The 1,153,433-nt window shown below is 39.9% G+C and overlaps 2 protein-coding genes and 1 long non-coding RNA gene across 49 annotated transcripts; 1 reads left to right on the forward strand and 2 right to left on the reverse strand.

Annotated features, from left to right (window-relative positions):
• Nucleotides 1-198,734: 198,734 nt before the first annotated feature.
• LOC121830538 (uncharacterized) lies at nt 198,735-209,952 on the reverse strand. Its single transcript, XR_006073770.2, has 3 exons — nt 209,878-209,952; nt 208,567-208,662; nt 198,735-199,072 (listed from the first exon to the last, which is right to left on the reverse strand). It is a non-coding gene; the product is annotated as an uncharacterized LOC121830538 (long non-coding RNA).
• Nucleotides 209,953-283,128: 73,176 nt separating this feature from the next.
• Adgrl2 (adhesion G protein-coupled receptor L2) lies at nt 283,129-930,677 on the reverse strand. Of its 47 annotated transcripts, XM_076575175.1 has the most exons (25): nt 930,449-930,677; nt 794,433-794,521; nt 498,747-498,788; nt 431,650-431,822; nt 367,397-367,610; nt 341,275-341,384; nt 334,287-335,087; nt 321,350-321,643; nt 320,706-320,809; nt 319,621-319,806; nt 318,803-318,841; nt 315,842-316,025; nt 308,058-308,183; nt 307,562-307,767; nt 306,219-306,392; nt 305,018-305,224; nt 303,902-304,122; nt 302,616-302,682; nt 295,764-295,855; nt 294,899-294,943; nt 293,748-293,916; nt 291,070-291,198; nt 290,265-290,361; nt 288,552-288,680; nt 283,129-285,167 (listed from the first exon to the last, which is right to left on the reverse strand). In XM_076575175.1, the coding sequence occupies exons 4-25, from the start codon at nt 431,720-431,722 to the stop codon at nt 284,413-284,415; spliced, it is 4,422 nt and encodes a 1,473-aa protein (XP_076431290.1). In that variant the 5' UTR covers nt 431,723-431,822; nt 498,747-498,788; nt 794,433-794,521; nt 930,449-930,677; the 3' UTR covers nt 283,129-284,412. The 47 variants fall into 47 exon arrangements, with proteins under 47 accessions (XP_076431290.1, XP_076431291.1, XP_076431323.1 ...); XM_076575176.1 differs by lacking the exons at nt 794,433-794,521; nt 930,449-930,677 and adding an exon at nt 554,395-554,599; XM_076575208.1 differs by lacking the exons at nt 498,747-498,788; nt 794,433-794,521; nt 930,449-930,677 and adding exons at nt 287,683-287,734; nt 465,884-466,024 and having other exon boundaries at nt 290,298-290,361.
• On the forward strand, nt 465,580-488,055 carry LOC107402184 (uncharacterized). Its single transcript, XM_076575339.1, has 4 exons — nt 465,580-465,871; nt 465,959-466,661; nt 478,715-478,814; nt 482,608-488,055. Exons 1-4 carry the CDS (start codon nt 465,580-465,582, stop codon nt 482,668-482,670), a joined length of 1,158 nt encoding a protein of 385 aa, XP_076431454.1. The 3' UTR covers nt 482,671-488,055.
• Nucleotides 930,678-1,153,433: the final 222,756 nt, after the last annotated feature.

Here is a 1,153,433-nt window from a genome sequence, read left to right on the forward strand (position 1 = left end):
CTAAAGATCACACAGAAATAAGATGAGTTAGATTGAGCCTGGGGAACTAGTGAAATATCCCAGATTAAATATCTCTTATTGCTCTTACCTGTATTGTCAGATCCTATCTCTGCCTGTCCTTTTGCTGCAGCCAAAACCTATAAACGTTTAACTTCTTCAACAACAAAAGCTGATCAAAACAAGAATAGTTCAGTAGACACCAGGCATGAGTACTAGTCCAACTCTTATTCCTCTTAAGCATGCCTTATACCTGACTTAAAGTTATGCTAATAGAATCATTCCACTTGGTTGGCCTACGAAGACTTCCTGTGGCTTCCACTGTGGCCTCAGTGTTTCTACTGTACTCCCCAGAGAACACACCTCCTCTGTTCAACTTGGAGTTCAAACCAAGCATTTCTGTGTGAGAGTGTTCGGAGTCTATTTCTATCCATCTCTTCTTTAATCTTCATTACACTCCTACTTATTTCTATCCATTTCTCTTCTTTTAAAAGAGAGAAAACAAAGGTAAAATATACTCATTTTTCATCACATCTAAATATATAGCAATAGCATGGTGGGGAATGATTCAATTTGATGCATGATTAGAAGGTGCATTCCATCATGGCAGGGGAGGTATGATAGCAGGAATAGCTCTGGGCTGTGGTGGTAGAACATGAAGCCACTTGCTGATACTTCAATGACCAGGATGCAGAGAAATTAGTAGAAGAGAAACAAGTTACAAAGTTCAATCACCTCATCCTATTAACCTACCTTCTCTAGCTGGGTTCCAACATCCCCAAAGGCTCATGGCCTCAAAGAAAAAGGAAAAGAAAGAGAGGGAGAAAGACCACCACCAACAAAATTGTCCATCAATTACTCAAATACCTGAGAATGTGGTGGACATTTTATATCCAAACCACAATATCTACCCTTGGCCACTACAGACTTTTTACCATCTCATAATGAAAGACTACATTCAGTCCAACTTCATGCATCCCCCATCCTCTTGACAGTCCCAATTCTATTTGAAAGTCCATCCAAAGTGTCTTCTAAGGTAGGGGCAATATCTTACATATAAGTGCCTGTGAAATCTTGAGCAATTTATATAATTTCAACAGACAAAAGCACAAAGTAAGCATTTCTACTCCAGAGAGGAAGTATGGAGGCATGGCAAGGAAAGACAAATCAAAGGCGAACTGAAACACCAACTGAGCAAATAACAAACTGTACAGTCCATGGCCAGTATCTGAGCTCATGGTGTCATTGTCTGTGCTATGAAAGGCTTGGGTAGCCTTGAGGATTCAATCTGTTGCCTGTGCTGCATGTTCACTCTTTGGAGCTGGTTCTGTTTGGTACTGGCAGTATTCCTTGTCAAATGTCCCTAATTCCTGGCATTCTAATATCCTGCCTCTCCATTGAAATTCAGGCTTTAACTCAACACTTTTGCAGGGAATTTACCCTTTCTATACATGTCCAGCTTCAGTGGCTTTTTTCAACCTTGGTGCAAGTTTCCCTGGCTTCTCCACTCTTGTATGCCTGTACATGCAGCACCACATAGATGGTGCCCAGTTCTGCTGCCAGCTTTATATGTAGCCTGTCCCCACCTTCAACTCCATCTGTATCCTCTGTATGCCTTCAAGGCTGATGTGGAGAAATCACTTTCCTGGGCAGTCTTCTTTTAACAACATCTCCCAAAGGCTCTTTCCTATTAGCCACTCTCCTTTCAAATGAATTTGTCTTGTTACACCCTGGAGGTGTGCATGAGTGCGGTCTTGCCTAAAGGAACCTTTCCTATTTTCCCCAGTGCTAAGTTCATGGTTAGATTATTACAACTGAATTCAGTCTCACTCAAAATTTCAGGGCATGAGCAGGAAGTAACACAATGGCCTCCAGTCCAATTTCCAAGAAAACCCTTGTTCCCTTCATATGTTTGGGCCTCTGCTGAGTTTTCATAGGAATTCTGGTCTCCCATGCATTCACCAAATGTCCCATTAAGCTTTGTTTATGACATTCTGGGACTTCTCTAGCTCTCAATCCCAAACATTTCTTCATTCCTCCTACATACTAGTTTAGAAAACCTATAACCCACAAGGTAAGTTTTATCACATTGACTCACTTCTTGGAACCAACTTTCTGGCTTTGATTCTTTCCTTGTTGCTGACAAGAGAAACTTAGTGGATGAGTTATTCAGGCTCACAGTTTAAGAGCACCATCCTCATGATGGGGAGGACATCGTCACAAGAATGGTTTGCAGCTAAGGTGGAAGAGGCCACCTGTTTGCTCACTTCTAGGTGAAGCAGGAAGCGGAGAGAGCTGGAAAGGAGACAGACTATAAACCTCAAGGCTTGTTGCTAGGGACCCTCTTCCAAATAAGGCTTACCCTCCAAAGGGTCAGCATCACATCAAATCAGCATCACTGGATGAAAGCCAAGTATTCAAACACACAAACTGACCAGGTAGACACAGATGGAATGCTTACTGTGTTTTGAATCGCAGTGTCCTGCCTAAAGGCATGTTGAAAGTTGTACAATATGCACAATGTTAAAACATTGTTGGGAACCAGTTCAACAATATGAAGAAGTAGGGCTTTTAGGAGGTATTAACAAGTATGACATGAGGTCTTTACTTTCATGGATGAGATTGTTGCCCTTAAAAAAGTCACTGAAGGAAAACATATTTGTCTCTTTTGTCTTTTGGTTTTGTGAGGGCAAGCACTAGGCTACCAATTTAATGTCAGAGATCCCTCCCAATAGACTTAATCTACCAGGATTCTGCCCTTGAACATTCTAGCCTCCAGAATTATAAACAATGAATTTATCTTCTTTACTAATTATTATACCTAAGATATTGTATTATATAAATAGTAGCAGACTAAAACAGTGGCTTGTTTTGTTTTTACACGGAGTAACCAAGATTTGAAAGTAAGTCTTCTAGTTCCAAATGAATGTCTCTCCTGTTTATAACACTGAAAAGAGCCATTCAGACAGCCTAAACACTCTTTTAAAACAGAGGTGTTCCTTTTCCATTGGCAGATATAGGAAATTTTGTTTGAACAAAAACTCCCATGTTTTGTTCAGATAAATGTTATACTCGGCTGCAGAAGTACCAAGTCAAAAGAAACTCATGAGTCAGGCAGGCTGGCACACCTCACCCAGAATCTGTACTGTGAGATGGGAAGCACAATTAAATATTAAGGAAGATCTTGCTGAAGCTTAATAATAAATGAAAGAGTTAATTGACCTATGTAAAACTACAATGCACAAAGAAATAACAAAAGTATAAAAAAAAGTTTCTCTCTGCTTGTCTTCTACCCAACACAGTTCCCTCAGCAAGACATGTCATCCCAACACGGGCCCCATGCAAAGGCATTCTAATTAGTAATAGACCCTAGGCATCTCAATGTGGAAGACAGCATTCAAACGGTTTGTGATTATATAATATGCCATAGTTTTCTGCAAAAGAAAAGATAGAAAATGAAGAAATCTGCTTTTGAGCTCTTGCTTAATTATTCCCCCAGACTAATCAGGACAGAGAATATGATGCCACCTCTTTCTCTAACCTTTTGATCTATTTCCTACCAGGGTTTGTTTCATTTTCTCAAAACCACAAAAAGAATAAAACAAGGTGATCAAGGCTAAAGTCATCTCCTTTTCAGCCTCCTCAGACTTGACATACTTTTTTATCCTGAAGCCAAATCATGTAAGAATTCTGTTTAATAAATAACAGGTTACTACTGCTAATTGCCATGGAATTGCACAGCAAAAAGCTCTTCTTTTTAGGCTAAGTGGAATTTCTTTCCTTAAATTTATTGCAAAAGTTATATGCACTGATTACAATTAGCATTCTGGTTTCTGCTAAGATTCTATGCCCTCTAGATCACCAGACACAGGAATTCCAGAATTGGTACAGTTTATGAGACAAAAAAAAAAGTGTCAGTTCTGAGACAATACTCAGACTACACAGATCGTTGGAGGGTTTTTGGATATGACTGTGGGTAAGTGCTAACTGCAGAAGCATGAAGACCTGAGTGCTGATTCTCCATACCCATGTGAAATCTAAACATGGCAGCTCATACCACTAACACCAGGCTCCAGCTCTACAGAGGAAGAATGGAGACAGGTGTGACCTAGGGTCTTGCAGACCACTTATTCTAGCTGAATTTTGCAAGTCCTACTTCCAGAAAGAGACCTTGTCTCAAAACAAAACAGAACAAAAAGTGGAGAGCTATAGAGGAAGACACCTGAATTCAAGATCTGGCTCTCATATGTGCATGTACACATGTAATCCCCCCCACACACATACACGTATGTACATGTATATACCACACACAGCAACAACAACAAATATTACTAAAAATTCAATTCAAATCTAAGTAGATGGTGTGTTATATTATGGATATAAAACTTTTAAGTTCTCAAGTTTGCACATAAACATAATCACCTTAACTAGTGCAGAGGTTACCTAGAAAACTAACAGGTCAACAATATTATATCACTCTCTGTCTTTAACCAAGAATTTGTTTCTATACTCTTTACATTTTCATAGATGACATTACATGCTTATCAGAGGGGAAAAAATGAGTAATGATACTTTCTGGATCTGTATTGGGTGGACATTTTGAGACATAAAAGCAGCAACCATTGGCCCTAGTCTAGATAAAGGACAGGAGTGGACAATTGCCCCCTGTGCTTATCTTATTCAAGAAAGTACACTGTTTTCCTTATTCTGTCATCAGTGAGAAGCTGTCTTAGTTGTTTTTGTTTCATGAAGTATTTTATTCCGGAAATTTAATCTATGAAACATCTATGTTTCTCAAGTTACAGGATATTTTATAGTTTGAGTGGACCTTAGTGATCATGCTGAAAGAGACTGGACATAACTGATTCTGTATTTTTGTACCAACCACATCATTTTTTGAATCTCACAGTATATCAGAAGTTCTTCCTAAGCAAGAAAATAGAACGACCAATGAGAGAAAGAGAGGAGAGAGAGAGAGAGAGAGAGAGAGAGAGAGAGAGAGAGAGAGAGAGAGAGAGAGAGAGAGTTACCAGTGTCCCCTGTCAGATGCTGCACTAGATATTGATCTCTGCTCATACTCAGGTACTCACTTGAAACTGGGTGATAAGGGTGTATTCTCCACAGTTCAGACATAACAGATCAGAAGTGCATGTGCCCTGAACTCTGTATTCCAGATTGGAATTGGAAAGTGCCATAAGTCACATCAAGAAGAATTTAGAATCCTCTCACGATCCCTGCATGGCACAGCTCCTATCTATAATAACCAATCTGAATGTCGTTTTGCATCCCTGAGTTTGGTCAGAGTGTGGCCTCTTTATTTTCTTGAAAGATGAAACAAAGCATATACTGTGTCCATATGGCTCTCTGTTCTCCATCTTCACCATCAGAAAGTTCTCTCTCCATTTCTTAATTTACAACATTTACCTACATTATAAAACTGCCTTCTTTTTCACTTTCTATGATAATTTAATCCCATAGGTCTCGCCTTAGCTTCCTCAATTAACCTTTCCATATTGGCTCTTACATGTCCATCTTCAGAAAGACTCAGTTACTTCTACTTTTAAATAACTTTTACCAAGTGTGCTCAGTTAATTTAGAAATAACCTCTTCCTGGTAATTCTAAATGTCATTTTCTGAGTGATCTTGACCCATTCCAATCCTCTCCTGCTGTCGCTTCTGTGAGGATGAACCAGGTGGAAATAATTTCTGTTTTCCTCTCTTTGAACAGCCCTCCCACTTCGCATTTCTCAGGACTCTGTCCTTCGGTCTTTATTCCATGTCTCTCTTTCTGGGCCTCCCAGTGACATACATCTTGCCTCCAACCATTTCTTTTGTATGCATGTGTGCTGCTGTTCACAAAAAACAGACCTCTACATTTTGGGTTGTTTGTGCCATCATGGTGAGGACCCAAGTGTGTCATGTCAGTTGTCTTTCTGGGACAGCTATCCTACTACCGGCTTGGAAACATCCTTGCACACATCAGGACCCTTCACTAAATATTCAGTAGTATAGGGGGAAAGAGTAGAAAGGTTTTGCCAGTAGTTTTGTGTTTTGTTTCCATTTTTGTTTTGAAATACAGCCTGGAAGTTGGCTTCCATCATCTGAACCTGTTCCATACTGGCCATAATCCACTGTGATTGCACTTACCTAGAACAGATGTTGTGTGGTGAGGTGGAGATATACCAAACAAGACAGGGAGCTTAATTCCGATAACTTCACAGCTGTATCTTCCTTGACTCCATCTCAAGTCACTAGCTGTGGCCTGCAAGTCCTTCATTTACAGATCCTATGGGATACATAGGTATGGCTTTTTCATATTCCCTTGCAATCCAGCACTCCCAAGATTGACTTGATCTTTGATGTGTATGCTTTATGAAATTCAAGTGTCCTTGTACAGATGGAGAAAACAGCCTGAGCAGGCCGTCTGGATGGTTAGGCTCAGGGACCAGCAGAAAGCCAGTTCCACAATCTCCACTTGTCTACTATGCCTGGACAGCACAAGGCTACACTGCATTCTTTTTTCTCCTCCTTTCTCACCATGCCATGCTTTCTCCATACTTACTGCTTTCCACAGTCCCTTCTCAAGCTTTGTCTTTACTTAGCTCTTGTAAAGCATAACCTCCTCTCCTCAAAATATTGCTGCATCTATTTCATGAATTCCTTTGCATCATGCTAAATTTTCATAGTAGAGATTAGGTTGTTCTTCTCCATCTCTGATGCCCTTTGCCATCCCTTTGTTTTCAATTCTGCACAGCTTTTTTTATTTTTAACCTTCACCACTCTTTATTACTCTGTAACTCTTATTGCAGTATTTTTCTACAGGGACACTTAATGTTGACTCTCTCTTTCTCGATTTCATTATATACTCCCCTGACACCTGCGTCTTCAAAACACCAGTGTATCAACCTAAAATGGATATTTGTTTTAAAATGCTGTGATTGCAAGGACTTCAAAAAGCAGGCTGTATACTACCTCTGTAATCCTATTTCTCACAGCTTAACAATACAAAGAGAAGATACATTTTGTTTCTGCAAGTAAGATACATGTACAGTCCAAAGCATTCATTTATTCAAGGCCTATGTGGGAATGTATTGGTTATTGTCCAAAGGTTACCAATGTTAAAGAAAATGACTGTTCTAGTTTGAAAGAGGTAAGTACAAAGGAAGTGTAGTAGAAAAGAGAAACTCAAAACAATAGCCCAGAGTTGAGAAACTGATAGTTGATATTACACATTTAGGATAAAATAGTATGGACACCTTCACAAGCACCAATTTAAGGTATAGATATGAAGAACAAATGTTGTAGTCAATGAATCACTGTTCATAATACAACTGTGCATCAAATTCAAAGAAGAAAGAAAAGTTAAATGACTCTGGAGAAGAAAGGAGAGGCTTGATCATGAGTAACCTTGTATGTCATGCCCTACAATATTATTCCTGAACCTAAGGATAATAATGATCAGTGACCATTTCAAGGAATAAATTATCTGATCTGGCTTGAGGCTAGAAAATTAAAGCTGGTGGTGAAGAGGGATTTGAACTGGCCAAGTCATGTTATAAGAATGGGACAAGTATTAAGAGGAAATTAAGAAAAGCCTTCAGAGAGTGGGTCTGCCAGGCCTGTACAAAGAACAGAGGGGTGTACAGCAAGCAAGAGCTACTAGAAACAAAAAGAAATTGACAGGGCATTATAACTAGTCACACATTCTCTCAGAGGGTGAAGAACTCTGAGGAACCTCATCTGTATAGCTTGAAGGACATGACCAAACCTACAACTATCTTGTGCACTTGTAAAACTTAGTAAATAATGAGAGATGACACTGAGGTGGTGGTAATGAGGTGAATTTTGGACACATTATGACTGTCCAAATCATACACATGATGATTAATGTACAGAGAGAAGAAATCACTTGAACAAAAAAAAAAAACAAAACGAGTACCCAGATATGAAAAGTACTTATAGATTCTATTGACTTATAAGCCATCCATGAGTTACAAGGGATGGGATGGACTTCAAAATTCAAATATCACATTAAAATTAAATAAAATATGAAATTCAGTGAGTTACATTTAACAGCTACAATACTACTGGTATTTGTTCTTTTAATTTCCAGTTGGTGATGAATGCAGAAGCTGTTCAAACACACACACACACACACACACACACACACACACACACACACACACACACACACACACAGAGAGAGAGAGAGAGAGACAGAGACAGAGACAGAGAATGAGACAGAGAATGAGACAGAGAATGAGACAGAGAGAATGAGAGACAAGAACATGAAGGCCACATAGACCATTCTCCAAGGGCTGTGCCATGGTTAGAAGGACTGGTTCAGTACTGAAGGAATCAAATGAGAGAAGCCTTCTCCATCTGCTTCTCATGAAAGTCACCCCCTTTCTTCTTAGAACCATGTCACAATCAGAATGCTGCCACATCTCCACATCAACTTCATAACCAGCTGTAACATACCCTTGTGGTGATGAGCCTGTGTACACAACATAGTTTTCTGCAATGAAGCACTGAACACCATTAATCTAAATACTTCAAGAGGTTCATAGATTCCATATTCATTTCAGTACCACCTGTTTCTTCAGCAGAGGACTTGCACTCACTCATTCAAACATCATGCAACTGACGTTTATTATTTAGCATATGCCAGATAATCTATGGAACTGAACAGAACTGGCACAAATCCTGTCCTGGGGGGACTTGCATTCTAGTCATAGGACCAGTGGAGCCAAATGACAAATAGTGGAGTATGATGCACTGTTTGCATGGTAGCCAAATGAACAGCCTAAAAATCTAGGTGACCCATGTCAAGCCATTTTGATTACAGCTAGTTAACCTGTGTGTAGTTTCAGTTTTCTTTACTGTAAAGTGAGATTCGTGATATGGTAGAGTTCACAGTGTTGTTAAAAATATTGTTATCACAAATAAGTATGTTAGCATGTCTTCATTGCCTATATAATAAGTAATTTCTCATACAAAGTCCCATTAGGCTCTTTTTAAGCAGATACATAGTAAAGGTCTACATGAAGCAGGGAGAAGAGGAGGTCCTAGAATTTTAAATCAGGTAGCCAGGGAATTTCACAGGTAAAGTGAGATTTGAATAAAGAGTTAAAGCAAGTCTGATAACATATTACTATTTTGGTATCTTAAGAAAAAAAAATATTCCAGACAAAAGAAATTTTATGTATACCAGTTGTACTAGTTAAACTCCATGGCAGGGAGGTCAGGATGGCTGGGTTAAGGCACAGGGAGTGTAACAGGCACATTAGAGGAAAGCAGATGAGGATAGGGGACACGCAGCAAATGCTCTGGAGAACTGGGGGCCCAGGAGCAGTGGGCGCTTTGACTGCCATTTACAGAGATTCCTCTGGCTCCTATGCCACAGACAGTTTGAAATGGGGCAGAAACCATTAAAAAATATGAGATGGAAACCATCTAAGGCTTTGACCAGAAAGAGCTTGGAAGAGAATACAAAGGAAAACAAACAAAAGAGGAGGAGGAGGAGGAGAAAGTATGCTGTTTGACATACATTTGGACAGCAATGCCTGTAGGTTTTGACGTTAGATAAGATGATGTGAGGTCCTAGAGAGAGAGACGGGTCAGGGGTTATTTAACAATGTTAATCTAAGCCACTAGAAAAAGAGCAGGACAATTAGCTGACATGAGAATTATGACAGGAAGAGCAACTTGAGGAATGTGGCTTTGGATATATTAAGTGTGATGTGCCAATTGCACATTCAAGTTACGATGTGAGGTACACAGTTGAGTCTTCCTTTGAAAAGGATATTCCATCTGCAAACCTGCCTTTGGGAATTATCAGTGATAGAACCACAGTAAAGAGGATAATCAAGAAGAAAAGCACAGTTTAATATGTGTTGGGGGTAGGAAGGGCAAGTGGTATCTGCAGCTTGATTCCTACAGAGAATAAAGCCTACAGAAAACAGCCCCTGCCTCAGGAGTCAAGGAAGGAGATGTCAGGGAAACCAAAAAGAAACCAAGAGAATGTGTTATTTGGGAACCAAGTGCAAAAAGCATTTTAAGGAAGAGTGAATGACAAACTTCATCAACTGATAGCAAGACATCAGTTAACAAGAGGATGCAGGTTACTAGTTAGGGGTAGTAACATTGACCACTAGTCAAGTTAAAGGCTCAGCAGCATCATGAAAGTAAAATTTAGAAATATATTTAAAGTTATGTAGAGGGCTTCCTGGATGGCTCAGTGAGTAAAAGGTACTTGCTGCTAAGTCTGAAGATCTGAGTTCTGTCCCTGAGACCCACATGTAAGAAGGAGAGAACCAAGTCCCGCAAGTGGTTCTCGGACTTTCACATGCATACTGTGGCTTGTGCGGGAGTGCAAACATATGAGCACAGAAACACACACTCAGAAAACAAAATGTCTTTTTAAGGAGGTTTTTTAAAAGTTACATAGAATACAAGGAGATATTCACTGTGGTTTGGTCATGTAGAAAATAAATAACAAAGGAGGTACAGGTTTGGTTAAACGTTATGAGATTATATAATTGGAAATGCACACTGATCAACTGATTAGTTGCTTCTTTTGTCTTTTGAGACATGGCTTCACTAGTCCAGGCTAGCTTCTAACCTGCTATGCAGTCCAGGGTGACCTTGAAATTCTGATCCTTATCTTCATATCCTAGGTGTTAGGATTACAAACATGTGCCCAAACACCCAAGCATGGATGAATTTAAAAAGCTGTGAGGAGAGAGCAGTTAGGCATGAGTTTGATACCCTGGGGCAGTAGATATACAGAGGTGCATCCATTAACATCAGGAATACTGGATGTTCTGCAACAGGATGAGTGAGAAAGCAGCAAGCAGGCTGACTTCAATGCCCGTAAAACATCTGGTGCATACAGCTAGTAGATATTTGGAAATTCAGATCTGGGCTTTCTGAGATATGCCGGGGTTAGAGATATTATGTCGAGTTCAGCAGGAGGATGTGGGTGGAAATTAAAGTTGGAACAGTGGGCAGAATCCTCTGGGAGAGTGTCAAGTAAGAGTAAGAGCATTCTAGAAAAGAATCATGGGAAAGATCTACGCTTGGCAGGCTGCTCAGGCTGCGTCTAGAATACAGTCGCCTTGCCATCGCCTTACCATCTATTTCCTCAAGCTTATTAACCAATAAAAGCTGACAAGACCTAGCTTCTGAGCTTAAATCTCAAGGAAGCATTTGTGTCTAGGTTTTCCACTCCCAGCTCAGGTATCCTTCTTTTGATAATTTGTTTATGTGTTCCAGGAGTTGCAGATGATTTCAAAAGCCTGTTGATTTCAGTGTCTCTTCTATAAGTGCTGGCTGAAATGTCCGGTTTTATTTGAAGATCCCATTTTTTTTTTTAGTCCATTTTTCAGCTGTTTTGGTTTTCCAGTGAACATCAGCTTCATATCCTCAGACTATAACTTGAGCATTTGCTGTATGAAGAGGGTCTGATTATAAACAAGTATGGCTTCCATATCATGGTACATCAGGCATTTTTGCTGCTTCCTGTTTAAGTACCTAGAAATTTGTAGTTTTCTGATTTCCAATTCTCTGGATAAATTCCCTACCTCACATGGCACATAATTCCCCAAACCATTTTTATTTTTAGCAAGATACACAGAGTTTACAGCCTTGAATAAACCATGAAAGGGCCATTCCTTTTGACTGTGTGATTAAGTCCATCAATCTAGTTGGTTCCGTCAATCAATTCTATCTTATATCTGAGTTGAATGCTTATAGCCCAGTATAGTTTGAGTTGGAATACTTCTAGATTTTCATGGATGTATACTCCAGTGAGAAACCATCGTTCTTAATGGACTAGAAAATTAATTAAACTGCATTATACTTGAAAGTAGCCAGGGAAAATGGAAACTAGGGGTATGCAATCTGTGCCCCAATCATATATCTAAACTCTCCCTGAGTACTTTCAACTTAGGCCATCAGCATTTAATGTACAAATAACTTATTTTAAAATTGAGAAAGTAACAGTGTTGTAATTTTTATAATTTCCCCTTAGCAGAGTTTTATATATTGCCTTTAAAGCTTTAAGTAAAATACATTCTAAGGATTTCTGCACCTCACAAACTTTATAGAAATTTCTTGGCCAGTAACTGCTTGATATTGAGTATAATAACTACTGAATGAAGCAAGCAATAAAATCATTCTTACATGTATGCACCTGTACTACAAAGGTTTTTAGCTCCTGTTGTTAAGAATCTCAAAACTATCCTTTAAATACAAATTTGGGTTCTGGGTTGTTGCTAGTCCTCAGTATAAACAATCTCATGTTACTGAGTTAGCAGTGTTCACAATTCCTCATCCCCACCTGTGGATCATACCTGCAAGAAACTATTCTACTTGTAATACAGTCCACAGTATGTCCATTCACTTCCCATTACACAAAAGAACAACCCACAGACTCTTGTCCTTCCCATTATCATCTGTAAGAGTTCTAATCCTCAGTGCTATTGTTCTGGATTATATTTTTAATAATTTATTTATTTATTTATTTATTTATTTATTTATTTATTTTTATTTTATATACATTAGTGTTTACCTGCATGTATGTCTGTGTGAGGGTGTTGGGTCCTCTAGAACTGGAATTTCAGAGAGTTGTGAGCTGCCATGTGGGTGCTGGGAATTGAACCCTGATCCTCTGAAAGAGCAGTCAGTACTCTTAACTGCTGAGCCATCTCTCCAGACCCTGCATACTGTTTTTAAAAAAATTATTTATTTGTCATTTTTATTGAAAATAGATTATTCTTTCATACAGTACGTTCTGACCACAAATTTCTTCTCTCTCCACTCCTCCCAGCTCCCCCACCTTCCCTCTCTCCCATCCACCACCCCCTCTTTATCTTCTGTCAGAAAAGAATAGGCCTCCAAGAGACCAGGACAAAACACAATACAGTAAGGCAAGGCAGCAGCCTTCACACCAAGGCTAAAAATGCAACCCAACAGAAGGAAGAGTCGCAGGAGCAGGTGAAAGAGTCAAGGTGACCCCCACTCCAACAGTTAGGAGTCCCCCAAAGCCACCAAGCTAAGGGCCAGAACATATGCACAGAGGACCTGAGGCAGACTCCTATGGCCCCTTGCTTGTCACTACAGTCTCTGATAGCCCGTGTGAGTCCTGCTTTGTTGACTCAGTGGGCCATGTCGTCCGGGTGTCCTCCATCCTCTCGGTCTCCAATCTTTCTGCCCCCTGCTTCCCCAGGATTCCCTGAGTTCCAAGGGATGGGGCCCAGTGAAGACCTCTAATTTAGACTTTCTCTCCATTCATTATGTCTAGTTCCCATCTGTAGCTAGAGAGTTTCTCCAGCTACCACCAAGCTCTGACAGTCCCGCAGCCCACTTATAAAATAAACACACTGACTCTTATATTATTTAAACTGTTTGGCCTAATGGCTCAGGCTTCTAGCTATCTAGTTCTTATATCTTAAATTAACCCATTTCTATAAATCTATACCTTGCCACATGGCTCGTGGCTTACCAGTATCTTACATGTTGGTATTCATGGTGATGACTGGCAGTGTCTCCTGACTCAGTCTTCCACTTTCCAGAATTCTCTTCTCTGCTTGTCCCACTTATACTTCCTGCCTGGCTACTGGCCAATCAGCATTTTATTTATACAGAGCGATATCCACAGCACACCACTCTTCAGGACTCTCTCATGACAATTGGACAAAGCACCAATCTATAAATATAGCAGAATATCATTAGGAATCATTTCAGTTGTGTTTGGTTTGTTTGTTTGTTTGTTTTCTCTTTTTTTCCAGTCCTGTTTGGTTCTACCTTAGGTCTCTGGGCTATCCAGTGTCCATTCCTGGCCATTCAACAGTGTCAGGCATGGGATTCCTTTCTTGTAATGGACCTCAAGTTAAAGCAGAAATTGTTGGCCACTTCCACAACATCTGAGCCACCATTGCCCCAGCACATCTTTCAGATAGGACAGATTGTAGGTCAAAGGTCTTGTGGTTGGGTTTGTGTCCAAGTTTCTCTTTTGTTTCCTCTAGAGCACATTCCACACCAAAGAGACTAGAACTTAGGGGTGAAGGCTCTATGCCGGTACCAGCTTTACCTTTCCACATTCGATGTTCTGTGTGTATGTTGTCCTCAGCAATGGGGTACTGCTGTCAGTTTGCAGAGAACAACATCTGTCTTAGCATTAGCCTGGGTTGTTTGGGGATCTCCATGAAACTCCCTCAGCCAACAACTTAACTAAGTGCAGCCCAGTCTCTCCATTAGGCACCTTGCTTGGCTACAAGAGATGGCCAGTTCAGATTCTATGTCCCCCATTACTAAGAGTCCTCACTAGGGTCACCCTCATTGATTCCAGGAAGTTTTCCACTGCTTTAAGTTTCCACACTGCCCCCAAGGACCTCAATATAAAACCAGATACACTGAACCTGACAGAAGAGAGGGTAGGGAATAGCCTGGAACTCATTGGCACAGGAAACAGCTTCCTGAATATGCAGGCATTAAGATCAGCAATTAATAAATAGGACGTCATGAAACTCAATGCTTCTGTAAGACAAAGACACCATCAACCAGATGAAGGCGCAACCTAGAATGGGAAAAGATTTTTACCAACTCCACATCTAACTGAGAACTAATACTTAAAAATAGATAAAGAACTCAGAAAATTATACCACAAAAAAATTAATCCAATTTTAAAATGGGGTAGAGATTGAAACAGAGGAATCTCAAACGAGAAAAACTTAAAGAAATGTTCAACATCCTTAACCATCAAAAAAATACAAATCGCCTGGAGGTTATGGCACACACCTTTAATCCCAGCACTCAGGAGGCAGAGGCAGGCGGATCTCTGGGAGTTGGAGGCCAGCCTGGGCTACCAAGTGAGTCCCAGAAAAGGCGCAAAGCTACACAGAGAAACCCTGTCTCGAAAAACCAAAAAAAGAAAAAGAAAAAGAAAAAATAAATACAAATCATTCTGAATTCTCTGACCTTTGATAATTTTCTCTAAGAGACTTTATGAGAATGCTATTTGTTTTTGATCAGTTTTACCTAGTAACTGTTCTTTGATGTTTCGAAATAACCCTACTTAGCCAGTAGAGAAAATGTGCATTTAGACAGTCTACCTTATTTCATTCATGATGGAGTCTGCACAGCCATGTTTGACAGGCATGGGCTTCTGGAATAGAGCTGTGATTTCTGTCTACATACCCACAAGGTACAGGGAACCATGGCTAAGTTGATTAGTGCTGACCTCAGGCTCTATAAAAGACTCGAGATTTTCACACTGTTTTCAGGATCAGTGATTTCAACATTGTATGACCTGAAATTCTTTCCTGTTGAAATCCTTCTTTCTTTTCCAGAAAATTCTATTTCTACATCCATACCACATGACAGCATTCCCTCCCTTCACCAGAAGCTGTACACCCTTCTGATCCAGAGTTGGATGTCATAAGTCTCCACCTCAGTCTCCCCCTGTCCCTGTGGTTGCCTGATGAATATTGATGGGACACATATTTCTCTTAGTCATTTATAAGAGCTCAAGTAACAAATGAATTTTTCTACCCCTGCTGCTCTCTAAACTTTAGGAAGTATCAAGTGAACCATTAGCCATTTCATGATATTCAACTTGGGAGACCATGCTGGGAACAGTTGCAACTTAATGCCTTTTTAAATATACAGCTGTGGGCTGTGTCATATCCCATCCTATTTATTACATTTTCTGCCATATTTTCATTTTATTGTGCTATTAATTATTTATTATCATTATTTTACTATCAAATAATATTAATATGTTATTTCCATGGCTGCTTCTCATTTCTTTTTATAAAGCTTATATAGCACTAACAAAATCTTGGATCATGTCCTGAGAGGCCACCACGGTCTCTGAATTGCCCTATACCAACTTGTCATTATGGAATCCTTACTGGTGTCTGTTTGGGTATCACTTACATACATAACAGTGAACACTGAGTTACTTAGTAACTGCTTTTTCTTCTTTATTCTGTAAATTTTTCATAATATATAAAACTAGAGAACAAATAATGGTGTTCTCAATATGAAACAGTTTTCTGGGCAATATTAACAGGCCTTTATTCCTAGCAAAATATAAGTATTAGAGGAATTTTAATAACTCTGTATTAATTACTTTCCTATTTCAGCAATAAAACACCATGACCAAGGCAATTTACAAAAGAAGGCATTGCTTAATTGGGCTTATGGTTCCAGAGGGTTAGAGCTCATGATGGCTGAGCAAAGATATGGTGGCACGAACAGCTGAGAGATCACATCTCAAACTGAAAGCAGAAAAGAGAGGAACCACCAGGTATGATGGGACACTTCTTTTGTTTGTTTGTTTTTTGTTTTTTGAGACAGGGTTTCTCTGTGCAGCTTTGTTCCTTTCCTGGAACTCACTCTGTAGCCCAGGCTGGCCTTGAACTCACAGAGATCGGCCTGCCTCCGCCTCCTGAGTGCTGGGATTAAAGGCGTGGGCCACCCAGTGATGGGACGCTTTTAAAGCCTCAAAGCCCACCTCCAATGGCACACCTCCTCCACAAGGCCACACCTCCTAACCCTTCCCAAGCAGTTTCACTAACTGGTGGGTAAGCGTTCATAGATATGAGACTATGGGGGTCATTCTCACTGAAACCACTACAACCTCCAAGTTATTACTTATTAACATCCAAATAAGGTCAAACCATACAATATTTTTTTAGGTAGTAATGACATTATCACTAAATCTGAAGTAAAATTTCAAACTAAAACAAAGGAAATACAACTTTGTTAACAGGAAAGAACTTCATGGATTCTGAGCGGGAATGAGAAGAAGAATTTGGAAATTTATATCTTTCTGACTTGAAGTTGAAAATAACTGCCCTACAGAGGACTTGATTAACAGTGGTTCTTTCACTTTCATATTTTTGTCCTAACTTATCCTAAATGGTTATGTTAATTGTGGGGAAAATCACGCAAAACCTCAATGGTATGCCATGTTCCTGAGGATGACACTGTGTAAAACCCTACAGCCTGAAAGAACAGGGTCTCCCAGTTAATGCTCACTGAACAAACCAACAAACAGGAGGCAGATACATGGATTGCAGTAATCATTGTGAGGGTTGATATTGAGTGTCACCTTGACTGGATTCAGAATTACCTGCGAGATGCCTGTGGTCAGGACTTGGAGGGCATTTCCAGAGGGGTTTAATTGAGCAGGTAACAGCTATATTGTTATCAGAAAAAAAAATATGTAGCCATTTGCAACCTCTAACATAGCATTCTATTGAAATTATTTCTATACAAGAGTGCCAGTTCTTCTTGCATCTGATTGTTAAATTAAACCTTAACATACAACTGTTCAAATAAATATATATGGATCAAAGTAATCTTTTCTACCCTCTCTAGAAAAATAAGAAATGCAATGAAATCCATTTCCACTTTCACTTAACACATGCCAGAAATCTTTCTATCTCAATGTCTAGTGCCCTTTTGGCTGCAAATCGAGAACTACCAATACTAATTAGCAAATAAAAACACACATCTAATGGGGTTCCTAAAGGATATGCCTTAGTGTAATGCAGCACTTTGAATTATAACAGAGCAACCAAAGATAAAAGAACAGTATGTCAGCCTTGTAATTGATCATTTTGTCCCCTACCTTTCCTTACACAAAAGCCATGCTTGTAAAGTATTTGCTAAAGGCCATTTGATTTTCCTCAGATGTGAAAAACAGATCTAATTAAAAAGCACACTTAATTTATAATAAACCTCCTTTCTTAGTATGCTTTGTGTGTTTTTGAGAATATTTTTACTCAGATGTGGGTTTCAAATCTTTGAAATTCCATGTAATAAAAAGCCTTATGACAGTAGCAGTTCCATTAAAATTGTTCTAACATATCCTTTTATCTAATGTTAGGTTACTGCTATATGTATATTCAATATATGCATATATATGCATGTATGCATAAAGACAGATAAAATGTATAGAACCTCACTAAATTCCTATCACCAGAGGCTCATATATGTAAGCATCTCAGTTATAAATTTCACTGAAAATCAGTCACCATTTTCTAAACAAGAAATCTTAAAAGAAAATCCAAATTCCACAATACTACTATATTATTATCCTGGTTCCAGTTTATATACTTAAAGCTATATACTTACAAAGACAAGCATGATGGGTTCACATCTGTAATCCTTCCACTTTTGAGGATTAGGAAGGAAGATTGACATGAACTGGAGGCCAAACTCAAAAAAGAAAAGGAAAAAAAATTATTCATAGTACAAAACTGACCCTCTCAGAAAAACAGTATATAAACCAGCAGGGACTAGAAATCATAATAATTGATATTGAAAAACATGGTTACATGTTTTTTTAATTTTTCTCTTCTATTGGGAACTTCTAAGATGTAAGACATGTGCTATGTTAACAAACAGCAATAAGATGGAGCAGGGCACACACCAAGTACAAAGGTATATATACAAAGTATATCTATGATGCTAGCAGGACAGACAAAGCAAGTTTAACTAGAGGATCAGAAGGTCTTTAAAGAGCATCTGTTCATAAGGATCATGGACTGGTAACAGTTGGAAGTCATCACCAGGTTCAAGGGGATACAGCAAATCTAAATGAGGAAATGGAGAGATGGGGAAAGAACCAGATAACTTTAAACAGCACTCCATGGTACACCCACAAGAATGGAATGAAGGAACACATTTCGCGTCATCAGCATTTTTCCCTTCTCCATTGATAAGCTTTGTAGGAGCCAGAAAGAATGAGACCACCAATAAACTCTCTTATTTAGCAGGAGGGGGCAAATGGATCTGAAGAATACAAGATACTGAGTACAGAAGAAAGGGGACAGGATAGCCCATCATAGTACCAAGAAAGTAAGACAAGGGACATACACTACATCTAAGAGAAAGAAGTCAGTTATCAACCAAGCAGGCCAAACAAACGCATGAGAAGTCACCCTCCCTGTCAGCAGCAGGGAAGGACAGGAATGCAGCTCTACACAGTCTGAAGAGATCCTCAGTCTTTTAGAGATTGTGACTGAGGCAACTCAGGATTTGTGCTTTGATGTAGAAAATCAATTCAAGGGTACCCAACAGGAAGTAAAGTCAGAGATTTGCTAAAGATTTTCTAATAAAACTTTAAGTACAGGGGTTAAAATGAAGTCCCTATGAAGACATAACCAAATGTGGATGTGAGCTTCATTTCTCAAATGACATGCTTAACATAGATTTTAAGCAAGATGGTTAAGAAAAAAAGATGCTCATTCACCAGGGACAGATCCTGATCCCACTGCCAGGAGCCCCTTAAGCAGACCAAGCTACACAACTGTCTCCCACATTCAGAGGGCCTGCTCCAGTCCCATGCAGGCTCCACAGCTGTTGGTCTAATGCTATAGATATCCCTCTGTATAAATAAAATGCTGATTGGCCAGTAGCCAGGCAGGAAGTAGAGGCAGGGACAAGCAGAGAAGAGAATCCTGGGAACAGGAAGGCTGAGGCAGGGAGACGCTGTCAGCCACCGCCATGAGTACCAACCAACATGTAAGATACTGGTAAGCCACAAGCCATGTGGCAAGGTATAGATTTATAGAAATGGGTTAATTTAAGATATAAGAACTAGATAGCAAGAAGCCTGCTGTGGCCAGTACAGTTTGTAATCAATATAAGTCTTTGTGTGTTTACTTCGTTGGGTCTGAGCAGCTCTGGAACTGGCAGGTAAGAAAGATTTGTCCTGGCCGTGGGCCAGGCAGGACCAGAAAAAATCCAGCTACAGTCTAAAGTTCATGGGTTCCCACTGGCTTGGTTAGGTTGTCTCTGTAGATTTCCCCATCATGATCTTGATGCCCTTTGCTCATAGAATCCCTGTTCCCTCTCTTCGACTGGACTCCTGGAGCTTGGCCTGGTGCTTGGCTGTGGATCTCTGCATCTGCTTCCATCAGTTACTGGATGAAGGCTCTATGGTGACAGATAGGGTACTCACCAATCTGATTACAGGGGTAGGCCGGCTATGGTGGGACACCTTGCACAGCCTTCATGTAAGGGGGAGGGGCTTGGTCCTGCCTCCACTGAATGTACCAGGCTTTGCTGACTGCCCATGGGAGGTCTTGCCTTTTCAAAGGAGGGGATGGGTGGGTTGGGGGAGGGAAGTCTGGGGGTAGCAGGAGGAGGGATGAGAGTGGGATCTTTGGTTGGTGTGTAAAACAAATAAAAAAATTTTTTCTTAAGAAAAAAAGATGCTCAGGAAAAGCATACTCAAGGGTCATATGGGTTCCTCAGCAGAGAGCTGTAATCTAGTGTTTTAGCTGCCATATGTGCTATTTAGGTTACTCTCAAGTTAAATCTCAAAGGGAAGTTAAGAAACATTTTTTTTCATTTTTCTTTTCTTTTTAATAAGTAAGATTATAGGGTATGTCTGCTGATGCCTTGCATGGAGCTGTAATCTGATAATGTAAAATCAGGAGCCACCATGGTTGCACAAGGTTTCTGGTGAGATGGCTAGAAAATGCAGGTTTTCAGCAGAGGGAGAATGAGGTCTTTTGCAGTTTGCTAATTGTGGTGGAAATTCTTGCCTTTCAGCTTACTAGAGATGCTTCCACCAGGCTCCGGAGTGAGGAGCTCCTTCACTTTCTCATGCCTCCATAATCTTTTCTACCTTTCTATCCCACTTCAGTGCTTTCAGGGGGTTGGGGGTGGGGGGTTATAAGCAGGAACATAGTTACCAGAGTCATGGAAGGAATTCTGAATCAATAAGTAAGTGAAAGACAAGGAGTTAATCACAGTAGTAAAGTGTTATTTACCAAACACTGGAATAAGAAGGTTTTTTTGATAATAAATGTCTTCATTTCTTATAACCTACTAGTGGAGAAGTCATGATTATAATAATTTTTAATTTATAAAATCTACAATTTGCACGGGAACCTTCTCCTGTCTCTATTGTAAGCACACCTGTGTATTATCTCCGAGTCTCTGCCAAACAGTTCAGCCATCAAACACAAGAGAGAAGCACCTTCTGATAGTGCATCATCACCCTAGCCTTGAGGTTTTTCTGACCTGGGAAGATGCCATGGAAATCTGTGAACCCTTCCAGAAATTTCTGTAGTTCTTTGTCTCACTAGGGTCCCTAGAGATGATGAATCTACAGCCTCTAATGCTTCATGTGCCCAGACACCTTGTGCTAGATCTCCAAGTCTTCTCTACATGGAGCTGGCTAAGGATGTAATCCAGGCATATAGTTGTACAACACATATGGAATCCATTAGACAATTCTACTTGGACCTGGAAACTAATAACTCTACTTTTCTTCTAATGTAAAATGTTCATTGGGGTCCCACTTGTTTTCAAAGCTCTTTCCAGCCAGGTTACTTCCCACCCATTGTCGCATCATTTTGTCTTATCCAATTCCACTGATCTACAAAACTAATTTTATACTCTATTGCTCCAGCTTCACAGCTTTTCTCTGAGCTCCACCAGACATGACCTCAGCATCCTCCCTCCTAGGGTTTCTGGATGATAACAGCTAGCGTTTACAGCAAGGGTCATGGCCTGGACTAAGGATCAGGACCTGGTTTGTCTCATGGAATCTTCCCAATGGATCTATGAGGTAGGTACTATGATTAGCTTCATTTCATATCTAAGTAACAGGAGCTTGAGTGTTTTCTAACATTGGAACAACAGGAAATATCAAAGATAAGCTTAGGGCCAGAGAATTTAGTGTGCTTAACCATTACCCTCTGTTGCTTCTCACTGCTTTAAATAGAGATCTCTAGACTCCCCGACTTGAATTCTCCAGAGCATCTCTCAGAGCTTCTATTCCATTTCTCAGACAGGATTCCTATTCTTCCTTCTTTATTTCTTCTTCCCTTATCTGCTTGTTTGTTTGTAAACACTGGGTTTCAGGAAGTGATGTTCCAACATATGACACATTGGTTTGCTCAGTGCTTTACAGAGAATGATGTTGTGAGGGCTTCAGAAGGTCTCTCAGTGACCTTCTGCCCCCTGTCTCCTGCCTGTCAGTCTTCTCTGAAAGCTAGCCCTAGAAACCAGGTCTGGAGGAGGCAGGCTGGGTAGCACAGGGGAATAGGCATGCTGGGTAAAGGCTGATGCAACCGTGGAGCTATTTATAGCAGGACATTACATGACAGCTGCCAGTGAAAAGCAAGCCTTCCCAGGACCCACAGGGATCAACATGGCAGATCAAGATGACCTCTAAGTTCATTACAATGGCTGCTCTGTATCACTACCCTTGCAGAATTGGCTGTTTCCATCATGTTTCTGGTGTCATGACACATCCAAAAACTCATCTAAGAACAGAGCATACAAGTAAACTCTACTCCCCAGGAAAACCTCCAGTTTTTTCTTGTCTTAACTCATGAATAATTCTCCTCTTCTTTAAGCTGGATCCTAAAATGTGCTGTTCAAAATGACAGAAGACTCACTCCAAGATGCCCTACATTCACACCTATAGTGTACATTTTTGCTGTGCAATAAATGCTCTCTTCCCTTTTTTTTCTCTCTTGTGAGTTCTTACTCTGACAGTGAAAAGAACCTGAAAACACTGGGTAGAGGTTTAGGCTCAATCTCTTCCTGAGATCTTGCCAGCCCCCACATCTGGCAGCAATAGAAACCAGAGATGTGAATCTAACTTTCCCTTGCCTTTTTCTATATGAGCTGGACACAAAGGAATTTCTCTGATATTCCTTTGAATAGCATATAGCACACTCCTTCTAGAAGGTTCCTTCCTGGAAATAAGTAGTAGGATGTGGAAAGTCCAAGTATCTAGAAAGACTAGCCTTGCTGCATCTGCCACTTCAGTCTACTACCTCCTAAGCCGGCCAGTGCACTCATTCAATCACATGTACTACATCAAATCTTGTTCATCCAAACACATCTGCTACCAGATCTCACCATTCACCCAGTCATTCTCACTACCACCAGATCTCACCATTCACCCGGTCATTCTCACTACCACCAGATCTCACCATTCACCCGGTCATTCTCACTACCACCAGATCTCACCATTCACCCGGTCTGTCTCACTACCACCAGATCTCACCATTCACCCGGTCATTCTCACTACCACCAGATCTCACCATTCACCCGGTCATTCTCACTACCACCAGATCTCACCATCCACCCGGTCATTCTCACTACCACCAGATCTCACCATTCACCTGGTCATTCTCACTACCACCAGATCTCACCATTCACCCGGTCATTCTCACTACCACCAGATCTCACCATTTACCCGGTCATTCTCACTACCACCAGATCTCACCATTCACCCGGTCATTCTCACTACCACCACATCTCGCTGTTCATCCAACCATATTTTCTTCATCAGATCTCATGGTTCACTGAAACATGTTTTGCCCCAGCTGCTGTTCTTCATAAAAACAACAACCAAGCAAAAACCAGTGTTTCCTGAGTTAGAGGTATTTGTGTCTAATGTCTCCCTTGTCATGTAAGACTTTGGTCAGACAAATTTGTGAGAATTTTTTCTTGTTAATCCAATTCTTGTTAGAGAAATACTGCTGTGAACCTTAGTGAGGAAGAGGAAGGGATATACTCACAAAAAATATGATTTCCTTCTCTACCTTAAATAATATTAAAGTATTTGATGTTCATTGTCTCCAAATTCTGAACAGTTTCCCCAGAAATGCCAACTAGGGGGCAGATATCACTCTCAGACTTTCCAAAGCAAGGAAATCACAGGAAGTAACTCAATGCTCCATGCAGGCAAATGGCTGGTAAGCATGATGTGTGGCATGCTTCACTGATTCTAGTCTGGTAATCACCAATCAGACAAATAACAGATAACAAAATGTGCACAATCGAAGGACTCCATGCGTTATTGATCACGAAATTAAAACAAAAACCAGTTGAGTCCTAGAGTACTAAGGACTGGTTTCAATATGGAAAAAAAATCAAGCCATCTTTAGTAATAATTAAAGAATTCTGTGTGGAATTTGAGACCTGTAGGCAAAACTCATATTATTTGAGTTCTCAGTATAATAACGTTTTCACTATAATAATGTTTGAAATAGCAACTAACCAAACTCAGATGTGAGAATATGGCTCAAAAACAGAAGACAAAAGAAAATGTGCAGTGTTCTCCAGAGAAGACACCAAAATGCACCAGTTTCATTTCAGCAGGCATCTATTCTATATATTTTCTTTATATCCCTCATAATATATCCAAAAAGAGCCCCCCAGGAGGGCAACTAGGATGATTATGTGTGGTTCTTCAGGTTTACATTTCTGTCTTTTTCAGCTCTTATTTCAAACTTGGCATTAAATAATGGATTTCTGATCATTTCTTTATGTTTTATCGTATGTAATTGGGATAGGTACTCCTGAGACAATATTGGATAGCTAGCGTGACTATGAAGTTGGATACATGAATTTTGTAGCCAGCTTGACATTGATTTAAAATACATTTGGACTGATGAAAGGTGGTGTATTCAGTCCCTGAGACTGAAGCTCTCTGAGTCTCCACTGAACCGAATCTACCTGGGGAACTGCAGTGCTCCATGAACTTGCCTCAGCTTTGAGGTGACACTCGCCAGAAAGAGGCATGCTGGGTATCTATGACAGCCAGAGCCGGATTACCAGGAAGGCACATACCAATTAGGAATGAAGAAAGGAAGTGAATTTGGCCAGATGAGCCAGCCAAACCAAAACATCATTCAGCAATAATTTCAAGTCTCTTAATTGCTTTTTTCCTCAAATGCCTAATTATTTTTTAGTGTTTGAGTTTTCCTGGAAAGTTAGGTTTATCCTTATTCAAAACATTTCTGTCTTGCTACTTACAATATCAGATATATTTGTATAATACCATATGATTTAGTAAATATATCTACTAAGTGGCTGTTAGCCTATCATTTTATGAAATATCTTCTCCCTATAATGTTCCAAAATACAAAGTTTATCATGAAAGGGAAGGGCCCATTACCCCATGAATAGCTTGAGAAAGTAGTTTTAGTTCTAGCTGTTTTCTGGATTCTAAGATATGATGAGCATCTCGAATTCAGAAACAAGACAACGCCTAAGGTTTCAAGTATAGGACTGAATAGAGAGCTCTGTCTATAAAGTGCTTGATGTACAAACACAAGAACCTGAGTTCCTTCTCTAATACCTACATTAAAAAGCCAGGTGTGATGTTATGGGCTTATAAACATGGCACTGAGGAGCCAAGACAGGAAGACCCTTAGGGCTTACTAGCCAGCCAGCATCTGCTTGGTGAGTTCTAGTCCAATAGGACCCCATCTCAAAAAACAAAATGAGTAGATGGTAGCCAAAGCATGATAACTGCTTTCTGCCCTTCATACATTCCTATGAAATATGCACACATAGCCCCTCATACACACACATGTGCCTGCACACACACACACACCACCACCACCACCACCACCACCACCACCACCACCACCACCACCACCACCACCACCACCACCACCACTACCACCACCACCACAAGGTTTTAGATATAATGGCTTATGTCTGTAATCCTACCCCAGAGGCTGAGATCAGGGGCCTCATTAGTGCAAGGATAGCTTGGACAACACATCCTACTCTGTCTGAATAATTGCTAAGAAAACAAGTCTTTTGAGCCAAGAGTGGTGGCGAACATACATAATTCTAACCTTTGAAAGGCTGAGGCATAAGAACTAACATGAATTGGAGGCTAGCTTGGGTCACAGAGTAAGACCTTACCTCAAAACAACAAACAAGGAGACTTCTTCTGCAGCTATTTGTGTGGGAATACCCCAAATGGTTTGATCTGTTTTCATCTCCTTAATAAATAAGGTATTCTGGTCATTTCCTGTGTTTGGATTATATAATGAGTATTCCACAAAATAATACTAAGACAGCTAGCTTTGTTCTCCATGATACATGAACGTTTTCGTAAGCAGCAACCTTCAGAGTTGGCTGTTAGAATTTGTTCTGACAATCCCATTCCTTCATCTTCAGAAAGGCTCTCTTGCTGTGGGTCCTGATATTTGTCTCAGGACAGATTTTTCCAGTTACACAGACCTTATATTAAAATGAAACTGGAGGGGGGGAAATAGCTCACTTGAGCTGTCTTATTATCCAACAGATTCAAACCAGATCTAACATTGTGAGAAGGGATGAGAGGCAGTGGGAGACAAAGATAAAGCATGTGTACCGTTGGATGTGGGCTGCAGCCAGTGCTTTGCCAGCACCCTGTTATCTTGCATACACTCTCTTGGCCACTCTTACTTCTCTTGACTTTATTTCACCTAATGAACACACACACACACACACACACACACACACACACACACACATGCACGCACGCACGCACGCACGCATGCACGCACGCACACACGCACACACTTGCCAGTACTTAATTCATCCTGTCTGTTTGTGCCTTAAATACTTATATGGTCAAAGATTACACTCACGGGTCAGCATGCTATGTGATCGAAAGCTACCTACTCAGCCCACAGTGAATCTCAGCCACCTCCTACGTTACTCACAGGATAATACTGTCTATTTTTAAATGTTGCTTTTTTTTAAAGTATTTATTATTTTTTAAATATCTACATCCTTCTCAACAATCCAATCTTTTAAAAGTACTATATGTTTCTTTAAACTTGTGCTGGTCAATTTCTTTCTTAGAGAAGAAAAGCCCAAATGTCTTATTATCATTAAAGACCCAGTGGTACTTGATTCCAGTAGTGAAATAGCATCTATGTGTCTGTCTGTGTGTAATCTGTACTTCCTATGTTTCCTTCTCAAGGCTAATCACTTTTTCATAGATGCTAAAATGAAGACCTAAAGGAGATAATATGTTTCCATCTTGGATAGATGAAGGTTAACTGCTTATCTGCCAATGAAAGTCTACTCAATGGGAAGAGGGCAATTATGAGCACACAGGTGTGTTCTTCACATTGTTTATTAAGACAGGGTTTCTCATTGCCTTTCACTGAACTTGAACTTGAAGTCCATGGATTAAGCTAGACTGTCCACCAAGTCCCTCCTGTCCCTATCTCCCTAGTTCTGGCCTTACAGATATGTCACTATGCTTAGCATTTTCAACTGAGTGTTAGTAATAGAATGTGTGTCCTTATGTTTGTGTGTCAAGCATTTTACCAACTAAATCATCTCCTCTCCTCCAGAAAAATTGAAAGTTAACAAATAATGTTAGTTATAGTAGAAGAATGAAAAAAAGGCAACTTTTATACTAATGCCTTAGGAGCTAAAAGGACATATTTTAGTGACAGCAGTAAGCTAACAATGTGGTTATGCTTCTGCCTCAGCTCTGAAGGACCAGAAATCATGTATCACAAACCTCAAGTCTACTTAACAGGACATGCACAGCAACTATGCTGCTTTTTCTTGAAGCATGCTTTACAGTATGCCATATACATAATAGATGGCTATACATATCATTATATTTAAGAATACTGTAAATTATATTTCCTTTATGTCTAGGTAGTAATCACATGGCAAAGAACCAGCTTTGAGAAGTAGAAAAGGGATGATGGACCTCCCTTCATATGTATGTATGTATGTATGTATATATATATATATACATACACACACATACATATACATATATATATTTGAAAACTGCTGGCTCATACTGAAGTTGTCTTTTCAAATGTGAAGTGATACAAGATGTTATTATCACGATCATTAGCTTACCTTATTTATCTCACAGGTTTGCAGTGAGCAATAAAAGTAAATAAATAAAGGCTGGAGAATGGCTAAGCAGTTAAGAACACTTGCTGTTCTTGCAAAGATCAGGATTCAGACCCCTGCAGTCACATTGCAGCTCACAATGGCATGTAGCTCCCATACAAGAGGATCTGTCAACCTCTTCAAGCCGCCAAGGGCTCTTGAGTGCATGTGGTGCCCATATACTTATGCAGTCTCACAATATACATATAAATAAAACTAATGATATTTTTAAATGTAAATAAGTAACAAAAACATTAATGGCACTTTCCTTTTACTGAATATTGAGACAATAAATGTAAACCAAAAACACACCAACCATGAGCTCAGGAATTGCTAACAGAAGCTTACCAAGTGAGTAATACTAACACAAGACTGTAATCAAGAGGAATAAGACACATAGAATTAAAATTCCACAGATTATGAGTGGGAAAGCACAGAGATTTGTTTCCAATGATTTTGGGTGGGATCTAATATGATGGACATCAAGGATATCTATTTCTTAATTACTAATAAGAGGAATATTCTCTTCATACCTCTTTGTTTCCAAGGATGATGATAAGGTATTTGGTGATATAATTACACTTGTGCTGATTTTTGGGGAAAGAAAAGATTCTTCAAGCAAAGTTCTAAAAATTAATGAGTCCAGTGGTACACACCTGTGATCCTAACACTTGGAAGATGAAAACAGGATAATCAAGAGTTCAAGGACAGCCTTTACTACACAGTGTTTGAGGCCAGTCTGGGATACATGAGACCATCTGAACACGCCTCCTCCCTCAAAAAAAAAAATAAATAATAAAGTTCTAAATGAACAAGCTTGCTACATAAAACAGCCCAAATTAGAGTTAAGTAGAAAACATTTACAGAAGGAAATGTTTTCCTTTGGTCAACAAAGTCTAAGTTTTCAGTATTGCTGGTGTATATACAAGCTAGATGGAGGTTTTATCTGGGCTTGCATCACTGAATGCTAATGCTTGTGTTCTGCCCATGATACTGTGCCATCATTTGTATAGAGTTGAAATATTTTAAAAATTAAAATGTCATGGACAAGGTGATATTGAACATCCAAAATCCCTTCCTACCTTTCAAAATCCAGCTCAAGGCATTCAGTCTCCTTAACTCAAAAAAAGATGCAAACGTCCCCTTTGACCCAATTGTTATTAAATTAGAGTGAGAGCAACAGAGCCCCGAGAGTCAAAGGTCTGTCGGTTTCGATGACTTTCCCTCAGGTATATAATTGAAATGATTCTAGTTTGGTTGTTCAAGCTCTAAAGTGTCCTAGTGATGAGCGTGGTAAGATAAATAGAGGGATAGCTTACAAATATTTCCTTTTGCAATCTGGTATTGCATATGGATGCCTGGAATAAGTAATGTAAATGAGTCTCTTCTAATTTACATTTAAACAGGGGCTTAAGCAGGATCAAGGAGCACCACTCTGCCTTGAAACGACAGAGCATAAGAAGAGTGGCGGGGATTGTCATCAGCATTATAATTATTACTAAGTCCCCCCAAAAAGGCTCTTGTTAGAAATGGATCGCTCTGCAGGGGGATATTTGAGACTGGGGTGTCTGGGTAAAATATGAATTGAAGGCTAATGCCAAAAAAAAAAACTGAAATTACATTTTCAAAAGAGGATGTTACATTAAACAGTGATAAGCTGGGTAATTACAAGAATTTTCTGAATCTTCTAGCATAATTAATGACGTGGAACACCAAAGTTTGAAACTTGAAATCCATCTATTCTGAATTATGCTTTTACATTTACATATTATATTAGAATAAAAAATCAGTGTTGATGGCAAGATTAATAATTATAAACCAAACATGGATCAATTATTTGTTCATTGTGAATATTACAAAGGAAAACAAGAGTTACTTCTCATTTTAAGTGGGTTCTTGTTAACTGCAGGGCATTTACTAAAACTAATATTAATATTATCTTACTTAACTTTTCATATATAACAAGCTCTGGGTAAATAAACCCTGTATGAAAGCTGAAATGTAATTTATAATGAATTTGTGCTAATGGTATCTAATATGCCTAGTTTAAATGAAAGCTTTATTGAGAATAAATGTTGCTCATTTGCTTCAAAGGGAGTTACCAAACATGTGTAATTTGATAGTAATTTAAGGAGTAACACAATGTTAGCTAGTACAAGTGTAATTTAAATTTCCTTATGACAATGTAGTACATGGGTCCCATATTTTTCAAACAATGTTTACTAATTAAAAGGGGTGGGGTGAGCATTAAAAACATCTATACATGGAGTCTCCGAAGTTTCAAACATATAAATAATTCAGACTACGTACTATGGAAGGCAGAAAAATAATTCTATTAACTTTCTATCTTTCTAATTCTTGGGACCTAAGAATATGTAAGCAGGTTCCCTTAAAGGGGACTCTTCACAATGTTATGAATGGATGAGCCTTAAAAAGGACCCTAAGAAAGACACAGGGATCGCCCAGCGACAGAGAAATGCATGAGATTTACATGAGCAAACTGGGGGTGGGGGGGTGGTAATGGAGGGCAAGGGTCCAGGGAAAGAGAGCTTAGGGGAGCGGGGAGGTCCCAGCTGAATCAAAAACAGAATGGGAGAACAGGGAAAGAGACACCATGATAAATAAAGACCCCATAGGAATAGGAAGAAGCAGAGGGCTAGAGAGGTCCCCAGAAATCCACAAAGATACCTCTTCTATAGACTACTGGCAATGCTGACCTACTGCCTGAGCTGACCTACTCTGGTGATCAGACGGCCAAACACCCTAACTGTCATGATAGAACTCTCATCCAGTAACTGGTGGAAGCAGATGCGAGGATCCATGGCCAAACCCCAAGTGGACCTCCAGGAGTCCAACCAGCGAGAGAGAGGAGGGATTATATGAGCAAAAGGTATCAAGACCATGATTGGAAAAAGCACAGGGACAAATAGCCAAACTAGGGGAAACACATGAACTGTGAACCAATAGCTGAGGAGCCCCCACAGAACTGGACCAGGCCCTCTGGATAAGTGAGACAGTTGATGAGTTAAAACTGTTTAGGAGGCCCCCAGACAGTGGGACCAGGACCTATTCTTGGTGCATGAGCTAGCTTTTTGGAACCTAGAGCCTATTCTGAGACACTTTGCTCAACCTTGGTGCAGGGAGAAGAGGACAGGACCTGCCTCAACTGAATCTACCAGGCTGGGTTGACTCCCCAGGGGAGACCTTGCCTTGGAGGAGGTGGGAATAGGGGGTATATTGGGGGGGAAGGCTGGTGGGTGGGAGGAGGGAGGACAGGGGAATCCGTGGCTGATATGTAAAATTAAATTAATTATAAAATAAAAATATTTATTTTAACAAAAGCAAAAAAAAAAAAAAGGAGAGGGGATTACCTTCATGCAGGTGTGTACAGGCAAACTCCATGAGCTTTTTCAGGCAAGGATCATGTAGAAGGGTCTCTACGATGATTTGAGGTTCCAGGCTCGCAGCAACTGAATAATCATGCATAAGAATTGACAGCAAAAGGTGTGTGTATTCATGGGAGAAACAGGAAGTAGCAGTCAGGTGGTTCTGCAAGGGTGTAGTGGGTTCTAATGCAATGGCTCAGAAGCTCCAAATCCCTCTCCAGGATTCTCTCTTAAGAGCCCCAGGGCAGAGAATAGTGTGGCTCTTTACCCTGATCAACAGATGAGCTGTTCTATGACTTGGGACAATGTGCCCATGAATGGGTGGGACATTCCACAAAGCATGTTGCTTAATATTTGACCTCTGCCATTTAGTTTCCTATCTTGGGAGGAAATGCTTCCATGTACTGTTATCCCAGATTCACAAATGAAAAATAGAGAATTAAAGTTTAGGTGCTTTCTTCAGACTCATGCAACAAGAAAAATTGCTAAGTGAACCCTAAATTGTCTAACTCTGAAGTTTGTGCTCAAACTATAATAATTCTGGCCTCTTGTTACCAAAGCTATTTCAGAGTACAGAGTAACCCCAAATTTGCTGGATGACTAGCTCCATGGATACACATATGTAAAAATTCCACCCAGTAATTATGCACAGAGCCTGTAATCCAAAGGTGGCAGGTTGAGGGAAGGAAGAAATGAAGATGTGTACAAAATACAGCAGGGGTGATGTCTGTCTACTGATAGTGAGGGAGTAGATGTAAATAAAGAGGATGATGTGAAGCCACACACAAGAACTCGTACAGCACAGAGAAGCCAGGGCATCTTAGTGCTATGGTGCTACTGCATGACCTGTCCTGAGGCAGATTAAAACCCCAACAAGGAAGGAAAAACACAAACATAAATCCACCAGGAAATTATGATTAAACACACTCCTTTCCAAAGTTGAAATTTTTATTAGCTCCCTAAGAATCGTGTATCCTAAATTCTCTGTCTTTGCAAGAGAAAGTACAGATGGCATTTCCCAGGTTGACATTTTAGAGATTTGGGAATTAAAGATAAAAGAAACTAATTTTCTTTAAATCCTGGTACATTATCAAAATGATACATTAAATTTTTCATATTAAATTATTTAACTATTTAGCATATTATAAAATTAAACATGACAGTTCTGTTTTAAATAATTACAAAGCATAGAATTTGAATATTATTTAATAAGAGTGTTTCTCATCATCTGAAGTCAATCTGATCAACTTCATAATGCTACAAAGCCACGATTTAGAACACTATCAAAATGTATTAATACTCAGCTTTTTAAAGTATTTTTCCTTTGCTGTTGGATATATGACCAAATGCTGTGATGAATTTTCTAAACAGAATCTTGACACCACTCATTTGTATAATTGTTTTAGGGATTATTGAACATTCAAACATTTCAAGATTCTAGTTGTATGAAGAATTGGAGACATGGTTGAACTTACTGGATACTCTTAGATATCTTAGTGTGGCCTGTAATTAAATAAGAGAAGCATATATGACTCAAATCCTATTTTAACACAATTTATTATCATTCTGATGGAGTGAAAAGATTTTAAACATCTGAAGGATTTAGTCTTCTACTTAACATATGTATATTAAAAGCTGAAAGAAGGCTGAATATGATGCCATATGCTTTTAATCCCAGTATTCAGGAGGCAGAGGAAGGAAGGCATATATCTGTGAGCTTGAGGCCAGCCTGGTCTATATAGCAACTTACAGGCCAGCCACAGCTACACAGTTAGACACCATTTGAAAATACATTTTAAAATCTGAAAGGAGCTGTAAATCACTCTGGGGCTGAGACAAAAGGATGAGAGTTCAAGGCTAACCTTAGCTCTAAAGTGAGCTGGAGAATGAGTGGCTTCTTCTTCTTCTTCTTCTTCTTCTTCTTCTTCTTCTTCTTCTTCTTCTTCTTCTTCTTCTTCTTCTTCTTCTTCTTCTTCTCCTGCTCCTCCTTCTCATCCTTCTTTTTCTTTTTCTTGTTCGTCTATCTGAAAATAAAATGCTGAAATAATAAACTATTTGGTTGTATACTTGTTCACTTCACATCTGACTCAAAACTACTTCAAAATATTAATATTCATATTTTAATAAAATTATAGTAACGCCAGGTCTACTAGCAAATCAATTACTATGCCAGCAAGGATGAGACAGAGGGATCATGAATTTGAGACCAGACCAGACTGCATAGTAAATATGAAGTCTTGAAATAATAATAAAAACAGAGAAAAGGGTAATAGAAAGTAAGGAAAAGAAAGCAGACAATCTGGAGTAGCTCTTGGGCCAGTGTGCTCATGGGACACCATGATTCCCTTGCTGAACATTCTGAAGTAGCTTGTCTTACTCTTCCAAAGCCCCTTTCCTCCCACTCCAGAAAGCCTCTCATACCTCCTCGAATATCAACAACCACAGGCATCTCACAACCAGCAAACACCTCTCAAGGCTCACTTTAGACCTCCCAATCACCCAACTGTTTCAAATATGTTTTCATCTTGGAGACATGAGAATTTCTACCACTGAGCCTAAGGTTTCCTTTGCTGCCCAGAACCTAAACATTATATTAAAGCACATGTTAGCATTGATAAATTTCAAAATATCCTTATGGCCATACCAACAGCCCATGTTTTGATATTAGAGCTGTGTAAATGCTAATCATTGTTGAGGCAGATTCACTGTGCAGAAATAAGCATCCAGGGTCCCTCAGGACAGGAGTTCTTCAAGACCTAAATGGTGACTCAATAAGGTGATTATTCCATCATACTTTATTTTTAATGTCAAAATTAAGATATTTTAATAATCATTTTATAATCAAACATGTAAATGCATGCATAGTCACCATTCCAGTCTGATTTTGCATTTACTGTTTGTCTGTTCTGTTACTCCCTGTGATTGGACTTTAGTGTTTGTGACCCCTCCACAACTCATGCTAAAGTTAACTCTGAATACAGCAGTGCTAAGAAGTGGACCTTAGGGGTGATGAGGTCATGAGAACTATACCTTCTGCAATGGATTGATGCCATAAAAAGGGCCCCTGGGGCACATTTATCCTTTCCAACTCTTCTTCCACATGAGCACAGAGCATCTGCCCACTCTGGAGGATACAGCAGCAGAAGCCTCACCCCAGACCGCACACCAGCTTATCTTGAACTTCTGTGATACTTGTTTTAAGTATTCTGTGACAGTAGCAACTGTTGATGAAGGCAACTGGTTGACCATAATTACATTTGTAGAGATAGTTGATATGATTATAAGTTTAGATATAGAGAAATAACTATGGAGTTAGCACTCTCAATACTGTTATACTGCTGCTAGACAGACTCTGATTTCTGTTAAATCACATCACCCCTCCATATAAACTTACAAAGCATCATGAGTGAAATACAAGGAGAAGGATATTGCAATATAATCAGGGTGTAGGATACAGAACACTAAAGGCATGAAGGAGAAACGAAGTTTGAAATGTAGGCAAGTTATATCTCAAAGATTCAGTTCTCATCAAAGCCTAAACAAAACAATCATCCTCTCTTAGAAATATGCACCACAATGTAGGTCAATATTGGCATCAACACAAAGAGCAGAACCTATGTAAGAGGCTGCTGCAATGAGGACATTGGCAAGTTGTTTGAGAGTTGACATTAACAATGCTCAGGGTGACTCTCTGTCTAGGAAAATTTGGGTTGTCACCCTCATCAGAGAAGCTTCTTTATGTAGCAGATTACAATTAACATGAAGATTCACAACCAGTCAAAGCAAAAAAATAATAAGAGAGAGTAGAATATGCAGTGCTGAATGGAATATCTCCATCACACCCCCTCTTCCCAAGATTTGGAATCATTGCAGAAGAGGAGGCAAAGTGTCCAAGAGCCAGAGGCAGTGGATGGCAACACTGAACCAGTTTTACTTTTCCAGACACAGTGTCAATTGCACATGTGAACTCATAGCAGTTGTGTGAGCAAATACAAGAACTCCACAGGCTCAATACAGACAAAGTCCCAGCATGGAGAGGAGAGAGACAGAGGCACAAAGTCCATCCCTAACGAAGGAGATACTGGCAACTGATAGCTGCTAGGAGAGGCAGACTCAGTTTTCTTTAAGGATGGATACTTTAGTAGGTTGACTATGCTCCAGTGGAAGGCCAGCAGTATATGGGCAGTATAGATGGGACTGCATTGGTTAACAAGAAAGAGGACACAAATATTGGTGGGTAGAGAAGGAGGATCTGGGAGAAGGAGTTGGGAAAGCAGAGGAGTGTGGTCAAAATACACTGTTCAAAGTTCTCAAAGAATTAAGAAAACAAAACCAGAAAATTTACAATGTCCTATATATACTCTTATGCTTATATATGAAAAAACTTTTATAGCTATTTTTCTCAAGTTGGGGAAAGATATAAATAGTCATATAATGTTAACATAAATTATAAGGGCCAAAGAAAGGTATTTAAACTGTTCATATTTAACATTTTTTAATACAATATATTTTGGTTGTTGTTCCCTATCCCCCAATTTCTCCTATATCCATCCCATCTTCATGCCCAACACATTGTTAACAATAAATTTTGATCAATTATACTAGAAAAAAGAATTGTGTTCCTTTGCTTGACACAAAGTAATATTCACCTGTTTTCATGAGGAAGATGAGACCACAATATCTATAGCCCAAATACACAGTCACAGAACATGTTTGTACTATAAAAGTTGGCCAGGCAGGTACTTTATTTTTCTGCATTTTGTCATGTCTGCTTTATTTTTGTGCTTTTAGCTTTTCATGTGTGTGTTTAATTTTCTGTAGTGTTATATCATTTATAAATAGTATCTAATATTTGTCACTTTGGGCTTTGTTTTTCTTTGAAAGTAGTCTCCATGATACAGGTGAGCCTGGAATTGTCCTCATTTGCTTTCTACATAATGAGCCTCTGGTGTTGTTTGTATGATGTGTGTCTCTTGGGATCCCTAGTAGATCCTCCAGAGTGTTCTCTGTACTTCCTTCTAGGTGATAATCAAAAATCACACATAGGAACACTTTACTCTATCACTTGAATAAGTAGTTTCACCACTTATACATATGGTTGCTGGATAAATTTCAAGTAAACAATAAATTTATCTTTAGTGTGTCCCCTAAACGATATGAAGCAATATGTATGTCGGGTGTGGGGAGGGGTATGTTCAGAAATTCAAATACAGCACATACCTCTTCATGTTCCTTTTCTCTGAACCTGGGTCTCCAGCTCCTAAACTGTCTCTAAATCCTGTCTCTGTACTCAGCATCACAGCACCCATTACAGGTGGACACTCAGCCAATCCTCCACCCCAGAAGATAAGTTGCATATCAGCAGGAGCAGTTGTCTCGGGTGTTCACTACTTCACTCAAGCAGGAACTCAAAGGATATTGATTTTACAACCTAAAGGATCTTAAATATTTAAGATCTGAGCAGTCTGCCTACAACTTCACCTCCTAAATGGGTCTTAAATCCTTTCTCTACTTCTCTCACAACTGGTGTCCTAATCAAAAACTGCAGATTGTCACTGCTGTGTTCTCAGTAGCCTCCTTGTATCCAGCAGCACTTTTCTGATATTCACTCACTCAGCTGGCTCTAGTTATTGATCCACGGGAGGAGTTCAGACAAACTGCTCCCTCACTGAGATTCCACAGGAGGACCGCAGTGAGGATGTAAACCAGCGCCCTCTCCACAGCACTTCTACCCTTCTTTCCTTCTCTCCCTCTCACCTGCCACAGACACCATCAGGCCTATAACTTGTGTGCGTCACCTACCTCTTCAGGCCTCCATGCTAGTGCTGAAGAGGCACTTATCCCCAGGGCACTCCCTACCCCATGGCTACCATCTTTGCATTGCCTTCCAAAGGTCTGTGTCTGCTCTCGTTCTCTCCCTGCAATCTTCTATGGCCTTCATGGGCTGAGTCTCTCAGCAGTCATCTGTGCACAGTTGCATGATCGTATGGTCCATCTTACAACACCACTTCATTATTCTCCTGCTAGAATTTAAATACCTGAAAGCCAAGACAGCATGACATTTCTTTTTTGATTCATGGCCCAAGCATAGTACACTGCACAAATAGCCTTCGATAAATATTTGCTAAAGGAAGTAAATTCAGCTAAATTATCCAAATTAAACAGTTGAGTATATCTATTCTATTTAAGATTTCTAACTTGGGATGACTTATTGAAAGATGTATAATACCCAAGGTTCCTGATAAGATAGAGAAGAGATATCCATGGCTAAAAAGTGAAGGAGGAAATGATTTGTAAACAAACCACATCCAGTAATGACAGCTATTGTAAAATGAGTGTGATAATGGAGAACAGAAAGTGGTCATAATGGTGGGGAGGGATAACCAGAAGACAGCAACATTTAAAGAGCCAAGTCCTAAAGACTGTGGCTGTAGCACAAAGCCCTGGGTTCTGTCCCCAATGCTACATAAAACCACGCCTGTAATCCTAGCACTAGAAAGAAGGAGGGTGAAAGTTAATATGCTACCATTACAGGCACAGTGACTTTGAGACAACCTGAGATGCAGGAGACTCTGAGACAGTGTCCACTGAGTCACAGGCTTAAAATTGCTGAAACTCACAGTTAGGAGATGGTATGGAAAGGAAATACTAGACCCCAGTATTAAGATAATGGAGATAAATGGGCGGTGGTGGCACACGCCTTTGATCCCAGCACTCGGGAGGCAGAGCCAGGCAGATCTCTGCGAGTTCAAGGCCAGCCTGGGCTACAGAGTGAGTCCCAGGACAGGTACCAAAACTACACAGAGAAACCCTGTCATGAAAAACAAACAAACAAAAGATAATGGAGATAACTGAGTACAGTAACAGAATAACTAAGGAAGAAGGTCCAGAAGTACTGAGTTCCTCATGAAGACAGGCACAATATCAGGAGCTGGCTGGCTTAGGACATAGAGTCTGTCACCTAGAAACAGAGAACAGGGTCTCCCTGCCTAACCCCTTAAGAGTATATGAACAGAGTACACTTTTATGAAATAAATTTGATAAGGGACTTAAAAAAAGAAAACACCTACTAAATAATACATTTGGGTATTTTAGAACATTGTTATTAAGGTCTACCTCTCACATTTCTTGTCCACATTTCAAGGCATTTTTACAATCTTTCTTAAAATGGAATTATTTTACCATCTTAAAAATTCTTTAGAAATAAATAGGATGTATGATGATATTTTATTTGTACTGAAATGTGATTTTATTTGTATGTTAATAAATAAAGTTGCCTGGGGGTCAGAGCTAATAGCAAGCCAGCACAGAAGCTGGAGGGTGGTAGTGCACGCCTTTAATCCCAGCTCTTGGGAGGCAGAGCTAGGTGGATCTCTTGTGTGTTCAAGGATACAGCCAGCATGAAGACACATGCCTTTAATCTCAATACCAACCATAGAAGACCTGGAGGTCTGTACAGACTGGCAGTGATAAGGCGGTCATGTGGTTGGGTTTACAACCAATGAGAAGGCAGAACAGAAAGTCTTTATAAAGACAGACACACAGGAAGTAGCTCTCTTGGCTGAAGAGGACAGCTGCAGAGTGAAAGGTAAGGCTCTTAGCTCTGACCTCTTGGGCTTTCATCTTTGCATTGGTTCTGTATTTCTTATTGAATAAGACAGTTACTTCTACAAGGATGCATATAGGTAGTGTAAAAAGGAAAACGGAATGAAGAGGAAAGGAAATCAATGAAAACACCTTAGTGGGGAGTGAGAATCTCCTTCTTGGTGCTTAACAAGCTGTTACTTGTGGGGTGGCTTGTGACATGTCTCTTCTACATGGAAGAGCTAAGTGAGAAAAAGAGAAGTGTGGTGGTATTGTGTTCCCCAAAATATTGTGTACTCTAATAAACTTATCTGGGGTCAGAGAACAGAACAGCCACAACATTAAACTTAGAGGTTAGGCAGTGGTAGCACACGCCTTTAATCCTAGCATTCCAGAGGCAGAGATCCTCCTGGATCTCTATGAGTTCAAGGCCACACTGGAAACAGCCAAGCATGATGATTCATGCCTTTAATGCCAGGAAGTGATGGCAGAAAACAGAAAGGCATATAAGGCATGAAAACCAGGAACTAGGCTGGTTAAGCTTCTAGGCCTTTGAGCAACAGTTCAGCTGAGATTCATTCTGAAGACTCAGAGGGATCCAGTCTGAGGAAACAGGATCAGCTGAGAAACTGGCAAGGTGGGGTGGCTGTGGCTTGTTCTGCTTCTCTGATCTCCCAGCATTCACCCCAATACTTGGATTCAGGTTTGACTTCATTAATAAGACCTGTTAAGATTTGTGCTACAGAGAAGATTCCCCTAGTGACTGAGCAAAATTATCACCTTGACTTTGTTCCTTGACTCTTTGATGCACAAATATGCTATGTGTCAGGACCGTACAAGGAAGCTTTGAGAACTGGGATTGGTGTGTAGGCCTTGCACTCCCAGCTCTTCTACTACCCACCCAAGCCCTCAGCCCTGCTATTAAATATGAAATTTTCATATAAATGGAGAGACTTTGAACAAAACTTCATACATCATTCTGTTACTAGTGTTCCTGTTATGGAATTTCCACAACCACCCATGCCAACTCTAGGCACTAAGCATCCAAGGACATGACATGCTTGCCTCAAACCCCAAACCCTCACCGGATGGTACTAAAGAGAGAAAGTCCTTTTGTTGAGCTCCCAGGAAACTACCGATTCCTGAGACATTTTCAAATCATAGCCCTCAGACGCTGAGTTTTTTAAAGAAACAAACAGAAAAGACTCGTGACAGTTGTCATCTTCTTCCCTCTTCCTTCATTTCTCCACCACAGTCAGTTAACAAGTGTTGACAAAGTAAATTCACACTCTTCACCAACCTGGAATCTCATCTGAAAAAACAGAAGTTGAGCATACCGTAGTCTTCTCTTTTACACCATTTCTTTTACATATTAGACTAGTCCAAAACTGGAGACATTACTTCCATTTAAAAAAAAAAAAAACTTACATTAAAATAACTTCATGGAAACATATAACACAAAACAGGTGTATCAAGTGAAAGATGTTGAACAGAAAGAGAGAGCTATCATGTCCCCAAGGAGTCTGAGAATCAGTTCTAAGTACTATTAAAGAGAACCTTCCATCAAATCGCTGTTCAACTTAATTATGGTTTAAGCTGTGCACATGTGAAATTAATATTCAGGATCCTGGTGATTTAAAAAGCAGCAGTAGGCCACCATTTGAATTCACAGACTTGCAATCCATCTTGTCCCATGGAACAGCTAAGTACAACATGATACCAGTGCTCAAATTTCTGAAGAGAGAAAGCAATCGTCCTCTAATTTTTCAAAAATCATGGATATGTAACTTGAATACAAAAGGGTAGAAATTATGTTAATGCAAAGGAGCCATACATCCTTCCAGCTTCAAAAGAGGCAAAAATCCTCACTTACTTCTTTAAGTCTATAAAGGATGTCACTATCCACACAGCAATACCATATTCTTAGGTAGTCTCACGTCTGTCAGACCCATGCATGGCCAGAGATGGAGATCCCACATGAAGAATGAGCCAGAGCAAGGCTACATTGATTGATGCCCCCATTGATAACACCCCACTTTTACCCATGTTTGCTGTTTAACACTGTCCAATAAGAAAAGTCCCAGACCTTTAACATAAATCATCTTCTCCTATCATCTGTGTGGTCTAAAGCATCCCTGGAGTCTTGCTCAATGCTCCAGCATGTTTCCTGTGACTGCTTAACATAGGCCAATTGTTTCTGAAGATCCAACAAGCCTCTGGTGGGAGCCCTCACGTTTTCCTGGAAGCACTGGTATTCACACATTCTCCTCTATCTTGAATACTTGTGTGTGGAATCTCATTGACTTTCAACCTCTGCACATTGCTGTAGCCACTCTCAGAGAGAAGTGACGCGGCATAGAAGAAAGAGCTCGAGCTTTGAGGTCATGCTTATGCTCCATTACTCACTTGTGGCCTTAGTAAGGCACTTTGTACTGCAGCTGTTCTGTTGTTTTAACATCAGCAAATTTAGCTACATTTTACTTATAGGGTTGTGAGCAACAAGTGACGGAGGTAAAACTGTACAAAACTTCTCCTTCTAGGACAATTGTAGAAGATGTGTTAGTAAATCTGAGTCCTGAGACTCAATCGGCATGCACATCACCAAGGATGATGCCAAGAATCTGGAGGTGAGATACATGTTGGACCAACAACTCTGGAAAGGGTGACAGAGCACTGAATGAAGCTGCCTTTGTTACCAAAACACTGTCTGGCTGCTCCACCCTCATGAATTCAGTCATGAATCCTGGCTCACTGTCATGCTAACCAACACCTTATCCTTCCCTAATTTTGAACATTCTAGGCTCAAGCTTTCATGGATTTCTTACCGATACTGTTCTCCTGGCTCATCTCAGAACTTTCTCTACTTACATCTCACTTATAATGTCACTCTCCCAGAGAGCATTCAGAGACTATCCTTCCCTATAAGAAGCCCACTTTGCATTTTTTTCCAGTATCCATTCCTTTATTCTGAATAGATATCATGTACTATAGTGATCTTATCTTTCTGGTGTGTATTATATATTTAACTCCATGAGACTTTGTCTGGCTCTTAAATATAGTATTTTTGCAGGAATAAGTGACCACATTTTTCACAACTATCGAAATTTTTTAGCTCTTTGTGTTGCATTTCCAATTATATAAGCAAGAGGGCCTTGAAAAAAGACAGAGTAGAAAAGCGAATGCAAGTTTTATGCTCTGATGCCATTTCTCTTTTTCAGTGAAGACCAGGCTGGCTTTGAGTTTGCGATTTTCCTGCTTCTGCCTCCCTAGTGCTGAGATTACAACTTCTAGGTGGATGACCATATGCTTAATATATATTAATTATTTCTAGTGCTATTTTAAATATGAGGACTGGGGAGACCTCTCAGGGGTTAAGTGCTTGCTGTATAATAAGCCTAAGGACCTGACTTCACATCCTCAGTATCCATATAAAAAACTGCAAATAGAGGAAAAAGGTAGACTGCCCACAGCTTTGGTAGGTAGAGACTTGCTTACACATGTAAGGTCAAAGAAAAGCCTATTAATTCTGTTTAGGTGGGAGATTCATGTCATCTGATGCTCAGACTAAGTAAAAGGATGAAAATGTTGTCCAATAAAATCTATGGAGAGATTCCACCCTCAAACTCTTTCAAAGCCCACTGTTTTCGGTAATGGCATGTAAATATCAAAAGGTTATTTGGACACATGGGGGGCCCCAGGAAGGAATATAGTTAAGATCTCCTGAGTAAACTGGGAGGGGAGGAGAAGGGGAGGTAGGGGAAGTGGGACTGGTGTGTAAAATGAAAAAAAAAAAGTTTTCTATAAAATAAAATTTTAAAGTTTATTTGGTACTGGAGATGTGGCTTAGTTGGTAGAGTGCATATCTACCATGCATTAAGTCCTGGCCCAGTTTCATGCCCCAGCACCGGAACTGGTGTGGTGGTGCACAGTCGGAGTCTACTTAAAAAGGTAGAGCAGGAAATCAAGGTCATGCTCAGCTACCTAGACTTCAAAGCCAAGCCAACGCAGCCTGGGCTACTGGAGACACTGTCTCAAAAAAACTAATATTTAAATACGTCATCATCAGAGATAGTGAATTATTTAAGACTCTTCTGGAGAAATGGATACCATCATTTTTTCGATCAAGTATACACTAGTTGGATTACAACAATATGTAACTGATCGATCTCTGCATTTTTCTGTTGTGGTTGCTCTAATGTTTTTATTTTCCACGTCATACTTTGATTAATATGTGAACTTATTTTTGGTCAGAGGAATTGAACCCAGGACCTCATTCGTGCTAAGCACACCATACTACTGAACCATGGTCCCAGTTCCCTGCTGTGCTTCTGCATTGGGCTTCCAAGATTAAGATTCATTTCAATACCTGACTGGTACAATTTTTTAATAAGATTCTACTACAAATTCCGAGTTACACTGTGTCTCAATGTGTCTGTTTATAAAGATTTTTTTAATTTAAAAATGTTTGTGTTAATAGAAACTAAAAATAGCAAATGGTCCCATATTTATATCTCAGTAGTCAGAACACAAATAAACATTCTTGGTGAAAACACATCAGTGCTTCCAATTAAGGCAATATAATTGCATGCTTTGAAGCGGAACAATGGAAGAATCTGACAATCCATTGTATTAATATGAGGCACAGACTTGGGAGACATATAAAAAATAACATTTAATCTTTGTAAGGCATCTGCTTCAATATACTTTTTGCATAACATTTATATATTGTGTGTAAACACACACATTAGATAGATAAATAGATAGCTGGATAGATCAGCATATGTTAAAGAGCCACATGAAATCTGGGACAACTCACTAATTCACATTAGTAAGCCATTTCTCTGATAATGTTGCGAGTTCTATTGATTTCTACAGACTCATTGTTTTCAGGATGTTGCACTAAAGCTTTGTACACCAATACTAAGTCAACTCATTTACTTACCTTGCAAATCTCAAATGACCAAATGTCAGGGTAGAAGACAATGCCTCAAATAAACTCAAGGAGTAGAAAAGCCAAGAGTAGTGCTTTTTGTCCAATACATGTTTCTGTTTTATTTTCTCTATAAGATGGGATATATATATATATATATATATGTATATATATATATATATATATATGATAATATACAATCACAGGGGAAGACAAATAAAAGGAAAATCAATCATCGTCTCCATTTCTAAATACAACTAGTTTATCACACTGTTGGATCCCAAATTCTTCATTAGATTACTCCAGACTCCTATGTATTGCTCCCTCCTCTGTGTGTGTGTGTGTGTGTGTGTATGTGTGTGTGTGTGTGTATGTGTGTGTGTGTGTGTGTGTGTGTGTGTGTGTGTGTGTTGCTTACACCCATGCCCCATGCTTATGTATATAGAAGCCAGAGGTTAAAGTCAGATGTCATTTACTATCACTCTTGACTGGAGTCAGACTTTCTTTAGAAATCTAGCTCCTAAATAATGAGATATATTCTTCTTATTAATTATGAAAGCTTGGCCTTAGCTTGCTTCTAACTAGCTCTTACAACTTAAATTAACCCATTTATATTAATCTACATTCTTCCGTGTGGCTTGTTACCTCTCCTCCACAGTGTACATCCAACTTTCTCCATATCTTGCTGACTTAGTCCCAAATACCTCAGATTCTTCCTGAGTTCCACTCTTTCTCCCATGGAAGTCTGCCTATTCTCTCCTGCCTATCTTTTGGACGATCAGCTCTTTATTAAATCAATCAGAAGATACCTTAGACAGAGACTCATCTTCACAGTGTACAAAAATATTGTACAATAGTTGATCTCACTGTTTTGAGGCAGGGTCTCTAACTGAATCTTGAGCTCAGCAGTTTGCTAGACTGGCTAGCCAGTGAGCTCTATACCCAAGATCCTTTGGTCTCTATTCTCAATGTTAGGACTGTCATGAATAGCAGTTTATCTGATTGCTGGACCTCTGAAGTCTCAACACTTTTGAGCCATCTTTCAGCCCCAGTGCTGACTATTTTCAAGTTTCATTTTCCCATCTTCATTCTAAAATAACTTAAAGGAGCTGGGCCATGGTGGCTTTAATCCCAGCATTTGGGAGGCAGAGCTAGGCAGATTTCTGTGAGTTCGAGACCAGCCTGGTCTACAGGACGAGATCTAGGACAGGCACCAAAACAACATGGAGAAAACCTGTCTCAAAAATAAATAAATAAATAAATAAATAAATAAATAAATAAATAAATAAATAAATAAATAAATAAATAAATAACTTGAAGGAAAATAAGCATTACTTGCAAGTTTCTTTACTAAGATTCATGGTTTCAAGATTACTAACTCTGCCTGAAATCTTTTTTGATCAATATTTAAGCGACATTACATTTAGAGTGTTCTGACTAAGAAAGACTTAGATATAGAGTTTAAGAAAACCAAGAAAAGGTACAGTTAATGTCATCAATTAATGAATTAATAATTAATATTTAAATGATGGTGCCTATAAATGGTTGTTGTGATTTCTAGGGCTTTAGAAACTTATCTGGATGGTGTATTCTAGCCAAGGAAAATACAATATAGAGGAGCATCTCTAGTACATTTTAGCTTGTTTCTGGACATATATGGGGAGGGGGCATTAACAGCCCATTATGGACCAGCACAGAGAAGATATCACTGTTGCTTTAGACCCACCATAAACACAGCAGTTTCAGTTAAGATAGTTGTGTTGTGATTCTAATCTCCCAGCCTCTGTTGCAATTGCAGCATATTCTCTTCCTAATTTTTTTCTTTGATTTTTTAATTTTAAAATTATCTCTAGCTATTTTGTAATACATAAGACCAATTATCTCTACTATAAAAATCATTCTTCAGTAGAACTCAAATTCCTAAAATGCAAACATGCTACAGTCCTCCAGGATGAAGCAATTTTATGAAATGTAAAATGTTACTATATGAAATTCATTTATTCAAAATACATACTTTGTGGTGAAACTGTCATTGTTCAGAGTGGAGACTCTTTAGTAAAATGATTCAAAATGTACTGGATAAACATTTGGATGCTCTTTAAAAAGGTATGAGCTAAAGGCACATTATAATTGCTCCTTCCATCTAATATCATCTAATATCTTAACAGATACTAAGGTTCATGCCTTGCCTAAGAGGTAAAAATGTACCTTTCTTTTTCTTTTCTTTTTTTTTTTTTGAGTTTATAATTTAATTACAACTTTCTCTCTTCCTTTCCTCCCTTGGAACCCTCCCAGATACCCCTCCCCACTCTCCTTCAAATTCATGGTCCCTTTACTCACTCGTTTTTATTGCATGCATATTATGCTCCCCACACATGTGTTTTCAGGGCTGTTTGGCACTGGGGAAGACCATTTCTTCCTTTCCCAGCTTTACTCGGTTGTCTGTCTCTAACAACCATCTATAAACATTTGTTCTTATACCCATGGTAAACATATCCTTCACCTCTCATCAAGGAAACTTCTCTTAGCAACAGATGGAGACCAATTCAAAAAAACCATAACCAGTAAAAATGAAGAGTTGTGGAGTACAATGTGGCCTTTCAGAAGTTAAAAAACCTCTGTTTGGGGCTCTGTAAAATTAACAAAATAATTCTGTTGATCTCTGTAAATTCTGAGAGAAAGTTAGGGGTCACTATAAATTCTGACAGAAAGTGTGATAGGTTTTTGAGTCAGGTGTTTGAAAACTTTGACATTCCTAGACAAAATGATCTCAAACACTAAGATGGAGCTAAAGCAAGGCAGAAATAATCAGACATAAAATTTTAATTCATCCTTGTCTTAGAGCCTAAGGATACTGAGAGTTTTAACAAAAGACCACAAAAATAACATGCTGGAAATACACTCCAAAGAAGAAGAAAATAAACAAAGAACCTCAGATAGTTCAAGGCAGTGCACACGACTAACAGTATGTAGGGCCAGAAATAAAAGTCTAAAGAGAAACTAAAAAGCTTTGAGAATTGGCCTTTAGGATGGTGAATATGAGGAAGTGAAGAATTTCTAGTTAAAGCCTTTCAAGATCCAACAGATTATACTTTTGATGGTCAATAGTATCATCGTGACCTTGACTGCTGCTGTAGGAAATAGTCGGGCATTCAAATATGGCCATGTGCCTGCTCCTCGTCAGTCAGACACCAAGAATAATGATGGCCCAAGAATAGAGGTCCTTTGGCGATATTCTTTGTTCTCTGTGGGAGGAAAATCTCAGAAAGATTTTCTATTATGCCCCAAATAGCATTCTTTCTGGCAGTCCATAATAGGGGGAAAGGAAAGGAGATTATCAAATGAGGAGAAAAGTTTACCTAGGGAAAAATGTATAGAAAAACTTCAGAGTATTTCATATCAATGTTGTCTAGGATTCCGCTTCATCTGTTAACTCATTGGATCCTGAAAATACAGATAAGAAGCACACTTCTGTTTTATAGATAGGAATGCAAAAGGCCAACAGTGATAAGCCATTGCCCATGCCCTATGACTAACAGGAAGATTTTACTGGAAATCTGTGGACTGCAAAGACTCCAGAATCCAAAACATGATGCTTTCTATATATTATTTAAGACAATGAGGGATCATCTCTCATGAGTCTTACCTCTGCATCCCACAGCCTCAGGCAGACAGTACCCAGAATCCTCTGAGTTTCAGTGCTCACTGAAGGCAAACAGCCAATTTTTAGAATTTTATTAAGATCCTGGGTGTAAGGGACACACACCCTCAAGAGTGCTCTCAGCCCTTCTAGCAGTGGTTTTATAAAGGACTTGAAAGATAAAGTGTGGAAAAGATCCGAACTCTTCTTGAAGAGATGAGTCAAGACCACAGCAACTCAACACAAAATACTTCATGTAAATTTAAACACAGCCACTGCAAAAGGTCCAGTGCATGCCTTTCAAAGAATGTTCCATCAACATTCTTTCAAATAAGGATAAGCTCTGTGAAAGTAGAATTTTGTAGATTGTTTAATGCCAAGAGTTTAATAAAACGGAGACCATCAGCAAAAGAAGCAAAATGAAATGTCTCACATTCACTCATTTGGTGCATTTTTTTAAAGTTATGATAAGAAAATTACTCTATCCTCAAGGTGAATTAAAAGATCTGATAAAATTCATCTAAAATGACATAAATAATTTCTTTGTTTTTTTTACAAGATGAAAAATACATTGTCATGCAAAGCACCTTGTTCCATCGTTGTGTTAAAGGTATGATTATTTTAAACTCAGTTCTAAATATTCCATCCATCAAAACTAAAATGAGACACAATTTCTGAGGAAGTCTCAGTTTGAACTTGATGATATTAACCATTCACAATAGAAAGCCACTTGGATGTGGGGTTGGGGAGGAAATGTCCATTACCGACCATCACACCTTCATCCAAGCCTGAAGCCAGGGGACATAATGAGAAGTTGCTGACAGCTTCCAACTTCATGGCTGCCCCTGGGATGTGCTCACAAGTGGCAGGCAGAGGCTAGGAGCTGCTTTCCTTGTTCCAGAGGTCAAAATATAAGAAATATGTTCTTAAAATGTGACTTGAGTACATTATATCCTAGAAATATATCTAACAAATTTGATCTTGTAGTGTTGGCTACCTGTAATAGAACTATTTCTAACCAATAGTGTTGAGAGCACACTATGCCAGAATCTCTCAGTTTTTATTCTTTTACAAAATGTATCTCTCACATTCAGCTCTATTATCATCAGCCTAATAAAGTGTATGTGAGTATAAGGAGATATGACAGGCACTGCTGTGGGATGTTCTGTATGCTGAGAATGTGTTGCTCTGATTGGTTGATAAATAAAATGCTGATTGGCCAGTAACCAGGTAGGAAGTGTAGGCAGGATAAACAGACAAGGAGAATTCTGGGAAGTGGAAGGCTGAGTCAGTAGACACACAGCATGTAACGGCACACAGGTAAAGTCACAGAACACGTGGCAACATATAGATTAACAGGAATGGGCTGAGTTTAAATGTAAGAACTAGTCAGTGGTAGGCCTGAGCTAATGACCAAGCAGTTTTAATTAATATAAGCTTCTGAGCGATTATTTTATAAGTGGCTGTGGGATCTGTGGGGCTGCGCAGGACCAGAGAACACTTCAGCTACAAGGCACTATCCTGATTAATCCTCACAATAGTCCTTGAGGCTTGGGAAAAGGCTCAGTGGCTAAAGTGCTGACTATGCAACCATGAGGGCCTGAGTTTAGGTCCTCAGTGCTCAGTTATAAGCCAAACATGATGCCACACCTGTCTAACCTCAACAGTAGGGGAAGGAGACAAGCAGATTCCAGGGACTTGCTGCCAGGTGGTCTAGTCATAATAGTGAGCTCCAGGTTCAATGTGAGACCTTGTCTCAACAAACAAGGGGAAGACTGACTGAGGAAGACATCTGATGTTGGCCTCTAGACTCGATCCACATGTACACCCATAATTATCAATGATAGGAATTATTGAGACTTTTGATAGATCAATACGTAAACTGAGGCTCTGAGAAATTAAGGGCAAATCCAAGATCATTGGCAAAATCATGACAATTTTCCCTGTCAATAAATATATTTTTCTACATTGAGAGGAACCAAACCCTAAACTTTTCTGCTTGACTGTGAATTAGCAGTAGTATGTGTTTAAAATTAAATATACTAGAATAGAAGAGATAAAATGAAATGCTCTGATGGGCATTTTAGCTCAAGTCCTATGTTCTCATTCTCAGTCTCCATATAAATATTAATCAGAGTTATATACATAGTAAAGTAACTGTAATTACACACATTACATATTAGATAAGTAAATAATTGTTCTGTAGATAAAATGATTCCTTCAAGAGAAAATCTGGATGAGTGGAGTAAACTCTGTCAAAATCCTGAGCACACTGTGTCTATCACTTAGAGCCACCACTGGAAACAGTTCTCTGTTTCCATTAGGAAACAATTCCTTCAGTTCAGTTGTAACACTGAAAATTCTTGGTAAAATTACTATGCTGTTAGGAAATCATGGGAGGGATCGCATTAAATCATTATTAGACATTAGCCATTCTACAATCCTATTTAGCCAATTAACTAGAACTATCTACCAGGTTCTTGAATAACCAGATGGCCCAGAATACAAGCCAGGTGAGCTTGGTATTAAAGGACAGAGAGAGGAATGTTTGCATTTTTAGGTTCTCTATGCCTAAAATATACATGTGAGTTTACTGTGCCAGTTTCCTCCTGTGGTTGATGAAGATGACCATTGAATGCATTAATGCATATAACATTGGAATCATGCATAGTTCTTCACTCCCCACCACACTAATCACACTATGTAGTCAAGCTTTTCCATCACTTACACCCCCATGATAACACCAGACACTGCAGACCTGAAGGGCTGTTTCTCACAGTGCTAACACACACATGTGGCTCTTCAGAGCACAAATTTCTATCACCTTTGTTTCCTTCTATTATGTTTCTAACAATCAGGGGTGAGATGAGGTGGAAATGGCAGTGAAAGATATTTTTCATTTGCAAACAATAATTGCATTTTTGTGGGTAAACAAGCACCTCCATATCAAAGGCAGATCCAGGAGAGGTGCCAGGCATAATAGCACAGCCCATAAAGCAACAGCTCCTGGAACCTCAACCCTCCTATCACACACACTTCCCAGTAAACTCCTCTTGCTCTACCCTATACTTAAAGAGAGGATGGAAAATGTGGAAGGTAGTTATTTGGAAATGCATTATTTTTAAATGCCTCTTAATAACAATTTCAAGTTTGAGAGCTGAATATCTCAATGTAGCTTCATCTAAATTTGTCAGTATTTTTACCCATATAGCTGCACTCCAATGTCAAGAAGTAAAAGGTTGCAAATGGTCCTAGAGGATATTCCTCCTGACAACATTACTGAGGCCATGAAATTACTCATTGTGTTTACCCAAGTCTGATCAAACAAAATCAAATCACACTGTAAAGGCTTAAAAGGCTTTCTTCTGAGCGATTTACTAGGGAGAAAAACCAATGAGGCACAGGTTCCAGTGAGAGATCCTTTCTTAAAAAAAATAAGGAGGGTGACACTCTTGAGGAATAATACTCATGGTTACCCTCTGGCCTGCACATGCACAGGCACATGTGTACACACGTGCATACACACACACGTGCAGGCACACATGCACACACAGAGACATAAGAATTTTGCAATACTGTGTTCTTCTCAAAGCTAGAACTATTAAGACCTTCATATCTTTATCATCAATGCTTCCTTACAAAGGACCTCAGGCAAACGAACTCAGGAACTAGATTAAAGAAGAAAGAAAGGAAACGAATAATACATGAGAGTAAACAGATAGGATAAAATTTATAAATGTTTAGGGTTTCCATTAATAAAGGGAGTATCAAGTAAAATAAACAGAAGCTAATTTTAATCTCTAACTTTGTAATTATGTAAAGTAAAATGTGTTCGAGGACATAAATTAGCACAAGGCTTTTGGAAACAATTTAGTAGTGTGTTCCAAGAGTGTGAAAAAATAGTCTTTCTCTTTGAAGAAATTTGTCTAAATATGAAGGTCCACAACAGGTGATAAAAGTATCTGATAGCATCATTTTTTTCTGACATTGGAATGTCAGACATAATCTGATACCCAATAACAGGATTTGTGTGAAGGTGCATCAGTAATCATATTATAATGGGCTCAAGATTTAGGACTGAGACTGAACTAATAGGGACAACTCTTGAGGTTAGGAGAGAGGTGCATGTGTTTAAGATACTACTGTCCTTTAAACAAAAAATGAGTGTTTGTGGGGCTGAGGAGATGGCTCAGCAGTTCAGATCACTGCTGCTCTTCCAGAGGATCCAAATTCCATTCCCAGCACCCACATGGCACCTAACAACCATCTGTAAATCTAGTTCCAAGGGATATAATGCCCCCATCTAGACCACTTAGGGACCAGGCACACACATGATGCACATACATACATGCAGACAAAACACTCATACACATGGAATAAAATAAAGAGTAAAATTTTGTTTTAAGTTACACTTTTAAAGAAATATGAAATACACCTTTGAAGAAGAATAGTATAGAAAGTAGTATGTTAAAATGTTAGGTATTGCTAGTTACTTTTACTTCTGCTTGGCAAAACAGCAGACCAAAGAAACTTAAGGAAGGGTTTGGAATTTGGATTGGCTCATAGGTTTGGTGAGACAGTGTATCACGGCCTGGAAGGAAGAGACACGAGAGTATGGAGGCTGATCAAACTGTACCGACAGGAAGAAAGAAGCCATAGATATAGACAACAGAGACAGAGAGAGACAGATGGAGCCAAGTTACAAATCACAAGGCTCACCCTCAGTGGTCCACTTTTTCCAGTTTAAGTCTAACTCTTAAATATTATGTCACCTCCCCAATAACACCACCAGTTGACATTTAAAACAAGGTTTTTTAACTTAAAATTTTTGATTAAATTACTGACTTGTTCTGTGTACGTGTGCAGGAGTATTATGGAGGTGCACATGTGTGTTACAGGATGTCTGTGAAAGTCAGAGGACAGCTTGTGGGAGCGAGTTCCCTCCTTCCACCTGTGGGTCCCAGGGTCCCTGGTATCTAACTCAGCCTGCCATGCTTGCTAGTAATTCTTTATAGCCTCGAAGCCATCTCATTTGCCTGCTGTTTTACTTTTTTAAGAGCATATCTTTAAAAGGAAAGGCAATCATTTGAAAAAAATTAAAACAAAACAAACAATAGAGGTTATCTTCTTCCCAGAACTCATGGGAACATTAGAACTCCTCCTGAGAGGAAAGAAATCATCAGGAGAAGAAAGTTCCTAAGACGAGAAAGGCTGGTACATGTATACGAATAGTTCAGCCACAGAACAAAGGGAGGGAAAAAGTTTTAAGAAAATGTTATGATAAATGGTTCCTTTTAATAAAAAAAAAAAAAAAGAGGATGAGAGGGGAATCTGTAGTTGGTATGTAAAATGAATAAAAAAAAATCTTAAATTAAAAAAAAGGGAGAGAAATATCTGCCCTTGGCAACGAAGTGTCTTGGCAGGCTGACTCAGAGTCAACATAAGGTTATAGACAAGGAGAGAGGAGATGGCAGAGGAAGTCCCAGGTAGCTCCACAGTTAAGGAACTTTTGTTACACCAAAGGGAAAGCAACATAATACTTTATACATAGAAAATGAGAAGGGAATGAACAAGAAGCTTATTTTATAGAAAAAAGTAGGAGAAATAAGCACATGTTCATCTTGTTAGGCCTTCCTGGGATGACTTTAGAAGATGTTCAGTCTGTGGGAGTGTTTTTGTTACTTCAAATCTGAAAGACCGTGAATTGTTTTCCAGGCTCTCGGTGTACATTGGAAAGGAACCATGACCTGAGGTGGTGTTGTCTTTGGAGATTAAGAAAAATGCATTTCTGTGCTATCGTTTTTCTGATGCTCTCCAATTATAACCACTTGCAGACAGTTCCCTGTGGCCTTTGCAGCTTAGTGACTACTAAATAATTGGAGTTGAGATGTCAAATATTTCCCTAATGAGCTCAAGGTCCAAAGTAAACTCTGGACAGTAAGGTCAGGCAAGCTAGGCATTTCTGGTGATTCTGAAGATGAGAGAAAGAGGCTTTGCCTCCCATCACATGTGCATAATTCCTGAGCCAAAAAGGGAAAGAAAATGAACATAAAGGAGAAAGGACTATGTTTCTGTAGTAGATTAAGAGGATTACTGTTTTTAAAATTGTTATTTCTATCCCTTAGGTTTAGAAGTTCAGCCCCAGAATGGCCCTAGGCAGTTTGAATTCTATTCATAGGTAGTTCAATGTTCAGATGTTCAACACGGGAGAATGAAAGCTACTTTGGAAAGGAAAGTACTATAAGCCCTCTACAGAAAGTATGAGTGTGTTGGAGAGGCTCTCTCATTTTCGACAAAGGGGTATCTGTCACCTCTAAGCACAGAGGTAAATGCAGGTGTGAACTTACAAACACAGCCAAGCTTCATCCCCCAGCAGATGCCCTAGGTTGCTACATGCTTCATCATGCTTGGGAGAGTGAACCAGGAAGATCCACAAGTCCAGGCTGGATGACTTTGGCGGCTCTATACTTCTCTTCTAAATAACAGAGAATAAAATAAAGTTAGCTAAACCTGAACAAAGAATTGATGGTGCTTGGTACCCTAGAATTAAAGGTAATAATTTGGCGATTAGTGTCTATCATTATTGAAAAGGGGCCTGATTTACAGGTTTGGTTGAGTCTGCTTTTAAAAATTCCCCACAGTGGAGGGAAACAACTTCCTGCTGGTTGATAGGGTCTTTAACTCAAAGTGCCAGCATAGCAATACGGGCATTTAAAATCCACATATTATGTTAGAAATTTGTTCTTTCTGTCCCTCTTCACTGAAACACCAGTGGTAAGTGAGATAGTGGCACACTACTCTGTTCATCGTGTTTGTTAAACACCAGCTTCCCAGCCCTCCTAAACAGCACAGTGACTTAAGAACAACCTTTGCTTAGCTCTTTGTAGTGTAGACACGTTTCAGCTTGTCTCTTCCAGTGCTTTGGGGATTTTCCCAATGTAAATTCTTTTGGAACTCAGCTCTCTGACTGTACAGATGTACTGTAACTGACTCTGTTTATGATCCTGTATCCAGCTTGTCTTTAATGGGAGTAGACAGATTAGACACACTTCTAAGGGACCTATTGTGTATTATAAGAACTACATGCTTAATTGCAAAAAAGAAGAAAGAAAGGAAGAAAGAAAGAAAAGACCAACAACCCAGCTGCTTAATTTATGGATATCAACAACAGTGCCAGCAATTTCAACATGGAAAGTGGAGTGCTCATCATTCATAACATTGGCAAGATTTCCTTCTAAATTTCATACTGAACAAGAACCTCTTTGTTTTCCTCCAATTACTTTTTCAAACAAGTAAATTGAGTGCTGGTGGAAGGTGCTTGTTTTCCTAAGCAAAGTTTTCTGTTTCACTAAGGAACAGGTGCGACAGACTGAGTGCCATGCAAGGCATTACAGACTCAGTTAAATCCTACTAACATGCCCTTTCCTTGATCTAAATACGTCACTTCTGTGGCTAGAAAAGTTGAGACTCAGTGGCCTTTTGACATTATCTGTAAACTTAATGATGTGTTTTTTTTTTTTTTATTTTGAGAATCAGCTGGACCTAGAAATAACCAGATAGCTTCTCTAATGCATTACTTCATAACATTTTGACTTGTTTCTTCCTTTTCTTGGACAATGGCCATTACATATAATGGAACCTCTTCAACACCAGAGGATCAGAACCTTGTTAGTGTATGTTGCTGGTGTTGTGGGCAGAGCCCACATCAACAATACTTTACCTGACTTTGCTTTATTTTTCTGCAAACCCTCTTGGGGATGTTCTTTTAGCAGAATGAACCCTTTTAACACTTGGTAGTAATTCTCTGGCAGTGAAAAATCAGAAATAAAACTGTCTTTCCAAAGCATCATGGGAAGTCAGAGGCACTTTCTCATGAGGCCATCTTCACAGTCCAAAGATGTTTGAATCTTCTTGAGATGAAACTTCAGTGGAATGAGAAGTAATTTCATCTCAGACTTTAAAATTCTCTTGGGTGGGATCCAAAGGGATTTCTGTTAATTGTGAAAGTATTTTCAAAGGCAAATAGTCGATCTTCAAGTGTAATTTCAGTATATTGTAGAGAGATAATCTTTAGAAACTTGTAAGGAGGGCAAGTTTTGAGAAATACTAGTTCAGCAATAAACAACAGGAGAAAAAAACCCACATAGATGGGAAATGTTGCTTTAAAAAAAGTCAGTGCTCTAAGATTCATTAAACGGAGGCATTCCGATCTAAATCATTCCACCAGAGCACTGAGAATTCCCAAATGCAATAGATTTTTGGTTACTAATAATTGAGCCTGGACACATGCCCACAAATTAAAGATAACTTGCACCCGTATCCCATTACTAATTCTTTTAACAAGCCTTCCTCTGAGCAGTTTTCATTTTTTAACCTTTTGGTTACTGATATTACATTCACCAGAATAATTCCACAGAATACATTTCAGACTTATTTCAGGCTAAGTGCTTGGGATGCAGGTGTTTAGTGGAATATCCTGGTTGTAATTGATGCTTTCTTCTTAATGCCAATGTTGAGTATTCACATCTGGGTTGGCAATGAGAAGTTAATATATGTCTGCCTACATCAAGATTCTCTAAAATGACGATCTGATTGTATATGCAGAAACCTTTAGGAGTATATGCAGAAACTTTTAGGAGTTCCTGTTTACTCAGGTGGATAAGCCAAAATCTGGGATTTGCTTGATTTTGTATGAAAAGCCAACAACTTAGTAATGACATGTATCAATGACAGCATGTCAGTCCAAACCTGGTGGTGCAGGTCTGTAATCCCAGCTCTTTGGAAGGTTGATACAGGATTATCTAAAGTTCTAGACCTCCCTAGGTTACAGAGTGAGTCCAAGGCCAACTATGAAACTCTAGTGAGACCATTTCAAAACAAAAACTAACAAAAGTAGGCTGAAGAGGCAGCTTGGTGGTTCAGCCTTTGTGTGGGTTCAGCCTCTGCAGCAAGCAGGAGGAGTGAGGCACCTTGTCCCATCTTCTCCAGAGATGATGTATCCCAAGACTCAGAATAGATGCCTAAAACTCTTAGCACAGATAGCACAAAATCTATATACTGAACAAAATCTATATATTGCTTTTCTTTATATGTACACGCATATAACATTTTACTTATAAATTAGGTACAGTAAGATGTTAATGATAAATAACAAAACAGCAGTTATGACAATGCTCTATTATGAGTTATATGAATGCTGTCTTATTTTTTCTCCAAATATCTACCCATTCTTTTTATGAAGATGGAAAGAGAAACTCCTCAGCAAAATCATTTTGAAGCCTCTTCTTGGCATACCTGAATTGAGAGCATCACTTGCACTTTATGCTATTACTAAGAAAAATAAAGGTCACTAGAACACAAACGTGTTGTTGGAGTTTATCTAATGGCTGAAAGTGGCTGCTAAGCTAAGAACAGTAGGTAACACACGAAGTGGGGCAGAGCAGGATAGCACAGGATTTTGCAGCACCATGCAGAACAGTGTGCCATTTAGAATTTAGGAGCTGTTCGTTTCTCTCTATAATATATTTGTAGCATGATTGACCATGGTTAGTAGATTCCACAGGAAGCCGATATATGGGTAAATACAGACTGCAGAAGTGAAGGTATATTTTGGATCCAACGACACGTCGAACTTTGAAAATATACCACCAACTATGAATTATGAGACTTGTTATAGTTTTTCTAATAATTGACATGAAATTAAGCTACCACTTCTCAGATGATTTATTATTTTCTACGTGGTAATGGTAATAATGGTAACTAGCATCCCTCACAAAGTTAGGATAGAGATTAAATACTACCGTACGAGGGAAGGCATTTTAATGAAATAGACAACAGAATACTTAGGATTGTTGCTTATGTCAAAAGAAGATCTGATTGATGGGTACTAATTCAATGTCTAGGAGAGTTAACCTGGAAACATATTAGGAACATATCTCCCTTTTCACTTTCAGAGGGGCCTTGGGGAGCCTCTTCAGGCTATGATATTTATTTAACAAGTCTTTCCTGAATACTCAGCATCCCCCATTCTTTTGTTATCACTGTTTTCAGCATGATGACCCAGCCATTAAAAACTTTCACAAGTAGTGTTTAGATGCTAGTAAGGGGTGTGGGTGATAATGTAGATAATATAGATAATCATGCTGATAATGATTGCCAGGAAGAAAGATGGAAAGGGAGAAAGGGAGGGAAGGCGGGGGGGGGGGGGGGGGGGGGCAGAGAGAAGGGAAGATATCTCCAGTTTATTGATGTGTGGACTTACCCACATCTTCCTCTGTGCTGCCTAGGGGAGTCTGTGTTCTGTTTTGGGGAAGCTTATCACTGTTTCCTCTGCTTACTCACAGATTGTCACACACTATCAGGTCATTTGTCTTACAGTGGAGCCTCACTCCTTACTCCTCAGGGCCTCAGGAAATCTGCCATGCATCCAGAGTTTTCCAGAGGCAGACTTGTGAGTATCACTTTCAGGGAAAGAAGAGCCATCTTTTTCCAACTGGGTGATGCTAATTTGCCTTGACTGTGGTGCTAATTCCTCGGGCTCTCCTTTCTGAGGTTTTAAGACCTTTTTCATTGCAGTTTGGTTCAGGATGGTGGATGCTGCTATCATAGTCTAGGGAGAGAGGAAGGCTGCATGTTGCACACACTGAATACTGGGTAATAATGGGTGCTGAGCCTCCAGCACACAGAAGAAGGCAATGGCGACTACCTTGCATAAGGGAGATAGGATGACATGGTTTTGTCTGCCCAGGCCCCATGCTCTGTCCCTCAGGTTGGCTACATGAAGGATCCTATCTACATCCAATGGATGTATTACCTGTGACAGGTAGTAAAGGAAGAAGAATGAAGTGTACAGTCCTATCCCAGAGTTCCCAGCAAGAGCTATGGCAGACTAACTTCTCTGGTCTGCTCCTGGTGGGATGCTTCCTCACAGCCTCTTTCTAGGTCTATGGACATCTATCCCAGGGTCACTTGCTTCAGTCTGGAAAAAAATACGGTCTTTTACAAAGTCCTTACCTGCATTCTGTGGACTTAAGACCTCAACAAGCATTAAGGTCTAATTAATTTACTTATGTTCTATTCAACAAATGCTGCTCCTACATTTTCTAACATATCTCAAAAACAGATCACAACAGCTGACCACTTAGGCCAGTGGACTGTGAATTAAAAAGATGCACTGGTCAATTTGGTGGGGAATTTGTGTGGATTCTTGACCACTCCCCCTCTGCCTGGGTAATCCACAGACCACTGGCTTGTTGGGAGGCTGCGTGGATGCAGGCTGCCACTTATCACCAACTACAGTGACTACTTGGAAGGTGATTTTCCCCTGGCCTCTCTAGCTCATAAAACTAACACAAGAGGAACTTAAGCCAAATCTTACTTGACTTTCCTGACTAGGTGAGTTATCCACCCATTTACTGCCATGTTTCTCAAAGGACTTAACTTGGGTGGTGTAAGTTTCCTCGGGGAATCCTTGTACTGAGCCTGCATCTCTGGATTCCAGTGGGTGGGGTGGGAGTGACAAGATGTTTCTTCTCAGTGCATTTCAGTTGTAAGTATGTGCTTATATGTGCATGCAGTGCTGAGATCAAACCCACATGGGAGCCTGATGGTAGCGTATGACATAGGTCAGAGAACTCTACAGGAATACCTCTTATGTGAGAATGTTGTGTCTTTCTCTTTTTGTAAGGGCCACCAGGTTGGAACCTTGTCATCCAGTATGTGAAAGTAAGATGATAAAGATGAGATGAGTCTAGAGGGACTTGGTATATGGCTTGAGGGTAAGAACACTCGCTCTGCAAACATAAGAACCTGTGTTTAATCTCCAGTGCCCATGTAAATGGTTGGCCATGGCTTTATAGGTGATTCTGACCATGACATTGTGGAGCAAAGATGAGTGGATCCTGATAGATAAGCCAGTCTAGCTGAAATGAGACTCTAGGTCAGGAAGAGACCCTGTCTCCAAGGCCATAAGGAAGAGAACAATGGAGGAAGACATCCAACAACAGGCATGGGAACCCACACCCACATGCGTGTACCATACATACACACACCACACGCAACACAAACACACATAGATACATCAAAGACAATGAGAAGAGCCCTTTTGACTGATCTAGCTACTGAAGTAACTTAGCTACCTCATTATCAAAATCTGTCATGTAGAAAGCAGATTCTGCACGCACATTAGAAAGACTTCAAGGAGTCATGTGAGCTACTAAAATTAGCTACTGTAAGTAACTCTCTAGCATCATCTTCCTTGCTTACACAGGTCACTAACAAAAACTAACAGAGACCACCCATAACAGGAGCTGAAACTTGTGCTAGTTCAAACTTACTTGTGTGGGTAACATCCAAAGATTTCCAGGGCCCAGATTTCATAGAATTGTGAATTTATGCAAACCACCAGCATTTCGAGGTTAGTGGTGCAAGGAATAAACAGAGGAAGGCGAACAGATAATTCCAGCTGTGTAGCAATTTGGAACAAGTACTTCTATCTCAGATTAATAAAATGGAAATTGTGCTTCTAGAACTATGTTACTTCCTGTTAGTGCCAAATCTCTTTTGCATTTGTATGATCAAAAACTCATAATCCTATTGAATGCACACAAAATTGGGTAATAAACTTTTCCAAGTGTTATTGTCAGTGTCTGCTCACCAATACCAACACAGAGGGGAAGCAGTATGCATAGGAGCCATTACAATGTTTTAAGCTCTTGATTCTCCTCCATTTTTTTTTTCAGTGTTAAAATACATGTTCAAATTAAGCATTTAACAGTATTGGATAAAATAGGCACATATGAGCAAAATCATAATCTGATTAGCTATTTTATGTATAGGAAAAACAGAATTGTTGCCATTTTGTGATTTGTGTTTTAAGATCTGAAGAAAAGTTTGCCTATAGTTCTGCAAGAAAACTAATTTTGCTTTTGTTTTCTTTTGCAGTACTGTGTTTCTACTGTGAAGTGAAGGGGATTGGTATGCTGATATCACCAAGGACTGAGGATGAGGCTGCATTGGGGGTGGGGCGTGGGGGTGGGAGACAGAGAGATTCACAGGAACTGATAAGCCCACACTAATTTGTATTTGCTTCCTCATCCCCAGATTGCCATAAGACAGACCACAAAGAGAATCCCATAAGCTAGCAAACAGCACAAACATAAACTCTGTCAGTGAATTGAAAGGCAGCACCTTAGAGAAATCTCAAGAGTAACTGTTTTCATGAGAACATTAACTTGGTGCACGCACTGTCAAGGGTGTTCGTTTATGAAGCCTTACCATAACAGACTCAGACACTGTGAAGCAGAAGAAGCCAGAAGAGAGAGCAGGACCCTCCAAATTCTGGATTTCAAAATATTCATCTAGAAGAGATGGAAAGCCTGGTCCTTAAAAGGAGTGCATAGTTCTTCAATAATAAAACAGCCAACATTTTTCTCCTTTTAAATTTGCTCCTGGATTTGTAATTTAAGAAGTTCCCTCAACTTCTGAACCTGTATGTCAGGCAGTTGTGGAGTCCTACAGACTGGAAAGGCTTGGGGAGAGGTGAGATGTGGGGAATGGCATTCCGTATCACAACCCCCTACTCAACATTCCTGCATTAGGTATGTGCCAGTTGCCTACCACATGTTTATCATATAGATTATGCTTATACCTCTTAGACAATGACAGAAACCAGACATAATTCCTTTTCTGTCCTCACACTGGAGATGAAAGAAAATTTGTAATCGTTAAAGACAGGTACCTGTGCCACAAGAGCTTAGGTAATGCTGTGCAACACTCTGGTATTTAGAGAGTTCCATGCCAATCTTAGTTTAGTGACTTGATTCATTTAATTCTACCTCCAAATCTCTAGCATTCTGCATTTTAGAGACATAGACATAGTATTCTGTCCCCAGCACTGTTTTTCCTTTAATGCCAGCATAGAGAAAAGAAAGAAATTTAATCCATGAGGATGATCAATTTGCTAAAGGAAAGGGTTGAAATTTTTCTTACAATTAAAAAAAGCACATGAGTTTTCACCTTAAACAGAAGAGAAAGGGGCAAACAACACGGTGATATGGGCAGACACACAAAGAGGAGGGATAGAAAGAATGGAATGTCATATCTCCTGCAGTATTAAATTTTTAATCTCTTACCAGGGCAGGCAATTCCTCTCTGTCAGACAGTATCATCCCAATGCAACCACCCAATATCCTTCTGGCTCCCTGTGACCCACTAAGTTGCTCGGGGTCATATGCTCTCTTCCAGAAATCTGAGTCCACTGCACTGTGTGTTTCAAGGGTGAAGCAGAAGCTAGGTTATTCATTTCATGGCCCCCATTCCATCCCCTCCAAGGTTACAATCTCTCCCTTTTCTCTTCCTTAAAAAAGTATGACTTCCAACCACATGCACGTGGCACATAGACATAGCTGTAGGCAAAACAACCATATCCATAAAATAATAAAAAAGGGGAAAAATAAAATATGAATTCCAACACATGCTGGTAAAATCCATGACTGAAATATGCTTCATTAGAAGAGACAATAGAATCTCATGGTTTTATATGAATTTGAGTAAACAGAATGCCTCGGATATGAAAATATTCTGACATTTATCCCAAGGTTCTAAAATTCCCAAAGATTTTTTTCCGATAGGAAATTTTAAAGGGGGAGGGGAGGAAAGAGATTACTAAAAGTAACAGGAGACAGACTTCAACAATATTGAAAAAGACTACAGTTATGAAAGCTCTCCATCAGTATTGAGGAACCCTGCTGGTTTTAAGTGAAGCTCCTTACTCCAATGTGATGGTGGCACTCATACACAAGGGCCCAGAGAAAGTGATTAAATAATACTGTGTGTGCTCTAATGCATGTGCAAACATTTGGCTGAGAATATGTATGCTTTCCCACATTAGTGTGGGGCATTCCATAGGCCTACCATAAGGCTCCATTATGCGGAAGGATCCACTAGAGAACTCCCGTTATGTGGCAGAGCTGAAATATCTGCAGCTTTTATGCAGGCAATATTCCATTTTAAAATGTTTTCCAATCTGGCTCCGAACAACCCCCTCTGTGAACCAAATGTGTTCGTTACCAAATATTCTCCATGGTTTTCCTCCGAGGACCAAGGCAGCCTCCAGGTGTTAGTAATGGTCTATTCAGACAAAAGCCAGCAGTCACCCACTCTTAACCCAAGATATGCTTTCTCCTTTCTCTACTTTGCCTTCACAGCCTTCATCCATCTGCTAATTATATATTTGTAAATCTCTCCTTTTATCTCCCCAACAGATGCATGCTGTGATGAGAAATACCGGAGCACGAATTAGAAGCAACGATGGTTATCAGCCTCATAGAGGCGGATGGGCTTCCTCCCATCCCGCCCTGGAACACATGGAATGCCAGGGAATGGTTGGCTGGGGAACTCTTCCACAGTGTCACAAGCACTGGAAAAGAGAATGCAAGAGACTGATGAGCAAATCCTGGAGCAAAGCAATCTGCTACCTCCTGCCTCTCAGAGAGGGATGCCTGGCCTGGTGTGGTAAGTCCCAGGGCTTGAGAGGAGGTAAAGAGAACAGGATGTGAGGAGGCCAGGGCAGAAGGGCAAAGAGAGACTTAGAGGAGCATCACAGTCATTCCATTAGCAGAATATTCTCTTGAACTCAGCCCAGCTTCCATGTTGCTGAAAAGTCATCATTTTCTACAAAGATTGGTATAAAACATACAGAAAAGAGTAAGAAAAATGGAAAAAGAAACGAGGAGAGACAGTAGCTTGAAAATTGTGAGTCTGATTCCTGCTTTTGCCAGATGGAGTAAAACATTTAAAATCATGAGCAGGTATTTTGAAATTGGCCATTCAGACTTCTTACAGACAGGCCTGGTCCACAGTCCGGTCAGTGGGAGGTATACACGGACTAATAGCACTTAGGGACAATGGCCTTTCAATGGCCATCAGGTACCAGAGCTTCTAAATTGGCCAATTTCATGTGTCAGAAGGGCAAAAGATACACAATCACATAAAAAAGACACTTTAATCCAGTCATTATAAAGGAGGGACAGAACAGAGTGGTGGCTGTGTGTTTATGGGTGTATCTGTAATTTCAAAGAGGTTCATTCAGTCAGAAAGATTGTTTCCAGTCTACCAGAAAACACTTCAATAAGCTGGAATTACAACCCCCAAATCTGCCTTTAATTTTTTTTTTTCAGGTTAAAAACAAATACAGAGTTTTCCTTAGCAATAGTTCCTTTGCTGCCTAAACACCAAGGAATATGTTTCCTGTTAAAGCCAAATCTAAAGTTTGTTTATCTCCTAGTACACAAGCATGGTGACAGAACCGGGTTTCCATTTTCCCTTTTCACTCCCTTTTCTGCAGCTGATCACTGGCCTGAAATGATAAGCCTGGGTGTAGTAAGACTCCTAGGCAGGTGGATTTCTCTGAGTTTAAGGATAGCCCAGGGCTACCTAGTGAGAACCTGTTTCAAAACACAACCAGGAAAACAAAACCAGAAAAACCAACACAGGGATGAAAGGAGAGACGCTTTGTTTCCTTTCTCATCTTTTCCTCGCCTTCCAAGCTCCTCCTCTCCTATGACATCAGCTCCATCATTACCGTGTGCTCACATAATTTGTGCCTCGTGTCTTTGCAGCATCTGATTTTTTTTTGTTTACTGTGTATTAAGTGTGCAAATGACACTACAGAGGAAAAGTTGGGCAGAATGGTAGCTTAATAGGCTTAATTTTGACATTGCCACTGCTGGAAAACAGCATCCAGACATCTGATGTGACTGAGTGAGGGGGGTAGAAGACATCAGAATGTCCAGATATCAAATTAGAGGACAGGGCCATGCTCTTAAATCCTCAGCCCTCTCCATGCATTATGTGAATTGAGAATGCCAACAGGAAGTAAAGCTGTATGACAGTGAGACAATGATCCTATAACCTACCTCTTGCTTTACCTGGTAAAAAGTACAAGAGTACAAAGTATTGCTTTGGACACAACACTGTTTGTTGAGAAACATAAAACTTCCTTTGTTACACTGTATAATTATTTATTTTCAGTGCACTTAATTTGTGGAAATTCTTATGAATAAAAATAGTGTCCTGGAAGCTAGCTATGCAAATTTTAATGTACCACATATTAAAAATTAAGAGATTTAGCTTTGGTCCAGTGTCTGCAGAACATTGCAGTATTCTGGGAAATAATTTGTTCCTTACAGATCAAATCTAGATGTGGGAAGGCCACTAGAGAATCACTAAGATTTACTGCTTAAACTGCACTGCTAGAACAATTACCTCAATAATGTTTGTATCAAAGAGATTTCAGACAAAACACGTTAAATTCCAAAATAAATGTGTGTGACCCAGTGTTTCTTGATGTGTTTTCTGTTGCTGTGGTAAGTACCTCAAGAAAGCAGTTTTAGAAAGGAAGGGTTTATTTTGCCTTACAGTTCTGGGGTGCAGTCCATTGTGTCTGGGGTTCACAGTTGCAGGAGCTTAAAAGAGATCACATTAGACCCACAGTGAAGAAGCAGAGAGCAATGAAAGAACAGTAGTGCTCAGCTCACTTTCTGTTTTATACAGTTCAGGGTCTCTTGTGCAAGGAGTGGCCGCACCCACAATTACAATGGACCTCCTCATATCAATTGATGTAATCAATATGATCATCCGCACACATGCCCAGTGGCCCATCTCATGGGTAACTCTGGATTCTGTCAGGTTGACAATACTAACCCACACATTCTGTGCCTTCTCTAAATGGCTCTAAACTGGCAGTTTTTTTTTATAAATTAGCCTCCTCTTCTTCTAAAACCCGTGGTTACCTGTTTTCACCACTTCTGGGGACTCATGGAAGACACAAAGAGGTGATTCCATATGGAGAGTGAATAGCTTTCTGTTCAAGTTGATGGGGTAAGAAAATAAGCCTAGTTGCATCGGATGCTTAGCAATACAGGCTAGTTCCATCGACCAATCCTTTTTAGTTGTAATTTGGATACTTTGGGACAGTCCAATAGGAAGAGAAGCAAGCACTCCCCTAACACATGACTGAACTGTTAGTAAAAAGAGCACCTTAATGTGGCCAGGAGAGCAGGAATCCTTACAAATAAGTAAATACATTAAATTAAATAACTGAATGAATGAATGAATGAATGAATGAATGAATGAATGAATGAATAAATAAGTAAAGACTCCTCTAAAATCTGAAAAGCCAGGGCTCAAGACAGAATCATGGGCCCTTCTGTCACATATTTCTCTTTTAAATTTTTGTTTGTTATTTAGACAAGGAGACCCTCAAATTTTTGTTATCAGTCTTATAGCCAGAGTGGCATAGCTTCTTTGTATTGGGGAAAATACAAACAGCTATTAGATTCTGGAAGAAGTAAAAGAGGGAGGAACATGAGGAGATGTAGACAAGTATGACATGACACTGTCCCTTCTTACCAATCATAGTCCTGCTTAGCCAGCTAGAACCTCCTTTTCCATCCAGGGATGAACCAGCCCACAATGTGAAGAACAAGTAACACACAGATAACACACAAGTAACACCCAGTGTGGCAGCAGGAAGTCCACATAGATGCCCACTCCATTGCTCCAGGTAGTCTCCAGCATTTCTTTCCAGCTTGCCTCTTTCCACTCTCGCCTGTGGGATAAACACTGCTCTAATACATTATCTTTAATTGAAGGACAACTTGAGACAAGTTCTGTAATGTTGGGACATTCTTTGTGGCTAAAGCTAGCTTTGAAGAAAGTGCTGCTGAGATAGAATATCAGTGTTACACAACTTATGTTGGCTTGTTAAGGTCATGATGGAACACTAAGCAAGTGGTAAAAAGACTGCCTTCACACTGGATTGGGATGGAATAGGAGATGAACCTTCTGGAATGCCCTGGGTCCTATGGCTTTGCATGACAACAGGGCCCTGCCAGTCAGTCTCCTGATTGAATAACAACTGTGTCTCTTTCTCCAACTGCACATCAACCTACAGACACAGTGGCTTAACTCCTAGAGATGACAGCTGTTCTGGGCAGCAGGATGGCTCATCAGAATGTGCCTATAAGAGCAAGCACAGCTGGGCTGCCTTGTCAACAAGTCCTGATTTCCCTCCAGGGTCCTGTTCTCTACAGGTCTCTAGCTCTGGTTCCAGCTCAAATCTTACCAGCCCTCGCTAGCTAGTTCCCTGCTTACTCTCCTAGAAAGAAAGAGCTTTCAAAGACCCAAAACCTCACAACTGTGGCATCTGGAGCTTCTCTTCATTGATATGGTCCCTCCATGGCATGGCTTATGACTGACTAAGCCTGTCAGTTAATCTCTGATTCTCCATTCTCTCCACTGTGGAAGTCAGTGGTGACTAAAGACCAAGGCCTACACTCCTCAGTTCTTTCCCCCTTTGCTCTCAAGTTTCTCTGGCTGCTGGACCATCTCACCCACATCTCTTTCTATCACCCTGTTAACCACTACTGGAGAGTAAAGCAACTATCTCCTCATTATACTATTTTGTAAATCCAAATCAAGACCACAGGAGTAAGATGAAGGGAAAAAAAGAAAAGACAAAGGAAGGGAGAAAGGGAAGGAGGGAAGGAGGGAGGGAAGGAGGGAGGGAGGGAGGGAGGGAGGGAGAGAGGGAGGGAGGGAGAGAGGGAGGGAGGGAGGGAAGAAAACTGTTGATTCTCAGCCAAAGCTATTGTAGACAGGAAGAAACACAAAGGCTAGTTTGAAACAAAACATATCCCATCAGTCCATGGAAAAATGAAGTGCTCATCAAGTAGGCTGAAGGCTCTGAAGTCTGCCCCTGGAACCACAACTCTAAAAACTAAAATTGGTAAATCACCCTGCCGAGACTGGTGGTCAGAGACACAAACACGAACCTCTGTGAGAGATAAGGTAGTCTTGGACATTTGACCCTTCTTGGTTGGAAGGGCTTTGTTACAGGTTTAGTGCAAAAGTGGGTGAAAATACATTATTTGATAAACAATAGTGGATGGGCATCCATTTAAATGTGTAAATTACCTGAAACTTTAAGAATATTCACTGTCTGCCTTGTTAGATCCAGATGCCACCCTGTGCTTCGAGGCAAACTGTGAACTCTGTGACTTCTCTGAATCTGTTTTTAGCTCTCTGATTTTAGCGCTTTGATTTTTCTATTTATGATTTTCCAAGACAGAGAAGTGAGTTGATTTATTCCTTGATATGTTTTGAATAGGTTATGGAAAACGGATTTCAGCGGCTCCTTATTCATTTGAGGGTCTGTGACCTCTAAACTGCCTCAAGGCTGTCTCTTCAACCTCTCTTTGGGGGGGGGGGGGTTTCTCAACTACTTCAAGTTCTCAGGATCTCCATTCTTCAGATGAAGATTTCAAGGTTAGCATTTATAGGATGAGTCTCTATGCTGCCAAATACAAGTCTGCTTCTCTAGTGAACAGGTAATTCTGACAGATGAGCAAACACTGTGAGAAGAAAGATCTTCATCAGGAGTAGCTCAGGGCTCCCTCTGCACGTGTGACGTCCATGTGTAAAGTGCATGGCCGCTGGTATCGGCCTCCTCTAAGCTGAGTTTGCTCTCATTTTCTCAGAGCTCATCTGTACCTGTCAAGTACGGGTCCCATTCAACTCTGCTGTCACTCAAGGGATTTCCCACAGTCCCACAGGACTGACCTTTCTACTCCAAACACCATAGGCTCTACCTACCCACACGCATCCATTTTTGTTCTTTCATTTCTTCAAGAGACAATTATTTCTCTATTCTGCAGTAATTTCTTCAGAAAGGCCTTTTTTTTTTCATTTGAAAAGAGACTCTTTTCTTTCCCACTCTGGAAAAAGTGCTGAATTTTTATGTGTTTATGCTGAATGCAAGGCAGAATGAGTTACTAGAAGAGGTACAATTGAGCATCCACAAAATGATTGTCCTAGGTGGTGTTTTAAAAACAATTTCTCATTAGTGGGCTACAGAACCAAATGGCTATATTACTCCTGTATTCGTGGAGCCAAGCTTGTTTTAGTAAAAACCTGTAAAGAAATATCACCACATAATGCTTTCTTCAGAAATAACACCTAAACCTGAAATGAAATACCACTATCCACAGGAAAAAAATTATTATACAGGATGGTTGTGCAAGCAAGCAGAATATTTTGTTTTATAACTTGCATTGGAAAACATAATATAGAATTGTGTAATAGAATTGTTATCAGAAGTACGATCAGAAGTATGAATAAGCTTTCCATAACTACATAGCCTTGTTCAAGCTCTATTTCAATAGAAATTATTTTCCCAACCATGAAGTTCTAGTTCTTATTCTTACAGGCGTAAGAGAAAGCAACTAGAAGGCTATTTTGGCAAAACTCTTTAAATTTACTTTCTAATTGCATCATAACTAAATCATAATTACAGTAAATATACATGTGTTCTTTTGTAGTTTTGGGTTTTTTTTTTTAAGGAAAACATTAAGTTAGCAAAGTTGAAAAGCACTTACTAAATGTCTATTGTGCATCTAAGCACATCTACTATGTTATGAATGGAACCCATACTTGACAGGTACAGATGAGCTCTGAGAAAATGAGAGCATCCTCTAGGATGGTGATACCAGAGGCCATGCACTTTACACATGGACATCACACGTTATAAGCGTAGATGTGCTATATGTGTAAAAATCTCAAAAATAGAGGATTATCCAGTAAAAGCCCTAGCCAACAATGATCATTATATTACCTCCATTACTCAGATAAAATTAATAATAAATATTAGTGAGATGATATGGCTACTTCAGCACATGGGTACTTTGGCATCACTGCATGGCTTATACTAACAAAACTTAACTCATGGTCATGGAACTGTCTGGTTCCTCTGTCCCTGAGTATCAAGCAGTTTTCGCCAGCTTTCTATTTACAGACAAAAGCAGTTCTCATTGGTGACTGTGTGCCTTCCCATGGGTCTTGAAGGAATCCTTACTCATCTGAACAACATGGAAACAAAAGAAGGGTTTGGTAGAACGGGTACTTAAAGCTTAAGCCAAAAGAGTATGTGCACCACTGTGCTTGAATTACATTGGCTAGAACTCAGGCATAAGGCCTAGCCTAACCATGAAGGTTGACTGGACACACATTCTAGTGGGATTTCTAGTAAAAAAAAAAAAATAGGAAAACGATTTTAGTGTGTTGGCAACTCTGTGATAAGACAGTAGAAAAGAACATTCAATGGATCTAGAAAGTCAGATTGTGAGACTTGGTTAATACCACCAACTGGCATCATAAAAGATGTGAACTCTTCAAGGTATTTGAGGGATACTATTCTTGCATAAGTGAATTTAGTCATCAAGAAATAAAAAGGACAATTTTAGAGAGGCACACTAAAGTGGTCAATATATGAAATTAAGTTTCAAATTAAAATGTGCTGTAATATGTCTGCCTTGAACAAATGTATGACAAGCTGCATGTACTCAGTATCTACATTTTATAATTTGATAATGTAATATACACATAAATCCATATGCCACATATATGTAAATGTGCACACAAATTCTCATGGAATTATGCCATCAAGGTAAAAAATACTCAACATTTTTCCTGCCAGTGTGATGCCCATATATCCTTCACCCATTCCCCTGTCTCTAGGCAACACCCATCTGCTTTATGTTACTCTAGACTCGTGCTTCTGTCCTTGGATCTTATCAAAATAAAAACAATACTCCTTTCTGATGCTTTCTTTCACTCAGTACCATTATCTTTGGGTGTATCCATGCCCTTGCATGAATCAACAGCACCTTCCTTTCCATTGCAAACTTTGCACTATGCAAATATGTATAATTTTCTTGCCTATTTGTCTGTTGGTATACATTCAAGTTATACTCAGAGTTTTCTATGCACAAATAAGCCAGCTGTGAATACTTACAGACAGCTCCTTTTATGGGCATATGCTTTTATTTTGTTTGGATAAATATAATGCATAGGAATGGAATGAACAAATCAAAGCTTTGATTTGTTTTTGGCATTTTTGTGGCTTCATTTTGTTAATTTTTCCACTTTGTTTTATCTTACTTGAACTATCATACTTTTAAAAATATATGGTGGTTGCTATGAGCTTTTTGGCTTCTTCTCTGTCCCAGTACTGGGTATCAAACCCAAGGTCTTGCACTTTTAGGTAAGTACCCAGATATCACAATAATTAGCATTAAAGAATTTGAGCCAACCTTCAAATAATATACTACTTCAGCTATAGTGTTATGATCTTCATAAAAGTATATTTCCAATCCCTTCTTGAAATTTTTTCACCATTACCATAATTGGTAATACATTATATAAATACACATTAAATCACTGTTATTTTTACTTAACAATAATGTTTGATGTAATTAAATTATGAAAGAAAATTTTTGTTTTCCTCTAATTTGTTCATTTTTAAACTCTTCTTATCTCCTCTTCTAACATATTAATATTCTACTTAGAAACATTTCTTTAAAATGTTCTTCAGAGAGAGTTGCTCCTAGGGAAGACTTCCCTCCAATTTTTTGTGTCTGAGAAAGCATTGATTTTTTCCTCTCCTTTTAGAAGGTATTTAATCTAGACACAGAATTCTGGGATGACAGGTTTCTCTCTCTTCCCCTCCTCCCTCCCATTTGGCTTCTCTCTCTCTTTACCTCTAAGCTTTCTCAAGCTATCTTTCATTTGACTGCTTGCTTGCAGGCTTCTGATGAAAAGTTTGCTGTCATTGTCCTAGTTCTTTGTGGGCAATATCTCATTTCCCCTCCAATTACCTTCAAAGTTATCCCATGCTACTTCACATCCAGAAATCTTAGTATGAAATTCTTAAGTGTGGATTTTATGATACTTACCAGATTCTGGTGTTTTCTAATCTTGTTGGGCTCATTTGCTTTTAGTTTTTGATAATTTTGAAAACATCCAGCTGTTATTTCCTCTGCTCTGTTTTCTTCCAGGAGTCCAGTCATGCCAGCACTGCCCATTTACAATTGTCTTAGAACTCTGAATCCTCACTTCTTCTCTATTTCCCACCCTGACCCTCTGTACTTTGTGTTTTTGTCTGCATGGTCTGTTGGCCTCTCTTAAATGTCACTCATGCTTTTCTTTGCTGTGTCAAGTCTATGAATAAGCCCTCACCCTGAAGGCATTTTTTATCTATGATACTATGGCATTGATTTTTTTTGCATTTACACTTTGTTCTGTCTAGTCTCTCTGTATCAGTGACTTGTCTGATGTTTCACACAGACTTTTTTTTCATTATGGACTTTAATGTATAGTCATAATTACTTCAAAGTTTGGTCAAATAATTCTGACATCAGCGTCATAACTGAGTTCAATTTCTGTGGTTACTTTATTTCTGCAGATTATTCTTCCATGCCTAGAAAAAAAAAATGTTTCAAAGATTTCTGTTGGGATCCAGACATCTCACACAGGACAGCAGATATTGTTGTAAATATTTCTGTATTTGGATATGAACGTGTCTTTATTGACAGCCTATTAGTGAGGGACTTGTGTTAACTAAACTAATCAGACGCTGGGCTATTTGAGATTTGTGGCACTGGCTAGCCTCAGCTCACCACAGGTTTCTGATTCCTCTAGCGATGTTTCCAGTCTTGAGTATGAGATTGTTGCCTGAGGTGACTGAGTGCTTGCTTTCCCCTTGGTACTGTGTTTTCCCTGCACCACTCCTCAGAGAGGATCTGTTTCTTACAGCTCTCCCAGCTGTCCTCCACTTTCATTTTTATTCAACAGCTGTTAGTCTAGTGGTAGGGGAGAGAGATGGGACACTTGCTAAGATTTTAATTAAGCCTCAATCTTAGGTTAATATAGAGTCTGTGGGTCCAAAGGGGGTCTATTTATTCTTCATAACTGATTTCTCTCCCAGCTGTAATGCTGAGCCTGGAATTTCTTCTTATTCTTTCCTATGACTAGTGCCATCTCTAAAGCTCCCTTTCCTAAACTACAGCAGATTCACCAGTACTGTAAAACTACCAGGTTAATGTTGTTAATGCTATTAACACCACAACCAGCCACCCTTAAAGACCCAGCTCTTGAGCCAAAGGGAAAACAGGGAGGATGGCTGGAGAGGGAGTTCCTAGTTCCCCAGCACCACTGAGTACCACGAGGAAACACATTGGAGGGTTATAAGTAGCTGCCTGGAATAAACCGAGAAGACTACATTATCTGAAGTCCCCAAAGACTTCTGCCCCACCTTCATCAGCTTAATTAGCTGTCTTCTCTCCCTAACCTTGTTGTCAATATGTGTTACAAAAGAGCATTTTTGTGCAAGCACACAATGTTCTTGGAGCACCCTCCCCACCAAGTCCCACTCCCCTCCCATTACCACCCCTCTCCTGGTCCCCTTTTTCCTCAAATTGTTTCTCTTTTGCTTTCATGTGATCTGCACATCTCTGATCTTATGTATCCATAAAGTCTAAGACGTACACATAAGAGATTTTCTGAGGATGACTAATTCCTTTAATATCTCCACTTTTGCCCATTTTCCTGCAAACAACAAACTTGGTTCTTTATGATTGAAATCATTTCTGTTGTGTACATACACATCGTTTCCTTTAACCATTCCTCTGTTGATGGACACCTGGGTGGGTTCCATAACTTCATTGCTATAAACAGTGCTGCAATAGACATTGGTGAGCAGGTATCTCCAGGAACTAACTTTGAAGCTTTAGGTAAATACTCAGGAGTGGTCTAGCTGGGTCATGTGGAAGTTCTGTCTTTAGTTTTATGAGGACCCTAAACACTGACATTTGTAGTAGCTGGACTACATTTCTGTCCCACAAACAGTGTACAGGAGTTCCTTCTGATCCCATCCTTACCAGCACCTGTTCTCTTTCTCAAGGTACTTTTGACTAGGATTGCTTTCATACCTAAATCAGGCTAGCTTTTATGGCCACTGGCGGCATCTTCCTACTGGTTAGCTGTAGTGATATTTTATTTGTGCTGAAATGTGATATTTTATTTGTATGTTAATAAATAAAGTTGCCTGGAGATTGGAGGTCAAATAGCCATAAAACAGAAGTCAGGCAATGGTAGCATATGCCCTTAATCCAATCACATGGCAGGCAGAGTCTCTGTGTAGTCAAGGACACAGCCAAGCTTGCTGACATGAGCCTTTAATCCCAGTACCAACCATAGAGACCTGGAGGTCTGTATAGATAGGCAGTGATGAGGAAGTCATGTGGCTGGGCTTAGAGCCAATGAGAAGGCAGAACAGGAAGGCAATAAAAACACATGTTAGATGGGAAGAAGCTCTCTGTGGAAGCTATTGCTGGTGATAAGCTAAAGCCAATCATGGCTATTGCTCTGATCTCTTTGGCTATTACCTCTGTATTTGGCTCTGTTTCTTATTTAATAAGACCGTTTAGAATTTCATCTACAGTTAGCAAAGGCCCAGTTACTGTTGCTCTCTCAATTGACTCCTCATCCCATTTCCCACTGCAGTTCTGTCATTCTTGATAGTCATCAACCTGCAGTTTGCCCTTTTTATTTTTGGTGATGTTATGTCCAGATTTTTCTATTCCTAAGCAGAAATAGAAGCCAACTTGGTTACAGGAACAGAGCAGTAGCTTCTCTAGTCTGTCCTTCTGAGAAATGTTACTTCCTTGTTTTCTCACTTGACCGTTTTTTTAGCATGACATGTGCTGCCATTCTTACTATGGACTCTCTATAGACAGCATGCCTGTCTATGTGACTTATGATTTTTTCACACATTTTGAATAGATTATTTGGTGGTGTTTTGGTAAGGATGATCCATATGGAAATTACTGAAGTTCTGTGATTTTGTAGGTTTGTCACTTTGCCCTTTTTCCTTGAATGTATTTTGTGTTTTCACCTGTGTCCTCTCCCTCAATGTCTCTGATTGTATGTATACATATGGACCCTCACAGTGATCCCACAGCTCTCTGATTAGCTGTTTCCATTCTCTATCTTTGTCTTTGCTCTTCATGTTGGATAGTTTCTGCTGCTACATTTTAAAGTTCAGGGATCTTTTCTCCTGCAGTGTTCAGTCTGCCATTAATCTCAACCTAGTACATTTTTCATCTCAGATGTAATACTTTCTACCTCTAGGGAAAGTTTGACATGATTTTTAAAAACATTTTCCAAGTTCGAGGAAGATTTTGGTCTTCTTTAGCTTTTGAATTCTATGGGCTACAGTTACAATGACCATTTTAATGTCTATGTCTGTTAATTCTAACATGTTTTGTATCTGGGTTGGTTTCAATTGTTTCATTTTTTTCCTGTTCATAGATTCAATTTTTCTCCTTTTCATGACTAATAATTGTTAATAGCCTATCAGAAAGCACAAGTCGTGCCTTCTATGCTATGGGACATTTTCAGAGTCCCTTAAAGTTCCTCAGCTTCATTTAGGACTCTTAAGTGACTTGAAAACAATTAAATGCTTTTGTTTTAAGATTCAACTGCCTTAAGATTCATTAAGCTAGAATAAATTAGTAGTGTAGGCCTACTTCCCCTTTTCTCTTGGGAACGTATCACTCTGAGTATTTACATACTCTCTGAAGGTTTCATAGTTTCCGATCTGGCTGGGAAGAAGTAGGTAGGATTCTCATAAAAAATAGTATGATATATTTTATCCAATGATTGTTCCAACTGCAAAAGCAATTTTCATGTCTTGTTACTCCATTTTAGGAATTCATTCTTAAAACATTTTTGGGGTATACAAAATGAACTGCAATAATAGCTAATATAATCAGATATACTCATGGGTGTAATAGTGGCATGAATCCTATGGAGAAAACCAACAGCTTTCTAATCGGCTATAAGACTCATTTCATAGGAGGAAGTACATGCTTGGTCCTGCAAATCTGGCAAAGTACCCATGGTTGAGGTGCTCACAGGAGCATCTATTACTATTATTTTGCTACATGGAAATGGTATTAAATTCTCCTCTCAATACTTTTCTGTAGATGTAACCAACCGTCTTATTAAAATAAGAAACACAGAACCAATGTAAAAGAGAAAGCCGAGAGGTCAGATCTCAGAGCTAAAATCTTACCTCCTGCAGTGCTCCTAGCTTTCTTGAAAGAGAGCTACTTCCTGTGTGTCTGTCTTTAGTCTTTCTGTTCTGCCTTCTCATTGGTTGTAAACCCAAACACATGACTGCCTCATCACTGCCTGTAAGTACCGCCCTCCCGGTCTTAAAGGTTTATGTCTCCAATGCTGGCTGTATCCCTGAACACACAGAGACCTACCTAGCTCTTCTACCAAGTGCTGGGATTAAGGGTATGCGCTGCTGCTGCTGCTGCTGCCGCCCCCGCCGCCGCCCCCGCCACCGCCGCCGCCATCACCACCACCATGCTCTTGCTATGGCTCTAATAGCTCTGACCCCTGGGCAACTTTATTTATTAACATACAATTAAGATCACATTTCAGTACAAATAAAATACCACCATACTTTTCTGTCTAACCATAGATTCATGCAGCTCCCAGGCCTCATCAGAGCAATTTCTTCATGTTCTGGACAGTGGTTAATGCAGAAACTTACTACTGATCGAAACAAAGAGAATAAGTGATTCCAGGGTGACCAGCCACAAATGAGAACATCTATATCATGCTCTTTTCCCAAGGTTTTAGGACCATCACAGAAGAGGGTTAGAAAGATTGTCAGAGCAGAAAGGAGCAACACAGTGTGTTTTGGTGTAGGTGTAACCATCTTATTAAATAAGAAACACAGAGCCAATACAAAGATGAAAGCCCAAGAGGTCAGAGCAATAGCTAAGAGCTAAAAACCTTACCCTTCACTGCCGCTTCTGTCCTCCTCAGCAAGAGAGCTACTTCCTATTTGTTTGTCTTTTTTATAGACTTTCTGTTCTGCCTTCTCATTGGTTGTAAACCCAACCACATGACCTCCTCATCACTGCCTGTCTGTACGGACCTCCAGGTCTTCTATGGTTGGTGTTGAGATTAAAGGCGTGTGTCTCCATGCTGGCTGTATCCTTGAACACACAGAGATCCACCTAGCTCTGCCTCCCAAGAGCTGGGATTAAAGGCGTGCACCATCACCACCCAGCTTGTGCTATGGCTTGCTATTAGCTCTGACCCCAGGCAACTTTATTTATTAACATGCAAATAAAATCACATTTCAGTACAAATAAATAGCACCATATTTTGGCAATGACAGGAGAGAGCTTCTTCCTGTGTAACCTGTGTTTTTATTGCCTTTCTATTCTGCTTTCTCATTGGCTCTAAGCCCAGCCACATGACTTCCTTGTCACTGCCTGTCTATACGGACCTCCAGGTCTCTATGGTTGGTACTGGGATTAAAGGCTTGTGTCACCACCCTTGACTGTGTCCTTGACCACACAGAGATTCTGCCTGTCATGTGATCGGAATTAAGGGTGTGTGCTACCACCACCTGACTCTGCTTATGGCTCACTATGTGACCTCACTGTGTGACCTCTGATCTCCAGGCAAAATTTATTAACATACAAATAAAATCACATTTCAACACAATTAAAATATCACAACAAAAAGTCAGTTTTCTTTAAGGGTGTGACTCTAGCATATCAACCATGCTCCCTTAGAGACCTCACACCCAGGAATATATGAAGAGCTCAAATTGGAGTTGATAGGTTATTGAATTTTAAAAAGTAAACAAAAGGACAACATAAAATTAGTCTGGGTAGGAGGGGACATGAAAGGAGTTAAGGGAAGGAGATTGTGAATATGATCAAAATTCATCATATGAAATTCTCAAAGAATTAATAAAAATGTTTATAATCACTTCCTGAACAAATAAGTTCTGCATTAGAAATATTCATGTCAAGAAGAAATGATCAGATGAGTTAGTTTTAGCACTCGAGCAGGTGGTCATTTGTTGTTATTATTTGCCCTCAGCCTCTCTGCCTCCTTTTATGGCTTATGTCAGAATCCTTGGAGGAATGGGTTCTTCTGGTTTTTCATACAGTTCACTTGGGACGTCACTCCTGGCTCAGATAGGGACATCTATCTGAAAAGGGACATCTCAATGCAGTTTGATTCTGCATTTGTCTTATCATGAATAAGATTAGGCAAATCTTCATATACTTAAGAACCATTTGTATTTTCCTTTCAGTGGGCTGTCAGTTCATATCCTTGGTCCATTTTTCTATGGGGACCTTTGACTCTCTCTCTTGTTTCTCAGCCTCTTTATGCAGTTAGGAGATGAATCTGTTTGTTTGGTGTTCCAGTTGGATGGATTATTTGTTTGCCCATTGAGTTTTCCCCTTGATTCAAGAATTCTTTTCTCAGCAGAAAATATTTACTTTTAGGTTGAAAACATCTTCCATTTAGTAGATTTTTGAAATTGAACAAATTTAGTGGATTTTTTTTATCAGGGTTGGGATTTTGCTGATAATTCAGACATAAAGGTTTTCCCCAGTGTTTCTTTCAAGTATTTTCATTGTTTTATTCATATGATGTCTTACAAATGAATGTCTTGCATTTATTAATGATCTCACAGGATGGATAGGGGTGCATCATTTATTATAATTACATGATTTACTACTTTTACCTGATGGTGCTGCACTATACTGTAGATCACAGGCTTTCTTCATTTCCATTAGGAGATATATATATCAGGGGATCATTCTGTCTCTGCCTCCCCAATGCTGGGAGTATAAGCATGGGCCATTACACCTGGTTTTCTATATGGGTGCTGAGAAAGGGACACAGGTCCCCATGCTTATACAGCCACCATTCTACCAACTGAGCCACCTTCTAGCCCTTATTGTAGGCCACTTTGCTAAAGTTCTTAAACATTTTCTGATTTGCTTTGTAGTTTACAAAATATTTTCTACATCTTTCCATACTCTTGATTTTCTAAGTACTAAGTACATTTTGGACAAGTAACATAATGTTTAAATACTTATCTCCTTACTCATAAAATAGAAATATATTTTGCTCTATATTCAAAAGTACACACACACACACACACACACACACACACACACACAACTAAAATGCCTACTACAAAGCCCACCATGTGATGTGGTCAATACTGATAACATGATGTCATTCCCTTCTCCTTCATCCTTGTTCTGATCTATGTATTAGTTACTTTAGCACCTCTTATGTAGATAATTCGTGTTACCTTTCCTCCTTTCACTTCTTACTTTCTTTCAGCATTTTATTGATTTTTTTGCCTTTAATATATATGCCACTTGCTTCAACATTCTACCCCAAGTAGTTTTCCTACTTCAGACATTTTGTATTTTACTGAAACTATCAGCTTTGCTTTTTAGGTAGGTAGGTATCACCTCAAAAGAGCATAATAAATTAAGTACAAGTATAAACACAGAGGCAGGCCCTACTCCCTAGACACCAGAACTATAACCTGTTTTCCCTTCTATTCTATAGTGCCCCCCTGCAATGAGACACATGACTGATGTATATGGAGAACCTCTTCCCAAGAGAAAGGTGTCTTAAAGTGCCCTCATATCTGCCATGTCCCCACCCTCACACTGTGCTCCATGCCATACTCTCTGAAATCATCTCCTGACATGAACCACTTTTCAAAGCTCCACATTGTTAGGTGTTTGCTGTTTTACCAGAAAGAAGGATGGAGGTTTTGTGAACATTCTCTCCTGTAATCTTTGACAACACCTTGAAACAGAACGGACTTGTTTACAAGCAAGGAAGGTAAAATGTAAACAGCCAGCTCATGTTCCAACAATTGCTAAGTGGCAGGTGCACATTTTGAATGCATCCTACATGAGTCCAAACGGAGGATTTTATATCTACAACAGCTTAGATGGTGGGCACCGAAGTAGGTATCCATGTCATAGGACACATTTGGGCAAAACAGAATCAAAACAGAATGAGAGAATGACTGGAGAAACAGCCCATCAAAAAACCTCAGGCAAACACTCCAAGGTAAATTAGAACAAATACTCCAAAGAGACAAGAGTTCCAGTTGTAATTGAAAATGCCCTCTGGATCCATCACATAACTTACGAGGGTATCTTTCTCTAAGTTTTGAAATGGGGAAATGTCAGCTTTGTTTTCATTTATTTTTAAATTCAAGATGGGCAAATATTGACCCTTAAACCATCTCCACTGACAGAGCTGCAATATCCCCTTGAACTCCTTTTATTATACGAGCAAAATGAATTCCTATTGTCTCTCGTTTGTTCTTACTCCTGCCTTAAAAAAAAAATTAAAAAAACAACAACTCTTTTTAAATTAGTAATTTTCACTACCTCATACAATCTTCTAAATTACTTTTTAGAGTGCTGGCTATTAATATTTTAGGTAGCTTTGATGTTTTACTTTATAGTCTTCAATTTTATTTTACATTTCACAGGTTCCTAGTTGCAAATAATCCTACAGGCAATTTTCTCACGCTGCAGCTACTCCTTGAAAGATATGCTAATATGGCAAGGCACTTGTGATACTGGGGGTTAAGTTAATCACCCAAAATGAGTTGTATTACTGTCAGTGGTGTATAAAGACATCCCATAGCGAGTTACAAGGAAGGCTAGCTTTAAAGCTGCTTTTCAAAATACACCCAAAGCTGGAGATGAACAAAAATAAGCGCTTATTTCAAAGTCTATTGAGCTCAAGAATCAAACATTTGTTATTTCTGGTCTCAGAGTTACCCAGTATAAATAAAAGGATTCATATTCTTTACAAAATTTAATTACCAGGAAAACTCGTACTGCTCTCACACTCTGGGTCTGGGTAAAACGGACCCAGCATAACAGTGTCTGTCTTCATATTTATCGGCCACAAAGGAAGAAATCACTATTTTGTTCTCTGTTTGGCGGACCCCCATGCTGAATCTGAAGACTTTGAGAGCAAATTGCCTTGCTCTGCCTGCTCAGGGAAAGTGACATTCACAATCTAAAAGTGACTTTTGCAAGGGTTCAGGAGGTATGTGTCAACTGTGGATATGATCATCTTCTTTTGCAAGGTTCCCCTAAGTCATAGATTATGTAAGTAAATTGGGGGCCAGCTCATTTTATATTCTTCCTGTCTTAGAAATCCAAGTCACTTACAGACTGTTTTATATCAACCTCATGGACAATGAAGATATCATCTCATTTTCTAGAGTATGATTTGTGACACTCCTGGCCATTTCTTTTCAGAGAGGGAATTAGCATAGCTCACCTCTACTATACTCAGCTACACAGCCACCCACAGCAGCTGCAGATTCAAGGCAATCTTCTACAGCTAAGTAGACCATTGCCAGCCCCAATTCTTATTGGTGGCATCATATGTGTTGCCTTAATGCTTTTCAGTATGGGCAGCAGATTAAAGACTTTCCAGAGACTTAATCCTTTCTGTCAGAGGGGTACTTCTCAACAGACTGGCTCTTCAGAGGCAAACTGAGGTAGATTTCAGAACTGAGTTTTAAATAGCTGCCTATCTGAACTTGGGATGATTGAGATTTCTCTTTTCTGTCTTGCAAAAAATATTGAAATAAGATTTAGCTACAATGCCTGGGATATGCATTTTTATGAGAGAAGAAATATATTGTGAAAAGTGTATTACTTCACTTGAACAGATCAAGAGAGCAAGAAAGAATAAAGGTTTACCAGGAACATAGTATTTATTTGCCATGCATATTTGATGTGAGTTCATTAAATACGCAATAGAAGTGTCAACATAAAGTGTTGTTTAGATCAAGCTATGAAAACAAACTGCCCTGATGCTAACACTGGAACATGCTAAGCTGTGGTTAAACATAAGCCTTATTTACTATATGATGAAGAAATACTTTGTGGACTACTTTTAAACAGCCATCTACTTAGCCTAATTAAATTTGTTCTTTATTTGTAAAGTCTGATGAATCAAATACTGTAACAGCATGGAGGGCACTTTCACTTTCTGTCTATTCACAGTTTCACGGATTTTTCTTCTCTCCCCTCTTGACTTGAAGTGGTAATTTTCAGCAGTTTACACCTAACTTGAGAGCAGTTTCTCAGTCTCCCTGGGTCATTGCCAAAGCTAAAGTCATCGAGGAAGCAGAACCTGTTGGTGCTTTTTAAGGAACACACTCACTAGATGTGGAGTGTATCTGAGGGTAGCCGAACATGAAAACCCACTCACAGGTAGGATGGGGACCTTAACCAAAGAAAGGAGGCTCATTAGGGTCCGTTCTTGGAATTGAAACTTAAACAAGTATTTCAGATTAAAATGCAAGTACCTCTAGCAAACATGGATGGCTGTGTAGCCTTCCTGGCACAATGCCTTTGTGATTTTCATTAACATAATGCAAAGGTATGGAGGAAGGAGATGGTTATCACCCTTGTGTCTCACGCAATATGCCAGAAAGCTAAACCTACAGTTATTAATACTGACCCCTCCTTTACTGGCAGTCTTACGGCAATATTGGTAGAACAAATGTAACGTCGGAGTTTTAAAACATAAACTTTTACTTTCTAAATGATTTCTGCCACAGTTATGACCTTAGTCAGAATGGATGAAATAAAAACAACAAACACAAATGTTACCATCAGGATCTATGAACATTCTGCTAACACAAAGAAAGCACTGGGATTTCTTCAAACTCATTTCTAAAATGCTCAACCCCATAGTCAAAGGCCATCTCTATGATGAAAATTATTTATGTAAAGTAGATTTCTCAGATATTTTAACCTTAATGTTGTACTTTCAGTTATTTGTTGTTTTGTGATTTCCAAAGCACCTGTTGATTGAATTGTTGACGTACAGTCCGAGACACTGATTCCTTTAATTATTTAAAGCTAGTATGTATTCTTGTTGTATCTTGATCTGCTTGCTCAGCCGTTTAAGATGAAAGGTTCAAATAAATATACATTTTTAAACTCTCAAGATTAGAAAGAAATAGGTATAAACTCTAAAGTTGATTCTTTATGATACGAAGGGAAAGCTAATTTCTCTATAAATGATACTTAATCTTTCTTTAGTAGTAGCTCTCAAGGCAATATTTAGGGATGAATACCAGAAGAACAAATTCCAGGTTTAAAATGTGTGGATAGGGAGTAGACTCATGAAACTACATGGATTCATTATTTTCTACTCTACTTTAAATATTTTCTACAAACTTTCAGTTGGTGTCTGAACTAAGTCAAAGTCACATCAAAATCTTCCTGTCAGCTTTGGACTCTAACAAATGGAGATTAAAATGTGAATATTCTCTCTCTAGAACCACCCCCCCCCACACACACACACATTTTCATCATCACGGCCAAATAACAAAGCATCACAGAACTTCTTGGAGGTTTCAACTGGGCCATGCATTGTAGCTTTGCTAGCAAACAAGCATGCTAGGCACACGTAATAACCATGACAGATTCTTCACACGGTGTCTCTTTAGGACATTCTGCTGCTCAAGAGCTAATCTGATTAGTGAAGCTAAAAACTGGCTACATTGTTGCCAAAATAAGTAGTTTCTGGTAAAATTGCTTTTTCTTCATAGTTGTTGTTCTAGTAAATATAGAAATTTTTTTCAATAATGGGAAATTGATCAAATATAGAATTACCAAGCTATGTAAAGACTGAAAGATGCTGAAGTATTTACTCATATTTCACCATGATCTCCACCTGTGATATAACAACTTCTGATTTGAAACATTCCCACTGGGTTGACACTGAGAGGCTCATAGGACTCCAGAGGCTAATGAGCTTACAAGGCTCAGGAAACTCATGAAAGTTACAAGACTCACAAAATCCCTCTCCTAGGTTATAAACACAGTGAAACAATTGCTGGGGACAGTTTCACTGTGTGGGTCTGACTGTCCTAGAACTTGCTATGTGGAGAGGTTGGCTTTGAACTACTGGACATCTGCCTGCCCCTGTCTGCTGGGTGCTGGGATTAAAGGCATGTGCCACTACACCTTGCTCTTCCCTGCTGCACTTTCAGACAGACCACTCTTATGACTTTGAAAAAGTCCTGTATCTTGGTAATTTTTATTATGAAGTCTTCTCTTTATTTTGAAGTTTCAAGTTGTTATATATATATGTTTGGCTGTCTTCTGGTCAGTGTTAAATAAATGCATCTTAACCAGGGGTCACATGGACACATTATCTCTGAAAAAAATGTCCATTTCCTCTTAGATACTAATATAAAAGTCTCCTAAGTCTCCAAAACACAAAATCAGTAGATAATTAGAAAATTCAACTTTGGGAACTGAAGAGATGGCTTAGAACGCTCTAAGAGTACTCACTTGCTGTTCTTGTGAAGGGCCAAGGTTTGATTCCCTCCACACACATCACAACTGTCTGTAGTTCTAGTTCTAATTCATCTGATATCTTCTTCTGCATACATGTTGGCAAAATACCCCTATGCATAAAATAAAAGTAAATAAATATTTTTTAAAAAATAAACTTTTCTCTTAATATTTTCTGTATCTAACACCAGCTTCCTATTCTTTTTTTTTTTCATTTTTCTCTATTAGGAAATTTTTTACTCACTCTACATACCACTCACAGATCCCCCTCCTCCCTCCTTCCACCCCTCAACCCACCCTCCCAAGCCACCCCACATCCCCACATCCCCCAAATGAAGGTCTCCCATGGGGAGTCAGCAGATCCAGGCACACTGAGCCTAGGCAGGTTCAATCCCCTCCCCACTGCACCAAGGCTGCACAAGGTGTCACACCACAAGCACCAGGCTCCCAAAAGCCTGTCCATGCACTGGGGACAGATCTCGATCCCCCTGCCTGGGTGCCCCCCAAACAGTTCAAACCAAACAACCATCTTCCACATCCAGGGGGCCTGGCTTGAGGTTAGAGTCTCCTGTTTACCTGGATGAAAGAAAGCAATACTGTTCTAATCCAACTCACCCAGTCTTCCCTACTTCCTGCTACATCCTCCCCACAAAAATTGTGTGATGGATCTTAAATCAAGTCTGACCATGTATGCTTCCACTTAAAATTTCCCCATAGTTCATTATTACCCACAGCCTCTTAGCATGGGGCACAAGGCTCATTATGAACTTCTCCATATCCACTGTCATCTTCATAGTTTATCCTTACTGCCTGATATTGATTGTGTTTTACAATATTGTTATATAAATAGCTCAAACCACACTTCAATCTTTAAGCTTTGTAATTCATCTCTGCTATTGCTTTGATTGCTTTCTCTGCTTGATATATTTTTTCCGGCTTTTCAACTTCAAGATTCATCCTTCAATATTCAGTACAGAGGTTTTCACAATAAATCTCCAAGCAAATCTTAAAGGACTTTCTCCACATATCATATTATGCTTACCACTAACCACAATAAAACTAAATTATAATTTTGTCTGAATCCCACTCTTAAATATCAGCGACTCAAGGATATAATCTTTACTTTAGCGCACTACAATACACTTAAAGATGATTTCTTCATAACATCCGATTTCTGCTTAGACCAACTGAGTATGTGGTGGCATCGTTCACTGAAACAAAACATAGAACAATCTGAAAGTATCTGATGCCAGATCATGCATCTGAAGATGCCATGTCACAACTAGAATGAAATATCTGGGAGATAGATCTGTAGTAGGAGTTGAGTCAGACATTCAGTAAAGATCTGGGCTCCAGGTCAAGGTTGAGAAGTCATATTCATCTAAATGGTAATAGGCCAATAAGGAAATTCAAATTGTTTCCTGCTTACTTTTATGCTGAGAGCTAATTATTTATGCCTTCTGCTTTAATCAGATTTGCTTCTATAGAAAATCATTTTAATTAGCTCAAATACTTAAGAATCTGGATGCCTACAACATCTCTTGGTCTGGATTAAGTAATAGAGGTTTGAATCCAACTACTAGACTGTGGGGTTATTGTGTTTACAATGAGAATTACTCACATGGAGCTCTTACACAATCATTAAAAAAAACACATGAACAAAAGGTTGACTTAAATGTTGTCAAGCTCTGAAAGACAGACCACTGAAGAACAATTGTTGCTCTGTGGTATATGTGGACAACACCAGTGGTTATGATAAAGTATCATGTGAAAGTGCAGGGGACCACACAATTATCTGGCTGGGTAACAAAAATTTTCAGGTTGTAAACTAGCTGTGTATTTCCTTCCATAGACACAATGCTGGGCATTGATAGCAGACTTTCACCCCCACTTATTCTTTAATAGTCATCATGTGGTTCTAGAAGTGTACTATGTCATCACAGTTTTGTTTACAATGATTATGGAAACAAGGAAAACATGTAAACCTTGTTCTCACAGAACTTCTAATCCAGTGAGAAAGACAAGTGATGGAATAAATAAAAATAATGTGTGTTCAATCACAGTAAGTATTACAACTCAAAATTAAGCACCAGCATGAAATGTGGGGGGACTGAAAAAGGGGCCATTAATTTCAAATAAGGTAGACTTCAACAGAAAATGGAAGGAAGTTTGGGATTAGGCACTGTGAATAACCAGAGGAAAAAAGTTCTAGGAAAAAGCCAAGACTATGAAGTGAGGAAATTCCTACGGCATTCTAGGAACAATCAAGTGATTGAGGTCAAGAGTGAAGAAAGCCAGAAGAATGTGCTCCAGCCGTGAAGAGACCAGTTGGAGTGTTTTATCAGCCATTGAAGGGGGTTGAGCACAAGAGCAGAGTGATAGGACCCATGTTTGTACTTCTCAAGTGGGAAGGTGGCTTCCATGCTGAGAGTAGAACACAGGAGCACATACATGGGAGCAGAGACCGGGAAAGGGACGCACAGCAGTTGAGGCCAGAACAGTGGGGACTTAGGCTAGATGGAAGCAGAAGGCATAACAAGAGGAGATCTAGCGTGTGTTTTATAAGTGAAATCCATAACATTTGATAATAGCACAAATACAAATTACAAGCAAAAGCAAGTGTACAGGTGTAGTGATATATTGTGTTCCCCAAAATATTGTGCACCCTAATAAACTTATCTGGGATCAGAGAACAGAACAACCACGAGATAAACATAGAGGCCAGAAAATGGTGGCGCACACACCTTTAATCCTAGCATTCTGGAGGCAGAGATCCATCCGGATCTCTGAGTTCAAAGCCACACTGGAAACAGCCAGGCATGGTGACTCACACCTTTAATCCCAGGAAGTGATGGCAGAAAGCAGAAAGGTATATAAGGTGTGAGGACCAGGAACTAGAGCCTGTTAAGCTTTTAGGCTTTTGGCCAGCAGTTAAGCTGAAATCCATTCGAATGAGGACACAGAGGCTTCCAGTTTGAGGAAACAAGATCACCTGAGGAATTGGTGAGGTGAGCTTAGCTGTGGCCTGTTCTGTCTTTCTGATCTTTCAGCATTCACCCCAATACCTGGCTTCAGGTTTGCTTTTATTAATAAGACCTTTTAAGATTCTTGCTACATACAGGAATAACAATAATGTTTTTATAAAACCTGTTTATAATGATGTAATAATTGTTAATAACCATGTTGAGCAGTAAGAGGTTTTAACTGAGACAGTAGGGAATCCATTTTAGTGGAGCCTACTTCAGGAGCCTGTTAAACATTCCAGTAGAGGAGGTGGGTGAACAAGTAGATAAGAGTCTGGATTTTAAGATGCTATCATTATATGGGTACTGTGTAGTTACTTTTCTGCTTCTATGGCAAAAGCAATCTAAAAAGGAAAACATTTTACTCTGGTTCAGTTTGTTGGAGAGTCCATTCATTACTGTGGGGATGTCAAGGAACTTGAATAGGCTGGTCGCAGTCAGAAGAAAGAGAACAATAAATACCTGTGTTCATTATGCAACAGAACCACTACCTCATGACCTCAACTGGAAAAATGTGCTATGGGTGCTTTCATTCTGTGTGTGCATCAATGCTATGGGTCCTTTCGTTCTGTGTGTACATCCATCCATGCTATGAGTCCTTTCGTTCTGTGTGTGCATCCATGCTTCACAGGTCATCACTGCAAAACACATGTCTCAAAGGAAGGCCGAGCAAGCATTTTTAAGTACTTTGTCTAAAACAGAAAATTAACTTCTTGCACATGTTTTTCCTCAGCCAGCTCCTGAACACCATGTAAAAAGGCACCATGCCTGTCTAAACATCCATCTTGCAGGAGGTGTCCTCAATGTAGTGTTTTTTATGCCCTTTGTATTGGAAAATAGTAGTTAATTTTTGAAGTATGATATTATGCATTGTTATGCTGCATGTATGTATACACAAACATATTCTACATGGTACTATATTAATTGAAAATTAATCATTTTAATAGATTAGTTTATAATTCAAAAAAATGATTCTGTAGACATTCATATTCCAGACAATATGTTGTGTCATTGGCTGCCTAAGATGGACAGACGTAGGCAACAGAGAATATAGAATTACAGAATTTTGAGGGCCAAATCACTCTTAGCCCAGATTTCCAGTAGGTTAAAAAAGAATTTCACCCCAAAAGAACATCAGATCTAGAAGAAAGAAGCAGTGGAAAAACCAAAGACCCAGATTTCACATAAGTCATGCATTTTTCACTGTAGCAAACCTGTCGCGCGCGCACGCGCGCACACACACACACACACACACACACACACACACACACACACGCATGCACACACACATGCACACATATATGACATATATATAATATATATACACATATATACATATATAATTGGATAAGAGGTAACACATGCTAAATTTATTAGATGCTTCATTGAAATGATAGTAAAAAATATGATTTAATAGAAGTGTAACAGCTGACAGTCCAACTAAGCGCAAGCCAAAAAGTTCATTGTGGTAGTAAAACTTCTAGCTATAAGAAGTCTGTCTATTTTATAAAATGCTTTACCATCAGTTTTGCAATAAACATTTGCCAGTAGAACTGTTGGAACAAAGAGGTGTACCATATGGCCACCGAAGCCGCCGGTGCCACCAGGATGCATGAAGAGGTGTTGGAGAGGCAGGAAAGAAGGAGAAGCAGAGATTTTTCTGTTGTGCTTTGGTTTGGTTTGGGGGTTTTGTTTTGTTTTGTTTTGGTTTTGCTTTTGCTTTTGCTTTTGTTTGCTTGCTTGCTTTCTTAGTTACTTTGATTTTTTTTTCCTTATGTGGGGGGTGTGGCAGGGATTAGGGGAGGATTTGGAGGGAATGGGAGGTGAACAGAATTGGGATGCATAATGTGAAACTCCCAAAGAGCAAATAAAGAAGTTAACTTAAAAAATAGATGAATAGTTAAATTTAAAAATCTAATAGTTAAATCTTTAAAAAAAAAATAGCACATCCTCAGAAAGGATGTGAGTTGTTTTAGCTTGGCTGAGAAAGGCATGAAAAAATATTTGTCAGAGCTCAGTTTCTAGGCCCACTCATCCTCATAACTGCCAATCAACCCCACTGGGCTGGTGATTAGCTACTGGGAACTTGAATAGCAAAGCACATTTGGCCCCCAACAAGAAAAAGCTAGCCTTTGAAAACTGCTAACTACTGTTGCTATATCTTCTGGTGTTTAAGAAGCACATTTTCAGAAATCTGGATGTCTTTTCTTGATCAAAACTATCATGGATTTGATAAAACTTGTTGAATTACATTAAATGAGTTTTAATCTGTTTGGTGGGACAAAGTGATTCCTCCCATGTTCCAGATGGGTCTGTTCAGACTGACCACGGCAGAGTAAGCGGCAGAGGATCGATCCTAACACACACAGTGTTAGGGAGGCTGCTCTTAACATGGCTGTCTCTACCCAGAGCAGGTCTGGGAGCCCAGAAAGGACCAAACGAGGCCTACATGATCACAGAGAAGGAAGAGCAGCAAAGCATGTGCTCAAATCCAGCACCCAAGGGTCCATCTCCCACCTGCGAATTACAAGGACAATTCACCAGGAGACGCATCTATGACTTTCAAACTTAGCCAGTCGTAGTTATTATTGCCAAATACAATTCTGAATAACTTTACATTTGATATCTGACTGAATCCTATCAGCATCCTGAAGTATTATTATTCAGTCTATGTATGTAGAAAGTGGAGCTCCAAGAAATGAACTCTTTGACCCCCCTAACCACTCCCAACCAGAGTAGCTATTAAGAAGTTGTATCTAATCCCAGCATAGTTTTAATGCCCCAGTTGATCCATTGCCAGCAGGATATCTGGGTACTTATGTGTCAAGGATCTCAGTACTTCTTGTTTCTCCTGTCCAGGGCATGAAATACTAGTTGAAGAAGTTAGAATTTAGAATCTATACATATCTAACATGCTTCAGAGCTCTTATGTTCCCTCATGTACATGTTGTGGCTAGTTGTGATTTCCACATTGCAAAACAAAAACATTGACATAAGAAATGAATAACTCACTTATGAAATGGTGCTAATGGTTGTTTCAAAATAATAAATGACACCAAAAAAAATAAAGTAATATGTCCAACAAACAGCAGAGTCTCAGTGACAAACCAACATAATAATAATATCTTGCAAATAGTATTTATATATATAATAGACTTTTAATGTCTGACTTAGCTCTCCTAGAAATGAAACTGGTATTAATGTTATCTTCCTCTTTATGGATAACAAAAGGAAAGAAGAGAGACATGAATTTATCAAAAATGAACAAACCAACATTTCCAAAGCTAGTTTTTCAAAACTCAAAATCAATTGGTCTGACCAATGTCCTGTTCTTCCTGTGGGCCACTGTCAATAGTCACGAAGTGATTTGAATAGGTGTTGTTGTAATTAAATATTAAACACACCTTTTAAAGAACCATATTTGGCAATAATGATTAAATGATGTGATTAAAGAGAGAGCAGCTGTGACATTTTTAGAGATGGCGATGTGGGGACCCTTATGACTGGTGCAGAATTACTGGATGGAATGTCACACAATAAGAAGACAGGTATTAGTCCACTGAGAACAAAGGTGTTATGGGAAAGAAGGGGTATTCATTTGGGGAAATGAGATTTTTAAAACTGGCTTAGACAACTTAATTTTTCAATTCCTTGAGTTTTATAGTGAAGATTTAAGTAAGTTATAATATCCAGTGTTCTAAAGTTTTGAAGAATGAAATTACTTTTAAATTCCTTCACTAGACACAAAAGATTGAAAGATTGTCATGAATTAATTCCTTTTTTTTCTTTTTTTTTCTTCAGTGTTGGAGACTGAACTCAAGGGACTGACTGTCATAACAGGCAAGTGCTCCACTACTGAGCTATGTCCCCAGCCTGGATTAAAATCTTTAATGACATCTAACAAACCTCACCAGGAAATTTAATACCACTGAAACTGAAATTTTCTGCTACTGAATACATGAACAAATTTTAAACTTTCCTTTCTTTTATGGAAATGATACATTTTAATAATAAAGTATTTTGCCTTGCGTGGGCAAGGAAGAAAAGTGTTTCCATGCTACTGGCCCAAGTGAGAAAAGTATTAGAGTTGTGAGTAGTCACTAGGCCTAGTGTTGGGGGTGGGTGTCTAATAACACAGGAGAGAAATACATGAAGAATGACTGCTCTGTGGACAGGTCCCCGGAATGTTTCCTGAATTATGTCAGATTCTCAGGCATCTGCACAGAGACTTCAGAAAAAGAAGAACACTACCAGGATAAATATAGTTTTTTTTCCAGAATAAATATAGTTTTAAGTACAGTTTTTATACATCACAAGATCCTAGAACATTAGAGATTGAATATCTAAAATAGTAATTTTGTTTTCAACATGGGTATCCAAAATATGCACATCCTTGCCCTTTCAGGTTTAGAGTCAGGCCTATAGAATCCCATTCAAGGTCATCATCTTTCTAACATGTTTGATTGTATGTCATTTCAGCAATCAAAATATACATAAGTAAACCATGAGAGTTCAAGAAAACCTGGTATTTTGCTTTGTTTGCTGTGCTAATTTCTGATAAATCTAAAGAAGGAATGATAAAATAGATTATTGGAACAAAAAGATAGGTGTCATGTAGCCCAGGCTGGCCTCAGTTTCTGTAACTGAAGATGGACTTTAACTTCTGATTCTCCTGTTTTTGACTCCCAAGTGTTGGGACTGTAGATTTATGTCATTGGACCCGGCTTATGTGGTGCTGGAGATAAACCCAGAGCTTCTGGTATATCAGACACTCTATAAACTTAGCTTCAGCCACTGAAATAATACTTTTCACAACCAAAACAAAAGCAATTCTTGGCGAAGCAAAAGTACCTGGCCAGGAACATTTCATTGGCATTAGGACATAGTCATGAGCTGATTGTATGAGTTGCTTCTCATGGGACTTACCCCTCCACTGATGGTGTTTCATGAGATAAAAATGAACATTCATTCCCAATCTACTTATCTGAGTTTTCAATAATTGAAAATTGTCAGAAGCAATCAGAAGATAATGACACAAAGGAGTTCCAGAAAACTCCAGACACATATGTAAGTGGAAAGGATCTGGCACAGAAAAACAACAGGCTGCTCCCAACCTCACCACTGCAGGGGTTACTCTCCTGGCAGAGATTCTCAGCCTTCCACGCTCCCTTGCTGGAATCCTTTCCAGTCGGCTAGGACAATGCTCCTAGCTGAAGACAGGCATGCCATTAGCGCTGCTTTGAAATGATTTGGCTCTCACTTTCATTAAATACACTCTGACCTGAGACAGCAGATGTGAGAAAGTTCATCATAATTCTGGGCACTATCCCAAATCACTGGGAAAGAAAATAGTTGAAAACAAGCACGTTTATTCTGCATATTTTTCTCCAATTACAATTATAAAACAATAATATTAAGAGGCCTTTTCCAACTCGTGGTTAATCTATTCCTTTCATGAAACAAAACACTACCTGTCTCTATAGAACGGTAGTGTGTAAAGGAGGAGATGTGACAAGTGACAGGCGGGGAGCTGCCTTCGTTCACCCACACTTACCCTGTATGGGCAGGCAGACTGGGTGGTGGGCTGTAGAAAGCCCAGACCAGGGGAGTCACAGCACCAGACTCTCCAGCAGTCAGGCCAGGCCACTGAGTTTCAGCACACGTGCTCTTCATGGCTCTCTTCCCAGAGAAAGACTGGAGTGACTGAGGGGGAAAGCCGGAGGTGTGCTGGACATTTTATATCCAGGACCTTTTCTAGCCAGAAATTCGAGAATGGCATTAAAAAGAACCTGATCCAATGTGTCTTAAACTACAGGAAAAAAAAAATACATTGTTTCAGCTTCCCATCTAGCAGACAACATATATGGCATTTTTTTTAGGAAGGCATCACTCTAACCAGAGCAAGAGAGCAGCAAGTGACTGATAATAATTAACGTATCTTTTCCATTATAGCTGCTGACAATATTACCGATAGACACGCCATGGGTAACATTACCTAACAAAGGGTGTGCTGCTGCAAGTGTTTTGTTCTGTGAGTATTTCCCTGCTTGGATTCCCTCATCTGAACCAGCCACTCTTCCTCCTCCCACTCAATGATGAAACTGCTTCTAGTGCCGTTTGCCTTTTCAAAGACTTAGTATTTTTAAGTGTGTGTGTGTGTGTGTGTGTGTGTGTGTGTGTGTGTGTGTGTGTGTGTCAGAGAGGGAGGGAGGGAGGTGAGGGCAAGTACCAGAAGAGTCCAGAACACGGCACTGGATCCAGAACTGAAGTTACAGTGTTGGGAGCCATCTGATGATGGTACTGGGAACTTGATTGGGGTCCTCCATAAGAACGGTTTGCACTCTTAACTGCTGAGTCATTCCTCCAGCCCCAAGAAAGAGGAAGGACCTCACCTACATTGTTTTGAGATATGTTATGTAGGTGAGGTCCTACATAGGTGCTATCTATGTAGCCCGGACGGACCTTCTAGGGCATTTTCAAAGGTTACTTGTACATTTAGGGACACATTCATTTGTTCCTTTGGTTCTTTGTTTGTTTGTTTTTTTGGTTTTTGTTGTTGTTGTTGTTTTTCATTTTTCTTTATTAAGAAATTCTCTACTCATTCCACATGCTATCAACAGACCCTCCTCCTCCCTCCTCCCATCCCCCAGCCCTCTTTCCCAAGCCACCCCACATCCCCACATCCCCCAAATTGAGGTCTCCCATGGGGAGTCAGCAGAGCCCAGCACACTGAGCCTAGGCAGGTCCAAGCCCCTTCCCACTGCACCAAGGCTGTGCAAGGTGTGACACCTTGCTCCTTTGTTTCTTTTGAAACAGGTTCTCATGTCACACAGGCTACTCTCAAACTTGCTACACATCCCAGGATAGCCTTGAACTCCTCGTCTTCCAGTATATGCTATTCCTGTGCTGGGATGATAGGTATGCACACAGCACCAGGATAGGACCACATTTTCATAGAGAAGCACTGTATTTGTCTGCAGATATTCACATTCAGAATTTTGAGACAAGACAGATGTAACTCAAGTAAAATTATCACCCAGTACCAGTGTAGACTTCAGCCGAGCTAGGGATTAAGTGAGTCTAAATTATTATGAATCCACATTTTTTTATGAGGGAATATCAACTCTGTACTCTTTGGAAATTTAGTTCTTCATGTACATCTAATTCTCAAGAGGAAACTCACGCATCACAGTGTATTTCCTAAATTAATCCAATTATAATGATTTCTATATTTAACGATGAGCCACAAATGTTTTTAATCACACTGTGTCCCCTTGGTGCAGCTTACACACTACCATGGCTTGCCTGCTAAGAACAGCATGGAGATGTCCTTGCACTCTAAGGGGATACCTGGCATGCCAAGAACACACCCTCAGAGCTCAAGCACTTTCTGAAAGGGCAGAAGCCACAGATTTGGAACCAAACAAAAGTCTAGTTCATTAGTGTTGTCTTTGGCTTTCACTGTGCAGTCAAACTGGATAATTCCAATAAAAAGTATCTACCTTGGGGCCTAAAATTATACTCTTAAAATTAACAGGATAATTACCTGTTCTGCTTTTTTTTTTTTCTCTCTTGCTCTGAAGACACAGCTTTCTCCTTATGGCTTCGGGGAAGAAATACTGGGAACTTAATAGAGGAAGAGAAAAGAAACAGTATCAGGCTTGGAATCTCCCTTTGTCCACAGTCTGTTTTCAAAGCTTTGGATCCTAGGATTGAAATGCCACTCACAATAGCAGAAGTCTTTCTCTTAAAAAGAAAACATATGGCTTTCCCATTATAATTTATACTTGTGTATGAGTGCAATTAACGATGAATTGTCATCCAGAGGAAGGTGGAAATACAGTGTTAGATCATCGTGAGATGCTTAGCAGGGGAAATTTAACAATGACAGAGGAGTTGGGATGAGTTGTGCATGCTCAGTGGACTGTTGGCCTTATAAACTCCTGGCTTTTTGAGGAAAATTGTTAACAGTGCATGTGTTTGCCATATCAATATACCACGAATTGAGAGCTTAATACACAGAAATAGACCAGCTTCAATCAGTGGAGTCTAAAGTCCCAAAATCACATTTGCAGAGAGCTGGTTCCTTCTGGCAACTGTGAGAGGAACTGTGCTCTGTGCCTCTCTCCCAGCTTCCGATGGTCTCAAGTTCCCCTCGGCTTATGGATGGTGTGTTCTCTGAGATTTCACGTTGTCTGGCACTTCAACATTTGTCTACTCTTCCCTTTCTTATAAGGATGCCAGACATATTAAATTGAGGTCTACTTTAACGCTCTTTGCTAGACCATCTATAAAGACCACTTTTACAAATGTGGTCATGATTAGAGACACTTCTTGTTAGTACTTCAACTTGTTGTGGAAGTCTCTCGATTAAACCTGTAAAAGGGATTAAACTGTTTTCAAAGGTAACTAATCCTATTTAAAGAGAAGTATGTTCATTAATAACAAAAAACTCTACAATGCAACATCACCTGTCATTAAGTGAGTAGCATGTGATTAAATCAGTGATTTTCAACTACTTAAGAGTTGGGAAAGTGAGGTAAGCAGGTTAGAATGAAAGGGAGAAAGAAGAATCACTAACTTCTCCCAAATGTGAGCAACAAAGTAAGATTTAATAGAAGCCCTCATTTCTAAAATGTTGTGTTAAGCATTATAATTTTTTAATTAGAATGTGAAAAAATAATTATTTGCCATATTAAATATAAAAAGTAAAAGCTTCTAAAGTTTTGCTGACTGGCAGAAAAGATAAAAATATTTCATGCCCTCCTTTACCTTCCACACCCTGCCTTCAGTATGGGTTAAAGGAAATCTGTCAGATCAAGGTCATGTCTGTTAGCATGATGGCAATCTACTAATACTGCATAGTCTGTGTTGCGCACCCTTGCTTAGGGACAGTGGGAAGAGAATAACCACAATGCAATCCAGCAGCATCAGTCTGATCTCGTTAGAACAGGAGAACATCCCTGGATTCAGTCACTAAAACAGAAACATGTACAGAGATCTGACTCTATAGGAAAGCAGGAACCACAGCAATGTTTTGCTCAGTACAATCCTTGCTAGGGATACTTTATCAGTTTGGCCCAACTTCAAATGCAAACTTGGATAAAGTCTTTCAAAAATTACCCCACAAACCCCTTCACAACTGTTCCTCAGGTAAATATAATTAACTTGCCCTGCATGTGCATCTCAGCACTAGTGGAAATGACCCTGCTGCTTAAAACATCTACGGAGAATAATAAAGAGTTATGTCTTATATTGACTACAGGAGTAATTGAGTATGTGTGGTACATCTGTATGTATATGTTTGTGTGTGTGCATGTATGAGTAGGTGCATGTAGCTGTATGTGCATAAATGTGCCAGAGTTTGACATCTAGCACCTTCTCAGTTTCTCCCCACACTTGTTTGTGAGACAGGGCTTCTCACTGAAGCCGGAGCTCACTGATTTGGCGGTGATCACTCGGCCATACTAGCTGTGCCGAAAGCTCCAAGGAACCACTAAGATTCCTGCTTGTCTTTCTGTTCTCTGCTGTTTTCTCTTTGATCAACTCTTTTAATAATCACAAATAAAATTACATGGGTGACAGTGTTGAATGTTTAGAAGTAGAATGGGAATATATTTCATTTATTAGTTACTGCTATCAGATAATCAGATAAGAATCCACCCAGATTCCTATTTCCAAAGTTACATACCCCCATTCTGATTCATTTAAAGCTCGTATTTTGGTATCTAGAAGAGTACAGAGGGTTCTATGATAAACAAAAGGGGAAGAAATGCAAATAGACATATTGCTTGACTAGTTATAATAGTGATTATTTTGGTCCAACACAGAACAACATAGGTTCTTTAGGTAAAATGCTGTTTGATTTTCTAGTTCACACCAAGTAACCTGACATTACAAAAATATTTTTGTTTGCTTATTCTTCTATTTCTTCAACATTATTTTTCAACTATTTCAGTCAAACACAAATGCTCTGTTTGAGTCAAATTTTCAGAATCTTTGTGGAATTTTCAGGAGCAAATATGTCCCCTGTTCCCTAAATGTCTCAGCTGTAGGTGTTTGTTACTGACTAAAATGACTAGGAATGGCCTATGGTGTGATCTAAGGGAATACTTGTCACACTGAGCTTTACAGGTTATCAACACTTTGAAAAGATGCCATGGTGTAAAGCTGTAGGAGAAGGGGGTCTACTGCAGAGTGACAGGAGCAAGGATGTACCTTGCAGCAGAGTGTGAGACTCAGAGCATTCTGCAGAGAAAGGTGTATGAGCACAAGAAATCTAAGGACAAGGGACAATTTCCACAGGGAAAGTGAGATAATTTTCATAATTTGTCTTAGAGCTGGTCGGCCTCAACCCTTATTTCCCTGATACTCCACAAATTACCACTTAGCTTATGTTCAATAAGTGCTAATTTCATCAGGCAACAGTGACTTACAGATGCACAGTTGTGTTCTGTAGATGGAAATCAACTCCTTTTAGCTTAACAACAGCTAAGTTTTATACTATGCAATCTAAGAAGACAGATATTATCCTGGCAAATGTTTATTAGTCAGCACTCCAGAAAAGCATGAACAACAAACAAAATCCTGATCTTCAATATATGACATTGCCCATGTTAAAGAGGTATCCATCATAACTGCTACCCAGCTACCAAACATGTTAGGGTTTTCAGGATATTGGGTCCCAGCTTCAGCATTCCATCAGCCCAAATATTGTTCTACTACTACAGAAGTTTCCTGCAACCAGGTTAGTCTACACTGGTACTTAAAGTCAATGGCACAACACTTAAAAGTCATTTTTTTAGGTCCAATTATATTCCAGATTGTACTATAATCATCTTTAACTACAATCCCCCTTAGCATGGGAACCATCAGGTCCACCTTTAGATCCCATGCACAGCTCTCCAGATTATGCCTGTTTCTGCCTTTTATGCTCATGAGTAGCTTTGTTTCAAAGTCAGTGATTAAAAATTAAATAGGAGATGTCTAATATTTCTTAATGACTTCTCATAGAATGCCTAGGAACATGTTGGTAGTTACTGAAGACTTGTTGACTCATATGGAGTTCATGTGTTGAATTCTTCAAGTATTATGCAACTAGGGAAGCTATAGATACTATGGACCCTTTTATTTCATTTTGTTATTTTTCGGTTTGGGGGAAGTTTTTGTCTATGAAATATTAAATAGCCATGAAAGTAAAAATGAAATAAAATTAATGCGTCATGAATAGGAACTCCAGTAAAAGCACAAACAAAAAGAAACAAACAAAAACTATATACATGACTAGGCACTGTAGTTCATGTCATCAATCTCAGAACCCTGGAGGCTGTGCTGTGAGGAATGGCATACATTTCAGGCTAGCTTGTGCTAGACAGTGAATAACAGGCCATCCTGGGCTACAGATCGACAGTCTGAAGCAAGAAACAAAATATGCATACTAAGTCATGTTTTGGAAGGTTAAAATACTTAAGCTAACATATAAATATCTCCTTCAAACATCAGTCAGTGAGAAGAAACTGAGATTATTTTACTGTACATGGACCTCTGAAACCGGGTGTTGGCCCTGGCAGTGGTAATGAGATTTCAATGTAAAGCTCTCCTTCATGTCTCGTTTGTTTGAGTGATTAACAGCAGAAGAAATTCTGGTTTGCACAGACAATGGTTTCATTTTTAACCTTTTTGTTTTCAATCCTACACATCTTCAATTACACCCAGACATTCAGAGGAGTAGGACAATATTTTTGTTGTTTGCAATTTGCATAATCAGCAATATTTCAGAATCACACATTGATAAAATTTTCTCAGTGAGTCTTTGTTGATTATGTGAACATGTATGATTATGTCAGGTTATTAAATAATATCATTAAAGCATCCCATGTGTCTCAATGCCTACCTCCATCTCGTATTCACTCAGTTTCATCAGAATCAAATTTACTCCATTTTCCATATTGAATTCAAACCTTAAGTTTGGTTTTTATTGCTAACATTTTATATGCAGTTGTAAATGAGATTAACATCACAGGCCAGCATTGCATATTGAGTTCTTTCAGCTTATTAAAAATGTCAGCAAGAGACGAAAGCAAGAACAACCAAGCTTTCAGTGAGATTTTGTTAATGGTGCTATTACCATGAGGGAAATTTTTTCCTTGTATCATCTGAAAGATTTGTAGCAAGACTTGGTCTTGGCAGAACCAACTAACCTCAACTAAAAAGCGAATTCTGGAACCCCAATGTGAAACCACAAACACTACTAAAAATTCTCCATTATAAAGAATACACCTTAAGCATTGGCAATACTCAGCATAAAAATTGAGCACTGTTTTGAAAGATGCTCATTAATCCCCTTTACAGCAAGTGGTTGTCTATACAGCACACCACAATTGTCTAAACTTATTTTGGCAACTTTTCTTATGGGAATCAAAATGCCTGGATATTTTTTACAGTCATTACTTGCTCAATGCTAATTTCAGCTCTCCACATCTTTGGAAACTCATTTGATGTCTTGTTCTAAAAATTAACATAAAGCTTAAACATTTGTTGTCTTCCTTATATTTAAATGGTTTTACTCAGCATGCTGGTCAGTTTTAATCGTCCACTTGAAGCAGCCTACAATCACTTGGAAAGAAACTCTAAGCAAGGAACTATCCGGCTCTAAGCAAGGAAATATTCACATTGGCCATACATGTGAAAGCTGTGCATTATAATGAGTATGTTTTATTATTGATTATCTAAATCATGTTAGGCAAGTCTATTAAGGGTTCTCTTGATTATGAATCAAAGTAGAAATATCCAGTCCATTGTGGATGACACCATTATATGTACTGGGCACTGGCCAGTGTAAAAGAAGCCCAGAGTAAGCAGGCAAGCTGGCTGTATTGGTTTCTCTCTGCTCTTGACTGTGGATGTGATATGTGAGCTTTTCTGCTCGAGTTCTGATTTGACTTCCCCCATACCATGCACTGTAACCTGGAGTTGTAAGTCAAATAAACCCTTTCCTCACATGTATTGCTTTTGGTCAGGGTTTTATCACAGCAACAGAAATGATTCCTGTACACCCAGTAAATGTGTGTGTGTGTGTGTGTGTGTGTGTGTGTGTGTGTGTGTGTGTGTGTCCATCTGTGTGTGTGTATGCGTGTGTATATCCCTGTGTGTATGCATCCCATATGTGTGTGTTTGTGTGTCTGTGTCTCCATCTGTGTGTTTCTGTGTGTATTTCCCCATGTGTGTTTGTCCATGTGTGTATGTGTGTGACTGTGTGTGTATGCATGAATGGGTATGTGTGTGTCTGGGTGTGAGTATGTGTGTCCCCATGTGTTTACTGATACAGTCATATCTTACAAAAACTAACAACTTGTTGTGATATATGGTATTCAGACATGGAAACAGTCGAATTTCAATAGTTCCATCTTTTAAAATAAGCAATGACTCATGGTAGCCCTTTACTCATTTGCATAGTACCTACAGCAATAGCAGGCAGTGTGGATTCACTGCTTGCTCACCTACCAGGACCGTCACAAACCCATAGCACTGGGGCAAATGACCATTTTCCTGAGAGCTTGTGTATCCCTTTTACTTACAACACCATCGTTTCAAACCACACTATACATTTTCTTGACAGATTTACATTTTTAAATACACTTCTCCAAGAATATTGAATGGCTCAGATTGCACTCACAGATGTGGAGAGTCTTAATTTTATGGTGAAGATTTTCTTTCATAACTTCAGATTTGGTCAGCGTTCACAGAGAAGTGAACTTTGCAGAAGTTAATTTGATAAACACAATGAGGACATTGTGTAGATTGCTCTGTGTTTGGTACTGATACAACATCACTTATGTCATCTGATCTTCATAGAATTTCTGATATCTACCATGAAATTTTATTTCCTCATGCAACTTCCTGTTTTTAATTAATGATCCATCTCCAGTTTAAGCAGCAATTATTTCGCCACGATTTTAAAGACTACACTTATGCATATGTTTAATTTAGGTAAATGACATCTGACACTATTTTTCTTACCATGTGGTCATGGTACTGTGCATGGACTTCACTTATTACTGCACAATTGTCTAACAAGGCGTGATAAGAACTGGAGCTGAGCAGATGTGCCCAAGCCCTGCCTGGCATCTAACTAACTCATACAATGAACTGGTGAGCTCACTTCTATAGTTTTATAAGAGCAGACATGTGCAGGCTTGAAGTCAAATAAAGACCAGAGCAAAACCCCCATCTTCCCAATCAATTACACATTTGTAGGAAGGTTGTGTGTATGTGTAAACAAATAAAAGGAGCCACAGTTGGAATTCTGCATGGAAGCAAGGAAACATGGGACACAGAAAGTACTTCGTAGTCTCAAATGGGCCAGAAGTTGGCAAGCAGCACATTTTCTGTTTGCTTTTGTTGGCTTTGGGGAGGTTTGGTATTGTTTCATTTGGGTTACAGCTTATGAAATAAATGAACTACATTTCAAATACTGAATTAAATGTGAAGCTCTAGAAATACCTCATAGAATCCTAAGGTTTCACAGAAAGCATGTTCAGAGTACACAGCAATCCAACAAATATCCACCTATCATAAGATATGATCAGCCTGTTTGGCTCTTCTTCCTCGCTGAAATTACTTTCTGGTAAGGATGGAGGGGAGAGGAGGGAGGAAGAGAGAAGTGAAGGCAGCAAGGAGATGAAGGCAGATGGAGATGAAAAGGAGAAAAATAAGAAGGGAAGAGCTGCATCTGGAGCCAGTGTGGAGGGAGCCAGTGTTTACATAGATCTCAACTCCACTAACTCCCAGGTTATTCCTCTCACCCAGGTCTTCCCTTGACAAAGTCTCTGCATGTGATCCCCCTTCACACTATAGGTTCTCCTGATTCATAGCAGCTTGTAGGTTACACTGTCCTCCACCACAAACAGTCCCATACCAAAACCTTTATGATATGTGTGTCTTGGTGAATTGTAAGGAGGTTATCCTTTAGTTACTTGAATTCATCAACATCAATAGCAAATAAGACTTTTTTCTTTAACTTTCTGAACCTGTGACTACAGAGTATAGAGCAAAGATGAGATTGTGAGCAACTACTGTGTGTAAGTAAGCACTTAAAAAGACTGGAACAAACTTTTATCTGGTGTCTATTTTAGACCTTGTGTCAAACACATTTTGTATATCACAACTCTTATTTTTGACCTTGCTAAGAGACAGAAGACAATCTTCTTTCTCCAAATCAGATGACTGGGTCCTAAAACTTAAATAGCTAAAGATCAAATTATTGGCCATCTTCCAAGCTCTAAGCTAAGTGTAGATGTCCCCTCAAAGTTATTCATATATCCTCTATTGTAACGTATCTAATCAATTCATTGTTCAGACAGTAAAATTTATTTCTTCATTGGTTTATTATTCTATGCTATAGTTTTCTAAGATACGATTCTATTAATTTCATACTCTCATCTACCTAGTACAGTAGGAAGAAAAGAGAACCACAACTCTCAGATAGCTGATGAATTTTAAGCATCTTTTAAAAGTCAACTTGTAAAAATCCTTCAATTAGAACAACAGCCTTGACTGCACAAGAAACTTTTATCTGTACCTGCACATGACCAGAAAAGGTTCTCAACATTTTTCAGCTTCTTTGAATATCCAATTGAAAGCAGCTAGGCAATGCTGAGAAGGTAAAGAAGCCATAGATTAGCAGAACCTCTCATTCCTGGGTCAGCATAGGAACATACATGGGTACCCCAGGAAAGGGCTGGCTACATCTGATCTTTTGTGTATGGACATGGGTGCATGCACATACACACAACACTGCTGTGTTTCTCTCCCTTGCTAAGCTTTCTTGACTGCAAGGTCCTCTCCTTGCTTTGTTTTTGAAGAGCTTCCTAACCAACCTCTCCAAAATAGAGCATCACCAAGTTTAGCCAAATGATTCCAATACTCCTCATTATCCACACACAGCTAGCATTCTAAGATACCATGAGTCACCTTTTTTTTTTTTTTCATGTATGTAGTTTGCCAGGATTGTTCACAGTACTTCCTGTTAGGTAGACACAGACCACTGGAAATGAATCAGCCTAGGGAGTCAGGTTTCAGAGTTGTGCATACACCCCTGCCTCACCTTTAGTTCAAATGGTAGTCTGATGATACTCTGAATTTTGGGAAAGATTTGGTCCAAATCCCTCTCTTTGCAGCTGTCTCATTTCAGTACAGAGAGTGATGCCATAAACAGAGTTGCCCAGTAAAGAAGCAACCATTAGTTTCAGGCAGAACTAAGATATGCAAAAACCTGACTGCTTCCTCTTCCTGCACAGCTCAGTGCTTGTGGCATGCCACCCACAAGGCTGCCAGCCAATTTCACCGTGAATACAAATGTCAGCACCCTGATATGTGTGAGCACTTGTATCAGGAAACCACTGGTAGCTATTGGTGCAGATGCGTTCTGTGTCTCATTTGATAAAATGATTGCATCTTTCCTTTATTAATCTATGATGGATATTCTTCACGTTCATATTACTTTGGCATGAGACACTCATGCTGTTTTATGGAAAAAATCCATACTTTAGAATAGACTATTATACATTCTTGATATAACCAATGTCACTTCACATAATGAATGTGTTAATAAAATACCCAGAATGATTGCTTTTCTCCCCCACTGTCTGCACACCCTACTTGAGCCTGCACACAGCACTACAATACAATGATTATTATTACATTCTATTGTCAAAATATATTGGTGGCTTAACAACCAATGATGAGCAAATCTCAATGGGGTTTGAATTGGAAGCTCTTTAGTCCAAAAGAAAAGGAGGAAAAAAAAAACTTTACTAAAGTAGACATTTTAGAAACTCCTGAGTGCCTTTGTCTCTGCTGTTAGAGAAATTCTATTATGCAACTTTATATATCCTGGCATGTGTGGTTAGGATTTTAGCCCAGGCTATGAATTGTTAGCTAAATATGTGGCTCTCTCCAAGCCCCCACAGTTTGAATTCATGATTCAATCAACAATCCTAACACAGAATCTAGCCTTTAATATTTTGGGAGAATCCTTCTCCTTCCCCCCACCCCCCCCACCCCCGGCACACAAACCAATGTTTTTTGGCTAGGATCCCAGCATTTTATGGTCTGTGTTTCATACCTGTAACAATTTTTTTCCCTTCCAACTTTTAATATTGTCTTCCTTAAATCCTGTGGTGGGAAATTTATGTTGTTTTTCATAAACTTTAATTCACCTTCAAGAAGAAATTTTCTCTGGTAATTATTGTCTATGAAACAGGAATGGGAAATTACCTTCCTAAGGAGTTTAATCCAGGCAGGACAGTCTTACCCAGTTTCTGGGTCAATTATCAAATAACCATGTGTTCTTCATATCTGACACTGTGAAAATGCAACCACAGAATAGGAGCTTATTAATAAACTCAAACCATCACATTGTCTATCTTCACATCTGCTTAAGCACAAAGTACTTTAAATAATGTTATGTTTTGTTTTTTGGGGGGGGTAACAAGGGCAGAGGATAGAGGTGAGGGGATGAGGAGATGAGTGGGATCTGAATGCATGATATGAAATCCATAAACAGTCAATAAAAAGTTAAAAAAAAAAGTGTAGTTAAAAATACAATGTGCTGAATGCTGACATTTATTGAAGGGTGAGAAAAGCCATCTTTAAGATTCATTTTTATTATTTTTTAATCATGTATGTTGTGCATGCACACGCACATACACACAAGCACATGTAAATGCAGGTGCATGAAGACTCAGAAGGCATCAGATCACCTGGAGCTGGAGTTAAAGGCAGCTGTGAATCTGCCAACATGGGTTCTGAAAATTAAACTTGGGTCCTTTATAAAAGCAATATGTTCTTTTAACTGCAGAACCATTTCTGCTGCACCCAGAGGAAAGCAATTTTGAGAGACTCGACCAATGTGAACGAGGGAGGCTTTTTTGTGTCGTTTGTGTTGTGTTGTATTGTTTTATCGTCAAGGCCATTCTGTTTTCTTAGCCAAATGCTCCCCAACCTCCTACCTGGGTTTAGGAGGTGTAGGACACAACTGATCCCAGTTGTCTGTATTCTGAAAGAGGAGACAGAGCAAGAGTGAGTGACCACTTTTCCCTGTGCAAGTGTCAATCTAACCCATCACTCTGTTTTCAGCCCTGCAGCTGGTCTAATCACATACTCACTGTGTAGTACATGAAATGAGACATTTGGAGGGGTAAAACTGAAGCAGGAATGAGAGTCATCACATGACCCATCAGAAGGTGATCCAAAGTCCTCCACACCTAGCTCAGTTGTCCTCATTCCTTTGTGTCACAAGGAAGCTGCAAAGCAAACTGGATCCTTTTCCCTGTACCTTCTCCTGTGAGCATCTCTTGCATGCTTCTCTTATCTGGCCTAAGTCTCTCACTCACTGTGTTGCTTTCTTTTCTGTTACTGAGATAAACTATCCTGAAGAAGATGAGTGGTAGCTCAGAGGAGAAAGGGTCGGTCTATTTGGCTTACAGTTCCAGAGAGCTAGAGTCCATTAGTGGTGAGGAAGACATGGAATGGGTACATGAGCAGGAAGCTGGTTGGTCACATTATATCTCTACACAGGAAGGAAAGAGAGGGAGAGGGAGAGAGGGAGAGAGAGAGAGAGAGAGAGAGAGAGAGAGAGAGAGAGAGAGAAGTGGGGCTAGACTATACAACATCAAAGCCCACTCCCAATGATTTCCATCACTCAGCAAATCTCGACCTCCAGAATGTTCCAAAACCTTTGTCCTACTTTTATTTAATTTTTTTTCTTTTTTCATTCTCCGCAATGTTTTTCTCCTGTTTACTAGTTTGGTTTTGAATTTTTCTCTTCCTTTCACCAGGTTTTGAATGTAAAATTTAGAAATGTGTGTTTAATCATCTGATGGCCTTGTGTTTATTATCTTTATCTTTCTGCAAAATGAACTGGGTTTCTATATTAGCCTGGTTCATTTTGATTAGCCAATTTCCCCATTTTTATTATATGTCTTTTTTTGCATAAAATACAGCCCTTACACCTAGTATGAACGCAGCACTAAATAAACAGATAGATCTTTCCGTGTTATATATGTAAGCAAACCTGTCCAGAAAACACAAACCCTATTAATAGTATCGGATTACTTTAAGAAATTGTCTTCTCCATAAACAACCAACTTTCCAGGCATGATTTTGTCTGCAAATTCACTTCCAATTGAAGACAGTCTTGGCACAAGAATCACACAGAAAAAAACTGAGTGCAACCAACTTCCTCATGGAAAACTAGCTGTTAAGCCTCTTCAAGAGTGGGAGAATATGATTGGAAGCTACTCTCTGGAAATTACTCAGAGATGCAAAGCCACTGGAGCCTTCCAGGGAACATATGACACATCTATCAGAAAGCTGTGTCCCTGAGCCTCAAGGCTGCTCTCCCCTCCAAAAGCCAGGGCATGATGTCTGTCTCCTGGACTGTCTACTGTAGTGTATAGTCTCACATGATCTTCCAAAGCACTAGACTATTTGAGTTCCAGTCTGGAGAGTTTGTGTTTTCAACTGAAGCAAACTATTCTTGCAAAAATTGTATCTTAGTATACAAACAAACCAGGTTATACTTAGAAATATATGTGTGTGTGTGTGTATATATATATATGTATATGTATATATATATATATATATATATATATATATATATATATATGCATGTAACAGCAATTACTAAGTGCTAAGTGAAGAGGACATGAATTTGAAAGAAACCAAGAAGGGGTTTATGGGAGGGTTTGGAAGGAGAAATGAGGTAATTGAATTATAATCTCAAAAATAAAAGAAAATCTCATATATTAAATTTACTGGTAATAAAATTAATGTTTATTAATGTTAAAGTCCTACAGTATGCTATATTATAAGATATTAGAAGCTTCTTCGCTATTATTTCCAAATAGGTAAGTTTTTAAAATTTACCTTCATTTTATTTATTTATTGCCTTTTGTACTTTGATTTTTCTTAGCTTTAAGTCACCTTTCAAACAGCAAGCACTGTTTTCATTTGCTCGCCCGTTTGGTATGACTCTTCTGTCTCTTATCTAGTTATGCTCTTTCCTTTGTCCTTACTCAGGCCCTGGCCCAGCTTATACATTCCCTTGGCTTTCAATGGGAGGCAGAGCTGTCCTCTCTCTCCATCCACGTGCCTCCTGTTGCAGAAATCATGGCATCCTGCACTCTTCCAGCCCTTCCTCTTCTGCTTGGCATCTTCCTCTCTCAGTGCTCAGCCCTGGCTTCATTGCAGTTGGAGCAACCTCAGGATAACTGCTCAGAGACTTGCTTGAACACCCCTTTCATAAGTGGTTTTTACTCTCACTTTGTGACAAGAAATAGAACACTGAATAAGGCAGAAACAAGAACTGGGACCAGTGAAGCTCTCAGCCTTCCCCACCTCAGGAAGGAGTATAATGTAGACAGAGTTCAGAATCTAGCCCAGGCATAAAAATCACCTGTGGTCTGCTAGCCTTGTCCTCATAAATGTCAGAGGCCTGATCTTGCTTCTTCCTTAGGGTGAATGTACATTTACATACCAGAGCCCCACCAGCAGCAGTTTGGAAACCAAACATGAAAGTAATTTACTGCTTTCTCAGGTTGGCCTAAAAAACTAATAATCCTCTAAGATGGGAAGGTAGAAACAGCAGACAAAAGGATCGAAGTCAGCATGGGGTAATTTTTTATTTGTTTGTTTGTTTGGCTCATTAAAGTCTTTTCTCATTACCCATATTACCAAACCATGATTAGGTTACCAGCCACTCTCAAGATGCTTTGGCAACTCCCAGAGTCTGGACTCAGGTGTTCCTGAGTTGATGCCACAGCCCTGCTGCTAGCCAAATGACACATCATGAATTATTTAGTCTCTACAAACAGCCATCTTGTCATCTGCAAAATTCTAGAATAATGTCTTTCTGAAGCTGATTTTGAGGGCTAAGGGCGGCGGTGGGGGGTGGGGGGGTAGGGGATAAATAACACAAAATGCAAAGCATAAAAATTGATACACTGTGAGAACTTTATGCTGATAGACGTTAACATCAAAAGCAACCATGGCATCAATGTCAATCTCTCTTGTGATTTGGAGATGGACAAGAATTAAGTATCAGTGAAAAGACCTGAGTCCCCAAAGGTGGGATGTTCCAGGAGAGAGAGACTGCATTCTGACTGGCAACCCTAGTGGTGGCAGTGCAATTGTTTCTCTCTTTAAAGGATTGTGTAAAACAATGAAGATCATGAAGAGAAGCCAAATACGTCAGGGATTTCTAAATGGAATTTTTCAAAAAACTTATCATCTTTTATAGCAGTTAAGACTGTGAATCTTATTACTTGTGAAAATTAAACTTCCCATTCATTACCTACCTACCTACACACACACACATACGCACACACACACACACACACACACACACACACACACACACACACACACTTGCATGGGGAGGCATTGGTAAACGTCAGTAAACTGAAATTTGACAATATTTTCAATACTGCACACATTACTGTTTATATCATCATTGCAATGAGGTTACTCAGTCTTCACTGAGCAGTTATTTGGTGTATGCCCTTGTGGGCATATGTACATATGTATAGCGTGCAAGTGTGTGCTTATGCATGTTCACATGTGTGTGATGATGTTTTAATTGTGCTGAAATGTGATTTTATTTGTGTGTTAATAAATAAAGTTGGCCTGGAGATCAGAGGTCATAACGAGCCAGGGACAACAGTCAGGCAGTGGTAGCCCACGCCCTTAATCCGATCACATGGCAGGCAGAGCCTCTGTGGTCAAGGACACAGCCAAGCGTGGTGACCCTTGAGTCTTTAATCCCAGTACCAGCCATAGAGACCAGGAGGTCTGTATAGACAGGCATTGACGAGGAAGTCATGTGGCTGGGTTTAGAGCCAATGAGAAGGCAGAACAGAAAGGCAATAAAACACAAGACATACAGGAAGGAGGTCTCTCAGGGGAAGACGACAGTGAGTGGTAAACTAAAGGTAGTTGTGGCTCTTGCTCTGATCTCTTAGGCTTTATCTCTGTATTTGGCTCTGTGTTTCTTATTTACTAAGACCATTTAGAAATTTGTCTGCACGTATGTGCAGGTGCAGGAGTGTGCATGTTAGAGAGATCCAGGCTGAGGTTGATGTTCAGTGCCTTCTTCAATCACTCTCCACTGTATTTACTGAGATAAATTATCTCCCTGAACCCTGAGGTCTCCCACAGCTCACTTTAGGGATCTCTGCTGTATGTCCTGATAGTAGGTTTAACAAGCAGGCTACTGTAGCAGCCTGAATTTACATGGGTGCTGGAAATTCAAAAACTGGTTCCCAAGCTTTATCCACTGAGTGTCATCTCCCTGTCTCCAAATATCTACCTTTTAATTAGTATTTCTCCTATTACAGATACATATGCTTTTACCTTATAGATTTCATATGAATATATAATTCAAGTATCAATCTCAGAAAATGTAGAGTAGATAATATTTGCCTTCCTTATAACTGAATCTGTGGTTCTTTCATCTCAATACTGAAGTATTCTAGCACTTTAGTTAAAATGTGTATGTTTGAGGCCCACCCCCAGATTGGCTTGATTCCACAAGCTGGGATGGAGCCTTGTAAGGTACAGCTTAATGGATGTCCCTGGGATCCCAAACAGGTGTGCACTGACGCTCACCCAGAACAACGCGGAATTAAGTCAATAGCTGACCATGTTTGATTCGGCCCCACCACAAATCCTCAACAAATAGCAGAAATGATCGCAGTTCTCTTCAATTTTCACAACCATTTACATACATCTTTTACAACCAATATATAAAAGTGCCCCAGGGAAAAAACACACAGATATGCTTTTTTATATTTTCTCCATTCTGAGAGCATGCTCTCTCTCTTCTTAGAATTCTAGAAAAAAAGATATCAAGACAATAAAATATGCAAAACACTAAAGATTGGTATTAGATAAATCAAGTTTCACCTTGTTTTGTTTTGTTTTTTGTTGTTTTTGTTGTTGTTGTTGTTGTTGTTATTGTTGTTTTACAGACAAGCTGATTTCTTTTTTCAAAAGGATGCACTTGATTAGCTGGTCTTCATACATTAATTGTGTATTTACCTGGCATTACTTGCTATGAAGTCTGTTGAAACAGATATAATTAGGGTAAAAGTAGTAAGAACATGACCAGTGAAAAATCCATCAGAAAAACACCATCTCCGGACATAGTGTGAATTCGATGTACATATATAAAAATATCTGCTTTCTCTTTGTACCAATCAGTCTTTATCAAATACCCAACACATGCTAAGAGATTGGTAAATTTATTTTTAAAAACTGATTTGTTGTGTAAGTCAAAATATATCCACATAGGCTAACAGAATGACTGTGTGTGCATGCACATGCGCACGTGTTGGTGCATTTCTGTGTCTCTGTGGGTATGTACATGTGAGTACAAGTGCTGGCAGATGCCAGAGGCCTTGGATACCATCCCTGGAGCTAGAGTTACAAGCAGCTGTGATCTGTCCAATATGGGAATTACAACTCAGGTTCTCTGCAAAAGCAGTTTGCACTCTTAACTGCTGAGCCGTCTCTCTCCAGGCCCGGAGTAACCTGCACAGGCTCTTCAAGAGCACAGTCTTTGAACTCACTGAACACAGAGGTGCAGAATTAAAATGATAACAAAATTACTACTGATGCCTTCAAAGTCTACCCAGCCTTTTCTAAGCCTCCGTGTTCTTCTGTTTAACTTGCAAAGACTACCATTTGCTGTCATGTGTTTTGGACCTGATTGTACTGAGTTTAATAACCCCTTTTGAAGAGACAGACTCAAAGTCATTGACATTTTCTAATAGTCCCCTCATGCATTCAAATGAACAGCAGTCATCTTTGAAACAAAATATCTTGTTTTTCCAGAGATAGAATCTAGCTAAGTAGCTAAAGTTGGCAAGGAATTCACTATGTAGCCGAGGCTGGCTTGAAAATCAAGATACAGGTGTACCTCGCCAAGCCTGGCTAAGACTAATATTAATTCCAAAACATTGAGACACACTGAAAAAATTAATTATCTTTTAGTAATTATGCAATGAAAAAAATATTATTCTGTGGATGATGTTGGGCAAGTTATGCCATTTCTCTGAATGTTAAAGTGTTCGGTTTGCTTAGATGGCTCATGGCAGATTGCATGAATCGCCTACTGAGAAGCATGAGGATCTGGGTTTGATATCCAGCACCTTATAGTATCTCATCCGAGAATCGATATGTAAGAATTCACTAAGGTAATGGCTGTAAAACAGCAAATGCAAAATCTGGCACTAGTGATCAATAAGTGGTAGTTGTTTGATGAACTAACGAGAATTGTTCCATTCGTGTATATTATGTGTATTCTGTGTCCTCTCTTCTGCTGGTCTGCTAATTCTCTGGTAGTAGGAACTAGGCCATTTTGTTAATTATCATCCACCTGCTACAGTATTTGCTTAATAACATCCCGTGTGTGTGTGTGTGTGTGTGTGTGTGTGTGTGTGTGTGATAATCAGAAATTAGCATATTGATGGATACAAATCAAATTCCTCTTGATCAGAAAGTATCAGTAATGTCTTAGCAAAGAACATAACGTAAAATGTTGCAAGCACTAGAACAAATGCCCTCTAAGAGACAGATGACAGAAGTAACAGCATTCAAGCTGCATCTTGGTGCTGCTGATGTGCCAAGGCTGGGAAAAGCACTTTCTCTGTATTAGTTCACATGAACATGTCAAGGAATCTCAGACAAAGGGTGACTCCCTGTTACTCTTACTGCGTAAAGAAGAGAACTGGGGATGAGAGAGGTTAAGTGACTTCACAAGGTCACACAGGCAGTAAGTGCAGCAGAAAAAAGACTTGGAACAAGCATGCTGGTTCAAAAATCTGTGTCCCTAACAACACATGCCTGTGTCCCGAAGCTATGGCAGATTAAATGTGAGAAAGAACAAGATTTGGGGTCAAAGGAAAAGAACAGACTTAAATGTATATTCTCTCTCTCTCTCTCTCTCTCTCTCTCTCTCTCTCTCTCTCTCTCTCTCTCTCTCTCTCTCTCTCTCTCTCCATCTTATCTAAAGCTAGTGTGTGGGCTGGCTTTCTCCCGGAAGAACAAGTTTGTGCAGAAAAGCACCTTAATTGCTCGCCATGCTGTTCAAGCAGAGATGTGCATGCATCATTACGGAGGAAGGCACTTTGTTGCATTTTGAAGCACTTGACAATCAGGGATGCCAAATTTAACAGCAAGTGCTAAATTTCCTGGGCTTTCACTTTCTTCACCTGTAACAACATGCCTTCTAAACCGCTTCATAGGTAGGGACTGGGATCTCGGGTTGTCATTGGTTGTTATTATTTCATTTTTATTTCCCTGTGGTTTTTAATAGAAATGGGATCAGAGTTTCTCTAATTTTCAGTCTTTATTTCCAACTTACGAAATATTTTAATGACTTGGAAAAGAAATGCCAGTTATTGGCTTAATTGTGATCTTTCTACTGGTTTTAGCAGCTGTTCTCTATGAGAGGCTTTGCAGGACAATTCGACCCTGTCACAACACCTCAGTGTGCCTTTCCAGTGTTCAGAATGGGCACAGACAATACATGGACTGTAGATGTGGCTGAGTTTCAAGAAAACTTCATTGACAAACAGGTGGAGAACCAAAGTTGATCCCAGGGCTGTAATTTGCTGGCCTCTGGGTTCTACGAATGCTCACAATTTTACAAGTCATGAAGCAATTCCACTTAAATGTCACTTTAATTCAGCAGAGATAAACATATTGGATTATACCAGCCGTCTTGCATGTGGGTAAAACCAAGCCCAAAGAAGTTAAATGGGCAAAGACTGATCGAACAGAGGGATGTGCAGAAGTCACACAGCAGAGAAGCACGAGGTGCCGGTTCCAAGTTCCTCATCCTCTCTTCTGCATTTCGGGGCTGCTTGCTACACAAGGCCAGGGCTCTTCTTGCACTAATTAAAAATAGGGTCCAAATATTTTTCATTTAATTGAGTTGAAGCTAGAGATAATTAGTTCCAATAACAGTAACTTTGAGAGAATGAAAAGCTGGATTGACTAAAATACTTTGAAAACACAGAATGCTGAGCTGGCCTTCGACATCTTGTTACAGGAATAAAGAGGAAGGCTGGGGAATGCGTGGCGGTCTGACACCTCAAGACATAAGCATATAATTAACAGCTAGATTGGGTTCGGAGCCCTTTTTCATCAGTTTTGTGCTTAATCTGTGTCTTGTCATTATGAAATTAAAATCCAACTGGTATGTTTACATGGTAACTCACTCATGACACACTGACTTCAGAAGTTACAGTGTTGTATATCATTAACCTCAAGACTATGACATTTGCTTGAATTATTTGTTGTTGTAAATTATATTTGTTCATTATATATCTGGAAGGTTATATTAAATTTACTTGTCAACTGATTCAGCCAACGCATTTTTAAATGAACTAACATGGAATTGAGGGGAAAATGCCACATATATATATACATATACATACATATATATATACATACATATATATATATGATTGTACAAATAAAAATGGTAATTATAACAGAATCTTTTAAGGATAACATGCATCCTACAGTATTATTCTACTCTGTGGACTTGTCTTCTTTTAATTTTTGCCACCACTCTCTCTTGAGACTATACAAACAGGAAACATTGGTTACCTCTGAAGAACATTTTCCTGGAAAATTTAAAGTGGAATTTACTTTTTAATTTTAATTCATAAGTGAGATTCAAAAAAATAATCCACGAAATTTACCCTGGATTCCTGGGGGAGGGGGCAGGGGGTAGAGAGAGGATAATTTCTTTGAAGGGCTTGGGTTTGATTTAATTTTTTTAATCTAATTATTTTGAAGAGAGAAATGTTGCAGTTTTGTGGCCAGCAGTAATTAGAAAACATCACTTGGCACATAAAATCAACCATCACAACAGAGATGACAGAGAGCAGGGCAGATAGCAGTGTCCAGATTTCAGAGCAGAAACTTACTACCTACACAAGCCATCAAAAGGACACCTGTCCCTCTGAGGCCCAAGTTCCTCCTTAGCACCCACTTCAAACAATGGCCATGAATTTAAATGAGTATACAAGAAGGGGATGCTCCCAACAGATCCTTCCTGTCTACAGTTACTATACGCTATGAAATATGATTTAAATTTATTGCTATTACTAGAATTATTGAAGAGAATCTGCAGACAAGATATGGTCACATGTCCCAGTAAGTAAAGAAAGCTGAATATGTAGTGGGATTGAATAATCAATATTATATTAAATGCCATCCTAAGAAGGGAGGAGGATACATGGAAGATAGAACAGGAAAAGTACGTTTTCTAGATAATCATGTTGATTTGCACTATGTGTCATTGTCATGAACTTGGAGGGAATCAGAAGCAGGGCAGAGGGTAAGGATAAAGGATTACTGTATAAGGAGAGTATTTAAAGCCTTCTGTCTAGAAGGACATTCACTGTTGGAATATACAGCCAAACTTGATAATCTCAAGAGAACTGTAACTAAGGTAAATTTAATGTTTCTGTTGGAGTGTTAATTTGTCCCCCACAAGCTCGTGTGTTTGGTCCCTACCTGGTAGCACTCCTTTGGGAGACTGTAATGTTTAGGGGGCGGGGCTTTGATAGAGGAAATAAGGTGCTGGCATTCAAGCCTTGAGGATAATAGCTCCATTCTGCTCACAGCCTAAGGCCCTGCTTCCTACTCTGCAGAGTTCTGAGAACGTGAGAATTCTAGACACATGATCTCTCCACCAAAAAGCAGCATGCTGTCATGCCCTCCCCACCATGATGGAGAGTATCAAACTGGGAAGGCAAAGAACCCACCTTCCCTCAAGTCTATTTGTGTCAGGTATTTGGTCAAAGAGATTAGAAAACATGGGCTTCTCTAACAAATCAAAAGCAATTCATTGTAGAAGCTGGGGAAAGATTTAAAACTAATTCATCACCCATATCCATATATATTCTCTATCCAGTAAGTCGGTAAGTCTTGTTGGTTTATTATCATTAGAATTAACCGTAAACTGAACCCTGTTCACTGCCTCCATTGCTAAGGTCCTAATCCAGGTCACTATTATCTCTCTACGTGCACTATTCCACCAAAGCCTGCTTGGGCTCTCCTCCCAGTCTTACCTCCAGGCAGAGTTGCCTAAACACAATAAGCACACTGGTTTAAATAAGCCATCTCTTCTGAAGACCATGCAGTGACAACCTGTTCTGCCCAGACAGCAAAAGCCATTTTTCTTAAGGTGTCCAACAAGATGTTACACAGTCAGGTTTCAGTTATCTGAGCCGTCCATTCCTACTAGACCACCTTTAGCTCCTTGCTGCTCTTTGAAAGCACCCAGCCTGCTCCTTTTCCAGGATCCTTGCACCTCCTCTTCCTCAACCTTGAACATTCCTGCAGATGCAATGAGGCTTCTTTTTCCCTGTCTTTAGGCTTTTACCTTCTCAACAAAGCCTTTTCTGAACAGCCAGTGATGCCTACAATCAATCTCTCTCCCTACACCCAAAATGCTTCTTTCTCCACATCAATTAATACCAATTATCTTATAGTTGCAGATAGAATGACCTTGCCTTTGGAATATAAGCTACTAAGTAGAGATTTATCCCTCTTCTGAACAGTGCTAAACCCCTAGTTTCCAGCGCAATGTACTTGGCACAGCTTTGGAACATACTATGCATTTGTTAAATGAATTCTAACAAAACTAAGACACTCTGAAAGAAAAGAGCTCATACCCAGGACATAATAGTCCATGAATTTGTAATGAATCATTCTCACATCATTCCACCCCCACCCAACCTCCAGGTGCCTATCACATAAACACACCTTGGTCTCCAAGGAAATACTTGGCTTTGGCAATCTGTGACTAAAACACAAAGCCTAAGGGGTCACTTCACTGGCTCCTACACAGAGTACTGTGTTCTCCTCTACCATCTACCATTCCCAGCATGACTTGTCCACATCAGTCCTGCTCTACCTCCATCTCCATGGTGACGAGTGGTTTACAATGATAGGTCCCTTTGTAGCTCTTCTCCCTCTCTGAAAACCATCAAGGGATAAGCACTTGATGGTATGCAAACAAGCACCATGGTAAATGGCCAAATGACAAGCTTGAATGCCAGGTCTCACATTTCCGGTAGCAGGCCTATTTTTTACATAAGGGAAGAAAAGTTTTATAATCCGAATGCATTCTTTTTCAGACGCCTGCTGCCCGAGTGAACACTGTGTACACAAATGACTCCTTGTGTGGGATGTGTGCTCTCCAGTTGTCAGAGGTGCTCAGAACAGTTGCTGCCTCACTCCTACCCCAGCCCTGTCAGCACTCCCACCATCCTCAGCCCATACTTCGGTCTCCTGGCCAGATGGCCTTCATTACAGGGAGAAATTCTCTGGACAGGTGCTTCTCCTGCCTGGAAATACCATCCTGAAACTCAAGGCCAAGATAATCTTCTGTGTGTGGTAGTGATGCATTTAATTGTATGTGTGATCTAGGAAGCTTGCACTCTGCTGCTGGGTTTCGTGACACCCACTTGTTTGCCCTTTGCTCTTAGAAAAGTGCATCCAGGTCCAAGGAAATTGCATTTTTATCATCTCAATTTTATTCCTGTCAAGCCAGAAAGAGGAGTAACTTTATTAGACCACCCAAACTGGTTGTCCCAAGAACAGTGCCAAAATGGAAAACATAAAATAAAACAAACAAACAAACAAACAAACAAAAACATTTTACTATATAAGTTCTGGAATATTCTATCACCAAGTAAGTTGATATCACCTTTAGGTAAGATGTCAGTGAGAACATGGATATCTTCTAACTTGGCAAGCAGATTTCCATTTCAAAACTTAAATCTCCCTCCTCCTTCTCCAGTTAAGTTTTTGTTAGTTCCCTAGGCTGGGGTTAGTTGCTGTCTGTCTAAATGTATCTCCTAATCCTATCGCTGAGGAACTGTGTTGCACTGTGTGCAAAACAACCAATTGCCATGGGGGGGATCAAACTGATGCTCAGCTCATTGATCCAAGAAGAAATGACGGGGGGGAGGGAGGTGAGTGGGAATGCGTTCTTGGCAGGAAGTAACACTCCACGCATCAAAGAATGCAAAAATTCTTTCCGTAGCACACATTAGAGATAATCAGGGTGCATTCTGTAGTCAAGCAAAGTCAAGACTGAACCTCACAGAACTCACACAACCTTTCCTCTCTCACTGTGTAAATGTGAAAGTAACAATAAATCTTGCTGACAATGACTTCCACGACTGTTGGCAGGGATTCAGCAGTGGTTTGAAGACTATTGCGAGCCATGCGTGCCTGGAAGCCAACACCCATTAACTATCTCCCTAGTTTCCCCTGTGACTTATAGAATGTGTTATTTTTCCCCAGTGAGTAACCCTTCCAAATGTTGAATTAGTAATATTAGCACCAAATACCACTAATTTGTCAGCTGGGTGGTGTTTTTCCATAGCGCTTGTGATGGAGTCCGATTACACCTTTTGCTACCCAGCCAAGCCAAGATGAAAATCTGAAGACATTTTATTTATATAATTCTGCCAGGCTTTACGAAAACACATTAAAAACAGTCACAGAGGTGACTTAGTCCCAGTTCAAAATATTCACACAGACTGCAAATAGAATCCTGACATTTCAACCTAAGCCTCCAATAAAGTTGGCATTTTGGCAAAACCAGCACTATTTTGGAATTTCATAAACTAAATTAAAGTTTTAATTCATTCAGCAGCATTTATATATGAAATTCCCATGTTTGCACAGAGTTGAGAATTAAGTTGGTGGCCTGGGTTGAGCTCCTCCAGAGTTTTATGGATGAGCAGGGTTGAGGATTGGAGAGGATGCCCAGAAGTGAGGGGTCCGGAAAGGCCCCCAACTGCTTCCATCTGATACCGCTGCCCAGCACAAGAGGTAGAGGCACAGCGAAGGTTCCCAGTGACCAGCTGTGGTGTCAGCTGCTGTGTGCAAAGTGTGGAATGTGTAGCTGCTTGCTTGCTTACATCTGAAAGCACAGACGCTGCCAGAGTCCTCATTCAGAAATGGAGTTGGCATCAGTGTTGAGGCCTGAGTGGCTTCCTCGGGAACAGGGCTTTGAACTTCAACTTATCAAGAGATCCCACCTTCATTAAGGAGTCACGCACTGTCCTTAATGGAATTCCAAGAGCCAGCGGTCATGCGACCTTTTTCGGTGTCCACACACACCATAGAAGACAATAAGCCAGGAAGGGAAGCAGATGTGGGGACTGGAAGGGACCATGAGCTGTAGACTGTCTAGTGTCTCCATGGTCCATACAAATGCTTGCATTTTCCTCATTATCTTAAGTTCGTTCCTAAATTGGGGGAAATAATAAGGGATAGTAAACATTGTTCAGCATATTTAATCTTCTCTTTCCCCTATACTAATGTGTAAAAGTTAAGGAAATCATGTGTCTTACTGTCCAAATCAGGATAGTTATGAAAGAGCGAGTGGGTATGGTTAAGAACACATGGGGATGGGGGCTGTAACTCAATACTAGCCTGGCTTTCCTCCTACCCAAATGAGAGCTGCAGTCTTTGGGGAGAGAAAAACTGGGTGAGGTGCAAAAGTGGCTGAATTCTTTGCTCTCTGACAAAGAGCACTGGTTCCCATGCAGAGTTCTGCATATTGTTGGGCAAGGGATCAGCACATAGTTTGCTAAGTTCAAATGTTGGTTTAGTGTAAAAGTCAGCACAACTGTGAGTATTCCTGTTGTTTGCCCCTCCCAACTCTATCTTCTGGCCACTCAGCATACTCCAACTTCAGCTTTGAGAACAGACTTGTAGCTGGGCACAGTGGTGCACACCTCTAACCCTTGCATTCTGGAGGTGGAGAAAGGCTGATTTCTGAGAGTTTAAATGGTCTACATATCATGTTTTAGGCCAGCCAGGACAATATAAATGAAACCCGGTCTCAAGAAGAAAAAGACAAAGAGAACAGACTTATGATCTACAGGCTTGGGAAGTAGGAAGATAAAATGCTACAAATATAGGCTGTGGGCCAGGATTATACTTCCTCACTCTCCTAACAAGCCCAGTAAGTGACTTGACCTCTGTGAGCTTCAGTTTCCACTTCTGGACATGGTAACAAGAGAACGTCCTCACCAAGAAGTAAATGAGATAAATTCATGCTTTTAAATGTTTCCACAGGAGCTGGTCCTTAGACTCCAGCTGGTAAATAATGATGGTCTCTAATAATATACTTTTCAGCATTAGTCTTGGGAGGACAGGCCCGAAATCTTTACGTTGCCCTGGGTTTCTTCTGTCCATTGTCAGCAGCCTTTTCGGCATCCTGAAGTTCGTTGTTGAGATGATTTGGTTTTATGGAAGAAGACAGCATTTTACAAGTAACCAAGAGCTGCCTGTTGAACACCTTCTTGTACTTCACCTCCTCACTGCTAGATGACAAATTAGCAGGTCAGTCATAAAGACAAGCATCAAAAGGTCTTTGCAGGTTCAAGTCCATTCAGCCCCCTTCTCTGTATAGTTAAGGGACAAAATGAACACACAAACACACGTATCTCCATGATTCCCTGCTGGCATTTTTACATGTGTGATATTTCTTTGTGTGATGATTTAGAAAGCGCCCTAAGGTAGGTTTTGATCCAGCAGGCTGGGTGTAGAAAGGAAGGAGGAAGGACCTTGCAGGGGCTTTTCTCTTTGAAGAGGGTAAGGAATGTGTTAACTATGGAAACTCTATACAGTTTTTCACGGGTGAGGTTTCAGCTGGCCACTTGGCTCTGGCCCATATGCCAGAAAGCCAGAGAGCCTAACAAATAGATCTTCTTCCACCTGACAGCTTACACCTTGGATGCCTTCAGCAAAGTGCTTAGGAGTGGTGACAACGTCCACAGACAGTTCCTCACTGTTCTCCCATCTCCTCTTTTAAAAGTGCTGGGTCCAAACATAAAGTGGAAATAATAGATCTTTCTTCAATGAGCCAAGCTCCCGGGTGACGAAAATTCAAAAGAATAAAGGTATGTTAAGGTTGTTGAACAATTATTTCCCAACTAGACGGGGAGTGGCTTTTACATGAGTGCAAACAGCATACTCTCTTTCCATTTTTCAGCAGCAGCATGCGTCCATGAGGTGTTACAGGCCTTCCATGCTGTATTCTTCCCAAAGAGATAATGACGGAAATGTATAGGACAAATATGTCAAACATTATAGCAGCTGGGTAGTACTTTCCCAGGCAACCTCAACTCATATCTTCAGAGTTCTTGTGTGTGTGTGTGTGTGTGTGTGTGTGTGTGTGTGTGTGTTGTGTAAGTGTGCAAATACACACGGAGGCAAGAATTCAGCCACAGGTGTTGTCTCCCTTGGGTTTTTAAGACAGGGTTCCTATTCTGTCTGGAGCTTGTCCAAGCAGGCAAGTTGTCCAGCAGCCCTCAGGAATCTCCTGTTTCCACCATCACCAGCAATGGCATGACAAGCAGCTGCCACCATGTCATCTTTCTTCACATGGCTTCTGGGGATTAAATTCCTCCCTATCACACTTTGCCAGCAGAGCCATCGTCCCACCTTGTTCCTGAACAACTTTAAGAACTTTTTCAATAAAAAAAATTCAATAGAATCCAAAAATGGAAGAGAGCAGATGCTTTTATAGAGGAAATGTGAGTTAAGTGTACAACTGGAGGCATCTGAGCCTTGGTGGGTCAAATCCATAGTAGAATAAATCCTGGGGAAAATCTCTCCAACATAGCCACTTACAACATGGAGTAAGGCATTGTCAATAGAGACCTGAGAGACTGGCCTCAGCTCTGAAAACGGGCTATGTGCTCTTCTAATAATCCCATTCAATTGTCAGAACTAATGTTAGATGAAATTTTCATGTGGATGTTACACAAGATTCAAATTTATTGTGGTATTTGTTTGCAAGTAATTCTCTACACAAAGTAACGGGTTATTTGAGAATAATTTTAGATAATATATGGAAACAGAGGAGGGTACTTTACCAAAAATGTTAACTACTTCTTTTATTCCCTTGGGAGTCTTTTTTGCCAGTTACTAAGTTAGAATATCCAAGTGAGTCATTGTCAAGAAAGATACTTTTGCAAGGGAGGAAGCCAGACAGAAAAGAAATAACTAAGAGGTACTAAAGTAACTACTGCAAAAGACTTGAGAGGCCATAATGGTGGTACACAGGACACTGATGCAAGAGAATCATGAGTTTGAGGCCAGCATGAATGACAAAGCAAGACCCTGGGTGAGAAGGACCTACTACTGTTGCCACACTTGGTAGACACAGTTAACTTGCCTTCTAAATGTTTACTTTTATACCCACAGACAAGTGGACGAAGACCACCAGCCTTGGTCAGAGAAGCTTCTTTTCTCAGTGGACAACAACTGTTAATACAGCGGCTCTTATCTGATCAAAGCCCCCAAAAGATTGACTATTGAGAGCTCATCCTAAATGGAGCATCTGTATTGCCCCTTCCACAGTCCAGGGACCATCATGGAAGGAGGATGGACAGGAAGCAAGAGGAATCCAGTAAAACTCTTATCTCTGGACATGGCATGCTGTTGCAGTCATGGACGCACAGCACCTATAGTTATCTGCACCAGAACACTCCAAGAGTCTGCAACAGCTGGGTGCATTGTGGGTAAGGTTAAACAAGGCAGGAGGAAGTGTGTCTGGCCCAAGGCAGTGAGCAATGAATGCCCTGGGCTCATGAATTCACATTACTTGGAAACAGCACAAACCTCTTGGTGATTTTGGTTGAAAATTAGCAGTGAAACAATTCCAGGAGGTTTGTAGTCTATTTCAAAAGTACAGCTAAATGGGGATAAGTGTAAGGGTGGCACAGACTTGGAAATCATCAAGTGATGATTGTTCTCAGATAAATTTAACAAACCAGCCTGGCAAAGTAGAGAGGCCTTGCAAAGTGCGCTTGCAGCCACCGATTGACAGGGGGGTTCAGACTGTGTGAGAAAGTCAGAGAAGCCCCTGGGTTGCCACAGAGAAATCACCCGGAGAGATTAGAAGCCACCTTGGTCCTCAGAGAGCACTAAAGATAGAAGAGGCAGAGCCGGGTCTGTCAAGAGAGGAGGTAGTGTTTCAAGAAGGAGGGACAGGAGTGAAGACTCTAGAGAGAAGCTCTGAGGAAGAATTGGCAAGTGGAGCCTGCAGGGAGAGGAAACCATGTGGTGGGAGTAAAGATTCTTAGAGCAGAGAATGCAAAGGAATTGAGGAGCCAGGGTCCAAAGGATCAATTCTGTACATATGTCTTATGGAAGGAATGAAATCATAGAGCTTGAGACCATACTTCAGGGAGCAGCAAGGTGACAGGAACGTCACTGAGCAAAGGAGAGAGCTGTGCAGAGGTCAGTGTTCTGTCAGCAATAGTGTGGGGGGCCATTGGCAAACTGAGGTCAAACTTGGGGACTTTCATAGCAAAAGGTAAAAGATTGATCTGGACTAGACAAGAGGACAAGAGTGTCTTTTCCACCTTCTGACCAGTGAGAGGGGATGGGGTGGATAGGGGAATAGAGGGGCCACGGGGAATCTGTGTGGGAGACTATGGAGAGACTATGGGAGCTGTGGGGACTCTGTGAGGAAGACTATGGAGAAGCTGTGGGGACTCTGTGAGGGAGGCTGTGATGACTGTGGGGACTCTGTGAAGGGGGCTGTGGTGATTCTGTGAGAGAATCTGGGGAAGACTGTGGGGATATGTGAGGGAGGCTGTGGGGAACATTCAGAAATAAAGTCAGGACAATGGAATATTTTTCTAAAGATGTAATAGATAAGTGGAAAGAACCAAGAGTCTAGTGGAGGGACTGCCTGTGGGGCTAAAGTCCATGAGCCTCACATTCATGGTGAAGTGTAATGCCATTTAAAAGGTGGACAGAATCTAAGTAGGAACTTTGGAACCAGGACCTTGGGGGAGATCATTGAGGTTAAATGACTCATGGGCTGGGTCTTTCGTTGTTGTTTGTTTGTTTTTTGTTTTTTAGAAGAAAAAGATTGGCTGGAGCTAGGACATCCCATATCTCCACGCAAGAGCCTGTGTCACCTTGGGTCTATGCACACTCCTTCCCAGCAAGAGGAGCCCAGAGTAGACACAGCTGCCAGTCCAAGACAGAGCTGAGTCTCTTAACTAATTATTGTTGTGGTGATGAAACACTAGGACCAAAGCCACTTGGGGAGGAAAAGGTTTATTTGGCTTACACTTCCATATCATTGTTCATCATCAAAGGACAGGAACTCAAACAGGACAGGAAACTGGAGGCAGGAGCTGATGCAGAGGCAATAGAGGAATGCCTTTTATCGGCTTGTTTCCCATAGCTTGCTCAGCCTGCTTACTTGTAGAACCCAGGACCACCAGCACAGGGGTGGTCCCAACCCACAATGGGCTATGCCCTTCCCTGTGAATCACTAATTAAGAAAATGCCATACAATCTTGCCTGCAGCCTGATTTTATGGAGACATTTCTCAACTGAGGCTCTCTCCTCTTTGATGACACTAGCATGTGTCAAATTAATATAAAACTAACTAGGACACTGGGTAACTTTTGTTCTTTAAAAATGACCTAGTCTGTGCTAGTCAGTTATAAAAAGAGAAAAAAAAATGAGTCAGAACATAAAGTTAATTCTAGCCCGGATTACAGTGTGGTAGAAAACAGGAGAATTGGGCGCCAAGAGTCCTTGGGAAACTGGTATAAACAAGGAAGAATGTGACGTGAATTTGAGCAGAGGACTAAGAGGGAGGGACAGGTCATTTAAGCCCCTTCTTGCCGTGAAGATGGAAATAGAAAGCAGGAGAAGACCCTTCCCCTCAAGAGCATTCAAAGTTGTCACCACATTCCAAAACAGGTTCACTGTACTGAATAGCACGAGAAACTCACAGGACTGAAATGTGGAGCAGTCTTCTTAGTTCTCGAAACTCCAGAAGGATGAGTACATGAAAGAGATGGCTACTACTCAAAGTGATGCATAGCAGGAGCCAAAACTTCACAAGAATCTACCCTACCCTGCTGCTGACAGCCTGTTCCCTTCCACTCTTCAGAACAGGAATCTCCTTCTGCCATGGCTCTCTCAACCAATTGCCTTCTTCCAAAAAAGGCAAGAATTTTGCACAAATATTCAACTTGTTTTGGTTTTAAATCATCCAAGTGTTTGCAGCCAGTTCCACAGTCCACCAGGAGCATGGGAGGAGAAGAGATTAATGACACTCTCTAAAGAAAACAAGTCTGAGTACTGTTTCATCCGGATGACAGTGGTCTTGGATGCTGTTAGGTGAGGAAGGAAATTCACCATGATGAAAATGAAAAGAAATATTCCAAGACAAAAGGAAAGGTCAAGGGCCATCCTATCATTTTTTACTCCTTGGGGTCTCTGTTGAGCAAGAAAAAAATAAAAATACATATGATAGTTGTGTCTTACATCTCCTTGTCCCATTTAGGTTTCTCCTTTTCCACTTCTAGCTTAGAAAGAATAAGTATAACCAAAGGAGTTCCAGTGTCAGCCCTTGGCAGTGAGTGCCCATTGAGTCCCTGGCTGGTGAGTATCCATTGAGTCCTTGGCTGATGAGTGTCCATTGAGTCCCTGGCTGGTGAGTATCCATTGAGTCCTTGGCTAATGAGTGCCCATTGAGCCCTTGGCTGATGAGTGTCCATTGAGTCCTTGGCTAATGAGTACCCATTGAGCCCTTGGCTGATGAGTGTCCATTGAGTCCTTGCTGGTGAGTGTCCATTGAGTCTTTGGCTGGTGAGTGTCCATTGAGTACCTGGCTGGTGAGTGTCCATTGAGTCCTTGGCTAATGAGTATCCATTGAGCCCTTGGCTGATGAGTGCCCATTGAGTCCTGGCTGGTGAGTGTCCATTGAGTCCTTGGCTAGTGAGACCCAGCTGTCTCATCCTAGCTTTGGTACCAGCAGAGGGATGAAGAGAAGCATGGCCCTGGATGTCAGCATGGGATTAAACAAACACCTGGTTCTGTCTGCTTCATGTGGAACCACATTCGGAAGGGAGCCTAGACAAAGCTTTTCTACTTTAAATTACAGGAACGCATAGTGGATGTCTGATGATCACAAAGAGTGATTGGAGGGTGAAAAGCATTGGAAATCATTTCCTGTCATAATCCCCTCACATCGCTTTGCATCTCTAATATAGATCGCCTGGGAAATAATTTTAAAGCATTTAAAGTACCTCCCATGTTATATTATGAGCTATTGGGTTTCTAGGGCTTGAAAGAGCAATGAGACTGCAGCTTCAAGAACTAATAGCAAAGCATAAAAACGCTGGAGTCTAACAGAACACAGCTGATTAGAGGCCAAAGCCAGGGATGCAGGCATTCCTACACACCCAGCCCAATGCTGAGAGAGCCACCTCTGTAAGGGGGAGCAGCCGTTTCTTCCTGCATGTGTTGTGCTCCACATCTTTGTCTTCTATTTTCTTTGTTCCTGTTGGCTTACTAATTAGCTGTGATTTTTTTTTAATTCTCCTTATAGTAGGTTAATTTTGTCTAACTCACCAGCAGGGGTTTTGTAATACATAATTCACAGAGCAATGTCAATGATTAAAATTCCTTCATTAACACAGCACCTTAAAGATAATAAATATGAAGCATTTAGTTCCCAATCTGTGGGTACAGAAAGCTTCCTCTCGTGTGTGGGGGAAACGAAAAAGCTTGCTCAGATGATGGGCACTGGAGTAAAAAAAAAAAATTAAAAAGGCTGGAGCCTGAGTTCTAAGCTGGTGCAAAGACAAACAAATCAAAAAGTACTGATTTTAAGCCCTTTAATTCTGCAGGGGTGTTTAGAGAAAGAATTATAGAAATTACACAGTCAGGGGATTCCTTGGCTGCCTTTTTGAAGAGCCATTTTGTGGTGTCAAGGCTAGCCCTCTCAACTGAGGGTGTGCATCTCCTGCACAGAAGGTCCCTGTGTGGTGGAAGCTGCCCTAGCTTCCACATGCCCCTTCTCAATTCTGTCCAACAGTTTTAACTGCTTTGACTGTGCAAGAAGAGCAGTGCAGTAATTAGATACAGAGGATGAAATTTCATTTAGAGAAATTTTAATAACTCCTAGAACGTCTGTCCCTCTGAACCCTGTCTTTCCACCTACTCACATGTGATCTTATATTTCACTTCAAGTGCAAACCTTTTTTGCCTCCATGTACTCAATCCCACACTAAAATAATAATAATAATAATAATCACAAGTGTCTTGGCAACAGTAGCCAAGAAAACTGAATCTGAATCAGATCACTAAATGTGATTGTGCTCAGAGCCTTTTCTCTCAGTAGAGTGAGTGTGTGTGTGTGTGTGTGTGTGTGTGTGTGTTTCTTCCTTTCTCTTCTCCAAAGATGAATCAGACTATTTTGGATTGTATATTTTTGAAGGAATGAATATATATATATATATATATATATATATACATATATATGGCAGTAATTACATATAGAACTAGTTAATTTAGAATATTCTTCATCAGTAAAGATATAAGTCAATACCAACTTTGCACACAGAAAGCTTAAAGTTCAAAGACACATAAGTGGAATTAAAAACCACAAAATTTCCACCCTGTCCAAAGGTTATGGCTCAGATTTAACAAGAGGCCTCGACATAATGCATTTTCTACTCTCAGCTCTGGTTCTAATAGTTTTGTCTCCAGAACCAAAACACAGCATCAGACTTAGCCCTCAATTGGCATTTTGAGCTTAAGAGACATGGAGCAGGGTTACCGAAGTGGTCTCTCAATACGTCATCCATTCCAGTAAATAGCCTGTCCCCTCAGAAGCAGGTCAGCAGCAGGCCAGTCAGAGGAAATGCTCATGGGCTTGTCCCTGCTCTAATCCGCCTGTGGCTAATTTCAAATATTTTCTATTTTTAGTGGATGGTAGCTCCCATTGCTCTCATAAGCTCAAATAATTACTCCCATTTTTTAAAAAAATGTGAGCAGCACATGGTCCTAGGAAAGCCAGCCACTGTGCAAGCTACTCAAACTAATACTGAATATTGTCAGGCCAAAGTTGCTACTGGTCAACTGGCACGCAGGAAAGTAGTAATGAATGTTTCTATTTTTAAAAATGGTAGAGAAGCTTTAATTTCACACATATAAACCAAAAAGAATTGATTTTTTTTCCTTGTTTCCACTTGCAGATTAAAGTCTGGGTACCTTGCCAAGCTTGGTCAACTGATTTCCATTAAAGATAACTGATGAGCTGGGTGCAGAAGTACTAGGACCCCAAACTACTGGGCAGCAAATACATATGACTCAAATAACTCGTGTATGTTATATGAATGCATTTGAATCACAGTGTGAGGATCTGAACTCATGGTGTCCAAGTGCTACATAAAAGAGTGTGGGAAAGTGATGCAGGGGCATTGACTCAGTGGATAAAGAACTGGTCACATTAGTATCAGGCACCACACACTGAATCCCCTGAACCCATGCAAAGCCAGATGTGCTTTCACACATCTGTAATCCTTGCACACTTGCAGAGAGATGGGAGGCTGAAGCTAAAGAACCCAGGAAAATTCAGAAGCTCTGGGATGAGTTGGCTTATAGTACAAAACCTTTAACAACAAAAGACCCTGCCATAGACAAGGTTAAAGGGAGGAGCAACACCTGAGGTTGCTCTCCGAAATTCATAGGCACACTGGTGCTACATACACCACACACACACCACACACACACACACACACACACACACACACACACACACACACACTCGCTCACATTATACACACACATATAAACAGTTAATTGGCAAAGCTAAAGAGAAGCTTTTTATGCAAAAAATCAATGTCCTCTCCTGGCATTTTTCACTTTTCTCAGGGTGTTCATGACTATTTCCAGACTGACTATGCATCAATCAAGTATTCAGAACATCAAGTGACTAGTTTACTTGATCTTGATGTGAGGTCTCCAGTTAGGTGCCTATATATACAGGCCTCTAAGGTACAAAGTCATATTTTCATTGACCCTTCATTCTGTTGTGTCTCTATGATGCTTCAAGATTATAGTGAGGACTTTATATTTCATTTTGACATTGGAAATGGGGTTTAAATCAAAGTAGAACATAATGAGGTAAAAGGTTCACCCTGTTGCATGTATTGACAAGAAATCTCACTGAGACAAAACAAGGAGTGTAGAAGTCCTGTCCTAGAGAAAGAGGGTACTGGTTTCACTAGAAGGAAACGAGCAATGCTTATAGACAGGGGCTACACTCAGATATTAGGAAAGCAGAGTCAAAAAAAAATTTGTAGGTGGAATGATCAAGTCCACTGAAATGTAAGCTGCATTGTGACTCCTATGTGCCTGGACAACAGTGATTCATCCCCAGCCCTACACAGAGCCTGGAGTGTAACCTCTCTCTGATGCAGTTTCCAAGAGTCTCTTACCAGAGAACTAGAAGGATGGATGAAGCTGCCGTTTATAGAGCAAGGAGAACATTTTCAGACGCTTTCCTAGAGAGAAACATGAAATGAGCAGTTCAACTCTACAAGTGCCAAGTTTGAAATGTCTACTAGATATTCAGGTTCAGAGCCCACATGGACAGCATGCCTGTAAGTACAGACACCAGAGAAAGTGGGTGGGGAAATGAACTTGACACTTGTTAGAAAATAGATAAAATTTAAAACGTGGGGGGGAGGGGGGGGGCAGATGAGACCATCCAGGCTGTGAGGATCAAGGTTAGGAAATGAAGAACAACAGTAAAATGATTAAGTGAGAGGGAGACCAAGGAAGTTGCCTCGGAAGCATGAAGAAGAAGAATCTTGAACAGAATAGTGAAGTCAATGCATCATGTGCTGTTCATGAAGCCATCAGGGGACCATATGCAAGTTCACCATGGGAGTCTACAGCACAGAGGTGAAGGGTGAGTCTGGCCAGAGCAGTGCTGGTACATCCCTGTGAATTAACAAAGGAAGTAGGTAACACTACCACATAGAACAGCAGAGTGCAAGCAGACAACCCATGGACACATGTGGATGAGGAAACCAACATTCTACTCCAAATCTATTTCAAAAAGCATCTTACATCTCTCATGTTATTCACACTTTACTGAAAGTGTGTGCCTGGAGAGATAGTTAAACAAACTTAAATTCACATAAAAATTTGAAATAACAAATAATAAAATAGAAAACCATCTGGGATAAATATGTTCATTAGAAGATTAGATATGGTAGTAAAATGTTTAACAAAACATCAAGCTGTAATAAATAGGTGGGTAACATGATTTATTTAGAACTGGCACATTGTGCACAATTAAAATGTTCAGTAGAAAGATTATGTGCTTAAGTATTCAAGAGTATGAGGTGGTATCATAAAATGTCATGGACTATGTGATATAACATTTTATGGCTATAAAACAGTGTCTGGGAAGATGGCTCAGTAGGTAAGGTGCTTACCATGTATGCATGAGGACCTGAGTTCAGATCCTCAGAATGCTCCTAAAACTGGATGTGGTGGCATACAACTGCAATCCAAGTGCTCCCGAAATGAGATGGGAGGCATAGACAAAATTCCCCAGTAGTTCCTGAGCCAGCTAGCTTGGAGAACACATCCACAAATAATAAGAGACCTTGTCTCAAACAAGATGGAAGGTAAGGATGGACACCCAGGGTTGTCCTCTGACCTCCATACATGTACTGTGACACTCACACACATAAGCACACACACACACACACACACACACATCCTATACACACATGAGGAGGAAGTAAACAGAGCAGAAATTGCAGATTTATATGACAGTATGTATTGTTTGAAATCATATAAGTCTGATAAATGGGTGCATTCATTTGTATTTGAAGTGAGATATTATAGGAGCATGCCAAAATGTCAGTAGAGTTTTCCTACCCATGAAGATTCTCTTTAATTTTCTCTTTTTATTTGTTACATTGAATTTCTTAACTTTTCTCAAATATCACTATATTGCTTAAAAATGAAAAATAAATATACTTTTAATTATAACAAAGAATTTATTGAGTATATGTTAGTGTATATATAGTATAGACAGCATAATATGAAATTTCACAAATGTTAAGATTTAATTCCTGGTCAAGGAACCACCTGATCTCCACATATCCATTTGACAATGGAATGGGGTAGAGTCTGCAAAGATGAGACTAATGAGACCTGCCTTTGCACTGTAGTGGGTATTCATTCCACCTATGACCTTGGGGTACCAGCCCCTAGGGTATGGCCTCTTGGCTAGCTTAAGACCGTGGGAGCACATACACAGAGTCTCTCTCTCTCTCTCTCTCTCTCTCTCTCTCTCTCTCTCTCTCTCTCTCTCTCTCAGATGTTGGAGACTGAAGCTGGCTGGCAGTGTGAAGTACTGTGGAACTAGTTCCAGGACTCTGTGACTAAATCTGCCTTATCCAGTATTAGTGAGTCCCCCCCCCCATGTAATGCTTTAATAAATCGTTATTTATCAGTAATCCATGTATTTTCTTCATTATCTGGCGCCCAACATGGGGCACAAACCCCTGACCCTGAGATTAAGAGTTTTATGCTCTACTGACTGAGCTAGCTGGGCCACATCCTAGGGGCTGGTACCCCAAGGCCAATGGTGAAATGAATACCCACTATACTGCACCTACATCAAATCTGATAAGAACATTCTATACTCATCTCTTTTGGACTACCTCAATATTCTAAATTCCAAGAGTCTTATCTGTTTTCTCTCTTTCTTATGAACATATCACTAAAAAAAAAAAAAATTATTTTGCAGGAGCCGGAGAGGTGGTTCATGGGTTAAGAGTGAGCACAGTTTTCCAAAGGACCAGAGTTATGTTCCCAGCACTCATATCAGGCAATTTACAACCACTTGTAACTAATAACTCCAAGGGATCTTATACTCTACAGTGCACTCATTTGCACAAACCCACCCCAACAAAACACATAATTAAAGAAAAATAATTATTCAAGTAATTGTACAAAAACAAATTATGAGAAATTTTAGAGAAAATAAGAGGGAGGGGGAAGGAAGGAGGGAAGAAGGGAGGGAGGGAGGAAGGGAGGGGGGAGGGAGGGAGGGGGAGAGAGAGAAAGAATGAGTGAATAATGAATAAGTAGCTTGTAGGTTATATGTATGTTCAAGGATGTGTGGTGTGTGTGCATATGTCTGTGGAGGCCAGAGATAGACATTAGATACCTTCCTCTATTACTGTCAACCTTTTTATTTTGAAATAGTATCTCTAAATGAGCCTGAAGCTTGCCACTTCATCTGGACAGGTCAGTGAGGTCCAGGATCCACCTGTTTCCCTGGCACTAGGTTATAGGTGAACACCAGTACACTCAACTTCATGCACTTAAGATCCAAACCTGGGTTCCCATGCTTGTGCAGCAAGCAGTTTGTGCACTGATCTATCTTGCCAGGCCCTAAAGAAAAGATTTTTTAAGACATTTGATATGGGCTGGAGAGTTGACTCAGTAGTTAAGAGCATTTATTGCTTTTACAGAGGACCTGAGTTCAATTCCCAGCAACCAAACAGTGACTCATAAAGGTCTGCAAATCCAGTTCCAGGGGATATTATTCTCTTTTCTGAACTCCACGGGCATCAGGTACACACAGTACACACAGCACTCATATACATTAAATAAAACTATGTTTTAAAATAATTCAACAACTTTAAAGGAGAGGGGTAAAGCATCCATCCTCTGAGCCCTATGATGCCAACAAATAGTGCTAAGTATCAGCTCACTCCAGGCTCAAACAGATTTTCTAACTTTCATGCATAACGGAATCTGATTCCCTCATTTCTCCAAATTACCCACTATTCTAATGGGGCTAATGGATTGTTTTCCTTACAACAAAGGCCTATTATAAGCTATTAACAGAATCAATTTTAAACAAATGCATAGCTGGTTCTTTGTCTTTTAGTTGTGTGATTTGATGAGCACAAAAAGAGGCTGAAAAACAGAGAGAATGCTGTTGCTCCTGCAGTATTTCATTATGTTTAAAGCTACATTATCAATGCTGTGTTAAGTCCCTATAGATTCCACTTCCTATATATTTGATATATTTTTTAATTTTATATGTGTGTAGGGGGTACACACTATGTGGATTGTAGGGATGTTGATGCCTGTGTGGGTGCCCAAACTTCTGGAAGCCAGAAAACAGTGTCAGGTGCCTTCCTCAATCTCTCTCCACCTTTTTTTTTCCAAAGAGGGTTTCTCATTGAACCTGGAGCCCAACAATTTGGCTTTGCTAGATAGCCAATGAGTTCCAGCAACCTGTCTCCAGTGTTTTACATGGCTGCTAGGGATCCTGACATAATGTGAATGGTTGATTAGCATTCCACTGAACAAATTCGCTAGAATCTGTTTAAGAAATCCCATACTGAGCATGTAGATAATTTTGACTTTCCCTCCTCTGAGAACAAAGCTACCCAAAATATCCTTGCAGATATAAATTTGTACAAGACTGGTTATATAATCAGTCTACATAGCATCACATACTGCTAAAACTATAAAAATGTATGTAAACATTAATTGTCTTCCCCCAAAGTGGTTTCTTCTAAATATCTAATTTCTTTGTTAGAAGAGAAACTAACGTTTTTCTGGCAATTGTGGTAGATGTGGGCTATCAAGATGGCTTGGCAGGTAAAGATGATTGCCTCCAAGCCTAAGGACCTGAGTTCAATCTCTGAGATTTCACAGAGTGGACAAGAGAATCAACTCTCATATTTTGTCACCTTGGCACAGGGTATACACACACAGAGACACACAGACACACGGACACACACACACACACACACACACACACACACACACACAAATAATAATAATTTTATGAAATGTATAACAGGTTATAGTAGGTAACTTTGTAGCAACAAACCTTTACACTAATCTTGTTGAATGCATTCATCCCATCCATTATTACAAAAAATGATAATGAGAGTGAGTCCAGTAGGTTAAAATAACTTTCTCAAGATCACACAGCTAGGAGACTAAAGAAAAAAAGAAGGAAGGAAGGAAGGAAGGAAGGAAGGAAGGAAGGAAGGAAGGAAGGAAGGAAGGAAGGAAGGAAGGAAGGAAGGAAGGAAGGGAAAAAATTAACCTTGAGGCTGAATCCAAGACTTAAGAGAAGTTAGTTGTAAGCTTACATTCTTCATTTTGCTCCTTTCAGAGTAGTGAAAACTTAGCTTGATAAGAAGCACACAATGGATTAAGAAAATGTGGTACATATACACAATGGAGTACTACTCAACAGAGAAAAACAATGTCAGCATGAAATTTGCAGGCAAATGGATGGAACTAGAAAATATCATCCTGAGTAAGGTAACCCAAACCCAGAAGGACAAACATGGTATGTACTCACTCATAAGTGGATTCTAAATATAAAGCAAAGAACATTCAGACTGCAACCCACAGAACCAGGGAGACTATATGGCAGGGGGACCCTAGGATGACTGTGGCTTAGAATAATTTTGGTTTTACTCAAAACAAACAAACAAACAAACAAGCACACAATCAAATGACAAATGCCCGAATAAAATGTCCTCTTTGAAAAAATAGTTTTGCTGTTTGTTCATTTATTTGGAATTAAATTTCCTGGTCCCTTCATTATTTTTGTTCTTCCTTTGGTTTTCCCCTTCCTCTGAAGAATCTATGTCATTTCTCCACTTCTCTCTGACTATGCACTTGCTGTGTCTCCATGACACAGCCGTGGTCCTCATTGTCTGCCCGAGATGAATGGTATCCACATCACATTCCAGACAACCTTGGCATTCTGATTGGCCACACTGCCTATTGAGCACAGTGTTGCTGGAATGCACACTCCCCACATTTCTTGGCACTGAAGAATCCTACTGGTGGGGAACAAAGATTTTACACATCACAGCAAAGATTAAATGTGATGAGAGAAAATTTATGGTTCTCACCATCTACGGCTCCTTCCTTTGGGTGTTTGCTAGGCATGACATTAAGATGGACAGCTAAACTTGGCCAGATTACTACTGCAATGTCCAGAACAAAAGCTTTCTCTTTATGAAATCAGAGAGAATGAAGGTTAAGGAAAAATTTAACTCTAAAAAGAGGACAAACAGATCCGCTCATGTTTTTTAATTGATACAATTATTCATGATAAGTTTTGTTATCAAAACGTGAGAAGCTTCTAACTATTAATAAACTTTTTTTCCTCTTCGGCACTTGTCTTTTTTGTATAGTTTGTATTTCTCTGCTTGTGTTCTTGAATGAAGATGTTTTCTTGGGATGCTTTATCCACTTTCCCTTGCCTTAGATTACAAATCTAACCAAACATACCTAAAGGTCTCTTGCCAAACTTCCCTTCTAGCTCCAAAGTTAATATTGGCTATTCACTATCCCAAAGATATTCTAGCTCTTTAAAGTTATGAGATTTATTGGGCATGACACCCCCTGAGTATGGCTTTCTAGATGAAGGAGATTATTTCCCTGAAGAGCAGATCCTTTGTCAGACATACCTCATGACTTAGTAGTCACCTTCTGAACATTGTTTCATCAGTTATATATCATGGAAAGATTTGGGTCGATTTCCTCTGTTGTTTGGTGCTGGCATTTATTTGTCTGTGTATCTGTCACTTAGTGAATATGTCGCTTATGATTAGCTTGCAGCAGTTGGGGTATGTGTGTTTATGTTTAACTCAAATGTGCCCACTACTATGCATTAATACCAATTTGGAGGTATGCTACCGAGTTATCTCAGCAATGGCCGCATTCTCTGAGCTGCTTATATGGCAGCGTTTTAATGCACCGTCATCCAAATAGTCTACCAGCCTTGTTATCATGACAAGCTCAAGACCAAGACCATCTAGAAACCAATTGACACTGCTGAGAGCCACCCCTTTCAGAGCGCACCATACCCACATTTATGTGTTCATTTGAATAGCTTTTCACACTGTCCCAGACAGGCTGTAAAGAAATGAAGAATCTTTATCAGTTCTCAACTGGCAGATCCATGTGACCAAAAGGAGTCTTTTGCCAGCAATGAATACCAGAACCACTAAAGAACTTGGAATGTTTATCAGTCTTCTATAGTTATTGACAGAATACATTCAATTGTCCTAAATATGCCATAACTATGCCCCAGTGTCATAGTGTTCTTTATTGCCATGCACATTTTGACCTGTGTAATTTTCTTCATCACCAACCACAGGGTTAATGATACAGACCATGTGTATCTCATTGGACAGCGGGGTGGTAGGAACCAGTTTTAGTTCCCAGAGACTAGTCCCAAGGTATAAGTCAGTGTGGTCATTCCTCTCAGAGAACTGAAGTGCCATGCTTTTGGATAACAATTTCTTTTTCTCTTTTTTCTTTTTTTTTTTTTTTTTTTTTTTTTTTTGGTTTTTCGAGACAGGGTTTCTCTGTGTAGCTTTGCGCCTTTCCTGGAACTCACTTGGTAGCCCAGGCTGGCCTCGAACTCACAAAGATCCGCCTGCCTCTGCCTCCCGAGTGCTGGGATTAAAGGCGTGCGCCACCACCGCCCGGCTCTTTTTTCTTTATTTTTTTCTCGGGGTAGAGGGAGAGTGTTTCCCAAGGTTTGTTTTGTTTTTTGTATCTTAGCCTGGTCAAATTTCCTATGAAGCAGATTTGACTATTTACATACTAGATGACCCAAATATGAAAACTATATATACACAAATACATGGCTTACAAAAATATTGGAATAGTGTTAAATCTATACTTTTAATTAGATAGTTATTCTTCCAAGAAAAAAATAATCCAATCAAAAGAAGCTGTTACCTCAGATTAGAAAGCAATAGCACTTTTCTTTCAGCAGAGAGATAAATCTTACTCTCTTCCTTTGAGTACATTGTTCTGACCAACTCTCTGGTATTTGCCTGTCATTCCCAACACACACACCTAACACTGTGGTCAGAACCATCCTTCAACTGTGGCTCCCTATCTCATTCTAGTAGTCCAGTCCCCCTGGGTGGCTGCCTGGGTTATAGTTCAGCAGGTGTCCTAAGGCCTCTGCTCCAGGGTTTCTAATCTAGTCAACAAGGATTTGAGTGATGAAAGAGTGTCCCATATCAATGGTAAGTCACACTAGATAGTAGGATCAACTGGTCCGAGACCCCCAGCTCTGTACTGCCTAAAAGTTAAAAATGCCTCCCCTACTTTACCTTCAAAAGATGGACACCAATGGAGGATGAGACTGAAAAATCAGGGGTAAGTGTAGCACAGATGTTTGTTTTCTCCTACAGTATAAATCCCTGGAATATTAGTTAAGAAGAGACTAAAATTGCCTTAAAAACAGCTGGTCTTTATATATACAAATGTTAATAGTGTTATCAACTTTGTGCCTATTTGCTGTCAACTGCATACCTATTTTGAAGGTTGTTTAGTTTACTTGGGGATCAAACCCAATGTTATGAAAAAAATTCACCTCTGAGCCACACACACGCACACTCATTGTCCTGTGCATACTTTTTTTCAACAGGTATTTTCAATACTTTTACCTTTAGTAAGTTTGCCTTACAGTTACTGATTTATGAAAGCTTTACACATATATCAAATTTCACAAAGTTGGCAAGGTGATAGTATGAAAAAATATATGAGCAACATACATCACAAGGTGATTAGAGCAATGATAAAATGATTAGTGCTTATGAGGGTTTCCTGTGCAAAAGATGCTGTTTCTTGGTGCTTGTGGATCAATTTTGTAACTCCCCGGAGGGAGCTATATTATCATCTTCATTAAACTAAGGGAAGAGTGGGTGGGTAACTTATCAGAGGCTATAGTAAGCAAATGTGGTGGTGTGAAAAGAGTGACCTCCATACGCTCACAGATTTGAATGCTTGGTTATTAGGGAGTGGTACTCCTTGACAGGCATTAGGGAGTATGGCCTAGCTGGAGAGGTATAGCATTATTGGAGGAAATGTGTCACTGGGTATGGATTTTTGGGGTTTCAAATGCTCAAGCCAGGCCCAGTGTTTCTCTCTATCTCTCTTCCTACTGCCTGCTAATCCAGATGTAGAAATCTCAGCTACCTATCCAGCATCATGTCTGCCTGCCTACACCATGCTTCCCTCCATGCTGATACTGGACTAAACCTCTGTAACTGTAAGCCAACCAATTAAATATTTTCCTTTATAAGAGCTGCCATGGTCATGTTGTCTCTTCATGGCAACAGAACATTAACTAAGACAGAAGTTGGTACCAAGGACTGGGGAATTGCTGTGACAGGCTTAACCACGCTTTTTGGTGGTAGAATGTGGCTGGGGCTTTGGATTAGGAAAGCAGTTGAACACTCTGGACTCACTGAGTCATACCAGTAGGACCATGGAAGACAGTGGTGTTGAGAGCAATGTTGATTATGACAGCCCAGCTCAATAGTTCTCAGAGGAGAAGAATATTAGCAAGTGGCTTAGAGATCATTCTTGTGATATTTTGGTAAAGAATGTGGCTCCTTTTTGCCCCTGTCTGAAAAGTCTGCCTCAGGCTAAACTGAAGATTGATGGCAATGGCAAAGGAGATTGCAAAACAACCTGGTCCTGACTGTGTCACCTGGCCATAAGTGGCTGGTCTTATGCAGATAAATAATGAAAAGGAGCAAGCTGGGCAAGAAAAAACACAAAATGTACAGTTTGAGAAGAAGAGGGGCTACAAGAAGAGTAATGGGGCCACGTCCTGTGCTCAAGGAGAAAAAACAGATTAAAGCAAAAGCTTGATTCTAAATGGAATAAAGGGAGTGGTGACCTCATGGCAAGATCCCACCCAGCTAAGCTTCCAACTTGCTATGAAAAGGAAGGGTGACACACGCCTTTAATCCTAGCACTCGGAAGGCAGAGGCAGATGATTTCTGAGTTTGAAGTCAGCCTGGTCTACAATGGGAGTTCTAGGACAGCCACGCTTAGGCAGTGAAGGAAACCATTGAAAACAGAAAGCTGGTGAAAATGTACTTGAACAAGAGGCCCCAGCAAACAAAAGAACTTGGCAGCTTCAGCTATATGGTCCTGGCTTTAGAGCCAAATATACAGGAAAGGGGTTTTAGAATCTCCCTCCATGGCTAAGGACAGCCACTAAGGCCCACGAATGTCAGGAGTGTCCCTGACTAGAGGCCCAGAGAGGCCATTGTGTGAAGCTGTGAAAATGGAGCCTGGATTTCATTGGAGACCCCAGGATTTTGGAGATGTCAGAGTCCTGGGATACCCTTCAAGAAGAGCTGCTAACAGGGAGTGGAACCAGCCTAAGAGACAGAAGTGTTTTGTAGTCAACAAGCTGAAAGGAGTTGGAGATCTGAAGAATGCTTTGATGTCAGACATGGAGATGCAGGATTTGAAGTGTTCACTGCTGGTTTTAGATCTTGCTTTGTGCCAGTATTTCCTCACTATGCTCTCTTTCCTCCCTTTTCGAATGGTAATGTATATTCTGTGCCACTGTATGTTGGAAGTGTATCATCTGCTTTTTGATTTTGGTTTTATGGGGATTACAGTTAAGAGATTGCCATGAGTCTCAGAAAAGACTTTGAACTTTGGACTTTCAAAAAGTATTGAGACTGTTATAGACTATGGAGACTTCTGAAGTTGGACTGAGTGAATTTTTGCATTATGATATGACTACAAACTTATGGAGGACAGGGAATGGAATGTTGTGGATTTGAATAAGAATGCCCCCCTTAGGCTCATAGATTTGAATGTTTAGTCATTAGAGAATGGCAATACCTAACCGAGATTAGGAGCTAGGAAGCGTGGTCTTGTTGGAGTAAGGTATGGCCTTATTGGAGGAAATATGTCACTGGGCAGCAGCTTTGCAGTTTCAAATGCTTAAGCCAGGCCCAGTGTCTCTTTCTCTTCCTGCTGCCTACCAGTGCAGATGTAGAACTCTCAGTTACCTGTCCAGTACCATGTCTGCCTACGTGCTACCACACTTTCCTCCATACTGATAATGAACTAAACCTCTGAAACTGTAAGCCAATCCCAGTTAAATGTTTTCCTTTATAGGAGTTGCCGTGGTCATGGTGTCTCTTCACTGCGTTAGAACAGTGACGAAGACATGAAGGGAGAACATTGCTTGGGTCTTGGCCATCTCTCTATACCCCAAGGTGGTTTCCAAATTAGTAGAGGTAAAAATCTTGTTAGAAGTTTAAAAGAGTTCAAGTATAGAATCTGGAGATTACTGGAAGAAATAAAAATATCATCTCCTACTCCAAAATGAGTGTAATTTTTTTTATAAGGGGGCATGTTATGTAAATCCACAGCCCATGTGCAGGCTGTACTGGTAAACCGTTTGAGGTTGCCTGAGTGTGGCCACAGTGACTATTGATTAATGGCCTCTGACACCCAGAATCCTCAGCTGCCTTTCCTCACTATGCTAAGAGACCAAGTCTCCAAGTCTCTGTAAGATTCGGATTCCCATCTTTAATTTTCTACTTCCTCTTCTGTAACTGAGAGTCACATAGCAACTACTTCCAAGCATAGTTATGGAAATTTAATGAAACAGTATGTGGCCAGAGTTTCTCACGACATTTGGCAAAGAGCCAGGCAAATAATAACCACTCAAATTAACATTATCTACCTTGGTTTGATGCAGGACGATATATTTTGCCCAGCAGTCAATGAGCAGTTATGAGAAACACTGCCAGGTATGGTAACATAAACCTGTAATCTCAGTTCTTGGGAGGTAGAGGCAGGAGGACTGTGAGCTCATAGGCTAGCTTGGAAAGAAAGAAAACCAGAAAGGAAGGAAGGAAGGAAGGAAGGAAGGAAGGAAGGAAGGAAGGAAGGAAGGAAGGAAGGAAGGAAGGAAGGAAGGTCCTCTTCCTGTAAGTGGCCTGAGCTGATCTGGGAAGATGGTACAATACTCTCTTGACGCAGAAAACCCTACAAAATCATGCAAATCAAAAGGTTTAAATCTTCCTGTTCACTTTAATAACACCTGTGAAACAGACTGGGCTGTCAAAGATATTCATACCAGAGAAGCCACCAATTATCTGAGAGATGTCTCTTTAAAGAAGCTATGTGTGTCCTTCTAGTGGTATAATGTGGAGTCTAGGTCCACACTGATGGCCAAAAAAAGAGTGCTGATTTTTTTGCTGCACATGCTTAGAAATGTAGCAGTAATGCTGAACTTCAGTGTTTAGATGTAGATTCTCTAGTTGTTGAACACATCCAGGTGAACAAAGCACCTGAGATACACCAACAAACTCATGGAGCTCATGGTTAGATTAACCCCTACAAGCACTCACCTAGTCACACTGAGATGATCCTCAATGAAAAGGAACAAATGGTTTCAAAGCCCAAAGAGGAGATTGCACAGGAAAAAAAAGATATCCCAGAAGAAAGTGAAGAAACAAAAACTTACGGCATAGGAATAAATTCACCATAAAATACAGATAAAAGTAAAAAAAAAAAGATAGGAAGGAAGGAGGAAAAAAGGAAGGGAGGAAGCAAGGAAGAAAGAAAGAAAGAAAGAGAGAGAGAGAGAAAGAGAAAGAAAGAAAGAAAGAAAGAAAGAAAGAAAGAAAGAAAGAAAGAAAGAAAGAAAGAAGAAGAAGGGAAGGAAGAAAGAAAATGAATTAAGAGGGAGAAGAAAAAAGTTTTACATACCAAATTTCACAAAGTTGACAAGAAAAAATATTATGGGAAAATATATCAGCAACATATATCACAAGTTGCTTAGAATAGTTAGCACTACTATTATTAGGAAGCAAGTGGGCAGTCTGATTGTTTCCCTCTTGCCCCACTCACCATACACAACTTGGGCATTATGAGTTGAAGAACTGGTCTAGCCTGGAAGCACTAGTCCAACTCTGAGTTAGAAGCATGTTCCTCTGATTGTCTCAGAAGTCAAGAAAGTCACCTCCCTTCCACCTCCTACTACATCCTGTAATCCATAACGGATCAAGATGCAGCCCCCTCCCAAATGCCTCATCAAAGTGTATCAGGTAATGTATATATAAACTGCCTTAAAAAGAGAGAAAAAAAAGAAAAGAAAGAAACTCATTATTGTGATCTGCTGGATAGCTTGTTTTAGGTCCTGGTCATTGATCATTCCTCTGTTCTCTGGAAAGTAGAAGCAAAATGATGGACAGTAACAAAGGGAGAGAAAAGGAGCCATTAAATCATATCCAAAAAGAAACAAATGTAAGAAGATTTGACAGCAACAATTTGTGAGCCAACAGGGAGGCTTACTACGGGGAAGTGCAGTGAATCAAAATGATCAAATGATTTTATTAGTTTGGTTTTATTAGTTAGATCTATTACCTTTGTTTTTTCATGATCAGGGAAAAAACAAAGTAATTATCATCCGTTTATCAAGACAGGGCCTCATGGAACTCTTATGCCGCTGGTTCTCTGATTCCGCACTGCCGAGCTGTGTCTGGTGCCCTTTGCCGGGAGCTCTTTGCCTCCCACTCACCCTCTTCCTTAAGTAGGGTACTGGAATGCATCTCACAACTCTCAGAAAACTGCTTCACAACATGGAGAGAAAAGTACACTGTGTGGCTATTGTATTTAAAAAGCATTGAAGATGGACACTGCTCAAAGCTGAGAGAGGGGAAAAAAATCTTAATTTATCTTCAAGGCCCAGCCTGTAAGCATGGTGCTGCAGTCACAGCAGATATCCGCCTCACATCACTGCCCTCCTCGGCAAGCCCCTGAACTTTACCTGCTGTAATCACATTCTCTGTGGGAGGGAGGGGATTCGGCTACCAGGAAAGCTAATTCTTGGGCCTGCCCTAAGTGAAGACGAACAGTCATTATAAACCATTCCAGATTACAGACAGGCCCTCTGCCATGGAAACTGCTGTAGACAGGACCGAGACAATTACCAATGAAAGGAATATTGTTATTTTAAGAAATCTAACATTTTAATACATATGTGAAAAATGAGGAGTGAATAATAAACGGGGTACAGTTTTAAAAGCTGATGATAAAGATGAGCTAGATGTGGAACCCTGCTGTCATGTTTGTGTTTACCCTGAATGAACGCCATTCAGATGACTCAGAGGAAGAAAAGTGATGGTGTCGGCTGCCATTTTTCTCCTTAATCAGGAGCTGTTCTTTGACTGGAAGGTGCTTTAGGAAGGTCTTGGGGTGGGGTGGCAGGGGACTTAGCAGAAGCTTACTAGTTTGGGAGGTATGCAGACAGGAACGCCTTGAGTTCCAACGCTCCCATTATCATCACAAACAGTGTTGCTGCACATTTAAATAATAAAATATTCACCTTGCCGATGCTAAACTCCATCTTCTACTCAGTCCTGTTTCAATGTGGAATTCCTTGTAGGATTCCCAGGTATTAGAATTGCCTTTAAGTATCGCTTTTTACCAGGCCACAGCCCTGCTTTGAACTGGAATAATGATTGATGGTAACTGAGGGCTTCTTATTTGCTGGGGACTAGTGTCACCCTTGCCTTAGAGCCAACAAACTCTCCAGACACAGAGGCACAACTAATCCAAACACACCCTCCAGGAAGTGCACTGTGTTCACATCCAGGAGACCAAACACCAAAGGCCCTACTCTTTTGACTTGCTAGCTAGTCTTTCTTTACATACTGTGAACAGACAGACCCAAGTGACATTATTAGCAAGCACCTGTAAAGACTGACACTCGTGATTGTAGAGCCTAGAGACCCTGTACCCTTCAAACCGTGCTTAGTCTCTTTTCTGTTCCATCATTCCTTCAAGTAAGTTTCTAAGTCAGGGAGAGAAATGCCTAAAGACAGGAGAAGTTTTAGAAAATCAGCCTCAATTATACATCTGTAGCCCCATATGCACTTCACTTAGGAGGCAATGGGCTGACTACTGATGACATTTCAGTGGCAAAAAAAAATTATATTATGGAAAGAGCTCCCTTTCAACATCACATTTTCCTACCAGCTGCAGGCTCCCAAGTCAGGGTGATGTCGTGGTTGATAATAGGAGCTGTACAGTCAAAGTACATCAAGAGACAATTCTCTAGGGCACTGACTTTGTTCTGAACTATCTGTTCAAGGGTGGTTAAGTAGCAAACAACTTTGGAAGATGTGATGATTCATTTTGATAGTCAAGTGTAATCAATGATGAGGCAGATAGTGGGGGACTGGAGAGATGGGTCTGTGGTGAAGAGCACATATGCTCTTTTAAAGGACCAGAATCCAGTTCTCAGCACCCATGCCAGGAAGCTCAGCTCACAGCCACCCATGACTCTAGCTTCAGGGGATCAGATGTCTCTTGATTCCAAGGAATTCATGTGCACACACATACCTACCTACACACACACAGAGAGAGAGAGAGAGAGAGAGAGAGAGAGAGAGAGAGAGAGAGAGAGAGAGAGGCAGGAGAGAGACAGAAAGACAAATACTATTTTAAAGTGAGACTAGATTCGTAAAGCGCGCTCCTGGATGTATCTGTGAGGGCATTGCCACTGGAGACAGTAGGTATGTGTGTAGGAAGAAGTGGACATGGGGTGGGGGTGTTAACAACCATCCTACAGACACAAGGTCCAAACAGAACACAATCAGAAGAGGCAGGAAGACAGCCGGCACAGGCTGGCTCTAGCACTCTGCTTCTTGGCTTCTATGAGCTAAGGGACAGCAATTTTCTACCACTTTTTTCCCTAAGATGTTCTGCCTAACCCTGGAGCCAGCCAGCAGAAACTGAAACCAGGAAACAAAATCAATCCTTCCCAATAAAATTGTTTCTTTCGGCTGTTCTGTCACAGTGCTGGGGAAAGTAACATTCCAGACCAAGAAAGCTGCCATCATATCACTTGTTAAGAGAGCTCGGGGTTTTGACTATAGATTGATGCTCACAGTGTGCGCAGGTGGCATGTGGTCTTCTTCACACCATAGAGAAGAACCGAGGTTCAGAAAAATACTGAGAATTATGGCTTCTTTGATGAATGTAGCAATCTTAAATTTCTGACCTAGGAATCTCAAGTTTCTCCCAGCATCTACTAAACTGTAGCAGGATCAATTATGAGTTTACAAGACAGCTAAGATTTTAGACACCTCAAGCTGCTGACTAGAATCACTTTGGTGTTCTGGTTCTGTTGTTGACAAAGTATGTGCTACTAGTAAATTTATTTATATTGTAAGCCACCTCAAAAGGAGGCCAGCCTTTAAAGTTTAAGGGTTGAATATAATTCATTTAACATGCATGCACAAAGTGAGTACTCAATAAATGTACCCAGTGTGAATCTTGTATAATAAAGATTCTTTAGAATGAAGAACTAAATCCTAGTCCAATTCTGTATGGCCTCAAAAGTCAATAAGCTCATTCTGGAAGGAAAAAAAAAAAGTCAATCAGCTCATTCAGAAACAATCCATCCTATGTAGAAAAGTCCCCAAAAAAAGTTGGAATGAGATTCCACATTCCTCACAGTTTTATGGGAGAATGGGGAGGAGAAAAAAAAATCCTGATCCAGACCTGAGAAGAAATTCAAATTTAAAAAAAAATGGCCACTGGATACCTCAACAAAACTACATGAGAAACAAAAGTGAAGAGTAAGAAGAAGAGGGGGAGGCGGGGGAGGGGGTAGAAGGGGAGGGGGAGGAGGGAGAGTAGTCAATTAGAATAGCATTGTCTTTCTCACTTGAAAACAATGTTGAGCAAGTGACCATCCACATTATAACTCAGGGGTTTTGATCATTCCAACTGTAGAAGGGCCCCATAACAGCTTGACCATACAGCTGCCATGACAGGCTTAGAGGCCCAGACACAGCTTCCGGCAGACTCCGCCCAGTGGGGCCTACATCTAAGGGGAAATACGTGAGGCCCAGACACAGCTTCTGGCAGACAACATCTGGACCCAGGAAGAGCCATAAGCCAACCCAATCCAGTGGGACCTGCATCTAAGAGGAAATATCTGACATTCCAAACATACCCTATACTCCTAGACGATGTCAGCCAATCAGGGTCCTGAACCCTGGAAATCACCCCAGCCTCTGCTATGGTAAAAACTCCACCCTGCCTGGGCTCTGGGCTCTCTGCTCTCACCTGCTGTGTGGGACAGACAGACCAAGTTCAGAGCTTGAAGATAAAAAAGGCTCTTTGCTTTTACATGCTGGACTCGGTCTCTATGGTGGTCTTTTGGGGGGTCCCTGCGATCTGAGCTTAACACAACCATATCCTAATGCCTCTTTTGCAGTCTGGTTGCAGGCAGGAGGACTGTGGAAGTGAACATAGACTCTTCAAGAGAATTGGCCCCAAAGTGGCTCTCCACTGGACAAGACTGTCATCTTATATCCCATTGGCTGGCACTCACGTTTATCACTCAATGCCTTGCATCACACAAAGGGACATAGGAAAATAAACAAGAATTATCAGATGAGAAGCCAGCAATCCTTCCTGTAATGAAAAGAATTTAATCATAAAGAAAGTAGAGACTTTCTATGGAATCTTTTATGAGATTTAAAAATAATGTTCTGTATTCTAGAACCTTCCAAGAAAATTTACTTATTGTAGTGTAATATAGTATAATCTGACCAAGATCTAGATATATTTTTTTCTCTTTCAAGCAAAGTTAGGAGATTTCCTATTTTCAACAGTATTCTCCTTTATTTTATCAGAGCAGCAACATTCAACAAGCTGGGGAAATGCAGAAATGTTATTTAAAACTTATTTGATCCATTGCCCTACAAACAGGAAGGTCCACACCTACACCATTCCATTTTCATGAAAACACTTTTTTAAAGATGTGAAATGGAGAGTCCGGTGAGCTTTTGTATGCCCGACATCCCTCCAGGCCAGGAAATTCTTTCTTGTCCCTAATTTAAATTTGTTATCCTATAGCTTAAGCTCAGTTCCTTTTGGATTTCTCTTAGATACAGAAAACAGATGTTCTTTCATCCTTGCTCTATTATGCATTCCCACATTTCTACTTTTAGCTTTATCCTCAGCAAACTGAAGAATCCCAGAACCTCTTTCCACAGGTCCTAAACCGAAACCATGCCATGAGATGCACTGTTTTCCTTAGAAATCACTCCAACTTTCTTGCATTCCAGTCAAGTTATCCAGAAGGAGATCCTCATAATATAGCCCAGTTTGATAAGTACCTGTTCAGAAAGCAGCATGTGTAGAAAAATAATAGTAAATCTATTTTCCAAGAAAATTCTTTTCTGTCAACATTAAAAATGTTTATCCCTGGCTTTTCCTTACCTTGCCTGTTGCTTCTTTTACATTTGTCATCCTCTTAGGAGGAAACCTTGGCTTACAGTGCAAGTTCCCAGTTACGTAACCATAGACTCTTCTTACCACACCCCAATGGAAGAAAGAAGTGTTTTCTTCATAAATGCTGGAAATCTTTCATGTGTTCACAGCTGAGACACTTGGACTCTTGCAATTCAAGTAGTTCCTTCATGTTTTGCAAAAATGCATGTTCTTCACAGCAGCTTTGGGAAACTTGAGGGTAACTTGCCTGTCATTGTACAGAAGTCATAGCAAAGGCAGGGCCTGCCTCGAATTACCTGATTTTTGAATTTAAGTGTCATAAGAGGGAGTAATTTTTGCTTTTGGATTGACTGCCTCAGAAACCCAACACAAATGCATATCTTCATCCTCAACAGTAGCAAGATGACATGCGATTATATCAATATAAAGTATCTGGTCTGAAGAGGATCTATTGAGTTATTAAAGGAGGGTGATGAAATGTAACTGCAGTGTCTAGAGAGTGACTGTCATTTAATTATATCACAAAATATTGGCCACAATCATGTGTCAATAAGAATATGATTGTGTATTCTTGACAAAGAAGATGATGTTCTTGATGTACAGTAAAAAAAAAAAGTGTGTGTGAGAAAAGAAAGCCTCTTCATTTATGCAATTATTTGTGGAGTATAACAGAGCTCACCAAAGCTCAGCCACAGCACTCACATGATCATGGGAAGAAAATGCCCATGTGCAAACACACAACCTCTCTTAATAAAGGTAAAATATTTCTGACTATATGTACCTTTTTAATTTTTTCATTACTCCCAATTTTTGGTGTGTTTTCAGAAAAGCTTGTTAAGGAGCAATTAAATTTTAATTCCAGAACTTGGGAGGTAGGATATCTGTGATTTATAAGTGAGCATTGTCGACATAGTGAATTCCAGGCCAGCTAGGCCTAGATAGTGAGGCTTTGTTGAGAGAGGGGTAGGGAGGCTCCTGAGGATATATCTGAGGTTGTCCTATAGCTTCCACAAGCACACCATGCACACACTCCTGTATGTTCACCTGCATACATACATACTTGCACATAAATGTAGAACTACATCTACACACATACATATACATATTGACACAAACAGAAACATACAAGCATGAGATAAATGTCCATAGATTTGATTTTCAATAAAAAGAAAAAACATTTGAGTTTCACAAAAGGTTTATTTTAGGCCCATACCCTTTGCTTGGACAGGAAGATGAGCACTTGTAATCAAAAGTTCAATCTTTGACTTAGGAGCTTGGCCTTAACAGCAATACTGGGGGCCACAAGAATACCAAGCCATACATTTGCTGTACTTCTGCACCTACAGTGTTTGATGCATTGAAAGCTGCTTCCACTTCCCTTTCTGTTGACTGTAGTTGGATATTGCCATGAAATTTTGAGTTACTTGCTTCTTGGAGGTGATAGAATATCATTTACAACTGATATTGAGATGAAACGTTTGCAGTGAAAGACAGATTAGGAAAAACATCATTCAGGTACCAATGGTGCTGCATTTGCTTATGGTAGCTCAACAGTGAGTGTCCATGGGAGGCAGTTAGGAACCTTCCTGGTACCTGGGAATCTTCAGCTAGTAGAAACATTAGTATCTGAAAACACATACTACATTTGCTAATTAAGTGATATCATCACAAGTTCTCCCTCTAAATAATTGTCTTTGATGGACTCTGTCCTCTCTGAGCCAGATCAAATTACAGTCTCTTTTCAGTTAATCAAAGTTTAGCCTGGCTTCTGTTGAAAGGAGAATAGTATCTGTTGAAAGAAGAACAGTACCTGCCAAAAGCCTGCCATTTAGTAGATTTATTCAAAGTGCTATTTTATTTTTCATTTCTGTCTCTGAAAATTCAGGGAAAAGGGAAGGAAAATACAAAAGGCCAAAGATACCTTACTATAGAAAGGAAAACATTCTATCCACACAATATGTAGCATGAGTCTGCATAAATAATTAGCTACCAAAAAGCAACCTCACAGCTGACATGAGAATTGACTGTACTTTTCACTTCAGATAACGGAACCAGTCACTGTCTTGAAGATTCATAAGGCAAACCATCTCTTGCATGCATTTTGCTGGGAGTGGGTGGGAGATACATACATTTTATTTTATACATACATACATATATATATACATATACATATGTATATATATACACTATATATATGCATACACACACACATATATATATATATATATATATATATATATATATATATATATATATATATGTATGTATAGTAGGGGGCAACTGTTCCTGCTTTGACCTTGAAGCACTCTTCCCTAGTGAGGCAGCTGGTAACTGCCATGCCTACCTATGACCTGCCCCTGGGGCATGGCTGAGACTGGAGCCCTTAAGACCTAAGATCCTTACATGCCAGCCTTCTTGGCTCTTCATGATCCTGGATGCTGGATTGCAGACCAAGTCAGAGCTCTCCAGAGAACCACACTGGACTGTACCTCACCTCTCCCAGATCCTGTAACTGAACCTTTTACTGGTTGAACGTCACCCTGAAATAAAACTCCTTTTAACTACCAAATAAACTACATGGAGTTGCCTTGTTAAATGTATTCCTCCACCAGTTTCTATTTTGAATCCATGCCTTGATCAAATAAGGAAATACCCCATATACTAATAAGTAATGGACACATCTAAGACTAATAGCCCCTGGGAAAACCTTGGATTTCTTACGGAAAGGGAGAGAGCAGGCTCAGTAGAGTTCACTGGATTTGTAAAATGGGGTTATATCCTCTCAAAATCACTGATATTCTGTAGATCCAAAGTCTGATTCCTGCTTTGGTTCATTAGCTAAGAAGTCCACAAATAAACATAAAAACCACATGTGAAGGTTAGAGTTGGGCTTTGTGATTAGAGAGAGAAGGGAGAAAAGGAGGATGAAGGACAGGGAGGGAGGAGGGGGAGAAGGAGGAGAAGGACGAGGACAAGGGGGAGGAGGAGGGAAGAGAGAAAAAGAAAATGGAATACTATTACCAAATATCCAATCCTTAATTTAAATTGCTGTTTGAATCATTTTTTTTCTTGGTCTTCTTTTTCAAATTAAGAAACAGAAACACAAAGTTTTGCCCAGCCCATCAGCAGATCCATGGCCTAAGGAAGTCCCTGGTGTTTCTCCACATTCCCACTCTCCTTGAAAGGTAGAAGAGGCCAGGCTGAAGGCAGTCTTAGATCTTTGCGTCTTGGCTTACATGGTGTAAGAGAGAGCTTAGGCTGGATGAAAGGTCACTGTTAATTCATAGTGGTGCTAATGTTTTCCATTCAACGTGTATGATACAGGCCGATGGCTCCTGAACTTCCTGATTTCTGCTCTAACGCCACGTGCTTTGCTCAGGATTCCCAGTGGGAGATGTAGAAAAGAGACTCTTCATGCTTCTTCTAAAAGCTGAGGGATAATGACTCAGTGAGAGTCACTTACAAAGTTCCTGGGGCCCTTGGAGGCAGCCTCATCTTTCAATTCACAGCAGGATGGCAGACAAAAGTTTATCAGGAAGAAAGAAAGATAGGGAAAAAAACCTTAGGGTTAAGTGGAACTCAAAAGAAATTCAAATATGCTAAAATAAAGTTTTCTCTTGGGTTTTAATTTTGGTCTTTGATTTGCATTCTTCTTTAAAAATATTAAATAATGTTTTCAATAAGGCCATCCTTTTGTTGCTCTCGTTTAAGCCGAAACCTCTGACTTGGGGGCATTGTTAATAAAGTTAAATATTATGCTTACATTGTTAGCTTAATACTAAGTGGGAAGGGGTGGCTTTGTAATTGTATGATTTTTCTCACTCAAGCCATTTCTTTTAATAAGTCAGTTTAAAAATTCAGCAGATAATGTTAGGGCACTTCCTAGAGGAACTGCTCATCCCCAAAGAGGCATAGCCAACTCAATTCACTTAAAACTGAGCAGTTAATGAATTCTGTTCATTGGGTTTATCCTTAATAACTGGTTAAATACCACCTGAAATGTGTGTTAACTCGGTGGACAGTGTCTAAGCTTTCCTAAACGCTGCATGTCCATTTACAAATAGCATCTGAAAATAGAACCAATCCACTGCACGCAAATAAAATTCAGGGTAGGTAGTTGAATTTAGTTGCACTACATTTAGCAACCTAGCATTAATAAAAATGTTCTAATATTTATGTGGAATTTTTAAGATTTATGGCTTTGCAATTTTTTTTTTATTTTTTCAGGTTTATTTTCAATTATTTGTATGTCTGTCTGTGCAGAGGTAGGTGCCAGCAGAAGCCAGAACAGGAGGTTGGGTCCTGTGGAGCTGTAGTTACAGGCTGTTGTAAGTGGTCAAACAAGGGTGTTGGGGATCAAACTGAGCTCCTGTGGATGAGCAGTATTCACTCTTTAATACTGAGCCATCTCTCCGACCCCATCTTTGCAATTTTCTAATCGTTCTCTCTCTTCTTCAAACAGAACACACAAGAATCTCCTAATGTCTTCTTGCCCTGGGAGCTAGTCTGAAGTCTTGGACTAGTTCTACTACAGGGTGCTATCTATTCAGATTGCTTTCATGAGACATAGATATAAATTAAGTAATAGGAGTCACTGGCTAATCAGATAAAGGTGCTTGCTACCATGCCTGATGACCTGAGTTCAACCCCCGGACCCACACTGTAAAAGGAGAGAACTAAGTTTCACACGTTGTCCCCTCAACACAGAAACACACACACACATAAAAAAAAAAAAATTCTTTTTTTTAAAGAAAAAAAAGTGAGAGGTTGCCAGGCAGTGGTGGTACATGTCTTTAATCCCAGCACTCAGGATGCAGAGGCAGGAGGATCTCTGTGAGTTCCAGGCCAGCCTGGTCTACGAAGTGAGTTCTAGGACGGTCAAAGCTACACAGAGAGACCCTGTCTCAAAAAACTAAAACTAAAATAAATAAATAAAATGGAAAAATAAAAAAGTGAGAGTTCACAAAATAGATTTAATAGATTATAAAAACAATGTTTAGAAATATACAGGGTTTATGTGTAATATTACATGGGTATAATTATAATATCATATATAGAGTATTATATAGATGTAATATCTAGATACTAGAAAGTAAAATATCTTGATACTAAAAGGTAAAACAATCCTAGCAAATTTATATCTGTAGAAATTATGTTTTCTAAAGAGGAGGGGATTACTAGTCACCTATCTGCATACATTCCTTTATTAACAATATGGTAGGACTAAGTTGGGCAGACACCCTCAGATAGTTACTTATTTTAAATTCTAAGTCATAGGAGGAAGGCAAAGGCAACTGATGTACTTGCCAATCTCACGTCTTCTTGCTAGAAGAGGATGTGAAAGGATTAACAGGCTCCTTGTCATCTTGATGAAAGATACAGACAATGGAAATCCAAGGTGGTCCTACAGAAAACTGCTATGCATTGAGGTATGCATCTTTGAATCAGCTTTAAATCACTAAACTCGGGAATGTTGTGAAAAACAGCCAAATTCTACTTAATTTACATTAGGGAGAGGAAAATGGTGCAGTAGTTATTCAAGATACTTACAAGTGGGAAATTGTGTATGGCAAATGTATCAAGCAGGGTCATGACAAACTTAACTGTGATTTGTATGTGTCTATCTATTCCAAAGAAGGAAAATGACCATACTTTATTCAATGAACTCCTTTGCAAAAAGCTTTTTAAACATAATTTCAATTACATACAGAGTCGCTTTCAACAACTAGAATTAAGGAAGAGTCTTTTCTACTTATCAATTCAGATCAACACTTACTTGTATCGGTAGAGTAATTACAAGGAAAAAACAGGGTTATTAATTTCTCCACCTCCCTCATTATAGCTGCACTCAGATCAAGACCATAAGTGAAACAGACAAGATTTTAGTGTAAGTTCCAGTCTGGGATAGAGGTCAATGGTTGAGTATGTGTTTAGCATGCACAAGACCTTGAGTGCCATAACAAGTACCAAAAACAAATAAATGAAGAGAAACAGGTAGGTTTCCATGATGTTCCCCAAAATCTTTCATTGAAATGCACTATCTTATGAAAAAGGCAAAGGTTGTTAATAATACTCTTATTAGCATCATCATTATTCATAGTTTATATTTCCCTTTTAAATTTTATTGGCTATTGAACTAAAGAATGAGAAGTGAGACAGAGAAGAGATGTATGAATGGGACAAAAGAATAGTTCTGAAAAAATTGACAGATGAGTAACATGATCTACTGATAAAAGAATTATGCCCCCAGAACTCTGAATTTAAGGTTTATATTTTAAGTGCTATGACTACGAAAAAATACTATTAACTATATATGTTGATGTCATTTTCAATGGCGTGTAAATGAGAGAAAGTAGAGCCACAGAACTTTGATGGAATTCCTGAACTTAACACTAAGTAGAATGTGTGTGTGAATGAGTATCTGTGTATGTGTCCGTTAACGTGTGTGTGTGTGTGTGTGTGTGTGTGTGTGTGTGTGTGTGTGTAGGTTGCGTGAGATTGATTTATTTTCTTGGAAGTAGATTTGCTTTTTAAAACTGCTTAACTTATAACTGTAAAATAACAATTAATAGTTAATAATGCAAACATAATTTATAGAAAACTAAAATATGTATATGCACATTTTTCTTGAGTCCTTGGAAAGTAAAAACTAAGGCTAGAGAAATTGCTCAGTGGTTAAGGTATTTGTCCAGAGAGCCTGAGGATGGGAGTTCAGATTCCAGCTACCCATACAAATGCTGACGAGCGAGTGGCACACTTGTACTCCCAAAGCTGAAAGCGGCATCAACAGAGCACCCCCTGAGCAGGCTAGCTAGATAGCATGGCTGAGTGGGCAAACTCGACGTTCAGCAAGAGATCCTGCCTTGGGAAACAAAGACTGAGAGTGACTGTAAGAGGCACCTGATGTCAGCTTCTGACTGTCATACACTCCTGCACACACAGGCACCCACACATGCTAACCAATAATTTACATAATAAGTTGATAATACTCATCAATTGTAATGTTTAGCTTAATTTAAATATTAAATCAAACCATGTTTTCCAATGTAGTGTTACTACCTTAATTATCAATTTAAAACTTTTATTTCTTAAGCAAATGATCCAGTAACACTAAGCTAATTAAATTATAAATGTTTAGACTGGTATGTCAAAGGTAATGAAGGAACTAGAATTAGTCGATAAACAAGTGCATACATCTATTTCATACTTTGAGAGCTTGACCTTGTACAAGCTTTAAATACTAGATGACCTGAGAGTCTATAAACTGCTAAAACACAGAGACACAACTCTTCTCAGTGCTCTCAAGCAAAATGAGTTTTCTCCATATAAGAGCCTGGCAAATTAGCAATCATTAAGCACTTTATTTGTGCTAAGCACTACTCATACAGAAATAATATCATTCACAGGTTCTATTAGAAAATTCCACTATATTCATTAAATACTATATTATCTTATTTAATTCTTATACAACTTTATGAATGAGATTACACTGATCTGTATATTTCAGCATAAAGTATTATATGATTAGATCATCACTATATGATACAGTATACAGTGAGAATCAGATGGGCATGGACACCAACAGCACAGGATCTGTGCCACTGTCAGAGCACACATGGAGCTTTACTACAGTTGTTGCTCTAGTGATCTACTTTTTTTCAAGCTTTGCATGACCATCAGCCATCATGGAGCAGTGGTGACCAGAGAGTATTTGACTTTATAGTCATGCCAATAAAGCAAGCAATATTCTATGGTTCTATGGTGATAGAACAGAGCTGTTAACAACCCATAATATAAGGAAGGGAGGGGAGAAATGTCTACCAGTTCCCTAACTTTAAGTCTACCCACCATGTCTTCTTACCTCTCAGCTGCTTACAGTCTTGGAAGCTTATTCAGCATTTGAACATCAAAGACTTGCTTCACACCCTCTCTGTTGGGTTTTATGACACAAATCCCAGTGGATCACAGTTCTTCCATTTTCCTCTACCACCGGTTTCTTTTGTTTGTGATTGCTGGTGGGTCTGAAGTTCCCCTCTACCTGATTCTCTATCTCGGACTCATTCCCTGTACTTGTGGAGACCCGACATCAGTCCTCACCTTGCACTAGATCTTCAACTCTTATGAACACTAAATCCTCACCAACTTAGTGGACCTGAGCAAATCACAGCTTCTCAGATTCATTTAACTCTTACACTTAGGGGGATTTGAAATCATACTTACATGCACAATCTTGTAGATAGCTGTTTCCCACATGAGGGAAGATAATTTGATGGCAAGCATTGCCTTATGTAACAAAATGCTAGGTATGCATTTAATTTGTGTAGGACAGTGGAATGTCAAATATATTCATGGAGGTGCATAAGTACAAGTCTACATGGCATGTGGAGACAATCAGTCAACATTGGATGTCTTCCTCGATCTCTCCGCACCTTACTTTTTGAGACAAGGCTCTCACTGAACCGGAATCCACTGATTTGACTTGACCTGCTGGCTAGCAAGTCCCAGAGATGAGCTCTCACATCCCTAGCACTGTGGTTGTACAAGCATGACACTATATGCAGATTTTCACACAAAGGCTACCAGTCCAAATCTAGGTCCTTATGTCTGTACAGTGAGGACTGATTGAACATATCCCCAGACATACACATTCAATACTCCCAGGGCAGCTCATTTATACAATTGACTTTCAAATAATTTCTAACTTCAGTGTGGAAGAAACCATGAAGTTATATTATCACTCAGACTATACTATTTTTGGATTAAGTTTACATTGGCTCTAAATAATTGGTGGGGGGAGGAAAAAAATCCTTTCAAAAAATAAGGTCAGACATCAAAATACTGCACATTTGGATCCTGCTGAAATAGTGGGCACAGAGTGCACATTAGATTAACTTAAATGACAAGGAATATCTAAAGGAGAAATTGACAATATTCACCAGTGGTAGAGGTGAATTTAGAAACAGAAAATCATGAAAGACAAATTTTTGGAACCTTTCTTAAAGTGTTTTTCAAAGATCACGAATCCCATGTGTAGCCCACAAAAAAAGGATAAATGATCAAGTAATTTCCTGCCAGGGGGTCAAGATGTGCATTAGTACAGTAATCATTCTGAAAAATCTTGCAATAAGGAAAATATTACATTTGTTTACACAAATGTTTCCCTAACTATTTGACCTTTGACTAATCCCATCTTTTTTAATCCCTTTAACTCCTTTCATATGGGAATATTTAGGGAAACTTTGCAATACAGCAGGGTTACCCACCTTTTTCTGTAAAAGCTAAGCAGGAAACACTTTAGATTTGGCAGGTCACACGGTCACTAGCAGCTATTCACCTCAGTGTGCAAATAATCTAAACAGAGTAGCCTTAAGAAGGGGATGTGATGGGATCCAAATCATTGTTTAAAAAAACACAGCAGACCAGAGTTAGCCTGTGAGCCATAGTTGCTGACCCTGCAATGGGGGCATAATTCTCCCAGAAACAGAAGCTGAAAATTCACCACTCTTTTTTTTTCCCCCAAGAAGTATTGCCTTCAAGTTTCTTCAAGGAGCAACACCCATGAGAAGTGTCTTTGAATTTTATTATGACATAAAAAGACCTCAACAGACTCGGTTCTAGCTTCATCAGTGAGGAAGGAGACACCAAGTGCTAAAATGACTGTAGCTTACAGCTTGAAACAAATATTGCCTCAGGTTTACTATTTGACTTAGGATACAGATATACATTTTAAAGTATTGTTGCTCCCTCAGAGATACAAATAGTTATGCTGGATGTGCATTTCAGAAACAGGATGTTTCAGTATTAATTACTGGTCTTATTCATAGTCAGAAAGCAGAGTGATGAATATTCAATCTTAGCTCACTTTCCCCTTTTGATTAAGTCTAATATCTCAGCTCATGGGATGATACTGCCCACATTTAGGCTGCCTTCCTACCTCCATTAACCTGATCTGGATAATCCTTCACAGACACTTGTTTCCATGGTGGTTCCAAATCCCGTAGAATTGACAATCAAGAGTTGCCATAATGGCACATCTATTTATTAAATGTGTTACAGTGTTGAAAAGATGGTATTTATCCACTTCATTTTAAGTAGTAATTATGCAAGCTATAGTATTATATTCTCATAAAATGATAAAGTATTCTATTCAGGTATCTAAATTTAAGGGATAAATTAAAATTACCTCCTCACATGTATCTTGTGATATTCATTCCAACAAAGTTCTCATTAAGACAATTTCATCACCTTAGGGAGATACCCTCAGGTGATTAAAACGTAAGTGATAGGAACACAGTATTTTCCCCACTACAGTTCGTTCCCTTCTCTCATTATCTTGTTTAGAAACTCATATGCCTTGTCAAATTAGCAAAAATATTAGCAAGTATTACAGTCCTGGTTCCCAACATTAGTTTTGATCATTTAGCTCATTTCTTCATTTCTCTGGAGGCTCAAAAGACCTTTGGCAATTCTGTTAAATGATCTCTTATTTTCCTCAGTAAATGTCATTTCCTTAATCTAGTAATTAATAAGAAACAAAGTCCCCTTTGCTCAATGAGTGTCTTTCTCCACTTGTTTTTTGTGCTATAGTCCTGCCATTTACATTTTATTTTTTGCCAAAAAATGAGGTTATTTTTGCTGCTAACATTTAATTAGATTGCTTGATCTTTGGTTAGATTTTGTGGGTTTCCATTATCCTACCTACAAGACCAACCCAAATGCTTCTTAAAATTTAATATCTTTATTAACTCATTGAGAATTTCATACTTTCATCCAATGCATTTAAATCATATTCACCTCTACTCCTCTAAGATCCATCCCCAAGCCTCCACCTCCACTTAATTTTATGTTGTCTTGTCTTTTCTTTTTTTTCTTTCAATAGCCCATGGAATTCAATCTGTGCTGTCCATATACTCATGAGTGTGGATCTACGCTGGACGTTGGTGGACTTACTCTGGGCCACACTGGAAGAAAGCTGACTCTTCTTACAGCAGCCTTCAGTAGTTGGTGGCTCCACAGCTAGCAGTGGAGGCTCATATGCCTTCCTATTTCCATGCTGGAGTGCTAGCTGGATTGACCTGGTATGGGACTGTACAGCTGGATTGACCTGGTATGGGATTGTACAGCTGGATTGACCTGGTATGGGATTGTACAGCTGGTTGACCTGGTATGGGATTGTACAGACAACCACTGCTGTTGTGATCTCATGCAGTCTAACTCTTTAATGGAGGTTGATATCTTTTGAAATGACAAAGTGACAAACTCACTTGGATATGACCCTGACTACTGAATTACTACTACTATGGTCACAGGGAAATATACAGACCAAACAAGAATCCTCAATTTTTCACAGAAATCAAATTTCTTATGAACTACTTAGGCTACAAGTTTGTAGTGAATAATCATGATTTCACGAAGACAAAACTCAATAAACAGAAGATTTTCTTGATTACTCAAAATTTAGGCATAATTGATGATAGACTAAAGTCATCCACGACTGATTTTTAAGCATTTCTTTTCCATAGAATTCAGTGTTTCAATGAACTGTTCTTTGTCCAGAGAATGTTGTCAATGGAGGCCTTTCCTTCTATGGCTCACATGCACCATTCTGTGGCCAGTTCTCTCCCTGTCCTTTCACCCCTGTCTCCACTACACTGTAGCTGTTTCACAGTAGGACACAAGCATGGTTAAGTTATTGACTGCTGTTTAAATAGCCCATTCTGGCTCAAAAGCATTGACTGTGGCCTACTTGCCAGGCATTGTTTGTACACTAGAGAAGAAGCAGGTAGTCCTTACTCTCATGGCCTTATAGTTAGAAAAGAAACACAATGAAGAAACATGTAGGCACTGTAAAAGAAAGAAGGAAAAAGAAAAAAAGAAACAGCACTACAACTGAGCCTGTGGAAGTAGGGGACCAGCTATGTGTATCCCTCCTACTAAGAGGGGATGTGAACTTGCCCTGTTCAGAAACCTAATAAGGCCAGTATAGCAAAAGGCCTTGACCTCAAGTGATAGAAGATCAGTATTCACCTACTCTGTATCTTCCCTCAAAGTCAGTCCATTAATGGCCTGTTTCTTAACAGTATACAATAGGGTACTATAAACATCAGCTTTGAAATCAGCTGTCAACTCTTTGAGGATGATTACCAAACTTTACATATCTTGTGTCACTACACAAAACCAAGAAGTGCCTTGCCTTGTATGTATATTTGACAAGTGTCAGCCCAAATGTAATACCTGTGCCAATGTAACCCTTCCTAATTATAGACCATTCCATTAATCATTTACCCATAGCTTTACCTCCCCATTAACTCACAACAAAATTGCAAGTCTTTCCCTTTAATAATAAATAATCCTCTCTACCTTACCTCTACTTCCCCCACAGAGATGGCTCCTTTAGGTTACTCCATGAACATTTCTTTAAAGTTTTTGTTGTATCTATGTATGGGGTGTGTGTGTGTGTGTGTGTTCATACACAAATACTCATGTCAGTGTACACAGGGAAGTCAGAGGGCAATTTGAGAATTGTTATTGTCCTTGTGGTTTTTAAGGACCAAACTCATGTCATTTGACTTGACAACAAACACACTTACCTGCTGAGCCATCTCGCTGGGTCTCACAGGAATTTCTTGAGAGAACTTCTTTCCATTAAAAGGCGTTCCTAACTTCTTACATTTCATTGCAATGGAAATTTACTTCTAAAATTAGTTTTTATTTAGTTTTATGTATGAGTGATTTGCTTCCATGTATGTCCCTGCACTGCTCTCCTGCCTAGTGCCCACGGAGGCCAGAAGATGTTCAACACCCTGGAACTGAATGTACAGATGGATGTGAGCATCATGTGGGTACTGAGCACTGGACCCAGCCTCTCTGCAAAAGCAGCCAGTGCTCTTAGCTCCAGAGCCATCTCTCAAGCTCCCGGAACCTTGCTTTTTTGTTTCAGTTTCTAGTTTTCTACTTTAACAAACACAGTTGTGGTATGTTTGGATTTTAGAGTTAAATTTGAATAAAGGAATTCTCTACTCATCCAGCAAACTTTCCCAGCTCCCTAAGGAATGTAACCCAGAATTCTATACACACTGTTTCTTTCTGTATGCACCTAAAATGGGGGTTAATTTATAAATCAGTCACAAAAAGAAATTAACCACAACGACTAATAATAAAACAGAATATTGTGCTGATATAGTGTGTACCCTAATACCCTAATACATTTACCAGAAGTTCAGCTAACAGAACAAGCCACCAGATTAAACATAAAGGCCAGGCAGTGGTAGCACACACCTTTAATCCTAGCACTCAGGAGACAGAGATCTGTCTGGATCTCTGTGAGTTCAAAGCCACCCTGGACTCAATCTAGGAGAGAAACAGAGCCAGGAGTGGTGGCACACACCTTTAACCCCAGTACTGGGAAGCACACACGCCTTTAATCCCAGGAAGTGATGACTGGGTGGAGAAAGGAATATAAAGCGTGAGGAGACAGGAACTAAAGGCTTTTCAAATGAGGAAGCCCTCTTGCCTAGAGGCCTTTTGGCTAGGCTGTTTTGGCTGAAGCCTTGAGGTTGGGAACTCAGAGACATTCAAACAGAGGATTCATGGAATTGGTGATATGAGACGTGGCCATGGCTTGTTTCTTTGTCTCTCTGATCTTTTAGCACTTACCCCAATATCTGGCTCTGGGTTTTTATGATAAGACCTTTAGAAATTCGTGCAACAGCATAATCTCAGCAATACATTGTAATGGAAGATGCTTAAAACTTGTGAACTGTTCATTTCTGGAATTTTCCTTCTAATATTTTCAGATCAGTATCAACTACAGGCAGCAGACACCATGGCAAGTATAACCAAGGCAAAGGGAAGGGAACACCTGTGTATTTCCAAGCAGGAGCCACCTTGCCCACTCTCCCTGTGGTTCAGATACTCCTGGATGACATTCGGGTAAGAGCACCATCTGCCCAGTGGGTGACTGTGGGGATTAAAAGCCCCTATGGGTGAGGTCCCAGGAAGGTTAGTGAAGTCACTTTGCCCCTCGCCTGTGTCCACATTCCCTTATCATGCTTAGTCTTCTGCATCTTTCTCTATCTAAAATTATTCCTTTTTTGGGTTTCAGGCCACCATTTTGTCTTCATTTCTCTTTTCTCGTTCTCTCTGCAACAGCTCCATCTGGGTCCTTCTGCTGCAGTCTCTACTGAGTGTCAGTATTTACCAGAACTCTCCTTTCGATATATAACTGTTACTTACCCATCACCTGAGAAATAAGGCACACCAAATCTTTATCCCTAGCCTCATGTTCTGGTTTGCTTTATTGTTTCTGTGACAAATACCATGACCAAAAACAGTGCAGGGGGTGGGGTGGGGGGCAGGGGAGGGAAGCAAGGCCAGGAACTCAAGCAGGGACCAGGATGGTGCTTACAGGCTTATCTCCCCTGAGATGTTCAAATAGCTTTCTTATACAGCCCATGCCCATATGTCTAGACACAGTACTGTCCACAGTGGGCTAGGCTTTCCTATACCAATTACAAATTAAGAAAATGCCCTGCTGGCCAATCTGATGAAAGCAACTCTCCAACTGAATTCCCCTTACCTGGTGACCCTAAGTTTGTATCAAGTTGTCAGCTGGTGCTGACGCTAAAGATCTTCATTTCCATTGTAGACCTCTCTTCAACAGATTTCAAAGTGACTTCCCTTCTCTCTACAGCAAGGCCCTCTAAATCAACCCCACTCCCCCTGAAATCAGCCTCTCTCTTCTCCCCTGCACCTGCTCTGAGCCTCTCCCTGTAGGCATTGCTACTGCAGGTTCCCCAGGCAGACTAAACGGGTTCTTCACAGCTCTGCTTTCCATTTCCTTCAACCACCAATATTCATTCCTCTGGCCACCTTCCAGGCCTCCCCAGACAGTTCCTTCCTGTCTTTGGCCACCCCAATCACTTCAGCCGCCTGAGTGACCACCCGTCTTAGAAACACTGGAAGCTCATGTCAGTCCTTCCAGGCTCACAAAGATGCAGTCCATCTAGATACAGCGGCCAAGAAGAGCTTTTAAAACACAAGCCTAATAGTGCCATTGCCCTGCTTACAACCCCATGATGACTCCCCCAAGCTTTGGAGACACAGTTCAAATGCATCAGTTTAGTTAGAGACCCTGTGCCTGAGCTAGCTCACTGCCCTTAACAGCTCCCTTCTCACCCATTCAGGAGGCTGCCAGGGCCCTATAAAATCTACTGTGCAAACCCTCCCAGCGTGGAATGAGGCATGGCTGCTTCTTGGGATGGCAAATGCGTCTGGTACACCATCTTGCTCTCTACAGAAGAATGTCTTCTAAGTAGAATGCTTGCTCTGCCCAAGGTAGCTCACAGTAGGGGATCTTCCCACCCTGTTCATATCCCAGGCTCTCCCGATGCTTTCTGGTGCCCTCAGCCAGCACCTGAGTTTTTCCAAGCCTGGGAGGAACATGGACTTTTCTCTGTGCTGTGCTGGAGTTTAAACTCAGGGCCTTGGGGATGTTTAAATCGTGCTCTGCCACTACAAAATTGTCTCTAGGAACTGAACTGATTCCTATGGTCCATCCATGGCGAATACTTACTGCTCCCCAAGCAGTTCAAGCCACTCTACACCCATGTCACTGTCCCCTTCACTTTGCTATACACCTGCTAGCCCCTACTGGCCCAGAGTCCATTGCGTAACACAAGCACCTATTGGCTTACTCAGGCCATCACTCTGGGTTTCAATTCTAGAAAGCTTTTAGTGACTCACCCTCTTAGCTTTTTAATTAGAGACTTCTCGCCTGTCTTCTTGATCCTTTCTTACAAATCTAGCTCAGTGTCTATTGTTTGAAAGTTACATTATTTCTCCTTCTATTCTAGTAGAGTCCATCCCAGAGGTCAGGAAAATGTCATCTTTGTATCCCAGTGCCTAGGAAAGTGCTTAGCATAGCATGAATGCCTAACATAGTGGCTTTTCAACGAACCAAATGAACAAATTAATTCTACAGTCCTGAAACAAACTGCATAAATGTCATTTTGAAACACTTTTAGATGCTATAGAAATAGCATTTGACAATAATACATAAAGTTAGCTCCAAATATGTGTTGATATTAGTATTCTTAAACTAGACATAGCCCGAAATATCTCTAAGAACCACATGGTAGCATTCCCCTTTTAACTTACACTTATAATGTATTGACTCCTTAAAAATTGAAATCAATGCCCATCTATTTCCTTCTCTAAAAGGCCTGTATGATGAGGCAGGGAGTCTCAGCAGAGGTTGCCCACCAGCAGAATTATGTTGTATATTTGATGTGGATAGATTCCCATCAGGGAATAAAATAAGATGCCCTCATTCTTCCTCACTGTGCATTTGTGAGGCTCTTAGGAAGGAATATTCGCATTGCAACTTTCTGAGTAAGTTAGCTCCCGTAGTGTTTTTAATTGTGCCATTTATACCTGACACCATTATCCCTATGACTAAACACTATATTGCTGAACATAGATAGTTATGGATATATTATTAAAACTGGGAGAGATGAATGTATGGAATACCAAATGCTAATATTATTTTCCTGATTTAGCACTTTGTAATTCTAAGCTTCAATACACACACGTACACACACACGCGCGCACACACACACACACACACACACACACACACGCACGCACACGCACATACACACACACAACTTATATTTAAATCACTGGCAATGAGTCATGTTAGTAACAGCCAGCATTTACCGAGTGTTTACTACATGGTCTAAGAATTTTACCTACATTAATTAAATACATTTCAGTATTTAGACTGCACAACAATACTGAGGGAAAAGTGTCCCACCACCACCCACTTCCTTCTTCCAATGAAGAAACAGGCACAGAACGGTAAATAGCCCAAGGTCACACAGTCAGTGAATGATGGGACTTTCCTGAAAATCCAGTCACTCCACTAGGACAGGGGCTCTGTTATTAATCTCTCTGAAGTCTTATATTCATGTATGTCTCAATATAAAACAAAAACTTGCATGGCTCTACCAAGAAAAATGCTTTAAAATACAAAACTGTTCAATTTTGCCTTTCTTATAAATAGAAGGAAGTACATGTACTAATGAATTCCATATAACTCGAATATACATACATTTCATGAAAGTTATGCATTTATCTCATATCTCTCCCACCAAGTAGGGCTCAACCTCATACAGGCAACACATGGAAGAATGGTGCCGAGTGATAATCTGGCAGTTATAGGGTCTTTTGATCAATAGGTTTCTAGAACTAGGTGAAACACCATGATAAACACTTTGTATGCAGTGGTCCATTTAACCCTCATTTATAGGTAGTTGAAACAACGCTCTCCTTTCTGTTGGTATTTAGAGCAGGGATTTTTCCGAAGGTCACATGACAGTGATTCAAACACTAGCATGTGCTTGCAACATCAAGGTTAAGTTAAACTCCTTTAAAGGAGTATTCTGACTGCTGGGAGACCATGCACAGGTACTGACTGGCCACAGCGTACTCGAGCTTGTGAAACTCACGTCCGTACTAGTCTTAGGTTCTATGTGTGTACGTCTAGACAATCAACACTGTCAATTGTGTGGGTATTAACATGGGAGGAAAACAGGTCACAAATAAGACTTTGCTCTGAATACTAGGCTCTACTGCCATTTTAATTTACTTTTCAATTGTTAATGAAAATCTTGGAGAGAGCATAATGCAGTCCTGACCTTGATAAGAAGGCATAAAGTAAGTCCCCGGAGAGACTTGCAGGGCATCCCTCTTCTGCATCTGTGTATGCCGTGCCACATGTTCCTAACCATCAAAGGGCCTGCCAGAATCTTAGGAACACAAACAAAAGTGCTGGAGTAGCTGATTGCCAACTGTATCATTTGAGCCAGCCATGGAGGGGTCCCATTTGATCCCAGCACTTTTGAGGCAGGAGTGGGCAGATCTCTGTAAGTTCGAGGCCATCCTGGTCTACAAAATGAGTAAAAGGTCAGCCTTGTCTCAAAAGTAAATGAATAAATAAAACAAAAGCAATGGAAAAGTATAATTTAAAACATATCCTTAAAAAAATCTGTCAGGTGGCTGTGGGGCACACCTTTAATCTCAGTACTAGGGAGGAAGAGCCAGGTGGATCTCTGAGTTGGAGGCCAGCCTGGTCTATAGAGCAAGAGCCAGGACATGCACCAAAGCTACACAGAGAGACCCTGTCTCAAAAAACCAAAACAAAAAAACAAAAAAAAAAAACCTTTAAAATGTTCCTTTTTAATGCTGTAACAAAATCAGAAACATAATGACTGATTGTAATGAGTAAAATATAAATTTATACTTAACAAAAGTAGAACTGGAAAGAATAGAAGTTGTCGTCTAGTCCAGGATCTCACAACAGGAGCTACACTGTGAATATTTATTGAATAAATGAATGAGGTTGACATTTACACCTCAGGCTGCCTTCCACTAAATGGTAACATTACTATGAACGATGCTATAATTAGTATAAAGAAATATCTAGTTAAAACCTGCAAATACTAGAATTGAAAAACTGGCAATTTTCGAGGCTAGTGAGACTCAGTCATTAAGATCACTGGCTGCTCTTCTAGAGGACCCTGGTTCAGTTCACAGCACCCATGTGGCAGCTCACAATCATCTACATTACAGAGGATCTGACCAGCTCTTCTGAACTTAGCAAGCACCAGGCACACACATGGTGCACATATGTATGTGCAGGCGAAATAAATGTATATAATAAAAATCTACAACTGACAATTCAGCATCCTAAAACAAGCTAAATACACATTAGGCGTGTGATTGGCACCTCTCTAGCTAAATAATAGACCTATTTGCAAGTAACTTTAGTTGGTACCTTCCACTAAGTCCAGAGTTCAAATCCTACAGTATTTCCTTCAGTCTTTGAGTTCCAAGAGAAGTCTCAGGCACAAAAACATGTTAGCATCAGACTCTTGCCATTTAGAATCTGATTCACTCAACAATTCTGTCATTTTTCTAAAAGTAAGAATAAAAGAAGTTTAATTTCATTACTAAGCTGCCGAGACACCACTGAGCATGCCATTCAACTCAGCTGCAGTTCTCTGAACTGGACGGCAGCTCATTAGTTCTTCTCTTTGTTATGGAATGCTGCGATCTCTAGTTATTTGGCCAGATTTTACAAGCCAGAATACATGTTTTTCTTAATGTAGAATGACTCTAAGTCAGTCTGACCAGAAACAAGTAATGATGCTAACCTGAATAATTAGGGTCAGTCTTCATTATTGGAACAAGGGCAGCCTATTCAGAACTCTGTTATAGCATGACCAATATCATCACTCTTTGTTCTTTGTTTTTGTATTGATCTAATTAAACATCACACATCGAGACATGAGTTAATGGTATGTTGACCCCATTTATAATTATTTCCTTCATATATATATATATATATATATATATATATATACACACACACACACACACACAATATACACACACATACAGCCTATGCTACAAGTATGCTATCTTCCAAATTCTCTTAAAAACAACTTGAAAATTTAGTTTATAAATCAAAGACAGACTCAAAAGAAACAATCATACAGTTGTCTCAAATACAGCCTCCTTATTAATATGTCAAAAAATTACACGGAGTTAATTGACCTAAAGTAATGACACTGCAGGGAGAAAATATATTACTAGTCAAAGTGCCCTTTTATATATCCTTGGTAGTCTCCTATACAGACTAATATTGATACAAATTAATTTCCTAGTTCTGAAAAGTACTAATTTGAAGCAACTTGGCCTGATTTCCAGAACTAAATGTATGCCCTTGAACCATGTTTTGGATCCATTTGCAATATCCATCCTAAACACTGGAAATCCTAGTTTATCCTGGCTCTGATTCAACCTTCCAACATTTCCTTTCTGTTTACTTTGGTCTTTTGGAAGAGGTCCAAGTTTGTCTCAGTCTTTGAAAACAGATGAATGAAACTGAAATTACATTTACTGTTCTTTTGGCTCTTGTATTTGTTCTCAAAGACAAATCTAATTCCTCTAGTAATTTTCATAAAGAAAAATTACTAAATTAATTTATTTTAGCACTCACTAAAATACAGATTATGTATAGCTAATATAACCTCACTCCCATTTTTTATTAAAAAAAAAAAAAGAAAATCCTTACTATGGGACAGATTACTGTTTTCCCAGGTATGAGAATAAAAAGCTTTACATAATGTTAAGCATTTTGGAATAACCTAAGTTAGACTCTTTTAGAGCTGAAGTACTTGAAGCCTGGGAGAGCTAAGGGCTTGTGTGAAAGTCCCATGGAGAGTCTGGGACTGCTGCTGAGCATAGTTTGTTTCTGCTCTCCTCCGACTTCTGTGGTTGCCTGTAGAGCTCAGGTTATTCAACTCATGACTTGATTTTCTAAGTTTCCGATGAGTGGTTGAAAAGTCAACTCTTTCTCCCACTCTGTTACTGGGCATTGACATTATCTAGATCTCTCTCAAAAAAAGAAACAGGAACAAATAAATGTCAGGGATAATTGTAAGTCAACATAAAGAAAGCATGAAGACATGTCTTGAGAAAACACAGTTAGGTGGTAGGGCTGTAAAAGCTGTAGAAGATACCAGCCCAAGAGACTGACAGAACACTCCCTGAAGCTACATGTCCAGTATATACCTCTTAACTCCTCAAAGGTTTGCATGCACACAGGCAACAGAACCCTCACTCAGCTGAAAGGTATCTATGAATTTTTAGTAGTCTAGCCAAATGCTTCAATTCAAATACCCAACATGTCAAGCATTGTCTTATAAAGATATAAAATAGCTTGAGAGGTGCTGCACACAAAGCAAAATAATGTTATTATAATGATCTGCTTAGGCCCTATATTCTTCCTGATTATTTGTTTATAAAGGTATCCAGGCATCAACAGAAGACGGAGCTGTAAATATGTACCTAGCCTAATATGAGGACTATGTTTCAAAAAACTCATGAATGAATCATTTCTTTTTTGTAAGCCATAATCTTATTTTAAAATGCATAGCAAGCTTTCTATTTAAGGGCACTCTGCAGTAACTCTTACAAAGGATAATTCAAAATAATCACCGTATTCTGTTCACAAAAATGCAGAGGACAGAAGCTGCCTAGACCAGCAGGTGGGTTCTCACAGGTACCCAGCATTGGGGCAGATTGAGTGCCCTAAGTCAGGAATTCACAATTAATAGGGCATTTGTGCCAGGTCTGGGTATGGCAAGACTTTAAACCACATGGACAGCATTATACACAAAATAACAGGACCCAGATCCCATCACAAATGACTTTGTTACCCAAAACACTATTCTCACTCAAAAGGAACTAACAGTTTATTTTGACCCAAGTATGGGTGACCATGCCTGTAAAGAGGGATTCAGATTGCCCCCAAAATGGCATGTTCACCATAGAAGTGAATTTTTACTCATAAACTTTTGATAGAACAAATAATAGCTATAATTCAAGAAGCTTACCATGTATGGTGGTGAGGACAGCTCATAGGTTGTTTCTAAGAAGGCAGGGAGGGAAAAAAAACACTTTTATATGTTGCAAATGCTCACAATATTCTCAGCTTTGGGATTGCAGAAGTCATCGGTCTGCTAAGACTTTATTCCATAGGTTTTACCTAACAGTCAAAAGAGATGTCAAATACAGAGATGGATGATAAATTGATATTTAAAAAACTGAGGACAGTCCAGGTTAATTTTTCTTTTAATGACAACTCTCTACAAGCAGGAAGTTCTAATCAGGTACTTTTTGTTCCCCCAGAGTTTTCAACATAGTGTGGCTTTTTTTTTCTTTTAAGGGAACTTCAGTTCACAGATTAAAAAATCTCTTACACAAGCAATTCTGTGCATGTGAGTTTTGAAACCTTGGAAGAAGTGAGTTTACAAGAAAGCCTGATAATAAAAGAATAACAGGCAGCAAACACAACCAACTCCTTCCTAAGCTTGTCTTTAAAGGGGATTGGACAGATAAAGTATTAATTATTAGAAGTGGATGCTCAGCCCTGGAAGATTTTATTTGTTTAGTTCAAGTCTTCTTTTAAAGATGGAAAGTGCTCTAACCCATTTTTGTGTTGACTTGTGTGAACCTAGAGAAAAGGAACTGGTTTCACGAAAGAAAGGAGAACCATGTGTTCCTGTGCAAGCCTTGAATAAACAAGAGAGCAAGAACTGCATATCTCAAGGAGATGACCTGAATGAGGCTGAACTATGGCCCCTTACCCCCAACAGAGGAAGAAAGTAACAAAGAGCATTCTGGCTGAGGAAGCATGCAGGGCTGGGAGAAAGCGCTTCCGGAAAAGCGCTAGTCATCTGAGCTTGACAATCGAAGTTCCATCTTTGGACCCCACATGATAAAGTGAATGCAGCGGCATGAGTCTGTAACTCCAGCTTTCCTATAGAGACATGAGAGCCAAAGATAGGAGACTTGCCTACAAGGCTAGGAGACAGCTAGCCTGGAGTATACAGTTCAGCAGCATATACCAAATGATTTCATCTCAAAATAAGATCAAAGAGAGAACTAACTGACGAAAGTTGTCCTCCAACCCCCACAAATGTACCAGGGCACCTGTGTGCCCAAACTCCCACATATTTATCATGTGCACCCACAGAAGTAATTAAATGAATGAATTACTACTCAAGTAAAACATGCAGAAAGATGGTTCCTTCAGATAGCATTCATTTTCCCAGTGAAGAGAGGAAATATCATCAGAGGAGATAGCGAGTATTAAGGACAGTGAAGTACTGATCTACAGAATAGGACGATATAAAATAACTGTGAAATGACATGTAGAGAATTGTTTCCCACTGGTCTGTCACATCGCGGAATAAACACTGTTCAAAAAGGACATACACTATTCTCACAAGTTGATATTGATGAGTCCACACTGGGACCCACTGGCCACCACATTGTCTCAGTGAAGTAGCGAATCATGCTGTGGTTCAGAGGCAAACAAAGCTTGCCTTTCTCTATGCATAAAACATTTATTCCTTTGCCAAACTTCAAAATATCATTTGCTCATTTCCAGAGTGCTGATTCCCAGTCTCCAGAATTCTTTAATGATGAAATCACTGAAAATGCCCAGCAACCTCATCTTTGAGCACTCTCAAGATCCCTCAGTGTATTTCCCTCAGTTTCTGTTCAGCTAGTCTGACTTGCATAACACATATGGAGTGACCTCCGCACTTCCATATTGCTTATTTCAGACTTCTTGTCTTACAGTGTTGATGTATTTATGAGAACCTCTGAGACCAAATGAAGCATTTTCCCTCTTGATCCCATTTCAACCCTACTCCATGCAAAGCATACTTTACTTTCTCAAATATTTTTAATTCAAAAATAAATGCATACATGCAAAGAGAAATAACCAATGTATAGAGATTGGTCCATGTGTGAGTAGGTTATGTTTTGATAGGGATAGGATTTTATATACATCAGCTTTTTTAAGCATCAGATTTGATATGTATATTTTTTTACATACATGAAATAGAATTGGATGTATACGTGTAACTGCAGAACCTCAGGGACAGCACTAGAGTTTTAGCATCACAAGCAGGACTTGATAAGGTCCTTCACTCAATGCTTACTTCCTTTACAGGTATAAAAATTAGTGCTGGAGAGATAGATCTGTAGTTAAGAGCAGCTACTTCTCTTTCAGAGGACCTAGGTTCAGTTCCCCACACCCACAGAGTAGCCCCCAAACATGTTTATTTCCAGTTCTGGGGGATCCAATGTCCCTCTTCTGACCTCACTGGACACCAGAAATACATGTAGTATACATACATACAGGCAAAACACACACATAAAAATAAAACTAAATAAATATTTTTAAAAAGAAATGAAAAGGTGCTTCTATTCTCTAAGGCTTGGTGTCTCTCTGCTTGTAAAATAATCCCTCCCTTGAAGTTATATTTAGGAGGGACCAGTGTTCATACAGTTCTGTCACATAGTAGGTTCCTGGTGAGTTACTCTTATTTGTATTACTCTCTTCATAAGTCTTTTTTTCCCCTGCAGTGCCAGACATTTTTAATAACAACAATAAATAAATGCCTGCTGAGTTAGATATTGCTATGATTTGATCTTGTTAATAGTAATGAGTAAATTGGTGGGTTTGATGCTTTCAAATCTAAAAAGAAGCCATCTTTTGATGGAGCCTTGCAACATCTGCAGTACAGCCACAATAGGTAAGATGTTTTTAAACTCACACATCAGCTCAAATACCAAAGCAGTTTCTATCACAGGCATACACAAAGCTTCAGGCTGTGGTGTCCCAGCACACAAATCTGTATAGATGCAGGCTACCTGCAAACACAGTCCAACTGCCAACCTTGTATCTGTCTTGTCCTCTCTTCCCTCCCTTCCTCCCTCCTTCCCTCCCTCCCTCCCTTCTTGCTGCTCCTCTTTCTTTCCCCTTTCCTTCTCTCCCTCTCTCCTGCCCCCTCTCCTCTCTCCTTCTCATCTCTCTTTCACTCTCTTTCTCTCTGTCTCCCTTTCCCTTGCTCTCTCCTATCCCTATCTTGATTGGCCCATCTCTCCATGTGCAGTACTGTAATGTATATATGTACATTGCTCTTACAACAATCAGACATACCTTGGGAGACCTTATTATCGACTTGGCTGGTTTTCTCTCCACTTTTCTAAATGCCACAGAGAGCAAAGTCTAATGACAGTTAAGCAATTTCTTGCCATCGTGCCTTCTACTTTTTCATCAATAACATTTTGCTAAAACAAACACATAATAGAAATGGATCTAGCTCATGTCACCCAAGCTGATTGGGGTGGAATTTCAAGGCCAGGAAAACAAAGCAGAGATTACTGGCTTGATGACTAGAAGAATCAAAGTTACATGAGATTGGGAAGAATTGTCTCCTCATTGATTCCTGAAGTAAATCATTCTCCTAGCCCTTTTACATGTTGACAGGTTAATGGAAAGAAATAGGCTTATTTCTTTGTTTGAGTGATATTCAATTTAATCACATTTCAGTGGTAAGTAAAGACAGTGAAGGATGAAAACCAAAACTGTAGGGCAACGTAGAGGGTGGAGCTGCACTTTGGAAAAGGCAGCCCTTCCCTCTTCGGGGGAATGGGTTACAGTACACAACTGATTAAAGATCATTGTCGTGTGTATTTCATTTGTCTTCTGTTTCATAATGGGATGGGCCAATAAATATGCTTATCTTATCACTGGCAGAAACTGGGGAATTCACAGCTGCCATTTGTGTTGAATTATAATAGTAATTATAGCTATTTTAAGTATGGTGTTACACTGTTTTTTAAATGCAACTGAAAAGATTGCATTGGAGTGAATTTCAGAATATGCGATTTTTAGTTATCTGACCTTGAGAGAAAAATATTTGACTTTCTGAATCTTCATTTTCTCGTCAGTAAGATGGGGAAAGCAGTCAAATTTCCCTTGCAGGTTTTAGCAAGATTTAAAGATGCAGTTCTTGAAAAGCAGCTACAACTTAGCTGGGCCTGAAGAACAACCAGTTCTAACTGGGGAAGACAAAGTCTGTGCTACCCTTGAAATGAGAAAGATGCCCAATAAATGTGTTTTTATACTAAGGTGCTGAGTCAGTAATGAAGCCTATGGATCATGGCAGGAAGGAATGAGGATTCAGAAAGTAAAAGGACAACAGCAGTCTTTGTCCACTGCATCCTAGGCAGGGCCCCATATGACCATGGACACTAAAAGTCCATTGGGGTTGTTATTTTCCTTTTTTTAATAAAAGTCTGGAGCTGTGTAAGATTAGAAAATGTGCTTAATCTTCACTAGGGGTTGTCATATTTGATTTAAACAGGAAATTCAGGATTGAATTTTTGACACCATTGCATCAATCAGCACAAAAGAGCGGGGTTTCATCCAGTCAATCGTCTCTGCATTCTGACACACACTGTCCGGAATTCCCTTCCAAGAACTGTGTCCCAGTCCTGGATGCCCAAACAATCAAGAAAATTATTAGATTCCAAAACCAAAACATATATTTGATTGTGAACACTCTGAAGTGGCATCACTTTTCAAATCCGGCCTTTGACAATTTCAGTTGCCCCACTACTGAGAGGTACAATTTTATAAAATATTGCAAGCCAAGGACACTACTTAGAGCCCACATGTTTGAGCTCAAGAGCTACTCCAGTCTTCATAATCTGGAAAACAAGAACAAATACCATGACTAAAAATGAATCACCATATGTATTATCCACAAGCTAAAATAAGTTTTAAACAGGTTAAAAAAACCAGCAAAACCCATTAGCTCTATAAAATTAAAGCATAAAGAGGCTCGGAAAAATTAAGCTTTACGCACTTTGATGCATGAGAATATAAGCAGAGTAGAACAGTATGCCTGCTAGGGAAGCAAACCTTTTCGAACAGCTCTAAACTTACAAACCGTGGACATTTAAGTGACACTCTGACAATATTAGAGTCTTTCTAGTTGAGCGTGCAAATCACTAAATTGTGTATATAATGGATGATTGCATGAGCATAATTAGAGGCTATGCTTGCAATTCATATTGGCATGCTTGATCAACATGCTGGCATTTCATTGAAAATAGATTATGCACATATACAAATTAAAAAATGGTTCATACTATGTATTTTCATATCTATGATTTATATTTCTGATGCAGTAAAATAGTTGATTGTATATTCTTTGAAAATAATCTTGTTTTCTGCATTATTGTGTTCCACAATACTTTGTGCTATTGGACCATGCATATATTACTTATCAGTTTGGTTATATCTAGGTGTCATCTGGTTGTACCATAGAGTACTACTGTGCAGAAGGAGATGGTTTTCTTGCCTTTTAAGCTTCATGTATGCCCTTTTCAGTAACATCATTAAGTCTCCAAGCATTCAGATCCCAAATGAAGCTTTTTCAGAAGAAACAGGACAGCTAAGTGTAGTGGCTCACACAATTAACTCCAGCACTTAGGAGTCAGAGACAGGTAGACATCTGAGTTCAAGGCCTTCCTGTTCTACATAATGAAACTAAGAAGGAAGAGGAAGAGGAGGAGGAGGAAGAGGAGGAGGAGAAGGAGGAGGAGGAGGAGGAGGAGGAGGAGGAGGAGGAGGAGAAGAAGAAGAAGAAGAAGAAGAAGAAGAAGAAGAAGAAGAAGAAGAAGAAGAAGAAGAAGACCACCAATCCAGCAAATTCTGACAATCATAGTTTACATGTCCATTTTCTGAAGGTGGCCTGAGGTTAATTACATGTCAGATTTATATAGAGGCCAATAAGATCAAGCAGAGTTCAAATATCACTGTTGTCTATAACTTTTGCAATCATCTCATAAAAGGAATAAACATTGGCACCTTCTCTTTACTCATTCAACAACCTTCCCATAGATTTCAATGCAGCCCTTGTCAGGACTCAACATGACATCCTAACTCTTGACTGGACCTTTTTATTTGAATGTCTTCCCCGTATTTGATAAATCATCAACTCTTTTTTCCTACATCTTTCCTCCTTTCCTAACTTTCCCATTCTCAGTCACTCTTGAGACTTTTCTCATTGATAGACACTTATTTGATCATCCAGTCCTTTCCTTTCTGTTAATTTTCCATTTCCTTTGTCTCTTCCTTTCCAACATTACTTCCCACCTATCATCTCTGAACCTTTAAATACATCAGATCTACAGCAAAGAAATCTCAATGCTCTGCATCCTCTCTACAATCATCCAAACACCACACTGTGATTCATTCCAAACTCTGTCTTTGTTATGCATTGGCATTTCCCACTGATTAACATAAAAAGAACCATCACCAACCTCAAACCTTATTCAGGCAAGTAACCCTAATTAAACTCTGTGGGACACACACACACATACACACACACTGAAAGTAGAAGGGCTACTTAGAAAGAATGGGCTCAACAGGGGTGAGAAAGTAATAAAGAGAATAATGTGGGAGAATACAATAAAATATATCCAAATATCAAATTGTCAAAGTATAGATAAAAAATTTAAAAAGTCATATCCAGTCATCAATATGAAGTTACAATGTTTCCATATGGAAAGCAATCAGATAGGGATGTGTTCTGGATAATTTCATAATGTGAATTCTAGCCAGAGAAATTTAAACTCCTAAGACATTAGCTAATGTGTCCAAGATTCCATGATTAGTGAATCTGATATTTAGACATAAGAAATGGATTAGAAGGGGACACCCTGGTAGTTTCTAATGGCAGTGTCCATTTGTTTCCTACAACACTGTGCCAGTCAGTTTTCTGACACTGACAAAATGCTCAAGATGAACAACTTACAGGAAGGGAAAAAAGGAACAGAAATGTGATGTTAGCAGCCAAACTTTTACTGGTACCACAAATACATATAGGCCCTCTTCTTGTAAGGCAGCAGAAGAGAAAAAGCAAGGTGGAGTGGTTTGGAAGCAACAAGGCAAAAATGTGAGAAGACTGGGTGAAGAGCATGAGTTCCTAAGAGCCAGTGTTCCCACAATAGCTGAGAGAGGTACTAATGGGTCACTTTCCGTTGAGAATTTTTACCTCTGTATTTGCTCTTCATTTCACTAGCTAATGATTCTGAGAATGTAGTTTAGTGGTAGAACACTTGCCTAGGTCAGGACTCAATCACTAGCATAGTTAAATAAATAGCGGATGATGCTGACACTGATTGTGCATGCCTATAATCCCAACCTTGGGAGGTGGAGGAAGGAGGATCAAGAGTTCTGGTCCAGACTCAGCTATATAGTAAGTTTGAGGCCTGGCTAGGCCACATGCAGCCTCATATTTAAAAAAAGAAAAAAATTTAAAATGTTAAAAGTAAACAAGCAGTATTATCTACTGGCATCATTGCAGCAATAGCTTACCAAATTAATGAGAGTTAGCATGTAAAAAATTAAGCAAAATGTTATATATGATAAATGAGGCCTTCATAACATAAAAGAAAAAAGTTCTTTCATACTCTTTCCTATGGAGAGACATTCAAATAGAATAAAGCCAACAACTAATTACTTTTCTTTCTAGATTTTTTTTTAATTCCTACATCTTGGTACCAGACAAGGAAGTGACTCAGTTACTTTAATTATGGACAGAAGGGTAGATATAAAATTTTCATTTCAAAAACCTATTTAGAGATATAATTTATTTCAAAACCAAAGCCCATCATATTGATTGAAGCTTTAGGAAATCCAAAGTAAAAATAAAAGTAGATTGCAGCCATTTCTGGTTTCTGTTGTAAGGATTTGGCAGCAGTTGAAAGGTTTGGACCCTTTTCATGTGGCATGCCGTGAGATACCAAATCCTGAACGGGCTTCTCTGCCTTCTCCACATTCATCACCAAGATGCTGGTGGGCAATGAGCTAGAGCCAGTTCAAGGACCTAGAGCTCTCACACAAATTCTCTCCTTGCACACGTTAGGTTTCTTGGGTTGTAAATATTGAGATTCTGATTAGCCTCCAACTATAACAATTCACAGGAACCATCTTGCAGAATCAAAATGGAAATGAGGCAGTATTCTCACCTTAAGAGACAGCTCAGTATCAGATGAGGGATTGTTAGTCAACTTCAGGCGCCATGACCACAGATCTGCTTGGACTGTCTCTTCCAGATACTTCACAGGATGGCGGGGCCTCAAGCGCTTCCTTTGTTCCTCAAATGCTTGCCTCTACATAAATTCTCCGAAGAGGAAAGTAATCCCCCTGCCCCAGGAAAACTATCTGTTGTTTAATGAAGGGCATTCAACAGCCTTATTTTATGGCCCACCAAGACTCCTCAGAGAGTAGAGAAGTCAGCCTTCAGAAAAGTGGAGGCTTCTTAAAAGGGGACCTCTGGGAAGTCAAGAAACCAAAGGATGAGTTGGTATAATAGGAGCCACTGTAGGACTGTAATTTTGCTATTTGGGCATATGTTAAAAGATTTAAGTCCATTTTCCCTGGAAAGCAGAGAGGGGTGGAATGTATCTATTATGGTTTTCAAGTGCCTGTGGAATTACTAAAGTTGCCTATTTGTTCTCTGCAGTGGAATGGAAGCAGACCTCTGGCTTGGTTAAACTAAAATGCAAGTAAATCAGCTCCTCATTAGGTAAAATTACACTGTGATGAAGTGGATAAAATAAGAGATAATGGGCTGATGTTGGGGACTAGGATAGGGTGAGGACAATGGGAAGAACAGGGGTGGAAATCAGGGAGAGAATATGAGCAGAGTGCAAGGGTATTAACGTAAACACAGAGTCAAGGTGGCATCCATTATTTTATTATGTATGGGAAACAGCTGAAAAGAAAAAAAAATTAAGTTCTGGTAGTTCCTCAATAAGTTGAGCATAGAGTTGCCACGCTGCCCAGCAGGCCCACTTCCGGGTACATGGATGCTTCCTCAGCCACACTTGGATCTCTACAGTCTCTGTGACCTGCTGGGTCCCATGACAACCTTACATTGGCTTCACTGAGGGACTGATGCATACTCTTCCCTCCTTGTGGTTTCATTTGCATTTTCCAAGTGACTAATGATGCTGAGCATGGTATCAAGTGTGAGCTGGGCATCTTCGGACCTTTGGAGAACTACCAGTTTTGGTGCTGTACCTATGTCTAGTTTTTGCTTTGTCCTGTTTTTGTTCACCTTGTTGTTAGTTTGTAGGGGTTTTTTCATGTATTCTGTGTGCTAAAATCTTACCAGACACATTACTTGAAAACAAACAATAGATAAGTAAACAGGTTATGGTTTCCCCCTAATGTTTACAATCCAGAGCCTGTAGGTGTACTGTGTGTTATGTAGGGCAAGCTTTCCTTTGTAGGTTAGGAAACTGAGACTCAGAGAGTCACCCATGGACACAGATGCTCAGAATTAAAAATAAAATCTACCACTTAGATTTTCTAATGTATGATAAAGACATAAGTTTTTATTACTCCCCTCGATGTTTTGCATCCTAGATGATTTGGACATGCCTTGACAGGATCCTATCTTCTATTTTTTCATTTTGTTACCTAAGTCTTGTGATTTAAGATGACTGTAGACCCCCAACATGCAATTTCAAGCTGAAGTGACCCAGCACATGAAGTTACCACCCTGTAAAGTCTGTCAGCACAGTCTTAGCTTCCAAATGGATGGTTCTTATCAATGGGTACTTTTCTTTCAAACAGGGCAAAAGAAGTCTTTTCAGATATATTTAAACATGGATTTTACCACCTGTACATGGATTTTTCTACTTACAAGTTTAAAGAACACACAAGAAAAATGAAAAATCTGTTGAAACTTCTTTACCTGTGGAATCCAGCCCTCTTAAGCTACCTTTTTTCACACAGCCATAGAGAAAAGACACGACAGGACACTAACTCTGTCGCAAAAGCAGTAGTGACCTAGCCTTTCTCAAATGGTTCCAAGGATTTTTCTTGCAAGCCACTGACACCTAATATTCTCTGGTAGTCCTTCCTCAGATTGTCCTGATCACTTTTGGAGGAAATGCAAGAGTTTGCCCTCATCCAGTCATGCCAGTGAGGACAGCATTTGAGCTCACACATGCACACTTGCTGACTGACACCTGTCTTACAGCTGCCATCCGGTCAGCAACTGTGCAGCACCCTGGGTGCAGCTTCCTCCTAAATCAGCTGTGTTTATAGAGGATGGAATGTACACAACATAACCAGGGATGTGAATTTAAGTTTTAGCATTTAAAGTGGATATGAAGAAGTCTCTTTTCCATTTTATCATCAAATTTACCAAAGGAGAGGACTAGAGTGGGAAGAGGATATGAAATGGGGGGAGCATACAATCTCTACCAAGGAGATGGAAGTAGTACATCTTGAAGTAGTACCTTGATACAGAGGAGGGGTCAGAACCATGAGAAAACCTCTCGGAGCTCCTCATCTCTTGTATCAGTAATGTTCTCTGGGACTTCCTGTGGGCCTCACATTTATCCTTCCGACCTAGCTAAGCTTATGCCTTCTACCTTCTCTGCTTTCCTTGGGAAGTCTGGTGTGACTGTGTAAATCAAGCATTCATTAACTAGGAATTCAGGAATCATTGTTTTTATTCTCATAAATCTAAAACGATATATTTAAAAAGCAAAGGTCAGAGTATATATTCACTTTCATGGGAGAAACTTACATTTCCTTACAAAAAGTTTCAAAATGCCTCCAACTAAGCAATCTGTCAGTCGGTCATCTATGATGAAGAATTAGTAACAGCCTAAGTAACTTTTTCTTTTTTTTTTTTGTTTTTGTTTTTGTTTTGTTTTGTTTTGTTTTTCGAGACAGGGTTTCTCTTGTGTAGCTTTGCGCCTTTCCTGGGACTCACTTGGTAGCCCAGGCTGGCCTCGAACTCACAGAGATCCGCCTGGCTCTGCCTCCCGAGTGCTGGGATTAAAGGCGTGCATCACCACCGCCCGGCACCTAAGTAACTTTTATCCACATGCTTTTGAGTTCTTCTTATAAACTTTTTAGTTGTAAAAATATTCCTTCCAATCTGGGAATGGATTTATTCTGAAGCTACTGATGCCCTCAGACAAATTCATTTTTCCAAAAATAAAAAGCAGAAAATAAAACCAGTAAGTAGACAAGGATTGCCAGAACACCCTACCCCCTACTACCCACCACCACACACACACACACACACACACACACACACACACACACACACACACACACTGCATCCCTGGAGCAGGGTTGGCATCTCTTCCTATTTTGCAGTCCTCCCTGCCTCCCTGCTCTGTTTCTGTCACATGTCACTCACATGTTCAGCATTCCTCCTCCCCCCCCCCTTTTTTTGCTGCCCTGGCATCTTCCTAAAATGTTATATACACAGGTGTTTAATCTTTGCTTCTCTACAAAAGCATCTGGCTCTTGCTTTCTCAAAGTCTCTTTCCAAAGACCAAGGAAAGGTCATGGTTGGACTCAGCAACTTGTCATAAAGTGTTTGACCAGATCACTCTTCACCCCCGGGCCTCACTAAAAGGACTATTCTGCAATACTGTTGAAAAGCAAGAAGCCACTTCCATGTCATCTCTAAGCAGGAACCAGTTGACAGATGGAGGGAAAGGACAGGCATGGAGGCATGGCACTTAGGAGGAGGATGATCTATCCCAGAAAACTTAGTGATGGCCACATGCTCAACCAGCATTGAAGAATGCATCTGTACTAGAGTGATCTGTGAAAGGTCGTGTCCAGGGGGCACCAACAAGTAAGCACTTTGAGTTGGCGTTAAATATTGATGCAAGTGCGTCTGAGCAACTTCACCTATGCAGTGAAACCTGCAGAGTTGAATGACAAGAAGTATGTAGTCTCGGAAACCCACTAACACGTGCAATGGAATGTCAAGACTAAGCTCTAGGCCTATGACTAGGACGCCAGTCCTAACATATTCTTCTCTGCGACTTTGCTTAGGTACAAATCAAAGAGTTGAATGAGCTTGTTTTAAATGGGAAAGGTTGAAGGCTAAGATCCCAGACTCTTGAATTCAAGGGCACTTCAGTTCTGGGATTTGCAACCTTGTCATCTATGATAATCAACCTCAGATTTTCATCTGGGAAACAGGAATAATAATTTTACTAACTTAAGCAACTATGTACAAATGTTTGATATGACTCAACAATACAGTCATCAATACAAAAGTATATTTTTATTTTTAGTTCTAAAAAAGTTTTCATTTGCTCAAATCTGCATCCTCATTCAAAAGCATTGTCATGGGTGACAGATAAATATATGGTAAAGCACTTCAGAAACTATAGATGTAGCGTTAAGGGGAAATAACACCCTATATGTTTCACCCTAATTGTTTTTAGTTGTCATAAGTCAATATACTCAGGACTCGGGAGATGGTTCAGTGGCTATAATGCTTGACCAGAGCTCAGCACCCACATAAATGGCAGGTAGACATGTTGGCCCACTCACAGTCCTAGCATTGAGAGACCCTGCCACAACGAATAAGGTAGAAAGTCACCAAGGAAAACCCCCAGTTTCAACCTTGGGCCTCCCACTAATGTGCACAAATGTACACACACACACACAAAACCTGTGCATATACACATACACACCATATATATATATATATATATACATATATATATTTTATACAATATATATGGATGTATATATATGGATATATATAAACCTGTGCATATACACATACACACCATATATATATATTTTATACAATATATATGTATATATGGATGTATATATATAAACCTGTGCATATACACATACACACCATATATATATATTTTATACAATATATATATATATATGGATGTATATATATGGATATATATCTGAAAAAATTCCCCATAAGGAAAAAATATTTATCATAATGGGATTTTTTTTTCTTTTCCAACTTGTTATTTTTTTAAAATTATGTGTAGCTGTGTGTATCTGCATATTGTTATGTGCATGTGAGTGCCCTGCCCACAGAGGCTAGAGGTATTGGACCCCTGGAACTGGGGTTATAGGTGTTGTGAGCCACCTGATGTTGGTGCTGGGAACCAAACTTGAGTCCTCTGGAAGAGCAGCAAGTGCTCTTAACAGCTGAGGCATTTCTCCAACCCCCCGAGTTAAGTATTTGGTATTAAAATATTCTCAGATTCCCCTCAAAAGTCATTAGAGGAAATTTAAGAGAATATATCCCGAGCAGGCAAGAAGGGTTAGCACATAGAGGTACTTCCAACTAAGCCTGACAGCCTGTTTTGATCCCCAGATCCCATCCTGTAGACTCCAAAGAACTGTCCTCATCATCCACTTACAGCCATTTGCAAGGATCTACATTCACACATACAAGTACACATTCTTTTTTTTTTTTTAAATAGTTTTTAGATTTGGAAAAACCTGAAAATGAGTAAGTGAGAATAATGCCTCCTTCATATTTCCATGAACATGAGTACAAATATCAGAAATGACTATTAAAAACTAGTGTTATTGATTGCTTCCCATAAATATGGCTAATTACATTGAACCTCAGCATTTTGGGCTGCAATGGGCATTGCTTTTCATTAGAATGTATTTAACATGCATCCAAATGTTAAATCACAGATAAAATGGACCCAAACCAAATGAATACTGTTTGAATTTTGGGAAACACACTGACGCAATATGTACAACAGCGAAAATACAACTACAGAGTCGTCACGCCACTCATTTTTACCCCCTTTTCCTAAAACTTGAGTTCCTTTTTGCAATTTTCCTTGGGCTATGATGTATTTCCCTCCTTACTTATTGAGGCTAGTATTAGACATACACAAAATGGTCTGTTTAAGAAACTAGAAATGAAACCAAGCATCTTTGTGAAGTTGGCCATGTCAATAAATTGCCAAGTTTTTTGTACTGGACAATATGTTGTTGTTGTTGTTGTTTAACCAACTCCCTCAATTATTAAAAAGTGCAAAATATGTTTCATTAATAATTGAATATTGTCAAGACAGTTCAAAGTGATCGGTTTTTTAGTTTCATTAAATTTTGTTTTCTTGATGGTCCTGTTGATGAAAGTATTTTTAAAAAAGAAGAAGCTGTTAAAGTGAGTGAGACCTAAGAAATTTTTTAAATCACTGAGGTACCACTTCACAAAAATGATGCTGCCCTGTCAGTTAAACTGTCTTCCCTCTGTGGGCATGCCTCCACTTTGCAGGGGAGATATACATATTGGCATGTATTAAAATAGTCTGAATCAAATTATCATCTAGTTGAGATGGGGATGTAGCTAGGGGACGTCTCAATGACTCAAAATTCCTCAGAGAGGAGCTGCAGTGTCAAACTTGTGATGTGGTGTCAAGATGAAATATGCTTTGAATTTTATTAATAGTATAGAGACATTCCACCGTTCTTCAAGTGCCACGCCAGAACCAGGCAAGTGTTGCCAATAGCAGTGGATGGAGATCCACACTCTGTAAACTCTTGCCACCAAGTACCTATAAAATGTTTATATCTGTAATTGTCAAATTATGTTAATTGACTACTGAAAAACCACTAGTAAGTTGAAGTGTTCAAAAAGTATATTTCTCAGACTCTCTTGGGGACTCTTCAAGCTAGGCACTCAGGGGACCTTTTTCCCTTTACCGCATACCTTGAAAGCACAGTGCCTTAAAATACAATCTTGGTCTTAATTTCATTTTGAAATACTTTATCAGGGAAGCAACCTCATTTAAATACCTGATGAGACATATATAAGGTAGCAAGAATTTTACCTTCCAGTAGGTTTTGTTTTTTAGCTCAGTTGCACTAATATGTGTTAGGAATATTTACTTAATGTGAAGTTTATACACACTGTACAAAATATTTCAAGCACAGCTCAGCAACCTCAGCTACGTGTAGGTGTTAACAATAAATCAGGCACAATTGTGACTCAAGAAGAAAATGAAATAAAATATTGGTTCCTAGGAGAGATTTATTTTTCCTTACCTCCTTCTCTCAGGTCAAAATAAATAGAGATTTTTCTGAATGTCATTACAACTTCAATGACTTCTCAATTTTTATGTGAGACTATTCTACTTTCAGGACTATAGATAACAATCCTTGAGTTGCAAAATTCTGACCATATTCTATTAAAATCATTTTTCCACTTTTCTGTTAAACTGTATTTAATCCTTTGTGTCAATGTGCTGGGGAAGATAGTAAAGATATATCTGAACTTTGCCTTAAACTTCTTTAATCTTTTTTTAAGCTCTCATTCATGTAACACGGCTTCAGCAATCTGATTTCAACACCTCATCTCCCAGGGGAAAAATGCTAAGATTTCCAAGTTCAGAGACCAGTGGGAAACTGGTTCTCCTCCACTAAAAGGTGTTTCGTTCCAACCACAGCTTCTCCACAGTGCCTCCTCCAGGCCTTTCAAGTCCTTTGAATTCCAATGGTTAGCAAAGAGGCCTTTTGTAGTTGCTAGAGAGCCCTAAAGCTGAGGGGACTGGTAATGACATCAGGCACAGATGGGCTCAGAGGATTTTTATGTGGTGTAGGGGAGAAAAAAATCAGACCTCTCACAAGGGTGGCATATACTACCAAGAACACACTTGCCCAAAGCCTTTGTTCTTCAAGTTGGCCATAAGCACAGCTTCACAACCATTTTCAATTCTGCTTCATCGTCAAGGTTGTTAATGAGGTAGGATCAGCTGTGGAACAGACTGACTGATGATGAGTGTTCTGCTGTGTCCCTTAGCTTCCACTAGACACATGGAAAGATAAATACCTCCAGAAATGTTGCTTACAGGTCTGAGATTCTGTTCCGGGTTTTTGACTTTTCTCTCCGTTCCAAGAGTCCTCTCTAAGGAAAAGGAGTTCCAAGCTGTTCTTCCTGCAAGGAATGAACTCCATTGTTCCCCATTTCTTGCTGTTTCCACTCAGTGCCCATTATCACAGCTAAAATGAAAGTTCCTGTTATCTCCCGCCCCTTTGGCACACTTGGAATATTTTTTGCAGAAGTAATCGTGTGTTCCAATGGTGATGATATTCCGAAGCACATGGATATCTGCTGACAGATGGAGGGCAAGTCCAAGCTCTCTAGGCCTGAACTGACAATTAAAGCATCCAGCCCAGATTGACGATGATTGCTGTCTATCAGGTATCCAAAGCTGACAGGGACAGTCAGTCCATGCTATGGCACAAAACTAAGTCACACTGAACCATATGCTTGATAAAGAGCTTTTCATGTCTACGGGAAGCTTCAGCAATAAGTTTCTTTGTACCAGACAAAGCTAGATAGAGAGTGATGAACTATATCCAGTTCATATGATGAAAATGGTTCAATGTGATTTTAAAAGCTGTAACCTCCACCCCAGAACAAACACAAACAGTACTGTTGAACTTTTAAAATAATATATTAAATTGTAATATATGTAATAGTAAGCTATTGATCACCTTCCAGGGTTGTTAAATTAAAGGAATATTGTGATACAATGGTAAATACAATCAGTACCCTTGATATCTTTATATGAGGTTGTTCCTTTTTATGTTTTTTCCTGAAAATTTTCTATGCAATGAAGTGTAGTGGGTAGCCATTCCAGCTTTGATCTGGAAGTTCCAACCTCCATTGAGGCTTTGACAACTGTCACGCCTATAAGGCAGGGCCAAGGGAGGACCCTGGAGACCCGAGATCTGGATGGGCCAGCTCTCTCTCTCTGTTCTGGGACCCTGGATGGTGGAGATTGACTGAGCAGAGCTCCAAGCTCCAGAGAACACCGCTGGACTGCGATACACCTTCCCCAGAACCTGCAACCTACCTATCCCTTCATTTGTAAGTTACCCACCAAATAAGTCTTCCTTTTAACTATGTAGAGTGGCCTTAATAATTTCACCAATAATGAAGAAAGTTTATTACTTCTACAATTGCTTCTACATGAAGGGAATCTACAAAGCATCAAAAGTTTAGGTGCCAGAGGACAATTTGCAGGAGTCAGTTCTCACCTTCCACCGTGTAGGTTCTGGGGCTCAAATCCAGGTCATCAGACCAACAGGAAGTGCCTTGTCCCTGTTTGCTGTGATAAACACTATGACTAATAGCAATGTGGAGAGGAAAGGGTCTATGTGGATTACACACATCAGCCAGTCAGTCAGTCAGTCAGTCACTGAAGTCCATCACTGAGGAAAGTCAGGACAGGAACTCAAGAGCAGTAGCAGAGACAGGGACAATGCAGTAAAGCTGCTTACTGGCTTGCTTTCTATAGATTGCTCAAATTAACTTTTTTGACTGAAAATAGTGGGCTGATGGCTTCTGTTGTGCAATGGAACACCAGCTAAAAGCTCACGCCTCTCAATAGTAGACTGGCACTTAATAGAGGGATGTGAAGAAGAAAGGGATGCTGAGATGAAGTCATATATACACAGCCAAGAAGAATGGACAGCTGAATTCAAAAACCGTCAACAATTTCCAGAACTTAAAATCCTGAATCATGACATGACACTAGTGGAATTCAGGTGTTTCTGGTACATGGACTGCTCTCACCCAATGTGAGTTGAACTGTTGACCTTATATACATCCTACTTCACAAATGAGTCTGTCAGATACACTAAGCCTATAGGCTGAAGATGATGCCCCAACACTGCGGAGAAACCTCAGGTGACTGTCCAGACCGCTGGCTGTTTCTGTCAACTCACAAATTTTTTGGAAGTTGCTTGCATGCACTTCCTGTTTTTATTTTTGTTAGCTAATATTATTTCCTTCTTGGGACTTTGAGGGAATTGAAGGTTAGTTAGTTATAGTTGAAGATTAATTAGGATAGAAAGTGAATTAGATACATTTTGGACTTACCAAAATAGGATAGATAAGGGAATTATTTTCTCTAATTTGTCAAATACAAATGGACTAGACATCGTTTAGGTATTTGTTACTTGTATATATTATGTATAGTTATTGTACTTTTGTATATAGTTTTTCTTTTGTTAGTTATAACCTTTTGCCTTTTTTTATTAAAATAGAAAAGGGGAAATATGGTAGTATTTTATTTGTACTGAAATGTGATTTTCATTGTATGTTAATAAATAAATTTGCCTGGGGGTCAGAGCTATTAGAGCCATAGCAAGAGCGTGGTGGTGGTGGCAGTGGCGCATGCCTTTAATCCCAGCACTTGATAGAAGAGCTAGGTAGATCTCTGTGTGTTCAGGGATACAGCCAGCATTGGAGACATACGCCTTTAAGACCTGGAGGACTGTACTTACAGGCAGTGACGAGGCAGTCATGTGTTTGGGTTTACAAACAATAAGAAGGCAGAACAGAAAGACTACTTAATGATAGACACACAGGAAGTAGGTCTCTTTCGGGAAGCTAGGAGCACCGCAGGAAGGGTAAGATTTTAGCTCTGAGCTCTGACCTCTTGGCTTTCTCTTTTACATTGGTTCTGTGTTTCTTATTTTAATAAGACGGTTGGTTACATCTACAAATAGCGATGTGGAGAGGAAAGGGTCTATGTGGATTACACACGTCAGTCAGTCAGTCAGTCAGTCACTGAAGTCCATCACTGAGGAAAGTCAGAACAAGAACTCAAGCAGTAGCAGAGACAAGAACAATGGGGTAAAGCTGCTTACTGGCTTGCTTTCCATAGATTGCTCAAATTAACTTTTTTGATTGAAAATAGATTGTTTCCTCATACAATATATCCTGATCATAGTTTCCCCTCCTTCCACTCCTCCCAGTTCCTCCTCTCCTCCCGTCCCCTCCAGATATACTCTCTTTCTTTCTCATTAGAAAAGAACAGGCTTCTAAGAGATAACCATCAAACATGACAAAATAAAATATAATAAGATGAATCAAAAAACTTTCATAATAAAGTTGGACCAGGCAACCCAAGAGGAGGGAAAGAGTCCTAAGAGCAGGTATAAGAGTCAGAGACCCACTCGTTCTCATAGTCAGGAGTCCCATAAAAATACTAAGTGAATAGCTATACTATATATGCAGAGGTCCTGGTGCAGACCCATGTAGGCCCTGTGCTTGCTGCTTCATTCTCTGTGAGCTCATATGCACCTTGTGTACCTGATTCAGAAGGCCTTGTTCTCCTGGTGACCTCCATCTCTTTGGCTCTGACAATCATTACAAACCCTGTCCCCCCACTTCTTCAGGATTCCCTGAGCTCTGAGGGCAGGGATTTCATGGAGACTTCCAATTTAGTCTTTCTCTCCACATAATGTCTAGCTGTGGGTCTCTGAATCTGTTCTCATCTGCTACTGGAGGAAGCCTCTCTGATGATGACTGGATAAGGCACTGATCTAAGAGTATAACAGAATATCATTAGGAATCAATCATTTTATTGTTGGCCTTTTTAGTTGTTTATTTGTTTTGCTTTTGTTTGTTGTTTTGTTTTGTTTTGTTTTGTTTTGTTTTGTTTTGTTTTATACTGATCATGTTAGGTTCTATCCTAAGTCTCTGGGTTATCCAGTCTCTGGTCCCTGGTCGTCTAGGCATGGGCTCTCGGTTGTGCCATGCACCTCAAATTAAACCAGACATTGGCTGGCTACTCCCACAAGTTCTGTGCCACCATTGTGTAGACCAGTTTCTAAGCGGTCTTATTAAATAAAGAACATGGAGCCAAATATAGGGATGAAAGCCTTAGAGATCAGGGAAATAGTGAGAGCCACCAACCACCTTACCTCACCAGCTCTACAGCTTCCAAAATGTCACAACTTCCTGTCCACCCAGGCTTTTATTGCCTTGCTGTTCTGCCCTCTCATTGACTCTTAGCCCAGCTACCTCACTTAGTTGTCACTTCCTATCTATACAGACTTCCAGGTCTCTATGGTTGGTACTGGGATTAAAGGTGTGTATAACCACACTTGGCTGTTCCCTAGTGTGACCGTGAACACACAGAAACCCTGCCTGCCAAGTGATCGGATTAAGGGTGTGTGCTACCACTGCCTGACTTTTGTGTTTACTTAAAATGGCTTGCTATTTCCTCTGATCTCCAGGAAAACTTTATTTACTAACATACAAATAAAATAACACCACATTTCAGTACAAATAAAATATCACCACACCATTGCCTTAGCATATTTTACAGGCAGGAGAGATTGTAGGTCAAAGGTTGGTGTCCATAGTTCTCTTTTAGTAATCTGTAGAGAACCCTCTCTGTACCAAAGAGGCTAGCACATAGGGGTAAAGGCTCTGTGTAGACACCAGCTTGACTTCTCCATGTTCAATGGCTTGTGTGGATGTTGTCCTCAGCAATGGGGCCCGGCTGACAGTTTATGGAGAGCAACCCTTTGTTTCTGCATCAGCCTTGGCTGTTTGGGGATTTCCATGGGATGCCCACCCCACCCCCCCCCCCGGACCACCTGCCCAAGGGTGGCATCACCTACCATGAACTGGGCACTCCCACATCAATCAAGAAAATACTCCTACAAGCTTGCCTACAGACTCTCTGGCAGAGAAAATTCCTCAGTTAAGGTAACCTCTTCCCAGAAGACTCTAGCCTCAGTCTAGTTGATCAAAAGCAAACAAACAAAGCAAAACCAAAACATCTAACCAGCATATACTTTTATCCACTAAGCCATTTTCCTATGCCTAAGTATCTGTTTATTAATATTATGTAATATGTAATATGTAATTATGTAATATATGTAATATGTAATATTATGGAAAATGAGTTGTGGTATACATGGGAATTTCTTGTTACCTTTGTCTGTAACTTTTTTGGATATTTCATCTTTACAGGTACTAGAGTTTGCCAGCAGCTTACTTCCTCTGGAATCCTGACTTTATCTTACATATGCTAACATATGAAGGTGCTCCACTGCCACAGTCCACGTTACTACTGGTCAGTCTAACTTGTTCTCTTAAGTCCTTTGGAGTTAGGCAGAATCACATTGCTTTTTCTGACCAAGGAAACACAACCAGTGATGTGCACAGTTTTCAATATTTCAGGACGATAGTGCAATTTCAGCAGCCATTGTCAGATATTTAGTACAGTATCTTTCCTCCACCTGAGTGGCACTAGATACACAACTGAACTAGAACCTGGCATGACCCCATCCCTGAGTAACTACCATGACCTCTTCACTGCTTTGTTAGGAGGGAAATAGGCCTTGATACATTGAGCCAATCAAAACTCCAGACTGTTATTACAGAATAGCTTGACTATCCCAGAAGATCACCTGATTACAGATACCAGTTAATCAAAGTAAAATTTTCAGAAAACAAAAAAACTGCTACAGAAAATTCATTCCATGAGGAACACATGTTTATCACAAGGTATTTATGATAATGGTATAAAATGGTATTTTAGATAAAATAGAAATAAATAGGGGGAAGAGATTGGATGGAAACTTATGTATTGACATTTACCACCAAAAAATTAAGGAAGAAATCAAATTATCCTTTTTATTTTAAAAAAGAAATAGGAATAGAGTTTTCTCCATGTTGGGCTTTCTGCCAGTTTAGAACTTTTGAATTTTTGAAATATTTCTCTAGATTTGTAGGTATAGAGAGTCCCTCCAGATTCCAATAGGGAAATCCTTTTCGTTGTGCTAAGTCTTGGACTTCACAGGTAGATTTAGTGTTAAGTTCCCTGTGTCTGGAGATACCTCAAGACTGTGATCTCTTCTCAAAGTGCTCTCAGCACTGGCTCTTCTTTCCATAATGAGAAAGGACTACTAAAGTAGCTAACATTAAAAAAAAAGTTTCCATTAAAGAAAAAAATAGTAATAAAATCCTGAAAATATCCAGAAATAAAGCTATGAGAAGACTCATTTTTCAATAACATAATTTTAAAAGAAAAGCAAATTAACGATCCTTATAAACATGTTAGTTAGGTATTCCTTCCACTCTGACTTACATAAAGAGGGGAAAATGCAGAGAAATAAAATAGCGATGCTTTTAAGCAGGTATCAGGTCTCCACGATGTGCTGGATAAAAAGCTGCTCTGGGCATCAAGACAGAACAGGTCCCTCCTTTCCCCTTTTGAGCTCAGATCAAGCAGAAGGCATCAGCATCTTAGGACTGAAGCTTCAGCCAGGCATCACTCACAGCAAAGCTCCAGTGTTGTCTTCGACCTCGAGTTCTGAAGTCAGACTTGGTGGAGCTGAAGAGCTAGTCCAGCAGGTAAGAAATCTTACTGTGCATGCATTAGGGCCTGAGTTCAGATGCCCAGAACCCATCACGTTAAAGCTGGACATGGTCACATGAGCTTCTAAAACTAGTACTGGACAGAGAAGAGACGAGAGAGTCATGGGGGCTTACTGACCAGCCAGCCACCTTATCTGAAAAAGAAAAATGGGAGAGCTCCACATGCAGTGAGAGGTCTCTGGACTCCATGTGTGCATACATGTGCACCTATGTGTACTCATGTGCATTCACTACACACAAAGGAAGAAAAGGAGGGGTTCGGGGAGGGAGAAAGAAACAAAGAAAGACATGGAGAAGGGGAGAAGGGGAGCGAGAGAGGCAGGAGGGCAAGCGGCTTCTCTCTCCCTCTTTTTTGTTTTGGTTGGACTAAAGACGTGCACCACCACCTGGCTCGAGAAGCATCTCTTAACACACTCTTTGTTTCTGTGCCACCAACCAGAGGTGCCAGCCAGTGCCCACTGGGGAGGGTCTTCTCTCCTGTAATCCTTTTGGGAATGTTGAGAATACATTCACAGACCTGTCCAGGGACACATCTCTTACTTGATTCCTGATCCCGCCCAGTTGACAACCAAGATTAATCATTATAGAGGGATTTTTTTAATAAAGCACTAAGCTTTTTAAAATTTTATTTTCCTATTTACTTATTCATTGTTTTTACAACAGTCTTTTAGAAAGGAATGTGGTATCCTGTTCTCTGTCTCAAGTGCAGCCACTCCTGAGACAATGGCTTGAGGCCCACAGGTGTGGGTAGGCTTAGTAACCATTTTAAATCAGATACATGTTGATGTTAGCCTCTGCTTCTTGTTGGGGACCGTGCCGCTGCCACCAGCATCCTCCATGAACATCAGCTGCAGCTTCCTAGGCTTTCCAACATGAACTGAAGACCAATGGCTCTCTGAAAATCTCCCAGGTCTTCAGCATCTGATGGCGCTGCAGAGTTGTCCAGTTTCCTAGCCCGAGCAGCTGCTGAGTTCTCAGCAATGTCAATGGGAAGACAGCCATCGCTGGGCCACTCAGCCCCTATTGCACAACCCCAGCAATGCACTCTTCTCCCTTATGTGTATGCATTACTCCAGCTCTGTTTCTCTAAGGACACTGACTAATGTGTACAGCAAAGGCTGAAGCAAAAGGGGCCACAGCCTCTGACCTATTTTCTACAGGAGTACATTTTTATTTGCATGTCTTATATGTATGCATACTTACGCTACTCATTACTCTACTAATGTCAGCAATCCTCTTATTTGAATGATATGGTACATTGTCTTGTTTGCCCCTATCACAGCAGATTCATCACTATGTTTACTTGACACAGAGGAAGAAACTGAGAAACTGTACTCTTATCTTTCAGATTAATTCTTCCATATTAGCATGGCTAGTGTTGGGAGAAAGTTGAGAATGGAATAGAAAGTTTTCCCCCCAAGGGAGAGGAAAGCTTTACGATGGGGCTGAGTATTAAGAACCGATACCTTCTAAAGACATGGGATTCCTACAGCTATATAGAATTACAAATATAAAAATTTTATGTAGATTTATAGAGGTTAATTGTGTTTACATGATATGATTGTAGGAATGTGGCTCATATTTATTACCTAAAATAATTATTAATAAAGTACAGCAAGGGAGAATATGAACTGATGAACCAGGACAATAGAAAGAAAATGTAGACAAAATATTCAAAAGCTTAAACCTTTACAATATAATTTCTTTTCTTTAGCACCTTAAACTCCTTAAAAATAACCAAATGGTATTTTCCTTCTCCTGAAAAATCCATTTAGAATTGAATACATAACACCCAGAACTCCCACTGAGTCCATCGCTTCTTTTGAAAACTGCCTCCTGTACTTTAAATAGTCAGGTCTCCATGCTACAGTTGGGTTTATAATCTTCAACAACACACTTCTCATTATTTACAGGAAAATCATTCTCCACAGTGAAGCCTCTCCCTCTGATCCTCACTTCTGTAGCACTTAGGTCCAGAGCCTCGGCGTCCTCGCCACAGAGGCTCACAGAATGACATTGACTCCACAGCTAGAGACCATGCATGAGGCTGGGGAGCTGTACTCAGCACTGCAGAGAGTCTGCTCTGGGCAGCGAGGCACAGAAGGCAGCAGGGCCTGGAAAGGGCCAGGCACCCAGCATGGCGGATGAGAATACAAGGACGTTCTACAAAGGCTGCTGCAGATTTCTAGATATTCAAGGATTCAAAGCATCAGGATATGGCCTGGTGAGTAGGAGATGCAAATGTTGCTGCTCCCTGTCCCTTTGGTATCTGACATGATCTGGACCCTGTCAAACATTCTGACAAAGAAAAACCACTGGGTAGCCAGTTGGGATTATGTTCATAATGAGAATGTGATGTGTTTAAGTGCTTCAAATAACTGTACACTTTGGTTATCCTGAGAGCTAATTCTATGTATTAACCTGCCTGGGCCAACAGATGCCTGGGGAGGCTGCTTCTGGAAGGTGCTTTTGGATGACATTAACCTTAGTACCTTAGGTCAAACAAGCTGTGTTCAAAGAAAGTCAAATTGAAATATCGTGAATTTCTCAATTTAGACTTAGCTTGTATTATTAATTTCTCAGCTTCTTATAAACCCCCAGAGAGTTACTTAGGCAATAGCATTTCTAAATGAGCGTGACCAGAAGAAGAATTAAACTATTCAAGCATTATGGGGAGGGATAATTGTGTTTAAATTCCTATACATTATTCACAATGTTGTTCACGATGATCAGAGGCCACAAATATATAGGCTGCTGTGACCAAGCTCAAGAAATCTTGAATTTAAGATCAGCCTTAACAAAACAGAAATGGGTCTAGAGAGATAGTTCAATGGGTGACGTGTTGGAAGCATAAGAACACAGACCTGAGTGTGGATCTCTAGTATCCACAACAGAAGCCAGATAGGGTGATGCTTGTCTGTAACCTCAGTGCTAGGAAGTGGGTAGAGACAGATGAGGACTGTTAGACTGCTGAGCAACTAGTCTATCCAAACGGCAAACTTCAGGTTTGGTTAGAAACCCTGTCTCAAAATGATAATAAGTATGTGGAGAGGAACATACATAAGATATCCAAGTCGAACACACACATCCCACACCACATAAGAGACAAATCCAATATGTAAAACACCACATAAGACACACCAGGCACACATTACTGAAAATTGTAGCTGTTACTAACATAAAGCATGCATTAGTGATGCCAGTATTTATCAGGTATATTTATCAAAAATTTCATTTGAGGAAATAGGAAGGTTTTGTTTTGTTTTTAAAACATGGAGGCACAAGAAGACCATTCCAACAGTATTACACAGCCCAGTGTTTAGTAACAGAGACAATTCTCAATAACTGAAACAAGTGTCAGAAATGTCATGCACTGAATGAAGGGGTCACTATGGCAAGGCCCCCTCCAGGTACCTAAATGTCCCAGACAGTGGCTCTACCAGAATATCAGAAATAAGAGTGACCCAACACGCAATCTGAAAACAATTCTCCAAAGGATTTTTGTTCAGTGATTCCATAGATTCTACCAGTTGCTAGACCTAAAGACGTCAAGAGGTCACAAAAACAAATAATATATAACCCATCAGAACCAAAGAAACCAAGGCAAGGTTTCTCATAGTTTCAACAAAAGAGAAGATAATCTTTGCCTGCTCAGACAAATGAATCCTTCACTGCAATGATTGGTCCTGTTGTTGGAACCTCAAGTGAGAGTCTGTACAAATTGCATAAGTTCCTGTAACAGCTTAAGTAGGTTCTTAAAGGCTTATGAGTTCTCTGAATTTATAATTTTTTAGAATTTTTCTCTATGCTTACTCAGTATCTCTCAACTCTCAACCTCATAGTCTTCTTGACCAGTTCAACTCCATTCAAATCAACCCCAAGTGACTTTTATCTTTGGAAATGGCAAATGAGACTGAAAACTTCATACACCCTAGAAGCAAAAATCAGTTTTCATTCTCATATTTATTTTTCTCATTTAATAATTTTAACAACATTGTTTGATTTGTTTTTACTTTATTGACTTATGACCCTTTTGGTCCACCTATGGTGAATTTTATGATTCTTAATCTTTAAAAGCTAGTGTTTCATACAAAAGTCGCTAACACAATACATAAGAGGAAAGTTGAAAGATGATTGAGTCTGAGGGGAATTTTATTCTCCTACTTACTTTCCCTGCCATAAGAACAAGATCAAACAAATTTAAGGTAGGAAAAAGGAACTAGGTTTAGAATCAAAGAATAAAATTCCAATTTGACCATTCATTGGCTCCATAAATATAGAATCCTCAAATCAATGTTAGAGCAACAGAGATAATGGAAGAGCCTTGTGTACAGTATGTAAAAGAGCAAGCACAGAATGAGACTGTAGAAAGCGGTGGGACCAGACTATGACTTCCCACCACTCTCTCTGTTTTCTGTATTACTAGTCTCTTATTAACACAGGTTAATCTCATTCAGTCCCCTAGCAACTACAGAAAGCCAATGACAACTCTCATAAAAATATCTATCTACCTATTGGGTTTTTTTTTTGTTGTTGTTTTTCGTTTTTTTTTTTGTTTTGTTTTTTCTTTTTTTTTTTTTTTTTTTTTTTTTTTTTGATTTTTCGAGACAGGGTTTCTCTGTGTAGCTTTGTGCCTTTCCTGGAACTCACTCTGTAGACCAGGCTGGCCTCGAACTCACAGAGATCTGCCTGCCTCTGCCTCCTGAGTGCTGGGATTAAAGGCGTGCACCACCACCGCCCAGCTACATATTGTTTTATTGAACCAAAAAACTATGTCCCTGGGCATGATAAAAGGGAACTTGCAGGCGAAGTCAAGGCGATAGAGTGGATGGGATTCTATTATGACTGTTCAGTAATCATGGAGGTTGGCTATAGCTCCTCAAGCAGGTAACACTAGCACTAGGGAGACTGAGGCAGGGGGAGTATGCATTGAAGCCATCCTGGGCTACATAGCTAATTGGAGATTAGCATGGGCTACTTATGGCAAGTTTCCCAATTTTTCAACAACATGTTAGTGGCTCAAACCACTAACAAATTGTTATCATATAGCTCTGGGAGTCAGAAGTCCAAAAATGAGTTCCCACTGGGTGCTAACAAGGTTGAGTCCTTTCTGCCTGTTTCCCTGAAGAGTTTATTTGATGGCTTTCTTCACACTCCAGAGGCTGCTAATAGTCTTTGGTCTACCACCCACTTCTCCATCAAAGCTGACCACACAGATGCGTTTCTCACATCTCATTGCTATGACACTGCCTTACCCATATTTAGACCTTAGTGATTAAGTTCAAATCACCTAGATAACGCAGGCTAATCGGATAAGCTTAGAGAATGCCAATTAGAGCTTGATTCCATCTGCTACCATAATCCTTCTTTGCTATGGAACTTAACATGTTCATAAGTTCCAAGGGACAAAACAGGGACATCTTTGAAGGAGAGGTATTCTATCTACTATACAGATGTTAAAAGAGAGTATACTGGAGTACCTAGTGGGCCTGACGTAGCCAATGTGTGTCTGAAAAAATTGAAGAATCAGATACTGGCAATGTCAGACATAAGAAAGATTCCCACTCAACAAACCTTGCTGGTTTTGAATGAGAAAGAACCCAGGACTGAAGGCATGGTGAAGGAAGCCTGTGAACCTGGGAAGGACCCTCACCAGCAGCCTATGAGGAATGCGGACTTTAGTCCCAGAGACTCAAGGACCTGAGTTCTGTCAGCAACTGAAGACCCAAGAGGAACCCAGCCTGACCAACACGATTTTAACCCAACAAAACATGAGTTTGACTTGAAACTGACATCACTCTAAGATAATAACTATGTGTTGTTTTAAGCAGCTAAATTAGCTACGTTTGTGGTTATTTATGACATCAATAGAAAGATAGCAGAGCCAACAGTCTGTGTTGCCTAGTAGGTTCTACCGACCTGTCTTAGGGATTCTGAATCAGCAGGCTGCTCATGGTTTAATCCCTCAACAAGTTCCCATGAGGCACCATATTAGTATATAATATGATTGCTTAGGCCTGTGATGTCTTCCTCTAGTCATGAGTTTCTTTGGCGACATGCTGATCCTTCTAATTTCTACCGTCTCCCTTCAGAGCATATATTCTTCTACTTAATAAATATATATTAATCACCCACTATAGCACACATTTTGCTGCATATTGGAGAACTAAATAGAGATTTATTTCTATTTATTTCTATTTAGCCCACAATTCTTCAAATTTCCTGTGACTCACTATACAGTGGGAGAAAATAAAATATATTTTTTCTAATTTCACAAATTAGTTGCCTTAGTTTCCCTAACAAATACCATGAACTCAGTGGCTTACAAATAAAAGAAATTTATTTCTTGTGCTGGCAAGATGTCTCAGCACATAAAACCCCTTGCCCCAGAGCCAGATGGCCTAAGTTTTATCCCTGGGGCCCATGTGGCAAAGGAGAGAACCAGCTCCTAAGGTTGCCCTTTGACTTCCACTCATGTGCCTTGGCATGCACAAGAGTGCACACTTGCTCACACACACAAATAGTTCATCAATTAACTGTAATAGCATATTTTAAAAGAAATGTACTCCTCAGGGTACTGAAGCTGGAAGTCTAACACCAAGGGACCCACAAAATCAAGTTTGGTTGGTTTTCTCACTTGGACATATTGCCAGCTTTTCATTGGTTTTCACATGGCAGACAGGATGAGACCATTCTTTAGACCCCTCTATAAAAGCATGAATTGTGTTCATATGGACTGTATCCCGAGAACCTAGTTGTCTCCCCAAAGTCCCATCTCCTAATCCCATCACACTTGATTTTATCAGTGGATTTGATGAGATGGAGGGAGGTGAAGAGAGTTGGATCCCCAGGACTTGCTTTCCAGCCAGCACATCCTACTTGGCACGCTCCAGGCCAGTGAGAGATTCTGTCTCAAAAACAAGATGGACAGGTTCTGAGGAGCAACACCCAAGGTTGACTTCGGATTGCCACGTGCATGTGCACACCTGTGCACTTGAAAACCTGTACAGATTTGTGTACCCTCGGTCACACATAAAAACAGATGCATCAAAAATATAAATAAACAAAGATTATTTGTAAAATAAATGAATAAGTAAAATAAAATCAGACTTACTCAAATGTGAAACTCAGAGGAAAGGGGCAACTCTCCCATTGTTCTTCCTGAAACACATGTGCTAGTCAGCACACACTCTGCCATGGCTTGAAATTTCTGAATGGGAAAGTGACTGTATCAAGAAAAATATGAACATCATAGTGGGGAGCCAGCAGACCCTGGTCAGTCACTGGTCCTCAGATGACTACATATGCACTCTGTATGATACATAGGGATACATATGTGATACATACTGATGTGGATCACATCAGTGACATTCTTACCTTAATCTAGTGATGAAAATCTAATACAAAGAGTAGGAAAAACATACAAATGTTTCTAATACATTAGGACATTCTACAAATAACTGACCTTTATTTCAGAAAAGTGTCAAAGGTCATGAAAGACTAATGATTGAGGACCTGCCTTTAAGTGGAGGAGACATGGAAGGAATAAGAACAGAGGCTGTGAAGATTTCAGGGTTAGATCTTAGAACAGGAAACAAAAAATACATGGAAAAACCCCTGGTATTTGAATAGTCTTGAACTTAAAGTAGTTTGCATTTAACACTAGATTGCTTTTCTGTTACTGTGTTAAAAATACTCATCAAAACCAACTGGGGGAGAAAAAGGTTTACTTTTACTTAGAGGTTATAGTCCATTATCAAAGGAAGTCGGGGTGGGAACTCAGGCAGAATTTCCTGGAGGCAGGAACTGGAGCAGAGACAATAGAGGAGTGCTATTTACTGACCTGATTTCCTGTCTTTTATAGACTGATTTCTTATCCAACCCAGAACCACTTGCCCTGTAGAGGCACCACCTACCATGGGCTACCCCCCCACACACACACACACATTAATCATTAATAAAGAAAATGCCCTTCAGACTTACCTACAGGCCAGTCTGATGGAAACAATTCCTCAGTTGAAGTTTCTTTTTCCCAGTGATAAGGTAACAAAAACTCACCATCACAATGATATTGTAGCCTTCACTCTAAAAGGAGTGGGACCTGGGAGAATGGAGCCCATTCATGAAGTAGACTACAGTCTCATGCAGTAGCCAACTTTATTCAGAGCATCAGGCAATTCATACCGTAGGGGTTAAAAAGAGTCACACAAGTAAAGTATCCAATGACAAGGGCAAGCTGAATGTGGCAGGCAAGTGGGAGGTGGTGGGCAAGGCCGCATATGACAAAAACATGTTTTCCTGTAGAGCCATATAAATAAATAACAATAACTAATTGTAATGAATAATCCGAAGAAAACTCACTCCTGTCTGGTCCACCTGGAAGGACCAGGAACACACATTCCAGGAACAATTCCATGTTTTTAAAGAAACTGAGGTCAAAAGACTCTTGTCTTGTTTTCTTGGAGTTTTCTCACAAGCACTCAGAAATCTCCTCACAGGATTCCATTCTTGGGCCATGTTCTGACAGCCATGTAAAGTTTCTGGATTTGTTAATTGCACTGTGATAATGTAAGATTTTAGGGGAAGTGGAATGAAATGAGCTGCTGTCATGGTTTGTGCACATGACCTTATGCAGCTAGTAGGTTCATTTACAAACAAATCAAAACTCACTCCCTGTAATGCCACCATGGAAGTTCAAGGAGTGGGGAGGCTGAGGCGGGAGGATTTCTCTGAGTTCAAGGCCAGTCTGGAGTACATAGTGAATTGCAGAGCAGCCTGGGTTACAGCGTGAAACCCTATCTCAAAGAAAGAAGGAAGGGATTCGGGGAGAAGGCAAGAAGGGAGGGAGGAAGGCGGAATAAATATCTTTAAAACCATCGTATTTAGAGCGAGACTTCCAGGTCGGCCTCTGTTGAGTGGTTCTCACTTGATTGTCCTAGTCATGTCTGGGTGTCTAAAAATCTTCTCTCCAAAGTAGCCAATCAGAGACAAGTAGGAAGCCCAGTGCACAGTTTGGATTGAGTGGAGTTGGGGAAGCTGGGAACTGAATTGAGACAGGCCTGCTAATTTCACTCAGACCACCTGCCTAGCTTGGATACAAGCCAGTGACCTAAACATGATGGGCTATTACCAGCCCTCTGCTGGCATTCTGAAATGACTGCAGAGGAGACACATTGGGAAATGCCAAGAGCTGCATGCGGCGTAGGAACAACAGAGGAGAGATGATTTTTCAGGAGTATTCTGAAACACCTTACACACACACACACACACACACACACACACACACACACACACACTTATATCACACACATTTCATAAGCACACAATCATCAGGAGCTCTGCTATGTGAATTAACAGGACTAGTCACCCAAAATAAACTTTTTCTTAATAAGTTGTGACAATGTACAGCATTATCAATGGGTCGGGTGGAGGTCCTCTAAAGCAGACCCTTTCATCACATTTCCTAGGGCATTAGAATGGAAACTTTTAAATACAACAATTACTTTCTAGTTGGTTCTTTTCCTGTCAAGCATGCACGCAACTGCTTTGTGTTTTGTTCTGAGACCATTCATAATATAATGAGTGATAGAGGAAAAAGAAAAGCACTATGATCCTGTCACCCACAATGGAACAAATACATTTATTAACAGGAATTCCCCCCAAAGTCTTAGGAGCTTCACAAAGTCTGTTTTATTTCTTTCCTCTGTCTTTTTTTTTTTTGTGCATTCATACTATTATAAAGTGAAATGTCTCTCTCTTTTATTTTAAATTATTGTTATTGTTCCCTGTGTATGAACCAGTGACTCACACTGTGTCAGATGATAATACACCAGCAAATTTGATATTTAATGGATATAATAGTTGTAATAAAGAAATTAAATCAGATGTCATATGCAGAACGTACATTCTTCTTTGTCACTAACAATAAACTGAATTATAGCAGGCTAGATACTACAAATCGAGTTGTTGGAATTGAAAGTGGCTCTTCTCAGATGAACAGAAGAGGCTCTGGAGGCATCCAAGGAATTGGCCACGCCACGTGATGCACTTCTCTGGTGCAGTTCTCTTTCTCAGTCTTTCAGCTTCATTCGCCAGAACGATCGACTCCAAACTCCGCCCCGAAGAACATCACACTGCTACCTCTGGCTGTACCATACCCTAGAAACCAGGGCCACAATTTTACCTTTCCTTTATTGAAAATGTTTGTTTCTTTACGTAATACATCCCTCTACTCCTACCACCTCCTCCGCACCTCCCCTCCCATTCAGATCCACCTCCTTTCTACCTCTCATTAGAAAAGAAACAGGCTTCTATAGGATAATAATAAGATGAAGTAAAACAAAAACCAAGACAAGGGAACTGGCAAAGCAAACAAAAGAGCTCAAGAGAAGGCACAAGAAATGGAGATCCCATGAAAATACTAAACTGGAAGCTGTAATATTGATACAAAGGACCTGTAGGGTAAAAAGTGGAAGAAAAAAACATAAATAAAATAAAATTAAAATTAAAAAGGTAAAAAACAAACAACAACAAAAACAAGAGCCCTGACATGCATTACAAGACAAGGAACCTCCAGTGGTACTACTGAATCCATCTTCTCTTGGTCATCTTCTGCTGGGCATCCAGCTTATCCTTAAAGTAGTTTGTTTCCCCAGTGAGTCTCACTTGGATGAAACTAAATTCCTATTTGCCAGTGGTCATCAGTTGGAGAATTCATCTGGGTTAGGAGTAGGGGCATGTGTCCACTTCTCCTTTTAGCTCCAGGGCCCCAACTGCTACAGAGCCATGCCAGCAGGGCCACAATTTTAATATGCATATAATTTCACATACTGATGAATGAGTCCACCATGGGTAAACAGCAGGGAGGGCAAGACGGAAAACTCATTTGTCCATTTTCCCACTTGGAGGCGGTTACTTTTTAAATTACTGATATTGGACACTGTAGGAGTGCCCTTTTTCATATACCCTAAAGCACTCCACTGGCCCCAGGAGTCACCAAGGCTAGTGGGTTTTAATAGTTATAGATCTTAAATGGAGGGTTAGAAAGTGTTTCTTTTCATTACAATTACAACAAGGAATTAACCCCAAGGGTATCCACTTAATTTCATAATATATAGACTGGAACACTAATGTGGCTCTTCTACAGTGTAATAAAGAGGCAACAGGCCCTTCTCTCCCCGGGGTGGGTTTCTGTAAAATGTATGTCACACACACACACACACACACACACACACACACACACACACACACACACACTAAATGAAGATGATTTGAAGTTAACAAGCTCCATAATGTGACCAGCTCTGGTGCCTGGTGTGAGCAGCCCTTTATAGACAGTGAGCCTGGTGTGAACCAGCGTTCACAGGCAGCAAGGCCTGCTGCTCCTCCTTGCAGTGGGAGCTCACTCCCAGCACTTGTCTTTGAATCGCTCCACTGACACAGGAAAACAGAAAGTGAGAGAAGGAAAGACCATTTACAATTAAATCCAGAAAGTCACCAGGATGACAGAGAGGCATAGAGTGGGACTTGTTAATTGCCTCAGCACTGAGATGAGACCAGTAGTGCATGCTGGCCAAGTCTGGTCATGTGAACTTAATTCTGCACTCTGTCAGCGACCTCAGCTCAGTTGTGGGAACTCACTTCATGCTGACAGGAACCTGGGGCAATACCAGGGTTAAGGTTGCCATCTCCAGGCTCCAAGTGTCTGAAGCCACTTCCTGGCAAAGATTTGATATCCGTGGTTCCTCCCGTTAGCCCTGGCCATTAAAGGCGTTTTTATTTCCCAGGGCTTTCATGATGTCGGATGAAGGTCTGCAGGACAGACGAGAGGAAGGACACGATTTCAGAAACAAAGCTTCAGAAAGAACCGGTCTAGGGACATCAGGAGAGGCAAATGGCAATTCAATAAAGCACAACCCTTCCAGGAGAAGGTTGTTCCCGTATATTAGACATTTCCAACATCGTTGTAACATTTGACCTGCTCCAGGCCTCCCGCCAGCCATACCCTGGGACTCATTTCTTCCTTGCTGCTGAAAGTGTCAGCGAGGTAGAAATCTGAAGACTTCCCAGTCAACTGGGGGGAAACTAATGATCCAAAGAGAAGAAATAGCCAGTCACCCAACTCATTTGTTCACATCTATCATGCAGATCACTTTTCCAGAGCCAGATAAGGTTATATATAAAAGCCACAAAAGAACTCTGGCTTCAATGAAAAGTGCCCTTTTATAAATCAAAGTCCCTAGCTTCCCTCCTGCGATAGGAAGCAGTGGCTTGAAGCAGATGTCAAGAGGGCTGCAGCAGAGCACCAGAGATGGGGAGTCTCTAGGGAGGACCATGGCAGACACATAGCACAAGAGAGAGCTGGGAAAGTTCAGAGTCTTCTTTGACTGGCTCAAAGCTACAGAAACCATTTCTAGAAGAGTTCAGTATTGTTCTCAAGGCCCAAGTAACACAAAGGGAAGGGACAAAGGACAGAATGAGGAATCTATCAGAAACCAGTAGGGCAACCATGTATGTGGTTTAGCATGACCCTCTAATCAGCCAAGCAGCCATGTCTTTATAAGTGCAGTCCAGGGGCCCTCCAGGAAAAATGCCCAAGAAATGAATATGTGGATCACTGACCATACTGCCTCCTCCCTTCCTCACTAATCTTCATAGAATAGTGTGTCTCTGCATGCTCAGATCCATGAGCATACAAAACTTTGACTCATTAGAAATTGTGCTTATTTCAAAATAACTCCTAAAGACTCCTTGCCCAGTGACTTTGTTTTTTCTAGACTCATGGCCTGTGGGAACTTGAGGACTTGAAGTATTTAAAAGATATATATACCCACTTGTTTTAGTTTCTCTAAGCATGGCACACCCATATCTGCTCTTGCTTTTAACAACTATAATTAAAAAGAATAAGCTCACCTGTGTATTTCGTTCTTTAAATCTTTTTGTGCTGAAAACTGTCAATGCTTCTTATTTTATTTATTTATTAAATAGAAAATGAGTACAAAACAATCCTCTAATTATAATTACATGCAATATACACCTTACAATGTTGATTTTCTGAATCTTCCCTTGGCACTATCAAATCAAATCATATTAAATATCAGCCTATCCAATAACAAGCAATTTAATTTCACAACCAACCCAGAGAATATCTAAATTTAGTATACCAGACAATTTGTCTCTGTTGGGTTATTTTGAGATATTTTAGCTAAACTAATCTACAATAGCAATTTTCACATTGTTCAAGTAACAAATGACTTCAGCTTGCTGGTATTTTATCACTATGAGGGGCTCAAATATGTTCATATCAAATCATACCGGGTAAAATGTCTCAAATATCTACTACTGTTTATTTTGTTTATATACTGTTTGCTTTTTAAGCCTTCTTAGACACCTTAATCTTTTTGATATCTGATAAAACATCACACTATTTGATATGCTTAATTTCACTTTGTTATGAGTTAACTGAAATTCTGCCAAAACTTAATTTAATATTTCTTGAATGATATAAACACGACATTACATAAATAGAATAGACAAAACCATGAGTCACCCATTACTTTCCTCTATGATAGAAGCCGTTTCAAAAAATGGGATTCACACACATGCATACAGGTCCTCAAAAAGGCCCTGAATCTTTTTAGATGTCAACATTGCTACCAGAGGAGAATAAAAGGCATTTTTTTTCTAACTCTGCATGGCCGTAAAATAAAAATTAATCCTCTAACAATTGTTTGAAATGTTGCCAACATGTACCATGCTAGCCAATAACCCTGAAGACAGTGGTCCAAAACCAAAAGTATCCATTTCTGTCATAAAACCATTTCTTCTTTCACAGTTCTCGTCTTGTCAATGGAACAAATAATTTTCTAAGGCTGCAATATTTTTGCTGTCATTGTTTGTTTGATGTTTGTTTTGGGGTCTTTGTGGAGTTATTCACTACCCTTTATTTCTCCTTGATAATCATTCCCATTGTATATAGTTTTGTGTTAGGTTAGAACTTTCTTATTTAGACAAAAGGGGGAGATGTGGTGGACAGCTGTTTGAGCCATGCCCTGAAGCATCGGCCCTAGTGATTCAGCTGTAGCTATTACACCCACCTATGACCTTGAGGTACCAGCCTCTGGGGCGGGGCCACCGAGGACCCTTAAGACCTAGAATGCCCTCTCTTCTTGGCTATCTCGTGGTTCTGGATCCTAAGATCTTGGACCAAGCTGTTCAGCATGGGACATAGCTCAACTTTCCTGGACCCTATGATAAATCTCCCATGATTGTGAGTTTACCCCCAAATAAATTCCTTTGATCATTAAATAGACTCCGTGGATTAATCCAAATATTATTCCATGGTTTTGTTTTATTTTTCTAAAGAGGCACTCTTTCATCATTCCGTCTTTTTCCCCGCTTTGACACAAGTCAAATACTATCAGGCTCATGCTTGGACGTGACAGACAGACCCTTAGATAAGAGTCTGGGTCTCTGAGCTGAAAGGAGAGGATAAGTAGTCATAATGAAGAAATGGAATTAAAATCTCTGAAGTCACCTAAACAGTGAATGAAGATGGAGAAAACATGAGAGAAGCATGGTCTGTGGGAAGGGCAAAGTTCTGGGCCAAGGCTGTCCCACATTTTAACTCTATAGATATTTCAAAGAGTATGGTAAGCAACTCTGATATTATTCCTGACAGTTCAAGGTTGGAAAACCAGCTATCAATTTTATTAGAGTTGTGGTTATCAGGGACCTTGATGAGAAAGCTTCAGGGAGGGCTGAGGGTGAAAACACGGTTAGCCTGTCTGCAAAAGAGAAACAAGTTAGAACAAAAGATGTTAAGGAAATCCCAGTGAAAAGGAGCAGAAGATACTGATGTTGTACCTGGGGAGGGTTTTAGTGTGTAGGTGATGGGGTGGAGGTGTGTGCCTCTGTGTGTGTGTGTGTGTGTGTGCGCGCGCGCGCGCTTTATGCACGCACATGTGTATAAGTGTGCTTGCCTTTGTGCTCAGTGAGGTTCAAGGAGGATGTCCTGGGCCTGCTCTATCACTCTGCACCATATTCCCTGGAGACAGGATTTCTTACTAACCTGGGGTTGAGCTGTTGTCAAGCAAGCCCTAGAGATCCTCCTGTCTCTGCATCCAATAGTATTGGGGTAACAGGCACGTGACCATGGTTGATATTTTACATGGGTGCTGAGGATTTGAACTCAGGCCTCATGCTTTTGTAGCAAATGCTCCTCTCCGCTGAGCTATCTGTTCAGCTCAAGTGTTAATAAAAGCATTTATTCATTTCTTGTGCATGTTGTGTGCGTGTGTGCCTTTGTACACGTACACATGCCACCTGCATGCAGTAGCCTGAGGTCAGAAGAAACTCAGATCCCCTGGAACTGTAATTATTGATGGTTGTGTGCTAGCATGGGGGTGATCAGAACCAAACCCAGTTTCCCCGCAAGAACAGTAAGTACTCCGAACTTCTGAGCCACCTCTCCAGCTCCTCCAGTACTTTTTTCATGATAGAAAACAAAGAGTGTACTTGGTTATCAATGTGACTGATGTACAAGAATGAAACTGTGGCTTTGCAGGCAAACGAGGGGAGGAGATCCAGTAGAGACCAGTGTAGGAGTTCATCATTAGTGCTGGCTGAAGGCAGAGGGGGCGAGGAGGCAGACAGCCTCTTTCGATCTGTGGAACAGCTGCCACTGCTCAGAAAGTGTCCGTGACCCTAAGTCTAAGGTGCTTCCTGGCAGACAGAATCTTCTGCAGCCCTCCTTGGCTCTCTTTTAAGCATCACACACTGTGTTAACTGGCTCCAGTATTTATCTCCCAAGAAACAACGCAGACCTGGCTGCTTCTTCTTCTTCTTCTTTTTTTTTTTTTTTTTTTTTTTTTTTGGTCAGGCTATAACCTTAATTCCCCAAATAGAAAATAGAGACCCCAGAGAAGGAGCTCCATGTATAAAAGTTAAATGAATAAATAATGAAAGTTCTAAAAAAAACCAGATCTTTTCTAGACTCCAGATGCTTTAACATGTGCCATTACCACTATCAAGTACTTCTTTTCCTACAAAAACATAAAAATAAATAAGCAAAATAGAGAGGGGGGGGAGAGAGGGGGAGAAAAGGAAGGAAGGAAGGAAGGAAGGAAGGAAGGAAGGAAGGAAGGAAGGAAGGAAGGAAGGAAGGAAGGAAGGAAGGAAGGAAGGCATGGTGACAAAGTCTGTAGGTAGTTGGGTCTGCAGTAGTTGGTTCTTGAGAGTTTGGTGATAATCAGCTGGCAGCCCTCGGCACGCTACAAGCTGCAAACTGAGACCGTTAAAGATGAGCAGGAATTGCCAATACAAAGGATTCCCACTCATCCTGCTGAGGCTCTGCACTGTGTGGACAAATGTTGGTGCAGAGAAAGGATCATTGGTTTAACAAACACCCAAGACTCAAAACCATTAAAAAGGAAGAGAATTATCCTTGGATGTTTGCCTAGCACATGATATTTGTCTTCTATAATTTTTGCTATTTTCTACCAAATCACTTCAGAGTTCAGTTAATATTGCTGTGCTGGTTTTCCACAGGGCTGTAAAGTGAACCTCGGAGAGATTAAGCGCTCTCCACAAGGGCAGTTATCTGCAGCTGCTGAGCAAAGGCTCACGATGATCACGCTGCCTGCTTTTCTTAGCCTGACTAAGCTGACTAGCCTTCCGAGGGAATGAAGGGTTGGAGAGGTGTGAGAAGCACACTGGGCACTACAGATAATTTTGATTTCACTTCTTTGTGCTGACTTGTACTGATCTGCACCAAGAATATTTATTAAAGTAAAAATAGTTCATTCATGAATATAAACCCTGCTATCATGCTTATGCCTTGGTTGAGTTACATCAAAAAACAACTGGACATTGTCCAGTGGCCTTAGATTTAACCCCTTGTTATACCAGTAAAACAGAAGGAACCCACGCTTACATCTTGGAATCCTTTCAGGTTATCTTTCGAAGGTAAACTGGTCATCACTGCCAAACGGAAAGAAAGCAGTGAAAGGAACTTGGGAACTGAGAAAATAGAGCTATTCTCCTGGGAAGGGAGGTGGAGAAGGAGAGAGAAAGAGAGAAAAAGAGAAAGCTCGGTGGACTGCAACAGGGCGTTACCCTCTTGCGCCAATCTTCTGATTTTTTAGTAGTGTGGGAAGTTTTGTTTTAAAAGCTGGTCATTCTTTTAAGATTGTGTTCCCAATTGAGAAATAACATTCCATTCTTCTCTGTCTCCAGTGTAGGAGAATTTCACACCCTGGTTCCAAACCACATAGTAAAATAAAAACATTCTGCATGGGGTGTAGAATGACTCTCATAATCTCCTTCGGACCATGCAAAGATTTTTGCAAAAATGAGTATAAAGCGATATTGTTTGATTAGGTCCCTCAGATGAGATCAGCACTAAGCAGCAGAAGAGGGGAATAGATCATCTTACCCGTGAGCTGTGAGCCCTGGCTCCCTCCCTCCTCCCGTCTTTCTTTGCTTTTTTGCCAATGTAGACCTTTGAAAACAACTGGGCTAGGTCTTGTCGCTAACAATGCCATCCTCCAGCTGGTGTAGAGAAGCAGCTCACTTAATAACTAATTCCTGTCTCTGTCTCTCCCTTACTCTGATCCAGTCAACTGTTGGCCCTTAGCCTGGATACATTTCATTTTTCACACACAATCCAAACAAGGTTGAAAAATCTTGAAGACAACACTATACCTGTTAAGCAATACTTTAAAAATAGAAATAAATATATTTCAAATTAAAAGCAAATTCAAGTTTATTTCCTATAGGATAAGAATGACATATACATTTGATGCATGTGGGTTTGTTTTAAAAATTCACTGTTGAATGAAAAGTAAACCATGGAATAGCATAACCAGATGCTTATATATAGAGATAAAATAATTTTAAAATAACATAAAACTTTTACTTTTTTTGGTTTTCTACACTTTCTATATAATTAAAATACCTACTTATTTAATTCTTCATTTAAGAGCTTCTGTAATGTTAAAATACCTATAGTCCTAGTTTTTCCTTCTCCCCTTTAGATACTTCTTACATCTTGGAACAGACATTTGTGGATATATAATATATATATATATATATATATATATATATATATATATATATATATATATATATATATTTGGATTAGGCCAAGTTTCTCCTCTCTGAGTCAGTTGATAAGGCAGGGATTTAGAAAGCAAAAGCATTATATAATCAGAATTTTATTAAACTGTCTGGGATTTTATAGATCATCTGTTGAAACCCTGCATTTTATAATCGAGAAACTGAGAAGGATAAAGTTAGAAAAATATTGAGAGCTGATGTGTGGGTGGAACTGATGGCTGTGATGGGAGTTGAATGAAATTTTCACATTGGTAATTATTTCAGAGTGCTCTGAACCTGGCAAGAACAGATCTAGCTGAGAGTACAACCCTGTCTTCCCAATTCCTTCTCTTCCCCACTGAATTTTCTGAGGCTTTGCAGCTCCCACCATCAAAATGCTCGCATCTCTGGGGAATCTATGCAGCCAAGGTTACCAAGCTCAGAGATAGTGCTATGGTACTTACTGGAACTCTACATTCTTGGGAGAACTCATGCAATGGATATGTTGACCCCATTCAGCTTCCCTTCCAGTATCCAGGCTGTGGAGTCCCTTGCTTAGTCAAGGGACTCCCCTTATCCTGTCCCTCATCTTTGGTCACAACAGCCCCAGCCCAGGCACACCTATCTTGAACATGGTATCCTGCACGTTGATGGTTGATGGTGGACATAAGAACCTAGAAATCCCAGTGGATGCCCTCCAGACCCCAATCCACAACTGTGATAGGACCCATGTTCAGTGCGTGTTTGTGAATGGTAGGCAGAACTTCCTGTTCTTCATAATACTGTTGCCTTTTAAACAATGCCGAGATCACTACAGATGCCAAATAAGAGATTGTGAATTGGATCGAGAGTAAGTCCACATAGGTTCCCATGAAAATACTCCAAGGGAATGTACATACTGATTTAAGTATTTATAAGGGTGTAAGGGTAAATAAGCAGGCACTGAAGACAAGAAGTCTTTTTTTTTTTTTTTGATTCAGTGTGATTTTATTCTATAGAGGAAAGTTTGGATGCACAATGTCTCCCATAGGCTCATGTGTTTGAACATGTGGCCTAGCTGAATAACATGAGCTCCAGGCTCAGTGAGAGATCCTGCCTCAGAAAATATAAGAAAAAATGGATGAGGGCACCCCAAGGCTTCCACTTATCTCTGTGCCGACAGATACACACACTCACACAAGCATATCTCGTACACATGCCTGTACACATACACACAAAATACAGTTTACATTTATTTTATTTTATGTGTGTGAGTGTTTTTCCTGCATGGATGTATGTGCCCCACATGGGTACCTGGTGCCCAAGGAGGCAAAAAGAGGCCATCAGATCTCCTGTAACTAGAGCTACAGACAGTTATCAACCACCATGTTGGTGCTGGGACCTGAACCCAGGTTCTCTCTAAGAGCAGCCAGTGCTCTTAACCACTGATCCACCTTTCCAGCTTCCAAAAATATTTTAAGAATCCATGTATGGACCAGTAAGTAACCTGTTGGAAAAAGAGAAATGATTCACAGTTCATCTAAACAAAGCAGTATTATCAGACAACGTTTTATTACCTGGAGGTGAAGCAGGATGTGCGCACGAGGGGCCGGCAACAGTACTTCAGGTAGAGTGGTCAGTCCCAGGTCATCAGCAGACAACCCTGGCATTCCCTGCAGTGCAGAGTAAACACTGAGCCTTGGGACACTAAGAAAGAGTGAGTGTTGCTTCTCTGTGGCCTAGAAACATTCTCCACTGTTGTCTCCATCTCATTACCACCACACACACCAAAATCATGAGCTGAATGGAGCAAGTCAGAAAGGTAATGAAAGAAAGACATGAAGTCTTACATGCTCTAAGCACTTGGCAAAACTGGAAGCAGAAAATTACTTCTGTTTTTCTTCTCAATCTGTGTAGTGACCAGGCAGGAAGTCACAGGGACCAAGCCATGACAGTCATAAACCTTTATGGGTCATTTGCATAGAACCAGCTTTCTCCTGCATTTGTATGTGGCAGCTTACATGTAACCCTTAGTCAGCAGTTTACAGTCTTTTACCCAGTTACCCCTAGTTTTCTTCACATGTTGAAGGCCCCGGCCCTAGTGTATTTATGTGTACATGTGTCACATAAATTAGAAACATACTTTAAAGGAATTGTTTGGCATTGTAAAGATGTGATTGCTAATGTAACTGGTAAGCCTCTTCGACCTTTCTGACTTGCTCCATTCAGCTCATGATTTTGGTGTGTGTGGTGGTAATGAGATGGAGACAACAGTGGAGAATGTTTCTAGGCCAAGATGGCCAAGAACTCCCTTCACAGTGAAGTACTGATCCCCCTACCTCTGGTTTCCACCTATTTCTGCAGACCTGAGTCACCATGCCAAGTTTAGAAGGAGCTGGAAACAGGACCCAGTGTTTCACGAAGGCCAAGCAAGATCTCTACCAACTGAGCTACAGCCCAGTGTCTCAGCTTGCTTTGAAATTAGTCTTGGTGTTTGCTCTCAGCCACAATTGCACTTAGGTGTATGTCTTACATGTTGTAGTGACCCTGATTTTTCATTTGGACATTTAATTATCAGTGGCCTTATTTATCCTGGAGGTACTGTCCCTCCTAGGGTTAATTAATTCTTAGAGATAATAAGAGAAGGCTACATTTCATATGCAAACCAACCAGTCCAGAGCCCCAATTACTTCCTTTCTTAGCCACTATGATACTTCTCTAACTGTCCTGGGGCCAAAGCAGGATGAAAGAGGAAGTCCCTACATCTCAAGAAAGTCCCTACATATTGGAGGCCACTGAAGTTATTTAAACTAGTCAGTCATGGGTCCTTTGCCCATTCTTCCTCATGGAAACAACAATAATGACTCTTAGTAACATTTTTTCTTTACCTCTCCTGTCAGATAGCCAACCCTGGTGCCTCCTTTTCTGGTCCTGTGTTATGGTATATGCCCTCTTCTCAGGAACTGTGAATAAACAACCACCTTTTCATTAACAATCATCTTTTGACTTATTGATCTCATGATTGTCTAATAGAAATAAAAACTGCATTTCAAAGCAGTTATCTCATTTGACTTTTATGGCATGCTTACAAAGTTGAGTTCATTTCTTCTTCTTCTTCTTCTTCTTCTTCTTCTTCTTCTTCTTCCTCCTCCTCCTCCTCCTCCTCCTTCTCCTCTTCTTCTTTTTCTTATTCTCTTCTTCTTCAACAAAAAATTAACTCATCCATTTCAAACACATTTTTTAAAAAACAATGTGCTGTAAGATAAAAAATAACTTATCTAGTATAATAGACAGACTAGGGTTCAAATCCTTCCTGATATAAGTCCAACCTCAAGAATCCCAATTCTTCTATATGTGAAGTTCTCAGCTGTGGTAGTTTGAATGTAATTAGAACCCCAAAGCTCATAGGGAGTGGCATTATTGGGAGGTGTGGCTTTGTTGGATTAGGTATGGCCTTGTTGCAGGAAGTGTGTCGCTTTTGGGGTGGGCTTTGAGGTCTCATAAATGCTTAAATCATGCCCAGTATCCTAGGTACCTTCCTGTTGCCTTCAAATCAAGATGTAGGACTCTCAGCTCCTTCTCCAAAACTATGTCTGCCTGCATACTGCCATGCCCTGTCATGATAATAATGGAATAAACCTCTGAACTGTAAGCCACCCCAAGTAAATGTTTTTCTTTATAAGACTTGCAATGGTCATGGTGTCTCTTCACAGCAATAGAAACTCTAACTAAAACAAAGACCTACTGACCAAGACTCCTGTGGGTCAAGATGTTCTCTGGAGACATCCACTCACCAGGGGTGAATCGTTAATCCTTCCAGATTGTACCGTGTGATTTTTACATCTCAAATTACAGCATCTATGGGCTTCAGACAGCCATAGAAAGAACAAAGGAACTCATCTGTAGCCATAACTATCATTGCCTATAAGTGACATATTACATCCATTTTCAGACCATGAGCCAGAGGCTTCATCTAATCTAGCTGCAAGGCAGATCATAAAATATAATAGAGTAAACTGACATCCAATGGGGACTATTGCACCAATACTTCCACCAGTTTTGAGCTTTCCCCCTAAGGAAATGACCTTACATACTGCCAGCATAGTTGAAGGTACACAATGCAGTCATGGCTATTGTGTTAAAAAGAATCAGTTATGTTCATTCCCTTTTGACTGCATGGATACTCCAAGAGTCTAATCTGCCATTAGACTGCCATCCTTTCTAGCTATGCAGAACATCAACATATATTTACTGGTAGAATGTCTTCTTTGATTATTTATACTTTAAAATAAAAATGACTAAAATTGGAGTCTACTTTGTTTACATAATCACTTTTGGGGGCTAGAGATATTTCTCAGAGGTTAGAGCACTGGCTGCTCTTCTAGGGGACCCGTGTTTGATTCCCAGCACCCACATAGTGACTAATAACCATCTGTAACCTCCAGCACCAGGAGATCCAATGACTTCTTTTGGCCTCTGCAGGCAATGTGTAGAAATACCAGTAGGTATTACACAGACATACCAGTAGGCAAAATACCATATGAATGGTGTATGCTAGTAGGAAAAACACACATTATATAATAATCACTTTTGGCTCTAGCTAAAGGTTTGATTTGCTTTCATTGGCAATCGTTTTGATGCTTTAATATTTATTTCCTACATGCAAAACCATGCAAGAATATCTGTCTCAATTCAAATACTGCTAAGTCTGAAGAAAATTAGACTGTTCTTAGGTACCAAAGAAATTACATCAACCTGCCTTTCCTCCTTTGAGCCACTTTATTTCTATTTCTAATGGCTGCTTCTTTCTCCTCTACTGAGTGTGTCTTTCAAAAGCTCCTTAAGAGACGATTAAATTGGTACAAATTGCATGACTCCACATAATTTTCCAATTGAGCTGCCTTTGGGGATACAACTACTCGGGCAAAATATGGCTGCTAGGGTCAGTGACAACCTAAGATTTACCAAAACATATAACAGGATACACTGTGTCTGTGTCTGTGTGTAATAGCCCAGGCTTGCCTTGAATTCCTGGTGTGGCTGAGGCTGACCTTGACCTCCTGATCCTCCTTCTTCTACTTCCTAAGCTCTGTAATTTCAGAAGTGTGTCACATGACCAGCTGTACACTGTGGTGGCTTGAACAGTGCCCAAAGGGAATGACACTATTAGGAGTTGTAGCCTTGTTGGAGGAAGTGTGTCACTGTAGGGGTGGGCTTTCAGGTCTTTTTCTCAAGCTTCACTCAGAATGACAGTCAGTTGACGTCCTGTTACCTCTGAGTCAAGATGTAGGACTTCCAGCTCCAGGTAGCACATCTACCTGCACACTGCCATGCTCCCTGCCATGATGATAATGGACTGAACCTCTGAAACTATAAGCAAGGCACCTCAATTAAATGTTTTCTTTAGAAGAGTTGCCGAGGTCATGGTGTCCCTTTACAGCAATGAAAACCCTAACTAAAACATATATTCTCTAACTCACCTCTCAGCTTCCCTTCAAAGAGAGCTTTGGGTGTGACAATGACTCGACATTTCAAAGATTACTCTTTAAAAGCAATGAGAATGTTTAAGTGAATAGAGCTAACTTGTTACTTTCAGATTAACGTTGTCTTAGTAGTTTGGAAACTATGAATGTACTGAACCATTGGGTTGTTTAATCTAGGCCTAGTTAACAAGTTGCAGAAGACAAAGAAATAGATATGAAAAACATGTCTTCTAGGCAATTTTATCTCTGTCAGTCATAGAACTTCCATAAAATGATATGTACAACCTTTTACTGATTTTTTTTCTTATTTGTTGCAATGTTGGAATTTTCTAGTTTATATCTTGAATGAGTCTAGAAATGGGATCATTACCATGAACTAAAAAGAAATGCAACTTAGGGTATGTTCTCAACCATCCACTGAACTCAGCAGAGAAGCACAGTATTATAAATTAAAACAAGAAGGAAACATAATCAATTATGAGCAGAGAGCATGACCAGTCTGCAGGTAGCATCAATGACATCTGAATAGCATAACCTTTGTAGAGTCCCATTCAAACTATGCTTGCTCAATGCTGCAAAGCTTGAGTCAGATTCCCTAACTACAGTGCTGGTACATTGTCCATTCCAGCTCCCTCTTAACTGAGAGCAGAAGATGAGGGAAAGTTAAAGGGAAGTGAGTTCCTGCAAACAAACAGCAGGACCTCTGTGTTGGACACATGCTAATTTTTCTGCTAAGATCTAAAAAGTATAATTAATTGCATATTCTGCATCTGAGATCCCAAAGACAACAAGAGAGCCAGCCAGACCTCCCTGGGCATAACAAAATATTTAACTGGAGTGTGTTATTCATTCAAAATTTTGTTTTCTATTGTTTATAATAATAGCCCATCTGACCATCAACAGATTCAAAAGGATGTGAGTCCAAATGGCCAGGGTAAGTATTCTAATTAAGAATCAAGATTTAGGAGTCATCCAGTCAATTACTTAGCCCTCAGCACAAACAAATCCAATGAATTCAAAACTATATAGAGATCTTAATCACCAATCCATCCATCACAGTTAGGTTTGGGATCCTGTGAGCAACAAATATGATGTTCCAACTGCCAGGATGTGACAAGTTGGCAGGAAAATAAAAGGCAGTCATGATACTGAGTATTATAGGTGGCCAGGTGTCAGGTCCCAAGCCTTCACACAATTGAAAATGATTAGAGAATATTCCCCTTGATAAAGGTTCAGGGCACAAGATGCTGTTGAGCCCAGAAAAGGCAACTTTTCAACTACAGCTAAGGGAAGGTTAGAGGGGCCTAAGTAATAGAAAATAGCCAAGACCGATTTTGAAGCTTCCAATCAAATATAACAAAGTGCATTCTTTTTTCCTGGGGATTGTGGCCAGGTGAGGGACCAGCTTATGAAGGCAATCTCTGTGTGACATGATTTATACGGAGGCCCACACAACGGCACACAATGGCATACCAGACAAACTACATGGCTTTCTAAATGAGATGGTTGCAAGATGAGAAGTAAACAAGATCATACATATGAAGGAACAAATCACAGCCTTCTCCAGTCACACGTTCAATGTTTAATCTCTAAATTATCACAACCAGAGAAATCAACATTTCTATGACTGTGGGATGAGTGACACATGGTTTAGTGTTCTTCCCTCCAGGGAGTCTACTTTCCCCAAGAGGCCATGCAAAGAGGCTCATTCGGTCTTTTTTCTGGTATGAGATCATTGACAATGCCAGCTTTGATGTTTATTATCTCCATACAACAAAATTAGAAATATGACCCCCCAAAAAAAGAGGAGGAGAAAAAAATTGAAGGTGGAACAGACTATCCTAACATGTTCTTATGAAAGAAGTTCTGTTCTAATGAATTTTTTTTCTTCTGCTGAAGCCAGGGATGACATTCAATATGCAAAACAGCCAATACGGCCTAAACACAGACCAGTCAAAATGCATTAAACAACCCCAATCACATAGTGCACACTGGTACAGCCCAGGTAAGGGCTATGACTTCTAAACAATAGAGACCCTGTCTCCATTTTGAACAGAGGGAACTGCAAAGAGCTAGGTGTGTTTTACAGAATCAGATGGAAAAAAATACTGTGAAAGTTCCCTTTGTCTCTGTCATCCTTCCTGTGGCTTCATGTTACAGTGATTTCCAGACTCCTGGCAATCATCTTTTCCCTGTTAGACTCAACATCTATGTGCAAGAGTGATCCCCCAAAATAACACTCTGGACACAGATTTGGCCAAAGGAAGACAGTCAGTCCAGTTCAGTCTGTACTTGACCAAAGGATGACTTCTTTAAGTCCTCCAGGCTCCACAGGCACAGATGTGTATATCTAGGAGTTTCTCTGCATGGACTGGTACAGGAACTGGCAGTCCTCAGCAGGTGTTCCACCTTCATGGAATCTTTGTTTCTTCTCCCTCCTGCCTATAGGTCTAACTGGAACAGAAGGCCAAGGCTTGTCACAGAGTCGCAGCTGATGAGAGTCTACTTTCCAGGCCACTGATGTAAAGAAGCTCTGAAAAGGAAACACACAGGAGGCCTGGCCTCTATGACACTTCACTAGCCTCTCCCATGCCAACAGAACCAACAATTCAGCAATGGCAATCTCTGCTAGTATTTTCATTGTTGTTGCAGAAAAACATAGATTTCATCGTTTCCATAGTATCAGTTGTCAAGAGTCCTTAAGGGAGAGGCATCTGGCAGTATATCGAAGGCTGGCCCCAAATTTCTTTCATTTATTTTTATTTTTTTTATCTTTTCCTCAGCTTCACAAGTGCTGGGACTCCAGTCATACAGCACTACTCCTGGTGAGGACAATTCCTGACATTCACTGAAACACTCCTCCTCCGAGGCCTTCCTAAAACAACACTTGGGTAGAGTTTCCTCTCAGTGTCCATGGGTAACCGGCCCCACTACACTCTGTGATGTGCAAATCAGCAACTGTTCAAGTGTATTACACACAACGGAATAATGTTTACATGTGGTCTGTACTCACCCACCTGTTGGCTTTAAGCCACTGCTACATTGCTCATAACTCGGAATACAATGTACATATTATGTAAAGAGTGTTTGTGATGTATTGCTTTGTAAATAATGACAAGGAAAAATGTTTAGAGCAGATTTAGTTTTTAAAAATGATCTGCAGATGGTTAAATACGCAGCAGATAGGGAAACTTAGGTCCTGAGAAGTGGCAGTGTACACATTGAGGAATTGGTAGATACTATTCTCTAATGCAGTCATCTGGCCACCTCCAAATAAAGACATGCAAATCCATACAGAGCTAGATACAGTGGAGTGGTGGCAACCAATAAGTAGCCTTGGCATCTTGGATCACTTTCCTACCTTCCACAGGTTTCAGAAACTCATCTGTGGTATAATGACAATAACACTCTGTTGCAGAGTTCTGGGGCATAGTAAATGGTACATGTAAAGGTCCTTAGAGTGGTATATATGGTAAACATTCCACAACTGGTAGCAAATGGGATCTGTCTCCAAAATGCAGACAAAACGGTCCTTTGATTCTGACAACTAAGTTTACTAATCACCAGAGCTTCTCAGATTTTTTTTCTAATTAAATTTTTTTTTCATTTTACATACCAACCACAGTTCCCCCTCCCTCCCCTTCTCCCACTCTCCTTCACTTCCTCCACCCCACTCTCCCCCCCCACCCCATCCCCACCCCCACCCCCACCCCCCACCCCCCACCCCCGCCATCCACTCCACAGAGAGGTAAGACTTTCCTTGGGGAGTAAACAAAGTCTGGCAATCCAAGTTGAGGCAGGACCAAGCCACTCCCCCCTGCACTAAGGCTGAGCAAGGGATCCCTCCATAGGGAATGGTCTCCAAAAAGCCAGTTCATGCACCAGTGATAAATTCTGTGCTGTCATCTATAGCATAAGAAGGAAAGAAATACAGTGCCTACTATCTGAAAGCTTGCAATTAGTTTGATGAGACAGACTGAAGGCACACTAGCCCACTTGACCATGTATGTGGTTCTGGCAGGACTTGCCTTTCTCTCCAATTCCCTCTGTATAGACGAATTGCTAAATGGTCTTATTAATAAAAAACTCAGGGCCAGATATTGAGGTTAAAATCGAGAGACCAGAAAAGCAGAAAGAAGCCAGCCACGTTCTCACCCCTTGGAGATCCTCAGCCAGAGAGACCTACTTCCTGTACACCCATGCCTTTATGCTTTTCTGTTCTGCCATCTTGTTTCTTCTCAGGTATATCACTTCCTCTTCCTGCCCAGCTCTGTCACTTCCTGTCTGTCTGTACAGACCTCCAGACCTTTGTGGTTAGTGCTGGGATTAAAAGCACCTACCACCACACCTGTCTCTGTTCCCAGTGTGACCTTGAACTCACAGAGATCCAGATGGATCCCTGCTCACTGAAGGCCTATGAATTGCATTGTCATTGGAGAAAGGTCACATGCCCCCTATTTGTTTGAGCACAAGCATGGAGTCATTGTTTTCAGGGCACTAATCTTTTTTTCTGTTGCTTATGAAACCCTTCCCAGCATACCATAACACACAGCTGATGCTTTGAGATCTCCCACATCTTCCTTCTAGCCTTTGTTTTAAGCTATTTCATCTATCCATTCCTATTTCAACAGTCTCCTACATACATGTTGATGTCTAATTCTTAAATACCCTTCGATGCACCACTTATAAGAGACTCGGAGAATGTTCCTGAGTTAAACAGATGTGTGGTAAGAAGAGGAGGTTGCTATTTGAGTATCAGCTCACCTCAAATGCACAGCATCCCAATTATTTATTTGTTTATTTATTTATTTATTTATTTATTTTGATTCTTCGAGACAGGTTTTCTCTGTATAGCTTTCTGCCTTTTCTGGAACTCCCTCTATAGCCCAGGCTGGCCTTGAACTCACAGAGATCCGCCTGCCTCTGCCTCCTGAGTGCTGAGATTAAAGGCATGCACCACCACAGCCCAGCCCCAATTTTTTTTTTTTTTTTTGGTTTTTCAAGATAGGGTTTCTCTGTGTAGCTTTGTGCCTTTCCTGGAACTCGCTTTGGAGACCAGGCTGGCCTCGAACTCACAGACATCCGCCTGCCTCTGCCTTCTGAGTGTTGGGATTAAAGGCATACGCCACCACCGCCCAGCCCCCAATTCTTTCACTAGTGACAATGTAACCATCTCCATGCAGAGTTCTAGTAAAGACTATGGCCCAGCCTTCTCCTGTCAAAGATTTCCAAGCAGTCTGGATTCGTAGCTTCTCCATTTCCAGGCCCAGGAACTTACCCCATTTGAGGCTCTGTAACCTTGCCTTCCTCTCTTTCTCCCTCAGTTCCTTCATACTGCATTGGAAAATTACCAATAGTTATACTGTTAGGGTCCAAGAGAAGACCCCAAGAAAGACCAACGTCACATACACAATTTAGCAAGAGCGTTTGTTGTTTCCCACGGGTTGGGGTGGCAAATCGCAACCCTGAAGGGAGGTTGCAAACTCCTTGTAAGCAGAGTTAGGGGAATTCCATGGAGGAGGGATTAATCTGGTGCTGATTGGTGGAGGAAAGATTAGTCTGGAAGATGATTGATTGGAGGCTGTAGTGGTTAGAGGCTTGTTGATGGGAAGGTAGAAAAAGCTATCTTTAGCAAGCAGAAGGCTGGGGGGCATCTGCTGATTGGTTGCCCCTGAGTTGTGGTCTTCCCAAGAACCAGTTGCTCAGCTCCAGCCAGTCCTGGTAAACTGAAACAAAGGCCTGGTCCCTGTAAGGGCTACTAGAAACCTGTCATAGCTCTGGTCTGACTCCCCAGTCCTCTCATTCGCCCCTTGAGTAGTGCAACATCTCAAATCCTTGAGATGCTTTTTTTCCCCCAAATTTATAGGCTTGTAAGGTTTCCATTCTTTGGGGCCCTCAATCAGGTGTGACCCGTGGAGAGATAGCTCCATGAAGTATAGAAATGGTCGCTATTTCCCCCATAGGTTTCTATCTGGGGCCTATCTCTATCATGTCTAGGGCAAACATAAAAATGGGTGACTTCTTGCAATTTAGTGTCAGATACCTTAATCCAACCACAAAGCACCTCCAAATCAAAATCTAGATCAAGAAACCAGGTCCTTAAAGGGGCTGCATGTGAAGTGTGGGTCAAGAACTTTCCTGAGCCAGCATTGATGATTTTCCATATGAAATTAAAGGCAATCAATTCTCCAGTATCCTGCTTGTCCATAGTCTGAGCCAAGTCCTAACAGCAGGTGTTGCATTAGGCCATACTGCCCAGTGGTCAGTGTTATCAGCAATCAGGGTAGAGTCATTGCATTGTTTCATATCTTCTTTGGAGACCCTGGAAGTCATTGCTAGGAGCTGGAGTCTCTGTTACAACATACATTTTATTAAACATTTTAAATGCCATATTCTGCAGATCTCTGGAGTATTTGAGGACTGTCTATCTACTAGGTATCTCTGAACAGACAAACTTTATTGCTTGCTTTAAGCTTAATTTTAAAAACATATACAGGGGACTAAATAAGGCTTATGCCTATAAATAATACATTAGTACTTAACATGACTATAATTAAAGAACTTTGATCATTTATAAGATGACTGATTATTTACTTGTGCTCCTTAACAGTCTACAATAAGTTAGCAGCTTTCATACGACCAGGACTTTCCTTCCCTTCCTGTCAGGTTCAGCCTTAAAAATAATGATTTTGAATTGAAGCTCTTCTAGTAACAAAATAAAACCTTTTAACCACAGATAATGGGCTCAATAAAGAAACCAGAGCCGTTTTGTGGATGAAAATGGAACAGGTTTGCTCCAAGTTGCTAAGGCTGTCTCTTGAGAAGGCGAGGAATAGGGACAGGGGAAATATCCCCAAAGCCATATAGAAACTGGAGAAAGGGGGCATATGAGTTGAGGTGTGGCCTGTGAGCAGGAACTGAGGAAACCTGTCAGCCAACATTGTCCTTGGTAAGCGATGGGGACACCTGCTCAAATGCTCATCCCTGGGAAAAGGGCCCTCTCAGGGGACTAGAAACTATTATAGAATGTGTTCCCATTTATCTAAATTCTCTGAAAGTTTGGTATTAAATATTTGTCAAAGACATAGGTACTTAGGTATAAATCTCTAAGTCAGCTTTTATTAATCTGAACAGACCTTTATAACCTTACATTTTTATCACCATATAAAGTGTATTCTAACCAAAGTTGAATCACATATACAGTATGTTGTAACAAATCTCTTATATTTCTATCATCATACAACAGTCAGTGCTACTGTTCTTGGTCTGATGGCAACTGTAACGTGAATCTTAAAAGGTCTTATTAGTCAACTCAAACCCAGAGCCAGGTATTGGGGTGAACGCTGAAAGATCAGAGAAACAGAAGAACAAGCCACAGCCATGTCACCTTGACAATTCCTCAGCTGATCCTGTTTCCTCAAACTGGAAGCCTCTGCGTCTTCATATGGAATGAATCTCAGCTGAACTGCTGCTAAAAGCCTAAAAGCTTAACGAGGCTCTAGTTCCTGGTCCTCATACCTTATATACCTTTATGCTTCCTGCCATCACTTCCTGGGATTAAAGGCGTGTGTCACCATGCCTGGCTGTTTCCAGTGTGGCTTTGAACTCACAGAGATCCAGTCGGATCTCTGCCTTTGGAATGCTAAGATTAAAGGTGCATGTGCCACCATTTTCTGGCCTTTATACCTAGTGGCTGTTCTGTTCTCTGACCCCAGATAAGTTTATTGGGGAACACAATATCACCACAGGCAACTATTCCTTATACCAAATATAAAATTAGAGCCATATTTTTCTGAAATGGCTTCTTTAGAAGTATTGCTTTTTGCAGGCCAAAGTTCCCCATTTGTTTTGCTTTTATCTTATAAGCATTCTTCCCTATTCATAAACATTATAGGAGCATTTAGACTGCAGTTTTCATTTACAGACCATAGACATGTTGTTGACAATTTTTAAGAAATAGGTTTTGACTTTTCTACAAAACTCTGAATAGTTAAGAGCTTTAATCTTGTCATTTCATAGGAAGCCAATCACATGGAACCCTGTAACCTGGACAGCTGTGACATGATGTTTAATTATTAGCCTGTATTTTTTAATTATACATTATAATTTTTAATAAGTCTGACATAGACACAGTCCCCTCTTTCCTTTAAAGATTATGACCCCATTCCCAATATAAACATTTTGCAGTGGAGAATCACCAGCTTTATTTTGTTTTTAAGTGAAGAAAAATCAACCAGAATTAACATAACATGGTCAAATCTCATACCTGCGCTGGCCTTCTACAACTTACTATATACCCTCAGTTTCCAATCTCTGCTCTTCTGGTTCAGCCACACATTCTTATTTTAGACAACTTCCTCTTTCCTTTCTCTTCTCGTCATTATTCCAGTGTCCTGCCTTCTTTATTTCCCAGACAACATGAAATCTTTTACCAAAGTCCTTCTTGTGGTTTCCTTCAGTAGTCTAGAATATCATATGGCTTTAATATTTTAATCAAGAGTAGAAACGTACATATACCATAACAAAAATAACTCTAAATTTACATAAACACATAGAAACCTGTACCAACCTGAAACATCTAAGACTCGCAGTAGTGTGGTGATATTTTCTTTGTGCTGAAATGTGGTGATATTTTATCTGTGCTTTAATAAAGCTTGCCTGGAGATCAGAGGAAATAGCAAGCCATTTTAAGTAAACATAGAAGTCAAGCCGTGGCAGCACACGCCCTTAATCCCGATCACTTGGCAGGCAAGGTCTCTGTGTGTTCAAGGTCACATTAGGGAACAGAGCCAAGTGTGGTGACACACACCTTTAATCCCAGTACCAACCATAGAGACCTGGAGGTCTGTACAGACAGGCAGTGACAAGGAAGTGAGATAACTGTGCTAAGATAGCCAATAAGAGTTCAGAACAGCAAGGCAATAAAAGCCTGGGTAGACAGGAAGTCATGACATTTGGAAGCTGCAGAATTGGTGAGGTAAGATTGGCTGGTGGTTATTCCTATTTCCCTGATCTCCAAGGCTTTCACCCCTATGTTTGGCTCTGTGTTTTGTATTTCATAAGACCATTTAGAAATTCATCTACACAGTAGTTTTTTTTCTTACCCTAACCAATGATAATTTGTAACCACTCCTCTAAAAATGACAAATATTTATAACCCATTGGGTCAGAATGAAAAAAAATCATGTATTTTTCTGTGGAAACAAAAGCACAATTTTTCTTAGGCAATGTCAGGACAGGAAGGGGTTAAAGGGAAGTAACTGGCAGCAAGGACCTTGGTCCATAGTGAAGAATTTGGCTCAGGAAGGAAGAGAAGGGGGATTGCCACAGCTACACAGGCAGCCTGTGGGCACAGAGTGCCTACCTGGTAGTCAGTATCCTGAAAAAAAGATGACTGTCAGCTTCCCCGGCTGTTGCAACAATTAACCCCAGTTTTTCTATCTGGAGTTTGAAGTCCTGCCCCAGTGTCCCACTGCTTGCTAGCCATCACAAGACGGTCACCACAGCTTAGCAAATTTAGGAAGTGACTCAAGTGTTATATAGTGAGCAGACAAAAAACAAAAGGAGACAACAGAGACCACAATGTACCAATACGGTGCACAAAAAAAGAGAAACCAGGAAGGGGTTTGTCTCCCTGGGGAGATCTGTTCTGCAACAGGAGTGACCTATGTTCCCACTCACACAAAGGGACCCTCTGTCCCAGTTCAACCAGGGGGACCCTCTGCCCCAATTCAACCGAAGGGACCCAGTCCCTCTCAAGTGAGTCCGGGATGACTCCCAGCCCACAAGGCGAAGGTGCCTCTAGCATAGTCAAGTTTCCACGAGGAAGAAACACAGAACAAGGAGCAGAAATACAGAAGATGGAACAGAACAGTGACAGTCAGTCAGAACAATGACAGACCAAAACAAAGAGCACTCACACTTAACACTGGCCAGCCGGGTTTTCAATGCTCACATGTCAGGGGGTCTTGAAGGGGCTTCCCGGCCAATGCACCAATTGTTAGGGTCCGAGAGAAAACCCCAAGAAAGACCAACAGTCACATACACAATTTAGCAAGAGCATTTATTGTTTCCCACGGGTTGGGGTGGCAAATTGCTACCCTGAAGGGAGGTTGCAAGCTCCTTTTAAGCAGAGTTAGAGGAATTCCATGAAGGAGGGATTAATCTGGTGCTGATTGGTGGAGGAAAGATTAGTCTGGAAGCTGACTGGTTGGAGGCTGTGGTAGTGGGAGGCTGTGGACTTGTTGACCGGAGGGTAAGAAAAGCTATCTTTAGCTAGCAAAAGGCTGGGGGTGGGGGGTGGGGGTGCTGAGTCAGCAGAAGACTGTGGGGCACCTGCTGATTGGCTGCCCCTGAGTTGTGGACTTCCTGAAAACCACTTGCTCAGTTCCAGCCAGTTCAGGTAAACTGAGACTAAGGCCTGGTCCCTGGCAGGGATATTAGAAACTTGTGAAAGCTCTGGTCTGGCTCCCCGGCCCTCTCAGTACCTACATATTCTCTCTTCAGTGGCTTGTAGTATATCCTTCATTCTCAAATCCCCTAACTTCTCAATATTTTAAGGAACTGGTTAATATTTAAAGGTAAGCTTCTAGTTTCTCTTTCAAGAAGCCTAGGGACTGCAAAGTGAAAACCTGGCTTTTCACTACAATTGTCTCTGAAATTAGCTTCAAGAACAAATTTTGGATTTCAGAACATGAATATTTCATCCTTTGTACTTGTCTGGGTTATGCCTCCCCTTGAAACAATGGCTGCCATGACTCAACAGGAGAGGTCTGGGGTGCTGCTGAGTGTATACAGAAGGAAAGTACAGAGGAGATTTGAAATACAGTCTGCCTTCTTGGCCTCGTTTTTTTTTTTTTTTTTTTTTTTTTTTTTTTTTAATTTTCATTCTTAATTCCAAAAGACCAGAAAGCGAAATGGCACTGAACACACCTGCTCTCTAACTTGCCTTTACTATCCAATGGCCTAGAGCTCATAGCAGGAATACAAAAGTGGGGACATCCCCAAACAGAAAAGCTGCATCATCACCCTGATACACAGGGTGAGTGAATATCCCAACTTCAGCAGAAAGAGGGCTTCCCACTGTGTGCAGTAAATAAGGCTATTCTTCAGAGGAGTGAGGACAGTGGGGGAGGCTGATGTGAAGAGCAGAAGCCAAGGGTATTTTAAAAATCTATATGACTTCCTGAGGGCCACCATCAAAGAGTACTCCGGTGGAGTTTTTAATAGCAGCCCTACATAATAAAAGCCACTGTTCCCAAGTTCTGCAATGTGCTAACTGTTATCCTCCCGTTTTCTTATTTGTTGTTCTGTGTGGAATGGTTATCACAAGCCAATTTCCTCTTGATGACCCTGAGGCTCACTCACTTTCTTAAAACCAAAAAGTTGCAGAGGTGGAAAGCAAATCCAATCGCTTCCTCACTATGGAATATAAGCTTTATTTATAGTCTTTGTTCTTACAAGGAACACTGATTCCTTCCCTTTTTCTAAAATCCATCCCAATCTTGACTCTATGAGCTTAAAAACATTTGCTCAAAAATATCCACAGACTGCTGATGTCACTAACAAACACAGGCTTCACTGTCCACTGCACGTGGCATTGCTTGCCTACCTTATGCCTTATCAAGCCATCTAATCTTCATTCCAGTATTGTTCATCTGTCCTCTGAAGTTTCCTCTATGTTGGGGAGGAGCATATATGTATATGAGGTGGATATGCACATGTGTATGTATGTGTTTGCACACACACACACACACACACACACACACACACACACATCTCTCTGACAGAGGCCAGAGGAAGATGTCTGCTGTCTTCCACTGTCATGCACTGCCATGCTCCTTTGTTGGCAGGGTCTCTCACTATTCCTAAAGCACGCTCCAATGATCCTCCTGTCTCCCCAGCCTTCAGGGTTGGGTTCACAGGCATGTGAGAGACTACACTTGGCTTTTTGTGTAATTGTTGGGATCTGAACTCTGGCCTTCATGCTTGCACAAGTGTTGATAAGTGTCCCTTCAGTTTTGAAGACACTTGCACTCTTCACAAGATGCCTCCTGGGGTCTGCTGATTTAGTAGTTACTGCTTATTCTCTGAAGATGTCTTCTTATATTACTTTCCAAATCCATTCCAGTTAACTGTCTCAAATTCACAATGGCCAAGATAGTTCCACCTAAGAACATTCTTCCAAAGAAAGGGCTGGTACTTGGGTCAAATCTCACCACCATTCTTGGCCAAGTACCCTCTCAACTGACTTTATGCAGCCTTGATATGAGGGCTTTTGCCTTGTCTTGTTGTATCTTATTTTGTCCTATTTGACTGTTTTCTCTTGGAGGCCTGTTCTTTTCTGAAGAGGAAGCAAGAGGGGGTTGGGTCTGGGGGTGAGGAGAAGTGGGGGTGGTAGAGTAGAGGGAAGGGAAACTGTGGTCAGAATGTATTTCTTTCAATAGAAAGAAAAAGAAAGTTACATATTAATGAGTGATAATTAACTTTTGCTACATAATAATCCCCAAACAGGATGGCTTACAGCAGTATTTATTTTTTTAGCTTACAATGTTGTAGGTCAGCAGTTTGGATTGGACATAGCTGAGAATTTCCCATTTCACCTGGACTCAGTGCTTCTGTGGTCACTGCTTGTTTAGCTGGAAACTGGCTCTTCTAAAATGACTTTAGCTAGATGACTGCCTAGACATGTACATGGAATAATTGAGCAGAATCTCAGTTTTATCCTTAGAACTCATCATGTGCTATAATTTCTGACACATTCTATTAACTCAAACAAATTCTAAAGCCAACCAACAATTCAAGATTGTATAAAAGGATCCTGTCTTTTTAATGAGAAATGCTTATTATATTACAGAATAACACAAATATAGCAGAAATTCAAACAACTGCAGTCATGTTTGTAACAAGCCCACCAAAGTATCTAAAACTAAAATTAGTCAGAAAACAAACAAACAAAAAACCATTCATGTCTATTCATTTAGCCATTTCTAAAGAATCACAGTCGCTTGCTAAAATGAGATGAACTTTTAATAAAATGAATTCAGTTTGTCGAACATTCTTCAAACAAATGATCCTCAGCATTGAGCTACTCATGAAACTTCATGGACAAATGAGAAAATCATTGTCAATAAGAAGCTTGTGTCCTAATAGAAAAAAATAAACAGATGAATATATGTAATTATAGATATAGGGGTACCTATGATGTTCCAGAGGTAGACTGCATAACATATGAGTATGTGGAATACTGGGGGATGTTTGATCTCTAAGACCCCCAAAAGAATGAGAAATGTGGACAGATAACATTGAATCAATAGGTCTCAGACTTTTTGCTTCACTGACAGATCTGGGTTGCCATGAATGATATATTTGATACTAGTGATTAATGACAACGGTATATTTGATACTAGGGACTATACCATTAAAATGATTCTGCCCACCAATCTCCTTTTATTATGTGTATGTTTTTGTCTTTTTTGTCTAGCCAAATATTAAATATTAGTCGGTGTTGCTTGCTTTCTGTCTTTAAACCTCCCCACCACTCAATCTGTTTTTCACATCTACATTCCTCTATTGTTAGCACTTAGCATCCCAGGACTTACTTGTTCACAATATGGAGATGTGGCTCCCACTCTATTTGACTCAAGCAATTAAGTGCTCATCCAATATTCGAAGTCTCAATACTAATTAAATATTCATTCATGCAATGATTTATCAAGGACTAGCTACAGTTTAGAAGTATTATATAATTGTTAACAAGATAATAAAAAGCCTCTGTTTTCTTCACTCTACATCTATGGAAAGAGACTGATATGAAAGCAAGAAATACAAAGATGACTTTCAATTATGGTTAATACCCAGTAAACAACAATATATTATAATATGAGGACAACACAAGAAGTATCTAACTAGTCACCTGACAGATGAACAGCTTAACCCCAAATGAGTTGGAGAGTTCCAGGGGAAGGACTCTACACAGAGATTATGTATGCTGTGGGTATGCTGAAGCCCAGCACACTGAAAGAGCAGGAAGATGGTCAATGAGGCCATATCTGGCTGAGTAAACAGCAAAATCATTAGTAGCAGGGCATAAAGGATAGAAAATATCTAATCTTCAGAACTGGACTGCCTTTCATCATAAAGATATGTTTCTCTAAAATGTGTCCTATTTGGAATGGACAAAACATCAAACTTAGCCTGGACACACACACACTGTTCAATTTATTTGCAGTTTGTCATTCTGAGGGCACCAGGATTCTCAGCCCAAAAATTCACTGTCAATTCTGACTAATCCCAGTTTCTTGGGTATTTCCTCAAAATAAATCTGGCTGAACTTTGATTAGTAGTTAGGATTTAAATAGATCCTTAGGAGAAAAAAAAATATGTTTAACAGGGCAGACAACATCTCCCAGGGAACTGAATGAAGGGTAGTAGAGGTATACAGATAGACTCTGATTTTGTTCAATTTTATCTTCCCTTGAAGTTGGACAATTGGAAAAGGCACTGCCTGCTATCCCAGCCCTTGCAGCCTGAGGTTTGACTGACTCCTAGGACATCTAAGGATTCCAGCAACCCCTCATCTGTGTTAACGCTCCAAAAATCTTTCTGTATTTGCAATCTTCTGTTTTAACTTTTCTTGAAATTAGAACTTAGAACAAACGTGCTTCACATGCAGTGAAAATATTTGGCTGCTGCTGCATGCAAAATGAAGCTGAAAAATCAAAGCTATAAAAACAAAAATAGAAACCTTAAAATCCTGGTTGGGGGTGTAGCTCAGCTGTAGCGTACTTGCTTAGTATGTGCATCCAGATCTCTAGTCACACACACACACACACACACACACACACACACACACACACACACACACACATGCACATACACAAACCTAGTCACACTTACCCACACATGCATACACATATGGAGAGGAAGAGGTAGGTAGAGACAGAGAGAGAATGCATTCCACACTCAAGAGGCTTGGACATGAGTTAGAAATGGTAATGTGTGTATGGAAAGCAAATCTGGAAGTAGGACCCAACCTTCTTTTCAGGGTACTTGGAGTTTCTCAATGTATATCTCAGTCTGTCTTTGAACTTTGATCCTTCTGATTTAGCCTCCTCAGTGTTGGAGTTGTAAAGCTGTGTCAGCCTGCCTGGCTTTCAAAGTTCAGGCTTCCCCGAGGCTCACATATCTGGCATTGCTGTAGTTGTTTTTCTTATTGTTCTGGTCCTGTAGACTGTTTAGCAAATAATTAATTTAAAACCATTGTTCTCTGTCCCCACTTACCTTGGGTTGCCCCTTCACAAGCTAGCAGAAAGTCACTTTGTCCTGAGCTGAGGGCCACTGTGTGACATGTAGCTCAGGTCTTTGTATTCAGCATCATTTTTTGCCACACTTACTCTGCATGTGACCCTATGGTCCATACTGTTCAATTCATCTGGATTTAAAGAAACCTGTCCAAACTCCCAGGTCAAACGTTTGCAGGTCCCTCTTATTCCCCAGAGGTCACTCTTTCCGTGAGAGTGATGCAGCTTATTATCAATGATCAGAGTTGAAAGTGTGGCGTAGAATTGAAACACCTTCCATTTTAGGAGCTGAGCTCCCGCCCTAGGTCTTGTTATTTTAAACCTTCAGCTAAAAGTTGCCTGGAGGTGACTGAGTTTTCTTAGTCCCTGGGGAAGCTGCTGTGCATGGCTCTTCACAGTGCTTTTTCAGAGAGTTGCCAAGTTCGTTTTTTGCAACCTAAGTGATTATGAGTTTAAATGCATGCCAGGGGCCATTCAAATTAGAGGAAGGAATGAAAGCTTGAAACAGAAAGCTTAAAAAGGAATAGACAGACACACGTGGAAACAAAGAAACAAAATCTAAAACAAAATTTGGGTTCTTACCTGCTCCAGTTCACCCCCTCCTTAAGGGGACCAAAGCTTGGGTTCTAATCTCACTGTAAGTGAAGTCCCACAGCAAGCTGGGAGCCGCTTCCAGCCCCAGTTCTGAGATTGTATGCACCTAGGACATGGCTGGTACCCAGACCCAACATCTCCCATCATCCCCCGCCTGGAGCTTAGCTAAAGCCTAGCTAGCCAGCAGAACAGCACAGGAAGTAAGTCATGCTCTGTTTTTCAAATGAACTAATGGCGATGCATTGATTTATACAGTCAATTATAAGTGTGAGCAACAGCCAAACAGGCACGTTACTTCAGGAAAGAGGAAAAAAAAAAATCCTCAGGTCACTGAAGTGGCAATTAGCATGTATTGTGAAGAGAATGAGGAGAAGAGGAGAGACGAGAAAGGGCTGATGAGGCAAATTGCCTTTAATTATCTTTAAACAGTTTCTCCTCTTCTTCTGATGCCATAAGACCCCCTGCAGCTCCAAAATAAAATAAGCCTGAGTTTTGTTTCCCTCTTGTAAATAGGAAGGCAATAGCCACTGTGGAAACATGTTCTTAATCAAAGGTATTAAACTCCTGGTTGCTCTTCGTTTGAAATTGCCTGGGCTCATTATTACCATGGGGAAGAGAAGTCTAGTCACCATTCATCTCACATCTTGGTAAATTAAAATATTAATTACAAAATATGTTATTTTTGTCTTATATCTTAAGCTATTAGTTACTGTAGTTGGAGAAAAGAGCACCTTCCTTCATCCCGTGCTGAAGCTGGTCTCCTAACAAATCACTCCGAGTGTCTCTATCATTCTTGGAAATCAAATCAGGACATAATATGAATTTTTTGAGAGCCATATGAATAAAGTAGATAGCAATGTCATTACAAATTCCCATACATATATTTGTCTCAGAGATAAGTGTGCAATTACAGCGGCTGAATTCAAATGCTAGGGTCATGTGACCCCTTACGATTGGCCCTTTGCTGTGCCAGGGGCCTGTGGCCAATGCTGGGCAGAGCTGGAAAGGGAAGAAAGAGTGTTGCCTGTTCCCTTTCATTTCTGCCTCACAATGCAGCAATCGATCTTATGCCCATAGACACAAATACTCAATCTCTGGGAAAAAAAGGCAAACAAAGGCACAGAATAGGCATTAGAGCCCACTAAACCCTCATTGTCTGCTTCTTCAAAGACCCAAATCACCAGCAAAGTATTGAGACTACAAAAGAAAAGGCAGGTTGCTAGCCAACAAACCCATGAAGCAGATGATGACATAGTACCATGGTACCTGCAGTCAACGCAGAATGATCAAAAGTTGAGTGCCTTCTGCAGGTGAGTGATCTACATTAACTGCCAAGAGTATCCAAAAGCCACATTCCCGTTGCAAAATATTCCTACTTTGCTTGCTACTTGCGTGAGGCTTGAAATACGTGCTCCCTTGTAACCATCAAGGTTCTTGGTAAGTAAGTCACTACTTTCAGAATGAGCTGGAAAATTGAAACATAGTACTAACACCCTCCCCCTGAACTTCACCAAAAAAGACCTACTTTGTCCACCTTTGTGCATACCTTTCCATTAATTCCACATAGCACCAGAACGCTAGCAAAATAGTTTTTTTGTTTTCATTTTTAAATGATTTTTTTATTTTTATGTTATATGTGTTGGTGTTTTGCCTGCCTTCATGTCTGTGTAAGGGTGTCAGATTCCCTGGAACTGAAACTACAGACAGTTTTGAGCTGCCATGTGGGTGCTGGGAATCGAACCCAGGTCCTCTGGAAGAACAGCCAGTGCTCTTAACCACTGAGCCATCTCTCTAGCTCCACAAAATAGTTTTCATTCTTTTATACACATGTGCATTTATCCCTAGCCGCTTAAGGAGTGGCTCAGGTCTCTCCACTCTACAGTCACTGGAAGGGTGCAGGTCGTGGAACTTGGCAAGGCTCCACTTCCCAGCTCAATAATCTAAAAGAACTGACTTAAGTTCCTATGCATAAGATCTTGATATGAAAAAATAGGTCACTGCAATGCCTCCTCAGAATGCCAGCGACCAGCAGAAAGTGTTGCCTGGATGCTATAGTAAAGGGTCTGCCATCCTATGATTTTACTGGGTAGAATAGGATCTCTGCAAGGTGTTCTATAGAGCAATTCCCAAGCCAGGTAAGCTTGGAAATGTTATCTCCTCAGACCTGTGCTTGCAAATGCACAGTGTACTTTAGCATATAAAAGTCTCCTCTGAACCCCAGCAGAGAAACCTGTTTTAATATATTTAACATGAAGCACCCTTAGGGATTAGTGTTCTAAAGAACTCCCTACAGGAACTTGAAGAGCCTGAATGGAGTAGAGAGAACACTGGTGCATTTAATGCCATGGGCTTTACTATAAATGTTATAGTGCAGAAAAGTGATGTAGAAAGATTACATTCTTCAGAACCAAAACCTCTTTTGATTTAGAGCTCAAATTAAGAGACTCGAGTCACCAGGGAAAGCAGCCTTGAACACATGGCTTAGCTCTCATATTTCAGTTTCGAACTAAATGTGCATGTGTGTGTGTGAAGGAAATGTGAGGCTCAGCCTTATTCATCCTTGAACTTCTAACATCTCAGAGCCCAAAACTCTTATTAAATCCAAGATGTTTGTAGAATGAGAAAATGAAGGCCCAATTTAGAAGCAAACATCACAGAATAGCCCAGTGAATTTACCCCTTACTTAATTCCATATTTAATCCTGTAATCCTTTGAAGGGAGGCCAACTGATCTTCCTGGAAGCAGACATTGGCACTAAGGGAAGAGTGTGAGAGCTACCTTTGAAGATGGGTCTACCTGTGAAAAAGGAAGTGGGGGAGAAAGACTGAGGAGAGAGGGAGGCAGCCAGCAGTAGAGAGCTGAGGAACAGTCATCCAACTCAATGGGGACCTCAACACAAAGACGGCAGATGTTCGCCCTCTCAGTTCCCACCACACTCTGTTACTGTTTGGGTTTGCCGGGAAGGTCATGGTATGGCAGCCACAAGGCTGAAGTAGCTCTCTACAACGCTCTACCTTGAGACACCATTCTATCCACAAAGTTGAACAAGACTTTCTTTTCTTTTTCCTTTTTTCTTTTATCCTTCCTCTTCTTTCTTTCTTGGAATATATTCATTGTACATAGTGATAGGTTTCATAAAGACAAGGTTATATACTTTTAACCATATTCATTCCCATACCCTCCCCTTTCTCCCTCTTCTCCATCCTTCTAGCCCTCTCCCCTCTCCAGACTGTCAGACTCCTGCCCTCATGTCATACAAGATATGTGTGTGTGTGATTTTATGCATTTATATAAAATATAGACACCACAAATGAGAGATATGTGACACTTTTCTGTCTGGTTCTGGCTTATTTAATGTAATACAATATTTCTAGATGCATCCCCCTTCCAGCAGTTGATATAACTTTGTTTATGACAGAATAAAATTCCAAAATTACAAATATTTGCTATATTATCGTTATCCATTCACCTGCCAATGCTCATCTAGATTAGTTCTATAAGCTATTGTGAATAGTGCAGCAATAAATGTGGATGTGAAAGTATCTCTGTGGAATTTGACTCAGAGTCCTTTAGCTACATACCCAGGAGTGGAATAGCTGGACTGTATGATAGTCCTGTTTTTAAAGAATTGGCCTGAGAAATCTTTTCCTGAAGCAAGATCCATCAGCATAGCTTTATGGTTGCTGCTGTGAGCCTCTTCCATGCAACAAACTCATTAGTAAAGCAATACACAGGGCTTAGAGTGTAAACGTGGAGAAATGTGTAGGTTGACAGGGAAGAACCAAGCAACAAAGTACTCTTTCTCGGCCATCCTTCCTCTGCGAAATTCAACCTCAACCTCATACTTCTTCCTTTCAGGTCTCATGTTTTCCATAATGTACTTACCTGTTAATTCTATTATCCCGTTCATAGCCCAGTAAAATGTTAGTTGCTGCTCTCTTTACTTGATGTGGGATTTATCTTTCCTGTGTCATCCTCCAACTGGTTTTGTTCTGTATTGCTTCTGTTTATTTACAGATGGCCTCATGACTGATATGGACCTGATAGCAGCAGGTGGATAGTGTTTCATACTTGCCTACTCTCCCCTTTTGTGAATCACTCCCCACAACTTAACACTCGACAAAAGAGTACTGGCCAATAGATCAATCCAATAAATAGACTTAGTTTCAGCTAGAGGACTGAATCTATGTTCTGTGGACTGAATGTTCCAAAAGGACCCTTCCAATAAGCTTGTCTGATATACACATGTATATCTGTGTAGATACATGTCTGCTTCCAGTATTGGCTTTTACTGACCCTCCTTCTGTCAGCTGTAAGGTGTCAAGGAGGGGAAATGGAGACTCAGTGGACATTTCTGCAATCTTAGTCAGGTCTGTCCCACCCCTGTTCTCCAAACTTTAGTTTTACAATTGAACACAAATTGTGCACAGGCACAATTTGCCAGCAGTTTCCCTCCCAATAAGATGGCCAGCATCTGCTCCACAGACAGGGGCTCAGAGGTTCTCCTCCCACTTGCTTCAGAAACCAGAGTAAATAATAGACCCTCTTTTCTGATTTCTTTCTCTCTGCCACTCCTTCAGGAAGTGGTAAAGTCCATGCTAAATCCTTAAACCAGAGTTTAAGGATACTTCTGCTATTTTGGTCTACAGACAACCTCTCTCCAAGGATCATCTTTCCATTACACTCTATATAGAATGAAACAACATGCTTCAAGGAGAAAGGAAAAGGCTGGGTTGACTCGGTTTCCTTTCTTGCTTGTTTGTTTTTGAGACAGGGTGTGGCCATGTAGTCCAGGCTAGCTCAAACTTGATCTTCTTTATCATCTTCCTAAGGAGTGAGTCACTTCCCATGGTCGTCACTGTGCTCACCTCCATAATTTCTTTTTAAAAATGATTTCACTTTTATACCTCTGCCTCAATTTAGTGTATAAAATGACATTGGCTTCTAACCTAATGAAGTTTTATCTACTCATTCAAATTTGCTTATCGTTTCCTTCATTTTAGCTAAAATGATCATTTGGCCTGTCTATAATGTTCACAGTTTTTAAAACAAGCAAATGTTTTCATGAAAATGTCTTTGAGTGTTTATCATTAAAATTGGTTCTCAGGTTGGAGAGATGGCTCAGAGGTTAAGAGCACTGACTGCTCTTCCAGAGGTCCTGAGTTCAATTCCCAGCAACCACATGGTGGCTCACAACCATCTGTAACGAGATCTGGTGCCCTCTCCTGGCCTGCAGTCATACGTGCTGTATAAATAATAAATAAATAAATCTTTAATAAAATAAAATAATAAAATTGGTTCTCATTATATTTCATAAGTCTATCCATTAGCAATCTCCTTTGTATCCTAATGCTAACTAAGAAGAGCACCAGAAAGTAAGTATTTGGTTGATTAGCCAGGTGTGGTGACACATGCCCACAATTCCAGCAATCTTGAAGCTGAGATAGGAGGATTGAACGTTCTAGGAGAGATAAAGCTGCCTAGTGAAATCCTGTCTAAAAAAAAAATGATTTTTCTGATGTTCATGATGAATATATGGGGTGAAAGGGCAACTCAGGAGTAAAAGTCTACTTTTAGGGCTAGCTTCCCCAGGCTCTGATGACCCTCGTCCCATTATCCAAAAGACATTTGTCCCACAGCCCTGTCTGATGTACAAATCTTCAATAAATAAGACTTGCAAAGGCTTGAATTAAGTCTGTCACTTCTCAGATTTGATTCTGACTCCTTGCAAAATCTCTTTGGCAAAACCAAGTGTACCATTTGGCCACCTACATACCAAATCATCTCTTTTATAAACTGATGGGCTGTTTTCTTATTTCAAATACAATATCACTATAATTTCTAAGCATTTTCAAATCATGGCTAGAGAATTTTCTTTCTCACCTTGTCTCCTGTTGATATGAATTCAGCCAGGACTCCCTGTGTTCTAAGTATCATGATAATTATTAACAATACAAATTGCAGGCCTTTGCACTAACAATCCTACCATTTGTGGTTGGCCACGACTAAGCAGAAAATGGGATATAGAAAGTTATACCAAGTTGGTCAGTACCCAAGACTTAAAAAACAATCACAGGAAGGTTACTCAGCTAGCATAGGAAGAACCAAAGCGGCTTAGAAGCCAAACCCTCAGCAATCATACTAGGAGGTTGTTATGGTTTAAACTGAGCCATGCCCAAATAAGGTCAAACTCAAGCCTTCAGTACAGCAGAATTGGGTCTAATTTGGTAACAAGGCCTTAATAGAACTAACGGATTCAAATGAAGTTATTAGAGTGGAATTTCATCTAGTGTGGCCAGTGTCACCACCAATATCTCCACAGAGAAAAGACAACATGAAGTCACGTAGGAAAAAAAGCCTTATGAAGATGGAGGGCTAGAAAGTCACATTTACAAGCCCAGCAATGCCAGAGCCTCCAGAAAACCACCAGAACCTGGGAAAAGCGAGGGTGCTTTCTCAAGTGTGGTTCATTCAGAGGGGCCAAGCCCTGAAGACACCTGTGTCTTGGACGTCTGGCCTACTGAGTCCCCAAGCGTGTTGTGAAGACGATGGAGCTGGGCCCGCTCCTGGGTTCTTCCTGCAGCAGATCAGCCTGTCCTCTGCTGGTCCACAGGCTGTGGAATCCCTAGTGCGTCCTCCGTGAAAAGGTTCTGGGCTTGGTATGTTCCACACACCACCTGATAAGTCATAAACACTTAGCTTCCTCCACAGCCAGCAGCTTGGAGCATCAAAGCTTATGTCCCAATACCACATCAAAAGTCAGGAAGCGCTAGCTGAAAGGAGACACCCGGATGGACTCGGGAGGCGAGCCATGGGCTGTCTCAAGAATGCTCTGAAAATAAATATCAATGGGCTTTCACTTGAGTCCCGGAATGCCCTTTCCTGTTCCATATCTACCCCAGCCAGAAATATAAGGTGCTGTGTCCATTTAGTCTAAGGGTTGTCAGCAGCCACGGGACAAGAGGGAGGAAGTGTAGCTCTCGGGCCACAAAGAGCCAGGTGGTATTCCTCTTTGCAAAAACAGTGACAGCACGCACCCCAAAAACAATTTCTCTTGAGAATGTGCTCCAAGCAGTGGCTTCAGTTCCTCTTTGAAACAGCCTCACAACTGCAGAAGGCATTTTTAACAGGCTTCCTTCCATAAGGTCCATCTTCATGTATGTCTTGCCAGACACTTGAATGGAGGAAAGTAACCAATTCACTCGAGTTAAGTGTGGCTGTGCAAGAGGGCTTCAGGGTACCTCAACCGAATGGAGCTGAGAGGGGGACTGGAAAGGAAGAGCCACTTGCTACAGGCCTGAGTGCTCCTTGGAGGTGGATACGCTGCATTAATGAAAGGAACTACCTCATGGAAACAAAACAAAGCATAACCAATAATGAACCAAAATCAAATCCTGGGGATCCTTAGTCTAGTTGCTGAGCCAGTAGTATCACGTTTCACATTCTTTTTCAATCTTATTTCAGATATAAATATGTTTTCTTTTTTCTTGTCCATCTATTTATTTATGGTTTTCAATATATCCCCGCTGCAGTTTCCTCCCCCTCCACTCCCAGTTCCCCCTCCCTCTCCCTCAGATCCACTCCTCCTCCATTTCCCATCAGAAAAGAGCAGGTCTCCCAGAGATATCCACCAAACATGGCATAACAAGATACAATAAGACTAGGCACATTCATATCAGGGCTGGGCAAGGCAACCCAATAGGAGGAAAAAGGGTCCTCAGAGCAGGCAAAAGTGTCAGAGACACCCCACTCCCACTGTTAGAAGTCACCCACACAAAAAACGCACCAAGCTAACAGCCATACATCTGATCAGAGGACCTGATGCAGACCGCTTCCGTCTCTGTGAGCCCCTATGAGCCCTGCCTAGTTGATTCTGTAGGTAGTGTTCTCCTGGTGTCCTGGACCCCTCACTTCTTTAAGCAGACGGAGCTCTGCTTTGAAAGGCTGGGCCGAGGGGAAAGGGCAACAGGATCAAACTAGACTGAAGCTAAAGAGAATTAACGATGGCTTTCTTGCTCACTAAGTATCAAATTCCAACAATACCAAAAAGCAGTGAGCTTTGTTCCAGCTGCACTACAATATTTACTCATAGTCACTGAATTCTCTTTCCCCAGTTCTCCTAAAAGGAGCTGTCCCTAGCTCCTTCTCAGGAAAGCACCCAGCTTTGTGAGGCACTTGCCTCCCCCCTTTTTGTTTTGTTTTTTGTTTTTTACACTTGACCTTAGCCAAAAGGCCGAGAAGCGATTGTTGTTTTTTGTTTTTTGAGACAGGGTTTCTCTGTGTAGCATTGTTACCTTTCCTGGAACTCATTCTGTAGCCCAGGCTGGCCTTGAACTCACAGAGATCCGCCTGCCTCTGCCTCCTGAGTGCTGGGATTAAAGGCGTGCACCACCACTACATGGCTCTTGCCTGTAGTGGGTAGCCATTCCAGCTTTGATCTGGAAGTTCCCAGCCCCATTGAGGCTTCGGTAACTGTCACACCTACAAGGCGGGGCCAAGAGAGGACCCTGAAGATCCAGATGCGCTGCCTGAACGCTGGAGGTAGACCGAGCAGAGTTCTCCAGAGAGCACCACCAGACTGCACTATGTCTTTCCCAGACCCTGCAACCTACCTATCCCTTCATTTTTAAGTTACGCCACTAAATAATCCTCCCTTTTAACTACTTGCCTCCACTTTTTTGTGGTTTATGGTCAGATTTCTTTGAAGGTGGCATCTGCACCTATCTTTCCAGGTCTCAGTCCAGAGCACACACACCATTAATTATTCTCTAATGAATGACTAGCATACATCTGAGCTACCAAAACACCAGCAGCACCAAATTTAGTGTTTTGGGAGGCCATTTCTTCTACTGGAAGCAATACTGGTGTTTCTCCTGTCTGGGATTGTTAAGAACACAACTGGACTTAGCTCTCTACTTTTTGCAGTTCTGGGTGTCAAATCCAGGCTTTTGCATGGTAGCCAGGTACTCCACCACTAGTCATACCCATGGTTCAAGTCTCCTTTCTTGTCTTATATTCTTCTATAACTCTTATTTAGGTACAGCTATGGCTTGGAACACAGGAAATAGCTAAACTAGGCAAGCGACTTCCATATTATTAAACAGGTTTACAGAACAGGCACTGAGACTTTACAGTGCTTTATATGTACAGATGTTGCTACTCAACGCTTTTAAGACTGTGTTTATGCAAACTGCATGCTTGACACAATTTCTAGTCTTTATTTAAAGTTGTTCTTTATAAAACACAATAAACTCTTTTATAATTACAGTAGCTTCACTAATAATAGTTTGTTTTAGGAATTCAAAACATTTCATTGGCATTCCCATGTACCTATTTAACACCCTGCTCACCTAGGGATTTTGAGACTGCATCCTCCCCTGCACCCCCCCCTTGGAGGGTGAAAAGGGAATCCCAGTCAAGGATTGAGCTTAAAAAAGCAGTGCTTCAGACTACTCAGAACTGAACATGTGGATTTTAGCAGAAGACTGAAGCATCTTGGCTTTCATCCAAAACTGATTTTGTGAGGGAAATTGTGCAATATCTCCACTAATGAGAAGACTATGCCCAAGCTGCAGACTTTATAGTCCAATATTTTATTGCTAGAACTCAAAATAGATGAGGCATTGGGACTATATTCTAGAATGTCAGTGAAGTAGCTAATTACTGTCTGATCATGTCATCAACCCAAAATGAAATTATAGCAAATGTCTAAGAAAACAAAATGATGATTCAGTCTTTGAGAAAGACAGGTAGAATTTGGATTGGGAAGTCTGAAAACAGAATTGATCAGATTCTGGGTATTAGAAGAAACATGTATAGTAAGCAAAAATATGTGTCCCAGTGTTCCCATTTCAAAACACCCACCCCACCTGGGAACCAGAAGTGAGTCTCCAAGAAGCACAGCTAGAACTGTGTCATATCCTCCCCATCAGCATCAGAAGTTCTTCAAGGGGAGAAATGTATGCTCTGATTTGTAGTCCTACATGCTGAAATGGGAGCGTGGAAAGAGACCAATTGGGGGACCAGTCCATGAGACTCTAACTCACCATGTAAGCTCCAACTGCTCCTCCCTTGGACTTCACTTTTCCTCAATGAAAAGAATAAAAGTAAGAGCAACAGTATTTACCTGGTAGCTGTGAAGATTTGAAATCATGAAGGAAAAGCAGCTAACATGTTTCCTGGTAAATACCAGATGTTCAATGGAAGGCAGCTATTATTACAGCTAGAATATTAAATTACATTTGCCATCAGCATAGACTTGCAGAAAATGAGATTCAGTTGTATTTATGCCCAAAAGCAATTTGTCCCCTATTAAAAAGATTTCAAATGTCAGCAAACAAAAGGGGAGAAAAGTCCTATTTTTTTATGTAACAGAAAATGATACATAAAAGCTAAGTGGCTGAAAGGTTAAAACTACATTAAAATTAATAAATCAATTGCCAAGTGCAAGCTGTTGATATTCTGTTCTCTCCACTTTTGTTCTGTTTTACCCAAAGAAAAACATAGTAAAACCAGGAACTAGGAGGAGGAGAGACTAATCCGTGGAAGAGAAGAAATCTATAAAGAAGTGAATGAAGGTACTAGAGTGAGCAGAGTTTATTAAAATAATTAAAAATAATTTTGCAGGAAAAAAAATGAGAGGGAAGAAGTTATTTAAATGTTATGATTCCTATATATCTTATATTTTCCTATACCTAAATCATCACGATATTAGATAAAATATGAAAACATTTTAAACATTTTTTGTATAAGCACAGCATTAAGAAGTCTATAAAAATAAAAGCAAACTAATAGGACCCTTGAGCAAAGTTCAATCCAAACTTGGCTTTTGCCTTGAGAGGTTTTGTTGAACTTGGAAGTCTTAGGTTCCATCTTGACAGATATAGTAGAGTTATTGGACAGTAGATTCTATCTAAGGTTGTCCCAAGTATAGTGCCGAGTAGAAGATACTTAAATTGGATGAATATGAAAACTCTCCACCTTTAATGTTAGGAGAAACCAAGAAATAAAACATTCTGTATGATAGTCATGATCAGTAAAGATGTTTTAAGACATAATCTTGATTCTAGATTAATGAGAGAAGAAATACCTCCAGACAGTAAATACAAGTGGCCCATAGACAGTTGAGTGACTAAATATGTGCTCTTTATATGACATAAAGTTCAAAAGGAGGTAATTTCATTGAATATAATGTTTCAGTGTCAGTGGTGTAAGTGCCGGAAGAAATAGGAGTCTTCTTTATAGGAATTAAAATTTAAGTCTGTCCTTGGATAATATTATGGAATGTATAAGGAAAATATGCCACCCACTGTGGAAAAAAATCACAAAATACATCAAAAGAGAAGATACTATGAATGAGAATCAGGAAAAACAACATAAATAAAATATACCCAAAAGAACCTCATAAGCTCAGAGCCATACACAGAATGTGAAATGAACAACATCGATCCGTGTAAATTTCAAAAGCATGAAAATAAAATCATTGTAATCGCTCAGGTACAAGAATGAACAAACATATTGCAAAAAGAACCAAACTAGAACTCATATAAATTGAAAAATACAATTATTTAAGTTAAAAGAATCAATAGAATGGATAATAATGCCGAGAAAATAAATTAGTGAGTGAGAAGTTAAATGTTTAAAAACTATGGCATGCCCTTAAAGGGGACGTGATGTAGAAAATATACTCAGAAATAAAATTGAGACAAACTGTTCTCATTTCATTCTCTTGTTCTGACAAAATACTTGGCCCAAAGAAATTCACACAAGGAAAGGATTTGTTTGGCTCATATTTCCAGGTCATAGCCATCTCTAAGGGAAGTCAGGACAGGAACTTGAAGGCAGCATCCGTGGAGGGACACTGGCTGATGGCTTGCTCATACACAGGCTCAAGCCTATCCAGCCTAGGATCCCCTACTTAGGGAGTGGTGACCGCTCACAACGGGCTTAACTCTGCTATACCAATTAACAATCAAGACAATCTCCTACAGGCATGCTTATCAGCCAGTTTAACTTAGACAATTCATCAATGAAGCTTTCTCTAAGATCAGGCCGGGCTGTGTTAAGCTGAAAGCTAAACATCCCATCAGAAGTTGTGAATGGGTTAAAATAAGAAAACAGAAAAGAGTCAATAAATACACAAAAGATGGGATACTTCAAAATCAATGAAGCAATACCAATAATCAGATATGAAAGCCTCCAAATTCTTCAAAGATGTAATTATAAAGAAAGCACACCTGGAGAACTGAAAATGAAACTAGAAGGTACAGAGATTTTTAAGGAGTTTGAATAGCTTGAAGACAGCCAAAGAAAAGTAAAGATTCACTTACAAAGAATAAAGATGATTAAAATGATGGTTGATGTCTCTATATCACTAACCAGAAGCAAGAGACAGAGAAACAATGTTTCACATCTTCAGAGAAAATAACTTTCTGTGTAAAATTTTATATCCTTGAGACAAAGAAACAAACTTTGAAGAACTGGGTTTGGGGAAGTCAGTTATGCTCTCTGAAAACCAAAACACTAAGGTTTTTGGCCTAATGTGTATCTTCACTGAAGGAAATGATACAGTATCTCGGCAAATACTCTATTTGTCATCTCCATAAGTTCTTCCTAAAAGTGTGTCTGGACTCTCTGCATCTGATTAGCATGGTTCATCCATCTGAGTATCACTGCTCATCAACTGTGAAAAATTTAGAAGGAAATAATCCAATAGTCAAGAACAAACTGAGAACACCTATTGTTAAATATGTAAGTACTGACAGCATAAAATTGTCAACTGCAGACTAACGTTGAATTGAGTCCTGTGGTGTGTGTGTGTGTGTCTGTGTCTGTGTGTGTGTGTGTGTGTGTCTGTGTCTGTGTGTGTGTGTGGTATGTGGGACTGTTATTTTGGGGGGTGCACATGTGGGGATGTAGATGTGTTTGCATTTGTGTAAATAAAATTGCATCTTTATTCTTTCAGAACCTCAGGTTCAATGTCACGTTTGGAGCTGGCTAGCTAGCAAGCTCTATTCATGTGCTCTTTCCCTGAATCCTGTCTATTGCTAGGATTACAAATCTGCCTCCATACCTATCCTTTCTTTACATGGATGCTGAGAATTTGAACTCATCTCACAGCTGAGAGATGGTGCATTACCAAATGAGTTTCCCTCCTACTTGAACTGAGCATGTTTTCATTTCCCCTTTTTGTTAGATTAAGTGTGTAACTGAGGACCACATGCATGCTAGATGATTACCGGGGCACTGAACTACATCTCCAGCTTCTTGTTAGGCATTTCTTGTGTGTCTCTTCAACTCCTCTTGACCAGGGCTGTGAATCCAGGGACAGCTGTGGCTGTCCCTTACACAAGATGTCAAATCAACTTCACCAAGTCACACAGCAGCCACCTGACAACACTACTCGTTTCCACCTGAAGGATGTGACACTTACGTAACCCTTAAGTACAGAGTACAAAGTAGTTAATGTCCCCAAGAGAGAATAGGAGTTTTGGGCAAGTGATCATGGGAAAACAGTAAATAATGCCTCAGTTTGGAAATCCTTTGATGAGGCTTAAACTAAGGTGCTAGCAGGTTGTACTCTGAACCTGAGGAGAACCGATAGTGCTTATCCATCTTCCCTACTTTACCTCACCTTTCTTCAGATACATAAACTACTTGCTTGTAAACTTTTCTTCAGGTTCTGTTTCTTGGTGCTCAGAATAATGCAATAAATATAATTCGTGATAATGGGTAATTGATTAAATGAAGGTAATGCATCAAAGAATAAACAAGGTATTAAATATTCTAAAACAAAAGGAGATAAGTTGGTGTATTGATCAGGACTCTTTTGAGAAATAGAATCTTTTTTATATTGTATTATATTAATTATGTTTACTATGTTATATATTCATAAAAAATATGGAACATGTAAGATTAGCTTGCATGGTTATTGAGGCTGAGAAATGCTATGATGTGTCATTTCCTAGACACTTGTATGATTCAGTCTGACTCAAGGACCCAAGAATAAGAGAAGCCAGTGGACGGTGCAGACTACAGTTCAGAGGGAGATGAAAAGATGAGGTATCCTGGCTCAAGTGGGGAGACAGGAAGCAGAAATGGGTTTTGTTTCTCCTCCTTGATTCCGTTAAGGCCTTGTTGGATAGGATGATGCCCAGCCACACTAGGGCAGAGGGCAACCTACTTTATTGAGTCCATCTGTTCAAAAACTGGAGCTGTCCAGAAACACTCTCAAAGATACACTCAGAAACAGTGTTTTGATTGTGGTACCCCAGGAGTCCACTCAAAACATGTAAAAGAAACCATCTAAGTTGAGGAGCTGATAAGAGTTTAAGCTCTCTAAAGCCCTTTTACTGTATGAGCAATGAGCAAAATATGAAAAACTTTAGATTTAGTTAAGTGTGCATGTTAAAATATTTATGAAATCATGGAATTATTAGAGTTATAAAGCATACAATTTCCAAAGAAGGTAGAAAGAGGAGTGGAAGGAGGGGTCGGAGATTCATCCAATGCAAAAGAGAAGAGAAATGGAAAGCTCAGACATGGAAGAGCAATTCAAACAATCCAACATTAATTAGACAAACTCTCACAGAAGAGAAAAATGTCAGTACAATACAATCCACTCACAAGGAAGAGTTTTGTCTAAAACATGAAAACAGAGAACTAGTCGGATAAAATGTGAAACAAGACGACTGAGTAGGAAACGGGTGATGGCCATGGATTCACCATGCTGGTTTCCGATCTCAACACTCGATTGCTTTCCATGATGTCACCCTGTTACTGAAGAAAGACAAGTATCTTGTTCATCTTTACGTTATCCAACACCCAGCATAGTAACAAGGCAGCATCTACTGAATTCATGAAATCAAAACTGTATAAGTGTGCTATCCATCAGAAACTTGCTCAGTCTTCTCAAGGAAGCAATGATATTTCACATAATTTATGAAGACTTATTTGTTCTGGTATTCCTATCATAATAATTGGCTTTATTTCTCCCTAGAGAATAGCCTCAAGGCATAACTCAACCTATAAACTATCTGGATGTGAGGTCATGTGTGAGGTGACAAGTATGCCCATGAAAGATGGTTTTGCTTCCTTCCCGTACTTATTCTGCATGTATTTATTTACCTGATCAGTGTCAGATGTGGTGAGGCACAGAGGACACATTGAAAATTAGATAAACATAATCCTTAACAGTTTGGAGATTACAGGATCGTTGTTGGAAGGCAAATCTGCAATCAAAGGTATTTTGATAAATGTATCATGCATGCATTTTTAATACACTTTAAATTTTATTTCCTTTAGATTATATTTCTTTTAGGAAATTCCTAGACTGAAAAATAAAATTTCAGTTTGTCTTCACTCTATTAACTGGATGACCCTGGGCTCATAATTCAGTCAGTCAGATCCTTTGCTGCTGAGAAGTTCAAGTTTCTTATCTTAGAATTTGAAAATAATCCTTACCTCTCATTGTGACCATTACCTAAGATCATATGCCAGGTATGGCGATGTTTAATAAATGTCAGTTTCCTAAGAATCAAACTGTTACTCCCATTCCCAAAGTTAATATGGACCATATCCCATTTGTAAATATTAACCATTATTCATGTCAGGCATCAAGTTTCAGAGAAAGGGAGCTGTCTAGATGTAGCAAGACCACTATTTATTGAAAGCAGGTTTTGGTGAACGAATTAGACATGTGATGTATGCATACCTGTTCATATATCGTATCTGTTACATAGTTGTTGGACTGTCAGTTATGCTTTGAATAATCTACTGGTATTTTCTTGCAACGTAATCATATTATACTCTGTATTGTTAACTCAAATAATTTAGGGCAATGCCCTCCACCCCACCCCCTCCAACACACAAAGGCATTTGACCTACAGAAGACTTACAAACTACTGTTTTGACCAATTGTCTCCAACTCTCTCTTTCCATAGCAGATATAGAAATGTGTTATTGGACATGCTGCATAAAATTAAGATTTGGAAATTAATGGAGACCTGGTTGTCACAGGATACAACTATGCCTCATGGGCTATTAAAAAGGATTAATATATGTCTCAGTGGGCCAACAAAGAGAAAGGCCGTGATTGTGCATAACAACGAAGAATTAATTTGACCCACCACAGCAGCAGAAAAGGTTGGTCCAACTTACTACACGATGACTGTGAGAATAAGTTAAAGGGTTTCACTCATTAGATCCTAAAAACGGTGTTTTTAAAAAGTGGCAAAAGCCCATAATTTACTAGAATGAGCCACATATTTGGTCTCGCTGCACTGGTTCAACTTTTCACTGGTGAGTGGTACCATACCTTTCATTCACCATGCCAATGTGCTCTAAGTTGGCTGCATGGAAGGAGCATTGAACAAAGCCTTCGGGGAAAATACTAAACTCCTAAGGATGCTGGGTTGAAAGATGCTTTGTAAATGTAAGAGTTTAATATTAATTATCATTATTCAAATGTTCATTTCCCCACATTTCCCACTTTAGGCAAACAATACAGAATGTCATTTCTGCCTTCTGAAACACAAACTAAGGATGCTGGAAATGTGGCAGAGCTTTGACTCTCTCCTCCTCTGTATTCAGGGCCACATAGGAATAGATGATTTCCTTCTGCTCAGTAGCTATGAGATGAGCCATTAAATCTCTCAGATAGTTTGCATGTTTTAGTTCTTCAATGAAACATTTTAAAATCAGTTTCTTTTTTTTATTGTTCCTTTTAAAATACTCCTTTCCTAGCTTCATCTGTAACACGCATAATTTCTTCTTATAACCTAAGTATTGCCAGTCAAGTAATGGACATTTCTAGAATCCACACATGATAGAATAGGTTGCAGAAAATATTTTAAAACCATAAAAATGTATTCCTCTTATAAAATTAAAATCATTAATTATTTTGATATAAATGAATGGAAATAGCTAAATTATCAGTTCATCAGAGACTGTTTTAAAATTCCATTCCAAACTACTTCAAACACTACAGAAAAGTAAGTATCCATCTAGAGTTTATCTAGTTACATAAGTACTGCCCACACCATAGGGAATCACTCTTGTGGTAGGTGGGAGGAAGGGAGCCTGGGAGATTTTGGAAAAGGCTGAGGTATCTGTTTAGAGATTCTTCCAGTGACCTTGGATTTTTGTCTCTGCCACACTAACACAAATTCACACATTTGTCCATTCATGGGGAAGGGAGGAACTATATTTCTGTTTATTATGTGCTAGATTCTTGATATATTTATTTTAGTTAAGCTTTACAAGAACCTAAAAAAGCAGATAATTATTAGCTGCATTTCACAAATGCCTGAAGTCACGTGAATAGTATGTGATAAATTTTACATGCAAACCTAACAGTATGTAAATCTAAGCTCTTTGCAGCATTTTCATTCATTTATTCATTCATTCACTTACTTTATTAAATGTTGTATGTGTTCCCCATCATTTACTGGGAATACAAATACTTCTTTTCATGTCTGTGTCTACACATTTCTCTCTCTCTCTCTCTCTCTCTCTCTCTCTCTCTCTCTCTCTCTCTCTCTCTCTCTCTGTGTGTGTGTGTGTGTGTGTGTGTGTGTGTGTGTGTGTGTGTTTTGGTGAGATCAACCTCAGGTGTCATTTCTGAGACACCATCCACCTTATTGTTGAGACAGGGTTTCTCATTGGCCTGAAACTCACCAATTAAGCTAGGCTGGCTGGCCTTGGAGCCCCAGAAAACTGCCTGTTTCTGCCTCCCTAGCACTGAGATTTGTATACTTAAATAAATACTACTCACAATCACAGGAAATCACTTCTGTGGGAACTGGGAAGAAGGAAGCATGGGAGATTTCAGAAAAGGATAATTATCTGTTATAGATTCTTTCAGTGACCTTGGGTTTCTGTCTCTGCCATGCTAACACAAATGCACACATTTGTGCATCCAAATATGCACCAGCATGCCTGGCTTTTGAAATATGAGTTCTAGGATCCAAGCTCAGGTCATCACACTTGCAAAGTAAGCACTTTTGAGACTGAGTCTTCTCCCCAGTCAAAATGAAAATGTTCCTGCAATGCAGTCACTGTCTTGGGGACTCAAGAAGTCCATCCTGCAAAGGAAGCCTAGAGAAGGCAGAGATGTCTACACTTCTCCAAGGTAAGGAGGGCGATTGGCTCGTTCTTTTTGCCACACTAATAATTCTGAATTCCATGCTCAGACAAGTGCTACTGTGGGACTAATTTTATTTTTATTCTCATACACATCTCCCTCTTCTACGAATATCTACTAATTTAAGGAAGACAGACATTTAAGAGCTTTCTTATGTTCCTTCCACCCACTTACTCCAATTGTAAAAAATAAACAGTTTGGCCTTCTCATAAAGAAGGTGTGCACTCACTGTGTGGGCAGTGTAGGGCTCCCTGGTCTTGATGCCAGTCACCTTGGGGGTTATCAAGACATATGGCAGTACTGGGGGAGACACTTGCAATGATCAGCACTTCTCTTTCTAGGCTCGCCACACTTCCCAGCTACTCCTGAGCTGTTTCCTGTCTGGATCCGCGTGTCATCTGGGGTAGCTCACTGGACTTCCTTTTCTTCCCCAGGACCTGAACATTGGCAGGTGATGGTGAGGGAGAATGAGGGTAACATTCCCCGATCGCCGTATCCTGAACATAACTGGAGAACCCTGAACATAACTGGAGATTGGATGAGGCCCCCGATGGACTGGCAAGAGCTGGCACCCGTTTCTGGTCACTTCTAGAAGCAGCTGTAACATGCTCTTCAACTGTCCTGACTGCCATCCCCGAGCGGGTCTCCCAGGGGCCCGGTCTTCAACAGGTTTCACAGAGAGTACTGCCAACCACTGCACTTGTAGGTGGACTAGGCTAGGGCAATGCGCTTGGTTCTGGGCTGTGCAGCAGGGCATACAGAATGAGCTCTTTGTCATTTCTACTCTTTGTGAATCTCTGCTGCTGGACAGATGAAGAATGGCGAGCTACAGACGGACGTAACAAATTACCCATAAAATATATTCATAATCATCTGATAACCAAAAATGGGAGTCAGGCCACTGATCACATTAAAGTTCTGTTGCCTTGGCAAAGACTTAAATTAACCTTGAAAAACACCCATAATCCTTTGGTACCTCACAGAAAGACTGCATTTCCTGTCCAGCACCATGGCTGCTTTCCTGCTTCTTTCCCCGCTCTCCTCTCTCCTCCTGCCTCAGCTACTGCCTTTTGCTCTGTCACTCAGCCTTTTTCTGTCAATGAATGCTTTCTTCAGAATTCTGTCCCCATCCTGGAAGTTATGAAAGGGCTTCTATCGTCAGCACCCCATCATGGCTTCATATGCTAAAAAATGCCTGTAGATTCCTGACTGAAAGGAACCCTTTCTCAGAATTAAACAATATCTAGCAACAAAATGAGCCTCCAACATCATTTCCTTTTATTGCTCTCTAAAAATCAAGGGAAATAAACAATCTCCTGCAATGAATTTTTGTGTCAAAAGATAAGAACATGGCCCAACTAATCAATCACACAGCCAGCCTTTTCCCTGTTTCTTTCAAGCCATGTTTCTTCATGCCAACTTTTCTTCTACTTTCTTTGGAAGGGTGGAAATTAGCGACTGCCAAGCACAGATACTGTTTCAGGCTCTGGGAGCAAATTTCCTTGTGCCACACACACACATCATATTTAAAAGATATATATATATATATATATATATATATATATATATATATATATATATATGATATGTACTTATTATATTATTCATATTATGTATATAATATATATATTACTTATCTCCTAAACTTTGTGAATGAACTCATTATCTGTCTAATCCCTTATTTTTTTAAAAGCAGAATTGGAATGAACTATTTTATGCCCCTAAATAACTTGAAATCCCGACAATGCAGTCCTCAGCAGTCTCAGCATGCCCATGGGTGTGAGCTGCATTTATAAGATTGAGCTTATTTTACATATTCAGTATCAGGTACATTTCAGCATTTTGATATTTTCTACCCTGGCTTGAAAAAGCTATTTATTACCACAAAGTCACCTCACCAGTAAATATTTATAGGCAGTTTTATTTCCAGTTTAGGATTTGAGTATCGTATCTTACGATACCTACAAAAGGCATTGTTGATTTGCTATTTTAGCTTTTGATAGAGAACATGTTTATGGCCTGGTGGTGGGAGGTTTCTTCTTTAATAATTTACAAAATTACCTGCAGTAAAAATTTTCACCTGTTCTTTGTTTCCTTCGTGGCACAAAATTGGAATTACATATAAAAGCCTTTCCTCCAGGAGATTTATATCTACCAGAGACAGAAAATCTCCACTTAAATTTTTATGAAACATCAAAATTACAGGCGGGCTTTAGCAAAACAATAGAAAGGAGCCTTCATTGGGTGGAGAGTATTTCCAGTATTTGAAGACATCATTCCTTATCTCCCATTTAATCCTGATTTTCCTGCCAAGTTTCCTTTTCCGGTTCTATCGATCCCCTTGTGTGGACATGCAGTGTGCTCATTTGTCTTTCCGTCGCAGAAGGTTCCGAGTCCCAACCACAGGGGCTAACTCTAGCCACAGGACCTGCTTCTCAAACACTTGTGCTTTTCCAATTCAATTAGACATTGTTCCACTTCAGATTGATGTCCAGTCTCTTTCTTTTCCCTAGGACTGACCACACCGTGTTTGAAGAGGGTGATGTGTAGACCACCTGGTGGTCCCAAGTGAGAAACACAAAGCAAATCAGAGACAGAGAAACCCAAAGGCTGCCCTTCATAGCAATTTGGATTTTAAATTTCTCTTTATTGGATTATGTTTTAATAAAGGGTTTATGTAACATCCGCAGAACCGTTATCAATTAATTACCCATGGAAATTTAAGGCATGTTATACAGTGGTAGTTATTATACCCAGGGCATTAGACATATGCTACATAAAAGATGCAGTCACCTTGAAATTATGCTGGAAAGGCTGCCTTGTTCCTATAGAAGATTATACATTCTAGTATGAAAATTGAGTTAAAAACCCATCAGGATATGAAGGTAGCTTGTTCCCATTGGTTTAAGGTAGGCTTACATGTGCTTACAGTTTGCTCAATAGAATTTCAAAGCACTGCACTCAGTATTTGAACAATTTTAGTCCTTTATCCCCACCTGCTTCTGTGGACAGAGGCTGTGTGTTGCAGAGAGCAAGCAAGCCTCACACTTGGGACACTGGTTGTTCTCATGCATCCATACAGAGGGACTCATGGATACTGACTCTGGTCTTGGCTGTATCCTGACAGCTTGAGAACATGATCACCTGGATCCGGTGTCCAGAGAGGACTAAGGGGAATGACAGGCCAAGGGCAGCATGTCCCCAAGGTCTGACATACAGCAATAAGAAGAAGGGAAGCCTCCAGCTCCAGGATGATGGCATCACCCTAAGTGAATAGCAGGCGAATAGAACAAGTTCAAGTAAGAGAGGAAGGAAAAGGGTGCCCTGAATCCAGGCGCAGCAGAGATTTTCAGCTCCAAATAACATTGTTCCTCTGAGGATGAAAACTTGTTGCTCATGGGGGAGTTTACATATCATCATCATCGTGTGTGTTATTTCTAAAGTCATCAGAATAAAAATCACACCCCACCCCTGTCAGCTGGAAGAACTCAGGGAGTTGTGTAAGGCATTTTTAAAACTATAATCTAAAGAATCAGAAAAATCAAAGTTATTACTTTAGGACATTATACTACATTGATTTTTAGAAAAAAATTACCTCCATAGTTACAGTTTAATTTAAAAATACCAGAAACCCATTTAACTAGTCATTAAACTAATTTGCGCAAAATCTAACTTTAAAAAAAAAATCCTCCCAATATTTCACTACCTTGAAAACAAAATAAAAGATGAATTCATTCATCCATTAGCCTTCATTTCTGATGTGTGTGTTCCTGGGGAGTTACTAAAGAGGAAATTGAAACAGAGGACCCAGACATTGTCCTTAGTCAGTGAATGCAAGACCAGGAAGAGATACTCTGTGAACTTTCCAGGTTAAAAGTGACCTGCCAGGAAACCATACCAAGGCTGTGAACATCTACAAGTGCCTAAGTCTACGAGAAAAAACAAACAAACCAAAAACTGGGAAAAGAAGGGTGCTAAGCACTGATTGGCAGACATTACAGTGTCACAAGACAAGAAAAGTGATGCCCTAGGGCGGAGATGCCAGGGTCCCTGCCCAGTTCCCAAAACTGCTTATGAAAGGCAACTGTACTTCAGGTTGGACTTAGGTTCAAATATCCAAGGGTGATTAGGACTTGGAGGAAGCCCTTCTTCACATGCCTGGGAACCAAACTTTTCTCTGAAGTACTCAGTAGCTCTAATACGAATATTAACAATTCTGTGGAACTGAAAGTGTCATAGATTTTTGCCTGACAAGCTTTTCATCAAGGCCTAATTTCCCCTGTTGCAGTTTTGGTCATTCATTGCTGTCAAAAAGTAGCTTCAATGAAAATTCAGCTAAGTACTTATGACCAGCTTTGAAATGAACTATAGCTGATGTATGAAATGTGAAAGATCATCACATGAGAATGGAAATAATCTGCTGAACTTGGTGACTTGATGATGAAGACTCAGAACTGCAGTTACACAGTCCGATCTGTTGTCACGTGACAATAAATCTCTGGTGATTAACAGTGCACTCAAATGTCTTGGAAACGTGAAGGTACCTGGGAGTCAAGAAGACAAGGATTATCATCATTATCTTATCACTCACAATGGTTTGATTTACCAAGACAAGTTTGATAATGCTGTCTGTAATCCTAAATCCTAATGTTTGGGCCTTAGAGAGATAAAGAATACCTAGAGAGATATGTAGATTGTAGAGAACTGCGTGCCCCGCCTCAAAGATGGCGCTGGCTTCCGCCTTCCACCCTCCCGACAGTGAGTGCTCTCTGTGATAAACAACTCCTTAATTGGCTAAGGCTGAGGATTTGGCTTGCTTCTGCACACCTGGACCTATCCGCAGTACCCACGTGGCAGATTGGGGTTGGCTGCCCAGAAGCTATTTAGGTTGTGGGTTGGCTTTCCCCAGGGTCTGAAGTCAGAAGATTGTTCAAGGTTCCTGAATAAACTGCTGAAAGAAGAGCTCAGTGTTGTGTCTTCCTTGCTGGTCGAGGCGGACGCGACAGTAGATGATTGATAATAGATAGCTACATAAGTGATAGACAATAGATCCATAGTATACAGGTCATCAAGCAGATGATAGCAGATAGATGACAGAAAACAGATGATAGAGATGAATATATGATAGATAGATAGATAGATAGATAGATAGATAGATAGATAGATAGATAGATACATACATACATACATACATACATTACATACATACATATATACACACACACATACATACATACACACACACATACATACATACATACATACATACATACATAAATGATAGTTGTTTAATTAGACAGTTAATTAAACATGTGATTGTGGAGCTGGAAATAGCCCATGAAGACATCTGGAAACAGGACCCCTGAATGGTGTGGTAACATGGCTCAATTCACCTATACTGAAGTCAAGGAAGTAAGGGTAATAAATTAAAATGTAAACTGGAAAGGCTGGCATCCAAAGGAAGAAGGAACAAAAGTTCTGACATCCAAGGGAGGAGAAGGGTGTCTCAGGCACAGAGACAGAGGGAGTACGCCGTCATTTTTATTTGATGCACTATTCAGTTCCCCTGACTGTTGAATGTGGTCACCTCTGCTTTGATAGAGCTTCCTCACTCACTGACTCTAGCAACACCTCACAGGCAGTGCCAGGAAGCTGACTTCACCAAATCTTTAGGCACAGCTCAGTCAATCCTGACAACCTAAAAACAGCCTTCATAATATTGAAGAACATACCCTGTCCAAACTTTTTCAAGTGTCAATTTTAAACTATAAAATTTTGATCAGACTCCCTAAAAACTGTTTAGCTTGAGAAAACAAAGATTCTCCACCAGCTGATTTAATTTGCATCTTGTCTTGGATACGAATGGCTTGTCATTTCTTGCCAGTTGTCCAGCACAGAAAGACCAGGAATTGCCAAAAGAACTGAGTATGTGATTGTGTGCTGATGGTGATCTGGAGAGTGGTTGAGACACCCTGATCTCTGACACATAACATGCATTTGGAAGGTGAAGAAAAGATTAATGCTTATCCTAAGATGGAAATTAGAGGAAATCAGAAATGAAGCACAGATTAACAGACAATTGCTGGGGATGTCTTTCTGTATGCTGTGAATGAGTGTTGCTCTGATTTGGTTGATAAATAAAACAGTGATTGGCCAGTAGCTTGGTCCCCTGGAAGAGCAGCAAGTGCTCTTAACCTCTGAGTCATTTCTATAGGCTTGGAAGTGAATTCTTGATTCTCCTGTCTCAGTTTCCTGGGTGCTTAGCTAAGTCACAGGAGTTCACTGCCACATCTAACCAAAGTCAAATATGGGAAGTAAATTCAAACCAATTAAAGATGAGCATGCAGCTCTTTTAAAATATTACATAGGAGGGCTGGGAAGGTGGTTCAGGTGGTAAAGCCCTTACCTGGAAGATGTAAGGACCTGACTTCGAACTGTAGAATCCAAGTAAAAGGCTGCCCACTGTATTGGTTCATGCGTGCAGTCCCATCACCAGGTGTATGGGAGTATGAGGGATTGGGAAGTGTGGTGGAGAGAAGATTATGTTTTGCTGGCCATCCAGGCTAGCCTGATTGGTGACTTACAGGACAATAGAGACTCAGTCTCATAGGAGATAGATGGTCTCTCTGAGGATGCCATCCCAGGTTGACCTCTACATACACACCCTTATGCTATGTGTTTATATTATAATCTGAGTAGTTGTTAGGACAGAAAGAGTAACTACCACTAGAAACCTGTGAATGTGAACTAACATTTTTTATGACTTGATGAAGACATTTCAAATCCCCTGTGGCATGTTTTTATATGGTCATTGTATCAGATTTTTTGGCTGCCACACAAAGTAGCGCAAACCCATTGGCTTAAAACAACAGAAACTTATTTCCTCATAGGATGTTAGGAGGTCCACAATTCTCTTGAAGATTCCAGGGAGGCTCCTGCTGTCTTTACTAGCTTCTGGTAGATCCAAGCTATTTGTCTGAGATTTGATTTCAGTATGTAGGCCAGGTCAACCTTAAATTGTCTCAACTTCTCAAATGCTGGCACAGGCCTGTGCCAACACACCCCTCTTGGCTTGTCCTCGGCTGTCATCACATGGCCTACTCCTTTTTGTGCGTCTCTGATCTGTGTGTGTCTTTTCAAATACTTTACTTTGCTGTTGTGGTTTGATTGTGAGACATCTCTTCACTTATCCATTTGAACACCTGGTCCTAGCCTGCACTACTCTAGGAGGGTGTAGACTCTTGGAGAGGTGACACCCTATGACAGAGGTAGATGACAAGTGATAGACCTTGAAGGTTATACCAACTTTTGGTTCTGGCTTACTGCATCAGCTTTCTGCCTGCTGTGATTTGGACAAGCAGACTGCCACCTCATGTTCCCACCACTGCCGTCAACATTGTTTCCACAACCTTGTCTTCCCCACCATGATGAGCTGTAGCCTTGAGACAGTTGCCAAAGTAAGTCCATTCTCCCTTATGTCTGGTATTTCCGTCAGGAGGAGTTATAAAGAGAGTGATGCACTCACACTGGCTGTTGTTGGATTTCAGCCCACTTGGCTATTCCAGGGTGAGCTCAATGAAGATTTTTAAATAACATCTGCAAAAGCTCTTTTTCCAAGTTAAGTCACACTCCCAGGTTCTTGTGGTGAGGCTGGAGACATACCTTCAGAAGAGATATTATTGATCCCACTGAATTCACCCAGCCATGCTGTTCACTCATACAGAGATCATCATTGATTGGTCATTGGTTCAGTATAGGGACTGAAGCTTTCTGAGTCATTGACTCATTGTAAGGTCCCAATCACAGTGACCTTCTGACTAGAAGACAAATCTCTGGGAAAGATGACCCTTCACATATTCTTTTCTTTGTCTTGTTGAAGAAGACCTAATGTCAAATTGTTGGGGCATCAATTACTCTGGCTTCTTTTGGCTCAGGTTCTATGTAGATATTTTACCAAGTGTCTTAGATACTTTTTTATTGCCATGAGAAAATACTAAGGTAACTAAGTAAGACTAAGGTAACTTATATAAGAAAACATTTAATTTGGGACTCACCTTACTCTAGTAAGATTAGAATCCATAACTATCCTGGACAGCCTGGCAGCAGGCAGGCAGGCAGACATGATGCGTGAGCAGTAGATGAGAGCTTACATCTCTGATCCACAAGCATGAGGCAGAGGGTGGGGAAGGGAGAGAACTCAGTAACTGGGAATGGCTTTTGAAACCTCAAAGCCTACCCCCAAGCAACAGACCTCCTCCAACAAGGCCACACCACCTAATACTTCTCAAACAATTCCACCAATTAGATACAGTCAAATATATGAGCCTATCAGAGGCATCCTCATTTAAACCACCACACCAAATACACACACTTCTCATGAGGCTGTCATTAACAGTGGTGAACATGATGCTGTTAGGTCCCTTCTCCTATTCCCCTCTCTGCCTTGAAAACAACTTTCTCCTACTAGGATGAAGCAACAGTGTTGTAAGAGTTTCGTTTCTTAGAAGTCTGGAGTTTAGTCAGAAATCAGCAGGCCCCATTATTTGAGTTCTTTTCCATCATTATCACGATCACCTCATCTTCAAATAATGGACAAGCCTTGAGAGGAAGACCTATTTATTAAACCTATTAGTTTGAAGTTGGGAGTTTTTATGAGTCCAAAATCAACGTTTGTAAGTGTATTCTTCAACTCCAGAAGACATGGCTGCTTTTTTCCTGGCATCTTGTTTCACTTTTGACAGCAGCCTTTATTTTTAAGAACAAATGCATTAGACAGAAGCAGAGGAGGAGTCTGTATCTGTCATGATAAGGAAGATTTACTCTTTTCACTTTTATCCTGTTCCCTTGGCCAGTCTTTATCAAGCTGGCAGGCCAGTGAACTATCCAATCTAAGAATGAATCTCCATATTAGCATGTGTCCATATCCTCAAGTGAGAGGGTAGCAACCCTGATTCTGCTGAGAGCCAACAACAAAGGTCTCAACACTGAGCCCCTTCCTAGCCTCACCCAGATAGCTGGCCCCTCCTCCCCAGTTAGTGCCAATTCATATCTTTTTGCTCTAGTGCAACTACAACTGTTATACTTCTTGAGTTCTGGGATTTTCCTAGGTGAATTGCTGAATCAGTGGGATTGATGATAACCCCTGAATTTGTAAACATCTAATCAGAAGCTTGTGGATGAAAAAAGAATGGTTCTGTGGAAGACTAGGATCTTTACCTGTGGAACTTAAGTCACTTCCACACAGTTGGTGTCAAAGGCCACAACAGCGTGGAATTGATGCTTCCTTGACTGTATTTCATAGGTGCCTATTGTTGCCTGAATCTTGGTGTTTTTAGTTAATACAAACTAAATAAGTAAAAGCCACAAATTTACTATCATAATTTTGGAAGTTAGGATTCTAAAATTGGCTAAGTATCATCCTAGCTGAAAGTTTTCCTGTGTCCCGCCTGGCCAGCAGTCAGGACAAATCTCTCATACTCATATTTGTTGGTCCTGCAGCTGCTCAGACCCAAGTAAACACACAGAGGCTTATATTATTTAGGAACTGTATGGTCATTAGCTCAAGCTTATTACTGACCAGCTCTTTCACTTAAATTAACCCATAATTCTTACTTATGTTTAGCCATGTGGCTTGGTAACTTTTCTCCGTTCTGCCTTGTCATCTTGCTTCCTCTGTGTCTGGCTGGTAGCTCCTTACTCAACCTTCCCCTTCCCAGAATTCTCCTTGTCTGCTTATCCCACCTATACTTCCTGTCTGGCTACTGGCCAATCAGTGTTTTGTTTATCAACCAATCATAGCAACACATTCACAGCATACAGCACAACATCACCCATTATATCATGTTCCTTATAGAGGCTGTAAGAAGAAATATTTTTCCTCCCCCTATTCTTTTTTTTAGCTGCTCTTCAGTGAAGATGCCTCAGAATGCCATCATGTACCCTCTCTTCCCTCTGACATCATCATCTTTGTATGCTTACATTGTATGGAGACCGGAGGACTACATGCAGGGGTTGTTCTCCACCAAATGGATGCAGACATTTGAACTCAGAGCTGCAGACTTGCTGGGTAAACACTCTTGCCCTCTGAGCCTTCTTACCTGCTGTCTACTTATAAGGCTCTTGTCGTTATCTAGAGAGTTTCCCTCCTCAAGGTCCTTGGGTCCATCACATTATTTCATCAGTGAAAATATTCCCAGGTTTAGGGGTTGGAATAGAGGCTTGTTGGGAACCGTTACTCTGCCTACCACAAACAGCCTTATCAATGGAAGACTCAAAAGGAGTTGCCTCTATGAGGTTCTTGTTCAAAGCTGAATTTGCATTTTTGAAATCCTTTCAAAAGAACCAAGTATATTTTGCTAAATGTAATTGCTTTCTGTCTACATAGTCCTTTCGTGTTAAAATTTAATTATTATTACCCTTAGGGTTGCCTTTCTTTAATTTTTTTCCTTTTTATTTCCTCTTACATACCTATTATTATTAACCCAGATCTCTTACATTCAAAGTTTATATCTGAGAATGGAGAATAGGATTCTAAATTCTATTGCTAACTTCATTATTTTCTTTCTTAAAATGGCTTCTGATCTTAATGCCCTCATTTTTTTTTTTTTTTGCATTAACAATACAGCAGCTTAACAAGCAGATGAATGGGTGAGTAGAAGAACTGGCTGTGTGAGTTACAAGTTGGTGACTGCAGCTATCTGCTTGCATGTTACTGGAGAAGGCAGTCTCCCTAAAGCGCAGTTTCTTTGTCTATCTCAGGGAAATAACAACAATACTAGTTTTGTTACAGTATGCTAACTATATTTCTATAATGATAAACCTTACAAGAGTGGACCTGGAATGAAGTCGGCCTTCTTCACCGTCATCACCACTGTTCACCTGAAGTCAGGCCTATTTGCTTTCATAAGAAGCAATTGACACAAGGTCAAGATGTCATCTGTGTAACACGAATTGTTAGAAGATCTTATCACTCAAAACAAACCTGGAGCCAGGTATTATGGTGAATGCTGGAAGATCAGAGAAGCAGAACAAGCCACAGCCACCTCACCTTGCCAGTTCCTCAGCTGATCCTGTTTCCTCAAACTGGAAGCCTCTGAGTCCTCATCCAGAATGAATCTCAGCTGAACTGCTTCTCGAAAGCCTGAAGCTTAACCAGCCTAGTTCCTGGTTTTCACACCTTATATACCTTTCTGCTTTCTGTCCTCACTTCCTGAGATTAAAGGCTCACTTCTTGGGATTAAAGGTGTGAGTCAACATGCCTGGCTATTTCCAATGTGGCCTTGAATTCACAGAAATCCATGCCTCCAGAAGGCTAGGATTAAAGGTGTGAGTGCCACCATTTTCTAGACTCTGTATCTAGTTCTGTTCTCTGACCCCAGATAAGTTTATTAGGGTGCACAATATTTTGGGGAACACAGTATCACCACACATCTATTCTACTCTAAAGCTCCAATGTCTTGGAAAAGTAAGTCAGATGCCAGTTGTGAGTGTTAAAAATGACTGTTCTTTATTATTTAGTCTTTCTCTTTGTTTTTGTATTTGGAAGAAAGTCTCATGAGGCCCTTGAACTGTCTATATAGCTGACCATGACCTGGAGACCCTGATGTCCAGCCTCTATATTCCAACTGCTAGTTTTACAGCTGTCCTCATCATATGCAAGTTGTTTGGGGTCTTTTGAGTGCTGGGTAGCCCAGGCTGTCCTAGAACTCACAATCTTCTTACCTCTGCCCAAGTACTATGATTGTAGAAATGTGCCACTCTATGCCCAGATAATACCTACCAACTAGTTTTTGTAACCTATGCAAGCAAGTAGTCTTTAGTGGTGAAATAGGAGAGAGGAAGCGTTTCTCCCGATCTTCGCTCATTTCTTTGAAGTGCAGCAGTTCATTCTACTCTGCAGCCAGTATCGTTTCCTCTTACTTATCTGGAATCCCTACTAGAAAAGAAGCAGTGTTGGTCCTACTGATCCTGTTTCCCCAGTATCTGCAGAACAGGACATGCACATGCATCTCTTGCTAATATTTAAACTAATAAATGTTTTGATTGTTTGTTTCTTCATTTGACCTTTTTCTTGACCTCAATTGTTATTTCTCCTCTCTGAACTACAGTAATAATTTAAGGGCTAGTCCAATGATTTACTGAGAGTATGCTGCAGTTTTCATGAGGTTTTTGCCAACCGGGGGACTGGGTGGGCCTTGCCAAAGCTAAGAAAGCACGTTACCAGTGAGCTACAGCCTAATCCTTATTTCTGGTAAGGTGTGCCTGACCACTCCACCACGCTTGCTTTAAGTGTGCTTTAAAATTCTTCCAATTATTTTACCTATCTAGAGCTTACTTTACGTTAGATTTTTTTTCACCATTTTTTTTTATCTCTATTAAATATGCACTGAAATTTCCCCATTCCGGGCAAGTAGTGTATCACATTCTTGCTATGTGCTGTGTGTTTGATACTGTAGGCAGTGGAGAGATACCCTTTGTCCTGCTCACCCTTTTCCAGATTCTGTACACTTCACAAAACCTTGAGAAACATCAGTTAATAGTTTTTATCATTTTGACTGAAATGTTCAACAAAATGTCTTCTTTTAAACAACATTACAGATTGGTAGACTGCATTGATCATACGAATTTCAAATATAACCTCCTGTTTGTACTTTGCAACTCTAAAATGTGTGAGGTGTCTGTTGCAGGGCAACCAGTGGCATTCTAGGGTCATGTGTTATAGAACTTTGCCTCAAGTTTTTGGATTCCTCAATGTTTCCTACAGTAACCTCTCCAAGGAATGAAGGAATGAGTAGGGTTGGGTTTTTAGAGCAAATGGCAAACTGTGCTAATGGGAGTCAGTGGGGAATTTAATTATTCTCCCAATTTCTAAAGTCAATGATGTGTCACACTAATACATTTTTTTCCTTTGCCTTTGCTTCATGCTAGTAACTGAAAGTGAAACGATGTCCTGGTCGCCGGTGTGTCTGCAAAGGTGTCTGAAACAGCATCTCTTTAGTGACTTTAGTGAAGATGTTCTTTCTCCTATTGCTATTTGAAGTTGAGCTCTGATTCCAAAGTTGTCATAGAATTCATCATTAAATTTGGATAGTTTTCCTCCTAGATGATTTCTATTCTGCATGGTTGATGGTTCTTACCAGTCTCCTAAGGACATTATATTTTGTTAACATATTCAATTAATTTTACTGACATTCTCAAAATCTTTGAAATTTCTGAAAATAACAAGATTTTTTTCCTTTTACATAGAATGTTTCCATTCCTAGCGTGAAAAGAAAAAAGATCTGGAAATAAAACAGCTACAATTTTACAACAGGTACATCTCAACCTACCTTCGGGCCACATCTCAATAAAGCTAATTACAGGCTGAAATACTATGGCTAGAGGACATGTCTAAGACACTTAACCCATGAACCATCCTATTTTTCAAACAGAGGGTGCTGTAGGGCATCAGTTTTGTTTTGTTTGTCCTTGGAATGTCATGGTTAACTGGAAGCTGGGGCTACCAGCACCTCACAAGACTATTCTAGCCCCCAAAATGATTAACATAAAAAGTTGAGATACAGCTTCTACTGAATGCATACAGATTTCACTTCATGTAATACCAATAAATTTGCAGGTCAAACCATTAGGAATGGGTACCAGGTGTCCTATGACTGGGGAAGGTAACAAGAACGGGAGTTAATCAAGAAAGAGTAAAAATTCCTGGGTGTTTCCTGATGGATGGACCAGAGTCAGTGCTTCTGCCTCACTTACCAAGACCCACAGAGTGGGAGGAGTCAACAGCGGAGGCCTCCCACTGTGTGAGCCTTCTCAGCACACAATATCCTAAGTAAAGCTCAGTGATAAACCTCTAAAGCAATGGAAATCTGCAAAAATGAAAAGTTCCCTTGAATTTGAAATCTTATAAAGTTGATAGCATTGACTGTAAAACCTTGTTTAAAACCAGGGCATTTTTATATGGAAAAGAGAGAAAAGGAGATGAAAGAAAGACTAGGAATGTCAGAAAAAGAGGGAGAGAGGAAACTAACCCAGAGATACTTGAATTAAATGAAATGCACTCTGGCCTTTTGGATTGCATCAGTTTCTTTTCCTTAATGTTTATCTCAGTTTACTTTCTGTTTGACTAAATATAAAGTGTAAATGAAAAGTCAATTTCACAGAAAATTATTCTACGCAGAAACGTTCATTCTGTCAGATTCCCTACAATAGATTTTAGTCAGCCACACAAGGTCATTTACTTGTTAAAAAAAGAAATAGAGGGCAGATGTGTTAGTACATGCCTTTAATCCCAGCACTTGGGAGTCAAAGGCAGGTGATCTCTGTAAGTTCAAGGCAAGCCTGGTCTACATAGCAAGTTCGAGATTAGCTAGGGCTACACAGTAAGACACTAGCTCAAAAAAATTAATTTTTTTGTTTCTTTTTGATAAAAAGTGCCTAAAAATGAATCTGAACTTTACTTTTCCTTAATATTTATTTTATTAGTGATATCTATGTATTCATTTGTGTCATTAACTTCTCCAGACATATTGACTATATGTGTCCGGGATGACGCGAGAGCTCCACTGCTGTTCAAGCAGGAAGAGAAGCGGGGAATTGGTCCTTTTGGGGGCAGACTGACTTCCTAGCACGGAACGCTACCAGGGCCTGAGGTAGTCAATAAAAAATGAATTTTGGCATCATAGTTGGTTTGAGTTATTGTGGAATTGAGGCATTTTTTTTGTCTGTTTCCTCTTTTGTTTGGCTGCTTTGTACCAGTTTGGTCCAGCTCTTTGAGTTTAGTTCAGTAACTTGAAATTTTGACGGTGACAATTGAGTAAAAGTAGTTTAAAAGGAAGAGCACTGAACACTCAGGAATGGGGAGTCCAGAACTATCCCTGGGTCTTTCAGCTCTGCTGCCCAGGCTTGAGTGGCTGTGGGAAGGCAAGTTGAGGCCTCTGTGCTATTTCATTCCCTGTCAGTAAAGGAGGGATGAGACTGTCTTCCTTGATAAAAAGGACAGTGGGTAACGAGTGTGAAAAACTGTGTTAATCCATCACCTCCACTGTCCACAGAGAGGGTGGAGAGGATGAAAGTCCGTACATGTACCCATTCGAGGTGTTTGGCTTTCAAGAGAGAAGGGACACAAGTCACTTTTCACCACCGGCCTCACCAAACTGTAGATATGGTCTTCGGGGGTTCCAGGAAGAGGTGAACTTTCCGTTGAAAACTGTGGGTGTTGCCTACTATCACCTGTGTTATTATCGCTAAACATGAGACTGCTAAGCTTGCCAAAGCTTTAAGTTAAGAGAAACATGAATAAGCCAGACTCTGAAAGACAATTATCACTTGTTCACTCTCAGAAGAAACCTTAGGCATAGATCTATAAGCACATACATCATACATGCATACATATATACATAATACATTATGAATACATACACACATACACACATACATATATACATACATACATACATACATATGTATGCATATATACAAATACTGTGTTGGTTTGAATAGGAATGGCCCCCATAGACTCATAGATTTGAATACTTACTTGGTCACCAGGGAGTGGCACCGTTAGGAGGTCTGGCCTTGTGGGAGGAAGTGTGTCACAGGGGGGTGGGCTTTGAGGTTTCAAACGTTAAGCCAGCCCTGGTTAAATGTTTTCCTTTTTAAAAGTTACCATGGTCATGGTGTCTCCTCACAGCAACAGAAACCCTAACTAAGACACACACACACACACACACACACACACACACACACACACACACATGCACACATGCACACATGCACATACATACATACTCAGGACATGGAATGGAAAAGGGACCGTGAAAGGGAGGCAGAGGTTTAAAGGGATGAGGACTGGGGAACAGAGAGAGTATGTAGTCTGTGTGACATGAGAGCGAAAGCAGGGGCAGCTTGGGGGACCAAAAAAGAAGGACCAAACAAGGGGACCAGTAGGAGGGAGACAACAAGAGAGAGGGGGAGACAAATAAAATATAAATATAATTGTATCTATGTCTGTGTGTGAACATGTCACAATAGTAACTATCCCTTTGAATCATAACTAGTAATTAATAATAACAAACCGAGTTTTTTTTTTGGTTTTTTTTTTTTTTTTTTGGTTTTTCGAGACAGGGTTTCTCTGTGTAGCTTTGTGCCTTTCCTGGAACTCACTTGGTAGCCCAGGCTGGCCTCGAACTCACAGAGATCCGCCTGCCTCTGCCTCCCAAATGCTGGGATTAAAGGCGTGTGCCACCACCGCCGCCCAGGTAACAAACCGAGTTTTACAAAGATGTGGAAATCAAACCCTGACATGATCATCAGCGTTCCTTACTGATAACGATAGTAATTTGACCAAGGGGGCAGAATGACTCTATTCATCAAAGAGCTACATGTCTTTGTGAAACTCATTCCAGCCTGACCAGGCTTGGTTTCCTACCTGACAGAAAAGACGTTGCCGAGGAAGTCATCATTTCCTGTCGGTTTGGAATCTCCACATCCTAACCTTTGCCTCAACTTTGTCAGAAATGGAGATCTGAACTAGGAATGGTGGTACACACCCTAATCCAAGCACTTGGGAGGTAAGAATTAAGAGTATCGTGAATTCAAAATCACCTTTAGCCCTGCAAAAACTTCAAAGCCAGCATGGCCTATAGGAGACAGCGTCTCAAACTTCAAAGCCAGCATGGCCTATAGGAAACAGCGTCTCAAACTTCAAAGCCAGCATGGCCTATAGGAGACAGCGTCTCAAACTTCAAAGCCAGCGTGGCCTATAGGAGACAGTCTCTCAAACTTCAAAGCCAGCGTGGCCTATAGGAGACAGCGTCTCAAACAAACAAATTATAAAGAATGGTAATACAACTAGGGGACTGCATTTTGCTGGACCCTCTGCTGCTATCTTGCAGTAAGCTCTGTAGGTTCTGGAAGCCCAGGGTTTGTGCTGGGGACACTGTTAATTCCTACCTGAGGAATGAGGACGCTGAGCGCACACCTGAGTTACTCTCTGTGCTCCAGTAAGCGATAGAATGTCAAAGATCTCAGTGCGTGACTCTGAACACTGAAAATGGCACACTCAATCTTACCATTCTCCCCACTGTTTTATTAGCATTACCTGTTGAGAGAAAAGTGATTAAGCAGTGAGTGTTATCTTTACTTGCAGAGTTAGAGGAAACAGTGCATGCTGGTGGAACAGTGTCTGCTCTATGATTAGTGAGCGCCTTGGAGGGCAGAGCATTGGAAAAGGACAGCAGCCTAAGGCAGCATGAAGGGACACCCACCACCTCCCTGATGAGATAGGAGCGCTGATCAAGTTTCATCCTGTTGCTGTGACAAATATCTTGACCAACAGCAACTTAGGGGAGGGAAGGGTTTATTTGACTTGGACTTCCAGGTCATAGTCCTTGATTGAGGAACAGAAGCAGGGACTTGAATCATCAACCACAAAGGTGGTTTGCTCACAGGCTCACACGTAGCTAGCTTCCTTCTACAGTCCAGGGCAACCTACATAGGGATGGTGAGCCCCACAGTGGCCCTCATGACTCTCAGGGTTCAAACTCTACACCATGAAACACAAATAATATGAGCCAAGATCTTGCCAATAAACCTCAGCCTGATTCCTGGTACCCGTTCTCTAAGATGGTCCCATTACAACACTTAATTCATCTTGCATTTAACACCATTGTGTTGTACTTCTGCTTTTCATGGTGAGTAGAACACAGTCAGTTCCTACCTTCTGTGCGCCTGCATTGCAGACCACATGATATTACTATGATCAAATAGAACCATCCAGCCTGGGGGAGAAGAGAGCAAAATTAAGCAGAGTCTCCATGGGCGTTATGTTGTGTTTTGAATTCAGCATCTGTGGTTTTTGAAGACTGAACAATAAGCAAGTCAGAATAAAGGAGAATCAATATCACACACACTGGATTGTGATGGGTCTTGTAGAGAAAGAGAAAATGAAGGAGATCTTTGATGGCCGGGTAGGGGAAGGGATTTGGCAAAGCTGTGCAGGGGGGACACAGTACACACGGGGAGGAGAAAAGATGAGGTGGGCAATTAGAAGAAAATTAAGGTGTCTTTAGACTGAAGGAGAGCAGGAACTGAATGAAGGGCGTAAAATTGAATGAGATTAGTGAAGGAGAGGAAAGAGGCGTAGAAACCAGGCTGCTGAGGATAAACAGAATGGCTGGACCAGGGAGTGAGAGAGACCTTTGTGCTTTGTTCACACTGCCCGTCTATGCAGGCTATTTCCTCTCCTGCTGAGTTGAAAGGATGGATACTCAAGTTTCTCCTTTTCTTCAACTTTCTTGGATGTTATGAAACACCAAATTCCTGTGATTAGTGTTTTTGTCATTTGAACTTTTGATTAGACTCGAAACATTGCCTAAAATTCTTCAACTTGGTCGCAATGATGTGGGAGGGACCGTTAACTTACCTGGCCGGACGAGACTCTTTGGCGAACTGTTCACAAAGATTTGAATGTTTGTCATTTAGCCATTCAAAAACGTGCTTCTCATTGCTTTGCAGGCATTAAATATTTTTGGCAGGATGTTTAAAATCTGAATAAACAAATTAAGCTCTTACAAATGTTAATGACCAGGACAACCAATGCATTTCAGACATCATGGTCAACTCTGTGAGGATACTGTTTATAATGTGCAATCCCACATTTTTACATTTAATTTACTTCTATATCTGAGACAGAGTCTCTTATGCCCAGGTTGGCATAGCATTGAACTCCTGATCATCTTGCCTCTATTTCCCAAAGTGCTGGGATTACAGGCAAACACGCCATATTCGGACCTTCTTTTAAAATATTACTGTGGGTGAGCATAGAAACATGTGTGCTATGGTACATGTGTTGAGGTCAAAGGACAACTCGAAGCACTAGCTCTCAATCTAGTGTGGGTTCAGTGGATCAAACTTAGGTCTACAGGCTTGCGCGACAAGCCCCTTTATCCTCTCAGCCATCTTGCTGGCCCCCCCAACACCTGGCATTTAAAACTAAATTTATAAGAGAAAATGTCTTCAATGTCTTTTCTCCCTCCTCGACATACAGTTACCAGTTACATCCTGTAAATCCTTTTCCTATTATCTCTCAAGAAAATCCTCCACTTCCTCCCCCTCCTCTTTTGCTTATTATCTGAACCATCTCAAGGTCTCAGGACTATGGTTCTCACTTCCAGCAGTCACTGATCACTAGAGTGAGAAAGCATATACAGTTCCATCACACATCTGTGTCTCACTGTCCAGAAGAAATGCCAACATTAAAGCCGAGTCTTCATGGTCGCTACGCAGTCTGACTTTCACCTCCTCAATGGTACTTCAGTCCCTCTGTATCTCCTCACTTCTTTTAGCCACTGTGTCATAATGAGGGTTCTTAGAAGTGGAGAATAATAGGTCCTTTTTTTCATAACATTATGTGTGTGTGCCTGTGTGTGTGTATGTGTATGTGTGTGTGTGTCCCCATGTTTGTGAGGTATGTGCATATGGGTATACATGTGCACTTACACATGTGTATGTCCATGTAGAGGTGAGACTTCAAGGCAAGCATTTTTGCCTTTTACTCTTTATCTTATTTTTGAGCCAGTGTCTCTCACTGAACCCAAAGTTACAGGGATCTGAGTGCCTCCCTTCTGCAGTGATGGAATCATAGATGAATGCTGCCATGCCCCACAAAAGAGGCTCCTGCCAATCTGAACTCATATCCTCACATTTGTGTGGCAGGCACTGTACTGACTGAGCTATTGCCCCAGCTGCAACATATTACTGAAGGGTTACTTGTCTAGCAAACAGCCAGAATTATCTCTATGAGTATTGTTATTATGGCATCTTTAAATATTTGCACATCTTCAGAATTATTTAATACATGCATGTGTATGTGTGCATTTCTTTATTTCCCTAATTCTCAGCTTCCCTCTCTGCTGCTGTGTGAGGCTTTATTTGCTGTGGTGTCTCCTTTGGCCTGTTCTGCATTGTGCAGTTCACATGTTCCTCATTTCATCTGTTCCACACAAACCCCAGGAGAAGAACCGCCCTTCACAGACACCAGAGAGAGAGAGCTCTTCTGGTGAGGCAAATAACTTGCCCTATTCACTTGATCTCGTAACAAATCAAGTGCGTGTGTAAGTGGACCCCATGAACATTAGAAGAATATGTCAGCTGAGCTCATGAAAGCCAGTTTTATCAAAAAGTTTAATCTATTTAAAACATGCTTTGGTAAAGCTGGCTTGTATAAAGTCTGGGCTTGGAACCTCAGCTCTGAAGGGGTCTTTGAGAAGGGTTTGGAGCAAATCTTCTACCCTAAAACAGAACCACCTGAGACAGAAGGGAATCTCTTCTGTTTTAAATAGATCACAAAAAGATTTTTCAAACCACCTTTCATAACCCACTGCAAAATTGGTATCCTACCAAAACACCTCCAGTGTAATGTAAATCATCCTGTGATGTCTACTTCCTATTTTTCTTTCTTCTACAAAATTGGAACCAGTAGTTCCCTTTGATACTATAATAATCCCACTTTCACAGTCTTCAACATATTTTTGCCTCAGATTATAAACTCCCCAGCTTCTTTGAGGTTGCTGTGTATTCTTGACAATCTAATTCTCTCTGTGTTTGCACTAAACCTGCTTATAAGCTTCTCACACAACCTCGTGAAGGCTAAAACAGAGCAAAGCAGGGGCTGCTATTGATGACCTTTGTACAAACCATAGCTCAGGAAGGTTAGCCATTCTGCTATGCTGTTGGAGCCACTATTTTTAAATAACCAGATATTCATGGTTATATTTACATGAGTATGTAGTGATTGTATTTGAACACTGTAGCTAGAGTTTTCCTGCCTTGCCCACAGTCAGGACAAATCTTTGTCACCCGCCAGTCCCACAGCCTCTCAGACCCAACCAAGTAAACACAGAGACTTATATTGCATACAAACTGTATGACTGTGGCATGCTTGTTGCTTGTTCTTATATCTTAAATTAACCCATTTCTATAAATCTATACCTAGCCACATGGCTGGTGGCTTACCGGAGTCTTTACATGCTGCTTGTCCTGGCGGTGGCTGCAGTGTCTCTCCCCGCTTCTTCCTGTTTCCCCAATTCTCCTCTCTCTTTGTCCTGCCTATACTTCCTGCCTGGTCACTGGCCATCAGTGTTTTATTTATATAGAACGATATCCACAGCAGAACATTTTTATTATAAATTGATTATTTCATGATTTTTTAATTATTTCTATGTATATATTTTTATATTTTTGTAATCAAATTATGTTTGCATAAGGCCTTATTTACTTGAAAATGGTGTTTCTATACCCAGACCTCTTTATTCAGACTTTTAACTTATGAAAAAAACCTACTTTTCATATTTAAGCTTTGAATGCTCATGATTTTGTTTTGTTTTCTTGTTTTTGTTTGTTTTTTTGCTTCTCCTGTGACACTCTGCCCCCCTCCACAGAAAGTCAAAATGTTTTCACAGTGTTATGATATTTTTGTTCCTGTTAATCACTTCTCATAGAAGCAATGGTGTACCTTATAAACAAAACTAATTTTAGTTGATCTCTGGGTCTATTTTACATTAGTTATAAATGGGTTAAAATGAACTTTAATTAAATAATTGATATATTATACTAAAGAACTAAGAATGCCCAAACTACTTTTTTAAAATTGTAGCAAAATATACATGAGATAAAATAACTCATTTAACTATGCTTAATCATGTGGTTTGGTGCTTAAGAAAAGCCACATCATTGTGCAAAACCTTCACCATCATTCATCTCTAGAACTTCACTCATCTTCTCAAAGTGAAGAAACAATGTGTGATAGAAGAGAAGCCTGACATTTTCTTTCTCTTACTCTACAGTGCTTGGTCATGGCTTTGTGGCTCTTTCCATTTTGACAATAGAGCATATGATTGTCATTGGCCCCTTTCATTACTCTTCCTAGAGGTAGCCTCTTGAGCTGGTTGGAAAGTTACTACAAATAGTTTCCTCTCCAAATCTCAGTAACTAATATATGTTCCGGGAGGCAGTTCTCTTCTGTACTGAGACAAGACCAGGCAATTCTAGGACCTTTGTTGTTTCAGGTTGGTAAGACTCATGAAAAGGAAGTGGTCAGGATAGAACAAAGCCTATACTTGTCCTACCTTGTGTCTGAGAACAGTGTGTAAACTATCGACATGCATCATTTCAAATGCAGGGTTGTTAGGCAGCTATCTTCTCCAGCTGGAAATGCTTCCTCCAGGAGGGAATTTTGGGAGGCTCCAGTTACTATGGAAACTCATCAAAAGGCCTCTCTGGAGAATTCTGCAAGGGGCAAATAATTGAGAGGTGGGGACAGGACAGTCCTAACCCATGCTTTTTGGTGATGCAGTTGTCTTTCAGTTACCCAAACTCCTGTGAGTAGCTCAGCACACATGTTTCTCTACATGACCCCAGTAACCTCATTGTTCATCAAGGTCGATGTGTGGATGCAATCATTTCTCCTATGGATTTCCTATCTCTAGGTGCATAGGCTTTTGTTCACATCTTCCCAGGAAGAATCATACAACCAATTTGCACTCTTTTTTTACTGAATGAATTTAGAAAAAGAAATAACAATGAGTGTAAGTTTAGTATTCAGAAATGCATACAACACAAGGCATAGATATTGGATGTTGGCCTTCTGGGTGATGCAACTGGTTTAGAAATACATATTTAGGCAATGGAAACTTTACTGGTGTGTGTGTGTGTGTGTGTGTGTGTGTGTGTGTGTGTGTGTACGTGCGTGTGTGCGCACGCGTGCGTGCATGCACACGCACAAGGAAGTGGTGTTGCTGCAGAGAAAAGAAACTTAAGGGACTCCTCAAGTTAAGAGCTGTATTCTATGGAATTTAAAACCTTAAATAAAAAATGTATATTTACATTGGGGCAAAATCCTTAAAACTCACAACTGCCCTTAAGAGATCATGATGCAAAGAAGTCAAGAGTCCTCAGAGAAAGCAGGCAGCTTAGACAGACAAGCTACAGGAAAGGCATTCCTGGAATGAGATGTCCAGCCCAGCATCTGGACTATGGGCTGGAGACAGCGGGATTGGGCAGGGAAGGCAGCTTGGTGTAGTCTTCTAGGTGGTACAGGGTCAGATTACAGAGAGCTCTGAAAGTCAGGACTGCAGATTTGAAAAGTTGTCCATAAAACAGGATGTCAAAGGAAAAGAGAGAGCAGAGCCTTGGGAAAGACAATATCTGGAGTTCCTTTCCGTGACTGTGTGGGGGTGGAGAATGAAGGGGCTTTCTGCAGGAAAGGCAGCTGTGCTGCAGTGTATACCCAAGGCAGCTTGATGGGACTGGGAGACCGGGAGGATTGAAGATGGGTGAGTAGAAAATAACCTGTTCAAAGAGCAGGTGTCTTTCAAATAGTAGGTGCTTTATGGGCTCAGTGTTCCTTTACTTTTTTTTCCATGAAAAGGGCATCAACTTGAATTGGTGAGTTGTCGAGTGCAAGTAACAAGGAGGAGGAAGAGCAGGGGACCCCGTTTCATCTGAGGTCTTCTTCTTATGAGTCTCACTCTCTGAACACACCCTCCCCTGTATCCCAGGCCAGCTCACTCCGCCATGGTTATTACTGATTCAGGTGTGAAGCATCCAAATACTTGTAATATTTTAAAAGTAAAGCCAGACTAGGCCAGAGGGATAGTCTTTGCACATGCCTCCAGCAGAATGCAGAAATGGAAACTTAAGACTCGGGACTGACAACCATGATAAGCTTGTTGGTGTTGACGTGAAGGCACCACACTGACCGTCTTTGTAAAGATGTCTTTGGAAGACATTAACATTTAAATTTGTGAACTTAAGGACAGATACGACTGCCCTCCATAGCTTAGCTGTTCTTAACCCATCACTTGAAGGTCTGAATAGAACACACTTCAAACTTCTCAGCCTCATAGGCTGTAGGCATAGATGGGAGCATTGGCTGTCCCTACGTCCCCAGGGACTTCAGACTTACCACCTTCCCTAACCTGATGAACAACCCCCCACAACAGACACACAGAGACACAGACAGACAAACGCACACAGAGATGCACGCACATAGACACACAGACACACAGATACACACACAGACACACACACACACACACAGAAACACACACACACACATACACACACACACACACACACACAACCCCTAGTGGTTCTGCTTCTCTGGAGACCCCTGACTAACACAGCAAATATTAAGTATTAATTTTCCTAGGAAAATCCTTGCCTTATGTGCACTGTTCATTTAGGGCAAAGCTTATACGGCTTCTCTGATGATCAAACTAGATTCTAGGATAAAAAGGCCTCTAAGCGTTAGTGGGTGATAAAAAGCCTCGGGGATACTGTACTTCATTTCAAACACTTTCGCTTCATGAAAGTGAATCTTTCTTACAATATCCTGTTCAACACTGGTCCAGGAACACTGAAACTGCACCAACTTGCTACTGATAAACATTCATATTTACAGCTAACCAATATTATTTAGTACCGGTTGCATTTTTCAGGAAGAAAGGAGCTTTACCTTGCTGTATAAATGTCATTCTTAAATCTTCCAAACTCTGTCTCTGTTCTTCATGCTCTTCACACCCTCGCCTTTCTCATCTGCTCTCAATTGCACTGTTTGTGTGTTCCTCGGTGTTAAGTCAGGATCAGGATAATTGAATTTCACTTGAAGTTCAGAGACAAAGTGATTAAATTTGAACCTAAATCTTTCTGAAATCGGCACCTCTCTTGTTTTTCAGAGAGGAGAAATTTTACTTGCATTTTAGTAGAGATATAATTATCTTGTTCAAGAGACTAGATCTTTTGAGAAACAATGCAATATTATCTTGGGGAAAGAGAAGGTAATCAGAAATTCAAAGCAGGTTTTTCTTACAATTATTTTATGTATTCAGGAAGTAATTGAACTTTCCTCGTGTGCAGACATTTGCCATAACCAAATGATAGGCCTTCTAAGGAAGTGGTTCTCTACCTCCCTCAGCATAAAAGCAAAGTAGAGAAAAATCTAATGCTTCTATGAAGCACAATGGGAGAAGACAAAGCGGTATGGGTGGCAAAGGCTGCTACAACCAGGGCTGGCCCTGGGATTGTATTGACAGAGTGCTTGTCTAGCATGCATGGAGTCCTACACTTAGTCCCCAGCATCACATACACTGGGCATGGAGGAGCCTATCTGCCATGTAGCATTGGGAGTTCAAGGCAGAAGTACCAGAGTCTGCCCATCATCCTCTGCTACCTGAGGCCTGTAGTCACCCAGCCATGACAGCTGCGATTTGTTTCCTCCTGAATTGACAGAGGTGACCTTAGGACTCTCCAGATATGGGGCCACCTTCCCATGAGTCACACACAGCACTTGGAAAGGGTGATCTCAAGCCAGAACTGGGCATGGTGGATATATGTACCGGGATTTTCAAATCCAGTTTTTCCAACAGCAATTCAATTCACCCCCTAAACTGAAAAGCCATTCTACTTCCTATATGCTTCAACTTTAATTTGACTGCTCCCTCATCCTCCACCCCAAGTTGATGAGGGAATCTGAATGCAGAACTCAAAGTCACATTCCAACAGAGGCTGAGACTCAGTGCCAGAGTGACAGCCATCCCTATTCTCAGTAAGAACAAGGAGCAAGTGCTAATTAAAATTATAAGCTAGAGAGAGCAGGCATTGAGAAGAAGAAGCCGACCCTAGCCAATAATTCCAGAGATAAATCATACTTGATTTGCTAACATATAGATGTGTCCAGGAACTATGATGTACAAATGTCTTGAATACAGTTCCAATCAACCTGCAGAACAGTAATCAGGGAGGCATATAATGAGAACAGGCTCGTGATGATGAACAACAGGCAACATCGGGTCACCTTGAAACAGAGCAGGACACAGAAGCCCAAACCATGACTGATCTAAACAGGCAGCTTCTTCTTCTGAAATTCGCTCTCTCAGGTTTTGGACTTTCCAGAAAAAAACAAAACAAAACAACCAATGATGTTTAGAGTTTCCTAGTTAGTTGAACTGTCATCTTGACACAGTTTATAGTTACCTGAGAGGGGAGACTCGGTTAAGGGGTTGTGCAGGTCAGACTGGCCTGGGCGTGTCTTTGGGTGGTTGTCTTGATTGTTTATTGATGTAGGAGGCTAGAGCTCATTGTGGGTGGCCCCATTACCTGGGTCTGTACAAGAAAGACAGCTACGCATGAACCTGCAAGCAAGCCAGCATGCAGTGGCCCTCCACACATTGTGCTTCAAGTTCCTGCTCCAACTTCCCTCAGTGAGGGACTGTGACCTGTAATGTAAGCCAAGGAAATCCTTGAGTGAAGCATGGGGTATCCTGGCCAAGTTTCACAGAGCCTCCTGCTCATCCTGTCCTCTGTGTCCTTTAGTCTCTTGAAGGGCTTCTGACCCTGGTGCCTATTCAGACAGTTCATTTCCAAACTGCCGGTTTGCAACTGGCAGTCAGTGACAGAAAACTACAGGCATATAACTGCAAGAATCTGAACTGGTTACATTCTCTCACCATCCACAGGCCTTCAGCACTTCGTGGGGTCAACAGCAGCAGGAAGGTGGGTCATCACAGGAGAATAACAAGAGTAGGATAAAGCAAAGTTTCGAACCTGGACACCTTGTCACTGCATCATCAGTGCACTCGCCTTTATGAAAAGAACAAATTCGGTACACTCAAGAGACTGATGTATTCCACAAGGAAGCAAGGACACGGGAAGATAGCTACATTTAGTCGGACTACTCCATCATGTCTCCAGGACTCACAGCTGTGCCTGGAGAAGCCCTCACTCCTCTCAATCTTTGCATTATTTCTGATCCTTCTGTATGCACTCTCGTTCCTGAACCAGACTCTTTTAACTTGGTGCATCCTCTGTTGGCAAAGATGTCTCTTCAAAGTCTTAGACCAATATCTCTTTTTCACTATTCGCCTCTCTGTTGTATATGTCAGTTCATAGAAAGAAATACAAGTAAAGTTCTGAGGATAGGGGACCTACTGGCAAGGGTATACCCTGCACATGAACACCAGTGGTTTGTATAGTATCTTTTAGTTCCTGCAATGAACTTCTGCATGTCTAGCATGTTCATTAGCATTCCAGGGAATCTGCTCTGTTCCTTAGTGTGCTCTTGGAAGCTACAGCTCTTCCCTGAACATAACAAATACTTAATTAATTTATTAAGTATTACAGTTCATGTCTACACATTAATTAAACATCACATCACACTGTCTTTTAGGCTTTCAAATAAGATAACACTGGACCAGACTCCCAGCACCATCATTTTCCAGCTCTCTGGATGAAAACTGAGTAATTAACTTGTTAAAATTTTAGGCTGACCACTTTAAAATAGCACAGGAAAAAAGGAATCCAAGGCTAGGTAAGTAATATACATTAATACCATCAGTGGAGCTTTATACAGGAAAGAAAAGGCAGGAACCACAGTTGCACACTCTTGCATGAGTGAATTTCATGAACAGAATGTTGATAAACCACATACAAGGTATTGTATTGCAATTTCTGCTATACTCATTGTAGGCAAGAATAAACTACAGTGCTAGAAGTCAGGTACTGCTGTATTTGGAGTTGCAATTGATAAGACACAGGAGGCTTGTGGTTCTGCATCTGTTTCTTGATGTAGGAACTACATTTATTATGTTCATCTTGAGAAAAATCAAGAAGTATTAACTATGGTGCTTCATTTTATCAACTTGATTGGATTGTACTCAAAGCACATCTCTGGATATGTCTGTGGGGGGTGCTCCCAGAGAGGACTGTCTTGATTGTGGGGAGCTCCATCATATAGTCTGAAGGTCCTTGATGGTATGAAGGGACAAAAAAGTGGCCAGCTTGTGCAAACATCTACTGTGTCTTCCTGTCAGCCACTATGATGGGAATTGGTAGGGCCTGCCATACTCTTCCTGCTAGGATGTTCTGAAACCCTCCTGGACCATGATCTAAAAGAAAAACTCTCTTCCCTGAAATAATTTTCTTAAGAATTTCATCAGAGTGCTGGGAAAGTAAAATGTTCACTGCCTTTTTAATTGGAATCTGTCATCAATAATAAACAATGAAGGGTATTCATTTCCTTACACGAGTTAGTATTAAATAAAGTAATGCTAATAGGGCGCCCAGCCTGCCTCGATCTTTCTCTGTGTCTGATCCCTTGTCTGCCACTTTCATCCTGGCCCAGACTCTCTTCACCAGCTGTGCCCTTTGTTTGTAATGATGTCTCTCCAGAGTCTTGGACCACAGAAGCTGGCGTGAGAGAACTTGCTCAGCACTAGTATTACTTCTCTTTTTTGTTGTTATTGTAACCTGGGTGTGATGCAGCAGTTCCTGTCTCTACAATTTGAAAGCACTAGAGCACCCTTTCGGGTTGACTCAACCTGTCTCCCAGACTTTTGTTCCACTATGGTTTTCCCCTGTAGATCACCCAGTGTCTCATCCTATCTGTCTGCTTTTCGTGTACTCGTCCACCTACTTGAAACACCCCTCTGCTCCGGTGTCATCCAGCCCACTCCTGCACAGCTTCCAAAACCCAGATCCAGCACTGTCTCCTCAATAACCCTTCCTCGGGACTCTATCAGTCAACCACTCTCCTTTTCTCATAATAGGTAAGGCTTTGTGTTATTGGGTTGTAAATATCTTTTAAAACCAGGTGCTTCTTCTCAACACTGGACAGACAAAGGCAGGAGGGTCAAGAGTTCAAGCTCAGCCTGGGCTGCATAAGGAGACCCCGTCTAAGCAAGCAAGCAAGCAAACAAACAAACACTCTTGTTTCTGTTTCTGGACATGCCACTTCCCTGGTAATAAAGTTCTTAGACTTTCTGTTGACTCACGTTTTCAACTTCTCCAAGTTATTCCTGCTCATTAAGCCTATTTTTCACTAATTCAATACAAACAATATCTGTTACAGACTTGGTATGAGAATTAGAATTTTAAAAACAAATGAGACAATGCTCTCCATAAAGAGTTTGGCCAAAAGTTGGTGATAAATGAATGTTCATTACCGTAGCTCGGGCAGGGTAAAGGCTTCCTTTGCTCTGTGCTCCACCCCAATGGTATCCATTCAGCTAAGGCTAACTACTGAGAGAAATGACATAATATCTGCATCCAGGGACCTGTCTACTGCTTTGCAGGGAAGAATGAGAAGGCGAAAGAAAAGAAGATGTGGATGGAGATGAAAAGCTGGGCATGGATTTTGTAAATTAGCTAAATTAAACTTTCAGGAGTCCCAGAGGCTTACTCCCCTTTTCTTTCCATAACAGATTGCTGCACAGAGCTGAGGAACCCATTGGGCCACATGCAGAAAAGCATTTCTCACAGATCAGAGCCTGCTGGCTCCAGGCCCACTGCTTATAGGATGCTCCTGAAAAAATTTCCTGGCCACATGGCTGGAGGAAGATAATACCAATCCAACTGAAGTCTTGATGGCTGATTATTTTTCTCAAACTTAAAGTCACGAGGTATTTATGCTGCTTACAATATCTTCCTAATGAAAGAGGCTGCTATCGATTGACTGCCTATCTGGTGGCGGATGGTGCTGAGGCTCTTTACATATATTACTGCTAATCCTTGGGCCAACCCTGGGCAAGGTAGGCTGATTCCAATTTTCCGGAGGAGGAAACAATTTAGGAGAGGTTAAGTAAGAGAGAAGAGGCTTAAGACCATGTCTGTGAGAATCCGAAGCTGCACAGATCCTAATACCTCTGCTTCATTAGATGGTTGACACGAATATCTTAGCATACAAATGAACACTAACATTGAGTAAATATATAAGAAATGGATAACTGTTCAAAGGTTTGCTGTTTTGTCTTTATGTATGTTAAAACATGTGATAAATGTTACATGCTATAATTATTGTATTAGATAATCAACTATGAGGCTATAGTTTACATGGTTAAATTAACTCCTTCAGCAAAAGCCCTGGCACTGGGTAGGTAGCCAAAAAGTCCATTTCTTCAGGATCAAATGCTTGCATGTAGATTTGTCTTAGAGGCCCAAACTGGTGGCAAATGCCCCCCCAAAAGCAACATGTGGCACATCCATTCCCTCCTTGGAGTGAGTCAAAATTGTGGAGAAATTTGAGTGGAGACCAATGTATGAGGTGGCCCCAATCTCACCAGTCCGTTGTGTTTGTCGTTAGAATCTCAGTGTTTTACTAAATTTTACATGAACTGATTAAAATAATTAAAATAAATGCTCCATGAATTACAGTAAAATAAGTCACTCAGGTGACCCTTCTAAAAGGACCTGTAGGGACAGGATGGTAAATTTCAAAAGTTGCTCCAGATATGGGGAAGATGACTGGAAGGTGTAAGAATCATGAAAATGTCACTTTGTATGTCACCGGAGGACACTGCATCTGGGGAGTATCGCAGCTGGGGCAAGCTATTTCCCATCATTCTTTGCACTCTGGAATTTTCCCACAGTCTACAGAGCTTCCAAACTTTAAGGTGCTCTCTCCTCTCATGGCACTCGAATTGCTTCCGGGTAAAAAGGCAGCTACAATAGAAGGTTAAAAAGGAGGGAGAGAGATGAATCTGTTTTTATAGGAGTAGAAGTAAGAGAAATTTAATATGAGCCATTTTATATATCAAAAGAAATAACAAAAGTATGAGGATGAGGTTGGTTTTTTATTTTTATTTTTATTTTTTTTACTTGTGTTTAATGTAGTCCAGGCTGCCCTTGAATATCATTCCCTTGTCTTAGCCTCCTAGGTACTGGGATTACAGAAATGAGCTGCTTGGCTAATGCATAAGATTTTTGAAAAAAAGAAAAAACAAGATTATGGAGGCAGAAAAGAACAAAGGCAGGAAAAATACTTATACATGAATAAGAAAGGCTAAATCATAAAATGAAAAGATGATACCTAAAAAGTATAGTATTAACTAAAATGGCCGTAAAAGTAAAGTAATAAAAAAATCAGGAGACAAGAGAAAAAACCAAAAATTTGGAAAGGTCTAGATGGGAAGAAAGGGAGGGAGGGAGGCAGCGGGAACAGGGACAGAGGTTAATGGCATCCACTGGCCATCCAGCAGCCGGCAGGACTGGCCAGAACCTGCTGCCTTCTTGGACTGGAGCCCAGGAAGTAAATCCTCTGCTCCCGCTGGACCTTTTCTTCATTTCGGAAGAAGCCGAGGCCAACCATGTAAGGTGCATGAGACCTGGTTGCAGACTGGCTGCGGCAGAGTTCTTGGGGGTGGGCGTTCAGTAGGGTCGGTCATCCTGTTGCCCACGCAGAAGGGAACAGAGCTTAAGGAAGCACAAATCTAGTTCCGATTCCTGCCCACGGGGGCACCACCCTCAAGACTTGAGAGAGACAGTGGGAATTACTGCAAGGAACCAAGGGGTTCTAGTGCAACCCGGTGACAGCCGCCAGCCTACTGCCCGCCAGCCCGCTGCCCGTCAGCCCGCTGCCCGCCAGCCCGCTGCCCGCCTGCCCGCTGCCCGCCTGCCCGCTGCCCGCCTGCCCGCTGCCCGCCTGCCTACTGCCCAGCGTGTGGGAGGGCCTGGTTTTCAGGGGATAGGAAGTGTCACAAAGGGCCACAGGGCAGGGCCCTATAAACAATCTTATTTTAGTGAAAATTTCATTTGTTTGGGGCAAAATTTTATGTCTCTGTTCAGACAATGAAAAGATAAAGAGATGACAATATATGAAAACCCCAAATGCTGAAACACACTTGAAAAATTTAAATAACATGTTAAAAGAGTACAGGAAACTGAGCTACTGTGTGTGTGTGTGTGTGTGTGTGTGTGTGTGTGTGTGTGTGTGTGTGTGTGTGTGTGTTTAACACAGCTTTTGCTGTTGGTTTGTTTGGTCTTTGCTTATTTTTCCACTTAGTTGTATGGGAAATAAAAATAAAATCTTCAACATTTCAGTTTTTGTTTGTTTGTTTGTGTGTGTGTGTGTGTGTGTGTGTGTGTGTGTGTGTGTGTGTGTGAATGTTGGCTCCACTTCAAACTGATTAAACAGTATTATTTTATTAGTTAGGTGAGGACCAAAAATTGGATGCTGGGAATCAATGTTGGTATTTTTCTTCCATGACAGCTTCTTCCTGGTGAACTTCCTGATTAAGTTATAGACAAAGGGACCAGGAACCAAGTTATAGACCAGGAACCAAGATGGTCAGTATCACATTGGACTTCCACATGGCTAATGGATGTGCTTCTGGGAAGCGGGTTTTTTTGTTTGTTCCTTTTTTTTAGCTGAATAGATTATCTTTACAAGGAGTTTGTACCTCAGAATCTATCTCCACTTCATTTTCTTTTCCATCTCTATAGATAAATTCTTAAGCAACAGAAACACCCCTCTCTGGCTGAAAGCAGAGGTCATGTCAATGCAGTGCTGGGGTTGGCTGAGGCATCTTCTTAGAACTCCAAGCAAATTCCTGTCGGTCAAATGCTCAGACACAGTCAGAGAACATCTGTCATGGCCACTGCCACTTGTCAGCTGGGTGGCCTTGAGAACATTATTTTTCTTTTTTGTAAAAGTGGGAAGTAAAAACTCTCCTCAGAGGACCGTGGGGAGGATTGAGTGAAAAAAAGCACAGGGTTTAGGACGGAGCTTGCCCGTTCTTTCAGTAACTATTAAAAGGTAGATGTGGCAAATGTATTCCTGCTTCCATGTGCAAACAGTGAATGCGACAAAATGATTCAGTCTATCTTTCAATAATTAGACAGCCGTTCTTTTCTCTCTCTTACTCATTACAGGTTAAAATGACTTAGTGTCACCCAGCCCTATGTTTGGGTGTAAAAAGCCAACTATTTATTATGATTGATACTTCATCAGAAAACCACCAATGACTCTTTATTCTGATCAATGCCCTCTGACACCTGTCATTATTGCTCCTTTTCCTTCTACACGGTCGTTTTCAGCCCTTTCATGAGAGCAGCAAAAAGTCAGTCTTTTTTTGCCTAATAAAGTCAAACGAGAAAGCCATGTGGCTGGGAATGCTAAAATGCTCTTTTCAGAAGCCGAGTTCTGACTCATGATTTAAAAATGCTTGTGGAAAACTGCATAGATTGATCATTCATCATTGGTCTCTTAGGCTCACAGCTCTGGCTTGCTTAAGGATAACTATGCCTTTTAAATATTTCCACAAGACCTTTGTCCTTCAGCTTCAGTAGTGCGTGTGTGTATGTGAATTTGTGCATGTGTGTGCATGCATGTTTGTGTGTGTGTGTTTGCTCCAGCAAATGAAGATTATGGTAAGCTCACCTGCACCACATTCCCTACTTATTAGTTCTGACTTCAAACACTCACTCACCAGTAACACTAAACCGGTATACATAATGACATTTCACAACCTATTCAGAAAAACCTCACCTAGAAACAACAGGCTTTTAAAATTAAATCTGCCTGTCAAGACTTCTGAGAAACAGCATGCATGTCATCAGGACAGGGAGGAGGATGCTAGAGAAGCCTTATTTTGAGATGGAAGGAGAATTATTGGAAAATACTCACAGCATATTTAACTGGCCTAGCTAGTTACTTGTGAACTTCGAAGTTGTTGTTAATGTTTGTTTTTGTTTTTGACAGAGAGATGCCCCTCTGGACTTGCAAGCTCTGGTCAGTAACCACAGTACCTTCAGATGAACTTGGGTGACTACCAGCTGCTAAGGCTCAATGCCTTTGCAAGGAGGCACAAGTCATGTGTGCAAAACAATGTTGCTCAAGGATGCTCAGCCTTCACATTCACACTTACCAATTGGTGGTGGTCTGAGCTAGCCTTGTCTCTATGGTCCTTAGGAGATTCAATTATGACCCAACAGAAAGTTCCCACTCAAAAAGACAGTGAAGAACATCGTGGTGTATCTCAGCCTATTCCCAGCCACCTAACCTTTTGTGCTCAAACTCTTTAAGGTCCCAAACCAAGGAGCAGGAAGCACCTGGTAGACAGTCTCACCAAAAACATCTTAATTTTATTATATTGGCTGGGAAGCAATTCTCATTTATTTATTTGAAGCCAGTAACTTTTCCTACTGAAGTTTGAAGGAAAGTCATTGAAGGAAAGGGGATGATCTGGAACTGTTTCCTTTGTGAAATGCGGTGGGGAGCATCATCCTTGGAGAAAACTTCAGGGTCATGAAGAAAAGCTGGCTTCAGCTCAGAAATCCAAATGGGATGCATCCTTTCATGGTTTTGTTTTGTTATTGTTGGTCTTTTTTTTTTTAACTTAAGAGTCTAATGAATAAAAATTTTAGAGCTCAAATATTTGGACCCATCCCACCCCATGAACAGAGTAAAATTCAGTTGCCTGAGTTTCAAGCTTGAATTGAGGAAAACATAGATCATCCACTGCTGTACTCAACTGAATCTACTCACAGGAGAAGGGCATGTGAGGTTTTCTTTTGAGAACAAGTAGGGGATTTGTCCATTTCTAGTCTTTTGGGGGAGATCGCAATGATGATTTTCTGCCAAACAATCCCTGTTTTTACTGGCTACCATTCTACCTCCAATGAATGTAGATGAGTTGGAACTGGCATTTCATTTAACTAACTTGTATCAGCTTCCACATAACTGACTATAAAAGCATACAAAATGAACATGAACACAGAGATGTATAAACTACTTTAGCAAAGAGAACAGGAGACTTGATTTTCTTTATTATTTTTAAAGAAAGGGTAACCCTAGATGAACTTATATCAAGCATATGTAAGATAAATGGACAACAGAATTCTTATTGCCAGAAAAAGAGGGGAGTTGTCCCAGGTAGAGGAATGGCAAAGCAACTTTAAAAGCTCCTCAAGATAAAGAACCAGGCATGTAAGAACTGTGGATCTAGGAGTAGTTTCGGCAGACTCAAAGCAAGTAGACAAATAATAAATCCATCAGAAGTTAAGAGATAAATCAAATTTAAAAAGTCAGGGACTAAAGCCATGTCTCAGTGGATAAAATGACTGATGCACAAGCGTGAGGACCCGAATTTGGAAGCTAGCAGATAGTGGCATGTGCCTATAACCACTGTGCTGGAGACAGAGACAGGAAGATCCTGTTAACTCTGGCTAGCCAGACTCTCCAAAGTGGTGTGCTCCAGGTTCAGGGAGAGACTCTCAAAAACAGGGTGAAGAAATTGAGGAAGATGCCTTGAAGTTAAATTCTGATAGACACTTGTGCCCAAATAGACAAGTTCACCCACATACACACTCACAAAGATTGCCAATAGACTCATAATTTTAACTTTAAGAATTAATTTGTGCTGGGAGGTATCCCATATTGGATTAAAAGCAGCCTATACACATTCCTTTTAGTTTGTTTAAAAAACAATTGTTATTTTGGCAGCAAAGATGAATGGATTTCCAAATTGTATTGCTTGAGGGTAAAGACTAGTAAAAAAATGATTTTTGCAGAGAGATCACTAACCATTTAGAGCCCAAGTACTTGTCCCCATCATTTCAGAGCTCTGAGAACTGACAGGAGAGAAAGAAATGGAGCTAACTGAACAGCCAGCACAGCCTTTTCTTTTTTAGTTTGAAAAATTCATGGCTAAAGCAGGCTGATACTGTCTAATGTATACAAAGAGGTACGTACCTTACAATACCTCAGAGGTTAAGACTAAAAACAAACAAACAAACAAAAACACGGCGACAATGCTGAAATGACAATTCCTGCTTCTATGACATCTTCTTCCAGAAAGGAGTTTGACAAACTCTGGGCCTTTAGCCTATCAATTATAGGAGCTCTTTCTCAGAAGACTGTGAAACCTGGATGCTGAGCTTTTTAAGGAGTCAGTTTCCACTTGGTTACTGATAAACGTCTGCACGGCTCCTCTTCAAGTATTATTTAGGATTTGCTCTGCCCTCCAGGAGATATGTGAACACAAACTTTAAATTATTTCTCCCGAGGCTGGAGAGATGGCACAGAAGTTGAGATATTCTTACAGAGGACACTGGTTCAGTTCCCAGCACCTACATCTGCCTATAACAACAGTTCCAGGGGATCTGAGATTCTTCTGTGGCCTCTGAGGGCATTGGGCATGCATGTGGTACAGACACACATGCAGATAAAACACGCACATAAAATAAAAATAAACAAATCTAATAAATATTTTAAAGTAAAGAAATTATTACCCTTTGAAAATTCCAGTCACATCTAATTGTGTCCAACATTGTCTGACTGAGAAGCATGTGAGGTAGAGTTTAGTGGATGGCTACTGCACAGACCAGAAAGATCTATCTGTAGAGAAGTGTGCACTCAGAGTAAGAATTTTCCTTCCTAACAGACCTTGCCACCCAGAGCAGCCTATTCTTCGTGGTCTGGAAACTGGGAATGTGTGTTTCAGATCTTCTCCTCTACATGCAACTGAGAAATCCACTGAAGGAAAAAAAAAATCAGGTGTGGTTTTCTGCCCAAATTTAATGGTAGAATTATAATTCTTCATTTATTTTATAGAATTTTAGTTCCTACTGCAACTCATTTTGCAGATTTTGTGTCATAATGAGAGATAACTATAATATGAGTCTATTCTCTCCACTGCAAATGATAAGCAGGCTACCTTGCCGCATTCTTTCACGTCACTGTGGATTACAGCCTGAGATTTCCTGAGGGGAAGGTGGGATGGTACTGGGAAGGACCGCTTTGGTCGCGCCTACTGCTTAACATACATAAAAGTGCACATTGCTACTTGAAAAAATTCACATTTATTTACTGTCAAACCGTGTTAAATTTTACACTGGATATTAGTGATGGGCTCATTATTAACAGGTTTACACAAAGGGCTTGAAAGAAGAGCAGAGCTTGGCTGAAACAATTTACATGTCATTAGAACTTTACCATAAAATAAATTAATTACTAAATATAGGCAGAAGGAATATGGAAGAGTAATATTTCTGTTTTATTTTATTTTTTATTTTTTAAAAAAGAATAGGCACCTTTTGTTCACTAGAAAGCTTGTGAGAAGTGCCCAGTGCCCCCGTTGCCCTCTGTTCAAGAATAAACAGAGGGATGACCCAAGACCTCCAGATTTCCCCACATTTGTGCAAGGCATGGCAGGACCGACTTCAAGGACTTTTCTCCCCATAGCACACACTCTTTTGGCAATAAGGAATTTCAATGTAGGAAAAGGACTAACCGGTCAGAGCGGAACACTGTCTATGGTGGAGAGGAAGCAAAACGGGGTAGAACTTACCGTGACGGGAGTAAGAAAACACATTTCCTAGTGTGCAACCAAGAGCTCGTCACAACATTTTCTCCAAACTCTTTTAAAATTATTTTAATGACAATTATATCTTAGTTGGACACAAATGTATTTATTTTACCCTAGCAATAGAACAAAATATAATTTCTTTAGCCATTTCTTTTTTTTTTTTCATGAGAATAGTTCATTGTACAGTTGAGGAAACATGAAATAAGGCCTGTGGCTTGATTGCTACTGGTTAAACATGTTTTCAATTGTTGCCTTAATGTAAAAGGTTTGCAGGAAGTGCAAACGGGTGCAGAATCTCTCTCCTGCTTTTCCAAGTCTTGTCAGGAAAAGTAAGATACAGTCGATTTGTCCCACAGGATCTTACAGCCTACGTCTTGTATATAATACAATGCAGGCCTAAAAAAACGGTGCTGGCCCTATTTACAGACTTAGTTCACCAACTGCCGCAAGTGACATGGCCGGAAGGGTCTCTTGTTGGTTTCACAATCTCTCTACACAGCAGCAGAAACGTAAAATACCTGGTTGGCATCTCTTTTTCTTTGTAACAAATAATTCAATTTAGTATACTCTGTGTATATACAAAGTTTTCTTACGGTTTATAAAAATTCACAGAACTACGAGGTTCAGTCTATTTTGTTTTCCTACAGTGGAGAACCACGGGTCATCAGAGCCGACTTTTCGGACAGAGTTGGAGGGAGCTGCAGGGCCGGCTGGCAGAGTCTTTATCAATTAATACTTGCGTGTGGCCCTAGGTATGGCTGGACTATTAAAGACTCGTTACCAGCTGCATCTGTCCTTCCCTGACGTCCCCCTCCGGGATGCACCCTTCTTTGTTAATGGGGATGATGTAACCATCACTATTGCCTCTGCTGATCTGGTAGCACATCTGGAGCTGGCGGCCAGCTCCAAGATTTGGCATGCTTTTATAGTAAATGTCCTCGTTCTCACTCCTCCTGGAGGGAGACAGGTCCTCTGCCATGTCGGGGCTGCTCTCCGGGTAGGGAGAGTCTCTTAGGTTGGGCATGCTCGTGTACAGAGAGTCTCTGTTGGGGGACTGGAGGTGGTCGTCGGCCTCGGCCGTCAGCTGGGAGACGTAGCTGTCGGTTGCCTCTGGCTTCACTTTTTTCTGGGGTTGGTACAGGAGCGAGTGAGTCCGCTGCGGGATGAGCGGTGCCTCCAGTTCTTTGTGGCGGAACTCCAGCGCTGGGTTGTCACCATGCATCAAAGATGAGGCGTCAGCCACAATCGCGTCATCTTCGCTGCTGCTGCCACCGATCACGGGTTTCACGGGGAGCTTGAGCTCCAGGTTGTGGGCTTTGCTGCCACCCCGCAGGTTGTTATGCACTAACTCTGAAATGATCATTTTCTCAAACGCCGTGTCATTCAGACTTAGTCCACAGTCCACGACCTGCACCCCGTCGTGGTAGTCCCCCTTGCGCAGTGAGTAGCTGTTGTTGAAGTTACCATTTAGCGGTAGAGTATCCATGGCACTTGTGTCCCTGGCATTGTTCAGTGAATGTCCTGCAACAGAAAAGTGTGCGGTTACCATTACTGCCTCCGGGCCTTCCTAAAGAAACTGCACTTGTCATATACAAAACGTTTTAATGTCGTTCAGGACAAAGTTGAATTTGAAACCTAACACTTGAAAAGTGCCAGGCCTTCCCGCATTCCCAACGGTAAACAGTTGCAACCCTTAGATGACAGGAAGAAGTGTCAAAAAAAAATAATACTGTTTTCCAGGGAGGGAAAATGGCATCCGTAATATTACTTGATCAATTTGGGGGACACAGTAGTTCATCAATCAGGTTTTGGTCCAATTTCGACACGTTTACAAACAAGACTTCACTCCATGCCCTTGCATAGTTAATGCAAAGCAATTCATTAGTGACGTTTACATTTTAAAGTACAAGACCATGGTTCATAAAATAAAATCAACAGAATTTGTCCTAAACAACACTAAATTAAAAGGAATAAGTCACATACAGAAACCAAAAAGGCAATGTACAACAAAAGCCCACATAACTGGCAAGCAACTTTTAAACAACGGTCTAACATTTCCTTTTTCTGGAGATGAAATTAAATGAAACAAAACAACAACAACAACAAAAAGGAATGAAAAAATGGACAGATACAAAGAATTCATGTTGAACAGAGTCAGGCATCTCTCACACTGACAGGACCAGGGTCCACAAGCACCATCCAACACCACGACAGACAGCAGGTGGAAAGACTCACTCTGGACAACTCACATTATGTCTGTCTGCTCAGGCTATCTGGCCTAAGAGTAGCTGATATATAAAAGAAAGTAAAATGATTTATTGTAACATGATGAAGAATTTCTAAGCTTCTCAGCAACTTAGTCAGAGCAAGGGTTCAACAAATTAGATTCCCAGCAAAGCAGCCTCGACTTTTCATTGAGTACTTCTTGTTATTTTGAGTTGTGTTTGCCACTTAATATGTCTAATGACAATGGCCTTAGGCTTCAGAAGGTCCGAGTTGGCCTGCAGCCCTGCAGACTGCATCAGTCACAGTGACAGTACCAAATGAACCAGCAGAGACTACTGTACGAGACTGGCCCAAAGACACCATGGGTATGGAGGTCAAATGCAGAAATGTTAGCGATTTCCTAAGTATGGGTCACAGAAATCAAACCAAGAATAGATATTAACTATGGAATGGGAGAAGGTGTCAATCTTAGCTAATAGATATTTTTTTTTATTCCTAAAAGAATGAGAGATTGGATAAATCTGCTTGTGATATGAAAAGAGATTCAAGAGGAAAGAAAACAATGGGAACATGCTGTACTTGAATCAGAATTATATTTCCAACAGACACATAAACATGTAAACTAAGACATCACAGTGATTGTCAAGCAAATGGGAAAAGTCAGAGAAAATTAAATGGTCTGCACGATGGGAAATTAGGATCTTCAACCTCAAAATCCTAAACGGGATGGGTGGGGGGAATAATCACCAGTCTACAGAGAGGTCTGAAAAGAAAATTAAAAAAAAAAAATCAACAAAAGAATGGCATGATGTTACTGAAATGAAACTGGCCACTGTGAGGCTGCTGCATCGTATGCAAGGCTTGGAGAAGGTCAGGAAAGCTTTCATTTTTGGAAAAAGAGGAGAAATGCTCTCTTTATTATGCTCACTCCACTCTTAAAGCTGCAGATATCTTAGAAAACTCATTGTTCTTCAAAGAGAAAAGTCTCTGCATCATACAAACTTCATGACCAACAACTGACAGCCGATGGAGGAGTCAGCATTAGCCCATGTGAGGATACTGAAAGGAGGGCTTGTGTCTGTCATTCCTTCTTTTACAAAGAATGAAATCATTTCTTCATTACAAAAACTGTCAATTCCATTTGTGTCACACTCCGTGTGCTAAGAAAATGAAGTTGTGATTGTTATCTATAAGGCTTTCTTTTGCTTCCTTGATTAGGGTCCCTCAAGTAAGTGCCTATGTGCCACTCCTGCCTTCGATTATTGTTAGAAAACACTGGGCACTTTAAAGTTGTCACATGGCAAGGACACTAGCGTCTGTTTCCTCTGCAATGAGATTCAATCTTCTCACTTTCTTTCCTTTTTATCATTGCTTCCTAAGTATAAAATAATATATGCTGGGTATAATTCAAAAGGTGTTTTCTATGATATACTGCAGATTTAAGACCTCTCTGGTTTTGAAGAGGCATCTTTTTCTGCCCATGTTCAGGTAATTCACTTGAAGACTTTTTGCATAGCCTGTAGCAAGATTACTGTGGGAATGCAGAAATGATAAGTCAATTATTAAGCATTTTGGCTGACAGTACTTCAGGCTTTCGAGAGCAAATTATTTCAGCATTGCACAGACTTCAGTGTGGACAGCATTTGCTACAGACCTCTAGGACTAATGAAAGCCAGTATACAGAGATGCACTGTTGGAATTTGGTAACATTTTAGTTGCAAATTGTGAACCACTTGCCCGCTGAGTCTACTTCATGACTGCTAGGTATGTTTTAATTGTGCCCGTTAAAAATCATGCTGAAAAAATTTACATTTGATAGGCAAAGTTAAGTTTGACTCCCATACTTGTCTCTCTGTAGGTTGCTAGAGGAGAGCATAAGGAAAGTAAGAGAACAAGAGAATGAAAAGAGAAGCTGCAGTTACGTTAAAAAGGAATCGCAAGAAGAACAAAAACAACAGACAAACTGGAACAAAATTCTCTGTTTAATTTAATTGAAATTGTTATTCACAAGTATTATATGCTAGTTTTAACCATATGTTAAAATTTACCAAAAGCTTAAAAAATACTATTGAATATGTTTTTAATAAGCTAGTAAATATAGTCAACAGGATAGGTCAGTGAAAACCTCCCCCTCCCTCAATTAAAAGCCATGGGCACAGACTGACTTAATCACCCCTGTATCCCCAAAGTTCCTTACAAAAAAAGGAAAACTACATAAAGCTGCACTATACTATAGCTTGATTATATTGATAATGCTGGATGTAGTTCTCTACACCTGGACATCCAAATTATCTTTAGCTAGTTCATTCCAGAAGCAAAATTTGTCACCAAGGTTTAGAGTCAACTGAACAATATATTATATAGATAGGATACCTCTAAATGATATAAATCTTGAAGATGGGCTCTCGGACCATGTGATGTCAGTCCTGTAATAATATATTAAGATTTATGCCACCTGTGTCAAAAACATGGATAATTACTGCAAATCTATCACGACTGAACTCTTACTATAATATAGTGCAGTTTTAGAAGCCTGGCACGGGCAATACCTTACTTTTTAATTTGAGAAACTACAGATGTAAGAATAATAAATATATAGCACCGAGTAATTTTAGAAATAGGATCAGAGCTCTGTTTAGCAGCAAAGAAAGGTAGTTTTATTCGTAAGGATAAGCACACCTGGTGAGTTAAACACAGGAGCTGAAGGGGCATTACATACAACTGTTTCAGCGAGCAATGTGTTATAGGGGTTGTTAGTGCCGTGGGGTCGAAGAAGAGGGTTTGTTAGTAGGTAATTGCCAGTCATTCCTAAAGCAAAGAAACAGAAAAAGAGTCCATCAGTGTGCTTATTTCAGTGTTACAGTTGCAGTAGTTTTAGTGAATTCATCAGGGCAGTGGGCAGGCTGGCAACGGAAGGTCTGCGGGAATGTTCCTGCCTCTATTTGAACTAGTGATTTGAAGGGGAAAGGGGAGGGGGAGTTCAGTTCCAGGAATTCGCAGGTGCTTTCTAAGTCCCCCAAGTAAACACCTGCTGAGAGTGACATTTACTAATTTATACAAAATCACTGTTAAACAAAAATGGCAATTAAATGCATGGAGATCAACATTATGCTTCAGGATGCTGCTGCTTAATATTAAAGCCCTAACCACCACGGCCCAGCAGAGGGACTCGCAAACTTTCAGACTTACAGGTGTGGGACCGTCCCTCATGAAAACATCTGTGTTGATACTGACTTCCACACAAGCAGGGGGGAAGCTGCTTCCACAGACATGTAAGAAGAATGACAAACCGCGGAGCTGCACTTATTAAAGGCACAGGCACGCATGCTGGGGTGCGAGGGGGTGGGTGAATGATTAGACCAGGACGGGAGCGTTGGTTCTGCAATCTCATCTGCCAGGTTTCAGAAGGGAGTCTGTGAGTAACTTTCCTATGTGACAACCATGTCAACAGACTTAGGGCAACACCGGGGCCATGCTGAGGCAGGGGCGTCACTCACTCTGCTAAAGCACAAACCTCTACTTATCAATCATGTTTCCCACCACTCATGAAATTTGACTAAAATGAGGTTAAAATTCAGGCTGCTATGGATGTCACACAGACACCCTTCTCATTTCACAGCCGAACTATGTCATGACAGTTGTACATAGCATAAATCATTAAATCAAAACTGAAAGCGTCTTTCCACGGACTGGTACAACACCACAAATTTTCCATGCTTGACTGAAATATACTAAAGCTTTTATTTGGAAGTACCTGTGGCTTTGTGTTTATGCCTTAATCTTGCTAAGCTCCTACATTTCTGACCTTTATCGTTTAGGAACTAAAATAATTTTTTGTAATACATTTCAGTTTTATTACAAAACTTACACAACACATGGAACTGTATGGGGGAAGTTGGCTTATGTGCTTCCATGCATTTTAATTTACTACAAATATTTTACTACTTAATATTTACTTTAAAAATATGAAATTAGGAACGTGATGAAAATTATGTAAATTTTCAATGTGAATTTGGCGCTGTTTTACACTAATAGCTACTGTAATTCTAGCAAAGTCTGAGGAAGATGACTTTCACAGATGTCTTAGAAAGGACAGGTATGTACTAACAAGTGAAACCTTTTGATCTGTAACTAGGTATGTTTTCAAAAATTAATTTTTCCACCCATGTTCTGTTATCATGGAGTTTAAAATTATATTTTCTTCCATTATATTATGGAAATAATAGAAATCTATACATACTTTGATGAATGATGTTAAAAGTTGACCCCCAAAGTTTAATAACTGGTGATTTAAACCCACGACAGGTAAGTCCAGCGTCTTCTCTACAGTTAGTCTAGGCTCACACAAAGCACAAACTGTACGCTGTACCCTCAATTCCCCTAATAACTGACCTTGGTTAAGGGTAGAAGTGCTATTGATGTCACCTGAGATAAAAGAAGATTCAGACTGTTTCCTCACGGTGTCATTCCACATCCTCCTTATACGACTCTATTGACAGGAGACAGCAAGAGAAGCACATTACCTCATCAACACATTGATCATCTTAACTCGTTAGTATAGTTAGTATACTTAACTCGTTAGTATAGTTGTCTGGGCTTTTTAAGAATGTGTTTTGTTGTTGGTCCAAAGACGAGGACACCAATACTGCCTTGTTCCTACTAAGCACTATTTAATCTTTAATCTAACGCACTTTGGGTGGGTTTGTTTGTTTGTTTATTTATTTACTTGAGGCAGGTTTTGTGTAGCCCAGACTGGCCTCAACTAGCTCTGTAGCCAGGGACGGCCATGAATCTTCTGCCCCCATGTCCCTAGGGCCTGGATTACAGGCACATATCACCACATCTAGCTTTAATCTCCCACTCTTATGAGTTGTTTTATTGCCTGGTTTAAAGTGGAGACAAAGAATTATTAAATGAATGTGATGAATGCCTACTAAAAGCACTGTTCTAGATGACCTGAGAATATGAATTGTGACAAACTTCTTAAAGTGCACTCCTCAAAAAGGATGTTCACATCTACACAACACGTTGAGTACATATTTAAGAAGAAACTGAAATCAAAATCCAAAATAACGAGTGAGTCCTTACTACCTAGATCACTACAAGGAGGAGACAATTAGTGCATCTTAAACAGAACATGTCTCCGCAGGCTTTCTCTAAACAAGGTTAATTAAGATGCTGTCGAGCTCTTTGTTACCTGTGTGCCAGAGGAGTAGCGCGCACTGGTGCGGGTGGTTGACGCCTTCACAGAGCTGTGGGGGCTCTCGGTCGGGAGGCCACCACAGCAGTACCAGTGTCTGAAGCACTTGCCATATTCTTTTCGTACCTGGATTGAAGAAATCCAAGACCAGGGGATTAGTGCGGGCACACTGGTTTCTCCTGTTCTCTCCAGCTAAATGACCAGTGAAGACAACGGGGGAAAATTAAACTTCTAAAGAGAAAACAGGTTGAACTTGACTCAAGTGCAACGTAAGTTGTGGAAATATTAGTCACTAAGTAACCTGTTTGTCCGCAGGCTGGCTGGTGGTGGCTTTACTATTTCACTAGAGATGCTTTGGAGTTTGCTACTATTGTGCGTATTCTGGTTATTAATACAAAGTGATATAGTAAAGGTTTCTTCCAAGTACTTAGTAACTATCTCTTGGCAAAATAATTAGACAGAGAAATTAGCATCTTTGATGCTTGGTTGTACATGATCAATTTGGAAGTCCATCACTGACTGACCTTTTATAAGCTTAGCCTTCCTAGGTAGTCAATACATAAACCTCCGGATTGCACAAACAAGGCATCTTTGGCACGAAAACAAACCGAATGAAAAGCACTTTCGTGCATTTGCCTGTACTAAGGAGGGAATATTTTCCCTGATTTTTTTGCTATGTCTACTTTGGCACCTGTGGAGTCTAAGGTGTTGGTTCACTCCATTAGCACACAATAGCACTATTTATGTAGTTTCTATTCACATTAATGAGTTATCCATGCAATTTCCTTTATTCCCTGAAGTCGAGGTATATGGTAGACACAAAAATACCAGCCTAAAAGAAAGTTTGGCTTAACCTTTAAAACGTGAAATCCAAGCAACTGAAATCGGCCCCTCATGAACACTGAGTATATAGAAGTGGGGGGAGTGGCAGGTGTGGGAAGGGGCTGCTAGCTGGTCTATAGCTACACTGGTGTATAAACATGGCCTTTGTACATTAAAGCTAGACTTTTAAATTAAAATAGACGAGAAAAGAACTGCAGACAAAGAAAATCTTTCCCAGTAGATTATACAATACTTGAGACCATTCCCATCTCATATTTCTGTTACCTGCCTACAAAGGCCCCAACTGACACTCCTTCCAAAATTAGATAATTAATGTCACAAGAAGACCTTCTAAGCCAAGCATACCTGCACTGTCATCTTCTCTGTTTTATTAAGTGTCACATATTAGAACAAACATGAACGGCATTGTGCTTTCAAAGCACTTCTTGGGCCCAACTGGGCTCATTCAAGCATTAAAAATGAAGCTTTCATTTTAGTTTTTCAACTTAACCATCTTATGTTATATTCTTAACAATCTATCATGGCAACTCCCATGAAGAGACATGGAAGACTGAGTAGAACATATTCAGAAGGTAGGATGTACGATGCTTTTAAAATGTAGCTGTTAATGTAAGAAGCCAGTGGAAATTCCATGCTCAAGGAATACACACAGCTTTCTGAAGAAGCAGTCTCCTAAACCTTCTGCTGTCAAAGCTGGTGGACATGACCTCTGAGAAATGATCAAGATGTGACCATATGCTTGATGCAGGATGCTCACTTACACAAGACACACAGAGAAGTGGCAGTGGTTACCAAGGACATCCCTGTACAATGTTTAAAATGTTAAAGTACGTTGTTATTAAAACACAAGCTATCTTAGGGAAAATTCTACACATGTAACAGTCATTAGTAGCTCTGAAAAGCTGTATAACCAAGACAATGGCAATCAAAAATGGTATTTTATCCAAATAACACCCTCTGGTGTTGGTTTTGCCTAATGCCTATATTGCTGTGACTGTACATTATCTGTCAGTATTTCACGTTCCACTGTCATTATCTCAAAATTACAGCTTATTCAAAGCCGATGGAAGCAACAACACTATCATCTTGTCAGGGCTGAAAACTTAATAGTTTTCACTTTCACAATTCTCTTTCTCTGTTCAATTTAGTGACCAGCTAGAAATAACAGAATCAAAGACTACATTAGACATGCAGGCAGGGAAGGGTGATTCCTTGTGAAAGGCACATAAATTCTAAACTTAAACGGCAGCTAAGTTGTTTTCTTGGTTCCTTGGCTACAGATTCAAGGTTTTCATCTTCAACTTTCATTTTCAAATTTATTTTTGCTGACTCTATTCCACATACATGAAATCAGGACAAAATAATCAGAGGTAAAACACTAAATGACAGTTGTTTTAGATCTTTCAAAATCACTCACAAGGTAACATTAATATTAATCTTTTGCATGTCTGGAGCTTTAAAAATTAATGCTATTTGTCCTTGGATTCATTTTCATTTTGGACTAGTGTATTCCTATGAGTGAGCTAAGACTAAATTTAACCTTGTATTTTTCCTAAGCTTGTAACTGTACATAGATATTTCACAAACTCTCCCACCAAAGAAGGGGCTCTTGCACAAGCATCTAGCTTGCTGTTGTCCCAAACTGAGATTCAGAAGGTGGCTGGTGCTATGCAACTCGGCATGGGCGCTTACATTTCCAGACAGGTATTAAAGAAAATTACAATATGACACTGTTTCTGAACAAGCCAGCTGTCAGGAGAAATCTTCTCTAGCCCCATTCTCAAGTCAAAGGCCAAGTGAACGAAGGCTCTCCCCAGGTGTCCTTCACTTACTTTCTTTTGAAGAGCACAGTGGAAGATGAAAATGAACAGTCCCTGGAAAGCATTAAAGGTGGTGAAGAGATATGCCATCACAACAGTCTCCTCATTAACAAAAAGAAACCCAAAGGACCAGGTGAGGCCCAGGAGACACAGTAGGGCAAACGCGCCAAGCACCCAAGACCTGAAAAAATAAAGTGGATTTCTTTTTTAACAGGTTCAAGGAGGGGAGCAACATTTATCTCATTTAGTAACGACTCAGTAGTAGAGGTTGACTTGCTCTATGTTCACTCAAATTCAACAGCATTTTGGCTTTAACCTTCCATTGATTAAGAAAGAACAACATTTAGTACTGCAGCCTCCAGTGAGTACAGCAACAGCGGGTATGGCCTTTTCTCGCTCCAGAATGAACAGGCATCAAAACTATATTAAAATGCAAGGTGTAAAATATCCCCCGTGGCTTTATTGTCTTTCGTGTGAATTTTAGTGAAAGAAATTAAGGAGTCCTTAATTAGTTTACTCCTATATTTTTATTCCTGTGGTGTACTCATACGATACTAGATAATGTGACACACACAGAAAGGTTAAATGGCAGATAATCACAGAGAGCCTAAACTTCAGAGTCTAATAAACTAGACTGAGGCGAGCCTACGAAATTACAATGAAAGTATGAAGAAGCCTAGCTGAAATGAGTTAAAAACCAAACCAAACAAAACACAAGAACAAGTTGAAAATAAAATATTCTGGCAGAGATTTCATCATGAAAAGCTTAAGGAGAAAAGAACTGCAGGAAACGGGGCGGAATGAGAAGGGTTTAGAGTCAGTGCATTCCATGTCTAACTAATGATCTTACTTGATAAATGGCTTATTATCTTCATAGCTAGAAAGCATTATAAGCAGAAAAGAGAAACAAAATTATTAGGCAGAATTAAAATAGAAAGTAATAAGAAATCATTTATATATTTTATAAATTAGTCAAAATTAAGAAAGTCAAAATGCAGAGGCAAGCAATTAAAAAAATAAAGGCATATCATAGTTTAAGGATACTACAGCAAAGTAGATACTCCAAAATAACTATAAAAATTAAGAGCAATTCATGATACTGACGGATTTGCAAAAAAATATAAATCATGCTATAAGTTCGTTAATGTAGGGTTCTACCTTACCCAGGTAAGTCCGTATTATAGTAGCCATCACAAACACGGTAATTACTGGTGTAGGTGAGAAGACAGAGAGAGGAAAGGGAAGAAAAGAGAGAGACGCTAGCGATTAGCTCTCTCTCTTACCATGCAACATGCAATGAAGCTGGCACTAACCTATTTAAAACATCTAATTAAAAAAATATTACCCTTACTATAATCTGCCATTTTTAACATTAAAAATATTATTTTCACAATCCTGGCATATCCAACTTTAATAACTCCTTGAATTCTACATTAAGACTCGCATTTTAAAAATAAGTCTGAAAATGCTTCCATAGCTGATTTAATGAATCAACAGCTATCAATTTTGGGTTAATTAGATAGCATTTTCACTAATAGAATAGTGCAGATTTTATTCAGCATTGAGATAAAGTAAACACTTGTTTAATTAGCATGAGAACAACAGATAATCTTCAAGATAACAATAGTAATAGAGTACATTCTCTTAGGAAAACAGGATTAGGAGGAGAAACTGCTCAGAATCCTTAAATCAAAAAGTCATTTAACAAAACAAACTTAATATAATCATATCAGCCATGCAAACAGGACCATCATTTGGAATTGCATTTTAAATTCAAATGAAATCACTATAGTGCTATGAAATTTCCATGAAGCCACAGAAACAATTTCTCCACTCTAGATCAAGTCAGAAATTATCTACTTCTTGACCAATGCCCGCAACATGGTAATGGAAATTCAACCTCGATCAGTAAAATTTCATTCAGAATCCCTTCTACAGCTGCCAGAAGGCAGAAACGCCTGTGTTCCCTGTGGAGAATATCTTTTACTGAGCTCGTCAAGTATAACAGTTCAAATACAAAATACTTACTTAATGTTTTCCAACCTGCTAGAATCTGGTTTCAAAGTGTTTGAATGTTTCACCATTTTGCACAGCGTGATCACCAGGAAAATAATATTTAGCTGTTTTAATGAAGAAAGAAAGAATCGGATCACTATGAACAATGAATAAAATACATTTTGCAAATTCAGTTAATGAGTGCACCCAGTTCAGTACCCACAGCATATGGACACTGTATACAGCGAGTCAATTTTCATTTATGTATACAGTGATGGGTTCAGTCTGTGTGGAAAACACCCTGGCTATTATGATCGATCTAACAGATCATTTGACATGGAATTGCAAGCTCATTAAGCCAGTATCATGTGGTAATGATTACATTAATTAAAAAAACCTAAATTAGTTTCTCTAGCTAAGTGAAGTCGAAGGCCTAAAAGCCACCTAATAGAGACCCTGAAAAGATTCTGAGAAGCACATTTGCATCAAGAATCTGCAGTGGAAGAATTGCTGAGTTCTAAAGACCTGGCTGAGAGCCTACCTCTTGATGGTTACCAACTAAACCAGAAAAATGATGTTTGCACAATCTACATCTAAGGTAACCGAGAAGAGCCAATTAAATAACATACATGAAACAGTTCAAACTAATAAGAAGGTAACGTTTTTACTGTCTGCATACTTTCCATCTAACTAACGTTAAAAGCCATGTGTCCTTTCTTTCCTTGTTCACACTTGCAAGAACTTGGTCAATTCCAAGCGAATGAGTCCTACTAAGTATTCAGCTGTGTGAGGACTTTAGGGGCAATTAAAAGCAAACCAGGGAGGTTGGAATTTGATGTGGAAGTGCTGGATTCCCTAGAGGTCAGATGGGTAGACAAAGAAGAAAGTGGAGGCATTTTGACTGAGGAGAGGTAAAGGCTGGTAAATTCAGCAGCTTCTAGTCACAGGCTGATAGTTGGAGGGGAGCACTCCTCTGTTTATGCCCTAAAACTAGAGCTAAGTGAGACTACCCCTGAACCCTTTTTGTGGTATTTCATCCTTCATTCAGAACAGAACCTATCTGTTCATGGTTTTTTTGAGAATTCAGCATAACTTGGGTCTTCTGGTCCTTGTGGAAGACTCAGAAAGCATATACTGTATGAGGAGATGTACTCTGCTTCTGGGTGAGAGATAATCAACTATGTTATCATATGACTCTTTTCACCCAGTCACAGTGACGCACAAGCAAATGACCCCACACTAATTCATTATTTCTTCTGATTTTATAATCATGAAGCATGATACAGGCCAATATATTAAAAATTTCCAGCTATCCCTATTAATGAGTTTGGGAGCAAGGCAAATACTTTAAGCTGTGTAACATTTTTTTTTTTTTTTTGCCTGATACATCTTATTATTTCGCTTAGATGTAAAATTTCCTCCTTTAAGGGATAAAATGAGATTAATGGGCATAACCTACACATGTTGACAGATGGTCTACCTTTCTATGATAGTTACTTAAGGGCAAAACAGATATTTGTTTAACTTCTTAATTAAAAGAGTTATCAGGCAAAAGAGAAAACCATAGGAACATTTCTTGCTTTATTTTTACAGGATTACTCCAGCTGGTTTAGAGACATGCTTTCATTCACAGAGATGAGACACATCACATATTTCACCGAACAGATATTTTCTTGACTGGCTTGTGCTGCACTAAGATGTGTTTATCATGCTGTGGACACTTAAGACACAGCCTTAATTTCTCTGCCTCTGAGAAATTAGAATTTTCTGTGGTAATGGAGTAAGCACTGATAACTTTCTAAAGAATCATGGTAAAGAGTATTTTTACCATTTTTCCAATGAGAAGGCAAAAATCAACAGTGTCATCAGTTTGTTCTTTTATACATTGGCCGCCTTTACTAGTCACATTAAGGGATGACTGGGAGGCAGCAGAGCACCCCAGCAAGTCCAGGCTCTACTTCGATTCTCAGTCTACATTAGTCGGGGTAGGAGCTACTGAAAGATACTCTATGTAAATATACTAAATACAACAGTCCAAAAGCAAGGAAAACAAAAGAATGGACTCCAACTCTTGGGTGAGATGGCCTTCTTTACAGAAGTAGATAAAAATCTTTCAATCCTCTATTTTTGAATGCCCTGAATGTAGAGTATTTGTTTGTTCGTTCATTCATTCTTTCTTTTTTCTTTTTTTTTGTTCATTTGTTTTACTTATTTTTTTATTTTTATTTTTTTGATACAGGATCTGATTATGTAGCTTCGGCTGGCTATAGCTCACTGTGTAGACTATATAGACCAGGCAGGTGATTAATTCACAGGGATCTGCTTGCCTTTGCCTCCCAAGTACTGGGATTAAACATGCATGTACCACAGCTATCTAGTTTAGAGTATTTCAAGAAGACTCAAAAGAGAATCACCTTAAAGATACACTACACTCCATGAAAAATTATGATGGAAAAAATAATAAAATGCTCAACGGGCTTTTATATTCAAATTGTTTTTCAAGTGTCTATGAATTTTCCACTTTAAAGAAATGGAAAAAGATAATGATAGCTAATGACATACTGTCATAAAACTTTCAGTTAACTCATACACAATACTTTAGCCTCCGAAGAAAAATTACTTGAAAACACAGAAATAATGGAGCAAGGGTATATTTAGTAGGACAAAAATGCTGTCGTTTCTAAACAAAGTAATTATAAAAGAAGGCTTATAAGGAGTACTCAAGGCACAAGATGGCAAAAAATGTCAATCTGAGAGTTTTCTCCATGCTTATTAAATATTAAAATTTCACTGATATATATTATTTTCAGTGAACCAGAGAAATAGAAAAAATGTTTGTGACATAGATACTGAAAAATTAAATATGCTACCATCAACATACACAGTGAACTTCCTCCTGGAATGGAACAGAATGTTGACTAAAGCATAAAGGATGTTTTATAGTTCTCACTTACCTAATGTTTAAATATTTTAACACTAAATTTCAGTTTCATACAATAAATGTTGTTACTATATTTTTTTCAGGAGGCAATACACTCGACAAAAAAAATTATGATTTTGTATGTTAGAATGTTTTATCATACTTCCACTCCCATTTTCTCCTCTACTTCGTCCTTCCTCTTTTAAAATGGAACAGTGGGGCCCAAATCCAGACCCAGAAAGGCAGGTAAGAGCAGCTTCAGTCAAACCTACGGTCCAGAACAGTCACCTTAGACAACAGGCTGCCTTCAAATAAATGACTGTCTACAAAAGTGAGTTCCTTTCTGGGTGTTTTTAAAGACATACATGACTTCCTAGTCTATACTACTGTATTTCTGTTTTGTCTGTTTTTAAATAACAGAATAGGTGATTTCATTTACTTTAACTTTTTTCCTTCCTTATTTTTAGTGTCTTCTCTAGGCTTTAAAAAACTAAAGAAATCCCAACAACCAGGCAGCCCCCTATTTCTCACTGAAATGCAGACAGAGACACAGGAAGTGGTGACCACCCCCACAACCCAGCCCTTCTGCTGTCACTTCCTGTCTGATGACAACACCCCCACCTCCTAGTCTTTGTTGTCCCCCCCAACACAAATACTACTACTAAATACTAATGTGTTTAAACAGAAGGCGATATGTTAAAAGATTTATCAGTGGGTAAGGAAAAGGGCTAGGCTACATATACATGCAAAGCTTTGTCTAAATTCAAATACTCACATAAATCAGTACATTTAGATTATTAAATAGCACTGAATTAGGTATGTATATTAACCCAGCAGCCTAAATACACAGGGTGATAATTTATTTGGAGGGAGGAATTCATTCAGGAATTATTCCTACATTAACTCTATACTGTGGGCTTATATATGCATGTGGGCACATACAAGTTAAACATACAGATACTTTGTTATTTCTTAATAGAACTTTATATAAAAGTTGGGAGCAGAACCAGAAGGGGGTAAAAAAATTCTACTCAGCAAATAAATAAATAAATAAATAAATAAATAAATAAATAAATAACCAAACTGGGATATTCTTCCAATGACTAATAATATCAAATCATAAATGCATAAATTATTACATTTAAATAATACTTTGCTAAGCTTATGGCACTACGGCGTTAAGCATCACCTAGGTTGCTAGGCATGACCATACAAAAGGGCTTTTAAGAAGGGAAAGTTCCCAGGGATTAGAGGAAAGCCCAGCTTGCTTTATGGTCATCAGCTTGCTCCATTGAATCACATCTGTCTGGGCTTAGCAGCTTTAAATTCATTCCACAGCTTGCAGAGCTGACATGGATATGATAAGACAGAAGAACAGAAACAGCGCTCTGAAATAACCCGGCTGAACTGCACATGTTCTGACCCTTTTTGTCCTCCCTAGAGCTTTTGCTACCTGGCAAATGCAAGTCTAAAACCGCACTTGTGTCTCCAGATCTTTGCTGTTAGCCAAGCAGAAACCGATTTCCCCTGGACGAGCAGCCAGAGAGGTGTTCTCTGAAGAAGACTTCTAAGTGAGTGTGTGAGCTGAACTCTTACTGAACTGAATTAATTATTAATGATGCAGATGGAGCTGTCCAAATGATAAGAACAGCTCCTGACGTGTCATGATCCAAGCCTTCATTAAACCATTTCAGGCATACTAATGGTTTCCCCTGCTCATTACTAACTGGCACTTTTCTCATAGATATAATAAGTCCAGTGCCTGTAGGCAAGACATTCTATAGAAAGGCATTAAGTAGGAAGTTATATCTCCCACAGCCTCTTACTTTTCTTCATAGAATATTACAAAGGTATACCTATTTAAAACTATTAAGTTAAAATGACTTCAACTCAGTCATAATTCAAAATACATTTTCTTGGAATAGCAAGTAATGTTTTGTTATAAGAATATTCCTTACAGGGACAGTATATAAAATAATCTGTGTTATTGAGATTCATGTTAGAATTACATTTTAAATGTCTTGTATCACCACAGTATTTACTTAGGTGAGTGTGTTTTTAACATATATATGCTATACAATCGTATTTCTCAATTTAGGTTAGACATTGTATTTCAAGGTATTGTTTTGCATTTTCTCTGTGCTGTAATGATTAGAGGGCAAAGCAATCCTAGAATCTCAAGGAGATCTGCATGCAACTATTACCTACTAGTTTCTTTTGTTTTTAGGTTGGGATGTGACCTAGAGCCTTCCATAGTTTAGCCTGAAGGCAGAGTATAAATGAGACTGATAAATAGTGGGCTCGCATTATAAACAGGTGAAGGGCCAAAATATCCTTTACCCATTTCTTTCTGAGTACACATTAACTTGTTTTTCAAGCAAAAATGTTTTTTTAATGTATTAGTTAGCTAACCTTTAAAGATAAAATTCTCAGTCAACAGAAGTAAGCATGTGACATTTTTATTCCCAAACACCCTAACACAACCTTTACATTTAATTCAAAGTACAAATGTTTTTGCTTTAGGAGGTTCTAAAGAAGCCAATGTCTTTAAGGATAGTAACTCTACATGGCCGCCATTAGTCACTGCATTCTAGAATAAACTGAGGATGTGGTCTCATACACTCAGGGGCAGAACTGTGGTCATTGCCTAGAGAGAATAATCTGATGAGAAATCACCATCTCAGGAACACTGACAATATTCCAGTGGTTTATACAGGCATTCATCTTAAGTGTTCATTTTGCTTTGTTAAAGTAGCTATGTGAAATAACTATAGCAAGAATTAAAATGTACACACTATGTTTTGGTGTTTTCAGTTTGTTCAGCAACAATGTTTTTAAATTAATTATTTGTGTGAGATTGATGTTAGGTGTCCTTCTCAATCATGCTACCTTATGTATGAAGAAAGGCTGCATACTGAGGTGAAGGACAATTCGACTGGTCTGCCTTGCGCGGTGTACCAGGGATCTTACTGTCTGTCTCCCCAGCTCTGGGGTTAGAGATTCTCCTGGCCACACTTGGATTCCTTTTCTCATGGTTACAAGTCTTCATGCTTACATAGCAAGGGCTTTACTGATTGAACATGAGCTTTTCTTTCTGAATTTTATGAAACACTAGTTAACATTAAAACACCCTGTAAAGTTTCTTTAGGAAAAAAATTGGAAAAAGAATTAATAGCAACAAAATATTTAAAATAGCAACAGCTACTGTGTTTAAAGACATTAATTCTGGATAGATGATATTTAAACTTGTGGGTTTTTTTTCAAGCTTCTAAAGGCTATTAATACTCGTTTCTGCATTGTACTGTAACTAGGTCAAAGTTTTAAACTATAAAATCCTAATATTGCATTTCCAATATGATTACAGATAATATAAGAGGTTTTAAAAATACCTTAATGTTACTACAGTTGACTTATTTAAATTTCACTTAAGAATAGTTACTGATTTTTAAAAAGTATATTAGGTCTTCAAAAGGAATCCTTATTTCTAATGAATTTAAAATTCATTTACTAACCTTTTTGTTAATCTAAGCTTTATAAAGATTTTTGATCTAAAAGAATTTAAGGTATGGACATTCGCTTAAAAATACTAAATTACTATTAGACTAAAACAAAAAATAATGTTCATTTGCCTTTCTAAAACAGTCAAACAATTTTTAACATGGTGGATGCGTGGTTTTTTTTTTCCATGTCATTTGTTTATTTGTTATTATTATGCTGTTCCGGCACACTGATATAGAAATAGCACAGGGTACGTTTCAGAGAGGTGGTTTTTCAGGCATAGTTAATTAGCCAGTGTACAACTTTCAATAATGATAACAGTCTAAATACGCAACACAGAATGGTCCTGTTAACAGACGTGTTTACACATCTTCAACTGCATAATTAGCAATGGAGGGGCATACCTTTGTTTGGGTGCCACTGTTACAGTAGCAGTTCAAAAGGCTGTGAGAGTTAAGTCTGCTTACCAGAATAATGAAGGTGACAGGCCCAATGAAGCTCCATATGAAATAGTTATCAACGTGAAGCCAGCAACTATTTGGGAAGGAGAGCAAATGTATTAAGTAGCTTTCCTGGATCTTTACATAAAGCAGAGAAACAAACCACAAAAATTCAGCCAAGAAACTATCCCTCCATGTGCCTTTGAAAATTCATTAATCATGGGCAAGAAGAATTGTAATAATTCTGAATTGGCTCTGACCCAACAAAGTTTAGCAGTTGGTTTACTTCGACCTGCAGCAGGTTTCATTTTAGGCACAGTATTGGATAGAAGTTTTTATAGGGAAAACTGGATTTCTCACCCTAACCCTGATGCCCTAGGACCTTCAACTTCCTTAGAAATGATCCCAAACAATATTCCACATTGCATCATCATTCTAAAGTTTTGTATGTAATCTTCAAAATTTGTCTTTCAGATTGATCAGAATTAAATTGCTTCACAGAATTTAAAGAAAATATTCAGAAGGCATTATTAGGAATGGACAAATACTGGGAGAAAAAGAAAAGCATACAACTTCCACAGCATTAAAGTATATGATGCGCAAACTCATTAAGATAAACTTTAGCTAGTGGTTCATATTTCATACAATAAGGAATCCTCACTGAATTTCTTTTGTTTATCTCATCATCAATAAAGTCATAGGTTTCTTGACTATAAACAAATCTTAACTAATTTTATCAGAGGAAAAAGTAAAGAGCTGGAAGTCAAACTCATGCCTTTAGCCAATGAAATCATTAGAGAAGTGCTATAGCTTCACTCTGTCTCTGTTAATATCTGTATCTTTTAAGAACAAGAAAGGGTGACTCATTTTAATCCTCACAAGTTCCCAGGAAATATTATCAAAGTAAAACATAAGGGATAGAATGTATCCCATATCATAATAATGCAGGAGAATCAACTGCACAGGGAGGCGTGGAAGCACTGGCTTAAGTCAGACACATTAAGTTCAGGAGAATTCGTTACTTAATATCTTTCTGAGGCCAAAAAGTTATTTACTTTTTCAATTTGTTTCAGGTCAATCTTTTGTGTTAAAAAAGAAAGTCCATAATTTAGAATCTGCCTCACCAGAGAACAAATCCTTTGAACCCAGAGAATTACAGAAGACTTGATTGTAATTTGTGCACGGCATGCCCATTCTCTCCCCAATAAAGCTTTCAGATGCTATTTTAGTCTGTCAGGGACCCTCACTGACAGCTAACAGGCTTTAAAAAATTATTCACTTGAAAAACACTCAGGTCGCTTGCAATTACTTACGCCTTTTCTGTCCCATAGCTCTTATAGTCAATAGCAGCCGAAACACCAACCACTGTGGCAGGGAACAAGTATCCGGCAACATAATAATATTTCTTCCTTGAATATTCGCTCTCGAAAACTTCAACTAACATTAAGTAGAGCTGAACACCTTCTAGGAACATCCAAGAAAAAGCTGCTAGAAAGAAAAAGTGCAAAAGCCCTGCGAATACAGGGCATGCAATCTGTGAAGGGAAAGAAGAAAAACAGGATATCTGTGAGTACAAAGCATCCACTCTCAAATGATAAACAGTCACTGGCAGAATCACTAGTGGTGTTTAAATACCTCATCATCAGTATTTCACACACACACACACACACACACACACACACACACACACACACACACCACATGTGTGCAAGCACACACATTTTCCCATAAATGGACACAAGCTAAAGGCCTGTTAAAATATCAAGAGCACAATGTTTGAAAAACCCACCACCAAGTGTGACAAACTTCCTCACTAAGCAATTACTATTATAGTGAAATTAAGTATCACTAAAATTCACTTCTCAAACTCCCTACAGTTACTCTAATGCCCCCACCCGTGGGTGTCTGCTTCACAAGTCTGCAGAACAGTTGAATGCAGACACATTATCTTTAGCTATAACAGAACTTTAAAAGCTTGTTTTAATGACAAATATCTTCACTCTAATTATGTAGGATTAATTCCTTTTTGTTTCTGGGTCAGATGAATGCAGGGTGATGCATTGATGAATTATGCTCTGTGTGTGACACTGAGGCCTTGTGATGATGAATAAATGCTTTACGCGTGAAGAAAAGACTGTTGGTCAGAATGCCTACATAAGCAAAGTAGGAATTTGGAAAGTGCCATCTTTTTATTACAGGGTCCTCTGCAGTCTTCTACTGTATAACAAGCCAGAAAAAAATGTGCTTGTACTTTATTTTGAATACATTCATAATAACATTACTGAGTGAACTGTCTTATAATTTATCACAAGTTATCCTTCACTGTGACCATCAATTGCATCAAACAACAAGGCCAAATCCCCATGTCAGCATCACATCTGCACTCATAGCTAGTAGACCTAAGGTCAGCCAACTCAACAGGTACTTACCGAGTAGCCTGTCTTATCAATGCCTATGAGAAAAATAAATTCAGCAATGAAAAGGTTGATACAAAGGTTCTTATGGATGGTATTGCGGTCACTCTGTAAACCTCGGAAGAAACAGAAGGTGAAGATGCAGATAGCCAGGCAGACGAGGGAGACGACGATGCCCACCCAGGTGATGACTTTCAGCAGCAGCTCATGAACTCCGTTATACTGGAAAAGAGAAAGTGTGAAGAACGTCAGCATTCCACATTACCAAGAGGAATGCAGCTTCTACCCAAGTCTTTGATGAAGAATATTCAGGTGTTCAAACGAGGGATCACAGATAAAAATGCTGACTGTGTAATGGAGTTAAAGATTGTATTACTGGATTTACTACTTTAAAAGGATTTAACAAAGAGGGAGATTTTATATAGAAAATGATGCAAGAGGCCAAATTTTTTAAAACAACTATTAAAACAATTATCTTAAAAATGTAGACAAAATATTTCCATGACATGAAGACTAATTATGATGAAAATAATTAGCATTTTAATGATTGTGCAGCTAATGCATAATCCAACTTTTAAGTTTTCCTTTGCTCTTTTGGTTTCTACATGCTTACACAGACAAGCATGATACACGAAGAAGTTTTGTACTGTTCTTTTTGTAGAATGAGCAGAGTCTGGGGTGAAAACCAGAGTCTTTCTCAGGCTAGCCAAACACTACCATTGAGCCACATCCCTGGCCCCATGCTATGTACTGAATATTTTTTATTATCTACTACCACCCTCTTTAACACGAGGAAAAACTATGTAGTCACATTCCAGAAGGTTTCCTGATTTTTTTTCAAAGTCTGTAGTTGTATATAATGTGCCAACTGTTAAGGCAGCATTGTGAGAAGGGATTCCACAATTCAGTGTTGGACTGGCATCCTACATCTGGGAGCCTGAGTGCTCTTAAGCTCCCAATGCTTTCCTTCTTAAAACCCTTGATTGCCTCTGAAAAACATCTTTCCACAAAGGTGGGCAGGAACTTAGCACAAGTTTGTAATGTGAGAAAGTACCAAGACTTCTGAGCATATACGGACAGGGTAGGAACAATTAGGGACCTGCATTACTTTGTTTGCTTTTTAGTTACGATAAGCACCCAAAGATGGACTGTTACACAAGCTGTTTTGAATCTCTGAGGTCTTTCCCTGAGACTAATTAGAAGTGAAAATACTTACTGAAATTTCCCTGTGGGCCATGAGAATAGCAAAATTGGTTAGGTGGCTGCATGCACATGTTGTGCGAGTTTTATTAGTGTCAACCAGCTTGCAGCCCTGGGTAGACCAATATCCCATCATGGTTCTCTCTGAGTAGTTCCAGAAGGAGCAGTTTGCATTGAAATAATTGTCAGGCTGGGAAATAAAATGACAAGATAAAATTAGGATTTTACACTCAAAGATGGCAATAGCAATTGTTTAATATGTGTAAAAGGTAATTTAGATTAAACTTTGCATGTTTCAGACAATAAAGTTTTTCATCAGCAAAATTGTAGACTATGTTATACAAGGCACATATCTAGCTTAAAGGGGGCTTTATAGTCCGAAACACTCTAACATGTACTCTAAATTACCAGAGATCCATTTCACACAATTACAATTTCCATCTTATGATTTTACCTACTGATGAGTACATTAGACTCTTTCCCCCTTTTCTGATAAGATTAAGGTTGTGAATTTGTTCTAAGAAAATCCTTTAGGGACCAAGTGTCTTAAAAAACAACTATGTTTAATTTGGTGTCCTTTTTATGATCACTTGTTAGTGACAGCTTAGATACACTTGAAACACAGTTGACACCATAAGGCTCTTAAGAGCAAATCAAATACAGTAGATATTAGACAGGCTCTACAACCACACAACCTATTCTTGTCTGTGCTGGACACTTGGTTATCCCCAGGCATTCATTCACTCTACTGTGACAGCCCATCTTCCAACAAAGCAGGAGCCTGTGCTGGGAGGTACCACAGACAAGGCAACCTCCTCAGTTCTGAATTTTTAAATGCAATATTTGATAAAAGCTGAGCTAAATACGATTAATTTTAGTATGTATGTGTGCATGTATTTGTGTGTATGTGCTTACATGCTTGTGTGCACGTGTGCAGATGCATGTGTGTACATGAGCCCAACATAACTAATTAAAAAATAATGACTAGCCATACTACAAAATTAGAGTCTTAAGAGTTAATATTCAGATACCCTGCTGCTAAGGTAAGAGTTAATTTTCATCCAAAAACAAATTAGAGTCATTTACATTTTCTTGTTGATTACTGAATTAGCTTTCATTAAGAATACACTTAAGTTCTAATAATCACTGAACCAGGCTCATTTAATTTTATGTTCACAGACTTAAATAAACTTGTGTCTCTGACCCAGTCCAACATATAAAATTCAAATGAAAAGGTCTTCTCCTTCCCACCCGCCCACCCACCCACCCTCTGCTTCCTGCATCCTCGGTGTGCCAGCCTGGCTTTCCTTTCTGGGAGGGTTAACCCTCCCGTGACTTCATTAGCATACGTTAGCTTACATCAATGTGTGGCAGCGTGAAGAGCACCGGGTCTGTCAAGTACACCCGGCTGGACTCCTTGTTGATGGAGACAGAAATGACGTGCGAGTTCACTGCGATGGTGCTGTTGCGACCCGTGAAGTCTGCGCCCAGCTTGATGGTCGCATTCTCAGTACTCAAGAACTGCCCCAGACTACGGTAAATGATGAATACCAGCTTTGCCAGCCCTAGGGAGGAAGAAATGGTCATAGGATTCACAACAAATCACTTTGGATGAGAAAGCAAATGGCAAAACAAGAACACAGTGAGAAAATTCAAGGGACTCTTTAGGTGGATCTAAATCAAGTCCACTGGGAAAGTAATGCATTATTTCCAATGCTAAGCCATTTCCGCTGTACTAAGGAGAGATTTTCAAGATAGAACAGGTTCAACTCCACAGTTTTGGTTTAAAGAGGGAAAAGTAAGGTGGGAAGGCAAGAGAAGACAAGGGAGAAGCAGGGCTGTCTGTCCCTCTCACCGTTCCTGCTGTTCTGCTTGACGGTGTTTGCGGAGAGCTGGATGGAGCTGCCGGCCCCCTTGATGCCCAGAGGGAATTTAAAGTCTTGGACCTGCCCTTCCGTGCTGAGTACAGCAACTTCCAGAGCTGGACGAAACAAAGAAAAAAGGGAGGGGGGGGTTAGTCTTTAAACTACAATAGACAAAAGAGAATCCCAAAGGAATTACAGCTTTCTTTTTTCTATTTGCAAAACTTTATTCATTTGGAGCTTTTGTATTATGTGACTTTTCGGTGACCATCCCTTAGTGGAAAGCGAGTACATATCTGAATGCCTTCATGGCACAGGCACATCTCTTTCTAGGTAGAAGAGATTTTAATAGGACATGTAATGCAAAGTTTGTAGTTACACATTTTTCTAATTTCTACAAGCAGTGAGAATGGTAGAGAATATTAATGAGAAACTGTCGGCAGACAGATGTAATCTCACTCCCTTCTTTGATACAAAAATACTCATACCCCTGCACTCTCATTACTCAAATACTATTTTACATTTTGTTTTTTTGTAAATATGAAAATACGGGCATTCAGGGATTCTTAAAAGTAATTCAGCCTCAAATCAAAGCACTCAACTGCAAGTTTACAGTGGTGCCTGTGCATCTCTTAGACCCCCATCAGTGCAGACACAGGCCATTGCTCTTACTGACTCACACTGGAAAAGATCAAGCAGCAGGTAAGTAGATGGTCTCCCTGCTTATATTGATTCTTTGTGAGGAGCAAGGTATCCAGTGTGGAAACATGACTGACTCAAGCGTTTCTCCAAAGACAACACCCAGCACAAAGGCCCAGAGTGGCCAGTGGCGGCAGACACATGAGAATCATGAGTTCAAAGTCATCATCAGCTACATAGAACATCCCAACCCAGCCTAGCTCTATGAGACCCTGCCAACAAAACAAAATAAAGCAAAACACTCACACCCTCCCCCCCTCTGATATATAATTATCTCCTCCTCACACTGAATGGGTCTATAATTACTAATTATTCCTATTAAAAGCAAATAAAACAACAAAAAAAAATCTGAATTTCATGCAAATTCAGATGTTCCAGGCACGCATGTAAGAATTAGCTAACTTCACTTATGTTATATTTACTTTTTAGCTTAAAAATTATGTTCAAAGAAAAGAAAAACTGATATGAACTTTCTAAAGTAATGGGATTATTACTACACATGCCTAGTGATTTTTAAAGAAATGAAGCAATGGATATGAAATAATCAACTTTATAAAAGTAAATGTGCATCAGCCAGCAAACATTGTAACAGAGAATAGAAACATTCCAGAAATATTAAACCTGACGGAAAGAAACTTTCAAAACCTCAATAGTTTCTGACCTCAATGTACCAATTCGTAGTTTAATATACACTTAATTTTAAATAAATTTATATCTTCTCTTTCAGGAAACAGGATATCGATATGAGCTAACCACTTCACAAGCTTCTCACTGATTAAAGTGTTACAAAAACTATCCTTAGTAAAATATGCTATATGCCACATTTTAAATATAATAGCCTAAAGAAATCAACAAGTGTAACTAGGTAGTTAATTAGAGAACCGTATTATAATTAATCAAACTTTAAAAATTAAATATTATTAGCAGAAAAAGTTCAGTACATTTCAACTTGCTTGATGAAAAATAAAAAACAGAACTTTACAACACAGTAGGAATAAAGGAACAGCTCCCTGAGCTGGAGGTTTTCCTCTCAGAACGGTGGTTTGTGTCCATGCAAACGTCCAGGATGATGAAAACACCCTTTAAAGAAGAAGGACACTTACTGGTGTGTTTTAACTTATTATTATCTTAGAATGCTATGTAACAATAAAAAAAAATCAAAGGAAATGTAAACTGTGAGGGTATAACAACTCATTACTCACAGTAAGTGTAATTAAGAAATAGGCCATTGTGTAATTCTCTTTAATTTGAAGAACTCTGGTACTTGTTATAATACCGATCTATGAGTGAAATATAATTCTAATAAAAATTCAAGCAAGACTTTATGACTGTATAGGACTTGAAAAACTGATTTTAAAATCCATATGCATGAGATGTACACAAAGGCAGCTAAGGAAATTCCTCAAGGAGAAATTTTGAAAGGCTCAAAAGCTCCTAGCATCACTAAAAACAAGACAGTCCTGCACAAAAGCAGGTCATACTAGATCCTGCTGCCATGCTGACACTTGTAGAACCTTGTTGGATCACAAGAGATGGGGAAGAGAGCACATCATGTGTTGACAGAAGTGCAGAGAGAACCAGTTCACTCACATGGAAAAAGCCGCATAAGTTGCTTCAACCACAAAACACAATGAAACATAAACTTTAGAAAGACTACAGCCCAATGTAAAACCACAAAGATGAATACCTTACAAATTTACAAAGTTATAAAATGTGGGATCATTATAAAATCACAGTAGAGATGGTTTTTATAAAGCAGGAAGCCAAGAGTAAAATGTCTTAGGTATCAAAAACTCCAACCCTAAAATTAAAGACTAATCAATTAATTGTACATCATTATCATGTAAAATAACAGCTTCAAAATAGTTAAAAAGGAAAGGAAAGCAGTTTTTAAACTACATAATCCTCAATAAATTAGTGGTGAGAACACACACAGAATGCAAAGAAATAGATAAAAAGGGAAATGTTGGGAACAACAAATTCACAGATAAAAATAAAACAGGTGAATGAAAAGAAAACAAAAGAAATGCTTCAACACCTAAGGAAACTACAAATAAAAGCAGGAATGCGATCAATCCAAACTGATTAACAAAAGTTATGTCAAAATGAAGTGTTAGTTTGTGGTGGTGCAGTGTTTTTACCAGTGAGGACAGAAATTGGAAAAATTAGGCAGAGGAAAAACTGGAAAATATTTAGTAAAATGGATTAGTATAGTATGTCCTTTAAAAACTTTCTTGTAAGATACATACACACATGCCTAGAAACACATTGAACAAGAAGACCCACAAAAATTTTTTGTCTACCTTTCCTTGTCAAAATATGGGAATTCACTGAAATGCCTTTCAGGGTAAACTGTGGTATATTTTCAGATCAGATGAATGAACAGAGATGCACCTGACAGTAGATATACTCACGAGAATCCTAACTGGGAGGGAAAAAAATCATCTAATGGCATGCATTTATGGCATGAAATCATTAGTGCCATTGATATAAATATAGTACACATGTGCAACCTGATTACTAAAATTGTAAAAATTAATTTTAAGCGGTGGTTGAGTCTTAGAGTTTGAGGTCAGCTTAGACAAACCATCTCCATAAAGACCCCAGAATAAAGGTAAAAATTTACATAACAGCTAAAAATAAATGAAGGTGATAGTTATTCCCTACTTGATCTTGTCTATCATGGAGAAGGTCTGTCATCAACTTTACTACTGAGGGAACATCTGTACTGTCTGTGTGATTTAGCTAAAGTGAATATATTATAATATCACCATGCAGCACTGCTGGATGCTTATGCTGGTCACTATGGCACATACCTTAGTCAATAGATAGCTCAAAACGCACATACTTAATTCACTGGAGAGTCATCCAGAGTCTCACTCATCACAGCTTTATATTTCCCCCTCACTGGCTGCAGTGAGATGCAGGAGAGCCTCTGGGGAAGATGTTGATGGGGGCCAAGGGACCTGCCAAGTCCTAGGTCAGTCTAGGCTCAGGGGAGAAGACAATATAATATAGATAGTAACCGATCCAAGCCCAGGTTCCTGTCCACACAGCAGGATAGAAGAATAACCTCTGTTGTAAATCATATTTTGACCTTTTTTTTTTTTTTTTTACAGCCATAATACAACTAAGTCTAAAGTGACAGTATGAGCGGTGGGGGGCATGGTGGGGGTGGTGGTGAGGAGCGGTTATATTGTCTACTAAGGCTATTCTGAAAATAAATAAAAGGAGATTTTATAATAGATGGGTTGGGCTTATCTTACCTAAGTTATCCAATTAGCCTTAATGTCAGAAGGAAGGACAATGAACAGTACATGTACCACAGTGTTACTCAACAGAAAGTTCCTCGTGGGGAATGGAGGGTGGGGAGGTGGAGTTGGGGGGTCAAACTTGGCCTGCTCAAGCTACTAGATCTAATTAGTGTATCAAACAGAGTTGAATGATGACCTGGAGATGAAATCAGCCAAATATAAAATGTAGAAAAGTCTACAGGATCTATCATCCTCCTTATTTCTCTATTAAAACAATAAGTTTTTTTTAATGCACTCTTTTAATGAAAGGAAATTAAACCATCATATGGAATATAAAGACTGATTTTATATCTACTTTCAGATAAAGCATTCATAAGAATAAAAGTGTATGAATATTATCTTCTGAATATATTTTCTTAATTTTAAAAAGGATACTGACGATTACACATTAATAATGATAGGACACTCTTATTTGCTGTAAAATAACTCGATGCTGAGAAGTGCAAGCAAGATAAGATTAGGCAGATGATGCTGAGACTAGGTACCTGAAACTTTCACAACCAAAATGAGAAATTTTTGCTATTCCCAAACAGCACAAAAATGGAAAGTCACTTACTGGGGGAAACATTCAGTGTATAGATTTCTGGCCTAAGACATACACTAGGCACACATAAAGAGTCCTATTGCTTATCAATCAAAAAGCAACTGAACTAGAGAAAAATAAATTAACAGATACTTTAAAAAAAGATGCATGAATGGGCCACAAATGCATGCAAATAATCCATCAATTAAATGTTACTTACTGGGCATGGTGGTACATATCTCTAATCCCAGCACTCAGGAGGTTGAGGCGGAAGGACAGAGTTTAAGAACTAGACAAGGAGATCATGTCTCCATCATATTAAGTAAACATATGTTACTTAGTAATCATAGAAATGCAAAACTAACCGCAAAATAAAGAGACTGAGTATTGGAAAGATGGAGAACTACTCACTGCTGCTAGAGACCAAGTGAAAATGAGAGCTACCATGTGGTACCAACTCAAAGAGTGAGAAATGTGACTAGATACACAGAATTGGGAGTAGATCCTTAAAACGGAGTCATACTGAACAACATGACTGGACTACAGATATCAGTCTGGACAGAGGGATCTCAAAACTAACTCAACATAAAAGAAGCAAGATTAAAAAAAGAAGGCAAGTCAAAGTCAGGAGCCAAGTACAGTGACAGGAAGCAGTGGCTTCCTGGGCTGGAGGTGGGAGGAGACTGCCCTTTGAAGATAAAAATGTGGTCTACGCTGATGATTACATGGAGAACATTTGTTCAAAATTCATGAGACTCACATTCAAAACACACACCCCTGAATACAAATTAGACCTCAAAGTTTACTGCAGATGCTGTCCTCATACAATTACACCATTTTTATGGGATCATATATCATATGAGTAAAATCACATTATGAAGGTAAAACTAACTGCTAAGAAGAAAACCAAATTGTTTTAATAATTGAAGATAGAGCCATCCTTTAAGTTTAGATAAGCACTTCAAAAGAATAAGGAAATAGTAGGCTATTTTCAGAGTATGTTTAAAGACAAGTTCTAGGAAAAACAGAATGTTTCCTTCGTGCTTAAAACAGCACATATTTCTTTTTTGCAAAAAAAAGATTATGAATTAGAAATAAAAATAAATAACTATTTTAAAATGCTTAAGGTGACTTCTATGCTGATAACATTGGGGTAATAAGTATAAAGATGCAATAAATTCCAAGCATGGGTTAGTAATATCAGTAAAATGTATATACACTGTATCCTAAATGAATATTCACAACATCTTTAAGCTTAACATTTCAATAGAACAATCCTTCCGAAAACAGAAAGATATATTAAGAAAAGGATGATTTACAGACATTTAATTTTCAGTTTGTCTTGAACTGGGACAGAAAATATCTGGGATATAGAAATGGGTTTGCATCCCTAACTCCATGTATATCAGGGGTAGTGGGGTGTTCTGTAATCCCAGGAAGGTGGAGCCAGGAGATTCCAAAACGATCTGAGAAACAGAAACGTGTTCTATGGTCACTCAAGGTTTAAAAGATCATAGGATTTAACATGGCCCTTCAAATTTTCATGCACAATTGAAGTGGAGGGAAAAAATTTTAGTTGTTTTTTGTCTGTTTGTTTGTTTTGATTAACATTAGAAAATTTGGGAAACAAATTAAAGTTACAAAATATCATGCCATAAGTCTTTCTCGGATGCATTCAGTAAGAGGATGGGGTCCACACCACTTCTGTGCTTAGGGGTATGCCACTGGACACAAGTGAGTTGTGTTCAATGTGTATGAATCAGCAGGAACTACCATGAGATCATAGAGGCATTGGGGTTTTATTCATTTCTTTCTGTGACTAAACTGTGTGAACACATTTTCTTTTAAAGAACCAGATACCTAAGATTATGGTGGGTGCATCATTTTGGCTTCATTTATACACTGATATTATCGAGTGATTTATATTTCTATACCTCAGAACAAATTATTTCACTTCATTTGAAATTTTTACATACATGGAATAAGCTTAAGTTTTTCAATTCAGGTGCCATGTTTGACTCATGTCATCCTTTTTCCCCCGTTCCTCAGTCGTTAATATGACCGTCATGATCTGGCAGTAAGACATGGCATCACCTCCACAGAACGTCATCCATGTTGCCCTAAAGGAGTCAGCATGGCTTTTGGAGGAGGAGTGAGAGGTCTGGTTCTTTTCATGTTTTTTTTTTTCTTTTTTACTCATAATCAGGAACCTTTCATTTTAGTAAGCTATTAGTAAACTTCAACTGAGGTTTTTCAGATGAAGCCTTCAACCTCACCAATTAAGTGTCAATTCTAAGAGGGAGAAATTTAAATATCAATTTTTTACTCTCCCACCAAATATTGTCAACAATAGATTTCTGACCCTCATTGGCAGTATTTTAACTCCTAGCTTACCTTCCAAAACTACTGATATCCATTTGACAACATAGAAATAAGGCTATTTTATGCTAAAAAATATGTTCTTCACTGACAGTATCTTTTAGCGGGAGGAGGGAGAGAGAGTCTCCCACAGGCCAGCTGACCTTCAACCTGGACCTCGTGGCTCCAGCTCCCTGGGATTACAGAACGCACCATTATTCCTGGTTTACATGGTGCCAGAGATTCAAAGCCCTGGCTTCCTGTGTGCTAGGTGAACAGCTCACCAACTGAGCTCCGTCCTTCACTGTTTTGTTTTGTGAACCTCCCTCTAAATCTATAGCCTAGAGTGGTCTTGGACTCATAGCAATCTTCCTGCCTCAACCTACGAAATGCTGATATTACACGTACGAAGCACTAACACCAGCTATTAAACATATCATTTCCCTACAGGAGGTTGTGTTTAACGTTCACAGTCCACTCAAGCCTTACGAGCTAAAATAGTTGACTGGAAGAACACATAAAGTGATTAAAATTCATTAGGAATTGTTTTAAAAATGGAAAAGCATTTGCCACCTTCTCATAAGAAGTACTTTCATTACTCAAGCAATCTATATTATAGCATTTAAGTGCTCTTATTTTTTCCTTTTAATGATTTTTCAATTGAAAAACCCACAGATACTCATAAAAACAACTTTTATAAGATATAGGCAGATTTCAGCTTAAGCATTAATTTTTATTAAATATGATCAATAATTTCTTTTCCTGAAAATAAGTAACTCAGCAAAAGAGAAATCTAATGCTGGGAGACGATAAATTCAGAATGTAAACCTTACTCTCCTTCACACCTGTCTTCCAAATCAAGTGTGAGCACAGACACACTCACCAATGTTCTCTGTGGGCATCGAGACCCTGGTTGGTTCCAAGAGATTGTCTGCTAGGACAAATGCCCCTTCTTCCAATGTATCCAGTAACATCGTGGCTGTGTGTGCCTGCTCAGAAGAATTCATGTGTTTCCAGGAATCCAAAGCCTCGGGTCTCAGGAGGTTGTCCACTGTGTCAACAATTGCCTGCATCCATTAGAAAATGACTGTTAGTTCTGACTGCTTCCAGAGTACAGGGGATCGTTAACTGCTGACTAGCGACAACTGTGATGTTCACCTGACATGATGATTTACTTTTGTTTCATGACTCAGGCAACTCTAAGTATGGACAACTACTTCAAAACATCACTACGTGGATATTAGTGAACAGCTGCTTGACTTTAGAGAGTCTGTAAGAAAGGTGGTTTGTTTTCATTTCTCTAATCACACTGCAATTGTTGAAGGGGACATGGAACGCCCAGCAGCAGCTCTGAGTCTAATTTACTTGACTTACATGTATGGTCATTCAGAGCTACTATAGTCACCCTATTTATAACTTCAGAATTTAAACGTAAGGCTAAAAAACACTAATGTTACTGGAGTAGGTGAGTATCTAACAGAAATTTCAGTCATAGTATTTTTTGAACGCGAACTCATATAAGTTAGACTGCTCGACAGACACTATTTATTATTACTTGGGTATAAGGGTAGCTTTAAAGTTTATGTTACCTGCCTACATTTTCACCCTTCCCATTACCTATACAGCCAAAAGATAGATGTATGTATGTACGTACGTACATACGTACGTACGTGTACACACACACACACACACACACACACACACACACACACACACATTAACTTCTAAGGACTGGGTCTGCTTTTAAAGGAATGAGGAAAACAAGCAAAATACTGGAAGGCTACACTGATGATTTAAGGAGAATGGAAATACATACGTGTTACAACTGAGCTGCAAATATTCCTAAGTGTGGGCTTAATTTATCCCCGTGCAAAAGAGCATTAAATAACAATATAACCCAGTAGGCTGGTCCACTGGAGGCAAGCTCTAGTGCTCACATTTGCTGTACTTAGGCTGGGGTGTGCTGTGCCACGGATAGCTGGACAGCTGACGTCACTCCGTGTGTTTACTGTTCCACATGCCTACACATGATGTGCCATTAGGCCCATGTATACATTGTTCTGATCTACTGGTAACTGCTGAGGAAAAGGACACACTATATATGAAAAACAACAATGAACTGCTAGTTTGAGGATCTGTACTGAAATGAGCAAGGGGAAAAGTTGTCCAAGGTTATTGTCAGAGTGAGATTAATTAGCTTAATCCATCTTATACCCTCGTTCCATCTGCCTTGTGAGCCACCATGACCTCCCTGGCAGGTGGAAGGTACTTCCAAGTGTTGTTAAAGGCTTTTTTCCCTTTCTACTGGGAGATGGAATGGTCCAGAAGGCTCACACGGATACTTCTTCAGCCAATAACTAGAGTGGAACAGAAATTGGTCTGCTGAGGCCAGATTCATTAGTCACCAAGAAATACAGACTGGAGCCTCTAATCTAAGTTACAAATGAATCCTCTGTAGCCAAGTAGAAACTTGCTTCATTTGCATAGAGTAAGTCAGTTTCTGATTTGTAATCTAAGGAGGCTTATTAGTCTTGTCTGAACAGAGAAACTCATTTGAAACACACTGAAGTGACACTGGTCAGAAATTAAGGTCATATTGAGATGTATCATGTGTACACATTCCTCCTGATGACACACTTACATTAATTTGAAATTCTCCTTATTTATTACCATTTGCATTTTTTAGGTGGGATCAAGATAACCATCAGCCTAGTCATATTCCTGAAGCAGTCTTTTCTTGCCAGTCTACCCTTGGCTCACTGAGTTATGTTTTGGACAACATACTGATCACTGCATTCCACACATTAGTATCTTAAGGTAAACTTGAACTTGAGTGTGAATTATTCCATAGATCTCTATTAGTTGCATCCTTAATCAGATTCTTAGGGGTCTTTAGAACATTACTATCTGAAAAACGGATTTCTCTCTGCCTTTTATTGTAAAGGGGTCAGGTCCAAAGGTGTCATTTACTAACTAGTGAGATGCTGTTCTTTGTGCCCATCCCTGACCTTGCCCACCAAGTTGATGAGGTTTCAGTTTCTAAGTAAATTCTCATTTGCAAAACCACAGAAGTTCTTTGGTTTGTCCCCTCACTATGTGACTTTGTCCTTCGAGGTTAGGTTTGCCAGGTAATGGCCAACTCCCTCTCCCCAACAGGAAGGGACTTCTAAACTACAGAGCAAACCAAAATACAACAGAGCTACTTTGGCTTCCTCCAGTGGAGATCCTCAGCATGCTGCCTATCATTTCAATACACTAGGAAGAAATACTGGTCCTAGCACAAAAGTGCCTCACTGCTCCTATCATGAAAAGATCTCCCACCTATCACATACTGGAATCACCATAACAGTGTTCGTATCTCATGTCTGGACACCCATACTCAGCACCCTACTTCCAGAAGCAAATTCCCGAAAGGCCAAGACAAATCCTAATTTATTGAACAGTATACCCCAGAGATCAGAAAGCGGTGACTTTGACATGCACATATATTATGCCCATACAGTCTTTGATATGATAAACTGCCGAGAATATATCATAGCTGTCTCAGGTTGTTGAATCCAGAGATGACAAGAGAAAACAAAGGGACTACTATGTGCTTGCTTCCAATTCAGAGGATGATCATTAAATTCTTGTATTTTTTTTTTCATAAATGGGAAAACAGTAAAAAAAAAAATCAGTAAAATATTACTGGCTTATCCTGAGAAAAGCCAGCACTTTTGTACAGCTGATATGGGGCACATTATATAATTATCAAAGACTGAAAATTCTGAGTCATGCAGCAAGATGGTGTAAGCGTGGCAGGCAGCCGTGGGAGGGGGAGAGCGGGGCAGCATGGGAAAGATACCTTAAGGTAAGCCCTGCATGTCTTCTCTCGTTTTTGGAGCTTTTAAGTAAAAGAAGAGAAAATCAGAGGTTAGATTTTATCTGCTGAAAAAAATGAGGAAAGAAGAAATCCTCAAAAATTAAGTTGGCGTTGTTCCTGACTGTCAAGTGGACTAGCTACAGATCTCCTCTGGGCATCTGGGCAACTTCTGTCCCAGCCAATGCTGTCTCCTTACAGTTTTCAGCTCTGTTTTCTTAAGGGTCATTTTTTTTTTATTTTTATAAGAGAAAACATATACAAACACCATTGTTAAAAATAATAGTCCACTTATCTATGGCTAATTCTGGACTTGAACATCTGAACATGGATGTAATATAAACATAACACAGTAAGTAGCACTTAGACATCTTAGAAAGAAAAACCTGGTGGTATGATCAGCATTCTCCTGACAATGGATACATCCTTCTCCCCAAGGCTGCCCCTAATACCACTGTGTGTCACACCTCTGTTTCAAGCATTGACAGCTGCATGTTTTCACACAATTCATTAATCATGTATCACAGAATCACTCTAGCTACAAATGCTAATTCTACAGCGAGAGCATTGACCACATTTAGACGGATCAAGTCACCATTAAGTAAAATCTGTAATAAATGGTGTCATTTAGAACTTTAAGGGGCAGGAGAACATTGCTCCTTTCTCAGTAATTCTTCCTGAGAAATGAGCAAACAGGGAAGTTAGTTCTCTAAGTGTGTGTCTGGGCAGCTGGCAGCCAAGTTTTGAAGGGCAGAGAGCCGCCACACACACAGACCCATGTCCTTCAGTGGCAGAGATCCTACCTTGTTGTAACTCCGCCCGGCGGAATCCTTCTCACTAGGTTTCAGCTCCTGCAGCTGAGCATCGAGGATGTCCACCAGCTGCTCCATCAGTCTCACCGAGGAGCTCACATCCCCGGCAAACACGGACCCCTTGGTGTGCTTAGCCAGTTCATTGGCTAGACTTGCAGCATTTTCTCCACTTCTGATCTGGAACGACAATTTGTATTATCTCAGTAAAACTCTCGTTCTGCCTGTGGCTTTCAGTTCTCTTTAAGCACCTCTGTTGTGGTCAGGGGAAAAATTGCAAATATGTCAAAATCTGCAACTAATTGAGACCAATAACTTTCTCTTCATCTTAAGAAGATTAAAGGCTTTTAGATCCTTAACACACAAAAGAAATACTTAACCAGACACACACACACACACACACACACACAAAAAAAAAAAAAACAAAGGGGAAGGAGGGGACATTTTTAAATTTTGTTTTTCAGTTGGCTCTCTTTTTCCTCTAACCACTTTGTTGTTATTTTAAATTTTTTAATTTATTCCAATGATGCTGATTTTACATCAGACAACGAATAGTTCTGGTCACCTATTGTATGTATGTATTTCAAAACAGGTAGATGGAGGAAAAATCAAAGGGTCCAATATTACAGTGCAAAAATCAAGAGAGTGCCGTCCAGGCCTTTTGAAGGTCATTTTCACACACTGTTGTAACCCTATGTGATACAAACATCTGTTTGCATTCTGTGGGTTCACTTGCAAACTTAATGATACTTGATTTATTGGGCCAATACACTATTTGTCTTAGGAACATCAAAAGAACCAGAACAAACTAAATGTGAATGAAATTAAACAAGTATGCATTTGTTAAACAGCTTAACACAGAACACAGCATACCCCCAAACAAACTTAACATTCAATGACTAGTACACAGACAAAACTATGCTTTAAAAGGAAAACAAAAACCAAAAAAAAAAAAAAATCAAAAAACTTTTATGCAGAACAAAGGACCACAGAGCCTGGTTTAACATAGAAAACTACATTATTTATGTTAGAACTTCAAGCCCTCAATCAACATATCACATCAAAACATTCCAACCCACCTTCTGAGCCAGCTGATTCACCCAGTGAGAGGTGCAGTTGCTGAGATCAGGGCCCTTAGGGTTCCATGTTCCTGTGGAAGCCATGCAGAGATACGAGGCCGTTCCTGTAACGCATGCAGGAAACAAGGGTGAAACCAAAGCCGTATTTTAGGGAACTGGGAAATTGGCACTAATGATCCTAGACAGTGTGTTAAATTTTGAATAAATGCTAATAGAAGGAGCTGGCAATAACCAACAAAAAAGTAGCATGCAATGCAAAAGATTATAAACAATAAGCATAAAGTCAGCATAGAAACATCAGACATTTAGGGGGAAAAAAAAACTCTTGATATTCGTGAGACTCATCCAAAGTGATGGTTATAATGAGAAAGACAGCTGTAGGGGAGCCTCACTAGAGGCCTGGGACAAAAATCTCAGGTTTGACATAGGTAATGTGAGAGGTAATTCTGTGCCTGATCTTAAGTGACTTTGATAGTTTAAAACCCTTACGCTGTGTAGAGAAACTGTATTTGTAATGTAACAAAATAAGGAAATTGGCTATTGCAAATATCTCCCTCTACGGAAACTGCTTCAGTGTCATTTAGAAGGCACTCATTAAACTACACATGCATACATTACAGGGTATAATACATGGCAGGAGATACCTCTTGTCCCCTTGGGACAGGGTCGTTCAACCATCATTCCCCTTTGTGTCTGAGGCCACTTTATCCCCTTCGTTTCTAATGCCTCGCAGAATCTCTCTGGCAGGGGAAAAATATTTGTTACAGGAGGAATTTTGGTTGTAGAAACTGCTGGAGGTGGCTTTGTCCCTCTGCTTCCTTCCTGAGGTCCAGCTACTGTGGTGCTCACGGAGCCTCTCTGTGAAGTAGTGCTTGTGGTTGACACTGTGGTTTTGAACAGCTCAGCTGAAGAAGTTATTGTCACAGCTGTGGTAGGCACTATGAAAAAAAGATGAGTGTATTAATCTCAAACACACCCTCATGCTCACCTTCAGTCACTTGTATGTGAATGTGTGCATGCATACACACACCCCTTCACCCATCCATATATTCCAAATAAACAAATAGAATTATGGTAGGGAAGGAGAAGAAGAAAAAAATCACTTCCATTACAATTTATTCATAAGGGGAAAAGATGACCATTTAAGCTTAATGGTAGCTCAGCTCTCAGTGAAATATGACCACATGATTTAAGTGCAATCTCTCCATAAAGCGCTAAACAAATGAAGGCAGTGCAGGAAAATTCTATTATACAAACATACTTTATCAACAAATGCAAAAGATCAAGGGGGGAAAAAAACCTCTGACAATTATGGATAATTAGGAAGATAAAAAGATTTGAAGTCATCCACTCCATGTCCTGCAGGAAAACAAACACTGACATCTTTCCAGCCAGCGGCCGTTCTTGCTTGAGGGATTTTTAAGCATGCCTGATCACATCCAAACAGAAGAGAAGTTTGGCACGCTTACGCTGGTCTGGGTTTGGCATCTTTCCTTTGCAAGGTGGGGATGAAAGGGCAGAGCTCACCATGTAGTTTCGTATCCAGACAGGGGTTAGAACAGATCATGAATTCAAAAATCAAGCTGTCATTATCTCACTGACCCTTACAGAGAATGTAAAAGAACTGTAGTTACACATTTCAAAAAACAAAAAAAAAAAATTATTTTAAGAAAAGTTTTCTTTTTCTTCTTTTTCAGTCTGCCAACATTGCTATCAAAGAGTTAAATCAGCTAGATTTTTTTTTTTTTTTTTTTTTTTTTTTTTTTTTTCCGGGTTTCCTGAATCAAGTTTTTTTTTTTTTTTTTTTTTCTTTTTTTTTTTGTGATATATATTTTTTATTTTACAATACCATTCAGTTCTACATATCAGCCATGGGTTCCCCTATTCTCCCCCCTCCCACGCCCTCCCCTTACCCCCAGCCCACCCTCCATTCCCATCTCCTCCAGGACAAGTCCTCCCCCGAGGACTGTGATCGACTTGGTAGACTCAGTCCAGGGAGGTCCAGTCCCTTCCTCCCAGACTGAGCCAAGTGTCCCTGCATAAGTTCCTGGTTTCAAATAGCCAACTCATGGAATGAGCACAGGCCTTGGTCCCACTGCCTAGATGCCTCCCAAACTGATCAAGCCAATCAACTGCCTCACCTATTCAGAGGGCCTGATCCAGCTGGGAGCCCCTCAGTCTTTGGTTCATAGTTCATGTGTTTCCATTCATTTGGCTATTTTTTTTCAATAATTGAGTAAAACTGAAATTTATTATATGCCACAGTCGTCCTACGGACCTCCATGCTATATATATATAGCCTCTATGGTTCTATGGGTTGTGGTCTGATTGTTCATTTTATATCTAGAATCCACCAATGAGTGAGTACATACCATAACTGTCTTTCTGGGTTTGGGTTACCTCACTCAGGATGATATTTTCTAGTTCCATCCATTTGCCTGCAAATTTCATGCTTTCATTGTTTTTCTCTGCTGAGTAGTACTCCATTGTGTATATGTACCACATTTTTTTCATCCATTCTTCCGTTGATGGGCATCTAGGTTGTTTCCAGGTTCTGGCTATTACAAATAGTGCTGCTATGAACATAGCTGAGCATGTATTTTTATGGTATGTATCAGCATTCTTTGGGTATATGCCCAAGAGTGGGATGGCTGGGTCTTGAGGTAGTTCGATTCCTAATTTTCTGAGAAACCGCCATACTGATTTCCATAGTGGTTGTACAAGTTTACATTCCCACCAACAGTGGAGGAGTGTTCCCTTTGCTCCACATCCTCTCCAACATTGGTTGTCATTGGTGTTTTTGATCTTAGCCATTCTAACAGGTGTAAGGTGGTATCTCAGAGTCGTTTTGATTTGCATTTCTCTGATGATTAAGGATGTTGAGCATTTCTTTAAATGTCTTTCAGCCATTTGTAGTTCTTGTTTTGTGAATTCTCTGTTTAGCTCTTTAGCCCATTTTTTAATTGGACTGTTCAGTGCTTTGATGTCTAGTTTCTTGAGTTCTTTATATATTGTGGAGATCAATCCTCTGTCAGATGTGGGGTTGGTGAAGATCTTTTCCCAATCTGTTGGCTGTCTTTTTGTCTTATTGACTGTGTCTTTTGCCCTGCAAAAGCTTCTCAGTTTTGAGAGGTCCCATTTATTAATGGTTGTGCTCAGGGTCTGTGCTGTCGGTGTTTTATTTAGGAAATGGTCTCCAGTGCCAATGCGTTCAAGAGTGCTTCCTATCTTCTTTTCTATTAAGTTTAGTGTAACTGGATTTATGTTTAGGTCTTTGATCCACTTGGACTTGAGTTTTGTGCATGGTGACAGATATGGATCTATTTGTAATCTTTTACATATTGACATCCAGTTATGCCAGCACCATTTGTTGAAGATACTTTCTTTGTTCCATTGTATAGTTTTGGCTCCTTTGTCAAAAACCAGGTGTTCATATGTGCATGGATTAATGTCAGGGTCTTCAATTCGATTCCATTGGTCCGTATGTCGGTTTTTATACCAGTACCAAGCTGTTTTTATTACTATAGCTCTATAGTAGAGTTTGAGGTCCGGGATGGTGATGCCTCCAAGGGTTGCTTTATCGTATAGGATTCTTTTAGCTATCCTGGGTCTTTTGTTTTTCCATATAAAGTTGAGTATTTTTCTTTCCAAGTCTGTGAAGAATTGTGTTGGGATTTTGATGGGGATTGCATTGAATCTGTAGATTGCTTTTGGTAAGATTGCCATTTTTACTATGTTAATCCTACCTATCCATGAGCATGGGAGATCCTTCCATTTTCTGATATCTTCTTCAATTTCTTTCTTTAGAGATTTAAAGTTCTTATCAAAAAGGTCTTTCACTTGTTTAGTTAGTGTTATCCCAAGGTATTTTATATTATTTGTGGCTATTGTAAAGGGTGATGTTTCTCTGACTTCTTTCTCAGCCCTTTTATCATTTGTGTATAGGAGGGCTACTGATTTTTTTGAGTTGATCTTGTATCCTGCCACTTTACTGAAGGAGTTTATCAGCTGTAGAAGTTCCCTGGTAGAGTTTTTGGGGTCACTTATGTATACTATCATATCATCTGCAAATAGTGAAAGTTTGACTTCTTCCTTGCCAATTTGTATCCCTTTGATCTCCTTTTGTTGTCTTATTGCTCTAGCTAGAACTTCTAGTACTATATTGAATAAATATGGGGAGAGTGGACAGCCTTGTCTTGTTCCTGAATTTAGTGGTATTGCTTTGAGTTTCTCTCCATTTAATTTGATGTTTGCTGTTGGCTTGCTATAAATTGCTTTTATTATGTTTAGAAATGTTCCTTGTATTCCTATTCTTTCTAAGACCTTTATCATGAAGGGGTGTTGGATTTTGTCAAAGGCTTTTTCAGCATCTAGGGAGATGATCATGTGGTTTTTTTCTTTCAGTTTGTTTATATGGTGTATTACATTGACTGATTTCCGTATGTTGAACCATCCTTGCATCCCTGGGATGAATCCTACTTGGTCGTGATGGATGATTGTTTTGATGTATTCTTGGATTCGGTTTGCCAATATTTTGTTGAGTATTTTTGCATCAATGTTCATGAGGGAGATTGGTCTGTAGTTCTCTTTCTTTGTTGCATCTTTGTGTGGTTTGGGTATCAGGGTAATTGTAGCCTCATAAAAAGAGTTTGGTAGTGTTCCTTCTGTTTCTATTGTGTGGAACACTTTGAAGAGGATTGGTATTAGTTCTTCTTTGAAAGTCAGGTAGAATTCTGCACTGAAACCATCTGGTCCTGGGCTTTTTTTAGTTGGGAGACTTTTGATGACTGTTTCTATTTCTTTAGGGGTTATTGGTCTATTTAAATGGTTTATCTGGTCTTGATTTAATTTTGGTATTTGGTATTTATCCAGAAAATTGTCCATTTCTTCCTGGTTTTCCATTTTTGTGGAGTACAGGTTTTTGAAGTATGATCTGATGATTCTCTGGATTTCCTCATTGTCTGTTGTTATGTCTCCCTTTTCATTTCTGATTTTGTGAATTTGGGTGTTCTCTCTTTGCCTTTTGGTTAATTTGGCTAGTGGTTTGTCTATCTTGTTGATTTTTTCAAAGAACCAACTCTTTGTTTCATTGATTTTTTGTATTGTTCTCTTGTTTTCTATTTCGTTGATTTCAGCCCTCAATTTGATTATTTCCTGGCGTCTATTTCTCCTGGGTGAGTTTGTTTCTTTTTGTTCTAGAGCTTTCAGTTGTGCTGTTAATTCATTGGTATGGGATTGCTCCATCTTCTTTATGTGTGCATTTAGAGCTATGAATTTTCCTCTTAGCACTGCTTTCATAGTGTCCCATAAGTTTGGGTATGTTGTACTTTCATTTTCATTGAATTCTAGGAACTCTTTAATTTCTGTCTTTATTTCTTCCTTGACCCATTGATGTTTCAGGTGGGTATTATTCAGTTTCCATGAGTTTGTGGGTTTTCTATAATTTTTGTTGTTATTGAGTTCTAACTTTAAGGCTTGGTGGTCTGATAAAATACAGGAGGTTATTCCAATTTTTTTGTATCTGTTGAGATTTGTTTTGTGTCCAAGCATGTGGTCAATTTTTGAGAAGGTTCCATGGGGTGCTGAGAAGAAGGTATATTCTTTTGTGTTAGGGTGGAATATTCTGTATATATCTATTAGGTCCATTTGAGTCATAACATCTGTTAGGTCCTTTATTTCTTTGTTAAGTTTCAGTCTGGTAGATCTATCTTTTGGTGAGAGTGGTGTGTTAAAATCTCCCACTACTAATGTGTGGGGTTTGATGTGCGTTTTAAACTTTAGTAGTGTTTCTTTTATGAATGTGGGTGCTTTTGTATTTGGAGCATAAATGTTTAGAATCGAGACTTCATCTTGGTGGATTTTTCCTGTGATGAATATGTAATGTCCATCCTGGTCTCTTTTGATTGATTTTAGTTTGAAGTCTATTTTATTAGATATTAGGATAGCTACACCAGCTTGTTTCTTAGGTCCATTTGCTTGGAAAACCTTTTCCCAGCCCTTTACTCGGAGGTAGTGTCTGTCTTTGGAGTTAAGGTGTGTTTCTTGTATGCAGCATATGGATGGGTCCTGTTTTCTAATCCATTCTGTTAGTCTGTGTCTTTTTATAGGTGAGTTGAGACCATTGATATTGATGGATATTAATGACCAGTGATTGTTAATTCCTGTTATTTTTTTGGTTGTGTTGTGTTGTCCTTCTGTGGTGTATGTTGGTGTAGGATTATCTATTGCTTGAGTTTTCATGGATGTGTTTAGCTTCTTTGGGTTGAATTTTCCCTTCTAGTGCTTTCTGTAGGGCTGGGTTTGTGGACAGGTATTGATTAAATCTGGTTTTATCCTGGAATATTTTGTTTACTCCGCCTATGGTGATTAAGAGTTTTGCTGGGTATAATAGTCTGGGTTGGCATCCATGGTCTCTTAGTGTCTGCATGAGGTTTGTCCATGATCTTCTATCTTTCATAGTCTCTATTGAGTAGTCTGGTGTTATTCTGATGGGTTTGCCTTTATATGTTACTTGGTCCTTTTCCTTTGCAGCTCTTAATATTTTTTCTTTATTCTGTGTGTTTAGTGTTTTGATTATTATGTGGCGAGGGGACTTTTTTTTTGGATCCAGCCTATTCGGTGTTCTGTAAGCTTCTTGTATCTTCATAGGTATTTCTTTCTTTAGGTTAGGAAAGTTTTCTTCTATGATTTTGTTGAATATATTTTCTGTGCCTTTGAGTTGGTATTCTTCTCCTTCTTCTATCCCTATTATTCTTAGGTTTGGTCTTTTCATGGTGTCCCAAATTTCCTGGACGTTTTGTGTTAGGACTTTTTTGTCTTTATTGTTTTCTTTGACTGACGAATCTATTTTCTCTATCGTGTCTTCAGTGTCAGAGATTCTCTGTTCCATCTCTTGCAATCGGTTGGTTATGCTTGTTTCTGTAGTTCCTGTTCGTTTTGTCAGGATTTCTATTTCCAGCATTCCCTCAGCATGTGTTTTCTTTATTGTCTCAAATTCATTTTTCAGATCTTGGAATGTTTCTTTCATCTGTTTAATTGCTTTTTCTTGGCTTTCTTTGATTTCTTCCCATTTTTTGTTCGTTTTTTCTTCCATTTCTTTAAGGGAGTTTTTTATTTCCTCTTTAATGGAGTTTTTCATTTCCTCTTTAAGGGAAGTTTTTATTTCCTCTTTAAGGGAGTTTTTTATTTCCTCTTTAAGGAAAGTTTTTATTTCCTCTTTAAGGTAGTTTTTCAATTCCTCTTTAAGGAAAGTTTTTATTTCCTCATTGAGGGAATGTTTTATTTCTTCTTTAAGGGCCTCTATCATCTTCTTAATGTCATTTTTAGGGTTGATTTCTTCTGTTTCTTCTGTCATGGTATGTTTAGGTCTTGCAGGTGTAGAATCACTAGGTTCTGATGTTGCCATATAGGTCTTTATGTTGTTGCCTGTATTTTTGCACTGGCGCCTACTCATCTCTTCCTCTGTGAGGTGCAGGTGGTGTCTGTGTCTGAGAGTGCCTCTCTTGTTCTAATTTTTAGTCTTGGTTTAGTAGGGGTTCTTGGTTAAATTGGTGCTTTTGGGCTATTTCTTCAGGGGCAGCTGATTTCGATCGGTGAATTATATACTTATGATTCTGGTGATCTGGTTTGGTGTCTGGGTAGCGCCTTCTTCTGTGTTCTCAGGTCACTTTTTGTTCATTTGTCAACTCCTCAGCTGATCTTGTTTCTTCAGACTTTAAACTGTAGGCATCTGAATCCTCTCCCAGATGGGTTTCAGCTGAGCAGGGTAGTCTCACCAACACCTCCAAGTTGTTGGGTTTCACAGGATCAGCAGCTGGGCCCTGGGTTGTCCTCAGACGGAGTGTTCAGATTCGTTCTGGTTCTGACCCACGGAGATAGCTTCTTCCCCAGATGTTGGGGTTAGGGGCGTCCCTGTTCCAAGCTGTGTCTGCTTGTCTCCGTCCCTGGGCCTGTTTACCTCTGCGGTCCGCCGCCGCCGGGCCTGTATGTCCCTGTCAGCTGCCGCTGGGTGTGTCTGCCTCTGGGGGCCGCCACCGGGCCTGAATGTCCCTGTCGGCCGCTGCACGTCTACCTCAGCGGGCTGCCGCTGGGCCCGTCTTCCTCCACAGGCCGCCGCCACAGGCCTACCTGCGTCTGCTTGTCTTTGCCGCCGGGCCTGTCTACCTCTGTGGACCGCCGCTGGGCCTGAATGTCTCTGCCGGGCCTGAATATCTCTGTCGGCTGCCGCCGCTGGGCCCGTCTACCTCAGCGGGCTGCTGCTGGGCCCGTCTACCTCCGCGGGCAGCCGCCGCAGGCCTACCTGCGTCTGCTTGTCTCTGCCGCCGGGCCTGTCTACCTCTGTGGGCCGCCGCTGGGCCTGAATGTCTCTGCCGGCTACCGCCGGGCCTGAATGTCCCTGTTGGCCGCTGCCGCCGGGCCCGTTTACCTCAGCAGGCCGCTGCTGGGCCCGTCTACCTCTGTGGGCCGCCGCTGGGCCTGAGTGTCTCTGCCAGCTGCCGCCGGGTCTGAATATCCCGGTCGGCTGCCGCCGCTGGGCCCGTCTACCTCCACGGGCCCCCGCCACAGGCCTACCTGCGTCTGCTTGTCTCCACCGCCGGGCCTGTCTACCTCTGTGGACCGCCGCTGGGCCTGAATCTTTTTTTTTTTTTTTTTTTTTTTTTTTTTTTGGTTTTTTTTGAGACAGGGTTTCTCTGTGTAGCTTTGCGCCTTTCCTGGAGCTCACTTGGTAGCCCAGGCTGGCCTCGAACTCACAAAGATCCGCCTGGCTCTGCCTCCCGAGTGCTGGGATTAAAGGCGTGCGCCACCACGCCCGGCAAATCAGCTAGATTTTAAAACAACAGTATCCAACTGTTGTCTCCATTAATAATTAAGCATTGAAAAATGTGTTAGCAAAAATTTACTATCATTTAAAATCTGTCAAAAATATCCAAAAGTTTTATTCTTATTTATAGATACTACAAATTTATTCTTAAAATCCTATGAATATGGCACCCTATATTTAAAATATACAAGTAAGTTATTCTTATATTATTAAAAATATTAACATTGATATGCTCAAATGAAAATATCTTAGTGAGATCCATTACTATATACAGTGAACAAATATCAATTAAAAACCATTGATTTTATATTTTACCTATACAAGAAACAAACTGCAACACTGAGTATTAAAACATACATTCAAAATCACTATTATTTTTAACATTTTAGGCTGTGCCCTACAAATACTTATGTAATTCTTAACAGTTGAGAGAGCATGCTAAGTTAAGGATAAAGGGTGTATCTATTTCTGGGGTTTCAGGTGTGACAAACTTCTAGTTATCGTTAAATACACGACACTTTGGTTCTTCCTCCCTCCTCCCATCTGAATGGGAAAATCTTAAGCATGTGTTTTATTTCTAGGTTAAAATGATTGGTCGTATGAGAGGCGTCTATGCACATCAGTCAAATAACATGCCTAGCCAGCTGCTGTGGAAAACTACTTAAACCTGTCTATCTTTGTCTCTGGAAGTTCCCTCCTGACATCTTGTTAAACCTGTGTAATTTTCTTTTGATTACAATGCAGCTAGGCTTTTGGTGCTTTCTCAATTAACATTTGTCAAAGCATCACAATCTTTAGCAAAAGTGTCAAATGTGCTGCCGAAGCAAGTCATGAAGAGAGAGCAGGGAACCAGAGGAAACTGAGAAAAGGGCAGAATGAAATGGTTTGGAGTTACACTACCTTACACATCCCCTGACACTATACTAATCAGTACACACGGAATCACTCAGATATGTATTAATACCACAATTACTGAGTGTTAGCTATGCTTTGGCAAAGAATAAGGCAATATTAATAGTACAATCTCACTGGACTTGTGTAGCATGGTACAGGGATGAAGCCATGTATTTCTTGTCAATATACTAAACTATAGGGTGTGACTAGAATGTGTGGGATTTTTGAAGACTGAAATTTACTGATACTTCAAGGCATAAGTTTTTATATTTTATTATTGAAGATGTGTTTCTAAAAATCATCATCTCTTTCCATGAATGGAGAGAAATGTCAGTGGGGCATCAGGCAATACATACGCTGGCATTTATCCAGCATTCATAGCCAAATGTCATGACGACCAACAGTCTGGATCAATAGATCAACTCTTACTACTGCTCCATGAAGCAGGCACAAATTATCTTCTCACACACTTTCTGAAAATCTGGCCATGGAGAAGTCAGGTGACTGATTTAAGGTCACCTGGTTATCCTCTTCAATGTTTGGCCTTACCTTTCTAGGTAAGAGGTTGTTCAAAGACTGAGAAAGGACAGAGTCCTACAAAGCAATCTGCCCTTATTCTGGAATATGAGAAGGTGAAGTTGCATCATGAACATGGCAAAAGGTTCAAACTTTGAAAACATTTTCTGATGAGCAGCACAAAACAGAATTGTAATATAAATACCAATTCTTTTTACAAGATTCTGTTTATCAAAGCATCCTAGCAAACATCCAGTTAGACGGACTTAGTACTCTGCCTACCATGTATCATTTGAGTGACATCTAAGAGTCAGTGCTGATGAACACATTGGCCTGGTACCCAGGAAGACTTTAATGAGTAGAAATCTATTCTGCCTCCCATTTCTATCAGTGGAAAGGTATTTAGAAAATGTAACATATTGAATATTTTAGAAACATAACAAAACTGGCTCCTTTGCTAAAACATATTTTTTTTGTTACAGAATTATCAGACTTCTCATAGTCAAGACAAACAAATCTTCAGGAAATGCCCTACACTGACCTAAAGATATACTATTTCATTGTTAATATTTGGAATATTAGATCTGTAGGAAGATTAAGAAATGTCAAGTTCTATGGACAAACTGAAGAGTTAAAATAGAACCAGAAAGGGTTTTTGAGACCTGCTCTAGAGAAAGGGAAGGAGGGAAGACTGGAAGTGGTTGAAGACAACAAAGAAAATGACTCACAGGGGGAACAAAACCTAAATATTCACATGGTTTAAAAAAGATCACGAGACCTAAATAATACACTTGTGCCATCCGAAACTAGAAAGGCTTGATCTAAAACTGAGAAGAGTGTTAGAAGTGATGGGCTAGCACGGTGGCAACGCACAGGGAAAGACCAGGTGACTTCGCAGCACTCTTGACTCCTTTGGCCACATACAATCCAGAGCCCATAAAACTGCTTTCCATTTTTAAAACTTGTTTTGTTTGTTTTATACAGCGTAGGCTGTTCTTCAATTCTGTAGGCTCTTCTTCCCAGGAACCCAGTCCATTAAGACTTAAGAATTTTAACGGTACAAGTCAGTTGCTGGTTTCCTGGTTTACAGAAAGCAAAGACTCAATTCTTCTGGTTGTTCTGTCCCCTAGCCTTATCCATTTCTTGAATCTTGCTTCTGGTAAGCTGAATGTGCCTTATTGGTTTGACCTAAATCTATTGGCCAGGATAGTTGTGTGAGACCCCACCTCTAGGCATATATAGAATACACACCTCAGAAGAGAAAGACGAGTCTCTAGAAGCCAAAGAAGATACATTATAAGGAGAGAGAATGAGAATATGGGTCAAACAGCAGCACGAAAAATTTAGGTCAGGTAAAATGTTTTATTACTTAGGGTTTAATAAGGGGTCAATATGAATTTTTATGTTCTGGGAATATGAAAGAATGGCTAACTATTTGGAAAGATAAAACACTGTCATGGGAAGGCTCACTTGCTGCGTGTCTCATTTTCAAACTAGTAAGGACTCTTTCTGAAAAACACCTAAATTACCAAAGCCTTCTTGACTAAAATTGCACACAAAATGTACAAGCAGATAGATCACAAGTGGGAAAGCCATTGTTACCGCTTCTCATAGTTAATGAGATGCTTTAAGACAAGAAGGTGAGTCACTGTGTTATGCAAATGGAACCTGTACTCAATGAATTCATCTATACACCACACACCATTCTCAACCCTTCCACTATAGCCTCATTAGGAATTAGTAGTTGTCAAGGTATCGCCCCCCCCCACGTCTCCTTTTTTCCTAGTGAGGGGGGAAGATTTACTGCCACCCAAAACAAGTGTAACAGTTGTCAAGGTGGAGCAGCTTACAAAAAAGGTGAACCAGGGATCAATACAGTTTTAGCCAATGCCTGAAGCTTGCCAGTGCCTTAAGTCTTTCTTATGTGAGGCTGGAAGGATGAGACAGAAGCACTGTAGTACCTTTTAGAAAAATTAGGATGCACGAAGCATCCCAAACAGCTAGCCTCTAGAGCAAACAGACATCACATACTTTAAAACAAATGATTCTAAGAGGCTATCAGTAAAGATTTATGCTGTTAAAGGAGATTTCGCTCCTGAAAATTTAACAACAGATTTTACAGCCGCATTTTTAAACCAAGGCTCTCCAGGCATACATGATTCATCAGTATGCCGTCAATGATCTTTCTTTACAAGTAAAACTCAACACACATTTTGGTACTCTATGAAGACTCGAATTTGAAATTCAATCATAAAAGCTCTGATTTCCCCTTTTAAGGTACTGACCATGTGACAATATTTAGAACTTATTAATAACACATTTAAAGAGAAGTGTTTGTGTGTTAATGAGTGTGGATATCTCTAACAGTAGTGCTTTAGCAGATGGGTGTGTTTTACCTTGGTGAAAAGGTTAATATCATCATTTCACAAACTTTTCAGTTTTCAAATTTTTGAATAACTTCTAAATTTAAAAACTCCAATTTACTCAGTGAAGGAAATACTCATTTATACCTTACACCTACAAACATTATTCATTTGAAAAGACACCATTAGTACATATGATAATCATTAACGAGTTACTCTTTTACCCTGAGTATGAGGTAATCTCTTTTTAAATAAAATATTAATGTAATTACACCCAGAATCTATTTCTCATATAAATGAAATAATTGATAAATCAAATTATATTTCTAAAAATTTAACACTACTTTCCAAAACAATGTTCTTCTTGAACATATCTTCAGCAGATGCAAGTCAAGAAAATGCTAGCAGAGTTACCACAGATCATTTGGACTCACTTAAAACACATAGCCTGTATGTTCCAAGTGGAATTACAGAAATACAGACAAAACTGCCATGAGTTTATCAGGAAATGAAAATGTGTAATTTGTATATGATGGAAGAGGAAGAAGTTTGAAGATTCCCTCACCTACCCAGAGCACAGCTGTCAAAACTCCAGAACACATAACTCTGGCCTTGCATGTCAATCCCAGCCATTCTCTTGGGACATCCTAAAACACATTTCCCTTAATCACCTGTGCCAAGAGTAAAGGCCTGAGAATACAGTGTAATCAGCTCGGAATACAGGTAAGGAAGAAAAGCATTAATGGGTTTGGAGGAGTTACTGTATGTTTAGCAATAAAATACTAAATCAAGCAATGCTATCATTTCTTGACATCAACATGTAAATGAACAAATTGATTAAAAGAAAATATGCAAAACAGGGCTGGATATACCAGATCATTCTTTGTGATTTAACAATGAGAAGAAGAAAAGCTATTGGGAAAAATTCAGAAGTCCCTTGAAAATAAGTAGTACAAATGATGGAGGGCTAACATCAAACATTCTTACCTTGGGCAGGGTCAGGTGGACCAAACTCCAGAGAATACCGTAAAATAAAGTTATTATTCCATACGTAGAGCTGGTTGTCTCTGGGATTGTAATCCACTGCAGCAATGTACTGATACTGGTTGGGGAAAGGGACATCCACATATTCTCCCCGGCTTAACCGCGTGTTGTAAATGTAATCAATTGTGTTCTTGCCTGCTTCACTTTCGTTGTCTTGGTACACTGACCTCACCACGTAGAGAACTCCGCATATCATGAAAGCATTGGATGCTGCACGCTTGTCATATACCGTCTCCCATGTTGCTTCGAATCGAAGAGTGTATGGATTTAGCTGGCTAATCACTATCATTCCATTGTTCTGCTCGGTAGCATAAATGACCCATAAGCCATTTTCATCCACTGCCAGGTCAATATCAGTCTTCCCTCCCCATCTGTAAGGTGATGTATCATGGTAGTTGGCATAGTTGATTATGGCCTCACCACTCTTAATTCTAGTCCTCAAGTCAAATTTCACAATATTTCTTGTTCTTTCTTTGTTAAAGAAGACAGCTCCATCATATACCACAAATCCAGTACCATCTACTCGGTTTGGAAGTTTGTATGTTGTTGTCTGGCGGCTGTTTTGAAAATCTTCTAAAGAAGCATATTCTATTAAAGTATCGGTGCGGTAAGGAGTCCAGGGCATAAAATAAATTTTATCTGCAGCCTGAAGAGGGTCCTTGCACCAAGCACCTGCCTTTTGCTCAGCTTCATATATACATGGTGAGTCCACAATTGCTTTCAAGGTCCCAGGACACACAAAAACTAACAGTCACAGAAAAAAAGACAAGAAGTGAACAGTTTTAAAAAAAGGACAAAGGTAATCACACATATTATTAATTACATATCAAAAGAGGAAAATCCATTTTGTTTAGCATTAAGCTTTTAGAAGTTTATATTTTTACGTGCTAGCCTTGTTTTCCAAAGATTTTCTAATCAAGTTTCCAGCGTACATAATAGCTGGCATTTATTTTCACAAATACAAACCTACATTTGGGATCACTCATAACTAAGATAAAATTTAGATTTCTGACTTGTGATTTTACTTAATAATTTGGTAATGCATGCGTCAAATCTTGGAACCTGTGCTTAAGAGTGGATAAGTATTTTATTCCAACCCAAACATTATGACTTCTAACCCTCATACACCTTTAACACCTCCCACAAAATAAGGCTAATGAAGCAGAAAACTCAATGCAAAGACTCATTTTGAACTTTTTATAGAAGTTACAGGTGCTTCAAGTTGGAGAATATAAATTTTAGGAAAATGCAATCGGGAGTAGAGAAAAGTCAACACAGGGGAAGCATGATGAGATGACCAGGAGACCCTGTAACCATGGCATGCTACGGAGAGGGTTCTGGAAGCCAGGCAAGATGACACTTCAATAACAAGAAAATATCCAAGGGTGTCAGAGAAAGAGATAGAGGGTAGAAAAGAAACAGAAAGGGTAGCGCCCCTTCGCCGACTTCAGAATTTACCCCATCGCCAGATTAGCAGCCATACAATTTCATTGTGAGCAGCTGACGCCTTTATGAGGTGCATTATGAGGTCCTGCTGATCATTTTAATACAGGAGCGTTGCAGGGGAGGGGAGGGAGGAGGGTCACATCCATAAGGCACATAACAGGGAGCTGGGGTTGAGACTGTGCACATTATTTACCTTTTTGCTCCACTTCTATTTTAAGCATCGGAAGGAAAATAAAAAAAAAGTGCAAGGAAAAAAGAAAAAAGATTAAAAATAAATTGACTATTAGTCTAAGATTGAATTCGTAATAGATGCTAAATATAGGAAGAATAAGGAAGTTGTACTACTTTGGATAAAGAGAAACACACAGGAGAACCTAGCAGGAGAGAGATTCTAAAGTTACATAAAAGAACACGGATCAATCATTTTAGAAGATTAAGGAGGCAAGACAAATAAGTTGGCATGCTGCTTCACTTAGTGTGCCTGAATAAATAATGAAACTCTTCACTAATGCAAGCTAAACATACTCTTGCCTTGCCAAAGCCAAGCGGCCTTCTGACCAAGTTTTCCTTTATATATGTACACTACAGACATAAAAGCATGCACAGCTGTGTCATCTCCATTTGGTCTGTGTGAGCTTAATTATCAGGCTGACTGTAATGATATCAGCATGGCAGGAAAATATATGTATAAGACTGACAACAAAACAACTTTGGAGTTTAAGCCAAATTTAATAACTATTGAGATGACTAGATTTCCCCAAAGATATTTAGATGACAAGTAACTACACAGTCATGCATCTCAGTATATTTCAATTATTGTTCTATTATTTCCTATTTTTAGAAAAATCCATCTTAACCATTTAGCAAAATGCCCCCTTTCCAGGAATATATAAATCTCCCTTCACCCAATAGGGGGTTTGAAGGGGTAGATAATGCCCATTACGTATTAGCAAATTTACTTTTTTAAGATTGCATATAGTTTACATTACAAAATTCTAATTTAATTTTCTATATCATATATAATATGCATTATCAAACTTGTAATATTAAGTCTATTAAAAAAAAGTAAGCAAAATACATACAAGGGAAAAGCAAGCACAGGTGGCAGGGAGGAAAAGGAAGAAAGAATCATGGTTAGCTCATTATGACATTGTCTTGACCATCATTTATTAACATATAAAGCAAGCCAGCATGCAACAACTGTCACACCCAGCATTCACATCCAATGTCTCCCTCCACAGACCTCGTGAAAGGGGAGGGCTTTCACAGGGCAGACCTGGCCCGGGCAGGACATGAGAGGAAGTGTAGGGAGAAACCCTAAGTGGGTTAGCACCAGGGAAGGTGCAACATGATTCTAGTTGACAGGTAGTCTCCTCCAACGAGGGCACACACAGTGCAACTCTGAGATTCAGTGCAGCCTCTCAAGTATGTTGCCTGAGTATTAAAAAACAACTCCACTGATGCTGTGTTTCCTCTTCTTCCCTTTCAAAATGCACCACAGTGTGCGACTACTGATTATTCAGAGTGTAGTTGCACATTTTATTACAATCTCAGCTTGATTACATATTTTTTAGAAGTATAATTATTCGTCAAGATAAAACAGTGACCTTCTGGAACTCCTTTGAGAGAAACATCACACAAATATTTAAAAAAATTTTTTTTGCCATAGCAACAGCATATAATTTCTAAATTAAGCTATAACCTGCTTAACCAACATGGTCTGTTTAAGCACTTTCAGGAAACACACTTGTTCTGATTGGTGTGCTTCTGACTGTGTAAGGGAAAACAGGACAAGTGCAGTGTGCTGTTTGGGAAGCAACACTTGTTCTGTAGCACTTGGACCTAAGATCACTCCTCCATCAGGAGCACATTGTACCTGCTCAGAATCAATAATGGACAGGCATGGTGGAGAAGGAGGGGAAGAGAGAGCATTAGTGTGGAGGACGTTCAGACTGCATTTACAGACAGCTGCATTGTTCCTTAAGGAAACAATGATTTTACTCACATAAAGCAATTAGGTGTAAAGGAGAGGATTAATACTTCTTATAATGCTTACTTATTACAAGAGAACTTTAAAGCAGTTCAATAAAAAAATTAAGGAAATGTATTTTGTATTGTCCATTCAGTGAAGATGACTGAATTATTTTTATTTGAGGGGGTAAAATTACAGTGCAGTCACTGAGCAAAACATAAACAGAAATTACTTCATTTGTTAATGATTTAAACCATATCATGTAAATAAAAAGTAAATGGGTATTAATTTTATACAATTTATAATTCCAATGAAAACTGAGAAAATACATCCAAAGTCAAAAATTTTCTAAAATAAAATCTTTGATGATTGATGGATGAATCCTTCAAAGAAAAAAAACTCCATATAAAGATTTTTATGAAATCAAAAAGGCAGATATCTATCAGATCAGCCAAAATTCTATCTACCAGAAGAATATAAAAATACAGTAAAATTAACAATGATCTGGATTCATAATCATATGCCTATATAAGCAATTTGTCTTAAGATATTCAATGAATTTATAAGGATATACTTAATATTCTATGAACCAAACATACATGTACACACCCACCAACATCAGCAGAGGACTCCAAGGATTTACAAGACAGAAAACAGACCCAAATTGACTACAGCCTACATACTCTGTATCTGAAGTGACACACTATTTCATTTGAAATAATCTCACATTTATTCATTGATGGCAATTTAATTAATCAACATGAATACAATTTATTCATCAAATGAGAGAACTTTTAGGTAACATTAGGATAAAATCCTTACATACTGTGGCAATTTGAAATAAGTAGGCACAAGATTGAAAAAGTCATGCCTGCTTATAGGATGTGAACTCCAGTCTGAATAATCCCCTTTCCTCCAAGGTCCCTAATGACTTTTTAATGTTCACTTGCATGCTGTGATACCTACATTCCGTACACAATAAAGCATGCCCTGCGTGTGTGTATGTGTGATTTTGATACAGAAGTTACCTGGACAAATGTAAAAGGGCACATACAATGTACCTGCCTGTTTGCAAAAGAAACCAAAGAGTGGCATTTCTAAGTTCTCTACCGAATGAATTTATTGCCATTTTCCTGAAGTCATGGAAAGTCTTTGAAATCGTTGAGAACAGGACGGAGCACTTTGGAGTCTATGAGGTTCCTGAAGTATTTGTTATAGATGGAGATTGGCATTAAGCCAAGTGGTAAGGCATGTATGATAAACTATATATGATGGTGACATCTAAATAATGTGAGAAAGGGGTAAGTAAATGCTACAGAAAAGCAAATAAATTGTTAAAACAAGGAATAGTGAAAGCTGGACCTTTAAAATAAAAGTGAATGTGAGGACAGGCTATCACAGACAGGAGCATAAGGGAAGCGAAGAGGGGAGAATGGGGAGCAATGAGGATATGCAAGGCTAGAATAACCTAAGAATGCTCTGCATGACATTTTCACATGGGCTGCAACCATGTGGCTTATAGTGTGTCACTGCTGTACGGTATATAGGAATGATAACCACTTCTATTCTTCAAAAAGGAAAACAGTCATAGACTTATTTCTGCCTCTTGCAAACTCTAGAAAGGCAACAGGAAATTAATTACTGGGTTTACTTTTTATTTTGAAGGACAAAAACTAAATAAAAAAAAAAGAACAAATACTTCTCTGAGTACAGCTATTTGCAAGTTTAGTGCACAATATACAATACTTCTGGAGAACTGAAAAAGTAAAATTTTGAAAGTTAGACGTTCCAGAAGATATCCACATTTTCCTTTCTTAAACAGCGCAAGAAATTACTTAAGAGTCTGAAAGTAATATTTGCTTAACACTGTTCTTGGTGTCTTAGACTAGGTTACAGGGACGGGGTTGCAGAAAGACAATTCTTGACAGCTCTGACTGATTCCACTGTTTGGGAGTGGATGCTGTATTCCTTGTCTAATTTGAGGACAGAAACCAGGCTGAATTCAAGGGAGAGGGACTTCGTGGAACAAAAATTTTGGTTAGCTCAAAAGAATGCAATGTTCCTCGAGTGGCACAGGAGAGATTAAGTAAAGCCATCGCACTACACAGGAGCAACGCTTTAACAGATCGGCTCACTCGGGGGCTTCCAATCCTACAAATGGTACAGAAGATACTGAAAACACAAAGCGCATCCACCGTTTCACGGAACACAGGAACACAGAGCGGGCACGAGAAGAGAAAGATAATCTGTGTTTGGCCTTTAACTGACACCACACACACACACACACACACACACACACACACACACACACACACACACACAATTTATCAAAATTGTGGCAGAGAGGACAGAGAGTCTCTTCACGGCATATGCTACAATGTGTTATCATCTTTTTGGATCTGCCTTATTTATCAGAATTTGGCCTTTCGGTATTTCTATGTTGAGATGGGGTCTCCCTATGTTGCCCAAGACGGCCTCAATCATCCTGATGCCTCTGCCTACAAGGAGCTGGGATTATGGTCACACATATACAACAGCATCTAGCTCCAACTGTTTGGGATTTTTTTGGTTGTTGGTGTTTAGGCTTAAAGTATAGAAAAATTTCTGAAATCAGTGAAAGTACTGATCTAACACTCTCACTTCAAATGCCTCTGCACTATTGTGATATTAATTTTTCATTCAACTTTAAAAACAGCAGAAGAAGAAAAAGCACTTCTGAACTAGCTTGTGACAATTAGGCAATGCATGCGAATGTTTAGGTTGTCTAAACTACTAAGGTATCTTCTCCCCTATCCAATGTATGAAATATAATCGTCGAGAAGTACGCACTCTGTTACTGGAGGGAAAATGCTGGCACCTATTTATAAAATTTCCAATTGGATTTTAAGTACTCCTGCAAGATTTTAAACATGATGCTATCAGTTTAAAAGTAGAAACAGGTACAAGACTTCATTTTTTTGTCTGTACTCTTGGCTTTGTTTTAAGCAAGAAGATTTCCTCACCGAATCTGTTTAAAAAAAAAAACAAAAAAAAAAACCCTTCCTTCCAGGACATGGAAGAAAGGGGACAGCTCTTGCCTCAGTTTCGGCTCTGGTAGCTTTTCCCAAGCATTCACGTTACCACGACAGCAGGTAGCCATTCAAATCCTTCACGATTAAACTGAAGTCAATTCCTTTTTCAGAAAACTGTGAGCCAAACCAATTTGTCAGCAACTGGTATTGGGCAAAAGTACAGATTTCTATCTGCCCTATTGAATAGCTAATTCAAGTTTGTTTTCTGGAAAAACACTAGCCTTAAAAGCCAAACACTTAAGAACACAGACAGACACTTGGCCAGCATCACACTATGGCTTCCTTCCACACTTCATGAAGCTAATTGGAGTCCCGAGTCTGGGAGCGCTTTGCATGCATAATGGTTTTGTAGGCCATAAACATACGCTTCTTTCACATGTGTAGTCTTTCAGCTCCAACAAGGAAGGCTGGAGAAAGGAGAAAACACAAACTTCATACTTACTGTAAGGGACACATTCATATTGAACTTCAAGGTACTTGTAAGTTCCGGGACATGGATCAGGAAATACATCTGACCCAGTAACTACTACACACTGCGTTCGATTGTTGCACCTGGAAAACAGAACCAATCAAGCCTGTGAAACAATGTACTTCTTTTCTACTTGAGGAATATAGTGATATACTATAGAACATATTTGTGAACCAAAAAATGCAGGTGAAATTAGATGGCGTTATAAAACTCCTATTTTCTTTGTTTTGAATTTCTGTATCAAGGGTCACACTAAAATGTAAGTAGAAGTGAAAAGAAGATAGTTGACAGTCTTCAAATACACTGTTACGTTTTAATTTTCATCATATCCAATAGGTCCAGGGAGACAGACCAACCAGGCCACTTGGTAACATATTTAAGAATTAAAAATTACAACCAGAAAAAGGTACAATCAAACACAGGGTGATAAACTGAACAGCTAAGCGGGAAGTTGTCACAGCATACCCAAACACATGTCGACCCAGATTTTAGCCTCGACATCCAGTTTGTGCTATATGTTCCACCACAAGCACTGTCTACACTCAGGACTATGAGGCACGTGTAGCCCTTCCCACCCTGCACGGAGAGGCCTGCATACATGACAGGGGCATGAGAGGCACCCAGCAGAGCGCCGGGAACATAGTGAATGTCTAAGCACTGTTGCCGCTTTTCACAGAAGCCGTGCTTCTGTCTGTGATGTGACTGTGTACCCAGTTCTACACCGGGATGTTCTGAAAGTTAATATTAAAAACAATCCTATGAACACAATCCCTAAAATGTCCTACATATTACTCTGCGGAAGTATTCACTGTTGTTCTCGTCATTAAGTCATCAGGGATACTGGAATTAAGCAGTAACTGGTATTCCAGGCAGGATGATGCCTGAGTTACATAAATGGGCCCAGATGTTCTTCTCTTAAGCTTTGTAAAGGCAAGAACTATTTCTTTTATAATTTGATTTGATTACAGCCCAGTGGAATGGAATGTTTGCAGGGGTTTCATTACACTTCTTGATAGTATATACATTAAGAAGGCAAAGCAAGCAGAACCAGGGCATTATTATAAAATTTATTCAACAATTTGAATACCAAATATTCTATGGTGCATAAAATAACCGAAGTATAAAATAGCACTGTAAAGCAGTCTGAGGAAAGTAGACTAGCTCCCAGCACAAAGAACCCCGGGATGGTGGGAAGCAGTCACATTAATGAGGGAGACATGTTAAGTTACCCACACTGGTATCACTGCAACTCAAAACCCTGGAGAGCTGTCCTGAAGAGAAGCAAAGCATGAAAGGTCTACAAGATTAAATGGCTACATTTTTTTTTAAATTCAAGACATATTACAGTGAGCTTCAGTGACTCCACAATATTGAATAAATTGTAACTAAGATTGCAATAATACGTTGTAAACATTAAAACAGTTAACTTTGATCTCAGTCTCTGAGACATATAGTATTTTTTAACACATCCTGTCCCATAAATTTCAAGACCTTGGATGACATAAATGTTACATCTCTTACAACACGATGTTTTGTTTTGCTCTTTCGTTTTTTTTCCCCACTCATTTGAAGAAACTGCCTATGGTTCACCACTCAATAAAATGAATTATTTTATCACGAATCATAGAAATAATTTTGTATTAAAAAATTTAAAACAGAGGGTAGATTTGCTATTTCTCAATGTGTCAATATCAAATGTTTCAACTCCTCTAGAAACACAATTCTGACCTTTCATTTTTCTCTTTCCTGCTATAGCAGTAAGAAATGTCAGTGTTCCCTAAACCTCACTTGATCTTCTGGGAATCCTCAGCTCTACTCTAGTCCCCATAAAAACTCCTCTGACATCCTCTTTTGTACTTATTCATATCTACAGGGGTCATCCTTATGCTTCATGCTCTCATTTCTCAGAAAGCAAGAAAGGTAAACTTCTACATGTTAAACTTATCTTTCATACTCTCCACTGTATATATTTCATAATCACTCAAACATATTCTGCGATTTATTTTCTAAGGGCCTGAAATGTACTTGTAGGAATCCCATAAAATAACAATTCAGGGAGTAAACGAACTTTACATATAGCACTACTTCCCCTTTTTACTGAGGGTTTCTTTCACATCACTAAATTAGAAGAAGCAGAAAGCGAGTTTGTATTGAGGCCGAAATGCATTAAGAATGTGAGGGTTTGGAAAGAAAGTGAAAGCACATATAGTTAAAAAGTCTTGTGATTTATATAATTTTGTGAAAAATAAAAAATATAGTGACGCTGGAGAGATGCCTGCGGGTTAAGATTGCTTCAGGCTCTTCCAGAGCCCTGAGCTCTATTCCCAGAACCCACTTCAGGTGATTCATGACCACTTGTAACTCCAGCCCCAGAGGACTGGACAACTGCTCTTGGAGTGCGTGTGAGTGCGCGCGCGCGCACACACACACACACACACACACACACACACACACACACACACACACACACACTGTCTTAAAAATGAATATATGAAGACTGGGTGTTTAGCTCAATGGGATCCAGCATACTTAAATCTGTACAAGGTTTGGTGTTCAGTCTGCAGCACAGAAAGGGGGGAAGGGGAGCAGGGAAGAAAAAGAGATTGAGAAAAGTTAGAGTTTTGGATTTTAGACTAATTCAATGGAGTCACTAAGAAGTGGAACTTAATTGTGAACAGGATAATATAGTCATAGTTGTGGTCACCAGCATCTTTATTCAGAGACAAATGAAAGCTTTTGGAGGTTCAAATGCAGCCCCAGTTGGGCTCAAGAGAAAAATACCCAGTATGAGTTCTCAATATGAGAAAAAATCTGGCAGTTCATTAACCTGTGTGCTGTGGGGAACACCATAAAACTGGAAATTGCTATAATTGAAAAAATCAAGAATGAGAAAGCAATTACTTAGCCACAAAAGAAAAGCAAATTCCTACCAAGGGCTCAGTCAGCTTTCAATGTTCATTGCCATGGAAATAACAAGGCAGCATAAGCCAAGAAATGAATTTAATTCTGGAGTCTGGGTCCACATAGGGCGGAGATCGAGCTTGACTCTCCCTTTCCCCACATAAAGACCTGTCTGTATGAGTAAAGTTGTTGCTGCATAAACAATTAAAAGATTGATATATTTTGGTAACACCTTGTGGATTTTCAATGTTAATAACCCAGATAGTAATCACAAAATGAATATAAGTAAGACAAAGATATAAGAGAAAATGGGTTTCCTATAAAATAGACACTGGATTAATATTTGAAGAACTTTAAATACTGTTTATCACACAGAAATGGATTCTGGACATACTTTAAACATTTCAATTCCAAATAATGGCACTTGGGCTGTTCTGTAGTGATGAAGATACAGGGATACTAAAGACAGTTAAAGCAGCGGCTATCAGAACTTGGCCCTTAGAACAGGATCAATATCAAACGAGAGCTTGTAGGAAAGGAAAATGGTCACAGCCCACCCAGAAGGAGGGGAATCCAGTGCTGGGGAGACCCCAGCGTAGTTTTAAATACCAGGAAAGTGTGTCTCATTGCTCTGAACTCCACTGAAACAAAACATGGTAAGTTTAAATATTTCAGAAAAATATAAAAGATCATAGAAACAAGACAGAAAATAAATAGTATGATCTATTCAGGCATGTAATTACAGCTTGCAATGCCAATCTATCCTGCTTGGTCCTGGAGTCAAATGTTTCTGTTGTGCCTATTTTGAGCAGGCCTTACAATTATTTATTGGTGAATCACAGTAAATAAAACATCTAAGTACTTGCATACTGTTGTTTGAATCTTAGATGGTCTTTTAAAAAACAAAACAAAACAAAACAAAACAAAACAAAAAAATCCTGAGCCAGATATTGGGGTAATTGCTAAAAGATCAGAGAGACAGAACAGCCAGCCATTAGTTCTTACCTCTATGAAACCCTCAGCCTAAAGAGAGTGAGTTCCTGTTCCTCCGGCCTTATATACCTTTATCTGCCCTGCCATATTACTTCCTGGGATTAAAGGTATGTGTGCTTCCCAAGCAAAGGCATGAGATCTCAAGTGCTGGGATTAAAGGTGTGTGCCACCACTGCTGGCTCTGTTTCTCTCCTATACTGGATCAATCTCATGTAGCCCAGTATGGTCTTGAACACACAAAAGATCCAGATGGATCTCTGTCTCCCAAGTGATAGGATTAAAGGTGTATGACACCACTGCCTGCTCTCTATGTCTAATCTAGTGACTGGTCCTATGACCCTCAGGCAAGTTTATTAAGGTACATAATATATCACCACAGCATATGACTCATATAAACCTATTTTATAGGCAGGAAAAAAGGAATATCCTTTTCCTAAAAGTTTGTTTCATAATTGAAATTCTTTTCATTCATTAAATGTGAAATTAAGATTTTTGACAATCTATAAAAATAGGCTGTATTCCACAGACAGATGTAATTTAAAACAAAAAAAAAATTAAATCCATTGCTATTGTCTCAGTATTTTGTCTGACCTAATCAATCAAATAAATATGGTGCCTAAATCCTGAGAAGGTATAAATGTAACTATCTAGAGTGGACTCATGAGGGAATAATGTCTACTAAACTTAGGAGTATAGAAACACTGTGCATAGTGCCATGAAAATAATACAGATGTGCTTAAACACCCCTTCCAACATTCAAAATAGTTACTTATATTCTTCATTACGTTAAATTACTCTGATATATCACCTTGGTCTAGGGTAGGGTTCAGGGGTAGAGTTCCTCCTCGGATTATGTGAAGCCATGGATTTAATCCGCAGCATAGCAACACCAAAACTAAATAAAAAACCCAGCCTGTTTATTATTTTTGTATTGTTTCTAATCACAAACATCTGACTAAAATATTAAGAGGTTTTTCTACATATATATATATATATATATATATATATATATATATATATATATATAGAGAGAGAGAGAGAGAGAGAGAGAGAACATCATACCAAACCAGAAATTTCCACATGAAATTAAAACAAATCCAATAATAAATGCTTCAAAACATCACCACATGCAAATAAGAAAGAGGGTCATTATATTAATGACCGACATTAATATTGAAAATTTTACATCTTATTCCTAGAGCCATCAATCACATCAAGAAAATACTAAATCCCGCTTTACACGTTATAAATGGGTTTAAACACGGCAAAACACCATATGTTAGACTGTATTTAAAAGCCCACTATTATCATCTTTCCATGCTAACCTGAGGGAGTGGATGAAAGAAATGCAGCCAAGTGCTCGCCTTTATAACCTGGATAAAACACCAGTCCGTCTGCAGATGTCTCCAGTGACTGCCACACCCTCCCCTTTACAGTATACAGTGAACTATTTTTCTCAAAAAAAACCCCAAATATTGCGACTATTTGAATCACTAATATCAATATATTTCATGATCAGCAGAAATTGGAGCAAATATTAGAACTTGGTGTCACTGCTCAGGCTTATACCCAATAGATAAGAGAAAAACAAAAAACAAAACTACACAATATTCCAATGAACAACTCACAAATTTCTTCACCATCACAACCTGTAGGTGGGTTACAAAGGGTTTTAAACTATGTATTTGATCCCCTATATGTAGTCAATGTTGGTATTAATTTTTAGGATATCCATAGTGCTTTCAAAATTAAAATAAACTGCCTCTAGAAAATATATGTAAATGATGAAAAAGTATTTTATGAAAGAATATTCATTTTCATACTGGAATACCAAAATTACTTAGAATATGTCAGGTGCAGCTTGCAACAGTTCTGAAATCTCAGCTGTCAAGGCTGAGGCAGGAGAATTTTAAGTTCAAGGGCTGCTTGGTCTTCTCTGACTGACCTTCAGAAAACTTCATACACAAAGTAACAATGATTAATTGGAGAAACACGGTCTTTTTATTTGGGAGAAACAAAGTATTTACTGGTTCCTAAGCTACTGACCGTAATTGTATTGAAAAGGAATATAGCAGAGTACTAACTCTGTCCTAACTTGGGAAGATAAGTGCCAAAATAACATGCTTGGACATGATGAAGTACTGGGTACTGACTTCCTGCTTGCAGTCTGTGAATCAATAAACATTGCATTAACCAGTTTAACTTTCTCATTTAGAAAAAGCATTACCTTCCCTAGAAGTTCGTGGAAAGGTTCAACTGGATAAGGAAGATGAACTTTGTGCAATGTCTGGATAACCGGGAATTCCCCGCACCATGAAAATCCCTGGGAACAATGCCCTGGTAGAAAACAGACACAGATCTGCACCCCCAGAGACAGAGCGCATGCTCTCCTTCTCCACTGCACTCCCTGCGCTGTGTGTATTCTTTCTTGTGTATAACCTCTAGAAGCAGGCTAAACTTATCCATGCAAACTTGTTTCCTTTCCAACTCTAATCTTGAATTGTACAATTCCCGACAAATTGCTTTCACTCTGCTTCTGATTATCTTATGCTCATTATTACACTTTACCAAGTGAAAGTATGGAGATGAGATTCCACGTGTAATCTATTGTGAGAGGTGTTTTAATCAATAGTCTTGTTCTGCTGATTAAGCAGAGGCTTCTGTTTTGGCAAGATAACATTAGCTTCTCCAGTCATGCTCCAAAAACCATTGGGAATCTTCCCCAGATCATTAGATATGCTACAATAAAGCTTTGGTGCATTTTCTTTTCTTCCTTAAATTACTTCTTCACTGTCCCATCGTTCCCCATCACCAATGGCACCGCATTATTACTGCAGCTCCCCTGGAACTTGCACTCAAGCTATGTCTCCAGGCCATAGGATGCCATTTTCAATTGAAGCTTCTACTTGAAAATATAAATTAAGAAAATTTCATTATCTCCTGCCAGGGGCCATTATTCACCACAGTTCTAAGGAAGATTAAAAATGCAAAATCTACCAACTTGAACAAATACTCCAACATGCAACAGAGAAGCTCAGTACTATCAAGACAGAAACTAAATTCAAGTTTGCTTAAATTTGAAACATACTGCAGAATTAGTCCTATTCTTTACTGAGTGTATGTTCAGTGAAGATGGTTTCCACAATTTCCTTCTCTAATTGGCATCTGCTATTTTTAAACTTCAATTACAACAAACTAACAAAAATGGGCTTGTTGTTTCTACACTCCTCTCCTGCTAGTTACCTCCGATCTTAAAATGTTCATTTTTAGAAGAAATACAGCTTTCAGAGTGTTAAGGTACTAAGAATGTAACCCGTGTTCATAGGACCAAATATAAACAGAACAGTCAGGATGGGAGCCTGGCACATCCCAAGCCACATTTGTGATGAACTGTATATTCAAATAGGCAAAACACCTACAGCTGAATCTTCTATCAAGGATCTAATTAACAGAGTAGGAATGACATTCATTCCTGAGCTGCAAGTAACAATAAGAAATAATGTCAGTTGGCACACTTCATTCCATTCAAGCACATAAGCTGAACGCATTTATAGGCCTTGCAAGCAAACAGGAGGAGATGAGGGACAACAAACTGAAAATACACGAGAGAGAGAGAGAGAGAGAGAGAGAGAGAGAGAGAGAGAGAGAGAGAGAGAGAGAGAGAGAAGAGGACTTGCCAGCTTCTAAGACTCATTGGAGGTATACATATGACAAGCATATAAGTACATGTTTCTGAATGACAGAAATGACTAATAGCTAACATTACTATATCAGTTTGTAGATAAGTATGGTTAACAAAAAATACACAGCAGACACTCATGTCTGCTTCAGTCGGCTGTTCCTGATCTGATAGAATTATGTCAGTTAGGACAAAGTTCTATATCATGAAAGAAAACAATACACAATAGATAGGTTACTTATTTATGCGGGGAAATACCTTTAATTTACAATCATTCTCATACATGCTAACACCTAAATGATCTGGTTCTATTATTCTTACACTTGTCCCTCTCAATACAGACAGAGAATAAAATATTCCACATACAGCATCTTATCCCAGAAGCCGGTGAGAGCCAACGCAAAGAAATGTGTGCAAATAAAGTACTCAAGTCAAGCAAGACAGGGAGACAGATCACCCCAAGACTCAGGTGACAGTCATCTCTGGGGTCAGGAGGGAAAACTGCTGAGCGCTCAATCAAGCACCTCTCTTTTCTCACTAAAGTTTATAGTGAAATGTCCTCTGATCATCTAAACTTTCACATTGCTAGGGGAGCAGGTCCTGCTTTCTTATTAATGATGAAGTGAGAGCTTAAATAACTGCTAGGTAAACATGACATTAAAAAGTTAGAAGAGATGTTCTATAGGAGAGTCCCATTTGTCACATGACCATGTTCTCATAATTCATTTAGTAACTTCGGTTATTTAGAAGAGTTCCACCAAACAGAACTTATTACCTTAGGCATGTTAGGCTATTGCTTGCATGAATTATAGAGTATTGCCTTATTTAGTGCATTCCAAAATCATTTTTGAGAGTTGCTACTGCATCAGAACCTAAAGCTAAAACCAAATGCTAGCCATGCATGGACAAATAAATTGGAAGAACTAAACAATTCAAATTGTATTCTGCTCAATCTCCTATATATTAGTGTTATCAAATATACTAATATCTAATATACTACTGATTTTTTTCAGGGTTGTAGTGATTAAAACTTTGAAACTGGTGTAGTAGGAACAATTGTAGAAAAAATCTAACACTGCATATATAACCATAAAAATGAGTGTATTTTTATGCTAGGAATACATAAATTTTATTTGACTGTTGAAGAATGTTGTGTGGAAGGAAAGTAGAAGCATCCTCCGGAGTAGTTCTGGGTCAGTCAACCAACGTCTGACAAAAAAAAAATCCTATTGAATTCATTGCTATGAAGCTATCATTCTATTTTTTGTAGATGTTCAAAAAGGAATATCATGAACAGCAACACCATTCATGATCAGTTTGTATCTCAGTAAACTTCTGTGCCAGGAAATATAACCACAACATATATGGATCTTAAAGCATATAAATGATTTGTTTCTTGTAGACTGCTAAAATTATCTTAAAATTCCACATTAATTATTAAAATAAGCATCTTGAAGTAGTGATGCTGTGAAAAAAACAACTTTTTATGTTTTAGAAACCACTGAAACTCCTTGCAGTTTTTACTGGACCTTGGGGTCAGTTTAATGCAAATGAGGTTTGACTCACTCTGAGCCTTATTAATCCAGTACGAAATCTCTTGTTTGCAGAAATGCACATTCAACACAAATGCACTTGCTTTTATTAGCAAAACCAGAGGTATTTATTTACAAAGCACGCCACTGAGACTGTTCCATTCATAGGGTCATGAGGTCTAACTACTTAATGAAAAGAATAAGATCATTTAAGCGGGGACAAAAACTATACATTAAAAAATATATATTTCAAAAGTATTGCTTTGCATCTAAAGGCCCCAAGCTCTCAACTTTTAGTAATTCAAAAAACACCACCTGTAAAAATTAAGAGTAATTATTTATAAAAATGTTAACCTATTAAAGTTTGCACTTGCATAAGCTGTCACAATTTTAACAAGGGAAATGGGAAATCACTATGGGATGCCCTAGTTAGATTAAATTAGCAGCAAACTTGTTACTAGACTGTATAAAAGACACAGCATAACAAGACATGACCTTGCAGAGCCACAGAGCCAATCTGTGATGTCTTTCTCTCCTGTACCTCTTGCTAATTATCTGCAAAGTTACAGACCCTTTTGTCGTGGGTTATTTTTCTTCAAATTGTGAGGGGATTTTAGTTTCTAAATATTTAATTAGTTTTGTTATGATGTGAGAATTGTACATGCCAAGCGCTTCGATTTCCATACTCTACTCTGTCTAATTATCCTCAGATTTAGATTGGTCATCCCAAATCTTTCTCCTTTGTAATTATTTACTTCTGAAAGATCATTCAGTGAAGAAATATTTTCACCCTTATGGCTCTTCTTTGCCACAAATGGCTCTGCTGGTCTGTTAATTACCCGCTCAGAGGATTAGAGCTTGAAATAAAGCAAAGGAACTGTAACTGGAAGGAGTTTTGGAGGGCAAGACTGAGCCAGAGATGCATGTGGTGCTCTTTGAAAGTCACGTTAAGGATTACTCCCTAGGTTTGAATACGGTTTTGATAAACAGGAAAATTACACCATGGAGATTTTTTTCCCTGATTCTTTATGTTACATAGGTTGTCATTTAGTCAGTATTATAATGAACAAAGGACAAATTCCCAGTCTAATTGATAACTAATATAAATAGTTTGTGCTTCTACAGATCTCATTTAGATTAAACACTGCAACAAATGTTGATAAGCATCCCATACAAGTCAAATTGAATGCTCAGAAATAAAATGTTAAGATTTTTAAAGGTGTGGCTAATTAAAAAAACTTTTACAGCTGTGCAAAACTTAAAAAATACAATTCTGTTAAAGTATTTAATCAACTGAGTAGAAGTCTCTCATATCTTATTAAAATGCTTGTATTTTATTAAGTGGCCAGAAAATGCCATTGGTCATTATTCAAGTTCAGTTCTAGATCATTTCCAAAAGTGCCTTTTCTTCCCCGAAATTATCAAAACACACGTTTGTTAATACTTTTATGTTACAACTAGTCCTTTATTTCCTGCCACTTCTAAGGTGTTTGGAAGTAAATAGATCTCATGGTTTACAAAAGAATGTATAAAAACATCTAGTGTTCTGAAAAAAAGGATGAAAAGTTCTGAATGAGCAACTTAATGTCTAAATATGAACTGAGTTAATAAATCGGGGTTGCAGGACATATATTGTGTACATGCTTCTGTGAAGGTTGCACCAAGGGAAAACACTTTACTTTCAATACAGCCTGTTAGGAGACTAACTCAAAGGCCACAGATCTCTCTCTACTCAATTTAGCTTTGCACCCTATAAGAGCCGTGATGTCCCTGATCTCTTACATTGGCTTTTTGAAAGCAGGAGAAATTCATGCTATGCTTTCATCAACTGAGAATCTGCTCTTGTGATCAAATTATATCCCACCTCCCCCGAAGCAATCACATAGACAGTGCATGAATATAGATTGTTTTTTTCACAATATAAAGATGTTAGCAACTGTGCCTTCATGACATTCGATTTCTATGCTCTACTTTAATTATCTTCAGATTTAGATTGGTCATCTCAATTTTTTTTCCTTTCTAAGTATTTGCTTATGAAAGATCATTCAAAAATATTTTCACCCTTATCGCTCCCCTTTGCCACAAATGACAATGCTAGTCTGTTAATTACAGGTCCAAGAAAAAGTTATAGATCTATCAAATAGATATCAAGTTAGAGTCAGATCTGAACAACAAAACAGCCCTGTCAAGACAGTTTTACTTAGAAAAAAAAAAGTCTATTTAACGGTACTTAAACGTAAGAGGTGAAACCAGGTAGGGTGCTCGGTTCAGCCCCAAGCCCCAGGAGCCTGCCCGCCCTTTGCCTTCCTTCCCCTAACCCTCACTTACTATTCAATCTGGGGGCTGCCAAGAAGTCATTTTTTAAATTGCTGGGCTAATATAATCCCTCATGAATACAGATAAAACACCCAAGATCAAGAGAATGTGATTAAGTTACTAAAACCACACCCTAAATCCAAACAAAAAAGACCTCCTCTATAGTGCAGCTCAGAACTGATTTCCAACAAAAGGAGAACAAAGAAAATCTCTATAGGAGCTGCCTTTTCATGTAGACCTGCAGATTCTTGATCATCTCAGTGGTCAGAAACAGCTAGACACTAGGGCACTACTAACTACATAAAGCTTGCTGCATGGCCATGCTGGAACTCTTTCCTCCCTGTCTGAAGAAGGTTCCCTTTAAGGGCTTTAGGTCTCTGAAGTGGAACACTCTGAGCTTCTGGTACCAAGTTTCTCCAGTTCCCAGTGGTACCTCTATGTGGCCTAAGAAGGTTCCTATAACCAAGGGCCAAGCATGAATGGAGAAAGCCAGTGGAAATCATGTTGACCCTAAGTATTAAGTTCTTCCCTTCCCTGGAATTAGAACTCAAAGAGATCTTTCTCTGTTTTCTTTACCTTTGTCTACAAATGTCTGTGCATTTAGTTGTCCATTACTTACATTCTGCTTTGTGCTGAATGTCCCATACTTTATTTTAGTTAGTACTCAATTTGTCAATGTCTAGAATCAAAGTGCAAATTTCATATCTACTTATCTAATAGTATTTATCTCTTAAATACTCAGCATTTTGTTTTGTTTTATTATATGACTTTAGTGGTTACTAGAGCTTAAGTTTTACCTTCCTGGTAGATGTTAGACTTCTTGTAAATTCCTGCAATGCTCAGAACTACTTTTATGAAGAACAGTCACTGAATGAGTGCTTTCTTTTCTTTTCTTTTGAGACAGGGTTTCTCCATGTAATTTTGGTGCCTGTCCTGGATCTCACTCTGTAGACCAGGCTGGCTTCAAACTCAGACAGATCTGCCTGGCTCTATCTACCTCCCGAGTGCTGGGATTAAAGGCGTGTGCCACCACCGCCCAGCAAATGAGTGCTTTCTAAACTGGACTTCTTATTCTATGTTTCATCTTTTTGTTTGCTAAGGATTGAATAACCTTAAATGGCTTATGATGCATGTCAGTCATCTCCTTTAAAAAAATAAAAGCTGCAGAAATTTTGGTGGGCATAGATGTTTATCTGAAGATTAAAAACAACAAAGGCCAAAGCTGGAAACACAGACCCCTGGGGTGCTGGAAGTAGTCAGCTGAGCCTGGAGGATGGCCCCAAACGACCCTTAACATGCTCATCTGAGTATAAACATCAAATCCTTGAGAGACAATATAAAGAGATCAGTACTTTGTGATTCACACTCAAATTTAATGGAGTCTCATCTGACTGATAAATAGATGACAAATTTCACTGGCTCACCTCTGATAAATCAGAAGTAATCTTTAATCATGACAAAATATTCATAATCTAATCCTTTTATCAAATTGACTACCACCGCAGGAGTCTCGTGTGTTTGCACAATTAAAAACCCTGTGTTAGCTGCATATAATAAGGCATCACATTTGATGCAAATCCTTTCCTATTGAAATAAGTGCCAAGCTGACAGCAGGAAGTAGCTGATAAGAAAGCAACAAGGCATTGCTGATGGCATTCTCGATAACTGAACACAACTCATAAGCATTCAGTCTACAGCCTATTACCCAAAGAGCTCTTTTTAAAAAGTATGGATCAAGGGAAGCTTGCTTCTGTTGCTTCTCAGTCATAAGAGGACAGACACATCATCTTTAAAAGATGATAGATGGTAGATAGATAGATAGATAGATAGATAGATAGATAGATAGATAGATAGATAGATGATAGAACAAATCTGCAATTACATATAGTAATACCCTGAAATAACCATGTACAAACAATATCTATGTAGAGAAAAACTAACAAGGTGTATGTGGAATTGTGTATTACTATTCTCTGCTGTAAAACAATGAACTCTGCTGGAATCAGAGTTAATACAAGCCTCTCAGTGAGCCCTAGTATTCATTTCAACGGAGATATTACAAGCCTCTGCACAATGACTGCATGCTTTTAAGAATATAAGGAAGTGGGGGGTGTGATTTGAAAGACCCTTGCTCCATGGCCAAAGGGCAAGAAAGGAAATTGTAATGCTGCAAAGAAGGTGGTAGATGAAGATGCTGAGGTGCAGAAAGCAGAAAGGATGAAAGGAAGAGTGGACCTCAGTGTCCCCTCAACCTACAGGGTCTTTTCCATGAGTTTACTCTGGCTGTTTCCTTTTCTCCATTCATGTTTGGAAGTGTTGCATCATGCGGGAGATTTGGTGCACCTGCTCTGTGTTAGCAAACAGCTGAGTGGTTGGCTACAGTTTTAAGAACATCTGAGCAATGGGCTATACACACGACAGCACCTTTTCTAAACTGAACCCCACAAACACCAGTGTGGACTCTTGCAAATGTCTATTTTTGCCAGCTATTCATGGACGCCTTTAGCTGACACAAGAAGGGGTGTGGTACATCAGAGCTTAGTAAGCATTTGATAGTGCATCCTAATGAAGCTTAGACAAAGACAGACTCTTCCTTAGTCAAACCTGGCTCCAAGAGCCCTTTAATACAATAGAAATGAAAAGCTCCACGATTTATAACATGTACAAATAACATAGATACGTCTTTTATGACAATGAAGGCAGAGGCTTCCATTTGATAATGTATTCCTAGCCTGAATTAGCTTTCTTTCAGTACCTTGTGTAGAAGGTGGAGTTCACAGGGACCTTGAGAGCATGAAGTACCACTAACTTCATGTACAGGCTGGGATGCAAACAGAAGGCCATATGTTGTGAAGTACCCGACATAGCACCTTTGAAAGCTAACTGCCACACATCTAGAACTGGAGAAGCACCTTAATGACCGGCTGAAAAGTCATCTTTATCACTTCATGTTAGAGACATATGGCAGGCCTTATCATACTGTACACACGCAACTCAACCCTACTACTCAATTGTAGGAGTTTCGTACTTACAAAAGTGGTAATTAAATATGATATCCAGATGGAACAAGTATTCTAGGTGATAAATTTTATAGGTATTAGTTTCCAGAACATATTTATTTAAAAAAATAAACTCCATGATAGCTAAAACAGTACACTCACATACATTATGTATTTTATGATAGAAAATGTGGTCAATTTATTAAGCATAGTGGATACATCATTATTAAGAAAAAGAAACATTGGGAGACCTTGCTCTTAACATTGACCCTTAACCATTTCCATTTCAACAATGTTATCAATGCCAAAATGCCATTACAATGAGTAACACTCTTGAATCTTTGTAGCCTCAGCAGGGCAAAATCTACTAGGTTCAGTCAGGAAATTTTTTATTTGTTTTGAGACAGGGTTTCTCTGTGTAGTTTTGGTGCCTGTTCTGGATCTCGCTCTGTAGACCAAGCTGGTCTCGAACTCATGGAGATCCACCTGGCACTGCTTCCCAGGTGCTGGAATTACTTAAGGAAGACACAAAGTCAAAATACTATCACTAAAGTGCTGTGGATATTGCTCTATATATAAATAAAACACTGATGGCCAGTGACCAGGCAGGAAGTAGGTTGCCAGGCAGGAAGTAGGTGGGACAAGGAGAGAGGAGAATTCTGGGAAGCGGGAGGCTGAGAAGAGAGACTGCAGCGGCTGTGGGATTGGCGGGTGACAAAGATTTGTCCTGACTGTGGGCAAGGCCGGAAAACTCTAGCAACACTAAAGAGAAGAGATAACATGACAAGGATGAAAAAGCCATTTTTAGACTTGAACTGGGCAATTTCCTTTTTATCTTCTGTTTTGAAATGCTTAGTTTTAAAACTTAACTGCCATACTTAAAACCCGCATAACCAATATCCTTGTAGGATGTTTTATATTTAATATCAGCACTGTCCACTGGTTGAGCAACACAGGAAGTGAAATCGGAGGTAGAGATCTCTAAGAAGCTTACTGGGAGACTTCTCAACTCCACCAGGGAAGCCAAGATGGAAGCAGCTTTGGGCAGAGTGAGAGCTGAACTCCTGGAAGATGAAATCATCTGTCTGGGTGAGGAGTTGGGGAGCTACTGTGAAGGATAGTAAGGCTCAGCCTTGTCTCTGTCCTCTGCCACTAAATAACAGCTGCCTCTGAAGGGGAAGGATTATGTCCCCCAAATCCTAGGCAGGTCTTGTGAGGGGATCAGCTGTAAATCCTCCCACAGGGCAACTCTGGGCACCAGGCAAAGAAGAAAAAATGCAGAGCCGCCCAGTCCCTCCGTAAATATGACAGGACACAAGTCTATGAACCATTTTCAGTACATCTCATTTTCAGGGTTTTTATTTTATTTTATCTTCTTGTATACACTGACATGTCAATCCTGTTTACTAAGTGATAGTCAATGGGTTTCCTATGGAGCAATGAACCTTAACAGGCAGCTTTTAATTGGCCCACATAGGAAACCACACTACTATTAATTCCTCAGATACAGCATAAAATAAAACCATCGCTTCTCAAACTCTAGAGCAATTAGACCTCTCGGCTATTTGGCTAACTCTACTTCATGATACCCAATGCAGTTAATTATATTTTTTGATGTTAATAGTCTCTGTCAGTCTTAAGCATAACTTTGCTTTGATGAATATTTAAATTATATTTGAATAAAAAATAATCTTGGTTACATTTCACATTCAGTAATCATTGCGGCTTAATAATGGTCTATTCATCAAGGGTTGAAATAAATGGAAGTGTACACACAAATGTCTTGAGTTGTCATGTATTAGTTATGACAGTAAGCCATCACCCTTTACACACCTGTTTATATCTCCTTAAAACTTGTAATCGTCTTTATGACCAGCTTTAGACAACACATATGTGATTCCATAAATTAACGATGCAGTGATCTTAGGGCTAGATCAGGATATAATTTAATGTGTAGAGCTAGCTCATCAAATAACAAAATATGCTTTTAAAAGTCAGTATACATTTTCTTCTCTTGTCTGGATTTATGGTTCTAGCAAGTTCCAAAGGTAATGAGGAGCATGGAAACTCATCTTTTGAACAATCTCTTGATTAGAGATTATATTGAAACCAGTACTAAAGACATGTAACTCAAAACACATTTCTTGACACATAGGCTATTAGAGCATAATAGCAGACGCGGGTGATGGTATTATCTCCAAAAGGGTACAAGAGGGGTGGGTGGAGAATGGGAAAACAATGTCTAACAATCTCATTTGCTTAAAATTTACTTCTCATTTAGTTTAGAGCTCACTGATTTCCACCCCTATTAAAGTATGAAGTTTTAAATTAAGTATTTGGCATCAACTGTAGAAATGGGTTATTCTATCTCAACACTTATTGAATGAATAAACATTTTACTTCCATTTAATTAATGTCCTTTAAATAAATTGAATGATTGGTTTTTTTTAATTTTCCGCTTCCTCTCCCAAACTCTGCACGGCAGGCACATTTATGATTTTACCTATTGCATTTGGCGGGTGCCCTATGTACTCTGTGCTCCAACCAGGAACAGTCAGGGGTAATCTATGAAAGCTGAACAACACTAACGTCTCACATATTTGGTGACTGACAGAATTTTGCACAAATCTTGCTGGATACACTATGAATACTATTCCCATTCTCCTTCTCCCCTGTATTAGGTGCCATGGGAAACATTTAAATTGTGGTATGGCCTGCACATTTATGCCAGGATTACTATAAAGTATGTAATGAGTAACATGAATATTTCCCACAGGCCATTTCTTCACCAGAACAGCCCCAAACTTCAAATGACATCAAAATACTACAACAAATCCAGACTGAAATACCACAAACTGAGCTTCCATTAACAAGATCTCCAAATGAACGCAGTTGCTTTTCAGTCACAAAGAAGGGAAGTGAAACAGACAGGTCAGAAAATGGAATCAAACCCGAAAGAGAAAGGTTTAAATGTGGAACACTCTGCAGTGTCCAAGAGGAGCATGACCTCCTCCGAAGCACGCTCCTCCCACCATGATATTTTAGCTCCCATCAGGACAAAAGTAATGGAGATAGGTGAGTTTGGTTGGACTGGAACCTTGACAATGGAGACTTAAAATCTTCCTCTCAGGTATCTGTCACAGTAATAAATCTAACACGTGTGGGCAGTGTGTTAAGTAAGTCCTAAAACTATATCCTTTGGTGGTATATGTTCAGAGATATCTTATGTTTACTAGTTATATACTATGCTTGATTGGTTTATATGGAATAGACCAATATTAAGGGGCAACAGAATCTCTTCTTCGATTTTTTTTGTAAAGAGATTTCTCCTAGAAATATGTGAAACAGATATTATTAGCTCTAAAATTAATTGCAGAACAGCAATCGGCACTAAACAATTTAAATTGCTATAATATATTTAAAGGAGGGAAGAGTAAGGTAAGAAGAATGGCTCGTTAAAATCTGCAAGACAGCTAAATATGTATTAGTAAAACGCCACAGGAAAACTCATTTCTCACACTAACTTTCCTCAGCCAATGAGCAAGCTAGAACATTAATACTGCTGTGGTTTTGCTCTTACTATTACAGTCTGTATGTTAACAATTCTAGGATATAATTTCTAGAAAATAAGGGAAGCCATGACTTTTGATGGCTTAAAATGCTTTAAAATAAATAAAGAGCTAGCTTTCTCTATTTATAAAAATTCATCAATAAATGCAGAGTGTTAAACTGCTAATCAGAAAATGCAATACAGATCCAGAATGGGGTGGTTGTGGTGGTGGACATCTTGAGTGCCCTCACTCGGGCAGGTGAGGCAGGTGGATCTCTGTGAATTCAAGGCCAGCATGTCCACAGAACGCTCCAGACAAACAAAGGCTACCCAGGAAAACCCTTTCTCAAAACAACAACAACAAATGAACCAACCAAAACCAAAATGACAATAACAAAGGAATAAGGGCTTTCTCTATCATATATGTATGTGTGTTCAAACTTTGAATGATAGACTCATTAAATGTACAATGGTAAAAGCAATGTGAAAGTATCAATTTACTTGGAATAATATCAGAATAATTTATAGTAAACTCCAAAGTGCTAATGTATACCTGCATTGCATTCCTGATTATAAATAAAGTTTTACAACACAGTGGTGAGAACTGGTAGAAAAGCTTATTCCACTCCACTTCAGCAGTATGGGTCTACGGGGCAGGGGGCAGAGAGTAACCAAACAAGACAGAAGAAAAGGTCAAATGTGAACCTGAATTAGTGACTACAAAACAAACCTTACTGTTTATTTTTCTCTCTTTTTTTCCTTTGGTTTTTTCGAGACATGGTTTCTTTGTGTAGCCCTGGATGTCCTGGAACTCACTCTGTAGTCCAGGCTGGCCTCAAACTCACAGAGATCTGCCTGCCTCTGCTTCCCAAGTGCTGGGATTAAAGGTGTGCACCACCACACCCAGCAATCTCACTGTTCTTTACAACTAGCATTAAACGTCTATTCTGTGTGCTTACTTGATCTGGTTACCAGAAGGTAAAATTTATTGCAAGCTTTTTTATTCATTACCATTTCAGATTAAAGGCTCATTTAAAAGCCATGGTGGGTGGTGGCACACCTCTAATTCCCTCATTCAGGAGACTCAGGGAGTTATGGCCCACCCTCTAAGAAAACACCTAGTTTCGTTGATCTTCATCCTCTCTGTCCAAGACCAAAAAGTAAATGTAAAGTTGTAAAGTATTCATGCAAGTCCTCAAGTCATACAAAAAGCAGTAACACATTGTCTTCAGAGAAAAATGACAGTCCATGATCCAAACAAGGGACACAGTATGAACGGGGTAAACCTTATACATGAGAAAGTGTCTGCAGAAACAAGATTATGGACAGGTGCCCTCCTCTGATGTCATCTAGTGAGAGAAGGGCTGGCCTCACAAACGTCCGTTTTACGGGAGACCCCCAGGTCCCTGCAGTAACAGCCCTCTGACACAACCCTCGCTTCTTCTTCCTCCATCTAGGTGGGGCCGTAAGGGACAGTTAGACAGCTTGTGTTATAAGTTATTTTATAATGTATTAGTCTTTCACACACAGCAACTGTGAATGTTTAATATGGCTCATTTTGGGATTCTGTATTGTTTTGCCAATAATCTCCCCTTTCTGTAAGGAGCTCTTCATTTTGCATGTTGATCAGTAAGCCACATGCAAAGCATGTGTTAATTAGAGCTGTAGTGGTTATCTGTTATTGTACTAAGATTCAAGAATCTATAGCAGCAACTCTCAGACCTATAGTTAAATTCCAAGTAGCTGTCTATAAACAAAGTCAGCCAAGAGCAAGAGAATTCGTGAAACCCACCGCCAAGACCCAGAAAATAAACTCAGTATATTTTGCACAGAAATGACAAGTCAGGAGCTTCTGAGTTATTTATTTTTCCTCATATGCATTTCATCCTAATGGATAAATGGTTGATAAACCTGGCACCACAGATAGATGAAAGCACTTGGGATAAGCAGCCTATGGGACACTGAATGCAGTTTCTCAGAAGCTGCAGGCTTGGATCCTGTGGGAAAGTATGAGTATACCAAATAACCCAAGCAAGCATTTACATTGACGACAGACCATACCAACTCCCCAATCCCACAAAACATCTATTCAGAAGAAAACACACAGTGAGCTAAGTTCACTACTATGAAAATACGACTAGCATGGAAGAGAGACCTCAAGGTCTGAGAAAGGTAAGTATAAAGTTTATTGTTGTCTTAAAGAGATATCAGTAATTGTATACTAATTAAATTAAAAAAAAACTTCCTAGAGCTCTGACGTGGACACGGGGCCTCTTTACGAAGACTGATTGATCAATATAAAGGCTGAGAGGTTTTTATGTCAAGGAGACTACACACCAACAGAAATCTATAATCATGAAGTCTGCCAGAACCATGGTTGCATTTTAATGGATTCTTCTGGCTAACGTCTGAGCTTTGATACTCACCACGTCTTATAGTAATGTTCTGTATGTGGTGTGTGTGTGTGTGTGTGTGTGTGTGTGTGTGCGCGTGCACGCGTGCGTGCACACGCACTCACGTGCAAGAGAAAGAGAAAGCCTACATGTATTTTCCTTTGTTTAAATAGTTCATATACAATTGATATCTATTAGTATATTTGCAAATAAGCCAGTTTATCCATTTTAAATAACAGAATGGAGCTTCAAAGTTACTGAAAACTGAAATTTCATATCCAGGTGTGATGACTCAGAGCTTATAATTCTAGCACTTGGGCGGGAGTGGGGAGACAGTAAAACTGAGGACTGGAGACTAGCCAGGTGTACACAGCCAAACTCTGTCCTAGAAAAACAAAACAACAACAAAAAGATGTAAAAACACATTTCACTAAGGAATTAATCATTCAAGACATAATTGGTGGTTTTAGCCTCTGTGCCAAGTAGCTCTACCTTTCTCAGAGGCTCATCATACTTAAAACGGGAAGAAAAGGACATCATATCATTAGTTTTAAGAACACATAGGAAGAATACGCATGCAGCAATGGAACCAAATATGGTGTCCACAAGGAAAGCTTCTGATTCACCAAGTGCAGTGGAGGCAGAGGGCCCCCTTCCCACCTTGTGTTGATAACCTGGTGTTCAACAATACTATTTAAAGAGACACCTCAGCCTAATGCTACTCCAACAGAGGGTGCCTGGCAATTGCTCTGGCAGGCAGCAGAGTGAGAACACAGAACAATCTTCCTACCAGGCGCACCTGAGTTTCCGGTGCCCAGCAGGCTGCACCCAAGTGTCATAGAGATTCAGACCCTCCAACAAAACTGTAATTTGCTTATTAACCAAAGCTTCAGAGTGGAGCAGAAATCTCTTTGTTACTTACTTGAAAGAGTTCTAACTGTTTTATGTGAAGGTGTCCCCACAATTATTTTCAAAGATTGTTATAAAGCCACCATTATCTGTAACAGTGACTGTCCAATAATTTATTCAAGTATAAATAAATCTTTTCAAGGAAAGAATTTAATTCAACTTTTTTAGGATGAACTACTGAGAATATTTTAAAGACAAGCATACAAATTAAATATTTCTCATATTTACTAATACAGGTACTGTTCACTCTTCTAAATGATCAAGAAAATAGAAAACAGAGTAACAATAATTTCACTTCCACAATCTGGAATGGAAACCCAGTGACCTGATTCTTAACTGATGAGGTGGTAATGGTGGAAAACAGGAACGAAGGCTCTGGCATGCAAAGCAAACACAACAGTTTGTGTCCCTCACCTTATGCAGAAAGGTAGCTTTGCAATTCAATGAAGAATTTCTAGTGTATCTATTTGAGCTTTCCAAAAAGAAATTTTCTATGTTAAAAAAAACAAAAATGCCTCTCTTTGGTACACCATTCAAAGATTCACTTTTTGAGAGCTCATAGATAGAAAAATTCACCAAACTACTTGAGGCTTTGTGTTTCCAGAGTCAACTGGTTGTATGTGCACAATAATTACTCATTGAGAATCCAGCTGCAAAAACACTGCCTCCCTGGTTTTCTTATGGTTCTTCCAACTACACCAGTCAAATATGACAGACTTCCTGATGATTTACATCTTGACATACAATGAATAGGGTACTTACAAGCTTCCACTATGAAAATGTTTTTGAAATCATCTCAATCTTGTCTTCCCCTTTTCAATAGTGTTTATGTTCAAACTGTCACTCTGCTGATTAAATAATTGTAAGCCACAAGTACACGGCTGTTTAAAAATGGGGCTTCAGCTGCTCTTTTTGGAATTATTCCTTTATTGATGCCAATACCCCATATACCTTTTCAAGATCTGATAATAGTGGTAGACAGGTCAACAACATCCATTCCCCAAATTTAAATTTTTTTCAGTATCTAAATCCTTTCGAAGTATAGCAGCAACAAGAAAGGAGTCCTCGTGTACTCAGAACCAATGGCAACAACTTCATATGGTATCTTGTATGCTTTTTACATCTCTAGTGAAGTTCACCTGTACAAGAACAGTAAGTTTGACACATGTAGTAGGTATTTGCTATGCACTAAATATGTGCATGTGTGTGCACGTCTGGCAAGCAAGGAACAGCAGCATTTCGCTGCCTTTCACTGCTTTATCAGTATAGTGAAAACAGGTAATCATTCATAACAAGTTCTTCACTTTCTGTTCCTGCCGGGCCTGCTTCCAGATGTCTTATGACTATTGTTGAACAAGTGGATCAACAAGAGAAATGGAGAAATGATTAGTTACTAATGTGTCATAATATATGCAGGGCACAGACAGTTCCCCTAACTTGAAACAACATGTGCAAAATGTCCTCTGTGTTTAGGGTTTCTCAGCTGAAAGAACTTGAAGCAAAGATGTTTCAGATTATTTTTATGAGTATGGAAGGCTTGCCTATTATACATAGTAAGTTGTTGGGGAGATAAGACACAAGTAAAGACTCAGAATTCATTGTTTTACGTGTACCTTAGACATAGTCAGGAGGTAACCTCACAGTATTTTCAGCAAAAGTATGCTTTGACTGCGATTCTGTCACACAGAATTCCATATGGTAGCATTTTCTGTTTGTGGTACCATGGGTATCACTATGCTATGATTCAGATTTTCTATTTTGGACGCTGAACTTGGAGAACCCCATATTGGTACCACTATGCTACGACCCAGACTTGCTCTTATAGATACTGAACTCACAGAACCTTTTTTACCAAATGAAGCAGAACACTAAACAGTAGATCTGTTCAGTGATTAGATTTGCAATCTTACACATCTCGTTTGCAATTCAGGCTTAAGCAAAAGTATCTTTGTCAAGCACTATTAATGCAACCGAGATGGTGTCGGTGTCTCAGAGTCTCAATGCTAATTCCTTAAGAACTGAAGTTAGACCACTTCTATGGAACTTTTAAAACTTTGGCGATGTTCTCTGGTGTCTCAAAAAGATCTAGCAAGCCAGTATTCACATTTGAAAATCTGCCTATAAAGACTGTCAGTTCAAATATACTGATACCTTCCATCCCAATCTCTCCTCTTAAGAATACATACTCTTATTACAGTGTGGACAATTGAGGAGGAGTGTTGGCATTTCTTTCCTTCATCCCTCATATCCTTTTCATATCCTCATATCACATGTTTGCACGGTGTCTGTACTGACCACCCCCACACAGAATGCATGTTATTCTCCTGGGTGACCTGCTAATCAAGTCAGAATCTCATTATGATACTGTGTCCCAGAGGAAGGGACACAGGAGAGAGTGGGGAAACAATGACTATTAAGTTCAAGGGTTTTTCTTCCACAAAATTTAAAAGTAAAAATAAAGCTAAATTATGTGACCCGTAGGTGTCCATTAGGCATACTTACTACTTTCTAAATACTGGAAGCCTCTGGTCAAAGCAGTGCTGGAATGGAGGTGCTGCTGATCTAGTTGGTCACAATGACAACAAATCACTGAGCTGCCATCAACTCCAAAGTGTTAAAAACACAATGCCAAGAGTTAGGTGCCTTGTGTCCAACATAGGCTGGCCTTGGCCTACGATGCTCAGTTCAGGATTTTCTTTAGCCTCACCATAGTGCAAAAGTATACATGTTTGAAAAACTCAAATTTTGGTCTTTTCCTGGACTAGAGATATACAAATCCTCCCTCACAATGACCATCAACATACCTCAGCTCCCATCTAGCTGTGTGGTTACAATGGTAAACAGCCTCCATAAGACATGTATCTGAGTTGAACATGTTTAAGTTTAGAATGGATTTACTGGGGCACATGACCCTGCTACGTTGAAGAGAATCTACCTACTTTCTGTCATTAATCAACTGGGACTTAGTAGGAGGATGAATTAAAACTCCTCAAATTCAGTGAGGCAGATGCTCTCAGATTACACTCCAATGCAGGTATTGAGGTATTCTGTCACATCTAAGTAAATACCTACTTTATACTCAGCTCTTGTAGACTGAATTACAATTCTCTAATGTAGTTAAAGATGGATCTAAAATGATGTGCACACTTAACACAAATCATGATGCATTGGACACTCAGTGGCATCACATTTTATATTGCCTTGAACTTTAATTTTCCAAATTGTGGGCAAAAAGTATTTATTCAGTTACAAATTGTGAAGAAAATATATTTTTGCCTTTTACCTTATACTTGGAATCATCTTGAGCAATGCATAAAGTAATGAAGGGAAAGGACTTGTTGAATTACAGAAAGGACCCCTATTAGACTTAGACTATGTTTACCTGAACTGTCTATGTACTGTTTGAAGAGGACAGATGTCCTCATTCAGAAATGTATCTCATTTTCAGCCAATTTTATACATGAACACACTGCTCCAAACCCATAACCTTCCCTGCAGCCACGGTTGGGTAAAGGTAAAGCTGTTCCCCTGGACATCGGAGATCATTTAGCTGTTTGGAAGGATTTCATCTACAGTTCCATGAGGACACATGGGACCACACTTAGCTAGATGCTTCTGAACTTGCATCTATCCTTTTTCTGTTGTTGCTTTTAAGGTTAAGGACCGAGAACACAGAACAAAACCCAGTTACATGTTGGGAACATTTACAAATGACATAACTGAAAAGATAGTTTCCATCCTAAATGTACAAGAATTCTCAAAACTAAACAAGAAGCCTGAGTTATGGCGGGGGGCGGGGGAGTATCTAAGAACTAACAGACACTATCTCAGGGAACACAAACAGAAAGCAGAGAGCACATGGGAATAAGTCCCACACTGCACATCATTAAGGAATTACAAATTGAAACAAGGAGATGCTTAAAAATGGCTAAGATTCAAACACTGTCAACACTAAATGCCAGAGTAAGTGTGGGGTAAGAATTCTGACCACTCTCTGGTTGTAGGGGAGCAAAATGGTAAAGCAGCTGCTTTGGAAGACAGTTTGTACACATACATAGACCTCCCACCCACCCCTTTAGAAATGTGAGTGAGGGGAAGACTGGCAGGGGACAGAACTTCTCCATGAAGTCCAGAACAGCCTAAAACTCACAATCCTCCTGCCTCAGCCTACTAAGCACCAGGATTTATAGGTAAGCCACATCAAACCCAAATGGAGGTTTCTTATAAATTTGCATGAATTTTTATTATACATTCGAGTAGTTGCACTCCTGGGCATTTACCAACATAAGCTGAAAACACAACTCCACACCAGAATCTACACACACACACACACACACACACACACACACACACACACACACACACAGAGTCGGGTTACATGGAAACATTGCACTTTCCACTCAATTTTGATGTGACCTTATACTGCTGTAAAAAACTCATTTAAAACAACATAAGGATAAGGAGCAATTACTGACTAAGTTCCAAATACATAACATTCTTTATGATTATAGGAAATACTTCAAATTTCTGAAGTCCTGAGACATAAGCTTACATTTGAAATCTTCCTTCTTTTTATTTTATGGTCTATAAAATGAAGGTATGTGTTCTAGATTCCTATATATTCTGTCATTTATAGTAAGATGATATGTAGATTTAAACATTGCAGAAAACATAATGCAATGCAGATATTAACATTAGTGAGTAAAAATCTAACAGTAATTCACAAGCTTGGCTGTGGGTAGCATCTGTTCACTTTGGAAAGACACTAACTTTAACCTTTGGCTACAGTAGCTAAAACAGGACATGTGTACACACGTATCTACCTTTGAGTCATGATTTTGAAGGCATCAGGGAGGTAGCAGTCTGTGTTCTCCATCTGAAAGGGGTCTGCATCACAGATCTTGTCGTCTGTCCGACCATAGTTAGCACTCTCAATCATGATGACATCACTGCCTGGACATCGCAGGTCTATAGAATAACCTTCACAGGATAGTTCTCGTCTAACTAACCCGAATGGTAAGGCTGCTCTGCTGAAACCTAAAAGTGAAGAAGATTAAAACAGAAAGTTAAGGTTGAACTCAAGTATTAAATAGATTATGTCAATAAGGCATTTTCAAGAGACATGTTTTACTACAGTCAAGAGGTGTCAGGATTTCATGTATTTATTCTTAATTAATTTATTCTTAATTCTCATTCTAAAGGTTACTATGAGGTACTTTTATGCATCTTTATCTGGACTCATCATCCTTATAAGACATCTTAAAATTACCTTTAAAAGTCATTTTCTCTATAGTCTAATATAAACACAACTAAATGTCTTGTGTTGGTTCAAATAAAAATGACAAATTTAACTGACTTCATGAACACTTGTCAGTTTTATATGTATCTAAACATCTAATCAAGGACGAATTGTCACAAGTGTAAAGACAACTCTTCCATACTCCATCCTTCTGTCCCATTGTTAATGTACACATATTAATTATTGGCAGAATCATTACTGTAACACTACTTTATATTAGAAGGTCTTCCTAAAATAACTATGAGAGTTATGACAATAATACATACAAGGGCACAATAACATTTTTAATTTATAGACACTGTTTTTAAAAGTGACGTCACTGACAGGAGACAGCACTGAGCCAACCCATTTCAATAAAGACCATCAAAGAGAGAAAGTTTTTTATGTTACACAATCTATAAAATGAAGTAGACTGTCTATCGCATTAGCTTTTCTACCTGTAAGACACAAGAAATGCTTACGTGCTGTATGAATTACATATGATACAACAGGTGCATGCGCTAGAAAAGAATCATGAGTGGAACCTACGTCGAGAATTTTAAGGTTTTTTTAAATTATTATTATTAATGCATGATGTATGCACTATGGGCACATGAGCGGATGTCAGAGGACAACTTTCTGTAGTTGGTTCTTTCCTTCTACGTTACGTGTGTTCTAGAGTTTAACTCAGGTCATTAGGCTTGTGTGGCAAACACCTTTCTCCACTGATCCACCTGTCCGGGCAAATCTAAGCCAGAATCCCAAACAGAGATTCCACGAATTACACTAGAGCACAGGCCGGTGGTCAGACACAGAGAAAGTGGAGGAGAGAAGACAATGATGGAGGAAGACAAGCGGCTCTAGATGCACCAGTGCGGGGAGCTACCTGGGGATGAGTCACCATAGCAACAGTCTCTCAGGCGCTGGAGTCCCGTTTCCACTTCCTTGCTCGCCACCATGGACAACATCCCTATAACAACTTTAATGTTTCATATTTGTTTGTTTTGGAGACAGGGTCTCACGCTAGCTCTACCTGGTCTGTAACTTGTTATGCAGGCAAGACTAGCCTCGAACTCAGAGATCACAGGCGTCTGCTTCCAAACTTGAGTGGTAGGGTTAAAGGTGTGAACCACCATGCTGTTTTACTATCTTATCTCTGTTGTTTTACTTCCTCTGCATCCTGTGGTCCACCCCCTATAGTTCAATTACAGGAAAAACCCCAACAAAGGAAGAAGAAACTGCTTCAGGTTATAAACTCCAGCCCAGAGTGTTGGGTGTGTCTGGATAAGTACACACTGGTGACCCCTTCTCTGTCTCTGCTGCACAATGCCCTCACTACTTCAAAGCCTTCTAAGGTGCCTCATCCTATAAAAGGGTTCCTGTACCACATACTCATATATCAGCACAAAAGCATTCCTCTAGACTCCAGAGGGAAGAAAATAATTAGATATTCTACAATAATTAGATAACCTACAAGCATTTCAGGAAGTACGACAATCCCCAAATCTGGGGAGGTCCCCCTAAAGTCCATGATAATATGAGAACACTGGACATAAGGAGGTGTGTGCAATTAACAAGGATGGACATAAAGCTTGGCGACTCAGGGTACAATCGTTACCTGGACAAATGTATAAAAGGTATTTCTTCCCCTACAAGGTCTGATACATTTGACCCCTTTTCTGATCCTGTATTTTAAAAGCAACTTAACTAATACTGCTACATTTGTCTTATTTAAAAATATTTGTATGGCTTCACAAGCTCTTATTTATTTCTGGGGAAAGCAACGAGCAAATTCAAACAAGTGACATCAATAAAATTTTAGAGTGTAACCTACATTAAAGGCTGAGGTGATTTGCAATTATAATTCCATAATAGAGCAGAATAAATCATATTATTAGAAAATCTTAGGAATATTAGAACATGCTATTAAAAGACTGGCTTGGAGCATAGTTCAAACTAGGTACTATTTTATTTAAAAAAAAAACCCAAACCCAGAATTGATTACAAAGTTCTGTGATTTCTAAGCTGTGCCTTTTAATTTTGGTTTTTGTCAGTGTGCAGGAGTCTGAGTATGGATCTAAGTGAATTTTCTTCTGCTTGTGAAAGCTACCCAAGGAACAATATAGCCCAGTGTCTTGCTGTTTTGTTAACACAGAGGAAATTTCACAGCCTACATCACAGTCACCCAAAATGGTCAAGTAAGGGAAGGAATGATCAGCATTCTTTAATTATTTAGGGGATGTCTAGTATGGAATCCACAGCAAGAAGCAGATCAGGGTTCTTGTGTTTCCACTGCAAAGAACTCAGGAGTTTGCTACAGCAACTACTGTTTACCTAAAGTTACAATGTCTGTTGTTTCAGATCATAAATCATCTCTTTGCCGAATTCTGGTTCTTTCCTGTTTTCTTTGAACTTTTGTCTTTACCAACATGCTCACTGGTCACACATGATGCTCATCTTTAACACATATCTACCTGCTAGACTCTGATAAGGTTCTTAGTTACAATTCCATTGCCCTGTATCTGTATGGCTTCAATGAATGGTACAGAATCATAATGAAAAGGATACTTGTAGAATTGTACATACACAGTCTAATACAAAGCAGATAATGAATAGATTCATCCATACGAAAAGAACAATAGGCACTTAAATCTTTGTGTATGGGGGGGTGGGGGATCTTAAAAACTTGAGCCAAAACTCTATTTTCCTAAGTTCTCACTTCCTTTTCTGAACAAATAAAATTAGTTAAAAATTGTGTGAGATTTTCCCAGGTTATGAGTCTAAACAATCCTTCTAAACATATGCATGATGTTTTGTTGTATGATATTTTGTTTGTGCTCTGACAATTAAAGCTTTCCTGGAGATCAGCAGGCAGAGCGAGCCACTAGTTAACCATAGAGGCCAGGCAGTGGTGGCACACACCTTTAATCCCAGCACTTGGAAGGAGGAAGCATGAAGATCAGGCGTTCAAGGCCACCCTGGGCTACAGGATATTGAACCAGTCTAAGAGAGAAACAGAGCCAGGTAGTGATGGGGCACACCTTTAATCACAGCACTATGGAATATAAGATGGGTGGAGACAGGATCTTGACCCCCATTCAATCAGAGAATTCATAGAGGTAAAAAGTCTCTAGTGGCTGCTGCTCTGCTTCTCTGATGTCTAGGCAAACTTTATTTGTCAGAACACAAACAAAATATCATACAACAATGTTTCAATTTTTTTCCTAGGGACCCCCAATCAATAAAGCATCCGCTCTACTTCTCTGAGCTGTGGACATCAGGCATTGGATGCAGTGTGGAGGGACAATGCAGATGATAAGGAACTGTCCAGAAAATTCTCAAAAGTGTCTTATAAACTAGACAGAGTTCCTTTGTCACAGGACAGCTCCTCTCTGGATTAGCTATTTTAACCAAAGACTTATGGGGCAGGAGAAAACACAGAGATGTCAATTACAGAAAACTTCATACACATTTTTAAGAAAAAGGTGATCTGTGCCTCCTTCAGTCACCCCACATTGCTTCCATGAAAACTTGAGTGAATGTTAACCTCTTGATACTTGACATATAAGGTCACAAGAAGTCAGAACATCTTCAGTAAAACTCAGGGTTTTCACTAAGGAAAACCAACGAATGACAAAAAACATATTCCTGGCAAAACCACACGCAGTGACTCCTTGTTCTTCCTGAGTTACAGACAGCAATCGCCATGGGTGTGGCTGTCATTTCTTAACGCCACTTCTTCCTTTACATGACTTTTATTCACAAGTGGCCATCCTAGAATACGTATCACTGAATGGGATCACGCCAGAAGAGTCACCGGTAACATCTTCTAAGAGGGCACAGCTTGCAGCTCTACTCCAGACCCAGGGAGTCAGGATCTCGGAGCAGAGGAAACGGAGACGTGTGTATTTGTTGAGGAAAACACTCATTTACTTCCACCAGTGATAGAGTGAAGATGTGCCAAGACCGTCTCTGAGGTCTTTTAAAAATAGTTTTATTTCTCTACTGAGACTGTGTATTTGTTAACTCTCTGTCATCATAATTCCTCTTAATTCTCTAATATGGTTTTATTCTAATCTTTGAACATATCCATAATAGCTGCTTTGAAATGTTTACCAGCTAAATCTATCATCTGGGCCTCTATCTAAGGCGGCTTCTGCTAGATGTGTTTTCTCCTGAGTATGGGTCAACCTTCTTGTTTGCATATCTCATAAAACTGTTGTTGAAAACTGTGCTTTTTAGACAACATCCTGCTGGCAACTCTGACTTTAGCTTTTCTTCCCCGAGCTGCTGGCGCTGCGGCACTGTCTTCAGGGCCTGGCACAGATCCACAGCTCTGACTCCTCCTGACTGCACAGTCACCTGGTCTCTGCCCCGTGCTCTAGTTTCCAGCCTGGATTCATACAGATCACCCATCTCTGTGTGCAGCTCTATGGTCAACCAAAGACTGAGCACAATTGCACAGAAGCTAGGAGCCCTTGGGAGTGTCTCCACACTCGGCTGGTCTGAGCGGGAGAAGACATCACTGAGGCCTTCTGAAGTTAGCCTTGGGGACTCCTTCCTGCCAAGTCCTCGCCCCTCCTCTCCTGTCTTATCACTCTTCCTAGCTGGACAAGCAAGCATGGAAAAGACACAGCTCCCATTGTTTCCAGGATCTGCCTACCGGACATTTGAGAATGCATGCCTGCACTGTCCTCTCAACTGAAACCCCCATCAAATGAAGCTAGGGAGCTAGGAGGCACCCCCATGGGCACTTTCAGTGACAATAGCACTGGACTATCGTTTCCATCCTCAACTCCAAAGCCCGTCAAGTCCACCTGGCAGCAAAGCCACAGCTTAATAGGAACAGTGTTGCCCTGCAAAAATGCTACCATGGTGGAGTGAGGAGAGATGGGTAAGTGGGGGCTTAATGCTGGAGGGCTGTGGGTCCTACTGTTCCTGGTGGAAGTTCAGTAAATTTTCACAAACAAATGCTCACCATTGCCTGTCTGTCTGGCTTTGGTTCATTTCCACAGTCCCAAATAGCCACTGCCGAGAATTTTATCTCACCACTGTCAGAAACCCCTCTGAAGATATTTCAAATGTTTAGTGGCTAACGATCCTTCAAAAACCCTTATTGATGGGAACTATTAAGGTCACTGTTTTACAGAGGAATAAATAGAGGCTATGGAAGATTTAAGTTTCCCATGGTTCCACATGCTGGACGGATGTTCTGACAAGGTGCTTTCCTGACTCTCCACATCATGACAGCCATCAGCAGTAGGTCTCGCTACGGAGGGTGTAGTTATGGTGTGCTGTGTGCTGTCAGTCTTGGGGGAGAACAGGAGGAGAAAAGAAAACTGCGCATGATGGTCAAGTACTCTGTTAAATGGCCACACGATCAACATCACAAAATCCCTAAATTAAAGCCTTGTAACCACATGTTCACTGCATGTATTCCTAGCTGTACTTGCAATCTATTTTTATTTCAATGCCCCCCCCTCAAAAAAGCATTCCAACTGGCAAAGTGTAATCCAATCCATCTTGCAATGCTGACAATTGAAGAAAGAACTTGTGGGAGGATTCTGTGAGGGGGAAAATCAATACTGCATCTTGGTGCGGCGCAAATGTGGATACTGCCAAAGAGTGGCGCTCGGAGTGAAATGAACTGCTTTGCTCTGGTTCTCCTCTCGGAACAAATGATTCTACAAAGACAGTTTCTTCCCCCCAAGCTATAAAATGTCAAGCAATAACTCTCCCTGCTCTAGGCTAGTGATTGGAGTAAATACCTCTGGGCAACAGGTGCAGGGACTTGGGTCTGAAATCATCTGCATTTAGGAGGCAGCTCCCGGTAACAGACGCACTGCTAGGATGGTAACCTGCAAGGTCAGAACTGGAATGCCACCACTGCTGTCACATCCTTCATAAGCATCTTTGCAAGATAATACGGTGCTTTGTCAACAAACAGCACATTGTTGGACTTGAAGCCTGTGGTAATAGCCACTTGGCCATTCTACCTTATCTCCATTCAGGCTTGTACACATTGCTGTAGGAATCGTCCCTATAAAACGGGTTCTTATTAACTAGAATATAAAAACCTCGCCTTCCCTGGTACTGCTAGTCTCAACTATTCTGAATTAACCCCTGTCATGGAGGGTACTGCTCATGCTGTCTTCAGGTCCTGGTGAGAACAGCGGCTTTTGATTATTCGGGACCTCCATGGAACTGGAGCTGTGACTTCTAGCTGCACTGAGACATTAACTCGGGCCACCACTTATTACTAGTGCTGGCCTATGAAATCTCGGAATTACTTCCATTTATATATGCTAATGAGGACTCTTCCTGCAATGAAAGAGTGCTAAGAGCAAGTCTCAAAGAGAAATTAGTTCACTAATAGTTCAACAGTTCCGTTTACCTCTGCATATTCATGGTGTCAATGAAACACAATTTTTAAAATCTCAAGTGCGTAAGAAAACTCTTTATGTTTAAAGGTAAGATGTTAGAGACATGATTTCCGGTCGGTTTGTGGGAGCTTGATGCTCTTCACTTTCTTGACGACTCCAATGTTTAAAATAACTTTATCAGCGCTGATGAGATGGCTCATTGATAAAGGTACTTGCTGAGAAGCCTGAAGACCTGAGTTCAAACTCTGGGACCCACTCGTCAGAAAGAGAAACCTGACTCATAAAAATTATCCTCTACACCCGTAAGCTATCCTTTGACCTCCAAGGCATGCTCTCTCTCTCTCTCTCTCTCTCTCTCTCTCTCTCTCTCTCTCTCTCTCTCTCTCTCTCTCTCTCACACACACACACACACACACACACACACAAACAGATATGAATACATATGCATTAAAAAGGAGTATCTATTTAAACTAAGACACCAAGGTTTCTGTGTCTACTGATATACAATTCCTTTGAGGTGTATGTGGTGAGAGGCTTAAACTATGACTTGTGGATAGTATGAAACCTTTCACCTATGGCCTTGTTTTAATACTAACAATAAGGAGAACAAAAGGATACAACTCCCATTGCCCAGCATAGGGACACTGGTCTAGAAAATGCAGGAGTCTGTATGTAAAGATTGTGTGAAACCCAAAACAAAAAGACAGTATTCTTACAACAGAAAACATTCCTTGCATTTAGAATAATGTGACTACACCACTCAATACAGAGAGGCACAACATGCTTTAGCTTCTTAAATCATTTTTGTTTCTTTTTCGACATAGGGTTTCTCTGTGTAGTCCTAGATGTCCTAGAACTTATAGACCAGGCTGGCCTTGAACTCACAAAGATCTGCCTGCCTCGGCATCCTGAAAGCGGGGATTAAAGGAATGTACTGGTTACCACAACCGGCTTTGGTTTCTTAAATCTTACTACACTTATTTAATTCAATGTGTGTGTGTGTGTGTGTGTGTGTGTGTGTGTGTGTGTGTCCATGTGCACACACACATGCACACACCTGTAGCCAGAAGACAAGCCATGGGAGTCAGTTCTCTTCTCCTGCCATGTGTGCCCATGGATGGAACTCTGGTCATCAAGCTTGGCTGGCATCAAGCATCTTTACCCACGGAGCCACCTGCCCATGCTCTGCCTTAGCTTTCCATGTCATTTGGGTTTAGAATCAGTCACTTATTTTAGAGTAAAAAAAAGTTCACTTGATGTTTAAAAATTATAAAGTATTTCAAAAAAGCTTACTTTTTAAAAATATTTATAGTAACTTAAATAAAATCAATTTAAATCCAAAAATCCTATAGTTTTCTTTGGAAATATATTGTTTAAAAACTTAAAAGTAAGTCGGGTGTGGTGGCACACGCTTTTAATCCCAGCACTTGGGGGCAGAGGCAGGCAGATCTCTGTGAGGCCAGCCTGTCTACAGATCGAGTTCCAGAGCAGCCAGGGCTACACAGAGAAACCATGTCTCGAAAACAAAAACAAAATTTAAATTAAATAAATTTATAATGAAAAACTGAAAAAAATATAATTACATAAACTACATGGGGCAAAAATTCTGACATTTGTGAAGTTTCACTAATCCTGGTGAACCTCCAATGTCAAAGTGTGGGAACCCCTCCAGCTGTTAGGTTAAAAACTAACACTTCGAAAATCTTCTCCATATTCTGAGAAAAGAACTCATTATGAGTCCTACAAAACATCTGGGATTAAAGTACTTATTAGAACGAAATTGATCTCTCTCTCTCTCTTAAAAACTTCCAAATTATCCACCACTGAGTAATAATTCACAAGTGTCATTAAAACACAGCAGTCTGCGTTATAAAACATGACAGGTTTAATCCTGCACTTTAAAGGAAAAACTCCCAGCAAGGATGTCTACAAAAATAACATAAGCCACAGGAAGAGGTGTTTTTAAGAGTCTCAGCATGCAACCATAACTTCTCCAAAGTTCACAAAGACAGACTTCCTTAATTCCAGTCTGCTTCAGAAACCTTGCCAATGGATTTCATATTTCATATTCAGACTCTCAGTATTGTGGAGTTACCCATAGCCTGTAGCTTGGTTGGTAGATTCCTTTTTCAGCATACAGGAAGCTCTGCATCCACCACCCCAGGACCTCATATTTAGGTACTATGGTGTATGCCTGTAACCCCAGCAATGGAGGAGACAGAAGAATCGGAAGTTCAAAGCCATGCTCAGCTGCACATTCAATCTGAGGTCAGCCCGGGCTACCTGAAACCCTGTCTCAAAAACAAAGGAAAAAGAATTCAAACAAACAAAAACAATCCAAGGCTTCCCTGACAACAGAAAGGAAAGGCTGGCCTCAGGCTTAGATATTCACACTGCACCTACTGTGTCCTACTGCTCCTGTGGACAAAGGAATACACCTGAATCAACATGATGATGGACCTGTGTCTGGTTAACTGACACGGAGGGAGGTATCTCCTTGGGGAAGAGGGTCTTCACCTAACTCACCCTCTGAAAACTAAGCCTGTTGAAGGAACAGCAGCTGGAGATCAAAGTCAGTCAACTCTTGTGGTCATTAATTACACAAAAGCAAAACAAAGAGCAGGGAACCACTTGTTTCTTTTCAAGAAAATAAAGTATTCTTCCCAATATTTCTGTTTCCAGCTAGCTAAAAGTTTCTAAAGAGTTAGCATCAGTAAGGAAATCTTCCTAAGCCGTCACTTTGTACAACTAAGTCAAAGTTCTCAAGAGTATCTGTATAATTCATGTACTGTCAACAAAGAAACTAGAAAATAATTACAGAATAAGGAATGAAAAACAATTTATTATCTCAGGTAGGGGCTGCCACCTCTCACCAATGAATAGAATCAATTTCACAATTCCCTCTTCTATCCCTTTGTTATCAGAATTCCATTAATTCTCCCACCCAGACTTGAAGAACTATTTGTTCTTAAAAGCAATGAAATAAGAAGAATAGAGAAATGTGAAATTTACTCCTGCATCCAGTATGGTCCCCCCCCCCAGCCAAGCAGACTAAACAAGACCCCATTCCTTTCCTGTAACTTCATTAGAGTCCATTTCAACTACACTTCCAACAAGACTCACAGACCAAAGGGAACACAGATTTGGAGGGCTACTCTATCATTCTCCTGTTGTACTTAAATATAAACAATATGTTTTTCTAAAATGCAGAAAAAAGGCAGAAAGCTACTAGTCACAATCTCATTACTTAAAAGGTAGACTGAGCATGGTTCTCAGTGAGGACAGCACCACACTCGAATTAGGACTTCTATATTAATCAACTTTTATTAGGCAACAGTAAACTCTCAAGTGTAAAGAGGCTCCACCTTGGTCAGGGAAGGCCAATTAGTGGGGATTCCAGAATCAGCATTAACAACTCTGAAACTCCAGTGAAACCACCCACTCTTTTCTCTGCATGTTAACAGGGAATCCTAAGGTGACTGCAGTCAACCAGTGCTGACTCAAACAGGACTCCTGAAAGAGTCCTGTTTGAAAAAGGCCAGCAGCTTCCCAAGGAAATGAATCCAGTTGGAATCCTGCCTTTCAGTTACCCATTCCAATCATCTGTCACTGACAAAAATACCAGCCATCAATTTCTTTTTCCAGTAAAGGATGAAGCAGTTTCACCCTTTCATCTTACACACCTTTATTACTATTTTTTTTTTTTTACCACAAGGTCTCATGTATTCTAGGCTGTTCTCGAACTCACTGTGTGGCAGTGGCTGCTCTTGAACTTACCATCTTCCCGTGCCCACCTCCTGGAATTACACACTTGGATCACCATGACCAGTTTATCTCTAAGTTCCTTTTAAAAGTGACACTGTTTTCCCTAAAATCACAAAGGAGTATCTTGAAATTTTACCTTAAAAAAACAAAACAAATAAACTAATACTACTGAAGACAACCGAGAAGCTGCTTCTGCCCGGAGGAAGAGTTTCCAACAGGATTCTAAGAGGGGAGCAGGGAAACGCCTGCTTACATCTGGCCTCTCCTAAAAAAAATGAACTGCTGAGACCCAGAAAGTGTGGAAAGATTTCCTTTTATGTCCTCAAAACAGTGTTTAGAGTTTGGTTGTTGATGCTACATACAAAGAAGTTTAAGACATGCGCAGTCACTTCCCATGCGTAGGCCTCGGTTGGACTGAAGGTAATGTTCGCATCACCAACAGATGGAAAAATTCCTCAAGGGTGGTAGGAACTTGTGGGGAAAATGCACCAAACCAGTAACATGACAGACACACACATATGTAAGACACTCCCTGAGCACTGTAACTACTGCGCTATTATTCTCAATGATACTTCTAAACTAATTAAAAACTCCAAGACACCTCAACAAGTGAAGAGGAATGCATCAGTCAGTCTCATCCCATCATACAAAAGCAAGAGTTGGCTGCAGTGAAACTCACTGCTTTGTGTGCTAATAAAAAACAAAACCAAGCATGTATTATAATTTTGACCTCATTAAAAAAAATCAAGTAGAAACAAGTATTTCTTTCCTGGTCACTCACTTTTTCTTGTTGTATTTGTGTCCTTGGAACGTGCTAATTTCTCCCTTAGCTCACTCTGGACTAAGTTAAATAAATTAACAAACTTGCTAGAGGCAACACCTTTACTTCCACACCCGAAGGAAGCCCACACAGTGTACAAGTCCCTCTAGAAGCCAAAGATGGTACTGTACTTTAGACAGAATTCCAGCCCATGATGAGACACAGGTATTGTTTCTTAAAGGGCTGAAGAAGAAGAGTTACGGTATCAACAGATAAAGGACACAGACATTGAAAAAAAAAAAAAGGTTTTGTGTTTTAGTCCTGTCAACCAGTAAAGAAAGAGGTAAAACATGATACGTCTTTACAAATGAACGTCAATGACTTCTCATAATTCCCCAAATGTTACACAAATCAAATACAAATCTGACTTACACAATAGCTAATCCACCACTCAGGAAACTGACAGAGGAGAATTGCTCCAATTTCAAGGTTACCCTGAGGTACCCAGCTAGCTAGGGCTATGTATTAAGATCCTATCTCAAAATTCAAGAAAACAACTACCTTAATTTTGGCACACACACACACACACAAAATTGTGTTTAATATTTTCTAATGTTTAACACAAAAACAACAGGATTTAATGACATGTTGAAATGATACACAATTTGAATTTCAGTATTCTATTACAAAATTTTAATTCTGTCCATAAAATGTTTGCATATTCATTTCCCTCATTATATAAAAACATGTAACACCATCAATTATTGTAGTGGGTAGCCATTCCAGCTTGGACCTGGAAGTTCCAACCCCCATTGAGACTCTGGCAACTGTCACGCCTACGAGGCGGGGCCAAGGGAGGCGTCTGGAGACCCGAGACCTGGATGGGCGAGCGCTCTCTCTGTTCCTGGACCCTAGATGGTGGAGGTTGACTGAGCAGAGCTCCAGAGAACACTGCTGGACTGGACTGCGATACACCTTCCCCAGACCCCCGCAATCTACCTATTCCTTCATTTGTAAATCACCCACTAAATAAATCTTCCTTTTAACTACGTGGAGTGGCCTTAATAATTTCACCAATATCTGGCACCCAAGGTGGGGTGCCATTTGTAGCTAGTGTTTTCCTGCCTTGCCCACAGTCAGGACAAATCTTTGTCACCCGCCAGTCCCACAGCCACTCAGACCCAACCAAGTAAACACAGAGACTTATATAGCTTACAAACTGTATGGCCTTGGCAGGCTTCTTGCTAACTGTTCTTATATCTTAAATTAACCCATTTCTATAAATCTATACCTTGCCACGTGGCTGGTGGCTTACCGGCGTCTTTACATGCTGCTTCTCCTGGTGGTGGCTGCAGTGTCTCTCCCTCCTTCTTCCTGTTTCCCCAATTTTCCTCTCTCCTTGTCCCGCCTATACTTCCTGTCTAGTCACTGGCCATCAGTGTTTTATTTATATAGAGTGATATCCACAGCAATTATACTTTTCAACATAAAAAGCCAAAAAAAATTTTTGGGGTTACTCATTAAATGCATTAGGAAAATCATAGGAGTGGTCAAGTCTCAGTAGATACTTGATATCAATTTGTCTTGATAACTGATATTAATTGATGTTTGATAATGAATACAGATAGACTAAAAATAATAAAACATAAGGACTGAGGTTGAAGTTTCTCACAAAGCTAAATTAGAAAGAACAAGATCTACTCATCAAGGGGGGAGTATTGGAAGAATGATCAGCTGGGTCAGTGCATATTAAAATGTCCCCCTTCTGATGTATTCATTTAATGATCTGTACAGGTGGAATGGAAGGGTTTGCTTCTAAACTGTGTTAACTATTTCAGGTCAACAATAACAACTTCTGAACAAGAAGTTACTTGGTTTAGAATCTTTATCTATTAAAAATACAGCACCAGTATTTCAGTACCTCCATTTGAAAACCAGGCATGATATTGAATTAATTAAGGGTTAGTACACAGACTGATGGTTTAAGATGTAGTTTACCTGAAAGTATTACTCAAGTTGAAAATCATCATAAATTAAGATCAGCAACTACAAATGTTTACTATTGTAATTCTCATTCCACACCCCACACACTTACATTTGTGAAGCTATGTTATTATTAAGTTCTAGTTACCAATGACAAACTAACATATGGTGAATCTGCTTTTGAAATTGCAATGAAATTCTATTTATGAAATACAAGCTGCCATCTTCTGCCAACAGTTGAACAACTGTCTCTTGGTGTGGAGTGCTTTACATAGACATGGATTGGGAAAATCCAAACACTAAACACTGAACCAAGAATACCAGGTCAAATAGTTTATAGGAAAGTGCCTACAAGTGAGAGTATTGTTTTATTTTATTTGTCTGTGGTTGTGTTTATTTTTTTTAATTTGTTTGTCTCGTGAGATTGGGTCTCACTGTGTACCCTTGACTGGCCTGCCAAGCTGGCCTTGAAGAGATCTGTCTGCCTCTGCCTCCTCAGTGTGAAATTAATGGCACCATCACCACACAGGGCAAGAGAATCCATTTTAAATTAGGTCAAGGGAAGCAGGGCTGGGGATGTCACTTTCTGTCCAAATGCTGGCCAAGGCCTAGGCAAGACTGTGGATTAGATGCCCTCTGGTAAACATCAACATCCCCCAAAGCCCAGAAAATGAAGCAAATATGAGAAGCAAATAAAAATAAATACTGTATTTAATGGTCAAGAACAAAAAGAATTTTTAAAAAAAATCAAATTTGGTTGCATTTTCTCCTATCAAATTACCAAAGATCTGGATGTTTATTATAGTAATTGGGTTCATAATTTAAGTGCTTCACATTGAGTCATTTTTAATGTTGGAGATATATCAATCCATTTTTTGCTGCTTTTATTTCATGAATAGGAATTGAATGCAATTAAGATCACATTTACCCACATTTTCATTATGTTTATGCTATACTTCAGCTATTTCTGAGATCATGAACTCATACAATCTTTCTGAAAAGATCCTTACCAAATCCCATTTATGATAATATATTCTAAAAACAATCTAACAATCTGACAGTAATTTGGACAAAAGGAGACAGTGGAAATTTTAATACTACGTAATATCCCACAATATGAGAGTGATTTAGAGGATCTTGATAAAGAGAATGGTTTCCTCCTTGAAAATACCATAATATTAAATAACATGATAAAAAATATTGTGGAGTCTGATCAGTTTGGAGGTAGACTCTGGAAAAGTAGGAGCTAAGGCCATCATCTGCTACACTGCGGATCTGCAGCCTGTCTGAGCTGAGTGAAATTTTGTCAAGAAAACCAAACAAAATTATGATTACACTGAGTGATTTGGGATTGAGTGATATATATATGTGTGTGTGTGTGTGTGTGTGTGTGTGTGTGTGTGTGTATATATATATACATATATATACATATATATATATATATATATATATATATATATATATATATATATGCTAGAGATGCCTCACAGGAGTGCTTGCTGCTCCTTCAATGGTCCTGAGTTCCTGGTATCCACTTTGGGGAGTTCACAATCAACCATAACTCCAGCTCTAAGAGATCCAACACCCTCTTCTGGCCTCCATAGACACCCACACACATGTGCCAGATACACAGAGAAACACACACATATACATAAATGAATAGCAAAATGCATCTTTCAAAAAAGCATTACAAATTTACTACAGTATACATATGCATGGCAAGAAGGGGAGGTTTGGGAACTCCTTTCTGACATAACAGAAACCAGTCCATTACACCAAGGGTTCCCAGTCATCAAAATGTGCAGGAAACCTTGCCACCAACCCCTAGGGACCAAGTTACAGTGAGTGGATGAACAAAGAGCACAGAGCCCAGGATGATAAGGGAGTACTGTCCCCTTTATGGGACTAACCCAACAATAGAACATTTCCTATGCTCAGACCTGAAGTGAAAGTCCCATTACTTTCTTCTTTGTGGCTGACAGCCTCCATATCCTACACAGCAGATGCCAGTGTATAAGTGGAGACCCATGTGGCTTCTCCAAAAACTGGTGTCTCTCACCCTACCTGGAATGCATTTGCCCTGGGTGACCTGTGCCCAGATTTATATCACAGGGAAATCATTTGCTTAAGCAAAATGATTTCTGTAGCTCTCATGGTATTTTCCTCATTCCCAGCTCACTCCCAGCTGTCTCCTTGCTGTCTGTTTCTATCTACATTTCCCTACTACATCCCACAGTTGGCAATGTTCTGCTGTGTTAAAGTTTATATTCTGCAAGGTGGCTGAGAAAATTACTTGTCTGTAGATTAATTACAAATATAAAAGAGAGAAGCAAAAAGAGTTTTGTCGGTACTGGAATGATACTGTAAAAAAGCTACAATTTGTTTATTCCATTAAATTCTCTTAAATGACAGACTCGCACTACAGAGTTGTCTTATTTTAAAATTTGATTCACACATCCTTATCTTTATAACTTCACAGCATTCTCTCCAGTTGCAATTCCCTGCATGCTCAGCTTTTTTGAATCCTCTCTCATCTAGGGTGTAGGAGTTCCCTCTACTTCAAACCTTCCCTAGACAACAGAAAATTGCCAGGAGACTTACCAAAAGACCGAAGGCAGAGATATAGTATGTTTTGCACATACACCAATTAGGTGCACAAGAATCCCAAACCACACTAACAATGTTAAGCTCTTCAAAGAGAAGTCATCTGCTACCAAAGAAGAGAGACAGATCTAGGGGAAGAGATGACTGATGTCTTTGTAGAAGCCGACACAGCAAGTCTCACTGAAAAGACAAACACAGCCAGGATACCCTTAGTCCTCTGGTAGCCAGCACTGCAGAATCATCCACCTTTTGCCGAGATGTTCTTGCAGACTCCCCAGTGACATGAATGCAATTCTTAGTTCTGCAACTGTATACTGCAAGCCTGGAGGCTAAATTAAGTTGTAGAGAAGCATCTACTTGACACCACAGGATGGCACTTTTGCAGGTATCCTTTTGGGGGCTCTACAACCTAGCTGTTGGGGGCACATTCACCATGGCAGTCTTGATCTTCTCTGCTGGGTGCACTATTAGGAACTCTTTAATCATATCACTCTTTAATGCTGCTTTGCAGATGTACTGTCTGACACAGCTCACCTGAATCTGAGCTAGGTTTCCAATGCTTGCTAGCTGAATGATGTTGCTTACCAACTTAAGGATCTGTTCTCCAGTTTCCCCACCTATCATATGGGAGTAACAAAGGTCTTACACCTCTTCTTCAGGTTTTGCAAACAATAAATAAATTATATGTAAGGATTAAAATGTAACAACTGCCGAGTGTTTGATTGTGCCAGCACATTAGTGGGGGGGGGGGGCAATGTGTCAGCTGGCAATTCTGCCTTCATTAGTACAGTTTTTAAAAGGTTTAGATCCCATGTCCAGCTATCCAAGGAAACAGACTAATTGGTAAATTATACAGCAGATATAACTGACTACATGTAAATAGTTTGTGTATGATGAAATCATAATTGCAAGCAATTAGAATTAAGCTAATCCCTGTTAGCCCAATTTCTTTCCTCGTTCTTCTTAAAGCTACACTGGTAGCCAAGTCAGGAAAGCAGCATCTCTCACAAAGACTGAACACATTCTAGATACACTGCATATTATCTCAATTCTCATGAGGACCCTGGAACAATTCAAGCCAGGAATAACATCCAAGCTACTTGCTGGACTCTTCACTCTTTCCTTTTTCTGACTGGAATTGGAAAAATTTCTCCGAGGGCTGTCCTCTGTGTTCTCTGTGTCACAGCCAAGCAGTACTGCCTCTTTCCCAAACAGGGTCAACAGCATACCCCCAGGTCCCCCAGACTTACCTCATGTCCCTCTAAAAAGTGTGAAATATTCTCTGGCTTCAGGATTTATTTATTTACTTATTTATTTATTTAACCATGGATGTATTAGGTATGGCAATCATCAAACATGACAAAAACTCAATACAAAACTCATTTTTACAGCTCAGAACACGAGGCTAAGAAGTACTTAAGTTCAAAGCTGAGAGACTGACGCTGATGCTCCTCCCACATCAGCATACATGTAGAGTCCGATTAGGAGCACTTTTCTGTTTCTGGTCCATTTCACCAGCATACTGCTAATCTCATTTACCAGGCAAATCACCGTAATCCTCACACAAACTGATCAAAATCGTTCCTATGGAGATGGAGAATGGACTTGGTGGTTAACAGAGCATAGTGCTCTTGCAGAGGTCTGGAGTTTGGTTCTTAGCAACAACGTCAGGTGGCTTACGACTGTCAGAAACACCTCAAGTCTCATGCACAGACACACACATACATAATTAGAAATACAGTCATTCTTTAAAACATATCTCTAGGCACTGAAACTAAATATATTAACTGCACATTAAAAATGTGATTGTTTTGATGCAACTAAGACTGTCTTATAAGCCCTTTTATTTCTATTTCTCCTACACAGTAATGCTTTAGAATAATACACAATGGGAATTTTCTTTAGAAATCATACATGAAAAAATTTCAAAGCAGTTTAACAGCCAGTAAACATTTTAATGATGAAAACACCATGGCATGTAATGCTGTTGCCATTGTTCTGAGCATTGGTTGCAGCATGTCTTAGTTATCCATGCCAGATGATCATATTTCAAGACCTCTACTGTCTCCCAAGGAACAAAAGAAAAGCTTCTAAGCCTTTAGTCTATTGCTTGGGTCACCTGGATTGTCTGTATAAGACACTAATCGTCTTTCTAAAATGCTATTTTATTATTTGGGGGCACGTAAGTTTGCCTATACACTTTACACGTAAGGAAGAACAGAATTCTGTGTGGTATGGTCTCTGTGAACTGAAAGGAGATTCCTATATAGCAAGCTGTGAGGAGCTTCCCTAGGACACAACACTTTAGGGGAACAAGGAAATATTATTTTCTGGAGCTGGAAAAAGCTGTGTATATTTTCCTACAGCTGTTGTCGCGGTACCTGCATGCCTACATCTCAAGCTCCTTGTTCACTGTTTGGCTGAAGCAAAATAATCACACCCTGAGCTGGGTGAGATAGCGTGCAACTGGAACCCAGTGTGCAACTGGAATCTGTGGCAGACAGAGGCAGAAGAATCAGGAGGTCAAGGCCATCCTTAGCTACCCAGTGAATTCAAGGTCATTCTGAGCTACATGAGACCTTGTATCAAAAACAGAATAATGATAATAGTAATCGCATGAATTTCTAAATATTCTTACTTTTAAAAAAAATATTCAATGTATACATTAATTGATCTGCAAAAGTAAGAGAAATAACAATGTCAAAAGTTTTTGTCAGTAATGGGAAATTATATAACTATCTTTAATAGAGAATCTTACAATCTTCTCAGGTATAATGAAGAATTTCTTCGTGTTAGCTATTTTCCTGGTGCTTATCACGCTATGGCTTGAATTTGTGTGTTTTCAGAATAGAGATGGAAAAGAAAACATGAATGAGTAGTATAGAGATGGTTTCAATTATGTTCAAAATCCTCTAGCAAAGTAATTACTTCATAAATACACATTAATGAGCCAATGTAACCCATCATGTCCAAACACTATAGCATCAAATTTTAATTCTTCAAAACAATTCCATTATAACCTTTTAGCTCAATTTCCTCTCACTGAACAGCTCTTACTTGCTACTTCGAGGACTGCTTTTAAGGTATGGGAGAACAAGTGTTTGTTTGTTTTATTTTGTTCATAAAACAAGGTCTTCTGACTCGTCATCCTGGGATCCTGAGACTCTGCCCTGTAGATCCTTTCTAGCTTGCTATTAATTGTTCAAACCTTTATTAAGGAATCATCATGTTCTAAGCAGGGTATAATCTGCTAAAATAGACTTGCCCATTTCTACTTTTAAACAGCTTCTTAAAAATACACAGTGGGAGTACATCACACAGTGAAACAAAGGCGAATGAAACCAAAGATGGACAAAGAAAATGATCCTGATTTGCAAGAGAGTGATCAGGAAGAGTAATATTTTAAAAATCCAATTATCAAGAATAAATAATATGAAATAGGGAAGATTCTGAATAGAACTTCAGCAACTAAAGATCACATCAAAGTGGCCATCTATGCTTTCACTCTATCATTTAACTAAATTTTTTTCATTTAAAAATACTATAAAGGATCTGGAGAGATGGCCCAGTCAGTACAGTGATTGCCTTGCAAAAGCAGAAAGACCAGAATTGGATCACACAATCAATGAAAAAAAGAGCCAGTCAGGATGGTAATTCCACCATTAGAAAGAGGCCCTGCCTCAAAAAAAATGTTGACAGCTCCTAAGGAACCACCCCAATGCCGTCCTCTAAGGGCCTGTACACACATGCACCAGCATTCACACATGTACCTGTACACACATGCACCTTCATTCACATGTATTCATCCAAAATAATACAAATAAATCTAAAATCTATGTGATATGTAAATAGAAAATACCACCAGTCAAAACATTTTTCTCACAGTTCTGCTAACAAGGCAAATCCCAATATATGTTGGTCTCATTTTAATAATGTAACATTTCACATAAATGAACTTAGATGCTTGGCAAACGTATACAAAATTGCTCCAACACCTTTATCAAAATGCAAAATAAGCTGTGAAAACCTCCAAAACATAATCAGTGAGCTACAGAAACACCGCCAGCACCTAAGGCTTCCTTACTGTTTATCAAGACACATTTCTGACTCACTTGGTACCATCATTTCACTGCTGGCCATCTCAGATTCTCTGGTAATTTACCTGTCATTTCCACAGCGCTTCTCACCTTCCTTACCACAAGCACTCTACCCATGATTCTTTCAGCCTTAACGGCCTGAGGGTCTGGTAGGTGTGTCTAGGCATCGAGATCGATTCCCAATTCTTAGAGACAGCATGGAGGACTCTGCTGAACCATCTATCCACATCCAAAGCATGCAAGAGTCAAATCCCTGCATTCACTACCTCAAATGAATGAACTCAGACCTGTCTTTAAAGACTATACTCTTAAGAAAAATTCAAACCACAGAGGCCAGTGAGACTGTACAGCATATACAGACTCTTGCCCCGAAAACTTGATGATTGAGTTAAGTCTCCAGAAACTATGTAAAGATGGAAGGAGAGATTTGGCCCCAATGCTCTTGTCCTCTGACCTACAACACTGTGGCACACATGTGCATGCACACACACACACACACCATGCACATTTATAGTATAATTTTTCACTATTTTAAAAGAATACACTCCAAAATCGCAAGCTTACTTCTCGGCATCACAGTCTGAGAAGTCACCTGCTTCCTATAATCACAAGGTTTTTCAACTAAGGTCTAACTTGCCACACTTAGCATTTAGGAATAATTCCAATATATACAGTACTACTGCTGCAGAGTATCAAATCCTACATCTTTCTCTTACCTTTTCAGCCCCCAAAGATTCTGCATGTGGCGCAGTCTATTAACAAGTAATACTACCTAAGAAAGAGTGGAACATGTACGCTCTCATCTGGACATGCTGTGCTGGGAAAGACTTGATCATGAAGCTTTTACTTGCATTTTTATAAACTATTCTCCACTACAAATGGACTTCTTATATGAAAACACTATAAATTTACTATGTTCACAATTGGTATCAATTCCATGAACATTTATAATTGTTTTTAATAGACGATTGTGACTTAAAAATATTGTCAAAGTTGCAATGTACCACGTAAAAGGTGCTGACTTTGCCCACATTGGAACCCAGGAGGGAAACGCAGGCTTCCTCTCCCTGACTTAGGTAATGCAAACACTGCTGCCCGCCCATCAGACACTCGGGGGGCTGCCTCAGCAACCGCTCTGAATACACAGCGTGCACATTCCATCAAGGTTCTAAGGCTGCTAGCAACACTCATCCGTCTCTTCTGGTTAAAGTGTAGATTCTTCTTAAATAATATTTCATATTGGGTATGAACTTAATAGTCATATGAAGCCACAACCGAATAATTTTTAATTGTCTATCTTGAGCTAATTACATAGGTGGGCTACATCTTAATATTTCCAGACTTCAGGCCTAAGTGCATCTTTCTGAGAAAGTGTGCCACATTCCTGGAATTTCAGAGCTATGGTCTTTTAATCCATTACCAGTTTTCTACCAAGGGACAGCCCTCTTGTTTTCCTTACATTAATTATATATGGAATCTTCAGGCTGAAATTCTGACAGCAGGAATGTAAACGAGCTAAGCAGAACTATTTTTAATTAAAAAGAATACATGCAAACATATCATTTTAATAGAAATTCAATAAATGCTTAAAATTATTTTTATTTGGAAGGTTTTGTTCCTTAAATAAGCAGCACATTAGTTAAGAAGCATGCCACATTTGATTATTAATTAATGCTGAATAAGTAGTTCACTTAAAGCTCTTTCTGTAGAAGTAATGAGCATTGGAAGATTTTGAGGAAGAGAAATCACAGACAACACAAATTATCTAACGGTGAGAAGGAGTAAGCTGACCTTTTGTTTCTAGCAAAAATGTTATCTGATTATAACCAAATTTAAAAGACTATAATTTGTGAAACATGTAATGATGGAGGTGACTACAAAGAAACAACCCATCTATGCTGCATCCAAAATGATAGACAGAGATGCAAACTAGTTAATAATACTGCTCCCAACAAAAAGATAAAATTCATTTGGAACCTCTGCTTTGGAGATGCCCAAGGGGCCTGTTGTTATTGCGTTATTAGTAAGTACTGAGTAACATCACCCAGTGTAAGCCTCGTTTCATCTAAGTTAACTGTTTCCTATGTGACCTGTGCACATTCTCACAGAACTGTAGGTGAAGGCTCCTCTGACCCTGTTTGAGACACCATGAGTGTGGGATTGTTTCCATGTCCACCTGAACAATAGTTACAGGGCATTCACATTTGGAAGAGATAGATTTTTGTGGAAATCTCAATCCTTAATTAAATCACAGAAAGAGTTTTTGAAGTAGTAAATAATAAATCACAATGAATCCTCAAACTGGTTGTCAAGGAAACTACTTTGCTCCTGGTGTAATTGCTGTTGTGCCCATTTGCCCTCTCTGACACCAAGCCTCATCATGCATTCTGGTGAGAGACTGAGAAAGCAGCTTTTCTATTCCTCTCAGGCAATCATGTAACATGCATTGAGCTTGACTGAACAGGGCCATGCGACCATACAAATGCTGAATTCAAGGCCTTTCCTTCTCTGTCTGGAGGCAGTAATTAACTAGAAAGCAGTACATTGCTAGCAAGGCTCAGCTAAGAAATGCAACCAAGGTGTCTTGGCAGCCCTTAGCAGCTGTGTTTACAGGATGTTTTTACTAACTTAATAATTTATTATCAGAAGACTTATTCGTGAACCCGCGATCCCCAATGTTTTAAAAGTTAAGTCAATGTTCTTTAGATTTCTCTGAAAACAGACCCACTAGGGTTGATAAAGCCGTATGTGAAATGGAAGTAAAAGGGCAAAATTAGTGCCAAGCAGACTTGGCCAGCTCAACACGGTCTTTCCTTTACCGTCCCCTCTGCTTCCATCGAATTACGTTGATCATCCTTCAAGTAAGAATGGCATGCAAATAAAATCCTGAGAGTAACTGGCAGCTCTATGCTGTGAATTCCATACGTTGCACTGTTTTCTGTTGCTTGTATTTCCTTGACTAGGATGACCATAGGAGAGACCTATGAGTCTACAGACATAATTCCACTGATTTTCAAAAGACTGATAAGTTCCCTTTGTGCTCTTAATCTGGAACATGTTTAAGTTCACTCAACTGGTAACTTCTCACTACTTACTTCAACCATTTCTAAGAGGTAACAGCAATATCAGAAAATTAAATTTGTATCCAACAAACAGACACTGAAAAGTTAAAATTATCTTCATCAAAACAATGTCCTTGATTCGGTGCTCTCCTTTTGGACATGCATACCAACCAGGCTTCTCTAGCAGGTCTGATCTCTCACCTGTTCAGATGGTAAATAACACTGGAGCCGAAGAGTTTCCTAATGGTGTGTGAAAACACACAGGTAATGTGTTTATCTCTTTCCAATGCATGTTTAGTCTGAAAATATTGGATTGACTTCAGTATTTATTTATTCATTTATTTTACGTGTGTTGGTGTTTTGCCTTGCATGTTTGTGTGAGGGTGTCCTATCCCCTGGAACTGGAGTTACAGACAGTTTTGAGCTGCCAGGTCGGTATTGGGAATTGAACCCAGAACCTCTGGAAGTGCAACACCATACATGGCTATTTTTTCTATTTCCCATATAAAAATAAAATTAAAGAGCGATCTATGGTATAATTTTGAAACAGTGAGTTAAACAACTTAGTATTATGTTAAGAAAGTTTATTTTAGAAAACCAAATTCTGTCTGTGTGTAACTCTGGGTAAAAAGGGCAAAGATTCTTTAAAGCCATGAGTCAACATGGGATGCTTGTGAGTTGGGCTGTGGAGAAAGCAGTTTTATCTGAAAACAGAAAAAGGATTTAACAGTCTAAGACCTGTGTGATATAAAAGGTAGCAACTGAAGATTTTTTTAAACATCTATGGCAATTTGTTTGCCTTGTCTTGGTTTATTTTTTTCCCTAGAGAATGTGAGTGTATGTGTGCATGCATGCCTAGCGTGGAGGGGGGGGGTACTTGTACACGCATGGGTATGTGTATGTAATAGGCCTCCCAAAACCTAGCACACTCTCATATGGCCACATGATTCTCCTGTCTTTGTCCAACTAGGACTGTGTTGTAGACATCTGCCATTATGCCCAATGTTATATCAATTCTGAACTTGTTTGAACATACTATTCACCTTAGTTTTTAGAAAGCAAAGAAGATATACATGTTGCTTGTCACAACACACAGTAATAATTATGAGACATTAAAGGAAAAAACAAGGTTAAGTTGGATAGTCCAACTCATGTAAGCAAAGTATACTATGGTATCAGTATCAGAGGGGTGTGCAGGGGATTTCATCGGGGTCCTAACTGCCACTGGGTCATAGGAATCTCATGCTTTACATTTCATGATGAAGGATCTCTTTCCTGGTTTTATTTGAAATAACTGAATTCACTCATTCTTTGTAGAACCAGCAACTACACGGCATCTTGAAAATAACAATAGTAGAAAGGAATTTATATTTCTTCAAAATGTTATGGTCTAAATTTGGTTATCTGCACATCAGACTGAAAGGAAACAGATCACATCATTCCTATTGGCTGGTGCTAATTTAATATGTAAACTGAATATTGCTATCTGTTTTCCTCGACTAATAAAAAAATGCTGAAAAACCAATATTTCTTGATACTCTAGCAGTACTCAATAGTTCAGGATGTTGTGTTTTTCTCTGCTGAAACTGACATGAGAAATGCATCACACTGTAGGTACACTCCATTTGGAGCAAAGTGATATGCCCTATGAAATCTTTTCTTTCCCAAAGAAACAAACTCTACCTTAACTTGGAAAGTTAATTATGTGCTTCGGTTTCACAAACCAACTGCTGTTGCCAGCTGCATTCTAAATACGAGTAAACAGAGACAGTTTGAGCTGTCAACAAAAGACATAATTAAGTAGGAAAGACACTGTCAATAAAACATGGCCACATGTAAAACTCTGGGAAGCAAACAGGGCCAACCACATTTGGATTACACAGTATAGTCAATACATTCTTAACCACTAAATAATAGGGTTCAGAAAGAACAATCTGGAAGGAGAAAGGTCTTCAAACATGAATGTGGAAAAACAAGATACTGTACAAGAGAAGATTAAAACAAATTGTTCCCTGCCTTTCTCGGGCTAGGATTCCACAGGAGAATAAAGAGGCACGTAAAACAATATGCATGCCTATTTTCCCAACTCTACTAATTTCTTGAAGCATCCAAGAGTTCTCCCATCACATGCAGTGGGTATTCGGGTCTTAATTATCTGCTGGAATTGGCTGAGATGCTTATGAGGAATCTTATAAACTATGAACACGCACTGCACATTTTTCAGTTGGAAAGACGTCAAGAGTAAAGAAGGCAAGCACTCAGCCCTTCCCTCCGGCTCTCCTAATCAGAAGTTTGCATGAATGTTTACAGTGATTCTAATTATGTCATTACCCATCTAAGTAGTCCTATTTGGACACACTGTGAAGAACCCATTTTATTCTTATCCTTTTTTTTTTTTAGATAAAATTAACATTTCCTGGGAACAACAAAAGAACCTGAACTGTGTGTGATGTTTTTGTTATAAGTAGTATGTTCAGCACAAAAAAGAAAAAAATCTTAAATAAATCTATACAAAGATGTTGTCTCTTGGTTGCAGTGAAAACAGAACTAAAAACTACATGAATTAGGGGGGAAAGTCACATCACCATTTCTCCATCTTCACATTTTACACACACACACACACACACACACACACACACACACACACATTCAGGAAACTAGTTACAAATTTTACCTAAGCTAAAGGCTTTTCATAAGGCATTTCTAAGAAGCAAAGCAAACAGAGTTTGTTTAAATGGAAGGAAGGGGAGAGATGTGCTAGTCTGTTATGCACAGGAAAAACACATATACAACAATGGACTATGCACCCCAGGAGGGCTGGACCGCTTTCAGAGGCAAATTTGGGGAAGATAGGAAGAGGAAAGTCTGAAATCTGGAAAATCTGAGACTTCCAGGAAAGCAAAAACACTGACTAGTACCGACCCATACAAGGAACACACAAAGCTATTGTAGAATGAAAAATTAAAATAAGATTAACAGGACTGAAGCTGTGAAGGAAAACACGACTTTGGATGGAGAGCAGAGTCACCACCAGCAGGGAAAAGAATCTCAGAAGTCAATTTTGTTTTCTTTCCTTCAGGTCCTACAGGTAACAACATGAAAACCAGTGATCCGGCCTTAAATAACCCACACATTAACAAAGGATTCACATGCACAGGGCTCAAGAATTCATGCCTTACTTTGAGGTTTTTATCAATCTTTTTTTAAGTGTTAGATCAGCGAATATTCATATGATGAACTAACATTATGATTTCATTTTTCAACATGCAAACCTGTTCATACCCTATTGTGTGACGTGAGTACACTGATATTCAACAGATACAAGGGATGTGCCCCAGGTCCATCTCCACCACGTGAGACTGAAGATGCCACCATCCTGGGTTTAGGTGGAGAGTGAGGACAGCAAGAAAATTAAGATATCTTAAATGACTTTCTAACAAGGCAGTCTTAGGAAAGAACTTCAGGCTGACAATCTCCAATTTTCTGTGCAAAACAGAAAGGACAGTTGGGGATTCTTGACTCGTAGGAAGACCGATGAAGTATCCCTGTGTGAAAAACAACCCTTTCTGAAGCAGGAGAGGCAGGAGAACACTGCACAGCCCAGAGTCACTCTTACAATGGAGACACAGAAGGACTTCCCATCAGACAATGAGGGAACTAGAACTGGCATCATTCTCACCCTCCAGCTTCACACTGCTGCTGCCTTGACTCCCAACCAGGTTAGACTGCACCTGTAAACATGAGCCAACGTCAGTCACCTCCTCCTCCTAGGAGTGGCTGGCGCAGGGCTTTTGTGGGTTTGTTTTTCCAAGCAATAGGGAAAGAACCTGGCATCTCCCCAGCTCCTCTCATCGATGCATTTCTGTCCCTTCATTCCTGCTCCCAGGCCGGTCCAGCGCAGCAGTGTCCGAGCCAATCTATTACCTCAGTTGCAAGCATTTCGGCAGACTGGAGTGCAAGTTCAAGGGAAGACATGATGGGAGCCTCAGGTTTGGCCTTCATTTCTGTGAGTCTAACAGAGCTCCTTGAGGATCCACCTAAGGTCCTTTTAAACGGTTTGGGGGAAGTGCTCTATCTTCTTTAGAAGTACTAACTTTTCATCTAAACTAATTCAACAATAATTCAGCAGGACCAAAATACTACTATAGTACCTAATAGGTCCCTATTTAAGAAAAAAAGAATCAATGTGTTTAAGAATAGGCCCATAAAGCATATAATATAGCCTAGTATTTATTGCACATTTCCCATGATGCCACTTATTCTAGCCTTTAGACTCCTAGCTGGCACTGAGATATCTTATTGTTATAAAAGAGTTGAAAAGAACAACTTGGTAATTTAAAAAGATACATAATGGCACCTCTCTGACACTATACACTTTTAACTCTTCTTCTGAAGACAAACGGGTTGGATAGTGACTACTTGCTTTGTGTTCATATTATCACAGCAAAGTAAGGAATAAATGTCCTCCTTTGCTGGGAACCTTTCCGTGTGAGAATTCCAGGGCCAGAAGTGAACTGGCAAACTGATGACTACCATGTAAAAACCATTCTGCTTCATTATTTTCAGCTGTAAAAATTAATTTAAAAGATGAAATGCATGTTCTATTTAGTAGATACAATAAATCTTCAGAAACTACTTTCTACAGTTAAGGAAGAAATCCATCAAAAGACAAAGGCATTTATCAATTGTCATGATTTTTTCAACATCAATTCAGATATTTCCCAACATATTTTGCAAACATAAAATTTAGAACACATATACATAGCACGTTTAATTTCACAGGTAGAATTTTTTAATGTTTTTGAAATGCTTTCCAAAACCTCGTGCCATACTAAAAAAGTTAAGACACTTGTTTATGAATAATTGTACGAATTCAATTCACAAATGGGAACACGATCTTTGTTATAATGATTTCTTTGCATCTGTAATGTGGATTTCACAGCAGGACAAGAAGCTGTGAACCCACACTGGGCCATTGAGGAGAGGAGTGAACATCATGGCAAGGTACAAACACAGGCTTCTACATAAGAGGTTTGTTTACCCGGAAACCCACAGCTTCAGAATCTCTCCCAAATTTGATCAGGTAAGAACAAAGCTCCAAGGTAATCATAGCACCATTCTAAAGACTAAAAATTTGGTTTATCCAATAAAACTACATAGTATTTTACTACTGCAAGTAAAGGGAAGATTAAGATTTTATAGGAAACATTTCCACTCATTTTAAATATATAAGTGTATACACACACACACACACACACACACACACACACACACACACACACAGATGTAAAGGTATTTTTCTTCCTTCCAATTAAGATCAAAGTTCTGGTGTCAAGCCTAACTCATGATTAACATACCTGGTAAACATTTTTAATGATTTTAATTGCTATTAGGCAAATGAGCCACACTCAATAACTTCTAAAGGCAATATAACTATATAGCTAACTATAAATGCTTGTAGCAAAAGTAAATAAATAAATAATAAATCAGTGAGCTCTGGCTCACTTCTCCAAAATACCAGTGGTCCCTCACCTCCATTTCCCTCTCCTGAACAATCCAAGGGTTTTAAAGAAAATAAACAAACAAAAAAAAAGTACTGCCCTGCACTTATACCCTGCATAAGTTTATGGTTTCAATAAATGCGGCTCTAAAAACAGATACGACATATGCCAGGTAGTCAATTTACCTCTAGTTCATGGAGGCTGTAGTGGACTCATGTGACTCCTAGAATATCTGCCACGTGGACTGCTTCAATTAGTCAGATTTTCACAGAACTACTAAAAGGTAAGCATTATGAGGGAAAGGATGGCAGTTGTTCATCTATCTGTTGTGGCCTCCTGATGCAAACCCTTTGTCCTGACAGTAGCAAACAGCTGCCAGGAAATGAGCCCCCTTCCCCAGGCTGACTCCCATTATTCCAAGCTTGTTTGACAAGGTCGCTCGCTGCGGGGATTTGTGGGGGAAAGAACACGCAGCCTGCAGAGTTAAGAGTTTAAACCACAGACAACCCAGATATTTGTATTTTGGTAGGGTGTGTAAATAAAGAAGAATTATTTGCTCATTGGGCAAATAGACATTTTACCTTTAACAATTTCAGAAACCTAAAATTCTAAGTATATATATATAATTTTCCATAGTCCTCTTTTCTTTGAATAGCAGCTATACAAAATACTGAATTGCAAGATAACATTGAAAAGCACACACTAATGAACAACAGACTGTGGCCCTTCACTGCCTTATAAGGAGAGGGCTCCTATCAAGTGCAGAAGCGCTGGGGAACCCTGAGGCTGTGGTAGGTACACAGCTTTCCTTCACTTCAAGTTTCATCAAGAACTTAATTTGTAATTAATTTCATTAGAAGGAAGATGCAGGGGACTCCAAGGTCAAAAATTCCAAATTCAATTCTGTCTTGATTTACTGTTAAAGTGGTGTAAACGTTATAAAAGTGTGTTACCCATAATCCACCAATGGTCCACTAGATGAAACTGACTCTATGAAGCAAGGCTCATCTTGAATTTTCAGGTTCACTTACGATCTTTGAAAGGACATAAGTCTACACACATGAAGACAATCTCAATAAGTTCTTCCCTTACAGAGGTATAAAGCGAGAGTGGAATGGCCAGTTTTCCATGCCTAATATGGACAGGAGGCAACAGGAATCATGTCTTTGTGGTTTTGAAAGTTCAAAGCATGAATAACAAAATAACTCTTTTACACAGTCTTAGGACAATCTACCCTTAATGTCACCTGGAAATCTAGAGTTTAATAGTTATTGACAGATAATTCACAGTGATTTCAATTTTTTAACCTCTACATAAAACTAAAGAATTTATACATTTCCTCCTAGCCTTCATATACAACCAGCAGAAGGAATATGAATCAAAAGTAAATTTTAATGCTTGACTCATGCATCACTAAAATAAAACATTATTTTCTGTAACGTTGGGGTTTCAAGGTCTTCACTGTTAAGAATTTGGTGTGTCCATATGGAAGGAAGAAGACAAAAGATAATTATCTCATAGGACCTCATTCTCTACTCAAATATTAGCATTATATTCACAGAATGTACTGGCCAAACTTCCCACAAACCAAATACTTAATAAAATGTATCAGTTCTGGTCTCATGTGAAAGAAATTCCAATTCTAAAACTATTTTGACTGCATTAGCTGGGTAAGTGTCAGAGTCCTTGGAAGAGACCCTGACTCTCATTTCAGACATACACTCATACCTACTACTTAACAATATTTTCATAAAATGAGATCTTTTCCCACACTTTAGTCAGAATTACAATACTGTTAAAGCATTTATAGGACCCCATATTTAGAGATTTAAAAGTAGGTACAATGATTGAATTCCGTTTGAATTATCCACTAATAACAAATAGTTACATAATAAAATAAGAGGACACTAATGTTAATCCTGGATGACAGACAGCTGTCAATCAGAGATTCCAACACTCTAGTGGCTCCCTAACTGGAGCTCACTCAGGACAGATTGTCAGCTTCATTTCTATTCAGAGGCAGCCAATCACCAGGACTCATTTACATCTCTCCATTTTCCTTACAGCATGTTAACAGCAGGCGGTCCACCCATACCATCTTTGAAATAGGTAGGTGGCTCAAAATGCCTTCATATTTCAGACAAGAACTCGAATTAAAAATAAACTGGCACTTCCGTGTCATCATTTTCTCTACAAGATGCTAACAGAGAATAAACACAGCCCTGACTTGCTCCTGGTTTAAGCGACGGACTGCACAGCAGCCTCCCTGCAGAAATCTGTACCCTTTAATCCCCCATGCTCTCTAAAGAGTTGAGCATCACTTAAGCTCACACAGTAAAGAACAAGCAAGAAACTTTAAGTGCTTCTGATATTTCTTTATAACTTTCTTTTTGCTTAGAACAAATCACTCACAATAACATTAAAACACATCACAAGAGGAAGAACACATTGGGGTTATGCCGGTCCCCTATGGCAAGCAGAAGAGATACAGACACGCATGAGAATACCCGGTCCTATTGACAAAGGTACAAACTTAATGGCATAAAATAAGAGACTTCCCAAACGTGCATGCCTCCAAGACCAGTGACACCCAGCAGGCCAGTGAGCACCAGTGTTCAGTGGGGTTAGTCCTCACGTGATAAATATCAATGCATAAGTGTTACAGGCAGCAGTCAAACCATCAATCGACATTACAGGGGATTTAAAAGCAAAGCAGAGGGTTAAAATCACCCAGGTTTAAAAACTGAGAACCTTTTCTTGGAAGTAAAATGACGCTATTCTTGCCAGGTTTATAGACGAACATCAGAATTCATAAGGAACTGTGGTTCCTACAGCCACAGAAACAAACTGTAGTGTGTGTGTTTTGCTCTGTTTTAAGTTTTCATTACTTGTGGTCTTGTACATTTCCATGAAGACAGAAATGGTGAGAACAAACCAGTTTACATCTTCATCTTCAACAGAGGGTGATGAACTGAATTTCCTAACAATGACTGTGCACGCTGTCATCATCCAGAGACAAATTAGTACTTACAGCTGAATCAAAAGTAAAGCCTATGAATTTACAGGATTTTCGTTTATCAGCAACAGCCACTTACACTGACTTCTGACTAAATAAATATATCTTCAAAAATATATTATTTATTAGTGCTTTGAGTAGGTAGTATCTTTATAACTAAATTAAAAGGCAAAAAATTTACAACATAGTTTTATTCAAATAATAAAAGCCAGCCTATTAAAATTTTCACAAACAGTAAAATAGAAAACCACAAAAAATGTTTTTTATGTTATACTATCACATAAACAAAATACTGATAAATCCATTTCTATATACTGGCAATCAAAATTAAAAATTTGGTCATTTCATTATATTCCTTGTCTGCAAAAATAATATCATTAGAGTAAAATGTAGTTCAGTGCTAGAGCATTTTTGTCTAATATGTAGTAGGTCTAGGGTTTCATCCACCCCTTGCATCACAAAACAAAACATCAGAAACCAAACCAAACAAAAAAGAACTTTCATTAAGGTAACAATTATATCATAATTGATATGAAATTTTAAAATGTGGTTTACATTCCTGTCTACATTTTTTGGAAGGGGTTCGAGACAGGGTTTCTCTGTGTGGTTTTGGTGCCTGTCCTGGATCTCCCTCTGTAGACCAGGCTGGCCTGGAACTCACAGAGATCCTCCAGGCTCTGCCTCCCGAGTACTAGGATTAAAGGCATGCGCCACCACCGCCCGGCCCTGTCTACATTTTTATGTTTGCTTTATTTTAAAATAGCTTTTGCTATTTAAAATGTCACCTTCTGAAGTCTTTTATCTACCAGTATATACAGAAATGTTTCCAGAAAAGATAGATACCAACATTTGGTTTTACTTTGATAGCATTTTAAAAGTTGTGTGTAGAAAAAGATCACTGGTTATTCCTGGCTATGATACTGCATAAGTAACACTCAATAAAATTTAGGGTGTAGATGGAGTAGGAAAGATAGCTCAATGGTTAAGAGCACTGGATACTTTTACTAAAAACCCAGGTTTGGTTCCTAGCACCCAACTGGCTGCTTGAAACCATCTGTAACTGCCATTCCAGAGATCTAGTGCCCCCTGTGGTTCCCACGGGCACTGAATGCACTCAGTGTACTTACATGCAAGCAAAACACTCTTACACACATACATTTTATAAATTAAAGTTTTGAAAAGATGGAAGAAAGGACTGAAGAGATGACTCAGTGGTTAAGAGTGCTTGTGTCCAACTGGGAGGACTGGAATTTCCCTTTGAGCACTCGCGTAACAAGCTGGCCTGCCCACAAGTGCAGGCAACTCTGGATCCTGGGAATCCTATGGCCTCTTCTTTCCTTCGGAGTCATACCCCCTTCATGGGGGCACAGGCGTTGGAGACATGCGTATATGTGCACAACCCCCTTCCCCACAAAGAAAGAAAATTTATCCTTTTTTAAAAAAAGATTTAAGGAATTCAAGTTTTCAATTTAGGATAATTCCAATAATTAGGAGTATGTGAAAGCTTTTCTACAAATCTGTGGTTTTAACAAATGTAGAGTTAGGCCCACCCCTAATCTATCTATGATAAATGCTCCCCATATTTTATTCTCTTTCTACAGTGAGCATGAATAGGGTTTATGAACAGACACCTGCACCAGTGTGGATGAAATTAGCTCTGAGTACAAGGCTGCCACAGGCTAAGGCCTTAATTCCACACAGACCTCATGGGTGCTGTTAAATTTTTCACTGTTTCATATGGAAGTATAGTCTTCTTGTTTAATTTTGATATGAAAGAATATTGTACTGTTTAAGGTATAATTACCATACATTAAAATACAGATTCAAAGACCAGCAAGGCTTCATACTATAGAGACTTGAACATTTAAAGAAATACAAAAGAATCAGAAATTACCCTTGACTTCACAAAGAGTAAATCTAATCTTTATAAAGAAAGTTAACATGTAAATATGTAAATAGACAGGAAGTGACCATATCAGCATACGGGCATATGTATACTTTATAATCTTATATCATTTCACGAATTTCCGATAATCCAATGACTTTAATATTTTGACTCCTATTCACCCTTTCTCTAAAACTATGGTGAGGATTTATAAGTAGTTATAAACTGATAGACTAAAATATTCAATCTATACATACGTGTCACTATTTAATTATATATAATGTTTTATCTCCGCTTGGGATCTTTCATGGCTGTGAATCAATGTAGATGGTAGTTAATTCATTACTAGTAGAAGGATTGGCCAATGCTAGGTAGATTTCTTGAAAGGGGAAAAAATAGAAGCATCAGCAGTATAGTCTAAAAAAGAAAGCCAGGACTTCCGAGGGTTTTTGTTTGTTTGTTTGTTTTTGTTTGTTTTCGTATACTTTTAAAATCAGAAAGCTCTGATCAGGCAACATCAGAGTTTTCTCATTTCTGATGTTTGAGAAATGAAAGGACTTTCAGGGCAGGAAGACAAGGCCTTCGCCCCCAACAGCACAGAAAGACAGGAAGGGAGGGAGGGAGAAGGGAAAGGAAGAAAGAAAGTGGTTACTCCAACCAGCCGCAGATGGGCTACATCCCCAGCCTGGCTCATTTCGAAGTCAAGTCATAACTTGACTAGCGGCCACTTCCTTCTCTGTCTCTATCCACTTGTTGGCATCTGACTTCACTGCGTCCCCGAAGACCTCTCTGTCCCTGCACGTGCTCTGCCACCTCCAACCCTCTTCTTTCTCAATGCTCTCTCCTTGTAGCAGCCATAAGGCCAATGGTCTCACCAGCAAGAACAACGGCCCGATCCTGGAAGCTGTTGGGATAAATGTACAAGGGACAAGTGAAGGCCACCTCATCTCCTTTGTTTGTTTTGACCCAGTTTCCCACAGGCAGTGACTTATAGCTTACTGTCAAGAATTAGATGACCAATGTGCTAGTCAGTTCTCCACCAAAAGACTTCTTGAACCTCTGATCTGGTCAAATATCTATTTAATTTATACAGCCCAGCTCATCATTTAGTACACACTGATGATGATACTTTTAAAAACTGGTTTAAACAAAGACAGGACTACTGGCCTCATGAAGACAATATTTTAATGCAAATAAAAGGAGTCCCTTCAACCCCAAAACCATAAAACATGTATTTTTTAAATGCTAGTAAAGAAATAAAGATAAGGTCTAGATGTGAATGTTTTAATTTGGCAGGTGGTATGTCAGAGAAAGAAAAAAAAACATCAGTCAAAGAAAAAAATCACAAAAAGAATAGAACCACTTATGAATATAATGTTTATATATAAAGGACTTTAGTTGTATAGACCAGTACCTGAAGTCCAGGGACACCCCAGACAGCCTGCACAGCAGGTGGGAGAGAAAATCCAACTGCAAGATACCACAGGGCTTAGAAAGACAAAAGCCACACTACTGTTCAGTAAGGGGATGCAATCCAATTTATGCTTTATCAAGTTCTTCTTAGCTGTGTAAAATGAGCACAGACAGCAGGGACAAGGATGAAAGTGACCTGTGTGCATCACCTTTGTGCAATTTCATGGATGCATGTCTCCCCTCACATTTAAAATAACTTGTACCAAAGCAAGAAATGTTTTTTTTCCCCACAATATCAACAGTATGTGCCATAATACTCAGAACATACAAGTGGTACAGATGATCATTATCAATTAAACATCTAAGATGTATAAAAATAAAGCCAGTAATATTTAACTCTCTCTCTCTCTCTCTCTCCCTCTCTCTCTCCCTCCCTCCCTCCCTCCCTCCCTCCCTCCCTCTGTCTCTCTCTGTCTCTCTCTCTCTGTCTCTCTCTCTCTCTCTCACACACACACACACACACACACACACACACACCTATCAAAAATAGAGTCTTTGTATCATGAAGTAGATTGCAATGGTACAATTTTGTATTTGTGTTAATTACAATTTTATTATCTGGGGAGGACTGCTCAGCTCTTACTTACATTGTCAATTACACTAACAGCTCTGAAATTATAAGAACCACACAGCTAGGTAGAAGGTAAAGTTATCTGTATAACAAAGAAATACCAACTTGGGGCTAGGGATGGACCTTAGTGGCAGAGTGCTTACCCAGAAAGTGTGAGGTTCAATCACAGGAAGGGGGAGGGGTCAAGTAATAATCTAACATAGATAAATAAATCTAAGCTCTTCATAGACTTACAAGGTAATCCTAGAATGTTATCTCAAATGAAGCATAGATATCATACGGAGATTTAAAATGGAATTACTTACTCTTGAGTTTGCAATTAAGTATTTAGATGTATTTAGTGACTGTAGCTTGTATTGCAAGCCCAAGTTAGCAAATTAGCTCCCTATCGCTTCCTCTTAATCTGTCAATCTGAGGTCAGTAGATAAGAATAAAGGAGGGGTAATCGGACACTGGTTTGCACCTAACTGAAGAGTTGCTCTCAAATACAGAATTAAATAGAAAACTCACCATGGCTCTCAATGTGTTTTCTCTCACGCAGCAGCACCACTCACTGCCTCTTGCCCTGAACCTTTCTCTAACTGAGATCTACCAAAGAGCGGCAAGGCCTTGAGCACACAGCAAAGGAAGTCAAATGCCCCACAGATAAAATTCAGTTTGTTTTCATAGGTACCCTAAACAACACCCCATTCTTCATATGGAGTTCATTAATAAGACCCCTTGTCCAACAGGATAGCAGACATAATACATGCAGTCTAATTCCATTATTTTTAGAAAGTATATATTATAAAACACAGAGAATTAAGCAATTACTAAAGAACAATAAAAATAATTATTCCTGCCCCAAATCAAACAAGATGCATAAAAGTTTTTAAAAGTAACTACTATTTTACATTTTTATATTGTATATAGATCTCAAATTATTCTCCACCCAGAAATACAATGCTGTTCTTAACTATACAAATTGTCACCTTAGAAAACAATTTATATTCCAGTAAAAAAATTTTTAAAAAGCATTTATTTGCCACTTATGCGTGCTTAGAGCTTGCCCTTGGCTAATGGTTGCTGAGAATCATAAACCGATCCCTAGGATATACAGACAGGTCATGGATTTGATGAACATGTAAATACACCAGGCTCATCTATTGAAATTAGGAGTCTGCTGTGTGTAACAAACACAATCAATTTAATAAGCTATAAACGTCAGTCTTAACTGGACAATGAAAGATTCACTTGCATTTCACAAAACACAAACCCACGGTAAAAATGTCGTATTATATAAAGCACAGTTTGAGAAAAAAGTTCCTGTTGTAGAAAACACGTTCAACTTTTCTGTTTTGGTTTGCTTCGAAGATAGCGTCTCAACTCTATAGCCCAAGATGATCTGGAATTAATTCATAGCAAGCCTCCTGTCTCAGCCTTTCAAGTGCTGGGATTACAGAAGTGAACTACTACGCCTAGCTTCAAGTAAGTTTTGACTACCACAAAAACAACTAAAATTTTAATCACCTTTTACCATTTAATTTCTATTTGTGTCATTTATACACTTTTTAACCGGTGTACTTACTTCTGCATATTCAAAGAAATCTGAACAAAGTCAAAGCTGCATTTACCGTGAGTCCATAGTTGCATTATGCTAATACAAGTCATAACTATTCTGTGAAGCAGCATTAGAAACATAAGGACTTGACAGGCCCCTCTCAGCATGGGGCTCCTGGGGAAAGCCAAGGCCCTGAAGCTGTGACACCATGAAGGAGGGACTGAGCTTGATGACATCACATGGTGGGGGTTACAGCTCGGAGAAGCCTCTCCTGGGACTCACAGCAATTCCTGCCAGGACCTAGAGGAGGAGAATCTCTCAGTGGGTGACCTGCCCAGGAGTGGGGCCTGACCCACAAAGGTGAAGCACACGGGTGGGTGGCAGCGCGTCTCTCCTGTTTTCGTATCAACAAAGTGACTCAGAAGTCAGTCCACTTGGAGGATGAAATGTGGTTTGAGGGGTTCTCAACCCGTGGGTCAAGAGCCCTCTGGCAAACCCATCTCCAAAACTATTTACATTGCGATTTGGAAACAGTAGCAAAATTAGTTATGAAGTAACAACAAAAATGATTTTATGGTTGGGGGGGTCACCATAACATGGGGAACTATATTAAAGGGTCGCTGAATTAGGAAGGTTGAGAACCACTGGTTTAAATAATCTTGGCCAGCTTATTCCTGCATTTTCAGCCCTTTTTTCTTAATTTATAGTAGAGGGGAAAATCACTATATGACGGCTATAGGCACAAATTTAAATTCTCTTTAAATTTCACAATCTGTGTTGAATAGTTTAATTAAATTATTTCAAATAAACTTTTAAATGTGATATAAGTCCTAAAGAGAGTCTAAAGCAGACTGATAAGTCTTCGTGGGTCCTGTCCTATATGGAGCCTGTGGGATACACCACGAAGTTGACTAATAGAAGTCACTTCATTCCCAAGTGTTTCTCAGAAGAATACATTATTGGCTCAAAATGAGTAGTACTAGCTCACATTTCAGAAAAATTAGGAGGACCCAGAATCTGGTTTCATTTCTAGAGTGAACAGTTCCAGAGCTGTCTGATCTGGGGAAACCATTCTCTACATGGAGAAACAATAAACAGATAAATAGATAACCTTGTAAATAGCACATGTGAGAGCATTCTATACCCCCAAACATTACATGCAAAGGAATAAAATTTGTTTAAATACTTCCACTTTCAATATTTTTAAGACTTCTACTATTACATAATACTTGATTCTAAACTTGTATCATGTCAGTATTCACAACTTAACTCGTGGTTGTCATCAAAACATTAAAAATCTGCCCAGCACTCAGGAGGCAGAGCCAGGTGGATCTCTGTAAGTTCAAGACCAGTCTGGTCTACAGAGCGAGATTCAGGAAAGGCGCAAAGCTACACAGAGAAACCCTGTCTCAAAGAAAAAAAATTAAAAATCTGACAATAAAATTTCAAACATGGCTCACTCATGTTGGCTAGTGTCAAAGCTAACAGGAAACAGTTCAATTACAGGGCATTTCAGGAGAAGAAAATATGGTAACAGTTGAAGAAACACAGAAGGAGAGCTGAAAGGTCAGAGCCCTGGAGCTAACTTGCTGTCTTTTTGGGAGAAAGGCCTGACTGCTCAAGTGGAAGAGGAAAATGAGGAAACACAGAGTTAACACTGAGGGAAGATTCAAGGTATGCAGATCAGGACACTGGGGACATGACTCTTCCAAGACAATCAAATGAAGAAAATGAGGAAATCCTACTTTCCCACTTCCTTGGAAATATTCAGTGACTGAAATTTCCATGATAAAAAGATGTAAATGAAGACACTGATCACACTGAGCAGAACCAAATAATCACAGAATTATATATAAAAATAAAGTTTCCATTAACAGAACCTACTTGCCAGTTGATTCTCTGGAACACAAGGCAGCTATAATCATTTGAAAGAGAGAAAAAAAAAAGAGGCTTGTGTAATGAACTCCCTGCATGATGCAGGAGTAAACCCTGGATATTTTTAGATGGAAAGAGGACCTCACCAAATCTATATGCATTTGCCCAGAGACGTGAAACCTCATGTCATCCTTGTCCCATCCACCCCCATCTAAGTCTCCATATCTGCAAGCCCAATAGCTCACACCAGCACCTCATTGACAGTTAAGATACACCGAATCAAACCATCAGATACATACAATTACTACTTAGGGACAGCGATGATTGTTTCCATAACATTATGGTCCCCTAAAGATGCGATGTAAACAGTAGATGATAAAACTCAAACACTCAAAATGTTTAAAATCAAACATACTTTGCACAAATCTCGGGGTTATTTACAGTAATAAAAACTTGAATTTTGACATTTTTAGTTCTACTTACAAAGTAGATGCTACTTATGTGAGAAAACTCTAATTTTTAATGTTAGTCCCATCAACATTTAAGATGGCTGGAAGAATAAAATATCTACTCTCTTCAGAGTAATTTAATCTTGGTCCTAAAGAACTGCAAGCATCTGAGGAGTGATTTAATACTTGTGACACATAATTCAATACATTTGGGTCAAATGTATTGACTTCTAATCTTTTCAGACAACTCCATTATTTTTGTTCGTAACACTAAATATATACAACTCAACTACCAGGTTTTTTGTATGGGAAAACATGCTCATCTATTCTGCAGCAGGCTCTCACTATATGATACCTCGTTTCTTGGTTTTAATTGGCCCAATATAAACAATTAAATTTCAATTTATACTAAATCAAATTTAAACAACAGCAAGAGGCTGAGGTTCCCGCCCATCTGCTGCTGTGCTGCCCGAGCCAGCACAACCCACTTGTAGCATCTTAGGGACCCTCCCAGCCGGAAGCCAGCGAGTGCCCTGTGGGTCTCATCGTCCTCTCTCCTCTGCCAGTGAAGGATCTGGGCTAGTGAATCAAAAAGATTGACAAAGTGGTTTAAAGAACTTTCTTCAAATTTCCAGAGATCCTTTCTGCATGTATCCCATAAAGCCTGCTAGCCAGAGGGTAGTGGCAAAAATCTGTAACGGAGACACTTGGGAGGTCAAGATCTTCCTAGACCAAGAGTTTGAAGCTGGCCTGAGGTACATGGTGGTGATAGCCTGCCTGTGAAGGACAAGAAGATGGACAGATGGACAGACAGATAGACGGATAGGTAAGCTGACAGTCCTTAAACACTACCCTATACCTAAGAGATACACAGGCAAAGGGTGTAACCAAGCAACCCTCCAGTTCCATCCACTGTTAGTTGCCATGACTTGGGTATCTCTAATGTTTAGAGGACGGTATGAGAACTGACGTGAGACATCCTCAATTCCTATATAATAAGTCTTAACGTTAGTTAGTCTATAGATGAAAGATCAATAACTTAGGAACCATGGAATCTAATTTCTAATTCACGTTCTTATATCAGCTAGCTACAGCTACTAATCACAAAGCCATCACCTAACTTTGCTGCACAGAAGATGGTTCATAAGGTGAAGTGCCTTCTGGCTTCACACAATCTGTACACACTGTCACCTGAGACAGAAGTATAAACACACCACACACCACCTTCTCTGCCCTCTAGTGCTGTGGCTTCATTCTTAGAAACCACTCGAGTATCTATTTCCAGGGTTAGAGATGTAGGTCAGTGGTACAATGCTTACCTAGTGTGCTCAATGTTCTGGGATGGACTAATGGATACATTTTCAAATTTTATTTTCTCTTCTGTCCTGTACATCTTAGTCTGTTTTATTAATTTCTTATTATCTATGATATTCTGATAATCTCATATTGTAATCCAATGTTTCCTCTTACGCTTCAAATTTGGAAGATTTTACCTTTTGTGCAAGTAAAATAAAATTAGAAGATAAACATTTTTAAATCAGTTATTGTTTGCCATAATCAGTGACCAGAAAAGGATCAACAGACTCATGTTGAAGCAGAACAACTAAGCTGAAATTTTCTGAAACACTGGAAGTGCTTGGGGGTCTAAATCAAGCACTTCCCATGTCTATCACACTGTGAAGGGTATTGGGAAGTGCTACTGACAGGATCAATAGAATATGATTTTTTCTGTCTATAACATCACCAAGCTACACCTTTAACCTAGAACCCTCCAAGACATTCTGACAGTTCTTATCAAGTGGTAGATGAGTTCCTTAACTTGATTTAATACCCAAATCATTAACTCATTTGCATAAGTAGCTGTGTGATAAAACACTCTGATAGTTAATCATCCAACTAAAATGGCAGTAAAATGTTCACATATCCTAATATTAATGAAGATGTGTAATGAGAATTAACAACACAAGGCAAAGACAGCTAGTTGGTAGACAACCCCACCCTCAGTGAACCAGAATGAACTTGGTGTCTGAGAAAAATGAAAACGGTGGTGGATAAGAAGCATGCTGACAGAAAGGGGACTGGAAAGCAGAGCCCACCCTCCCAGATCTGCTGTCTTTGTTTAGAGGCGGCACAGGATCTGGCTCCTTTCCAATCTAATTTCTTAATGTTTTAGATCCAAGAACTTAAACCATGTTTACTAACGATGCTCCAGTTACAGCAAGTACCTATATACAGTCTGTTTCCCCCAAGCACCTCCTTTGTTCTGCTATCATGGCAAACAATAAACTCACACATCATAGGAGTATGAACATTTGAGACAGGTTGTGCACATTTAAGAGGTTAAGGTACACTTCAGAAAAAATTTTCAGAGTCTTCTTGTGTCGTTTGGTCTTGAAAATACAGAAATCAACCAAGTAGTTTTTCCATGGGGGAGGGGGTGACCATTTGAAATGTTGCAAGAAATATAAATATCTAGAACTCAAAAATTCAAGTACTTTTTTGTTTGCTTTTTAGGTTCTATAGTCTTTGGATTTTGCTTAAAGTCAACAAAGTTCTTAAAAGAATTTTATGTTTTAAAAAAACCTCAAGTATTAAATTCTGAAGGAGAAAAGCAAGTTGACTTACTGAAATCACATGAGTTGTATTGGAATTTTGAGAGTTGTATTTGTGTCGATACACTAAGCCCTTCAAAAATGAAGATGGAAAATAGTTCTGTTGACACAATGACCCTTCTCTATGCAAACTAGAGGTAAGGGACAGAAAACGAAACAGATAATGACGTGTACGAAAAAGCCATAGTGAAACCCATTAGGAGATTCACATGCTAACCTAAGAAGTTAATTTGAGGGAAAAACCATTTAATTATAATCATGGCAAATGTTTTTAAACAAGAGGATGCCCAAAGTATTAAAATATCATTCACTTGGTGACTAATTTTTCTTTCCTTGCATTCTCAAGCCACATCCGTTAAATCCAACCTTTCTACATGAATTTGCTTGTTTTTTGTCTTTCATTGGTGGCATCTTTTTTTATCCTTCTGACTAATTATCACAAATAATCTGGTGTTCAAACATGAACACTGAGCTCTAGACAACTAATTACATGAAGATATACATCAAAATTTTATTTATTCACACAAATGTTTCCCGGCATGTCAAAAAATAAATAGTACATGTTATATAACTATAAACTCAAGGGATAAACTTTTAAAACTCCAAAGCAGACTAAAAATAAGCCAAGCAATGGAGAATCCTCACTTTTCCTAAACTAGACAGCAGTATACTTCTGACCTGGAAAACTAATAACGAATGTATTTACCATAATTTCCTGTGTTTCAAATGCTACATTTTACAGATGACTTTGTTCCTCTCTTTTCTTCCTTCATTTGCTCTCATTTTTATGGCACAGTCTCTGACGTAAACCCTTACTTTAGAGAATTAAAGAAATAAGAACACTAGCCAGGCATGCTTACATCACAGCCGGGGGGGGGGGGGGGGGCGCAGGGGGGGCACAGAGGAAGGTAGATCTCTGTGAGCTTGAGGCCAGCCTGATCTACATAGAGAGTTCCAGGACAGCCAAGACTACATAAAAAAACATAAATAGATCATACATAGAAAAAAAAAGAAATGAAAGAAAAGAAAATAAAACTGAAAAGAAATTAAATAAAAACACTAAATCAGACACTGCCTGGCTCTGGCTGCTCCAGCTGAGTCTGTGAAGGTGTAACCTTAGGCAGAAAGCAAAGACCAGATACAAGAGCAGATTATGTTTTGGTTCTAAGCATTTCTGGAACAAATTTCATTCTTTCCCAAAGAAGTCCTTTATGTAGAAAACACAGAAAGTAATATTCACTCTCTGTATTTTTAGTTCTTCATACCAACCAGAACAAGTCCTGTTACTAAAACCTCAATGAATGCAGGCCTTGCTGAATGAAATAATTGATGACTTTATCAGTAAATCACACCAGGGCTCAGGAACCAATTTATGTCCCATGTGCCACCATATCTGCCTGGCCCCTGCTATACACAGAATTTCCACATTCAGCACTACTATAAGCCAGCAGTGTGACTGATCAGGGAATAAAATAAGGAACATCAACGTCTAAGACGTCATGTTTATTCAGGAGGTGAGGTGGTCAGAAGGTTGCCTCTACCTTCCTTCCAGACTCACCACCACTGATCATTGTAGTCATTTTTATCTTTGTGTGTCCTCGTTTCTCTAGCCCAGTGATTCATTCATTTTACTTTTCTATTTGAGACAAAATGCATTCCTGTGCATTTTTAAGGATCATTCTAAAAATATAACAGCGATCTTGTAGTTGACAGCACTAAGAGTGATGATTAATTGCAGAGTAAATACACACAAAAATTCCATAATTGGCTATATCTGTTATCTTTATCACCTATGATGAAGCTGTCACAGTGGGTTTCTGTCTTACTCTCTGGTGGCACTGCTGATCAAAGGAGCTAACTCTCGATCGACAAATAGGTTTTTACATTATTTTTCTCCACTTACCCAGAACATTTTTAAGTTATTTAATAAGAAATTCGTATTTTCAAATTACAAGATAATTTCTGAACTGTATGTCTACTATTAGGAACAAAAACCTTCCTGCATACAAGTCCTCAGTAGATGGTGAATACATGAGAAGAAACTCATATTATGTGAAAGCTGCCACCAGAGAGAACCATCTGTGAGCTGATAAAGGATTTCTAACATTGCGTCTATGCGGTGCCAAAATATCTAGTCGATGCAATTAAAAAAGAAAGTTAAATAAGACGTCTGGCACCAGAGACAAAAGCATATGCTGAATGCTGTCTCTTCCATTTCCCAACATGCTGTCTGGGGCTGTGCAGACCTAGCCTAAGCACGACCCATGTGCGTACATGCATGGACCTTTACAACTGTCTGGGGCTGTGTGGACCTAGCCTGAGCAGGACCTTTACAATCACTTCCTTATTTTTAAACCAGGGTGGTCAATTGCCATCGTATCGGCATCTAGAAGCACTCCAAAAGTGGAAATAAAAGGAACTGTGCCTGAGCTGACAAGTTGATAAAGGCATTTGCAGCCGAATCTGTCAATCTGAGTTCAATCCGTGGGACCCACAGGGCAGAAGAAGAGAATCCACTGCGGCTTGAAGTGTTCTGACCTCTGTGGTGCATGTGAGGGTGCACACACACAGGACAGAGAGATGATAGACAGATGGATATAATATAAAAGTGAATAGTCCTTATTATACAAATTTACAAGCAATGTGAATTTTGTGTCAGTTCTGGGGATGAACGTATCTCTACAGTCATTTACACAATATTGATTTACTCTGTCTATGTCTCCTAAATATGGGTTCATCTCCTCAGCTACAAAATTGACAAAATACTCTGAACTGCATAGATCATTTGGGAATATGACCCAGGGCAATAAATATAAAACATGTAGCCCAGTGCCTGAGATCCTGAGGAGTTCAATATGGGGTCACTGTGGCTGTAGATTTATCCGAAAGTACTAAGTAGAGAGAAAAGCTAAAACGTCATTTCTGCATACTCACATCTATTATTTAATCAAAGCAAGACTTCCAGTAAACACGTTATAAATTATGGGATATTAAAGCTTTGGGAATATTTTTAATTCTGAAATTGATTATACCACTGACAAGCTTATCTCTGCAAATCATTGTAATAACTTATACTTTACCAGTATTAACTTCATTAAATTGACTCCACAAAGATCTTATCGGTTTTTTTTCTCTCCTTTCCCAAATTTGCTTTTGAATCAGGGTCTCTCATGCGGCCCAGGTTGGCCTTGCGCATGCTATGGAGCCAAGTATGGTACTGACCTCCTGCCACCGGGTCCCGAATGGATTCCAGGTGTCAGCCATCACATCCAGTTAACACAATACTGAGGATTGGACCCAACACGGCTGACTAGATAAGCCCCCCACCTGGGGTGTACCTCCATTTTCTCTTTTCTGGTCTCCCATGTCTGAATTTGGAGAGTTCATCATCCACCTTGATGGCTGGCACTTACGCCTCAGCGTTCCAGACACAAAGCATTATAGTCACGAGCACTGCGTTTATCCAAACTCAACCACTCTCAGTACAGACTTTTCTGAGGTGACAAACTTAGCCTGAGCATGAGAACCCATGAGCAACAAGACACACATAACCCTGGCAATAAGTGGGCTTCCTTGGAAAGCAGCTCGGCCACATTACTGAAACCATGCCTGCTGCTTCCTTACACTAAAAGAGCTGTAAAGCCTACGAGTTCCTCAAGAATTCTAATTGGGAAACAACAGGCAGTTCTGTGGTTAGAGCAAATCCCACGATGCTACCAGCTGTGGTAAGAACAAAACTGAGAGACAAGAAATTTGAGAGTCAGACAACGGAGCAGAACAGGGGGAGAAAGCCCACTCGGAGACAGGAAGCAGGTACAGAGGGGATTTCTAAACCAGATAACTGAGCATCTAAGCAAACTCTGAGATCCACCTGCTACTCCAGGGTTGGTGGCCAAGTAGGACATGGCTGCCTTCTGCTTCACCTTGCAAACCTTACACAAGTAACCTCCGCTCCACGGTCTCTCTTCTCAACCAACAATAGATTTGAATGAATCATTCTTTCCCTCGCCAGTCATGTTCCAAATCTCATTGCCACTAAAGTCTCAGCAATTCATACCTCTTTATCTGTTATCACGGCAATTTTCCTTTTGTCTCTCATTCTTCTTCACATAAGCTGCAGCAATTGTCTTACTCAAGAAATAGAGTCAGAAGGCATACAGGGCCAGAGCACAGGATGAACCCAGTTCACAGGTAGGTTTTATTTACCCCCTTGGTGTCTGAATTTTTTTTAATTAATTGCAATATTTTGAAATATGAAGAGAGAATAGTCAAATCAAAGATCTGACTTTTCTGCAGGGGGTTGAAGCTGAGGAGAGGGGATCAGCTCAGCTGATAATGTGTTAAAAAATGTTGTTATTCAATATTCTTCCTGCTTTCAATAGTGAACCTCACCCCCCAAAAGTAAATACTTCCAGAAGAAACACCTATAACCATCTTTGAAGCTATCTGATGACGGTCACCTACGTGCTGAACTCATAATTCTTCCTTCCACATGACATACAAAGAAAGCCCTTTGTGACCTGGCTGCAGCATCATCCTGTGCATCTCGTATCACTCCCTACCTTGAAACACACAATGACTTCAAATGTAGACACAATCTACATTTTTACTGGTCATATTTGCCACCCTGCATCCCTCCTCTAGGATACCTTTCTCATTCTTTCTTTTTTCCAGATGAGCAATTCTTGTCCATTCAGACAACTCTGCTACACAACCTTAGCTGGTTGTTCTTGGAAAACAGCTCTCTCTAATACCCTGATTAATAAGATCCATAAATGTTAGAACCATGTCTAGCACAGGACAGTCTGGCCACAGGGCAGAAATCAAATCATTACTGCTTAATAAATAGTTGATTTTTAAACATCAATTCTATTTTTAATTTTTTTGTGTTACATTTATTTATTTATTTTGTCTTTGTGCATGCATGTGTGTGTATATATGTGTATGAGAGCACACATGCCACTGTGCATGTGCATGCGTGTGTGTGTGTGCGCGTGCGCAGCACAGGTGTGTGCATGATTGCAAGTCAGAGAAAAACTTGATAGGAGTCTGTTTTTTCCATCTATCGTGAGTTCCAAGGATTTAACTAAGGTCATCAGGCTGGGCAATACGTGCCTTTCCAAACGAAACCATCTCCCAGGCCCGACATGAACAATTTTAAACAGAAGGAATTTTGAAGTTTTATAATGGAAGTAAAACACAGGATCAAGCTTGACAATTTTCACAAATTCACAAAGATGATACATGTGAATTAAAATATGATGTATCAGACAGAGAGATGGCTCAGTGGTTAAGATTGCTGACCGCTCTTGACGAGGATGAGGGATCCATGTCTTCCTCTAAATTCTCCAGGCACCCATACTTGTGGCATAAACTTACTTATGCAGAAACATGCTCATACACATAAATAAAAATAAAGCACTTTTTAAAAGAAGATTAATCACTGTGCCCAAACTGGCTCCACAGATAAAGTTACTTACTGCCAAGACTAAAGACATGAGTTCCATCCTGGAACCCACATGGTAAAAGAGAAGAACCAACTCCTGCAAATTGTCCTCTGTGACATGTAAACACACACACACACACACACACACACACACACACACACACACACAAATAAATAAATAAATAATAAATATTTAAACTGTCAGTAACCCACTGGACTTATTAGCACCACATCTTACTCATTCTGAAATTAACCATTTGTTGTCCCCATGAGAAATGTACCTGAATACAATTTCACTGCCTGAGTGGTCAGTGAAAGCACACAGAGACTAAATCAATACAAATGACAGTAGAGTCTGGGTGCGAGCTGGCAGGATAAGTGCTGGGAAACTCCCATTTACCGCTGTGTGGTGACGTCAGAGGCGAGAACAACTCTCAAGGCTGAGAGAAGTAACAAGAAGCGGCGTTCAGTTTCATATTCTCAACTCTTAGCACTTCATTACCTTCCCATAACACAAAGATTAGAAAAATGAAAGCAGAAATAAAATTTTTAATGGGAAATACATCAAGAAAATTCACTGCCCACGGGATAAGCAAAAGATAGAACATAAACTCTTCTAGAAAAAATATTTACATTAGTCAAGAAAGCACAATTAACCAAACTAATTAAAGGATCATTCTGTGAGCCAAGTTGTTTAATTTCAAGAATAGTAACACTGTTACAAGTGCTTCAAGCATAAATTAATTTGAACAGTTCTGAGCAACCGACTGTGATATAAATTCAAACAGAATAAAAATTTTAAATTCTACTTTCAAATATCATAGTACTATATCACACAAAAAAATCAGAAAATATCAGTAAGAAACTCAAAACAATTACATTATGCAGTAATTTTTTTCCAGTAAGATTTTCCAGTAAAAAAAAAACCACGAAGAAGCAAGATTCATCTTCAATATTCCTTCATTAACGCTTGGGTTGCTTTCATGTTTTTGCAATCCTTGAAATTTTCACTAGTTATCCAAATAGTTTGTAAATCAAAGTATTTTTAAAGACTCAAACATAAAGCCTAATTAAGCAGTCTAGTTTTCTTTAAACACCAACTCCCACTATTTCACTCTCAATGGTATCTCAAGGCCAACAAAACACTGACGACTTCTCAGCACATTAGCGGTAAAACCCCTGAAAGCCACAATCCTCACACAGATGGGTCTGTTCTTCTGTCCTCTTAGCAGCCTCTGCCTCAGAAACACCTGCACCCCTGCACTATCCTGCAAGGCATTCCTAAAAACACCTGGGCAAGCCGTTTAGGAAAAGAACGAGACACTGGACGAGATGAGGGATAATTGGGGGGGGGGGGCAAAATACATATTCCTGGCACTCTCTCAACACTTGTGTGGAACCAAGCTCCAAGCCGGCACCTGGTGAAGGGAACTAGTAGATGTGATGATTCCAATTTACACATTCAGCACAACGTTCTGTCTGCCTGTCAATTCGAAGCAGTTTTCTATTCAGTGATAACAGATACCCCAAAAGAATGCAGTGTGGAAATGCTGACGAGAATTCTGTGCGCTAGCTAGACCCTCTCTTCTGGACCAGCTGCCTTGGCCGTCCCAACTCTTGAGTAGATTGACAGCTCTTTACTTCTACTACGCTGAGGGGGTAGGGAGACACAACGGATTTTTACATGTTAGATGTAATGTATTCGTCTTTTCAAATAAATACTGATAACATTTTTTCTTAAGCAAAGTTAAATACTATTCAATAACTTTCCTTAAAAATTCTGTGGGTATATAGTACAAAACAGTTCTCACTCATGAAAGTTTATATTTACAGTAAACAGAGAACATGTCAATATATTTTCTAAGTTGACAGAGACAACGAGCAAATAAGAAACTAGCTGTCTGAAACCTGGGACTTATACAGGGACACTTGGCTCAATCTGGGAGGAGGGGACTGGACCTGCCTGGACTGGGTCTACCAGGTTGATCTCAGTCCTTGGGGGAGGCCTTGCTCTGGAGGAGGTGGAAATAGGGGGTGAGCTGGGGGGAAGGGGAGGAGGGCAGGAAGGGGAGAACAAGGGAATCTGTGGCTGTTATGTAGAACTGAATAGTATTGTAAAATAAAATAAAATAAAATAAAAAGGAAAAAAGAAACAAGAGAGAAAGACATAACAATAAATGAGGTGTGCATCTGCAAATGCTGAATAAAAGAGAAAAAGCTGAAAGCTACAGAGGGACCACTTTACTTCTTTTTTTATCTGTTCTTTTGACAGTTTTACATATGCATGCAATACTCTGATAACTGCCCCCACACTCTCTCGTCACTCCATTCCACACTTATCCCTCTTCTCCTTAATGGTCCCTTTTTTGGATCAACAACTTGTGGGTTGGTTTTGTGACACATTTAGTCCAATCAGGGCATCTGTGAGACCACTAGCCTGAACAAGACATTGGAGCCTGGTGAGGCCATCAGTGTGTACTAAAGTCCCAGGCCCTCCATGACTCTATATGATCATATTTTTAAGGAATATTATAAACACATAATTAAGTTAGAGGTTTTTTTCAGGAAACTATAAATCCCAGGAAACTTTTACATTCTTCTTATACTTACATGACAAACTAATCAACTGTACTTACAAACTGTTAGTATTTATTTTCACATACAGACCATTCTCCCTAGAATTACTATATCCCTTTCCTTCCAGATAGATAGGTAATTATCTATCATTTGTTAGAACAATGATATAACAACTCTCTGATGCTTGTCCTATGAAAAAAGCAATCTATTCTTTAGCTGCTTTCAATGGTTTCAAAAACTTTCATTTTTAGAATGGATGACTTTCTGAAATAAATAAATACCATTGAGATATGATAGTGATTTTTTTTAATCTAGGAGGAAACACGGTTATAAAGTTAAAGATAATAACAGACCAACAGACATGAGAGCAGGAAAACTCACTTCTGAAACCTAAATCCATGTTCAATGCATCCTTGGAAACCTGGCTTCTAAGCAAACCTGTGAGTTATACTGTACAGGATGTAGGCTAGGATTCTTAGCAGTGGGACAGAAAACAGCACCTTTGACCCCCACCATCCCTCTTCAAGGTCACTAAACATAAAATATATCCAGTATGTACCATGTATCAACCTAGCAGAGTCTGTGATATTTTAAATCAAACAGAAACAGTCCAAGACAGCAACGTAACCCAAACATCCACTTACTAATGTTGAGAGAATAAGGAAGTCTGACGCCAACAACACAGGCTGCACACAACACGGATTGACATTTCATATGTAAAATAGCATGTTGTGAAAGTTCCTCCAGCAAAACCTAGTCTCTTCTCACAAACTACAACTAAGTATGACTAGCAGCAAGGTCACTAAGAAGATACTAATTTTAAAGCTAGATATTTTTCAGATAGGCCGTATAAATCTGTGTAAAATATCATAACAAAATGCCATTACTTGTTAAAATGACAAAAATGCCTACTTCCTAAAAGGAGCAAATCACGGGACAAGATCATGAGAATTTTCAAAGGACTAGAGGCAATCATTGATCAGCATGCCTACAATGATGTCGTTAAAGTTACTTCCAAAGCCTCATCTCAAACCATAGGAAGCACACAGCTGAATTCAGTCACTGGACTTCTGTGAAGTTCCATGTTTAGGGAGAAGCAGCCAATGTCAGCTGACTCAGTTTCCAGAAGGTTACTGTCACCTAGATAATGTAAAGAACTAGAGGAATGGAAACACTGAGCTGAGTAACCAGTTTGCGACAATTATGTTTTCAATACTCAGGTGTGAAGCCTAGTGACAGCTTCCGCAAGCTCCACACTCCTTAGGCCTCACATTTGTGCATTCAACACCCATACTGCTTGTAGGTGCTCACTAGTGAAACTCCAGCCCCGTGAATGAAACACATTTAAAACCTTACCTGGCTGCTAAATCTGCTTGAATGTGTTTTACAATCAACTAAAACACATGAGTACATTAATCTTAGCACTATTACAAATAAACACATGAATAAAAGATTGTCAGTGGCCTCACGGAACTCACTGGAACATATAAAAGGATGCAAAATGGTCTATAAAAACAGGCTTGCTGGGGAAAGGTGCCTGCAAATCACTCTATCCAATAAAGGCATGCTCTCACTTCCACTGGTCAGTTCCGATGTTCATTAGCTACTCCTGGACTGTGCTCTACTACACTCACTTATGTTACCATATGAATCCAGAGGATCTGTGCTTGTGTTCTTTTTTTAAAGCTTCCAAAAGAAACCAGTTTTCAAAAGTAACCCCCACCAAAATTTAGCACAAAAAGTAACTAGCACTGTTTTTAAGGGGACATTATCTTGTGATTTGTTTGGCTTGTTTTTATGTTTTCTTTGAGACAGGATCTTAAGCAGCCCAGGCTATCTTCAAATTTCCAATCATCCTGACTCTACCTCGAGGTTGCTGAGATCACGGTATACGCCACTATACCAGACAGAAAATACTAACTAGTGATACAATCGATGATGTTAACACACAACAGATACTCAAAACCTAAAAGTGTGGGAAGAGGACGGAGGACAGAGAGGCGTTATCTGAATACTAGGTACTAGAACAGAAACGCTAGCTCAAAACTTTGTTTGCTAGCATAGAAAGCCTTCCAACTTACCCTAATGAACACTTAAAACCATCCTGTGGTGCTGGCAGATACTTGTTATATTGTGCTACAACACATATATTAGTAAGCAACAAACTAGCATCTACCAGTAGCCACATCACAGAGTAGCTCTGCACCAGCTGAAGGTTGTGGGGAGTGAGAAGAATGTTTGGGAAGGGTGTGTGAGAACCTGAGCCAATCTTCTAGCTGTGGCACAATGTCAACCATTTGGTGTGTCCTTAAACTGCTTCGGCATGGCAGATCTGTAAATGATCTCTGATCTATACCCAACTGAAATGCATTCCAAAATAGAAGTTAAAGAAGCCAGCCATTCAAGCTACATATGGGGACTTCTCTTCTATAACTGTCTTTAAAACTTTAAAACCAAGGCCTTAAAAGTGGAAAGTAAGCATACATAGTATCCACTGTGACAAATGTACATTTGTCTTCTCTTGAGAGTCTTGCTACAATATTAAAATGTGACCTGAAGACACAGGTATATACTAGGTTTTTTTTTGTTTGTTTGTTTGTTTTTTTATGAAATCAGCCTTCTAAAGATGAGAGTAATTTAAGCTTAGTTTAATTATTTTGAACAAAAGTGATTAGAAATATTTGTTCACACCTTGTCACGGGGTTTTGAATTTTACAGTATTACACTTTTGACTTGCCTTATCAGTTTAACAAAGGTACTTGAAATCACACAATTCTTACATTTGCTTTAGCTACAAATCCCTGCAGGACACTAAACTAAAATCTACTCATGAACATTATCAATAATTAGGGCCACAAATTAAGCCAAATACAAAGTGAATTCAAATGATCAAATGCTGTCACTTAAATGGTTCCAGTCTTCCCTTTGTTTAACATTTCTGAATGTGACTACGTGTATTTCGCTCTCCTAGTGTGTGCATTTAGCATTTTTAGTTCAAACAGAGATGAGACCAAGTGGCAAAGATTGACCATCTTGCACACTGGGGTCACACCTATCCCCAGTATTTTTTAATCACTAAAGATTTTCCACTCAATCTTCACCATCAATTAACAGCACTGTTGAAAGAGGAGAGTGACAGCTGTCAGGGGCTAGCCTTCAAGTAAACAGACAGGATTGCAGGATCCACAGCAGCGGCCTCTAATGGGACAAAAGCAAGAGCCTCTGAGAGCTGTTCAGGGTGGACTACTTGCTGAAACTCTGAAACAGAGCCTGGATTAAGCAAGCTTCCTGTGGCAAGCCGAATAAGGAGGAAGAATGACACCCAACGCCCAAACCTGCGGGGATTGGGGAGCCCTGACTTTAAATATTTGACGATGATAATCACTGAGAAATGAAAACTAACTATAATCACCACAGGCTTTCAGAATACCAACAGTCTACCATCTCATCAATCAATGTGTACTGACTGAGGAAACTTACTTGCTTCTCACTGAAAACTTTCTGAAGATGTTTGGAAGTTACAGAATCAACACAGTTGTATTATTTTGTTATAAAACAATGTCAATTTTAATATAGCTTTGGTTCTTTGCTTTGTTTTATTTGAGGGGAAGGGGATGAGACAGAATCTCATCTATGTAGCTCAGGTGAGCCTCAAATTAGCCCAGAATGGTCTGAACTTGTGATTTCCCCGTCTCAGTCTTTGCAAGTGGTGGAGTTACAGATGTGTGGCTACTTTGCCCAGCTCTTAAGAAAGCTTTTCATCTGCCATGGTATTAAACAAAGAAAATCTTGAATGAATTCTCTCTTTGGTAATAAGCATTAAATTAAACAATAGTGTAGTATATATCTTGAAGTATATTTTCTTCTGGAATGATACCTCGCAAGGTAGGAATGTCAGTCAACCACCTGAAGCCAAATATACCATTCTATGGGGAAAAAGCTGGGCTCAGCCATCAAACCTCGATGAAGGGACACCCCTTTCTGGGTCTTAGTTTCTGCATCTGCTACATAAAAGATTCTACAGTACTACTTCTCCAAGCTGCCATCCCAGGTCTCAAATTCCTTAACTCTACCAAACAACGAAAACAAAAATACCTAAGGTACCTATATACAACTGTATATACAACTGTTTTTATTTCAAATTTGCTGTTTACTCCAATTCTGGCTTTCAAGGGCTCAAGACATACTTAATTTGCAATTTTATTCTCATAAAATTAAATATTATCAGTAACCTGTTTTTGTCCTTGAAAGACAGGCAAAAGGATTATATCCTCTGCTGTAAAGAAATATCGTATCTGCTGTAAAAGGAACAATAGAACATCTTTGATTACATGTATTACCAAGTGACATTATGACATGACCCTGAGGAGCACACAAAACATCCTTACACCACTTTTTCTGACCAGTCAACACGGAGGTACACCACGCCTACAATCTTCTGGCCTCAACATGCCACAGAATTAACCGAAGTGAAATGATGACTGCTGAAATTGATGTATACTGACTTTGAAAAAAGATTAATAGAAAATAACACAAAATAAACTTTCCCCAAATGAGTTAGGACAAAGAGCCATATTTCACATTACATGACTGCTTGTTAACTGTTACTTTAAATAATAAAACAATGTATTAAGATGATATTAAAATAATGTATCTGTGTAGGGTAAAATAAAAGTAGGGCAGACCAACAGGGAATAGAGGGAGATATTAAGAAGAGGGCAGGCTGCATGGTTGTTCAGGGATTTTTTTTTTCCAAAGCAAATCATCAGATAAAAGGTCATCTCCAAGCATACAAAACGGGATTAAAACATAACAAAATATAACAAGGCTCCCTGCATCCTGAGGCACCTCAATTCTTTCCTTAATAAGGGTCATAAAGCTGAACATGGTGCTGCTTCTGTATTTCAGCCACGTTCTCTCAGTTAAAAACAAATGACTTGCAATGACTGAAATCACTATCATGCAAATTCTGATTTTCTGAACATTTTAATAAGCACAACTCCAGGATACACATCTCCTCTCAGAGACTATCAAAGTCTGTGCGACCAGGGAACTCGTCAAACACGATCCACGCCCCAGACACTGAGTCAGAATCCAGGTCTTTAGATGCTCGAACGGCTCACAGCCATATGCACTAACTTCCGACGCACACTGTGCTGGTTCTGACTTTTAAGGTTCAGCATGACATCTCTCTATTTCTCCCCCAGGAAGAAGACCTCGGTGAGAGAACAGTCCTTTCTAAGTCTTAGTGTCTTCACCTGTTAAGTGAAAAATTCTACACTACTAATCTCCAATCTGCCTTTCCAAGTCATTGCCTCCTTCCTATCTAGTTCCCCATCTGAATCACCTAAGACTCCCACCTCCACAGCACTCTAATATTTAAAAAAAATAAATAAATAGTGGGTCTCAAAATACCATGGGCTCTGTATGCCACCAGCAATGCCCTCCTGAAATCTCTAGCTTCAGTTAAAACAACTGGATCTAAGATCAGGCCATGAGCCTCCTGCTTTAGATCTTCACATAGCTTGACTATCTCTTATCTAAAATACTGGGGTCCAGAATTATTCCTGGTTTCAGAGTCTTTCTGACTTGAGACCATTTTCCAAGACTTTCAGGCAAAAACTGCAGACAACAACAAAAACAGCACATGGCCTCAAATGTCCGGACTTCAGAGCAATTTGTCTGAATTTTTAGATGAGGGAATGATCAACCTGTACTACAAAGAAAAGAATAAAAACCAAAGACAGAAGTGAGAACTCATGATTAGGCCATAGATATACAATCAAATAGAAATAGAGGATTACAAAGGAACAATTCGGAAGCACCTTATAAATATGCAGTGAAACAAAAGGAAATTTTACTTGGCTCTCCTTTACAGACCAATCCCTTATACAAAACACAACCTGCATTATCCGAACTCTGCTCACTACCACCTCTCTTAACAATCTATCTACGCATCTACTTCATAAAGACAAATCTAGATTTTTAACATGCCATGCAAAACAAAAAATAAAACAAAACAAAAAGACAAAAACTCTTCAAAGCAGGGGTATATGATTGGAATAAAAAAAGGCGGTATGTTCATCCAAGAGCTTGATCTGTGCCAATGGTCTCTCTGATTTACTTTTCTGTCTTGTTTTTAACTATTACCGTAACAATCTGGTCCTATCCTGATTTTACAACAACTTTACCCACACAGACAATTGGGTTAATATTTATTTGCTTCATTTTTAAATTAACTAACTACAGAATTTAGGGACTAAAGATGTAGCTCAAGGCTAGAACACTTGCCTAGCATGAATAAAGCCCTCAGCACTGACAAATTTCAATTAAAAATATTTAAGAGTTATGGGAAACTACAAGTGAGGGAATATTTAAGACATGGATATAAGGGGTCTTAGTATAAAAATGAAAGGAATCCAAAAAGAAAATAGCTATAAATCAAAAGGGGTGTGTGTGTGAAATAAACCAAATTTAACAAAATCAGGATTGCTATTCAACCTCTAATTAGTGTTCTATTACAAAATCTTATTTTAAATTCTCATTGGAACTCCAAGTGATATAAATATTAAACTACCAGGCACACTAGAAAATACTTTTCAAAATAAAAATGGCATAAGACCATTACCATTAATGAATGGTAATCATCAGAACTAGTCAAGTAGTCAAGTGGCTAACAAAAAAAAAAAAAAAAAAAAAAAAAAACCACAACTTAACCAGTGAACAAATAAGTACACAGAAAATGTTTCTATCCACACAAGTCATCCCCAGATAAGAAGTATACAATGAAAGCTTGTGTTGTATTCTACATCACTGCTAATAAGGCATAGAGACACTAACACTCTCATGTCCTGGTTATCAACAGGAACCCTCTTAAAAAAGGTGATTATGTGCCTCCATCTCAGACTAGTCAGAATTCTAGGATTCTAGCCTCACAAAATAACTCAGCCCCAAAGAAGTATTTCCTATGAAGGTAGTTAGCTAGTTTATACCTGAAAAAAATTAAGAACAAATATCTGGTAAATAAAGGTGAAGGACAAATGTTTTTAAATGTATACATAATACATTCCATAACAGCCACTTAAAGCCGTTATCACGATAAGAGATGCAAAGGAAGAATTTATCTTTGTTTCATACACAATTTTGTATTTATCTGTAACATCACTATGTACATTGTAGAAAATTTTTTTAAAAAAGATGTATTTTAGGAAACTAATATGAAAGGTTCAAAGTATGAGCAACGTTACCTTGTTATCTTAATTCCTTTTAATTCTCTATCTTTTCTAGTGAAGATGTGTTGCATTCACACTCGGAGTAAAAGGGAGATACTTTTAAGGAAAATAAGCTCTCAAGGCAAGCACACTGTCAGACATGAAAGTCAAACTGAGGAGAGTTCCCGGCGGATAAGAAGAGATTATAAATGTTGTTTGTGCTTCCTGGAGCGCAGATACGGAATTCCCTTCTCAGCTTTGCATTTTAGCCACGAGATCCCAAGGCCGGGACTAGGTATTCTCTTGGAATCACTTCTGTCAAGTTGACAAAAGGAATTGAGAGACAGGGTTGAAAGATGTCAGGAGATATTCACTAATCCACACTGATGTCTAATACATGTAGCCTGCATGGTTGTCATATGTCATTCTCTGTCACGCAGAGGAGGTGAAAAGAAATAAAGAGTGCCACAGGGTATTGAGCATATGTTTCAGTGAGACACTCCCTTAGTAATAGGGAAGATAAATCAGGTTTCCAAGGCATACCAGGTCCTCATTAATAGTTATGTTCAATCATCCGTATTATTATTTCTCTGATATTGCAGCCCAACTATACGGTAGATTTTTAAAATAAAAAATAAAAACTCACATGATTTCAAAAATAAAGAATGTGTCTCCTCAAATTGAAACAAATGAATGGCAAATAATTAACAGAATTAAAGGCCTGAAAAATTCCAGTGCTTTCAGCGCTTCCTGTGTTTTTAATTAAGCTACCTTTAATATATTATTGACTGTGGCCAATGTAGCAGTAAAAGTGATGAGTCTCATTTGCATATAAAATCAATATTTCTAAAATGTACTTTACTTGGAGAAAATCATAACATGTATTTATAAATATTTGATACAGATTTTTCCATCCAAAATTTAAAGCTTGAAAAGTACCTCATTGCCAAGAACACAGTGATGGTGAGTTTTTTGGGTCAGCTGTTGTGAGAGACACACTAACTTATGATACTCTTTCACCAGTCGTGAAAAGACCACTTAGGGAATCAAGAGCTATAGTTATCAATCCCTTTCCCATGCCAGGGAAGTAAAAGACGATAGATTGCAAAGTCAGAATTAAATAGAAAGTCAGAATTAAAAGTTAAAAAAAAAAATTAGAACCCAGTTCTTGAATTTAGTCTCTAATTAAAAAATAACGTACATTAGCAGCGAAAACCTGTAAACAAAATGACCTCTATGGGGTTAGGAAGAGGCTAATGCTCCTGCAGCACCCACTGTGGGTGGCTCACAACAGCCTGGAACTCCAACAGTTCCGGCTTCTAGTGGCACCGGCAGTGACATGCAGAGCCCCCCTGTAGACAGACAAACATACACCTAATTAAAAATAAAAGACATCTGCCAGGCATAGTGGTGCACGCCTTTAACCCCAGCACTCAGGAGCAGAGATACAATCTCCTAGCTGGTGACCAGCTTCGTCTACAGAGTGAGTTCCAGGACAACCAGGGCTATGTAGAAAAACCCTGCCTCAAAAGCAGAAAATAAAAATAAAATAAATCTTTTTAAAAATGACCCATGTATACGACACAGAAACATTTCCAAAGCATGTGTGTATATCCTATTATTTTAATTTATGCAACTTTCACATTCAGAACAAATATATCTTCAGCTAGAAACTAAGTAATTCTATACTATACATCATGCTCAAATATGATGCCATCCTATACAATTTATAAGGGGCATTAATCTTACATTTTTAAACCCTATTCTACATCATTACCCATGGAGAAGGTTGCCACAGTCAAATTATGTTACACTTGCAAGGCACAATAAGGAATATTTAAGGTGTCCTAAGAGGAGAGGAAGTTAAGAGCTTGCTTTCTTAAAGAGTAAAATGGCATTGTCTGCACTAAAAATATAAATACAAAAAAAGTCAATGCTTTGTTTTGAATGGATGCTAATTTACCCAATCTCTGAGTTTAAACAATGAGGTTACATTAGCTATGCAGCCAGCACAGGCAGAATTCCTATTAATTTAATGGGAGTTATGACTTCCATTAAGTTTAATAGGAGTCATACAGCCAAATCCCCATGTACCTTGCTGGAAATTCACGTCCTAGACATCAACTAATCAAACACACTGAAATGAACAAAAGTAGGCGATCTCGCTGGGCTCTGAAATCTAGTATGGCTTCTGTGAGTCAGCTAGCTCAGGAGGGCCGTACGCATTCCCAGGAAGAAAACGAAACAGGTACCACTGTGAAGACACCAGCCCCAAGCCCGGGAGTGCGACTAAGCCATGCTCACCCAGCTGCTAATTCTATCTTTGCAATTCAGTGTGAATATTTCTTTTCTCTTCTTAGTTCACTGCCAAAATAGGTTAAATAAACAAAAAAAAAAAAAAAACCTTTCCCAGAGTCTATGGCTACACTCAATGAGCCTGACCAAGATTAAAAAATAAACATGAATAAATGAAATAAAATAATCTGAAAATGCAAACATAAATCCCAAGAAGGCAAATGGTTTTTACCACCTTCTGAATCATCGTGAATAAAATCACATTTTTTTTTCAAAAGTAATTCTCAAAAACTTACAATCCAGACTGGGATCGTAAGTTAGTGATAGTGACTGCCTCGCCTCTGTAAAGACCTGGTTATCACACTATTATCCAAAAGCTCCTGTTCCCTCCCCACTACTACAATTATGTCTTCGAGAATCACACCCTCCTGTGATGGAGGCAGACTGGCTGATTACAGGAAACCAGATAACAGCAGGCAGGGACATTCCCTGATCCTGGGAGGCTGACATGTTACGTGTGTGTGCATGTGTGTACGCAGGCTTATGTGGTGCGTATTTATTATATGACTGTGGACGCAGGGAAAGTGATTCTGGCGGCCTGAACTGTTCTGCTCCCCCTTCAGGTCAGCAGCGCAGTACAATCACTTCTGGCACCAAACTCAGACCGTTCTGAAAGAAGCATCTGTATACCACGGAACCTTCCTAAGTCATATCTAATTGCATCCCTGCCTTTGTTCCACAGCTACACATTAAAAACAGTAGTAAAATAACATTAGTGAAAAAGTTACATGAAAATTGTGCCATTTCCAAACTGGCTTGATACTATTTCCAGTACGTTCTCAGATTTTTCCGGATTTCTACAAAATTGTGGATTTCGGTTTGCCATTTGCATCTGTTACGACATTTGTCTTGGAAATCGGGGTAAGCAACAATGTCCTCTGAGTTAATTAACTAGAATTCAGAGTTGTGAGGTCTAATGATACATTCGTGGCATAAAGAACTCGGCCTAAAACTGACATTCCTGGCGTTGCTGAAGAACTGCCATTATCTGTAAGCTGTCACCCGAGTGAGCCTTCGTGGGTCCGACTTATGCTTGCCAGGGCTCCATTAGATGGCATAATTTAATTCTCTAGGACACAAAAATTCAATTTACTTTCCTACTTACTGATACATGATTCCACAGTGGGTTACTGTGCTTATAAAACTTGGCCAAAATAATCAAAGCACACCAGGTTCTCAACAGAACCGACTTGTGAAAGGCAAGGTTAGCTCTATAGAAATATAAATCAATTCTATGGAAAAATTTACAAAGCATTTCAAAATATGGTCTCCATATTATCACTGTTTGTACAGAGACCCTACACAATCTCCAAAATTGCACAGGAGACTCAAGAACAGAGCAGTGCATTGTTTTGGGGAAAAAAAAATCACACGGTGAACTAATGGACCAACAGAATACAAGTAGCTAAATTTTCATATCATTATTTTTATCATCTTAAAACATTTCAAATGAGTACTGAATTTGCTTTCAGGTGTGCACAGGAAGAGATGAGGGCATAGCTCAGTGACAGAGTATTCCCACAGCAAGCAAAGGTCCTGGGTTCTAGCCCAGCACTTAAAAAAAATCTGGAAGATTTTGCACAAGAAATATGTCATAGTGATGAGATTTGTCTAAGCACCGAATAGATACCTCATAGACTTTGAGATACACCTCTCACATGGGTACTAATACAGAGCAAATTCAAAACCACGTTAAGCCTCCACACTTATCCGAAGGAAAAAGCACATACACAGGAGAAATAAAAGCACTGAAGGATGGAGAGATGGCCCAGGAGCTTCTGTGATGCACCAGGTTGGAGGGTTTGCTTTTTTTTTCCCCTAATCTTTAGTGGTATGAAAACTCTTACCTCTGGGTTTTACTGAAAGGGTAAAGAACTGGCAAAACTGGTTCAGTACTGGAAAGAATCCAACCCTGGGTGGGCTTGGCAGGTGGGTTTTAGTCTGTGGCAAACCTCGAGGTGCAGCAATGCCATGGCCTGCTGAACCCCAATGCATTCTTGAGTCTCCATTCCCAGCAAGGGAACACAAGCCCCTGAAGGAGAGGCCTACTGTGCGCATCTCTCAATCTCAGGCACCCATTCAGGTTTAACACCCAATAATGCGCACAGAGGGAGGAAACCCCATTAGGTTTGTGAGTGTTTGTGAGTTCTTTGGAACTACTACAAATATTTCTACAAATAGTCATCTCTCATCACTCATCTCTGCAAAGGCAACAGTGGGGGGATGACTACATATCCTCGGTAAGAGTGCTTGCTCTGGAATTTTAGGACATGAGTTCAAATCCCAGAATCCACATAAAAAGCTAGGTGTGGCATTGTGGGGGCAGAGACAAATGGATTGCTGGGGCTTAATGACAGCAGCCAACTCCAAGGTCAGTTAAACACCTTCTATGTAGGGAATGAGTCCTCAGTGTGTGACAGAACAGGGCTACCTACATCATCTTTTGGCCTCCATACACCTGAAAAACCACATGCGCCAGCACACAAATATATACACACATACAGACAGACAGACAGACACACACACTTTTAATTGAAAAAAGTAAACTTAGTTAAAAAGGGGACGGAGGGAGGGAGGGAGGGAGGGAGGGGGAGGGAGGGAGGGAGGGAGAGAGAGAGAGAGAGAGAGAGAGAGAGAGAGAGAGAGAGAGAGAGAGAGAGAGAGAGAGAGAGAGAAATCATGTAAGCAGCAGCTTAATGGCTGAGAATTTAAATTTCTATCTTCTGTCCCCTGCCCTTTACACCTAACTTTGATTGGTTTCTCAACAGGTGTTCGCAGGTCATTATCTGGCTTCTGGTAATAAAGGCGGACAGTGTCACGCACAACTCTTCCAAGACAACCTCACGTTCCGCCACGAGACTTTCTAGCAGTGTGCGCTCACTGTGGCTCCTCTTAAAGGCGGCAGTGTGAGTCCCTCCCTGGCTCTTTTCTTGACAGTAGGAGGGAATTCTTTCAAAAGCAACATGTCCCTGGCCTGATGGGGCAAAAATGAAATTTCTCTTAAGAGCGGATATGAATCCTGACCTGAGAGGTGACACACGAAATAAAACCACAGCATCTCATGAAAAAGCCTCTGCACGCGGCCCCCCTCAGAGCGAAGCGACTGTGCTGGCAAAGTGGTCTCTGTCTTGATTGGAAAATTTTTCATTATTGGACTAATGAGCCATTGGTCCACACCTGGAATCTTTTTCAATGTATAAAAACACTCAAATATAACAGCAGGAATTCAGACAGTGTTTTCCCAAAAAAGCAGATGCAAAATTATAGACCATACATATGATTTTCACAGCAATCCATGCCTGAGATTCATATTATTAAACTCAGTTTCTGCCTGTTTATCATTATAGTACTAGTTATTCAGACATATTACACTTTTAGATTTCCCATCTTCAATTCTAAAGCAAATAACTATGTTGTCTTCAAATTAAGTATTAGCCTGTGTGTAACTTTCAAGTGAATATGTATGTTCCAAATATGAAATATTTTCAAATAATCCCGAATATGTTAATCGTTTAAATTATATTAAGTTGTATTCATTAATCGGATGTAGAAAACAGGGAGAGCAGGCAGAAAAATAAAACACAACTTTAAAACAAGTAGTTTAAACAAACTCCTTCTGACAAAATGAAAATGCTTAATTTGTCAAAGTCCCTCACAAAGACAATGGACAATGGCTTCTCCACACTTGATAATGTGCCATTCCCCTATCACTTCATTACTATGTAAAACTGGGGCATTGAAAAGTACTAATAAAACCAATTTTATAAGTCCAGTGCTTTATTTGCTGAGACTAAAAGAATCCATTGTATATGCAAGTATTTCTAAAAGGTTTCTTAAGTTAGTATATTGTCTTGTTAAGTTTAAATATTGTCATGATATACTAGGTACAACATTGTCACACGTTACCACTGTGTTCATTTCAGGCCTGATCTAAAAAGCACCTGCATGACCATTTATTTTTAGGTGACTAATACTGAAGACCATAAATAATGGGTATCAGAAAAATCCATTTAGAAATTAATAAATGATAGCTCCCGTTATTTAGAATAAAAAATCTATAAGTGCACATTTAGTTCTTTGAAAATTATGTCTGTTCTAAAAACTTTACTCACAATTATTTTTAAATTTAAACATTTTGTAAGGAATGGGGTTATGGCTCAGTGTCAGAAATTCTGTCATTCTTGAAAATAGGGAAAGTTGATATCTTTCTGAAAATTTTCACACTGCAAAGTGTGGATGTATATTCATAAATAAGATGCATTTTATTCCAGATGTTGCAGAAATATGACTTAGAAGCAAATTAACAACTGCAACTTCTAAAACAGAGTTTAAAAAAAAACTAAAGTGAAAAAAGTCGTAACAAAAGAATTCAAGTTTTCTGGAATAAAGGCAACCAATACATGTAAAATACATGCCAAAAGACTGCTGAAAATTATTATAATGATATCAAATAAGGCATCTAGAATGTTCTTTACCAGAGAACAGTGTAAGGGAAATAATTTAGCCACTACAAAATAAATTCAACACTTACTTTTAAAATAACAAAATAAGAATGTAGCCACTTTAACACAAAGAAGATTACATCCTTCGTGTTCTCTTGGGTTTCAGAAAGAAAATGTGAACTGTGTCTTACCTTCTGTATTCGGTGAGAAACTGATTATAATGATAAACCACAGACTTCGCATTCTGCAACCAGAAGACACCATTATTGATCCCTTTAAATATTTTCTTTGTATTCCTTAATGAATCTAGTTATAAATGCCCAGCTTCATCGAACCCAGCAGTCTGCATCATTGATCTTCATATCTGAAAAAACAAACAAATCCATCACTTACTTTAAGACTCTGGTATGTCGTCACTGCAAATGCAGAATTAACAACCCTCTGCCCTTCCCTCCATTTCATAAGTATAAAATACATTCTGATTGCATATCCAGGAAGGTAACTGCTCCTACACATATAGTATCTGAGGCATTCTGAAAAAAAGAAGCTCCCCCAAATGCATAGACAATCACATTCATAAGTATGTATATATATATATATATATATATACATATATATATATATATATATTCTAGTAATGATGCTCTCTTAGGAAAGCATGAATGCTTAAAAAAATCACTTGAGATAATACATCCATCTCTCCATGGCATTAACCTTTTGATCACAGAAGTAGCTTTGGAATACATAACACCTCTAAATAAATGTATAAACACATGTGCATTTATTGATCACAGTAAAGGTAATATAATTTAATATTTTCCTCAGTTGTCTTGCAAGAGAGATTGCAGATCTGATGAACTCATTTTTTTTTAAACAAAGGTAAATAGTTGTTAACATATGGGTGTATGTTCATTTACAGCACATGCACTTAAAATACCATCTTCAACCATTACTTCTCTGCTAATTACTCATAGAAGAAGCAGTTAGTTATTGTCTCAAAACTACTTCATTTTAATGCTTTAGGTTTCCTGCCATGGCTTTTCTTTGAGTAAGGTATAAGTTAAGATCAAAGTAAAATTACCGAGTCTACTCGACCCAAAGAAATACCCAAAGATCCTGAGCACTGTATCTTCAAGGGCTTTGGGGGTTTCTTTTCTTTTCTTTTTGAAGAAGCATCTAAGTCTAGGTTATTCTGAAATTCATGATCTTCCTGCCCCAGCCTGAGCACTGGCATTAAAGGTGTGTGTTACAAGACTGAGTCACATGGCTTTTTAAAAATAACTGATACATGGTTGATCCTAATAACTGATATAGGTTTTGATCATCCCGGATGGGCCCATCTTCCAAAACTAGAGAGAGAACAAAAGAATGAGTGTGGTTTCAAAGTATCATCAGCTCCTAGGATCACATGAAAATAGATCATCTGAAGTCTTCCAGACAACTGGTTTACCTCCTTATAGAGTAGTATAAGGAGTCACAGAGCCTTATAACACACATGAAATCAAGACAGTTCCCAAATACACTTGAACTTCCTGGTACAGCCCCCCATGATAAGGAAACCACTGCTCTCTTAATGGTCCCCTCACAAGCTGGAACCATGGAATTGTGTAGTGTTTGCTGTGGGGCAAGGGGCAGGACCAGGGATTGAACCCAAGGCCTAATCTGCACTAAGCGAGCACTACACCACTGAGCTACCAACCCTAACCTTAAATAAAGAGTTCTATAAAGTGGGGACACGAAGAAATTTCTACTTTTTGCCTCTCTCAGGTTGTGTACATGACTCAAGACAAATTCTTAGTAATTTGCATTCTATCACTAAAACATGAAAAATAACAGCAAACCAAAATTTCCCTGCTAATCAAGTATTCTGTCACATCATCTGAATGACTCATATCTGTTAGAAGCTCCATGTACCACATTCTATTAGCAGTTCCCTCTATTCCGTTAGACATCACTATGCTAGAACTTCAATGGAAAAGCGGTCAGATTCTAAATGGTTTGAAACATAACATTCATCAAACTACAAAGGGATTATCACAGCTGTCAGCAACAAATATACCAAAAAGCACGTAAGAAACAAATTACTCTGAATCTACTCTCTAGAATTTGCATATAAAAACCTACAAAAATCTCAGATGAAAAGCTATCAAGACATTTGTATTATAAGAAATTGGTTTTCTCTTGCCTACAGGTTAAGGGATAAAACTATGTCTGTATACCTATACACATTTCAGCCCATATTTTAGCTCTGTGAATACACTGAAGACATTCTAGGTATGGTCATGATGAAGGGAGCAGTGGGGATCATGCAGCTCTAAGAACACTCCATAGAAGCTTCTCTATCAAAAGAAATAAAACAGAAACAAGAGGCAGCATGTTTCTTCCTCCTCTGAATGCAAACAACACAGGAAGCAGGAAGGCATCCAAACTTAATCTGATGGAGCCAGGACACATCTTCACATGCAGAACTAACCAGCTCTCTGATAATCTTTCCCAGGGTTAGTCAAAGGACAATCAAAGAAATCTGTAGTCTATACTCACATGGCAAAGTTCCCAATCTCAACACTGAAAGTTATTCGACATTAGACGGATTAAACAGCTAGTGCTCTGACACGCAACTAACTCATCAATGAACACTTTCTCACCCATTTCAATCTCTTCAGTCACCTGACCAGGCCGTTGAGAATGATTTCAATATGTGAATGATAAGCATTCATTGCTACAATTAAAACTGAGGCAGTCTTTGGACGGCTCCATGAGCAAGCAAAGAATTTTGCCTCTCCAAGTTTTCCTTGCACTGGATTCTCTCCTCTCTCGGCGAGCTTTCCACACAGGCAGCTTGCCCACTGTACCACTCTTACCCGTTTCCAGTTTCTTAGAGCGATCCAAGATCCGTCTGTCTTTGGTCACCCACTATTTGAAAGAGTCCTTGTTTGTGGGAAGAAAAGGAAGGAAGAAATCAAGGACTGATGTCTGCCTTGTAAGAAACAGCTGCCAAGATAGGCGAGCCTGTGTGGGGGAGAGGGAAAGGCAAGGGAAACCGCACAACCAAGACCTCTCTTGTGGTCTTTGGCCAGCACTACTACTTCAGAAACAGATTTTACACACTGAAATTCCATGTACTCTTCTTAAGGCTTGAGAATGTGAAACACACGTTACAATGCACAGTCCACTTGACTTGGGGACTCTGTGTAAATGTCTGTTTCTGGCAAAAAGAAAATTCTGGAATGTATAAAGTCATGGCTTCTTTTATGCAAATAAAGATGGAGCTCATTTGCCTGTGCAGTAAGTAAAAAGAATATCAAATTTATTTTTTTCTCATTCTACAACCTATAACGAATCACTTTCACATCAAATAAAATTATTTCCAGAAGTTCATACTTTGAGTGCAATTTTTGAAAACTAAGTCAGAAGATTTTACTGCTGTGATCCAAATTAAAAACAACCCTTCATTGAACAAATGTTAATGAAAGCTGAAATACTTACAAACCACAATCAGCTAAGAATAGAATGAATAAATAAATACAGTGAGAGGAATCCAAGAAAGCTTTGCTCCTAACATGAGCTGGAGCCGAAGGAAACTCACACACATACATGAGGCTACCAGACCAGCCCTTCAAACCACCTGCAAGGACCCTACAAAGCCTGGCACGCTGGCGCACACCTATAATCTGAACAATCTGGAGCCTGAAGCAGGAAGGTCACAGTTCAAGGCTCATCTGGCTTACAAAAATAGAAAGAAAAAAAAATGAAACAAAAAAAAATGCTACAACTTTAAAAAAAAATAGAGGGAGCAGGTATTTCCTACAAAGCAAAATAAAACTTAGAACAAACACAGAAATGGGCTACTGAATATCCTCCCAACAAACAAAAGATTACTTTCAATAATACCTCAGATTAACTACTTATTTGTATTTAGATTTTTAGAAAATCTTTGTCCAAACACATCAAAAAGCTTAGCATGGCAAGGAGGAAGAATGGGCAGAGCAGCACCATCTAACAGTTTATGTCTTAGTAAAACTGGAGACAGCACAGTACCCCTTAGACTAGCTCTAATTACAATCTTCAACAAATCCAGGCTTCGGACGGACAACCTCCTATGCTTCTGTCTCATTCTCAAAACAAGAAGATTCCAGCTACTTTATCCTAATCTTGCTTCTGTGAACCACAGCCATCGTCTACAAACCTCAGTCGTGACCTCTTTAGATCTGCACATCCTATTACTCAGCCACGTAAAAAGTCAATTAATGCATCCCTTACTAGGAAGCCTTCCCCGGCTGGGGAGTGACTTCCAGGAATATGCCTCAGCACTGTGTACATCCCAACAGCCCTGGACATTTCAGACTAGGCTGTGGTCTTTCAGACCGGTAACCTGCTTTTGTGTTTACTAGCTGCAATAAACATTCCTGTGCCTTCAACTGCCAGCGAGATTACTTCAAAGGGGAACACCAATGACCAGTTCTCAGTCAGTTCATTATGCTGCATGGGCAGGAAATCATATTTACCCTGATGATGTGACATATATTGACCAAGTACAGAAGATAGGAGGCTGAATCACTGACAAGCATCATGTAGCCGATAGAACTTAACATCAATGATAATTCAAAGAAAAGGAAATTGAACTAAAATTTGCTAAAACTGATGAACAAAATGTGAGTTTTCTACCAAAAGCAAGGTTACTACAAAGCACCATTTAAGCTGATTTCCTCTCGTGGACATGGGACTGCGTAGAACTTTGGGTATTAAATACAAAGAGAAGCCTTCAGACAGCAAGGAGGGGAAGAACCATCTCAGCCTGAGACCAAAGTCACCGTCCTTGATACTGCACACACACCGACACTGCAGAAATGAAGCACCATGCTCTGGGTAAGTGTTTCACATTCATATACGTCAACTCGAAATGAAAACCAAGTATGGCTTCACACAATAACTCTTCCTGATTTCTTTCTCACTATAAAATTGTAATCATTATCAGAAGGGGTTTCCCAGCTCTAAAATAGGGAGGGGGGCAGCCTTTCCATATTTTACTAACATAAATGCATAAGAGGAAGAAACGAGTCTCCTTCCCTTCCTCAACCCCAGTAAGTTACAAAATTTGTATTAACTTAGCTAAAACTCGGTCAGGGTTTCAGTTTTCAGAAGTGTTCTCGGTTCCATCCATTACAGGCAGGCTAGACTCGGCCCTCCTTGCTCAGACCTGAGACAACACCAACAGCCCTGGGAGTTTTCCCACCAACAGTTGCCCTGAGTGAACCTTCCAAATCACTAATCAGAGATGCCTTCTCAGTACCAGACACTTCTTTGGGTTTTGAGGTTTATTTCCTTCCCTTCTCAAGGACAGCATTGGGGGTGGCGGTGGCTGAGACCTTAAAGCCACGTGGCCAACCAGTCGTCCCCAGCCACTCTGGCTCCCTCTGTCAATCCTTGCAGACACTGTTAGGAAGATACCAGCAGTGCTTCTTGAACACTCTATGCTAAGGGCCCCTTAAGACTCACAACTGGTCTTACCCTTGACTGAAACGTCTTCGTTGTGAAGGAACAAATCCTCCTCTGGGGCTCAGAGGAGCAGAAAGAGTTGGAGAATTCTACTTGCATTTGCTTTACACTAACATCTAGGAGTCTTGCTGAGCTGGCAAAAGAGGCTGGAGCTGTGGGCATCAGGGCACAGTCAGGGCAGGCTGCCATCCTCCTCATTAAAACCCATCCAGTTGAAATGACAAAAACAAATAGCTGTCATTTTCAAACCAGTATGGGGGACAACTTATGACAGCACAGGAAACTTACAACTTCAGAACCAAGCAAAAGGGGGCTATGGAGAGGAACAGCCACAGAACAGGCAAAATTACCGCACTGTGTATATTGGAAAGCTGACAAATTCCTCAAATTTATATTTGAAAAAAAAAAATGTTACCAGTATATTTTGTACCTACTATTAGAAAACATTTGGAGTATGACAACACAGAAGGTACCGAGTTCAAGTTGGGTTTGTTGTTTGTTTGTTTGCTTTCTTGCTTGCTTATTTTCACCATTTGGGTAAAGGAAAAGCTATTATGACTGAATGGCTGATTGACTGGCTGATTTAGGGTTTTTGAAATAGGAGCTCATGTAGGTCAGATTCGCGAGTAGCTGAGGGTATCCTTGAATTCCTTATCTTCCTCCCTCCACCTTCCAAAATCTGGGACTACAGGGGAATGTCACCACGCCTTATCCAGAAAAACTAATTTTATTTATGTATTTATTCATAATTTATTTACAGATGGTGTGCATACATGCATGGTCACACGTATGTGTGCCAATATACCCACACATAAGGACACAGGCCCAAGGTTGATGTTTGGTATCTTCTTCATCGCTCTTCACATTATTTACAGAAGTAAGGTCCTTCACTGAACCTTTGAGCTTGTTTATAGCTAACTCACCTATTGTGGCTAGTCTAGATAGCCAGCCTGCTCCAGGACCCTGAGTCTCTCTCTACCTCAAGGGTGCTGGAATTAAAAGCATCCACATCACATGTGGTCCACAGGGTTTGTTTTGTTGGTTGGTTGGTTTTGGTTGTTTCTTGTCTTTTTAGCTGAATACCCAAGTATGGATACCAGCACTAGGTGTTGGACTTGAACGAAGCCCAATCAGTAATCCTTGTCAGAATGCAAGCTTGGAGCTACAAGGCTCCTTCATTAAGTTCTCTGAACTTACTCAAGCTGATTAGACGGAGGAGCAAAGATGCCCATCAAGGCTAAAGGGGTGCTGAGGACCCCTGACCACTATCCACCAACCCACTCAGGTCCTTACTAACAGTTTCTGGTTGCCTTGAACTAAGAGTAAGTGAAAAAAAAAACATCTCATCCAAAGGCAGATCACATTCTAGGTCAAAAACAACTCATCTGAATACATAGCTATAAATGCCTAGCAAAATAAATAAATTAATTAAGTTAAACAGACAAACTAAATCATTTAAAGTGAGAGGCGTACAGGCTGCTCCAGGGCAGCGAGGAGACAGCGGGCCGGGAAACACACCCATGGGCCAAAGTCATGAGTGCTGCTAACAAAGTTGATCACATAAACCCACTTCATGTGTCCTAATACAATTTACTTTAGAATGAAAAGTGTAAACAGAGTCATTTTGTGATTATGAAAGTGTTGAAAAAAATCAGAAGAATAATGAGTTGATTTTCAAAATGTTTACATGAGCAAAACTAACATCCCTCAGGTAATGATAACTATGAATTAACTTAATTTTTAGTATTTCCAGTTGAGCTACCTTAATTTTACCCATTTATATTGCTATTTAAAGCACTAACAATTACATGTTATAAATTAACAAATTATTCTAGACTGATAAATCTCATGAATCAAACTACCTGAGAAGTTGCCTCTAAGTAAGAAAAACAAACACAAACATTAGCAATGTGTACATCTTAATTATCATAGAAGGAATCAATATTCAAATTCCCTCTTGATCTGAGTATACAACAACTGAACGAAATAATAATGACCCAGGGTTGCTATATGTTACAACAACTAGGAGGTGATGAGTTATTCTGGAAAAAAGCATGCAAATGATCTTTAAAAATATAAAAAATTGACTTAAAAATATTTATCAAGAGCCCAGCACGGTAGTTCTTGAAGGTAACTTTAGCACTCAGGAAGACTACTACAAATTCAAAGACAGCTTGGGCTACATTGTCTCAAACAGCAAACAAATGAACCAAAGAGAAAATAGAGCATAAAGCTGAAGAAAAAGTTGACATACAGCACCACAGGTTTGCAATAAACCAGTATACAATGCAATTCCCTCAGCAGCTGTCATTTTACATAGCATCATATAAGTCCATACTTCTTTTAATTGAATTGGGTCGTATTAGCATGCTACCTAGTTCTCACTGGCTAATGAGTTATGGGTAGGCCTTTCTGTTCTTGGATTCGGAAATCAATGTTTTTATCTTATTTACTTTACATACTAGTTAGTCTTGTGTTAGGTTCTAAAGGGATTGTTTGGAAAGACGAAAATATGATGAAGTTAAAATTCTAAGGAGAATTAAAATGTCCTAGAAAAATGTCAAATAGAGAACATACAAAACAATTACTTAAATTATCAAAACTTAATAGTAACCAATTTATTTAATATCAAAATCGGAGAGAGTAAAAAGTTTCTGCATGGCTATCTCCTCGAGATGTCTTAGATCAGCTGACAGCAGCTTTCTGAGTTGCTCACGGCTGAGATCAAGAGCACACTTAACCTGCCTACTGAGAGTTGGGACCCTTCACAAACATCTGGGTCTCAAGTTCAGCAACTGCACAGGCATGTAGGAAAGTCCATAAACCTACAACTGTGAAGTTGTCTGATTTTCCCACTTACAGACGTTGGTGCTGATGTCACTGTAAGTAATATCAAGGAAAACATTCATGGGCTTCCAGGGTGGCTAAATTCCTATTGGACTGGCAGCCACTGTACATTTATTCTACTCACATATCAACATGACAGGAGAGACTTCAGGAAAGGACAGGCCCTGAGGTCACCACACCCCCCTGCCACGTGTATCTACTGATGTCTACAAAAAAACTCAAAATGTTTTTTCTTAATTTGTAGAGAAAAGAAAACATATCAATTATTTCTAAATAATTAAATCTACTGGCTGTGTTAAAAGATTCTGTTTGAGTCCTTATAAATGAACAGAACAGACTGTCCTCTTCCAAAATCAGAGTTAATTCTAAGAAAGAATCTTAGGATAGCCTTGGCTAAGGAGGGAGAACCTATCTTAAAAGTTTAATGCAATGTCAGAGAGGAATTTGTCATACAAATTTTTAAATTTTGTTGAAAATTCAAAACATTAAATTTTATAGGTTAGTGCTGCCCCACTCAGAGTTGGAGGAAGCCTAAGGATTTCAGAAAAGTGATTTTTCCAAACAAAAATGTAATTTCACAATTCCTAGTGAAATTTCAGATGACACTAAGAAAACCATAAAACAGTGATGTTTTCACAAAAAGCAAAATAAGGTTACAAAAACTTATTCAATGTTTAAGTAACTTTACAAGACTTCATTTGGTAACTAATTAATTCGTGTGTGTGTGTGTGTGTGTGTGTGTGTGTGTATTAATGATTTTTCAAACATTTTAATTTAAAGAGCTTTGGGGGAAGAGACGGGTTGTGTCATTACATACAAGAAAAGAGGAAAAGCATATGCTTGACTGACACCTGCAATCCCAACTTTTGTATGCTGGAACAAGGCCAGCCTGGGCTACAGGGTGAGAGCCGGCCACAGGGTTGGGGGCGGAGCATAGTGGTCGCCTTATAACCTCAGCGGGAAGATCAGACATACAAGGCCAGCCTGGACCATGCAATGAGACCCCATCTCCAGAAACCAAACAGCTGATGTGAAAAGGTAAGAACCCATGGCAGCCAGTGACTCTTTAGCTCTCCTGAGTTTAAAGTTATGAACTGTTTCATTATATTTGGAAAGAGTAAAACCACCAAGTTACGTGCACAGACTCTGAGGGAGTCAGAGCAGGGATCAGATAACATCGTTTATGAAGGACCAGGTAGGTAATAGTTTAGGAGTCAACAGACTCTGTCACCACTACACAACTAGGCCACTGAGTGGTAAGGATGATCACATGACTATCAGTGTCTACCTGCATTACCAGTGCCCTCCCTCAGTCTGCCATTTTCAGAAAATTAATCTGAACATTCAGGTACAGGTAAATGAACCATGCTGATGAGAAAAACAAAACAAAACACCATTATACCAACAAGAACAGACAGATGTGTCTATCACCATACAAGCAGATCCATAAGTAACCCTCACAGTGTTGGGGAGGCTTAAAAGAGAGCACAGGACTTTACCCTGGCTGCTGATCTTACTACGTTGTCTGGCATGGGAAAATGCAAAAGCCATCAAAAGAGCAACAGGAGCCTCAAAAGTAAAGAGGTTCGGAGAAAACCCCAGGTACTCCACCCTGAATGTGATGGAAATGGCTTTTTGGGAAAGTGGCCTCCTACACATAGAGTCTTGGCGCTCCTGACCCTCATGAGAGACACGAGATCTGTCCCAGTCACACCTGTGTTAAGTAGGAAATTGCTAAGCTCGGTTTGATGACTTTCTTCGAGAAAGCTAAAAATTGCACTAGGGTGAATAACTAACCTTACTCCATATAACTATGAAGTACTAATTACTATATACGCTGTTAGTTGAAAAGAATTATTTTCAAAGTTCTTTATTCCTATATCCACAACCAACCCTTGTTTTTAACAGCAAATGTGCCTTTCTGCAATGTAATGCCCACTAAAATGCAACAAACCATAACACACAACTCATAAATGTAACATCTTAAACTACAACAGATATCACATTAAAGAAAACGAAGACTAAACTTTTCTACCAATATTATACACATAAGACAAAGAAGAGAGAAGGTTACAAATTTTTAATAAGAACATTATATTATGGTAGTAGTAATCTAGGTGTTTTACTGGAAGTAAAGTGGATTACTGTAAATGAAATTTTAAAATGTCTTTTCCATTTTACAGATAACACAAAATGACTTTTTTTCATGTCTCTGGCGATAAGGATAAATTTGCCACGCATTTAAATGGTGCCTTCGCTCTTCCCACCCAGGCTCATGAATTAATAATTCAGTGCCATTAATACAAGAAGATAAATGATAAAAAGGTTAAGGCGCATGGGCCAACCATATACACACACTTCTTTTAGCACAGTTAATACGTCCCTACCAATTATAGCTAAAACTTTTAAACAGTTTCCAATAGCGTTCTTACGATCTAAGTACAGCTTATACACACACGATTTCACAGGATACATTCCTAATAAATCTCCTGCTGGCCCCAAACAATCATTCTAGGGGATTAAAACGCAACAACTGTTAGCATTAGTAATGCCGAGCACACTGTGTATTAAAGAAACCCCTTGCCACTGTCAGTCTCCGGAAAACCTTCCAGACGGACGATCTGATTAAGAACGAATCCGACCTGTACCTTTCGATTGCTAACTTACTCTAACAAAGGAATAAATTATCAGGAAATAGTAATAGAGAAAAACTCCGTGTTTACAATGAACTACCAGACGCGGTTTGAACCTAGCCTTCCTAAATGTGAAATAGATAAACACTACTGATACCATCTCAATCTAAAATTTTAAAGCCAAAACTGCTCTGAAGCCTTGTTTAGAGTTTGAGAAAGATACAGCTGTGTTTTGTGATTTATGGAGTTGGGTTGGTTTGGTTTTTCTAATGTTTTTAATCCCAAATACATGTATCATTGTCTCAATGTGGTTGTTTTAAATGTTTATTTATTTATTGGCAATAGGGAACCGACTAAGGCCTGCAAGGAAGGAGGAGACGTACTGGCAAAAAAGACAAACTGAAAAATTAAAATTAAAATTACATTTGTAAAATATCCAAACCAATCTAACCTCAAAAATACTTCATCTAGTACTCTACTTGCTCAAATTTATTCCTTCAATAATTGTGAATAGGGCGGGGGGGATCTGTGTGGTTGGTATGTAAAATGAATAGAAATTGTCTTAATAATAATAATAATAATAATAAATTCAAAAGAAGAATTGTGAATATGCCTGTCACAGTGATGTTACTCCAAATGTTTTATCCATATAAGGTCTCTTTTCCTTTTTACCTAACCATATTCTATACAGACCTGATAGAGTTATGCTAAGACAGTCAATCAGATGACCAGGAATAAATCCCTCTTCTCCAGTCTCCTGCCACCACTCTGAGTCAGGTACTGGGTAGCTGTTACTGGGTCATCTTATGTCAACTAAACTCTTTGAGCTACTTTTTTAAGCTCTTGATGAAAATTGTCAATGTTCTTCAGCCTAAGTCCCCTGACAGTAAAATAGGCCTGGTGGTGTAGGCCTGTGATCCCGCTATCTTGGGAGACGAAGGCAGGGTAGCAGGTTCAGCATCACTCTGGTTTACAGAGGAAGTTCCCGATGAGCCTGTATAATTTAAAGGCCCCGTCTCAAAACAAGCAAAGAGAGGTTGAGCTCAAGGCTGGAGTGCTTGCCTAGCAGGGGTCAGGCCCAAGCTCAATCTGCAGCACCCACACCCACACCAAAAGATTTCTGAATGCACAGTTTGTGGGGGGCTAAGGTGGGCACCACAAGCAACACAAGGATGCCAACAAAGACAATGAAAGGGGCCGACAACACAGGAGTGATTCTACCATCCCTGTGAAGGGGATGAAGGCAAGCACTCCCGGGAAGCGCGACTTTTGCTTTTGGCTGTAATCTTGATTGTGAAGTAGCGAGCAGATGCGTAATAGTAAATATACAACAAAAAACCAACTATGGAGAAAGCATCATTTTTAATTCATTTCTCCTTCTCACATCCAAATGTGAAAATGGCCCGCCTTTCTATGCTCTCCAGTTTGTGAAAATCTAGTAGTACGTCATTTTATGTTCTCAGGCCATGCTAGTCTTGCTTGCCGTGTATGTCTGGACCACTTTGACACACTCACACTCTTACTTCCGACTGCAACCCCTCTGCCACTTGTTCTTTGCCTGGAGAATTTCTTCTGCCCCCTGCCCCCATTTAGGTTTATGACTTGATTTTCTCTAACTGGAGCCCTGGTGAAACCTCCAATACACACCTGGAAACAAGGCTGTTTTTAACCATGGTACAGTGCACTCACCATTATCAAAAAGTATCTGAAGAATCACTTCAGAAAATCAGGAGCTAATTGAAAACAGACCTGGTAACTTTCTCATCCATCACTTCATCAAGTGCCAGGCACCGTTCAGAAGGCAACAAGCAAAAGCATAGGAACCAAGGCTGAAGGGAAGACAAGAAGTCAGGAAGGAGAGCGGGAGGGAGCAGAGCAAACTGAAGCATGGCACGCGCATGATCAGAAGGTGGATTAAGGAAGTCAGTGGGATTCCAACACTGAAGGGCAGAACAGAGACAAATTTCATTCTAAATTAGAAACAAATTTACAGGAAGATTTCAAAAAGGGGATGTTTTTTCCAGCCAGGGCTATTTTTCAATTGAATACTCAAGAGTACGCATTAATAAAATAGCAATGAGTATTTTGTCAGAAAGATGAACTTATTGATATGATACAAATTATCTTATTTGCAGCATCTACAGGAGTCAAACAAAGCCCTCCAGTGAAAAATTTAAAACCACTGGGTCTCAAAGCATAGAGGCACCAAATTATGACTGAAACAAAGCCTACAGCTCCACTCCAAATCAGCAAAATAGTCCCTGAGCAAATTAGTTAGAATAGTAAGTCTCTAAACACACAGAAGCACACATACACACACACACATGCACATACACATGCATGTATATGCACATGTACATGTACTCATACACAAACCCTCATAATTTAAAACAATTTAGAATGAAGTATGTGAAAATATATGAAGCTGCTAATATTGAATCTTCTAATTTTGCATTTAGATAAAACCTGAAAATTGTGTAATGAACAGATTAGACATCTGTGTTGCAAAGTACACCCCCCAAAAATTTTTTTTATTACAAGTGTTTTAAAGTAAGCTGCCATTTCCACATATTTAATATGTGGAAAAAATAACTGCTCCTGCCAGTAAACTACCCCCTTAACACCAAAATATCATTGAACAGAGGTAATATATATGTTTAAAACAAAAACAAAGCCATTTTATCTCCATTCTAAATAAAAATGTGAGCCTGGAATTTGGGTCAATGGCATGGTGTTTGCCTAGCATGAACAAGGCCTCAGAGTCAATTCAAACCTATATTGAAGCATGAAAAAAAAATTAAATGTTCACATTTTTCTTACAAATGCTAGAACAATCAGTAATCCAGCTCAATAACAACTCGTGGGTCATCTCACTTCTACAGGACTGAGAGGTAACCTCAATGTGAGGATGCACCCCAGCCTCCTGTGAGGAACCCACCATGTGTCTTGTCTCTAATGCACAATGTTGCTTTTTAGTCTATGATTCATAGAGACTACGGAAAAAAAAATGGCTACTCTGAAATCATACCAGCATTTGCAAACTAATTATCCATAATACATAAATTCAACATTGACAATAAGCCTAAGCAACTCATTTACAAAGAGACACACAGGTATTAAATATGAAATTTAACAGGTTTTAATAATTAGACTCTGTAAATAGTGTGATATGTATGTCTGTCCTAATTTGGTTAAGAAGCGTTTCTCATGAAACACTCCTCAAACTAAATACAAGGAATTTATTCTGGCATTTCACTAAATTAAAATCCTGAAATCCTACAGCCTTATGTACAAATTTAGATTTTATTAATACTTTAAATCAAACCATAGTTATTATTCAGTTTCATCTAATGCAATTTACAGTAGACTTCTGCTGCGAAAGCAAGAACACAATGAGACCCTAATCAGATTTTAATATAAAGGCATTGTGGAAGGCAGGGAACCACCCTCCTGCCCTCCCCTCCCAAAAAATCCTGTCATTTCACAATTAAAAGATAAAGATCACCCACTGATGATGTATGAGCATCCACTGAAGAAGAGCTGTGAACAAATGGCCCTTAGCATTCCAGAACATGTTCTGATGCCAAAAACGTGACCACCTGTGTTAGTGTCTCATGTAAAAATGAAACGCCTTTGTCTCAGAGGCTGCTGGATGACTCGGTGGTAACAAGGTTTGGTAACAGTCCACGCACAGATTTATTAAAATATTATGAAAACATTTCTTGAAATATTTTACCTTACAAACATGAAAAATCTCCTTTTTAAAACTGTTATTGTTTTTAGTTTCCACAACCCACTAAAGACAATGACATTCACACTTCAACACCAACAAGGATGCAGTTAACTCCTTTACTTCATGCTGATTACCTTGAATCTTGTCCCCAGCATGACCGATCCTTTCAGAAGGAAAAAGAAACAAGTCCACATCCGAGACCCTCAGACATGAATCCCTTTGGCTCCCTTTGCAAGACGTTAATAGGTAGGAGGATCCGAACGCTGGGAACCATATGGGGCCAGGTATGCTGGAGCTATGACTGAGGTGGGGAGAATCTACTTTTGTACATCTATATGGTAACTCCATCAGGCATCATATCACGAAGGGGAAAGGTTACAGTATTACCTTTTGTACTTACAAGAAAGGATAAGCAACGTGTTCTGGCATTTTCAGATAGAGAGAGACACCAACACTTCCTGTTCTCAGTATTAAGACCTTCATTTTGACATGGTACTTACTGATTTATCATCTAAGCTACCAAAACTAGAAAAACCTATAATAAAAAGGGAGGGAGGCAGGGAGAAGAAAGAAAGGAAAGGAGGACAGAAGGAAGGGAGGAGAGACAGACAGAGACAGAGAGAGACACAGAGAAAATATGAATAGGGGGACTCAGCCTCAAACAGAAATGAGAAAAGAAGAAAAGGGGAATCTGGCCAAAACAAGAATGAAAGACAAAAACGGTTTCCAAAAGACATAGACCACCTGAAGACTGGAACCACCATTCGCCAGCTTAAATCTACATCAATGACAGCTATGGAAAGCATTGACTGAGGGCAAACTGAATTCGAAACTCTGCCCTATTAGTCTGCATCACAAGACACCCTCCACTCTCTAGAAGCAAGACACCTTTGAGTGAGTCCAGAACACCCAAGATCACATGCCTATTCTACTGTTATCACTCCCGTATCCGTGAGAATCCTGAGCTACTTAGGTTGTAAGCTTAATTATCATCATGGGACTCAAAGTCCTCATCTATCTACTCAAAGTACACTGAAGGAGTTGAAATAACAGAGGATGTGGCAAAAGTTCAAATGTGCCCCAATCTAGAAACAAAACTCAGGTTGGGATATGGCTCAATGGTACAGCTTTAGTCTAGCAAGGGTGAGGCTTGCTTAAGTGTAGATCCCAAGCATCTCCTGCCAAAAGGAGACCCTGAGAGCCCATTGTGACTGAGTCTACTGTGAGCCCACCCATCACCGATGGACTGAGCACAGATGGGCTGCTGTTTAATTAACATATTACAAAGGACCACCAATTAAACCTAACACCACTGCCATCTAGCATTGGGCTTGATCTTCTATTTCTGTTGGTTTTGAGGCAACTCATATAATACCATCCAGACTGTCCTGGAACTCATGGTAATCCTTCTGCCTCTTCCTACGAAGTGCTGAGAGTACAGGCATAAAGGACCTTTGAAATTCTACTAAATATTTTTCACTCTTATAGAGAATAAAAGTTAGTAGGGGTATTTTCTACTTTTTAATTTTTATATTTAATTAATTGTATTTAATTCAACAAATATATAACATCAGGAATTTATGATAAGAAAAGAGAAAGATTAACTCAGGAAAGACCAACTGCAATGAATAAAAAAAAGAAAAAAATCTTCAGGGGCAGAGAGATTTCTAAACTACCTGGAAAGGGACAGAATGGTAACAAAGAAAACCTATGAATACTGACAATTAAGCTGGTTGTTTACAGAGCTCTTACAACAGTAGGAAGATTAGAACAATGACAAATATCTCAATGTATCTATCCAGGATAAAGTAAACATTTCGTTTGAAATAGATTATAATAGCTGGCTATCGAGGCTCTCATTAATTAATTAATTAATTAATTAATTAATTAATTAATGGAAAGCCTAAACCTTGTAGCTAGAAAACTATACGACTCATTTTATACGAGGAACTGAAAAACACTACTTAAGCACACAGCAGCTCACCCCCAAAACACTTATAGGGATAGATATAAAAGATAGAAAAAAATCTATTTTTGCACAAATATCACATGAAAAATACACATACTGCGATTGGGGATATAACTCAAGCGTAGAGCGCTTGCCTAGCATGCACAAGTCCTGGATTTCAGTCTCAAGCATCTCAATAAATAAGTACTCGTGCATGTTAGCTTAAAGCAAACTGGGGCAGTGAGCATTTAGTTATGCTCCTCAAGAATTACGAGAAACAGGAAAAGTCCTCTCCCTTGTGAAGGGGGTGTGGCTAGAACCTTGGTCCTAGGCTTTGATTCCTCACTCCTCCTTTACTTACTGGATTACACTCAACCATTACAACGTCTGTCCGTCATCACTGCCTCTCACCAGGACTGTCATCCACAGCTTCTAATTAGGTCTCCATCCCGGCCACTATTTCATCACTCTATTTCATGGCTACACAATGTCCGGAAACTAGCAACTCAATGTAATACTCTCTCAACTGAAAACACAAACGGTTATGCTCTTCTCCATCTTCACTGCGCAAGCTCTTAACAGACACATCCCAAAGCAACAGCCCAGCTCCGCCCCCTTCCACTCTCAGACACATTCCTCGAAGGCCCCAAGCCTTTCTCCTCTTGCACAGCCTGTACCCTGCAGTGCTCTCTCGCACAGCCCTGAAATCGACTCCTTTCCACACCACTCTTTTGAATGCACTCTTCTTCGCTGTTTCCACGGCTTTCCCTCTACACCTCATTCGGTCACGTCTCCACAGTGTGCAAAGCTCCCGTTTCTTGCGCAAACCTCGCATGGTTAGTCCCTTTCTCCAGGAGGGGCCTTAATAAACGTCCATGCACCTAAAACAAACAAGACTAAAGCCGCAGATGAATACTAAACTAGATGAAATGTGCTCACCAGGGGGCTTGCTCTTGGAAAGGTTAAAACACGGCATTTTAAAAGACAGCGTTGGAGACTGGTACAAGCAAATGCATATTTTTGGTCTGGTAATTTGGGCCAACTTGGTACCAGAAATTCTGTCAAATATTTGAACCCACATGTGTGGCCACAATAACCTCTGTGGTATTACAGGGAACCAAAAATAACATCCTGAAGGTGAAATCCAAGGCACTGCAAATACTGTGGATTATTAAAGTAAACCCCAGCTCTTGCCTGCCACTAACACAGGGACCCCACTGAAGACAGTCTCTGAGCCAGGCGAGGGTAACCTACTTTCACAAATTGTACCCAGGCAGGAACCAGATCTTTTTCAAAAGACACTTTAAGTATACATTGTATTGTAAAAAGCCTCTGAAAATACCTCTTATAACACCAAAACTTCCTAGTTGTGGACACATTAACACAGTTTCTTGAAACTGGAAGAGAAAAGTCATTGAAAAAAAATGGCAAACGCTTTATCATTCCATATCTTGCAGCCTGAGAAAACTAAGCTACATAAGACAGAGGGTGGTTGACATGGCTGCCGAGTGTTAGGATTTACTCACTGTTATGACCACCATGGAACCCTACTACTTCTGTATACGTGAAAAGTCAGCTGAGGTAGCAGTAAAATTAAGTCTTACATGTGAAACAATTTCAAAGATGGAAAGGTCTGCCTTTCAGGTAAACAAGCAAACTGAGTATCTGTTCTAGATTTTCAAAGACAGAGGTACGTTTCTGGTTTTATTAGAACTATGAATGGTTATTTGCTCTTTTTTGTTGAATCTGTAAAATCTACATGTGTTAAACCAAAATCACTCTGCTCTGGGTTGGTTATAGTCACCATCTGGGGTGTTCAGCCATCATCCAAACTTGAAGTTTGGATACAGTGAACTTCTAACCTCTGCTAAATCTGGAGCTGTTGGAAAGTGCAACCATGACTGGTCCCCTAAAAGCTGTCTCTAGTGTCCTGCAACAGTGACTTCAAAATCCTTACTTTGGCTTTTTAACACCTATATTTCACTTTGAGCTTTGTGCCAGGAGCTGAACCCGGGCCTTCAAGCATACTAAGCACATCTGACCGACTTTAAAAAAAAATGAAACTATATGTTAAAATGATGAAAAATATTAAATCTTTCATAAGTACTTGGTATTAAAAGTGCCAATTTCACAAAGGATGAACTTTCAGAGATGAATGAACCTAAAGACTTGGCAAGGCCTGGGCATTCTCCAAAGTTACTGTACAAAAGAGGGCTAATGAAAATGGTAACTATTAGCTCAAACTATATCCTGCTTTGTGGGATTCTTCCCAGCATTTTCAGTTTGAATCTCTGGATCTTCAATTATTGATTCATTACAGGTCGCTATCCAAAGCTCTGTGCTCAGAATTCCATACGCTTTTTAAATCTTTGCAATTTTCTTCTTATGAAGTAAATATAAATTAAGGACAACAAAATGCAGTTACCACATAATTTTACCAAGGTCGTAGAATCCAACAGAAAGTGAGACATGAGAAAAAAAAAATTGAGATGTGGATCTTACAAATACACTAATTTATAGATAGTCGAGCCTGTCTGCATTCAAAGACTAAGATGATCAACCATGTTAAGTCTCAGCCAGAGCATTTAAATATTTCATTTATCATAAACTGGGATAGAATGACCAAAATAAATCAACTGAGGTGCATACTTCCACATGCCAACCCTCTTAAATAAACTAGCTTCCCTGTGCCTTTCAAACCACTCCACTACTCACAGGAACTGAAGGTGGCAATACATACACAACACTCAATGTCCCTAAAGAGCTCCAATGGAAACGTTTACTATTTCTTTTCAGGAAAAAGAAAAGATGTGATACCAAGTTTTACTTTGCATGCTGACAAAGGCCATCCATAGTTTACAATGAGTAATCATCATAGTTAGCATTAAGGGGAACCTTTCACAATGGTACCAGACATGGAGGGGGGTGGAGTACCAAGTTTTCCTGTACTAACCAGGGAGGGCTTGAGTACATCTGGAGTCACACGCGACCACTGTGCATTTCACCTACACAAACCTGTTACGCCTGCTAGTAGTCACTAAAAGCACATTTCACTCTTGGAGCGGGGAGGGGTCAGATAGCAGAAATTACTTTGGAGTGAATGGAAATATATTTTCTTTAAAAATATTAATTTTTTTTATTCATGTATGTGTGCAAGGTTGGTAAGTTTCTGTGCACCACATGCGTCCAGGTGCCCACAGAGCCCAGAGGCATGGGGTCTCCTTCAACTGGAGCCACAGGCTGTTCTGATGAGGGTGCTGAGAACAGGTAGAAACCAAAGCCAGGTCCTCGCAAGAGCAGCAAGCACTTAACCTCTGAGCCATTTCTCTAACCCCCAGAAAATAATTGTTGAGGAAGAAAAAAACATTAACAATTCAGTGGGATGTGAAAATATCAATCTATCAAAAAGCAATTTCGATAAAAACTACTCTATGTGAGGACATTCTCAAAGTATTAAATAATATGTAAAATGCTTAAAAGTGATCAGAACAGTGCCAATGTTCTGATGATAATGGAGCAGTTTTATAAGTGTGCAGAAATTACAAGTTATTCTTTACAAACAGGCAACATTGCTTTAACAAGATTACATTAACAGATCAAACTGTGTTTCCAATTTATTTTTAATTCAACACTAACATCATGGTGATATGACTTCAATATTCCTGGAATTTTCCTTCTGATTGTCACAGAATTAACATGCAACAGTGAGAAAGAGACCTTGGTGCATTGACCCATTTTCAGAACTGTTTTCTGTTTGCTTGCTTTGGCTTTTTACAATAGGGTTCTCACTCTTCATGCTAATTCTCCAGCCTCATCATTCTTAAACTTCTACAAATATTTAAACAATAGTTGTAATATAGACTATTTAATTGATCATTGTTTTAAACAGATCAAATTCTTATTCTTTAGGCTTTCAAGAATATTCAAAGTATTGAAAAATCAATCCCAAGTATTTTGAAAACTGCAGTATCTGAAAGTGAGTTCTGGGTCAGTGAAAAGGATGAGGGCCAGGGCACTTGCTGCCATGCTGGGTAGCCTGAATTTGATTTCCAGAACCCCCATTGTGTAAGAAAAGAATCCACTCTTGAAGGTTATCGACCTCTACATTTGTGCCAAGGCACATACAAGCCCCCACCCCCAATACATACACACACACACACACACACACACACACACACATGTTACATATGTAAAAAAAATAGTAGACGTAATAGGATACTTAAGCTTTGTTCTTGGAAATTTTTAAATGTTAATGGCAACTGAAACAAATTAAATCTACTCTCATTTAATGGTTTCAATTACAGGTTCCTAGAATAAAATTTTACATAAACTAAATCCAAATATTTCATCATAAATCTATGCAATATAATAAAATATGAAACATGCCTTTACAAGAACAGTAATAAACAATTTCTTTGCAATGGATTCAGAGTTCATCAGTTTCTAAGCCACCAAATGGGCACAGGAGAGGGCTACTCTATTAAAGCAACAAAGCATAAACAGTATACTTGGCCAACGTGTTCATTAATAATTTTGTTACCCCATTTATATGAATTCTGTGTCATCAGAATTCTACAAAATACTTTATAGGCATTAATCAGGACTAAATCTTTATGGAGGTTATAATCAGAGAAAAGTGGTTTTAGAATATATTGCTAATATCGTAATGTGCTGCAGCTGTTAGCCCAAACCCCAGATGTGAAGGAAAGACTGTCTTCAAATAATTTAAATTGCAATTCAAATAATTTCAACGGGACAGGTATTAATGCTTCACACTGGTTTGTTACTACGAATAGATCACAACAGCTTTGTCATGAAGCCCACACAGGTCCTAAAACGACTGCACAAGGATTTTCTTTGAATCTACATTAATCTTTTACTGGGGGACCTGGCATAGATAATAGAACCCTCTGCACTGATTTATATTTTGTCAAAATAAAAATGCCTTCCGAAATCAAGCCTGACTTAAGGAGCAATAGGTACAAATAGTTCTTTGAAACCATCACATAAAATTCAGTGATTAAAGAATTTTACTGAGTTTTATTCTTCTTTCTTAAACATGGAAATCAAAAACAGTAGGCTTACCAATCATATTTACATTAAAATATTTCAACCACACAGACATTAGAGTCAGACATAAAGCATCAGCTTTTATATTTTGAGTTTTTTATATTTCCTCAAGGGTGTGTTCGATTTGATATAAAGGCAAAACTAAAATGCTTCAATGAATGGGGGAAAGTGTGAAATTTTGAATTTTATTTTCTTCAAAATAATTGTAGAAATTTAATATTCTATGACCTTAATCCATTGGCTATTTTGTTAAGGTTTGGATGGGCAGTATCATGTGAATGCCACAAAAATCTATCAAAGTATACATAATAAAAAAAAATGTTCTTTAAACCTTTGTTAGACTTAAATTTGAAGACATCTGTGAGGCAGACAAGGAATTCTTTTGAAACAAATAATTAGAAAAATTTTACTATTTTATCTTTAAAATAAAAGTGTTAATGTCTAAAGCCTATGGACATGAGAGAATTTAAACACATTTTAAATATTTTTTTCTTTTTTCTCATTTAGGTATGAAAACATCCAGATTCATAACTTTTCATTCCTAGTTCCAAATATCCACAAACAAGCTATGATTACTATTTAGAGTTTATGTTCTCTGCCTTCATTCAAAGTACTTGATATAATATTTGACTCATGATTTAAGAAAGATCAAAGACACACTTTTTAAAATGAACATCTTCCATTTTTATAACCCCTTTATTAAGAAAGTTACTTTGACAGTATACTCATTACTTATTTGTTATTCATAAATATAGTCTATTCATAATAGATCTTGCTTTTTTAAAAAAAAAATCAGTCTGCTCAAATGAACATGGGACCAATGCATACATATTTACTCTTAAATCATAAATTTACAAGTGGGCATGAGACATTACATCATGAATTTATATTCTTCAAGATTATATGATAAGATTATCTGACAACTTACAGAGACTGCCAAGGCTGTTTCTAATTGAAAAGGACTATCAATGCCTCCCATAACCATTCCCAATACTGCAAGCAACCAGCAGTATTTTTACAAGAACATTTGAAAACATTTTGCAATGGACTCAGATTTCACTAACCTAGGGGTGAGGGGAGTATCACTGAAATAAATGTTCTACTTTTAAATTTAAGACAATACAAGTAGCACTTACCCTAGCTGTACCTTTCCAATAACATCACAGAAGTTATGCACTTTGTGACAGCCCCTGCGTCTCGCCTCACAGTTCTTCTGGAATGAATTCTGCAGTAACCCTTACCTTGCTGAGAAGGAAGCTGAGGCATGAGCCGGGAGAGGGTAATGAACTGTACTATCAGGCTCCACTTCCCAGTGCCTACCCACTGGGATAAGAAATGTCCCCGCATAGCATTATTTAAGACAATGACACAAACTTGGCAATAAGGAATGCCTATCAATAATGCTATTGAAAAGGAGTATGCGGATGCTTGTGTGAAGCACAGCACCGTAATCCTGTTGAAGAATAATTGCTGTTGCTAACAGTTTTACCCTGTTATGAAAATGCTCCGAAGAGCTGTAGCACAGACTTGTTGAGATAACACAGAGTGTAACACTTACACAAAAGCCCAGGTCAGTGCCAAGAATCTCTCTATTAAACCATTTTTCTCACCTGCAGGGTTACTCTGTATAACAGTAATGATCTGACTCCGCACATTAGGTAAAGATTAGCTAATGGAATAATATATTCAATACAGTGAATTTCATTAAGAATCAAAGCCCTTTAAAATACAAAATAAGTATGTTTGTCACACCAATTTGGCAAAGGGAAAGAGACTATTACATCTCTCTTCAAGAATACATAAGTGGATAACCCTTTTTCATATACCTCCACCAAGCAAATTTTCAAATATTACTTCATCAAAAAAGTAGATGCTGGCATTTTCAATAGAATTTGATACTGTTAAATTTACTACCAAAAAGCAGTATGCAGGCAATGTGAAACAAATGAAAATGACCTGTGTACTTACTGCCCTAATTGTCAAAATGCCCGTATCCAGAACTCAAACAGTTCAGAATGTCTTGGACATTCCGTTGGCACAGTTCATGAAAAGAACAGCTTTCAATCAAGCACTGCCTGTCCTGCTTACATTCACATTTTTCCAAGGAATCAACAGTTCCCTCATCCCTTTCTGCAAGGTCCTTCCTGATGGCCGCTTGTTTAAGTGTCACTGACTAATCTGCTCACTGTGACAAGTAGAAGACTTTAACCTGAAGGGATCATTCTTTGTTTCTGAAACAAGAACACATTCATCTAACTTAGTCTATTGACTAAGTGCACAGGAGAGCGATACAATTTGCTACTTTGTGTTTATTGGTCATTTAATAATATTTTATACATCTTGGGAAAGTTCCTAAAACCTTATCATCTCTTCCTTAGTGAACACAGGTCTAGAGACTTTCCAAATGTGTTCTCTCCTAGAGGTTCAGTCAAAATAATATAAAACCTCAAAATGAATCAATCTGATGTGCTGATGACTTTTCTAATATTTTTACTAATTAGGGCACACTTGTAGTCTATGAATACAGGAAATGATAAACATTGAACTATTAAATTTCACCGGTATTTGGCCACCCTTAAAATACCTCACATTCTAACCACCATTTGCTCACACACAAAAGTAAATTGAAAGTCTTTAATATAATTTTCAAGGGTAAATTATCAATGCAATGTGCCCTGACTATTTTATCTCATATACAAGCTCCCTCTGCAGGTAATAACAAGAGTTAGCAAACATATTTGTAATAGCTAAATACTACTACCTACCCTGTTCTCTCATTTGAGTAAAATGATGTTTCCTGAAAATTTGTGTTTGACAAATAATTACCTTATTCTCCACCCTGGTTAAGAAGGTAGCCTGGCCTGGCAGCATGCCCACACTTATCAGTCACCCTCGGGCTCTTCACATTATTGGGGTGTGGGGACAAAAACAAAACGTGTTTACACTTAACCAGCTGAAGGCCAAGTGCCCAGCACATGCTTCATTCACCTTCTGAAGGCAGAGCAGGCAGTCAAAGGAGGTGCCTTGACATCAACTGACGGGAAAAGAAAAAAACTGTTTTAAATGAATACACCGCACATTTTATCTTAATCTTTCTCTCGGGAACTCCAAAACCGAGGAGAGTATTTATTTTTTTAAACAAATTTTTATTAATTTAACATAAAAATGAAAATTTGAAAGACCATTATCTACACTGTAAATGCCATTACCTCTTTTGTTATATTTGTTTCAGAATTGTTTTTACTCTATCTTTAACCAAGACCCACTTTTGCCAACTGTCCATCTGCCGGGTTGATATACATTAGGGTGCCCGCAACAGGAAAGGGTGAAGACCAGTCTCAAATTCTGGGGGACAATGTGTAAACCCAAAAGTAGCTTAAAGGCAGTGGTTGATGCCATCGATTCTATGATTTCTCCTTTCCAACACCCACACCACCCCTTTATAATATGTAAATAATGAATAGAAACAAGCCAAATCTAATTTGATTTGCCTTACATTAATTGATAACCTTATAAAAACTGTTTTCTTTTTAACTTGTTTCTTTTGGCTTGGTTTGATTTTCTGATACAGGGACTCCCTGTAAAACACAGACCGGTCTCCAACTCATGACCATTCTTCTGCCTCAGCCTCCTGTGTGCTGGGATAACATTCTTGTACCACCACACCCTACAAAAGTGATGCTTAAAAACAAAACTGTTAATGAGCAAATGAAAATTATAGGATGTGGGTGTGGTTCAGAGACAGATCACTTGTCTACCATGCACAGGGCTCCAGATTTTACCTCAGCACTGCAAAACTAACAAAAATGTAAACATGGATTAATTTTCATACTAATTACAGAAACAAAAATTCTATGTCACTAGACTTTTTTACCCCAAGGAAACAAAGAAAATAAGGCAAAGGAATTTTAAAATATAATAACAATATGAAAGCTGCCTTTTGTGTGCCTTGTGGGTACCACAGCACTCACAACAGAAAAAGCAAAGGGTATTAACATTCCTCTTTATTTGTCTATTGAAGTAAACAGAGAAGGCACAACTATCCAGGCATTATCTTCCCCATGACAGAGATGCCTAGGGCATTGTAACTCTAGTCTATGATTTCTGTTCATTGATGCATCTGAAACTACATGAAGCAGGTTTGTACTGTATCCATCTTTTTAAATATGGAAAACCAGCCATGGAGGATGTTCAGCCTATCTGTCTCCGGTGTACCCCTGTCAGTTCACAGGAAGCCTTCAGCAAGCTCTGTGAAAACATGAGCAACTATAGAATACAGGAGCATAAACACAAAACAGAACCCAAGGCTGCTCCCAACAGCCACAGAAAGCAGGAGACTCGAGGAACTAAGACAACTTTAAGAATCCCAAAATTAGGAATACAAGGAAGGAGTTGGGAACGGAACACAAAGGGAGAAGCTTGCTTAGCAGCAAGTATAAGGCCTAGCCTCAATTCCTAGCACTGGGGGAAGGGTGGAAATAGGTGGAGAAAGGGATGTGTAAGAAATGTAATTTCGAATCAATAACCACAGCACCAAACACTAAAAGACAGAGGCTTTTAATGCAGGAGAATAAAATTTCCCTGTGGAAGGTATGTGTGGAGCGAGGAAATAAAAAGGAGAAAAATAAATGTTGCTTTTAAGCGAAGACAGAAAAATCATTTTTAACACTTCTTTTCTATGTGAGTGGAAGCTGAGAACTGATTACGTAATGGTATTCGACAGAAAATAAACACCAAGTATTGAGTTTATCAACATTTTATAACAGTTCACCCATTTTATGGAAAAGCAGTGATCCACAGCACTTCAGTTTTTCTTTAAATAATTAAAATTAATTAAATTTAGAAATGAGCATTTTTAAAACATAACAAACCTCTCTTTTGCACTCTCTATAAATAAACAGGGTAGCTCTGGTCTACAAAAGATAACATCAGTCAGAACCAACATCACCTAGTCTGTCCTCCAGCCAGCGGTTGCTTTGACAGGAACTGGGGTTAGATTATTCTGCCATCTAATCTGAGTAGTAATCAGTTCGAGATGTAGACTGACGCAACACAACCAGGGGAAGGATACTAACAGTGGGCAGCATGGACAGTGTATGGTCCAAAGGCTGAGAACAGAGTGGAGTTTGAGAGTAGAACAGAGCTGAACTCGCCACATCATTTCAAAAGAGATGCCATAATCATACCTGGTTCGCATTTTAAACTTTCATTCATTTTTAGCACATGACTGTCTAAAAATACCAATGTGTCAGAATGCTCAGAATATAAACTGTTTGCTCATGTGGATATGGCTGGCAAAGAAAAGGGGTTAAAGAGTGTACTTTGACAGCTAAACCTGCCTTTTTATTAGGACCACTCCGGCGCATCTTTTTGCCACTACTGTGCTAAAAATTTCATTGTGCGAATCAGAAAAAGACAGGGGCTCTGTATGCTTTTGTTCTGACAAATTAATATTGGTTTGATTTGATGGGCTGTCTTACCAGCTTCTGCCATCCTTCACAGGCAAAAATTAACAGTTCACTTTTATGTCCTTTTCTTTTTACTACATTTGATTAAAAAAAACCAAGGTGATTTAACATATTCTAAAATAGAACTAAGACTTGGTCATGTATTTCAGGGTACTCCTCCAGCCTGATTTTCAACCCTACATTTCTAATTTTATAAATTATTGGATCTAACTCTTTTAAAAGGCTTCTAGGGGTTTGGATTTTTTTGTCTTTAACACACATACACACAAACACACACACACACACACACACACACACACACACACACACACACACACACTGCCCACCCAGCTGTAAGTGGGCTTCTTTTAAGGAAACTAAAATTCAGAATTCAGAGACTGGGGTGCAATATCACGTATGCCCTTTAATGTTTATAAGATGCTCCTCACAGATTTGGGAGAGAAAAACATCCACGGCAGGACAGACTGGGACCCGTTGTCGTCCCCTACTTTCTTGTCCTGCACTGATTAATGCTTTGCTCTGCAGAGGGAGACATTACATCCGGGCTAAGACAGACCTAAATTTTACCCTCAGGCAGAAATCTGATTTAAACATCTCTATTTAAAGTGACATTTGTCCTCCTCCTTTCAACTGGTTTCCCTAGAAATTCCAGGGAGTTGACTTCATGACCTAAAAACAGCCTGGTGGCTTTGGAGCAGCTCTGTGACTATCCCTGCACTGGGGTAAAGCTGAGTGCCAGAATGAATCAAGGTGGCCATAAAACAGGTGCCCAGATATCTGCAGCAATGAAGTCTGCACCACTTTACTGCGCTAAGAATTGAAGATCGAGGATTCCGTACAACTCTAGTGCTGGTGACAAAAAAAAAGAAATCTTAAAACGTGTTCTTGTGGATGTTAACTGGCTGCCCTCTCTGAAGAGGGAAGTGTCTTCAGATTCCTGAAATCAGGTGTAGCATTTCACAGTGCTGATCCCAAATACCAACTGATCAAAAATTCTAGAAAAGCAACCTCTGTAACAAATAATACCACCCAAGAGTACAGTCTCCTGTGCATTATGTAACAACTGCCATGAAAATAAAAAAATGGAAAGAGAAAAGAAAAAGGGAAACATAATAGTAGTAATAATAATAAATCACCCAGTAAGCAAACACACGCACATTACAACAGGAGCCAACACCCTCACACTGCGAAGCTTGGCGACTTCTGATATTATTAAGCAATTTCAACAATGCTGGCAAGTTCCTACTAACCAAGGTAATCTAATTTCTGTTGCTTTTCAATCTAAATTGATTTTTTTTTCTTTTAGCTGTTCTGGTAATTGAACAAATTTATACAAGTGTGATGGGATTTTACTTACCACCACACAATGCATAAAATCCTCTATGAAGACAAACAGTATAGCTTCATAGAGCTGTATTTTTGTTGTAATTAAACAAATGGTATCTGGATTTGCTTTGTGCTTTCCAGACATTTCCAGAGTGTCTGCCGTAACTGCACTGTGTTTGAAGGTATTAGGAGTTTGGTTCCTTAAACTTATTCTTTCCAGGTAGTATTTGCTTGTCAAATGTAAGAAATTTTCTACAGGGGACAGGGCTGGAGAGAATAATAAGCTTTCCAAAACTTATTGAATTAAAATTTATTTTAGAAGTACTCAAACTATTGCTTGCAATTAGTCTATCAGACCAATGACCTAAAAATATTGATTTTTAAAAGGTATTTTTAGCTGATTGGACCTTCCTATTCTTACGGCCCACGGCTTGCCTAAAAATAACTACTTACATCAAAATTACTAAGGAAGTTTTCTAGTTTGTAACACACGCTTAAGGAAACCTACACAGCAGACTCAAGTGCCTGACTGCAGTCTGATGGGTGCTAATTACTCCTTGCTTGTGACCACACCAGGTCAGTATACTAAGTGTTATGACTCACAGTACCTAATTCCAGTAATTAACTATCTATCTGTATATTAAACAAATCATTTCCTTAAGCTGTTTCTTAAAGCATTTTTAAAAAGAGAGAAAGAGAAAGTCACTACTTTACCCAATCTTTGAGAACATCTCATGCAACTGAAGAGTTTAGAGAATAGTCCATCTATTTTTCTGATAAGATCACTCTAATTATAGTAATCTAATGATTAAGTACTTTTTTAACCTTTAATCAAGAATTATTTGCAGAGGTGAGCACTTGGGTAGGCCTGGAAAGCTTAGTGTTATGTAACAAAGAGGCTAACCAACCTATGATTTTCCTCTAGCTTTCAAGTAGAATGTTTTCATCTTTGTTCCAAATAGTTCCAAAACAGTTATGGATTGAGGCAATGTGAACTTGTAAGCACAAGAGCTGAGCTGACCAACATATCAAGAAGAATCCAGGTCCTTTTTACACCCAGCTACAAAAGTTGCTATTTTTAGTAGTTCATCGAAACCTTCAACTTAAATAGGCATACTTGTACATAACCTCCCTCCACAAATATGCACCTTATTTCTAGCACATATTACCTTGAAAATGACTGTGTTTTTGTTTTACAAAGATCTACTCTGCTCAAGAGTAGGCAGGTGTCAAATGAGCCCCTGGCCTTTCCAGACTCCAAAGCGGATACAAAGAATCAAGATCCCAGGGTACAAGCCTCTTGCAGGGAAAGTTCTAAAAATAACACTTGGCAGGATGCTCAGTTCTTCCATTCTTAAAATTGTATTTGATTCTTAAGCAAAACTCGCCTAACCTGAGTTCTAGTTATCAACACTTAGGCAAGTGGTAAACGTTTTCGTTAAAATGAAAACGGAGTGTTCATAGGTGGGTACAGGTGTGTGAAGCCCACATACTGCAATAAATCTCTAATGCTGTCTCTAGTGCATACTACATCTGTTAACAAACTATCGTTTAAATAATTTTTCACAAAAGTTAGGTCAAATAAATATTTTTATAGAAAACAGGGCTGTAACATTTTATGACTTGGGTTTGCAGATCGCCTGTTCCTCTGACCTTCACATCTCTGTCAGTTTTCTCATAACCTATATGACTTAAGGACACTAAAACACACTCTAAAAATTTTAAGAAAACACACACAGAGAGCTTCAGTACTGATCAAACAAAGCCCTGACCCTAAGTAAACCTTGGTTTTAAAGCTCCCCAACCTCTGCATGTTTTGAGAAACATCCAGAAGCCTTGTATTTCAGCTGATTGTGGAAACCGCAGCAGTAAAAACTCCAAGTGCTCATCTTAAATTAGGACTCACAGCGCTGCGTGTGAGATCTATGTATTTATATTATTTTTTATGGCATTCGGAAGTTCTGTTGGTTGCTTTGATGTTACTCCGCTAATAAAACAGGGCGAAAAGCCTGGAAAACAAAAGTTATTTATTGGAAATTCTCATGTCAAAACTTGAAGTAATTGGTTTGTTCTAGCCCACATGATTCAATATTCTGAATTCCCTAACTACCTGCTCCCAGGGCTATCTGCATTTCTAAATTCGGTTTCTGTTGCCAACACATACCAACCTAGTGATTGAAAATGGCAGCTGAAGTGCTTCAGCTGCACGTTAATTTTTCTCTAAGTAGCCCAATTTCGTCGTCTAAATTCTAAGAAATCTCATTTTCACTGCATTTTACACCTTTGGAGATTTGTCAAATTCAGGATCATATAAAATGAAGAACAATATTTTCAAGGCAATTTTTGGATGATCACTAATAGCTCTCAAGGATGGTGTGTTTTCTTCCTAACACTTAGCACTCAAAGCAGAGGAGTTAAGCACAACTGGAGCACAGGAGTCACAATTACAATCAATTACACCCCCCCCACACACACACACCCCAATACTACAGTACTTCTTTGGCTAGTGAACAAAGCAGATGAACAGCTATCATAAAATGATCGCAGGGTGACGCTCTCCATTGGAAAGGCATTAAAAAAAAAACTCATCTTGATCTGAAAACAATTACCACCCCATTAAACAAAAGACTAAAATATTTAGGCAATTAATGGTGAGTTTTTCCGCTCTGAAACTGCTACATTAGAATTCATTTCCACTATTAAAATAGAAGCTAGGAGTCCCAACCCTGAGTAAATAATCCTTCCTCCAAGGTAGGAAGGTCAATTCCTGGCCAAAAGCAAACATCACAGGTAAACCAAAAAGAAAAAAGAAAAGGAAGAAGAAAAAGAAAGGAGGAAGGAAGGAAAGCAAGCAAGCAAGCTTGCAATTTTCAACCATTCTCTGTTGATCTTTAAAAATCAGTTTTAAAAAACTAAAGTGAAATAAATACAAGTAATTTTCCTCAGGAAAAAAAAAATAGTTCTCCCTTGACCTCTCTGCCCTCCACAAATGCCCCACAGACCAGTTTCTTATTTCTTTCTTCACTCAAGCTCTAGGTTGCTAAAAGAAATTCAGACAACATAGTGTTCTACAGATGCTGGAAAAAACTGAATCAAACAAACGCCGTGTTTTTCTTGAAAAACAACTTTACGCTAAACAAAAAAAGTGTCTAGTGTTTGACAAAAATTTAAAGATGAAAACAAAATGGCATCTAAACACAACTACCTCTATTTAAATAAAAGTCATAAAATTTGAGTCTCTGTCACTTAGAAACCTTTCCAAACTGATACTTGTATCAGAAGTTGTGTTAATAAAGCTCACATGGGCTTTTAATTTTCAACAAGCTCTACTTCCTTTTATTCCCTATTAGTTTAGCAAGTATATAAAAGTTTCCGATGTGTGTCTTATCACAAAATAGCTATTGTTGTATAGACTAATTGGAAGCCCTTCTAATTGTAATAACAGAGCAAAGTGTGTCTTAGAAAAGCTTTGGGTTAGACAGTAAAGCTTTCTCAGTGTTCCACTAAGGGCACCCCAAAAGAAACGCAACGGAGACTATCCTAAAACAAAAGGTCACCGTTTTGCCTAAGAACAAACCATTTATCAATAGAAAATAATTGTCTTGCCATCTGCAAGCGCTGCAGAGCACCAGACAATGTTTCTTAGCTCACATAATTACGGAACAGGGAAAGTTGGGCAGCACAGCCTGGATGCTCCTTCCAGCCTGCACCCTTTACAATTCCCATTGCCCTTTGGGCCTGGGCTTGGACGCAAAAGGAAGACAGGCTGCAGTTTTCTCAATTGAGCTGAAGCTAAGAACCCTTTGATATGCTAATCACCCCCTTCAAACGGTAAGAATTCACACTTGCATTAATTCAAACAATTTGTGCAGCATGTGAAATGGCACCTCTTTCAGAGCGGGGCAACAAAAGGAACGCAGCAGCAGAGCATGCGTTCCTCGGGATTCCATCACGCACCAGCTTACTGGACGGCGGAGGGGAGAGACAAAGTTCGAAAACACACCTGAACTTAAACAGATTTTTTTTTTCTTTTAGAAGGAGTATCTCAGGAATTTCTAGTAAGCAGCAAAGCACACTACATTTATAGTTACCTTTGGCTAGGCTCAAGACAGTTCTATCCATCCTGGATGCTGTCACGGTCACCCCCAAAAACTTCTGTATTTCTGTGGACGAATTAGTGATTCTTTAGCGCCCGTTTCTTAAGGTTTACCCACCACAGACCCTGACTTAGCAAGCGAACTCCCAACAGTCAATCATTGACCAAACGGGCGTGCCTTTCTTCAAGGTTGGAACTAGACAGGAGGTAGGCAGCGTCAACTCGGAGGGCAGGCTCAAGACTTAGACCAGAGGGAGAAATGAATGAACCAACCACTGGGGAACGACGCCTCTGGAAAGAAGGAGCGAGCAGGGGAGCCCAGAACCGGGAAAATGCCGAAGAAAAAGCAGCGAGGGGCGGGAGGGGGCGGGGGGGGGGGCGCTCCTTGGAAACCTGGCCTTTGTAAGGGCAACCATCTGGTTGCCGCTGAGGCTCAGGCGCGCCCAGGCTGCCTGGAGAAGCTGCTAAGCAGCCTGACACCTTTCATGAAGCAGGAGGAAAACATTTCCTCCGTCTGAATATGAGACAGCACGGTTTGTATCTGGAGGAACGGAATCGAGGGGCCGGGAAAGGGGGAAAGAGGAAAGGAGGGAGGGGGAGGAGTCCCCGCACGCCAGGGAAGGGCTATGATGGGCAGCGCAGGACGTTGCTTTTGGAGGACAGGCCGGACCAAGGGCTATAAACACCCAGGAAGACGCACGTGCCTCGGCCTCTGCTCAGAGACAGCCCCGCACTCGCTAAAGCCTCCAGCAATTTCTTTTTCTAATCCAAACCCTGCAGTTCAGCGAAGAGGAGAAAAAAACTTTGCTGGTCCCAAGTGCAGGAGTCCTGCACACTCAGGGACGCCTTCTCGCTCCGGGTCGCCCTTGTCCCTGTAGTGTGGCGGAGGGTCTCGGATCCACGAGCCCACGCCCGCGACCCCAAGAGTCTCCCTCCCCTCGCGCTCCTCCCACGACTTCTTCTCCCTGCTGCTTTCAACCTGGGGCTCGCACACGACCCAGCAGGCTCCCCACCCCAGAGGCAGCCCGGGAGCCCACGCCCCTTAACTTCTCCTGCAGGCCCAGCGCGGCCCGCTGCTGCCCTCTCACTGCCGGTCCGGGAGCTTCTCTGCCCTGGCCCCGGCCCGCCGAGTCCCCCGACCCCGCTACCCTCCCGCCCCGTCGCCGGGCTTCCCCGGCCCCAGCAGCAGGCGCCCCTAATCGCTGCCAGCCTCAAAACCGGCGCGGCCACATCTGGCTGTGCTTTTCTCTCATCCTCGCCTCTCCGCACCACCTGACCAACGACAAGAAACGACGGCCCGCAACAACTCATCTAAGCCCTCCCCCACCGTCCCCTTCCCGGGGACTCGCTCCCAGGGACAACCCGCGGACGAGTCCCTGCCGAGCCTGAGGCCCAACACCTGGGGCAGGACAGCCAGGCCGAAAACGCACTTCACAGCCCCCCTCCCCAGCCCCGCTGCGTAAAGAACCAAGGGCACCTTCTGCTCCCCAAGCTTCTTTACGAAATGCCCCCCCAAAATGCAAGATCAGACTGGAGCTGCCTCGCCAGCCCGCACCCCCCGCCCGCCTTCTCGGTCCCCAGCAGCCAGCCTGATTCCCGAGAGCGTGACAATAGCCGCACGCGGCCCGGCGAGCGGGCTGCACCGCACAGAGTTCTGCGGATCGATGTCGGCGGGAAGGGCTGCGCACGAGTGGCCAGCGCGGGTCTGACCCGGCGACACGGCCACCTCCGAGGCGTCAGCCCCATCACGGGGAGCCCAGCAAACAGGTCTCCGAAGTCGGGCACAGGGGCACATTGTTGGCGCTTACCTCCGTGTGCGCCCCGGGGGCGGGGAGGGCCAATCTGGTGCGGGGGAGCCGTGCGGGGACACCGGCGCTAGAGAGGGGCCGCGGCGACCGGCACGGGGTGCTCCTGCTGCTCGAGCGCGCGCGGGGAGGCGGCAGCCGCGGCTGGCGGGCCGGACACGGCGCCGCGCGGCTCCTCGGCGTGTCCTCCGGCTCGAGTCTCCACCGCCGTCAGCCGCCCGCCGAGTCCAGCCAAGCAGCCCAGCGGCCCGGGCGGCTGCCGGGGGCTTAAGTCAACATCTTCCCGCAGTTTCCCACACGCCGCTCCGCGACCCAGGGGGGGGCTTTGCCCACACGCGCGCGCCTACCGCCGCACGCTCCCTTCGGAGCCAAAAAAGCAAAATTCAAAACCAAGAGATGCGTGGAGACGAGGAGAGCGAGCGAGGCTGGCGGAGGTGCGCCGACTCGGGAGTCTCCTGGCAGCGGCGGGGGGGACGGGCGCCGCCGGGGAGCGAGGCCAAGTCCGTCAGTCGGTCGGGAGAAGCCCGGAGTGCGCGGGCAGCGGCGGCAGGACCTGCATCCGGCGCACGCGCCGCCCCTGCGGCCTGGGGCACGACTCAGCCGCCGGCCCTTCCTCACATGTCGGGTCTCCTGGCTCGGGGGGTAAGGGGGCTCTGCGGACGGAGGAGACGAGGAACTCGGGATCGGGGAAAGCGACGGGAGGCGCAGGGAAGAGCCGCGCCGCCGATGCACAGCCGCCGAGGGAGGCTGGTCCCCCTCAACAATCACCAAGAATCCTCCGGTAAGCTCCCGATGGCGCTCGGGCACCTCTGCGTGCGTGTGCGTGTGAGTGTGTGTGTGTGCGTGTGTGAGAGTGTGTGAGCGCGGAGAGAGTGAGAGCTAGAGGAGAGCAAGGAGAGCAGGGAGCCAGAGACGGGGAGCCCGAAGTCCTGACACGGACTCAGCTAGGGCTGAACTGGAGTCACCTCCTGCCTCCTCCTCCTCCTCCTCCTCAGTCCCCACCCCCCGCCCCCCCACCCCAGGACTGCTAATCATATAAACATATGAGCACGGACCGCGGCGCAGCATCCGTCTCTCCCTCCCGCGTTTGCCAGCCAAGGGGCTTGTGCAAACTCCAAAGAAGACAGGCAGCTGAGTACAAAACGCGGAGCAGATAATCTAGAACTCATTGCGCCCAATGGCCATTTTCCACTCCATTGGAGCAGCTGCGGCAGCGGGGCGCCCGAGCGCAGGGCAGAAGGAGGAGGAGGAGGAGCGAAGGGGACACTTACAGGAGATCTAGCCTTTCGGGTGGCGGTGGCGACGGCCGAGCAGCCGCCCCAAGACTGGCCGGCCCGGGCTCGGCCCGGTGGGGCGGCCGCAGGGCTCTCCGGGAGGCGCTGGTGGCGGTGGCGGCAGGGGACGCGCGCGCACGGCCGCGGAACGCGCCCCAGAGGCGCCCGCGCAGGCTCGCGCCCCTCCCCTCTCCTCCCCCTGGCGATCGGCTGGCGCCCCCCCCCCCCCAGCCAGGTCGAGGGGTTCGGTATCCAGCCTTCGCCCTCTGCACCCCGCCCCCCCCCCCCAACTCCACTCTCGGCGAGCCCGCTGCACGCTCTAAAGCCCGCGCGCACACACGCACTTTCCAAACATCGCTTTTATTTTGGGATCCCGGTGTGGGGGATCCGGGAGAGCTTGGTGTTCTGGCCACCGGGGGCCGGGCACTGGGGCCGCTGGGGCCTGCAGCTCGGGACCCCGCTCCCTATTTCCCTCTTCCCCTCCAGGCCCAGGAGCTCACTCCTTGCCAGGACTGCGCCCGGACGCTCTGGAAGCGTCTTTTACCCACCCCGTCTCCAGGTTTTCTCTGCTCCGCGCGCCCCGAGCCGGAGGCCCCGAAACTTTTAGTTTCCGCAGCCCTCCTTTTGTGTGACTGCTCGCAGGAGAAAGGAGGTCTGTTCGCCGCGTCTGCCTCCGTCCGGCTGCGGCGCGCAGGGGACGCTCCAGGGCTAATGCGTCTTTGATACCTGAGATTTCCGGCGCGCTCGTTAACGAAAGTTACATTTTTTTTTAATTGCGATGACTTTTTCTTTGTAGTTACATAGAGCTAGCTAAACTTTGACTTTATTGACTATATTTCACAAGAGCGTTCTGTTTGTTTTTTATTAAACTCACCAGGATATGCAACGGAAGGGAAGGAGACTGCCAGGCTTTGCTTGCTAGAACATTCATAGTCCTCTTAGGTCTGTCTCCCGTTTCCATATATTGAAACAGCATAAGCTCTTGTCCTCTCGAAACACTTCCTTGTCCCTCTCGGCTGACAGTGTCAGCAAACGACAGAAACAAGCTGAAAGGACCAGACCACAACAATATACTGCTAGGAGAAAATAAATAAAAATAAACGTTTAAAAACTGGGTAAGCGTCTTCTGCCCAGGAGGTAAATATCAAATCTGGATTTTTTTTTAATTACAAGATTTCTGAGCAGAAAGAAGTAAGTTTTCCATTGTATTCATAAACTACTGAGTTAATGAATTCAGCCATTTGCCTTTGAGAAACTGATTCTCCCAGATTTGAAACCTCTAAAAAACAGGATGAAACTTGAGCTTGTTTGCTTTCAGAAACAATATGTACTTTTTGTTACTGCGGGTATGCTGCAGTCACCACACTTCGGAAATCATTCCAAACAATGTTATTAAAATGTCAACAGGAGATTGCTCTGAAGACTCGAAGATTCTGAATAACAATTAGCATTTGCATTTTGTCACACAGCCAAATATTTGCAGCAGTAAAGTCATTCAAATACTGGTCAATTTCGTTCTTGACTGTAGAAAATCTGAAGTTAAATGTGCGTATATCCAAATCACATTATCATTCTCATATTCAAAGAAGGTTCTTCTATGACCCCGTTTCTTCTACTGGATGTAGGGTACTGATAAAATGAGCAATCTAGAGTGCTTTGCTTTACAGTACAGATACTCTTCACTTGGAAATTCTTAGATAAATCAGTTGAAATATCTTCCATGCGGAGTTAAAGTAGTCTGGAAAACACACACCTATGCAGAGCTCATGCAAAACATGAGTGTGCTTACATTTTCCCACTAGTCAAAGCTGTACAAGGAGCGAGAAAAGTTAAGTCCGCCTACCCTAGTACAGTGGGTGAAAAGAAGGCAGACCGATGATTCTCAGACATCAAAGACCATTAATATCACATTCTCCTTTTTCAAAAAAAAATTATTTGTGAGTGTAAAACACAGTATGTCAATCTACTAATAATTTGCATTTGCCAAAAAAAATAGCTCTTTCTTTTGTTCAGCTTTGAAGGTTTTCATTCATCTGGCCTGATTCACAGGAAGCCCCAGTGAGTGCACAGACCCGTCTAATCCTATTTTCTTTGGGGAAGCAAAACTTAGCCTGAAGTTTTTATTTAGTGAGCTTAGTAAGTAATCAATAGACATTTTTGCCTGAATTAAGCTGGCCATATGTTGGCTCATTTATTTAATTCTCTCAGAAAGAATCTCTGAAAGAAACCACTGTCTACATTTCATATGTCTGATACTCTTTGTTGCTCAGGACATAAAGTAAGTTACTCTCCACTACACTTCTAAGGCGACAGCATCACACCACACACACACACACACTTAAAAGTTTGCCAAAAGTGAGTTAAAACTCTAGGGAACATAAAATGACCCATAAAAAATTTCCAATCTTGATTCAATAGGGTGTATATTCTCTACAGCTCAAAGGTTCAGAAAATGTTCATCCTAAGAATGTATACTTGCTATGCCAAAACACACACACACACACACACACACACACACACACACACACACACACACACACACATCTATAGTGATATCACTTCTCCAAGATATCTTAAATATTAATAACTTTTAATTCTTATTTAAATATCATAATAGTTCAACTTTCTGGGTATATATACAAGAAAGAATTGGCAGAGCCATCAATTCAATTTAAATGTTGAAGATTAAGCTGTTAGTCACAGCCCTGACGTTGAAAAGGAACAGTTATGTGATACACTCCACAGAGCCTGGCCGCATGCAGAAAGCATAGCTTACCTGACACTTCATGACAATTTAAGACACCATCTCCAGCAATACAGGTGTTATGGTAGTAGGGGAAAAAACATGAACGAGTTGCTAAATAGTGTCTACAGATATGCTCAATGTCGGGGGAACTGGAATATGTTACTCGTTCCTAAAATCCAATGGACTGGACACAACCACTCAATTGATATTATTATTTAAGTAATGGCAAAATCTTTGACTTCTTCATCATACTTGCTAATTGTTTTTTTTTTAATAGATTCTACAAAGGACAAAAGAAACACCCATTTCCATTTGTTTTATGTTAAATCAACATCTAACCACTCATGGTGATTTCATTCAAAGAAGACAGAAGGAACTCATTAGTTTATGTGGTTAGAGAGATTGGTGGGCTTCAAACATTTTTACCATACATGTTTTCCCAACTGTAGAAACGCATGTTTTTAATTTAAGCAACTTCAAGAAACTAGAAATTATTTCATTCAATAGGCTCATGTATTTCTGATACTGAAATCATGTTAATTTTCAAAGCTGTTTGCCATCCATGTATATTTGTTTACGAAGAAAATGATCAGGTATTTGTCAGAATACAGTCTGAATAGTGACAGTTTAGGTAACAAGTTAATGGAGAACAATGAAGATGGACACAGTGGCCGAGTGCTGGGATTGGTCTAAGCTAGTAACCCCAGCTGGTAGCTTCTTCGTTCCCCTGCTGGGGCAAACTTGAATATGAATAAACAAGGTCTACAAGAGGCTACACAGGGCTGCCATGGAGAGGAGGTGCTGGGACGTGCCAGCCTGAAGACTGAACTAAAGCAGTGAAGAGAACTCTCTCAGAGGAGAGGCTGGGTCTGTCATAAAGAATGCATTCCTAGCCGGGCCAAAGTATCTCTGTGAGTTTGAGGCCAGCCTGGTCTACAGAAGTTAGTTCTGGGACAGGCTCCAAAACTACACAGAGAAACCTGCCTCAAAAAAAAAATTACCTGAGAAATTGAAAAAAGTATGGAATAAACTGAGCATTTTTAATCTCAGCATTTGGGATCAGAGACAGGTAGATCCTTGTGAGTTCGAGGCCAGCCTGGTCTATAGAGTTCAGGACAACCAGAGCTACATAGTTGACCTACATAGCTACCATGTCTCAAAAACAAACAACAAACAACAAACAAAAAGTATGTAAAATGACTCCACATTTTAGTTCAAAACTAGGAACAAAATTAGTTAGTTAGATTATATCCTAAATTGAACTTAGTCCTCTTTTCTTGAGTTTCTCTTTTCTTTTCTACAATTTGATGTTGGGTGGGGAAATGGTTCCCTGCTCTGGAAAGCCCTCTGGCAGAATGCTCTAGAGCAGCTCAAACAGTGTGAGTCACAAATTTAACTAGAACTGGTCAAAGTTGCTAGCTTTGGCTTTTTTTTTTTTTAATCTTTCTTTCTTTCTTTTTTTTCTTTTTTATTTTTTGCTTTGCCATGCATGGAGGGAGCTAAAATGAAATCAAAACTCATTTTCCATGAGACCAGAAACATATGAAAACACTTGGCAAAGCCAGTAAGTTTTTAATTATTCTCTCAGCTCTCTAGGCTCAGTAAATTTTGTCCAAGAAGGCCAAACCTTACCTAAAATGAGGCAATACAGTCTCAAAATTCAGGATAGTGAAAAGCAGGATATAAATATGATTATGGTGTACTATACTTAATGATATTATTTAGAATATATAATCATATGAATTTTAAGACTATCATTTTATAATTAATACTTTTAAAAAATATCCACCCATATAAGAGGCTTCATGAGTTTTTCTATACACATCGTCTTTAAATATGCATAACTATCTGTAAAGGATTATAAAATTTTTATACCATTACAATTATGATACTTGAAAGCAAGCAAATTAAAAATGATATCCCTTATAATCATTGTTCCACTGAGTTTCTCACAAGTCAAAGTCTTTCTTTTCTATAGACTGTTCCCATAACTCTTGCTAATCTCTGCACCGTAAGGATTTTCCCTAATTGGGTCTATAGATTTTCCTCTATCAGTGCTTCTGCCAAACCAAGACAGAGAAGTGAACTGTTTCCCCAAACGCTCTGTCCCAACAACTCGTCATTGTCCTGTTCATGATTCATATCCCTGAGCACTTTTCCTTATTAATGTGTGTGTTTAGAAATGAACCTTTTTCCATTCTTTTTAATGCATGTGAACCTTACCACTGTCAACCATGAAGGTGAAATTTCTTTAAGTTTCTTTAAAAATTGTTGAAATTCAACCAAGATACCAGACTCCGTGTGTGCCATTCCTGGTAAATCATCATACATACATCACTTGAGTGCAGAACAAAAGCAAAGAGATGTTAACGGTGGCGGCGGCTCCATGCTGAACAGCAGCCTCACAGAATCCTCACAATGGGATTTTCCATGGCTCCGGGAATATGACTTTGCCATTCATATCGCAGTCCACTGCAGTATGACCGAACTTGCTAAAGGCTCTAAGAGTCAGAATGCAAACTCACAGATGCCCCCTGTGAGTTCTAGAAAGTCAAAAATATTATTGCATCATTTTCTGATGTTTTCAGATTAAAACTAAGTTCTCATAGCTGTACAACATAAAAGTTGTAATAAATAGTCTTAATATTTTTAAATAAATAAAAAAGTATTTAATTTTTGAAAATACTTCATGATTTAAAATTGTAAAACATGAGGCTTTTTATTTTCACTCTGATCCTCTGATTACTTCCATTGGCTTTTTACTGACATTTCCCATTGTTTTATTTTCTTATTAATATAACTATGTTATTTTTCAATTCTATTTTTTTTTTTTTTGAGACAGGATCTCACGTAGCCCAGGCCAGCCTCTAACTGGATGTATAACTGAGGATAGCCACAAACTTCGACGCCTTCTGCTTCCGGCTGCTATCCTTAGGAATTCCGTATGTGCACCGCCATGCCCAGTTCCTGCCGTGCTGGGCATGGAACCCGAGGCTTCACGGAGGCCACCGGGCAAGCACTCTCCCAGCTGAGCCGCAATGCCAGCACCATTTTTTGAAGATACTTATTTGTTTTATATATTTTGGTAAAAATAAATTTGAGCATGTGAGAACCAGAGTAGCAATTTACAAAGTAAAATGCTGTATGGATTCTTGATAATATCATCTAGTTTCTTGATAAGATATTACAATGTCCCCCTTTCCACAATAATTTAAATCATTCCATTGAGTTTTCGCCTCATTGTAAATCCTCGAGGTTCATCACCTAGGCCCTACACTACACAATGACATCATCAGCACATGCTTTTGTGATACATAAAAATACATTAGAATGGAATTAATTTTTCTCTGGAACTAATATTCAAATTTAGAATCCTAGTAAAACTGTTTGTATCTCAAGAGTACTGAACTGGTATGGTAAGGATGAGATTTTGTTGTGTGAATATTTTTAAGTATTTTGATTTTAAAAATCACAAAATATTTTTTGCTTTAGGTTAAAAATAAAACACTATTATAACCCGTGAAGCCACTATGCATTAAAAGGACACTGCTGCACTATTGCCCAGATCACTGTTCTTGGGATGCTTTTGTGTGTTTCTCTGAATTATCTACCCTCTAATTCAGTTGTCCTTCCTACTGAAATCACAGATCGCAACAGAACTAAAACGGATTATTAGTGTGCCAAGAGTCTCCCCACCTTCACTATGGAGATATAATTATGGCACCAGTTTAATTACTACTATGTCTTTAATACTTGAATTAATGGCCCAAATGCAAACCATGTATTTTAAATTGTTCAGACAATATAGAATGCACTGCAAGAAAACCTAATTTCCTGTTTGTTATCTAATGGTAATTGAAACACAACAATTCATTATGATGCTGGGTTGTTGTTGTATGTGAACTGACAAGTCTCCACGATAAAGGTGATAGATATAATGAGAAGCTTTTTAAAAATAAAATCAGAGAGAAATTGAATACAAACACCAGCTATAAAATGTAAATGGACAAGCAACCCAAGATGGAGACTTGTTTTTAAATAATATGAAACCCAAGAAGACTATTATTTCTTGGGATGCTTTTGTGTGTTTGTCTGCATATAGTCATACAGTAAACAAACCTTTATGTAGTCAAATTAAGAATCTGAGAAATACCTGAAATAATGAATCTTGACATTTTCATGCCATTGGTTAATGCATACTTTCTCTCTAGTGCCCTATTGTAAAGTGACTTTAAAGTTTATGAACATAAGTACACACATATATGCATATGCATATGTATACCAAGCTATTTTATGCAGGTATGGATTTGAGATCAGAAGGATGGCATATGCTTATGTACAGAAATAAACTATGTAATGTCAAAAAATAGATACTGAATTAAATATTTAGAAAACTATCTTAAACTCTTGAACAAATTAATAGGTTTTCAAAATCAGTTATAAAATATTGTCCCTTAAAACGGAAGCAAGTTTATCTTTGCTTAAATTTTCCAGTTAATGAAAGAAATGTTTAAATACTCTATAGTGAGATTATTAACGTCTACAAAACTGAAACAGATGCGTGTCTTAATATACCATTAAATTTATGATATACATAGAACCCTTACATAAAGCTGACGGAAGGCTGGTGCCTCTAATTGCTCTAGATTTATAATAACCTGATCTGGTTTTCCTAAGTACTGGAACCCTTTAAACAAAATTAGAAAGCAGTTGTGCCTTGTGTGATTAAAGATGCAATTCCCGTTGGGGTAATGAGAAAAGTTAGAACATGTTTCTTTCTTTATGGATGTTTCTATAATAAACAAGACTGCCATACATTATATATTTTTGTTACTATGATTTCCTTGTTTTTAATTATAAAATAAACCAATTGAATTTCAGTGGAGGCTCCAATTGAAACTGTGCCAAAATTGAGCTGAAGAATGTGCACTGAACTTCATAAAAATCCTTAAAATTCTTCCCAGGGTTTGGGGGTCTTAATGTACAAATATTAGTTCATGAGTTTCTAGAGCTAAATATCCTTCTGATTTAGACTGTGCCGAAGAAAGTTTTGCAGGCCTGATACACTTTCAACCTACACGATGACATGGAGAAAACTGTTCATGAGTAATGACTGCTAGATTCATATAAATTACAAACAGAAAAAAAAATCCAATCTATTTTATCTCTTATGCAAATAACATTTACAGCACTGTTTGAAAGTTCACTTGGTGAATTGCAGTGTACATCTCCTAAGCTCCAAATATATAAGAACACTTTGTTTTAAATAATGTGAACACTATTTCCTTTTTTTAAGAAAAAAGAAATAAATCAGAAAATGTTAATACAAATATCAATATAAACACATCTGTATATATTTGTGCATATAGAAAAAAAGTGCATGCAAAAGTATTAATTCATTAAAAGTTTATCTCTCATAAAACCTTTATTAGCCCTTGAAGTCTTTGCCACTTCATATAAAATGATTTATCTTTTGAATAACAAGGTTCCATTAATCTGTTTGACAAAGGAATTTTTAAATCATTTAAATAATTTATTGGGATGAATTATTTAAATTCTGTAAAATATATAAGTGAACATGTGTATGTGTACATCCATATCTATATTTTTTGTTCTAGCACAATATCGCTGAGAAAACACAGGGCAGTATGCAGATGCACTGTCCTTGACACCACCAGTCTGGCTGGCTGTGGCTGCCACTGAGGAGGTCTTTGATCACCCACTGTTGGCACAGGGCCCCTGTTAGGGGCCATTTGGGCTCCATTTGGCAGCACATGGTGATTTCATGTCAGAGAAACTTACACATTATTTTCTATATTCATTTTCAATTTTTGCATTTTTGTTGAAATTGTAGGCTGACATAATTTTCAACATGTAAGGATAATAAAGGCAATTATTGGGCCGTCGTAGGAAACTGCTTTCCTCAGTGTGCTGGGGGAGGCGCTACTGGAGAGTGGCAAACACACCCCCTCCCCAGAGAAAGAAGTGGTCGGTGTAAACAGATAGGCCAGGAGGAGAGGTAGGGGCGGACACCAGCCAACCCTGTGAACAGCACACAAAGCCAAGGGATGTAAGGATTCCCATAATATGCTCAACAGGCATGCTGTTCAGGAAGTTTCACTGTCCACTGTGTCTTCACCGTCATTCATGCAATTTTCCTCAACTAAATGTGTGTGTGTGTGTGTGTGTGTGTGTGTGTGTGTGTGTGTGTGTGTGTATTTTAACTTTCACAAATAAGACAAACAATTAATAATCCCACAAATTTGTCAAGGTTACAAAACAGCGCAGCTTCTTATCACTTTTAATTTCAAACATGCAAGAAAGTTAGCTTTTATTTAAGTCTCTCCTCTGCTAAACGTATTTTGTTTGTTGTTTGTTTGTTTGTTTGTTTTTGTTTTTGCTTTTGCTTTTTGCCTGCTGGTCCTTGCTTTGGGAAACTCCATTCTGCTAGTTTGTATTTATTTGTTTTACTATTTTTCCTCTAGGGCACTCCTCTCGCCGCTGTCCTAGTTTAGGGTGAGTTCATTTAGTTCTCATTTCCATTGTGTGGCGCAAGCCTCTCCACACATTCTTCTGGGTTTCACTTGCCAGAGAGGTCTTCATTTTACACGTAAAGTTGTATTGCATTTTTGTGCCGTTTGGTACACTTGCAAGAGCCTGCCTCTCGCTTCCGTAAAGCCCACCTGTAACACTCGCTGCTTCACACGTGTTATCTGCTGTGCTCAAAGCTTGAAAACGAGTCAGGAAAAGCCAGGAAGCTGAGACAATGGTAAAAAGGCTTTGACATAACAAAGTAGGACTGACATCTTGGGAGACAATACTCTAAAGAAGACTTAAGTTTTAAAGTCTAAGTTTTTAAATTAAGAAGAAGAAAAAAGAGACAGTAGTTAAAAAAAAAAATGTCCTGGAGGTCCTCGGCCAGCACCACCCTCTGGCCCAAATCCTGGGATAGAACCCAGAGCCCCTCCATGTGCGGGGCCAGCTTCTTCCACTGAGCCATATCCTCAGCCAGCTCACACTTTGGAGACTTGACTGTAAACTCTACATGACATAGGAAGTAGTAGGATTACATACTACTCAGAATAGAACAGTGGGTACCAACCGCTGAGGTAATTTGGACACACTTCACCTGTTCTCGGAAGCCTTCCGAAGAACAGTGGCTTCCGCAGTACTCAGCAGCTGCAGTTGCTCATGAAGTAAATGGAGTCAGGATGCTATCATTGTGGATTTACCACCATACACTTCCGGTCAGCATCAAGGTTACTTGGTCCGGATGTGACAGCACCACTTTAGCCGACATAGATATTAGAAGTAAAATAACCTAGAAATCTTGCAAGAATATGTTTATCACCATACATGATAAGTATACATACCATGGTTACTTATTAACAAATGGAGTAAGTTTATTTAAATAGCCTGTTTTAGTCAGTTTGTTGTTGTGAGCTATTTGTAAATTTTCACATATTGGTGATTGCAGTTAAAATCTGAGTGATTTCCAAAACTTAATTTAATGAAAATGTTGTATGTTTTTTTTAGTAAAGACAATCACAAATAATGGCAATTTGTTGAAGGGGTTTTCTAGTTCTTCTATAAATGATCTTATTGTTTATATACAGGTGTGTGTGTGTGTGTGTGTGTGTGTGTGTGTGTGTGTATATGTGTGTGTGTTGAGATGATGAAAGTCACACCACTAAGACTATTTATTGGCATTTGTACCCCGAGTTCAGCAAAGTTGAAATAGTGGTGGCCTTGCCTCTTTGTATAGAACAACCGTTCTCCCTTGTACCCTTCCTGTCCCAATCACCTGACAGAGGAGAACCTCAGACACTGCAGTCAATGGAACTTTATGTTTTTAATCTCAGCACCCAGGTTTTATTTGAAGGCAAAATGTCTTTGACAAATTATACATTATGCTAAAGAGCATCATACTTCCATCTTAGCTCACTATGACTCACTAAGTTGTCAAAGCCCAAACCTTACTTCTGTGAGCCAGAAACACATTTTAACCATTCTTTCGTCCTGCTAAACCACCAGAAATTTTATTAATGTTATCTTAAAGAGCAAATTTACTAACAGAAATTTCCAGAGAAGTAGACATCGTGCTATCACTTTACATGTTGGTTTTGTTTCTGTCTGTGCTTTTACATTATAGCTGTTCTATGAAATCCTCTTGGAATACAGTGGGATATTGGTTCATCATGTCAAGAAAACCATTGTGTCTTGATGATTGGAAGTTTGGGGTCTTCAAGAATCATCACAATGACCATTTGTTAACATAGTCTGCTCCACATCTCTGTCTATGTTGGTTTAATTTGTTCTGTACTCCAAGAGCTCCTTAGATTGCCCTTTTAAATTATCAGCTGTAAGGGCAGCTTTCCTCAGATGTTACAAACTGCTAAACCATAACAAGTCTTGCCAACAAATGCAATTTGTTTGCCCCATAAATATAGGATCACACAGTCTTTTGGTTTTTAATCTATTATTTGTCAACTAAAAAATGAGATTTGGGAGCTGGGAATGTAGCTCAAGGATAGAGCACTGATCTATCATGTGTTAGGTCTTAGGGTTTTTTGGGGGGGTGCGATTAAGAGATTATGTATTTCTAGCTTCTGGGGCTTGAGGCAAAGGTACCTGGGAACATGGGATATTCTTAACCTCACGCCAGCCTTGAGCATGGGAGATTTGTTTTGGTAAACATATGTGCAAGCATGGATTGACAGCGTTCTCCACAAATCCTATTGCCTCCTCCAGAGCTAGCAAAGCGTCTCCTGCCATGAGTCACCCAGTGTCTGCTATTGTTTCATGTTCTCTCAGGATGGCATTAAAGAAAATAGAAGTGCATCTTGACCCATGTGTCTGTCCTGTGGAAAGTCGGAAGTCAGAGCAACGGGGCTGTGTGGGAGCTAGGGAGAAGGTAAGATGCTTGCGGTCAGACGTGAGAACCTGAGCTGATCTCACAGAATGCATGTGAAGGCTAGCATAACAGCCTGTATTTGTAATCCCAGTGCCGGAGAGGTCGAGACCAAAGGATCCCTGCATCGTCTTGCTAGCCTGCCAGTTCAGCCGAATTGACAAGCTCTACATTGATGAACCACTGTCTCAAACTGTAAGGTGGAGAACAGTTCAGAGTACTGACATTGACCTTTGGCCTCTATTCACAGGTACACACACACACACACACACACACACACACACACACGCACGCACACACGTCTACATAAGCACACACATGTACACATCTTCACATACATATGAAAATATATGTACACATATAAACGCACAATGACTTGACTTGTCACCCACTTTCCTCTTATCTATTTCCTTTTTTCTTCCAGGAACTTTTGGGCATCTTAGCTTTAAGCTTCACTGGACACTACTCTATATTCTGAGCAAACATATGAACCACATGTCCCTGTATAAGACATGAAGGAATGTACTAAGTAGCAGTACAGGTGCTTTCTTGTCTTCAAAGGGTCCGTGTGATGCTAACGTACTTGTTCCTCACAGTTCATACCATGCAACTTTCTGCTTACCAAGTTCATAGTCTTCGGCTTTCTCTGCTCCTGGCTGGCTGTTACCCCCACACCCATCCCCTTTAATGTCTTCCCATAAGCTTTGTTTTCATTCCTGGGCCCGTTCAGTTGCCCTCTGTGTTTATCAGAAGCAAATGCCATTTTTTCATTATTTTTGCATCATGTCGTACCACATAATTATGTTTCACCAAGGAAGGACACATGAAAGAAATCAGACCCTTCCAACAAACAAAACAAAAGCAAACAACTTCTAAGGATTTTCACAAACTGCAAAGTTTAGTAGCCATCGCTCAACAAATGAGTAAGACTCATGGCAGAAACAGCTAAACACAAAATGTTTCAAGGCAAACAAGCTAAGCTTTAACTTAAAACCATGAGTAATTGATAGCCCCCACATGCTGAAATTCTGTTTTTCAAAGGAGAATATTTACTTAGAACCCAGACAATCCACAGAATCTGAATTAAGAATCATTTTCAACATCCCAATTCAGGATGTTTCCTGCACGCATCACTGATGTTACTCCCAATTTTATTTTATACTATGTATTTCCCAGACAAATTTCTAGTATGACTACAGGTTATCTCATGGAATGTTACTGCTTCAAGTATAAATTGGAAAATATGATCGTAAATTACTGCACAAGATGAGAGCCATCTATATGAGTTAACATGTTCACATATATGAAATACTCTCATTTTAAAGGAAGTGTAAGTTATATTGTTTCATATATATATATATATATATATATATATATATATATATATATATATATAATTTGATGATCCTGAAGATTGAGCAGAGAATCACATATAATAGGTGAACTCTTCCCTGCTGAGTCAAATCATGCATTGCTGGCCCACAAAATATCTCTTATAATATTTTGAAATACTGGGTAATATGTAATTTCTAAAAATTAATATTTTGTGGTCCTGTTGGAATACTACTCTCTTCAAACAGTTTCACCAACTTTCAATTAACTGTTCTTTTCTTTCATTTTGTTTCAGAGCACATGAATACCTGCCAACTGTTTTGCTAAAGAATTACCCAGCAGCTTCACTATTAAAACTTTATTAGAACAATTATCCTGTTAATTGGGTAGAGCCCATTAAGTGGAAATCATTACAAATATCTTCCTGTTTGGAAACTGATATTGGTATCAATGACTCTTTTAGCCAAGTCTAAAGTAAACTGACCAAGAGTGATGGCTCATACCTGAATCCCAGGATTCAGGAAGCTTAGGCAGGAAGATAAAGGAGTGTTCAAGACCTGCCTGGTCTACACAGTTAGTTCAAGGCAAGCCTAGATAGCGTCAATGCACAAAACTCTTACTGAGCAACTGTATTTTGAATTTATATTCAAAAAACGATTATAAAACAGGGCACAGCAAAGCCTATCTGTAATTCTCTAGCATCTGCAGAGATACAGGAAGTGGAAACAGAAAACCTGAAGGCCAGGCTGGTCTACAGAGGCAAGAAACTAGAGGGCTAGCCTGTTCTACAGGGTGCTGAGAAACAGGAGAGGAGGATCAAATAAGGAGGATTGTGAGGACCAACACCCACGGTTATTCTCAGCTATCCACCCTTCTCGTGTGTGTGTGTGTGTGTGTGTGTGTGTGTGTGTGTGTGTGTGTGTGTGTGTGTGTGTGTGTGGTTTGTCTGTCTATCTCTGTCTCTCTCTCTCTCTCTCTCTCACACACACACACACACACACACACACACACACACACACACACACACGAGTTTATTTTTTAACTTATCAAGACCCTGTCTCAAAAGAAATATTTCTTTCTTGTCATCAGATAAGGCTCTTTTTTTTTGTTGTTGTTTTATTTTGTATTTGGGTTTGTTTGTTTTATTTTGTTTTCCAAGACAGGGCTTCTCTGTGTAGGCCTGGATGTCCTGGAACATACTTTGTAGTCCAGGCTGGCCTCAAACTCACAGAGATCCTTCTGCCTCTGCCTCCCATGTGCTGGGATTAAAGGTGTGCGCCACCACAGCCATGGCCAGACAAGGCTCTTATAAATGACACTAGTAAAATTAGACTTTCATTAATTAGTGTTTATTTTCTACTTATTTCTATTTTCTATTTCTATTTTTAACTAATTTGTATTAATCCAACAAATTGAAATATAAAAGATAGTCAATTCTTAAAATTGAATGAGTGATTTAATCAATTGCTTACTCTATATTAATACAAAGAAAAGAAAGAAACACATTTTCCTTTGTTTATAGCCCTCAACAAAATGTATATTTTAAAAAGTAAAATTTCTTCTCTTGATGCTTAATAAAAACCTGATGAATCTACACCTGGCTGAATCCTTTATATTCACTTCTTACTTAACTTCTACAGTTCAGTTCAATCAGGACTTGGTAAATACCACTTGAAATCACTTTGCTCTGCAGAAGTTTTAAAAACATGACCACCGAGTTGTTTGGTTCATCCTTTCAAAGAAGCCACAGATGCTGTTTTTCAAAATAAAACTAACTGGAAGATTAATCAGTTTTGCTCACTAACACTGAGCGGGATCTATGGAAAACAATCTGAAAATAGTCTCATAATATGAAATGCAGGCTCACTTACCTTTGCTTAATGTTAATTTTAGGCTTTTATTCGTTCCTGTGTTTGTTGAAGTTCATCTTACTATGTAGCCCAGGCTGCCCTGGAACTTGCTCCAACTCTGCAGTGCTGGGAATAAAGGTATTCACCATCATAGCATCATGCCCAACTCTAAGATAGATTGATGCTCTCTCTGTCTCTCTCTGTCTCTCTGTCTCTGTCTCTGTCTCTGTCTCTCTCTCTCTCTGTGTCTCTCTCTCTGTCTCTCCCTCTGTCTCTCCCTCTATCTCTCTCTGTCTCTGTCTGTCTGTCTGTCTCTCTCTCTCTCTCTCTCTCTCTCTCTCTGTCTCTCTCTCTCTCTGTGTGTGTGTGTGTGTGTGTGTGTGTAGGGGGTGGTTCCAAGAGCCTTGTACTTGCTGTGTGTTCTAACCCTGAACTAAGTGTGCCTTTCAGCTTTCCAAGAGCAACACAAAAGGAAAGGCTCTTAAAAGATTGTCGATACTGAGCAAAAGCATAGTGAGACCAGAAAGAACTCGCCGAATCCAAAGCTGGCCAGTTCCTCGTCCCTCATACCTGGCCCTGACTCCCTAACGTCTTCTTCTGCCCTCTCCTCCCAGCATCAAGCAACGACAATCCAGTGTCACCACTCCCGCAGAGATGGCCTTCCTTCACAACTCTGATGCCCCAGCCAGGACAACTACTCAAAGGAGAGTTCAACCTTTTTAAAACTAAATCTGCTCAGGAACCAGCCACTTTCTACCAAACCCTCATTCTGATAAAAATTCTTATGAGGAATTCTCACAGTCTCTGATAAGTCTTGGAAGAGGATAATGAAAACTCGCCTATGGAGTGCTTCAGGTTTCCACCGTCAGTTCCAGTGACTTTATAGGGTAGCTGATAAAGCTGCATCATTCATGGATAACCTTCTCTTCCAGACAAAGCCATCAACTCAGGAGAGAAAGATCTCAGGCCATCTGGGTATAACCAAAATATATTACTAGTTAACAACTGGATTCCAAATGCAGAAACAGTTTTTGGTTAAGTTTTGAAAGTCTAGCCATGCTTTGTAGATACAAAATGAATTTTGGCATTATAATCAGTGCCCTCCACCTTTAATCCCAGCACTCGGGAGGGAGGTAGAGGCAGGGGAATCTCTGTGGATTCTGTAGCCAGTCTGGTCTACAGAGCAAGTTCTAGGACAGCCAAGTGTACACACAAAGAAATCCTGTCTCCAAAAGTGAAAAAGCAAACAAACAAACAAATAAAAAAAAAAAGAAAGAACTAAAAAAAAGGGGGTCGGGGAGAAAGTAAAAACAAAAACAAACAAACAAAAAACAACAACAACAACAAAAAAAAACCAGTGTCCTCACTGATTGGATTTCTTGGGCTACTTGGCAACACGTCTTCATGGAGTTTGCACTGCGTGTGTCCAGCGGGTTTAACTGAGGTAGGAGTGGGTGGCAGGTCAAGGGAGGGACATTAGCCAGGTACCACCTAGACATCTGATGCTGGGCAGACATTTAAAGGTCCCTTTATGTCAGGGCCGGTCTTCGTGTTCTGGGGGCTCACTGATGGTTTAGGGCCTGCATCTGTTCTCAGCTGCGGATGCCCAAGCCCAAGCAGACCAGTTACTAAACATTTTCTTGTTTCCTCTGCTTTAGTCTTCCTCCAGGGAGGCAGGAGTGTTGGGATATAAAAGGAGAGACCAGCATGGGGCCCCTGGCTCAGCTCTGCCTGCTCTTTCTAATCCTGCTATGGGAGGTGTTCTTGCCTGGAGGCTTGCGTGTAGGTCTGGGAGAGAGCCGTGTGTTTCCCATCATCACATCACATGGAAATGTGTAGACTGTAAGTATAAGTTCTTCAGAATAGGGAGCTAGAGTTTTAAGGAGCACATTTTTCAGCCTTGGCAGTTCAGTCTTCGGCAGCTGCGTTGCCCAGAGGGAACCAGACGCAGAGAAAAATCAAGCCAGGTATGTTGGGCCTGCTTGCACCTGCTTCTGCTACACCTCGCTGCCTGGATCCAAGTCCTGTACACTGGGCTAGGATAATGTGGAAATGGCAGGTGTTCGTGGGTATCTGCCTGCCCATCAGCCCTATGAAAAATGGGGAAAGTTATGTGGCATAGGAAAATGAACTTGCCCGACCAGAAACAAAATATAAGAAACTGCATCTTTGAGACTCTGTGTCAGCGTACATTCTGTCCTGGTACATGTCTCCTTTCAGTTCTCAGAGAAGCTTTTCTTCCAAAAGCAGCCTTACATAGCAGCCTCATCTATTGATTAAAAACGAGTTCTTTTGCTGTCATTCAGGCAAGAGAGCACCAGCCTTGCTGCATCCTCATCCCTTGTACAGCTCCTTCAGCATCTTCAGGAGGCTTGATCTGCTCTTCAGAGATGGAAACACGTTGACCTACAAAATGCTGTACCCTCAGCCCCACTCTGTGCTCTTCACCTTGGTAAATAATTCATTCAACAAACATACTGTGTAGCTATGGAGTGCTAGACTCAATAGACTCGAGGAATACAAAGCTAAATAAATACTGTCTGCCATCAAGAAGATGGGAGGGAGGAAGAAAACAAGAAAAAAGAAAACAGCCACTAATATGACAGCATCTATAGCTTAGGTTTTCACACCTGTGAGAGGAAGGAATGATCGTCCCTTTAACAGGTGAGAAGAGTCAAGTCTGAAAGTAAGGGTGCATTGGCATGCATCTTTTGAGAAATGCAAAGAGAAGTAAAACAACACCTGGTTTCAGGAATGCCAAAACAGAGGATGCAGCCTGCAATTTGGTATAAATCGGCAAGAGTGTAAACATGTTTCAATATGGAGTAGAATTTAAAATTCAAATCACTTCAATAAAAAGGGAAAGCTCCACAGAGACCTACAGGTTAAACTATTAAAATGATCACCATCATAATACCACCCTACACATCTATTATCTCTGTCCATTTTCCCAGGCTCCATGAGGTACAAGGGTAGGCATTCGGATTTCCACTCCACTGAAGTAGAAGCAACCCTCTAGGCTATTCCTAGAGAATGATATGGTGTGGATGAAATTTACCTGCCTAAGAAGGGAGTGGGTGCTATCTAACAGTTATAATGAGCTATGATGTTATCCCCAATGAGCTGTGTATGAGACCTTAGGCAAGTCAATTAACCTTTTCTGGCTACAATTTGCTCATCTGTAAAAATAAAGGCTCCAGATCTTTCATTCCCAAGGGCTTTTCAGTTGGGAGATGATGTATCAGCACCTTGTCAGAAGGGCTCTCAGCTGAGTGTGTGGATTGGTTAGCCTCCGAATCAACTTCCCATCCCAATACTTCCTATTGTTTCAAGCGCTGTGTCAATATCAAAGCTAGAGAGAAACGTCTTGATTTCCTGGGTGTAGATTTTGGTCACATAAACAATTTAATTTGTAGGTGTTCTGTTGGAAACTCCACCTCAGCACCCCCACTCCCTCTCCAAACTCTGCCCCTCAGAAAGGCTGCCAAGCAGCAGCTAGGCTGCTCAAGACCACACCTACAGGGTATTTAAGCTCCGGACTATAGACCTGCCATGTGCTTTCTCCTGCTCCCTCCCCTGCCTCATTTCTGGGGAGCTTGAGAGCCACCTGAGAGTGCTTTACTCATTAAACCTGGACTTTTAATTTGGCTTGATCTGGCTTATTTCATCAGCAGAGAAACCCACAACAGGGGATTCAAAATACTAATCAGTAGGTGTGTGTGCTTGTGCTTGTATGTGGGAGACCAGAGATCATCCTCGAGTTTCACCTTGTTTGTTGAGATAGGGTCTTTCTCTGACCTGAGACTCATCAATAATAGCCTGGCTCCCTGCAAGTCCCAGGGCTCTATCTGCCTGTCCCAGCTTCCTCAGCTCTGGAAATGAGTGCCTGCCACCCTCCCTGGCTCTGTTTCATAGGCTAAAATGAGCAGACTCAGGACCTCATGCTTGCTGGCAAACACTTTACAACTGAGGTATTAATAGAAGGACTATTAATTGATTTTTTAGTCCTCTATTTTAATTATGATTAGGCCAGGCAGATTGGAAGGTTGGTGAATAGGCCTTACTAGTTGGAAGTGATGAGCCTACATATACATCTAATGACCCATGGATGGAGAGACACTGAAGGAAATTCTAGGTGAATGTAAAGGACAAGCCCAGACATGATAGGAATTTGGGATTGTGCTGCAGCCTTTCTGGCCAGGAGAGGTAGGAGGATTCTTTTCTCCTACGGACCACAAAATTGACAGAGCAGCAGCACATCTTGGCATTGGGGATTTTAATCTCCAGGTATCTGCAGAAACTTGAATTCCTTGGAAAGCAAAACACTGACAATTTCTTGACCAGCCTTGCCGATAATTTCATTTCCCAGAAGACAGAGTAAGCATTAAGGAGACTCCTACTCGGGACCCAATTCTGACAGAAACCAGTAGGTAAAGTGGAAATGATTGGAACCTTGGGGGAAAGCAGCCATGCAGTCTCAGAGTTTGATTTAAACAGTGTTCTGCCTATGCAAACACAAATGGTTCTAATGAGCAGGAAAACGGGAAGGAAACTAAAGAAACCAGCATGCCACACGGGGACTCGCTGACAGGCTCTGAATCTCAAGCAGCATGTGTAAGAGGGGGGCACATCAGGAAGCAGGAGTGGATGAAGGCAGCGTGGACCAATAAGCACTCAGCAAGACTAAAGCACAGAATGAGCAGGGGCTCCTGAAAGATGCTGGAAAGAAGCAAGAATGCTGTTCCTTGGCATGGAATCAGGGAGAACAGCAACAAAGGAATAGGCCCAGATTATGAAGCTGAAGACAAATTCATTCATGAGAAGAAAAATAAAGAAAGCAATTCTTCCGTATTTCTTCCCTTTGGTTCATTCATGTCTCAGCTCACATGTCACCTCCATGGAGAAGACCTGGACCACCTCCTGGGAAACAGTTCTCCATGGCATCTTTTACCCTTTGACTTCTCAGTCTCCTAATTGCTGGTGCTGTTATTTTACACACTGAAATGTTTTTGTTCTGAATTGGTAAAGGGACTTGGCTGTTTTCACTGATGCATATCTAGGACCTTGCATGTACCAAGCACTACTCAATAGATATGACCCCAGTGTATGGAGTCAAGACCACTAGACTAGCTTTCTGAAAAGAGAAATATGTGAAAGCATTGTACAGTTTACTAAGAACATAGACATTATTGACATGCTAGCAAGTACTTATGTCCTCTAATTACCGTACGAACTCCATGACTCTTGCATTATTACTGAGTTTCTTCCCCATAAGCATTCAACTACAAAAGTGCACAGCTAACACGTGAGCCAAGAGAGTTGGGGACAGGGTCTCAGCACAGAACTTAGGCTGTGCCTGAGGAGCTGTCCTAGCTTTCATCATGTCCAAATTATGGGGTGGGAGGTTTCATTGGTTACCTTCATCAAATCTGGATTTTCATGAAGTACAGGAAAAAATATTCATTATGTTAGAAGAGAAAAAAGGCAGAGCCTGAGAATTTAGATCTAAGACAGCAGTGTTGTTTTAGGGGGAACAGCTAAATTACATTTATAAACATAAAAGATTTTTGTGATCACTTATAAAAAATTATTAGTAGGAAAAAATTATTCCACTAAAAAAGAATGATCTATTTTTTTTATTATTTTATGTATCATTTCCTGGAAGAGTTAGTAAACAATTATCTTTTTAATAGGTGCAGACGTGTAGATTTTGGCAAGACATTTGAAGTCTTTCTAACCTTGTGAGCCAGAGAAAAAAGTTCAGGCTTAGGGATAGTTTCCTAGTGTGTTTTCATACCTAGTTGTATAACTGCACCCAGCATCAGTGTTAATGAATCGGTGTCCACCTAGAGAAATGCTGCAGACCGACACCACAAGGCCTTTGTCCATCACCTTGTCTGATGTGAACATTTGTCTGTGACTGAGATAAAGCATGAGACAGGCATGCCTGTCAAATCTGGGTTACATGAGAAAAGATGATGCATTCGATTATAAAATCAGGACGTAAATGTTCTCGACAACTGAAAGATGCATAAAATTTAATAATATATAATTTGGTTAGAGTAATTGTGTGGGCCTGCCTTGGGACTAAAACACCAACTGCCTAAATTTGGTTTGAAGTCTATGTGACTTAGCAACAGTCCTCCTGGGGGAAGAAAAGGAGCCTCACCTGGCAGTGAGCCACTGGTGCGGTGGTTGCAAACAACAACAAAACAGTAGCTGAGACTTTGTGATAAATTTAGCACGTTCATAAAGTAATGGAGGGTGGAGTTAGTCCAGCTCCCTTCTCTGTTGTTGAGACTGCCATGCTCAGTTCTGGGAGCAGCATTTAAAGGAAGGTACCAATGGAAGATTGAAAAACTCCAGGATCCAGCAGACAGAATAGAGGGACTTAACTGTCCCCTGTGAAAAAAGACTGGAAGAGTTGGGAATTTTTATCCTGAAAAACAACTGTACTTGATCATCTTGATGTAAATACTGAAATGATTTTAACCACTGTTGAGGATTACTGTATTCTAGATGCTGTGTTAACCATTTTGCATTAATTAATGCTAACAACAAACCTGGAAAGTAAGTTCAGAATTATTTCTATAATCCAGGATATGAAACAGGAACCAAGAGATTTCAGGTGATAAATGCTCTCAGACATAAAATTTAAATTTGAACCCAGTGCCTACTCAGTCCATAAATCAGATTTTTCCCCACCATATGCAAACTAGTCATTATATAACATAGGCCCTAGGTGGTAAGGTATATGTGTATACATGTGTTTATATATATATATATGATAAAGTTATGTGAGATATTAAAAATAATATACATCCAAAAGGACTGGACATAGATGTATAAAGTTTAAACAACAGTTACACTTGGGTACTGAGAAAAATCTTTTGATTTCACAAATCTTTGCTAAGCTTATCTTGAATTTGTAAAACTCCCACCTGTATTTTTTGAATTAAAAAAAAACAATTACTATGTCAAAGAGGAATTAGCCTTATTTTAAATACCCAAAAAAGTTGAATTGATACACCTAAAAGCATAAGACATTTTTTCAGTGTGAAAACAGAACCACTTGTACTTCAAATTTTTTAAAGAGTTGATTTTTTAAGTTAATTTCTTTTTTGAGGCAGAGCCTCATGTAACCCATATTCACCTTATACTTGCTATAAAGCCAAAGATGGCCGTGAAATTCTTACCCTCCTGCTTTGCCTGTGAATGTGGGATTACAGGTGTGTGCCACACTCCCTTTATGAAATGCTAGGGATTGAACCAAGGCTTCATGCATGCAACACTGGTGTTCTACCCGCTGAGCCACACCCCCGGTTCAAGAGGCAATGTCTTGATAACATAAATAGTGAGTTCCCTTTGCAGGAGACGCTGACAAAAGTCTGAAGGCACTACCTCATCATTCGATTCAGTCCACATTATAATTTATGAAGTTTAGAATGTTCAAAATATGAGCCAGGGTAAACTAAGCCAAAGAGTAATTGGTAAATATTTCATTTTGCATGGAGACCTTTCAGACTGCAAATAGATTTAGTAAAATATTTCTCTATTGAATACAGGAGACACTCGGAATAGGGAGAACACAGCACAGGTAATTCTTCACTTCTAGAGCAGTCTATGTGCACAGCACTCAGGGATGTCCAAGAGTGGACTTAAAGCCACCATTTTTACTTGCTCGTCCAAGTCCCAGGGAGCCCCTGGCTACTAAGATCTGAGTGCAAATGGTCCCTCTAGAAGGTGACATTTGGGTATGACCTTGACTCCTATGTACCACTTTTGCCTCTATGCATGCTCCTATGCACTGCCACCCCACCTCCTTAGTTTTAAAATGGGCAAACAGATAAGCATATTTATTTATGTATTGTTATGGATACTGAACCCAGAGTCTCACAAATAATAGGCAAACACTCAGCCACCGAGCCCCACTTTAAAAGAACAAACTAGTATTTCTATTATTTAAGTCAAAAGCTCTATAAAGATGCCCTCATTTTAAAACACTTTCCTAGATTGTATAACACTTAAAATACTAGGCACAAAACAAATGCTTATTGACTTAATCAGTTTGGCAGATAGATACAACAAGCTTTTGTTTTCAAATCTAAGGATGGTCAACAGGACTGCCTTTGATTTTAGACAGAATGAAGTTGAGTTTATCTCTTATTGTATTGTTAGTCTTTTTTTAGAATGCTGTTCTTCTACCTTGAGTAGATACTAAGACCTATTCCTCATCTTATTAAACCAGGTATCACAGCTTTTGAGTGCCTGTGATTCTAGCACATAAGGCAGAGGCAGGAGGTCAGAGTTCAAGGTCAACTTAGACAAATCAAGTTCCAGGCCAGCCTGGGATAAATGAGAACCTATCTCAACATCAGCCAATCAATTACCCCGAAGTTTTGATTCACAACTCTAGTTGGAAACCACAGACAACAGACTGCAGCTGGGTAAACAGTGCAGAGCTGATTTTTGCTGCCAAGCAGCTCATGATCCAGGGAGTTTGCTAGAAAATTATGAATGCTTTTATCAGAATGAAGTGCTGAGGCTTACTAGAATACTCCAGGCATGAAAAATAAACCCTAAACTAAGGCAGTCATCTTAGAAGGGGAAGAGAAAGAAGGCCTTGGGAAGATACAATGTAGGGAGGGTGGACATGGCCAGACGATTGACTAGTGAATACTCCACAGATAATGTTTTCCTTTGCACACGCTACAGACTGTAGTCTAAACAGTAGGTATTTATCCTCTCCTAGGTTTTAAGGTTAGAAGTCCTAAGTGAAAATGCTAGCCTTGCTAATTCTCCAGAGGCTCTCTCTTGGGTTTTAGGTAGCCTTTTCCTTGTATGTTCCATAGTCCTCCTCTTTGTGTGTCTGTGTCTTCAATTCTTATCTATCTATCTGTTTGTCTGTCTATATTTATGACACTTGGGATTGAACTAAAGCCATGATAGGCACACACTCTCATTTTCTTTTTAAAAAGTGTGTGCATGCATATATATATATATATATATATATATATATATATATATATGCATATGTATCTATATCTTTAAGTACATGAGTGTTTTGTATGCATGTACATAAGTGTACTCTGTGAGTGCAGTGTCCATGGAGGCCATAGAGGGAATAGGATCCCCTAGAACAGGTGGTTGTGAGCCACTATATGGGTGCTGAGAACTGAACCCCCTAGGTCCTTCTGCAAGAGTAGGAAATGCTGTTAACCACTGAATCATCTCACCAGATCCACCTCTTCTTTCAAAAAATGACTTACTGTACACTGCGTGTGTGTGTGTGTGTGTGTGTGTGTGTGTGTGTGTGTGTGTGTGTGTATCTGTGTCTGTGCCTCTGTGTATATGCATGTGTGCGTGTGTGCAGGTGCCTTGGGTATGTGATTTGAAGCCTTCTTTCTTACTTTGATCTGCCTCTGGAAAAATTAAAGGAAAGTGCTACAAACTGGTCAAATGTGGGCTTTCAAAGTACTTACCCAGTGTGATGGCTAGCCTCAATTGTCAACATGATGAGATCTAGAATTACCTGGGAGAAAGGCCACTGGACACGCCTGTTAATCTTGACTGAAATAACTGAAGTGTGGAGACTTGCCTACCATCCCCTGGAATGGCTGGAATCTCAGACTATAACCTTGGAGAAAGGGAGCTAAGCAGCAATGTGTGTTCATCTTTCTCTGGTCCCTTAATGTGGATGCCATGTGAGCCACCAGCCTCCTGTCTGTGCCTCCATACTCCCTGCCATCTGCCATGTCCTCCCTGTATCCCTGTGACTGTAAGCCAAATAGACTCTGTCTCCTGTAAGCTGCTTTTGTCAGGGCACTTTATCACAAGAACAGGGAAATTACCCCTAGACACCCATAAACACCCCCATCCTTCCTTCTGTGGTGGGAAGAGATCACAAGCCTTACTTTCTTCCTGACTTCTAAGACTCCAGCACTCAGGGAGCCCATCTCACGATTGGCTTTTGTTCATGTGAATGCAGTTATCAGGACCATTGCAAGTTACAAAGACTCCACTCAAATCAGCAAATTAACTGGTTTGTAGATCTTTGGAAACTTAATAACTGGGATTAAGGCTTAGAATCTGCCTGTTCTTGGATCTGTCAGCTAATACAGTCTCCCATGTCCTGAGTCTGTCCCATATTTCCAGATCTAAAATTTACGAAGACCAGCTATGAATGGTTCAGCTAGTACAATAGTCAATACAGTTTCATGGGTTGTTGTCGTCGGTCGTTGTCGTCTCCTCCCCCTCCTCCTCCCCCTCCCCCTCCTCCTCCGTCCCCTTTTCTGCTTTCTTTTCGTTTTTGAGACAGAGCTATCCTAGAACCCACAATGTATCCAAGGATGACTAGTTTATGATCCTCTTATTCCCACCACTAGAGTACTGGGGTTACAGGTCTATGGTACCATAACCAGTCCATGAGGTGCTGGGGATCAAACCTGGAGCTTTGTGCGTGTTAGGCAAGCACTCTACCTTGTAGCCACATCCTCAGCCCCACTATTGTTAATGTAATGTCTTAGTTTCTTGGTAAGCTCAATAGAAAAGTGGTATTTAGTTGTTGTTGTTGTTGTTGTTGTTGTTGTTGTTGTAGGGTTTTGCTCTGGTAGCACCCATTCTACAAGAACTCTCCGGATTCAGTCTCCTGAACACTGGAGTCTCAGGCCTATGGGCAACTACACCCCACCCCACCCAGAGACGACTTCCTTTTGTTTCAAAGAGGTACAATTTAGGGACAAATTTGAACTATATATTTCCCAGTATATAGTTGGGACTATAACTTAAGGCCATGACCACTCTGGACAGACAGTGTGGGCCACTGAGCTTTGTCCTCTGGGCTTCAAGGTCTTGTATTAAGACTCAAGTTGTTGTTCGTGCCCCGTATGAGGTTGGAGTTTCATGTTGGTGGGCATGGCTGCTCTCCTCATCACAGCAAGCCATATTTACCCCACTCTGTGTCCTCAAGGTTAAAGGTGTTTCAGTACTCAGCAACCTTCTGGGAGAAAACTTAGTTCCTAAATCAATACAGTGAGATGTAGTGGATATCTGTTCTACCTATGACCTTGAAGTACCAGCCTCCGGGGCGTGGCCTCCAGGCTACCCTTAAGACCAGAGAGGCACATAGGGCGCTCTCCTCTCTCCCTCGTGGGCTGGATGGTGTGGATGGATTCAGGAGGCAGAACAGTGTGGAACAGGACCTCAGCCTTCCAGGACCCTGTGACAATTCTCCTATTCTGTTCAGTGAGTTTTCTTTTCTAATAAACTCCTTTTACCCTTTAAGCAGACTCCCATGGATTACTCATTATAGTGAGAAGATCTGATGAAACCCTACGTTCATGAAAGATGAAAACTTAAAGTCAGTAAAAGAAAGTGGGAATGTTTCTAACTCAGTGTAAGGTGTGTACAAAACACTTCTCATTTGATAGTGAAATATCTGAAGTCTTCCCTTTAAAAGTCAGGACGAGACAGGTAGGGTGTTCACTGTTTTAGCACAGTACTGGACTAGTGTCAACACAAGGAACACAGGGAGGGGCGTATGCAGAGACTGAGAAAAGCCAATTGAACAGAAAGGAGAGCAACTTCTTTATATGGGGAATACCAGAGAAAATGGAAGTTATGAAAATTAATGAAAACAGGTTTAGTAGATACAAATTATTAGAGAGTTACATTTGAAGGCTAAGAAGAAAACATTAGAAACTATCATCTTAAAAAGTAAAGAATCTGAAAGATATAACTGAAAAAAAAACAGTTGTAAGAAGTAGAAGTAAGTTTAATAGATATACATAAAAAATAAAACCCTTCTGAAAAAACATTATAATGCTTGGTCATGGTGGTAGATGGCGATGATTTCGGCATCGTGGTTGCTGGAGTCAGGATGATCATGAGTTTGCATGTGGCTCTATAGTAAGCCCTTAACTCAAGAAAGAAGCAAAGAAGGGAAGAGAGGAAGGTAGGAAAGAAGGGGAAGGGGAAAAGGGAGGGGAAAGCAGGGAGGACGGAGTTATGGAAAGCCTCCTACTTGGAAAAGAGAGCATGTAGACAGATTGAAGCAATCCAGATCCTATAAGGACTATTTTTCTTCATCTGAAACTGTAGATTCTACCATTCCAGTCAAATTGATTTTTTTAATTTGACTGCTGTGTGTGTGTGTGTGTGTGTGTGTGTGTGTGTGTGTGTGTGTGTGTGTACAAGTCAGAGTACAACTTCTGAGAGTTTGTTTTCTCCTTTCTATTATGTGGGTCCCAGGAATGGATTTGGGCTGCTAGGCTTAGGAGCAAGTCCCCTTTTCTACTGAGCCCTCTTGCCTTTCTCGATCTGTTTTTGGGTCTACAAAAGAAGACAGGGACAAGCTCTTTCTGAAATCTGTTTATAAGAGAGAAAGACACAGTAGCCAAAGTGCCCCTGAGAAGGAGACAGGCTACTCACCAGAGAGCTCAAAAAGTTCTGATAAAGCTACAATAACAGCAGTGTGACATCGGCAGAGGGGCAGACAGACTCACCAAGAGAACCAAACGTTAGCTGGAAAAGGTGTGGACATTGATTTACACAAGGATAGCTTCAATACATCACTGGGAAAGAAGAACGAACTATTCCAAACACAGCACCAAGTCTATAATTTCCTATTTTTCAAAATGTATTTCTACCTCAGACATGAAAGTTGACTTCTAATGGATTAGATTCTCAGATACAAAAAGCATAATGCTAAAACACTTAGAAGACTTAGGCACAGTTTCTGAACTCAGAAGTGCAAGGCAGAAGTAGAAAAGGAACGCATGCAGAGTAAAAGTAAAAGAATTAAGAACTCTGAGCCAAGCAGCCCTGAAGGGACAAAATAAATAAATAAACCTCAAGAAACTAAAAATATACATTTGCCACTTGACTAAAAAAAACTAACAGATTAGTGCATTTGTAGTCACCTACAAATCAACCAGTCGAGGGCCTTTCAAGTTTAAAAGAGGAACCAGAAAACTTGTTGCCAATAAAGACAAAAAGAGACAACCACATCAGTAATCAAGGGATAGAAAATTAAAGTCATGAAGAACTTTCATTATCTAATCAGTAATTTCATTAAAAAAAAAAAAAAAAAAAAAAAAAAACTACCTTTAACCACCTGACAGTATTATGTGCTCACTGGGGTCCCAAACACTTAAACGCCAACCTTTGTGCTCCTGATAGGACCTGGACCTTGGCCTATGTGGCCTATGTGACAGCCATGAGGTACCAATGAAGTTGGAATCCTTGTACCTGGAGAGCTGGAAGTTTCATGTTCAGCAGCTGTGGCAGAGCAGGGGCCCTCAGCTTCACAGTGGTGGCCTTTCAGACAAGGTGGCCTTGTTACATAGGGACTCTACTATGTCTTTCTTTTAACACTGTCCCTTAGGGATATTTCATGTTACTGGGATATCCATTAGCATATCCCAGTGTAACAAGCAAAAAATGTTGTGGGTATCACTAAATAGTCTCTGGAGGGGGAAAAATCATTCCAGGACTAGAATCACGGTCCTAGAATGATTTTTGCATATATTCATATACGTGTCTTTGACTGTTCGTGAAATGACTATATATCACAGTCAACAGCAGAAGGGAAATACTGGAAACAGTGCAATGCTTGGAACGTAATGGAGTAGTATATGACAGTGTACATGTCTTTGCGACGTAAAGGGTGGAAAATTCATTGTTGTGTGAAGTAATTATAGACAATCGTGTTTGTCTATGTTACAAAGTGTGCAAAATGAACAATTAAATATGCTGAGGTATAAACACATGGAATCAAGATATCTGGGGGGAACAGCAAATGATTATATTGCTTTGGATAAGCAAGAAATAAAACAGAGGGAGGGGTTCCAGATCACGTTCAGCTATGATTGAAGGAGAGGATTAAGGAACTGTTATTAAAAGACACAGAGAGGAAGTCAGAGATCATTGTAATTCCTTGTTTTGTTTTTTTACCCTGACACTGGCTGGCAAACCATGTGTGTATGGTGATATGAATGTGTGGGTGCAGGTGCAGGTGTACGTGTGTCACGGTCCGTGGACAAATCTTGGCAGTTTATTCTCTTGCTCCATCATGGGCTCTGTGAACGGAAATTGTGTCACCAGGCTAGAAAGGGGAGTTCTTTGACCTGCTGAGCCATCTTGCCAGCAACCCCCCCCCATTTTATAATTACTTAGTATTTTTATGGTCCAAGTACACAAGTATTTTAGCTATATGATCTATATGATGCAGTTCAATGCAGTTGTTAACAGACTAGAAATGCATTTGTGTAGATTTAATGGGTTATTTGTATATTTGAGCAACTGCAAAGTGATTATAAATTATTTCAGAAGCTAATTTAGGGCAGAGCATGGGGAAGTTACAACAGCCAGTTGTTAGCCAGCCTGACCGCAGAAGCAATGGCTAACATCTGGGCAGTGGTATGCACCATTTTAATCCTAGCACTCGGGAGGCAGAGGCAGACAGAGCTCTGAGTTTGAGGCCAGTCTGATCTATAGAGGGAGTTCCATGACAGCCAGGGCCACACAGTGAAACCCTGTCTAGAAAAAAACAAAACAAAACAAAAAGCAATGACTTAAGAGCTTTCCTGGCTGACCACATTTAAAACAGGAGTTTAAAAACAAAATAGGATAATCTAATAACAGTCATCAATGCACAGAGAAAAAATGTTTTAAAGAGCCCATCAATTACTGTTTTGCTAATTAGGAAGAATATTTTTTCCAGTGAAATGAACCAAAGAGTTGTGTGAAACCAGAATCCCCAGAGATCTATAATGGAAAAGATGAGGTGAACAAAATTTTAATGGAAATTGAGAGAAGTGTCCTTCTCATTGCTGTTTCCAAACTCTCAGACATAATCAACCCGTTGGCTGCTTATTGATGCGCTATTATATTTTTTTAACTTGCCATCCTCTTGCCTCAGCTTCCAAAGTGTTAGGATTACAGATGGCTGCCACCATGTCCAACCAGAACTTTCCAACCTCAAAAATACTTTCACACTTGTGTGATGTACTGCAAGCCAGTGAGTTCCTAGTGGTATTTCCGCTGCCTCTCAATTTTACTAGTTATTTTTGATACTAAGCATTCTTCAGTCTGCTATGGTGAGCAGGTTTTCACACAAGGACTCCTGGGGCTGGATGCACTTGCTTTGTGTACAGGATGCCCCAGGCTTGATCCTCCACTCCACACAAGTGAAAGTAAAACTGCAAAGATTTCCATGGTCTTTCACTCTTAGTCCTTGTAAAGGCTCGGCATAGAACCCAGGCCTTTACACAGGATCACTCAAGTATTCTGAGTAACCCCCAACCTGACAATGGTTTCCACATGAGAAAACTGCACAGTGGGTGTAGGTGGAATTGGTTACTCTTGAATGTTGGTCTGCTGTTCTTGTGGGTTGAAGTGTTTCATCTTCTGGTACAACCTCTCTGTCTTGTGAGCATTTGTTGTTATCATTAAAAAGTGAAGTACCACACTGTCATGGCCTAAACACCAATGTGAAATCACAGACTATGCCTGAATTCAGAGCACACATTTGTATCAGAATTAAATGGTTTTTAAAAGAACAGTTTTCTATCCCTTTAGGTACTTTAAAAATATATTATACTTAATTAATATTCACTTATATTTTACTTTATCTTGGAGGTGGGTGGGATATACAAAAATTTTATAAATATATATATTTATTTTTGTCATTCTAGTTGTAAGTTTTGCATAGAGAAATATTTCTCAATTATATGTTTATATACTTATTTAATATCAAACATGTTCTTTTGAATAGTTTATTATTCAAGTAATGTTTTTCTTCTGTTAGAAAAATAATTACATTTATTACAGGAAATTCAGAAAATGAAGAATGGAAACTATTTATTGAGTTATATTCCCAAAGGCCTGTGGACTCTGAGACATTCCCCCAGATCCACATGATATCTCCCCTCTTTTTCATTTTACCCAGCATGCCACATATCTAGTATACATTCTCTGCCTGCCTTTTCACAGGTTCCAATGTTTGACTATTTCACAGTGATATTTTTCTTCAATGAAAATGTTCTTGTTTTCATAGTTAATGCTCCAGACACTCAGAACAGACATCACAGTATGTAGTACCAAGTTTCTGAGAACCATTTCTGGTGACCTTTCTTATTCAGTAAGATTCCTCTGTTCATTATTTAGATTGTAAGGAGGTTATACTCAAGACTATAACCAAATGATTTGCTGTGTTGTAAAAACAAGAAGACAATGAAGCCACACATTTAAATAAAATCCTGCAGTACCTACCCTGCCTCATGGAAGTTGTGATATATAGTTTAGAAAATAAACATTTTAAAATTCACAGAAACTTCAAAGCCCTGGTCAGACATAAATTTCAATCAGTTTTTCTGTAACAGTAAAAATCCAAAGGCTCTCATTCACCAACTCTCAGTATGTGTGACGGGTACACAGTCTGCACACAGAACGCAAAACACATCTATTTCAGCCTCAATGTATATTTTAAAATAAATTACCCCAGGAAACAAAATGTTGAATACATTGTATTCAACTATGATCCAACAAAGGCAGCAAAAGCTCCTCTTCCCTTCAGAGAGCCAGCATCGTATTAGGTGAGAACTTTGAAATACTCAAGAGACTTGAAAGCCACAGAATTATCACACGGCTCCCCAGAGTTAGAGGGCAGCACGCCACCTTCATCACGACAGTGCAACTTTTCTGCCTTGCTTTTGCTTGGGACTTTCAAATGTAGGAAGAGTTCTTTACTTACCATTCTGGGAAAGATGAAATTTATCATTGTATCGTAAATACCCTGGAAAGCAAAGAAAATATTATTATTTATTATACCTTCATCTACAGAGGTCCTGACTGTCAATTGACTGCATCAGCAGCAAATCAAAAGGACCCAGCTCACAGGGCCAAATGCTCTTGAACACAGATGACTCGGGACAGGGCTACCTCGGGATTGAGTGCTTATGGTGATGTGCACTTTCAGATGCATAATGCGGCATTTTATTTTCTCAAAATAAATGCTATAGGGTTAAGAGAATATAGTTGACATGTATTTTTTTCACTCTGCCATTTCGCTCAATTACATGAATATAGAAGTGACAGAGATACTTAAAATTCTTTAAGGGAAAACTTGGGGTATATTCCAGTTTTCTGCAATGAACATAATGACCATTCTTTCTGTTCAACAATAAATAAAATTTCTAACTGAAAACTCAAATGTAGAACCTGAGAAATGAAAAGTGAAGTCCCATGTCCTTTTCAATTGCTTGCTGTTTTCTATTGATTAATCTTAAAGTCCTCAATATATCACAGGATAAAAATTAGAGCAAATTTCTATTCTCTAAAGTGCCCCCAAACACATGTATTCCCTGAAACACCAGAGGTCAAACTCAGGGCCTTGCATGCCGGGCAAGTGCTTTGCCCATGAGTATGTTTCCAGCCCACATGTTGGGTCTCAAATTTACTATGTTCTTTGAAGTTTCTAATAAACATTTACTTTCAGTTTTTTGCATTTAATACAAAATAATTTCTCTTCGTGTTAATAGATATAAACATATCAGAATATGAGAAAATATGCTGTCACATCCTGATGAGGTTAGTAAATTTTCTGTTTCTTGTCTTTCTTAAGTACCATAAACATATTTTAAGGAAAATATATCATGTTTCTTCTGTCTTTTGAAATTACACAGTGGCTAAAGGGAATGGAAGTGACCTCAGAAGAAAAAAGGGAATTTGTTAGAATATGCTGGAGACCCATACTTCAGATTCTAAACTGTTTATCTAGAGAAGCAGTCATTGCAACAAAACTATTCTTAATGTACATTTAAAATGGTTTTTCCTTAAATCATAATCTTTCTGTAAATAAGAACTAAGATTTCAAATGTAGATTCTACTGTTTATAGTTTTAAAAGACAATTGGCTAGAAAATAAAATTAGATTTGATAGGTGTCTGTCTGATTAATATTTTCAAAAACAAACACCTTTTTGTCTTTATTGTAAACATTGTATTAGAACTGTTTTGGATTCATAGAACCTTTGCTTCCTTAATTATTGTTTTACATTTTATGCTTCACAAGACATCTATTTCTATTAGGTATTTTATTTTTTTTTTAATAAACATTTGGATTCTGTCACAACTCACAAATTTTCCTGATAAAAATATTCCTTTAAAAAAATCTTGCCACATGCCAGACTTTGTTGACTCCCCAAGGCAGACCTTACCCCCTCTGAGGAGTGGATGGGGGGTGGAGGGTGAGGTGAGGGGAGAGCTGGAGAAGGGAAAGAAGGGGGAACTGTGGTTGGTATGAAAAATGAAAAAAATTAAATAAAAATTCTTACCATTTGTATCCAATCATTAGTGTTCATAATCCAATTCAAAATTTCTATTTATTGAGTTGTTCACTGAAAACTTTCAACATCCCCCAAACTTATATTTAGAAAGGTAAATTGTATTATATGTGTTTCTTATTCACACGGGATTATTAATGGAAGTTTTTTATATCACTATTCATATTTATAGTTTCTAAACTGCTATTTTTAAAGCATTTTTAGGCATAAGCTCCTGAAGAGGGCAGCACGCTCTAGATATCATTAAATTCTAAGCTCGCAAGTGACAGCTTTGGGTTTACTGCACTTTTTATTTTTTGGAACTAGAAGGGAGGAACTGGGTCTATTTCATAGATATCTGCTCCCACGATACAATGAACCAGAGGAAATTCTAAGCAGTTGCCCACCAAGGTCAAAACCGCATTTGATTATTCAAAAAGAACATTCAAATCAGCTACCCACGGCAATGTGTTTCGGGAAGGGACAACAAAATGCTAGTGAGGAGAATTTGCGTTTGGAATATGTTTTATCTTAGTGCTGTGGATAACTTCTCCTATTGGCAAAGTGTTCACTGCCAAGCCTACTAAAGGGTTAGATTTAATTATCTCACTTCTTGCACATTTCATCTCAATTGCTATGGCAACATTCACTTGCCTCAGCAGCCATGCACACTTTAATCAGATGCTTCCTCCCCATTTTTCTATGAACCCAAACTGTATAGTCAAATTTACAACCAAGTCCTGATGAATCTGATAACACGACTTACAGTTTAATGGGTGTCTGGCCTTTACCCACACATACAAATATTCCCAGAGAGGTTTAAAGCTGTAAGACAACTGTAGTACTTGATGTTTGAACTTTCATACTCAGTTGATTTATTTTATTTTACTATCAGTGACCCTTTTTATTCTTTTCTTTTACTAGTCTGTAATCTCTAGCCCATCACCACTCTGGAGAAGGAAAGGATAAGAAAAAGGAACAGTTTCCAGCATTCAAATGTCAACCCTCCTTAAGAGCCTGATGGATTACTTACTTCTTATTGGAATACAGTTTGGATGCCATGTCAAAGAGCCCTCCTTTATTTCTTGAATACCAGTATGTGAGAAAAGGAAATAATTAAAGACAGTACAATCTGATACAGGATGCAAAATGCAGATTCAAATAGATGGCTAAACATGAAAAAACTTCAGGCATGTTTCCAGGTAGTGTGATAGTCTTAATGAGAAGGAACAGCACAACATATTAAGCTGTGTGTTTCACTTGGATGACTGTGTACCAGCAACATTATCATGCAAATCACTGGCATTTTACAGTCATATTTTAGCATGCCTTTTTCAACATCACTTAGTAGTGGCTAGTAAAACTTCTGTTAGTGGAGGCAGCCAAAAAGATGCTTGCTGTAGCTGAGTTCCCAAATCTGAAGTTTGAACATCAGTTTCTAATGGCATCTTACATATTACAGATGACTACAGCAGTCAAAACTTGAACATAAAAGACCATTTAAAAATTGTTCTTATGTACTTTTAGCTTTAATTGAGCTCCATATTAGCAGGTTATCAAAATGTCATTATTGAGAAATTGAATTCTCATTAATGATAAAGTTCAGAAGCTAGATAACCCCAGGAGAAGCTAAAGGAAGAGCAGGTGTTAATTACAAAGAGAAACCTATAGGTCAAGATAAGTGCAGATGCTGTCTTCAGATATTTGCAAGACTTCTTATGTAGGGCACATGGAGAGTGTCTAGCACACTGACAAATGGGAGAGCCAGAGAAGTGGACTGCAGCTCTGTAGAGAGAAAAATCTAAAACAATGAGCACTGCTTAAATAATACTCTAAGCCATAAAACACTACGTTCCCTGTCTTAGGCATTTTCCAGAACTATTCACATGTGAACTCAATTTTCTCTTGCTTGAATTCTGGGAGAACATTTTAGAAAACATGTTAGAGCCACTCCAGGCCTTAAGATCAGGAGATATAATGAGTCACTTCTTAGTGGATTTTTCTGTATGTCTAGGAAACCTAGTCATGATGCTCAAATAGCACATTCAACCGCACACTGAAAATCCTGGGCTGGACAAACAGGGACTTAGTGGAGAGTTCTCAAAAGCCTCCAAGGCGACATGCAAATTGGTTCAAAGTGGCTTCCTTTCAAGAACCTTTGGAGTCACCAGGGGATGAGGAGAGGTGAAGATTGAGTTCTCCTTTTGGTCTTGGCTTTTCCAGCTGGGGTGCTATCACATGTGGCCTCTCCTACTGCTTACGTTAGACTTCCTCTCTGGATGAAAGGAAAATTTTTGGCATGATCCTCAAACTCTACATTCACTTAAGAAACAATAATTGCTCAATTAAGAGAAGCAGGAGCTTTTCTTCTCTGTCCAAAGAAATTAAAAGATGAAGAGAAAATTACACATCTCATGGGAATGCTCATCTTCGACATGATTGCTGACTAAGATAAAGGGAAGTTGTGGCTAATTTAGAGATTATAAATATAAAGAAGTTGCTGATTCTTGACTCAAAATAATGCCTACATTTCATGTAACATTAGATCGATAAAGTTCCAGTTTATATTAGTTGTAAGTAGTATTTTCATTAAATTTGGTTTTGAAGTTTCCTAGGGTAGCCCATCTTCAAATCACACTAATGGAAGGGACTCCGGGAAGGGTTTGTGTAACATGTAACCTTAATGTGCTCCAGTGCTGTGCTGGAGTGGGTGACCTCTGAAGAATGGCTGTCCACCAGATGTATGGCACGTTACCTACAGAGCTGATATTGCAACTGCCAGGAAGTTAACTTTTATTTTTACTATAAAAAAATACAGACTGCTGTATACTTATTAATTATTTACCTCCTTTGTCCTTCCCTGTCCATTCTCATCAAACCTTTGCATTAGGGTGTCCTGGTGAAATTTCTCCTACTGGGATGTTGTTACCAAATGGCCCTGAAACTTGCCTCCAAAAGGCCCACCCATAAAAGCTTTTACAAGCCAACCCCATTTGGTTGGCTGTGATCCAGCTGTCTCTGCTGAACACAAACATCAGCTACAGAGAAGCAAAAACTTCCATGGCACCCTGGAGGAACTTTTTGATTCCCCAAATGTCACCACGAACTCACGAATATTTCCTTGTGTCACAAAGACCCCGAGAAAAGGACTGCATCTGTGCAATGCTTGTTCCCATTTGCAAACCTGGTCCCCAACCCCAGACCAAAGACTGTCTTCAATAAACAAGTATTTATTTGATGCCTATCACATCTAAACTTTAAGGATCCAGAAAAGGACAGTCAGGAGCTAATTTTAATGATGATATTTGTTACGCGAAAGAAGAATGACGTATTGCTTGCGTATTATAAAACTGAAGATACTCTAGGAAATAACATTAACATAAAAATGAAAATTCAGTGTCTTTTGTTTTTTCTCCGTTTCACATCACAAAATCTTTTCATATCATTCAACAATGTTACCTCACTGAAGTAATTTCAGCAACAAGTGAAAAGCACAAATTTTGTAACATTGTCCAATGTGGCACCCTCCCATCTCTCATGTGGACTTCTTGCCTGTAAAATATTAAGGCCTCTATGATGCATCAGAGCCCTGATGGTGAGCTGACTGAACATAGAAAAAGCCTGGATTGGGTTTGCAATGTGCACTGTGCAGCAGTACTGATAATAATAAACATTTAGAAAGTGTTCATTCAATGCATAATGAATGAGTAGTTACTAAAATGAATGCAATGGTGTGGCCCAAATTCAAGAAGTGTTTAGCAAGAACAGTGTCATTTGAAATGATCTTAATTTCATGAAGTTATGGGGCTTTTCACTGGCAGGAGAGATTTGAATAGTGGGTGGAAGGAGGCAGAATTAAGAGCATCAGCAGATTGCTTAGGATACCTCCAAATTAGTGAAAAGATGTAATTCTGCAGATGGAGGATTGAACTCAAAACCTTGTGCGTGCTATATGGTGGCTCTGCCACTGAGCTATGCCGCCAACTCAGTTTCTCCTTGATGAGGCTGCAAGTTTGTCGTTTTGTGTGGTTTAGATGAAGGAATATTGTAGAAAACTGTCTCTCAAAGCTGATTTCAATCTGCAACCCTCCCCACCTAGTTAAAATGAAGACTCTATTTAGTAGGTTTGCATTAGGAATGCAATTACCCACTTTTAGCAAGTTCCCAGGTGGCATTAGCACTGAGGCCACACTTGGAATGGGAGGGAATACTATGGAGATGCTGAAAGCCAGGCAGCATCCTTCAGACTTGAGAATGACTCTGCCTTGTCTGGCAGTCAAGATGAAAACCATGCTCCTGGGAGAGAAGTCTGCTAACCCCAGAAAAGCCCCTGAGGAAGAGGGGATGTGAATACAGGAGATCCAGCTGGGAGGCTGTCTCTGTTTCCGCTGCAGTGTTCAGTTTGGTGCCCAGCTCCTGCTGATACACTGGCTTGTATATTCGGTCAGTCGAAAGCAGGCTCTCAGTGGAGTGACTGTGGACCTAGTGACTTTGAAAACAAGTGAAGTTTAGGGGCAAACATAGGAATCCATAAATGCTTTTTAAAATTTCTTTTTAAGATTTATTTATTATGCATACAACATGTATGACTGCAGGCCAGAAGAGGGCACCAGATCTCATTACAGATGGTTGTGAGTCACCATGTGGTTGCTGGGAATTGAACTCAGGACCTCTGGAAGAGCAGTCAGTGTTCTTAACCTCTGAGCCATCTCTCCAGCCCCCATAAATGCTTTTTTCCTCGCTCTCTACCTGGAAAAATGCATCCTTTCCTAAAAATGCTGAGACATTACCTCTTCTGTTTCTACCCTAGGTAGCTGTAATTATGTCCTTCTATGCATTGCTCAAATTCTGAAACCACTATATCATAACGATGACAATAATAACAATTAGCAAGATGGTACAACTTGTGTTTGGAATGCTCGTTAGTACTGTGAGGCAAATTGCTAAAAAAAAATTATAATTAAATCTGTGTACCGATACTGTGGAAAATGTGGCTAAAAATTGTCTTCATTTATACAGATGAGTATAAAAATAAAGGGAAACTCGTTTGTGAATTTTGTGCCTGGTACATACTAAGCAAATATATTTATCAGAAAAATGATCAAATGTATTCTACCACATCACAGATTCCTTGTGCATTTTTTACTTGACTTTTTTTCCCTTTTTTACTTAGTTCCTTTTCTCCAGTAATTATAACTATGACTAACAATTAGTGTTTTCTGTGCCTTGGGTACCACTGTAAGCAATTTGAATGTGTTGTTCATTTAATGCTCATAATAATTCTATAATTTAAGGTGTTATTATTATATATGAGGGAAATGAGGCATAAAGAGGATAAATAATATGTCTAAGTTTCCATATCTATGGCAGGAGAGTTAGGACCCATTAAATTGTGTTACTGATGATCATCCAACCTATCTTTAAAAATGTAGACTTGTGGCTGCTTTTTAAAATAAACAGCTTCAAACCACAGTATCAATGAAACAATAATTTCAGGGGCCAACAAGATGTTGGTAAAGCACTTGGTGTGTAAATCTCACCATGAGTTTGATTCCTATGACCCACAAAAAGATGGAAGGAGGTTGATAACACCACAAAATCGTCCTATGACTGCCAAACATGTGTGTATCCAGATATATACATCCTACACACAAACAATAAGTGAAAAAAATGTTTAAGTTCATTTTTCTCATGTGTTAGGAAAATGTCCATGAAGGTTCAAGAGACTTCCTGTTATCCTTTGGGTCCTATGGGCACACCACCATAACCTCTAGCTAACCCTGCAGTAGAGTCTCTTCTAAGAACTGTCAAATAGTCCAGGTCCTTATAGTCCTTACATCTCTCTAGCTATCTCCAAATCCCTGTCAGGGCAACTCAGTTCCAGAACAGAATAAAGAGTATTCTCCAACATGGAATGGCATATTGAAAAGATAGTCTCCTTTATGAATTTTTGCCTTAAGTGAAAGACAATCTCTCTGATACTTTTGTAGTAACAGGAGCCTTCTAAGGATCACACACAGAACTCAGCTTAACCTGATTTTTAAAAGTGTCTCACTTATTTTTATAGTGTATGCACTGGTGTTTTCCCACATACATGCCTGTGAACCACATGTGTGCCTGGTGTCCACACAGGCTGTGAATGCTGTGAAAGGGCATCAGATCCCCTACAGATTGTTGTGAGCCACTGTGTGGGTGCTGGGAGCTGAACTCAGGTTCTCCGAAAGAACAGCCAGTGTTCTTAACTACTGAGCCATTTCCCAGGCCTTTTGATCTAAAATTTTAAGATGTAAATCCAAGCTGGCAAACTAGATTTTTAAGTCTCTGAAACTGTGGGTTTTTTTTTTTTTTTTTGTGTGTGTGTGTGTGTGTGTGTGTGTGTGTGTGTGTGTGTGTGTGTGTTTGGGGTTTGGCTTTAAGGAAGATTGCTCTCTGTAAGCATACTATCACACTGCTGAGCCCAGGAGCTTAACCGGATTGATTGTTCAACCTTGCTCCGTGAGTTCATATGTTCTAATTTTGGCTGCGTTTGTCTCACAGCCAAGCACTGGTACCACTGAATGTAGCGAGTGACACTTTCAGCTCTACCATAGGCTCCTTCTTCCTGGCTTGTGTGTGCTACAGTTCACTTGAAAAATTTATACAGCCAAGGAACCTCTTATTTACCAGGTCCCATGTTATTCGTCATGCTACAAGGGTGTTGGTGTGACACTGTACTGTCCAGACTGTCTCTGAATTCCAGGCTTAGGCGATTCTGTTCCCACAGTTCCCTAAGTGCTGGGATTACAGGCATGAGCCGTCTCACCGGGTGTGGATTTAACACTTCTAAAAAGTATGAATTTTTTTGTAAGATGCTTGTTGTTTGGGGGGTTGTCTTTAATTTTTTTATTTTACATTTATTTATGCATTGTCTGCTGGGGCATGCATATCATAGAGTTCATACCAATTGCAGAAGAAAACTGGATGGGGTAGTTCTCGTCTTCTACCATGGGGTATCAGGGATCGAACTCAGGTCATCTGGCTTGGTGGCAAGCTCCTTTAGCAGCTGACCCCTCTCATGGGGCCTTGTTTTTAGGTTCTCCTTTTGCTTTCTCATCAAATTCAGTTTGTTTAGTTTTGGTGGGAATTTGTGACAGCGAGTCATTGCTCTAGATCCTATCAGGTAGCACGTTACTCGTGATAGTAACATTTATCCTGTGATTAAAGTAGTGACTGTAAAATGACTCCTTCTTTCTTATTTTATGAGTATTTTCAGAGCAGTCCGTTAAGTTGTATTTATTTATGATAGCATGAGCTCATGAATGTTTATTTCATTTAATGAATTGTAATCTGCTGTGCCAGAACATTCCAATCCTCCTGAATGAGAAGCCACTCCCAAAGAAGCTGTCATCATATAACTGAAGACAGTGAGGCGGAGGGATTAGGATTCCAGAGTTCAGCTCTTCATGTGGGGACTTACTGACAGAGCGTAAGGGGCAGCAAGATCAGGTGGTTGTTGACATTTGGGTTGCAAGGAGGCACATACATATTGTTTTGGACAAACTTGATTTCATTTAAGTCATAACATACTTGGGTTATCTTAAGCTAAAAGTCCCATTAGAGTCAGGTCAATGTCTAGCACCAGAGTGCAGCTGTGAAGGTCCCCACACAAGCCTAGTAATGGCCCCATCTACTTGCCGTTCACCATGAAACCATGAGGAACAAAACTGACTAGGGTTACCCTTGGAGAGTCATGGTGGCTAACCTTCATGATGGGTGCAATTGTGTCAAGTTGAATCTGTATATCTCTTATTGTTGTTACACATTTGGATCTTCAAATTATCTCAGATATGGTCATAGTATTTTTAATCTGACTTTTTTCTGTAACATGTTTCTGGCACTGTGCAAGAACATCTGTGCTTTTATATAAGAAGATATTCTAGGCTAGGTTTTTTTTTCCCCCTTGGTTTTTCAAGACAGGGTTTCTCTGTGTAACTCTGGCTGTCCTGGAACTCACTTTGTAGACCAGGTTGGCCTTGAACTCACAGATATCTTCCTTGCTCTTCCTCCTGAATGCTGGAATTAAAGGCATGCACCACTTTTGCCTGGTGTATTTTATTTTTTCAAGCCCCATTCCAGAATCAGATCTTTCTCCAAGGATTCTCCATGTTTTTCGGTTAAGAATGGTGGCTAGAAACCAAGATGTGGGAGGAAATTGTACCCAATGTGCAAGGGCAGTTATCTTAGGACCCAGAAATAAGGGACACATGGCATTAAAAAATCTATCTATCCACATACTCAGATCTACATTTATTTCTTATGTGTTTATGAAACATTGAGAATTTAATTTCCAAACTAGTCTTATGGGGGCCTACATGGCCTCTATTTTCATTTTTATTGCTACTTTCTCTGACAATGGGAGTCCATCTTCCATTATGTTTAATATAGTTCCTTATTTGGCCAATCACCTTGAGTTGAGGCAACTTATCTTTTGCTACTGAACACTCCCACCCCGACCACAATGGTTCCTTCACCCTATCAGAAGTTAAGAGTCCCCTCAGATTCTGGATCCCATCCCACACCACCTGCGGATGCCCACCTTCATACTGTCCACACCACCTGCGGATGCCCACCTTCCTCCTGTCCACACCGCCTGTGGATGCCCACCTTCCTCCTGTCCACACCACCTGTGGATGCCCACCTTCCTCCTGTCCACACCACCTGTGGATGCCCACCTTCCTCCTGTCCACACCACCTGCGGATGCCCACCTTCCTCCTGTCCCACACCACCTGCGGATGCCCACCTTCCTCCTGTCCACACTGCCTGCAGATGCCCACCTTCCCACTGTCCACACCACCTGCGGATGCCCACCTTCATACTGTCCACACCATCTGCGGATGCCCACCTTCCTCCTGTCCACACCGCCTGCGGATGCCCACCTTCCTCCTGTCCACACCGCCTGTGGATGCCCACCTTCCTACTGTCCCACACCACCTGCGGATGCCCACCTTCCTCCTGTCCACACCGCCTGCGGATGCCCACCTTCCTACTGTCTACACCGCCTGCGGATGCCCACCTTCCTCCTGTCCCACACCGCCTGCGGATGCCCACCTTCCTCCTGTCCCACACCGCCTACGGATGCCCACCTTCCTCCTGTCCCACACCGCCTGCGGATGCCCACCTTCCTCCTGTCCACACCGCCTGCGGATGCCCACCTTCCTCCTGTCCACACCGCCTGTGGATGCCCACCTTCCTCCTGTCCCACACCGCCTGCGGATGCCCACCTTCCTCCTGTCCCACACCGCCTGCGGATGCCCACCTTCCTCCTGTCCACACCACCTGCGGATGCCCACCTTCCTACTGTCCACACCGCCTGCGGATGCCCACCTTCCTCCTGTCCCACACCGCCTGCGGATGCCCACCTTCCTCCTGTCCCACACCGCTTGTGGATGCCCACCTTCCTCCTGTCCACACCACCTGTGGGTGCCCACCTTCCTCCTGTCCACACCACCTGTGGATGCCCACCTTCCTCCTGTCCACACCACCTGCAGATGCCCACCTTCCTACTGTCCACACCACCTGCAGATGCCCACCTTCCTACTGTCCACACCACCTGCAGATGCCCACCTTCCTCCTGTCCACACCGCCTGCGGATGCCTATGCTATTTTCCCATCCCCATCTCCTGAGTTAGGGCTGACTTGTTCAAGACAGAAACGGATGAACTGAAGGGAAGGGGAAAGGGAAAGGAAGATGAAAAAAAGAGAACAAAGAACAAGACATATTTTTAAAATCAATTCTCCACAATGTGAATTCTAAAGTTATGACAAATTATTATATTCAATTGAAAATTTTCTTTTTTAATCTGAGAAACTAAAAATAAAATAACTCTCTTTTAACTAGACTTCACATATGTGACTGATGTTTATTGAGTGCCTACTCTGTGGTAGTATAACACATTTTAGTAAAAATCCAATTAATTGCAGTTATCAATTAATCAATATATTTTACTTAGTGACTTTTCAGGGAAATTGGCCAATTATAAGAAACCACATTGCAACTGACGATTTATTCAAAATAAGGTCACTCCTGAAGTCGGCATGGATTTTGCTCTAATTCTTGTGACATATTATTCTATGCAATGAGAAATCATAGAATTATGAAGCTTGGAAAGAATATTAACTCAATCACAATTGGAACATTATGGGCTGACTGTGGATGTCTTAGAATCTTTACAACAAACACAGCTTTATACTGTTAAGATAAAACATTTTACCCCCCAAACATGTAGATTATAGCTTATTCATTTAATGACTATTAAAGAGTTACCTATTTCAAATGCTGATCAAGAAAATTGAATTCTAGCTGGGCATGGTGGGTTGTAGCTGTAATTCAAGCACTTGGAGGTGGAGGCAGAAGAATCAAGAGTTCAAGATCAGCCTCAACTACAATTGAGTTTAGAGCAGCTTGGGTGATCTGGGACACTGTCTTAAAGGAAATCTACTAAGACAAATGATGAGGTTACTGCCTCATAATGGGGAAAGACAATAAATGGAATGCTATAATGTTAAAAATGCTAAAAAGCAGGGCTGTAGAGATGGCTCAGTGGTTAGTAGCACATGCCTGAGTTTGACTCCTAGTTCTGTAGTGTGGCTCACAACTGCCTGCAACTCAAGATCCCAGGTTCTAATGCCTCTGGCTTCCATGGATGCCTGTCTGACATGTAATACCCCCACATGAAAACAAACATGTGCACATAATTGAAAATAAATTTTGAAAATGAGCAATGCAGGGCTGGAGAGAAGGTTCAGCAGTTAAGAGCACTGGCTGCTCTTCCAGAGGACCTGAGTTCAATTCCCAGCAACTACATAGTGGCTCACAACCATCTACAGTGGGATGTGATGTCCTCTTCTGGCATGTGGGTATGCGTACAGATTGAATACTCATACACATGAAATAAATAAATAAATCTTTAAAAATGAATAATGCTAAGAAAAGGTCTAGGGGCCGGGCGGTGGTGGCGCACGCCTTTAATCCCAGCACTCGGGAGGCAGAGCCAGGTGGATCTCTGTGAGTTCGAGGCCAGCCTGGGCTACCAAGTGAGTCCCAGGAAAGGCGCAAAGCTACACAGAGAAACCCTGTCTCGAAAAACCAAAAAAACAAAACAAAAAAAAAAAAAAAAAAGAAAAGGTCTAGGGAATAGAGCATGAAGAGATGAAGGAGCTGTTTTAGAAAGGTGGTTAGTTTAATTTGGTTTTCTTGTAATTGTTACTCCCACAGGAGTTTCTACTAAAAAAAATGATCATATTTGTTTGTTGTATTCCTTTAATATACTTGGCTCATTTTTTTTTTTTTTGAGGCAAACTAGCAGCTGTCAAAACCATACTGTGGACCAGAGACATGTCTCATTGCTGGAGAATTTACTGTTCTATCAGAGGACTGGAGTTCGAATCACAGCACCCATATTAGGTAGCTCACAGGCAGCTACAATTCTAGCTACAAAGGACCCGACAACACACAGACCTGCACACACACACATCACATGCACACAAGCGCCCATACAGCACACAAATACAATAAATCTGAAAAATACCGCGTAAGGGCAGGGCAGCTGCAATCGAAATGGAAAAGTGAAGAAAGAAGAGTGGGAAGAAGTGCCTTGGGCAAGCAGTCTGCACAGATTCACAGCTTTGAAAGGAAAATTTTATATTGCTTGCTTATTAATGTAAAATTTCTTTATTTAAAGAAGCATTTTGTGGTAGTTGAATTGTGAATCGAACAGCATGCTGGGAGCTCATCTATCTTGGAAGAAGATAGACAAACAAAAACATAATGAAATGAAAAAGAAAGAAACCCTGCCACTCCTAGACTATTTTTTCAGATACCCAGGCTTCACTCCTAGACTATTTTTCAGCTACCCAGGCTTCACTCACTTAAAAACTATCTTTGTTTCCATAATTTAAGTTTTCAATTTTGTTCAGAAAGTTTTCTGCTGTTCTTAAGTAAAGGTCACATTACTTCTGAGCCTAAAAGTTGTCTGTCAGGCCCAATGATAGAACCATGAATTTAAAGAATTGCTATTACTACTTAAAAAGTAAGGAAGTGGACATGGCTAAACTCCAGAACGGCTGGGTAAATATGAGTCATTCATTGTTTCATATATAAAAGAAAATTCATCAGATATAAAATTTTGAGACAGGTCTTGAGCCCCTCCGAATTTTTGATATGAAATTTTGAGACAGTCTTCTTTTTGGTGAAGTGTGACAATTTGCCTCTGTCTAAAGTCACCATTTAGAAGCAAGCTCCCCAGACTTACACATGCACAGTGCTCAGAAGGGGAGTCTATTCCTTTGAGTTTCTGGATGTACACATGTCCTTTCTCTCTTCTCTTTCTCGCCACCCCCACCCCCATGAACACACGTGCACACACCTGCATATAAATACAATATTAAAAGAAAACCAATTTTTAGTCAAACAGACTTTTTATTATTACAATTTCTTTCACTGACCATACTGCACTGTCCCTTTTTGATCCTGCAGAAGCTGCAGTAATCCCCTCAAGTGACAACACCTCAGGAAAGAAGAGTGGAGACATGGGTACCATGTTTTCCCTTTTTGCTATGTGTTCCCTAAATAGCATATACAAAAAGCAGTCACATCTTTTGGTTTTTTTGTTTGTTTGCTTGCTTTGTGGTTTTTTGTTGTTGGGTTGTTTTTTGTTTTTTGGTTTTTTTTGTTTTGTTTTGTTTTGTTTTTTGGTTTTTTGAGACAGGGTTTCTCTGTGTAGCTTTGTGCCTTTCCTAGAACTCACTTGGTAGCCCAGGCTGGCCTCAAACTCACAGAGATCCGCCTGGCTCTGCCTCCCAAATGCTGGGATTAAAGACGAGCACCACCGCCCAGCCTGCGGTTATTTATTTATTTATTTATTTATTTATTTATTTATTTTTGAGGCAGGGTTTCTCTGTGTGCCTTGGCTGTCTTGGAATTCACTCTGTAGACCAGGCTGGTCTCAATTCACCTGCCTCTGCCTCCCAAGTGCTGGGACTAACAGGAGTGTACCACCACTGCCTAGCCACAGTCACATCTTAGTAATTTAAAACTTCATGTGTTCAAACATAGAATTTTATAGAAAAAAATCATGGGACTTTTAACGTTTTTTCATAGATTTATTTTTTCTTGTGTGTGTGTGTGTGTGTGTGTGTGTGTGTGTGTATGTGTGTGAGAGAGAGAGAGAGAGAGACAGAGAGACAGAGAGACACAGAGACACAGAGAGAGACAGAGAGAGAGGCTGGAGACGGAGTTCACAGTCTTGTACATGTCAGGTGAGTACTATATCACTGAGTTAGACCCTAGCACTAGATTTTTACTTCTTAAATAAATGATCAAGACTGATTTTTCACTGGAATACTGATTTTCACAGAAAAGAGTAAGCAGAATATTATAGAAGCATCTAAATTATGAGGGAAAATTTACCCAATAGTGCTGTTTTGTTAATTACACACCTTGACTTTAAACAGCACGTTAATTTACAGGAAAACGCCTTTCACAACATACATTCTTTCTATGTTCAGTTTCAAAATCTTCTATAGAATATATATTAAACAGTTTTGAGAGGCTTATTTCTCTAGCTCATTGCCTTTGAAATATTTGGCATCCTGTACCTTTAGTATGAATACATTGTTCTTTTACAATATGCCAATTCAGCATAACTGTAATTCACACATATTTGCAAAAGTATATATCCAATGGTAAGAAACTAAAATATGTTATTTTATAAATAAAAACCAAGGGCTGGAGAGATGGCTCAGTCAGGAAAGTGCTTGCCACACAGCATGAGGACCTGAATTGGAATCCTCTGGACGGCTGTAAGAGCAAGGAGTAGTGTGTCTGTAACCCTGGAGCTGAGGAGGAGGAGACAGGAGACCCCAAAGGCTCACTGGCCAGCCAGTATGACCAATTGGGGAGCTCTAGTCTTACTTCAAAACCATCTCAAAACTAAAGTAGAAAGCAGCAGAGGAAGACAGCTGACATCAACCCCTGACCTCTACATGCTCCTTTGCTGGCATCCATTCGTGCATACCCTTAAACATATACTCATATATACGATACACACAAACAAAATTAAAGCTATGAAAATCAAAATGAAAATATTTCCAAAAAAATAATTACTACATATATATAGTTGAACTGTAGTTTTATTTATATCTATACAGCCAAAAATTACATTGTAGGCTGGAGATGTGGTTCAGTAGTAAAGTGCTTACCTAGCATGTGCAAAACACTGTGTTTGATCCCAGCCCTGGAAAAAAAATTAAAGCTACCTTTTACTTTATACCTGGGTCTACTAAAACAAACAAACAAACAAACAAACAAACAAACAAACAAACAGCTCTGCTACTCCGATTCCATGCTTATTTTGCCATTAAATCTCTCTCTGCATTCATGAGCCTCAGAAGTCATTCCTCTTGCCTCAAGCCATTTTTGAGGTAAACAAAGTCACAGAGAATTTCTTCAAACCTCACATATAAACTGTAAAATAATTTGACCTCCTGGAGGTGGCCATACAGAACTGCAGTACAGAGACCCCCAGGCTGAGCTGGGGTGTGCAAACAGGAACATCCCAGACACCACAGCAGAGCCCGACACTGGCTGAAGTGGTGGTGCTTGCCAAGCTACAAGCTACCTCCTCCCCGACCCCACATAAGTAAGTCCTCCAGTAGAATTTGTGGGTTTGGGCTATATAGTTATATCCAAAGAAGGAAACGTGGTATCTTCCAGAGCATCACTGTGAGGATGAAATGAAGCTGCCATGGAAGAACGACATGGTCTGAGTGGGTACCACAGGCTAAGCTCTGTTTCGAGTGTTACTCATGACTCATGGCTGTGGAAGACAGACCGGAGCACAGGAATTTGCCATTTCTGTAGGTGACAACTCTCAGCCCTGCTATGCTTTAATCCAGCAGTACTGACTCTCCCCTTTTGTAAGTGAACAAACTTAGCGACCTGGCTGACGGAGACCCTTTCTCCCCCCAACATATATTTGATGAGAATGTATGTTGGTGCTAAAGAAAGAATAATATCTTTCCAAAAAGTATCCAACTGCTTACTTCTTCAGAGATACATATTAAGAAAAATAATATCTTTAAGTGGGGGCTGGAGAGATGGTTCAGGAATTAAGAGCCCTGACTTCTTTTGCAGAAGAACAGACTTCAGTTCCCAGCATATAGAGCAGGTGGCTCACAACAACCTGTAACTCTACCTTTATGGGATCTGATGCCCACTTCTGGCCCCACTGGTACCTACCTACACACACACACACACACACACACACACACACACACACACACACACACACACAGTTCATAAATAAAATTAAAAATAATCAATGTTAAAATACTTGCACTTGTATTTTTTAAGTTTTATTGTGATATCAAAGTTAACTTCTCTTGTTCTTATAAAGGGATCTTCTCTTCCTAATTTCTTGCTGAATGTTTCCTTCCCAGTGAGGGAGGATTACCGGATTACCAGGGAAGTGTTTATCATTACCAAGACAGAAGACTTTAGTATTCCCTACTTTCTGCAATGATTCCAACTCTGAAATGGTGGCTTGATTTGCAGTCATTCATCCTTGTTTTTTGGTTTGTTTGTTTGTTTGTTTTCTGCCCACTCTGCCCTAAATGATGAAGTCCCTGGAGTTCCTTGGTTCTCAAATTATTTCCTGCTTTGAAACAAACTAGGTACAAGGGCCACTAAGGATAAAATTTAAAGACCTAAGATATATAACAGCAATCAGGGACTTTATGAACATATCATTCAGATATAACTGCATGTGGTTCTATTTGAGCTGGAACCAGAGACCAATTAGAGAATTACAGCAGGAGACAGAGCAACCTAAGTAGGGGCGTCTGCTTGTTCTAGTCTGCTCTCGCCTGTTTTCACCAGCATCTCAGGTTCTCAGGTAGTAGGTTGTGGCCCAGCTGCTGTGTTGAATTTTTTTTCTTTGATAGATTCTAGTGAGTTAGGTATATTGAGACATGTTCACTTGGAGCTTGTTTGGTGCACTGTAGTAAGGGAAGAGAGAAGATCTCTAGCCCTGGAGTAGAGTCAACAAATATGCCATGCAGCACACACTGAATTTGTAATGAAGCACCCTAACACATGTGCTTATGTCTTGCATAGTTACATATACATAGCACACACAATAATACTATTTTTAAATTAAAAAATAACACCCACAGCAGTAGCATTTTATCTTAGTTTTCTCCTAGACACACAAGGTATAGAGTTGATGCAGCTTGGCTCAGGAGTTACCGTCTGTTCAAAGTCAGACTCCACCTGTGTTTAATACTGCTTCAACTTCGCGTAAGTCATCTCATTCTAACCATCGCTTGTGCATTTGGCAAATGAGTGTATTAGATTCTCCCCCTCACAGTTCAGGAGGACCTGGCACAGGAAAATGAAAAGACTGTTGTAACATCCCCAAACATGCCCAAGGTTCCACTGGACACTCATTCCTCAGAGGCTTGTGAACATATCATTTAACACAGAGAAACACCAGTGATTTTATGTGCTCATAGGCTGCACCAACACCTATCAGTAACTTAGGTTCATATCCTTAAAAGTGATTCATCACACTCTTAGTCTGTATCTGATTCCTACTTAATTTCCCAGAAATATACTTCACTTCCCACTTCCCGGCATTTATACACCATTCCAGTTTTCCCACACCGAATACAATTCGTCACTATCCAGGCCAGACCTTGTCTTTTCCTCTCCTTCAGTGTGGTCATGCACCTCATTGTTCTTCATTATCACTCTGTGATATCTGCTCTATTACCAAAATAGACCTCACGGGCTAACAGAGAGCAGATAAGTTGGGCACTTTTTAGAGTACACATAAATCTTCCCAAAGCTTAAAGCGCTTGAACTAGGAACACACACAAAAACAAATTAAGGGCCTAGGAATGCAGCTCAATAGTAGAGCACTGGCCTAGCACACATAAGGCCCTAGGTTTAGTACCCAGTATCTCAAAAAAGGAAAGCTAAGAAAAAAATGAGCCAAATGAATGATTGCCAAACAGATGAAAATGAACAGATGTAGATAGATAGGTAGATAATAGATAGACAGACAGACAGACAGATAGACATGGAGACAGATAGAAAGCTGATATAGGGGCTGCTCACTGCTTTATATATGGTCACAACAGAAATTTGTATGTGGACATCATACATAGGGGAACTTTGTGCTGGAGAAAAGGTGAACTGTGCATTGTAAGTCACAGCAGGTTAATGGAAGACAGCCTGGATTTATTTCTTTTCTTCCTGTGTTTATGATACAGCTACATTTTCCCCGCGCTTTCCTTCTTTATTTCCTAGTAAGTCCCTACAGCACATCCTGTAAAGTAGTCATTTGCATTTCCCTCTCCTCTTTAAATAACGTTGAGTAAGAAGCAAGAGAGAGGAGCCAGAGGAGGAAAAGCCGACTGTAACTTTAAGTAACTCCTGAGGATGGTCCGCTCAGGTCCTTTGTGACTGTCCCAGCACAGAGAAGCTTTCCTGTCTGTTCTTGCACAGGCCAGTTTATCAGCAGCAGTCACTGCTGCTTGCTGCCCTCTCTCTCAAGTCACCAAACATAGACACACACCCCCCTTCATTCATTCTCGTCCTTCTTTACTTCTTTACCCTGATCTAATCCCAAGTCTCCTCCAAGGAGCCTCAGTTTCAAACCCATTCACTAGGCTGAAAGTACTTCAATCTTTGTATTTCCTTTTATTCCTTACAAGGCTAGCTTTCTTTCCAAACTCACTTCTTCCAGTTTGTCCCTTGACTTCCTTTCTGCTGATGTCACTGTTTGGCAAAGATGGGGTCTGTTATTTTAGTTCTCTGAGGCCTTTCCTGCTCCGTTTGGAAGATTGTTTCTAGATTCATCAGAAGAGGTTAAATGTTAGCACTGATCTGGCCAAAACATTCCAGTGGTGACTCTACATTCTATATTTGATAAGTGAGCAACAACTCAGATTTGAGCTCATGGGAAAGCAATGATTCAGTGACTTGAAAACCAAAAATGTTTTGTTTTTTAAACTGTATGGTGGCTTGTATCTGTAATCTGCTGTCACTTGGCAGGCTGAGGCAGGAGGGTCTTAAGTCAAAGGTAAAACTAGACTAACTACATAGCAAGTTCCAGGCCAGCCTCAAAAACATAAGATTCTTGTTCACGAATAAATCCTTGCTAAGAGTGACTGTATAACCAATAACTGAGCACAAAAAGGGTAGGTTTTTTGAATGAGATTATAGCGCTGTGTACCCATTGATTCATTCATTCATGTATACTTCCTTGATTCCTGCTGGATGGGATAATAACAACTCTAACAGGAAAACACCTATTTTCTGGAGTGTTAATTTGAGGACTAAGTTTTTGTTTGTTACAGTTACAAATTGTTTGGGCATTTTGATTTGGGAAGCAGTCTTGTATAGTTTAGGCCAGGGCTGACCTAGAACTCTCTGCATAGCCCAGACCTTATGGTGTTCCCAAGTGCTGGGGTTATAGGCATGTACCATCATGCCTAACCTATGGCAATTTTTTGCTCCATTTCTAAGTCTTCGTGTGATGCCAAGTGAAGGCAAAATACAAGTAAAACCACAAACGCTTGATTTGAAATGTTGGATTGAATTCTATTTTCCTCAAAGTGGTTTCAAGTATGATAGAAAAGAGCTGGATTTGAAAAACCAAGTGCTTTCTTTTCTTCCTTTCGTTTTCCATTTCTTCCGTCAGTGGGACAAAGATCTTTTTATGTGAAGAAGAAAGAGCTGGGGAGATAGCTCAGTGCGTAGAGTGCTTCTGTGCAAGCATGAAGACCTGAGATCAGATCCCAGAACACACATAAAAGCCTAATGTGGCCGGACATGTCTCTAACCCCAGTGCAGGGGGAGGAAGAGAACCGGGGAGTTCACTGGCCAGGCAGCCTAGGCAAAACAGTGAGTTCCAGGTTCAGAGAGAGACCTACGTTGTTTTTTTTTTTTTTTTTTGTTTTTTAAAGTGGAAAATTATGGGGAAAAAATAGTTGACATCAAACCTCTGATCTCTATGCAGGCAAGTGCACCTGCACACATATCTACATAACGCACAATGAAAAAAAAAACAGATACTAAGGAAATCACAAAAAGAAGAGAAAGCTATCCATGCATTGGACACTAAGCATTAATAAAAGAAATTGTGGTTCTTAGTATATGCAAGTAACTAAACCAAGGTTGAAGTTTTTTTTTTTTTTTTTTTTTTTATGTTCAAACACCTCCAGGGGGAACATATTCCCAGTTTAAAAGAGAGAAGAAGCTGAACAAGTGAACACAGCTAACAGGTGAAGGAAGGGCTGGGCCGAAGCATGAGTCCCCTGCATTAAAATACGTACCATTGCCTTCTAAAGACTTGTCATGGAGTAAATACATGGCAGTCAACCCAGACTGGTTGTGCAAACACCAGTAAAATATATACCACGTTGGCGGCTAGCTTATGTTTTATATATTTCCTAGATAATAAGATATTTGAAAACAAATTAAATTTTTATGAAAATCCTGGGCAAAGTTTACATTTTCCTTTTGTGTGCTCAATTTTTTGATAAAATTTTAATATTTATATTTTATATTACAGTAGGAAAAAGCATCTCTTCTTTGATTTCAAAGCCAAGAAAATTTTAGCATTTTGAGGACTGGCTCTGACATGAAAGATATTCAAATAATCACGACACTGATAACACTAATTTGATTGAATATTGCTGTTCTCTTGGTTAGAAATATTGAAAAGTTGTCTTTGCTTGATGGTTTGGTTTTTTTTTTTTTTAACTTAGAAAAATACAATCTCCAAGGGGAATTCAGTCAGGGACTCTTATTGTGGGTTTTAAAGAAAATGTTGGTAAGTCTATGTGCACTTTACATATATTTTTAAATTTAAATGCAAAAGCTTCCATGTTTTGTAAGAAATAAAGATAACATTTTGTAAGGTTTAATTAAACATATGGAAGTATGATGTTTTTATCTGATTAGTGCTATGTAAAGCTGATCTTAGACTATGGAGGCTAAATGTACAGACATCATCTCAATGAAATAAGTTTCAGTATCTCAGGGGTTTGCAATCAAAATATTAGATATGATGCCCAGTAGTCTGTTTTCTAAAAGTACAATGACTCCATAGTCAAAGGAAGGCATACAATTACTTTTCCTAGTGCAGCATTTCCTTTTAATTAACCTTTCCCTACCACTTAACCCCGCCCCCCCCCCCCCCACACACACACACACTTTAGTCATTTCCTGTATCTACTCTGGCCTTATTCTTCACCTTCACTTCAGCTTGATTCTCTTTACCTTTGTTCCAGAACCTAACATTCCCCTCTCACCCTCTTTTCCCACATTCCTTCCTTCCTCCCTTCCTTCTTTCCCACTGTGAATGCTCTTATCTCATCTTCACCTGAGTCTAACCTCTGCCCCACAGTGCACAGAGAAGATGGAAGACTGTCCCATATCCTAGCAACGCAACACTCTGGTTTAGGTGGGTTTTTCCCTGCATATGAAACGTATTTTTTTTTCCTTTTTGTGGTAACAGAATCCTTTCACCAGGTCTTTCTTCCTCCTGTTCCACAATCCATCACTCTACCTTTCCACACTCAGCATGCATGTTCTGACCTCCTCCTCTATTACCATGGAGGGCTCGGCCTCTTTCATCCCCTCTGCTACATTGCCTGCGTTTCTTCTTTCAAAAGCTCTTTGGTTCTCTTCATAGCAGCCAATCCTCTTGATATCCCATCGAGGGAGAAAAGGAGAAAGCCCACCAAACGGCTTAACTTTCATACAGTAAATGGGAATGTTGGCTGGAGCTGAGAGGCCGTCTGTGCAGCAGGACAGTCCGTGGGCACTATGGGAGCACAAAACCTTTGAGTCATGTCTGTGTTTGTCTGGATTCCGGATCTGCGTCTGAATAACGTGTGCTTGTCTGAACCCTGTTAGGATTATTCAGTACAGTTACTCAAGCCAGAAGGTATTGAAGTTCTAACAGAAATGCTGCCAAGCTGGAGAGTTTGACTTAAGTCACAGATACAACAAAAAGGAATAAAAAATGCTTTAAAGCTGTGGTGTGTTAATAGCCACTACCTAGAAGGTAATAACTTGCCATCTCAGATACAGCTACTAAATAAACTAAAAGTTATGTCAAGGCTTTTCTGTCCTGGCTCAAATAACCCTTTCAAGATGGATAAAGTTTATCTAGTGGGAATGTTCTTTAACAGTGAAAAATATGGAATTGACATCTTGTCAGAGAAATATGGACTTTCATTAAAGTGATGTCACCTCAATATTAATGGTTTAGAGGAATAAATACCCCTTTCCCAGATGTAGGCTAACAACTGCCTTATCTAACGTTAACCTTCTTTGGTTGTAGAAGTTATTTCCCTCGAAGAACTCAACTTCCAGAGATATGTATGTGACCACACAGCTAAAGCCATGGCTCTCAGCATGAGGCCCTCTGCAGAAGGGTGGAGGTGGGAGTGGCCACAGGTAGTGGAAGGCATCTGGCATTGTTAAATCTATTGCCATTTAAGGGAAAGAATCCAGGCATGCTCCTGCACCCACATTCCTGGGACAGGATCAAGAGAGGATGTTGCCTTGTCAGCAAAGCTGAGAAGCCCCACTTAGAACCTTTGTAGCACCTTGGAGTCCTGCCAAAAGTGCTAGGTAGAGTGACTCTGACCTTGGGTTCACTGCGCTGAAGTGGTATCTCTGTGTCATTTTATACACATTGTCTACCCTCCAACATTTAAGTTAATACAACCAACTGATTTTCCACTTTTGTAGCCTCTCCTAGGGCAAAGCTGGAGAAGGAAAGAGAACCTAAGAATAACAGTTTAACAGACTTTACGATGGCTCCTTCTCTTTGCCCCAGGCAAGAACCTTTTCTCCACTAAACTGATGGTTTTGTGTCAAAAGCACAGGAAATGACTTGGTAGACTCGGTCAAACCATTATGAATCTTTTGAGCAGCTGGTCGTAGTAGTGCAGTATGTCCTTAATCTGAGCACTGGGGAGGCAGAGCCAGGCAGATCTCTGTGAGTTGAAGGCCAGTCTGGGCTATATAGTAAAGAATATTAGAGCACCATTAGGTGCCAGTGGTGTTGTAGATGTGTTTACATGGGTGACCATATATATATATATATATATATATGGGTAAATATATACATGGGTATATATATATATATATGGGTAAACATATATATGTATATATGTATGCACAAATACACACACAAACATCACATATATATTTGGTTTTTCAAGACAGAGTTTCTCCATGTAGCTCTGGCTGTCCTAGAACTCATTCTGTAGACCACCAGGCTGGCCTCAAACTCGGATCCACCTGCCTCTGCCTCCCAAGTGCAGGGATTAAAGACTTCTATCACTACACCCCACACTTGGCTGTGTGATTATATTTGAAGCTTTTCAACATACCCATCCTTTTTTTCTTGTGACAGATGAGGAAACGTGAGACACCAGGTAATTAGATAACACACCCAGTGCCATGCAGCCCATGATAGAACTAGGGGCCATTTCACCAAGGTTGCACTCTTAGCAGCTCAGCTTGCCATAGGATAACTGAGCTAATTAAGTCACCTCTTGTTGTCTGGTGGTGTGGTTTTGTTTTGTTTTGTTTTCTGTCTGCCAGGCTTGCTTTACTGCATTGGTCCATGAATAAATGCTTTGTCTACAGGTGCTAGCACAAAAGCCTTTTCTATGAAAGCTCTTTCCCTTGGCCTGATTATTCCAAAGCAGAAGCACCTGTGTTATCAGAAGGGCATTAGGTCCCTGGGGCAGCAGGCTTAAGAAAGCACCCAGTGGAATGAGCGTCATCCTCAGTAGCCCGAGCCCTGCCGGCTACAACCCTATAACTAGGTTAATTGTTATGATGGTGGCATTCAGAGCAATGATCTCTGAGGTCACGAGGCCAAGGGTTTCTGGTAAAGAGCCCAGAGTTCAGGGTGGAAGGTGGGGCCCAAACAACAAGAGGAAAATGAGGTCAGCCACACGAGCGTTAGAACACCAGGCTGTACCAGAAAAACAAAGGTAGAGAAGCCGCACACTGTCAGGAGCACTGCAGAATGGAGGCAGCCACGGGGCTGAGTGAGTGGTGGGGGAAGAACAGTGTACTGCGCTGGGTGGATCTCTTCTGCAGGGCATCCTAACTACCATAGCAACCGTTATGTATCAAAGCTGTTCTTTCTTGTAACTCCTGGCAGTAAACACCATAAGTGCCATGCTTTAGTCTGTACTCAGATGGGGCTCCTTCTACATTTCTCTGGAAAGGCGGTGGGTTTCCGTTTTGCTCTTCTGGTGACATTCTTATGTTGTGCTGTCCCTATGGATCAAGAGTTAGGGCGAGAGTTCAGAATCTCTTCACAGCAGCACAGAGTGACTCTGGTAACTGTGTGAAAGATGAGCACTAGCTCTGAGAACCCACCAGGGCCCCAGCTGAGAATCGGAACTCTGGGACTGGTTCTCTCCTGCTGCATTGCTTATCAGTAAGCTTGGCATTCAGTCCTGACCTAAATCCAGACCTGTGGCACCCTAAAGCCACAATTGGGCAATGTTGATACATTTTCTGCATTGCAGGATACATGAGTTTGTTTGCCTTATGACTTCATTATTTATTTAAATTTACTTCTAAGACTGTTGTGGTCTATCTTTCCAGACTGTTTGAGATTTTTGAATTCTAAAAGGGGTTTTAGTCTGTTCCCAAGTCCCTAGTTCTATCTAGTATATCAAAGGCTTATTTGATGATTGTGACAAAAACTATTCTATAGGGTAGGTATATCTTGCTTGTCTTGTGGAATTTAGATGCCTTCTGGTTTTTGTAACTATAAATAAAAATGCACACATATTGTTTTGATTTTAATCATGGTCAGATTTTAAAAAGTTTTCATTTCCAGGATAACTGTGGTAGCTGGCTCCTTGGTCAGCTTTTCTTTGTATATTCAGACCATAGTGGTGGCATTTTGAGCAAATGGAAAAGATAAATGTATTCTCTGACCTTGAAAGGTGTAAATATATTAAAGAAAATTGGCCCATAAGACCATGTCCTCTCTTCACGTTTCAGATTTATAAATGAGGACAGCTCAGCTCCATCAGGGTGACAGAACTTCACAGGTGGATCCCCAACGAGGGGTAAGACTCTAAGTTGAGAACAAAACTTTAAAAATCAATCCGTGGAGCAAGGATGTTGGTGGATTTCAGCTACCATCCCTGGATTTATTCACGGTTTCCTGTTCCTCTCCTGGCCCTGCCCCCTGGTGAGCACTGTTCAGCAGAGCCGACCACAGTGTGGAAGCAAGTATCAATCAAAGACGACTAGGCACAGAGATCTGGGTCTGAGGGAAAACCAGGGTTAAAGACAGAATGTGAGCCTGGTGTGCTGCTGCGTGCCTCTAGTTCCAGCACTTGGATGGGTGGGTACAGACACTGTCCTTGAGGCCAGCCTGGCTGAGTGCCTCTAGTTCCAGCACTTGGTTGGGTGGGTACAGACACTGTCCTTGAGGCCAGCCTGGCTGAGTGCCTCTAGTTCCAGCACTTGGTTGGGTGGGTACAGACACTGTCCTTGAGGCCAGCCTGGCTGAGTGCCTCTAGTTCCAGCACTTGGTTGGGTGGGTACAGACACTGTCCTTGAGGCCAGCCTGGCTACATAACTAGTTGTAGCATGGCCCAAGCTATACAGTCTCAGATAACAAGCAGGACCTATGGATTCATTCAGCAGAATCAGAAGGAAGGAAGGAATGACAGAAGTCCAGCAAGCAGGAGGGTTAGAGAAGTATGACCTTATTTCTCTACTTTACTGGTGGGCAGACACTGTAGCGGGAATCCCTTATAATATCAAAGGAAGTTGCCTTTTCTACTTGCCTCTCATAACCACTCTTCTTAAATACCTCCATGAACTACTGTCTAAGTCCAGTATGTATCCCTGGCTGAGCTGGAACACTCTGTGTAGACCAGGCTGGCCTCCAATGCACAAAGACCCGCCCACCTCTGTGTCTGGAGCACTAGTCCACCTGACGGTGGCAATCACCTCATTCCTGAGTTGACTCTTGCTGCTGTGCCTCTTAGGGAAGGTTTCTTACACCTCTCTAAACCTCAGTTTCTTCATGATTAGAGATCTGATGAGACAGCATGACCTTGTATACCACAGCAAGTGTTGCAAAGAAGGAAATCATCAGTACAAGGTAACTATGCTTGGTTTTCCCCAGTACCAGAACTCCTTGCTTTCACATGATCAAGTTAAAAGCAGAGAAAAATAATTAATAAATTGAATATTTTATGTAAGAGAGTAAAATAAATATCCTAAGATAGATCATGATAGTTCACTTTATTTCAGTTTGTTAACTTGTGTTTTAATTCAATTATTCTAGCATTCTCTGCTGGCAAATTCTGTTACTTTTCATATGCATGAAGCTTTATATCTTTCATCTATCTATCTATCTATCTATCTATCTATCTATCTATCTATCTATCTATCTATCTATCTATCTATCTGCCTACCTGTCTATTTTGTTTGTTTGTTTGTTTTGAGACAGGGTTTCTCTATGTAGCCCTGGCTGTCCTGGGACTTGCTCTGCAGACCAGGCTGGCTTCAGAGACCCACCTGCCTCTGCCTCCTGAGTGTTGGGATTAAAGGCATATGCTGCCACCACCACCCAGCTACATCTTTTTATTTACTATCTTCAAAAGGTCCAAAACTCCCAAGTGTTATCTTCTCAATACAGATTTATGACAATCACAGCTGTTGCTGTAGTTCATTGCCTCATTGTTTTGGGATTTTGGTGAAGAAATTGAGCTTCAACAATATGTGAATAACTGTTTCTATTACCACTTTCTTGGTCATCATTACATCTTTAAGGTTATGTTGGCATATAAATGATACACAATTAACATGATGTATTTATTAATAATGATATCAGCTAAATTTTAAGAGCAGTTGAGTTAAAGAAGCCCGCCTCCTCTCAAGCATTTCTCTGACAAGGATAATTTCACCTATATTTGTTGTCAAGCTATTTATCTGATGGATTTCTTACAGCTGGCATACCTAGAAATTTGAGGGGATACATCAAAGAGTGCTGCGGGGGTGTATCGCATCTTGTGTTCTCTTAACAATAGTTGGCAGCAGGCAGCATTCCTTTCCTCTGCGTTGACTCTGACCTGCTCCAAGGTTAAAATAAAGAATATGTGATCCACTGCTCGCTTCATTCTGAAAGTATGGATTTCTCACAGTCAATGAAAACTGCATGTCCCTTGACTGTGTAAACAGCAATGAGTTGGCTACTGAGAAAATCAAGAGAGACAAGCTAGTGATACTCTAGTGTCTCTAGAGAGCATATTAGCATCAGACTACAAATACTTTGATCAGGGCATCTTCTTCTAGACCATCAGCACCTCAGGGCTCTCTCTCTCTCTCTCTCTCTCTCTCTCTCTCTCTCTCTCTCTCTCTCTTTCTCTCTCTCTCTCTCTCCCCCCCTCTCTCTCTTCTGTCCCTTGTCTCAAGGGGCTGTACACAGTGTTAGATACCAGTAAGTGATCTTTAATGAAGGAACCAGCTGTAAGGTATATAAATACCCCCCCCTTCTTGGAGAAAATACATTTGTTGCTTAGTCAATAGTGATAAATGGTTTGAAAAGTCACTGAGCAAAACTCAGAATCAAAGCAAACCCAGGACACCTAGGCCATGCTGCCTCAGGCTAAAACAAAGCACTATCAACATGCAAAGAGCTGGCAGTGGAGCTCAGTGGTACAGGATTTGCTAGGCATGCACAGGATCCTAGGTCCAGTGAAAATCAATCAATAAATAAGCAAATAAAAATGCAGACTAGAGCATTTGTGAAAGAAGATTATAACTGGACACACACACACACACACACACACACACATACAAACACACAACTGCAGATCATAAAGCAATTAAAATGGATATGAGCACAATATATCTGCTGCCGTAAGAATTATAGTGTATTTGAAATATTAAGATAGTTAAAAAAGAGCCACTAATTCATGGTATTTGTTTTGAAATGTTTATTTTTGAAGGATGTAAATTTTAAATCAAATTTTTGAAGAAGGAAGTCAGTGTGATGGCACACAACTTTAGCCCCAGCACTCAGGAAGCAGAGACAGGCAGAACTCTGAGTTGAAGGCAAGCCTGGTCTACAGAACAAGTTCCAAGGTAGCAATGGCTACACAGAGGAACCCTGCCCCAAAACAAAACAAAACAAAATAATTTCTTCTTTGGAAGAAGGCAAGAGATATCATGTGGAAAATGTTCTTCAATAAAGATACTTAAAAAAAATTATATGCATGTGTGTGTGTCTCTGCGCATATATGTGCATATGAATGGGTTGCCTACAAAGGCTAGAAGAGCATATTGGATCCCCTGAAGCTAGAGTTATAGGTGGTTTTGAGTCACCCATGTCTGTTCTGGGAGTCAAACTCTGGTCCTCTGCAAGAGCCCCCAAGTGCTTTTAACTGCTGAGCATTCTCTCTAGCTCCATTGGAAAGTATTTTTCTTGAATGCATGTAACATAGAAACACTTAAACAAGAAAACATGATTTAGTTTATGTGCCAATGTTCTAAGAGTGTATTAAACATAACACATGGGTTCATTTCTGTAAATAATAACCTTGAGTCTTACTAGGAGGGAGGCTGACTCAGATAATAACTTCCTAAAGTCAAATTGTTGTACTTGCCCACACAGGCCTTCTTAGTCATTGTTCGCAGCGTAACCACCTGTGAGTGAGATGTTGAGGAAGTCACAATAAATAGACTGTCTTACTGCATCTTGGGGAAATGCACTTATAATTTTGCCCTACCCAAATCGTGGAAGGGTGATTGTGACAGCTTAGATGGGGTTTCCTTGGAAATCACAGGTTCTCTCTCTATACCTCAGGAGAAAGAGAGAAACAAGCCAACCACCATAAGGAGGAAAAACAACAGAAGCCTTCAGTTATCTAAATCCTCCGAGTAGGAGGGACTTGCAGCATTCAAACTACACTTTTCAGGCTGGTGGCTTTTTCCTTTCTTGAAACACGCATCACTGTATGTTAACTAAATAAATAATACTTTACACATTTTCAACTAGAATAGGTGCTATTATAACTAGGAAATTAGAAATTTGCATACAAATCTTTCTAACATCAATTATAGTTGATAGTTCAGCCTCTGTAGACATGGTGGAAGCTTTCTAGAAAATGAGATAGAAAGAAAGCAGTTGGTTAAAGTGGTGTCAAATGCATAAAAAGTATGTGCTGCCGGGCGGTGGTGGCGCACGCCTTTAATCCCAGCACTCGGGAGGCAGAGCCAGGCGGATCTCTGTGAGTTCGAGGCCAGCCTGGGCTACCAAGTGAGTTCCAGGAAAGGCACAAAGCTACACAGAGAAACCCTGTCTCGAAAAACCAAAAAAAATAAAAATAAAAATAAATAAAAATAAAAAGGTATGTGCTACCATGGAATTCTTCAGTCACATTTTATGACATATTATGGATCCTCTAGCTAGAAAAGTAGTTTGGAGATCACAGAGCTGGGCAACTGCTTGAGTCTGTGTTGACAGTCATGGTTCTGTAGGATCTCAGAATTAAAGAGTATATGAGTAGATGTGACATCTTTATCTGGGTGCTCAATGAAGTGAAAGATGAGCCCCATCAGTCATTAAGGAAGGTTTTCATTTGATTTGTGTTTCCACAACTTGGAGACAAATCTGAACAATAGAAGCAATGCCACCTAACATGGCCATTCCTGAGCATCCATCAAATCCTACAGGGACTGGAGAATGTGCTCAGGCTGCTTCTCATTAACAATGGAGAAGGCTTGATTTAAACTGTATAGTGTTCAAGTGTTCACAGGTGTGATTTGAGTAAGTTCTTTCTGTGGTGTGTGTGTGTGTGTGTGTGTGTGTGTGTGTGTAGTTTTTCAAGACAGGGATTCTCCAGTAACAGTTTTGGCTGTCCTGGAACTTGCTTTGTAAACCAGGCTGGCCTGGAACTCACAGAAATTCACCTGCTTCTGCCTTCCCAGTGTTGGGATTAAATGCATGCGCCATCACACCTTTAAAACAAATTCTCTTTAAAAACAAATACTAAACAAGATTAGGAATATCAACCCCAGAAATTAAATGAGAAAGAGAAAATGGCTTAGCTTTCCCTCTAACAAAATTTGATTACAACAGAATCATGGTATATCAAAGGTAAAAAGGGGGGAAATGGGCATATCATCAAGTCACTCATTCAGATTAATCATTTTGCTATCTTAGTTCTTTTTGTTTGCTTTAGACAGTGTCTCATGAAGCAAGGGCTGGCTACAAATTCACCATGTAGCTAAGGGTGACCTTGAACTTCAGTTTCCCTAGCCTCCAAGCTGCAGGCCCACAGCACCATGCCTGGCTTGTGCAACGCGAGGCAGGCACACTCGGGCTTTGTGCATGTTAGGCAAGGCCTCTGTCACCCGAGCAACATCCCTAGCTCCACTCCATCATTTTGCCGCCTATAGAATGAACAAATAATGAGTTATCTCAGAAATGCCTGAAATGCGGCATTGCAAGAGGCGGTTCTTTTTAATTAATTTTTTAAAAGTCAGATATTTGGGGGTGAAAAGATACTGTAAAAAAAGTAACAACTAAAATTTCTACATACAGATGCCTAGTAAAAAATAACTGCAAAGAGGAGGTCTTATATTTAGAACAAAAACATCAAATTTGGGGAGGGGGTGTAGTTCTTAAAATTGCTTCTGTAGAATCAAAGATGCCTGGCATAGACAAATAGCAAAACACCTAAACTGAAAAGTAAACAAAGAAAATCTTAGCATTAGAATTAACACTGCTGTGTTTAGAGTCCCCTGTTTACCACAATAATTAAAAAGCAGTAATGACTGGACGATTATTTAAATTATATATTCCTAGGTCATTGAATTACTGCTACACAGTAGAAAGACCTTTCTGGCTCCCTTTGTACACCAGTGTCTAACAAATGCAGGCCTTTTAGAGGAAGTTATAATCCTTGTATATCTTTGAAAGATATACGTCAGTGAGGAGTTCATATTTGAACTCATGATCCTTCACTGCCATCAAGGTATTTTGGACTGGAGGCAGAGGAGTGATACCCATGCTAAAAGCAAGTGGACCTGAGTCACTTTCTCTAGTGAACTTGAAAAGGGAACACAGATTATTAAGTGCTATAAAGTCCAGACTTGTGCTGAAGAAGAAAGCGAGTAGGAAAAGCCAGAGGCACCCAGAAGGAAACTGAGTGGCAGGAAGTACAAGAGGAGAAGGCCGATTTCAAGGGAAGTGAGCAGATGCTCTAGAGGGGTTGGCCCCACAAAGTGTCCTGGATAAGATCTGTCTAGAGGGGTTGGGGATTTAGCTCAGTGGTAGAGCGCTCGCCTAGCAAGTGCAAGGCCCTGGGTTTGGTCCTCAGCTCCGAATTAAAAAGAAGGGGGGGGGGGAAGCACTTATTTTATTTTATTTTATTTTATTTTATTTTATTTTATTTTATTTTATTTTATTTTATTTTTTTGCCGGGTGGTGGTGGCGGCGGCGGCGGCGGTGGCGGCGGTGGCGGCGGCGGCGGCGGCGGCAGCACACACCTTTAATCCCAGCACTCGGGAGGTAGAGCCAGGTGGATCTTTGTGAGTTCGAGGCCAGCCTGGTCTACAGTGCGAGATCCAGGAAAGGTGCAAAGTTACACAGAGAAACCCTGTCTCGAAAAACAAAACAAAACAAAACAAGATCTGTCTGGAGTTCCTATCTTCATTTCTCTGAACCTTGAGATTTCCTCTTTTGAGGGCAGTGTTGAGGTGCTGGGATAAACTCTGGAGTCTTGTGCATGCTCAGTCAGTGTTCTACCGCTAAGCTACACCACTAGTCCCTCTAGTGTTTGCATAACAATGTAAGTTGTGCCTAGGTACTAGATTTATGAGTTCAATTTAGGACACGGAGTAAAGGTAAGACTGTGATGAAGGAGGGAGAATTACAAATCGCGGATAGATACTACTTTCATAAAATGTATACGTGTATATGTTCTCGGGATTGAAACCAGGGCCTCATACATGTTAGGCAAGAGCTCTACCACTGTGCCATACCCGCCTAGCGTCATCTCACTTTGTGTTTCGAGACAGGGTCTTATATAGTTGCTCAGACAGGCTTTGAACTAACTGCAGCCTAAGTAGGTCTGATTTTCCTTCCTCAGCCTCCCATGGGCTGTTTATATCTCAAGAAGCAATAATGAGATAAAAGATGTCCAATAACTTCTATAGGTCACATGATTTTTTTTTAGTAGACTAGAATCTGATTCCAAGTATACAATTGCATTTTGTTTAGTCAAAACTTTAGTTTTGAGACATTCAGCCAAAATTCAAAGCTACAAGTTTCTTAGTGTATAGAAATTGTTCTTTTTTTTGCCTAAATAGGCATGATTTGACACAACTTGTACTTTCAAGAGGAATAAGTTAAAATAAATCTGTAATGAGATATCAACCTCTGTCTACAACACTACAGATAAATCAAAAGTCTCAGAGTTGATGAGGGTTTAAAGAAATGAGTTCATCTCATGCTTGCCTGTCTGAAATTTGAAGGGAAACACATCAATATGCACTCAACAAATACTTATTGAATGTATCCCAGATGTCAGATACTGTTCCAGGTTCTAATATTCAGCAGTAAATAAAATCCTGGCCAGAATGCTCAAGAATACCACATCCTTTGAACAGAGTAGTTGTCTTTCTCAGACGTACATTGCATTCTTGTAACAGAACACCACTCTGTCATTAGGCATGGTGCTCTTACATTGCCAGGTGAAAGGAAGGAGTGGCTAAGGAGTCTCTACAGTGGGTTTCTTCCCATGATGAACACACAAAGGAAGTGTAACTCAGTGTTTCAGCAGGTACTCGGCATGTGAGAGGCTCTGGACTCAATTCACCGAACCAAAAACCCAAAAGAACTGAAATTAGTATTAGCACCATCAGCAACACTGACCACAGCCCAGGACAGTTATCTCTGTATGCTAGCATTTTAGATACCTTTTCTTTTCTTATTTGTCATAATTTGTATTTTTGAAGACAGGCTTTTGTATAACCCTTGTTGTCCTCAAACTCACTAGGTGGCTTTGTAGCCAGGGATGACCCAGGAAGAGCACCGTGGCAGGATTATCGTTGTACATGTTTGATGCCAACAGTGTCTAGAATATGATTATTTCTTTTTGTCTTCAGCTGAGTCCATTGCAGAGAAAATGCATGGACTTAAATTTAGTTCCATCTATTGTCTTATAAACTTTCCTTTGAAAAGTACAGGCTGGGTGTGGTGGTTGGTGAGGAATTAAAGAGCACCTCTAACTGTGGCACTCAGGAAGCAGAGGCAGGAGGGTTAGACTTTCAAGGTCAGCCTGGGCTACTTAGGGAGAACCATCAGCAGTCTGTTAGCCTGGCATACGGAGGAAGACTTTCCCTGACAGCCACCAAAAACAGTGTTTGTATATAAACATTAATTCAGTTACAGGGCATAGGTGCCTAACCAAAACTTATGGCAGTGCATCATGAAGACCCATCTATCTTTCCACAATGCCTCTCTATTCATTTTAACCAAGGAAGAACAAAGCAACAGCAAAATTGTGTGTTACATGATGTGAACCATATAACAAGAAGTTCAACCACCATTCCAATAGTTGTTAACACCTCAAGTTTGGAGTGTTTAGAGGAATGTCTGTTGTATTGATCACTTTTTGGCATCTAGATGTCCCTGGAGTGGAAAAATGGAGTGACTCTCCCAAACTCATTGCCCAAGCTATGAACTCAAGTGGATTTGCTCCAAAAATCAAACTCTAGAACTGTATATACAATCACGTTTATTTTACTCAAATTAAAATTTTCCAAAATAAAAATTCACAATGTTTCTTTAGCCATCCATATTGGGCACATTTCAAGCAACAATAGCATTGAATGACTAATGGCTACAGTACTGGGAGATTCAAGTTACATATAACTGTTCTCAGCACAGAAAATTCTCGTAGATCATTTGGAGGATCCCACATGACTGACCATTAATTGAAGGACTTGGAACTCAGCTCAGGTCAGTAAGAACCAGGCCCATGACTTTGGGAATGTAATGGGCAGATGTTCTCATGGCTGTTGAAATTATAGAGAGCAGAGACAATTGGAGCATTGTTTCTTCCTTAGGGAATATCACATGAGTACAAGATGGGAGAGAAAGACTATTGGCCACAGTGACTGAAGGTTGTAACTGGAAGCTAGCGTATTTCCTTCTTGCTCAAGATAACATGGATCAGTTCTGTGGTTCGGATGTACAACTGAGGGAATATTGACAGAATTTAACATTCATAAATTGAAAAGAAGTTTGGTGGTTTATCCATTTGATACCTCCTGCAAGTCACAAACATGACTCTGAGGATAAAAAGCAGGTTCTGAGTCAAATTTTGACTGGAGTTCAAAGATGAGAGTCATATAGAATTATACAGACAAATGTGTGCTCTTGTCTGTCAGCAAAAATAAATAGTATAAATTTGACTTAGTTTACTTTCTGAAATGCTATAATCAGATCAGTGAGAGGAGTTTATTATTACTGGCAGTCTCTTAGAATCGTGTAATGTGATATATATTTATACTGGTATATAAAACATGGAGGACATTTCCCCCACATTCATTGAGTGCTTAAGTTCACTAGATTTCCTTTATTGGTGTGCAGGTATTGAAGAATGTTTTATTATATGCTTAAAGTGTCTTTTGGTTGATTTTGGTGAAGCTTATTTTCATCTAATGACTGCACTAAATAGCCCTTTATTTTGAGTAGTAGTCATTAATCTATTTATGTTTCGGGGAATGAACCAAAGCATGCTAAGTAAGTGCTTTACTGAGCTATGTCCTGTCTTTTTGAATTTGGACAGGGTCTCACTAAGTTGCTGAAATTGGCTTGAACTCACACTTCCCCGGTCTTAAAGTTGTGATCCTCCTGCCTCAGCCTCTCGGGTAACTGGAGTTACAGATTTGTATTCTCTTGCTCAGATTAGAGTAGTACTCTGTATGACATCACCTAAAGAAATTTAAACATAACTAAAATTGTGGAGTATCATATTTAATTCCCTTTTCTTTTCATTTGTTGCTTGTGCCCAATTTTATATCTACTATGAACTATTTTGATGGTCAGGGAAACACTTAAATGATTTAGAGTTAATGAGTGGACCAAATGTAAAGAACCAGTTTGCTGGCATGAAATAAATCCTGCTTTCCTTCCAATGGAAGCCTTTCCAAGGACGTTTTCCAAGCGTATGTCGTGCAGAAAGGAGAACCATGGCCCCTAAGCTGAGTTGAGTTCTCTGCTTTCACTCTGATGGTCTCAGCAGCAGTGCGAGCTGCATACATGGTTATGATATTTCCATAATAAAGCACAGTTAACAAAAAAAGAGAAATGCCAAGAAAATAGATTTGTTTCTGCAGATGGCAGGGGAAGGGATAGAGTACCTGGATGTGTTTCATGACGCAGTTCACAAAATCCTGTTTTCTCTGTGCTCAGTCTTTCACAGGCCAGAAGGTAGAAGATTGCCCGTTTACAGGAAGACTCCCTCAGGAATCAGTGGGAGATGTTCAAACACACTCAGAGTCAATGTGCTGACAATGATCAGGGAAAAAAAAAGATGAACCCCATGAGCATCTGGGCTGTGTACAAAGAGCCATCACGTCTCAGACTCAGGGAGTGATATATGACCCACCTGGAAAAGCGCATTTAGCTTGGATAAGCTTGATTCCAGAAGAGCAGGGACAGTTGGAGAGAGTTAAGAGAAAACTCTTTTGAATGATGAGGTGACTGGGGAGGTGAGGTTGGGAAAGGGGCTTGGGAGGAAAGATTAAAGCAACTGACTAAGGAACTTTTAAGATTTGACATGATAAGAGCCAACAAATATTTGAGAATAGCAAATACCAAAGAGACATTATTTGGAGTGGTAAAAACTATAGCAAGAAAGCAATCCTGCAAATGCTAACATTCTGGTAATATAAGGGGAAGAGAAGGGAACGGAAAAAAAGTCTAGTAACTCTGGAATATTCTCTTGAGAGTATAAGAAGCTTTAATTCATATCCCATTTGTTACAAAATACAAAGAAAACCCTGGGTGTTGGGAAAAAAGACTATTATAAGGGATGGGTGGTGGATTATGTTACTGGAGACATTCTCTCCTGCTTAGTATTTCTATAAATCTATTAAATACGAAACACTAATTTATGTTGAACCTTGCAGTACAGTGAGGTTTAAAGCAAACTTTGAAAGAGCCCATTATTTCACAGTTTGCCCTTGGATCCCTGACTGTCACAGGGGAGAAGACAGTTTTTAATCTGCTGTTTTCCAAAAACAATTCAATTAAAAATAATAAAAAAAAAATCTGAAATCCTGCCCATAAGGGTTAATAGCTACAGAGGTGTCCAACCGATATTCAATCACAAAACCTCAAATGCTCTCTTCATTAAGCCTCTGGTGTCAGTTTTCTTCCCCTAGCTAAGCCAAGATAATTGTTTTGGGGCTAATTTCTGAGGCCATTTAATAACACCTCCTGCTAGACTTTCCATGTAAACTCAGCAAGTAGATGCATCCGGAGTAATAGAAAAATACTTGTGCTCATTTTATCGCTCACATTCATACTTTTCTTTACGAAAGAGAACTTGCTGTTAGGAAGTGCCTACTGCCATCCTGACTATGCTGGGCAAGATCGGATTAGGAGACAGGGCTGATAATGCAAGAAGGGCCAGGTTCTCCATCCGGATTTGCATGCAAAATCCTTGAGTTCAGATTTTTATAGATAATGAAGTGGATACAAACCATTTCAAGTTTTTTTTGTTTTTGTTTTTTTTTTTTTTTTTTTTTTTTCAGTCAGCAAAATAATGGCCAGGGCACCCAAAAGCTGCTGTGATGCACTTTGACACTGCGTCATTCATATATACAGGCTTTGTGTTTTTTCTTCTTTCAAAGAATTCTTCTTAATGCTACATTTTTCACAGCTTTTGCTCTACAGATTATGACTAAAGTGTGAACATGAACTGCAAAAGCGGTCACTACACTTTTAGTTTTGTTAAGGGGCAAATTTTGCACTATGTTTCCTTAAGAAAACATTGCCCATCTTTTGGAAGAACTGCCATTCTTTCAGCTTGAAGGAAAAGCAACACACATCCTCCGAACTCTTGGCAGGGCCAGGGAGGCATGCTTTTATAATCAACTAACCACAAAATTAAAATTATGTAGATTGATCTATAATTATTCTTTTGTGTAATCTGTGATGACATGTAAGGGTAAAGGTATGTTTTTGAAAAGCTGGCCTCTAGAGAACATATGTTTTCAGGTTTGCAAATCCACCTTTCTCAGCAATAGTCAATGATTCTAACAGAAACAGTCAAGAGAAATGCTCTGTCGGGCAGCATATAAAATGCATTCTCCCCCTTCTGTGACTGTCATCTTAGTTCCATATATTGTCCTGTGAAATTCCCATTTGTGTCAATGGAGAATCCAGGCACTGGGAAGAGGAAACCCAAAACTCTCACAACAGTGACAGAAATCTCCAAGCGAAGCAAGAATGCAAACCAAGTATGTGCTTTAAATCTGAGGTATTGTGGCGATCCATTATCCTGCGAGTGCAGTTGAAGTTCAGGCCTGTGTGCTCATTTGTACCCAGGGATGACTAACACACGTGGGATATTCCCTTTGGTATGGTTAATAATTTTAGTCAAAATAGGAAGCGTACCTACAGTTCACCTCATGCCAAATCAAACAAGATTAGTCACATGAACTATGCCTCACTGATAGATGAATTCTGATGGGGAAATGTCAAAACATGACACACAGCATTTGATTTGTAGTTGGCCTGCAGGGAGCCATGGTGTGGCTCTCTCCAAAGGAGAGAAAAACTCAGCCAGGGGTCCAGGGGTTCCTGGAAACTACTACAGAAAGTCATACATAACTGGCTTCCAACTGTCATGTAAAAGGACTTTCTCTTGGAGTATCTGAACACACTAAAGTGTCCTCAGAGCATCCGTTTTCAGCCTCCACTTGGGGAAGTCATGATAATTCAGAGTGACAGCCAGAAATGGAGGCAGAAGAATGGCAAGGACCAATGGTGGAAAAGAACCAAGACCCACACTTATTGTAAGGGCACAAAGTCCTTCCACAGGCTTCTACAATCACTTGTAAGTCATATCTGGTGCAGGCTTCACAACAGTTCTGTGAGATAATTCTGCTTTCCCTATTTCAAAAGGAAGACAGAGAATCCTGGTGTGTGTGTGTGTGTGTGTGTGTGTGTGTGTGTGTGTGTGTGTGTGTGTGTATGCTGATACTAAGTGCCTTCCTTAGTAGATCCCTACCTTATTTTTTGTTGAGACAGGGTCTCACTGAAACTGAAGTTTGCTGTTCTTCTAGACTGACTGACCAGTTGACCTGTGAGTTCTAGAATTCCCTGTCTCTGCCTACCCCCTGGATAGGAATGATAGACACATTGTGTCTGCCTTTTACATGAGGAGCTGAGGTTGGAACTTGGGTCCTCATGCTCAAATTGTAAGAACAATTCACCTGCCCTGTGTTTTTGAAAAATCAAATGGTATGTTATGGAGTTGGACTTTGAGCATTCTCGATGACTTCACATACTGCCCTTCTCTTCACTCTTTCTCATTAATACCACAAAATGTACCTTACCTTCTATATATGCTTTTGGGGATAGATATTGATTTTCTTGTGTGTTTTTATCCTGTAATGCTGCTTTGGGTGGTTTTAGGCCAGATTCGTATAGGTTTTAGATTCTAATTTTGTTGGTGGGGTTGGATGGCTCTTTTGTATGATCGTGATATATCGCAGTTGGTTGTACTGTACCTAGTTTTTACTGAGGTATTTGTTTTATTCTCCCTGAGTGCCAACCACATAAGAATGAGTAAAAAAGAGGTTCTTTAGTTTGTTGCTGGGTTATAAAATTCAGACTTGAGCTAATAACATCAAGAAGGATAAAACCGCCCAACGAACGCAGACCTCATCTGTTAGGTCCTGTGCTGGATGGTTTGTGAACAGAAGCTAATTCAGTACTCAAGAGGTGTAGACTCATGTTATTGTGACCCATTGCACAGTGGCCCTAAATGCCCGAGGAACTCAGTAAGATTGTACAAAGTCTGATCTGATATAGATCTATTCCCCTTGGTTTTTCTCCTCCCCATGCTCCCTGCCATGTTTAGGAATTGGGTGACTTTATTTAAAGTTACAAATGAACCTTTCTTCCTGCTGGAGACTAAGTGAAAGGCATCGGAAGATAATTGTCTAAGCATCTGTCTTCCCTTCTCATGCTTGTATCTTCTGACTAGACAGCTGACAACGATCTTGAACCTCTGGTCCTCCTTTTTCTGCCTCCAGAGTGCTGGATTTGCAGATGTGTTCCATTACATCCAGTTTATGCCGTGTTGGGGCTGAACTCAGGGCCCTGGGCAGCACACTAGGTAAACACTCTGTCAGCTGAGCCCAGCCTCAGCTTCTCTGCTCCATTTCCCTATGAAATACTAAATACTGCAGTGCCTTGAGGCTCCAGAGTGGGAACTCCATCTGTTCCCAAGTCGTCACTGCAAGCTGAGTGGTACCCATGAGAACAGCACCTTGTTTTTCCTGTTCTTGTCAGCCTCCAAACCTCAGCTATTGGCGAAAGCAAGCTCTCCTGATGTGCATAGTGGGCCAAAGAGCTCTAGTTCCTTTGGCTTCTGTTTCTCAGCAGGTCCTGTGCTCTTGGTCTCATAAAACGCTAATAAAAAGAATAAACAGAGAGCTAAGGCATACTCATCTTGAGCACTCAAAAGTGAGATGTGTCTGCAGATCTGGGTATGTCTGTCTCATTCTTCCAAAGGTAAATTGTGGGGAATACCACAGACATCGTGCCAGGCTGAATGCTTAGGACACTCTTCCTCAGTAGATGACAAATTAATTCAAACACAGTCAGGAGAAAAGCCTCCTTTCAAAACTCCCAGCCAAATGACAAGATTCCAGAAGGATGGTTTTAAAGTATTGAAAGATGATGTTAAGAAAAAATAAAAGAAGGTTGGGCCAGTGAGGTAGCTCAGAGGCCTAAGGAGCTTGTTGCTGAGCCTAAGGACCTGAATTTGGTCCCAGGACACACGTGGTGAAAGGGGAACATAGACTCCTGAAAGCTGTCCATTGATACCCTCACATGAGCCGCGGTGTATGTGCAGACACACACACACACACACACACACACACACACACACACACACACACACAGAGAGAGAGACAGAGAGAGAGACAGAGAGAGACAGAGAGTAAATGAAAAAAAATTAAAAGAAAATAAAGGTTAAAAGATACACATGTACAAACAAAATTTTCATAGTAATGAAGTATATTATTTGAACCGTAGTCTGTCTTATTGGGATCTGATTTAGGCTGTCCAAGCAAGTACATACCACCTCACTCAGGAGTGTATACACATCTCTTAAGAACAAGAATGAAAAAAGGAAAACCCCATCTGTTTGTGAATAAATGTGATATTTTTTTCTCTGCTTTTCATTTGTTTGCTTTTTGAATGGTCTCCTTGGTCAAATGTTTATAGGACTTATTTTATAGAAGAAAAATTAAATGATATTTTTCTAAATCAGCTTATTTTAGAAAATAAACCTGGTCAGAAGCAACCAAAGCAAGGAGTCATAAAAATTCACAAATAATGTCACAGCTTCAGTTGCCTAAGTTTTTGTAAATCCAGCGGAGAGGGAGAGAAAACCAAACAGAACAGAAAGGAGGCCTGAGCAAAGCGGTTAGAAACTGGGAACGAGAAGCCTTGCACCACAGGAAAAGAAACAACAGAAATTACAGCTGTTCTTTCACTGGAAAGAAACAAAGACTTCAGGATCGATTTAAATAGAAGCAACTATGAAAGAAGAAAGGACACATGCCCAAACCTGTGTTTGGAGGGAGGTGGAGTGGCTACCTGCCACAGTTACGTAAAGTGTTTCTAATGCCACAGCATTATTTTTGAAATAGTCAAGTATGAAAGACATTTCTCAGAATTTTCTCCTCTGAGTCAGTAAGTGATTTGTCACATTCATTAACTTTTAGTACAGAGTTAGTTTTCTAAACCCTCATTATTCCCCTTTAGACTTTTGATTCATTGTGTATAAAAATATACCAAAATGATGCTGATTGTTTAATCTTAGTTTTAAATTTCTAGGAAAACTTCTTTCTTTAGTATTAAACATACTCAGGGGCATTCTCCCTTCCATTAAGTTTATTTAATGTGAAATGACCAGCAACTATCGTGTGTGTGTGTGTGTGTGTGTGTGTGTGTGTGTGTGTGTGTGTGTGTGAGAGAGAGAGAGAGAGAGAGAGAGAGAGAGAGAGAGAGAGAGAAAGAGAGAGAGAAACACAGAGACAGAGACAGAGGCAGAGACACACAGAGAAGCAAATGTATTTGTTCATGTGTGTGCATAAATAGTGTTTAGTCAATATTTCTAAGCAAAGATATGTGTAGATGTATTTATTGTTCAGAAGTTTGATGACACTTAATAATGGTGGCATAATAATAAGGTAAACATTTATTCCAGGTTGTCTGGTACAATTCAATTTATGTCTCACTTTAGCACAATTATTAGTAGTATCTGTTTTCACTCTTAAAAGTATCTAAGTCTAACCAAAAAATTACATAGTTGCATTAACCTAATATTAAGGCACCATGAGAGCCAAAGATCTAAAGTGTTTGTGACAAACCCACTAGAATTTCTACATATTTCCGAACTGTGAAGCTGTGGGCAATTACTTGTCTACTCTGAGACCCATTTGCCATCAGATCACATGGCTAATAGTAGTTATTGAGATAGAGCTATTGAGACAACATCAATGCAATGGTATTATGTCTGAGTAGGCACACAAATGGGGGATACTGTGACTACTCTGTAAGATTGCTATTCATTTATTCAAGGTGATGGATTTATGCTTAGTGATCAGCATTTTGGTAGGTCCTAAGAAAATACCCACTAACTGCACCCATCTCAGTTGCCTCCAGCCCCACCATCCACCAAAGGGAGCCGGTCATAAACGTCAGACATCACCTGCTTATCCCGTCTGGCTTCACACTCATGCTGCTCTGTGATGTTGTATCAGGCCCTTCTGCTGCACAGCAAGCTTTCTTTCCCACAAGTCATCTCCCTGGGGGTTGAACTGTATTTTGGATCTCTGAACTGTAAGGCAGCCTCAGTTAAAGGTTTTCCTTTATAAGAGTTGCTGTGGTCATGGTGTCTCTTCACAGCAATAGAAACACCAGCTAAGACAGGTGTCATTTTGATGCTGTCCACCATCTTTTAGGGTCACAGTGGTTTGGAACTCGCTAAGCATGCTAGGATAGCTGGCCAGCAAGCTCCTTGGATATACCTGTCTCCATCTCCCCAGAACTGGTACTTCATGATATACCAGACAGCTGACACTGGGGAGTAAATTCAGATCCCCATGCTTACGTGACAAGCACTTTGCCAGATGAGCATCAACCAGCCCTGGGCGTACTATTTAGTGCTTCTGAGCCTCAGTCTCTCGTTTGTAAAATGGGGATATTCTTTTACTTACCAGATCAGAACTTTACATATTAAATGTGATGATATCTGGAAGACCTACAAGCTATGGAACATGAATTCATCCCATGCTACTTATCTCATTACTTCTTGGTGTCAGCTAAAATGGTTAATGATATTGGGTCCAAGTTGCACTAATGAAGACTAATTTGAATTTTTTCCTATAGAAACAAGAAGTCATAATATACATTAACTAGATGACACCTGGCTTACCCCATCAAAATTTTGGTGAAACACATTATGGAATCTCATTCAACTATCCAGGTTTATTAGTGATCTTTCCTACCTGGGCATACATGTTTTTGGAATCCAGTTACCATAGGAACCATATGGTTCTCTTTAGACTTTAGAAAAAGCCTTAGTAATATGGAAACAGAAATGGCATTCCCAGGTCCAGGATCCATTCAGCCAGACATTTTGTCAACCCAGCTCTGCACTTAGGTGTTTCTCCCTATCCTCTCAAATGTATTCTCTAGGAAGTACTGTAGGCAGCACATATACTACAGCCATTTATCACTTCTCTAGGATACACAAAGCCCAGTCCCCCCCCCACCAAAAACATTTAAAACCCTATAAATTCCAGCACTCAGAAGCTGAGGCAGGAGGATTACTGTAAGTTGGTGGCTAGTGTAGGGCACCTAAGTGAGTTCTAGATTCTGTATGTCTCCCTCCTAAAAGAGTGCTCTGAAAAAGCTTGCTTTCTCTGTCGCTTCACTCCCAGAAAACCACTGAAAAACTTGATTTCCATTCTTTCTCTCCCTCATGCTTGGAATTTCTAGAGTAGGTTTGCAATGTCAAGGCAGCAGACTCCTGGGTATCCTTAGACCATATTGGGGGCAGGGGGTTGCAAACTAAAATCTATTTTCAAAATAAAACTAAGACAGTATTTGCCTTTTTCAAAGTGTTGACATTTGTACTGAACAGGAAGTTTGACATACAAAGCTGCAGACACCTGAGCTATGGCAAGGCCATGGCACCAAGCATGTCGTAGTAGTGTAGTCAGCATTTGCCCAACTTCCGTCTACTTGTAGAAAAACAAAAACAACAATGTAAAACATACAGTAAATTAAAAACCACTGACTTCCATTAAGAATGTCTTTTATGAATGATGAAAACTCTCATCAAATCCAAATCTCTGAATATGTATCATTAATGTTATTTATGATAAAAGGGAAATGGATCCAAAATACAGTTCAACCCCCAGGGAGATGACTAGTGGGAAAGAGAGCTTGCTGTGCAGCAGAAGGGCCTGAGTTCAAATCCCCAACAGCTAAGTAAAACAGAAGAGAATGGCTACACATGCTTTTAATCCCAGCACATGGGAGCAGACAGGCAGATCCCAGAGCTTGCTGCCAGCCAGCGTAGCTAAATCACATAGCTTTAGTTTCAGAGAGAGACCCTGTCTCAAATCAATAAGGCCAAAAGCGATAAAGGAAGTCACTTCATATCTGCATCTGCCTCTGGTCCTGGCAAGTACATGGACAAGGGCATACCCACATACTTATGTACATGCATTATACACGCACACATGTACACATGTGTGCAGTTCGACTTTGTGCAGCAGTCTGTCTCGCCGAAAACACTTGTGAACTGTTAATGTCAGGGACTGAACAAGATGCTCCTCCCATGAATTCCATTTCTACTTCAGGAGCAGCTGACAGGCACAGCATGGTAGACCTGTGTGCTTTGCAGAGTCATGCCATAGCAAATGAATAGACGAGCCAGTCACTTCAAGGAAGACACCCAGTGAGATATTGCCAACAATAAAACGAAAATGTCCTGATAAAAATCATAACCTAATGAAAGATGTGAATCTGTCCTGCTAGCCTGATCGTTTTCCAAGTCGTCGAGATGGACTTTTCTGATAAGCTCAGGACTGACGTTCACAGAGGTGCTCTTTGCTACACATGCTTTATGAAATATGGTGGCATTTGGGAAATCCCTGTATGTCAGTGAAACGGTATTTTCCAAGTGAACACTTCATGATGCCTCCGAATCCTGCATATAATCTGTGGGGAAATTGTCATTTCAAATGTAAGATTTACCAATGCATTTTACTACAAGTAAGTTTTAGCTTAAAATTTTTATCTGTATGAGAGTATGACCATACGTAAACATAAAATGTGGGTGTTTTTGGAGGCGAGAAGAGGGCCTTGGATCTCCTAGGGATGGAGTTATTGGCAGTTTGGATCCATCTGAGGGTGCTGGGAATTGAACTCCAGTCCTCTGCAGGAGCAGCAAAAGCTTTTAATGGCTGAGTCATCTCTCCAGCTCCTACAACAGACTTTTAAAACTTCCCTAACATGTTTCAGATCCCAGCTTGCTGTGAGCCTCTACTGCAGACGGTTCTTTATTGAACAGAGAATTATGTTTACTTGAAGAGATCATTAGAATATCCTTTCCTTTCCCTGGGCACAGCTCTTCTCTTCATATGCTTCAAACACAGCACTGGTATAGAAGGGGATAGGAGAACTTAGCTGACCTCTCTCAACTCAAGTATCAAACATATTCACAGAATATTTAAATAATGTCACTTTTCTGGCTGATTTTTCTATTTTTAAAATATCTTTATTTTTCTTAAAATTGTGTCTTATGGGGCTGGCAAGATGGCACAGCAGGTAAAGCCTTTGCCACCTGAAATTCAAGCTTAATGACTTGAATTTGATCCCTAGAACTCAAGTGAAGATAGAGGAAAACAACTCCACAAGGTTGTCCTCTGACCTCCACATGAATGCCTCAGCACATGCACACACGGTCACAGTATATTAAAAACATTTTATCATGTGTCACACAACATGGCTTTGTTGTGAGTCTTTTTCATTGGATTAGCAATGGCACATGCATGTATAATAGTAAGTTAAAATTTATAATGGATCGTATGAAATGGGTTTATTGTGACTCTTTTTAGTTGAATTAGTAATTATATATTTAATTTTTTCAGTTTTAATTTCTAATGTGATTAATATTTATGGAAATAACCCACATAAACAGAAGCTCTTAGAATCCTCAATACTTTTTTAATTTGTAAGATAGGAGCTCATAGTCCAGGCTAGCCTCTTACTTACTGGTGAGAATGACCTTAATCTTCTCACGCTCTTCTTTCTGTCCCCTGAGATAGCTCCACACCACACACCTAGTGCACACCATGTTGGGAGTCTAACCCAGGGTTCATACATGCTGGGCAAGCACTCACTGTATCCCCAGACCCTTCCATAACTATGGGAAATGGAAAGCTTGATACTCACTGCTTCAGGAGGAGGCTCCTTTTATCCTTCTATTCAAGATGCCTGGTTCTGAGTTGCTTCACAGATGTTTATTTAGCAACTAGTAGGTGAAGAAAAGCTGAAATTCTACATAATCCCTGAAAAATCTGATACTGTAGCAGAAAATATCTTGATATAAAATAAACTGTGCATCAATTAAGATGCAAAGTACAAAAAAAAAGTTCCCAGCCCTATTCTTGCTTCATAATGCTTGACTTTAAAACAGACAAGGACCATTTGGCCATCATTCATTAACTAAATCTACAAAGTTCACGGAGAAAACACTGCTAGTTACACCATGATGTTAGATACCTTGCATCAAGGGAACCGGTTTGTTTCTCCTAAATCCCACGTTGTGACAGTCGCATCTTTAAGCTTCCTTGTTTTAAGTATCAATTTGTAAATCTTACAATTTGCTTGAGAAAGAGTTAAGCTCAGCCTGATGGAGCCAGCCTGTAATCTTCATTATTTAGGAAGATGGAGGCAAGAAGATCAAAAGTTCAAAGTCTACCTAAACTTCAGAGAAAGTTCAAGGTCATCCTGGGTAACACAAACTGAGGGCTGGCACATATGAGACCAAGTACTCCAAAGGAGAAAACAAAAGAAGTTTTTGAAATTTTGTTTGACTTTCTACTCTTCAGGCATCAAGATAAAGTCCAGGGCCTCACGTGTGGTAGGCAAACTTGATACACTACCAGCCCATTAACTACTTTAAAATATTCCACCATGGTTGTATTTTATGATTTCAATACCTATTCATTCCACTTTCCTATAACAAAATTTTGAGTCCATCTTAGCTTCAGAGGGAGATGGAGAAGAAACACTGAGAGAAGAAATAATGAGGTGTTGAGGCAAAGGAGCAGAGAAACTGAGCTCCAGGTAGCTTAAGCCACCCCCCAAATTCTCAGGAAATAAGAAGCATGTTAAATGGTGGTTTGTCTTTTAAATTAAACCCTGTGGTGTTTTCTTCCTTCCCTTGCTATTGCTATTCTGCCTCCTTCAAGCCAAATTAACCGTCTTTAAAGAGAGTGGCTGAGTGATTCCTTTGTACAGGGAAGGTTGTCTGAAACCATGTTACATATGCAGTGTAGTTGTTAGAACTGAATAGAGAGGTAACAAGTCTCATCTAACCGAGAAAGGTTCACCTTTGATTCCTGCTGATGGAGTTAATGAACCCAAGATCTGACCTATTACCCCATAAGTTGCATCCTATCCAAACTACTGAGAATCTTCTCCTCATCTGAACTCTAACCAGTGATGAATCACTGCTTTATTGGCAGAATTAAACAATTTTGGAGAATATAAAATACTTAGGTCTCTTTCTGTTGATAGTATTGAGATTAAATAAAATTTAGAATGTAGACAGAAAAAAACAGCAACAACAAAGTGAAAAAAAAAACCGTACAAACACACAAACAATCTGGATCCTACAGTTACGTTGTATGACTCTATTCCAGTGAGTGACCTCCAAGGGTCAGCTGTTTCTCTTCCCAGTCCTCTTGGAGAATCACAAGCTCATCTACTGAGAACAAACAACAGTTTTCTGCAAGGCTAGGGAATTTTTAATGACAATTTTGATCTCTAAGACTCTCAGAGTTTGATGTAAAGTGTGTGCAGGCTCAACCCTCACCCCCAACCTCTGCAAAAAAATATTTAAGTGAAATTCAGAAATATAATGAGGCCATATGATAGACATCTATTTAAGGGATGTATTCCAATTTTTGTGTTTCAAAATATTAAGCAGTTCTCCAACTTACAGTCTAGTATATAATTTGAAATGTAAACAAAAGCATTCACAATTTTCCTTTCTTCTAACATATCAAGGAGAATAAACATGGGCTAAAGCCTTTCCGCCCTCATCCCTATCTGTACATTGGTTAAACAATCAGCGCTTCTGCAGATGCATGCAGGAAAATCAGGAGCACTCCTGCTTCCCCCATCCACCCAGCCATGCTGTTCTGGCAGCACACACACATAATGGAAACAAAATTGCTTTAAATAATCAAAATACACAAGGCACTTTTTTCTCCCCTGAGTGATTGGAAATAACCCTGACAAATGCTTGCATTTGGTAAATTATGAGCTAGCCAAGTTACGTTTGCATAAATATAATGAAAAACATTTTTTAAAAAATTTAGTGAGCATATAAAGCAAAGCATTCTCTTGGTAATGAATTTCTTTGACAGAAAAACCAACAACCATGCAGGGCAACTTTATGAAGGTGCCTCCCTGTGTGCTTAGGAGGGGAGGAAGAGGGGGACCAGAGAGAGAAAGATAGACAGACAGACAGATGGGGCAAAGAGAGGGAGATAGAGAATGAGGGAGAGCGGAGAGGAGGAAGAGGGACATGAAGAGGAGGAAGATTACACACACACATTATATACACAAACAGAACTGTGCAGCATTGTATAAACGACAGGAAGTCTTACAACTAAGTAGAGATAGAGAAGGAGCCTAGACACAGGAACACCCCCCACCCCCCCCACCCCCCACCCCGTGTTTTGGAAAGAACATAAAGACTGTGCGATGCAACAATGTTGACATGGCATGCAGATCATTCATATTCCTCAGACATAACTCTCTGATAACACTGAGATTACCTAGCACATAAACACATAATTATATTCTCTTCCAACCATCTAGACACCACACCTCAGCTGCACATGTAAGCAAGCCTCTGTGTATAGGTGAAGCCAATTTGTGCATGGCTAATAAAAATGTATTTGAATAGAGAGAAAATAATTTCCTTCTCCCAGGTAATATGGTGCGATTTGCTATCTGACTGCTATGAATACACAGAGCATCAAATATGTGGATGCCAAAGAAAACAGATATTTTCAGAATAAAAGGCCAAAAGAAGACAGACATACATTTAGAATTTTCTAGATTCACATATTCTTAAGCTAGGCACAATAAGCTAGGAAGCTGAGCACTGATTTTACTGCCTGAATAGGCAGACATCACTGAGAATTTTGTAGCCTTTAACAGTCACCAGGTCTGGGGGACACACCTTGACACCAAAGGGATACTATCAAATTCTTTCCCAAACAGGCTAGTCATGTGACACAAGAATTTGTACCTTAGGCCTATACCAAAGAGAGGCCACATCCTAAAAGATAAAGTGGACCAGGAACAAATGGGTGGAGTAGAGGTGATTTTCTTAGGGGAAAATTCCCCTGATTCCAAAGCATGAATTGTAGGAAGTACCTGCCTATCATTTACAGCCTGAGTCACTGAACATCATCTGCTTGTCCCCATTAACTGCCACCCACCTTCAGTCAGAAGAGCGAGTGTGAGCCAGTGGGAAACCAAGACAACAGCTCTGGGTGGAGAAATGGGGCAGGGACCAAGTTGCCGGCTATGGCCTCCCTCTGCAGCTGCCTGTCCTCTTCTCCTCCCCTCTCTTAGAGTGAGCTCCCAGAAAGCACACTGCTGCTCCAGTTCCAGCTTTCAGAGTGGGGAGAGACCACAGGCAAGTCGTGCTTCCAGCACCTGCCTTCTCTTCCCAGGAAAGAAACTGGCCTTCACTGAGTCTCTCCCGAAAGTCACCAGTGACTAAGCCATTATGACATCTGTCTGTGTCTCCTGCTTGCCTGATGATCAGGCCTTCTTTCCAGAAACTGCCCATCCCTACCCTTTTCCTTCCCCGGACAGGGTTTTTTTCCTTTTGAACGTACAAGAGCAACTGCACTCACCAACCTCTCCCATTCTATACATGGAATCTAAGTTGCATTCTCCCCCATGCCAATCTTGTCTACTCTTTGGGCCACTGACCTGGATATGGGGTTTGAACTGTACTCTGCTTTTTCTCCAGAAAGATAGGTACTAGTACCTCCCAAAACAATGCTGTCCAAACTGAATCATCTTCTCTCCCATGTTTCCATTCTCTCATCTTTCCTTTATTTTACCCAAAGGTCTTACTATGTAGCTCCAACCAGCCTATAATTTGATCTATAGATCAGGATGGCCTCAGATTCAGGGAGGTCTACCTGCCTCAGCTTCTTGAGTGTTGGAGTGAAGGGTATGCACCACCAAGCTCAGCCTCTTTCCTGTTTTTTAAATAAATCATCTCCAAGCTTTAAAAGCTAGAACCAGATATGACAACTCCCCTGTCTCTTTCCACACTTATTTGCAAATCATCAATTCCCTCTCTGAGGGAATTCCACCATTTTCAGCCTCTTCTTCAGCTTTCTCTCTCAACAGCCTCTATAATGCTCTTCAAGGCCTTTCTTCATCCAAACAGATTCACATATTGTTGCAGTAAAAAGCTTTGTGAAATGCAGTTTTGTTTGTGTTTATATGCATTTCCATAGCTAAATGCATTTGCTCTAGACATCTGCTTTGCTCTAGACATACTTTGTGCTTTCCCAAGGAAATGTCTTTTCTGTTAACCTCTCACTGCCTCTCCTAGGTGTCAACATCGAGTGTTGGGGTCTAAGAGGTTTGACTTCCCATAGAGAAGAGGACACACAAGAAAGGCCTGCTGTCTTTACCCTTAGATACCTGCAATGTGGCAATTCTCCATACAAATTGATGCTGAAGACTTTTTGATTTTAGATTACAGTCATTGCATTGTTTAAAGATCTTTAATATTCCCTTTACCAGGCCAACAGGGCCCTGAGAGTCAGGATCTGGAAAAGGTTTGGAAGCACACAATGAAGATCAGTGGGGACAAAAAAGAGATACCCAGAAGCAGCCAGTAGTTTCTCAGTGTCTTGGTTCAGACTTATAATCCTAGCACTTGAGAAGTTGAAGTAGGAGCATCAGAAGTTCAAGGTCAGCCTTGGACACTTAACAAGCTGGAGGCCAATGTGATGTACATAAGACCTTGCAAGAAGCAGCCAGTACCAGACCAGCAGCACTCTGATACAATGTTGTCCTCTGCTCTTTTGCCTACCGTCTACAATCATCCACCCACCCACCCAGCAGTCCCTCCCTCAGTCTCATAATATTCTCTGCCCCAGTTATGCCGTGTTCAAGCCTGTCACACCCAGAGGATGCCCTGGGCCCACTAGCATACATTTAAATGAATGCTGTCCTCTGCTCCTATCTTTAGGCAGGCAAACCGGAACAGCTAGCTAAGTGTCTGAATGTACTTGTCCTAAAAGGTTGATAGTCATTCCAGACATGGAGAGCAGAAGGCAGGCATTTGGAGCCTGCTCTCTCTCTGAAGTGGTGGATGGGTGTGTTCTCAGGCTGTGGCTGTGTGGTTCACGGTGTCCCACCCTGGGGGCTGGGAGTCAACAGGAATCTGAGGCAGGTAAGGAGGAAGTCACACTGCTAAAGGGAGGCCAGGGCCAGCTGCACTCAGGCCTTTCCCTGTAGCTGGGTAAGTACCTTCAGTACCTGCAGCCGGCCAAAGGTGAGCAGGAGGAAGGGGGACAAGGTCGGGCTTCCCTGAAGACAAAGCCTCTGTCCCTTGCTTCCTTTAAAGATTTCTTCCCCACACCCCCTTCCTTGATGGAGGTGACAGAGGGCCAGCTGATAAAAGCTCTCTGGGCACTGGCACTGGAAGATGTAAAAGTGTAAGGCATTCCTTAGCTGATTGCAAGTCTGCAAAAGGGAACCTCTAAGAAAAACTTTGCAATTCTTCTTTCTCCCTCCTTTTCCCCACCCAATTTAATTTTAAGTTTTTTTTCAGTTCATTTGCAGTTTCTTCTCTCCTGCAGGAAGGCAGAGTCATTTTAATGACTGTGTGATGTCCACCTTCCCCCAGTTCCCAGGAGATGACCTCATCAGTGTCCTCACTAAGATCAAAGGCATCCTGACAACTCTCCTCACCCCCACCTCAGACTTTCTTCGTCATGATCCCCCTCTACTCCCCTCTCTGGGCACAACAAGAACATGACAAACTACATCGCAGCTACCTTGGCTCATTGGTCTCTCCCCAAGTTCAAGTTGAGCCCCATTAGTGATACACCTCCCTGCTAATTGTTCTGGAATTGCTGGATATTTTGTCTCCTTAAAAATGAAGTCATACTGCTTCTTCTTTTTTTTTTTTTTTGGCCAGGTTTGGTAGGACAGGCCTGTATTCTCAGCTTCTCAGGAGACTGGAAGGATTGGAAGTTCAAAGTCAGCCCAGGCCTGGCAATTTAATAAGCGCCTGTCTCAAAACAAAAGCAAAAAGATAAGAGGACACCATAAACTGGCATGAAATGTCCTTATGTAACCCCGTATAATGAAAATCCGTAACTAGGGTCTGGGAGGTGGTTCAGCAGATCGCAGCACTTGCTGCTCAAGGGTGAGGAGGAGGGGGCTCTGATCCTGAACATTCCTCTACATGTGGCTGCCCATAATCCCCTCACTCACAGGGCATAGCTAGGAGATTCCTGGAACAAGATCAGTGCTTGACTAGCTGGAACTGGAAAGCTCTGGGTCCAGTGAGGGACCCTGCCTTCATAAGCAAAATGGAGAGTGACTAGGAAAGACACCCAATGTCAACTTAGGGCTTCTACATGCATGCACACACAAAAGCATGTATGCCCACACAACATGTGCACCCACATGCAAGTGAACATGCATATACACATTCACACACATCACATGTGCACACACACCAAAGCTCCCATAAAATGTCACAAGAGGAATGGGGACATAGTTTAGTGACAGATACCAGCCCCCACAAAAAACAAAAATAGTTAACAATTAAAATTGAGGGGCAATTAAAAAAAACATACATATACTACTAACTACTTTGGGTCCATATTTTGCTTTCTGATAACGGATGTCTGATCATGATAAACTCACAAAGATCAGTTGTTTAAATCCTGGGTATTAGCAACTCATAGCTCTGGAAAACTAGTATTTCAGATTCTGTCTGCCACAGGTTAGCTAATAAGAAAAGTCTCATATCCATCTACAGGCAGTGCCTAATTTTGTTTCTTGAGATATGACTATTGTTTAAGACATAGGCTTTTGGGAAATGATATTAACAACTTTCTCTTCAGTTTATTCCCCATCAAACTTTTGGGCTTTCTGAATGGACTAGTTCACATGCTTTTCATAATTTAGCTTAAATCTTAAAATGGAGGCAGCTCCCTCTGTCTTAAACAAAAACAGGACTAAAACATTGGCAGAAAATGAGTCAGTCTCCCTGGGGGTTCTTGAAAACTGACTTATGGAAGGCCACAGCTTCTTTTGTATGAGGCAGGCTTTCCCAGGTGGTAATGCTGACTGTGTTTCCTGAGTTGTGTTTTCCCTCAAACAGAAGTTCTGGTGCAGGGACTGTGTCTACCTTGCTTACCCTCTTGTGCTGTGGACTGTATGGCAGAAAAAGTGCATCATAAACACTGAAACAGTGTTGGTGCGACGAAATGAAACTTGTGCCCTAAAATGGTGTTTCCCTACACCATTTTCTGAAGGGAGTATCATATACCCTTGGGGCTGTAGTGTAGATAGAGTGTCCCTGTAGGATGTGTTCAAGATGCTTAGGAATTTGGTTCAATCGCATGTCTGCCAAGATTCAGAGGGCAAAGAGTGGAGACTCAGAGCTCTGGTTTAGTGGAATCAAACACTTACACACCAAAGTCAGCCAGTTTTTGGCCTGAAGCCTCTGGACCTGGCTGAGGCTGGCCACAATAGACTGGATTCTGTAGACAAGGCGACAGTCCAGTTGTCATCAGCAACTTGTTTCTCCTAGAGCTAAATTATACATTCATATTTTTTGAATGTAGTTTCACCACTTATGAAGCATGATCAGGTTATGTGAATTGTTGACTACAAGCGCTGCGAACCTGGTTTAAATGCTACAGGTCAAATAGTGATAAATCAGTGTCGCGGTGACATTTATTGTACCCGCCTCCTTTTTTTTTTACAAATACCCAAACATTTTATTTTAATCGAAAAGAAAACAAGGTATGTCACTGAGGAAAATATCATACACATTTTTGTGCTTCTTATTTAAAGCAAGGAGAAACATCTGAAATCTGTTTGCTAACTGCGGTATGATGGGAACGAGCCTGCAGGCATTATGCTGTCCCCTGTCTGCTTGCCAGTTCTGCTTAGTCCCAACGTATTAATGAACAAGTGCAAGTATTTGAAGAATCAGCATTTCCGCATTTGCATGCAAACTCTCATGCTGGGTAATTATACACAGAGCTGGCACTCAAATTAATTAAAGCTGATTTCTCTGTGACTGCAAACTGGTCATATGTCCCTGCTTTGCCTTCCTATGAAGTCATCACTCTACATTCAATGTGACACTTCTGTCCCTGGTATTCTCAGGCATGTTAATGTTTGACAATTGTGAATCCGGCAATATTTTGGAGAGCAGCTGACAATAGCTGGGTGGCTTTCTGCTTTGCTCCCCCCTTTTATGGTATAAAGATAAAGAACAGCTTCTGAACGCTTGCTTTGTAATTATCTCAAATAATAACGCAGACAAATTACACATATTGTTCCAGCGGGTTCCCTCCCTTCTTGGATGACTCCACCCACTTGATTAGAGCTTACAAACAATTCATCAAACTTAAAAATTTTGTTTATTTGATGTTAACAAACAATTAGCCTTGATGGGCTTAGTCTTAATTTTGAAAAGGCTATAACAAATGGTGTTTTACTTTCAGAGCCCTGGCTCACACTATTCAAGATCGGGGAGATTAGGGGAGAGAGAAGCAGTGATGACTGCTAGATTTGATTAAGACTTTCTGAGTCCTCATCAAATAGAACAGAATTGAAACGGAGACTCTTATTTGCCGAAGAGATCCCTGAACATTAACTCCTAGGACAGAAGGCTTTCCTAGGCTCTTCTGCAATCAAACCACCTTCTCTGGTTTCTTGCTTCCTCCGAAGGAACTCCTTCTGCGACAATTCTTTTGAAAAGACATCCTCAGAGTAATTAAGATATCGTTATGATTCTCGTTCATAAATTTAAATCTCTGGGTGTGGGTAGTTAGCAAACATCCTCCGACAGGGCCCCTGGAGAGGAGCCATTTTGACATATCTCCCTGAAGTCACTCCCCACCACTCAGGTACCATTCACCCTCCTCCTCATTTCTCTGCATCCCATTAGCCAGGAACAGCACAGACAGCTCCTGCCTGGGCTGGCTGTCTCTTTTGTAGAGCAAGCACCACACAGTTCTGTCCCTCCAGTTCACGATGCTGAACCACACTGCCAAGTTTGTCCTAGTAATCTACATTTGAAAGGCAAGATCTGGGAGGAAATCTATAATGTGTCTCTAAGCTCAAAACAAGAACTGAATTGGCCTTACCTTATCAGAAATCCTGGATCCGCACAGAATAGCACGTCCTAGCTCCTTTCAAAACTGAGACAGGTGGTCCAAGAGAGGGAGTCCTGAGCCCTTCCAGGAGAGGCTCCTGACCAGACCAGTCACAACACAATGACTGGGATCCTCCGAAGCCTGCCTCTCTGGCCCATCATGAATTTCCTACGCAGACAGGTGTCATATTGGCATGGATTTCGTTGCCAAGTACATTTTAAGAGATGGGCGTGGCTGCCACCCCACAGCCAGTTCCGCTTGTCTTTAAACTCTCTTAACCCTCTGCTTTCAATATTTCGCCCAGGCACCCGGTGACTTCATGAAGTACCCACGCACAGGGCTCAGCTCACTGAGGTGTGGGAACAGTATCGAGAGTTAAGTAGCACAGTCATTGTCGTACACAATGCTCGTAGCTCCTGGCAAATACCTATTTGCTGAATCAGGATTGGGCTGCGGGAAGCTGGACTGGGCAGTTCGACGGCTTTCTGTTTGTTTCCTTTTTACAAACCATCCTCTTCTAATTAACCAGTTAGCAAAAAGGAGATTCTTCTTTTGATATTTATTCTTTAACACGAAAGCTTTCATCATAAAGGATTACTCCATTTCAATCTTTTTTTTTTTAATTACAGCAAACGTTTACAAAACAAAAGGCAGAGACCTAATAATTACAATTAAGTCATTGCATATCTTATTCATTTTGCTCTTAAATTAGTGTATGGCAAATCAAACATATATGACAGTTAGGATTAAAACATGTTCAGTAGGCTATTCATTACTCCTTTTTAAGAGAAAAGACGTGGTCTGTAAACTTCCTGGAGAAAATCAGTAATTTTCTCTCTCTCCTCCCTCCCTCCCCCCCATCACTTACAACTTGAATAGTAGATGGGTGGCAAATCACTCAATAAATGAGTTAAAATTTTTGATCAGAGTATTAAAAATGTTTGTTATCTGCATATCTATCTTATAGACATTTATGTAAATAGAATTTAGGATATGTCACAATCCAATGTATTATCTGTTAATATAAGTATACTATAAGCAAATCTATGTTTAAAAATAAGGGACTCAGTGACTGTGAAGGGCCTGACACTGGCCTATGCTTTGAACCTGTGTTGTCAATGGACTCAGAGGTGAGAGTTTAACGTCCTCAAACATCTTGATTCCTTGGTGACATTTAAATCAAGCAAACTTACAATTTTAAAACTCATTTAATCTTAAATATCAAAATTTCAACCAATATGCCTCTTAAAGTAGGGGTTTCTGCCAGATGCTGGTGGTGCACACCTTTGCCTGCAGAGAGGCAGGCAAATCTCTGTGAGTTCGAGGCCAGCCTACTCTACAGAGTGAGTTCCAGAATAGCCTGAGCCGTTACATAGAGAAAGCCTGTCTCCAAAAAAAGGAGGTATTTCTTCTATCATATTGCATTTGCTTCAAGTTGTCCTATATATACCACAAAACTGACACCTAATGATGCTCAGTTAGTATCTGAGAAGCAATACATGTTTATGATCACACAAGTGGAAACTGTAAGTGGTGGAGATGAACTTACCTGTAACCTACTGTGGTTCCCCTGTGTATTGAAAAGACACAAGCTATGCATATAGGTGCACATGGGAATCATTTCCTAAGCAAAGGGAATCCAAATCACTCTGAAAAGAGCACACAACTAGCAGGTTACTCATTCTTATTTTATTGATTTTAAAGATCTATCGTTTATCTATCTATCTATCTATCTATCTATCTATCTATCTATCTATCTAATCTATATGATGTGTGCATGTGTATGTGTGTGCATGCTACACGTGTGCAGGTACCCATGGAGGTAAGAAGGTGTCAGATACCCAGAGCTGGAGTTACAGGCAGTTGTAACCTGCTTGATGTGAGTGCTGGGAACTGAACTCCAGTCCTCTATGAGAGAAGCAGACAGAGGTGACTACTGGACCATCTCTCTAGCACTCACTCTCATTTTAAATAAAGCTCTTCATTAGCTTTAACCATTACATTTCTCAATAATCTATTCTTTAGTATGAGTCTTTTTTTTTTTTCTGAAAATCTTCGTAGGATAAATTTAATCCCTCTTCCACATGAAAGTTATTCAACTATTTGAAAATGGCTATCATTTTCCCCAAACTCTTCCTTTTTCCAGATGGAACGTTCCTTTAATCATTATAATATGATATGGCTTTTAAGGCCTATCATCATGTTGGATGGATTCCAGTTTGTCCGTGTCTCTCCGAAACGTGGCAGTCAGATCTGAATGTATTACTTGAAATGTGGTCTAATTATGCAAAATACAAGCGTACTGCAGTTGCTCAGGACTCTATTTCAAGTCATTTATAGAGGCAGGAAATGCACTCCAAAGAGGGGGTGGCATCCTGATCATATTCTTGGTTCTTGAACTTTCACAAAACCAAAATGTCTGTCTTTTGCAGACAGAACTCGGCTTAATCAAATCTCTTAGGTCTTGTTCTTGTTGGAATTAATGTTTTGAGTGGAAAAATTTAGTTGTATTCCCTTCCATACTAGAGTTCATCTTTGGCACTGGTCCAGTGTTCTAATTACTTGTGAAGCCTGACTTGACTATCCAATATGTTTGTTACCGTATTTTATTGTGTATCATTCATTAAAAGGCATCTGAGTTGTTTCTATATGTCAGACTGTGTGCTGGTCTCTGATGATACCAAGAACAAGAAGATGAGGCCTTGTCCTGGCATAACTTTACACATAGCAAGGAACCTGCTGATGTACTCAATGCCTTAGATGCTGTCTTCCAAACGACTGGCATAAAAAAGAAAAAGAAAGTGGCTGTATGTATCTCAACGCTCTCCCCAGGTTGATGAGAGATAGTTGTTTGGCTCTAAGCCAGTAAGAGAAGAATGACTTTATTAAGTGTTTTTATCAAGGATGCTTAAGAAGCAAGTAAGTGACATGATAGCATTTATTAAACACCGCATCCTGATGACATAAATATTTTAACACTTGCTTACAGTTGAAAACTGAGGTTCAGAAAATTTTCAGAACTTTCACAGATGTACTTGGACAATATGTTTTAGAACTGCTATGTGAACTTCTAAGCATCTACTCCAAAGTCTATTCCCAATCACTCTCAAGGAAGTGATTCTGACATGTTGGAAACATCGATCTTATTATAATCTCATTCTAACTTAGCTTCAAGGAATGTGTATTTTGATCAAGTGACTTGCCAGATCCAGGTCCACACTCTTCAGAACAAGGCAAGATTTCTGAAGCGGGGTCACCTGTCACATTAAGGCTATTTTGTTCTTTTTTGTTTTTTTTGTTTTTTTTTTTTTTTTTTTGGAGACAGGGTTTCTCTGTGTAGCTTTGGAGCCTGTCCTGGAACTCACTCTGTATCCCAGGCTGGCCTCGAACTCACAGAGATCCACATGCCTCTGCCTCCCGAGTGCTGGGATTAAAGGCGTGCACCACTACCGCCTGGCTGGCTATTTTGTTTATTTATTTATTTATTTATTTAATTTATTTATTAATTCATTCATTCATTCATCATCTATCTATCAATCATCTATCTATCATCTATCTATCTATCATCTATCATCTATCTATCTATCTATCTATCTATCTATCTATCTATCTATCATCTATCTATTTATTTATTTTTGAGTAAAACCAAAACTTGTTCTAAGCCACATGGTATGTACCCACTCATAAGTGGATTCTAGATATAAAGCAAAGAACAATCAGATTGCAACCCACAGAATCAGGGAGGTTATATGGCAGGGGGGGACCCTAGGATGACTGTGGCTATTTTGTTCTTAATGGACCCGTACTAATGTGTAATAGCCAACACTATTTTTTCAAAATGTCTTCTTTTACTTTATGAATTCTGTGTAAATTTTCTTAGAGAACGATGTTAGGCTCAGAACCTACCCCGCAATCTTGCTAAATCCCGCTCGGCATTGACTGAGTTTTCCTCACTCTAGCCTGCTTTCTTTGCTATCACAAACACAAGAAGCAGAGCCGCTCACTGGAAACTCCTCTTTAGAGAAGGAACCAGAACTCACTTCTATCCTCGTTTCAGCTTCTTGGGGTTCATTTACTGTAACTGGATTTATTGGAAGGAAAGTAAAAATTGAATTTGTTTTGCAAAAAGCCTTACATATAAAACGCATCTCAAAAATACTCCCTGACAAACATCTACCTACCAGGCGCAGGGTGGGGCTAGGGGCCGTACAATGGTGTACCAGGAAGTAAAACACAGTTGTGGGACACTTTGGGTCCAGGGCTGGGGAAGTAAGTCAATTGGTCAAACGCCTGTCTAGCACGCAGGACATCCTGGCTTTGATCCCTCGCAGCTTCTGTGATCCCAGCATTCAGGAGATGGAGGAAGAAGGATTAGAAATTAAATATCACCCAAATGAGCTCAAAGTTAGCCAGGGCTACATGAAACCTTATCTTGGACATGAAAAACAAAATCCCAAACAATTACAATTTACAAGTCTAAATTACATTTGATAATAAAAGCATCCAGGAGCTTTTTCCTGGATGATGTGGGGACCCAGCAGTGTTATGCTAATTTACTGCAGCTGGAAGACCATCCTCACTGAAAAATTGAAAAACCAAATTCTGATCAGTTACTTGCAGAAGGGCAATTATGGAAGCTGGTCTGGTTTCATTATCCAAGATGAGTGAGAGTAAAATGCAAAGCTGAAGCATAAACGATGCAAGGCATATTAGGTTTGAGGGTTCTTTTTGTTTTAATTATCTGAGTTTTCATTAGTAAGTGCTTTGAAATATATGATCCTGTTGTTGAGGTGGCTGTTTCAAGAAAAAAAATAATAGTTTGTTTTCTACTATATTTTACTGTTAGCTAATAGCTAACCTTATATAATTGTGTGCTGGGTAGTACACTGCTAAACATTTTCCATACGTTTTGTTATTTATTATTAGTTTCAACTCTATGATAGGAGACCTTTATATGCTTTCCTTTAAACAAAAAAGAAAATGGAGGCAGAAAGAAACTGAGCAATTTGTCCACTTCACACTGATAACAAACAATTGAGCCAGGACTGAAATCCAGGCAGAGTGTGAACACACACCTCTCTTCATTTACCTTACAACCACTGTACGCTTTTTAATATATACCTTTTATTTTTAAGTGTTCTTCTATGACCTATACGCTCATGAAAGGAGATGCATCTTTCTAATTTATTTTATAGAGTTAAATAAACATTCTTTAATGTCTTATCCAAGTTGAGTACAAAATGTATGGTTTCCGTTAGGATTCAGCTCAAGAGAGTCAACTTGATTTCATCAGACAAGACACATTCGTCGCCTCTGTTTCCCTGCATAGATGCCCATCTGTGCCCATAACAAACACTGCACCTGTTTGTTTACATGCCTCCTTATCACTAAGCCCTAAAACACTCAGGCCCTAAAGGACATTTGTGGAATGAATCGATAACTGAGGCCAGTTCTTATCATTTCTTTATCATTTTTTGACATATAATTTTCCCTGCCAGGTACCAATTTGTCTCCTGCTGGGGTGAGGCAGAACACTGCCTTCTCTAGACTGAATTAATGTTCTCACTGTTTACCAAACTAAAAAGGTAAAGACATAGATTCATAGACCCTCTGCTCAAGGAAGGAACTGTGTGTGTGTGTGTGTGTGTGTGTGTGTGTGTGTGTGTGTGTGTGTGTGTGTGCGTGTGTGTAGGCCTGGCTAGAGTTGAACTCCCTATGCATCCAAGGATAACCTTGAACGTCTGGTTTTCCTAGCTTCACCTCCAGAGTGCCCCCATTTACCCAGTTTCTGCAGTGCTGGGGATTGAACCCAGGGCTTCCTCCATGCCATGCATCGCCAATCCACAAGGCATATTTGTGAAAGCAAATGAGCTTAAAAGTCTGAACCTACGATCTTCATATTGATTGCCCTCACTTTGTCTCATTGCCTGGGATAGATGAGGCTTGACACTATTCTTCCTCAAATTTCGATTGTTAAGTCATTGGACCTATAGTTCAAACAGGATAGAAAGCCATAATGCTACCACTGCAACATAAACCTGAGGAGAAGACAGTCAAGAGCAAGCTGGTGCATTAACAGGATATTGCTGTTTCTTCCTCACTTTGGTCATCAGGTCTTCATTAAATAAAGGACATAGGGCAGGCGGGAAGCTGCAGACAGGCTCCCAGGAGGCTGCAGTGGAAAAAGCACATCGCGCGTAGCAACTAGAACTAAGTTTACTCAGGAGAGAAGAGTGGGAGGCAGCCTGAGGCTCATCACCACCCATACTGGACTCTGAGGGTATGTGAGCTCTTAGACACTGGAGACATCAGGACAGCAATGGGTCCTTGGGCAGGGGAAATGATGTGCTAGCCTGGGTTCACTTAGTATTAACACTTAGTGATTAAAACAAAAAACGAGCAACGAATTTTAGGCTTACCTTTTCGTGGAATGGCCTTTTAAAAATCCTCTTACACCAGAGGTTCAAATACCAAATGCCTAAAAAGGCCAAGTGAGTTAAGAATAATGAATAGGAGACTGGGCTCTGGCAACAGGGTTCTGGTACCCCACAGGCATGAGGATCTGGGCCTGAATCTGCCCAATGCTGCTACCATTTTCAACTTTCTATACAATCATATATCCAAGCTTTGAATGGGATAATTTTTAAAATATTGATATCTAATTTAACACTTTGTTAAATATACTAGCAAGACGTTTCTTGTGATCATTCTTCAATGCCTTATTTAACTTTCTAGTCTATAAGAGTACTGGACAATCCTTTTACAATTTACTTAAAAGATTATGAGAAGCGTCAAGAAAATCACACTGGGTAAGACAGTTTATAAATCAACCCTATTATCATTAACTCCATCAATTTTCATTCACCCAACCATTCTGTGTCTGCCTTATCCTGCTCTGCCTTTGTTTTTGTCCTGCAATAATCAGAAAAGGAGCGCAGCATACAATGACCTGTTATTCAAGGAACTGGTCCAACATTGCTGGGTACAGACTGGTTGGCAATTTCGCTATCCCACATAATTTAATCTATTTGAGTAATTGGATCTTTGCTTGGCAGTAGGATGAATATAAACACTTTCAAAATACATTATTTAATTTGGTTTTAAATATGCTTATATATGTAAGGCTGGGAGAAAGTGGCTTGAAAATATGAAAGCCACCTTGCTCCAGTCTAAATAACTCTTGCTAACTGAAAGCCTTAAAAATAAAATAGAGTAGACATTATCCAAGTATATTGGTATGTATAATCAAAATAGTCTTTATTTTTAAATTATTGTTTCTTTTCTCTACAGTAAAGATTCTCATGCACTTACAGGAGTTTTGGCTAATGCTTTGTTTAGCCTTATTCAATCTCTGTGCTAAACAAACTAAACAGAGCTGAGCCCGGGGAACACTGGGATGGGTGCTAGAATCAAGTATAACCACCAGATAAAGGGCATGGCAGCCTTGGGATTGAAGTGGCAGAGAGCTTTCACTGAGAGCCAGGAAACAAGATTTATCTCATCTTTCTCCCATGAGGTTGGTGTGACCCTGCCAAATGGCTGTCTCACAAGTTTTCTGTACTTGGGCCGTGTGAGTGGACAGGACTGAGTGCTTTCACAGAAATACTTGGACACTCCACAGCTTGTGCACTCTTTTAAGAAAGCAAAAATCTCACGAGAGTCTCCTAACTGTTGCCTTGATGCTGGTCAGAACTTCTTCAGAAGCAGTTTCCTAACAGTCGGGTCTCATCTAAGCACTTCTGAAAGGACTTCATTTCATCAGCTGTGGTGGAGGCTTCCATGGCAGGCGACTCAATAAGGTTCAGATTAAACTTGGGAAACAAATCCTTTGAAGTAGCATTCTGAATGCCCCGAGCAGCAAGAGTAAAATGAGTCACATGCTTTTTGAAATATTTTACTGTATGTCTTAAGGACTCTAGCAGGAAAGGTAGGCTTGCTGGGAAAGGGGAACAGAAGAAAATGTACAGAGAAAAGGCAAATCTAGAAAGAAGAGAAGCAGGTTGCCAGCTCTGCAATTTTTAGCTGGGGATACTAAAGAAACAACAACACCCAAACAAAGAAAGCCAGGAGCCTCTGGACAGATAGCTAAAACAACTCCCTTTATATTCTAGAAATCCACCCTATACACACACACCCACACACACTCCCGGCCACCACAGCGCGCGCACACACACACACACACACACACACACACACACCCACACTCCCCGCCACCACAGCGCGCGCGCGCACACACACACACACACACACACACACACACACACACACTCCCGGCCACCACAGCGCGCACACACACACACACACACACACACACACTCCCCGCCACCACAGCGCGCGCACACACACACACACACACACACACACACACACACACACACACTCCCCGCCACCACAGCGCGCACATGCCCGAGCGCGCGCGCACACACACACACACACACACACACACACACACACGCGCACACACACACACACACACACACACCCACACTCCCCGCCACCACAGCGCGCGCACACACACACACACACACACACACCGGGTGCACGTGCTCCCTTAGTGGTGAGGTGTGGGTAGATGCCAACATTTACACTGTGAATGAGGCTTCAAGCAAACAATTCTGGAAATAGTGAAAGGGTGGAGAGGCCGGCTTCCATGATCGATAGTGTGGATCCCAGCTAGAGAGAAGGAGAAATAATTTGCTCCTGTTATCAATTATGTCCCCTTTTCTTTATCCTTTCTGCCTTGTGAGCGAGTTAGAGGGAAGGACTGTCATTGAGGAGGAATGGAAGAAATGCGGAAGTCAGAGTTGCAAGCTACTGGAAGGAGACGGGTCTTATCATGATTTTAAAAATCCTGTGAGGACTACCCTCAAGAAAGTTTCCTAATCGCAATCTGGTAAATGAGCAATTACCATCTGTGAGATTAGATTACTTAAAAATGCTAATTTATCCCAGGCTTCCAACACATTTTTTTTCCTTCCTTTTTTGACCTCCTCTATCATTCCACCCAAAGCCATTTCTAAAGTTTTGTTGCTCCCTGCTCACCCACACAGACAGTTAGTTCCCTCTGCCTGCGGTGGCGTGTGGCAGTAGAGCAAAGGAGGTAGAATGAAGTGTGGCTTTTGTCACGTAGCCCAAATGTCACCATCTCTGCTGTCCACCCGTCCATTTGTATCTCAAGATGAGATGTTAAAAAAAAAAAAAAAAAATGGGGTCTTACAGAATATTTTCTTCCTCAACCAAAAGCCCTGGAATTTCGGAAGGAGACAGACAGTGTGTTATATATTTCTGAAATCTAGAGGTATGTTAAATATAGCTGGTGCTTAATAATCTATGTTCAATAAGAGGACAGTCTCTAGAAAATCTAGCATTCTCTTGGATAGTCATTCGACAGGGCTAGAGGTCAGAGACAGGGAAAGAATTGGGAAATAAACCCTAAGGAGTCCAGGCAGGCAAAAGTGCAAACTCTCCAAAGTTAAACTTACTGTAAGAGGAAGCCGGGCAAAGGCTACTGTGTGACTGAGGCCATGAGATCACACAGACCACTGTGCTAAAAGTTACATTTGAAAACGTTCTGTGTAAAGCTGTGGTTTTTAGCAGGAGTTATAGACTTGCTTTTTGGAGGGGGGAATCCCAGGAATGCTCCTCACCCTTTCCTGAGAAAAATAGACATTCACGTTGAGTAGGCAGATTTACATCTTAGGCAAACTTATATTCCAGGTTAAGAACCTTCATCAAGATGAAGCCTTTGAATGGTGAGCTTCAAGGTGCAAAAGAGGCCTTTCAAGGAAGTTTCTGTTCAGGTTCAGAACAATAGGCATCTATCCAGCATACTTGAGAATTCCATCCATTCCACAGGGTTGCATTGAAAGAAAGAGTCTCATAGGGTGCCACCTCCTCTCTGTGGAGGTTACAGAATGTTCAAGAACACCCCACAGAGAAGAAGGATCACACAACTGGATTATGGTCCCACCCTCAGCTCTCATGTCCAGAGAGGGGCACACAGTAGGTTCACAGCACACATTAAATACAGCAGAAGGATGAAGCCTGGGCCTTGAAGCTTCAGCTCCATGCTAAACACATTTAAAGAGACGTCGCTGTTACTAATCAACCTCTGCTTCTGCAAAATGCTTTGTCCTACATCTCAAATGTAAGCCCCTGTGATTCCCTGAGACTCAGAGGTGGGGCAGTACTAGAAGGGAAGTTGTTCTTTCTCTCACTGTTTTTGATTTAATTAATGTTTGGTGTGTGTGTGTGTGTGTGTGTGTGTGTGTGTGTGTACACATTTTTGTGCAGTGCACGTGCCTATGCACATTCAGGTCAAGGGAGACCTCAGGGGTTCTGTTCTATCCCCTAGACACAGGCTTTCTCACACTGAACCCCGAGCTCTGTCTTTTCGGATAGCCTGGCAGGCAGCAAGCCCCAGCAACGCCCCTGTCTCTGCTTCTCTCACATCTCCATTGAGGCCCTCCCCAAGCACATCAGCTTGGGTTACAGGCACACAGTCACACCTTTGTGTGGGTGCTGGGTGTCAGAACTCAGCTCTGAGGCTGTGCCTAGCTTTTTCTGGCCTTTTTCCCCCCTAGAGAAGATCTTTCTGTGTAGCCCTGGCTGACCTGGAACTCACTTTGTACACCAGGCTGGCCTTGAACTCCAACAAGATTCACCTGCCTTTGCAGGGATTAAAGGTGTGCACCACCACCCCTGCTCATGCCTGGCTTTTTATGTGGGTGCTGGAGTCCCCAACTTGGCTGCTTAAACCAACCCAGTGAGACATCTTCCCTACTGAGCCCATCCCCTTTCTGCTCCTTCATCTCCCTTCCCCTGGCGACAGCTTTCTTCCTCTAATAGTTTCCTTATTGCAATGGCAGAAAGAAATGTGTATATGTGTATATGTATATATATATATATATATATATATATATATATAACTGAGCCAACCAGGATCTGGACTGTTGCTTTTTAAAATGCTTTTGTAGCCAAACAGATGTATTTCTAAATTTTACTTGCGTTCATTCACTGGCTTCTCCACTATATTTAGGATCTATTGCTCATTTTCTTATCATTTTCGATTTCATTGCCTTTGTTTTACATTGGAGGAACCGGAGGTCAAATGTAATCCAGACTGTTCTGCTAAAAACACGTGAAAGCCAGAGAGAAACTGTACCGTGAACAGTATGAATCATCTGTTTTTTCAAAACAGGAATGTAAACAAGTGTTCTGCGGAGCCCCACCTGCCTGGCTGCTGTTGTGGGGCTGTGTGTATCTGGAGGAAAACAATTCCTCCTTCTCAAGGCTGAACTAAAATTAGGCTCCACCTGCAAGATGTTAATGAGACGTACACAGCTGCATTCCGGAAACAAGTTACTCAGATTGCTTTTGGAATGCTCTGTTGTCAACGCAAACTTGTTAGCTCTTTGCCTAATTCTCAAAATGTAGTATTAATTTTAATGGTAATTATTAGCACAATAACCAACTGATAAGTAATCTCAAAATAGATCCAATATTATCAGATTTGAAATATATTCTGATTTTTTTTAACCCACACATCCTGTCTAGTTTAACCCCTTACTCCCCGCTGCTTTCTTTCCTCCCTGCGTTTACTTTCATTCAGGGACAGGGGAGCATGGGAAGTCACTGGAATGGGGCCCAGACTGTCCTGCCTTAGTGGGGCTCCTTGCAGGAGAAGATGGGAAGCACATGCTTTCCTTGCCCTTGATCCCTTCTGTGGATTCTGGAGCTTTCTTCGGAACAGAAGATTCAAATAGGAACCAAATCCCATCAGGCTTGGGTCCAGCTTTTTCTGCAGATTTAAGATAGGGAGGCAGCCTGTGAATTCTTGCCAGAGAAGGCAAGTCACTGTTCCTACGGAGGGCAAGCCTTCCCAGCTCTACTCTGTGGGCCAAAGTGTCCATTCTTGACCCACCCCCACCCCCACTCTTCTTGATTCATTTCAGCGCTTGCCCTCAGAGGGAATGATTTGCTACAGTTTAATTATTTACTAAAATATAATGTGTTAAAAATCTCCAGTAGGTGAGCTTCAGAGACAAATTGGGTAAGATGCTCCCCAGCACGAGGAACTCACATCGGAAAGTGGGGAGTGTGGGGTTGGGGTGTGTGATCCCAGGTTGAGGAAGGTGGAGGCAAATGGATCCGGGGGGGGGGGTGGGGGGGAGGGGCTCCCTGCCCAGCTAGCCTAGCTTACTTGGCAAATTTCAGGCCAGACTATGTCTCAATAAATGAAGTAGATGGGCACCAAAGGGGAGAGGTACACAAGTCATCCTCTGCTTTCTACACGCATGTAAACCCCACCACCACCAGGAACCACACACATACACACACACACACACACACACACACACACACACACACACACACACACCTAACTTTCAAAGAAGCTGTAATTGGGGGAAGGAGAATCTCCCCTTCATATAAATCCAGCCTCAAAAAAAAAAATCTGCAAACCCCCTTTTATCGTTTCTTTTATTGCAACATCTTTAGTCTTGAAGGGAGCAGGACAAGTCGGCGGTGCTTCTGATGTGATCTGTTCCCAGTGTCACAGGTGTCATCGTATAGATTCTTAGCGTTTTTTTATACCTGCCTCTTTCTAAAAGCTCTCTGAGACTCTTTTTTAAAATCGGCTAGAAGTCAAATAGGCTCAATTAGGTCCCGAGCGGCAAATTCAGTCTCTGTTAGAGATTAAACAATGGAGAAAATAGCGAGGCTAACGAGAAGGCTGCTTTTCATTACCCTATCTGATTTCATTAGCCTAATTCACGCTTATTAATTATTGGTCTGATGAAATCATCAATTCGGGCATGCCAGGCTCGTGACGGCTACGTTTGGGGAATATTCTGTCTTTCTCAGGCCCTTCCTATAGTGCGGAGATAATATCCTATTTTACTTCCCTTTCAGTGAGCTGTCCGACTCCATAACTGCACCTCCTATGAAGCCCGCATCCCGGGAATAAACACGGGGCTTACCACACAACCCTGCTTTACATTGTCCACAGAGAAATAGAAAAAGAGCCGTGAGTTTTCATTCCTAGAGAGTGAACTCCTGTGTGTTTGGACAATGCAGGTCATTATAGACCGGCTGCCCCCTGAGATTGGGCAATTCTCGCTCATGTTCTAACAAAGGGCTGCGGATCTGGCCGGGGTGGGAGTGGACTGGGCCACTCAGATAAGTTTCATTCACTGGCGGAGCCCAAGGGAACAGCACGCGGAGCAGCGCGGCGGCAGCTCCTGGTGTAACTTTACACTATTTTTTTTCCCTTTAAGTCGTTACTGATCCCTTGGGTTTCCATGTTTGGGGGAGGGGTAGCATTAGAGAAAAGCAGTGTGAAATTGACTGACAGCCTCCTTATAAATAAGATCGCACAGACCACCTCAGAGGATGAAAAGACAGTTATGCCCTCGATGGTTCCCAAGAACCATATAACAAGGCTCCCACTGCGATTTTCAGTTTTAATTTTATTGTTTGGTCTGTGTCTAATGGCAGCAAACAAATTCTCATCTAGGTTAAAATTCAGTTGTTAGCTTGATGTTTCTTCTTGTCTACATACTTACTAGGGAATGTTGTTTGTTTAGACTTGAGCTTCTCTTTCTGAAACAAAGTCCATTCCTTCTAGAGTACTAAGAATAATCAGGAAAAACAAGAAACCTTGGGTATCAGAGGTTGCCTAAGATTACAGTGTGTCTCGAGTGAGTCTCCCAAACAATGTGCAAGACACTGATTGGGGTTTTCTAGTTTTTAATTCTCAGGGCAGTTCTTTGAAATCTTATTTTGTTGTTGTTGTGTTTTCGTTGCTGTTATTGCTGTTATTGTTCAGGTCCTTGGGGGTTGAAAGGTAGGGCCATGGACATTCCACAAAAATGTTCTACCACTGAGTTATAGTCTCACCCCTTTTTATACTTAAAAAACAAACATGCTGATTTACTACATTGCAGAGAGAGTGGCTGGTACTGAAGTACTAGAAGAACCATTAGTCGTTCTACTTTTGAGACAAGGCCACCAGAAGTATCCAGGCCGGCTTTGAACTGGAGTCTGTACCGTAAGCAGGTTTTGAGCTTGGGACCCTCAGAATCCAGGTTTCCAAGTATCTAGAACTGCAGTCCTGTACAGCCATGCCCAGCTCTGCAGTTTGCTATCAAAAATAAGGGAACTAGGGCGAGGAAACGGCCAAGCTCTTCATGGAACTTGGTTTTCATTCTAGAAGATCCATGATATTTCCTTTATCTTCCTACCAGCCTGGAAAGGTGGAGGAGGTAGGCATTGTCATCAGCAAGGACAACGCAGACCCACGGCAGCCACTCCACCCTCCTCATCCCTTTGGGTTCTTCATTATCGCCAGTCCATCTTTCATCTCAATCCTTACGACTCTGGAAATTGGCCTGACCTCTTACCCTCTCCCTTTTATGAAAACACTAACTCTTCTCACACCTCCTTTTGCCTCACACGCCATCCTGTCCACCCACTGGCCCCTCCTTGAGTTTCCCTCCTTTCTAATTCCTCCTACAAACAGCCATTTGGAAGCAATTTCCAGGTCTACCTCCTTCCTTGTACATCTGTCTTTGGTAATTTAGAGGTTAGGGACTGTGTGTTTTCTACTTGTCATGTTTATGCCTCACACTCTGTGGGTACCTAATAAATGCTGAATAATAGCAGCTTTATGATGGTGCAGAACCAGAAACACGGGTTCTCATATTTAGTATTTCATCACCAGCGAGTCACATTTATTCACTGTCAGCCCGAGGCTAGGCACTCACTGGAGTTCGTTACTGGAGCCATGAACCTACCTTTGCATACCAGCTTTTCTCTCTTGTTTTCTTGACAAAAGAAAAAAAAATCAACCACCACTGGCCTTCTCATTAAGTTTCCGGCATCCCAAAGACAGAGGAAAACTGAGATTTGGAGCTTCTGAATGAGAAGTCAGAGTCCATGACAAAACTATACAAAAGAGTCAGTTTGCTCCTGTGTGTACATGTCCCTGGCTTTCCTTTAAGATAGCATGCACAGAAAGAAAGAATTAGGCTACCTGAAATTTTTATTTTCTATAAATAACAAAATACCTCTGTGTTTATGCTATGCCTCAACTAGCAGAGGAATGTATTATTAAGCTTGAAAATTTTAAGTTAAGTTGAAAAATGCATTTGCTTGTAAAATCAATATATTTGATTCAAGGGGACTTTAGAGATGGCTCAGTGGGTACTCTTCTTGCCCACGACCTGAGTTTGATTCCCAGCACACAGCCTCCTATAACTCCAGCTCCAGGAGTGTCTAGGCTAGATGCCTCTAGCCTCCGTGGATAGCTGTTCTCACACTGAGTACTCCTTATTCCACATACACAAAATTAAATCAACCTTCAATAAATTGATGTAAACTAGCAGTGGTTGTTCCTGTTTTTCAGACTTCCTTCAATAGATATTTCAATTCTGTTTCTTTCACTTACCTGTGTAGAAAGAATATATATATATATATATATATATATATATATATATATATATATATATATATATATATATATATATCCCACTTGCAAATTGGGACCTACTAATTCAGGAGGTAACCCATTGCAGTATTATTGATTTTTTATTGTTGTTTGCAATTATTAATTCAGTAAATACTTATCAAGCGCTACAACATTCTTTGCCTTATGCTAAACATTGGAGGGTGCTATTCAGAGTGGAGGAAGAGATATAAACAAGCTATTGAAGAAATATGGTGTAATATAATGGATATAATTACAAATCCTACAGGAAGATAAATTCTTCTTTGTGCCTGAGAAGACTACATATGGGAGGTGACATTTCAGCTGTGTCTTGAAGATAAATGGTTGTTCTCTGTCAGAAGGTGGGAAATACATCACATAGGATGAGGAAAGCAGGTCCAAAGCAGAACTTCAGCAAAAGCATGGTGAACAGCGAGTTAGTTATACAAAGGGTGCGATAAGGACTGGGGGAAGTCAACTTTGAATTCTCTGATGACCACATCCCTTGTATATTCCTTTAGGGAAATTAAATTACGTTTTATGGGCATCAGGAAAAAAAATTAAGCAGCAGGACAATATGACTCTTTTTATTCCCAGGAAAGAGTTCAACATAAAGAGTGGGTTAGGAATATTCCAGTCTGTGGGTAAGAGGGAATTAAGCGGCCATTATACTAGTCAAGGGCTGAGGCAGTGTGGGGCTTGGTTTAGGTGGCACAGATCAAGACCGGTGAAAGAGGACATGATGAGAGGTGCGGAGGACTTCTAGGTGGGAGTCAAGGAGTCCCACATTTCAAATCCTGTTGATGGTTTAAGATCAAAGTAAATCCGAAATATTGTTGTTATAGCAAACGAAACACCTTCATTGTCTATGAAATCACTTTCCATCTAAAACTCTGCAAGTGCTGGCCAAATAACAGAGCAAAAACCAAGAACAAAGGAAACAAAGGGAAAACCACAGGGACCAGAAACTTCTGCTTCTTTCTTTTGTAAGGAGTTAAATCTCTTTGTTAAGAGTGTGACAGAGTGCTAGAGATGAGCCTGATATGTGTAAGTTTTCAATAATGTTAGTTTTCAAATAGCTAATAATGTTAGTTTTCAAATAGCTGATCATCTTTGTTTCAGCTCATTGGCAATTTGACTTTCAGTTTTTCAATACGACTGCTTGAAAATACTTAGGAAGCTGTATTATCAAGTAGAAATAGTTCTAAGATTAGTCGAGCAAAAGTTTTCCCCAGACTGGTGCAGAAGGCTCTTATTACACATGCAGTCACTAAACAGGGGGGTGGTGTGTTTTCTTGGTGTGTCACAGACCACTTGATTTCTCCTTGCTGTTTCTTCTGCCCTTTGGTTTCCGGGTCTCTTGCAGTTGTGGAGATCTGGGAGAGGATCGGTTTGCATGAGCTTATGGCACTGGCCTGAGATTCATGACAGAATAGAGAATGACAAAAGAAGAGGAAGAAGAAAAGAAAGGACATGGCCTCAAGCACATTCCCCTTCCTTCCCTTTCATTTTACTTCTTCCTATGAAACATCTCCCTGGAAGGATCTTCTATATACAGTGGAGGATGCTTTTGATATGTAGATCAAGCAAAACGGTAAATACATGGCCTTGTCTTTCAAGGGTTCCTTATTCTACAATGTGCCTGTGGTGGTGGTGTCTTTGATTTTTCACGAGAGTTTGTTCTCTTAACTCAGTATCTTCCATTGCCCCTTACCACAAAAATTCCTTCCTAAAACCTGCATTCAGCATTTAATCCATCAAGCTGCGGCTCATTTTTCTCCTCCTTCCTTCTGGAAGATTGAGTGACTAAGTCTTTGCTTTGATTTTCTCCCTGACTTTAAGGGTTCTCGCTTTCCTAATTGCTACAGTCTGCTCTCTCTTTTTGCCTAGGAATAAACAAAAACAGAAACAACTGAAGACACACAGGACTTTCTCACTCCAGTGTCACTGATGCAGGTTAAGTCTGGCCCTCTGGATCCTGATCTTTCACCATGTGACCTCAGTTTCAAGATGGGCTTTATGGTGAATGCTCAGGCCCTCAGAGTTACAATTCTGTTGCAGGTCACACCATGACTTCCATGGCGTCAGGTTAGAGAGCAGGGTCTCTCGTGATGATTCTCAAGGTCATTCGACCCCCGAGTTTGAGCACTGCCTTCTGAACTTATATTTTTCAGTGCCTGTATTCAGGTGAGTAATGACTGTGTCAATCCAGTTAGTGCCAGTTAGAGCAGCTTTGTCTTGAGCGTAGACGGTCATCATACCATTGATTTCTCTTGTTTTAATACTGCAAGGAATCTGTTTCCTCTGATACTTTTGGACTTGTTAAAAATAATATTCTAAAAATAGAGAATATGGGAAAATGTCCAAAGTTGCCCATTAAAGAAAAAGAAAGGCAGAAGAGAAAATGTAGAAGCATTGTCATTTTATCATAGATATTAAAAATTGAAAAAGGAAATGGTGTTGTTCAACTTTGGTTCTGATTCTTTCTTGGCCTTCCTTAGTTTCCCATAACAGAAAGATATGGAAGTAATGATTAAAGGGTTTTTTTGTTTTGTTTTGTTTTGTTTTTTGTTTTTCAAATCAGGGTTTCTCTGTGAGTTCGTATCAAACTTAGGTCACCAGGTTTGCAAGGCTTGGCCCTTCCTTGTTGAGCCATCTCACTGACTCAGTATGTGATTTTTATTCCCTGTTGATTACTTCACAAAGATGACATACTGAACATTTTCTTACAGACACATGAATTCTACTGTTAGAATAGAAGAGTGTGAGAGCGATATAATCATCCTGGATGAAAAGGAGTTTCACTGGGCCTTGAAATATGAATATGATTTTGAAAGGTAGATAAGACTGAGGATAAATGTTAGACACTGTAAACTCACATGGGAAGCTGTGGGCAGCCATGCATGTCTGGTCACAGCACACTCTGTGGAGGCTGAGGGAGGCTGAGGGAGGCTGAGGGAGGCTGAGGGAGGCTGAGGGAGGCTGAGGGAGGCTGAGGGAGGCTGAGGTGGCAGGGGTTGACAACTCAAGGACAACTAAGGTTGCACAGCAAATCGGAGCCAGCTTGGACTACAGAGGGAGAATCTGCCTGAAAATAACAGAAGAATAGAAGAAATACATGCCACGGCATTAGGAGTTTCCTCTGGTTAAGAATGCCTTTGCTCTAGCCAGGCATGGTGGTGCATGCCTTTAATCTTAGCATAGAGACAGGCAGATCTCTGTGAGTTCGAGGTCAACCTGGTCTACAAAAAAAGAATTCCAGGACAGTAAGGGCTATACAGAGAAACCCTTCTCAAGAACCAAAAAGAAAAAAAAAAAGAAGAATGCCTTTGCTCTCACGGACATGTAAAATGGACAAATTTCATTAAAAACTAGGAATACATAGCTGAGAAGGAAATTCAAAATGATGAATATTCTTTGTTTCAATGCCAGAAATAAGATATTTTCCTCTTCATTATGCGAAATAAATAAGGTTGAAAGCTGGAAATTTCAAAAATTATTTTATTCAATGAAGCAAGTAAATACATTCTAAGGGTCTAGATCTAGTGTGCTCTTTCCCTGAAGCTGGATGGAGCCAGTTCACAGTCTCAACTGCTGCATCCTATGGGTGGCCTGGAAGTTCAGTGCCAGCAATAAAACATGTAATCAGCTCTCACATGTTTTTAGATATTCCCAATTCACTTTGATCATGACTAACAAGGAAACGGCCATTTCACTTACAATCTGTAAATTCTCCGGGGGAAACTTCACCCAATGCTCAGCACAGTACTTCACATTTTATTTTTAAAATATAGAATGATACTATCTGCAGTATATTTATCCTTAAAACATTAGTCAGTTTTCCATGATGTAATCTTGGTTCAATGTCCACTGGTTTTTAATTGCCATTTCCCACAAGTCTGAGCTGCTTTTAAAAAACGCATATATTTTAGATTACATCTCATCTAAGTTCAATGAAAAATGGTAACTTTTCCCTGCAGTTTTCAAAATCGCTTTGGGCTGTGTCGCCTGAGGCATCACTGTCCTTTGTGTGGCTGAATTTTGCTGGGCACAAGGAAAAATACTCATTATGGCAAAGAAGATACTGAGCAAAATTTCTCGATGCCAAGTGTTTTTGAGCTAGCAAAGATGTCCTTAAATATGTATCAGTTCCTATCAGAGGACACAGTCAGCCTGAGTTGGAAGGATCCAGGCTGCAGTCGCCATCCTGGAGAGCAACCTGTGAGGGCTTGTTGAAAGCAGGCAATGATTTAGAGAGGGAAATTTCAGAGATGACAGCTGTTTAAATCTAATCAAAAACTCTTTTCTACACCAGGAGACAGTCAGTCTTCCATTTGCTCTAATATGTGTCTTAGGAATCTGTAGGGTTTTAGAAGGCTGCGGGAGGCTTCGAAAGCAACACTGGAGAGCCCAGTTTAAAGATAAGGCCTGATGCTGCCACCGCCAGCAGATTCAAATGGAGCAAGAGTGGGTACAAAAGGCTGGGTGTGATCTAACACAAGATGCTAAATAATATGTCCAAAACATCGTCTTTTTAACTTAGGCTGCCTTGAAATTTAATTTTTTTCATTGTTTTGTTTTTTGAGACAGGGTCTTAATGATATAGCCCTGCCTGGTCTAGAACTGACTATGCATACCAGGCTGGCATCAAATTCACAGAGATTTGCTTACCTCTTGCAAACCCCCAAGTGCTGGGGATTAAAGGGGCATCACCAAACCTGGCTTTAAAAAAATGCATTATTTAAATCTCCATGTGTATGCCACACACACACACACACACACACACACACACACACATACACACAATGATAACTATTAGTACACTTACAGGCCTGCCGCTCTCAAAGTGTGATCTATAGACTCTTATCACCTAAGAAACAGTACAAACTTCAGCTGGAAGGGAGTAGTAGTACATACTTTTAATCCTAGCACTTGGGAAGCAGAGGCAGGGGGAGCTAGCCTGGTCTATACAGTAGGTTCTGGGACACCCAGCACTACATAGTAAGATGCTGTCTTAAAAAAAAAATCTGAAACTCATGCTCCCATCTGCATTATAACAGATCCCTGTATAACTGTGATATACAGTAAGGGCACACAGACTTGAAAAGATACAAAGCTCTCTCCTTAAAACTTGTACATCTTTAGTTAAAAACCATGTGGAGTTGCCCTCATATCTAAGGCAGCTTAGATATGGGGCCTAAAGGTAACAATCGCCACAAAGTCCCTGCTGAAAAGTCCTGGAGGCCGCTTCCCAGGCTAGCTGGGGCCTCTTCCCAGAGCTGGTCCTGAAGGGCGCGGCTGTCGGGAAGGGGACGGTGACACCCAGGAGGGAATGTAGGAGTGTAGGAGGTCAGTGCTGGCCCTAATCTAGAGCCTGTATTGCCCAGAGCTTGCAATGTCAAGAAGTGTGGCTGATTAAAACCAACCTGGAACCATAATGATGATGTTTTCATGAAATCATTTGGTTACCTCGTGTTTCTTCCATCTCTCTTCCCACTGCCCCCGGCTGGCAGGATAAAGATGCTGGCTCAGCTGCTCTGTCCTTCCTCATCACCCACTTTCTCTGTCCCCACTCACACAACTGCTACTGTTTCACCAGGAGAGTTCTGTTCCTTCCAGACTGGCATCCCCAGGGGATTTGGGGCCCCGTGCAGGTGTCCGGCAGTGACACAGGGCAGTGTACTTCCCTGGACACACTGGCATGGCTCCCACTGCCATGGTGCACGTTCTCCAATCAGACTGTGAGCAGGGAACAGTCTCGAGTTGGAACTTTTCCTCAAGGTAAGTCAGACCCAATGGCCCTGGGCACACTTCCAGTTAAAGAGAAAACACATGGGGAATTTAGAACAGAGTTCCCTGTGCCCTGGAAAAGAGGAAGGTGAAAAATGAGCCAAGTTCAGATCAATTGCTGAGGAACATTTGGAAATTCTTTAAAGGCAATGGTAGTCAGCCATCCATTTATTAAAAGGTCTTTTAAACCATCCATCTCACCTAGTTTGAAGACTCTAGAAACAAACAAGTCTCTAAATGCCACACTTCATTGTATGCTGTTTGCTGGACCGAAGCTAACTCTCCTCCTGTCTTTAGAGAAACAGAATCCTCCTTGCCCGACACAGGTGTCTGGACTGTTTGAAACACTCCGAGCATCCTGCACAGCACCTCATCAATCTAATTAAAGATTTGGATAATCACATGTTTTGTGTTTATCTCTCCAGCTATAAGCCTCAAGAGAACAGGGCCACATCCCATTAGGAGGCAGATGGAGCAAGCATGTTTACTAGACGGACGTACATTTAGTCACCTAAGTATATACTCCAAAGTCTTATAAAAAGCCTATCCACCCAAATGAGCAGGAATGAGCTCCTTACATAGATCTGGTTTCTCTCTAGACACAATTCAGGTGGATATGTTTGTCTGTTTTCCCTCCAAAACCAAACCAAACCAAACCAAAGCCCTGTTAAGTAGTGAGAGGGAAGGTAGGGAAGATAGATGGTAAAGAAAGGATGAACAGTGATAATTTGACTGGCAGTTTCATGGTGCAAGAAGACAGAAGAACACAGACGAAATAACTAAAATACCATAGCAAGGTGGAGCCAGGAGCAGATGCTGTAGAGAGCAATTTGATACTCTCACAATTAATGCCAGTAACTAGAAATCTCAGTTAAAATGAATCTGTAAGAGCTGCTTATGAGGAATAGCAAGGAGAATTTACATTAGAAACAAGTTACCTAAAACTGGGTCTGTGGTCTGGAGGCAATAATGATACCTGGTAGCAATAATGATACCCACCCTAATGTACTTCATCAATTATGAAACACCTTTTCATTTTGTTGTGTTCTGAGACAGAGTTTCTCTGTGGAGCCTTGGCTGTCCTGGAATTCATTCTGTAGCCCAGACTGGCCTCCAACTCAGAGATCCCCCTGCCTCTGCCTCCTGAGTGCTGGCATTAAAGGTGTGCGCCACCATGCCAGGCTTGTTGTTGTTGTTGCTTGAAGCACATTTGAATACTTTACCTGGCTTGGTTTTTGTAACCGAAAAGAGAGAGAGAGGCTGTAACAACCAGGAAGATTTGCTGTGAAAGAACACTTCATTCCATGGTGAAAGCCGACAAATTCAGTGTCACCAAAGTACTTTCTCACTGAATACTATCATAAATATACAGATTTGACTTTTAAAGATTATTTTTGGAGGGAGAACCATTTTGCTAGGATTCCCAAAAGTCTTGTAACCTAATGTTTCTTCTTGAATAATGGTTTATTAGAAGTTAGACAGTGTGTTTCAATCAGCTCATCAGAATCCTACAGTAGAGTTGGAGAGTTGCCTTGGAGGACTAATGGCCTTGCTCCAACCCTGAGGACCTGAGTTCAATCCCCAGATCTCACCGGGTGGAAGGAAAGAACAGACTTTCCAAGTTGTCCTTTGACCTCCACGTGGGTGCCACAGCCACAGGCGCCTACCTCTGCATGCACAATAAACGATTAGATGTGAGAAAAATTAAATCCTACAGTAGAGCTTCATAAATAATATACAGCAGACCTTATAAATATGCAGTAGATGCAAATTTTATTATTTATCATATTTGAAAAGGAGATCTGTCCTAGACATTAACTTATAATTTTACATTCCTTATTCCTTTGTATTTCTACAGTGTTCTTTCCTTAATGCTGAGCTTTACAAAAAGAAAAAACCCCACTTATTTTAAAGGATAGTAGGAATGCAATGTTTACAATAAATTTTCAAATGTGCTGATATCTAGAGGTGCATTTACTTTTTATTCAAATAGAGAATAAGTGCAAACAGTTGCAAAGAGTCAAGTATGTCAGAGGCGGCAGGACTTGTTGACAGACAAAGGACAGTTGCAGGGAAGTTGTTCCCTCAATAGCCACTGGGACGCGGCTGCGTTAAACTGTCTATCCGTAAAAAGTTCTTTTTATGGTTCCTTCTACAAGAGATCAAAATTAAATCTATGCTGGAACATAATTAGAGAATTAATGGCCAAAGCCAGTGCATAAAGGGAGAGATTTCCAGAAAAGTGTGATGCGCAGCTTTTAATGATTGCACTTTCAAAACAAACCTAAGTTATATCACCGATTGTTCCCTTGTCATGTGAGAGAGGTCACACTAAATAACTCCTCTCTGACTGTATCCACCTCACAACCTCCACCCAGCCGGGGACAGGTTTGGCCTCTTCGATTTTCAGTCTGGTGATGACAGCAAAGCCCATTCTTTGTTGCTCTTACAATGTCTCTTGGTCTCAACAGGGCATCCAAGGCCCAACTAGCCAATCACCTCCTGCTAATGTTATAAAGAAGCAAACAGGAATCTGTGCATTTTGGTTTCACTGTGACAGGAGTGGTGGTTTCTCCTCTTTCATTTCTGCTTCCACATTTTCTTCTCAGATCCCTGATTCTGAGGACTTGGGTTATCTGCAAGGCCACACTGTACTAGGTACCTTCTAAAAACGCAAATGTGCTTTCTGTCATGGTTACAGGTGTGTTGTCTGTCCCTGTTTGTGAAGGGATTATAGGGTGGCTGACCATCAAGCGCATGTGGGCTAGCTGAGCTGAGAATGATGCTCCAGGCCTCTGGGGTGAACCAACGAGAAAGGAGTTTCTAAACACTCTCCTTGGAAACGAAGAGTGAGCGCTGTGGACTTCAAGCAGGGTGTCAGAAGTCTTATTCACGGGTCATCATCACAGGAACATTAGACTGCTGTGTTTGCATCAGGTGTCCTTGGGGAGAGAAAGGCAATAAGGGTCTGTGACTTTAGCAAGCCCTCCTTTTAGGTACTTTTCTTTTATCGGAGTGAAGAGTTGCCGAGGGGCGCACAGTACGTAGCCCACAAAAACTACATTCTTAGCCCTAACAGACTTTATAAACACCTGTTTCACTATGCATCCCTTTAGCATCTGGCCTCTTTCTGCACTCTAAGTACCACATGGAGCTGTCCTATTGTTTCTGAGGAGTGAATGTTTTTCACTTTACCGAATGTTGTGACATGCAGTAGCTGCCTTGCCTTGAGAATCTGTTTCAAAATTGATTTAAAAGGATGCATTACATCTTGGCTGGGCATGCACGTGCCTAGACCCTTGTACTTATTTGTTCGGTTGTTTAGAGAAGATTTTCTACAGCTTTGTTTAGCGCAGCCATTCAGCTTTAGTGGGGAGACATTATTTTTTTGTTAGCAAGGGAAGACAGGGCCAAACACGTGAGATCATCCATAGGAGACCTTCTCTTTCAGTTCTGCTGACTTGGCTTTTAAGGAGCAGAAGGACAGTTGCCTGGAACCACCTACAGAATCCTGGGAGTTATTGACATGAACTTAGTTCTCTGCAGGCTCCTGAAGGAGTTAGTCATGGCCATGACATGCTAGAAAAGGAAGGTGCCTTGGCCATCTTTATGGAAAGGCTCAACCCGCTAATGCTGCAGTCTCTCATTTGGAGATTTGTGATTTCTTCCCTTTTTTTTGTTTTTTTGAGACAGGGTTTCTCTATGTAACAGTCCTGGCTGTCCTGGAACTTGCTTTGTAGACCAGGCTGGCCTCGAACTCACAGAGATCCACATGAAGTATTTGATTTTTTTTTTCCGAGACAAGGTTTCTCTGTGTAGTTTTGTTCCTTTCCTGGATCTCACTCTGTAGATCAGGCTGGCCTCAAATTCACAGAGATCCGCCTGCCTCTGCCTCCCGAGTGCTGGGATTAAAGGTGTGAGCCACCACCGCCCGGCGAGATTTGTGATTTCTAACAACAAAGGATCTCATACAGAGACACAGTGGGAATCACAAAGTGTACCTCTCAACATGAATACTGATTCTGTTGTGCAGACTAAGAGCCATGGATACTATACCTCTGCCTCATTCATTTTCATATTGTATCTGCAGGAGTAAGTTCAGAAGTGGGTACAATAAAGCAATCAAATACATATAAAATAAGTTAATATGGCCTAAAATGTACTCAGATTAAATCCATTTCAGACTGAAGACACAGCCAGAAACATATAATCAACAAATTAGATGAACTTATCAAAGTCATAATATTGACAGATACTCTGAGGCTAGGGGGTGTAAAGAGAGGAGATAATGTGGCCCTGCCATTCAGGGGCAAACACAAAAGTCGTTTCTGAAAGTGTCTCAGTTATCTGTGCCCTGGTGTCGTTTCTCAGACGGTGGAGACAGTACAGCTCTTTTTCCTACTCTCTGGTAAGCAAGGCAATCAATGAGACATTTCTTGAATCCATGCCTGGTTAGGGAAACTCTTGAGAATTGAAAGAATTTGATTCACAAAAAGGTTTAGTAGCATTCACAGAACGCGTGTTCTAATTACTACATGCTGTTTGTGGAAAAAGCAGTGCTGATTATTTCAGAGGGAAGCATGCCAGCCCTGCCACAGCAGAGTGAAATGGGGATCGTGGGCTTCTAGACTGGGACTTAAAAAAAAAAAAAAACAGCAAACCTTCCTTAGGATGGTGAAACACATGCATGCATGCATGCAGATTTGAAAGTGTCCAGAAATTATGAAAACATGGCAACATATTTATTAAAATCTGGGGTGGATTTTGGTGTACTATGTATTTTAGAAATCTAAGATATAATGAAAGATAGAAAGTATAGGTGTATGTTCATTTTTTTTAACTTTATAAATACTGTGTATATACCTGAGTCTATGTGCATTGTGTGCTTGAGCATGTGCCTGTGTGTGTGTGTGTGTGTGTGTGTGTGTGTGTGTGTGTGTGTGTGTGTATGTGACATCAGGTACTCTCCATCACTGTTTGGCTTAGGACCTTGACACTGATTCTCTGGTTGAACTGGAGCTGGCTGTGTTTTGGTTAAGCTGACTAACCAAAAAATTCCAGAGATCCACCTGACTCAGCTTCCTCTCTCTCCAAGGAGGGGTCACGGAGCCTCCAGGCCACTTCCTGCTTTCACATGTGTGTGAGATCCAACAAAGGTCTTCATGCTTACATAGCAAGACTCCTGTCTGCTGAAATATCATCTCCCAGCCCTAATAAATATTTCTTTAGGGATTGGTTATATAGCTGCTTGTTGGACATTGTATAACATAAAGTTTTTTTCCAGATATAAACAACATGGAAAGAACAACATAAAAGAAAAAGCTAAGTCAAAAGAAATGATCATCAGTATGCAGACTTTCGTTTGCAGCTGAAATGCTTTAAACAAGCAACAAGAGTGGAGAGCAGCAGGAAATAGTTTTCCCATGATCCTTCTTGCTTTATAAACATGGATAGCACAAAGCAAGATTGGCACCCTTCCTTCTCCCTCAAGAGTCTAAACCACACAGAACAACATTTATCATATTTATTTACCACTGTAGAAAGACACATTCCACAAATCATATGAAGAGAAGACTACAGACATAAGGAGCTGATTCTTAAAGCATATATTCTCTTCGCACAGCAAGCATCGAAACTTGATTTTAATGATTAGTGTGGCCAGCAAATGTCCGGAGCCTACAAACGGACATGTTGTCACAGAAACAAATGCCACAAGGCCACCACCTGCTCAAGCCCTTGCAAGAACTCAGGTGTAATTAACAAGACAATAGAATTACATTTATCACTTAGTTGAAGAACTGTACTAGGAACCATTACCAGATGGAACAGAAGTAATTTTGCTCTTATTTCTTGAAGTGTTGAACAAGATGGTACCCACAATATTCTTTCACTTATACTCTGTCATAATGAAATAGTGCACCCCAGTAAGTATTCAAAATTATATTCAGACTATAAGAAGATGGGCAGCAAAGTGTGTGTGTGGGAGGGATGGAGAATAGAGAGAGCACACTTGAATAGAATGTGGGAAATATCCAGCCATACATATGATTGCCTGAACTCGATGTTTTTCAAGTGTGTGTGTGTGTGTGTGTGTGTGTGTGTGTTACTGTTATTAATTACATCAGACAATTGGTATGAACTTGGACCATCTCTAGCCAACTGGCCTGTAAAGTCAGCCTATGAACAAGCAGCTGTAACTGTATAGTTTTAGATGAACTGATCACTGAGATGAGGGCACAAATCAGTGACATTAGTTGCCACACATAGGCTACTTGAGACAACAGTTTTAAAAACAATGTTTATTTATGGAGTTCTGTATTTTTAATTTATTAATTCATGTGCACCATGTGGGTATGGGTGCCCACAGAGGCTAGAGGTTATCTGAGGCCCTAGACCTAGAGTTACAGAAAGATGTGAGCTGCTTGATGTGGGTATAGGGAACTGAACTTGGGTCTTCTTCTAGAATGGTATGTACTATTAATATTTGCTTCATCTTTTCAGTCCTGAGATAATATTTAAAAATTCTAACTATGTGTTTGATTACCACCTTTTTTTGAAAAGGATGCCATTGGCTGAAAACATCTCGCTCTGCCTGTTGTATTCCCCTTAATTTAAATATGATTTAGATACTTTACCTTAGGAATGGTCTAAGGATTCTTTACCTTCATCATCCTTAAAGCTTTTAATATCTAAGAATGTTACTATAGTACATTCCCTAGTCCAGCAAAAACATGTAATGCTAAATAAGCATGATGTACAAGGTGACGGCCAAGGCCTTGGAGCAGTATTTGACTTCCATTGTCCTTTTTTTCACCCTGCTGTGCTCTTTCCATTGCTTCACAAACAATAGCACTACTGTTGATTTCATGTTAGTTTCCCAAGGACACGATAAAGAATGTTTTAGTAATGCCATATACACTTAATATACTTCAAAGTACTTTATTTTTTAATCCATTGCAATAAAGAAGGTAACAAGATGGTCTTGAGATTTGTAGGTGTGGTAGAATCAGACACTGGTTAAGGGTTTGGTGTGATGACTCTGTGGGTAAAGGCACTTTCAACCTGAGTTAGATCCCTGGGATCTTCCCTGGATAAAGAGAACTACTCAGTTGTTCTCCAGCTTTCACAGGTGCACCATGGCATGTACACACCCTGGACTGAGTAGACCTGCACACACACACACACACACACACACACACACACACACACACACACACACAGAGAGAGAGAGAGAGAGAGAGAGAGAGAGAGAGAGAATAATTATATATATACATATATATATGTATGTATATAAATGGCACAATAATGCTATGTGAAATATTTAAATAGAGGAAAAATTTAATTTTTATGACTGTAAAACCTTATTTATAATGTATTAATAGCTTCAGAAAGCCTTCCCATAATCCCACAACTTCACCTTGAGCTCTGCTTGCAATAGTAAATCATAACTGGGTATTTATCTCCTTTTTATACTAGACCTGCATTCTTTCCAAGATTCAACCATGTTTTAATCCATCATTAAATCATACCATGTTTGACCCAAAGTAGACTCCAAAATGATCTTTGATCAAATTAATATTGATCATAACTTTAAAGAGTTCTCTCTGTTTGATCATTAATATTCTTTATTTGATCATTACCAGATTTTATTTTCTTTTAAATTTTTTGTTTGACATTTTTCAAAGCCCTGCCCCTCCTCCCTATTCCAATAAAATCTGGACAGCCACTTCATGGGAAGGCCTGGAGGCTCTATGTGTTTTCCTCACAGGACATCTTTCTCCAGCAACCAAGGAAAAGCCAGTTTAAAACCCGGAGGTGGCTGTGGCTCGCAAGGCATCTGCTTCCTTTCAGAGGTGTTGCTGTCAGTGAGGGGACACCACCAATAAAGGTAAGGTTACAGGTTTTATTAGCTTGACATAGGGAAAACCTACTTCAGTGTCAGAGACTGTGTCTTCAACCTCAGTGAGCTGTCTTAGGTCACAAAGTGTATGCATTACTCAGAACAGACTATTAACTGTTGGGAAAACAAATAAGTGTGTGGGGGTATAATATACAAGAGTCGGAACAGTTTTCACTTTTACAATACTGACACAAACCAATCAAAGAATATTAACTTAAAACCAGCATTTGTCATGTCCCCTGAGGCTTATGAGTCTTCCTTCTACAGCTCCAAAATGCGCAGACTTAGCAGGAAAGGTCAATACTGTTAGAGACTATATCTAGTTCATTGCTGGAAACTCCACTTGGTAATCACCTCTTCAAGGGGAGCTATGTAGCTAGAGAGATGACTTAATGGATAAAGTGTTTGTTGTGCAATCATGTGGTCCAGGATTTGAATCAACAATGTTCATGTAAAAACATGGCATGGCTGCATGGCTGTAGCCCTGTAGGTGCGGAAGAGCAAAGGGGATCCTTGGAGTTCATTTGCCTGCTAGACTGGCTAATTGGTTAGCACCTAGTCCAATGCAATAAAGTGGAGCATGATCTAAGCAGACACATCAGTCTCTGGTCTCCATGCTTGCATGCTCACATGCACATGTACATGTACTCATAATCACATGTATGTACCCATACATCACACACACACACACACACACACACACACACACACACGCATGCACACACACACACACACACACACAGAGAGAGAGAGAGAGAGAGAGAGAGAGAGAGAGAGAGAGAGAAGTCAATCTGAAAACCCTTATAGTGATTATAGTAAGCATATGAGTGTGACTTAGATTGTATCTGTATATTGACATAATGGCGTATAATAAATTAATGGAGATACTTTTCAGGAAAGTGAAAGGGACATTGCAGAGGTGGGAGGCAATAGAGAGGGGGAATAGCAAGGTATAAGCAATTTGAAGGGAGAAATGGTAAAAGTTGGGGTGGGATCGCTAATTAGGGAAGGAGGGGAAAGATAAATACAGAAGGAGGAGGTAAAATAACAGTAGGGGAGTCTGAAAAAGTCATAAGGAATCATACTATTAACTGTCTACCTCTACCTACAAATGTGTATATATATATCAGTGTATAAAGACACATAGTTTAAATGAAATGTTCTCATTTGGCATGACAGTGCTCCTCCTAAGCCATAGATCAACTATCAAAAAACCCTAAAACCAGGCATGAGAAGCCCTGTTTTGAGTTGTTGGTCAGGATTGTCCAAGAAGCTCCCAAAACATTGCATGCTATTGCTGTTGCCCTTGGCTGTCCTCCAGACCTTGAAGGTAAGTCCTTATTTCTGAAGACACTATGAACTGCAGCCACAGGGCCCAGGCAGCTTCTATCTGGAATCTGACATAAAAGCCACCTCCATGAGGCCTAGCTTCCATGGTACCAGAAGATGCCACGGAAGCTTCCAAAGGATGGAGTCAACCAATAGTCTTACAAGGCTATGATGCCTGTGAACCACATCAAGGACCACCATGGTACAATATAACCCTAAGGGTGCAGCAGTGGCATGCACACCCTGGTGTAACCAACAGCTCTTTAACTAACTGGACTTAAGATCTGCTCAACAAGAGGAAATACCTTCCTGGTATTGAAAACCCAGCCAACTACCCAGGGCTAGTGAAATCATGGATTGTAGAGAAGAACCTATGACTGCTACTTACTAAACCAGCACAATCACCAACTACATCCTAAACATTTGTTCTTATACCCACAGATGACTGTAGTCATCATCTGTCATCAAGGAAGCTTTACTTTGCAACAGACGGAGAGCAGTGTAGAAAACCATAACTGATCAAAATGTAGAGTTGTGGGGCCCACTCCCAACTAATACAGCTACAACACAGCTCCCACACTTAAGGCCCAGGAATCATTGCAGAAGAGGGGGTGGGAAGATAAGTAGCCACCTCATAGAGGTGGCTTTTATGTCAGATTCCTGATAGAGGCTGCCTGGGCCCTGTGGCTGCAGTTCATAGTGTCTTCAGAAATAAGGACTTGCCTTCCAGAGGACCTGGAAGTTTACTGTGAGATCAAGTTTCCTAGACATGTCGGAAGCTACATCCATGAAGTTTCGACAACATGGCTACCTAAATATGACCTGAACAAGGACAACATGAATAGACATGCTAACATGGAAGGCAGAAAGCCCAAGAGGACTCAGTTCCACACACAAAAAACTATAGCTTGCTAAGGAATACTAAGTGTGAAATAAATAGTCTCTCCCAGGAAAGAGCACACCAATTAGTTACCAATACTAAACTGTCAGCCCAGAAAACAGACATACAAGTAACACACACACACACACACACACACACACACACACTACCACCACTACCAAAAACAATAATTAAAGATAAAGTGACCATGAATTTGAAAGAGAGCATCAGGCAAGAGGTTAGAGGGAGGAAAGTGAATGGAAAAATGATGTAATTATATCATAACCTCAAAAAATAAAAATGGTTTTTGTTTTAAGAAACATGTTTTCCTGCACACAAGCAACATTTCATTATATGTGACACTCTGCTTTTCCTGATAAATACTGCTTCACAGCTCACTGGTTAATGCCCCAAAAGAGCCATTTAGAAATATTTTTATATGTTCTAATATGCTAAATTCACGTTCACAGAATGGGATTAGAAAGTAGAGAACCAATGAGACACACTGACAGATAATGGCACTTGTGAATGCCATCCACAAGCCACACTGTCCTCGTGAAGTGATCCTTACGAGGTATCCTTCAGTGGCAGAGTGTTCCACACAGACATTGCCCATCCTGTGGTCCACACATTAAGTCAGTGTGTTTACTGGGAAGACGGACATCAACAAGTAGTTATCTCTACTAGCTTCTCAGATGAGAACAGAAGCCAGCTTTTAGAAGAAAAAATACAGAAAGAAGGGTATCTTCTACCAAATTTCTGCATAATCATTCTTTTCTAAGTTCATTTTTTTTCATTTCTGTTGCCTTTACTATTTGGGGGTAAATGAAACAAATGATCATTGTTGATTTCTTGAAAATGTACCAGAGGGATGTGGGAGGATGGCTCTGTTGGTAAAGTACCTGCTGTACAAGCATGAAGGCCTGAGTTTGGATACTCAGTACCCATGTGAAAGCCCAGTGTAGTGGCACAAACTTATAACCCCAGAGCAGGTTTGGGGGCAAAGACAACTGGATCCCAGGACCTCATTGACCTGAGGTGACAGTCTGGCAAAATCAGTCATGTCCAGGTTCAGTGAGGGATTTTCTTAAAGAAATAAGGTACAAAGTGATGAAGCAAGACACCCAAAGTAAACTAAACTCTGGCCTCTGCCTACATGTTTATGTACACACATATCCCACATACATGTGAACACACACTCTACATACTTGTGGACACATAGATAACTAGGATGCATTTGATGCCATAAGTTACATATTAGCAAATAAATAAAAAGACATCATTTTAAATACAAACAGATAATAAAACATGGATAAATATCACAGAATAGACTGCAGGATTTGTGGTCAGACCAAGCTAGTGCTAAGAGTGCAGGGAGCAGAAGTGTAGCCTCTTGTATGGTGTTTTAGCTGGCCAGGTTCACTAGATTATCATGTGCCCCACGTCTTAGCCTGTTTGAAGTGCTATAGCAAAATTCCTTACACGGAGTAGTTCATAAACAGCAGTCACTTACTTTTCATAGTAGAGGCGATTGGGAAATCCAAGATGAAAGCGCCAACAGGCTTGGTGTATGATGGAGACTCACTCTGCTCTTTAGAGATGGTGTGGTTAGTGTGTCCTCATATGGGCAAGGGGGCAAACAAACACTTGTGGCTCTTTTACAAGGGCAATAATGCCATTCTTGAGGGCTTTACTCTCTGGCTTAATTGCCTTCTCAAAGGTAATGGTCACACTGGGAACTAGGTTTCGATCTACGAGTTCTGCAGGGCCACAAACCCTCAAACCACAGCCCTGTGCAATAAAACCAGGCTGGGTCACTGGTTTATGTTAGAGCCTTGAATTATATTCTTTCCCTAATAAATGTCGTGAAGCTCTCTGAACAGTTTAAAATAACATAGGCTGAGTGGCCCAGCCAGATATCAGCATGCTGCTTTGCAGTCCCTGTGGCTGAAGAGGATTCATGGGTTATGATTCCTAAGCTCTTTCAAAAAGATGTTGCAGTAGATACTGCTGTACAGTGGAAAGACTGCCTAACTATGCTTGAAAGCCAAATATCTAGTAGACAGCGGATTATCCTAGGCACAGTGTTTAGAGGTAAGGCGGTGTCTCTTACTGCTGGAGTCAGAAAGACCCAATAACTTGCCAGATAACAAAGCTAGTGAGAAGCACACAGGGATCTGAACTTCAGCCCATCTAGATTTAACATCTGAGCTAGATGATCTGATCCTGACTTCGGCCACTCATGACCTCTAATGAACATGGACTTCCTGAGTTCAGTGAGGTAGACATCTATGTTTATGTTTTTAAAATGGGGAGAAGGCCTATTTCACAGAATTAACCAAGTGTTTGAGGCAGAATAATTTAAAGTGCTCAGTGTTGCATCCTTCCTCCACAGACCTGCCTCAGGTAAGTAGCCTCTCTGTTGGGCTCTGAGCTAGGCATTCCAGACAGATTTCCCTTCCCACCAGACACTGGAGACCAAGTGAAAGAGAGACAGTAGTCACTTACTGTGGGAATGCATTTGGACACTTTTCTCAATGTGTAGAAGACATGAAAAGGGGCCACTCTGTTTGACGGGTGTGGCTGCTTGTGAAGAAGACACTGATCCACCCACTCAGCCTTTCCCAGTTGCGTCCAGTGGCTTGGAACCACCTCCTTTGAACTCTGAAGACAGTCAGGGTGATCTCTGCGGCGACTTTCAAACATAGTGTCTTAATTCTTGCAGTAAATACAGATGTGTACACAAGATGCCCACATGTGACAAGAGGCGCTGAAGACATGTCCATTCAGGCCAGGGGAGGTGACAGTTGTGCTTTCATGGAAGAAGAGAAGCAAAGGTCAAGAGCCAGGGTCACAAGAAGGCAGCCTCTTACCTCCATGGGCAGAATTTCAGGAGGCTGAGATCACTGCTGAGGAGGAAGGAAAGGAATGAAATGCGTGTGGAGATGTTTCCAGAGGAGAGGTGAGACGTGAGAAAGACAGGAAAGGAGGAAGGAAGAACTCTGGGCAATGTGAGTAACCAGACTGGACTCTAACTCGGAGTATAAAGGAGCAGAGAGTAGGAGAGCTGAGCCTGGAAACCAGATACAATGAAGGACTCTTCCAAGCAGCAAGGGCTGTGGACTCAGACCTGTGGGCTGAATTCCTGGTGGGACACTCATCCGATCTGGGAACAGGGGCAAATGATGTAACCTCTCTGAGCCTCAGTGTCCTTTGCTTGAAAACGGCAATACTAAGTGTAATGAGCAGAACGGCATTTATTGAGCAACCTTAAATATTAAGAGCCGGATGCCGGAGAGGTAGATAGACCCACCTGATGAGTCACATGTCACAGTTGATAAGATAGGGACTGGAAGGAATCCGGGAGTTCTGGTTCTGGAACCTCCCTCCTTATAATGATGTTCCCCTTTCTACCCCGGAGTGTGCTGAGAATCAAGTCATGGCTGTCACCTGCCTCACCCTAACATTAGCACGGAACAGGAGGAGACCATGGGAAGAGGAAGAGGTTGTGGCCAAACCCTGGAAGCTCTCCATTCCCAGAAGCTCTGACACTTATATTTAGTTCACTGGAACATGTGGGGATGCAATAGGCCCATGGCATAATCAGAACTGTGACTTAGAAGATTCATCTTTTAACAAGGAGCAGCTTAAAAGGGCTGGCAATGAGTGGAGACCAATTAGACTTTTACTGTGGCTGTCGTTAAATGAACCCCAGAAAGCAAAGTGGGAGTGGAGGAGGAAAGGAGGAAACAGATAGAAAGGCTTGCCAGCCTGCTGCGGACAGTGGAGCCGGCAGGAGATGAGTCAAGGGGTTGAGGCTGGGTGACTGGGAACACAGCTTGATGCCGTTAATGTTGCCGAAAACCCAAGGAAAAAGCTGGACCTTCAGGGGACAAAGGGTGAGTGCATGTGTTACAGGCTGAATTTGAGGTGACGGCATGTCACTCAGGTGGAAGCATTTGGCAGATGGTAAGCTTTACAGAGCGTCAACACCATGTGTAATAGGTACATGGGAGTCTGAACACTTCTTCAGAACATCTTTACTAAATAAGTATTTTGAGTCTCCAGACACATATTCACAAATTCTCTGCACACACTTCCCTCTCAACGTTATGAACGACATGCTTCAATAATTATAGATTTAGGGTAATTTCCTTTTTTGCCTCAGTGTTCCTGGAGGTGTTTGGTATCTCCTGCTGCTGGAACCTCTGCCCCTTTTTCGTGTAAGGAGGCAGACCGAGTGTTCTAAATAAAATGATCCCCTATGGCTCCATCTGCAAACGAAATTCTCCCCTTTGCCAGGTCTGTTGAGAGTGTACCTAGAAGAAAGGGACTGGAAGACTTGTTATTTTATAAACTTTAACCTCTAGGCACAAAGGACTCCACATAAGGTTTGGATGCAGCATTGTTTGCAAAGATGAAGATAACCGAAAGCCTCATCAGGTGGAAAGACACAACACATTCCCTAGGCAAGGAAAGTAAATGAATCCCCTGTGCACCAAATAAGGGGGACACCAGGTGGGTAGTACACACTTTTAATCCCAGCAAAGGCAGAGTAAAGGCAGGCAGATCTTTGAGAGTTTTAAGCTAGCCTGGTCCACACAATGAGTTCCAGGCTAGCCAGTAGTATACAGTGAGACCCTGTGTCAAAAAATAAAAAGTTGCAAGAAAGACATCTTGAAGAAAAATACCTTATTACCAGTGAAATAGGCTGGGTAGGTAGCTAAGGTAGATAAAGGGCTAAATGCTGTCTCAGCATGACCTGAGCTAGAGTCTACAGAGTTTACTTAAAGTCCACATAGTAGCAGCACACTTGTATAATTTCAGTGTTTCTGTGTCAGGTGGCAGGGACAGGAGGCTCCCCAGAAGCTTGGAGGGCAGCTATCCTGTCACAGGCAGCAGAAAACGACAAAGGACTCCTGCCTCAAACATGCTAGAAGCCAAGGGTCTACTCCTAAGGTTGCTCTCTGATTACCACATGTGTGCTATGGCAAATGAATACCTGCACTCACATGAACTCACACACACGCATGTAGACACATGCATGATCACACAATGCACCTGCTCACATGTACACACAAAAGCATTTTTTAAAATCTTGAAAATATATCCATATATGTATATAATGCATCCATATATTTGACATTGAATCTGAATGAATAAGCCTCTATCTGAATAACTTGGATAAGCCTCAACACACTACCAATTTCTAGTAGTTACAGAGAACAGAGCACAACACTGGACAACACCGAGGGAATGCAGTCAATACAATCCAGACTGAAGGATCTGCTCATAACAAATAATCCATTTTAGTTAACAAATTGTAATGGTAGAAAATAGAGAAAAAACAAGAAGGAGACTATGACTTGAAGAGACAAGACAACTACCCAAACTAAACTATATTATCTAAGGATGTCCATAGAGCGATAGAGAAGAGCAGGAGAGGGCTGTGTTGAGAGGAGGATCGGGAGACCGTTAGCCAGAGCACACCAGCACACAAACCACCAAGCTGCATGCTTACAGTGTGTGATTTTGTGTAGACATGCCCCATTAACATTAAAAAGCTGAAAGTTTATAAGGAAAACCAAGCTTTTTTTAAAATTGCTATTAGTGTGGTCCTATGTATGAGACAAAATAAAATAGTAAAATTATATGGTTTATATATTTTTAAGTTGTCCAAAAAGTCTAGAAGGTATCTGCAGGTATCCACTGACAGTGTAACATGAAACAGAAACAGAATGGGTTTTCATTTCAGTCAGTGTTCTTCTTCATGACTTTATCCTTTTACAATACTATGTTCATATGCTGCTTCTCTAACTAAATGTGAGTTGGTGTAGTGGAAGGTCTAGACTGGAGATAAAGATGCCACTTATTGGGGCTGAAGAGATGGCTCATTGGTAAAGTGCTTGTCCTGAGAGTGTGAGGACCTGAGCTTGGATCCCCAGGGCCACACAAAGCTGGGTGAAGAGACGGGTGCCTGCAATCTCTGAGCCTCTGGTGAGATAGGAGGTTGAGACTGAAGAATACTGGGGAATTCACAGACAAGCTAGCTTAATGTACACAGAGGCAATAACAAGAGGCCCTCTCTCAAACACGGTGGCGGCAAGGGAGGACATTCCAGATGTGAGTCATTGCATGTGCCTGCACTATACACCAATGCATCACAAACACAATACATCACACACAGAGACACCCCCCACCCCCCGCACAAAGAAAAGTACTTAATAACCAAGCCAGTAAATGGACTACCATGGATATCGTGTTGAGAGACACAATTATAAAAATAGGACCATGAATCAGCTTATGGACTGAGTTTGTTTAGCTGGTTTCCTGTCGGATTCCCAAAGAGCAAAGATCCTTTTTATTATTTGATACAACCTCTGATTCATATGTCTAGGCTCTAAAATAGCCTGACAAGATATGTATTTGCCAGATTCAGGAAACTTATGAAAGACTAAGATGAGAATCTCTGGTTTACGACAGGAACACACTGTGATTTTTGAAAGGATGCCGAAACACAATGAACTAACGCTCAAATGTAAAGAATCTCCTGTTCCAAGGGATAATTGGGTTCATGAGTAGCAAACCCCACAGTCCCTTGGAAAACCAGTATTGTTCTGGCATCCTTAATGCTACAAGCTTGTTTTGGATCTTTTAATTTTTTTTTCTCCACAGAGTAACATCTTTATTGCATTATTTTGTGTACATTTTCAGTGAATCTTGCTTATGAAAACACTGTTCTATGCAAGCATTATGGTTTTATTAAGCTTATCAACCAATGGAATACTTGGTCTGCGGGTAGAAGTGTATGAGTCTGTTTGCATGGCTCTGCAATGCATCTTTAGTTTTGGAGCTGTTTGCAACAGATTCTTGATTTGATATGCAGATACTAATGGAGATGATGGGAACTGTAACAGTTTGATTTTCTTGTAGGTGGTAATGAACTCTAAACTGAAATGAAGAAAGAAAGGGCGGGGGGAACCCACAGTGTGCATCTTTGCTTTCCACGATCAACAATTTCCAAGCTATTTAGCAAATATAGGACAGCTGCTTTATTGAGCTAAAAAAAAAAAAAGACTAAAAATGTACTGGTAGCACTTTGGACTCTATTCTGATCTCCCTTCAACAGCACACAGCTTGGATTTTTCTGTAATTTTAATGAAAATGTGGCAGGGCACACCCCTCTCATTTAAATCACGCACCGTCAGTGGTTTCTGCTCTGCAAACCGAACACTTCTTGGGACACATGCCAGGTACAAGATGGGAGGGGCATCCTGAAAATAGAACGCAGAGGTGGGGGCGGGAAACTGGACAAATCCCTGGGAAATGGCCCAGATGTTAACGTAGGATTAAGGTAGCATTAGAGTCTAACTGGGGCTTAACAAGATTCAGAATGGGGTAAGAAGTACAACCTTGACGCCTGTTGAGTGCTGAGAAGTTGGGGATTTTATACCCTTTAACTTACTCCTACGTGGCTTCTTCAGGTTATCAATGAACAAAGCCCACCTTCCACCTCCCACCTTTGTTTTCCAAGCAAGGATCAATCCTTCATTATCAATCAGTACTTGTGAAGGGCTGGAGTGAAGAACCAGAAGAGGGAGCAGAGAGATGGGGGGAGGGAGAAAGAAAGAGGGGAGAGAGAATATGGTATAATCTGCTGTTTTGTAGAATTCATATGAACATGACAATTACATTTCTGTTGAGAGAAGTGGGTTCTGTATTCCTGTAAGGAATGCACACTATGTTCTTATCATCAAATGTGCTACAATATTTAAGTGAGAGCTGGGATAAAGCGTGCTGTTGGGAGATGGTTGCCCAGCATTCAGGAAGGTAGACCTGAGCTCCATTTGCAGCACCTTGGAGTACTTCATTGTAGTATGCTGGGTGTGATGGCACATGCCTGTAATCTCAGAAGGTTTCACTGTTGACTCAGCCTCACATCATACTGCAGTCTCTCTATTTCCCAGGCCAGAATCCGGCCTCTTGAACAGGAAGTGATGCTTTTCTACTTGGGTGCAGTGGTTGAGAATAGGCTCTGGACTCAGATTTTGGTTTGACTCACAGCTCCTTATCGTGACCTCAGGCAAATTGATTTAATGCTTTTAAGTCTGTTTTCTCTAAAACGGAGATCTTGATAAACCTCCCTCCAGGGGGATGTGGCAAGGAGTAAATAACGCAAGACTTTACGATTAGCACTGTGTCCAGACTCAGAAAGGGTTAACAGGTTTTAAAAATACAGCTCTTGAAAAATGAAGAAAAATCCCTTCCAGTGTAGTGAAGTTAAATTAAGAAGATAGTCTTAAGACAGAAGTGGAAATTAAATACTTAGTTGGGACTAGTGTGGGGAGTAAGGAATGCCCAGGGAAGGCTAAGGCCTCCAGCCCAGAAATAACTTTGCACACACGAAGAGATTTCCTGTAGGATAAGTTAACAGATCTCTCTAAATGTAAACCCTTGAGGGTAGCAGAAGCAAGGTGATCCTGTTTCTGGGTGACTCACTCTGCTGCAAATTCTTTTCATCAAATATCTAACCTGAGATCTTCATAGAAAGAAGTTGGAATGGAATTTCTTAGTTCACTTTGAGACAGGGTAGTTTCTGAAAAAGTTGGGCAGGTGGAATGTACCTTCAGAGCCTTTGAATTAACCCATGGGGGACTCAGGGCCCTAGGAAAGAGAGAACATTCCAGAAGAGGGAGGAGAAGTCTTGGAAACAAGAGGCAGTTCCAAGATAAACTTCCTGAATTCTGCAGCATAATTTGGATTACTAACTTCCCACTGTCAATAGAAATGGTCAGTCTTTGAAGCTGGTGGGGTGGGGCTGATGCCAGAGCTGGAGTATGGTCCAGACAAACTCTGCAATATGTCACAGGCCCTGTGGTCCAAGGGACATTTGCTCTTTTCTGCCGGCAGAGTCAACAGCCCAGTGAGTGTAGAGATAGTTTCTTACAGTGAAGTCAGCTTACATTCCCATCAGAATTACTGCTTTATTTTCATTTTATTTTGAGACAGGGTCTCATTTAGCATAGGCTGATCTCGAACTCTGTATGTAGCTAGCCCTGAACTCCTGAACACCCTGCTGAGTTGTGACTACAGGCACCATACTTGGCTTATGTTGTGCTGGGGAGCAAGCCCAGGGCTTGCTTTTTGTATCCTAAGCAAGCACTCTACCAATTGAGCTAAATCCCCAATCAAAATCACTACTTTAGATAGTTCTTTTTCCCCCCAAACACTTTCAAGCAGTGGTGCCTAAGAATGCCTGTTCCCTGCCATTACTAAACAGGTTGGATAGGATGGAAACTTAAGCTTATAGCAATCTCTTTATGTGAGCTGTGTCCTAGGGACTTTGCACAGCCCCCAGCCGGCCTATCCTTCAAGAAAGAGGAATTTCTCTCTTTGGAGCCTTATAATTAACTCTTCAGTCCCCTGTATCTATCTAGTGCAATCACATTTTAACTGTAATTATCCAGGACATCTGGGCATGATCTTGAGCCCAGCACACAGGGAGAAAAATGGTGAGCCTTTCCTCTGTCTTGATACAATAAACACAAAGGATTTATACAGCATTAAGTTCTGACATGTAAGCCCGATGTGTAGCAAGGAGCTGTGGCTGAGGAGTGGGTGGCAGAAGTCAGAAGTCCTCAGTGGAGGCCTTCAAGCTGTCTGACTCCCAGCTGTGACCCCTGGAGATCTATAATACAAAAGGTGTTGTCTTCTTGGGTAGATACCTCTCTAATGCTTCAAATTTGCACGATCCTGTCATCCCTGACATGAAGGTAGTTCTAAGTTCGGTGCTCAATTAGAAGCCCCAGCTCCTTGGTTCTGATCTCATTGCAGGCTCTAGGATATAACTAGCATTTGTTATGAAATCCTCCTCTTTCAGGCTGTCTTTAAAAGCTGAAATCCCTAAATACTAGCTTATCAAGGGCTTCAATCACCCCTCCATTGGGTTTCTTTTGCATCCAGGCACCCACTGACCCACACTGGAATAGGTAGAAGTTACATGAAAAGGAAGCAGGCATAAAGTTAAGTCAAAGCTGAACTGCAGATCAGTGGTTGCAATTTTACCCCAAAGCAAGGCTGTGCCCCTCGAAGGACTAAGATTTATTGGTTGCAACACATGAAGATGTAAAATGCACAGTTATCGCTTTCGCCAGAATGTGTCCTGGCACCAGCCTGGGGAAACTGCATGGAATAGCAAGTTTGGGCTGTCATCCTGCGATAAGTCAGAATTCCGAGGCAGTACCCCGGCATGCTGTCTTGTGAGGAGTGAACCTTGGAATAGTATTCATAATGACTAATTTGATTATTATGGTTTAGATGCTTTCATGTTTAAATGAGACAAACTCTTATGACATTCAAATTTGGCATTTAAATAGGATGTACACTCAAATTGCTTTATAAAGTTTAGTTTATTTTTATTTTTTGTGTATATGTGTATATTAATGTGTGCACGTGTGCACGTGTGCATGTACGTGTGTGTGTGTGTGTGTGTGTGTGTGTGTGTGTGTGTGTGTGTGTGTGTGTGCGTGCTTATCAGGCCTGTAGAAGCCAGAAGAGGGCATCATATCTCCTGGAGCTTGAGCAATGGGTATTGTGAGCGTCCATGTTAGGTACTGGGACCCGAACTTGGATCCTCTGCAAGAGCAGCACATATTCTTAATGTCTGAACCATCCTTCCAGCCCCTAATTATATTCATTTTAAATGCAATTATTTTGTTCCTTTTATTCTTGGTATACTATAAAATAATGGAAAAAATTGTATGCTGAAAAGAATATGGATATTTAGTATATAAAGATCTTACTTGAACTTTTTTGATTATGCTGGAATTCCTTTAAGTATGATGCTCCATTATGTATTGTTTATCATCTTCATCATTCTCATCATCATCACCATTGACAGGGTTGTACACAGCCCGTGCTAGCCTTGAGTTCACTGTTAGGAGCTGAGTCTGACCCTGCACTTCTGGTCTTGTGGCCTTCTTCTCCTGTGTGCTGAGATTACAGACCCTTGCTTTATCTGCAGCTGAAGGTCAAACCTAGGGCTTTTGTGTGTGGACAAGCACTCTACCCAATGAACTACATCCCAGTTCTGTTTGCTCGATTGAGTTGCTGCTTCCTTTTGGAAGAAGCAATTCTTACCTTACAAGATTTTTATGGTGGAGTGTATCGGGCTTGTAAGTGTATTGAAATAATACTATATTCGTAGACTGACTTAATAATGATGACCTCCATTTGAGAGTTTGTTTTTCTTGTTTTTTGCTCTTTTTTTTTTTTGAGACGGGGTTTCTCTGTGTAGCCCTGGCTACCCTGGAACTCAATCCATAGACCAGGCTGGCCTCAAACTCAGAGATCCACCCACCTCTGCCTCCCAAAGTGCTGGGATTAAAGGTATGCATCACCACCAGCAGACAGGACTATTTTCATATATGGATTTGCATTTTGTTCTCTGCCCCATCCTGTAAAACTGGTAATGCTGTTTTAGCTCCATATAGTAGATAAGAAAACTGAGACCCAGTGACGCTGGGGAGACACAGGCTGCACCAGACATCTTCTCAAAGACCATTCCTAAGAACCTATTCCCTAATGGACAAACCAGGAAATGCTCTATCAGCCTTGGAACAGACCATCTGACTGACCTCAGGGGCTTGGAGGAAGATCGGGCTGATCTCTGGGCCTGTGGCTATGCCTCTGTGCTGTTCTGGTTGGTATGAATCCGTCCTATAGTGGAGGTCTACCCTTTCACCTCATTTCCTTCTGTAACACACTGCCTTTCAGAGCAGGTTTTAGCTGCTTTGCTACCTGAACACTGCTGGTTCTGAGAACTTCTAAGCAGTAATCAATGTAAACAAGCGTTTTCTTCCTTTGTTTTGTTTTCTTTTCAGAGAGGACCTTATGTAGCCCAGGCTAGCCTCAAACTCACTATGCAGCCAAGGATGATCTTGAATTTATGATCTTCCTGCCTCTACCTTCTCACTGCTAAGATTATAGGCATGCATCATTCCACCCAGGTCTATGGTTATGTTTCTTGCTAGGGACTAAACCCAAGACTTTTAGTGTGTTAGGGAAGCGCTACTGACCTACATCCACAAACCTGAAATAACATTTGTATCCCTTAGATCAACTTATTTATTTACTTTTAAAAATAAAAACCAAGCGCTGTTTGGCCTTGTGGTTCTCCTACTTTGCAGATGTGGGTCCCTTGGCATAGTAACTTTGGAGAATGAACTGGCAGTGTATTAAAATTATAGTATCTAAAGAAAGGAACCTGTACGTGACTAAAGGGACATATGGTAGGGTACTCAATGCATAGTTTTCATTAAAGGGAGAAATACAGAGAAAGGGGGGACATTGAAAGGCAAGTTCCTCAGGAAGAATGACTTCACATCAGGACAATGAGAGGAAGTAGAGACAGTCAAGGCTGCCTTGGAAAGAAAGTTGGTACCTACTGTGAGGTTGTTAAAATGACATTTTCAGGATGGATAGGTGGCTAAGCAGTTATGAGCTCTTAACTACTTCTGCAGAGGACCTAGGTTCAGTCTCCATCATTTGCATGTGGCACCTCACATCTGCCTGTAACTGTAGCTCCAGGGGATTTAATGTGTTATTCTGGCTTCCATGGATACTTCATGTACATGGTTCACATATAGACAAGCAAGCATCCATACATACACACAAATAAAAAGTAAATTACAAAGAAAGAATGGACCGAGGCTTGAGAAATGACTCCACAGTCAAGAGTCCTGTTATCCTTGCAAAGGGACCTTGTCCCGTTCCTAGCACTCATGGTGGTCTACAACTGTTTGTAAGTTCAGTTCCATGAGATCTGATGCCCTCTTCTGACTGATGTAGGCACTATGCATGCATGCAGTGTACATAAATACATACAGACAAAACATTCATACACACAAAATATGTATGTCAAAAGAATAATTTAAAATATTTAAAACAAAAAAACCAATGTTTTGGGGGATGTAAATGTAGCACAACTGGTAGGGTGCTTGCTTTGGGTTCAATTCCTAACAACCCTCCCCTCTCCCAAATACATCTCTCTCCATTAAGCCCTTTTATAGACTTTTATTTGTTCATTCAGGTATAAAAATGTCTAGACAACTTCTAGCAGGCACATGCAGAATGAATAACACTGATCCCCTGCCCACCTCCTCCCCTGGAGTGGTGGTCACAACTGGAAACTTTAGAACTGTAATGTTGAATGTTTTATAGGAATGCATTCATGTATTCAAAGAGAGAGAGCAAAAGCTGCCCAATGACTCAGCAGGTGAAGGTACTCTCTTCACAAGGCTGGCAACCATAATTCTATCTCTGGACCTCCGCAAAAGTAGCAGTGAGAACTAACTCCACAAAGTTATCCTCCAGCTCCACATGTGCAACATGAAGCATATTCCCACACATGTCCATCACACACTGATAAAACCAAGATTCTTGAAAGTATCCATTTGGGGGCTGGAGAGATGGCGCAGTGGTTAAGAACACCAGTTGCTCTTCCAGAGGATCCAGGTTCAGTTCCCAGCACCCACATGACAGCTCACAACTGTCTGTAGCTCCAGTTTCAGAGGACCTGACACCCATGGCAAAACATCAATGCACATAAGAAAATAGAAGTAAATAATTTTTTAAAAAGAAAGAAAGCAGGCTCCCATTTGATAAGCATGCTGGAAATAAAGGTCAGCAAATGAGAACAAGAGGTCTAAACAGACTTAGGCTTCTCTGCTGCCCATTTTTATTTTATTTTTGTATTTTTGAGACAGAATATTGTTGTGGAGGCCATACTGGAATGCAGTTCCTGTGCCCTTGCCTCAGCCTCATGTGTACAGAAATTGCAGGGATGGATATTTTCACTTGTTCCTTGTTAATATATTTTTAATATTTAGAGCTAGTTTAGAGTGACAGCAAGACAGAATAGGATAGATAGATTCAGCCTGCCCTACCTCCACACACATGTGGCTTCCCGCCATCAACAGCCTGTGTGAGTGCATTACACTGGCTACAACTGTTGAACCTTGACACACACTGCTACTCAGTCTGCAGTCTATATCAGGGTCATGCTCAGTGCAGTCTGATTTTGTACAAATGTATAATGATAATATGGTATAGGATGTCTTTTCATATGGCCATTTGCCATCTGTATTCCTAGATTTTGACCTTTGATGAAGCATGTAAGCCAAGTTTTTTTGTCCTGCCCTGTTCCACAGCTGCTTCCAAATAATCACTCAAAGGTTTATATTAATTACAAATGTTTGGCTGGTAGCTCAGGCTTCTTACTAACTAGCTCTTACACTTAAATTAACTCATAATTCTTGTCTGTGTTTAGCCATGTGGTTAGTGGCTTGTTAGCTCATTTTTTTTTTCTTTACATGTCTTGCTTCTCCAGCAGCTGGCTGGCATCTGCCTGACTCCACCGCCCTCGTCCCTTCCTTAGTTTGGTTGTCCTGTCCAGACTTCCTGCCTGGTTACCAGTCAATCAGCTTTATTATTAACAATGAGAACAACACACAGTCACAGCATACAGAAGGACATCCCACAGCAGAAGTGCTTTTTGTTTGTACATTTTAAGCATTCTGTGTTTGTCAGCTTCCCATTGCTATGACAAAATACCAGAGGAAAACAGCTCTCTACCAGTTAAGCATTTATAAGTAATATAAACTGTTGAGTGATTACTTGGAAGCAACTGTGGAACAGGGAAACTCAGCTTACACGCTTCATCAAGGAAGGTCAAAATTTAGGTATACAGATGGCAAATAGCCATATGAAAAGACATTCCACATCATTTAAAAGGGGGCAAAGACTTATGAGGGCTCTTGTTTTTAAAGGTTTCTGTCCATGGACAACTGGGCCTATTGATGTTGGGATGTTTTGAGGCAGAACATCATGGTGGCTAGGGTGGTAAAGGAGTCTGTTCACTTCTTGGCAGGTAAGACACCCAGACAAAGAGGAAAGGATCAGAGACAAAATACTCTACAATCTCACTCGCCTGGAGAGCTGCTTCATCTAACTAGGCCCCACTTCTGAGTGACACATTAAGCTATAGCCTCATGCTTGATTAACCCATTGAAGAGAGAGGGTCTGATCCAGTCACCTCTCAATACCTCTGGACACTGCTGTTCTAGGGACCAAGGATATGACACATAAGCCTTTGAAGGATGCTGTGGATATTGCTCTGTATAAATAAAATGCTGATTGGCCAGTAGCTAGGCAGGAAGTATAGGCGGGACAAGCAGAGAAGAGAATTCTGAGAACAAGAAGGCTGAGTCAGGAGATGCTGCCAGCCACCGCCATGAGTACCAACATGTAAGATACTGGTAAGCCACGAGCCATGTGGAAAAGTATAGATTAATAGAAATGGGTTAATTTAAGGTAGAAGAACTAGATAAGAAGAAGCCTGCCACAGCCATACAGTTTTTAAGCAATAGAAGTCTCTGTGTGTTTACTCGGTTGGGTAAGTGGCTGCAGGACTGGTGGGTGAGAGATTTGTCCTGACCATGGGCTAGGCAGGACCGGAGAAAACTTCAGCTACAGAAGGACACCCGAGGTTCATACCTAGCAGATTTTGGATATAGCCAGTATCTGCTGCAGAACAGAAATATCTAATTACAATCAGATCTGGCTGGTCAACCCTTTCTTCTGTAGATTAAATCTCCCTCTCTCTTGTTTTGTATCTAAAAAGAAAAACTCACTAAACTCAATGCCATCAAGTTTTCTCTCACACTTTCTTTTAGTTTGACAGTTTTCTATTGTCCATGTAGCGCTGTCATCTATTGTGACTGCTGGTAGGTCTCCCTGTAGAAAATGTTCATTGTTGTTTGGGGTTGATTGTTTGGTTTTACACAAGGATGTTCAATTGTCTCAACATGAGTTGTTGGAAGACTATGCCCAATACCTCCCAGCCCATGACATTGTCTTTGTCAGGGATCTGTTGATCTTTGTGGGTCTAGTTCTGGGCATTCTTATTGGTCTCACTTGTGGTGGTATTGTGTTCCCAAAATATTGTGTACCCTAATAAATTTATCTGGGGTCAGAGACAGAACAGCTACTAGATACAAAGGCTAGAAAATGGTGGCACTCACACCTTTAATCCTAGAATTCCAGAGGTAGAAATCCCTCTGGATCTCTGTGAGTTCAAGGCCACATTGGAAACAGCCAGGCATGGTGACTCACGCCTTTAATCCCAAAAAGTGAGCCTTTAATCCCAGGGAGTGATGGCAGAAAGCAGAAAGGTATATAAAGCATGAAGATCAGAAACTAGAAGCTTTTAGCTGGTTAAAGTTTCAGGCTTTGGAGCAGCAGTTCATCTGAGACTCATTCTGGATGAGAACTCAGAGGCTTCCAGTCTGAGGAAACAGGATCAGCTGAGGAATTGACAAGATGAGGTGGCTGTGCCTGTTCTATCTCTCTGATCTTCCAGCGTTCACCCCAATACCTGGCTCAGGTTTGGTTTTATTCATAAGACCTTTAAGATTCCTGCGACACTCACTGATAGATTTGCCTGTTGTTTTACTCGCACCGCATGGTCTGGATTTGCTTTGTGATATGTTTTAAAGTCAGGAACTGTCAGTTCTCCACTCTGCTCCTGTCCCTCACTCCTGATGGTTGGTTCCCTTACTTGTCTCTGTGCAGCAGCGAGGACCAGAGGTGACACTAAAGAGCAACCGTGCAGGAGACTTGTGTTTGAGCACAATGGAAAAACTTCGGGTTTCTTGTCACTATGTACAGTGTTAGCTATAGCTTTAAAAATAGTTATTTTTCATTAAGGCAAGGAAGGCCTTTTTAAAATTCATATTTAAATTCTTTTTAGTCATAACACAGTGTTAGGTTCTATTGGATGCTTTTTATACATCAGTGGATATGATTGCATGATCTTTCTTCTTGAGCCAGCTTGTGTGATATATTACACTAATTGATTCTTGAATGATGAATGGGTCCTGAGGACCCAGGATACATCCCACTTGGTCATGTATACAACACTTTTTATAGATTATAAGATTTGACTTGCTAATGTTTTGTTGAAGATTTTGGCAACAACGTTCATGACAGATATTGGTCTACAGCTCTGTCTTGCTTTCATTTATTCCTTCCTCTCTCCTCTTCCAGCCCTTTCTGCTCCTGCTCTTCATCTTCCTCCTTCTCCTCTTCCTCCTTTCTCCTCTTTCTCCTCCTTTTATAATATTACTTTGTGGAAAATTAACCTTCAAGAACAAAATATGTACTTTGGCTCAATTCCACCTTACTTGCTTGGGAGAAATACCTTAACACAGCATGAGCAGAATGGCACTTCTTCCTCTAGGTTGTTCCCACGTAGGCTAGATCACTGATCCCTGTTTCACAATAACTGACAAGTCAGCAAAAATGCCTAAGAAATCCTTACTGAATCAGTTTTGTTCTAATTTTTTTCAGTGCTCGTGTTTCAAAACCTTTGAAATTAAAAGCAAAGAGAAAGATAAGGTGCAGAGTGTGGAATGAACAATGGTAAGATCCAAGAACCAGAGCATACTAATGGACATTTGACACACAATAAAAATGGAGTTTGGAATTTGAAGTGTCCTGTCTGAAGACACTCAGGAGGAGAGGGGATGTCTGTAGATGTGCTCAGGGGCTTCTGTTTATCAGAAAGCTTAGTGATGGTTTCTTTTGAGTCAGAATATACCTATTCTGTTTCCCTCTGGGATGCTAGAAAGTAACCATGGACTAATGATGAGGCAGTGAGAGAGGAAGTGTGCAGCCATGTCTACAGCAGTGAGAGAGGAAGTGTGCAGGTGTGTCTACAGCAGTGAGAGAGGAAGTGTGCAGCCATGTCTACAGCAGTGAGAGAGGAAGTGTGCAGCCATGTCTACAGCAGTGAGAGAGGAAGTGTGCAGGTGTGTCTACAGCAGTGAGAGAGGAAGTGTGCAGGTGTGTGTACAGCAGTGAGAGAGGAAGTGTGCAGGCGTGTCTACAGCAGTGAGAGAGGAAGTGTGCAGGCATGTGTACAGCAGTGAGAGAGGAAGTGTGCAGGTGTGTCTACAGCAGTGAGAGGAAGTGTGCAGCCGTGTGTACAGCAGTGAGAGAGGAAGTGTGCAGGCGTGTCTACAGCAGTGAGAGAGGAAGTGTGCAGGTGTGTCTACAGCAGTGAGAGAGGAAGTGTGCAGGTGTGTCTACAGCAGTGAGAGAGGAAGTGTGCAGGTGTGTCTACAGCAGTGAGAGAGGAAGTGTGCAGGTGTGTCTACAGCAGTGAGAGAGGAAGTGTGCAGGCGTGTCTACAGCAGTGAGAGAGGAAGTGTGCAGGTGTGTGTACAGCAGTGAGAGAGGAAGTGTGCAGGTGTGTGTACAGCAGTGAGAGAGGAAGTGTGCAGGTGTGTCTACAGCAGTGAGAGAGGAAGTGTGCAGCCATGTCTACAGCAGTGAGAGAGGAAGTGTGCAAGTGTGTCTACAGCAGTGAGAGAGGAAGTGTGCAGGTGTGTCTACAGCAGTGAGAGAGGAAGTGTGCAGGTGTGTGTACAGCAGTGAGAGAGGAAGTGTGCAGGCGTGTCTACAGCAGTGAGAGAGGAAGTGTGCAGGCATGTGTACAGCAGTGAGAGAGGAAGTGTGCAGGTGTGTCTACAGCAGTGAGAGGAAGTGTGCAGCCGTGTGTACAGCAGTGAGAGAGGAAGTGTGCAGGCGTGTCTACAGCAGTGAGAGAGGAAGTGTGCAGGTGTGTCTACAGCAGTGAGAGAGGAAGTGTGCAGGTGTGTCTACAGCAGTGAGAGAGGAAGTGTGCAAGTGTGTCTACAGCAGTGAGAGAGGAAGTGTGCAGGTGTGTCTACAGCAGTGAGAGAGGAAGTGTGCAGGCGTGTCTACAGCAGTGAGAGAGGAAGTGTGCAGGTGTGTGTACAGCAGTGAGAGAGGAAGTGTGCAGGTGTGTGTACAGCAGTGAGAGAGGAAGTGTGCAGGCATGTCTACAGCAGTGAGAGAGGAAGTGTGCAGGCGTGTCTACAGCAGTGAGAGAGGAAGTGTGCAGCCATGTCTACGGGTCTGAGTCTAAATCAAGTCCCCAGTTGGGGACACTGCTGTGAGAGCATTAGAATCTTGGGGGCCAGGTCCTAGCTGGAGGAAGTAGGTCACCGGGGTGGGTAATTAGTTCAATATTATCTTCGGCTTTCTGTTCAAGCTCTGTGCTTCCCAGCTTGGCTATCATGTGAGGAATCAGCTGGAGGCTTCAGCCCCCACAAACATGAGGCACTCTGCTCTATTTTTTCTTGCAATGAAAGACAGAAAGCCACTCAAACTGTGAGCCCAGACAGATCTTCCCTCCCTTAAGTTGCTCTGTCAGAGGTAAGGGAAGCGCCTAACATGGGGGGGGGGGCATTTAGCTTATTGTAGCACAAATTGTTCTGCACAGTTATTTTATTAAAACTTTATTTCCCAGTTAGTATTTCTCAATAGAATTGCCATATGCTCAGTGCTGTAATTATTCAGCCCTGTGTTTTTGCTGTCTCTCTGGGAAAATGAAAAAAAGAAAGAAAGATGAGAACATGTAAGAATTAAAAGATTTAGATTTTTTAAAAATTGGAACTTTAGCCAGGAGGTAATAGCACACACCTTTACTCCTAGCACTTGGGAGGCAGAGGCAAGCAGATCTCTGTGAGTTTGAGGCCAGCCTGGTCTACAAAATGAGTTCTAGGACAGCCAGGGCTATTGAAACCCTATTTAAAAACAACAACAACAACAACAAAAATTAGAATTTTATATACTTATGTCTCAAAATTAATTTTCCAGGGAACATTTAAGCATTATGCAGGTGAATATGCAACCTCATATAATGTGCCGCACCAGATCAACAAACTATACATCCACTGAGTATCCTGCATGTTTACTTGTAAGTTAGTAAGTTCATAATTACAATCAGAAATGCCTATAATTCCTCTCTCAAATTCTGCCACAGAAAAGAGGCTCAGTTTCAATATAATGGTTCATACGTGGACCATATATTTTATTTAAGCAGAAATGGTCCATATTTTCTAAAATCTTATTCACTTATTAAAGATGATTATTGTTTCTAAGGAGAAAATAAAACACACCAGCACTTTATAATAATAAATACAAATTATGTTTCACATAGCATCTGGACCACCGACCCTATTCGGATGGGAATGTCAGCAAAGGATGCTCTCAGTGTCGGTGGGAGCTCTGTTTGATCACAGCGGCTTCCTCACATGTGCTGTATAGAGGGAGAAGCCCTGGGAATCAGACAAACGAGCTCCAGATCATTTTCTGTGACTCGCTAGCTGTGGAACTCAGGTCTTCAGAAACTGAAGGTTACAAGGCAGAAGTGGTGATGGGCATCTGATACTGGAAGGGAGAGCGAGGAGGACTGGGGGTTCCAGACCACCCTCAGCTGCTTAGCCTCTTCAGAGCCATCCCGAGACACATGAAACCCTGTCTGAAAAGTCTAAAACATGGGGACTGGAGAGATGGCTCCATGATTAAGAGCGCTCGTTCCTCCAGAGGACCGGAGTTCTGCTCCCAGAACCCACGCCAGGCAGCTCACAATAGCTGCCACTCCAGTTCTACGAGATCCAATACCTTCCGGCTCTTGTGGGCACTGGCCCAAATGAGGCAGACGTTCACACAGACACAAGCACATACATGTAAAACTAGTAAATAAATAAGTGATTGAAAAAAAAAAAAAAAAGCCCAAACATGGCTATTGACATGGCTCATGGGTAAGAGTGCGTGTTACTAGGCCCGAGTACCCACATGGTGGAAGAAAAGAACTGACTCTGAATTTACTTTCTGGCTTCCACATGCACGGTGAGGCAAGTAATCCCTCCAAAATAAAAATAGACACATTACAAATAAGTGGGTCTGAAATGTTTTTAGAAAGCAAAAACAACACAAAAAGGGAGCAAATGAAAAGAAATCGCAGACTATAATTCTTATCAAGGGTTCTGTTTTATTCATAGCAATGGAAATCACCACTGACTTACTTCAGAGGTAAGCAACCTTTACAGAAGCCCCCAGCATGGCGTCTGCCCTGGTGTGCACTCAGGATTCGGAATGTCTCCTCTCCACGTGCAGTGCAGTCAGTGAGGTGTTTGTTACTTGCTTTCAAAACACGGAAAAGTATTACAAGTGGCTTAAGAAGGTGTACGATACATAGTGCACGCTTTGAAGGGGGTTTAATCTGTTTTCTGGCCTCACTTGAGCACACATTTTCTTTAGTCTCTGGAGAACATAAATTAATGGTTCTGAAGAACTCAGTTTGGGGAAAACTGGGCCAGGAAATGGGGAAGTATGGGTAATGGCTTTAAAGCTCCAGAGAACAGGGGGAAAACTAAGAAAAAAAATTAGGGACAGCTTTTGTAGCCATCCATTCCCATCAGAATTCCCTCCCTTTTCCAATTAGAGGCTGAGTCCCTCAGAGGAAGGCTTCAGACTTTCCCATCAAAGTCCCCCTAAAGCAAGGGACAGTGAGCGACGATTTCACCATGAAAGCCCCCAAGAATCTCCCATGTTACTCCAAAAGACATCTGTTTGCTTAAAGATAAAAATAAAAAATTTTAATTATTGAAAAGTAAATGACGTGTCCCACGTACTTGTGCGCCCATGCATGCATATACAGACCTTTTTTTCTGATCAAACTTATGTTTCTGAAAGATGTGCTACTTTAAAAAGAGTTTATTAGTGTGTGTGTGTGTGTGTGTGTGTGTGTGTGTGTGTGTGTGTGCTCGTGCATGCAAGCACTTGCTCATGAATATGTGTACATATGCTTCAGCAGATGTATGGATGTCAGATTACAACTCCAGGACTTGTCTCTCTCCAACATTAGATCCAGGGATTGAACCTAGGCCATCAGGTTCACAGAGAAAGATTTTTGCTCACTGAGCCCTCTCACTGGCCCATGATGTTTCTTGTGATGTTTATAAAACATATAAAGCCAATTCCTTAATGTAGTGTCAGGCAGCCAAAAAAGTAGTCCATGTAGTAAGGCTGTATGCTAAACAGTCAACATGTGTTAACTGCCTATGTTAGTCTAGGTATTGAGTTAGAGACTGGTCTAAGAGGGAGAGAAGCTGTGCCTTTAGGAATTCTTAGATCTTTTATTCTATGAATGTGTTTCAGACTGGATCGTGAGTATGAAGAGCAGAGAAGAGATACAGTCAATCAACTTATGAAATGGTACCTCAGTTGCAGCACCAAGTGACATGTGAGGAAGATGTGACAGAAATAAATACTTGAATTGGAGCATCAGGGAGGCTCACTAGAAATGAACCATTCTGGTTGAAATCCATAGCTAGAGTATGATTTTTGTATGTATCTTAAAAATTTGTATATTGAAATCCTAAATCCAAAGTGATGGTATTAGGAAGCGGGGCATTTGGGGATGTCATTAGAGGTCAGGGCTTTTAACCAATGAGATCAGCATTCTTACAGAAATGGTTCAAAGAGCTTCCTTAACAATTGCTGCCATTTGAGGACACTACTCTAAGGTTCCATGCAAAGGGCCCTTGTTAAACACCAAATCTACTGCACTATTATTTTGGATCTGCCATGGTTCCTGCTATGATGATAATGGACTCAACCTCTGAACTGTAAGCCAGCTCTAGTGAAATGTTTTCCTTTATAAGAGTTGTGATGGTCATGATGTCTCTTCACAGCAACAGAAACCCTAACTAAGACACACATCTTTGGTGCTAGAGGTTGACACCAAACCTTTTGTACACTATGTGCATGCTCTATTTCAGAACTGGTCAAAACTGCCTATGTGAATCTCATTGCAAAGAGTAGTAAGTGGTGGTTTTAAGTGGAGAAATTTTATGGTATGATTAAGAACTAAAGATCATCATGTGTTACCTTATGGAAGACAGTCTGTTGGAAAGCAACCTACCAGGAAGTGATTTTGTTGGTTTGAGCAAGAGAAAATGGCTGATTGGGTTGAGCTCCAGTTCCCTTCTCCCTGGTACACTGTGGTGCAAAGGTCATAGCAGGGGAGGTGATAAGAGAGGTTGATTGATAAGACATTTTGGAAGTAGAGCCAACAGGATGATACAATACATTGGTCTTGAGGATGGAGTGTAGTCTAAGATGACAATTCAGTTTTACCTAGAACAACTGAATATACAGTTGTTCTATTCAACTGAAATAAAGATGTGCACGTTTGGCAGAGAAGTCAGCATCTCTCATTTGAGTATATTGGATTTAAAATGTCTGTCAGATATCCAAGTAGGATGTACAAAGTATGTGATGGTTCCATTTAAAGGAAATATTCACAAGACCATATCTCTATTTAAGCCGAACAAGAATCCACAAAGATGTAGTCTACACAAAACTTTCTGTTTCTCCTTTTATATTGAGACTACAGAGTTCAGGACACTCTTTGTCTAACCACAAAAGGTTTGGAAAAGCATGGAGAATGGTATAGACTAATAAACCTCAATGGCTGTATGTCCTTAAGCATTCACAGGCAGATAAGTAAGTGAAAAGCTTATACAAACATTGTCAAATAGATTTTGATATGAAAGAAGTTTATTATAGCCACCTCAGTCATTTTAACACCAGGTGCTCAAAATTTCCCCAAGATTTTCCATCTCCTTAGAGTAAAGGATATGTCTAATGTGGCTCATGAAATCCAGTCCCTGCTCATCTTGCCACTCCTTAAGAGCCTCTGAACAAAGTTCACTTCACTCAGTCCACAATGGCCTCTTTGCTCGCTCTCAGACACTCCAAGCTATCCACTCAGAGCCTTTTCCATTGTTTCTTCCCTCTTTCTGGGATAGTGTCTTCTTCTTCCTCTGTATAGCTTCTCTCATTTAAAAAAATTATTTGTTTATTTTGTGTGTGTGTGTATGTGTGTGTGTGTGTGTGTATCAGAGAACAACTTGAAAGCATTTGTCCTTTCCTTCCACCGTGTTTGTTCTGGGCATTGAACTCAAGTCCTTAGGATTGACAGCAAGCACCTGTCCCTACCAAGTCATCTTGCCAGCTCTGCTTCATAATTTTTTTTATCATTACTTGAGCTCAGTTGATATTTGTTTGCATGTTGTTGTTTGTCTCCCTTGCTAGCTTATAAACATCGACATGCTAGAGGCTTTACTTGGTCTTTTCTGTCTAGTGCTGTATCACCAGATTCTAGAATATTACTTGATATTTAAGAGGTGCTTGGCAAAGACCTAGCTGAATAAGCCAGGGAATGATTCTTTTTAAATTTATATGCTTCACAATAATTATTTCATGAGTAGGTAAAACATGCTAGGATAAGATGTCTCAGCACCACGAATGTTACTGCTTGGATTCAAAGACCAAAGGAGGCCAGAGGTGGGAATCAGTATCAAGGAAATCTCTCAAAATAGCACATGTCCTCGTGTAGGGGAAAGGGTTTCATGTACATTGCAGTAGGCATGCTTGTAGTGAGACAAGGACAATAATTTCCTCTGTAGACCTTCAAGACTTGAGTTCAGGTAAGTAGAAAAGTCAATGACCTGGTTGTCAGAATTGAGGTGTAGACCAATGTTATTCAATCCTGCAGTATGTCAGAAGCAAGCAGGGAACATTTAAAATTCCTTGTGTTCAGTCCATTTCTCAATGCAAAAAAAATCAGAATATCCTTCGAGAGGACCCAAGTATCATTGAGTAATTCCAAGATATGGGCAATTAAAATTTTTTACTACATTTATTTTATTATCTATCTATCATCTATCTATCTATCTATCTATCTATCTATCTATCTATCTATCTATCTATCTATCTATCTATCTATCTATCTATCTCTGTGAGTACCACACACACATGCTATGGTACATGCATGCCATTGTATACACATGGAAGTCAAAGGACAACTTACAGAAGTAGATTCTGTCTCTGCATTGTGCAAATCTTGTCAGCCTTGGTGACACTGGTGACCCATCACACTGGCCCAATTCTTTTTTTTAGGAATTTTATCTCCAGAAAAATGAGGATGAGCTATAGGAAATTTATGCTTATAATGTTTTACATTTATAAATCACAAAATTATGAATGTATCAACAATTATTGAATTTAAATTAACGATAAAACAAGCATTTTAAAATTCTGTATTCTTTTTTGTTCAGATGACATTTTTCCTCATTTTGTGTTATATTATATTAATGTATTATATGTCTTTTTAAAATTTTATTTACTTTATTAAGAAATTTTCTACTCACTCCTCATGTTATCCACAGACACCCCCCCCTCTTCCCACTCCCAGCCCTCTTTCCCAAGCCACCCTGCATCCCTATATCCCCCAAATCAAGGTCTCCAATGGGGAGTAAGCAAAGCCCAGCTCACTGAGCCTAGGCAGGTCCAAGGCCCTTCCTACTACACCAAGGCTGTGCAAGGTGTCACACCACAGGCACCGACACTGGCCCAATTTTGAAAAGATTGACAGTCAATATATTCAGTTTTGTGTTTCAAAAATGTGGTCCCTAGACTGACAGCTCTGACATGGTCAGACAATGTGTTAGACATCTAGATCAAATCACCAGCTCCATGCCAGCTGACTGAGTCAATACCTACATTTGAATAAGATCCAGGGGGGTTGTGTGCACTTTATAGTAGAAGACACACCAATGCAGACCACAGGGCAGTGCTGGGCAAGAGAGAAGGGCATTTGTCTTAAACACCCAGAGCTGGGTCAGAGAACAGTAAATTTGCTATGATCTCTAACTCTGATGAGGATTAGATCCAGAGCTGGGAATGGGGACAGGGAGGCTGTACAAATGGACAACATGTGGCCTTGACTCTAGTGGGAGAACAGTTAATGGAACAGGGGAACATACATCATTTAAATGTCATGTATGGCAACTTGTAGGAGACAGGATTGCAAGAGCAAGTTAGCCCTAGACTGTAAATTATCCCAGACAGTGATAGAACAGGTGGGTGACGTGCTTAAATCTGTATTTGGGGTTTTGGCAAGGTAGAAATTCTCAATACACTCTAAAAAGGGGTTCAGGCGGAGACGCTTCAGTGGGTAAAAGCACCTGCACTGAAAGAGGTCCCAGGAACCCAAGTGAAAGCCCGAGAACAGTGGTACACATCTGTAGTTCCAACACTCCATGGCAAGCAGGGAGGCAGAGACGGCAGAATCCACCAAAAGCTCACAGAGCATCTGTCCTGGAGTATGCAGCCTGGCAGAAATAATAAGAGAGGCTCTGCCTCAGCGAGAGGGAAAGTGAGAATCAACACCCCGAACTCTTTGTCTGCTCCACACGTGTGTGATAGCACACACACACACACACATACACACACACACACACACACACACACACACACACCTCCACTCCTACACACGCATACATAAATATCTTTAAAAAACAATAATAATGTGAAGATAGTTGCAAGAATGAGAAAAATTGGGGTTTTTCTTGGTTCTTTGAAATTAATGTATGTGGATCTATAAGTCTCTAATATTAGGTTGTGTTGCTTATTTTTTAATCACTGAAATATTTAAAATACCATTTAAAATTAGGAGAACACACAGAAGCAAGGCCTTTAGACAGTGCTTTGTTTGGTTAGCTTGGCTAAGGTTCTGTTAAATTCTTTTCCTTAGAAATACAAATTTTATTTCCATACCAATAGCAAAACTGACTTCCTTTGCCACTTCATAAAACTATTCTTACAATTATGAACTTTGGAGTTATAAAGCACTTTACATATTGTAAAGAACTGGTATATTTGAAAGTTCCTTTAAGCTGCTAATCACATCTTATACATACTTCACGTGTATGCCAGCTCCTTTCAGATATATGGTATGAAGTTTGCTGTGAAGAGTTACGAATCTAGCAAAGCTGCTTAGAAAGAAACTTGAAGCCCAAGATGTATGATTTGCAATAGAAATCATCTGTTTTCTTATTGTGAAGGTATTCTACCATAGCAGTCTGAATTCTGAAAATTACATGAGCTACTACATGCAAATTCTAAAGTCAATGAAGTGGAGTCAGAGTCTGAGCTTATGGCTGGCTGTTCTGGGCTTAGAGTAGTCTCTCTCTCTCTCTCTCTCTCTCTCTCTCTCTCTCTCTCTCTCTCTCTCTCTCTCTCTCTCTCCAGAGATAGAGATAGAAGTAGAGACTTACCGCTTAAATGAATGAATAGTTATAGCAGAGAAGTCTGTCTTCCTCAAATCTGCTTCTTTGTCTAGGATTGCTCAAGGCAGAAGGAGTTGCCAAGTTTGGGAAGGATGGGAAGTCTGATTCCCAAACCTCTGTTTTCCTTTCCTCACTGCTCTCTTTTGTCCACCTCTCCTAGTAGATGTGTAGATGTCACCCAACAAACATTCAGTGTGTCATTTGTGTGGAGTGCTGTGGGATGGTCTGTATGTCAAATTGCTCTGATTGGTCAATAAATAAAACACTGATTGGCCAGTGGCTAGGCAGGAAGTATAGGCGGGACTAACAGAGAGGAGAAAAGAAAGAACAGGAAGACAGAAGGAGTCACTTGTGGTGGTAATCTAATTGTACTGAAATATTATTTTGATTGTATGTTAATAAATAAAGTTGTCTGGGGGTCAGAGCTATTAGAGCCATAGCAAGAGTGTGGCGGTGGTGGCACACGCCTTTAATCCCATAAGATCTCTGTGTGTTCAGGGATACAGCCAGCATTGGAGACATATGCCTTTAAGACCTAGGGGGCTGTACATTCAGACAGTGACGAGGCAGTCATGTGTTTGGGTTTACAACCAATGAGAAGGCAGAACAACATACTTTAAAAATACGAACCGACAGGAAGTAGGTCTCTTTTCGCGAAGCTGGGACAGCAGGAGGAAGGGTGAGATTTTAGCTCTGAGCTCTGACTTCTCGGCTTTCTCTTTTACATTGTTTCTGTGTTTCTTATTTAATAAGACGGTTGGTTACATCTAAATCTGGCGCCCAACGTGACAAGAATCCATTAAAAACTGCTTGGCTTGGCGGTAGGTCCGCTTTCCCGCAAGGGCGGCAGGCGGCCCGCGGCGGCGGCGGCGGTGGCGGCGGCGGCAGCGGCGGCACACGGCGGCCGGCGGCGATCGGCTTCTTAGTCCGAGCTGCTGGCGTCCTAGTCCGGGTAGCAACTTCTAGCCCGGGCCTAGGTCTGTGAGCAGCTTGCCTAAAGCCGGTGCTACAAACAACTCAGACCTGCCCTGCCGAACAGGGCCCTGCCTGTAAAGCCAACGCACGTGGTCGGAGCTTAAGGAAGCCAGACCCAAGCCTTGACTCGGCACAAGAGGGAACACGTGGCTGCATTTAAGCTTTAGCCGGCTACGCTTTCTTGTGCGTTCTCTCTTTCCTCTCTCTCTCTCTCTCTCTCTCTCTCTCTCTCTCTCTCTCTCTCTCTGGATTTACACCTGGGACACTAGGTGGCTGCTTTGAAAATCCCCTCGGATTTCTACTGTTCTACGCAGATTTGGTAAGTCATAATATATCAGATATTTTAAAGGAAACTATCTAAAAGAGAATTTTTTTCCACATTAAAAAACAAATGGGTTTTATGTGTACATTGGAAGAAAATTGGTTTTTGTTCGAAATTTTAGGCAGTCTGGCAATGGAACAACTATATAATATTAGTATTGGTGGAATTATGCACCTCATCACTATAATAATCCACATTTTAATATTTAAAAAGATAGTCAATTTAAGTGCCAGGATAACAGCGTTAGAAGAACTTGTTAAACCTGTAAAAATTCAGACAGAAGAAATTAACAGTGAAGTTGTTTCAAGTCGGGATCATAAGGTTGCAGAAAGAAAGCCTGTTTTCACACAGTCACCCTTAATTTATCCTGTAACAGTACAGCAGATGCCTGATCAAATGGCTACACAAAATACTTGGGCTCCAATTGAAATGTTGGATTTAAAAAGGTTTAAGGAGGCAATAGTATCTTATGGCATGCATTCCCCATATGTAAAGCAAATGTTAAACACTTGGTCAACATATAATAGGATAGTACCACAGGACTGGCGGGACCTCGCACAAGGTGTTCTGGAACCCAGCCAGAGACTTCAATTTCTGACTTGGTTTAAGGAGGAGGCTAAAAACATAGAAAAACAATGGAGGGATAAAGGAGTACAAGTTTGCCAGGATCAGCTTATGGGCGAAGGCCAATATGCTTCAGCACAAGCACAATGTTTATATGATGTCCAAACCCTAATTTTATGTAGAACGGCAGCCTTGAATGCATGGGACAAAGTTGAGGAACCAGGAAAAAAATCTGAGTCATTTACAAAGGTGAAGCAAGGCCCAAAAGAGTCTTTTACAGATTTTTTACAAAGACTGGCTTCAGCAGTAAAGAGAACGGTCTCGGATTCAGAAGCTGGTAAGGCAATAATTGAATCTTTGGCCTTTGAGAATGCGAATGCAGCATGCAAAAGAATAATCAGGCCATTAAGGGCAAGATCTGCACCTATGGAAGATTGGATTAGAGAAACAATTAATGTTGAAGCTGATGAGCATGATGATACATGGGTAGGAGAAGTAATTTCAAAAGGTTTGAGGAGTGTTAGATGTTTTGGATGTGGAAAGCAAGGACATTTGAAAAGGGACTGTAGACAGGTCATTTCCAGAAACAATGTTTCTTCAAGGAACAATGGCAACAGAATGCCCCTTCCTTCTGGAGTATGCAGAAGGTGTGGTAAGGGAAAACACTGGACCAACGAATGTAGATCAACAAAGGACAGACAGGGTAATCCTTTGCCTCAGTCTTTGGGAAACTCCCAGAGGGGCCTCAGGCAGGCCCCCAGTGCAAATCCAGTTCAAACCTTTCCGGCAGCCATAGAGGAAATGCCTGCTCTGGAGAGCGATTAAATAACCAAATGCCTATTGGAATAAATCATGCTGGTCAGAATGATGAAACAGAGAGAATAGAAAATTCAGGAGAAAACATAAAGAAAATTTTTTGGCAAACTTCTATTAATGAACAAAGACCAAAATTAACGATAAAAATAAATGGTGTTTTGTTGTCTGGTCTGGTAGACACAGGTGCGGACGTTACCATAATTGCACCAGAATTTTGGCATCCAACTTGGCCTCTTCAGGAGGTAAACGTTCAACTGTTAGGAATTGGGACATTATCTCAGGTGAAACAGAGTGCAAGATGGCTCGAATGTATAGGTCCAGAAGGACAGAGAGGAAAATTAAAACCATATGTGGCTAACATAACTATGAACCTGTGGGGTCGAGACTTGTTGCAACAATGGAATACTCAGATTAACATCCCTCCAATCTCAGAAACAAATCATAAACTAGCACATGTTACTGAGAGAAATATTAGAAGATATTGTTCTAATGAGTGGTCACCAGCCATCCATATTATACAAGAACAGGGCACAATAACTGATGATCTTCCAAAGACACCAACAGCTCTACCTTTAAAATGGTTAACAGACAAGCCTGTATGGGTCCAGCAATGGCCTTTAACAACAGAGAAACTCCAGGCTTTAGAAGAGCTGGTAGAAGAACAGTTAAATGCTCAGCATATTGAAGAATCAACCAGCCCTTGGAATTCTCCTGTATTTGTTATTAAAAAGAAATCTGGTAAATGGAGAATGGTAACAGACCTTAGGGCAATTAACAAAGTAATTCAGCCAATGGGTTCTCTACAATCTGGGATGCCTTTGCCTACTCTGTTACCAAAAGGATGGCCTCTCATAGTTATTGATTTAAAAGACTGTTTCTTTTCAATACCCTTACAAGAAAAAGACAGAGAAAGATTTGCTTTTACAGTGCCTACTTATAATAATTCTCAACCGGTTAAAAGATTTCAATGGAGGGTCCTCCCACAGGGAATGTTGAATAGCCCAACTCTGTGCCAATATTTTGTACAACAGCCATTGGAAGTGATACGTAAAAAATTTCCTAAATCTATAATTTATCATTATATGGACGATATTTTACTAGCTGACTCAAATGCAGATACTTTAGAAATAATGTTTGAAGAAGTAAAGAAAATTTTGCCTCGCTGGGGATTACAAATTGCTCCTGAAAAGATACAAAGAGGAGATTCTATTAATTATTTAGGATATAAAATAGAGCTACAAAAAATTAGACCCCAAAAGGTGCAAATTCGGAGAGATAGACTACAGACTCTTAATGACTTTCAAAGATTATTTGGAGATATTTCTCATCTACGAACTATTGTTGGGGTAAAAAATGATGAACTGACTAATTTGTTCAAAACCTTAGAAGGTGACAAGGACTTAAATAGTCCAAGAGAATTATCACCTGAAGCTGAGAAAGAATTAGCCTTGGTAGAAAAGAAAGTGCATGAAGGACACGTGAATCGTATTGATCCAAAGCTGGATTGCATTTTGGTTATCTTACCTTCTAGGCGTTCTCCTACTGGAATATTAATGCAGAGGGAAGATATTATATTGGAATGGATATTTTTACCAAATAAACCAAATAAAAAATTAAAAACTTATGTGGAAAAAATCTCTGACTTGATTTACAAAGGAAAAATGAGACTTCGTCAATTAGCAGGCATAGACCCAGCAGAAATTGTCGTACCATTAACTAAGGAGGACATTGAAAAATTATGGACAGAAAGTGAACCTTGGCAAAGAGCTTGCAGTAATTTTTTGGGAGAAATTAACAGCAAATATCCCAAAAGCAATAGAATTGATCTTATAAAGAGAGCTGATTGGATCTTGCCTCGAATTGTACGGCAAAAACCCATATCTGGAGTTCGTACATTTTATACAGATGCCAACAAAGAAGGAAAGGCAGGTTACAAATCAGAAAATTTAAGTAAAGTGGTTCAAAGTCCGTATAATTCAGTGCAAAAATCAGAATTGTATGCTATTCTGTTGGTATTAATGGATTTTTCAGAACCTCTCAACATAGTAACTGACTCTCAGTATGCTGAAAGAGTGGTGTTACATATTGAGACTGCAGAATTTATCCCTGATGCTTCAGAATTAACTTCACTATTTATTCAATTACAAGATACAATTAGGAAAAGGAATCATCCTTTATATATAACTCACATTCGATCCCATACTGGTCTGCCAGGCCCTCTAGCACAAGGCAATGATGAGATTGATAAATTATTGATAGGAAATGTGCTGGAGGCCTCAGAATTTCATAAAAAACATCACGTCAATAGTAAAGGTTTAAAAAAGGATTTTTCCATAACCTGGCAACAAGCCAAAGAAATAGTAAAGAAATGTCCTACTTGTTCCTTCTACAATCAGACGCCATTACCAGCAGGATGTAACCCAAAGGGTACTCAGAGAAATGAAATCTGGCAGATGGACGTGTTTCACTTTGCAGAATTTGGAAAATTGAAATATGTACACCACACTATCGATACTTATTCAGGATTTCAATGGGCAACTGCTTTGAGTTCTGAAAAAGCTGATTCTGTAATCACTCATTTGCTAGAATTTATGGCCATCATGGGTATACCTGCACAAATCAAAACTGACAATGCTCCATCATATGTCTCTGTTAAAATGAAACAGTTTTTTGCTTATTACAATATAAAGCATATTACAGGCATACCACATAATCCTACAGGTCAAGCAGTTATTGAAAGATCAAACAGAACTCTAAAGGATATGCTAAATAAACAGAAATGGGTAACAAAACCCCCCAGAAATAGACTGCATAATGCTCTTCTAACTTTGAATTTTCTGAATGCCAATGAGAAAGGAACAACAGCTGCAGAGAGACATTGGATAATAGAAAAAACTACAGAATTAAATCAGCCTATATACTTTAAGGATGTGCTGACCTCAGAATGGAAACCAGGGTATGTATTACATTGGGGACGTGGTTTTGCTTTTGTTTCTACAGGAGAAGATAAGCTGTGGGTACCGTCAAAATTGATAAAGGTTTGATTTGAACAAGAGAGACCTCTTAATTGAGGAGGTGATAGTTCATCAACCAGCATGAACATCCAATTTAAACTAACTTGTATCAATAACACATGCCTTTTCATTTAATCAGATAATAACTTGTCAAAAGGAAACATCCCCAAAATTAGTCTTGGGGAAAGGTTTTTGTTTTTGTCTTTTAGGAGAATGAAGGTTAAGGAATCTGAAGAACACTGGACAAATGAGACAACTGAAGAAAAGGGACAAATCATCTATCCCAAGAAACAGAGTGAAACGGTGTATGGGTATATATTATCTAAAAAAATTTTATGTCTTCCTAAATGTTTGTTTCTGCTTTTCTCTAAAGATTTAACACTCTTGGTTTTCTAATAGTCCCAGTTCAATTAAAATTTAAAGCTGACTTTGGAGTTGGAGAATGGCTCTCTCCTTCTTTAAAATCAAGCATGTTGTTAAAAGGAAAATGCAAACTCCCTGTATCATGCCATAATAAGAGCCATCTTCTGCTATGGTACAGGACAAAAGCAAAATTAATTAAGGGACTATTCTATTACTAATCTCAACTCTTTGATTCTATTCTGATTCTTTAAACTTTTCTCAAAGTATAAATTTTATATCAAAATTTACAAGATTAATATATATATATATACATTTTAAACTTTGTTAAGATATGAATGGTCACATAGAGTACTAACTAATTCTAGAAAAAAGGCTAGCTGCATATATATGTTTTTGTGTTCGAGTCTCTTATCAGTTTTCTGCAGGAAATCATGGCCAGGCCTAACATCAACTGAAGTCTCCAGAAAGAAGATGGGGCCCCACAACAACAACAATTCCACGTGGACAATAATAATATCATTAAGCTGACAAACATCATCCATAGATCAGCTTTGAACTACAAGGTGCTCAGAGCAAATTTGAGATGACTAGCTGAGATGATCCAGTCTCAAAGACTACTTGAATAAGGACTTGAGATAAACCCTGAACTTTGGCATTATACACAGACTGGATAGTGAAGGATATAGTTACCTCTCTTAGAATTTGACAATTAACCTAAAATTTTTCTTTCAGGATAAAGAAAACTTCGCCCATACCCAGCAGGAAGCAATTTTAAGAATACGACGCCCACATTCCCATAGAGGTGGTGTGGGGCAGGTGGTTTTTTGGTCTTTTTAATGGGTTTTGGGTCTGGGATAATTTTCAGTATTTAGGGGGGTTGGTTACAAGTTATTGTCAAGGGTTAGGAAAAAGGCTAAGCAAAGGAGATTAGATTTAAGGTTCTTGTTTAAAAAAAAAAAGAGAGAAAGAAAGAAAAGAAAAAGACAATTACTAGTTTTAAATACTTTACATTGGATTGAATTGTTTTATATTGTACACAAATTTGAAACTGATATTGTTAGAAAATGCTATATGTATATTTCTAATTGTATTTATTCCATCCATTTAACAATGTAATGCAAATTTCTGATCCTTGAATGTTATTATTATCAACTATTAGGATATAAAGAAATGAAAGCTAGTAGTTAGACATTATCATAGAACTTGTAGTCATATTAGATATGTTTTAAAAATTGAGCAGAGATGTTTTAGACAGGTCATCTTCAAACCCTTCAGAGATCTACAGAATATGGCATTTAAAATGTTTTAATAACTTAGAAAATTTTTCTTTTTTGAGACATGTCGGCTCCTGGCAGTACCAATCTACTTTAGAGAAAATATGGGCATTGAAGAAACTGCATATGGAGTCAACTTTCATTCTGGCAAAAGTTAGCCACTGGACAACAAAGTATCCTCGAATCAACAGGACAAAATGGACAGACAGATCACGAAACAAGGGACTACTGATTCTTGCCAAAACAAGTGTGGTTATGGCTTTATCAAAAGGCATCTTCTGAGGCCAGGACAATATGGCCCCATCCCTGAAGTGGCCTTCGCATCCGGAAAAGGTACAGTGCCCTTTTCTTCGAAGGCAGCTTAACAGGCAGAGGGCCGATGGATTCTGTTGTACAATGGAACAGCAGCTGAAAGCTCATGCCTCTCAAAAGTAGACTGGCATTTAATAGAGGGATGTGGAAAAGAAGGGGATGCTGAGATGAAGCCATATATACACAGCCAAGAAGAATGGACAGCTGAATTAAAAAACTGTCAACAATTTCCAGAATTTAAAATCCTGAATCATGACAGGACACTAGTGGAATTCAGGTGTTTCTGGTACGTGGACTGCTCTCACCCAATGTGAGGTTGAACTGTTGACCTTGTGTACATCCTACTTCACAAATGAGTCTGTCAGATACACTAAGCCTATAGGCTGAAGATGATGCCCCAACACTGCGGAGAAACCTCAGGTGACTGCCCAGGCAGCTGGCTGTTTCTGTCAACTCACAAAATTTTTTGGAAGTTGCTTGCATGCACTTCCTGTTTTTATTTTTGTTAGCTACTATTATTCCCTTCTTGGGTCTCTGAGGGAGTTGAAGATTAGTTAGTTATGGTTGAAGATTAGTTAGTTATAGTTGAAAATTAATTAGGATAGAAAGTGCATTAGATACATCTTGGATTTACCAAAATAGGATAGATAATGGAATTGTTTTCTCTGATTTGTCAAATACCTGTTTAGGTATTTATTACTTGTATATATTGTATATAGTTATTGTACTTTTGTATATAGTTTTTCTTTTGTTAGTTATAACCTTTTGCTTTCTTTTTCTTTTTATTAAAATAGAAAAGGGGAAATGTGGTGGTAATCTAATTGTACTGAAATATTATTTTGATTGTATGTTAATAAATAAAGTTGTCTGGGGGTCAGAGCTATTAGAGCCATAGCAAGAGTGTGGCGGTGGTGGCACACGCCTTTAATCCCATAAGATCTCTGTGTGTTCAGGGATACAGCCAGCATTGGAGACATATGCCTTTAAGACCTAGGGGGCTGTACATTCAGACAGTGACGAGGCAGTCATGTGTTTGGGTTTACAACCAATGAGAAGGCAGAACAACATACTTTAAAAATACGAACCGACAGGAAGTAGGTCTCTTTTCGCGAAGCTGGGACAGCAGGAGGAAGGGTGAGATTTTAGCTCTGAGCTCTGACTTCTCGGCTTTCTCTTTTACATTGTTTCTGTGTTTCTTATTTAATAAGATGGTTGGTTACATCTAAAGTCACTGCCAGCTGCCACCAGGACAAGCAGCATGTGAAGAAGCCGGTAAGCCACAAGCCACGTGGCAAGGTATAGATTTATGGAAATGGATTAATTTAAGCTATAAAAACAGTTAGCAAGAAGCCTGTCACGGCCATACAGTTTGTAAGCAATATAAGCCTCTGTGTTTACTTGGTTGGGTCTGAGCAGCTGTGGGACTGGTACGTGACAAAGATTTTTCCTGACTGTGGGCAAGGCAGGAAAACTCTAGCTACAGTGGAACCCCCCACCTTCCCAGCAGGGGTTGGGGTGGTGGCTCAGTGGATAAAGTGCCTACCACACAAACACGAGGACCCAGGTTTGGGTCCCCAACACTGACATACAGATGATCCAGCCAATGGGTGAGCTCTGGGTTTATGGAGAAACCCTGTCTGGAAGGTCAGGTTATATGAGTATTCTGAGTCTCCCAAGGTCAACCTCTCACTTCTATATGTGTGTGCACAGGTGAATGCACCCACATACATTTGCATATAGTACACACACACACACACACACACACACACACACACACACATGCAAGATCTGTGTGTAAAGTTTACTACTAGTAAATTGTATTGAAGGCATTTTTCAGGTATGAATTATTATATGAGCATGTGTGTATATAGGTATGTATATGAATGTATATATGTGACAATTTTCTAAAAATGTTCTTCCTGTCCTGCAGTAAGAAGCATACTTTATATTATGACTCAAAGGATTAATAAAAAGAATATATACATATATGTGTATGTATGCATTTGTTATCTATTGTCTGTTATGTTCCAAGGCTACTTCTGTTCTATTTGATAGGGAAACAGCAGTGGGCGTAGAATTTACATTCCCAACACAGAGCTTAACTTTACCTAACAGTGTTACACAGCCTAATATATTCTATTTCAATCTAATCTTTTCTATATTTCAATAAGCTATTCTTCCTAGTTTAGAGAAATACTGCTTATGACCCACTAAACATTTAACAATATGCCTCAGGGTTCCAACCATTAATTCAAAAATATCGCCTTAGATAGTGTCAGATCTGATTCTATGAGTTATGGGGATGCATTTGTTAATCCCTGCAGGCATTCAGTATGATATATTTAATACCAGAGAAAACACACAGAGTTGGTATCTGCATGTGGGTACCATTTTCCTCCTTGAAGTTTATGTGATTCAACCTTTATGTTTATTACCAATTATTTTCAAAACATTCTTAATATCTTCTCCAACTAGAAATCAATAAATGAAGCTTTGACCATATGTTTAAACTGTCAAGTCCTCTAAGAGAAGTGTGTGTGCTAATGGTCACTCTTGCATGGTACATACTACTGGTAGATCCTCTCTACCTGGGAGATACAAGGCTGACTTTGTCCTGGAAGCTTGCAGACTTGAGAAAGATATACAGTCTCTGATCTGAGTCCTACTTTCTAAATGCAAGATTCTAAATAACCCTAGAGCCTTACCTAAGAGAATTCACATTATTTCTTTGAGAAACAAAGAAATTTAATATAACATCTGAATATTTGTGAAGTAATGCACCATTATAGTTTTCACCTAAAAATGTGTTCTCATATCCGAGATTCTGACACATTGCCATTTGATGGAGTTGGAAGTGGGAACGTCTTGTTTTCTCTGTGTCTGTTGCCTTGACAGGGCCTGGAGAGACCAAGACTGAAGTACTGAGTGAAGGAAGGAAGAATTCCCTTCAACTTGCCTAGGCTGAAAGCTGATTCCATGGAGGAACTAGCAGATATACAGTCCACTCATGAGTCCATGTTCTTGCTTGTCTATAAAATGGGACGATAATACCAGGATTTAAAAAAATATAGTATAGATGACATATTGTTACTCCATAGGTATAACAAGTGCTTATATCAATCAATATTCCTCAAGAGGAGGCAGCTAGTTGTCATAAGAGAAGTCATAGAACATTAGAAGAAAAATACAAGGTATCAAATGTTTCCTTCCTTTTATCTCTTTCTCTCTCTTCTTTCTATCCGTCCCTCCCTCCTTCTCTCCCTCCTTCTTTCCCTCCCTCCATCTCTCCCTCCCTCCCTCCCTCCCTCCCTCCCTCCATTCATTCCTTCCTTCCATCTTGTTTTTGAAGATAGCATCTTATGTAGCCCAAGACAGTCTCAAGTTCTTGAAGTTGCTACATAGTCATAGATGACTTTGAACTTCCCTTCCTCATGCCTCTGCTACCCAAGTGCTGGTGTTATGGGCATCTCTTCCACATTCAGTTCCTGATTTTTTTTTAAAAATATTGTGTTTATTCACTTACTTATTTAGGTCTATGAGTATTCTGCCTACATGTTTATCTATGTATCGTTTATGTGCTTAGTGCCTGCTGAAGCCAGAAGAGTGAATTGAATCCCAGAGAACTGGAGTTCCAGATGGTTGTGAGCCACCACGTGGGAGCTGAGAACAGAACTGGGGTCCTCTAGAAGATCAGCAAGTGCTTTTAACTGCTAAACCATCTCTCCAGCCCTATATTTTTCTTTGTTTCTTTGAGATAGGATCTTACTAAGAAGCCAGGGCTGATCTCGAACCCACATTCAAGCTGGTCTTAGAGCAGTGATGTTCTTGCTTCAGCCTCCAGAGTTCTGTGGTTGTTTCACCACCCTTGGTTAGTTATTGGTAATTGATTGTTTACACATTCTCTCAGGTGTATACATCCAAGCCTTTAAGAGTCTACACACAGGGGTAGTGATTATGTCCCCATGCTACCGTATTCATAATTCTCTGGAAAACACCCTCAGAGTAAATTTTCTTACCTTACAGTCACTTTATATGACCAACGTCAACTATAGTCAATATTATTTATCCAGTGTAGTGTCTACTTGGCTCCCCAGGTGTCGATTATAATGAAATTTAGTGGTTTTAGAAGTCCTTAAAATATTAAGACATTTGAAAAAATATGTCTGATGGCTGACCTGAACACAAGGATGCAGGGGAAACTCTAGAAATTCTGTATCCATAGGGCCCAATGTGATCATGAGACAAGAAGACAAACCATTGGTGGTAATTCTCAATGGGCCAATGATGGCTCCCTGTACCTCAGTGCTTAACAAAGTCACCACTATGGGCTAGCACCAGGGTATGAACTTATGTTGAGCTGAGCCAAGGGAACGTGTGATGGTCTAGAGTCTTGATAGTGGTATTGATACCTGTCAATTGTTGAGCCCTGCCACACAGGCAACTCTTAAGACGTGACAGGGCATGATCAAAATTGAGAGTCTAGACCATAGCAGAGTTGCTTCTGGGATCTGTCATAGCTCCGTGTTCTGAATCTTTTTCACTCCAAGAAGGTTGAACTTGCAGTTCCAACTGAGTTCCCCCTCTGTCTGGACATGCTGAAGTGACCACTCACTACTCAGTCTGTCTCAATTCAAAACAAGATAGTTACATGATCTTGGAAAAGGATGTGTAATCTTTTGAGCTTCAGAGTCTTCACAGGGCGAGTGGAGGTGTTTATTATGTATGCTAGTAAGCTTGTTGTAGGAGTCCGTAAAATAGTGAACATAAAGTGCTGAGTGGAACTGGAACACACAGCAGACTTTCAGTAATTGATGGATATTATTATCGCCTTTATGCATAAAACTTTCCCAGCTTACCTCAGTGACCACATCAGGGCCTAGAAGCCCAGCTCAATAGAGGCCTGCCTCTCTTGGATGTACTCAAGAGGTGGCACTAAGTAGCTACTCTGGAGTAGGGAACCTTTAATAAGGTGTCTACAGTACAGATTATGGGGAGAGAGAAAGTCATTAAGGGCACCAAGCTGGTTGGATAAATTGGATACATACATTGAGTATTTTTTTAATGGTCATGTGCTTTTATTCTTACATGTACTTTGGGAATATGCTTTTAGTTTGCATGACTTCTGAACCCATTACCCATTTCTAGAATAATAATAATAATAGTAATAATAGTAATAGCTAACATTTACTGAAAATTACTAAGGGTGCTACAAAAACCTTTGAAGTAGGATGTGTATCTGGCTTGGTATGGTAATGGATAAAGTGTTGCAGAAGGAAGAGTGGAGCTGTCCCCTCCCCTTATTCCTGACTTAGCTCTCTCCACCTACCCACCACCCCTTCCCCTCAACATTCCGCCGTTCGCAGCTCTGTAAGTCATCATTAAAGTGTGTGACTGCCAATTTTCTCTTCCTACTGGTAAAGTATAGGTACAAATGCTTTCATTCACACATCAGCAAATATTTATAAATGGTTGTTCTGAGGCACTGGTCAAAGGATTGAGGTAGAACATTCCTGCATGAACCACCTGGTCCAGAAACTTAGAGTTCCCAGGTCCCCTCCCACGGTCAATCAGAGTCTTGTAGCTAAGCACCTTCTTCCTCTGCCAGATTTTACATATTTTTTGCTGTTGTTTTAATTTGTCTGTCTCCCACACAGTGTGTGTGTGTGTGTGTGTGTGTGTGTGTGTGTGTGTGTGTGTGTGTGAATGTACGTGTCTTGGTACAGGTGTGGCTGTCAGAGGAGAATTTGTAGAAGTAGGTTTTCTCCTTCCACCATGTGGGTCCCAGGGATCAAGTTCAGGTCCTCAGCCTTGATGGAAGGTGTACTTACCCGCTGAACCATCTGGCCAGCCCACTTGCGCTGTTTCTCAGCTCATATCAAGTGCCGTTGCTCATTAAAGCAATGGTTTTCTGCAGGAAGTCTACCTTGCTTATGAACATTGCTTGCTGTCTTTGGCAGTTGGCAGCGAAACATGGATGAGGTGGAGTCCTGTCGGGAAGTTCTTTGGAGCACCCAGCTTTGTAATAGCGTTTAGTCTCTGTGTGTTTTGAGTCTCAGGTTCCCCAAGCCTAACAGGATTTCTGACCATTTAGGGGGCGTGTCACTTGGATTGTTAACTCTGCCAGAGAAGAAAAATACAGCAGTGATTGCCACCAGCTAGTCACTCTTCAAAGGCAAGTGGAAGAATGAAATTCCTTGCTGACAGATTTTTAAACAAAGAACTTTTATCTACATAGACACCACAGCTCAGCATGTACAAGTGGGGACGCTCTTTCTAAGAAGGGTTTGTTTAAAGGATGTCTTTATGGTTTGAATGTGGAATGCCCCCTCAAAGCTCATTTATTTGAACAGTTAGTCCCCACTGTGTTGTTCTGTTTGGGGAAGACTTGGAACCATTGGAACTGAGGGTAGCTATAGGAGAGAGGGACTGGAATACTCGAAGGTGGTGTATCTATTTCTGGTTCTGGCTTGTGTTCTCAGTTTCTGTGTTTTCCATGATGGGAGAAGGCTCAGTGTAAGCTCCTGCCATGCCAGCTGCTCTCCCTAGCGGACTGGAGTCCCCTGAACTGGTACATCCTTCCTACCTCACACTGCTTCAGGCATAGAGGTCAGGAAGGCTGCCCAATGGTTGGCTACCATCAAGAGGTTTGGGCAGCTAGAGGAGCTGGTGTTTTAGTGCAGATCGTTCCACATTGGTGGTTATGTGTTTCACTTTTTAGTTAATAGCACTCCAAGGAATGCAACTATAATATAAGGAAGAGGTGCAATGTCAGTCTGCTGTTGGAGCACACTGGGAACGTCTCCTCAGAAAGAGTAAGATAGGATGAGAATTGGCTTTTTCTAAAAAATGAAATGAAGCTCAACTCTCAGGAAATAGATCTGACAGCTCTGAAGTTTGTTTCCCTAGGTAAAATATTTCCATTGATGGCTGCTCCATTCCTTCAGGGCTAGTGGACACTGACACAAGACTGATTGGACAGTGTGTTTATTATGATGATGTCCTATTCACCAACCCTAAGAGGGAATTCTGAGGAAAAAGAACACCTACTAAATTTCTTGGTCATGCTGGAGACTAATTTTTTCCCTCTCAGGAAGTGTGTAAGTATTTTCATAACCAAAATGTATTTTTTAATGTTATCATTATTATTACTATTACTATTTTATTTTATGTTTTGGTTTTTTGAGACAGGGTTTCTCTGTGTAGCTCTGACTATCATGGAACTCACTCGGTAGACCAGGCTGACCTCAAACTCACAGAGATCAGCCTGCCTTTGCCTCCTGAGTGCTGGGATTAAGGTCAAGTGCCACTACCCCCTGGCTCCAAAATGAATTTTTATAAATAGGGACAATGCAATAGTAGAGAGAGTGCCTGAGCTGGCTTACCCCACTGATCAGATCAGTGAATTCCCTAACTGTCATCATAGAGCCACTATCCAGTAACTGATGGAAGCAGATGCAGAGATCCACAGCCAAGCTCCAGGCCGAGCTCCAGGAGTCCAGTCAAAATCTACAGAGACAACCAACCCAAACTGGTAGGAACTCATTAAGTTTAGACCAACAGCTATGGAGCCTCCATGGGACTGGGCTAGGCCCTCTGCATAAGTGAGACAGTTGTGTAGCTTGGTCTGTTTAAGGGGCCCCCTGGCAGTAGGATCAGGGTCCATCCTTGATGCATGAGCTGGCTTTTTGGAGTCTACTATCTATGGTGGGACACCATGCACAGCCTTGAGGCTTGGCCCTGCCTCTACTGAATGTACCAGGCTCTGCTGACTCCCCAAGGGAGGCCTTACCCTCTTGTAGGAGAAATGGAGAGTAGGTGGAGGAGGGAGGCTGGAGGGGTGGGAGGAGGGAAGAGGGGGATCTGTGATTGGTATGTAAAGTGAATAAAATATTCTTAATAAAAAAATAAATAAATAGGGGCAATGAAGTTCATAGGAGGAAGGGAAGGACGGAAGAGAGAAAGAGAGGGAGAGAGGGTGAGGAGCAAGAGTGACGAAATTACAAGGAAGCAGTGGAGGGAGCACGTGCTGCGTCTCGCCAGCACTTCTACGGTCTTTCTATGTCCGGGTTGGATTTGCCGTATTCAGGCAATGTAATCCAGCGAAGGATGTTTGAACATGTGGGGGTGAGGCAACGTCTCACTTGTTCCATTCTGGCCTCCAACTTGAGCTTGCTACATAGCCAAAGATAACCTTGAACTTCTGATCTGCCTCTACCTTCCAAGCGCTTCCATAACAGGTGTACGCCACCATGTCTGCCTACAGTGCTGGGGACTATGCATGCCAGGCACGCACTTCACCAACGCAGCTACGCCCCAGCCGTGAGTCATCTTTTCCCTCTAACTCTCTCAGTTGTCTGTTTCTTTATCCTTTAAAGAATGACAAGTGTGTTTCGTGTCATAGTGTAAAGATGACTAGTGTATTATAGAGAAAAAAAAATGTCTTGAACTTCCCCCAAAACCCCAATCAAAGTGTTTCTACTATTGTCATTTCCAAAGAATATTCTTAGCTTCCCAGAATCTAGCTAAACTGGGAGCCTAATGATGGATACAAAGTAACAGTGTTACAAAGAAATGCCTCAATTTTCTCATTCAGTTTTTTCTATGTATGGAATTAGATCTCCTGGTTTAGAGGCATTAAACAACTTTCGAGGATTACCCAGTTTTGATGATGAGTCTCTGCTCCCCCCCATCACTTATTTGTGTCATGGATAATTCTGTATTAAACTTCAACAACAATTTTTTTCTACTAATTTCTCTGCTAAAATTGGCATGCCCAATCTGTGATCAGTGCATCTACCAATCTTACAACTTTTACAATTAGTTAGCTGTATTAGTTTCTCAGAATTACCAAAATAAATACTACAACTGGAAATTTATTCCCTTGAAATTCTGTGTGCTGGCAATTCCAAGACCAGGGAGGAGATAGGTCTGAGCAGGCTCCCCTGGTGTCCCCGGGAGGGCCTCTTTGGTACCTTTGCTTAGCTCCTGTCTGCAGTGTGTAATCCTTGTTATTCTTTGCTTTAAAAGTGTGTCTCTCAAATCTCTGCTTCTCTTCTCATCTGCCCAATCTACATTCCTGGGGGAGGGGAGCTTTGTGTTTCCAATGTCCCTCCTTAAAAGGACATAACCCATTAGACACAGAGCCCACTCTAATCAAAGACCCTGTTTTAACTTGATTTTAGTTGCAAAGAACTTGTTTCCAAACAGTTTTATCCTTGGGTCCTGGGGTCAGGATTTATCATGGTTTTGAATCTTAGATGTCCTCCACAGGCATATGCTTTGAACACCTGTATCCTAGCTGTTGGCAACATTTGGGGAATCTGTAGAACCCAGTGGAGGTGGCACCTGACTAACAGAAATAGGCCACTTGAGGTGAATTTGAATGTTCCTTCACATGCCCACCTGCCCAGCCTCTGCTTCCTGATCTGCCGTTGTTCGCTGCCATGGTTGGAGCCGTTCTGTCATGTCTTCCTGCTACGAAGGACCAAACTGTCGTAAAGTCATGAGCACAGTAGATCATTCCCTCTTTTTACTGTCAGGTGTAATTATGGCCCAAATAATGCAAATTAACTAACTCAGGACCTGTGCATACCTTTTTTGAGGAATGCAAGTCAACCTACTGGTGACTTCTGGTGTCACAATCAACGTGGCTGAAAATAGCCTCTTTGCAAATGGACTATATTTCTGTCACCAGTACCAATGAATTTTGAAATTTCCCAATCAAAGAAATAGATGCTTTTAAATTCTATAATACTTATTGTATTACTTACTTTTCTATTGCTGTGATAAAACATCATGATCAAGGCAACTTATAAAAGGGAGCGTTTATTTGAAACAAAATTCTAAAGGGATAACAGTCTACCTCTGTCACTGTCATGGGGGGGAAGCATGGCAGCAAGCAAGCACTACACGTGGTGGCAGGAACAGCTAAGGGCTCACATCTCAACCAGCAAGCAGGAAACAGAGAGAAGAAACTGGAATGGTATATGGCTTTTGAGAGGATAAAACTGGCCCCTAGTGAAGGACTTCCTTCAGCTAGTCCACACAACCCAGTCCTCCCCAGCCCAGTCACAAACTGGGGAGCAAGCATTCAAATGGCCAAGCATGTGGGGGACATTTTATCCAAACCATCACACTTAGGCTGCGTAATCACACACGCATCCCTTTGTGTGTCCACTGAAGGAGCCATGTTCTCTTGCTGCCTGTTGTTCTAACTTAGCTCTTGTTGACATCTTCAGCTCCAAGTTGCTCTCATTGACTCAGATGTTGACCTGAGATAGTTCCTGCCTATTTGAGGCATAACCAAAGATGAAGCACCATGTCAGTGTTAAGCCTGCAGAAAGGAAGAACTTTGGTTCTACGTCAGACCCAGCTCCGATTCCAAATCAGACTCCTCTGCCTTCTAAACAGATCATCACTAATGTTCCTTCAAGTGGAAAGAGGCTGAAGAGGTTTAGGATAAAATGACTGCCACCTACCTTGGCCCCTAACTGGCCAGAAGCACTTATAGTCCCTTTAAATTCTGCCCTATCCATATTGATTAAATGATTTGAATCATGAATGCAAAATGAAATAGCATGTCAGAAACATTACAAAACCAGCAAGGATGTTGTCAACGATCATTAAATAACTTGGAAAAAACATGTGTTCTTTAATGTGCATTGAAAATGCAGATTCAGGAGGACATGGGATGCCAGAGTTTGTGTGAGTACGAACACACTAGATCAGTGCAACCAGACAGTGTCAAGTTGTCATTTCTCACAGCTCCTCTTTGGTTGTGGCTTATTTTACACAGCAAACACTTATTTGGTGTGAAATAAGGAGGTAAAATCTCCTATCCATACAAATGTTATTTCTTCTCTGTGTGTAGTGCATATGTGTGTGTGTTTGTGTTTGTGTGTTTGTGTGTGTGTGTGTGTGTGTGTATACCTAAGATATGGCTATCAGGCTTCTTACTTGCTTGCTTTTCATCTTATTTTCTGAAACAAGGCGTCTATCTGAAAGTGAAGCTCCTGGATTTGACTATACTGAATGGCCAATGAGCTCCAGGGATCTGCCTGTCTCAGCTGCCTCACTCTCCAGCTCTGTTTAAACTGATTGGCTTTTACGTTTGGAACTATGGATCCAATGCAGGACTTCATGCTTGCATGGCAGCTTCTTAACTGGATGAGAGATCTTCCTAGTCTCCTTTCTATTTTTTAATTTATATTCCCCATACTAGAAATGGGATTTGGAGGGGAAATGGCAATTGAGTGGGAAGGCTTTTGTCTTCAGGTATAATCACTCATTTTTGCAAGTCGTAGAGGGAAAAATATAAATGCACAATAAATTACACTTAGGAGCAGAGGACGAAGTGAGGGAGTGAACAGAGCTATATTTCTGAACTAGATTCCAGCCTGACTTTGCTCTTTCATTAGTTTAGGCTAAAGATTATTAACTCTCTATTGCTGCAGCTGAAAAATATCACACAGACTCAGAAGCTTAAAACACAGAGACATCTTTTTTTTTTTTTCACACAATTCTACAAGTCAAGAATCTGGAAAGCATCTCACAAGGCTGTGATCAGACCATCATTTAGGCTATCAGCTAGAACAGGTTAGAATTCTGCCTACACTCCCAGGCAGACAATGGTGTGACAACAAAGCTCCATCTTGGAATGCAGCTCGCCATACAGACTGGAGTAGGTCTTCATACTGGAGCAGACTTCAAGGATTACTCTGTGGATGAGAAGGGAAGTGAGCTTTGCCTCATGCCTAGTCCACTCTCTCCCTCAGCTTTCTTGGACGAAGCTACTGCTTTTGATGGCCAGGAGAGAAAAGATCTTAGCTTCTAGAAGACAGGAAGCCTTGTACCTCCTCATGTGCAGTGCAGTCACCACGGCTTAGAGGCACCCAGTGTAACACTCACGCCTAACTTGTGTGCAGAGACCAATGCACTGCTTGTGAGCGGAGTCCTGGCCTTCCTCTCTTCATTGTTCCATGGCTGGTTCTGGCACTGGTCTCACCAGAAAAGAAAGCCTTTGCTGGTCCAGACGCTCACAAACTCTCCTTTCCTGATTGCCCCAGTGGAGGGCAGTTCCACCCTACCCTGAACTTATATATTTAAACATCTACTTAGAAATATTACCAGACTAATCAGGAAATGCTTGTTTTTAATTTCTCTTTCATAGTTTTGGGTCTTTCTGTTCAATGAAACTTGCCTTATTTGAGGGTAGAACACTTCCCTCATATCAATGTAAAGCCATACTGGGGGTATCGGGTGTGTGTTGTTCAGTTTCATTAATCATTTGAACCTTTAAGATAGAGACAGAACAAACGCTTCACTTCCGTCAGGACACTAAGGTGGATTCAAAAGTCAGTATATTACAGTGGAATGTTCATAGGTTTCAATATCCATGGGCATGCTACTTACTTCTTTGCTCTATCCATGACTTACTTTCTCTCATACAATATGGCTCTATGTTTTTATTCATTTATTTATAAACTTTATGTGTATGGGTCTTTTGCCTGCATATATACCTGCACACCACATGCATGCAGTGCCCTTGGAAGTCTGAAGATAACACTGGATCCCCTGAAAACTGGGGTTATAGATGGTTGTGAGCTGTCATGTGAGTGTTGGGAATTGAACTCAGGTTTTCTGGAAGAGCAGTCAGTGTCCTTAACCCCGAACCATCTCTCCAGCCCTTGTAATATTGTTCTTTAAATTGTTTGCTTTACCTGGCCTCAATCTAAGTAACACAATCCATGGAAACACATAAATCATATTCAAATTATATAGTTTACATTTTAATAAATTTTTATTTATTGTGTGTGTGTGTGTGTGTGTGTGTGTGTGTGTGTGTGTGTGTGTGTACATAGGCCCAGGTCAGAGGACAACTTTTAGACGTGATTTTTCTTTTTCCACTATGTGGGTCCCAGGGGTTGAATTCAGCTTGTCAGTCTTGGGAACAAGAACTTTTACCTGCTGAGCCATCTCCCCAGACCCACTTTCCAGTTTATGAGTTTTGCATGAAAGCTCATAGAACTGAGTTGAAGTGTTGTTGCTTACATACTACTTAGAAGTGTTTTCTCTTCCAATAATAAAGCTCAAATAACTTTTGGGAAGTACAAAGAATTTCTCAGACCTTGGTCCTGAATCCCACATACAGGTAAAGATGATCATAATGGTGATAGTGGCCACTAAAGTTTATTGTGAGTACTCTGTATTAGGGATATATATATATATGTATATATATATATATATATATATATATACACATATATACGTGTGTGTAATATATGTACATAGGTAATATACATATATCCACTTACTAAATCAGGAAAACTATCATATACTTTAAGAGAGAAGTTATGTAACCTGCTGAAATCTTAGGCCTGGATAGCAAATGCAGGATTTTAACTCAGACTCTCTGGCTCCACTCTGCTCTTTAATTACTCCATACCTTGCTTCTTGGGTTTAATTTGGGATTATAAAGATTAAAAGAAAAATAAATTGCAACACACACAGCTCATGTCCTGTGTAATGCCAGGTCTAATGTATGGAAACAGTTCAATAGAATTTAATGATCCTTCTAGAAGATATGTTGGTATATTTTATGTCACCCTTTTGCAGCCATCACAGAATGGTGTCATGGAATGCCAGTCTTTCAAACTCAGGCTAGACCGGAGCGAGGCTTCTCACTTAGATAACTGAAAACCCAGAAGATATCTGACAATCTTGCTGTTGTGGAATGGAAGTCCAGCTAATGTGAGGAACTTTACATGGTAACTCACAATGACCTTGATGAAAGTTTGCAGGTCGTGAAGACCAATTAGTTGCTATGGTGTCAATGAGTGCAAATTGCTGTAGGTTGTTGGTGAACAGGGAAATCTCTGCTGGGTCAGTGCCCAGGGCAATGAGGTACTAAAGCCTCTGCAGGGGGCTAGAAGCAGACACCTTTAAAAAGCCACAGCTATGCTGAGCTTTGGGGGTCCACTCATAAACAGCAGTATGTTCCTCCTGCTTCTCCGGCCTGGGTGTGTAAATCAAGGTATTAATCTCAGCCTCTACCTCCCTGTGTGGCCCACATTAATTTTATTTTAGGACTGATTTTCTTTGCAGGTAGAGAAGCAAGAGATTTAACACAGAATTGCTTATATTGCACAACTTTTGATTATCAGTGCAACTTTGGGATATAACTAACAATCTTCATTTTAAAGCATTTTATTTAAAGTTAACAGAGATGAAGACAGTTAAATAGTGTGTCTGTTAAAACATGGAAAACATTTGTTCAACCTTTAAGAATAAAAAGAATACACAATTCTAAAAACGAATCCAGATATTGCCACTTGTTACAGTAATGATTAAAATAAAACTGTCCAACTTAATGATGCACGTACTGTCAAAATAAACAGAGTTCACTAAGGTAATTAAAATTATTTTTATTCCATTAATAACATAAAGTGTCATGGCTGAGGATGATTGTCACAGATGTCTGCAGAGAGCATAGGACAGAGCAGACACCTTGTCTCTGAAAAAACATAACTGTATCCCACAATTGCAGAATGTTTTATTCATATGGTGTTTATGTCTGGATGTGTCCAAGCTATTTGCTAGGTGAACAGTCACACTTGATAGATCCAGGAGGGAATTTCTTGGTACAATGAACAAAAAGAGCTATTTTGTTCTTGTGCTCCAACCTCAGACCAAGAGGAGGAGGAAAAAGCTGTCATAAAAATATGGTCACCTTCCTGTCTTTAAAACAGTGCTAGTGCCTGGGGAAGGATTTTCAGAACGAAAAAAAATTGGTGACATTACACAGGAAACTCTCTGCTCTTCACCTTGTAATAGTCAATCTTATTTAGACAGTGTTCTCTGAGTGGGCTGGAAACTGTACTGTGCGAGATGGCTAGGGATTCAGGGCCGCAAATGCACAGAACCATTACATATGACAGAGACCTGGGTCCTCTACTGAAACTTTACTGCTTAGCTCTGTTCCTGGATGCTTTGACAAGTACCATAATCCAAACTACCTATGATAAAAATAAATCACTGCTCCCTACTTAATGATCTCTTGCTTTCTCTGCTTTCCCCGTGCTGAGAAGGGGAAGATATATTCCTTATAATTGGAAAGGGAAAAGGCAACATAAGCTTTTACAATAAAGCTTTTTGTTATGGAGCTGTAAAGTTTCAGCAATTGAAAATAAAAGAGACTATAACCAAATGGAAGGTGTATCTCTAACCAGGGTGCTGCCCTGGGGTGTTGATCTGTCTACATTCAAGGGTAATGTTAGGTCACCGTCAGTAATAAGAGTAAGTAGAATTTTCTGTTGTTCATTTAGTTCCAATGACCCCTAGAAAGGGCTACTTACTGAAGTGTGTTTGTTTGTGGAGATAATTCCATGGGGGATATTTTAGATTATGCTACAGGAATGGTACTTGCAATGGGAAAAAAAAAATCACCATTTAAAGAAACATTGACATCACATCCAAATTCTGTTACCTTCCTGGTACCAAGACACAGCCAAGTTTGTGCTTGAAAAGGAAAAGGTTCTCTGTGTGGATTGAGCATCTCATATCAATGACATCATTGTAAATTCATGGTTGTTCACATCCCAGATGGAGAGCAAGCACTCCAAAGCAAAACAGGAAATGAGAAACTATTACCAAAAGCCATGAAAGAAACTAGCTCTGCTGGCAAGTTGAGACTCTGCAATGAATAACCCAAATGGAGGATACACTTGAGTGGCCGTGACTCCCACCTTTCCAAGGGTCATAGCATCTGTCGTTCCAGGGACTTGCCCATGGAAACCAAGCTCTGAAAACTGGGACAGGGTATTAATGAGTCGACAGCCTCAGGTGTAAAATGAATGGCCACCAGTTCAAAATACTTGATTAGCAACTTTACACAATGGAGCATTTGAGGAAATGGTCTTCATAGACCATATAAAACTATGCTATTTTTTTTTAAACTCTGGAGAAACTGAACCCAAATAAATTACCAATGACTAGAAATAGCCTGACATTACAAAATTCTGGCTAAAACAGGACAGCTCAGAGGGTTAGACCTGCCTTTTGTTGCTTTCACCTACTACTAGGCTTATTGGGAGTCTATGCTTGATGCCTGGTGAAGAGAAGAGGTGTGGGCTTTATGCCTTATTTTCCTTTTCTAGATCACTACAATTCAGCTTTGAAAGCTTCTTTTGGGGAGCTTGTGAGAGCTCCAGTGTCCTTACAAATTTACCTGTGGTAACTTTGCAGGTAATACACTGGATAAGATGGCCTGCCTTTAAACACTCAGAGATTTCAAGATGACTCATTTAGAAGACTATGGTATCACTGAATAGGGTTGACTCTTCAGATCTTGATACAAGGCAAGAGAGGGGCAGAAAGAGATTCAGGTGTGCAGTGGGGCAAGGAATAGAGATTGGTATGTATGGTTTTTAGCTGTTTGTTTTGAAGCCTTCAATCAGCTGAATTCATGTGAACACAAGAACTCTCTCTGAGATGCTATTTTTGGATATGGGGGGGGAGTGCTTGAAAACACACATGTGACTGCTAATCTATCATTAATTTGCAGAGTTTAAGATTACCTAGAAGACACATTTCTTGGAATGTTTATAAGGGCATTTCCAGGAACTTCTGTGGAGAGAAAATATACCCTGAACATGAGAAACACCATCCCATGGACTGGAGTCCTGGACGATATAAAATTTAGGAGGAAATAAGCTGAGTATGGCACACATCTATGTCTGCTTCCTGACAGATGCCATGTGACCACCCTCAAGCTCCTGCCACCATGACTTCATGCTGGACTGTGTCTCGTTTTCAGTGAGCCAGAACACAGCTTTCCTTCCTTCCAGCTGCCTTTGTCAGGCATTTTGTGACCACAGCTGTATATCCTGAATTACTTTTTCCTAAACAACCTGCCCACCTAGATTTGGCTTCCATTCTTAATCTTAAGTACTCTGTAGTTACCCAAATATTCAACACTTAGACGGCGCTATAATCTGAGTGTGTTTCCCACATTCCGTGTGTGGTGTGCTTAATCTTCAATCCAACTGTGAGAAACCCTGCAGTCACAGGGCTTTGTCCCCATTGGGGAGTTAGCATCACGTGTCTAAGTCCATTGAGAAAAGGATGGTATTTAGCAGCAGATCCTAAAACACCCACTTCTGTTCCAAGATTCTTGCCAAGTCAAGTGCACAATGAAAGTGGCCTGATAGCAGATGTTTGCATAAAAGCTGTCTCTAGGCCCATTGATTTCCTCTGGAGCATTCTGGGAACTGGGGCAACTACCATCACTCAGAAGCTATTTTGTCTCTGGCCAGCCTGGTAAGGTGTCCTTGTCTTGGAATTCTGGTCAAACAAAGATGAAACAAGCTGAGTTAATCATTCCACTGTCCCTGTGAGCTCCCCTAAAGCTGCTCTTGCTGTGGTTATTGGGTAGGGAAGTGAGCACGGTGGAGAAGAAAGTGCTCTTGGCTCAGCACTGGATGGTGCATCACTGAGAAAGCAGGACTGCTGGAACTCTGGCTCAGAAACACTGGGAGAGTGGTGCCTCTTGTCCAGTCTAGGAAGGTCTAGTGTAGAGCACAGGACAGCCTCGGCCCGGTCTGTGGCTGTGACATCTCTTCACATTCGATCTGGCTCCTCCTTAGACTCTCTCTCCTGCTGGCTACCCTATTGGTGAGTCTCAATAAGCCTTCTCCACTGCCCTAGTACAACTTGACTGTGGGAGCACACATCACAGCAGTGGCTTTGCTAGGAAAGCCCTCAGTTCCTCAGGAAGCTGAGACAGGGGGTCAAGAGTTTGATGCCAGAATGGGCAGCAGAGTAAGACTGTCTCTGAGCAAGGTCAGTGCTTGATTGTGCATTCATTCTCTGTCTCTGTCTCTGTCTCTCTGTCTCTCTCTCTCTCTGTCTCTCTTCCCTCTCCTTTTTGTCCAGTCACTCTACAGTGGGAAGAAGAGACTTATTAAGTCACACAAAGAGTCCGTTGCAAGAGCCTGTTGATTGACATGCATTTTAACAAGTGACACACCCTTTGGGCCACATTTATGGATGCTTGTGATAGATTAAATCAGGAAAGTAAGGCTTACAGAACCTAGAGGGCCTGGATCCTGTCCAGTTAAAGAGAAAACATTACTTTGCCTATTTATCTCCTTCACAAATACGGACTAGGGAAGAGTAAGGAAGTTGCAAGGAGTTTAGAAATATTCTGCCAATAACAATCAGCATGTTGAACCAGTGTGAGTGTTCTGGGAGGAAGTGCCAGAGGCGGTGATGGGTCTGGTTTTATTTAGCACATTTAATAATGATCTGGAAGGGGGAAACACATTAAAATCACAGATTATCCTAAATTGACAGGTGGTGTAAACACAAATGAGGCAAACAAAAGGATATAAAGAATTTAGAACAGAAATGAGATTCCATCAGGGAAAAGAAAAAAAAGAACGTCCTCACATCTGTGCAAGTATCCGAAATCAGCAATGGAAATTGTTTTAAAAGTCATTTAGCTCAGAAAACATTCATAGGCTTTGCCCACATTTATAAGTGCTAACCCCCCCCACACTCATAGTTATTTTTATTCAGTTAGATTAAATTGCTTATTCCTATCACTTCAAAACACAGATCTGATCTTGCCACTCCTCTGCTTGAAGGGTCTCATTTTCTTAGAAATTCAGATTAAGCTCATTGGTCCTGGAGGAAACCTTCCTCCACTTCTCCCTTACCCTTCGAAATCTCTGATATATCTGCCTGCTCCTCTCTCCTCCATGCTTCCAGGCCTACTCACTTGCAAATCCTTAACTGCATCCCACCTTGTTGCTAATGTTACCATGCTTGTCTCTTTCCTGTCTAGTCTCCGAGGGACCTTCAACACTCAGTTCCGGCCCCACCTCCTTCCTAGCTTTACTGGACAAAATCCAACCCCAGCTCTGAGTTCACTTTGGTACCGTGTTTGTCATTGCACCCATCAGCCATTTTAACAATGACAGTGTGCAGATTTATTTAGTGAGCAAATCATTGTGTTCCAGACTCTCCCTGTGTGATGACGCATTTTACACGAATTATCTTTGTAACTGTGACAACCATCTCAGGATGTAGCACTAATGATCTTCATGCAAAGGAAATGGTAAATCCATGTTAAGTTCAGTAACCTGTCCATGACTGAGCAGCTGGTGAGTGGTAGGGCTAGCATGCAAATTCCTTTCAAAATCTGTACTTTTAAGATTATGCTATTATCATAATACATTTCCTTGCCTCCCTCCTGGATTGTATAAACTTCTTGAGGACAGGGACCATGTTGTGATCAACTAGCACCTAGAGTTCCTTGCATGGTACACACAGCTTCATAATACTATCAACAAAGATAATTAATACTTAATGTGTGCTAATCATGCATCTCTAGCAGCCATCCCAGCAGGTGTGAGGTGATAGCTCATTGTGGCTTGATTTGCATTTCTCCAATGGGTAGTTATTACCCATACAACTATTAGCCATTTGTATATCTTTTTTTTTTTGAGAAATATCTATTCAAGTTCTGAGCCCATTTTAAAATTGAATTATTAGTCTGTATGCACAGGCATGCATGTGACTATTGATTGTCCTCATGAGTTTGCAGAGGTCATTTTGCAGTCATCTGACAGAAAATAAGTTTACACCTTTAGGGATCCCAACATAGTACTTGAGAGAGACCAGTTAGATGAGATGGACAGCATTGACTCCCTGATTGTTGTTAGATCCATCTGCTTTGTCTGAGCCATTCTGAATCCTTCTAAGTATTAGTTTCACAAGTTCTCATGTTTATGGCACAGGTCATCTTCAGTTTCTCTTATTTGTTGGTATCTCTTATTTTGACTTTTAACTGCTATTCTCTATCAAGGTAGAAAGATCAGCAAAATCCAGACCCAGGGCAGTGCCTATGAGACATAATGTGCTCTGTTTGGTTAGGGTTTGACTGTGTCCCCCTGTACCTGGAAGTTGGTTCTCAATGTGGTGTTGGTAGAAGGTGATAAGCCTACTGGTGAGTTACTACTGTTTTTCCCCTCACATCTGTCTTGCTATGAGATTATCTCTTAGCAAGTTCTTATCAATGTGCCATCTACCATTAAGACATCACAAGAGGCTGAGTTAATAGGGCCGACTTTTATTAGATTTTCAGGCTTCTAAACTATGAATCAAACAACCCCCTTTTTTTTCTTAGTAAGTTACCTAGCCTCAGGTATTTTATGATAGTAACAGAAAACAGTTTTACACATTACAGAAGACATGTTAGTCTGGATTTGAAAGAAGCCTTTCAACACAGTTATGCTGCAGAGTCACTTATTTCTCTATATTTTCATTTTCTTACCCACACACTGGCTTTTTGGCTATAGGCCATGGGCCAACTGCATCACCATCACCAGGGAGATGTTTCATAAATTTGATTTCTGTGTCCCATTCACAAGGATTCTAATTCTGCCACTAGACTGGGTGTTTTTTAGTGAGTACAAGATGTGACATATTACCCTGGCACACTTTTTAGAAGCTTAGGAGAATGAGCTTTGTTAAAATTGATCATTCATATGTAACAAGGCCTATAAGGTGAGGGATTGTGTGTAATGGGCTAGGTGAGTGGGTTTTGTATTTATTACACTCACAAATGAGGTCTGTGCTGTTAGGAATGTTTTATAGCAAAAAGTAATAGCTGCATTATTTAAAAGCTTTAACAGTTCAAAAACTTTCCCCAGACATTATTTTATTCCATATTCACTAGAGCAACTTCTTTTTACAAATGAGAGAATGAAGACCTTCATGCATATATATTTTATTATATATATTTATTACAAATATATATTTATATTATATGTAAAATACATATAAAATATTAGTGTGAACCAGGAGCACAGGCACAGTTTGAGTTCTGTTTATCAATGATAGCCATGTAGCCTATGATTGTTACAGTGGGGTGTGATGGTTAACATTCATTGTCACCTTTATTAAACTCAGAATTGCCCAGGAAACACTCCTCTGGGTACATCTTTGAGTGTGACTCCAGAGAGGTTTAACTGAAGAGTGAAAACTCACAGAGAACATGAGTGGCTCCATGCCATTGACTGGGGTCCTGGGCTGATTCAGAAGACCAAAAGTGAGCTGAGTGCAGTCATTCATCGTCTCTGCTTCCTGACTGCAGATGCAAGACCAGCCACCTCCACTCCTCCCACCAAGATATACCTGCCTCAATGGGCCCTGTCCTCAGACTGTGATTTGGGCTCCAGTTGCTCTTGTCACAGTTCCAGGAACAGTAACTACTCCAGTGGAACTTCTGGTTTTTATGGAAGGACAGAAACAGCTCATTTCCATAAAATGCAAGAATCTTAAAGTTAGTAGTGTAAGATCCTTGAGTGCCAAATCTCTGAAAGACATGGGTAGCATAAGGCTCTGTTGAGCCTCTAGCAATTTCTAGAAACCCTGAACACTTCATTAGGCTTGTTAGAAGAAAATGGTTTGAACTGGCTTGTAATTGGTGGCATTATAGTAGTTCTGAGTCATTGAGGATCTCAATCTAGAATATTGTCTCTAAAACACTGAGGATCTCAGTCTAGAATATTTACCAACTTCTCAGCCACTCCTTCAAAGGGTGACAGAGCAGATTCCTTCCAACCTGCCTTAGTAGACAATATCACAAAAAGTTCAGTTGCGGAACCCCTGAAGTCTTGGTCCTTTCTGCAATTCTGCCTTTTAACCACTTCTGTCACTCAGTCCTATTGACTGTCTGTCCAAACATATCCCTAGTTTCCCCATGTCTCTCCACCTTCCCTGATACCACCTTGAATTAGAAAATCAGCTTTGGTGTAAACTGTAGCAGCCTCCCAACTTGTCTGCCTGATTCTTTTCTTGGCCCTGCAATCCATTCTGCCCTCTCAACAGAGGTCTCTTAAGATGGAAAGTCTTTGTACTCTAGATTATAACTTTGTAATGGATTCAGCTTTGATTTGGAATCAAATCTAACCCTCAGTGTAGCCTTTGGCCCTCCAGGTTCTCACAGTTCCTCTGAGCCCATCTCCTCCTGTTGAGTAAGTTTGTGTTAGTAACATTGCATTCATGTTGGTCCCTGATGTGCAGCATGCTCTTCTTCCATTGGTCACTTTGTTCTTAATTTTCCCACTGCCTGGAAGTCACTTCTCCCTACACTGTTAGGTATAGTTGTCCTCTTCACTCAGATGTTACCTTGTCTGTCTTGAGGTGTCACCAGTCCCCCTATGAGAAATCTGAAATAAACCCTGTCACTAGCCTGCTTGTTTTAAGGACACCTCTTGTGGTGTAAGGCTGGGTTAGATGGTCCTGCACCCCAGATGTGGCCTGCATTCTAATGGGGATTCTACTCCCCTTCAGGGCATGGGAGCTGTTGGCTGACACTAAAGGTCCAAGATTTGGTGGAAGCTGTCACAGGCACAGTCTTCGTCTCCAATGAAGATGCTTCACTAATTAGCATAGCGAATGCCAGAAGCGGATATTTATTGGTGAAATTAGTACCTTGTTAATTAGCATGATGGACACCAGAGATGGACTGTCATTAGAGATGTAAAGAGGGATATCTGAGAGGTATAGCTCCTTCAACCTAGCAGGAAGAAGATAAACACAATGAGAAAACCTTCAGGTCTGAAGTTGAACAGAGTGATCTTTTTTTTTTTTTCGTATGTTTGTTTGTTTTATTGTTGTTTAATTTTTTTTTATTTTGACACAGGGTTTCTCTGTGTATCCCTGGCTGTCCTAGAACTTACTACTAGGTAGACCAGGCTGACCTGGAACTCAAACTCACAGAGATCCGCCTGCCTCTGCCTCCCAAGTGCTGGGATTAAAGGCATGTGCCACCATGTCCAATCTGAAAGAGTAATCCTTAAATCTACCACGCTGAGACACCAGCTTACAAGATGTTTTCCCCTTCTTTTCATGTGTATATGTGGGGGGGGGTGTTCAAAAGAACTCAGACTCTTGTATGTGGGTGCATGTAAGTGAGTACCTGTGCAACCTATGCATCTGGATGTGTATGTACATATGTGTACATGAGTGTGGGAGGCTGAAGTTGATACCAGGGATCAACCTGATCACTCTTCCACATTATTTTTTGAAGCATGGTCTGATCTCTTATCAAACCCTAAGCTCACCAATATGGCTAGTCTCTCTACCAACGGGCTCTAGGGAGCCCCCTTATACGCCTAGAATTACAAGTGAGCCACCATACCCACCTGACGTTTACATGCTTTTAGGGATTTAAACATCACAAGGCAAGTGCTTTAGGCCCTGATCCAGCTCCCCAGTCCTGGAACTCTTTTGCTTGTCTGATGCTGAGCACCAGGGCTTCGAAGTCTGCTACTTAACATTGTCTCTTCGGTCTTGGATGAAGATGGTTGTGGGAACAAATACTAAAAGGGCATAGAGGACCACACCTCCGTCACAGAGCAGGTTTTACCAGCAGTCTTACATTTAGTAGCCAATAAATTTCATTTCATGAAGTCTGTGTGTGAGAGTCTATGGTGAGTCCTGATTTCATTTATAATCTTACAGCAAAGGTGTAGGGGGGAAAATCCTTCTCAAAGCTTGTGTATTATCTTTTGGTTGTGAGCCTAGCCTTTAACGGCTGAGCCATCTCTCCAGCCCATGTATTATCCCCTGAGGAGACACATGCATGCCAAAAGAGTTTAGCTTTAGTTTATAAAAATGAATGAAGTTCATTTGTATATTTATCTACTTACTTAGTACTGCCTACTACCTGCCTTCTAATGTAAACCTCCTGAGAGTAGAGGTATGAGGTGATCTCTTTCTAGAGCTAAAACTGGAACCTGGGATCTGAAAAGCAAGGAAAATGTAACAGAGTTGTGTTTTTCAGAGCCACCCATCTTAGAAAACTGGGCCTGAGATATAGTATGAAGATCTACTATGAGGAAAAATGTAGTGATAAAATGAGATGGACTTAGGGTTAAATGAGACACAGACCTCGAAATAATATTCATGAACATCGTAAAGCTGTGTACGTGTGTTCCCTAAATTGCCTGTCAGCACCTTCCTAGAGCTCAGACTGGAACCTGGGATCTGAAAGGCAATGGAAAACGTAATAGAGTTGTGTTTTTCAGAGCCACTCATCTTGGAAAACTGAGCCTGGGGTATACTATTAAGATATACTGTGGTGGTATGGAAATCTAACCTTGTTTTAACAAGTATTTCCCAAATTCTTTGAGCATGGGACAGTTTATTTCTGTGACATTTGCTACCAAAGCCTCAAAAGACACTTGAGGGTGTGGGTATATGACAGCTGTGGATAGGGAGTTGGCAAAGCAAACCCCTGCTTTCATTATCCTGGGTGGTCTGGGGTAGGAGCCACTCTCCTCTTCCGGTTTGCCTCCTGCATATAGAACCTCTACAGCTAGCTCTGATGAGCGAAGAAGCATCTCTGGGCTGGTCTTCCCTTCTGACCCACCCTTTACCCAGAGTAAGGAGGCTGAGTCTTCTGGAAGCAAGAGCGCTGGGAGCTCCAAGGTGTACTCAAGCACTGCAAATCGTGTATGGACGTGCTACTCGGTGTAGCAGAAAAAAATGAGCCCGTGAGAGCTGCCGCAAAGTGGAACTCACTTTCTACACCCCTTTAAGGGTCAGATGGTGCTCACACATGCACATGCTTCCTTGCCTCTTCCTTTGAGAATTATTATGATGGTGTTTCACTTTAGTAAGGTTCATGAGTTTATGGCCTTCAAAATGCCCTTGAGAATAAACTCCAGGGACTCAGAGTGGGGAAAAGAAACGGGACTATTAACAGGCTTCTGTTTCTCTCTTCTTTCTATGACACTCCAATGGAGACATCAGATTTACTTGCATTTTCAAACCGTGGAAGGGTTTATGGAAGATGGCTATTGTCTTTCTCTTCCTGACTTGGTTAACTAGACATTAAACCATGTCATAAAGTTTGGTAAATAGATTCAAGTGAGAGATTCCTGAAATACTGCGTTCACAAATGCATACAATTACATAGCTGAATGTCGGGACAACAGAAGGGCTATGGAGCACATGCGAACATGAGGGATGAATGGCAAACAGAGAGAGCTTTCTCTCATGCTCTGAATTGCAGGTGAACTATTCTTCCAACTTGGGGTGCTTTGACTTCCCGCTGTGCTGGTGTTAATTGCTATTCATCCTGCCATTTACAGTTTAGATGACATTTACTTTGGTAAGCCTTCCCTGAGCCCTGGGTCTGGTGTAGATTAGGAAATAGGTCCAGGTGCTTCCAGTATGGCTTCCATAGACATCTTGCATACTTACTTATCTGCCATGTGCCTCTAGATTATAAACTCTATTGTGGTCCCATTATCATAATGATATACATAAGTCCCCAGAGCCTGACACATCAGTTTCTGGGACATAGAAGCTCAATGTGCATTTCTATCTTGGGTAGTTGATGTAGTTTGGGTTTCACTTAGAGTGCAACCATCCTTGATATCCTGTGTTGCATTTGGGAAGGCTCACAACAGTATATCTCTTATACATAACTCTTGACAGTCACTGGAGAAAGTGGAATTGGCCCCAAGGTAATTAAACCAGAATTCAACAAAAAGCTTAGCTTATAGCTTATGGAACTTTGAGAGAAAGAAGTTAAGACAGGCAGTTTCTGAAGCAAATCTTGGGCTCTGAAAATTCCTAGCAGTGACTCCTGCTGGAGTGGAGCTTTGGGTTAACAAGTCCGCTGGATGATCAAGAGGCACCATTGTTTAGAAGGCTTGATTTGTCAGTACATACAGTTGTTTGCTCTGAGCTTTCCTAGTCACATGATTGCAGTGGCCAAGAACTGCATGTGAAAACCACAGACCAGTACACAAATAAATGAGAAGACCTAAGTTATAAACACATGAGCACATGCATCCAAAGTGGCTTCTCTTGAGACCTTTATTTGTGTTTATGTTTGCACAGCTATGTAACATGAAGAATACAGTGTATACATATGAGTGTGTGTTTGTGAGAGGTATAGATGAAAGGAGAGAGGAAGGATTGTGGGAGGGAAAATAAAGAAAATGAAGACACAAGTAGAGAAAGAAGAAATCAAATGTATAACCAAATTCTTGGTACTTGGTGTAAATAAATCAAGCTTTAAAAGCAAATATGTAGTTGATTCATATAAGCTAAACCTAGCTGTCTGTGCAATGATTATTTCTTATTCTCCCACTGTGTTTGCTCTCAGTCCATACACACACACACACACACACACACACACACACACACACACACACACACTCACACACTTTGGATCAGTTACTTACTATGACCTTCGCTAATCACTAAATAATTAGCTAAAACAATTTGCTGATGACCAATGTTTGGATGTCCTTTGCAGAAAGATCAAATGAAATGGAAGAGTTTAGAACTCTCAGTGTGATGAGTCGGCTTGCTCTATGGCAGATAAAGCCCTACATCTATGCAGGGAATAGGGGGATGACAGAGTTTTGAAAGTCAAATCCCAGAATGCTCGATTTGAGTTCCGCATCAACTGTCTTCACTTCATTCTAAAAACAGCCGCTCGAGCAGTTGGAGAGGTACAAAGAGAGAACGGAGAGACAGGGCACTCATGACAAGCTATAAGCCTTGATGCTTAAACCGGGGTAGGGGGAGAAACAGTGCTGTGTAGGACTTGTTTCAAAAAGTGGCAACTGGTGTTTTCATTTGTGAAAGTGTTCGCGCTTAGCCATTAATAAAGGGATTGGGTTACACGGAGCTCCTGCAGCCCTTACAGAACTTCAGTCTTCAGATTTCTCTTGTTTCATTTCATTCCACTTAACAGCTCAGAGCTGATTTTATTCAAATATGTATAAGGTCTCAAATGGAAAACATTTTGGTAATTTGCATGGCTTTTTTCAAGCCTGTAAAATCTAATCTCCACAGACAATAGAAACAGACTGTAATCTTGGAAATAAGAGACAAAAATGATTGGTGTAAGTCAGTTTTTGAGATGTCATGTTTCTGTGGAGGCAACTCAAATCAGTGTGGTGTCCTATTCCCAAAAATGGAGTTTGTGATGCAAATCCACCAGTTTCAAGTTCAGTAAGAGACCTCATCTCAAAAAATAAGGTGGAGAGCTTAGCAGATGATACTCGGTGTTGACCCATTGTGTCCACACTCATGCACACTTGTGCACACACGTACACAAGAATAGAACAATCTAAAAATAAATGAAAGGAGTGATGATGGAAGATGGTGCACTTCCAGAAAAATTGTGCATCTCCTCCTGAGCCACACAGGGTTCTCAAAGCACTTTCTCAACTCCTGTCTTCTACAGGGAGGGAGTAGGTCTGATAAAGAAGGCGCTCAGATTGTTCAATTACTTGGGGAGTTTACTGAACCTCCTTTCCTCTTAGTGTCTTTGGGATGCTTGCTAGATCCCTTGCTCTCCCAGAATCCTTGATCTCCACCGGCTACTGTAATCATAGTAGTGGGCTTTAACTGCCTTGTGTTGGGACCATCTGTTCTTCTCCCCTGAGTAATGGAGTTTGTCACTGGGCACACGTAAATCACAGAGAGGAGAGTTTTCTCCTTTCTTGACTTCACAAACACCAAGCACATTTAGAATTCAGAGTTGTCATCAAACAGTTCCCAGTCTTCATGGGCAGGGCAGATGCAGAGGGGTTTGTAGCCTCGGGGAAGGGCTGTTATGTTGACCTTAGCTGCTTCTGTGCTGTCCTTGTCTGTGACTTTAAATCACATCCTTGGGCTAAGTGACTAGGGGGTATTGAACATTACCTATGAAGAGCGAAGACCCGTGCTTCAGTTTCATCGTAAAACCCCCATCTTGGAATTTGAAATGAGATTATATACAAGTGCCATGTTACTGAAAGAAGATGAAAGACATAAAAGTGGAAGAAATTACCACATCTTTCTCAAGGAGTATGGGTGTCATGTGAATATCTCTATATCCTGCTCCCTGTGTTGTGACTTATAAATGGGGTTCTTTTTCAGCATTTCTCTATTCCTTTCTAAGGCCAAGAATGCCAAGTCCCTTAATTAGTGCCAGCCATGCTTGGCTGAACCATCATGGGCTGTGTGCATTGAAAGACGTTGGACTTGTTACCTTGACCGTAAGCATAGGTAGTTCTGATTTTAGCACTCTAAGCCATATGTTCCAGCAAACACACGACAGATTTTCACTTCTAACACTTGTTTAGAAAGCTCGGCTGTGGGAAGAAGTTGCTTATAGGCAACTGCAGTCTTTTTTCTCTGACACTTCTGGTGGTCTTCCACATTTCTTTGCTTTTCTCAGGAATGCAGGTACCATACTGCTTGTCTGTAGGCTATGCTCTGACTGGGGGATTTCAAGTGGTGTAGCCCTGAACTTGAGGGGGGCTGCAGATTTTGCTGCAAGAAAAAATTGACCTGGAGAAATATGCTTGTCAATTAAAGGTCAAGAACAATAAGGCTAAACCAATTTAATATTAGTGTTTAAACTTAATAAATGAGACCTCCTGGATGTGTGGAAAGGGCAAAGGACTTGTCTTTGGTAGAGTGATCTTGCTGTTTTTCTTCTCTTGAGGGTGATGTGACAAGAGGCAGGAGTATTTTAAAATACTCTTGCTCATTCTTGTTCATACTAGAGATGTTTTCTCATTTCTCTGACAACATATTTTACCATGGGATAGTCTACATGTGAAGTTACTCAGGATGTTTGGAGTTGATTAATGTTGGGGGTTGAACAACCATGGGTAAAGTATAAGAAAACAACTTTTTGTTTGTTTTGTTTTGATTCTTGTTTTTCGAGGCAGGGTTTCTCTGTGTAGCCCTGTCTGTCCTGGAACTCACTCTGTAGACCAGGCTGCCCTCGAACATACAGAGATCTGCCTGACTCTGCCTCCTGGGTGCTGGGATTAAAATCATGAGCCACCATCCAGCCAGAAAACAAATTTTAAAGCTAGTAGTTGCTGATTCTATCTCCCTGTGTTATAATGTTGCCACCCTATTGGTCAGCCTGTAGGATGACATGGCTTTAGTCTTGAGAGAGACTTACTGCGTTGCAATGCATCTTAATTACTAGAAACACTGCCGTCCCCCACCCCTCTTTTAAAAGATTTAGACCTTGAACCTGAATACTTGAGGGAAGTGGATTTATGAGACTGAAGGAAAAGTGACCCCAGGATAGTAGAGTTTGTTGGGTTTAGGTTACAGGAGGAAACCTGATCCAGGCACACTAGCTCACCCCTTTAGTCCCCACATTCCGAGAGGCAGAGCCAGTCTGGTCTATATAGTGAGTTCTAGGACAGCCAGGGGCACGTAGAGAGACACTGTCTCAAAAAACAAAAAGACACATTAAAAAGGACACAGTAGATCTGCAGAAAACGGGCAAGCATGTTAGGACAAAGGGAGTTTTTTTTCTTTTTTCTTTTTTCTTTTTAGAACATTCCAACAGGTAGGAAAAGCTACTGAAATTTGAGCAAGAGAGGGGCTAATCCAGCCCTGGCACATTACCCTAGCCCCCGGAGGCCTGGCTTTGGGGCCCTACTCCTACAACACAAAGACATCAGAGCAGAGGCAGGACCTGAAGTCTTGACTTCCTTCCTTCACTCATCCTCAGACTCTACCACCAAGTGCGGACAGACAGACGGACCCAGCCTTCCTCAGTTTGCCTCTAGTCATGGCTGCATATTTCATGCTGCTGTTTTCTGCTGTGTGGGTGATAACTTTTAATCTTTCAGATCAGCTGTTAATTAAAAAAAATAAAACAAAAACAATGAACACAGGGTGACTGCCTTAAGTCCACAGATAGGCAGGCCTTCGAACACAGCCATTCAGGTTTCTAGGCAGGGCAGTGCCTGGGGACTGTGGCTGACTCTTCCACTGCTCAGTTTTCTGAGACAAGTGACTCTTACTCTCCATAGCCTCTCTCCAAAGTTGTCTGTCTTTCTTGTCCTCTTTGCAAGTTGTCTTTCTGGTCTTTTTTTTTTTTTTTTTTTTTTTTATTGAGGTTCTTCTTGACACTGATTTCTGTTAATTTAACTTCTTTTTTTTCTTCTCTTCTCTTTCCTCTCCTTCCTTTTCTTTCTTTTTTTAATTTTTTGAGACAAAGGCTCATGTAACCCCAGTTGACATTGAACTTTTTAAGTAGCTGAGGATAACCTTGACCTCCTAATCTTCCCGGCCCCACCTCCTGAGAACGGGGATTACAGACATATGCCACTACACAGGGGTCAGTTTTAAACTTTTCTTGCTCCTCCTTTGTTTTCTCCTAAGAAGCATGAGTAGCCCTGGGCAGAAATAAAATAGCCTCAGTCAGACTTTTCCTCCTACAAGGACTTGAGGGAAAGGCTGTATGAGGATGTGCTTACAGGATTCTAAGTGCTTTCAAACCTTCTGTGAAATTCTTTCTGTGGCATGCAATTCCTGAGGGCTGTGCACCAAATTGATAAACTCAGTGCTAAAGTGAACTGTCTCCTGCAGTCCCCACGAGCCTCTCGAGTGTCAAAACCCGATTGTGCTCCAGTGCGATGGCTGTCCCACAGAAGAAAAGAAACCCTTGAACGCACTATTGACAGCATAAGCAAATTAAAAGACTCAGCAAAGTTAATATTCTCACATTATAACAACATCTCCTATAAATTATTAAAGCCCACACAATTTATTACCCATGTTAGGAGGTGAAAAAAAAGCAAGTTGAATCATGAGCTGTGCTACTTAATGATTTATTTTTTTGTTCTTCGATGTGTTGAGCTTTATAAATCACCCTGTTCTACTCCGCACTGCACCAGAGAAAAGCATTCACCAGTCACCCCTTCTCCCACTGACGATCACCTATGCAGGGCCTGATAGAGCCTCATTATTTTAGCATCTATCAGCAGCCTCCCTCTCTGTTTGGGCCTGGCCGCTCCTTCTCATTACTATAATGCTTCAGCATGGCTGGAATGACCATGATTTAAGTCATTAGATGATAGATCTAAGCCTTTCCAGAAATAAATATTAACCTCATTATTTAGGCAGGGTGGCAGACAGACTTCTTGTATTCTGTCACAAGCTTTCTAAGTAAATAAAAATTTACTTAGGAATCCCATGCTTTAAAGTCTGGTCTGCCAACTTAACTAAGAGCTAGCCTGATTACATTTCATGTTTTAAAACATATATATATATATATATATATATATATATATATATATATATATATATATATATATCCCTCCACTCTGAGGAACTCATTTTTATCTCTGGTGCCACCACTGACTTGGGCAAGTCAGTTAGCTCTCGGAAACACATTTCCTAATATATTCCTGGAGCATGATGTATTTGATAATGCCTGAAATCCCCTCTAGATCTAAGATTCTGAGAGGAGAGGACATAACTGCACATTAGGCAGCAATTTGTGCTCCTGATGAGGAGAGAGAAGAGATTTACCTAGCCAACTCTGTCCCTGCTATACCCTAGTTCAAGAGACCTGGGATCCTCCGTAGACCAACCTGTCCCTTCATGTCTGTGCTGGCCCAGAGAGCAGGAGAAGGATTTCAAAGGAAAATGAGCCATATTTTAGAGGGAAGAATAGAGATAGGTTAAAACCATAGGGATTGTTCTAGAAGTCATACACAGATGTGAAAACTCTGGAAACTTCTGTTGGGTTGGCTTACAATTCAAGGTCTCTAGCGGCTATTTAGTCTGAGGTCTGTAAGTGTTTGTACATATACCCTTTGCAAGGAGTCTTTCATCTCAATATGTTTCTATCTCAGCCTGAATTTCCCTGGAGAATAAATACTCATCTGGGCTGTAGAACCGCCACTTGCATGTCAGATTTTGAAAATAGTGTCACGTTAGATCACTGTCCTAAAGTTAGCAGAAAAATAAACACTCAAGCACAAACTAAGAAGGCATGTAAATACAAGTTGTTTTAATACAGTTTCTCTTGTAAAGGCAATTTGATACACATACTTCTTGGGAATTAAAATAATAGACATCAATAATGCATGGACTACACATTTAATTTGCTTCACAGAAGTAAACAAACAAAGTGTACTTTTCCTTTGGAGCCTCAGAACTTGAAGAACATAGTTTGACCTTTAAAAATTACTTCATTTGGTATAGTATATTATTAAATACATGGATGAATACATGTATTCATTTAATCCATTTTACATTTTGTGTGTGTGTGTGTGTGTGTGTGTGTGTGTGTGTGTGTGTGTGCCGCGCGCGCACTATGCTATGGCACAAGTGTGGAGGCCATAAGGCAGCATGACAGAGTTTGGTCTCTCCTTCCACCATGTGGGTTCAGGAAATTGGAGCCGGTAGTCAGGGTCATCAGTAAGTCCCTTCACCCACTAAACCATTAGCTTGTGCTTGATAAACACATTAGCATTCTAATCTTTGAATATCACTTGAGTGGAATTTGTTTTTGTCTTTTCACATAGAGATCAATCCATTTTTAAGCACATCATTTATGCTTAACGAGCCTCAGTTTTCTCATCTGAAAAACTGAGATAGTAATTTTTACCTGCTTCATAAGACTGACACACAGCTAAAATGTGTTTAAAACAATGAAGGTACATGGAAAAATAAATTATAATGTTGGTTTTGATTACATGAATGACTAAATTCTCAGTTTTTCTTTCAACAAGAAAGGTGGAATTTCACTCATCTACTATAAAAGCTCCCCCAGGTAATGTTCACACATTCATGGCTTCCTCTTGCTGATAGAAGGGAGGAGACTGTGGAGTGGGTACAGTGTAGAAGGTGTGTTCTTTCACGTTCCACCTGCGGGACACAGAGGCCAAGGCTTTCTTGATGGGTTAAATTCACTATTGGGTTTCAGCTACATGCCAGGAGCTTGTGCATACTGCCAGATGGATAGGTGTGACAAGGTCTCACTAAATAAAGGAAAATACTCTTCCTATGTAAATATTCTTCCCCTAAAAAGAGTGGTAGGTTTGGTAAGAAGGGACAGGGCACACTTGGGAAAGTTAAGTTCAGACATTGGTTCCCCAAGACCTTTGTATAGTCAGACATTGGACTTATTGTAGACATTGTGGGATAATGCCCCTGGGAAGAACAAAAGCATCAGCAGCTTTTGATAGCATGGAAGGTCCACTTGGCTGATTAGATTGAATCATTGAACCTTATGCTGCCCTAGATATACAATGAAAGACATAAGCACCCTCCTAAGAGGGGAGGCGTTTAGATGAGATCTTTAAGGCTTAGGTATTGTGTCTCATGAATGAACATGAAAGCCTGAATGCATAAATAGTCATTCATTCTGTCAACAACATTAATTGAAAACTCAGGGGTGCATAAAGCCCCACTTGGGTTTATTGAGTAAGCCACAAAAATATCTTTACATCTGTATGCAAATACTTCACAACTGTGAGACCGATGAGTGAGTGCTAGGGATGTGAAGAGGCTGTTAGATGGCGACACACACTTCCGCTGTGAATTTCCACCTACTCTTTGCCTGACCACTTATGTGTCATAATTTTCTGTAATACATGTCTTTAAAGGTATTACAGCACTTGTAAATACTAAAATGTGTTCTAGCATCTTGAACAAAATGCTTCCAACTGAATTGCAAACCTTAGCAGTGAAAGCTAGTGGAGTATTAGAATGCTTGCCACAGACAGGTTTGCATATGGATATTTCTTGGCGTTCTGAAAAAGCCACAGGCTTTGAATAAATTTATTATTTGCAGGGTGTACAAATCTCAAGTATTGTCTGAGTTTACACAGTCTTTTTCTTGTGGTGAGTATGTCTCTGCCCCCACAGAAGCACATTACCACACTCTGAAAAGAAAGACTGCCACCAGTTGGATCCTCTCAGGGGCACATACTCTAAGGCTCTGCTGTCCTTCTTGAGCCTAGCTGGGTGATTTGGGTAAATCACCTAAACTTGCTGAGTTCAGTTGACTCTGTTCTGCCCTACCATGCTGCTCTTTCTTCTGAGCCTCAATGGTGCCTGTTGTAGCACCTGGATAAGGACTGATTTCTGCACCCCCCCCCCCCCCCCCGGGACTGTGCTTAGTATGCAAACAAAGGAACCAAGAGTTGCTGCAAAGTGACTTCCCTAAGCAGCCTTCAGAGAGAGGTGGAGAAGTGGATTGCAGACAAAGACCCTGGGGTTTTGCTCTGGCTTAGTTTGTAACCAGTTTTGCTGGTTCAATCCATAGCAGAAGAAAAGAAGGAAAAAGAGAAGAAGGAACAGCAGAATGAGGGGAAGGAGAAGGAGGAAGAGAAGGACAAGGAGGAGGAGGAAGTGGAGGAGAGATCTTGAAGATGTGAGAATTTTCTCTTCCTATATCACTCTATATTTTCTATCAGTGAATCCTGAAAGTGGATAAAAAGTACTTGAATCCTTGTCCTAGAGCAAGCTCCTTGGAGATCTAGTCAAATCATTTAGTCTTCTCTTGTGCCAAGTGAAAAACCCAGGGCCTGCTGTGCCAAGTACATGGTCCTTGTGAGAATCAAATCAGGTCACATGTGTATTGGTGCTTTGAAAATTGGGAAAGAGTCAATGAATTCACATATTTTTATTCAAGACAATTGTTGTTGCAATTGTGTGTTTCAAACTTTAATCCATTCATCTAGAATGCTTATAAATAATGTTCTGTAGCAGTGAGCGAAAGAGAAAAAATATCAGAGCATAGTAACATAAGTTATTGACAAGAGTAGAGAATTAGAACCACAGGATGAAGAGAAGTGACTGCCAACAGCACGTAGCACCCACACTGCCCTCTCCCCACATGACAGGTGTCAAAGACAAAGGATCAGGAGAGGGAAGCCTGGCTTTTCCTCATTGTCTCATGCTCCCTTCCGAAGAATGGATTCCCAGCTTTCTTTGTACGGAAAGTACCTTTCCATTCAACTTGAAATTCACAGGGCAGAATTGTGTTTACATATTTTTAGAGCTCTTTCAAAAGTGAATCCTACTATTTAAACATTCAGAAATGTAAGTCAAACACAGACAGACAGAAGAAGGACAGATAGAGGGAAGGTTTTTAAGAAGTGGCAGTTGAGGGTTGGGGAGATAGTTTAGTAAGTAAAGTGTTAGCGGCTCTAAGGACCTGAGTTTGATCCTCCAGAACTTGTGTGTAAAAATCCTGGTGTGATGAAGTGTGCTTGTAATCACAACAGTGGGAATGTGGGGAGATGGGCATCGCTGGGCTGGGTCGCACTGCGCACTGACCACCGCGCAGGCTGTGAGGCAATCCAGGACCCTGGCCCACTGTTCTGTTTTGCCTCATCTTGTGTTAGGCTGACAGTGCCAGAGGAAGAACACCAGAAGTTGACCTCTAGCCTCCATGTGTACACACCCACACCCACGCACGCTCCCACACACCAAACTGCAGCGAACACTGAAATCCTTGCTATCACCTGAAGCAAACTCAGGGCAGGGAACTGAGACTCTGAATCCTGTGTGTCACCTCTCAGATTCAAACAAAAGTGTGTCAGAACATTTTCATCAACATGAAAGTTGTCCCACCAGAGGCAGGGAAAAAAAAAAAAAAGAGATGAATCTAAGGAGCCGAGACATGAAGTGGGGAGAAAAGGATCCGGTGCTGTCGCCTGCTTTGTGCTCCTGTAACACAACAGCACAGTGGACCTTGTGTGGTGGAAAGTGAGTTCACCAAGTAGGAATCAGGTCCTCAGGAAAGAGCAGCATGGCTCAGTGTTGCCCGTTCTCTTACCCTTTCATGGCCTTCCACTTCCTGCCAGGAGATGATGTAATAAGAAGGGCTCACAGGATTACTGGCACCTGCCCGGTGGCCTTCCCTCCTTGGGAACTGTCCACAGCATTCTGTGGCAGCAGCTCCAGAGGACTACGACAGTCAAAGGACGGAGTTTGGTAATACATTTAAGTGTCCCAAAGACAGGAAAGCGGATGCCAAAACACTGCCTTCTCATTAAGAACTCATGTAACTTCATTTTGCCAATTTATGAATTGACTGAAGAGACAAGCACTTCACTTCAGTCTGTTACCCTGTGAGTGTCTTAGATATGAATTGATTATGATCACAGTTACCCCGGTACTGGATTTACCACAGAGCGTGTGACTCACTGCCATGTGGAAACGATGATCTCCTGGAACTGTTAATGATTTCAGTGAGATTTCCTAATTACTCAGATACTATTGCATAAAATAAGGTTTACCCTTACAGTCACAACTTAGGTCCATTGAAGAGAGATGTGAGAGATGTAATATTGAGCACATGGATCACAGTCTTGCAGCTCTCTAAATGGTATCACTCAAATTCTTACTGGGAGTTTGCAATTAAGAAACACCCACTAAGTTAATTCCCATGAAGGCTTTTGCTGATCTTCGTTTAGATATCAATTGACTTGCCTTGTGATACTCAATTGCATTTCTCAGTGGTAAGCTGGCTAGGTAGTCATGTTTTCCTGCTCCCATGATACTTAGGAGACTGCCAGTACAGCATGTGACTCTTCATTACAGGTAACTGGAGAGGTGTCTGTCACCTGTCCTAGACTACGAGTTCCCTGAAGGCAGTGGCCACCATTTGATTTTTTTATTCTTAGTATCTGTCACAGGCCCAGACATTTGTTCCATATTCAATAAAGTTTTGGTGATTGAATCAAATAGTCACAATATATTGTGTTTATATTAAATATTTCTGCTAGTTCATTTAACAATTTTTTATTTTTTTGTACTTATTTTTAAAAGAACTGTTTTGTGTATATGCATTTATGCATATGTATATGTGTGTGTGGGGTCTGTGTGTGCATGTTTGTAAACATGTATGTGTGGAGGCCAGAGGTCGATGTTCTTTACCTTACATTTTGAGGCAGGGTCTCTCACTGAACTTGGAGCTAACCACATTGATTGTCCTGTTCCTGTAACTCCAATGCCCAGCTTTGTATGTGAGTTCTGGCAATTGGACTCCAGTCCTCATCATGTGAGGCAGGCACATTATGGTACCACCTGAACCATCTCCCAGATCCAAGAAGGATTTATAATGCAGAAGGGCTTTGATCACATTTGGGTTGAAAAGAACTGAATCCTTCAAAGTCATTATCTTCCAAAGGCTGACTGTTACTGCATGCCTTATTGATTTTAAAATTTTCTTTCCGAAAACCAGCATTTACTAATATTTCTAATCACCCAGATATTAAAATGACCGAGGGATACACATGGATAGGTGAGGGCCACTTCCCCCGATGTATGCCACTTCCTCCGGACTTAGGATGTGTTCAAGCCAATCCACGGGTTTTAAATAGAAAAAGGAGTAGGATAAATGTTTTTAAAAACCCTAACTGCCAAAAAGTTCTGTAATATAATCCAAAATAAATATACCAACTTAACTTTCATTTATAAAAAAGAGCCTAGCAGGTTTAAAAAATCATCAGCAGAATGAATATGGAGCAGAATGACAACCTGATTTATGTAAAGCTTTGGCGTCCACTGTCTTAGTTAATGTTTGATGGAGTGCTTCCATCCACGATTCTTCAGGGAACAAAAAGAAGAGTTTTATTAACTATTTTCAAAAGAGAATGAGGCCATGACCCTTCTCCAGATGTTTTCCTCGTCATATAATTGTGATGTTTCTTCCAAATCCCCCTAGTTGCCCAATTCCTATTTCATCGTCTATTGAGCAGTGATTTATACAGACAAAGAAGGAGGGGAGCCAGGCAGTTGATAGGGACCAGCCATTTCGCGTGAAGATCCAATATAGAAAATCATAGGTTGTAAGTGATGCTAAACATTCAAAAGTAGGAACCAAGGAGATGGCTTCATTGGTAAGGTCTTTGCAGTACAACCGTGGAGACCTGAGTTCCGATCCCCGGCACCTGTGTGAGAAGCCAGGCGTGGGGACAGGTATCTGCAATGTCAGCAGTGGGGAGGCAGAGGTAGGGAGAAATCTGGAACTTGTTGGATCAGTGTGGGAGCTTCAGCTTAAGCGAGAGACCCTGTCTCAAAATATAAGGTGGAGAGTCATAGGGAAGACACCTGGTTTTTACTTTTGGCCTCCACATATACACACACATGCCTACACATCTATCTACCCAATATGCCAAATTATGGATGCATTGAGAAAGCTATGCTTAAGTACAACGACAGACAAGTTAGTGATCCACAATAAATAAAATTCAAATAACTAAGCTAGCACTCACTAAATGTCTACTATTCACCAGGGACATTTCTAAATCCTCCAGTAATGGCTTAATTTTTAAATCTTTTCTTATAGTTATAGTGTATGTATAGAACAAAATGATGGTTTTCATTGTGCCTTTTTTTTTTCTTGCTGTGGCCTCATGAGGCATTTGTATACATCACATTTTATAGATTCGATATTGAACGGATACAGACATCTTGGTACCTTGTAGAAGTTCACACTATCAACAAGGAGTAGAAAGGGATGGATCCTCAATCAGTTGGACCTGTAAATGCTACAAATCTACTGAACAGTAAGCAGCAGATACAATGAAAACCTTGATATGGTTTCTATCTGATACATACCTGTGTTTCCTGCAAGTGCTCCCTAACCTGCCATCAGGTTCTGTCCACTGGAAAAGTGTTGGTTCTAGTTTGACAAATTGACTAGGAAAAGTGGTAACAATGCCCACTATGGATATACCCAAGACGAACAGGAATCATTCTGCCTTCTTGTTGGCATCAGTAACTTATTTGCATGTGCACACGTGTGCATGTTACCTGTGCATGGCTGTGTGTGTGTGTGTGTGTGTGTGTGTGTGTGTGTGTGTGTGTGTGTGTTTGAACATTTATTTCACTCCCATCTGTCACAAGTGATTGAAAATGCCTTCGGGCAATGAACACAAGTTTAATTTGGGTAAAAGCGTTACCGCAGGGGAAGAATAAGCAAGGACCCATCCCTAAGCTATTAAGAGACTAACAGCCCACAGCTGTCCTCTCTTTTGAGAAGGGAAGTTGGATTGCATGGGACACTCTCTAAACCAGGCAGCAGGCTGGCAATGGTTTGCTGGAATAAGGGCATGGCATTCCTTCCTCCCTGCACCCCACTGCCCTATTGCAAGGGAGCGTTTAACTCTTTGATCTAGCTCCCAGAGTTTCTGCAAAGTCCACACACCCTTGCTTCACTTCCTCTCCCAGGCCTCCCCTTCCCTTCCCTCTACTCCCCAATGCCGCCCAAATCAGTCATTTTTCTGAGAATTCTTTTCTTAGGCTTTGCTTCTAGAAAACTGGAACCAAGATGGATGTCACTAGCATTGTTCCTAGAAAGCAAAGGCCAAGTTGGAGATTCTGGAGGTGTTAGCAGTAAGGCTCAGCTACTGGTGGAAGTCTCCACATTTATAGTATTGTTGATGACTGGCATTTGATAGCAATTGGACTGTCAAAGCCAGAGGTCAGCACACTAAACCACACAGGCTCAGTTCAACACTTTACTACAAATAAAGTTCCATTACAACACATTTGATCACGTATTTTCAGACAGAATTCTGGAGATTCAGATTTCTGTACTGGAGACAGAGTCAGATCGTCTATACAGCCTTAAGTGTTACATGATACTGCTTTGTGGAGAATTTAAGATGACTGCTGCCTAACTCCCCTCCCTGTAGTTAGTGGGTTCTCATCTGAATAAGAAGAGATACCATAGAAGATGTGATTTTCTTGGCTTTCAGAGCTATGGAGAAATTGGAACTTGGAAGACTGTGATTGGTTGGTTCTTGCTAAATACTGAACTGTTGAAGAAATAAGATGAGAAGCTCTGCTATTTACCTATGTTCTGTGGGTGGGATTATCACATTGTGCAGCTTCATGTTCCTATGGGTCAGGATTCCAGAGAAGCCTTAGGTAGACCCTAAGCTCTAGAGTCTCTCACTAAACTAAAGTCAGGGTGCCATTTAAGGCTCCAGTCTTATCACCTGAGAAGAGGTTGATGTCTTACTCTTGATTGTGGTGATGGTTAAGTGAGTACGCACAATTAATTCCATCCCAGGAATCAAAGGGTAGAAACAGGGAAAATTCATCTCAATACTCCATTCAGTAGTCCATCTCTCCAACTCTAGGTTTTATGAATCTAGAAATTCTAGTTTCCAAAAAAGCCTCTTTGGAAACTTCTAGCTACGTCTGTTGCCTGCATAGCTTGAACTGCTCTTGCCAGTAGATAGACTGGTACAATGTGATTATACTGGCAGAGTAACTGACCTCATTACTAGGGAGAGGCAGAAATGCTACTACTTGACAAGAGGTCTAGGAGCAATGTGCATGTCACTTGGAGTTGGGATGTGTTGGGCTCTATCTAGGTGTGTTGATGCCTTGTTCAAGTAGAAGGAGTAATCTGCAATCTGACTGGACTCAGGCACTCACATTCCTGGGAAATGAAAATCTGGCACTCTACCAGGCTCTGCAGATGTATCAGTCTTATAATGGTTCATCTTCATGTCAACCTAACCGGATTTGGAATAATTTAGGAGACACACCTCTGGGATATGTTGCTGTGGGATATTTGTACACTGTGTAAAGTTGTATTGCTGTGATTGGTGCAATAAAAAGCTGAATGGCCAATAGCTAGTCAGGAGAGGATGGGCAGGATTTCCAGAAAGAGAAAGGAAGAGGAGAAAGAATCTAGGTCCACACTGAAGATACTGAAGAGGTTGGATATATAGCACAGAGTTAACTGAGCCATGTAGAAGAACCCAGATTAATAAAAGCACGTTAATTTAAGTTATAAGAGCTAGTGGGACAAGCCTGAGCTAAGGCAGAGCTTTCATAATTCATAATAAGTCTCCCTGTCATTATTTGTGAGCTGGCAGCCCAAAGAAAAATCTGACTACAAAGTGTCTATGAGGATGTTTCTAGAAGTCTTTGACTGAGAAGGAAAGAACAATCCTAAATATGGGTACCATTCTTTGGACTGACTAAATGGTATTCAGATCTCTGCTTACTGACTGCCACTGTAGCAGTGTGGTTCATTGATCCCTTCCCAAAGATTTGCCAAGACACCTGAGAATTATCCTTCAGGATAAGAGGAGCCAACCTCGGGGGGCAGTTTTTGTTCTACCATACCCACAGCAGACCAAAGCATGGCTGAATTTTAGCCTGGACCACATCCTCCCTCTGTTCTTTTCTGGTCTGTTCTTATTTTCAGAAAGCACTCTCTTGACACATCATGCCTAAAAGAACCACAGTGTCTGGGCCCACTTCTCAGGACTCACACTGAGGTACTATTTCGTGCTGTGAATTATAGCAGGTCATGTTTTGTCTGCCAACATCTTTGATCCACACCTGATAGTTTGCCTTTGAAGGGCTATGTGCACTCTGTGTGTGAGTTGCCGACTGTTGTTTGTTTGTGTTTTGCTGTTGTTGTTTTGCCTCTAACACCTCTTTGATTTATTGCCATAGCATAGGCTTTTGCTCATTTTCACTTCTCAAGATCGTTCTAACTGATCGAAATTACTCTAGTCTTGTCACTCTCCAAGACATCTGGTGTCCTAATGCCAGCTATTTTATTTTTCTTAACAAACAAAACGAGGTTCCTATCATCTTATCCTTTGATTAAACATCTTGGTGATTTCCCATAGCTTCCTGGATGAAGTCTCCACTCTCCACATAATATACAAGACACTATGTATTGGATTGTAGTTTCAGGTGGAATTATGGTATGATTTTCCTCTTACCACAGAGCCTATGTATAAGCTTCTTATCTCCCAGATAATAAATGTTGTGCTGGGAGTCTACACCATTACTTCTGCCTGGCAAAGGTCTGTAAGTGCTCTTACTTATCCTATATTACATAGCTTATTTATTATATTTTTTCGATGAAACCATTATTTACCAACCAAACACTTCTTTTCAAACCTCCTCCCTGGGTTTCCTAGCACTAAGAACACACCTGTGTTATGACATCTGTCATATTTCATTACTGTTTATCAACATGTCTTTCTTGCCTACATGACTCAGAATGTCACAAAGCCAAGTAACACATCACGAAGCCTCCAGTGCGGATCAGATGGCTTCTCACAATACTGCAAAGTGTGCATACAAAGGTTTTGAGTGAAGAACTTCATAGCCCAACAAACTGGTCACCTGTACCCCCATTCCTGCCTTCTGTCATGTTCCCTGCCCTGTTGGTTGGGAGGTTTTGAAACTGATGAATCCTTAGACAACCTGCTGCTTATGTTGATCTTAGGACTGGCCATTCCCATGGCACATGATTGAATAGGCTTATCAACTGCTTCCTGTACATTCACACTCATTCTCTCAGTGATTTGCAACAGAGGCAAAGAAATATGCTTACATGTGACATTACCAGGGGATGTTTGGTTAGGAGACACATGTGTCATCTCATTTCATCTCTCCTTAGGAAAGAAAAAAGAGCTAGTGTACAGATGTATAAAAATTCCATCTGTTTTATAACTTATTTGCACTGCTATTTGGATGCCACTTTGACAGGTCCTTGTTTCTGATTCATCTTGACCAGCGGTTCTCAATCTGTGGGTCACAATCCCTCTGTGATCCCATATCAGATATCCTGCATATCAGATATTTTATTATAATTCATATCAGTAGCAAAATTACAATTATGAAGTAGCAACAAAAATAATTTTATGGTTGGTGGTCACCACAACATGAGGAACTGTATTAAAGGGCCACAGCATAATGAGGAAGGTTGAGAACCAGTAATCTAGACTTACCTATAAGCAGAACAATGTGAGTCTTTGAAACTTTTCAACTTCCTTCAAAGAAAAACAAAGCCTTTAAAAAATATTTTTAATGCTGTATTGTAGATCTAACTTCATAAAGTTAAATAAACACACATGAGAAAAATCCCTGGTATATTATTAGAAAATGCGTTTGTGATCCGTGATTCAACCAGGAGGCAAAAGAGGATAATGAGTGTTTCCACATTAAAGGAGAGCCAATGGTTACTGTGGTATAAAACCTGAGTATGAGAATCTGACCCGATAATATTTGTTTCTATCCTCCGGAATCACATTTGAAATCACGAATCAGCCTTAGCTCTGCTGTCTCCCATCTCCTGTCTCTGTCTTTTCTGACTTCAAAGGAAGCAGGCCTGGAGAGGGAAGGCATACAATAAGACTGGTCCAACCACCTCTGTGACTCAAACGGGCAAAGGTTACAGATGTATTTTCCTTTTCTGCACTGGAGTTTATACCCTCAGTTATCTCCAGGAAAACCCCTTGCCCAGGCTAATGCAAACATGTAGATTATACTAACATTGCATAAAATTGAAAGAAAATATTAATAATAATCCATAATGGTATAGCACTATGGAATAATATTTATTATTATTGACTTTGGTGACAGAATAAAAAGGTAAGTCACTTTAGAGATGTAAATTTTGAGGTTAGAGATGTGTTGATGATAGGCTGACTTGTTCTGTTCTTGTACCAGTTTATATTCTGAATGTGGTCATTAGAAAGAGCACAGTCTTCCCTCATCTGCTGAAGCACATTATTCTCCTTTAAGTGTGTTTATGAATGTGCATGTGCATATGTGTGCAAATTAATTATTTCAATCCAAGTTTGAAATCAGGGGTTGTTATACTAAAGCCCAGAGGAATGAATTAGCTTGACCAGGTCATGAAAAGACCCTCTGTGAAGCACTAACCTGGAACCACTGCTGGACATTTCATTCTCAACATTCAGAATGAAAAGACAAGCACTATAATCCCATGGCACCTCTGAAAATGATATCAGGAAATGTTCTCTCAGAGTCAGCTACTGGTCAAGACTTACACCAAGTTGAACAAAGTCAGGAAGGATCTAAGATTTAGAAAGGCTGAAAGTGAACAGAAGACCTTTAGCCCCTTCTGCTGCAGTACATAATATTTCCTGTTTGCCAGACATGTACATATTGAACTATCTCCGAAAGAGAAGCACATATAAACCTCCATGTTCCGGGCTAAGTCTCCAGTCCTTTTTGTTTCGTGGAAGTGTCTCAACACAATTAACACTGAGTGAAAGTGACAGCAAGAAGAATAAAACATCCCCAATAGACCTGTCTGCAAAAAGCTGTCTGATTAAACTTCTTAAACCAGTCGGGCACTGGGGAAGTGGAAAGGCAGGGGATCTCTGTGAGTTCAAGGCCAGCCTGGTGTATTTATGTATAGTGAGTTCCAGGCCAGTCATGGCTACATAGTGAGACCCACTCTCAAAAAAAGATTTAAATAAACAAATAAATTCTTCAAATGTTTGGTGTCCTCTTATGCAAGACAATTAAGCATAATAGATATGTTTTAGCGAAGGTTAGCTTGCTACTTGAAATGTCTCTGGTAAAGCTGGAAAGTGATGCAGCAGGTAAAGGCACTTGCCACCAAGACTGTTGGCCTGACTTCTATCTTTGATTCCTCACCATAGGAGGAGAGAACTGATTTGATTGTCCTCTGACCTCCACATGCCTGTACATACACACAAAATAAATTAATAACATGATATAAATTCAGGTAAGTAAAAAATAAATGTATTTGATAAAGGCATTTTTCCCTAATAAGAGCACAACTAGCCTAGAGGATTTACAGCTTAACAACCAATTCAAAAAGGAGTAACATGATCTGGAAAAAAAAAAAAAAAGGCATTTTAGTTTGGGCTACTTCTGTTCCCAAATACAGAAAACTGGTAAGTAGCATACAGTTATTTTCACCATTCCTAAAAGAATTTGAATTATAAACAAAAGAGTTTTGAAATGAATTCTTTAGTGAGCCCTCAGGGTTCACATGCTTTCATTTTTTGCCAGCTCCTGAGGTCCAATTCCCAGCACCCCAAAAGCACAGAAAGAGGAACCAGAACACGAACTTTGCTTCCAGGTAACACTAGGGTTTCTTTTCCTTTTTTGTTTTGTTTTTCAAGACCAGTTTCTCTGTGTAGTCCTGGCTGTCCTGGAACTCTTTCTGTAGACCAGGCTGGCCTTGAACTCAGAGATCAGCATGCCTCTGCCTCCCAAGTGCTGGAACTAAGAGGGTTTCCAAGAGGCAGTGATGGGGAGGACATTTCATCAGGCAAATCCTGGAAATCGCCAGTGTCACACTCATTTTCTGCTAATCCATGTTTAACCTGCAGCTCAGAAACCAGCTCCCCTTTGGTCCTGCCTTCACATTTCTATAGCCAACTGTACCGTGTTGAAATTTATATGACAGGCGGTTTCAACACTTTTGTTTAGTTAAATGCAAGAGCATCACTTTAAAAGAAAAGCCCTATTGCCAAAAAATATAAACAGCCCGGACTTTGATTAATATAAATATTTTAGAACCAGAACATTCTGTTACATCTTATAAAAACAGTCCTGATGGGCTGATGGGAAAGCAGAAGCACTTTTGCACATGAGATGAACTCAACAAAATACAGCTGCAGAGCAAAATTTTAAGTCAATATGAATTGTTTGTCTTTTCAGAGGGCTGTGGACTTTACTCGAATGGAGTTATGTTGAGCACTTCGTGTTTCATTAGTAAAAATGAAAGATTTTTTAATAGATTTATTTCTGAAGCAGCCAATTTAAATTTCAAAGTCTTCTAATTTAAAAAGATGCCATTAAAACGACTCCCCCTGCCAATGTTAGGGTTATTTACTAATAAGCCGCTGGACAAGAGATGTGTGAAATGAATAGATGAGAAACATTGACAGCAAAGACTTGGAAGGGTGATGTTAGTTTATTAAGTCCTCGTTTGTCATGAATGGCCCCACTGCACATAGAAAAGCAATCCTTCTACCTTAAAAGATTAATTCTGGAGGCGGTACCCCGAGGTCAAAGAACACGGGAGCGTGTGCCTAATCTCGAAGAAATCAGGCTATTTCTCACAGCAATTAAGCAGAGGTCTGAGTTTCACCCATGGTGTATTTAAACACAGGATACAATTAAGCCCCAAAGTATTAATATCTTTGCTTTGCAAAATTGCCCAGGAAATAGATTTTGCCCTCTCTCAAATGAACAGCAAGTCAAATTAAGGGAATAACTCGATTCGTAGCTAAGTTGCTTGAAGTAAGAGTGCTGCATTCTTTTCTAATTGCAAATGACTCATAGACATCAGTATAGTTTTTTTCTTTCTTTCTTTATGTTACAATAGGCTGAGTGTTATATGCTTTCCAGTTCCTCTTATCTAAATAGTGAATCTCAGAAGCTTTCTTGAAAATGTATTGTTTTCATGTTGTAATTAAATAGACAACTCATTGTGTGTTAAAAAATCAACTCATTATAAAAATCTGAGGACTTATAATTTACCACCAAGACATATTTTAGCTGGGGAGCTTAGCAACGGATGTGTAGAGGAAAAAAAAAACTGCAACTCATAAGCAATCAAGTGATCAGAAGGTTTTTCTTAGAGTTATTTTCCTCATATGCTTATCTCAAGCAATGAGCTAATGCTCTAGAGAGAATTATTACAGCTTTAAAACATTGCCTCACAAAGACAAAATAAAAAGCTAAATATAAAACCAGCTAAACAGCTTTTATTTGTTGTACATCATATCCCTAAAGGCAAAAAATTTTAGTAGTACATAAGTTGTATTAAATAAACTACCACTTTTTTTCAGTTCTTTAAAAAAAAAAAATCCCTCCTAGAATTAAAAGATTTTTGCCCCTTTTCCAATTTTTTGTTATTTCTCTTTTGTCTACATATCAGATTAACTTTCCATTTCATTGCCAAATCAAATTCTCTTTGTCTTTTTTTTCAAGGGAAGGCAGGGAGGGAAGTTGGTCTTGGAATAGGAAGAGATAAATCAATAGCTTTTGTTTATATAGCTGAATCAATAATTTCTTTTCATATAGGACTTGGTAGCAAGACAATATTTGTTACATAGCATTAGGAAATTCAAGGAGAAATGTGTAACTCATGATTCACAGACTTCCTTATAAAATAATAAACCTGAAGGAGTAAAGCAAATACAATGTATGAAATATATGTGCATGAGAGGGTACATGTGTGTGCACAGTTGTCTTTCCACACTCTGCCACGCTCATGTTTGCTCTTGTATTTCTACCTAACACTCACTATTGCTTTTAACAACTGAGAACAGAGGTAAAGTGCATAAGCCAATGGTCTTTGAACCCATACTATGGATAGTTTAGGTTGTGTGTGTTGTATGTGTGGTGTGTAAGTTGTGAATGCATCCGAGTATGCAACTTGGTAAGCCTGTGCCTGTGCACAGATGCCAGAGATGTCTTCCTCTGTGGTTCTACACCTCATTCCTCTGAGGCAGGTTGTCTCACAAATTGAAAGCTTGTTGTTTTGGCCAGGCTGCCTGACTAACAATCTCCCAGGATCCACCTGCTTCTCTCCCCTCCAATGTTGGTATGACCCCCTACAATCATGTTTAGCTCTTTTTATGTTTTCTTAAACATCAGTTATGGGAATTTGAACTCAGAACCTCATATTTGCACAATAAACACTCTTACTCACTAAACTATCTCCCTAACTTTAGCTTGGGCCCTTTGGAATGTGTGTAGGCTATATGAGGATGTATGGAAATTTGAGTCCCACAAAGAATTGTTTTTATAAGACCAATGACTTTAATATACTTCTCCCTGACATCACTGGCAACTTGGTCTATTCTGTAACCTTTAAAAGTGCAGTATATCCCAAAATGAGTTACTTATTAAACAAACGTTCTTTTTCTAGTGAAACTGACCTTTAAACGATTATTTCTCAGCATCCACAACAAAGAGAATCTCACCTGTCACCTTTACACTTTTGATGCGCTACAGTGCGTGGATCCACAACCTTTTCATAACATGGAAGGAACCTGGTACACAACATGGAATTACAAAATGCTAACGAGCACTTTTTATTTTTAAGGGGAAGTCTTATTACACTGTTAACTTGCTGTGACGTGCAGAAGCTATGCAAAAGGGTAGAAATAAATTGCTGTTTTCATCGAACTACGACAATTTTAGGCAATACAACTCCAAAGCAATGGGGGTAGTCATTTAGCTGCTAAGAGCAATTTCTGCAGGTTTCTCCATGTAACTTTTAAAGTATGTAGATGTGGATCCCTATAGGTGTGGGTACATGTGAGCATGGGTGGGCATGGTGTGATAATAAAGCTGCATTTGATTTAAAAAATGCTGTCCCCATATTCCGGAATCTACACAGCGTTTGTAGACAGTCTGAGCTAAACCTCTACCCACTTAACCTTGTGACTCTTTAGCTGTGTAAAAGGTAGAGCTTTGATTATGTTTTTAACTGTGCTTCAGAAATAGACATCTTTGTAAAGATGTGATAAGTCCATGTCTTAGTTATTCTTACTTAAATGGTGATGGCAATTGTAAACTTTATTTAGGAACCAAATCAATCTAGCACATATTTAGACACTTTACATTTGAAAGGACTGTGCTACCCAGAGTCCCACTGCCCTGATCATTGGTGGATAACCTAGTTTATACTTCTGTAGAGCTGTGGAACCAGACAGAAAGTTCATTAGCCTAAATATTTTCATTCTTAGAAAAAAGAAGAAAATTCTATTCTTGAAAAATCCCAATAAAAAAGTTTTACCTGAAAATATGGTAACATGCCTAGAGTCCACACTTCACACATAAGATTATAAACAGGGCACAAATATCTGCTTATGTTCAAGAATAAACATTTGTTCTTGCAGATCTGATGTTTAAAAGATAGATAGATAGATAGATAGATAGATAGATAGATAGATAGATAGATAGATAGATAGATAGATGATAGATAGAGAGTACATAATAGATAGGTGGATATGCTGTTTTGAAAGTGTTAGGCTCCAGAATGCTAAGACCTAATGATCTATGAAACAATCTCTCCCCTTTTCTCTTATAAAATATGTGTACTGAAATAGATTAGAAATATCTGAGAATTCTGTTAAATGATGAAAAATACCTATTTTTCAAATAATATTTACTTAAGAGAGTTTTCTTTTTGGACTCTTATGTGATCATATTTTCTAAAACATGGGGACAGGGCAGCCACAAGGCTCCTAGGAAAAACCAAAATTAATAATCTTTTGGGGGAAAACGGGCTCTAAAAAAGAAAAATGAAGTATGTCTTGTTTGTCTTCCTACAGTTTAATTTAGAAAGAGGTAAACCAGTTACTTTATTGAAATGTAATCACAAAGAAAAACACCCAGGCTTAAGACTGCACAGGCTTGTTGTCAAGACTTCCGGGGTCTCATTCATTAATTTTGGTGGCTGCTGACAAACAGAGGAAAATCTGCAGCTATGCTGAATAAAATAATCATCAAGGGCTTCAATGTCTGTAAACTATTTAAATTCCTGACATTGAGTATTTATAGTAAGTGATGAGCTTTTGACATTCACCATATTTCAGCCAGCCCTCAGCTGCCACGTAGATACAAACTGAGAGACTGAGCGGGGATCTTCATACCCTTGGCTCTCCTGGTCATCCGGAGCTGTCTTGACCGTGACACAACCAGACACCCCGGTGTTACTGACAGTCTCTCAACTGCCCACTCACTGTCTGGTTCCCCCCCCCCCCCCTGAACAATAGTTCGGATCCAGGACACCCTCTGCCCTGCCAGAGGCAGCCCTGTGGGATAGTTTTCTTTATCCTCTAGTTATCACCGTGATCTCAAATCAGCACGGGCTTGCATTCTCGGGCTTCAAGAGCCTACTCTGCCTATGAGCAGAGCCAACATTTCGGCCACAGATGTGACCAGTTAACTGTACAAGCAAAGAGGATAAATCCACGTAACAATACTTCATTCAGCGAGGGAATCTGCAGTGGATTACAGTTTCTCTCTGGTTAAGTCTGGTCCTAATTTACTGCTTTTATTCACTTTTCAACCACAAACGAGCCCCTTATGAGGCATTCACTAGGCAGAATTGACAACTCTTTTTATCTACTTGAAAAATATTTTTGGATAATAATTTATGGTTACAAAATATTTTAAGCAGTTCGAACACTTATATTCATTCTTTCAATGCTTAAGCGTGCAGTATCCTCCATAAAAAAAAAAGAAGAAAGAAAAAAGGACCACTAGAAAATTTAGTAATTTTACACACAGCGTTTGTAACAACAGAGTGGTTTGGCCACATAGGAACACGGATTTTAAAGAAGAACTCCATGTATTTCACGGAGAGTCTCTTAAACACTTTCCTAAGCTCTTAAGTCACATCTCCAGAGAGCAGCAGAATCCAGAATGGTGGCTCCAGGCTGTGAGGATGAGTGAAAAAATAATTTTGTCAAGCATTGTACTTTATTTATGGGTTAATGTTGAAATGGCATATTTTGAACACCCTTTAGAGGGGAAAGCTGCTGCTCTCTGAGGACACAAGCAGAAGTTCAATTACTGTTCATACTTCACACACGAAACTAGAAGTCAGAGACCGACTGGGACTTTCATTTATTTATTTATTTTTATGATAAAAATTTTTCTCTGAATGGGGTCCTGAATTGATGCTGTCATTTAAACAATTTATCTGCAGGTGCCCATTACTATTGGGAGTGAGGTATTTCTCCAGACGGAGCACCAGTTCTCTAGAACTGTTTGGAAAACTGCTCCCCAGGATCTGTGTGTAATAAATAGCAAGTGCCAGGACCAGGGTTGTTTGTAAAGAACGTTTTCTGGTTTTGCCAACCAGTGACCTTGTGACTACAGTGGAACCCAAGCAAATGAGAAGGAATGCATTTTATAAACAGAGACAAGGATGTAGTGTGGTTGGTGTCCTTTGAGATGAAAATGTTGCTTTTGTATTGCTTTAGATCTTTAAACCATGGGTACACAAAGCTCTGCAAGTTTTTTCCTGGCAGAATTTGAGCATTCCAGACTCCTTTCTCCTATTTCTTTCTTCTGTTCTGTTCTTCTAAAGCAGTATATAGTAATTATGCATAGTAAAGTTTCCATTGGACATTTCCATACATGTATATGAAGCATTTCCATCGTATTCACCTCCCATTACCCACTTCGCTTCTCTCCTACTCTGGCTGATCTCTTCAGTCCTCCCAGGTAGCTCCCAGGTAGCTCTCATGGTGAGCGTGTGTGTGTGTGTGTGTGTGTGTGTGTGTGTGTGTGTGTGTGTATGTGGTGTGTGTGTGTGTGTGTGTGTGTGGTGTGTGTGTGTGTGTGTATGTGGTGTGTGTGTATGTGGTGTGTGTGTGTGTGAGTGTGTGTGTGTGTGTGTGTGGTGTGTGTGTGTGTGTGTGTGTGTGAGAGTGTGTGTGTGTGTGAGTGTGTGTGTGTGTGTGTGTGTGTGTGTGTGTGTGTGTGTGTGTCTGCTGGTGATTTTCATTAGGGTACTTACAAGAGCGAAGGTGGGGTTTGTTTATAGGATCCTGGTACCTTAGGAGTGGGGATACCACTGAAGAAAATGCTAAGCTCCTTGATAGGAAGGAGGTCTTTCTCTTGTAGAATGGACCTTCATAGGCAGACACTCAGATGAGGTTAGACACTCATCTTTTTCCCTCATCAGCCTACATACTGTTTTAAGCTAACTTTTAGGGAAAGCACCTTTAGCAATAAGAAGAAAAGACATTGCTTTAACAAGAAGAGCTAGACAGAATTCTCTACATGTCTGTTCAAGTACCATATGTAAATCATATTTAAAAATCAGATTATGCATATGTTAAAAGGGTGAGAACTACATAAATGTGCAACAGGAAAGTAAACTATCATTTTGGTTATATAAGTAATTATTCCTTCTTTATAGACTACAATTCTATTTGATTTTCATCATAAAAATGGGTGCGTTTGTTGACTGTTTATTATTACTGTTGGTTTGCAATTCTGTTGAAAACAATTCTTAATATCATTCTTGTCATTTTAGAATGTGTCACCTTCTGCCTTTAATCTGGTAGAAAGATTTCATTGCCTCCATGATGTGTTAATGAAAATATAAAAGGAAAGGTTAGGGAGGAAATAAATTAGTCCAGAGCAGCATCGGATTCAGATGACACTTAATGTAATTCTTAAAACTTTCATGTTAAAATTGTTTCATTAGCAATATTGCAACTAATTTCTGCTACTTATTACAAATATATTAAAACACAGACAAGAGTAACTTTAGTAACTAGTGACAGAGGTTGGGGATTGTGACAATTCAGTGAGCTAGCTTTGTTACCAGGCAGAAGTCAGCTCTCATCTGCAGCTGTGTGTCAGTGGGAACAAGATTTCTTTGCAGAGAGTTGGTACTTTCTCTTTGCTTCCCAATCATGGTCCTTAACTTTTACACCAGACTCCAGGTACCCTGATGTTAACTTGTTTTCTTTCTCTCCCTGCTAATCACTATGTGTAAAGTAAGAATGTCGGAGGAGGGAAGGGGGGTCATTTAACAGTGAATGACCTCATTCCATAGCTATCACAAAGTTATCCAGGCTAAATAACTTATTTTCTAAATCACTGTAAAACATCAAGGTTCTAATGGCCCTAAAAATATAATGTCCCTTGTCATATATTTCCTGAAGGGAAAGTTAGAGCTAGGCTTTGGATTCATGTGAAGCAGGAGATTAATATAGTTTGAAAAGAGAATGAAAACTTGATAAGCAATTAATCCACCCAGCACACTATTCTAATGGTTCGTCCCTTTTATTAAGTTTTTTTAAAATCCAGATTTATTCAAAAGAAAATTAAATAAAACATAAAAGGAAATCTTTCTATAGCACATTTCTTACGAGTGAAGCACCCATACATTGAGGTAGGAATAACTGGGCATTTAAATAATTTAAAAAGAAAATTGCAACAAGTTGAACAGAAGCAACTGAAAGTTTCCACCCCCATCCCAGCACCTTGAAGAAGTGGAGAAAGGAAAGATTTGAAATGGGAAGTAGAATATGTGAAGGGGCTAATTTCCTAACTGGACAATCCTGTGTGTGACAATCCAGGGTTTGGGAAATGACAGTTTCCTTTCATAAATGCTGGTTTATGGAGGTTTAAATTTAAAAGTAGAAACTATTCAAAGGTACCACTGAGGTCCTACAGGCTTAACTGCAGAACAGAACCCATCTTGCTGGTGTGTCTGCTAGTCAATGTTATCAAGAAGTATAACCAAACAATAGAAAAAACAAAACAACAAAAACAAAAACAAAAACAGACCAGAAAGCCATGCTGTCTGAGATCATGGTGCAAATAAAGACACATGTTTGATGAACATGGGCAACTCACAGATTTCAGATCTCAACAGTCCAAGGGTTTAAGAGCATTCACTGGGTGGTGGTAGCACACAACTTTAATTCCAGTACTCAGGAGGCAGAGGCAGGCAGATCTCTGAGTTGGAGGCCAGCCTGGTCTACAGAGCAAGGCTACACAGAGAAACAAACCCTTCTTGAAAAAACTAAACAAAACTAAAAAAAAAAAAAAAAAAACAACATTCATCTCTGTGGCCAGTGGGACCAAGCACAGACTCACACAGAACATCAGATAAAAGGATCATGACTTTTCCAAACCAGTAGAGTCTCTTGCAGCAATGTTGTGCAGAGTCTGGATCAAGTGGCAAAAAGGGAGAAATCAATGCAAGTTTGAAGAAGAGAATGGACATGGTTAGTCACATAATCGGAGAGCTAGTACTGGATAAAATGCAGACTTCTTGGAAGGCTATCGAGTGAAGATACTGCAAGGGTAGTCCTTATAGGAAAATGATAGTCTTGTCAGAAGGACAAGCCTGAGATGCAACAAGATCAAGTCTACAGCCAAGATGTGGACTGGGACTCATATCTTGCCTTTCTGTTTCTTAGAGAGGAAGAACGGGAGGCTGAAGAGATGCTTAGTGGTATAAAGAGAAGCTTGAGTCATCAAATAAGGATGATAACTCTGTGTGTGTGTGCATGCTCTCTCTCTCTCTCTCTCTCTCTCTCTCTCTCTCTCTCTCTCTCTCTCTCTCTCTCTCTCACACACACACACACACACACACACACCTAAATTAATTGCTTGGTAAACACATATCCTTCACCCAAATTATTGGGTTAATCACTGACACTGACACTGGTTGCCAAGGTCCCAAGCTGCAGAGCACACGCTCAGGTGCTGAGTGGAAGCACCTGAAATGTGGGTGAGTCCAATTAAACATTCCATCAACGTTTTTGGCACCTAGCAAAGACAGGACCAGATTCAATCTGCCGTACACCCGGTAACCCGGATAAGGACTGCGTGCCCATCATCTCAATGGAGGTTGTCTGTGATTTGCTTATTGCCAAGTAACCCAATTTTAGAATAGCACAAATTTTAATTATATGTTTCATTTAACTGGCACCTGTCCTTGGAGGCTGTCATTAAATTCTAACAAGCTATGATGTGGGAACTATTATTATGTATGATTTATAGAGAGGCAAAAATAAATAAGGAGAGAAGGAAAAGATGAAGAAGAAAGCAGGAATTTGGCCTGGGAGGCTGGTGTCCCAAGCTGTGGGAGTGAAGGCCTGGAGAGTCCACTGGTCACACTGCACTGCATCAGGTGTCTGGAAAGCTCTGGGAAGAGACATCAGAGCCTCACATTTCTGGTGCTTACGTGTGATTTTACTCAAGTCCCCCTTGCCCATCATTTCATGTTGTGGGTGGAACACTCTCTTCCTGAGCAATGTGATCTCCTGAATAAGATGCTTGACACTGAATGTGTGAGTGTGTGTGTGTGTGTGTGTGTGTGTGTATGTGGTGTGTGTTTGTGTGTGCATGTGTGTGTTTGATAAAATATCTCATGTAGTCTGTGCTGCCCTAAACCTTGCTGAAGATGACCTTGAACTCCTGATCTTCCAGCCTTTATCTCCAAAGTGTTGTAATTGTAAGTTTGTGCTACCATACCCCTCCCTCCTACCTTTTTTTTTTTCTGATACAGGTTTTCATTATGTGGCCCAGGCTGAGCTGAAGGTCACCATGTAACCCAGTATGGCCCTAAACTCACAGCAATCCTCCTGCCTCCGTCTTTAAAGCATGGATTAGAGATATGAGGCATCATAGGAAAATCCCACCAGTAGTCCAGTTCAGTGAATACTGAACTACCCTAGTGCTCTGGTTCTGTTCCGACGGGGAAAGGCAAGTCTGGAGTGAAGAGGGCCGGTGGAGCTGAGACCCACAAGCAAGGCTAAGAGCGGAAGTGAGGTGGACACATGTCGGCCCTGGAGCATGGTGTTCGCACTTTTCTGTTTAATACATTTTCATATGTCCATAATAAAAAAAGAAAATCAGTTTAAAGATGCATTTGGGAAAATGATTCATTCTGTGCAATAAAATTTGGCCATCAATGCTGAACCAGAACTTCTTCTGTTAATTATTTCATATTCCTATGCTTCTATTGGAGATCCTACTGTAGCTACAACAGTTTCTCACAAAAAGAGGAACTGAAAAAAAAAATCTGTATGTTTTTCCTAGTCTCTGCCTTTACAAGGTTTTATTTTATTTTATTTTTTATAAGAGTCTTAGGTTTCTAGAGTAAGCACCAAATGTACTTCCCATTTAGAAAATCTAGCTCAAACTGAAATAATTAGCCCTTGCTCCTGATTTTAATGGAAATGTAACTTAACTCCTTCCTTACCATAGAGCCCTGTTCAGTCCTGCCGTGAACAGTTGTTTACATGAAATTATTAGTAGACTGTTTCTGGCAAAGAAACAAGCAAAATTTGTCCTAAAACAAAGGCAAAATGATAATAAAAAACACCGCCTTTTAACCTCTCCAGAAATTTAAATAAAAATATATGAGGGAAGTCACATTAATAAAGCGTGTTCGGCTTGGGAGAATACTTTACATTCATGTGTACAACCTCAGACAGGGTTGTGACCCTCCTTGAATGACTACAGTGCCTGCAGCTTCCCTACCTGCATCCAGGAGGATGTGAAATGATTTTATAATTAGAAATGTTAATAGAATTGACAGAAAGAAGAAAACACACTGGTACTGAGAAGCGCTGGGTATCAGTGCCTATAAAACCAGAGATATTGAATGGGTTGGCTTTTATTCCTCTAGGTGCATAAAAAAGAAGCAACCAAAGAGAGCTAAATATAACCCAAAGTGAGCTGCGTGCATGCCTGAGAGGGGAAATGTGAGGGTCAGCCTGGACTCGGCAGCAGCAGGTGTGTACAAAGGGATGTACCGCAAGCCTTATTTGCGCAATAGATATTGGAAGCTGCATGCTGACGAGGAAAAGATCTAATTCACATTAAAACTTTTTACCCCTGGCTAAATGGTTTTGCAAGGGCCTTAATGTTCATTTTCATACTGCCACCCCCCAAATTTCCTGTTGAACGACATTTTAGGAAGCTATTGCTGTTCAGGGTGTCGCTGCTGCCAGAGATGTCGCACGATCACTCCAAAGTAAATCTAGTTGCCTCCCCACCACGCGGCCTGAGAAAATTTCATCCACAGAGCTGATTCAGGGACTTCTTTGGATCTGCTACTGGCAGCATAATACGGGATGAATGAAAAAAAATAAAGCCCTCAGCAGCTGAATGCCCTTAAAGAGCACTTGGGAACTTTATTGGGTGCCAAATAAAGTGGCCTCCAGTGTCAGCTGCGGGAAACGCATTGTACTGGGCTCGGCAGTCTGTCCCGGTCGCCTATTCATTTCTGGGGAAATTTTCAGGTACTGAATTTTAATCCATGATGCCCAATTATAATTTGGGACCCTTTTACACCAGAGACCGGGCTTCACCCCATATGGCAATTAAGTCAGAACCGCTTAATACACGGTTTTAATTTCCAGAAAGCAGGTGCTGCTGCTGGTCAGTCACCAATCCTTGATTTTCCTTCTTTCTGTGGCTTAAGCAATTTTTATTTTCATACCCCAGCGAAACCCCTTCCTCTAAGCATTCAATTCATGCTAGATGGTTTCCAGCCTAACCCTGTAGAACTTCCCACAAACATCTTTTCAAAGTATTTAATCTTAAAAACAAACAAACAAAAAATTACTTTGTAGGTGTTTGTTTGTTCGCCATTGTGCAGTAACTTACTTCATTTTTTAAAACGTAAGTGAAGAAAGGAATGGTTACAGTATGCTTAGAATTATGAGGTGAATTCCCCAGGAATAATGACCTTTTACTAATTCAGTTGTCGACATATTCCCCCTCCCCCGACAAACACACTCAAATTTATTAAAAACTGACAAACAAAACCTGAACAAAAAATATTCCCAAATTCTTTGTCACTTTGAAACGGTAATCTTGAGACACATTCTCATCTATGACCCTCTCTTCCTGGGCAGTAGCCACATCCCCTTCATGCATCAGCTTCCCTTTTCTTGGATTTCTCCTCTTAGGTTCAACATCCACAAGTCATGTATCTAGAGGTGAGCTGTCTGGTAGAATAAAACATGAATGCTATTTCCTCAAATACTCAGTGTTTCTAACTGACAGGCCTTCTGTTTTTCAGGGTCTTTTCATAGATTTAAGATGTGTGTTTATGCTGACATCTATACCTGGGTTTGTTCCATGGACTTGTGTTCCATTCTTCAAGTCAGTGGCTATAGTTTCATGACTCAGTTTCATCAAAAATCTCAAAAGCTTCATCCCAGCATCACAATCTCCCTTCTAGTCCAACTGTACAAAGAATCCAGCCTCAAAAGACCCACTGAGTAGGCATAGGATTGCTGGACTATTACAGACATCTTTAACAATTTAAAAACTATTGTTTGATTTTCTTTAGAGATGGGCAATAGAGAAACAATCTTACAATATGGCAAACCCAAACCCGAAGGTGATGAATACACAGAAAATGTTGTGTAAGTCAAATCTTGTCTAGAAAGAATTCCTTCTATACACGTGCAGAAATGGAACCAGCTTTTGGTTGTTTTGAGACAAGGTCTCATTTAGAGCATGTTGGCCTTAAACTCCTCATGTAGCTGAGCTTGACGTTGCCATCCTGTTCATAGTATTGCCTTTACCTCTCAAGTGCTGAGATGAAAAATCTGTGTCATCAAGCCCTATACCCGGCTAGGTGGTAGAAAATTATCTCCCCTAGATAATTTTCTATCGCTGCTGGTGCATGCCTTTAATCCCAATACTTGGGAGGCAGAGGCAGGAGAATTTATGAGTTCAAGGCCAACCTGGTCTACAGAAGAAGTTCCAGGACAGCCAGAGCTACACAGAGAAATTCTGTCTTAAAAAACTATGACAACAACAACAAAACCCAAACAAACAAACAAAAAATCAAAAATGAAAAAGAAAAAAATTCATCATGTCTCTAATATATTTTGTTTAAAACAGAGCCAGTTGAGAAAGATTTAGGAGGCAGATCTTTGTGCTGTGGGAGAGAGCATCTTTGGGACTGTTGACATCCACCGCTGTTTCCTTTGCTGTATTTTAGTTATGAAATTTTGTTATTGCTCTAATGTGTGTTAGTGTGGCTCAGCTGAAACCTGCTCTAGTCATGAACCTCCAATACACTATTGATACTGTGTTATATTCATTTTCATATGCTAGGGATATAGCTGAGTGACAAAATGCTTGCCTAGTGGTCCAGGGCTCAATCTCTAGCATTAACAACAAGTATTTTCAAGAGAAAAATTGTGAAGCAATATATTCCAGAAAAAGTGTCTAGAAATTCATGGTTGTTACTTTTGTTTTGAAAAGTAAAAATAGTGAAGGCATACAGACCTGCCACACTACAGTTTAATACAAATGTCTATTGTAGAATGAAAGTTGGCTGCGAACTTCATAGCTCCTGATTCTGTTGTGTATCTTTACAAGGCCTGTGTCTCTGTCAGCCTCTGGCACCCTGAGGAGAGGTCCAGCAGATCTTGGTTACCAGTGTGTGCCTGGTTCTTAAACATTATAAAGATCCAGTAAATAGAGGTATATTGGTTAAAATGAGTGATAAACACTGCAGTAGATTCATTTAAACTATGGGTCTAACCACATTAGAATGTGGGTTTAAAAAATTCCTTACCCTCAAAGTAAAAATAACAGAAATAAAAATGAGAAGGACTAAATTGAACTGGTCTTTAATAGCCTTGTCAGAGCCAATAAATGCCTCACCAATTACTCTATTATCTGATGCCTCGTTGCTCCTGTTAACCGGTCTATTTGAAGTCAATGTTCATTTCGTTCTATAATTTTTCAATTTGTTTTTAAGTCTTTATGCCTTCAATTGCTTTCCAATAGCTGTTTCTTACCTGCCATTTATCCTTTGTTGGATGACTTCTTAAAAGCAAGCTAACAGTGAACTTCATCTATCAGCAGACGCCTTGAAAAGCTTGTTGAAAAGTACAAGAAAAGGCAGTAAAGGACTGGGGGTGGGAGAGAGATGTGGTGTAAAAGAGTTAAAATAAGCAGAATTTTTGATTCACTTAGCACATAATTATTGAATGCTTCCTCTGGGCTGGACACTGCACATAAAGTCTAGAGGACTCAAAGCCAGGAAAATTATGACATATTCACAGAACAGAGAGAAGTAAGGATTATCAAAACTCCACCCCTCCAATTCAGTTTAAACTCTAGAATGATATGATGCTTCTGGAGTTATAATTTGATGTGTAAATTATTTATTCTATCTATTATGTATTATATATATGTGTGTGTCTGTATATATGATGTATGTATGTGCTCATCTTTTTTTTTTTTTTTTTTTTAAATTTTTTTTTTGGTTTTTCGAGACAGGGTTTCTCTGTGTAGCTTTGCGCCTTTCCTGGGACTCACTTGGTAGTCCAGGCTGGCCTCGAACTCACAGAGATCCACCTGGCTCTGCCTCCCGAGTGCTGGGATTAAAGGCGTGCGCCACCACCGCCCGGCCTGTGCTCATCTTTTTTATCTTGACAAATTTGCAAAGTTTCCTGGAATTCTTCAGTCAGGACATATAATTTAACATGATTCTGTCACCTAAAAGTAAATGTAATTTTAGTTACCTGAAGTCAAGGTAATTATTGTTCACAAGTCAAGAACGTTTTTTGACCCTGGCTTGATAAACTATGCCCTCTATAGCCACCCTAACTTCTTTATTTCATAATTTTTGTTATTGTTACTGACAATACTATTCATTACTATTTTGGTCTTTTGTGTTTTTTTTGTTTGTTTGTTTGTTTTGTTTTGTTTTGTTTTTGTTTTGAGACAGGGTTTCTCTGTGTAGCTTTGAAGCCTTTCCTGGAACTCACTCTGTAGCCCAGGCTGTCCTCTAATTTAGAGAGATCTGCCTGCTTCTGCCTCCCAAGTGCTGGGATTGAAGGCGTGTGCTATTTTGATGTTACTATTACTATTTTGATGTTCAGTGTTAATCCCAGGACTAGTACACACTAAGCACACTCTTTACCACCTTAGCCCTATTATCATTTTTGTTTTGTTTTGTTTTGTTTTTCGAGACAAGGTTTCTCTCTGTAGCTTTGTGCCTTTCTTGGAACTCACTCTGTAGCCCAGGTTGGCCTCGAACTCACAGAGATTCACCTGCCTCTGCCTCCTGAGTGTTGAGATTAAAGGCATGCGCCACCAACGCCCAGCCTATTATCATATTTTTAAATAACGTTTTGTTTTAGACACCTATAAGTCTTCTCTCTCCTATAGCTTAGTGAAGGTTTTGGGCCCCAACAGCAGATTTGAACAGAATTAAACTGTCTACAAATCTGCAAATATTTATCTGGCTATGTACAAAACTCATATGCTGACTTCTTGTCTAGACAACCTTTGGTAATTTGTGCTAAGTAAAATGATAATTTGGATGAGAACAAAATGATTGATAACCAGGAAAAATTTTTAATATCTCCTTCTGGATATGATTTTTGCCCTATATTTGAATATGATGTGAATATTATTCTGGGAATTTTTATCTAATAAAAGTAATATTCTCTGCTCTGAAGGATATTAAAGATCTGAATCAGTAGAGTGAAGGTCTGTGTAACTTTGCAGCAGTGTTCCTTTGTTCCATATCTGTAAGTGCAGACAGGAAAAAACTAGGGTGTCTAACTTTTCTAGTCATGTATTTTATGCTGGGAACATGGAGTTTCCTTAGAATGTAACATATTTCAGTGATTATCCTGTCGTGGTTTCAATCTGGCTTAAATGATTCTGATTTCCTGATGTCCATGACCTTATACAGTCTTATCCTATACAGAATATGGTTGACTGCATAGTCAATAGGTCATTACAGAAATTACAGAGGGTGAATTTTGATAGCAGGTCATCAAAGACAGTGTGACTTTAATCCTGCCTCCAAGGAGTCAGCCGTTGTGTTGAGAGGGACACTTGGGCAGCTCTTTGGAAAGGTCTCCATAGAAAGACAAAGCTTTCTCTCCACAGCTGAAGCATACCCGAGCCTTCCTGCAATGTGCCCATGAAGTAACGATTCTGGAAGCCAATCTTTTGCCCTAATAAACATCTGACATACTGGTGTCAGTCTCCTACAAGACCTTGTGGAGGGAACACCCAGTGAAGCCACTCCTCACCTCCTGACGCACAGAATCTATGAACTAATGTGGTCAGCAATCTTAAACATTCAGTTTTAGGATAATGCAGCAGATGATAGGAAGAGAAGGGAGTAAGAACTGAACCCAAAGCCCTTCTCAGTCTAAGCCTGTATACCGCTAGTGTTCGATTCCAGACGAAGCTTCCCATGACTGACTGCTTCTGCCTTTGGCTCCAGGAAGATTCTTTAATTATGTGGCTTAGCTTCATCTGTAGTGTTGATATTTTTTCTGTGTCTCAGAATTATGACTCTATTGAGATGAATAAAAAAATTAAAATCCTGGCATATAATAATTGCTAACAACAACAAAAATTCCTAATAATAAAAAAACTCATGGAATAGCCAAAGAGATGGCTCCATGGGTGAAGTAACTTGCTATCAAGCCTGAGGACCTGACTTGGATTCTCAGGACCTACATGATGGAGGAGAAAACCAAGTCTCTTTATCTCTCTTCTATCTCTGTCTCTCTCTCACACATACACACACACTAAATAAATTGTAAGTAAATGTCAGAATTTTGCAGAAGAATTCTTTGGTGTTAAATATTATTAGAATTGACTTCAAGCATTGACCTAAGCATGTTTTAGATGTTTTCTTTCAATCTAACCAAATCTAAAGTAGATTTTAAAAGGACTCCTATTCTATATCCAAAAAGTATATGCCACACAGAAAAGTTAACTTGGCTATGACAAATGGTGAAAATCAAATCCAGAATGACAAATGGCACATTGTCTTTCACACATAGAATCTAGATTTTTTTAAAGACAAAAATGTGAAAGTGAGAGAAGACTATTTTAGGAGGAGGAAGATAACCCCAGTGAGGGACGAGCTAAAGAGAAAGTGAGAAAAACAGAGAGGTGAACAGGATCAAAGTCCATTATGTATGGACTTGAGAATTTCATCATGTAACTCCTTATATATGCAACTAGTATATATGAATACAAATTTTTTAAAAATCAAAAGAAAGAAAGTCATTAACAAGAGAAAATGGGATAAGTCAATTAGGAAGTAATGAACATTACAGGTTCCAAGATGGCCAATAGCAAGGAAAGAAGAGGCTATTGCTGACTTGTTTTAAAAAGCTTGGTACCTGTCATCTCTACAACAGTATACATTAACAACCCAGGGCGGGAACAGGCTATGACTCAGCTAAAAACTACAGGCGCTGACCTCGCTACAACTTACACAATAAATAAAACGACAGGTGTAGTTTCTGATCTTATTTGCTAGAGCCTAAATCCTAGCTATCTTTCTTTTCTTGGCAAAAATGAAAGATAAACTGGAAAATTCCATGATCCTTGCAGATTGCTTGAGTTAGCCAGCCCTCCTTTAATTCGTGGGATTATTGGACAAACCCAGTGCCCATTCAGAAAACACTCCTGAAATCTGCTCAGGATTACCAATATTGTCAGCAAAACCTGTTTCAAATTTATTGCTTTTAGTCAGGTTAAATAATAAAAGGGTCCATTTGTCCCACCACATGTACATACACAATTTCAGCTTTCATCATACCCTACAAGTTTAATCCAGTGATTTATGCATTTCTAGCTCATATTCAAGGATTCTGTTGAAAAAAATCACCCAGACAGACAGAAGAACTGGTGGGATTAATAGGATGTGTGCCAGGTTCAAAGCCTGCGAATTCTTTCCTGAGTAAGAAAAAACAACCTCAACATCGTAACCATCCTTCTGGGGTCTGATCATGTTAATGACTTTTGCCAAAGAAAACGGCTGAGGTCGAGAAAGTTCAGAGATGAGGACCATGACTCTAGACACACACTGCATGGAAGAGAAGCCATTGCCGCTGGCAGATTTTCCTATTTAAAGTGTAGACGACACCATCCTGGTTTTCTTGGAGGAAATCTGCCCTCTGTGTAAGTCATTGTACTAATGGTTAAATTCGAAGTTTCAGAACTTTTTATTTTCTTTCTGAATCCATTATATCTCACCCAACAGCACAGCTTGCTGTAAAAAAGCAGGAACAACTATCAGGTGAGCTGACTTTAAAGACACTTTTCTGGAGTGCAGCGCTTTGCTTCAGCACCGTCAGAGAGTGAGATCCCAGACAGGGAACAAACACTCTGCTTAGTGATTGTGGATGGCTTTAAACTCCTAAACACATCTAGTTTACGTCTCTCTAAACGAAAGTATCGGAATGGGTGTGGAAAAGATCTTTCAGGTCCACTCTGTTAGTATTTTGCTTCAAGGACATACAGACCTTTACATATATCAACAACTTGTTTCTTTGTTTAAGGAATAAACCCATTCCATCAGCTTCCTCTAAGAGCCTGAAAAGACATCTTGTTGAGCATATTTTGCCACTTCGCTGAACTCAATAGTTATTTCAAAGTATTTTCAACTCTCATTTTGTCATAGCACTAGTGTTTTTAATGCCTTGGCCATGTTGTATTTTGTGTTTGTTAACTTTAAAAGACAGTTTTAAAATTTTAATTATATGCATATGTTTATATGCACATGAGTGTAGTTGTCCATGGAAGCCAGAAGAGGCAATGAGATCTCCTGGAACTGGAGTTACAGATGGTTCGTGAGTCACCTCTGGATGCTTGTCCGGGGTGCTGGGATCTGAACTCAGATTCTCTGCAACAGCGCTCTCTCTCTCTCTCTCTCTCTCTCTCTCTCTCTCTGGGTTTTTTGTTTGCTTGTTTTGTTTTGGAGACAAAATTTTATATAGCCTTGGTGTAGACCTGGTTAGCCTTAACCTTCTGTATACTTGTTCCCCACATTATTAGTAATGTTTAAAAAGATTAGCATTTGGCTTATTTTTAAATACTATAGACTTAAGAACACTAGTGTGTGTTGCATTTAAATACACTGAGATGTATTTGGCTGGTTTACAAAAATTCAGCTGCTCAGGTGATATTTAATTTAAATTTACTTGTGTCAAATTTATGATTTATGAATATAACCAAAATTCTTTCAGAGTAGATGTAAATTTCTTCACACTGAAAAATCAGGAATTATTTTCAGAATATATAACATGTTACCAGGGCATAATTTTATGATTGTATGAAAAAGCAAACTATTTTCTGGATAATACTTAGCCTAATAGAATGGCCTGTTAGGATTTAAAAAAAAAGACAATTTTTTTCTGTTCTGTTTTTCTTGGGGTCCTTGCAGAAAGGTCCATGCTTGCTTAGAACACAGGGAAGCTCAGCAAAGTCTCCTTGGCAGTAGTTAGTATTATATTTTTATTTTAAAATGAACTCATTTAGCTATGCTGGCCATTGAAACCAGGGCTCCGCGCCACTCATTACAACCTCAGCCCTAGTGTTGTGTTATTTCAACCGTTGCTGCCACGATGACTCTACTTCCTCTACTTCCACGCAAGCCTACCTTGGGAAATAGAAAGGAAAGCAGGAGGGGCGGGGGGAAAGAGAGGATGCACAAGCTTCAACAGATCTGCATTTTCAAAATCAACAGACCCATGTTTTCTTAATTTGCCAGCACATGACTTACTATGGCGATGTACATTTTATCCTTATTATTCAAGCTACAGAACTGCTAAGTTGTCACTTTATCTGTTTCTAGTGTCTCTCGTGATTCTACACTAGTCTAAGCTACAGACACAGCCTTTGGGCTCATGTTTTTGTTAGTATTGGATCCCAGGGAGCAGTGCCATTACTGTTGCCGCCAGCTGCGGGACTGCCAGAAGTCATCTCAAGCAACATGATGGCATCCAGGATATAGGGGTGCGATAGCGTATTTTCAAAGTGCATACAACATTCTAGTATCTTTTATCCCTAGTAGCCCTCTTCGTATAATATATTTTTTGCTTGTTTGAGTTTATGTTACACAAAATCTTACAGGCATCTCCAACCCTGTGACACTGTGGCATGATGTCATTGCCTGCAACTTAATGCTGGAGAGCCATGCAATTGAATTATGAGAGAGAGAGAGAGAAAGAGAGAGAGAGAGAGAGAGAGAGAGAGAGAGAGAGAGAGAGAGAGAGAGAGAGAGATCTCATAATACATCAGTATTCACAGGTGTCCTAGGGTACATGGATAGTAGGCAGGGGTGTATGCTTGCTAGAACATAAGTCTTTTTTTATTCCTTTTATTTCTGTAGTTCCCTATCTCAATCTAGTCTTTTTCAAGCTCCTGTTTCATGTAGCTCCATGCAGAAGAGCCTTAGTAGCCTAAATTCCTCCATCTCCAATCTGTTCTACACTGTCTGTCAATCACATCACCTTCCAAGGTACTCCACTGCACACAAATCAAGTTTGAGGCACATCTCCTTCTAATCAATAGACCCTTATAGATTGTTTTAGTCTACCTAAATCACTTCCCAGAAAATATCTTGTCATCTTGTTGCTAAAGGGAAAACATCAGATGAGATTTCTATCGAGGCCATTGAAGTAGAAAGGCAGATGTACGCTTCTGAGGCACTAGTGGACCTCATCTCCAGGTAGTTCTTACATGATATGGGAGAACTTTTTTTTTTCAAGTCAGAGACATGCACAACAGGGGCATTTGGACTGGGAGTGGCCTTGAATCCAGGCAAGTGGCTGAAGGAAGTGCGGGCTGCCAGGGTGTGTCAACACTACAGAAAGGCTGCGCTGCCTCAAAGGTTCCGCAGATCAGTCAAGCCAGCCCCATGCTAAAACACGAGTCAACCGACAGCAAATGTGGCTGCTAATGGCTCCTTCAGAAACAACCCAGCACATTTATCATCCACACCCCAGAGATGGTTGCGCTGTAATGAGAGAGTTAATGTCTGCTAAACAGCCGTTCCTCACATTCTGTCCTGTTCTCTCGCCGAGGGGAACTCGGGCAAAATTTGTGTTTATATTTTGCACTTTGTTGCTAACTCAATATTGTCCACTGTGTCACTGTATTTGATCATCACAATGGCACTGGGGAAGAACCAGGATGTCCCTGGATTGCCTTCAGGAAACTGACTCAGCTGCAGCCGTCTGTGTTTAGACAGTGGCAATCTTGAGTTATATTTTTAAACATAGTCAGAAGATTCCGGAGCCCACCTTCTTTTTTATCATATCATGCAAAAATAAGTCATTTATATCTACCAATTTGCTTTCTTGATATTTGAAATGAATGTTTGGTTTTGAAAAGGAATGAATTTTGATCTGGGTAATGTCTGGGTAGTCAAGACATTTCTCAGTTGCAGAAGAAGGTGGGATGCAGCTTTCTGTGTGATGCTACATTATGTCAGGTTTATTCTCTGCTTGAAATAGCAAGGGCATGATGAAGGGCATTCTCTTTAGAAATTTCGTTAGAACTAGACATGCAGATGAGAGTCAGCTGAGCCTTTTGAGATCAATAATCTTTGAGGATACACGATTGCTTTTTAAATATACCTTTGATAGTTCTAGGGTCTGGATCTTGGCTATAGAACATGCTAGGTAGACACTCTAGCTCTGAGCTACATCTTCAGTTCAGAGAACATGTTCTCTGCTGTGTGGGGCAGCCTCTACAACGGCTCCTAGGGATCCCCTTTTGAGGCTAACTCCCTTGAGTATGGGTTGGATCTAGTGACTTGCTTCTAATGAATAGAAAATAGCCAAAGAAGAGATGCCATATAGATTAGGCTACAGAAAACATGAGGCTTTCTTGATTGTTCACAATGGATGCTTGCTGCCATTCTCAGGGCTAGTCTATGGAGCATCAGCTTGCATGGAAATGAATGAGAAACTCAATCCTCAGGCAGCAGTTCTCAACCTGTAGGTCAGGACCCCTTTTTGGGGGGTCAAACAACCCTTTCACAGGGGTATGTAAGGCCATCAGAAAACACAGATATTTGCATCATTATTTATAACAGCAAAATTATAATCGTGAAGTAGCAATGAAAATAGTTTTATGGTTGGGGTCACCACAACATGAGGAATTGTACTAAAGGTCACAGCATTAGGAAGGGTGAGAACCACTGCTCTAACACAACAACTCCTGAGGAGCTGAGTGTTGCCAATTTCTATTTGTGTGAGCTTGGGTGAGAATCCTCCAGGATGACCCCAAGGTGGCTGCCGGTCTGGTTGTCACAGATGTCAACAGGGTGAAAGCCTGGCTCATTGTCCTCTGTTTGGCTGCACCAAAATTCCTGCCCTGCAGAAACTGAGGTCACATACCTCATTCTGGGGTAATTCACTTCACAACTGCAGAACCCACACATCGACTTCAATTGTTTTTTCCTGCTTTTCATGGACATAATACTGTCTACTATCTGTGCTCAATTTTAGAAATGGATTTGATGTTAATTAGCTATGGAAACTGAAGAGCCACTAAGATCATTGCTTTGGAGTTAGACATATTGGAGCCGTCCCTAGATTTAACCATTTATTGGTTTGAGGCACCGGGAAGTGATGTAATTAGTCTCTGTTCCTCTATTTACTCCTCTGTGAAAGGAAGGGTCTACCTACCTCCACTGACACTCCCCACAGGTGTTTGCCTGTCCCTTTGTGTCTTATTGAGATTGATGAAATAAAACAAAAATCTTTAGGAAGTGCAAATATGTAGGAAATGTTTGCTGTTATAACTTATGTATTATGGTCTAATAATTTTTAACCTTCTTGCTATGAGTGTCCACACTCTTCCCCTGACACACCATCAATCAGTCAATCAATCAATCATTAATCAGTCTTAAGTACACACAGCCAGCACACCATTCAGGAGGCAGAGGTAGGCCAGCCTCAAGTCTGGTCTGGCTTACATAAGAAGTTCCAGAACAGTGCTTCCTAGTGATAGCTTTCCTAAAAAAAAAAAAAGGAAAGAAAAGCAAAGGAAAAAAATCATAATGATTAAAGCCAAGCACTAGAACAATGTCACAGAATTACAATAAAAACAAGTCCAAAATATTTTACAAGACATAAAATAATTTAATTACATGACAGTAACTGATTTGTGATGCTTAAAATGGAAGCCACATTACAATGGTCTTCACTAGGTGTTTCTGAAATCCTGTGGGGGCCATCAGCCTATTTCCTCTGTCACATTTCTGAAAAGATAATTGCAGGAAATACTGCAACCATTTCACATTCATGGGTCATACTGAGATATCCTTAGAGACATTGTCAGATATACACAGCATATCACAGCACCAGATACAACATGGTGCCCACCTGCCTGTGAGCATTTACAAATCAAAATGAAAAAGGTTAGCTTTGCTTTGCAAGTAAAAGAATAAAAAAAAGTTTGTTGGATGGGCAAATGAAGGTTTTTCAAGATTCCTGTCTGTGTAAAATATCAGCAAAATGATACTAATAGCTACAAGGATTTTTCTTTAATAACATTTAATGTACTGTCCATTAACTCCTTGGGCTTAGAGACTAAACAAGGCATCCAAAGTAGGAAATGCAAATCTGTGTACACTTTTCTAAAGAGTAAATAGGAAAACCATTTGGGAATAGTCACAGAATATTGCTATAAAATTTTTCTTTAAAGTGAAATTTTTATGAAGTTCATTTTTTAAACAATGAAAAGGAACTTAGTGGAATGTTAAGTGATAGTACTGGGAAACAGTTGAAAACAGAGGTTCTGCAAATGGTATTTTCCAGCTGAGATCATATAATGGAACACTTTGGGCTGAGGGGAAAGAAGTACAATGGATTTATTTTTATTAGAAGAGATACTTACAAAGACTCGTAGAAAACGGTTCTCATTTTTGAGAAGGTTAACATCGCCATCTTGCTCGTTAGAGTATTACACATACAGGATCTAGCTGGAATCATTTAAGAGACTTCCTTGGAATGAAAAACGTGTGTTGGTAAATCAACGTGCACTTGCCAGTGGACATTCAGAAAGAGGAATGACTGCTGCGTTTAGCTGAATCACCTTTCTTACATATGCTTCAAAAAGGCTTCAAAAATTAAAATTAATGTCTATTTTAACTGTATACTTCCCCCATGGGCCCTTTTGTGTTCAATTAGTTCCTCCCTCTACTATGTAGCCCTTATCTTCTGTTTGTTATTTATAAAATTGTCCTGTTATTTGCAACCAAAAATGTATATTGATCTTGTGAATGTCGATTTATCCGTGCAGAAGCCCTTGTTCTTGTATCTTAACAGTGAAAATGAACACACACACACACACACACACACACACACACACACACCCCACACACATGTTTCTTTAAGAAACATTTCAATCAGAGGGACTTTCCTGTAAGTGATGCACATGTATGAATCTTGTGCACTGAACAGAAAGAGAAGAAATTCTGACTGAGCAGGGGAGACGAAAACCAAGCAGAAGCTTGTTCTTTCGATAACAGTGCCTTCTTCTCTTATAAAAACACTAGGCCAGGGCGAGGTTATCATCTCATGAAAACCTACAACCAAAGTGACGTCAGTGTGCAATGAGAATTTTTATTGAATTTAAACCGAATGGGGAAAATAATGGCAGGAAACAGAATGATTTTAAAAATAAACCCTATGAATGATAATATTTACGGGACAAATTTATTTCTTATGGGTCAAGTATCCTCTTAGGAATGGCTGTTATAGCGGCAAACAAAGTCAACAAAACCCTTCTCCTGGGGTTTCTATTTTTGGGTAAGGGCCACTCTGAGGAAGAGAAGGGGAAAATAAATAAAATGGTTACAATGTATCAGAAGGGTGAGGTCACCTGAGCGGGGGTGAGCTGACAGGGTGAGGGTGGGCGGGCTGATAGAAGGAGGGTGGGCATGACACAGACGGTGTAAGAGAGGAGACAAAGTAGGTCTCCTTGAAAAAGCTGTATTTGAGCAAAGATGTGATTGAGATGAAATTTTCCCTACAAATGGGAAAAAGGCTTTTGTAGCAGAAGGGAGTTTCAATGAGATCCTTAGACTAGTGTGGGGTTCCTCCAAGGGGTAATCAGAAGGCAGCCGGGCTGAAGGAGACAGCCTTGGGGAGGAAAGGTCAGAGGAGCTGTTATCTGGGATGGGGTAACTGCAGATCACTCAGGGACTTGGAGGGCTTTGGGAAGACTTTGGCCTTTATCCTGACTTTTGGGTGACTTATGATTTGTTCTGATTTTTAACTCCTCCTCCTCCTTTTGCTCTTCCTCCTGCTCTTCTTCCTCCCCTTCTATGTCCTTATCATTTTCATTGTCAAGGTGTTCATTGCTCACCTATCTAGAACGGAAGAAATACATGATTCTAGGATTTTAGGGGCATCTTTCTGTAGTTTTCTTGATTTCTTTAATTCATAATTATGTGTTAAATTCCTAATATGGCCAAAAGTTTAGATTGAGTCTGCATTTTTAAAGGAGAGACTACAACCTACACATTACTGACTATGGAATGTGTTTCTCTAGGCTGCCACTGAATAGGGCACAATACCAAGCATTTCCCATGTGCTAACTTGTCCTCTCAGCAGCCCCGTGGGGATGAAGGCTGGTGTTCGTCCTTTTGTGACTGAGATGAATGAGAACAGCAAGATGAGGTAACACAAATTCCTCTCCTAGACACACAGACAGTAAGCCATCCACCTGACCCTTGAACTTGTGTATTTTTTGGCTCCAGTGTCTACTCCTGACTGTTCACAACACTTTCTTTTGTTGTCATACTCCTTGACAATACTCATACTCTTTGAAATGTTTTGTCTGTTCATCTATTAACATCCTACTGTTTGCTCAGCACTCTCTGGTCTTGTGAAGACAGGGCAGCTGCTAGCCTTAATAGTGTCTTTGTCTGAAGTCTAGAAGGTTATCTCTTCTTCAGGGCCCTTTATGATGAAGTCAGAAAGTCATAGAAATATTTTGATCTTTAAAGAGCAAGGAATGGCTTGGGCTGTTGCTTAGTTTTAGCTTTACATGTGGCCAGACTCTGGGTTCAAGGTGTGGTGTACGATGTAATATGGCCGAAGCAGAACAGCAAGATATTCAGCTGCCATTGCTGGTCAGTTCAACTGTGATAATACACATACATTTATCTATAAGTCCAAATATAGAATAAACACGAAAGACACATTTTAATGGTACTAATGATACAAGTCATGTCTATAGACCTTGTGTCCTTGAAAAATAAGTGACCCAGAGAGCTGAACTTGAAACCTCTATGTGCACCAAAGAATAGATACCACATGTTGTTCTCTAGAAATGAAGAGCAAACCCCCTCAGAGGTAAAAAACAACAACAACAACAAAAAAAACAGACTTTTTTTCTGTAAGACATTTTGAAGTATTATGATAGGCTCAAATTGAAACCCTATGAACTGACATAAATTTGTAATGTTTCTGAACGCTACTAATAAGACAAGTTTTAGCAGTGTATTCTGGCTATCCTTTAGAGACACCTTCAAATTCTTGTCAATTCTGTGTCATGTAGTTTTCATTTTTATTCCAATTAATTCATTTATTTACATACAGTGCTGGGACATGGTCTCATGTAGACAAAGTTAGCTTGAAAATGACTAAGTAACTGAGGATGACCTTGCATTTCTGATCCTCTGCCTCTCCCATTTAGGTGGGGCTGGGATTGGAACCCAGGACATGCTGAGTAAACACTCTCTTTGTACACATTGAATTCCTAACAAATGCAGAGTTGTATGGTGGGCATATTAAAGTAACACAGTCTATAACCTACAGAGCATAGACCATATTCTGAGTGCTATTGAAATACTGGGTATCAGTTCTTCATAATAATTATATCCATCATGGCTGACATTAATCAGTTACCTACTTAGAAGAGTCCCCCCCCCACCAAGGTTAGAGTATACCTTTGCCATTAATTTTATATTAATTAGCACTTACCCTCAAGAGATTTTAAAGTATGACTAGTTATTAATTTCATCCTTACAAATAATGAAAATGAAGTTCAGAGAAGAGAATAGTGAGGATGAGTTCAAACTCAGGAATTTCTGACCCCAGAGCCCACCACCAGAGGAGGGTGCCTCTAGGTAAATGAGATGGGACAGGAGAGAGATGACTTACTCTCCCCCCCGCTACAGATTGATAGATAGATCAGAGGTGAAGATATGAAAGAAAAAGTCAGCATAAAAGCAGAACTTTGTAAAGGTGAAGATTCTCTGTGTAATAATAGTCCCCCATCCCTTTCTGCACTCAATTCATACCTAGCTCCATTTTCTGCTGTTTGGAGGCAAGTTGGAATACCTGCACTATGTGCTCTAATTTCCAATACATGACACTGTCCAAGAATGTCTTTTAAGGTTCATTATATCTCTTTTCTTCTCTATCTGTACTTGCTTTTCAGCTTAGATACAGTGATTTTTGAAAGGGTAATTTGAAGATAACAGGAGACATGAAATAGGAGCAGCAAACATGTTTTCAAAGCCTAACCAGGTGCCTGGTAGCATTCCACTATATCAATAAACTCATTTGAAAAGTGAGCACTGGACTTTTTTTTCCTTCTCATCAGAACAAATTTGAAGAGCTTGGGCAAAACCCTGCAAATATCTATAGCTGAAAGACTTCAAGAAAGTAATCAGATGAAAAAATCTGCATCTCACTCTCCCAGGTAGCAACATGACCTTGGAAGTGTTCTCGACAGACCATCTGGTGAAACATTCAGCAGAAGTATAAGTGAAAGCCATTTTGCTCAAAGCTGTTAGGTTTTTGTGGAATCCCTGCATTTCAATGACCACTTATTTTTTTGTCTTGTCTACAGCTAATTTGAAAAATAGTTTGGGGAGTGTGTTACTATAAAGAAACTTACTTTCTCATAGATGATGAAAAAAGTAGTGTTTGTTTTTAGTGCTTTTTGGTTTTGTACATAGTCTTATCCCTGATGGCTTTGTACTAACCATGCAGATAGTTGAGGATGACCCCGAACTTCTGATCCTGCTGCCCCCACATTCTGAGTGTTATGATTACACACAGGGACCATCGCGCTTTATGCGATACCGGGAGTCAGACCAAGAGTTTCTTGCTTGTTCAACAAATGCTCTGCCAACTGGCTTGCTACTTTTTGTTTTTGTTTTTTTCCTGTTTGTGTTTGTTTTTGTTTTTCAAGACATGGTTTCTCTGTGTAACATCCATGGCTGTCCTGGAACACTCTTTGTAGACCAGGCTGGCCTGGAACTCACAGAGATCCTCCTGCCTGTATCTCCAGAGTGAGGGCTTGCTACTTTTTAACTTAAAGTTATTTACTTTTGTTTCATTACTTGATTAAGATAGAGTCTTACTCTGTAGCTGTCCTGGAACTAATGACAATTCTTCTACCTCAGCCTCTCTGATCTACATTGCAATCCCTTTCTTCTTTTTTGAAATTTATGTTCACACTGTTTTTTCTACATTGCTGTAAATCCAAGAATAAGGTAAAAATTGTATTCCTTTTTGAGAGTTCTAGAGTTTACCTCCTACTTTACTCATGGAACTTTCTATTTAGCTTATTTTTTGTTTGTGATCAAATTTCATGTGGGCCAGGCTAGCCTCCATCTCTGGATATATAACCCAGGCTGACCTTGAATTTCCCATCCTCCTGACTCCATCTCCTAAGTGCTGTGATGATAGACTTGTCTTATGACAACCATCTTTCATTAAAGTGTCCTGTGATGATATTTTTGAATACCTACTATGTGCCAGATAGTAAAGGTGTCTATAAGATTCAGTTTTCATTAACACTGCCATTATTAAAACATACAAAAGCCAGGAAGCATGCTATTTCAATACAGTGTAAGATGGCCAGTGCAGTGAACGCTCAAGCAACAGGAAGAGGCACCGAGCTCACTCTGGGGTCAGAGTAGACCCCTCAGAGACAGTGGCCAGTATTTCCAAAATTATAAAGCAATCTACAGTTAGAGGAGAAAAGGCAAAGGGGGCAGCTGGACCTGCAAGGAGCTCAGGCCTCCAGCCCAGCAGGCAAAGTCCTGCGTTCTGGGGACTTGGTGCTTCATGATGGATGGATCAAGAGTGGGATTTTACAGATGAGCCCCACCTGAGAGGCAACAGCAGCGAAATCACCAGCAGCACAAGGTTTGTGTTGGGGTTTGATGTCCATAAGTCTATTCCTACATGGAATCCATACATGTATGGCTGAAAAGAAAGTCATTATGGCAATCACCAAGTGCTTCCCACAATGTATAAAACCAGAGGGGATATTCTCATTATAAATTAATCCAACCAGTAAAATGCTTGAAACATATGGCTGTCTCCTGTTCTGAACCCACCTGCCATCCTTCTCAAGAACTAGGAGGAGATGAAGCTTGTGGTCAGTGGAAGAATGTTTTTCACATTCTCCAGTGTGTCTGAATATACCACAGCGACCTTTAGGTAAACATAACCCAAATCTTAACTACCTGGCCGTACAAAATCAAGATAGCTTGAGGCCTATTTGCATTTTGCAAATTAAGCATCTCTCTGAAGGCCCGGATTCTACTGCAAGCATCTTTTAGCTCCTCTGCACCTTCCCTGGCTCTGGATTCTCTAGGATGCTAGGTACTGAACTTTGACGAAGAGTCCACTGCAATAACAGTAAAGTTTAATGGCGCATAACTTTGAGAGACTGACAAATTCCCAGCCAAAGTATTGATTCTTACAGAATTTATGAAGCACACGCTGTATTCTGTGTCATTATGGTCCATTTTTGGCTGAAAGAATCATGTAAAATAGATTTTTAAATGAGTGGTAATAGCCAGACATAAAGAAGGTATTGATGTGCGTCTTGGAGGGTGAAATAGCATGCCAGATTAAGGCAGACAACAAATCAAACACAACAGTCCCCTCTGTTACTACAAACGTAAACTCCCTGTTCCTTTTAATCACCCCCTTCCAGTTCCCATTTAATTTGCCTCCTGTAGACCTCTTCTGAAGAACATTAGGGACGGTAAGATTTTTTTGCATACTTACAAATGCTATTTTGGGGGTTATGAGAGTCAAGGAACTGCTTAAATTTTGCACAGCAGTTTGCTCTCATGTGTAAATAATGTCCTTGAAAATAATGTTAAATAAAATATACTGCTTACTACTATAATAAATGTGTGCTTATAAATGGCACAATATTGGATCAGGGTTTGAAGACTGAATGTTTTTATCATCAATATAAGTATTTTAAAACAAAAGGAACATTTTTACTTTTCAGTGACAAAAATTGCATTCTTCCTTTACAACTTTGAGCAAAGTTCATTTCTTTTCCAAAGTGCATTTGTGAAGCTGTCTCTATGTCCTCTCTGCGTTGGAAAAGTGTGAAGTTTACTCCACTGTTTCTGGGCTGCTCATCTTAATACCTTTCATAAACAACTGAAATATGAGGTTCCTCCCACCCCTGACATTTTGTTTTGACACGCTTGGGGGAAAAGAGTAGCTTTCAAAAATAGTCATTTAAACTTTGATTTTATGCTTCACTGTGGAATACATGTTTATTAAATGCGTGTCTCACCGACAGAGTAATCAATACAGATTGTGTAGTACATTATGAGGAAACCATGTCTGAGATTATTAGAAAAATTAAATGCCTTAGTTTTTGCTTACTTGAGCAATATGGGAGAATTAACTGTTTAAATCCTTTTGTGGACATGACTGGATTTAGCCTAGCTCAAAACACATGGTAGTTGGTTGGCTGCTTTATACACATACATTTCTTTTTCTTTAAATCAAGTCACATTTGCCCTGTGCAGTTATCTATAATCCACCTAATAAACATTAAGTTACCCAACATCCTAATTTTAGAGACTAACGTTGAAGAAAAGGTCTGTGGAGCGATGAGATACAGTCAAGGAAAGAAAACTTGAGTGGCTGTGGCTTTCCCTGAAACTTAGTGGTGTTTCCATTCCATTCTAGAAACCCTTTCAGAGCTGACGAGAGACCACCCTGTCTGGTTGTGCCAGGAACCCAAGGATCCTGGACAACCCCCTCCCCCAACCCCACCCTCCCACTCACACCTGAAACCCTGCCAGAATCAACGAAATCCATTTCAAACAGCTGGTTTTCAACAACCCAGGAGTTGTCCGTCTAATAAAACAGTAACTTGGCAGGAAGCAAAAGGCTGAGACTCTCCACAGATTTCCTCAGGCCTGGTAGAGCCGAAGAACTCAAGGTCTTGGTCAACAGGGAACAGAGCAGCTTGACTGTAACCCTGGGACAATCCATAGACTAGGTGCGGGAAGGCTCAGAGAGAGCCAGACTTTACACAAGCATTTTCCCAGGACAAATGCAGGCAAATTCAAACAAAATAGGCTGGTGGGGAGGGAGATTTCAACACAAATTCAAGGGACAGGAAAGCAAGTCCTCACCTCCAATACAAACATTTCACAAGAGATGTCCATTAACATAAGGCAGCTAACCTAAAGGGCTTCCTGTTCACAGAATCAATGGGAGGTTACTCACACGGAACTGGTCTTGGAGAACAATGTTTAGTTTCATGGATTGATGTGTTAGAAGAAGTCAATGCCATGGATGTCACAAGCAATTTTAAAATATAGTCGCATTCTAAGATCCTTATATCTTCATATCCTGTTTTGTTTTGGTTTTGCTTTCTTCAAATCAGTAAAGCATTTGTTAGACACTGTAGCAGATTATATACACTGGATATGTACCTAAGTGCATATAATTGTAACATCCAGTCATGACAAGCTAGTTTTACTGAAATGTAAGATTTAACAGATGACGTGAGAAGGTATGTCATTATAACAGCATATTAAACTTTGCAAATGAATGATTGATTCCTAAGGAAACAGAAATAGTTTTGTGTTCTGACTTCCAATCAGTCTTTCATTCGACAACTAACATTCAGAATCCATCTTTGATCTTGGAGGACTTGAACAAATCAAAGTATAATAAAGCCTGATGCTCAAAAGTGACACTCAGACCAAACATAATTTCTGATAGAATTCCTTTCCAATGGTGTGTGTAGACCTGCCACAGCTGTGGTGTCGGGGCCAGCTTAGCTGGTTAGACAAGAGGAAGAATTTGTTCAAGGGATTTAGCATGTCTCTGTGCCCTTCTTCCCAGTGAGTATCAAGGATCACCAAATCTAGTGATCATTTATTGGGAATTTACTGTGTGCCACTCCTTGCATGTGTTACTCCTGCTCCTTCTGTTCTTTTCCAGGATCTGTATGTTATCCCCATTTCTTGGAAAAAAGAAAGTCAAGGACTCTAAGGGATAACTCTGGGTCTGACCTTGGGTCACACTTCAAAGCCCTCTTGAAGCCAACGACATCATGCTGCCTCATCAAGACGCTGGAGCCTTCCCTGCAGAGTGCACACCCAAACTTGTTCTTCCTGTTTTGGCGCTTTCCAGACTCCCCACCTGGATCTCTGGCTTGGGAGACCAGTCTGAATATAGACAGCTGTAAATAAGTGCTTTGCTTGTTTGCAGGTATGTGTAGCAGTGGTCATGGAGAGCTTCCGGGGCCCCGCCTCTTCTCTTAACTTTTAGCACTAGAGTTTAATTTACTTTTTTGAAATGATGCTTCACTCAGTGGAGTTGTGACAGGATGAATCTCAAGCAGGGTGGCATGTGGTTGATCAGGCAGACGACATGACTGCCAATTTGGCGTGCTGTTAAGATTAGCCATTTGTGTTGTGAAAACTCCTGTTAGCTTCGTACAGACACAAAGCGTGTGATGAGAAATTGTCTTTATTTTGCTTTGTGAATATCTGCCATTTGATTTTTTTTTTTTAACTTTGCAACATGAGCTGACATCTTCTGGGCTTGCAACACCAATTTTTTTTCTCATAGTGAATAAATCCCTGAAAATACTTTCTCTGTAAGTCAACCAACAATGTGTTCAAAAATCACTAGAAATCAATTTCTATTAAGACTCAGATCTGAAATTTACTGTGTGACTTTGGAAAAGCCACTTAACCTCTCCAAAAACCTTCAAATATAATATGACCGTCATAAGGATCAAGTCAGATACAATCTTTACAAAAGGGCTTTACAAATTGTTGAGAATTATCCAAATGTTAGGGTATTTGTGGGTATCATTTTTAATCGGATTCCTTCCTTTTTGAGAAGCAATCCTGTAGGATACACTAGTGACTATCACCTTCCATCTGTGAATCGCCTTTTGACCCCATTCTAAAAAGGAAAAACTAATACTTCTTGGCTGGTGCTTCTAACTTCTCTTACTCTGCCAAGAATTCCCCATGCTAGGAGCTCTAAACAGTTCCACCTTCGTTTCCTGATCTTCACTCCATGTTGAATCCTGAAATTATTAGGAAGGCAGGCTTCGTTTATCAATGTCTTACAAAGCGTTTTCTTTTTTTTTCTGGAATTCCTTCCTCTATATGGCAGTAGTTTATCTTTCATAATCACTGATTACCGTCTAAACTGTCTGTTTGAGACTGAGGGAGGGAGTAACAAGCAAATGCGGGATGATAAATGAGAAGACCTCCATCTTCCTTTCTCCTCTTTAATTCTTCTCATAATAGGGACACACCAAAGTCTTTGAAAGGTACCCTAGCGCCCTCTGCAGGTTGTGTGGATCTCTCCTCCCACAATCTTGTTTACATACCAGTTTTTTTTTTTTTAATTTTATTTTTGTGTTTTCTTACCCTGAAACTATTGGTTACTAAGCTCTTCCCCCTGGGGAATAGCTCATTGGCAGCATGCTCTGAAGAGTGCTGGTTTAATGAAGTTGTTGAAGAAAATGGCTCTAAGATGGTTATTTCAATCTTTTGTGCAATATGGGGGCAAGAAATGATCTCAGCTATTTGACATAGCAAGTACCTTTTGAGCCCTTTCCCAGATGAGGAGCCAAGCCGTAGAAGACATTTATGTACAAGTGACCAATTCGAAGTCTGCAAATACCAGGGAATTATGCTATCTTCCCAAAACTATTCTATGATAGTTGTAGGACCAGCATTCTGATCTCACAAAACCTAATATTCTTAGCTTTACCTTGTTCGTCCTGTTTTCAAAGGTGTCTGCCTCGTCTGGTAATTGCATGTGCTACAAATCACTCCCTAAGAGCTCCACCCACCGATCACATCAGTAATTGACACATCTGGTCTTCCAGGATGCCGAAGGGTCTGAGTGCTAATTCTAATCCACCTTGTGACCACATCCTGGTACCTTTGCAAATGCCTCAGAGATCGGGGGCATGATTTAGTGAGGATCAGCCAACACAGTAAACATGGCAGAGGGCTCGATGGATGACTTGAATCCTGTCTAAAGCATCACAGTCCAGCCTACAAGAGCAGAAAGAGGCAGAAACATTATTGTTGTTGTTCCTGCTTTGTTTTGTTTCTACTGGATTCTATAATCTGGTAATTCACGAAAACTTTTTGAACCTTCTAGTTCCTGAAATGTCATTCATTCATCTCAAAATTAATAGGCGTTATCAAAATCCTGAGCTTATTTTACTTATTCCACAGCGCAGAATGGACTTCCACTGACTCATATCCTTCGTCCTTCAAGAAGCCACAAGTCATGAAAACCTCTTCTGAAACTATTTTGACAATTTGGAGTAAAAATTCCAAGAAGCCATTGCTACAGTTTTACCTAAGTCTTTAGCAAAACAAAGATCCAGAGCTACAAAGCCCTACAGCTCAAAATTAAGGGTGCAAACGTCTACGTGAAATTTCTCAAAAGCTAAAGTTAAGAAGACTTTAAAACCGCTTACAAGTGGCAAATCTTCTAGCCCGACTATACTTCTTCAGCTCCAGGATTTCCTCATCCTAAGTAGCTTTAAAACTACTTAGCAGCATTTAATTGACGTCTTACTCACTACTTAGCTTACTTCAAGTCTTTCATACACAAGCTCTCCCAATTACAACTTACACACACACACACACACACACACACACACACACACACACACACACACACACACACACACCAAAAAAAAAAAAATCACCTTAGCTGGATTTCCAACTGGTGAAAGAATTTGGTGCAATTTCAGTTCGAATTCTGAGATAGGGAAGGTGGGGGTGGGCAGTAAAGCAGCATTTTTTAAATGCTAATCATGACCATCCTGTGAATTCCAAGATCAATTCAGTTGATTATGGCGGGCATTAAAATGAAAGGGGAAGAAATGGAAGAACATAGACTGGGAGGCATTGAGCTTTGTTTCATCCTGTGAAACCCTTTCCTCGGGAGCATGCCTGTCAGGACTGCAACCATTCTGAGAAAGACTATGCTAGACAGAGTGACTAGCCAAATCCCTACCACGTCTTCAAAGCATTCCTGGATTCTCTTCTCCTTGTGTGATTACTTTCATTATAGGGTTGTAATAAAAAAAAAAAATAAGTAAAATAACAGGGGTATGGATGACCTGAGATCTGCTATGGCTGGAACCCAGTGAGCTTGCTGTTTAATGATTATTGTGGGAATTATTTGAAGTCATTTGAAACAGCAGCCCAAACTTCTGACATTTATCCCTTCCAGCAGATTCCTGGTTTGCAAACATCAGCCTCCTGAGGAGGTAGAGCCCAGGAAGAAGAAGCTGCTAGTCCTGAGTTTAGAACAAAGACACATGCAAAGGGTTTGCTTTGAATCTCAAAGGCTAGCACTTTCTGACTTCTTTTCCAAGACAACAGTCAGGAAATTGGATTTTCTAAATTCTTTTATTTTGGTAACTATTGAGAAGCAGGCCGGACAAACAGAAATGGAGTGAAAGCAGCGTGAGTAAGGGAGGTGGGAAATTCCTGGTCCTTAGTTCTCATTGGCAGCTGAGAGGAATGCCCAACTGGTCAGAAGATTTTCTGTTTTCTTTCTCTGGAGCAGTCCCTGATGATGGGGGTTGAATTGGAAATAAGTAGAGAAGTCCTAGAAGATGGGGGTGGGGGTGGGGATGGGGGTGAAACAAACAGAACTTTTGCCCTTCCAAAGAGGGCCTTGGAAATCATCTTGTCACAGGTCAATTCTGCTTACTTTTTTTTTTTTTTTTAAATGGAAACATCTGGAGTGGTGTGGTCACTCCTCACAAGTTGGCAGTATGTTGTGAAATGAGGTAGTCTAGCAACCTTACCACAGAAGGTTGTCCAGAGGGAATGAAACCGGCCACTGTAGACAAAGGTGTAAGTGGGAATCTTAGTCATGTGCTAAGGACGACCTAATAATAGTCAGCAAAAGTGGGGAGGGAGGAGACTGCAAGAGGAGATACCTGGAACACTGTCATGGTCCAGTGAATAAACACAGAGATGTCACCAAAGGCAGCTTCTAGAATGTCCAGGACAGTCACTCTGAGCTGTCCAGGAGGAGGCATGGGGAAAGGATACTTTGGAGGACACCTCCTGTGGACTGCATGGTCCCACCCTCTCTGAGATTACACAGGCCTCACTTCACATGAATCCCCGTGAAGAAGACACACATCTGACGAACGTTTCTGACTCACTGAGACAGAAACTGAATTACATAAAGACAGGGCGAATGAATCAACAATTTGGCTGAAATAACTTTGACACTCCACCTGGTGAGAGGAGGGTGGTGAAGAAGGCCTGGCCAGCTGAAAAGGACCTAGGTCCATGTCATCCGTCAGCTTGACATGGTGTGACTACATTCACGATGGCTCTAATTCCTCATTATTATGCCTTAGCATAAGTATTTCTAAGTTTTTGCCCTAGTTGTCATATCAGTGTTAGTCAAAGACTTTTAGTCTTGGAGGCCAGGAGAATTGTGGGAAGGTGGTACATTAAATTAGAAGCAAGAGTCCCGTGGAGACACAGAACCATCAGGACTTCTTTCTGAAAACTCGGGCCTTACTTTTCTAAATGCCCTGGCTCAGGGTTGCTTCCCACAGAAGTCAAATTCTATCAACGCCACCCACTAAAGAGCTCTGCCTCCTCTCCAGGCTTGTTGTCTGTTGTCTGCCTCTGCATGCCCTTCCTAGTGGGGAAGACAGTACATGATCCTCCTAGTGGGGGAGATAATGGGGAAGTGTATTAGTGAAATGGAATTGACAGGGCTCGGCAACTTGGCCAAAAGTTTAGTTTCAGGTGGAGAAGAAGGGAGGATGAAATCAGAGAGAGATGCCTTAGACATTAGGCTCTTTTACCAAACAGTGCATTCGTGCTGGTGGGAATGGATTTAGAAAAATACAAATACCTCCTGATTACTTTCTTGTTGAGTTTAACATGCAACTGACAGCTTTACCTGTTTTGTTGTTGTTAGATTCAAACATATCTCCATTAGCCAAAATATGAACCATGACAATTAGTGAGCATATTTTTGCCAATGAAAATTATTTTATTTATCTCTGTAGCATAAGCACCCATGCTTCCGATTTAATGAGTTCTTGGGAAATATTCCTGAATCCCGCTGATTGTGGAAGAACATTTAGATCCTAAAAGCTTCTTCCTTTCTTTTTCTTTATTCAGTTTTTGGGGTGTGTGTGTGTGTGTGTGTGTGTGTGTGTGTGTGTGTGTGTGTGTATGTGATGTAGTTCAAGCTGGCCTTGAACTCATTCTATAGATGACCATGACATTGAACTCCTGATCTTCCATGCTACACCTCCGTACATAGCTAAGGATGACCTTGAACTTCTGATCCTTCACCTGCTACCTCTGAGTGTTGAGGTGTCAGGTGTGTGCCATGTTGTCTGGTTTTTGCATGGCTGGGGATTCAATCCAGGGCTTCATACTAGGCAAGCGCTATAGTAACCGAGCTATATCCCAACCCTAGAATCCCAACCCTGGGATATTGGAATAGAGCCTCTGCTTCCTTTTATTTTTCTTACTGAAGTTCTCACAAGTGCTGTGGCTGTGCCTATTACCATGGTCCGCAGCAGCAGTTACCATCACAAAAGGAGAAAACCATAGGGTACCAAACCTGAGGTGTAGGGTGAGAACACTTAAGTTGTGGGCAGAAGATTCTTCAGTGGTCTTTCAAAGTTTGCTCCAGAGTTATCTCTGCAGCAAAACAGGGTCACTTTAATTTAGAACCTATGTCTGGGGAAAATGACTTTCAGTTTATTTTAAACCTTGCTGTGAAGACCTTCTTGGACTACAGATGGAGCTGAAAGGTAGAAAGCTTGCCTAGCACTCACAAAGCCTTGAGTTCCAACCCAGCACCAGAAACAATTATGAATAACAGCAAAAAGACTTCCTTAACATGGCACACTAGTTGGCTATAAATAAATTAGTTGCTACATCATTCTCTTTTCTTTTGGGTATATGGTGTATGTGCATATATATTCACGTGTTTATGGGTTCATATGTGTGTGGGGAGGGTGGATGATGTATGCATATGGAAGCCAGACAAGTTTTTTCACTGGCTTTTTCACTGGATGTATTGTGAATACAATCAATAGCCTAGGCAAGCACCAGGAATATGCCTGTCTCTACTTTCCAGAGCTGGCATTAGAATGCATGCCACCATACCTGGCTTGGTGTGTGTGTGTGTGTGTGTGTGTGTGTGTGTGTGTGTGTGTGTGTGTGTGTGTGTGTGTGTGTGTGTTGGGGTAATATGTTTATACATGAAGATGTCATGTGTGCATGCTGAGACCAGAGCTTGATGTTGGAAATAGTACACTGCTGCTCTTCACCTTATCTTTGAGTGAGGGTCTGTTTCTGAACCTAGTGCTCACTGATCCTTCTGTCTCTGTCCTTCCAGAGTTAGGGTAACAGTTGTGTGTGACCATACCCAGCTTTTATGTGGGTGCCTGGGATCTGAATCCAGCTGTTTATGCTTGCAACACTTCACAAACAGCTAAGTTATCTCTTCAGGACTGATCTTCTTTTCTTACTGAACTGAAATAAGTTTATTACAATCTCTAGAAAGCAGAGTTTCTGTCAGCCATCTGTGAGTTTGTCCCTTATTTAGACTGAAGTATTTATAAAGGTGGGTGTGTGAAGAGGCCAGAGTTCAAGATTTCTGTGGGCTGGTGTGAGCAAGATCTCAGAATATACTAGCAAAGTCTAAATTGAATGTTCTTTTAATCTTCCTACAACTAGCTACAATCTGGTACCAAGACCACATCTGTGACCTGGCTTAAATAAGGGATTCAGGGTATTTGGAAAAGACAGAAACAGCTCGGTCGGTCGACATTGGTCTCATTGTAGCTACTGACACAGGAAAATCAAGTTGCAACTGTAATAAGAAATAGTAACAATACAACCTGAGAACTGTTCAGCACAATTCTGTGTATATGCCTGTCAATTCCAGAAACAAGGACCTTTTTTAAGGTACAGAGAAGATCCTGGGAGATCACCAATCCAGTTGACTATTTTTCTTCAATACTGGACGTACAGTCAGACCTGAAAGCACAATTACTGGTGTAGTATAAGCCATATTCAGATGTAATTGTACTTTAAATATTACAGCGTTTAGGGACAGTTGCTCTTGGACTCCTCCCCACACGGCAAAAGTGATGCCAGACTGATGACCAACAGGCCTGATTCTTTCTCTTGGAAAGGTGCACTCTTTTCCTGCTGAGACTAAACTCTGCAGGAAATGGGACCTGCTCTTTTTACACCTTCTTCTTGGACTCCTTAGGGCCGTTCACAGGCTTTCCTCTCTGTTTGGAATATTCTAGAATGTTTTCTCCATTCTCACAATTTGTACCACCAGGTCATTGTCTTGGAAAAGTGTCCAACCTTTGCAGGTTACCCTGCTTAATGCTGGCCACCTCCCTTCTCCTCCTATTGAGACATTTGCAGTTTTTCTCACATTGTTTAACTTATAACAGCTATATATCTGTCCTTATTTTCCGTGAAGGGAGATACTATGCCAAGCTTTCTCATTATCCTATCTCTGAGTGTCTGATCAGTGTCCAGCATGTGGTAAGTATTTGATATATACTTACTTAAAATAAGTATGACAAAGACACAGTGTGAACATTTTTTCATTCAATTTCATGGTTCTTTGTAAGATTGGGATTAATTCTTAAGAGAAAAATCATTCATTCAGATGAAAAAAAATTATAAAACAAAACAAACAAACAAAACAACTCAAGATTTTAAGATTGTGTCCTCATGAGAAATCCTGAGCAAGAGATCCAGTTCTAGTGGGTTCTGGCACTGGGGAACTTGAAATTAGCTATTCAACCCTCTCTCGTGTATTGATGGAAAAGAGAATTCCAGAATGCTGTGGGATGGTCTTTCTGTATGCTGTGAATATGTGTTGCTATGATTGGTTAATAAAGAAGCAGCTCTGGCCTATGGTGAGCCAGGTTATAACCAAATGGGAAATCCAAGAGGGAGAGAGGAAGAAGAAAGACAGAAGTGGAAGAGGCAGCAGCACTGCCCAAGAGGCAACATGCCAGGAGACCCGTAACGCCACAGCCATGTGGCAAACATAGGTTAATAGAAACAGGTTAATTTAAGATGATAGAGCTACCTAACAAGAAACATGAGCCATTGCCCATATAATTTGCAATCAATATCAAGCCTCTGGGTGATTATTTTATAAGGGGCTATGGAACTGTGGGGCCAGGTAGCACTGGAGAAACACAGGGCCATGGGGCCGTGTAGGGGGCCGGAGAAACTTACGGCTATGCCACAATCTACGTGGCCTTCATGGGGCTACAAGGGCAAATCCCAGGGCATTTGGAGTTAGATTTCACTTAGGGATTATTTCACAGAGCATGCCCACTATGTGCTTAGAGTAACCTGCAAGAACAGTTCTAAAATGGAAAAAATGCAAGCCCCACCTTCTGGGAAAGGGTGTGGAAGTTGTTACCCAGCTTTGAGACTGACCTCAAAGAAAAAGACCGTACTTTAACAAACAGACAAAATATAACTTTTCCCGTTTTATTGATGTTCTATAGGTGTAATAGCTAGAGCTAAAACACTCCGATTAAATCCTTGAAGTATAAAGCATCTATGTTTAGAATATAGACTAAAAAGAGAGGAATAACCCGGCTCCCTATGTGCTCAGTCTGCCTCTTCAATCCTGGAGAGCCAAGGAGAATTTTTATGTGTAAAAGACATACGCTCCGTGTTTCTTAGGGCTGCTTTATGAGAACAATCTACATAACGAGCACATGACTGACAGGTTGGCACACAGGGTGTTCTCAGAAATGTCTAGAAAGTATAGCATCGGGTGATGGGCGGGCATGATGCAGATCCTGAGGCAGGGGATGTGGCCACTCAGCAGGAAACCATCGCACGATATGGGTTACGTGTTATCTTGAGATGCTGAACGTTAGACCCATGTGCCAACGTATAATGTAGCTCTGGCAACTTCCAGCATGACCCAGGCTCCTCTGGAGGGCAGGCTGATTATTAGATACGGGCACACTTGTTTCTGGTCATTACAATATTAGGAGAGAATTTAGAGAGTAGAATCAGGCACTGTAATTGTCTAGGAAAGTATAAGATAGTTTTCCCCAAAGAACGAATCTGTCTTCCATGATTATCAAATATTCTTGTTCAATATTTATAAAGGTAAAACTCTGCATAACTGATAATTATCCAAGCCTAATTCTTTTTGACCAGCAACAAAAAAGGTATTATTTTGTTTTAACAAACTTAAAAAAAAATCAAAGATCACATACATGGAGGGGTACTTTCATGCTGTTTTATTCTGAACTTTGCTCAATGTTGCAGACCATTTAAAAATTGGACTTGAGGGTGGGGAAAATTAAAAAAAAAATCAAAGTTGGGTGAGTTTGGAGGTGAAGATGGATCTGGGAAAACTGAGGAATGAATGTTACCAAAATACATTCAATGCAATTCTTAGATAATTAATAAAAATATTATTGTAAACAATTGCTTGCAATCCATTGACTGACAGGTCGGCAGCACTTTGATACCCTTGGATGGGTTGCTGCCTATATCATTTTATTTGTAGGAAACGCATAATGAGGTGCAAACCTCTCTCTACCTTGCTGTGTCTTTTAGTGTGGTTATGTCTGACCATCTACCATAAATCACGATGGAAGTTATGTGTACAAATTTCAGATTACGTCCTCAGAGGGAAGAGGAGTGTGCTTCCCTATTCCTTCCAGCTGAAGACAAGCAGGATGGCTGGAGCTGGAGCAGCCCTGCTGGATCAGGAGACAGAAGCTACAGTTGAAGTTGGCAGAGCAGTTGGGCTGAGGAAGTCTGTGTCTAGGAGTCTGGAAAGCTGCCATAGCCCAGCACTCAGGATCCAGACCGTTACGTGCGCGAGAACACATTTTTATCTTGTTGAGCCACAGTTTGGGTGTTTGTCACAGCAGCTGAACAAAGGTCCTAGTAATAGAAATGATATAGCCAAACCATAAATAAAGCCTAGTCAAAGTCTCAGAGTTTCTTCTATAAAATTTCAACCTAAAACTGGTTTTAGTGGCAAATAGAAAAAAAAAACAGAACAAACAAACAAACAAACAAAACAAAAAAACCTCAGCATGATAATAAAATCAACAACTTGAAATGGACATTTCATTTTGTTTTCGCTTTCTTACTATAATCAAGAAAACAGAACTGGCATAAAGATCAAGGGAAGAGAAAAGAGCATATGCACATCCATGGAGGGAAAAAAACCATACTTCATTAGAAACAGTGATGCTGTGAGCTCTAATTCACAGTTTTAAAAGGCACAGTATGCATGTGCTTCTGGCAGGCACACCATGCTTTTCTCCTAATTATATTCATATGTAAATATACATATATAAATATACATGCTCATCCAACTTTCCAAATATATACAATGGACATATTCCATAAATTTAAAAACAGTAATTTGAAAATAGAATTAAAAAAACACATAAGGGATTTGAAATGGTTTATGTGTTTGACAAGTATTTCCAAAAATAGAGATTTTTCTTTATGGATAATGTGCATAGTGATCTTTTTTTGGGGGGTGTTGCTCTTAAATTACACAGTGTTCCTCCACATGGTCAAAGGTATTACCTCCCATTTTATCATGATATTGTGTTTACAGAAGAGAAGGAGTAAATATCTGAGCCAAAGAGTGCCATGGATCTTGTTTGTATGCTGGATGCTGTCTATCAAAAAGACAAAGCAAGGCTGGGAAAGGGGTTCAGCTAGTGTAGCGCATGCCCAGTATACACAGAGCCCTGGGTTCGTTCCCTAGCACAGCATAAATTGCCTGGTGGTGCACACCTGGATCCCAGCATTCATGAGGTGGAGGCAGGAGGATCAGACATTCCAGGTCATCCTCAGCTGCATAAGAAGTCCCAGGCCAGCTTAGGCTAAGGAGAGCTTGTTTCAAAAATATAAAATAAAAACTACAGTTAGAGCAACCACTAAAGGAAGGTAACACAAAACAGCCACTGTTCCTGGGGCTCACAGAGGTGCAGAGGGAAGGAAAAAAATTCAGAGGGCAGGAAGTTGCAGGCTCAGTATCAAAAGAGAAGCTGTAGCTCCGCTGACCCTGTGGCGGGGCTGCATTGGAACTGGCCAACTGACTACCTCCCTCTCCAAAATCAATATACTATGAAATTATCTGTACCCATCTCTGGTAAATAAATAGCAGAAATCATTCTTGCTTTGAGACATCAGTGTGGAACAATTGCACACATTTGGTTTGTTTTCCTCAGCAGCACTTCAATTTTCCATTTGCCAACATAAAAAGAAAGTGAAACATTTTTATAAAATGAGCCAATAGCAACTACTAAGGCCAAGGGCTACACTGAAATGCCATTGAGGGAACTACCTCCCCCCCCCACATACACATATTTATATGATCAAGAGGACTACCTGCAAAGATATGTTATACATTCATATATATGTATTGTAGCTGGAAGGTTTCTCGGGTCCCACCAGGCCCCATGGTCCTGCCCAGCCCCACAGTCCCTCAGCCACTTATAAAATAATCATTCAGAGGCTTAACATTATTTACAAACTGCATGGCCTACGGCAGGCTTCTTGCTAGCTAGCTCTTATAGTTTAACTCAACCCATAACTATTAATCTATGTATTGCCACGTGTTCCATTGTTTTACCTGCATTCCATTACATGTTGTTCCTAGGATGGTAGTCTGGTGTCTCCTCCACTCCGCCTTTCTCTTTCCTGTCTCTCCTTGGATTTCCTGCCTGAATGTAAGCTGCCTTGCAATGGGCCAAAGCAGCTTATTTATCAACCAATGGGAACAACATATATTCACAGCATACAGAAAGATATCCCCCAGCACTTCCCCTTTCTTATCTAAGCAAAAAGGAAGGGTTTAGATTTAATATAGTAAAATAATATATAACAAAGTTATTAAGCAAGAATTATAGTTATAATATCTATTCTATTTGTATTTGGCAAAATTAAACAAAATATTTTATCATTTATCCTATATTTGTGAGTTTAAAGTTTCATATTTAACTTATCTTTTATCATAACTGCGGGACTGTGGGGCCGGGCAGGACTGGAGAAACCTTCCAGCTACAACGTATAGCACACATTATTTGCAGACAATGTTTACATAGTTATGTAAATCCGTAATCTAAAAAAGAATTGAAAGCAATTAACATTGAGACTCAGTTTGGCTTCAAGAAATGCGAAAGGTTTTTGGTTTCATGTGTACCAGGAAGTGTACAATTATGGCTGAGAGTACATGTACAGCATCAGTGCTGACATTCTTCCATGTTGAAATGTTAAACCTCTTCTGGGAATTTCATATTCTGTCTCCCTAGTTTGTATTTAGATGATGAACCTGCTTTTCAGAGATGTGTTGATTTCCATGTTCTTTGCAGCATTGGGCATTCTACTTGGGCTAGGAGCTACTTCTCATACTGGAGGACTTTCAAGTAAACACAGCATGGTATCATCTGCCAGTATCCTGGTATGCATTTGCACACTTTTGGAAACACAAACCTAGGAAACCAAATAGCATGGCATGCTGTCCACTTCCTGCTTCCTGGAATGTTCTGCTCTCACTTGGTTTTTCAGTGTTACTTCCTGTACTTCAAGATTCAACCTCCTTTACTACAAATTTATTCATGGAAGAAAAGTTTTCATTCTGTGATGAATCTACAGCATTTAGGGAGGAAAAAGAACACACACATACAGAGGATGGAGGAGAGGGAGAGAGAGTGAGAGAGAGAGAGAGAGAGAGAGAGAGAGAGAGAGAGAGAGAGAGAGAGAGAGAGAGAGAGAGAGCAGGAGAATGTGCTGTCTCTACAGAGCAATAACCCAAAGATGCAGCCATTCAATTCAGTGGTTACCAACTGAATTTTCATTTTAAAAAGATTGAAAAACCAAAGAGATATTTAATTAAAAAAATGACTCCCACATCTTCCTTTGTTGCTGCTTTTCAGTCCTGTCAAAGAAACCTGACAGCTCTGGGAAAACAAAACCCTTCAGCATTTCTTGGAGCTGAGTCTCAGTCCTCAGAATTGTGTTTTTTCTTTAGTGTACACACTTGGGCAACTCGGAGGCAAAGCAACAGCTCAGCAGCAACTATTTCAAGCCTTATAAAACCCATCCAGAGATGCAGAATGTTTGAACCAGAAATCTTCAATTGTGGGATGAAAAAAGAGGGGGAAGGTACTTAAATGCATACTCTTGTCATTGAAATAAAAATTTACAATACTCACCCAGGATTTGAATTAATAAAGAGTCTTTAAGAAGAACTTGCACTTGACTGGGTAATCTTTGAAAGCACTTTAAATAACAGTGGCCTTACTTAGCTCTTGCCAATCCCTTATTTTCTCAGGCATAAACCAGGCAAAGTGTCACTAAGATGGGATGTGCTTCTGGGAAACATAGATTTTAAAAAAGAAAAGAATATTTATGTAGCATGAATATTAAAAGTTCTTATTAATAAAACCAAACCTGAGCCAGGTATTGGGGTGAACACTGGAAAATCAGAGAGACAGAACAAGCCACAGCTAACCTCACCTGGCTAACTTCTCAGCTGATCTTGTTTCCTCAGAGTGGAAGCCTCTGTGTCCTCATTCCAATGGCTCTCAGCTGAACTGTGCTGCTCAAAACCGAAAGGCTTAACCAGACAAAATGCTTAACCAGCCAAATGCTTCTGGTTTCTGGTCCTCACACCTTATATATCTTTCTGCTTTCTACCACCACTCCCTGGGATTAAAGGCTCGCTTTCTGGGATTAAAGGCGTGTGTCACCATGCCTGTCTGTATCCTTGAACACGTGGATTTCTGCCTCTGGAATGCTAGGATTAAAGGCGTGTGCTACTATTGCCTATCCTTTATGTTTAATATTGTGGCTCTTCTGTCTCTGACCCCAGATAAGTTTATTAGGGTACACAATATTTTGCAGAACACAATACTACCACATATTTACCTAGGTATGGCAGCTCACACCTGAAATTGCAGCTATAGGAGACTGAAGCAAGAAAAGTTCAACGACAGACTGGGCTACTGTGTGAAGAGGAAAGGGAGAGAAGGAGGGATGAGGGGAGAGGAAAGGAGGAGAGAGGAGAGCACGGGGCAGTAGAGGAGAGCAGAGGGGAAGGGAGAGGAGGGGAGGGGAAGGGAAGGGAGGAGAAGGGAGAGGAAGGGAAGGGAAGAAAGGGGAGAGGAGAAAGGAGGGGAGGAGAAAAGGGAAGGGGAGGAAGAGAGGAGAGGAGAGGAGAGGAGAGGAGAGGAGAGGAGAGGAGAGGAGAGGAGAGGAGAGGAGAGGAGAGGAGAGGAGAGATGAGATGAAGTCAGCAACTGACATAGGTCCTCCAACCTGGGCCTGAGTCTCTAGCCCTAATTTAAAACAAAGAGCATCATGGCATTTGTGCTAGATATGAGGAGAGTGATGCCCAGATTTCCCCCTCTCCATTTCTATTTCATTTTGTTTTTCATACTCCAAAAGGGTGCAAATAGGTTCCCAGTGTGTTAGTGGCTCATTAATACATAGGTTCCCAGAAGTCAACTTGAGTCTCAGCTTGAGTGAAGGTGAACTTGGTTTTCTTCTTAAATATAAGATTTGAAAAAAATGGCTCAGTGGTTAAGAGCACTTGCTGCTCTTACAGAAGACTGGGGTTTGGTTTCCAACATCTGCATTAGGGAGCTCACAACCACCTACAATTTTGTTTCTAGGGGATCTGATGCCTTCTTTTGGCTTCTAATGGTACTGCATGACCATGTGCATGAAGAGACACATAAATAAAATGAATACAGTATTAAAAATGAATGCATTATTTAGTCAATGCTCTATTTATTGTCTGTCTGGTATGTCTTAAGCACCATTTCTAGATTACAACAGAGAATCAGAGTCCTTACACCCTGAAACTTCTATTGAGAATTTTCATGAGGGATACCACTTCTCAGACTGGCTGCGGTTGTGGCTCTTCCCTTTCCATGGGCACACATGTAGTATCATGTGTTTCCTTTCTGATTCATCCCTAAATATTTCTTTTCAACAGCATAAGAGCATCTCTCCTTAAACCTGGGTTATTGCACAACTTCTAATCTTCCTTCTTTCAAGAAATCTGTACCTTGCCTTGGGGGTATGGATAGACAGAGCGCCATCAACCCGTCTTGCTTAACCGGGGTTCCCTCCTTCTCCACTCCATCCTGCCTACTCTACTTGTTCCTGAGAGGAATTCATCCCTGAGTAGTACCCCTGACCCTGAAGGGGATGGAGCTCATTGAGGATGACAGGAGAGATCCAGGAGTGTTCCCAGGGAAAGGAGCAGCTTGGATTGTTCTTAAGGAAGATGCCCAACTGGATGGGAGGGGAGAGAAGGTGCCACCCTAGGCCTGCTGTCACTGTGGAAAGATGGCTGGAAAGGTGGCTGGTGGTCAGGGTACAGTGTGCATTAAGGAAAGACCCTTTGTGCCCAGCACTGTAGCCATTATCTGGGTTAGATTTGAACTGACTCCTCTCCCCTCTATCACTTGCTTCCTGGCAGCCAGGCTGATTTCTTCAATGTTCCTGGATATTTTATACTCATTACTGTCTGCAAGTACTTAGACATTTCTCTTACAAGCTCTATATTACACTCCAGCTCTAAAGCAAAATTCATGATACCACATGTTTGTTGCAGAATAGTATTTAGTCCTGTGATCTTAAAAGGCTGTGCCTATACATGTATGCCACTTAAAACCTTCACAGATGCTTACTAGATGCCTATTGACTGCTTACCACACACCACACAACATGTTAGGTGTTTGATTACCAATATAAACAAGGACAGATTCTAGTCTAAAAATCTCAGTTACCCCTTCTAAGTCCCATGGCATTCATAAGAAGATTCATTTCAGTCCTGATGCCATATTACTGGTTTCCCCAAAAATTCCGAATCTATTTGGAGGACTGTAAACACATCTTACAGTGAGCAGTTCATAGCCAACAGACCTGCATCCGTAGCTTTTAAAGTCAGACTACATGAATTCTCTGTAAATCTACTTGTTGCTGGCTCTGTCATCCAGGCAACGTAATTTCCAGAATAAGACACAGAGTTAATATGTTTGTCTCATAAAGGTGTTAAAGGGTGTGGTGGTTTGAAAGAAAATGGTCCCCATAGGCTCACAGGGAGTGACACTATTAGGAGGTGTGGCCTTGTTGGAGTAGGTGTGGCTTGTTGGAGGAGCTGCATCACTAGGAGGCAGGTTTTGAGGTCTCAAATGCTCAAGCCAGGTCTAGTGTGTCATTCACTTCCTGCTGCCTGGTGATCCAGATGTAGAACTCTCAGCTTTTTCTCCAGCGCCATGTCTGCCTGCACACTGCCATGTTTCCTGCCATGATGATAATGGACTAAACCTCTGAAACTGTAATCCAGCCCCAATTAAATGTTTTCCTTTATAAGAGTTGCTGTGGTATTGATGTCTCTTCACAGCAATGGAACCCCAACTAAGACAATGGGTTAAATAATGGTAGCATTCAGACCCAACCCTTGGAGACCTGGCCAGTGTCCTGATAACGTCCCCTTTAAGAAAAAAAACAAAAACAAAAAACAAAAAACCTCCTTCCCTCCTCTCTCTCCTCATCCTTCCTCTCTCCTGCCACAAGGTAGCACATACCTTCTCTCTTTGTTTCTTCCCCTTTCTCTTTCTCTCCTCCTTCTTTCTCTCTCAGCCCCCACCTGCTTTCCCCCTCTTCCCTCCTTCCTCCCCCTTTGATACAACTTTCCACATGAGTGCAGTCTGCGCGGTGTGAGTGACTTTGCGCGGTGCCCCTGGGCTCCATCTGCCAAGGCTGCTGCCCGCTCACTGCTTTTAAAATACAGCAAATAAGATAACTCAGTTTAAGGAGTCCAATACTGCTATGTGCTCTAGATATAAAAAAAAGATCACCGTGAGAGGGCGGGGCGATCAGAGGACAACTTGAAGTAGCTGGATCTTCCACCAATTGGATCCTGAGGATGGAGCTTAGTGTCAGGCTTGGTGGTAAACCATCCTGATTGCCCTCAACCAGCGAGCTGAGGGTAGGTATTGAAGCCGTTGACTCAGTTCCTCCCCAAACATAGTTCAACAGTTACTGTGGTTTGATTTTCTTTTTCTTTTCCTTTCTTTCTTTCTTTCTTTCTTTCTTTCTTTCTTTCTTTCTTTCTTTCTTTCTTTCTTTCTTTCTTTCTTTCTTTCTTTTTTTTTTTTTAAGCTTTTCACTAGTTTGAAAGGGAACCATGGAACCATTCTGCTTCTTACCTTCAGTGTTCAAAGAACTGAATGAAACAGTCTGCTCTTGACTTTATTACAAAATAATCTTTGTGTTTAGATGGGCTGGGCTAAGTTTTGTCTTTTCTATAGATCTAGTGTATCCTGGACTGAAAAGGAGCATTTGATAAATCCCTAGTTGTACTCGGTATCTATTGGACAGTTTGTGGTAGCGTATGAGTCAGTGTTTCTCTGAAGAACACTGCAAGACTCCTCTGCCGTGGGCGGTGTTCTTCCTTCCTGCTGTGATCCATTACTGGTAGTTCTATTGTCTTCTCCTGGCCCCTCACTCCATCTTTCACATTAGAATGTTTAGGAGGTCTTGGTCAGCCATTCTCCTCAGTCTGCTCCTCCCTGGCTTTCCTGCCCTTACCTCAACACTGACTCTGCAGCAGGAGATGCTGCCTCCCCTGTGAGCGGCTCTGTCCTCAGACTCTTTCCTCCCGCCACCTCCAGGTTAGCTCCCTAAAACAGCATTTCCCTCGAGCCTTTTTGCCACTGCTCATTTACTTACCTAATAAAGTCCACAGCCCTCAGCCTAGGTTTTAAGACTCTTCATAAATCTCGTTCCACCTTTCCTAGCAACACTTAGATCTACTGTTTGGCTCCATGCATCCTCAGTTCTAGCCTGCACAACTTACTCCTTGTCCTCCTGAGGCACGCTTCTTATTTCCTCTCCTGAGTTTGGCTCCTGCTATGTTCCCATTTATAACCCACTGTTCTGTTTCCTCCTATCAATACAAACCCTGCCCATCCTTCCAGATACAGCTGGAAGTCTGTTTTATCTGCAGGATTTCCCTTTTGTATTAGCCAACAATGACCCACTGTTCACCTAAATCCTGTAACAGATGTTTATTGAGTGCTTACTATAGACCAGGCAATATGCTAGGTGTTAGATTACCAATAAGAATAGGGGTCACCTCTATTCTAAGGAATCTCATTTACCCACCTTCTAACTCCTACAGCATTTATGAGATGACTCATATTGGCACCAGTTATGTTTCTGATTTTTTGCCCCAATAATCTTAATTTTTTCAGGCAGCTTTAAAAATATCTTACAGTGGGTGATTTATACATAGTAGACATTTATTTCTCATAGGGCAGGAGGCAGAGAAGTCCAGGGCCAAGCAAGGTACCTGCAGATTCAGTGTCTGGCAAGAATTCTCTTTCTCCTTCCAGGCAGGTCTTTCTCTGCTTTGTTCTCACATTACACACATCTCCCATCAACCTCTCCAGGGCACCGGTCCCTTTCATGAAGACCCTATAGGAAGTGACCTCGACATTCCCAGAAAACCTTACTTCTTAATGTTGCCATGTGGTGGGGGTGGGTGGGTTCAATGTGTGGATTTTGAAAGGATATACGTTTGGATCACAATACCAACTGAAAACATTCTGAGACAAGGAAGCTGTTGAGAAAGTATAGGGCTTGGTACACAATGTGATCTGCTCTGTCTTTGGACTCCTGAAGAGGAAAGCAAGACTTCTATTTTATTGGTAATTGTAATCACATCGAATAGACTAAATCCTTGACTTGAACCTGTTAAATGAAAACATTCTATGTTTATATTGATTGTATGTTTGGTTTTGCAACATTACAATGAAGTATAATTGAAAACTTTTGGCTTCTGATTTCAATTTCACTAAAATCTATCAACTTGCTAGAGATGCTGAACTCAGGGTATCACCAACAACTCTTCCAAAAGTAAATAAGTAAAGCTGGGGAAGTGTGGAAATGAATCAGAAGGAAAGGGGACCTGAATCTGAATCCCTGTACTCACATAAAACATCAGGTGCAGTAGCAGGTTCCAGAAATCCCAGCATTGAGGAAGCAGAGACAGGTGGGTGTCTGGGGAATATGGGCCAGTCTTTTGGACCAATCTGTAAGCTCCACACTCAGTGAGAGACCCAGTCTCAAAAACTAAAGTGGAAAAGTGGTTAGGAAGATGCTTGACATTAAACTCTGGCTTCCACATGCATATCTACCCACATATACACACAGCTATATACCACACATGCATGTGCACATTTGCTCTCATGCATACACACACACAAACAGACACACATACACACACAGAGGAGGGGGGATAGAGTAAATAAATACATTGTAGCAGGATAAGTATGTTTGCATTAGCTTAGCCCTTGGGCAAACTTACACTAGAATTTTAACAACAAACAGACAACAACAACAAAAATCTGATTTAATTTTCCTGTTCCCAAATATGGAAAGTTTATATATTTGAAATAAACTTTCCTTTGGGTATCACTGACATAGGTAATGGCAAGGTAGGGATATTTACATAAGTAGAAACTATGTTTAAAGTAGAAAAAGATGTAAGCATTATTTCCAAACAGTATTTGCCCTCTGAAACAGAGAAAAACCTCAATAGAAGCAAATCCTAATTGGGGCTTATAAAAATTTAAACACAAAGTGATGTTAAACATTAACTATTTTTTTCTCTGCATTTAAGGTAATTTTTTTTTAAAGATTATAAGGACATTCAGTATTTCTTCTTACTGATTTAAAAAGATTAATTTCTGGCTACCTATTTATGAGTAATTTACCAGCTATCAAGCTGTAGCACTGAGATGGATTTGTTATGCAAATCACTGGATGAGGTTCGGGAGGCACCAAGTAAAGAAACTGTGGATCATAGAAAGTGAGCAGGATAGCCAACCAGAGCTTTGCTATCTTTATCTACAGCATTTCTGGACATCAAATCTCACAGGCTCAAAAGGTATTCCTCACACCTATGTGTTAAAGTTGAGTTTAATTATTTATAAAGCAAGCAAATATTAAAGGAGTACACTGCATGTATGGTACAAGGGGACAAAATGAACTTGCAAATCTACATGGTTTTCTTTCTTTAAAAATCTTAATGTTATATTTTATTTACTGTTTTATCCCCCCCCCCCGTGTGTGTGTGTGTGTGTGTGTGTGTGTGTGTGTGTGTGTGTGTGTGTGTGTTACTGTGCATAAGCTACGCAGATGTCAGAGGACAGCATTGGGGACTTAGTTCTTTCCTTACAACATATTGACCTGTGAATTTCACTCTAGGAGTCATCCCGGGCAGAAAGTCCCTCTACCCTCGGAGCTATCTTACCACCCTTGGTTGTATTACCATAGGTTTAATGTAATTAATTGCCTTAAAATGAATGCAAAAACTCTATGCAACCTAGGAGACATAATGAGAAGGATGTTTGTTTTCTCTTTATATTAGAGGTCACTTATGGTTCATCAATAAGAGGATATAATTAAAAATATCTTTTGGATACATTTATGTGTATGAGTGTTTGGCCTACATGCATATATGTGCACCATGTATGTGTCTGATATCTGAAGAGGCAGAGATCCCTTAGAAGTGGAGTTACCTCAGCATGTAAATATGTAATTAAAAGTGACCATGGATGGGGGCTTGGTTAAGTGGGCAGAGTGCTTGCCAACCATTCTTGAAGCCTTGGGTTTTATCCGCAGCACTACATATATCAAGTATGGTGGCTTATGCCTGGAATCCCAGCATATAGGAGGTAGGGGTAGGAGAACCAGGAATTCAAGGTTATCCTTAGCTACACAGTGAGTTCAAGGTGACCCTTCAGATCATGAAACCTTGTTTCAAAATAATAATAATAATAATAATAAATAATAATAATTTAAAAGTAATAATAATAATACAAGAATTGAGCTATAAGATCCTTGTTAAGGAAGAGGAAGTTCAGAGTATTCAACATATTGGAATGAATAATAAAAATCAAACAAGAGTTAACTTCATTATACTAATAATTTAAGAGGTCAGATGAACTTTCATTATTATCAGAATTACATGTTAGTTAACTGATTTAAATAACTTTCAATGTAAAATTTTTGCTTCTTTTCTCCTTAAAATGTCAACTAGTGGTAATTTCCTAAAAATAGGAAAATGTATGGAGTCTGAGGTGTAGTTAAATGGTAGAAGATTTGCCAGCATGTGTAAATCTCTCAGTACAATCCCAACCACTGCAAATAAAATAATTGATTAATTAAATAACAAAATATGAAGAAAATAAGCACAAGTACAGTTAAACCACATGGAATTTTGTATGATGTACAGGGCTGGAAGAGCAGTTCAGTGGGAGAACACTTAACAGAACTGTGGGAAGCTCTGGGTGTGATCTTCAGATGGAAAAGAGCACACACACACACACACACACACACACACACACACACACACACACGCTGTACTCGGGGCCGGTCTCCGCTAATCCTGGGTTTCCAGTTCTGCTGGCTGTGTGACTGGTCATTCATTCACTCTGTATACAACATTTGTGTCCCCTGCCTGTGCATGGATTACTTGGGGGTGAAGTGCTCTTGAAGTGGCCTATAACATGTCTTCCTATGCCTGTCTAAAGAAAGTCCTTCATTCAAATCAGCCAGCAGCTGCCTCTCCCGTTTCCCCTGGTTTCTCCGGAGCATACTGTCCCACCATTGCTTAGGCTGATTCTATTCTATCAGTGAATTAAAAAAAGTGTGCCTCTCATCTGGGTATCAATGACTGTGTCCTCTCAGCACTGCCCACAGCCGGCAGCAGTTACTACACACAGGGGAAGGACTACTAAATCATACTGTGTGTTTTGTACACTCAGCCAAAAGAAAAGAAGGATTTAATCCTGGCACATCATCTTTTCCCATGTCTCAGTGGCCTGACACCCTCCTCAATCACATAACTAATGTGTGGAAAGAATGAAAGCTCTTTGAAAAATCAGTGACCCAGAAAGTTAAAAACCAAAAATTATGAAGCATCAAATGGCATGTTATTTGTCATTTTTCTCCTACATAAAATAGATTCTGCTTAAGTGTCCATGTATAAACATGTTCTATTATTGGGTGTTTTATATTATTTTAATACAGATGTACATCCAAGGTATTTTATTTTAAACTTATTATTTATTTAAAGCTCAGAACAAAGAAAGGGAGATCTGCAATTCATTTGTGTCCTTAAATTCAAATATAACCTTTCCCTTGAATGTTGAAATCATAATTTGACCTGTATATAATCCATATGTGATTTCATCCTCTATAATGTATTTAAACATTTCACTCTATTTTAATTGTAAAGATTCTTAAAATCCACGACTGAAAAACGTGACATGAATTTCCCACATTCTGAAGCAAGGTAATTAGCAGTGTGTGACCTGGGAGTGTAGGAAGAAGCTAGGGTGGAGGGCAGCGGGAAGTGAGCAGCTTTGGGCTTCCAGATAGGAAGGCATTCAGGACACACCTCTTCACTTTTTATTCCATTTCTCTATTGATCGAATTACTGATTTTTAGCTGCATCCTGGACCTCTTAGAACAATGCTTACATTTCTCTTGTTTTCTTGCAGCTGGTAGCTGTAGAGGATGTGATTCGAAGAAAGAGGGACGGGAAAGTTCCAGGCTTTATCTAAATGTAATCATGCATTATTTGGTACTGAAATCGATTGTATTGCTTAGGAATTAAAAAGCCACAAGAGACTTCACCTCCTTCCAGTCTGACTGAGATGTACACATTTCAGTTTCTCTCAGAAAAGACTTGCTGGGCAGTCTGTCAGTATAGCACATTCCACGAAACCCTCACGAAACCCAAGCTTACCTGTCTTTCAATCTGCCAACCCAGGAGCATACCCTTGCCACTGAGACCATACAACTGCAGCAGTCCCAGCATTTGTATGTGTCTCTCAGGGAACAGAAAGAAAGAAGGAAGAAGCAAAGCCACAAGCCAATACCACAAAGTCAAGGGCACCACAGGACTTACTTTTTGTAAGACTGAACTCACTGTTGCCAGGTTGGGGTTACTCATCATTCACCTAAGGCTGGTGACAATTCTTCAATAAAATCTTGAGTTCTTGTCCAAATGCCAGCAAGAATGACTGAAGAGTGAGTGAGTCACCGGTTACCTGGGTCATGATAGTCATAATATTGTGGAATTTTCTGTGAAGTGGTGTTATGGTAATACCCAATTCTTAGGGAAAAGTATCATCTGTAAGGTGTGCCACACCTCCTGGATGGCCATAGATAATTATGAGCATTCTAGAGCTGGTGTTGTTACAGTTGACTAAACAGATGCGAGATCACTGATAATGAGAGTTTTGCATTGGGGTCTACTGTTTATAAAGCTAAAATTAGTACTTCTTTTTACGCCTTTGTTTTTCTTCATCCTCTGCTTTGGATGCATACATTTGGACATATAATTACTACATCATCCAATATCAATGGCATCTACTGTGATCCCCCTGGGCTGGTACAGGTACCACAGATAGGTCAAGCACCAGGGCATGTTCATGGGCAAGTCTGTGAGGCTGCAGACAAGGTGCTTAGAATCGGGGAATTGTGAGCATCTGGAGGCAGGATCCATCCTGAACTGTGTTCATTTCACCAGGACCAAACACATTTTTTCTTATAAATAGAAATCAATGTGGCACAGCAGAAAGTTCGCAGAACTTGTGTCTGTGTGACCCTGGGCAGCCACATGCTACCTATAAGGTGTGAATGAGGGAAGTAACCTACCTTCCCCAAATTCAAAACACTTAAGGGAAGGCTTTAGAAAGTGCAAATCACAAAGCAAAAACCTGTAAGCTTAGAAGATATGACTGAAGACATATCTGTGGTCTAGAAAATGATTGCAGTTTATGCTCATTTTTGAGGAAGGGTCTCCCTACCTGGATCACTCTGGTTTCTAACTTGTAATCCTCCTGCTTCATCTTCCCAAGAGATAGGACTGCAGATGTGTGGTACTGTGCAACCCACAATGTGCCTTTATGTAAAACAAGGCTCCAAGATGAATCTCTTTTCCATATTCCAGCAGCAGCATGTAGTCAGCCCTTCCCATCCCTCAGGATATGGGTCCTGACTCAAACTATACTTACCATAGTGTAAAACTTGGAGCAGAACCCAGCAGGAAATCAGGCCCAGGCAGAGAGAGTTTTCTCTTTTGTTCAGAGTATAACTATGTGTATTCATGTAAAGCTATACATGTGATCAGACACTCTGAGGATCAAAGAAGGAACACTGAGAGATGTCCCTGGGCTAAATTGTAAAGACAGTGACATTTGTTTTTGATATGTTTATATTGATCTTTTCTTTAAAAAATTATTTTTATGTGTATGTATGTATACCTAAGTGTATGACTGTGTACCCTGAGTGCAGAAGCCCTCTGAGGTCAGAAGACACCATGTCTCCTGGAACTAGAGTTATAGATGTTTGTGAGCTGCCATAAGGGTACTGGGAACAAAACTGGGAACCTCTGTGAGAACAGTAAGTGATCTTAACTGGTGAGCTGTAGAATGAATCTTAAAAGTTCTTATTAATAAAATCAAACCCGAGGCCAGTTATTGGGGTCCATGCTGGTAGATCAGAGAGACAGAACAAGCCACAGCTATCTCACCTCGCCGGATCCTCAGCTGGTCTTGTCTCCTCAGACTGGAGGCCTCTGAGTCCTCATCCGGAATGGGTCTCAGCTGAACTGCTGCTCGAAAGCCTGAATGCTTAACCAGCCAAATGCCTCTAGTTTCTGGCCCTCACGCCTTATATATCTTTCTGCTTTCTACCACCACTCCCTGGGATTAAAGGCTGGCTTTCTGGGATTAAAGGCGTGTGTCACCATGCTTGGCTATTTCCAATGTGACCTTGAACTCACAGAGATCCAGAGGGATTTCTATCTCTGGAATGCTAGGATTAAAGGTGTGAGTGCCACCATTTTCTAGCCTTTGTATCTAGTGGCTGTCTGTTCTCTGACCCCAGATAAATTTATTAGAGTACACAATATTTTGGGGAATACAATACCACCACAGTGAGCCATCCCTGGAGCCCTTATCTAATTCTTTGTCACAGCTCTGCCCCCTTCATTTCTTTACGAGGCCCTTGCCTTCTAAGATTACATTGCAAGCTTCCATCTGGGCAGCTTGGCTACTGAAGGTCATGAAGAACTAAGCTTTCTATCCTTCCTTGAATGTCTTTGTCTCAATTTCCTTTTTAATGGGAGTAATCTATGAATGTCTTGATCACTGATGATGTTAACAGAAATGAAACAAAGTAATAGTTTTTCTCTTTGGCATGTATGAATTTTTAAATTTAAATTTTCAGGTTGCATGTAAGTAATGGGTTTAGTTATGACTTTTTTTCATTTATACTGTCATGATGCTTGAATCTAATACAGAATGGACAGCAGTTTAAGTCACAGTTACTAAGGCTTTAGGTATTCTGGGAAGTGGTAGAGGAAAAGGAATCATGGGATGGGATGAAATCCTTAAATCCTGCCAGCTTGGCCAACTGTGTCACACAATGCATCTGAAAGAAAGACTGGACAAGATGGTAAAAGCATTTTTGCAGACAGGAGGCTGCTGTGAGGTTTTTAGGAAAGGAGAGGCAAGTTCCTCAAGTTCCCTGGGTAAGGGTAGCCATGACCTAGGAGATGAACTGGAGGTGTGATTCTGTGGAAAAGCCCTTGCCCAGCATGCCTCAGACTCTGATGTGATCCCCAGTACCACAAAGTCATTACTGGCATTGCCACTGGCAGTAGTTTGGTGGTCATGAGCACCTTAAACGGGTCCTAGATGCAGTTTCATTGGTAAAGTGCTTGTCAAGCAGTCATAAGGCCCTGGGTCTGCTTTCCAGCATCCTATAAAATGAGCATTGTGATGCACTCCTGTAATCCTGGCACCTGGGCATGGTAGTTTAAGGTCATCTGTTTTGTTTGTTTGTATTTTTTGAGACAGGGTCTCACTATGCACCTCTGGCTGTCCTGGAACTCAGTATGTAGACTAGGCTGGCCTCAGACTCACATAGCTCTGCCTGTCTCTGCTTCCCGAGTGCTGAGATTAGAAGCATTTGCCATCACTGGCCAGCTCAGAATATTTTAAAGCATGAATGAGAGGAAGTTGTGGCAAAGGCCACAAGTACAAAGTCTGTTATATGACCACAATATTTAAGGTGATGAAGACCTGGCAAATATCAGCTAGAGGATGAATAATGACTGTTGATAGATGAGGATAGTAGATGATGATTGTCAGTACATATTTTATACATAGTTTTGTATTAGATTATAAACATTACACATTAATATTTAAGTCAAGAAGGAGTAACATGCCTAGTGTCTTTTTACTCTCCTACTTTTCCTCCACCACGTCACTATACAAAATGTGTTTATGTATCCTGATTGCCAGGCATAGGCATATGCATGTAAGCAGCATTATAGAGATAACAAGACAAATGTTTTATTAAATTTAATGCCTGATGCAGAATTTTAAGTTTGTTGTCTTCCACCCAAATTTAATGCTTTGGGGTTGGGGAACTTAAAGCTTGACAAATCAACTTTCTGTTCTTGAGTTAAAGGCAAATCAAAAGCATTCAGCAAACTTCATGAACATCAAATGTCAATTGCAACAGAAGATTTTGATACAACCGTAAGTAAATCTGAAACATATGGATTGAATTTTCCTTGCAGTATTCTAATGTTTGAAAGGAAAATCTGTGCAAAAACGTGTTGCAGTTTTTCTGAAACCCCTAAAGTTGAAAAAATATTTTTTATTTATTTAGATTTAGAAATAGGATAACCATTTTGCACCCCAAGAAATTTAATTCAAAGCACCAAATTCCCTTAAGCTCTGCACGGCCCAGGAGCTGGCATGGGCAAAGCCTTTCTTTCGGTGGTTCCGAACTGCTCTCTCTCTATATATTTAATATATGTATGTATACTCTATACTTTAAATATATATATTTAAAGTATAGAGTCTCATCAGTGGAGAAGTCAGGGCCTTTCTCTCTGGGGTTCTAACCACTCACATAATGTCCCCCACCCTCAAGGTGCCCCCAAGAAACACACTCTCTAAATAAACAGAAAACGGAAGCCCAAACACCCACAAAACCTAAACAAAAACTGTAATGAAGCTGTAGAAGCCAGGATTTTGAATCTGTCTCCCGACCCTCTGACGCTGTTGCATCTCTGCTCCTTGACTCACACAAGAACACAGGAGGGCTCTTCAGATGCTGTTTGGTTGCTTGGGGTTAGAGCTTCTATCTTGGACCTTGAATTTGGTCTGACTAGACTACATTTTATTATGGAATCCTGTCACACCTGCCTTTTGCTCTGCTGGACTGTATAAATGTATAAAAGATGTCAGGAAGATGGACAGTTGGACTCAAATAAACTTTATTATGACCTTCTGCTCTATGGTTGGTGTATACAGGATCATCCTTCAAAGGCAAGGAGTGTAGTTTAGAAAAATCTTGCCCAGGATAAGAAAGCTTGCCCTAGGTAGAGATTCAGACAGAGAATCAGCTTATGATTTGCTTTTCTAAAAATGTACAACTATCACAAACACACACACATACACACATTCACACACGCGTGCATTTACAGCATAAACTTTGGGATTAGGTGCCTTGGGTATTGTGCCTCTGAGCTCCTTACTGAGTACCTGAGTACATGTCTTACATTTGATTATATCTCACCTATGTAAGATATCTTACCCTGCTTCTTCCTTTATAAGTATGGGGATAGTGGTCCCTCCTTCATTAAGCCATTTTAATAAATAATGAAATCAACTGTTTACCTGGAAGAATGTTTTGCATGTGGTTGACTCTCAGTAGATACAACTTCTGCCTCATTATGTTGTCTGAAATCCTAATAATTCATCCCATGATATTTTGATTCACATCAGAAAATCATCAAAAATAAATAAAACAAAAACCAAACCTTCAAAGACAACATCTATTCTCTGTTAGAAATGTTCTAATTGTTGATGCCCGATTACAGATTGATTATAAAATATCTATTCTAAAATTATGACCATTATTGCATTCTCGATGAATGGAGAAAATACTGAGCGATAAATAGAAAATAAAATAATCTATCTTTTGTCTTTCTGAAAAATTAAGCATTAAAAAGAGGAAAGAAATCCAAGTAGAAATTTTAAAGGAAAATGACATTTTTCCTCATATTAGATATTATTTTCTCATATTAGATATAAAAACCATATATTTTCTAAGACTCCTTCCCCAAATCCATTACAAACTTAAAGATGACTGCTCCCCCCTTTATCAAATATCAAATACTAGCTTGATAGATATTTGCTATTAGCAGGCACTGGGGACTAGGTTAAAAAAATTAGCTAACAGAAAGCATTGACTCTGATTAAGTAAATTCCATTGAACTCTTTCTAGTAAGCATTATTCAGGTCATGAATGCTAATTTGTCCTGCAGGGGGCTGTGGGTAATTACCCAGAACAACTATCAGCTTTATTGAGTTGTTACAAAACAGTATTACCAAATGGTGTGCTGTAAAAGAAGACAACCTTGGTATGGATTCAGAGAAGAGAGTATTCTTTTTTCCTTCTCTTACTGGGAAGATTTTATAGGCAAAGTAGAAATGTTAATAATCAGCCCTTTGCTTAGGAACATAATGCCCCCTCCATGTCACGTCTTCTTTAAAGTCATGTAAAATTCCTGACATGCAAAGACATGTATCTGGGAAGTGGCACCCAGCTACCCAAAACAATTTTAGCTTTCTGCATACTTAAGATTGCGTCGAATCAGAGCCGTCTTAAAAACGAGGCAAACATGGTACATTGGCTGCGTTCCAGCGACTGCACAGAACTGCTGACATTACTAAAATCTAGATAATTTAGTCCCATATGGGGATCCATACCACAATTATATTGTCCCTGTTTCCACACAGCCCTGATTTTGCACTTCTTTAAAGCCTGGCTTTTTATAATTTTAATTCCCTTCACCAATAAAGCAATTTGCATTCGCATAGTCTTCTGCCTGAGTAAGAGGGAGAAAAAGGCGAAATCTGCAACACAACCTTGATCTCTTTAGAGTTGATTACAAGGGAAGAGATTCTTCAATGAACCCAGCCTCTCTTCTCTGTTTAATTGATGTGAAACATCATCACACTGTAAACTTGGATGGTGAGCAGACTGCTGCGGGTGCGTGTGGAAAGATGCACACTGGTTCAAATCCTGAGTTTGATCAAACATATACCATGGACAACACTCAGGTATTAAACAGCTGGCACGCCCTTGGGGACGGTAGTGCATCTTAAAATACCGAGACTTAAAAAAGTATTTTTTCCTAACTCCCTACCATTTACAGAAATAATTTGAAAAATATGCTGTCTTGATCCAGAGTGGCTGATCCTGACACCTCATAAATGTTTAATAAAAAAAAAAAATCCAGAACACCCTTTTCTCTATAATTTGGACTAAATAGTGTTGAAGTCAAATACTCATGTGAAAAATTCGTTTTCTTTTCTCTTTGACTCATCTTGGAGTAAAAGGAAAAGCGGTCATGAGAGAAATGAGTGCAACATATAATCCACTAGACAAGTGAAGTCTGAGGAAGATTGTTAACTTGGGGCAAACTCCTTGCTTACCTCCTTCTGCACACAAAGAAATATAGGTGGAAGTTACCAGCGACTATTAGAAATGTGCTTTCAGACAAACAGGGTGTTAAGAAGAAATTGCAAACCTCTGTAATCATTCACTTATTGAAAACTCTTCATTCTTCTTCCGTCTGGCCTTAACTGAAAGGAAGACACACTTCTTGGGTACCAGCAGCGTTAGGTCCATCATGACTTTGGGAGCATTCCAGTCTTTCAAAATGATCATATAGCATTGCAACAGCAGCAGCCAGTAACTGATTTGGTACTGTTTTAGATGCAATATCAATTGTGCGGCCAGGGTAAGTAAGAGATGTTATTGGTGTATTTTATTTATTTATTTTTGTTTTATTATTTGTTTTTCGAGACAAGGTTTCACTTTCCATGCTTTTAACACATGAAGCTCTGATTGCATTCTGAGTTAATGCAGGTCAAGTCTCGGGGCATGCTCCTCATTCATTTTCTTGTGAAAACCTGCGTGAACTTGAATGTACTCACATTTTAGACCCAGAATGCTGTTTTCCCTTTGTCAAAAAGCTTTGTTTGCTGTTGTCACTGTGTGAAGGAGTCTGGAAATGGCTCCTACTCTGAAGAAAAAGACAACTCAATAATGGAGACTTGAAATGGTTCATGGGTACTAATGATGATTTACATCAAGTATTTCTCATGTTTTTCTACACCTTGACAATGACAAAAGGATCCTGCAGAACTGCCCCCTCCCCAGGGGAACAAAAGTAGCTCTCGCTGTTCACTGTAACTATAACCTATGTCTGCTAACAGCCTTTTAGTAGGTTTTTTCTTTTTTCTTTTTTAAATCAATACTACCACCAATGCGTATCTTTTCATTTCTAGCCTTGAGAATATAAAATTGTTTTTCTTTTTATCACGGCTCATTTTAAGGGAAAATGAGTACCATATGTATTTCATGTATAGTATTAGAGAGTTTGTATGTGTTTTTCAAGTTAACACTTCTGGTTCTAACACAGAATTTTCTGCGTGCTTGAATGTGTGTTTCTGTGTGTGTGTGTGTGTGTGTGTGTGTGTGTGTGTGTGTGTGTGTGTGATATACATATGTGTGCTTGTGAGTGTGTGGAGGCTGAAGTGATGTGGTCTGTCTTTTACTATTGTTCTCTATTTTAGTTTTTGAGACATGGTATCTCACTGAACCTAGAGTTCACTATTTGAGCTGGACAGCACTAACTAGCTCACTAGCGCAGCTGGACAACAAGCCCCTGAGACACACTTGTCTCTCTTTGTCCAGCCCTGAGATGGCAAACATACATCAGGTGGGTGCCAACTGTCTGAACCCTAGGTTTCAAGCTGGCACTACAAGGGCCTCACCCATGGAACCATCTTTCAGTCCAGAAGTTGGCTTTTAAAGCATTTTCCTTATCCACTTCGGACCTAACTGACCATCACAACTTCAGAGACACGCCTTGGGCCTTCAAAAGTGGACCAGGGAGGGTGCTTGCACATTCCTGTCAAGTCTGTTTTAAAATGGAAACTATGCGCCTGGGAAATATTATACATTCAGCATTCACGTTACCAGTAACACCGTGAACACAGCTAGCTCTTCAAGTAGTAATTATTAACACGGACGTTAGCTCGGTCTAATTTAGTTCTCTAGTAGGACAGCTCCTTTGGTTTCCAAAGAGGCATCATACATGGCACTTTAATCAGCAGGCAAGACCAGTGTGCTTATCACTATCATTCACTCATTCCTCCCACAAGCCATGTGTGGTGACTGAGCATCCGCTACCTCTGTGACAAAGTTATGGGGAGTTTCTTCGCTGAACTTCATTGCATTTATTGAGAGACTTGGCTGCACCCTTTTCATCTGCCACCCTGGAATTTCCTCTGCTGGTCAGACTTGAAAGGGTTACGGAAGTTGTCCTGAGTGTGTATTTCACTAAAGCCTCGCATGCCATTCAGAGTGGCTGCTGCCTGAATGACTTCCTCCTGTTTGCACACAGGAAGTGACTGGTGCGAGCCATTCAGTAGAGAGCCTGCCTGGCACTGAGAGACAGGGCAGCTGGTCAGCCCTGTACCAGTTGTTACTAATCTATTTGCTTGACACAAGAGATGGAAATAGGGCTTTGTTCCGTGAACCAGTTCTTCAGGCCCTGTGTACAGGGTCTTCCCCGGCCCTGCACCCTACACTCTTTTGCGGTTTCTAACGTCATAAGGTGTCTAGTTAGGAATCTGATAATACGATTTCTACAGTGACCAGAGGCAGGCATGGGGTTGATTATAATAAACTTACGAGAATGGTCTGTTGAAATGTTGTGTGTTCCACATCAGTTGTAAAATGTACGTCTGGAGAGGGCAGAAAGTATGTGCAACAGCCCACAGGAGATAGGGAGGTAGAAGGAATATTCTAGAAGCAGCTTTTCTGACAAGTCACTTAGCCATGTTTTCCAAAGTGATCCTAGATAATTTCCTATGAAAGGAAGATAGTCTACCCTGAGCAGCCTGAGAGACATGCAGTCACCAAGAGGAGACAAAAAGGTCCCCAGGCTCTGAAAGGCAGACAGTAGGGGGTTCAGAATTATGAGCATGTTTGGTGGCATTATGTGTATTTGTGAAATGATCTCCAACTCATTCCACCATGGCAAGGGGTGGAGTAACAACAGCACAGGCATTAAAAGAAGACATTAACAGATCAACAGTTTTGTGGGTTGAGTTAAAAGGGCACATGACTTGGGTTTTTTGTTTGTTTGTTTGTTTGATTGATTGATTTTTCAAGACAGGGTTTCTCTGTGTAGTTTTGGTGCCTGTCCTGGATCTCACTCTGTAGATCAGGCTGGCCTTGAACTCACAGAGATCCACCTGCCTCTGCCTCCTGAGTGCTGGGATTAAAGGCGTGCGCCACCACTGCCACATGGGTTTTTTAAGGTTAGTGTTCAAACTGAGTCCCAAAGCTACCTTCAGCTGAGTCCTGCATACTCTTGGTACATAGTTCAGCTTTATTAAATATTTATATTTAATTTATGTGTACATGAGAGAGTGCCTACATATAAGTGTTGTACCACATGAGTGCCTGGTGCTTGTAGAAGCCAAAATAAGGTATTGGATCTCCAGGAACTGGAGTTAAAAATGGTTGTGAGTTACCATGTAGGTGCTGAGAGCCAAATGCAGGTCACTTACAAGAGCAATTAGGACTTTTAACTGCTGAACCATATCTACAGTCCAAAGGTAGTTCAGCTTCTAAACATTATACTTGAAGCATATGTGGAAATCAAAGAAAAGGCCAGTGTTGGTAGCATTCCTTGTGAGATGGACAAACCCTCACTTGGGTGCCCATTAGGTATTCTACAGAATGTTGGCTAGGTCACCGTCACAGGTGTCAGGTCTCTGTGCTTCACTTCAGCAGGGCTTAGCACCGGGGTTCGCTCTGTGTTCACCAGCCTGAAATCTGTAATGGTTTCCTGTTTGAGCTTGTGTTTGGCAATGAAACTGAATGAAATGTGTGACTAGTCCTCGCCTCCCCATTCAGACAAGCCATGTGGGATACCCTAGGATGTGCAAGTCTGCTTGGTGTCTTTATGTGTGGGAACTCAGGGAGGTGAGTATGCAACATCCGTGTCCAAAGGAGGGTTCATGATGGAAACATAGAGGAAGACTCGGTTGTAAGACAATGCAGGATCTGTGTCCTTCAGGGTCCTCACTCCTCAGGGTGACAATGACAAGAACATGTGTGAAACAAGACATGAAGAAAAAGCAGTTGCGTTTGTTTTGTGTGGTACTTTTATTATTCTGGTAAGGATGAAGTGCATAGACGATCTACAGACCACGAGTTCAGTAATCTCTGTAAAGTCCACACAACCTGAACTCCTACTTACATTTAAAATTGGCATAGTGCAAAATATAATTGAGAAGTTGGATTCTGGTAATTATTTATAGTTTTTCTGTAGCAATAGAAACCATGGCATGTCATGAAAGAGGCAGTGAGAAAAGGATAAAGGGAAGTTTTCTACTCAAAGACCTTTAAACTATTTTCTCAGTGATTTTAGAATAAGAGATTCTACATAATTCACTCTGAGCCCAGCACACATTACAGCTGGCTCTGAGAGCAGGAACCCTCTCTTAGGAGAATAGAAAGTGCATGTGCATCTGTGTGCATAGGTAGTATCAGCTCTCTACCTTTTCTAAATTACTTCATCTCTGCTATCTCAATGACAATGGTGAACAGGACCTATTCTTAGGGTATCAAGAATTGAACTGGAAAGCAAACCTGTCAGTCCCCTGTCATTGTTCCATTCAACGTTACTAGTCGGCTTGATGGATGCCTTTCTGGTTCTGACATATGATGTATAGCCACTGTTCCCATGTGCTGCCTCCCTCCCGAAGAGCGAGATAAATGGCCACCAAGTAATGAGAAAAAGACTTGAGATGAACGCTGTTCCCACACACATGGTCACCAAGGAGAATGCCACTAATTAGAGGCCAAGAAGCAAACAATTTGTAAATGAATTAGTAAATGAACAATACCCTAGGGGCCCCAATGAGTTCATTTGCTTTTAGAGGAAGAGCAATTTACCCATCTGCACTGGTGAAATCAATCCCTTGTTAGGACTGCTTAATGCTAGTGCCTTTCGGTTGAACTTCCTCATGTCCACAGTACATCTGGCTAGCAGGGAGAAAAGCCGAGGGGCGGTCTCCAGGGTATGGTTCTCATCTTCCTGGAGGCTCAGGGTGGGTTCCCAGAAACTGACTGTATCAGCACATCTCACTCAGACTTGAAACATCCCAGGATTAGCCATCACATTTACTATGTTGTCCAGGCTGCCCTCAAACTGTGTCCTTAAATAATCCTAGTGCTCCAGCCTCCTGAATGGGTGGTTGCAGATGTAACACTTGCTCATTCACATCCCTGTTACACTGCAGTTATAATACATAGTTGGCTTTAGGCATCCTTGGGGGCTTGGTTCTAGAACTCCTGAGCACACCAGTAAATCTTATACTAGTTTCTTCTACATTTTAAACTGCCTGTCTGTTACTTACAATGTACACTACAGTGTGAAGGTTGTGCAAGCATTTTGGACAAGATCATGTATTAAATGGAACTCATCCATCTTCATGACTGCAGGATGTATATAACAGGGCCTTTGATAGCACACAATCCATGAAAGACATAGAACACAAAATGCAGAGTCTGGGAAGCTTTCCACACCCATTTAGAATCAGCATTCTTTGGGATACATTTTAGGAAATGCCATGTGAATTGCAAATTCACTGACCTCACAGAAGTCTGAGTGAGTTTTCTAAGGGAAACAGATCTACCTCTTCCCTTAAGTGCTTAATGCTTGAAGAGGCAGCCTTGTCTGGGTTGCTGAGAATAATTCTCACCCCATCTTACTCTTTCCAGGCTCCTAGAGTCCTTGAAATTCATACAGAAATATTTTTACTCTTGACTGTTTTTGGAACAAAGGTCTCTGTTTTGGTAGCTCTGTCTGTTCTGATGAATTCATAACCCATAATTCTTTGTACTCACCAGTCTGTCTCTCTTGGAACAGGGTGAAAAACTCGATGGTAGGAAGAAAGGACTCAAAAGACACAGAATAATAGGTGTTCAGCCCCACCTCCCTGTGGATACATGATATGGTGCTTTTTAGTTGTTTGTATGTATGCATGTTTACATGATCACCTGTGTGTACACATATATGTGCACATGTGTGTGCAAGACAGAAGTAGTAGTCAGTCTTTAATCCTTCCTTACTTCAATTTTGAGACAACCCAGAACTCACTAATTGGCTAGATTAGTTGGTCAGCAAGCCCCAGTGATCTTTCCATAGTTGTCTTCTCAACGCTGGGGTTACAGGTACATGTCAGCATTTTAAGTGAATGCTAGGGATTTACTCAGGAGCTCAGACGCTCTACTGACAGCCATATCTCCAGCCTAAATGAACCCAAGGAAAATGGTGTCCTAACAGGAGTGTATCATACTTTCTAAACAGAATGTGGGTTCGAAGAGAAGGTTCAGTGTGTAAAGGTGCTTGCTGCCAAGCCTGGCAACCAGAGTTAGATTCATGGAACCAGTGTGGAGCACTAACTCCTGCAAGTTGTCCTCTGACCTCCACATGTACTCTATGGCATGGACATGCAGGTACACACACACACACACACACACACACACACACACACACATGAACACACACACACACACACACAATGTAGTAATAATTTTTAAAGATGAGTATGAACAGTTGCTAAAATGGGACTTCTTGTCACAACAGGCCATAGCAGAAAACCCTCCTTTGAACGTTTGGCACACATAGGCGTAGACCTGGAGGCTGGTGACAGTGGCAGCCTAGAAACATCATAGAAATGAATACCCACCAGTTGCTGGGGCAACTCTCAGACAAACGTACAGAAACCTGTCTCATAAATGATCTGCTCTTTCTTAAGGGTTAAAATGTTGTTGTACATCAAAGTGAACAGAATAAGTTTTATAACACTAAGGACTTTTGTACTTGCATTTCTATAGTAATGACATTAAGGGTGTCCTAGAAGGCTAAATGTTGTAACGGTAGTGACTTTTGACCCTAAAGTTAACACCGTTTGCTAATGATGATGACTGCCCATTGTCTTTGGTACCAGGAAACATTTTGGATCCAGGGTGGAGGAACACAATATTATTTAATTGGAGACCAACATCTTTGAGCTTCGACTCTGTGTGTGCGTGTGTGTGCACATGCGTAGGTTAGTATGCACGCCTATCTGTGCACATGGAAACCATAGATGCCAACTGTCTTCTTTAATAGTCCTCCTAATGCTTCAAATTAGGCCTCTTACTCAACCTGGAGCTCAACCATTCAGCTAGTGTGACTGGCTAGAAAGCTCTAGGCATCCTTCTCGCTCCACCTGCCCTATGCTGAGATTACGGATGCAGATACATTTAGATACATTGCTTGGAGTGCAATGGCTGGAGTGCAAGCCTGGGTCCTCAACGCTGGCACAGCAAACATTTTACCAACGGAACCATCTGTTCAGTCCCCAAGATGTGCCTCTTTACACAATTTCTCTTTTCAGAGAGTTAAATGATTAGTTTTAGGACTCAAATGGCTTCTTTGGGGTGTGTGGGGGGGGGCACGGGGAATCCTCCTTTTCTTCAATGTACATGCTTTAACTTTTTTATTGGTATATTGGTATAAAACTTGGTAATATGAAGTAGTTGACCACTTTGGTCAATTTTTTTTTTTTTTTTTTTTTTTTGGTTTTTCAAGACAGGGTTTCTCTGTGTAGCTTTGCGCCTTTCCTGGAACTCACTCTGTAGCCCAGGCTGGCCTCGAACTCACAGAGATCCGCCTGCCTCTGCCTCCCAAGTGCTGGGATTACAGGCGTGCGCCACCACCGCCCGGCACACTTTGGTCAATTTTAACTATGTGGTTCAGTGACAAGCACATTTGTTTTGTTGTGTTCTAGGCCAGCGTCATCATGCCAGACTCTGAACTCCTTAAACAGGTCATTTCCACTCCCTTTTGTTCCTCAACCCTGTGAATCACTCTGCCTTTTCCCTGTCCACCAATTGAAGTGTTTTGGTCTGTACAATTCCAGGTAAGCAAAATCATATATAATTAGTCTGGTTTATTTCCTTTAGACTAACATCTTCAAAGTTCATCTTTGTTGCAGCATGTGTCAGGATTTTGGTTCATCATGAAGGTTGAAAGACATTCTATTGTGTGTATATAGCACATTTTCTAGATCCAGTAGGATATAGGTGGGTATTTGGGTAACTTCCACCTTTTAGCGATTCAGAACATGTAAAGTTCTCTTTATGGTTCTTTTCAATTCTTTTGGGCAATCCTATATTCAATCTTGTGCGTGCTATCACACTCTTCTCCACAGTGGCTGCACAATATTAGATTCCCATGGGTGCAGTACAAGGGTTCCGCCATTTCCATATCCCTGCTTACGCTTGCTTCTCTTTTTATAACAGCCGTTCTAGTGAGGAAACCTACTTTAGCCTTTTAGGTTCATGAATATTTTTACTCGTTATTCTCTGTAAAATTCTGGCAGTAAGCTTTCGAATCCTCTTCCATTCCAAGGATAAATTATTCCATCTTTCTAATCAGATCTATTAGTTTTGTCAATAAAGCAGGGTGATACTCCATATATTCATAAATGGAGATTATATGAGCATAAAATCTTTGTTCTCTTTGTTTCATTATATTAACAATACCTACTGCCACAGAATACTGAAAACAAATAGAAAACTACTATCTGAATTATATAAAAAGGAAGGCCAAATGGTTTCTTCTGACACCAATTTTGTTAGTATTTATAGCAGGTGGGCCTATGTTCGGGGGTTGCTGGTGATAGAATCCATATATCTCTCTGTAACTTTTTGCATTCAGGCTCATATCATGCAGCCTCACGTAGTTTCATAAATACAGGCGCTTCCTGCCTGTGGGGTTCTCACAAGGGCACAGATTCTAGGCTCAAATGATGAAACATTGCCTTTGTTGGAACCAACACCAGCAAGATGTTCCTATTAAATAAGACAAACAGGTGGCTGGATGTTTTGTGATCATTTTAACAATTGGGTTCAAGTTCTGTTCCCTCTTCTAAATTAACTGCAAGGAGATCCATCACCCTGGCCAATAACTTACCTGGCAGGTTGTATGGCCCTCACTGTCTAGGCCTCCGTGATCATGGGTGTGAATCATAGCATTTATGCTGCCTAAGGCACCAGCATAAGAAAGCACAGCCTAGACCCAGCTGATTAAGCTGTAGCATAAAACAACACTTCAGTAGTCAGGCACATGACAGCTCACGATAGTTTATTGGACCAAAGAGTATAACATTGTAATTTACTTCTCTAATACATGTCATGTTCTCTCTTATTGTTTCCCTTATGGAGTGAAATATGCAGGAAAGAGATTGCTGTACAAGCTTCATGTGTTATGCCCCTCCAAAATTAGAGGGTAACAAACTGTCTTTATTATCCTGTGCCTTTGGTAAGCTGCCACAAATCACAGAAGCCACTGCAGGTGAGCATCTAGTGGCTTAGAAAGTCAAGGCAAACTAAAAGACTTCATGTCTCCGCCTGAAGCTATTTCTGAACTACAGTTGCAGCAAGACACAATTACTGCACTTCCTGACCCTTCCTTTTTATTGTGAGCACCCAACCAATCTTTCTTTCTTATTGACAGGAAACTAGGATTTATAAAGTCGAGCTCGATGCAAATATTTCAAGGCTTAATTTCCCCCCTCAATACAACAGCATAAGTTGCTTAGCGTTTCGGTGAGTTTATTTTTCTTTCTAAACTGGAATTCATGGCTGCTCTCCAGCTGCAAACAGCCCCAGTCACAGATAATTTAAAGAGAATAGCTTACTTGTTTGTCAAGCAAACATGTGTAATCTGATGAAATTATTAATGTCATAGTGTGAACTCTCTTCTCATAAATACAGTTAGCAGCGCTGACACTGCAATTAGACTCCAATGTTCTGGCTCTCTGCTTATTCGCTCAATCTGTCAGTCCGGTGTGGGGGAGACAAATTGTGGTGGGCACTTGACAATGCACAAAAGAGATATAAACCTCCTCTGATTAAACCTTGGTGAAAGATTAAATGGTTCTGAATGTTTGCCAGATTCTTACGATATGACATTTTTAACCAGTGGTAATAAAAAGTCCCATTCAATAGAGGTTTTTAAAAGATTATGGGGAGATCATATACATACGTCTACATGAGGAATGTGCATGTACACACATGACAGACCCGGTGAGAAAAAAAGGCCTCTTTTTACCCCAGAACCAGGCATTATCACAGTATCATAATATGCTTGGTGCTCTCTGGATGTCTGTAGTGATTTGTTGGAGAGGAAATGACAACTCACATGTTCCCAGGGTGACTGCTTTCTGTTATCCTAATCCACTAGTGAGTCACTGATCATATTGACCCATTCATAACGAGGGTCTCTGTTCTCATTGGGTAAAACTGCCAGTAAAAATGTCCCATGCCTGATCTAGCAGCAGTCAAGAGTGAGTATACTCATGTCCTTCAGCCTTATAAATTTCCACTCACTTTATGTCTTTTCTATTTTTGATATGAGATCACATGAAAATAGACAAATTAATAATAATGGTCAACACCTATACTGTACTTTTGATAGCACTTCCTATGTCCAAGGATTGCTCTGGTTACTTCATATTCTTCCCATTATTTAATTCTGCAGACCATACAACTTCTTGTATTTACCCTCATTTGCAGATGAGGGAACTGAGGTACAGAAAGTGGAAATAACTTACTTAAAGTCAAGTAGGTAATAACAAGTGAATTAAGAGTTGGATATAGACATGTAACTATATGAACCTATTGGTTTAAAATTTGTACCTGTTGTTACCATCTTTGATCTAGAGATTATTAGCCTTTTATGTTCTGCAAGATCTTCTCAAATTCTCACTCAGCACAGATAAATACTTGAATATAAAATAATTATAAGTAGATATTTTAAAAATCCATAGTAATAGCCACACATGCAGTTCTAGCACTCCAGAGGCTGAGGCAGGAGGATTTCTATGGGTCCAAAGATAGCCTAGTGTGCATAGTGAGTACCTGGGTAGCCAATGCTACATTGCAAGACCTTGTCTCATAAATCTGAAACCAAGCAACCAACCAGACAAAAGCCAGAGCTCCACAGACTTGTAATTATGAATATCCATATTAAGGAATATACTAAATTGGATGATTTCTTTAAATAACAAAGAAACCTCTTGTATTTCAGGGTTCTCTAACAACAGAAGCAAATGCAAGTGCATTCATTGAAAGTGAGCCCAGAATAGGTGGGCCCTCTCTACTGAAACCTTGTTGACTTGCAGATAAATAATAACACAGGCAGCTGTCTACACTCAGTTATGGCTAAAACCCCCTTGAAAATTCTGAAGGAACCTACAGGAGTCATTCCAATCCCTTTGTTTTCTTTATGTTTGGTTAGTAAAATCTGTACTAGGGCCCTGTCTCCTCCACTGTAGGAAATGTGTGGGGGAACACCCTTTTTAGGGGAATGGCATTTAAAGCAGTCAGTAGAAGAAACCAGCCTTACAGGGAATACGCAGAGGACAAAGCGAATTCCTAAGAACGATAACAACACTTTCAGTTGTGCGAAACAGTGATCTCCCACTCTGAAAGTTCATTGTATTTATTTGTCATCAGACTAATTATTCTGCACTTGTTGCTAAGTCTGTTGCTTGCTTGCTCGTGAGCAGAGTCACTTCATTCTCTGCTAATCTCTGTCTTCTAAATGCGATAAGCGCTATAAAATTTCTTTCCTTGTATGGGAATTCTAAGGTCTTTTTTCCCCCCTCAACAGCTTGAATTCCTGTATTCTGATTAAGATAGATGAAGTATTTGCATTCTATCCATATTCATAATCTTCTTTCAGAGTCAACCTAAAATACCACATTTGTTGCCCAGGCAGAGACAGGCAATGTGCTAGCAAACTCCACAGCTTTTTGTTTCGATGGATAAGAACCCATCACTTTCAAATCCAACAGAAGAGTGGCCACTAGGTGAATTCAGGCTGTAAAAAACCCAGGACAATCATAGTGTCTTTTGTATGTGCCTGAAATGATAATTAATGATCCCCTTTTTATGCTACAGAAAAGAAGAAGGCAGTGCATTTGACAGACATGTTATTAATAGTTTCTGCCAACTTGCCATGCATAAAGGGTTTATTGGTTACAACACCAGTGTATGAAGACATTCTTTTCCTTGAAATGTTCAAGATGGTTGTTTTATGGATGAAAAATGAATGCAATCTGTCTACCGCCACTCAAAATTTGGGTTTCAATAATAAAATTAAAACGAGTGTGACATTTCTTACTATGGTATTTAACCATCTGCCTCCTGCTGGTCTGAGCAATGATGGCCTTACCCAGGTAGTCTTCATTTAAGAAGACCTGTCAATATTGTGTCTCATGGCTAATTTATAAAGAAGATTTATTATTGATAAAGGTACTTGCATATTGGCCATTGTTCCTCTGATACAAGTGAATTCTTTCATCTTGGGTTAAAGGGTTTTTTGCCTTGACAAATAACAATGGATGCTTGGAGCTCCTCAAGAACTAGAAATTTAGAAAGTATATTTGGGGGCAATGTACATCAATGACAAATTCTTGCCAGGTGGGTTATGTATGACTTTAGGTAAGAGCCCAATATTTTCTTACTTAACATTAAATAAAAAGATAGGTTCCCAAATACTTTCTCAGAATGTAGATGTTAAATCTATAGACTTTACCTTCATGTTAAAATTGTTTTATGAAAGTTTTCTTTAGGGTGGATCTGCTATGTCAATGATTTCTGTTTATCAACTAATCAGGAGAAAGAATCACTTTAAAACAAACAAGTAAACAATACTTTACCACATGGATTCACAGTAAGGCAATGGAAATACTGCCCAGCAGCTAACTTAATCCTCCTTACAGAGGGGTGAGGAAAGGGATAGTCAATATTTTAGTAAGTCTTTGGATTTTGTGTCAGACAAAATAGAATTTAGACACACGAAGCATTAGGTTCACAAGCATTCTCATTAAAAAAAAGTGTCTGGCTTATTTCACTTGTAATAATCACTTATTAATTTATATAACTGCTAGGGTTTGCCTATATTCTTACAAACTTTAGTTTTTAAAGGTCATCAATGGCTCACATGGAAGAGAAAGATGCAGCTAAAAACGTGTGTTTTGCACATTGATCTTTTATTTGTTGTCTCCGGGAATTTCCATGCAGGCACCCTGACAGGGAATATGTTAATGATATCCACCATGATTACCGATTTTCTCCAAATCTTTAGTCCTCTGTGGGTGAACCAGTCAGGAGGGGAGAAGAGGAATCTCCCTGTCTCTGCTCTGCCTGCTTTAGCGTCTCCTTCATTCCCATTCACTTCAGGGAGACCTCAGTTTTCAGATTTTTCAGTCCGATATTAAAAAGCATTTGAACTCTTTCTTGTCAGGAATTTCTAGTTATCTATCTGTGCCACAGGCGTGAGTCCTTGATGAAGTCTCAGTACAAACTTGTGTCCTCCTATGTACTTGGACGGATTAATTTTATTAAGTGAGAGCTGATAATGGAGGTGAGCAGCTTTGTTTATTTGGGATGTGCCAGCTCTGAACATTTTTCATTAATGGCCTGGAGCTTAGATATTGCAAACAAAAATAAATGTAACCAATGTATTAACATATCCCAGTGTGAAGGAAAAGTGAGGGGAGTTGTAAAAGGCATTGATTTTCCCTGTTCCATTGTAGGTTTCTGACAAGGGCAGCTAGCTAGTCCTGGAGACTTTTCCCTGTCACCCCGTACTGACAGCCAAAGCACTCTGTGCTCTTGGAGGATTTATTTATTTTCTCAGAGGTGTTTCCTCACTGGTGACATGAAATAAGGCTGTAGGTGATCTTTTATGTCTTCTCCACCAATAAAATTGTGACTATGTTATTTCCATAAAGTAGATTAGAGATGATGGTAAAATTGTTTTATGATGTGGCTTTTGAATGGATATTTGATCTTGTCCTGGGAAAAGCTATTTAAGAAAAACCTGTCCATCTTCAGAGAAGGGACTCCGAGATTCCCAATTAGGCTATTAAAAATGAGCATAGGCAGGCTACAGCATATTCAAGGCATCCCAGCACCTAGGACTATAAGACAGGAAGATTTTGAGTTCCAGGCCAGCCTGAACTACATAGTGATATCCTGTCTTGAAAACCAAAATAGAAATACAGAAAGCAAACAAAAAAAAACAACTGACAAATCAAAACAGATAAACACATACGTATCAGTTTCCAGAGGTGAGACTCTTTTCTCATTTTAGGGTAGGAGAGAAATAAGGATGCCACTATTGATTGATGGAAGCAAGTCTGCCCCTTTAGTGACTGGAAATCTGCAATGATCTGACATTACCAGCCATACAGAGCAACTTAATATGCAGGATTGACACTTAGGTAAAAGAGTTTGCAAAACTGGGTGCCATTAGCTCACCGAACACTGTCAAAACGTGAAAGAGACAAGCTTGGGAAGGCTGACTCTGGTGTTCTGATACGATCTGAAGGAGAAACCAGCCACCACTACTCACATTGCTTCTGAAAGTATCCGTCTCCTTCTACCTTTCCATTTTTTCCATACTGCACCTCAGACTGAGAACATCTTCATAGCTTCCATACTTTGAGCAGAGAGGCTTCTCATGAAGGAAATTATAAGAATTTTGGCAAAGTAGAGAATCTATAGATTAGAATTTTCTCTGTGTGTGTTTGTATGTGTAAAGGTACACATGTGCGCATGTGACCTGGAGGACATAGGCTAACTAACATTGGTGGTCATTTCCCAGTTGCCTCCCACCTTCTTTTTTGAGGCAGGGTTTCTCACTGCTCTGATACTTAGGCTAGACTGACTGGCCTGTGAGACCCAAGTGTCTCTATCTCCCTACTGTTAGGACTGTGAGCTCTTGACACCAAGATTGGCTTTTCAGTGAATTCTCAGGGCAGAACCCAGGCCTTGGGGTTTGCATGGCAAGTACTTGACTGACTGAGTGCTCACCAAGTACCTGACAAATATTGCTGCGCATGACCCTCCTCTTTGCCCCTCCCTCCCTTACCCATGTAATAATACTTCCTCTGGACGTTTTCTCTGGCAGCGATTACTGATTTGTGTTATGATTTCTTTTTGATAATTCTGGCTTGCTACACACAGAACGACAAAGCCAAGATTTAAATAGAAATGACTTCATTGACCTGTCTCAGCTGACCAGAGACAAACTCACACCCCAAAATAACCTCCCCTCCCTTCCTTCCACATATCCCAACAAAGGGAAGAAACACACAGCTACTTTGTCTTTTTTTTTCGATGTATTATACAAAGAGAACCCTTTGGAGAAGCAGCCCTAAAAATAGGCTAAGCACAAATATATCTTAATATTTCATGAGCTAAAATTTCACGGGCCTGGAATTAAAGATAGGCATGTAGCCAGGGATGTATGGAAAGAAATATTTACTTCAACTCCAGATCTATGACAGTAAACACTCGTTCCCTGGGAGTCTATCTTTGGGCTGTTGTGACACACTGGTGACTGGGCTGGATATGGTAACTGATAATGTCTCTACTGATCTTTCTTAGGAAGACATTTCACTGACACCCCACCCCCCAGATAAGGTTTCTCTGACTACCCCTGGTTGTCCTGGAACTCACTTTATATACCAGGCTAGCCTCGAACTCAGATATCCACCTGCCTCTGCCTCCCTAGTGCTGGAATTAAGGGCATGCTCTACCACCACCGCACTTCACTGAAGACCCATGTATTTCTTTGCTTCTGAATTTTTCTTCCAAATTGCCTAGAGGCTTGATGACCATGTCTCTTGTATTATTATTATTATTATTATTATTATTATTATTATTATTAGCTGAATAGCCTATAAATGGGCTTGTTTCTTGTGAGTAGATCACGCTGGTTTTTGTTGAGTTTTGATCCTTTTTGCAGGCATTGTTTGTGGAGTACATGCCATGCATGGCTTTATTATCGGACCAAACAACACATAGTATAGGTCTGACAGCAGTAGAGTTGACTTCTGCTACCTACAGACTTTTGCACTCCCAGAGCAAATGCCTTTCCTGTTCCAACTCCGGATGGAGAAAGAGAACCAGATTAAGGATGCTCATGTGTCCTTATGCAAGAAAATTTAGGACTGACGTCAGCAGAGCCCTCTATGTTGGGGGCTCGGAATAGTCTCTGGTCCACAATATCAAAAACCTCATGTGCTTCTAAAACTTATTTCTGAACCCAAAATATTGAGCTTCTTTCCCAATTTTGAGGATGATTCTATTCACTCAAAATCAGTTTTCCCAGTTTAGAAATGAAGCATTCTTAAGTTTAAATCCTACATAGTGATCATTTTCAACCAGAAACACATTTGGACTTTAGTAAGCCTAGGCCCAAGTATAATATTTCTCATTTGGAATGTCTTTTTTTCATAGCAATAACCTAAGTATTTCTGTTTTATTGCATTTTTCATTCCTATGTGGCTTCAGTCAATACGCTATCATTATCAGCCTAAAGACTTTTACATGCAACTGAATTTCAAACTTATAAAATATATACAAAACTATTTGAAAATTGGTATTTAAAAAGTGAGTAGAATGTAATGTGTGCTTCACTTCTTTGGTCATTTTCCAAAGAGATTAACATAAAAACCTCATTTATGTGTATTTCTTTCCTTTCTCTTCTAGAAATTTTGGTAATTCAAACTGTATACACAAAGTGATGAGTGTCTTCACATCTAATGAAAATATTAGACTCTACAAACATAAATGAACAGAACACTATGACTGGATACTTAACAGTTACCATGTTTGCAAGAAAGAAACAAAGCATTTGTGACAAACACACACACACACACACACACACACACACACACACACACACACGTTTTTAAATAAAGAAGTTTCTTCTTTTCATGTAAAATGCCGGAAGTAAAGGATCAGTGTCTGTAAAGTCACCCCAGATTACAGGGTGCTTGCTCTAGTACCAGCTGGCATATCTATATCACTTTGAACAACTCTAACCAAAACAGAGGATGGCAAAACATATTCTTTTGTGAGCACAGAATAGATTCTGTTTCAATGTAGGAATAAGAGGTAGGACTGAGAAATAAACTACCTGAAGTGGTGAGCCATTCATCTTCCAATCTTAGATTTAGTTTTCTTGCTTGCTTCCTTGCTTCCTTGCTTCCTTGCTTCCTTCCTTCATTTCTTCCTTCCTTCCTTTCTTCCTTCCTTCCCAGATTTGTCAAATCTCTGTCTGCTACCTTAGGTTCTAACATGGATCACTTTCTTTCCCTTCCCATTTAAGATGTTGAATCATCTTCTGTCTATATTTTTTAAAAGATCTTTTTAACATTTTTCCTTAGTCTAAAATGGTGCCTTTCCTTATCTCCACATTCACAAGCATACACTGTTCTATTTTCTCTTTTCCAGCTAAAGATGCACATACAAGGTTACCATGAGGTTGTATTTTACCTGCCTCTGCTTTGTCACCAGCCTCCAGAATAAAATGCTAAAGACATGCTTGGTCAGCTTTAGGAGTTTATTACTGAGCCATGTGTGGTGGCACACACCTTTAAGCCCAACAGGCAAGTGGATTTCTGTGAGTTTGAAGCCAGCTTGGAGCCTGGTCTACAAAGTGAGTTCCAGGACAGCCAAGGCTGTTTGTTACATAGAGAAACCCTGTCTCAAAAACAAAACAAAACAAAACAAAACAAAAACAAACAAACAAACAAGAAAGAAAGAAAGAAAGAAGAAAGAAAGAAAGAAAGAAAGAAAGAAGAAAGAAAGAAAGGAAATTCATTAATGAAATCTATAGCATATCACCTTGTGTGTCTGTCTAGCCATTTTCACATACATGGTATATTTGACTAACATGTAGCATGGAAGAGAAGTTTATTTTCATTGCATTATAGCAATTATACCCAGGGAACAGGGCACTGAATCCCTCATAGAGAAATTTGGCATTACAAAAAGGTGTATTTGGATGTCTTGTCTAGGGAATGATGCCAGTATGTGGCAGGTAGAAACTGGGAATGCTGCCAAGCACCCAGAGCAGAAGGATCAGCTCACCATGCCAGAGTTATGTGGCCAAAATATCTATTTAAACCAAGAATATCAAATATCTAACTTTGAAATACTTAGTTATCTATTACATTGTTCCTAAACAGGAAACTATTGTTGTCTGCATGTGAGGATTTCATGAGTAGGGCAGCAGAGAACATTCTGACACTTATCTCTTAGTTTGCATGTGTGTGCATTCATTTCATGGTAGGCAGGAGGCATATTCAACTTCATAAAACCTGTAACTTATCTTTCAAAATGATTATGGTGTGCCCGTGATACGGCTCAGCACCTAAAGGTGCTTGTTGTGTAAGCCTGGTCACCTCAGTTCAGTCCACAGGGTTGAGCTCTAACCTCTATATGACTGCTTTCATACACACATGCATACACATACTGAATTTTTAAGATAATCATGTTACTGATGGGCCCAAAAGCCATGTTATATATTCTAGCTTCCCCATATTCACATATATTCTTGAAGTTGTCATAGAAAAAAATTTTAACCATTTTATAGATATTGAATTTTAATTTTAACGTGCAGTTTCTTGATGACTAATGAGATTGTGACCATTCCTCATGCCTATAACTATTTGGGTAACATCTGGGTACTATTGGGGCAATTTGTTCCTTTTTACCCAAGGTTATTTGCAGTTTTAATGTATGAAGTCTCTCAAATAATGTAGAAAATGAGAAGTAGAACATGAACTGTCCTCACAATACTGGCTTTGCCGGTGTTCCTTGTATTTACCTTTATGGGCTTCTTCATTTCTTCAGACATTCTTTTTTTTCTTATTGGTTGTCTCTGGACAATTTCACACTTCTGATGGTTTGAGTTACTGGCCATCATGCATTCATTTCATTTATGGGAGCTGGAACATTTCTTGCTGGTTCAATGGGTATTAATGTGAACTGTGTAGTCTAAGAAACTCTGCGTGTCTCTTATGCTCTTGAAGAAAAGTTTTATGTGACACACAGTTCTTTGGTCAACAGTGTTTTCTTTTCTTTCTTTTTCTTTTTTTTTTTTTTTTTTTAGCATTTTGAATATACTGACCATTGATCTTTGGTCTCATAATTATTTTGAGGATCCCTGGCATGTGATTGATCTCCTCTGTCCTGCTTCTTTCAAGACTTCCTTTTTGCCTTTTGAAAGCTTGATTAAAGTATGTCTTCATATGTGACTCTAGAATTCTACTCAGTTGAGATTGCTGGTGACCGTATTCATGTGTCCTGTCAAATTTGAGAGGATTTACACTTTTCTCTTCATATATCCTTTCATATTCTTTCTTTAATTTTCATTTTTGGAATTCCTACAATGTGCATATTATGTACATTGTCCCACTTGGTGGTATCTTACAAGTTTCTGCTTCTTTTCTTTTTCTCTTTCTCTCTCTCTTTCTTTTACAGAACCCCTTTAAACTCTGTTCTTCAGTCAATTATTTCTATTTTCCTAGCTTCAAGATTACTAATTCTTTTCTTCTCCTGAATAAATCTACTTTAGAAACCCTCTAGTCATTTTTTTTTTCAGTTTGGTCATTGCACTTCTTAACTTTTGCTCCTCCTCTTTCCCCATCTCTCCTCTACCTCCTCTTCCTCTTCTCATCTCTTCCCCACCTTTTCCTCTGCAATCTCTCCTCCACCTCCTCTTCCTCTTCTCATCTCTCCTCCACCCCCTCCTCCTCTGCAATCTCTCTTCCACCTCCTCCTCCTCTTCTCATCTCTCCTCCACCTCCTCCTCCTCTGCAATCTCTCCTCCACCTCCTCCTCCTCTTCTCATCTCTCCTCCACCTCCTCCTCCTCTTCTCATCTCTCCTCCACCCCCCCTCCTCTGCTATCTCCCCTTCACCTCTTCCTCTCCCCATCTTTCCTCTTCCCCTATTTCCCTCTTCTCTCTCTCCTCCTCCCCCTTCCCATTTTTGTCCTTCTTCACCTTCATCTGCCCTTCTGCTCCCCAGCTACCTTCCTGCTCCTCCTTCCTTCCCCCATGTCTCCTCCTCCTTTCCCTTCCTTCTCTTTCTTCTTTTATGTTTTCTCCCTCTCACCTAATAGCTCTATTTTGTTCAACATTTTCCTGGCTTCTTCCCATTTTCTGTTAGTTCCCATCTTAAGACAGCAATTTCCAAGCTTTTGTTAAGTAAATGTGCTATCAGGTCTTTGCAATAGTTCTTTTGGTTTTCACGTTTGAGATGGATCAGAGTGTCTTGTGCATGTGGCATCCTCCCCCTCCCCTTTTTGAAAAGCAGACTTTGAGATCGTTAATTTGTTACGATCTGAAAATCACATTCTTCTCTTTCTCTGGAGTTTGTTGTTACTTGTTAATGTTTTTGCTTGCAGCCTTTGTTTGATTTGTTACACTGTTTTTGGCTGTCTCTGTGGCCAAGATCAGCCAGAAGTATAAATTTAACATATTTTCAGAGCCTTTCCCTGGGAATATATAGTCTCTTCCTAATTTTTCTTACATTTACGGTTTCCTTTGAATGTCCTAGTTTTCAATATCTGACTCCCAAAAGAGGGGCAAAAAGAGAGAGAAATAAAGAAGGTACAAGGAGTGCTGGCCCTTTAAATCTCCAGGAAGCCCCTTACAAGTCTGTTTAGTCAGAGTGGGAGTTGAGCACCCACCAGTACCTACCTGCCTGATTTCATTTCAGTGATTAGAGCACAAATCCCTGAGGGCAGGGTGCATTAGACTCCCTTATTAATCTAGATTACTGAATTGAATAAATTACTATATGTGCCAAGGAGACTCTCAGTTTCTTAGTATTTGAGGAAAATCTACTTTAGGCCAAGAGACATATGTGCAGCAGTTTCTGTGGTCTTCTCTGGTCTGTGCATTTCCCACATAAATGAGTATTTAGATAACCTCCAAACTCCAAACTCATGGTGGAAATGGTTGCACATATCAAAAGTGTCATTAAATACACTTCCTTACATTTCAGGAATGCATTTCTGCCATTTTCAAATACATTTTTAGATGGTTTATGGGGTTTGAACCTCCTGTTACTTGTCCTTTAGTATTACTTTGTTTTAACCTCTTCTACCATTTAGCCTGCTTACTTTTTCTATCCTGTAGCCTTATCATTTCTTGCTACCATTGTAAAGCCCTAACATCTCCAGACAGGCATACACTCCTGCTGAATTAGAGGTGAAAAAATTCACCTATTTAAAGCTGGACCTGGTGGTGTGTCCATGTAATCACAGCACAAGGGGAAGCCGAGGCAGAGCATTGCTACAAATTTGAGGTTAATTTGGGCCACGTAACAATCAGAGATGTTTAACAGGACCCTGCCTTAGAAAATAAAAGCAACAAAATAACTCAAACACTTAGAAATTTGCCAAATATGAAATAGATTTTCTAAGTCATATGTATGAAAAATAAATTTCCAGGAGCTGAGAATGACCAAAAAGGGTATGGTAGTATATTCTATAAATTTGGAGATAAAAGATAATTTTAGAAACCAAATATGGAATTCTGGGAGAAAAGGTAACGTATCTTTTGGAACCCATTTCAATGAATTCTAGTCACCTAATAGTACTGTACATGATATTCAAGCTTTTTCTAAATGTAGATGATACTCAGCATGAGCCTATAAATCATTGCATTTAGCCTTTTGAAGCTCAGCATGGGTACAATATTTTCTCTGCAAATTAGTTAATACTTAAGGCAAAGATGCCAATGATGTGCAATTCTCTGCTGGGTTGACTTTAGAGACAATTTATAGACCACCCTGAAATATTTGCTCTTTTTAACCAGTGGGCAGGAATTGGAACAGGATCACAGAAGCAGCTTGTCTCCTCATTTTGAGGTGCCTGTCATCAGGTGAGAATAGAAGCCTTGTGAATAGAGGGTATCAGTGAAATACAGCAAGGGTCAGAGATGGTGCCTGCTCACGGTTTTTGACCAAAAAGATTACTTTTTCTGGCCTGATTATTCATCTGCTCTGGTAAATAACATTAAAAATACTCAAATCTGCAGAAAGGCACAATGGTACACACTTTTGTCATAGCTACTTGGCAAGCCGAAGCAGGAGGGTCACTTGAGACCAGGGATTTGAGGCCAGCCTGGGCTACTGAGTGGAGAAATTCCTTCTCTAAGAAACAAACAAAATAAAACAACAAGCAGGAACTGAACACCTTTTACATATTTGATGTCCTTTTGCCAAAGATGATGTTGAATGGAAGACTTAGGTGTATCTGTACATTTGCCCGATGGCTCAAACATAGATGGTATTAAAAAGTCCGCTGAAGCCCAATCAGCACAGAAAGCTGGGGAAAGGGGCTGGGAACGTGGCTCAGTGGCACGCTGACTGCACATGTCTGAGGGTCAGAGTTCAGCTCCCCATTATCCATGCAGGGTGGATATGGTGGCCTGAACCAATCTCAGGGCTCAGGACAGGATGGCAGGGAATTCCCAGAGCAGGCTGGTTAGGTAAACCAGTCAAATTGGTGGATTCTAGGTTCAAGTGAGAGACTCTGCCCTAATGTATAAGTGGAGAATGACAGAGGAAGACACTTCCTAACTTCTGTCTTCAATTTCTGTGTGTATATATGCACATATTCAATGTCCACGCACATGTAGATATGCATACCCACAAACCAAACCAAACACACATATACACAGAAAAAAAAAAAAAAAAAAGCCTGAGACTGAGGAGAGTGCTGTGTTTGAGGCCATGGGGTTAACCCAGCAGGTACCTCACCTCATGCGGAGGTTATTTCTCAGTCTTGGTTCTCCATACTGATGGGCTTTGATCTCCAGTTCTTCACCTGAGTCATCATTTATACATGGTTTGTGGATAGGGAATCAGGCTGGACTAATCAATTTTTACTCCCATGCATCTATTCTCATTGGAACAAAACATTGTTCCCAAAAGCTTTATTTGCCTGAGGGTAGGGCAGTGACCTTAAGGCAGAATGGAGAGAAGACATAGAAACTGTGTGCCCTACAGACAACAGCATGCCTGCCAAAGGATGGATTCTTCCCTCCAGGGATGTGGGGTTCATTGTTCTTGTAAGAAATAAAACAATATAACTCAGGCTCCAACACACCATATAGGACAAAAATAGCTGTGAACATGGCCTGACACAAGGTGGTGATTTTACTTAAAATATCACAAGAGTTTATTTTTTTATTTTTATTTTTTTTGTAATTCATGGTTCCTGGGCATAAACTTTGTATCTGATAATGTTGTATCTCAAGGTCAAAAGGCTGAGTGGCCTCTCCTGTAGGTCATATGTAGATCTGATGTTTCTGGTCTTACTCCATATCAAATGTGCTTCTAAGCACACAATTTTGATAAATGACGGAATTCTTATATCATTAATATGTTTTTATGATCCCTTAAATTCCCAAGACCAGAGTAATGTGGAACCATCAGTCCTTTCCTGTAATTGGATCCTTGCAGAGTATGGCCTCCTAAAGGCCTCCACATTTCTCCTCTCTGTTTTCTTAAAAATTTCCTAATGAGTCTGATTTCTTTTTCCACTTTTTAATTGGGGATGCCAAACAGATGGTAACTTTGTTTTAGTTCCTGGAATACAAGGCTTTTTCTTTTTGTGTTCTTAGTTCTTGAATGTAACTACCCACTCTAGGGTGAACCTAGATCATGCTGTACTGATGGACCTTTAAATTCCATGGTTGGTCATTGCAATTGGGGCAGATTGCACATTTATTATCTGTAAAACCTCTCTGGTTTTTATTTCAATTTTGCTTCTAAATCATATTTCTTACTCAATTACTATTATTTTTAAATGTTTAAGACTTATTGTTATCATTTTTATCCCCTGTGTGGGGTTATTTATGTACATGTGAGTGCAGTACACATGGTGGCCAGGGGTGTTGGGTCCTCTGGAGCTGGTGTTATGGGTAGTAGTATGCTTTGTAACAAGCTGGAAAAGCAGTATGTGCTCTTAACTACTGAGCCTTCTCTTCAGTCCACTGGCTCAATTGTTGAAGCAAAACAAAAGATCACGTCACACACAAAGAAAACAAAACAAGGCAAAGCAAATAAACAACAAAGAACATCTTTTCTAGATAGTTTATACATAAAAATCACATGCATGTATAGTTACTAAAATTTTCTTTAGGGAAAAGGTCCCTGAGATATGCAAACTCTAGCTTTATCAAGGAACAAAAATGGTATTTTGAATTTAGTAACTGTTTTTCCAGTATACTACATAAAATGATGGAAAAGGCATTGAAACAATATATTTTCCCTTGTAAGACAGATATTTTTCATTTTAAAAGGTTGTGCTCAATGGAGTATGGTGGTGAATGCCCACAGTCCACACTTCTCTGGAGGCTGAGGCAGTGGATCACTTGGCTCATGAGTCCTTGGCCTACGTTAGCAACTTAACAAGGGAACCTCTCTCTACCTAAGCAGCAATGTGTGCTAGCCTGTGCTCAGAAAGCAAGAAGGGGATGATTATATCGTGTAAAAGATAACTCAATTTATCTGAGGCACATAAGCAATAAACATCACAGTATGGAAAACTCTTACCGCCACTGGTTTTACTCAGGGGTGAAGACAACTCTCCCAAATGCTGCTATGCATCCTTGTAAGGTCATGGTGGAACATGTCTGCCATCTGACCCGGCACTTAGGGCCACTCAAACACCGGAGGATTTAACAGTTTAGATGTCTACAAGGGCCTGTGTTGGAGCTTATTCAGATACCTGGAGCCCAAATGAAATGAATTACTGCCATGGACAGTCTGTTTTCTCTCTTCATCCTGTCAGCTGTTTCCACCACAAGAAGAGCCTAAGACTTAAGAATGAATTCCTTAAGGAATTAGATTTCATAACTTACACACACACACACACACACACACACACACGGTGGTATTGTGTTCCCCCAAAATATTGTGTACTTTAATAAACTTATCTGGGGTCAGAGAATAGAAAAGCCACTAAATACTTAGGATAGGCAGTGGTAGCACACGCCTTTAATCCTGGCATTCCAGAGGCAGAAATCCATCTGTTCAAGGATACAGCCAAGCATGGTGACTCATGCCTTTATTCCCAGAAAGCGAGCTTTTAATTCCAGGGAGTGATGGTAGAAAGCAGAAAGGTATATAAGGCTCGAGGACCAGAAACTAGAAGAATTTTAGCTTTTAGGTTTTGAGCAGCACAGTTCAGCTGAGAGCCATTCGGATATGAGGACACAGAGGCTTCCAGTCTGAGGAAACAAGATCAGCTGAGAAGTTGGCCAGGTGAGGTTAGCTGTGGCTTGTTCTGTCTCTCTGATCTTTCAATGTTCACCCCAATACCTGGCTCAGGTTTGATTTTATTAATAAGACTCTTTAAGATTCATGCTACACACACACACACACACACACACACACACACACACACACACACACACACACACACACCCCTTGTATAATGCTGATCAATTGCTCTTTGAATTCCACTCCTGAACTTAGTTTTGTAAAAGTCAGAAGGATGACAGATTTAACTCTCACATTCTGTGAGTCTAAGCAAGGAGCATTCAGCAGGTACCCATCTGGGGAGAGAAGGAAGATGCTCTCCTTACATGGGAGACATACAACTTAGAATGTGGAAACTGGTCATTTTGGAAATGCATAACCTTTCTAAATGATCAAGTATAGCAACGAATTTGTCCTCATTAAGTCCACCACAATTGCTCTCATTTGAGGATTTGATTTAGTCTTTTCAAAACCACAGATGCCATGATACAGAGGAAGCTCAAGGCTCAGACACTTCCAAGAGAGCTTGTCTTATCATTGGTAAGCATGTGCCGTCGTCTGTTTCCCTGTGCCTATTAAAGAGTTTGTGAGAGAAAACATGTTTGAAAATACCTTGTTTAAGCTCAAGCTTCAACACGAAAAAACAACCTGTCTAGCAGCTCTCTCATTTCTAGAACCTAATCATGCTTTGCCTGTCAGCATGAGGAAATGTGGGTGAGACGTCACTGCCTGGCTCATTGCTTTGTTTACACGATGGTGAATCTGTGTTATAATCACTCTTGGGAAACAGTATTCCTGTGCATCTTAGAGGTTTATACATTGCTAGGAATAGCCCTGATGGAGAAGTAGTTTCTCAGGGGATTGACTCATAGGAACACTGCCTTTTTGCTTGGCCTTGTCTCTCTCTTTCCCTTCCTTCTCCTCCTTCCGTTTGCTTCCTGTTCTGTTTCTTTCCTTTTCTTTTTCTCTCTTTCTTTTTTCTTCCTTGACGAGGTCTTGTGTGTTCCAGGCTAAGTATTTTAAATAAAATTAGGGTGATATATTACACATTTCTATGTGCTTTCTAACAAATGTTTTCTATATAATGAAAGTATAATGTATATATAAAACAGAAATATGAGGACATATATGATTAAGGAATAAGGCATAAAATAATAATCTATAGGAAAAATTATTTATATCACATCTGTAAATAGATGTGTGTCTGATGTCTGTTGTATTCATGGATATGAAGTATGGATATATTCATGCTATAACGTATTGAAGGTTGTGTATTTTTATTATTTATTTATTTATCAATCACAGTGCAAGGAATTAAACCCCAAAGCTCTGCCCATGCTGGGGAAGTGTTCTTTCACTAAGCTTCACCCTCAGCATATTTTAATAGTTTTCTAATTTTAAATCATACTCATACTTTATAAGCATTGATAGTAACTAAAGCACAGATTAAAAGAAAAAAGGCAACATGTTTAGTTAATTCCTCCAAGCCAAAGTGGGGTTCATGGGCTTGTATAACATTTATCATTTGGCATTTTGGTTTCATCCTCAGAATTATACAAGTAAGGTGAGGTCTATGTGGTCACTGACCTCACATTGCAATGGTCTGGATTCCAGGTTCAGGATAAAAAGTACAATAGTGATTATATATTCTTCAAGAAAAATGCATTTGGATAGTAAATAAGACATACATTTTAAAGGCTGTACTGGGTCACTGTGATGAATCTTTCATTAGCAAATGTTCAAGAAGAAATATATGGTGACTTATTTAAACCCCTAAAAATATTTTCGCTGCAGCTTATAGTCTGTTTTGTTGCTTTCTTCCTCCTTCTCTTCCTCTTCCTCCTCCTCTTCTTCCTCTTCTTTCTTCTAGTCTTCTAGACTATTTCTCTACCACTTAGCTAAATCCACAAATCCTATAATCTGTTTTCTGTCAGAATTAACCAGGATCTCTTCTACTAACCCAAATCATTAGTCGGTGTAGCCGTAGCACAGCTAGCGGAGTAATGAACAGCCGTGGCTGACTGGTATGGGGGCGGTGGTGTTTGACCTTGTTCAGGGGGTCTGCTCTGACTGAAACGGAGATCAGCCATCTTCAGGAGCCATAGACAGCAGTTGTGCACACAGTATGTCTGGAGTCATCAACAGAACATACAGACATGGGAGGAGAGTCCTAAGGATACGCTGGTAATTGGCTTGAAAAAAACAAAAAACCAACCTGGGAGGTGGATGTGTGTGAGGTGGGAGAAGAGAGAAGAGAGAGAGCTGAGTATTTAGGAAGAGATGGAGCCAGGAGCAGGAGAACCAGGGATCGTCACTGATAATAACTGCAAAGCAGCTGGATGTAATCTGCTGTTTGCCAAGTGTTTTCGATCCTCTTTATAAACCAGCCCATACGGTAAATGGGGCCCGAAGTGGGTTAGGGAACATGGTAACCTCATTTCACCTTATTTAGCTATGTGCCAGGGATCTCAGCAGGTAGTTCAATTAACTTCCACTAGTTAAATGGGATGAAAATGAGGTTACCCAGATTGACAAAACTCAGATGCTGTTCCCCCTCCAAATCAGGAGGGGTTAGGCTCTGGGCCGCAGCTCTAGCTGGTGGGGCCCCAGGCAGTTGTGTTAGGCTCTGGGCCGCAGCTCTAGCTGGTGGTCCCGGGCAGCTGCAGGTCTGAACTGAACAGGAGCTTTGGCACTCAGGGCCACAGCTCCATCCTGCAGTCTCAGCAGAGACAGGGAAATGACATGGAATGGATGGCCACTGTATTAACGAGGATGTCAAAGGCTCATTGCATGCTTCTAGTTTTTCTCTCTTCCTACATGGATGCAGGATCTTGATCGAGAAAACCTTCCCTCGTGATTTTATTTGACATCTGACAGAACAGGAACAGCGATATTCTTTTTGTAAAGCCTGAATTTTGTGAGATTATTTTCCTATTGATGATGGAGTTCTTGAGCTTAGAAATCTCAATTAGCTCCATGGTTATTTGCAAAATAACGTTTCAGAATCTGCAGTTACTTTAATATGTTTAAAGGGACACTAGATGGGAATAATTTTTTTTTTAAAACATCACTTAGTAAACAACTCTGTTTGGAGGTAGGCAAAGTTCAAATTACGTTTCTTTAATTTGTATCTATTTTCAATTTTAGCAAGTGGCCTTATGGGTAATGGTCACTTCTAACAGATAAAGGAATGACACAAATGTTGAAATATGCAGATGCTCCAGTTCTCTGGGAGCACAGAGTTCATTGATAGCTCTTTGGGATAGGACCAAGTGGCCACTGCACCTAGTATTTAGCTTGTTTGAAGGCAGTCTGTGGTAACAACTGAGTGTGGCACCATGATGAAAACAGCGCCATGAAGTCCTGCACCAGACAATTTGACCCTTTTCTACCGTTTCCCCATCTGAAGAAGATGTTTGGTTTTAAAAGGAAGCAAGCGATGGTTAGTTTTGACTGTCACCTTGGGGCAATCTAGAATCTCTTGGGGGAAGAATCTCAATGAGGGATTTTTTAGATCAGGTTGTACTACAGGCATGTCTGTGGGAGACAGTATATTAATTATGATAACCGAGGTGGGAGACCTGACTAATATGGATGACACCATACTCAGGCAGGCAGGGGGTCCTAAACCATGTAAGAACAGAGAGAGCGAGCTGAGCCTAACCATGCATGCATTCGCCATTCCTTCCTCTCTTAACTGGGTGTGCTGTGACCATCTACCGCAAGTTCCTGCCGTGTTGCCTTCACTGTGATGGGTTGTAATGTGGAATCTTGAGTTAAACTCTTTCTCTCGTCACTTTCTTTTGCCAGGGGGTGTGTTATTACAACGGCAGGAAATGGACCTTGGACAAGGTATCAGACTATGTTGTTCTAAAGAAGAAATGAATTGACAGAATGACTTTGCAGTTGTGTAATAAATGTTAGCTATTTCTATTTTATGGAGATAGCGATAATGAAGCAAGTAGAAATTTAAAAAAGTATTATTTCTGGAGTGCAATGCTCTTATATCAAGGGCATATAATAAAGTATGTGTTCTTTTCCCATTAAATAAAAGTAATTCTTTTTTCCATTATTGTCTTTACTATATATATATATATATATATATATATATATATATATATATATATCACAATTTTATTTTGCCTGTAATCCTTGAACTCAGGAGGCTGGGACAGGAAGGTCATGAGTTTGAATCTAGCCCAGGCTATGCAGTGAGACCAAGTTATAAAATAAATAAGTAAAATAAATCTCATCTGTGTTCTACAGAGGGAAAATAGGCTTGTATGTTCTGAAATTAGGATTTTTAATGTGAGATGCTGCTCTCTCACAAAAGTCATGGAGACAACAGATGGTACATAACCGGCCAACAGAATGTTTGTGATGTATCTGGGAATGCATGTAAACTCCATCTTTTTGCCATAAAGGATATTTCCTATGTTACCTACTTGAATTATTGTCTTATCTACCCCTTATGAAGCTCGAGGGAGTTTAGCAGGGTTTGTCTACTTCATAAATGATGACCCTATTTTCTGTGTAGTGTGGTTCTCTTAGCCGAAAAAAATGCAGTTAATAATTCCAGGTTAGGGCCTGGTGCCTCCTGTTGCTGTGGGTGGTAGTTTTTGTTTTCAGACATGGGTCGGGTCCAAGGTAAATTGGCCTGATGCTGTGGGGCAGAGGCTAGACTTTTACCCTCAGTATTTGACAGAATTTATCTACATTGTCTTTTAAAGTATTATTAGTATTTGAAATGAATAATGCTAATAATGATGACTTTAAAGTTGTGGGAAATGAAGATGTCTTCTGGGTCACTTAGAATATGGTATAAAAATGAAGCAGTTTTGAATTCTGATTATGTTTATTTGACTTAAACCTATTGCATACGTGGACAGAACCATGAGAGTCTACCTTGTAAATACAAGTATTATACCAATTGAAGCAAAATAGTTTGTTTAAGGAAGTAATATTAATTTGACTTATGTAATTCTTTGTCTCCAAAATATTGTCTAAACTCTGCCAATCACTGGGGACAAAAAGGCCATGTAAGTAAGTGGGCTGCAAGATACATTAAAACATTATTTTGGCAGGGATGAATATGAACAAATTACATAATTTATATGTATGAGAAATAAAAATTCAATGTTATTTTATATAACACTTTCAAGGACAATATATATGAGACCTAGTAGAGAAGTAAGTGCTGATGCTCAGTCTGTCTAGGGAACAGAAGAGCCCTGAATTCCGACGTGGAGTTCACTGTGCGAAGCTGGACCATGGTGTTCTGTGTAATGGAGAAAGAATTGCAATAAAACTGAAAACATCCAGTGGCATCTAATTTTTGTTTCATTGAAATAAGGGGAAAAACATGCTTCAAATAAATGCATGCAGATGCCGGTAGTATTTTCCTGACTTGTATTGATGCCCCACCCTCAAAAAAATGCTAAAAGCAATCAGTACCTCTGAGCCAAAGGAAAGTGAGTGATGGCCACAGAGAGTCTCCCTCCCTGTGGATATTACAAAGGGGAATTTGAGCCCTGCTGCTGTTAATGATGACTACAAATTGTAGCCAATCAAACCAGAAGGAGCATTGACCATATTCACTGTGAACTGCTTAAGGCTTAAACACCAGGGACTTGAAACAAACTGTTCTTATCCTCTTTTCCAAACAGAGATTTAAATGTACAATGTCAGGACCAGCACCAGCTGCACTTGAAGAGCCACAAGTCTCTGTAAGCTCCAAGGAAATGGAAGGGAGCCCAGTTCACGCAGGAGGTGTCATCTTGTTCTAGCCAGCTGGGTGACAACCGGGGTGAAAATGATGAGGTGCTAATTAAAGTGATAGACATTCTCATTGTAGTAGTGGTCAACAGGCACCTGCAGAAGTATCGAGAGCCTGGGATGCATGGCCCCGCCTGTCCAAACCTGGGGGTCTCTTATCTATCTTATCTTTTAGCTTTCTCCTATTACAGGTTTAGTTGGAAACAGTGCCTCCGCCTGCCTCTTGTTCTGATTCACCAGTTCTACTGAGGAATAATTGTTACATGATGTGTGAAGTGTTGAACAAGGGCCCTTGGTGAAAGTCTGGAGGTGTGTTTGGCTTTTTATTTTTTAAGTCAACAGATTAAAGTATTTGTTAAAATAAATAGATAAATAATACAAAACAAAAATCCTCAGACAGATGGATGATATTCTGTGGTCTGGAATACAAGGTAAGGTTGTTCTCTTCGTGTTTCTCACGTTGAACTTTGACTGACCCCTGTGAGATGATGCTGCATCTCAGCATGGTTTGAGTGGCTTTTCAAAACAGAGAGCACAGCATGACCAAAGCAGGCTACTTGGTTTAAAATGAACTCCCCACTTCCTACATAGAATAACATTTCCGGAGTTATGTCTTCATGGCTTTAGGCCCTACCACAGATGAACAAGGCCATGATGGACTGGCCTTCCATTTCAGAAGGAGACCTGTATTTGCTCCACTTTGCACATACACAGCCCATAATGCTTTATTTGAATGCTAGGGAAGCTGCTCCATGATGATCTTTAAAGAGTGTGTTGTATAAAATCTCATCTATCCAAAAGAAGTCATGTGCTGTCACAGAATTGTGTCTTTGCAACTTTTAAAGATTTTTTTTGACAAAATGACTTAAGATGTAGGTTCATGTAATTTCAGTCCCCTGTAGAACTGAAGAAATTCATACCCAGCCTCCCTACACTTGTGCATGTTTTCTTCAGATTGACATAAGCATGGTCCAGTTTTTCCTGAGATGTCAGTAGCAGTCCTGGCTCCATTATAACGTGCTATCTTTTTCAGCAAGATATTCAATCCCTCAGCATTACCTTTTTTTTCATCTGTAAAATAGGCATAAATGTTCACCTCAGAGAAATGTGGTAGGTGATATGATCGGGCACATGGAAACAGTAACACATGAATGGGTCTGCCCTACTAGCATAGAAATAGATCTGTGATGATCCACCAATCTGGAAAATGGATGGAAAAGCAATCTCTTGGAAAGAAAAGATGAATTTTAATTTGGATATGTTTCACCTAAGCATATGTGAGACTCTCTAGAATATTACCATGGGGATGCCAGAACAAAGCCAATCATATTTAAAAGACATGACACTAGGCAGGTAGACATAGGTGTTCTTAGTCTAATCTATGGGATTGACAAGATTCCTTACATCAAGACTCTAGAATAAGAAGGCCGAGATTAATCTGAAAGAAAATCTACAGTTCCTGATAGAGGGAGAATTGGTCCTTTCCAGGGAAAAAATTCCTCACAAGTAATTTAATCCCAAGTGGTCAGCCCTAAACATATATGTATAAAAGCAACACTAAATGGACACAGGAGGTTGTAGGAGTCATGAATTTGAGAGAAAACAGAGGGGAGACATAGGAGGATTTGGTGGGGAGAGAGGAAGGGATGAAAATAATGTAAATATAATACTTATATAGGAAATTCTCAAAAAAATTTAAAAAATTAAAGGGAAAAGGGAAAAAGTGCCAGATCAGGAGGGGTTAGAGAGCAGTCAGGATGGAGGCTGACGATACCCCATAGAAAATAGAGTAGTGACAATATGAGGTGTCACCAGGACAGGAAGGTAGAAAATAAAGCTTGGAGGTTTATATTGACTGCCACCTTGACAGGATCTAGAATCATCTAGGAGACACTTTGGGTGTGTCCATGTCAATGGTCATTTCTAGATTAGGTTAATTGAGGAGAGGAGGAAAGACCCGTGCGTCTAAGATTGCCTGTAAAGTAGAAAGCTCATGGAGCATGAACACTTGTTGATTTCTGCTTCCTGAGTATTAGTGCATTGTGACCAGCTGCCTCACACTCTTGCTACTATGCCTTCTCCACCCACACAGACTTCCCAGGAACCCTTCCTTCGTTAAGTTGCTGTGCTCAGGTATTTTGTTGCAGCAATGAAGTAAATAGCCAGTACAGAAAGCCAACAGTGAGCATTGTTTAATGAGGCATTTTAATGTAGATGAGGAGTTTCCTTTAAATTGCCCCTTTATGAGAGTTCTGGGGAAGAGAATGCAGTCCATTATGAGGTGAGGAGAGGCTAGCTGGAAAGGAAGATGACAGGGAAGCATGCACACTCATCCCGCTTCCTGCACGTGAGTCTGCTGAGGAGGAGAAAGAAGAGGAAAAGGGGTCTTATAGTGAAGAGGTCAGGTGGATAGGTTCACCACAGAGAAAGAGAAAAACATCCTTTCCTTGGTGGTCATGGCTCATCTTTTTCTTTTTTGAGCATGGGAGAACATTTGCTTTATGTACATATTTCTGGTCAGTTTTCTGTGTCTCATTCTTCTTGCTTCCTAAAATGACCCAGTCACTGTGTTGAAAGTCTAGTTTGGATCTTAGGTGTCTAAATGGAGAGCTCAGAGGTGTGGTCTGTTTTCCAAAGCTCAATCTGTTTTCCTGTTTTCTTCCACTGTATGGGTTTTCAAGCCATGTCTTTGTTTAAGATGTCTGGTATGAAGAGTCTCCTCCTGAGAAAGACTCAATTGAGACCCAGCTCCTGGACATTGCTATTGGTAGGATTCTCTCACACTTAGGAACTTCTGCCTCTTCTGAACACTTTCATATTTTCTTCACATAACAGGGAAACTTAGCCCCCAAACAGAAATGGAAGCACATGAGCCTGATTCCTCTGCCTTTACCAGTGGCAGTGACATGCTCTTTCCTCACATATTACGACGGCCTCAACCTTGTTTTCTGAGCACATTCTCTGGGAAAGCTACTACTAGGTCAAGGTGACATTTGAGAGAAATTTTTCATCCTTACTCTTTGTTCTTTCTCTGCCATGTGACACATTTGCTTAGACCTTTACCTTTTATGACTTTTGGGTCTTCTGTACATTTGAGCCCATCTGGTCTCTCAGAACAACACTCCTATTTCAGAGAAGTCCTTGATTGCACTTTCAGAAGATGGGGGAATTTACAGATATCTTATGGTTGTACCAGTTTTTCTTCAGCCTCTACCCAATGATGGAAGATTGTCAGCTAGAACTGGCCTAACCTTGAAACAGAAAAAACTAGAGATGCCAAATGCCACTTCATTAAAGCATTCTAAAATACACGTGCATGCTGTTAAAATCTTGAGAAAACAACTCATCTGTTATGCTGCTTAGAGGCTGGTTGGTACTTTGGAGCAACAGGTATGAGGCAGCAAAGAAAGGGGAAGAGCTGGTAGGACCTGGACCCAGCTACGGTAACTGAGATGGTCAGGTGTGTCGGGGGAGAAGCTGACTGCGCATGTTCATTGTGGCAATTTCATATCTGTTAACAATCATGCCACCTTATATTCTGAAAGGCAACAGTGACTTATGCTGTATCATTTTCAAAGTGTCCAGGAAGGAACTTTTTTTTTAAATTAGATGCTTAATATTTTGTGTTATCCCCAGTTTTACAGAGCAGCCACTGATGTCAGCAAGCCCTAGCAAATGAGAGGGACAGAAGGGGAATGCTGTAGGAGTCTACAGTAAGATCTGGACTGCCTCTAAACGCTTTTAGGCCTTGGCTTCAGTGCAGGGGCACTTACTACCCACCAAGGCATTTTCTCAGCAAAGGTTAGAAGGCACACAGATGGCAGCTTGTAGCTTTGTGAGAGTGACAATCTTTCTTGCTGTTCCTTGAATTTACATAAAGTAACGATGCAAAGCGCTCATCATGCTCCAAACTCAATCTCAAACAAAATGACCAGTAATTGAAACAACAAAGGTAATTGGCCACGGATGATAGAAGAAATTTCACTCTAAGGAGCTTACTGACTGGAAAAGATTCAATAACTCCAAAGCACTGGAAATATTTTAGGCACCACAAGCCCTCGTTTGAGTCTATTGGCAAGGAGAATGTAAGAGTCCTTGATTGCCTAGTCTCATGCAGTGCTTTGACTAGACTCTGTAATTTCTAAAATGGACAGCATTTGTGGAAATGATCAGCCACACTCCCCTTACCTACCAAGCACTGTGCTCAGACATTGTTTCCCACAGCACCTGTGTCTAGTTTACTGAACATGCTAGACTTTGTGGAGACAAAAGGAATTTCTCTCTCTCTCCAACTATTGTTTTCAGCTAGATTGTCATATTCATTCACTAAACAAGTATTTATTGCCCAGCTCTTATGGGTCAGGTAATATTTTAGGCCTTTAGAGCACGGGTTATAGTAAAACTAAAGAGATGAACCTTTTTAGTGGTGAGATAGGCAAACATAACAATTGTTTTCTTTTTCCCAGTCTCTGGACTCAGGCATATTCCATGGCTTGTCTATTAAAGTTGTCGTTTAGTCCATTAGAACATTCCACGTAGCCCAAATTAAATATTTGTTTCTCATCCAAATCAAAACTTTCTCTTCCCTAATCCAGTCTGTCACAGGAGGAGCTCCACATTAGGGAGGGCATGCACTCTCTTCGCTCTAACTCTCCACTCTGCCTGTGCAGTCTCTTGTTCAAACTCCCTCATGACTCTTTCCAAATGCCAAGTTGGCCAGGTCAAGTTATTCCCAGGGCTCTCTTGTGATAATAACTTCCCTCAGTAGGGGAACTCCCTAAGGATCTCAACAGTCCTGTGGACATCTGTGCTGTGTGAGTGCCCACCTCTCCTCGGCTTTGCATCTACATCTGAGTAAATGGCTCACTTTTGAGCTTTTGCTCAGCTTGTAATGTGAAAACAAACACACACAGCCTTTGCCTAATGGGAGGAAGTTTCCAAGATTCTACCCTCGGAACCGTAGTTTTCTTTTGAAAAGCATGTTTTCATTCTCTAGATTCACAATATTAAACTGGAGTCAATAAATCATTTTAGCTAGCTCCTAGTCATCTCTTGAGGATGGTGTAGACATTTTCTGGGAATATCATGTAAGATGTACACAGTTTTCACTTTGCTGATAAGCATGTTTCAAAAGAACAAACAAACAAAACAGGCTGCTATAGCCGTGGGTTGCATGCATGCTCCTGGAAAGGGTTTGTATCAGTCGTCTCTGACCTATCACAGCAGCATCCCCAACCAGGTCAAGGTTAACATATAACAACATGAATAAGCATATTTACAAACTTCTCAAGAGAGGATTGACTCCCTCACAAATCACTGTGATGTGATCCCAAGGATCTCAAATAGCAGTGTGTAAGTGTGCCTTCTGTTGGTCAATAAAGCCTGAAGGATCATTAAATCAGAAGGACTCAGTTCTAGTCTTCTAGTCTTTCTAAGCATTTTTACCTCCTTGCTAAGAAAGCAGATGTGTTTCCCAAGCATCTTCAGAGTGACAGAGAGGATGAAAATGCCAAATCTTGTCTGATGCTGAGAGAGCTGAACTCACTCATGGACCCAAGAGGCTTCTCCTTGCCAAATAGAAACAAGGGTCATCCATAGTCTCTGACCTAGTGGCATAAATTTTTCTGGAGGAGTTGAACAATAAAAAACACTTTAAATAAATATAAAAATGTCAAAACACACAGATGAGGGTGGTTTTATGAGACCTTCAAATAAGAATGAGTGTCAACACTTTTCAGTACAGTCCATACAATGGGAAAGGAAGAAACATTGCCAAACTGTTTTGAAGAAGCTAGCATTGTCATGATACCAAAACCATATAAACATACAACAAAAAGTAAATTATAGATCAATCTCTTTTCTGAACACAGATGCAAAAAATTCTCAACAAAATACTTGCAAGCCGAATTCTTGAAAACATTGAGGGATCATTCATCATGACCAAGTAGTTTTATTTCAGGGATGCAGAGATGGCTCAACCTATGCCAGTAAGTAAATATGATCCTCATACAAATGATCTCAAGGACAAAAATCACACAGCCATCTTGACAAATGCACAAAAGGCTTTTGAGAAAAACTACAACCTTTCAGGATACACGTCCTGAAGAAACAGAGTAGAAGAAACATACTTCAACATTATAAAGCCTATCTGTGACAAATCTACAACAAATACTGTATTAAATGGAAAAAGTCCACTAAAGTATATTCTATTTAACTAAATTCATCCAAATATTACTGTATCAGTGTAGAATCATCATAAAAAGAATCAATGGGATGTTTCTCGTTCTTTCCCCATGTTCCAACTTTGAAAAACAGACCCTATTGAAGAGGCCCATAATGTTTCATTTCAACTGGCCACATCTCAAATGTCTGCAGACCTCCTGTGCATAATGCTCACCATTTTGCATAGCACAGAGACAGTTCTTTCTTGAGAACATAGGACTGGACCACTGCTTTTCTGTCATCCTGGGCATCTCCATAGAAACTGAGTAAGCTCTAAAAATCATTTATATGTCTTGAACTTGTGTATATCTTTCTTGATATCACACCTTCCCTGTATCACTTCTGCCTACCAAGGACTTGCAACTCCTCTCCTGTCTCTTCCACCTCTTCCTCATCTTTTATTTCTCCTCACTAATCATCTTCCAACTTCTCCTCCTCCTCTTCTTCTTCTTTTTCTTTTCTTTTTTTTTTGGGGGGGGCGGGGTAAGGGGAGCTGAGGACCGAACCCAGGGCCTTGTGCTTGCTAGGCAAGCACCACAGAACTAAATCCCCAATCCCCTCTCTTTTTTCTTATTCTATCATTAGTTTTTCCCTTTCCTACTCCTTCATCTCCACTCACACTGATCCCTATAGCTCTCGTGACAGGCAATGGTGTCCTAACAGTGAACACTGACAGTAGTGGCTGAGGGAGAAATGAGTAGGTCCTCAGTAGACCTCCTTTTCCTCAGCTCCCTTCTTCCTTCCGGCCACTTTTCATTCCCAATTCATCCACAGTTCTTTTTAATTGCTGGAGTATTTAATATGTTAAGTTAAATTTCTATGTAACATACTGCCAACATGCAGTGTGGATGTAAAAGCAAGTGAAAAACAAAACAGACAAATAAACCAACAAAACTCAGGCTTCTTAAAGCTGTCTTTGGGGGAGGAAATATCCTTTCCTACAGTGTAGTGGTGCTTTTACTGTTACCAGTGGTGGTTACAACATAGGACTCTACTGTGGTAAATACCAGGAGATAGATGCACTGGAGATTGAAGATTACATCTGGATGCGTGAGGTTTCCAGGCTCTCCAACTAGCTCATTTGGGACCAATGAACAGAGGATTTAGTGATAGATAGCTGGAGCAGAAAACAAACAAACAAACAAACAAAAATCAAATAAGAAATGGCTCGAGTTTGGAAAAAAATATGAACCTATTCACACTCCCATGTAAAAGTAATATGTTTTACTTTTGTTTGGTAGTTTTTGAGGTCCTTTCCTCCCTATTTTTCCTGTAAATTATAACCCCCAATTTCAAAGGAAAGAATTTCATTTCATTTCTCGGTACCAGCACAGTGTTTCCAAATATAAGAGCTCTTTAATGTTTAGGAAAAAAAAGCTGTAGCCTGAAATTGGAGAGTTTCAGATTGAAGAGTAAATACCAAAGGCTCATGAACTGGAGTGGTGACAGGAATTAGTTATCTCTACCCAGATCACTAATAAACTGGCCAATATCCTAGAGGAAATTAGTTTAGAAATACTTTAGATGGTGTCTCCTTCTAAATGGATACTGTAGCTGTGATAAGGTAAGATGTCAGCTCTAAAGGGGAAGAAAAGATGCAGGTCCTACCCAACTTTAAGTAATAAAGATCTCATCTGCAGCTAAAGTAACAGCAGAAGCACAATTAGGGCAATTACATTCTGTGCATGAACACATTCTTCTCACCACTTTAAATTTGTTTCAGGCTTAAAATCGTTCTTATTCAACAATGGTTTAAATCTGCAAGAGGTGAAGCTTGTGTGTGTGTGTGAGAAGCCTGCCCCTCTCTATATAGACAGTAGCAGTGAGTGTGGTAATGCCTCCTTCAAAATATAAAATAATCTTATTAATTATTTTAATTCACTTCTAAAAACTGTATAAATGAATCTTGTTGTCTTTTTCTTAAAGAATTATTCTCTGTTCGTGGTAATTTGAACTTGTATCCACCATCCGTGACTTGGTACGCTACACAGAGGGGTGGATTTCATAATCATTCATATAATATTGTAGCACATTTCTCAGAAACTTCTTAATATTGGACAGTTTTAAAAGGAAGGCGAGTTATTTAACCGCTGAAGAGGATACTAGTGATTCATTACTAAGCCTTCCAGATAAACATTGTATTGACATCTAGTGGCTACAGAGGCTGATAACAGATCAGAAGTATGAACATCTACTCTCAGATGGTTTCCATCTCAAAAACCTCTTGAATGAAAAATAGGCAGAGTATATCAAATACTAAGTTGCAAATTCTTTTTATACTGGTATATTAAATGGCAAAGATTGGTTTTGAATTATCTTAAGAAAGAATTATTTCATGGTTGCCCAAGAAATATTGATGAACCAGTCTGCCTCCATCTTAGGCTTGAAAGCCATCATATAGTAAAGACAAACTAGGTTATTTTAGTTTATGATTAAACCTGTTTCTCAAGGATTGGACTATTCTCCACCTGTAACCCAAACTACAAATGGTTCTGTACTGTCTGCTCCAAGAAACAGCAACCTTGCCTTTGTTTCAAAAGGTTATTGTGATCACTTTATTATAACTGTCTTGTTACAACCACCTTGCAAACATGTCTTTGTTTCAGCAGGTTGTTATGACCACGATGTTTTGCTTATGTTCTGCTTCTGTAACCCTGCCTATTTGCCTGCCAAATCCCCCATTTGGAAACCTCTTCTCCTGCACTATAAAAGCCCTTATCTGCCCCATGACCAATGCCAATCACTTGAACCCTGCCTTTAGGGGGAGATAGTCTATGTATATGAAGGGAAAAAAAACTTGCTTTAGTTAATTTAGCCATGTATCTTCTTGCATCTGTGGGATTAACAATATAAGAAAATATCCCAGGTACTTAGTCAGATTTCATAAGATACATACATCACAGTATTATCAACATTCACAGAGGTCTGATATCACTATTCTGCAACTTGCTTAACAGAACCTGGTTTACTTACAGTTGAAATATCATCCAAATAAAATCTTGAACTGTTTTGTTTCCAATGAGGGAACTAAGGTGAGAGACTTGTTGGGGGTTAGGTAACTACAGAAACACTCTCAGAACTTGAACCTAGATTTGCCCAAATTCTCAGTCTGCACTCAGCCAGCCTGCTCTTCTCTATAAACACAGAAACAGCTCTGTATGGCATTGCCTCTATTCAAAATTAGCAAGTAAAGAGTGGTTATACTAATCATGTTAATTAGTACACATTAAAAATTGTAACAATAGCCGGGCGGTGGTGGCGCATGCCTTTAATCCCAGCACTTGGGAGGCAGAGCCAGGCAGATCTCTTTGAGTTCAAGGCCAGCCTGGTCTACACAGCGAGTTCCAGGACAGGCACCAAAACTACACAGAGAAACCCTGTCTCTAAAAACCAAAAGAAAAAGAAAAAAAAAATTGTAAGAAATCAATCTTGCCTTGAGAAACAGTTCTCTTTCTATGTTAATGACACACATAATCATGTGACATACACATGTCTGATAGTTTGGAAATACAACATATCTACAAAGAAATGGATGCACTGCTGGTATGTGTGTTTTACAACTTGGAAAAATTTTGTGTATTTTTCTTTTCTACTGAAAAATGTGTGAGAAGCTGTCAAAGAAAAGCATCATGGCAAGAAGTAAATTTTGGGCCTGGTTTCTTTTCCCAGCACCATTTATAAAAACTATTAAGTTTATAAAGGAAACTGACAAAAACAAAAGCTAGTAAGCTGGCCGAAGGGATGGCAGGATGCAAGTCAAGGCTGCAGACAAGAACCTTAAGAATGCCAAAAGAAATAGCTGGGTGCAGGAAACAGCTGCTGGTAGAAGGTAGAGTATGGTGGAAGGGAGACAGTGAGGGGCATCTTGAGAGACAGCAAGAGGCAGAGCGATTGGCTCTGCAGATTCTGTTTGCATAGGAAGCGAGAGTGGCAGGCAGAAGGGTAACCAGCTTTATAATCGCTCTGATAATAGGCTCTGAGTTCATACAAGCTGATGAAGAGAACAAGTATACAAATATGGGTAGCTATCTGTTCCACCTTCCTTCGTGAATCTTTGGATGAATCCCACTCAGTATAAGCTGCTTGCGTCTGGACAAAATGAGATGGGGGGATGGCAGGAGAATAAAACTGAAGGAGCACAGTATGCATGCTTCTCTTTTTCCCCCTTCATCTTTTGAGTGTATATGAGAGTATACATGTGTAATGGTTTGCTTATGTACATGGAGGTTATACAAGAAATATAATTGTATAACATGCTCATGTATTTTGTGGTTCAAGAATACAACATATCTGCAAAGAAGAAGGGATACTTTTACGTGTGTGTGTGTGTATGTGTGTGTGTGTGTGTGTGTGTGTGTGTGTGTGTGTGTGTGAATATATGTGGTGAATACATGTGTAAGTATTTGTGTATGGGGGGTGGGCATATATGTGAAAGCCAGAGGTTGATGTCTTCCTGTATCACTCTTCATCTATTTTTGACATTTTTTAAAACAAATTTCTCACTAGACGTGAATCTCACTGATTCAGTAAGACTATCCAGCTACCAAGATCCAGGGATCCACCTATCTCTATCTTCCCAGTGCTAGGATTATAGTCCTGTGCTTACCCTTGCATATGGCTGCTAGGGATCCGAACTCAGGTCTCCATGCTTGCATAGTGAACCATGCTTCCCCACATGTTTTTCTACAGGCGACAGTATTTCCAGTAACTGTAGAGGTTCCTGTCCTGGACCTCCCCCTAGCCCACCCTGCTGTGAGAGCTCCTTTTGCAGCCCACTCATTGGTGGGAAGCATTTCTTCAGCCTCGCAGTCAGTCCACAGGTGACTTCCCTCCAGCTCTAAAGCTGGGGACTGAAGGATCCTTCAGAAATAAGGGGCTAGAGAAGAAATGGGCATGATCTATCTGCTTAGGAAACACAGCAATGAGGTCTTTATAATGAGCAAGGGAAGGAGCGAGAAAGCTAACATTTTCAGACAGGGAAGCCATTAGCCCGTGAGAAGGCAGCAATCGAGAACCTGAGAACAGTCCACTCTAATGAGATAAAATCACTAAGGACCTCACCTTAGCCCTTGGTTGAAGATTGAAGAAAGTAATAGCGCTGCCTGTGGGCTTCAGATAAAGGGAAGGATATTGGTAACACTGAAAAGGCAACTTTTTTACACTTTTGTTGGTCATAAGATTGCAAAGATAAATACAGGAAATCGAATGAGATCAGAAAACTTAGGAGGTAACAGTTGATCTTCAGTAATCTGGAGGATGGAGGAGTATAGAAAGGAAAATAGGAAAGGAGTTGAGAGCAGAGGCTGTAAGCCACTGTAACAGAAGCCCAGGGTGTGCTAACCAGATCCAGACAGTGTAGACAGGAGCCATTGGCCCTCACATCAATGTCAAAATGCCTGGCGTTACTTTTAACCGTATGAGACAGCAGGCTGGTGTCTCTTCATATCAAACTAGGCCAAATTTACAGAACTGTTCCCCAAATTTTGTTGCACATTAGAATTTCCCTAAAAAGAAGAAAGAAAAATAAAAAGAGTTCATGGATATCAGAGTTTTATTCCATGTCCTGGAAATCAGAACGTGTGGCCTGGGACTGAAGCCTTAGCAATTTTCTTTTCTTTTCCTTTCTTTTCTTTCCTTTTCTGTTTTTCCTTTCTTTTCCTTTCTTATCTTTTTTCCTTTTTCTCTCTCTCCTCCCCTCTTTGTTTCCTTATTTGCATTGAATGGTTCTCAGCGTATTTCTCATCATGGACAAGCAGTCTACCATACCTCCAGCCCAAGCCTTAGCAATTGTAGAATTCTAGGCGATAAAGCCAAGCGTGAAAACCACAGACCACAGACATCAATCACCTCCCCAGTGCTTCTGCTAAACTATATCATCCACTTTCATCTGTCGGGGAATCAAAAAGCAGGTACTATGTGGATAGGTTTTTTTTTTTTTTAAGAAAAAAATAAATTAGTCATCTCATGATGTGGAGGTGTGGCTTATTAAAGTATTAACAACCTACATAATCCTAACACTGGACAGAATTGTACCAAATTTTTCCTCTTTGAGATGATGATGTGTTATGTAACATAGTCTGGAACTCAGTATATAGGTGGGCTGACCTCAAACTCATTGAGATTGTCCTGCCTCAACCTCCTGAGTTATTACGATCATAGGTCTGGGCCACCATACCCTGCTGTTTTTGCTGTCTTGACTTCTTATTTCCACTGAGACTCCCTTGTAGTTTATTTTTGTGGTACACTGGATTTTTCCCATTCTATCTCAGTATATTAACATACTGAGCACACAAATTACACAACATAGTATGTCAATTGAAAAAGGAAAAATGCTAGGTTGATGAAAACTTGGCATAAATTAGTCACAACATATTCAGAAATGCAGCCTGTCTCTGAGCCTCACACCAGATATGCATAAAAATAGGAGGCTGTGATTATTTCGTGCCCAGGGTATTGGATTTGTGCTAACATCCTTTAAATATTAACAACTCATGAGGTACCAGAAAAGCTTCATTCAAATGTCTGAGGTGACATCAAGTAACTCATCTTGTTCTGCTTTAAGAAACAGAGGCAGTGTTCAATGTGGTCACATAAAAGTTCCTTTCCTCTAGGAAAGTCTTATTAAAAAGTGGCTCAGCAAATGAAAGGGATGCCTCTTATTTTTCTCCTCTGATTAGGCACATTCAATTCTGCATTATCCCACTTGCTTTGATGCCAAACAAGATTAAATTTTCAAATACAGTATGCTAAATTTATAATGTAAGTTTAAAACAAAATTACTTATAAGAAACCAACATCAGCATCCAGGGACGAGGCTGAGCTATTAGCATAATTTACACCAGTGAAGATACTCTGCTCTAATTATTTTTGGCCAATTATCAATTACTGGTCAATGCTAGAATCATTCACCATAATTATTTCCCTAAGGTATCATCCGTGGATATAATGAAGAGTTCATCCCATTGCTTTTCTTAGAAAAACAATACTTAGTGGGTTTTTTGTTTGTTTATTTGGTTTTTGTTGTTTTGTTTCTTTCTGTGAGATTTTTTTTACTCTGTGAGAAAATCAAATCTAAATCATTAACACTGAGGATTTTTCTAAGATTTTAAATCTTTAGGTCTAAAGTATCTAAAGAAAACAGCTAACTATATCCAGGTTTGGCATGAGAAGTTTCTAGAAAGAACTCTTAAAAGCTTATCATTTCATATTGGTATGATTTTTTAAAATTAATTCATATTAAAAATAGTTTTTTTAGGTTGAAAAGGTTAATTTGCACTTCTTATGTTCACATTTTTATTATAGATTCCTTTCTTTATATATACGGCTCCTCGCTATTAAAATCAACCCCAAGCCTGCAAACACCAAGCTCACATTTGAATTCCTAATGACTCCTCCTATTGTCTCATTTCTGTTTGAACCTGTCAATCAATAGTGAAAAGTGCTAATCACTCCCAGAAACCCCAATGTTGCTCACAAAAGTACCAGTCACTGAAAAAAATAATAGCGATTGGTCATGGATGGGCAGGAAATCACACCAGGGGCCTGTGGGCACAATGGGGTTTATTAAGTCCATTTTGATCAAGTCCAGTTCTCCCTATATGCAAGGGTCTAGGATCTTAATTTCAAAGTCAGTGAAAATCAGCTAGGTAACCTATGATCATTAGCTAGCCTCTCTCTGAACTGCAGCAGAGGCTCTTATTTAGTTACTTCAGCTTTTCATGAAAGCAGCCTTTATTTTTATTCTTTATTTCTTTCCTAAAGATAGGGGAGGGATTTAGTTGGATACTTGTTGTTTAAAATTCTTGATTGACCCAGCTGTTTTTCAGTTGTTCATTATTTTCAAATGCCATTTTTCTAAGTGAGTGAGCATCCACAAAAAAAGTTATTTCCCTTTAATACTCAATGTAGCAATACCCCTTCTCCAAGTCCTGACTGAGCTTATTTCTGGGAAGAAGTTATGATGGGCATAAAGTATGGGCCCTAAACTATTGTAGCCTTGGGTCATAGAAAGAATTAAGTTAAACAATCTTATTGTCCCTGTTATACAGAATGCCAAATTTCTCAAAGTCCTTTCCTTATAATTTTTCAAGAAAATTTAAACAAACAAACAAAACCCAAACCTAAGTAAAATCCACACTGCTTGCTTGTCTCCTTCAGGACAGCAGCTGCAAAGGCGAGGGAGGAGGACATTGCTGTTGGTAAAGAATGAACAGTAATTACCTTGTAGAAGTCTCCAGAGCGATCGATCACCTTTCTGGTTTGTAAGAACAGGACTGGGAATACACAATAATTGATTTCTATTACTTATGTGTATTTTCCTTTTAGCTTTCCGAAGAAGCAACGTAGTTTAATTGACTTTAATTTCAAATTACGTATTTTTATGACTCCTGGAGTTGGCTGGAATTAGAACAAAGAGAGTTGCTAGTCCCAGGAGCTATAGTCTCCAGAGAAGGTGTAGAACTGTGTGCTTGGGTGCATTCATGTGTGAGTGTGTGTGTGAGAGAGAAATATGCATTTTAACCATCACAGGTCTTTCCGTTATTTCTGAACCTTTTTTTTTTTTAAATAGGCATTTAGGTAGCTGTTAGGTTCATTTCCCTTGTTTTAGAGAAACTAAGAATTTGTCACAATGAGAAGCTGAGAAAGGCCATATTGGCACAGGTTCAATAGAGACAAGTCCCCTCCATGCATGACAAATGGGCAGAACAATCAGTGGCAGGGTCACACTGAGTCATCAGACACAGCCTGGGCCATCCCTGCTGTGATGTCACGGTCCAGTCAAGTTCCTGTGAAACTGTGAGGAACTGAATGTATCTAACCCACACCTTCAACTTGTACTTTGATCATGAAAAGAAAACATACTTCCAAATAACCGAGGCATCTACTGAGACTCAATGCATTCAGGAGATGGAGAGCCTGGTACTTGAGAACATGAGCAGTGAACTTGAGCTGTTTAATATCTTGCCATGAGACAAAGAGAAAGACAGTTTTCCAGGGAGTGTCCTATTCCCTGGCTTCTAATGCTCTGCTTAGGTTTAGCTCTATGGTTTTACACAATGAGTACACTACAGATTCTTTGATTGTGGTGCCTATCACAGTGTGTTACAACTACCGGCTAAGTGTACTTTCTTTCCTCACCCTGCCTTTTTATGATACAATTTTCTCTTTTAAATTTTTTTTTTTTACCTGCACCATTTTTATTCAGAGTCTGGAACATTTTAGGTGATGGAGAATGCGTATGCATTAGGATTCCCTAATGGGTTGATGATATCATTCAGGCAGACACTGAGATTTGTATTTTTCATTGCTTGGACAAAAGTGATTAGGGGATGGTTTATTCTTCAGTATCATAAACAAAGCAAGGACACACAATGACAAAAGGGAGCATGGCCAGGGAACACTACTTCTCTGGTTTCTGGGATACCAAAGAACTGTAGATACACACGGCAAGTTCTAAAGCTTGCTGGTAGTTGGCACGACCATCATCTAAGGAAATTTTGAATTTGGTACGTTATTGTATACTATGTTTCCAAACAAGAAATCTATTAAATTAGCAAGAATCATGTTACTAGAACCAGCAGTTTAAAAGACAGAATTTTTGTGAGTCAAAAACCATTTCCTTTCTAAACATACACAAAAAATAATGATTTAAGGAAGCAGGTCTATTCAAATGAATAACATTAGTTTAACATATAGTATATCATTATATTTCCTTACAGAGATAAAAATCATGTATAATATCCCAAACCTTAATTTCTTGTATCTTATTTGTCCATTCCCCTCATAACATAGATGTATTCTCAAAATTAAAATCTAAAATTCCAGGCTTTGCAAATCATCAAAGAGCCGATATGACTGAAAACTATTTCTGTGTCAAGAATGCATTAGTACTGTGTAAACTATCTGTCACTAAGGAAGAATCAGCTTGCAATACTGAGGCTGCCACTTTAATGCCAGAAGATTTCACCCACAATACAGCGGCTGTAGACAATGGAGCCAAGATCGGAACACTGACATCAGGCTGTCACTCGGACAATGCCACCAATAGCATGAGTGACATTTGATGGTGGAACATTAGGGGACTGGGACATAGTAGGCTTGCGCTTTGTCAACTATCCCTTTTCTTCTTTCTCTCCTGGTGGCTATTTGTCATTCTAAGATGACGACAGACTTCCCTTGCCCTGGACCTTTCTGAACTCTGCTGTCTTCGGACATCATGGATATTGCCAAAGAAACTATTTGCTACGCAGTAATTGTATGCCACCCCTCATGGAAAGGTAAAGATAATGAGGCCTGTACAGAGAATAGGCATCCTGTCAAAGGGAAAAAGAGCGGCTTTTAAGACACACAGCCATACAAAGTGCCTTATAGACTTGTCCTGGAGTAACTGTATCAATTAACCACGCTAAAAGCGCGAACTCAGAGCGGCGCTGCACACAGCATGTCTACTGGTATTTTATTATCAAGTCCATTATGATGAGTTCATGTCCTAGACAAAGGGAGAACAGAAAAAGAATTCAGGCTGACAAATTAGACTTGAAATCAGTTTCATTTACATAACGACTGGAAGTTCATTAATAACGGAGTTTTAATTATTCATGCTCCTGTTTCACTAGATACAGCAGTTTCCCCCCCGCTGTGCGGGATGTCTGGATTAGCTAAAATGAACCTTAGCAAACGGATGGGCTGCCCAGAAACTTGGAGGCTTTTCTCTTTTCACACTGCTGGAGCTGGCTGGGGGCAGGGAGGTGGCTTGTGTGTACAAATTGGGGCCCAGTAATGAGCAGGCAGAAGAAGAAGGCAGTGCTGGATAGAGAGCAAGGATACAGGCCGGCACAGTTTCTCTGACTCTACGTTCCATGTGTGCTGAAAAGAAAGAGAAGGGAATATTGCAGCTGTTGTGTATTCGCACTCTATGGAGCCTTCACCTGAGATGATAGCGCCTTCACTGTCAGCCAAGATCTCCCGATACGTTACACCTCTGTGAACAAGACTATGGGGTGTGTGGTTCTTCATCTGAGGATATAGGATCAGGGATAGGGTTTCTATGGTGATATTTTATTTGTATTAAAATGTTATTTGTATGTTAATGAATAAAGTTGCCCCGGGGGTCAGAACTATTAGCCAGACATAGAAAACCCGGGCAGTGGTGGCGTATGCCTTTAATCCCAGCACTTGGTAGGCAGAGTTAGGTAAGTCTCTGTGTGTTCAGGGATACAGCCAGCGTTGGATACACACACCTTTAATCTCAATACCAACCATAGAAGACCTGGAGGTCTCTACAGACAGGCAGTGACGAGGCGGTCATGTGGTTGGGTTTACAACCAATGAGAATGCAGAACAGAAAGTCTATATAAAGACTTTAACACAGGAAGTAGCCTTCTTTCGGAGAGGTAGGACCACCGCAGGAGGAAGGGTAAGGTTTTAGCTCTTAGATCTGACCTTTTGGCTTTCTTCTTTGCATTGGTTCTGTGTTTCTTATTTAATAAGACGGTTGGTTACATCTACAGGTTTCTTTTGCTTTGTATGCATTTGAAAGAATCAAAAGGAAGAAAGAGAAAGTTGACAAGCCCTGCTTTCAATTATCTAGAAAAATCTGAGAAATGGGTAGAAAATAGGCTTTTGTTCTTTTTCTTCTCGTGACAACAATGGTGATATTCCTGGTAATCAACAATGACACTAAGGATCTTTATTCTAAAGAACTTTCACTACCTGTGCACACTTACGTTCTTTTCGCCCTGCCTGGGTACCACTTTGTGAAGGAAGTAGCTGAGGTTGCTTAGTGAATCTCAGGCTCTTTCAATGTTCACATAGTTTACTATTTTAAGGGACTCATTCACAAAAACGAGAATCCCTGACACAAAACAACCATTTCTCCATGCTTTTACAGATGACAAAAATGAGTAGAGGGACAGGGGTCCTTTTCAGTTGGGAGTCCTAGGATTGCTGCAGCATCTGGTTTCCATGGCTGTCTTTTGCAGGTGCTTTTAGAAAAAAAGCTGTTTGTCGGAAGCAGCCTCACAAACAAGGTCTAGAAACATTGAGCATGAAAAGGAAATGAACAAGGAAGAAACTAGTTTAACCAAAGCTGGCTGAGACTCAACGCGTCTTTTACATTCTCCTGTTTGACTTGAAGTGCACAACAACATCATACTCATTTTATTATGACTGAAACTGAGCTCAAGAGAGACCAAACTGTGGCTGGAAAAAGATGGAGTCAGTCTGACTGGAGGTTCCCCCGTTCTGTTTGCGTCTGACGACAAGGACCGCTCACTTTTCTTCTATGTAGTTGATATACTTGTTTCTATCTAGCGTCTCCTTAACACAGATAAAACTTTGGACCAGATAAATGCAAAAACTTGGCTACTGCTGCTGCTTTTCCTCCTCCCCCTCTTCATCCTCCCTTTCTTTTCTCCCCTTCCTCCTCTTCCTTCAGAATACGTTGGCTTACTTAACTATTAGCTGACACGGAAAGTCACATACCTAAACAATTAGTGATGTTCTTAGAACACTTTGTGAACAAGATACTGTTGTGAACAAGGGCCATAGGAAAAATCAGTAAAAAATTAGACAGTCTAATTGGCCTGATAACTTTATCTCAAATGCTCCATCTGTTGAGTAGGCCACCAGCAGCTATCACTTCTTGTTGATTTGAGCATACTTCCATGTGTGTATTTTGCTCCATACACAAAAAACTTCTTCCCTTCCCCCATCCCTCCTCCTTTTTCTTGTCAAACTCTCAGATCATCTTTTCTGCTCAGAGCAACCAGTTTGGGGTGGCTAGTTTTTGTGGTTGTGTATGTGTGCATGTTTGTGCGTATATAGGTACAGATGCATGCATGCACAGAGCATATGTGAAGGTCAGAGGACAGCCTTGGGTGGTAGTCCTCAAAAGACTTCCACTTTGACTTTTTGAGACATTGGCCTGTGACTTCTAAAGTGGACTTAGGGTGTCAGAACTCATGTTCTTTCTCTTGCAAGGAATGTCCTTACCTAACTGCTTTCTTAGCCCCAGCTAAATTTAATTTCAGATTTTATTTCCTTCCTTTACTCATGAGCTGATTTCCCTACTTTCTCAGACTTGCCCCTACTTTCCTGCCTATTTTATAGCGCTATATGGGAGATTTGGGGTATTTAATTATTGCTGCAGAATGATCAAAGCGTATGTATAGTGTTTTACCTTTTTAATCTTTCAGATGTACATATATGCTCAAGTACAAAGAGGAATGAAATGCCTTAGGGGGGAAGAAAGCACATTGAAAGGATTAAACAAGATCTTTTACTAGAGAGCTAGCCTGAGGAACATGCTGGACTTGAGTCCAGAATGAAATACATGGGAGTTTAATGAGATGTGAAGAGCAGGGCACACAGCAAGACATTATTGGCATAGTGATACCTCCGTAATAGCCTCAGCCAACCTGAAAATTCATTCTCAAAGAAAACGCTTTAAAACCTTTGACCATTTTACATTTTATTCCTCATTGATAAAGTTGAGGGAATGATTCTTCAAGCCAGGGTTTTGAATGGGCAAGTTCTCTTAGCCACATTCCAGCCCCAAAGACATCACTTTTCACAAGCCATGCTGCCTAAGCTCCTGCTCTTAACTTAGATCAAAAGATTAACTTAACAAAATCTAAAAGAAATCTTGGGTTTTTTTTTCTAGTTCCATCCATTTGCCTGTAAATTTCATGATGTCTTTTTTTTTTTTTTTTTAACCACTGAGTAATACTCTATTGTGTAAATGTACCACATTTTCTTTATCCATTCTTCAGTTGAGGGGCATCTAGGTTGTTTCCAGGTTCTGGCTATTATGGATAATGCTGCTATGAACATAGTTGAGCATGTGTTCTTGTAGTATGATTGTGTATCCTTTGTGTATATGCCCAAGAGTGGTATTGCTGGGTGGTCTTGAGGTAAACTGATTCCCAATTTTCTGAGAAACTGCCATACTGATTTCCAAAGTGGCTGTGCAAGTTTCCACTCCCATCAGCAGTGGAGGAGTGTTCCCCTTACTCCACATCCTCTCCAGCATAGGCTGTCATCCGTGTTTTTGATCTTAGTCATTCTGACAGGTATAAGATAGTATCTCAAAGTCATTTGTGGGGGTTGGGGTGGTGGGGGGAACAGGAAGAGGAGAGAGAGGGGGAACTGTGGTTGGTATGGAAATTAAAAAAAGAACTTTTAAATTAAAAAAAAAGGAAGATCTTGGGAAATTGCAACCTGTCAAATGCATCTCTTAGGAATAACTGTTGTGCTGGGTGTAGTGCCTTTAATTCTAGCACTTTGGAGGCAGAGGCAGGCAGATTTCTGTGAGTACAAGGCCAGGCTAATCTACATAGTGAGTTCCAGGACAGCCAGAGCTACATAGTGAGAACCTGTTTTGAAACAAACAAACAAACAACTGTTTTAACATTAAAAAATGAAAATTTTGTTTTAACTTTGAAAATGGTTAAACTTGTGAGTTTTCCTTAAGATGGCTGAGATAAAGCCCTTTCTTGAGATGACTGTTGTACCATTTTGTGTTTATAATTTTTTTAATTTTATGAAGAGAGGGCCCATGTGGGCTATGCCAATGCAGTTATTGTCTCTGTACATTTTGATTCTCCAACGGAGTGACCTGAGTGTATCAACCACGCTCCAGGGAAAGCTCAGGCTTAGCAGTAGCTGGCCAGCACGGAATAGACTCCATGTCTGGTTTTATTCTGGTTTGGTGAAGTTTCGTTGTTGCTTTGTTTTTGTTTTTGAGAGATAAAGAACATGAAGTTGGGTGGGCAGGAACAGGGGAAGTATCTGGTAGGAGTTGGGGCATGGAAGCAATATGATCAAAATACATTGAATGAAAAAAATTGTTCTTTTTTGAGACAGTGTTTCTCTGTGTTCCCCTGGCTGTCCTTGAAGTCCCTCTGTAGAGCAGGCTGGCCTCGAACTCACAGAAATCTATCCCTCTCTGCCTTCTGAGTGATGGCATTAAAGGGATGTGCCACCATCGCCGCCGCTGCCGCCACCACCACCTAAATGAAAAATATTTTTAAAAAATTTAAAAAGGAAATCTTTATTTTTAGTTATTTGGTATGAGTCACACACACAAAATAATATTCTGAAACTCATTATCCCTATCATTGACAAATGGTTTCGAACACGAGATCTTTTAAAATTATTAAGTTGAAGCAAGGTCTGGAGATTTGGTTCAATGGGGAAAGTGCTTGCCATGTAAGTCTGAAGACCTTACTTTGTATCATAGCTCTCACATTGAAATCAATGTCACTAGATGTCATACCAGTGCTGGGGCGGGGGGCTTTCTGCAGCTCACTGGCTGGTCCAGCTGAATAGGTTAGCTCAATGTTCAGAAGAAAAACCTGTCTCAAAATATAAGCTAGACAGCAGTCACAGAAGACAACTGATGTTATCCTTTGCCACCCCTATTCTCTCTCTCTCTCTCTCTCTCTCTCTCTCTCTCTCTCTCACACACACACACACACACACACACACACACACACACACACGCACACACACACACTGAAATGTTCATGGAACAAAACAACACTGGATATGTGGGATGACATTAAACTGCAGAGCTTCCTTCTGCAGGCAATGGAAACAACCAGCAGAGTGGCAAGACCCACAGATAGACGGTCAGCAGGTAGCAGAGCTATTCTGTGTCAGTGATCATCAGGGAAATGCAAATCAAAACAACAATGAGACATCATCCCATACCTCCTAGGCTGGCTATTATCAAAACAACAAAGACAAGTGTTGGAATGGATGTGGAGAAATTGGAAATATTACAGGCTGTTGCTAAGGATGCAGAATGTTATTTACTATGGAAAGCAGTATGAGGCTCCCCTCAAAAATTAAAATTACAGTCACCATATGGCCCAGCACTGCTGGGTCAAATAGATCTGGCTAAATGAATTAAAATTAGGATGCTATAGAGAAAAGAGTCTCTTGCTCATTGCAGTACAGCTCACAAAATGCAAACCATGTGAACAACCTGAATGTTCAGAGACAACAGATAAAGAAAACAAAGCAATTGCGTGTGGTGGAAGCTATTGTACTTCTAAAGTTGGAATTTTGCAACATGTGACTTGGATGAATCTTGAGAATATTATATTAAATGAAACAAGTCAGTTGCAAAGGGAGAAACCTGGATTGATTCCATTTGGATGAGTTATTTAAAGTACAACTCAAGGGGCAGAGAGTATAATGATGGCTGTCCGTGTTCAGAGGAGGTAACAACGGGGCATTACCATAAAAAGTGTGACATTTTAGTTCTGTAAGATGAATAAATTCTAGATCTATGTTGTATGACATTGTACATATAGATAGTAATGCTATTGTCCCAACAAATGTTTATTTATTTAAAGACAGGGTCTCACGTAGCTGAAGCTGACCTCAGGCCCACTATGTAACCAAGAATGACCCTGAACTTCTGACTCCCTGGCCATCACCTCTCAAATGCTGAGATGCAGGCACTTGCCACCTTGTGGTAATGGAGTCAAACCCAGCACCTCTTGCATATTAGGTAGGCAAGCATTGTACTGACTGAGCTATATCCCAAGCCCCTTAAAATATTTTAAGAGGGTAGATATCATGGTAAGGAAACAAAAGCATTTACTTACCAAAGGCAAATTGCCATTTGCCAAATGGAACAGAATGTCTGTGTGGTACAATGATTGATTTTATGAATTTTTGCAGCTTTGCTTAATTGCAGTTTTCTCATGTATAAAGAGAAGTGATAATTCCTCTCTGATGGAGTTGTTGTAAGAATTCAGGACAATACCGTATGCTCACCAAAATGGCCGTATACCTGGTAGTGGTTGATATGATCTGACTGGAAGTTACGAAGACCATTGTTGGCCATTGGGCACTGAATTTATAATTTGATGCTGTCAGATCCATAGCACCAAATTGAAAAGCACATGTAATTTTCTCTCAGTAATGAGATCAATAAACTTCCAAGATGTAACCTCTGTGGTGTGATGTAGGGCTTCCATGCAGTGTTGCAAGTACCGCTGTAGGCTGAAATGGAGGAGGTGAAGCCACCAAAACATCCACATGTCCCTTCTGGACTGTTTGATGCCCAGAGTATTCAAAAAACTCACTCGGGCATGGGCACACGCCTGTTAGTCCAATACATTATAATCTTTGCTACATAAAAACTTCCTGTCTAAATTTAAAAAAAAATTGATTGTTCCTGAAATATATTTCTTTTCCATTTGCAGATCATTTCCACAAGAAAGATAAATTTAATCTAAAGTAAAAAATGTAAATATATGTGCCCCCCCAGACATATCCTATTTTATATCAATTATTTGATTCTTGGTCAGAAACGAATTATTGTTGATAGAATTAATGTTAATTAATGGATAAAAAACTTAAAGCCTTGATGATGATAGAGAATAATCAATCCTTTTTAAAAAGGAAAGAAAAATTTCAGAAACAGTAAGGTAGTTAGTATCCAATAACTAGATTTCTTCCCTGGGGTATTAAGAGTATCAGTACCTGGGACGTTTTCTATACAAGTGGTTCAATCCCAGCACCAAGAACACTGGGACAAGGTTACACAAGCTTGTGATCACAACATTGGAACATGAAGACAGGAAGATCAAAAGTTCAAGGTGCATAGTCAGTTTGAGGCCAATCTGTGCTACCTGAGACCTAGTCTAAAATAAATAAATAAATATTAAATAAATAAATAAATAAATAAATAAATAAATACCTAAATATAACAACTCATCATATAAAATACACTATGGCCTCCATCTTGATTCATCTCTTTTTATATTCAGTCTTTTCAAAAATGTATGATCATTTTATTATTATTATTACTAACATTTATTATTATTATCATCATCATAATAATTATTATTAGTGTGTGTGTGCCTGCTATACCTCATGTGTGGCAATCAGAAGTATGTGGAATCCGTTCTTCCCTTTCACCTTTATGTGGGTTCTGGAGATCCAATTCAGCTCACTGGGCTTATGTGGCAAGTCCCACCAGGCCTGGCTTTGTTATTTTCAGATTTATCCAGTTGTCATGCACATACATGGGTGTTTTGCCTGAGTGTATGTATGTGCATTGTGTGCATATCTGGTGCCTGTGGAGGTCAGAAAGGGGTGTCAGATCCCCTGGAACTGCAGTTACAGATGGATCAGCAGGTGGGTGCTTGGAATTTAACCCAGGTTCTCTGTAAGAGTCACAAGTCTTCTTTACAGCTGAGCAATCTTTCCAGCTCCCCCATCCATCTCTTTTTGTTTCATTTTTATTGTTTTTTAAATTTAATGAGGGGGGGCTGCTGGTGATGAACTCAGTCATCATGCTATTATGTCAAGTGCTTTACCAACTGAGTTATTGCCCCAGGCCTTTACATTTGTTTACTCTGACTCTTTTTGCTTGCTCTTGGGATCCTTTTTTCCTATTGTGTTGCCTCATCCGCCCTTCCTATGAGGGTTTGTGCCTAGTCTTATTACCTCTTGTGGTTCCATGTTCAGTTGATATCACTGGGAGGCCTGCTCCCTTCTGAAGGAAGTGGAGGAGCAGTGGATCTGGGGCAAAAAGGAGGTGGGTGAGTGGGAATTGGGAGGAGTGTGGACAGGGGAGGTGCATGGAGGGTGTAAATGGAGGAGTGGAAGGAGGAGAGACTTCAGTCAGAATGTACGGTATGAGAGAAGGAAAAACAATCACCCCTGTTGGAAAGAGTGTAAGAGCCACAGGGGATGGTGAACCAGAGGAGGACACGGCCCTCTAAATCAACATGAACAAAGCTCATATGAACTCAGAGACTGAAGCAGCATGCATAGGGCCTGCATGAGTCTGCACCATGTCCTCTGTGTATGCATTATGACTTCCAGGTTAGTGGGTTTTGTTTTTAAATGGAATTTCTGAGTGTGTGAACACGTGGGTCTCTGATTCTTGGGTCTTCTCTTGGGCTCTTTTCTTTCTGATGGTTTGCCTGGTTCAACTCTGATGTGAGAGTTTTTGTTTTACATTATTATACTTTACTTTGTTGTATTTTATTATTATCTCTTAGGAGCCTGTTCTTTTCTAATAAGACACAGAAAAGGAAGGGGGTGGATTCAATTGGGAGGGGAGGTGGGGAAGGATGGAGAGGAGTAGAGGGAGGGAAACTGTAATCAGGATCTACTACGTGAGAAAGGAATCTATTTTCACTAAAAAGAATAAAAGAGAGACTCATGCCAATTGGCTTTGGACGGTGGCTCAGTTAGCAGAGTTCTTGCTTAACATGCACAAACCCTGGATTCCATCTCCAGCACCAGATAACATTGCTCACAAGGTACAAGCCTATAATCCTAGCAACTGGCAGGTAGAGTCAGGAGGCTCAGGAGTTCAAAGGTCATCCTGGGCAATTTGAAGCTAGCTTAGGCTACATGAGACCCTGTTATAACAACAAGAACAATGATAAGAAGGATTATACCTATTGTGAAACTGGGAAATGGTGACATACTAAGAAGTAGCATTCTGTAGAATGAGGGGGGCTTGTTTTAAATAACTATGTTTCCTAAATGGGCAAGAAAACCAAGGTGGAGCCAGAGGTCACAGAAAAGGAAAGTGATGAATGACTTCTGTGTGGAGGGCCTGCTGACAGACTGTACTTGATAGCTGAAGAACTTCCTAGCTGACCCTTTCAAGTCTGTCATTCATGGAGTCCAGCCTGCTTGTGTGGCATCTCCAGGTGTGTTTCAATGAGGCACTAAACTTCCTCTCATTGACTCAAGGAGGAAGCCTTCAGGTAGGTTTAATGCCTAAGATTAAGACTGCATTAAGATTAAGTCTAAAATGTACCGCCACCAATGAGCCCTCTAGTCTTTCTGTAAGCCTTGAATTTTTGATGCAATCAATGACACCAGTGGAGCCATCTTCTGTGCAGTGGTTATTAAAGATATAAAAATCAATACAAAGATGATACTTGGAAATCTATATCACAAGATAATGAATCACCATGAGAGTCCACTAAGAAGAATGTCAGCAAACCAACAGAAGGCTTGTGCAGAACAAGGTACTTCATGCCAGGAGACTTGCAGCTAAATTTTGTATGAAACAGACATCCACAGACCATGCTTATGGCACAGTTACATGACAAGGTTTTAGTAAAATTAAGACAGAAGTTCAACTAGGCAAAAGTCTAAAACAGAACTAAGAGGAGAGGGTGTCTCTTAAAGAGAAGGAATGGGACACAGCAAAAGAACCAGAATTGAGATGTAAGCCTGAGCCAATAACATCATGATTTAACTTTAATTCACGACAAAATAGCATCAAACTTTCTCTGTCTGTAATCCTCATTCAATTTCTTTTAAATGAAGCATGATTTGCCTGCACCTTGCATCTGTAAGTACTGATTGCTATTGGAGTTGGGTCTCAGGGCTTCACAGAATGACCCAAATTTAATTTGAACTGGGGATTGATTTCGTTTCCTTCAAAGGAAGATTTTTTTCCCCTCCAAAATTGAGCTAGGGTCTGACATTGCAAGTTCATTTTAGTTTTCCCCTTGATCCAATTGCAAGTGACATGAGAACATTTATGTGCTTGGTCCCTAAGGGATGTCACAACATTGCTAATGATGTCACAAATGGCTAAGAACTACTCTGTGCCTTGAGGAATACGAATTCCCTAGAAGTTCTTTTTTTCTTTTTCTTTTACATTTATTTATTTTTATTTTATGTGTATGGATGTTTTGTCTGTGTGTATGCCCATGCACTGTGTTTATGTCTAGTACCCAGGGAGGACAGAAAAGAGTATCAGATCCTCTAGTACTAGAGTTACAGATGGTTGTAAGCCACTATGGGTACTGGGAATCTAACTCAATGCTCTTAAATGCAGAGCCATCTCTCCAGCTTCCATACCCATTATTTCTTAATTTTGGCTGCTAGGCAAAGAAGAAAAGAAGCAGGCTTGTCACAGTCCGCATTCACTAAAACACTGTATATTTAATAGACACCAAATTTATGTCTGAGATTTCCCGATTTATAACTATGTAAATAAAGTTTTATAGACAAGGATTAGGAAAGGATGTGTTTTTGTGTGTATTGGGTGGTGCAAAAGTCATAAATGTTTCTGTTTCCGCTTTCTGCAAATGCATGCAGGCACCCCTCTCTATAGCTCCCAAGGGGCTGCCCTTCAGGAGAGGCGGGCTCCAGACAACTTCATATTAAGTCCTTAACTGAGAAGTGTGGTTCTGTGTTCATCTGGAAATGTACTGGCTTACAGAGACATGCCATTGCTTTTCTTGGAGCCTCTTCATCTACCTATCATTTGGATGCCAATACAATTTCCAGAAAATAGCACAATGATTAGTTTATAGTATTGCATAGTAAGTTGCGTTTCTCTGTATTTTCATTGCATGTTTTAGAGGCTGATTTACTCAGCTGTGGCTATTGTGGAATTAGCCATTTTTTTGTTGCTGTTGTTTTTCTCCTAATATATCATACAGAAGGGAGACATAGCTCCTGTCCCTTTAACAGGTCTTTCCAGTTTTGACTTCATTTGTTCCCCTGCCCCCTCTGCATAGGCTCCCAAAGCAAAGGGACCACCAAGCAGCGTAAAACAAGAAGAATTCAGTTAGACACAAATAAAGGCAGACCTTTTCCTGGCAAGATCTGCCTGGATGAGCAATGTCTGTGGTTGAAAATACTGTGTTTTCCTGATTGTGCAGACATCTCTGATTGTCCTCTTGAACCCCAACTGCCTGGGGAACACTGCCTCTCTCTTCAACTGCTCAGTTTTCATGGTCAGCTTTGATGATGTTTGGAAGGGAGTGTCTTAAACCTCTGTACAAATCTCCTCCACAGTTACATGAATCCAGTCAGTAGTTCCCAGCATCTCTGGGATCTGGTACTAACAAAGAGCCTCTCTGGTATAACCTTTAGATCCTGTGAAACACTTTTGTGTCTTGTGGAGCTATGAAAGCCTTAGCTCTTCTTGCATAGCAGTTTTTTTTTTAAATCTTACTAGATATATTTATTAATTTACAAATAGAAGCTTTAGAGCATAGCTTAACAGTGAAGTGCTTACCTAGCACGTGTGAGGCCTCAGGTTCAATTCCAAGCACAGTACATTAAAAAAAAAGTTACTGCATTTAAAAGCTGGGTGTGATCACTCATGCCTAAAGTCATAGCATGTGAAAGGCTAAGGCAAGAGAAGTGCTCTGAGTCCCAGGACAGTCTAGGTTACAGAGGGAGACCCTGTTTCAAAAAAGAAAATGATTGATAAGCGATTGATGGGAACATGCTGTGGTTAAGGCTGTGAATGCTTGGTCTCAGAGGACCTGGCCCAGGGGAAGGTTCTTCATGGAAAACTGTGTAAAACAGCTTCTCTGAGGATCACACTCTAATTGCTTTCAGAGAAAAGCTTCCATTTTTTGTTAGTAGATAAATACAAAGGACAAATATCTAAGCCTGGGTGGAATAATCGAGTGTTTCACTAGGTGGGAGGGGTAAAACAGCAGTTCAGTGAGAGGAAAGACCTTCACAGCAGACTGATGGAAAGGGGATTTTTCTAACTGGGCAGGTCAGCCATACAGAGAAAGGTAAGTTCTCAGACAGAGTATGTTCACAAGATTAAAAACTGATGAAGTCTGAACAGACAAAACTGGCAAGGGAAGCAAGCTAGCTAGCTGAAAAGCAGGAGGTGAACCAGAAAATCATATCTTTCATATAGCTAATGTGGGTGGAACTCACAGAGGGCATTTATCATATTCCATAAAGCATAAAAGACACTTAAAAAACACTGTAACTAAATCTGGAAATTAAAAATAGAGATATATTATTTTATTATGTATTATATAAGCCAATATTAATATATTCTTAGTTTCTATGTAATAAGGAACTGTTTTAAATGATTATGGAACTAACACATGGTGGAGGCAAAGAGAATTACCCAGGAATTATACAGTTGGCTCTATGAAGTTGTATTTTTTTAAACAAACTTAGAACTCTGAACACTTGAAGACATCTAAAAGTCAAGGCTGTACCAGGCCCTTTAACAGCCAAAGCTCCTTCTGTCTACTTGGCGCCTATAAACTGGGTGAAAGCAAATCTTAGACAGTCTAATTTTAGGAGAGAGAAAGCAGGATTCAAAGATACATTTATCATATATGTGTCATATATGTACGTGTATATATATCACGTATATTTGCAGTTCTGAGTTTGAACCGAAGGCCTTGCACACACTAGGCATGAGCTCTGCTGCTGACATGATGACATACAACCTCAGCCACAGCCTGCTGGTTAAAGCAAATTAAGACAGGGTGAATTGAGAAAAAGACTAGAAAGAAATACAGCAGAAGGTTAAAAATACTTTTGTTGCATGTCGACAAAAACGATAGTCTTCACATTTTTTTCTTGTATATTTGGATATTTGCAAATTCTTTGCAGTAGTATTTCCATTACTGTCAGAAAATTTAAAACAATAGGAAATCAATGGAAAGTATGAATCTCACCACTAAAATGTCCGCAGATACAAAATGAATCCATTTTACCACTGGTGAGGCCTTAAGCTAGAGGAGAAGGTGATTCCCATAGAAGTGCAAAGGTATTTTATGCCCAATTAATTGAGAAGGCTTCGAACAAAAGTCAGGGCTCCAGATTAGGAAGGCTTAGCACAAGGAAGATTTGATAGACACGGGGAAACTGCAAGACCAATGGACACTCCTCAGCAAGAAGAGGCACTTGTGTGTAACAGCACAAAAAATATGCAAACTGGCAAAATGAGCTGAGAGGGAGGTAAATGAAAAAATGATTTGGAGGGAAACTGGCTTTGAACTATACAACAAAGAACCGCAAACAGGATTTTGTCTTCTCAATGCTGAAATTATTCAAATCCATTGGGAAATCAGTTTATGGAATGAAAACAGCACTCTGACTCCTGGTCAGATAGACGCCTGTGTTCCTGCCTTAAGTCATCGTATTGGGTCTGTTTCATTACCACCGTAGCGTTGACTTCGCCTCCAAGAGAAAGCACATAGCCTGATTTTACTCTCCCTAATTCACTTGCTCACTCAAATAGTCATTGATTTTTCTGAATCTGTAGCCCATCTGCTTGCAAAATGTTCATTGACTTCATGGGATAGAACAGTAAGTATTGGTTGATGTTAATGTACATGCATGCAATAAAACTGTCAGCCCAGTCATCTGGTACCTGAGTATGAAGAGAAGGCAGGACAATGAGGCAAGTTGGAGAGACTGAAAAAACCATGCATGACGGAGAGAGCCTGGCCTTGGGCCACAGAGAGACTTGTGTAGTGGGTAGCCATTCCAGCTTGGATCTGGAAGTTCCAACCCCCATTGAGACTCTGGCAACTGTCATGCCTACGAGGCAGGGCCAGGGGAGGCGCCTGGAGACCCAAGAGCTGGATGGGCCAGCGCTCTTTCTCTGCACTCTTTGTGCTGGGATGCTGAACGGTGAAGGTGGACTGTGCAGAGCTCCGGAGAACACCGCTGGACTGCGTTACACCTTCCCTAGACCCTGTGACCTACCTATTACTTAATTTGTGAGTTACGCCATTAAATAACTATCCTTTTAACTACGTGGAGTGGCTAAAATAATTTCTCCAATAGACTTGGGTTCAAATCCTAGCTCTACTATTCTATTTGGTTTCTATGTTTGATCAAATTAAACTTTTTGAACTTCATTTAAGCTGAGTACCGTATATTATTTCTAAGGTATGTTTTTTGAGAATCAAATGAAGTGTATATGAATTAGAACACACCATAGTGGTGGGTCCAAAACAAACTCACCATGGTAAATAAGCAATATGATTGTCATCAGAAAATCAGTTTAATTTTGTAAAAGTTGTTCTTTAAACATATTTATTTATTTAGTGTGTTTGTTATCGTGTGCCTCTGTGTGTATGCACATGTGTGGAGGTCAGGGGACAGCTTTCATTTGGGAGTTCATTCTTCCACTGTGTGTCTCCTTGGGACTTAGCTCAAGTTGGCAAGCTTGGCAGCAAGCTCTTTTCTTCACTCAGCATCTCACTGGCTTTCTATCCATCCATCCATCCATCCATCCATCCATCCATCCATCCATCCATCCATCCATCCATCCATTTTCAGCACTGGTGGTAGAAATCAGAGCCTTATGAATATAAGCGAAGATACTATACAATGAATTTTATCTCCACCTGTCTTCTCTTTATTAAGATATAATATGCTCGGCCTGGAGAAATGGCTCTAGGGTTAAGAGAAAGTTTGCTGTTCTTTCAGAGAACCCCAGTTAAGTTCCCAGTACACATGAGGGCACTTAAAATGGCTTGGGCCTCCAGCTCTAAGGAATCCAATACCATCTTCTAGCCTCACTCACATGAACATATACACAAATACAGACATACTCACACATGAACACACAGAAATACAAATCATCAAGAAAGCCAATATCTATATATTTTAGGGGACAACATGGTAACTCCATACATGTATTCAGCACTGAGTTATCATGGAATGGCAGTAGGCACCTCCCTCTCCTCAAGTGGTAATAAGTTCTGTGTTTGGAACTTTCATACTGTTTTAATTACCTTGAAATTTACCCCAGATTGTCATAGCCAACAGCTCATTCCACCATGTTATAAAGTACTAAAATGAATTCCAATTTCTCCAAGTTTTTCTGTTCTTATAACAATGCCACCTCCTCCTTCACTCTTCCTGTTTTCTAGAAACAACTGTTTATCTTCTCTTCCACTATGAGGTAGACTTTTTGTTTGTGTTTTGTTTGGGGGGAGGTACTTTGACTACTGCTGTTGTTTGTATTGTTTTGAAAAAGGTCTCATTCATTCTATAGCCCAGGCTGTCCTAGATTTCCCTGAACAGCCCACGCTGGCCTCAGTTGCATGCACTCCATCCTCAGCTTCCCAAGTCCTTAGACAACCAAGGCATGAGCATCATCAGGTGTTCCTGACTGAGTTCTACTTTCAAGTCACAACTCAGGAGTTAGAGCAAGGGCAGCTGTCATTCCTACACTGTAATTTGATAATGCATGCAACTTAAAATTTTAACATGAAAAGAAAATTTTTAGTTTTCTTTGTCTGGGTCTAGTTTTGTATTATTGACATGAGAATAATCTCATCCTCCCTAATGCAAGCAGAAAAACTCCCCCTTAGATGGTAAAGAGTTAATTCACAAAGCAAGGCACAAAAGGCTCAACATCATTAAGGCTACTGGCTTTATTAACAGGGTGTCTTTGGGGGAGGGCATGCCAGAAGCTAATAGAAAGCAGCCTGCTGGGACAAAAGGGATGGTGAAGGAAAGAGCCCTCAGGAAGGACACCGGTGGCTGATAGGTACTCCCTAAGTCCTCCTTGCGTTTCTTATTCCTGTGGTCAAGTACAGGGAGCATCTTGAAAGGAGCACCTTAAGAGAGGAGGGTTGATTTGGCCTCACGATTGAAGGGACACAGTCAATAATGCTGAGGAAATCCAGGTGGCCATAGAGGCTCAATAGGCAATGTGTCACATCTTGCCCATGTAAAGAGCAGAGAGCTGGACCTGGAGGGGAGCTCACTGACCCCAGCCCTTGTAGTCTGTGTCTGCCAGTGAAATATCACTTCCTAAGGTTTGGCAGCTTCCCAGAACAGAAGACCAGCTGGGGCTCAAATATTTAAACACATGAATCTATAAGGAACATTTCATATTCAAACTATAATAAGCAGTTTTTGTTCACAGGACCAATGTGTAACTGAAAAGCCAGCAGTGGAGGTGCCTGTCTGGGTAAGGGATTTCCCCTCTTCATCTTAGAATCGGCATTGTTGACCCTGAGAGGAGCCACTGATTCCCACTAAGCTGGGAATTTTCATGGATGTCTTTTAGGCCTTTTCCTTGTCTGTGGGGTCAAAGACTCCTGGCTGGGATTCCTTTAGCTCCACAGTGAGTTGCCCAGCTCAGTCATCTCCTCCACTTGGCTTTCAGTGATAAGACAGCTCACGGCATGCATATGCAAGCATGATCTCTCTTACGGTTTATTCCAGCAAAGTATAATCCGTCCAAACTCTGTTCATTAAAAATCACAGATTTCATAAAATAATGTATTACTGTAGCTGAACATGCACATTCTTTTTGTCTGGCATGTGAATATTTTTATATGCTGACTTTATTTGTATAAAGAAACCACAGAGATCTCTGTTTGAAACCAAAAAAATTAGATTTAGTTTACATGTTTTTGTTGGAGTGTGGTGGTTAATCTCAACTGTCAGCTTAATGAGATCTAGAGTCTCCCGGGAGATGGAGTGCTAGGCACATTTGTGGGGGAATATTTTCACTGGTTTAATTGATGCAAGAGGGCCTGCCCACTGTGGGTAGCACCAAACCTTGGGGTGGGATTTGGACTACACAAAAAAGGAGAAAGTGTCCTGAGTGCAGGCATTCATCCTACTCCGCCTCTTGACTACTGATGCGATGTAGCCACCCCCCTCAAGTTCCTGCTGCTTCTTGCCACGATGGGCTGCAACCTGGGACTACAAGCGAGTGCAAAGAAATCCTTTCTCCCTTAGGCTGCTGTGTCAGGATACTTTGTCACAATGATGGAAAAAGAAGCCAAGACACGAAGGATCCATTTGAAAACTATCTTCTACTCTTGCTGTCTAAAGAACCAAAGGCAGCAGACTTAGGACCCACTACATGTTACAGTCTGCTAAATCTTTTTGTTGCTTAGGGGTTTCTCCCTAAATATCACCCTTCAATTTTGAGGTTCTTTTTACCATTTCTTAAAATTATATCAAAGATCTTAGCCAGATAAATGCTAATTACTCTAAATCACCAGAAAGTACCACTGACAATTCGGGACTAGAGCCCAACCTGCTCCCTCAACTGAACAGACATCCATCACTGCCCTTTATGTTACCATGGTGATCAGTTTACTGATAGAATTAGATTGGAAAATGATGCTTGACTACTTTGCTGTAGAATTTAGAATTTCTAAAGAATTACACCAAAAGCATTGTCTTAATAGCTAATATTATATTCTACACAGTTGTATTGCTTTCAATGTATTCTATTCTTTTAGGGCATTGTACATGCTGGCTTATATTTTTAAATAAAACAATGAAAGAAGTATCTCAGAATCACAAAGGAGAGGAATATCTTTTATTTTTATGAAAAAAACATTTTCTCCCAACAACTTATTAGTAAGACTTGTAACCACTATTTCTATTTTGGCAATTTTGCCTTTTGCCTTTGACAATGAACATTAATATTAGCTAATAGTATCCATTATAGATATGATCAGAGTATCAGACTGGGTATAGCTCAGTGTCAGAGGGTATATTTTCCATATATGCAGCCTGAATTAAAACCCTAGGGCCATACTCACATATAAAAGTTATAGTTGTATGGGTTAACTAAGATGATTCTGATATCCATTTAGATCTTATTATAATTATTAGTTTTTGATAGCTTAGTAGACCAGTTATTTAAACTTAAAATATCATATCCTATATTAGATTACTAATGAAAATATGTCTAAAATAAAGATAGCATTTGTAATACACTCCAAGTAAAATAAATGGTATTTCTACATATATAAGCATGTCAATGGCATGTGCTATCTTTAATATCATTTTTGGAAATAGGATGTGATTCATCACTGTTTGATCATAAGCATGACAGTGACCAAGGACATTTTAGAGATGAGGACTGTAGGTCCTAAAGTAGTTGACTGACAATTTTTTCACTGAACCCTGATGGTGGTCTAGGATTCTAAACATGGTGCCCCTGTATTCTTTTCTCTGGTGTGTTACTGTCAGTCCCTTCAGGAAAGCAATATGGTGGAATTAAGCAACGACTTGCTCTTGCCTGGCCTAATAGCATCACGATTTTGCTCCTCGGAAGAGAAGGGGAGTGCGCATGGAAACAAGGGCCATTGGCACATCCACTGGAGAGATGAAGTCATTAGCTGTCCACGGGCTCATTAAACTCTAATGGTGGTCATAATCATCGCTGTGATTTGGAAGCTCTGCCTTCACCCCCATGAAAGGCTTTTTGTTTTGCAGTCTTCCTTTCATTCAGCTTCCTGAAATGCTATGCCAATTGATGTTTGCATGTTTCCAAGATGGCAACGAGCCTTCTAATTGCTTCTCCCACTACACTGTGTGCTGGCAGGAACGCACCCCACTTTCAGATCACTTGATACCTCCTGTCACCTTAGGGCTCGCCAGCACACATTCAGAGGCAATGGAATGCCAATTATTTTCCTTCCTGGCATTCCATGAAAACATGTTGTAACTCCTTAAAGGAGAGAGGGATTTGGGAGTTTGATTTCTTTAATAATTCCCGCAGGGTTAGAGAGAGTTTAGCCTGTTTTGGGGAGGGGGGGGCACTGGGTTATATCCCAGTAACATCACCCACACCACTACAAAAATTTGTTCTATTAATCATGATATCCACAACCATCAATAATAGTAATACTGATAATAACCAAGTTTTCCGCCTAAAGGAGTTGAAAGACAATGAAAGCACTACAACTAATCAGTAAAATTTTATGCTTGCTCTGCACCAGCAACATTTCAAGTGTTCTCAATCGACTGGCTTGATTGTGTTCTTCCATAACTTGTCAGAATGTCTACTGTTCTCTCACTTTGTAGAGAAGAAATCTGAAGCCCATGGTTATGTAACTAGATCATGGTAGAACCACCATTTGGTATTAAAATAACACATTTTTAAATTCAGATTGGTGTCGAAGCATAGACATTTTAGTTGTTATAGGTAGAGCCAAAGACTGTCTGGGAGAATGGTAGCTTCTAGGAATTACTCTCAACCAGGAAAACAACAGGCAGTGATGAACAGTGAGTTAAATGCATGAAACCTTCTTTTACAAAGGACTTCATTCCACCTCACTTTATCAACCAGCATCCTTTATAAAAGCCTTCATCCCATCCTACTTTAACCAGCATCCTTGCAGAAGAAGCCCAACTGGGGCATTTTATGCCTCTACAAAAGAATGCATTCTCCTGGCTTCTTGCTTCATGCAATTCTAATTCATCTCTCCTTAACTGTGATTTGTGATGCCCACTCACATTCCAAGACAAGAGTGTGCTACCATCGAAAGAATCCTTTTGTACAACACCAGCATAGGTAGGCAGCCAGCTGGCAGAAACAGACAGCAACCAACAGGAAGCCACACATCCAGTGACTCACGTTTTCATCTCTACCCAGGACCATAATTTTATCCTGAAATAAAGGCTTATTGAACATCATGACTTAGAAAACCACCCACAGGCAAAGCACCACACTTGTATACTATGTTTGAATTCACAAGGTAGCTAAAACCATAATGTGACTTACTTTGAAATTCATCGTTTATCATTAGAAACTATGTAGGCTCCATAGTCATCAGAATGAGTTGTGGAGTTTAGAGGAAATGGCCTGTCAACCTAGAACAAAAACAAAACATCCAACAGTTCAAATTCGGCATGAAAAGATCAAGAGAATTGAAAGTACTTTAGTCTGCACATTAAGTGTCAGCTAAAGCGCTGGCTTCGGAGTCTGGAGATGAAGGCAGCCACTCACACGGAGGAACACCAGGTAGCAGAACCCCCGTGCTTGCCTCTGGTTTTTGAAGAATCAGTTAAATGAAGAGAGCAAAGGCTACAAACCATTCCTGGAAATGAACAACGTAACCAAACCCAGGAGGGAGGAGCCTGCTGCCACCCACCTGGAGAGACAGGTTAATCAGAAGATCAATTTCTCTCTTATCTTAGTCATTAGGCAGCCATTGATACCACCTGCTCACTTTAAACATACAAATACAAGGCAGACATCAGAAAGCTGACGTCATGCTCCAAAAGCCCTCTCTTTCTGCAGAGTGACAGGAGGACCAGGGTCCAACTCTGACCCCGAGAATCTGGGCATCTGCTCCTCTGGCAAACACAGGTGGGAGGGTGAATCAAAAAGCCAATCTCCAAGTGCAGGGAGTAGAAGATGGATATGCCAGAAACAGGAGCTATATTTACGCATGTGAAAGTCAACTGGAACTCAAGAAATAGTTAATGCATTGGGGAAGTTTCTCTCCTCTGAACCAATTCTATCCCTTGGATCCAAAGTGGCAATTCTTTAAAAACACACAGATAACACACAGATTTTATTTACTAATTTTACTGGTGTTGAGGATCACCGACTCCCCTAGGTGTAGACCACTCTTTCCAAAGCGTAAGGCAAGGCTCACTTGTCTGGGTGTGTTGTCAGCTGCTAATGGCCAAGATTTAAAATGACTCCATGGAATTCCCAAAGGGAAGCCAGTGCCGCCCCACCAGTGGGAGAAAGGGGAGATAGTTTCCGAAGCAGTAGTTGATCTTTTCCTGCAGTAGCTCCTTCGTGTTTCTTTCAACTTCAACTTTTTCTTAACCACTGTACACTCATGGGAAGTAGAGCTGCATAAGAGGAGGATCATCACAGCCCCTCACCTGTGCAGCAAATGAATATTCAAGCTGCCTTTCCCTTTTTGTATTTTGAGACAAGGTCTCCTTATGTAGCAAGCTGGCCACAAACACCTGATTCTCACTGCCTCAGATGCTAAAATGTTGAGACTAAAGGTGTGCACTTTCCTATAAAAGGAATACATTACCTCTTAATGGCATGCACCTTTAGGAGCTGGTTGGTTGAGGTGTCAGTGGTTAACTGGTCACCAAGGAATGTCTTTCTGTCAGCTTTGCACACTCTTATTCTAGTCTGAATTACCTTGTCAGTGGTAACTTGCTAACTTGGGAGGGAGAAGGTAAAGTAAGTTGTTTACCTTGCTTAAAGCTCTGGGATGGCAGCCTGCTAGCTAATTATGGCTCTCCTGCTCTTTTCTGTCTCTGAGAGCCAAAGTATCATGTGTAGGTTCTGAATACTTAAAATTCATTCCTAATTAAGCAATGTGTAGATGGATGGATTTTCTATCAAGTGAATCTCAAACCTGTAGCAGAAAATGAAGCAGCATTTCTGGCCTGAGACAGAAATGAGGTTAATCAAGATGCTGCATGAGAATCTACTTTCTAATAAAAAGACTCCCCTAGCAGTTTTCTAAAGTGCAGGTTTCTAAGATGGGCTAACCTTTTGTGTATTTTATTTTAATATCTGTGGTGCCAAGGAATTATTCCAGGACATCACACTTGCTAAGCAGATTTCCTACCAGTCAGCTATAGCCCTATCTTCCTCATTTCTATAATTTGAGGTTCTTTATTGAGTTTACCATGATGGTAAGTTTATACATCTCTTATTCTTTGTTTCAGGTGAAAATTAATTGAGAGGGAATAAGAAAGTGAAATTTTGGAGACCAGAAAGTTTGAGGTTTCAATAAACACATGATAAGTCTGACATGAACTGGCAGAGTTAAATCAGAACTTTCGGGATTTGAACACAAGATAGAAAGGGTAGCTGAATGAGGTTAGAGGGTCTGACCTTCAAATGGTGGGTAAGTGGGGGCTTAGGGATGTAACCGCTTGTAGCGTGCTTGACTAGCACGCACAAGGTCATGAGTTCAATCCTTATCTTCAGCTCAGCATAAAATGAAGCATATTGCTGCATGCCTATAATCTTAGCACTTGGAAGATGGAATCAATTGTATCAGAAGGTCAAGGTCATAAACTGAGTTACAGAGTGAGCTCAATAGTAGATGCATTACATGCCTGTACATATAACAATAGTTAATAAAATAAAATAAAATGGAATTAATGCTTTTGAAGAGAATTGTTCTTTAGGATTTTCCCCCAAATTCCTACTTTTTCAATGAGTTTGACCACAAACTCCCAAATTCAGTAATTCCCCTGCCTCAACCTCCCAAATAGATGATATTACAGGTACATGCCACTGCAACTGGCTCCTACTTTCTTCAAATTTTGAAATTACTTCCTCTTAAAAAATTTCCAAGTTCCAAACAATAGATACCATTTTAATACATTAAGTCTAATCCAGGTAACCACTTCTGCATTTGCAAATGTAAGACCAAGACTCTAACACTCTAGCAAGAAACAATATCCTTTAAGCTATGATGTAGGGAAGAAGGTTTCAACAAGATTCAAGAAACAGTAAGTTCCCAGTAACACGAAAGCAACATTTTCTCTGCCAAATGCAAATGCAATGAGCATAATTACCAGGAAACATAGAGAAGAGTACACAATTCACACAAAAAGCTCAAGAATTAACACAGTGTCAGGTCAGAGGGAAGGTGCATTCTGGAGGAAAGGAAAAGATGAGGTTTTGTTGTTTTCTGAGATGAGGTTTCTCTGTGTAGCCCCAGCTGTCCTGGAACTCACTATGTAGGCCACCCTGGCCTTGAACTCAGGGATCCATCTGCCTCTGCCTCCAGAATGCTGGGATTAAAGGTGTGTGCCTTGACTATCTGGCAGGAAAAGCCTTTTTAAAAATGGGTGGGTGGGTGCTTCAGGTTATCTAATATCCAAATAAAGACATGTTTAACTCCCGAAGTTTGGAGCAAACTCCTTTGCCTTTAATGTGTTCATCAATTCCCCTTGTTCTCCTACCTGGACTGTGGTGGTGACCTCCTACCTGTCTGTACCTGCCCTTGAGGAGCAGGTCGAGTTATTGAGGTGGGCCAATTCCACTCTATTATATTACATGACACATTCTGAGGAAGCTTTTTCTATCACCACTAACATTGTCATTTTTTAATTAAAACAACTCTTTGAGTATTCTGAGCTGACTGGAGTGTTCATAGAAGGAAGTTTGTCCTCTTAATTGGAAGCTTGGCTCTAGGATGGGGACATTAACCAGTAAACAATCAGTTGGGAACAGGGATGATATTTGAGCAGGAAGAGAACGGGCCAGAAATCCAATTTCAGCACATGAAATGTCTGTAGTCTATAGATCAGAGCAAGACTAGAAAATGAATTTAGTCAACAACTAATTCAACCAATAATTTCAGCAGAATTTAAAATGTAGCATTATTCTGAATAACAACAGTATGGCATGTCAATAGTGTACCACAACTATACTATAAAAATCTAGGGATTGTCTAGAAAATAATTGGCCTGTGGACATGTCTGTAGAGGATTGTCCTGATTGTTAATTGATATAGGAGAGCTCAGACCACTGTGGGCAGAGTCATCCCCTAAGCAGTTCCAAGCAAGCATGAGCCTGCCTGCCAGCTGCATAAAATATTTTCTCCCTTAAGCTGCTTTTGGTCAGAGTGTTTTAACACAGCAACAGAAATGAAATTAGAATACCACCCATACCAAAAATTGCTAAAGCCTAGATTAAGTCCAAATCCCACAACTGGGACTCCATACTGAGATAATTTTAGGTTGTGGCAAGTTGACATTTAAATTAACCAATACAAGTGTTATGAATACCCCATGTCTTAGTGACTTTTCTATTCCTATGATAAGACACCATGACCAAGGCAACTTATAAAAGAAAGCATTTAATTTAGGACTCACAGTTCCAGAGGGTAAGAGTCAGTGACTTTCATAGTAGGGACCACAGCAGTAGGTAGACAGGCAGGATGCTGGAATGGCAGCTGAGAGTTCACATCTTGATCCATAAGCATGAGACAGAGAGAGCTAAGTGGGAATGGCATTGGCTTTTGAAACTTCAAAGCCTGATCCCAGTGACACATCTTCTCCAACAAGGTTAAACCTACTAATTTCTCCAAAACCGTTTCACCAACTAGAGACCAAACATGCAAATATATGAGCTTATGGAGGGCATTCCCATTGAATTCACCACACCCTATTAGTATTATTTATGGATATTTACCATGTTAGGTTCAAATATGATATCACAGTAGATGTGGGAAGACATGATGCATATCATTCTCAATGGTATTCACAACACAGAGACAGCAATACTTTAAGAAGGCTCAAGTATGAGTTCCATCTTGACTTTGAAAAAAATCACAGATAGAAAATAATAAATTGCACCATAACAATTAGAAATGACTAGCTCTATATATCTATTTTGTGTGTTTCTAGTGTAAACCTCTATTCTAAATTTGTGTAATTTGAGTTTTAATAATGTGTCTCCAGAAAACAGAGCACTTTCCAAAATCCTGAAAATCGAATGATTTTGACTAGTGCCAGGATCCCTTTATCAAGCCACTCTTGGGCATACATTTTTAGTTCCTTGTGTTTGTTTTGGGAGAAGGTTCCTGAAATTTTAGATCAAAGCTTCCTCATGTCTTTCCACATATCTCACCATGTTGATAAAGGTTCGTTTTGAATAAGAAGGATGCAAAGATATTTTCCTCCAAATATCAGGCCAAGAGTAGAAGCTGGTGAGGGAGGACGGCTGTGAAGTGCCTTCCATACGGACACGAGTGACTTGCAGGAACCATGTGGCTTGCTCCTCCCTCTTCTTGTGGCCCATCAGGAGGGCAGGATTCTCATTCCAGATACAAGCTTATCACTTGGATCACAGCTAAGTTGATAGCCTCTGTCTACATTATCATTCAGCTCCATTGTTGTCATGTAACCTCCTCTTTAGGAAAAACCAGTGGACCCGAAAATAAAATGATCACAAACATGCAAATGAAGGTAACTGAATTCTCCGGCTCTGGCAGTGTTACTTGAGTTTGAGATGGCCTCAGAAGGGACAATCATAATATTTTTCTGGCTGTCTTGTCTTGATTTATAATTTGAATCTCCATAAATGATAATAGAGAGGGCAATTATCAAAGAAATGGAAAGGGCAATTATCATTAAATTGAAAACACATCACACATCCAACACGATGAATGTCTGAGCTAAAAACAGATTTTGTGGATCTTGCAACTGTTCCAGAGGAACTTAATGGAAGCAACTTCGTCTCCCACCTCCTCTAATTAGCCAGATGACTTTGGATATACCCCCCCTTTTCTTTCCCTTGGATGAAAACACAAGAGCTGTTCATCTAATCTGCCCAAATAGGCACACTACTGAGGATATGTGAATTTTACAAAGTAAAGCAATTGTCTACTTAGTGTAAAATAATTTTCCCAATCTCTCTCTCTCTCTCTCTCTCTCTCTCTCTCTCTCCTTCCCTCCCTCCCTCTCTCTCTCTCTCCCCCCCCCCTCTCTCTCTCTCTCTGTGTGTGTGTGTGTGTGTGTGTGTGTGTGTGTGTGTGTGTGTGTGTGAACTGAGGTGTGGGAAGGCTACAGTATGGGTGTAGAGGTCACATAATAACTTCAAGTGTCAGCCTTTACCATCTACCTTGTTTTAAACAAGGTCTCTGGTTTTGACCCTTCATGGGACAGGCTGTCTGGCCTGAGAGTTTCTTCTGTTTTAGCCTTCAATCTCATTGCAGGGGCCCTGGGATTAGAGATACGAGGCATCTGGTTTTTACATGTTTTCTGGTGATTTGAATTCAAGTCTTCATAGTTGTGAGACAAGTACTTTACCAGCTCAACAATTTCCCCAGGAGCAGAATTTTCCCTCTTAAGGGGGCTAAAAACAGTAGAATTCTCCTGTTGATACCGGTGTAATTCCAGGGGATACCCTTTCATCTCTACCAAATCATATAATGAATGAGCTTAAGGGAGGCACCTATATTTTGTTTATGAGCATAACTAACAGACTGGGGGCTGGAGAGATGGCTTAGTGGTTAAGAGCACTGGCTGCTCTTCCAGAGAATCTGGGTTCAATAATCAGCACATACATGGCAGCCCACAACTGTCTGTAAATCCAGTTCCAGAGGATTTGACACCCTCACACAGGCATACGTGCAGGCAAAACACCAATGTATATGAAATAAAAATGAATGAATCATTTTTTAAGTTAAAAATAAATAAAATAATACTATACTGGACATTGGCATTACCTTAAACGGCCTTTGTCTTAGATAAATCAAAGGAGCTGTAATCCAAGTTTATGGCATCAATTCTCATGACTAGGAGATGAGGCAAGTGTTTAGGGACACTGATCATAGCTGATCTTAGAAAACGGTGCTAGGGCAGGGGATCTAAACACTGAAAGTTACTTTCATTAGCTCTTCAATACAGGAAGGGTAGTTATTTCATGGATTCCGATGTCTGCTAAAGGGGCTCTTCCTCAAGCAATTTGATCTAATCCGATTCTAGCAGTGAATAACCAGAATTACCTTTCTTTTCATAGGTTCACTGAGGAGCCTAGACTCTGGCCTCTTGATGTTCTTAATGTATGAATCATTAAGAAATGATCTGGGCATCTAGAAATGCCCAGTGAATTTTCGTCATTTTATCTTGGTCTCTGATTCTTACTTTGTGTCTACAAGTAAGTCCAGCATGTATTTCTGGACAATGCTAGACTAGATGGAACCTGTTTACTTAATGGCAAAGGATTACAGGTGATGTCGGTATGTGTGGCTACACTGAGTTACAAAACTGGACATTGTGGTAATGAACAAAACAGTGAGATAAACCTGTTCAAAAGTAAAAAGGAAAGAAAACTCAATTGTCCTTTATCTGTCAGTTACATTAAATATCTGCAATTTCAGTGTTCTATCTTCTCATGTCAAATTATCTCTGGGCCTGTCTTTGTAAGTCACCCCCCAAAACAGATCAATACAATTTTACTATGCTCAGCATGACTACTGGAGTTACATTCTCCTTCAGATCGGAGGCCTGAGCTTTGCCTGCTGGTTTGCTTATTGGAGTATTGAATGCATGTAGTACTATCTACCAGCCAGCAATATGTGACATCCATGCTGGATAGTCTTCTGAGGATAATTCTCCAGTGAAATATCCTTTCTCTTCTAGCTTTCATCCTACCTAGATTCCACAGCTATGTAAGAAATACTTCATTTTTTTTTTTTTTTGGTGATTTTGAGTGTTGCTATAAGCCAGTACACACACACACACACACACACACACACACACACACACACCACCCCACACTGAGCTGTAATGCAAAAAAAGTGTGCCCACCATGAATTTATAGAAACACACATGTATGTATATCTGTCATTCACCTTGAATTCTGTGTCCTTATTATTTTGAGGGACTGATTATCTTGGCCAATAACCATAATTTAAAATACCAAGAACTTAAACAACAATAATAAAAAGTAGTGTATATTCTTTACAATTTTCCACTGTGGATCTGGGAATGCAACTCAGTGATAGAACACTTATCCAGAACCTCTGCAGCCCTGGGTTCAAGGCCCAGCACTGAAAAAAGAATTCCCCCAAATGTCTGCGTGCTTTGAATTTCCTGAAGTCTTGTATAGCAGCTGTTAATAAGTGATTTCCACTCTGTGTACCCTCCCCAAGGCTGGGGATTTCCCTTGAGTTACAGGAAGTCCCTTTCTCAATATGACACTTACTTCCCTTGATGTCACAATTTCTCCTGATAAGTATAAACATTTATTTTTAACATGGTTTTAGATCTTATTCAGTATTTGCTTTCAATCCCTGAGTCAAGGACAGATGGAGAAAAAGGTCAGCTAGTGGGTCAATGCACTCACACACTGAATGTGGAGTTAGAACAATACTGTTTTCAAATTTTTTAATGTCTTAAATTGTCAAAGGAGTTTGTGAAAAACAGGAGAGAGAGAGAGAGAGAGAGAGAGAGAGAGAGAGAGAGAGAGAGAGAGAGAGAGAGAGAGAGAGTTCTCTAACCAAAAGCATAAGTGAAATAAAATTCATGTCAAAAAATTTCCTCAGTAGTATTTTGGAAGACGGATACATTTTTTACAAGTTTTGTTCATCATTTTCCCCTCAGATTTCACAGATATGTAAGAAATCCATCCTTTTCATTTTTTGGTGGTTCTGAGTATTAGACCAAGCCAGTACTCCCGCCCCCCCCCAGTGAGCTGCAATGTTAAAAGATAGATAGATAGATAGATACATAGATACATAGATACATAGATAGATGAATAGGTAAAATCTGAGTTTTCCAAAGTAGGGAAACAGGCAAAGCTTCTATGCAATGTGACCACCATGAACTTAGAGAAACACACAAGTATATCTATAAATCATTCACCTTAAATTAATGTCTATTATTATTTTGAGGGATTGATTATCCTGGCCGATAAGCATATTTAAAAATACCAAGAACATAAACATATTTTAAGTACCAAGGAATTTTCTTAATTTTATTTTTGGTTGTCTGTATTTACTTTTCATATGAATCCAATGATGTATTTTAGGTCATCTGATTTTACATCTCTGAGAAGTTACTACAAACTGACATAGCATACAGCAAGCAGACAGAAGGGCTGGAGCCCAGACCTGTCTGATCCTCGGGTCTATCCATTACAACAGGATGTGTCATAACTGTGCTAGTTTTGGAGGGAAAGTGAGCCTGATTTACATATTTTGTGCTTCCTGGAATCTTTTCAGATGAACTGCTCCTTACGAAAGCTAAGGGTATATTGCTCAGTGCTAGAACAGTTAATTAGCATGCACAAGACCTGGGGTTTCATCTCCAACAAACAAACAAAATTACAAAATAATCTTCCCTGTGAAGACTCCATCCTTGTGATTTTGTTTGCTTGTACAGGCTAGGGAAGTATTTGGCCTCTGAATGATGTCTCCAGACTTTGAGTTGTTGAGACAGGATCCTGTTAGATAGTCTAGGCTGCCCCCAAATTTCCTATCCTCCTGCCTCAGATTTCAAAGTGCTGAAAATATACTTGTGTGACACCACACCTGTTTTTCCCCCAATTTTAATGTGCTCATAGTCCTCCCTTAGTCCCATTTTCCAAAACCCAACACCCAAATGTCTATTTCCTTTGTCCCTGTATTCACTGGAGATACATTCAACTCACTCACTACTAGGTCACCAGATATTTACAATCTATGTCAGGAAGACTTCTAATCTTGGAGGAGAAAAGATTTTTTTTTTCTATGTGTGGGAAGTTTTTCTCTGAGTAGGAAAACCAATAAAGATGTTCACATGGACACACACAGATCACACACACAAACACACACACAATGACTTAGGCAAGCTAGTGAGAAACTCAATGAAGAAAAAAACAGTAAGATATGTTCTAGAGGATACCAGCTAATTTCTATTGAGTGTGTTTATGTGTGTGGAACACTGGTCTATATTCATCACAAAGGTGAATTTGTCTAGTTCTACCACACTCTTTGTAGGTGCTGCTGTATTCATACTAGCTAACTGCAGTGAGCTACAGTTTTCTCCCCTGGGTGAGATGTGGAGCTAATTGCTCTCCCTCAACCTGTGTGTGACCTCATTGACCAGGTTGATGGGTAGAGGTTGGGCAGAGGCACCAGGGCATCTAGTCCTCTTTAAGTCGTCCTGCTCCTTCTGCCTGGTCTTGAAGACCTAAGTGCTCGGTCATAAGTGAGAAGAGGAACCCACACTGTGAGAACATTCCAGCAACACTTAGTACAAAACACAGCTCTCACTGCAAAAGGGTAAGACTTTATTCTTGAGATGACATGACTTGTGAACATGGATTTGGGTTACAGTGAATAACATGTCTCAACATGGAAATGGTTTCATGAAGTTTTAGAGCTGAAGAACAAAGGAAAGTCATAAAGTCGGGTGTGGTGGCACATGCCTTTGATCCCAGCACTCTGGAGGCAGAGGCAGGTGGATCTCAGTTAGTTAGAGGCCATCCTGGTCTACAAAGTGAGTTCCAGGACAGTCAGGGCTAAACAAACAAACTCTGTCTTGAAAAAAATCCCAAAGCCAAAAACTAGAAACTAAAATATAGAAGTCATAAGTCAAGCCATTTTACAAATGCTTTGATGGGAACATTAGCTAGGTGAGTTCCAGGAAAGCAGGAAATGCTGTTTATAGATTTCAGGTGTTGTCTGATGGTATTCTTAGCTTCTCTATTGGTAGAAGCTGGTACCATGGTAAGCCAATGCATACTAAGGCTTTCATGTGACAGTCACAGGGATGTGAGGCTTATTCTGGATGTGCCACATTCCAACTCCTCCCAACCACAGAAGTATAGTTTTAATCAGTTAGCCTTGTAGACTCTGTAACATGGGTGTGGCTTCTTTCTGGGAACTTCAGTTCATGCAACACATAAAGGCCAGGTTCAATCTGAGCCCTGACCAAGTCCAGCCTGAGAAGGATCAGTACCTTAGTCCTCCAGTACTGCAGGGATGCACCCAGTGTGATCTGTCCAACAGGGTCCAGCCCATACTCAGCAAAGTGAGAGGCAAGAGGAGTTGAATTCTAGCCCTCTGCACCTCCCGGTGCTTGAGCTGTGCAGTGGATATCTGGGGCAAGCCCCATGTCCTCTTTACAGATGAGCAAAGCCAAGGGAAAGAATGGTGAACAGATAAAGGAGCCACACAGTAGAATCTGGATTCATACCCTGTCAGTGTCCCCAGGTATCCTTAAATGTACTACAAAGCTGCTGGCTAGTTCATGGCCCATTTTCTCCATGGACTCACAATGGTTAAAAGTGAGTCCCCCATCCCACTGGTGACCCACCAGTGCCCCGCCAGGGTGCTTTTCCACCATGGGACCTTGCACTGTCCTTGTCCCAAAGGTATTATGCTCTCTATGGCTTTCCCGTGGATTGGAATCTTAGTGAAATAAGGAGACCACAAAGGCGATTGACCCGCACTAATCTATAATCCTTTCATTGTGTTGTAAAATTATGAGAATTATTCAAGTGAAATAGGAAATTGACTGCCATTTGATTAAATAAAAGGGAAGGAGCACAAAGTAATTTTCTTAAATTGAGGGCAAATAACTGTCACAAAAATCAAATTTCTTGGCATACAAATAGGTCACATCCTTTGTCTAACAGGCATATTTGGGTGGGAAAAGAGTGAATGGATGCATGGCCCTGAATACCCTCACCCAGCACATCCCTCAGCCAGTTGGGCTCCCTGAGCAAGGAAGGAGATCAAGCTGCCTCTAGCAAGCTCAGCAGGCAGAGTTCCAAGGGTATTTACCATTTAGTTTAGCAATTTCCATTCTGAAGACCTTTTGTGCACAGCAGTGGGACAGCTCTCAGCACAGAGGAAAAGCCTCCTCTGTGGATGAGGTGTGCCCCTCTCCTCGGGAAACTCCTGATAGTCTTGAAACTTTCCTGTCAGGCTATTATACAAGCCAGGGCCTTTTCCAAGCAGGAAGTATGATATTCCAAAGACAACTTGACCTCCTGATTGAAAATAGGGCTGGGTGAGTAGGTGGGTGGAGGTGGGGGGTGATGAGAAGGGGAACAAAATCAGGTCCGGTTTATGTCGATCAAATTCACAGATACAAGCAAGTTAATTTTGGTATAAACACAAGCTAACATTTTTCTTAAGACAAAAATCCCAATTATTTATTCTCCTCAGGGTACTTCTCAGGTACCCCCGAGTTTCTAAACGTTCAAGAGTTCCATAAGAAAGTCAACATAATTACAAAAAGCAGCCTTTAAACAAGAGCATCCTGTTTTGTTTCCTGCATCCTCATTGGGGTGGCTCATCTGAATCCTTGACAGCATCCAGCTCCAGTAGAAAGCCTCAAGATTGTTTGCTGGGGGCTTTTACACACAGCTCCTCAGCAGCATGCCTCTTGGTCCCCTGGACCTGTAAGCCCACAATTGCCCTATTGTTTACTTTGCAGTCAGAGAAGCAATGGTCCCCATAATCCTAACAGCCATGTTCCCTCAGCAGCAGGTCCCCACCTCTGGTTCCCAGAGGGGCTTCAAACAGGCGATAGATTAGCATCTCCATGGCTTGATGCAATCTGTGGCAAACCCATCAGCAATAGCCCTTTGAAAAGTGTGGTCAAGGCTAAATGATTTTCTGTGAGACAATTTCGTTCTTGAGGTAGAGAGAAATTAGGGATAACTCCTGAGGACTGAATGCCCCGGCTGCGGGGTAATACAATGCCTCAGACCTCCTGCCCTCTCTCAGAGTTTTGTTCTGTTGTAAGGAATGGGGGCAGGGGAAAGCCAAATTGTGTGCTGATGATCAGAACATTCCCTCCATGAGAGTGCAAGAAAGACACATGCCACTACCAATTAACCATCAGCAGGGCAAGGTATTTATCCTTTCTGTCAGATTCTGTGGGAAGTGTGCCTTATTAGCATTGAAGCCCAAAGAAGTAATACAGCAGTCCACATTCACTTATGCTATGAGGAAAAGCAGAGCAGGCACTCTGGATTTGGAAAAGTAAATAAATAAACAAATAATAAATAAATGCTGTTAATCTTCCTGGGCTCTGCTTCAGTCCTAGAATTGAAAATCACCAAATGAAATCTGGTTTCCTCCCCGTTTCTCTCTGCGTTTTTACAGTAGAACAGTGGCTTGCATTTTAAATCAGTCCCATCACAACCGTGAGAGTGATCAGGGGCTGTTAATTCCCTCCTTAACCATCTTCTACCCTTCCCCCTCCATTGCACTTTGAGTCAGAGTGGCTGGCCTGGGACTGAGAGATTCTCTAGGGCCCATGTTTGTGGCCCCATCAGAAAAAACTTTTCCCAGCTTTCAGCCGGTTCCTGGCATGTATCAGCGGGATCTGTGGTGAGTGGCAGCTCGGGACTCACTTTTCATCCCGTCAGGCTGTGGTTAGGCTTAGTGGCGTTTCTTTCTTATCCCAGCCACTAGGAGTCAATCCCCCTGAAAATATATGGTTTTCTTTTTTTCCCTGAAAGGGATGGAAGCAGCTCTCAGTCCCCCTCTTTACCCTTAAGACACAAACACAAAATTATCCTGCATGCTCTTTAGGGAAGTTGGGGGAAGACAGGAGAGGGCCAGCTCCGGGGTTCTCTGCCTCTCAGTTTAATTTGTGTGCTTTTCTGTTAAAGACCTTAGAAGAGGCCAGTGTCCTGTAACTAAACCGCGGACACAGCATTTCATTAAAGAATCAGGGATAAATAATACCACTGCCTTTTCATGCTGAAAAAAAAAAATCCAAACTTAAAATGTGAGGATTTAGAATGTAATGTTATCACATCGAGAATGAACCAGGAAAATATTAAATACCCAAATTGAAAAGATAAAACAAACAGGAGCTGGTACAGTTACAGAATTCTGGGAATGGAGAGGGCCACTTGGTACATGTCTTAAGCCAGCACTTAACAGAGTTTAGCATTTCTTGAATCATTTTGGGAAAAGAAAGAGAACACTAGAAGGTTGCGAATATTTTATATTGCCAAGTCAGGCTATTTTAAAGACAACAAGAATTGCAGTCCACCAGCAAGGCTGAAGAAGGGAATCTTCAGTCGTTTCTTAAAGTGAGGCCATGTGCACCCTGAGCGGTGGGGGCTGATGGAGGAAAGCCATCATCTCAGAAAGCAAGAGAGCTTTGTCGGGAATGAGGAGCTGTGACTCCCTCGCCACTGTCCTCGGGGGTCTTCAGCAGCAGCAACTTCCTGAAACTCACCAGGCCCCTTCCCACCTGACAGCACTTGCATCCCAGCCTCTGACAGGAAATGTGTGTCCTGGGACCCTGGTGGAGCTCTCTCCTGCACTCCAAGCACAGTGCTCACACCCCTCCTCAGGCTCGCAGCCCGCCCTCCTCACTTCTGCTTCTCTCCACCCCTCCCATTCGTTCTTCCTTTCTTTTCTTTTGTCTTCTTTCATTCCTCCGCCCTTTCTTCCCCTCTCCTCCCCTCTCTCTTTTGGCCTCTCATGACCGGTCTTCTGTAGCCTAGGGTGACCCGACTCTGTATTGGAGGCTGACTTTGAACTCCTAACCCTCCTGTCTCTATATCCAAAGTACTAGAATTACAGGTGTGCACCCTCCACACCCAGCACTGGGGATTGAACCCAGGACTTCATATGTAAGCAAGCATTTGTCCAAACTGAGAGACATTCCCAGCCTCTTGCTTTTTTTTTTCTACAAGGAGGTGTTACTGCCCAGAGGTGTGTGGTCATGTGTTCGTCTGTCTCTGTGGTTCAGTAGAAGGCAGGAGGCCATGTGCTTTTTAATCTTCTCTTCACCTTCTTCTTTCCTTCTACTACAATTATACACGTGTGTAAGTGTGTAATCCTTTTTCATTTCATCTTACTGTTATCAAGAAAATGTTTCTGTAAAGCCTACATTATTTGTTATATACAAATCATTGTTAGTTTTTTTCTTTATTTATTTTATGTATATGGGTGTTTGGTCTGAATATGTGTCTGTTTACCATGTTTGGGCCTAAGGCCAGTGGCGTACAGAACAGTGTCCAGTTCTTTTCGACAGAAATTACAGATGGTTTTGAGCCTCCATGTTGGTGCTGGGAACTGCATCTAGGCTTCTTGAAGAGCAGCTAGTGCTCATAACTGCTGAACAATCTTTCCATCCCTGGAAATCACTGTTTTCTTTCGGTTATTGGTGTGTGTGTGTGTGTTTTGAATTATGAAACCACTATTTTTGAGGAACAGATTTATGAAGCCTCAGCAGCCCAGCTCAGTGCACGGCCAAGGGAATTGGCACTTGACGTTCCTCACTGCAGTTTTTTCCAAGCAGCAGGAGAGCCATGGTTCTTAGAACATGCAACCAACTGGGGGTATGCAGAAATCTGGCTGATTAATGCTTTCGGGAGCAGAGCCATTCCTAACACAAAGGTGGGATGTTTAGCAAGGATATGTCTCTTTCCTTCCTCCCAGATTATACAGAACTCAGCAGGTGGCTCTGCCCCGGGGGCCCATAGCTCCCACTCCTGTGGCAGAAGATAGAATGAGCAGAGGAAAGAACACAGGTTCCCTTAGCTGGAGTTTCTGTGGCACCGGGCTTCACAAACAGGACTCAAAGATCCAGGGAAACGTCTTTCCACGCTTAGACTTCCCGAGGACTGTCAGAAGGGTCGTGGTGTGTTACCCTTCCGAGGCGTAGGGACAGCCACTCACAAAACTGTACACAAGTCCCCGGGAACCAGCAGTACATAAAGGAGTGAGAACAGACAAAGGAAAAGGATCAGATGCTTGGACAGAGAAGGGGAAACCCAGCAAGCTTGGGCTGTTCAGATATTTCTTCATCTCTCTGTGACACACTCCTTCCTCCCAGGTATGGGGCAGAACCTCCCTGTACAATCAGAGAAGTGGGTCATGGAATTTCTCTTTGGCCACACATAGGAAGGCAGGGGAAGGTCAGAGCTTGTTTCTAGTGTTCTGACCTGCCTTGAGGGGAAGAGGCATTCTGATTTCTGTGAATTGCTTGAGGGAAGGAGAACAGAATGATGGCCTTCACATAGAAGGACAGAAAAGGGCCGTGGAGGGACTCCGAAGAGCCTTTGAACATCTTTCTCTTTAAAGTACTCAGTGTGTGAAAGGTCTATCCGTTAGGGGATATCCTCTTCTGAGCCCCAATACCATTTTCCTAACCTTGTGGTTTATTGACACCTCTGAAATTCTCTTTGCAGTTTATCCTAAAACAGAAAATGTTTACTGACTTACAAAGCACAAGTTTCTTCTCAATAAAAAAGGTGACAGCAGGTGCCAGGTGAAGCACAATGACCCATTGTTTCTCATGATGATTCACTGAGAAGTGACACCACAGGAAAGACAAGCTTATAGACCAGCCTGACTACCAACAGCAACGGGTCACCATGGCAAAGGCCGTTTTGGATAGGCATTATGGAGAATTCATAGACAGATATTTTGAAAGTATGTCTAATTTTAGAGCCATATGGGGTGATTCAGATTCATTTTTTCTTTAAAAAATATTTTACTTGGAAACATTTTTTTCCATTCTCTCTCTCTCTCTCTCTCTCTCTCTCTCTCTCTCTCTCTCTCTCTCTCTCTCTCTCTCTCTCTCTCTCTCTGTGTGTGTGTGTGTGTGCGCGCGCGCGCGCATGCACACTAATTGCACACTAACTTGTGGGGACCAGTTCTCTCTTTCTATCCTGTGGCATCCAGAGGTTGAACTCAAGCTGTCAGGCTTGGCAGCAAGTACTTTACTAGCTCAGCCATTTCTCTGGCCATCTTTTTTTTGTTGTTGTTGTGGTGGTGGTTGTTCTTTTGAGATGGAGTCTCATACCTGGGGGATGCTATGCATCCAAAATTACTTTGGACTCTGACTCTTCCTGTCTCTGCCTCCTCAATGCTAGGATCATAGGTGTACACTCCTAGTCCATTTATGTGATCCTAGGAATCTAATCTAGGACTTTCTTGGGAGGAAAGCAGTGGACCAGATGACCCGCAAACCCAAGCCTTTATTAAGAAACTTTGAAAAGTGCATATTTTTCACTTGTGGGACATATGGGCTGACTCATAAATATTTGTGGAAAAGTAGGACTTCTAGGCATCAGAGTTTAGGACCTGGTATCCCTACATCTAGTATGTTGACATGCCAGTGTGCCGTGTATACTGGGTAACCCTTCTGCCACTGAGCTCCACTTATCACTGCCACACTGTTTACTGTAAGCTGAAGAAAATAGAGATCTCCACAGAAGCGAAAATGTTCTCTCACCTTTCTCCCCTGAAACATGGGCATATAGCATTTCTCTGACCTAGCTCCCCTAAATGAAAATCCAAAGACCCCCATGTTCCAAGTATTCTGCCTTATACCTGGAGGGCAATAAAACCTGAGTGTACTGGCTTTGCCTACTGAGCCTGCCTCACTTGTCACCTCTGTCTCTCCTGTTGTATTTCCACCTGATGATCCACTCTTTTGGAACATTGTTTTTTGTTTTTCAGGTTTCATTTCTGAAGGCTCCATGCCACAGAGAATGGTGGGTAAATAACATCGCCATGCTTTTCTCTTGTTTATCTTTTACTAGAGGGCAATCAGAGATGAACTGTGGGCTAGATGAGAAAAATATATAACCATGTCTTTTACAGACTCTGGGTCCAACAGAAGGGGTCTGAGGTATCACACCTGCTCAGGAGACTGCAGAAACGTAGGGCATAAACAGATAAAAGTCATCTAAAGGGTATTTTTTTATCAATGTCCACAATGTCTCAGTGTTTTTCCTGTAGAGAAGAAGATCCAGTTTCTCCTGTCTCTTGCTTCTCAAATTCAGATGAGCAGTAGAAAAGCATTGGAATGCTTTTCTCTTGTCTGTCCTTTGTTATGGGATGTCAGGTGAAACTTGTGCTTAATGAGGGAAAATTGTTTTTTCCCCTTCATAGATGCCTAAGTATACATATCAAGCTTGGCACAGAGTTTCCGCTTATAAACCAGGTCCAGTATCTCCTTTGCTGACAATTTATGATATTTAGCAAAGGTCTAATGAGTGAGCTAGGGGAACAAATTCATAGGGAGAGGGCAATGAAGAAAACGGACTTGAGAATCCAAACATACCGGAGTGTATGTACACGTGAGCCTGTGTTTGTCTTATCTGGATGTATGATGGGGTTCTCTCCCCCTCTCCCTCTCCTCTTCCTCCCATTCTTTTATGCATCAGAATAGAATATAAATGGGGATCTGTAGTCTCTATGGATTAATCCATCATATTCTGACAACTGGATTCCCAGAAACAGAGAATTAGACTTTTGGACTGGAGTCATTTTCAGTTAAATCTTATAAAGTGCTCACTTGAAGCCTGGCCTGTAGTGGGTCCTCTAGCAATATTAGTTACCGGTGTTGATATTAATCATTCCCTTGAAGACACCACACGTGAGCTGGCAGTATAGGGCGAGGGTGAAAGCGCTTGCCCTGCAAGCCTGATGACCTAAGTTTGATTCTGGGAACCTATGGCGGAAGGAGAGAGCCGACTCCCAATATTTGTCTTCTGACCTTCAGACATACATGAATTCACACACTTACACATACACAAACACACATACACACACATATGCACAACACAATAAATAAATGAATGAATGAATATAAAAAATACAAAAGAAGCCATGCATTTGTGGCTGGGTATAGTCAGTGGTAGAGAGCTTTTCTAGGATGTGAGAGTCTCTGGGTTTCATCTCCACCACTTCAACAAATAAACAGACAAGGATTCCCATGTCTGATCAGCTAATTCATGGCTCAACACCATTGCTACTGCTGTGACAACAAACATTTGGTAACAGGTGAAGATAAAGTCATCGGACTGACTTATAGTGATAGATAAAGAAGAAAATGTTAAGCAACTTAAGAAAAATCAGGAGAGTTAATTTTTGAACCATCACCCACTCAAAGGTCAGTTTGTCTTATTTCAGGGTCTCTAATCAAGAGGATTAAAAGCAGAAGCAAAACTCAAGGTTTCTGATATTTGGAATAAAAAGTGTGCATTTACATTTAAAACTGCCAAGGTGCAATGGTAGACGCAGTCATTTGTGGTAAAAGTGGATTATGGACAGAGTAGCCAGTGAGAATGCTTCTCAAGTATGCACATAGGACAAAATCCTCCAGGCATTAGCAATTGAAGTCTCAATTGGCTTTTCAGCTGCACTGTGGTTTATTGTACTCTTTACATCAGCCCTAAGAAGACACTACATACTGCTGGAAAAATCATTATGGTGCAATTAAAAGCAATATTGTTTCACAGATGAGCATGGGTTTCTCAAAGTCTGTGTCACACGGCTGGGCCCTTGCTTGAGCCTCTTGTGACGATGTGCACTTGTGATGGTCAGGAGCCCCAGCTGTCCAGCAAACACTCACCAGCTGGCAGTTGCAGCGGATGTCTTACCCGTCCTGGGAGCCTCTCTGACCCCCGAGCTGGAGACCTCCATCAGCGCTGGTGTGCAAATGACTCCTTGCAAGTTACAGTGGTCTGGAATGTTCAGTGACAAAATTAATCTCCTTCCAGAAGCGAAGGAAATTGAACTGCCCTTATGAAGCGAAGTGCACAACATAATACTTAAATATATTGTCCCTTGGAAAACTTTTAAACTCTTACAGAGAAGAGTGACAGACAGAGAGAAAGGTGACACATCAGTAAACGGACCCCTTTTTCTTTAGGATGAGAGCGAGGCGACACTGGTCCTCTTTCTCATTGTGTGAAGCTCTATAAAGATGGGTTTTATATTTCTTATTTTTAAAGAGCAATTTAACCTTGGCCTTGGTAATGACACGACTTGTTGAATGACATAGTCTGTAATGAAATTAGCCTAAGTGGTTTGAGAATTAATTAAGTGGTTTCATTTTACATCGGAACTGGCATTTTAACACAAAACACTTAAGCTTCCCTCTTTATTATCGTCCCTGTATATATATATGTATGTGTGTGTGTGTGTGTGTGTGGAAATCTATGGAGGAGGATTCTGAACAATGTGCTGAACGATGCTGGGATTGGGCCTCATTACTCAGTATTCAGAACATGAGTTGCCGAAGACTTCTGACTCATGTTCCTTCCTGTCAGTTACACAAAAGACTCAGGTGCTGGAGCCTCAGTTCTGTCTAGAGAACATTCCGGTCTGTCTGCGTATGTAATTCAGTGACATGTCAGTCCGGAATAATAGGTATAGACCTTCCTCTGTGTCCTGCAAAAAATGTCCTAGGTGCACCTGCCTGCTACCTCAACCCCCTTCCCAATATCTCCAAATGGTGTTGGCTTTCTTCACCTTGGCCTAAATATAAATGCAGGCTGTCAAATCTTCAAAGCAGGTTACGTGGGGATTGCTATGTCCTTTAAGGTTAAGTTTAATTTTGTCAAAAATTTCTTTCCTTTCTGATGTCATCAAAATATGTCTTAAGATTTATATTTATTCTAAAACTCTGACACTTATATTGTCTAGTCATGTCCGAGAAGAATAGACCACCTGCTGTATATGCTTTCTGTTAATGTAATCACACTTAGGTCTTACTGGTCCCTCTGTGGACAAGCTGTAAGATGAACTCTCTCTCTCTCTGTCTGTCTGTCTGCTAAACAAACCAGGGAGCAGAGGCAGGAACACAGCATGGCATAAATGACGTAATATTCATTTTAAATACATTATATGCGTTTGAGACAAAAGGATTTGACTTATTCTAAGAGCTTAATGAATGTCAGCCATTGTACTAAGTCCTCTACATACATCATTAGATTTTGTTTTTACACATGTGTGAGATGGGTTAACATCCACCAGAGCAGCACACTGGAAATGAATGGTGTCAAAGCTGATCATACACCTGAGCCTAGGTCATCTTCCAGACTCCTTCCAGACTCCTACATTTTTTCAGAGGAATATAAGTATTTCTCGTCTAAAAAATTACTATTTTTTTTCTGAGGCAGGGTTTCTTTGTGTAGCTCTGGCTGTCCTGGTACTCGCTCTATAGACCAGGCTGGCCTTAAACTCAAAGATCTGCCTGCCTGTCTTCCAAATGTTAGGTTTAAAGGCGTGCATCATCACCACCTGCCACTATTACGTTTTATATGCATTTGTTTGTAGAGTACTGCCATGTTATTAATAGATGTATGGCCTAATTAGGAAGACACTGAAAGTATACATTTGTTTGTATAACGAAAGACATCTTTATGTCTTAAAATACTACAATTTCAGCTGGGCAGTGGTGATGCATGCCTTTAATCCCAGCATTCAGGAGGCAGAGACAGGCAGAGCTCAGTGAGTTCGAGGCCAGCCTGATCTACAAAGCACATTTCAGGACTGGCAGGACTGTTACATAGAGAAACCCTGTCTCCAAAAAAAACCAAAGAAACAACAACAAAAAATTATAATTTCTATGAAAATCTAGTAAAAATAAATACAGGTTCTTTTTTAAAAATATGGAATGCTTTACCAATTCCAATTTGCATGTCATCACACAGGGGCCATAACAATTTTCTTTTTATTGTTCCAATTTTTAGTACATATGCAGCCAAAGTGAGCACATACATGTTCTTTTGAAGGATTCAGAAATGTTTGTAACAAGTGACTTTTTTTGAAAATTTCTCTTTGAAAATTTCATTGTAATACAAATAATTTTGTATTTCCTTTCATGGAAAGTAAATGAAAACTCCTCTTCTTATCTACTGAGTGAAATATGTCTGTAATAACACTACTGAGAAGAATTTTAGATCCTTCTCCAATAGCCTACAAATGGTAATACATTCCAGGCTGAGATTGTACAGGAATGACATAACAAGGCATGTTTTCAAAGGTAATTAATAGATCAGGATCTGTGCAATTTGGGGATTAAAGAGAGGGGACAAATTACGCCCCCCCCCAAAAGAAGTGAATTACAGATTATAATGATATGCCCCACTCCATGTGTGCTGGAAATCAAACCTAGTATCTCATACATGAGAGGCTAGCCCTCTACCAATGGAGCTCTGTCCCTGCCTCTACGCACTTTTAATTGCAGCAGTATGAATGAAGTGGAGGGGGGGAATACACAGCAGAAAGCTCCCCGGTCACCTCTGTGTGCTGCCATGATGATGGTTCAGAAGGGCACTCTAGACAGCTCTGACACTTATGTGGGCACAAGGACCTGAAGTGGATCTGTGCAAGACAGAAGCACGCACAACTTAGATGGCGGAGAGAATGTAGAAGCTGCTTGGGTTCAGGTGCTGTAGGTCTGAGCCCTGCAGAGAGCGGCACTGGGAAGCTCCTCTCATCGTGTGTCGGGATTCTGCTACACAGCGGAAGCAGGAGAGAGAGATTTACTGTGGGGACCACTCCACAACTGTACAGTGTCAGTTCTGAACAGGTAAGAAACTTCATCTGCAGTTGTGATGTTCACATCAGTACAGGAGGTGGATCAATAGTAAAAGGAAGCAGACAAACTGTAGGCTTTGCAACAAATCTGTGGTATTAGGTGGACATAATTTAAGCACTTGTTTTTTCCCTTTTCCTGAAGAATAAACACATAATGAGAGAAAAAAAAATGAGGCTCAGAAGGGATTACATGTCCCTAAATATTTTATGCCTGTATTAAATGCAATGCTGTGCTTTCGAGCTCCACTCTGGAGGAGTATTTGCTCACAATCATTTACTCACCAACTACAAACCCAAGAGCCACCCTTTGAGGTTTCTGTGTGTGGTTTTCATGTTGGCCCTTCTGTCAGTGTCCCACTATCTGCATGTAAAGACCAAGCTCTATGCATGTAAGAAGAGAGGCAGTGGTGATTTCATTTGGAACATGTCCCTCCGTGCTTTTATCCAGCTGATATTTCATGATTTACCTTTTAACATACTTCATCTTCCATCGCCCTGAGTCAAATAGAAGCAGCTGCTATTAGGTATGCAATAATATTGAACTTCCCACCAACGACCTGTGAGAGCGTCTTTCTTAGCTTTAGCTATGGGACCCATCTGGCCTTTCCCCTTTGCCTGACAACAGGGGGAGAGGAGCTGTTTACTTCCCATCCGTGCAATCTGGGACAGAATGCATAATTATGCTAGCAAAAGATCTTCAAATCAAAATTCCTCATGTTAGCAGCGATCTGCAGCTCTAGAGGACAAAACAATGCACTTTAGCTCATTATCAAAGGAACGGTGAGAAAGCTCAGGAAACATGGAACGCTCCTGCTGAGCTGAAATCAATCCCAGAGGTAGAGGTGTCCCTGGCAAAGAATCTGCAAGAGGAACATATTTTCTTATAACTTCTATGTGCTCTCTTTAGTGTGGAAGGGTAGGTATTTGAAAAGCCTCCCTTCTCATAGTTTTAGAAGATATTTAGACAGATGTAGAACTAGAGAGGTTGAGAAATTATCTATGAAAATAGACTTTTAAAAGCCTAAAGCAGGCCTGGGATGTGGCTTACTTGGTAATGTGCTTTTATAGTATGAAGAGAGCCCTGGGTTCTATTCCCCAGCACTGCATAAATCAGGGTATGTGGTGAGTGCCTATAATCCCAGCACTCAGGAAACAGAGACAGGAGAATCAAATGTTTAAGGTTGTTTTTGGCTACATAGTCACTTTGAAGCCAGCCTGGGCCACATGAGACTCTGGTGTAAAAAAAATCATCATCATCATCATCATCATCATCATCATCATCATCATCACACTACACACACACACACACACACACACACACACACACACACACACACACCAAACCTAACATATAAGATATGTAAAGAGATTGAAGACTTTTGGAAGGGGAAATATGACATTTATATTATCAAATAAAACACATGTTCTACATCTGAATTTAAGGCTTTTAGAATTATTGTCAAGTTCTTAAAAAATTGAGTACTGGCTATGGCTCTTTCCTCACACATTTTTTTTTGTTAACATTGTAACATCTGTAAAGTAGGATTTATAGGAAGAGGAAAATAATTACGAGTTCTCACTGTAATTACAATCCTGCCAGACAGCAACTCTTACCTAGTTATGATAGTATCTGATCCCTTGGCTGTATACAGTGGGCCAAAAGCAGTTTCCTTTCTAACAATAGAATCCTAGACGACAGAGGACACTGTGGGGCCAGATGTTTTCACTGTGGACAGTGTACTTGAGGGTGTTCAATGGGAGTAGACTGCTATCTGTTGCAGCATCTTTTATTCTTAAAACTAGGGTCAGATTTTCCTCCAATATTTTTTGAATTTATTATTATATTTTAAAGATTAGCTTTGTTCATAGTTTAGCAAAAAGAGTTGTATTTACTTCTGTGCATAATAGAAAATGCTGAACTGATCGGTCCTATTTTATTCATCAATTTTTGGTCTTGGGGTTAGAACCAGGGCTCCCTGCAGATACCTCTTTGCAGTACAACTTCAGTGCTATCTGTGTTTTTATTTTGAAGTCTCAGTAAATTGTCCAATTTGGCCTCCAACTCACTTAGCAGCCATTGAAGGCCCTGAATTTGTGAGCCTCTGGCCACAGATCAGCTCTAAAGATACCGATGCATTTTCTCAAGTTTGATGATGTTTAGGAGTTTGGACTCACCATTTGGCAAAAAAATGTAGATAATTTCTACAATGTTCATAATTATTCCATTATGATATATGAAAAAGCAAAGCCATTCGCAGTGAGATGGCTGAATGCAGAAAGGGGGCTTTTCCTCACACACCTGGATTCTCAGTACATAGGAGATGGAGACAGGAGGACAGGAGTTCAAGGTCATCTTTGCCTGTGTAGTGAGCACTAGGCCAGCCTGGGCTGCATGAGAACCTGTCTCAAGAAAACAAAACCAGGCGAAACCAAGGAGTATAATGTCGTCTGACTTAACATTGTGCTGTGTCTAGGCAATGGCTAGAAAGCTGTTCAGATCACTTATGACATTTAGTTTTCCTGCCTTCTGGCCACAGGGCTAGGGCATGTATACATGGACTTTCAGCTTCATTTCTACTTGGGAAGAAGTCTTCTAAGTGTTTACTTACTTAGAACAACTAGCTGATTTTCATGTGGGCAAATGAATGTGTTGATATGGAGAACTGAGCCAAATGATCATGATTCCATTAAAAACGCACGATCAAAGCACACATTCCATTTTAACACACTTCTGTCTGTATGACTTGCTGCAGATTGAAGACCAAGTATTCGTGCATCCAGCTCAAGTAGTTAGAAAATTTGATTTGGGAATCTTCCCCAAGCTCCTTCCTGAAGTCTAAATACTGACAGGTATTTTATATGATTTTTTCATTCCCCTGTTTGCTCAGTTCCAAGATTTATAGGAGCTCTAATTTGAAGCATGGCAGAAATGTCACTGTGCAGACAGCAGGGGTTTCCCCCACAAAAGTTTATTATAATTGTTTCCAGGCCCAAGGGCAAATTATTACAGGGAAGTATATATTTAAAAATAATGCTTGCATTCTTTTTCCTTTTAAAACTTTGAAAGTAAATCTTGTTGCTTTGGGTTGTTTCTGAGAAAGCAGATGTCCTGGTTGTTTTCTTCTGAGCAGCCTTAGCACATGTATTTGCTAGTTGTTGTTAGAGACCATGTTTCCACAAACAGCCGGGAACAAATTCAGTCTCTCCTTAGCTACACTATTGGCTGAATGTGGTAGAGCACTCAAAGAAAGTGAACACTTCACAATTCACTGTTACTGTGATCTAGGTCCATAGAGCCTCTTACGGTATGTATCTGTCATATGGTAGAAAATGAAAATCAACATAGAAATGACGTGTCTTGGAAAGGAGGTGTATGGATAGATCTGTGTGTGATCTGTGTGTGAAGTGGGAGCTGGGGGTTGATGGCAACTGAAATTTTCCACTGGGGTGAGAGGACTTCTGACTTTTTAAATAACTGATCCCAGAATAGCAGTACTCAAGGTAGAAGAGATTCAAAACATATCAGATCTCTTTGAAGAACTGACCTGGCAACATTGGAGACAAGAAAACCATGAGTGTATTACCAAGAAACACTTCTATGGGGAATAGTGAGTCTGATAAAACTCCAGCTGAGAAAGAGCTTTTCTCTCTACCCTGACTGTGATGATACTCTAAGGCAGAAAGCTGTGATGTCTCTTCCAGTCCGCCATATTTGTGGCTAGCCACGTGTACAATAAAAGACAGGTTAACAAGAGAAAGGCTTGTTTTCTCCTACCTTCCCATTCCTTTTCTTCTCTTCTTCCTTCCTCTTTTCTCCTTTTCTCTTTTTCTTTCTTCCTCCCTGCCCCCTCTGTCCCTTCTATTCCTCCCCCTCCCTGGTTTTGGTGACAGTCTTCCTGTTGCTCTAGCATGTTTTATATTTGCTACATAGCCCCGTCCAGTCTCCCACTCTCAGCAACCTTCTTGGTACAGCCTCCTGAGTGCTGGGATTACAGGTCTGAGCCACCAGGTTCAGGCACAAAAATGCATTTCATAGGTTTCATATGGCGTGGACACTTCAGAATCAAGGAATAAATGACCCCGAGAAAGCTGTACTTACTTTATGCTTGAGTTTAAGGAAGAATGGTGCCTTGTACAGAACTGTGATTAGTCAAAAGCTATGTTATCTAATGCAATAGACTGAAATAGGAAACCTTGCAAGGCCTGTTTTTCTGGATTCTTCTTGGGCACTGTGTAGTTCTGAAATCAAAGTCTTACGTGTTTCGGCAGAAAAGACAGGGGTGGGGTGGGGGTGGGGAAGTGTTGGAGGAACACTTCCATAGTGTCTGTGGCTTCTGGTTGCTATGGCTCCCCTTGGGGAAGAGGAATATAAAGTCAGAGAGAGACTGCTTCTGAGATGCTTCCAAAGCCTCAGTTGATGGTTCTTCCTATGCCCAGTCACAATCCTAGGTACCTTTTCTCCAGCTCCAAAAGCATGATGCCTTTAAGGCCAAAAGTCTTGTATATTATGACTTATATAAGAGGAATGATCCAGCTGACAAGAAGCAGACACCATTGGCGAGGAAGGAAAAGAGGTTTCACTTGAGAAACTCATATAGAATCGAATGGCATACTGGTAACAGACAAGTATCCGTGAGAACTTTTGAACACTATTTTATAAAGTAATAGCCAAGTTAATGAGTCCATAATCATCATCATAATGACTTGCTAATTTGCAAGAGGGTGGTCTTGAACATTTAGTTCTCCTGTCTCATCCTCCCCGGAGCTGTGATTACAGGTGTATACCACCACACCTGGCCCTAAAGTATATTCTTAAAATACAACTATTTTTAATTGTATTTAGTAACCTCCAGTTATTTCTACTCCTTTTAGAAAAATTTTCAAAAGTTATCCTCTTCCTCAAAGATCACAGCCAACTTTATAAAGTGTGATTTAGAAACATTTAAATTGTAATCTATAGGAAAAGAATACCGTGGTAAGGAGGATGCTTGTTGTTCCTAGAATACAGCTTGGCATAGAAGGAAAAATCTTTAACTCTTCAGGCTGTGACTCCTTCGACAGCTTCCAAAGACAACGTAAGAAATACCTGGGAAACTTGTTAGAAATGTGCACATTCCTGGGATCCAGGCCAGATCTACTGAGCCCGTTCCAGAGGAAGTACACCCAGAACCAGTTTTACTGCACACATCCTTGCAGATGCTGTGTAAGCACAGACGACTTTGAAAGCTCCTTTCAGGAACTCTTCAGCCTATGCATTAGTTCAGAAACACCACCCCAAATAATAAACCAGCAGGGTTAGCTGCCTGAAAGTGTGGAATAAAGAAAGGCTGATCATTTCCTCTCATGTCACTGCACTTTGTGAATTATTTTGTACAGGCTAAGCCCACAACCAAGATAATACTATGGCAATGGATGAGTGCAATTTTCTCAATTACAAGACAATGAGGAATATTATTTGGATGCAAAATGTGCATCTTATCTTTCTTTCCTCATCAGAGGGCCATAATTAGCCAACTACAACTAGGATTATACAAAGGAAATTGACTATTTTGTGTGTCATACATTCAATAATATTTATATCATGTGAAGATAAATAGATACTTTAAAGCTAGCTGCGGGGGATAGTTAGTAAGGGGCAAATCTCAGTAAAACCGTAACTATTTAACAGGGGGGTAGAGATGCTGGATTTGCCAGCCATTAATTCTTCCCCCCTTTACTTTTATTTTTAACTAGAATGTAGTTTAGTGTGTGCTCCACACAGTGTTTATCTTTAGGAATAAACTTATTAGACTTGAAAGTCCAGAATATGAATGCTCTCATCTGTAGATATTTGCTGAAAGTGAAATTACTTCCATTTTAGCAAAGAGAAGAAACAAGCCGCTAATGTTCACATTTATTCATTTACTTCATGATCCAGCAAATAGTTATTGATGACTTACTCTGTGCATAGCTAAATAAGATAAGGTCTCTGGCCTTGCAAAAGCTCAGTGCTTGAAGTTTTGAGAGGAGCAGATAAATGACATGACAAAGGGCTAGAAAATGGACAAGGCAGACTTATCAGGGACTCCAGTTTTCCTTTTCAGAGCCGTGGCTTGAGGCTCAGTGAAGACAACGTAATTAAACAGCTAACCGAGGTCCTTTAAGCAATGTTCAAGGGTTAGCTGCAGGAAGGCAGTCTCCATTGACATTTCAGGACGAACTCAGAAGGAATCCCCCCTGATTTTTATCACAGATGGTTTCCCACTCGGTTCCTGAGGTTCTGATTTGGGTCACACACTCTGGGAGTATTTGTGAGCAAAGTCATTAGCATTTCCATCTAATTCTCTCTTTGTTGAACCAAGCTGTCATGGGCTTAATAAACAAGCAGTAAGTGTTTACAGGCCGTCCTTATGATCTGCTCTGTCCTTTCCGCTTCTTCTTACAGTATCATTTGTCGGGCCGCCGTCCCTTCCACGCCATTGTTAAGCAGGGTGTGTCGACATCCTGTTCCTTTATGTAATTATCTCTTTAGGACGTGATGGTTCTGTCTACTAAACTGACTACCCCCTAACTAGTGAGGCTGCTGTTGCAGGATTTTAACAAAGAGATTGTACAAACAAGGGCACTGGTGACTCTCAATTAAGTATGTGATGAGTTGAAGGTATTTAGTAATAGTTGAAATCAGCCAGTCATTTAAATTTCTTCTGTGGTACTATTAATTTCTTTGTGATATCCTTCTAATAGCAGCAAGCAAACAGAGACAAATGTGAGTCAGACTCTATGTAACGTGTACTGGTCTTGTCTTTTCTGGTTAAGCTGCCTTAATTCTCACTTCTAGTACAGTTGGACAAAACAGAAAGCTCTTGTCTCTAGTGCTTGGCCGATCAGCTTTACCTTCCCTCCTTTATGAAATGTTTGGTTTAGGTAGGAATGTGTAGTCTAGGAGAAATCATAGGTTTGCAGTGGCCTGTAAATAGCTAGATAGGAAATGAAGAGAATCAAACTTCCTTCTAGACCCTGTAGCCAAATAGGAGGGGGCACCATTTTTTCCCCTTTGAAACAATAGGTAGCACGTGTCATGTAATTTTCAAGTCTTGTATACAAATGACAGCATTCTCTGCATGAGATCCCTTCTTAAAGACAAGACCTGTTTCCTAGAGCCTTTCCCATCACACAATAAAGCTGGAGTCTGCGATTAGACTCAAGAGCTATTTACCAGCGCCAGAGACACGGAGGAACTTTGAAAACACTTCCTTCAAATAAGATAATACTCTCCAAGGAGCAACCTCAGCATTTGGTCAACCTGACTCAGTGGGAAGAGTGCCACCTATTGACGGTGGCCACAGACTGACAGCACCTGGTCACTCTTCCAGCTTACCCCCACCCCCACCCTGTTTCCCCAGAGAGCTGAGGATAATAATCTTCTGAGGTGGTCTGAAGTTCACCTAAGTGTTTTCGTATCACGCCTTATAATTTGAGGCAAACACATGAATTTAAATCAGTTTTTCAAACAACCAGGCCTCTCTTCTCATTTACTAGAATGGAGGAAAAAATCAGTTTTATTACCTTAAAGATGCCAAACAGTGCCATTTTATTACTGTGGGAAGCTGGAAGTCATTTCCGAACTCTTTTGGCAAGGGTGCTATGTAGAGCAAGCGTCCAATTCAGCCCTTTAAGTGTCTTCTGAGAACCACCACACAGACTGTGATTTACTGTCTCCAAGAGTTAAAGAGACCCTTTCTACCCTCTGAGACGGAAGAAGGAAAGGTGAAGTGTGTTTACCAAGCATCCCAATGAGACTTGCAAGACTAGGGTAGAACTCAGATCAGGGAGCGGAAGGTAAAGATGCTCTGAGAACACATGTTTTTTCAACATGTAATTCTTATTTTGGTACAAAAAATTATGTTGAAAGTTTCTCAAAGTTGTGGCAGTTTGGGTCTTCCGCCAAGTCACAGACATCTTACAGGGGTGAATGTGGCTCTTTCGCCTACCCTTCCTTCCCCTCTCACTGTAGCCCAAACAGGTTTTAGTACACTTCCATAGCAAACACAAGGTTGCAGATAAAAAATGTATAAATAGAAGCAGGCATAGTGGTACATACACACCCGTGATCACAGCACTGAGAGGTGGAGGCAGGAGGATTAGGAGTTCAAAACTAGCCTCTGCTACCTATTGAGTTTCCTAGGTCAACCTGGGCTACTTCTGGGCTTGTCTCCAGACACACCTGCATACGTACATCTATACATATACACACATATACATGTACACACACAAAGCCTTCAAACAACAAAAACTTAAAAAGTTATTAGCATATATATAATTATTATGTTGTTTATATATACATGAATATTATATATACATACATATATGAAGATACATATTTCACACAAATATATATATATATGCATATACACACTGTGAAAGTACCAAAGATGAATAAATATACAGTCAATGGACTAAACACATTTGAACAAGAGTCAAAAAGATTTTTGCTTGTTTCCTAATTTGCAACCAAAAGGTAGAGAGACTCCAGTCGGCCTTCTTACCATTTACTAGTAACAAACAAGAATTTTAATTTCTGTGCTCTCAGCTGACTCCGATCTCTGGTGGCTAGTTTCCTGTAATCTCAGACACTGTCACTGCTGTTAATTAAAACATGTTCACACACATGTCTTCTCTGTCCCTTATGCTACTTTGAGTAGGGGGTTTGACTACTTTCCTTTTCATGTTGTCCATAGTCATAAGTATCAGGTCCCAGGAGCAAAAACACAGAGAGGAACAGGATGTTTAACCAGAGGGCACAGTTACACATTTAATCAAACAGCATATTACACTGTGTACTACCCTTGTGTTTGGTACACACTGGGCTCTGTTTAAATATCTGAAAACATATCAAATAATGGTAAGTTACGCAATCATGAAAATAATTATTCCGTCATAGAAGAGATGAGAAGCTGTCTGCTAGTGCAAAAGAGTTTGATAAATTTTCTTCTTGACAAAACGTGGAGTCACTGACTACAAGGAGAAAGGCCAATCTTTATTTACCTCTCTCTTTTTCTGCTTTGATGATTACTGTCAAAAGCAGCTCTCTAAGCAGGACGTGGTTTCTTTTACATTGTAAACAGCTCAAATTTTTTCATGGGGCAATGCCTCTCCAATAATGGCATGTTTTACTCTTTCTGTTTATCTTATTAATTAAGTAACCCAGCAATTAATGGTTGTAGCATTGTGGAATAAACCTATGGCCTTGGGCATGCTAAGCAAGAAAGTGCCCTACTGCTGAGTTCCGTTCCTAGCCCTTAGCAGAGTATTGCATTCATAAACTATATAATGAAGCTATCTGTAATGGCAGCCTGTAGTTTTCACATATGTCTCTGTTGGGTGAAATTGTTTTTTATGGAGATGTGGTTATTAATGAGGAAATTATCATTTTATTTAATTTATTTTTGTTCTTCCAGGCAGGTCTGTCCCTTGGAGGAGACATAAATTACTGGAAATTGTGTACACTCTGCTCCTCAGCACCCAGAAGAGGTATGTATGCTGCAGTAGATCTGCACCCAACAGGTTTAGGATGTCCTTCTGCTTTCAGTGTGGAATTGGGTAAGGGTCACAGAGGTCAAATCCTCCAGTAGTATCTGTCAGGTCAGTGGCTCAGAGAAGAGGAGGACTCCATCCAGAGAGCCCAGATGCAAGGCATACTTTTCCTTGCAATGGTGACTAGGGAGCCAAATGTCCCCTTTCTCAAAGGGTGTAAGTACGCCCGAAGGTTCTGCTGCCTGCACAAGGGAAGAAGGGCTTTCGAAGAGCAAAGCTGACTGCCGCCTTTCTGCACCCGTGGCTCTTCCAGAGGAACAACAGAAAACAGAATTATGCTTTATGGTGAGTTAAAATATTTCTCTTTGAAAAAGACATGTATGTTTATGTCATCCATTTCTTGTATTTTTATGCCATTTGTTTTGCTTAGACCTCCCTCTATCCACCTATCATTTGATTATCTATCTATCCCAACCAAGTACTTATGTCATTTTATTCTTTTTTCTCTTCATAAATCTACCCTATTTGAGGTCTGTGCTTCGTGACTCATACACACACTCTTAGCTAATGGCAGGAAGGCATGGAAGTGGGAGTCTCCTCCCTCAAGTTGCTTAGGGTCCCATGGGACTGAGAAAGTTAAGAACTTCAGCACAGTAGAGGGGGGCAGGAGATGATGACATTGTCCACTGAAGATTGAAAAGCTTGTAAATCATACCACTGGTTCTGGGAAGTCTGTCACAAAAGTTCAACTGTAAGAGGCAAATGATAAGAAGTAGGGGGTGGTGATGAGAAAGGTCATTCAAGACCCCATGTCTACCATACGTAAAATGTCATTACTAGGGTTCATTTCTGGTAAAAAAAAAAAAATGACAATTTAAAGGAAGCAACTCTTTGTCATATGATGTAAAGTAATGATTCAGTTAGCGGTGACATGAGGAAGTGATGACTTAATAGTTATATGTTCTCTGCCTCTGGAGCCAGACTCTCAGGGTCTGAGTTTTGGCTCTTACTCATTCCTGCAGATAACTTGGGGGGAAGTCACTTGCCTTCTTGGAAATTTGAGAACAATTGTTCATCTCATGATGAGGACTAAATGAATGTAAACATGAAAAATTCCTATGTATGTGCCTCAAAAGAATACTTAATATACATGTGATGTTTAATTTCAGTTAGTGCAGCACATTCCTGATGTATCAGAGAGGGTGATGGCTGCACCATTCAACAGGCTGGAGAGCAGGACCAATAAGGAAGAAGAGGAGAGCTGTTAGCACAGGCCTTTCCTCTGCTCTGCAGCCCACCCTGGCCTGAGCCCCTTTGCTTTGCCACGGCTTCCCTGCCATGATGGCCTGAAACCTCTGACAGCCTAGTCAGTCTTTTCTTCCTTCCATTGTCTTCTCCAGATGTTTGTTACAGCCAAGGAAAGAATCACACATATATGCAGCAGTTGCTTTTCTCTCAGATTACAGTTTTATTATTGGTGAATGGTCATTGATAGCAACGTGACCATCTTTTGAGGAGGTGTCACCAAGCTTACCACAAAGTGGGGTTCACCTCAACAGCTAGAGGTTTCATCCTCCCTAAAACTTAAAACTTGTACAGATGGAAAAAATACTAGAAATAATTCAGGAGCCCTTTATTCAAATTTTTTTTTGCTACCTTCAAATTGGGGCCTTTTAGCAAGATATTTAATGTCTTGCACAGGAGTTCAAACAACATCAGCATGTCTCTTATGAGCTGTTCTGGACATTCAATACGATGGTGTGCATAAGACTAGCATCACCTGAGCTTCTGTTCCTTCATGCAAGAAAATCTTTAAAAGGTGAAGAAAATACATAATATCTAATCTGAGCATTCTGAGAAAACTATCTTTCCCAAAATACACTCTGAAGTTTGAGAGATCACATATAAATAGTCACATCTCCATGTGCCAACTCTGGAAAACACTCTTGAATGTTACTGCTGACTTTGATAGCCTGCCTTGGCATCTCTTCCAGGACTTGCTCTCTGTTGCGGCTATTCATAGCACACCCTTGGATAATGCTGTAGGTTAAATGTGGATGGCTCCTCCAATTATGCTAGAGGCAGTAATAACAGTGACTAAAACAGTCATCTGGAAAATGAACTAAGTCTTTCTCATATATATATATATATGATCATATACAATCCTTAGAGTAACCCAAGAAAAGATAGCATAACACTAATTGAGTAAAAAGCATTGAACACACTAACCTCTTTGCTGGATATAGATCACATGCTATAAAAGATTACTAATTTTATATAAGACAGAAATTCAAAAATGAATAAAAAAACTAAATTATATAGGAAAACAGATATTGTACCGTATCTTTTTCTGGAATTATTTTTTAATTGCAAATATTGTTTAAGTCTCTGAAGCCAGTCAATTCAAGCAGTATCTGCAGACTGACTTTAAATAAATCCGCACAGCGCCATGTTTCTAATGCTGTTAAGATCTTGGGTCTCTCCAACATCTCTGCTGTTTCTTTCTGACATACCAATTACTTAATACTGTTACATCTAAAGCCAGGGTTCGTTAGTCTGCCTGGAGGAGCACAGAGGTTCCAAGCTGGCATAGCCTCTACTTTATTAATTTTTTTTCCCTTGCCTGCAACCTGATTTCTTCTGGGTCTGACCTAATTCCTTTGATGCCTGGGGCTCGGAGGCCAAGGCTAATCTGGAGGAAAGGTGAGACAACTGCCGCTGAAGGAAGGAAAGAGCAACACCTGAGAGCTGTGCTCTTCAAAGCCCAACCGAGCGGCACTGTCAAAGCGAATCGCCCATGGTCTACCCTCGTTTGTACAGAACTCGATGCACTGTTTCTAACACAGCTTTCTCCTCTATCTTGATTCTTTACTTCTCTTAGTAAGCTAGTCAACACTTTACAGCTAGGGCAAAGCGTCATGGGGGACACAGGTGTGTGTGTGTGTGTGTGTGTGTGTGTGTGTGTGTGTGTGTGATAGCAAACTGCTAATTATTAGCAAGGTACTCTGAATGAGAAAATGTTTGTTTCGAAAGAAGCCCTCAGTGCTGTGGAAGCCGTCTTTGAGAAGGTTTGCATGGACTTTCACAGTGATCACACGATGCTCTCCGCTTTGTTCCTAAGCTGTGGAACGTGCTGTGGTTCAGACTCTCCTAGACCTGTCCGTTTATTTATTGTACCTCTGGGTCTGTTCCCAGGTTCCTTTCCCTTTGGGAAGCAGATTCTTCTTACTGCTCAGCTATGCCGGTAGACATCTTGTAGTCATTAAAGCTCCAAAGGCAGGCCAAAGGGGCAGATTTTCCTAGTGTCTTTGCTCATCTTGATTTTGAATTGAGTTCTGAGAGTGGGAAAGTGAAATTTACTCTTCCTTGCATACAAATGGCATACTTCATTTTTGAAATGTGAAGAAGTCATAAATTTACATGTATCTACAGAAAAGGGGTGGTGGTAGTGTCTGCTTGTGATCTGATGGATGAAGACTCCCAAAGCCACCGTTACACCTGCTGTCCTCAGAAGAGGTGCACCATGGCTCACTTTGGGGAGATTTTCCCTCAACAGATGTTCATAGTCACATGGTACTCACCTTCCCAACTTGATAACCATTTGGCATCCAAGTCAGTGCTTCCTAGACACGTGAACAGCCTGTACCATACCTAGACAGGATCCACTGAATTTTGGAGCTGCACTCTGTCTAATAGATGCAGCTTCCTGTTTCAGCATATAATTGCAGATTCCAAAACCTTATCTCAGGCAGTTGATTAGATAAATTTATTTATGGGCTATTTAGAATGGGACTTGGTACAAATGTTGCCTTTTGTGTTTTTCCAGGAATCGTGGGTTTGTGTTGTTTATATTTTGTTTTCACATTTGCTTCTGTTTTAATAGTGGATGTGCCAGTGAGCAAGTACATGGCAAGGAAAACATTTCCTTGAAGGGAGGATGGAAGGAGGCAGGGAAGGGCTGAGTGAGAAAGAGGGGACAGGGAGAGAAAAGGAGAGAAAAGATGAGCAGAGAGTCTTGAAACTGGGTAACACAATGTAAAAAACTAGCACCTATAATTAGTTATAGGTAGAATACTGGCACACGTTAGTAGGGCTGTGCATTGTTGCTCTATTTTACCATGAGTCTGCAAAATCAACATTTTTCACACTGGTGGAAAATTTGGCAGTTTGATCTGAACATTGTTTCTGGAAGAACTGGAAAGGCCATTTTAAAGCAGCATATTCTCTATGCCATCTCCTATTTGATACAAAGAAATAGAAGGTTATTTATGAGAGTGGGCGGGTACTACTTTATGTCATTGGCCCTTCGCACATAGACTGATGAGTACCTAAGACCAGAAAATCCGCCTTCAATTTAGAGCCCAGGCCATGCCTTGGAGTTTTACTTTGGCAGAGATAAAGATAACTGAAAGAGCCCCACATTTAGAAGTTTACACTGCTTAGTTTTGAGATCCATTATAGCTCCTAGTTGGGCAGGTAAAAGATTAATTTGCGTTTGTAAACATGCACACCCTTGGGGGCAGTTGTATTTTATGCATGAGTGAACCAGGATCTTTTAGTAGCAAATCTATGAAGTTGACATTTTTTATGCTTTTCATTGTTTTTCTTTTAATTTTTTATTTTAAGCACAGATCTAAGTACAAGAACAGCTGATTCCCAATATTAAGTGGTTTGTTGAATTCATCTTTCAGTTTATAATTTATGTGGTTCATAAACAAATATTAGGTACAAACTTAATATGTATATACATACATTTATTTTCCTAAGACACCAACATTTTTATTACTAAGTACAGTAAGGAATAATTTATTTCTATTTTATTAATACAACCACCCATTCATAAAGGACTCCAATTATACTAAAATAAGAAGACATTTTAAAAAAATGAGCCTGGTCTTCTTATAGAAAATCTCGAAGAGATTGTTTCTATGCTTGCTGTGTTTTTTTACAAAATTATGAGACTCATTCCATAGAATGGCTCTACATAAGCTTTGCTCTGCAAAATTCTCCTGCACACAATTTTATTTTTACAGAATTCTGATGAGCTGCGTGTGGTGCTGCGGAATTCTTCAAGCGAGCTAGACCTAATGCTTATGATAATGATCACAGCAATTACAAACACAATAGATGCCCATTGCCTCTGATGAGTTTCGAATCCCCTAAGAAAGGAGGACCGGGTCTCTTTCTTCCTGAGTGCTTCTCATGTCACAGCCTCATTGCTGATAACTAATAGGCAAAAATGCAAGGAGGGGATGCTGCAATGCCACCGGGAAACAAAAGCAAAATTGCTCTCACTTGCACTTGCTCTGCTAACCCCTTTCTCAGATGATCTTGGCAGCTTTACCTCTCTACTTCAGTCTCCTTCTAACCTCTCACGGATAGCAAAGCCAGCTCCTCCCCCTCCCCTCTCCTCTCTCCCGCTGTTTCATTACATTTTCTTATGTGCATACCATCAAGTCCTCTTGGACACATAATAAGATTTGTGCCAGACTATGTTTCTTGGCTTTAATGGTTAGTTAGCTTTCCAGAATACACATGCAGCTTTATACATGTTTTTATTACTGACATCATGAGAACGCATTGCTCCTATGTTTACAATCGGGTGTTCACCCTTAAATAAAAGCCAGGAGACCCGGTTGTTTAAGGGAATCTTTGAAAAGCAGAATAAAAACAGCTGTTATCTGCTCGAACCATTTCATTTGCTTCCATGATCTGCATGGTAATGATGTGTAGCGGTGGGCAGTCTCCTGTGCTCATTATCCACCATACATCACAGCCTCTTTCAGGTCGGGATTGGGGCTCTGTCCCAGAGTTCCAACGTGATCATTTCAACCTCACTTCTAGCAGGTGCTGGTGTTTGGGGGTGGGAGACAGGGAAGCATAAAACACCTATGCTTGCTCCCCACTGACCTCCGGATTCAGGAGGCTGGATTTCATTGGTAGGGTAGGTTTGAAAGCAACGCCAGGTCTTTGCTGAAATCTCACTCACCAGGAACACATTGCACACATACCCTTGTCAAACAAATGAACAATGGGGTGGTCCTTATTAATCACAGCCCGGCTCAACCAAGCGCAGATGAAAGGGAACAATGGACTTTTCTTCCATAAAGATTTCTAGAAACAGGGGGAATGTCTGTAACTCTCCTTCAAGACACAGTGGGCCAGAAAGGATCTCAAACCACATTAAACCCAAATGAAAGAAAACAACACAAACAAACAGAAAAATTTAAATTCCATTATGGCCAGGATCCAAACCAGAGGCCCGATGACACTGGCAGCCAGTCAGTAGCCCCCCCCCCCCAACCCCTAGACTTCTAAGGACTCAGTGGCATCTGCTGGAGAGCTACCTGCAAGCTTCAATTGGTTTGAACACCCCAAGTCCTCTTCTCGTATAACCGATGTTGTTGACTGGGGAGCAGAGTCTTGCTTTGCCCAAAGTCAGTGACTTTGAAATGTTGGTAGAATGTACTATTGAGAGTAGAGTTCATCCCTGACAAAAATGCTGTTTGTTTTTTTTAATTGACCAAAATTTGCCAATAGCGATAGTTGAAATGTTGGGGATGGTGGGAAGGCTCAGCAGGTGAGGGTGCCAAGCCTGAGAAGCTGAGGGTTGACCCCTGGGGCCCACAGAGCAGCGGGAGAGAGCCCACTCCAGTAAGTTGTCTTCTGACACACTTACTGCACACATGAAGACAAAACGAAGATGGGGAAAGTTTTGAAAATAGAGAACTTAAATGATATTTTTGGTGTGTGTGTGTGTGTGTGTGTGTGTGTGTGTGTGTGTGTGTGTGTGTGTGTGTGTGTGTTGAGTGCAATGAACTGGGAATCCGAAAAGCAAGAATGTTTATGAACACACAGGGGCTGGGGAGATAGTTCAATAGGTAAACTGCTTGAGGACTCAGATTTGATTCCCAGAACACATGAAAAAATAACCTGGATAAAATTCCAAGAATTAAACATGCTTGCAATCCAGGGAGATGGATACAAGAGGGTCCCTGGGGATCACTGCTCAGCCAGGCTAAGGTGAGTGAGAGAGCCTGTCTTAAAAAAAAAAAAAAAAAAAAAAAAAGGAAAAGAAAAAAAAAGTGAACAGTGCCTAGAAAGTGCTAAGTCAAAGGTTGTCTTCAAGCCTCTGCAGGTGGGCAAGCACACATATGTACACACCTGCACAAACAACAACATTCACATCTGTGTGTGCATGAATGCACAAGCGTGTGCACACATGCATGCACACACACACACACACACACACACACACACACACACACACACACACACACAGCCCATATTCTGGACCCAGAGCTGCCTTGTTTGATCTTAGCTGTAGTGCCTAAGCCTCTTTTAAAACTAGGGATTGGAGATTCTTCTGGAAACAGCAACTTTGTGGAAGACTAGCTGCTACTCTTTAGAAAGAGTATACCTCAGATGTTTTAGCAAAATCAGCCTCACTTCTCTCTCAAGACTCATAGCATTATGTTCCCTTGTAGTTCAGGCAGGACCAGAAGATGCTGAGATGCTACTCAATTCTCATAAGTCTTAAAACAATATTAAACTCAAATCATATTTTAGAAGGTTGGAAATTCCTTTGTGAAGACCCAAGGCAGAGGGTGTGTGTCTTCCACTGATAAAACAGGTCCTTGTATGAAGACTACTGGCACCCAGCTTTTTTCCAGCCAAAAGCTTTCAGGAGGCACATTCCTCCTCTTTGTTCTCAGTAAAGAGCCATCAACAGAATAGATTAACCTGTGGCTAAAGTTTTTAAAAGGCTCTTCCCAAACTTTTACAAGATAATTAGAGTCCAGATGGGAAAATTTTCTACTAATAGATTAAATATGTGTGAAACCTCAGATTAATTATAAATGTCTTTTTCAGGAGGACTACAATATTATAGCTTTTTGTGAGGAGATAATGTTTTATTGGATTTTGTGAGGAAATGAAATAAAATCATTTATATAAGTAGAATTCACTCACACTCCAGAATCAAGATTCCACAGTGACTTTCTGGGGAAGGAAAAGAGATTATCCAATTGATTTTTAAAACACTTGTTGGAAAAATTGCAAAATTTCTTATGGAAACAGGTTCTACTATTTTGGAAATGTGATATTTTGTTTTATACATATGAAACAGTATATTCCAGTACTCATGTAGTGAGCCTCTCTTTTGAGAAGCCCTTGTCCACTCCAGGATATATTCAGATGTCCTTTTTTCAAGTCTTTCTCTCTCTTAATGCCTGTACTGAAGTCTATATTTAAACTTTCTTAAACTCCAACTTTGCTTCATGAAAAAGCACTCCAAGTAACTCCCTGAATATGTGGAAAAACAACCAATTCTAAATCAACGCAGAATCTTTGGCAAACACTGACGACTTCATTATTTCAATTTCCTGGTGGTGTTAAGTAAGTGATAATATCTTACTGAAATTCACTTTCAATGAGAAACTGTAGTACATCATGTTCCCCCTTACAGAGTGGGCATTCCTCAGAAAACAGTTGCATATGACCAAGGCTTGTTTTGGAGCCATCTTAAAAATTCAATGCAGCTTGTTCACACCATAGTGTAAACTTATGCACCAAGGTCTAGTGGAGAAGACAGTTTGAGATTACTTCAGATGATGGAAACTCAGTGGTCCTAGGGTATTCTCTAGGAATGCCAACAAAGGCTTTTAGAATCTTTGTACAAACCACATTACATTTAACTCAGATACTACCAAAAGCTGTAGGGATTATGAAGTAGTCTTGATATGTCTAGTATTCAAACTTAAACTAAAAACAAAAACAAAATAAATAATCAAAGAAGTAACTACCACTTATTTCTGTGTTAAAAGGAATAAGTGAGACTATGAGAGAAAGAAAGAGAGGGATAGTGAGAGGGGAGGGGAGAGAAGACAGGATAACGAGTGAGAGAAGAGCATGTTTGGATCAGAAAGTAAGAGAGGAAGTGGAATGGAGAGAGGGACCAGTCTCTGTGGAGAGAAGAACATCTGGTGGGAGGAATCTTCCAGTGACTTCTATAAGAGTGTGAGACATTGGACCAGGGCACTAATGAGTTTCAGGCACTCTTTTGGTGTCTTCTACATGTTTAAAGACTGTGAAGGAAGCAGCAGAAAGAGCAAGTTGTGGGACTGGCTTGATTCTGTCCCTTCCAGTTGTGTGGTCTTGGCCTGAAAACTTAAGCTTCTCAGTACTTCATCTCCTTATGTACAAAATGTGGCATTACAATGTTATAAGAAAGTTGGGAGTGATGGTGCTCAGAATGCAGGATGTAGAGACAGGAAGACAGAGATTTCAAAATCATCCTCAGCTAACTAGTGAGCTTGAGGTCAGCCTGGGCTACATGGGATCCTATCTCAAAAACAAAACAAAACAAAAAACTCATAAAAAATTATTTGCTCAAATGTTCTTGGAAGAGTATCTGGGACATAACAATACTCCACAAGTCTTTGTTACAAAATATTCTCATAAGAATTCTCTAAGCTGGAAAACAATTAATTTCATTTTAAAACAAAAGTGATTGAAGCCACAAAGTTGATACTGGTTGTCTAGGATCCAGGAGCTTATCAATGGTAGCATGAGTTTGACACTTTGTACATCTGATTCCAGGATCATAGCTTCACTGTGCTCTAGAACATTCTCACAAAGTATAAGGTCTAGATCCATGATCACTTAAGAACCCAGTAAGAGGGCTGGCAAAAAGGTTTAGTGACTAAATGTACTTCCTTCCAAGCCTGACAAGCTGAGTTCTGTCCTCAGTGACCCACATGGTAGAAGACAGTCAACTCCCCACAAGTTGTCCTCTGACTTCCACATGTACATTCTAGCACACACACACACACACACACACACACACACACACGTACACACACACACGAGAGAGAGAGAGAGAGAGAGAGAGAGAGAGAGAGAGAGAGAGAGAGACAGAGACAGAGAGAGAGAAAGAGAGAGAGAGAGAGAAAGAGAGAGAGAGAGAAAGAGAGAGAGAGAGAGAGAGAGAGAGAGATTGAGTAAATATATGGGAAAAACAGTCAAATAGGAAATGAATATGATCTTCTGATAAAACATCAAAGATGTTGGTTTCACACTCTCTCACTATCATAGATGGAAAAAGAGGTAGGTGAAGACAAAATGCAGAAAAATATAAATCACAGAAATATAAGTACATATACCCCCCCCCCAGCAGCAGTCCTGATTTTTAAACTAATTTTTCTTTTCCATGAGTACCTACTTTATTCACTTCCCAATAATAACATCAGGTTTGATATGGGAACTCAGAGGTATCATCATTAAATGAAAAAAATTGTTATGCAAATTCCAATAAAAATTTTAATTGTTTCTATTCTGAGCTTCATCATTTGATACAAGGTCAACTCATCAAGGACACCTCCCTAGGTTCCTGAGTGGATCAGAACTGTTATTTAGCTCTCAGCCGACTTACCCTCACCTGTTGCAGTTCCCAGTACACGTTTTAAAAAATACTTCAAAAAAAAAAAAATGAGAGTCTCATATCTGGAAGCATCATGAGTAGAAGACACATGCACTTGTCCCCCGCTTAGCTCTGACAACTCAGATGGTCCTAAGCATGGCGTGGGATTCCTGCCCCATTAACGTATGCCAGATGTTAGAGTGACGAATCAAAAGGAACGCTGGTGGGATGGCTGGAGAGCAAGGGTGCTTGCCAACTGTCCCGACGACCTGAGTTTGATTCCTGGAACTCACACGGTGGAAGGAGAGCGATAACTCCCTCAAACTGTGCTCTGTGCTCCACAGGAGCACAGCCCTCCTTCCACGAGTAAATAAATGCAGTTTAGGGCTCCTGGAAAGACTAAGTGAGCGTTGGGCTTAAAGAGCAGCTGGCAGTGGTGATGGTCAGTCTAAATCGAGACAGTGCACCTATGGATTGTCTGAAGCTGCCAAAACAAAAATGCTATGTGGACAACACTGTGTCATGCTACTTCAGACCAGGATACGGGGCTCAAGGGGAATTTTCCTTTTCTTTTTACTAATTTTTTCTTCGGTCTGTTTTACAGTTTGAGTAGAATACCTTTCTACAATTTCATTAGAACAAGCTGGCTGTAGTTTGAACCTATAAGTCAGAACCATGGCGACCAGAAGGATGGGTGGCAGCGATAATGTCAGCTTTCCCTGGTGGATGTTCTAAGTCTGTGTCATGGAAGGGTCACCACTTTGACCCTTGGGAGCAAGAACCCCTGTGTGAGTCATCAAGGAAACACTTTCTTCATTGAACTTGGCCAAGAAGTTTCTGTACCCAGCAGGTGAAATAACATACTAGGGAGCCTGGGAGACAGAGTGCCATATTCCCTCCTGACCTCAGTTTCCCAAAGACACTGGGTTGTCTGTTTGTGTGTATGACATATGTGCTGGGAAAAGTGCAGGGCTGAGAAAAACTGTGACGTTCTCGACAGATGTCTACCCTAATATGGGAGGATCCTTGCGTTGCCATTTAGTTAAGGAAAGAGGCTGGTTTCACTGGTATTTGAGAAAGAAGAAAGGAAGCCTAATTTGGCTATTTGGAAAGAATGTGTACCACTTATTAAATCTGTCCTTGCTGACTCAAACCAGTTTGAGATCACTTAATCCTTTAGTGAAGATCCTACTACGTTATTTCTTCACTATAGCTGTATTGTATTTTTTTGGGGAGGCGTTTCTATGGTTTTAAACATAATATACATTTGTGTTCCTTCTATTTTAAATATAAAAGTTCAAAATAGAATACAATTATTTGAGTTGTAGTTCCCTAGATAGACAATCCCTTATTACCTTCATAGGTAACCAGGTATTTCTTGAAATTGATAAATAAAAATTTCAATGAAGGATAACCACATTTAGAAAGTGTAGGACAATGGTACCCATACAGGAGATATTCATAGTATATATGAATTGGTTAATTGATATATATTTATTTCAAGGTATGGGTATCCTGTGTGTTATTTTCATGCAGGCATTTAATACAGCTTTTTCTCCATTTAGCTACATGGTTTTAAAAGGGCCTTTCATGATGGAGGAAGCCAGTAAGATCTTCTCATTCCTTGTTTTATATGGGCTTTTCGTCCCTCTTTACCATCAAATTAAAAGTAAAAAACACCCAAATAATTAAAAATGGCAAGCATCACTATGAAGGTGGTAGAGACAGGAGGATTACCCCAGGGCCAGTGGGTCAGTAGGGCAATACTGAACGATTTTACATTTTTGAGGAAGAGACAGAGAGGTAGAGAAAACAATTGAGTAGGCTGAGACAAAGAGACAGAGATAGAGAGAGAAACAGGGAGACAGAGACAGAAGCAGAGGAGAGACAGAGACAGAGAGAGAGAGAGAGACAGAGGAAGAAGGGACATGGAGGTGGGGTGGGTCACACTTGTCTTCACTGTAGATGGCTGAGGTTGGAGCATCATGAGTCAGGTCGTCCTGAGCTACAGAGTGAGACCCTATTTAAAAACAGCACCAACAATGAAACGGGAAAGGAAGTTTGTGTAATTTTTTAAAAATTATGATTAAGATGGCGGGGACCTGTGAGATGGCTTTGTGGGTAAGAGCACAAGCTGGAAAACCTAAGCTTAACCCTCTGAAGCCGTGATGGTAGGAGAGAAATGACTCCTGACAGTGTTCTCCAGTGTCATATGCATCTTTGTCTCTGTCTGTCTGTCTCTATTTCTGTCTCTCTGTCTCTCTGTCTCTCTCTCTGTCTCTCTTTCTCTCACACACACAGAGGCACACACACAAGAACAATACAATTTTAAAGTTAAGACTGGCAGAGGTCTCCTTCAGAAAGTGGTATGATAAGGAAGTGCTGGGCTGTTGAGATGACCTGTGAAGCCGTTTCCCCCGACCACTTTACAAATGTCCTCCTATGCCTCTTGTGCTGTTCTTCATCCCTACACTGATGTTCTGGAGCATGGAGTTGGAAGTTTCTGCACAACCAAGCTGAATCACCCATCTTTTCCAAAACAATACAGTCAACTGGGACTGTTTAAGCATCGCTTTCTAAGAATTTCTGGTTTTCATAAAACTCAAATTGTCAATAGAATTTTCATAATAAAATTTACTTCTTGTTACCTCCATATTGATAGAGATTAGGGAACCAGTTACATTATCTTTCTTCCTTTTTCCTTTGTAGTATTATGTCGCACTGCAGAGGGAAGGACAGACAGCTGGAATCTATAAGTGTCTGGAAACATCAACGATATTGAAATTTACACTGCTCTGTGCAGATATTGTCAGGAAAAGGGCAACAACAACAACAACAACAAAAGCTGTGTAAAAACAAGGAGAGGGGAAGGCAATTCTACTCAACAGCCATTCTTTGGATGGGTTACACACTATTACAGCTGTCCTTTTCCAGAGGAACACTACTCCTCCATAAGATGGAACAGAATATGACAGCCAGTTTGGTTAAAGCTTTTCTAGCTTGGAGACATAGGCATAGTCTATACCAGAAGATTGACTTCAAGAAACACTCATTTCTTTTTTTAAATTATTTTTAATCCTTTTTATGTTATATTAGAAAAGAGAGGCAGAACTAATCAAGAGAAATGGTGCCAGTTGGCACAGCCTTTCCCTGGGGTTGCAAGTTCATAGAAACTCCCATCTCCTAATGCTCCTAGGTACAATCTCTAATGCTATGCTCCCAGTAGAGAGGCTGGTCCACATCTTCCATTGCTAATTTGTAGCTAGCTTATCTGGTGGAGACTGGTTAATCCAAGTGTGGTGTTTGGGAATGTGGGATTAGACTAACATGACTCTAATATAGATAAGCTTTTCTTCTTTTACATCTTTGGGGGTTTTATCTGCCCACTTAGCTTCTCTGTTAGTATTAGATTGTTCCTGTAGCATACATAATTCAGTAGAAACTGGTTAAAATAGATGACCCCAAAGCAGGAAAAGTTACTTAGGAAGGCAGGTACAAAACCGAACTATCACAAGTATGTCCAAAACCTTCCTCTGAAAGTAGACTTCATTTTTATTGCTTTTATCTAAACAGGAGGGGGTTCCTTAAGGCCAGAAAAAGTTGCTTTTTTAGTGGGGCTGGAGGAGTGGAGAGGGAAAGAAGCATGCGTTCAGTGTCCTTATGCATGGTTTAGGGTTACCAATTGTGCTCATATTGGGACTTTGACCTGTGTGAGCAATATAATGCAATCTATCAAATATAAAACATGGGATTAGGTAGGCCTGGATTCACATCTTGACTATTTTTGATTTTTGTTTTATGTGTTTATGTGTGTATATGCCCATGTGGATGTAGGTGCCTCAGGGTGCCAGAAGAAGATGTTGTGCCCCCTGGAGCTACAGGTGGTTGTGAGCCACCTGACATGGGAGCGCAGATCCTCTGGAAAAACAGAATGTTCTCTTAAGCACAAAATCATCCTTCCAGCCTTCATTTTGATTCTCTGGTTGAAGGTTTGGTGATTTTTGTGAGTTGTGATTTCTCAGGCTTCATGCTTCTCATTCATAAACTTGGGGTAATGATCACTATAGAAACAAGGTAAGATGACCTACATAAAATATGCAATCTTGTAAGTTAAGTATTTATTACAACATGAGGGTTTAAGGACAGCAATGGATGTTTTTGCTATTTTCTATGCACTCCAGGGCTTCTAGGAGTGTAATAAAATACTGGTTTTTGGATATCCTCTGTGCTAGTTGTGTTTTGTAAAATTGACACAAACTATAGTTATCTGGAAAGAGGAAACCTCAGTCAAGCAATTGTTCTGTCAGACTGGACTGTGCATACATCTATGGACATTTTCTTAATGATTACTGTGGGAGGATCCAGCCCACTTTGGGTGGTACCATCCCCTGGCAGGTGAGCCTGGGCTATATAAGTACAGAGATGAACCACCCAAGGGGAAGGAAGCTAATGAGCAGTGTTCCTCCATGGGCTCTGCTTCAGTTCCTGCCTTCAGGTTCCTGCCCTGACTTTCCTCAGTGAAGGGTTTCGGCCTGAGAGTTGTAAGGTGAGATTAAACTCTTTTCTTTCCAAATTGCTTTTGGTAAATGTTTTATTACAGCAATAGCAAACCAAAGTAGGATAGCCTGTATGTTTGCTTTCTTGAAAGGAAAGGTAGGTATGTACCTTCTCAACAGAGAGAGCAGTGCGTAGTGTGGTGTAGATTTGGAGTGTGAAAAATGTAAGTAGGAAAACCATTAGATGTGTGTGCAGGGACCAGAGACTGCCTCCTGCAACACCAAGGGCGCATGAAGATGCATAAAGGAGCAGGAGATTCACAGAGGTCTGAGAATGGAGTTGTACTCTTCCCCGCCGCACCGGGAAACTGCGTGAGGCACAGAGAGGAGTGATGGCAAGACACAGGAGAAGTGGCACACACTTGCTAAATGTCCTGGTGGTTTTCATCCTGAGAGGAGATTCTGAAGAGTGACTGCACAGGTGGGAGGTGGCAGCAGCAGCAGCAGCAGCAGCAGCAGCTCTGGCCTCTCATGGTCAGTGTGAACACCAGAGCAGACTGTCACGGGGCAGATCTTCCAGGATAGTGCTCACTTCACTCTTTCCTTCTATTTAGTTGTTATTACTCTTTATATTCATTCATTTATTGATACAAGGTCTCAAGTATCCCAGGCTAGACTTGAATTCACTATGGAATAGAGGAAGACCTTGAACTTTTGCTCTTCCCACTTCCACATCCTGAGTTCTGGGATTTCAGGTATATGTTATTACACTGGTATATGTCTGTGATGCTGAGGTTTGAACCTGGGGCTTTGTACACGCTAGGCAAGCATTCCACTAGTGCTTGGGCTTTAAACCCAACCCTTTATTCCTTGTTCTCCTGTTGGTTTTAGCACATCACTCTCCAGCTGCAAGAGCTATGTGCACTTGGCCACATCTCACTCCTATATTAACAGCCCTGAGCACTGAATAAGTTCTCAGAAAGTGATCTTACTGCATCAGTGAATCAATGCTGGTGAGTTCCAGACAAGGGCATTCATTTATCCTCTTTGTTAACAAACCTGATTGCCTTTTGTACTTCAAAATGACATATGCTAAGCTGGAGATCAAAATAAATTTCTAACTCGGTAGCTACCCGGTGATTTTTAGCACGAGGGTCTCCTTTAAACGTCCAAACTCTCCGTGAGTGTTTGTACTTGAATTATCTTGTGATTGCAAAAGTATATAACACGGCAGGTAGTAAGACAGCTCCCACATACATTTAAAAGTGGTCTCAAAAACGGTGTTGATGGCTGAATCCATATGATAGCAAAACAATCAAAGAGTGGTTATGAAAACAAGTGTCCACCTATAGTGAATTTGTTAAAGAAATTATGCTACATTAATTTATATATGTATGTACATATATACAATGAAATAATTTACAGGACTAAAAACATGGTAGGTAACTGTTCACTGATGCAGAGAAATATCCAAGGACACATTAGAGAACAGGTCAAATTAGAGCATGGAATATATAGTAGATTTCCCACTATATATGAAAACCACACTAAGCTGCTTCGGTTGGCATAGAAAAGTTTTGGAAGAATATGGTAAATTAGACTGACTCTGATAGGATCAGTGCCTTTTTGCTCTACCTTGTTAACTATTAAAATATTTGAATTATCTTCTTATAATAATGGAATATTTATATTTCAAGGATTAAAATTGCACATGCATATGTACATGACATCTATCATGTGTGTATGCACATGTACACATTCCTCCCCTATTAAAACCAACATTTTCTGTCAGTGGAAAAAGCTTCACACATGGCCTGTGTGGAGATTTCTGCAGTTTCCCAAAATTTCATTGGGCTCCGAACTAGAACTCAAATTGAAAGTCTTCCTAACTAATTGATCAACTAGTGGGTCTTTAGATGATTTCTGACTGAATCATTCCACTTTCCTGCTCATGACTACTATAGGAAGGTCCAAGTTAGAATGGAGAGCCCAGAACTTTAGTGGTTCATTTCATAATGGAGGCTCATGACACTTCTTCTTCCTATTTCGGGGGAGCCTAAAATCCAGGCAATAGGGTGGTTGGGTGACATCCACTGAATCTTTCATGGGAAGTCTAGTTCAAAACTACCACTTCAACCGTGTCACCAGGTCATCTGGTTAGGAGACTTACTGGCATTCCACCAGGCTACACACTTGAAGTTAGAGTTCAGATTGTCCACTGTGAAATTGTGGTATGTCATTGCTTTCTGGGGATGGTGGCTCCACAGTACAAGAAGTTCAGGATTATGTCCTGCTCACATCTCTGATAACACCCAGCCAGTGCCTAACAGAATATCTTTCAGATGAGAGATTACCAACAGAGGGCCAGGGAATGAGTGTTTAAGTTACATTTAATAGTTGAGATGACTTTCCAAGATTCTTCATCAGGTAAATGAGACATGGAAACAAATTCTGATGCCCACTCCTGATCCAAGCCACTTTCAATTGTACCTTAAAGTAGAATTCTTTGTCTACATCTTGGTGCATGCATTTAATTTGACTTAAATTTCTAAGTTATTTGTAATTTTAATTTCCTTTAAATTTAGTAAATATAGCAAGCCATTTTTCAATGTCTCATTCTTTATTCTTCTATTTATCTCTATGAGTTCATGCCCATCTATTTTATTCATTTAAAAAATAACTTAAAAATCAGTTTGAATGTTTCCCCTTTTGGCTATGTTTCTTTGACTAAAGTCTTCTCTGTATTAAAAGAAAGTGTTTTATTGTTCACAAGGTCTTCCATTTCAGTCAGGTCACACTATTGAATGTTTGTGGTTCAATAAGGTTATTTATTCAGATGATCCCTCTTGCTAAAAACAGCTAAGAGTTCTGTACTAAAAAAGCTGTCTTAAAAGGGTCTGAGCTGACAAGGGTGTAAGGCATTTAGGACAACACTAATGAAAAATGGAGATCCAGAGACCTGAAGCCTTTGTCCTAAGGGTATTTTTGCATCTTGTCAGTTTGGGGTTACAGTTGCACAGTCTTTTAAGAGTCCCAGGTGTCAGACCTGTAGCAGGACATGCATCCTACATGGAGCCAGTAGGAACCATGTGGAATTTTCTATGCTGTGTTTCCATGAGGAACAAATCATGTTCTAGCCTGCTTGGACTGCTAGGAGAAAATGCCACAGACTTAAAAAAAATTAAGAAAGAAAAGAAAAGAAAACAACAGCAACACAAACCTAAACAAACAGAAATGCCTTTCTCCTCCCACATTTGTACCTAGGAAGTTCACAGTCAAGGCATTGGCAAAAGAGCTCTCTTGGACCTTGTTTATAAAAACATTAACCCTGTCCCTGAGGGCTCTGCTCTATGGACCCAATTACCTTCAGTATCATCTAATGTTTTCACTTGGTGTTATAATTTTTACATGGGTCAGCATAGACGTAAACCTTCGGTTCTTAGTAATTTGGTATACCAAATATCCAGAAAGACAAAGCAATTGGTCAACATGGCTGTTGACTTGCAGTCCACACTATGTGCTGGTTTGGTGACTCAGGGCTCTTCAGTTTGTGAACTTGGTCTGAAGTGTTACATGGCAATTAGTAGCAGTGGATATATGGCAGAATCAGTATGCATGCTCTCTTGTGGGATGCCCCTTAGGTCTAGGCCTCAATGACTTTGCATAGATAAATACACAGGAAACCAGGTACGTCATATAAAGGGTCAGGGGAACATGACTCAGAAGGAACCGATCAACTGACTTTAGATGTTGGAATTATCAGTCAAAGGGACTGGATAATTTGTGTTCAATTGTGTTCTTGCCAAAACACAAATTTGTAAATAGCCACAGGTAACAGAAGCTGTGAATAATAATCTAAGATTTTTAGAAAAGCACCGCCTTAAAGGACACTGTAAATAAGACAAAATGCCAGCCTATAGAATGGGGAAAGATCTTCACCAACCCCACATCTGACAGAGGGCTGATCTCCAAAATATATAAAGAACTCAAGAAACTAGACATTAAAATACCCAACAATCCAATTAAACAATGGGCTACAGAGCTGAACAGAGAATTCTCAACAAAAGAATCTCAAATGGCCAAAAGACTTTTAAGGAATTGCTCAACATCCTTAGTCACCAGGAAGACACAAATCAAAATGACTCTGAGATACACTCTTACACCTGTCAGAATGGCTAAGATCAAAAACACTGATGACAGCTTTTGTTGGAGAGAATGCAGAGCAAGGGGAACACTCCCCCACTGTTGGTGGGAGTGCAAACTTGTACAACCACTTTGGAAATCAGTATGGCTGTTTCTCAGAAAATTGGGAATCAATCTACCTCAAGACCCATTGATACCACTCTTGGGCATATACCCAAGGAATGCTCAATTATACCACAAAGACATATTCTCAGCTATGTTTATAGCAGCACTATTCATTATATCCAGAATGTAGAAACAACTTAGATGCTCCTCAATCGAAGAATGGATAAAGAAAATGTGGTACATATACACAATGAAGTACTACTCAGCAGTAAAAAATAATGACATCATGAAATTTGCAGGCAAACGGATGGAATTAGAAAATATCATCCTGAGTGAGGTAACCCAGACTCAGAAGAACAAACATGGTATATACGTACTCATAAGTGGATACTAGATGGAAAGCAAAGGATAACCAGACTACATCCCAAAGCTCCAGAGAAGCTAGCTAACAAGGAAGACACTAAGAGGGACATATGGATCACTCTGGGAAGGGGAAATAGAGGAGATCTCCTGGGTAAACTGGGGGAAAGGGGAGGCAATAAAGGGTAGGGGACAGGGGATAAGAACATAAGGGGCCAGGATGGTGGAGCTAGAACAGAGTCAGAATGGGAAATCAATGAAAGAAATATTTTGATAGAGGGAGACATCATGGGAAGAGGGAGAAGCCTGGTGCTAGGGAAATTCCCAGGAATCATAAGGGTGACCCCAGCTTAGACTACTAGCAATAGTGGAGTGGGTGCCTGAACTGACCTACCCCAGAAATCAGATCAGTGAATAACCTCACTGTCATCATAGAGCCTCCATCCAGTAACTGATGGAAACAGATGCAGAGATCCACAGCCAAGCACCAGGGTGAGCTCCAGGAGTCCAGGTGAAAAGACAGAAGAGGGATTCTATAAGAAAGGAGCATTAAGATCACGATAGGGAAATCTACAGAGACAATCGAACCATGCTAGTGGGAGCTCATAACTGTAGACCAACATCTGTGGAGCCTGCTTGGGACTGGACTAGGCCCTCTGCATAAGAGAGACAGTTATGTAGCTTGGTCTGTTTAAGGGGCCCCTGGCAGTGGGATTAGGATCTATTCCTGGTACATGAGCTGGCTTTTTGGAACCCATTACCTATGGTGGGACACCTTGTACATTCTTGATGCAGGGGGGAAGGGATTTGGCCCTGCCTCAACTGAATGTACCAGGCTTTGCTGACTCCCCATGGGAGGACTTACCTTTTCAGCAGAGGGGAAAAGGGGTGGATTGAGGCATGGGGGAGGCTAGTGGGAGAGCAGAAGAAGGGATGCGAGCAGAATTGTGGTTGGTATGTAGAATGAAAAAAAAGTTTAATATAGAAAAAGAAGTACTGCCTTGCAAAATTTTTAAAAAGATAACTTTTAAAACCCAATAAACCAATTCAACTAAGGGTCAGTAGGAGTACTCAGAACTGACTTCAGAAGTTGCATCAGAGAAGTTACCTAGAGGAGAAGTGAAGACATTGAGCATAGAATGGAGCATGGTAGTACAATTTAGATCCTTAGAAAAGGACCGGAGATGATTGCATCATTTGGAAAGGACTGCAGTTGTTTTTTTTTTTTTTCTTTTCTTTTCTCAGTTGACACAAGACACTAATTCATAGACTTAAGTGGCTATTTCTATTTTCAGGCAAAATACACAGGAGAAAAGCTGATCCCACCCACATCTCTGAGGAACTGTGGACATCCAAAACCTTGGTGCACAGTGTATGGCAACTGGTTGACAATGAAGTTGAGAAAGTGAACTTATTGCTAATTAGCATTAATTATTGCTAATTAGCATCGGCAGTTCTGAGGTCCGTCTGCCTTGTTCAATCATGTGACATTGACAGAGATTATTTCACTGTCCAACCTTCCGTCTCTTTAGCGACAGGGGATGGCGATGCTCTTTACCTCAGACGATCCCTCCCAGCACTGGAGATTTAGTACATGTGCGCATTGCTTTAAATGGAAAATACATAATGAAAATAATTTAGCTTGATTATTAATGTAGAAAACAAAACCACATTTGAATAATTTTATACTTGTTCTTAATTTTTTTCTTTTTTTTAAAGTTTACCTCTGTAGCAGAAACACTTTGGTGATATAGTCTGCTCCTTTATGGATTTAAATTACATTTTACTTATGGTGCTGGGGATCAGACCTAAGGTCTCACACATGCTCACCATACCCTTAACCCCTGAGTTAAACTCTTGCCCTTGACCCTCCATTGTTTTAGAGAAATACTGATAAATAAAATAACCTGGACACTTGGCACTGACTCAAGACTACATTAACAACACCAACAAACAGTGACTAATATTGACTTTGTAAGTTCAAGTGTGTTAACAAACACTATTCCAGGACGGGCTTACCAATACTACCAGCTTGTGAGGAATGTGAAACTTTTTTAAGATCTCAGAAGCCAAGTCATCCTAGTTCATATTAATTCTGAACAGAAAGATCAAATTCTGTAGAGATAAGAATATACGAAATCAGTCTAAATCAGCCACAGTCAGGTAATAGGTGCCATATTGTCTAAGTGACTCACTATCCCTTCCTTTCTTCCTTCCTTCCTCCCTCCCTCCCTCCCTCCCTCCCTCCCTCCCTCCCTCCCTCCCTCCCTCCCTCCTTCCTTCCTTCCTTCCTTCCTTCCTTCCTTCCCTCTACTCTCTTTCTCTTTTCTCCCACCCCCTTTTTGGTGTGTATGTGTACATGTGACCATGGTATATGCATATCTGTATATACAGGTAGGTATGCAAAGGCCAGAAGACGATGTTTGGTGTCCTGCTCTGTCACTTTCTGATTTATTTTCTTAAGACAGTGATCCTCCTGCCTCCACCCCCAGAGAGTTGGGCTACTGATGCTCATAGCCACATGCAGCTTCTTATGAGTTCTAGAGGTTTGAATTCAGGCCCTCATGTGCTGAGCCATCTTCCAGGTGCCCTAAGTGCTCCTCAAGGTGATACAAAAACACTGTTCTCAGCTATCCTCACTAGGCAGGAAAAAACATTGGGGAAATCATGAAGGTTTATCTCAGCTCAATTTTTGTGATAGCAGTACCCATATTTAACTATTAATATTGACATGATCATAATATTTATTTGACACTGATGACATACATCAAATTGGTTCAAATTCTTTTAAACTTAGCATGTACATGCCACATGAGGTCCTCAGTTATATATCTTTTGATAAGGCATGATTGCAGGAAACATAGGCTCCTAGCATGAAGACCCCTGCTTCTAGGTGCTAGAAAGGAAAACATGGCGACAGTGTATGGGTCTGGTCTTGGTGATGGATATATTATTATGTGACTAACAAATAGAGGAGAAAAAAAAAGAGGCCCTGAGCAAACACACACACACACACACACACACACACACATACACACACACTTTTGAGATGATGGGGGCTAGCAAATAATAGCAGCTTGATTGGCTCTTACCACATACTGGGGCTGCTGATCATCGCTGGAACCAAGGCTAGCTCAGCTGAGCTAAGTGAGTGGTTTCCTGCTCAGTAGCTTGGTTCTCTTAGGTCCTTTATAAAGGAAACCGTGTCTGTTTCTTTTCAATTAGACAGAGGGACAGTCAGACATGTTATTAGATTACCTTTGACTCTGACCTTGTCCTCGTCATTTTTGATGGTAAAGAATAGGAGGGTTTTTTTTTTTTTTTCAGGAAAAAGAAAGAAAATTCTTTCAAGTTAGTGACATTGAATCCTAATAGATTGGGCTATTTAAACAGAAAACAAATTAAAATTGTTCAGCTGCCATTTTTTTTAATCTTCTTGTAATTAGCCACAAGTTCCTAGAGGACATTAGACAATTATAGAAATATACTGAGCTATGTGGTCTCAGACTTCAAGTAATACTCATTTTCCTGGTTTCTGAAGACAGTTCATTTTCTGTGGCAGTTGTTTTGGGGACCACACCTTTTTTGCTTCTGTGTACATAATTGTGTTTATTGAGCAGCAGCATATGATCTGAAGAGCAGACTTGTATCAGTTTCTCTCCAAGGAGTCATCTTGTATAGCTACTGTGGGACTTCTGTAGTTTTAATTTTAGTTTGCAATGAAATACAGCACAAGCTTTGTCATCAGCATGTTAACTTCTTTTCAGATTTGTTTCCTTAATTGTCACCAAAACTTCATCTATGCCCAGGGCAGCTATTCCAGTTTCCTGAAGTAACACCTCCAAACGCGTTCCTTATTGCTCTTCCCCAGGACAACTGCTATCAGCCTCCGGTATCAGGAAGCTTTTCTGAGTATTTTCCCTAAGTCACTGGTTGTGCTTACTCTTCATTATCAGTGATGTCCTCTGCCTTTGTCTGTTAATTTCATTTAGTCGACATCAGTCATAAATTGTGAGCACATCAAATGCTCTTGACATTTCACTTGTATGACTGTAGTAACATGAGTGTCTGCCCAGATTCCGTCCCTCCAGCTTTTGGATTATATTTTGAATTTGAAAAGTACAGTCAGTTTTGAGGTATATTTCTGTGCTAGACTTACATTCATACAGCTTTATGATTTTCCAATATTCACCCACACCCTCAAAGCTGTACCTCACTAAGGGAAAATAGTGGGTTTTAAATAAATTTATAGGATCATCACTTTTATATGGCCACATAATAAAAGACTATGTGGAAATAGTATTGATGAAATTTAAGCATTCTCTTCAGGTTTATGGAAGAACAAAGGAATGGAACACTGCCACTTTTTATATATTTATCAAAGACTGCCAGACTACCAGCAGGATATGTAGAACTGACCGAACTTCAGTGTACTGTGGACCAGGTGGAGGTTGTGATATTAAGTGGGTAATAACTTTCAAAGTACGTAGGCAGAAGATGTGTCTGCTTCTCATAATCGCTAATAATCTTTGCGGAAGAAAATAGTTCTGAAAATGTATCCCGAAACCTCTTGCAGTTAAAGTGAGCAGACAAACTTGATAACGAAGCACTGCTTTACCCCATTCTTTGGCTGAACACCTTAAGAGGTTGCCTTGGGAAGCTACCGTTTTACAGACACAGTGTTGCTATGCGTCAGCTGCTGACAGAGACCAGAACGCATTCATCTGCTTCAGATGACGTGCGAGGAAACCTTCCTTAGAGCACAGAGCACTCACAACTGTGACCACAGCTAAAACTGATACCCAGACACCATATCCGCTGGAAACTGTTCTCCTCAATTTGAGAAAGAAGCAATGGATGAGGCATTTCAAATGATCAGCTTCGAATAAAAGCACCAAGCAATAAATAAAAGCACAGAGAGAAATATTTTTTCTTTTTTTCTCCAGACTATCTTCTTCCTGTTGTTTTACCCAAACCGGTCACAAGTTTCAAGAATGTTTTTCTTGTCTTTTTTTCTGTATCTCTCCAAGCTTTTCTTTTTACGTAATTGAAACTATGCAACAATATTTAAGTAATGGTGTTTATTTTTAATTTATTATTACCATGTGCATACATGTGTAAATGTGGGTGTACACGAACCACAGTGCATGTGTGGAGGTCAGAGGAAAGCTTCTGGGAGTCAGTTCTTTCCTTTCACTTTTGGACCCAGGGGCCAAACCCAGGCAGTGCAAAGGAGCCATTTTTCATCTGTGGAGCCGACCTGCTAGCCCTCAGCTGACACACATACGTATTTTCCCAGACAGCAATCACAAAGATGTTTCTTATTTTAATGAGCCATGTGATGTGCTGGTGTAATGCCACGCCTTATTCCAATCTGTTTCCAGCCGATAGACATTTGGATAGTCTCTGGGCACTTTCTTGGGTGAGAAACTCACAATGTGCATTTTAACAAATATCTTTGCACATTTGTGTGAGAATTTCCAGAGAAAAAGATTTACAGAAATGAAACCACTGAGGGTAATTTTGCTTTTGATAGTCATTGTTAAACTCCTCTCCCCAAATGCATCAGTTGCTTTTCTGCCAGTGGGAGAGGAAACAACCTGCTTGCCTGACCTTGGTCAAAATTGGCCTCTGTAAAAACTTAAAAAAATTTGGCTTTGTATTGAATATCACACTTGTTTTAATTTGCATTTCTTTAATTATTAGAGAAGTTGAGCATCTGTGCCAAACTCCCGTCCAGAAGACTCTGTTGTGTTAAATAAACAAGAACATATGATGACCTATGAAGGCTCCAATAGCTATCTGTGCACACAAATATTTTTCTCTCCCTCCCTTCCTCTTTCCTTCTTCCTCTTCCCTCCTTCTTCCTCCATCCTTTATAGAGCACATGGCATGAAAACCATTTAAAGTTGCTTTTCAGCTGCTGAATCTGTCCATATAGACACTGACATAGAAGAGTCAAACTGCTAATTTAATTTCTGATTTCTAGATGAAGACCCTCCTTCTACATGGCCAGGCATTTTTCCAATGTGGTTCATTAGGAACAGCTCCAATACTGGGTTGAAAGAAACAGTGGATGAATGAGAACAGTAGGACAGGAAGGATGCCTTTTGCTTCCCTGAACATCCCCAGAGCCTACAGCAATGCCCAGCTTGCTGAATGTGCCCAACACAAACAGACTGAATGGACCCATGGATGCCCTTGAACCATGAGCATGCAGGTAAAACAATTAGTATGCTACTTTCCTTATTGGAATTATACTGGAGATTCTCATTGACAAACTTAAAACATTCCAGAATGCTAGTTAGGATCACAATGAAAAAATTGATATTTTTAAATTATCAAATTATCAAGGTATTCATTATTCACTGATAAAGATCCTTCCTATATCCTTTTATTATCACTAAGGCTGAGATCTTGAGATCAATTCTAGTCATCCAATTTTTTTCCTCCATTCTCACTGTTTAATTTTGGAAGATATTCTATTCAGACAATGAAACAGGATCTTTGAACATAATGAGTTTTTGATCAAATTGTTTCTTAGATTATGTTCTTTGCCAACTCCACAACACCAGTACCCTATAACTTTCATTCAGTATTAAAATATATGTAAAAGTTGCATTTAAAAACAAAACAATAACACCCTAACAGACATGGTGGTGCATACCTGTGGTCCAAGCACTAGGGAGGTAGAGTTGAGAGTAATGGTACAAGTGTGAAGCCAACCTGGTCTATATAGGGAGGTCTAGGCTGGCCAGGGCTGCATAGACAGGCATGACCATAAGGAAAAAGGAAAATAACATGAACATTATCACGAAGCTGAACATAGCTGATTTTTCAACCCAGGCAAGGGTGGGTTACTAGACTGCAAAGTAATTGCTTAGCTTATAAAGGCTCCCCCAATGGGGTGTGATTCCATAATTAATGGACATTCACATTGATATTATTTTAAACTCAAATAACAGGAGTAGTCTCGATAATAAAATATTGAAAGACCCTGCTTGTTCAATGCTTTTATTTAACAAACATTCTTAGAAAGGAAGAAAATATGCATTGTAGCTATTCGGGTTGATGTGATTAGTGCGAGAACTGAGGAATTGCTAGCTGTTGATGGACAGCAGCCCCACTCCGCCAGGAAGTAGCAGATAATAATGACCACAGACATACCATGCTATGTTGAAGCTTATTTAGAACATCGAAGCATAGAAGAATTCAGTTTTCCTCCATAGGCTTCCTATTGGAGGAAAATCTATAAGGTTAGTTCATGCCAACAATTAGAGAGATATTGAAACACAAATTACAGGAGAACATATAAATCACTATGGAGCTAACAGTCATGACTAATGAATGTCAAGATCTGGCTCAACACAGCCAGCCCAGGAGGAGTAACTTTTAAATATGGGTTTTGAGTTTGACAGAGTGGCGATTTCAGGAATAATTGATGCAATTGTGTGTTTACATTCTTGGTTGTAAGTCCAACATTGGAGTGGAGTAAGAAAGAATTGCCCACAACCAGGAGGAGCTTATTCACTACAAAGGAAGCATGGTGTCATCAACTCTATTCATAGAAAAGAACAAACCAAAGTATTGGAAGGAAATGACACATTCCTATCTAAAGGGGCTGGAAGGGATATTAAAGCTTTATATAGTAATAATTTATGACCTAAAGTGAATAGAAGGCCAGTCCTTGACTATGTCCTTAGTTTAAACCAACAGCTAGATTGTGGGTGCAAGTGTGCATACATGTGTATGAATGTGCGTATATGAATGTGCCACAATGCACATGTGGAAGATGAAGACAATGTTGGGTTTCACTCATCACTTTCTACCTTGTTTGAGACTGGGTTTCCTTGTTGGTTGCTGCATATGTCAGGCTAGCTGGCTTGTGTGAATCCAGAATTCAAGAGACTCTCCTGTTTGTGCCTCACAACTTCTCACACGAGCTCTGGGAGTAGAGATGTCTGGGGATCCAAACTGAGGGCCCCATACTTCTATGGTGAGCAGTTTGCTCACAGGGCCTTCCATCTAGTCCCCCAACAGTTAATTTTCTCTTACTGGTGAAAACCACTAATAAAATATAGGTCCCTATTACCATCATTAATTTTAACTCATTTGAAGATTTCTGATGGACCAGTTGTGTGAAAGCAAACGTGAGAAATACATATTAGGCAAAGTATTAATTTTCAGAAATTATGTGAAGTAAAAGATTATTAATATGACCCAAAATATAATCACATTTAATTTAAAGCTAGAAATAGAATTAACTTAATATGTCCCACTCATGATATTAAGAGAGTATTAGTCACTCAGGAATAATCTTAGAAAGAAATTTCTATATTGGATTTAAAGAAAATTATGAATGCTGATGTGGTCTGTACATGATACACAAAGACTTAAACACCTTCCTGAGATCTATAACTCATAACAAAACGTGTCTGTGAGGGATGAGTGGATTTAATTTATATTTCACGTGTTTCCCACGTGTATTTATATGTTTCAAGTTGTTAAAATAAAATAGAAGTTTTGGGGGAAATTCAAAACTCCTTTCCCCCTCATGTTTACTCAGGAAGAATAAGCGAGCAAGATTTTCATGGTGAATTTGAAACAAACACTGTCACCACCACCAAGAAACACATTGTAAACATACGCTGTGTAAATCTATAGTGTGGGTACAGAAGTAGGCAGCTGAGTGGAAAGGAATAAATAGTTCAGGAATAGATGTTATTATTTATAAAAATGTCATCTAGGGTAAAGCCATTGTAAATCAATAGAACAGTGAGGGGGAGGCTGTTAGAATCTGGTTGATAAACGGTTAGCAGCGCGGAAAGCGTCTGTGACTCCCACCTCACACATATTCCAGTTTCAGGTGGGCTGACCTGCTAAGGTGACAAACACCCAGAACATTATTAAACAAGAGAAAGTGTAAGCAAATGCTCAGATTCCGTTACTAGATGAGCACAAAGTCACAAGTGATTAAAACGCAACTGCAAAACTGCTCAAGCCTGGGAACTGGCCTCGGATCCCTGGCACCCACGGAAAAGCCAGGAATAAGGATATCACCTGTGACCACAGTGCTGGGAAGGGAGAGGCAGGAGGATTCTGGTGTATGCTGACAGGTGAACTCTGAGTTAAGTGAAAGCCTGCCTCAAGACGGTGAGAGATCCAGGGAGGCACCATCTTTAACCTGTGTCCTCAGCATGCACAGGCAAGTGTCCCCCACCCCCAACCCCCATCCCCAGGAGTGTGGAGAATTGCATTTACAAAGATAAGCTTGTTATTTAAAGCAGAATACCCCATTCTACCCCAGTCTATATTTGATAAAAAGTTAATAACTTTGCATTTAAATACAAAGCCAATCCTATTTGTAAGTACCAGGCACAGGAAGAAACCAATCCGCAGACCAGGAAAGAAGACTAGTAAACAAACACGAGAGCATGTTCAGTTCATTAGTAGTCAATGAAAGGAAAATTAAACTTAAACTGGAAAAAAACTAGTTTGTAGTTCAGGCTTCTGAAGACAAGGGCTTCTGCGTGTGTTAGGGACAATAGGAGGTGTGGTTAAAGGAGCTGGCTGCTGTGCTCAGCAATCTCTCCTGTGCAGTGGCCCTGGGCACCAGAACGGGCTCCCAGTGGAAAGCGAGGAGAACCTGTTTTACTGGTCCTGACTGAAGGCAGGAACTTTTGTTCACTTAACACAGGATGCATACGCTCCTAGCCCAAGAAGAAGGGAAACTTAATATCAATATTATTAAAAAAAATCAAATTGAAGGAGAAATGCCGGTAAACAGCAAAGAGTAATATTAACAAACACACAATATAGCATCCGTTTTCAATGATCACACCAGCAAAAACTAAGATGAGGAAACAGAACGTCTGCTAGCAGGATTGGTGGTATGAATTTAAGTTTTGCTACCAGGGGCATCTTTTATACTATGCGTCATTGGATAATAACTATCAATTAAAATTGGCTAAAAGATTAAAGAGTACTCTTCAGCCACTTAACACCCAATGTTTACTAAATACTTCACACTTGCCATTAGAGAACACACTTGACATGGATTTTCTAATTTATTTGTCACAATGTGTTGTACGTGAACTAAGTCTTATTTCTACAGAAGGGGTCATTTAGTGTTCAGGAGGTTAATAGACTTATAAATATCACCCTACTAGTAAACATGGAAACTGCAATTTATGATTTACACAGGGGTAAAGTATGCATATAATGTGAAACACTGTTCCGTGACATTGGTATGTTTTTATCAAGTTTCTAGTCTTCTTCTTCTTCTTCTTCTTCTTCTTCTTCTTCTTCTTCTTCTTCTTCTTCTTCTTCTTCTTCTTCTTCTTCTTCTTCCTCCTCCTCCTCTTCCTCTTCCTCCTCCTCCTCCTCCTTTGTCTTCTTCTTTTTGTTTGTTTGCTTTTGTTTTGTTTGGTTTATTGACAGGATTTCTCTGTGTAGCCCCGGCTGTCCTGCAACTCACTCTGTACACCAGGCTGCCTCTAACTCTTCCTGCCTCTGTCTCCAGAGTCCTGGGGCTAAAGGTGTGAGCCACCACTGCCTGACTCTTACCATGTTTCTAAAAAGTGCATAAATAACCAATGAAACATGAAAGTTCTTGGAGATGTGTGGTGTGGTAAAGTAAATTTTTTCCTCGTTATCATACTCTGATAAATCAGGTCCCAACATGCTTTAAGCAAGGTTTTTTGTTTTTATTTTTTGTATGTTCTTCTTGTATAATATTATAAGGTCCAGCCTTAGCATTATACATCCCAGGGGCTCAGGAGAGAGAACTACTAATGGTGAGGACTATTTTCAGGAAATAGAATCTCAGCACACCGAGCTCTATCGTCCACTTGCTTTAATTCCTCTGGCATAACATCCTTTATACACAGCTTCAGTTCTGTTCTCATGTCTAGCTCCTTTTTTGCCTGATTTCTCTCTGTACTTACCTATTACTCCCTCTAAGTTCTATCTTAATTCTCTCATCTTAATTCTGCCTCATCTAGGTCCTTTTCAGCTTGTTCTTACCCATCTGGCTCTTCCTCATCTTCCATCTCATTCCTCTAGTACTCTCTTCTAGCCCTTCAATCTAGTTCTTCCCCATCTCAGTTTGTTGCTCTCAAGTTCTTACCCATCTAGTTCTTCCATTCTCTTTTCTCTTCTCCATCTCTCTGTGTCCTGGAAGTCCTGGTATATAAAGCCAGGCTTCCAGTGTCAAACGGAGGGGTGATAAGAATCACATCGAAAGGCAATAACCATTAATTATCATTTGCAACCCCAAAGGGAAGTGACCAATGGGGAAATGAATTAACTAAAGGCTAAATTCCGGTAATATCTAAGAAGAGGGATCTTATGTGCTCAACTATTAAACTCTTAAACGTGAATAGTAGAAAATGTTAAGAATCTATAAGTTGCTAGGTCAATGGGAGAAAGTAAAACTGTCTTCTTTTTCCTGTGGCACCTATCTGTCCAAGCTATCTCCCGTTTTTCTGCAGGGTGGGGGAAAGTGTGCTCAGTCACTAGGCAACCTGTGCACAGCTAGATGCCTCTGGTGATAGTTAAAGGGAGATCTGGAACCAGAGGTAAGATTTGGGAAAGGAGGAAGTAAAGCTTAATTGGCACATCCTCCAGGCCTTCTCAAACAGGTAGCCTGGATGCTTAAGTCTGTTCTTAGAGAGTACAGAGGTATCTCTGATAAGGTACTTTCCTCCAACTGGGAATGGACCTGGCCGGAAGCTGCCAATGATGATAATTACAGGAAGGCTTGAACTGGGGTTCTGGCTGAGCATAGCTGTCAGCGCAGAAGGTTATCTAAATATTCCTAGAAGTGGTTAGGTAAGGAGTTATCGGTCTATAAAGTTAGTAAGGCTGTAAGAAAGGAGGGTCCGAGCTGAATTGTGTAAAGCTATTACTTAACGTCCACCTGACCTAGGTGGTGTCTCCTTGTGGAATTTATCTTAAGTCAGGAGACTTGCATGTGGACTGTTATTACTGCTAGTCCTTGAAAGTAGCCAAGGGAGATATCTGATTCCAGAGAAAGACTTTCCTAAGGCTGTTCTCCAAATACCTGGAATGTGTATGTCCAGAGAGTGATCAGTCCACACTGTTAGCCCTTCTTAGGGAAAAGTCAATTGGGAAAACTATGAAGGCACGCATGATTTTCATAACAGAATACAGCTGATATATAACAAGCCAAGTAACACCAAAAACTCCTTGGGATTTGGCTTCCTCTGGAGGAATTCCCTGATTCCTCCAGGTAGTGACTTTGCCATAACCAGCTGAGTTCTTATGATATATTCCTGCGGCCTGCAGCATGTTCTGTTTTAAAACGTTTACTTATAATTATGTGCCCACGAGTGAGGGGGTATGAGCATGTAAGTGCAGGTGCCTCCAGAGGCAGGAAGAGGGCCTAGGATCCCCCACAGCTGGAGTCACGGGCAGTTGTGAGGGCTCATGCAGGTGCTGGGAGCTGAATTCTGGTCCTCTGAGAGAGCAGCAAGCATTCATAACTGCTAAACCATCTTTTTAGCACCAAGCTCTTAAACAATTGAAAACAATGAAAAGCAACCTGCAGACGAGCATGTTCCACAAAGTGGAGCCTAAAAATGAGCCTGCAGGGTCCCTCTTGTCACCCCTTGCCAAGGTAGAGCCACCCTTTAGAAGTGAAAAGGTCTTCACAGCTAAACCCCTGGAGTACTGTCTTTCCTACCTTCTTCCTTTGAGCTAGCAGGTCTCAGTTGAAAATCCTCCCAGTTCCAATGCTGATAATAACCGAAGGATGGAGAAGGTTGTGATGAACATGGGCGGGATCATGAAGGTGCCTTTCCCTGATCCTTCAATTCGGTGGCAGGAACCAAGTTCAGCCCTCCGAGGGACTCGACAGTATTACCGTTATCTTAGTCCACGTGTTAAAGACCCGTCATTATGCCCCTCCCCGAAAATACTCCGTCTCGGGTTCTTCTGATGAATATGAAAGTGGTGTATTTATCATCTTGACCTCTGTGCCCTGTCGTTTAGTGTTGGATATCCCGCCAAATCTTGGGCCTTGCAGGGCTTTGGAGCAGATTCATTCTGTGTGATTCTTGATGAAGTGTCTGGCCACAGGCGGGGCGCTTCTCTTCTGGCGTGCAAGAAGAAAATGGGTCTCACGCCAAAAGGGGAGACATGGAAAGGAGGAGGGAGAGTGGAGGGAAGAGGAGGGAGGAAATGCAGGCTTTTTAAACAAGGTTGTACCATCCCGCTGTGTGAAGGGAGAGGGGGCGGGTCAACCCCCAGGCGTTTGTGGAGCACTGTGGTGTTTGGGCTGCCCCCATAAAACAGGCTGGAAGGAGTCCCAGAATACCAGGATACTAAGCAATGTTTCGTAGGTTGGCAGGGCTCTGCTGTTCCCTTTTCAATGCTCAAGAAGTCTGAAAAGTGAAAGTTGCCCACCCCCCAGGCTGCTGGGAAAGCCGCCTAATGGGTCCCTGGAACAGGTTAGCGAGAACCAGCATGCATAACATTGGACTTCACAGTTTTGACTTGAACAAAGCGAGGTTTTTAAAAGTTTGCTAATTGACTTGCAGAGAAAGGCTGAGGATATCTGCATCCTTCATCTTTCTACAGGGAAGCAGGAAGGGAGCCACTGCCAAGCATAGCAAAGGCAAAGCCCCAGAAGGGGAGTGGGTCTTTAGTGCTGTTTTGTCGGTAATGATGCTGCAGTGTTATCAAGAAGGGAATTCTTTCCTTTTATTGAACATAGTACATTCAGGACCCAGTTCACTTCTCTTAGTTCTATTTAACAAAATGTTAAAGGATGTATTTTGCTTTTGAACATAGCATCAAGGATAACATTAAAAAAAATCTCCAAGTCCAAGTGATGAACCAGAGCTGAGTTTATCTTCCAAGCCACTGATACAATATAACATGAATCTAGTGCAAGAATACACAGGGGTTGGAGTGTCTAGAGTTGCACTGAATCACAAGGAGTGACCCAAGACAGGATGCCTGTAAATAATGTAAAATGATTGTGTACACTGGCATGCTTAGAATATGTCACTTGAGTAATAGACATATTTCAAGATATTTCCAATTTGTTTATAGGCAATAATATTTTAATGATAATTATGATTATTTTTGTAACACTAGGGATGCAATGCTAATGTGTTATTTTCATTTCCATAAATGATTATTTCATTTTGCTTTAATTTTTTTTCATACCTGTATGTATGTATGTGTGTGATTTTGTGTTCCAGCTGTGTGTAGGAGTGCCGTCTGAAGCCAGATGAGGACATTAGATCCTCTGGAACTAGAGTTAAGGTGACGGTGACTCTGTGACGTAGAGTCTGGGTGCTGAACTCAGGTCCTCCAGAGGAGCAGCCAGCCAGTATTTACCTTTCATTAAACACCTGATATCCTTTCATTTTGAGCTGTAATAATCCCTCCTCCAGGAAAATTTTTTGACTCCTGGAACCACAGTGATGTGGCACGAGTTGCTACCATCACACTCTGTAACCATCTATTAAGACAGACATCAAATAAATCCACCCACAGGAATGTCTGTTGCTGCATTGACTGCAAGACTCCTGAGGATAAAGAGAGTTCCCATAATCTGGCCTAGAAACCTAGCACTCCTTTACTACAGAAGTCCCTGTGTAATACTCCTTTACACTGTGTGAATATATGTTGCTGTGATTGGTTTAATAAAGAAGCTGGCTGGCCATTAGCTGGACAGCATAAGGTTAGGTGGAAAAACCAGACTAAGGACACTGGGAAGAAGAAGGGCAGAGTCTGAGGAGTTGCCAGACAGACAGAGAAGAGGAAACAGGAGGTGCAAAATGAAAGAGAGGTAACACCATGTGACAGAATATAGATTAATATAAATGGGTTAATTTAATTTGTAAGAGTTAGCTAGTAACAAGCCTGAGCTATCGGCCAAGCATTTATAATTAATATTGAGTCTCCATGTTTGTTTTTTGGAAACTGTTGGGTGGGAAAGAAAAGTCTATCTACAAGTCCGAGAACTTGCTTCACAGAGGAGCCTGAGAACAGGAATGATGTGATTGATTCCCAGTCTGGTTTTCACCCACCCTGTTCTCAAATGAGAGCTGACTGGAAAAACAAATGCTCAGTCCATCCCTACTGCTGTAATGTAAAACTTGAGGCTCAGAACTTTCTCAAGAAAACATGTGCATTTTGCTAACAATTCTGGATATTCAAGGGTACAATGGCAGCATATTTACTACTCCACTGAGGACCTCCTGATGGTAGCACCACTGTGGAAGGAACATGGAAGAGAAGGAACGCTCACATGTTGAGATGTGAATGTGGGGCATAGGTGTGAGCTAGGCTAGGTTTTGTAAAAACCTTTTCTTGAGAATACCTCACTCCATGAGGCCAGTATCAGTCATTTTGGGGGCAGCTCCATGAATGGCCTAATGACCACATAATAGGGACCTAAGATCCCTATTTAAACGTCCAGCCACTTAACATCACCATACCATATACTGAACTCCTAATGTAGGAGACATTGCAGGAGACACACTCAATTCGTATCCCAGCCATAGTAGATAGAGAAGGGCACATATTTAGCCATAGCAAAGAGTGGCAAAAGATGGCTCATCATACCTTCAGTGATCTAGGCTAAGACTGGTAAAATGACATTAAATTCTTAAGAGATGCTTACAATAGCTATGTTTGATTTCTAATATAGTACCAAGATCATGCATAGTTCTGATGGATGTGTGGACTACAGTGAACAGACAAGTGGTATGCAGCCTAGGCTGGGTAATTGATACTATAACTGAGACCTTTACTTTGACTTAGCTTGTGAAGACTTCTCAAGATCATCTGGACAGACTTGTCTCAGTCCTTCCATTGGTCTTTTAGCAATTTTTTCTTTGTATTTTATAGGCTTAAATATTTTTAGTTAATCCATTCTGTTATGTTGAGGTTTTGTTTTATGTCTTAGTGTTTGGAGTCAATAACTGTCTAAAATATTGCACACACATACATGTCTGCTTATATACATAGCTAAGGGATACATTGTCATGTATGCTATTGATACATATCTAATGATCATAGATACACACACATATATGTGTATGTGTGTAAATAAAGATGATCAAAGCATACTGTTGATTTCTGTTGAATGTATCTGAATTTCAAACTTTCTTATACAAGGTATCATTGACTCTCAGGTTTATATATATAATCTTTCATACATCTAACATACTTTCCCAATATCAAACAATTTTTAAATGTGATTATTGTTTTAGTTTACTGTTTCAAATTGCCTCGATAGTGCCAGGTTCAAAGTGTGTCATTAAAATCACTTACTTTTAGCTAGGTGGTGGTGGTACACACCTTTAATCCCAGCACTTGGGAGGCAGAGGCAGGTGGATCTCTGTGAGTTTGAGGTCAGTCTTGTCTACAAAGTGAGTTCCAGGACAGCCAAGGCACAACAGAGAAACCCTATCTCAAAAAACAAAACAAAACAAAACAAAGTCTCTATAAAAGCTGGGCAGGCATGGTGATCTCCTGCAATCCCAGAACCTGAGAGACACAGCCAAGGGCTCTCTTGGGCAAGTTGGCTAGCAAGATTAGCCAGAATTGGTGATCTCTGAGTTCAGTGAAAGACCCAGTTTCCAGAAGCAAAGTGTAGAGCAGTCAAGGAGAAACTGACTTCAATGTTGGGCCTCTAAACGTACATAAATATGTGCTTATGCACTTGCACACACACATGTACCCTTACAAACATATTAAACTAAAAACAAAACATGTACACTTAAGTGATGTGTACCAAGCATATATGATACCACTAGAATTTTTCTTAGAGGCCTGTATCAATGTCTTTGTCTAGATCAGTGGTCCTCAATCTGTGGGTCACCCATGACTCCCTTGACAATCTTCTATCTACAAAAATATTTACTTTATGATTCATAACAGTAGCAAAATTAAGTTATGAAGTAGCAACAAAAATAATTTTATGGTTGGGAGTTACCACAACATAAGAAACTGTATTAAAGCATCACAGCATTAGGAATGTTGAGAACCACCACTCTAGATCCTCCAGAATGAATTTTGTAGATGTCTAACTTATTTTTGTCAATGTTGTGCAGGAGAAGTGAGTACATTTTGTGGCCTAGGTCTTCTCTGCTTTTGTACTTTGATATGCCTTGTAAGTTACAAGGCAGCCTTTGATCATGCAAAGCCAGTATATGGGATTCTGCCCACTGTTGCCCCATTCCATGGGTGTCAGGGCATACCTTATTAGTAAACTGCTTTGCATCTTGCCAGATTGAGGGCTCTCATTTGTCTATCATTGTAGAGATCAAACTGAAGTATTGTTTGACATTACCAACCAGCTCTCACTTTGCTTTCTCCATGTTCACCTTAACTCTGCCTTTTTCAAAGGCCCCCATTTGGAGAAGTGGAATCAGGAGTTAAGAATAGCTTCCATCTTGGAGGACTAAGGCATGCCAGCTATTCACCCATCTATTCAGTGTTTTCATCATTTATTGAGCACTTTCCAGAGGTCTGTAAAGAGGTAGGTAGGGTTACTGCCATTTAAGCATCCATACAGGGCTGGGTAGAATGGTGTTTCTCACAACCAGGTACTCACATTAGCTGCACCAGCATCACAGTGGCACTTTTTTTTTTTTGTTTGTTTTGTTTTGTTTTTTCGAGACAGGGTTTCTCTGTGTAGCTTTGCACCTTTCCTGGAACTCACTCGGTAGTCCAGGCTGGCCTCGAACTCACAATGATGGCACTTATTAACAAGGTCAACTTGATCACTGCTTCCAGATGTAGTAGATTCTAAATTCTTGGAACAGCATTTAAGAAGCCCCTTCCTCTTGGGTAACCATCATGATACACATTAAAATTTGAGAATCATTAGAATTTTACATATATGTAAATAAATAATTAGGTTTCCTTTTTGCTGTAAGAGAGGACTAAGCAAATACATATATATCATAAATCCCAGCACCTAAGCTGTGTCTACAAATAGACATGTAATGATGTAATGTTTGGTTTTAAGGGCTTCCTCTACAGATAGAAAAAGTAAGAGTCTTTCTAACAGCCTTTGACATATAAACAGAAAACAAGGCTTTGAACTAAAACAACAGAAAATGAGTAATCTCAAAAGCCAATTCCCAAGTTTGTGTGGTGGTATGAATCTGTAATCCCAGCATTTAGGAAGTAGAACTGTGAGGACCAAGAGTTCAAGACCAACCTCAGCTACAGAGTAAACTTGAGGCCACCTTGCACTACATGAAACCATGACTAAAAATAAATTAAAACAAAGAAAATTAATTATCCTAAAATATTTTTGGAATGAGATGGAATAACAAAGAACTAATGAATTAATCAAAAAGCCATAAGCAAAGAAGGTCAACATCTAATGAAGTAATACTTTGAAACTTATTAAAAGTAAATTGTAATTGGTGCATCCAGCAACATAGAGACTCTCCATGTAATGTAGGAGCTGTCTCATGGAGGCAGGCAGCAGCCAAGGACCAGTATTAAATGTGGCTGGGTTGGTATTTCTTTCTGGTGTCTGCCTCTCTATTCTCTTTACACAAGGTAGGATCCTCTGGCATTGCCAAATGCCTTTTTGCCTAAGAAGGAACATGGCTGTTGGGAGTTACTATGTACCAATCATCCCTTTTCAACAATTTGTGAAGACTTTTGTTCACATCCCCCATCTTCTGCTCTGTCAGCTGAAGCTTGGCTGCGATGCTTGCTGGAAGAGTGCTCTTGAGCTACAAGGGTTTCAGAGTTTACTGTGAGGTTCTGCTGACAACGCAGGTGACCTCCCACTTCCATGAACAATGAACAGGCTGTGTGTTTCACACAGGGGTGTGATCTTTACCCTACAGTGTGGCATGGAGGCGTCTATGTTTGCCTATTACATTCTTCCTCCACCTCCATTTTGGCACGTGCTCTGTCTTTATTCATTGCACAACCGTTATTACCATTTGAGTCTGAGCATACTAAATTTTCTGACCATTGCTGTGTTCCCAGCCGCTAACAGGATACCCGAGAGATGATTAGTTCAATTGATAGTGAAAAGGGAATGAACGGTTGATTGCATGAATTTGATAAGTTGTGATGAAGTATTTGATTTTTCTAGCTCAAAGCCATGGTGATTTTTTAAAATGGCTTTTGTACTTCCTAGTAAGCAATTAGTACAGGAACTATCACAGGAGGTTCGAAGCTGAACATTTACAATGGGTTTCAGCATAGATCTTGCAAATGATACAATGTTTCATTTGTAAAGAACAAAGTCATTACTTTCCAAATACTAGTGCCAGGCTAAGCACCTTGTGATTCCCCTTTTAGATTCACAGCAGGCAAGGGCTTACAGAGATGATATTAATGGGTGTGTAATGTTTTGAATGGGAAACACTAGCCTTAGGAACGCAGGTTTGACTCCATAACTGTCTTGTCTTCATTGGCGCATTCCCTCTATTTTATCACCCCATTTTCTATCTATGGACTGTCTTTCCCCAATGTCTGTTTATTTCTCTGCCTGTGTCACTTCTACCTAACTTGGTCTGTAAAAATGGAAACAGAGAAAATGATACTTCAGTTTGGGCAGAACCTTGAGTTTTATCTGCTGGTCAGGGTCTAACAGGCATAAAAAGGGGAGATGGTTGGTTCTGGTTTCTTGACCTCTTATAATGTTTCTGAGGGTGAATGATAGTCTAAAAGATGCCTCTTTTCCCAATCAAGTCCTGATATTAATGAACTACAGAAAATGAGAACTTATTCCACTTTTAAGTAACATCTGCCTCACTTGGGTACACATGGCCTAAATGGATAGATTTTTAAAAGCATTTTATTAGCATACTGAAAATTCCCATTAAACGCTAGAGAAGTCACCATGCTACACACTGTATTGAAAACTGCCCTTCTTGAGACTTCAAAGGATGGGCCTAATACGTTTTTCTCATCTATAATATCTATGATTCTATTACACTTAGCATAACTTAATTCTTTTGGTATCTCCAAAATGAAAATTTATTACATAAAAGTGAAGTTTCTTGAAAGCACAAGACGCAAAATCACATTTAATGAGGGAAGAGATGATCTTAAGTGGTACAGCTCATTCCTAAAAGGGACTCAGGTCAATCAGGGATTCTAGAACATGCTGCCTTACCCGTTCCCATAGGAATAGGAATTTTAACTATCTTCAGATCTTAACACCTAAAATTTTTTGGGAGGAGGGACATCTTAAGAGAAACTTGCAAGCATCTTTCAGATGTGTATATTTAATTGTAAAAAGAATGTTGTGGTTATGCCAATTTTCATGTAGAAACAATAACACGTATTTCTGTTTCTTTACACACACAATGTGGTCCTACCAAAGCTCCTTGTTTAGAACTTGGGTCTCTGGAAAAGCAGACAAAAGCACTAGATAGAATGAGAATTGTTTTCTGTTCACAACAGCATTGTGCTATTTGTTGAAAGGAAAGACAAATAAATAAATAAAGAAGCCCGCCAGCAACGGCCTAATAGTTTGGATTCTATGAAGTTTTATATCTTTTCCTTAAAGTTCTGGGTCAATGCCAAAGTCCAGTTTCTCCTGTGCCAGTTGTATCCATGAAAAAGAAGTAAAAAAATCAATTAAAGTTAAATATTCTAGAAGAGCTGCAAAATGTATGGAAACAGTATTAAGTTAAAGCCTTTTTTGGTTTTCCTTGGCAGTTCGCCTCCAAACTGTGTCCAAACCACTTTGTTTTGCCATGGAATAAAGGAAGCTGTGTGTTTTCTTTCCTTGGCAGGTGAAGGCACCACTCACACAGAGGGGAACATTTTTTTTCCCTTAGGGTGTGGGGGTGCTGCAGAAACTGGCTGACTGATGACATCATCCTGTAAGGTAAGCTGGCTTCAAGGGTTCAGGAATCACTATTAGTTGCAGCAGTTTTCTCCTCCTCCAAACACTTAGTGATGATGAAAAATGTGAATAAATAAAAATGCCTAATCTGGGTACCAGATATAGACTGGTGTTTTCTGTAATGTTTTGAGGGCTTCATGCAAATCAGTGCTCCAAGTGAAGGATGCCTGGATTCTTGTGTGTTTTTCAGCCACAAATTCTCCAAGCCACAGGGTTCTTTTTCACGCCCCCATGTTTGTGGGAAATATAAATTGATTTAATCTAGCTTTTCCTTGTGTATGGGGAAGAAGTATATACAATGTGGTGGCTATTCTTTGTAGTTACATCTGGAATGAACTATAATCCAGAAATGAAGGGCACACTTGTTATGTGGATATAGAGGCAAGAAGACAACATGCCTTTGCACCAGACCTTGAGCCTGGAAGGCACGCCTTTAATCTGCTGGGCCACACCTTCTGCTGGAAGGACAGTGGAAGAGGGGAAGAGGTGTGTTCCTTCCTTGCCTGCTTGCTCTTGCCTTGTCAGTACATCAGTTTTCCCCACTGGTGTTGGAGGTCTTTGGGATTCCAGCATATACAGAAGACCAGCTGAGACACCCAGACTCGTGGGACTGAGCAACTGCCAGACTCTTAGACTTCTCATTCACAGCTAGCCACTGTTGGACTCAGCCTGGACTCAGTCATTCCAATAAATTACTATATATATGTATATGTATATGTACATGTATATGTATGTGTATGTATATGCATATGCATATACATACACACAAACATATATATGTATGTGTGTATGTATATGCATATGCATATACATACACACAAACATATATATGTATGTGTATATATACATATGAAGTCATTCTGTAAGTTCTGTGATTCTAGAGGACCATGACTAGTACACATGGCATTTCAAATGAGCCAATCACTACAGAACAAGGTCATCTATTCAGTTGAAGCAAGATTATTTTGAAAGCAGAACAGCCCTGTTTAGGGGGTAGAGGTTGGTTATATCTGAGTGCTTTTTGCAAAAATCTTTTAACTCTACCTAATAAACAAATCAACTCTATAAATGGTGAATTTTGACATATAGTCATGAGTGTCAGGTTAGTGTGTGGGGAGGCATATATCACTCATGCACACTCAAACATTCTGATTTTTAATTTCTGACTCATCTAGTTTGATAGAATAATAAATGCAGTATATCAGCCTCTCCATGTACTTTGCTGTCATTCATCAAAATTTATAAGATCTAGCATATTGTAATATTTACTGAAAGAAAGAAATACATTATTGACAATATTAATGTTAAAAACACAAACTACATCTAACCTATGATTAAGTAAATTAGAATCTTAATACCATTCTGATTATAAATACTTGTGTTTTTTCAGTGATTTCTTAACATTTTCTCAATAGAAAATTCATTATAAATTAAAAATACACTTTTTAGATTTATAATTTATTTTTATTTTATGTGTAAGAATGTTTTGCCTGCATGTGTGTGTGTACACCATGTGCCTATGGTATCAACAGAGGCCAGAAGAGGGCACTGGATACTCTGGAACTGGAGTCACAGAGGGTTGTGAGCTGCCACGTGGCACTGGGAATTGAACTTAGTTCCTCTGGAAGAACAGCCAATGTTCTCTCTCCCTCCCTCTCTCTCGCCCCTTTCTCTCTTTCTTTGATACAGTTTCACTATGTAGCCCTGCCTTGAGACGCCATGCATAGATAGGCTGATACCATACTCATAGAAATCCATCTGCTTCTGCCCTAGTGTGCAATTAAAGGTATGTGCCATCACATCATGTCCAAGATTGAAGATATTTTTATTCTAAATTTTTTTTGTTCTCCCATGTTGTGTTTACTGAACATAAAAACACATGTCCATATTCTTCTTTCCTGTCTCTGTTTCCCTCATTTCCCCATGTACTAGGACACCTATCTCTGTATCTTTGTGTCAACCTCGTTGTCTCTCACTCCTCCTCCACAAACCCACACACGTCCTATCAGCATTTATTTTCTTCCATATTTTTTTTCTAGTCTCATAGAGCTAGGGCTAATGATCATTTAGGTATCTATCAATCTATGTATATAACCATCTGTCTATATACACACAAAATGGGAATATTTAGAAGACTTGGGTTTGTCAGGAAGGTTAAACAGTTGTGTTGTTCAATTTTTTTTTTAAATGGGTGCAGAAAAGATTTTTTTTGAGGAAGTTGTGCTGGAGAGAGGAAGGGAAATGACCAGGAGTTGCATAGACAGAGCTGTCACTGGGAACATTTCACACATTTGGAACGTGTTACATGGTGGGGGGTGGGGTGAGGATTTAGGCTTTATAGGACAGCCTGCTAAAAGTGCAGAACGATGGGAGTACAGTGTGAGGAAGGGACCGGCAGGCATGCTATGATTCATTAGGTCTCCAAAGATCACATACTTTGTAGAATAGTTACAGTGTTTTGACTTTACCTTATAGGTGGCAGAAAGTCATCAAAAGATTTTAATAGTAGGTTGGCATGTTCTTTTGTGCATATAAATTCATCAATACAGCAGATAGGTGCTGGATAAAAAGGAATGGGGAAGGAAAAATACTGACAGCTTAGTTGCGGAAGTGGTTGATGGAAGTACTGAGGACAGAGTGAAGGGCCAACATGACAAGCGTCGGCACACTGGAAGAGGAATACCTGAGAACTACCATTAGAAAACAAGTGTACTTTAGTTCATGGGATTGGGATGTTTATAATAATAAGGGGCCTGTGAGGATGAGTGAGGTCAACAGGAAATTTGTTAGACATTATAATTATGTGTGTAGTATATCTAGAAGGGCTATTCTGCAACCAGTTGACTGTGGGTAATGAACTCAGAAAACAGTTGATGGAATTGAAGTTTCCAAGCTTTTAAGCATTCACAGAGTGATTAACACCATGTGAGGAAAATATGGAGCATGAGGAAAACAGAGCTTGTAGTAAATAAGGCTGCAGTCATCCTTAACTGATAGAGGATGAGAGTCCAGTGACTGAAGAAGTAGAAGAAAGAAGAGAGCTTTTCTTTTCCATTTTTAACAATGAAATGATTTTTCCTGTATCTCAGGCTGGCCTCAAACTCCCTGTATAGCAACAAATGACCCTGAGTTTCTGGTTCCTCCACCAGACTTTGTGTCTGCTAACACCAATGATCTTACAGCTCATCACAAAGAGACATTTTCACCTTCTTCTCCCTCTCCCTCTCTCCCTCTCTCCCTTTTTTTTTTTTTTGTGGTGGTGGTGTAGACATATGACTACAATGGCACACATGTAGAGGTCAGAGGCTACCCTTCAGGAATCACTTCTCTCCTATGATGTGGGTTCAGGTTGCCAGGCGATTTTACCTGCTAAACCATCTCCCTGGGCCCACGAAAATAGGACCTGATTTGATAGAATTCAACACTTGTGAAGCTTCCACTACTGAATAGAATGAAATAACTAAAATTCCTTAGAACATTTAAGAAGATACATAAGGTGGACCTGGAAATACTGAAGCATTTCATGTTGAAATTTCTAAGGAAGATAATCTGAGTCCATAGCTTGAGGATATATTTTGAGTTACTGCAAGATATATTTTTTTAGCTTAAATCCAAGGCTAGATTGTTTGAAAGATTAGCCTACCATCTTCTTCGTGTATACTGAGAAGTTGGGAAGTATAGGTGATTGCAGTATACTAGAAAACTGGATGGACAACCCAGTATATATACATATGTAAATAAACTCTGCATTCAATTTTATATCCTTTAGTCTTTTTTTCTAATATTATTTTCTACTATTATTGTCTCTGGGGTCAGAGTTTTGTAAGATTTCCAGCATGTTCCTAGAAATATTTGTGTATTATATCCACTTCTTTGGATAAAAGAGGTTTTAAAAGGGCATCTACCATGTCAAACTGGATTTGCTGTATTTCTCTTGCTCCCTATGTGCCCTATCCAGGAGAATTATCTAGTGAAGAGCTTCTGAAAATGTAAAGTGCTCATTACATGGAAATGAGTAAGATTCTTGCTACCAGCAGGACTCAGCATTGCATCCTTGGAGTGGCCAATCCAGCTGTTCTTCAAAGGCAGGAAACAGGAAACTCTGGATGACAGGCAGAGGCACGCACTGAAGGTTTCCATGGTGATTGTTATTTATTTGGGGATAGGAGATCATGCATCCCAGACTGGACTTGAACTTGCTGTCCAGGTGAGGGTGAGTTGAACTCCTAATCGGCCTGCCTCAACCTTTGGAGTGCTGGGACTGTAGGGCTGTACCAGCACACCGTTTATATGGCACCAGTGACAGAACACACATCGTTATCCATGCTAGGGGAGAACACTCTCAGACGAGCTGCACTCCAGCCCCTTCATGAAGATTTTAGTGAAAAAGGTGGAAGAAGATTTATTGGGAATCCAAGACTGTCCCTATTGTTTCCTTTATTCAGAGAAAGAGAAGAAAATTCAGTGGAATTGTAGAGAATGAAAAGAAACTTATTATTTAGGAAGTCCGTAAAGAGTCCCAGCCTCTTAAACGTGCCTATATACTACTGGACACACTCAGCCTTTAAAACAACTGTTGGAGGTATTTTCCTTCTGTTGTAATGAAGGATCAAGTCTAACGTTGGAAGTCAAATGGCTAGTCATCTATGCCACTCAGAGTAAAAAAAAACAATGTCAATGGCATTGTTTACAACCAATAGATTTCAGCTATAGCTAAGCAAGTGCTAAAATTGAGTGGGAGAGTGATCTGTGTATGTCATTTAGGGCATGCTGTGAAGTCTTGTGACTGTTCAATAATCCATCTCTATTATTCCTTTTCTGCTAATATCACTAGATAATTTAGTGCCACAAACAAATGCCTTTCTGTCTGAAGCTAAAGTCTCTCACTACTTTTGACTCAAGAAAAAGGAAAATGAAACTATTTTATGTCTTTAGTCTTGATAAAAGCAAACTTAATAGTAGGGAGGGCAGGCATGATGTAAAGATAACAGATGGCATAGATGCCTTCTGTTAGATAACTCCAGGAAGTGTGTGTGGAGCTCTGTACAGATAGATGGAAGTATGGGTGAAAGATTACAAGAACTATGTATTTCATTTGGTGACTTTCCAACTCAACTGTTCTTCATTGAGTTTTAACCCTGGCTACTGTGATACACTGTCTAAGCCACTATTTCTTCTAGACCATGATTTGAAGCCTCTCCTCTGGCTTGATCTTGTTTGGCTGACTTCATGAAAATGGACTTTGGTTAAGGTTTCATAGCCATCTTTGTGGCATATCCCACCAGGAAAGCCTGGTTACTGTCTGTCCCCAGCTCTCACTTCAGGGAGGTCAGCTGTCAGACAGTATGAGGAAGTAAGTGAGTGCACAGCCCAACTGATTATCTCAATACAGTTTCAGATTTAATTATCAATATTCTACTTTTCCTGACTCCTCCAGAATACTATGGATTGTAGTATTCTGCACTGATACTCCTCTTTTTTTGCAATCATGCAGACAATAAACAGTGCATTAAAAAACCCTTTGAACAACAAAAGAATTAAAAAACAATCAATCAAACAAACAAACAAACAAACTATTTCTTGTATGAATGGTTGTGATGCCTGGTTCAGTGGTGGACTGTTCACTTGACATGTTCTAGGGCCTGGGCTCAATCCCTAGCATCAGGAGCAGGGGGATGTAACGCTTGGGTTTAGGCAATAGCTCCATGGTACAGTATTTGCCTAGTACAAGACTGGCCCTGGGTAAATGAGTCTGGAAAGCAGAGTTATTTCTCTCTCTCTCTAAGAGAAATCAAATCTGATTTCTCTACACTTAATTTTTAACGTTTCTACTGTATCCTATTTTTTTAGTGGGGAAGAGGTGCAAGGTGCACTATGTGGAGGTCAGAGGACATCTTGAGGGAGTTGCTTCTCTCTTTCTACCATGTGGGTCCCTGAGATGGAACTTATACTGTCAGGCTTCGAGGCAAGCAGTTTTGCAAACTCAGACATCTTACTAGTCCTGATTGCTCTTCACGTGATCCGTGACATTAAAGGATTATCATTTTTTCTGCTCCTTAACTATGTGTTACTACTCATAGTTAGTGTTAGCAAATCTAACTCTTTTTTTTTTTTTTTTGGTTTTTCGAGACAGGGTTTCTCTGTGTAGCTTTGCGCCTTTCCTGGAACTCACTTGGTAGCCCAGGCTGGCCTCGAACTCACAGAGATCCGCCTGGCTCTGCCTCCCGAGTGCTGGGATTAAAGGCGTGCGCCACCACCGCCCGGCCAAATCTAACTCTTAAAAATTGGGCTTTTGGTTCATAGCTCATGTGTTTCCATTCGTTTGGCTATTTGTCCCTGTGCTTTTTCCAACCTTGGTCTCAACAATTCTCGCTCATACAATCCCTCCTCTTTCTCGCCAATTGGACTCCTGGAGCTCCACCAGGGGCCTGGCTGTGGATCTCTGCATCTGGTTCCCTCAGTCCTTGGATGGGGTTTCTAGCACAACAATTAGGGTGTTTGGCCATCCTATCACCAGAGTAGGTCAGTTCGGGCTTTCTCTCAAAAAGTCTATTGTAGTCTATTGTGGAGGTATCTTTGTGGATTTCTGTGGGCCTCTCTAGCACTTTGCTTCTTCCTATTCTCATGGGGTCTTCATTTATCATAGTCTCTTATTCCTTGTTCTCCCTCTCTGTTCTTGATCCAGCTGGGATCTCCCGCTCCCCTAAGCTCTCTTTCCCTTGACCCTTGCCCATCCAATAGCTGAGGAGTCCCCAACTGGATCAGGCCCTCTGGATAAGTGAGACAGTTGATTGATTAGCTTGATCTGTTTGGGAGGCATCCAGGTAGTGCTGGCTGTTTGAAACCTGGGGCTTATTATACAGGGACACTTGGCTCAGCCTGGGAGGAGGGGACTGGACCTGCCAGGACTGAATCTACCAAGTTGAACTCAATCCTCAGGGAAATCTTTGCCATGGAGGAGATGGGAATCGGGGGGTGGGGGATGGGGGGGTGGGCTGGAGAGAAGTTGAGGGGCGGAGAACAAGGGAATCCGTGGCTGATATGTAAAATTAAATTAAATTATAAAATAAAATAAAATAAAAAATAAGGATTTCCCATAGACAAAAATAAAATAAAATAAAATTGGGCTTTGGATATGGAAATATGTCAAAATGTAAGTAGTGAGCTTGGACCCAAGCTTAAATCAAAGGGTGTGAGGTGCTGCATCATGACTATTACAAATATTTTCTTGCTCAAAATTTCATCTCCCTTTCTCTGGTCAATTTTCTTCTGGTCAGTTTTCTTCAGTCTGATTTTCTTTTCAGGTTTTTTTGTGTGTGTATGTGTATGTGTATATTTATGTGTGTATGTGTGTGTGTGTGTGTGTGTGTGTATTTGTATGTGTGTGTGGAGAGAGTGAAAGTTAAGACACAGCAGAGACAGTGTACTCAGAAATGACATGGATTAAAAAATGTTAGAGTATAGAAACCATTTCCTTCTTTAAAATTCAGACATATTTCATAAGTGTTAAATGCCCTTGGAAACAACATTTACAATTGTTTGTAAACAAAATCTTTTCATTTCAAATGAAAGAGAGAAAGAGAGAGAGGCATCAATGAAGAACATATTACCAGAGGCACCTGCCTAATGCGGTGGTATAAGTGTATAGATGTCTGTTGTTAGATCATTGTTTTCTAAATAAAGCACACAGGAGTAGAAATTTGAGTCTGTCCAATGGATATTTTAAAAAAATCATTCAATTTGGAAAGTAAAAAAAGTTTCTTCTCTGTTTTGAGAAATAAATTAAGCACAACTATGATGTTGTTGCTACATGGAGGTAACATTTTTCAATGAATTCCTTCATTAGTAGCATATTGGGTGACTTTTTTCATTTATTTGACCAAATTTTTCAATTGTACAAACCCAAAGCACACATAACTCTAAATTCTCCACTGCCTACTTTTAGACGAGCATTCTGCTCATTTGTGATTCCTGTATTCCCACAGAGTGAGAATCTGACTGTACAAGAACAAGGATTTTAGAATATTGTCAAAGTTTACGGAAAAGTTGTTATGTTAGGCATCTCTAGAGAACGAATTATTCAGCTGGATTACCATAGGATTGACTCATTAATAGCCTAATTTGAATAATGACTAAGTTACCCTTTAACATGCTTGATTGTAGCAAAGGCATTATTGAAATATCACAGAAAGTGGGTTTTTTTTTTAAAAGATTAAATCAGTTTCCTGACTTGATCTTCATAGCAACCAGAAATACTGCACACTATTAAATTTCAAGTCTTCTTATTGTAATGTATTTTTATGTACATTGTATCCAAATAGTCACATGATTTAAGATTCTACTTTGGCTTAGTAATGTATATCCCAAGAACACAAATGTAGGTAGCCATACAGAAGTGCTGGTTTGTGGAATAAGACTCAGGTTTGGTGAATATACATCACCTAAAAGGAAGAGTGCTAGCTAGGAAAAGCAGAAAACAGCCTGCTTTTTTTGAATTTCTTTTTTTTTTATTAAGAAATTTTTATTCATTTTACATACCAATCACAGATCCTGTTTTTAAGATGCTAGGATTGGTTAAACTCCTGAGTTTCTAACTTCTGAAAGGAGTATTCATCATGTGAGAAAAGATTTAAATGACACAAACTTAATGAAGGTGGGCATACTTTGGTCTGTACTGATCATTGCTGTGTTCACTGAAAATGAGTAGAAAAGTATATATTGTATGTTTTGAAAATAGTTTCAAATGTAAAATATTCTACACATAAAGTTTCAGGTCCATATATCATCATTTCTTGTGGAGAACTTAATGTCCTGATGGGAGGGCATGAGATACCCTTTTATGACAAATTTTATTACATTTCTGAGTGTAAGATTTCTCATGGTATTAAAAAAAGCAGCAGAAAAGCTCTAACATTAACACTAAAATGATCAAAAGGTAAAACATGTATGACAGAGTATGCCTATAATCCCAACACTGGGGAGACAGAGGTTGGAGGAACATGAGCTCATGGCCAGCCCAGGCTCCGGGCTAAGACCAAAACAAACAAACCAAGAAACAAGCAGAACAGAAATAATGGAGAAACTCTTTGGGAGAAACAAATTTAACTAGCTCTTACTTTTAAAAGTGTTCTTATATGACACTCATGGGGAGAGGGACACAAGGGGACGTAATAAAAATACTAACCTGAAAACCCTTGCCAGCATTAAATGTCAGGGCCAGACTCGCACAGTGTTTCAGTGTAGAAATACTTAAGGAAAGCAGGGGACCCCTCACCAGATTCCCCCAGAGACAGCACAATGCATGCAGTACTTGTGTTCTGTAGATGTCTCCATCAATACATAGTAGATGTCTACTAATTCTCAAAATCATGCTAGAGAAAACTTTAACCTAGAGGACCATGATCATTCCAGGAGTAGAGAGCATTATGTACTGGGAATTTATCTCTGAGAAAAAGAAAAACTGTACCTAATTGGAGCTGCGATTCAGTGTGGGGGCAACAGGATAAAAAGTCTAAGGACAGATGGGGTCTTTACAGGATGGTGGCAAAACAGGATTCCTTTGGGAGGATTTTTTTTAATTGAACTGGTACTCATTTCATTGTATATATACATATAATAAGATCTTAACAATAGTTTGTTATATAAAAAAAGCAGGGGGAAATACAGTGTTTATCCCTTTTGGATACCTAGAGGAAATTTCCAGTGAATTCTGTGATGATGAGTGAAAAATTAGACTCACAGGAGAGATTGTTCATTTTCCCCACTAAGGAATTAGATTTTAACTCCATTCATTCATTCATTCATTCATTCATTCATTCACCTATTCACTTAAACACTTACTGAGTGACTCTAATATAGGAGTCGTCTTTGTAATAAAGCTCTTCATAACTCTGTCCATGTTTTTAAGGGAAACTTACCCAAGAACTGCAGCAAGGCCTTGGCTACCCGGCTTAGAATCAGTAAAGCCCTTGGGCAAGGTTTTTGAAAATTTGCCAATTCTAAAAGAGCTGAAAATAAAGCATGAGAACAATCAGAGTTATCTTTCCTCAGCAAGAGTATAGCCCAAACCCAAACAGGGCCAGTTTGAGTGCTACTGGGAGACAGCGCCTCTGAGAAGAACATTAGAGCATCTCAAATGGCATTAGAGCATCATACTCAGCATTCTCCAAAATGGCAGTACACAGACTGCAATCAATGGATTCCACTCAGTGGGAATAACACACTGAGAGAACACAGCACTGCATCATCTAATGAATGACATTCAACAGCACAAACATGTATTTGAGCTGCTCTTGTGTTTGCTCTCTTCGTTTGTTTTAGATGAGGCTAAAGGAACAATAAGACAATGCAACTAACATTTCCCAACAGTGCAAAATCAAGGCTGTCTTTGTCTTTTTCTTTTAGCATTTACAAGTCTGTGTTATCTACAGATTTATTGCTCAATTTCCCCACATAGATGCTAGGAAAAAGGGAGACTTTCTCCTGTACGTATTGAAATTTTAGGGAATTCTCAATGTAATTTTTTTGTCTTTCCACTATTTCTAGTTTGAAGAGAAGATGCAAAAGATCAGGATGTCATCTTGCTTCTCTATCGGACACACTGGCTGCATTTCTGTCTTCCTCCCCCTTCCCTTCTTTTCTTTCTTCTCTTTAGTGAATATTTATACAACATGTTAAAATACTAGGGATGCAAACATAAAAACAGATATTATTGTTAGTCTCTTGCAATATATATTTATTTGAGATAGCACATTTACCAAAAGAACAACACAAAACATAAAAGTAAATAAAATTATCAAATGTGGTTCCAATGAGCAGGGTACTCCATCCTGCATAGTTGGGAAAGAGCTCTTTGACTGACGAATCATAAAACTGAGGAATAGATGGCAGACAAGAAGACAGGCAAACAAAGGGATGGGAACAGAGAGTTCCAAGTAGAGAAAATTGCAGTTCAAAGATTATGCTTGGTTTGTGCAAAGTATAGTTAATGTCTAGGCTGAGTGAAGACTATAGCACAAAAGGGAAACCTTTTCTAGATCATAGCTTATGGTGTACCAGGTAAAGAGTAGCTCATGTAGAGTCTTGGTGGCTTGTTACATGCCCAATTTTTATTTAAATGAGATATCATTTGAGAGTTGAAAGTAGAACAATGGGATTGCATTCAAATTATTACAAGATAGTCACCCACTCAGGCTGTTGTGTGGAGAATGGACTATTGTCTGTTACAGTAGGTCAGGAGGCTGTGAAGGTTGTTTCTAGATAAAATTTGGAGGCAGAGCTATGAGGACTATGCAATGGGTCAGATGTGGGAAGACTGATGGGAAGGAAGGCAGGATTACTTGTAAGTTTTTGGTTTTGGCAAGTGGATGGTTCTTTCTCTCAATGGTCATGTAAGACTTGTTAAAACCAGGTCGGTTAAGTGAGTTCATGCAGGTAAACATAACATCTTTCTCTGGGGCAGGTCAGATTTAAGATGTTTGTGAGATATGTAGATAGTGATATGACAATATGCAATTGAGGCATAGTGTTGTAGCCCAGCAAAAATGTGAAGGAAGAACAATGATTTAATCATAGCACAATCATGCTAACAACAATATATTGACTGGGAACATGAAAAAAATATAAGCAGTATTTGTAATGTGTTGATTTTGCATTTCTTATGGGTAGTGTTATCCATGTTTCCATTTACTACATGAAGTGGTGACTTGCTTTGACGAACTCCAGCACCCACAAAGGAACTGGAATTATAGACTGCATGCTGCATGCTCCCCCTATGGATAGAAGCTACTTCTGTTTTGTTCTTTTTAACCAGTTTGTTTCTAGTTGAGCACTTCCCAATGTGGGTGCAGATCAATTTCCAGGAATGAAGTAACCATACATTGTTATTAGGCTAATATAGTCAGTGTTATAGCCTCCATATGGTTCTTCTTGGTCACAGAGGTCCATATTCTCAGGCATGACCTGACTTAGGTTTTTGTATGTCATGGTATCAGTGGTGGCAAGGACAAAGACAGGTCTACATTGTCATCTACATCAGCCTGAGAAATTTCCTTAATCTCTTAGGAACCTAGACTCGGGTACAACCAGAACCTAAGGAATTTTAGGACTAGTTCATATGAAGTAAAGGGGAAATTTTCATAAGAATAGAAAGAAAGGCACTCAGTGGAAGAATGACGCACAGCTGGAAGTGTGAGTGTTGGCTTCTCACAGGAGAGTTATACTTCAAGTGTCCCAGTCAATGGGCACCTGTCCTAGTCAATGGGCACCTGTCCTAGTCAATGGGCACCTGTCCTAGTCAATGGGCACCTGTCCTAGTCAATGGGCACCTGTCCACAGGATCTTGGAGGCTTTTGAGATTACACTGCTCATTTGGGTTTCCTAGAGATAGCTCTCTTCCATGATTGATCTCCTTTTCTTTCTTTTTCTTTTTAAAGTTTTAAATTTTGTGTATGTGTGTGCCGACATGAATTTAGATGTTAACATCTGTGTGCAAGAGTCTTTGGAGGCCAGAAGACAGCATCAGATCCCTGACACTGGAGATAGGGAAGGTTGTGAACAGCCATGTGAGTGAGTGCTGAGATAGAACCCAGGTCCTTTGGGGTAGCAGGAAATGCTCTTAACTGCTAAGCCATCTTTCCAGCGCTGCTCTCCTTTTCAATAACTGAACTATCTGGAGATACTTTGGAGAGATCACATTTTGATAAGATAAAGCCAGGAGCCACTAGGGCTGCACGAGGTGGATAGGATATAGCTTCTCTATATGAAGGAAAGTTCGGGGTAGGGACCAAAACAACTGTAGGTGTATAGTTGGGAAGGAGAAGGACTTTAAGCAAATATTTCTAATTGTGCTGGAATTCTTGATTTTCAGCTGAAAAGAGAGTTCAACCAGACTCTGGGGTAAACGTCTCCTCTCCTTCTAATATCCCCTTAATTTTCTCTGTCTTCTTGTCTTGCTTCAGTGCTTCTAGACTCCCTCAAGAAGTTCTTTTGGTCAATTCTTTAGCTTAAAGATATTCTGATTTTTCTTTCTGATACATACATACATATATATATATCAAGATTTTAAAATATATGTATACATACAGATTTGTGTGTTTACATGATGTGTGTGGGGGAGTGATGTGATGACATGTGTCATGATACATATCAGAGGACAACTCTGTAGAGTTCATTCTTTTCCTCAACCTTGCCACAGTTTCTGGAGATAAAGTTTGTGTCACCAGGCTGTGTTGTAAGTACCTTTACATGCTGACCCATCTCTTTCGGCCCCTATTCTTTCTTCAACAATGCCCCCTCTTCCTCTGGTGAACTCCTATTCATTTTCCAGATTTTAGCTCACAGAACAATACAGGGTAGAATTCCAGGTCTCTCTGAGGCTTTCCCTGCCACCTGCCCACCCTCCTTATGAAATGATCCACCCAGCCATTGATTGACGACTACCCTGCTTTTAATTATAACCTGAATCTCTCCGCTTTCGCTACATCATCTAGATTGGAAAACAGCAAGCACTTAAGTAAAATGTCTTCATGATTTCAGAATGACAAGAAATGTGGAGTCTTTAAAAGGCAAGATGGAAAAAGAGACAAGCAAAGCTATTTTACCCAGGTTGACTTCCAACAGCATCAGTAGAATTAGTCGAACTATCAATGCCATGTGCTTTGTCGTGGTGACATGGAAGCACAGATGGGCAGTGCCTCTACAGCTCACACATCTGCTTTTGAACTGGAGCGATTCGGGGACCCAGACTGAATTTAATAGGGTGAAAATGTAGGACACGATGAGCTCTGGGAAAATCGGGATTCTTTGCCCTGAGCACGCAGGGCACACAGTGGCTTCTTAGACTAGCTCATTGAGAATCATTCAATTCAAGGGAGCAAGGTCACTGCTTTCTTCCCTGCACCTTCCATATGATGTGGGAAAAATATTCTCCTGCCTGCTTATTAAAAACCCATCTTCTCCCACTTACCTCAAAAATGCACCTTCCTGTACACATCAAAAACTAAAAATCTGCCATTTCTATAAATTAGTTCTGTGAGTTTTTTTTTTTTTAGATTATGTTGACAATGGAATTTAAAGGTCTATTAAAAGTCTTCCACATGGAAAAGGTATACTAATAAGGTCCCTTCAATCTAACATATATTATGGCCTACAGGGGCAGGACTGTTACTTTTACCATTTGCTCTTCTGCTTTGTTCTTTGTTAGTGGCCACATTCCTATAACATTTGAATGTTTATCAAGCATGTTCCCTTAGCTCATACTTCACAGGAGCTGCATGGATATTAATATCCTCATTTTGTAAATGAATGAATTAAAGCTTAAGGAGCTTAAATATCTTCGAAGCCACAATAGTTTAGTGGAAAGGGCACGTGTGTTAGAACTAGGAGAGCTGGCTTTGTATATAGATGTTATTAGGTATTGATGGGAAGAACTTGGATAACTTACTTATTAACCCCAATCTCTCATCACCCCTCGCTCTTCACCCCACCCAGGCTTCATTTATTTCCCCTGAAAATGATGGTGGTACAAGTGATTTCAGGTCATTGTTGGCTTGAGTAAAAGACAAGATAAATTTGAAATTTTCAGTAATTATCTAATAGGTGCTCAGATTTGCTTTAAAACCAAATCCAGTATTTTTTTTTTCATGGTATCATGCTACATAACAATACAGATGAGTAAACATGAGCCAGATCCTAAAGTTTTGTTAGAAACTTCAAAAGAAATAGGTAATAAAAACTAAAGATTCAGGACACCTAACATTGGTAGACAGAGAGCTGAATGTGGAAAGGAGGCCAGAATTGAAAATTGTGGCTGACGATGATCCCAGATGTAATGTGTTTGTATCTAAAACCTAAGAAGAGAGAGCTTGATGGCAGAATATTCTTTCCTGTCTCTGAGTAAAACTCCTGAGACAGAGGGTAAGACAAAGCCTGAGGCACCCCATGTGGCAGTGTGCCTGACTGAGGCAGGGGAGGGGATTTCCAGGAAGACTGTAGGCCTCTTCTCGGAACGGAATGACTTAGCATGTGAGTAGCCATTATCTTGCCATGTGTGGACAGACAAGCTCCAAGTACCTCATACCTCAGATGAAAGGAAATCTGTGACTCTTAAGGCTTCAAAAGGAAACCCTAATGCCTCCCCCTGAAGCACCCCTCTGAGAAGATGTTTAGAAGAGATGCTAGTGGCCATTGTCATTCCACAGCACAGAGGAAAGAACCAGGATTCCTCACCAATAACAGGACTTCCCTCCTCACTCCCACTTTGGTAGGCTCGGGAGATTGGGGACTAGGGGCCTCATGAACACAAGGGAAGTGTATTACTGAGCTGATCCCTCTGACTCTTCATTTCTTTTTATTTAATCTTTCTAATTTCTGGAGATCTCCCCTATAAAAAATTAATAGCACACTTAGCAATGTGGCCAAGGTCAAAGAGTAATCAGAGGAGACAGAAGCTGAACTAGCAAAACATTCCATTGTTTCCATTGATCTATATGCTTTTTAAATATGACTTGAAAACCACATGTATGTATCCATGTGATATGTACTGTATGTAAGAGCTAGCATGCTGCAAGGTATATTCTAAACCTCAATGAGATTTCAGGCTGAATTTAGCAGTTTCACCCCCATCCTTGTTGGAGATGATGCCATTTCCTTATTTGATTTTGAGTCTAATTAAGATATATAAAACCTACTATAGACAGTAGATATGGGAGTGAGGGAAGCAGTCCAGGTTCCCCCTGTGCTGCCATCTCAGATCCTTTTATTTCTACCTGCTGGCCAGTCATTACTCAATAGCATAATTTCGAGTTAATTGGAAGGCATTTCCTTGGGGCTCCTGATGCAAACAATCTTCACAGTCTCCCCAGGATAGAAGAACACAAGCAGGAGGGGAAAGGCATGCCTGGTGGCAGAAAGAAAAGCTTTTTCTCAATTTTGCACAAGATGAGGACATTAAACAGCTGTCTGTATTAAGGAATAGATGAGGAACATTGGTCTAATTGGAACTTACAGAGATAGTGACAAAGTCAGGGTGGGAGAGAGGGCGATTACCATTCAGGTGGTGACCATAGATAAAAAAGAGGCCCTTGTTGCCCATAGAATACCAGTGGGAATTCAGAAGCTGCTGTGTGTGTGAGAGGCTGCAAAGCTGTGGGCCCTGGGGAACCTGCTTCTCATCAGCTTTGCTCTCCCCAGACAGCAGGTTTCCTGCACTGCTGTGTGGCCTTCTCCAAAGTCAGCTGACGTCATGCCCCCTCCTCAGGACAACTGTGCCTCTTCCTTTTTATCTCACTCAACTAAGCACCTGCAGTATTTTACAATTTACTCTTTGTGCCATTAATCCTCATGAGTCTATAGATTAAAGGAATATGCATGTGTGTGTACATCAATGTAGCTGTAAATATTTGAAACTGAAATTTGCATGCCAAGTTTCCACCAAACATAACTGGAACTTGGAATGTTTAAGACATGAAAGCTATGAAAATTGGGATTTATTAAGGCATAGAAAAAGCTTGTGCTGGTAAGTAGCAAAGAGCTTTTCAGAGGAAGTCATGGGATGGCAGGTGCATGTATATATTTTAGAGTTTTTTTTTTTTTATAAAAATCTATTTTTTTTTACAACCTTTGGAAACGTTCTGGAAAATGAGAAGAGAACATTATAATATTTCTGATACAGCAGTGGGTTAAGTGTCATTTGATACTATGATTTTAACCGGTTCCTCAATCAGCAGACAATTCCTAAGAGCAGTGAGAAATGGCATGAGAAGTGTGGAAGCACACGGCTGTCTTTGCAAAGCTTGCTGCAGGATCTGAGAACCTGGAAGGTGTTTAATTGCACAAAACAGGATGGAATGAACTCCAGGAAAGGTGCACAGGCCAGCGGAGGGAGACACAAGAAGAAAGCTTCTATTCGGAAAGGGTCGCCAAGGAGGCTTTGCAATATACATGAGGGACGGAAGACATATTAGTTTTAAATGGGATTGGGAAGCCATTTTTAATGGCAGGGAAGTAAATGCCTTTGTCTTTCAATCAGTGTTTAGTGAGACTCTGCTGTGCTTCTGGTTGTGTTGTGACAGGTATGAAAAACAGTCATTGGATAACGGATACAAAGGTCCTTGCATTTGAAGTATAAATTGGCAGACAGCTTACAACAGTTGGTAGTTCACATTCTAGGGGAAGATGCACAATCTGTTTCATCACTAAATACTTTAGTGAGTTGGGGCAAATTCTCTTTTATTTTTATTTTTTTCTTGATACAAGTCTTATATGTCACAAACTAGCCCTGAAGTTACCATATAGTGAAGAATGCTTTGAACTTCTACTCCACATCTGCCACTGATGGGCTAGAATTACATATTTTGCCAACTGAGTCCTTATCGCCAGTTCAACTGTGGAAACTCGTTAAGCTTTTCAAGGATGTAGTACCTTTTTGGGTAAGTTCAGTTTGGTAACTTTTGTTTTTCTACAGGGTCATCAGAAAGTCTAAAATTAAACTATGCCTATGAGATATTCATTCAGTGACTAATGTAGAGTAATTCTTCAATGAATTGGAGTCCAACCCATGTTCTTCACCTCATGTTGTCTAATTTCCTAATGTGTTCTCAGCCCATGCTGCTATCAGCTCTACACTTTTCTACACTTTCACTTTTCTGTGTGAAGATGCTGTTCCCTAAGGTGCCTCTCAGTGTCACCCTATAGTTTTTCTTCATAACTTTTTCAAATCAAACCAATCAACACATCCTGCAATTATTATTTGTTTCCTTTTTTTTTTTTTTTCTTTCTTTTTGGCTTTTTGAGACACGGTTTCTCTATGTAGCTTTGTCTGTCCTGGAACTTCCTTCTAGACTGGGCTGGCCTCAATCTCACAGAGATATGTCTGCCTCTTCTTCCCTCCCCCATCAGTACTGGGATTAAAGGCATGAGCCACCACCACCTGGCTGTGTATTTCTTTTCTAACTCATTCACTCTCCTTTGTCTTACTTCTTTGTAGTTTCAAACATTGGCCTGAAAATTCTTCCTTGTTGGTGTGGTGATACCCGGTGATGGTGATAGGCTTCTTTGTGAACTCAGGTGGATGCTAAATTCCAGACATAGAAACTGAGATTGTTCGGCCCCAGGACCTTCCATCCTGTTCTGCATTTGCCCTAGGTTCAGATAACATGCAAATTAGGGTGTAGCTTTTACTGGAAGATCTTCAAATATTCAAAGACTTGCCAGGATACATAGAGTGTAAGACCCCAGCCTGAACTGTTCATCTCACCAGGGAAGGCTCTGTCATTGTCTTCCCTTCCCTGGCAGACCGGTCTCATTGTTGCTCTCAGGTGCTATGGGTCCTGCTGAAATCAGGAGATTAGCAAGGCAAATACTTTTCCTGGGTTCAAATACTGGCAAGCAAAGGAACAAGGTTCATAATAACACCAAGTGACCAAGTTCTTGTAATAACGTCTTGAGTGATCAGCCCCCACTCCCCATCTATCTGCTCTCCCAAATTTTCTGAGGTTGTCTTGTTTATCTAATGTGGGGCTCACCAGAACTCACAGAAGCAGGAAACTGCCGAATCTAAGACTTAGGCTCTTCAGTGCATTATTTCAGTCTGTCTAAAGTCAGGGTTTCAAAGCTGGAGTGTAAGCTGGTTGCACCAACTTGTTTTTCAAACCCACTGGATGGTCCTAGGGTTGTGTTTATTCCACTGGGGGTTCTGCCATTTTAAACAATGTATTCAAGGTTCAGAGATTGGAAGTAGATTTGAAAAAACCCAAATTATCTCTATGTTATAATAAACTCCCCATGTGGATGCAGCGTCTGGGTTGTGTATCACTGGCTGCCACCTCCATGCCCACATGGCATGCATCTACCCTGCCCGCCACTGTTATCTGTGCAGCACGCTCAGGATACCCTCGGGGCTCCCCCCCAACAATAAATCATAACATCTGTAATCTCAGTACCTAGGAGAGGTGGAGGAAGTTCAAGATTGTCCTTGGTGACATAGAGAGTTCCAGGACAGCCCAGACTCCACGAAACCCTGTCACAAAACAAAACAAAACAAAACACAAAACAGAAGTCTCATTCTGGTATAGAAGCCCATGAAGGTAAATCAGAATTAGTTGGAACCAGAAACACTCCATCATTCTGGCCAGGCCTGCTTTCTGGGTTCCTTCTATTGAGGTTGTCTCTCTGAGGTGGGAAACTGCGCAAGCTTACACGTGTAGGTGCTGTGCGACATCTCTGCTGCCATTGTTTGGCGTTGTGTTTTGGCTACCTGCCACTGAAATGAATGGCTTTCAAATTGCTTGAAAAGTGAAATGGCACTTTTGTATAATTTTAGAACAAGGGAGCCACTCTTAATCTTTTCCAAACTGACTGAGACACTTGTCAGTTACTTGAAGGGGTTTATAACGTTGCCACCTATGCAGTCATTGAGGTTCTCGAAAAGCAAGTGCCGCCAGGAACAGGAACACGTCTGCCACAAAGTGTAAGCCATAAGCCATTATTCAATTTGAACCTGATTCTGAGTAGTCAGCCCCTCCCTCTGGGAACCAAACCTTCTTGCACACACTTCCTAGGTTGTCACGTTGGTCAAAAACATCAAGGACTTCTACCCACTTAATCCCCTTTGTCTGCCTGTCAGAGAGCCTGTCCATCAGGTAGGTTTTCTTTAATTGGACTTTGTACTTCCAGATTGCTGTTTCTCATCGGACTTTACAATTCATTGCTAAGTATCATCCTTATAATACACGTAAAGGATTCCAGCCTGGAGTGGCTTCTCTCCTCATCTGGTGGGGAGTAACTCTAATTCTGTACTTAGCATCATGTTTTACAATGAGACTATTTATACTTTTCACACTCGGGGTGGGCGGGGTGGAGTGGGGTTAAAGACTTTTTAGTCTTCGTGAATTTTGGAAGTTACTAGAAATTTAAAAAACACATTTAGTAAAATGAAAAGCGCAGGGGATGGGGGAAGGCTAAAAACTCTCACAGAAATAAATAAAAAACATCTGGACTGACAACTTCTATAACTTCCAGACTTCTGCAGCTTTAAGGGCCAAGTGTTAAAAGTCTGGAAGTAAAGATGTGCAATAGAAATGCTAAGTGTCACGCAAAGGCTTAAGGGAGCATTACCAAATAATTTAGGGTCAAATTTTGACTGTTTTAAATTGTCATAATCTGGTAATAAATGTCTTCCAGATTTTAGCATTTTTTACTTTGTCACTTTTTAGTTAGTTATGGAAATAAATATAAAAATATAATAGGTATTACTTGCTTAGAACCCTCCTTTGAGTTGTAAGAAAAATGTAGATGCATTTTTCCTTCAGGATCAAAGGCATGTGATTAAAGAATCCATGCTATTGTTATACAATTAATAAATGAATGGTTCTAAGACTCCAGCACACTCAAGTGACAAATTGTCTAAAAAGTTCAGCCTCTGTTATGAAGCCTAACGCTGTTTGTTCCACTGTGATGAGGCTGCTTAAGCTCTTTGATGGATGGTACACTTTGCTTTCTTTATAGTTTCAGGCAACGCTTCTCCCAAATTCTGCTAGTGGGGACTAAACCGTTCCACGGTTTTAAGAGACATTCCATCCTCCAGTCTTTCCTCTCATATCATTTCAATATTATGACTCCATGACATTGATTTCTTACCTGGTTATTATTTGATGGAAGTCTTAGGAATTCTTTCAAACTGCCACCGAATTATTTTGAATACTTGCTGCTGAATCTTAGAATATCCATTTTAATGTTGATGTACAATACAGAACTCTTTGCAAATACTCATTTAGTGAATCTCAGACCTCAGTGTAAAGTATATGTGTCATGGCAGTAAGCCCTTGTGTTATTTTCAGGGCCTACTTTGAGGATGACCCACTGAATCATTAAGAATTGTACATCCTCTGATGAAATGGGATGAGGCATAGACACAGTTATGTGCTAATCAAATCAGAGTTGTCTGCTTATATGTTTAAAAATCCACTTCTAAAATCACAACTTTTCAAAACAGATACACCTCAAAACAAGAAGAGTGAAAGACAGGTGTGCAATAAATTGTAAAGGTACCAAGTATTTCTCATCTTACTCAAATGGAATCTGCAGTAATTATTTTAATTTGATATAGACTGAGAAAGGGGGAAATAACAGAGGAAGAACTGGGGAATGAATGTCTAAAATGTGTTTGAAGAAAGTGACTTTTTTTTCTGCCCCCCACCCCATCCCTGACCTGTGTGTACATGGGGTGAGTGTTCACACGCCAAAGTGCCTGGTTGGAGATCAGATCCCCCTACCTTGTTATAAGCATCAAAAAACATTCACTTCCAAAGAGCAAGTAGAGAACTAGATAACTGTGCAGTCTGATCTGATGTGGTAAATTGGCTGTTCCTATATTATTCTTGTATCTGTCACCAGTCTAGCATTGACGCACTGATGACCGAATGTTGGGAGAATTTACTGAACCCAATAAACAAATGCTAGTGCATGGGTGTGACACACACACTGCTCGAAAAACAGGTCTTTCTGTAATATCTGTTGTTTAGATTTGTGGAGAGATTGTGGTAGGTACAGGGTGGGGGTAGATATGGGAGGAGAAGCTTTTCAGAGTCCTGATACCATCCCTGCATCCATTCCATTCTTGTCCTCACTTACTCTTAAGGTCCTGTTTTTCCTTCTCAGTTTACCCTGTGTGCTAAGGTTTCCTGGTTCCCAGGTTAAGACCAAATGAAAACAAACAAGAAAGTTTATAGCACAAAGCAACATGAATACAAAGATCAGCTGTGGAACTGAACACCACATAAACAAAGACATTCCCCGATAAGGATGACCACCCATCCTTCAGCCTTTAATAGCACCTGGTGACAGGCAGACACCTCTTCAGTGGCTGTGGAATGAAGCCTGTAGAGGAGCCTGGAGCCATGATTCTCCCACAGTTAATGACTTTGCTTGCATTGATTGAAGCCTAACCCCAGCTCTTGGGAGGTGATTTTGCTTGGATATGATGATTCTTTCCGAAACGATCAATAGTTATGAATATACAGTCATAAAACTTTTTCAATGAAGAAAGAAAATATGGTTTAAAGTGTAATCAAAAATCAGTGTGACCGTTTGAATCTCTCATGTGCTGCAGAGTGTTCCATTAGTGCAGCAAGAGGTCACACAGTTATATACTGTCTCTTAAACAGCAAATGTATAATAGCTTTCGCTGCTCTGAACAAATTCATAAATCAATGAAGCATGTAGATGCATAACTTTAATTATGATTTCTGCTCAGATGGTTGGTTTATATAATGTAATTGTTTACTCTTTCCCACTACTACACTGGAAATGCTTCGTAGGGACATCTCATATTTCATATGGTTCTCATTAAAAAAAGAAACATTTATTTGTGTATGTACATGGAGGTCAGAGGATAACTGGTGGGAGTTGGTTCTCTTCTCCTACAACGCAAGTTCTGGAGATCAAACTCAGGTTGTCAGGCTCACCCATTAAGCCATCTGGTTGGTCTTGTTCTCAGCTTAAGAACATTTTTCTTTTTAAATGACAGCCAGGAAGAGCAGTCCTTGAGACCTGTCCTTCATTGTGATGTCTTTCCTTGTTGTCACTATTGTCATTGTTATTTTATCTATGGGCTTTATTTTCTGCTGCTTTGGGAATCTATGAGATTTGGTTCTCAGGCTCAAGAACCTTCACCTCATTTCATGCTTCTTGTAGTTTGGTTTCGGGAAATTACCCACAGGTTTTAATTCGTTTGTCTTTGACTACGCTCTATCCACTCCCACCTCTATGTACTAAAGCACTAACTGAACGTTTTGGGTCTAAGAACTGGGACAGATGTAAAGAGGAGGGACCACTTTTGTAAAGTTGGGATCTGCATAGAATCAAGGCACATTTCAGTCTCAAAGAATACTTTGTCTTGATCTTGATTCATCAAGGGCAGGGGAACTAAATAAGGGACTGTGCTGTGTGGTGCAGAGGTAAATCCCCTAGGTTGCAGGCTTGAGAATACTCTTTGTGAACCAGATCCCTCACATGATTGTCCTTGTCCTGTTTCTTCATAGCTTGAGGTATTAATCTACATTGATTCTAAAATAAATTACATACACACACACACACACACACACACACACACACACACACACACACACACCAATGTAGACTAATATATATATACTTCATACCAGCTCCTTTCAATAAACGATAAAAAATAAATAACCCCTTAAAATAATATTTTATATCAAGATAAGCTAAAAACCTAAAACAATTGATTTATGATTTTTGAGAAAATTTTACATGTAAGGGATATCATATTTAATGACAAAATGAATTCAAAGATTATTTAGCTATCTACAGGAGAGAAAAGGGAAAACGTTACTAATACATGATCTGAACAGTGAATTTGGACAGGAGACTTCAAAGTAGCTGTTCATATAGAACAATTGCTTCTGGTTTTTAAGACAATTTGTTGATCTTTATTCTGAGTTGCTCTAGCTTTGCTTATTTGACAGATGCAGGGCTCTTCTTACTTGAAATTTTAGTTCATCCTAAGGTTCACAGGGGAAATTTGTTATCTAATTAACATATGCAAATACTACCAATTGCAGGTACATACCATACAGCAAATGCAAAACATAGTTCATGAATCGAATGAAGGTTAATTTTGTAAAAATATTTACTATGTATAGTGTTCGGCCTGCATGTACTCCTGCAGGCCAGAAGAAGGCACCATATCTCATTACAGGTGCTTGTGAGCCACCATGCATTTCCTGGGAATCGAACTCTGGACCTCTGGAAGAGCAGCCAGTGTTCTTAATCTCTGAGCCATCTCTCCATCCCCAGAAGGTTAATTTTTAATAAATGGCCACTAAGTTTAAATGTGAGGAATGGACAACATCCCTTTGTGAGTCATTTGGGAAGTTTGATTTCTTAATATGGCCAATGGTTTCTTTCTCCTCCCTCAGCCTCCACAGGCTGACACAATGGGAGTATTTATAAGAACACAATAACTCAGTTCATGAGTTATTGTCATCAACATTCTTCAATTATTTATTCCATTTTCCTTTGTAACATAGTGTCAATCTATACCAACCCCCACGGTAGGTTATTAGCATTAACTGGCAATTTTTTGATGTTTTATTCTTTGAAATGATCACATGAATGCTTTTTTGTTGAGTTATTTTGGACTGAAAGTTTCCGTCTCTTTAAAATGTGCATGTTAAAGTTCTATTTCCTCAGCGAGGCACACACCTTTAATCCTAGCGCTGAGAAGGCAGAGGCAGGCACATCTCTGAGTTTGAGGCCAGCCTGGTCTTCAGAGTGAATTCCAGGATAGTCAGGGCAACACAGAGAAACACTGTGTCAAAAAAAAAAGTTCTATTCCCTCTTCAGTGTGATGCTATGAGTTGGAGTCTATAGTTTAGATGAGGTTGTGAAGGTGAAACCCTTATGGTGGGCATAATTGATTTTATATATATGGCCAGTTACTCTCCTATGAAGTACAACAAGAAAGTACTCACAAGTTCTGGGAAGGGGTCATCACCTAGATTATGCAGTGTTCCTCCACCTCAGTATTTGATTTCCAACTTCTGTAACTAAATATCTTTTATTTGAGCTACCTAGTCTTGAGTGTTTTATTATAATATCCTAAGCTAAACATGAGGAAATTACAGCTCTAAATTTTGTTAATCTTTCACAAGTCTTTACATTTTCCTATTTCACAAACATTAATCAATATAAAACATAGTTTGTTGATACAAATAGATTATTATATAACAGCTATAAGCATATATTTACAAGTTTCCTGTTACATGCATTAAAAATCTATTAGAGGTGGCATACAACTTTATTCCTAGCTCTTGAGATGCAGAGTAGGTAGATTTCTGAAAGTTCCAGGCCAGCCTGGTCCATGTAGTGTTCTTGGCCAGGCTGGACTGCCTAATGAGATTTTGTCTAAAACATTATTTGAGGAAAATAATTACCTGCATATTTTTGTTTCCTTGGGATACCTCATGACATTTCTAAACTAAAACACAGAACAACTTGGAAAACAAAGACTTGATAAAAAGCAAACTTTTGCAGAGAAAGAATTGAGCTTAAGGCAGATTTCACAACTTGCTGTCTGTCTGTCTGTCATGGGGTACTTGGCTACATTGTGAGTTTTGACATTTTCATCTACAAGGAAGAGAACAATGGTACAAACCTCATAGGTGATTACAGAGATGAACTAAGATGCTAAATGTGATCAGAACCTCTACTAAGAAAAATGAAGTTACTTCACAGAAAGGAGACATCTACTGATGAGGAAGACTTTTTGACATCACTGAAACACTTCACCTAAACAAATTTCAAATTACTTACATGTATATACACATTATCACATGGAATCTTTTCTCAGATACCATTTGTGGTAAAATAATAGACTGGTCCATGAATCATAAGAAATGCATAGATTGATAACATTCAGTAGTATGCCAAATTCAAATAAAGCCAATACATTTTTCATGAAAAATTATTGGAAAAGTTATCAGTTACTGTGACAAACTTTGAGTGGAGATTAAATTTGACTCTACCAGTTCCAATTGGAGTAACATCTCAAGTTCTTCAATACTTGTTTGAATTTCCTTATTTCTTTTCTGTTTCTTTTTTAGTTTTTAGACTTAGTCTCACACAGTAGGCTAGCTTTATGATCCTTCTGTCTTGACTCCCAAGTGCTGGAATTGCAGGCCTGTCACCAAGCTCAGTAATTAGTTGCAGTTTCTATGGTCTCTTAACACAGAGACCTAAAACATAGTCTACAGTTACATGTAGGTTCTTGAACAAATGAATACCTAACTGATGTGCTTAATAGAGTAACTTGAGCATGTATCATAATGATTCACCAAAGGGAAAATTTATGTATCAAGTTTTCGTCACTATAAAAGATTCATGTGTGCATGTGTATGTTTACACATCTGTATGTAGCAGACCAAGTTCCATCTTATTCTCAAATGCCTTCCACTTTTTCTTTGAATCAGGGTCTCTTACTGTCCTGGAATGTCATCAAGTAGGTTAGGCCAGCCGGTCATTGAGGTTCCAGGAATCCTCCTGTTTCTACCTCCCACCTCTCTGTTGTTGGGATTACAACACACATATCCATGCCTGGCTTTTTATGTGGGTTCTTGGACTTGGGTTCAGGTGTTCAGGCTTGCAAGGCAAATATTTGGCCAATAGAACAATTGCCCCAGCCCTAGTGATTACTTATTTTTAAATAAAAGTACTTGGTATAATGTAAATCCAGTTGTTTATGTGGATACCAAACAAGCTTTGTATTCCAGGCTGAACCTTCGGGAACTCTAACTCTACTAACTTGGAAAGTCGTGTTCCTCTACAAGTCCTCAGTTGCACAGTCTGTGCTGAACACATTTGCAGAACATTAGCCCTACCCACCGTCTGCTTCACAGGAAATCAGTTTTTATTGAATTCAGACTTCCAAAAGGAAAATATGCAAGCCTAATGTCAACTGATATTTGTTTTAGCTTTAGTTGGAACTGAAATCGATAGTGTTACTAGTCTTTGCTGAACTAATTGGTAGTAATTCTCCATCTGTGTTGATAGCTTTGAACACACACATATATAACAGAGACGTAAAAGTATCTAACTCCCAATGAGCTCCATAAACATATTTTTAATGGAAATCTAGAACTATCTAGTAGTATAGTAACATAAGGTGACATGAGTATCATGTTCATTAATCTATTAAAATTCCTAAGAACTAGAAAAAGTAAATAGTAAACTGTGACTTTAAACTTGGAGAGAGTCTGCTGTGTAAGATAACAGAGATGCTCTCTCGATTGAGCAAACGGGTGGCCAAAGCGAGACACTCTCAAGTGTTGAAGTGCCAGGCAATAAAGCCAAAGTATAAAATAGGCACATGTAAGAAACAAATCACAGCCTCCTAACAGGAGAAGAGCCCAGGTGATAAATCATTTCTGTTCCACTGGTCCTGTGCGAAGAGGCCAAAGAGATGACACATCTTCAAATAAATCCAGAAGCTCTTCTCATTTAAGCCATCTCTGTTGCTATATTTATTCCAGAAACTAAAACAGTATCCTAGCCTCTCCACCCCCCACCCTAGCAAAAATCAATATTGAGTTTCCTTCTAAATCTAAGGTTTAATTTTTTTTCCTCTCCAGGCAGGGGACTCAGCACTGTTTTTAAGCCAGTCCATATCATTTTAAACAACCTTAACTTAAACATTTTACCATAGCCCCATGTTATTTCAGGGATGCTTAATCAAGAAATGATTGTCTTTTCTGCCATTCATGGTACCCACTTACTATTGTTATCTTATAACATGTACGAAAGTTATCAAAGAAGGCTCCATGGGCTTAAGCACTTGCCATGTAAATGTGAGGAACCATAGAACCCACTGAAATCACTTGTGTAAAAGCTGGACAAATATAGTGACTGTCTGTAATCCCAGGACTCAAGAGGCAGAGAAAGATGATCTCCAAGGCAGGGTGACTACCTTTACTAAGAGAATGGGTGTGCCCTGGGTTTAGTAAGATACCCTGCTTTGGTAATAAAAAGTGAAGAACAATTAAGGAAGAAAGCTTTGGGCCTTCACAGGCCCACAATACACGTATGTGCATGTGAATCTGCACACACATATGGGAATATACACATGCATATACAACACACACACACCCCCGCCCCCCCCCACTATCAAATACATAGTAACTTTTGTCCCATGATAATTCCTGGAGAAAATGCCTAGGTAACTTGGATTTATCAGGCATCAACAGAAATAAAGCTTGTTCTAGAATGAGTTTCTATACAGACACCTCACATTGGGGAGCACATCTCCTCTCTAGTCATCCTGGCTATGGCCCTAAATTCTAAAACACCCTGGAGAAAACCACTTTCTTATCTGGAACGCTACAGACCAGCACCATCGATTTAATTTGGTCCTCATGGGTTTATTGTTGTAGAAGTGCAGCCAAACTGCCTCCTCTTCTTACTTTTAATTTTAATCATAAATGAGTGTCAGAGACAGCTTTGGCCGTAGATAATGTGTGACTGCTTCTTAGAATGAGTAATTTCCTTTGACACTGCAATCTAATTCCCTTCCTATTCAGGCAGGACCATGGAGAGTCCAATCAGATGACCCTGCTACCCTGGTAGAGGGAACAAATTGCTTCTGGACCAGAGAACTGATGTAGATTCCTGACCTGAAGCAAGCATACGGTGGGCAACAGGTTTAGAGTCTTCAGAAAGCAGGAGCTTGTGTATCAGAGGAAAAGGTTAGCATGTCCTCCCATGTTAATTACACATTGAAAAAGCACAAAATGACACAACAAAAAATTAATTTCCTTTTATCCAGTCAATATTTTGAAATGAAGGGCTAGAACACTATTTTCTCATCATATCTTCAAATCACTCTTGGTACAAAATGACAGAAAATTAACAAATGACTTTCTGATAAAGATGCAGCAGTATTCAAGGTGTGCTTTTTATATTTCTCATCCATCTATTTACTAAATAATTGAGCACTCAGTCTGCGAAATCCAGTTCCAGGCACTGAATTACTGACATGAGTGCTGCATAGTTCTTCCTTGGTTCCTTTGGTGGGAAATGCAGGTAGAAACATAATGGCAGGAAGATAAGAAATAGAAATTGTACTAACAAAGAAACATCAGCAAAAAGTACACACAGAAGATGGAACAGGTAGACTCAACAGCTTAACCTGACTCCACAAGCATAACTTGGAATTTGCAGGTGAGAAACAAGAGAGAAAGACATTTCAGGTAAAAGCTTCCTTATGCACACATGTAGGGAGATGCAGAGACTCCGGGGCAGTCATTGGAAGTAATTTGAATTTTGAAATCACAAATAAAACAGACGGGAACTAATGCTGTGGGAGTAGGTCTTTGGGGAGCGAGAAGACTGAGATTTGAAACCCTGGGAAACACCACAAAATGCACATCAAATGAACGACGAATGGAAAAAGAGGCTCCAATGAGGAACAATAGCAATTAGTTATAGTTTCAAAGATCACATTGTATTTCCTAGACACTGTGTTAGGATCTGGGGCTACAAAACCAAATAGCTAAGGCTCTGACTAGTAAGGAGCTTCCAGTCAAGATGAGACACGCAATGTATCAAGTATGATAATTAGTTTTATGGGTTTATACACATCTGTAATACACACATGAATAAGAAAATGATCTTCAGAGTCAGATGGTCTAAGTTTTATTTTTGATGTTGTGAGTTATCATTGATAAATTAATTATAGCCACAGGAAGATTTGTGGATTATCAGAATGTCTCAATGTGTTTCTGTGCAATGAAGTACCTTCCAAATAAGGTCATTACAAAAATAGAAGCTAAATATCCCAGGGGCAGGTTTTAATTCTTTGCATATGGTGCTGCTCAGCTAATATCAGTCATACACATGGGCATACACAGGGCATTATGGGATCACAGAGGGGTACTTCTAAATTAGATTAAGATTCAAAGAAGAGAGTAGACCAGTATCTAAGTTTTGTGGGATTGCTAAGAACACTCTGGTATTTTAGAATCATGAGTGACATAGCAAAATTAGAAACATTTAATGTTGTCAGAACAAGGGCAGTGGGCACTTGACGTGCCAGAAGTTCAGTACAGTGTTCAATGACGGCTGTGTCATGTACTTTCTTAGAAAGTTGGAATTGAAGGCAGGCTGCCTGGGTCCAGTTTCTAGGTTGTCTGAAATTACCTGCTTGGCATAATCTCAACTGACTTCTCTGCAAAACAGTGACAGCAGTATCTTCCAAGAGTAGATTAAGAAGCACCCAGAACTTTATCTGGCATATGGTAGATGCTATGCATTTGCTGATACTGTTATCAGACATCCAAGTTGGTGGTAGAGTCAGTTCAAAGGAACAGATGCTTTTTCAAAGGAGATTCTTGAAGCCCTGTGTATTCTATATCCTTTCAATATCAAATCACTGTCTGTTTGTTTTTTAATCATGGTGAGCTCAGAGTTCAGTACTGGTCTTGGGACTGTCACTTAATATCTTACTTTACACTGCCAACTATATCTCCATAAAAGCTTGTTGGATATATGTTAAGAAGAGTTTTGATTGTGTAAGTCAATAGTAACTTTGGGTTAGACAACTTCAAAATAATCATATGTAAAAGTATGCCTTCCCCACCCCCTTGGGGGAAGAGGAAACTTAGAACAGAAATTTGAGAGCACAGACTTGAGGGCACGGACTCAACCTGGATCTCCATTAGCAATATGACTAAATTTGACTAAAATTTTCAGCAAACACACAGAATTCATGTGACTCCTCTGACATCATATGTTTGGATCTGACTATTTTGTACAATCTGTTGCTTAGAAAAAAAAAAAAAAAAAACAGAAGAGTACAACAGTGTCTTAGTTAGGATTTCTATCGCTGTGAAGAGACACCATGACTGCAACAATTCTTATAAAGGAAAACATTTAATTGGGGCTGGCTTATAGTTTCAGAGGTTTAGTGCATTATCGTCATGGCAAGAAGTATGGCAGCACACAGGCAGACAGCGCTGGAGAGGTAGCTGAGAGCTCTCCATTTTGATCCACAGGCAGCAGAAGGAGACTGTGTACCACACTGGGCATAGCTTGAACATATATAAGACTTCAAAGCCCACCTCCACTACAACACACTTCGTCCAACAAGGCCACACCTACTCCAACAAGGCCACAACTCTTAACAGTGTCACTCCTTATGGGCCAAGCATTCGATCACATGAGTCTATGGGGGCCATAACTATTCAAACCACCACAAGCAGTGTACTAAGTATATGGCATGTCTCTTTAACCTTCTGTTGCTGTCTATCAAAGTCTGTAGACAAATGGGAATTTAAGAAAACAGATATGGAAGCCCAGTGTAGTGGTATATACACCTTTAATCCCAGCAACTGACAGCATAGGCAGGTGGGTCTCTGAGTTCTAGGCAAGCCTGGTTTACATAGTAAGTGCCAGGACAGCCAGAGCTACATATTGCCACCCTGTTTCAAAAACAAAACAATAACAACAAAAAAGAAAACAGGTATGTACAATGAGATAACTTGATAAGCTTGAAAGTAGAGCATGTACATGAAATCACTAAATCTCATGGAGCTTTTGGTATCCTCTAGTACAGTATTGGAGAAATTATTTTGGCCACTCTACGTAGTTAAAAGGATATTTATTTAATGGCGTAACTCACAAATTAAGTAATGGGTAGGTCTCAGGGTCTGGGGAAGGTGTAACGCAGTCCAGCCGTGTTCTCTGGAGCTCTGCACAGTCCACCTTCACCGTTCAGCATCCCGGCACCGAGAGAGTGCACAGAGAGAGCGCTGGCCCATCCAGCTCTTGGGTCCCCAGGTGCCTCCCCTTGCCCCGCCTCGTAGGTGTGACAGTTGCCAGAGTCTCAATGGGGGTTGGAACTTCCAGATCCAAGCTGGAATGGCTACCCACTACATCTCCCCCTTTTTGTCTAAATAAGAAGGTTCTACACTAATACAAGACTATATACAAAGGAATGGTTATCAAATATTGTCCAGAAATAATGAGGGATAATGACCTAGATAAGATGTAACTACAACCAATGCAAACAATATCAAGCAAGAAACACATACTAAAATCCAGAGAAGTATAGAGCATAGGTAAACGGCATGTTATAAAGATTATTCAAAGGTGTCCTATCCTAAAGAACCTGAATCTAATACTTAATATGTTCTATCTAAGATATTATATATACTAAGTTGTAACTATAACTGCTAGTCTTCAATCCCATCAAAGACCTGAGAAGGAACATAATGGTACCTGAGAAATGGTAGATGGATGCAAGCAACTTTCGGGAGTCTTGCAAGAATAGACCAAGACAGCTGGCAGCCTGGACAGTCACCTAATGTTTCTCAGCATTGTTGGTGCATTCAAATTGGCTACAGGCCTAGAGTATCTGACAGACCATTTTCAGAAGCAGGAATTCTGAAAGACCATCTTACCCTGTCTTGGCAGAGTACAGTGGTCGCTTTCCTTGTGTCCCGCTTGTCTAGAAAGGACAGCATTGCATTTGTAGTGTCAGCCATCAAGGCAAGGGCAGTTCTTTGCCCAGTAGGCCATTTTGTGCCAAAAAGACAAACTTCCAAATGGAAATGTCTTAGAAGCCCAACATTCTCTCGGGATCAATTGGTGCAGCCAGGAGCAATTGTGTCTCACATCAACAGAATTCTAAGTTATTTAAATGCCATATTCTCTAGGTCTATGAAGTGTTTGAAGATTACCTGCCCATCTGACCTATGTATCTGTAAATCTGGATAACCTAACTAACGTAACTGTAGAGATGACAGGCATAGGCGACTATAAATCTATAAATCTTATCTACCGAAATAACCTAAGGACTAAGGCTTCACGTAAATAAGGTAAACAGTCTATAAGCAAATGTATGGTGAAGAACGATGACTTCAAAATTGTGACAATACACAAGATATTTATAACAGAGGTAGGAATATATAGTGCGATATGCAATATGACAATAATCCTAAATATATATAAATATACCGAATATCCTAAACAGAAGTAGAATATAGTTGTAATTTCCTCAGTTATGATAAAAGATAAGTTAGATATAAAACCTTAAACTCACAAATATAAGATAGATAGGACATCTTCTTTAATATTGTAACTATAATTCTTGCTCGATAATTGTTTTGTTATATGTAATTTTACCATGTTAAAGTTAAAACCTTCCTTTTTAAAAAAAGAAAAAAAGGAGAAGTGCTGTGGATATTGCTCTATATAAATAAAACACTGATGGCCCGTGACCAGGCAAGAAGTAGGTTGCCAGGCAGGAAGTACGTGGGACAAGGAGAGAGGAGAATTCTGGGAAGCGGAAGGCTGAAGAGGGAGACACTGCAGCCACCGCCAGGACAAGCAACATGTAAAGACTCTGGTAAGCCACCAGCCACGTGGCAAGGTATAGATTTATAAAAATGGGTTAATTTAAGATAAAAGAACAGTTAGCAAGAAGCCTGCCATGGCCATACAGTTTATAAGTAATATAAGCGTCTGAGTGATTATTTTATAGGTGGATTGTGGGACTGCGGGGCTTGGTGGAGCCTGGAGAGAAGCCCTCCAGCAACAGTACAGTACTTCTCAACTGTCCTAATTCTACAACCCTTGGTGACCATCAACCATAAAATTATTTCATTGCTACTTCATAACTAATTTTGCTACTGTTATGAATCACAATAGAGATGTCTGATATGCAACTGCTGTGAAAGGGTCATTCAGCCCCCAAAGGAGTGATGGCCACAGGCTGAGAACTTCTGTTCTAGTATAAAGGGAGAAGGGATTTGTTTTTTTGAGAGAGATCTCAGAGAGAATTAAATTAGCAAGAGACCCAGATGAGGGAGTAGTTTTCCCTCTTACCTGAAGGATGGTTTTAACAGAAGCACCTGTGTGTTGACAATCACGCTTTTTTAGGACCATCTGCACATCCCATTAACAGACCTCAAGGACATGTGCAATGAACATAAGAAAATTGCTAAGTCAATTAAGATATAGTCCCAGGTTAGGTGGGAAGATCCGGGAACAGGCACAGTGAACTGGCACCAGGAGGAACACATCGGTTTCCCCTTTCCTGTACCTGGCTGATATCTGAAGCTAGAAAACTATTCCTAATCAACATGATAAATGCAAAGTGTTACAAGGAGCCGGTGCGGAGCTCTGCCCTTTTCTCATCGCTGATTAGTACCACAATCAGCTACATTCATACTTTTATGTGGAGATTTAGAAAAAGCACTATCACAGCTCGTATAGGTCTTCAGAAACTGTGTTGGGAATGGTGCACAAGGAAGGGACGTGAGGCAAGGCTGAAAGCTGCGGATAGGACTCGCAGAGGAGAACAAAGTACTGAGAAATTCTGGGGTCTGGGTTCTAACTGGTTCTGCTGTTGATCACATGGCTTATCTACTAATCATTATAAGAAGTGCTGAACTCCATGAGGAGAGGCAGTGCCCTGATACTACGACAGTTCGATGGGCCTGCAGTAGGATTTGATATATGCAGAAAGAAGAAAACAAGGAATACATCTCATTATCAAATGTGAAATAAAAACAACTTAGAATGGTCAGTGTTAGGAGAGAAATGGAGGTATTGAGAATTTAAGCAGAGGTTAGAACTATACATGGAAATTACATTTAACAAAGTATTTGTTCATCTGAAAAAGAGAAGCAATTCAAAGTACTCTGAAAGAGACTTTAAATTCTTTTGTATGTCACATTTTTTTTCCGTGAATAATGTGTTAACCTTGTGTTTTTGTGAATAGGAATCAATTTTGGTTTGGGGGCAGTAGCTTATCTTAGGTAGACTTCACTGCGATATGTTGTGTGTATTATCAATGAATGAATGATAACAGTGTGTATCACCAAAGCCACTGAGCCGAAAAATTGTGTGTATAAGATCAGACTTTAGGTGTATGACAATAAATTATTTGCATGCTCTGACCTTTAAAATTGTTTCTGTAAAATGGGATGGTGCTATCCAGTTGTGTTTGTGTGTGTGTGTGTGTGTGTGTGTGTGTGTGTGTGTGTGAATCAGGTGAAACAATTCTCACATACTAAGATATTGTAAGTGCAGAACTCTAAGCAAAGATGATTTTAAAAAATCTCATTTATCTTGTTATTATCAGATAATTCTTGGGCGTTGAATTCAAGCCCATTTGGTACTATATTTGGATTGTCTACATATACAATCTTGAACCAATTACTTACAGTTCCTTTATTTCTGAAATGAGGCTTTGGAGATGGCTACTCACAAGTCAGGAGGACTCATTAGTGGTCATAGAAAATGTGCTTTGAGCCAAGAGACATGCTAAGCCCTCGGCCTCCCCCACTGTATAATCTTCACCCTCCACACCCTCCATTTCCTCTTTCCTGGAAGATCTTTCCCCTGTTCCCCAGCTTCCTTGTCTTCCTCACCTCCATCCTGAGAGGATTTCTGCTGTTCCTGACTGGCACCTAATCCTTCTAAGGCCATGACTGGTGATCAATATGTGATAATGACTTCAGACAGAGGTAAACAGCCATTTTTTCACAAGTGCCAATTCTGAGAAAGCAAAAGTGTTAATAGGCCATAATAAAAAAAATACAAAGAACACAATAAGAATTATGTGACTGTACAATAGGTACTTCTTTTAAAACATAGAAGTGGTCATATCTGGGAATATATTTAGGGAAATTGTAGCATGGGAGCCATTTTTAACATTTATTATAAAATTATAAATATCTTTTAATCAATTAATTTATTTTATTTTGTCAGAGAGAATGTGGATTTACTGAGGAAAAGTGAGAAAAGAAAAGAACTCCCTAAATGGGAGGGACCAAGGGAAAAGCACTGTAGAAAGGTGTTTTCAAGTGACCACAGTGAAAGGCTGGGTAATAGATAATTCATGTGAGAAGTTCTAATAGGCACCTTACATGCCTTGTCTACCTGATGCTCACATGCTGAGGAAGACACAGATGTTTTTGGAGATGAAGAAGCCATGCCACTGGGACAGGGAGCCCATCACATAAGCTCACAGCTGGAGAGGCACTCAGCTGCAGGACCCCGATTTTATGTTCCTTAGAGTTACACTGTTCTGGGAGCTTTGGGAGAGGACCTCAGAAGAGTGGGCTGCTCTAACACAGTACATACACACAAAGCACGGGAGGCTGGAGAGTCTAAGATCAAGATGCAGAAGACTGTGCCTGTGATCAGAACCGGGTTTTTGCTTCAAAGAAGGCTCTCCCTAGCAGTTGTGTAACACCACAGACGGACCGACAGACTCCCTTGTTAAGGAGGCAAATACCTTCCGGCCTGATGGCTTTTCAGAGGCACCCCTTCCTAATACCTGGGTGTAAAGTTTCAATGTACACATTTGAAGTAGAAACAAACATGTATTCCCTATCATGGCTCTTGCTTCCTGGCCTTCAGTCTTGTAGCCAAGCTGGATCTTTGGCTGGGATTGTAAGAAAACTTATACCCTGCTAAATTGGTTGGGCTTGTTAATGATATATTTTATACAATATGTTAATGGTTCAAGGATTTTTCATGTTTTAATATAGAAATAGAGGTACTGAAATAATTTTGTAGGTTGGATACTTTGTCATGCAAATTTTATCTTGTTTCAGAAAATTCTACTTTGGTTAGCTAATTTTCTTCTCATTGTGATGGTATACTTATAGAGAGACTCCTTTATGGAGGACGGCCTTATTCTGGCTCATGGTTTGCACTGATTCACAACCTTCCTAACGCTGCAGCCCTTTAGCACAGCTCCTCATGTTGTGTGGACCCCACCCATAAGATTATTTTCACTGCTACTGTGTAGCTGTAGCTTTGCTCCTGCTATGATTTTTAATGTAATTTTTTTTTTTGAAATAGAGGTTTGTCAAAGGGACCATGCATGACCCACAGACTAAGAACCATTGGTTTGGGATCTAGAGCTCATATGGTGGGAAAGGCATGGCAGTGGGGAGGCCCTTGCAGCTCACCTCCTTGCCTGCAGGAGGGTGAGGTACGTAGTTGTATCAGGTTAGCAGTCAGGAACAAGAAAGCTAAAGGCAGAGCTGGAGAGGCTACAACATCTGGGAGTGAGGCTACAACATCTGTCCACACCAAGAATGAACTGTTTTCTTCATCTAATCTTTGTACCAAAAGGTTACAGAATCTACCAAGGCAGTGCCACCATCTGAGGGCCAAGTAGTCAAACACATGAGTCTCCTGACACTTAACATTTATAGGACAACATTTTATCCCTAGCCCCCACAGGCTTGCAGCCACCTCATAATGCAAAGTGAATTCAGTCCAACTTTGAAAGTCCTCATTTTCTTTCAATTCTAGCAACCATTCAAAAGTCATCTGAGACTCAAGACCATTTCATAACTGTGAGTTCCTGTAAAATAAGGCCATGTTACATACTTTTATTATTCAATGACACAGAGGAAATATTCTCATCCCAAGAGGATGACTGTGAAGAAAGCAAGGAAAGAACAGGTCAAAACAAGATAGGAACCCCACAGGGCAAATACAAAACCCTACAGCCTCCATGTCTGGCATCCGGGGCTTGTGCCAACATCACCTGGGCCCCTACGGGGTTGGTGGGTTCTAACTCCAAAGTCTGATGCCTATACTTACATAAAATTTTCTCTTGGGTCTGCTCTTCTCTGTTTCATCAGCTTTCTTAGGCAAGTATTCTATGACCCTGGATCTTCATTGCACCTTGGATTTGCTTTCAAGCTCTGGGTTTCCTTACAGGGTATCTGACACTACTACAGATTGCCTGGTCTCATCAACCTTTTCCCTTCCCACATAGGTGCAAACCTCCTTGCCCTCCCTCTCAACTCTTGTGCCCTGAATGCCCACACAACTAGTATCATGTGGACAATGCCAAGTTTTGTTCCTCGTTTGAGATGTCGCCCAGCCCTCTTGGATCATAGCTGCAGTGCTATGAGCACATTCCCATATACACCAGAAAAAGAAAACATTTGCTTAGTCAATTCTCTTCTATCAGGACACTCCGAAGCCTTCCATGAACGGGGTCTTGCCTTCAAGATATTATTCCTATTCCTTCAGTACAGAAAGTGTTCACCTTTAGTTGTATCTAATCTCTTTAACAATGTCTTCTGTCTGTCCTGCCAGATGTGCTCACTTTGGTCACTGCTTCTGTTTCTAGAGCTCTAGTTGCCGAGGCTAATTTTATGTGAGGGACTGAGTGGGACTCTTTGTATTTACAATTCCTTCAGCACTTGCAGGTCCTGAGAGCCATAGTCACTGTCACTTCCATTCTACTGACCAAAATGGAAGCTTAGGGAGTTGAAGTATCTTGTGCAAGCACCAGCAGGAGGACTAAAGTTTGTGAGTTCAAATATGCTAAGGCCAATCTTCTCTTCTGTCCCTTCAGTTTCTGCGGGGCAGGTCCTCCCTTTTCTACTTCTCTGTGTCTTCTGTAAAGACAAGACCAGGCTGGGTCACTGGACACTGGACATGCTGACCTGTCTCTGCTTCCAAAGCTCTTTCTTTTGCCATTTTCTGGATGTTATTTCTAGAGATCTTCCCTCCCATGTCCTTGTCACTGAGATTTCAGCAGAAAACTTGTCTCATCAGTGACACCTTCTACTGTGGTCCCTCTATCACATTAACCTCTCAAAACATCGTCTATACATCTCCACTTGGAACTGGGAACATGTTTGGGTGGCTTCCTTAAACTGGGTGTGTGATTTTTTTTATTTATGAGTTAATTAGAATAAAGCATTTTCATTAAAACTAAGAAGAAAGTACTTTCTTTACCCTTGGAAATATAGCTTGCTCCCAATTTTTTTATATTAATAAAGGCATTTTACCTTTCCAAGGAAAGAAAGAAAACTGTCTTCTAAATGCTGACCATTTTATGAATAATTTGCTTGTTTACTGCAGGTCTCATTTGAGTGGAATGTGTATTAGAGCAAAATAGCACTCTACTGTAAAACCAGTCTATGCTCATCGCCTGGGGGACAAGACCTAAGAATCCACATCATTAGCACATCTGCCTGATGGCATTCTTCACTCTACAATTGACTGGTTAAACTCTCTCACAACATAGTGATTCTTGAAGCTAGTATGGATTAGACACAGCACCTAGCTGCCTCACATGTGACTTCCAAGAGAATTAGCAACAGCCTTCTTATTGGCTTAGAGAAGTCAAGAACTTGCTCATTTACATAGTAATGTGATGTCAGAATGCAGTTGTGGCTCAGGCCCCTACTCCTGAAGCTTTCCCTCCATCAGACACCTACTGGGACATTGTCTGTGAGTCCCTAGTTAACAAGCTCTAGCCTGGGAAGTGCTTACATCAAAGTCACTCCTCCTGCTCCTACCACATTCCTTGCTTGTTTCTTGGGAATCAGAACCCAGCTGTGGGTGTGTGCTATGAAACTTCCCTCATCCTTGCAAAGGTATAAGAAGAGACACCTACTTCTGCCATTCAGGCTTCGGTTCTTCAGAACCCCTGCATGCTGTCCATGGGACTGGGACCTGTACTTATTGAGGAGAAAAGCAACAACAACAACAACAAAAAGCATGTGTATTTTTAAAACATCAAAATATAAATCCACAAAGCCCAAACACAGGTGCTTTTAAATTTCAGATGAAATTCCACCTCCTCCCCCTTTTGAAAACCAACGCTGTTGCTTTGATGTATTACTAGAGAAAATAAGGTGAAAGGCACATATGTTATGGGCACTTGGTTCAATTTTCTATGAAAGTATTATTGTTATACATTTAAATATATGTTTCCTCAGGGAAGTCCAACATTTAGGGTACATTTCAAGCTTGCATAAGTTTCAAAGTCCATGTAATCTTTCAAACAAGTGCCTTTATCTGAGATCAAACCTTATCCACGAGAAGGTTTGAGTTCTATGTTTCTGAAACTCTTGAAGCACGGATATCAATAAACTTGATGGATGTAAATCAACTTGGGGGCTGGGAATGCAACTCAGTTGGTAGAGTGCTTGCCAAACACTGAGTTTGAGCCTCAGAACTGTATAAGTTGGTGTGGTGGCTCATACCTGTAATCCCAACACTTGGGAGGTAAAGTACGGAAGTCAGAAGAAGTTCGGAGTCAATCGAGTCAATCTAGACTATCCAACAAGTTCAAGGCCAGTCAGGACTATATGAGACCATCTTAAAAATGCCTGCCTGCCTGAATGAATGAATATATAAGTAAACAAACACACTTGGCCTTTAAGTAGCTAAATAACCTTTTTAGTATATGAAATATATCATTCAAATTCTATAGCATGATTTATGATTTATTAATCTTACCAAAGAGAATATAATGCTTAACACTCTTAATTACTATAATATTATTTCTTTTACTGACAATAAAATAGTAGACTTTGGAGTCAAGAACAGACATTGTGTGCGTACATATTCCAGATACAGATGCTTTATTTAGATGGTTTCCTTCATAGTTCTCACTACTCAGCCTCTATTCTCGCTTTATACTTCAACACAAAGCAGAACATTCTGTTACATACCCCATATCATATGAATTGCATATTCATATCAATGGTATATTACAGTGAGAGTACTCGTTAATCACAGAACCCACTTGTTGTACCAAATCATCAAGTGCGAAGAAAGTTCAGGGAACAGTTAAGCTGGTGTATATAAATGGGTGTCATACAGACATCCTTATATCAACAGGAATGGCTTAACCCTCCCATGCTTTCTAAAGTTGAATGGCCTTGTTTAACTTATTCTCAAGTCTGATGTCTAATCATTTGCTGTGATCTAAATGCTCCCCCACAATCATCAGGGATGTGATTGTTAGGTTTTATATCATAATGCATACTAAGCATTCACAGCTCTAACATTTTTTTATGTTTGTTAAATGTCAATGAATCTGTGGCATGCGAAAGGGCACTGCTAACATGGCAGCTATTTGATTTCTATACTTTGTCAAATATATGGACCTCTTAATTCAATAATCCATAAAGGCAATGCTCACTGTGGTTTCCCATTCATGAACCTGACCTTTCCTTAATGTCAAACATCATTTTCAACTAGCAAGGGAATAAAGCATATTATTTATATAAAGCTAATAATTATTAGGGAAAATAAATACAGAGGAAGTAATCATGAAAAAGATGAGCCCTTATTCATTTTTATCACTATGACTTGATATAACACTGTGCATACTCTTTCTCACAGTTCCAAAATATAAAGAAAAATATGCCATATCATCAAAGAGTCTAAATTTATCTAATCATTAGTTCAGAGTCTAAGTAGTGACATGAATTATTTCCAAAGCCATCATTTTACTTGCAAATGTGAGTTCTTCCTCAAAGTGACCTATTGTCTTGAGTTTTTATTCATGCATTTTTCTTGTTATCCAGGGCAATTCTATACTACCTGATTTTTTGTTTTTGAGAAGCAGCTAAATGGATTATGAATATCTGTGATTTAAAGGAGAACTCCCCCCGCCCCTTTCACCAGCTGGGTACTTGGGTTTGATGTGAACAAAAAATATTCATCATCAAATATTTATTGGGAGCACACTCTGTGCCAGGCCCTGTGCCAGGCATTGTGGGGCATGCAAATACGTCTAAGAAACAGTTCCAGCATTTGCAGAATTGATGCTTTAGTCATGTGTGAACTTATCAGCCAAATTAGTCTGTTGTTAAACTTTCAAATGCTACCAGTGACAGTTATTAATATGTGTTCCCAGTTCTACAGAAACACCCTTTGAGCCACGCTTACATGTTTTCTCAAAAGCGCACAGCAGGTGTCAATCACACAGACCTTCAACACTTGTTTTGCACTTCTGTGAGGTGCAGGTAGATGTCAGCCTCCAACCTGGGAAGCAGCTCTTCCAAGAATGTGAAAAGAATGTGTTTGTTGTTGACAGAGGCATCTGTTAGCAGCTGGCAGAAACAGTGATTAGATATGCTGTGTGTTACCAGCTTTTGTATACATAGATAGTCAAGATGGGATGTAATAGGAAAGATCCAGGGGCTGGAGAAATTGCTCAGGGATTAAGAGCACTTGCTGTTCTTACAGTGGAACCCAGGTTCAGTTCCCAGCATCCATATGGCAGTTCACAACCACCTGTAACTCCGTTTCCAGGGAGATCCTACCTCCTCGTCTCACCTCCTCAGGCACTGAATGCATGTGGGGTACTTACACACATTCAGACAAAACATTCATACACATGAAATAAAAATGAATAACTATTAAAAGGGAAGATCCACTATTTCCACTGTATTTCAAAAAAATTCCAGTTTTAAACAATCATTCCTGACTTAGGTACATGCAAAATTTCCATAATTACCCCTGCAGTGAGGGTTGACTCAGATCACTCATATCAAGTAAAATACCTTTCTTATTTTGGGATTGTAGTTAGATAAATTTTTATCTCCTGTGTCTTCCCAGCAGCAGAGCAGTCTCCAAGGTGGAACATGCCTGCGCATGTGTTGATATAAGTAAGGATGTGTGACCTTCTTTGATCGGATCTGATGTCAGTTGTATCATTTGGTGACATGTGACCATCTTATCTGTTTGAATTAATCACCACAGGATCAGCATGTGATTATCTTTGGACCCTATTTTCCTGTAAAGCATTAATATATTTAGCTGTTTTGGGTCATCATCATGATGATGAAAGATGAGATGCTAAGCACAGTTGGAACAACTCATATCTTAATAGCTGCTAATCTCATGAACATCCCAGTTGACTGGCATATGGCACATGCCAGATAGAAGCTAAAAAATAAAAATAAAAAGCCCTCTTGGATGATCAAAAATATTGTTATTTATTTAAGAGCAATTTAATCAAAATAACAGTTTTATTTCCATTTCACCTTGACTCAAATTAAAAATTAATCACCAGAAATATGCAAAGCAAAGCAAGGAAATCTGTGTCAGGAGAGCTGTCAGATAACAGTCTGAAAAAAATAAAAAAGAAAAATCACAATGTCGAACCGTGCATTTATTATGTACTGGCTGCTGCTAGAGTTTTAGGTGAGGCAGATTAGAAATATATTATGGCATGAAACTGATGTTCTTTTCCTCTGATTCTCTTAACATTTTTAAAATAACAGTTGCTTAAAAACCTACATATCCATTGCTGAGCAGTGATGACGCACACCTTTAATCCCAACACTGAGGAGGTAGAGCAGACAGAACTCTGAGGTTGAGGCCATCCTGGTCCAAAGAGTGAGTTCCAGGACCATCAGAATGACAGAGAAACCCTGTGTCAACAAACAAACAAATAGAAAGCCCTATGGGGAAAAAATAGGTTTTTATCCAAAACAAATAGTACAAATGTGGTGGTTTGGACAGTTCAAACTAAATGAAATTTTTTTTGAATTACTATTCTATAGCTAGAACTTTTACCTTGAAATCTATAGGCTTCTCAGACAGGGTTATGCAATAAAGTAATCCTAGTTAACAAAATCCCCAAGCAGCTTTTGGTGAAAAAAAAAATGGCACCTGATTCAAGATAGAGACTCCTAGATAAGGCACTGGGGAAGGACAATAAAGAACAAAAGGAGAGACAGTGTGGTCCAAGTTTTTAATTACCTACTTACTATATACTGCATTTCTCTCCTCTTCCTAGGAGGTTATCAGAATCAACAGTGTGTGCTGGGCATGGCGGCGGCGTTCTGTTGTAATCCCAGTACTTAGGAGGTGGCAACAATAAGATCATGAGTTCAAGGTCATCCTTGGCTACAGTTAGTGAGTTTGAAGCAGCCTGGACTTCGGAGACCTTCTCTCAACAAACCTACCAAAACAAACTGAAACAGAATGACAAAGAAAAAACAATGCTAGCCTAGTGACAGCACTGCCTCCTGACGGTGACACGGTGACACGGAGTCACACAGCCAGGTGTCTGGGTGTGAGTGAGGGTGTGCTCTGAAAAGAATGCACTGGCATGGCTTTACAGGGCTTCTTCCCCTCGCTCTCTCTTTACTTAGGGAAAAACAATCAATGACTGCTATGGCTAGACCGTCACACTATCCTGCAAAGAGAAGCCACACAGTGGCAACAGGAGATGGTAACAGCGAGGACTCCAATTACGGAGTCAACCCTCTTCTAGCCCACTCTTTGCCCAGGTTTCTCTGGATCCAAAGAGAACCAGATGAACTGGTTCAAGCTACTATCGACCTGTCTGTTCACAGAAAGGAGGTAAATGAATTTGAAATTCTTGGATTCATCTCTGTAGATGATGCAAATTACACAGGGAATGAATAGGTCTTTTCAATAGACCAGGCCTGAAGCTGATGAAGTGCTCACATACGTTTTCTGTGTGGGGGAGACCAAGGTGGCTAGAGATTCCTTAGTTAGGTCAAGTTCAGGTGAGCCGTAGTAGAGGGTACCGACACATCATTCCCTCCACATGCTTTTCAACTAGAGGGAGGGACAAGTTGTTTATCCAGGCTAACTAAATTATTTTTAAGACATGACTAAGTGAGGCAGCATATGTTGTTACAGAAACATGCATATATATTCAGGAACAAGAGGTCATGTGATAACATAGAAACAGAAAAAGGAGAACTTAGTATTCTTAGAAAACTTCTGATCTGGTACCAAGGCTTCTAGGCCAGTGGGTTTTGTTTGTTGTTATCACTCTTGAATACTATTACCTCTTTTAGTTTTTCAAGACTGTTTCTCTGTGGAGCTCTGGCTGTCCTGGAATTCACTCTGTAGAGCAGACTGGCCTCAATCCCAGAGATCCACCCACCTTTGCCTCCTGAGAACACTAGTATTAAAGGTGTGTGCCACCACCGCCAGGTCCAATGCTGAGCATTGAAACCAGAATGTCAGACTGTCACACACACAATTTGACTGTCCTCCTTCACCCCCTGCCCCCGTTTACCCTTTTCATTTATTTATTTATTTATTTTTGCAAAAAACTTGTCTTGAAATTTGTATTTACAAATGAAATTAAGATTAATGATGGTTTTATTGCCATAACAAAATTTGCCCTTTTCAGGCATTAATGATAAAATCAGTGTCATTAAAGATCGTAAAATCTGTGTTTCTCAAAACTCCTCCTCCAGGTGAAAACCGTGGATTTCCTGCAGCAGGGGTTTGGGGCCATTGTGGTCTCAGGAAGGTCACGTGTTGGGAGATTGATTTGGAATTGAGAGAGCTGGCAAGACAAGAGGTGGAACGAGGTTGGGAGGTGGTGGGGTAGGGGGTGAGTGCGTAGGCTGGTGGAGGTCGGTTCAGGAGCTATCACTTTTCACCCTCCAAAAGGGTTAATGCTTGTGTGCTGGGTGTGAGTTATGTGTACAGAGACTGAAGAGGGAGTCACCCCAAACCTGTTTGAGTCTCTACTGTGAGTGATATTGCCACCTTTCATATGATGGAAGGCAGAACGCAGATGTGAGGTTTGAACTTGGACTTTCAAGCCTTCTAAACCATGTACCAAGCATTTCTGTTCCATTTGAAATGCTTATTCTTAGGTGTTTTGATATAGCAACCGAATATGAACTAAGATCCCAGATGAAGACTATCGCCCTTTAGTAGTCTTCCAATGACTGCAGCCTGCTGTAAAGATAGGATGGTCAACCACTTCTGCAAAGGGAAAGGCTTGAAGCCGGGGCTATCTTCTAAGTATTCCTGCCTGCACTTGAAGGGCCTGGCAGCAGGCCTGTTTTCTGGGCATTCCTTTTAAAAGCCTGCTCAGTCTTTTGCCCCCCTGAGCCTGCAGGTTGGTTTCAAAGACGCGATTTTCACCACTCTGGTGTAGGGTCAGCTGCAGCCGTCAAACGGCTCCGAGGGTTATTCAGGCCTAACATAGAGGAAGACAATAGCTGAAGAAGCAGCTAATGGACCTTGTCAACCAGCCTGAGACTGAGCACCAGGGTGACCCCCGCATTTTAAACACTCTTTAGTATTGATTCCAAACTCTTTCAAAGTTTAACACAGGGCAATGTTGTACACGAGAGCAAAGCCCTGGCACACTCGTGGTGTAACATACAGAGGGCGTGACATTTGATCATATCTAAGCTTCTTCAAATGCCAAGAGGAATTTGGAGAAAGATATTTGATATTGACTTTTAAAAGGTCCACATAGATAAAATTAATAAATCTTATTAAAGTTTATTTTAGGGATATTGATTTTAAAGTTGAAATGCACCCACAAAGAAAGTCCCATGATAAGGGTAATGTGTAAATTCCTTTAAAACCCATAGTTACTGTAATTATACGGAGCATTTTACAAGCAACGAGGGACTGCTTAGGATAGATGACTGAAATTTAATCAGTTTCTGGCATAGGCTGCCTTCCTTTCCCACCAAGAGAATTTCCAGTGCAGGCAGACCTGTTCAGAGACTGAACCTTGCTTATCACACTCGATCTGTCTTTGAGTACTTTCCACAAGAAAGGCTTCCTCGAATCTCCCAAAAGATAAAGGAACAGGGCAGTTTTTCTCAGTAGCATGTACCTTCCACCCATCCCATCCCATGCCCTTCTCAATAAACTTAATTCAGTTCTCCAGCCTGGCTTTTATATTCATAAGAAGCATTCTGTATTGAATGCATAATACATGGGCGTGCTGATACTGCCACAGGAGAGCATCCAGTAAGAAAGAAGGCCTAGACTTTATACTCTTAGGGAGGAAGTGTTTGCCTCAAGAACTTCTTTCAAAAACAACTCATTTCATTTTCAGTTTTATTTGTATTAAGTGGTGTAGGCCTGCCAGTCTGGTGAGGAGAAAGCTGAATTTGATGTAGTTTCTTTTAAAGCAAGGAGGAAGTGGAAAAATAATCACCAATGATAAGTGTGGAAATTAAACTACCTCTAGAGTTCATGTTTTACAAGGTCAAAATCGATTAGTTTATCTCCCAGCTGATTTAAAACCTATCTGATTATTTCTGATGGCTTAAGATGTAATTGTCTGGAAGTCTAAATAGAATTTTTAGACTTACCATTATTAAAACCTTAGGAACTGAAGATAGAACTGTCTGGCTTGATTACCATACTTTTACTGTTGTGAAAAATAAGAACTCCCAAGTTGCTATTTGTTGTTCGCATTTTTATCATAGTGCTTAATAAATCTCTGTCCCTAGTACAAATTAATGCTTTTTTAAAATTGTAGTTCATTTAAACGTAGGTTCTTTGAACATAGTAGCATTGCAGTGTGACATCTGAGTCCCAGAGATCAATTGATGGCTGTTGAAGATCATGAAGAATGGCCCATTAAAGCAGTTAGTGTATGACAAATAACAAGGTTTGTGTTTAGTGTGGAGATTTATCAACTAGACAGAGCACGTGTGCCTGGAACCTGAATGAAAGTCTACTCAAACCTACTTATTAATCAGCCAGTGCAGCATTTTTAACAGATCATATTATTAAAAAACTCTAGATATATGAAAACTGAGCTCTGATGTGAAAGGTACTATCCCTGAACCACAACCTTGAAACACATATTTGTTACTGCATACTATAGTCTGTAAGAAAGAAAAACAAGCTTTTCATTTTTTTTTCCTATTTTTCTGAGGGCTAGCTAGCATCCTTTGCTTGAGACAGACCTCTGGCCAGTGTCTAGAAAGCTGTATCTGAATCACATACTTGATTCTCTGTCCCGATCTATGTAAGATGTAATTACATTAAGGTAGTATGTCCAACTTAAAGTTACCCTATATATATGTAGAGATCACATTAAAGAATCTGCTTAAATATCCAAAGCCATTTGTGGAGTGGAGAAATGAAGTACTTCCAATAAAGGGGTAGGGGAATGCCCTCCTGGGTATCTAGAATCTCAGCAAGATTTTCCAGCCTCAGAGAAATGTCAGATTTCTCATCCCCAATGGGATTTTCAGTGAGTCAAGAAGTTGATTGAGGACGATGGCTCTTTTGATTATCATCTCAAATGACAATGACAATCAGTGGGTAATGATTATCTGGGAGCTCTGCATTGAGAAGAGTAAGCACAGGAAAAAAAGCCACAGTAAATTAGTGACTTTTACATAGTAGGTGTGAGTGTCCTAGTGTTGGAGAGCTCTGGGCTTCTAACTTTTGCCTCCCACTGCTGGTACTTCCAGACCTCTCTATTCAGGAGCCTAAGAGAGGAATATGTGCAAGTTTAAAAAAGAAAAAAAATCAGCCATAGTTGGTTCATTCCAGCTTTGATAGTTAATTAAGTGTTTTACCAAATATTTTCAGTGGCCTAAGTGAAGACGTTTTGTTTTCTCCATAAAAAATTTAAAATTGACATTCATAATTTATTAAACAAATTTAAGTTGGGATTGTGAGGTGGCTCAGTCAGTAAAAGTGGTTCTAACAAGCCTGACAACTGGAGTTCAGTCCCTTGTACCCACATGGTGGAAGGAGAGGACGAACTTCCAAAAGCTCTTCTCTGATCTGCCTCTACCTCTTTCTTTCTTTCAACATAATTTTTAAAACCCACAACAAAGAATAACAGTGATGGAGGATACCCAGTCTTCCAGAGCATCTTGGCCGGCTGTGATTGTCCACACCTGTTATCCTAGCAGTCTGAAATGGAGGCAAGAGGCTTGAGCTAGTGGCCAGCCTGGCGTAATCGTGGCACCCAGTCTCAGCCTCAACCCTCGAAACCTTTCACGTAGACTTGACAGCCAGTGGAGCTGCTAGGGGAGAGTCCGCCCTCCTCAGCGAGCACTCCTCATTTAAAGAACGGTTCTTTCATTAACTGAGCTGAAGCAGTCCTCCTTGTAAAGTTGGCATTTGTGGAATGGATCAGCTTGCTTGAACACAGGATCATTCTAGTCTCTTTTGCCTGACAAGTCACCAAATAGTCAGGCCAGCAATACGGTCATGTCTTAGAGCAGCCACAGCTGCTGCTGCCTCCTCCTCCTTCTCCTTCCTCCTCCTCCCATTTCCTCCTCCCTCTCCCTCACCTCCCCCACTTTCTCCTCCTCCTTCCCCCACTTTCACCTCTTCCTTCTTTCCCTCCTCACCTTCTTCTCCTCTGTTTATTTTTTTCCTGTCCCTTCTCCTCCTACGTCTCCCCTTTTTCTTTCAAAAATAATTGATCCAGATTCTCATTCTTACTGGAGCCCAAACAAGTTTTTAAATTATTTTTATTTTTATTTCTGCTTTAAAGTTGTTCAGCACGTTCCTCTCTGAAGCAGTTTATCTAGTTACTCTTATCAGGAAATGAAGTCTTACTTGGCATCAAGTTTCTTTCTCCCCAGCCATAACCAATCCATCACCACAGTCTTTCGATACTCACCTCTAACATACCTTTGGGATCATTTTCAGTCTCCAGCTACTGCTCCACATGAGGTCAAATAACTTTACCCCCTACCTCTTCTGCTTCAACAGCCTCTGAAGGGAGCTAGCTCTCAGCACCTTCTCTCCAGCCCTTCAGCTGTACGGAACCAGGCCAACCGTACAGAACCAGGCCGATCTGTACAGAAGAGAATCGGTCCGCCTTTCTCATCACTTACATTGTTCATAGCTGCTCCTGACATCAGTCTTCAGATGCACCAAAACTCCCATCTGACTCTGGCTTTCTTCCCCCACCTTATTCTTTATCATGCGCTGACATCCCTCTTTACTAGTCCTTATTTTACAAACCTCTGTCTTACCCTAGGGTTGTGATTATGTGAATTGTGTGTGTGATAATGCTTTTTTCCTGGGATGATATCCACTCTGCCTCCCTTGTGCTACTTCATTTACTTGATACAAATACCACTGTCTCAAAGAAGCCTTCTTTTTTCTTGTTTTGCGATTATTTGCTACCATGAGTTTCCTTGTGTGATTATGTCAAGCCCATCTCCTCATTTTGAACATAAAAATCACTAACAAAATGGGGGAAAGATTAATTTTTTTTCTTTTTCTGTCTCTACCATACATGAGTACTGCTTGCTACACAATGTCCATGCCTGTTGAATGATATCCAGACTGATCCACTTCAGTTGTTTCCTGGGTCTATGCTTGCTCTTCTGTTTTTAGGGCTAACATGTTTGTCCATTTCTGTTCCTCACAGGAGATGGTTTTGTAATCCTTCTCTGACTTGGGCCCACACTGACACATGTCTTCTTCAGCGTTCTTTATAAATGTAGAGAACTGACTGTAATGTGTGGGATGTGACTGGTAATTGAAGAATGGAATGCTACCATTTCTTCCACTCTCTGTTAATTTAGTCTAAGGTGGTGGCATTCTATTTTAGTCTCCATGGCTCACTGTGGGTACATATTAACCTGGATCATGCAAGAAGCCACACGTCTTTTCTTCTACCATGGAAGTTCCCTGCTAGAAAAGGGTCATTGGAAGTTATGCGTAGTATCTTTGATGGCTCCATGGAATCATGCATTCCTTTATGTGTTCCAGGCTATACTTGTGGTTCTTTACAGTAAGTGGTGTTTTAATGACCCTTTTTGTATTCTTTCATCTTGGGTATATATACATGTTGTTTACCATGTTCATATTACATGTAGACAAGGAACATTAGGAGGTAGAAACCGCGTTACTCTGTAAGGTAGAAGTGAAAAACACACACTGTTTTATTCATACTGTGAATGTTCTTAAGATACAGACAGACTGTGAGTTTACAAATAAGCTTAACTGAGTACATGTTTCTGCATTTATCTGTTTTGTAGAAGAGGACAGTTCATCAAACTATGTGGCCAAAGAATTTTGTTATCTTAATTTTGAAATTATTGTTATGCATTAATGATTCCTGAATCATTTTTAAAATTAATTAAAAGCAAAAGTTAAAATGTCTGACATCTTGTATTAGCTGTATGTTATAAATTTCTGCTCTTTATGTTCATATAAAGATGAAAAGAACAATTTTAGGAAATTGGCCTAGGAGGCATTGAAGACAAAATAGTGCATGAGTCATATGCTCCTTTACAATTATTGCCTTAATCTAAGAAATAAAATTAATGGATGCAATAAAAGCTTGCGATAATTTGACTTATGATTGTTGTAGCCTATATATAACCATTCATTACAAATGTTCACAATTGCAGTTTCACTCAGAAAGCATTTATTAAGCCCTGCTTCTGAGATCAGCATGGCAGACACATGACCCTGAAGTATACTTTGACCATTCCGTCCTATTAGAACCAATGGGGAAAAGACAGGCTTTTTCTATGAGAAATTTGCATATTTCATAGCCTATTGCAAAAAAAGTATAGGTTTATATTAAGATCATGGCATGATGGTCTAGCACTGTGAGGACGTGGAGAAAAAGAGGGAAGGCTGGATTTACTGAGGAAGTGCATATCCGGAATCCTGTCTTAAATTCTTTGCAAGTACTGTGCAACACCACAATAGTGATCTCAATACAACAAATGTCACCAGCAACAGAAAGATAGAAGGGAACAGGGGCACAGAGGATCAAAGTTGCTGAAATGATGACCCATGAGAGAGGTGTGTCTTGGGTCATTCACAATCTTTAATAAGCTATGGACACTGTAGCTGCAGTAAAAGGCTTTCCTTTTTTTGTTTATTTTTTTTAAACCTTAGTGTATTTATTCATTTACATGTGTGAATATGCCACAACATACATGGTACATGTGGAAGTCAGAGGACAGCTCATAGAAGCTGGTTTCTCCTCCCATCCTGTGGGTCTCAGGGATAAAGCTTAGGTCCCTACAAGGGGCCTGGGTTGTCTTGCACTGCCGCTATTGGCGTCTCTGTCTTGGTCATTTCTGCATCTCGCTCATATCAGCTCCCATGCACTCCATTAGTTAAGTCCTTTCTAATACTGTCCCCACTTTACAGATGAGCTTGAGGTTTAGGCTGTTAAACAAGCTGCTTAAGTTCTGGAAACTTCTAAATGGCAGACCCTGAAACGGAGCCTACATCTATGTGGTGCTGGAGTTGGGCTTTAAATTCCCAAGCATTGCTGAAGTAAGTTTTTGGTGTTTACCCAAATGTTTATGTTGGCATCAAAAGAATTAATTCCAGGTATGCCAGATGTAGGGTTTACTCTCTGTTTATAGAACAACAAAGGAGAATGATGTTATGAAATGTTACTTGTAAATGTTGCTGTTGAAATTGTAACAATTGCTGTAAATGAGATACACAGATTGGTACTGATTAACAGTCAGCAATTTAACCTACGTTCTTGTTTGTTAATTGTAAGACATATTTTCTTAATCCGATGCATTATTGAACATACTTATAGCTAAAAACATAGACATTGAAACTGCAAAAATAGAAGTGACAGTAACTTCAGTCACGTGACTGAAGTTCATTAAACACAGTTATGTTCTTTAAAGGCAGAAAGTGATTTTTATTTTATTGCAGATATAATATTTCATTTATCCAATATATGCAATCACTAGAGCTTGGAAAACATAATGGTGTAAATGTCAAAATATGCTTCAGTTGGATATATGTATGAATTTATGAGACTATCATTGAATCTCTTCATTAAAATATATACCTTATAGTAATTTTATATTTATATATATGCACAGTCATACTATGTTTAATAAACACCTAATGTTTTCATACATTTTCAGATAAATGCATGTAACTGAATATGTAGGGAGACCCTTAATTATCTAGGCAGATCTTCTTAAGAATGGCAGAGTTTCAAAAATTTTAAAAATAGCTATGTTATTTTCAGGCCAGCATTTATAATTTACACACTTAATTTGTAATGCCTGAAACCATATCTTAATCTCTACTTAACTAACTTCAAGCATTCTGTACAGTACTGGTTCTAGAGGTAAGCCTAGCTTCATTGAACAACAGATCTTTTTGGACAGCTATATCCAGAAGAATGATGCTAGATATTAACAATACGAAGTGTAGTTCCCAGGAGATTCATAGTGTGCTATGGGATACAGAAGAAGATCAATTCTTAGAGATGAATGACACAGTGATGTGGTAACACAGAGGAGAATTCCCGTAATAAGATGATGTCAGCAACCGCTAAGCCTATAGAACTGTACAGTCTTTTGAAGACTTTTGCATGGAGCAAGTCAGACTGCTTTCATTCCCTTTCGGACACATGGATACACAACGAGCCTTTGAGTGCCAAGTCAGCCAGATTTCATTATAATCAGTATGAGAAACACTTGAAACCCTCTTCTCTTTCAACTTGAGCACAACTTCATATATTAAATTATAATGTACTTCTTGATTATCTTATTAAAACAATTTATGCATCTTGTTTCCTTTGCTTTTTCAAAACACAGATTTCACCAATATCTTTAGTTATTTATATCCACAAAGATTTAGACGATAAAAGCAAGATGATGTCAACCACCCGAGATTTCCTGAACCAGGGCACCTGTTCCCTGGGCATTGTGCTTGAGGAAGAGAAGTTGACCAGGTGCAAGGTGGGCAATGTTTGTTAGAGGTGGTGAGAGAGCTGCTACAGAAATGAAACAGAAAGTAAGAAGCAGCTGCATGTTTCTTGTGTGATGTAGTTCTTATCCTCAGAGCTATTGGGATTTTGGATAGGATATGTCTTTGTGGAGGGTGGTCCACTTTACAGTGTGTTCTAAACATCACCAATGTCCATTAAAAAGTGAGGCTACCCCTGTTTGAGAAGCACCACGGTAGCAAAAAGAAGCATGGGTATTTCTGGGCACTGGAGTGACACTCTGACCCCACAAAGATTTTAGGAAAGGCAAATTGGGCTAGAGAGACGGCTCTGTGGCTGAGGGTGCTTACTGCTTGCCGAGGACCCTGACGTGCCACCTGGCACCCACACCTGCCTAACAGCTCAACATCTCCAATTTCAACTCCAGCAGATTCAGGTCCTCCTCTGACCTACTTCTGCTATCACATGGTACACATACGCGTGCACACACGCGCGCGCGCACACACACACACACACACACACACACACACACACACACAAAGTCACACACACATAAGATAAACAAATGTTTTAAAAGAGCAAATTATTTTTGTACTTCTTCAGTGTTTACTTCTCAGATTCCCTAAATCAGGATGTGGGACAAAAGCTGTTCATATTATACAGCTTATCTTTTTGTCTTGAACTTTTTTTTTTTATAGCTTACCTTTTTTTCTTACCTTCCTTCCAAGTACCTGGAAGCTGGTGTTTGCAATTCAATGATTACTTAATTACAGGTTGGAGATGTGATACACACACACACACACACACACACACACACACACACACACACACACATATACACACACACAGACACACACATACACACTGCAGAGATATAAATCCAGATGAGAATGCCTCTGATTTGTTCATTATATTGAATGTTCATCTATATTTCACTCCTATATCTTCAGGAAAAAAATCAAAATCAAAAACTTACCAGAATACAATAGATATCTTGCAGAAGTAAAGCCAGGCCAGTCTTAAGGAAGATATGATACTGATCCTAGAGAGTTTCCTTATAGGGGAACGTTTGTTTAGTGCATATTTATTATTCTTCTCTTTAAAAAGGGGATCAGCCATGAAAATTGTAAAATATGACTGGCTTACAATACAATATATCCAACTTGAATCATTTTCTAAATCCAAAGACATTTTTAGATGAAAGCAAAGGCAGTCATTTCTACATCATTTTGTGAAACTTAAGCCTACCCAGAGGAAAGGTAATTTTGTTTGATCCTGAAGATCAAGTGAATTTGTTCACCAAACCATTTATTCCAAAAGGTAATTAAAATAATGTAAAATCGATCTAGTCTATGTTTAACAAAATTAACTAATTACGATCTGCTTAAATCATTTAACCTATGTAGCTCCTTTAAAAACAGTTGATTTTCTTTGGAAAAATTTTATGAGTGTGTGTGTGTGTAAAATAAAATACATAAAATAAAATGTATAAAATAAATAAAAAATAAACTACATATATACATATACATACACACACACACATATATATGTATGTATGTATGTATGTATTTGAAGATGCCTCCTTGTTTTCAGTTGGTCTTGAGATTTATTTTCCCCAAACAGAATAGACAATCAAGAGGAGAAACTGAGATTGTCCTTTAAGTAAGCAAAGGAAAAATAACAAAAAACAACAAAAACCTCCCATGATAAGGAAAAGACATATTCAGAGGTGAGGAAATAAGACTCTAGTTTGGAGCCTGAAATTCAGTAACTGTCACATGCACTCTTGATGTTAGCATGCTGATGCCCATTGAAAATATCCCAACACGAGCAAAAGGTACACCTGCTATCTGCCTTTCCGTGTTCAAATTGATTGTGGACAACATAAATACATACAACCTAGTGTTTGTTTACGTTCAACTAATTTGCACCTATTCAAGTTAGCATCAAAGATACTTTAAAAAGTTCAGCAAATCAGAAGAGCTAATTGCCTGCCACTAGCTACATTTATTTTCAACCTATCTGTTCTAATCGTGGAAACACTATGGAGATGTCAAAATTTCGAAGTTTATAGGTCCTTGTAAGTGTCCCTGAGAGCTATGAAATCGTTACAAAAGAACAGAGATTATCTGTGACAACCCCGGGCTTTAAACAGAGTGGTGAAGCTGGCAACCACGTCAGGGAGAGGTAACCTCAGGCCCTGGGTGACTTGCCGATCAACTGCCACCTATTATTAATTCATTATAACTCACTACTTTATTTTGCAGATAAAACCGTCATTTATGTCATTCCTTAAACCAAATGACATTATAAAAGACACCCTGTGCTGAAAGTATCAGCTGAACTATCTTTCTACACTGGAAAAAAAAAAAAAGAAAAGAAAAGAAAAGAAAAAATGCATGAATCTGATTTTTGACAGCAATCTCTGTGAACGATCTCTCATACTGAGGTTGGTTTGTGGACTTGTGATTTACACTTATCCAATGATACCAAATCACATGAACACACCTCTACATCTAATCAGGATTTTTTTCTAATTGAATTATGACCTTTAATCCACCTTCCTCTTGATTATGAATGACAGTGACCTTTACCTAATTTAAAACAGACACTCTCATGCAAAATTATGCAAACGGCACATGTAAATTCTGAATCAAAGATGAGCATAATGGACTGCTGAGAAATTATTTCAGAAGTGTTCATATTGCAGCCCAGTGAGGGCTTGGTGAGTGAGTGAGTTCTTTAGCCTGTGAGCAGTCAGTCTGAAGAGCTGCAGATCCCTATTGCTGTTTGTATTTTTTCAGCGTCTATTTAGAAAACTGGCATGTCAATCAATATACATATCAATTTTGATTATTCTCCTCGGCATTTTATGGCATTCAGGAAATGATCACCATGTAATGAAGTCAGATGAAATTATTTTTCAGGAGAGTTGGCGCACTGTGCTTGAATATTCAATTCATTTCATTTCGTATCATTTCTGGCGGCATAGAAACCTGGTGAAAGTCTGCTACAGCACGTGGGGCGAGTTGACTTCCTGGTACTGTTTTATCTCATTAAAGAGGAACTTCATGCCCATGGCAGCTGGCAGCCAGCAGTGTTTCTCAGATATATTTAGAAACTACTGTCTCAAGGAAAAAAGTTGAAAGAAGAAAAGCATGTTTACATCCAGTACCAGATGAGCCCTAACTCTTGATTCCCCTTCCCTGCATCGACTCTCCTCTCTCTTTAGATCAATAGAGACGATTATGAGCGGTCATCACTTAGGGCGAGCCCAGCTTGGAGCATAAACTAACTTAGAGCAGAATCCTATAATCCATCCTGCCCTTTCTCAGGTCATTCCATTATAAACTGAGCAGGTATTGAGAACAAGATGCCATTTTTCCCTCAAACTTCACATATTTTTCTTTATATACAAAAGCATAAAAATGATTAGTCCATGTCTTATATCCCAGACATACATATGTGACTTTGGGCACATAGAGATTATGTCACAGTAATAGATGATTGAGGGCCTGTTACTGTCAGAATTCCCGTGAACGGGACCTTGTAGAAGCATGGACTTTCATGACTAATACGGTGTGTGTGGGAAGGGGGTGGCAGATTGCTCTATTTAAAATAAACAAATTGACCCTGGCAGATAATAGCATTTTGCACTGCCAAATACATGTTTATCTTTTGCTATCGACGTAATCACACTGACAGTGCTCTTAATGTAATCTTTCCTAGGAAATTAAACGGGTTTTAATGATATGCTTATAATGGATTGGGGACAGAGTTCCAGGGAGAGAACTACCAATACTAGATGTTTGGGGAAAATACATACATGAAGCAACGTCGAGAGGATCAATGAACATCAGAAAGAAATCAATGGTGGTCTGTGTTTAAGGAACTCATTTACGTAGTACCCAGAGAAGCTGCCAAAAGCACACAAATCTATGTAAGGCCCTCCTCCCTTTCTCCCAAAGAGTTCTCGACATGCACCTTGCTTCACACACACACACACACACACACACACACACACACACACACACACACACACACACACGGAACTCGAAGTAAGAGTCCTCTTAGGAAGACGTGTGCATTTGTCTAATTCATAGTTCTCAGAAGTTGTCAGTCTGGCTTTTCAGAGTGGGTTCTGGAAACTCCCTGTAGCCTGGACAGATGCCACTCACCAAATGGACCCCAAAACCTCTGGAACCAGTGCTCATGCCTGGCAGGTCTGAGAACAGCGGTAGACACGCTAATTTATGGGCCTCAGAGGGGCCAGAGAGGTGGCTCAGCTGTCAAGAGCACTGACTGCTCTTCCAGATGACCCCGGTCTGGTTTCGGGTACCCATATGGCAGCCCATAGCCATCTGTAACTCCAGTTTTAGGGGATCCAATGCCCTCTTCTGACCTCCAATGGCACTGGGTGCACATGTGGCACACGCACATGTATGCAGGCAAAACGCTTGTGTACAAAAAATAAAGATAACTAAATCTAAAGAGCCTTAGACATAACCACACACTGATTCTGAGTCCTCGCTCCCAGATGATGTTGAGCCCAGAGAAGCACATTTAGAGAAAACTATTAATTTTAATCAAAATTATACATATGACTACCAGCACCGGAAGCACCGTTTGTTCTTGGCTGCGGTCTTGTCTCAATGCTGTAAGGATCGGAGAGTTTTAAATCCAACTGACCTGAGATGCCATATTAGTAACAGATTAGAGTCACCCCTTTCTTGCCCCATAAATCTATTCTTCAGGCTACAAAGGAAAATGAAACTAGGAAACATAGAAATTGTTATGTCTATGGATGGCGTTGAGCAAAGCATGAATTTAATTTTTGTTCAGAAATACAACAGAGTGGAAAACTATCTCAGTACAGGATTAAGCTGATAGCAGCTGCCTTCTTTCCCTGCTATAAAACTGAGAAGTGGGTATCTTTAAAATTCATGTTATGGATGAGGAGGCTGAGGCCTGGAGAGATGAGAATTGCATCCCTGCCATAATTCTAGCCTAGGTCCGTGTCAGAAGCCAGGCAGCTGCTTTGTGCTTACCTTGAAGAGTCAGCTCTGTGATTTAAAATGCCTACTTTTCTCTTTCTTCTTAATCAAGAATGTGAAACTTTAAACTATGGCCACACACCCCTCTCGTTAATTAGATAGAAACATACACAGTCACCCGCAGCCTCTTGCTCCATCCTTCCCTGAACCTGCTAAAATCCCAGTGGTTGGTTTGCAGTGGCTTTTTTCACAAGCTAATCAAAAGGATTTCACGATAGTGTTTAATATCACTTTGGCTGAAGGTGGAAAAATGAAACCATTTCGAGCTGAGACCAAACGCCATAGTCTGAGCTTTGCTATGCAGTTGGCACCGAAGCCCCTTTGTTTAGTGTCTTCATCCACCCAGAATCTTTGGAGGCACTGGGAGATTGTTGTTCCTGTGGGTCTTGGTCAGGAGAAGGGTTTAGGAAGTCCTTCTACTCTCTGGCTATCCCTGCTGCTTGCCCCCAGTGTCTGTCTTGGTTTGCGACTGTCTATGTGTTTTCTTGAGGCTACATTTGATTGCGGGTATCTCAGCTCTTTCCCAGGAACTCCCTGGCTGGAAAAGCTTTGCATGCTCTCTGCTCCAAAGCCCATGGCTTCCACTGTCTTCCTTTCCACCTGCCCAGTTGCTTCCTGCTAACTCCCTTTCAGAACTTGACTCATGGTCACAAATGCTTTCTGTGGACTTAGTTACAGGGTTGGTAATTCCATCCTTCAGCAGCGTCTCCTTCTACTCTCCTAGCTTTTCCAGCCAACGCATTTGTCCTCATAGCTAAAGCTTTCAGGCAAAGAGCAATTTTTGTTAAAGATTAATTACTACTGGATCTTCACTGAGAGTTATTAAGATTTGATAGTACAAGTTCAAAAGCTGCAGACCGTGGTTAATAAGAAACCCCTAAGTCTGAATCCCTTAAAAGCAGCGATCCCTTTCCTCAGCTCAGAGACTATCACTCTCCTCATCCTTCTGCGACTTTCCATGTTTGTGTAACTTTTCTTGTCTTTTTCATTTTCCCATTCTTCCCACCTTTCCACTTAATTCTTTCAGAAGTTGTCCCTCTGTTTTATATCAAAATGAGAAACCATAGCATTTATCATTTGTATTTGGTGGGATAATTTCTTACCTTGTGCTTCTTTAAAAAATCGAGCACAAGTACACTGTTATATTCTGGGAGCACACAGCTCCAGGGTGGGGGCATAGTTACACTTTTTACAAACATAATTTACAAAATTGAAATATTGAAATTGTACAGAGAAGTGGATCTCTTATTGCCCCTGAAACAAAATTTGAGTATATAAATCAGTCTCACCACATTAAAAAGTAAGCCCACGAATTGTCCAGACACTAATCAAACACAGGCCCTGGGCTTAGCACAGAGGCCAGGTCTGTAAAAAACACAACACAGTTTCATTTTCATCCTGAATTAATTTAAGTAACAAGAATTGAGGACCTATTTTCTTAACCCCCTCCCACCTCCAAATTAGAGGTTGAGGTATATGGCATGAACTTCAGTCATTATGGACAAACAGAAATGAAGTCTGTTGCAGAGGTGGCTCTTTAATTTTTTTTGGGCGGGGGAGATTAGTGGGCACCATGAAATAATAGCAGCACCAACAACTACAGGGACAGCAAGAAAGCCGTGGTGCTGGCTGAACAGGATTGCAAATGTTGGCTCTTCCTTGCAAACCAGTCAGTCTTCTGAGCTACTGAGGTTTTATTTTTTCAGCTCCCCTGTAATAATGACAACTGTCCCTCTCAAGTGGCTGCTAATACGTTTGAGAATTAAGTTGTCTGAATATTTTTTGCAAACTTCCCTGGAGAAGAATATCTTTTGCTTTTATTTTCAATTTCAAGAAGCTGACACTATTTTTTAGGCAAGGAATTCAGCAACGGGGCTGATGTACTGAGCAACGAGGAGTGTCTCCTTTCCATGGTTTAGGGTCAGTTGTGACTCTTAACTAAATGTATCTCCCACCAGACTCTCTGCCCAACTTCTCCTTTCATGGCAGAAATACCACCCAAGTAATTTGACTGGAGAAATCAAATGTGAATGGAATACCTCACAGGCTAAGGAACTCACTCAGCAAGAGATGATGGCAGGATAAACTCAAATTTTAATTAATTCCCAGCTTTTCCCATACCAATGGCTGACATCTACCTTGCCAATCAGGACAAAACTGGTATATTAAAATAACCATAAAGATATGTTCTTGGGCTTTCTGCCTGCCAGTAGGTAGAGATTTTGGACATAGAAGAGTAGTCCATGTGCCCAATAGTCTTAATATAATTGAAAAGAATACTGGCAACATGCAATGGCATCAAAATTGTTTTTCATTTGTCCCCTAATATATGTGTATCTTGTACAATCGCTACTGACCTGTCATCTCCCTATCTTTTCCAGGAGATTGTGTGTTGATCCTGTGTAGGTATTGGTTTCAATTGTATAGATGATTCCATAAGTCAAATGACCAGAGTGTTTGAATCAGATTCCTGTGGGTGACAGGTGTCAGAGTTCATCTTTCCATACTGGGACAAAAGATGATAGGGGGAGGTTGAAGCTACCACACACTGGCAGACAGGCGGAAGGCCACTCTCACTTCCCTATAAGGAGAGGGTCTTCTCTTTATCCTCATAAAAGGGGTAACACCAATGACACAAGAATAGTTAACTGTGGTGAGTTGTTCACACTCAGCATATTTAAACATTTATTATCACACTATCTGTTCTCTTCATTTGCTTTGTAAATCTACTGGTAATATTTTATCGGGGGAAATTTCCATCAGATGTTCCCAGTGAACAGAAAGGTAAAAGAAAGGGCCACTGCTGACCACACAAGAGATTTTAAAGGATGTTTTGACAAGACAGTAGAATATCCTTTTTCTTATATGAACAGTTGTTTGCATCAATGTTTTAATTGTCATCAGAACGTCAATGGAGTTAGTAGCAAAGGTAGCTAGAGAAAGCCTTGGGTTAATTTCCGTCATTACCAAGCACTTTATATCACTAATATTCCAAACATATAAAGAGCTGTCTATCTTGTTTTTAGACAGGGAAAAGAAAGGGGGGTGGGGGTTCAAAGACTGTGAGTAGATGAACCAGTCGATTACAGATCTGATTAGTTCTTATACTCTTCTAGAGTAATCATTCCTGGCCAGTCTTCAGTGAAATAACTCTTAAAACCTGTGCTATAATGGTAATGTAGATAGAGAGGAAAGGCTATGAAGAAGCTGAAAATCGGAACAAGATCCCTAGTTCTGGTGAGTCAAGACAACAGAAGGGTAAACGGCATATGCTTGCTCTTGGGAGAGGGAAGGAAGTACCCTGACAAATAAGCCAGGAAGGTATTGTTATACGTGATTTCAAAGAACGAGCAGGTTCAGTCCCATGTCTGCCACACTCTGTGGCCTTGACAAAGTCAATTAACTTCTCTGAACCCCTCTGTCTTTATCTATAATATGTATATGATGGTCCTCTTGACCTCAGACTATTACTATGAAGATTCATATCAGTGCAAACAAAGCAAAAAGGGTCTGATGAGTGTTCCCTAGATGTCATCATCAGTCCAGACACGGCAATAACTTCCAAGGTCTGGGAAGTGTTTGTATAATAGGAAAGTTTCCGAGGAACTCTGAGTGTCTGCCGTTGAAGCAGGCATCGAATACCTGCTGATAATACAGATTATTTTCCCTCAAGCAGGGTTTCAAGTTTCTATGGCCCTACTGAATATTCCTGAAGTTCTGGACAACTATTAACACCCCTCATAGTATTCCTTTAAGATGATAATTTATCTTTTAAACTGTACTCAGTGAAAGCAGCAGAAGGGAGTCAGGTGGGAATAACAGCCCACTGTTAAATACAGCCATGAGGTTTATCAGTGCTCTACATTTTGCTGCAAGGCACACTGAAATGGAGTAAATGTAACTTACCCTGAGCAGTTGCTTGAATGAGTTACTAGAGAAATGGGAAGTGTACAGATGAAGCAAAGGAACCCAGGGGGAGTTGAAGGCTGTGGCCGTTTTATTTAGGATGCACAGTAAGGCCTAACTAAAGGCACAGGAGGTAGGTCTTTAGAGACTTTCTTGAGGTTTACAAAAACACGCAAGCATCTATAAAAATATCTGCTTTTGAAACAACCCTGTGAAATGATGGCTTGGGATTCCATGGGGAGTGCCTGCAAACCTATCATATCCAAATAATGTGGATGCAAAGAGAATGCCTAGTTGGCGGCATTTTCTCAGTCCCCAGGAGAGCCTCTTGGCCACTTTCTCTGCCTCTCCTTAGCTGGCCTGCTGACAGAGTATCTGTGATATTCCTTTGTTCTGAAAGGGTATCCTTTAGTTTCCCAGTAGTCTCAAGTTCACCCAGCTGGACTATCCCACACACCTCTCTGTCTGTGTAGTGTTTCTTGTGCAGGGCTCCTCTCCAAATCCCTTTGGATCTAGAAGAGTCTCCCTTGACCAGGAGGGAGGAATCCCTTTCTTCCCTGTAATACAGAAGCTCAAATAGAATACTCCAATGACAATGACTGCATAGGAGATATTCATGGGCAGTCACATGGCTCCAACAGATACATTCAATTAGCGTTTCCTGGGAAGCCTCAGTTTACTTTACAACTTAGTATTTCAAAGAGTTTTAAAAGAAACTAATTACTAGGTAAGTAATAAGTCAAATTCCTCTTTTCTCACTGTGAGGGCTTTTTATTACACCCTGCTATAAATCACACGCCCCCATCCTTGCAGAGAAGCTTTCATACCGATAGGACTAATAAAATGCCACGAAGCAGAGCATGTTTATCTGTTAAATTCTACATATAGTAACCTAACGAATGCCAGAGACAGAGAGACAGCCCTCTATACAGTAATACTTGTGTCGACGGCTTCTTTATGCTAACAATGACAGGGCTTCCTGCCTTGTGCTACTGTACTCAAAAAATCAGAGTGCATCTTTTCAACGGAACATTCAACACCAAAAGGAAAAAGAAACGCAGAGTTTTGACACTGAGATATTTTATGTGGGTAATAAATTTCTCCCCACAAACTCTACTAACTACAAGTATCTACCTAGATGATGGAATCTGGGATTTATGACATTAGAAAGATTGTGTATACCAGAAAACATTTTTTTCCTTCTTTTTAGGACTGTCAACTTTGTTTACTGCTTATGTTCAATTCTATCTCATGCAAGGAATTAAATATCCTTGTCAGAGCCATATGTCAAAATGCAAAATCATATTAACAAAGAGTACTTTCAAAGACAGATGACATTATTAAGATTTGGGTTGCAACTGGAATGTCTAATTATATTTGTACTAATTCAAAATATTTTTTTGAATTTGTAATTTCATAACATTTTAGTGTGATTTAAAGTTAAAATGACTAAGGAATGATTAAAATATTATTAAAAGTCACTTAAGGGAAACACATTTTCAGTATCACAAGCTGAGGGATTGCTTTCAGAAACAACAAATATATTGTGCAATCTATTAGCCTCTTCCACACATTTTAAATCCAAACTCAACCATTTGATTATTGAAATCATTCTTAAATAACGATCTCCAGTGGCGCTATATACACATCAGGGTTTAAAGAGCCTCTTTACATTAAACTTTCCTAAAATACAATTTAAATTTCAAAACAATACGTAACAGCACATCTAACAACAGTAACTGAATCCTAACTAATTGTAATACTTCTGCATAGCTTAGTAATTTGTGAATTGTGAAGAATAAATCTATTTGACAGGGCAGTTAGCAATAGAGTTTCCAGCTTGTTGCCATTGCAGCAGAATGAAGTAAGATCTACCGTTTCTTGCTGATGTTAAAAACATTTCAACAGTTAATTCTTTTTTATTCAGGGAAAATGCTGTAAGAAGGTTCCAGGTTCAGGCAAACAATACACAACCACCCTTCTCACAGATGAATTTTACACTTGGCCATGGTGCAGGAGAAGTTAAAACATCTAGAGGGGTTATTATTTTTTAAGAGGGAAAACTTGATAGCGAATTGTATTTCTAGGTTAGAGAGTAGGCACTAATCTTCCTGGCGTTGTAAAACCGGAGCTGGCTACATGGAAAATAAACATCCAAATACCCAACACTTAAACAATTGTGCCTACACGGTTAAGTAACAAAAGCATGAGGCACCTGGAATCGCAGCCAGCATTTGTGCCCAATGCCAGAAACAATGTAAAGCATTCTAGTGACATTTGACAATGAGCAGACAGTAGAGGCATTACACGCATCTTTAGAAGAATCAGGCTTCCTACCTTGAAAAGACAGATGGAGGTAAGTTCCTTTATAAGAAAAAGTTGTAAGCAAAACCAGGCAGCAGCTGAAGTCAATTGAGTCCTTTTTGCCACTGTATACATACAGCAGTTCTGCAATAAGGGGAGAGATAGAATGGGAGGAGCGGCTGTGAACGAGTGACCTCCTCAGGCTGAGTCCTCTCCGGGAACCACACACTGACAACCACAGTTTCTGATTTGCATGGATTATCTCCACTTGACCAGATCCACGGCAGATACATTTAAATGGAACTGGCACAATGATAAAAAAAAGATGGAAGAGGGGATGAATGAGTGAGTGAGAGAGAGAGAGAGAGAGAGAGAGAGAGAGAGAGAGAGAGAGAGAGAGAGAGAGAGAAACAGACACGAGATCGCAGAGCGTGGATAAGCTGGGGCGTGCAGAATTGTGTCTCCGAAGAGCTACAGCTCCCTCTTCATGCCACAGTTGTAAGATAAGAAGCGTTGTCATTACGAGCTGGTTAATCATAGTGAGAAACAGACCCAGATTAGTCCGAATGACACCTGCTCTGATTTCTCTGGACATTTTATGAATCTTATTATTTTGCCAGTAGGATTTTAGACTGTATACCAAAAATATTTTATCAGTACTCAGGTAAACAAATTTGGATAAAGTATCAGGTTGTACAAGATTAGTGCTTTGATTTGAATGGAGCAGATAACAAGGAAAGAACACAATTTGCTGAAAGATTTATTTGAAAGAGAACTGATTCCTGACAACTTTTAAAGAGTTACTTGCATGTATTACAATGCAAATAAAAAAAATGATAATCTCATATTTATGAATAATTGATTGTCTGGAGGTACTCAAATATGCTACTGAAAAGAGGTAGTTGTTTCTTTAAATATTTTAAAGTCACTGTTTCCATATTGATTTTTCCTATGCTACAGATTTGTCTTTAAATATATAGTTATTATTTAGTTCCCCATTTAGCATCTTCAGAAATTGTCTGGTTGGCTATATATTCATGTTATCATTTGAAAGTCGAGAAAGGGAAAAGAAGGCGTGATTTTAACTTTTACCAACAGCTGCTTGCTTAGTTCACAGAAGATCTAGAGAAAAGGGGATGTATTTGAGTCAGTTACCTTGTCTTTGCAGAGAGGTGTCTGCAATGCCTAAACAGCCACACAATTAGACTGATTCGGTGGAAAAACCAGTCAAACCAGATGTTTAATCAAATTGATCACAACTTCGCAGAAGCCAGTGTTGACTTGGTGAGAGCCAAGTGACACAGGTTGAATATGCTTTGATGCTAAACTGTCTACATAAACACATTTTTACAGAGAGGCATTTACAGAGTGAGGGAGAGATCTCTCGGCAACTGCCCTGCCCCTGTAGCTCTGTCTCTTTTCAGGAAAGATAAAGAATTTGAACACATGGCACTTGCAGAGAACTGACTTGGTGGGCAGATGTGGTACTTTAAAAGAAATCATAAAAAAAAAAAAGCTAACGCATTTCCATGAGATTGCAGGGAAGACCAGGGATTTCTGAAGAGGGCAGACTCAGCAGCAGTAACAGTGTTTAGGAGACAATTGCTTGGAAGTAACGGGTGAAGACAATACTTATTTTCTGTCTGTGACAACCTGTATCTGATTGCTATTGGAAGGGATAGCTGCCTTCACTGGCCTATCCCCCTCCCCTTTTCTTTCTCTCTACTATCAGTTTGAACACAACTTGTATACGAGCCTGACTTGTAACATTATTGGGGTCTTAATACCACTTCAGCCTCAAGCTCTTCAAGTCAGGGACTGTATAATTTCCTTAGAGATACTTCTCCAAATAGCCTGAAAGTGTCCTTTATTTAGTTTAGACATTTCATACACTTTTTTGCAGAAAAGATATTGAAATTATTGGCCAATCTTTCATATTTTCTATACTAGTTATTCCTGTCAAATTTGGAGTCAGGAATTATGTGTTCCAAACCTTTATGAAATAAAAAGAATTAAAGTAAATATAATGTAGTTGTTAGGTCATGCAGAGGATGGGAGACAAGTAGTAGTTGTGCTCAGTTGTATGTTCTCATGAAATCATAATTAGATATTTCTTTCTTGTATTAGGGACTTCTTTCTGAAGGTGTTTAGGATTTGAGTTGTAACTTTCTGGTCACCACTAATGACTTCAAAAATTACCAGCATTGTTGTTTAATAATTGTAAAATAGGGGCAACAAAATGCCTTTATTATATGGCTGGCATAGGTAATAAAGACAAGGTACCTGGTAGACATTTAACCAGCATAATCTGCTGTTATAATTACTAGGAATCTCTTTCCATTGAGTTAGAATGTCTGCCTCCGGGAAATGTTAGTATGGTGCCCATTGGATGTAGGAAGAAGATGATTTCTTTGTCTGTTCTTGGCTTTTTCTATTATATGAGGGAGGCTCATTCCTGATCCCTGACAACCAGAAGGAATGGCATCTCTACCTTTTTTATAAGAGACAGAAATAGAAGCACGGTTCTCAGGAGAGCTGGAGAGTGTTGTGGCAGCAGAGCCAACCTTCTGCACAGGAATAGGAAATGGCTGGTGTGGTACAACGTGAAGGGCACCCAGAAGCTCCCTGGTCCAGAAATATCTCCCCATCTGTCCCCTCCTATTCCCCGAAATGCCACCATTAGGTACTCATTTCTCTGTTTTACTGGCTTCCCATTCTCTTTTCCACTGCACACACTACTGGCAGAGTTTGCACATTAACACATTTACACTTGAGTGATACGTGAATTCACAGTAGTTTCACTTATTCTATCAGATAGCTTTTCTAGCAAGTAGGTGAAGATCAGCATCCCAAGAAGCCAGGCTTCAAGTCAGGTGAAGAACAAACTTGTTTGATGTGTGTAGTGCTCTGTGTGGTAATGAAGTTGCAATGTGCGTGGAGCTATTGCTACATTTCTTGTGTATGTAGGTATGTGTTTTTATGAATATGAATGTCGTGTGTGTGCAAGTGTGAGTGTGCACATGTAAGTATGCACATGTGTGTGCGGGTGCACATATGTGTGCAGGTGAACTTGTGTGTGAGTATGAATGGAAATCAGAAGACAACCTCAAGTGTTATTCCTCAGGTAACACCCACCTTGCTATTTGAGATAGGGCCTTTCATTGGTCTGGAACTTGCCAAACAGGCCATATCAGCTGGCTAGCAAGCCTCTGGGATTTGCCTGTCCCTGCTTCTCCAGTGTTGGGATTAAAGTGAATCCCACCATGACTGCCGTGTGTGTGTGTGTGTGTGTGTGTGTGTGTGTGTGTGTGTGTGTGTGTGTGAGAGAGAGAGAGAGAGAGAGAGAGAGAGAGAGAGAGAGAGAGAGAGAGAGAGAAGAGAAATACTTAATGTTTGTAAAACAGGGGTAATAAAATGCTCTTTACTATATGGTTGGCATAGAGAATAAAGGCAAGGTACCTGGCAAACATTTAATCATTAGACTCTGTTGCTGTAAATACTAGAAATCTGTTTCCATTGAGTTGAAATGCCTGCCTCTGGGAAGTGTTAGTAAGGTGTCCATTGCATGTAGAAAGAAGGTGATTTCTTTGTCCTAGGGATGGAACTTGGGCATTTATGCAAAGGGTAAATGAGTTCAAGAGTGCTACAGCCATAATTCCCACACTGGCTTGCTGCATCCAAAGCCTCCAAAACCAATTAATTTTAAGTAATATATGAATAGGCCATAGAGTACTTTGGGTTAGAAAGTAGATGGAGCTGTAGACTTCTGTTCTCCAAAACACATGTGCACTTTACTGACTAAGCTATTGGCCAATACATAGGAGAAGCTTCAGTCTGCCATCAGAGAGTCTGGAGAAATACTGGACCATGATCCACAAAGAGAAACAGGATTTATTTGTTCATTTGTTCATTCATTCATTTGTTTCTTTCTTCTTTTCTTCTTTCTTTCTTTCCTTCTCCCATTCCTTCCTTCATCCATTCAACAAAATAAGGACTGTTGGGTTAGACAAACCTATGCTGTATATGTAAAAAGTTATGGTGTTTACGGTCTCTTATTACTCCTATGTATGTATCACATGAGGAAATTGATTCTAACATGAGAAAAACACATGAAGGGAAAGGACAGAGCGAAAGAAACCAAAATATTGCTGGGGCAAGTAAGAAGGACTCTACAGACGGTGCTGCTGAGTGCCTTTGCAGACATAGTAGGTAGTACCTTGGGAAGAAAGAGGAGGCATCAGTTTTATTTCAGTGAGAGATCACACTTCCAGGGGCAGGGCAGCAGGGCATATGACCAGGAAGGGACACAAGTCCCACATGCTCAGATCATCATGGGGGGTATTTCATCAGGGATGAGACATGAATGCTGAGCAAGAACTAAGGAATGGGACAAAGAAAGGGGACAGAAATTTAAGCATCACTGCTCATTTGCCCCGGCATGCCTTGAACATGTGTTCCCAAACTCCCAGCCAAGCCAGCATGTATATAAGTGTTTCAATGACAAAGAATGCTGTCTCCATTGAGAAAAAAAAAAAAAGAGCCAATTAGCTGATTTCAGTCCTTATGAACTGAAATATTTTCGAGTTGTCTGCGAAGTCTCCAGTTCCATTCTATACTCAAAGTGCTCTATGGCCTATTCATATATGAATTAAAATTAATTGTGTTTGGAGACTTTGTGTGTAGCAAATCAGGGCGGGCATCACTGCTGGAGCCCTGGAACTCATTTAGTATTGAAAAACTACAGCACTTTGAAATCCTTAGTGAGATAGATTATGAGCATAAATGCCATTAATACTAATGATAGTTAATAATTAGAAAATCATATTTATAAAAACAGCAATGATAACAGAGTCAAACTAGCCAGCACACCCCCCAATTCTAATCCAAAATGCCACATTAGAAGCTCCCTATTCTCTTTTATTGCCTGAATCTTAGTTATTTTGACATATTTATCCAGAAATTATTGAAGTTTCTACACTTAACCCAGGGATGACAAATTGCTTCTTGTAAATATTACGCTTACAGTAAAATTCACTATAAGATAAATGATTACAGAGATATGGGACCCAGAAGTGGGAAATGTATTTGAATTATAATAAGGACTGGTTCAACTTAAAACCAATTAATAACTGTCATTTTCTCACAAACACAATGACAAGTAAAACCTCCAGGAAGGACACCTGAACCACAAAAGGCTTAAAAACTCTGCTTACTAACACAGTGACAGAATGCATTAGGATTCTGAGTTACCTTGTAATAATGGTTTTTTTTTTTTTTTGCTACCAGCACACCAGACTGTCACCATTGTCATAATGGAGACAGAAAGAGTGCTTTAGAGGCTGGAGAGATGGTTCAACAGTTAAGAGAACTTCCTGTTCTTGTAGAGGATCCAGGTTTGATTCCCAGCACCCACATGGCATCTCACAACCATCTGAAACTAGAGCTCCAGGGGATCTGACTCTCACGTCTTACATCTGTGAGCATCAAGCACACAGGTGGTGCATGTACCTGTCTATATTCAGGCCACTGTATCAGGAAAGCTTTAGGTAATGTACTTAATGAATGATTAAGTACATTGGGGTCTTAAAAAAATTTCCTTTCTTTTTAGTATAAAGCAATTTTTGCTTGGACTTCCTTCAGTCTACGCTGTGGTTTGAGGTTTAGTCTGTCCAAGCCCTGCCTTTTTCTGCTATTTTACTTTCGTGTAGTTAATTAGTTCCTGGGAAAACCTAGACTCCACCACTCTGTATATTCTTGTTGGCTGCTTTCCAACTCATCGACACGTTTTACTTGAAGAAGAACCAACTGTTCTTTCTACTTCCTTCCTTCACCAGACACAAACTGGGTGCATCCCCTCATATAGCCTCAGATATGCTCCTGCCCATGCTTCTAATTCCCAGATGTTCTTCTTTCTAGAAAAGAGTTTTGGGGAGTAACAGGCTCCCTAGCAATTGCTTATGTTGAATTGTTTCTCAGATCACTCCTTTGTTCCCACATCTCTGGCGTGTTGAGTACGGAACATAGGCATGCTACCAAACACAGAATTGAGGACTGCAATGGACTCATTAGACTAACTGCAACAGACAGCCTAGCAGCACAAACAACACGTTGACATACTTAGATCAATACGCCTCTGGAAGACGTTCAGGTTCAGTGCCCAAAGAGGTTCACATTAAGGAGGATTTGAAAGATGTAAGAGAATCTAAAAGGAGCTGGCTGGGAGGTAGTGAGAATTCCTTATGGTATATGGAGAAACAGAAAAATGGATGGTGCTTCAAGAATGAAGTCATTAGTGAAAATGACTCGACACTGGGATTTTGAATTTAATCCTTATCTCTTCCACCAGGACACTCCTGTGTTTCACTGCAAAGGGATATTAATACACCATTGTATTCTGTTTGCAAAACACTGTGAGTTCTGAAGACAACAGCATTGTTTCACAATAAGGGTCCATCCTCATTAATGAGTCCTTTGCATTTAGATTCTGCTGTGGGACATTGGTAAAGAAAAGAAACCTCTTGAAAGATTTTAGTTCCTGCAAGCTATTCCTAAAGAGATCCTAGTGACTTACATAGGAATAAACTTTTCTGAACTCTGAACTGGAAAGACAAATGTGTGTACAGAGCACTTGCTGTTACTCTAGAAGTAAATGTGAGTTCACTTGTAGAAACAGCAACTCCAGGGAAAACTGAAAGAGTTCCATGCTTTACATTAACATAAAGCAAAAGAACATATATTCATTTGTATATATATATGCTTAGAAATATTATTGCAAACATTTATAATGTCTAAAAACTTTACAAGTAATGGTTATCTTGTTTAGCTTTGGCACCTGTTACTCTTAAAGCTGATCTTTCGTTGGAAATAATACTTTACCTGAAAACATAAGTGATAGACTCAGAGTGTACCATGGTTCTGATGTATTCAAAAGAAAGGAAGTACACCCAGAACGCATAACACTCGCACGTTGAATTATATTTTAGTTTATCTTCGCTCTCTCTCTCTCCTCATTTCTTTCTTTCTTATTTTCTCATTTATTTCTCTCTTGAGATAGGATCTTACTACTCTGTTGCCCAGGTTGGCTCTACATTCCTGAGTTCAAGAGATCTTCTTGCCTCAACCTTCTAAGTAGGTGGGACTATAGGCACCTGTAGCAGGAATCTTAACAGTTCTTATTAATAAAATCAAACCTGAGGCCAGTTATTGGGGTGAAATGCTGGATGGTCAGAGAGACAGAACAAGCCACAGCTAACCTCACCTGGCAAACTTCTCAGCTGATCTTGTTTCCTCAGACTGGAAGCCTCTGTGTCCTCATATCTGAATGGCTCTCAGCTGAACTGGGCTGCTCAAAACCTAAAAGCTTAACCAGCCAAATGCTTAACCAGCCAAATGTTTAACCAGCCAAATGCTTCTAGTTTCTGGTCCTCACGCCTTATATACCTTTCTGCTTTCTACCATTACTCCCTGGGATTAAAGGCTCGCTTTCTGGGATAAAAGGCATGAGTCACCATGCTTGGCTGTATCCTTGAACAGATGGATTTCTGCCTCTGGAATGCTAGGATTAAAGGCGTGTGCTACCACTGCCTATCCTAAGTATCTAGTGGCTTTTCTGTTCTCTGACCCCAGATAAGTTTACTAGGGTACACAATATTTTGGGGAACACAATACCACCACAGGCACCCTTTGTGTACCTGGTCTTTTCATTAATTTTTAGCATGTGTACAATTTTTTACCCTACCTTCCACATTAGAAAGAACTCTTATTTTAAAATTTCCTTGTGGAGATTTGTTGCAGATATATTAGTTGTTCCATTATCTCATTACACAAATTACTTTATAGAAACAATGAAAGGAAGGAGAGGCTTATGTTGGTTTACAGTTCCAGAGGATTCTCAAGGTGCAGGGAGCACATGGCACAGTATCTACCTCAATGGAGGCAAAGCATAAAACAAGGGAACTTTTGGTAACCAGAGAAAGTATAACCTCCAAAGCCTACACCTTGTGACCTACTTCTACAAACCAGGCCTTACCTTTCAGATGTTCCAGAGCATTCTAAATAGCACCACAAGCATGGAACATTCAAGCATGAGCCTGTGGGGGACATGTCAGATTCAAATCACACAGTAGCAACCTTAAGAAGCCTCACAAATACTCACCATTTCATTAAAAATAAAAAAATAGGCCAATGCCTCTACCCTGCATTGGCCTACAGGTTCTACTGAAACTTCCTACCTCTGTCCTTAGATCTCTGACTCTCCCCCGGTGGCCTTTCTGGCTTTCATATGCACCAGTGTATGAAGGAAGTTGCTTTCCTGAGCCGTTGTTATCCCCTTTCCTCTGTGTAGCATGCTCTTCCCATGAAATCAAATCTGCGCAGACTTTTCAGTATTTCTTCTAAAATAGCTTTCATGCAATAAAGACTTCCCTGATCACAGTATTTGGATTCCGCCCATCACCAAACCTCTCTACTCCCTGACCAGCTGTGTTCACCTTATTCTCTCTGCAAAGCTTATCTCTTTGACCTCATCTATATTCTGCCTAGCCATTTGTCTCTTAAATGTCTTCCCAGGCAGAATGTGAGCTCCATGAGAAAAAGAGATTTTACTTCTCTTTAATGCCTCATGCCCAGCATTTAGGATAGATGCCCGGTAAATAATTGCTCAATTTAATAAATGAGAAGTTTATGATTTAATGCAAGTATTTATATGGAGATCTCGATGCTCAATGCTTCCCGTACTTCTGGGAAATGTTTCCAAATCCCTCTGAATTCCCATTAGCTACTGACTAGAATCCATATTGCTAATTCTCTGGAGTGGAAGAGCATAGATGTTCTAATTTTATAGGACAATGACACTATTCTGTTATGGCAAGAAGATCACATACAATTTGTACTTAGAAGCCCCTTGGTTTTCACTTGTCACTTTTGATTTGACTTCACTGGAGACTCCAGAACTCTGAGGGAAATAGTAATGAGGGAAGAGCAGCCACACCAACAACAGGTGTGCAGTGTGCAGCCTGGTCTTCTTAGAAGGATGGAAGGCAGCAGGATCAAAGAGTGCGTATCCATGCACTGGTAGTGATTTTCGGGTGAGGGACAGAAGGCATGTGTACTTACCGATTTCCTTTGATGAAATTTCAAAGAATTTAGGGGATCTTTTTACAGATTGGAAGTTCCAAGCATCCATTTATGTATATGCTTGGTGGCACAAACACACATAGATTTTGCAGGAGTTTTGGCAGTCATGCTTCCTATATAGGAGACTTTGAATGTCAACATTCAATGCATTTGCCAATTAAAACATACGCATTTACCTCTCCCTCTCCCTCTCCCTCCCTCCCTCCCTCCCTCCCTCTCTCTCTCTCTCTCTCTCTCTCTCTCTCTCTCTCTCTCTCTCTCTCTCTCTCTCTCTCTGTGTGTGTGTGTGTGTGCATGCATGTGTTATTCTTTTCTCCAAAATATATAAGATAATATAAAGCACTATGTGACAGGTCTTTTTTTTTCACCATCTTTAGCCATCAGAGGACAAAATGCACAAAAGAGAAAGCGTCAGAAACTTCCATCACCACATCTGTGCCATTTGGCTGTAGTGATTTTGCTTTCTTTATTCAATTCCAGAGATATCTGCACAACAACATATCTGTCTGTTGCAAAGCAGAGGAAAGCTGAAATGGAAACACAAGCAAACAGCAGGAAAAAAAAATGAGAGGCTGTTTCCAGGACAATTTAGCTCAACTACACCAACGTTTACCATAGTCAAGGACTTAACAATGTTGTGTTATTTTAATTAGGGTTGGAGTTTGGGTTTGACTCAGACAAAAATCCTCAAACACACATCCCCAGCATACCAGGACTTCCCAAACATTTTGGTCTACAAAATTAGGCTGAGAACATCATTCAAACAGGGTTTCTGAAAATGTTCTGGGGACTTTCTTCTTTGATTAAAGCTTGAGATTTGGCAAAGATCACAAAGACAGCCAGCCTTTTAAGAGCTACTTTGGTTAAAAGCTGTGGTGAAGTAAGAAAAGTGTTTACGTATACTGCATTGCAATAAAAACTCACCAGCCTATGTATCCAAGAGAAATTGAGTAAAGCTATTATTCATTTATTTTTCCAAGACACAACTGTAAGGAGCCAGAATTGAATATATGATTAACCTTGGTAATGAAAGATAATAAATGGGCATGTATATTAAAGGAAATTTTGGTAAACCCGGAAATTGCTAATAATAAGAATATAAGAATTTTAGTGGCCAATGGGAATTTCAATATTAGTACCATTTTCAGATCTCTGGCATTGTGTTCTCTTAGGGTGTGCAGTACAAGCAGGGTGGGCAGGGTGTGAGCTCTTTCATAATTGTTGTACCTAGTACAAAGTGATATACATTTACCTATGAGTGTATCTTACAAGGACATTTTAGAAATGTATGTAAAACAGCTTGGAATGTATGCATTTTATATGAAAATCTTAGAAAAGCATATTTCATTTATTTAACAAATGCACACAGCACTTGAATTGCTGAGGATACAGTAGGAAACACAGCACTCATGGAGTGTGTAGTAAAGAGTCTGATGGGAAAGAAAAATATTATCTAAGTCAGAAGCACTTATCTATATATCTATAAGACCCTATATGGGCTGTAATGTGAAGGATAAGAATTAGGTACTACATATATGTGACAGTTGTATGCATGGTTTACTTGGGAGACTTCTAACAATGGGAACAGGGTTTGTCTCTAATGCTTTGGCTGGCCCTTGGGAACATATTCCTCATACTGGATTGTCTTGCCCAGCCTTAATACAAGGGGAGGTACTTAGTCATACCACAAGTTGATATGCCATGCTTTGTTGACACCCATGGGAGGTCTGCCCCTTTCTGAACAGAAACAGAGGAGGAGTGGATTGGGGAGAGGGTTTGAAGAGTGGTGGGAGGAGGGAACGTGAGGAAAGGAGGGAGGGGAAAATGTGGTGAGGATGTAAAATAAATAGATTAATTAATTAAAAAAGGGGAAAAAAAGAATTAGATACCATGATATATACTGGTAGAGGACCAAAGCGTTTTTTTACAGATGATGGTTATGTAACTTTTAAGATTTAAGCAGAACAGAGCTGAGATAGAAAAAAATTTCTATCTGTTGGAACTAGCAGCATCGCGTATGACACCTTGGCATGGGAAAATATTTGCGTTGCTTAGGAACAAAAGGAAGGATGGAGTGAGGAAGAGAGTGGGAAGGGATGTGATCAGAGGGGTAAGAAAGCCAGGCTTCTCTGATGCATGATGCTTCAATTCTGACTTTGCTGCTCTGTATAGTAAAATTTGCTGCTCTGTATAATAAATAAAATAAAGCCTTAGAAAAATTTGCATATTGCTTCAGGATAAAGGTGGACAAACTTCTCACAATCTTTAGTTTGAGATTATCCTTGGCTGCTGCAAAGGGTGAATCAAAGTATAGTGGAAGAAGATAAACCAAGCAGGCAGTCATTGTTTTTATGGAGGAACAATACCAGAGATGCTTGGGTTAGTCTGTCAGCACTGAAAGCCAACAGGAGTGAGACATTTAAAACGTGACTGGGATATAGGCAGCTCTGGTGATTGGGTGCTTGAAGAAGGATTTGAATTGACTCATAGCACTCCATAGGACAGGATTTGATAAACGCAACACCTTGAGAGGAAGAGGCAGAAGGATCAGAATTTAAAGATCACCAAAGTTCGTAGTTCCTTCAAAGTCAGTGTAGGAAATATGAAAACCAGTGCAGTAAAAGATGGTTTCAACTAAACCAAAGCAAACCTAACGGCCACCAAACTTGAAGACAGAAGGATACTAAGGACCTTCTAAGAGAAGGCAAGAGAAAAGAAGGACTCCAGAATAACTTCTAAACTTCAGGTGTTAACAGTGGACCATGTCTCTTTCAGAGATGAAAGACAGAGAAGATCTAGACTGGAAGGAAAGAAAGTCTTTTAAACATTTTGTGTTTGTAAGAAGCCGGACACCTCCATGTGGAGACACAATGATCTCAGGTTGACTTATGTATAAAATGATTGCTCAAAGAAGAGGTCCAGGGCAGGGCACAATTTAGGCAATTTAATAAGTACCTTTCCTGTTGAATACCTTCAATGGATTTCTATTGCTGTAGGATGCATTTTTGAGGTCTCCAAGATGTCACTGAAAGCCTTCTACCATCCTGTCTTTCCTGGGCTTAGTGATATGTGAAATGATTTTCCCGGGATTCTCATGTGAATGAAATGAAATGTAAAACAATAGAGGAAAAGTAAGGTGCTATGTTCTGTGTACGATTCTTTCCCTTCAGAGATAGGGTACTCTCTGAATCCTCATGCTGTTTTTACACTACTATTTACTGAATAGACTGCATTGACTCCTACCTTGTTATGGTTACTTCCATCTACTAGAACAAATACCCATCATGGGCCAAATAGTTATTATCAGTGTCCTTATTGATACTCAAAGCCTAATCTCCAGAGCCCACAGTACTCCACATATGGTTAATAAACACAGTCCACATGCATACAAGGCTGAGAAAACAAGATACAAATTTGTGTGTAGGGAACTTTATAGATCACTGGGGTAGGGTATTATTGAACTGGAGTTTTCACAAGATAGTAAACTAAATATTCTAATGTGACATGGATCCTCTCTGAAGTGTTAAATGGAGATGTCTAGCAGATCCTGTGTTTGTTAATAGTGATTTTGAGCTCTTCTGCCATGTTGAATTCAAGGAGGCAGTGGAAAGCAGGGGAATACAGTAAGAAGAAGAAATGGAAGATCATTTTCCTTCTGTCTAATTTAGCCCTCACACATGCCATTACCAGAACAAATGGGCCCTATTTTCTTCCTACTTCTAAACATACTTAGACTTCTCCTTGGAGGTCACTTTCCCTCTTCAAGGCTGTCTTGGAAGTGGATTTTCAACTGATTTTTATTTCTGTAACAATAACTTTTGGAGTCAGGGAGTTCATTTCATGATGTATTGTGGCTGGGCCCCTCATTCTCTGGGGAATGACTTCGCCTAGGAATGAAGCCTGTTGTAGTACTGCCTGGCTCTTCAAGAGAAATTATGATTATGTCTAGAACCAATGTGGTTTCTAATTGGTAAAATGCTCAAGATCTCTGAGGCTTCTTATTTCTTGGGTGTAAACTATTCTGAATGGCACAGAAGGTCCAGAAGACTCAGAAGTCTTTGAATGGCTTTACAATTCAGAATAGGAGCCCAGTAAAGTCTGGGGAAACCTACTGTATCAAGAGGGGGAGCAATGAATGAAACAGCTTAAGGTTATGCTTCCAGAGTGTTTTCCCATTGTATTGAAAAGCAGCAATTGCAAGAGCTTGGGTTGTAAAGTCAAGTGCTGTCAGCGGCCAAGAAGGCAAAGTGAGCAGGAGAAGCAGCCCTGGTGCTAGACAATTGAGCGGTGTAGCCAGCCATGGCAACTGGGCAGTGCCGCATGCCCTGTCTGACCTAAAACCATGCACAGCAATTAGTAAACAAACCATGAAAGTGGGCCTCCAGGAATGTACAACAGATCTTGTTACACTTTGCTCAGAGAACTTCAAGGTCTCATCTTCTCCATAGAGCAGGCTGTAGAGCTTTCCATCAGTTGCATGGCTCTACTTGACCTGGAATGTCCCTGATCATGCCGCTTATCAACATCTCCTGTTCCCAGCCAGGGTGAATCCTCAGCACCTGCCAATTTTGATCTCAGGCCTTGGTTCTTGTTGGGTCTTCTCCCTGGAATAAGCTTCCTTCAGAGTGAATATACCCTCTATTAGTTTGGCCCAGTGTCTATGCAGGGGGAACCTTGTTAAAAGTGTTATTTTTTTTCAATTTTCTACTCACTGTATGCTATCTTATCTTCTTGTGTACACATGAGGGTATGTGTGTACGTGTACACGTGCATGTTATATCAAGGAAACTCAGTTTAATCTTGATTAGACATGTCAATGGACTTCAAGTAGCAAGTATTTACATGATTTTCTTTTAAATATGCTCCGTTGAACTACTTCTCTTTGAATCAGTATGCATTCTTGGGCATATTTTCTTATATTCCAGGCCACCCTCTTCAAATAACACACTGGCATTTCAGATGAGATGTAGCTCGGTTTGTCTCCTGAACTGCCAGGCTAGGTCTGACTGATGGGAGTCAACTGCAGTGTGGAGAGGATGTGCCTAACTGTCCCCTCTTTCCTTGCCCATCTTGCCACTTCCTACCGCTTTGTGCTTTTCGACTCAGCATTCTCCTGCTCTGTCCCTGCCTCTCAGGGGCCAATATAAACTATATTCACTGGGTGTGGTTGGTGCTCAGTATTAATTATTAATTTCATGGAGAAATTTTATGTATTCTGCAGAAATCCTCCATTTGGGGAGACTCTTACTGGACTAATGAGTCCTGAATGCAGGCTTCCAATCTGTCTTCTGCATAGAGCAATACAAGTCCACCTTCTCCCTACAGCTCCCTTTGTAACTTTCATAAATGGAATCAAGATTAGCTGCCATCTGTGGTGCAAATTAGTTCAGAGGAACCACCCTTAATTCTTACTCATGACTGTCTTCCTTCTCCTCAACTACCTCCAGTGAGAGAGTGTCCAACCATCTCCAAAGAGATCAACCCCCTTCCTACTCTGCTAAACTTCCTCTTTCCTTTAGACTTCTGCAGCCTTCTCTCAAACTATGGGAGACATGTGTCAGACCTATTAAAATGTCTGAGAGTTCTTTCATTTGGTCCCATCTACATCCACCTCTGTGAAGCCCTGCTTCTAGAAATCTTTTGACTTCTGTATCTTTCAGAGCATAGTTCCTAAGCAGTTTCACATCATTTTTAACATGTCCTGCATGCATCTTCTTACACCTTTGCAAAACAGATTAAAACTCTAAGAAAAAGAGAGTGTTGTACTTGCCATTACATCGCAAATATATTCCATGTATAATTTATATATTTATATGGCATTAAAAAGGTGAGCTTTTCATTTCTTTTGTGGCCAAACCTCTGTAACTCAGAGAAATGCAAAATGAGTCTATCATTCTTCAAAAACTCAGGAGTGAAAAATGTCATGTGAATTATAAATGTATATGTATTTAAATGTATATATTTTACTTATAAGAGTTCAATATATAGATTTGAGTTATTTAACATGAAGAATGGTCAATGTCTGTTAATATATTTGAAATTCCATTATAGTAAGAGCATTATTCTAAGAGTAAAATACAGCCGCATGAGTTTTAGGCAATCAAGACAAGATTATCTGAAAATCTTTTCAACAATTTGTCTGTAATGACACAGAACTTGGGAATAGTATCAAAGAGAACAAAGGAGTTTTTGTATGTTTTGAAATAAATAACCTTTTCTTCCCACCCCCTTTAAAAACAAAAAGAAACAGTTTTAAGGAGAATGGTGATGGAGCATTGTGAACATAATTGAAAACACAGAGAAACTATTCCTGTGCTTTATTATACATTCTAAATTGCTGCTCCAGTATCCTAGATCTGCTTAAATAGTTAACAACTGCCAAACAAAACAGTAGCCAGCTCTCTGGAAAAGAAACACCAATTGTATTGCCTACTTGAGGAATTAGGAACAAACACATGTTAGTGAATGTCTATGCCACATGGAAACCCTATCCATTGTGAGTCACACCTGCTAGGGATGGGCCATAGGAGACTTCGAGCTTTGGAGAGTTGACATTTGAATTCAACTTAGCAAAAAATGCTAAGCTCTCACTTTCAAACAAAAGCTTAGAACAATAAAATCTAGTCCCACGGAGCATTCAAATAATAAAAGCTACAAAGTAATATATTTTTATTTTCTTTGAATATTGGTTTTATATAAGACATTTATTTATTTATTTATTTGTTTATTTATTTGTTTGTTTGTTTGTTTTCAGAAATCAGGGCGTTTGAGTCATACAAACCTTCCTTATTCATCCCTGTTTTGTTCAGGGCCATTGGAAGAGAAGGTCAAAGACAGACTTGTCTATGTCTTATACTTGGAACAACAGTTTAACTACCTGCTGAAGTGGAGGGAAAATATAGCTCTACTAGTGACAAATGAAAGTCACTTACAGATTGAATAATTGCGATGGATAAAGGTACCAGTGACCAAATTATCTGAAGAGGCTTGAAAATTTCAAAAGGAAAGTATAAATGGAAGGAAATGTACATATATTTGCAAAATTGATGGCCATTATTTTCTGTAGATGTAACCAACCGTCTTATTAAATAAGAAACACAGAAACAATGTAAAAGAGAAAGCCAAGAGGTCAGAGCTCAGAGCTAAAATCTCACCCTTCCTCCTGCTGTTCCAGCTTCGCGAAAAGAGACCTACCTCCTGTCGGTTCGTTTTTTTAAAGTATGTTGTTCTGCCTTCTCATTGGTTGTAAACCCAAACACATGACTGCCTCGTCACTGTCTGAATGTACAGCCCCCTAGGTCTTAAAGGCATATGTCTCCAATGCTGACTATATCCCTGAACACACAGAGATCTTATGGGATTAAAGGCGTGTGCCACCACCGCCACACTCTTGCTATGGCTCTAATAGCTCTGACCCTGAACACACAGATATCTATGGGATTAAAGGCGTGTGCCACCACCGCCCGGCTCTTGCTATGGCTCTAATAGCTCTGACCCCCGGACAACTTTATTTATTAACATACAATCAAAATAATATTTCAGTACAATTAGATTACCACCACATTTTCTCTCCCTCTTTCTCTTTTTTCTTTTCCTCCCCTTCTCTGGTTGTACGTGTGTGTGTGTGTGTGTGTGTGTGTGTGTGTGTGTGTGTGTGTGTGTTTTAGTGTGTATAATGCCACATGTTTGTGTCTATGTATACACAGTGGCTAGAGAACTCAGGTATCACTTCCTCAGGTGCTGTTCATGTTTCTTTTCTATTTTCTTCTTCTTCTTCTTCTTCTTCTTCTTCTTCTTCTTCTTCTTCTTCTTCTTCTTCTTCTTCTTCTTCTTCTTCTTCTTCTTCTTCTCCTTCTCCTTCTCCTTCTCCTTCTCCTTCTCCTTCTCCTTCTCCTTCTCCTTCTCCTTCTCCTTCTCCTTCTCCTTCTCCTTCTCCTTCTCCTTCTCCTTCTCCTTCTCCTTCTCCTTCTCCTTCTCCTTCTCCTTCTCCTCATACTCCTCCTCCTCCTCCTCATCCTCATCCTCTTCCTCTTCTTCTTCCTCCTCTTCCTTCTCCTCCTTCTTTTTTTTTTTTCTGGAGACAGTGTTTCTTATTGGCCTTGGACTCATCACCAGTCCCTAGGAGTCATGCTTGCCTTTTTTTGATGCAGGGTCTAAGAATTGAATCACATCTTTCTGTTGCAAAGTAAACAATTTATAGATTGAACAATATCCGTAGCCCAATTAGTTGTAATAAATAAATCATATATGATTTAATCTCAAGTCCTTATTATAAATTGAAAAGGAGCACGTTAGTGAAAAACTCAAATTCATATTTATTTATAGTCATTAGGTATTTATGCATTCCATATTTAGAGAGATGCAGCAAGGCACAAGTAAAAGGTCTCAATCAAAGTAAATGATCAAATGTGGAAGGAACTGTTGAGAGATACTCCTTTTGCTTTAAGCATCTTACTAGGTAGATTTTTGTCTTATACACCCATCTGGAGACATACGGTGGGAGACAATGAGGGGCCTGGCCATCCTTCAGATCCATGGAAACTGAGCTCAGAAGGGACAAGGAGAGAAGAGTTTCTCAGGGTTGGGGGGCAGCCATCCTAATTCTCTTGTCTTGCTCCTTTTTTTCTCCTATCACAGTTTCCTAGCTCTTTATTCATTAGTCCAGAGTAGTACAGTATAACTAAATGTTAGTTCTGTTTTATTTTACATCTATATCCCGAAGAAGGGATTTAATTAGTTTCTACAAATACAGAGCTTTAGGAGAGAAGCTTTAATCATTTTTCTCTTTGCTGTGATGAAATACTTGACAAGAAGCAACTTAAAGGGGGAAGTATTAACTTTAATTTGTAGTTTGAGATGACGCATTTCATCATGGCGGGGAAAACGTGGTTGCTGAGATTCCATTTTAGGCAGTGGGAGCTTGCTGCCACTGCTTGCAACATGGTATTTACTAGGAAGCAAATAGTTCGTGCAGGTACCCAGGACAGCTCTAACCTTCCAGTCCTGTCCCTACATCCCTATGTAATGCCAGGTTGGTCCCCATGTCTGGAAGGTTCCTAAAATAGTGTCATCATTTGGAGACTAAGCATTCAAACACACAAGCTAGTGGGGACTGTTCATTCTAAATACGACAGTGGGCAAAATCTAGCCAAAGAGTACTCAGTGTTTTAGTCATTTTGACTCTTCATGTTCTGATGCTCATTTTGAGGGATCTATCATTAACCTAGCTGTGAAAATAGAATATTCAATCTCAGATTTGCACAGGTAACTTACTCAATTCCTTAGATTTTTAATTCCTAATTTTGGAAGAGGTATTTGTTGACTTATCTCAGTAATGTTGGTCATTATTGTGCCTGTAGACTTCCTGTATTCCATCAGGTGTCCAGTCTGGGTTAAATCAGTTGTCTCTAAGAAACAGAGAGAAAACATAGAGTCTGTCTATAGCTCACATAACAGGAACAGGGAGAGTCAGTCTTCTTTAGATGTATATACAGATACTGAAGGTACAGGTGGAAGTTAGTAGTGTGGTAAACCTTGGGTACACAATTTATGGATCTAATGTGGATTTAGATTATTACTGACACACTGGCAATTTGGGGTTCTACTTCTAGCTTAAGGCTACACTTAATTTCCAGCATTTTGCCATTGACTAAAGGTTTTGAACACATTGGAATTGGTCCCCATGATGACACGAGTCATGTAGTCTCTAGTCTGTATCTAAACATGAGGAATAGTGTGTCATCAACATTACTGAATTGGTCAGTATTGTTTGTCACAGCAGGTCCCCACAATCAATCCAGAAGTGCCCCAGTCCTTCTGCAATCAGGATTGATTGCTATGACAGCCAGCTGTGGCTCATCCATTTCATTGCAGATGGCCACAGTCTCTGATTCCATTGAGAAAAGTAATTTGTCACCAGAACCTCAAAGGCTGCCTTCCCAGTATTTTACTTTCAAAGGCACAGGGAGGGTAAATGACCACATAGAAGTAAATGCAGATTGTTGCAACCTGTCCTTGAGTGTTCTCTGTGATGCAAGTGCTCAAGCAAGGGCTGCTGGCTCCCAATTCTAAGGAGCTTTTGCATAAACAAATTCCAGCAAGTCCCATTGGATATCCTTTCTGGTCCTTGCTTGTACACACGTGACTTATGTCTGGGCTCACAGCTTAAGAAGCCTATGTGATTCCCTCTGACAAATGTATCACTCTAGTCATACTAATATAATATAATAATATACAAGGCTCCTAACAAATGGTTTTATTGTTGTAGTTATTGCTTCCCAATGTTGATAAGAATTTATGTTTCCATGCAAAATGACTTTATTCATTTCAGTAATAAAGAAAGAAATAGATGAAATGGAAGTTTGATTTAAAAGTCTGTTTTGCTCAAGATAAGCTGGTAAAAGGACATTTGTTGAAGCTATTAAGAACCATGTTTTCAAAAGCTCCCTGCTAATTTGAACCCTATCAAAGGAACACACATATGTGCACCCATTTTTCAGTACATATCAGAAAACATGAATAATTGAAGTGCTTTTGTGTCCCAGATTTTCATTAAATACAACTCAAATGCTGGTCCTGGGCTTCAGGACTGGGCCAGGTTTACTTTAGCAAAATGAATTAAAGAAATAATGGATCAAATAAAGCTATCTATCAGAAAATCCATACAAGCTGAATTTTTTTTTTTTAAAAAATAAGTTTAAGGAAAATAATGGATTTTTTAGACTGCTCTAAGGACATTCTTTTATGCTTTTTATGAGTATGTTATTTTGGTCACTCTAAGCACTGATCTTTACCATACAAAGGAGGTGAGTGTGGTAATTCTTCTAATGAACTCCACAAGAATGAAAAGGAAGAATTCAGAAAAATCTTAATTAATTGCTGCTGCTAAACTGTGAAAAAGAAAATAGGGAAGACAAGAAATGGTGCCAAACTTTCAAGAACTAAGCTAATTCCAAGGCCAGCATGCTATTGGATGTTTGTAAATGATACAGAAGTTGCAAGTCACAGTGATGGGTAACAATGTGTATGCAGACTGATGCTAACCTTTCTGTGTTTTGATTTAGTGGAGAATACATTATGAGGCTGGGATCTGTGCATGAGCTGGAATGTAAACTTCTAGGAAAGAATGAGCAATCTTGGATTCTGAGTTCTACAAACATGGTCAGACTTCTGAGGACCAGAGGCTTGTTTTATTGCTGTGTCCTTCACCTGTGACCAAAGGAAGTGGTCACGTTCATCAGAAACTTGTAGCGGATGGCAGAGCAGCAAAGATCAATAGGTTAATATTTATAAACCACAATTCAGGTGATTTAAAGTCTACAGATGCATAAAATAAACATTATGCTAATGATGCCCTATTGATCATAAAAAAATTACTTTGCTCCAGGGTAACACCTTCCGTTTGTTCTCTAAGATGTATGCATGCTAGTCTCCAATAGATATTAAGTCATAGTGCTAATTATCATGTAATAACCTTAAGACTGATGTGGAAGGCAAAGACCTCAGTACACTTTCTGGAGGGATTATGATTATTTATTATTACCAAAGCTTTGCACATGAGACATAGGGAACAAGAAAACTACCAGCAATGCTCTGTCAGATGAAAAAGCATTAATGAAATTGGCACATTGCAGTCTCTTTTTGTAAAGATTTCTTTTCTATTTTAATTATGTACATATGTACATATCTATGTCTGTGTGTGACTGTGTATGTAAGTGTAGGTGCTTGAAGTTCCCAGAGGAGGGCACTGGACACACTGGAGCCAGAGTTACAGACAATTGTGAGCTACACAAGCAATTAAGAACCTAACTCAGGCCCTCAGTAAGAATAGTACATGCATTTAACTGCTGAGCCATCTCACCAAACTCTATGCTCTCTTGCCCTAAGAGAGAGAGAGAGAGAGAGAGAGAGAGAGAGATTTTATAAGTATAGTTCATTACAGATATAATTTAATTGCATTACCAATTCATTTTCTATTTTCTATTTTTTAAAGATTTATTTATTTACTATGTATACAGTGTTCTGCCTGCATGTATGCCTGCATGACAGAAGAGGGCATCAAATCCCATTACAGACGGTTATAAGCCACCATGTGGGTGCTGGGAATTGAACTCAGGACCTTTGGAAAAACAGCCAGTGCTCTTAATCTCTGAGCCATCTTTCCAGCCTGTTTTCTATTTTTACATGTGATTTGCTGCCTATGACAACTAAATGCCTTATAAAGATATATACGATGTTAAGAGAATGGCTGTTCCTCACTCCTGTCAACTGCATTAGCATTCCTCTGGTCACCCAGTTTCGAGACCATTGTAGTGGTTTAAAAGAGGAGAGCCCCCTATCCCAGGCTCTGGTATCTGAACACTCAGTGGTGCTGTTTGGTAGAAGTTTAGGATTGTGACCTTGCTGTAGAAGTAGGTCACTGGGGACTGGTTTCGGATGTTTATCACCTTACCTTAGTGTGACATGTGAGTTCTCATCTTTCTATTCCTGTGACCATGCCTTCTGCTTGTACCTGTGCTTCCCGGCCTTTGGAAGCTTAAGCTCAAATTAACCCTCTTGTAAGTTGCCTCAGTCATGATGTTTTATCACAGCAATAGAAAAATAACTGGTACAACCATATTTTAATCCTTGTTGTTCATTACCTTGAATCAATTATCTATCCCACAAAGTCCAAAATTAAAACATCTCTCATGGCAACCGTTTCCTCCCATTTCCACTACCATCTGTCCTGAGTCTCCTTTTCTTCATTGTAGTCATATTTACCTTCCCATTATGCTCACACCTTTCTTCTCTTCAGCAGCCATTTTGATGCTGTCTCTGGCATAATGCCTCCTGTGGCTGCATCTTCTCCTCCAGCTAACTATAAATCTAGCATTGTAGTTTCCCTACTCGCCCACCTTAGTCCTAAATGGTGGCTAAGAACACAAATTATACAGTGGATAACTGAGCTGGATTTCTGATATGTTTCTAACCCTGTTCCCTTTTCTTTCTGTCTTTGTTTTTCCACTATGGATTGAATTGGGGAACTTGTACTTGTAGAGCAGATGTTCTACCACTGAACTTTCCCCCATTAGCTCAACTCTGCTCTTTCTGGAACCTAAGGTTACTGGCCACCTTGGAAGCCATCATCAGGTTCTGAGGAAGTATGAATGACACAATTGATTCCAGCTGATACTTATTAAACCTCTGTTGCATGACAGGAGCTGTCTAAAGAGACTTCCTAGGAGAAGAGGGTGGAGAGGTGGATCAGGCGTTAAGAGCATTTGCTGCTTTTGCTGAAGACTCTCTCTCTCTCTCTTTTATTTTTATTATTATTATTATTTTTACTTATAAACTGTATGGCAGGCTTCTTTACTTATAAATGTGGCAGGCTTCTTGCTAACTGTTCTTATATCTTAAATCAACCCATTTCTATTAATCTATAAGTTGCCACATGGCTTGTGGCTTACCGGTATCTTAACATCTTCTCATGGTGGCAGCAGCTGGCAGCATCTCTCTGCCTCAGCCTTCCACTTCCCAGAATTCTCTTCTCAGCTTAAGACTCTCATTTTCAATACCCACATGTGGCTCATAGCCATCTGCAACTCCAGTTCCAAGGGATCTGGCACCATGTTCTAGTCTCTGTGCATACCAGATACCCACTTGGTACAACATACATACATTCATGGGGGTACACACATACTTATAAAATTTAGAAATGGATAACTATCAAATGCTACAAACATATACATACATTTGAAAAATGATGCCCTCTTCTCCGGTAACCATTTTGTCAATAGGCCCTCATGGAGGGATGGGATCTCATAGACCCCTCCCTAGGCATGATAAAATGTCAACAGGCCAGGTCCTGTGCAGCTAACTGCAGATACAGCAACCCATGAGTGTAATAGCCATCTCATGCCCAGAAACCAGCTGGCCCCACCTCTCCCTTCCATTCCCTGGCTCTTACACTCTTGCTACCACAATCTTCTAAGATGTTCTCTGGGCTTTAGAGGGAGTAATAAATTTGTCCCACTACAAGCCATTACTTTTAAAATGAACTTCAATTTTATTTTACTTCCATTTTTACAAAAAAGTGAAAATTAGTACAGAAAAAAATTTTCATACCCAGTTATCCCTATCATTAATATTTTACATTGAGACATTAACTAAAACTGAAGGTTTATTTGGATGTATTTATTTATTTTCAGTGTCTTTTTCTTTCTAATTCAAGGACTCTCTTCAGGATAATATATGACATCTAGCTGTCATTTGTCCCTTTATGAGTTTTCACTGTAACTGGTTCTCACATGTTCTTTGCTGACAATGACTTCAATAGTTAATTGGATGCCACATAGACACAAACACTATGAAGAAAAATAAGGTCCAGTAAAGAGACAGGAGGAAAGGAAGCTGCTAGACCATATAAGTTGTCTGAGGATCTAATTTTTTGAGATTATTTTCAAATTCAAACTACAATTAATAGATCAAGGTATACTATTGTCCATGCAAAAACATTTCCAGGTCTTACAAATGGCAATAGAGCATCTAAGTTGAAGCCCTGGTGGGTCTCACACACATTAAGGAAGCTGGTACTGATGGAATTAAACTAGTGATATGAAGACAGTGGTTACTGGGACCAGTAGCTGATGCAATCATGTGAAAAGGAGCATAGGTTTCAGTCTGAACTAGATGGGAAACTCTTGGAGCACTTTGACAAGATGAGCACAATCTGCCATAATGTTTAAAATGGAGCAAGCATGTGATTTTGTACCATAGCATTATCACGATAGCTTTGATGACTCTTCACCTGCATCACTACCTTCATGTTCCAAGCTCAGGACTTTATTAATATTTCCTTTGCGAGATGTCACAGTATTATCCACTCTCAAAGCCTCCATAGCAATATTATCCAATCTCAGTTGATCTTATACCATTGTAGGAATATGTTCTCCCAAATCCTTTTAAAGTGCCATGTTTTTTCATTTGCAATAATTTGGAAAATATGATTATGATGAATCTTATTATGTTGATGAATGTTTATAATCGGTTGGATTTGGTTTTAACTTGAAACTAGACTTCCTCTGCATATTGTCATTTACTACTTCATTTTCTATTCATTACTATGATTATCTATCAGAGGCAAAGGATTTTATAAAGATGGGAGTTTATTTAACCCCCAAGTTTGGAGATGGAGAATCCAGACAGCACGCTGCCAGTTCCAATGAAGGTGGTTTACTGTGGGATGGTCTGTATGTCAAATTGTTCTGATTGGTCAATAAATAAAACACTGATTGGCCAGTGGCCAGGCAGGAAGTAGGTGGCCAGGCAGGAAGTAGGTGGGACAAGGAGAGAGGAGAATTCTGGGAAGCAGAAGGCTGAGGCAGAGAGACACTGCCAGCCACCACCATGACCAGCAGCATGTGAAGACGCCAGACGCCGGTAAGCCACCAGCCACGTGGCAAGGTATAGATTTATGGAAATGGATTAATTTAGCTATAAGAACAGTTAGCAAGAAGCCTGCCACAGCCATACAGTTTGTAAGCAATATAAGTCTCTGTGTTTACTTGGTTGGGTCTGAGCGGCTGTGGGACTGGCGGGTGACAGAGATTTGTCCTGACTGTGGGCCAGGCAGGAAAACTCTAGCTACAGTGGTTCTTGCTGCATCCCTTCATGGTGGAGGCCTCCTGTAAGGAACTTACACAGGGAGAGCTCGCATAGTGAGACAGAAAGCCACAGTCGGAGGAGGGCTGGTCTTAGGCTATTGTAGAAAATCTTTTGAGAATTAACCATGTGGCCCATGAGAGTTAGTTTAATCCTTGAAAGGACATAACCCGTTTCTCTGGACCCCAGCTCTTCAAAGCACTATCTTAACCTTAACTTAACTTTTTAACATTGCTACACAGTGGGTCCCGTAAAATCACCAGAGTCGGCACCACGTGTCAAATCATGGTTGCGAATGGACTCAGAAGAGTCCTATAGCAGAAATAGAATTTTACCTTTAACGCTAGAATGTTACCCAGAAAATGAGTCATAAAATAACTATGGTCAACTGTTTTTAAACAAACAAAACAAAACAACCTAGAAGTAGATATTAAGGGATAGGAAAAGGAATTGATCTTTGATACTTTTCTTCCTTTTTTTTCTTTTTGCTCTTTTTTGAAGTTTTTTTAAAAATTTTTTCTTTATTAAGAAACTTTTTATTCCTTTTACATACCTACCACAGATCCCATTCTTATCCCTCCTGATCACCTCCAGCCTTCCTCCCCTAACCCACCCCCCATCTTCTCCTCTGATAAGGTGATAAGGTAAGTCCTCCCATGGGGAGTCAGCAAAGCAGTTGAGACAGGTCCAAGCACCCCCACCCTCATCAAGGTTGTGCAAGGTGTCCCACCATAAGTAATGGGCTCCAAAAAGCCAGCTCATGTACCAGGGATAGATCCTGATCCCACTGCCAGGGACACCTTAAACAGACAAAGCTACACAACTGTCTCTCTTATGCAGAGGGCCTAGTCCAGTCCTGTATAGGCTCACAGCTGTTGGTCTAGAGTTCATGAGTTCCCATTAACTTGGTTCAGTTGTCTCTGCAGATTTCTCCATCGTGATCTTGATGCACCTAGCTCATAGAATCCCTCTTCCCTCTCTCTGACTGGATTCCTGGAACTCATCTGAGTGCTTGGCTGTGGATCTCTACATCTACTTCCATCAGTGACTGGATGAAGGCTCTATGATGACAGTTAAGGTATTCACCAATCTGATTACTGGGGTAAGTCAGTTCAGTCACCCTCTCCACTATTGCTAGTAGTCTAAGCTGGGGTCATGCTTGTGAATTCCTGGGAGATTCCCTAGCTCCAGGTTTCTCCCTATCCCCACGATGTCTCCCTCTATCAAGATACCTCTTTCATTGCTCTTCCACTCTGTCCCTGTTCCAGCTTGACTATCCTGTTCCCTTATGTTCTCATCCCCTATCCCCTACCCTCTATGGTTGGCTGCAGGGAGGGAGGAGGGATACGCAACACAAGGAAGAAGGTCAGAGAGAAACTTTTCTTCTTAGACTGCTCCTAATCTCTACTGGGGGGGGGGTGTCATCTCTTGAATCCCAATAGTTTGATTATGTAGTCAGACCTAGGAAAGTTAACCTGTTATTTCCCCAAATCTCATTGCACAGTGTAGAAAGGAGCCATTGTAAGTCACAACTGATAACAATCTGGCTTTATAACAGCTGCAAAGCCTTCCAAATTTCAGGCCTGACCTCCAGGAACATCAAACAGCCAAAGGCAGCTATGAAATAAATGCTAACACTAGGCACTTACTTCCAAAGCTCATTTATTACTTACAGTAAGTGTTCAGATTATAATGACTTTTTCACCTGTCTCAAATAAAATATTGACAAGAAGCCTACAGTTACATTAATAAATGCCTAATAAAGTTGTTTCTTAGCAAGGCCTGTCTATTATTCTCACAGCTAATCATGGAGGTGATAATTTTCTATATAGGATATATGAATTTCTTGCTCTATCCCTTGCAATGGCTCTAAGGTGACCCTTCTGCTAGTCTTTGTCTAAAGATGAGGAAACTGAGTGAGTATTTTTCAGTGACAACTCATTCTATAAGCCAAACTTCAGACAGGAAATAAGGAATAACAACAATAGTAATGCAATTAATACAATATGATGGCAAAGCTAAATATTTATAACAAGAAATTAAAAATCATGCTAATTAAATCAAATATCTATACAGTGACACATGAAATGTATGGTTTTCCTTTTACAAATCTCTGTGTTGAAAATGTCAATGTCCATAGAAATCTCTGCCAAGTTAGTGAAGCAAGGACAACCGGCTCCTCTTTCCTTTGGTGTTATCCTGTCAAGAAACCTGACAAGAAAGGGCTACAGGGCCGTTTCTCCTGTTCTGGGCTCACAGCACTTAGGGGCGCTTAGACACGTGGATCCCAAGGGCTCACATGCACTCCTCTGATCATTGGTGACACAATGGTGAAAGGTAAACAAGGTAAAAGGGTGAATTCAGCTTTTATCTTGAATATTTTACTATTGTATTGTCTACATCCCTTATTAGTATAGAAGGGCCTCTTTATCCTATTTTAACCTTTTACAGCCCGTTAAGGTCCTCCTATTGCCTTCTAGATGACCATCTTTTCTGGAGTCTTCCTCAGCTCCTGAATTACTTCAGTACTGCCATTTCTTCACTGAGCAGCCCCTGGGTGCTCTTGATCTTTCTTTGAAGGGCGCAAGTTCATGAACCAATTCAAATTCTTTGGCAAATAGCTGTTTATGTCCATATAGTACCAAGAAATTTCCATCAAAAGTTGAGTTTTCTTCATTCATTAATTCATCCATCTTTTCACTCAACAGCTATTGTTTTTGCAACTGTTATACATCAGAAATTGTGATAATTTATATAGACACAATAGCGAATAAGGGAGACATAATTTATCTTCATGAATTTTTCTTAACAGCAGAAGCTTATGATAATAAATATAACTTCTATGAGAAATTTAGTATGATTGCAACTAACCAAATTATAGAGGAGTCCAGTAATTGCTTCTACCTGAATGGAGCCTGCCACCCACCCACATTTATGTTTCATCTCATGGGTAACACTGTGCAGGACCTATCTGGATCTAGCCCCAAAGTCTTGATTGATTACTCAGGTTTGGAGTTTCCTATTGGATCAAGTAGGACCACACTTACATTTCTGGTTTCATTTTCATTTTGTTTCTGGGATGCCCACTCTACACTAGTCCATAACTGACTGAAACAGCACTATGAATGCAGACTGCCATAGCGGCATGACATTTCATTATTCTAAGACACCTTATTTCCTTTGTCAGTTTTATCATTTGGTGAACACTGCAGTGGTTTCTACTTTTTTGGCCATTAATTGTGAATTACTTTAACTCACATTTTTAAAAGAACATATAAATTGTAGGTATAAATTTTAACACCATATGATACTTCATCGCTGCTTATATTGAGCAATCATATCTATTTCCTCAAACTTTCTTCAGTTGTTTGTGGTGAAATCAGATAAAATATTGTATTCTAGCTTTTTGAATGATGAAGGTTATTAGAACCCTGAGCCATAGTACCACTCAACAAAACACCACAACTCACTTCCTTCACTTATCTATACCTAGTTTATGCTGACCGGCTGCACCCATTCTCTCCCCTTACCAACTCTGTAATTTTCCTCTCTCCCTACTCTTGCTGCTTTTCTTTCTCATAGCTTTTTTTTGATAGCTCTGCCCAGTAAACATCGGCATATAAATCTCAGGCCTTACAGGCTGTTTTCCGAGAAATCTACCATGGATCAGTTAGTAGTGGAAACAGTCTAGGATTCAGAGCCAACCTGCTAGCTGACTATAAGGACCCATGGTTGGTGGAGACAGAAGCACGGATAGTTCTTACCAGATGCAGCAGAGTGATGCTAAAATTTTCACCAGTGGCAAACTGAACCTTCAATAGTATCCTGATGGAAAGAAATGTGTCTTGGGTGAATGAGTGGCTTGAAAAAAATTAAATCTCATAGTTTTGAATATTGGCTCGTGAGGGGACTCTATCCCTAAGACAGAGTAGATGGAAGATTCAGAATGCTCACTAATTACAAACAAATGTGAAAACAGGAGGGCTTATGAGAGAACACCCCCCCCCCCAAACACACACCATAGAAACTCTTCTGCTTTAGGTTCAAAGGCAGAAAGGAGTGATATCATCCCAGGGCTTAATTATATGAGTAACAAATCTCCCATGGAAGGTGAATTCTCCATATCCACAACTGTCAAGATGACCCATGGTCCGAGGACCTCTGAGTTTATTCATCCTTGACACCTTGGGTCCTTGAGCTCTCTGGGGTTTTTGAAACATTCTACTCCTTCCCATTCAAGGCTACTGCCAGGATGATGCAACAATCTCTACTTTGCAAAAGATCATCAATATCCAATATCACCCCTCACCAGCAAATTAATAAATTTGGTGAAGTCTGAATCAGGGAGGTGAGTGTTGAGTCTGTTAAGAAGAAAAGGAACTGTGAAAAATAAGATGTTTAAAATGCTATGCTATTTCTTGCAAAATGGGGAGCCAACAAAAGAAAATGGGGATTGGAAGCAAAAATGTTTGCCTACACAACTAAAAAGGATAGGAAGCTGAGGGCTGCCGAGGTGATAAGTAAATCATTCCCATTATCCATCATATTTTTTTTCTGTAACTGAATCTTTTTTTGAATCTGGAATCACCATTGCCTGACAGTCCCAGGAAGTGAGATCCTGTCACATCACAGCAAGCAACGACAGTAGCTACACCATGGTTCTTCCTCACATTGTACCTATGCTTGATGTATGCACAGGGCAGGGGATGGTACAGATGGTCTTCAACTATTTTTGAAAGTCTCAGTTGATCTCTATATCCAGGGCACCTGTTGGCCATGAATCCTCTAATAGGATCTCTAGCCCTCTGGCACAAGAGGTAGAACAGGTTGGCCCAGCCTTTGAACTATTCCCTTAAAACCTAGTTAAGATAGTTAATAAAAAAATACTTCATCCTGAGAAAATGGCATGTGATAATGTTACTATTAAAAACTTCAAGGATGCAAGGGTATGGTCCACAGAATATTTTCTATTCAGTTCCCCAGCATGGTTTCTATGGAAACACAGATGGAGTCTAAAAGATTTCAAGAGACTAGATTTTTTGTAGAATCAACCAAGGGGTAGCACCAATACAAGCTGGTATGCTATATATACTGCCTTTACTAGAAAGACTAACATGGCATGTGTATGTGGTACATTGTCCCCAACATGGCACATGCATCCATCTTTCTTTACCCTTCTGGAAAGACCACAGGCAAATTGAATCCTTATATGGTGAGGAAAAGCATATATTTACTGTTGTGCTTCTGATTTTGTTCTTGCTGTCAAAATCCATCAGCAAGGGTCTAAACCATTTACACAGACCATATAATATCAGTTTAGATTACAGTACTGGTGGTATTACACTACCGTAACTAAAATGTGGCAAGTACATCAAAGACTTTAGTAAGTATACATCCTCCATAAAGGTGGGAGATGAATGCCAGTGACTTATCAATGGAGTTTATAAAGCCTAGTATATGCCAAACTGCTGTCACTTTCAAAGTAATTCATGCATCTATACATCTGCCCCAAGTGCTAAATATAGTGCTTGTAGACTTTAGATTCCAGAGGCAGCTTAGTCCACGTTTAGGGTTATTGCTACAATTTACTGAGTGACTCAAAGAATGGCCATGTTCAAGAAACATGGTTTTAGACAATCCAGATGACATTGGACTATACAACAATCTAAAGCTTTGGAGACTGGAAAAATACCCAAAGTGAATGTCTGATGTAGGTCTGCAGAGATTTGGAGTTAGTCCTTCATTGCTACATAGCAACAAATACTGCTCCTCCAATGCTGCTGAGTTCCAGCACATATGGACAATCTCATTTTGAAAATATCAATTGTGCATGGGTGCAGAGATACCTATTGTGAACTGGATTCTGCAAGATACTCTGGGTCATATGTCTGTGTAGATCTAACCATAGGCCATGATCAAGCAGAAGAAGTTTTCCTGGATTGGGACTAGAATCTCTATTCTATTCTCCCAGTTACAAGACTCATGGCCCCACAGCACTATATCGCTATTTTACTGGCATCTATAGTAATACTATACTATAGTATACTATAGTATAGTGTGTAGGGCTCCTTTGTGACCAGGGACAGAAAAACAAAGAGTTTGAATGTGCATCACATGAAGATAGGCTTGAAATGTAGAGACAAGTGTCTGAGGGCTCCACAGAAAGGCTATCCATCTATTAGTGTAGGTTTTGTGAGTGCACTTAGTTTAATATTTATCTGTTAAGGGAAGTGGCCTAAGCCAAGATGACATGTGATCTCATGGAGAGTCAAATTGCTCAGCTTGTTGCTTAGATGAGGTGAACATAGAAAAATAAGAAAATTCAGAGTAACGTTTAATGAAATATGAAATTACCAATGGAACTTTTGGAAGTGGGAGTGACTTATGGAGATCTTGTTATAACATTGCTTGATGTCATTCATTTGGGATGTTTGCACTGGTGGAACTTGTAGCTCTAGGATCAGCATGGTAGTTTAAATGTAATTGGCCCCCATAATCTCGTTTGGAGTAGCACTATTAGGAGGCATGACTTTGTTGGAGTGGGTGTGGCCTTGTTGGTAGAAGTGTGTCACTGTGGGGGTGGGCTTTTAGGTTTCCTATGCTCAGGATACCACCCAGTGTTTCAGTCAACTTCCTGTTACCTGTAAGATGTAGGACTCTGAGCTACTTCTCCAGCATCATGTCTGCCTGCATGCCACCATGCTCCCCACTGCTGTGGATAAATAAAATGCTGATTGGCCAGTAGCCAGGCAGGAAGTATAGGCGGGACAAGCAGAAAAGAGAATTCTGGGAACAGGAAGGCTGAGAGAGGAGACGCTGCCAGCCGCCGGCATAAGTACCAACATGTAAGATACTGGTAAGCCACGAGCTATGTGGCAAGGTATAGATTTATAGAAATGGGTTAATTTAAGATAGATGAACTAGATAACAAGAAACTTGCCATGGCCATACAGTTTCTAAGCAATATAAGTCTCTGTGTGTTTACTTGGTTGGGTCTGAGTGATTGCCGGACTGGCAGTGAGAGAGATTTATCCTGGCCATGGGCCAGGCAGGACTGGAGAAAACTCCAGCTACACCCCACCATGATGATAATTGATGAAGCCTCTGAAACTGTAAGCAAGCCACCCAAATTAAATGTTTTCATTTATAAAAGTTGCTATGGTCATGGTATCTCTTCACAGCAACAAAAACCCTTACTAAGGTGGTCAGTAAGTATGTTAAAATTCTAGGATGTGAAGCATCCCAGTAGACATTACATCAAGGGCCAACTTTTTGTCATGCCTCCCATTCAGTCTTACCAGATTCTGTTTGCTAAGACATCAACAGATAAGGTCAGTAATAGGGTCCCTGGAAGGTTCATTAAGCCTTGGGATCAGGAAGATATTTCATTATGGAAGTAAAGAAGAATAGAGTAGGCATCCTGGTGACCCATGGGGGCATGTCTTGGAATCCCTATATGTAACTGGGGTATGTCTTGGAATTTCTATATGCAATTGTTTTTATGTAGATATCTGTGCATGTTCACATGTGTGCATTCACGTGTATGTCCATTCATATAGAGGCCATAGGACAAACTTGTGTGACTGCCTTCAGGTGAATTTCTTTTATTTTTAAAGAGAGTCTTAAACTAGTCCAGAACTCAACAAGTAGACTAGGCTGGCCAGCCAGTAAGCTCCAGGAAGCCACCTGTTTCTACCTTCTAATTTCTTGAATTACAAACATATGCCACCATGTCTGGGTTTTCTATGTGGATCCTGGGGATCAAATACAAGTTTTTGTGCTTACAAGTCACACAGTTTGTCTCACACTCCACTATCTCCACCTCCCCACCCTCGGTATAATCTGTTGGTAGGCAGTGGAGCAGCTCAGCTAGACGTAACTCAGGGGCCAGACATGAGAGGCATTGCATTATGGTCAGAGGAATTCATAAAGTAGAAAATGGAAGGTGATGGCATCGGTGATGAACTGTATTTTGAACTATTTTTGTCGTATTTTATTCTTCTTAGTAGTCCTAGGGAAGAACAACCAGAATTCTAGAGTTTTTCCTGGATAGGATGAGGTAAGTGAGGTTGGACCACACAAAGGTTTGGCTGAAGTGGATGGTTGTGTTGTCCAGCGCTAAATTGAAGACCTGCTGCATTATAAATTGTTGATTGCCCACAGCTAATGTGCTGATTTGTGTTCCCTGTTCCTTGCAAGATTTTGTTCATGAAGTAGCCAATTTCTGATATTTTATCATACCAGTTTGGATGTCATTTCTTAATCACTTCAAAGATAAACATTTGTATGTCCATGCTGTAGAAATTTTCTCCCTGGAGAAGATGTAACAATTTTTACCCCTTCCTGACAAAGATCATAGAACAAGCCAAAGTTCATTCTGATGAAATAATAAGGTTATTAGACTTAAACAAAAAGGGGAGTTACTGGCAGGAGTGTGGGGGATCCCAAAGCAGCCCCACAGAAATGCCTACACTCAGGATGATAGCCACTCCCCTATGGACTCGTTGAGAGAGACCCTTTGCCCTAGTCTTCCCCAACCTCTGTACTCAAGCACATTCCCCAGACCCTGAGGTCAGGGGTGTAATTAGAGCAAAACTGCATATGAATGTCTGGGAGGAAGTCCAGTGACCCTCCACTACCACTCCGCTGACAAAATGTCAATAGTACACTGACCTACTCCCCATGGATTAGTCAACTGTACAGCAGTCTGTTTTCTTGGAATCTTAAGGAAACTGACCAAACACATGAGTAGGAGGAAAGATTTCCTGTTCAAAGAAATATCTTGTTCAAAGTCCCAGAGGCAGGTAGTGAGGTATGACAACTTCTTATTACGCTGAGAAAGTAGTGGGGAGCCTACTTGGAGGAATAAATGAAGCCAGATAGTGACAGACCACTTGGATAGGACTGATTGCCCTGGATTCTAGATCAACTAGTGTGTGGAAGCTTCATGGCTTCTAGAGCAGGTGTGGTGGTTTGAGTGACAGTGTCCCCCAGAGCATTACATAGTTGAACACTTGATCACTGATTGGTGATGCTGGTTGCACGGGTTCTGGGTCCTTTAGGAGGTAAAGACTTGTTGAGGGAAGAACTTCACTGTGGTCAAGGCTTTGAGAATTAATAGCCCCCTTCCAGTTTGCTCTTTCTGCTTCCTGCTCATAGATAAAGATGTGATCCTATCAACATGCAACACAATTTCCATCATAATAGAGTCTAGCCTGATGGGCAGTAGTGGAGCACTCTTAATGCCAGCAGAGGCAGGTGGATCTCTGTGACTTCCAGGCCAGCCTGGTCTACAGAGTGAGTTCCAGGATAGCAAAAACTACACAGAGAAACCCTGTCTGGGTGGCTTAAGGAGGGGGTGGATCGGGGAGACCAACAAAATAAAGCAAAAAATAGACTCTAGCTCTAAGGAATAGGAAGCCATTTAGCTAAGGTTTCTTCTCCAAACTGCTTTTGGTCACAGTGTTTTATCAGAGAAAAACAAAAAAAACAAAAAACAAACAAACAAACAAACAAACAAAACAAAAACCAGCAGGCAACCATGGTGATGTGAAGTTTACCAGAGGAGCACAGAGCTGTGTGTAAAACTCACTGGAATGGAGGAGGCATTCACTGCAGGAATTACCTTAGCTTCCCCAGTCAGCAAGCTTACTTCATGGAGAAGGTGGAAACAACCAAAATGGCAGGGATTGTTCTGATGTAAGAGAGACCAGAGGTATTTGACTTGATAGACGAACACGTGAGAGCTGACAAAATACAGCGTCTCTGAAAATGTGGTAGAATAATTTTGTGGCCTATAGAGATTGTTATTCAAGGCCTGGAAGGTCCAGTTGCCCTTTTCTCAGGAGTGATGTTTTGGGAAACTTCAAAAGCATGGTCGGGCTTTGTGTGAAGCAGTTTCCTACTCCCAGCTTCCCAGCTGACTGAAGAAGTGTCTGCTAATGTCTTTCCCCATCACTGTGCCCATTTTCTTTCCAGGTTCTGCCTGTTCCATCATTTTATGGCTTTGTTCTCTTGGGGCTTAGTTGTAACAAACTGTGACTAGGCCCAATAGCCACTTCTCCATAACACAGACTAGGATGCTGCCCACGCCCCTTTAGAGCAGGCTTTCTTAATGACCCCAAGCCTTGAATTAATTATTATTATAGCATTACTTAAACACGTTTAAACATAAAATAGGTATAAACTCTATGTGCTTACCAGCTTTATAACAGTACGTATAAGGAAAACCATTTCACAAGTTCAAGTCAATAAAAACTACAAAACTAATAAAATTTAAATTAAGACCATTAATTTAATGGACAGATGAAGTTGTTCCCTGGAAATTAAATTGCTGCTCACAATCTGAATGACAATCAGCCTCTTTTGAGTTCGGATTGCCAAAGCTATCTTGTCTCTTGATATGGCTTCATTCTCCTACATCTTCCCTATTCACGCTAAAGAAATAAGATCTTAAATGACATTAGTTGCTTTTCCTTAGCAGGTACTCATTAATCTTTGAAGCACATTCCTCATTAGTCTTAGGCAATTATAGGAGTGCCACTCCACCCTGAACTGAAGTATGTATCTGGAGCCAAACATGAGTTAATCTAATACATATATACATTTATATATATATATATATTATATAATATAATATATATATTAGTTTATATAAGTGTGTGTATATATATATATGCTTTTTTAAAAAATGGCATACTTGGTCTAGGGATGGGCTGTGGATTGTAGTGATGTAAAGTTCTTTGGTTCTTTTGAAGAGATAAAGTAATTCCATAGGATTTCATCTCGATGTACGATTAAATCTTAGTTCTTGGTAGAATATGTAATATGTTTGGAGTTACCATGGTTTTGTGTTTGTAAGCCAAAACGTGCATAATTCTCAATTTTTGGGATGTCCTTTTCTCTTTCCCCAGTGATCTGGCTGCCATACGGTGCTCGGCAGTCTGAGAGTCTGGCACAGGGGAGTGATGGTCTCAGCAACTCTGGCCAGGCTTAAAAGAATGCTGCAAAGTCCTTCTTGTGTTGGCAATGTGATTGCTATTCTTTTTGCTTTTTATTTAAAAGTTCTTTCTAGTTCTGTGTTGTTTATTTAGCTCTATTGGGCAACAATGTTCAATCTTACTACTAATTTTTTGTCTTGTATTTTATAATTAAACTATTTAGAAATGTAATGTTGTGTGTGTGTGTGTGTGTGTGTGTGTGTGTGTGTGTGTGTGTGTGTTTCTGTTGGGCTGTATGCACATGCATGCACATGTATGTGTGCATGCCTGGAGACCAGAGGTTGATGTCAGGTGTGTTCCAGGGTTGTTATACATACAGACACAGTTTCCCATTAAACCCAGAATAGGCCAATTCAACTAGTTTCCTGTTGGCCTCCAAAGTACTGAGATTAAAAATGAGGTACCACACCCCACTAGCATTTATGTGGGTACTAACAGATCCCATCTCTGGTCCTCATGTTTGTATGCCAAAGGTTTTACCCACTGAACTGTCTCCCAGTCCATCAAAAATGTATTGAACTATATATGAATCATTGGTATTCCCTAAACATAAACTTCTCTCCAAATTTATTAGAGGAAGTGACATTTCATTGTTGCCATGGAATAATATCTCCATGGAAATAAAGAAAAGTCCAGGTAAGTGAGTTTCAGAGGCTATTGGCTGTTAGTTAGGGGCTAGGCAGAAATTTCAGTATTTAAAAGAGCTTGCTAAGCAAGTGTGAGGATCTGTATTCAAATTCCCAGAACCCACATAAAGCTCACTGTTGTAGCAAAACAATCTGTGTGTAATCCAGGCGTTCCTTTGGGAAGATGGAGACATGAGAATCCCTGGAAGCTTATAGGCCAGCCTGCTGCACACAACAGACATACAACAGAGGCAGCCTGTGTCAAAAAGGTGCAAGGTGAGGAAGCACACCTGAGGTTGTTCTCTGACCTCTGCTATGACACAAATATGCCCACATTTGTATATGTACATTGCATACATGCTTACATGCATACACACATGCATGCATACATGCATGCATGCACGCACGCACGCACGCAGGTGCATGACCCCTTGTCCACATAGCTAGAGAGCTGCTATTGTTCTATTCACATTAGCAGGTCTGAATATCTGGCTATTTGTCCTTGTCCCTGGCTGTTCTCTAGAAAATTCACACTCAATTGTGCTCTTCAATTAAATTATCATTATATACGTAAACTTGTTTTTATAGTGTGCTGCTTAAAATCTTTAGACAACAGATCACAACTTATAAAGCTGGAAGGTAGAAGTGGAATGTGCATGTAATTCTAGCCACAACAGGTCAGATTTGGTAAAGCACTGGTACCTATTGGATGAAAACCAGATGGGTATATTAGACATGTACCAGAAGGATCTAATTATGACAGTTTACACAGACCAGGGACCCCAGAATACATTCCAAGGACAGCATGGTGGAAATGTAGTGTGGATGAAAATGAGGTGGGGGAGTGCAGGTAGATTATAACCTGGCAAGCATGTCTTGGGGAACACAGATGTAAACCTGAATCTGGAATTATTTTAAGCATTGGCCTTGGGGTAACAAAAAGCAAAGTCTATTTAGTGGAATTTAGTTGAATGTCAGAAAAGTCCCTGGCTGAAATCATTTGAAACTGTTACATTGAAATCAGTTCAATATACTTGGTGCTACTCTTATTTTTATAACTAAGTTATTTATGCTAATGATATTGAGAATGACAAGAAGACACTTCTTAGAATGTTTCTGATACTTCTCAAGGATCTCTTCCTGCACAGTTTCTGCACCCTGCAGTGGTTACAGATGATAACCAATATTTTATTAATTTTCTAGGTACAATACTGCTTGAGTATGGTTTTGGGGATGATGAAGATAAGTCCTGAATTTGATGGGTTTAAAGAACTGAGTGTTATGAAAAACTTAATCAACACATGGACAACTTACTCCATTTACTTATTTTCTCCCTAAATTTGCAAATGTATAAAAATTACAATGTGAATATCTGGGGTTGCATCAAAGTAGATTTTTGACTTTGTGCATCTTAACCAAAATTTTCCTTTTTTAGTGTCCTGACACATGCTTCTGAAATAATGTGTACTTAAGCTTTTAATGATAGTTATATACATGGGAGCTTTCTGATAATTCGGGGTATGTGTGTGTGTGTGTGTGTGTGTGTGTGTGTGTGTGTGTGTGTGTGTGTGTGCCTCAAATATACAGTTGTATTTGGAGGCCAGAAGAGGGCGTCATATCTCCAGTGAGTGCAATAAAGGCATTTGGGAACTATTGGATATGGATTCTGGGAAGAGAACTCAGTAAGTTCTGAACAACCACTTAACCACTGAACAACTTCTCCAGCTCCTATCTTACTATATTTTATGTCACACACACACACACACACACACACACACACACACACACACACACACACACACACTGTGTCTTTATTACTTACACACTTTGGCAGAAATCCTCACTGACTGTGCAGCTAGGGAAAGGCTTCTTGCTTGGTCTGTGGTTTCAGCTTTCACAGCAGCTCTGGTTTGAGGAGTGGATGTTCTTCACTCACCTCTCTCTACATAGTAAAACAGATGTAACATATGTAATGGCAACACTCTTCTCTGGAAAACAGGAATTACCAAGATTGTTTACACAATGCTACTTCTTAATGAAAAATTTCAAAATTCTCTTGAGGCCGTGTTGATGACTTCCTCTAGTTACTTATTTTCCTGCCTAAATTGGCACATGTATAAAAATTACACTGTGACTATCTGGGGCTGCATCAAAGCAGAGTTTTTACTTTTGTACATCTTAATAAAAACTTCCCTATTGTCATCTTAAGAGCCTCCCAACACATGCTTCTAATGATGTCTCCTTAAACTGTTACTAATAGACATTTACACAGGAGCTTTCTGATAATACAGTGAATGGGACTCTTGCTGGTTTACCTCTACACTTCTGCAGCAGCACAAGAACATGGGAATTGCAAGGCATCAGGACCAGAGGGTGTGTAGACTTGAACTCTCAGAACCAGCTGTGGTGTGCTCACAGCAATCTACCATCTTCAAGCTGTATTTTCCACCATGGGTCATTTTTCTGTTCTCCTTCAGGGACCACAGATACTGAAAGAAAGAAGACAATTTTGAACTAAGATATATTTGTGCATTTCTCTCTGAAAAATCAGAGAAGTGTTTATCTCTTCTAAGTTTAATCTCTTCACATGGGATAATTAGTAAGTAATACAGAACATATTGTCTCAGTGTATAAAATAACTTCTAGGTAATTATCCAGGTCGCTTAAAAGTACAGTAGTATGTGGCTTGTGTGCACATGCTACACAAATACCCTGCTGGAAGACTTTGGTCATTCAGTTATTTGATCAACAAACACAAAATGTTAGATTGTTTAATTGGAAAATAGCTGCTATTCCTTAGTGTCTGGTTGGATGGAATTATTGAGATGATAATGCAGATTTCAAATTTTTCCATTTAGTTATTCTGGCTTTGGCAGATACAGCTTTGTCATTAACACTTAGGGAGTAATTGATGCATTATTAGCTGATTGCTTATACATTTTTCTATAAACAGATTGTGAGAAATAAGAATATTAGTTTCATTTGACCACCTAATGTAGATGTAACCAACCATCTTATTAGATAAGAAACACAAAACCAGTGTAAAAGAGAAAGCCAAGAGGTCAGAGCTCAGAGCTTAAACCTTACCCTTCCTCCTGCGGTGCTCCTACCTCTCCGAAAGAGACCTACTTCCTGTGTGTTTGTCTTTAGATAGTCTTTCTGTTCTGCGTCTCATTGGTTGTAAACCCAAACATGTGACTGCCTTGTCACTGCCTGTAAGTACATCCCTCAAGGTCTTAAAGGCGTATGTCTCCAATGCTGGCTGTATCCCTGAACACACAGCCTACCAAGTGCTGGGATTAAAGGCATGCGCCACCACCGCCACGCTCTTGCTATGGCTCTAAAGTAAATCTTTACACAAATGGATCAATGTGTGCATAGTGAACATTTCACACAACTCTGTTTTTGCAAGCTAACAAAAATTATGCCATGCTATTATACAATAGCATCAAAATAGTAATTGAAAATGCAATTGTCTTTTGAGAGAGAAGGTCTCATTGTGCAGTCCTGGTTTCCTGGAACTCATGATATAGACTAGGCTGTCCTGGAACTCACAGAGATCTACCTGCCTCCACCATCTGCATTTAAAGGTGTACATCACTATGCTAGGCAAGAAAATACAATGTTTTATTTCTACAAAAACAAACAAGCAACAATAAACCAATGTGTGAAATAAAAGATTGAGAGAGAATGGGAGGCAAGAAAGATACATGACCTAATCTTGTGCTGATGTGAGTCTTAGAAAATCTTGCAAAGTTGCTCTATCTCTACAATAGCATTTTAAATAAATGAATGCTTATATGTTGATTCAACTTCTAAATTCTCTCTCTGTCCCACCATTCTCCCTTTCTTCCTTATTTCCCTTCATTGCTCCCTTCCTATCTTCCTTCTTCCTTCCCACACATATTTATGTTATATTCAGTGTGAGTAGGAATTTTGCCATAAGTCTACTAGAAAGGAGTCAACATGGAGATGTGGATTCTGTTTTATGTTTGGACTTCTTTTTGATGCTAACTTTTCTAAAATGTTTGTTCATTTGTCTTTTCCCACTTATATAAACACCTCATTAACAAATTAAGAAATGCTGTGTTGATCTCTGTGAGTTTGGGGCCAACTTGGTTTATAGAATAAGATCCAGGACAGTCTCCCAAGCTACACAGAGGAACTGCTGTGAAACAAACAAACAAACAAAATAAATAAATAAATAAGTTAAGAAATAATAGTCACATCAAACATTAATTTGGATAGTTGGCCAGGCTATTCTTGTGATAATAGGATTTCTTGGTCATAATAATGTTAATAACACATTGATGTTTTTCCCTTAATTTAACATAAATGTTATAAAATATCTATTTTATATTTGAAATGTTATATCTTCCTAGTAACTGTTTGGACGGACTAGATGATTCAGTGCATGCAAAATATCCATATATTGATTTAAAGTATGGAAGTATAATATTTTTGTCTTATGTTGTGATCTGGCTGTATGTTTTCCTCTTCTTTCTTCTTTACTTTCTCTATTCCTGTCTTACATCATGGGCTCAGGGCATTGTGAGAACTAGGCAATTATCCTATCATTAAGCTACACTCCATCCCTTACCCTGTGCTGTCTTAACACAAATCTTAACACAATTGTCACAGATATGTATGTATGTGTAGAAAATGTGCTTGCATGTATGTATGAATGTTCATAAGTGTGTGGGCATATGTGTATGTGAAGGATAAATATGCATGTATGCATGCATATGTGTGTGTAGAACAGATATTGATGTCAGGAATTTTCTCAGTTGCTCTTATTTTGTTGAGTCAGGATTTCTCACTGCATCCAGAGCTTGGCAGTTCCCACAAATCTAGATAGAGGCTTGCCCACGGTGTGCCCTGTCTCTGCCTGAGAGTGTTGGGATTAGAGATTGTAGCCATGCTTGCCTGGCTTTTATACGGGTTTGGTTCTGGACGTCTTACTTGAGAAAACCTGATCCACAGATCCATTTCTTCAGTTCTAGATAAAGCTTTATATATAAAAAAAAATGTCCTATTTGTTTGTTAAAGTAGTCCGGAGAACTCAAATTTATGATTTAAATAAAATAATTAAGATTTCAACAAATTCAATAAGCCAGACTCCAAAAAATTTTAAAGATTTGAAATCTCTTCATGTAAAATGCAATTATTTTACTTCCAAAAGATGTCACTAAATAATTTGAAAATTGATGTTATTTTTATTCTTTTGGGGGCTGCAAAAGATTGAACTCAGAGATGCTGAAATATTAGGCGACCTCTTGATGATTACCCTATGCCTTCAACCTCGATGTCATTTTTTTTTTTTTTTTTTTTTTTTGAGACAAGGTTTCTCTGTGTAACAGTCCTGGCTGTCCTGGAACTCGCTTTGCAGACCGGGCTGGCCTCAAACTCACTGAGATCCACCCGACTCTGCCTTCCAAGTGCTGGTATTAAATTAACATGACCATCAGGAAAAATTATTGTAGCACTGAGAAGACTTCTCTGTCTGTAGCAGTAAGATACCTGTTTTGTAAAGATAGAAGGCAGAAGACCTGTGTCACGCCTAACCACAAACAGCTTATATGACCACACACCAATTAAGGAAAATGGAAAGAAAGTTTTGCTGGAATAAATAATAATAATAATAATAATAATAATAATAATAAACCAGTGTCATTATTACTGAGAAAGAAGGCCCTTGTGTGACTTCCTGTCTTTGGAGACTGAGGCAGCTGCAGTTTGAGCTTGGCTTCCCACTGTCAAGACTAAGGAGATTAGTGATGTATTTACCATAAAACCTGATGTCCTGAAAAAAAAAAGCAAATTTGAAATGCAAATCAGAAATTACTGAATCTTTTATGCCACTGTAAGAATTAAAGACTGGATTATGATGAGATGGAAAGAGTGATAAATAGATAAAAGCTATATTTTTAGCTCACAAAAGAAGCAATAAAAATAGAAGCTTTGGGATTTTGTTGTATTCTGCAAGTAGATTTGTTTGGCAAACAATAAAAAACTTAAAAAACATCTTGCTCTAGCCATCACATCATTTAGACAATTGCCTTTCCTTCATCAAGCCACTTACTTATGGGCTCAATTGAAATCCTTACCTAAATCTCAAATACTTAAGATTCTTATTGCTAACAATAAGAATTGCACATATATAAACAATATGGCTAATAATTATAGTCTTTAATGTTTCAGCTTAGTAGATATATCCATTTTGGCTTTCAGGAATTTAATAGATATATTCAAGGATCTTTGTTTATATCTGTAAGATTAATAACCAACTTTACAAAGGGCACTGTGGAGGAAAATGGAATATAATCCTAGACCTTGTTGGATATAATCAAAATAATATTTATTGTCTAATCATGTATTTTAAATGCAGGATTTATAGAATCCCATTAAAAGAACATGAATTGATTTTATACTTTATTTTATGTGTATGTGTGTTTTATGCACATGTTGTGCACCACATGCATGATTGATGCTTATGGAGGCCAGAAGAGAATGTTAAGTCCCTGGAGTTGGAGTTTATAGATGATCATGGGTCTCCATGTGGGTGCTGGAGATTGAACGAACCTACATCCTCCGGAAGAACACCAAGAGTTCTTAACTGCTGATCCATTTTTCTAGTCTCATGAATTAAAGCAACCCCAACCCCCTGCAAACAAACAATAACCGATAGCAACATCAAAACTGAAAAACAAAGTAGGTCGCTAAACAGTGTGTCTTGTGGTGGTATTCTAATTGTACTGAAATGTGATTTTGATTGTGTGTTAATAAATAAAGTTGCCTGGGGGTCAGAGCTATTAGAGCCATAGACAGAGTGTGGCAGTGGTGGCGCACGCCTTTAATCCCATAGATCTCTGTGTGTTCAGGGATACAGCCAGCATTGGAGGCATATACCTTTAAGACCTGGGGGGCTGTACATACAGACAGTGACGAGGCAGTCACGTGTTTGGGTTTACAACTAATGAGAAGGCAGAATGACTATGAAAAATGACTTACACACAGGAAATAGCTCTCTTTCAAGAAGCTGGGACCATCGCAGGAGGAAGGGTGAGATTTTAGCTCTGAGCTCTGACGTCTTGGCTTTCTCTTTTACATTGGTTCTGTGTTTCTTATTTAATAAGATGGTTGGTTACATCTACAGTGTCTCACTGAAATAAGGTGGCTGTCTGGCAGGAAATGTGAAGAATGCTGTGGATTTGGGACAGCAGTAACTTTGGTCCAGTGATGAAATGTGCCTTAAATGCCAAGCATCAGTACAAGTGAAACTGCATGTTCTTCTCTGTTTAAAGCAAATTATATCTTTTTTTTCTGTGTTCAGATATAAGAACTATTTAGAGAATAGCATATCTTAACATTTAATTTGGGAGCAGGGTGGTGGTGGTGGTGGTGGTGGCGGCGGCGGCAGCGGCACACGCATTTAATCCCAGCACTCAGGAGGCAGAGCCAGGCAGATCTCTGTGAGTTCAAGGCCAGCCTGGGCTACAGAGTGAGTTCCAGGAAAGGCTCCAAAACTACACAGAGAAACCCTGTCTCGAAAAACAAACAACAAACAAACAAACAAAACATGTAATTTGGGAGAAAAGGACATCATTGAGTTGAGGTGAGCAGAGACCACATTAGGTTGATGATTTGAAGAGCCTTGAAGACGGATACTAAATGTATGTTGACATCCCAGAAGAGTCACTTCAGTTAGGAAGTGAATGATCTTAAAAATACAAAAGCTTGAGTAATAAAGTTAGTTGACAACAATAGCACAGATATTTTGGTGCTTGTACCTGACTCTTTTGTAAGTACATTAAGTCAATAGCTTCTTTGTCTTATACCTGAGGAAACAGAGAAAAAAGAGGACATGACTAGTCTAGGGAGAATCTTAGACCAGGTTCAGATCACATACAGAGTCAGAGTCTATTTACTCTGTTGGCTGAAATGAACAGATATGGAACTTACTAATAATGAGAAAGAATTGATTGTCTTCTCAAGTGTAGACCCTTTACTTGGTCTTAGGAAATCCATGTGTGATAGATAACAAGCCTTTTTAGTCATATCATAGTACTGGATGGACTCTCTGGCTTCCAAGAGAAAGCTTCAATTCCATCATTCATAAAAATGAAATTCTGGTCATGTGGTCAGATATTGGTGAAATTATTAAGGCCACTCCTCATAGTTAAAAGGAAGATTTATTTAGTGGGTAACTTACAAATTAAGGGATAGGTAGGTCATGGGGTCTGGGGAAGGTGTATCGCAGTCCAGCGGTGTTCTCTGGAGCTCTGCTCGGTCAACCTCCACCGTCCAGGGTCCCGGAACAGAGAGAGCACTCGCCCATCCAGATCTCGGGTCTCCATGTGCCTCCCCTGGCCCCGCCTTGTAGTCGTGACAGTTGCCAGAGTCTCAGTGGGGGTTGGAACTTCCAGATCCAAGCTGGAATGGCTACCCACTACAGTCAGATGTTAATAGTACATATGCAAAGTGACACATTGTTTTGGGGTGACTTCTAGTTTGCCTTTCATTGTGTTTCTCTGCAGGACCAAAGCCATATAGATTGGTCAACTCTGTGAAAAAATAATCATAAAAAGTTGAACATTGAAATGTCCAGTTGTTTACTGGGAAAATGAAAAAAAAAGACTCAATTTGTGGACACAGTTTAAATGTGGAAAAACAATTAAACACTGTAAGGATACTTACAAATTTTTCTCTTAAATTTATTCATAATTAATATTCTGAAGTCATTATAGTATAGGGCCTGATATAAATTTATTTAATTGGTGTTAAACATTTTATGAAGTGGAATGGAATTATTTTGTTAATAGATTTTCAGTGAAGAGCCAGGCATGGTGGCACATGTGTTTATTCCCAGTGTTTGGGAGGCAGGGAAAGGGAGATCTCTATGAATCTGAGGTCAGCTTGATCTATACAGCAAGTTGAGGCCAGCCAAGGATATATAGCAAAACCTTGTCTCAAAAAAACCAAACAAAAAACAAAAGCAAAATAACCACAACAATCAAAAAAGATTTTCAACTGAGACCTAAGACTGAAAGACCACTAATTTACTGAGAACCCTAAAACACAAAGACATAGTTAATATGCTCAACAGTGTTGTTATGCGCATGTGCCCAAAGGCTTAGGCAATGGGTCTTTTTTTAATAATTTAAAAATTAAATAAATTAAATAGAATTAAAGTCTCATGTTTCTTTTTTTCTTTAAAAAGGGTATATACACATTACTATGAAGCCACCCACAAACCGTGAAGAATGGGAAGCCAAATTCCAAAAATACCAGCAATTTCCAGAATTTAAAATCCTAAATCATGACATGACACTGGCAGAATTAAAGTTTATCTGGTACATGGACTATTCACACCGAATGTGAGGTTGAGCTGTAGGCCTTGTATACATCCTACTTCACAAATGAGTCTGTCAGATATGCTAAGACTGTAGACCGAAAATGATGTCCCTACATTGCAGAGAAGCCTCAGGTGACTGTCCAGGCAGCTGGCTGTTCATGTCATAACTCACATTTTTTGGAAGTCTCTTGTTCGCATTTCCTGTTTTACTAGGTAATATGATTTCCTTCTTGGGTGTCTGAGGGAGTTGAAGATTAGATAGTTGTAATTATAGTTTTCCCTGTTAAGGAATTCAGAAAAGAAACTCATTGAGAGGTGTAAAGTGTGTAAGTTTGTAAGACATCATAAGATAGTTTTCTGTTGGTAATATAAGATAGGATAGAAAGTGAATTAGGTAGATTTTGAACTTACCAAGATAGGATAGATAGTGGAATATTTCCTCTGAATTTGTCAAATGCAAATGGATTAGACATTGTTGATGTATTTATTGCTTGTATATATTGTATTTGGCTATTGTACTTATTGTATATTGTTCTTCTTATATTAGTTATAACTTTTTAAAATTTTTTAGACAAAAAAGGGGAAATGTGGTGATCTTTTTTTTTTTTTGTACTGAAATGTGATGATATTTTATTTGTGTGTTAATAAATAAAGCTTTCCTGGAGATCAGAGGAAAAAGCCAGCCATTATAAGTAAACACAAAAGTCATGCAGTGTTAGCACATGCCTTTAATCCTATCACTTGGGAGACAGGGATCTGTTTATATCTCTGTGAGTTCAAGGCCACACTGGGAGCAGAGCCAGATGTGGTGGCACATGCCTTAAATTCCAACATTAGTTAACCATGGAGGTCTGGAGGTCTGTACAGATGGACAGGAGGTGACAGAGCTGGGCAGGAAGAGAAAGTGATGTAACTGGACAGAGAGAACAAATTAGATGGCAGAACAGCAAGGCATATAGGCATGGGTAGACAGGAAGTAACTAGCCTTGGAAGCTTCAGAGTTGGCGAGGTGAAGTTAACTCTGGCTTTCACTATTTCCCTGATCTCTCAGGTTTTTGCCCCTTTATGTGGCTCTGTCTTTTTTTTTTTTTTAATAAGACCATTTAGAAATTCATCTACATTACTATTTTACTACATGTTAAGCTGGGGTCTGATTTTGGGTAATCTTGTGGTTAAAAGCCTAATCTACTGAAGAGACAAGTTAACCTGATATCCAAGGCTACAGTGCACAGTCCACACAGCCACTGACACAGCTGTGAGGCATCCTAACCCTTTAACAGTGGGCTTTCTTGTAGCTAGGTAATGTGAAAGACGTAGTAATTATGGCATTAGACAATGTGTATCATCAGACACAGACTTCTGCTGAGGTTATTCACAATCACAAAACCTGAAAACAAATAAACTAAACAGTCCAATCATCATGGAAAAGAAGGTGGGGAAATAATGAATGCCCCTTTTGATTATTTGATTTAAGGGAGGAGGAGAGCATGATGGCTTCAGAATGCAATGTGATATTCTTTTAAAAGATGCTATTATGGATTTACTTCCAATCATTCCTTGACTATGATTGTGTATTATGACAATGTCATAACACAGTTTTTTGATGGAATGTCAGACACATTTTACATGTCTATGGCTTCCTGGAAATCCCAAGTGCTTTTATAACTAAAAAAAAAAAGTCACAATAATAGGCTCCTTTCTTTCTTTTAAATGACTGGTATGTATGTGTGTTTGTGTGTGTGTGTGTGTGTGTATGTGTCAGGAGTGGCATTATCTTCACACTTAGATTTGAGAACCTTCAGCTCAGTTAATTGCACACCTTTATGAAGTAGTTCATTTCCATTCTCTTTCATGCCTTCCTCTTTTGGCCTTACATGTTCAACTAGCTGAATGTTTTGTCTGTTTTGATGAGCCAGATTAGAAGTTAGCTGAATTCTAAATATTTTTTTCGTTGGTTTTCAGTTCTTCTTCAAAGAGATTACTGAAGCTCTAGACCTATAAAAACAAAGCGAATTTTGAGATTTTTTTTCCTATTGAAGAAATGGAAGGGAAAGCATCTCTCATTGTTATAATACCCCACACATTGCAAGAAGTACAAGCAGAGAAATCTGTTTCTTCCATCAGAATTTAATACAAAATCATGTTCTTCTGTCATACAGAAAATTTGTCATAGATTTTTATCTGCAATAAAAGCAATGTCAAGGGTGCCACATAATACATTTGTAAAGGTTAGAGATATTTTAACCTTCATCTGTGACCAGAATTATAATGGTCAGTGAACCATTGAAGCACTACTGGCTGATTATTATTAAGAAAAAAAGGTCTACAAACGTTAATGCAAAACAGCATCAGATTCCACAAACCATAGAGTGGTCAAGTCATTTTGAATAATGTCCTTGAAATTACAGATTTATTACACAAGTAAAAATATGTGTTTACAAATTCCACAGATCCCCCGTCCTTGTAGTGGATTTGTATTTTTAGAGTCCAGGGGGATTACAGTGTTGTGTTGGTTAAACTCTGGCAAAGGCCTGTGAGAGCACAGCAGCCACATTATTTAAACGGCTTCCTTTCTGAAATGCCTGTTGTTACAGACTAAGCACAGTGAATACGATTCTCAGAAATGCAGCATGGGCTTCTCTAGAATTTATACAATACTGCTTTTCAGTTCTGCCAATTAGCTATCTAGAAGATGAGAGCAAGCCCTTATAGTTAAATGGAACATCCTTGGAAAATTGAAATATATTCTCTCCTATAACCCTGGACCACTTCTTCCCCTCTTCCTGCTTGTGTTGTTCCAGGGTAAGGTTCTGGCCAGAATTCACTTTGTCCTTTAATCATGTCTGCTATTTTCATATTAGAAGCTTATTTTCAGGTACCACCGCTTTTCTTTCAGGCAGTTCACTGACTGCCTGAGCTCTTGAAAGGCAGAGACCTAAGTCGTAGTCAGTATTGGCTTATAAGAAACTGTGCTTCAGAAGGAGCTCACGAGTGGAAGGTGTAATTTTCTTTTCTCTCTCATTACATGTGCATAAGAAATAAATACAGAGTTTGTGTAGGAAAATTCAAATAAAATTCTATTTACTTAGGGTTTTTATTTATTTATTTATTTTTTTGTTGTTCTTCAGATATGGCCTGGTTCACACTGACTTCTGTTCATTTTGTTCTTGAGGACAGTGAGTATTTTGAGTACCAGATGATTTAATTTAGTTGGTTTAACGCACAGTTTCAACTTTCGCCTTTTCTTTGAAAGTTTGTTTCGTGACAGTGTCTGCAGAAGCCTGTTTTCATTACCCTCCATCCTTTAGCCTGAGATCTGTATCAGTTTTTCCCTCTTGCTCATAATCCATTACAGAAAATAGTGTAGCCTTCTGTCGCATGGCCAAAACTCCATGATATGTTTGCAATTTTCCATAAGATTTGTATAGTATAAAGTAGAAATGTTTGCTTTAAGAGACATCTGCTATAAATAAACTGACAGTGTAAATTTTCAGGAGAGCTACACAATCGCTCTAAAGTCGCAAAGCATGAGCCTTCTGTGGAAAGTTCCAGCACTTTCCCACATTCTAATGTGGGAGCTATGTTCACCTCTGCTCATGGACCTCTGCTCAACTCCTGGTTCTCAGGTCTCCTTCTCAGTCCCCCAAACTGCAATGAAATTAGTCTGTAATGCTTTCAACGCCCTTGTGGGTCAGTTTCCCTTCTCAGAGACACATGTGAATGGCATTAAAATACACGTTCCCCCTAGCCCAAAATATTGCCTCGGAATGCCAGAGAAACACGCCAGTTCCTTCAGATTCTGATGTTATCTTTATTGAATAGCATTACCAGCTTTAAAGGGTCAGCCATCCAGGTCATGGGTACATTTTCTTTAAGAATTTTCCAAAATTACCTTTTAAAACTCAGGCTCAGGAGTATTTGGTAGTGAGAACAGAGGATCTTGCATTTCTTTTCTCAAAGTTTTCTTGCCGATGTTCTTTACGCAACAAGTAACAGAGGTCGCACGCTACGCTTCTTTCTGAGGCACTTTCCTTTCTTTCTTCTAAATTTTACAATTTCTAAATTTAGAAAAGAATTCTCAAAAGAAATTTTAGTTAATTTCCGTTTAGAATCTAAAAGGAAAGACCCATAGTGCTTTTTTCAGAAACTGGGTAGAAAATTCATTGATTTAGGAATGTCAGTCATGGGCCAAATGTACACGGAAGTTCAGAGAATGAAGTGGGACCATTGTATTAGAAACGATCATTGCAGACGTTAGAAATCTCATTTTAAAATTCTTTCTTCGGAACACTTACGTTTTTTAATATAAGAAGTGAAATCAGATCATTAAGTAGTTCTTTAAAAATCAAAATATTCGTTATGATGAAGTGGCTCAGTAGGGAAAGAAACTTGCAGCCGCAAACAGGTGCCACGATACAGGTATGTGTGCATGGGTACTGGTGCGTGCGCGCGCACACACACATACATACACACACAAACACGTGTGAAAGAAAGAGGAAAACATCCCTGCAGGACCATGGGAGATGGCTTAGACAGCTGCCCTCCTGCATTCTGCCTGCTGTCATATGCACACAAACATACAAAATTTAATAGCATAAGTATTGAATTCTGTAGAAAAAAAGATACAATATATGCAAGCTCCAACTTGAACAAGTTTCCGGGGTGGATGGAAAAAATCTGTAAACTGAAGCTCATAATTTTTGAGATAACAAGGAAGGAGAGAAGACTTGTGCAAATATTTCTTCATTTATTCACCACATCTTGAGTGTGAAAGTACCCTTCAGTATTTATAGAAATACATTTGAAATTGCTTTTTCATTATGATACCCTCAAGGTAAAATTATTTTATTGGAAAATTGATTTGCTATCAAATAAAATGAAGATAAGAGTTTAACAGAGCTAAAGTAGTCACATGACAACAGTTGGCCTCACAGATAGTACCAGATATTCATATGTGTGTACACGTTAATTCTCGTGCATATAACATATGAATATATACTTTAAATTTTCTGGTATTTATTTTTCTCAAGAGTGTTTTTTTTGTAACCATTGGGGAAATGATAGGTTGACAACTTTCAGACAGCCTGTCTCCTGTACACACAGAAATTACATAAATTGTTAGGGTGATCAAAAACAGTTGTCAAAAAAAATTTATAAAGTACTTCCTTCCTCCTCTTAAAAATGGTTTAATTTTCTCCTATCTCTCCCAGCCCTTTATCTTCTCCAGTGTCCCACCCTGCGATATGTGTGAAATCTTATCAAAAGCTTTCCGATATTACCATAAATTACTGTGTAAGCAGAGCTATTGCTTATCTGTCAAGGGGCTTTTTTCTCTTTCTTTAGCAATTTTCTCTGTTTCTGTATGTGTGGAAGGTTTTTCCTGCCTCTTTTTTTTTTTTTTAAACATGAACTGTACCTAAAAGGCTTTGGCTTTTAGTGAGGGAGTATTGAAGAATCCTGCTCACAAAATAAACTTGTGACACCACAAAGGGGAAAGAAAAGTATTTTCTTCTATTGTTTCTCTTCAATAGGAATTTGCAGACAATAATTTCTATATGGTGGGGACATATTCCCATGCCCAATTCAGAAAATGCATTATTATATTTAGTATATATTTTTACTCTTTTAAGTTCATTTTTCATTGCACATTTTGTATGCAGTGAGTTTGTGATTTTTTCAGTTATTTATTTTAAAATCTATTGCCATTATGTCTCATCAGTGCTACATAGTTAAGTAGAGCTCTTTTGATAAAAATTCCTTCACAGTGCTCTATTGTACCTGGATAGTCATAATTTTTGACAACTATACAATTATCTTTTCTATTGTGAGCATTCTTAAAAATACTCAGGGTTAATTGGATTGAGCTTCTGTTTTGGAAAGAAGTGGGATCATATTTTGTTACAGACTGTGCAGCCTGAAAAGCCTGAGTATCAGGACTGAGACGATGCTGCCCTAGGCTGAGACAGAGTACAATTTCTATTTTAGACAGTGCAGGAAAAGAGTTCCACAAGAGACCCAGACTTTGGAAATCATTGTCAGAAATAATGACAGAATATCCAGAAATCTCCTGAAAGAAGAAACCTATGAAGTTCCGCAACCCCATGTAAAAACACCAGTGGCTCTTTGGTGGCCTGGAATTTTGTCTTCACACTTAGTGACTTGTCCTGATATATATCTATTGGTACTTAAATGGCCCTTCAGGTATATTTTTAAATCTTTTATAATATCAGACATTAAGTTCTTTCTTACACAGTACATAAATATTAGCATCTGAAGTAAATTTAAAAGTTAAATATAAAAGGAGTTTCTCTGACTCTGTCCACATTGATATCTAGGCAACATAGTAAAAAACACATATGTTATCACCAAAGACCATGTATGTCAGCAGTGATTAACTTTGTTTTTAAAGGCAACCACCACCACCACCACCACAACAACAACCATTATTAATAATAGTAAAACAAACAAAACCTGTCAGCTTGCAGGCTTCATCCCTGAAAGGTGATGTTTTTCCCCTCAGCCCAGCTACTAGGTAGGGAGATAGTCTCAGACCACAAGGCACTACCCCCGGGAATAAGTCAAGGGCAAATATGCCCAGTTCTGTTTGTCATTCTTAGCTCTTCTTTCACCACTCTTTCCCTTGAGCAGGTATTACACATAGATAGTATAGTGAGCAGTGAGCATGCTGCTGCTTCTGCCAATGATGACCCACCCCACTTTCCATACCTGCAGCGGCCAGTGGTCACAGTGTGTGCCATGCAAACACCATACTTTGGATGAGCCAGGTCCCCCAATTCAACTCTAAGTTAAGGGGAAAGACTTTGTAAAAGTACTTTATAAGTTTGAAAAAAGTACATTGACCTATTCCTCTGGTACCTAGTTAGTAATTCAATATATGTATTTATTTAAATGAATAGATTTTTCCCAGCAGTTTTATAATTTTCTCAGAAAGTATGAAGTTCATATTATGCAGCCCCAGGCTAATATGGTTTGCACTGTTGCTAACATCTTTCCTCAGTGTAGTCCATCTGTTAAACTGATAAAGCAGTATCTATATATTACTATTAACTTAAGAACATAGTTTACAGTGAGCATTTTATTGAGGGTTGTGTAATTCTGAGTTTTCATAATGTCATGCATATTAGGTAGAATGATTTTACTTTTCTAAAAATTATCTATCCTTAGGTCTAAAAATGCAGCTCAGTTGGTATACTGCTCCCCTACAAAATTGGTTGTAGGAGGTAAAGACAGAAGCACCCATAGCAGTTAAGAAACCCTTGCAATAATTGAGGGGAAATGCAAAATTATGTGGGCCAGAGTGATGGCACAGAGTAGTAGATATGAAACATTCGTAACATTCCCTCTCCCAAAGTGGTATTATTTTCATCACTAATACAAATCATTCTTATTTTCTATATCACATAATGATTGTATCATATTATACCATTAACTATTTCAACAATTTTCAGTAAATCATGAGGCCTGTAGTTATAGCTCTTAAAAATCTAGCCTTTTCTAGTTGGAAAAATTGGAAAAGTTTAATTGTGAGTAGATTTATACGATATTGCTGGGATATATCTGTTAAATGTTTTTCTCCTGTTGAGATATATTTAGCTCACTTAAAATATAATTCAGATCCAATTTGCCATTTTTCTTGCCAGTAAGTCAAAATGTCATAGGAAATAAAGGCAGAGACTCATTAAAGTCCCAGGCTCTTAAAACGTTGTCTTTTCTTCCCTCAGAGCAGGAAAATTAAGGGGAGGAGTGTGGCTATAATGAATGGGCATCACTGAGAATCATGAATAAGGCACAACTTGGCTGAAGGGTCAGAGCTCTGGAGTGTGACTGAGGAGGAGAGAATTCATGACGATCACTCTGCCTTTGGAATGTTAAAGTCCAGCCAGCCGGAAGTAGGAGAGACAGTGCTAACCCTGTCACTGACATGCCTTTCCCCAACGTTGAATGCTGCTACCATCGGATTTTGAAAAACCGAGGAAGGCTTTGGGTGAGAAGGATTCCAGAAGTTCAGGCAACCTCACTTTGGCATTAATCTCTAAAACTGACCCCAATAACAAAACATAAATATGGATATAGTGACATCAGGACTATTTATGAAATATGGTCTATCTTGGGGGTTCTCTTACAGGAATTAGTGATACAAAGAAAAATAAAACCAAATCCCTCTTCATGGGACACAAGCTCAAGTAGGAGCCAGCCAAGCAACTGTATTTATCCTTCAACTCACACAGTGAAGAGTTAACTTCAGCCGTCACCTTGAGTCAAGCATAGAGTCACTGTGGAAGAGAGGACCTCAATACAGAAACTGCTTCCATCAAATCGGTCTGTGACTCTTTCTGAGGCACTTTCTTATTTGACCATTGGTATGGAAAAGCCCAAGCCACTGCGGGTGGTGTGAACCCTAGGCAGGTGAGCCTGAGCTGTATAATAAAGCTGAGCAAGCTAGGGGAAGCAAGCTGGTACATAGGATTCTGCCACGGCTTCTCTTTCAGTTATGCTTCCAGTTTCCTGCCTTGAGTTCCTGCTGAGGCTTCCTCAGATAATGGACAGTAACTTGTAAGCAAAACCCTTTTTTCCCAACTTGCTTTTGGTCATGGTGGTTATCACAACAATGGTAAAGCAACTGGAACAGGCAGGGAGCAGGATAAGGAGTGAAATGTTAGTGTAGAGCACTTTCGACAGACAGTGTGGAGATGAGAGCTGAGTGATTACTGAGGTGAGAACTTGGCACAAATATAGTAAGGATGGGGGCCTGGATGCATAGGATTCAGGAGTGATAACCCAGTGGAAGTGAGGAGTGACCTGGAGATAAGAAGAAAAGGAGCACAGAGGACAACTGGGAAGGATGCAGGGCTTCCAGTGTTGTGGGGAGTCACAGGCAACTGATGCCCCCAAAGTGTTCTGAACAAGTTGTCACTCTTGAAAAACTCATGGTACAGAGTGGGAACAGCATGGAAGCCTAGAAAGAAGCAGATGGTCTAATCAGCCACTTGGCAGGACTCAAGAGTGGCCAGGGCTTGAGCTCTGAGGTATTTTCGTAGGCTTATATGACAGTGTTTGAAGATGGCCTGGGTGTGATGGAAAGAAAGAGAGGATCAATCAGTCCAGGAATCACTATGTCAGTGTTGATGCAAAAAGGTGAAGTTGGGGGGTGGTGGGTGAGGTTGAGGATGGAGTGGGGTGGGGTGGGGGGATTGTGGAACAGCACAGAAGTTTCAGAGTTAGGATGATGGGCACTCTTCCTGGGCTCACTATAAATCCCATATGAATTCTGAGATACAAAGGAAAACATTACTATTGTTTTGGAAAGTAAGGAGATGAAATGCTCCTTTGAGACAAACAGACATTTTCTATTGCTGTGATTTAAAAGGAATCCTGGCCTACTGATGAGCTCACAGCATCTATAGGAAGAATCGTTGACACACTGAACTAAGTGTGCTACTGCTGCTCTGTTCATCTTTAGGAAAAACTGGGCCTTATCCAACAGACATCTCTTACTTTTTTCTGTAAGAAGGTTTTGTTTTGTCTTGTTTAGCTAGTCATGTGAGAAATTAACACTTGTTATTTATATGCCAATGCTATCAAATTGCCAGAATTGACTAGAGACTAACTTAGTTTCATACTAAATGTGTTTACAATATTCCCTCAGCTTTCAGGGAGGATAATTCGTTAGCAAGGAACTAGAAATACCTTGAGTTAGTGCAGATTTTTATTTGCTGTTGTCTTTATTTTTTAATTATAAATTAATTTCAGCTTAGCTTACTCATTTTCATTTTTATTTTCTTACAGATGTATTTCTACCTTTCAGAATGTAACTGTGGATATTTGATACCATAGTATTTCTAGCCTGTAACATCCCTTAAGCATTGAATCCCAGTGCACTAGTGTTTTATGAACCATCCTTTACCAATTGCCAAAACATATATGTAAGTATTATTTTTCCTTTATCCCTCAAATTGCTTAAGACTTAGAATTGCGTTGCTACTGCTGAGTTTATTTTCCAGGAAGAACTGATTAAGTAGAGTCAGATAGATGGCTCAATAAGTTAAAAGTCTTTGCCACACAAGCCTGAAGACCTGAGTTCAATTCCCCCGAATCCACAAAAACACAGAAGTGGTGGATCACATCTGTAATTCCAGTACTTCTGTCGTGTGATGGAAGGTGAAGACAGGAGAATCACCCAGCTGCCCACACTCCAGCCAGATTGAAGTTCTTACAGTGGTGGAAACAAGACAGATCTGGGCTTAACAAGGTGGGTAAAGAAGTTTACCGCTTTCAGTGGAAAGGGCCGTTAGTCATCACAGGAAGGCCTTGAAGCAGCACACAGCTCATCTCATTTCATCACGATGTGAACCTGAGAGAGGGGATGTGGCTGTCAGCTCACCTTTCGTACTCAGCCTAGTCCATGGAACGGTGCCATCCTTAGGTTTGGTGGATCTTCTCACCTCAATTAATCTAATTCATACAGTCTCTCAGAAATGCCTGGAGATGTATCTCTAGGGTGATCTTAAACTCCATCAAGTTGGAAATCCAGATCCAACATCATAGGAGCTGTGGCCCCAGCCCTGCGCTTGCATTTGAACCACACTTAGTTAACTAGCTGTGAAGTTAAGTTTAAGTGCTGTGAAGGTATCCAACTCCATAGCCTCATTATATTTTAATCTGCAAATTGGAATCATAGTATTTTTTATTTCATTAGGTTCTTTTGAGAACTTAATAATAAGGTAAAAATAATGAGAGTGTTTGAACTCTATAGCAGGTCAGACATTATTGTTGTCATTCTGAGAGAGTCTCATGTCGCGCAGCTCGGCCTCCTATTACTGGTCCTCCTGAAGTATTTCCTTAGTGGAAGGTTTATAGACATTTACCACTATACCTTGCTCGGGTCACACATGATTTTAAGAGCTTTACAAGTTTGTCATTCTGAGGATGAAATTGTTAATATCAACCAAAACTTATGGCACAGAGGTTGAAATAATAACTAGCTTTAAAGCCAATGTGACCAACGATAATGGAGCAATGTTAGAGAGACTGAAAGGTCAGAACTAGCCATAGCCATGAAGAGTGGCTGAAGAAGGAATGTGAGGAATTGCTTCTAACTGTATGTGACGAGAACAATTTCAGAGTCCTCCTTTGTGAGTGTGAACATATTGTGGACAAAGATAAAATGCACAAATAACATCTATTTTTTTAAGTTGAATAATAGCTCATTTATTTAACTCCATAGTAAATGGCTAGGGGTAAACGAATCTGTCACCCTCTACCCCCCTTCTCTGGTTCTGCACGGTTTCCTCAGCCCACTGTTTACTTTTCACTCTGAGAAAGTGTTTCCTAAGTTCTTCGTGGATATCTGGGACTTACTCCGAAGCCTTGGAGTGCCTGGAACCTGCTGCCCTGCTTCCTTTACTGCTGAGTATCTCTGATATTGTAGGTCGCTGGGGACTCACTCAGCCCGTCTCTGTTAGTGCACCTTAATCAGAAACTGACTCAAGTAGTTATTTTCTATTTGATCAAAAGAAATAATTACTACTATTTATTTTAAAAATTTATTTATTTATTTGTATGTGTACCTGTGTGTGTGTGTGTGTGTGTGTGTGTGTGTGTGTGTGTTTGTGTGTGTGTGCACAGGTGTCATGGTGCTCCTGTGTCACAATTCACTTGGAGAGGACACAGGATCCCACGTGTGGGAATCAGTTCTCTCTTTACTGTCTGGGTCCTAGGTATTGAACTCAGCTTGTCAGAATTGGAAGCAAGTGTCTTTACCCACTGAACCATCTTGCTGGCCCAAGGTAGATTATTTTCGACAGATTTAACAATTATCTGACAACTGCTAGTTTATTTTATTAAGACATACCTGACAGCAAGGCATTTTGATGATCAGAAATACTATGTGAGCAAAGCCATGTACCAAGCACTCGGGACCGAGCAAATCTGAGAGTCAAATTCTGTACCACAAAGAGAAAAGATCATGAACAACTGTTAAGACTGCCAGGTCAAGGTGAAAAGGTCTTAGGCGGGATAAGGGTGGTCTGTCTAGTAAAACACATAGAGGAAAGACAAGAAAATGAAGAAATGCGGAAAGCGGTTGTTCCTTCAGTTCCTAGTGCATAAAGGCATTATATTTGACCTTTCACAGTGTGTTCAAATTTTATCAGGCACTTACAACATAACAATGAATTTCAAAGTGGGACCAGGAGGGAAGGGCAAGGGAAGAGGTCCAAGTAAGCAAAGAAACTTCCAGATTGTTTGACTTTTATTATTGCCATTTCCAGCTTTTCTGCAACTCCCACAGCTCTGCTAAATCCTCTTGAAAAGGAAACTGGACCGCGATGTTCCCCCCGATAGTATTTCTTTCTGCTCCATGCCCTTGATTGTTCCATTCGGCCCTCACCCTCTGCTCACCCCCTCCCACTGGCTCAGCACCACTGCAGCCAGTATGTGAGTAGTAATGGATGGTATTGGGGAATTTCAACATTTACATCTTAGCCATGGGGTTGCTAACTAGCAAGTCCCCCAGAGTGTGGCCATGGTTTCAAAGGGGACAGAGACCACTAATTCAGCTTCCTGCACATGGAATTGGGTTCCATAGCTGAACAGTTTCTGAGGGTTCAGTGTAGCAGTATTCTGTGAGCACTCACAAAAAGTGAAACGTCAGTCTTTGATGGGGGAAAACAGCAGTTTCTTGAAATACATAGGATCTTATCTTCTCAGGTGTAAAGGATGCCAAGGATTATGGGATTTCAACAGAGGTGCAGTTGTGGAGCTACAAGAAGTGAGATGAGATGAGTCTAGTAGTGAGTAGTGTTTCAGACTCATAAACTAAATGCTATAGATCAAACCAAGGCCAGAGACAAAGGACTGGGTCCTATGAACTAAGAATTTTGCCCCACATAGCTGTGATGGGATGTTGCTCAGTGTTAGAACATGTGCGTAAGTCATACAAGGCTTCAGATGCAATCCCTTGTATATGCACATACATATATAGTCATTTTCTTAATTTATGAAAAAATTAAATTACTTTTATTTAGGGGTGTATATATCCACTTATGTAGCACCTCTCAAAGTCAGAAGACAACCTGTAGAAATCAATTTTCTCCTTCTACTCTGTGGGTCCTGGGGATTAAACTCAAGTTGGTAGCAAGCACAGTTACTCATTGAATACTTCCCTGGCTCATGTATTCTCACAGAGTACTTTATTTACTTTTGTGTGTGGGGGGTATGTGTGCTGTTGTGTGGGAGTATGTGTGTGTGAGAGTATGCGCAGGGTCATGTGGGAGGGAGCACATACTATGCTGCATGTTTCGAGCTTAGAGAAGAGCTCGCATGAGTTGGCTCCCTCTTCACCTGGTGAGTTTGGGGATCAGTTTTGTCAGGTTGTCAGACTCGGTGATAAACTCCTTTTCCCACAAAGGCACTGCTCCTCTGTTTCTTTTCTTTGAACCTTTATTTCTGGTGACATATGTAGGAGACAAGGTTGTCTGCACTACCCCTGTGTTAACTGTCACTGCACTAGTGTGAAACGAATGTCAGTGATGGAAGCAGGTATATATCACTATGCTTACAGAGCCTAACTCTCACCAGGTGCACATGGGGTTGGGCACAGGAAATGTATTCTAGAACTTCTTCCTGCTTCCAGAGGACCCAAGATCCTAGCTGAGGAATACCATTATCTAGAAGGACAAGTAAGCACCTCTGGGGAAGCACTTCCTGCTGAATGACAGCTACTGTCCTGCTGAGATTTCAGAGAAAGTAGTGTCTTTACCCAAAGCAATCTCTCATTACTTCCTGCTCCATATGACTTCTCTAGATAACCTAACAACAGAGAGTGGGAGGGTATTGTTATGAATTCTTGCAAATGTCAATGTTCCTGAGACTTTGAAGTCTTTCACTGAAGGAGGTGGGGGATGCCGTTCTTCATTGTAGTCGGGAGTCTTAACCTGAACTATGAAGGGAAAGTCAAACAAAAAGAAACCCAGGAAACCCCTTTTGTTTAAATATTGACAGTTAAGGCTTTGAGCATGAACTATTGAACTGAAGAGCTTGCATTCAAACCAATGGAGTTACCTCTGACTCTGCTTCCTCATCTCTGTAATGAAAACCATAGAAGAATCAACCACAGAGATAACTCACAAGAGCCAGTGCATAGAAGGAACCTTGCAAATACATCTAGTGGGATAGTAAACATGAAGGGTCCTCTGTTAGCATAACTGACTAAATGTTGAGATTTAGACGTAAGGTCTATGAGGTCAGCTGCCATGTGGAAATTAGCAAATTTCCTTGCTGCCTACAGTCAACCTTCTGAAAAGTATGAAGAGATATATACAACCCAAATAAGTGTTTGTTAAGCATGCTAATCTCAATCATTTTTTTGGTCTTTTAAACATACAAAAAGGGTGACTGTTTTAATTCTCCAGGATCATTTAAAAAATTTGCTCACTTGCTTACCCTGGGAACTGTGCAATTGTGTTTACTAAAACATATGAATGTTTACTATAAATGCTTCATTCTTAGTGTATGCCTCCACAGGTGCCTATCAAACTTCCTGGGAATATCTTAACCCTCACAAAGTAATGTATGCTATATAAATGTGCATAATTGTGCTTCATAAGATAATGTTCACCCTTATCTTAATTATTTGAGAAACATGCAAATATTTAATTGAATGTAAAAATCGACCCTATACATATTTATTTGATCTATCTAGTCTCAAGGCAAATTCAGTGTGATGAGTATCAGAATAATTGCAGCTAGCTTCTATGCAGAAGACTCCACAGTCACACAGACTCCTAGCCTGATGCATCATGATTAATAAAAGCCCCCAAAAGGAGCTTGTATAATCTTGGTATGGGTGTTTCTTAAATCTTTCTAAGAAAAGGGAAGAAATAAAGTAAAAGAGTATTTGTTTTTGAAAAGAATCCGAAAGTACAGCCCTGGAAAGCAAGGCTTGCTTTGTCTGCTGACATACTGAACTCTCTTCACTCCCATGTCTTTTCTGTTGTGCATTTTGAATTATTGTGCTTCGTTTCAACAGTCTTTGAAAATGGATGGGTATCCTTAAGCCCCAGCAGCAGGTGAAAATTGAGATGTAAGATTTCAGTCCTTATGAAGCAGTTTCCAAATTTTAAAATTTATTTTACTTTATTTTTTTAGAAGAACCCTATGTTCACCAAGAGTAAAATCAGTACTTCAGACGCATGCTTTGGCTTTTCACTGGAGGATACAAGTGGGTTGATTTGGTTTTGTTTCTGTTATGATGAGTGGTAACAGGCTTTCCTGATGGCTTCTCTGTCCAATGCACTTTTAGGGAATGGAGGGAAGGAAACATATTGCCTTTTATTTTTGGAAGTTAACTTGGAATTTATTAAGAGGTGTTTTAAAAATAGATTGAAAGGCAACCATTAAGGGAGTGAGAGATGCTATTAGGAGGAGAACAGGACATGTTTCAGCATGAGTGCATGGGACAGAGGGGCACAGTGAGCAAAGAATAGGATTCAGATGTGTTTTGTGAGTTCCAGATCTATTAATTCATAAATGTTAATATATGAGGGCTGTGATTCAGCACACCCTCTTTTAATATGTTGTAAGTAGCAATATTTTATAAAAAATATACTGGTTCTTATTTTTCTCAGTGTTTGCCTTGATTATCACCTTTCACTTTGCTCTGCATTTTTGACAGTATAATAATTTGGAGTTCATAGAATAAATTGGGTTCCATAAGAGACACCTGACCTTGTACCTTGTTATATTTCTATTTTAAAAATATGAGATCAATATATCCTTGTAGATCAGTGGGCACTCAGGAGAGTTGCAGTATTTTAGCTCATTTGCAGTGTGAATTGATAAATGTGGCTACAGTTCTCTGAAGTCCTTCATCAAATAATAGTGACAGTTATTATACTGCCTGTAGAATCACAAAGCTTTAGATTTTACATTTCATACTTCCTAATATTGTAGATTCTACAGCCACTTAGCCTTGCTGAAGATATTTATATAACTTTCCCCCAAATTTTGGACAAAGACATGAGAAGAAACTAGCTTAAGCTGGAGTTATTTGCATTCTGGGTCTTTACTGCATTTTAGTGCATGCTCCCTTTATAAATGCCCACCTCCATACAAATGATGCAAAATTGTTTTATAACTTATTACAAACTTTCCTACAATAATTTTGATAAGTATTTTTTACTAAAATTTCTCATTTGAAATTTTCATCCTTGTATGTTCTATTTAAAGATGCATTACTTATTTTTTTCCATTTATCTATGTGTTCGTGTATGAGTGCACAGAACCATGCACATGGAGGCCAGTAGAGGATGTCAGGTGTCTTCCTCTACCACCATTTGCTTATTTCTTTGAGGCAGGGTCTCTCCCTGACCTAGTATTTGTGTTTTCTCTGCTAGCTGGAAAGCAAGTCAGCCCCAGCTCTCCTGTCTCTACCCCTGTCAGAGTCGGGGTACAGGCATGTGAATGCCTCCATCATCTTACATGAGTTCTCAGATCCAAACTCCAGTTCTCACAATTGCTGAGCCATCTCTCCAGTTCCTATTGTTGTATCTTATGATGTTTCATCTTCTTCAATGGGCTATAGTTTTCTTTTTTAAATAGAAGATATCAAATTATGCATACATCTTCATCCACTTGTACACACATTCAACAAGCAAAATGCAACATGGTGAAAATATTGTGAATTCTTTTATATTTTGAAATTCCCAGTAGAGAAACAAAAGTCCTGTTCAGATAGATACCTGTAGAAGACCTATTGATGTTTTTATGGTTCTATTATTTATCGATATTAGTGAAAAGCTGAAAAACCCCCACAATATCTTCCTGAAATCTTAGCAATTTCATATTTCATGTGTGAAGCTCCACAGTATTTATTGATTACTCTTTGTCCCCAGGAGGTAAATTTTCCAGTGGTGATTATGTAACCAGCTGTGCGACTGTGGCTGGCCACTAATCACTCGGTTAGTCAATCTGTCCCTACATGATAGAGTTGGATAACCCTTCTGTTTGCCTCACTGGGCTATTATGAGGCTCACCATAAAGGTTCTAAAAGTAGAAGTCACAAGACCTATAAACATGCTACATGACTCATATGAAGCAGTATTTATGTTAATACTTAGTAACCATAAACTACAAACATTCTGTGTAATTTACGGAAGCAGGTTTTAGTCAGATCCAGTTTAGAATTAAACTATTCATTCCTAGAGAACAACCCTTCAGCTTTGATTGATACATTTCGATTTGGTTTACCTATGTATTTAGCAAGCATTCTGTTTGGCGAGTGAGTGTAGGGTCAAGGTACGTGTGGGATAACACGTGAGATGTGTGGGTCTCTCAGGCTTTGCTGTTGAGCTTCGTGGCCTAAGGAATTCAGTTGATGGCTGCACGGTGTGTGCGCACCAGGGATACCAGCACAAAAGAAGTCATGACTGGTTTTGTAAAGGCTAGCCTTCAACCTGGGAAGCCTCGCTTCCTAGACTCCGGGTTATAATCTCATCACTGCATGTGGAGCGGGCGGGCACACCCTTCGCCTGAGGCGTCTGTGACAGAAGTGACTGTGGCGCTTGCTGTGTCTTCTCTGTCCTCTTCCGAATGCACCACCTGCACTCGTCACTGCACATGCCATCGTGTCACATGCTGTCATCGAATGTTGCCAGGGATGCCGCAGCACAGATTCAGGACTGCTGAATTCTATGGGTGGTGCTGCTTTTACTGTGTATGAAATGCTTGTGCCTATACAGAAACTTTAATGGTTTAATTATGAAATACAAAGGCCTTTGGTATTTTCCTACCTACCATCACCACTGTGAAATGTATTATTCTAGAATGCTCAGTTCTAAAAAAATGCTGGAGTCCATAAAAATCATTTCACACGTGTGTGCATACACTCGCATATACTCACACATAAATGAAAAAAAATCAAGTAATTCTTTAAAAAATTACTTGATGAAGTTTGACTTGGAATCAGGACAGGATTTCTGAAAACTTCTACAAATGTCCCTAAACATAACCTTTATTATTTTGTACTGTGCACTTATATAAAACAGCATTCTCAATACTAATGATTGTAAAATAAAAATGTCAACCAATTTTGTAAAATGTTGAAGATGCTTTCTCCAGCACCATCAAATATGCCAATGTTTAATTTTTTTTTTTAAATCCACCAGGCACATCCATCTCATCATATAAAAATGCTTTTTAAATGGTAAAATTATTTGTTTACTAAAAATTGCCTTAAAATAAATTTCTTTATGATTTACCCATAAATACTTGGTTGGTGTGTAATCTACCTTATATACCATTTAGTTAAGGACATATACACATTTTTGAGGGAAAGGTTTAATGAATGGAAAGAATTTAGATCTTATACCCTGGCAAAGAGATGCTATGTCTCCTGACTAGGTGTTCCCTTCCTCAGTCTGTACCTGGTGACATGTGAAACCACTTTCTATTGCTTCCTTCAGGGTCTCCAAGTCATCTCATTCTTGGCCCTCAAAAAAATGCCGGACTTTTCAAGACAGAGGGTTGAGAGTTTCACTCTAGATTTTTAACCAAAGCTTGAACTATATTATACAGGAAATTGCTCAGTCATATCTTTTTATTTTTCTCCCTCCACAAACTATACCAGGTATTAAAGTAGATCAAGCAGATAAAGTCTACCACGTGTAGAAGACAATAAGATGAGCCCTTCCCTCTCATCACTGCCCTTCTGCTTTTAGGCACAAAAATCATTTTTCTTAAACTTTCCTATCCTCATTTTGACAGTTGCAAATATACTATTTCTGCTTGAAATTCTCTGCTATATCCATGTACTTGAACCTAGTTAGGGTCCTGAAAGTACACCATTGGTATCATTTGGAAAGATTTAAGTCTTGGATTGCACACAGAGAAAAGTTAAATTTTCAAATATGAATGCACAATTAATTTGCAAAGCAAGCTTTAAATATTCTATATATTTTGTGTCCGTCAAAAGTCTTTATTTTCCACTTATTGAAAGTCATGTTACTATACAAGAGTCTAAAATAATTAAAGTATCTAAACCCTAAATCTTATGGCTTGTCCCTGGACATAACTACATAGACAAAGCTATTGCAGTTTTCAAGAAGAATATTATTGTGAGCTGCTTGAGGAGAATACATGCAGGCTTGGTAAATTTAAATGGAGGGATTGAAAAACAAGAAAGATCTACCACCACCAGGCTATGAATACCTAGTCTAGTAAGAGATGCAGAAGTGGCCGGGCGGTGGTGGCTCACGCCTTTAATCCCAGCACTCGGGAGGCAGAGGCAGGCGGATCTCTGTGAGTTCGAGGCCAGCCTGGTCTCCAAAGAGAGTTCCAGGAAAGGCGCAAAGCTACACAGAGAAACCCTGTCTCGAAAAACCAAAAAAAAAAAAAAAAAAAAAAAAAAAAGAGATGCAGAAGTTTCAATAAAGTAGTAATTGGTAATCTTAAATTCAATGGCAAGAAATTACAAATCTGTCCCTCTCATGATGCCTTCTCTGTGAAATATAGATGGGTTGAGGAGATAAAACTGTTACCAGCAGAAGCCTAAATCTGCAGCTTTGAACATGATTTTTCAGTATGAGCAGGGGCTGCTGCTCCTGTCATGGCCATGCTGACATGGCTTACTTAACGTCCTCCTTTTCTGAACATCCATTTCCCCTCTCACCCTGCCCTTCCCCATCTTTGTCCCTGGTGAAAATAACCCATTGTAGTATTAAATCTGCCCACCACAGTTAATTACCCCAGCTGCATGGTCAAGCATTGACTTCCCGCACCTTTTCTCCATGGGCTTTGAAGACACAGCTTAATATTGGTTTGCGTATTGGTTGCTGTACATCTCAAGCCATAAAGACCATGACAAATGCTCTGTGCAATAATAAAATATTAATTTCCAGCCGGGCAGTGGTGGCGCACGCCTTTAATCCCAGCACTCGGGAGGCAGAGCCAGGCGGATCTCTGTGAGTTCGAGGCCAGCCTGGGCTACCAAGTGAGCTCCAGGAAAGGCGCAAAGCTACGCAGAGAAACCCTGTCTCGAAAAAACCAAAAAAAAAAAAAAAAAAAAAAATTAATTTCCAGACAAAAAAATTAAGTGGATTAAAGAAGGAGCTGTTGTCTATCCCAGGAGTGGCTTTTGAGACATTAATATCTATCTATGCTTTGAACGTATCTATTTTTAGCTGTTCAAAACACATGTAATGAGCCCTAAGTACTGTCTGCCTTTAGAAGAGAAGGATAGAATTGAAACCACCAACCAGATCCTGTCATATCATGACTGTGGACAAAGATTTCCCCTTTCTTATCTGATGTCTCTTATTTTTATTTTTGAAAGCATTATGCCAAGTTAAAAGACCTTTTACTTTCCAGTAAACATTGGTGGAAGAACACACACACACACACACACACACACACACACACACCAAGGTTTTAGCATAGATGTGCTTATTTATCAAAAATTGGAAAAAAAAAGAATTCAGGTAAATAGAAGTAAGTCCTGATAAGAAATGACGAACCACTGGCCGTCAGTCATCACTGAGCAATGATAAAAGCCTCAGGAAGTGAAAAACTGTGGCTTATGTTTGATTATGTGTTATTTTCTCCAAAGCAGACAATTCCATTCAGAAATATTATAATTTCATGATGACAGTAGTTTAATTTTTCATTTCACTGTCAGTTTTCTTATGTAACAGGAGCCTTCGAAACAAATAATTGGCTTTCAAATAATTAGCATTTGTCAATGGCTTTTTGAATGGAGGTAGATGGGGAGGATTAAGGTAGCAGGGACTCAGGAACAGCCCACCTTTAGGACAGTGTTCAAGGCAGAGAATAGGCTATGTAGTGCTGGTGTGTGTGCAAAGCAACCTCTTAGGAAAGCTGCAGAGCAACTGATCAGATGGGAGAGAGCATCGCCTAATGAGCAAGGCCTAGAGGGATCCCTTTCTCATCAATAATTTTATAAAAATAAACGCGACTCTCATGGTGAGGCACAGGATGCCATGAGAATCTCTTCTCTATTTATGTTCCCAGAACTCTTTGATAGAATCAATACTCACAGTCAGGAGTCATTAAAAATGACAATAGTCTCTAATATAATGAAAGCTTATGGAACCTAGGTTTTAAAGGATTTTCCATTTTATATTCAGGACTTAGGTGGAAGATCAGGACAGATATTTTACTGGCTCATGTGCTAAGCTACTGCATATAGCACCCTCTATTTAGTGTTCAGAATCCACACTTATTTTAATATTGGAAAGAGCTATCACTTGACCTTATATAATAAGCATGTATATTATTTTATGATAGCCTCAAAAGCCCAGGTTATCCTCACATATATTATTTTTCCAACAGTTATATTTTTTATTTATAATTATCAGTCTTAGTTACTGTTCTAGTGCTGTGAAAAGACACCATGGCCAAGGTAACTCTTATAAAAGAAAATATTTAACTGGGGCTTGCTCATAATTTTAGAGGTCTAGTTCATTATCATCATGGTGGAGAGCATGGCAGCATGCAGCCAGGCACTGGAGCAGTAGCTAAGAGCCACATCTTGATCTGTAGGCAGTGAGCAAGAACCTTGGCCTGGAATGAACTTTTGAAACCTCAAAGCCCAGTGACATTTTTTTCCCCAAAGGCCATACCTCCTAATCCTTCTAATCTTTTCCATAGGCAGCAGGAAGACAGAGAACTACTGGGCCTGGGCTGGGCTTGTGAAACCTCACAGCCCAACCCCAGTGACACAGTTCCTCCATCAAAGCCACACCTACTGTAACAAAGACAAATCTTCCAATCCTTATAATCTTTTCAGATTGTTCCACTCCCTGGTGACTAAACACTCAAACATATGCAAACATATGAGTCCATGGGGACCATTTTCATTCAAATCACCACCAACACATAATAGTTATACATGTTCATGAGGTATACCATTTCAATACTTGTATGCTGTGGGATGTCTTTCTGCATGCTGTGAATATGTATTGCTCTGATTGGTTGATAAATAAAGCTGCATTGGCCTATGGCAGGGAAGGATAAGGTTATGCAGTACATTAAAAATATAGACCAGATGAAGAAGGGTGGAGTTGGGGGAGACACCAGCATGCTGCCCAAGGAACAATAAGATGCCAGCAGACTGGTAATGCCACAGCTGTGTAGCAACACATAGATTAATAGAAATGGCTTTAGTTAACTTATAAGAGCTAGCTAGCAAGAAGCCTGACCTATAGGGCATATAATTTGCAATTAATATTAAGCCTCTGAGTGATTATTTCATAAGCAGCTTCAGGACTTTGGGGTCAGGCAGGACTGGAGAATTACAGGACTGAGGGCTGGGTGGGACCAGAGAAATTTACAGTTATACCTGTACATACTGCATAATGATTAAATCCGACTAATTAGCATATGTATGACACCTTTAGATGGCTCAGCCTGCTGTCAAGCCTCTGTTCTTTATTTAGCTGTACTGTTATATCAGGACTTGTTTGACTTAAAGCTTCGTTTATTCTTTTCTAAGATGAGATAGTAAATTTCATTTTAATTTCTTGGTAGAGCTCAGAATTGATCATTTCACAGCGAGGCAGACTGAGGAAGCAGGATGGAAATGCTGTAACATTACCCCAGGAATTTTGTCTGCTCACAGGTATATGCCTCTGCCAAGCACAGAAGGAAGGAGACTGTGCCTCCTGAGCCTTAGTCTTTGGCCAAACATTTGCTAATTACCATCTAGGAGCTCACTAGTGATCGCCTTTCCATGCTGTGACTTTTTTTTTTTTTTTTTTTTTTTTGAGACAGGGTTTCTCTGTGTAGTTTTGGTGCCTGTCCTGGATCTCGCTCTGTAGACCAGGCTGGCCTTGAACTCACAGAAATCTGCCCAGCTCTGCCTCCCGAGTGCTGGGATTAAAGGTGTGAGCCACCACCGCCCTGCCATGCTGTGGCTTTTATTACCCCTCCATCTTCTGCATGGCTTCACTGTGTTCTCAGTTACTCATTCAGAAGCGTGACTCGAGCATATCTCAGGGAGCGATTTGCCTGTTGGAGTAATGAGCACCAGAAGGGCTTCAGACTGAGCACTAAACATTGGACCACTTTTCCTTCACCCAGAGTACAGAAAGGCTCAATACCTGATAATTCTTTGTTTTCATTAGCAAAAAAGGAAATTGTAACCAAATTTCCAACTTACCAGAGAAAGTGAGGCTGGGTATGTGCACAGGTAGAGGGTTCCCAGGAACCTTCTACACTTTCTGCTCAGTTTTGCTGTGTTTTCTGTACTAACAATAAAATATTTAAAGTCTATTGAGAGTAAATATTTCATTTATACAAATAGGGACAATTTTATAACTTTAAAAATATTTTGTTTCAAGCCTCATTCTGACTTTGGTTTGCCCCTATTTAACTTTTTAAGGTTAATTTTGAATCTGAAAACTTTAGCCCAACAATCCCCTCGACTGCTTATTGAATTCAGTCTCCTCTGAAGTGACAGTCTCCAGGTGGAAATTGTAAGGACTTTGTAAGTTATTTTTCGGTCCAAGCAGCAGGTTTGATTATAAAGACAGTAGTTCAGAAATGCAGGATGTCCGATGCTTCGGAAATTGTAAGGACTTTGTAAGTTGTTTCTCAGTCCAAGCAGCAGGTTTGATTAAAAAGACAGTAGTTCAGAAATGCAGGATGCCCGATGCTGCTGTATTTGTGTCTATAGCTTTCTTACTGTGCTGTAGTGGCTTGAATGAGAATGGACCCGTAGGCTCATGTGCTTGACTGCTTGGTCCCCAGTCAGTGGAACTCTTTAGGGAAGGAGGAGAAGGCATGGCCTTGTGGGAGGAGTTTTGTCACTAGTGGTGAGCTTTGATGTTTCAAAAGCCCGTGACATTTCTAGTTAACACTCTTTCTGCCTCAAACTTGCTCTCAGCTACTGTTCCAGCACCATGATTGCCTGCCTGTTGCCATGCTTCCTGTCCTGATGGTAATGAACTTACCTTCTGCAGCTGTAAGTGAGCCCCAACTAAATGCTCTCTTCTACAAGTTTCCTTGGTCATGGGGTCTCTTCACAGCAATAGAACAGTGACTGAGACACACATGCAAAGGAAATCAATGATAATGTTTACAGGGAAGGACAGCAGAAGAAATGACTGTACTTCTTTGAACAAGAATTTCAACACTATTGATTGCTTGCTACCCCAGCCCTGACAGGCTCATTTGTCTGTTTCTGTGTTTCCTTTACTTCATATTGATAATGAATATGCTGTAGGGGTAAGTTCCTCTGGTCCTGCCCTGCCCCACAGTCTTGCCTGGCCCTGAGGTACTTTAGTTGCTTATGAAATCATCACCCAGAGGTTTAATATTATTTACAAACTGTGTGGCCTATGGCAAGCTTCTTGTTAGCTACTTCTTTTATCTTAAATTAACCCATTTCTATTCATCTATGTTTTGCCTTGTCATTACTTGTCTGCTGGCATCTTGCTGCTCCTTGGGCGGTGGCTAGGCATCTCTTCCTATTCTCTTTTCTTCTCTCTGAATCTCTGCTTTGGATTTCCCACCTGCCTCTAAGCTGCCTTGCCATAGGCCAAAATAGCTTTATTTATTAGCCAATGGGAGCAATACATATTCACAACATACAGGAAAAAATCTCACAGCAATATGCAATCTTTTAATTTGTCAATATAATTATCTAACATACATATCTTCCCCAGACCTGCCTACCTCTCTCCTTTAAAAAAATTTTTTTGAGATGGTGTCCTTTTTAACCAAGGCTTGTCTCTTTGAACCTTGGTCTGACCTTGAACTTGTGAGCCTTTTTCCTGAGCCATCAAGCAAGGTGACTGCAGATAGACACTCTCGGTCCTAGTTTGAATGCATCTTATCTAAACCAGAAATGAGATAGTAAGATGCAAATCTTCTGTGTTGAGTGTTAGCGGAGTGTGTGCAGTACAGTGTTATTAAATGAAGTATATTTAATAACATGTAAATCAAGCCATATGACACACTCAAGAGGGAAAAATGAACATGGATATAGTTTGGTCCAGCCTTCTAAAAAAAAGCAAAGACTTTAGAAAGATGAATTTATCCAGACAGTCTCTTTCTAATCTCTACCTCACATGTATATTGCATGCTACCACTCAGGATTTAGAAACCAGGGAAACAGAATTCTCAATGTGAGACCTGGCATTCTGAATGTTGAACAAAGAATTGGACACACTGTTCATTGCTTCACAAACAGAATTTTCAGCATTGTAGGCAGCCAGTGCTCCGTCCTTTCTTGGAAAAGAAGCACTTAGATCAGCCACACTGAAGCAGGCTGCCTTGATGTGCCACAGTCTTGGATGGCAAATGGATTTCTTTTTAACTCCCAAAAGTTTAATTTGTTTTCCCAAACTCTAGGGTGATTTTACTCCACTTAAACTAGGTAGTTGTCTTCCCTGTCTTTTCGTCTTTTTTTCCTGTCAAGTTTGTTTTGTGGAGCAAATGATTTAATCACTCAGGGACTGTCAGCAACATCATCCTGAGAGATGCCAAAGAGTTAGAAAGTATTCATTCTCTTGCCTCGTATCCACAGTCAAAAGTTGTTTCCACAGGATGAAAGTACAAGGCAGCTCCCTCTCCTGCTTTCTCCTCTGGTTCATTTCTAAATAGTTTAACAGTAAGTTGTACATAGTAAATAGAGAAAAATGACAACTAACGACAGCACTGGAGCATTGCTGAGGTGCAGGGGTGACTCGATCGATGCTTCATAACCACAAGAAAAGAGAAATGTAGGGATGATATGAAGTATTTTAGAATACAGTTTTCTGTGGATTTGAGGGCAGCTGCCTGTTACCGACAAGAGCAAAGCCTGTAGCTGTTTAAATGCATGCAAACTGAACTAGATAACCCTAGTTAAACACAGCAGAGTAAACCACAGGAAACAGGAAAGGGGGCAAAGCTGGAACCCACAGGTAACAGTGGCAAAAGAAAAGGAAGCTGAATTTCTAACTAGCAGATGAGCCGGCTCATTCTCTTGAAAATGAAATTCCTACTTCAGCATTTCAGGAGGAAATACACTTAAGAAAGCCTTTTTTTAGCCTGCGCGTGGTGGTCCACGCCTTTAATCCCTGGTCCATGCCTTTAATCCCAGCACTCAGGAGGCTGTGAGTTCGAGGCCAGCCTGGGCTACAGAGTGAGTTCCAGGACAGGCTCCAAAGCTACACAGAGAAACCCTGTCTTGAAAAAAAAAAGCCTCTTTTGCCTTTGCCTGTTTTCACACTATCCTGTTAAAAAATAATCTACTTACATTCATGAAAATCACTTTGAAGGAAGGTAAGATTGGAGAGCCTAAGGAATGAGTGAGGAGGGAAAAAAGGGAAGAGAATTTCTTACTAACCATTGTTTCTGAGAGCGTGGGCTCTCATCAAGACAGAGTTTTCAAACTTCTAAAAGATCTTTGTGTCTTTGTTTGAATGTGATACCAGCAATGGTCCTGACTCCCAGAAGAGACCGGGGAGGGGGGTGCGGGGGGGGGGGGGATGACCTTAGGGACAAACTGGGGTAGATGATTGTGTGGAGGGATGCATGGGGAGTAAAACAGCAGATATCAACCCGAGTCAAAATAAACGGGAGCGAAGCCAGCAAGGTGAGCTGGGGCTGGTGCTCCCTGCAGCTGCCTCTCAACTGCTGGAGGCACCGGGGTTTAAAAACTCCAGTGTTGCGGGCAGATGCCAAGCATACCTGAGACCAGAGGATCTGCCTGATTGCTCACGCTTGTTAGGCACGGTCACCATCCGGTCTTCACTGAGCAAAGAGAAATGAAACTTTGAAAAGTCAGTGTGATTTGCAACGATACAAATTCCCACAACATGGTAATAAAGAGGCTACATGATGAAACCCGACAGGATGTTAAGCTTTTTGCCCGAGTGTGGACAGCTGAAGAGGCACGAAATAATACAGTTGTCACTGTGCGGCTTCACCTCCACACGGAGCAAACAAAGAAAGCGTTGTTAATCAGCTCAACTCTGTGGCTGGGTAATCCTCAGCCAGTAATTGATAAATGGGAAAACCATACGGCCTCAACTTCGTGACTCATAAAAGACATGAATATTCATGCCGTCTCCTTTGGTCAAGAAGCGTTCTTCAAGCTCCTGCGGCAGGAATTTGAAAGCGGAATACAGAGCTTCTTGCTCAGCAGTAAAATACCGCTTCACTTTTAAGGCCTATTTTCTCCTATTAAAAGTGAAGTTTAGCGATACACAGAGGACCGCGGGCACCGTAAATGCAGGCGAATGACAAATGGCTCTGCAGAAGCACCGTACTTCAGCTTTTTCATAAGCTACATTTGGAAAAATATTAAGTCTCTCAAGGAAACTGAGTACATGCACGACTAGAGAAAATGAAGCCACACTACAGTACCCGAAACACTGACTCCAACTCTGCATTCATAAGGATAATTTATTTTCCAAGCAAACCTTTGCATCGAGTCTCTGATCTGCAGGGTGTACGCAGTCTTGCCTGTGGATCCTTTTGAAATCATTTTCAGCATCGAGTTGGCATACAGTAAGCTGCTGTGTAGTGATGAAATTAGTTAAAATCACCGAAGAGTTCAAGTTTATGGGACTTGCATAAATGTGTAAATTTTAGCTTGCAGAAAATGTATGTAACTCAGCGGAAAAAAATAAAAATCTCAGTGTACATGTGAAAACAACTTTACATGGTGTTTTATGTGAGACTCCTAGAAATAGAAAAACCCCTGAAGCACATGTGTGCTTGGAGGCTTTGTGGGAAAATGGACATACAGGATGAAGAATTTTTCAGTTTCCTCAGCTTAGAAACCTATTTTCCTGTGCTACTTTCCCTATAATTCTAGCACCTGTTGCTAGACCTCACATGTGAAGTACAGATCACCTGCTTTTCAAGAGCTGAAAGATAAAAGCAAAGGAAGAAATAAAGATTAGGGAGTGGAAAGACCATAACTGGTTAGAGAGATACATCAACATAGACATTCAATACTATTTAGGAGAATGAAGTGCTGATCAGACATGATTGTCCATTGAATGGGGACTGAACAAGCGAGCTATCTTCCCAGGATGAATGCAGCTAGGCAGCCATTAAAACTCATGGCTTGCAGATCAACTAATGATCCTGATTTTATAAAATGAATCCAAAATGACTTGTGTGATCTCTTTCTCTGTTTCTTGGACTCCTCTCTCTGTCCCTCTCTTTTTCTGGAGGAAAGAAGCCAGAAAGCACCAATTAAAATCAGTCTGTGTTTAAATGTCCATGATGCTTCTTTAGTTCACCAAGTCACCCTGGACTCTTCTTTAAATGTTTTGCCAGTTCACTGTACTAAGTTCTCCATTTTTGAGTTTCTGTTTTATAATGGTTTAATTTTAAATTATCATTTTTAATCATCAGTTTTGTCTCCCCACACAAAATCATCTGTAATTTGAAAATAATCAAAAATTAAATGTCAACATATATATAATTTAGCATTATCTGTGTCTATATAATTTTCCCATTTTCAACAATATGCTACATGCAATATAGTCTCACATACCTGTTTGTGATCTTTCCCCCCTACTTTCTGATAGTTGGAGCCTTGTGAAATTTAAAGCACAATTTATATAGCACAAGCCAGGGCGACAGAGCATCTCCTGTAGGAGTGCCTTGTTTTTATTTTCACTCTGACTCAGAGTTACTCCTAATGTCAAAACAGCCCAAGATCCATTTCCATTTTCCTGTTGTATCATTCATCCAAATCTTCTTTTATATATGAAACAGAAATACATTTTCCTACAGTATAGCTTGAACATCTTCATTAAACACAAATGATTCAGAGAAAGCATAAACTGTTCACTAATTTCTAGCCTTCAAAGCAATAGATGACATTACCAGTTTGGTTGGCAATTTATAGAACAAGGTCCAGTTGCATTTTAAGTTCACCTTTCCTTCTTCACTTTGAGGTATCTCAAGTGCACAGAAACACTGATGTTAGTGGGAGCACTTACATGTTTAGGATTGAGATGCTCCCACTAAATCTGTAAACAGAGCTATTTAATTACAAAAAACTGAAAAAGCAGCCTTCTTATTTTTGGATCTTTGAAAAGCTTTTATGTTACAGATATTCCACTGCAAACTGTGTACTGAAGAGGAGGTCTTCTCCAAAGAGAGCATTGTTATTGTTTAGAGTTTTTTCTTAGTTGTTTGGGAAGAGCAGGCCTGGCGAGCAACAAAACAAAGGCACACCCTAGAATGAAATGCCTGTTCACTCAGCTCCCAGCAATCCCAACCCAAGTCAAGAGAACAGAGAAAGTTCATGTGTTTTTAAATAAAAAATATGCTTGTTACTTTAATTATAGCTTTTTCATACATATCAGCATTCAACAACAACAACAAAAAAAAAAAAACAGTTAGAGTTTACTCTGTCTTTATTTATTTATTCATTCATTCTTTTTATGAAACAAGGTCTCCTGTGCCCCAGCTTGCCTTGTGCTCCATCTGTGCCTGAGGATTGCCCTGAGACTGTTGCTCCTGTGTCTTCACCTCCCTAGTGCTAGGATTATAGGCATGCTCCATCATACCCTGTTACTCTTAGGTGTAGACAGGTGCCCTACTGACTGAGCTGTATTATTTACAAATTTGCTGCCCAGGGTCCTATACAAGTTTGTGTAATGACCCACCAAACATCACCCCAGACAGATAAACATCCCAGAGATTTTAATTTTACCAAGGAAAGTGATTTTTAAGTGCGCAGAAAACTGTGCCTTTTTTTAAAGTAAGTTTTTTTTGTAGGTATGTGTATGGGCTGTGTGTGTGCGCAAGCTTGCCTTGCATGCATGTCTGTGTTGGTCCACACGTGAAGCTCACGGGCTTGGGTGTGGATCTCTGCTCTTATTTGAGTGAGTCAGGGTCTCTTGTTCTTTGCTGCCTGTGCCTGGTCAGTGAACTTCTGGGGAATGTTCTGTCCTTGCCTCTCATTTCACTTGAAGAAGTTTTGGCATTACAGACTTGTGCTACCTCACTACTCAGCTTCAGTAAACTCTGGAAATTCAAATTCACATCCCCAAGCTTGCTCAGCAAGCCCTTTAGATACCGAAACATTTCCCTAGACCACATCCCAAACTTTTTGATTCTGCACTTAGCACTTTCTTTCACTTGTGTATGCATTGGGAATCAGAGGCACGGTATGTGAGCTAATGCCAAGTTGTACCTCTGTGATCCAACCACAGCCTTTACATAATCCTGAGAAATGAAAGTGACCATTAAATTGGAATTTCCTTATCAACAATCAAGTCCAGCACAGTTATGACATTAGGACTTTCTTGTCTAGATGAGATCACAGACTTCTCACTAATGCAGAGACTGGTATTAGCTAAATATTCAACAACAACAAAAACAGTGGCTTCCCTGCTTACCATTCTCATTTTCCCCCAACCTGACAACCTGTTGCATTTCTAAAAAAGAGATAATTCCAAGGACTCTCCAATGATGCTTATGAATTCACCAGGAACAAACTTAACTTTTAGTGATGAGGACTGACATATCTGAGAAGCATTCAATATTGAATTTTTATGCTTTATCTAGTGAAATTATAACAGACATTATTAGCTGACACTTAATACAAATAATTTCAAGTGAATCTAAACTCAACTTATTATTGTCTGCCAACACCTTGCTGACATGTTGAATGGGCATCCTTGTAAATTATTTTAAATAGTATTAATGACATGGATCCTTAAGCCTACCAGACCTGATCCTGCTGGTCTAATTTCTCATACATTAACTGAATCCAGAAGCCTGGAGCTGTGATACCTTTGGCAGTCCTTTACAGTTCAGTTTTGGCTTATGGCTAAGTTGAAAATGTTTAATTTAAAACTGAATCCTGTCTCTCAAAAATATTTAATTTTTCTGGTCCAATAACTCTGTATCAATACATGGTGCAGGCAACTATGACTGATGATGAGAGGCCTACTGTGAAACAATCTTCTTGCATACTGTGAATATATATTCCTCTCATTGGCTAATAAAGAGCTGAGTAGTCAATAGCCATGAGGGGAAAAGGTTAGGTGGAACTTTCAGACAAAAAGAGGCAGAGTCAAAGGAGTCACCAGAAGACTTGGGGAGGAGCAAGATGAATATGCCAAGCTGAATAAAGGTACCGCCATGTGGTAGAGTGTAGATAAGAAACTTGGGTTAATTTAAGTTGTGAGAGCTACTCAGTAACAAGCCTAAGCTATTGGCCAAGCCTTTATACTTAAAAATAAGTCTCTGTGCATTTATTGGAGAGCCAGTGGTCCTGATTAAAAACTCTGCCTATACATAATGCCCAATATGAAGAAACACATATCCGTATAAAACCTTAGGAAGTTTTTTAAAAAAGGTTCCAAACACACAAAAAATGGAGCTAAACATGGCTTCCTAGTCTCACAGTCTCATGCCAGATGTACTACAGAGACACATCTCCTGGCAACTGCCTGCAGGATGGAGCTAGCCACCATCCACCATGTGCTAGTGCCGTGCACTAACCTGAGCCATGCTAGCAGTTGACATAGTAGCTTGAGATTCATCTCTTATTATGAGAGAACACTACAGATGCTCAGTAAAGACAGATCCAGGTGAAAGAAATGTCTAAACTGGTTACAGTGTGTTTTAAAAATGTATATAGGGTTGAGAGAAAAAGATAAAGGGTATATAGACAGTCATAGAAAAAATAGTTTAAAGACACTGAAATAATGTCTTTAAAGAAAGAATAAAGTAGTATAAAGGAAAATAGCCATGTAATGATAGAAAATACATGGGGAGTCTGGATCATGTATGTTATTTTTGTTGTCTTTAAATTTTTTGATTGCTGATGAACAAACAATAGTGCTGACAGTCATTGGCTTATAAAAACTGCTAAATTAAACTCATCTATATATTTTTTAAAATGTCTTAACTTCAAAATGTAAGTAAAAAATGTATTACGTTGGGAGAGAGGTTACACTTTTATTTTCACTGGAAATGCAAGACTAGGGAATCATTCCAGGTTGGCACAGATCAGATTTGATGGGAGAAGACCTGAAAATCCTGGCTACAGACATAAAAAAATAAACCTAGAAAAACTACAAAACACATAAAGTATATTTCACCTGCTCAAACATAAAACAGAAAATTATTTTTGGCTGACTTGTGTACAACACAAAGTCTATCCTTGTATTAATGCAGATATGTATGTTACCTTTGAAAATTTATGTGTTTTCAGAGCAAGCAGACCAGACACCAATGAAAATGAATGGTCTAGGTGATCCAGCATCTCAGAATGCTCCTTTAGCAGTTTTTTCCAGAGTTTTGCATGTAGAATAATTTCATGACTGCTGACTGAAATGGTCCAGCCTCAGGAACCACTCCAGGCAAGACTTAACCATTATCCTGATTTTCTAAATGTTCCCCCAAAGATGCCAGTGCCCTTAGACAACAGGAAGCAGAATAGAGAAAACAAGACCCACATGCCCAAGAGATGGGTTACAGATAATTTGTCATTGTTGGGGGCAGAGTGGTTCCAAATTGTTACTGGTCATGTTCAAAAGAAGTTAGTGTAGCATGAATTGCTAAATGGTCATTTAATAAAAACCCAGAGCCAGATACTGGGGTAAATGCTGAAAGATCAGAGAGACAAAGGAACAAGAAATACCCGCTACCTCTAACCTCATCAACCCCTCAGTCTGAAAAAGCTTTAATTCCTTTCTCCCCACTACTTATATACCTTTCTCCACCCACCATATCACTTCTTTCTTAGGATTGGGATTAAAGGTCTGTGTGCTTCCCAAGCAAAGGCATGAGATCTCAAGTTTTGGCATTAAAGGTGTGCATCACCACTGCCTGGCTATGTTTCTCTCCTAGACTGAATCAATCTCATTCCAGGGTGGCTTTGAATTCACAGAGATCCAAATGGATCTCTGCCTCTTGAGTGATAGGATTAAAGGTGTGTGCCACCTCTGCCTGGACTCTATGTTTAATCTAGTGGCTTGTTCTGTTCTCTGATCTTTAGGCAAATTTTATTATGGTACACAATATATCACCATATGTTAGATTTATGTATCACTTTCTGAAAAGAAAATTGGGGGATATAGGAATGATAGGGGGAAAGTATCAATTATTGAATCTACTTTAATCCCCAAAGCAACTATTTATCTCAAAATATTTTACATTGGTATGGATTTTGGTTTATTGATACATATTTAAAGTTATTTTTGTTATACTATTTGTGTGTTTCTACTCTTGTTTGGGGTATTGTGCTTATGCAGCTCATTTAAAAATGTAGTATATAATTAAAAATACAGATTAGTAGCTGTCATCTATAACAATCAAGCTTGTAGCTATATTAGCTATATTTTTCAAAGTTAAAGATATATATTAAAGATAGATAGATGGTCTTCAAACACTTCAAAGACCTATAGAATATGGCATTTAAAATGTTTTAATAACATAAGACAGTGAGACATGTCTGCTCCTGGCAGCACCAATCCACTTCAGAGAAAATGATAGGCATCAAAGAAACTAAATATGGAGTTTGCTAGCTAGCCATTTGGGCAAAGAAATTTGACTTGCCTCAATTGTTGACAGTATGCTGTCCAAACTGGACCAACAGTATATAAAATAAAGTGACTGCCAAACTTTGCAAACTTGTCTTTGCCAAGACAAGCAGGTTAGTCCTTCAAAATTCCATGCTTCTCAGAAAGGTCTGTCAGACATACTTGGCCTATAGGCCAAAGATGGATGCTCTAACATTACAGACAAACTTTGCATGACTGTCCAGGCAGCCAGAAGTCCTTGTCATTAGGTAACATTATACCCTTTTGGTGTATTTGATTGAGTTAAAGACTAAATAATAAGACTTAAAGTTTTCCTTAGTTATAATAAAAGGTAAATTAGTTGTAAAACTTTAGATTCACAAAGATAAGTATTTTCCAAATATAAATGAACTGGATATTTTAACTGTAATTCTTATTTGATAACTGCTTTTATTATATATGGTTTTACTATGTTAAGGTTAAAATCTTCCTTTTTAATTAGACAAAAAGGGGGAAACGCTGTGGAACAATCTTTTTGTACACTGTGAACATGTGTTACTCTCGTTGGTTAATAAGGAGCTGACTGGCCATTAGCTAGGCAGGAAAAGGTCTGGCAGGATTTGCAAACAAAAACAGAGCGCAGGGAAGAAGAGGATGGAACCAAAGGAGTCAGCAGGAAATGTGGGAAGAAGCAAGATGAACATGTCATGCTGAAAAAAGGTACCACCATGCGGTAGAGCATAGACAAGAAACATAGGGTTAATTTAAGTTGTAAGAGGTAATTAATAACAAGCCTAAACTATCAGCTGAGCTTTTATAATTAATAGTAAGTCTCTGTGCATTTATTGGGAAGCCAGCAGTTTGGAAGAAAAACTGCCTACAGAGGCTATGATAGTTGCTGGATAATGTATTTCAGTGATGACATCAGGGCCTAGGCATAATGTTTTCCCATCTGTGATTAAAAAAACCTACTGCAGCTGGGTAGTGGTGGCACACGCCTTTAATCCCAGCACTCGGGAGGTAGAGCCAGGCAGATCTCTGTGAGTTCGAGGTCAGCCTGGTCTACAGAGTGAGATCTAGGACAGGTACCAAAACTACACAGAGAAACCCTGTCTCGAAAAACCAAAAAAAGAAAAACAAAAAACCCCAAAACAAAAAACAAAACACCTGCTGCATCTGGACACCATGATAGGGCATCTTTCCCCCTTGATAGTGTTCTGAGAGTGGGGAATAGTTACAGATACACTTTTAAGAGGTTGAGCTCTTTTCTTCACACAAACACACACACACACACACACACACACACACACACACACACACACACACATCAATGAAAGTGGCTGTTACAGAAAGCAATAATCCTAAATGACATGCCATTAAGATATGTTTTCTAGAAATCTAACAGAACCAGAACCATGTAGAAAAAGCAGTAAAACAGGCTGTGTGTGAAGTTAAGGGACATAGGCAACTCTTTGCTACGGAGGTGAGTTGCCTTCAGACCTAGAAAATAAAAAGGCAGAGTAATTTTATGTGGCTTTGATTTCTCTAAACAAAAATTTCTGCGGAATTCACTTGTCAAAGGAAAGAAGAAACATTACAAAGAGACAGTTGTAGAAACTGTGGCAAGCACAGAATTGCTAGCTAGCTGTGGTCTTCCTTTCCATTCTAAAAGTAAAGATGTTTCTTTCAAAAAAGAAAAGTAACATGAACATATACTTAACTGGACCTCTGGATAAATCAATATTACCTTAGTCTGCTTGCAAACACACAGTCCCTCCCTCTCTCTTTTCTTCTCTTTCTCTCTCTCTCTCCTCTCTCCCCTCCTTCTTTTCTTTCATTTTCTTAGCAGAGTTTGTTAAATTCTCAGAACCATGAATTGTTTCTGTGATTAATGGGAAAAATGATAAAAATTATTGTGGTTTTTTGTTTTAAATTTATTTATTTATTTTACATCCAGTCCACAGTTTCCCCCCCCTCCTTTCCTCCCAGCTCATCCCTACACCTCCGTTTTACCCCGCTCCACCCACTCCTTCCCTGTTTCTATTCAGAGGAGGGCAGGCCTCCCATGAGTATCAAGCAAACACGGCCTGTCAAGCTGCAGTAAGACTCAACACCTCTCCAAGGCAACCCAGGGTGAGGAATAGGGTCCTAAAAGTCAGCAGAAGAGTCAGAGCCAGCCCCTGCTCCCTGTTAGGAGTCCCACAAGAAGACCAAGACTCAACTGTCTCTTATGTACAGAGGGCCTAGTCAGTCCTGTGCAGGCTTCATGGTTGTCGATCAATCTTTGTGAGCTCTTATGAGCCGAGGCTAGTTGATTCTGTGGGTTTTCTTGTCATGTCCTTGACCCATCTGGCTCCTACAACACTTTCTCTGTCTCTTAAGCAGGATTCTCCAAGCTAATGTTTGTCTCTGTATCTGTTCCCTTCAGTGGCTGGAGGAAACCTCTCTGATGACAATTGGTCTAGGCACCAATGTATGAGTATAGCAGAATATCATTAAGCATCATTACATTGTTGTTTTTTTTTTTTCTCTCCAGTCATGTTTGGTTCTCTCCTAGAACTCTGGGCCATCCAGTTCTGGGTCCTGGCACTCCAAGGAGTATCAGGGGTGCGTTCCCTCTGGTGGCATTGGTCTCAAGCTGGACCAGTCATTGGTTTATCACTCCCAAAATCTCTGTTACACCCTTACCCCAGCATACCACATAGGCAGGACAGACTGTAGGTCAAGGTTTATGTGGCTGGGTTGGTGTCCCAGTCCCTTCACTGAAAGTCTTGTCTGGTCACAGGAGATGGCCAGTTCAGGATACATGTCCCCTATTGCTAAGAGTCTTAGCTGGACTCATCCTTGTAGATGCTTAGGAATTTCCCTTGAATCCGGTTTCTACCTGTCCCAGAAATACACCCCACCATTTTCCAGTTGTCTCTTTCAATATTCTCCCCCAACTCTGACCTGATCCCTCATGTTCCCATCCCTACCCACCCCCAATCCACCTATGAATTCTCTTCTATTTCCCCTTCCTAGGAAGATCCAAGCATCCCACCTTGAACTCCCCTTGTTACTCTAGGTCTGTGGATTATAGCATAGCTATCCTTTACTTAAGCTGCAGCCTACAAAATGGGAAAAACTCTTCACCAACCCCACATCTGACAGAGGGCTGATCTCCAACATATACAAAGAACTCAATAAACTAGACATAAAAAAAAGCAAATAACCCAATTAAAAAATGGGTTAACAATATGAACAGATTTCTTAACAGAAGAATCTTGAATGGCCGAGAAACATTTAAAGAAATGTTCCACTTCTTGATCCATCAGGGAAATGCAAATCAATGTGACTCTGAGATTCCATCTTACACCTGTCAGAATGGCTAAGATCAGAAACACAAATGACAGTTCATGCTAGAGAGGATGTGGGGGAAGGGGAACACTCCTCCATTGCTGGTGGGAGTACAAACTTGTACAGATACTTTGGAAATCAGTATGGTAGTTTCTCAGAAAATTAGGAATCAATTTACCTCAAGAACCAGCTATACCACTCTTGGGCATATACCCAAAGGATGCTCAATAATACCACAAGGATACTTGCTCAACTATGTTCATAGAAGCTTTATTTGTAATAGTCAGAACCTGGAAACAACCTAGATGTCCCTCAACTGGAGAATGGATAAAGAAAATGTGGTGCATTACACAGTGGAGTATTATTCAGCTGTTAAAAAACAATGACATCAGGAAATTTGAAGGCAAATGGATGGAACTAGAAAAAAATTATCCTGAGTGAGGTAACCCAGATCCAGAAAGACAAACATGGTGTGTACTCTTATAAGTAGCTATTAGTTGTAAAGTATAAAGTATTTTAAATGTTGTAACACATTGGCCAAAGTCATATTTTATTTATTTATTTATTTATTTATTTATTTATTTATTTATTTATTTATTTATTTATTTATTTATTTTTTAAAGATTTATTTATTTATTATGTATACAGAAGAGGGCACCAGATCTCATTACAGATGGTTGTGAGCCACCATGTGGTTGCTGGGACTTGAACTCAGGACCTCTGGAGGAGCAGTCGATGCTCTTAACCTCTGAGCCATCTCTCCAGCCCCAAAGTCATATTTTAAATCATTAACACTTAAGAAGTCTGCCTTTAGTATTCTTACCCCAGGAACAAATGGTTAGAGTTCCTCTCCAGGTTGGAGACATATTACAGTCACCTTTCCACTTTTCCCTATCTAAATCCTAAGGAAGGAGATTAAAATTGTCCTTGAAAAAAACCTATCTGTGAAGAGCTTTGACATGCTCAGGAAGAGTTCCTGAGCAGAGTTAAAGCTCTTCTGGGAAGGACAAGTTTTTCAAGGTTACTTTCTGTTCATTAAAAAACTTTGTAAAACAACGATGAAGAAGAAACCGCCTCCCATCAAGCAATGGATAGCACACTAATCATTCCTGCCTCCCCCAGCCTGACTCCGTCTTGGTTGAGGGGCAGTGCCTGCTCAGATTCTGTAAGAACTCTTAGCCTCACAGCTACTGCGAGCAGAAAAGGACCATAATTATGCCGCATTTGATCCATATCAAAGCAACTGCTCCGTTATCGATTTACATAAGGTAAGCACGAAACACAGTGTTGCCTTTCGCCCACCTCTCCACTTTCTAAGGGAAGTTCTCTTTGCACACTGTACTTGAATACCAAACCTTCCTGTTGAAATTTGTGATGTTAAACAAACCATGCCAGTCATTCAACTTTTTAATTAAGGATGCAGTGTTCCATCCCTTTTCAGACATTAAAATTCAGGTGCAGTCATTAATCTTTCTAAACGAATTCACCTGTGGCTAATACTGATGTATTTTCTATGAGGCTTGTCATGGGTTGCCGCTCGCATAACCACTCCACAGTTAATTACACAGGGGATTATCGTTAGTGTCATGAAGATAAAACCTCCTAGCAGCCTTGGAGAGAAGCTTCGTTTTCTTTCTCCCCCCTCCCTTCTTTTTTGGAGCAATGCCCTACTTCGTTTTTGTAGTGAAAGAAACACCACAAGTTTGTTTCAATGGCAAGATGAAGATGTAACTCAAGGAATTAGGTAATAGGTAGGCAGAGCAGGAATTCCTGCTTTAGAATTGTGCTATTAAAAACAAACAAACCCTTGCAATCCTTGGCCCAAACTCAGGTTGAATTGAGGCTGATATGGGTGGCATGCACCATTTTAGTTTCAGGTACTTGGATTAAATCTAAGAGATAAATATTTTCTGAATCTGTACCGGGAATGTTGTTATCATACATGGCTGAATCCAGGACACTGAAGAAAGACATTTGCCATCTTTAGAAGACAGACAGGGAACACCTAAAATGTTTAGGAAACAATGAACATAAAAGGACTTTATAGGCTAAGCTAACAGTCCTGACAACTATAATCAAAACCAAAGCCCCCAAACAGCATAGCAAATTAAATTAATGTATTTATGTTAACAATTCACATTAACCACATCTAGCAATTCGATATTATGGTCGAAGTAAAATAAAATGGTTCTTTTTTCATAATTATACATTGAACTTTATATATACACTAATTGCACTTAGTTGTATTTTCTCTTGAGATTGTTATTTACAACACAGTTGTATATTCTCAGAAAACAAAGAGAAATATTCAAAAACACAGATTATAAATTGAATGAAAATACAGGAAACATGTAAGCTTCAGTTCAAGATAGTTTAAAGTCACCTTAATGAATGAGAATTCTTAATTAGGGAGCCTGAAACCCCATCTTAAGAAAAAATAAAGAAAAAAATTCAAAACAAATTGTATGGAAAGAATAGAAATATTTTTTTTTTTTACCAAATCATTTAATCAAGTTTAAATAGATTTTAAACCTGTTAACCAAACATGGAAAATATTATTATTAGTGTATTTTTATAAAAATGTTAGGTTCAGAAAAAGGTATTTCCTGTAAAAAATTACATTAGTATAAAACACAACTAATTGACTGAATATTTTAGTCAATGGTCTGAAGCAAGAAGGGACAGCCACAATCTCTAGATATACACAGATAGATGCAATATTTTTAAATCTTTTAAAAATTCATTCATTTCACTTTATGTGTATGAGTTTTTTCCTGTAGGTGTGTCTCTGTGTACCACATTTGTGCATGGTGTCCACAGAGGTCAGAACCCTGAACCTAGAGTTGTAGATAGTTGAGAACCACCAGGTGAGTGTTGGGAATCAAGTCCAGGTCCCTGAAAGAGCAACAAGTATTCTTAATCACTGAGCTATCTCTCCAGTGCAAGAAATGAAATATTAAAAAAAGAAAACTTACCATAAAATCAATAGATTTCTTCATCAAGTATTCAGTTTTCCTTCAGTTTCAAATAGACTGACTGCTAAAACTATTAATATGCTTAATAAGTTTAAAATGTATTGGGTTAATATTTCCCATGACATTTCTAGTTCTTTGTATTAAAAGTTCAACATGGAAACATCTGACTGTTGTGACTTTTTTCAAAGGTCACATTCACATGAATGAAAGCTATGATCACATTTTCTGTTTTTGTGTTTGTGGTTTTAGCCCCTAATGATGTGTTTTCACATTCCTTATCCTGTTGCTTGATTTATGCATATGATTCCATTTAAATTGGTTGTAACAAAAGGAGTGATATCTGGGAGAGATGGGGCCTAGATGTGGACAGTTGCTGCCTGGTCTCATCGACTCAGGAATCATGTGCCATACCTGCCTCATATGCTCCTTACATCACTAGTGTGATTCTATGTCACCTCGACATACAGTGGCACTGTGCTCAGGCAGGCCCTGGGATGGAAGGGGTTCCTTCTGACGCACAGTAGACATTTATAGACTCATTTCTAAGACTTCCTCTATTTTCCTAAGACTTTACATGCCTTCTGAAGAATCACTAAAACTAATATTAAAAGCATGGTAGCAAAGTGAAATGAATAATATGCACACCTATTAATATATAATTTTTTTTCTGTTAATCACAAACAATTTATTCTATAAAGCTAACTTTCTAAAAAGCTCGTAACTTAAAGACACTGGAGGTGAAGATATAAAATGTCTTCTATGTAGTGGACAGCAGCATACTGCTAAAGCCTCTGTGTGACTTTTAAATTCTTCCTTAACCTGACTGGCATCAAAACCTTAGGAATATTACTTCATACTAGTTTCTTCTATCAAGTTTTTTTTTTCCAGAAATAAATCATTTTCCTTAAACCAACCTTTACAATAGAGAAGGTTTTGTTCTTTCGTAAACTTTACGATAAAATCTCTTGGCTTTTATCTATCTTAAATTTGAATTAATTGAGGGAAATAGAGTTGGTATAAGATTATGTGTACACTTGAATATTGAGCTTTTCAAATTTCATGGCATTCCCTGCTTCCTATCTCCTATTACAATTAATACTGAATGTCACAATAGTTTTAAAGACATGCCATCTTCCTGCTTTATGGAAGTTGCACAAATTTCATAGCGTCATGCTTTATTTAGGAAGATCCTTTTGGATTTTGATGTTTCCTATCTTTTTCCAAGACTCATCTCCCTAATCTTTTTCTCTGAGCTTTTATAAAATATTTGTTCTCTTCATCAAAACTGTTTAAAATGTACAAAACTCTGAAGAATAAACAAGACATTTACAGCAAACTATTCCATTTTTCATTGAGCGTGCATGTGTGTGTGTGTGTGTGTGTGTGTGCGTGCGCAGGTGTGTGCATGTGTGTAGGTGTATGAGCCCATGTGCGAGCAGGTGACAACCAGAGGAGGAAATCCAGTATATTTCTATGTTGCTCATTCCCTTGAGTCCTGGTCTTTCGTTGAACCTGAAGTTCATCTTTGTATCTAGGCTGGCTGCCCAGCAAGCTTTCAGGCCCCACTTCTTTACTTCCCAGTCCCGGGTTATAGGCACAGGCATACTCAGCTTTTGCATGGAACACTGGAATTTCACACTCTGCTCCTCATGTTTGTACGGCATGTGTTGTTACCCACTGAGCCACCTCTACAGTCTAACAATTAATTTTTTATTCATATCTTGAATTTCTTTCTTGTTCATTTTGAACAAGACCTATCGCAACTCAATGAATGTATTACCTAAGGATGCTTTTGTAGGTTTCTGAAACTTTGAGGTAGACCTAATAATTGGATTAACTTTTAGGATGAAAACTATATTTGTATTTTTCAGGTATTTAGTAGTAGATAGAACTTAACAGGATGCTAAATTTCATGTAACAAATGCAATAGTAAATATGTTCCAGTAGTTTAAGCTGCATTTGTAACCCATGGTTTGGAGGATTCTTGTGAAGAGCTGAAAGCATAGATTATTAATAAAGTGTTTTCTGATAAAAGGTTTGGGCCGTCTTAGTTAATATTGATCAATAATATTGCAAAGTCTTTTAAGCTTTGACCATCTTCTAATGAGTAAAGATAGCCACATTGATTGACTGTGATTTATTTGGAAATATTGACAAACATCTGCTATAGTGAAGCTTCAGGTTTTGTTGGATTGTGTTATTCAAGTGTGGTTTGTACTGAGCCCCTACAACTTTGTTTCACAGATCACTAGCATTATATTACACAGACACAGACACAGACACACACACACACACAGACACACACACACACACACACACACACACACACACACACACACGTTTTATATGTCTATGTGCATTTATGAATATGCCCATTTCAGGTAGAGCCATATTGAATGCATTTAGAAAAAATGAAAAAATGAAGTAAAATCCTTACAAGTAATATTTGGGACTATTCTTATAAATAAATTCTGTTTGCAAAAATTTTAGAAAGTAAAATACACTTTCAAAATATTTTCTATTTTATTTTCTTGGTACTTCTATTCAAATAGCTAATAGATGGTCAAAAAAATAACAAACAAACAAAAAAACCCATTTTTTTAGAAGGGAAACTTGGTTCTCATGTAAGTTTCTCAGTAAATTTCACCCTGATACTTTAAATAAAGGAGTAGATAAGGCTCTCGTTTCCCAAATCTGCTTAGTTCATTGGACTGGAAGTAATAGTTATAATGGCAAATATAAATTCCAGAAAATTAATTTTAAGTCATACACAAAAATGATTTTTAGGATATTACCTTTCTCTCTTTTCCTTAACTTTGTTTTTAAACATGCCAGAAACTGAATAAACCTACAGATTGAATTGAGGCTGTTTTTTAAATTCAACAACATTTAAAATTAATTCAAACTCTTATATCAAAAAATAAGTTTAACATGGAGAGTTAACAATTTACAATTGAGCTCAACAGTAGCTGCCTTTAATGTTATTTGAAAAAATGGTTTATTGGTCCATGATATTTTATGTGCACATATGTGTGCCTGAATGTGTATGTTATGTGTACCATGTTCATGCTAAACCTATGGAGGTCAGAAGAGGATGCCAGATCCCTTGAACTGAAGTTACAAGTACTTGTGAGCTGCCATATGGGTACTGGTAACTGAATCTGGGTCTGCTGCAAGAGTAGTATTCACTCTTCACCATCTAGCCTTTGTGACAGCCCTTATAATATTTTTAGCCAGTTTCTCTCATTACCTAGCCCTAAGCTTATAGTTCAAGGTATCAGTTGTCCTTGCTCATCAAGTTGAAAAGGCACTTCTTAGTCAACCTTTTGTATATACCACAGTAAAAGCATTGCATCTATAACTTTCATGCTGGTTACACATCATAGACATATGCTGCACCCCTAATAGCCCCATACTCTGACTTTGGTTTTATTGCAGACATCTTGCAAACCTACTGACAGGATATAGGATGAACATACCCCGCTTTATGGAATGAGATGATTCACTTGCAAGGTTAATGGAGAACCTGTGGTGCAAATCTGTGACCATTCTAATAGCTGTTGGTAGACCCATACCATTGTTCAGTTATGCTCTTTACTTCTGTTACATACTTTCCTAATCATCACTAACTTCAAGTATTATTGACACAGTAAATATATGAAGCCATGGAAAGGATTACTCTAAGTGTGACTGATTATACAACACAGGATAGTATTGAATCACGAGGGAACTGATGACATTCAGAATATCCCAGGCAGACAATATGTTTGAAAGCTCACTTTGCCCTTCTGGACACTTGTTCAGTTGTTGCTCATGAGGATCCTGCCACAAGGCAATACAGTTGCTATGAAAGCCTTCATTTTCTTCATTTAGAAGTCTAGACACATGTCTTGGTGAGAGTGTTTACAGGATGTCCCGTTCTAACAAGCGTGGGATAAGCTCTGAAGCCAGAAGCACATTTCACAGAGAACAGGCTTGCCTTTTTATCCCAGAGTATTAGGGTTGAGAGCACAGCAGGATTCATCTATTCTACAAAAGCTCCTCCATCCTGCCCACAGTGTGTGCCTAGCCAGAACACCCACAAGTTGTGTTTTCTCACCAAATGACATTTTCTAGCTGTTCACTTCATATTTGTCACATGTACATAAAATGTCACACGTAATGAAAGCTGGGTCAGTTTGTACACCACTAATCTCATTAGTGTGATGGCTCCAGAAACATACAACAACAACAAAAAGTATCTAGTAAGCCACTCGCCATAAGCACGCCTCGCTCAGCAGGCTCCTCATTGAAACACTCACTTCACCAGTTGCTAAGAAAGGCAGCAGTCAGCAGTTCCAATTTGACTCTAAACTCCCTGCTGCAAATGAAGACTAACTCCTCAGACCCAAATGAAAGGAGTGCTGACAGGCCCAGCTACCTTAATGAGCCATCACGTGCAAGGTGCAAGGGTGCAGCGTATCTCACCCTCACCTTTCAAATCCAGCAGAATATTTTCTTCTTTGAGGCAGGAACGAGGGAGCTCTCTGTCTGTCCATTGCAAGCTTTGTTTTTTTTTTTTTTTTTTTTGTCTGCTCTATATTCCCCTTTACATTTAGAATGTGGCTTCTTAGACTTCAAACAGAGGTCTACAGAGACCCCAGTGACATCATTGCCATTATGGGGCATGTTATACTCTAATCATAACCGTTATGAGCCAGGGCTTCACTCAATTAGCAGTCTGTCATTTTTTTTAATTCCCAATAAAGGTTGGCAGTGGTCAGAGTGGCAGGTATAGCTGGCTACTTTTTAAAAGGCCAATTATCAGTCTTGGGTATTAAAGTGATGTTACAGATAGTTAATCAGAGAGTTCATGAACTCTGCTATATAGTTCATGGAACTGTCCAACAGTCAATGCCTGAAACAAATATAACTCTTAATTTACTGATAAATTTATGCATATTTCCATTTTTAGCGCCTATGTATGCTGATGTGGGAGTGCATGAATACATGTATATGTGCATGTCTTGTGCTTATGTGTGGGGGCCAGAGGCCAACACTACTACAGGAGTTTTTATGTGTGTTCTCAGATGAACTCATGTCATTATGTTTGTAGAGAACGTTCTTTACTGACTGTGCTACCTCTCTAGTCCTCTATAATTCTTTTCCTCATAGATATGCAGATATATTCAATAGTTTTCATGTATATGATTGATTTCCCTAGACAATAATAAGTTGTTATGCATATTTTGGAAAACATTGCTAATAATAATTTCAAGTATCTCTTGTATGAAGTTTGTGAGCTGAATCACATTTATAGTGTAAGGCTCTTTCTGTTCCAAGTTTTCTTTCTTGAAAAAACAGAATATTTCCTTGTAATAATTAGAATTATATACCAACAGAGCAACTTTGTGCTGTGGTTATCAAGGAGCTTAGAGCTGATTCTGGTGTCTGTTCACAGCATCTGTACTAGCTCCGTCCTTAGCCTACAGCTCTCTTTCCTGACTCATGGACTTCAGTTATTTTAGATATATGCTAGGCAAGTAATCAAACAAAATTAAAATAGAAGATATGTTTTTGAGACAGTTTACCTCTCATCTCAGTGCTAATTAAATCAACACGATATGTTGTAGGCTATGTGGATTGAGGATGTAAAGCTCTGAATTCATAATGTGTTTAAAGACTGTAACAAGCTTTCTTAGCTGGACAATCAATAGACATCAACTAATGATTAGACTGTTTCACCCCACAGAATCTGAGGGGTGGGGTGGAGGGGGCCATGTAATAGTCAGCTCGAGACAGTACAATGAAAGCCATGATCTTGAGAATTGCAGAATGATATCTTTGTCTCCAATTGCTGGTTCCCATATGTTCCTTATACCATCATCTCAATTTTGGTGTATCTGGAGGGAACCAAACTCATTTTTTATTAAAAGTCAGTCATCTTTTTGTGGAAAAGTTTTTATTCAGTTTAGGCTGAGCATGTTACTGTTAGCAAGAGGGAGATGAGAACATTTGACTGCATCATGAGAGGTTGTCATTGACCCAGGCAGAGAAAAGGCCATTTGCTAGCAATAGGCATGAGGAGGCATGTGACTCTTACAATTCCAGATGACATAATCAGAATAAGTTCCAAGCAAAACATGAAGAATTAAATATTTTAAAACTATTTTAAGGTTTGACTTTATTCTGAAAACATCATTTATTACTAAAGACCAAGTTAATAAGAGAATATATGATATGAGAATCAATATGAAAGAACTCTACTGTTGAGAAGTTAGGTCAATGCATTCTGAGACAAAGTCTAGAAACTGAGGATATGTCAGAGGAAAGTCATCATGAGAAAGGGAGAGGGGCACAAGATCTAAGGAAGTAAATACTGTCCAAGTGCAATATGTGCACACAGGAAAATCTCACAGGAAACCCAGTATTTTGTAGATTGAATATCACAAATAAGACATATTAAAAGAAAACCCTTAGAGATTTTGGAAGCATCATGTAAGATGCCAAGAACACTTTAGATAACTGTTGAAGAGTTTAAACTTATTTTCCCAAATGTATCATTTTAAAGACCTTTGTTTAACTCTTAATGTGGTAGAGAATTTCATAGTACAGGCTACTGTGCATTTTGGGGAGGTTTGCTGAAGGGTAGAGATGGCATGGATGACAACTGGAAAGGCTGTGTAGACTACATGGAAGCACTGTTCAGAAACAGCCTTCAGAAGAGATAACATCATCCAGACATGACCCACTAGTCACAAGGTCTCAACAGCTCAAGTTTAAACCAGACACAAACCAAAACACCTGTAAAGGAGAAGAACTAATTTTTAAATGTATTAAAAATGGAAAACTTAATTCTAATGTCTGGATTAAATCAAAGGCTTGACACAAAAATTTAGAGGTCTTTCCTGGCTTGTATTTTTTTTCAGTAAGTTATTCTCTTTGCTGACCTGATCTGAATGATTGCTCTTTGAGAACAGGACAGAGACACACACACAGACATTTATAGTATTAACTACTTGGTGACTGTAAAACTATAACTCTGAAGGTATCATCAATTTAATTTGCTTCCCCCCACCCCCTGAATAGACATGCTCTTCATTTCGATTAGATAGTTCTTTCATTTGAAAATGTACATCCATCAAACTTGAAGGACAATGTATTGTTTCTGTAGTATTGCCACAGTTTTAAATAATTTGGTGGACTATTTCTCCAATTCTATTGTGCAACTTCTTTTGAAAGAGCTAGCCTACAGTTTAATAATCATTACAAACAAATTATTCTTACATTTGCTTTCTAAATGTAGTGCAAAGGCACATAAAAAGTGCTAAGTAAGAGATATTTTATCAAACTTTCAAAGCACTCGAGGTGATAAATACTACAATTTTAACAGCAGTATAAAATATTGCTTGAATACAGATAATATTTCTAAGAATGTGAAACTCAAGGCTGCCTTTAAAGAAAGAAGAACATTTAAGTCACTCCTTAATTAGCACATTTTTCTTATGGTAATTTGTGGGTTTGTAATTCAAAATTTATAGATGAAATTTGGGCCTTAATTGAAAATATAAGATGGGAGATCGAGTTTTGTTATATTGAAAATAGCATGGTTTATTCTAACATAGTTAGAAAACATACTTTTGCAAACAAATGAGAAAAACAAAATAAAAGGATGAGAAAAACTGTAATATTGCACAAACATAATTCTATTTAAACATAATAATATGTATTAATTTTCCCTAGTCAAAACAACAACTCTCTTGTTTCTTACCAATAGTGCTGAAAGTCTGCAAAAATCCAAAGGCTTAACATGAAACCTAGGTAATTACTCCTGTTTCTCCTGTTTTATTTAGCAAGGGGACATGAATGAGTAGACATGAAGGTTAAGAATGTTTCACGGAAATTTGACCTAAGGGTTATAATGATTCTCAATATATTGATTTGTATTGTGGACTAAGAGGAGATGGCATAGAGATGCAGAATCAACCTTTGAAATTTTGTAGCAAATATTATAAGCAGCAAAGTAATTGAGAGCAATGTCTTTTAGCTAAGAGAAAGAGCACATGCGTTAACAGAATGCAAGACTCAGTTCTGAGTTTTACTTTTCCTAGATAGTGATTATCTTGGGAATTGTTCTTTGATGCCTCTCACAGGAAGTAATTTGGATTAAGCTTAGCAAAGGGCTGAACTTCTTGAAATACTTAACATTCCTTGTAATTGCTTCTTTAATTATTTTAGAAAAAAATTATGGAGAACTGTATTAGCATACTTTTTAATTTGGTTCATTTATAAAATCTTGCAGTTTGGTTTTTCAAAGGATGTTAAGACTACTTCTGATGCAGAGTGTTAGTCTATCACTTGTTTTCCTGTGTATGCTTCAATTAATGTCAACATGAATCACTTATTCACTGCTCTCTTTTGTAACAAGGAAGGTATCGTGTTAGTCGATGTGAGGATAAAGGGTGAGTTGATGAAAATATTGATATCATTAGGGCGATTTACAATTTTAAAAATCTGTTTACTTTCAGTTTCTTTCCTTGATTTCATTTCCTTGATCTAACAAAATGACATACTGTGCTTTAGTAAAATTCACAATGAAAAGATTGTCGGCTGATGTAATCTAATCTTTGGAACTTCACAGTAAAGGTCACTAAATTAAGAAGGTAAGTGGAAATCAAAAGGAGCTATAACCTTTATGCTGGCAAGGTATTAGCTGAGTAAACTCAAGTTAATTCTTCAACCTCACAGTGACAGAAGGGTTATGAGCAGTAATCTTCCCAGCACTGAATGTACAGTGTTACTGACAGAAACTGCATTTCCCTACAAAATCTTCAGTCTATGGAACTCTGCACACCCTTCATTGGTTTATAGAATACTTTTAAATCTTCAGATATTGGAGATAAGAAATAGTGCTAAGATAGATACTTAACTGAGCAGTTATTTAACACAACTAAACAAATTACACATTATAAAATTTGTTTGGTTATAGCCATTACTTTGTTGGAATTGTGACACAAATGCATGCATGTCCCACACACATATGAAAAAGTAAAAACATCCCCCTAGTTAAAAAATATACAGTGCTTTTTATAATATGTACATCTATTATACATTTTAAAACACACTGGATAGTTATAATGTGTTGACATGAAATACCTCTAAGTTAATTTTAAATTATAAATAAGTAATATGCACTTTGAAGTTTGAAATATTAAGTGTATGTGTGTGTGTGTCTGTGTGTGTGTCTGTGTGCGCGCATGCACAGTTATACATTTGCAGACATATAGTTTAAATGCTCTTGAAACCCCTTCCCTTTGGAGGACACAAGCACACATGCCAAAGCGTGAATGCATTTCATTAGATCTTCGAAGTGTGATTTCTCAATATCTCTAAGCATTACACAAAATCGATTCAGTGTGGGGATACTCCTGCATTAGAATTTAAGGTTTCTGATCCACAAATGCTCACATTGCATAAATTTTTATAATAACACCTTTGTTTCACCTCTAAATAACTATTTTTAGCAATGTCATGTAGTACACTGAGATTAACTTCTCTAAACATATTCAAATCTGGCAGTGTGTGGCCAAACAAATTCCCTGCATTGTAGAGAAATGCCTCACTAGATTACAGTTCAAACTTCCTTAATTTAACTTTTGATTTTTAAGTAATTTAAACTAATATCAGAGAACACTGGTCTGGAAATACAATTTTCTCTTCTAAATTAAGGAGAGCTGCATGTAGGAGCAGACAGTGATGTGGAGTCCTGTAGCTTCATAGAGGGCTTTAGTTTCTGGTGGTAAGTAGCTATGCCTGCTTAGACAAATGGCTTCTTTTTGCCTTATTTCCCCTCGTTCGTAAAATGGGAAAAGACAGGAAACAGAAAAATTAAATAATCCCCAACAAATGCTTGTAAGGAGAAGACACCAGGAAATGCTTCAGCGAATTTGTGTCCCACTCTGTGTGTCGCTCATCTGTCATCAGCAGGACGTTTTTCATCTCAGTTATATTCTAAAGAAGATCAAGGAAAGGAGTCTTTATTTCATGGTTTCTTTAAAATTTAGTAGTTTACTTTTAGGTTCAAGTTGATAATTTGAGTGCTACTAAACATTCAAAAATGATAAGTTATAACAAACACACAGTTTTATAAGACAGAGTAAAACCTGTTAACAGAGCAAGTTCATAAGATTGCTTTTTCTGTGTGTGTGTGTGTGTCCAATGAATCATAGGTATAAAAGTAATTTTTATCTTTCAGAAAATAATTGTTTTATTTAATTTTTATGCAATTCAAAAATTACTCAATTAACATTAAATTAACTGATTAAACATTTATTTACATTTAGAAAATAAGGCAAAAATACCATTATAATTAAAAGACATATATTAGGTAACTCTATACCCCTAGTATATTAGTAGGTGTTTTTCATTGCAAAATTAAACCATTGGTCCTTTAACTTCAAAAGCCTAGAAGTCAGACCAATATTGATGCTAACAAATATTTAAACAACTTAGAAACAACTGAGAAAATAAAGACCTAATACCAGTGAAACAAAGTTCTTATTTGAAGTACAAACTGGTGGGATTAGACATTATTGACCTTGAGGACTGATTGCATTGCTGGCCATTTGGTGGGTATCGCTGTGTGCTGTGTGTACTCTCAGGGTTCAAGAGTTTGCCAGGCTCCTTTGACCTAGGTTAAAGCTGTTTGAGAGAATCTTCCTTTAGTCTCCATCCTTTCCAAGCCAGAATAGGAGCATGTGAACACATGCACACCCACCCACCCACCACCACCACCACCACCACCACCACCACCACCACCACCACCACACTCACCTCCCCTGATCTTTAATCTGGCCTCTTGAATGTTATTCAACTGTGACCCTCAGTGCATTCACTTAAGTGTTCATCAGCTTTCTGGGGTCCATTTGCTCACTCTAATGGTAAATGATGATTTGATATCAGTAAGTAGTAACAAATTCATTAATTTTAGGTGGGTTACATTTTTTGGCTTAAAACACTTCTATTAATCCAACAACCCCCCCCCACACACACATCAATAGAATAGTCTCAAAAGCTACAAGAACTCTAATTCTGATTGATTTCAAGTCCTATACCCTTGAATTAAAAAGTGAATATACAATATAAACATAGCTTATAAGTGAAGTCATTGAGAAAGCCTGCATTTCAATTATTTACTTGTTTGTTCAGATTAGACAAAAGAAACTGCCAAGTTTTCACCTTATTTCTGTTCCATTGTCACAAAGAATGTGATTCATCTCTAGGCTCCAATGCAGTTGCTAGCACAAAACTACAACCATGAATGAAAACACAAGCACGGGACCACTGCCTTTTCTACCTGGAACCAATGACATCACAATCAGACAGTGCTTTCATGGTGTGTGCAGAGGCTCGCTGCAAGGGTGTGCCTACTTTCCCCCTTTCTCATCTTGCCATTGTTAGTGTTCATAAGCCACCCAGGGGCTGAGGACATTCTCAACAATATACCCTGAAGCCTCAATAAGTCAGCAGGGTCTCTAAGGTTGTATTATGTAAAAGTGAAGTAATTAAATACTGATTACTTACTGTTTAAGGAGGAAAAAAGATTCCAAAGGTCTAGTTTCATAGAGAAGGTTTCCATGAAAATTAAGCCTTTAGCCATTACATACATTCTGCTTGACTTGGTTCAAAAGGACAAAGACAAAACTATAAAAGCTACCTTTATGCAATGGAGCTTTGTGAAAGGACAGAAAGGCAACTTCCCTAAACAGTATTGCATTACTTTTCAAGATTTAGCTGAGACCCTCTGATAGGAAGGGTCCTATGATTTTGTTTTTGTTTTTTCAGGGTAGGAAGGCGGATTCTTCCTTTCCCAACTCTTGGCAAGAGTTAAGATGCTTTCAAAATTAAGATTAAGGTTAAGATTAAGATTAGCTAAAATGATTAAGTTAAGATTAGCTCTCTAGAAAGTTTGCAAACAAGCATCTTTTATCTGATTCTATTTTACTGCTCAGATGTACAAAAAAGCCAGCTGCTCCTTAGAATGCAGATTTTACTTATTTCAATTCTTCCCACTTCACAATCAGATAGTGGTACTCGGCAGGTTTTCCTCACTGTGACGGATACCTGAGAGAAACAGTTGAATAGAGGGAAGATTTTTTTGTGCCTGTAGATTCAGAGTCTGCAGACCAAGGGCAGACAGATTCTAGGCTCCGTGAAGTGAGACAATATTTCAGCAGTGGTAGCAAGTGGTGGGGAATTCAGCTCAACGCCCATTTTCCAGGAAGTGGAGAGAGAGGCAGGAAGTATACATTTCCAGGGACAGACTTTCAGCTAGGCCCCACTTTCCAGGACTTCTGCACCTCCCCAGACAGCACCAATAGCTGTAGACCCGGCCTTCATCACTTGGGGCTTGGAGGATGTTTTGAGAGTGGTCATGCGTACTGCAGTTCTTTCCTCCTCCACCCCACCTTGCTCCCCTGGTGATGTCCGTGGGTAGCAAAAAAAAAAAAAAAAAAAAGAAAGAAAGAAAGAAAGAAAGAAAGAAAGAAAGAAAAAGAAAGTCCTAAAAATGAAAGAAACATCAAAATTACTTTTCTTGCTGGAAATCGTCTCAGAGTTTGTCCGTTTGTCCCTCACACTCGAAACTCCGCTGCCTAGGATGGGGTTGCTTCCCACCTCATAGATGGGAATAAGACTCTCCCAGCAGGGGTTGGCAAAGCACTTTCTAGAATTTATTTGTTTCTTAGAATTACCGCCAACAATCTATTCACAAGTATGTGGGCAAAGTTACTTAAATATTTATCTGTCTGGGGTGACCATTCCAGCTTTGCTAAATACCCTCATTTGGTGATAAAAGATGTTCTGAAGATGCACCACCAAGTATCTTTCTTATCATGTGACTATCACAAAATGTTCTTCCAAGAGTCTAGATGGTGTAAGTCAGTCACCCCACATGGTCTTTTGATGTAAGAGGTACATCCAAGTGAGATATTGGCTGCTGCTAGCGTAGCAACAGCCTTTTAAAAATGTTTTATTTTTATCCATTCCTCGCTGTCTCTGTCTGTCTGTCTGTCTGTCTGTCTGTCTGTCTGTCTCTCTCTCTCTCTCTCTCTCTCTCTGTGTGTGTGTGTGTGTGTGTGTGTGTGTGTGTGTGTGTGTGTGTGTGTGTGTGTGTGTGTTTGGCTGCCTATGAAGGCCAGAAGAGGAAATCAGATGCTCTGGAATTGAAGTCATTGGTAGTAGTGAACTACCTATCATACTAGGAACTAAACTCTGGTCCTATGGAAGAGCAGACAGCACTTTTGAACCCCTTAACCTCTGAGTCATCTCTAGGCTATTTTATTCCAAAGGTTTTGTTTTACTCATAATTGTAGTGGGGGTACTAAAAAAATAAAAAATAAAAACCCTGGAGTATTTTGAGTGTATAAACAGCTGGCTACTTTGTTGTTTATTATTGTTGTCAAGTATATAACATACTGTAAATAACTCTGTGCACTGTCTGCTTACACATCCCACAGCCCAATAGGCTTGTGCCACACCATGAACAAGTGTGGGATGTACCATCATGGTGTGACCACTATGATATCACCAGGCAACTGAATTCTTTCAGCTCATTTTAATCTTATAAAACAACATCCAGTCTCTGAAATATCATGTTATGTGGAAAATGGCTCTATTTCCTTAGCCAGCTGCTCTTAAGGAAAAGGTTCCACTTTCTGGTACTGAGAATCTGTTTAGCTTATCAGTCTGTTAAAACCTGTCCATATCTGAAGGTGTTAACAGCCAGTGTGGGGAAAAATGACAGTGGATGGGACAACATGGAGGAATTTAATGGTGGTGAGCCTAAGGAGCAGGAGTTTTGATCATTATGAGCTACTTAATAATTAAACATGTGTGGAGATCCTGCTGGGAAATTTGCTGAAGTTGAAAGGGGAAATTAGATCCCTAAGCAGGCTATCTTAAAATTTCAGGCTTTTTCCAGATACCAACTTGATGATGCTTTTGTAAGCAGACAAACAGAAATTAGATATATTTATGATGTTTTGAAATGTGTACACATTGTGAAATAGCTTAGTTAGACTAGTTAATATGTGCTTTTGCTAGCATAGTCATCAGGTTGGGGAGTGAGAAGATAGAAAATCTCAGGATTTTCACAATGAAATGAGTTATTATTTCCTGTGAGCACAATGCTTTCAGCAAGCATATTGAAGTTATTCATCTGACCTGGTTGAAATATTGTATCCTTGTTATACCACTCCATAGCCTCCAGCAACCAGTGTCCTACACTTTCATCAGTTCAACTTTAAGGAATTCCATGCACATTTGAAATCTGGTGGTACTTATCTCTGCCTGGCTTCCTTCATGCCACACTCTCCTCCAGGGTCCACCATGCTGTGAGAAATGATGTAATTTTCTACTCTTTCGGAGCTGAGTAGCCTTTCATTTTACACAGGAATACAGACCTACATCATATCTTCTTTATTCACTCACTTGTTGCTGGGACAGGTTGATCCATGTCTCATGTATTGTACATCACACCATAGTGAATGTTTAAGGAGCATAAGGAACACACTGATTCATTTCCCCCGGATGTCTACCTTGCAGAGGAACTGCTAGTTGATACAGTGGTTGCATTTTCAACTTGAAGAGAAAGCCCTGTACTGTTTTACACGATGGCTTCACCAACACACATTCATGTTGATGTTGTACAAGGGTTTATTGTCCCCAACCCATATCTTGCATCCTTGTCAATAGTTGCCTCTTTTTTTTTTTTTTTTTTTTTGGTAACAAAAATCCTAACATGCACAGTGGGCCATTTCTCGTTTTAATGTACATTTTCTTCATGTCTAGTGAGCTATGTATTTCCCTGTACCTGTTTGTCATTTGAATGTCTTAAAAAAATATATAGGAACTAGTTATTCCTGTCCTTTGCCCTTTTTTAGACTTGTTGCCCCCCTTTTTTTGCTACTGAGTTTTAGAATTCCTTATATACTTTGGATATCAAATCCTTTTTAGCTATACAGTTAACAAGTTCCCATCCCATTCCACAGATGGTCTTCTCACTTTGTTGACAGTTTCCTTTACTGAACAGAAGTGTTCTAATTCACATTCTCATTTGGAACTTTTTGGTTATTTGTCTTATTTACATGAGAAATACTGACGATAGTTTAGTCAAAGATGATCTGGGGGCTGGCCATGGTTTAGCAGGTGAAGATGATCTGGGGGCTGGCCATGGTTTAGCGGGTGAAGGTGTTCTGCAGCCCAGCATGATGAGTTGAATTCCATCCACAGGAACCCACGTGATGAAAGGAGAGCACTAACTTTTGCAAGTTGTCCTCTGATTGCTACATGTGCTCTGTCTCACACATTCTCACAAGCATACACAGACACAGACACAGACAGACACAGACACAGACACACACACACACACACACACACACACACACACACACACAGGTGTGAGTGAAAAACATTAATTTAAAAAAGATAGATGATTTTCATATGTCCTGGCAGCTGAGCTGATATTTATTTTAATCAAAATAAAACCATAAATATGAGCTTGTAAAATAGTATTTTTAAAACTGTTATCTTAATGGCAATACCATTCTAAGTACTTTATAATGCATTCTCTCCCTCCGGCCCCCTCTAGTTTAGACTGGTTTGGGACTTATGATCCCCTACATCAGCTTCCTGAGTACTGCATGCATGTGCCACCACTATTGTCATTATCTTCTCTGTTTGAAGTGAGTTATATTTATATTGGTGAGGAGACCATTTTCCAAAGGTGAAGTGCACAACCTGTCCACCAGCATCATTTATAGGGAGTAGATAAAGAAGAGAGGTGCGGAGAAGGGAGAGATAAGAAGAAGGGAAGGGAGAAGAGAAGAGGGTAGGAGGGGGAAGTGAAGGAGGGAGGCAGAAGGTGAGGAGAGAGGTGGGGGAGTGGAGGAGTGCTATCATCAGAGCTGCATTAAAATGGTTTTCACTAAGAGTTAACAACAGTGTGATCTGAGGCAGTGGAATGAGTTTGAATTTAGAATCTTCTCGCAGAGTATCAGTCTAGCCTCTGAACATTTCCAGAGATTGCAGCAATTGCCATGGCTGCTACAGGCAACAAGAGATGGGAATGTTGCTTTTGTGATGCACGGAAGTGATAAAGTAAGGGAAGCAATACAATCCTATGTCACCCAGAAAAATAGTGCAGCTGTGGGCAGACTCACAGCAGACAATGCCTTTGGAATTTCTCTGCTTGAACGACTTCTAGTAAAAAAGGAAGTCAGCCATACATGGGGGACCTTAGCTTCTCAGAAGGTAGGAAGAATGGGGCAGGACCTAGGACTCTGAAACCCTTCAGTTTTAGAGAAGCCCGTGTTTAGAGATCAAAACCACACTCCTAGTTATTTTTCCATATAGCTCAGAGGATGTATCAAAATGAAAATGTCCTTTCAACTTATGTTTTTATCAGTTTATAATGGCCAGTTTATCTTCATTTATTATTGGACTCTAAGTTGCCAACATGGTCAGGTAACCTGCCCAGCATACATAAAGCCTCAAGGGGTGTTTTTGCTGTTATCACTGATCATCATGGTTTACTACTCATTCAAATGTCATTTAGAAGGTGTGCTTGCTGCTGTCAGACTAGGAAGATTATTAAAGGTTTGGCAGAAACTTGAAAAGCTCAAAGATATGACTATGCTTTGTAAATGACAATAATAGTTGTCAGCCCTGTTCTCTGAGCATGAAAGAGGGGCTCATAACTAACATGGTCACAACCTAGACCATGTATTCTTCCATGTTCAAAATATTCCTGAGACCAATGTTCATGGATAATGACACCACTAATCATTTCAGAGGACAGCATCTAATTATTTTTTAAGTAATAATAACAAGAGTATATCTCTAATGTTTTCAAGTTAGTCTGTAACCCAAGAGCTTGGAAATTAAACTTGTTAAATGTTTTCATCTTCTTTTATTCTTTTTTGTTTGTTTGTTTGCTTTTTTGTTTTTTTTTTCTGTGACAGGGTTGTGTGTGTGTGTGTGTGTGTGTGTGTGTGCGTGTGGGTGTGCGTGTGCGTGTGCGTGCGTGCGTGCGTGCGTGTGAGTGTGTGTGTGTGTGTGTGTGTGTGTGTGTGTGTGTGTGTCTAGCTTTGGTTGTCATAGAACTAGCTCTGTAGACCAGGCTGGCCTCAGACTCACAGAGATCAGCCTGCTTCTCCCTCCCTGGCACTGGGACTAAAGGTGTGCACCACCACCACCTGGCAAAATTTGTTATTTATTTATTTATTTTTGATACAGAGACTCAACCATAGATTCACAATGATACTGAGCATGTACATGCCAGGTTGGATAAAAGAGCAATAATTTGGGCTCTTAGATGTAATTTTGTGGGCAGCAGGGGTGTGAAGCAAATAGATATTTACTTTTCTTTCTTTATGAGAATCCCAGAATATAACTATGGGCTATAGTTTAGTCACAAGAGCTCCATTTAAAGCTTCACAACTGAGTAACAAGGAAGTAACTCCAAGTCCATTTTTCAATAAGAAAGTGTTTTCTCAGCTCTGTCCCAGCAGACAGTTGCTTACGTCTTGGTATCCACTGTATCGCCTCCCACCCCAGGAAGTAGGGATTGAGAGAGGGCTGGGCTAAATCAAAGTCCTTCAGCTTCTACAGTCAAGACAAACATGAGAGGAAGTATGTCAAACAGTGATCTTTATATGCAACTAATCCCCTCCCCTTTACAAATTACAAAGTCATTAGACTTTGCTCAAAGTTGGCCAATGGGATGTAAAACAGTTCCCATTTCAATGTCATATAACAGCAGTTATCCCTTTACATATCTTATTATTGTATAACCCTCTAAAATTGCATACTTTCAAATCTGGTTTTAATCATACCACATTATAACAATGTCTTAAAATGTGTCTAAGACTTTTCAATATTTAAAAGTTGTCTTTTTAACCAGCTTTTTTTTTTTTTTATTTATGACTGCCATTGAGGTCAGCTTTTTCTTTTTTTATTTTTTTTCTCATCTCATATTGTGCTTATCATATTTTTTTCATATCCAGGTTGCTGTTGTTAGTATTCTCCTTTACATCACACTAGAGATCCTGAATGTCTCTCTGCATCAAACGACTTTCTGATGGCTGTCAGTGAGGGAACACAGCATGGAGCAGAGGAGCAGTAGGCTACAAACTGCAGAACACAGCTGGGTTAAACACCAGGAAGGGCTCTGATAAACAAGGCTGGGACACAGAAATACATTATCACGGATGGCAGTAGAGGAATCAGCTTTCCAGAATGTTCCCTGGAAAACTGCCCTGTTGTGTGACTGAATTTCTTTGAAGAGTGGATTGGGAGAATGGAGTGAATGCCTTTCAGTGTTCCCTTAAAGCTGGCAGATTCATGGTGGTGTTTCATTTATTTATGGCTCTTATTTGTAAATTACAAGTACCTTTTACAGAGAATGATTTCCTTAAGTCTAAGTAAGAGTTCTTAGCAGTAACTAATATTAAGATTTATTATAGGTTTCATGCAAAGGAATTTGTTGTTGTTGTTTTTTTTTTTTTTTATAAGCTCCTTTGGGTAAAAAGATATAAAAGAGAAAAAGCTACCATCTCTTTTTAAGCTTGCAAAGCATGCATAAAGGAAAAGAGCTGGAGTGATGTCTCAGTATTTAAGAGCACTGACTGCTTTTGCAGAGGACCAGGGTTCATTTCCCAGCACCCACATGACAGCTCACAACCACCTATAACTCCAGCTCTAGGGAATCTAACAACCTTTGTAGACACCAGGCACATTCACTTGCATCTAAGCAAATACATTTAAAAATTGAAACAATACATACTGATATTAAGCATAGCTCTCCCAAATTAGATTTCACAAACTTGAAAGTTACAACAGAAACAAATAAAGTGTAATGACTGAACAATATTTTAAACAGCTCCTGCTTTAAACAATAGATTACATGAAATGGCCGAGTAGCATTGTATGCAATCCATGGGAGGCTTTCCATAGTTCAATTGTATGATTTGATATACGTGGAGTTATTACCATGGTAACTATTTTTCAGGCTAATAAAAGTGTAACAAATATGGACTAAAAAAAAAAAAAAAAAAAAAAAACTAAACTAAAATCCCCTGTGAACCTCCACCTAGACAGTAAATTTTCCCTTCTGAGTAAAGTACTCATTGAAAAGTGCCACCCCTTAGATACCCAGTGCCTTTGTTATTATAGAGAACACTTGTTCAGAGCCAAGCTCTGCTGCAGCATGTCTTGAAAGCTTCCCTTCAGGGTAAATGTGAGAATTATCCTTGGTGCAGGAAGGGAGGAACAGGTACAGTGAGCGTGAAATCCATGGAATGCTCAGACTTTGAAAACAGAGTTTTTCTCCTACTCTAAGCTTAAATTATGGTTTATACACAAGTACACTTATACGCTTTCCTTCTCAAGCAGATGAAACTGTAACAAAACTTTCGTAATTTATAACTGCTGGTGATTAAAAAAAAAGATATTTTCCTCTGCCAAATTCTCTGAAAATTGTTTATAACTGTTTCTCTTTTGGAGGTAGCAGATATTTATGTATGATTATGTGTAGATATTAGTATTCATCTGCTGTGGGATGTTCTGTATGTCCTGTGGGAGCTTGTTCTCAGGTTCCTTGTGGCTTTACCCAGCTGGTCCACATAGAGGATGATTAGGACCACAAGCCTGAGTGCAGGTGTCTGAGATGGTCTGCACTTGGCTGTGCTGGGGGATGGTCTGTATGGCAAATGTGTTGCTCTGATTGGTCAATAAATAAAACCTGATTGGCTGTGGTTAGGCAGGAAGTATAGGCGGGACTAACAGAGAGGAGAAATAAAAGAACAGGAAGGCAGAAGGGTCACTGCCTGCAGCAGCCACCAGGACAAGGAAGATGTAAAGTACTGGTAAGCCACGAGCCTCATGGCAAGGTATAGATTTGTGGAAATGGATTAATTTAAGCTTTAGGAACAGTTAGCAAGAAGCCTGCCATGGTCATACAGTTTGTAAGCAATATAAGTCTCTGTGTTTACTTGGTTGCATCTGAGCAGCTGTGGGACTGGTGGGTGACAAAGATTTGTCTGTGGGCAAGGCAGGAAAACTCGAACTACCCTCATCTTCAGACAGAAAAATAAAAGACGTTGGAGATAAGGATTCACAAATTATATAAGGTGTTTAAAGAAAAAAATTAACCTTTTCATTATGCTAGCTTAATAACCCTGTCATTTCAGCCAGCCAAATATCATTTCATAAAACAGATATGATGTTCTGATCAAGTTAAAGGGAATAAAAGTTGAGTGTAATATAATTGATTTCCCATTCCTTAACTGAACACTTGAAAACATCGGCTTTCCCACTAAGCAAGTATTCAGCCATCACCGCTGACTGCTCATTTGTGAAAGCACAGACATCCACTCATTTGTCAAACGGTTTCCTTAACATTACAAAATTTTACATTATCATACTGCCAGAGTTTTCTAGCATAAACCAGATCTTGTTTGGCTTGGGTACATATTTAAAATAATACTCAGGGCTATGGATGTCACTTAGTTGCTAGAGTATTTGAGAAGCATTCACAAAACACTGGGACCTTTACTTAGCATTAACAGGGCATAGTGACACATACTAGTAAACTCAGCATGCAGGAAGATAGAGACAAGAAGATCAGAAGTTCAAGGTCATCTTCAGCTACATAGTGAATTTCTAGGCCAGCCTGTGATACATGAGATCATATCTCAACAACAACAACAACAACAACAACAAAAATCCAAACCGCAGTATGTACTATGATTTAGATTAAAGCGAACTGGCTCTCCTTGCTCTGTGAAATAGTAATGATGGCTGCGCTAGTCAAGCACTGTGGGAGAGGAACAGCAGATTTCACTACAGTTCTCCCAGATCTTTGTCTCAGAAACAATTGCTTGAAGATGAAATCAGGTCAGCTTGACATAAAACTAACAAAGACATGAGATCATTCATTTTCAGCTAAAAATTCAGGAAGTAGAGGGCTTGCAGAAGAACAGAAGTTCCCTCAAAACTGCGCTGTGGAATGTTTTTGGCACTTAGAAAATATGCCACCTGTCACTAGCAGCTTGGAACAAGCACTGTGTACCTGGAATCTTGATTGAGGAGTCAGCAGTGAGGCCACATCCCTGACCCGCCCCACAGGGTAGAGCAGTCTAAGGGAGACAGGGATTAAGTGTGAAGGTTTGGTTTAAGAAATTATTATTTGATATTTCATTTAATCATCTCATCCACAAAAGATAGTACTAATATTTTCACTTTACAGATGGGAAACATGACTCAGAGACAGGGAAATACTTGGTCTAAAACCTATGTAAAATAGAGCCAGAATTTGAACTTATTTTTTTCATTGCATAAATCTGTGTATTGTATAGTACTTTTTATCAGAATTAATCTTATTTTATTGTATTATTTTTAAAGAATAGAGTGCTCTTTTGAGAAAAGTGCAATTAAAGAAATAAAAACGAAATGGGGAAACAAGTATACAGAAAACATAACATGTGATTCACAATTGCCATGAAAACAAGTTAAACTACGAACAGCCTAAAAATTTATTCAGGAAGGAATTTCTTTGCAGACAGGACAGCCAGGAAGGATTTTGTGTAAGAACTATCAGTCAGCTCTTACTGTTGCTGTCTTGTGGTGGTTTGAATGACAAGTATCTCCTATGGTGTCACGCTTTGGGATGTTTGGTCCCCAGTTAGTGGTGCTGTTTGGGGATGTTATGGAACCCTATGGGGTGGAGCCTTGCTGGAGGAAGCTTATCACATGCTCTGAGGGTTTCCAGCCTTGCTTAGGCTCCTGGTCTCTGTGTTTCCTGTGTGGATGGAGTGTCATCAGCCACTTTCCTGTTCCTGAGCTGTGCCATGCCTTCCCCACAACTAATGGGTTCTTTCTTTTTGTAGTTAAAAGTCAAAATAAACTCGTTCTTCATTAAGTTGCTTTTGGACCTGGTATTTTATCACACTAATGGAAAAGTAACTAATAGAAACCTCCTAGAATTTCTTCCATGGCCTAACAAACTTGAAGTGGAAAGCACACAGTAGACATAATATTACCATTGTATTTTGATACTGAAATGAATAAAATCCAAACTATTTGTTGTGAATAACACGATTTTTTTTTCAGGAAAAGATTACAATATGTTATTTATGTGTCCTTAAGATAGTCAGTCAGGTTACCTAACTATTTTAGGTTCCTCTTTCAAAAACTAAATGAAGGCAATGCTATTAATTCTATTTCATACATGAGGAAATTGGAGTTTAAATTAATAAGGTAAAGTCAGCATCCCAAACTGGGTCTATTCATTCATGTTTAATTACTGCAATGCACTGTGTCACAGTCAAAAGGACTTGACCAATATCACTGTCACATTGTTGCATGCTACAGTATATGTAACTCCAATCATGGGACCATCACTGAGCCTCGATGTAGCCTTGGCACCGCCTCCATTTGATCTCCACTGAGCCTTGCAGTGAACATAAAAATCTTCCTTTTCTTTCATGCAGTGAAGATTACGTTTGTACACCTCACATGGCTATATCTCTATATCCCTTCTGCTGTGGAAACAGACAGACGTCATATCTTATAGTAGTCTCTCTTGTGAATTGGAACAAAGGAGATTCATTCACAGCTTTTGAAGTCATCTGTGGCCTTGTATAGACATTTGATCATATCATTTTGTGCATATTTGGGCCACTTTTTAATCTTATTTTGTTGTGAACACCTCCCCCCCCCACACACAACTTTCCATTTATTTTTCAGTGCTAAGATGTGGCTATGAGTTTTTTGTATAAACTACAGTGAAATAAACAAAGAAACTTTGATTCTGACATCAGGAATTAGATCTACTTTGGCCTTGACTATTAAATGGAGGAGAAAATTTCTGCTCTTATGAAGTGACTATTACTTCTAGTTTTCTGTTTAAATCATCCCTCCATTCCCATGTATTCAAGTAGGTAGCTCTACAGCTCTAGCCAATCACCTCATGGTCTGAATCATCCTGTTTTTATTCTCTGCTGGGATTTCTCTATTGTCTTGTAACCACTGTTTATCTGATGCCCTTTATAAATGAGTTCCATGTCCTCCCTATTGGGATGTTCCCGTCTATCCATCACAGCTCTCTTTGTTAAGGAGGTCAGTGACTGAACTCACAAGTCATTTGATGCTTCTCCCACTGCTTTGAATTTTCTTCCCCAGATATCATTAAAATTTACTTTTTACCCCCTTTAGTACTTTCCCCAGGGTCACATCTTCTGGGAAACTGTTCCTTATTCACTCTCTTGAAAGTCCTCACCTCACCCTCTCTCTGTCCCCATCACTACCTCTTACAGAGATTGCTTATTTATCTCATTGATTTATTAGACAAATCCACAATAAGAATATCATTCAAATGTGATGAACATTTTGTCTGTCCTGTTAGGAGTTCTATCCTAAGGTCCTCAAACATACACCAAGCTTTGAATTCTTAGATCAAAGGACAGATGCTTGTTAGTGGTCTACAAGGGTCTTGCATTTTCCTGAAGGCTGAAGAGAGCAAAGTGAATAACATGGGGGTGAGTAGAGTCCTCTTGATCTACATTGTGAGAGATGCTTTAATAGTTTACTCATTTTCTATACAATATGAAATAAAAAAAAAACTAGAAATGTAAACTAGGAATGTACACAAGATGCAGTGATCCTGAACTTGAAGAATCAAGGAGGACAGAGACATCAAACTAAGAATGTGAATTTAATAACCCTTAGAAGTGAACAGAGAGAGCACAGGTATTCTATTAGGTGGAAGGGGACTCAAATGAAAAGGTCATGATGAGAGATGTCTGCAAAGTTCATTATACTGTGGTGACAGAGAGTAAACAATGAGAAGAGGGAAAACTTAGTGTTTGAGTTTGTGACTCCTCTGTACCACTCACCAATGGTTATATTCAGCAAATCATTTCATCTTTCTTGCTGCAGTTTCTTTATCTGTGATGTGGAAATCACATATCTCTTCTGCAATTTTGAATAGTTAATAAAGTATGAGTTTAAGAAGTTTATTGTAAGCCATGTTATACAGTAAGGTCTCAATAAAGGCTAGTTGTTGATTGAAAGGGGAAAAGCAGGGCAGAGAGCATTATAATTTTTTCAAAGCATGTCAGGAAACTAGAGTGTGGACTACCTTGGAGATATGTGTCTCCAGTTCAGTAACTGTTGCTGCATGATTATTGTAAACTAAGTATTTCCCTATTTTACTGAATTGTCTACATGATGCTGGATAGAAAATTAATGTGTTGGCTTTCTGTCAGTCCAAGGGAAGCATAGAGGTGCAGGGGGAATGATTTGTGTTGTCTTTGTACTATTTGCTGAAAACACAATTCTTTTTATCTCTAGAAACATATTTTAGAGGTATATTTGTGATCAAATGTCCAGCCAAACTGCTGAAACCAGAGGCAACTATAATAGTATAAATAACGTGCAATAATAAACATTGTATTCTCATATTTGAATATACATTTTTATTAGAATATGTGAATACATATGTATGTATATATATCATGATGCATATTAAAAATAAAGTTTGAGAACATTGTCACACTGTGTCTCCCCCACCTCAACACAGCAGATTTAACTTATTTTAAGAAAGCGACACTCTTAAGTAATTCAGTGCTTTTGGGAGGCTCAATCATTGGAATAATTACCTAAATTCTCCATTAAATGTAAGTTATCTTAAAAGAGATGATTGACATGTGCCTGTACTTTAAAAAAAGATAGACAAAAGAAGTATTTAGTGTAATTATTGATTTTCACTGCATTACACAATATGGGTGGTTAAAGGCCCAATTCTCAGAGATGTAGGGCACCTTGCCACGTGCACTTCCCTGGTTACTGACTAGACAGCTTTTCTATACTCTTAGTTAAATGTCAATGGTACAAGTGATTCACTGTAAAATGGAGCCTCTGTCTGTAGGAAGGTAGAAGGGCTATCTGTTAACTCCTTTAGACTCTTTGTCATCTTAACATTCACTTGCTTGCTGCATTGTCTGCTTTTGGCATGAACATGTCAACAGGTGTGACAAAGTTTAAATGCATGTAAGATGCCACCTGCTTCTCTAACTCTGGCATGAGGAAAGGCCTCTTATAAGAAGAGCGGCCTCCTGGAACATTTTGTTAGCTGTCATTGGCTGGAACTCATGTCATAGTATAAGAGACCTGCCGGCTTCTAAGCAGGCAACCCGCCATCTAAACAGATGGGCATAGATTCTCAGCCAAGAGGCCAAGTGTATACAGCAAACATAGGTATCAGGGCCTCGTTTCCCACAGAGCTTGCTAACGTCTGTTTGTCTTGATATCGTACAAGCTGTTGTGACATTTTTCAAGGCACTAAAGACAAATGCTTATTCTGATACATATTTCAAACTTTGATTGGTTACTGAGTACTTATTAAGTAGAAAAGAAGGCAGAGAAGGATTTAAGGTGAACTAAGTCTACAAATGTTGAGTTTTATAAATATATATTCAAGTAAAGGAAGCAAAACTTTAATAAAGTCTCTGGTTTTCCCCTTAAAGCACAACTATTATGAGAGCAAGGAGAATTTTGAGGGTGTGTTTGTAATATTGCATATCACAAAATTCAATAAGATGTAAGTAATTACAGCAATGCAAACAGCGCACATCGCTTTCAAAGTTAGTATAATTCTCTGGTTACTATGTTGCATATATCATGTCCCAAATATACGTGACATCATATAAAACTTACCACACTTGACAATAATGAATATGATTGAATTTCTAATGAGACAGTGGCTACAAAACACTCAAATCAAAATGAACAACGGGAATGCAAACACAGACTCTCACAACCTGAATATACAGATGTTCAAATGAAATCTGTACACAATTAAATTTACGTTTGGAATGTTTATCAAATCCAGAGATACCAGTTTAATTTCATATTTATTTTAAATATGCATAAGCAGATAGATACTGAACTAGTTAGAGACAGAGATAGAGAAATAAGCAGAAGAATAAATACACACATGTATTTCCTAGCTGTGCCATACTGCATGTGTTCAAGTGCTCAAAACATTGAAACCCAGGCAGTAAGAGGTACCTGGCATCTAGGTCTGGGAGACAAGATCCTTAGAGAAGTCACTGACCTGAGGATGTACTTAACTTAGGAGTGTGGAGGAATGTAGAAGAGAAAACAAACCCCCAAATAGAGTCATCTCTCTGCTCTCCCAAATGAACAGATCTGTGCCAAAAGGGTCTGAGGATCAATCTAGAAGGTTCCAAACAGGAAGAGCAATAGATTAACAGCCATAGCATTGCATAATTCTCTGGTTTGACTGCCTTCTTTCCAAAGTTAAGTTTTGAAAAATAATGGCCAGTGGGATAGTATGAAGAGATGGGGACTTAAGAGGTGATAGGTAAAGAGAGCTCCTTCTCCAAGAATGAGATCAAGTCCCTTACAAAATGCCTTCATGGAAATTTTGGTACAATTTCCATCTTCCCTAACATGGAGACCCAGAATTCCTCCTCTCTCGTGATGTAGTAGCAAGGACCCATTTTGGATGGAGAGTGTTGACCTTACCAGACAATGCAGCTTGCTAACATGCTAACCTTGGGTGCCTCAAAGTGTAGAATCACAAGAAAATAGATTTCTCCTCCTTAGATATTACCTATTCTACAGTATTTTGTGATGGAAACACCAGTTAGAGAAAAATTTAAATATAAATAAAATCAAATACTCATTTATATGTTGATAAAATAATAATGTCACAAATTAATTATGGATATGGACTTTTAAAAAGATTTATTCATTTTTATTTTATGTGTATGAGTGTTTGTGTACTTGTATGTTTGTGCACCATGTGCATTCCTGATGCCTCTGGAGGCCAGAGATGGTGCTGGAGTCTTTGGAACTGGTATTACAGACAGTTGTGAGCAGCCATGCAAGTGATTATAATCAAACCCAGGGCTCCGCAAAAGCAGTAAGTGACCCTAACCATGGAGGAATCTCTCCAGCCAAGAGATGTACATTTTTTTACTCAGAAGAATTCTAAATCAAAAATGAGCAAAAAATGAAGAAAATATGAAATCATGGTTACTGTCTTTACAAAAACTGGGGCAGGCATATTACTGATGAATGCTAAGTTGGTGGGAAAAACCAAGAACAGATGAGATATTTACAAAGCCTGGAACTTTATCTTCAAATATTTATTAATTATTATAAGTTGCCTGATATTTCTTCCTTCCAAGAAATAACTGTGTTCTTTACCCCACATGTGTGGGCTAGACTCAGTAATTCACTTCCAATGAACAGTGTGGAGATCAAAAGGGAAGTGGTGCATGCCTCCTTAGCCAGTTGTCAAAGGTTACCATCCCCAGGAAGTCAATGTAGTGTCAGGTGCATCATGACATAGGACCACATTCTCCTCAAAATGAATACATTCTATTTTGTCATGGGAATAGACAAATTCAAAAGAACTCTATAAAGCACCTGTCCTGTGCATTTCACAAGTGTCAAGAAATAAAAAATAGCAAAATCAAGAAACTACTGGATTGAGATTCTTGGGGAGATATGATTGTTGAGCATGAAATGACATACTATGTTTGACTAGTAGAAAAAAAGAGACACTTAAGAATGTCTTGATGAAGACTAAGTATAAGTCTCCACCTTGGTTGATAGTAGCAGACTACTGTTAATTCTTAGTTTCAAAAAATATCATGGTTTTGTAAGATGTCCACTTCAGGGAGGAAAATGGTGTACAGGAATGTTTTTTTGCTGATTTTTCTGAAAAAGCTAAAATTATTTTAAACATAAAAGTTTTATAAATTGGATTTGAAAACTATTACTGCCAGCTTGCTAATATTTTAATTTTATAAGCTGACTTGTGTCTTGAAAATGAAGGTGGAAACAATTCTATTTACCTGATACACTGCCTTGGAACACTGAAACTTAAATTCTCTATTTTCAATACTCTGGAATAAATTTAAGGCACTTCCTGTAAGCAATTCTTGAATTCAAATCTGAATGGGAGAAATTCAAATTAGGACTATCATATTTAGATCAAATTGTAATACTATAAATGTGGCTAATTTATAGTTCTTCTCTTCAAGAATAGTCAACATTGCATACATAGCTTTTTGCCTACAAACAGTGACAGATGGTTTTGTAAGGGCCACTTTTCTTTCGTCCTAAATATAAACCATATGAAAATTTTACATGGACATTGAAAGCAAATTTATTTTTGAAAATGCTTCTACAATGAGCCACAAACATAGCTACTTAAAGTAGAATATCATTATACAGCTGGTGAGAAATGATCATTTTCATGAAATAACTAAAGTTTAAGGCATGGTAAGTCCCACAATGCTCTCCAGACCCCATCCGTGTACCTAAGTAGAACAGAGCATGTAAAAAGTAAGACACATAGAGCACCAAGGAATGTACACACCTGTGAACAGCCAGCTGTAGAAGACATGAGTTCTTATTTAAAAAATTAAAGTTATACTGAGTTTTTTAATGATGGAGCTGTATCAGTGAGCCCGCAAAAGAATCAATTTATGGTTTGGATTACTCTAATTCTAAGCATATCTTCTGTTAGAATGGTCCAAAGGAGCTGGAGAGATGGCTTAGCAGTTAAAAACATTGGCTACTCTTCTAGAGGACCCGGGTTCAAGTCCTAGCATCTACATGGCAGCTCACAACTGTCTAACTTCACTTCCAGGTGAGCTGAGGCCCTTTTCTGGCCTCCACAGGTACTATGAATATACATAATGCGCAGACACATATGCAGGCAGAACATCCAAACACATAAAATGAAAAATAAAAAGAAGGATCAGGAAACATTGCAAAAGCAAGCATCTCCCACCTCTCTTTGATCCCTCTTTTCCATAATTGGTCTAGAAAGTCTTTGCATGTTGTCAGGCAGCTCTACTCGCCTTTGAATATGTTAATTGGTTTTGGTTTTTTGTTTGTTTATTTTTGGTTTGGTTTGGTTTTTGGCAGCGTGAGGGATTAAATACAGAGCTTGGTGCATCTGAGGCAAGCACGGTAGACGAGCCCTCTCTCCGGCCACCCTGCCTGTGTCTAATGCGTTCTTATGTCAGCACTCTATATACTTTATTTTTCTGACTACAGTTTACGTGTTTCCATAACTCAGTGGTTCTAATGATAGTTGATGCCTCAAGGCTCAAACCAGAGTGTCTCCCATCCCTGTGCTCTCCTCCCCACCCCTGCAAAGCATATCATCCAATGTGGAATGTGCTCACGTTAGATCAGGTCTCCATGACACACTGCCTACAGTCCTATGACTTCGGATGTTTTCTTCCCAACTAGGTCATCTCATCAAGACTTAGATTCCTTCCTCCCTTCCTTCCTTCCTTCCTTCCTTCCTTCCTTCCTTCCTTCCTTCCTTCCTTCCTTTCTTTCTTTTTTTTTTTTTGCCACAAGATGTATTTTATTTTCATCATCCATACAAATACTTTCTATACTATCCCAGGGCAAACTGGTGAAATCTGGCAGTCCAGTTTTGGAGCAGGAGGTCTGTGACATCTTACAGAGTACCCAGTCTAACAGTGCAGCTTGTGGTTCCCAGACATCCTGCAGGTGTTTTTTCCCCCACAACATCTCGGAGATGGTGGGGCGGGGAAATCCTCCAGCCTAGGCTTTTAGGAAATTCCACCCTGCTCCCCCTGCTCAGTGGTTTCTTTGGTCAGCACGGTGTTCTCCTGCATCTTCATTTTCCTCACTTTTCCTTATCGAAGCTGGCGATTGTTCAGCTTGTCTGTCATTTTCTTCTAACCGTGTAGTCTTGCTCTAGGTCCACACTCTAGGAGCTTCCGCCAGTGTTGCTACAGCAAGAGCCCAGGGCTTGGGTTTCTTAAGATCATAATCAACATAGTTAGATTTGCATTCCAGTCACAAGAGTGGCAGTTTTGTGCATGGATTGTGAGATGTTTATTAATTAAAAAATGAAAGAAAGAGAGATGGTGAGATTGTAAAAAAGCATTTCAAAAATGAGAACAGAAAATTGGAGGCTTGGAGGCAGCGGCAGAAGTGGAGATCCTGAAGCTTTGCACTGAGGAGGGTACTCACTTCACACTCACAGCACCTAAGCTGGCATTCCTAGCGCCCATGTGAAACCTGTCATAGAGGTGCGGGCCTGCAACCCCAGTCCTGGGAGGCAAATTCAGGAAGATCCCTGCAGGTGAGAGACATCTCAAAAAACAGACAAAAATAAAGCACATATAAGGTGGAGAACAGTAAGTGTAGGAAGACATGCATCTGAAGCTGACCTCTGGCACACATACATACACACAGGAAAATAAGCACATACATGTACATACACATGCACATTAAAACAAACAATTCCCCAAATTTTGAGCTTCTGAGTCTTTTCCCTTTGCTTTTTCTATCCTTAAAGGAATTCAAACAGAATTTCAGTTGAGTTCCTGAAAATGTGCGGTTCTTCAGCCTAATGTATTTGCAGACAGAGGTACGCTGTGGGTTAGTAACTCAATGTCTAACAAACACCCTTCACACATATTTATGATAATCTTGAACAAACTCAGTACACAATCCAAGCAGTAAATTCTCTTTTATGTCACAATTACAAGCATAGGCGCCCCCAGTGTAACACAGGCTGGCTCCCCAAAATCCACGTGCCTCTCTGTGTCTTGAGTGCTGTGAGCCACCCCACCCTACTTGAGCATAGAAAAAATTTATGAGTATAGTTCAAAACATGCCCGGTTCCATAGTGTAGCGGTTATCACGTCTGCTTTACACAACCTACATCTTGACGCATAGAACAATGTCACTGTAGTATAACCTGAGACTAGAGACTAAATTCTGTTTCTGAAAATTTCTAAACAATTAACATGTCATAGTCTATTCATCCGATCATTCCATTTTGTTTGCATATTCAATATCTCACTCGGCTAAACACATTGATTGGATGGGTTTGACAGCTATTTTAAATCACTTGGATTTATTCCTCCAACTCCATTTCTGAAAGCTATGTTTGGCTAAATATTACCAGTCCTACCTGAAACTTAGTAGCAACATGTAGAGACATGGCCCTCTAAGTTCATCTGTCTCACAGATCAGGTGATTATTTTAATCTATTCTAAAGGGAAAGGTTAGTTCTGAATTTTACTTGAAATAGTGTTAGCAATTTTAAGAAAATGAAGACTACTATGGTTATAAACACCTGTTAATTAATTAGTTAATTCAAGATTTTTGGAGCACCAACTTCTTGTCATCAATCTTGACCCAGAATGAAATGGTGACTGAGCTAATACTTGACTTTTTCAAACTTTCCACCTCTCTTGGTTGTAAACTTACATCTGACTTATGTGAGATGGGCCTTGCTTCATGGTACAGCACCAACTCCAGTCTCTGAAAGATAAGCCAATAAGGAGCACATGAAGACCTGAAATTAATCTCATGAAACAACCCTTGCCCTTAAGAATGTAATAACAATCACAAAGTTAATATGGCACATGACTCTGTTGATAATTTAATAAAACATTCTAATCAGAGCCTACTACATTCACCTGGAAACCTGTTGAAAAGTCATGCAGAGAGGTGACTTTCTTGGAGAGTGTTTCTGGCATGAAAGTGACTTTTATGCACACCTCAAATTATGCAAAGGAAAAAAGCTGTTCAGTAGCCTAACATTCTTCCACACTTTATTTTCCTTTAGGAAGGTCTTCAGAGCACAGCAGAGTTTGTACAAAACTAAAGGACCAGTTGAAGGAAGCTCACAACCTTAAGGAGTCCTTTAATTCTCCTTTCCCCCATTTAGGCTCTGCAGGGATCTTAGGGAAGGCTTCATTGAGCAATTAAATGCTGAGAAACTCATCTGTACATCCAAATTTGGAAAAGCGATGAATATGCATTTTTGCCTCTAGATAGGACTCTAGTATCCACCTTCTTTCAGTGAAGTGACTTCACGCTTGTTGAGTGAGGATCTCCCACGGTGTTTTCAAGTTCACATTAAGTAGGCATCATGACACAAAAAGTTATTTTTTCCCATGCTCAAGAGGGTTGTATAACATCTAATGTGATCAGATTCCTTTCTGAGCAATGAATATGGAAATTAGATGATTGGACTCTAGGAGTGGGGTCAAATGAACTCCAAGAATTAAAGTAACTCAGGCCAAAGGGTATGGATAACTATGTGCCTAGGAGAAAGAGTATATGGTGATAATTGCAAGGGATAGATTTTAATACAAAATTGCTTTGTAATTGAATACCTTTGTAAACAGCCATCACCAAAATGACTTAAGAATGATTCTAACATCATGAAAAATAAGTAATTTTACCTTAAGCAGGTATATTCCTGACTTAGAATGACTCAGGTAAAGATGTATATTAAATTTAAAGCATGGTATAAAATAGGACCCTGCTAAGGCGTTTCCTGTTTTATTATTGGTTCTTTCAGTCTTGGACACACTATACAGATCAGCCACACTTAACAGATCAGGGAGTGCAGAGCAGTTAATGCTTGGTGTGGATGTTTTCTCTTATATTTTTTTTCTAGCCTTAAAGTTTCCAGATTTCTTTATTGCTCACTTTGGCTTTGCACATAGGTCCTGTTCTGTATATAGTTATATAGAACTATGTACATAGTATACATGGAGGTATCAGATGGTAGATGTGACATGAGTCTTTGTTTACAAAATGAATTTTTCACATACAGTTTAAATCCTCTGTTTCCTTTTGCGGGAGCCCACAGTGATTCCAGTTTGTGGCTTGATTCCATCTTGACTCAGGGTTGGAGAGTTCAATCTTGTCTTTGCCCCTTAAGGCTGGATAACAGGATGTTTGGCCAAAGGCATGGTTTTATCAGATGTCTTACTCTTCAAGTCCAAATAACAGAAGTGTACTTACCAGATATCTTGAGAATTAAGGAGGGGTTGATTCTTGTTTGTTCCTTGAACCATGATGTCCTTCAGAGGGGGAGTTCTTTTGCCCTCTTGCTTTGGGTATAAAAAGGCTGTGAGAACTAGACTAGGGGCTGCTGTGGTACTGAGTCAGAGCTCTCCCAAACCTATCCTGTGTCTCTGTCTATTCTTCTGTCTCTGCTTTTCCTAGCTGTCTTTTCTCAATCCTCATTTCCCTATTCAGGACTGTTCGACAGGTCATCAGGAACCTGATACCCTTTGCAATTGTCTGGTGGAGATGGACTCCAGAAGCACTGAAAAGCTCTCTTGGTCAATATTGACCAACTCCCAACTATCCAGCAACAAAAGCAAACAGGACCTTCTCACCCCACCTACTCACATCGTTACTGTGAGTAAAGTACATCTTTCTATTCGCCATGATAGGGAATCCTAAAGAATGGTCTTCAAACTTTAATTCAGTGCTGTGGGAATCTGTCTCTCCTTCCCACAGGTCTGGCCAACCTCACCTCTTCTGCCCCACCTTTATGGACTGGGCTGGGTCACAGGGAAGGAATGCTGTGGCAATTCCTCCCCAAGAAGACAAAAAGAAAATATTCCAAGAATGGAAGCTGCGCTGCTCTCCATAGGCCAGGGGACTGTAAGCAGGGCCTTTCCCTTTTCCATCTAAAATAGAGAAATTATTTTGTTTTAACTTACTAGGGCAAAACAGTTTCTTTCATCTTCAAGTTCAGTGTGGACTAGTCCCTCCTTCCTTCTTCACCCACTTAATCTCTCTAGCTAATCATCCCACTGCCTTAGGAACTAACCTAAGAATAACATAACTTTTAAACCATTGTCATCTCTGTGAGTTTCATGATATCTCTGCTGATTTATGCCACATTCTTAGTTTCTCTTGTTTTGGAAAACAATGGTTTTAAATAGCCATGCTTTAATAACGCTGTCCCCACAAGGTCCAGCTGCTGCCACAGTGCTCTTCCTTCTATGTATGGGACTTCACAATTGGTCATGTGTGCTTGCTCCTCAAACCTGGGGCTCCAAAAGGGCAAAGCAATGGACTGGTATTAGTACAACACCTAACACAGTAACTGACTTTTACTAATGCTCATACTTATCTGCAGAGATTGCTAGTTATTTACACAGTGTCATTTATAGGCAATGTAATTGGCGGGCTAAACCACATTGATCACTTATTGCAGGTATAAAGTTTTGTAAGTCCCGGCCGGGCGGTGGTGGCGCACGCCTTTAATCCCAGCACTCGGGAGGCAGAAGCAGGCGGATCTCTGTGAGTTCGAGGCCAGCCTGGGCTACCAAGTGAGTTCCAGGAAAGGCGCAAAGCTACACAAGAGAAACCCTGTCTCGAAAAACCAAAAAAAAAAAGTTTTGTAAGTCCCTTCCTTTAAGGAAGTGAAAGTCCATAAGTGCTCCTGAGATATATCCTGCTCCAAGCAGTATAATAAGCCACCAATAACAAAGATAACATTTGTGATAACATATATAAAATATTAATTTCCTTAATTTAGTCTACTTTTGGATTTGAACTAGAAATTTCTTTTTGTTCACACCTTCTTTGTCCTAAAAAATATTTTTATTAACAGATTTCCTTAGTCTTCCTTAATGCACTCTTCATTTTATTTTAGTTACAGAACTATATCTAAACTGTGTAAAGGAAAATCCCTTTCTGAAGAGAATGTAATGAGAAAACAATCCATCTCTTTGTGAGAACGAGATCAGTAATATTAATTTACTTCCAACTGAATATTCGATGTTCCTTCCTTTAGTCACTGTTGAAGAATGATCTGAGGGTCCTAGAGAAATGACTAAGTCAGGAAAGAGGCTATTGCACAAGCATGAGGGTCTGAGTTCAGATCCCCAGAACCCACATAATGTGAACAGCCAGGAGCAGTGGTGCATTCCTGTAATCCCAGCGCTCTTAGGTGGAGCAGGTCGAGCTCTGGGAGGTCCTGCCCAGCTATTCTTGCCAAATTGGTGAACAGTCGGTTCACCTGAAAGAGACCCTGTTCCAAAAACTGTGTAAAGTGATTGAAGAAGGCACCCGACACATTTGCATACACATGTGTGCATACACACATATACCTAGGCACACATGCACTCATATACACACAGACAGCACAGAGAAGGAGCTGAGAAGAGTTCTGTTCAGCTATTCTACTGTCCATATCCACCTAGTGTCAGAGCTGACTACAGCTGACAGTAGCGTTCACTTGGACAACTCATTCATGCCCTGTCCAAGCAGACGATCCGAGTGAAGGAGTACGTTTCCTTCATGCTGACTGAATGTTTCCAAGCCAGCCTCTTCCCAATCCACATAACTGGAATGCCTCAACAGCCAACTGGCAAATTAAGAGCCATTTCTGGTTCTTGGAATCATCATCTTCCCAGGGAGAAGACATCTATCTTCTTTAGGCTAATGGCTACTGGAGCGAGCCAAACAGCAGTTTGCTCTAGTTCTTTGTAATGTTGGATCTCCTTCCTGGATTCCATTTTGATCCTGTAACAAGGACTCCTAGGTCCAGATTCTTTCCCTTGAGATTGAGAACTGCTTTCATGCCTTGAAACTCTGGTAAATTTCTTCTGTACCAAGACATGGAGCTTGATACTTAGTATGGTTTCAGTGACACTTAGCACTTTATATCTTCCTCTGGAATCACCCAGTTCTGCGTGTGAATTTTTAGTGTAGGTTTTCTTATCTGAGTATAGAAAAAAATGAACAATTTCCTCACACAAACATGGCAGAGGTTAATGTCAACTGTGCATATGAGATAGGGAGAATTCCTTTAAAGGCCATGAAACATCTCCTCGAAAATGATTAAGCAGTAGCTGAAAGTTTTTGTTTATCGTGTCTTTATATTGAAGAAATAATCTCCATTGCAGAAGATAGAGTGTGTGTGGTGATATTGTGTTCCCCAATATATTGTGCACCCTAATAAACTTATCTGGGGTCAGAGAACAAACAGCCACTAGATATAGAGGCCAGAAAATGGTGGCAAGCACACCTTTAATCCTAACATTCCAAAGGCAGAGATTCGCCTGTGTCTCTGTGAGTTCAAAGCCACACTGGAAATAGCCAGGCATGGTGACACATACCTTTAATCCCAGAAGTGATGGCAGAAAGCAGAAAGGTATATAAGGCATGAGGATTAGGAACTAGAGCTGGTTAAGCTTTTAGGCTTTTAGCAGCAGTTCAGCTGAGATCCATTTGGATGAGGATACAGAGGCTTCCAGATTGGGGAAATAAGATCAGCTAGGAAACTGGCAAGGTGAAGTTAGCTGTGGCCTGTTCTATCTCTCTGATCTTTCAGAGTTCACCCCAATACCTGGCTCCAGATTTGTTTTTATTAAAAAGATATTTTAAGATTCATGTTACAAGTGTGTATGATTATTATTATTTTTTAATTTTCCTGTACCCTTTCTTCCACACTATTTTCTTCATGCACTGATGAAACTATCCTCTGGTCCAAATCTCAGAATATATTCTTCATTTCTGTCTCTCCTCACTCTTACATGGAATTTATGGAGTCACCCTTTTAACTCTACGTCAAAGCATTTCCTGGAGTACACAATCCCTCCTCATCTCCCCTTTGACTACTTTAGTTCATGTTAGTATCATATCTTACCAAGACTACTGCATTAGATTTTCTGTCTTTTTCTTGGAGTTCCCCCCCCCCCCCCCCGCACAAGCTGACATTTTAAAATACATAATGTTCACAATCACATGCTTTCTTTAAAGCTTTACTAAGACTTTTGATTGAATCAAGTAACATTTTATTCCTATGGTCTTCAGATTCATCCTAATGTGGCTTCCAGCTAACTCTTTGGCCTCTTTTCCTTGATGCCGGGAACCTCTTTTCTCTACACATATTGTCTTTGCTATTACCTTGAGCCTTTGTACTTGTTTTTTCCTAAGTCTGGGACATTCCCTCCCAGCTTTGCTGGGTGACTAGTTAATTCTTGTGATTCACATGCCAGCTTCTCGACCATGATTTCAGAGTAGCTTTCTTTTGTACCTTTTCTAAGTAGGACCTGAATCATACTCAGTCATTCTCTTTCTTATTGCATCATCTATCCTCTCCACCAATGCTGATACTGTCTGCAATCATTTTATTTTCTATCTGACCTCATTATTTCCCAAGAATATTTACACCCCTATCTCAAAAGTTCCATACTCCTTTACATCTCCAGCAGCAGAATAAGGAAAACACAGGGCAGGTGCAGGATAAATATTTGATGCACCTGACTCAGTGAGTGAGATTTGTGAGTCTTTACTTCTCTGCCTTGCTAAAAGCTTCTAGAAATGAGACAAAAAATAAAAGAAAGCATAAAAGGAAGAGTTTGCTCTGTGAAGGACTTTTTGGTGCCCTTTCAACAATTAGACACCCACACCCCAGAAAATGACAGGCCCTTTAGACCTGAGCTTTTGGAAGTGTATCTCCAATCAAAAGGGCAATCTTAATTACATTTCCACATCTGCATACATAATAATAATATATAAATAATAATTATTATTAATAAACAGTGAAAAGAGGAACAATGCAGAAACAAAAAAAAACATTTATTTTTCTGGCATTATTTTAAAGATTGGTTTTAGAATTGCTGGTGATTTGTCTCTTTACCCTTTGGACAACAGTATCTGGGGTTGAATTTAGTAAGTGAAATATGAAAACAGGTATAAATAGTCAGCACAATAATGAATTCCCTTCTACTCCCAGTTCTTTCTCATTGAGATTTACCTTTAATTAATTATGAGCTCAACTAAGGCTTAGTGTTTGGTCCTTCTAATTTGGGTATGTTATTCAAGGTTCTTATCACTACTCTGTTCTAATATGGCTGAATCTTTTGACATTGACCACAGGGAAGGAAGACTTTGGTTATCTGAACTGTGAAAAATGCCATGTTGTTAAACTGCACCTTAAGGTACATTGTCTCAAGTGTTCTGAAACATTCCTTTTTAAATACTCAAGGGACTGGGGCATTATTGATCACAAACAAGACTGATGAGTGCCTACAAATATGACCCTTAACTTTTGCAAATATCAAAGTTTAGGTTTGGGTAGATAAAATAGAGTAGCAAATTGATACAGATGAGTGAATGTCAATACAGATACTGCAGTTTTCCTTGGAATATTTGACTTCTTCTAAGGTGTGTTGAAACCCCCTTTTTCTGTTTTGATACAAAATCTTCCGTAAAAAGCAATAATAGAATGATTGTGACTATTTTGCATGTTTAGAAGGTGGATAATTTCCTATACTTTTATGACTTCCAGGAAATACAGATAAAGAATAGCTGCAGAGATTTCTGGAACAAAACAGAAAAAATAATAATAAAAAATAGGGGCAGATGATAGATCCCTTTTATTATGGCAAGTTGAAATAGGCCTTGTGTTGCATTTTAAGGGAAAAAACCCTACTCATACACACACACACACACACACACACACACACACACACACACCTATTTGTGCTCATCTATATATGTGTAAAGTTTGGAACATGAATTAGAAGATACACATGAAGAGATCATCTTTGTTTTAATGTGACACAGAGACTGAGAAGCATAAATTGATAATATTCCTCTCTGGTCATGAAATTAGAAAGCATTGCAGTGGTAAAGGGAAATTTGTGTTTGATTCAGAGAAAATTGTGTGATGTCTTTTAAACATTGTGTGTTGTGCTATTCTCTGAACTATCTAAAACATCATCAGTCATTTCCACATTCATTATTTCACCTTCTGTGCAGAAAGCGTGTGGGACAGTTTCTAAGATGGTGGATTGCAGTATGCATAAAGAGGCTGAGATCATCCTGAGAGCTGCTGTATGACTGGAAGTTGACTAAGGAAAGGAAGAATGTCTTGAATGACTTGAAGCAGTGTTCTGAACATTGAAGACACCTAACACATGTTGGCTAATAGACTCATTAAAAGTGTCAACACAAATGCACTTGTGGAAAAAGCACACAGCCTACTTTACTTTTGCAAATTGGCTGTCAAAAAATCTGAGTAACAAATCTTATTTATCTGCCATGAAAGAAGCCCCCAAAGTTCTGATACGGGCTATACAAAATGTTTTTAATGATTTACATAACTTGAAAAGGTTTTGTCAATAGTCTTCATTTAATATAGTTTATAGAATTAGAGGTAACTCTCATTTTAAAAAAAGATTCAAAAGTAAAATCTGAATGAGAATAAAACACATGATGTGGACATGGGGGAAATCAGATGCTGATCTGGGAACCAAGGAATTTGGAGTAAAAGTTCTAGAAGTTATTTAGCGCATGGTCATTTAGCCTTATATATTACATACCAATGTAACTCTTAAAGACACCATGAATGACAAAGTCCTCAAGGTAGCATCTAAGCTCTTCACATTATTTTAAATTTCAATGGAATTTTTTCATGCAATATATGTTCATCATGTTTTTCCCTTCCCCTAATTCTTCCAACACCCTACCCACCCAACTTTATATTATTTCTCCCCTTTACTTCTTTAAAACAGAGCAGACAAAATCAAGAAACACACACCAAACCAGAAATACAATTAAACAATTAAAATACCAATGAGACAAAAATGACCAAGCAAGACAAAATGAGATTAAAATCTCTACAAAAATGCCACTGAGTCTACTTTGTGTTGGTCACCTACTTCTGGGAATAGGTTCTGCCCTGCAGTCTGGTTAATATACACAGTGAGAATCCACTGGTGGAAACTCATTTTTGCTTGCTGGCCAGTATCAATTGCAGACAGCATTTAAGGCTATCATTCTGGTAAAGGAACAGCTATAAAATGGCTCCTAACACCGTACTGCTATACCCATAGATCAGTGCCTCACTCAGCTCTCATCAGAGAAGCTTCTTTCTTCAGTAGATGGGAACTGACAGAGACATATAACTGGACAATGTACAGAGTGGGGAGAGTCTTTGGAGTACTCAGTCCTAAATGGGATGTCTTCATCAAAGCCCTCCCTTCAAGGCTAAGGATCTTTACAGAAGAGAAAGCAGTAAGATTTTTAAGATCCAGAGGTAGTGGACAACTCCAAGGAAACAGCATCGTCCAGACACAACAGGACTGATGCACATAGGAACTCACAGAGACTGTAGCATCCTGCACTAGGACTGAACAGACTCAAGTCAAACTGGGATGTCACAGTTTTAATTTATTTTTTGAGATAGGGTTTCTCAAAACCTAGCTCTGGCTGTCTGGAAACTTGCTCTGTAAGCAAGGCTGGCCTCGAACTCGGAGATTCATCTGCCTCTGCCTTCTGAGTGCTGGGATTTAAGGAGTGTGCTCTGGCAAGGGCTGTCCCAGCTTTAACCCCAGTGTCAACAAAGCTGCTGTTCTAATAAGAGCTCAATAAAGCCCTTGGTGTTGAATGATTGAGTTTACCTTTTCAACTCTAGGGAGAACATAGTTTCTTCATATATATTTCATTAAACTACTTACTTTTATCTTTTTGGAAGCCTATTAGACAGACATCCTTATGTCCATTACACATTCACCAGCAACAGTAACACTGTACCAAGATGTAACATGGCTGTTTCCCTAAGGACAAAGCAGCAAATGAGGATGCATGGTTCAGTTTGAGCATACAATAATTTCCCATTTTTGAAATAAAGATAATGCCGTTTCCTGCCTCATAAAAAAATCTTATGAACACACTTGAAATCACAGTTGTAAATCACTGGAATTAACTACTTACAAATGTTATTCTTGTTTTAGAGAGCCCTGACAGCAAAAGAAGGAAGAGCTGTGTCACTCAGGTCTCCAGAGAGACACACCACATAGGCGGGAAAGACACCAAGGGGATTTATTAGGACGATTGGTTCATGTGATTTTTGGAGGCCGAGAACTGTTATTATATGAAACACAGAGTCCTATGGTGATAGTTCTGCAGCTCAGTCTAAAGTTGCAGGTCTTTACATCAGTGAAGCCCATGGTGTAACTGAAGGTGAGGCCAACAGCCTTAGAATCTAGCAGTCTAGTGCTCTAAGTCCTGGAGTCCCAAGCTTAGAGCCCAGAGTTCTGATGTCCAACAAGAGCAAAAAGGGAGCATCATACACTTGCATTCTTTAGGTTCACAGACATGTGGATGGTGCCTGCCATACTGAGGGCTGATTTCCTCACTCAGTGCCCTTATCTCAGTTAATGATCCCCTCTACAAACTCCTAACACACCACAAGATTCGATGCCAGTTTTCTAGGTATTCCTTAATCCAATCAGGATGACTCCTAAAATAACATCATGGGGGGCATTCAAGTTCTCAGGTGAATGTCTCTAGTTATGAAGAAAAAAACAAACCAATAGAAGAGGGAAGGGAGTGTTTCTAGCATCCCTGACAAAGTAAACCCATCTGAATCCTATAGATTTCCATTGAACAACAGTTAGAATATACTCTTGTAAAGAATCCCAGCAAAATTTATAAAATATGAAGGTAGAAAATAGAAAGATTTTGTGTGAGTTTATCTCAACAAAGACAAAGAACTATAAAAAGGAAAAAAAAAAACTAAGCAAGAGTGAAAAGTCTTAGTAAAAACTCGTTTTCTCTTTAGAGATGAGTACCTCTTGGTTACATGTTTGTGGCTCATCCACTTTCTGTACTATGTAGGTTAAATCTATACCCCTGGGCCTACTTCTCCCTTGCCTGTATGTTTCTGGGTCAAGTCCTTCTCTCTGAGCCCTTACCCTAAGGCAATTTTCATATCAAGTAATGCAAACCAATTTTAATATTAGCCTAAGGTAAACATAATTAGGAGGGTAAATTTTTTGCCAAAAGTGGAAAATTCATGCAATGTGCTTCAAACTCAAATGTAATTTTTGTAAAAAAAATATGTCATAATTTTCTAAAGCATATTATATCAAAGAGGCCTGGGGTTATTAGCATCCACATATTATTACATTTTTTCAACAAAGGGAGTGTATTTGAAGATAATTTTTTAAGTTACTAAACTGGCACTTTCTTGCAAAATATTCAACAATTTCATATCCTACTTACCAACAAATTGCTATACCATAAATAAGTATAGAGAACTCCTTAAATATTTAATGTCTGCAAGAGTCATTTTAAGTATTTGAACAGTTAAAAAATAAAATAAAGTATATACAGGGACAGGAAAGTGGGAGAGAGTAAAGCCAGTTAGCAGAGGATTGGCTGAATAAAGAGGAGTAAAAATGGGCTGTGGAGACTATAGGTATGGGATGTATGAGGACCAACGGAGCTCACTTTGTCCATACTTGAATTTCTCTCACAATAAAAGGCCCACAGAAATCATTGCAAAATGAAAAACAGGGTGGAGAGGATAAGGAACAAAGTCTGAGGCCAATTGTTATGCCAGGAAAAAAGGAGGGGCTGGAAGAGATAAGCACTAGAAAATATTAAATGCTAATGTCACTTTTTGTGGTGGTGGTGGTGATGTGTCTGTGGTGTGTGTGTGTGTGTGTGTGTGTGTGTGTGTGTGTGTGTGTGTGTGTGTAGGTATGCATATATCCTGACACTCCTGCGGAGGTCTAAAGACAATTTTGGGTGCATGCTATCACCTGTCACCTTGTTTGTTACAGAACTCATCAGCGCTGTCTTCACCACGGTAGCTTGTCTGAAAGGTTCTGGGCATTCTCCTGTCATTGCCTTTGTGTCTCTGAGTGAGAGGGCTGGGACTGACCATGGCTGTGCTGAGCACCCATCTTTAACATGAGTTCTGGGGACTTGGACTGTTCCTCACACTTGCACAAGCTGTTTTAATTTTTTCCCACTAAGCTATCTCCTTTGTCTTTATTTAACTTTTTAAGAGTTGTGATTTTTTTTTAAATTCTGTAGATAAACTTTATATTTTAAATTCTGTGGTTAGATTTTCATGTTATTGTGATTTTGAGGGAAAGTTTCTATCTGCATCTTCTACTTTCTAGACTTTTCTAGAAAGTAGAAGACTAGTTGCAATCAGTGGTTCAATAACTGTATGTTTCACATTTTAAAAGTGAGATTAAGAGAGAAGAAATCCTCAGTTTATCAAGATTATTAACTAAAGGTCCTAGGAGAGGGATTCAATTCTCAAGAGCCAGATGGAAGCATTCCCCTTAGTCAGAAGATCTGCTGAGCTGTAGCATGCTGGACTCCACAGGGAGGGAGGAAGTGGAATTCTAAAGAAAGCAAGCTCACTGGACAGCAAGAAGCCCAGTTCCACAAGGGTTCTAGAACACCATTTATGTGATGTTGGTTTTCTCTCGTAAGCAGCTTCTATCCATGAGCCCCCCCCCCACTCCTAGTGCCACGTGACCTTATTTGAAATCTTAAACCCTGAAGAAACACTCGCTCCTTCCTATCTGACTTGTTCCATTTCTCCGCATTTGCCTGCTTTGCAGCTGAAGCTCACTGTTCTGATCTCCTCTGCTGGGCTAGCTTGAGTTGGAGAGGGAGACTGTAGGCTGGTGCTCTGTTAGTCAATAATTTGATTTCTTTATTAAAATTCTGTTTCAGGGAAGAGGCCAAGTGTCTAAGTGATCAGAAGCAACAGTGATGGGGTTAAAGGCTATAGTGATCTCGTTGAGTATGGCTGAGTCTCAATTCTGGAAACTTCTTGGAAACAGAAGGTAAATTGCATAAAGTTTCTTGGAGAACAAATGATTCCCCAGAAGAAAAAAAATTAAAACGCAACAGCTAAAAATCGGCAAACGTGCCTGTGCAAGAATTCTAGGTGGGACTTTTTGACCTTTGTCTTTCCCTACAAATGGATCTGTGAGGCTAATGGAAGTTTTATGGATATTTTGTAAAGAAAACAGAAAGGAAACCAACTTACCCTGTGAATTGAAGGAGTATATAGAATATTTCTGCAATATTGAAGACAGAAAAAGTTTGCCACCAAGCTGATCTTGCCCATCTCTGATTATTATTGACTTTCCACAGTCTTGGCAGTATGTGTACCCAACATTTCATGCTATTCTGTCTCTGTTTATATCTCCCTGGCAGACATGCATTTCAGTTTAATGAGAAGCTCTTCCTAAGAGATGTCCTCAAAGGATTCTATTTATGTACTCAAAGCTTGAGAAAAGACAGACTCTAACCTTTAATAGTGAATTACTGTAGAACTTTTAAGGAGTATGAAGAGGGATGATGAGACAATCACACTGCTATGTAAGATTTTTAGGAATGAGAAAATCTTAAGGTTGATTTAATAGTATTCACCTTTAAAAGTCATGTATTTAAACTTTCTGTTTTAAAAAAGATGGGGTGGATGTCTATGGAGATGGCTCAGTCTGAAAAGTGCTTGCTTGAGAACTTAAGTTGGCTCTCACAGACCCCATTAAAACACCCAGGGAAGGGGGCATGCTGGAGAAGCTGAGATATGAACTTTCATAGCTAGCTAGTCTTTCTGAATGGGTAAATTCCAGGTTCAGAAAAAGACTCTGTCTCAAAATAACAACAGAAATAAAATGCAATGATAGAATGAAGTAAGGTGGACAGTGATAAAATACCTGCAACATCCCCTCTGGCTTCCATGTGCACTGTGTGTGCACACATAAAAGCTTATACATACATGCATGCATACACAAAATATTCCTTCTCTATCCCCTTCCTTAACCTATATTAAAAGATCTTTAATAGAATCTTCAGTTTTGCTTCATAAAAAAAATAATTTAAAAAAAGGGAAAGATGTGACACAGGTGACATTGTCAGGAATAAATAATCACTTTATGTCCTCAGCTTCCAGGCATAGTAAGACCCAATCCCACGGTGCTCGTGGCCATCCATGCAGACATGTGGATCTCACCATTCTCCGGTCTTGATACGTGCTTTCTAGCACAGAGCTGTGGACTGTAAGGCATTTGATTTCTGGTAATTAATCAGCTCATCATACATGCTGTGCTTCTCCCCCAGGCCCAGCTCAAGTGAGTGATCCGAATCTGGCTCCAGGAAAAATGGAATCATTTGTGCTCCTAGAAACCCAAAATGAAACACTGATAAACAGTTCTGGGGAAAACACTGAATTTAAATGGCATTGTTTTTCTTTTCAAGCCATACATCATCTCAAAAAAAAAAATACACACAGCAAGCCATTTAAACCAAAACAAAAGCAGAGTAAAACATGTTGGATGCCCTTTAAGTGGAAATCGTTTTGTCCTAATAAAAAGAGTTATCAAGGTTTGCTTGGTGTTCCAGGCTCTGCTGACTGCCTTCCTCTCAGGCGATCGTCTGGAATGTTAATGTACATTCTTAAACATCCTTGTGTATGACTCTCTATCCCTCGTCCTATATCTCTGAATTTCTTGTTTGGCTTGTCTCCATAATAACCCAGTTACTACTAATTTTATCAGCTGCATTGAAAAAGCTAAACTGGTATTAGTAATATGTTGTATCTGGAGATTCAGCAACTTTCATTCTTTTCAATTACTTTCCTGTCTGCCTGGACAGACATTTGTAAAGTCAGGTTTTGTTATTAGAATTGAGAAGATTCTCATACATTTGTCTTACAGGTAATTTTGAGCCTTCTTGTTTTTATAAATAATGTAGTCCTGTAATAGGTTCCCTGTTCTTGCCAATTATTCTACTCAAAACTGAGATCAATCAATCAATCAGTTGTCAGGAATGTTTCTGAATTGGCTGCATTTGATTTATAGATGCTATGCTTGAAAGTGAAGCAGCGGGGAACATGGTGTTTTGAAACCATAATAAACTTTAATGATTTCTGAGACAGCATGAACTTCAGGTAATGCCAACCCACATGATTTTCTCCAACTCTGATTATATTATTCATCGTTATGAAGCAATAATCTTATCTTAAAGAATTATTTCTTCCAACATCCGACATACAGAGTTTTACAATGAGAGGTTTCATCAGCAGTTCTTAAGAGTTTTTTTTTTGTTTTTTCCTCAAGAGATATTAAGCAGCTCTGGAGATTGGAGGTATGTGACTGTTACAGTTTGGTGTAGGGGTCAGAAAGACCTGCTGTAAAGATCCTGCAATGCATAGACATGCCCACAGTGAGGGTGATGGAGTCCATTCTGCTGGGACTGAAAATTTGGGGGAATGTATAGACACACACATGTACATATATGCATACTTATTTGTCACTGTCTAGCTGAAGCAATTTTTAGAAATTGAGTAGATATGGAAAAGTCAGTGATGTCTTCAAGTAAACCTGTGCCAGTGTGCAAACCTACGAACCTGAGTTTGAGCCCTGGAACTGACAGTGTGAGGAGAGATGTGATTCCTGAGAGCTGTTTGCTATCTTCCACACCGGTGTCTTGACACACATGTGTATGCACTCATGCATACACAATACACACGCCACACACACACACACATAACACACACATAACTAAAAATTAAAAAAGCCATTAAAAATGACTCCCAAATAAGATACATACATATTTTATGTAAATTGTACGAGCTACTTTTTCTTCCCATGAAACCCCCAGCTTCTATGGAATTCCTCTCATTGGAGAGATAACTTATTCTGAACGAAATAAAACCAAGGGACTGGGGTGTTCGGGTTGATTTATTGAGGTTGCTGTTTATACTTACTTAAGCACTGGAAGTTAAGGGAGCTATTCCAGCACATTATCCATTTGTGCACCTTTAACCCACCTCATCGCCGCCTCCTCGGGCCTCCTGTTGCCAGGCGATAGAAAGACACCTGGTTTCTGCTCGGGGTCAGAAGCTTTGTCAGGGTGGGAGACACATTCATAAAGGAAAGCAGTCGGGGCTGCTCAAATAGAGAAGAAGCCACGGCAGAGCTCTTGTTTGTTTTGCTTCAAAGCAGCTCACATACAAAGAAAGGGCCCTTGAAGTCACAAGTAAAGGATGCAGACTCTTCGCCAAGTGGGGCAAGTGCCCGAGACGTCATGTTGGATAGCCTTGTCCTATTTCTATTCTCTTTCTGATTCTTATTTATAAGCATTCCATCCATATAAGGAAAATAAACCACATCAGGCTAAAGCATAAGTTAAGTATCCAAATCGCAGCGTGCTGACCATGAAAACTCACTCATGCTGAACGTTTGTGAGTTTTCAGGATCAAAGAAGACTTAGCCCACTATGGCTTAGCTTTCATTAACCTGGCATGTATCTGAAGCGTTCGATAGAGTGAATGTAGACTAAGCTTGAACTGAGTTTTCCAACTTCGCAAAACACTTGGCCTCTTGGAGAGATAAGTATCAGTTCTAAATATTGGGAAGCAGTAAAAGAACATAAGGTTTCCGCATGTTGCCCAAATATCACAGGCTCAGGATGAAGCTGCATGGGCTGACCATGGAGAAACCCAAAGAGAAATGTCTCTCTTACATAACAATGAATTGATATTCTGTAGGGTATCATACTGTGTCTAGACAATGAGATTTTTTCCAGTTTATATCCAAGATTATTTTACATGAGAACAATATGGATTGCAAAATCATATGTTGCTCCAGATCTCAGAATATAAGCAGGGTGGATCTTGAGATAAATTTCACTTATAGGTCTATTCACCAGAGGGCAACCCGGAGGATATTTAAATGATCTCCTAAATTTGATAGGAAAAACATTTACCTTATAAGAAGACAGACTTATTTGTGTTATATTTCTTTGATATAAAAGAAAAAATATGCTTAGTTCATTTAATTTAAAAAATTTCAGCTTTTTTTATTATTATCATATTTTAATGTGTTTTTTCCTCCACAGAACCAGTGGATTGTCTGTGCTTGCTGAGAGGACTGAGGGTGAGTTCAGGAACAACAAAACAAAACAAAAACAAGAAAAACAAAGCAAAACAAAGTCATTTGAATGAAACTGACTGTATGCTCAAGGTGGGCAACACAAGTGCTTTGAAGAAGAGCGAGCCAGTCACAGAACCAGGAACTTAGGAGCTCAAGTCAAGTGTCAAAAGTTTCCAGGCAAACGTCAGCATGTGCTATCTTTCCATGATTTTAAACATGTCATGTTATTTGTCATAAACATGTAAAACAAAATGAAGGACTCTTCTTAAAGAGAATGATTAGAAACAATAATTTGCTAATGGGCTTTACTTTCTTTCATTGTGTCCTTTATTTATATGACAAAAATAGAGATTTGCCATTTGCTCCCCCAGTAGATTTCTAATTCCATGCCTCATTACTTTTCAGGTCAGTTTCCTCCCCACCTCTTGTAAGAAACACTTTAGAAAATAGAGCTGGTACACATGAGTGCACAATGCTACGATTATTGGAAAATGTCATTTAATTTCGATAACTATAGAATCAGAGACAAGTCAAGACTCAGATGTCACCTGTGCTATCTGTATATATATGTGTGTGTGCGCGCGCGCACGCATGTATGTGTGTGTAAGTATGTATGCCTGTATTAGGATGCACAAACATCCTTTGTAAACTAAGGCACAGGTTGATGCAGGTGTTCATAGATACCAGTCAGTGATAGTTTTTGCCATCTTCTCAAAACAGCATCTTTGTCCATCAAAATGCAGAGAAGAAATGACTATGTGGTAGCCAGTCTGCTGATACCTTTACAACACAACTCCTGCACTTAAAGCTCAGGGATTATTGTGGAAGAGGGGGAAAACAATTTTAAGAGCCAGAGGAACAGGTTTGCTGTGAGATTGTGTCTCCTAGAAATGTCAGAGAAGCTACACACATGATGTCTCAGCAGCATGGCTGCCTAAACAAGATCTGAACAAGGATGACACCAATGGGCATGTTAACCTGAAAAGCGAAAATCTCATGGGCCTCAACCCTAGACAAAGAACTATAGGAAGCTAAGGAACGCTGAGAGCAGGAGTCATAGTTATCAGGGAAGATGAATGTAATTGTTTATACCAAGTTGTCAGTCCTGAAATCATATACATGTAAGTAACATTATAGGAATTGAGCAGGTTATTTATATATATATATAAAACTCTTCTGGATATGAGAAGAAAACTATTCCATTAACATAGTGCGTCTGGACTATTTATTTATTTATTTATTTATTTTATAATACAATTCAGTTCTACATATCAGCCATGGATTCCCTTGTTCTCCCCCTCCCACCCCCCTCCCTTCCTCTCCAGCCCACACCCCATTCCCACCCCCTCCAGGGCAAAGCCTCCCCTGAGGACTGAGATCAACCTGGTAGACTCAGTCCAGGCAGATCCAGTCCCCTCCTCCCAGGCCAAGCCAAGCGACCCTGCATAAGTCCCAGGTTTCAAACAGCCAACTCATGCAATGAGCACAGGACCCAGTACCACTGCCTAGATGCCTCCCAAACAGATCAAGCCAATCAACTGTCTCACCCATTCAGAGGGCCTGATTCAGTTGGGGGCCCCTCAGCCACTGGTTCATAGTTCATGTGTTTCCATTTGTTTGGCTATTTGTCCCTGTGCTTTATCCAACCTTGGTCTCAACAATTCTCGTTCATATAAACCATCCTCTTTCTCGCTAATTGGACTCCTGGAGCTCCACCTGGGGCCTAGCCATGGATCTCTGCATCCAGATCCCTCAGTCATTAGATGGGGTTTCTAGCATGACAATTAGAGTGTTTGGCCATCCCATTAACAGCTTGGGTCAGTTTGGGCTGTCTCTCGACCATTGCCAGCAGTCTATTGTGGGGGTATCTTTGTGGATTTCTGTGAGTCTCTCTAGCACTTTGCTTCCTATTCTCATGTGGTCTTCATTTACCATGGTCTCCTATTCCTTGTTCTCCCTCTCTGTTCTTGATCCAGCTGGGATCTCCTGCTCCCCCAAACTCTCTTTTCCTCGACTCATGTCCAGGCTGTTCATGTAGATCTCATCCATTTCTCCGTCTTTGGGTGATCCCCGTGTCTTTCTTGGGGTCCTGTTTTCCAGGTAGCCTCCCTGGTGATGTGAGTCTGGCCTATTTATATAGATAAATTCACCATGAAGAAGAGGTTCCCATGATCCCATTGTTCAGTTTAGTTAACTTAGGCTTGAAAATGTGAAATGATTGACTCTATCAAGGTCACATAGAGAGTAAATTGTGAAGCACCTGTTAATCCATGGCACGTGCTGATACATTATATGGTGTTAATTATGGGTTTTAAAATTTTAAATATTATAGGATTTTTAATTTAAATTTTATTGTCGTTAGAGTCAAAGCTGATTATAAAAATTCCTAGAACCTTCATTCTGAGCTCAGGCCTACCCTGATACTATGGGTCACAGCTGGGGCCCTGGATAACATGGAACACATCTATAGGGAGAATTTCTGCTGGTCCTCACCACACAATAGGCCAATTCCCACAGTGGTTATATAACTACTGAAGACTGAGCTTGTGCCTGAGTCCGAGTACCAAATGTTGCTTCTTCTGGGCTGCTCATTCATGCAGAGCCTGGTGACCAGTTATAGGAAAAATTAAGACCAAAGGGTCATTGTCAGTCAGTAATGGACACAGAGACATCAGGTATAAACACAGCTACACAATGCCCATTCTGAAGACTCTCTTGCCTAACCTAACATCAACAATGGAAATGGAAAGGGAGGCAAGGCACACAGAGCTGCCCTCTCTCTGCCTGTGCATCAAGCCTAGAATCCCAGCTTCTGTTGGAAGAGAGAGAGAGAGAGAGAGAGAGAGAGAGAGAGAGAGAGAGAGAGATCTATGCGGCACCAGTGAAGCTACAAAGCAGCTCCATCCGAGCTCTGATGGTCACACTGACTGAGGCATCAAAATATAAGACAACAAAGTTAATAGCATTCCCAGGGGATGAACTATATTTGTACTCCCTCTTCGGATCAAGACTTCTCAATAAGCTGTTTATGTAAATTATACATATCAAGTAGGATTTCTTTATCTTAATCTCCAAATTTACAGAGAGAGTACAGAATAAGCAGCACAGAGCATGGATCGCTTACAGACCTCTGGAAACACCCTCAGAGCTGGAGTACAGGAGTGAGAACATGGGTGTGAGGTGTGCTTCTTTCTGGACATGCATAGATGGAAAGAATTTGAAAAAATGGCTTTGATTATTAGATAAATATTTATGATTTTCTCTGTTTTTTAAAATTCAGATCACTTTAAAATGTATTGCATTTATTTATTTATGCATGTGTGGTGTTGGTGAGGCAGGCATGCTGTAGAGAGGTCAGAGGACAACTGGCAGGAGTGAGTTTTCTCCTTCCACCCTGTAGGTCTCAGGATTCATCTTACATTGTCAGGGCTAGGGGCATGTACCTTTATTGGCTGAGCCATCTGGCCTGTCACTGAGTCTTTTGGTGGCAGCCATCATCTGACAGATGTGTATAGTCTTGAAAGTAACTGCTCACCTCGGTGCATAGGACCTGAGGCCAAATCCTTTCTCTAGTGGCCTTTTTCAACAAGACTATCTCAAGACACAGCATCGTCACAGATACTGTACTCTTTATCCAAAGGAGAGTGTAACAGGGGATTGACCACACAGCAGAGAAACAGAAACACCACAGTTTCAGGGCTGTCTGGCTTTGCAAGTTTCTTGGAAAATTTCTCTACATATTGAATATACCTGCTTGAATTTCTAGAAGCTTTCTACAGAGGCGAAGACTGCAGATTATAAGAGTGGGCACATTCAGGGTTGCCACATGAAATTGCAAACATGGGAAGTTTATAGTGAGCCATTCAGGAGGAGAGCTGATCTGAGTATTAATGCCACCACTTAATTCAGTCTCCAGTGAGAAAGTTCATAACATTCATGCAGCAGCTGATTCAAATTTTAATACTTGGTGCTCCAGAAAAAAAGAAGGAGTACCTACCTTATAACTCTGTGAAGTGTGTAGAGAATAAAAATGTTTGATATGAGACAAGTTGAAGATCTCTGATTTATGTCACCATAAATACTTTATCCACATGCATGGTTAAACTGCAGCGGACATATCATTCACAGCACAGAGCAGAGTTCCGGAATGAAGAACCAGCAGCAGGCCACCTGTCTTTATTGAAAATGACACACTGGAATGTATCTGCAGTTGTTTGACTTGGGAGAGTGGGCCAAATTGTTTTCCCAGATATCCTCTGTAAGGGATAGAATGTTTGCACGTGTATATTGTTACAGCACTTAGGGGCTGATAGAACACTTCACTATTGTTAGGAACCTGTCTCATCATTCAAGGAATGTGTCTGGCTGGCCATATGGGACACCCCATCACGTTATGGCAGGCGTATTCCAAAATGAAACAACAGGTTCACAGAAGACAGGGCCATTCACTTCACTTCAGGCCCTCCCTGTTTTCTTTGGAATTTTTCATCCAAGAAGTCAACAGACACGATTGTTAGCTGATAAGCTTGTGGGAGTGAGGAGGCCACGACCTGTAGAATGTTGGTCTTCCACAGTATGTCATCCAGATGCAATTGCCACAGGTGAGAAAAATGCAGTGCCATGGACCAACTCGGCCATTTGTGTATTGATGAGCAAGAAGTGAAAACAGTCAACTGATTTGGAGAAAGGGCATATAATTATACAGTATAGAATTATTAAATATTAGGTAACAGATTGAAAGCAATTGCATCCTGTTTCTGATGTTTAACTAAAGGAAAATTTTCTGAATGGAAAAAGTTATAATAAAAATTCAAATTGACACATACCATTTATACAGAGATTTCGGTCTGTTTTGATTGATTGTTGCTAATTTCATTGCCTATTATTTGAATAACATGTTTCTTTATTGGTTCCCCACAAAGTGGTACTGTTTGGTTATATATACATATATACAATTGTAGAATATAAAAAGCACATCTGCCCCTTACTGCTAGATGCCCGCAGAAAACCTTGCAGACTCCAGATAGTATGGAGTGTCCTCTAGAAGGTTAAAAGTCACTCAGGAGTGACGGTTCGTATTCAGTTTTACAGAATTATGCAAAGATGTATCATCATTAATGGATTTGGTAAATTTGCTGAATCATCAAAATGACACTAGGTCTTTCAGTATGCATAGATTTATGAACTTTTTTTTCAATCAAGATGCAGACATCTGACTCATTATCCGATATATTTGATACTTTGCACTATTTGCAAACTTTTTTTTTTCCTCCAAAGCAATACACTAACCTATATTTCTCCAGGCACATGCGTTTCACAGCAGTTTTCAACACAATAATTGAAGATCACATAGGTCATGCCTGGTCAAGCGGGGTAATCATGCAGCCAGTTTATGACTTGGCCTCTGAGGCTCACCTAGCTATGTCTGAAGATTTTAGAGATGCCTTATGTAACACTGCACTTCATAAAGAATACCTAACACCCCTTTGATTAACATGGCCATTGTAAATTAGCTATACCACACATGTATTTATCACTATGCTAAACTCATTCAGGTACGGATTTCTGTGCTCAAGAAGTCTGGAGATATTTATGTGGTGCAGCTGTAGGACTCCTGTTGTGCTGGATCCTCCCTTTTTTCTTGCTGCAAGCTGGCAAGAGTCCTCTGGTTTTTATCCTTGTGATAGTCTCACTGCCGCCCATCCTGTCTTGTGGGCTTTTCTCATCCAGCAAGAAGGAAGACAGAAGCTTGTGAAGTCTTGCCAGACTGACCTTTTATTTACCTACCATTGACAGAATCACACAGACTTCTTTTGTTTTAAGGGCTTTACTGCTAATACCTCTGGGGGAAAAATATGGCAGAGATAAAAATAACAAGCGTGGGAAAGCAAAGAAGGTTATAGACACTAAGAAAGTTCTTCCATGCTTATCCTCTTGCCAGTGGCTCGTGACTCCCTTCTATAGATGAGCATCTGAAACTTCCCTTTGAATTCTGTTCTATTATTTTGTTTCTAAGAAGGAGGCTAATCCACATGTCACTTTTCCTCTGACCTGTCTGTGGAATGTCTGTGGGTGGTGAGCAATCTCTTTCCCTTGAGGTCTCTGGCCTCGCCTCTTTAAAGATTTGAGCAGATGCAACCATATAAGTCAATGTAGCGTGAATCATAAATGGTCTTATTAATAAGAACAAATCTGGAGCCAGGTATTGGGGTGAATGCGGGAAGATCAGAGAAGCATAACAAGCCACAGCCACCTTACCTCGCCAATTCCTCAACTGATTCTGCTTCTTCATACTGGAAGCCTCTGAGTCCTCATCTGAATGGATCTCAGCTGAACTGTTGCTTAAAAGCCTAAAAGCTTAACCAGCTCTAGTTCCTGGTTTTCATGCCTTATATACCTTTCTGCTTTCTGCCATCACTTCCTGGGATTAAAGGTGTGAGTCACCAAGCCTGGTTGTTTCCAGTGTGGCTTTGAACTCACAGAGATCCAGATGGATCTCTGCCTTTGGAATGTTAGGATTAAAGGTGTGTGTGCCACCCTTTTCTGGCCTCTATATCTAGTGGCTGTTCTGTTCTCTGACCCCAGACAAGTTTATTAGAATGCACAATATATTGGGGTATACAATATATCACCACAAGTCTCCTCTTAGAACATTGTCCGTTCACACAGAACATATTCTCACTACATGGTACACTCTGCTGCCTAAAGTCACATGTGCTCTCTCAAATAATGCATACTACTTTTTCTAAACTTCAAAGAATGCTTCATGATGTTTCATATTATATTCACAGTCTCTCTTGTTTTTACCTGCTTTCATAGGTGCTTATATATGTTTTCTTAATTTTTCTTGCACTTTGACATTTAATGAATATAAATGATTTCAGTTTAGTGCAAGGTTAGACTATTCTGTTTAGTAAACATGTCTTTATTAGCTGATGAGCCCAAGGGGACTTAATCCCCCCCACCCCCGCCAACGTTTCATTCCAGTAAGTGCAGACAGATCATGAGTGAAGAAATGAAGCTCATACAGAGCTGAATGGTGATAGATGCTACAGACAGCATGGACACGGAAGGAATGTGCACTTCAGGTTTATAGTCACATGCTGTGACTCAGAGAACTTAATGGAAAAGCGATATTGGAGCAAAGACTTTAGAAAGCAAGAAAGAACATTATATAGGTATTTATAGAGGGGAGACAAAGAATTCAAGCTCAAGGCCACTTAGTTTCTCCTAGAGAGAAATAATACTTAGTACAAAAACTCGAAGGTGGGAACATGCCTGGAATAGTGTATGAAATGTAAAAGGGTAAGGTCATGATCAGAGCATGTGAGAAGCAAAAGGAGGAAATGCCAAAGAATTAGAGAAGTTATAACACACACACACACACACACACACACACACACACACACACACACACTTCTGCTCTTTGTATTCTTCCTAAGCTAATCAGCACTTTGTAGGACATTTTGACAAAAGCAGACCCATTGCAGTGTCTTTAAAGGTATCTTCAAAGACATTAGTCCAGAAATTTCCTTTTATCAAGCCACTCATTATCAAAAGGGTGGTACCTGCTAGCCATCCTACGAAGTTATAAAAATGCTCCAGTATTAAGCTAATTTCTGAATTTATTCTTGGCAATGATACAGAAATCTATCAAAATCGATCCAAAGGCTCATAGCAAGAACTAACTTTATTTCTCTCTCTTCCTTTGGCATGGAAGATTTATATCCTACTAAGGGTAACTGTACTGGAAGTGGCATGGTGTTTCCTTGGAGATGTAAGTACTTTGTATTCCCCAAATAATAATTCAATAAGAGTTATTCACTCATGAATCTCAGAACAAATGGTGAAAGCCAGAGAACTGGATGTGACAGAATCTAGAGGATGAGGTCTGTCTCTGAAGAGAATAGACTAACCAAAGGGTAGGATTTACTTTAGCAAGTAACTTTTATGTAATTCCTTAATAAGAGATTGGACACAAAGTAAGGAGTGCTGCAAAGGTGCCTGAAACAATGTAACAGGTGCAAACTGTCTTTGTACTCTGAAGGCTTTTCACCATGCCTTGATACATAGTAAGCACACTTACAATGTTAATGGACCCTATGCTGCCTAATTTAGATGAAAAATATTTACTGAATGGAAAACATTTCTGATGAAGAATCTGAGCCAAGGTTGACCATGTTGAGCCTTACATGTTTTACAGGAAATCTTGTGTTCTAAAGGCTCCATTGAAAGCCTTACTAGATCTGTAATGCTTCTAAGGGACAGGCCTCACCCTGATTTCACCCTCAAAAATCTCAGAAGAGTAATTTGGGGATAACATGAAGATGTTTTGAAATAGAGTAGAAATATTTTGAGAAGCCAGAAAAATATTAGATCCAGAAAACTGCAGTGAAGTTAACATAGATATTGTCTGTGTCAGAGATAGATAGAAATAAATTGATAGATAATATATAGACAATAGATAGACAAGTGGATAGGTAGATGATAGAGAAATGGAGAGAAATAGAGAGACAGGTAGATAGATAGATAGATAGATAGATAGATAGATAGATAGATAGATAGATAGATAGATAGATAGATGATAGACAGATAGAGGAGAGAGGGATAGGTAGGTAGGTAAGTAGGTAGGTAGGTAGGAGGAGAGAAGGTGGGGAAGAGGAAGAAATGGACCAACTTTAAGTGTCTTCTCTTCCCTTATGCCACAAGTCAAGCTTTGCTTTCAATTAAATTCTTTATGTTTGAAAATTTGTCTGTTCATGTGAGAGCCAGAGTATGTTTAGGCATCATGCCTGGGCACTTTCCTATACCGCTTGTGTATGTATTTAATTCTCACAGGGCAGTGAAAAAAGAGCCTTCAGAATCCACATATTGTGTCCACGGAAATGAGCTAACGGTACTCTTCTTCCAGAGGATGGAAGTTTGGTTCCCAGCACCCATATCAGCTGGTTCTCACCCACTTTTAACTCCAGTTCCAAGGGATCTGCTGACTTATTCTCGGCTCTGCAGGCACCTATACGCATGATATACATCCACATAAACACATACAGACACATGAATACATTTTAAAAATTAAAATCTTTAAGAATCCACATACTAGATTTAGACTGTCTGGAATCAAATCCTAGCTCCTTCCATTAATTTTGTGAATTTGGGCTGATATTTCTTTCTTTCGGCTTTGGTTTTCTTGTCTGTAAAACAGAGAAACAATTGGCTTCTATAAATTAAGAAATAACTGAGTTCAAATAATGCAATTACTAAAGTATATGCCAAGAACCTAGTAAACATTCAGATAAAATTGTCTATGACAGGGCCAGCAAGTTAGTGAACATTATCTTCAGTGATAATGTGGCCATGAATTCTGTTTTTGACATATGTGGGAGACCTAGACTCAAATCTGTGAGAAATTCCTTGAGTTGGAATGCCATAAAACTGGACATAAATATAGGAATATTTGAGAGGTAAATACAAGAATACCCATGAAGCTTATTAGGCACCCAGTGTAGCTGAATCTGTAAACTCTTCAGTGAGAGACTGTCTCAGAAGAATAAGGTAGACAGTCATTGAGGAAGTCACTCAGTTTCAGTTCCTTGCCCATACTCCGACAGACATTCATACATATGTACACAAAACACCATGCATGAACACACACAAAACAAAATGTAAACATATTTAAGCAAGACTTCACAATGGGCTGTACTGAACCCTGATGCTCCTAAACTTTCTTTTAAAGTATTTAAAAGATGTATAGGATGCATCACGATCACTTTATCAATGCTCTCATGTCCTTCCCATGCTCGCCAGCTCTTTTCTTCTCCCCAACTGTCCCTATCTTGCTTCCATGTCTTTTTCTGTGGATGTGCACATCTTGTGCAGGTAGCCACAGTGGCTCTGTTTGTGATTGGAGAGTCTTTTTTAAAAATCACTTATATCCACACTCCAGGTCTTAGGATCTTTCTGTCTCTTCTTCCATGATCTTTTCTTGGCCTTGCAGGAGTTGGCACTGATATATGTTTTAGGATTGAGCACTCAAAAGTCAGATATTCCCAAGTGGTGAGATTGCATTAACCTTTACCCTCTGCAAAAGAAGTTTCTCCAACCCAGGCTGGGAATAGATATAATATAGATGTGGGTATAAAAACAACTGCAAATTATCTCTTTTAATGAAATGTGCACCTGACTTCCTTAACAAGCATTGCAATAAGTTTGAAACTTGGAAGATTCTTTGTAATACCTCAGCATTCTGCCACCACAGGACTTTGACTCTACAGGAGTTCAGTAAACACCTTCAACTGTTCAGAGAGTTCCTGTGGGGACCCTTGCTCCAAGTTCCCAATAGGAGAAAAACAAAAAACAAAAAACAAAAAACAACAACAAAAAAAAAAACTTCATTAGAACAGCTCCTGCTTTTTTCCCTTGTTATTTATTTGAAATTTTAATTGTACAAATGTATTTGGGATGGCTCACATCAGAAAACTGACTTCAAGATGCACATCTTTTCCTGAAATGTGTGTTACATAACCTTTTTCATTAGCTTTATTTTAGACATATCATACCACATACCACATAGCTTATCTGACTTCCCGCTTGACAATTGAGGCAACTTAGAAGGATGCAGAAAATGTGAGGAAGAGGATATGGAAGGACACTTGGGTCAGTTGTCATCTACCATTCTCTGCACCAGAACAGTGAAAGCAAAGCTGCTCATTTCTACCAAGGGATTGAAGAAAGCATACCAACAAAGGCCAACAGTGTGGAGGTCAGGATTTTAACTTTGAAAATTATTTCTCTATTTTTCTTTTGTGATATAGATATTAGCTTGTAATTCAAAATTGCATTTAAAATTACAGTGATACTGAACTTTCTCTATGGCCCCAATTCATTTTAAATTACTTCAAGAGAAGAGATGTTTATTTTTTAAAAGAGATTTCATTTAATTTTAATTATGTGTTGATGTTAAGTGTACACACTTATACATAGGCACACAGACACTAAAGTTCATCCACTATAAGACTAGTGAACACTCTTAGCCACAGAACCATCCCTCCAACCATGTGTTTGTCTTGATTGAGACTGAAGAGATGGTCTCTAAAGAGCTGTGGGACACAGCACGAACAGCTGAGGTAACAGGACAGGTCTGCCACCTCAGTTACTGAGGAGGCCAAGGATGAAGGATGACAAGTTCAAAGTAAACCTGAAATACACAGAGAGCTTAATGCCATTCAGGGAAACTCAGTGAAAACTTACACTAAACTAAAAAGTAAGGAAAGAGCTGGGATATAGCTCAGCGGGAGATTTATTGCCTAGAATGTGGGAGGTCCTGGGTTCAATCCCCAGTACTGCAAAATAACAACAAAACAAAATCATGGAAATTGATGCTTCATTTTAAATAAAAACAGCTCTCAGAAATTGCAAAACTTGTTATTAATGATATAGAGAACATATATATACACACTCATACACATACGGATACCCCACATCCACATCGTACAAGCAACAAACATTTCACAAAAAGATAATCCCTTTTCCCAATTCAACTAGCTCAACTGCCTAGGCATTTCACAAATAAATTAGTTATGTTAATGTGTCTTTTCTACTATACAAAAAGAATTTGGGGATGGATTGAGTCATTTTACAAAGCGTAGTGTATTAACAGACTATTCTTTTTATTAAAAGGGTTTGAGTTTTAACTAGAAGCAAAGGTCCCCTCCCTCCCTCCCTGTCTCCCTCTCTCCTTCCTTCTTCCCCATCTCCCTCTCATGATTTGTGTGATTTATGAGTTCTCCAAAGCACATTTAATAACACACCACAGACTGAGAGCTAATTAACTCTTGCAGAGAATATTTAGTCTCTCAGTTTTTTTTTTTACTTCCAAATATTTTAGAAGTAAAGTTTTTTGTTTTTTTTTTTTATTTTCAAAGATTTTAAAGAGATGTCTAAGGATGCTTCTCATGGGTTGGGTTGCCAGAGAAGCCTGCCAGTTAGTAGGATCTAGAACATTTTGCAGTTAATGATCCAAAAGGAGAACACCAGATTAGCGCGATTTCTCATTGTGCTGAGCATGATCAAATTAAACCTCAGAAATAACCCCAAATTGCTGGCAAGGGAGATGGACAAAGGCAAAAATGCCAAAGAAGTAAGGATTTCTACAAATAAAAAACATTCTTTTCTTTGTAAGTAAGGCTCATGCCAAAAGACAATGAGATTTGGAATAAAATCTGAGCAAACCGAGCCCTGAGAACAAGTGTCAACATTTGGGCATTTTATTCATATCAAGAGAGAGGATGCAGCAATACAGCCTTTTAAACACTTCTCCAATGTGAGAGAATTATTTTTACTTATTTTGTTTTAGATACAGTTTAGATAATGAGGAGAATGTGATTAAACAAATCAGATGCAGATCACGATGTGGTTTAAACCTGTTTTCTTTTGTCTTCTGAGCTCATAGATTTACAATAATTCTGTTTGTAATCCTGGAGAACTTTGGTCCATTGTGCATTACTTCAGCAGGTCTCAAGCACTGGTTTCTATTCCTCTTGTATGTTAGTCTGGTTCAACTGAAATTGATAACATGTGTAGATAGTTGTAATTGCTGGAAACTCATCTTGAGGACACCAGGAACAGCAGAGGTAAGAAAGCATCACTCTCAGGAATGAGGACCTATCCTGAGCTTCTGATGGCAGCATCTCCACTCTGGCTGCTTGAGTTCTTGGTGAAATGTGGATCTTAGAGTTTATTTAGCAGAAGAGAGTCCACTGTTGAGTCAAACTTAACCAAGGTGTTTGTCATGGTCATCTTGTTTTTCTTTTCTTTTTTCTTTTCTCCCTCCTTCCTCTCCCTCTCTTTGACTTTCTTTCTTTGGTAGCCTAGGTCTTATGTTTCTCAGACTAGCTTCCAACTCATCAGGTAGCTTAGCATGAACTTGAACTTCCGGTCTTGTGGCCACTACTTCCCCAGTGCCATGATGACAAGCATTCACTACCATCACTGATTTACAAAGTGCTGAGAACTGAACCCAAGAACTTCCTCTGTGCACAGCAGGCAAAAGTTCTACAGAGATACATTCCTAGCACTAAACTCAATTCAGTTCTGACTATGAGGGTAATTTAGAAATCATGACTCTAAAACCATTTTCAGAAAACTTCTTCCTTCTAGTGTCCACTTAATTCAGAAACACAGGTGATTAGAAGTGGAATCTAAGAAGCTGGGCGTTGGTGGTGCACACCTTTAATCCCAGCACGCCGAAGGCAGAGGCAGGTGGATCTCTGTGAGTTCAAGGCCAGCCTGGTCTACAAAGTTTGTTCCAGAAAAGGCGCAAAGCTACACAAAGAAACCCTGTCTTGAAAAACAAAAAACAAAAAAAATGGAATCTAAGGACTTGAGTCATTTAAGTCCCTATTGACTTGCATTGAACAATGGATGATTTCTGTCACCAAGTGATACGGGTGGACTCACATCTGTATTGACTCACACAAAGTAAAAAATCGGCCTGATATCCAGAGAAGGCCACCCTATGCTGTTTGGCTGACCACTGAGATGGTGACCAAGCCTTGTAGTTCATGTGATGGCTTCCCTCACCTTTTAGAAAGAAAAATTAGACACTCTAAAGAAAGTCCTGAGAATCGTGTGAAGTCACAAAGAAGAGAATTGTCCAAGTTGAACTATTTTTAAACATAACCTGGCATTAAAACAAAATAATCAATTACTCAAAGGCTGGATATTTAACTTTATTCAAGAGGTGGGCAACCTGGTAGCAATTACACATAGAATAATGAAGATGCTTACATGCTTAAGTTTTTGCTTGACCTACTTAACAATATGAAACTCAGGACAAATAAGACAGACAAATATGCTGAGAGCTGGAGCCTTGAATCAATATTCAGTGCTTGCAATTCTCCCATCTATTCAATTTCCAGCTTTGTGCTCCTCCTTTGCATTGTTACAGCTTTATTTATTTACTTAGTTATTTACAGCTACTTCATCTTCAGGGTTTTCGTAGTCAAGACAAATTGTGCTCTAATGTACCTAAATCACCAAATGTACTTCATGGAGAAGAAAGGCCACAGAGGTACATCTAAGGCAATGACAGCAGAACAGTCCAATCACTTATGTAAATGAAGTAACTTAAATGTTTAATGCATAAAGAAGTTTAAGAAGTTGTACATTTCAGAAGTTAGTCTATTTATCAGAACCTAAAGAGCCTTTTATCCTTTGCAAAATATTTCTCTCTAAGCCATCTTGGTGGCATTTCATTTGTAATGAAAAGGAGGCTCTGAAAAATCCCCTCACTTTCTCTATCTGTAATCAGGAATACTGATTAACACAAGTTCAGTTTTCCATTGCAGAGTATCGCTGTGATAAGACAAAGCTTCAATTTCAGGGTTGAAATAATAATGCTTAATTCTGCTTGTGTTTTCACCTTGCATATTTTGTTTTAACCGGAATAGCTATATTCCAAGTAATTAAGATGCTACAACTCTCTTTGAAGCCCAGAGCATCTAATCACTTAACAAAAGGCTTTATTCCCATATGTTAGCTGTTGCCAATTGCAGATGTTTTAGAGCAGGCTGAAGTGACAGACAGCTGCCACATCTCCCCAGCAAAGATCACCAAGGACCTCTTTGCCCATCAGACCCCACCTTGGCTTTGTAAAAGGAAACAAAGTCACACTTAACTTCATCTAGATTTTAGTCCTACATCAGCCTATGATAAAATGAGCTGTATTGATTTTCCTCAGGAAGGGAATGCTTGCTAAGCACCAAACACCATTTTCTTTGTAAGAAAACAATCAAGGTGCATACCATCTCCTCTCAGCCCTATGAGCCTGGTTGAGTCTTTGCTTATACTTTTCTTTCAGATAGCTCAAGAGACAAGTTGCAAGGAATAAGTTCTAAACAATCTTTCTTTCAACATTGTACAATTTTCACTTGATTTTTTTATTAGTACATATCTTGTTTCTATATTTATTCTGAGCAGAAAGCCAATACACTCACCTAAAATTTATAACATGGAAACATTGAAAGTTTTATTTGCAAAATCCAGCACCAATAAATAACCAAAGATAGCATCTTTACAATTGATACCTGAGTGCAATCAAATGGTTTCTCACATGTCCCAGAGAATATTGGGGGACCCTTTGGGAAGACTTTGAGAGCCTGACATTATGCCCAACAGAACTTCCTATTCCTATCAGATTCTGAACAATAACCTATAGCCATAATTGGTATTAGTCTTAAAATCAATGTGTATAATGCATTTATGATCTCGCTCTATGACATTTGAACTATGACCGTGGTTTGATTTGAGTTTGGAGAAATGTTGCTTTCCCTAACTCAAATGAGAGCCAAAGCATTTGGAAAGAAATCCTTGATCAAGCTTCAGTCTCTTGCCTAAGCCTAGAGAATGTGCAACAATAGTAAAAGCATTACAATAGTTTGTTGACAAGATAAACACCCAGCAAGCTCAAAAGTCAAATTGTATGTTGTTATTAGTAGACATTTAGAACAGTCCTGCATATGCCATTTTTAATAACAGAAAAGATGGGGTAAAGGAAAGTCATATAAACCTAGAAGCACTTCTCTAGTGTAAATAGGATTTAGAAATTGAAAGGACTTGAAAAATTATGAAATTTCTCAGATAAATTTTGCATGTTAACTATGAGTTTTGAAATCTAATAGAACAGAAGAATGAAGAAAGTTAAGGTTTTTTTTTTTTCATGAAAATTCAATCTCCAATTGGAACAACAGGCCACAGCATTTCCAGAATAGATAAATACATAATATATTTATTGAATGCAGATATGTATTGACTGAATTCATGAATGAGTATCTGAATGAATAAGATAACTAGCTCACATTCTTGTGAGCATTGCCAACACAATCCAGTCAAACATGCTATTATCTTCAGATGGAAATTCAGGACATTATTGCCATATAGTTGATCCCTTTTGAAATGACGGCTTACATCATACCATGTTTATTGTGCTTGAGGGGATGCTACAGAACCCTGGCAGAGCTTTACTGACTTCTGTCTGAAGATACAGAAAGATGAAATCAAAGGAATATATATAATTTACTAATGATGTGATGGAGTTGTAAGGGAGAATGGTCCATAGATGCCACCCACCCTGTCATTTGGCTTTCATTCTTACATTCAAAGATTGAAACACTGTAAGACCTCAAAGAGAAAGCGTTTTAATGAGTCTGTGGGGCAGAAAGCAAAAGAGACAACAGTTGGCAGATAGGATACTGCTGTGGAAACTTTTCATTCTTATCATCTCAAGAGAAGATAAGAGCAACAAACATGGAAGGAATATTAGGAGCTGATTTGGAATTCTGCCTTTGAATCTCCAGTACCTCTGATGCTATAGGAAAATGAAATCTCATTATCAGAAGAGTCCTGAGAAAATATTTTCAATATTAATCTGTGTAAACACTTGAAAACTGTGTTTTCAGAATCTGTTGGAATTTTTTATTAGCTACTCATGACTCTACTGCTCATGTGCCCCAGGACACTGAATTTGAGGGCAGGGCGACGAGCACGCAGCTGCAGGTGTTATATTACCCAATTTCATTTCTGCTGTTACCATGATGACTACCTCTGACTTGACACAGAACAGTTGAGCTACTCTTCTGCAAGATCAGAAATAATTGCCTGACCTTGAACCTAACAGTCATTAAGTTGTTGAGAACAGCTGATTGGTCAAATGTCATCTGGTCATCTGGGGCAGTAAAGAAACACTCCAAAGCAAAACAAGACAAGCAAAAAAAAAAGTCCATGTTTAAAGATTTGTACTGACTCTTACCCAAGGAGCTTAGAGAACATTCTAGACATTGTGTCATTAAGCCAACACACATCAATATGCCTTCATTCAAGTACAGGCAGGTGGAAAGCTTCCTTCTTTCATTTATTATGTTGAAATTCTCATACATCTGTCAGTTCACCTAAATAACTTTAATCATAGGCGCCATCGAAATAATTAGATGGATAGATGGAAAGACTGATGAGTTAAGAGTTCACCAAGTTTCATGTCTGTTATTGTTGTAGATCCATTAACCGTCAGTTTTCTACTTAGCTTTTTTTCATTGTGTTAAAAGCTTCCATATTTTTTAATGAATGGCTTATCATCTTCCAGGCACAAGACATCATTATTTCAACTACAAGACAGTAAAACATTTTTGAACAAAAGGAACAGTGGAGACTCCCATGTGATGGATCTGTATTTATTTTTAAAGTAATCAATAGTTGTTTGAAAGTAATTGCATGCCATAATCTTTAAGTAAGACTGAAAATACACATCTGTGCTATGAGATGGTCTAATACGTTCAAATTGGGAGACCAATTACAGTTCTTCCCGAGGCACCTTGTTTGGTGAATTATCTTGGCAACCCTTACAATGGCTGGCTTTGCACAGTATATTCCTTGTGAATTTCACAGGAAGGATAAACTTCCTTGAACTACTGAACTACTGTACTTACTGAAGTTAAGTACTGCATTTTGTATAGAAATCAATGAACCTAATCACACAAGCACAGCTCAACACATCCCACTCAGCCATCTTGAAAATACTTGAATATCATAATTAGTCTGCAACTAACCACACTTTGCTCTACAGATCTCAATGAGATGAGGATTCTTCTCAATGTACCATACACAAGGGTATAATGAAAGATTCAAACACACAGCATTCTTGTCATTAGAGAGACTACTCCTGAAGTGGTTGCATAGGGCTAAAGTCTCTTGTTCTTATCCTTTAAAAATGAACAGCACTGAGCACAGCAAACATGCTAATTATTTTCAAGCAAACAATGAACTCAAAATTGGAGACATCTCTGAGGAGAAGAAAAAGACATGCCTTTTATCAAAAAAGGAACTCATCAAGAATAATAACTACTAGTTTCAGAAGACACACTGGGTTGAGAATTCACACTAAATGTTTAACACAGCACGTACTCTGTAAGCAATAGTTATCATACAAATAAATTCTTTTTGTTTCTGTTTTGCAGATGAGAAAATTGAGGCTGATGTCACTACCTACTGTATACCCAGGGATTGCTAGCTAGAGTCTGGGGGTTTCAGTGTAGACATGAAATGCCTGGACTAAATTAGGCAAAATTACAATTTGTTATTCTGTTTGTAGACGATCAGGAGAAGCATATCCTGCCTTTACTGCTGTATATGGATAAATCATGATCATGAACCATGAAGGGAAAGGTGACTTAACTGATTTTAGTTGTACCTGGGTCCTTTGTGGCTTGGATTATGGTGGTCTATCTAACATGAACAAATCTCCTATCCTTTTTGTTGTTATTGCTGTTTTGATTCTACAAAACCATTGTTATTTATACCTTACATACATATCACAAAATTATTTCTTGTGTTTAGGGAACTTATCATTGAATATATTTCTCAAATTGGAATTCTAACATTATTCTATGTGACAATATTTATAATGATATTACCAGGCTGCCCAGAGTCACGGGACAAGATTCTTAAAACAGTCATGTGTGTTTTGAGAGAAGGATAAAAGAGGGACAATGTGATACTTTACTTGGGGGACATTTTTAAAATTAGTTTACATTTTGATTATCTCATTCATGTATGTGTTGCATTCTCATTACTCTCACTCATACTCTCTCTCATCTTCATGTTCCTGTTAGCCCTTCTTCTTCCCTACAAATCTCCTTCCCAAATTCGTGTGTGTGTGTGTGTGTGTGTGTGTGTGTGTGTGTGTGTGTGTGCGCGTGTGCGTGTGATTGAGCTTAATTAAGACCATCAGTGTGACTATGGATTTGGAGCTATTTCATGGAGCTTGGTGGACTCATGGTTGGGTTCACAGCTGGATACACTTACTGTCCCTTTCTGAATAATCTACCAGCAGCCAATGTTTCAGCACAGAAGAGTAGGGCCCTGTGAGCTCAACTATCAATGATGAGAAAGGTTAATATGGTGAGTCTTAAGCAAGCTCAATACAGATAACCACAGATGCTGTGAGTTCACATTTGCAATGGCTGAATTATGTCTAGAAGACAGCATTTCGGAGCCTTTCCCATATCTTTCAGCGCTCACTTTCTTTCCAACTCTCGTGATGTTTCATGAGCCTTAACATGCTACTATGGTACAAATGACTTGTTTAGGGCTGAGCAGTCAACCATCATTTATTATCAGAAGACTAATGAACTCTGAGTCTCTGAATTTACCTCTGTTCACAGAAAGAGAGAGGTTTCTCTGAGTAAGTCTGAGAGTAGCATTTGTTTATGTGAATAAATATAAATATTTAGTAAGCAATTTGACACTATGCCAATTTTACTAAATAACAGTAGTAAGTACTCCATAGGGCCTATGATTTCCATAGCCATGTGTTTTTTAATAGGTTTACAGTACAAAGCATGGATCTCTTTTGGTGGTGCACATCTCAATTTAATCATAGAATGGCTGATTGCCCCCATAATATCCATGTGCTATCAAACAAATGGGCATATCTCTCCTGGAGAATTGGTACTGAAGATTTTAGAGTTCACAGGTGGAAAGAACTTGGATACCCTTTCTCCTCAGCAGGCTGCATAGATCTTTCCATCACTGTGAAAGCTAGCCAGCTGAGAGGAAGCCTCCAGCTCAGTTCTAGATGATTTTGTCTGTATCCTTGAACAAGGTGTGTGGTGTCTTCAGCAATAGAGTCGTATCTTCTAGTTTTGGTGGGCCATCAGAGGAATTGTTTTAGGGGCCTGTGTGACTTTCCTGACTTACAATTTATGTGCAGGTATGATAGTTAAGTTTTACTTGTTAACTTGACACAGTACTGAATTGCATAGGAAGGGACTCTCAACAAGGGAACGTGTAGATTTTTGCTTGGTTTGAGGGAAAGGTCGGTTGGGATGTAGCTAGAGTTTTCCTGCCTTGCCCACAGTCAGGACAAATCTTTGTCACCCGCCAGTTCCACAGCTGCTCAGACCCAACCAAGTAAACACAGAGACTTATATTGCTTACAAACTGTATGGCTGTGGCAGGCTTCTTGCTAACTGTTGTTATATCTTAAATTAATCCATTTCTATAAATCTATACCTTGCCACATGGCTCTTGGCTTACCAGTGTCTTCACAGGGTTCTTGTCATGGCGGCAGCTGGCAGTGATTCACTCCTTCTGCCTTCCTGTTCTTTCTTTTCTCCTCTCTGTTAATCCCGCCTATACTTCCTGCCTAGCCACTGGCCAATCAGTGTTTTATTTATTGACCAATCAGAGTAATTTGACATACAGATCATCCCACAGCATTAGGAGGCTGTATTGATTGCTTAAATTGAGGTGGGGATCAGTCCTATTGTGATCAGCCCTATTCCCTAGCTTTGGGCTGTGTAAGCATAGAGAGGAGATTTGAATACAGGTAAATGCGCAATACTCATTTCTCTTGCTCTTGACTGTGGATGTGATTCCTACCACCTTAACTTCCCTTCAGTGATGAAGTGTAACCTAAAATTATGATGTCTGGGGATTTTATCACAGCAGCAAAAATGGAAATATCCCACACTTAGAAATGGGATTTTTGTTTAATAACCATGGCTTCCAGGAATCATTTTCTAGACACGTAGAGTATCTTCCTTCTAACATCTTATTATTATATTTACAAGTTGGTTGCAGGTTTCTGGTTTTTTTTTCCTTCATACATTTTTTTAGTCAACCTCTTTCCTACCACTGCCTCCTATCTCTTATGCCTTATCCCTTCATATCATTGATTAGTCCCCTCCCCCAGTATTTTTCCTCTATACTTTTTTTTGTCTGTGTTCTACTATCCTCATGTTTTAGGGCACCCTCATCCCCCCAGTCGGCCATTTTTAGTTACCTACCTTCTACAGGGACTCCAAGTTAAACACACATATCTAACTATACAAAGCTAGGGTGAGAGAGAGAGAGAGAGATTCATTTTATCTTCCTGGTAGTAGATAATATTATTCAGTATATTTTTTTTCAAGTTCTGTCCATTTATGTGTAAATTGTATAATTTCATTCTTCTTAATAGATGAGTAAAATCCCATTCTGTATTTGCATCACATTTTTTATTATCCATCTATCAGTTGTTAGCTTGATTCCATTTCCTAGCTACTGTACATGATACAGGAATGAACATGGATGTGAAAATAGATCTGCAGAAGAGAGTTTTCTGGGTATATGCTCATAGTGGTTTAGTTGGGTCATATGGTAGATGTATTTCTAGTTTTTGATAAACTTTTAGGCTGATTGCCAGAATGATTGTACCGATTCATACTGGCTATAATAGCAGTGCCTAAGGGCATCACATTCTTCAGGTGAATGCCAACATTTATTGTCATTTTCATTCTTTATGGTTTTAGATCAGGGTGAGACAGAATCATGAAGAAATTTTAAGAAGTATTTTCATCACGGCTAAGATGTGGAACTCTTCCTTAGGTCTTCCACAGTCATATTATTTCTTCTCATGACTTCTCTGTTCATTCTCACAGCCCCTTTTTAAATTGGGTTCTTTGTTTCCTGCTGTGGGATGGTCTGTATGTCAAATTGCTCTGATTGGTCAAAAAATAAAACACTGATTGGCCAGTGGCTAGGCAGGAAGTATAGGCGGGACTAACAGAGAGGAGAATTGAGAGAACAGGAAGGTGGGAGGAGACACTGCAAGCCACAGCCATGACCAGCAGCATGTGAAGACACCGGTAAGGCAAGAGCCACATGGCAAGGTATAGATTTATGGAAATGGATTAATTTAAGATATAAGAACAGTTAGCAAGAAGCCTGCCACGGCCATACAGTTTGTAAGCAATATAAGTCTCTGTGTTTACTTGGTTGGGTCTGAGCAGCTGTGGGACTGGCAGGTGATAGAGATTTGTCCTGACTGTGGGCCAGGCAGGAAAACTTCTCTTTGATTTTGTTTCCAATTTTCTGAGTTCTTTGTATATTCAAGGTATTAAGCCTTTGTCAGATGTATAGATGACAAAGGTTTTCTCCCTTTATCCCATTATCAGGGTGTCCAGAATCATGGAACATGGAACCCAAGCATTTTTAAAGGAAGATATGGGGGGGGGGCAGTGTGATGCTTTTGTAGCAAGTGGTGTAAGTCTCTGGCTCCAAGTATCTGGAAACAATGTTCTAGTTGTAGCTGAGAATACTGAAGGACTCAGAGGCCTAGCTATAGGAGGAGCTGTCAGAGCTATTTTTCTGCTTAGGAAAGTTAGGGAGAGAAATGATATAGAAATATAAGATATAGTTATGATAGGATGAAAGGTTAGATTATTGAACTTACTTTTAAAAAGCAACAACTTGTTTAAAATGTTTTACATTGGTATGGATTTTAGTTTATTCATACAAATTTAAAGTTAATTTTGTTATACTGTATGTATATTTCTACTCTTGTTTAAGGTATTATGAGTATACAACTCATTTAAAATTGTAATGTATCATTAAGAAATACAGATTAATAGTTAATCATCTGTGACAGTCAAACTTATAGTCATGTTAGTTTAGTTTGATAGGTATACATAGATATATTTTAGATAGGTAGTCTTCAAACACTTCAAAGACCTGCAGAATATGGCATTTAAAATGTTTTAAAAACTTAGACTTTTTTAGACAATGAGACACTTCTGCTTCAGGCAGCACTGATTTACTTTGAAGAAGAAGATGGGTGCTGAAGACACTCCATATGGAGTTTATCTTCTTCTTGGCAAAAATAGCCATTTGAGCAAGAAACTGTTCTTGCCTGGACTGCTTGACAAAAATGTCATATAAACTGGTTATGCAGGACCCATAGGAAGGTGACCACTGAACTTTGTAAGGCGAGAGAGTCCTTCAGGTTCTTGCTCCGCAGAGGAGACTGGCAGACATTCTACAGGACCCAGGAAAAAGTGACTGAGAGACTCTAGGCCTATAAGCTGAAGATGGATGCTCCAACATTACAGAGGAACTTTGGATGACTGTCCAGGTAGCCAATTGTCTCTGTCATTCTAGATTTTTTTGGAAGTTGCTTACAATGCTCTTCCTGTTTACTTAGGTAATATTATATCCTTCTGAGGTCTTTGATGTAGTTGAAGACTAGATAATTATAATTTTCCTTGGTTATGATAAAAGATAAATTAGATATAAAACTTTAGACTCACAAATATAGGATAGATAGAATATTTTCTTTAATTTTGCTAAATATAGACTAGATATTATAACTGTAATTCTTCCTTGATTACTGTTTTTTTATATGTAATTTTACTAAACCCTTCCTTTTTGATTAGACAGAAAAGGGGAGGTGCTGTGGGATGTTCTGTATGCTGTGAATGTGTTGCTCTGATTGGTTGGTATACAAAAAGCAAATTGGCCAGTCGCCAGGTAGGAAGTATAGGTAGGATAAACAGACAAGGAGAATTCTGGGAACAGGAAGGCTGAGTCAGGAGATGCCAGCCCACCGTCCAGGGAGCAGCATGTAATGGCACACAGGTAAAGCCATGGAACACGTGGCAACATATAGATTACCAGAAATGGGCTGAGTTTAAATGTAAGAGCTAGTCAGTGGTAGGCCTGAGCTAATGGCTGAGCAGTTTTAATTAAAATAAGGTTCTGAGTGATTATTTTATAAGTGGCTGCAGGGTCTGTGGGGTTGGGCAGGACTGGAGAAAATTCCAACTACAGAGAAATTCCTTGCTTTTCTCTAATGTGGGATATTATACTTCTGTCCACAGTGGAAGTTCAGTCAGCTGTTTTTACAGCCTGTAATGATTTTTCACAAGGCAACCAATCACCTTTTGCAGTTCAAGTACCTGCAGGCACTAACACATGAAACACCGGCTCCCCTACTTTTGCTAATTCTTGCTAGCTTTTCAGACTCTGTTCTGACTTTCTCAACCTCTGTGGTGACCTTTCCAGTGTTCCTCCACCAAATCTCAGATTAATTAATTAATTTTTCCAAAGTGCGTATTGAGCATCATGTTGGTCTGTTCTCTTGTGCTAAAGCTTGTATATCCACTCAGTCACCAGTTCAACCTCTTCAAATCCTGTTTAACATGGATTAGGGATAAACCAATTGTAATACATCATGTCGTCAAGTCTTGTCCAAAAATCACCACAAACTTTTCTAGAGTCACTTTCACTTATCTCATGGCAATATTTTGCAAACTGTATAATGGTAACTACAGAAAAATTGTTGCAAGTCTTTGGATACAATTTTTAACAAACTTCTGAATAAGTTCTTTTGTTTAACCCATTACAATATATCTGTACTGCCCCTCCCATATCCTTGAACTTACTCCAACCTATCATGTGATCTTACACAGAGATGTTTCTTCTTTCCTGAAGCTTTACTGGGTTTCCCCAGACTTAGGCAGCTTTGCTTCTTCTGCATATGCATAACATTTTATTTTCAAATATAAGTGTTTCTTATGTGTGCAGTGAGTTATACTATTGTCTTACAATTCATTTGCAAGATTCATAAGGGGAGAGATTGTAGTCTACAGCAGAGTAGAAATCTTTAATGAATATTTTTAAATTAATGCTTGCTATTTAACAATTTTTCATTAAAACTGAACTACAGATTAATCAGATTGAACAAATTCCAACTAATATGTGTGAGATTTAAAAATCCTAATTCTTCCCAAAATATTTGCATTTCATAAAATATATGCTGAACACACCTATTGTTAGGCTCTGAGTCCCCCTCCCTCTCTCCCTACCTTCTTCCTTCCCTCCTTTCCTCCTTCGCTCCCTCCCTTCTTTTTGTCCATCGCTGCCTCTTGCTATAGAACCAGATGGCCTTGAGCTTAAGATTCTGTTCTCTTGCTTTAGCCTCCCAAGTGGTGGGATTACAGATATTCTTTTTTTATATAATATAGTTTGTTTAAATTTTATTTATTTATTTATTTGTTTAGTTGTGCACATAAGGAGGTCAGAGGACAACCTATAGGAGTCAGCTTCCTCCTTCCATCATGTGGGTCTCAGAGATCAAACTCAGGTCATCAGGTTTGGTAGCAAGCACCTTTACCCTCATAACTATCTCTCCACCCCTGGCCTGTTTTTTCTGCTACTACTATTGACACCTACGTTTGCTTGGAGAAAGACTAGTCTTTGGTTACACATTTTGAATTGAAGTTCATTCTAACTGGTTTGAATCTAGGGCTAGAGCACAATACAGAAACTGGGGCATTAGAGATTTGAAAGTTCTGACAACCAGTGTGATAGGGTCTGTGATGAGTATGTGCCCTGCTCACAGCCAAAAGGACTCACTGAGACTCTGCCCCAGGTGCTGAGTTGTATGTTTACAGCATACTGACCACTGTGATAAGGTCAGGGATGAGTATGTGCCCTCCGCGTAGCCAATAGGACTCATTGAGACTCTGTCCCAGCTGCCAAGGCTACGAGCTGAACCCATCCTGATGATGCACACTTAGGACAGGTGTCTTGGCAATGTTAAACAATGGATTATTTGCATAATTTGGTATAACTGAAGCTTTCCAAGTGACCAGGATTAATTACACAAACAGAAAGCACAAGATACAGAAGCAGAAAAAGTTAAAAGAGTGAGTTAAATATTATCTCAAGCAAACAAGATTGGAAACCCTAAAGGTCTGGTTCTCCAGATTAGTCTTTTGGAACATTGTGGAGTTGTCCTATCAGGGAAGCTAAACCCACAGTCTGCATTACTACGTGTGGAGTAAGGAGAATTGTCATTTCGAAGTCACAATAAAATATTATAAACGTTGGAACAGGAATTTCCTTTTGGTGTCCCCAGCACTTGAGCCTGCCCACCAGAGTTAGGGCCTTCCTCACACCACAGGGCCGGAAGTGACACTAAAGGATACTGAGGGAGCGAATTTCTATTTCTTCATACCTTTTCAAGTCAACAAAACTAACAAACGTAAACTGGACATGAGCCTTCTTCCTTTCCACCTTTCAGTAACTCACGGAAGAAACTCTTTTTCTAATCAGAAACCAAGGCACAGGGAAATCTAGGGAGTCACTGTTTTTACCTTTGTTGGTTTTGTTTCTTTGAGAAACAGATCTCCCTAGGCAGCCGAGGCTGGCCTGAAATTGGCTATGTAGATGAGGCTAGTCTGGAATTCACAGAAACCTGCATGCAGTACTGTCCTGATTACTTGGACTAAAGGTATGTGCCACCAAACCAGGCCTAAGTGTGTCTAATTTTAACTTTGCAGTCATTAATATAGATAGAGGCATATGCTCTGAAAGGAAGTAAGAATAGACACAGAGTGGCAATTTTTCCCAAAGAGTTTTAGAAGCAGTTTATACTCTTGAAATCTAAAGATTCTTGATGACTAGAGAAGGTTATTGTCAGTGTGTTTCTGAATGATTGAATCTCAAGTAGTATAACCTAATGCAAACATTCTGCAAAATGGAAGAAAAATTCAGGAATTATCTGGGGTCAGCTTCCTAAAATACAGTATCAGGCACACCATAAGCCCTTTTATAAATATTTGAGATTTTATTCAATCAATAAGGACTCTCTTGCTTCTTTCAATGATATTTCATTTTCTTCTACTTGTAAAAATCACATTTTTTTCCAAGCTCTTGAATTTTTCACCAACTATCATAGGGAATAAAGGTGACATGCAGGTTAAACAATCATTTTTAAGAGTGTTGATTGGTCTACACCATCTGTGTCTTCCAATTTTCAGTGTAACACTGTTAACCATGAACCAAGGATAGCTCCTTCTCAATGATTGGTGTGTATTCTTAGTTTGAGAATATATTATAATAACTGAAAATATAAGTGAAATAACAGATTCATTTATTTTTCTTCAGTTGCTGCATGGATTTTGGTGATAGAAACTTTGCAGAGAAAAAAAAAATAGCTCAGTCAAAAGAGTTCTTGTCTCACAAGTATGAGGACCTCAGTTTCCCTCTCCAGCATCAAGGTAAAATAGCTGAGTGTGGCTGTGTCAGCTCACCTGAAATCCTAGAGCTGGGATGTGGAATAGACAACTCGGTGAGCTCCAAGTTTGGTGAAGGTTCCAGCTCAAAAAAAGTAGCACAGTGTAGTGGCACACACCTTTAATCCCAGCATTTAGGAGGCAAATGTAGGTGGATCTCTGAGTTCAAGGCCAGCACACTGGCCAAAATGCCTGATCTACAAAGCAAGTTCAAGGCTACTCAGTGCTCCATTGAGATTCTATCTAAAAAACAATCAAACACTAACTAAAAATAGCAAGATGGAAAACAATTGAGGAAGATATCTAATACTGATCCTTGGCCTCTGCATGCATATTCACTTGCAGCCATATGCATGTACATTCACTACCAACATATACTACTAACAAGTATACACACAAAAAGAGAAAAATGGAGTGCGAACAAAAGAGTGATGTTTTAGAAATACTGTTCAGGATCAAAAGCACTTATAGAATGTGCATATCATGAAAGGCACATGCTATTTATCCTGGGGTAGAATTGTGATGTAACAAAGCCACTATAGCATCCATCAAGTGAATTAACTGGAATTGTGGAAAGTCTTGAGAAAGGCTGCAAGTACAGTATTTGATCCATACATAGTTCCTGTGATTGCACAGTTGTAGGATATTGCCCCGATGAAACAAGTCAGCCACCCACCCCCGGTGTATTTGGTGATTATGTAGTATCTACATTTACAAATATTTCATCATTGTGTTAAGACATCCAGGTTCAAGAAAAAATATATAATTTGTATATGAAATAGATCTTGATATCTGAAAAATTTTGAGCTCAAGCCTCATGTTAGAAACCAAAAGTACATTTTAGTGGAATGTAATAAACTAATAATGAGTCATAATATGGCATTTATGCCTAACTTATGCTTTTTTCTGCTAAAAACATGCAATGTGGTTACAATATAAAAATCCTATATGAAAATCAAAATTGCCAAATAAAAGTTGATAATCCATGATGGCTTCTCAGTGAAATTGGAGAATTATAATCATAGACAGTGATGAGATACTATCTTCTCTAATCCCACTGAAAATACATTTTAATATCAGGGTAATTTGTTTAGTTTCTTATTCTCATGTTTTATACCACTATAATGTTAGAAAATGAAAAGGTATACCATTCTGTCACTCATAATCACACATGATTAGCAAACAGACAAGATCTGATATGACACTTCAAAAAAATCTCTCTTGCTGTTAAACGCTTTCTTTAGTACAGTGGAAAGACAAACATTTATTTGTTACAGGCCTCTTTCAGAGGAAAGAAGAACAGGGAGGGACATATGAAATTCACACTAGATAAAGAACATGTTAGGATCCATGACAGTAAAATTTGTGAGCCGGAGTACATCTCGAGAGTCTGAAGACTCCAACATGTTCCCACTGAGAAATGGGCTGTATGCTTTGCCTCCCTCAGGCATCACTTCAGAATGGAAAGAGTTGGGCTAGAGGCTCTGCTAAGCTTGTTATCAAAGTACATGCAAAACATGTAACTTCACTTCTTATAATCACAGTGAGCAGTTTGCTTGTGCTGATCTCCTTATCTACACACCCAGCATGGCCTGAGATACACAGATGAAACTCCATGCATGTAGGAAGAATGCTATGCAATACATTCTAATTTATACTATAGTATGAACATAATGAAATTAGACAGGATGCCTCTAGTTTTGAAGGTCCCATCAAGAGCCTCTTTTTTTCTATACCTAAATTCTAAACCATTTGCAAAGTAATACCAAAGGGAAAGGAAAATAATAGCCTAAAATATTTGCTTTATTATTGATATTGCTCTCAATTGCCAATGTAAATTACCACTGGAGAGAATTCGGCATCTTGATACTGAAACTCAAAATTGTGGTAGAATTTTCAGCAGTCAAAGCCTTCTACCACAAGGTACTATTTGACCATTATAATCAAACTCCCACGTCTGTGATTTATACTCAAGGTATATCGTGTGTGTGTGTGTGTGTGTGTGTGTGTGTGTGTGTGTGTGTGTGTAATGTCACAATGAAACCTTATTATACTTATAGGAGCGGGGTGGGGGGAGGGTCAAGGTCATGACAGAAGAATCCACAGGGACAGCTGACCTGAGATTGCAGGAGCTCACTGACTCTGAACTAATAGCGAGGGAACCTTCATGGGACCAACCTAGGCCCTCTGCTTGCCTGTGACAGTTGTGGAGTTTGGTCTGTTTGTGGGGCTCCTAGCAGTGAGATCAGGATCTGTCCCTGGCACTTAAGCTGGCTTTTGGGAACCTATTCCCCATGCTGGGTTGCCTGGCCCAGCCTTGATTCAAGAGGAGGAGCTTAGTCCTGCCTCAAATCGATGTGCCACGCTTTGTTGACTCCCATGGGAGGCCTGCCCTCTTCAGAAGTAAGATGGAAGAGGAGTGGATGGGGGAAGAGCATAGAGGAGAGATGGGAGGGAGGGAAATTGTGGTTGGGATGTAAAATAAATGAAAGCAAATTAATTTAAAAACAGACAAAAAATGTTCTAAAAGAACCCATATTCTATGGGCAGTTCCACTTTTGAAAAAAAGAGGAGAAGCTCAGCTTGGTTAAGAACCAATCCGATTCCAAACTCTTTGATCTGATTAAAAACTCAAATGTGAGAAGGAACAGAGGAAGAAGCTGAGAGGCCAGTAATCTGCCTAAGTGGATCTCCCAGTACCTTCCACTATCAACCTGACTGCCCAGTGGTAGGACAGAGAACCCAGCAGAAGAACTGCCTCCATCAGACTAGCCTGTGGCCATGTCTGTGTAGAAGTTTCTTGATCGATGTATAGGGCCCAGCCCACAACAGACAGTGTCATCCCTGGGCAGGTATCTTGAGCTATGGCTGAGTGGTAGCTGAATGTGAGTCTGGGAGCAAGCAAGTAAGCAGCTTCCCTTTATGGTTCCTGCTTGACTTTCTGCCAGGAATTTCCTCAGTGATGGACTGTGATCAGGATGAAGAAGTCAAATCAATGCTTTCTTCCTCTAGTTTGTTTTGGTCAGAGTGCTTTATCACAGCAACAGAACTCAAACTAGAATACAAAATAGAAATCAAACCTGCTTTGTATGGAGGGAAAATCACCATGAAGTGTTCCTTTCTTTTTGTATGTGTGACTGTGTGCATACATATGTGCATATGTACATGTGTGTGCACGAGCAAGTGGAGGTCAGAGGTCAACGCCAGCTGTCTTCCTCAATCACACTACACCTTACTTTTGAGACAGGCCTTTCCCCTAAATATGGAGCTCACACATCCAGGTATTCCAAGGGGTCTTCCCATCTCCACCTCCTTGGTGCTGGGACTAGGTGTGCACTACTGTGCCTGAATTTTGTGTGGATGCTGTGGATCAAACCCAGCTCTCTCTGTGTGTGTCAGCCACATTGCTCATGGCTGAATCAGTCATCTTCCTGAGTCCCAAACAACATTTCTTTGAATTGAGTGCTAACTCCATGCTGGTGATACAAAATAAAATTTGTGTTTTTTTTTTCTTTTAAGGTATGTCTAAATCCAGAAGGGGGACAGATTTCAACAAAATCAATAGTGTATGTTAATTGTTAGACTTGGAATACATATATCATGAAGCTGAGATTTAGGAGGGTAATTGTTGGGCCAGAATGGCAAATCCCGGGACTTCTGAAAGACCAGCACCTGAGGTGAGCCTAGAAGGTCAGTAAAAAATTATCAACTGAACGAATTAGAGAAAGGCATATCTGGTATGCAGAAAGAAAATGCATGGGAGCCTTTTTTTTGGAGAGGAAGAACAGTGAACAATGTGAACAATGACCTGTGAGCTGAAATTAATACAAACAGCAATAACCCAAAGCTTGGCTTTTGCCAAGAGGTACAAAGTGTTTTGTGTAACTAATCCCATTTACCTCTGCTACAACTCTAATAGTTTATACAATCACTTCCATTTCACTGAGGAGAGATGCGAGGCTTAGAAGAGGTGCAGGTCAGCCTGCCCAGGGAGGTTCTGTAGCTAGAGTTTTCCTGCTTTGCCCAGAGTCAGGACAAATCTTTGTCACCCGCCAGTCCCACAGCCGCTCAGACCCAACCAAGTAAACACAGAGGCTTATATTGCTTACAAACTGTATGGCCGTGGCAGGCTTCTTGCTAACTGTTCTTTTATCTTAAATTAACCATTTCCATAAATCTATACCTTGCCACGTGGCTGGTGGCTTACCGGCGTCTTCACATGCTGCTGGTCATGGCGGCGGCTGCAGTGTCTCTCTGCCTCAGCCTTCCGCTTCCCAGAATTCTCTCTTCTTGTCCCACCTACTTCCTGCCTGGCCACTGGCCAACCAGTGTTTTATTTATTGACCAATCAGAGCAATTTGACATACAGACCGTCCCACAGCACTTCCCCTTTCTTTTTTTTTAAAAGGAAGGTTTTAACTTTTACACATCTCCAAAGTCAGCTTGGTATATTTGGGAATTTGGGCGTAGCTTCTCTTACTACTTCCTGCTGGAGGGGGGCGCTGTATCTTATGGGGACACAAAGAAAATTTTAGGATCATGGAATAGTCCGTGACTTGAAACGATTCTGGATGTTGGATCATCTGGGCCATGGTGTCATCGGAGACCTTTCAGGTGGTCTTGGCTGGTCAAACCTGATGTATCTTAATCTGGAACAAATCCATAGCCTCTGGCTTTCTGTGGAAACAAAAGCAGAGCCTCCTTTCCAAAGCAACATATCCTTACATCCAAATTTTGAAGTTAAGGTGCCTTTAAAATACACATTTTGGCATAACTCAACAGCTTTTGCAATCAAATGTTTCTCTTCAGTTACGAATATCAAAGAGAACATAATCCAGATTCTCTGTGTGGTAGCCATCTTTATGTGGCTTATGTTTTATATTACCTTGAGCCTATTGCTTTAAACTGCAGCCTTCTAAGCCTGAAATGGCGCTGTGGCTGCTGGCTCCGCCCACTTCAGCTTCCCAACATGGCAGTGGTACGTTTTCCGCCAGCTCTGGGAGCCATCGTGGGTCTATGCTTTTATCCAAGCAGCGTGTAGCCCAGAAACCTCTTTTTTTGTATTAGCAAAGGCTAAATCCACCATGCAGCTTAATGTGCCACTTGCAGAGGCCTCATTCCCGCCATACTGCAGATCGAGCTTACATGCTAGGAACCCGCCAGTAGCTCAAACTGGCAGGCTGCCGCTCATTTGAGAGAGACAATTAGGAAGCTGTTTTTAGTTCCGTTTTAGAATCTTTTCTCAGGTTTTAGGTGGCAACTCTTGCCAACACGTTGGGCGCCAGATGTAGATGTAACCAACTGTCTTATTAAATAAGAAACACAGAAACAATGTAAAAGAGAAAGCCGAGAAGTCAGAGCTCAGAGCTAAAATCTCACCCTTCCTCCTGCTGTCCCAGCTTCGCGAAAAAAGACCTACTTCCTGTCGGTTCGTATTTTTAAAGTATGTTGTTCTGCCTTCTCATTGGTTGTAAACCCAAACACATGACTGCCTCGTCACTGTCTGAATGTACAGCCCCCTAGGTCTTAAAGGCATATGTCTCCAATGCTGGCTGTATCCCTGAACACACAGAGATCTTATGGGATTAAAGGCGTGTGCCACCACCGCCACACTCTTGCTATGGCTCTAATAGCTCTGACCCTGAACACACAGATATCTATGGGATTAAAGGCGTGTGCCACCACCGCCACACTCTTGCTATGGCTCTAATAGCTCTGACCCCCAGACAACTTTATTTATTAACATACAATCAAATTAATATTTCAGTACAAATCAAAATAATATTTCAATACAATGGTTAAGCATTTGGCTGGTTAAGCATTCAGGCTTTTAAGCAGCAGTTCAGCTGAGAGCTATTGGGATGAAGACACAGAAGCTTCCAGTCTGAGGAAACAGGACCAGCTGAGGAATTGGCAAGGTGAGGTTAGCTGTGGCTTGTTCTGTCTCTTTGATCTACCAGCATTGACCCCGATAACTGGCCTCGGGTTTGATTTTATTAATAAGTACTTTTAAGATTCCTGCTACAAGGTTCTTGCCAGCACTGGTTCTAATGATGCTAACTTGCCTTTGAGCTGGGAAGTGATAATGGTTGACAGTATATCTGAAGGCGATGCTGATGAAGGTTCCATCCTAAAGTGTTATAACTCACAATCATACTTCATAGTTTATCCTGTGACTGACATTGGGCATACTTCCTTTATGATGGGAAAAATTCTTTATAGAAGGTAGAAGCTTATACTATGAGAATATTTCTCCTTATTTAAACACTCACATCCAGATAAATTAAAAACTAAAACAAGCAAGAATGTGTTGTTCATAGTTAATATATAAAAATTGAACACTACTGGCTCTGAATATCTCTGGATTTTTCCCCATGGGTTCAACCAATGGTTAATTAAAAACAGTTAAAAAAATATATCTGAACTGACATACAGATTTATTTTTCTGATTAGTATTCCTTGATCAAGACAATATGACAACATTGTACTAGGCTGCAGAAGCAATCTAAAGAAGATTTAAAGGATGGATTTGTATGGGTCAGGTACAGAGATAACATAAGGGACTTGTGCATCTATGAATATGAATTCTTATATTTATGGAGACTTTGAACTCTACAGATTCAATATATGGTTGCACAATTCTAACATGTTTTTCCAAACCAAAGTGCTTTATGAGTCTGTGATCGTGTTTGTGTATGTCAGCACACATGAGGGTTGGGGTAAGGGGTCCACATTGAATGTTTTCCTCAGTGAGTCTCCATTTTATTTTTCAGGCAGAGTCTTTCACTTTACCCGGAAATTTGTTGATCCAGTTAGAGCGGTTGGCAAGTGAGCAAGGCAAAAACTTGATCAAATGGGCAGAATCCCCCCACACTGAAGTGCTTTCATTGCCCTTTTCTATGTAAATGAAATTGCACAAGAATTCACTTTAAAACAACAAACAGAATAGAACAGAATGAACCAATCCTGAATACTGAATGAACCAACCTTGAATACTGTCTGTGTTATATTTCCACACAGCTGATTATACAGATTCATAACTTTCACCTAAGTAAATTTGGGGGTCATTTGCTCAGTAATAAACTAAAGTGAACCATTGATTTATTATGAAATAGTTATTGAGTATTTAGTATGTGATGAGCATGATTCTTGGTAGTGGAGATATGCTAATAAAGGAAGGAAGGAAGGTCCACAAGGTTTACTGTAAGATGAATTGCTAAATGGTCTTATTATTAAAAAAAAAACCCAGAGCCAGATATTGGGGTGAAAACTGACAGATCAGAGGAATAGGACAAGCCACAGCCAACCTCACCTTACCAACTCCTCAGCCTCCAGAGAGAGCTACTTCCTGTATATTCATGCCTATATACCTTTCTGTGTTCTGCCATCTTACTTCCTCTCTCTGCCCAGCTATATCACTTTCCTCTTTCCACCCAGCTCTATCACTTCCTGTCTGTCTGTACAGACCTTCAGACCTCTATGGTTAGCTAGTGCTGGAATTAAAGGCCTGTGCCACTATGCCTAGTTCTGTTCCCAGTGTGGCCTTGAACTTACAGAGATCCGCATGGATCTCAGAAGCCTGAATGCTAGGATTAAAGAGGTGTGTGCCACCATTTTCTGGCCTCTATATTTAATATAGTGTCTGAATTTTTCCTCTGATCCCCAGATAAACTTTACTGGGATACACAAATAAAATATTACCACAGTTTGCATTCTGGTAGACCCATCCACCAAAGCCAAATGCTTGTACAGATGTTGTAGAATGTCAAGGGACAAAGGACATGGAGGAAAAAAGTGGGTTGAATAAACAATAAAGTCTGAAGGTTTAAAATTTCAGATATGGTGGTCACAGCAATCTCACTGGGGTATTGCTTGAGCAGATATAAAAGAAATTACAGACTGAGCCACAGAGAGCAACAGAGAGAAGGTGACATAGGAGATCCAAAAAAGGTGGCTGTTGATTGGTTTAAGGAGTCTATTAGGGAGGTCATGTTCATGATGGATTTCTATCATAGCATAGAGGCAGTAGAATGTGAGTAATAAAACCAGGCTCATGGTACCTTGACTTGGAAAGCCATTATTTTCAACCATTTTTTATTTTTTAAACTTGGAGAGGGACTTTTTGTCCTATTACTTATCTACAGATTATAAACAATATAGTATTAGCCACAACATTTGTACCATGCGAAGCAGCACCCAGAATAGTAAAAGTGCACGACAAATGCTAACTCACCTGGAGAAAATTAACAGATGTGATATTGGAAAGAATTTCACTGTCTTCAAAATACATTTTCAGACACCCTATGTTACTTTGAGATTTAGTTACAGGACTTAGCTATGGGCCCAATTTTAATAATGGGGAAATGGGTTGGAACAATCATTCAAGATCCTGTTCTTATTAAGGCTGGAATGAAAGCTCAGTCTTTCTCATTTCTAGACTAAAGGGTTTGGTTTTTTTGGGAGGAGGTTGGTTTTTGTTTTTGTTTTTGTTTTTGTTTTTCAATTCCAGGCTCCACTGCCTCCCAAAGCTGTGCAGATGTGGACAAATCATCCAGAGAAAGGTAAAAGAATAAAGTCAGATTCAAGGTGTGTGTGTGTGTGTGTGTGTGTGTGTGTGTGTGTGTGTGTGTACTTATTTCAAGAAAGTATGAAGGTAGTTAGTATTCAGCACACTTATGGTGTTGTTTTCCTGGGTTCTGTGTTATTAGGGCAAAGGGGAGACAGTGATTAGGTCACACTGACGAAGATTTATCTTCAGACATACCAAGAACCAGGCGGCAGCTATCAGTGAGATGAGGCCAGATGGCAGAGAACTTTAAATGTCACTAAAACATTTGAGCTTTCTTTTGGCATCGAGACACCATTGACAGTTTGTAGAAAGAGGAGTGATATGGGAAAACAAAATGTGTATATGGGTTTTTATTTCTTAATTTTAGGAAGAAAATCTGTTAGAACGGAAAGGAGATAGAAGGGAAACAGAGAGAGACTCATTCAAAGAATATCTAGAATATCCAAAGGATAGAGAAAAGATCTGTAGGTCTGTATTAGGCTAAATTGATTTGGTTACATTAAATTAATTTCAACATAATTCCTTTCTCTATTTTTCTCTGCTTTCTTTCTTTCTTTTCTTTTCTTTTCCTTTCTTTCTTCTTTCTTTTTCTTTCTTTCTTTTTTTTTTTTTGGCAAAGCTATCCTATATTTGGGAGTTTGGTTATTTCCAGGTACCTCAGGTAGGACACATGTGTGCTAGAGACTTCTTCCTGGGATATGTGCCTGTGTACTGCTCCAGATTTCAGATGTTAACTGTCTTAGTGTGACAGGTTACATGTGCTGTCTTGGAACTTATAAGGAAACACCAGTGCCCATGTTGGGCAATGTATAGCTTAGAAAAAGATGACCTTTGCTCTCTTGTTGAAACAGCTACAGCTAATATTTTCTGGATTTTGAAATGTCCTCACTTCTTTCCATCTGGCTGCTATAGCAGCAACCCTAAGAATGCATCAGAGCATCTGGTCAGTAATCCCTAGTGTGACTTTAAGGAATATACAGCTACTTACTGAGAGGTGGAGATGGTCCACTGGAAAGCAAAGCATAGATAGAAAAAGAAATCATCAGCAAAGGCTTCACCCAAGTGCCACACTTCACTCATCACAGAAATGCATTGAGTACCTTGTCAACAGCTTAAACTAGGAGAAAACCCTAAGACATTCCATAATCATGGCCAAGAAGTAGACTTCCTGGCTGTCCCTCCTTATTTATTGGTATATCCCAGTACCAAATAATTGAATAAGATTTTGTTTATCTGAGGTAGATGGAATTGAAATCTCTTTGCATATTCTGTATAATTCTTTAAAACAGATTTTGGTATGGATAGGAAATTATTTTCTTTCCTATACAAGTTTATTTTAAAGAAAAAGAACTTGACTCATTTCATGGTAATGGATCCAGTTCCATTTGGAAATGGATAGTTTCTTTCTTTTTTCTTTCTTTCTCTTTTTTTCCCAGTAAGCAACCAATGACACTTCAAAATCCAAGAAGCCACTTCACCCTGGGACTAGATCCAAATGGTGGGATAAAGGAGAAAGATCCTGACGAATCATCCTTGCAGACTGCATGGGACAACTGAGTTATCTACTCAACTCAACTGAGTTCTATTACTCCTGGTGGAGTGGTAACTTTGTATGCTTTGCCCGGAGCATTTTAATTTGGAGAGGCAAAATGAGAAACCAGATAATTTGATGGGAAAAAAGAATAGGACAGATACCAAAATAAACAGATGACAGATAGACTGACAGACAGAGGCTATGGTGTAATATGTGGAAAGAGGAAGACATCGAAGAAAGTCAGGGATAGCGACCAGAGAGTATTCTCAGTGCCATGCTCTACATGCATTTTAAGTTTTTTGCTTAGCACATTGAAGAGTTGCATGCCTGTCTTTTTACAAATAGTGACCAATACGTGCCATCAAGGTTAAGTGATGTTGGGCAGCAGAAATCATTTGTTACTTACAGTGGAGAAGATTCAGAACATGGATAAATTGATGGGTGAGAATACTTTCATTTATTTCTGTGAGTTATCTGTAAATAAATAGGAAGATGCACATTGAAGGAACCTCCACAATAAATAATTCATTACTCTTATAAAAATTTCCTCACCCTAAGTAATTTTGTGTGTATTCAGTCTGACCTCATTGGAAGATCTACAGCTCTCCAGGTCAGAAGAACACCACATCAAGATGCCTAAAAGAGATTTCTATGGGCCAGGTTATGCTTTGGTCGACTCCAGCCAGTCCTGGAGTTGGTGCGGTCAATGGAATTGTCCTTAGGATGACAGCCAGGGAGCTTGCCTGGGCCAAGATAAATGCATTAGGAAGCAGAAGAGGAATGCAGCTCAGTGGGCAGTGAAAATCAATGCTAGCAAATTGGCCCCTCTTTGCCTCGCTGCCTTGTACTGTCCATTAAGCCCTATTTGCTGGTTCATGGTTGCTCACTTCATTTACTCTCCAATCCCTTTTTGCCAGCCTGGCGTGTCTCCAGGTTAGTGCACTCCTGTTAATTGCCGTTGCCTGCTACTGACTGACTGTCACACGGCCTTATCACCTCATTACTGGGATTGGACATGAAATTCTACACGTGAAACTCAGTGTGAGGCTGGGTTTATTTAGGATTGGGACTTAAATCAGACATGATCTCACAGCTTCTTGGAAATGGAGATTTTTCCATGTCCTCATACCTCCAAAGAAGCCGATGACTGCATTCATTTGACTTTCATGCTGTTTAGCTGCTGCTGCTGCTGCTGTCACCATATTGCTGTAGGCAAGGAAGGTGGATGAGTCAAATACACCATGGTGGAAAGAGGCCTATGCACTGTCTTTCCATATAGAACCCAGCAGGCCCATCCTAGGTATAGAATTGATGTTATTATATGGTAGTAACAGACCTCCGTCTCTCTACTTGTTCATCTATTATTATTATTTAAACCAGTGAACACATGGAAAACAGATACATGATGAATTAAAAATTGAGTTCCCAGGACTGGCGAGATAGCTTAGTTGGTAAGGCACTTGCCTTGCAAACGTGAGGAACTGTGTTCAATCTCTCAGAATCCACATTTAAAAAAAAAATCTGGATGGGGTAGCAAGCACTTGTAACCCCAGCTTGGCTTGTGGACATGGTGTGAGGAGGGGAGAAAGAGACAGGCTCATCCCGTGGACTTACTAGTCAAGCGAGCCTAGCCTACTTGGTGAGCTACAGATCAACGAGGGGCCCTGCCTCCAATACAAAGGTGGATGGTGCCTGAGGCACAGCACCTAAGATTTTCCTCTCACCTCAATATACAAGCACATACACACATACCCCATGAACACACACACACACACACACACACACACACACACACACACACACACACACATTTTCTTCCTGTCAAGTATCTCAGCGATGACTTCTAAATCTTTTTAAAAACAATAGCTTTTACCGCGCAGCTACCAAAAGCCAACACATTCTGAAAACAAACCTAAATTCCATTATTTCTGTATTCTTTGTATCAGAGATGAAAGTCAGAGGTTGAACTCTATATTTTTGATTAGCAAGCCCCACAGACATATCAGGAGTCTGACTCCAAAGCTCTTAGCTTGAAAAAAAAATCACTTTTATTAAAGAGTCTTAAAAATTGATTTCCCCTTCTGCACACTAAAACACCTCTTGGTAAACTAGAGACAAATCACATAATGTTGAGCTTCAAAAAAAATGATTCTGTATGTGAAAAACATCTACATATTTCAACTCAATACTTAACTCATCTTTATTTAATAATGCAAAGAAGAAAAAACTTCTGTTTTAAGAGTACTTTTGTTCTTCCCTCCCTCTTCTCTTTCTCCTTCTTTGCTGCTTCTCTCTCTTTCTCTCTCTCTCTAGATTAAAAATCAGGCCTTGCACATGCCATCTGCATACTCCATTACTCAACTAGTATACACACTCTATTAAAAACAAAATTTTTGTACATTCTCTCTCTCTCTCTCTCTCTCTCTCTCTCTCTCTCTCTCTCTCTCTCTCTCTCTCTCTGTGTGTGTGTGTGTGTGTGCATGTGTGTATGCATAGTGCCTGTGGTCAGAGGACAACTTACCAGAGTTAGTTCTCACCTTCTACATGTGGTCCCATGGATTGAACACATTAGATCTCAAAGAACTCAGGTCTTCATGCTTAGCACCAATTATCTTTTGCTACTGAGTGCATAGCTTTCTCCTCTTCACCATAGTTCCATGGTGATATACTTTCTGAAACTGAGAAGTGAATTTTAAATTTTTGTAAAACTATAGTCCTGGCTGTCCTGGAACTTGCTTTATAGACCATGCTTGTTGTTGAAGGCCACACATAAAAACACTTGTTTATTTTCAACAACTTTCTTCGCACATCTGGAATCTCTGTGGGTCCCTGTTTCTTTCTTCTCTGTTGTGTTCATGCATTTATAGGAAGTATGTAGTTATAACTTGGAGGTTGTGAGTAGAGCACAAGAACTTACTCTCTACGTACATCCAAAACCATCTCCTGTGACCTTGATTATTTATCTCTTTGTTCAATCAACTTTTGATTGAACACCCGCTGATGCTTTGTCTCTACCATGGGATTTCTGGTTAAATCGCACGTGTTTTTCAGATCTTGTGTGTGTAATTTTGAAACTAGTAATTTATTATTTTCTATCGGTCTAGTTGCATTCCTCACCCCACAAGACAAAGTTGAAGGTCAGAAGGCTGTCTTTCTAAAATGCTCAAATTTGATGAATGCCTCAGTTCTCAGAATGGTTTTTATTTTATCATAAACCAACAGAGGTTTTAACGATGGATCTGTTGCAATGCCATCACCCCAGATAGCTAGCTTTCACAAACTTTGCTGGCTTAAGGTTTATGCCCATGATAACTTTCCCTTCAGTAAAAATGCATACACAATGTTTAACCTAGATCAGACTTTCAAAAAGGAAAAGGCTAACTTTGTTTACTGTACCATCAACCCTAAAATACAGCTTTCCTATTAAATCCAAAGAAAAGCTGAATTTCTGTTTCTAAAATTGAACCTCAGATTCTGAATGGAAATTTGAATTGAAATGGGAAATTGAAGCCTCTGATTCTGAATACATGATTTCATAAGATTTTTTAAAATAAAATAACTTAGTTAAGTGAGCAACTATCAAACTGTGGTTTTAATATGCAAGAATATGCATATTTAAATTGCACAGGAAGATACACAGGCATGGCTCACGTCTTTTAAATATTGTATTTACAAGCAAGATGCTTACAATTATAATCCTTGTAAGCAAGATGGTCCTTAGAGGCATGTGTGAGAAATTAATTATGAAAAGTAGATAGAGAGAGCCCCTCAAGGGAAATACTATCTGTGGTATATTTCAATTTTGTAAATGTTAAAAATGAAAATAATATCAGTGAGGTTGATTTCAGAATAATTCCAAATTAATGTTTTTTTTTTTTTTAAATTTTGTAGCCAGAGACATTTATTATAGAAAACTTATTGTTTTTAAAATTCTACTTTAGGTGATTTAGTCATGGAGAATATTAGAGAGATAGAAAAGAAGGGAACCCAATGAGTGTATGCATCATAGAATGCTTCCTTGGGGTTACACTTAGATGAAGATCACTTCAAGAACCAGGATCTTCAGCAAAACTGAATTTTAAATGGTGTTGATACAACCAGATGTGATTATTTCACAGATTGCATTGTTCCATTTAACTTCAGTTCCAATATCAGAATTACAAATTAACCAAATGCTGTGAGATGTTTTTCTGTATGCTGTGAATCTCTGTTGGTCTGCTTGGTTGATAAATAAAGCTGTTTGGTCTATGGCAAGGCAGGTTGGAGGCAGGTGGGAAATCCAGGCAGATAGACAGGAAGAAGAAAGGCAGAGGCAGGGGAGGTGCCGACCGGCCATCCAGAGAGCAGCATGTAATGGCACATGGGCAATGCCAGGGAACACGTGGCGACACACAGATCAATAGAAATGGACTGAGTTTAGTTTTAAGCGCTACTTAGCAAGAAGGTTGAGCCACAGGCCATCCAGTTCACAATCAATATGAGCCTTGGTGTGCTTATTTGGGTCTTAGTGACTAAGGGACAAGGCGAGACACGGGAAAACTTTCAGCTACAGCCAAAGAAAAAGACGTCCAAACGTAAAGGATGACAAACTTTGCACGATGGAAAGTTTGGGCACTAACTGAACTGCTATGCTGCCAATCAAGAAAATCCCCATCTCACAAAAAAACAGAGGGGAAAGGCAAGTGACAATCAAAGTGGTACTTTGCAAAATTTCTTTTTCCTCCTTTTAACTTTAAGGTTAACAAAATCAAGGATTCTAAACACACACCATCATAATTTTTATAAATGTGCTTATGAATACATTTACAGCTTTAATTACAACATACATAACACATAAACAGGTTGTCAAATAGATTCTTGAGTTCAGTAAATCCAAGAATTAAAATAAAGCTCAAAGCTGCTCATAATAATTAATTTAGTCGAATTCATGTCTTTTGCATAGTGGAATCAAGTAAGACACCCTCAGATTTCTGAAATTAATCGTTCAACAATTATTCATTGTATTTAGTGAATTTAAGAATATGTATAAGAAAGGAATTATTCATTTAATTCAGTAGGCACCAGCAAGTTGCGATTAATGAACTGTGGTATTTTGTGACATTTCATTAATAAGTTTTTCCCCATTCTGTGGTTATATAGTTTTGTGTACTTAGCAATTTTCTACCAAGTTATGATCAACTAGTGACTAATTTCCCCTATCATTTATTACTTAAGGAATGCAAAATGACTTCATGTTCATGTCAAAACCAGCAATGGTCTTTGGTATCTTTTCAAACAATGCTTTCATGCCACACATTATTGGATTGAAAAACAGGACAAAAATATACTGGGTGAAGTGTTCTGCTTAGTTGTGAAACAGTATTGAAATGACACTTAAAACTAGGACACACACACACACACACACACACACACACACACACCACACTAAAATTAAGTAAGAGAAAAGAAGAAAAAAAAGTTATGAGGGAAAACTTCCTCCTCATATTGAGGACCTTCCCTGACAATGTGGTGAAAAAAATAACTTGATTTCATTAATATAACTCATAGTCCGGATTGGAGAGTTTATTGGTCACAACTTGAGAAATTCAAGTATTATTAGGAATGGTTAAAAGCTTCTTAAATTTTCTTGAAATTGCATACCTGTTTCATCTGTAGATGTTGCAGTTCCACTGGATTCTAGAGCAGAATCCGGTGCACAACGGGGTCTTGTCTTTTCTACAGCTTGTTTCCTATGTGTCAGCTGTCAGGCTGATGTTGCTTTGCATGATACCCACACTCAAGAACTATTTGCTGCTGGGCCAAATCATTGCAGTTGTATAGAAGAAACACTTTAAAATTTTCACTTCATTCTTAACTTTTTAATGAAAATAAACATGAGTTGTTGAGAAAACTAATGTACAAGAATAATTGTTTGACATTTGTTATTTGAAGGATTTTTGATGAAATATGAAAGCTTCACCTCCATTCCATAGCATAGCTGAGAGCATGAGGTGAAGAGGTAGACTTAAATTAAATAATGCAAAAGGGCTGCCCTCCACCCATGAAGACCAATCGAACTGTGCATAGGCTACAATCTAGCTGAATCCACATGCCCAGACGCTGCAGGTGGCTTGGAACTGAATCTGGCATTGAAGCAAGCACATCTCAGTTCCGGCTGCTCTGTTCTAGCCCTCTATCAGCTGTTAAGTATCTGGAGGATCAGTCTCTGTGTCAGTGGATGTGGCTTGTTTTAAATGTCTGTGAATGACACCAGAACAAGATGCAAGAAGTGGAAGGAAAGTGGACTTGGTAGACTTTGCCTCAGTAGTCATATTCAGTTATAACTTTATTCCATTACAGAGATAAGCAAAATTAAAACTTAGAGCTTAAGATGGATAAAATCACAAAAGCAACATCCTCCCATGAATCGTTTCCCAGGTGTAAGTTCCCAAGACTAGTTTGTGAAATCTGTGATTTGCAAGCTTTTTAAACAAATTCCCATTGACTGATGGTGATTCACACAAATGGAGTATGTGGTGCTCCACAGACTGACTTTCTTGGAAGGCAATGGCAGGTTGTTAGATCCTGGGAAGTTATCTTCTTATTATGACTCTAACATTTTGGATTTGGTGAAATCAGAAAAAATTATATGGCTTCCCCAGCCCTAATATGTACAAAGTTAAAAATCATGAATTTGAATACAGTTCTATGTAGTTTTAATGTCCTATAATATACTATGTTAGAAGGTTTAGTGCTTCCTAAAGCAGAAGTCAGAATTTTTTTCAGTCCTCTTGGCCTTTACTTTTTGTACCAATGTATTGATTACAAATACATATTTGATTACTCTTTGGTTGACTAAATCATTCAGTGAATACTCAAAACTGGATTATATGATAGACATGCTGGGAAAAGAGGAAAAGAAAGTGAGATTTTTTTCTTGAGATGGCATATATTTTGCACATGTATGTGTATATGTGTGTGATATGCCCATAGGCATGTGTGTATCTGTGTTTGCAAGTGTGTGTATGTATGCCATTGTGGAGACCTGAAGCTGATGTCACTGTCTTCCTCAATTGCTCTTCATTTTATTTATTGAGGCAGAGTCGCTCGACAAACATGAAGATCACCAATTCCAGTTAGCCTAGGGGATTCCCTGATGCTTCCAGAGTGTAGCGCTTGAATCACTGGTAGCCACCACACCTACCTGGCATCTCTGTGGGTTGTAGAGATCTGAATTTTGGTTCTCATTTTTGTAGGGCTGGTGCTTTATTCACCCACTGAACCATCTCTCCATCTCTACATTATATAATATTAAGTGAGGTGGACAGAAGGTGAAGAAATTATTGGGTTCTATGTTAAGTTTGATGGTTGGAGGAGCTAAGTTTCATCACATTATAGTGGGAAAATGAAAAGTTACTAAATAACTCATCAATTTTGCAACTAATAAGCTCAAGAGGGTATGCTCTTGGGTGTGTGTGTATGGAGGCCAGACGTCTGGACATCAACCTAGGGTGTCTCAGGTGCAGTCTACCTATGCTTTCAAGTCAGGGTCTCTCTCTGGCCTAGAGGTGGATGATTCAGCTAGGCTGGCTGATAAGTGAGACACAGGGAGCCTTGTATCTGCCAGTGCTTGGATTATAGCAGTGCGCTATACTGGGGGTTTTGGGGGTTGATCTCAGGTACTCATGCTTGCATGGTTAAGTTTTGGGGGTTTTGTTGTTTCTTGTTTGTTTGCTTTGTTATCTCCCTGGCCCTACCACTAGTGGGAGTGTTCTTAGTCTCCTGATAGGTAGGATGAGATCTCTTTCCAGTATATTTTGCTGAATGTGTAGACGCAGATGTCAAGACACAGAAGCAGACATTGGTGAGAGCTGCATAAATTTAGAAATAGAAGGAGCTCAAAATGTGGATTTGGAGGTTATGTAGAAGTGTTGGAGGCATACAGATTTAGAAGCATGGATAGGGATGCCACTATCTAAAAATCTCAGAAACAGATGCCTCCCACCAGAGCGGAGATGGTTCTGCAGTTGCTCAGCTGGCGCCTGTGGTTGTAGGTTATCAAGCACAGAAATGCAGAAAAGGAGCAGTGAGGTTGTTGAAAATCAAGAGTGATGAGTGAAATGGTACAATCAGAGAGCAAAGACAAATCTAAGAAAATAACATTTCATAATGAAGCCAAAAGAGACTTTTGGGACGATGGTGATGGCTGTGTTAAATATGACAAAAACAAAGAGGGTTAAGAGGGACTATGGGGTAATATTGAATTGTCATTTACAATAAGTGCACTGGAAAGGACTCAAGTCTGACTGGGTGGGTTGAGGAACAAAGGGCAGCAGTGTATTCCTGAGCATGTAGCTCAGTGACAGAGTGCTTGCTCAGCTTGGGCAAAACTACAGGTTCTGCCCCAGCACCATTGAAAGACACCAGTGAAGCAAATATACCAGACTTGATTCACTTGTCTGGCATTTATAATATCACTCAGATAGACCACTGCTGCTTACTTAGTATCGAGACAAAACCTTAGAGTTGCCTCAGGACATCACATGAGTATCAGGCTAACGATACTTTCAGGCTCTGAGACCCAGAAAAGAAGCAATTGTGCAGGTTTAGAGTAGAAATCTATGACTCTTATCCTCCTACCTCTTGCCATCTAAATATCTCTATCATGTTTATGGTCATGTCTCACCCAGGAGAAGGAGGATGCAGGAGTGTTTCACTAGGGAGGAGGGTGCAGGATGCAGGAGCTTGAGTTTGAGTTCAGCCTTATGACTGACACCTGTGGCCTTGAACATTTTTCTTGCACCCTCTAAGTCTTCAGTGTCTGACCTGGAACAAACACATATTGCTTCTGCTGATTTTGTAAGTTGTTCAGATGATCAAACAGATTATTTCAGGCAATGTATTTATCATTGTGTCTCACGCCATTAAGTGCTTAATACGTGGTAACTGCTATAATTATTATTTATTATTATTATAATCTGTACTTTAATTCCTTGTGAATCTGAATAGGGACATATTCTCTGAGGATACTGCCTATTTTTATGAATATAATTCAGCCATAAATATAGATCACTGTAGTTTAGCACACTTACACAAAACACACATGTGTACATACATATACACATGCACAGCATATACACCCTCACACACACATGCAAACACATACACACACCACACGTGCACACTCATGTGTGCACATGCACATGCACATACAGACACACACACATGTGGTGTTTCATTAGTGGGAAGACAGGGTTTTTGGAATATGATAGAGGCAGATCGCTTCACTTCCTGGTTTGCTTGGCAAAGGTCTTAGCTGTCTGATATACACCTTCTCCACCTATAATGGAAAAAATAATAGTTTTACTATAAGTCCAATCTATAAACTGGATGTGGTAACATATATTTAAATGGCTTAGCAATAACATTTTCAAAGTTAAATATATTTATATTTATGTACCCTTAGCATTAAATAGAAAAAAATGGAATGATATGACATTTTTTATTCTTAAATTCCCTCTGTCCTTCTGCCTTTTTTTTATTGTTGTTTTGTCTTGAGTAATTCTGATTCTTCTGTCTTTATTCTCTCCCCCTGTGAAGTCTCCAGGTAGGTCTAAGCGTCATGATCTGTCGACAGCCAGCCTGTCAGAAGTAAAACCAAGCACAAACAGTGCAGGCGTTTGTGCCCTAGTGGAAAAGAGAACAGCTCTGGATGAAGGAGTATGAACCGGAATTAGTGGGACACTGCCACAGGGGTCTCATGGCGTCTGGGGGAGTGGAACACAACACTACATTTTACTTTCATTCTCTTTAATCCAGGGTCAAATTTCAATTTGTCTTTTGATAATCTCATCTGCCTCCTGGAGCAACTGCTTTCTACCTAGTGAGGCTAGGTCATCTTCCACACGCCTTCCGTCACTGGGGTGCTTGCTAGATTTTTCCTTTTAAATAAAATAAAATGGTTAATAATTTCTCTGGTGTATTTGAGATTTTTTTCAAAAGAATTTTTTTCAATCTAGTTTAATCTGTGCTTAATTTAATATATTAAATCTTAATTTAATATTTTATAATTTGAGCTAATATATTTAAGGTGTGTTACATCTTAATTTTATATATTCAATCAAAGTTTAATAAAGTTTCCCTTTAACATCTTGATTAAAAGGACTATTGCACAGTACTTATGCCTTTCAATTAAACTCCAACCACTGCTGTCTCAGTGGGCTTCAGCATTCCATCAAGGGCTTGAAGCCTGAAGTCCAAAAAAAAAAAAAAAAAAAAAAGGCCAGCAGAAAATCAAGAAATTTTGTTATCAAGATCTTTCTGAATATAATGATTCCTGTGTTTGTGAGCATAATGCTAGCTGCTGTGAAAGGGAAATCCTCGAACTCCAGTGACTTATGGCAGTGGAAATTAGTCACAGAACCAACCAAATTGTTGTTCGTGACTCAGGTGTGGTGCTAGTTCAGAAGGTGAGCCAGGTTCCTGGTATCGTTCTGCCATGATTAGCCACCATCTTCAATATCTGTAGCAAGATCATCCAGATAGGTGACGGGATACTGGAAAACACATGGGTGGGTGCCGGTGAGTGCAAGAAAAAGTGGCATTTTTTACTTACGTTCAGATGACTGGAGTTTAGCCACATGACTTAACTCACTAACAAGGGACAATACAATCTCATGATCTAGTGTGAAAGCCCAAAGAAGAAATGTGTTTGTTCATGTTTATGATGTTATCATTTGCATTTCAAGCCATATAAACAACTTACTAGATATTTAATCTCCACACTTCCTAGAAGCTATCATGAAACTTAGGGTTGAGGAAATGAAAAAAAAAAAAAATTCCTGACTGAGAAATGTCCACTGAGAAAGAAAGCTAACAAAGTACAAGAAAAGTTTATTATTTTTTCAGGGTTTTGGACCAAATAACTAATAAGAAGAAATTTAATGCAAGAAATGTTTAATTTGGTTTATGTTGTTTAACAGCTTCTTCCAAGGTTTAAACATTCCATTCTTCAGGAAGTTCATTAAACAAGAGGTAAATAATTCAAAATAGCTCCAGGAAGTTCCTGAAACTGACCAGACTCACTAGACGCCTCCATGCCAGCAGAGAGTTCCCTTCCCATGAACTAAAGCAGCCAAGAAGACTCATACAAGCTGAACTGCAAAGACTCTCCTGGGGAGTAAAACCAGGTTCCAGGAAGAAGCAGAAATTAACTGAGTTGCTGGAAGAGGTTAAGAACAACTGAGGCACCTGGAAAGGACGCTCTCCAACCTGTTGAGCTGCCTGCAGGCTGTGGAGTGAGCTTCAGGTTCCCAACATTTGTGAGCTGTTACCCAGGCTGGGGTTAGCCCTGTAGCTACAGTGTTCTTTGAGTCATTTCTGCTCCTGTAAATAACTCCTCACTGATAAGATGAAAACGTAGGTTATTGAATCTACTTTGAAAATGCTACTATTTTTAAATAATTTATATTGGATTGGATTTTTTTATATTATATACAAATTTTGTATATTGATACAAACTTGAGATTGGTTTTGTTAGAAAATACTGTACATATATTTCTAATCTTGTTCAAAGTATTGTATCTATAAAGTTTATTTATCAATGTAATGCAAATTGCTAGTCCATGAAAGTTATTATTACCAACTAATTAGGATATAAAGAAATGAAAGTTAGTAATTAGTCATTACAATTGAACCTGTAGTCATATTACGTATGTGTTTAAGGTCAAGCAGAGATATATTTTAGATAGACAGATAATCTTCAAACACTCCAGAGATCTACAGAATATGGCATTTAAGATGTTTTAATAACATAGATTTTTTTTCTTTTTTTTTTATGGCTATGAGACATGTCTTCTCCTGGCAGCACCAACCTACTTCAGAGATGACGATGGGCATTGAAGAAACTCCATATGGAGTTTACTTATTGTGGCAAAAGTTAGCCACTGGGCAAGAAAGTGCCCTCACATTGACTTCTGACAGTATGCTGTCCAAAATGGACAAGCAGGACACAAAACAAAGGACTGCTGATCCTTGCCAAGACAAGGTAGGAAGGCTCTGTTAGATATGCTAAGCCTTTAGGCCAAAGAGAATGCCCCAATGTTGCCGAGAAACCTCTGGTGACTGTCCAGGCAGCTAGCTGTTGTGTCATAGATCACATTTTTGGAAGTAGCTTGTTGCACTTCCTGTTTAACTAGGTAATATTATTTCCTTCTTGGGTCTCTGAGGGAGTTGAAGATTAGATAGTTATAGTTATAGTTTTTCTTGTTAAGAATTTCAGAAAAAAAAACTCACCAGAGAAGTGTAAAGTGTATAAGTTTGAAAGACATCAGAAGATAGTTTTTGGTTGGTAATACAAGTTAGGATAGAAAATGAATTAGGTACATTTTGGACTCACCAAAATAGGATAGATAGTGGAATATTTTTGCTGAATTTGTCAAAGGCAAATGGATTAGACATTGCTGATGTATTTATTGCCTGTATATATTATATATAGTTATTGTAATTATTGTATATAGTTTTTCTTATATTAGTTATAACCTTTTTCATTTTAGACAAAAAAAAAGGAGTAATGTGGTGATATTTTATTTGTGTAACCCAATAAAGCTTATCTGAGGACCAGAGAAAAAAGCCAACCACTATAGCAAGCATAGAAATCAGACAATGGTAACACATGCCTTTAATTCTAGCATTTGGGGGCAGGGATCCATATGGATCTCTGGGAGTTCAAGGCCACACTGGGAACACAACCAGACGTGTTGGCGCATGCCTTTAGTACCAGCATTAACCAAGGGGTCTGGAGGTCTGTACAGACAGACAAGAAATGATTTAGTTGGGCGGAGAGAGGAAGTAAGAGGGCAGAGACAGAAAGGTGTATTGGCATGGGTATACAGGAAGACTCTCTTTGGCTGAGGATTGCTAGTGGTAAGAATGTGGCTGGCTTCTTTCTGCTTCCCTGATCTCTCAGTTTTTACCCCAATATCTGGCTCTGGGATTTTTATTAATAAGGCCATTTAGTAATTATTCTTACACCTCACTCATCACATAGTTGGACTTTTGTGATATCATACTTTGGTTTGTTGTGGGATCCCTATTTAGGGTATGTAGATGTGTGTTTCATTTCTCTGTAGGAGAAGTTTTATAACACAGCAGCATACACAGGGAGAGGATCCAGTCCACAAAGAAGGAGAACAGATGGTGGCAGAAGCATGAGGTGGCTGGTCACAGTGCACCTCTTGTCAGGAAGTAGAGAGTGGGCAGAGAGTCAGACAACATTAAAAACCCAAGCGACTCCCACATTCCCAGTAACTGTGTCCAGTGGAGCCCCACATACTAGCCTACTGCAAACAGTGTAATTAGCTGGGGTGCCAAGTGTGCAGACCCACGAGTCTACACAGCACATGCACTCACACATGACTACAATTGCTTTACCTTTCTGTTTGAGACAATAGTAATGCCTATTCCAAGTCAATTAGCTCAGCCTACTCTAGTAAACCAACAGTCTAAGAGCTAACAGTCTAGATCAACAGTCTAGATCCTAACAATTCACAAAGGGTTCTTTGTGGGAAATTTACAGTCTTTCTATGATTGAGAAACTGTAACTTTGGAGAGCTCCAAAAAGCAGGTGCAACACTAAGCTGTCTATCATTTCACATACTCCAGTCCTTCCAGCACAGACTTTCTGGAGTTAGTTCTGCTTTGAACTAACTCCAGAAAAAGAAGGATGAACAGAAAAATATGAGAGAGCTGGAGATGAGAAATATGACAGGTACAGTGGGTGGTTCGAAAAGAGCACTTTGGAAAAAAACAACAACAAACAACAACAAAACAACCAAAAAACACAAAAAACAAGCAACCAAGCAAAAACAAAACAAAACACATTTTGAGTGTTTTAAAGGCCGCTCATGAAACTCATATGAAGTCTCTTGCCATTATTAGCTTAGGGAAACACACTTAAACCATGATGAGATACCACTGTAACCCTTAAAATGGCTAGAACTCAAGAGTCAGACCCTACCAAGTGCTGGTGAGGAAGGGAACATAATGGATCGCTCACCTGGTGCTGATGGATTTGCACTGGCTTGACTATTTCATACAAATATTTGGCAATTTCTTGTTGTTACATACACACTTACCATATGATCTAGCTATTTCATGCCAAGGTATTTTCCCAAGAGAAAGAAAGAGCATATGTCCACACAAAGATTTGTGCATGAATAGTCACAGAGTTTCATTTTAATAGTCAAACCTGGAAGCAACTCAGATGTCCATCATCAGGTTCCAGCAGCTGTGATACATCATGGAATAGAATTCTCTTAGAGAGTAAAAATGACTAAATATTGATCAATGATATAACACAAAGGAATCTCAAAATAATTATGCCAAGTTAAAGAAGCCAAATTAAAAAATAGTACATGCTGTATTATTCCATTTATGCAAAGTATTAGAAAATATAAGCTAATCCAGACTGAAAGAAGATAGTATTATTTCCCCTCTGAAGATATGGGAGTAAATTTTGAGGGAGAGATAGTAAAGTATTCCTTAATACTTCTGGAACAGTTGCAGATATTTTTAATGCTTTAAGTGTGGTAACACTTTATATAGAGAATAATTCATACCCAATGGTATACCTTTAATATGAATATGTAAGGTTATTAAACCAAATAAAAACCTTTTCTGTAAAAACAACATGTACTGATTTAAAATTAGGTATTGCCTCTATGATAATCCTATTAAAATTATAATAAAAATTTGAACCTAAATTGAAGGACATTTTAACTGATATCTTAAGGCCACACACACACACACACACACACACATACACACACACACACATACACACACACACATACACACACACACATAAACTTTCAAAGTATATTGAAAAGTAAAAGAAACAGTGATGTGACAAATGCTTCATGATTTTGAACCAAATATGTGTACTTCATAACACATTCAAATAGTAGATAAGCTCTTCTCATGTCTGGAGGTTAGTAAAGAATGAGCACGATGCATCCATGTTAATTTCCTGTCTTTGAGGGCTGTGTGGTGGGCAGGTAAGTTTTGTAGTCTTGTCACGAGTGCATATCAATGTTTGTGGAAATTGTACATTAATATGGTGCAACATCTCTTTAGCAGCTCAACTATGAAAGCAACTTTGTCTTCAAATAGTTTTCAGTATCTTTCTAGAAGATTGTATTTGTCTAAAGAGTAAAATATTTAAAACTAAAAGCGAAGTCTCTACTAGGAAAAAACAAAGTGAAAAATGAGTAAGAGATTTGAAGAGCTATTTTGCTATCAATTGATACAGGAATGGTAAGGAAGCCTCTTGAGATGTTTACCATAATTAGTCATCATGGAAATGTCAATCAGAACCACATGGAAATATACCTTCACATGTCTAACCTTGATGAATGTTATTAGCTGCTGAGCCAGAAAATACAGGAATGGATCTCTTTGTGTTTTTTGAAAAAAGGCTATAGGATGATATTTTGGAAAATAATTCTGCATTTTTTAAGAGTGTAAATATATCTGACTTAGTGATTTCACTTTGAGTCTTTCCCCATAAAAAATGAAAATCATCTTTATGCAGAGACATACGTAAATATATACAGCAGATTTATTTGTAATGTAAAGAACAAAAAGTATGTTTGTAACAGGTGAATGGATAGCAAATTATGACATATCCAACAGAAGACTATTCACCAGTGGAAAGCAATCAACTCTTGAAGCACACTGCAATGTAGATGAGTCTTAAAATAGTTATTCTGAGTGAAAGGAATACGGCACACCAGGAAGTATGCTCTGTGAATCTTTTCATATAAAATAGTAGAAAATAAAATTCGATAGTGACAGAAAACTGAGCATTTACTACACAATGATTATTAAAGGGAGGGGCTAGAGAGGGGGATTCCACTTGAGACCTTTCCTACAGCCTTTGGAGGCTACAGTATGGAGATTCTTCAGTCAGCTAGAAAGTGAACTACCATAACTGGTGTTGGTCCTATGAACAGAGATAGGTATATGTAAGGGAATTGAAGTTAGTATGTTAAAGAGACATCTATTCCCACATTTACTGCAATATAGTTAGTAGTGGTGAAGTTTTCTAATTGACAGAGATTATCCAGGTATAAAAATGAATGCAATCCTCTCGCTTTTGGAGCTGGAGGAGATCATGCTCACTGAGATAAGTTAGGCACAAAAAAAACAAACACTACAAGTTTTCACTCATGTGTTGGACTTAAAACATTGATCTCACACAAGAAAATGGGATAGTAGCAGCTAGAGGCTAAGGGTGTGTGTGAAAAGATATATGAAGGTGTAATGAGCAACCATTGGAGACAAGAGATGAAATTGGCTAAAGTATGGTGTGACAGAGGAATCATAACTATAATCATTTATTATGCATTTCCAAATAACTACAAAAGAAGAAGCCCAAATGTCCCATGCACAGGAATGAAAGCAGGTTGAGATGGGCATGTGATTTATCTTATTTTTTATTATTGTTCATTGATAGATACATTGAATTTTCCTACCATAATCCAGGGATATAAACAAATGTAAATTATCAACTTTGCTTCAAGAAAATGGGTCAGCCCTACAACACAATTGAGGGTGATGTGTATGTTTATTCTCTCACTGTTGATGCTGTCAGTGATGTTTTATAAGTCAGCCACCTGGATTAGCAAACTTTATATGTATGTTATTACACATAAATTACTCTTAAAATTTTTCTCAAAAAAGACAGATGAAAAAAGTCTTTATGTAGTTCTTTATGATCTTAAGGAGAAAAGAACACATGCTTATATCCTGAAGAGTATATGATGCCTGCTTAACAGAGGGTGTAGTTAAGAGGATGGTTAACATCTGTGTGTGACATTCAAGGAACTAAGACCATGTTTGGGAAGGAGCCAAAGGAATTCCCTCCATTCCTGAGCCAAAGGCATGATTCAGAGGTTTTCTTGAATCTGCTTCACTTTCCACATTAATAATTATCAATGGCTTTTGATTCGCTACTGTGGAAATATTTTCCAGAGAGGTGGAAGTCCAAAGATGCCAGACAAAGTCAGTTGTCACAAAGGAAATTTTGGATACTGTTTCTACCACTGTTGGGATGCATGCCAAAGGAGTTCTCTCACCAGACATGGTGATGCTTGTGCCAGTGAGATTAGGATACATGCACCAACTTCCATTGTATAAGCAATAAAAGTCCAAAGCAAGGATTGTTCATTGCTTTCCTTCTCTGACTCAAAAGCCTTTGAATTCACTCTGTGGTGATATTTTATTTGTACTGAAATGTTATTTTAATTTTATGTTAATAAAATAAAGTTGCCCTGGGGTCAGAGCTATTAGAGCCATAGTAAGAGCGTGGTGGTTAGAAGAGCTAGGTAGATTTCTGTGTGTTCAGGGATACAGCCAGTATTGGAGACATATGCCTTTAAGACCTGGAGGGCGGTACTTACAGGCAGTGATGAGGCAGTCATGTGGTTGGGTTTACAACCAATGAGAAGGCAGAACAGAAAGATTATTTAAACAGGGACACAGGAAGTACCTCCCTCTCTCGGGGAAGCTAGGAGCACTGCAGGAGGTAAGATTTTATCTCTGAGCTCTGACCTCTCGGCTTTTCTCTTTTACCTTGGCTCTGTGTTTCTTATTTTAATAAGACGATTGGTTACATCTACATCACTCTTTACAGGAGGACATGTTCCTCAGGTTGAGTTATTAGAAAGCAACAGGGTATCTGACAGTGCAGCAACTCACAGAAAGTCTCAGGGAGATGGACTGCTGTGGGTTATCTGAATGGTTCTTGCTCTCTTCTTTAGGGAATAAAGACTTCCATGCCCCAAGATTGGACTTAAACAAGTTCTCTGTTCCCAGTACTCATGCCTTAAGGTTACACAAGTACCTCTGTTGGATAAGAGTGAGTGCGTGTTGTATAGCAGTTTTCTCTAAAATTGAAACCTTCCATCCTTCCGGGAAGCTCCTTTAGGTAGCTGCTAAGCAACTCAGAACAGGTTCAGGAAGTTCCTGAAGCTGAATAGATTCACTAGGTCCTTCCCTTCCAGAATAAGCAAATAAGACAGTCGATATTCATTCTCAGATAAGCAAAATGGCAAAGGAAATTCTGATACCAGACTAGCTGCCTAGAAGAAGCAGAAACCCGCAGAGCTGCACAAAGGAGGTTTAGAGCAACTGAGGCATCTGGAAAGGGCACTCTCCAGCAGTGTGCTCCAGGTTCCCAGCATTTGTGACCTGTTGCCCATGACGGGGTGGGCTTTGATGATGCAGGAGTCATTTCTACTCCTGTAACTCCTCACCCATATTTCTGTAACACCAACAAAACCACAGTTGGACTTTGGGGGCATCCGTACTTGGTTTGTTATTGAGTTCCCTATCTGGAGTGAGTAGATTTGTGTGTTGTATCTCTCCAGGAAAAATCATCATACAACAGTGCATCATTTCAGGGTAAGGACTTTACAATTGGGAAAGTGCATTTTTTCCTTGTGGGAAATAGTGGTTTCACACTCAATCTGAGTCCCTATTGAAAACAATGAACAAGACATTCCTTGTCTGCTCTCAATGGCCATATAATATGAGACAGAATGGCTTTCTTGCTCAAATTTCTACACTTTTCAAGCTGGTGTAGACACAGAACAATCCTAGCCTATCCTGGTTCATTTTTTCCCTCTCCAAAGAATGTGCACTTGATAGTTACCAGTAATGATGTTCTTCCTTTAAGGTCATTTGCTGCCAAACACAGACTTAATTAGAAATAATGGCTGATAGAAGCATATTGACCCAGAGCACTCCATCAGTATCTAGAATGTTCTAATGGATTAATTACTATAAGAAATGGGAAACTACTTATTCAGTACAGGATAAAGTTGACAATTATCCAATTTCCAAGTTTGTATTAAATTTTAATTCTTCAGCTGCAGATTGCCTTTTTCTCCAGACCTAAGATTTGTCTGAGGAATATGTAGGCCAACGGAATGCTCTGAGTTAAACACGCAGAATTTACACTGGGTACATGGCCCAGCATGTAAAAAATTAGCTGAGAAAGAATTTCAACTCAAAGTAGTGGTTCCTAGAGTAAGTGGAATGAAAGCCTGAATATCAAGACTCAATGCTAAGAATAGCATAGCTGTTTCATGACTGATGATATGATACAGCTAAAAAATGTTGATACCTTAAAAACTTTAACCATTTGACTATTCAAATATTATCATAAATTCTAGACACAAAACATCTGTGGTGGCTTGAATGGGAATAGTCACTATACACTTCTATTTTTAAATACTTAGATCCTACATTGTTGGAACCATTTGGAAAGGATTAGGAGGTATGGTCTAATTGAAGGAGGTATATCACTGGGAATGGGCTTTAAAGTTTCAAAAACACACTGTTCCCAATGGGCTCCCTTTCTTGAGGCTCAAGAAGTATGATCTTAGCTGTTTCTGCTACCATGGCTTTGTTCTGTCATCATGGACTCTAAACCTCTGCAGAAGCCCAATTAAACTCTTTTCTTCATGTGGTGCCTTGGTCACAGTGATTTGTTACAGTGATAGAAAAGTAGCTAACATCATCCACACAGTGAACCTGAGCTTTGTGTTTTTCTTGTTGTCTATTGAAGCATAATGTTACAAACATTACTTCTGATAATTTGATAGAATCAAGTTTTGTCAGAGAGGAACATGGCAGCCTTCTTCTTATTTAAGAGTCTTTTTAGTCTATACAGCAACCTCATCATTGTTGTGAGTACATGTCTCTAGAAAGTACTGCAAATAACAATGATAACATTTTTGAAGAAAAGAAACATAAATGTCATCCAATGCCTCCTACAAATGGGGAAACAGCTTCCCTTATCCACCAATCCTGGGGAACTTTCTGTTTTTCATAAATAGTTCTATGAGTTGGCGTCTGAATGACCTCTTTTAAAATGGTTGGTCAATATTCTTGGACAAAAATTAAATTAAATGGCACACATGTATCACTACATTTTGATAGTATTTTAGTGCTTAAGTTATTGACTCTATCAAATCCATTAAGTATCATACATCAGAAAGATTAATGCCTGACAACCAAAAGTATATTCCAGAAATTAGTTGAGACACGTATAATAAGGACAGAAAGCTAAACAGAAGACAACGCAACCTTCTGACCATCTTAATGCTCCCCAGCTGCCAGCATCCAACAGCTTGGTGGGAACATTTCAGACAGTATTTAGCTTTCCTGATTGATGGGATGTTCACGTTAATGAAGTTGGTTTTCTCATCAGTTATAATTTAAGCTGCTAAAATGACTATTTCCAAAGGTGACAAACATACAAAGTTTCTGCCTGTGGTCTAAATTTACCAAATCACAGATGTACTCTTGAATATTTAGCAACTTCTGGGAAATAATGTACACCTACCATAAATACTGTCACCCATCTGGACAACAGGATTGGTACCTTAAAGTTCAGTGGCTATGTATGTTCACCAGAACAAGGAGAATCCAGAACATTCCTAATGAGGGACAGAATTCTTTGGTAAAATTAGGTTTATTAGCAGGTGAGGTTAATAAAGTACACTCACTACGCAGAACAGAGCTGAGATGCCTCCTCTGATTCCGTTGCTGAGTCCTGCCATTCTGCTCAGGGAAGACGGGGACCAGTGGCAAGCTGCTTCATGCTACCTGACCTGGTCCTAGCACCCATGAGATTGAGTGCATACCTCCTCCTCAGTTTTAACTGGTCACATACTCAGAGAAGACCATGCCCATTAGGCCAGACACTCCAAAGGTCATTGGCTGAACAGAACAAATTCCCACAACACTTTCCATTTTCTTTTGTCTAAATAAGAAGGTTCTAATCCTAACATAAAGCTATATACAAAAAGAAAAATTTCAAGTATAGTCTAGAAGAAAGAAAAGGTAATAACATAAATAGAAATGAAACTACAACCAGGGAAGCAGAGCTTGAGTCTGGCGCCTTAGACCACTCGACCATCCTGACACACCAACAAGAACAACATCAAGCAAGGAACACATATTAAATGTCCTGGCCAAAGGTAATTGCAAGTTTCAGAGAATACTCCAAAAGATGTCCTATCCTGAAGAATCTGAATCTTGAACCTCATACACTGTTAGCTAAGATTTGGGATGATTGTAACTGTAACTATCTAGTCTTCAACCCCTTCAAGGACCTGAGAAGGAAAATAATATTACCTCAGTAAGCAGGAAGTGCAAGCAAGTGACTTCCAAACCAAGCAGGAAATGACAGAAACAGCTGGCTGTCTGGGCAGTCACCCAATTTTTCTCTGCAATGTTGGTGGCACCCAGTTTTGGCTACAGGCCAAGAATATCTGACAAACCATTCTCAGAAGCAGAACAATTTGAAAGACTGTCCTATTCTCTCTTGGCAAGTTTCCAGAAAGGACCACGCCCATTAGGCCAGACACCCCAAGGGTTATTGGTTGAATGGAACAAATCCCCACAATGCATTCCTCTGTAAAGGATGTCAGGAAGGAGCTCATATTTGTAGAAACATGATGAAAAGTGACCTGGAGAAAAAGATAAAAGGAGACAAGGAAGTAAGGAGACCACAAACTATGAATCCATTCAAAGGCCAAGGAGAAACACAAAGGCCTGGACTTAAAGCATAGATGTTACCACTTCTGGTCAGGAAAGGCACCATCAGCTAGGGCTCTCGGCAGGCATCTGTCTCGATGTTCAGCATCCCCCTTTCACTGTCTCCTCTACTATCCTTGCCAGCCAGCCTCACGTTCTAAACTCACAATGTACTCTACACTCAGCAACTGATCCAGTCTTCCAAAAGTATGTATTGGGTTATATTATTTCTGTGTAGACAATCTTCTAAGGGAAGGACTCCCTGCTAATAGTAAAGTATAATGTATCTTATAATAGACTGAAAGACTGTAATTGAGTCGACCTGTGGGTAATATCCTTCCTCATTTCTGATCTGTTTTTCCTTTGTTCATGATGTCTGCATCATAGTGACTTCCTTTCCAATCTTGCAAAACATCAAAGTAGCTCATTTCTTGGGCATTTGTGCCTAATGTTAACTCTAGGTGGCTGAGCTTCTCTGAAAATAGTCCCTTACTACTTCATCTTCTCCTTAATAATCTCTCAGACCAAACCTCGGGCTTCAGAGGAGCCTCACACAAATTATTTTCCTCCCAGCCACTCACTATCTTCCAACTTTCTATGTTGTAATTAATATGTTTAATTCCTATTTCTTTTTCCAGTTTTAACTCACTATTTCCAGCTTTAAAATCAAACCTGTGTAGCAGAGAGATCTCAATTCTCTTCTACTATTACTCAGTTCATAGGAAAGTATCTCTCACACTGCAGATCTACAATACACATTCTCAAATTAATCAAACATCTATTGTTCAAGTTGCATTCAGGGAAAACTACTAAAATCTAGATCAGCATAAAATGAAGTTGGAAAATTAATGAAACAGCAAACCAAGGAAATAGAACATTTCATGAGGGAAAAGTAATTGTCTTTCTTGTTTCAGCTTGGTTACATGTGAGGTTTTCTGTTTTATATTTTCCTCATTTGAGAATAAAATATTAAGTACAATATAACATAAAGCAAATTGGCAGTTTTTCTATTAAAAAAAACTGCTGCTTTGATATCCAGTGAAAAGCAAATGAAAAATGGATGTTCTTATCCCAAGCACAATCCTAACTCACTCACTTTAACTCAAGTTTGTAAAACAACTCAAATTGTGTTTTTCTGAGGAGAAATTGCCAACCTAATCAGATATGCCACTTACTCACTTAAACTCATGTTACGGTATGTGGTGGGAGCAGGGTTCTCAATGTTTGGGTATCGGTGAGACCACAGTGGGAGTCTCATTTAATTTTACTCAAATCAAAACCACTCTTGGCTATAGGCACAGCCACTGAAAGTTAGCCAAATATGTCTGAAAGACATTTCCTTTTTCATGTAGCAGGGACCATGCCAAGAAAGGAAGATAAGTCAGTAGTGATTCATCTCCAGGACACAGACATCCAAATCAGTTGTTATCATGTTCTAAGACAAAATTCAGAGTTCATTTTGAGTTTGAAAAGACAGACATTGTTTTACACAGTAGATATAGAAGTGTTTTAAAAATGAATACTTACATAAATAAAGCCTTCTTAAAAATAATATTAAAGAGAGCTGATCATCATGGGATATGCTCGTAATCCTAAGGATTTGGAGTCTGAAACAGGAAGGGCATGCCTTTGGGACCAGCCTGGGCTGCATAGTGACATAATTACACTGAAATTGTGGAGGGGGAGTCATAAAACAGGCATTTCTTGGTGAGAATCTTCAGGGAACCTCCCCTCAAAGATCAGAAATTTTGTAACATAAATGGGGTTGTTTGCTTAATAATGAGTCAGTTTTGCTGAAAAACAAGGTGAGATGATCAAATGAAATCAGTCCTTGTAGATGATCAAAAGAGAGAGGAGAGCCTGGAACATGATTTTGACAAGGACTGATTACTTAGTAGAAATACAATTCAACACTGGTGGAACTTAACTTACTTTTTTCTTCACTGAAGTTTCTTTCTACTTAGCCCATAGCTGAGGGCTCCCCAGTGTCATTTTCTTCCGGGTCTCCTTTCTCCACCTCTTTCCCCAGGAGTAAAGAGTCTTAGATCTAAATTATTTTGCCTGTTTAGCAACCACAGGTCCCCTGTTAGCCTTGATTTCACTGAATTGGTTTCTGGGGACTCTGGGAGCTCTTTCCTCTACTGTGGCGAGTATGGTCCATTTTCAGTCCTTGAGAATCATATACTAATGTCAGAGGCTGAATCCTCTTTGAGTGTTCCAGGGAGCTACAGATGAGAGGAGATGTATCAAAGGAGCCTGAGTCATTGGACTGTATAGGTTATCTTTGTTCTGTCATGTTTCAAGGAGGAACTAAATGTCCAAGTCTTAATGAAGATTCATTTGTCCAGATGGAGAGTTGGAGCAATAATCTCTAGTGGTGTTTTTATTATGTTATATAAATACAACGTTCAGGCTTAAAATATGGGAACCTGCATTTGAATTCTTGCTATGACCTTGGAGATGGTGGAGCAAAGTTTGTGAGAGTGTAATAGCAGTCCAACCTAGTCATTAGATTCTGGACTTCAAATATGGAACACTGGACATCACAGAGCTGTAATTTGTATCCCTTGTCCCCCAGATGGATGTCTGTACCCAGACAATGTAATGGAAACAGCCATGGGAGTCTGCTCCTTCCCCCTTCTGGGTGGTGCATACGACTAGCTGCTGAGGAAGATATGCATGCGACACAAAGCAAAGGAATGTATGTGACACACCTTTAATCCCAGCACTGGCAGGCAGAGGCAGGTGGATCTCTGTGATTGAGACCAGCTTGGTCTACATAGGCAGCCAGGGCTAGATAGTGAAACCCTACCAAAAAGGAGAATAAAAAAAGGAAGAATTACCACTACTACTCCAGCCCATTAAAATTGGATTTGGCCAGGTGACTTCTTCTCATCCATGATATGTGAACTGAAGTGACATAAATACTTTTGGCTGGGAACCTTGGGATTCATTATATGCCATAATTTTCCCTTCTGATATGCAATTGCCTAGGTCTTGGATAAATTCCAGAATATCTGGAATAAAGACTGACATTGAGCAGAAGGATTCCTGACCTTCAGTGAATATTCAGCCAAAGCAGAGAAATAATTCTTTGCTCTTATAATCCACTATGAGTTTGGGTGTTACTTGTGACCATAGCACAATTTATCTAGTTAGGGAGAAAGGGTGAACACAAGACAGACACACTGTGTGGGCTTTTAAACTAGAGTTCACTAAAGGTTAAGGATGGAAGATGATGTGTGTATGTGGACCAGAAGCCCTCAACCTGATGCCAGGAGTGTCTTCAAGCTCCAGAAATGAAGAAAGGGGAAAGTAAGGGCATGGGAACCTTAACCAAGTCAGAACTCAAAACTGAACTCATATCATGAAGCTGGCTTTTTCCCTTCCATGGAGTTGACTAGAGGTTTAATGTGAGAAAACAAAATAGCTATAGATAGAGAACGTAATAATCATCCTCTACATCTGAATGTTGGCTTAGTCATGTCTTCTTTCATAATAAAACACATCAACAACGTTGGAACTGCAGAGGTTATTTCTTTATCACTCATACCGTGTGACTGACCAAGTGTCTATGGAGCTTTTTGTTGTGGTGAGATGAAAGCAGGAAATCCAGAACACAGTGCTAAGAATAAAGTCAGTTTAGAAGAGTGGCAGAGTCTGTTTTGGGGGACTACTGACAAATATACCACAATGTTCCTTGGGTTGGCAGAAATTGGAAATTTTCTACCTTAAATTCCAGTCAAATTCACACTAAAAAGCTATGGACAGCTCTATAATAAACTTGTTGACCTAGGAAATTTTGTAGAATATAGGCTTGGAAACAAATGATGATACTAGCAGGAGCATTTTTTTTAAATCTATTTATCTATTTATTTATTTTAAACTTATGAACTTACAAAGAATTAGATCTCTAAAATATTTATTTTACTTTTATGTATGTGTACGCATGTACTCGTGGCCACAGAGGCCAGAGGATGGCATTAGATTTCCTGGAGCTGGAGTTACCAGTGATTGTTTGTCATCATTTGTGGTTTCTGGGAACTGAACTCTTAAGTACTAATCCATGTTTCTACCCTCAGTACTGGATTTCATTATGAAAATTTGTAAGCAAACTTTATTTTTGTTGTTTTTTCCCTTTCCTTCTGTTGCATTCCTGCTCTTCCCGTATATTCCCCCACGCCAGTACCTGCTTGCCACTTTACATTAATGCGACCCCTGTGTCCTCTCTGACTTTCTTGACAATCTTGCTCCCCCTCATGGTTTTCTGTCTAGTTTCATAGTCCACTCTCACAGCCACTTATTTACATAAAAAATGAAAAGTTTGGGTCAGAATCTGAGAGAGAACATGCCATGCAAAGTTTGTGTTCTTAAGAACTGAATTTCTTCACTTAATATTACAAAGCCCTGTGGGTATATGCCCAGGCGTGATCAAACTGAGGCATACTAATTTATACTACAACAATGAATAAGAATCTCTATGTGTGAGGCAAAATGAACTCTCAAAGTCATTTCTTTTCATTTGTTTGTTTTGTTTTGTTGTTTTTGTTTTTTAAATGTCATTTGACTTACTTTTTTATTAATTAATTTTTTTCACTTATTTTACATCCTGACCACAGTCTCCCCTCCCTCCTCTCCTCTCCCCATCTCCCCTTGCCTCCCTTCAGCCTCCACCATCCATTCCTCCTCTGTTTCTGTTCTGGGTGGGGATTGGAGGAACTAGGAATCCAGTTGGGAGGATTGGGTGTGGGATGGAGGGGGAAGTAATAAAAGAGATGTCTGATGTGGGAGGTGCATTTTGGGGTCAGGGAGAAACCTGGTGCTAGGGAAACTCCCAGAAATCCAAAAGGACGACACCAGCTAAGACTCCTAGAATAGTGGAAGGGTATCTGAACTGGTCATCTGCTGTAATCAAATTGGTGACCATCCTATTTTGTAATCATAAAGCCTTCATCCAGTAACTGATTGTAACAAATGCAGAGATCTCAAAGTAGTTTTAATTCACATTTATATATACTTGTTGGCTTTCTGTGTTTCTCCCATTGAGAACTCTGCCCATTTCCTTACCCCATTGACTGACTGACAGGCAACCCTTGCTCAGATCACTTCCTGGTCTGCTTGCATCTTCTCTCTCCACAACATCACTTTCTGCATTTTTAAAAGTCTTTACTTCAACTCCACCTAGATATCCAGAGAGCCCTGCAAATCCACTTGGGCAGTCTTAATCCCATGCCTGGTTCCTGCTTCTAATTGTCTAAGCTCATGCAATCACAAACAGTATTTTCTTGATGAACTACACACACTACAGGTGTCTTCTCTTATCTCTAAATCTTTATCAATATTGGCTCTCAACATTTAGGTCCTTGTATGTAGATTCCATTTCTGCTTTTCAGTGCCACTGAAAAGCTTCATTATTCATCATGTGGGCCTTTGGAACACATCTCGGCAGTTATTACTTCCTGCCACTCTCCTCACCTCAGAAGACTATACTTAGTATTCCTGGGCTAATTTCTACGTATAAATCCGATTCATCCTTTCCTTAAGAACAATCAGATCCCCAAGATCTTGGGATTAAATTTAAATACTTAATTTCAGAATTTGAATTCAAGGATGACAACAGTGTTTCCTTGCCAGGTGAAAACTGTCTGGTCATGCTCCCTGACCACCCCTTCCCCCATAACAAGGGCGTCTGTCTCGGGGAACTGAGCTCCCTTCTGCAGGGTGTCTCACACTCGTCCTTGTTGTTCTTGCTACTTTACTTCCCAATTTGATGCAGCTTTGTCTCAAGCATTCAAAGTGACTCAAAACGTCTGTGCTTTCGGGCATCCATTCTTATTTCTCTCAGTAGAAAAATTACTACCTGCGTACAAGCAGAAACTATTTTTCTGTTGCTCAATCACTGCTGGTATGATCAAAATTGATACTGATATCATCTCATATAGTGAAAACAGAAATACAAAAGGATATTTAATATTAGAATAAGCATGTCAAACTTTGCAGTGAGTACAGACAAGTGGACTGTTTGTTTTTGTTTTGAGACATGATCAGGTCAGTCTCAAATTCACCGTGCAGCTTGGTTGGTTGTGAATTCACAGTGTGGCTACCACAGCTAAGTAAGCACTAAGACAGGACATGTTTGAACTTTGCTCAGTTTTCTACTTTCAAACTCCACAAAATAGTGTTAAATCCCAGGGGGAAACAAATGTGTCACCCACCACTTTGTTCTGCATGGAGTGTTGTGTTCAGACTGTAGAGCTGGGATGCTTTAGGATGATTTATTGGGATAAGTTAAAGTACAGTAACCTAAAATTTCGGGGAATTTCCTAATTATTCTGGGGCTAATTGAACCTATAATGTCACTATTGCCAATGTTTTAATTTAATGTTTATTGCCAATAGTTTAAATCAACTTAAACTATTGAGAAAAAAACAGTATTTTTCATCATTTTGAGAATACATATTCTGCATTCATAACAAAAAGATAATATTGATTTTGGATACAATCATATACACAGGGCTGCTAAGGATTATAGAAATCTTTTGTTCTACTTGTTTTCCTATGACTCTCATGAAAATGTGAAACTGTGTTTTATTATTCTCAAATCATTTATGGAATCCTACATAAATTTTAGACTGGATCTCTGCCTGACACAGCAGACAGATCAAGGGTGTATTTCCTTGTAAATTGCAATCCAGATCTTTGTGTCACAAGTTTTCCAGTTTATGAGAATATTAACCATAAAATAATGGTTCTCTGGTCTTTACATTTCAACGCAGGGGAAAATTTGAGCTGAGGAAAAGGAAGCTTAATTAAGATGGACCTCAGATGGAATTTCAAAATATACTTAGACACCAGACATAGTTACAGGGTGGAAAGTAACAGTCTATGAAACCTTAAGGAAATAGGGTATCACTCAGGTTGCATCTTAGCTTAAAGCATCTTAGAACAAAGGCCACATATTTTTTTAAATGTAACCTTTTAATTGAGTTTTTGGGAATTTCCCATCATGCACCCTAATCCCATTCATTTCCCAGTCCCTTCATATGCACCCTTCACCCTTGCAGCATGCCCCTAAAAGAAAATTAAAAATTAAAATATTAATTAAAAAAACACAGATTTTGCTCCTCCGTCTTTCCCACCACTCCATCACCCCCTTTCTTCTTAGTGGCATTGGAAGCTGTGGGGTGTCACACAGTGTACTCGTTTTGTCCAAACAGCTCTACATGCAAGTGATCATTGTCATGAGTTGTTGGTTTAGCTTGAGGACTCTGGCTTTTGGTACTGGACCCTCACTGAAACTCCTCTTGGTTCCTCAGGACCAGCCCCTTTGCCCTCTCTAGCAGGTCATTGATGGGGTAGATGTTGGGGTGGGTTAACTCAGAGCACTGGATGTGGGCCTGGGTAGTAGCTGAAGTGGTCATGCTGGGCTTCCTCTGGAACCACAATCCTCACGCGAAGGGCAGAGCCAGTTCTTCTGTGCCCCTGCCATTTGGAGTCAGCTCTCATTGGGCCTGGGCAATCAGAGCCAGCTCTCGCTCTGCAGCAGCCAGCAAGGAGCAGTGTTAGGTCTCCTAGGACCAGTGAAGGGTGGGGCTGGCTTAGCATGGTCTTTGCATTTCAACACACATGGTTCTCAAAATATTTAATGAATCTCCTTCCAGTATGATCCATTCCTGATTACATTGCAGTTGATAAACAAGTTCATTAGTTCTCTGAACTCCTAAGATGTAAGAAAGGCAAAACTGATGAAGAGTAATGGTTAAGAATTATGCAGTAGTGACAACATGTAGGAAAACTAGGGGTGGGCTGCTGTGGAACAATCCTTGTCCACTGTGAATCTGCATTACTCTCATTGGTTAATAGAGAGCTGACTGGCTTACAGTTGTCTAGGATCGAGGGTATATTTCCTAGTAAATTGCAATTTAGAGCTTTGTGTCACAAGTTTTCCAGTTTAGGAAACCACACTAGGAGGATGCTGGGAAGAGGAAGGGAGGAGTTTGAGAAGTCTGAAGGAGATACCATGAGATGCAGAGCAAGCAGGTTGGGAAGTACATACATGAGGTAAATGAGACTCATAGCTGTGGTGGTAATCTAATTGTATTGAAATATTATTTTGATTTGTACTGAAATATTAATTTGATTGTATGTTAATAAATAAAGTTGTCTGGGGGTCAGAGCTATTAGAGCCATAGCAAGAGTGTGGCGGTGGTGGCACACGCCTTTAATCCCATAGATATCTGTGTGTTCAGGGTCAGAGCTATTAAAGCCATAGCAAGAGTGTGGCGGTGGTGGCACACGCCTTTAATCCCATAAGATCTCTGTGTGTTCAGGGATACAGCCAGCATTGGAGACATATGCCTTTAAGACCTAGGGGGCTGTACATTCAGACAGTGACGAGGCAGTCATGTGTTTGGGTTTACAACCAATGAGACGGCAGAACAACATACTTTAAAAATACGAACCGACAGGAAGTAGGTCTCTTTTCGCGAAGCTGGGACAGCAGGAGGAAGGGTGAGATTTTAGCTCTGAGCTCTGACCTCTTGGCTTTCTCTTTTACATTGTTTCTGTGTTTCTTATTTAATAAGACGGTTGGTTACATCTACATCTGGCGCCCAACGTGACAAGAATCCATTAAAAACTGCTTGGCTTGGCGGCAGGTCCGCTTTCCCGCAAGGGCGGCAGGCGGCCCGTGGCGGCGGCGGCGGCGGCAGCGGCGGCACACGGCGGCCGGCGGCGATCGGCTTCTTAGTCCGAGCTGCTGGCGTCCTAGTCCGGGTAGCAACTTCTAGCCCGGGCCTAGGTCTGTGAGCAGCTTGCCTAAAGCCGGTGCTACAAACAACTCAGACCTGCCCTGCCGAACAGGGCCCTGCCTGTAAAGCCAACGCACGTGGTCGGAGCTTAAGGAAGCCAGACCAAAGCCTTGACTCGGCACAAGAGGGAACACGTGGCTGCATTTAAGCTTTAGCCGGCTACGCTTTCTTGTGCGTTCTCTCTTTCCCCTCTCTCTCTCTCTCTCTCTCTCTCTCTCTCTCTCTCTCTCTCTCTCTCTGGATTTACACCTGGGACACTAGGTGGCTGCTTTGAAAATCCCCTCGGATTTCTACTGTTCTACGCAGATTTGGTAAGTCATAATATATCAGATATTTTAAAGGAAACTATCTAAAAGAGAATTTTTTTCCACATTAAAAAACAAATGGGTTTTATGTGTACATTGGAAGAAAATTGGTTTTTGTTCGAAATTTTAGGCAGTCTGGCAATGGAACAACTATATAATATTAGTATTGGTGGAATTATGCACCTCATCACTATAATAATCCACATTTTAATATTTAAAAAGATAGTCAATTTAAGTGCCAGGATAACAGCGTTAGAAGAACTTGTTAAACCTGTAAAAATTCAGACAGAAGAAATTAACAGTGAAGTTGTTTCAAGTCGGGATCATAAGGTTGCAGAAAGAAAGCCTGTTTTCACACAGTCACCCTTAATTTATCCTGTAACAGTACAGCAGATGCCTGATCAAATGGCTACACAAAATACTTGGGCTCCAATTGAAATGTTGGATTTAAAAAGGTTTAAGGAGGCAATAGTATCTTATGGCATGCATTCCCCATATGTAAAGCAAATGTTAAACACTTGGTCAACATATAATAGGATAGTACCACAGGACTGGCGGGACCTCGCACAAGGTGTTCTGGAACCCAGCCAGAGACTTCAATTTCTGACTTGGTTTAAGGAGGAGGCTAAAAACATAGAAAAACAATGGAGGGATAAAGGAGTACAAGTTTGCCAGGATCAGCTTATGGGCGAAGGCCAATATGCTTCAACACAAGCACAATGTTTATATGATGTCCAAACCCTAATTTTATGTCGAACGGCAGCCTTGAATGCATGGGACAAAGTTGAGGAACCAGGAAAAAAATCTGAGTCATTTACAAAGGTGAAGCAAGGCCCAAAAGAGTCTTTTACAGATTTTTTACAAAGACTGGCTTCAGCAGTAAAGAGAACGGTCTCGGATTCAGAAGCTGGTAAGGCAATAATTGAATCTTTGGCCTTTGAGAATGCGAATGCAGCATGCAAAAGAATAATCAGGCCATTAAGGGCAAGATCTGCACCTATGGAAGATTGGATTAGAGAAACAATTAATGTTGAAGCTGATGAGCATGATGATACATGGGTAGGAGAAGTAATTTCAAAAGGTTTGAGGAGTGTTAGATGTTTTGGATGTGGAAAGCAAGGACATTTGAAAAGGGACTGTAGACAGGTCATTCCCAGAAACAATGTTTCTTCAAGGAACAATGGCAACAGAATGCCCCTTCCTTCTGGAGTATGCAGAAGGTGTGGTAAGGGAAAACACTGGACCAACGAATGTAGATCAACAAAGGACAGACAGGGTAATCCTTTGCCTCAGTCTTCGGGAAACTCCCAGAGGGGCCTCAGGCAGGCCCCCAGTGCAAATCCAGTTCAAACCTTTCCGGCAGCCGTAGAGGAAATGCCTGCTCTGGAGAGCGATTAAATAACCAAATGCCTATTGGAATAAATCACGCTGGTCAGAATGATGAAACAGAGAGAATAGAAAATTCAGGAGAAAACATAAAGAAAATTTTTTGGCAAACTTCTATTAATGAACAAAGACCAAAATTAACAATAAAAATAAATGGTGTTTTGTTGTCTGGTCTGGTAGACACAGGTGCGGACGTTACCATAATTGCACCAGAATTTTGGCATCCAACTTGGCCTCTTCAGGAGGTAAACGTTCAACTGTTAGGAATTGGGACATTATCTCAGGTGAAACAGAGTGCAAGATGGCTTGAATGTATAGGTCCAGAAGGACAGAGAGGAAAATTAAAACCATATGTGGCTAACATAACTATGAACCTGTGGGGTCGAGACTTGTTGCAACAATGGAATACTCAGATTAACATCCCTCCAATCTCAGAAACAAATCATAAACTAGCACATGTTACTGAGAGAAATATTAGAAGATATTGTTCTAATGAGTGGTCACCAGCCATCCATATTATACAAGAACAGGGCACAATAACTGATGATCTTCCAAAGACACCAACAGCTCTACCTTTAAAATGGTTAACAGACAAGCCTGTATGGGTCCAGCAATGGCCTTTAACAACAGAGAAACTCCAGGCTTTAGAAGAGCTGGTAGAAGAACAGTTAAATGCTCAGCATATTGAAGAATCAACCAGCCCTTGGAATTCTCCTGTATTTGTTATTAAAAAGAAATCTGGTAAATGGAGAATGGTAACAGACCTTAGGGCAATTAACAAAGTAATTCAGCCAATGGGTTCTCTACAATCTGGGATGCCTTTGCCTACTCTGTTACCAAAAGGATGGCCTCTCATAGTTATTGATTTAAAAGACTGTTTCTTTTCAATACCCTTACAAGAAAAAGACAGAGAAAGATTTGCTTTTACAGTGCCTACTTATAATAATTCTCAACCAGTTAAAAGATTTCAATGGAGGGTCCTCCCACAGGGAATGTTGAATAGCCCAACTCTGTGCCAATATTTTGTACAACAGCCATTGGAAGTGATACGTAAAAAATTTCCTAAATCTATAATTTATCATTATATGGACGATATTTTACTAGCTGACTCAAATGCAGATACTTTAGAAATAATGTTTGAAGAAGTAAAGAAAATTTTGCCTCGCTGGGGATTACAAATTGCTCCTGAAAAGATACAAAGAGGAGATTCTATTAATTATTTAGGATATAAAATAGAGCTACAAAAAATTAGACCCCAAAAGGTGCAAATTCGGAGAGATAGACTACAGACTCTTAATGACTTTCAAAGATTATTTGGAGATATTTCTCATCTACGAACTATTGTTGGGGTAAAAAATGATGAACTGACTAATTTGTTCAAAACCTTAGAAGGTGACAAGGACTTAAATAGTCCAAGAGAATTATCACCTGAAGCTGAGAAAGAATTAGCCTTGGTAGAAAAGAAAGTGCATGAAGGACACGTGAATCGTATTGATCCAAAGCTGGATTGCATTTTGGTTATCTTACCTTCTAGGCGTTCTCCTACTGGAATATTAATGCAGAGGGAAGATATTATATTGGAATGGATATTTTTACCAAATAAACCAAATAAAAAATTAAAAACTTATGTGGAAAAAATCTCTGACTTGATTTACAAAGGAAAACTGAGACTTCGTCAATTAGCAGGCATAGACCCAGCAGAAATTGTCGTACCATTAACTAAGGAGGACATTGAAAAATTATGGACAGAAAGTGAACCTTGGCAAAGAGCTTGCAGTAATTTTTTGGGAGAAATTAACAGCAAATATCCCAAAAGCAATAGAATTGATCTTATAAAGAGAGCTGATTGGATCTTGCCTCGAATTGTACGGCAAAAACCCATATCTGGAGTTCGTACATTTTATACAGATGCCAACAAAGAAGGAAAGGCAGGTTACAAATCAGAAAATTTAAGTAAAGTGGTTCAAAGTCCGTATAATTCAGTTCAAAAATCAGAATTGTATGCTATTCTGTTGGTATTAATGGATTTTTCAGAACCTCTCAACATAGTAACTGACTCTCAGTATGCTGAAAGAGTGGTGTTACATATTGAGACTGCAGAATTTATCCCTGATGCTTCAGAATTAACTTCACTATTTATTCAATTACAAGATACAATCAGGAAAAGGAATCATCCTTTATATATAACTCACATTCGATCCCATACTGGTCTGCCAGGCCCTCTAGCACAAGGCAATGATGAAATTGATAAATTATTGATAGGAAATGTGCTGGAGGCCTCAGAATTTCATAAAAAACATCACGTTAATAGTAAAGGTTTAAAAAAGGATTTTTCCATAACCTGGCAACAAGCAAAAGAAATAATAAAGAAATGTCCTACTTGTTCCTTCTACAATCAGACGCCATTACCAGCAGGATGTAACCCAAAGGGTACTCAGAGAAATGAAATCTGGCAGATGGACGTGTTTCACTTTGCAGAATTTGGAAAATTGAAATATGTACACCACACTATCGATACTTATTCAGGATTTCAATGGGCAACTGCTTTGAGTTCTGAAAAAGCTGATTCTGTAATCACTCATTTGCTAGAAGTTATGGCCATCATGGGTATACCTGCACAAATCAAAACTGACAATGCTCCATCATATGTCTCTGTTAAAATGAAACAGTTTTTTGCTTATTACAATATAAAGCATATTACAGGCATACCACATAATCCTACAGGTCAAGCAGTTATAGAAAGATCAAACAGAACTCTAAAGGATATGCTAAATAAACAGAAATGGGTAACAAAAACCCCCAGAAATAGACTGCATAATGCTCTTCTAACTTTGAATTTTCTGAATGCCAATGAGAAAGGAACAACAGCTGCAGAGAGACATTGGATAATAGAAAAAACTACAGAATTAAATCAGCCTATATACTTTAAGGATGTGCTGACCTCAGAATGGAAACCAGGGTATGTATTACATTGGGGACGTGGTTTTGCTTTTGTTTCTACAGGAGAAGATAAGCTGTGGGTACCATCAAAATTGATAAAGGTTCGATTTGAACAAGAGAGACCTCTTAATTAGAGGAGGTGATAGTTCATCAACCAGCATGAACATCCAATTTAATCTAACTTGTATCAATAACACATGCCTTTTCATTTAATCAGATAATAACTTGTCAAAAGGAAACATCCCCAAAATTAGTCTTGGGGAAAGGTTTTTGTTTTTGTCTTTTAGGAGAATGAAGGTTAAGGAATCTGAAGAACACTGGACAAATGAGACAACTGAAGAAAAGGGACAAATCATCTATCCCAAGAAACAGAGTGAAACGGTGTATGGGTATATATTATCTAAAAAAATTTTATGTCTTCCTAAATGTTTGTTTCTGCTTTTCTCTAAAGATTTAACACTATTGGTCTTCTAACAGTCCCAGTTCAATTAAAATTTAAAGCTGACTTTGGAGTTGGAGAATTGCTGTGGGATGTTCTGTATGTCCTGTGGGAGCCCATTCTTGGGTTCTTTGTGGCGTTACCCAGCAGGTCCGTATAGAGGATGATTAGGACCATGGGCCTGAGTGCAGGTGTTTGAGATGGTCTGCACTTGGCTGTGCTGGGGGATGGTCTGTATGTCAAGTTGCTCTGATTGGTTAATAAATAAAACCTGATCGGCCGTGGCTAGGCAGGAAAGATAAGCGGGACTAACAGAGAGGAGATATAAAAGGACAGAAAGGCAGAAGGAGACGCTGCAGCAGCCGCCATGACCAGAGAGGCTGCAGCCGCCGCCATGACCAGAGACACTGCAGCCGCTGCCATGACCAGCAGCATGTGAAGACGCCAGTAAGCCACCAGCCACATGGCAAGGTATAGATGTATGGAAACGGATCAATTTAAGATAAAAGCACAGTTAGCAAGATAAGGACAGTTGGCAAGAGGCCTGCCACGGCCATACGGTTTGAAAGCAATATAAGTGTCTGTGTTTACTTGGTTGGGTCTGAGCGGCTGTGGGACTGGCGGGTGACAGAGGTTTGTCCTGACTGTGGGCAAGGCAGGAAAATTCAAGCTACATTTTGGCGCCCGAACGTGGGGCTAAAGAAAAAAAGGGCTAAAGAAAAAAAGGGAAGAAAAAAAAAGGGACTAAAGAAAAAGGACAAATGAACAGGGATAAAGGCCGGTGTTATGAAAAAAAATAAATAAATACTAAAGACAAAGTCCCTTAACCAAGAGGCGCTCCAATAAAGTGTGATCTGAGAAGAATCCTCGCATGGTGGTAAAGAGGATTCAGAACTCAACACATGGAGCGGTGACGTCGGTAAGTTCTCCAGGAACGGTGACGTCGGTAAACGCCCCACAGTTCCTAATTCTCTCTCTCAAATGAGCGGCAGCCGCCGGTTTGAGTTACTGGCGGGTTCCTGGGGCTTGGAAGAGAGAGGAAAAGGAACATAGACAGTTATATAAAGAAATAGAAAGTTTAAAAAAATAAAGTCGTTAAAGAGAAAGTAAAAAGTAATATAAAAAATAAGCCATGTAAAGATGGATATCACACAGAGTTTGGATTATATTGTCTTTGGGATTTTTAACTGCAGAAAAACATTTGATTGTAAAAGATGTTGAGTTAAACCAATATGTATATATTAAAGATATCTTGACTTTAAAATTTGGATATAAGGATGTGTTATTTTGGAAAGGAGACTCTGTTTTTATCTCTACAGAAAGCCAGAGGCTATGGATTTTTTCCAGATTGAGATACATCAGGTTTGACCAGCCAAGACCACCTGAAAGGTCTCCGATGACACCATGGCCCAGATGATCCAGCATCCAGAGTCGTTTCGGGGCAACTGGCTCAGACGATACGGTCTCACGGACTACTCCATGATCCTAAAATTTTCTTTGCATCCCCATAAGATACAGCGCCCCCCTCCAGCAGGAAGTAGTTAAGAGAAGCTACGCCCAAATTCCCAAATATACCAAGCTGACTTTGGAGATGTGTAAAAGTTAAAACCTTCCTTTTTAAAAAAAAAAGAAAAGGGGAGGTGCTGTGGGATGTTCTGTATGTCCTGTGGGAGCCCATTCTTGGGTTCTTTGTGGCGTTACCCAGCAGGTCCGTATAGAGGATGATTAGGACCATGGGCCTGAGTGCAGGTGTTTGAGATGGTCTGCACTTGGCTGTGCTGGGGGATGGTCTGTATGTCAAGTTGCTCTGATTGGTTAATAAATAAAACCTGATCGGCCGTGGCTAGGCAGGAAAGATAAGCGGGACTAACAGAGAGGAGATATAAAAGGACAGAAAGGCAGAAGGAGACGCTGCAGCAGCCGCCATGACCAGAGAGGCTGCAGCCGCCGCCATGACCAGAGACACTGCAGCCGCTGCCATGACCAGCAGCATGTGAAGACGCCAGTAAGCCACCAGCCACATGGCAAGGTATAGATGTATGGAAACGGATCAATTTAAGATAAAAGCACAGTTAGCAAGATAAGGACAGTTGGCAAGAGGCCTGCCACGGCCATACGGTTTGAAAGCAATATAAGTGTCTGTGTTTACTTGGTTGGGTCTGAGCGGCTGTGGGACTGGCGGGTGACAGAGGTTTGTCCTGACTGTGGGCAAGGCAGGAAAATTCAAGCTACAGAGAATGGCTCTCTCCTTCTTTAAAATCAAGCATGTTGTTAAAAGGAAAATGCAAACTCCCTGTATCATGCCAGAATAAGAGCCATTTCTGCTATGGTACAGGACAAAAGCAAAATTAATTAAGGGACTATTCTATTACTAATCTCAACTCTTTGATTCTATTCTGATTCTTTAAACTGTTCTCAAAGTATAAATTTTATATCAAAATTTACAAGATTAATATATATATATATATATACATTTTAAACTTTGTTAAGATATGAATGGTCACATAGAGTACTAACTAATTCTAGAAAAAAGGCTAGCTGCATATATATGTTTTTGTGTTCGAGTCTCTCATCAGTTTTCTGCAGGAAATCATGGCCAGGCCTAACATCAACTGAAGTCTCCAGAAAGAAGATGGGGCCCCACAACAACAACAATTCCACGTGGACAATAATAATATCATTAAGCTGACAAACATCATCCATAGATCAGCTTTGAACTACAAGGTGCTCAGAGCAATTTTGAGATGACTAGCTGAGATGATCCAGTCTCAAAGACTACTTGAATAAGGACTTGAAATAAACCCTGAACTTTGGCATTATACACAGACTGGATAATGAAGGATATAGTTACCTCTCCTAGAATTTGACAATTAACCTAAAATTTTTCTTTCAGGATAAAGAAAACTTCGCCCATACCCAGCAGGAAGCAATTTTAAGAATACGACGCCCACATTCCCAAAGAGGTGGTGTGGGGCGGGTGGTTTTTTGGTCTTTTTAATGGGTTTTGGGTCTGGGATAATTTTCAGTATTTAGGGGGGTTGGTTACAAGTTATTGTCAAGGGTTAGGAAAAAGGCTAAGCAAAGGAGATTAGATTTAAAGTTCTTGTTTAAAAAAAAAAAAGGAGAAAGAAAGAAAAGAAAAAGACAATTACTAGTTTTAAATACTTTACATTGGATTGAATTGTTTTATATTGTACACAAATTTGAAACTGATATTGTTAGAAAATGCTATATGTATATTTCTAATTGTATTTATTCCATCCATTTAACAATGTAATGCAAATTTCTGATCCTTGAATGTTATTATTATCAACTATTAGGATATAAAGAAATGAAAGCTAGTAGTTAGACATTATCATAGAACTTGTAGTCATATTAGATATGTTTTAAAAATTGAGCAGAGATGTTTTAGACAGGTCATCTTCAAACCCTTCAGAGATCTACAGAATATGGCATTTAAAATGTTTTAATAACTTAGAAAATTTTTCTTTTTTGAGACATGTCGGCTCCTGGCAGTACCAATCTACTTTAGAGAAAATATGGGCATTGAAGAAACTGCATATGGAGTCAACTTTCATTCTGGCAAAAGTTAGCCACTGGACAACAAAGTATCCTCGAATCAACAGGACAAAATGGACAGACAGATCACGAAACAAGGGACTACTGATTCTTGCCAAAACAAGTGTGGTTATGGCTTTATCAAAAAGCATCTTCTGAGGCCAGGACAATATGGCCCCATCCCTGAAGTGGCCTTCGCATCCGGAAAAGGTACAGTGCCCTTTTCTTCGAAGGCAGCTTAACAGGCAGAGGGCCGATGGATTCTGTTGTACAATGGAACAGCAGCTGAAAGCTCATGCCTCTCAAAAGTAGACTGGCATTTAATAGAGGGATGTGGAGAAGAAGGGGATGCTGAGATGAAGCCATATATACACAGCCAAGAAGAATGGACAGCTGAATTAAAAAACTGTCAACAATTTCCAGAATTTAAAATCCTGAATCATGACAGGACACTAGTGGAATTCAGGTGTTTCTGGTACGTGGACTGCTCTCACCCAATGTGAGGTTGAACTGTTGACCTTGTGTACATCCTACTTCACAAATGAGTCTGTCAGATACACTAAGCCTATAGGCTGAAGATGATGCCCCAACACTACGGAGAAACCTCAGGTGACTGCCCAGGCAGCTGGCTGTTTCTGTCAACTCACAAAATTTTTTGGAAGTTGCTTGCATGCACTTCCTGTTTTTATTTTTTTTAGCTAATATTATTCCCTTCTTGGGTCTCTGAGGGAGTTGAAGATTAGTTAGTTATGGTTGAAGATTAGTTAGTTATAGTTGAACATTAATTAGGATAGAAAGTACATTAGATACATCTTGGAATTACCAAAATAGGATAGATAATGGAATTATTTTCTCTGATTCGTCAAATACCTGTTTAGGTATTTATTACTTGTATATATTGTATATAGTTATTGTACTTTTGTATATAGTTTTTCTTTTGTTAGTCATAACCTTTTGCTTTTTTTTCTTTTTATTAAAATAGAAAAGGGGAAATGTGGTGGTAATCTAATTGTATTGAAATATTATTTTGATTTGTACTGAAATATTAATTTGATTGTATGTTAATAAATAAAGTTGTCTGGGGGTCAGAGCTATTAGAGCCATAGCAAGAGTGTGGCGGTGGTGGCACACGCCTTTAATCCCATAGATATCTGTGTGTTCAGGGTCAGAGCTATTAAAGCCATAGCAAGAGTGTGGCGGTGGTGGCACACGCCTTTAATCCCATAAGATCTCTGTGTGTTCAGGGATACAGCCAGCATTGGAGACATATGCCTTTAAGACCTAGGGGGCTGTACATTCAGACAGTGACGAGGCAGTCATGTGTTTGGGTTTACAACCAATGAGACGGCAGAACAACATACTTTAAAAATACGAACCGACAGGAAGTAGGTCTCTTTTCGCGAAGCTGGGACAGCAGGAGGAAGGGTGAGATTTTAGCTCTGAGCTCTGACCTCTTGGCTTTCTCTTTTACATTGTTTCTGTGTTTCTTATTTAATAAGACGGTTGGTTACATCTACACATAGCAGCACATAGATAAATAGAGATGGGTTAATTTAAGGTGTAAGAGCTAGTTAGTAATAAGCCTGAGCTATTGGCTGAGCATTTAAAATTCATATTAAGGCTCCATCTCAGTTATTTGGGAACTCGTGGGCAGGAAATAAAAACTCTACCTACAGTGGGTTGGGGATGGTGACTGCTTTCTGAGTCCCACTGCTTTGGGACAAATGAGGCTTGAACACACTCCTCAAGGATTCATGTGTTGAAGCTTAATCTCTTCTTGATTTTCCTATGGACCTAGGTGATGGGTCATTAGGTTAATCTTCTGTGGCTGCTAGTGGTTTCAGACAGAGAGATCAGAAGACAAACTAGTACTCTCCTTCTCTTGTCATGTAAAACCCCATTCCACCTTGGACAATCTCTGCAAGAAGGTCATCACAGATGTAGCAAGCAAGCTTGGGGCTAGTGCTGTAAGCAAAAGTAAACATTATGTTGTAAGTATCCAGCCTCAGATGTTTCAGTACAGAAATGAAAAAGCTAATGCTACACCCATACTTTTAATATAGCTCTCCATGACTATACAAGCCCACCAAAAATCTAGGAGTCTGAAATGATTATTCTAAATAAGAGGTCAGTAGTTTAAAGTAATTTATAACTACTAAAAAAGAAAAAAGAAAACATAAGATAATACAAAAATGATATACCTTAAGAAGAAAAAATTTTTAGGAGAGACCCATCCATGTTTCTCTATTGACAGTGCTATTCTTTCTTAACATGCTGCTAGATTTGTTATGAAAAAGAAAGAAGAACACAGCACCTAAGTAGGTAAATAGAAGACAAATACCAAATGCCATGCACAGTACCTATTCTTTGCAATGCGTGGTCTACTGAAAGTTACTTTGTGCTTCATGGTAAAACAATAAAAGAGAGGGGGGAGAAAGAGAGAGAAGAGAGAGAGAGAGAGAGAGAGAGAGAGAGAGAGAGAGAGAGAGAGAGAGAGAGAGAGCTTGTGAGCACTGACAGATGCTGACTCAGTAGTTTTGTTTCTGAAGGGTAGAATATTTACTTTTTAATTAGACTGTAAATTCTTTTAGGGAAAGATCCACTCTTTGATTTATTTAAATACCAAGTAGTAGAGAGTTTGGCACTTAGTAATCCCCTAAGAAAGACCTAGCCCAACCAGGTCAACTAACAAAGATTTGCTAATTGCTACCAGAAATTCTGATTTATAAACAGATCTGCTTTTCAGGTTAGAGGGGGAAAATAATGGATATTTAAACCGTGGAAAATTATAGAATGTATTTTAAAAAAACTAAAAAGGTTTCCTTTTTTGAAAAAATGTAAATGAATTGAGAAATTGTAATTATAAATTTCAATTGGTAACAGGTGATTATTCATAAGTATATATGTATATTTAAAAATAGCTACTCATGTGAAAAAGCACCAGTTGACTGGCAAAGACACAAGGACACAGCAGAGCATGAGTGCAGCAGTATTTTCTTAGACAGCATCACTTTCATCAATGCATGGTCTAAATACATAAATCACTCCTTTAGATCATTTTCAAGAAGAACTGGTAGATGTTAACATAGGCATGTATACATATATTATCTTAGTATAAGCTCCTGAATATTAGTAGTTGTTATTTTTTATGTTTCTCATTCTGTTATGAGAATATAATGTTGACTACCTTCCACACTGGAAACAAAATATTCTGTGATAGAAAGTATCAATTGGTATCAAACCTTAGTTCATTAAAGTTAAGAACATGGGCTGGGTGTGGTGTCTTTAATCCTAGCACTCAGAAGCAGGGATAGGCAGATCTCTGAGTTTGAGGCCAGCCTGGTCTACACAATGATTTCCAGGACATCCAGGGTTACATAATGAGACTGTGTCTCAAAACAAACAAAACAAATAAAAAATTTTAAAGTTAATAACATGGAAATGATCTTCAAGTTTGATCAACACAAAGGAAAATATTTAATTAAATTCTTGTTTAAACAATTATTAGTGTGTGTATGTGCATAATGCATATGTCAGCATATGTGACACAGTGTGTGTGTGTGTGTGTGTGTGTGTGTGTGTGTATGTGTGTGTGTGTGTGTGTGTGTGTGTGTGTGTGTGTATGTGTGTGTAAATCAGAGGACAACTTGTGCAGCCAATTCTTCCCTTCCATCTTTACATTGGGTTGTGGGTATCAAACTCAAGGCACCAGCTTGTGCAGCAAGGGCCTTTACTCATAGTCATGTCTCTAGTTCCATTTCATCAAATTGTTAACATCACTTAGTAGTATCACTTTCATGCCATCTACTTAAACATTTTAAGTAGTGATGAGTTTTGTGTGAAGTAATACTTAAACATAAAGGACTAAGGCTGTGCAGTTCTTGGAGTCTATCAGACATTAGCTAGATGTTGTACTCTCTTGTTTCTTCTGGTAAGGCATCTTTGTAAATATGCTTTCTTCCAATCATATTAAGGAATACAATTTGAAAACTCTACAGTTCACTGTTTCCTCTTTGGGATCCTAAGAATGGCCATGTTCTGCAATTGAGGCATAAACAACTCACACACATTCTCCTCTAGGACAGAGAAATCTCCACTCTGTTGTGTTATTTGAGCCACATGCAGTATGCTTTATTCACTCATATGTGAGCTGGTACTAGGCAAGGTGTAATTGGTGCTGACCCACGGAATGGAAATTCCCATGGTCCTGCTCCATTGATGTGTACCCACCACATTTGAAACTAACTTTGCCTTTTACCCTCTCATCTAAGCCTGTAGATCACATTTCTACATCTACAGCTATATCAACATACTTCTAGGATCCAATTTCTTAGTTCATTTCCTATAGCCTTGGCTTCCTACCAGCTCACTTTGCTTGCTGCAGCAGCCTCATGTCTTCCCACTTTCCTCTCAATCTCTGCATTCCATTCTTAAGAGTACAGCATCACCGATGGCCCCATAATTTCTCCTACTTGTCCACATACAACTATTTTCCTATTCTTCTCTCCTCCCTATCTGTCTAACCTCTTGGCTCTCAGTGAGCATTGGCAGTTCCTAATGGTCTTTGTACACAGTCCAAATATCTGATGGCTGAGTCACTCATGTACTCACAAATTTTCTTCAATGTCACATCACAGTGAGTTTTGTTCTGTTTGCTCTCTTGGCAGGTTCAATTTTTTTCTTTGTTTCTCTCCTCCTTCCTCCTCACACCCAATCCATTCATTTTTTTCTATAGAATCTATCACTTGTACAAAATATAACATGGTGTTGTTGTCAGACATTTTGTAACAATGTAATTGCCTATGCAAGAATTCTTCCTGTTCTCTCCCTTTGGTTTTATCCAAAGTATCTAGTAACTTACCTGAAACATTTATTGAATAATTAATGAATTGTACTTTCTTGATCATTTAATGTGTCCATTTTTCAATTTCTAACTTGAGTATGTATATGTATGTATGTATGGAATAAATTTATTTTATTATTTTGTGTATATGAATGTTTGGCCTGAATGTATGAGTGTGCAGCATGTGAGTGCTCTATGCCTGCAGAGACAAGAAGAGGGCATCAGGTATCCTGGGAATGGAGTTTTAGGCATTGTGAACCATCATGTGGGTGCTGGGAATCAAACTCAGTCCACTACAAGAGCACTAAGTCCTCTTAAGTGCTGTGCCAACTATCTACCCAAGATTTGAGTATATTTAAAGTAATAACTACTTTGCTGTTTTGAAGGTCTGTACTTTTTTTGCAAGCTCTGATTGACTTTACAAGTCTTAAAAATTTAAGTGACCACACTGATCATAGCTTTACTTTGTAATAATGGGTTTCCTAGTCAGGAATGTATGATGAGCACAATGGTGGACAACAAAGCCCAGACGACAGAGATATTCTTTCAATGTACTCTAAAAAACAGCTGTGTTAGCAATAAGTTTCTTGTTCTTTTTTTTTTTTTTTTTCTTTTCTCGAGACAGGGTTTCTCTGTGTAGCTTTGTGCCTTTCCTGGAGCTCACTTGGTAGCCCAGGCTGGCCTCGAACTCACAGAGATCCGCCTGGCTCTGCCTCCCGAGTGCTGGGATTAAAGGCGTGCGCCACCACCACCCGGCAAGTTTCTTGTTCTAATGACTAACTGGTAAACTAGACCACAGGCCCTCAAGACTTCATTGACAGAAATAGATTTTTTAAGGTTAGCTGATCAGGTTAGAGTTATTAAGATTGCCTTAAGTTCATTTTTGCAAATGATTAAGGCTCTTCAAACAGACAGTCATTACAATAATCTCTAAGAGTAATGCAATTACTAAATTTGACCTCAAATACGGTAAATATTCAAAGTTGTTGGCCTGTATAGTCCATTAAGCAAGCATGCAAGCACATAAAAGGACACATGTTTTTATACAAAGGTTTATTCCCTTTCAGTGAAATAGTGTTTGCTTTTTACAATTCTATTGTAACAGGGATCTTTAATATTCATGTTATCTAATTACAACAATAGGTATGTTGTAGATCAGAATCTGTTCTACAACAGATTCTTAAGGAAAATAAGGATTTCTGTCAGGTCCTACCTAAAAAAATGAACAGGCAGAATTTGTGCGCCTTTCATTCCTTCTTTCTTACAAATCTGCCATTGTTTTCACAGATCCCTTATAATTTCCATAACTCCCTATTATGAAATCATTTATTTAATTCACTCCCAAGTCTATCAGGTAAAGTTTTGTTTCACCAGATGACTATGGTCTTCACTTAAGGATACTTTTCTTTTTGTAATCCAGACCTTGCTGTTCTTTCTATAACTGTAGCATTTAACTACTGTATGAGCAGTTTCCTTTCTGCTAATTTTCTTAATGTACATGATACTGCACACATATGAAAAATATCATATGGTCAAGTTTGACATTTATATATGTGTCTGTGAATCTGTCACCACAATCAAGATAGCAAACCTTACATCAACTTCACAGTTTCCTCATGTCCATGACATGTGCTGTGGGATGTCCTGTATGTCAGATGTGTTGCTCTGATTGGTTAATAAATAAAACACTGATTGGCCAGTAGCCAGACACGACAAAGTATGGGCAGGACAAGGAGGAGAAGAATTCTGGGAAGTGGAAGGCTGAGTCAGAGAGACACTGCCAGCTGCCGCCATGACAAGCAACATGTGAAGATGCCAGTAAGCCACGAGCCAAGTGGCAACTTATAGAGTAATAGAAATGGGTTAATTTAAGATATAAGAACAACTAGCAGGAAAGCCTTCCATGGCCATACAGTTTGTAAGCAATATAAGTCTCTGTGTTTACTTGGTTGGGTCTGAGCAGCTATGGGACTGGTGGCTGACAGAGATTTGTCCTGACTGTGGGCCAGGCAGGAAAACTCTAGTACAGACATGTATTTTCTAGATTGAAATGTAAATTTCTAGAATGTGAAAAGTCCCGGTATACTCATTCATTTGAACATTTGTTGCCTAAGATGGTGATGTTGTTTGGGAAGGCTGTGGGAACCTTTAGATGGAGCCTTGTGGGAAGGAGTTGGTCACAGGTAATGGGGTCTGGGGTTTTATGGCTGAGATGGTGTCTTATTCTCTGTTTCCCGACCCAGATAGGAAATGACCAGCTCTCTCCTACTCTTGCTGCCAGACCTTCCAACCCAGATAGACTTAATCCCTTTGAATTGTGAGCCATACCAAATCCACCCTCACTCAAATTGCCATTCTAGATATTTTGTCTCAGTAAGAAGTGGAGTAACAGAGTAAACAAAATGAATCATGTAGCATTTATTTTCTCTTTGTCTCTTTCCTGGTTCTTTTCACCCAATATAATGATGCCGAGATTCCTCTATATATGCTGCATATCACAAATTCATTCATTTTATTTCTTAGTGTTCTTTAATTGTGTGGATACATGATGATTATTTTAACATCTGTTTGCTGATGTACACTTCACTGTCTATAACTTTAGGCTATTACAGATAAAATTGTTATAAACATTCACATGGCTAAATTTTCTCAATTTCTTGGGTAAACACCTACCTAAATCCATCATGTGAGCTATGTTAATTTTTTTTTTTGAGAAATCACTAAAATATTTTTAATCAGTAGTTCCTGGGAACTCCAATTGTACTATTTTCTATGGTCATATTTTAATTTTAGCCATGGTAATGGGTTTTGTTTACATTTTCCTATTGACAGTGGCATTGAGTGATGTTTTCTATTATTTATCATTGTGAATTTCTTCCTGACTAGTTTTTCAATTCTGTGAAAACTATTTATTGTTGACCTGTAAAGGTTCTTTGTGTATTCTAGATGATAATCTTCATTGGACATAATAGTCTCTCAGCATCTGTGACAATCTGAATCCTTGTACTCCCTGTAGGTATCAGAACCTGCAAATTCTCAAATCCCCTTTAAATAACACAGGTGGCATTTGCATACAATCTCCACATATAACACTGTGTATGTCAACTACTTTTTACAATGTAATACTATGTAAATACTATGATGGAATTGTTATCCTGTACTGTTTATTGTGGTGGTATTCTAATTGTACTGAAATGTGATTTTGATTGTATGTTAATAAATAAAGTTGCCCTGGGGTCAGAGCTATTAGAGCCATAGCAAGAGTGTGGTGGTGGTGGCACACACCTTTAATCCCAGCACTTGGTAGAAGAGCTAGGTAGATCTCTCTGTGTTCAGGGATACAGCCAGCATTGGAGACATATGCCTTTAAGACTTGGGGGGCTGTACATACAGAGAGTGATGAGGCAGTCACATGATTGGGCTTACAACCAATGAGAAGGCAGAACAAAAAGACTATGAAAAGACATACACACAGGAAGTAGCTCCTCTTTTGGAGAGCTAGGACCACCGCAGGAGGAAGGGTGAGATTTTAGCTCTGAGCTCTGACCTCTTGGCTTTCTCTTTTACATTGGTTCTGTGTTTCTTATTTAATAAGATGGTTGTTACATCAACAGTTTATAGAATAATGACAAGAAAAATATCTGCATGTGTTTAGGATATGCAGAATTTTTTGAAAACAAAGGTTTTGATATACACTTTGTTTAACACATAGATGTTAATGGAACCCAGGGTTATAGAAGGACAACATATATTTTAGAAACATTTTTGGTGCTCACCTCATCTTTTTCTTTTCTACACAATGTCTTTTGAAGAGCAGGATCATTTAATTTTGATGAAGTTCTGTTTATTGATTTTCTTCTACAAGTGTTTCTGTTGTATGCTTGAAATATTTACCAAATACAAGGTTACTAAATTTTTGTTTTCTTCTAGATATTGTGTAGTTTTTGCTTTTACAGTCTCTCTGTGACCATTATTCTGTTTATAAGCACATAAATTGTAAGGTAAGAGGTTGGGGTCAATTTTGTTTCATGTTTTGCCTACTCTTTCTGGATTATTTCTTGTGAAGATTATCTTTTCCCACTGAATTTCTTTGGTGCTTTTGTCAAAGACAATTCCTTAGAGGCGGGTGTCAATTTCCAGATTCTATTTGGTTTTATTGACTTTCTTATCTGTCTTTATGTCAATGCCACATCATCTTGACTACCAGAGAGCTAGAAATATTCTAACTTCATATTCTAACTAATATTCTGATATCTTGAAGCTCTTATTTTAACTTATATTGACAAGAAAGAGTGATCTTCAATGTATGATGTTTTGTGCAGAGTTCCAAGACAACCTCCTCATTATACCACTACATACCTGTGAACCATAATGCGTTTCCTTCTAGCTGAGAGAATATGGACTATTTCTAGCCCAATGTGAACTCTGAAAATTTTCCCTTTCTTTTGTCATTAAGTCTTGTCACTAGGTAGCTACCTTGGACAATTTGCTGATCAATGGAGAACCCAAGAAAGACCATCCATCAATACATCTCTAGATCACTGTCTTCTCTATGGGCACAGTTGTCTTCCCTGTGAAACTGTATCACAACCAGGTCCCTGAGGTTCCCAGCCTCCTATTTCTGCTTCCTCAGTCCACAATGAGGAGTAAGTCTCCACTGAGTTTCCTGTCTCTTCTTTAACTTTAACTTAGATGTTCTTTCTAAGATTCATTATAGTTTCTGTGTAAGATGTTTTCTCTTAGGAGTCACTGTTATGCACTACCCAAGATATGTCTGAAAACTGACCTCATACATTCTGTCCATTGTCAAATTTTCTAATTATTTCACATTGACTGAGAATGAAGATTGCTGCATTTTTCAAAGTCCTAATATCCAAAGAGTCCTAAAGACAGCAACTACCATGTATGGAAGGCAACCTGCTTACTGGGTGTCATCTTGCCATTCCTATCTGGTCCTAAACACCTTCTTTTAAACGTGCAATGGTTTCATTCTTCTGTTTTAATTTTATGCATTCATTACTGATGATCTCTTAGTTCTGTGTGATTGTCACAGTCTGTCATTTTCTTTTCATTTCTCTCTCCTTCAACAGCCTACCTGGACAATATTTCATGTAATCCCTAAGAGGAACAGAATTCTGTTATCATATTTTTGCTGGTTTCTTTTCTGATTCCAGAAATTGTGGCTTATTAAAGTTTGCTAAAAATTATTAACATTATATAGTAGATTTATATACCATAAGTGTGTTTAAGTTTTCAAGATTAAAATCATGCCAAGTAAAATCTCTAATTGAGGGGGAGCTATGGTGATATTTTATTTGTGCTGAAATGTGATTTTATTTGTATGTTAATAAATAAAGTTGTCTGGGGGTCAGAGCTAATAGCAAGCCATAGCAGAAGCCGGGCAGTGGTAGCACACACCTTTAATCCCGATCACATGACAGGCAGATCTCTGTTCAAGGATACAGCCAGCATGGAGACACATGCCTTTAATCTCAATATCAACCATAGAGACCTGGAGGTCTGTATAGACAAACAGTGACGAGAAAGTCATGTGGTTGGGTTTACAACCAATAAGAAGGCAAAACAGAAAGTCAATAAAAAGACAGACACACAGGAAGTAGGCCTCTTTCGGAGGGGAAAGGCAGCAGTGGCAGGAAGGGTAAGAAAGTGTTTTAAGTCTCAGCTCTTAGCTACTGCTCTGACCTCTTGGGCTTTTAACACTGCATTTGGCTCTGTGTTTCTTATTTAATAAGACTGTTAAATCTACAGGGACCAGCTCCCTCTTTTTCCCCCAGGGTACTCTTGAGCAGGGAGAAATAAGAAATATGTAGATGGAAATATGGAGGAGAGAGACAGAAACATATACAGCCTCGGAAGAGCCTGGGTCAAAACCCACCAGCCCAATCTGTCTCTACTAAAGGGCTTTTAAAGGAATGCCAAGAGGTGGAACAAGAGATGTCCCCCCAGCACAGCCATGTGCAGACCACCCCAAAGACCTAGTGATCGTTCATGTGGTCCAGCCATCCTCTAATACACCCTGCTGTATAAAGCAAGCTCAGATCTCACAAGAAAACCTTTGTGGGCTCTCACATCTGATGACAAAAACCTGTATCAAGAAATCAGTAACAGCAAAAGAAAAACCAAAAATCTAATCAACATTTGGAAATGAGGTACTGCATGCTTAAACCACCAAGAAATCTGGGAAATCCCAAGAGAAAAATAGAAAAATTGATGAATGAATGTGGAAAGAGAACTTATTAAAATATATTAGATACAGTAAGGACAATGTTTAAGGGGGGAGAATTTATAGCAGGATAGTACATTACAATTCCAAAAATAAAAAAAAATAACTCTACATAATAAAGGAAAAGATAAAAGGGACATTAGCTCATCACAATATTAACAGAAAAGAGTAACAGTGGCAGCACTTGGATATAAAGAAGAGAGAAGGGAAGTTCAAAGTCAGTGAAACCTACTTTGGTAGGACTTTAGGGTGAACCAAGCTAATAAACCTTCACTGTATAAAAAAGAACAATTAAGCCATGGATAAGCAGAATAAAAAATATGGATATAGAAATACTTCTTGTTCTTCAGAACTAGAAAAAAATTACACAATAACTCAGTGAGCAATGGAATACCAGCACACCAGAGAAGCCAAGAGAAACAGTCAAGTTCCAGAGGCTTCCAAATAGAAGCTCAGAGGTCGACTCCCTTTCATGCACAGTAGACCATGTAAATTACTAGTTCTGAATAAATCTAACCTACCATTGTTTGGAGCTTTCTTTCATTTTGTTTTATTGCCATAAAGATAGAATCAGTCTTTCCTTGTTCGAAGGGTATTTGAAGGGAAAGAAAGATCCACATGCAAATAAACAGGAGAGGAATAGGGCTGTGAGCGGCAACGTCCAAAGTATTTATTGCCTGGCTCTTTACAGAAACAAGCAAAAATTTATCCTCACTGTACAATTGTTGAAGAAAAAGTCTGGAAGAGGGAAATTCTTGGAATGAACTGATTACAAGCAACAATTTTGAAACCTTTGAAGGAGATTTTCCCTAGAGGGCCCGCAGAAAATGCTGCCTTTGCAAAGACGGGGAAAAGACACTGGAGAAAGTTGGGAAGCCAGCATCCATCATCCTTTCCTCCAGCCATCCCTCCTTTTCTCTCTCTGTATCCCCTTTCTTTCTTTTTCCTCTCTCTCTCTCTCTCTCTCTCTCTCTCTCTCTCTCTCTCTCTCTCTCTCTCCTTCCAACCTCCCCCTCTCTATCTCTATCTCTTTCTTTTCTGGCCAGGAATACTTCTGTATCCAAGACTGTCTTGGAGCTGATCATCTACTTGCCTCTACCTCAGAAGCATCAGAAGTACAGATGTGTGCTCCCATCCCCAGCTCACAAGCACATCTCGGAAGCATTGGAAGAACAGATGTGTACTCCCATCCCTAACTAACAAGATCTCATAAGCTTTGGAAATCCAGGGTGTGCTCACATCCCTAGCTCACAAGCACATCTTTGGCTTGGGAAGGCCACCATCTAGAAGTAGCATGTGAAGGTGGGGATGAGTACTTCAGACAATGGCCTTATGGTGGTCCTTATCTAATGAAATAGGGAAAATTAGAGGACAAAATGAGGCACTGGGTCTTTCCATCTGCAGGGTATCTGAGAGTTTCTAATTGATCACAGTGTTAAAACGAAAACAAAAAAGATGTGGAGCCCACATGAAGATAATTTTTAATCTGTGATCTACATTGTTGAGCTAGAATACATTTTTCGTGTGTGTGTGTGTGTGTGTGTGTGTGTGTGTGTGTGTGTGTTTATGTAGGTGTGCATGCAGCTGGTCCATTCTCTTGCAACAGGGTCTTTCATTGTACCTGTCATTAGGGTGGTGTTTAGTGAGCCCTCAAGATGCTATTATACCCTCACCCCCACCCTAGTGCTGGAGTCACCCTTAGGCACTGAAGGAATGTCTATCTCTTTTATATGGGTGTTTGGAATTTGGTCTTTGTGATTTCACAGTAAATTTACTATGCGCAAAGCCATCTTCCCAACCCTGAGAGTATCTTCTGGTTTACTGATTAACATCACAAAAATAATTAAGTTTTTATTCACACCATCACAAATTACCCTTATATTGTAAAGTATCTGTCACTTTGATTGATAGTAGATAACCTTTTAATATTATTTTATAATTCATATCCCTAAGTAGTAGTGGGATAGAAACTATGTTCACTGACTACTTCGTTTTCTGTTACTATCGTTTACATGTTTGTTTCTGGACCCTTAAAAAAAGATAAATGAGACACTGATCTTTTTAAATGTTTAGGAGCCCCATATTTTAGTTTGAACATAATTTGTTTAGCAGTGCCCAAATATTTCTTTCAAAACCACACTGCTCTTCATTTTTCTCTTTTTCTTTTGTAAAAAGTTCATTTTATTAGTCTTCTCACTACTTTTTATTGTAGACATATTCTATATATTCACAGCACAATGACAATCTATATTTTTCACTGTTTTAATCTCCCCAAGTTTAATGCTTTAATTCATTTGAACAAAGTTATGCTCCCATTTTGAAATATGTAATTTAACTTTTGAAATACAAAAATGAGTTGTCAAATCATCTTTCTTGAAACATTTCTACTGCTTGACAAAATACCACATGTAATTTCCTGTTTCTTCACCCTCTATTCTGTCACATGCCATTATCCTGTCTCTGTGGAGAAATGATGCCATCTTAATTATCAAGCTAAGCAGTGAAAGTCCTTCCTGTTAAATTCTTTTTCTGCAGACTATCTACAGCTTTGTGTGACCCTTTGTTTCTGCATAAGTCATAGGACTCATTTTCTAGTTGTCCTAAAAATCTATAATGGATTTCTATCTGAACTTAAAAAGATATAGATTAATTTCATCACATTTGACATATTTGGCATGAATTCCTCCCAAAATATAATGTATCTTTCCATTC

The sequence above is a fragment of the Peromyscus maniculatus genome, chromosome 6 (assembly GCF_049852395.1).
Source record: "Peromyscus maniculatus bairdii isolate BWxNUB_F1_BW_parent chromosome 6, HU_Pman_BW_mat_3.1, whole genome shotgun sequence".
Classification (NCBI taxonomy): domain Eukaryota; kingdom Metazoa; phylum Chordata; class Mammalia; order Rodentia; family Cricetidae; genus Peromyscus; species Peromyscus maniculatus.

What these genes read in the sequence shown, in the direction of transcription:
- Adgrl2 (XM_076575175.1), bottom strand. Translation starts at nt 431,722, where the DNA reads ATGGTGTCTTCTGGTTGCAGAATGCGAAGTCTGTGGTTTATCATTATA. An exon ending in CATGCAGGGCTTACCTTAAG is followed by an intron (nt 316,026 to 318,802) that starts GTATCTTTCCCA and finishes TAATGGATGCAG; the next exon opens with GCAATTGTTGACACAGTGGA. An exon ending in AGCTATGGGACAGAAAAGGC is followed by an intron (nt 302,683 to 303,901) that starts GTAAGTAATTGC and finishes CTTCCCAAATAG; the next exon opens with TTGCTGGCTTCACGTTGATA.
- LOC107402184 (XM_076575339.1), top strand. Translation starts at nt 465,580, where the DNA reads ATGCCCCCCCAAAATGCAAGATCAGACTGGAGCTGCCTCGCCAGCCCG. An exon ending in CAATCACCAAGAATCCTCCG is followed by an intron (nt 466,662 to 478,714) that starts GTAAGCTCCCGA and finishes ATGTTCTCTCAG; the next exon opens with GATGGCATTAAAGAAAATAG. An exon ending in GTGTGGGAGCTAGGGAGAAG is followed by an intron (nt 478,815 to 482,607) that starts GTAAGATGCTTG and finishes CTCTCCTCCCAG; the next exon opens with CATCAAGCAACGACAATCCA.